We start from the raw sequence: 972,361 nt of genomic DNA, 5'->3' as shown, positions 1-972,361 counted from the left end.
AGGGAGTTGTAGGAGACTGTAGGCAGGAAGGAGCATCTTAGAGAAGTAACTTTTTCGTAGAAGAATTTTGCTAGAACATCAGCTGATGGAGAAGAGGGGAGCGGGGTGGAGTCGTTTTTAGAGATTAAGGATCCCCAGATGTTAAACAGTGCACTATTCTGGTTGTTGGATCTGGAGATCTTGTCTCCATAGTAGTTCTTCCTAGCTTTTTTTAATATTGTATTGTAGACCTTAATATTAACCCTCCAAGTCTGTCTGTCTGTAGGGGAATTAGATTATTTCCATTTGCGCTCCAAAGCTCGACATTTCTGCTTCAGTTCTCTGTGAAATGGAAGGTACCGGGGGCCCCAAGATGCGACATGAAAATGGGGAGAGAGAAAGCCCCTAGGAAATGGTCTGACCAAGGGACGTGTTCCCAACGAGCGTCATCAGCTGAAGTTTTGTAAGAGGTAAGATCGAGGAAGCTGATGAAATCTAGTGTTTGCCCTTTTTCATGGGTTGGAGAGGGAGCAGGGGGAGAAAAATCTAGAGAGGAGAGGAAGTTGTTAAATTCAATCGCGTCCTTGCTGGAGATGTCGTCAAGGTGGAGATTAATATCCCCAATGATCAGTAATCTTTGAAATTTAAGGAAGGCGTTCGTTATGGTCTCAAGGACTAGATCAGAGGACTTGATCCAAGGTGTAGGTGGGCGGTATAGTAGCAAGATACCCAGTGGATGAGGGCGGAGTTCATCATTGACTGAGGCTAGCATATATTCTAGTGAGGGGTGGCTGCCCTTTTCAAGGAGCTGGACGTCAAAGAAAGATTTGTAGAGTAGTGCCAGGCCGCCTCCTTTTCGGTTAGATCTGGGTGAGAAGAGGCCTTGGTAACCGTGGGAACAGAGTTCGTTTTGTGTAAATAGGTCATCTTTAGCAATCCATGATTTTGTGATGCACAAGAATCCAGGGTCAAAATCATCAAGAAGGTCTTTCAGAATTTGGATCTTGTTGCATGCGGATCTGACATTGCAATAAAGTGTCGGGACTGGGGTGAGAGAGTCAGAGGCATGGATGGGGAGATTAGCAGGGGGAAGAGGTTTTAAGGCCGCATGGTTGGCTTTTCGGGGGGGGGGGGTTGAAAGGGTGACTTCTGATGTGCATCAGCGTGGGGATTCTGAAGCCAGGGCAGGTATTACTGGCATTTGGGGAGTCGAGTGGGATGGGAGAGGGAGGTTTCAGGCAGAGGGACGTGTTGATAGAAGAGCATAGTAGGAGAAGAAGGAGCCAGAGGGGTGGCTTCATGGTGGGGCTAAGGGAAGCCTTTGGGCTGGGAGACAGGACTAAATTTGATTCCTGTGTGAGTAAATTCAGCAGAGGAGAGGTTTAGCGACAGCTCAGGGAGGGGCTAGGGGCTTGTTCTCTAAGAGAAGGATATAATCAGGTGGACAGCATGGTATCTAGTTGAGAGGTAAGATAGGAACGAGAGTTAAGAGTAGGTTGGGTTTTTTTTTGTGAGATCTATTCAGAAGTAGAGCCTAGCAATGAATACAATTTAGCAACTGAGTACAATTTAGCAGATAGACAGTTTCCACATAGTAACTTAAATAGGAGGGACATAGACAGGAGAAGTAAACAAGGAGCTACTGCATGGTCATGAAGCCTTCCGCAGCCCAAGAGTGCCTGGAAGGAGGCAGGGCACAGAAGATGAGCACTAAGCAAGATCCTAGCAATGAATAAATTAGCAACAAACAATTTTCGCATAGGAATTAAATAAGGAAAGACTTAAAACCAGGGAAAAACTTAGGTAGGGTGAAAACTGACAATCTGGAGTCCACGACTGCCCTCAATGGGCGGAAGAGAAGCTGGATCATGTTTGTTAAGTTCTTTGGCGGCCTTCGGATGGGCTTGAGGAGAGCAGGGCTCAAGAGTGAGCAGAGACAGGGCAGATCCCTCCTGCTTGATCGGCGTCGGGCGGAGGAAGGAGGGACAAGATGGAGGAAGCTTCCTCCTTCCTCTGCCTTGGAGTCGCTGATGAGGAAACTTTCGGCGGCCCACAGTGGGCTGAAGAGAAGCCGGGTCGCACTTGAAATAGTCTTCAGCAGCCCTCGGATGGGCTGGAGGAGAGCAGGGCTCGAAAGTGAGCAGAGGCAGGGCAGATCCCTCCTGCTCGATCTGCGGGGCCACGGAGGACAGAGACTGGTAGCTGGGTGGGAGGTGGCGGGTAGTTTCTGTGTGCTTCGCTTAGTCACTTTGACGATGGCTGTGGGATTTTTAAGGGCTCCCGGCAGGTACTGGGGGGGGTGGCGGAGCAGGCTCACACGCCCGGCCCAGTAGAAGAAACAGTCGCTGGTCGTCGGGTTTCGGTGGGAGCAGGAACTGGCCTTGCTCCCGATGGCTGTGGAATTTTTAAGGGCTCCCAGCAGGTACTGGGGGGGGCAGAGCAGGCTCACATGCCCAGCCCAGTAGAAGAAACAGTCGCTGGTCGTCGGGTTTCGGTGGGAGCAGGAACTCAGCTCGGTCCCCATCCCCGCAAACCACCTAATTCCATCCACACAAGCCTTGAATTGTTTTATATTGAACTTATTATATTAAAGTATAAAAAGAAACAATATTCTGTACAATTGTCAATTTATAAATCAGCGTCTTCTTCCCACTCTCTCTTCCCAATTTCCCTTCAGTGTCCTCAGCCCACTCTCTCTCTCCACTTTCCTTCAGCGCAGGCACATAAAATCAAGCAAGTAATTTTATATCATTTTCATTCTATTCATTCATAGAAATTAAAGTCCAAATCAGGGGTAGGGAACTCCTGTCCTCGAGAGCCGTATTCCAGTCGGGTTTTCAGGATTTCCCCAATGAATATACATTGAAAGCAGTACATGCAAATAGATCTTATGCATATTAAGAACATAAGAACATAAGCAGTGCCTCCGCCAGGTCAGACCATAGGTCCATCCTGCCCGGCAGTCCGCTCCCGCGGCGGCCCAAATAGGTCACGACCTGTCTGAATCACCAGAAGGGGCTCCCTTGCCACCTTGGTTTCTCATTGAAGTCCTATCTTCCCATCGTAGTCCTAACCCTCCGGTCTTGCACATGCACGACCTGTTGGGTTTCTATACTTATTACCTGGTTAGCTTTTTATACTTGTGTTACATCCCAGCTCCTCCCTCAGTATCCCACGATCCCTTTATCCCTCAGGAATCCGTCCAATCCCTGTTTGAATCCCTGTACCGTACTCTGATTTCATTGGGGAAATCCTGAAAACCTGACTAGAATATAGCTCTCGAGGATCGGAGTTCCCTATCCCTGGTCTAAATAATGCCAGTCACATAACAAAACATGAATTTACAAAAATAATTCCCTGCACAGTCAAGCCTGCAAGGATTACTAGATGTCTTTCAGCAGCTTCCCTCCCTCCCTCTGTGCCCCATTTCTTTCTTTCTTTCTCTCTCCAAGCCCTCTTTCTTTCTCTATGTCTGTCTTTCTCTCTCTCTCTCTGTGCCCCATTTTTCTTTGTTTCACCCTGCCCCTTTTCTTTCTTTCTGACTTCCTGTCCCCCCCTTTCTTTATTTCTTTCTCCCTGCTCTCCCCTCCCCCATGCCACCACCATTGGAAAAATGCTGCTACTGCCACCATCGGGAACAAGCCGGCGCCGAGTTCGCCCTGCTTCTCTTCCCTGCGGGGCCAACCAATTCTCGCCGCCGGACGTCTATTCTAACGTCGGAGAGGAAGTTCAAGGCCAGCCAGGCAGTGATTGGCTGGCCCAGAACGTCTTCTCGACGTCAGAATTGACGTCGGGTGGCGAAAGTTTGTCGGCCACACGGGGAAGAGAAGCAGAGCGAACTCGGCGCTGGCCTATTCCCGATGGCGGCGGTGGCACTCAAGTGGCTAAAGAGCCGTATGCAGCTCGTGAGCCGCAGTTTGCCAGCCTAGGGAGAACACTAAAGGGTGGCCAGCTGTGCACCCCCTTGGGGCGTGCGCTCGGGGCGGACCTCCCCCCGCCCCCCCCCTTGGTACGCCACTGATAACTGTAACAGCCTGTATGCAAGCCTAACAGTCAAGGATCTACAGTGACTTTACTTTTACTTTTAGTATTTATATACCGCTTATAGCCTAAGTGGGTTACATTCAGGTACTCAAACATTTTCCTCTGTCTGTACCAGTGGGCTCACATTCTACCTAATGTTCTTGGGACAATGGGGGATTAAGTGGCTTGCCCAGGGTCACAAGGAGCAGCATGGGATTTGAACCCACAACCTCAGGGTGCTGAGGCTGTAGCTCTAACCATGGCACCATACACTCTCCCATGTATTCCTTACAAAGAGTACAAAATGCCATGGTGAGACTACTAAAAAAACTTCAGCCCCTTCAAGCACATTTCAACAGCACTGAATGAAGCTCACTGGCTCCCAATGGAGAAATGGGCTATCTTCAGGCAGCTGATGATAGTCTTCAGGTGACTCCATGACATGACTTCCCACTATGTGGCGGTAAAGCTTCCCATCTATCACCCACCAAGACCACTCCTATCCCAATAAGAACTCCGGCTGAGCATTCTACCAGCAACTCACTTCTGCTTGGAAACTGCCCGGAGATGATCATACTCCCACAGCGTGTCCAAGCTGTGGAACCAACTTCCCCCTGCCACCAGAGCAATAGACAAACTGTTGCCCTTCTGGAAAGCTGTAAAGACAATCCTATTCTCATCCCAGCACATACCAACCTTAAGGCCTTAACCGCCCTACCATGGCACACAAATACTGCTTGAGTGTACTTGGGATACATACCCAGCCCACACCAATGGAAAGCTTCCCCGCCATTTTTCTCTAACCTGCGCTAACACCTTGGACTTCTGAGTATTTATTCTAAATCCAGAAAGGGTGCCATATTCCCATGCCATCCCAAGGAGAGTATCTAAAGAATATCTGGGAGCTGTAAGAGTGCAGAGCATATTGTCAGCAAAGGCTAACATTTTAAACATCCATCCCCAAACTAGGACCCCACAAATAGCTTCCTCTGAACAGATCATACACAAGAAAGGTTCCAACACCAGCAAAAATAATAGAGGAGAGAGCGGACACCCCTGGTGGGTACCCACCTGTATGGGAGCAGTCTGCGTAAAAGAACTATTGACCAATAACAAGGCCTGAGGGTTAGCATACACAGCTTTAACTGTCTCCAAATACCACCCCAAGATCCCTACATATTCCAAAGTAGAAAACAAAAACTACCAGATCACCTTATCAAAAACCTTTTCAGCATCTAAATTAACTAGAATAGCCAGGACCTCACATTGTTGGCAACACTCCAACGCCAACACCAGCTTCCTAATGTTAAGAACCGAGTGCCTCCCTTTGACAAAACCCGTCTGATCATCAGGGATCACTGAGGGTAGATGCAGAGATAGGCAGATGACCAAGATTTTGGAGAGAATCTACATTAATTAAAGAAATAAGCCATAAAGCCACTAGAGTGTCCGAGCAGCCACCAGGCTTGGGAATTAAACTGATGTATACTTCATTAGCATAAATGGGAAAGGAATCAGCTGCTATACACCCCTCATAATAAGCCAATAAGGGCTGGCAAAGGTGTTATTGCGTGAATAATAATCTACAATCGTTGTTCAATGTTAAGCTACTATGCTTTCAGATGCCTGCGCTGATGAAACAATAGTAAATTTCTTATCCGCTATTGTAGGAGAACTGATTGGGCCTGGGTAGAGAATGACACAGTGACTGTTAACCGTGGCTAGCTGCGGGTAACCCACCGAAATGGGGACAAAAAAAAACCTGGTTGCTGCTGGTACAGGGACAAGGCCATTCACCACCCTTTGGTGCGGTGAATGGCCTTGACCCTGCAGTTAATTGAGGGAACGCGTGAAAAATCTCCGATTGCGCAGTTCAGCAGCCCCCAACCTCCTTCCAATCGCGGTCCAGGCATATCTCTCCCTTTCTCCCTTCCCCGGCGATTTTTATTTTTCTCTCAACAAGCGGCCGGAGCCTTGAAGTCACATGTGGCTGCCGGAAAGTTCTCCTCTGATGCAAATTCCTGTTTCCAGTTGCATCAGAGAAGAAGTTTCCAGCAGCCACACACGACTTCAAGGCTCCAGCCACTTGTTGAGAAAAAAATACAAATCACCAGCTAAGGTAAGTGGAGAGTGGGGGGAAGGGAAAAAAGAGAATGGGGTGGGGGAAGGGAAGAGAGAGTGGGGGAGAAGATGCTGAAGGGAGAAAGGAGGAAGTGATGAGATAGTGGGGGCAGTAGCGTACCTAGGGGGGGGTGGGGGGGAGGTCCGCCCTGGGTGCACGCCCCAAGGGGGTGCACAGAAGACAGCTGAACGGGGATGATGGGGGACCCGCGGGATTAAATATAACTTGAGCTGCGAGGCTCATCTTGTGTTCCTAACTGCCCTGCCGCGCACACATAGCCGACCGGAAGTCTTCCCGATGTCAGCGCTGACGTCGGAGGGAAGGAGGGCTTTGCTTGAGCCCTCCCTCCGACGTCAGCGCTGACATTGGGGAAGGCTTCCGGTTGGCTATGTGTGCGCGGCAGAGCAGGAGGAACACAAGACGAGCCTCGCTGAGAAAGTTGCTAAGATGAGGGCTAGGAGGCAAACGCGGAACACAAAAGGGGGGAGGGTGTGCATTTTTGGACACAGAAGGCATGGGAAAGAGGAAGGGAGGGAAAGAGATGCTGAGGTGGGGGAGGGAATACGTTTTTGGACACAGAAGGCATGGGAGAGAGGAAGGGAGGGAAAGAGATGCTGAGGTGGGGGAGGGAATGCGTTTTTGCTGAGGTGGGGGAGGGAATGCGTTTTTGGACACATAAGGCATGGGAGAGAGGAAGGGAGAGAAAGAGATGCTGAGGTGGGGGAGGGAATGCGTTTTTGCTGAGGTGGGGGAGGGAATGCGTTTTTGGACACAGAAGGCATGGGACAGAGGAAGGGAGAGAAAGAGATGCTGAGGTGGGGGAAGGAATGCGTTTTTGGACACAGAAGGCATGGACTTGGGAGAGAGGAAGGGAGGGAAAGAGAAGGTTGTGTACACGGGGAATGGAAGAAAGGAGAATTTTTGGTCATAGGGAGGGAGTGAGGTACAGACAGTGGCATACCGGGGTGGGGGAGGGGGTGGTCTGCCCCGGGTTTACGCCCCAGAACGTCCTCTCCGACGTTAGAATTGACGTCGGGCGGTGAGAGTTGGTCAGCCCCGCGGTGAAGAGAAGCAGGGCGAACTCAGTGCCGGCCTGTTCCCGATGGTGGCAGTGGCAACCTATTCCCCAGCGGCAGTGGCACCATTTTCCCAATCATGGTGGCATGGGGGAGGGGAGGTCAGGGAGAAAGAAAGAAAGTGGGGGACAGGGAGTCAGAAAGAAAGAAAGGGGGCAGGGTGAAACAAAGAAAAATGGTGCACGGAGAGAGAGAGAGAGAGAGAAAGACAGACATACAGAACGAAAGAGGGCATGGAGAGAGAAAGAAGGGGGCAGGGTAAAACAAAGAAATAAATAGGGCACGGAGAGAGAGAGAAAGATAGACATACAGAAAGAAAGGGGGTATGGAGAAAGAGATAAGAAAGAAGGGGGCAGGGTGAAACAAAGAAAAATTTTGGGGAGGGTATGAGGTCTGGAGGAGAGGAAGCATACAGGAGGCTGAAAGAAGGGAAGAAATATTGGATGCACAGTCAGAAGAATAAAGTGCAACCAGAGACTGATGAAATTACCAAAGATAGGAAAAATGATTTTATTTTCAATTTAGTGATCAAAATGTGTCCATTTTGAGAATTTATATATGCTGTCTATATTTTGCACTATGGCTCCCTTTTACTAAACCGCAATAGCAGTTTTTAGTGCAGGGAGCCTATGAGTGTCGAGAGCAGCATGGGGCATTCAGCGCAGCTCCCTGCGCTAAAAACCACTATCGCGGTTTAGTAGAAAGGGAGGGGGTATATTTGTCTATTTTTGTATAGTTGTTACTGAGGTAATATTGCATAAAGTCATCTGTCTTGACCTCTTTGAAAACCCGCGGAATATAAATGATAATTAACATTTTCTGTGCGTACAGTGTGCTTTGTGTTTTTAAAATTTTATTGATGGTAGATCATTTTCACCTGGCCACAAAGGTAAGGGGGGTTGGAGAGGAGCTGCTGAAAGATATCTAGTAATCCTTGCAGGCTTGACTGTGCAGGGAATTATTTTTGTAAAATCATGTTTTGTTATTTGACTGGCATTATTTAGACTTTAATTTCTATGAATGAATAGAATGAAAATGATATAAAATTACTTGCTTGTTTTTATGTGCATGCGCTGAAGGAAAGTGGAGAGAGAGTGGGCTGAGGACGCTGAAGGGAAATGGGGAAGAGAGAGTGGGGAGAAGACGCTGATTTATAAATTGGCAGTTGTACAAAATATTGTTTCTTTTTATACTTTAATATAATAAGTTCAATATAAAACAATTCAAGGCTTGTGTGGATGAAATCAGGTGGTTTGCAGGGATGGGGACCTAGCTTATTGGGATTAGTCCAATAAAATGGTATTTTTTTATTTCTCATTATTTGTTTTATTTTTATTTGTTAATTTGTAAAGTGGTGATTGTTATGTATCAGTTTTTTCAAATTTACATCTACTATCTTTATATTTTGCACTGTATTAGAGGACATGTGTTACTGTTTTTGTGGTGTTGCATTGTATCCAGGGTCTGGTTTCTTGGCGGTTCAGTTTAACTTTAGTCTACATATTTCTATTTTTAGTTTGTGATTATTCCATATTGGGCGAGGGTATATCTCTGTTCTGTGTGTAAGAAAAAAACATAGTTTTCAGTTGGCATTGACTGCAGGATCAATTGACTGTGCGGAATCTGGGTTGTTTAGTTTTACAATGTATGTGTTGGTGTTCTATTGCTCACTGCAGTGTTCAAGATGCTGCCTTTTCCTAGGTACACTCTTGTGCGATATGTGGATTGTTACTAAAAATCATATTTTTCATATAGATGGGGGGGTTCATAGTCAAAAGCTTGCGCCGACAAAGGCGCGCCGACAACCCAGCGCAGACAACTGAGCGCAAGGTGGAAGCCCGTCGAAGAAAAACAGTATTTTAAGGTGCTCCAATGGGGGGTGTTGGTGGGGAACCCACTTTACTTAATAGAGATCACGCCGGCGTTGTGGGGGGTTTGGGGGGTTGTAATCCCCTCATTTACTGGAAACTTAACTTTTTCCCTCTTTTTTAGGGACAAAGTGAAGTTTTCAGTATAATGGGGGGGTGCAATCTCTGTTAAGTAAAGTGGGGGGTTTCCCCCCACGCCCCCTGTCGGAGCCCTTTAAAATACTGTTTTTCTTCGGCGCGCTTCCGCCTTGCGCTCAGTTGTCTGTGCTGGGTTGTCGTTGCGCCTTTGTCATCGCGCGCTTTTGACCTGTCACCGGGGGGGGGGGGTCAAAAAATGATGGGCCCCGGATGTCACATATGCTAGGTATGCCACTGAGTTGGGGAAGTGACAAAAAAAATCTGTATAAAGGCGGAAATACACTCAAGACCCTTGAATCCCCATTTTCTTGTTTCGTACAAATCTTCCGCATATATGTAATTAGGAACATGCCACCCTGTTTCCTGCATACAATCACAATCGTGAAAAAATATACTTTTCAGATGTTTTAAGTTTACCGATAGGGGGGTCATAAAACATAAGTGTATGTCATCACCGCTTAGGGGTTCACAGCATAGCTTATACATCCTACCCTTACATTTATGTTTCTCGTTCACATAAGACTCGCATTTCTGACATAATAATTTAGATAAACACCCCACTTATTTTTTCTGTGTCAGCTACATATGCCTATCTAAACAGTCTTTAGAGCAGTGGTTCTTAACCTGGGTTCGACCAAACCCCAGGGGTTCGGTGAGTCAGTCTCGCGGGTTCGGCGGAGGTCAAAACACACCTCCGACTCATATAGCGCTTCGTTCATGTTCAATCATCTATCAGTTATTCAGTGATTTTGATCAAGACTGATCGTGTACTCGGTTTCTTGATCTATCAATCTGTAACTAACGCCTTATATACATCAATCAATTCCTGATCAAAATTTGTGATTTAACTGATAGATGATTGAACGTGACCGAAGCGCTTATGATTTGTGATGATACGCCCCGCTTGTCCATAATTGGCTGCAGGTGATCACGCAACATCGCTTGGCCTATCTGTGCTGCAGGGGATTTGATGCGCACAGTAGTCGAATTGTAACTGTTGTGATGGTACGTCGTGTGATACCTATCTTAATATTTTAATCCCTTACTATGTCGAGCAAAATACGAAAGTGGTCGGAATGTGATGGGAGTCAGCGTCCTAATTGCATTATTATTCGAAATATAGGAGAACTTTTTTGTTTTCAAAATTGATATTATTTTTTCCCTCACTGTATACCTATGTTTTGAATTTGTAAAAATCATATTTTATTTTTCCAATAAAGAAGGGTTCGGCGAACACGCATATGAAACTGGTGGGGTTCAGTACCTCCAACAAGGTTAAGAACCACTGCTTTAGAGCGACAACACCTCTTACTTTTAGGACCTCTGCTGTACACTGACATTGTTCAAACACACCTGTGTCAAACAAAGACAACACCATAATGTACAGGAGTGGTCGTGACTATAAGGCTTCTGGCAAAAAGTACAGAAGTTACGCTTCCCGTAGAATTTTTTGACATCGGTTATGCCGTAGAAATGGTAATCGTGTAGCAACAAGAAAACAGTTTTAGGATACACGGGTTGCTCTGATGTTTTAAAGCAACATCACAAGTTTGTATAAAACACAACTCTTATATTTATCTTTAAATGTTGTTCAATTGTTGCTACATCATTGTGTATGATTTTTTTTTAAGTACCGCCCACTTCAAATCAGGTACCTTTTCAGCACCTGTTAACAGCTTAGCATCTGTGAGTTTTACCAGCGACGTAAGTGTTGTAAGACTACCGGCAAAACACAGGTTATTGCCTGTGTTATTCAAATCTTTTAAGTACATCCTTTTTTCTGCAAAATCTGGCTAAACAGTATAGATTTTAACACCCTAGGGCCCCACCACCCTTGTTTCTTATTACAAGTACAACAACACGGAATAAATCACAGACCTGTATTTCTCTGTGACTTTGAAGGAGTTTAGTAAGCTGGTCTAAGAAATCATCAGCATCTAGCAATTCAGGATTTAATTTACCAGAAAACAAGGAATTATGAAAAAACGATGAATATAGATGCACCTGTACGTAATCACCGAGCGAAACTCTGTTGCTAACATCGTCCCGCATATGTTGAATATCCTGGCGTATGGCATTTTGAGCCTCACATAATAAAGTTATCCTGTCTAAATTAATGAAACAAAATTCTTCTGAATAAAGTACACCATGAAACTTGTCCAGTTTACAATCCCATCTTTTCACAAACTGGACATAGCTGATTGGTTCTGAATCTTCAGACGGACCTAATGCACCATTATTTGACCCGTCCTCTGACACATTGTTGCTATAAGAATAATTATCAACTTCATAACATTCTCCATCTTCTGTGTAGTCCGGCTCTGAGACAATTTTGCTGTGTGTCTTTTCCCTGTTAGACTTTTCTGTCGGCTTCCCGGTATCTGCTTGCGACTTTCTTACATTTTCTTGATCTACAATTTACAAAACAGCATCGCTGTTAATACATTTTTTTTTACCCCCCTTTGGGGATCTGACTGTGTAACATTTTCTTAATCAACCATTATAAAAGTAATGACATTTTCTTTTTACCCTAGTTTCCTTACAAAACCAGAATGCTTACTATTTCATTTATCTTTTGGTTTCCAATAAGCACCTTTGGGCTCTGGTTCGCCATCTAAGAAGTTTTCACTATGTGACCTTTTCCTGTTAGACTTTTCTGTCGGGTTCACGGTATCTGCTTGCGACTTTCTAACATTTTCCTGATCTACAATTTATAACATAGCATAACTGTTAATACACATTTTCTTCGGGGTTCTGACTGTGCTTAACATTTTCTTGATCAACAATTATAAAAGTATAGAATTTTTTTTATTTTAACCCTAGTCTCCTTACAAAACCAGGATACCTACTATTTCGTTTATGTTTTGGCTTCCGGTAAGGAACCGGTATCGGTTAGAACTTGTTGATGTAGAAGGTGTTGGTTCTCCAGCAGTTTCTTGGTCTAATCATAATGTAAAAAGAATATTTTGTAGATGCTGTTTTATTTAAGAAAAAAAACAACAACATACGTGCCAGATAATACAACTGTTACTTACTTTTTAACGATCTCTGTTGTCTTTTTCTGGTAAGAGATAGTTTATTTCTACAATCAGATTCCCACTCCTGTTTTTAAATGCAATGATAGATTCAGAGACAGAAAAAAAATGATATCCCTAAAAACAAAAAAATAAACCCTTTTCTTCTCATCATGTTAGCGGTTGATATATCCGGGGGGGGGGGGGGTCTGGTGTAACATCCACAAAAACCAGGACGCTTGTTGGTCTTGTCACAGCGTATTTTTATACACGTACAACTTTCTACAGAAGTTAGCCATTCACAAAGGCTTTATTGTATATCTATGGCCCCTGCTACAGATACATATAGATCTTGTTTGTCATGTTTAGTCAATTTAGATATGGAACGTGCCTAGAGCTTTGTTCCATATAACCTTTCTCACCTTATATTGTTTTAGTTTGGGTCATTAATTCACGTGGTTAGCAATTCCTAAAACACCACACATATTTGTAATTAAAAAAAAATCTTTATTTTATATCAATAAATGTTTTAGTTGAATGTTACATGTTTAAACTTTCATACAAAAAAACAAGCAATTACATTCTGTATTTCCCTCAACCCCAAGAATAAAAATGTTTTAAAAAGCATTTCTTTTGAAGAATGATTTATAATTGGTATCACAGATTAAATCATTTACAATCTCTACATATTCACCATCTCTCATAAAATTGACCAATCTATTGAGTAGTCATGTCCCGTTTATAGATGTCTTAATATCTCTGATTAAATCAATGATTATATTAATGCGTTCATTACAAAACATCAGTATTTTCATTTTTTAGCCTACAAAAGTGACTACATTTACCACACGTTCCAGGCATAGCATGTCACAAGTCTTCCTGAGTTTCTGTTGTATATCCTTTTGCCCCCCAGCTCATATTAAACAGGCTTCACAGTCTTCATCCATCACGCCCTGCAGAAATTTCTTTATAATGCAGTATACAGCTACCTTTATAATTGATTTAAGTTCTGGTGGTGTTTTGGAAAGTCCTATGCCAGTCCACCAACCATAATCACAAGCATCTTCAGGTCTTAATTCTAGTTTACATTTAATCATCACTGGTTCTCTTTGAAACGAGCAGAAAAAAACACAAACAGGATAGATTTATCATTGGTATGTACACCTTGCCCACAGGTTCCTGTGATCATGAAGATCCGCCACTTCCCTACAGAAAAACCACATACAGAAATAAATTTTCTTTTTTATAACACACAAACACGGAGGAAGTGACGTCACCGACGGAGATGGCAGCCTAGCATAGAGGCTTCATCTCCAGCCACCAACTAACCTGCAAAAAAAATATGCTGGCGGTGGAACAGAGCGTCTTCCCTCGGTGCTCAAGAGAGAAGCACTCCCTAGGCTCCATGGCATCCTGTCGAGAGAGCGGAGGGGCTCCCTCCAGTCCGTAGCTGGCTGTCGGATCATCTGCCCGTAGACTGCATGGTGTGGTTGCGTCTGCAGGGAGGGAGTCATCATTGCCGGCGCATAGCGAAGTGGCAGGAGAGCATGCTGTGCTTGCATTTGTGAGCGGCCGGCAGAACGCCCTGAAGTAGAAGTGCGGTCCTGGGAGTGGAACTATTTCTGGTCTCGGGCGGGTGCATTTTAAGAAGATAGTTTAACAGAAAGGCTCAGCGCTCCTCCTTGGCCTGCTTGAATTGGCGCTGCACCCGATGTTGACTAGCGGTGGCTCCTTGGTGAGTGAACCTTTCATGTTGCTGCAGAGCATTTTACTCTACCCTGGATGGCTCCATAGGGCACTGATTACTGGAGGAGAAGGAATTTGGCCCTCGTCGGTGGGAGTTGGTTCCGTGCTTGAAGCCTCGGGTGGCCACTCTTCCTTCCAGTGAGTGGTTTCAGTTGGACTTGATTCTTGGCAAAGCACACCGGAAGGTGGTGGTGTGGAGTGGCCCAGAAGTCTTCCTACTGCAGCATAGATTCTGTGGGATCCCGGGTGGAGACGCTGACCATCTTAACCTTCACACCCCTCTGGTAGCAACCGCGACCCTTGCATTCCCGCGACCGGCTGACGGAAAAGAAGGATGACCACGAGGAGAAAATTGGACAGCTATGGGTTCGCGGGAAAGAAGCAAAAAGTCCCGAAGACAGCGGGGGTAAGCCCGACGGAGGCAGCCAAGATGGCGGTGTCGGATGCTGCTCTGGGGGGTGGTGTGGAACTCCAGGATTGGCCAGGTGTGCAGGGGGGATCCCTGGAGGCGCCGGACTCTCTGAGGGATTTGCTGCTGGACATTCGTAAGGAAATGCAGTCCCTGCGCCACGATGTTACCAAAGCAGTTATAGACTTAAAACAAGACCTGGGGGAGCTGGTGAAGAGGCAGGATGCTATGGAAGCACATGTTAACACCATGACTGAGGACATCATTGAAGTGCAGCAGGCGGTGGCAGGAGCACGCGTGGAGGAGTTGGCACTATGGGACAAGTTGGAAGATCTGGAGAACAGATCCCGGAGGTGTAATCTCTGGATCCAGGGGGTGCCGGAAGAAAGTGCCTATCAAGACACCCGCCAGACAGCCTTGGACATCTGTACGGACCTCCTCACTAGTGCTCTGGCAGGTGAAGGACGGGTGCTGGAAATAGAAATAGAACGAGCGCATCGGGCATTGGGGCACCCTAAATCCAATTTGCCCTGTGACATTGTTCTGTGCATGGGCAGCTTTTGGGTGAAGGAGGAAATCTTCCATGCAGAACAGAAGCAGAGGGATTACAAATGGATTAATTTGCGGGTGGACATTTATCAGAATGTGGCGGCTGAAACCTTGCGAAAGCGGAGGGATATGCAAGCTGTGACCACCTATCTCCGCAGAGAGGGCCTCCGATATCGATGGCTTTATCCATTCGCCTTGGCATTGACGGTGGGGAGTGCGTCGAGACGAGTTCATACAGTGGCGGAGGCTTGGTCGGTGCTACAAGAACTCGGTGCTCCTAACCTTCCGGAGAGGGGACCTGCTGGAGAGAGCTGGACCTTCTGGATGGCGGCGACAGACCCGAGGAGCAACGAAATAATAATAATAACTTTATTTTTGTATACCGCAATACCACAAAACAGTTCAGAGCGGTTTACAGGAGAAGAGACTGTACATATACAGCGAAGTTACAGAGTATCAGAAAACAGTTCAGAGTAGTTTACAGGAGATAAGAACTCCTGTATTTATGCAATGAAAGTACAGAGAATTAGTTATCAAGTGTATGGTATAAACCAGTGGCCATTACAAAATGATCCAATAACTGTTGCAAGGGGGGATGCAGAAAGGGGAAAGGAACAATAACCGGGGAAGAGGGGGAGGAAGGGTAAGGAGGGAGGCGAGGTTGAGATTAGTAGTTTGGTTGGGAGGGCAGGAGTTAGAGGAATTTATCAAAGAGGAGTGCTGTGAGCAGTGAGCCTCCGAGAAAACCCACATGAGAGGGTTGATGACATCCCTGGACATACCTGTTGGCCTAGACGGCTTCTGCTGTTCGGAAGCTGTGGGGTCTTTCATTGAGAGGTGGGTGGTGGATGTGTGCTGGGATAGTGTGTTTTTGGGAGAGTTGGAGGATAGGTCGGGGAGTCTGTGAGCAGAGGGGATTCGGGAGGAGGGCTAGGTGTGATATAGAGGGCAGCTGCCAGCCTGGGGCCTGCACAGTGGGCCTGGGAAGTCTGTAGCAGTTTGGCTGGGGGGTCTATTATGGGGGCTGTGATGTGGTTGTGGGCTGGGTGAGTGCTGAAGGGAGAGACAGAGGTTCTGTTGGTGAGGGTTGTTTGCGGTGGGGTGAAGTGTACGGCATATATTTGGTGTACACATCGTGGGTGGTGGGGGTGTGCATTGGAGTGGCTGGGGTGGTGGAGTTGCTTCTTCTTCAGGAGATCTTGAGATCTGTTTGGATGGTCTCGAGATACAGTTTTGGGTTGGGGATAGGGGGAAGGGGATGTTGGAGGCAGGAGGAGGGGGAAGGTGGGGGGTGGGGGAGGGGTTGGGAGTTGGAGTGAGGGGAAGGGGAGATGGTACTCTCTGCCCCGCTTTGGTAATGGATGGTCAGCTGATGCTCTGGTGGGGCCTGGTCAGGGGCTGGGGTGGCTGGGTCCCGTGGGTACTGATGGTGGAGTTTGTGGAGTGGTTAGTGAAAGTGGATCCTGGTTAACTTTGTAACTTGGAATGTGGGGGGGATAAATTCCCCCATTAAGCGCTCAAAAATTTTACAACACTTACAGCGCCATAAGGTAGATGTGGCCTTTCTCCAGGAGACCCATTTAACTGATCTTGAACATATGAAATTGAAGCAATGATGGGTGGGGGAGTGTGTTGCAGCTTCTGTGAAGGGGAAACACAAGGGGGTAGCGATTCTATTCCATAAGGGCATCCTAGACCACCTACAAATTTTGGCTAAGGATGGGGAGGGCAGATATGTGCTCTGTTGGGGGGTGATCGCGCAGCAGGACATGGTATTTTGCTGTGTCTATGCTCCTAATGAAAGTGACCCGGTATTCTATGCTAAATTGACCCGCTTGTTGTTGCCCTTCGCCCAGGTCCCCCTGATTGTTGGGGGAGACTTTAATGCTGTTTGTGATTCTAGTTTGGATTGCACGGGGCCGGGGGGTGTTCTACGACGAGCAGGGGAGAGGGAGCGCCGAAAATTTAGTGATAACCTGGATTTAATTGACTCATGGAGGGTACTGCATGGCACCGAGAGGGATTACACCCACATATCCCGGGCGCACAGTACGCAGTCTTGCATAGGTTAAAACCCCACTACAACAGATAACCTGGTAAAAACTCTAGAAGCAGTGGAAAAATGGATGTCAGAACACAAACTGAAGCTCAACCCAGATAAGACTAAATTCCTACTGCTTGAACAGGACAAAACCCCTTCTACAACCGAACTAGAAATAAAAACCACCAAATACCCCATACAGCCCGCTCTCAAACTCCTTGGAGTAACATTAGACAGACATTGCACTCTTCAATTGCAAATCAACAAAATCACACAAAAAGCATTCTTCACCATGCGCAACCTTCGCAAAATCAGAAAATTCTTCGACAAAGAACATTACAGACTCGTAGTCCAATCCCTAGTCCTAAGTCTAATGGACTATTGCAATATCCTCTACCTTCCTTGTCCCACCTACTTAATAAAACAACTACAGACCGTGCAAAACACTGCCCTCAGACTGAACTATTCCCTTGGAAAATTTGATCACATCACCAACGCCTTCCTAGATTCACACTGGCTTCCAATACAAGCCCGCATCCAATTCAAACTCTACTGCATATTATTCAAAACATTAAACGGAACGGCACCCGCCTACCTAAACAACCGCCTAAACAGGAACCTCTCATCCAGACAGAGGAGAACCCAATCCCCTTTCTCCTACCCCCCTTTTAAAGGAACCAAGCGCAAAAAGATGTACGATAACTTACTAGCAACACATGCAGCTAAATTGGACCCCTCAATCACCAACTTACTGACAGCATCAACTGACATCAAAGCTTTCCGAAAAGAAATCAAAACCCTGCTATTTAAGAAATTCATTCAAATTTACTAACCCCTTTTTCTTTTCCCCTCTCTCCCCCTCTCACTATCCTCCCTTCAAAATGGCTTCAGACCTAACGCTCTTAATTGTATTCATCTTCCTGAAACGTCTAGCTATCTTCTTGATGTAATAGGCCTATTGTCTTTAATTGTATCCCTCATCCTGGAAATGTCCAGTTATCTTTTGATGTAATCTGCCTAGCACTAAACCTTAAGTTTGTATACCGCATCATCTTCACAGAAGTAGAGCGCGACACGGTTTACAGTAATTGGTATAGAAAGAAAACTACAATGAAAAGAAGAAGGGCTTAGAAAGAGAGGCTTAGAGGGAATTAGTAAATCGATGAGGGAGAGGTCATTGCATTTTGGAGAAGAGCCAAGTTTTCAGATGTTTTCGGAAGAGTTGGAGGGAGGACAGGCACCGAAGCGGGGTGGTAAAACTGTTCCAGAGTTCGGTGATCCTGAAGGAGAGGGAAGTCCCTAGTTTTCCTGCATGGGATATGTCTTTTAAAGAGGGGAAGGATAGTTTGAATTTTTGAGTGGATCTGGTGGTGTTGGGATTAGAGGAGTTCCAAGATAGTGGAAAAAGGGAGGCAGGATACCATGTAGAGACTTGATGGTTAGGCAGGCGCATTTGTAATGAACCCTAAGGATTACTGGGAGCCAGTGAAGCTTAGACAGAAGCGGGGAGACGTGGTTAAATTTGCTTTTTGTGAAGATTAGTTTAGCCGCAGTGTTCTGGATCCACTGGAGTCTGTGAAGGCTTTTCTTTGTCAGGCTTAAGTAGATAGAGTTACAGTAATCCAGTCTGGAAAGAATGATGAATTGTACGAGGACAGCAAAGTGATGATGATGGAAGCAGGATCTCACTTTTCTTAACATGTGAAGATTGAAAAAGCATTTTTTTTACTAAGGAATTAAGGTGGTCATTGAAAGACAGTGTGGAATTGATGATGATGCCTAGTACTTTGCATGAGTGTTCAAGATGCAATGTGGTGCCAGAGGACAGAGGGATGAGGGTGGGTAGCTTATCTAATTTTGGGCCGAGCCAAAGTAGTTTTTGGTCTCGTTTAATTTCATTTGTATGGTGAGGGCCCAGGATTGGAGGTTCGATATACATGAGGAGATGTTCTCAGAGAGATTGGTGAGGTTAGAGTCGGTCTCAAGGAGGACAAGGATGTCATCGACATAAGTGTAAAGAGTTTCCAAGGGGGACAATTGGAGGAGTTTCAGGGAGGACATATAAACATTGAAGAGAATTGGGGATAGAGGTGATCCCTGAGGAACTCCACAGATTGGTTTCCAAGGGAGGGATGAGGAGCCATTCATGTTAACGAAGTAGGAGCGAGAACTTAAGAATTTTGAGAACCAATCTAAGACTGTTAAGTTTAAGCCAGTTTCAGAAAGTTGGAGAATTAGTATATCATGATGGACCATGTTGAATGCTGCAGAAAGGTCGAATTGAAGAAGAACAGTGAACTTATTAATGATTACTAAGTGATATATTTATGGTTAAATTTGTTTTAACATATTGATAAACTTATTGTAAATTTGAAAATGAATAAAGATTTATATATAAAAAAAAAAGACCACCATTTTTTATTTTGCTTTATATATTCATGTGAGAGATACCAGATTATAAGTGTGTGGTAGAAATTGCTTGTAGCTGCTAGAGAATAATTTATAATAAAGTAATTTTTATTGGAACAGACAAGAAAAACAGGTACCAAAACTCAGCCATACAAGCAGTGCTCCAAATAGAACATTTTGTACAAACCAATCATCCCCCCTCCTCCCTCCCCCAACCCACCCCCCCAGGCCGGAGTCCCCGAGAGCAGTCAGCAACACAGGTAAAACAGCAGTAGACACAGTCAACAGTTCAGAACATGACTTCGTGCTGCAGGAGTCATGGTATTCCAAAAACGTTCCCAGATAGCCATAAAACGCTCCCCCCGCACAGTGGAAAAACCAGGCACATCTCGACACTCCCAAGTCAGCAGTAGAATCATCTGAGAACGCCACATAAAAATAGTGGGAGCCTCCATGTCCAGCCACTTGAGAAATATGAATTTGAGGGCACATAAAATGGACCACCTAAGAAAAGCTTTCAGTCCCAGTGGCCTCGGATGGTAAGAAGGAGAAACGCCAAACAAAAGAAGAGGTGAAGGTCGTATAGTCACAGACCAAAGAATCCCTATAAAAATAAAAATTTGCACCCAGAAGGTTTGAACTGCCGGGCAGAACCATAACATATGACCCAGCTCAGCGGTCTGTTGACCACATTTATCACACACTGGTGATGGTCGAAATTTAGCGCAATAAGCTCTATAAGGTGATACATAAATTCTAAATAACAACTTAAATTGCATTTCCTAAAAATATACATATTTTCTCACAGCAGGCAGCCGGGCTACTGCATGAAATATAGTATCTTCTGGAAGCACTATATTCAAATCCTGAGACCACACAGTCTGAAGATGAACATAGTCCGGCAAGAGGGTTTCATCCTTCAATAATTTATTACAGAATTGTTTATATGGTGTGCACATTACAATATTTATTGGGGGGGAGGGGGGACAGGCATGGATTCCTCACAGGGAAAGAGGAAATTCTGGTGGGGATGGGCAGAATTCTGGCAGGGACAGGAGGATGGGTGGAATTTCTGTCCCCTTGTAACTCTCTAATTCAGATCTTAATTTCCTTGGACAATATAACTCCAACAAATCTTGAAAACATCCTGGGGCTTTATGATACAAAAACCTGATGTATTATTGACAGCAGTTTATATTGCACTCTTTGCTGTACAGAAAGCCAATGTAACTGTTTCAAATATTGGCTTAATATGGTGCAGCTGTGATGCATCCACAATCAGTCTTGCATTAGAGTTCATAAAAACCTATAGTGCCCTACTTTTTGTTTTCACCGCTCCCAAGTACAATGCATTGCAATAATCTATCCTACCTAATAGTACTGTAGTATTTGCACTACTGTTCAAAAATCATAGGGCATTAACATTGGCTTCAACCAGTACAACATGTGCAACTGCGCATATCCAAATTTATTTTTTGTAATTTTTTATTTAGAAAAATTAACACATCACTTAATCAACAATACATGATACAGCAATTCAATACTGCTATCAATACACAAGTTGAAAAACAACAATCTGCACAACGTTTTGGAAAGAACCCCCCCCCCCGAACAGCAGGGCAATAACCACCAGACCACATTCCCCATTAACCCCCTAATATCCTAGGACAGTCAACCAATTACTATATAAGCTTGAAAATTACATCCACAAGCCCCCACCCTGCACCTCTCCCCAACCAATCACCCTGAATACGGCCCATTCACCCCCAAACCATTCACTTCCAGATATCTACCCCAAATGTCTAAGTACTGTTGCCATTGCCTGGTCAGCATGGCCGAGAGCCTATACCTTGCACACACCCATCCCAACTTTTCCTTCATTAAGATAAAGGTTGGCAAAATTGAACTCCTCCAGAAGCGTGCCACGACCAGCCTGGCCACCGTGAATGCTAGCTGGGCCAATTTATATTGAGTATCCTCACCCCTACCCCTCCTGAATCCCCAGTAAGGCCATATCCACCTTCTCCGGAATGGGGACCTGCAATAATTCCTTCACATAACCAAACACTTGCCCCCAATAAGGTTTCAATTTAGGACAACTCCATCACATGTGAAGAAAGGTTCCCCTTTGTTCACATTCTCTCCAGCATGTGTCAGCTCCAGCAGCAGACATTTTACTCAAACGGACTGGGGTCACATACCAGCGCACCAGCAACTTAAGAGCATTTTCCACTAGCGCGGGTGCTACAGCAACATGATGAATCTTAAACGTTATCTGCTCCCATTCTTCTGCTGCAACCACCCATCCCAAATCCGCCTCCCAAGCCATCAAATAGGAAGGCTTCCCTCCCCACTCTCCATGTACCATTTTGTATAAAGTGTAGTTACTTACCTGTAACGTAGGTTCTCCGTGGACAGCAGGATAGTCAGCCACATATGGGTGTTGTCCCAACAGCTCCCAATTTGCGGATAAGCTCTCCAATAGCTCAGAGAGATTTTTTTTTTTCTCTGAGTACGTGCAGTACCCGGGCCCCACTGGGCATGCCCAAGCCCTACCCATTTCCCCCTGCTTCCCCCTAATCCCCAGGATGTTCCTAGCTGTGGCCGGGTCGGCCGTATGGGGAGGCGGGTGGATTGTGTGGCTGACTATCCTGCTGTCCACGGAGAACCTACGTTACAGGTAAGTAACTACACTTTCTCCTAGGACAAGCAGGATAAGTCAGCCACATATGGGTGACTCCCTAGCCAAGGGATGTACCGACTGGACCTGCGCCTTAGCGCTCTGTGCATCCCTCGCCTGGCTGTGGAGGCCGAGCTGGGCAGGGTAATCAGGCGAAGCAGGTGAAATTGTGGAAACAAGGTTTTTTAATCAAGTGCTGTGTTAACTGAGCAATAATACTCACAGAACAATGAAACTGGTCAATAACAATCAATGAATAGTGAGAAACCAACTGGTCAACAGTGACAATTCGTACTTGCATGTGACAATTCATAATTGCATATTCCACATTCAGTCTAGACAGGAGTGCTGGAAGACCTACTTAATCAATATCTATAACACCCTACTTGATCAGTGTTTGTCGATATTTATAACACCCCACTTGATCAGTGTATCTCAATGCTGTGCTAGTGGTTGCTGTCCCTCCTGGGAGGGAAGAGCCGCTTCCAAGACTGTTCGGCCGAATGCATTTGGAGCGTGGAATGCTATGTCGAGGCAGTAGTGCTTGGTGAAGGTGTGCATGGAGGACCAAGTGGCTGCATCGCAGATGTCCCCTATTGGTGTGTGGTGCAGATGAGCCGTTGTGGTGGCTATGGCTCTGAGCTGGTGGGCGTGGGCTCCCACCTGCGGTTGATTCTGCGCTCTTCTATAGGTGAAGAGGATGCACTTGGATATCCAGCGCAAGAGCCTGCGTTTGGTGGCCGGCAGTCCTGGTCTGTTTGGTCATAGGAGACGAACAATTGAGGCTTGTCTGGTCTGTTCCATAGCCAGGGCCCGCACACAGTCCAGGAGGTGTCACTGAGGTGGCTGTGTGCCTCCCTGTGGGGGAATGTAGAGTGCAGGGAGGCACGCTGAAGCCACCTTCGGCAAGAATCGGGGGTGGGTTCTGGGTACCACCCTGTTCTCATGGAGGAGTGTGTCGGGGGGTGATGGACCAGGGCCTGGATCTTGCCGATACATCTGGCCGACGCGATGGAGGTCAGGGTTTTCCTGGCAAGGAATACGGGATCTGCCTTCCCCAAAGGTATGAAGGGGTCGAGGTGAGCTGATGCGGCACCAAGTTGAGGTCCCATCCGGGCGGTGGTGGTCTGACCGGTGGGTGCAGATTGGACAGTCCCTTCATGAAATTTTGTGATTACTGAATGCCTCGACACCAGTTTGTTGTCTAGGCCAGTGTGGTATGCCGCGATCGCACTTTGGTGGACCTTGATGGAAGTGGGTTTTAGGTCTCGCTGCGTGTCTGTGCACCGGTAGCAGAACCTTCTCCATTTCAACCCATAGCATTTTCTGGTTGAAGGTCTTCTGGCTGCCATAAGAATGTACTCCACGTCTTGTGGTAGGTTCATCCTCTCACCTTCCATGCGGTCAGGGCTAAGGAACGCAGGTCATGGTGGAGGGTAAGGCTCCTGTGTTGTGTTATGAGAACTGCACTGATCGGGAGGCAGAGAGGTGGGTGAACTGCTATCCCTTGCCGGAACAGGAACCATGGTTGCTGGAGCCCGAACAGGGCAATCATGATCACCGTTGCTCTGTCCTGAAGGATCTTCTGCAGGACTTAGGGTATAAGAGGTGTTGGCGGGTAGGCGTATAAGAGTCCGTGGTTCCAACTCACAGACAGACCGTCAGGGGTGAGATGGCGATGGGTCGATCTCTTTGAGCAGAAGGTTAAGTATTTTGAGTTCAGTTCGATTGCAAACAGGTCGATGCTCGGTGTGCCCCAGGTGCTGAAGATCTTCATCGCCGCTGAGTTGAGACACCACTCATAGAGATCCAGCTGGTGGCTGAGGCTTTCTGCCAGGTCGTTCTGCTCCCCCGGGAGGTAAGTTGCCTGGATGGGGCATTGAATGGAGTTGGTGAACTCCCACATGCGGCAAGCTTCCTTGCATAGCGAGGCTGACCCTGTCCCTCCCTGCTTGTTGATGTAGTAAATGGCCACCTGGTTTTCTGTTTGGTTGAGGACTGCCCTGCCTGTCACCCATTGTTTGAAGGTTTCGAGGGCTTTCCCTATGGCCCTGAGCTCCAGCAGGTAGATATGGAGTGAGGATGCCTGGGCAGACCATATGTCCCCTGTGCGAAGATGGAGAAGGTGTGTCCCCCATTCATATTTGGAGGCATCCATGGTGGCCACCAGCTGGTGAGGTGGAGGTCTGGTTTCCCTTTTGCTAAGTTATCTTGGGCCATTCACCAGTGAAGAGTCTTATGTATGGGCTGGCAAATGGGTATCTGGGTGGTCAGAGATTGGGTATGCTGGTCCCAGTGATGTCTGAGGTGCCCTTTCAGGGATCTCATGTGTAGTCTGGTGTGCTGGACAACAAAGAACGCAGCCGCCATGTGGTCCATGAGACACAGGAGGGAGCATGCTGATGATGAGCTGCTGGCAGGGATGCACTGGGCCAGGGATGTCATGGCGTCGATCTGGTAGTCCAATAGGAAGGCCTTAGTCTGTGTGGTGTCGATGACTGCCCCGATGAACGATATCCCCTGGGTGGGTATCAGGTGGGATTTCTTGTAGTTGATGAGGAACCACAGTTCTTGGAGGAGGGTTATGGTGGTTGTCAAGGCTGCCTGTGCCTCCCTTGGAGGGTGGGCCACTATTAGCCAGCTGTCGAGATAAGATAGGACGCACACCCCCTGAAGGCAAGGATGTGCCACTGCCACACACTTTGTGAACACTCTTGGAGCCATTGAGAGTCCAAAGGGTAGGACCTTGTACTAGAAGTGTCTGTCTTGGCTTTAGAAGCGACGATGCTGTCAGTTTTAATAAAATGTAAGGATGGTCGCACCCCCACAATGTTAGGTGGTAGGGGTTAATTGAAATGCGCACTGACCAACGCCAGGTCCCAGGTTCAGTTCCCTCACCGATGACTCACCAGGAAGTAGAATCAGAGGCACAGCCAGAGGTTTTTGCATAAAGAATATATTATAGAAATAGTCTTACAGAAAAGCAATATTTATAATCATTACAATTAAGTAGAGAGTATTATACTTAAATAGAGAGCCCAGCAGTTCCCCTGCCTTACAGAGTCCAGAAGGAATTGAGTGTGAAGTTTCAGGGAAAGGCAGAGAGAGAGAGAGGGGGGGATGGGGTGATGTTTCGTGTTCCATAGATAAAGAGAAGGATAGACAGAGAGATAGAGAGAGCTCAAGAGAGAACCAGAGTGCCAAGCCAAGAGCCAAGAGATAGCTAGGTAGAAAGAGAGAGAGAGGGCCAAGACCCCTCTCCTGATAGCTCCATAGAAAAAGAGATAGATATTGATAGAACAGAGAGCAGGCTTTTATACCTTGGAATCTTATTCTGAATAGAGAAAATATTGTATCTCCCAGTATCTGTGTTTAGAACTTGCAAACTGTTTGAGACAATGGTTAATTTAATTGACAAAGGAGAGTGTGACATCTGCAAGCATGGTGATGGGATTAAGTCTCTGGCTTGATCTGTGCACCATTGTCCTAAGCACCCTCTTAATCAAACATTAACACCTTTTAGCTAGTCATGATGCAATCAGGGAAACTTAACACAGTCTCCCTGCCTTACAGAGTCTATCTGCATTCCCATGCCAGGGTCAGATTGATATAATTTCCCATAGGCTTTTGCTGACATAAGTAATGCCAACTAAAATGCTGAATGGTAGCGACATCTAGGCTGACATCTCCCATAATTTTTTTATTTTTATTTTTATTCTTTGAAATGAGGGCAAGCTTGTGGTACCCTCGCTTACCTCCAACAGTACGTCCCCTGTCTTGCAGAATCTCCAAGCTATGAAGATAGGTTGTATAGTCCGTAAACAGTTCCCATTACGAGTTCAAACCTCTGTCTTAGGTCGTATAGGCCATAATCTGGGCGGGGATCCCAGTATGCTTATATCTTACCCGTCGTTGAGCGAATGAACGGTGCATAAGGGATGCAGGAAGCTTTTTCAGGAGGTTCAGGTATAAAGGTACCAAGATGTCATAAGAGAGAGTATCTTAATATGGGATATGGGAAAATATTATGTCTGACCCTGGTAATGGTAATGCAATAGGCCATGGAAGAACTACAATCAATAAATGCGTGGATGAGGAGATGGTGTGAGGAAGAAGGATTCCTCTTCGTGAGAAACTGGACAACGTTCTGGGGCAAGAGCAAACTCTACAGGAGAGATGGACTGCACCTGAGCACGGCGGGAACAAGACTTCTAGCAAACAACGTCAAGAGAGGAATAGAACAGGCTTTAAACTAAGAGAAAGGGGAAAGCCGACAGTCGACCTAGCGTCGATGATTCGGAAGAAGGTATCCCGTGAAGATACTGAAGGGAAAAAAGGCAGGGAAGAAACAAGAGACAAATTACAGGAGTCAACTAACCCAGAAGAGGAGGTTAGAAAGATTGTAGCAAAAGAGAAGACACCAAAGACCGAAGCACAGGGAAAAGAAATGAAGACGACAAAATGCCAGGATCTAAACTGCATATATACTAATGCAAGGAGTTTAAGAAACGGGGGAGCTAGAAGCCATGGCCAATGCAGAGGACATAGACATCATTGGAATCTCTGAAACGTGGTGGAATGAGGAAAACAAATGGGATACAGCACTGCCGGGGTACAAGCTCTATTGCCGGGATAGGTCAGGTCAGAAAGGAGGAGGAATAGCCCTATACGTAAAAGAAAGCATACAATCGACAAGAATGGACACAGCGGAGATGATCAACAAACTGGAATCGCTATGGGTTAAAATACCGGGTAGGAAAGGGCATGAAATAAAGATGGGCCTATACTATCGTCCACCCGGGCAAACCGGAGATAGCGATAAAGAAATGGATGCCGAGATGAAGCGAGAATGCAAAAGCGGTTACACAGTTGTTATGGGAGACTTCAACTATCCTGGGATAGACTGGAGTCTTGGAAGCTCAAGATGCGCTAGGGAGACAGAATTCCTGGAGGCTATACAAGATTGCTTCATGGAGCAGCTTGTTAGAGAACCGACGAGAGGAAATGCCACTCTGGATTTAATCCTAAATGGACTAAGGGGACCTGCAAAGGAAGTGGAAGTAGTGGGACCGTTGGGAAACAGTGATCATAATATGATCAAGTTCAAGGTTGAAGTAGGCATACCGAACGGAAAGAGAACCATAGCGACATCTTTCAACTTCAGGAAAGGAAACTATGAAGCAATGAGGGAAATGGTAAGGAAGAAACTTAGGAACACTTCCAAAAAATGGCAAACAGTAGAACATGCTTGGTCTTTTTTCAAAGACACAGTGAGCGAGGCACAAAATCTGCACATCCCCAGATTCAGAAAGGGGTGCAAAAAGGGTCGAACAAAAGACCCAGTATGGATGACTAAAATAGTGAAGGAAGCGATAGGCAATAAGAAAAATTCATTCAGGAAATGGAAAAAGGACAAAACTGAAGGGAACCAGAAGGAGCACAGGAAGTATCAAAAAGAATGTCACCATGTGGTTCGAAAAGCCAAAAGAGAGTATGAAGAGAGGCTAGCCAGGGAAGCATGAAATTTCAAACCGTTCTTCAGATATGTTAAAGGGAAACAGCCAGCTAGGGAGGAGGTGGGACCGCTGGACGAAGGAGACAGGAAGGGAGCGGTGAAGGAGGAGAAAGAAGTCGCAGAAAGACTCAACAGGTTCTTCTCGTCTGTATTTACAAACGAAGACACAACCAACATACCGGAACCTGAACAAATCTTCAATGGAAATCAAGCAGAAAAATTAACATCCATGGAAATGAGCCTTGATGATGTACACAGGCAGATAGAAAAACTTAAAACTGACAAATCCCCGGGTCCGGACGAAATCCATCCCAGGGTTCTGAAGGAATTAAAGGAGGAGATAGCGGAACTACTGCAGCAAATTTGCAACCTATCCTTGAAAACAGGCATGATCCCGGAGGATTGGAAGATAGCCAATGTCACGCCCATCTTTAAAAAGGGATCAAGAGGTGACCCGGGAAACTACAGACCAGTGAGTTTGACCTCGGTTCCGGGGAAACTGGCGGAAGCACTGATTAAAGAACACATCGATGAACATCTGGAAAGAAACGAACTTTTGAAAACAACCCAACATGGTTTCTGCAGGGGGAGATCGTGCCTAACGAACTTATTGCACTTCTTCGAAGGAATTAACAAACGGATGGACAGAGGAGACCCCATAGACATCATATACCTTGATTTCCAAAAAGCCTTTGACAAGGTGCCTCACGAACGTCTACTCCGGAAACTGAAGAACCATGGAGTGGACGGAGATGTACATAGATGGATCAGAAACTGGTTGGCGGGTAGGAAACAGAGGGTAGAGGTGAAGGGCCACTACTCGGACTGGATGGGGGTCACGAGTGGTGTTCCGCAGGGCTCAGTGCTCGGGCCGCTGCTATTTAATATATTCATAAATGATCTAGAAACAGGCATGAAGTGTGAGATAATAAAATTTGCGGACGATACAAAACTATTTAGTGGAGCTGGGACTAAAGAGGAATGCGAAGAATTGCAAAGGGACTTGAACAAATTGGGGGAATGGGCAGCGAGATGGCAGATGAAGTTCAACGTTGAGAAATGTAAAGTATTGCATGTTGGAAACAGAAACCCGAGGTACAACTATACGATGGGAGGGATATTATTGAATGAGAGCAACCAAGAAAGGGACTTGGGGGTAATGGTGGACATGACAATGAAGCTGACGGCACAGTGCGCAACAGCCGCTAAGAAAGCAAATAGAATGCTAGGCATAATCAAGAAGGGTATTACAACAAGGACAAAAGAAGTTATCCTGCCATTGTATCGGGCGATGGTGCGCCCGCATCTGGAATACTGCGTCCAATATTGGTCTCCGTACCTTAGGAAGGATATGGCGTTACTCGAGAGGGTTCAGAGGAGAGCGACACGCTTGATAAAAGGGATGGAAAACCTCTCATACGCTGAGAGATTGGAGAAACTGGGTCTCTTTTCCCTGGAGAAGAGGAGACTTAGAGGGGATATGATAGAGACTTATAAGATCATGAAGGGCATAGAGAGAGTAGAGAAGGACAGATTCTTCAAACTTTCGAAAAATAAAAGAACAAGAGGACACTTGGAAAAGTTGAAAGGGGACAGATTTAAAACGAATGCTAGGAAGTTCTTCTTTACCCAACGAGTAGTGGACACCTGGAATGCGCTTCCAGAGGGTGTAATAGGGCAGAGTACAGTACAGGGGTTTAAGAAAGGATTGGACAATTTCCTGCTGGAAAAGGGGATATAGGGGTATAAATAGAGGATTACTGCACAGGTCCTGGACCTGTTGGGCCGCCGCGTGAGCGGACTGCTGGGCATGATGGACCTCAGGTCTGACCCAGCATTGCTTATGTTCTTATGTTCATGCCAAATTAAAACCAAATTCGAACCAAATTAGAAAGTGTCAGAGAAGATACTGGAAATACATGTATAACTGCCTTAAAAGCTAGAAGGAACTTGGTATGATAAGCGTTGTAAAGAAATGTACATGTGTTTCACTTTACAGCAAAGGAAAATCATAATAAGAAAAATCATAATAATACATAGCAAAATTTGTACAATAATTAAGATAATGATAGGGTAAATTAAAACATTAAATACGTGGTTTGCAGTGGGTGAATACCCAAAGAAGAGTTCCCAAACTGAGACATGAGCGTCTCGTAGCAAATTTTGTGCGATCTGTCCATTTTAAAAAGTGATAGTATGAATCACTTCTTTGGAAGGTTTCTTAAGTTGTTCAATGTAAGTATGGAGTTCAGTAAAGTTCAGCAGCTTGTGGAATGTCTCATTCCCCATACCAAGAGGTAGTGGATGTACAGCATATGAAATAAAGTCTGGAATGTCCATAGAATAGGTTAAATAGGTGGAATTGTACAGCAAAGCGTTAAGGTGGCTATATCCGATGAACAGGAAACATTGTGTACAGCATGTGTGTAAAAGTCTTTGCAGTCAGGGTGCAGGAAGATGAATTAGTCCAGCAGGAACTGGCAGTCTCTTTAAACTGGTTAGATGCACACTTGGGATGAAATGATGTTTGCACAGGATCTGATGTTTGCACAGGATCTTTCAGTCACTGGAATTTAGTGGTGTTGACCCTTGAGATGAAATGATGTCTGTGCATACAGGGGGGATTTGAAAAGAGTCCCAATATCATTCAGCAGCTGTACTCCAGTATGATCCAAATAAGAGATAGAAAATGAGAGAGAAACCATGTTGCCTGTACTGAATATATATATAGAGAGAGACCAGGTTGCCTGTACTGAATGTGGCAACATGTAACAATATTAATGCATTCACTTGGTATAGTTATGGCAAAAGAGAGGCAATAATCAGGTACTTAAGGTTCTTAATCAGACATTCCAAAAAGATATGTTTTTGTGTGCTGCATATAACTATTATGGCAATTCAGAGAAACCATAATTCTGTACTGAATGTATATATAAAAAAAATTATGTCAGAAATGTGTACTGAATCTAATGAGGACCATAGAATAAACACTGTATAGATATAGAATAAAACCTTTTCTTAAAAATATAACCCCTAACTAAGCTACATTTAGTATATGAAACAATAGATAAAAAGAACATTGCGCAATTGGGCTAGTTAAAAAAAAAATGGGGAAAAGAGCTCTAGAAATGGCCAACGTTATAAACTAAAACAAATAGACAAAAGACAGACCACATGACACAGACAACATAAAACACAAATGTTTAGGCATCCATCTGTCAAGTGTTCAGGGCTGAATTTAACTCTGCAAATAAACACATTGTTATAGAGAAAAAAACAAAACAGCAAAGATGAACACCTGAGTAGTACAAATAATGCATATCATAACCATCTCATATTCAGAAAAGGCACAAAGCTAATGTCTTCTTTGGAACGTCTCTATCTCTGCAGTGATAAAGAGGAACTAGAGAATGACACGGTGAAAAAATTGGTCCCCGTCACCGCCCCGTCCCCGTCTCACCATCCCCGTCACCGCCCCGTCCCCGTCTCACCATCCCCGTCACCGCCCCGTCCCCGTCTCACCATCCTCTTCACCGCCCCGTCACCGCCACTGCCACCCCATTCACCGCCCCGTCACCGCCACTGCAATCCCATTCACTTTTCTTTATTTACGTATAAAGGAAACATTCTTTAAAACTTAGTTAAATATTTGTTAATAACTATACAAAAACAAAACACGCAGAGAAAAAATTAATTAATATAAATTCCCTGACTTCCCTGCACTGTCCCCCCTTGAAGGTCTGTCCCCATCCTGAAAGCCTGATGCCCCCCCCCCGACGTCCGATACATCCCTCCCCCCGAAGGACCGCCGACTCCCCAACAATATCGGGCCAGGAGGGAGCCCAAATCCTCCTGGCCACGGCGACCCCCTAACCCCACCCCGCACTACATTACGGGCAGGAGGGATCCCAGGCCCTCCTGCCCTCGACGCAAACCCCCCTCCCCCCAACGACCGCCCCCCCCAGCTGACCCGCGACCCCCCTGGCGACCCCCACGACCCCCCCACCCCCCTTCCCCGTACCTTTGGTAGTTGGCCGGACAGACGGGAGCCAAAACCGCCTGTCCGGCAGGCAGCCAACGAAGGAATGAGGCCGGATTGGCCCATCCATCCTAAAGCTCCGCCTACTGGTGGGGCCTAAGGCGCGTGGGCCAATCAGAATAGGCCCTGGAGCCTTAGGTCCCACCTGGGGGCGCGGCCTGAGGCACATGGTCGGGTTGGGCCCATGTGCCTCAGGCCGCGCCCCCAGGTGGGACCTAAGGCTCCAGGGCCTATTCTGATTGGCCCACGCGCCTTAGGCCCCACCAGTAGGCGGAGCTTTAGGATGGATGGGCCAATCCGGCCTCATTCCTTTGTTGGCTGCCTGCCGGACAGGCGGGTTTGGCTCCCGTCTGTCCGGCCAACTACCAAAGGTACGGGGAAGGGGGGTGGCGGGGTCGTGGGGGTCGCCAGGGGGATCGCGGGTCGGCTGGGGGGGCGGTCGGAGGTTCTTGGGGGGGGCGGTCGTTGGGGGGGAGGGGGGTTTGCGTCGAGGGCAGGAGGGCCTGGGATCCCTCCTGCCCGTAATGTAGTGCGGGGTGGGGTTAGGGGGTCGCCGTGGCCAGGAGGGTTTGGGCTCCCTTCTGGCCCGATATTGTCGGGAAGTCGGCGGTCCTTCGGGGTGGGGGTGCGAGTGGTCCTGCCGGGGGGGGGGGATGTATCGGACGTCGGGGAGTCGGCCGGGCAAGAGGGCTTGGGCTCCCTCTTGCTCCGATCGCGGGTGCGGGTGGGAGCGCGTGCGAGCGGTCGTTCGGGGTGGGGGTGCGAGCGGTCCTGCTGGGGGGGTGAATCGGGCGTCGGGCGGTAAATAGCGGTTCCTAGAAGGGGGTACATTGGCCCGCGGGGACAAACCTGTTCACCGTTTCCGCGGTCGGTGAATGGCCTTGTCCCTGTCACCGCAGCGACTGCTAGTTTTCTTCCCCGTTTTCGGCGGTGACCCGCGGCTTAAATGCGGTGGCCGCGGGTAAACCGTCACCGTGTCATTCTCTAAGAGGAACCTTGGAAAACATTAGAAATATATTTGTGCCAAAATTGGTCTGGGATGGCTATGTATATATATCCAAACTGATGCTAAGAAAAAGAAAAAACATTTTAAATTAGCAGCAACCTCAAGGTCACTTAGAGCAAACTTTGTCCAAGTTCCATTCAAGCCGACCTGGACCACATGTCTGCCACCTGGGTCCCACTGCACTCGGAGGAATGGGCACTGCGGTGCAGAAGTCAGGTGCAGGCTAGATTTGTCTTCTTTCATCTGCACTGTTGTGTCCTGGCATTCAGAGGCAAGGGGCAAATTCCGAAAATCATTAGTCATGTCTAGGACAGAGAAAAATGCACATTTAGGGTTAAATTTCACAGTAATGTCAGAGTAAGAGGCTTCCACTGGTACAAGCTTTGAAATCTTAGTTAAGGCCCGAGAGTCTATAGTGAGCCTACTGGAGCTTCCTGATTTAGCATCTGACCAAGCTGGAGAGCCACTTGCTAAAGAGATAGGTCCACTCAGAACCCTCTCCTCCATCTTAGGAACCAGTTCTGTTGCTGGAGGAAGTACTGGAAGCTGTGTTTGTAGTTCAGGATCTTTGCCCTCAAAGAAAATTTCTGTGTACCTTTTCCTACAATCTTGTGCCCAAACTGAAAGATCTGCAGCCTCTGAGTGAGTTACACTACGATCATGCTTCTGCACTGGCAGGCAACATTGTGTGGCTAACTGCACAGGAATAACCTCGTGAACCAAAGGTTTAGAAGCATTAGGAATTCCTGTACCTAATACAAGACCAGCCACCTCAACAATTTCTTTGCCTGTATTCTCACTCGTGCTGGCAGTAGTTTCTACAATGTCTTTTATTTGTTCCTTTTGTGGGATAGACACACACTTTGAAGCTTTGTCATTTAGACCCTGAATCTCACAAATTTCCATATTTTTCTGATCTCCAGTAGGAGGCGCTCTATCTGTGAAACTGATTCTAGCCCCTGTATCAATCAATTTTAATTTATCCTGACCCTCTATGGTAGTATTAACATTGGGGCTGTCGGAAGTGTCCAAAATCAAAGGTGCCACATACCTCAAGCTGAATTCTGAGTCTGACATCTTTCCCTTATCCTGCATCTCCAAAAGTGAGTCCACAGGTAAGCGAAAGGAGTCTGGCTGGGCTGTGAAGGCCTGAGTCACCTTGGCATTCGGACACAGAGAGTCAGGACATCCCTATGGACTAGCACTGTTGTTCCTAGCTGTTAAATCACTTTTTATCCTGTCCAATTCTATCTGCATTGTGTGACGATCCTGTTCCCATTTCCTCTTCTCTTTTTCTAATGCTTCTGTCTGTGCTCTGAGCTCATGGAAAGGAATGTAAGTGGAGGCATTTCTGTAACTACCTCTGACATGCCCTCTATTTCTTGTGTGTGGTGTGTTCTTGTATTGGGGTGCTCCCTCAGCACGCCACCTTCTAGCTTCAGAGACTGAAATAATTTGAGCTAGCTGGGTCTTCCACACAGACCCAATCCTGAGCAGTAAAGTGTCAAAAGGCGTAGTTTTAGGGTCCTCCGAGAACAACAGAAGGTGTTTAGTAATCTCGGGAGATAATAATTCTAATAGGAATTCTTTATGTTCTCTCTGACCACAATCTGAGGAAATGGGCCAATGTTCATGTTCGTTAAGTACCGCGTTGATTACCCACACTCTATATGCAAACTGCTCTGGTGTATCACTTGGCAGGGGTGAAAGAGTTCTAAGTACTTGCAAAGAGGTGCAGCGAAATAGTTGTTCGATGCCCATCTTTACAAATTGGTATGGATGAACAAGAGATCCAAATTTATAATAATGTGGACCCAGGGCTAGGTGCATAAGCTTATCAAAATCTGCATTGTTCCTTTTGTATTTCCCTAGACCCCAGTGAATCAGTATGTCAGTAGCCCATTTGCACCATTCATTTATGTTAAAAGGCATAGGGCCCACTTTCTCCACTATTCTTTCAATGTCACTATCCTTCATATGTCCCTGCAGCACTACAGTTACTGGAGCTGTGTCACTTATAGGGGTACTATTGGTATTGCTCTGGCCTGGTAATGAATTTTCCTCACTTTCGTTTGTCGGTTCTTCTTCCTGTTCTACATCTGTAGCTAGTTTACCCTTTCTCTGACCTGCTACAAAAACTGTTTTCTGACTACATGGATTATATGGTGATGGTGGCACAGGTGCAGACGGCAGAATAGCCTGTCCCTGTGAGGCACATTTTGACTTTAAATACTTTAATTCTGCCTTGGCCTCTTCTAATTGTTCATTTACAGTTAAAAAGGAATTTGTGGCCTGAACAATTTGGGTTCTTAGCATGGATATATTAATTTGTGCCTCATCTAAGTCTTTGGACAGCTGACGGCACTGAGTGTTCAAGTCAGTATTATCTTGTCTTAGGCTAATAAGTCCTCTACATAAGCCCTGAATGAAAAGGCATTTGCGTTTATCTGTTTTCTTTCTAAACTCCTGAGAATGAGAAACCATTTGTTTCTGAATATCGTGCCATGTGTGTTCTGGAAAATTACCCTCATATGGACCCCCTTTCTTGTCAAAATATTTGTGTACAATATCTGTGAGTTCTTGAAAATCAAAAGGGTTCATATTTGAGGCTGCAGAAGTCTGCCTTGGTTCGTGGGCAGAGAGAATGGGCTTCTAAATGTCCCTGTCTGTGTGTAGCCTTTGAGATTGAAATGCTCCCACTTATGAAGGAGGGAGACTTTAGTTAATAGGTAGAAAAGCGAGGTAAAGCGTGTTAGGCAAGAGTCATTGGCATAAATAATACACTTATGCCCACACTTGCCCACACTGGTTAGTACCTGAAATTTACAGGCAGAAGTTTAGCAGGATAAAATATAGAAGAGCAGAGGTGTCAGCTGCCAGTTCCAGTCCAGTGTGCATTGGGCCTTTCACCAGGGCAGAGACTGACAAGAAATAGAATTAAAAGCACAAGGTAAAAAAAGTAAAAGTTATTAGTACAGATGTGGCATGTCTTAATTGAGTGACTGTTTTCACTTTGAACCCTGCTTTTCTTCAGAGCAGCTCAAATATTCTTACATGCAACACCCTAGCAAGCATATAATAGCAAATCATACAATGCAAACTGGCACAGGTAGACTACAAAGACTTTTGATAGTAAAATCTCACCAAATATAAAACCCAAAATATTACTGAAACTTTTCACAATTGTGTCATCCAGTCTAAAACAATTTAAGGGTTCCAAAAGGACTTTTGATTTCTATCTCACTCTGTCTATCAATCAAAATAGAAAGTCAATTGATATATAAAATCTCACCAAGTATAAAACCCCACAATATTACTGGAACTTTTCAACAGTGTGTCATCCAGTCTAACGTACAATCAATCTAAGGGTTTTGCAAGGACTTTTGATTTCTATATCACTCTGTCTATACATAATCCTATTGCACAGTGCATTAAAAAAAACTTAAATTCTACTTACCCAAATGAAATAATCAGGAAGGACCGAGACAAAGCCCCCAAAATGTCAGTTTTAATAAAATGTAAGGATGGTCGCACCCCCACAATGTTAGGTGGTAGGGGTTAAGTGAAATGCGCACTGACCAACGCCAGGTCCCAGGTTCAGTTCCCTCACCGATGACTCACCAGGAAGTAGAATCAGAGGCACAGCCAGAGGTTTTTGCATAAAGAATATATTATAGAAATAGTCTTATAGAAAAGCAATATTTATAATCATTACAATTAAGTAGAGAGTATTATACTTAAATAGAGAGCCCAGCAGTTCCCCTGCCTTACAGAGTCCAGAAGGAATTGAGTGTGAAGTTTCAGGGAAAGGCAGAGAGAGAGAGAGGGGGGGATGGGGTGATGTTTCGTGTTCCATAGATAAAGAGAAGGATAGACAGAGAGATAGAGAGAGCTCAAGAGAGAACCAGAGTGCCAAGCCAAGAGCCAAGAGATAGCTAGGTAGAAAGAGAGAGAGAGGGCCAAGACCCCTCTCCTGATAGCTCCATAGAAAAAGAGATAGATATTGATAGAACAGAGAGCAGGCTTTTATACCTTGGAATCTTATTCTGAATAGAGAAAATATTGTATCTCCCAGTATCTTTGTGTTTAGAACTTGCAAACTGTTTGAGACAATGGTTAATTTAATTGACAAAGGAGAGTGTGACATCTGCAAGCATGGTGATGGGATTAAGTCTCTGGCTTGATCTGTGCACCATTGTCCTAAGCACCCTCTTAATCAGACATTAACACCTTTTAGCTAGTCATGATGCAATCAGGGAAACTTAACACAGTCTCCCTGCCTTACAGAGTCTATCTGCATTCCCATGCCAGGGTCAGATTGATATAATTTCCCATAGGCTTTTGCTGACATAAGTAATGCCAACTAAAATGCTGAATGGTAGCAACAGCTAGGCTGACAGATGCCTCCTATGGGCTGGGTGCATGGGCACGTGAGTGTATGCATCCTGTAAGTCCAGGAATACTAGCCAATACTCGGGCTGTAACAGGGGCAAGACTGTACCCAGAGAGTGCATCTGGAATCGTTCCTTGTGTATGCACCTGTTGAGCTTGCAGAGATCCAGGATCGAGCGTTTGTCCTTGTCCATGGGGACGCGGGGGTTCCTGAAGTAAAAAACCCTTGGTGATCTCCTCTATTCGGCACCGCCTCTATTGATTCTGCCGAAGCAGGTCCTCTCCTTGCTGCAGGAAAATTGGGTCATCAGATGAAGGGTGCCCTGCCCACTCTGGGGGGCAGGAGTGGAGACGAATTCAGAATCCCTGCTTGATGATGCTGAGGACCCACTGGTCGATGGTGATCCTGGGCCAAGCCTTCGCAGACAATCTGATCCTGCTGGGCCAGAGGATGGTCAAGGTTCTGTTTTTGTTTTGGGGAGAGGGCTGCCCTTGGATGCCCCTGCCCCTCGGGCGGTGCTTGTTTGTGTAGCAGTTATGTTACTGTTGCGAGCACTGGGGCATGGACTGCTGCTAGTGTGGACTGTCTTGGTGGTGAGCTGGAGTCCCTGTTTTATTTTATTTATTTATTTTCTCTCAATGGCCTCCTGATAAAGCCGCATCTGGAACTGGAGCGCAGCAATTCGTGCGCTCAGCATTGTGCCCTCGAAGGTCTTTTTCCCTGTGGAATCCGGGGTTTTTCAGGTCTTTCCCTGACGGGGTGTTGGAGGGGGGGGTCGTGCTGCCCTGTTTCTCTTGAGCGCCAAGGCTACCGCAATGTCCTTGTATGGCTGATGCGGGTTGTCGAACCCCTGGGCCGGAAAGATCTGGTACTTCAGTCCCAGTTCCCTTGATGTTGGTTGCCCTGAAGAGGGAGTCTGCCAAATTTCCTCTCTGCAGTTGTCACAACCCTAGCCTTAGGGCTAGGCTTGTGACAGTCAAATCTCCTCCAAATCCTTCCCTTCTCTTGAAAAGGGCTGATCACTGCAGCAGGCTAAGTTCTGATAGACAAACAGGGTCTCTGTTTCCTTTGAAACCTCAGTCTACAGAATCCCAGGGAGTAGAAGAGGAGTGGGAGAACAGCCTGTTGCAGAGGGAGGAGACTTATTCAGAAGGACAGCCCAGGAGTCAGTGTCAGAGAACATCTAAGGAGCCTCTGCTGGGGCCAATTAAGGCTAAACTGAGAGGCCAGCAGAAACAGCAGGTTAGCCCTCCCCCTTCCAGGTCAGGGCGTGGCCATCTCAGAGCATTAGAGGCTGTGCTGAGGAATAACAAGTCAGTCTTCCCTGGGTCAGCCCAGGAAGCAGTCTCCAGGGACTGGGCTCCTGACTTTCCTATAAATGAGGATGTTGAAATGGCAGAGGTTTCCACTGTTCCTGGGGTGAACCAGCCAGCTTGCCAGGAAGCCATGGAATTTATGGACACGGCAGAAGAACCAGATGAAACACAGATGGACCAAAGTTAAGTTGAATTACCTTTTTGACTGTTTGCTTTTGGAACCTTGTTTTCTCTGGGTTTGTGGGGAAGCACCAGTCAAGGGCTGACAGCATGAGCAGTGCTGAGCTAACTGCTGCAGCTGTACCTTAGGCTGGTAACAGAGAGGAAAAGTGTGGAGTTTTTGTACATTTTTTCCTTTTGTTTTTTTTTTTGCCTATTTTTGGTAAATGAATGTATGGACAAGGAAGTAGTGGGGAGAATCCACAGAATATCCTCAGGGAGGGATCGTGGGGCCAATTTTGTTGGCAAGCTTTTTGCTAAGGTGGATTCAGCTACTCCCCTCCCCCACCAACTGTTTGTTAGGTTGGCTGGGGAAGGCCTGTTAAGTCAGGCGTAGGCAATACATTCATCAGAGTGTGTAAGACATTTGGGAATAACCAGCAGAAACACTGGGTGTTCCAGGAGCCGTATTACTTTGTGCCCTTTTTGGACTGTGAGACTGTGAGGGCAAGGCTACAACGGTACCATTTTAAACTTACCTGCCAGAAAGGTGTATAGGCTATGTTTTTGCAAGCCTGGTTTTTTCTTTGTATTGATTTAATTCAAAGACTAAGACTGTAGCAATTGCTACTTTAGGAATAAAGTCAGACACAAGTTACTCTGAATCTTTATTGTTCCTGACATTTATTTTGCTTGTTATTATGATGAAAGCCAGCAGGACCTTCAACATCCTTTGAAGGCACGGCGAGTTCGGCGTTGGTGAGCATTGACCGGTGGTCTGTTACAAAACCCGGCACCGGCAGGCTCACAAATGGTATCAGGAGTGGGATCTTTACTGCCTCCTGCTGGACATATTGATGAACTCTGAATTTTGGGAAAAAAAAAAAAAAGCGTTTTTGGTTTTTTTTTTAGTTTGTTTTGTTGTTCCTGCATTGAAGCTGTTTGTTCGGAAGGACTCTTCTGGTGGCGGCCGCTGAAAGGGACGAGTCTTCCGGGTAGGACTCCCTGAAGGAAGCAGTCGGAGGACGAAGCTGTGGGGACCGGAACTTACCTGTGCTGGACCTGTTCCGGAAAGTGGCCGATAAAGGACCAGACCCGAGTTCCGGAGGAGCAAGCCGTGCGGAGAACGACTGGAGGCCAAGGAGGCCTAACAACCAAAGGCGCAGACTCACCCAGACTGCTGGTAAGAGTACCTAAGCTAAAGGGTGAGGGGGAACTGCAGCCTTGGCCAGTCTGTCCTGTGGTTCCGCACTTGGATTTGTTTTTTTTTGTTTACTTCTGTTACAGAGCCGGGGAAGATGGATCAGCAACAGTTGATGGCATTCCTCGCTGTGGATCGGCAGAAGCAGAGCGAGGACCTACAGGCAGTCTTAAAAGCCAATCAGGACCTCTGGTATCGGTCTCAAGAACATTCTAGGAGACAACATGACGAGATGGTCATAGCAATGGGCGAGCAGACCAAGGCGCTGACCCAGCTATTGCAACAACCCTCGTCGACTACAGGTGGTGATCCTGGACTGAGTTATGTGCAACAACCAGCGGTAGGAGCTAATCCTCTTTCTGTTATGAACTTATGCAAGATAACACCTGCAGATGCACCAGATGAGTTCCTAAGTGCATTCGAAAGGGTAGCTACCGCAGCTGGTTGGCCACAGGGACAGTGGGCCGTCCGACTTTTGCCATGCCTTGCCGGGGAAACTCTGGCGGCATTTCAAACGTTGAACCCAGAGCTGGCTAATAATTACCAGGCAGTTAAAACCCATATTTTGGAATATTTAGGTTTTACCCCAGAGCATTACAGGCAAAAGTTCAGGACCACAATAATGAAGGATAGAGAAAGGCCTAAAGCCTTAGTACAAAAACTATCCAAGTTAGCAGAGAGGTGGTTGCACTCTTGGTTAGGCGACCCTAGAGCTCTGTTTTTAGAGATCGTTAGAGAGCAGTTTCTGGAGTCAGCCCCGAAGAATTTACGAGGCTGGGTCCGGAGACAGGGATGCAAGAACCTTGCCCAAGCTCTGGAAGTGGCTGAGGCGTACTTAGACGCCCAGGACATAGTTGAGGAGGATAAAACAACCTCTGCTCAGAGCTTGGAGAAGGGGAAGGCAGGGCGGCCTCAGGGCCAAACTCACAAAACCACTGGGTATCCCAAACCCAAGGAGGCCTCGCAAAAGGAAGGTTTCCGATGTTTTCGGTGTGGGAAATCGGGTCATACCCAGAGATTTTGTAGAGAAAGGAAGGATTTTGTGGTGACCCAAGGGAGCAACAGTAATATTCCCGAGGAATACCGAGTGGCGGTTTCTGTAGCAGGGAGGGAAGTCTCTGCCCTGGTAGACACGGGAGCCGAGCAATCGGTGGCTTCATGTCAGCTATGGAACCAGCTGGGAAAGACCCAGAACTTGGAGAGTAAGGTGGAAAAGGTCCCCATTACATGCATTCACGGGGAGTCCAGGGAGTATCCCCTCTGGCCTGTGACTGTAGCTTATAAAGGGGAGAGGACACGCATTCAGGTAGCGGTCTTGGACTCTACCCCTTACCCCTTGATCTTGGGAAGAGACTGGTTAGGCCAGACTCAGGCAAGATCCCTGGGAGGAAGCTGGAACCAAGGGAAGAGGGGAAAATGTGTGTTAGGAGATAAGGTGGAAAGTAAAAGGACCGCCCCGGTAGGGAGGTGGCGTCAATTCAGAGGGCCAAGACCAAAGGGGTGGTGTCCCTCTATTCGTTGGGCCCCTCTTTCTGATAGGGCCTTGGCACCAACCCGAGCCTATGCTAGGGCAGCGGGGTTCGATCTTTATGCTGCCCAAACTCAAACTATTCCAACTAGAGGCAGGGCCTTAGTAATGACAGACATCCAGGTGTCACCCCCGCCAGGTTCCTATGTTAGGATAGCACCACGGTCAGGGTTAGCCCTGGAGCACGCATTGGACGTCGCTGCAGGTGTAATTGACCCTGATTTTAGAGGCAATCTGGGGGTACTGTTAGTGAACCACGGGGATACTGACTACAGCATTCAGGTGGGGGACCGTATTGCCCAAATGGTGTGTGAAAGGATGTGGCACGCCAAGTTGGAACGACGGGAACGGCTCCCTGACACCAAGAGGGGACAGAAGGGGTTCGGGTCCACAGGAGATAGGGCCCAAGGATCTCTAACTGGTCCTGATTCCTCAGGTGCCGATAAGGGGAGTCCTGAGGAAGCAACCCTGTCCGCAATACGCGCTGAAATATTAGCCCTAAGAGGAGAATTAGGGACAGTGCAACAAAAGTGGGAAACGAACTTAAAGTCCCAGGCGGAAGCCAGTTTCCTATCATGGAAGGATCCACTGGACCGGGCTAATGAGAAGTCCAGAGAGGAGACTTTAGCCCAGTGCCAGCGGGAATCTGAATGTCTTAGGAAGCTGCTAGACCAGATGAACGCACAGTTGAAGCAAGTTAAAGGGCAGATTGAGGAGAGCCAAGCCCAACAGCAAGCAGTCCAACACAGTGTGGGTGAGATAAAAACATTGTGTGGGGAACTAGCAAAGGACCAGGGGCGTACGAAGAGTTGGGCTGAACTACAGCAAGCTCAGGGGGAGCAGCTGGAACATCATGCCCAACATTTTGAACGGGTTGTAGGAACATTTAAAGAAATGGAACAAGAGATGAATGACATACATCAGCAAGTCACTCAAATGAAAAAGGAGGAACTAGGGGGAATAACCAATGTTATATCAGCCCTAGCGAAACGAGTGGATGGGTTGGAAAGGGTAGAGAACGATGATAGGGTAACCTCAGAGACAAGATATGAGACCCCTGTATTGCAGTGGCCCGATGATTTCATGGACCCTGACCCACCACCCATCAGTCAGGGGAAAAAGATTAATAAACCCCGTAGGCGTTATTGATCGCCCAGGCAAAATGAGCACTAATGTGGATAGCCTTTCCAGAATGCAAGAGAGTGGTAAATCTACTCCAAAAGCTAGGGATGTTCAACCCTTAAAGGTGAGGGTATGTCACAACCCTAGCCTTAGGGCTAGGCTTGTGACAGTCAAATCTCCTCCAAATCCTTCCCTTCTCTTGAAAAGGGCTGATCACTGCAGCAGGCTAAGTTCTGATAGACAAACAGGGTCTCTGTTTCCTTTGAAACCTCAGTCTACAGAATCCCAGGGAGTAGAAGAGGAGTGGGAGAACAGCCTGTTGCAGAGGGAGGAGACTTATTCAGAAGGACAGCCCAGGAGTCAGTGTCAGAGAACATCTAAGGAGCCTCTGCTGGGGCCAATTAAGGCTAAACTGAGAGGCCAGCAGAAACAGCAGGTTAGCCCTCCCCCTTCCAGGTCAGGGCGTGGCCATCTCAGAGCATTAGAGGCTGTGCTGAGGAATAACAAGTCAGTCTTCCCTGGGTCAGCCCAGGAAGCAGTCTCCAGGGACTGGGCTCCTGACTTTCCTATAAATGAGGATGTTGAAATGGCAGAGGTTTCCACTGTTCCTGGGGTGAACCAGCCAGCTTGCCAGGAAGCCATGGAATTTATGGACACGGCAGAAGAACCAGATGAAACACAGATGGACCAAAGTTAAGTTGAATTACCTTTTTGACTGTTTGCTTTTGGAACCTTGTTTTCTCTGGGTTTGTGGGGAAGCACCAGTCAAGGGCTGACAGCATGAGCAGTGCTGAGCTAACTGCTGCAGCTGTACCTTAGGCTGGTAACAGAGAGGAAAAGTGTGGAGTTTTTGTACATTTTTTCCTTTTGTTTTTTTTTTTGCCTATTTTTGGTAAATGAATGTATGGACAAGGAAGTAGTGGGGAGAATCCACAGAATATCCTCAGGGAGGGATCGTGGGGCCAATTTTGTTGGCAAGCTTTTTGCTAAGGTGGATTCAGCTACTCCCCTCCCCCACCAACTGTTTGTTAGGTTGGCTGGGGAAGGCCTGTTAAGTCAGGCGTAGGCAATACATTCATCAGAGTGTGTAAGACATTTGGGAATAACCAGCAGAAACACTGGGTGTTCCAGGAGCCGTATTACTTTGTGCCCTTTTTGGACTGTGAGACTGTGAGGGCAAGGCTACAACGGTACCATTTTAAACTTACCTGCCAGAAAGGTGTATAGGCTATGTTTTTGCAAGCCTGGTTTTTTCTTTGTATTGATTTAATTCAAAGACTAAGACTGTAGCAATTGCTACTTTAGGAATAAAGTCAGACACAAGTTACTCTGAATCTTTATTGTTCCTGACATTTATTTTGCTTGTTATTATGATGAAAGCCAGCAGGACCTTCAACATCCTTTGAAGGCACGGCGAGTTCGGCGTTGGTGAGCATTGACCGGTGGTCTGTTACAAAACCCGGCACCGGCAGGCTCACACAGTCCAGAAGGTTCTTGTGGACTGGAATCGCCAACGCCTGCCTGAAGTAGTTCAAGCATTGTAGTAATCTGTCTTGGGTACTGGTGGTCCTCCCATGTGGATCTTGAGAAAGGCTGTGAGTTTCTGGAGGAACTTGGAGTGAGTCCTCGTTTGTGGATTTTTGTTTGTTTTTTTTGGTTATTTAGGGCATTGGGGGGAATGTTGCCCGCTGAGAGAGGAGTTGGGTCAGCAGGAGGATTAACTGTTGCTGCTGGTCCCACCCCTGGTGGTTTGCAGGTTCATGTGCTGCTCCACTTGACTGGTTGGGTGGCTCCATGCACCCCGCCGACTTTCTCTGTCCTTCTTGAGAGGGGGGGTGAGCCTGCAGAGAGGGGGCAGGATGCATCCCTTCATCTGTGCCAGTGATCCTGGCTGTGTTTCCCACTGTGCCTGGAGGCAGAGAAAGAGGAGTGATGATTTCTCCTGTGTGGGCTTCTCCTGCTGTACTGCCTATTGTATATTAAACTGTACAGCGCTGCATATGCCTTTCAGTGCTATATAAATCATAAATAGTAGCAGAGTCCCTCCTGCTGGCTGTGAGCTGAGGAAAAACACTCTTGCCTGGGTATCTGAAGTGCAGTGAACAGCTCTTTAGGCTGAGGAGTTTCAAACCCCCACCTTTGGGGAGGCGTGGTCTGACATGCTGCATCACTGATGACATCAACACCACCCTTTGTGAAGAGTTCCCCGGGACTGCCCCTGTTGCCGGGGAAGAAGGAAAAGCCTGTGTTGCAATTGGTTGCCAGCGGTTTCCATCATGGCTGGTTGAGGAGGGACACTTCTGGGATAGCTTACCCAGTGCCCTGCCCAGTCTGAGCTCCGAGCTTAATGAGCTTAATGTGAAAGGCAGACTCCTCGTTCCCGACATGAGGGGGGGGAGGGGGGGAGAGGTCTGTATTGCAGACTCTGCAGGACCCAAAAGAGGGAATGAAGCATCGAGTTTCTTTTTTTTCAGAATGGGGGGAGATTGCAGGGAGGAGGGACACCCACTGCCCTGTACAAGCTGAACTCTGGAGCAGCATGTATCCTGCTGGTAGGAGAGGTCTGCAGGTCCCCCAGAGCGAAAGAAGCATGGGAGATTCTTTCTCCTTATGTTCAGATTGGGAGGAGGGCGGGGCAGAGCCCTCGGGGCTGCAAAAGATTATCAGAAGTTTTCCCAAAAGCAACAGATATATCTTACCTTTGGGGCTGGAGGGGGAACCCTGATCGGCTGCCTGCAGAGGCTGGCTGTACGCGGCAGCATGCAGGGACTCCGGGAGAGATCTCTCAGTCTGGAGGGCGACAACCCTGATCTGCTGCCTGCAGGGGCTGGCTTTACGCGGCAACATGCAGGGACTCCGGGAGAGATTTCTCGGTCTGGTGAGACCCCTATCGGCTGCCTGCAGGGGCTGGCTATATGCGGCAGCATGCAGGGACTCGGGGAGAGATTTCTCTGCCGGGCCGGGTGCAGACGGGGGGATTAGCTGAGCCAGGGCATCCTGGAGGCTCTTTACCGCTGTAGTTTGTGGATCCCCCGCTGCTGCATTCCGATGAAGATGGCTGCTGGAGGAAGATTCTCGGGCCTCACTTCTCTTCATGAAGTCTCTCAGTACCCTCTTCCTTAGCTTGCGTGCATGTGGAGACAGGTGGGCACAATGTAAGCACCAGGCAGCGGACGCACAATTCATGAGGATCCAGTGTACTCATCCTTTTTCTGCATCCCGGACATTTCTTTGATGTTTCTGGCATCTTCAAGATGGTAAGTAGAAAAAGTCTTGATGGTAGAAAAGTTGTAATGGAGAGCTGTAGAAAATCCGACCGATGGGAACGGGCGGAGACTAAAGACTGGGGATTAGGGGGAAGCAGCGGGAAATGGGTAGGGCTCGGGCATTCCCAGTGGGGCCCGGGCACTGTACGTGCTCAGAGAGAGAGAGAGAGAGAGAAAAAAAATCTCTCTGAGCTATTGCAGAGCTTATCCGCAAATTGGGAGCTGTTGGGATAACACTCATATGTGGCTGACTCATCCTGCTTGCTCTAGGAGAACCTAGATATACAACCGTGCTGCACAGGAATACCCAGTAACTGTTCAAACTCGGACAACTGATATAGAGCGGGGTCTTCCACCCCAACCTTCATAAGATAATTTTTCACTTGTAAATAAGGAAACAAGTCCCCCGCTTCCAACTGATAGAGAGACTGAAGCACTGGAAATACTCATATGGAGTCCCCCTCCAAGAATTGGCCAAAGTACTGCAGCCCTTTCCTCTCCCACCTCCTGAATAACCCCCCTCCCTACCCGGTACAAAATCAGATGCCCACCGCAGAGAAAGATGATGTACCCCCTTACCCTTGCCCAGCAGCTTCGAGCAACCCCTTTCGAGACCCGCAACATCCACCTAGTAAAGGGATTAGTGATAGCCAACAAATCTTTTTCCTCCATATCCCCCCACATCAAAGATCCCAGGGTCCGCTCTCCATCAGAGCCCTCTAGCACACCCTATTCTACCAGTACCCACAGCTTCCTAGGGACTTCATGCCATTCCACCCCTGTCTGCAGCTGCACCACATAGTAATAATGTTCTAAATGAGGAATACCCAGCCCCCCCTCTGCCTTAAATTTAAACATGGCAACCTGAGCTACCCTGGAGTGTCTACCACCCCACACAAAGTGTAGCAGGCTTCTATGCCAATGCTGAAAATACTGTTTGGGAATTTCAACAGGCTAAACTTGGAAGAAATACAAAAATTTAGGTAAAATCATCATCTGAACTACCTCTATTCGCCCCAGCCAGGAAACATATAGCTTATCCCAACGTGCCATATCCCTAATCAGGGCCGCAACAAAAGGAACATAATTAAGCTGAAACAATGACTGCCAATCCACCCCCCAATTGAATACCCAAATATCAGATAGGTCCCTTAATCCACCGGAAAGGAACTGCCTTCTTAATCCCCAGAATGGTAGAGTCTGGTACCGAAATATTCAATATCTCCGTTTTAGTTAAATCACCCTTGAACCCAGACAGCGCTCCAAAAGCCAACATACACTCCTGAAAGGTCTTGAAGGAGCTCACCTACCCTTCCACAATAGCCAGGATATCGTCAGCAAAGAGAGACAATTTATGCTCATACTCCTGAATAGGCACCCCCCGCAGGGCCACCATCAGGGCAGTACTACCAGTCCTGCATTCAGGGGCCCGGAGCTGACAGGGGGCCCGGGCTCCCCAGTGTTCTCCCCAGCGCTTTTCAGCCAGGCGCAACGCCCAGCAAATTTAGATGCCCGCCCGGCTGTCATCTGCCGAATCCTGCTGCCACCACTGCTTAATGCGCAGCCTGAAGAGCCGCCGAAAAACCCGCCGGACTTTAAACAAAAAAACCCCCAGCAAGCGACTCGAACCCGGCTTCCCTCCGAAACCGGAAGTTACGTCGGGGGGTGGGGGTGGGGGTGGGGGTAGAGAAGAGAAGCCGGCACGGACCATTAGAGCCCTGGAGCATGCGGGAGATAGGCCAGCCTCGGAGGGAAGCTTACTTACTCTTGCTTACTTCGGGCCTTTCTCGCTGCCGGGTCCTGTTAACTGATTTATTTAGTTTGTATGGTGTTTAGTTTGTCCAATTATATGTGAGACCACTATCTAGTGGTTTGTTTTTTTAAAATTGTACATCGCTTAGAAAATTTGTATAAGCGATTCATCAAATGGTAATAAAACTTGAAACTTGAAACTTGAACTTTCTGCGAGAAAGGCCCGAAGTAAGCAAGAGCAGCAAGTTGTAAACTTCCCTCTGTCACTGCCCTTTGGGAGATAGGTCAGCGACCAAGGGAAACTTGCAACTTGCCTTTGTCTGTAGCGAATCTACCGGGTATGTGAGACGGGGGGGGGGGGGAATGGTACCCAGTGGGGGGAGGGGGAAGAGAAATACTGCTGCACCCATTTGGGGAGAGAGAGGGAAGGAGAAGGAAGATCAGGAAAAGGAGGAAAGAGATGCAAAGACCATGGGAGGGAGGGAAAGGAGATACCATACCATGGAGTGGAAGAGAGAGATGTCAGGGCATATGGGGGGGGGAAGCAGGGCCAGATTAAAGGATAGCCCAGTAGGCACAGGCCTAGGGCCCGAAATAGTCAGGGGGGGCCTGCCAGTGCTGTGCTTTGGGGCCTCACCCTTGCTGGATTCGCTGGCAGCAGCAGCAGCCTCATCATCATCCCGGGCGACCCCCAACCCGATCCGACCCTCCTATCTCTCCCTCCTTCCCTCATCAGTGACGTGCCATGGGGAATCGCGGCAGGAGAAAGCCCTGAAGCAGCCTGCTTAGAGTAGAGCAGTGCTGTTTAGAGTCTCGTGATGGGAGGGAGGGAGAGATAGGAGGGTCGTGGGGGGGAGAGTAGCAGTCTGCCCCAGGTGTTCGACCTGGCGTCATGAACTTCTTCGGCTAGCATCAGCATTTACAATGCACTGCTGTTGCCAGCTTCAGGCCTTCCTCTCTGCCGGGTCCTGCCTACTTCTGTTTCCATGAAGGCAGGACCCGACAGAGAAGAAGGCCCGAAGCTGGCAACAGCAGCGAATTGTGAATGCTGCTGCCTGAAGAAGCTCATGACACCAGGTCATGGGTGACAGAAGGAGGAAAGGGAGCAGAGGGGGAGAGCCTTGCTGCACCCAACTGGAGGGAGAAATAAGATGAGGGAGGGAATGAAACGAGATGCCAGGGCATGGAGGGAAGGAGGAAAGTATGCCAGACCAAGGGAAAAGGAAGGGGGAAAGGAAGAAGGAGATGTCAGAGCATGGAGGGGGAGGGAGAGATGGAAGGAAAGGAGTGAGATGCTAGAGAATCAGGGAAGGGAAGATACCAGACTGAGGTGTGAAGGAAAGAAAGGAGAAGAGAGAGATGCCAGAGCATAGGGGATGGGGTGGTGACAGAGAGAGAAAAATGGAGAGGTGGCAGAGCTGAAATCAATTATGTACAAAGGAGAAGAGAAGGGGCACAGGATAGACAGTTTATTGAAGGAGCATAAAAAGAGGGAAGATGCCATATGGAACGGGGAGAGGGCAGACAGTGGATGGAAGGGGCTGATGCTGTATGGAAGACAGAGCGGACAGATGCTGGCTAGAAAGAAGAGTGAAGACAAGATGATTAAAGCAAAAATGACAAAAGGTAGAAAAAATTGTTTTGTTGCTTTATGTAGAATCAAGTAGTATTGTATCTATTGATTAAAGTTTATAAATAGGAAATGGAAATAAGGCAGTTTTTTGGGGACTAAACCCCTTTCCTCAGGTCAGGACAGGATACCATAACAGCAGGGGTGCCCAAATGGTCGAGCGCGATCGCAAAGGCAATGTGAGTCGATCGCGTTGCCTTGGCAATCTTTTTCTTCCTGCCTCCCTGAGCCAGGCCAGGCGCATAGAAGTGCTGGACTCACAAGACTTCACTTCCGACGTCAATTTTGACGTCAGAGAGGAAATTCTGGGCCAGCCAATCGCTGCATGGCTGGCCTGGAACTTCCTTTCCATCGTTAGAATTGACATCAGAGGTGAAGTCTTGTGAGTCCGGCGCTTGTACATTCCTGGCCTGGCTTGTGGAAGCAGGGAGAAATCGGCATGGTGACTTAGGGGGCAGGGAAAGAATCGGGGAAGTGGAGAAATTGGCGCGATGGCTTGTGGGGCAGGGGGAGAGAGAAAGAAAGAGAGACAGAAAGAAAAGGGGAGGGGCAGAAAGAAAAAAATATTGGATTTATAGTCAGAAGAAGGAAGTGCAAACAGAGACTCATGAAATCACCAGACAAAAAGGTAGGAAAAATGATTTTATTTTCAGTTTAGTGATCAAAATGTGTCTGTTTAGAGAATTTATATCTGCAATAGCGGTTTTTAGCGCAGGGAGCCTATGAGCATCGAGAGCAGCACAGGGCATTCAGTGTATCTCCCTGCTCTAAAAACCGCTATTGCGATTTAGTAAAAAGGGAGGGGGTATATTTGTCTATTTTTGTATAGTTGTTCCTGAGGTGACATTGCATAGAATCGTCTGACTTGATCTCTTTGAAAACCCGCGGAATATAAATGATAATTAACATTTTCTCTGCATACAGTGTGCTTTGTGGTTTTTAAAAAAATGTTATTGTTGGTAGATCATTTTGACTTGGTCATTTTAAAAGTAGCTCGCAAGCCCAAAAAGTGTGGGCACCCCTGCTGTAGAGCCATTTCTTGTATGACTGGATGAGCTATATTTATCTTTTTTTTAGTTGTTTAAATTCATGCAGAAATAAATGGCTAGATTGAACCTAATGACTTCATTAACGCCTGTCCCTTTTTTAAACTTCTATACCATTTGAAAGAGGGCATATACTTCTTAAATTTAGTAAAAATATTCTGGCACAAGTGTCAAACCTTAAAAAAGGAAGTCATATTGAGCATTGGAAAATAATAATAATAATTAACTAATAAAAATAGGGCTCCTTTTACTAAGTTACGATAGTGGCTTTAGCGTACGCCACGCGCGCTAGATGCTAACGCCAGCATTGAGCTGGTGTTATTTTTCCCACGTAGAGCAGGGGTTTGTGCGCGCTAGACATATGTTAGTTTAGAATAGATAGGTATAGATTAGTTTAGTTTAGGTTAGGTTAGGGCCCTGCTGAAAGAGTCTACCTTGACGTGGTTGCAGGCTTACAAATCTTTTGGTCAAAGAGTGCGGTGACAGAGAAAAGTATGTGTGTATTCGACCCATGGAAGAAGGTGGGTGCGTGGGGGGCCCAATAGGATTGCTCAGTAAGGGGCCCAGAAATTTCTGATGGCGGCCCTGACCCCCCGTATTTTATTCGACAACTGAATCTTCTGTGCAAGTGGTTCGATCACCAAAGCTAAAAGCAGCAGTGACAGTGGGCAACCCTGCCTCATCCCTCTCCGAAGTTCAAAGGGAGTGGAATAAACCCCATTGATCTTAACACATGCCATCGGCGAATTATACAAGGACATAATCCAAGATACAAACCGGGGCCCCAGCCCCATATGTTTAAGCACAGCCACCATAAATCGCCAGTCCATGCAGTCAAAAGCCTTCTCAGCATCCACCGCCACTGCCACACATGCTGCCCCACTTTGTCTGGCTTGCCATACTAAGTTGAAAACCTTGCGGATCCCATCAGCCGCCTGCTTCCCCCCTATAAACCCCACCTGATCTGGATGGATAAGTGCAGGCATATGGGCTGCTAATCTATCCGCCAATACCCGAGCCATAATTTTAGTATCTATGCTCAGCAATGAGATCAGTTGATAACTTCCACATTGCATACCATCCTTCCCGGGCTTAGACAGAATTGTTATCTCCACCAGCCGCATGAAAAAAGGCAATTGTGCTTCATCCCGCAGATTATTATACACCTGCACCAACAGAGAAGCCACCAGGGTCGACAGCTTTTTATAGAACAAGCCCGTAAACCCATCCAACCCCGGAGACTTCCCTGACTTAAGATGTCGAATCACTGTGCACACTTCCTCTAGAGTTATATTAGCATCCAAACCCTGAGCTTCTGGCTCAGACAATGAGGCCAGTCCCAAATCCGATAAATACCTCCCAATTTCTTCTGCAGAGCCCTGACTCTCCAGAGTATAAAGCTCCTGATAAAAGTCCTGGAAGCGCTTATGGATGGCCACCTCAGCTGTCATCATCAGGCCCGACCGATCCTTTATAGCCATAATATTAGATTTGGTTTATTGAAGCTTAAGGCGATGCACCAATAACCTCCCTGCCCTATTCCCAGACTCAAAGAACCGGAGGCGAAGTCTCTCCAAGTTAAATTGGATCTCCAAATCCTCCAACTTCCCCAGCTCCTCCTGAACTTCTTTAATCCATAACCGAATGGGAGTCCCCCTTGAACCGCTTATGTTGGTCCACCAACTATCTCAAGGTCTCCCACAGATCTTGCTCCTTTTTCAATTTAGTCCTGTTCGTATGGGCCGCCAGAGAAATTAGCTCCCTCTAAGTACAGCTTTTAAACTTTCCCAGATCGTTGTCGTAGAATACTGATTAATATTATTATGCACCAGAAAATCTAGGATAACCTCAATTTTACGCACCACTAAGGGATCTCGCAGCAAACTATCATTCAATCTCCAGTAGCGGTCCCCAACCTTAGAGGCCCCCCACCTCACATCCATCCAAATGGGAGCGTGATCCGACCACCCTTTATCTTCAATGCGGGAATCCACCAGCCGCCCCCCCCCCCCACCTTTATCTAAATATAACATATCAACCTGGTATACACACCATGGACCAGGGAATAATGAGAATAATCCTTTCCCTGCCAGTGTTGGGAACGCTGTCCATCTACAATATTGAGGACTTCCACAAAATGTCGCAAGTGCTGCCTATCCAATTGAAGCCTTTCCCCCTCCAACCCCGTAGAATTCCAGTCAGGGTCCACCACCAAATTAAAATCCCCTCCCACTATCACCGAGCCCTGCTTCACCTGCAGTACCTTGGCCAAAACCTCCTCAAAGAACTGATCCTGCTTGGAATTAGGGGCGTAGAGATTAACCAGGGTAACCAGTTCCCCATTAATCCTTCCCACCCAAATAACCCATCTCCTCTCCTCATCCCGCCAAATCTGCTCCAGTATAATCTGGAGATGTTTGGCAAACAAGATGCCCTGCACCGCCCTCTTCCACTCCTTCTTATTAGAAGCCCACACTCTATAGGGATATTCCCTTTATTGAATCAGCTTCTCCCCAGGTTTCACAAAATGCGTCTCCTGTATAAAGCTGACATTAATCCGAAGCCTCTTTAACTCTTTCAGTAACAGCTGCCTTTTACGGGGCATATTAAGGCCCTTAACATTGATACTACCTACCCACAATTTATCACCCCGCATTTCAAGCACAAAAAAAAACCCTTGCCTGTCCCCCCTACCCTCCTCATCCAAAGCCTCCCAAAGACAATCCTGCTGTGACCTGTCCACCCCCCTCCCCAACATCTCCCCCTCCCCATCCAACCCACCCTCATGGTCTCCTACTCCCCTCCATGACTCCATGTGACCCCACCAAATCCCATGTCTCCCACCTCCTTCCCCCTCCCTCCACTTGCCCACGTGCAGCATACATCCCACTCACTCCCCCCATAGCAGAAGCCCCTCACATCCAGCCCCAGTCACACACCAAATGCAAAACCAGAAGGTCCATAACATTGCTATGTCCCAGGATGGCTAAAGACAGCCCTGCAGGAAACCGCCACCACAAGCTCCTCTCCACATCAGGTATCAGGGCGACCTTCTCTGCTCCCAGCTGGCTCCTACGAATCACGACTGCCTGATCCCCGCCTCCGGGACCTTGTCGAACTCTCCCTCCAGCGAAACTTCTCTAGCTGTTGAGTCGTTGGCTTTCCCAGGATAGGATCCTCCGCACTGACCATCCCTTCTTTCCTCCGCAGCGCTCCTGCCTCCGCCACAGTGGTCACCCTCTTATGGGCTCCGTTGAAGGTAATAAGGAGCCCAAAGGAAAACAGCCAACGATAACATAGGTTTTTCCGCTTCAAGATCGCCGCTATTGGGCAAAACTCTCTCCTCTGCTGCAGGGTAATAGCGGACAGGTCTTGGAATACCTCCACTTTGTGGGACTTCCACTTAAAAGTGCCCAGATCCCTGGCTTTGCACACCAGTTTATCCTTATCCTCAAAGTTGTGCCTCAGCGTGCGGTGCGCACAATCTACCTTCAGCACCCCAATAGATTCATTCGCAGCCTCAGCCGAGGAGAAGACGGATCGATATATCTCTTGTACCACCTGGATGACATCAGAGTAATCTGCCGTTTCGGGCACCCCATGGACGTGGATATTATTCCTTCGGGACCTATTTTCCAGGCCCTCCACTCTGTTCTAACAGTCCTGCCAGTCCTTTTGGGCCAGTACAAATGCTCCACTCAGCTCCTGGGCCACCTCCTCCTGCTCTCCTATGCGACACTCTGTCTCCTCCACTCTCCCTATGAGGTTTGCCAGGTCCCTCTTTATTTCTTTCACCACGTCCTTAATTTTCCCTTTCACCTCTGCGACCCCCTGCTTAATATCACTGGCCCATTGCTGGAGGTCCGCTTTAGTCACTGCCGCCGCTGAAGACTCCATGCGCCTCAGTCTTGGAGAGGCGCCCCTCTCTGACTCCTCTTCTGACCCACTCTCCCCAGACCTGCGCACCGACACACTGGAGGCTCCGCGCATCTGGCGTAGTCCCCATTTTTCCATCACCTTGTTGGTCGGGCGTCCTTCATCAATTTTCTTTTTTGAAGGCATTTTAGAGCCACATACACCCGCATACACTACTGCATTGGTTCAGTGTGCCCCGCCGATTCACACATGCTTAGGGAAGGGAGAATTTGCTCACTGGGATCAGAGCTCCGGCTCTAACCCACCATTCAGTTTGGTGACATCAGTATTTGATGTTTCATTGTTTTCAGTATTTGATGTCTCATTGTTAATGCTGAGTCCAACCAACCCCCATCTCCTTTTAACAGGTAATGAGACCCCCCCAATATATTAACACACTCCAGGCCTCTATTTTCCTTTTCATTCCCCACAAGTATAACCTTTGTCTTATTCACATTCAACTGCAATCCATGTGAATTCATCCAGCTAATCTAATCTAATCTAGTATTTGTGTAAAATAGTAACATAGTACATGACGGCAGATAAAGACCTGAATGGTCCATCCAGCCTGCCCATAAGTTACATCCATTAAAAAATACATGATTAGATGATTAGATTAACTTGCCTCTTCTTTGATTTTTCTGGGCCGTAGACTGTAAAGTCTGATATTGTCCTAGGTTCCAAATGCTGAAGTTGCCATGTCGCGCATATCTAAACAAGCTCTAGGCGACTTAAGGAAAAGAAGGGGAAAAGGGTTAGGGTGGGAGGAAGGAGCGGAGGGGGACAGGAAACATAAAACTTATGTGAATTAAGTAAGGTCAGGTGCTTAAGATGATCTTAGAAGAATTGTCAGAGTGAAGTTTTCAGTTTCTTTCGGAATAGGGTATGGTTGATTTCCATTCTTATAGTCTTTGTGAGATCGTTCCAGATTTTGACTCCGAGGAAGGTGAACATGGACTGGAAGATTCTTTTGTACTTGAGATTTTTTGTCGAGGGGAGGTTCAGTTGGATCCTGTTGAGAATTTAGCGTGAGCTGGACCATGCGTCAGTTAAAAGTTTGATGAGTGGGACTGCTAAGTTGCCGTAGATGATGCGATGGATGATACTGGCTGTTTTGAATTTTATATGAGCTGTGATGGGTAGCCAGTGGAGTTGTTTGTGGTGGGTTGAGAGGGAGTTGTATTTTTCAGACCGAAGATGAGTCTTACTGCAGTGTTTTGAATAAGTTGCATTTTGTGGGCGAGGGTGGTGTTGATTCCCAGGTAGGTGGAGTTGCAGTAATCCAGTTGGGATAGAATCATCATCTGGACAATGATGGCAAATTGATGCTGGTGGAAATATGGCCTGATGAGTCTTAGCTGTTTCATGATGAAGAGGGCTTTCTTTCGAAGATGGAATACTTGAGGTTCCATGGATAATGTGGAGTCTAGTATACAGCCTAGAATTTTAGAGGTTTTTTCTACAGTAAGTATGCTGCCTGATTGGAGCGTGATGCTTGTTGGTGCTATTTGTTGATCATTGTGCGATATAGAGGACCTTGGTTTTGGCGGCGTTTAGTTTTTGAGCAGTTACCCATGCTTGGATTTTTTCTATATTATCAGAAATTTTCTTGGGAGTGTTAGCTTGATTTTCTGCCACCAGTATGAGGAGTAAGATATCATCCGCATATGACATTATGCTCTCATCTTCAAGTTGGATGTCTCTGAGTGAGCTCATGAACAGGTTGAAAAGAATCGGTGAGAGCAGTGATCCCTGTGGAACTCCACAGAAGGCACTCCAGGTGTTGGAGTAAATTCCGTCTTTTTTGACAGTGTATTCTCTGTTCATGAGGAAGTCTGTGAACCAGCATAGTATCTGTTGCACTTATCTCAGAGAGTTTTGTTAGGAGTAATTGATGATCAACTGAGTCAAATGCTGCGGATATGTCGAATTGAAGGAGAATGGCCTGACAGCCTGTACTTAGCAGTTGTTTGATTTTGGTTAGTAAGGACAGGATGAGGAGTTTCGTGTTGTGCTGTTGTCTAAAACCGAATTGTGTCTGATGAAGACATGAATGTTGCTCTATGTATGCTGTTAGTTGTTTGCTTATATGGGTTTCAAGAAATTTGGTGAGAATGGGAATGCCAGCGATGGGCCTGTAATTTGAGGGAGTGGTGAGATCTGTGTTAGATGATTTAGGAATTGGGGTTAAAGCTATTTTTCCCATTTCTTCCGGAAGGCATCCTTGGTTTAGGGATTTGTTCAGGAGGGAGTTGATCCATATGATCATTTCTTTGGGTGCTGATGTGAGGAGGTGGTGGAGGGTAGCTGTCTAAGGGGCTGCATCGGGTGACCAGTTTGCCTAATAGTTTTTGTGTGTTGGAGATGGACAGGGTAGTAAAGGTGGACCAGATGAGATCGGCCTTGCTGGTTTCTGAGGATTGTTCGGGAGCCAGTCTGGGATGTGTTTGTGCTGGTGGCTTGCTGGCTATTTCTGTTTGACCAGTTTTGATCATGTTCAGGAAGTAATCTGCTAGCTCTTGGGCTGTGGGTGTGTTGAGGTGATCTGTAGTATTTTGTTTAGGGGGGGTAGCTGTTTTACCAGAAGGAATAGTTTTTTGTTGTTGATGGTATCCATTCCTATTATATTGGCGTAGTAGCATTTCCTGGCTTCTGAGATGTTGAACTTATATTTATTGATTGCTACTCTCCATAACGCTCTGTGATTCGGCATTTTGTTCTTTTGCCATCTCCTTTCTAGTCATCTGCATAGTTGTTTTTCTGCTCTTAGAGGTTATGGCCCCGATTCTGTAAACTGTGCCTAACTTTAAGCATGCTTTAGGCGTCCGATTTAAGTGGATAATGAGCGATTTAAGGGTCTTAACAAGCATTAGTTGGGACTTAGATGGAGTTAGGCGTTGATTAGGCGTCCATAGAACACAGACGTGAGATAGACGCAAATTTAGGGAATAGTTGTGTCTAAGTTTGTAGACGTGGGCGTAACATGGGAGTGGTTAAGGATAGGCACCACATAGATGCTAGTTAGGTAACAGAGCATGCCTAAACAGCGTGGTAAATGTAGGTGAAGGAAAAGCTGGTCTAAGTGTAGTTTATGCTTCATTTCAATGCCTATGTAGCGCCTAAGTAACGCTGATTGCCAGTTGTGCCACAAGAATGCCTAAAGCATGCCTAAAGTTAGGCGCAGTTTACAGAATCAGTGTACCAAGGGGAGGTCCGGCTTTGTATTATTTGGCAGGGGTGTAGAGGGGAGAGAACATCATATTAGAATTCTAGAATGTTGCCTGAGTAAGACCTGGGCTTCAGTGTCTCTCTCTTATATTTTTAAGTTTTTAGTTATATTTAGTTTTCTTTGTTGATTTCTAGTTTATTTTGTTCCTTTTATATACCTTATTCATAGTTTTACAGGGTTCTGCACTTTTTTCTTTTAATTTTCACTCGGGCGAGTTAGAAAACATCTTGGAAAGGAGGAGTTTGACAGTTATAGAATCGCAGCGTAACTGTCTACAAACCTAAAGGCCTAGAATGGTGCATTTTCAGCAGAGGCCCTTTCTGCGTCCTTCCTTCTCCCCTGATTCAGTAGGGGATAACGGTGAGCACATGTAGACGCTGGGGTCGCACCGAAAACAGCAGCAGGCAGCAGAAGCAGCGGCGGGGACTTATGAGCACAGCTCTGTCCCTCCCCCGATCCAGCAGGGGATAGCGGTGAGCACAAGGAGATGCCAGGCCCGCACCGAAACCAGCGGCTGGCAGCAGAAGCAGCGGCGGGGACTTAAGAGCACAGCTCCGCCCCTCTCCCGATCCAGCAGGGGCTAATCGGTTGAGCACGAAGAGACACCGGGGCCGTACCGAAACCAGCGGCAGGCAGCAGAATCAGCAGTAGGGACTAAAGAGCACAGCTCCGCCCCTCCCCCGATCCAGCAGGGGATAACGATGAGCATAAGGAGACGCCGGGGCCGCACCGAAAAGAGCGGTAGGCAGCAGAAGCAGCAGCGGGGATTTAAGAGCACATTTCCGCCTCTCCCCCGATCCAGCAGGGGCTAACGGTTAAGCATGAGGAGACGCTGGGGCCGCACCGAAACCAGCGGCAGACAGCAGAATCAGCAGCAGGGACTTAATGAGCACAGCTCCGTTCCTCCCCCGATCCAGCAGGAGATAACGGTGAGCACAAGGAAACGCCGGGGCCACACCGAAACCAGCGGCAGGCAGCAGAAGCAGTGGCAGAGACTTAAGAGCACAGCTCCGCCCCTCTCCAGATCCAGCAGGGTTCTATACCATACTAGATATCGGATCTGAGAATGGTGGCAGTTGACCGTTTAATGCAGCTGATGCACCGAGATGATAGTGGCGGTTGTCTGGCTGTTGCAGAGGTCATCTGATCCAAATGACATGCCTGCATTTTAGCATTGCATTGACTCTGATCTAAATGACTAGCCTGTATTTTGGCACTCATTACTACTTCCTGGGAATCCTCATGGCTGAAATATTGTGTGTTGGCTTGGCTGCATACGTCAGGGCTCAATAAGCATACCAGCTTTCGCTCCTTGACATATCGTCTTTATGAACTTCTAACATCAGAACCTATTGTCTGACTGGAAATTACTTTATTTCATTTCATTTATTTTTATTTATTGTTTTCTCAGGTACTTTAGCTAGATTGTGAGCCTTCGGGACAGCTAGGGAAATCCAAAGTACCATTTTTATTTATTTAATGTATTTTTAATCTATCTTCATTGTAAACCGCTTTGAACCTCACGGTATAGCGGTATATAAGAAATAAAATAATAATAATCTAAGGCAGGGGTAGGGAACTCTGGTCCTCGAGAGCCGTATTCCAGTCGGGATTTCAGGATTTCCCCAATGAATATGCATTGAAAGCAGTGCATGCAAATAGATCTCATGCATATTCATTGGGGAAATCCTGAAATCCCGACTGGAATACGGCTCTCGAGGACCGGAGTTCCTACCCCTGATCTAAGGTATCGATTATGGACTTGTTCCAGTTTGCTAGCATTGCTGTAGTGTTGTTTGAGAGGGAGATCAGAGATGTTGTCATTTGTCTCCAGAAGAGATCTGTGGTTTTTTTTTTAATATTAGTTTTACTACTTTTGCTGTTTTGCTTGCTTGGTTTTCTACTGTGAGGTTTAGGTTGAATTTGAGAAGGTAGTAGTCAGACCAGGAGACAGGGGACCATTTGATATTTGTGGTGAGATCAGCAGGGGTAGTAGCGAGTAGGTCAAGGGTGTGTCCTTTTTCATGAGTTGGGCCTGAGGGCATGATAGTGATTTGACAGTCTGCAAGTAGGGTCCTGAGTTTAGAGAAATCATTATTGTTGGTCAGTTCAAGAGGTAGGTTGGCATCTCCAATGATGAGCAGGTTGGTGTGTTGGCATGCCAGGTTTGCTATTATTTCTAACAGTTTGGAGACGGTGTTTGAGTGGGAGTTGGGGGGCCTGTAGATCAGTAGTATTCTTATGTTGGTTAGCGTGGAGTTGGGTTTGACCTCTAGTTTGCAGGTTATGTATTCTAGGTCTGGGTGGATGGCTGAGTCCAATTCTGTGATGGTATATGAGTCTCTGTACATTATTGCTAGTCCTCCTCGCTTGTGTTTCCTAGGGATCTGGAGTATGTTGTATCCTTGCGGGTACAGATGAGGTAGTTCTGGGCTATTTTGTTCTTTTAGCCAGATTTCTGTGATGAGAGACAGCTCTATGTTATTGGTTGTGATTAGCTCATTTAGGAATTGGAAGCTATGGCACAAAAAGATAACCTTGACATCATTGGCATCACGGAAACATGGTGGAATGAGGAAAACATCTGGGACATTGTGCTACCGGGATACAAGCTATACTGCAGAGACAGAGTAGGTCAAAAAGGTGGGGGTATTGCCCTATACATCAAAGAGGGAATTGAGTCTATTGGAGAGAACACACCTGAAATGAAAAATAAGGTAGAGTCTCTATGGGCCAAAATTCCGGGAATAAATGGAATGGAAACGAAGATTGCCATCTATTACCGACCACCAGGGCAGTCCGAAGGAACTGATGGAGAAATGATGGACGAGATTAAACACAACTAGAAGGGAGGCAATGCAGTTATCATGGGTGACTTCAATTATCCGGGGATATACTGGAACCTAGGCACCTCCGGCTGCAGTAGGGAGACCAAGTTCCTGGATGCTGTAGGTGACTGCTTCCTGGAACAACTTGTCAAGGAAAATACGAGAGGAAATGCAATTCTGGACTTAATTCTAAATGGATTACGAGGACTGGCGCAAGGCGTAGAAGTAGAAAGGACGCTGGGAAGCAGTGATCACAATATGATCCGCTTCAACCTGGACACAGGGACAAAACATCGATCCAGAATGACGGCCATGGCACTAAATTTCCGAAAAGGAAATTATGAAGCAATGAGACTCATGGTGGGGAAGAAGATTAAGAAGAGGATAAGCACTGTAAAATCACTAGAGCAAGCATTTTTAAGGACACAGTCACCAAAGCGCAAAATCTGTATATACCACATATCAACAAGGGATCCAAGAGGAAAAAGAACAAGGAACCGGTGTGGGTCACTGTAGCGGTGAAGGAAGTGATCAGAGACAAGAAGACTTCGTTTAAGGAATGGAAAAGGTCACAAACAGACGAAAACTGGAAAAAGCACAAACAACATCAAAGCAGGTGCCATAAGGCGGTAAGAGGGGCCACAAAGAGACTACGAGGAAATAATAGCCAATGGGGCAAAAAACTTCAAGCCGTTTTTTCGATATATTAAGGGGAAACGACCCGCGAAGGAAGTTGTGGGGCCATTGGATGACCATGGAATAAAGGGAGTGCTAAAGGAGAACAAAACCATCGCTGACAAACTAAACACATTTTTGTGTCTGTATTTACCGAAGAGGATATACGCAACATACCAAAAGCCGACAGGCTATACGCAGGAAACGAAGATGGGAAACTGACAGGGTTGACATCAGAGAAAAGGATTCCAACGGAGCCGCGGATCGCATGAGGAGCCAATGCCCGTGGCTTTAAACAGGCTGCAAGGGAGCCGGCCAGAAATGAAGCACGCGCTGGAGAGAGGCGCAGAAGAAATGCTAATGCAGCTGCACAGGGAAGGGGGGAAAGGGGGAGAATGCTGCTGCTGTGGCGGGAGAGGGAAGAAATGCTGCTGCTTCACAGGGAAGGGGGGAGAGAAATGCTGCTGCTGCACCCAACTGGGGAGAGAGAGGGAAGGAGGGAGAAGGAAAAGGGAGAGGAATAAGAGATGCCAAGTCCATGGGAGGGAGGGAAAGAAAAGGTGATACCAGACCATGGATGGGGAGGGGGAGATGCCAGGGCATGGGGGAGGGAAGAAGTCAGATGCCAGTCCAGGAGAAAGGAAGGAACGAGTGAGGGAGAGAAAGGAAGGAGAGAGATGCCAGATAATGGAGGGAGAGTTGGAAGGAGAGGAGAGGAGAGAGATGCCAGAGCATGGGGGGAGGGAAGGGAAGGAGATAGAGATGGAAGGAAGGAAAGAAGAGAGAGATGCCACAGCATAGGGGAGGGGGTGGGACAGAAAAATTGAGAGGGGGCGAACCTGAAATGAATCATGTATAAAGGAGAGAAGGGGCACAGGAAGGAAGTTTATGGAAGGAGCATAAAAAGAAGGAAGATACCATATGGAACAGGGAGAGGGCGGACAGTGGTTGGAAGGGGCAGAGAGTGAGAGAGAGGACAGACAGTGGATGGAAGGGGCTGATGCTGCATGGAAGACAGGGAGAGGACAGATGCTGACTAGAAAGAAGAGAGTGAAGACAAGATGATTAAAGCAGAAATGACAAAAGGTAGAAAAAAGATTTTTTTTTTGTTGCTTTAGTATAAAATAGTATTGATAAAACTTTTAAAACAGAACATAAGGTAATATTTTTATTGGACTAATTTTAATACATTTTTTTTTACTAACTTTTAAAGACCAAAACCCCCTTTCTCAGGTCAGGACAGTATAATGTAACAGCAGTATACTATATTGACCTGAAGGAGGCTATGGGTTCTGAAAGTTAATTAAAAAATGGATTAGTCAAATAAAATGATATATTCTTATTTTCAATTTTTGTGTTATTTCTATTTGTTAATTTGTAAAGTGGTGATTGTTTGTCAGTTTCTTCAAATTTACATCTGCTAAATTTATATTTTGCAGAGTATTAGGGGGCTATATGTCATTGTTTCTGTGGTGTTTCACTGTATGCAGTTTGGCTTCTTGACGGTTCAGGTTAATCTCTTATCTATATATTTCTATTTTTAGTTTGTGATTACTTATTCCATACTGAGTGAGGGTGTATCTGTTCCTGTGTTTATGAAAGACGTGGTTTTCTATTAGCGTTGACTAGCCTTGTTTGGCGAAATGCATCAAGCATGGTTCTTAGGAGCACCTTGAATAAACCTGATTTGAATCTCTTTATTTTCTTCCTGTTACATTATCATCAGTGTATATCGGTCAATCATTCCACTAGCTGAGCCCTGCAGCTCATGATAGTGGATGGGGCGGAATAAACAATTGAAAAGGCTAGTAGCAGCAGCAACAATAAAAAAAAATAAAATAAAATAAGAGGCTTCCTCTTAAGATCATAACAATCCTGAGAATCCGATGTTTGCACTTGGATTTCAATTTTATTAAGCAGTAATCCGTGGAATCCATTCCTGTCTTTACCCTGTTCCTTTGTAAGGGATTAGTTTTAAGGGGTCTGCCATTAACCGGCCTAGCCTTTAAAAAAAATCCAAGAAAGCCGGTTCAAAACCAGCCAGTTGTCAACTTTAACTTCAACGGTTCAACTTATTCACCGCAGCTGTACTATGCGCTTCTGGGGGAGCCTTTTTCTTGAAGCGCTAGCAGTCCAAGTTTCTATCCGGACATTACTATTCTGGTATCTTCTCTATTGGCGCGCTGTTGCTTACATCCGGTTCCTTTAGTGTTTAGGTGAGTGGTATGTGTCTGCTGCATTCTGGCTCTCTCTCTTTTTTTTTATCGTTTGCTCTGAGTTAGGCGTATTTATTGTGTTCGCTTTCGCTGTTATTTTTCAAGATTCGGCGATTTTTTTTTGAGGGGGTGGGGTCTGGGGGAGGAGAGTGGAACGTAGAGAGGCTAAACCTATTTTAAAGTAGTGTAAGTCATTTTTTTTCGTCTTTGTTGGAATAGCCTCCATTGTCTTGAGTACAGCAGAGTAGGTTGCAAATGTGCTGCTGGTAAGTCGACCCAGTCCTGATTTTTTGCCCATTGCTTGCAAGGACTTGTACTTTTCATTTATTTTTTGTAACACCTTGCTTCTTTATACTGAATACAAATATCAGTTGTGCAGGGGGTTAAACTCATTCAGGATTGAAATAGGTTGTTAGGCATTTCTGGAGCTAGTTTGCAAACTTTAGTGCATTGGTTAGTTAAAAAGAATTTTCAAGCTCGCTGTTATTATTTCCATTGGTTACACAAGAAGTACAAAGTAAATACAGTAGATTTTCTGTTAACAGGAACTGGAGCAACCAGAAAATTTTTTTTAAAAAACCTGTAATACTTTAAATAAAAATGAGATTAAAATCAATTTCTAACTGAAATTTATGTGTGAACTTGGCACTAGAGAATGACACGGGAAAAATTCTGTCCCCATCCCCGGACCACCATCCCCTTCACCGCCCCATCCCCGCTGTTCCTTTCACCGCCCCTTCCCCGCAGCATCCATACAAGAATCAGTACAGCAATATTTAGCTTATTCCTTTCTTATAAATCAAAGTTTTGGCTGCTGAACTAGAGAAAGGGAGGTTAGGCTGGCAGGGCTTTGTTTATAAATTTTTTTTATCAACACAACTAATATACTACTTTAACCTAAAGCAAAAAAAAAAAAAAAAAAAAAGGAAATAAATAGGAATTTTTTTTCTACCTTTGTTGTCTGGTTTCAGCTTTCCTCATCTTCTCATTCAGTTCCTTCCATCAGCGTCTTCCATTTGCTCTGTTACTGTGCCTCTCCCTTCACCCCTTCCCCAATTGGTCTGGCACCCATCTTCTTCCCTCCGCTCCCCCCATAGTCTGGCATCTCTGTCTTCTCCCCACTCTGTCTTCTGCCCACTCTCGCCTTCCCCATTTCCCTTCCAGTGTCTTCTGCCCACTCTTGCCTTCCCCATTTCCCTTCCAGCGCCTTCTACCCACTCTCGTCTTCCCCATTCGTCTTCCCCATTTCCCTTCCAGTGCTTTCTCCCCACCACCACCTGCCCTCTCGCCACCTCACTGCCCTTCAGCACCCCCTCGTGCGGCCCAAGAATCCCCCTCCCTCCCCCTTCATGGCACGTTAGTAAAGTAAGTTGCTCAAGCCGGCCGAGCCTGCCTGCCTGCAGTCGTGTGTGTGTGTGAGCGGGAACCTTCTCTGACGCAACCGGAAGTTGCGTCAGGAGAAGCTTCCGCCCACCCACACGCGACTGCAGGCAGGCTCGGCCGGCTTGAGCAACTTTACTAACGCACTGTGAAGGTAAGGGGGGGAGGGGGCCGTGCACGATCGGTGACCACGCATATTCACTCCCTTAACTGCCGGGACAAGGCCATTAACCGCTCCATGGGGCAGTGGATGGCCTTGTCCCAGTGCCCGCAGTGAGCACTTCCCCCCCCCACCATTTCGGTGGGTTAGCTGCGCCTAGCCACGGGCAACAGCCACCGTGTCATTCTCTACTTGGCACACCACACCTGAGTATGCCCACGCTTTGCTTACCATATGTCCAGTTTATGGCATAGTATGGAGTATAGTATTAGTTAGGCCTATTTTTAATAGTAACTCTCAAGCAACCAGAAACTACATTTATCCCAGGACAAGCAGGCATGATATTCTCACATGTGGGTGATGTCATCTACGGAGCCCCGATGCGGAAGCATTTTCAAGCAAACTTGATTGAAGATTTAAGTTTGCTCTGCTGCTCCACGCATGCGTGCCTTCCTGCTCCACTAGGGGGTGCATCCCCTCGTGGTCTCCAGTTCAAAATTTTCCGCTGAGCCTAGAAGTCGTGTTTTTTCAGGCTCTGCCCCAACTGCCTTCTAGCACGCAATTTTTTCTTGTTTTTCTCGATTTAGTCGCTGTGCGCGAGTTTTTTTCTTGTTTCAACTGTTCCTGCTTCGTTTTTCACCGACCCGGAGGCTTCCGGGTCCCCGTGGCCGCGTGGCTATTCGAGCCGCGGCCAGTTTCGATTCTATGTCCCGGCCTTTGACTGGCTTTAAAAAGTGCTCCCGGTGCGAGCGGCTTCTTTCCATCACAGACCCGCATCGCCGGTGCATCCTCTGCCTGGGGGCCGCTCATCCAACCGACTCCTGCCCCCAGTGCGCTACTTTCCAGAACCGGGCCCTCCGTCGAAGTAAGCCCGCATGGCGGATCTTTTCGCCCCGGACCAACCCTCTACCTCGGCCTCGAGGTCGGCCCCGGCCTTGACTTCGGCCCCGAATACCTCGGCATCGCCTCGAGACTCGAACCCGAAGTCCTCGGGACAACAGAAAACCTCGGCTCCGGGTAAGTCCCCTCTTCAGGTTCTGTACCAGCAAAGAAACCGGCCTCGGGGACACCGGCGACGCATGGCGGAAGTCCCTTGCTTACAGCCCCGGTGAAGCCCTCCAAGCCTTCGGGCCGTGCCTCCACCACACGGGAATACTCTGATACGAGGTTGCCCCCGGTGGAGTGCACCGAGGCAGTGGACATGCCCTCGATGCTGTCCGTGCCCGTTTTCCAGGACCTACTCCGAGCGATGATCTCGTCGGAGTTGTCCGCTGCAATGGCCCATTTGCAACCGGCCTCGACCTCGACCCCGCATGTGCCAGACCAGCCTGAGCCTCGCGTCGAGCCACCTCGAAGAAAAGCGCGCAAGCTTCGCCGCATTCCATCCTCCTTGGACTCCTCACCGAGGCACCCGAGGCGCTCTCCCTCCACAGACCGCCGCGGTGCAAAACGTCGTGCTAAAACGACAGAAACCTCGAACCACCGTACCTCCAAGAAGGCCCGGGGTTCCCCCACTCTACGAGGCCGTTCACCTACACCTTGTACGGGACCGCTAAGGGTGGCTGAGTAATCACTCTCCATTAGTTTGCTCACTATCGATGTTAGACTCACTGGTCTGTAGTTTGCTGTCTCCATCTTTGAGCCTTTCTTGTGGAGTGGAATGACGTTAGCCGTCCTCCAGTCCAACGGGACGCTGCCTGTACTAAGGGAGAGGTTGAAGAGCGCGGACAGTGGCTCCGCCAAGACATCACTCAGCTCCCTAAGCACCCTGGGGTGCAGGTTGTCCGGCCCCATTGCTTTGTTAACCTTGAGCTTTGACAGCTCACCGTAGACACTGCTGGGCGTAAACTCAAAGTTACTAAACGGGTCAACTGAGCCAACCCTTGTCTGTAGCTGAGGGCCGAGCCCTGGCGCTTCTCGGGTGAAGACTGAGCAGAAGTATTCATTTAATAGTTGGGCTTTTTCCGAATCCTTTTCCACATAGTCTCCGTCTGGTTTCCTAAGACGTACAATCCCGCCTGAGTTTTTTCTTCTATCACTGATATACCTGAAGAAGGATTTATCTCCCTTCTGGATGTTCTTTGCTAGAGACTCCTCCATGAGGAATTTAGCCTCCCTGACTGCTGTTTTGACGGCTTTTGATTTGGTCAGGTAGTCTGCTCTAGAGTCCTGCTTCCCTGATTGTTTGTAAGAGATGAATGCTTTTTTCTTCTCCTTGATCAGGTCTGAGATCTCCGCAGTAAACCACTGTGGCTTATTGTTCCTTCGCCGTTTACTTACTGATTTTACATAGCGGTTTGTTGCTTCTTGTATGGTTGCTTTCAAAGTCGACCACATGTCTTCCACGTTATCGGTTTCTTCTTGGCTTTGTAGCGCCTGGTGAACGAAGTCTCCCATTTCTTTGAAATTTGTGTCCTTGAATTTGAGGACTTTGGTTAGTGTAGTAGATTTAGTGAAACCTTTCCTGATATTGAACCATACCATGTTGTGGTCACTGGAGGCCAATGTGTCGCCCACCGAGACCTCTGTGACACTTTCTCCATTGGTAAGTATCAGGTCCAGTATTGCCTGATCCCTTGTCGGTTCCAACACCAGTTGCCTGAGGCTTGCTCCTTTCATAGAGTTTAATAGCCTCCTGCTGCTGCCGGAAGCAGAGGTAAGTGTAACCCAATCCACATCAGGCATGTTGAAGTCACCTAGCAATACTGTGTCCCCACGCAAGGTGATATTTTCTATATCTTCGATTATTTCCATATCCAGGTCATCCTGTTGTCTTGGGGGTCTGTAAATTACGCCAAGATACAAGCATTTGTCCTTCCCTCTGGCCAAATTAACCCAAAGGGATTCCCCAGTATACTGGACATCTGAGATTCTCGTGACCTTAATGTCATCTTTAGTATATAATGCTACACCCCCTCCCTTCCTACCCTCTCTGTCCCGGCGAAGCAAGTTGTAACCCGGTATGACCATGTCCCACCCGTGGGAGTCTGTGAGCCAGGTTTCGGATATCGCCACCACATCCAGGTCGGCATTCCTTATTTCTGTTTCCAATTCCAGGATCTTGTTTCCTAAACTGTGTGCGTTGACGTACATAGCCCTCCATGTTATATTTTTGTTATGTCTCAGTGGGGATATTCCTGTTTGAGCTATTTGAACTCCTTTAGCATTGTTTGTGTTATTTGTGCATTCCTGAGGCTCAGAACCACAATGTGTACTCCCCATATACCCAGAACTACAGTGTGTACTCCCCCTAGACCCGGAATTACAATGTGACCCATAAATATGATGTGACCCTACTCCCGACTCAAAAGTGTGTGCTCTCACCCCTGACCCAGAATTTCGGTGTCTACTTTCCTCAGCCTCATAAATGTATTGGCATTTTAGTTCGCCTGGTATGTTTGTGCCTGTACCCTCCCCCGACTTACCTAGTTTAAAGCCCTGTGGAGTAGGCGGGCTAGGCGGTGTCCAAGGACATTCTTCCGTCTTCTGATTAGGTGTAGCCCTTCGTGTCCCTGTAGTCCTTGCAATGCTTCTCCATGGTGCAGAAATCCGAAGTTCATCTCCTTGCACCATCCTCGCAGCTAGTCGTTCGCCCTTTGTATTCGATTCTCTCTGGCTCTGCCCTTGCCCCTCACTGGGAGAATCGAGGAGAAGACTACCTGCGCATCCATCCTCCTCAGCTTCTCCCCCAGGGCCCTGAAGTCTTCAGGTATGCTGTCCAGGCTGCTCCTTGTGGTGTCGTTGGTTCCGACGTGGATTAGAACCATGGGGAAGTGGTCTCGGGGCTTGATGAGTCTGTCAATGCAAGCAGTGACATCCCGGATCCTGGCCCCTGGCAAACAGCAGACCTCTCTTGATTGTAGGTCTGGTCTGCAGATTGGTCCCTCGGTGCCCCTCAGCAGCGAATCTCCGATGACCACCACTCTGCGCTTCTTAGGGGTGGGCTGTACTGTTGATTCCGGAGTTGGAACCGTCTGCTGAACAACTACTTGTAGCTCTTTCTCCGGACCTTCCTGTAGCAGCTGATATCTGTTCCTCAGGGTGATATGAGGTGTCGATGTTGAGCTGTCCTGTATGGGGGAAAAAGAGACAGAGTTAGGTCCTCTGCATTTTTTTGTGGAGGAAGTCACCAACTGCCAGGAGTCAGCGTCTCCAACCACTTCCTGCATTCCGGTAGTTTGTCTCAAGGTGGCCGTTTTGGATGCTATGGGTGTTCCCAGGGTGGTCTTGTCAGGTTCCTGTTCAGCGATCTGAGACAGCTCCTGGATGACTCCATCGATGAAGGTCTCGTCGTCTCGGATGCTCCTTAAGCGCTGAACCTCCTCTCTCAGGCTCTTTAGCTCCATCAAAAGGCTTTCGTCCGGTTGAACCATTACTTCTGTCTGCGTTGAGACTGTAGACATCTTTGAGGGGATGGCCTCGGTCTGTACAGAGACCTCTGCCCTCCGTCCTGGTTCTCCTTCCATCTGTACTCGGACCATAGCCATCCCCTGGGTGCTCTCGGTGACTGAACTGCCTGTTTTGATTGAAGTCTTGCTGCTTCTAGTCCTACCTGCCATTACAAAGGTTTATTGTTATTATTTCTTAATTTAAATTTTTTTTTTTTTTTTTTTTTTTAGGATGTTTGTTAGGGTGGGGGCTGTTAGGTGTTGGTCAGTAAGTGTTGAGGGAGGGATAGAGGTAGTTAGTTAGTTCTTGGTCTGAGGGATGTTAGTTAGTTAGTTAGTTAGTTAGTTAGTAGTAGTAGTTAGTTAGTTAACAGTTAATTGTCAGTTAAGAACGTCTGTTTGTTAGTGTGCCTGTTTAGTGAGAAAGATTTAGTAGCTTGTTGGTGAAATAGAAAGTTGTAAGATTGAGAGTTAAAGACTTGGTAGAAAGTTGTAGATTGATAGTTAAAGACTTGGTAGAACGCTAAAGAAAGACTGAAGACAATTGATTAGTTAGCTAGTCTTATAAATTGGGAGCCCTTTCTTGATGCGCCGAACGGCTGCGCGCCGTTGGCTCGTCCCCTTTTATGGGGGGAGTTTGGCTGGTGATGTCAGGGGTGGGCGGAGTTAGCTCTCGCCTCTTCCCCTGCTAGCACCGCCTTCTCTGCTCCTCTCTCTGCTTCTTCCTGCTAGCACACTCTCCGCTCACTGTTCTGCCATGTGCTCAGAACTGCTGCCATGTGCTCAGGACTAGGCACAGCTCCTACAGTCTCCCTTCGGCTGGCCTTGCACTGTGAACTCTAGGATGGCCTCTAGGGTGCAAAGCTACACTTTCACCTTCACATCCTACCTCAAACACCTCATTGGACTATTGAGAGCCTTTGAGACTGACCTACCAGCCTCCCGCCAAGGAGCGTTTGGCCTGCTTTTAGAGTCCCTCTCCAAACTGCGCCTCCATCTATTCCACGCGGCCTACGATGGCTTCGAACTCTCCTCCAGAGAGGCAGCCTTTGCTATCGCCATGCGCCAACTAGCTTGGCTGCGCCTGGTCGACATGGACCCCAACTTACAGGACCGGTTGGCTAACCTACCCTGCGTGGGAAAAGAACTGTTCGACGACACGATCGAGGCGGCTACAAAACGCCTCTCCGAACACGAACGCTCGTTTGCCTCCCTCGTCCGGCAAAAACCTAAACCGCCCGCGCCCAGGCCGTTCAGGGCCCCTCCACGCCGCTACCCACAAAAATCCACCCCTCCCTTCTCGCGGCCTTCACCCAGGCGTCCGCAAGCCCACCACCGGGCCATGCCCAAGTCCCAACCGCCTGCGACTTCCAAACCATCCCCGTCCTTTTGACGGGATTCGCGGAAGGGGGTGGGCCCCCTCCGCCCTAGTCCCAGGCCTCCTTCCCATCGGGGGCCGCCTCAAAGCCTTCTACCCTCGCTGGGAACAAGTCACGTCGGACGCATGGGTCCTTGGCGTGATCTCATCAGGATACTCTCTCAACTTTCGGGCCATTCCCCCAGACAAACCCCCAAGGAATTGCCCTCCCAACCGGACGCAGCTACCCCTACTCCTCTCCGAGGCTCGAGACCTGCTTCGCCTCAGGGCAGTGGAGGAGGTTCCCCCCGACCAACGGGGGAAGGGCTTCTACTCCCGTTACTTCCTGGTACCGAAAAAAATGGGAGACCTACGCCCAATACTAGACTTGAGACGCCTCAACAAATTTCTAGTACGGGAAAAATTTTGGATGCTTTCCCTACCGACCCTCTACCCCCTGATCGACGAGGGCGACTGGCTCTGCTCCCTCGATCTGAAGGAGGCGTATACACATGTCCCAGTACACCCTGCTCACCGCAAGTTCTTGCGTTTTCAGGTAGGGGACTGGCACCTACAATACCGAGTCCTCCCCTTCGGCCTAGCATCATCACCTCGGGTCTTCACCAAGTGCCTCGTGGTGGTCGCAGCAACCTTACGTTCCCAGGGCCTCCAGGTATTCCCCTACCTGGACGACTGGCTAATCAAAGCCCCGTCCAGGGAAGGGGTTATCTCAGCGACCCAACAGACTATTACCTACCTACAAAGTCTGGGGTTCGAAATAAACTTCCCAAAATCCCAACTACGCCCCTCGCAGTCCCTACAGTTCATCGGGGCCATGCTGGACACGGTTCGCCTCCGTTCCTTCCTCCCCCCTCCGCGTCTAGATGCGTTAGTAAGTCTGAGCCGAAGGATCTCACTGATGACCTCGGTATCAGCTCGACAGATGATGACTCTCCTGGGCCACATGGCCTCCACCGTCCATGTCACACCCTTCGCCCGTCTCCATCTGAGAATCCCTCAATGGACCCTGGCCTCTCAATGGCGTCAAGACCGCGACCCGATCGACCGTCCCGAGACAGTGACTCCTTCCTTGCAAAGATCGCTCCGCTGGTGGGCCGACTCTTCAAATCTTTCCAAAGGTTTACTCTTCCTTGCCCCTCATCACAGCAAGGTTCTCACCACGGACTCGTCAGAGTACGCTTGGGGAGCCCATCTGGACGGCCTACGCACACAGGGGATGTGGTCAGCAGAAGACCGCCGCTGTCACATCAATGTGCTAGAGCTCCGGGCCATCTATCTCGCAGCTGTAGCCTTTCAACATCTGCTCCACGACCGGGTGGTCCTCATCCGAACCGACAACCAGGTAGCAATGTACTATGTAAACAAACAAGGAGGAACAGGGTCTTGGTCCCTCTGTCAGGAAGCCCTGCGCCTCTGGAAATGGGCAATCTCCAACAACACCTTCCTTCAAGCGGTGTACATACAAGGAGAACAAAACTGTCTGGCGGACAGACTCAGCCGTCTCCTCCAGCCACACGAGTGGTCACTGCACTCTCAAACCCTACGACAGGTGTTCAAACAGTGGGGGACACCTCAAATAGATCTGTTCGCATCCCCCCACAATCACAAACTGCCTCTCTTCTGCTCCCGGATGTACTCCCCGAACCGGCTCGAGGCCGACGCCTTCCTCCTCGACTGGGAGGGAAGGTTCCTGTACGCGTTCCCGCCGTTTCCTCTGATCCTGCGGACGCTTGTCCACCTGAAAACAGTACAAGCCACCCTGATCCTGATTGCTCCTCGCTGGCCATGCCAGCCTTGGTTTTCCCTTCTACTTCAACTCAGTGTCAGAGATCCACTGCCTCTACCTCGGTTTCCCTCTCTACTATCACAGGGTCAGGGTTCGCTGTTACATCCCAATCTTCAATCTCTTCATCTGAATGCTTGGTTTCTTTCCCCCTGACTTCTCTCCCCGTGTCTCAATCAGTCAAGGAGGCCTCTAGAAAGACCTCAACGAGAACCTGCTACTCCCAAAAATGGACCAGATTCTCAGCCTGGTGCTCCTCTCACAGCCAGGACCCGGTGTCGGTCCCCATCCCCCTGGTCCTTGACTATTTACTTCAATTATCTCATTCCGGCCTAAAGACCAACTCCATTCGAGTACACCTCAGTGCGATTGCAGCCTTCCATCAGTCCCTGGAAGGGAAAGCCCTCTCGCTCCACCCCCTAGTCTCTCGCTTCATGAAGGGTCTTCTGAATGTCCACCCTCCTCTCAAACCTTCTCAGGTGGTTTGGGACCTTAACGTGGTTCTGGCTCAACTAATGAAACCTCCATTCGAGCCCCTAGACAAATGCCATCCAAAATTCCTCACTTGGAAGGTGATTTTCCTGCTTGCGCTCACTTCCGCTCGGCGGGTTAGTGAGCTACAAGCTCTAGTGGTGGACCCACCCTTCACGGTATTCCATCACGACAAGGTGGTACTCCGCACTCTTCCAAAGTTCTTACCTAAAGTAGTGTCTGATTTTCATCTCAATCAGTCCATTGTCTTACCTGTGTTTTTTTCCAAGCCCCACTCTTATCCCGGAGAGGTGGCGCTCCACACTCTTGACTGTAAGAGAGCATTGGCCTTCTACCTCCAACGCACTCAACCACACCGGAAAGTCCCACAATTGTTTTTGTCCTTCGACCCAAACCGGTTAGGTCACCCAGTCTCCAAGCGCACCTTGTCCAACTGGTTGGCTGATTGCATCTCCTTCTGCTACGCTCAGGCTGGTCTCGCACTGCATGGTCGAGTAACGGGACACAAGGTCCGAGCGATGGCAGCCTCCGTAGCATTCCTCAGGTCCACACCTATTGAGGAAATCTGCAAGGCTGCCACATGGTCTTCGGTTCATACTTTCACCTCCCATTACTGTCTGGACTCTCTGTCCAGGAGCGATGGCCGGTTCGGCCAATCGGTTTTGCGAAATCTATTTGCCTAAATTGCCAACTTCCCTCCATCCCTTTTCAGTTAGCTTGGAGGTCACCCACATGTGAGAATATCATGCCTGCTTGTCCTGGGATAAAGCACAGTTACTTACCGTAACAGGTGTTATCCAGGGACAGCAGGCATATATTCTCACAACCCGCCCACCTCCCCGAGGTTGGCTTCTTTGCTAGTTAAATGAACTGGAGACCACGAGGGGATGCGCCCCCTAGTGGAGCAGGAAGGCACGCATGCTTGGAGCAGCAGAGCAAACTTAAATCTTCAATCAAGTTTGCTTGAAAATGCTTCCGCATCGGGGCTCCGTAGATGACGTCACCCACATGTGAGAATATATGCCTGCTGTCCCTGGATAACACCTGTTACGGTAAGTACCTGTGCTTTATCTGGCATTTACTAATCCCAATGAGTACCATTATGATATTGCTGAAGGGTTGTCGGGTAAGATTTGCCTCTTTGTGGATGATACCAAAATCTGCAATAGAGTAGACACGCCTGATGGTGTGAATAACATGAAGAAAGTCCTGGTGAAGCTTGAAGAATGGTCTGAAATTTGGCAGCTAAAATTTAATGTTAAGAAATGCAAGGTCATGCAAAATCCTGAGGAAATGGTACAGTTTAGGGGGTGAAGAACTTATGTGCAGGACTTGGGTGTGATTGTATGTGATGATCTTAAGGTGGCTAAACAGGTTGAAAAGGTGACTGCAAAAGTTAGAAGGATGCTAGGTTGCATAGGGAGAGATATGGCCAGTAGGAAAAAGGAGGTATTGATGCCCCTGTATGAGACCTCATTTAGAATATTGTGTACAATTCTGGAGACCGCACCTTCAAAAAGATATAAAAAGGATGGTGTCGGTCCATAGGATGGCTACTAAAATGGTGCGTGGTCTTTGTCATAAGGAATATAAGGACATACTTAAAGAACTCGGAATCTGTATATTTTGGGGAGAGGGGAGATATAATAGAAACGTTTATATACTTACATAATGTAAATGCGCATGAGTCGAGGCTTTTTCATTTGAAAGAAAGCTCTGGAATGAGAGGGCATAGGATGAAGTTAAGAGGTGAGTCTCTGGAGTAATCTTATGTTTAAATGATTTTTATTATTCCAGCAGTAAGAAGCAAATACAAACAGTAGTACCATTCAGGAAATAACATTTTCAACAATATAATCAGTTCCCCTCCCATCCCCCCCTCCCCTCCCCAAGAATCCATGGCCAGTCCAACAGCTGAGAGTGGGAATAAAATCTTAAAGATTCAAAAGTCTACTGCGAGCACGCGGTGTGAGGTCCTGCTAGAAGTGCTCTCACACCTGACAAAATTTGCGACCCGGGCCAAGAGTCAAGTCTCCCACCATGCGTCTCTCCAGTGTTGCGTGCACTATCATTAGGGATCTCCATTGTGCATATGACGGGGGATCACGGGAGAGCCAGTTGGTGAGGATGGCTTTTTTCCCCATCAAAAGGGCTCTGGAGATAAATGCTGACATTCCCCTGGGTTTGGGCAAGGCTATATTATAAAATCCAAATAACGCCCTCGGTTGCGGAAGCCATCGCCTTCCCCAAAGCGATGTGGTATATAGGCCAAGATGTCTCCAAAACTGTTGGATTGCGGGGCAGGCCCAAAACATGTGACTCAAAGATGCGTGAGCCTGATTGCATTTCGGGCAAGAATGCGACGCAGTAATCCCCATCCGGGCTGCACGTTCCGGTGGAATGTAAAATCTAAGAACAATTTTCAATTGCATTTCCCAGTGAGTAATATTGGGTGACACCTTCTGAATGTTCTTCAGGACCCGTTGTAACTGTTGAGCAGTCAACTGGCAATGCAAGTCCTCAGCCCACGCTGTCGCTAATATATCCAGATTTGTACTTGGTTGGCAATCCCGGATCCCCACAATATGAAATCGTAGAGGAATCCTCTGTAGGCCTGAAAGGCTGAAGAATTCCGAAAGCGCCTCCCTGCAGACTTCAGTAAGGGCAGCCACTGGGAGGGACTGAACATAGTGACGGATCTGGTAATAGGCGAAGAGATCATTAGCCTGTAGGTCAAAAGTTTGTTGCAGCTCGGCAAATGTGACCAGGCTCCCCTCCTCTGAAAACAGGTGAAAAAGATATTGTAGACCTCGTGCTTGCCACTTAAGAAAGGTGGCATTTTGCATGCCCGGCTGGAAAGCTCAATTGCCCTGTATAGGCAAATATAAAGACACCCTAAAAGACAATTTAGAAACATAGAAACATAGAAAGATGATGGCAGAAAAGGGCTACAGCCCATCAAGTCTGCCCACTGTACTGACCCACCCCATTAAGTCTGAGTGCTGATGACTTAGTTCCTTAGCTCGACCCTCGAAGGGATCCCACTGGATGTCCCATCGAGCACGCTGGTGGCCTTGATCACCTGCACCGGAAGTTAGTTCCAATGATCCACCACCCTTTCTGTGAAGAAGTACTTCCTGGTGTCACCACTAAATTTCCCTCCTCTGAGTTTAAGCGGGTGCCCCCTTGTGACCGTGGGTCCCTTGGGAACGAATATGTCGTTTTCCACCTCGACTCGACCTGTGACGTATTTAAATGTCTCAATCATGTCACCCCTTTCCCTGCGCTCCTCTAGAGTATAGAGCTGCAATTTGCCCAGTCTTTCTTTGTATGAGAGACTCTTGAGTCCGGAGACCATTCTAGTGGCCATCTGCTGGACCAACTCGGCTCGAAGCACATCTTTACGGTAATGTGGCCTCCAGAATTGCACACAGTATTCCAGATGAGGTCTCACCATGGATCTGTAAAGTGGCATTATGACTTCAGGTTTGCGGCTGACGAAGCTTCTCTTGATACATCCCATCATTTGCCTTGCCTTGGATGAGGCCTTCTCTACTTGGCAGCCTTCATGTCTGCACTGATGATTACTCCCAAGTCCCGTTCTTCTGAAGTCCTAGCTAGTGCTACTCCATTCAAGGTGTATGTTCTGCATGGATTTCTGCTGCCGAGATGCATGACCTTACACTTCTTAGCGTTGAAGCCCAGCTGCCATGTCGAGGACCAGTTTTCCAACGTGATCAGATCTTGCGTCATACTATCCTTGATATTGCTTTCACTTACTATATTACACAGTTTGGCGTCGTCGGCGAACAGCGCTACTTTACCCTGAAGCCCCCGGGTCAAGTCCCTTATGAATATGTTGAAAAGGGATGGTCTCAGGACTGATCCCTGCGGCACTCCGCTAATCACCTCCGATGTCTCAGAGAGGGTGCCGTTGACCACCACCCTCTGAAGTCTTCCACTCAGCCAATCATTGACCCATGCAGTTAGTTTCTCACCCAACCCCATCGATTTCATCTTGTTTAATAGTCTACGGTGCGGGACACTGTCAAAAGCTTTACTGAAATCCAAGTACACTATGTCTAGAGACTCTCCCGAGTCTAGCTTTCCTGTCACCCAGTCAAAGAAGCTGATAAGATTGGATTGGCATGACCTGCCACTAGTGAGTCCATGTTGACAGGGATCCCTCAGATTTCCCTCATCCAATATCGTGTCTAATTTACCTTTAAGTAGAGTTTCCATGAGTTTACACACTATTGATGTGAGACTCACTGGCCTGTAATTCGCAGCCTCTGCTCTGCAACCCTTTTTGTGCAAAGGAACAACGTTGACTGTTTTCCAGTCTAGGGGGACTCTCCCCGTACCTAGGGAGAGATTGAAGAGCATGGCTAACGGTTTCGCCAGAACATCGCATAGCTCTCTGAGCACTCTTGGGTGCAAATTATCCGGTCCCATGGCTTTGTTCACCTTGAGTCTTGACATCAGTTGGTGTGAACTCAAAATTCTGAAATGGGTCTTCCATGCTTTGCTTTGCTTCCAGCCGTGGCCCGTGCCCTGGTGCCTCGCAGGTGAAGACTGAACAGAAGTAATCATTCAGTAGTTTGGCCTTATCGGAATCTGTTTCCACATAGTTCCCTTCTGGCGTTCTAAGGCGTACTATCCCGTTTGTGTTCTTTTTCCTGTCGCTAATGTACCTGAAGAAGGATTTGTCCTTTTCTTAATGTTCTTTGCTAGAATTTGGCTGTTTTACAGACCCATCTCCATGTCCTTCTGGCCGGCGTAAAAATGGGGTAGTGAGACACCAAAGGACGCATCCTCGAATCCACCACATGTAGAAAATAGCTCACATGGAACGGAGCCAGCAAAGATAACTCTAGTGGTGTAGCAGAAAAATCAGATGTGCCTCTAAACCAATCATTAATATGTCTCATCTGACAAGCCATAGCATACCAATGTACATTTAATAAACCATAGCCCCCCCTATCCCTGGGCAGACACATCCGTAGCAAGGGCATACGTGGTCGCTTACCACCCTATAGAAAATGCTGTAGCTCTTTCGTTAAACGAATGTTATGGGCATGGGACAGCAGCAGAGGTAAAACCTGAAAGTGATATAACCATTTGGGAAAGAGCACCATATTAAAAAGGGCTACCCGGCCTGCCATCGATAAGGGAAAAGTGGACCAATTCTGTAGATGTTGTGAGGTGTCTTGAAGCAGTGGGGTGATATTGCTGGAGTACAGGGTCGTAAGGTCTCGGGGGATCTGTACCCCCAAATAGCGAATTGAAGTCTGAGCCCACGTAAATGGGAAGTGACCACTCCATGTCTGTTGTAGTGTCATGGGGCTAGCTAGGGCCATAGATTTCTGGTAGTTCAATGTAAATCCCGAATAAAATTTGAATTTGTCAAGCGCTTGCCATAAATATCAAACAGAGTGAGCGGGGTCAGTTAGCAAAAATAATAGGTCATCTGCAAAGGCCAACACTTTGAGTAAATGAGTCCCGAAATCCACACCCACTATGTCGGGGTCCTGAGACACTGTGCGAAGAAAGGGTTTGAGGTACAATAGAAATAAGAGTGGTGACAGGGGACAGCCCTGTCAAGTTCCCCTCTCAATAGGTATTGGGTCAGTAATAATGTCATTGACAAGTAGTCTTGCTGTTGGAGTGGAATATAAAGTGCGTAATGCTGAAGCGAACCAGCCAGATATCCCCATACAATTTAGCACTTCAAAGAGGTACGTCCAATTGACCTGGTCGAACGCCTGTGCCGCATCCAAACTGAGTAGAAGCATAGGAGTGTGATGGAATTGCGTGTGCGCTAAGGCTATCAATGCTTTACGTACGTTGTGTACTGCTTATCTACCCTGTACAAAGCCGACTTGTGTGGATGCAATCACATCGGGGAGAAGGGTCACTAATCTTATCAGCTAAGATTTTGGACAGAATTTTGATGTCTACATTCAGCAAAGAAATTGGGCGACAGGACTCGGGAGCAGAACTGTCTTTGCCAGACTTCAATATCAACGTGATTAAAGCCTCATTCACTTCTCCTGGGAAATGTTCATCCTGGATTACCTGGGAGTAATAGTCCCTTAAAAAAGGACTAAGCTGCCCTGAGAGCAGTTTATAAAATTCTACCGTAAAGCCATCCAGCCCTGGAGCCGAAAAATTTCGTTGATTGTGGATAGCTTTATGTAGTTCTTTAGGGGTGATGGGTGCATTAAGAAACCTAACATCAGAGTAAGAGAGCTGCTGTAAACCGGAATCCGTGAAATAGTCCTTAATAAGGGGTTCAGCTCCCGAGTCCCGGCGTCCATATATCTTCCCGAAGTGGGACTGAAAAATTTGTGCAATGTGTTCAGTAGTGTGTTGAAATTGGCCCGTACTATCCCTCAATCCCAAAACATAACGGTGACCCCGCACCTGGGAAGTCAGGCGGGCTAATAACTTCCTTGCCCGATTTCCATAGCGATGGTAGCGAAATTTTTGATACAAGAGCATTTTCACCGTGCGCTCATGTATATAGGAATTGAGGGTCGTTTCCACGGAAGCTAAGTGTTCCCTAGCGTGGCGGGTCGGGAACAGGGTATACTGACGCTTAGCGCTTGCTAGTTCTTTTTCCAACCGCAGTATTCCCCGGGACAAACGACGATTATGCGCTATTACATAAGCTATACAATCTCCTCTGAGCACCACCTTAGCCGTGCTCCAAAACAGTGTCGGATCATTGCTATGCTGACCATTAAAGTCTAGGAATTCACCCCATTTAGTCGTTAGGTATGTTTTGAAATGGTCATCAGAAAATAGATAATTAGGGAAGCGCCAACGTACAGGTCCGTGTAAACCGAAGCCCACATTCACATCTAGCCAGATCATCGCGTGATCTGAAATCACCGCCGGGCCTATTACCGCTGCATCCACATTTAGAAATGCTTTGCATGTGGTAAGGATGTAATCTATCCTAGATTGTGTGTTATGTGCTCTGGAGCGGTGTGTGTAATCCTGTTCAGTGGTATGGAGAATTCTCCACGGGTCCACCAGATCTAAAGTGGCGCAAAGATAGGGCAGGCCTCTGGTATGAGATATACTCGCACCAGGTCCCGGCTGAGAACAATCACAAGTCGGGTCAAACACCTGATTGAAATCCCCTGCAATGTATGCCGGATCAGTAACCCGCCCAAGAAGCATGGCAGTTAGACCCTCAAAGAAGGAATGGTCATAGGTTTTAGGTGCATATACATTCATCAAGTAAAAGGAATATGTGCCTACTGACAACTGCAGCAAGAGGTAGCAGCCCTGTGGGTCCGAGGCTACTAATTTCGCAGTGTAAGGCAATGTCTTACTAATCAGTATCACCACCCCTGCCCGCTTATGAGTTGAAGATGCTGCATGCACTGCGTCTACCCAGGACCTCTTCAATTTCTGATGTTCCAAGTCTGTAAGTCGGGTTTCTTGCAGACAGGCTATGTCGACCTTATGTCGTTTGAGCTGTGTTAAAATTTTTGTTCGTTTTATGGGAGAGGTAATGCCCGAAACATTCCTGGATACTATTCTCAAAGTGTTAGCCAGCAGGTATAAAAGGGGCTAGTACAAACATATAAAATGCTAAGTGCGGAAAAAATCCACCCCGGGTTCCCAGCCATACCCAGGGCAGCCACATGACGCTCAGGACCAGCCCGAGCAGCACCAGTACCATGGTAAATGTCAGGTGCAGGAGTCTCTCAGCAGGGTCTGATCCTACCCTTCCCAACAATCGAAAGAATACCAGCAGCAACCATGTAGGCCAAGGATTCCCCCCCCCTGGAACCCCAACCCCCCCCCTTCCCAACCTTCTCCCCAATTGCATGGTTGTGGTCGCAGCCTCAGGTTCGCCCCAGGCGGTCCCAAAGGTGTGAAAAATCACAAAACAATGCCACTCCGTGCCCCGAGTTCCCATACAGTAAATACAACAGTCATAAGAGCAATTTGCAGAGCAAATGAACGTTAGGATGAGCTCAAATATACAGTATATCAATTTCTGAACTAGAACAGGAAAAAACACAAAATTGTAAACAAACTTAAACCAGAATAGCAAGTAACAGCCATATTTTCTGAGATCCAGGCTTCCCCCAATCTGGAATAATCTTAAGGAACAGTCTCTGGGAAGAGGTGGTGGAGATAGAGACTGTCTGAATTCAAGAGGGCTTGGGATAGGCACGTAGGATATCTCGGAGAGAGAAAGAGAAAATGGCTACTGCGGATGGGCAGACTAGATGGGCTATTTGGCTTTTATCTGCCATCATGTTTCTACTGTATTCACTGGTAGGATGCAACTATTAACAAATGAGGACAGTATGGAAAGGCATAGTTTGGAGAATGTAAATTTGTAAAAGTGGATGTGTAGTAGGAGGGGTATGTATTAGAAGTCTGGGGAAGAGTGAGGTGTGGAGTGGGTAAAATTTTTTTGTGTGGGAGATGAGTGGTTTGTTGGTTATGTGTGCAGTAGTCTGTGCAGTAGTATAGCAGTGTTCTTGCTAGGAATATTTTGACAGCTGGGTGGCATGAAAGAGAATTTGAGTGATAGGATAGAGTTGCATAGTATTATAAAAATATTTGGTAGGTTACAGTGGTGTGCAAAAGTCTGGAACCACTTGTGAATTTTGCATTCTTTCAACTTTCTGACCTTTTATTTTCTTTGTTGACCCAATAGATTTGTCTGTATACTACTACATTATAAGGGATGCATTTGGCTATTAAAATCAACTTTTTAAGATCACTTATTTGTAATGTTACAAACATAGGCCCAGATTCACTAAAGATAGTGACTCAATCGCAGTCGGCCGATTTTTAAATAGCGATTGATTCAGTATCAAGTTTGCATGCAAATCATTGGGTGGTTTATGTCATCACCTGTCCCTGTGGACTGTTGTATGTGGGACGGACTAGCCGTAAAATAAAGATCAGACTTTTGGAACATAAGAGCTGGCTGAACACTTCTACCATGTCTGCTCCAATGGTTCCTCACTGTTTGGATAAGGGCCATGGGTTTACTGATCTGACTTGGTTTATTATCGAACAAATCCCTGATGAGTTCAGAGGTGATAAGTTTGCCCGAACAGTTTAGGATTTTTGAGCTTGATACTGTTTACCCGCATGGCCTGAATGAATCTATGGAGTGGAATACCATAATGTAATTTGGGCTCTCATTTGATTGGCTGTTGCTCATGACTCATGCTCCCTGCTCAGCTTTTAAGCTCTGTTTGCTTGCTGCTCTATTGGCTCCTCCCTCTCTCCTGGCTGGCTTGTTTGCTTCATTTGCCGTTCATGGCTGAATAAATGCTGTCCGTCTAAAGCACAGGTGTCAAAGTCGGTCCTCAAGGGCCGCAATCCAGTCGGGTTTTCAGGATTTCCCCAATGAATATGCATGAGATCTATTAGCCTACAATGAAAGCAGTGCATGCAAATAGATGTCATGCATATTCATTGGGGAAATCCTGAAAACCCGACTGGATTGCGGCCCTCGAGGAGGGACTTTGACACTCCTGGTCTAAAGTTATAGTTTCCTGAGGAAGGGACCTAGAGTCGCCGAAACCGGACTGGTTGAACCTACTCCTGAATTTCATCTGACTTGGCAGTTTACAGTGTTTCCTTGCCTTTGTTTTTCATCTACAGACCATTCCTGCAAGCTAAGTTTTCCCTTTTTGATTCTGGGAGTCAGCTGGAGGGACCTTCAAAATATTTTTCTCTGTTTCAGCACTGTGAATATGTGATTTATTATTATCACTGTTGAATTTCACCTTATTTCTTGATTTGGTTGATTGGTGCACACAGGAGGGATTTGATGATGGTGTGCAAGTGGAGCTTATTAGACCTTCACCTTAGCATGCGAGTGCTGGAGATGTCTTTCTCCTTTCGCTGGTTCTTCACAATGAGACTCCCTCCTTTTTTCAGTTATATTATTTATATGGCATATGATTGGTAGTCCAGTGCTTGAGACAGAAGTTAGTTACTTTGAAGGTCCATCAGACCTTTTTTGCTGCTGTTTGTGGTTTCTATTTAGTATTGTGTGCAGCTTTTTGCTTAGTGGAGTTAGTTTTGCTTGCAAGGTAACTGCCGTGACATCAAAGGACAGCTTAAGCGAAGATTCAGTCTTCCTATCCTGAATGTCTCTGAGCGCTATACCACCCTCAACTGGCAAAGTAGTCTTTTTTTTGTAACTGCAGCTACTAAAGCGTCCACCTTGGGGTTCTTAAATTTGTCCAGCTCGTTCTGAGAGAAATAAGCTCATGCATCGCTTCGTGGACTGGAAATGCCTTAGCATTTTGTGCCTGCCATAAGAGGATTAGCAGAACCAGTCACTTGCGGATCCTGCTGTGAGATATGAAGGCCTTGCAGCGCATTTGAAATAAAAGATGATAGTTCCTCCCTATGAAAAAAAAGACGGAGCGCTACAGGATCATCCACCTCCCTAGCCAGTGCATCCTCAAACTCCAAATCCGCCACTTAGCCGTCCTCCAGAGATTCCGGAAGATCCAGAGACAAGGCGGAGCCTGATGGAGGGTCATCCCCGTCCAAAGGCACCACTCTGTGCCTTTTTGCTGCCAGAGAATCCAAAGGAGGCCTACTGACATGAGGCACGGGAAACTGGTCCAAAGTAGTGCTGCCCGATTCACTGATTCGAATCAGGTGAATTGATTCGAATCGATTCCATTTAAAAAAAAAAAAATCAGCCTCCTGATTCAATGGCCGACCCTTCCCCTGTGCTTTCCTAAAGCAGGAGCTGCAGCCCTGCCTCTTGCTGGCCATCCGCTGCTACTACTGCTTGAGGGGGGAGGGTCGGTCAGAAAGGCCTCCCCCAGCTTCCCCGCTCTTACCTCTTTAGGCTAATAGGGCAGCTTGCAGGCTTGCTGGTGTTATAGCGATCCCTGCAGCTGCCTGTGGTCCTCAGAGGCAAATTCTCTCTGCCGCGATCCCTGATGTTAGAGCAGGGGCAGGACGTATCGGAAAGAATGTGCCGCTGAGGACCACGGGCAGCTGCAGGGATCGCTATAACACCAGCGAGCCTGCAAGCTGCCCTATTAGCATAAAGGAGGTAAGAGCAGAGAAGGTGCAGGCTGCGGGGGGAGCAGGCGTTCGTTCACGGCGGGGGGGGGGGGGAAGAAAGTGCCTTCGCATGAGGAGGAAGAGAGAAAGTGCCTTCCTGGGGGGAGCAGGCCTTCGTGGGGGGAACAAGGCTTCGTGGCGGGGAGCTGGCCTTCAGGGCAGGGAGGCAGGCCTGTGCAGAGGGAGGAGGAGGAGGAAGAGTTCCTTTGGTGGTGGGGAGGCAGGCCTGTGCAGAGGGAGGAGGAGGAAGGAGTAAGAGAGGGGAGGGGAGATGCCAGACCTGGGGTGAAGGGAAGCGAGAGATGAAAAAGAGGGGGAGGAAAGCAGAGGAGAGGTGCTGGACTGATGGGGAGAGGGAGAGAGAAATGCAAGACCACAAGGGGAAGGGTACAAGAGGGACAGATACTGCTCCAAAGTAGGTGGGCAAGGTGCAGGATGGCAGGAGCGATAGTAGGAGAAAGCCTGTACCTGGGGAAGAGGATACAGGAGGTAAAGAAGAGAGAAAGAAGAAGCTGGATATGGGGAGAGATAAGATGCTGGGCATGGAGGGAGCATAGGAACAGGGACACAGAAGATAGATGCTGGATGAAAGAGTAGATGAGAAAAGGAGAGATGGTGGATCTGTGGATGGTGGGGTCCATCGCTGCAGCTGCGGGTGGGATGGAAATGAAAAAAAGGAAAGATGCCAGTCCTCCGGGGGAGGAAAGGGAAACAGAAGTGGAGAACAGAGATGGAAGATGGATAGTTAGTACGAAGAAAGAAGGAGAGCCTGATCAGAAGACAACCAGACCAACAAGATTTGAAAAATGACCAGACAACAAAAGGTAGGAAAAATAATTTTATTTTCTCTTTTGTGATTACAATATGTCAGATTTGAAATGTGTATCCTTCCAGAGCTGGTGTTGGACGCAAACGTGATTTAGGATTTAATAGAGAGAGGAAAAGTATTTTTTGTTTGTTTATTTTGTTTACACCACAGGACCAGCATGGGTAGGAGAGGGCAAAGAGGGTGAAGAAGCTATAAAATAAACCCACCAGGATGTTTGGGAAAAAAAACACCCAATTGGGCAGGAAAATTGAATTGAAAAATCGATTCAAATAGGCTGAATCAAATCGAATCGAAATTTTTTTTTCCTGAATCGGGCTGCACTAGTCCAAAGTACCCTTCCGTTGTTGCACAGGTTGAGAGGTCTGCATTAAAAAAGCCTTATGCATCAACATAATGAACTCCGGGGAAAACACCATCAGGTTAGATTGTGCTGGCGACGAAATAATTTTCCCCTGCCCAGAAACCGTCCCCGTAAAGGCAAGAGAAGAAGAAACATCGCTGACCGCCGTCGCAGCCGCGCACTGAAGCGGAATGGCAGCAGCCGCGAATGCAGGAGTAGTAGGCTGGAGTTCAATCGCGTGGGAAACTTCAGGCGTGATCTGCATTTCTTCCCCCACGGCGTTGGCACACCCCGCCGAACAGAGGCCTGATGGTGTTCGCCGTTTCCCACAGCGGGAACACCATTTAACTGCCTCTGCCGCCATTTCCTACAAAACACACCACCGAGCGACCCAAAACCTGCAGACAACTCAACCTACTGCGTGTCAGTGAAAACTCCAACAAGCAAACCGGCAGACCAAACCACCAATGCAAATAAGTAAGAAAATATGTCCTTACCAGAGTCAATCTTTGCTAAAGCTGTTAGTTGCAGACAGGAACTGCCAGGACAGAACCGTCCAGCAACAGCACTCTGGCCCCTTTTTTTTTCTTTTTTAATTTGGTTGTGGAAAGAAGAAAAATAGAGGACCAGGAAAAAAGCCTCAATCCACCGGAGAGGAGGGTGGAGCAGGGACCTGGGGGGGCCCGGGTGTAACTCCCAAAGTTGGCACCATTCAAAGTTGGCACCATTCAGCCAAACAACCCTATCTACCTGAAGAGAAAAAATCTCAACAGAAGAGGAAATAACAATCCAGCCAGAATCCAGGAGCTAGTGGAAAAGCAACCATCACCCACTGGGAGATGGAGAATACTGAAAATACAGAGAGCGTGCCAACCAATGGGACCACCTTTTAATCAGTTCTCCATCTCCACCTGCTGGTAGATGTGTATTATCCCACTAGTCTCTGGATTCATCTGCTGCTGTTAATAAGGAAGGGACTGATGAGATAACTGGGAGTTCTCAAAGCCCAATGTACAGTTCTATACATTGATTCCAACTTGCCTGGAACAGTAGGAATAGCATAAGGAGTCTCCAGGTTTCATTTGAAATCTGATAAAGAAGCCTGTTAAGAGGAAGTTTGAGAGACTCCGCAGGAGGCCAAGGCATACTCATTTCCTCGCAATACTCCTTAGAGTACTTAGAACCAGAGTCCATTTTAAGATATAGATCCTCGTCCATTTGACGGAGGAAGGAGGAAAAGGACAGTTGATCTGTAAGAGGATGGACTTGATGACCTTGAGGCGCCTCGAGTGGAGAGCGAAGGTGTGGCCTCTCTAGAGTATTGATATCCCAGTGAATAAACGGACTGGACCGAGGCACTGGAAGAAGCAGAGCCATCAGGTTCTGCTAATGGTGTCATGGATCGAGGAGTTGGAGGCCTCTAAGAGCTGGAAGGCCTGGACAAGGAAGGCTTCTCCCTGGAGGAGGACCTGCGCCTCGATGAGTGCCTATTTCCCTGTTGGGTACAGATACTAAATTATTGGCTAGGGTGTTCACAGATCGCTTGTATGCTCGTATGCCCTCTTTAATTCATCTGGATCAGGTGGGGTTTATTGGGGGAAGGCAGGCCGCGGATGGTATTTGGAGGGTGCTTAATTTGGTGTGGAAGGCTAGAGTCGGGTCAGAACCCTGGGTGGCAGTGGCGGTAGATGCTAAAAAGGCATTCGACTGGGTAGACTGGAGATTCATGACTTGTGTGATGCATGTGATGGGATTGGAGGAGAACTTTATTGCGTAGATTCACTCACTATATAATGCACCCTTAGCTTGTGTTAAAGTTAATGGGGTGTACTCTTTGGTTTTCAAGCTTTGGAGCGGGACCAGGCAGATTTGCCCTCTTTTGTTCGCCTTGGTGATAAAGCCCTTGGCTCAGAGTATCCGTGCAACGCGCAGTATATGGGGGGGATGACGGTGAGGGGAGAGGAATACAAATTATCGCTGTTTGCGGATGATATTCTGGCTATTAAGGAAGGTCAGAGACTTCTTTGCTAGCCTTTCAGCAACAGATGAGTATCTATGGGGCCCTCTTGGGGTTTAAGGCTAATTTCTCTAAGATGGAGATCTTAAATCTCTCGGTCCCAGCGTAGGGGCTAGATGCGATCAAGAAGCAATTGCCGTTTAGGTGGGTAAAGGGCCCTATCTGGTATTTAGGGATCCAGTTGGTGGCTTCTATCACTATAGATTTAGAGAGATGAGATAAGCTTTATCTTTCCTGGTGGGGTAGAATGGATGCCGTATGAATGCTAGTGCTTCCTCGCCTACTCTATCTTTTTCAAGTACTTCCTTTCCAAATACCTATTACTTATTTTTGTAAATGACATGCATGGCTTTTTAAGTTCATATGGGGAGGGAGGCAAGCGACCCAGAGTGGCAAGAGGCATTATGTTCTGTAGTAAATTAGAAAGGGGCTTGGGGGTGCCCAATTTGGAACAGGCTGCCTAACATGGGGAACATGATAAAGATTTGTCAGGCGAAACATAGCTCTATGTCTGAGTACTAACCCCTTGACTGCGTAGATTAAGATGAGTATTATTTCTTTTTTCTACTGAAACTACTATTTATAAAGATATTTAAAACACATTTATATTCTTCTAAGAAAATGATTTAATTGGGACCGATGACGATCTGAGTGCTATTGTACTTTATAAGGGAAAGTTTTGATACCCATAGAAGCCTGCACTACTGAGGTCTATAAATATAATTAGCTTGAAGCTTTGTGTTGATGATCAGTTGAAAAGGATGCCATTTTTGGGTCTGCAGTGCTCAGCAGGCTCATCTGTCCCACCCTAGACTCAGAGGACTGCTTTGGTATGTCCTACTGGTTCAAGACTTGTATGCCTTTTGTACTAAAAGGAAAGAGTAGGTTCTTACCTTGATAATCTTCTTTCTAGTAGAACGCCATATGAATCTTAAAAGGCCCGCCTTGTCAATTAGCCTGCTTGCTGTCTCAGACATGTATGTTTTTCCAGGTGTTGGTATCTGTTGTCAGACAGATCCAAAGAGTACTGATTGACCTCTCTGTTTCAATGAGAAAAGTGAAAGGCTTGAGAGCTACATAAGAGTTTAGTGATGGTTGCACTCGGGTAGGTGGTTAGTTCATTTCTACCTTGTTTTCAGCTATAATTATATTTTAATTGATTGTTGCAGATCAGAACAGAATCGGCTGGTACGGGAGTACCCCGTTTCCCGCCTCCTTATCTTTCTTAGAGGAATTGTCAACTGCTTTGATAAGAACCGAGGAGATCGTGCACAGCCCAGATATGCAAGAGGTGGAGTTGAAAGAAAAAGGTAGATGATGCCTTATACAAACTCGTGAATAAATGGTCCAAGACTCGTATGCCTTTCTACTAGAAAGAAGATTATCGAGGTAAAAACCTACTTACCTTGTGCTGCCTACTCATACTTTGGGATCATTCTTTGTGAATCATAGGGATTACTGTTGCTGTTGTATGATAGGTTTGCTACGTACATATTAGGATTTTTTTCAATATGCCTGGTACTGGAGAAAGCTATGTTGCTATTACTCATATCCACAATATTCAAATGTAAGGCTTATTTCACATTCATGCCGTGCTTTATTCTCTAAATTTGACTAATTTTACTGGTCCTCAGCGGGCCACCAAGCACTCAAACTACTCTCATTGTGCTGGGCTTTATGCTCCCACTCGTCATCGGATCCAGTGCAATAAATATTTTGATTGTTTTAAATAGTTATAATTTAACACATTTAAATATGTACTATTCACACCGACCTTTGCGTCTGGAAAGAAATGGTGACCACACTCTTAACCTGCAAATTTAAATGCTCCACATCCCCGACGTCAACGTCCCACCCATTCTGAGACGTCGGTGTCTGACATCAGAGCATATATCACTTAACCACAGCATTCTTAGTTAAATTATAAGTGGACTGATGCTAGGAGGAACATACCCCCAGGAACCAACCTCCTATAATAGTGAAGCCCATTCGAGTTCATTATTCAATCCATTCGGGGTAACAGTGTTCAAACGATAGACCCACTGTTGTCCCAATACATTTAATCTCCCCTCCCAGTCACCCTCAGGTTCAACCTCATCCATACAGTCAATCACTCTCCACTTAATATGTTCTTTCCTATGACCCTTATCTATCCAATGTTGAACTATTGGAGCTTGCAGAGCCTTGGTACTAATACGTGATTTATGCTAATTAAGGCGTGTGTTAATCGCCCTCTTAGTCCGTCCCACATATACCAAATTACATGGGCAAACTATTATGTAAATGACCTTAGATGTTTTACAGGTAGTATTGTGATCGCTGTTTCCCAGCGTCCCTTCTATTTCTACATCTTGCACCGGTCCTCGCAGGCCATTTACAATTAAGTCCAGAATCGCATTTCCTCTAGTATTTTCCTTGGCAAGTTGTTCCAGGAAGCAATCGCCTACAGTATCTAAGAACTGGTCTCTCTAACGCAGCCAGAGGTGCCTAGGTTCCAGTCTATTCCCGGATAGTTGAAGTCACCGACGATAACTGCTTTGCCTCCCTTGCAGTTGCGTTTAATCTCGTCTGTCATTTCTCCGTCAATTTCTTTGGACTGCCCTGGGGGTCAGTAGTAGATGCCGATCTTCCCATTTGTTCCCGGAATTTTGACCCATAGATGCTCTTAACTTATCTGTCAGTTGTGGCGTATTCTCTCCAGTAGATTCAATTCCCTCTTTGATGTATATGGCAATGCCCCCACCTTTTTGAGCCACTCTGTCTCTGCGGTATTAAAGGGCACTAAACTCTGCAACCTCTGATATTACTGGCCTTGCTTAGCTTATTTTATTAATGCAGTTGGACAGAGGCAGATACAGCAGCCTGGTCAGGACCCAGAGGCTCCTTGGGGCTGCTTGGCATCCACTGTATTGGCACTGCATTGGCACCCCTTTCTTTTCTGTGGCATGCTTTTTTTTTTTTTTTTAAATATATATATATATATATTGAAAACTGTAACAGGACATAGAGACAGGAAACGTTCTGTATAATACAATGCCATGAACAGTAATACAATGCAAAGCGATATACAAAGCAGTAAAGCACAGGGTAATCTCCAAAATAGGCATCGATCCGGTCCATGCCCAAGTCACAGTTTGTTATTTCTGTGGCATGCTGCAGCTCAGGCAGAGCCCAGCCTACACACAGAGGCTACTTTGGGACCATTCCCCATATGTCCCTATCTCCTTCCACATCCCTGCAACATGTAAGAAATCTGAAGTTCTCTGGAATCCATTTCCTTGGGGGATCTCAAATCCTTGTGGTCCAGTGGACCCAATGCTCAAAACTCTTTAAATTCTCTTACTTCTCCTCCTCCCTCCCCCAATATTACTCAGAACCTGACTCGCTTCCAAGGATTCCCAGTGTATTGGGGGAAGGAGTGATCCCTGTTCTCTTCTACTCTGATGACTGCTGTCTTTAGAATGACACCATTGACCCCCTAGAAGTAGTGTCAATAATACTGCTAGGGGGTTCAAGCCAGCTCCTTCCTATCTCACCTGCCTGCCTACATCAGCTAGTTATCTGCCTACATACCCTACCACTGACTTGCCCCATGGGTCCTGGAGGCAGCGAGTACTGGAGTGATCTCCACATGCTCCTGCCCTGGTGGCTGTCTTCTTCAAAATGGTGCCCCTTGACCTGTAGTTATTGATTACATGGCAGGTGAGGATCAGGGGTGCCATTTTGAAGAAGACAGCCACTGGGCAGGAGCAAGCAGAGTTTACTCCTTTCTTTTGTTGTCCTGAGAATACCTCGGGTGAGTTGGGGATCGGATATACAGGTGGGCTATAGGGCTGAAAAGCAGTTGATGTGGGCAGGTGGGGTAAGTTGATGGGCTGGGAGGGGGGTGAGGGGCACTACAATTACTTCAGCCAACTTTGCTATGTGAAAAATATTCTTAGTCTCCTTTGAAATCATTTTATTACATTTATCTTTTGCCCAGGATTTGTTGTGGTAATGGACACTGAAGGGTTTGGAGAACTTCTGCAGCAGGCAGAGCAACTTGCAGCTGAAACAGAAGGCATCTCGGAGCTGCCACATGTTGAACGAAACTTACAGGAAATCCAACAGGCAGGAGAGCGGCTGCGCTCTCGCACTCTGACTCGCACATCACAAGAATCGGCAGATGTCCGAGCGTAAGTTCCTAAAATCTTCAGGGTTTTTTTTTTTTTTTTGGAGGACTTGGATCTCATGCAAATGTTGTTATAGAAACTTTGTTGACTGTTATGTTATGTGGATAGGCTAGTCCAGGAGTGGGCAAACTTTTTGACTCGTGGGTCACAATGGGTTCTTAAATTGATAGAGGGGCCGGACCAGCGGGGGAGGTGTTGTCTTCAATGAAAATGAAAGGGAAAAAACGGCCGCCTCTGACGCCTCCTAGTTTAAAAAAAAAGTTTCCCCCCTTGCTTTGCCAAGTTGACTAACCCAAGTCGACTAATACAGCAACAGAAGAAAAGTTTTTCCCAAACTAGCGCCCAACACACTTTTCCAAAGTTAGTAGACAACGTACTCTTACCTTACTGATAATGAGGGACTCGTCATGCTCCCTGCCCCCCTTGAGGATGAGTCCCCAGGGTGCTCCTCTACTCAGCAGCACTTGCACAAGACTTAGGCGAACATTTGTCCTCTTATTAACAATGCAATCTTTATAAATATTGTCTTACTTTACGGCTCTTAGGCAAACAACACAGCAGCAGACAACTCAGCAGCACTTGTACCAGCTTCCAGCCGTCAGCCCCCCTTCCCTGGAGCTGTGCCGAGTCTGGAAACCTCTGCTGATCCCCTCGGGTCTCCGCAAGCACTGGGGAACAAGAGTGACACCTCACCAGGTGCTTTCCTTTCTGCTTCAGGGCCAGCGGCACACAAGGTAGGCACGAGGTTTTTGTGCTTCAGCCTGGCTCTGCGCCGCTTCTTGAATGGCTGTCATCAGTTCTCGCGAGTCCTGTGAGAACTGACAGCAGCCATTCAGGGAGCACTGTGGGCCCAAGCTGGAGTGCTAAAAGCTGATGCCTACCTTGTGTGCCGGTGGACCAGCACAAATTTGCGGGCCGGATTAAAAAACTAAACGGGCTGTACTTTGCCCTTGTCTGGGCTAGTCACATAATGTAATGCTCAGCTGATTTATATGGATGCGAACAAGTTGAACATTGTTCTATTAAGTTATTTATATATATGTATGTATAACTTATTTTATGGCATTATACTTTGTTATTTGTATGGTTCACAAAACTGCATTAAATTAAGCAGAAAGTGACAGAATTTTACCACCATATGTGTATTAATCCTGCTATGAACCTTCCTGTTGAAATAGTTAACTTTGACTGTAAGAACATAAGAATTTGCCACTGCTGGGTCAGACCACTGGTCCATCGTGCCCAGCAATCCACTCCTGCGGTGGTTCCCAGGTCAAAGACCATTGCCTTGAGACCAGCCCTACCTGCATACGTTCCGGTTCAACAGGAACCCGTCCAACTTTGTCTTAAATCCCTGGAGGGTGTTTTCCCCTATAACAGCCTCTGGAAGAACGTTCCAGTTTTCCACCACTCTCTGGGTAAAGAAGAACTTCCTTACGTTTGTACGGAATCTATCCCCTTTTAACTTTAGAGAGTGCCCTCTCATTCTCCATACCTTGGAGAGGGTGAACATGCTGTCTTTATCTACTGAGTCTTGAATATCTTGAATGTTTCGATCATGTCCCCTCTCAGTCTCCTCTTTTCAAGGGAGAAGAAGCCCAGTTTCTCTAATCTTTCACTGTACGACAACTCCTCCAGCCCCTTTACCATTTTAGTTGCTCTTCTCTGGACCCTTCCGAGTTGTACCATGTCTTTCATGGAAGGCGACTAGTGCTGGACGCAGTACTCCAGGTGAGGACACACCATGGCCCGGTACAGCGGCATGATAACTTTCTCTGATCTGTTCATGATCCCCTTCTTAATCATTCCCAGCATTCTTTTTGCCGCTGCCGCGGACTGCTTCATCAACTTGTCGACCAGTACTCCCAAGTCTCTTTCCTGGGGGGTCTCTCCAAGTACCGCCCCGGACATCCTGTATTCGTGTATAAGATTTTTGTTACCGACATGCATCACCTTACAACCAGTAGTCATGTAAGTGCTGGTGATTTTTGGACTCTTTAATACTAATGCCAAATAAGTGACAGGTGGCTATAATTTTCTATCTTTATTTTGAAATTCATATGTGCATCAGCCACAGTCAGCCAGGTAAATGTTGCATTGTTTATTTTCCAAAGATTTTCTAAGTTAATTGTATAAATGCACAGTTTATATCTAAACATAGGGGCCCTTTTAACAAACAGCTATAAAAGTGACCTTAGCATATTCTTGGGGGGGGGGGTCAATCCCACACGCAAAGGCCATTTAGTGCACTATTCCTGCAAGCTCTGTCCTCATCTGCAGAAGCCTTGAAAACTTTAAAATCATAAGTGTTTGAGGCTTGTGCGGTTAAGGTAGAGCAGGAATGGGACAGGAATAGAACGCATGGGGATGGGAAGGGGTTATTGAGATACCACGAGGATGGGAACAAATTTGTCCCCGTGTTGTTGTTTCCCTCACCGCCAAAAATCCATTTCCCATATTTTTTGGACTTTATTTAACAGCTTTCTCAGGCCGTTTTTGGTGCCAAAATGCTGCTGTGATGGCCATCTTGGATTTTTCAATCTGTTTTTAAAAGCCTCTATTTGCCTCAAAAACATCTTGAGTTTGGTTAAAATAGATATAGACTCCTTATGCTGTTTTACCCCCCTGATTTCATGCCAGATTTGCATTGGATGACTGGCTGAGAAGTGTCCTTATTCCATGTGCTGCAAAGTGTGTGATGGGGAGGTGGGAGCCATGAACTTGGTCTTCTCTTGTCCCTCTAGGGCAGGGGTGTCCAGCCTGCGGGCCACATGCGGCCTCGTGAGGTATTTCTTGCGGCCCCGCTCGAGGGCAATGCGGTGTTTTCCTCTGCCGCCTCCTGGTGTTTACTGTCTTGCCGGCTCCCTCCTCCATCTTGCTGCAGTGTTCGCTCAAAGACGTGGGCAACGGCACCTATGTGCCTCCTGCAGCTGACCTGGAAGCGTTCCCTCTGATGTTGCAACGTCAGAGAGAAGGCTTCCAGATCAGCCATGGGAGGTGCATGGGAGCCGCTGCCCACGGCTTTGAGCAAACATTGCAGCAAGACAGAGGAGGGAGCCGGCAAGAAGGTAAACACCTGGGGTACAGAAGGGAGGGAGGGAGAAGGGTGTGTTGGGACTTGAGAGGGAGGCGCTGCCCACAGCTTTCAGCAAAAAAATGACTGTAGCAGTGAGGAGGGAGCCGGCCTGAAGGTAAACACCCAGGGCACAGAAGGGAGGGAGGGAGAATGGTGTGTTGGGATTTGAGAGGGAGAAAGCACAAAGTTAGGAAAAATGATGGCAGGAAGGAGGGAGGGGCATGAACTTAGGACACAGAATGAAGGGAAAGAGGGAAGGGAGCATGAGCCATGAGATGGAAAGAGATGCTAAGGGAAAGAGATGCTAAGGTGAGGGAGATAATAGAATGGGAGAACTGGGTGTCAGAGAGGGAAAGAGATGGTGCAATTGGGGAGATAAGAAAGAGGAGAACTGTTGGACAGAGAGAGGAGGGACAGAGACAGAATTATTGGACATGGTGGTGGGAGAGAAGTGAGGTAGAGATGCATGGACGCAGAGAGAAGGGGGAGAACATGCTGGGCCGAGGAAGCCTCCTGGACTTTTTTTTTTTGGGGGGGGGAAGGGGAGCGTATTAAAAGAAGTGCCAGATTGGGTTTGGGGGGGAGAGCTTATGGGGCCAGAAACAGAGGACAGAGAGAGAGATGTTGGGCAGTGGACTGAAGGGAGAGAAAGAAGTTGGACCTGGGGTGGTGTGGAGGAAGAGGGAAAGAGATACTTGAAGGGAGAACTGTTGGGAAGAGAAATGAAGAAATGGTGGACCTGGGGAAGGGAGGCAGGCAGGGGGAGAGATTGGATGAGGGGCAGTTGGGAAGAGAAAGGGAGAGAAGTTGGATCTGGGGATGGGAGGGAGAAATGGTAGGCCTGTGGATGGAAGGCAGAGAGATGCAGCATCTTTTTTTTCCCCTTCATTTCATTGTTCAGCATCAAGGGGGGAGGAAAGAAGAAAAACAGAAAGGAGAGGGAGCAAAATGTTGGACCATGGAGAAAGAGGAGGAGAGATGGAACCATGGGAGGGCAGGAGAGAAGAGAGCTGGGATAAGATGATGTTAGGGGATGGAAAGACAGGGAGAGGGAGTTATAGCCTGACCAGTGGAGAGATGGACAAGGAGTTATAGCTTGACCAGTGGAGAGAGGGAGGGAGATTCTGAAATGGTGAACCATGTGGATGAGGTCAAAAGGGAGATGACAGTGAGAGAGCAGTGAGTACAGTGGTAGAAATGTGGTAATGGGGAGTAGATAGAAGGGAATAGGAGGCTGGGAAAAGAGTGAGATGGGAAATGGGAGAGCTAGGGACTGAGAGAAGATGGAGAATTGAGAGGTAGCTGAACATTTAAAAAGAAGAAGGGTGAGAAAGGAAGGCAAGATTGGAGTGGGAAAGGAGTGAGATGGGAAATGGGAAAGCTAGGGACATTTAAAAAGAAGAAGGGTGAGAAAGCAAGGCAAGATTGGAGTGGGAAAGGAGTGAGATGGGAAATGGGAGAGCTAGGGACATTTAAAAAGAAGAAGGGTGAGAAAGAAGCCAAGATTTGAGTGGACAGAGGCAAAAAAGAAAAGAAAAAGTTAAGAAAGCTGAAAGGGAAAAATAAATACATTGGAAATAGGCATAAGAAGGAAATGGAACGAGAGAAGAGGAGGAAAAAAATGGGCAGCAGACACTGGAAAGAGAATTAGTTGAAGATAGACAAAAAGAAGAAAGAGAAACTGGGATCAGGATGATGGAAAAACAAAATAACCAGACAACAAGGTAGAAAAAATTGTTTTATTTTGAATTTATTAATTATAATAATAATAACTTTTATCCCAGGACAAGCAGGCATGATATTCTCACATGTGGGTGACGTCATCTACGGAGCCCCGATGCGGAAGCATTTTCAAGCAAACTTGATTGAAGATTTAAGTTTGCTCTGCTGCTCCACGCATGCGTGCCTTCCTGCTCCACTAGGGGGTGCATCCCCTCGTGGTCTCCAGTTCAAAATTTTCCGCGAGCCTAGAAGCCGTGTTTTTCAGGCTCTGCCCCAACTGCCTTCTAGCACCGCGATTTTTTCTTGTTTTTCACGATTAAGTCGCTGTGCGCGAATTCCTTACCTTTTTACTTGATTCCTGCTTCGTTTTCAACGACCCGGAGGCTTCCGGGTCCCCGTGGCCGCGTGGCTAATCGAGCCGCGGCTACTTTCGATTTAATGTCCCGGCCTTTGACCGGCTTTAAAAAGTGCACCCGGTGCGAGCGGCTCCTTTCTCTCACAGATCCGCATCGCCGGTGCATCCTCTGTCTGGGGGCGACTCATCCAACCGACTCCTGCCCCCAGTGCGCTATTTTCCAAAACCGGGCCCTCCGTCGAAGAAAAGCCCGCATGGCGGATCTCTTCACCCCGGACCAACCCTCCACCTCGGCCTCGAGGTCGGCCCCGGCCTTGACCTCGGCCCCGGATACCTCACGAGACTCGACCCCGAAGTCCTCGGGACAACAGAAAACCTCGGCTCCGGGTAAGTCCCCTCTTCCCTCTTCAGGTTCTGTAACAGCGAAGAAGCCAGCCTCGGGGACAACGGCGACGCATGGCGGAAGCCCCATGCTTACAGCCCCGTCTAAGCCCTCCAAGCCTTCGGGCCGTGCCTCCACCACACGGGAATACTCTGATACGAGGTCGCCCCCGGTGGAGCGCACCGAGGCAGTGGACATGCCTTCGATGCTGTCCGTGCCCGTCTTCCAGGACCTACTCCGAGCGATGATCACGTCGGAGCTGTCCACCGCAATGGCCCAGTTTCAATCGGCCTCGACCTCGAATGTGCCAGACCAGCCTGGGCCTCACACCGAACAACCTCGAGGAAAGGTGCGCAATCCTCGCCGCATCCCATCCTCCTCGGACTCCTCGCCGAGACGCCCGAGACGTTCCCCCTCCGCGGACCGCCGAGGGGCAAAACGTCGGGCTAGAACGACAGAAACCTCGAACCGCCGTACCTCCAAGAAGGCCCGAGGCTCACCAACCCTACGAGGCCGTTCCCCTACACCTCGTACAGGACCACTAAGGGTGGCTGAGTTATCACTCTCCAACCCGCGCATCCTCCGAACTCCCCCTCGGACGTATTCTCCGAGGGAGTCCGGATCGAGGTCACCAATCCGACATCGATCGGTACCCCTAACCCCGGCATCGTCTCCGAGGGGCTCCTCGAGACGCCGAAGATCGACAACCCCGGAACACTCTCACAGTGCTTCCCCAACCTCGGAGCATGGATCAGAGCATGAACCTCGATACTCGAGGGAAGCCTCCTTATCCTTCTCCACCCGACGAAGGTCTCGTTCCCCGACCCCGCACGGGGCCCCGGGGACATCCCGCCCATCCTTCACTCGCTTTGTCCAAGACATGGGCCACGCATTGGACTTAGACCTCCAGTCCGACTCCAGATACTCTAAGGAGTACCTGGCGGAGCTGGATATGCCATCACTGCCCAGAGAGTCCCTTCGCTTACCACCTAACCCGGTACTCCAACAGGCCTTCTTCAGGAACCTGGAGACCCCCTACATGGTCACGGCCGTACTCTCCAAAATGGAGGCCAAGTACCGCACAGTACCTTACCCGGGATTCGAGCAACCACAGCTCTCCCACCAATCGCTGCTAGTAGAATCCTCCTTGAAAAAGGCTCACCCGTCCCGGGTCTCAGCAGCGGTCCCCCCGGGCCGAGAAGGCCGAACCCTGGATAAGTTCGGCAGGAGACTATACCAAAACGCAATGATGGCCTCTAGGGTGCAAAGCTACACTTTCACCTTCACATCATACCTCAAACACCTCATTGGACTATTGAGAGCCTTTGAGACTGACCTACCGGCCTCCCGGCAAGGAACGTTCGGCCTGCTTTTAGAGTCCCTCTCCAACCTGCGCCTTCATCTATTCCACGCGGCCTACGATGGCTTCGAACTCTCCTCAAGAGAAGCAGCCTTCGCTATCGCCATGCGCCGACTAGCCTGGCTGCGCCTGGTCGACATGGACCCCAACTTACAGGACCGGTTGGCTAACCTCCCCTGCGTGGGAAAGGAATTGTTCGATGACACTATCGAGGCGGCGACAAAACGCCTCTCCGAACATAAACGCTCGTTTGCCTCCCTTGTCCGGCAAAAGCCCAAACCGCCAGCGCCCAGGCCATACAGGGCCCCTCCGCGCCGCTACCCACAAAAGTCCACCCCTGCCTTCTCGCGGCCCCCACCCAGACGTCCGCAAGCCCACCACAGGGCCATGCCCAAGTCCCAACCGCCCGCGACCACCAAACCATCCCCGTCCTTTTGACGGGACACGCGGAAGGGGGCGGGCCCCCTCCGCCATAGTCCCAAGCCACCTTCCCATCGGGGGTCGACTCAAAGCTTTTTACCCTCGCTGGGAACAAATCACGTCGGACGCATGGGTCCTTGGCGTGATCTCATCAGGGTACTCTCTCAACTTTCGGGCCATTCCTCCGGACAACCCCCCAAGGAATTGCCCTCCCAACCGGACTCAGCTACCCCTACTCCTCTCCGAAGCTCGAGACCTGCTTCGCCTGAGAGCAGTGGAGAAGGTTCCCCCCGACCAACGGGGGAAGGGCTTCTACTCCCGCTACTTCCTGGTACCGAAAAAAACGGGAGACCTACGCCCAATACTAGACTTGAGACGCCTCAACAAATTCCTGGTACGGGAAAAGTTCCGGATGCTCTCACTACCAACACTTTACCCCCTGATCGACGAGGGCGACTGGCTCTGCTCCCTCGATCTCAAGGAGGCGTACACACATGTCCCAGTGCACCCCGCTCACCGCAAGTTCTTGCGCTTCCAAGTAGGGGACTGGCACCTACAATACCGAGTCCTCCCCTTCGGACTAGCATCATCACCTCGGGTCTTCACCAAGTGCCTCGTTGTGGTAGCAGCAACCTTACGTTCCCAGGGCCTCCAGGTATTCCCCTACCTGGACGACTGGCTAATCAAAGCCCCGTCCAGGGAAGGGGTTATCTCAGCGACCCAACAGACTATTACCTACCTACAAAGTCTGGGGTTCGAAATAAACTTCCCAAAATCTCAACTACGCCCCTCGCAGACCCTACAGTTCATCGGAGCCACGCTGGACACGGTTCGCCTCCGTTCCTTCCTCCCCCCTCCGCGCCTGGAGGCGTTAGTAAGTCTGAGCCGAGGGATCTCCCTGCTGACCTCAGTATCAGCTCGACAGATGATGACTCTTCTGGGCCACATGGCCTCCACCGTCCATGTCACACCCTTCGCCCGCCTCCATCTGAGAATCCCTCAATGGACCCTGGCGTCTCAATGGCGTCAAGACCGGGACCCGATCGACCACTCAGTGACAGTGACTCCTTCATTGCAACGATCGCTCCGCTGGTGGACCGACTCTTCAAATCTTTCCAAAGGTTTGCTCTTCCTCACCCCACCCCACAGCAAGGTACTCACCACGGACTCGTCGGAGTACGCTTGGGGAGCCCATCTGGACGGCCTACGCACCCAAGGAATGTGGTCAGCACAAGACCGTCGCTGCCACATCAACGTGCTAGAACTTCGGGCCATCTATCTCGCAGCTGTAGCCTTCCAACATCTGCTGCACGACCGAGTGGTTCTCATCCGAACCGACAACCAGGTAGCGATGTACTACGTAAACAAACAAGGGGGGACAGGGTCTTGGCCCCTTTGTCGGGAAGCCCTACGCCTCTGGAAATGGGCAATCTCCAACAACACCTTCCTTCGAGCGGTGTACATACAAGGAGAACAAAACTGCCTGGCGGACAGACTCAGCCGTCTCCTCCAGCCACACGAGTGGTCACTACACTCTCAGACCCTGCGAGGAGTGTTCGAACGATGGGGGACGCCTCAAATAGACCTGTTCGCGTCCCCTCACAATCACAAGCTGCCTCTCTTCTGCTCCCGGATATACTCCCCGGACCGACTCGAGGCCGACGCCTTCCTCCTCGACTGGGAGGGAAGGTTCCTATACGCGTTCCCGCCGTTTCCTCTGATACTGCGGACGCTTGTCCACCTGAAAACAGTACAAGCCACCCTGATCCTGATTGCCCCTCGCTGGCCACGCCAGCCGTGGTTTTCCCTCCTACTTCAACTCAGTGTCAGAGATCCACTGCCTCTGCCTCTGTTTCCCTCTCTACTGTCACAGGGTCAGGGTTCACTGTTACATCCCAATCTTCAATCTCTTCATCTGAATGCTTGGTTTCTCTCCCCCTGACTGCTCTCCCCGTGTCTCTATCAGTCAAGGAGATATTGGAGGCCTCTAGAAAAACCTCGACGAGAATCTGCTACTCCCAAAAGTGGACCAGATTCTCAACCTGGTGCTCCTCCCACAGCCAGGACCCGGTGTCGGTCCCCGTCCCCCTGGTCCTTGACTATCTACTTCAACTATCTCATTCCGGCCTAAAGACCAACTCCATTCGAGTACACCTCAGTGCGATTGCGGCCTTTCATCAGCCCCTGGAAGGGAAAGCCCTCTCGCTCCATCCCTTAGTCACTCGCTTCATGAAGGGTCTGCTGAACGTCCACCCCCCTCTCAAATCTCCCCCGGTGGTTTGGGACCTTAACGTGGTTCTGGCTCAATTAATGAAACCTCCATTCGAGCCACTAGACAAATGCCATCCAAAATTCCTCACTTGGAAGGTAATTTTCCTACTCGCGCTCACGTCCGCACGGCGGGTTAGTGAGCTACAAGCTCTGGTAGCGGACCCACCCTTCACGGTACTCCGCACCCATCCAAAGTTCCTACCTAAAGTAGTGTCTGATTTCCATCTCAATCAGTCCATTGTCTTACCTGTGTTTTTTCCCAAGCCCCACTCTCACCCCGGAGAAGTGGCGCTCCACACTCTTGACTGCAAAAGAGCATTGGCCTTTTACCTCCAACGCACTCAGCCACACCGGAAAGTCCCACAACTGTTTTTGTCCTTCGACCCAAACCGGTTAGGTCACCCAGTTTCCAAACGCACCTTGTCCAACTGGTTGGCCGATTGCATCTCCTTTTGCTACGCTCAGGCTGGTCTCGCGCTGCATGGTCGAGTAACGGGACACAAAGTCCGAGCGATGGCAGCCTCCGTAGCCTTCCTCAGGTCCACACCTATTGAGGAAATCTGCAAGGCTGCCACGTGGTCTTCGGTTCATACCTTCACCTCCCACTACTGTCTGGACTCCCTGTCCAGAAGCGATGGCCGGTTCGGCCAATCGGTGTTGCGAAATCTATTTGCTTAAATTGCCAACTTCCCTCCATCCCTCTTCAGTAAGCTTGGAGGTCACCCACATGTGAGAATATCATGCCTGCTTGTCCTGGGATAAAGCACAGTTACTTACCGTAACAGGTGTTATCCAGGGACAGCAGGCATATATTCTCACAACCCGCCCACCTCCCCGAGGTTGGCTTCTTGGCTAGTTAAGTGAACTGGAGACCACGAGGGGATGCACCCCCTAGTGGAGCAGGAAGGCACGCATGCGTGGAGCAGCAGAGCAAACTTAAATCTTCAATCAAGTTTGCTTGAAAATGCTTCCGCATCGGGGCTCCGTAGATGACGTCACCCACATGTGAGAATATATGCCTGCTGTCCCTGGATAACACCTGTTACGGTAAGTAACTGTGCTTATTCTTCTATACCGCCACAATCTTGCGACTTCTAGGCAGTTTACAATCAAGAGTGCTGGACATTCAGCGAAATACAATAAGTAGATATTCAGAGGAAATACAGAGATCATAGACCTCAGGAGGCAATAGTATAGAAATACAATTTGCTGAGCGAAAATGTAATATGTACATTTTAGTAGGTAATGTCCAACAGGAACTGTTGGGGATAAATAGCAACCTGAAGTTACGATAAGATGAAGATAACAGATTATATTTATAACAGTGCTGTAAGTTCAGGTGGAATAGGGAGGGGAGAGGGAGAGCGGGTCAATTGTTTAGGTATTTCTGGAACAGGTATGTTTTTAGGCGTTTCCTGAATTCCTCGTATGTAGTAGGCGAAAGCAGTTGGTCTAGATCTTTGCCCCATAGGACTGCTTGGTGAGAGAGAAGGTGTTCGTGGTGTTTTTTCATTTTGCAGCCTCTAACTGGAGGGGAAATGAGTTTTGGGTGTGTGTTTCTCTTGAGTTTGTTATTAGAAAATGTGAAAAGGTCCGTTATGTACTTGGGGGTCAGGCCGTATAGTACTTTGAAGCAGAGGCAGGCAAATTTAAACCTTACTCAGGCTTCCGTTGGTAGCCAGTGCAGCTGCCGATATTAGGGTGTCACGTGGTTGAATTTCTTAAGCCCGAAGATAAGTCTGACCGCAGCATTTTGCATTATTTGGAGACGTCTCATATTCTTTTGTGAGATTGCTAGATAGGCGATGTTGCAGTAGTCAAGCTGACTCAGTATGAGGGATTGCACTAGGATTCTGAATGTTGACGTATCGAAGTATGATTTAATGGTTCTGAGTTTCCAGAGAGTAAGGAAACCTTTTCTGAATAGGGAATCCACTTGTTCCTTCATTGTTAGGCATTGGTCTAGAATAACACCTAGTATTTTCATGGTGGGCTGAATAGGGTAATTGAGTTTATTGATGCATAGTGGGGTTTTATTGTCAAGCGGGTGAGGGGAGGCAACGAAGAATTTTGTTTTTTCTGGGTTGAGCTTGAGCTTGAAATCTGTCATCCATTGTTCCATCTCATTTATGGCATCGGATGCCTTGGGAATGGTTTCCGAGATGGAGTTGGCGAATGGGATGATGATCGTAAAGCCATCTGCGTAGCTGAATAGTTTTATTCCTAGTTGGGTTAGTTTCACACCTAATGAGGACATGTAGATATTGAAAAGCAGTGGGGAAAGCGGTGACCCTTGTGGCACTCCGGATGAGTTGCTCCAGGTGTTGGAGTGTTCGTTGTTAAAGTGTACCTGGTAAGAACGGGATGTGAGGAAGCCACGAAACCAGTTTAGTACCTCAGCTCTGATACCAATGACGTCTAAGCATTGCATCATTTTCTCATGGTCTACCAAGTTGAATGCAGAGCTCATATCGAATTGCATGATCAGGGCGTTGAGGCCCTTACTAAAAAATAGGCGCAGATAGTGTAGGATGGCAGCGATTACTGTCTCCGTACTGAATAGGGTTCTAAAGCCAGATTGAGTTTCATACAGGAGAGAGAATTGATTAAGGTAGTCCATTAGTTGGGTGTGTACTAGTCCTTCCATGATTTTTACAATGAATGTGATAGATGCTATTGGTCTGTAGTTTGTTATTAGCGCTGAGGATTCTTTTCTATTTTTTGGGATGGGGGTTATTATTATGTGGCCGTTGTTAGTGAGGAAAGTCCCATTTTTTAGGTTGTGGGTTAGGTAGTGTAATAGTGATATTTTGAATTCTGGTGGTGCCGCTTTCATAATCTCCGGAGGGCATGTATCTAGGATGCAGTGAGATTTAGAGTACAGTATTTGTTGTAGAGTTTGGTGTAGGTATTCCATTCTGGATCTAGAAAGGAACTCCAGATCATGTCTGTAGGTATTTCATTGTCATGTGAGTTAGCTATTTGGTAGCTGCTGGGGATGATTGTTACATTGTTATTGCTTATACAGTTATTTTTTAGGTTTTTAATTTTGGAATCAAAATATAGAGCTAGGTCCTTCGCGGTGGGTAACTTCGTGTTGTGCTCAGGTGTGGTGTAGCGGGTGGTGTCAAATAGGTTTGTGACTATGTTGAATAACTCTTTTGTATTGATTCCTTGTGAACCTTTGCATGATAAGTTAATTTTGGTGGAGTAGAACGCTTTGCGTTTGTCTTTTATCAGTTGTTTGTAGAGGTCTGCACGGGAACGGGGATCGCGGGGATCCCGCGGGTCCCGCGGGGATCCCGCGGGTTCCCCCCCTGGCCCACGGGACTCCCACGGGGACGCCCCCTGGCCCACGGGACTCCCACGGGGATGCCCCCCTGACCCACGGGACTCCCACGGGGACGCCCCCTTGCCCACGGGACTCCCACGGGGATGAAAACAACCTACCTAAATTCTGGCGATGCAAGTCTGGCGTCGCGTCGGGAAATAGCCATGTTGAGCAGTGAGCTCAGCACGTACACAGATGAAAGCCTTGCTTGCTGATTGGTCCGGCGGCCCCGCCCCACCGTGCCGCCGGACCAATCAGCAAGCAAGGCTTTCATCTGTGTACGTGCTGAGCTCACTGCTCAGCATGGCTATTTCCCGACGCGGGCATTAGGCTGTTTTTTGTCATTTCGGGTGGGGGATGGCAGCGGCAGCAGCAGCCTGAAAAAGAAATCATCCTGGCCGGGTTCGGTGTCATGCTCCGGAGCTTCTACAGCCTTCCTATCTCCCTCTCCCTTCTACCTGCGGCTCTCTTCGGCAACTTAGCAGCAACGATCGACACAAGCTTCTGGCGTCGGGGCCTACCCTCTGCGAGTCCCGCTTGTTTCAACTTCCTTTTTCCACAAAGGTGGGACTCGTAGAGGGAAGGCCTCGATGTCGGCAGCTTGTCTTGATCACCGCTGCTGACGAGTTGCTTAAGAGAGCCGCGGAGCAGGGGGGTGTTGCCAGGTGCAGGTAGAAGGGAGAGGGCCAGATGCAGGACTCGTGGGTGAGGGAGGAGAAGAGAGAGGGGAGAGAAACAAAAGGAAATATTTCATACTGGGCTGGGCCGGAGTGGAGAGAGGGTGGAAAGATTCTGGCTACAGGGTGCATTAACAAAGGAAAAAGGGGGAAAGCTGAAAATGGAGATAGTGACACAAAGAAGAGAAAGGGTAAGCAGGACCTTCTGAATAAGGATAGAGATACAGAGGGGACATGAAGAGGAGGTGAAATAGAGACATAGAAGTAATGCTGAAAAAGTGTGTGTGGGGGGGGGGAGATAAAGACATTGAAAGGGCAAATGGTGAATATGGGGTAAAGACAAGGACAGAGACAAATGAAGATTCTGAAAAAGTGGTGAGATAGGGATATAGGTGAGATGGACACAAAGAAGGGTGATGCTGGAAAATAGGTGGAATGGTAATTCTGACAGACACAGAAGGGAAATGCTGGATCAAGGAGAGATGGGGCTCAGGCTGGATGGAATGAGGAGAAATGCCTTGTTGGCCCGGAACTTCCTCTCCTACGTCAGAATTGACGTCAGGGAGCGGAATGCTGGTCAGCGCGACGCTTCTGCAGGGAAAGCTTGGGACAGCGGTGGCTTGGGGACTATTCCCCGATGGCGGTGGCAGCAAACCGAGTGGCTTGGGGGAGGGCACGGAGAAAGAAAGAAAGGGGGCAGACAGAGAGACAGAAAGACGGGGGAACAGGGAGACAGAAAGAAAAAGTTGGGGGAGAGAATGAGGTCTGGAGGAGAGGAAACATACAGGAGGCTGAAAGAAAGGAAGAAAGATTGGATGCACAGTCAGAAGAAGAAAGTGCAACCAGAGACTCATGAAATCACCAAACAGCAAAGGTAGGAAAAATGATTTTATTTTCAATTTAGTGATCAAAATGTGTCTGTTTTGAGAATTTATATCTGCTGTCTATATTTTGCACTATGGCTCCCTTTTACTAAACCGCAATATTGTTTTTTAGCGCAGGGAGCCTATGAGCATTGAGAGCAGCGCGAGGCATTCAGCGTAACTCCCTGTGCTAAAACCTACTATTGTGGTTTAGTAAAAAGGGAGGGGGTGTATTTGTCTATTTTTGTATTTTGTTACCGAGGTGACATTGCATAGAGTCATCTGCCTTGGGAAATGTATATGGCAGATATCTTTGTTTTGTGTTCAAAAGAAAAGGAAATGCATTTCTGGTTTTATTTCTACAGTGTTGAAGTACTTGTTGGCCCTTGCTGTGACTGGTGGGGATCCCCAAGCACCGCCAGCAGAGGACCTCCTCTAGAGATGGTCAGAACTCCCCTCCACCAAGCGCAGCAGTCGCTGGCAGCATCCATGAGCCACTGAGGTGCCAGCATCTGTGACTCAGGGACGCTACTGCTGCCTGCCAAGCTTGGCAAAAGGGACCCCAGGCCAACTGCAAAGGAAGTCCTCAGCTGACAGTTTGTGGGTTCTCATCAGCTGAGTATTTATATTTTATATTTACATTAGAGGTTCTGGTAGAAACCCATTTACAAAGTATGTATTTTTCCCAATTAATATTTCCAAATTAATAGTCTCTTTGCTTATTTGTAAATGGGTCTCTACCAGAGCCTTTAATTCAGTAGCATAATTAAATAAAATAACTATTTCTGAAGTTTATAGGGAAGGATGGTGACGGAGGGGATTCCTCGCGGGGACGGGTGGGGACGGAGGGGATTCCTCGCGGGGACGGGTGGGGACGGAGGGGATTCCTCGCGGGGACGGGTGGGGACGGAGGGGATTCCTCGCGGGGACGGGTGGGGACGGAGGGATTCCTCACGGGGACGGGTGGGGACGGAGGGATTCCTCACGGGGACGGGTGGGGATGGGTGGGATTTTGGCGGGGACGGGTGGGGACGGGTGGGATTTCTGTCCCCGCGCAACTCTCTAGTTGTTTGTAGGTTTTTATGTAGGCTCTCCATTTGTTGCGGTCTGTCAGTTCTCCTGTTTTATTCCAAATCCTTTCTAGTCGCGTAGCTGTTTGTTTCGTTTTTAATAGTTCGGTGTCGAACCATTTGTTGTATTTGTTTGCGTTGCTTTTGCTTTTATGTAAAGGGGCGATTTTATCTAGGATGGAAGTACTGGTTGTATTCCAATGGTCCCAGAAGTCTATTCCTTCCTCTATTACTGTATGCGGTTTGTATTCTGACCAGTATTCTTATGGATTAATATAACCTCTTGTTTGATGTTTTTTTTGTTATCATCAGATGTGTTTTTGATTTTCGGTGTGACCAGATCTTCTTAAAATAATAGGTGAAGTGGTCGGACCAGATGTCGTGATGCCAGGTGCCTTCAGTCAGAGAGATGATTGGGTCAAGGTTTTCCTTTGTGGATGTGGCAACTAGGTCTAAATGATGGCCTTTTTCGTGAGTTTGTATGGGTACGGGGATGTTGTAGTTGAGTAGAGTTAGGAAGTTTTTAAGCTCTATTGCGTCTGTGTTGTTCTCTTCGTCTAGGTGTAAATTTATGTCCCCTGTGATGATGTTGTGGTTGGGGCTGATAGAATTGTGCAGGACGAATTCGCAGAAGTCTACTTTGGCTTTGGGCCAGCTTTTAGGCGGGATGTAGAATAGTATGCTGGATAAGGATTCTTCTAGCTGGGTATTATTGATTTTACAGGCTAGGATTTCTAGGTTGTCGGTCATTTTAGAATCTAGAAGTTTGAACTCGAATCCTTCTTTAAGGATTATGGCTAATCCTCCTCCTTTTTTAACTGGAATATGTTGGCTTTGGGACATGTGCATCACAATTATTTTTGTATTCAGTAGCGTAGTCATATAAAGCTGATTTGGGGGAGGGACTGGAGCCCAAAATTAGTGGATGGGCACCAGAGTTTCTCCACTCCTGAGTGCAATTTATAAATGAGCTAGTGGGGATTCCCAAGCCCTGCCAACTGAAGACATCTGAAGTAGGCCGCTTCTAAGCCTCTTCAGAGTAATAATAATAACCTCACACTGACAACCCAATTGCTGTATATAATATAGATTTATTAATAATAAACCAAAGTCAGCTTCTATATAAAATAATAGTATCCAAATAGAATATAGGATCCAAGTTTCCAAGTTTATTAAAATTTTGATGAAATGCAAATCAAAACTTCTAAACGTTTTACAATTTATAATTAAAAAGGGGGAGACAATAAACAAATAAATACTCACAAAACAATACATAATCAATTAGAAACAATAGGAAAATGGAGAGAACTACAGATTAAAAGTAAAGAATACAAAGAAGTTAAACCACAATGGAGAAGCTAGGGAGCAAAGATTAAAGAATGACTCTGGCTGCAAACCAAATCTATTTAACAGTCAAATGCATCTTGGAAAAGGTAAGTCTTTAGATTTCCCTTGAATTTATCTAAGCTATTTTCTGCCCTAATATGAAGAGATAAGGAATTCCATATTGTAGGGGCCATAATTGTGACCAAGGTAGCCCGACGTGTGCTAATAATTTTCAAAAATGGTATATGAAGTAGATACTGAGAAGAGGATGTTAAAACTCTTATAGGTTCATGTGGAATAAGAAGTTTATGGATAAAGGCCGATTCTTTGGTGGTTTGAGCCTTGAAAGAAAGGATAGCTATTTATATATGATACGGTGTGATATTGGCAATCAGTGAGCTGTTTTTAGTAGTGGTGTGACATGGTTGAATTTCTTTTTGTTTGTAATAATTTTTATGGCCGTGTTTTGTATCAATTGTAGTCATCGGATATCTTTTAGGTAGATACCCTTATACAATGCATTACAGTAATCAAGCTTAGATATGACAAGAGAATGTATTAGAGTATTGAGAGATTGAGGATCTAGGATGTTTGCAAGAGATCGGATCATCCTTATTCTAATGAAACAATTTTTTCCTACAGAGCTAATTTGTGGGCGATAAGTTAATTTGTTATCTATTACACCCAAAATTTTAGTTGCAGAGACAGAAATAATAGGGATATCATTTATTGTAATGGGTGAACTGAGCTGTATATTATCTTTCCACGGAAAAAGAAGACATTTGGATATACTAAGTGACAGCATGTTTTCGTGGATCCATTGACAGATTTTGTCTAATTTGGCATTGAAATGATTGATATCATCTGGACTAGAGGCATCGATAGGATAAATTATCTGAATGTCGTCTGCATAAGCAGTAAGTCTAATAGATTGACCGAGTGTTAATAAGGGAGCCAAGTAGATATTAAAGAGTAGGGGAGACAGAATAGATCCTTGTGGGATACCAAACCTGTTTTGAATGGAAGAAGTGGTATTATTAAAAGAGACAACAGTAGTGCAAGTTGCGAAGTAAGAGGTAAACCATTGAAGGACTTGTTCGGAGATACCTGTCGTTGCTAGCCTTCGTAGCAGGAGTTGATGATGGACTGTATCGAACGTAAGAACATAAGAATTGCCGCTTCTGGGTCACACCGGTGGTCTATCGTGCCCAGCAGTCGGCTCCCGCGGCGGCCCTTAGGTCAAGGACCAGAGCCCTGAGTCTAGCCTTACCTGCGTACGTTCTGGTCTAGCAGGAATGCGGTTGATAAATCTAAAGAGATGAGAATAACTGATTTATGCTGATCCAGGAAATATTGTATTGATGTTGTTAGGCTTATAAGTGCATGTTCTGTAAAATGGTTTTTCTGGAAACCAGTTTGGATGAAGAGCTTGAATTTTTTCAAAGTAATCTGAAATTTGATTAAAAATGATTTTATCCCAGGACAAGCAGGCAGCATATTCTCAACATGTGGGTGATGTCACCAACGGAGCCCTGCAGCGGACAGCCTCACAAGCAGACTTGCTTGAAGATCTTTTAAGAGCTTACGAGTGCTGCACTGCGCATGTGCGAGTAACTTCCCACTCGAGTTAGGGCGCGCGTCTCCTGTGAGGTACCTCAGTTCAATGTTTTCCGCGGAGCCGAGAAGTCTTGTTCACTTCACTTCTGCAGCTCTTCATTGCCTTCTTGCACCGTGGCTTTGTTATTTTTTTCAGTTGCTGTGCCCGCGCGTCTTCTATCTCTTTTTTTCGGCCGGCAGCCTTTGGGCCTAGGCCAGGCCACTGAACCTTGTTCCTTCACAAATCTCTCTTCTTTCTATGTCCCGACCTTTTACCGGGTTCAAAAAGTGTAGCCAGTGCGGCAAGGTTATTTCAATCACCGACCCTCGTCGTTGGTATATTGTTTGCCTGGGTCCCGAACACTGTCCCGACACTTGTTCGTGCTTCAACCTTGAGCCCTTCGCTGATGCCGTGCTAAAATTCTTCAACTATTTGGCACTATAGAGCAATCTGCTGAGAGGTAGTGCTGCCCAATTTCTGATTCAAATTGATTCACCGATTCACTTTGGGTGAATCGATTCGAATTGATGTGTATTTAAAAAAAATTGGCCTCTCCGATTCGGGGCCCAACCTCCCTGTGCCCAGCTGTCATCGCGCTCACGAATCCTGCCACTCAAAACATTTTTTTTTTTAAAACCCTGATGATGCAACTTCCTTCTTCCTCAAAGGCGGGACGGCCTAGCAGAGGCTCTGAGGCTGCAGAAGGGAATTGACTCACTAAAGCTATGGAAGGAGAGAGCGGTGCAGCTGCTAATATAGGCTAGTTTTACAGGGAGGGTTTGAAAAAGCGCCTGTTTTTTTTTTTCTTTTGTACTTTCTTTACCGGAGTCAAACACAACTTCAGGCTGTGCCGAGTCAGGCCGGGGAATCCAAAAGCTGTGAGAGCCTGTTAATCGGGAGGGGGGCATGGTGCCGATGAACCTGGGAGACAAGAGAGAGGGGGGCTGATAGGAGAGGAGGGAGTGATGCTGCTAGACCTGGGAGGTGAGTGGGTAAGGTACAGCTTCTAGTCAGAGGGGAGGGAAAGGGAAGGGAAGGGAGAGGAGCTCTGCTAGTCGGAGAGAAGTGCTGCTTGCCCTGGGGGTGGAAAAGAGAGGTGCTACAGCTAGTTGGTGGGGGAAACGGAAGTAGAGGGGAGGGAGAGATACTGTTGGAGCTGAGTGGAGGAGGGAGATGAGAGGGAGAGGCACTGCTGGATTGGGAACAGAGGAGAGTGCTGCTGGACTTAAAATGGAAGAGGGAAAGCTGCAGCAGGACTGAGGGGAGAGCAGTGGAGAAGGAGAGTGGATGGGGGAAGGGAGAAGAGCAGTGGAGGAGGAGGGGGAGAGCAGTGGAGGAGGAGAAGGGAAGGGGGAAGAGAAATGCTGTTGCTGCACCCAATTGGGGAGAGAGGGATAAGGAAGCCCAGGAAGGGAGAGGAGAGGAAAGAGATGCCAAGACTATGGGAGGGAGGGAAAGGAAAGGCAATACTAGACCATGGAGGGAGAGATGTCAGGGCATGGGGTGGGGAGGAGACAGATGCCAGACCAGGGGAAAGGAATGGAAATGGAAGGGGAGGACACAGATGGAAGATGGATGGTTAGCACGGAGAAAGAAAAAAGATGCAAGTTATCAGAAGACAACCAGACAGCAAAAGGTAGAAAATCATTTTCTGTTTTGTGATTACAATATGTCAGATTTGAAAAGAGCTGGTGTTAGACCGCAAACGTGATCTAGGATTTAAAAGAGAGAGGAAAAGTCCTTTTTGTTTCTTTATTTTGTTTACACCACAGCGCCAGTGTGGGTACGAGAGGGCAAAGGGGGTGTAGAAGCTATAAAATAAACCCACCAGGATGTTTGAAATCAACACCCAATTGGGCAGGAAAATCGAATCGAAAAACCAATTCAATAGGCTGAATCGAATCTAATTTTTTCCCCTGAATCGGTCAGCACTACTGAGAGGGTCTCAACCTCGGCTTCGGGGATGGCCTCGACTTCCAAGACCTCGACCCCATGGTTGCCTCGACAACTTCGGCCTCGAAGGCCTCGACTGCAGTCCCTTCTAAGTCTTCATCTGCAGGTAAGTCTCCTGTTTCTCCTTCAGGTACCCTTCCTAAGAAGCCTCCATAGTCTCAGGCATCCCAGGCCGTGTCTACGGTCCTGCCAGCGAGACCTCCAGCTAAGCATGCCTCCAAACATAAGGAATACTCATCCTTTAGGTCGCCCTCTTTGGAGCGCACTGATGCCCCTTCGAGACCTGATCTTTCATCTATGTTAGAGGACACATTTTGACCACTCAGATTTCCTCGGTCATGGCTCAACTTGTCCCGGCCTCGACCCTGCTTCCTATGAGCCAGCCTGAGCCTCCTGTCGAAGCACCTCGAGGCAAGCCTCGAAAGTCTCTCGTCGCTTATCATCTAGTGACTCTTTGCCTCCTCCTGAGACAGCGTCTCCTGAACCTCGATCGAGGCATCACTCGAGACATCTTGCTTCTAAACGGAGTCAGGAGTCTTCTCTCAAGCAAAAGTCCTCTCCTCCCAGTACTGAGTCTTCTATGTCTCGTTTATCGAGGGCCGTCGAGACTCCTTCAAAAACGAAACACAAGTCTCGGTCTCGCAAAGCTTTTACACCTGCTGCTTCGCCTCGAAGCCCGTCCAGGTCGAAGACTCCTCCATCGAGACCGTCTCCGAGGGAGCTTTCTCCTCCTGCCTCGACCCACTCTGTTCCTCGGACACCAGGGACTTCACCATCGAGGCTTCTCAAGCGCAAACACTCTCTCACTCCTCCTATCATAGGTAGTGGAGCTTCCTCTGTAACCATGGTTCTGGACTCTGAGCCGCCTCCTCAATATTCCATAGATGCTTCTCCATCATATTCTGTGGTTCCTAGGTCTCGCTCTCCTTCTCCTGAGGAACCATCTACCTCCAAGTCTTCCTCATTTTCGAGAATTGTCTTTGACATAGGGAAAGCTCTTTAGCTGGATCTCCACTCTGACTCTAAGTATACTCCTGAGTACTTGGCCGACATGGAGTGGCCTCATCCACCCAAGGAGACCTTGAGGCTTCCCATGACTGCTATCTTAAAACAAACTTTCCTCAGGAATATGGAAACTCCTTACTCTCTTATGGCCATACCTTCTAAACTGGAATCCAGGTATTGCACCGTCCCTTGTAAGGGGTTTGAGAAATCCAAATTATCTCACCAGTCCTTAGTTGTAGAATCTTCTTTAAAGAAAGCTCAACCATCTAAGATCTACACTGCAGTCCCTCCAGGCAGGGAGGGCCGTACCATGAACAAGTTTGGCCGCAGGCTATATCAGAATTCTATGATGGCCAATAGAATTCTCAACTACAATTACATTTTCACTGCTTATTTTAATCACTTCCTCAAAATAATGCCTAAGTTTTTCCCGGCTCTTGAGGAGCAGTGTTCCTGAGTTCAAACAGATTATTCGTACTCTGTCACAACTTCGACTCTTCATGCCTTTGACCTCTCATCCAGAGTTTCTGCCTTGCGGTGGCTATGCGTCAGCTCGCTTGGTTCCGCATTGTGGACATGGACCCGAATTTACAGGATCGTTTAGCGAACTTGCCTTGCCAAGGGACTGAACTTTTTGATGATTCCATCGAGGCTGCTACATAGCGTCTCTCTTTTGCCTCCTTGATTCGGCTCGGCCTTACAAGCCTCCACCACGTCGTTATCCTCAAAAAAACCCGACGCCAGCTTTCTCCAGACCCCTGCCTAGACGTCGGCCACAGCAACAAAGACAGCAGATACCTCGGACTCCTGCTGTGGCTAAACCAGCTCAGTCTTTTTGACATTCTCAGTCTGAGCATACCAACCTCCCTCCATCAGACTTCTCTTCTGCCCATTGGAGGTCGACTTCACCATTTTTATCACCAGGGGAGTTGATCACATCAGATCTCTGGGTTCTCAACATCCTTCGGGAGGGATATTCACTTCACTTTCTTCAAGTACCTCCAGATTTCTCTCCAAGAGAGTTTCCTTCTAGTTCATTGCAACTTTCCCTTCTTCAGGAAGCTCAGGCTCTTCTTCATCTTCGAGCTGAACCAACGGGACACGGGGTTTTATTCCTGTTATTTTCTAGTCCCAAAGAAGATGGGGGATTTGCGACCCATTCTGGACCTCAGAGCCCTCAACAAATTTCTAATCAAAGAGAAGTTTCAGATACTTTCTTTATCAACTTTGTATCCCCTGATGAATCAGGACAATTGGTTATGCTCTCTGGATCTGAAAGAGGCTTATACTCATATCCCAGTCCATCCAGCTTCTCACAGATACTTAAGATTTCGGGTGGGGAATCTTCATCTACAATACAGAGTTCTTCCTTTCAGACTCGCTTCATACTCCAGGGTTTTCACGAAGTGTCTGGTGGTAGTGGCTACAGCCCTCCGTACACAGGGTCTTCAAGTTTTTCCATACCTGGATGACTGGCTCATCAAAGCCCCCTCTCAACAAGGGGTTATTGCAGCGACCCGACAGACTGTTATGTTCCTCCAATGTCTGGGGTTCAAATTTAATTTTCCAAAATCCCAGTTGCACCCCTCTTAAACTCTTCAGTTCATTGAGGCCATTCTGGACACTGTCTGGCTCAGAGCATTCCTCCCTCAACCACACCAAGATGATCTCATTCGCCTTTGCCATCAAGTGTCTCCTCTCGCATCAATTTCAGCGAGACACATGATGATTCTGCTCGGTCAAATGGCCTCTACAGTTCACGTGACTCCTTTTGTCAGACTTCACCTTCGCATATCTCAGTGGACCCTGGCATCTCAGTGGCAGCAAGCTACCGACCCACTCTCTCAACACATTACAGTAACTCCTTTGTTGAGACAATCTCTCCACTAGTGGATACTCTCTTCCAATCTTTTCAGAGGTTTGCTTTTTCACTCTCTTCCTCATCAGAAGGTTCTCACAACAGACTCGTCAACCTACACATGGGGAGCCCATCTTAACGGTGTCCATACTCAAGGCTTCCAGAAAGCTGTCCACTAGGCAATGTTACAATCGGAAATGGACTAGATTTTCTGCTTGGTGTACTACTCGCAACATGGAGCCAATATCTACCTCCTTATCTTCAGTTTTGGATTATTTACTTCACTTATCGCACTCGGGCCTCAAGTCTATATCTATCCGATTTTCAATGCGCTCAAAGCTTTTCAACATCTTCTTCATGACAAAGTAGTCCTTGTCCGGACGGAAAACCAAGTCGCCATGTACTATGTCAACAAACAGGAAGGCACGGGATCTCACTCCCTTTGTCAAGAAGCTCTGAAGCTGTGGGATTGGGCAGTTCATCACAACATCTTTCTCAGAGCTGTATACATTCAAGGTCAGCACAACTGTCTGGCGGACAAATTGAGTCGTCTTCTGCAACCTCACGAATGGACACTCAATTCCTCACCTCTACATCAGATAGGCCTCCCCTCAACAACAAGCTGCCTCATTTCTGCTCCCGGATATACGCGCCTCACCGCCTCGAGGCAGATGCTTTCCTCCTGGAATGAACAGATCAGTTTCTCTATGCCTTCCCTTCATTCCCTCTGATTCTCAAGACCAAACATGCCACCATGATTCTGATAGCTCCTCGATGGCCCAGATAACCGTGGTACTCCCTTCTACTTCAGCTCAGCACCAGGGAGCCTCTGCTTCTACTAGTTTTTCCCTCTCTGCTTACTCAGAGTCAAGGATCCTTACTGCATCCCAACCTGCAGTCTCTATGCTTAACAGCTTGGTACCTATCAACCTAACTGCGTCTGTACAAGACATTTTAGAGGCTTCCAGAAAGCTGTCCACTAGGCAATGTTACAATCGGAAATGGACTAGATTTTCTGCTTGGTGTACTACTCGCAACATGGAGCCAATATCTACCTCCTTATCTTCAGTTTTGGATTATTTACTTCACTTATCGCACTCGGGCCTCAAGTCTATATCTATCCGAGTCCATCTTAGTGCGATTACTGCTTTCCATCAGCCTCTTGAGGGGAAACCTGTCTGCACATCTGTGGTTTCCCGCTTCATGAAAGGACTTTTCAATGTTAATTCACCACTCAAACCGCCTCCAGTGGTCTGTGATCTCAATGTCGTCCTGGCTCAATTAATGAAGCCCCCATTTGAACCAATTGATAAGGCTCATCTCAAGTATCTCATTTGGAAAGTCGTCTTTCTTATTGCCCTCACATCTGCTCGAAGAGTCAGTGAGTTACAAGCCTTGGTTGCAGATCCACCTTTCACAGTTTTCCACCATGACAAGGTGGTCCTCCACACTCATCCAAAATTCTTGCCTAAAGTTGTTTCAGAATTTCATATTAATCAATCTGTTCTTCCAGTATTTTTTCCAAAGCCTCATTCTCACCCTGGAGAAATTGTGCTTCATACTTTGGACTGTAAACGTGCCTTGGCTTTCTACTTGCAACGCACTCAACCTCGCAGAACAGCCCCACAACTTTTCATTTACTTTGATCCAAATAAGCTGGGGCATCCTGTCTCGAAACGAACCATATCCAACTGGATGGCTGCTTGCATCTCCTTTTGCAGTGCTCATGCTGGTCTCCCTCTGCAGGGTTGAGTCACAGGCCACAAAGTTAGAGCAATGGCGGCGTCTGTAGCTTTCCTCAGATCAACTCTTATTGAGGAAATCTGCAAAGCTATCACTTGGTCCTCGGTTCATACTTTCACCTCTCATTATTGTCTGGATACTTTCTCCAGAAGAGATGACTATTTTGGCCAGTCCGTTTTACAACATTTTCTTAATTTGCCAACCTCTATTCTATTATGCTTAGCTTGGAGGTCACCCACATGTTGAGAATATGCTGCCTGGTTGTCTTGGGATAAAGCATTGTTACTTACCGTAACAGTTGTTATCCAGGGACAGCAGGCAGATATTCTCACAACCCACCCACCTCCCCTGGTTGGCTTCTTAGCTAGTTATCTGAACTGAAGTACCTCACAGGAGACGCGCGCCCTAACTTGGGCGGGAATGCACTCGCGCATCCGCGGTGCAGCACTCGTAAGCTCTTAAAAGATCTTCAAGCAAGTCTGCTTGCGATTCTCCGTTGGTGATGTCACCCACAGGTTGAAAATATAGAAACATAGAAACATAGAAAATGACGGCAGAAAAGGGCCATAGTCTATCCAGTCTGCCCACTCTAAGGAACCACCCTCTTGATTATACTGACCCACCTCCCTGCCTTTACACCCTTAGAGATCCCACTTGAATATCCCATTTATTTTTAAAATCTGACATGCTGTTGGCCTCAATCACCTGCAGTGGGAGTTCGTTCCCCCTTTCGGTGAAGAAATACTTTCTGGAATCACCATGAAATTTCCCTCCCCTGATTTTCAGCGGATGCCCTCTGGTGGACGAGGGTCCTATAAGACGGAATATATCCTTTTCCACATTGATACGGCCCGTGATATATTTAAACGTCTCAATCATGTCTCCTCTCTCTCTCTCCGTTCCTCAAGTGAGTACAGCTGCAATTTATTCAGCCTTTCTTCATATGGGAGATCCTTGAGCCCCGAGACCATCCTGGTGGCCATTTGCTGAACCGACTCAATTCTCAGCACATCTTTCCAGTAATGAGGTCTCCAGAATTGAACACAATATTCCAAATGAGGTCTCACCATGGATCTGTACATCGGAATTATGACTTCTGGCATCCTGCTGACAAAACCTCTACGGATACAACCCATCATTTGCCTTGCCTTGGAGGAAGCCTTTTCCAGTTTTCATGTCATCACTAATGATTACTCCTAAATCTAACTAAACTAAACCTTAAGTTTATATACTGCATCATCTCCACGGAAGTAGAGCTCGGCACGATTTACAAGAACTTAAAAATGAGAAAAGGTAGGAAAAGGTTTACATAAGTTTATAGATCGAGTGGTAAAGTAAGGGAAAAAAAGAAATTACATGTTAGAGAAGAGCCAGGCTTTTAGTTGCTTGCGGAATAAGTGGAGGGAGATCAGGTTCTGCAGCGGGATAGTAATGTCATTCCAGAGACCTGTGATTTTGAATAGAAGTGATTTTCCCAGTTTACCTGTGTGGAGAATACCATGTAGGGAGGGGAAGGATAGTTTTAATTTATGGGCGGTCCTGGTGGAATCAGGGCACGAGGAGTTGAAGGAAAGTGGGATTAGGGGAGGAAGGATGAATAATCTTAAAAGCCAGGCAAGCGCATTTGAATTGGACTCTGGAAATCACTGGGAGCCAGTGAAGATTGGCTAGGAGTGGGGAGACGTGGTCAGCTTGGCTGCCGTGTTCTGAATAAGCTGGAGTCTTTGGAGGCTTTTTTTTGTTAAGCATAGGTAAATGGCATTACAATAGTCAAGTTTGGAGAGGATGATGGATTGGACAAGGATGGCGAATTGTTTTTGGCGGAAGCAAGGTCTTGCTTTCCTTAGTATGTGGAGACTGAAAAAGCATGATTTTGTCAAGGAGTTGAGGTGGTCGTTGAGAGAGAGAGAGGAATCGATAATGATGCCAAGGACCTTGCTTGAGAACTCAAGGTGTAAGGCAGCACCTGAGGGTAGTGCGAAGAAGGTGGGCAGGTGTTCTAACTTTGGGCTGAGCCAGAGTAATTTTGTTTTTGATTCATTTAGTTTCATCTGTACCGAGAGGGACCAGGAGTGAAGTCTCATTATGCAGGATGTTATGTTATCGTGGAGGTTGGTGAGGTTCTGGTCTGTTTCAAGAAGGACAAGGATATCGTCGGTGTATGTGTAGATAGTTTCAAGTGGGGAAAGCTGGAAGAGCTTCAATGAGGACATATAGATATTAAAAAGGATAGGGGATAGGGGTGATCCCTGAGGGACACCGCAAGAAGGAGACCAAAGAGTGGACATGGTGCCATTAGAGTTGACAGTGTAGGAGCGAGAGCGAAGGAAGTTAGAGAACCAATTAAGAACGGTGGAATCAATTCCTATCTCGGAAAGTTGATAAAGTAGTATGTCGTGGTGGACGACATCAAAAGCAGCAGAGAGGTCAAATTGTAACAGAACAGCGAATTTGTTTCGAGAATGTAGTTGCACTTTTGATATTAGGGAGACAAGGAGGGACTCGGTGCTGAAGCTGGATCTAAAGCCATTTTGATAGGGGGAGAGAATGGAGAATCTCTCTAGATAAGATAGCTGGGTAGCGACTATGGACTCAAGCAGTTTGGTTAGGAGGGGGATATTTGCTATGGGGCGGTAGTTCGATGGTGAGGAAGGGTCGAGATCAGCTTTTTTCAAAAGAGGGGATAAGGCAATGTGTCCCATTTCTGTAGAGAACAGGCTAGATAGTAGGGCAGTGTTTACAAGATTGGTGAGGGAGGAGATGGCCTGCGCAGGAATGTTATCGTAAAGGTAGGATGGGAAAGGATCTAGGATACATTTGCAGGATTTCAATTTGAGACAAAGTTTAGAGATCTGGGATTCGGAGGCTATTTCGAAGGCAGTCCAGGATCTATCAGCAGGGATAGGGTTGGAGTCGTTGGGAGGTAGAGAATTGTAGGAGATAGTTGGGGGGAAAGAGCTTCTTATGGTAATGATCTTATCGTTAAAAAATTTGGCTAGGTCGTTAGCTGATGGTGGAGGGAGGAGGAGTCATTTTTTGAGGTTAAAGTATGCCAGATGTTGAACAGTGTACTAGTTTGGGTTTTTGATCTGGTGATTTTGTCACCATAGAAATTTTTTCTTGCTTTTGTCAATACCGTGTTGTAGAACTTGATGTTGTCTCTCCAGGATTGTCTGTCAGAAGGGGATTTCGATTTTTTTCCATTTACGCTCCAGTGCTCGACATTTCTGCTTCAATTCCCTATGATATGGAAGATACCAAGGAGCCTTGCGGGAGTGGGAGATGGGTTTAGTAGATAGAGGGGCAAGAGCACGGTAAGTGGATTCAGAAAGGGTTACCCAGTTGTGCCAGTTGGAATCAGGGTCGGTATGTCAGGAGAAGGAGGGAGTTGGTTGAGAAATTGGGACCAGAACTGTTCACTTGTGATTTTTTTTGCGGTAGGTGATATAGTTTGTGGCTCGGGGAGGAGTGCCCAGATGGGACATGAAAATGGGAAGGCAGACGGAGCCAAGAAGGTGATCAAACCAGGGGACATGTTCCCAACGCGCTTCTTCAACAGAAGTTTTGTGTTCCGTCAGATCGAGGAAGCTGATGATATCTAGAGTATGCCCAAATCATGTTCTGCCGTGGTCCTAGCTAAGGTCTCACCATTTAGTGTGTAAGTTATGCACGGATTTCTTGTACCCAGGTGCATTACTTTACATTTTTTTAGCATTGAAGCTGAGCTGCCAAGTCGATGACCATTGTTCCAATAGTAGTAGGTCCTGCGACATACTGTCAGGCAAAGTGCTTTTACCTACTATGTTGCACAGTTTGGTGTCGTCGGTGAACAATGATATATTTCCTCTAAGCCCTTGGGTCATATCACTTATGAATATGTTGAATAGGATCAGGCCCAAGACCGAGCCTTGTGGCACTCCACTAGTCACATCTGATGTTTTGGAGGGGGTACCGTTTACCACCACCCTCTGAAGTCTACCGCTCAGCCAATCCTTAACCCATGCCAGCGATTTCAGCTTGTTCAATAACTGCGGTGTGGGACGCTATCAAAAGCTTTGCTGAAGTCCAAATACATTACGTCCAAGGACTCCCCGGCATCCAGTTGTCTTGTTACCCAGTCAAAGAAGCTAATCAGATTTGATTGGCATGACCTGCCCTTGGTAAATCTGTGTTGGTGGGGATCACGTAGATTTTCCTCATCCAGTATTGTGTCAAGCTTTTGTTTGATCAGTGTTTCCATGAGTTTGCTCACTATGGATGTGAGACTCACCGGTCTGTAGTTTGCTGTCTCTGTCTTGCAGCCCTTTTTGTGGAGTGGAATGATGTTAGCTGTTTTCCAGGATAATGGTTCCGCCAGGACTTCACTCAACTCTCTGAGCACCCTGGGGTGTAGGTTGTCTGGTCCCATGGCTTTGTTTACTTTGAGCCTTGAAAGTTAGCAGTAGACGCTACTGGGTGTAAACTCGAAATCTTGAAACGGGTCTTTCTGGCTTTCCCTCGTCCGTAACTGTGGACTGGATCCCGGCGCCTCACAGGTGAAGACTGAGCAGAAGTATTCATTTAGTAGTTCGACCTTAGTGGAATCCGATTCTGCATAATTCCCGTCCGATTGCCTAAGGCATTCTATCCCATCTTTATTTCTTTTCCTGTCACTAATATACCTAAAGAAGGATTTATCCCCTTTCTTAATGTTCCGCGCTGGATTCTCCTCTATTCTGAGCTTGGCCTCTCTGACTGCCTTTTTGACAGCTTTAGACCTGTCCAGATAGTCTTAAGAACATAAGAAGTTGCCTCCGCTGAGGCAGACCAGAGGTCCATCTCGCCCAGCGGTCCGCTCCCGCGGTGGCCCATCAGGCCCATTGCCTGAGCAGTGGTCCCTGACTATCCCTATGACCTACCTCTACTCCTATCTGTACCCCTCAATTCCTTTATCCTCTAGGAACCTATCCAAACCTTCTTTGAAGCCTTATAACGTGCTCCGGCCTATCACAGCCTCCGGAAGCGCGTTCCATGTATCCACCACCCTCTGGGTGAAAAAGAACTTCCTGGCGTTTGTTCTAAACCTGTCCCCTTTTAATTTCTCCGAGTGCCCCCTTGTACTTGTGGTTCCCCATAATCTGAAAAATCTGTCCCTGTCTACCTTTTCTATACCCTTCAGAATCTTGAAGGTTTCTATCATGTCTCCTCTAAGCCTCCGCTTTTCCAGGGAGAACAGCCCCAGCTTTTTCAGTCTGTCAGTATATGAGAGGTTTTCCATACCCTTTATCAGTTTAGTTGCTCTTCTCTGGACTCCCTCAAGTACCGCCATGTCCTTCTTGAGGTACGGCGACCAGTACTGGACACAGTATTCCAGATGCGGGCGCACCATTGCACGATACAGCGGCAGGATGACTTCCTTCGTCCTGGTCGTGATACCTTTCTTAATGATACCCAACATTTTGTTTGCTTTCCTTGAGGCTGTGGCGCACTGTGCCGACGCCTTCAATGTTGTGTCTACCATCACTCCCAGGTCTCTTTCAAGGTTACTTACCCCTAGCAGTGATCCCCCCATTTTGTAGCTGAACATCAGGTTCTTTTTCCCTACCTTGCATTTCCCTATGTTAAAGCTCATTTGCCACTTTTTGGCCCATTCTTCTAGTGTTGTTAGGTCCCTTTGCAGATCTTCGCAGTCTTCCGTGGTTTTAACCCTGCTGTAGAGTTTGGTGTCATCCGCAAATTTAATAACCTCACATTTTGTTCCCGCCTCCAGGTCGTTAATAAATATATTGAACAGGAGCGGTCCCAGCACCGATCCCTGCGGAACTCCGCTCGTGACCCATTGCCAGTCTGAGTAATGGCCCTTTACTCCAACCCTCTGTTTCCTGCCTGCCAGCCAGTTTTTGATCCATCGGTGGACCTCCCCTTGCACCCCGTGTTTCCACAGTTTTTAAGCAGTCGTTCGTGTGGTACCTTGTCGAAGGCTTTTTGGAAGTCAAGATAAATGATGTCAATGGATTCCCCTTTATCCACCTGGCTGTTTACCTCCTCAAAGAAGTACAATAAATTTGTGAGGCATGACCTACCCTTGCAGAAGCCGTGCTAACTCGACTTTAGCTGTCCATTGTTTTCTATGTGTTCACAGATGCTGTCCTTAATCAGTGCTTCCATCATCTGTCCCGGGACCGAGGTCAAGCTCACCGGCCTGTAGTTTCCCGGGTCACCCCTTGAACCCTTCTTGAAGATATGGCCTCCGCATCAGAGGTTTCTTCGGTTTGCGATCCTGGGACAACATTATCAGTTTCGGGCGATGCCTTTCGGTCTTGCCACGGCTTCCTACACTTTTTCAAAGGTGATGGTGGTTGTGGCGGCGTTTCTTTGCAAAGAAGGAATTCATGTGCACCCTTACTTGGACGACTGGTTGATCCGTGTCTCTTCCAGGCAGGAGAGTTTGTCGATTACCCGGAAAGTGATATCTCTCCTTCAGTCTTTGGGGTGGGTCATCAACTTTCCCAAGAGGTCTCTGACCCCGTCCCAGTCATTGGAACATCTGGGCATGCGGTTCGACACTTGTCTGGGGAAGGTGTTTCTTCCCCGCGACAGGGGAGAGAAGTTGCAGTCTCAGGTTCGTCTACTTCTCCGGTCGCCCAGACCACGGGTTTGGGATTATGTGCAGGTTCTGGGCTCGATGGTGGCGGCTCTGGAGGTGGTTCCCTGGGCTCGGTTCCACATGAGGCCATTGCAGAAGTCTCTTCTTTCCCGGTGGTCCCCGGTGTCTCAGCACTATGAGTGGCATCTCCAGTGGAGTTCTCAGGCGTCCCTCAGCATGCAGTGGTGGCTCAGCGAGGTCAGTCTGTTTAGGGGCATGCCGCTTGTGACGCTGGATTGGGTTGTGATTACGACAGATGCCAGTCTTCTGGGCTGGGGAGCCCAGTGCCTTCAGGCCTCGGCGCAGGGAGTTTGGTCTCCAGAGGAAGCGCAGTGGTCGATCAATATGTTGGAGTTGAGGGCGATCAGGCTTGCGCTTCAAGCGTTTCAGTCCATGGTTCAGGATCGACCGACGAGGATATTTTCGGACAGTGTTACGGCGGTGGCGTATATCAACCGGCAGGGGGGTACCCGAAGTCCTCAGTTGGCCGACGAGGCGATGGTTCTGTTTCGATGGGCGGAAGTTCATGTTCTTCTCTCGGCGGCGCACATTGCGGGTCACGAAAATGTTCAGGCGGACTTCCTCAGCAGAAATCTTCTAGAACCGGGCGAATGGGAGCTGTCCGCTCGGGCGTTCGATCTGCTGGTCCAATGGTGGGGTCTTCCGGAGAAGGATCTCATGGCCTCATCTCGCAATGCGAAGCTTCCTCGGTTCTTCAGCAGACGCAAGGAACAGGAGTCGGAGGGGGTGGATGCATTGGCTCTTCCGTGGTCTCCGGGTTGTCTTCTTATGTATTTCCTCCTTGGCCGATGATAGGTCGGGTGTTGCACCGTGTCTCTCTCTTTCCGGGCAGGGTGATCCTGGTGGCTCCGGATTGGCCCCGTTGGCCGTGGTACGCGGACCTGATACAGTTGTTAGCGGGTGATCGGTTGACATTCCCGGTGACTCCGGACTTACTGACTCAAGGCCCGATCTCCATGGAAAATCCGTCCCACTTTGGTCTTACGGTCTGACTCTTGAACGGTTGCAGCTGAGACGTAGGGGCTATTCTGAACAGGTTATTTCCACTCTTCTTTGGGCCAAAAAGATTTCTACCTCTGCCTCCTATGCTAGAGTCTGGAGAGTTTTCGTGTCTTGGTGTGGGGCGCAGAGTCTTTCACCCTTCCAGGCGTCCCTGTCGGCTATTCTTTCCTTTCTGCAGGAAGGCGTCGCCAAAGGGTTGGCCTATAATTCCTTGAAGGTTCAAGTGGTGGCCATTGCTTGTTACAGGGGCCGGGTTTCTCGTTCAGCGCTAGCGTCTCAACCTGATGTTGTGCGATTCCTGAAAGGGGTTTACCATATTCGGCCTCCTGTAAAGAGAACCTGTCCAGAGTGGAGTCTTAAGCTGGTCCTTGGGGGGTTGCAGGCAGCACCCTTTGAGCCTTTGTCTAATGCTACTCTGAAGGATGTCACATTGAAAACGGTGTTTTAGGTGGTTATGGCTTCAGCCAGACGGGTGTCGGAATTGCAGGCTTTGTCTTGCAGAGATCCTTTTTTGCGCATTTCGGATGCTGGGGTGTCTGTTCAGACGGTACCGTCTTTTCTGCCTAAGGTGGTTTCTTCCTTTCATGTGAACCATTGTTTATTCCTCCCGGCCTTTCGGCGGGAGGATTGGGGGGAGCGCTTCTCTTCATTGCGTTTCCTAGATGTGCGCAGGATTGTTCTTCATTATTTGGAGGTGACTAACGCCTTTCGTCGGTCGGACCACCTATTTGTGTTGTTCGCTGGCCGGAACAAAGGTATGGCCTCGTCTAAGGCTTCCATTGCCCGTTGGGTCAAGGAGACGATTGCTTCGGTGTACTTAATAGCGGGGAAGCGGTTGCCGGAGCAGCTTCGTACTCATTCGACTCGAGGGTTGGCTGCGTCTTGGGCGGAGTCCGGAGGTCTTTCATTGGAGGAGATTTGTCATGCAGCTACTTGGTCTTCTGGAAATATTTTTTCGAAACATTACTGATTGGATTTGGCAGCCCGTGCGGAGGCTAGTTTTGGTGCTTCGGTTATTGCGGAGGTGGCGTTGGCTTCCCACCCAGTTTGAGTTTTGCTTTGCTACATCCCACTAGTCTCTGGATTCATCTGCTGCTGTGCTAAGGAAGGAAAAATTATGTTCTTACCTGTTAATTTTCTTTCCTTTAGGAGCAGCAGATGAATCCAGATCCCCACCCTTTCTGCAGACGGTATGTCAGTTTTCTGTGTGGCGCACTGCAGTTGGGTTATTGTTGGTAGTTGTATTCTGTATTTTCCTATTTGTGATTCATTACTGGAAAGAAGTTTTTTGGATGCTCATTGTTCCTTTATTACATTACATTACATTACATTAGGGATTTCTATTCCGCCATCACCTTGCGGTTCAAGGCGGATTACAAAAGGTTAATTTAAAAAATACAGAGTTACAATGATTAGCTAGAGAGGTAAGTTGTAGATTTTATAAACCTTAACGGGTTGTTGAGGGTGAGGTGGTTTGTAAGAGAATTAATAGGTGGTCATAGTGGAGGTTCTTTTGTTATTGTTAGTGCAGTAATGGGTAGATCAGATGTCAGTTTTAGAGTTACTAAGAGGTCGTGATGTTATTGCTGCTTCAGGAATTTCTTGAAAAGTGTGGTTTTTATTTCTTTTCTGAACATCCTATAGTCTGGGGTGGTCATCAGAAGGTTGGAGATCTGGTTGTCCAGCCTTGCGGCTTGAGTGGCTAGGAGGCCGTCGTGTAGTTTTGTTCTTTTTACTTCCTTGATTGGGGGGGGTATGAATGGGGAGTGCGTTTTTCTGTGTCTGGTAGTGGGTGCTTGGATGAGGCGATTGTTCAGGTATGATGGGCTGTCTCCGTGTAGGGTTTTAAATAATATGCAGTAGAATTTGAATTGGATTCTTTCTTGGATTGGAAGCCAATGTGAGTTGATGAAGGCTTCAGTGATGTGGTCATGTTTTCTCAATGAGTAGATGAGTCTCAAAGCTGTATTTTGGATTGTTTGGAGTTGTTTAATTGTAGTTACAGGGCAAGGAAGGAAGAGGATGTTGCAGTAGTCCAATATACCTAGTATTAGGGATTGTACTATAAGTTGGAATTGTGTTCTTTCAAAGAATTTTCGGACTTGTCTCAGATTTCTCATGATTGCGAATGATTTCTGAATTGTTTTATTTATTTGCGGTTGCATAGTGCAGCATCTGTCTATGGTCATGCCAAGTAGTTTTATGGTGGTTTGGATTGGATATTTGATTGCGTTTATTTCTAAGTTGGTTGTGGTTTGGACCTTGTCATTTTCGAGAAGGATGAATTTGGTTTTGTCTTGGTTGAGTTTAAGTTTGTGATTTTTCATCCAGGTTGTGACTGTTTCAAGTGTTTGGTGAAGTTTGTCTGTCATGGTAGGTTTAGAATGATCATATGGGATGAGGATGGTGATGTCATCAGCATAACTATAGGTGGTTATGCCCAGATTGTCCAGATGCGTTCCTAGAGAAGCAGTGTAGAGATTGAAGAGGGTAGGGGATAGTGGAGATCCTTGTGGTACGCCGCAGGGGTTTGACCAGGATTCTGACTTTTCTTTGTTTGATTTTACACTGTAGGTTCTGAGTTTTAGGAATCCTTCAAACCAAGAGTATACTTTATCTGAGATGCCTATTGCGTCTAAGATCTGTAGAAGGATGTTGTGATCCACTAAGTCGAATGCCGCAGTTAGGTCCAGTTGTATGAGAAGCATTTTTTTCCCTGTACTAAGGTGTTGTCTGACGGTATCCATAAGGGAGCCTAGTAGTGTCTCTGTACTGAAGTTTGTTCTGAAGCCTGATTGCATGGGGTGGAGTAGGTTGTGGTCATCTATGTAATTGGTGAGGAGTTTGGCTACTAGGCCTTCTATAATTTTGACATATAGCGGAATTGAGGCTATAGGTCTAAAGTTAGATGGGTTGTTTTGTGGTGCTTTTGGGTCTTTTTGGATTGGGGTGATGACGATTTCGCTGAGGTCAGCAGGGAATGTGCCTTCTGTGAGCGTGAATTGAATCCATTGTAGAATTATGGTGCGGAATTTTACACTAGAGGTGGTAAGGAGATATGAGGGGCAATGGTTGAGGTCACAGGAGGCATGGCTGTATTTTTTGTAGAGTTTGTTGAATTCTGACCATTGTATGTTGGGGAATTGAGTCCAAATTCTGTCTGCTGCGGTTGCCTCTTTTCCTGTAGGGTGGATTGTGATTGGGTTTTGATGGGATGGGTTAAGGATGAGAGTGGCTCTGGTGTTGGTAATTTTGTTCTTGAAGTGTTCTGCTAAGAGGGTGGGTGATGGTGGAGGGGTGTTCGTGGTGGTGTTCCGGATGCTTGGGCAAGGAGCGTTACTAACAATAAATAATAATAATAATTTTATTCTTATATACCGCCATACCCAGTGAGTTCTAGGCGGTTTACATCAGTTAGATTAGGATCCGCGTTGACCGCAGATTTACAACAATTTATCAGCTATATAACAAATTTAATCGAACTTGATAGAGGAGGGAGATTGGGGGAGGTCGGGAAAAGAGAAGCTATCGTGGAGGAGGGTAAGAGCAGGGGGCGAATTAGGGGGGGTGAAGAGTAATGAAAATTGGGGGTTCCTTAGGGGTTATGTTCACTAAAAAGGTGAGTTTTAAGTGATTTTCTGAAGCCGAGGTAAGTGGGGGCCTCGAGTATCATTTGGGCAAGCCATGAGTTCAGCTTGGCTGCTTGGAAGGCGAAGGTTTTGTCTAGGAATCTTTTGAGGTGACAAAGTTTTAGCGAGGGGAAGGCAAACAGCTGAATTCTACGGGATTTCTTGTTTGTAAAGTATCGGTTAAAATGAGGATTGATGTAACTTGGAGAAGAACCATTTACCGATTTGTAGCAGAAGCAAGCGAATTTAAAAATAACTCTAGATTCGAATGGCAGCCAGTGAAGTTGGTGGTAAAAGGGGGGTGATGTGTTCCCATTTCTTTAGGCCGAAGATGAGACGCACGGCGGTATTTTGGATTATTTTTAGTCTCCTGGTAGTTTTCTTCGTGGCGTTAAGGTAAATGATGTTGCAGTAGTCAAGAATACTGAGGATGGAAGATTGTACAAGTAGGCGGAAAGAAGTGTCGTCGAGGTATTACTTGATGTACAGGAGGAATGCCAGTCTATAAGACCACCTGTTAATCAGTTTCTCTATCTCCACCTGCTGGTCGATGTGAGCTATCCCCACTAGTCTCTGGATTCATCTGCTGCTCCTAAAGAAAAGAAAATTAACAGGTAAGAACATAATTTTTCCTTCTGTGATTAAAGAAGAGGGAAAGTTAAAAACAAGTTCCTGCTGAACCAGAACGTATGCAGGTAATGCTAGTCTCAGTTAGAGCATTGGTGTTTGACCTAAAGGCTGCCGCGTGAGCGGACTGCTGGGCACGATGGACCACTGGTCTGACCCAGCAGCGGCAATTCTTATGTTTCTTATGAAAAGCATAGCCAAGTCTGGCCCTGGACTTTTTTTTTTTTTTTCCCCCTCTTCTGGACAGCCTACTGCTATTAAATGTTTCTATAGTGCTCTCAGATGCACGCAGCGTTGCACAGAGTCACAAAGAATACTAATGTTATCAAAGAGGGAAAAGCACAGCATTATTCGTTCTAGGAGTTTGGAGACAAATGGGAGGTTGGAGACTGGCCAGTAGTTGCAGGGTTCGTTAGGGTTGAGGGTGGGTTTCTTGAGTGTGGGTTTGATAATAGCTGACTTCCAGCTGGTTGGTAATGTCCCCATGGAGAGGGAGGAGTTAATGATGGGGAGGATAGATTCCGCATGGCATCTTCTGTGGATAGTAGGAGGCTGGATGGGTAAGGGTCAAGGATGGTGCTGGAGGGCTTGAGTTCTCTCAGGGTTTCAAGAACCTCAGCATGGGTGGTGTCACCGGCAGCCTCAGGACAATGGGTCCTGGGACAAGGAATACTCTTGTGTGCCGCTGCGGGCAGCACAAGGAAGAAAAATAAAAGTTCAAGGAAAGGAAACACCACCACACTAGGGAGGTAATTTTCAAGCAACTGACTGGTTCGCTTTTCCCTCACTAAAATCGTGTCACCTTAAAAGATTCTATGAAAGAACCTTCTCCTTTCAAGCGGCCAAATTAAATTCATGGCTAGCCCAAATTATACTTGATGCCTCTTCATACCTCAGTTTTAGAAAGCAGATTAAAACTCAGCTATTCAACAGACCGAATCCCTAATCGTTCCCCATGACTATCCCCTCTCACTCTTCTAAGATTGTTGCCCACTCCTTATGGCTTGTATACATTTTTCCTTGTATGCTCCTTCCTTATGGCGTGTATGCATTTCTCCTCACTTAAATTGTATGCATGTACTTATTGTAGCTATTATATCTATTGCATGTATTCTGCTGCATGTACTTATTGCTACATGTACTTATGCATGTCCTTATTGCATGTACTTTTTGTACATATGATGTATTTTTCTTTTTTCTTGTTCACCTTCACTTAAATTGTAGACATATAACCAGCATGTTAACTTTTATAATTGCTTTGTTCATTTTTTTTTGTTGTTGTTGTCAACTGCAACTGCACTGTTTGTATTGAATCTAACTGCTGTGAACCGCCTAGAACTCCCTGGGTATGGCGGTATACAAAATAAATTTATTATTATTATTAAACAAAATAGACAAGCCGTCCTGCTTGCTTCCACATAAACCAGTTCAAAAGAAAAAACAAACAAACTAGTCAGGATTCTTAAATAGCCAACATAGTCCCAAAAATATTCAATCTGTTCACTCAAACAGTCTCTGGGATGAATGGGGTTTACATATGGTTCTAAACCAAAATACAAGCTTTTCCAACAGCTATTCGGACTCCACACTCAATTTAATAACTCCAGCTTGGAAAATTCCAACAAAAATAAAGAAAAACAGTCCTTTTCTTTTGTGCTGATGACTTTAGCTTGTGCCAGTACTACGGTACTGGTGTTCCCAGCAGCTAATGTGCTGGCCAGGCAGTGTGCTCCGCGTGGTAACAATATTGCCAAATAATTAGGCCCTCTATCCCACCACTTTGAACGTGGGGCAAACCCTACTGCCTGGGCTTAGAACAATTCAATTTCAAAAAGAAAAAAACAACAACAAGATAAGTCTTTCTCAGTTCTTAAAGGTGGGTAAAGAGTATATAAAAAATGACACATGATGCAAATTTTATTAAAAAGCTTATTTGGTTTATTAATTTCCATAATTATCAAAAGATTATTATGTCACCGGGAGATCTTTACAGATGCCAAACGCTGGTGTTCTGGCAAAGAATCTCAATCTTCTAATTGTCATTCACCAATATATACTTCCAATCCAATCTGACATCATTGGTTGTCAGCCAATCCACTAACAGAGGCTGTCCTTAGATTTGGCCAAAGAAATTCCTTTAAAAGTTTTTCAAACTCAAAGACAAAGATTTTAAAGTCATATTTTTGTTTACATTAATTTCTGAATTTGCATCAACATATTATAACATACCCAATACCCTTTTTGTCATTCTCAAAACTTTATTCAGACAGTTCATCTGTGTGAAAGTCATCCTGCATTTGTATTTGCTGAAAAGTTCATGTCTTTGTCAGCACTAAAGGAAAGAGGAGGGGCTATTCCCCCTACTCTGAGTCTCTCAAAGACTGGTACAGTGTTTCTGATTCTAGCTATTTCCAGTTGTTGCCTCTTAGGCTTCCTTTAAGTTTCTTTAGGTTTCAAATATATAAAATGTTGGAAATTAAGTACAAACTATTGTTTCACATATCTTTCATAGCATCCATCATCCATTTGGGGCCCCATTCACACACAACACGGTATATTGCATTCATACTTAATGCAAGAAGGCTTTCTCTGTTATACCCCATTTTGGGATACGTAATCTAATATGCTCCTAACCAGCTCAAGCACATCTGGTATCAATTACACCATGAGGCTCAAGGCGGGAAATTGAACAAAGACACAGAAGAGACAAAGAAAAGCAGAGAACCAAGATGGAGTTCTTAATCCCTGTAGAAGTATGTTACGCATCACCTGATTTCCTCTATGATCCAGCTTAATAGAAAACATAACAAGAATATTATTATGCTTTTCCTTAATATTAATCTGTAGTGTGTCTTTCTGGCCTTGGCTACATCCTTATTCAGATTTTCATGCGCCCACTTTTCCGTACATTTCTATTGGGTGTGGCCTTAACTTTCATACGTACTTCTAACTAGTTTACCCAGAACCATATGAAAAGGAGGCGTTTTCGTAGGAAAAACTCCACAAAATACTGCACCCTCATGTCCTGCACACTGTCCATTCTATTAATGTACTATAGCGCCCCTAGAGTGCCACCTCAATCCCCTCTTGAATAACACGTAAGCTTACGCATGTGATATTCACACTTTGGGCACTCGTGTTCTTACCTCTGGCTCTCAGGGGGGTTATTTCGGGTACTGACCATCTTATGGATCAGTGAGTCTGTGCAAGTATATTCTCTTAATGCCAATTAGATAGGACTAACTGCACAAAAGCCAGAAAAATATATTACCTAGGCCTTTAAAGGAAGGTGCCTAGAAGATCTTGCCCAAAGCATACTTTCTCAAGTGAGAATGCAAGCAAATCCCATCCACTTTCCTAGATAAAACCCATCTTCAAGTAATTTATGTAAATTGCTGGCCAAGCTAAACCATACAGGAAACTTACCATTCAATTGGGCAGGTATATAGGCAGTGTTTGTTCTAATAATAATAATAATAACAACTTTATTTTTGTATACCGCCATACCCAGGGAGTTCTAGGCGGTTCACATCAATTAAACAGATTTACAAGAATTACAATTAATCAGATTTACAAGCAACGAAGTCGTTGAGGTAAGCAAGAAGGGGTTGTACAAGTCATTGCAGTTAGCAGGTGGGGAGAGAACAATAAGAAGGAGTAGAGGGAGAGTTCAGATCGTTGGTGGGAGGGGTGAGAAGTGGGAGAAGGGAGGATTAGGGATTCAGTCCGTGGAATAAATGAGTTTTGAGTAGTTTTCTGAAATCGAGGTAGGTGGGGACCTCGAGCATAATTTGGGCTAGCCATGGGTTCTGTTTGGCCGCCTGGAAGGCGAAGGTTTTGTCGAAGAACCTTTTGAGGTGACATAGTTTTGGGGAGGGGAAGGCGAATAGATTGATTCTGCGGGAGTTCTTTTTGTTGCAGTTCAGGTTGAAATGAGGGATAAGGTAGCTCAGAGATAGAACAAATAAAGTTTTGTAGCAAAAGCACGCAAACTTGAATAGGATTCTAGATTCAATAGTTAGCCAATGTAGTTTTTGGTAGAAAGGGGTGATGTGTTCCCATTTGTTCAAGCCAAATATAAGGCGGACGGCGGTGTTCTGGATCAGTTTCAGTCTTCTGATAGTTTTCTTCGTGGAGCCCAAGTAGATGATATTGCAGTAGTCAAGGATGCTGAGAATGGAGGATTGTGCTAAAAGGCGGAATGAAGTGTCGTCGAAGTATTTTTTTATGGTGCATAGTTTTCAGAGCACTGAGATATCATTTCCTGACTGTAATATTAGTATGTTTTTCAAGGGATAGGTGTTTGTCTAGGGTAACTCCCAGTACTTTTAAGGATTGTTCGAGGGGGGAAAGCCGTTCCTTTCACTTGAATTGTGGTGTCGTTGGGGGTAGCTAGAGAGAATTTGGTTTTGTCAGGGTTTAATTTTAGTCTGTAGGATAGCATCCACAGTTCTATCTGAGTAAGTGAGCTTGAAAGAGAGGTGAGCAACTCTGGTGTGGCACAATAGCCCTAGAGCAGAGCAGAGACTAAACTTGTGTCTGTTCTTTTATTAATAGAGGTATCAATGAAACTCTAATACTTTTGAGGTATAAAGATCAGAAAATGTAAAGAAAGTATAGCTAAGAGAAAGATAGAACCTTAGATATATATTAAACATATCTAAATCCCTAGATTTTCCTAAAATAAGAGAACCCCAACATTACCTAACTTAGAATTGGTCCCTATGCTCAGAAGTGTCTGGCATAGTAATCTAGAATTAAATCAATAAGATGTAAAACAATGCAGAGTGCTAAGAAACCCAAGTATATGCCTAATGTGTAAATTTAACCCATGTGCATATGATGCACACAGTGAGTACATACAATATATAATTTTTCTTTTTCTGTGTGTGGTACAAGAACTCATTTCTCAAATTTGAATTAACATCATTAAAAGAACTGGTGATGTCAGCAAGTACACTGTCACAATGTGTGAGAGGGCTTATAACCTGTCACCGTACATTGAAAACAGTAAAATAACTTTACATTTAAAATACAAGATAAACAAAAATCTTTTCTGAGAACAATGCATGAGGACAATAATGAAGAAAATACAAGAGCTAACAAGATGTCATAATGAGCCTATTGGATTATGCAAATGCATAATTAAAGTTCAGAAGTCTAATTCAAAAAGTTATTTAAAGTAAAGTGGCTTAAAATAAAGTCTGTTATTTGTGCAAAATTTGTTGAGTCCAGAATGTCTATGCAAATATTATAAATTAGAGTCTATAGATCAGTCTCAGTGAAACTTAATCATGGCTTTAGAGTTCATGCTGAAACATTTTGAAGGTAACCTTGTCTGTTATTCAAGCTTGTCTTCTCTGTAACTACGGAACTGCTACCACATAGGGGGAAGTGTATGGTTGCTTTCTTTGTCCAAGAGAGTGAAAACATGCCGTCTGTAGAGAGAATCTGAGTAATGCGAATGGCTACTGCTGAAAAATAAGCACATAATTAGTAGGGAACACAGGACTGAACTGAAAATCCCTCCTAAACTCAGGCTTGGATTCTCTGTGCTCTTCAAATACAGCTCTAGTGGTGGAATGTGGTACTGCTCCTCTGCCTCTGAGCTGAGCTGTTAAGCAACAGAATAACACTTTTACAGAGTCCTGTAAAACCAAGTATGGCCACAGGAAAATTTAAAATGCAGACCCACTACCTAAGGACACAATTAAACTTTCTGCTAGCACAAAAGAATTATTCTCAATCCATTTTATGTATCAGGTTCCTATCCTAAAGCGCTTACTTGCAACAAATTCACTAAAATTCAGCTCACGACTCCACCCATTTACATAAATGTCTATAATAATTGTTTATTACCTTTATCAATGTTATCAAGCCTTTTGTTTATCCTATATTTCAATTTTCAGAAAAATATGGGTACTTAACCTCTATCTCCGTTAGTCTTTCCTTTAAACTCCCCAGTTTAATTTTAAAGTATATTTAAAATGTGATTAATTCCTAATCATACATTCAGGCAATACACAATTTTAAAAATACTTTATAAACCATGCAGCGGAACATAAGAACATAAGAACTGCCATCTCCAGATCAGATCTTCGGTCCATCAAGTCCGGTGACCCGCACACGCGGAGGCCTAGCCAGGTGTATACCTGGCGTAATTTTAGTCACCCATATCCCTCTATGCCTCTCGTAAGGAGATATGCATCTAGCTTTCTTTTAAATCCTAGAACGGTGGATTCCGCAATAACCTCCTCTGGGAGAGCATTCCAGGTGTCCACCACTCGTTGCATGAAGCAAAACTTCCTGATATTTGTCCTGGACTTGTCCCCCCTTAGCTTCAGTCCATGTCCTCTTGTCCGTGTCACATTGGATATTGTAAATAATTTTTTTTCCTGCTCTATTTTGTTGATTCCTTTCAGTATTTTGAAAGTCTCGATCGTATTCCCTCGCAGTCTCCTTTTCTCAAGGGAGAACAATCCCAGTCTCTTAAGTTATTCCTCGTATTCCAAGTTCTCCATACCTTTTATTGGCTTCGTTGCTCGTCTCTGCACCCTCTCCAGCAGTTTTATATCCTTCTTTAGGTTGGGAGACCAAAGTTGGACACAGTATTCCAAGTGTGGTCTGATCATTGCTTTATAAAGCGGCATTATAACTTTCTCCGATCTACTCATGATTCCTTTCTTTATCATGCCTAACATTCTATTTGCTTTCTTTGCCGCTGCCACGCATTGTGCCAATGATTTCAGGGTCCTATCTATCAGTACACCCAGGTCCTTTTCTTGTTCGCTCTTACCCAGAGTTGCACCTGACATTCTATACTCGTGTTCCTTGTTCTTTCTGCCTAAATGCATTACTTTGCACTTTTCCACATTAAACTTCATCTGCCATTTCTCCGCCTATTTCTGTAACTGACACAATCAACTCTGGAGTTCCTCGCTATCCTTCTGCGATCTGATTGCCCAGCATAGCTTTGTGTCATCTGCAAACTTGATGATCTTATTGGATGTTCCTTCTTCTAGGTCATTGATGAAAATATTAAATAAGATGGGCCCAAGTACCGAGCCCTGGGGCACACCGCTAGTCACTTTCTCCCAGTCTTAAGAACTTCCATTTATGCTCACTCTCTACTTTCTGTTCTCCAGCCATTTGCCTATCCGTCTTAGTATATCTCCCTCTATTCCATGGCTTTGTAGTTTCCTGAGAAGTCTTTCATGTGGAACCTTGTTGAACGCTTTCTGGAAGTCCAAGTATATTATGTCCACCGGTTCTCCACTATCAATTTGTTTGTTCACGGTCTCAAAAAATTGAAGCAAATTCATCAAACATGATTTCCCTTTCCTGAAGCCATGTTGACTGGCTCTCATCAGGTCGTGTGTATCCAAGTGCCGGACTATGCTATCTTTAATCAATGCTTCAACCATCTTTCCAGGGACAGACGTAAGACTCCATAGGTCTGTAGTTGACTGGTTTTCCTCTTGATCCTTTTTTGAAAATTAGCATGATGTTCGCTATCTTCCAATCATCCGGTATCTGTCCAGTTCTAATTGACAGGCTGGCAAGTTTTTGCAATAGCTCTCTGATTTCAACTTTCAGTTCTTTTAAGACTCTCGGGTTAATTCCATCAGGTCCAGGGGATTTGTCGCTTTTAAGATTGTCGATCTGGTAGTATATCTGGTCCAAGTCCACTTCTACTGGGGTGAGGCTGTCCTCTATTACTGCTTTGATCACTTTCACTGCTTCGTAAAGACAGATGCAAAGAAGGAATTTAGTCTGTCGGCAGTTTGTTTGTCTTCCTTGATGTACCCTTTTCTTCCCTAGTCATCCAGCGGTCCCACCGCCTCTTTTGCAGATTTTTTTTCCTTTTACGTATTTAAGGAAGGGCTTGAAATTTTTGGCCTTTTGTGCTATTTTCTCCTCATAGTCCTTTTTGGCATCCCTCACTGCCTTGTGACATTTCTTCTTATCATCTTTGTGTTTGTTCCAAGCTTCAGTTGTTTTCGTGCGTTTCCATATTTTAAAGGAGTCCTTCTTTTCTTTTATGGCTTCCTTCACCTCTCTAGTAAGCCATGCCGATTCTCCTTTGGCTTTAGTTTTCCTTTCTTTGGAAATCTGCGGAATGTAGAGATTTTGTGCTTCCGTGATAGTATTTTTCAGTAGGGACCATGCCTGATCTACCATTTTAACTTTGTCTATCTTTTTCTTGAGCCGTTGTTTCACCATGGCTCTCATGCTATCGTATCTTCCCTTTTTAAAGTTTAAGGTTGTGGTTAAGGTTTTGGTACGTTTCCCTTTCCTGATGTCAAGTTTAAAGTTGATCATGTTGTGATCACTCGTCCCTAGCAGGACCGTGACTTCTACTTCTTTTGTCGGTCCCGTAATGCCATTTAGGACTAAGTCCAAGATGGCGTTTCCTCTCGTCGGCTCTCCCACTGTTTGTTCCAGGAAGCAGCCCCCTAGCGCCTCCAGGAACTTGGGCTCCTTGCCGCAGTTCGAGGTTCCCAGTCTATTCCCAGGAAATTGAAGTCTCCCATGATTATTACATTACCTGTCTTACATTCTTGTTTAACTTCCTCTATCATTTATGAGTCTGTCTCCTCCTGGGGGTTGATAGTAAAGGCCAATTTTTGTGTCTGCACCATTGTATCTGGGAATCTTGATCCAGAGGGACTCCAGCTTCTCTGTCCTTTCCGTCGTAGCCTCTCTAACAGTTTCTACTCCATCCTGAACATATAGGGCAATACCTCCACCTTTCTGCCCTACTGTATCTCTTCTGTATTGTTTGTATCCCTGTAGTAATGTGTCCCATTCGTTTTCATCATTCCACCATGTTTCTGTTATGCCAATGATTTCCAGTTCATTGTGTCTTGCTATTGCCTCTAATTCTTCCATTTTGTTTCTCAGACTTCTAGCATTCGTATACATACATTTGAGTTCCCTTTGTGTTACCTTCTTGGACTTTCTGAGCTTAGCAGTCTCTACTGTTTCTTTCACGGTACCCTTTTCTTCTCCTGCGTTGTGTCCCTTATTTGCTTTGTGGTCATCCTCTCCCGTGTCTGACTAGTTGTCCATAGTTCCTTCTTTGGGGCATCCTGTCCCCCGGGCCATCGGCTAGTGGTCGACTGTTGGCTTTCCCCTGTCCTTTAGTTTAAAGCCTTCTCGATGGCCCTCTTCATGTTGCCTGCCAATACTCTTGCTCCTTTCTTGTTGAGGTGTAGTCCGTCCTTTCTGTAGTACTTTTCCCCCAGAATGCCATCCAGTTGCGCACAAAGTCAAAGCCTTCCTCTTTGCACCATCGTCTCATCCAGGCGTTGATCACTTGCAATTCCCCTTGTCTCTTTCCATCTGCTCTTGGAACCGGGAAGATCTGGGAGAAAGCCACCGTCTCCTCCCTGATCTTTAGTTTTCTTCCGAGTGAGCAGAGCTGGCCCTTCATCTCTTCCCTGTCATACTTCTGTCCGCTCACATTGTTGGTTCCCACGTGGATAAGCACAGCAGTGTCCTCTCCCCCTGCGCTGTCTATGATCCTGGAGATCCTGTTGGCCACATCCTTCACTCTTGCTCTAATTTGAACCCTGGGATAGAAATACAAATACAGGGATTTTTTTTCTCATGCACTGCTTCGCTTGCTCAAAAAAACAATCCTTTTAAGCATGGTATCTGTTTTTGGAATAAATCTTTTTCCTTTTTTACAAAATTATTCTTTCACTGTTAAATATATGTCCTAGTCCAGCATACTTTAAATGAGCTACTTTCTAATAAACCTTCTTCCTATCTTCTCACTAATTCCAACTACGCTAGTCCTTTTAATCAGGTCATTAACATGTGTCACAAACTTTCTCCTACATTCCTGTATATTCTTTCTAAATACTAACTTCCTGCTTTGAAAACAGCCAACAACTCTGCAATTTCATTCCTTAGTCTCATTTGTCTGAAAACCACATTCTTAATTCTTTCTAGACCTACATTTGCCGTCACCTCTTAAAACTTTCAAAAATAAAGGAACAAGAGAAACATGTGGTCTGAAATCCATACCCAGTTCTGATCAAATTTATATCATGACTCCTATTTCTCTCCATGCTTTTCCTATAACGCTAGCAATTCAAAATATTTGATCTACATAAAATCCTTTCTTTTTTCTAGGATGTATCCATGCATATAGCCACATGATTTGTACAGAGCCCTTAGGGTACAAACAGCTCCTGAAACTAGAAAAAATTCAGTCAAAGTATCTCTATTGTTCTGATACACCAGGGATCACTTAGACATGCAAGGCTCTCCGGTCTTTCAACATGCTGGCTTCAGCGTACTGAATTGAAAGTTTAATCAGAGGCATGCCACGTGCTTGTCCCCTTTTAACTTAAATCAATATATTCAGACTACATAATCTTTCTTTTTCCTGCTGCATGGGAAATAAATTTAAAACACATACATAAAGTTCTCATGGCATGCTAAGCTACAAGTTCTCAATAAAACCTTTTAATATGCAAATAAACCTGAATTCCGAGACTATTTAAAGAAGAATCCTTTGTTCTATCTCCCTCAGCCATGCAAACAGAGAGGCTATATGGTACTAAACCTCTCTGGATCCTTGTATTCTCACATGGTCACACACTTAAGTTAATTATAAGCTGTTACATTTTCAAATTCTTCAATTCTAATATATAAACATAATTTAACCACAATACCTGTGCTGAAAAGCATCCAGCCCCATGACAAAGGAACTCCATTATGCTACATTCCCCCTCCCCTCTCTCTCCTAGAGAAAGGGGGGGGCTTTCAAAAATCCCGCCTTCCAGCTCACGTGATAGTCACTGTGGAAGGCATTAAGGGGAGGAGGGGGTGAAATCCCTAACTCAGAGGCACGCCTACCATTTAGACAAAGGGCTCTGAACAGAGCTGGAACTTTTTTCCAAACAAGTTAGCTCCCAATCAGATTAGAGCGGGTAGCCATGACATTTTTTGCTTTTCAAAGAGAGGAAAGCTACGAATTAGTTCAGAGAGACACTTAGAAACACAACAAAGAAGAGAAAGGTTAAAAAAAATACCATAGCTACAAATTTTTGTCTTTTCTTTCACAGACTACGTAACTTAATTCAGACATGCAACTCGGCTCAGCAGAGAGGAGAACTAGATTTAAAAGATGCCACAGCTGCAGTTTTTTCTCCTTTTTTCTTGTCTTCACAGAGGAGAAGCAACCTGGATCGCAGCAAAAATAAAAAAAGCCAGGACCCACGCTTGCCTCTCCCCTGGGTTTTTTTTTTCTTTTCTATTTTTTTTTCATTAACATACAGATTTTTATATATTATAACCTCAAAACCCCTCTCCCTAAATATTTATACTTTAATTACATATTTACAGTTTCTTGTTTCTGTTTATCTTTCCATATTATCATACAAAGAATATATGCGTGCTTACTTATGGTTTCACAACTTTCTATACCGTCTTCTATAGGATTTGCTAGCCTGCTACTCTGATAACAGACTCGCCTTTTGTTCCATATCCAAAAACCCGCTTTTCAGAAGAGGTTCAAAATTTGAGGCCACACCTAGAGCATAGCGTGCACAAGTGTCTAGCAGTTTCATCTGGGGTGCCACTTGAGCATAGCCAGGTTTGCTCATGGGTGGGTAAAAAGTATATGAAAAATGACACATGACGCAAATTGTATTAAAAAGCTTATTTGGTTTATTAATATCCATAATTAATTATCAAAAGATTATTACGTCACCAGGAGATCTTTACAGATGCCAAACGCTGGCATTCTGGCAAAGAATCTCAATCTTATAATTGTCATTCACCAATATATACTTCCAATCCAATCTGGCATCATCGGTTGTCAGCCAATACAAGTTTTTCAAACTCAAAGACAAAGTTTTTAAAGTCATATTTTTGTTTACATTAATTTCTGAATATGCATAAACATATAACATACCCAATACCCTTTTTGTCATTCTCAAAACTTTATTCAGACAGTTTGTCTGTGTGAAAGTCAACCTGCATTTGTATTTGCTGAAAAGTTCATGTCCCTGTCAGCACTAAAGGAAAGAGGAGGGGTTATTCCCCCTACTCCGAGTCTCTCAAAGACTGGTACAGTGTTTCTGATTCTAACTATTTCCAGATGTTGCCTTTTTAGGCTCCCTTTAAGTTTCTTTAGGTTTCAAATATATAAAATGTTGGAAATTAAGTACAAACTATTCTTTCACATATCTTTCATAGCATCCATCATCCATTCGGGGCCCCATTCACACTGTCACACCCGCGCTCCTGTAGATGCAGTGAGCACCCGGGAACATGACTAAAACTCAGATCCAGCGTGTCCCTTACTACCAAGGGATCCTCCAGGTCTTACTTCAGGCACACTATCTGCTCATAAGCATGCAAGGTAAAAGAGTCCCAGTCAGAAGTGGCAAAACAAAAATAGCTTTATTCCAGCACTGATTAAATAACTCAAAAATACAGGCTTCAGCCTTGCAGTTCAGTGTAAGCTCATATTGCATGAACTTATAACAAAAGGTTCAAATAATGCAAACATAAAGTTAAAGCTTGGTTAGCATTGCATTAAGCACAGTCCCCTGCTTCTGGACTTATAATCCGGTGAGTAACACAGTCCTCTTCACCAGAGCAGTAATGCTTTAAGCACATAATGTTTTATCAAACAGTTCATCTCAAACAAAAATCATTGATTCTGCTCACAACCTCAGTAGCATGCCTACGTTTCTCCCTCTCTGAAACTTTGCTACAGAAATTAGGCACAGCTGTGAGAGGAGGCAACGTGCTGGCTCAGCTTGGCAACAATCCAGGGAAAACAAACACTCATATGTTTGCTCACACTTCAATCCTTTAAAGAAAGCCTCTAAGTTTGGCTTCCAAGGAGAGCTTCTAAATTCAGTTCACACTAGTATGGCTAGCAGCACAGAGGTATAAGCAACAGGAAAAATCCAATTCTCAGACTTACTGGATTTCCATAGGTAATGGCTGGGTCTCAGTGCCTGCTTGGCTTTCCTGTACCTCCATAGCTTCTTCCTCTGGCTGATCCCAAGGCTTCCCGGCAGGAGACAACTCCTCTGCTTCTGTCATAGACCAGTCTGAGAGAGACTGACTCCCCCCAGCTTCCCACTCTCCTGAATGCCTCTCTCCTGTGTGCCCCCTTCTCAGGAGCCACGTTATATCATGTGGAGAACCACTCCCCCTCTGAGAAGGTGGGGGAAGGGTTTTCCACACACTAGCCTGTTTCCTGCTATTACAGGCAGGTTTCTCCCTAGTCCTGGTTTTAACCGGCTGTTCAAATTGCCTCAGACTTCTGACACTGGCAGGGGCAGGTCTGCATGGAGTGTAGCTTTTTCTCCTGATCTTATCCTGCCCTGTTTCTTCTACCTCCATCCATTATCAGAGCAGAAGTCAGCTTGCTCAGTTAATTGGCTAATCACCTGATCAGCTCTCCTGCATTTAGGTGCACTGTGTTTTCTCCTGCTCACTGGGGCAAAATCCGGTACGGATTCGGGTTTGTTATGAGAAAAACCCGAAATGAACCTGGGTTTGTCACAACACACAACACGGTATATTGCATTCATACTTAATACAAGAAGGCTTTCTCTGTTATACCCCATTTTGGGATACGTAATCTATATGCTCCTAACCATCAATTAGACCATGAGGCTCAAGGCAGGAAACTGAACAAAGACACAGAAGTGATAAAGAAAAGCAGAGAACCAAGATGGAGTTCTTAATCCCTCTAGAAGTATGTTACACATCACCTGATTTCCTTTATGATCTGGCTTAATAGCAAAGTACATAACAAAAATATTATTATGCTTTTCCTTAGTATTAATCTGTAGTGTATTTTTCTGGCCTTGGCTCTATCCTTATTCAGATTTTTATGTGCCCACTTTTCCATACGTTTCTATTGGGTGTGGCCTTAACTTTCATATGTACTTCTAACTAGTTTACCCAGAACCATATGAAAAGCAGGCGTTTTTGTAGGAAAAACTCCACAAAATACTCACCCTCACGTCCTGCACACTGTCCATTCCATTAGCATACCATAGCGCCCACTAGAGTGCCACCTCAGGTGTTGGGGTAGTCTGGAAAGATGAAGTCACATGTTTGTGGGAGATGGATAGCTTGGGGGTGAATTCGAGGAGGCTTCTGCTGGGGAGTGGGGGCTCTATAAAGTAGGATGAGTATGATTTTTTGTTTGTGGCCCATGGTGAAGGCTAGAGCCTCTAGGATGGGAACATTGATAGAGCTTATCAGTTTTGGTGTGGTGGATTTCTTGATGATAGCTTTACTGGATCAGACCAATGGTACATCAAGCCCAGTAGCTCGTTCTCACAGTGGCCAATCCAGGTCACTAGTACCTGGAAAAACCCAAAGAGTAGCAACATTTCATGTTATCGATCCAGGGCAAGCAGTGGCTTCCCCCATGTCCTTCTCAATAACAGACTATGAACTTTTCCTCCAGGAAATTGTTCAAACCTTTCTTAAAACCAGCTACGCTATCCACTCTTACCACAACTTCTGCAATGCATTCCAGAGCTTAACTATTCTCTGAGTGAAAAGTATTTCCCTGTAACTTTGAGTGTTCCCTAGACTTTGTAATTTTTGACAGAGTGAAATATCGACCTACTTGTACCCGTTCTACACTCAGGATTTTGTAGACTTCAATCATATCTCCCCTCAGCCGTCTCTTTTCCAAGCTGAAGAGCCATAACCTTTTTAATCTTTCCTCATAACGAGAGGAGTTCCATCCCCTTTATCATCTTGGTCGCTATTCTTTGAATCTTTTCTAGAACTGAAGAGACCTGGTTTGGTGCAGAAGTGTTAGCAGGGCGTGACAGAGACCGTCTAAGCCAGTGGTTCCCAAACCCTGTTCTGGGGGACCACAAGCCAGTCGGGTTCTCAAGATATCCCTAATGAATATGCATGAGAGAGATTTGCATACCTGTCGCTTCCATTATATGCAAATCTCTCTCATGCATATTCATTAGGGATATCTTGAAAACCCGACTGGCTGGGGGTCCCCCAGGACAGGGTTTGGGAACCACTGGTCTAAGTTAAGTTTCAGTATTTTCAATATACTTTCTTTTTTTTTATTTTTTTTATTTTATATTTATCAAATTTTACATTTTATAAATCAAGTATCCACTTGTACAGAAAGTTGAAGAAAAGCAGAAAAATAATACTCATAGGTAAAATACATAATAATCAACTAAATAAAATAAATGTTTAGCTTAAATTCAGCTCAAGTCCTCAAAATTAGATCCAAGATGGATGAGGCGGACATATTAACAGATGCTGACGAAAATCAAATCAAATATTAGGAAAACAAAGTCCCTTAGCTGAGGAAGGATATCATTTATTCAATTGGACCTCTCTTGATTTCCCTTCATCCAGTCGAGTTCCTGCCAGAAAAGCTGTCAACTGGAATGGCTCAAAGAATACATATTTCTTCATATGGTACTGTATTACACATTTACAAGGGTGTCGTAGGAAAAAGGTCCCTCCAAGAGATATAACACCTGGCTTCATCAAAAGAAACTCTCGCCTTCTTCTCTGGGTTTCCCGTGCCAAATCTGGGAACATTAATATTTTATGTCCAAGAAATTCTTTCATTTTATTCCTAAAGTACATTCTAAGCAACCAGTTTTTATCTGGTGCAAGGGCCACCGTGAGAAGCAATGTTGCCGGAGATGCTAGCTCTCTGTCCGAAAGTTCCAAGATTGCAGAAACATTAAGTGGTTGATTATCCTCCTGTTGTTTAGGTGGTAATTTAGTAGTTTTCATTGGTAAGTAATATACTTGAGTAAGTGGTGGTAATGTATCCTCTGGAATACCCAAAATCTCTACCATATAACGTTTCATCATATCTCTAGGTGTCACAGAGGCTATCTTAGGAAAATTAATCAAACGGAGATTATTATTACGAGAAAAGTTCTCCAAATTTTCCAATTTTCTGCGCAAACTTGTGTTATCTTTTACCATTGCTTCATTAAGCTGTTTTGATGCTTTTAACTCCTGTTGTATATTCAGAATTGAGTTCTTGGATTCATCAACCTCAACTTTTATATTTTTTATATCATTTTCTTGAAGAGTAATTTTATTTTCCAGCTGCAAAAGCTGGGGCTTAACAGACTTGGCTAGGTCAGCAACTAAATCCCAGATTGAGTCCAGTGTTACTTCTCTGGGTTTTTCAATAACATATGAAAGATTGGGAATTTGAATAGTCTCACCGGTTATCAGTTGATTCTGGCAATCCTTCTGCTGGGCTGAAATGATCCCTGATGTTTCCAAATCCTCTGTACTTCTTGGACTCACCTGAAAACTCAGGGAGTCCATCTCCACGCTCCCCTCTCTGTTTTTCCTGGCCTCCGAGGGTAGGTGCTTGCTTCCTTCCGGGAGCTCCTCCACTCGTGGGGAGCTGGTAACCTGAGGAGGTGGGGGAGGTGCCCTAGCGTCGGGGCTGAGCGTAGTCTCTAGCCCCAAGGAGATCACCTCGTTTCCGCCTCTCTGAGGCGTCTCCAGCGGGGGGGGTGCCGACGCTGCCGGGATATCCTGCATCCGACGCAGGAGCTCTTCAATATTGCCGAACGAGGGGACCGCCGAACGCCGCGAGGCTCCAGCGGCGCTGCGGCCTCTCCTCTTCGGCATTCTGAGTAAGTAACTCTTTCCTTTCTGAAAAGTTTTCAGAAAATCTCCGGCGTGCTGCTCAGCGTCCGGGACCGTCGGCCATCTTGGATCTCCCCTCAATATACTTTCAAGTTATTTAAGAGACGTTTCTCTATACTCGAGTAGCTAGTGATAGTATAATGAACTATTACGAGTACTGGTTTGAATTTGCATTGAACACTGCGATGATTGGGTGGTGAGGCGGAGTATTCAGCCTTCATGTCTCTGAGCAGAGTTCTACTAGATATGCAAATATCTAGTATGCAATTAAATTTGGGTTGAATTCATTTTTGACCTTAATGGAGAGACTTTCTTCAAGACTTGTAGTTGTACCTTTAGTCACTCAACAACGAATTAGTTGAGTTTATTACCCCTTCAGTGATTTTTAACTGAGTCTGGCACTGAAATCAGGCTTACCAGTCTGCAATTTCCTGGATCTCCCCTGGAGCCCTTTTTAAAAATCGGTGTAACATTACCACCCTCCAATCTTCAGGTATTTCAGACGATTTTAGCGACAGGTTTCAAATCACTAACAGCAGGTCAGCAATTTCATGTATGAGTTTTTTTAGTACCCTGGGATTTATACCATCTGGTCCAGGCAATTTATCACTTTTTAACTTGTCTATTTAGCTTAGTATATCTTCCAGATTCACTGAGATTTCTTTAGTTCCTGAGCATCATCATCCTTGAAAACCATTTCCGTAAAGACCGAAGCAAAGAATTCATTCAGTCTCTCCGCTATGGTCTTATCTTGAGCGCCCCTTTTGCTCCTTGATCATCTAGCGGTCCCACAGATTCTCTCACAGGTTTTCTGTTTCTGATGTACCTAGTTATGAGCGTTTGCCTCCCCAAGGGAGGTGGTGGAGAAGAAAACAGTGACAGAATTTAAAAGAGCGTGGGACGAACACAGAGGGTCTCTAATCAGAAAATGAAGGTTATAATTGGAAGAGCCAAGACTGGTACTGGGCAGACTTGAATGGTTTGTGTCCTGCATATGGCTGTTCAGCTTAGGATGGGCTGGGGAGGGCTTTGATGGGAACTCCAGTGATTTGGGATGGTCTAGATAGCGTGGAGTGAGCTTCGGCAACTCTAGAAGTTGGAACCTAAGCATATTACTGGGCAGACTGCTACACTCTATAACCCAGAAATATCAATGAACAAAGTCAATTGAACTTAATCATGGATTGGGCAGATTGGATGGACCATTCGGGTCTTTTATCTGCTGTCATTTACTAAGTTACAGTTGTTTTTCGGGGAGTATCCCTGTACCCCTTACTCATATTTCCTCTCTAGGACTTACCATCTTCTTTGATACGAACTGAGGCATTACAGGACAGCCCAGCCCAGAGTGATCAGAGGCAGGAAGGGATTGACTACTCAGGAGTTCAGGAATGATATCCCTATTTACTAGAAAGAAGATTACCGTGGTAAGTACCTAATCTTCCCTTGGGATAGTTCTGTTCATTTATTTTGTCAGATTGTCAGTACATATTTCTAGTATATTGTAATATGAATCTTAATGTAAAATAATTGCAAGAAAACTCCAAGATCTTAAGTTTAATTTGCAATTATATATATACTAGTCTTTAAGCCCGTTACATTAACGGGTGCTAGAGTAGATGTCTGTCTGGGTTTTTTTTTTCTTTGTCTCTCCTTGCACGCTGCCTCTCTGTCATTTTTTCTGTCTGTGTCTCTCCCTATGTCCTTAGTGTCCCTAGTGCCTCCTTCCCATGTCCTTAGTACCTCTTCCTATGTCCTTAGTGCCCCCATTACCTCCTTTCTGTGTCCATAATGCCTCCAGTGCCTTCTTCCCATGTCCTTAGTGCCCCCAGTGCCTGCGTACTGTGTCCTTAGTGCCCCCAGTGCCTGCGTACTGTGTCCTTAGTGCCCCCAGTGCCTGCGTACTGTGTCCTTAGTGCCCCCAGTACCTGCGTACTGTGTCCTTAGTGCCCCAGTGCCTGCGTACTGTGTCCTTAGTGCCCCAGTGCCTGCGTACTCTGTCCTTAGTGCCCCAGTGCCTGCGTACTGTGTCCTTAATGCCTCCAGTGCCTCCTTCCTGTGTCCTTAGTGCCCCCAGTGCCTCTGTCCTGCTTAGTGCCCTCAGTGCATCCTATGTCCTTAGTGCCCTCAGTGCCCATTTCTATGTCCTTAGTGCCCCCAGTGCCTCCTTATGTCCTCATCATTATCTTCCAGACTTTGTCCCACCCCCACCCCCGATGCCAGCCTGCCTGCCTCCCATCCTCCTGAGCAACATGTTTGCATTGAAACCCCCCACCGATGCCTGCCTGCCTGCCTTCCATCCCCCTTCCATTGAACCCCCCACCCCCATGCCAGCCTGCCTCCTATCCCCCTGAACAGCATGTTTCCATGGAAACCACCCCACCCCCGATGCCAGCCTGCCTGCCTTCCATTGAAACCCCCCCTCCGATGCCAGCCTGCCTGCCTGCCTCCCATCCCCCTTCCATTGAACTCCCCCATGCCAGTCTGCCTGCCTGCCTCCCATCCCCCTGAGCAGCATGTTTTTACCCCCCCGCCGACCCTTCCCGGCACACCAGAAACCCCTGTTGACCCTCCCACCGCTACACGGCCGACAAACCTCACAGCTCCAGCAGCATCCCAGGCACAGTAAACACGCTGCTTCAGCTCTTCTACTGGCCTAATTTCCTCTGCCGCGTCCCTAATGACATGCTCAATTATGGTACATTTTTCGTAGGTTCCACATTTTCATAGATAAATTAGTATACAAATCTGTTTGATTTATGTTTTGCTAGGGTACCTGTGTACACTTGCAGCTTGTTTAATTTTATTTTTTAATTTTTTAAATCTCTTCTATGCTCCACTAGATCTGTTCTTCTTGGGTCCAGAGGACTTGATATATCACATATCTCCCAGCGGCTGGAGTCACTTAGTGCAGCAACTACATTTGAGCCTCTTGAGCCTGTGAAGGATACAGATATACAAGTAAGGATGCTTGACTTGCATAGTTTTTTCTCTGCTGCAGTGATGTTTCTAAACTTTATAGGTTTATTATTTATATCCAACCTTTACCCAAGGCAGGGTTCAATAAAACATACATAATTAAAAGTACAAACAAAACAATGTACAAAATAAAATACTTATATGGAACCAGGAACTTCAATAAAAAAATGGTCCAAATAGAGTCAACAACTCAAAATCAGGTCCTACCCAAGTTCTATCCCATATTCATATGCTCTTCTGAACAGGTAGCATTTTAAAGCTCTTTTAAATGCTGAGTTATTTCAGCAGCCTTATTGTCCTTGGTAGCTAATTTCACTGTCTTGGTGCAGCAATCAAAAAAAGTTCTATGCATAGCCTCTTGCAAAGAAAAGGATTGCAGGTCAGAATCGACAAGCAAACAAGCGTTCTCAGAGTGCTTGGAGTGAAAGGGTTGATAAACCTGTGAAGCAAGAATTTCAAAGAGTGCAAAGAGGAATGGTACAATGCACCAGTAAAAGTGTATTGGTGACTTTGGGGTAAATAATTGAAAGGGCTTGTACATGCAACTTTGGTATAAGCTTTACTGTTTTATATTTGAATGATTTTTATTGAACATCAATAAACAATGATCAACATAATAGGAAGGAATTAAGTTCAAAGAAGATCTAAAATTAATAACTTCTTTCACTCATTATAGAGTAAACTCTCCCATTCCTTTCCATCCTTACTTTTCCATTGCTATAAGTTTTAATTTGTCTTACTTGATATTATTTGCGATATTTCTGTTGCCTTGTTTTTTAATCCTGTAAACCGCTTTGAACTGTAAAGCTTATGCGGTATATAAATAAAAAAAAACATTTTTTATGTTATATAATATTTACAAAAGAAAACAATGTGCATGTGGTAGATCAGCCTGGTTTGGCAAGCTAGCCTGGCTTGCTGGGAGCAATTAACACACATAAACCTTTCACAGAAACAAAAACACTTTGTTTTATTGTTTGCTTCACACAAAATAGAATGAATTTGGCTTACCTCAGCCAAGCACATTCAGGCACCAGTCTGTTTTCCCAAGGCCTGCCTCCGCCTATCTCTAGGGAAAACTTGAAAGTTTCTTTTTTTCTCTCGGGGACCTCTGGAAAATAAACCCAGCCTGGATAGAAATACCTCTCTCCTGTGAGTCCCGCTTCTTTGACTCAACACTGAGCTCCATAGCTCAGTGTATAGTGGGACCTGTAGTTAGAAAACAAACAGGAGAAACTGCCTTCACAACAGTGAAAGGCACAAAAGCAACAACGAAGGAGACTAGATGCGGGCACTTGCAAAGGCCCCTTATAAACCTTTGGAGGAGGTGTCCTTGATTGATTCAACAGTTAAGCAGTTTTCTTAGTGGCTGTGATGTCAGCGAGAAGGGTATTGGAGCTGCAGGCTCTGTCCTGTAAAGAACCCTTTCTTCGTATCTCAGAGGCTAGTGTCTCAATTCGTACGGTCCCTTCCTTCCTACTGAAAGTTGTGTCCAGCTTTCACATGAACAAGGAGGTGCGACTCCCAGCTTTCACACCTATGGGAGCGAAGAAAACATAGTATTGAAAGTTCTGGATTTGCAATGAATTTTAATTCATTACTTGGAGGTGACCAATTAATTTCAGCTGTTTGATCACCTCTTCGTGCTTACACATGCAGTACTTCGGGAGATGCCGGTGTCTAAAGCAACCATGCCCAGGTGCAATATTCTCCCCAGAAATTTTTTCCAGCTGGGTGGCATGAAAAAGTATCCGGGTGGGGCGGGATGGGGAAATTTGGTGGTGGGGAAAATTAACCCCCTCTTTTACTAAGGTACGCTAGCGTTTTTAGCGCGCACAAAGTCCCACACTACGCAGGAAAACTAACGCCAGCTCAATGCTGGCGTTAGTATCTAGCGCGCACGGCAATTCTGCGCACGCTAAAACCGCTATCGCGGCTTAGTAAAAAGAGCCCTAAATGTGTACTATTTTTATTAGTTAATTATTATTATTTTCCAATGCTCAATATGACTTCCTTTTTTAAGGTTTGACACTTGTGCCAGAATATTTTTACTGAATTTAAGAAGTATCCAATTCTAGAAGGGAATAATTAGATATTTGCCCTCTTTCAAATGGTATAGAGGTTTAAGTCATTAGGTTCAATCTAGCCATTTATTTCTGCATGAATTTAAACAACTTAAAAAAAAAAGATAAATATAGCTCATCCAGTCATACAAGAAATGGCTCTACAGCACCTCTAATAATGTTTTGATCACTAGGTTTCTTCCTGAGGTCTCACGGAGGATATGAAATAGATGCGTTATCCCAGGACAAGCAGGCAGGCATTCTCACTAATGGGTGATGTGATCCAACGGAGCCCCGATGCAGACGCCTCACAAGCATTTTTGCTTGAAGAAACTTGAAGTTTCGAGTCGCCCGCACCACGCATGTGCGATGGCCTTCCCGCCCAGACCAGGGCGCGTTTCCTCAGTTCTTACTTTTCCGCGGAGCCGAGAAGTCCGTCTTCGACTCTCTGCGTGAATATTTTTCACTTGTGCCTTCTAAGGTCCGCGGTTTTGGGTTATTTTTCTCTTAATCGCTGATTTTCGTCTTTCTTTCTTGTTTAAAAAAAAAAAAAAAAAATGTCTTCCATCCGTCTGACCGGGCAGGCCACGTGGCCGCAGCCCCGCGGCTTCGATCTTGCGGCGGAGCTTTTCTGGCCTATGTCCCGGCCTATCACCAGTTTTTTTTTGTTTTTTTTTTTAATAATTCTTTATTCATTTTCAAATTTGACAAGTGCACAAAATAATATAATTCAAGTTATTACACAATAGCTCTGATATCTACTACATAAAAATCTAATGATACATTTAACCCCCCCTACCTCCCAACCTTCATCTTATTTTCAATCAGAATATACACATATTATAGAACATATTATGTAAGATTGTTCCCAACACTCTCCCCCCTTTGGTGTGCCAAAAGAAGAAAAAGAAAAGAAGAAGAGAAGAAGTGATGACTATTCACTACAATATTCTGTCAATGGCCCCCATATTTTTATAAAGTTAATATAAGTCCCTCTTTGTATTGCTATTGCTCGTTCCATTTTAAATATATGACATAATGTATTCCACCAAAATGTATAACTAAGGTTTCTGTGATTCTTCCAATTGTTGGTTATATGTTGAATGGCAACCCCTGTCATGACTAATAAAAGCTTGTTATTCTCTGATGATATTTGACTATCACCAGTTTTAAAAAGTGTGCCAAGTGCCAGCGCGCAATTTCACTAACGGACCCTCATCGACACTGTGTTCGGTGTCTCGGGCCTGAACATCTTCCGAAATTGTGCCGGCCTTGCTCCACATTCACCACACATGCTTACAAGCGCCGTTGCGTTTTGTGGGAATCGCTGTTCATGGAGTCCTCGACGGAGCAGTCTTCATCGAAGGGCCCCTCACCTTCGACTTCTTCCGCCGCTCCCCTGCCTTCCACCTTTGCGGCGCCGAGTTTCATCAAGCCTGCATCGTTCGTGCCGGCTTCGACTCCAGCGCCCGCTGCGATGCCTTCCTCGGTCTCTTCAGGTCAGGTAGCACAGCAGCCCATCCCACCGGTAGTGCTAAAAGTGCCCAAGGCTTCTAAGCCCAAGCACTCACACACTACCCCCAAAGTACGCGAGGCCCGAGCAGGTGGTCCCATTGCTTATGCGGATCCATCCTTGCCGGCTTCGTTCCAGACCTTGCTAGAGAAGCAATTCATTGAGCTCTTCACCACAATAGGGCCGAAACTTCTCTCTCAAATCCAGCCTGGGCACGCGGAGGCCTCCTGCGAGGTCGAGCCGCCTCCAGTGCCTCAGCGATACACACACTCTCTACAGGGAGCAGAGTCTCTGCGAGTGTCTGGTCTGGCATCGGTGCATGCATTGCAAGAAGCAGAGTCTTTGCCCATGCTTCCATTGGAACCGATTCATTCGATGCAAGGAGTAGAGTCTTTGCGAGTGCCTCCGTTGGAGCTGAGCCACCCGATGCAGGGGCTCGAGCCTCTACGGGTGCCTCGGGGCGATTCCAGCCATCCATCCCTGCTTCGACAGCCTCCAGCCCCACCCACTATCTGGGGGCCTCAGCGAAGACACACTCGCCTCATCCTTCGAGGCCGAGGTCCATACACGACTCGCATCATCGATCGAGGCATTCATCGAGGCACTCGTCCAGACATGCCTTGCCCCATCGCAAACAGCCGTTTCTGCAGTATTCCACACCGGCTACTTCTCCGCCTCCGTTACCGGAGCTCGAGGACTCACTGGGATCTATCTCACCATCACGATCCCCGTCCTCATTGGATCCTGAGGCCTCGACGTCCTCGAGCCCTTCTCGAGGCCCTGCTCTGGCTGACCAGCTATCATTTTCCTCGTTCTTTCGGCAGATGGCTGCTGATATGGACATCCAACTGGACACAGGTTCCAGATTTTCAAAAGAGTATCTGGAGACGATGCATCTCCCTCAACCACCTGCTGAATCCCTCAAGCTTCCTCTACACAAGCTACTGGATCAGACCTTTGTGTGGTGCCTCGAAACACCTTACTCCATCCCCGCTGTGCCGGGCAAATTGGATGCCAGGTACCGCACAGTACACCACAAAGGGTTTGACGGTTCCCAACTCTCCCACCAATCCCTCTTGGTGGAGTCCTCTCTGAAGCGGTTTCACCCCTCCCAGGTCTACGCCACCGTTCCACCTGGCAGGGAGGGCAAGACTATGGACCGGTTTGGCAAGAGAATTTACCAGAACTCCATGATGGCCTCCAGAGTTCTGAATTACAACTTCCACTTCATCACATATTTCAAATTTTTCCTGTCTGTCCTCCAGAAGTTCATGCCCTATCTGGACCCTGGAGCACAGTTTGAGTACCAGGAGGTTCTGGTGTCACTATCCCAACTCCACTTGCAGATGATGCAGTCCTCCTTTGAGCTCTCGGTTCTAGCTACGGCGTGTTCGGTGGCCATGCGCCAACTGGCGTGGCTCAGAACCATCGACATGGACTCCAATCTTCAGGACAGGCTTGCCAATGTCCCATGCGCTGGTACCGACCTCTTCGATGAGTCCATTGAGGCGGCAACCAAGAAGCTCTCGGACCACGAGAAGTCTTTCCAGTCCATCCTCCGTCCGAAGCCCAAGCCTGCTCCTCCTCGTCCATCACGCCCACCGTTGATCTACCAGCGGTGTTACCCACCTAAACAGGCTCCGCCCATCCGTCAGCCTTTTAAGAGGCAGCACCCTCAAAAGCAACAACAGAAGCCACAATCGTCTGCTGTCCCTAAGGCTCCTCAGCCCTTTTGACTGTCTCAAAGAGGGCATAACTTCTGTCGTTCTGCCGTTTTCAAGTTTACCACCGATTGGAGGTCTTCTCCACCACTTTTACCATCGATGGATGACGATTACCTCCGACCTCTGGGTCCTCTCCATCGTCAAGGAGGGATACTCCCTGCAATTCCATCAAGTTCCCCCGGAACATCCTCCAAGAGAGTATCCTTCCAACTTGACCCAGACCACCCTTCTTCTTCAGGAAGCTCAGGCCCTATTACAGCTGGGGGCGGTCGAGCCAGTCCCTTTGGCCCAACAAAACAAGGGTTTTTACTCCCGGTACTTCCTTGTTCCGAAGAAGACGGGCGATCTGCGCCCCATTTTGGATCTCAGGGCCCTCAACAAGTTTCTGGTCAAAGAAAAGTTTCGCATGTTGACCCTGGCATCCCTGTATCCCCTCCTCGAGCAGAACGACTGGTTATGCTCTCTGGATCTCAAGGAAGCCTACACTCACATTCCCATTCATCCGGGCTCGCGTCAATACCTCAGATTCAGGGTGGGACATTTTCATCTTCAATACCGAGTACTTTCCTTCGGCCTGGCCTCATCACCCAGAGTCTTCACCAAGTGCCTGGTAGTGGTGGCCGCAGCGCTCAGGAACCACGGCCTCCAGGTGTTCCTCTACCTGGACGATTGGTTCATCAAGGATCCCACGTCTCAGGGAATCGTCCTTGTGACCCAGAAGACGATTTGGTTACTGCAACATCTGGGATTCGAAATAAACTTCCCGAAATCACATCTACAACCTTCCTAGACTCTTCCCTTCATCGGAGCTGTTCTGGATACTACTCAACTCAGAGCGTTCCTCCCTCCCCAACGTCTTTAAGCTCTCCTCCATTTTTGCCACTTGGTGTCCTCTTGCCCGTCCATCTCGGCGAGACACATGATGGTTCTCCTGGGCCACATGGCCTCTACAGTTCACGTGACTCCTTTTGCCAGACTTCACCTCAGGATTCCCCAGTGGACCCTGGCATATCAGTGGACGCAGATATCCGACCCTCTGTCCCGACACATCCAGGTCACTCGTGCTCTGCAACAGTCTCTTTGCTGGTGGTTGCTATCCTCCAATCTATCCAGAGGTTTGCTGTTCCAAACGCCCCCCCCCCATCAGAAAGTCTTCACGACCGACTCGTCCACTTATGCTTGGGGGGCTCATCTGGACGGCCTTCGCACTCAGGGTTATTGGACCAGCATGGACCACCAGTACCACATTAATCTCGTGGAACTCAGGGCGATTTTCAGTGCTCTCAACGCTTTCCAGCACCTGCTTCAAGACAAGGTGGTCCTCATTCGCACGGACAACCAAGTCGCCATGTATTATGTCAACAAGCAGGGGGGCACGGGATCGGCCTCCCTCTGTCAGGAAGCTCTGAAAGTTTGGGATTGGGCGATTCGCCACAACACCTTCCTCAAAGCTGTCTACATTCAGGGGGCGGACAATGCCTTGGCGGACAACTTGAGTCGTCTGCTGCAACCTCACGAGTCAATCCTCCACTCAACGCCCCTCCATCACATCTTCTCTCAGTGGGGAACACCTCAGATCGACCTCTTTGCAGCCCCCCACAACTTCAAACTGCCTCACTTTTGCTCCAGGATCTACACTCCTCACCGCCTCGAGGCAGATGCATTCCTCCTGGACTGGACGAATCTCTTTCTATATGCGTTTCCTCCATTTCCTCTCATTCAGAAGACCCTAGTCAAACTCAAGTCAGACCATGCCACCATGATTCTGATTGCTCCACGGTGTCCCAGACAACCTTGGTACTCCCTTCTACTTCAAGTCAGCAGCAGGGAGCCCTTCCTTCTACCAGTGTTTCCATCGCTGCTTACACAGCATCAGGGATCTCTACTTCATCCCAACCTGCAGTCTCTACACCTGACAGCTTGGTTCCTCTCAATGTAACCCCTCTCCAGTTTGCTCAACCTGTGAGAGATGTCCTGGAAGCTTCAAGGAAGCCTGGTACTAGACAATGCTACCACCAAAAGTGGACTAGATTTTCTGCTTGGTGTTTTTCTCATCATCATGAGCCACAACACTCCTCCTTGTCTTCAGTTTTAGATTATCTTTTGCACCTTTCTCTACATCGATACGAATCCATCTTAATGCAATTGCTGCTTTCCACCAGCATCTTCAAGGGAAACCTCTCTCTGCTCATCCGGTGGTTTCCAGATTCATGAAAGGACTTTTCCATGTCAATTCCCCCCTCAAACCGCCTCCAGTGGTTTGGGACTTCAATGTTGTCCTTTCTCAGCTCATGAAGCCTCCATTTGAACCTCTTAACAAGGCTCATATGAAGTATCTCACTTGGAAAGTGGTGTTTTTCATTGGCCTCACTTCTCGTCGAGTTAGTGAGCTTCAAGCATTGGTTGCGGATCCACTTTTCACAGTGTTCCACCATGACAAGGTGGTCCTTCGCACTCATCCAAAATTCCTCCCCAAAGTGGTGTCGGAATTTCATCTGAATCAATCCATTGTTCTTCCTGTATTTTTTCCAAAGCTTCATTCTCATCTTGGAGAATCAGCTCTTCATACTCTGGACTGTAAACGTGTTTTGGCTTTCTACCTGGAACGCAGCAAGCCACACAGAACTGCTCCTCAACTTTTCATCTCCTTTGATCCGAACAAGTTGGGACGTCCCATCTTTAAGCGTACCATCTCCAACTGGATGGCGGCTTGTATTTCCTTCTGCTATGCCCAGGCTGGATTACCCCTTCACAGTAAAATCACAGCCCATAAGGTCAGAGCAATGGCAGCTTCTGTAGCCTTCCTCAGATCGACACCGATTGAGGAGATTTGTAAGTCTGCCACTTGGTCCTCGGTTCACACATTCACTTCTCATTATTGTCTGGATACTTTCTCCAGACGGGATGGACAGTTTGGCCAAACAGTATTACAAAATTTATTCTCCTAAGTTGCCAACTCTCCCACGATCCAATTGTGGTTAGCTTGGAGGTCACCCATTATTGAGAATACCTGCCTGCTTGTCCTGGGATAAAGCAATGTTACTTACCGTAACAGTTGTTATCCAGGGACAGCATGCAGCTATTCTCATGTCCCAACCAACTGAGGAGATGCACCCTGGTCTGGGCAGGAAAGCACTCGCGCATGTGCGGTGCGGGTGATTCGAAACTTCGAGTTTCTTCAAGCAAAAATGCTTGTGAGACGTCCGCATTGGGGCTCCGTTGGATCACGTCACCCATTAGTGAGAATAGCTGCCTGCTGTCCCAGGATAACAACTGTTAACGGTAAGTTAACATTGCTATCCCCACTTCCAGACCTCTTCCACATAATTTATGGAGAGGTGTTACTGAGCTTTGAAGGAGACCTGTGTGATTGTTTTTTTTGCTGTACACTTCCCCATCCGTATTCGCAGGGGTTAGGGGCAGAGCCGGCCTGCAAATATTAAAAAAACATGAATAATATTTGGACCAGTTCTGCCCCTAAACCCTGCTTCCCCAGCTTTTTTAATCCCTGAATGCCCCCCCTTAAGCCTTACTTGGTGGTCTAGTGGGTTTTCAGGTAGGAGCGATCTTCCCACACTCCTGCCCCGTGTAGATCGCTCACAGGAAATGACTGCCTTGAGCTCCCGTAGTCTCTCAAGCCATTTCCTGTGTGCGATCTGTACGGAGCAGGAGAGTGGGAAGATCGTTCCTGCCCTGAAAACTCGCTAGACCACCAGGTAAGGCTTAAGGGGACGCTTACAAGGCTTAAAATAGCCTGAACATGAAAATACAGTTTAGGTAAAGAAGCAGGTAATAATTAGCAATGTATTAAAAATATTTTATTTTTATTTGCTTATAATGTCATTTGAAAGCTGCTTGATGTTAATACAACTTTAATTTAATTCTTTATAGTGTGTGTGGGGGTGGGTGGGTGGTGTGAGACAACACCTACATCAACAGTAAAATTAGAATAGGGTCATTAAATCCAGTGGCGTACCTAGTATATATGACAGCCAGTGCTGATCATTTTTTAATAACCCCCTCCTCTATATAAAAAAGATATTTTTAGTAATAATCCTTGAGTCACACAACAAGGGTGCACCTAGGAAAAGGCAGCATCTTAAACACTGCTGTGAGCACTAGAACACCAACACACGCAATGTAAAACTAAACAAGCCAGATCCTGCACAGTGAATTGATCCTGTACAGTCATTGCTAACAGAAAGCCATGTCTTTTTCATACACACAGACAGATACACCCTCGCCCAATATGGAATAATCACAAACTAAAAATAGAACTATGTAGACAAAAGTTAAACTGAACCAAGAAACCAGACTGCGTACAATGCAACACCACAGAAACAGTGACACATCCTCTAATACTGTGCAAAATATAAAGACAGTAGATGTAAATTTGAAAAAACTGCTACATAACAATCACCACTTTACAAATTAGACAAAAGTTAAACTGAACCAAGAAACCAGACTGCGTACAATGCAACACCACAGAAACAGTGACACATCCTCTAATACTGTGCAAAATATAAAGACAGTAGATGTAAATTTGAAAAAAACTGCTACATAACAATCACCACTTTACAAATTAACAAACAGAAATGAGAAATAAGAAAATACCATTTTTTGGACTAATCAATTTTTCAATTGGCTTTCAGAGGCCAAATTTTTCTTCAAGACAGTACAGCAGGGGTGCCTTGCAAGCTACTTTTTAAAATGACCAAGTCAAAATGATCTACCAACAATAAAATTTTTAAAAGCACACTGTACGCAGAGAAAATGTTAATTATCATTTGTATTCGGGTTTTTTTTTTTCAGAGGTCAAGGCAGATGACTTTAAAATATGCAATGTCACCTCAGTAATAACTATACAAAAATAGACAAATATACCCCTCTCCCCTTTTACTAAACTTCAATATCGGTTTTTAGTGCAGGGAGCTGCGCTGAATGCCCCCGCACTGCTCTTGGCACTCATAGGCTCCCTTCCCTAAAAACCACTATCGTGGTTTAGTAAAAGTGGGCCATAGTGCAAAATATAGACGGCAGATATAAATATATATGTATATAAATTCTCAAAACGGACACATTTTGATAACTAAATTGAAAATAAAATCATTTTCCTACCTTTCTGTCTGGTGATTTCATGTTTTCTGATTGTAAATCCAATATTTCTTTCTGCCCCTCTCCTTTTTCTTTCTGTTTCTCTTTCTTTCTCTCTCTCCCCCTGCCCCCCCAAGCCATCGTGCTGATTTCTTCACTTCCCTGATTCTTTCCCTACCCCCGAAGCCACCACGATGATTTCTCCCTGCTGCTTCCCCGAACCAGGCCGGGCACATACAAGTACCGGACTCACAAGACTTCACCTCCGACGTCAATTCTGACGTTGGAGAGGAAGTTCCAGGCCAGCCAGGCAGCGATTGGCTGGCCCAGAACTTCCTCTCTGACATCAGAATTGATGTCAGAGGTGAAGTCTTGCGAGTCCAGCGCTTGTATGCGCCTGGCCTGGCTCGGGGAGGCAGGCAGAAAAAGATCGTAAACGCAACGCATTCGACTCACATTGCCTTTGCGATCTACTGGTCGATCACGATCGACCATTTGGGCACCCTTGCAGTACAGTATACTGCTGTTATTGTATCCTGTCCTGACCTGAGGAAAGGGGTTTAGTCCCCATAAAATTGCCTTATTTCCATTTCCTATTTATAAACTTTAATTAATACAGTTACATTACTACTTGATTCTACGTAAAGCAACAAAATTTTTTTTCTACCTTTTGTCGTTTCTGCTTTAATCATCTTCTCTTCGCTCTCTTCTTTCTATTCAGCGTTTGTCCTCGCTCCCTTCCATTCAACATCTGTCCTTTCTCTTTACCCCTTCCACCCAGCTTCTGCCCTATCTCTCTCTCTCCCTACCCCTTCCATCTACTATCCACCCTCTCTCTGCCCCTTGCATCCACTATCCACCCTATCTCTGCCCTTTCCATCCAGTGTCCGCCCTCTCTTTGTTCCATATGGCATCTTTCCTCTTTCTATGTCCCTTCAATAAACTGTATATCCTGTGCCCTTTCTCTCCTTTATACATGATTCATTTCAGCTTCACCCCCCCCCTATGCTCTGGCATCTCTCTTCTCCTTTCCTTCCTTCCTTACCACTCCACCCCTTGGTCTTGCATCTCTATCTCATTCCCTTCTCTTCCCCATGCCCTGGCATCTCCCTCCTCTCTCCTTCTCTGGCACCTCCTCTCCTTACTTTCCCTCTGGTGTGGCATTTTGTCTCCTTTAGTTTCCCTTCCTTCCCCCAATGCCCTGGCATCTCTCACCTCTCATCTCCCCTCCCACTCCATTATCTGGCATCTCTTCTCCTTCCTTTCTCTCCTTCCTTCCATCTGGTCTGGCATCTGCCTTCTTCCCCCCTTCCCCCATATGCCCCTACATCTCTCCCCCCTCCATGGTCTGGTAACTCCTTTCCTTTCCCTCCCTCCCATGGTCTTGGCATCTCTTTCCTCTCCTCTCCCTTCTCTGGTTTTCCTTCTCCCCTCTCCTCAATTGGGTGCTGCTGCATCAGCAGCACTTTTCTTCCCCTCCCCCCTCTCCAATTGAGTGCATCTGCAGCACTTCTCTTCCCCTTCCCAATTGGGTGCAGCAGCCGGAACATTTCCCTCTCCTCCCAAAAAATGGGTGCAGCAGCAGCAATATTTCTCTTCCCCCTCCCTCCCTTACCAAAAATGGGTGCAGCAGCAGAACATTTCTCTATCCCTCTCCCCTCCCCATTCGGTGGTGCAGCAGCATTTCTCTTTCTATCCCTCCCAGCTCACACACCTGGCAGAGTCGCTAGGCAAGTTGTAAGCTTCCCTCCATCGCTGACCTATCTTCCATAGGCCAGCGACTGAGGGAAGCTTACAACTTGCTGTTCTTCCTTGCTTCGGACATTCCTCGTTGCCGGGTCCTGCCTTCGCGAAAGCAGAAAGTGGGCAGGACCCGGCAGCGAGGAAGGCCCGAAGCAAGTTGTAAGCTTCCATCCGTCGTTGACCAGTCTCCTGCCTTTATCTGTAGCGAACTCATGGCAAGAAATTTTTACAGGGGCCGTGGACTGGTGGTTGAAGAACACTGGTCTAGATCATTGGGATGTATCAGAATAGTCCCTGGTTCCTACGGTGGGACAGATGAGCCTGCTGCCAACACGGAAGACCCAAAAGCAATGCCCATCTCAGCTGCTACATCCACCTTGTAAAACTTAATGAACGTATGGAGATTAGACCAAGAGGCCGCCCTGCAAATCTCAGCAGGTGAGACTGTTCTAGACTCTGCCCAAGATGAGGAGACACTGTGAGTGGAGTGCGCCTTCATTGCCACTGGAGACTTTTTGCTCCCAATGTAGGTGGAAGATATGGTCATCCTGATCCACCTGCAGTGTTCTCCCCAGGGCCTTTTAGCTGGGCACTGCGCCTGGCTAATTTAGATGACTGCCCGGCTGTCATCTAACGCGAATCTCGCTGCTGCCGCCGCCACAGTTCAACCTAAAAAAACAAACAAACAAAAAACCACCTCTCACCGGCTTGGACATGCGAACACATGCTTTGGGCTCTAAGGTGTGCATGCTAGCTTCCCTTCTCCCCCCCCCCCCCCCCCCGGGACATAACTTCCAGTTTCGGAGGGAAGAGAAGGGAAGCCGGCATGCACCCCTTAGAGCCCGAAGCATGTGTTTGTGTCTCCAAGCCGGTGAGAGGTGTGTTGTTTTTTTTTGTTTTGTTTTGTTTTTTTAGGTTGAGCGGTGGCGGCGGCAGTAGCGAGATTCGCGTTAGATGACAGCTAGGCGGTCATCTAAATTAGCCAGGCGCAGCGCCCGGTTAAAAGGCTCTGGGGAGAACACTGCAGGTGGATCAGGATGAACATATCTTCCACCTACATTGGGAGCAAAAAGTCTCCAGTGGCAATGAAGGCGCACTCCACTCACAGTGTCTCCTCATCTTGGGCAGAGTCTAGAACAGTCTCACCTGCTGAGATTTGCAGGGCGGCCTCTTGGTCCAATCTCCACACGTTCATTAAGTTTTACACGGTGGATGTAGCAGCTGAGATGGGCATTGCTTTTGGGTCTTCCGTGCTGGCAGTAGGCTCATCTGTCCCACCGTAGGAACCAGGGACTACTCTGATACATCCCAATGATCTAGACCAGTGTTCTTGAACCGCTGGTCCACAGACCCCGTAAAAATTTCTTGCCGGTCCATGAAGGATTTGGGTCTTCTCCACAAACTGCACACTAGGCAGGAAGAGTGCCGGCGTCAGCTGACTTACAACTTCCTGTTGCTGTCGTGTATGCCAGGACTCCTGCCTTCGCCTTGTCTCTGCACCCCCAGACCAGCAGCGGCAGCTCTGTGTGCTTTTAACTTTAGCACATAGCTGCCCCTAAGCAGTAGTTTAGCCGCGGTTTCATGAGACAGCCTCGGGGCCTTTGCTAGACCCGCTCGTTTCTATGATGTGAAGTGGGCCGGCCTAACAAAGGCCCCGAGGCTGCCTCATGAAACCACGGCTAAACTACTGCTTAGGGACAGCTGCATGCCAATGTTAAAAGCACACAGAGGTACCGCTAGATTAAAGAGAGGAAATATTTGCTGGAGAGGGAAGGGAGAAGGGGTATTCCTGGACAGGGGAGGAGGGAGGGGAAGGGGTACTGCTGGACAGGGGAGGAGGGAAAGGGAAGGAAAGAGAGTTACTGTTGGATAAGGGGGGAGGAAAGGGAGAAGGGGTACTGCTGGAAAGGGGAGGAAGGATAATAGGAAGGAAACAGCTGGCAGGGAGATTAGAGGAGGGGAAGGAGTTAGGATGGAATGGAGAGATCAGATGAGGGAAAGAGGAGAGACAGAAGATTGAGAAAGTAGAGAGAGATTGATGTTGGGAAGGGGGTCAGATGAGAAATAAAGAGAGAGGGACAAAGATGCTTGATTTGGTGTACGAGAGAGAAAAATAAGAGCAGAATGAATCATGTAAAAAGGAGAGAGGGGGCACAGGCTGGATGGAAAGGGGAGAGGGGCATAGAAAGAAGGCAGATACCATATGGAAGGAGGAGAGGGCAGACGCTGGATGGAAGAGAGTGAAAAGACGATGAAAGCAGAAACCAGAGACCACAAAAGGTAGAAAAAAAATAATTTTATTTCTATCTTGTGATTAGAATATATCAGATTTGAAATATGTATCCTGCTAGAGCTGGTGTTTGACATAACTGGACTGCAAAGCCCAGGCAGTGCTTCTTTATCTTCCAGCTGGCTTAGGGCTCTCTCTGCTCAGGGGGCAGTTGCCCTAGTTGCACTCCTCTAACACTATTCCTGTCGTGTGTGACTGCGGTATTCTGTTAGCATGATATTTCTGTGTACCATTCTGTAATAATTTGACTTACTCAGTTTTCTTGATAGTACAGGGGATATATGTAAAGGGGAGGGGAGACAGGATTTTGTTGATCCTTGCTCTGTATTATTTGTATTTATAAAATGACAATTGTACATAATATTGTTTCTTTTTATACTTTAATAAAATATATTCAATATAAAATCATAACTATTTGAGGCTTGTACAGATGGGATCAGATGGTTTGCGAGACCGAGCTCGCGGGGACGGGGCTGAGATGGGTTTTTAAAATTTCAGTGTTATTAGTTTGCCGGTCCATGAAATAATTATTTTATTTCCACCAGTCCATAGGTGTAAAAAGGTTGAAGAACACTGGTCTAGACTACAAGTCCTCTTGCACAAGAAGGATTATACTCTTACCTTGCTATCCTAACCATCCTGTCATTGGAGCATCTATCAAAGCCCTCCCCAGCTCAACCTAGACCAAATCACCATTTATCACTGGTCAAGCAGGCACCATATTCTTATATATGGGTGACGTCATCCACAGAGCTCTACTACGGACAGCTGCAAAATTGCACTAGCACTTTAAGAACTTTAGAAAGTTCACGAGTGCCTTCAGGCCCATCTTCTCAGTGCATTCCCACGCGTCTCCTCAGTTCTTTGTTTTCCACTGAGCTAAGAAGTTGTGTTTTCAAACGTTCTTTGTTTTTTCCTTTTGCCTTCCAACTCACTCGTATTTTATTTTTAAATTTTCAATTACATACTTTCTCTCGTTTATAAAAAAAGACAAATTTTTTCATTTCTAAGCCTCACTTTTTCCTCGCAGTGTTTGGTCAGCGGGGCCTCATTAATTGCCTCAGCCTCGGATTAGTTTTGGCTGAGATGGTCTCCCCATAAATGTCCTGCCTGTTCACGGAATTTTTAACAAGTGCGGCAGAAGCCGTGGGCACTTTTTCGATCAGACGTAGATATCGGTGTCGGAGGAGTTACGACAGTATTACAGGTCATTATGGCATTGAGTCCATTCATGCTGACCTTATAGTGACTCTTCTTGTGGCTCGCCTATCTTCCCTCGAGGGTTGCATCTTATGCAGGTCACCCTCTTCAAGGCGAGCCGTGACACCGATGGTAACAGCAGAGAAGCCTAAGATACTGGTGTCTTTGTTTCATGAGCACCAACTTTTCAGCTGGTGTCGCAGGTCGTTCTGGCATTAGTCTATTCATGCTGACCACGCAACCATTCCTCTAGCCTGCCTTCACTAAGGGCTGCGGCACCGATGGTACCGACGAAATTGCCAATGGTACTGGTGTTTTATCCCAGGACAAGCAGGCAGCCTATTCTCACATGTGGGTGACATCATCCATGGAGCCCAGATACGGACAGTCTCGCAAGCAGACATTCTTGTAGAAAATTTTGAAGTTTCAAGTCTGCTGCACCGCGCATGCGCGAGTGCCTTCCCATCCAGTACAGTGCACGTCTCCTCAGTTCTCAGTTTTCCACGAAGCCGACAAGTCCGTCTTTGACGCTCTGCGCTGAACTTAGTTCGCTTCGTACCTTCTCTTCACTGCGGTTCGTGTTTTATTTTCTTTATTACCGGATCGCTGTGCTTTTGTTTTCATTTCTGTAAAAGTTTTATTTTTTCGTCGACTGACTGGTGGAGCCTGCCACACGCCTGCAGCCTGAGGGCTTCGACTTTGCAGCGGCTATCTTCCCTTCTATGTCCAGGCCAGTCACGGGCTTCAAGAAGTGTAGCCAGTGCCAGCGTGAGATCTCCCTCACTGACCCACACCGCTGGTGTCTTCAATGCCTGAGGCCTGACCATTGCCCGGAGTCGTGCGTTCACTGTGCTACTCTTCAACCTCGAGACCTCAAACATTGTTGGGCTCAAGTGGAGAAGATTTTCAGGATGGACTCTTCTGCTACACCCTTGACCTCCGACTTGGTCAACCCTTCTGCGGGGTGTCCTCCTGCCTCCACAACTCCGACCTCAAGCCTCATTAGACCTTCCTCGTTTGGATCGTCCTTGACTTTGAGTAAATCTGCCAAGTTTTCCCCTGAGCTCTCCTCAGTTCAGACACCTAAGCAGACGGTTCCGGTGGTGGTCCTCAAGCTATCCAAGCACTCCAAGCCAAAACATTCTTCCTCTGCCACCTCGGAGCCTTTAGCCTCAGCAAGTGGTCCAGTTTCAGATTCGGATCCACAATTGCAGGCTACTATCCAGACGATTTTAGAGCGGGAATTTGTTCAGTTACTGAGCAAATACAGTCCTGCCTCGACTCTGCTTCCTGCAGTCCAACCTGGGAACTCAGCAGTCTCACAAGAGGTCGAGTCCTTATCGGTACCTCGAGCTGAATCTACACACTCTATGCAAGGAATCGAGTCTTTGCGAGTGTCTCGACAGGAATCCTCACACTCTATACAAGGAGTCTTTGGGAGTGCTTCGAGATTCCTCGATCTAAACCACTGAGTCTCTGTGAGGTTTCGATCTACAGCTTCCAGCCCTATACCATCTCCAAAGGCATTGCCTGTTTTGAGGCATAGAAACATAGAAACATAGAAAAATGACGGCAGAAAAGGGCCAAAGCCCATCAAGTCTGCCCACTCCATTGACCCTTCTGTTTGATTTTGCTCACCACCCCCTGCCCTCACCTCATTAGAGATCCCACATGAATGTCCCATTTATTTTTGAAATCTGCCACGCTGTTGGCCTCAATCACCTGCCGTGGGAGTTCATTCCAATGATCGACCACCCTCTCAGTGAAGAAATACTTTCTGGAGTCTCCATGAAATTTCCCTCCCCTGATTTTCAGCGGATGCCCTCTGGTGGAAGAAGGTCCTATAAGACGGAAGATATCCTCTTCCACCTCGATACGACCCGTGATATATTTAAATGTCTCGATCATGTCCCCTCTCTCTCTTCGTTCTTCAAGTGAGTACAGCTGCAATTTATTCAGCCTTACTTCATACGGAAGATCTTTGAGCCCCGAGACCATCCTGGTGGCCATCCGCTGAACTGACTCCATTCTCAGCACATCTTTCCGGTAATGTGGTCTCCAGAATTGAACACAATATTCCAAATGTGGTCTCACCATGGATCTGTACAGTGGCATTATGACCTCTGGCATCCTGCTGATAAAACCTCTACGGATACAACCCATCATTTGCCTTGCCTTAGAGGAAGCCTTTTCCACCTGATTGGCAGTTTTCATGTCTTCACTAATGATTACTCCTAAATCCCGTTCTTCCGTGGTCCTAACTAAGGTCTCACCATTTAACGTGTAAGTCCTGCACAGATTTCTTTTACCCAGGTGCATCACTTTGCATTTTTTAGCATTGAAGTTAAGCTGCCAAGTCGATGACCATTGTTCTAATAGTAGTAGGTCCTGTGTCATATTGTCAGGCATAGTGCTTTTACCTACTATGTTGCACAGTTTGGCGTCGTCGGCGAACAATGATATTTTTCCTCTGATCCCTTGGGTCATATCACTTATGAATATGTTGAATAGGATTGGACCCAAGACCGAGCCCTGTGGTACTCCACTGGTCACATTCGATGTTTTGGATGGGGTACCATTTACCATCACTCTCTGAAGTCTACCGCTCAGCCAATCCTTAACCCATGCAGCTAGCGTTTCCCCTAATCCCAGCGATTTCAACTTGTTCAATAACCTACGGTGTGGGACGCTGTCAAAAGCTTTGCTAAAGTCCAAATACACTACGTCCAGGGACTCCCCGGCATCCAGTTGTCTTGTTACCCAATCGAAGAAGCTAATCAGATTTGATTGGCAGGACCTGCCTTTGGTAAATCCATGTTGATGGGGATCACGTAGATCTTCTTCATCCAGGATTGTATCAAGTTTCTGTTTGATCAGTGTTTCCATGAGTTTGCATACTATGGATGTGAGACTTACCGGTCTGTAATTCGCCGTCTCTGTCCTGCAGCCCTTTTTGTGGAGTGGAATAACGTTAGCTGATTTCCAGTCCAAGGGAACTCTTCCCGTGCTTAGGGAGAGATTGAAGAGCACAGATAATGGCAAGAGACCTGCTTCCAGACACCACTCTCGTCGCTGGTCGAGGCCCTCATCGAGGCATTCATCGAGGCGTAGATCCTCTTCCAGAGAGAAGCCTACCTCGTCCAGACCTTCCAGCTCTTTGAGGCCTCCAACTCCTCGATTGAGAACACCGATTGCAGAACCTGAGGACTCAGCTGATTCCAGTGCCTTGTCCCAGTCTGTTTATTCGCTGGGATACCAATACTCCAGAGAGGCCTCGCCTTTGTTCTCCACTCGGGGTGCCTCGAGGTCATCGAGTCCCTCTCGAGGCCATGCTCTGGAGGATCAATTGTCTTTTTCCTCCTTCTTCCATCAGATGGCTGAGGACCTGAACATTAAATTGGATGCTGGATCGAAATACTCTAAAGAGTATTTAGAGGAAATGAGTATGCCTCGGCCTCCTGCAGAGTCTCTCAAGCTTCCTCATAACAGACTTCTGTCTCAAACTTTCAAATGAAATCTTGAGACTCCTTATGCTATTCTTGCTGTTCCAGGCAAATTGGAATCGAGGTATAAAACTCTACATTGCAAGGGTTTTGAGAATTCACAGCTTTCTCACCAATTCCTTCTTGTGAAATCTTCATTGAAGAGGACCCTTCCTTTCGGGGTCTATGCCACCATACCTCTTGGAAGAGAGGGTAGGGCCATGGATAAGTTTGGCCTTCGTCTTTATTAAAATTTGATGATGGCCTCCAGGGTCCTCAATTATAATTTTATTTTCACTACTTATTTCAAGTATTTGATTGATATACTGCCTGGTTTTTCTAAAGACCTTGGTCAGCATAGACATTTGGAGTTTCTGCAAGTCACTACTACATTGGCACAACTCAGGTTGCATCTTCTCCAGTCATTCTATGATGCCTTTGAACTTTTCCTCCAGGGTTACTGCATTCTCGGAAGCAATGCGCCGCCTGGTCTGGCTTTGCATCATCGATATGGATCCCAATCTTCAGAATCGTCTGGATAATATTCCTTGTGATGGCAATGACCTCTTTGATGAATCCATAGAGGCTGCCACCAAGAAGCTGTCTGAACATGAAAAATCTTTTGCTTCCATTGTCAGACCAAAGCCTAAGCCAGTTCCTGCAAAGCATTCTTGACCTCTTCCATCCTACCAGAGGCGTTACCCTCCAAGGGCAGCTCCTTATACTTGAGCAACCCCCAAGAACCCACATCAGCAGAAACCTCAGCCGTCTGCTACACCTAAGGCTTCTCAGCCTTTTTGACTGTCTCATACAGAGCATAACCTACATCCTCTATCCTCCCCTCTCCCCATAGGAGGTCGTCATCATTTTTACCATCGATGGGAGACCATTACATCCGATCTCTGGGTGCTGTCAATAATTAGGGAAGGATACTCTTTTCATTTCACTCAGATTCCACCAGAGCTTCCGCCAAGAGAGTATCCTTCCAGTCCATCCCAGACCGCCCTTCTTCTTCAGGAAGCTCAAGTTCTGCTTCTTCTCCTTGCCATCAAAGAAGTTCCTCTGGAACAGCAGAGCAGGAGGTTTTACTCCCGTTACTTCTTAGTTCCAAAGAAGACAGGCGATCTGCAACCCATTCTGAATCTCGGGGCTCTCAACAAATTTTTGGTCAAAGAAAAATTTTGCATGTTGTCCCTGGCATCCCTTTATCCCCTTCTAGATCAGAACGATTGGTTATGCTCTCTAGATCTCAAGGAGGCTTATTCTCGAATCCCCATTCATCCAGCCTCCCGTCAGTCCCTCAGATTTCGGGTGGGGAATCTGCATTTTCAATACAGAGTGCTACCCTTCAGCCTGGCATCATCTCCCAGAGTTTTCACCAAGTACCTAGTGGTGGTAGCAGCAGCCCTAAGGAACCATGGTCTTCAGGTATTCCCCTACCTGGATGACTGGTTCATCAAAGATTCTACATTTCAGGGGGTTATTGTAGCGACCCAACGGACTATGTGGTTTCTACAAAGCGTGGGATTCGAAATCAACTTTCCCAAATCCCACCTTCAGCCCTCTCAGAATCTACAGTTCATTGGAGCTATCCTGGACACTATCCAGCTCAAAGCACTCCTTCCTCAGCAGTGTCTGGATGCTCTTCTTTAGTTTTGTCATAAAGTGTCTTTCCTTTCTTCACTTAGTGAGACACATGATGGTACTACTTGGTCACATGGCCTCGACCGTTCACATGACTCCTTTTACCAGACTTCACCTCAGAATTCCTCAGTGGACCCTGGCATCTCAGTGGACGCAGGCTTGCGAACCACTCTCTCAACACATTATAGTCACTCCTTTGTTGAGACAGTCTCTCCACTGGTGGATGCTCTCTTCCAATCTCTCCAGAGGCTTACTGTTTCAGACACCCCCTCATTAGAAGGTCCTCACGACAGATTCCTCGACCTAAGCTTGAGGGGCTCATCTCAACGGTCTCCGTACTCATGGTCACTGGTCCAGCACGGATTGTCAGTGTTATATCAATCTGTTGGTACACAGAGCGATCTTCAATGCTCTCAAAGCTTTTCAACATCTTCTTCACGACCAAATAGTCCTCATTCAGACGGACAACCAAGTCGCCATGTACTATGTCATCAGGCAGGAAGGAACAGGATCTCTCCCTCTTTGTCAAGAAGTTCTGAAGATTTGGGACTGGACAATCCACCACAACACCTTCCTCAAAGCTGCCTACATTCAAGGAGTCCTTGGATGTTGTGTACTTGGACTTCAGCAAGGTGTTCGATAGCGTCCCACACCGCAGGTTATTGAGTAAGATGAGTTTGATGGGATTAGGTGAAACATTAACTGCATGGGTTAAGGACTGGCTTAGAGGTAGACTTCAGAGGGTAGTGGTAAACGGTACCCTCTCCGAAACGACGGAGGTGATCAGCGGAGTGCCACAGGGCTCTGTCTTGGGCCCAATCTTATTTAACATCTTCGTAAGAGACTTGGCAGAGGGGCTTCAAGGTAAAATTACATTATTCTCCGATGACACCAAACTATGCAATATAGTAGGCAAAAGCACAGTGCCCGACATTATGACGCAGGACCTACTCCTACTGGAGAATTGGTCAAAGACTTGGCAACTAAGTTTCAGTGCCAAGAAATGTAAAGTCATGCACCTTGGCAGCAAAAATCCATGCAGGATTTACACTCTAAATGGTGAGACCCTAGCAAGGACTACAGCAGAACGAGACTTGGGACTGATCATTAGTGAAGACATGAAGACTGCCAACCAAGTGGAGAAAGCTTCATCCAAGGCTAGACAAATCATGGGTTGTATCTGTAGAAGCTTCGTCAGCCGTAAGCCCGAGGTCATAATGCCATTGTACAGATCCATGGTAAGACCCCATCTGGAATACTGTATACAATTTTGGAGGCCACATTACCAAAAAGATGTGCTGAGAGTTGAGTCGGTTCAGCGAATGGCCACCATCAGGATGGTTTCGGGACTCAAGGATCTCTCATATGAGGAACGGCTGGGTAAGTTGCAGCTATACTCACTCGAGGAACGCAGAGAGAGGGGAGACATGATCGAGACGTTCAAATATGTCACAGGCCGTATCGAGGTGTAAGAAGATATATTTTTTCTTAAAGGGCCCACGGCAACAAGAGGGCATCAGTTGAAAATCAGGGGGGGGGAAAAATTTCATGGTGACACCAGAAAATATTTCTTCACCGAAAGGGTGGTTGATTGCTGGTATAATCTTCTACTACAGGTAATTGAGGCCAGCAGCATGCCAGATTTTAAGAAAAAAATGGGATAGGCATGTGGGATCTCTTCATGGAGGAAGTTAGGGGGTGAGTCATTAGAGTGGGCAGACTAGGTGGGCCTTGGCCCTTTTCTGCCGCCATTTTCTGTTTTTCTTTGTTTCTAAGGAGAGAAAAACTGTCTGGCGGACAAGTTGAGTCATCTTCTGCAACCTCACGAATGGACACTTAATTCCTCGCCTCTTCATCACATTTTTTCTCAGTGGGAAACTCGTCAGATAGATCTCTTTGCATCTCCCCACAACCACAAACTATCTCAGTTCTGCTCCAGGATATACTCTCCTCATCGCCTCGAGGAAGATGCTTTTCTGTTGGAATGGACAAATCTTTTCTTGTATGCATTTCCCCCATTCACTCTCATTCTCAAGACTCTTGTCAAGCTCAAGAACAATAATGCCAAAATGATTCTGATAGTTCCTCAGTGGCCCAGGCAACCTTGATATTCCCTTCTACTTCAGCTCGGCAGCAGGGAGCAATACCTTCTACCATTTTTTCCGTCTCTGCTTAAACAGTGTCAAAGATCTCTACTTCATCCCAATCTAAGTCTCTGCCCTTGACAGCTTGGTACCTCTCAATATAACTCCTCTTCAGTTTTCTCAACCTGTTTGAGACATTCTAGAGACTTCCAGAAAGCCTGCCACTAGGCAATGCTACCACCAGAAATGGACTAGATTTTCTACGTGGTGCACCTCTCATAACATGGAGCCTCGCGATACCTCATTGGCTTCTGTTTTGGATTATCCTTTGCACTTGTCTACCTCTGGCCTCAAGTCTACATCCATTCGAGTCCATCTCAGTGCCATTGCTGCTTTTCATCAGCCTCTGGAATGGAAACCCCTCTCCGCTCATCCAGTTGTTTCCAAATTTATGAAAGAACTTTTTAATGTCAAACCTCCTCTCAAACCGCCTCCAGTGTTGTCCTTGCTCAATTGATGAAGTCTCCTTTTGAACCAATGGCTTCGGCTCATCTCAAATATCTCACTTGGAAAGTGGTGTTTCTCATTGCCCTCACATCTGCTCGAAGAGTCAGTGAGCTGCAAGCGTTAGTTGCTGATCCACCTTTCACTGTGTTCCATCATGACAAGGTGGTCCTCCGTACTCATCCTAAATTCTTACTTAAAGTGGTTTCAGAATTTCATCTCAACCAATCGATTGTATTTCCAGTGTATTTTCCAAGACCTCATTCTCATCCTGGAGAATCAGCTCTTCATACTCTGGACTGTAAACGTGCTTTGGCCTTCTACTTGGAATGCACCACACCACACAGAACTGCTCCTCAACTTTTTGTCTCCTTTGATCCAAACAAGTTGGGACATCCAATTTCTAAGCGTACCATCTCCAACTGTATTGCTGCTTGTATCTTTTTCTGCTATACCCAGGCTGGACTGCATCTACAAAGTCATGTCACAGCCCACAAAGTTAGAGCCATGGTGGGTTCAGTATCTTTCATTAGATCTACTCCTATTGAAATTTGCAAAGCTGCCACCTGGTCCTCGCTTCATACTTTCACCTCTCATTATTGTCTGGATGTTTTCTCCAGATGGAATGGCCATTTTGGTTAGAGAGTATTACAAAATTTATTCTCCTAAGTTGTCAACACTCCTACCATCCCATTCTGGTTAGTTTGGAGGTCACCCACATGTGAGAATAGGCTGCTGCTTGTCCTGGGATAAAGCACAGTTACTTACCTTAACAGTTGTTATCCAGGGACAGCAGGCAGCTATTCTCACATCCCACCCACCTCCCCTGGTTGGCTTCTCTGCTAGCTATCTGAACTGAGGAAACGCGCCCTGTGCTGGGCGGGAAGGCACTTGCGCATGCGCAGTGGGGCAGCCTCGAAACTTCAAAGTTTTCTACAAGCAAGTCTGCTTGCGAAGCTGTCCGCATCCAGGCTCCGTGGATGACATCACCCACATATGAGAATAGCTGCCTGCTGTCCCTGGATAACAACTGTTACGGTAAGAAGAAGGAACATCCAGTGAGATCATCAAGTTTGTAGACGACACAAAGCTTTGCTGGGCAATCAGATCATAGAAGGATAGCGAGGAACTCCAGAGTGACTTGTGTCAAGTTAGTGAAATGGGCGGAAGAATGGCAGATGAAGTTTAATGTGGAAAAGTGCAAAGTAATGCATTTAGGCAGAAAGAACAAGGAACATGATTATAGAATGTCAGGTTCAACTCTGGGTAAGAGCGAACAAGAAAAGGACCTGGGTGTACTGATAGATAGGACCCTGAAACCGTCAGCATAATGTGCGGCAGCGGCAAAGAAAGCAAATAGAATGTTAGGCATGATCAAGAAATCATGAGTAGATTGGAGAAAGATATAATTCCGCTTTATAGGGCAATGGTCAGACCACATTTGGAATACTGTGTCCAACATTTGTCTCCCAACCTAAAGAAGGATATAAAACTGTTGGAGAGGGTGAAGAGACGAGCAACGAAGCTAATAAAAGGTATGGAGAACTTGGAATACAAGGAACGACTTAAGAGACTGGGATTGTTCTCCCTTGAGAAAAGGAGACCTCGAGGGGATATGATCGAGACTTTCAAAATACTGAAAGGAATCGACAAAATAAAGCAGGAAAAAAAATTATTTACAATGTCCAATGCGACATGAACAAGAGGACATGGATTGAAGCTAAGGGGGGACAAGTCCAGGACAAATATCAGGAAGTTCTATTTCACACAACGGGTGGTGGATACCTGGAATGTTCTCCCAGAGGAGGTTATTGTGGAATCCACCGTTCTAGGATTTAAAAGCAAACTAGATGCAAACTAGATGCATATCTCCTTACAAGAGACATAGAGGGATATGGGTGACTAAAATTACGCCAGGTGTACACCTGGCTGGGCCTCTGCGTGTGCGGATCGCCGGACTTGATGGACCAAAGGTCTGATCCGGAGATGGCAGTTCTTATGTTCTTAACTGTGCTTTTTCTCTTCAGGAACAGCTTGAGGGTTGTTTTTTTTTATTTTTTATTCTGACATCGACTACTTTAGTACCGGACCAGCCTGAGCATTCCGGTTCCATTAATGCTTCATTGATCTACCATCATGGTTCCCGGTACCGGTCATCCTGACCATCCAGTTGTGCATCGAAGCATCCTTCCTCCTGATGTTGTTACAATTCTTCGAAGCATCATTCTTCTTTTTCAAGACACTCTCCAAACATGTTTTTTTTTCCATGTCCTGAGAATCGCAAGAACCCTTCAACAGCTTTACCATTATCATTGGGTCGATACCATTCCAAGTGGCTTTCTTCATCAATCTTTATTGATTCTACCCTTCTCCAGTGTGGACATTTCTTATTCGATTACAGAGGCTTCTGGTTCTCAATCTCATGGAAAACTCTTCCTAGAGAAAAATCTGCTACATAGAGTCTTTATTTTGGCTTTATGGACACGGATTCTCCTGTCAACCTTGCAGTTTGTTCCTGCTGCTTTTTGACATGGGAGACCCTTCTTCTCAATTGGCCCATATATTTTCTCCATCTAAGGTCTATTCTTCAGTGCTGACAGAGGAGAGTGGCATGCTATGGACAGACTTGACCCACTACTTCTGTCAGTATCTAATATTGGTGAATAGGGTCATCAGATGCTATCATGTTGTAACAGCAGCACTATAACCACTAGGACTGGCCTTTACCAAAATTTCATATTGGCGCTTGGAGGGCTGTCATCCCAGTTATCTATTTCCGCTGTGAAGCCTCTTGTCTGGACTGTTATAGGGAATCTAACCTGGATGCAGAGTCTGTAAAGTTAGATTCCTCCACCTCATTTTACGAATTACCTTACGTAGCAGACATTTGACTACCTCTGCTTCTCAAGGTCTACAATGGGGAATCTAACATGGGTGCAGAGTCTGTGAAGATAGATTCCTCCATATCTTTTTCACTATAGATTTTCAGCACGCAGCTGACAATAGCTTGGTCTGCTTATGGTGCTTTTCAGTTGATGTCCAGAGCTTCTTCTTTGTGTTTGACCATGAGTTGATAAAAAAATATAAAAACATCCAATCCACTGATTCCCTGATTGGTGTTTCTGGTGCCTTGGTCCAGATTCATGCATTAACTTCTAGGTGTGCATGTTTCCTTCGATAGGACATCCTTCGATAGGACATCTTCAGCACACATTTATCATTCATCATTTCTGTGATGAGTCAGGATTCCACCATGGGGTATCGAGCTTGTAAGGTGGCTCTCTTTCCTGTTGCTTTGCTACCTTTCTGACACGTTATGGCGGGAACAAACAGAGGTATAGAGCTTATAAGTTTGTTTTCCTGCCATTTCAGACCGTTCTTCTGTTTTTACTGCAATGCAGGATCAGTTGGGTGTTTTTCTTCAAACATGCCTTCCACTGTACCATCCATGTTAGACAGTACCTTCCAGAACAAAAGTAGAACCCTAAATCTAGGAGGTACAAAAACAGGTAGGAATACAAAAAACCCCCCTCACCCCAAGAAGTCTACAAAGATTAGGGGAAAGAGATGAAGTCCGACTCCGGACTGAAATAAGTCCAAAAAGAAAACTATAATTTAAAAATTATAAGTATTAAACGGACAAGCCCTCAGTCACACAGCAACCTCTGGAATCTCCAGGGAAAAGCTGTCGCGGGTTTACACCCAGAAAGGTGTAAACTGCGAAACATCCCCGGGCTTGCTGCTTGTTGATTTATACCTCCACTACACACGGAGAAGCTAAGTTCTTTCAGACTGTGTATTTTTGAGTTTGGCTAGATTTGGACACTTACTTTCCTGTTTGGCCCCCAGCTTAGGGGCAAGAGATGAATTCCTTCTCCATTTTGATTATGTGTGTTTGGCATGATATTCTCACATGTGGGTGACGTCATCTACGGAGCCCCGATGCGGAAGCATTTTCAAGCAAACTTGATTGAAGATTTAAGTTTGCTCTGCTGCTCCACGCATGCGTGCCTTCCTGCTCCACTAGGGGGTGCATCCCCTCGTGGTCTCCAGTTCAAAATTTTCCGCGAGCCTAGAAGCCGTGTTTTTCAGGCTCTGCCCCAACTGCCTTCTAGCACTGCGATTTTTTCTTGTTTTTCACGATTAAGTCGCTGTGCGCGAATTCCGTACCTTTTTACTTGATTCCTGCTTCGTTTTCAACGACCCGGAGGCTTCCGGGTCCCCGTGGCCGCGTGGCTAATCGAGCCGCGGCTACTTTCGATTTAATGTCCCGGCCTTTGACCAGCTTTAAAAAGTGCACCCGGTGCGAGCGGCTCCTTTCTCTCACAGATCCGCATCGCCGGTGCATCCTCTGTCTGGGGGCGACTCATCCAACCGACTCCTGCCCCCAGTGCGCTATTTTCCAAAACCGGGCCCTCCGTCGAAGAAAAGCCCGCATGGCGGATCTCTTCACCCCGGACCAACCCTCCACCTCGGCCTCGGCCCCGGCCTTGACCTCGGCCCCGGATACCTCACGAGACTCGACCCCGAAGTCCTCGGGACAACAGAAAACCTCGGCTCCGGGTAAGTCCCCTCTTCCCTCTTCAGGTTCTGTAACAGCGAAGAAGCCAGCCTCGGGGACAACGGCGACGCATGGCGGAAGCCCCATGCTTACAGCCCCGTCTAAGCCCTCCAAGCCTTCGGGCCGTGCCTCCACCACACGGGAATACTCTGATACGAGGTCGCCCCCGGTGGAGCGCACCGAGGCAGTGGACATGCCTTCGATGCTGTCCGTGCCCGTCTTCCAGGACCTACTCCGAGCGATGATCACGTCGGAGCTGTCCGCCGCAATGGCCCAGTTTCAATCGGCCTCGACCTCGAATGTGCCAGACCAGCCTGGGCCTCACACCGAACAACCTCGAGGAAAGGTGCGCAATCCTCGCCGCATCCCATCCTCCTCGGACTCCTCGCCGAGACGCCCGAGACGTTCCCCCTCCGCGGACCGCCGAGGGGCAAAACGTCGGGCTAGAACGACAGAAACCTCGAACCGCCGTACCTCCAAGAAGGCCCGAGGCTCACCAACCCTACGAGGCCGTTCCCCTACACCTCGTACAGGACCACTAAGGGTGGCTGAGTTATCACTCTCCAACCCGCGCATCCTCCGAACTCCCCCTCGGACGTATTCTCCGAGGGAGTCCGGATCGAGGTCACCAATCCGACATCGATCGGTACCCCTAACCCCGGCATCGTCTCCGAGGGGCTCCTCGAGACGCCGAAGATCGACAACCCCGGAACACTCTCACAGTGCTTCCCCAACCTCGGAGCATGGATCAGAGCATGAACCTCGATACTCGAGGGAAGCCTCCTTATCCTTCTCCACCCGACGAAGGTCTCGTTCCCCGACCCCGCACGGGACCCCGAGGACATCCCGCCCATCCTTCACTCGCTTTGTCCAAGACATGGGCCACGCATTGGACTTAGACCTCCAGTCCGACTCCAGATGCTCTAAGGAGTACCTGGCGGAGCTGGATATGCCATCACTGCCCAGAGAGTCCCTTCGCTTACCACCTAACCCGGTACTCCAACAGGCCTTCTTCAGGAACCTGGAGACCCCCTACATGGTCACGGCCGTACCCTCCAAAATGGAGGCCAAGTACCGCACAGTACCTTACCCGGGATTCGAGCAACCACAGCTCTCCCACCAATCGCTGCTAGTAGAATCCTCCTTGAAAAAGGCTCACCCGTCCCGGGTCTCAGCAGCGGTCCCTCCGGGCCGAGAAGGCCGAACCCTGGATAAGTTCGGCAGGAGACTATACCAAAACGCAATGATGGCCTCTAGGGTGCAAAGCTACACTTTCACCTTCACATCATACCTCAAACACCTCATTGGACTATTGAGAGCCTTTGAGACTGACCTACCGGCCTCCCGGCAAGGAACGTTCGGCCTGCTTTTAGAGTCCCTCTCCAACCTGCGCCTTCATCTATTCCATGCGGCCTACGATGGCTTCGAACTCTCCTCAAGAGAAGCAGCCTTCGCTATCGCCATGCGCCGACTAGCCTGGCTGCGCCTGGTCGACATGGACCCCAACTTACAGGACCGGTTGGCTAACCTCCCCTGCGTGGGAAAGGAATTGTTCGATGACACTATCGAGGCGGCGACAAAACGCCTCTCCGAACATGAACGCTCGTTTGCCTCCCTTGTCCGGCAAAAGCCCAAACCGCCAGCGCCCAGGCCATACAGGGCCCCTCCGCGCCGCTACCCACAAAAGTCCACCCCTGCCTTCTCGCGGCCCCCACCCAGACGTCCGCAAGCCCACCACAGGGCCATGCCCAAGTCCCAACCGCCCGCGACCATCAAACCATCCCCGTCCTTTTGACGGGACACGCGGAAGGGGGCGGGCCCCCTCCGCCATAGTCCCAAGCCACCTTCCCATCGGGGGTCGACTCAAAGCTTTTTACCCTCGCTGGGAACAAATCACGTCGGACGCATGGGTCCTTGGCGTGATCTCATCAGGGTACTCTCTCAACTTTCGGGCCATTCCTCCGGACAACCCCCCAAGGAATTGCCCTCCCAACCGGACTCAGCTACCCCTACTCCTCTCCGAAGCTCGAGACCTGCTTCGCCTGAGAGCAGTGGAGAAGGTTCCCCCCGACCAACGGGGGAAGGGCTTCTACTCCCGCTACTTCCTGGTACCGAAATAAACGGGAGACCTACGCCCAATACTAGACTTGAGACGCCTCAACAAATTCCTGGTACGGGAAAAGTTCCGGATGCTCTCACTACCAACACTTTACCCCCTGATCGACGAGGGCGACTGGCTCTGCTTCCTCGATCTCAAGGAGGCGTACACACATGTCCCAGTGCACCCCGCTCACCGCAAGTTCTTGCGCTTCCAAGTAGGGGACTGGCACCTACAATACCGAGTCCTCCCCTTCGGACTAGCATCATCACCTCGGGTCTTCACCAAGTGCCTCGTTGTGGTAGCAGCAACCTTACGTTCCCAGGGCCTCCAGGTATTCCCCTACCTGGACGACTGGCTAATCAAAGCCCCGTCCAGGGAAGGGGTTATCTCAGCGACCCAACAGACTATTACCTACCTACAAAGTCTGGGGTTCGAAATAAACTTCCCAAAATCTCAACTACGCCCCTCGCAGACCCTACAGTTCATCGGGGCCACGCTGGACACGGTTCGCCTCCGTTCCTTCCTCCCCCCTCCGCGCCTGGAGGCGTTAGTAAGTCTGAGCCGAGGGATCTCCCTGCTGACCTCAGTATCAGCTCGACAGATGATGACTCTTCTGGGCCACATGGCCTCCACCGTCCATGTCACACCCTTCGCCCGCCTCCATCTGAGAATCCCTCAATGGACCCTGGCGTCCCAATGGCGTCAAGACCGGGACCCGATCGACCACTCAGTGACAGTGACTCCTTCATTGCAACGATCGCTCCGCTGGTGGACCGACTCTTCAAATCTTTCCAAAAGTTTGCTCTTCCTCACCCCACCCCACAGCAAGGTACTCACCACGGACTCGTCGGAGTACGCTTGGGGAGCCCATCTGGACGGCCTACGCACCCAAGGAATGTGGTCAGCACAAGACCGTCGCTGCCACATCAACGTGCTAGAACTTCGGGCCATCTATCTCGCAGCTGTAGCCTTCCAACATCTGCTGCACGACCGAGTGGTTCTCATCCGAACCGACAACCAGGTAACGATGTACTACGTAAACAAACAAGGGGGGACAGGGTCTTGGCCCCTTTGTCGGGAAGCCCTACGCCTCTGGAAATGGGCAATCTCCAACAACACCTTCCTTCGAGCGGTGTACATACAAGGAGAACAAAACTGCCTGGCGGACAGACTCAGCCGTCTCCTCCAGCCACACGAGTGGTCACTACACTCTCAGACCTTGCGAGGAGTGTTCGAACGGTGGGGGACGCCTCAAATAGACCTGTTCGCGTCCCCTCACAATCACAAGCTGCCTCTCTTCTGCTCCCGGATATACTCCCCGGACCGACTCGAGGCCGACGCCTTCCTCCTCGACTGGGAGGGAAGGTTCCTATACGCGTTCCCGCCGTTTCCTCTGATACTGCGGACGCTTGTCCACCTGAAAACAGTACAAGCCACCCTGATCCTGATTGCCCCTCGCTGGCCACGCCAGCCGTGGTTTTCCCTCCTACTTCAACTCAGTGTCAGAGATCCACTGCCTCTGCCTCTGTTTCCCTCTCTACTGTCACAGGGTCAGGGTTCACTGTTACATCCCAATCTTCAATCTCTTCATCTGAATGCTTGGTTTCTCTCCCCCTGACTGCTCTCCCCGTGTCTCAATCAGTCAAGGAGATATTGGAGGCCTCTAGAAAAACCTCGACGAGAATCTGCTACTCCCAAAAGTGGACCAGATTCTCAACCTGGTGCTCCTCCCACAGCCAGGACCCGGTGTCGGTCCCCGTCCCCCTGGTCCTTGACTATCTACTTCAACTATCTCATTCCGGCCTAAAGACCAACTCCATTCGAGTACACCTCAGTGCGATTGCGGCCTTTCATCAGCCCCTGGAAGGGAAAGCCCTCTCGCTCCATCCCTTAGTCACTCGCTTCATGAAGGGTCTGCTGAACGTCCACCCCCCTCTCAAACCTCCCCCGGTGGTTTGGGACCTTAACGTGGTTCTGGCTCAATTAATGAAACCTCCATTCGAGCCACTAGACAAATGCCATCCAAAATTCCTCACTTGGAAGGTAATTTTCCTACTCGCGCTCACGTCCGCACGGCGGGTTAGTGAGCTACAAGCTCTGGTAGCGGACCCACCCTTCACAGTATTCCATCACGACAAGGTGGTACTCCGCACCCATCCAAAGTTCCTACCTAAAGTAGTGTCTGATTTCCATCTCAATCAGTCCATTGTCTTACCTGTGTTTTTTCCCAAGCCCCACTCTCACCCCGGAGAAGTGGCGCTCCACACTCTTGACTGCAAAAGAGCATTGGCCTTTTACCTCCAACGCACTCAGCCACATCGGAAAGTCCCACAACTGTTTTTGTCCTTCGACCCAAACCGGTTAGGTCACCCAGTTTCCAAACGCACCTTGTCCAACTGGTTGGCCGATTGCATCTCCTTTTGCTACGCTCAGGCTGGTCTCGCGCTGCATGGTCGAGTAACGGGACACAAAGTCCGAGCGATGGCAGCCTCCGTAGCCTTCCTCAGGTCCACACCTATTGAGGAAATCTGCAAGGCTGCCACGTGGTCTTCGGTTCATACCTTCACCTCCCACTACTGTCTGGACTCCCTGTCCAGAAGCGATGGCCGGTTCGGCCAATCGGTGTTGTGAAATCTATTTGCTTAAATTGCCAACTTCCCTCCATCCCTCTTCAGTAAGCTTGGAGGTCACCCACATGTGAGAATATCATGCCTGCTTGTCCTGGGATAAAGCACAGTTACTTACCGTAACAGGTGTTATCCAGGGACAGCAGGCATATATTCTCACAACCCGCCCACCTCCCCGAGGTTGGCTTCTTGGCTAGTTAAGTGAACTGGAGACCACGAGGGGATGCACCCCCTAGTGGAGCAGGAAGGCACGCATGCGTGGAGCAGCAGAGCAAACTTAAATCTTCAATCAAGTTTGCTTGAAAATGCTTCCGCATCGGGGCTCCGTAGATGACGTCACCCACATGTGAGAATATATGCCTGCTGTCCCTGGATAACACCTGTTACGGTAAGTAACTGTGCTTTTTCACACATTGCACTTTATAGGCACTCGTAATATTATCCGGAACAAGCCCGGGGATGTTTCGCAGTTAACACCTTTCTGGGTGTAAACCCGCGACAGCTTTTCCCTGGAGATTCCAGAGGTTGCTGTGTGACTGAGGGCTTGTCCGTTTAATACTTATAATTTTTAAATTATAGTTTTCTTTTTGGACTTATTTCAGTCCGGAGTCGGACTTCATCTCTTTCCCCTAATCTTTGTAGACTTCTTGGGGTGAGGGGTTTTTTTTGTATTCCAGACAGTACCTTCCAACAGGCCTCCATTGCCCTCGTTTTTTCTTCTACACCTCTTCTCCTGATTTTCACATGCTGGAGGTTTGGGAGTAGCTGTAGGGGAGGAGGAGGCTACTACATCCTTTTTAGGATGTTTTTTCCCTATTCTTTCAATTGAACATCAGGGGCCCACTCTGTTTTTAGTTCACCGATAGCTCGCGTTACCCTGCTTAACTTTTTCTTACCACTTTCATTGCAACACCTGCTTATGCTCTCTCGATCACATGGAGATTTCTCTTTGACTTCTAGTGCACCCTGCCTATAGAACATTACTCAGATTTCTATTTGCGTGGCATCATTACCATTGAACACTTTTATTGCTCGGCCTTGCCTTCCTTTTCCCTCGCAAGGGGTGAGCACTAGCAGTTCAGAGAATTTTTTTCTTTGACAATTGGGCTTCGTTTCCTTTTTTCCAAATCTCAACTCCAACCCCTTTGGGTTTTCTAATTCATTGGAGTTCTGATTGCTACTGCTCTTCTCAGAGTTTTTTCTCCTTTAATTAAGCCAGACCACTTTTACCCCTTCTTTGTTTTGCACTTCCCCCTTCCATACTTCATGCCTAGGCAACCGATGTTTTTTTTTCTTATCTCTCATGGCCTCCACAGTCCATTCGAGAAGTTATCACTTGGGTTGTTTAATGGTCCCTGGTGTACCAGTGGTCCAAGCTTTTCACCATTGTCTAAACACCTTGGAAGTTGCGTTGTCTTTTCCAAAGTCTCTGCAGTGTTTGATACTCTTCCCATCTCTCCAGGGTGGCTTCAGGTTTGTTTGTTTTTTTGTTCCATTCACCTTCTTCCTCAGGACTCGTCACCTCATGTTGGAGAGCTCATCTAATGGTCTTGGCACTTCATGCCATCCTTACACTCTTTGTTTTCCAGAGTGTTTTTTCTATGCTCTCATGGCTTTTCAGTATGCAGTGTCAGCTCATGTCCTTCTAGTTTGCATGGACATTCAGGGTTGGGCTGTATTGTATCAATTAATATGATATTATCCCAGGACAAGCAGGCAGCCTATTCTCACATATGGGTGAAGTCATCCACAGAGCCCGGATGCGGACTGCCTCGCAAGCAGACTTGCTTGTAGAAACTAGAAGTTTTGAGTCAGCCGCACCACGCATGCGCGAGTGCCTTCCCGCCCAGCGCAGGGCGAGTCTCCTCAGTTCTCAGTTTTCTGCGGAGCCGAGAAGTCCGTCTTTGATTCTATGCATTTAACTTTGTTACTTCGTGCCTTCTCTCACCCTGGTTTGTGTTTATTTTCTTCATGAATCGCTGTGTTTTATTTATTTCTAGTTTAAATTAAAAAAATTATTTTTAAAAAAAATTTCTTCCATTTGACTCGTGGGCTTCGACTTTGCGGCGGCTATATTTCCTTCTATGTCCTAGCCAGGAACGGGCTTCAAGAAGTGTAGCCAGTGCCAACGTGCGATTTTCCTCACGGACCCACACCGTTGGTGCCTCAAGTGCCTTGGGCCGGACTATCAACCGAAGTTGTGCGAGCGCTGTACTACTCTTTATCCTCAAGCCCTTAAATGTTGTCGGATTTTAGTGGAGAAGCTTTTCGGGATGGATTCTTCAACCACACCCTCGACTTCGAAAGCGGCCTTAGTTCCACCTTCGACTGAAGGTCCTTCGGCCTCCACGACTCCGACCTCGAGCCTCATCAGACCTTCCTCGTTTGCAGCGGCTCTTTGCTCGAGTACACCTGCTGTATCTTCCCCTGCATCCTCAGATCAGATAGCTCAGCAGAAAGTTCCAGCGGTGGTAATCAAGGTTGCTAAGACTTCCAAGTCGAAGCACATTTCCACTGCCACTTTGGAACCTCCAGCCAAAGCAGGTGGTCCGGTTTCAGATGCGGATCCATCCTTGCCGGCTTCTTTCCAGACCATGTTAGAGAAGCAATTTATTCAGTTCCTAACTAATAGGAGACCAAAGCTAGCTACTCTAATTCAGCCTGGGCATTCTGCAGACTCCCGCGAGGTCGAGCCTCTTCCTATGCCTCCGACTGAAGCTACACACTCTATGCAGGGAGCAGAGTCTCTGTGAGTGTCTGATCTGGCATCTATGCACTCGAAGCAAGGAGCAGATTCTTTGCAAGTGCCTCAACAGGAATCCTTGCACTCCATACAAGGAGCAGAGTCTTTGGGAGTGCTTCGAGATTCCTCCAAGCCTCCTGAACTTCGATCCACAGCTTCTAGCCCTTTCCATTCCTTGATAGCAACGTCTGCTTCCATCTCCGGGGCGAAGTCTCCTCGATCTTCAAGATCTGCTTCCAAGCACCACTCTCACCGACGATCGAGACCTTCCTCGAGGCATACCTCCAGGCATAGCTCTTCTCCAAGGAGCGTCCTTCTTCAACTAAGCCTCGCTCTACACCTTCTAGCTCTACTAGACCACCGACTCCTCGATCGAGGTCCCAGCTTCCAGACCTCGAGGACTCAGCGTTTTCTATTGCTTCGTCCAAGTCTCCTTATTCTTTGATGCCTATTTTCCTTCCGAAACTTCATCTTCGACCCAGGCTGCCTCGACGTCCCCGAGTCCTTCTCAAGGCAATGCATTAGTGGATCAGCTATATTTCTCTTCTTTCCTTCGTCAGATGGCTGCTGACCTGGACCTTCAATTGGATGCTGGTTCTAAATACTTTAAGGAGTATCTCGAAGTCCTGCAGAGTCACTTAAGCTCCCTCTTCACAAGCTTTTGTCTCAGACTTTTACACGATGCCTAGAGACTCCTTATGCAATTCCTGCTGTCCCAGGCAAGTTGGACCAGGTATAAAACTCTACATTGCAAAGGATTTGAGAATTCGCAGTTGTCTCACCAGTCCCTGCTTGTGGAGTTCTCCTTGAAAAGATCCCATCCTTCCAAGGTTTATGCTACCATTCCTCCTGGAAGAGAAGGGAAAATCATGGACAAGTTTGGGCTTCGCCTCTACCAAAATGCCATGATGTTCTCCAAAGTCCTCAATTACAATTTTCATTTTGTCACTTATTTCAAGTTCCTCATTGATCTTCTTCCTAAATTTCTGAGCTATTTAGATACTCAAAAGCACTTCGAATTTCAAGAAGTCATAGCTACTCTGTCACAACTCAGATTACATCTACTCTGATCTTCTTATGATGCCTTTGAGTTGTCCGCCAGGGCGACTATTTGTTTTGTAGCAATACGCTGCCTAGCCTAGCTTTGCACCATTGACATGGACCCTAATCTTCCGGACCGCTTGGCTAATATTCCTTGTGCAGCCACCAAGAAATTGTCTGAACATGAAAAATCCTTTGCTTCTATTGTCAGACCAAAGCCTAGGCCAGCTCCTGCCAAGCCTACACGCCTACCTCCAATTTTCCAGAAGCGTTTTGCTCCAAGAGCGGCTCCTTACATTCGTCTGCCTGTCAAAAAACAGCAGACTCAGAAGCAACAGAAATCTCAATCTTCTGCTACACCTAAGGCTACGCAGCCTTTTTGACTGTTTAAAACAGAGCATAACCTCCACCGTTCTGTCTCTGTCCTCTCTTCCCCCCATTGGAGGTCATCTCCATCATTTTTATCACCGATGGGAGATAATTACATCCGACCTCTGGGTGCTGTCAATCATCAGGGAAGGATAATCTCTTCATTTCACTCAGGTTCCACTAGAGCTTCCTCCAAGAGAGTATCCTTCCAGTCCATCCCAGACCGACCTCTTCTTCAGGAAGCTCAAGTTCTGCTTCGTCTCCGTGCCATAGATCCAGTTCCTTTGGAACAGCAGAACAGGGGGTTTTACTCTCGTTACTTCCTTGTTCCGAAGAAGACAGGCAATCTGCGACCTATTCTGAATCACAAGGCTCTCAACAAATTTTTAGTCAAAGAAAAATTTTGCATGTTGTCCCTGGTGTTCCTTTACCCTCTTCTAGATCAGAACGACTGCTTATGCTCTCTGGATCTGAAGGAGGCTTATACTCATATTCCCATTCATCCGGTCTCCCGTCAATATCTGAGATTTTGGGTGGGGAATCTTTTTTCAATATAGAGTGCTACCCTTTGGCCTGGCTTCATCTCCCAGAGTGTTCACCATGTGCCTGGTAGTAGTAGTAGCAGCAGCTCTGCGGAACCATGGTCTTCAGGTATTTCCCTACCTAGATGACTGGCTCATCAAGGATTCCACATCTCAGGGGGTTATTGTAGCAACCCAACGGACTACGTGGTTCCTACAAAGTTTGGGATTCGAAATCAACTTTCCCAAATCCCAACTTTAGCCCTCTCAGAATCTACAATTCATTGGAGCTGTTCTGGACACTATCCTAATCAGAGCATTCCTTCCGCAACGTCTGGATGCTCTCCTTCCACTCTGTCATGCAGTGTCTTCCCGCTATTCAATCTCAGTGAGACACATGATGGTACTACTAGGTCACATGGCCTCCACAGTACACGTGACTCCTTTTGCCAGACTTCACCTCAGAATTCCTCAGTGGACCCTGGCATCTCAGTGGACATAGGCTTGCGACCCACTTTCTCGACACATTGCAGTCACTCCTTCCTTGAGACAGTCTCTCCGCTGGTGGATGCTCTCTTCCAATCTCTCCAGAGGCTTACTGTTTCAAACGGCCCCCCCATCAGAAGGTCCTCACAACAGATTCCTCGACCTACGCTTGGGGCACTCAATCTTGATGGTCTCAATAGTCAAGGCCACTGGACCAGTACGGATTGTCGGTGTCACATCAGTCTGTTGGAACTCAGAGCGATCATCAACACTCTCAAAGCTTTTCAACATCTTCTTCACGACCAGGTAGTCCTCATTCAGACAGACAACCAAATCGCCATGTACTATGTCAACAAACAGGGAGAGATGGGATCTTCCTCCCTTTGTCAAGAAGCTGTGAAGGTTTGGGACAGGCAAAAAACAAAAGGAATTGACCCCAAAATATCCACAAAGAAGAAAATCCAGAGAAAACCAAAAAAACTCTGTGGAGTGACGATGTTCCCAAATGGACTTTATTTGAAAGTATCAAAGTTCCAAAGGTACACTAAAATCATCCACATAAAATAATTCCATCCACATAAAAGTAAATCATCCACATAAGAGCCTTAAAGGACCTAGTTCGCTAGGGATACAGGACCCAACACGGTCCGCGTTTTGACAAAAAGTCTTCTTCAGGGGTCCCTGGGGGTCCTATAAAGGTGAGTACGTGGGAAACAATTGTGTGGTGAGCCGGAAGTGAGACACTGCTCCCATTTGCAATGGAAAACAAATGCAAGCAGTGTCTCACTTCCGGCTCACCACACAATTGTTTCCCACGTACTCACCTTTATAGGACCCCCAGGGACCCCTGAAGAAGACTTTTTGTCGAAACGCGGACCGTGTTGGGTCCTGTATCCCTAGTGGACTAGGTCCTTTAAGGCTCTTATGTGGATGATTTACTTTTATGTGGATGGAATTATTTTATGTGGATGATTTTAGTGTACCTTTGGAACTTTGATACTTTCAAATAAAGTCCATTTGGGAACATCGTCACTCCACAAGGTTTGGGACAGGGCAATCCGCCACAACGCCTTCCTCAAAGCTGTCTACATCTAAGGAGCGAAAAATTGCTTAGCGGACAACTTGAGTCATCTTCTGCAATGTCAGGAATGGACACTCCATTCCTCGCCTCTTCATCACATTTTTTCACAGTGGGGAACGCCTCAGATAGATCTCTCTGCAGCTCCCCACAACCACAAACTGCCTCAGTTCTGTTCAGGATATATTCTCCTAATCGCCTCGAGGCAGATGCTTTCCTACTGGAATGGACAAATCTCTTCCTGTATGCATTCCCTCCGTTCCCTCTCATTCTCAAGACTTTTGTCAAGTTGAAGAACACTGATGCCATCATGATTCTGATTGCTACTCGGTGGCCGAGACAACCTTGGTACTTCCTTCTACTTCAACTCAGCAGCAGGGAGCCATATCTTTTACCAGTTTTTCCGTCTCTTGTTTCACAGAGTCAGGGATCTCTGCTTCATCCCAACCTGCAGTCTCTACACCTGACAGCTTGGTACCTCTCAACATAACTCCTCTTCAGTTTTCTCAACCTGTAAGAGACATTTTAGAAGCTTCTAGAAAGCTTACCACCAGACAATGCTACCACCAAAAATGGACTAGATTTTCTATGTTGTACATCTCTCGCGATAAGGAGCCTCATCATTCCTCCTTATCTTCTGTGCTAGATTATCTTTTGCACTTATCAACCTCTGGCCTTAATTCTACATCGATTCGAGTCCATCTCAGTGCAAGTGCTGCTTTCATAAGAACATAAGCAATGCCTCCGCTGGGTCAGACCTGAGGTCCATCGCGCCCAGCAGCCTGCTCATGCGGCGGCCCAACAGGTCCAGGACCTATGCAGTAATCCTCTATCTATACCCTTCTATCCCTTTTCCAGCAGGAAATTGTCCACTTCTTTCTTAAACCCCAGTACCGTACTCTGCCTTATTATGTCCATCAGCCTATTGAAGGGAAACCCCTCTTTGATCTTCCAGTGGTTTCCAGATTCATGAAAGGATTTTTCAATGTCAAACCTCCTCTGAAACTGCCTCCAGTGGTTTGGGATCTCAATGTTCTTGCTGAATTGATGAAGCCTCCATTTGAACCAATGTCTACGGCTCCATTTGAACCAATGTCTAAGGCTCATGTCAACCAATGTCTACGGTATCTCACTTGGAAAGTGGTGTTTCTCATTGCCCTCACATCTGCTCGAAGAGTCAGTGAGCTGCAAGCTTTAGTTGCTGATCCACCTTTCACTGTCTTCCATCATGACAAGGTGGTCCTTCATACTCATCCTAAATTCCTACCTAAAGTAGTTTCAGAATTCATCTCAACCAATCCATTGTTCTTCCAGTGTTTTTCCCAAGGCCTCATTCTTATCCTGGAGAATCCGCTCTTCATTCTCTGAACTGTAAGTGTGCTTTGGCCTTCTACTTGGAACGCAACAAACCACACAGAACTGCTTCTTAACTTTTTGTCTCCTTCGATCCAAACAAGTTTGGACATGCAATCTCTAAGCGTACCATCTCCAACTGGATGGCTGCTTGCATCTCTTTCTGCTATGCCCTGGCTGGATTACATCTACAGAGTCGAGTCACAGCCTATAAAGTCAGGGCAATGGCAGCTTCAGTAGCTTTCATCAGAACTATACCTATTGAGATTTGCAAAGCTGCTACTTGGTCTTCGGTTCATACTTTCACCTCTCACTATTGTCTGGATGTTTTCTCCAGACGGGATGGCCATTTTGGCCAGAGGGTATTACAAAATTTATTCTCCTGAGTTGCCAACATTCCCACCATCCTATTCTGGTTAGCTTGGAGGTCACCTAACTGTGAGAATAGGCTGCCTGCTTGTCCTGGGATAAAGCACAGTTACTTACCCTAACAGGTGTAATCCAGGGACAGCAGGCAGCTATGCTCACAACCCACCCACCTCCCCTGGTTGGCTTTTCTGCTAGCTATCTGAACTGAGGAGACTCACCCTGTGCTGGGTGGGTGGGAAGGCACTCGCGCATGCTCAGTGTGGCTGACTCGAAACTTCTAGTTTCTACAAGCAAATCTGCTTGTGAGGCTGTCTGTATCCAGGCTCCTTGGATGATGTCACTCATATGTGAGAATAGCTGCCTGCTGTCCCTGGATAACACCTGTTACGATAAGTAACTGTGCTTAATTGGTCCCTCCATAATAGGCCCAGCAGCAATAACACTTGGCAATTGCTCTTCACATCTTTGTAACAGTAATCTGCATTCAATAGGACCTGAATTCTTTAGCAGATACTCAGCAGAATTCTGTGACCTCACGTATGGACGATCAACTCTCCAGTTCTTCGTCAAATCTCCTTTTTTCAGTAGGGGAGTCCTCACATCGATCTGTTTGCGTCCCCTCTCAACTACAAGTTACTCTCTTCTACTCCAGGCAGTACTTTCTTCTTCGCCTGGAAGAGGACGTTTTGTTCTGGATTGATCGTATAAGTTTCTCTATGTGTTTTCCTTCCTTATTTTCTCTCGTCCTCTTGGCTCTTGTCTCACTCAGGCAAGAGTCAGCCAACATGAATCTTATAGCCTTTTCATTGCTTGTATGGCCATGGTTCTCCCTCTACTTTAACTCAGTATCCGGGAATCACTTTCTTTTCTACCATTTATTTCCACTTCTCTTGCAGAGTTGAGCATCTTTTCTGCATTCCAAACTAATCTTTTAAACTCGATGGCTTGGTACTATCGGGCTCAGCTTACCTACACTTACCAGGACAAGCAGGCAGCATATTATCTACATGTGGGTGATGTCATCCATGGAGCCCCGTTGCGGACAGCTTTACAAGCAAACTTGATTGAAGCTTTCAAGCTTGCTAGTGCTGCACCACGCATGCGTGTGCCTTCCCGCTCCACTAGAGGGCGTATCCCCTCCTCGTGGTCTTCAGTTCTTAGTTTTCCGCGGAGCCAGAAAGCCCTGTCTCTCTTCTCTGCGTTTTTCTAAATGTTTTTCTAGCACCGCGGCTTCTTTGTTTTAGTTCAGGAGTCGCTGTGCGGTTACTTCTTGGTTTTTCTACTACTCGTGTGTCTTTTTCTTTTCGACTTGGTGACCGGAGGCTCCCGGTTTGCCATGGCCGCTTGGCCTCGCGTGGCTGCGGCCATTTCTTCCTTATGTCCCAGCCTCTTATCGGGTTTAAGAAATGCATGCAGTGCGGTCGGATTATTTCGATCACAGACCTGCACCGCTGGTGTATCCTGTGCCTGGGAGCTGATCACCCGATGGACTCCTGTCCTCGTTGTGCCACTCTTCAGTCATGGGCTCTTCGATGGCGTTGGGCCATGATTGCGGAGCTCTTCACCATGGAGGCTGATCCCGCTTCGGCCCTGGTCTCGGTCGCGAAGACCTCGACCCCGGGCAAGTCTCCCTCGAAGGCCTCAGCGGCTTCGGCTTTGAAGACCTCGGCTCCGGGTAAGTCTCCTCTTCCTCCTTCAGGTTCAGTTCAGCTACCAAGGAAGCCTCCCTCGGAGTCTCTGGCCATCCAGGCGGTGAGTGTAGTCCTGCTGGCTTCGAAGAGACCACCATCTAAGACCTCTAAGCGTGCTTCCACCTTAAGGGAATACTCTTCCTCCAGGTCGCCCTCGGTGGAATGCACTACTGCACCTGTCTGGCCAAATTTGGTCTCGGTGCTGATGTTCGAGGAGGTACTGAAGGCGATCATCTCCTCCATCATCAGTTTGCTCCGGCCTCGACCTCACGCGTTGTGGACCAGCCTGAGCGTCACGTTGAGGTTTCTCGGGGCAAGGTACGTCGGTCTTGTCATCTGTCCTCGTCTGACTCCTCGCCCCTTCCGTCGAGGCAGGTTTCGCCCTCGAGCTGGCCTCAGTCGAGGTACCGGTCAAGGCGTGTCTCGCCTTCGTCCCGGCGGCTTGTGAAGCGTCCCCGAGACTCTCCCCCAAGGAGGGGTAGGTCTCCGGGTCCTCGCACTATGGGGTCCATTAAAACCTCGGACCTGACCTTGTCCAACCCGAGTCTGCTGAGTTCTCCTGTCCGGTCGGGGCTCCGCTCTGCGAGGTGCCGGTCTCGGGTGGTCCTGCCTCTATTTCCCGAGGCTTGTCTTTGGACAGGGGCTCTCTGGGGCGGCTTCATCGGGCCTTGGTGGTCCGGACTCCAGGGTCCTCCCCTTCGGGGACTTATAAGCGCAGGCTCTCGTCCCCCCCCTCCCCGTTCTTTTAGCGGGGCTTCCTCGGCGTCCATGCTTGTAGATACTGATATGCCAGCGCAATTCCAGGGAGGCTTCCCCCTCCTTTTCGGCGGCCTTGCGGTCTCGTTTGACCACCCCCCTTGAGGGGCTGTCTGAGAGCAGGCCCTCATCCTTTACTAGATTTATTCAGGACATGGGGAAGGCGTTACATTTGGACCTCCAGTCAAATTCCAAGTATACCAAGGAATATTTGGAGGAGATGGAACTTCCGTACCCTCCTCGGGAGTCCTTGAGGCTCCCCTTGAATCCGGTCTTACAATAGACTTTCTTTCGCAATCTGGAGACTCCTTATGCTATCCTGGCCAATCCATCTAAAATGGAGTCTCGGTACCGGACGATGCCTTTTAAAGGGTTTGAGAAGGCTCAGCTTTCCCACCAGTCTTTGGTGGTGGAGTCTACCCTCAAGAAGTCTCACCCTTAAAAGGTTTATATGGCTGTCCTGCTGGGTCGGGAAGGCTGGATTATGGATAAGTTTGGGAGATGCCTATATCAGAACTCCATGATGGTTCCAGGGAAAATGGCAGAAGCACTGATAAAAGAAAACATTGATCAACATTTTGAAAACCACGAACTTTTGATAGCCAGCCAGCATGGTTTCTGCAAGGGAAGATCGTGCCAAACAAACTTATTACACTTCTTCGAAGGGATTAACAAACAGATGGACAAAGGAGACCCCATTGACATCATATCTAGATTTCCAAAAAGCCTTTGACAAGGTGCCCCATGAATGTCTACTCCGGAAACTGAAGAACCATGGTGTGGAAGGAGACGTACATAGATGGATCAGAAACTGGTTGGAGGGTAGAAAACAAAGAGTAGGAGTGAAGGGCCACTACTCCGACTGGAGGAGGGTCACGAGTGGTGTCCCGCAGGGCTTGGTGCTTGGGCCGCTGCTATTTAATATCTTCATAAATGATCTAGAACAGGGGTGCCCAATAGGTCGATCGCGATCGACCGGTAGCTCACCAAGGCAAAGTGAGTCGATCATCCAGGACTCCCTTTGCCTTGGCGATCTATCGGGCCGATCAATCTTCCTCTCCCCGATGTCAATTCTGCCATCGGAGAGGAAGTTCGGGCCAGCCAATCGCTGCCTGGCTGGGTGGAATTTCCTCTCCGACGGCAGAATTGACGTCAGCGAGAGGAAGATTGATCGGCCCGAAGCAGAGAGAGCATGGGGTGGCGGCGGCGGTGGCTTTGGGGCCTGTTATCCATTGGTGGCGTTTGGGTCCTGTTCCCCGATGGCAGTGGCTTGGGGAAGGGCAGGGAGAAAGAAAGAAAGGGGGCTGGCAGGGAAACAGAAGGAAAGAAGAGAAACAGAAAAAAGAAAGGGGGCATGAAGAGAGAAAGAAAGAAAAGTCAGGGAGAGAGGAAGAAAAAGTTTGGGGAGGGAATGAAGTGTGGAGGAGAGGAAGCATACAGGCTGAAAGAAAGATTGGATGCACAGTCAGAAGAAGAAAGTGCAACCAGAGACTCATGAAATCACCAGACAAGGTAGGAAAAATGATTTTATTTTAAATTTAGTGATCAAAATGTGTCTGAATTTATATCTGCTGCCTATATTTTACACTAAGATCCCCTTTTACTAAACCGCAATAGTGGTTTTTAGCGCAGGGAGCCTATGAGCGTCAAGAGCAGCGCTGGGCATTCAGCGCAGCTCCCTGCGCTAAAAAATGCTATTGTGGTTTAGTAAAAAAGGAGAGGGTGGGTATTTGTCTATTTTTGTATGGTTGTTACTGAGGTGACAGTGCATAGAGTCATCTGCTTTGACCTCTTTGAAAAAACCCTGGAATAGGAATGATAATTAACAATTCTATGCGTACAGTGTGCGTTGTGTTTTTTAAAAATTTTATTGTTGGTAGATCATTTTGACTTGGTCATTTTAAAAGTAGCTCGCGAGTCAAAAAAGTGTGGGCACCCCTGATCTAGAAACAGGGACGAAGTGCGAGATAATAAAATTTGCGGACGACACTAAACTATTTAATGGAGCTCGGACTACAGAGGAATGCGAAAAATTGCAAAGGGACTTGAACAAACTAGAAGAATGGGCGACGAGATGGCAGATGAAGTTCAACGTTGAAAAATGTAAGGTATTACATGTGGGGAGCAGAAACTCGAGGTACAACTATACAATGGGAGGGATATTATTGAATAAGAGTACCCAGGAAAGGGACTTGGGGGTATTGGTGGATATGACAATGAAGCCGACAGCACAGTGTGAAGCGGCTGCTAAGAGAGCGAATAGAATGCTTGGTATAATCAAAAAGGATATTACAGCCAGAACAAAAGAGGTTATCCTGCCGTTGTATCGGGCAATGGTGCGCCCGCATTTGGAATACTGCGTCCAATATTGGTCGCCGTACCTTAAGAAGGGTATGGCGTTAGTCGAGAGGGTTCAGAGGAGAGCGACACATCTGATAAAAGGTATGGAAAACCTGTCATATGCTGAGAGATTGGAGAAGTTGGGTCTCTCTTCCCTGGAGAAGAGGAGACTTAGAGGGGATATGATAGAGACTTATAAGATCATGAAGGGCATAGAGAGAGTAGAGAGGGACAGATTCTTCAAACTTTCGAAAAATAAAAGAACAAGAGGGCACTCGGAAAAGTTGATAGGAGACAGATTCAAAACAAATACTAGGAAGTTCTTTTTTACCCAACGTGTGGTGGCACCTGGAATGCGCTTCCAGAGGATGTAATTGGGCAGAGTACGGTACTGGGGTTCAAGAAAGGATTAGACAAATTCCTACTGGAAAAGGGGATAGAGGGGTATGGATAGAAGATTACTGCACAGGTCCTGGACTTGTTGGGCCACCGCGTGAGCGGACTGCTGGGCACGATGGACCTCGGGTCTGACCCAGCAGAGGCATTTCTTATGTTCTTATGGCGAACAGGGTCCTGAATTACAACTTTACTTTTACGTCCTATCTCAAGTTGTGTATTAAATCCCTTCCCTCTTTCGAGGGCGATTTGCCTGTTCAGCGCCATGCGGAGTTTCGCAGGCTTGTGGATACTCTGTTGCAGCTTCGGCTGTACATGTTTCAGGCTTCCTATGATGCGTTTGAACTTTCCTCAAGGGTCTTGGCCTTCGCGGTAGCCATGCGTCGTCTGGTGTGGCTCCACATTGTTGATATGGACCCCAACCTGGAGAACCGGATGGCCAATCTCCCATGCTTGGGAAATGAGCTGTTCGATAATTCCATTAAGGCTGCCACAAAACGCCTCTCCGAGCCTCTCTCTTTGCTTCCTTAGTCCGGGCTAAGGTGAAGCCCGCTCCGCCCAAGTCTTACAGGCTGCTTCCCCAGCGCTATCCGCAGAAATCGACGCCGGCGTTTTCTCGTCTTCCTCCTTGGCGTCCGCAGCAGTAGACGGCTCCTCCTAAGACTCGGACCCCTGCGGCGGCTAATCCGACGCCATCCTTTTGACTGGACCGGCGGGAGGGGGCCTGCCTCCTCTGCCCTGGGTCTTTCCCCTCTTCTTATTGGGGGACTTCTCCGTGCCTTTTACCATTGTTGGGCGATGATCACTGTGGACGCTTTGGTCCTCTCCATCATCCGAGAGGGGTACTCCGAAACCTCCGGGCTTTACCACCGGACAGGCCTCCAGGAGAGTCTCTTTCCAACCGGGCACAGCTTCCCCTACTTCTTCAGGAAGCGCAGGCCTTCTTCGCCTTCGCGCGGTGGAGGAGGTTCCCCCTTGTCAACGGGCTCCGGAGTTTATTCCCGGTACTTCCTGGTTCCCAAAAAGACCGGGGACCTCTGCCCTATCCTGGATCTCCGGAAGCTGAACAAGTTCCTAGTTCGGGAAAAGTTCCGCATGCTCTCGTTTCCCATTTTGTATCCCTTGATGGACGCGGGGGACTGGTTGTGTTCCCTCGACCTGAAGGAAGTCTATACTCACATTCCGATCCACCCAGCTTCTCGACGGTTTCTTCGCTTTCAGGTGGGAGATCTTCATTTACAATATTGGGTCCTCCCGTTCGGGCTCGCCTCGTCCCCACGGGTCTTCACGAAGTGCCTCGTGGTGGTGGTAGTGGCCTTGCAGTCGCAGGACCTTCAGGTTTTCCCGTACCTTGACGATTGGCTTATCAAAGCTCTGTCGAGGGAGGGGGTTATTTCAGCGACCCGTCAGACTATTCTCTTTCTTCAGCATCTGGGGTTCGAGGTAAACTTCCCCAAATCCCAGTTGTGCCCCTCTCAATCCCTGCAGTTTATCGGGGCCGTGCTGGACACGGTTCGCCTCCAGTGGTTTTTACCTCTGCCTTGGCAGGCCGCCCTCCTGCGGCTGAGTCAGCTGATGTACCAGAGGTGTTCGATCTCGGCCAAACAGATGATGATCCTCTTGGGGCACATGGCCTCCACTGTTCATGTCACGTCGTTCGCCAGGTTACATCTTCATGTTCCTCAGTGGACTCTGGCGTCTCAGTGGTGGCAGGATCCGGGATCCCGCTTCTCAGCACATTGCGGTGACTCCTTCCTTGAAATGCTCGCTCTGTTGGTGGGCCAGCTCTTCCAATCTGTCCAGAGGTTTGCTCTTTCTTGTGCCTCCGCCTCAGAAGGTTCTGACGATGGACTCCTCGGCATACGCCTGGGGAGCGCATCTCGACGGCCTTCGGACTCAGGGTCTTTGTCGAGTGTGGACCATCGCTGCCACATCAACCTTCTGGAGCTCCGGGCTATTTACAATGCCGTGGTAGCTTTCTGTCATTTGCTTCAGGATCGGGTGGTCCTGGTGCGCACGTACAACCAAGTGACAATGTATTATGTGAACAAATAGGGTGGTACGGGGTCCCTCTCTCTCTGCAGGGAAGCCCTTCGTCTTTGGCAGTGAGCATTGCGTCACAACATCTTTCTTCGTGCAGTGTATATCCAGGGTGAACAAAATTGTCTGGCGGACAAGTTGAGTCGCCTTCTTCAGCCACACGAATGGTCACTCCATTCTCGCACTCTGCGTCAGGTGTTTGTTCGGTGGGGAACTCCGCAGATAGATCTATTCGCTTCGTCCCTCAATCACAAGTTGCCTCGATTCTGCTCGAGGATTACTCCCCGGATCGTCTCAAGGCGGATGCTTTCCTTCTCGATTCCTCTATGCGTTTCCTCCCTTTCCTCTGATTCTAAGGACGCTGGTACACCTCAAGTCCTTGCACGTCACCATGATTTTGATTGCTTCTCGGTGGCCTCAGCAGCTGTGGTTTTCCCTTCTTCAACTCAGTGTCAGGGAGCCTCTGCTTCTACCTGTCTTTCCTTCTCTGCTGTCTCAGAGTCGGGGTTCGCTGCTGCATCCCAATCTGCAATCTTTGCACTTGACAGCTTGGTTCCTTTCCACCTGACTCCTTCCCTTGAGTTGTCTTGGTTAGTACAAGATGTCCTGGATGCTTCTCGGAAGGCTTCTACTAGGCAGTGTTATTTTCAGAAGTGGTCTAGATTTGTCGCGTGGTGTGTTTCTCGACGCGTTGAACCTCTGTCTGCCTCCTTGTCCTCAGTACTAGATTACTTACTGCATTTGTCTCAAACTGGCCTCAAAATAACTTCTATTAGAGTCCATCTCTGAGCGATTGCTGCCTTTCATCGGCAGCTCAGTGGGAAATCACTCTCGGGCCATCCGCTGGTTTCTCGCTTCATGAGGGGTCTCTTGAATGTCCATCCTCCTCTCAAGCCTCCCACGGTGGTTTGGGATCTAAATGTGGTTCTCGCTCAATTGATGAAACCTGCATTTCAACCCCTGGATAGGGCCCATCTGAAGTTCCTTACTTGGAAGGTGATGTTCCTGATTGATCTCACGTCTGCTCGCTGGGTCAGTGAGCTGCAGGCTCTGGTTGCGGTCCCCTCTTTTACTGTCTTTCATCATGACAAGGTGGTCCTGCGTACTCATCCTAAGTTCTTGCCTAAGGTGGTTTCGGATTTCCACCATAATCAATCTATTGTCCTTCCGGTGTTTTTCCTAAGCCCCATTCTCACCCTGGGGAAGTGGCGCTTCACACTCTTGACTGTAAGCAGGCGTTGGCTTTCTACCTACATCGCACCCAGTCTCATCGGAGGGATATTCAACTTTTCTTGTCCTTTGATCCTAATCTGTTGGGACATCCTGTTTCCAAGCGCACCTTGTCCAACTGGTTAGCTGCTTGTATTTCCTTCTGCTACGCTCAGGCTGATCTCTTGCTGCATGGTCGGGTCACGGGGCATAAATTCCGAGCGATGGTGGCGTCTGTCGCTTTCCTCAGGTCCACGCCTATTGAGGAGATCTGCAAGGCCGCCTCTTGGTCTTCCGTTCATACCTTCACCTCTCACTATTGTCTGGATGATTTTTCCAGACGTGACGGCCATTTTGGTCAGTCGGTTTTGCGTAATCTGTTTTCATAAATTGTCAACTTTCCCTCCATCCCTTTTTTGGTTAGCTTGGAGGTCACCCACATGTAGAGAATATGCTGCTTGCTTAAGAACATAAGAACATAAGAAGTTGCCTCTGCTGGGTCAGACCAGGGGTCCATCGCGCCCAGCAGTCCGCTTCCGCGGCGGCCCATCAGGTCCATGACCTGTAAGTGATCCTTTGTCTAAAACCCTTTAGTCCCTATTTTTCTTCTATCTATACTCTTCCATGATCCTATCTCTACCTCTATCTATATCCCTCCAGCCCTGTATCCTTCAGGAACTTGTTCAATCCCTCTTTGAATCCCCTTAATGTACTCTGTCCTATCACACCCTCCGGAAGCGCATTCCAGGTGTCCACCACCCTCCGAATGAAGAAAAATTTCCTAGCATTGGTTCTAAACCTGTCCCCTTTCAATTTCTCCGAGTGCCCCCTTGTTCTTGTAGTTCCCAATAGGCTGAAGAATCTGTCCCTTTCCACCTTCTCTATGCCCTTCATGATCTTGAAAGGCTCTATCATGTCTCCTCTGAGTCTTCGCTTCTCCAGGGTGAAGAGCCCCAGCCTTTCTAGCCTCTCTGCGTATGAAAAGTTTTCCATACCTTTTATCATTCTTGTCGCTCTTCTCTGAACCCTTTCAAGTATCTCCATGTCCTTCTTTAGGTACAGCGACCAATATTGGACACAGTACTCCAGATGTAGTCGCACCATTGCGTGGTACAGCGGCATGATGACTTCCTTCGTTCTGGTAGTAATACCCTTCTTAATGATACCCAACATTCTGTTTGCCCTCTTTGAGGCTGCTGCGCATTGTGCCGTTGACTTCATTGTTGTGTCCACCAGTACACCCAAGTCTCTTTCAAGGTTACTTCCCTCTAGTACTAATCCCCCCATTTGGTAGCTAAACATCGGGTTTTTTTTCCCTACATGCATGACCTTGCATTTCCCTACATTGAAGTTCATCTGCCATTTTTTCGCCCACTTCTCCAGTTTGTTCAGGTCCCTTTGTAGGTCTTCACATTCCTCCGCGGTTCTAACCCTGCTACAGAGTTTAGTGTCATCCGCAAATTTTATTACTTCACACTTTGTCCCTGTTTCCAGGTCATTAATAAATACATTGAACAGCAGCGATCCAAGTACCAACCCTTGCGGAACTCTGCTCATGATCCTCCTCCAGTCCGAGTAGTGACCCTTCACTCCAACGCTTAAACAAAGCCCTCCCTTCCTTCGACATCAGCGCTGACGTCGGGAAGATTTCCGTTCGGCTCTGTGCTGCAGGCAGGGCAGGTAAGGAGAAGGAGAAAAGCCTCGCGGCTCGAGTGGCTACCAAGGGAGGGGGCGGTCCGCCCCGGGTGCAGCACAGCCGGCCAGGTCCCCTTACTTTTGTGGCGCTTCCCCGACCGACCGACCGACAACAGCCCCGGTCCGACAAACCTCCCTGCCCTTAACCGCAAATCTAAATTACCTTCTTACAGCAGCAGCTGTTGTCGGTCATTCGGTCGGGGAAGCGCCACAAAAGTAAGGGGACCTTGCCGGCTGAGCTGCACCCGGTGCGGGAGAGAAGGAGGGGGGGAGAAGGATGCTGAAAGCACTGGGGAAGACAAAGGGGTGGAGAAGGACGCTGAAAGGATGCTGAAAGGACAAGGGGAAGATGGGGGGGGGGAGAAGGACGCTGAAAGGCCATGGGGAAGACAGAGAGGGAGAAGGACGCTGAAAGGACATGGGTAAGACAGGGGGGGAAGGACACTGAAAGCACTTGTGGAAGACAGGGGGGAGAAGGACGCTGACAGGACATGGGGAAGACGGGGGGGAAGGACGCTGAAAGCACATGGGGAAGACAAAGGGGTGGAGAAGGACGCTGAAAGGACATGGGGAAGACGGGGGTGGTGGGTGGGTGGGTGGAGAAGGACACAGACAGGACATGGGGAAGATGGGGGGAGAAGGACACTGAAAGGAAATGGGGAAGAGAGAGTGGGGAGAAGACGTTGGCAGGGAAGAAGACAGATGCCAGACTATGGGGGGAGCGGAGGGAAGAAGATGGGTGCCAGACCAATTTGGAAGGGGGGAGAAAGGGAGAGGCACAGTAACAGAGCAAATGTAAGATGCAGAAGGAAGAGAGACAGTGGATGTAAGGAATTGAATGAGAACATGAGGAAAGCAGAAACCAGGCAACAAAGGTAGGAAAAGAATTCTATTTCTTTTTTTTTTTTTTTTGCTTCAGGATAAAGTAGTATATTAGTTGTGTTGATAAAAATTTATAAACATTAGAGGCTCTGGTAGAAACCCGTTTACAAAGTATGTATTCCTCCCAATTAATATTTCCAAATTAATAAAGTCTTTTTGCTTATTTGTAAATGGGTTTCTACCAGAGCCTTTAATTCAGTAGCATAATTAAATGAAATAACTATTTCTGAAGTTTATAGGGACGGGCGGGGACGGAAGGGATTCTTCGCGGGGACGGGTGGGGATGGAGGGATTCCTCACGGGGACGGGTGGGGACGGGTGGGATTCCTCATGGGGACGGGTGGGGATGGGTGAGACTTGGGTGGGGACGGGTGGGATTTCTGTCCCCGCCAAACTCTCTAGTGCTCAAAGATGCTTTCCTTTACCAGTGCTTCTCCTGGGATAAAGCACAGTTACTTACCGTAACAGGTGTTATCCAGGGACAGCAGGCAGATATTCTCGCAACCCTCCCACCTCCTCGGGTTGGCTTCTTTGCTAGCTATCTGAACTGAAGACCATGAGGAGGGGATGCGCCCTCTAGTGGAGCGGGAAGGCACACGCATGCGTGGTGCAGCACTAGCAAGCTTCAGAGCTTCAATCAAGTTTGCTTGAAAAGCTGTCTGCGACGGGGCTCCGTGGATGTAGAGAATATCTGCCTGCTGTCCCTGGATAATACCTGTTACGGTAAGTAACTGTGCTTTCCCTTTCCTCAGCCTGTCAGAATTCCTCTAGGACGTTTATATACAACGTCTATCTAGCAGTGTTCTCAGCAAACATGGATATGCTTTTCTGCTTTGTGTAACCTTAATTAATGGAGTTTAGCATCCACCTCTGTTTCCTCAGTATTGGATTCTCTTTTTTTTTGTTTGATTCTGGCCTCAACTCTTCTTTAATTAGAGTCCGTATCAGTTCTATCCATGTTGCTCATCAACCCATGAATGACACCTTTTTGTCTGTTCATCCTTTGCTGTCCAAATGCATGAAGGGTCTTCTATAGTTCAACCGCCTCTCGTCCCATCTGCAGTGGTTGGAATCTTCCAGTTGTTCTTGCTAAATTGGTGTAGACTTCCTTTGTATCAAATTCTTTTGGCTCATCTGTAATTCCTTTCTTGGAAAGTAGTTCTTCTCATTTCCCTGACTTCTGCTCAAGAAGTAAAGAAATTTCACATGTTCATTGCTGCAAGGGGAAGATAGGAGGTGCTGTGCTGAACTGAAATCCCAAGCACGTGGCAGGCAGTGGAGGAAGCTGCGGGGTTTGGGAAATTGGAGAGCAGACAGAGTGAGGAGAATAGAGGGCTGAGAGCGGAGCGGATAGAGAGAGGAGACCAAAGAGCGGAGCGGACTGAGAGAGGAGACCGGAGAGCGGGACGGACTGAGAGAGGAGACCGGAGAGCGGGGCAGACAGAGAGAGGAGACCGGAGAGCGGAGCAGACAGAGAGAAGGGGTTAATAGCAGAGCGGATAGAGAGAGGAGACTGAGAGTGGAGCGGACAGAGAGAGGGGGTTAAAATGCGGAGCGGACAGAGAGAGGGGGCTGAGAGCGGAGCGGACAGAGAGAGGGGGCTGAGAGCGGAGCGGACAGAGAGAGGGGTTAAAAGCGGAGCGGACAGAGAGAGGAGACTGAGAGCGGAGCGGATAAAGAGAGGAGGTTAAAAGCGGAGCGGACAGAGAAAGGAGACTGAAAGCGGAGCGGACAGACCGAGAGGAGAGCTGAAAGCAGTGGAGGAGAGCCAAGGGGCGGAAAGTAGACCAAGCGGAGTCGAGGGGAAGAGGCGAGAGATATCTCCGCCCACCCCTGACGTCACCAGCCGAACTCCCCCATAAAAGGGGAGGAGTCAATAGCGCGCAGCCGTTCAGCGCACGGCAAAGGCGAGCGGCAAAGGCGCTCGCCTTAGCGAGAGCGCCTTTGCGAAGAAGCCTTGAGAAAGAGCCAGCAGCCCAGCAGCGAAATCTAACTTCTGAAAAATAAACCACAGGTACATTCTTCTCTACTCATTCTTCTCTTCTCTCTCTACTCTTTCAGCTAGCTGTGCGCTGGGCACCACTCATACACACCGTGGGACATAGGAAAGAGAAAAGAGTAATGGAGGCTGAAGGAACCCAGCAGAGCTACCCAGTATACTGCACCGAGTGTCATATGTATGACTACCTCCCCTCCGAGAGGCAGGCGTACATATGCGGTCGATGCCAGGAACTGGATAGCCTGAAGAAGGAGGTCGGGAGACTGCGGGTTAGAGTCCAGGAGCTGGAGGGACTCTGTGCCATAAAGGAACAGTGCTGGGCAACTGAGGATACCACAGAGAGAGCCACATCACGGAGCAAGTTAGAGAGCTCGAGAAATTCATCGAGGAGGCCTGCAAGATGGTGGAGGCACAGGACCACCAGCATATCAGAAGGGAACCAACAGTTGGAGGACAGAATCCACCAGACGCCATGGGAGCAGGACCTTGCGGAGGATCTGGACAGGCAGATGAGGTGGAGACCCAACAGAGCCCGGAGGAAGGATTAGCGGAATGCGCCACTGATACAGACCTGAGACCGGAGAGACAGCTGAGGAAGGGGAGATCTGCAATCGTAGTGGGAGACTCAATCCTGAGAGAAGTGGACAGTCACATAGCCGGAGGGAGAGAGGACCGACTAGTGACATGTCTCCCGGGGGCAAGAACGAAGGACCTCATCGACAGAATTGAGAGAATCCTGGAGGGAGCCGAGACGGAGGAGACAGCAGTAGTAATCCACATTGGAACCAATGACGTCAGCAGGAGGAACTACAACAGGACCACACTAACTGAGCAGTTCAGGATCCTGGGGAGGAAACTGAAGCTGAGGACAAGGAAGGTAGCCTTCTCAGAGATCCTGCCAGTACCGAGGGCAGATGCAAGGAGGCAGAACAAACTGCAAGCAATAAACGGCTGGCTGAGGAGATGGTGCGAAGAGGAGGGTTTCCACTTTGTACAGAACTGGACAACTTTCTTAGGAAAGAACAAGCTCTACAGGAGGGACGGACTGCACCTGAGCACGGCTGGGATGAGGATGCTGGCACGCAACATCCAGAGTAGCATAGACTTGGCTTTAAACTGAAGAATAGGGGAAAGCCGATAGTCGATCTGACCCCGACACATCGGACAAAAGTATCAAATAAGGATACTGAACAAGGACATTGTAAAAGAGGACTTGGGACTTTTTGGAAAAAGGACCCAAGGACGAAATGCAGGGGCCCAAGGCACAAATGAAGCTAATAAGCAGGTTTAAGAGAGAACAACAGGAGCCAGAGGGGCAACCAAAAATGGGGAAACAGGCTGAGGACGAAACAGACACACCGCAGGAGGAGGATGAACGAGACGAGGCTCGGGGACTGGCAACCCACGAGGGGGGTCGGCAGGAGCGCCAAAGCACGAGGAAAACCAGCAGGGAAGGCAAACAACCGGGACTTACATTGCCTATACACTAATGCTAGGAGCCTAAGGGCCAAAATGGGAGAGCTGGAAGTCATAGCCAGTAAGATGGACCTAGACATAATTGGAGTCGCAGAAACGTGGTGGACTGATGACAATAAATGGGATGTGGCCATACCAGGGTACAAACTCTACAGGAGAGACAGGACACACAAGAAGGGTGGAGGAATAGCGCTATATATAAAAGACTCCATACCCTCAACCAGGATGGAAACAGCAGTAAGGGCGGACGGCTTGGAATCACTATGGGTTAAGCAGACATAAAATTGGGTCTGTACTATCGCCCACCTGGACAACCGGAAGCAATCGACCAGGATCTGGAGGCTGAACTGAGGCAGGTATGAAAAAGCGGAAGTGTGGTGGTAATGGGGGACTTCAACTACCTTGGGATAGACTGGAGTATTGGACACTCAAACTACACGAGGGAGACCAAATTACTGGAGGCCACGAGGGACTGTTTCATGGAACAGCTGGTCACGGAACCAACACGGGGAAATGCCACTCTTGACCTAATCCTCAATGGGCTAGGGGTTCCCACAAAGGAGGTGGCGGTACTAGCACCGCTAGGAAATAGCGATCACAACATGATCCAGTGCAGGCTAGAAATTGGATCATCAAAGGTGAAAAGAACCATAACGACAGCACTCAACTTCAGAAAAGGGAATTATGATGCCATGAGGAAAATGATGGGAAAGAAACTCAACGGCAACACAAGGAAGATAGAGTCCGTAGAAAAAGCCTGGACCCTACTCAAGGGCACGGTGCACGAGGCACAGAACCTGTATGTCCCCAGGTTCAGGAAAGGGTGAAAAAAAAATCGAACAAAAAACCCAATGTGGATAACAAATGCAGTGAAAAAGGCGATAAGTGACAAGAAGGCATCGTTCAGAAAATGGAAAAAGGACCAAACAAAGGACAACCAAAAGGAACACCAAAGGGAATGTCACCGAGTGGTAAGGAAAGCAAAAAGAGAATATGAGGAGAGACTGGCGGGGGAAGCAACCAACTTCAAATCGTTTTTCTGGTACGTAAAGGGGAAGCAACCGGCAAGGGAGGAAGTGGGGCCCTTGGATGATGGAGACAAAAAGGGAGTGGTAAAGGAGGAAAAAGAGATAGCTGACAAGTTAAATGAGTTCTTCACGTCAGTCTTCACGTGGGAGGACACATCCAATATTCCGGAACCCGAGGAGATCGTAAATGGGGATCAGGAGGATAAGCTGGTCCAACTAAAGGTAAGCCAAGAGGATGTCCTCAGACAGATAGGCAGGCTAAAGAGCGACAAATCGCCAGGTCTGGACGGCATTCACCCAAGGATACTCAAGGAACTAAGGAACGAAATAGCAGAGGCACTTCGACAAATATACAACCTATCCTTAAAAACCGGTGAGATCCCGGAGGACTGGAAAATAGCAAATTTCACGCCCATCTTCAAGAAGGGTTCAAGGGGTGACCCGGGAAACTACAGGCCGGTGAGCTTGACCTCGGTCCCGGGAAAGATGATGGAAGCACTGATTAAGGACAGCATCTCTGAATACATCGAAAACAAAGGACAGCTAAAGTCGAGTCAGCACGGCTTCTGCAAGGGTAGGTCATGCCTCAGAAAACTTATTGTACTTCTGTGAGGGGTTAAACAGCCAGGTGGATAAAGGGGAATCCATTGACATAATTTATCTTGACTTCCGAAAAGCCTTCGACAAGGTACCACACGAACAACTGCTTCAGAAGCTATGGAACCACGGGGTGCAAGGGGAGGTCCACCGATGGATCAAAAACTGGCAGTCAGGCAGGAAACAGAGGGTTGGAGTAAAGGGCCATTACTCAGACTGGCAATGGGTCACGAGCGGAGTTCCGCAGGGATCGGTGTGAGCAGTAGTGGCTCATGGCCAGTAGGGGGTGATGTCTATGGGACGGTAATGGAATGGACATCAGGACATGATAGTGCAGTATTAAGCATATGTGTCAGTTAAGGCCAAGCCCAATAGAAGTGTATGAAAAATTGGTGAATAAAAATCTGATTATGGCTGTAGTCAAGGCCAGAAAAACACACTACAGATTAATATTAAGGGAAAGTATAATAATATTCTTTTTATGTACTTTGCTATTAGGCTAGATCAGGGGTGTCAAAGTCCCTCCTCGAGGGCTGCAATCCAGTCGGGTTTTCAGGATTTCCCCAATGAATATGCATGAGATCTATGTGCATGCACTGCTTTCAATACATATTCATTGGGGAAATCCTGAAAACCCAACTGGATTGCGGCCCTCGAGGAGGGACTTTGACACCTGTGGGCTAGATCATGGAGGAAATCAGGATATACATGGACTCCATTTTGTTCTCTGTGTTTTCTATATCTTCTGTGTCTTGGACTCCATTTTGTGTCAGTGATTTTCTGTCTCTCTCTGTCTTTGTTCAGAGTTTCCCGCTTCTAAGCCATGTGGTTCTAATTGATACCAGATGTGCCTTAGGCTGGCTAGGAAGAAGTATCCCAAACTGAGATATAACTTGCTTTAAATATGAATGAAAATACATGGTCTGAATGAATGAAAGGGGCCCCTGGAGTGATTATGTGTATGGCTGTATTGAATAAAAGAATGAGTTTTGAAAAAACATATTATATATATTTGCAACCTAAAGAAATTCAAAGGGCACAACATCTGGAAATAATTAGTCAGTGGCTACAACATGAAGCTGTTAGGTTTCAGGGAGAGGGGAAAACAGCCCCTCCTTCTCTTTCTCCTTTTCCTTCAAGGCTGACCAATTTTCAGCACTGTTTTTAGGTAACATGAAACTTAGCTGTTCAAAGCAGATTTAGAACATTTCAGCATCCTTTTTTAACAAATGATTCTCTTAATATACCTTTATAAATAGGATAATGTATATTCAGAAATGAATGTAAACAGAACAAATGTAATTTCTGAAACTTTTAAACATATAAGAGGAATTTTCTTTGTCTAACTTTTAAAGACCACCTCTGTTTTTGGTTGGCCCACGGGCCAATGATGTCACACTGAGCCAAAGGTATATAATGGGGTGTTGCGAAATATTGAGCTGAGCTCGTTATCAGAAGGCCAGCATTTTGGCAACTATAACGACCTCCCACTAATGCAACTAGCCTTTTGATGTCCATGATAGCAAAATCGAAACAATAAAATTACTTTGGTAACTTTGCATTAGAGTCCTTTTCATATTTTTTTGTTATTTTTCACACATTGAGTGAAAGCTAGCATCTTAATTGGCAGCTGCAGCTTTATGAGTGCGTAGGTGTCCAATTCCCATGCTCAGGTGCTGGGACCACTCCTGTTTAATATATTTATTAACGACCTGGAGTCAGGAACAAAATGTGAAGTCATTAAATTTGCGGATGACACCAAACTCTACAGCAGGGTTAAAACCACGGAAAATTGCGAAGATCTCCAAAGGGACCTAGCGACACTGGAAGAGTGGGCCAAAAAGTGGCAAATGAGCTTCAACATAGGGAAATGCAAGGTCATGCATGTAGGGAAAAATAACCCGATGTTCAGCTACAAAATGGGGGGATCACTGCTAGGGGTAAGTAACATTGAAAGAGACCTGGGAGTGATGGTAGACATAACATTGAAGGCGTCGGCACAGTGCGCCACAGCCTCAAGGAAAGCAAACAAAATGTTGGGTATCATTAAAAAGGGTATCGCGATCAGGACGAAGGAAGTCATCCTGCCACTGGAGTACTGTGTCCAGTACTGGTCGCCGTACCTCAAGAAGTACATGGTAGTACTTGAGGGAGTCCAGAAAAGAGCAACTAAGCTGATACAAGGTATGGAAAACCAATCATATACTGACAGACTGAAAAAGCTGGGGCTCTTCTCCCTGGAAAAGCGGAGACTTAGAGGAGACATGATAGAAACTTTCAAGATCCTGAAGGGCATAGAAAAGGTAGACGGGGACAGATTTTTCAAATTATGGGGAACCACAAGTACAAGGGGGCACTCGGAGAAATTAAAAGGGGATAGGTTTAGAACAAACGCTAGGAAGTTCTTTTTCACCTAGAGGGTGGTGGATACATGGAACGCGCTCCCGGAGGCTGTGATAGGCAGGAACACGTTACAGGGCTTCAAAGAAGGTTTGGATAGGTTCCTAGAGGACAAAGGGATTGAGGGGTACAGATAGGAGAAGAGGTAGGTTATAGGAATAGTCAAGGACCACTGCACAGGCAATGGGCCTGATGGGCCGCCTTGGGAGTGGACCGCTGGGCGAGATGGACCTCTGGTCTGCCTCAGCGGAGGCAACTTCTTATGTTCTTATGTTCATGGAGGACCTACCTTTTCCATTGTTCCTCCATTACGTGGTTGTGCTTCACACTCTTTCTAAGTTCCTCCCACAGATTGTCTCTCTTTATTCTTGATCCATCCATTGTTCTTCCAGTACTCTTCCCTGAGTCTTAGTCATCTTGGAGAACTGGCTCTCCATTCTCTGGATTGTAAATGGGTATTGGCCTTTTATCTTCACAGTACATGGTCACATTGTACATCCCCACAACTGTTTGTCTCCTTTGTTTGTAACAAGTTGGGACATCCTGTTTTCAAGAGGACGATTTCCATTTAGTTGACTGCTTGCATCTTGTTTTGTTATGCTCCAGCTGGACTGCAACTACAGAATCTGGTCGTAGCCTACATACTCAGCTCTGGCAGCTTCAATAGTATTTTTTCCGCTCTATATCTCTTGCTGAAATGTGCAAAACTGCTCTTTTCTCCTCGGTTCATACCTTCACCTCACCTTACTGTCTGGACTCTTATTCCAGACGGGATGGGCACTTCGGCCAACCAATATTGCAACATCATCTTCTTCTTCTATGTTTCATTTGTTTTTTTCCTACAGGCCAACCTTCCCACCATCCTATTCTAGTTAGCTTGGAGGTCACCCATATGTGAGAATATGCTGCCTGTTTGTTCTGGGATGAAGCACAGTTACTTACCATAACAGGTGTTATCCAGGGACAGCAGGCAGATAGTCTCCCAACCCACCCACCTTCCCTGGTTGGCTTCTTAGCTGGCTTACTGAACTGAAGAGACATGCGCCCTACGTCGGGCGGGCATGCGCGGTGTGGTCACTAGAGAACTTTCTAAAGTTCTTTAAATGCCAGTGCACTTTTGCAGCTGTCCGTACTGGGGCTCCATGGATGATGTTGCCCATATGTGAGACTATCTGCCTGCTGTCCCTGGGTAACACCTGTTACGGTAAGTAACTGTGCTATATGGGACACAGACTCTGCAGGATTGCCTAGCACTGGCTATTGTTTGTTTTATACCATTCATTTTTTAATTATATCTATGTTTAGCCCATGCTTTTTTGAATTCCGTCACAGTTTTCATTTCTAGCACCTCCCTTGAGAGGGCCTTTCAGCCATCTAGCACCCTCTCCATGAAAAAGAATTTCCTAACGGTACTCCTAAGTCTGCCACCCTGCAACCTCAATTCATGCCCTCTAGTTTTATCATTATCCTTTCTCTGGAAATGATTTGTTTCTATATTAATACATTTCAAGTATTTAAAAGTGTGTATCATATCTCCCCTGCCTCTAGAGCAGGGGTGCCCAATATGTCAATCGCGATTGACCGGTAGATCAGGAAGGCAGGGTTGCTCATATGTGGGTAAAAAGAATATGAAAAATGGCACATAACGTAAAAGGTTCCAAAACATTATTTTTTTTATTAATTATTCATATTAATTCTCAAAAGATTTATTACATCACCGGGAGATCTTTACAGATGCCAAATGCTGACCTTCCTGACAAAGATCTCAACCCGATAATTCATTGCTCCCCAATATGTATCTTCAGTCCATTTTGACATCATTGGCTGTCAGGCAATCCACTAACAGAAGCTGTCCTTAGCTTTGGACAAAGGAAATTCCTTTACATAGTTTTTCCAAACTCAAAAGCAAAGTTTTTAAAGTCATATTTTTGTTTACATTAATTTCTGAATATGTTCTCCCCAGAAATTTTTTCCAGCCGGGTGGCATGAAAAAGTAGCTGGGTGGGGTGGGCGAGACGGGGAAATTTAGTGGTGGGGAAAATTAAGGGCTCCTTTTATAAAGATGCGTTAGCGCCTTAATGCGCGGAATAGCGTGCGCTAAATTACCAAATATGTAGCTGCTACCGCCTCCTCTTAAGCAGGCGGTAGTTTTTCAGATAGAATACGCTAATCCGGGGTGTGCGCTAAAAACACTAGCGCACTTTTGTAAAAGGAGCCCTAAATATGTACTATTTTTATTAATTATTATTTTCCAATGCTCACTATGACTTCCTTTTTTTAAGGTTTGACACTTGTGCCAGAATATTTTTACTAAATTTAAGAAATATCCAATTCTAGAAGTGAATAATTAGATAGTCGCCCTCTTTCAAATGGTATAGAGGTTTAAAAAAGGGAAATGCATTAATGAAATCATTAGGTTCAATCTAGCCATTTATTTCTGCATGAATTTAAACAACTAAAAAAAAAAAAGATAAATATAGCTCATCCAGTCATACAAGAAACATCTCTACAGCACCTCTAATAATATTTTGATCACTAGGTTCCTTCCTGAGGTCTCACTGAGGATATGAAATAGATGTGATCCCCACTTCCAAACCTCTTCCACATAATTTATGAAGAGGTGTTACTGAGCCTTAAAGGAGACCTGTGTGATCGCACTACAGCAAAATAAAAAAGTAGCAGATAAAAATCAAAGTGAGAGCTAGGCAAAACAGTTTAGGTAAAAATGCAGGTAATAATTAGCAATGTATTAAAAATATTTTATTTTTATTTGCTTATAATGTCATTTGAAAGCTGTTTGATGTTAATACAGCTTTAATTTAATTCATTATAGTGTGTGTGTGTGTGTTGGGGGGGACAACACCTACATCAACAGTAAAGCATAGGGTCATTAAATCCAGTGGCGTACCTAGTATATATGACAGCCAGTGCTGATCATTTTTTAATAATTCCCTCCTCCTATATAAAAAAAGTTATTTTTACTAATAATCCATGAGTTACACAACAAGGATGCACCTAGGAAAAGGCAGCATCTTAAACAGTGTAGTGAGCACTAGAACACCAACACATGCATTGTAAAACTAAACAAGCCAGATCCTGCACAGTCAATTGATCCTGTACAGTCATTGCTAACAGAAAGCCATGTCCTTTTCATACACACAGAACAGAGATACACCCTCGCCCAATATGGAACAATCACAAACTAAAAATAGAAATATGTAGGCAAAAGTTAAACTGAAACGCCAAGAAACCAGACTCTGCATACAATGCAACACCACAGAAACAGTGACACGTACCCTAATAATGTGCAAAATATAAAGACAGTAGATGTAAATTTGAAAAAACTGCTACATAACAATCACCACTTTACAAATTAACAAATAGAAATAAAACAGGGAAGAGAGAAATAAGAAAATACCATTTTATTGGACTAATCCATTTTTCAATTAGTAGTAATTAGCTTTCAGAGGCCAAATCTTTCTTCAAGACAGTACAGTATACTGCTGTTATGGTATCCTGTCCTGACCTGAGGAAAGGGGTTTAGTCCCCAAAAAACTGCCTTATTTCCATTTCCTATTGATAAACTTTAATCAATACAGTTATAATACTACTTGATTCTACGTAAAGCAACAACAAAATTTTTTTTCCACCTTTTGTCGTTTCTGCTTTAATCATCTTCTCTTCACTCTCCTTTCTATTCAGCGTTTGTCCTTGCTCCCTTCCATGCAACATCTGTCCTCCCTCTTTGCCCTTTCCACCCAGTCTCTGCCCTCTCTCTCTCCCCCTTGCATCCACTGTCCACCCTCTTTGCCCTTTCCATCCAGTGTCCGCCCTGTCTCTGTTCCATATAGCAGCTTCCCTCTTTCTATGTCCCTTCAATAAACTGTATATCCTTTGCCCTTTCTCTCCTTTTTACTCTGTGACCTTTGTACTCTGTGCCCTTTCCATTTCAGCTTTACCCCCTTTCCATTTTTTTTGTCTCCACCACTTCCCTTATGCTCTGGCACCTCTATCCCCTTCTCTCCCCCCACTCTCCTTCCATCTCCCCCTTCCACTCCATTTTCTGGCATCTCTTCTCCTTCCTTTCTCTCCTTCCTTCCTTTCACCTGGTCTGGCATCTGTCTCCTTCCCCTCCCCCCATATGCCCTGACATCTCTCCCCCCTCCATGGTCTGGTAGCGTCTTTTCCTCTCCAGCCCACATTTCCTCCTCCCTGCCCCTTACCTTCGTGGGGCTTTCACCCCCCCCACCCCGGACAATAGGCCCAGTCCGACAAACCTCTCTGCCCTTTATCTGTGGCCGGTGATGTCTAAACTGCCTTCTTATAGCAGCCGGAGCGTCAGAGATGACCTTTACGGCAGCCACATGCAGCTTCAACGCTCCGACTGCTGTAAGAAGGCAATTTAGACTCATGGCTACGAAGGTAAGGGGCAGGGAGGGAGAAAGGGAGCTGTTTCAACTCAGCAGTGGCAGTAAGGAGGGAGGGAGCGAGATAGGTGACCGCTCGCGTTCCCTCCCTTAACTGCGGGGACAAGGCCATTCACCGCTCCATGTAGCCACGGTGAATAGAGGTTTTTCCTCACCGTTTTGGCGGTTTTCCCGTGGGTAACAGCCACCGTGTTATTCTGCAGTCCATCGCTGCAGCTGTGGGGATGGAGATGAAAAAAAGGAAAGATGCCAGACCTGAAGGAGAGGGAAGGGAAATGGAAGGGGAGGACAGAGATGGAAGATGGATGGTTATCACAGAGAAAGAAGGAAACAACAAATGGGCAGGGAAAGTTCCCCTGGACTGGAAATTAGCTAATGTCATTCCTCTGCATAAAAAGGGTTGCAGGGCAGAGGCTGCGAATTATAGACCGGTGAGTCTCGCATCAATAGTGTGCAAACTCATGGAAACACTAATTAAAAGCAAATTGGACACGATCTTGAATGAAGGGAATCTTCGGGATCCCAGTCAGCATGGATTCACCAAGGGTAGGTCCTGCCAATCCAATCTCATCAGCTTCTTTGACTGGGTAACAAGAAAGCTGGACTTGGGAGAGTCTTTGGACGTCGTGTACCTGGACTTCAGTAAAGCTTTTGACAGTGTCCCACACCGCAGGCTGCTAAGCAAGATGGAATCGATGGGGTTAGGAGAGACACTAACTGCATGGGTCAATGATTGGCTGAGTGGCAGACTTCAGAGGGTGGTGGTTAATGGTACCCTCTCTAAAACATCGGAGGGCTCGGTCCTGGGTCCACTCCTTTTCAACATATTCATAGGGGATCTGACTCAAGGGCTTCAAGGTAAAATAACACTATTCGCCGATGACGCCAAACTATGTAATATAGTAAGTGAATGCAGTTTACAGAATTATATGGCGCAGGACCTGCTTACATTGGAAAGTTGGTCCTCAACCTGGCAGCTAGGCTTCAATGCTAAGAAATGTAAGGTCATGCACCTCGGAAGCGGAAATCCATGCAGGACGTACTTCTTGAACGGAGAAACTTTAACTAGGACTTCAGCAGAACGAGATTTAGGAGTAATCATCAGTGCAGACATGAAAACTGCCAATCAAGTGGAGAAGGCTTCATCTAAGGCAGGGCAGATATTGGGTTGTATCAATAGAAGTTTCGTCAGCCGAAAGCCTGAAGTCATAATGCCATTGTACAGGGCCATGGTGAGACCTCATCTGGAGTACTGTGTGCAATTCTGGAGGCCACATTACAGTAAAGATGTGCGCAGAATTGAATCGGTTCAGCGGACGGCCACCAGGATGATCTCGGGGCTCAAGGGTCTCTCGTACGAAGAGAGACTGAACAAATTGCAGCTCTACACTCTCGAGGAACGTAGGGAGAGGGGAGACATGATCGAAACATTTAAGTACCTCACGGGACGTGTCGAAGTGGAAGATGATATTTTCTTTCTCAAGGGACCCTCGGCCACAAGAGGGCACCCGTTCAAACTCAGGGGCGGAAAATTTCATGGCGACACCAGAAAGTATTTCTTCACAGAGAGAGTGGTTGATCATTGGAACAAGCTTCCAGTGCAGGTGATCGAGGCAGACAGCGTGCCAGACTTTAAGAATAAATAGGATACCCATGTGGGATCCCTACGAGGGTCAAGATAAGGAAATTGGGTCATTAGGGCATAGACAGGGGGTGGGTAAGCAGAGTGGGCAGACTTGATGGGCTATAGCCCTTTTCTGCCGTCATCTTCTATGTTTCTATGAGACACTGGCAAGCGAGTTATCAGAAAACAACCAGAGCCTGGGACCAACATGATTTGAATAATGACCAGAGCTGGTGTTAGACCGTGAACGTGTGCTTGGATTTAACAGAGAGAGGAAAAGTCTTTTTTGTTTGTTTGTATATACCACAGCGCCAGTGTGGATAGGAGAGGGCAAAGGTAGGCTATAAAAGGGGTGAAGAGACTATAAAATAAACCCACCAGGATGTTTGAAAAAACAACCAATTGGGCTGGAAAATCGAATTGAATCGAAAATTGATTCAATAGGCTGAATCGAATTGAATTTTTTTTTTTCCTGAATCAGGCAGCACAACTGCATAGCTATAAGTTTGATGCTGATTTTCCACCCAAAAGTGAAATTCGTAAACTGAAGCTCAAAGAACTTAAATCAAAATTGGCTACTCAGCAACAGTTGCTGTTCGGTAAGGATCTTGATGATCTTATGGTGAGTGTACAGAACTGTAAACCTAAGTCCTTGCCTGGCAGCAGGCTTTGGTCTTTTTGGGGACCAGGGCATTCTAGTTTTCATTCTTTTAAGCACTATCGCCAGTCCTCTGGAGGTTATTTGGGTCAAAGACCTTATTGGAACACCAAACCGCAGTTCGGTAGAGCTTGGTGACCGCAGTTGTCAGTAGTCTGCTCTGTTTCCCCTCCTAAGAAGCCAGTTATGATGCCAGGCTTTCAGCTGACCCTCTGTGGATTCTATGGAGGGAGGCTCTCGGCATTCCTGGAGGAGTGGATGAACAGTACCACAGATTGCAGGGTGCTGGACATTCAATGTGAAGGGTACAAACTCGAATTTGGACTTTTTTTTTTTTTCTGGACTCTCAAGCAGGGATGCCAGACAAAGACGCCAAAATATAAGCCATTTTTCAGAGATTGCTGGATATTGCGGCCATAGATCCTGTTCCACAGTCTAATTTGGGCTCCGCCAGATACTCAATATACTTTATCATGCCAAAGAGAGGCTCTGAAGACTGGATTCCATTCCTGGATCTCAAAGTAGTCAATGCAGCCCTCAAGATTCTTTGCTTTAGAATGGAAACAGTGAGGTTGGTGATAGTCTCAGTGGCGCCAGTGGAATTCCTGACACGCTTTAGATTTGATGAAGGCCTATTTGCATATTCCCATTTTTCTGGAGCACAGGAGATACTTGAAGTTCCACATCTTCCAGTTTGCGTCCTTGCCCTTCGGGCTGGCAACAGCACCTTAGACCTTTATTAAGATGATGGTTGTGATGGCAGCCTACCTGCGCAAACTTGTGATCCAAGTCCATTCGGAGTCTGAAGGACCCTAAGCAGTGTGCCAGGCTGTTCACTTACTTCAGGATCTAGGCTGGGTGGTCAACTTTCAGAAGAGTTGACTCATTGCGATGCAGGAACCTGGAATACCTGGGGATTTGTTTTTCTATGGGGATGAATAAAGTTTCTTCCCAAGTCTTGCCAGGAAAAGCTTTGGCGGATGATATGTACTTTTCTGGACACTTGAGCCCCGACAGCCTGGCAATACTTATAGGTTCTGAGGTCGATGGGCATGACTATCGATGTAGTTCCCTGGGTGAGGGCTCACTTGTGCCCACTCCAGGATGTGCTAATCTCCCGTTGGAGTTCACAGAGGGAGCCACTGTATGTGCAGCTTCCATGGACGTCTGAGGCTCGGCGTGGTCTGACATGGTTGAATCCTCTCTTTCTGTCCAAGGGAGTTCCCCTCAGAATTTCCACCTGGGTGATCTTGAAGACAGACACCAGTCTTTATGGCTGGGGCGCTTTACGTGGACAGTCTGGTTCAGGGACGTTAGTCACCTTCCGAGAGAAAATGATTGATCAGTTGCCTGGAGCTGCAAGTGATCCAGCTGGTTCTTTTACATTTTGAGAGCATGCTTCAGAGCCAAGCAGTCCGGGTTTTCTCAGACAATGCCATAGTGGTAGCCTATATCAGTCAACAGAGGGGCACTAAGAGACCACCTCTGTGGTAGGAGGCTCAAGTGCTCTTTTGCTGTGCAGAAAAGCATCTTCTGGCAATTTTGGTGGTGCACATCACAGGTGTTGACAAAGTGCAGGTGGATTATCTCAGCTGGCAAACTCTAGATCCGGGAGAATGGTCTCTGTCTCAGAGAGCCTTTCAGAGTATAGTAGATAGATGGGGGACGTCTGATGTTCGACCTTATAGTGTCGGTGTCCAACAGGAAAGACCTCGTTTCTTCAGCCACCATCGCTAACCAGGAAGCAAAGGATTGGATACCCCGGTGTACCTGAATTTGCAGGGGGGCCTTCTTTGTATTTCTTCCGTGGCCCATGATAGGCTGTCTTCTGAGATGACTCAAGGCTCACTGGGGTCAAGTGATTCTAACAGCATCTGATTGGCTGAGGTGCCCGTGGTATGCCGATCTGATTCGTCTGCAGCTGGATCAGGGTTTCAAACTTCCCTCTCGCTCTCGCCTTCTCATGCAGGGTCCCATAGCCCTGTGGGATCCAGATTACTTTGGTCCTATGACCTGGCTCTTGAGCGGGGAGACTTTGTATGCAGAGGTTACTCCACAGGAGTGATTATGACAATCTTGTGCAGTAAGATGTCAACAATTGCAGTATATGCAAAGGTTTTCAAAATTAGTGCGCTTGGCAGTGTGAAGATCCAAGCTCATCATTGGTTCCCCTTCAAGAAGGCTGGGAAAAGGGTCTTGCAGTCAACTCCCTTAGAGTGCAGATAGCTGGGCTATCCTGTTTGGTCCTAATACCCTGTGTGTCTCTCTAGCCACCCATCCAGACGTGGTCAGGTTTCTTTGGGGTGTGATATGGCTTCGCCCTCAGTTGCGTTAGCTGTTCCCAACTTGGAATCTCACTCTAGTTCTCCAGTTGCTTGCTAATCCACCCTATGAACCATAGGACCAAGCTTCTTTGATGGACCACACTGTCAAATTGGTTTTCTTGGTGGCCATTACATTGGCTCGCAGATTTTCCAAACATCAGGCTTTGTCCTGCAGATATCCATTTCTTTGCATTACAGATTCCTGCATGTTTCTCTCCTTTCTTCCTAAGGTGGTCTCCAGTTTCCATATCAACCCAGAGGTACAGTTGCCGGTGTTTGAACCCTTGGATAACAGGGTGATGAAATCACGATGTGTGCACTTTTACTGATGTAATTAGAGGTTATGAATGAATTTCTTTTGAACGATCATCTGTTTGTGCTTGTGGGCGCTGCCCATAAGGGCAGACCGACTTCAAATCCACTATTTCCAGATGGATTCATATGGATATTTCATCCACCTATTTTGGAACTGGGAAGTGGTCTTTCCCACATGAAGTGTTGTTTCTTCATCGGCAGAATCTTCATTGGTTTTCCCTGAAGAGATTTGTAGAGCTGCCACTTCTTGCATACCTTTTATGAAGTTTAAGGATAGACATGGCAGCAAAGCAGGATTCTGCTTTTAGTTCTTTAGTTCTGGCAGATGGCTCATCAGTTTTACCCTGAATTTGAGGGACCGATCTGTTACGTCCCACTTGTCCAGGAATAGAGTAGGATTGTACAAGAATGAAAAATTAGGTGCTTACCTTCGTTAATCTTCTTTATCCCAGGACAAGCAGGCAGCATATTCTTTACGCATGGGTGACGTCACCGACGGAGCCCTCGGTACGGACCTTTTTAACTAGAAAGTTCTAGTTGGGCGCACCGCGCGTGCACCTTCCCGCCCGACGGAGGAGTGCGTGGTCCCCAGTTTCTTCGTTTCCGCGGAGCGAAGAAGACGCGTGTTTTTTCAACGGCCGTTGAAACTACCTTTTTTGCCTTCCCGCTCGCGAATTTTCTGATTGTTTTACTTTTCTTACCTTCGGGTTTCCTTTTATTTTCCTTTTAAAAAAAAAAAAAAATATATATATATATATTTTACTTTCTTTTTTCGAACTAGCCCCGGCGGGGCCTGTTGCCACTATACAGGCCTCCGGGTTTGATTTTGTGGAGGCCGTATTCCCATTCATGCCCCCGCAGCCAGGTTTTAAGAAGTGCCAGCGGTGTGCACGCCCGATCTCTCTCACTGACCCACACAATTGGTGCTTGCAGTGTTTGGGTCCTGAGCATCGGGCGGACTCCTGCACCCGCTGTGCCACTCTTAAAAAGCGAACACTTAAGAATCGCCAGATTCAACAGAACATCCTATTCGGCACCGGGTCTGCGATGGAATCCTCTGCGTCGATGGCGGTACCGCCAAAATCGACACCCACCACTTCGACGACACCCGATCCAACATCGGCGCCGTCGGCGCCAGGTACGCCGGCTAAGAAACCTTCCTCTTCCCTCGAGCGCCCGCCAGCCACAGTGGCGGCACCGACCATACCGGCTTCACGCCGTGCCTCGTCATCGGCCTCCTCATCACCGGGGCGTGGAGCGGCACCTATGGAACCGAAACAGAAGAAAGCGGTTCCGGTGCCACCCCTGGATGACCGCATCGCGGCCATCCTCCAAACACAATTACAGGAACAGCTGCAGCATCAACTCCAGCACCTGTTACCCACTATCCTGGCACCGCTCCTTTCGGTACCAGACCGGCCCGAGCCCCGCGCCGAACAACCGGTATCCACCCCATCGGTGCCACTTAATACGTCCATGCCGATTCTCTCGGCTGAACAACTCCGTGCCCATCCTGTAGTTCACTCACATACCACTACAGATCCGCCTCGGGACCGGGCGGGACACCGTTCTTCCCGAGACCGGGACCGACACCGATCTTCCTCTCCCAGTACCGTTTCGGTGCGCTCGGGCAAGTCTCTATCTAAGACCCACCATACCGAGCCTTCCACCCCGGTTTCTCGGCACGCGCACCCGGAAGTCCGGGACCCGGACTTATGAGAAGAATCCCCCCCCGGTACCGAGGAGGATATCTCCTCATCGGACGAGGAACCCTCAGCGCCCGATACCACTTTCAAACCTGAGCAATCCTCGTTCTCCAAGTTCCTCAGGGATATGTCAGCGGCTTTGTCTCTCCCCCTAGAGTCAGACTCCAAAAAATCCCAAGCCTTTCTGGAGGCCCTGGATTTTGAACAACCACCTAAGGAGTTCCTCAAGTTACCCGTGCATGACATACTCCGGGAAACCTTTTATAAAAACTGGGAGAACCCTCTTACAGTCCCCGGGGCCCCCCGCAAGTTAGATAACCTTTACCGGGTTATCCCGATCCCGGGGTTTGATAAACCTCAATTGCCCCATGAGTCTCTCCTTGTTGAGTCCACCTTAAAGAAATCTCAGGGCTCTAGTGTTTATGCCTCCACCCCTCCTGGCAGAGAGGGCAAAACTATGGACAAGTTTGGCAAGCGGCTCTACCAGAATGCCATGCTGGCCAACAGGGCGAACAATTACACGTTCCACTTTTCATTTTACATGAAACACCTGGTCCAACAGCTGTCCGCCCTTCAAAAATATCTCCCAGAGAGGAAGATTCCGCTTTTCCAGCAACAAATTTCCAGTCTCCTTCAACTGAGGAAATTTATGGTCTGCTCTGTCTACGATTCCTTTGAGCTGACCTCTCGTGCCTCTGCCATTGCTGTCGCCATGCGCCGCCTGGCTTGGCTGAGAGTATCGGATTTGGACATCAACCACCAAGACCGTCCAGCCAACGCTCCCTCCTCCTGAGGGAGGTCCAATCCCTCCTTCTTCTCAATGCCATCGAAGAGGTGCCTCCGGACCAAAAGGTTCAGGGATTCTACTCCCGCTACTTCCTGGTTCCCAAGAAGACAGGAGACCTCCGTCCCATTCTCGATCTCAGGGACCTCAACAAGTGTCTAGTCAAGGAGAAGTTCAGAATGCTCTCCCTTGCCACGCTTTACCCTCTTCTCTCTCAGCACGACTGGCTATGTTCCCTGGACCTCAAAGAGGCCTACACTCACATCCCAATCAATCCGATTTCACGTCGCTTCCTACGATTTCAGGTACAGCACCGTCACTATCAGTACAAAGTGCTACCTTTTGGCCTCGCTTCATCGCCCAGGGTGTTCACCAAGTGCCTTATTGTGGTAGCGGCCTTCCTCAGGTCTCACAACCTCCAGGTGTTCCCCTACTTAGACGATTGGTTGGTGAAAGCACCTACGTCTCCACTTGTGCTACAAGCCACTCATCACACCATCTCTCTCCTCCATCTCCTGGGGTTCGAGATCAACTACCCCAAGTCGCATCTACTTCCCACACAGCGACTTCAGTTCATTGGAGCAGTTCTCGACTCCACACTAATGAGGGCGTTTCTCCCCTCCGACCGTCAACGGACCTGCTCCACCTCTGCCGTCAGGTGCTCCTTCATCACTCCATTCCTGCCCGACAGATGATGGTCCTCCTGAGCCACATGGCCTCGACGGTCCATGTGCTTCCGCTGGCGCGACTCCACCTCAGGACACCTCAATGGACTCTTGCCAACCAATGGTCACAGACCACGGATCTTCTTTCTCATCCCATCTCTGTGACATCGTCTCTTCAGCAATCTCTTCAATGGTGGTTGAACTCCTCAAATCTTTCCAGGGGTCTACTTTTTCATCTACCCCCTCACTCCATGACCATAACCACGGATGCCTCCCCCTATGCGTGGGGAGCTCACCTGGGAGATCTACGCACCCAGGGACTCAGGACCCCGCAGGAGCGTCAACATCACATCAATTTCCTAGAACTCGGAGCCATGTTCTATGCTCTCAAGGCCTTCCAGCACCTTCTCTGCCCTCAGGTCCTTCTCCTGTGCACAGACAATCAAGTTGCCATGTACTACATAAACAAGCAAGGCGGCACTGGATCGCGCCTCCTTTGTCAGGAGGCTCTCAGCATCTGGACTTGGGCCACGGCCCGCAATCTCTTCCTCAAGGCTGTCTATATCCAGGGCGAACAGAACTCCCTGGCCGACAATCTCAGCCGCATCCTTCAACCTCACGAGTGGACTCTGGACCCTCCAACACTCCGCTCCATCTTTGCTCGCTGGGGCACTCCGCAGGTGGACCTCTTTGCAGCACCTCACAACCATCAGCTGTCCCAGTTCTGTTCCAAACTCTTCTCTCCTCATCGTCTGACCCCAGATGCATTCCTGCTCGACTGGAGAAATCGGTTCCTTTACGCCTTTCCTCCACTTCCTCTGATGTTGCAGACCTTATCCAAACTCCGCAGGGACAGGGCCACCATGATTCTCATCGCTCCTCGGTGGCCTCGCCAACACTGGTTCTCCCTCCTGCTTCAGCTCAGCTCCAGGGATCCCATTCCTCTTCCTGTGTTTCCTACTCTACTTATGCAACATCGTCAGTCTCTGCTGCATCCCAATCTGTCTTCGCTCCACCTGACAGCTTGGTTTCTCTCGGGCTGACCTCTCCAGAGAATCTGTCTCAGCCTGTCCGTCTCATTTTGGACGCCTCCAGGAAACCGGCCACCCTCCAATGTTACCATCAGAAGTGGACCAGGTTCTCCTCTTGGTGTCTACGGCGGCATCACGATCCCACCTCTTTAGCGGTGGAAACTGTACTGGACTATTTGCTCTCTCTGTCCAATGCTGGCCTCAAATCTACCTCCATCAGAGTCCACCTCAGTGCCATCACTGCGTTTCATGAGCCTATCTTTGGAAAACCTCTCACGGCTCATCCACTGGTTTCCCGGTTCATGAGAGGCCTCTTCAATGTCAAACCGCCTCTGAAGCCTCCTCCTGTCGTCTGGGACCTGAATGTGGTTTTATCAGCCCTCATGAAACCCCCCTTTGAGCCTCTTGCCACAACCTCGCTCAAACTTCTCACATGGAAGGTGCTTTTCCTCATTGCCATCACCTCTGCCAGGAGGGTTAGTGAGCTGCATGCACTGGTTGCCGATCCACCGTTCACCGTTTTTCACCATGACAAGGTGGTTCTGCGTACTCACCCTAAGTTCCTTCCCAAAGTGGTCTCGGCTTTTCACCTCAACCAGTCCATTGTGTTGCCTGTCTTTTTCCCGAAACCTCATTCACATCCTGGAGAACAGGCGTTACACACTCTGGATTGCAAGCGTGCCCTTGCCTACTATCTTGATCGTACAAGAGCTCACCGCTTGTCCCCTCAGCTCTTCCTGACCTTCGATCCTAACCGTCTAGGTCGCCCTGTCTCTAAACGGACGCTGTCCAACTGGCTTGCGGCCTGCATCGCGTTCTGTTATGCTCGGGCCGGTCTGTCACTGGAAGGTGCTGTCACGGCCCATAGGGTTAGAGCTATGGCTGCTTCTGTTGCTTTCCTCCGTTCCACACCCATTGAGGAAATCTGCAAGGCAGCCACATGGTCCTCAGTTCACACGTTCACTACTCACTACTGCCTGGATGCATTCTCCAGACGGGATGGGCACTTCGGCCAATCTGTACTACAGAATTTATTTTCCTAATGGCCAACCATCCCTCCTCCCTCTCTGTTAGCTTGGAGGTCACCCATGCGTAAAGAATATGCTGCCTGCTTGTCCTGGGATAAAGCACAGTTACTTACCGTAACAGGTGTTATCCAGGGACAGCAGGCAGATATTCTTATGTCCCACCCTCCTCCCCGGGTTGGCTTCTTAGCTGGCTTATCTTAACTGGGGACCACGCACTCCTCCGTCGGGCGGGAAGGCACTCGCGCACGCGCGGTGCGGCCAACTAGAACTTTCTAGTTAAAAAGGTCCGTACCGAGGGCTCCGTCGGTGACGTCACCCATGCGTAAAGAATATCTGCCTGCTGTCCCTGGATAACACCTGTTACGGTAAGTAACTGTGCTTTCTTTAAAATCAACACACTATTCCTGGAACCCAACTTAGAAATTGCTGATTGCTTCAATAAGTACTGGTAAGTTGGACTTCTGTTTCTTTGACCAGCCTTTCTAAGATTACCATCTGATCATATTGTGCACTTTACTCCGGGGGTTTGTGGCTACTGTGCATCCTGTTAGTGCAGGCAGTCTCCTTGTTCTCATATTTTGGTTTATATGAATTTTAAGATGTTTACACTCCGTTATGATCATTCATGATTGTTATGCAGTTTCTAATATAAGCAGATTAGACTTGTTTCTCAGGGAGTATCCCTGTACCCTTCCCTCTTTTCTATGTCCTGTGCAGGTATGACTGTCTGCTTTTACTGTAAGTCAGTGGGCAGTCCTGAGGTAAGAGGGGAGGTTCAAAAATATGTAAATGAGATCTCATGAGATAGTCTAGTCTTTAAAGACTCCTATGCTCTTTAGTACCAGCTCTCGCTTCTAAAGCAATTAATTCTCATGAAGTCCTTTGGAAAACAGCACATTGAACTGCCCTGAAACACCAAAACGCTTCTCCAGAAGCGATCTCCATCCTAATATATCACCATTCTCCATTTATCTCCCCTTTTTTAAAATTAATTTTACTTTGATGTATTTAAATTTACCCTCCCCTGATTCCCTTTTGTTCCATGTGTGTCAGTGTGAACTTGTCTAGTACTGGTTTCAACACAGCAGCAAAGAGGGGCCACTCTAACGCTGTCCTCTAGTGCCAAGTCACTTGAGAAAAAGCACAGCAGGCTCTGAGGGAACTGTGTTTTCTTTCATCTCTCCTAACTGCTGCTCTTCCTGAGGATTCTTTCAGCTGGTTTCAACACAGCAGCAAAGAGGGGCCACTCTAACGCTGTCCTCTAGTGCCAAGTCACTTGAGAAAAAGCACAGCAGGCTCTGAGGGAACTGTGTTTTCTTTCATCAACTGCTGCTCTTCCTGAGGATTCTTTCAGCTGGTTTCAACACAGCAACAAAGAGGGGCCACTCTATCGCTGTCCTCTAGTGCCAAGTCACTTGTGAAAAAGCACACCAGGCTCTGAGGGAACTGTGTTTTCTTTCATCTCTCCTAACTGCTGCTCTTCCTGAGGATTCTATCAGCTGGTTTCAACACAGCAGCAAAGAGGGGCCACTCTAACTCTGTCCTCTAGTGCCAAGTCACTTGTGAAAAAGCACACCAGGCTCTGAGGGAACTGTTTTTTCTTTCATCTCTCCTAACTGCTGCTCTTCCTGGGGATTCTATCAGCTGGTTCAACACAGCTTTCCCTGTCCCTATATAACCTGTATAGCTTGTATAGCCTGCTTATTTAACTTGTACAAACTGCATGTCCAGCATGTCACAGATTGTTATAAACTGCATCTATAGCCTGTTACCGCATGTAAAACTACATGTATAGCCAATATACGCCTGACCCTGACCCTGTTCTAAGTTCTTCTATAGGACACTATTCAGTTGCTAAGTGCCTGACCTTGTTCAAAGTTTCTTATTTGACACTATTCAGTTGCTAAGTGCCTGTCCTTGTCCACAGCTTCTTATAGGACACCATCCAGTTGCTAAGTGCTTTCAATGGTAAGGGACGAGCGCAATATTTAAGCCCTCTCCTTTACCTCTATACTAGTTCCATCAAGGTATGCTAAGTCTGTCTAGTCCTCTCGCTACCTAGTTGTCTAGATACTCTTCTTGCTTAGATACCAAGTTGCCTAGCTTTCCCCCCCCCCAAAAAAAAAAAATATATATATATATATTTTCACAACCCAAAAGCTCACCAAAGGCTCACCAACCTCTCACCATGAAGCCACCCTTGTGGCCCTTTTTCCTCCTACTTTGCTTTTCCCTCAACTCCACCCTCTGCGTAATACCTCCTTCTCCCGATCTTCTCAATTCCGCAAATACCAATATTATCCCAGGACAAGCAGGCAGGTATTCTCACTAGTGGGTGATGTCATCCGACAGAGCCCCGACACGGACATCTTGAAAGCATGTCTTGCTTGAAGAAACTTAGAAGTTTCGAGATGCCCGCACCGCGCATGCGCCAGTGCCTTCCCGCCCGATGTACCGGGCGTGTCTCCTCAGTTCTTTTCTTTCCGCGGAGCTGAGAAGTTTGTACTTCATTCTGCGCTGACTGAAATTCAGTTTTTTGCCTTCTAATTACCGCGTTTTTGTTTCTTTCTTTGAGTTTATTTCAAGTTTACTTTATTTTTCTAAAAAAAAAAAAAAAAAAAACTTAAAATTATTTCTTCCGGCGGTTCGGCCGGGCCGGCCTCGTGGCTGCGGCCTAGCGGCTTCGACCTTGCAGCGTCGATTTTCCGGCCTATGTCCCGACCAATCACCGGTTTTAAAAAGTGCAGCAAGTGCCAGCGTGCGATTTCGTTGACGGACCCACACCGACACTGCCTTCAGTGTCTTGGTCCGGACCACGTTCCGAAATCGTGCCGGCCTTGTTCCACGCTCACTGCGCGCTCGTTTAAGCGGCGCTGCTTGCTCTGGGAGTCGATGTTCAAGATGGAGACTGCCAAAGACATCTCTACTACTGCGGCTGTTGAAGTTTCACCGGTCCGTTCGAAACCTGCATCGACGACTCCTGCATCGAGCATCGTGAAGCCTGCATCGTTCACACCGGCTTCAGCATCGTGTTCAGCATCGGCGCCTGCTTCCGTCTCCTCGGTTCAGGTACCGCCTTCCACTGTTCCTCCGGTGGTCATCAAAGTGCCTAAAGCTAGCAAGCAGAAGCACTTTGCCACAAAGGAACGCGAAGACCATACTGGAGGACCCCCTTTCGGTGCGGATCCCTCCATATCGGCTTCGCTTCGTTCCCTGCTCGAAGCTCAATTTGTCGAGCTTATGCGCACTATGGGACCCCGGCTTATCGCCAACATTCACGGTGAACTCCCGACCCCGGTTTCCGAGGGCGGTCCGCCCCCTCCCCCTCCTCCTCGTCGTTCAATTTCTTTGCTCGACGAGGGGGATCGGCGGAGGGCGGCGGAATCCTCCAGGAGGGCTTCCCTTCCTGAAATGCCACCTTTGGAGCCCATCACGCCTCCACGCCAACAGGGGGCTAGAACGGCTCCTGATAATCGTAGTCCTGGGCATACTGCATCGCAGGAGGAGTTCTTCCGCACTCCATACCAGACCTGGGTGGCGCTGCGTGAATCCGCATCTCTGCCACCTTTACGATCCACTGCATCGAGCCCTATCCATTCCTTTGAGGCTTCGAAGGACCACTCGATGCATAGAAGATCTCGTTCTCCGTCCCGTCACCGGGAGGAGCATCGATCTCGACACTCTTCTCGGCACTCCTCACGTCATTCACAGGTGTCCCCGCAGAAGAAGATGCAGCGTTTGGGATACTCCTCGTCGGATTTGTCCCAGCCGGAAGGGCCGGAGTATGAGGAACCATCTACCTCTTATTCTCCCTGCCGATCTCAGCTCTCCCTGGACCCGGAGGCTTCCACGTCTTCTAGCCCGTCTTGTCGGCCGGCCTTGGCGGACCAATTGTCTTTCTCCTCCTTTCTCCGACAAATGGCGGATGACTTGGATGTGACTTTGGACACTGGGTCAAAATATTCTAAAGAGTATTTGGACACCATGCATTTACCTCACCCTCCGGCGGAGACACTTCGGCTTCCTCTACACAAGCTGTTGGACCAGACTTTCATGCGCTGTTTTGAGACACCGTATTCCTTACCTGCAGTACCCAGTAAACTGGATGCTCGATACCGCATCGTTCACCACAAGGGGTTTGAGGGAGCTCAACTTTCTCATCAGTCCCTTCTAGTCGAGTCCTCTCTCAAACGTTCTCATCCCTCCCAAGTCTATGCTTCCGTTCCTCCGGGCAGAGAGGGGAGAACGATGGATAAGTTTGGTAGACGTATCTATCAGAACTCGATGATGGCGACTCGAGTGCTCAACTACAATTTTTTCTTCTCTTCATACTTGGATTTTTTCTTGCCGGTGCTCCGCAAGTTCACTCCTTTCATCGATGCTCAGGCTCGTTTCCAGTTTGAAGAGGTGGTGGCGACCCTGTCCCAATTACGCCTTCAACTGATGCAATCCTCCTACGATGCCTTTGAGCTCTCGGCTCGAGCGGCGGCATGTTCGGTTGCCATGCGTCGCCTGGCATGGCTTCGAACCATCGATATGGATCCGAACCTCCAGGATAGACTTGCAAATGTACCTTGTGCAGGAGCGGATCTATTTGATGAGTCTATCGAAACTGTTACTAAAAAGCTGTCGGACCATGAAAAGTCTTTTCAGTCTATTCTACGTCCTAAACCGAAACCTCAGCAGTCTCGTCCATCTAGGCCGCCTCAGATTTACCAGCGGCGTTATCAACCGAGACAGACTCCTCCTGCGAGACAGCCTGCAAAGAGACAGCCTCCACAAAAGGCTCAGCAGAAGCCTCAGATGCCGGCTGCACCCAAGGCTACTCAGCCTTTTTGACTCTCTTCCAGGGAGCATAACCGACGTTCTGTCTTCCCCTGTTTTTCCCATAGGGGGTCGTCTCCATCATTTTTGTCATCGATGGGAGTCAATCACCACAGACCTTTGGGTCCTTACCATCGTAAGAGAGGGATACTCTCTTCACTTCCAGCAGGTCCCCCCGGACCACCCTCCAAGAGAGTATCCTTCCAACTTAACGCAGACCGCTCTTCTTCTCCAGGAGGCTCAGGCTTTGCTTCGGCTGCGAGCCGTCGAACTGGTCCTGTTAGAACAGCAAAATCAGGGGTTTTACTCCCGGTATTTCCTGGTTCCGAAGAAGACGGGCGATCTGCGGCCCATTTTGGACCTTAGAGTCCTCAACAAGTTTTTGGTCAAGGAGCGGTTCCGTATGCTGACCCTTGCCTCTCTCTATCCCCTCCTCGAGCAGAACGATTGGTTATGCTCTCTGGACCTCAAGGAGGCCTACACTCACATCCCGATTCATCCGGCCTCCCGCAAGTTCCTCAGATTTCGGGTGGGACATCTACATCTGCAGTATCGAGTGCTTCCATTTGGCCTTTCCTCTTCGCCCAGAGTCTTCACGAAGTGTCTGGTGGTGGTGGCCGCTGCACTCCGGAACATGGGTCTCCAGGTGTTTCCATACCTCGACGACTGGCTCATCAAGGCCCCGTCGGCCCCAGAGGTCATTTCGGCGACCTTGACTACAATTTGTTTTCTGCAGAACTTGGGCTTCGAGATCAACTTTCCCAAGTCACATCTTCAGCCCACCCAGACTCTCCCCTTCATCGGGGTGGTCCTGGATACCATCCAACTTCGAGCGTTCCTTCCTCCTCAGCGCATGGATGCTCTTCTTCTACTCTGCCAATCGGTGTCTTCTCGCCCGTCCATCTCAGCGAGACACATGATGGTCCTCTTGGGTCACATGGCATCCACAGTTCATGTGACGCCTTTTGCCAGACTTCATCTCAGAATTCCTCAATGGACCTTGGCATCTCAGTGGACTCAGGTGTCCGACCCGTTGTCCCGCCACATTGTAGTCACTCCTGCTCTACGGCAGTCTCTTCTCTGGTGGATGACCTCTTCGAATCTATCCAGAGGTTTGCTGTTTCACTCTCCTCCCCACCAGAAAGTCCTCACGACCGATTCATCGAACTATGCATGGGGAGCTCATCTGGATGGTCTTCGCACTCAGGGGTTCTGGACCAGTGCGGAAAGACTACATCAAATCAATCTTCTGGAGCTCAGAGCCATCTTCAATGCTCTTCAGGCTTTTCAACATCTGCTTCACGACATGGTGGTCCTGATTCGCACCGACAATCAGGTCGCCATGTATTATGTAAACAAGCAAGGGGGCACGGGTTCGGCCTCCCTCTGCCAGGAAGCTCTTCGAGTCTGGGATTGGGCGGTCCGCCACAACACTTTCCTCAGGGCTGTCTACATTCAGGGGAAAGACAATGTCTTGGCAGACAAATTGAGTCGTCTTCTCCAACCTCACGAATGGACGCTCAATTCCAAACCCCTTCATCAGATATTTGCACAGATAGACCTCTTTGCAGCCCCCCACAACTTCAAGCTGCCTCAGTTTTGCTCCAGGATCTACACTCCTCTCCGCCTCGAGGCAGACGCTTTTCTGCTGGATTGGGGGAATCGCTTCCTATATGCGTTTCCTCCTTTTCCTCTCATTCAGAAGACTCTGGTCAAGTTGAGATCAGACCATGCCACCATGATTCTAATTGCTCCTCGGTGGCCCAGACAACCTTGGTTCTCCCTTCTACTTCAACTCAGCAGCAGGGAACCCATACTTCTTCCAGTGTTTCCTTCACTACTCACTCAACATCAAGGTTCACTACTTCATCCCAATCTGCAGTCCCTCCACCTGACAGCTTGGTTCCTTTCAACATAACTCCCCACCAGTTTTCTCAAGCAGTGAGGGAGGTCTTGGAGGCTTCTAGGAAGCCTGCTACTCGACAATGCTACTCCCAAAAATGGACTAGATTCTCCTCCTGGTGTATTTCCAATGCCACGGAACCTCAGCGAGCTTCCCTTTCTTCTGTATTGGACTACCTTCTACACCTATCTCAGTCTGGTCTCAAGTCTACCTCCATTCGAGTCCACCTGAGTGCTATTGCGGCTTTCCATCAGCCTCTACAAGGGAAACCTTTGTCTGCTCATCCTGTGGTTTCCAAATTTATGAAAGGTCTTTTTCATGTCAACCCTCCTATCAAACCGCCTCCTGTGGTTTGGGATCTCAATGTTGTCCTATCTCGTCTCATGAAGCCTCCGTTTGAACCTCTCAACAAGGCTCCACTTAAGTATCTCACCTGGAAGGTGGTTTTTCTGGTGGCCCTCACGTCTGCTCGCCGCGTCAGTGAGCTTCAGGCCCTAGTGGCGGATCCACCGTTCACTGTATTCCATCATGACAAGGTGGTCCTTCGTACTCATCCGAAATTCCTGCCTAAAGTGGTCTCTGAATTTCACATCAACCAATCCATCGTGCTTCCAGTGTTCTTTCCAAAGCCTCATTCTCATCCTGGGGAAGCTGCTTTGCACACTCTGGACTGTAAACGTGCTTTAGCTTTCTACTTGGAGCGCACAAAGCCTCACAGAACTGCTCCTCAACTTTTCGTCTCCTTTGATCCAAACAAGTTGGGACGACCTGTATCGAAGCGCACCATCTCTAACTGGATGGCGGCTTGTATCTCTTTCTGCTATGCCCAGGCTGGATTATCACTTCCCTGTAAGGTCAGAGCAATGGCAGCCTCTATAGCCTTCCTCAGATCGACACCGATTGAGGAGATTTGTAAGGCTGCCACTTGGTCCTCGGTTCATACATTCACCTCTCATTATTGTCTGGACACTTTTTCCAGACGGGATGGACAGTTTGGCCAAACAGTGTTACAAAATTTATTCTCTTGAAATTGCCAACTCTCCCACCATCCCATTGGGGTTAGCTTGGAGGTCACCCACTAGTGAGAATACCTGCCTGCTTGTCCTGGGATAAAGCAATGTTACTTACCGTAACAGTTGTTATCCAGGGACAGCAGGCAGCTATTCTCACGTCCCACCCACCTCCCCTGGGTTGGCTTCTCAGGCTAGCTACCTGAACTGAGGAGACACGCCCGGTACATCGGGCGGGAAGGCACTGGCGCATGCGCGGTGCGGGCATCTCGAAACTTCTAAGTTTCTTCAAGCAAGACATGCTTTCAAGATGTCCGTGTCGGGGCTCTGTCGGATGACATCACCCACTAGTGAGAATAGCTGCCTGCTGTCCCTGGATAACAACTGTTACGGTAAGTAACATTGCTATATCTGCCCTGGCCTCAAAATCCCCACGCTGATTCGCACCAGACCACATCCTCCCCCCAAAAAACCCCGAAGAATCAATCATGCTTCTTTAAAGTCTGTTTCCCCTGCCAATCTCCCCAACCTTGCCTCTGACTCGCTCACCCCAGTCCCAATGCTTTATTGCAACGCAAGATCCGCTTGCAACAAGATTCAAATTCTGAAGGACCTACTTGAAGTTTCTGACCCTGGTTTCCTATGCATCACGGAATCATGGATTAAAAAAGATGACCTATTTACACAAAATGAACTCTGCTCCCATGGCTACCAAGGTCTCTTTTCACCTAGATCTAACCGTAAAGGAGGTGGCCTGGCAATTCTCTACAAATCCTTTTTCGATGTTCAGCTCCTCGAAAGGGGTTGCCACACCTAACTAGAATACATGCTTGCTTCTGTCAACGATGAACTTCACCCTCACCCATTGGGCATCCTGCTCCTATACCGCCCACCTACCCCTTGGAATAACTCCTCCGAACTCGTCCTTGAGACTATAACAAACGCCTTCCTCAAGTTCCAAAGATTATTGATCATCGGAGATATCAATTCTCCACCTAGACGACATCACCAGCAAGGATACGATTGAACTTATTAGCTTCCTCACCCCCCCTGCACCATCCCCAACCCACGAAAAGGGGCACACACTAGACCTCATTAGCTTCCTCGACCTTACTGCTCACAAGATGTCAATTGACGACACTCGCTGGGAACATATCCCCTGGTCTGACCACTTCCTAGGGGCTTTCTGTCTCCCCATCTTTATGTCGCACCTTGGGGTTCCACCTCGTACTTCCAACCCTATTACCTTCCGCAAAAAAATCACAAGCGACCTGTTCTGGTCTAAATTTCTCAATCTATTCTCCTCTGCCCCTAAGCCTGCAGATTCAGGTACTAATTGGCATAACTGGGTCGCTCTCTCCAAATCCACCTATCTTTCCCTCGCCCCCCTTTCCACTAAATCCATCTCCTATACCCGCAAGGCCCCTTGGTTCCTTCCATATCACAGAGAGCTAAAACAGAAATGTCGAGCTCTGGAGCGTATATGGAAAAAATCAAAATGTCCTATAGACAGACAATCCTGGAGAGTCAATATCAAGCTGTACAATACAGCACTAAAAAAAGCAAGAAAGAACTTCTATGGTGACAAAATCTCCAGGTCCAACAATCAAAGCAGTACTCTATTCAACATCTGGCGCTCCCTAACTTCCAAAAGAGACCCCACCTTGCTCCCCTCCTCTCCCTCAGCCGATGTTCTAGCAAAATTCTTCAACGATAAGGTTTCTTCCTTGAGATGCTCTTTCCCTCCTTCAGTCTCTTACAACTCCCTAGTGCCCACCGATTCCACTCCCACCCTAATGGTCTCCAACCCTATCCTAGCTGACAGATCCTGGACCACCTTTGAGCGAGTATCTGAATCCCTGGTCCTCAATCTCTGCCTCAAACTGAAATCCTGTAATTGCTCCTTGGACCCATTCCCCTCCTACCTATATGAGAACATTCCCGCTCAGGCTATTTCTTCTATCACCATTCTCATAAACTCCGCCCTTCAGTCGGGCCATTTCTCCCCAGAAATGGGTCATATCGCCTTGACCCCACTACTGAAAAAATCTGACCTTGACCCTTCCATACCATCCAGCCCAATTGCAAATATCCCTCTCCTAACCAAGATGCTAGAGTCCATCATTTCTTCCCAACTCTCATCATACTTAGAGAGATTCTCTATTCTTTTACCCTATCAATATGTCTTCCCTGATTTCAAGGGTTCAACAATTTCACTCTCGAAACAAGTTCGCCGTCCTCCTACAATTTGACCTTTCCGCTGCTTTCGACGTTGTTCACCATGATATTCTTGTTTACCAACTCTCTGAGATAGGTATCAACTCCACAGTCCTAGGTTGGTTCTCTAAATTCCTCCGCTCTCGTTCTTACATTGTTAACATGAATGGCACCTCATCCTCCCCCTGGAAACCGAATTGTGGAGTCCCGCAAGGCTCTCCACTATCCCCTATCCTTTTCAACATCTATATGTCCTCCCTAAAACTCCTCCACCTATCCCCTCTTGAAATAATTTACACTTATGCAGACGACATCCTCATCCTTCTCGAGACCGATTCGAACCTCACCGACCTGTCTAAGAACATATCCTCTTGTATAATGAAGCTACAATCCTGGGCCCATACTGTGCAAATGAAATTGAATGAGTCCAAAACTAGATCACCTACCCACCTCCATCCCACTACCCTCTGGCTCCTCTCTGCAGCTTGAGTTCTCAAGCAAGGTCTTGGGCATCATCATTGATTCCACATTGTCCTTCAATGACCACCTCCAATCCTTGGTAAAAAAATGCTTTCTCAGCCTTCACATGCTGAGGAAAGTTAGATCCTGCTTCCATCAAAAACATTTTACCCTCCTTGTCCAATCCATCATCCTCTCCAGATTAGACTATTGCAACTCTATCTACTTAAGCCTAACTAAGAAAAACCTCCATAGACTCCAACGGATTCAGAATGCAGCGGCCAAGCTCATCTTCGCTAAAAGTAAATTTGACCATGTCTCTCCGCTCCTGGCCAAGCTCCACTGGCTTCCGATAATCGCCAGGGTCCACTATAAATGCGCCTGTTTAACTTTCAAAATCCTATATGGTATCCTCCCTCCCTTTATTCCTCTTTCTTGGAATTCCTCAATCCCTAATACCACCAGATCCTCCCACAAATTAAAACTATCCTTCCCCTCGCTAAAAGGCATTTCCCTCACAGGAAAGCTAGGGACCTCCCTCCACTTCAAAATCACTGAGCTCTGGAACAACCTTATCTCTCCTCTTTGGAACTTGAGCTCTCTCCAAGTTTTCCGCAAACATCTGAAAACCTGGTTTTTCTCAAAAAATGTAAGTCTCCCTTCAATTTAGGAATCAAGGAAACTCTTATATCTTGGCATCCCAAGTCCTCTAAATTTTCTTCACACTTCTACCTCTAACCTTCTGTTGTAGTTCCTTCCTATTTCTCCTACTGTAAACCGCGTCGAGCTCTAAAAACGTGGAGATGATGCGGTATACAAACCTAAGGATTAGAATAGATTAGATTAGATTAGTACTTTTAATATTTGATAAGATATTGCTTTTAATTCACTTTTTTATTTCCTATTTAAAAATCTCATTATATTGTACACCGTTTAGACACTTGTTTTGATAGACGGTATATCAAAATTAAGAACGAAAAATAAAGAAACTATAAATAATTCACTTGTCCAGGAATAGAGTGTAGATTTACAAGAAAGATTAGCAAAGGTAAAAACCTAATCTTTTGTTCAAAAATAATTGTTCTTGATAATTTTTATGCATCTTGGATCAATGGGAGCTTACAAGCAGGTAAAATTTTTTTTTAATTTATATTCCGCATATCCTACAATTCTATGTGGATTCCAAATTATTCAGGCACTCAAGCATTATTCCCTAATTGCCCCAGCGGGCTCCCACTCTATCTAATATTAGTTATAAGAACCAAAATTTTCTCTTATTTGCAAATAGATAGCAAATAGAGTGAAAACAGTATTTTTTAATTTTCATTTTAGGTTTTTGGGCACTGTTAAGTTCAAGTTCTAGATAAAAAGAGTAGCTGGCGTTTTTCATAGCAAAACTATTAAACTGAAAAATTACAAAATGTGTTATTTATCCACTCATTGTAACTGAAGCTGTATTTTATTTATTTTTATTCTTTAGGGATTCTTGAAGAATGAAAAAGATAATGCATTGCTGTCCGCAATCGAAGATTCTAGAAAAAGGGTAAGAAAATAAGCATGATGTTTTATGAAGGTCTTTTGCCATCATTGAAATTGGGTACGCTTTCCAGATATGCAACAATAGCATTATATTAACTTTATGAAGATGGGCTAAATTGTCAAATATTTGGACACCTCCCCAGTGCTCACATAAGCTTCTAGGGAAAATCTCTTCCTTATTCATGTTTAACTTTCTTTCTGAAATATGCCCATAAGCAGTAGAGGCCTCCGATGCATGTGGTAGAGAGATTTTTGGTTCTTCTTGAGCCTACATATGGAAAAGGAGAGGAAAGAGTACTAAATACTGAGATCTTCAATAGGTGACTCAGAGCCTGGTGTCATCAATAAGGCTTTAGGTACATAGGAGGATGGGGAAATACAGGGAATAATGAGACTATATTGTAATGATGGGCTGCATCTTGACAGGGTAAAGGAATCCTTGCTGAAAAATTTGGACAATATGCTTCTAGGCATTTAAACTGGTTGGGGGTAGCATATGTATGCAGGACACTTACAATGGCCACCCCCAGCAAAGATCAAGATGTGACATTAGTAAAGATAGCAATGTACACAACAATATTAGCAATACCCTTCTTAGCAATTCAACAGGCAGCGAGACTAAACAAACTAGACAAAAAATGAAATTGCCACAAAAAAGTAGCTGGAAAGCAATGACCACAAATGTTCGCAAATGATACATTTGAAATGTCATCTCAAGTCACTGCTTTTTCTGTGGCAATGCGACATCTGGCTTGGCTATGGATTGTGGACATGGATCCTAATCTTCAAGATCGCCTAGCCAATATACCATATCAAGGTAATGAGCTGTTCAACAACTCCATTGAGGCTGCTACCAAACGTCTGTCAGAGCATGAGCAGTCCTTTGCCTGTTTGATTCGACCTAAACCTAAGCCTCCAGCTTCTAAGCCTTATAGGCCACCTCCACATCGTTATCCACAGAAATCTACTCCGACTTACTCTGGCCTTCACCCAGGAACAACCACAGCAGCAACATTAACAAAAACCTCAAACTCCTGCTATAGCTAATCCTGCACAGTCTTTTTAAAAATCTAAATCTTAGCATAACGTCCATCTTCATCCATAAGTCTTCTGTTCTCCCCATAGGATGTCGTCTCCATTATTTTTACCAACAGTGGGAGCAGATTACGTCAGACCTCTGGGTTCTCACCATCATCAGAAGGTTACTCGCTCCAGTTTCTTCAAATTCCACCAGATAACCCTCCAAAAGAGTTTCCTTCCAATATGTCATAACTTCCCCTTCTTCAGGAGGCTCAGTCTCTTCTTCACCTCCGTGCCGTTGAAGAGGTTCCCTTGACCTAACGGGACACTGAGTTTTATTCCTGTTATTTTCTGGTCCCAAAGAAGATGGGGGTTTTGTGACCTATCCTGGACCTCGGAGCTCTCAACAAATTTCTTGTCAAAGAAAAGTTTCGAATGCTATCTCTTCCAACCCTGTATCATCTGATGGATCAAGGGGATTGGTTATGCTCCCTAGATCTCAAAGAGGCTTACACTCATTACATTTCATCCAACCTCTCGCAGATTCCTAAGATTTCGGGTGGGGAATCTCCATGTTCAATACAGAGTCCTCCCTTTCAGATTCGCATCCTCTCCCAGAGTCTTCACAAAATGCCTGGTGGTTGTGGCTGCAGCCCTGCGGATGTAGGGTCTTCAAGTCTTTCCATACTTGGACGACTGGCTCATCAAAGCCTTGTCGCAACAGGAGGTTATTGTAGCGACCCAATGCGTTTCTCCAAAGTCTTGTGTTTGAAATCAATTTTCCAAAGTCCCAGTTACGTCCCTCTCAAAGTCTAGTTTATTGGAGCCATGCTGGACACTGCCAACTCAGAGCATTCCTGCCTCAACGACGTCAAAATGTTCTCATTCATCTTTGTCAACAAGTGTCTTCCCTCACGTCAATCTCGGCAAGACACATGATGGTTCTTCTCAGTCACATGGCCTCTATAGTTCACATGACTCCTTTTGCCAGACTTCATCTCCGAATTCCCCAGTGGATCCTGGCATCTCAGTGGCAGCAAGCTTGCGACCCACTCTCTCAACACATTACGATGACTCCTTCGTTGAGACAGCCTCTCCACTAGTGGATGCTCTCTTCCAATCTTTCCAGAGGTTTGCTATTTCACACCCCCCCTCATCAGAAGATTCTTACGACAGATTCCTCAACGTACGCTTGGGGGGCTCATCTTGATGGTCTCCGTACTCGAGGCCATTGGTCCAGCACGGATTGTCAGTGTCGCATCAATCTGTTCGAACTCAGAGCGATTTTCAATGCTCTCAAAGCTTTTCAGCACCTTCTTCACGACCAGGTAGTCCTCATTCGGACAGACAACCAAGTCGCCATGTATTACTTCAACAAGCAGGGAGGAACACAGGATGTCTCCCTCTTTGCCAGGAAGCTCTGAAGTTTTGGAATTGGGCAATCTTTCACAACATTCCTGCAAGCTGTCTATATCCAAGGGCAGCAAAACTGTCTGGCGGACAAATTGAGTCGTCTTCTACAACCTCACGAATGGACACTAAATTCCTCGCCTCTCTATCACATTTTTGCTCAATGGGGTACTCCTCAGATAGATCTCTTTGCGTCTCCCCACAACAATAAATTGCCTCAGTTCTGCTCCAGGATATACTCTCCTCACTGCCTCGAGGCAGATGCTTTTCTTTTGGAATGGACAAATCAGTTTCTCTATGCAATCCCTCCATTCCCTCTGATTCTCAAGACTCTTGTCAAACTCTAGAAGGAGCATGCCACCATGATTCTGATAGCTCTTCAGTGGCCCAGACAACCATGGTACTCCCTTCTTCAACTCAGCACCAGGGACCTCTACTTCTACCAATATTTCCCTCACTGCTTACACGGAGTCAAGGGTCTCTGCTTCATCCCAACCCGCAGTCTCTACACCTGACAGCTTGGTACCTCTCAACGTAACTGCCACCCTACAGTTCTCTCAATCTGTGCAGGACATTCTAGAAGCTTTCAGGAAATCTTCCACTAGGCAGTGTTGCACCCAGAAATGGACTGGGTGCAACACTGCTTGGTGTACTATTCATCACAAGGAACCACAATCTACTTCCTTGCCTTCAGTTTTGGATTACCTGTTGCACTTATCCCAATCTGGCCTAAAATCCACATCCATTCAAGTTCACCTCAGTTCAATTGCTGCTTTTCATCAGCTGATCGAAGGGAAACCTCTCTCTGCTCATCCTCTGGTTTCTAGGTTTATTAAAGGACTTTTCAATGTCAAACCACCTCTTAAGCCGCCTCCAGTGGTTTGTGATCTCAATGTTTTTTCTCATTTGATGAAGCCTCCTTTCGAACCAATAGATTTGGCTCATCTTAAATATGTCACTTGGAAGGTAGTTTTTCTCATTGCACTCACTTCTGCTAGACAAGTCAGTGAGCTACAAGCTCTAGTGGCGGATCCACCTTTCACAGTATTCCATCATGACAAGGTGGTCCTCCGTACTCATCCAAAATTCTTAACTAAAGTAGTTTTGGATTTCTTTCTGCTATGCTCAGGCTGGTCTCCCTCTGCATGTTCGAGCCACAGGCCATAAAGTAAGAGCTATGGTGGTGTCTGCAGCTTTCCTCAGATCAACTCCTATTGAGGAAATCTGCAAGACTGCCACTTGGTCCTCGGTTCATACATTCACCTCTCATTATTGTCTGGATACTGTTTCCAGATGGGATGGCTATTTTGGCCAGGCAGTTTTACATTTATTCTCATAATTTGCCAGCACTCCCACCATCCTATTCTGGTTAGCTTGGAGGTCACCCACATGTTGAGAATATGCTGCCTGCTTGTCCTGGGATAAAGCACAGTTACTTACTGTACCAGTTGTTATCCAGGGACAGCTGGCAGATATTCTCACAACCCAACTACCTCCCCTGGTTGGTTTCTTAGCTAGCTATCTGAACTGAGGTTCCTCAGAGGAGACGCACGACCTATATTCAGCGGGAAGGCACTCGCTCATGCGCGGTGCAGCACTCACAAACTTTTTGAAAGTTCTTCATGCAAGTATGTTTGCGAGGCTGTCCGCTACGGGGCTCTGTGGATGACATCACCCACATGTTGAGAATATCTGCCTGCTGTCCCTGGATAACAACTGTTACGTTAAGTAACTGCTTTCCCTGCCTCCCCTCTAATTTCTCCACCTGCCATTACTATCAAACCAACAGACCCTCACACGGAATCACAAATTAGAAATAAAAATATTTAGGCAAAAATTGAACTGGGAACCACAAGAATTTAAACTTAGCAGGTACTGCAACATGAAAAATAAAAACAACCTTTTAGAGAGCAGAGCCACAGTTCTCCTACTCTGCCTCCTCCCTTACCTGTTGGAGGCCGTTTTCTCTTATAGTATTGGCGTTAGACTCTTGTTACAATGGACACTTGGGTCCTAAAAGTCATACAGGAGGATTACTCTCTTATGCTTAATAAGCATTCCTCCAGACAACCCTCTATAGAATTAGTACTCCTTAACCAGAAAAACCAGGGGTTCTACTCAATGTACTTCCTAATTCCAAAGAAGACGGGAGGTTTTCATCCCATTCTCGACCTCCGAGCTCTCAACAAACATTTAGTAAAGTTTCACATGCTATCCCTAGGGACTCTATGCCCACTTCTAGAAAGAAACAAATGGCTGTGCTTTCTAGACATCAAAGATGCATACACACACATTCCCATACATCCAGCCCACAGACAGTACCTTTGCTTCCGTGTCAGCCATTATAATTTTCAATACAAGGTGCTACAATTCTGCCTAGCTTCCTCTCCCAGAGTGTTTATAAAATACCTAATTGTGGTAGCGGCAACCCTTCGTACTCATGGTATACAGGTGTTTCCTTAACTGGACGGTTGGTTAATCAAAGCTACATCACCTCAAGCAATCCAGTCAGCTACACAGGTTATCGTAACTTTTGTGAAACTTCTGGGATTTGAAGTAAATTATCAAAAGTCTCATCTCCAACTGACTCAAATAGGAGCTGTACTCAACACCAGTCTTTTATAAGCTTACTTGCCCCAGTAGAGGCAAGACAAATTACTTCAACTTTGCAATCATGTGTCTACTCTTTAGAAAATTTCAGCAATACAAATGATGCATCTCCTGGGACACATGGCATCTACAGTTCATGTGACCTCCTTCACCGAGCTCCATCTCAAATTAGCTCAATGGAATCTAGCGTTTCGGTGGTCTCGAGCCACGGATCCACTATCACAGCAGGTCAGGGTCTCCTCGCCTCTTAGTCAGTCTCTCCAGTGGTGTTTGTGACCAGCAAATCTGTCCAGAGGCTTGCTATTCCATATACTTCCACATTAGAGAGTACTCACGACAGATGCATCCATGTATGCATAAGGGACTCGGTGAGTTTGCTCTGTTAGAGCTTGAGGTAATTTGCAATGCACTAAAAATGTTTCAGGATCGTCTTCTCAATCACGTCCTCCTTGTCAGAACGGACAATTAAGTGGCAATGTTCTATATCAACAAACAAGGAGGAATGGTCTCTCTTCTATGTCAGGAAGCCCTTCATATTTGGAAATGGGCAATTTCTTGAAATATCTTCCTCAAGGCAGTGTATGTGCAAGGGAAGCAGAATGCTCTGGCTGACAGACTCAGCAGATTTCTTCAGCCAAGCGAGTGGAATTCCAAGGTCTTGTGCCACATCTTCTCAATTTGGGGGACTTCTCAGAAAGACCTGTTTGCGTCTCCCCACAATCATAAGATACCTCAATTCTGCTCCAGACAGTTCTCCCCACATCACCTGGAAGCAGATGCATTTCTTCTGGATTGGTTACACAAAATCCTATATGCATTTCCACCAATTTCTCTTGTTCTAAAGACATTATTCAAACTCAAGTGAGATCCAGCCACCATGATTCTCATAGTTCCTCGGTGGCCCAGACATCTCTGCTCACTCAATCAAGGTTCTCTTTTACATCCCAACCTACAGTCTCTACACTTAAAAGCTTGGCTCAGATTTTAATCTCAACTTGAGCTCAGATTTTAATCTCTCTGTCCCAGTTGAAGCCATTATAGCTGCTTCCAGAAAACCTTCTACTTGGCTATGTTATCGATTCAAGTGGACATGTTTTACCACATGGTGTAATCTCCATCACTTGGATCCTACAATGTCCTCCATTCCTTTGGTGTTGAACTATCTTCTGTACCTTTCCAATTCTGGGCTTAAAACCACTTCTGACAGAGTTCATCAGTGCTATTAGTTGAGGAAGAATCAGGAATAAGACCTCCATGAAAATGTAGGTAAAGATCCCTATGAGACCTCCAGAGGATATTTTTAAGAGAGACATTGTGTTGAATGCAGGTTTCTGAATAATGAAAGAAACATATCTCTCCCTGTCAGCAGAAACAATATGCTTATGTAAGAAGTTCATCTTTGCTATAGTAGCTAGCAAATATTTGCTGACAGCATTGGATATTTCGGGACTTTCTAAGAAGACAAACCCAAACAAGATGTCCTACCAAAAGTTATCTGAACTGCTGACAGAGTAACAGTGAAGCTCAGAAATTATTTAACTTAGTATTAAGAATGCATTGTCAGAGAAATAGAGAGGTCAGATTTGACAGTGGGTGATATCATGCTTCAATATGGCTCCGAGATAAGTATGCAGACTATACAATCAATAGATATGATAGATGTGTCATACCAATAGAAAGTGAGTATGTAATCTGTAACTAGGTAATACTCTAGGCTACTGAACTAAAGTATATAAGTAGCATACTAGCTGGCTTAAGCTTCAGGATGGATCCATATCAGAAGCCGGCTATTCTGTATGTTATCCATTGGCTCAATTTACTGTACTGTAAGTTGACTTTTGCCTATTACTAATAAACCTATATTATATACAGCAATTGGGTTGTCATTGTGAGGTCATTGTTCTGAAAAGGTTAGCAGTGCCTTTTCATAGTGCATACCATGACTCTTTCAGTAATTAACCTCTAGCTACTCATCCGCTAATTTCCCGGTTTATGAAAGGACTCTTGAACTCAAAACCTCCACTCAAACTACCTCTAGTTGTTAGGGATCTGAATGTAGTTCTCACCATTCTGATGAAGCCTCCATTTGAACCTCTTGCAACTACTCATTTAAGTGTTCTTCTTAGCATATTTTAGCCAATATAATCATCGAAAAGGTAAAAAAAGAGGTGACTTAGCTATAATCTACCGGGAAGGCCTAATTACAAATCTAGAATTTTCCGCCGATAATAGCACTTTGGATATCTTCAATTCAGCTTAAACTCTGGTTTCCCCTCAGAGTATTTACTATTTTATCTTCCCCCTCCGGTCAGTAGTCAAACTTTAATGCTGCTTCAATCAGTTGTTTTTGATTTCTGCATTTCATCTTTTAACCCAGTTATTTTAGGTGACTTTAATGTTCATTTTGATCTCTTTAATCATGTCACCTCAGAATTACTGACATTACATAGTAACATAGTAGATGACGGCAGATAAAGACCCGAATGGCCCATCCAGTCTGCCCAACCTGATTCAATTTAAATTTTCTTTTTTTTTTTTCTTCTTAGCTATTTCTGGGCAAGAATCCAAAACTTTACCTGGTACTGTGCTTGGGTTCCAACTGCCGAAATCTCTGTTTCCCAGCCCATCAACACCCTCCCAGCCATTGAAGCCCTCCCCTGCCCATCCTCCACCAAACGGCCATACACAGACACAGACCTGCAAGTCTGCCCAGTAACTGACCTAGTTCAATATTTAATATTATTTTCTAAATCTTCTGTGTTCACCCCATGCTTCTTTGAACTCAGTCACAGTTTTACTCTCCACCACCTCTCTCGGGAGCGCATTCCAGGCATCCATTACCCTCTCCGTAAAGTAGAATTTCCTAACATTGCCCCTGAATCTACCACCCCATAACCTCAAATTATGTCCTCTGGTTTTACCATTTTCCTTTCTCTGGAAAATATTTTGTTCTACGTTAATACCCTTCAAGTATTTGAACGTCTGAATCATATCTCCCCTGTCTCTCCTTTCCTCTAGGGTATACATATTCAGGGCTTCCAGTCTCTCCTCATACGTCTTCTGGCGCAAGCCTCCTATTATTTTCGTCGCCCTCCTCTGGACCGCCTCAAGTCTACTTACGTCTTTCGCCAGATACGGTCTCCAAAACTGAACACAATACTCCAAGTGGGGCCTCACCAATGACCTGTACAGGGGCATCAACACCTTTTTCCTTCTACTGACTACACCTCTCTTTATACAGCCCAGCATCCTTCTGGCAGCAGCCACTGCTTTGTCACACTGTTTTTTTGCCTTTAGATCTTCGGACACTATAACCCCAAGATCCTTCTCCCCGTCCGTGCATATCAGCTTCTCTCCTCCCAGCATATACGGTTCCTTCCTATTATTAATCCCCAAATGCATTACTCTGCATTTCTTTGCATTGAATTTTAGTTGCCAGGCATTAGACCATTCCTCTAACTTTTGCAGATCCTTTTTCATATTTTCCACTCCCTCTTTGGTGTCTACTCTGTTACAAATCTTGGTATCATCTGCAAAAAGGCACACTTTTCCTTCTAACCCTTCAGCAATATCACTCACAAACATATTGAACAGGATTGGCCCCATCACCGAACCCTGAGGGACTCCACTAGTCATCTTTCCTTCCTTCGAGCGACTTCCATTAACCACCACCCTCTGGCGTCTTTCCGACAGCTAGTTTCTGACCCAGTTCACCACTTTGGGTCCTAATTTCAGCCCTTCAAGTTTGTTCAACAGCCTCCTATGAGGAATTGTATCAAAGGCTTTGCTGAAATCCAAGTAAATTACATCTAGCATATGTCCTCGATCCAGCTCTCTGGTCACCCAATCAAAAAATTCATTCAGGTTCGTTTGGCACGATTTACCTTTTGTAAAGCCATGTTGCCTCGGATCCTTTAACCCATTAGATTCAAGGAAGTACACTATCCTTTCTTTCAGCAACACTTCCATTATTTTTCCAACAACTGAAGTGAGGCTCACCGGCCTGTAGTTTCCTGCTTCATCCCTGTGACCACATATATGAATAGGGACCACATCCGCTCTCCTCCAATCCCCAGGAATCACTCCCGTCTCCAGAGATTTGTTGAACAAGTCTTTAATAGGACTCGCTAGATCCTCTCTGAGCTCCCTTAGTATCATGGGATGGATCCCGTCTGTTCCCATCGCTTTGTCCACCTTCAGTTTTTCAAGTTGCTCATAAACACCCTCCTCCGTGAACGGCGCAGAATCTACTCCATTTTCTCATGTAACTTTGCCAAACAATCTCGGTCCTTCTCCAGGATTTTCTCCTGTGAACACAGAACAGAAGTACAGTGGTGCCTCGCATAACGGACGCCTCGCACAGCGAACGCTGCGCACAACGAACTTTATGTCTTGATTCGTACAACGAACTTCGTTTCACACAACGAAGTCGCCCGAGCTGCATCCTTCCGCGCAGGCACTGCGCTTAACTGCCCTCTCTCCGCCTGGCTCCCTCTTGCCCCCCCCGACTCCCCGACACGATCGGGGCAAGAGGGAGCCCAAGCCCTCTTGCCCCCCCCGACTCCCCGACACGATCGGGGCAAGAGGGAGCTCAAGCCCTCTTGCCCCCCCGACTCCCCGACACGATCGGGGCAAGAGGGAGCCCAAGCCCTCTTGCCCCCCCGACTCCCCGACACGATCGGGGCAAGAGGGAGCTCAAGCCCTCTTGCCCCCCCGACTCCCCGACACGATCGGGGCAAGAGGGAGCCCAAGCCCTCTTGCCCCCCCGACTCCCCGACACGATCGGGCCAGGAGGGAGCCCAAGTCCTCCTGGCCACGGCGACCCCCTAACCCCACCCTGCACTACATTACGGGCAGGAGGGATCCCAGGCCCTCCTGCCCTCGACGCAAACCCCCCCTCCCCCCAACGACCGCCCCCCCCCAAGAACCTCCGACCGCCCCCCAGCCGACCCGCGACCCCCCTGGCCGACCCCCCACGACACCCCCAACCCCCTTCCCCGTACCTTTCTGTAGTTGGCCGGACAGACGGGAGCCAAACCCGCCTGTCCGACAGGCAGCCAACAACGGAATGAGGCCGGATTGGCCCGTCCGTCCCAAAGCTCCGCCTACTGGTGGGGCCTAAGGCGCCTGGGCCAATCAGAATAGGCCCGGGAGCCTTAGGTCCCTCCTGGGGGCGGGGCCTGAGGCACATGGGCCCAATCCGACCATGTGCCTCAGGCCCTACCCCCAGGAGGGACCTAAGGCTCCCGGGCCTATTCTGATTGGCCCAGGCGCCTTAGGCCCCACCAGTAGGCGGAGCTTTGGGACGGATGGGCCAATCCGGCCTCATTCCGTCGTTGGCTGCCTGCCGGACAGGCGGGTTTGGCTCCCGTCTGTCCGGCCAACTACAGAAAGGTACGGGGAAGGGGGTTGGGGGTTTCGTGGGGGTCGGCCAGGGGGGTCGCGGGTCGGCTGGGGGGGCGGTCGGAGGTTCTTGGGGGGGGCGGTCCTTGGGGGGAGGGGGGGTTTGCGTCGAGGGCAGGAGGGCCTGGGATCCCTCCTGCCCGTAATGTAGTGCAGGGTGGGGTTAGGGGGTCGCCGTGGCCAGGAGGACTTGGGCTCCCTCCTGGCCCGATATTGTCGGGGAGTTGGGGAATCGGCGGGGCAAGAGGGCTTGGGCTCCCTCTTGCCCCGATCGTGTCGGGGAGTCGGGGGGGGGGGCAAGAGGGCTTGGGCTCCCTCTTGCCCCGATCGTGTCGGGGAGTCGGGGGGCAAGAGGGCTTGGGCTCCCTCTTGCCCCGATCGTGTCGGGGAGTCGGGGGGCAAGAGGGCTTGAGCTCCCTCTTGCCCCGATCGTGTCGGGGGTGCCAGGGACCACACGGAGTCACCCACCGTACCACCCGATTCGGGTAAGCGCAGGTATCGGTGGGTGGATTATTTGCGGGGGGGGTGCCTTATTTTACATTTTTTTCTAAAAAGGGGGGGCTGTCTTATTTGATGGCCCTGCCTTATCATCGGGGAAACACGGTAGAAAAAAAAAAAAATTGAACAGTTAAGTCCCAGTTTTTGCCGCTGAGACTCTGCCCTCTCTCACTGTAAAATTAGACTCTACTTAGTCTGTCTTTAAATTTAAAAAATGTGTGTTGTTTTAAAAAACAATTATGTTTTTAGATGTATCTAAATAAAAATAATAACCAAAAATTTATCTTTTTTTATGTCATCTTAGCATATTTTATGCTGCAGAACGAATTATTTTTTTTTACATGTATTCTTATGGGAAAACGCGTTTCACATAACGAACGTTTCGCATAACAAACTTGCTCCTGGAACCAATTAAGTTCGTTGTGTGAGGCACCACTGTATTTGTTTAGCACATTTGCTTTCTCCTCATCACTCTTCACATATTTGTTCCCAGCATCTTTTAGCCTAGCAATTCCATTTTTTTATCTTCCTCCTTTCATTAATATATCAGAAAAATTTTTTATCTCCCTTTTTTACATTTTTAGCCATTTGTTCTTCCGCCTGTACCTTCGCCAAACGTATCTTTCTCTTGGCTTCTTTCAGTTTCACCCTGTAGTCCTTTCTGCTCTCCTCTTCTTGGGGTTTTTTATATTTCATGAACGCCAACTCTTTCGCTTTTATTTTCTCAGCCACTAGGTTGGAGAACCATATCGGCTTCTTTTTTCTCTTGTTTTTATTGATTTTCTTCACATAAAGGTCCGTAGCCATTTTTATCGCTCCTTTCAGCTTAGACCACTGTCTTTCCACTTCTCTTATGTCCTCCCATCCGAGAATCTAAGTCTTTTTCCTCTGTTACAATGTCCCACACATATAGCTGGACACTCATTAGACATGATCCTCGTACTAACTTCGCAGAAAGATCAGTTCCAAATTAAGTCTTGCACTCCACTGCCTTGGTCTGATCATTTTCTAATTTCTTTTTTCCAGGTTACTAAGCTTAAATTGCTAAATCTTAACGCCAAGATTATATGCTCTCGGGACTATTCAAAGTTAAACGACACAACTATTTCTTCTCATTTTCAAAGTAACATGACACAAATGCTAGAAGCTTCTATTGATGACAAATTAACTTCATGGACAATCTCCATTACCAAACTCCTTGATACAGTTGCTCCTGTCTTTACTTAATACATTTCCCAACGTAAGCAGAAAAACCCTTGGTATAACTCCAACTTATCTCTAATCAAAAAACAAATATGCTCTCTGGAAAGAAAATGGAGACATAATAAAACTTTACATAATTTAAATAAATTCAAAGAACAAGCTAACTTACAAATCAGAAATTAATAAATTCAAAAAAGAATACTACTCTAAACAAATAAACAAAGCTAGGAATTCCTCTACATTATACACAATTGTCAAATCTCTTACGTCGCAGAAGTCTGAGCAACAATCATCATCTTCTATCCCAACAGCTATTGCCTCCTACTTCATCAATAAAATTCAAAACATTAGAACCTCCTTTCCACAAATAAGCGTTTCCAAAGAAATCTTAACCCCAGTTGATTCAGAAGTTTCATCAACTGTATCACAACCTACAGCGCTTCCATACTCTAAATGTTCAAGATTTTCTCTACCTTCTCTCCAAGATCTCCAGAGAACTTTGAATTCATTAAACTCAAAAGGATCCAACTCTGAGATTCTTCCACCTTTTATGCTAAAACATTTTTTCTCATTTTTTGGTCAAGATATTTTAAACTTGGTACTTACCAGTCTGAATACTGGAACAGTCCCTAAAAGGTGGAAAGAGTCCATCATTTATCCAAATACTGAAAGATCGCAAAGTTAGCCCACTCGACGTCTCGAATTATCGCCCAATCCCAAATATTTCATTTCTGGCAAAACTTGTCGAGAAAATTGTTTTCCGACAAATTTCAGATTTCATCGAACAAACTAACTTTCTTTACCCAAATCAGACTGGATTTCGCCAATACCACTCTACTGAACTCTTTTATTGAGCTAACTACTAAGATTCTCTATCATTTAGACCATCAATCTGTGCTACTTATCTCTTTAGATCTTTCATCGGCTTTTGACACCATTGACCATAAACTTCTCCTTTATCCCAGGACAAGCAGGCAGGTATTCTCACTAGTGGGTGATGTCATCAGACAGAGCCCCGGTACGGACGTCTCACAAGCACGTGTTGCTTGTAGAAACTTAAAGTTTCTAGATGCCCGCACCGCGCATGCGCCGGTGCCTTCCTACCCGGAGATCCGGGCGTGTCTCCTCAGTTCTTTCTTTTCCGCGGAGCTGAGAAGTTCAACTTCTTCATGCGCTAGCTGAATTCAGTTAAATTTGCCTTCCTTGTCCGCGTTTTCGTTTCTTTTAATTACAGTTAACAGTTCTTTTCTTTTTCAAAAAAAAAAAAAAAAAAAAAGGAGAAGATTATTTCCTCCGGCGGGTCGAACGGGCCGGCCACGTGGCTCAGGCCCACGGGCTTCGACCTCGCGGCAGAGATTTTCCGGCCTATGTCCCGGCCAATCACCGGTTTTAAAAAGTGCAGCAAGTGCCAACGCGCGATTTCACTCACGGACCCTCACTGGCGCTGTTTGCAGTGTTTGGGCCCTGACCACATCCCGAAATCGTGCGGGCCTTGCTCTACCCTTACGGCACGCTCATTCAAACGGCGTTGCCTATTGTGGGAATCGATGTTCAAGATGGACGCAGCTAAGGATCCCTCAGCCTCCACTTCATCTGATACCTCCCCGGTGCGGGCGAAACCGGCATCGACTCCTCCTGCATCGAGTGCGGTGAAACCGGCATCGCTCGCCCCGACACCATCCACGAGCTCGACGTCGGTGCCTGCCCCGGTCTCCTCGGTTCAGGTACCTCTTCCTTCCACAGTGCCACCAATGGTCATCAAAGTGCCGAAAGCTACTAAGCAGAAGCACTCGACCTCGAAGGAGCGCGATGCCCGTGCAGGAGGACCCCCTTTCGGTGCGGATCCCTCCCTATCGGCTTCGCTACGGTCCGTGCTGGAAGCTCAATTCGTTGAGCTCATGCAGACCATCGGACCCGGGCTCATCGCTGCCATATAGGGTGACCTCCCGGTACCGGTCCAAAGGGGCGGTCCGCCCCCTCCCCCTCCCCCACACCGTTCGACCTCGACAACCGACGAGGACGAACGAGGGAGGGCGGCGATACCCACGCGGCAAGCCTCGATTACCGACATGCCGCCATTAGAACCCATTACGCCTCCGCGCCAACATGGGACCAGACCTCCGATCGATACTCGAAGCCCTGGGCATAGTCAGGAAGAGTTCCTCCGTACTCCTTACCAGACTTGGGTAGCATCGCAGGAACCCGCATCGCAAACCCAGTGGCGATCCACTGCTTCCAGCCCTATCCACTTGGGGACCTCGGGAGACCATGCGATGCACAAACGATCCCGATCCCCGTCCCGCCACCGAGACGGGCACCGATCGAGACACTCATCCTGGCACTCCTCACGCTATTCGGAGGTGTCACCGCAGAAAAAACTGCAACGTAGGGGATACTCCTCATCAGAGGCGTCCCCTCCGAGGGGCCCAGAGTACGAGGAGACACCGGTGCCCGATTCTCCTTGTCACTCCCCGATGTCCACGGACCTGGAGGCCTCCTCCTCCGCCAGCCCGTCCCACAGACCGACGCTGGCGGAACAATTGTCCTTCTCATCATTCCTCCGACAAATGGCGGATGATCTGGATGTGACCCTTGACACGGGCTCCCGATACTCCAAAGAGTATCTGGACACCATGCATTTACCTAACCCCCCAACGGAGTCGCTTCGGCTCCCCCTGCATAAATTACTGGACCAGACCTTCATGCAGTGCTTCGAAACGCCGTATTCCATACCGGCGATCCCTAGCAAACTCGATGCTCGATACCGCATCGTGCACCATAAAGGGTTCGAGGGCCCCCAACTCTCCCACCAATCCCTGCTGGTCGAGTCCTCCCTAAAACGCTCTCATCCCTCCCAGGTCTACGCCTCTGTGCCGCCGGGCCGAGAGGGGAGAACGATGGACAAATTTGGTAGAAAATTCTACCAAAACTCCATGATGGCGTCACGGGTGCTAAACTACAACTTCTTTTTCTCTTCCTATTTGGAGTTCTTCTTGCCGGTGCTCCGCAAGTTCACTCCGTTCATAGACAACCAAGCTCGATTCGAGTTCGAGGAAGTGGTAGCCTCCCTCTCCCAATTACGCCTCCAGCTGATGCAATCCTCCTTCGATGCATTCGAACTCTCGGCACGCGCCGCCGCAAGCGCGATAGCGATGCGTCGCCTGGCATGGCTCCGTACCATCGATATGGATCCCAACCTTCAGGACAGACTCGCCAACGTACCATGTGCTGGAGCTGACCTGTTCGATGAGTCTATCGAAACTGTTACCAAGAAGCTGTCGGATCATGAAAAATCCTTTCAGTCCATCCTGCGGCCCAAACCCAAGCCTCAACAGTCTCGACCTCCCAGGCCACCCCTGATTTACCAGCGGCGTTACATGCCCAGACAAACGCCTGCTGCGAGGCAGCCTGCGAAGAGACAACCTCCCCAGAAGTCTCAACAAAAACCTCAGCCACCGGCCGTACCTAAGGCCCCCCAGCCCTTTTGACGCCCCCCCCCGGGAGCATAACCTCGGCCTCTCCCATAGGGGCCCGCCTCCATCTTTTCTACCATCGATGGGAGGCCATAACTACGGACCTATGGGTCCTCACCATTATAAGAGAAGGATACTCTCTTCAATTCCACCGGGTCCCCCCGGACCATCCCCCAAGAGAGTATCCTTCAAGCTCGACGCAGACCGCCCTTCTTCTTCAGGAAGTCCAAACCTTACTCCAGCTTCGGGCTGTCGAGCCGGTCCCGTCAGACCAATTGAACCGAGGGTTTTACTCCCGGTACTTCCTCGTCCCGAAGAAAACGGGCGACCTGCGACCCATTTTAGACCTTCGGGCCCTCAACAAGTTCTTGGTCAAAGAGAAGTTTCGCATGCTGACTTTGGCTTCTCTATACCCCCTCCTCGAGCAGAACGACTGGTTATGCTCCCTGGATCTCAAGGAGGCCTACACTCACATCCCCATTCACTCGGCCTCCCGAAAGTTCCTCAGATTTCGGGTGGGAAATCTGCACCTACAGTATCGAGTGCTACCATTCGGCCTATCTTCGTCCCCCAGAGTCTTCACAAAGTGCCTGGTGGTAGTGGCCGCAGCACTCCGGGACAGGGGTCTACAGGTATTCCCATACCTCGACGACTGGCTCATCAAGGCCCCGTCAGCCCCAGAGGTCACTTCGGCGGCCGTGGCTACAACCTACTTCCTCCAGAATTTGGGCTTCGAGATCAACTTCTCCAAGTCTCATCTACAACCCACCCAGTCCCTCCCCTTCATCGGAGCGGTCCTGGACACCACCCGACTCCGAGCATTCCTACCTCGGCAACGCATGGAGTCTCTTCTTCATCTCTGCCAGTCGGTGTCGACTCGCCAAACCCTACCGGCGAGACAACTGATGGTGCTCCTGGGCCATATGGCCTCCACAGTACATGTGACACCCTTTGCCAGACTCCACCTCAGAATCCCCCAGTGGACCCTGGCATCACAGTGGAATCAGACATCCGATCCACTATCCAAACGCATCTTAGTCACACCTGCTCTTCGGCAGTCTCTACTTTGGTGGATGACCTCTTCGAATCTATCCAGAGGTTTGCTGATGCACTCTCCCCCCCATCAGAAGGTTCTCACGACCGATTCGTCGAATTACGCATGGGGGGCCCATCTGGAGGGTCTCCGCACCCAAGGATTCTGGACCAATGCGGAGAGACTACACCAAATCAATCTACTGGAACTCAGAGCCATCTTCAATGCGCTCCAAGCTTTCCAACACCTACTCCACGACATGGTAATCCTCATTCGCACAGACAATCAGGCCGCCATGTATTATATCAACAAGCAAGGAGGCACGGGCTCGGCCCTCCTTTGCCAGGAAGCTCTACGAGTCTGGGACTGGGCGGTGCGCCACAACACCCTACTCAGAGCAGCATACATCCAGGGGGAGAACAACGTCTTAGCAGACAAACTAAGCCGTCTGCTACAACCGCACGAATGGACTCTCCATTCCAGCCCCCTTCACCAAATCTTCACGCAGTGGGGGACGCCTCAGATAGACCTCTTTGCGGCTCCCCACAACGCCAAACTGCCTCAGTTTTGCTCCAGGATCTACACTCCTCATCGCCTCGAGGCAGATGCTTTTCTACTGAACTGGGGGAAACGATTTCTATATGCGTTCCCACCATTCCCGCTGATCCAGAAGACTCTGGTCAAGCTGAAACTCGAACGGGCCACCATGATTCTAATAGCTCCTCGGTGGCCCAGACAACCTTGGTTCTCCCTCCTACTTCAACTCAGCAGCAGGGAACCAGTACCACTTCCAGTGTTTCCTTCACTACTTACTCAACATCAAGGATCACTACTTCATCCCAACCTGCAGTCCCTCCACCTGACAGCTTGGTTCCTCTCAACGTAACCCCTCACCAATTCTCTCAGGAAGTGAGGGAGGTCTTGGAAGCTTCCAGGAAGCCCGCCACTCGGCAATGCTACTCCCAGAAATGGACCAGATTCTCCTCATGGTGTGTTGCCAAGTCAAAGGAACCCCAGCGAGCTTCCTTATCCTCCGTGCTGGACTACCTCCTACACCTATCTCAATCTGGGCTCAAGTCCACATCCATACGAGTACACCTGAGCGCTATCGCGGCGTTCCACCAGCCCCTACAAGGGAAACCCCTCTCGGCCCATCCGGTGGTCGCCAGATTTATGAAAGGACTCTTCCATGTTAACCCGCCTCTCAAACCACCCCCAGTAGTTTGGGACCTCAATGTAGTCCTTTCCCATCTCATGAAGCCCCCGTTTGAACCACTCAACAGGGCCCCTCTGAAGCATCTCACCTGGAAAGTGCTTTTCCTTGTAGCCCTTACGTCCGCTCGCAGAGTCAGCGAACTACAGGCATTGATGGCGGACCCACCATTCACAGTATTCCGCCATGACAAGGTGGTCCTCCGCACTCACCCGAAATTCCTACCTAAGGTGGTCTCCGAATTTCATCTCAACCAATCCATTGTACTTCCAGTATTCTTCCCTAAGCCTCATTCTCACCACGGAGAATCGGCCCTTCACACTCTAGACTGTAAACGTGCCTTGGCTTTCTACCTGGATCGCACCAAGCCACATAGAACCACTCCTCAACTTTTTGTCTCCTTCGATCCTAACAAGTTGGGAAGACCCGTATCGAAGCGCACCATCTCCAATTGGATGGCGGCTTGTATCTCTTTCTGCTATGCCCAGGCTGGACTATCACTCCCTTGTAAGGTCACAGCCCATAAGGTCAGAGCAATGGCAGCCTCAGTAGCATTCCTCAGATCAACACCAATCGAGGAAATTTGTAAGGCTGCCACCTGGTCCTCGGTTCACACATTCACCTCACATTATTGTCTGGATACCCTCTCCAGACGGGATGGACAGTTTGGCCAAACAGTATTGAAAAATTTATTCTCTTAAGTCGCCAACTCCCCCTCCATCCCACTGAGGTTAGCTTGGAGGTCACCCACTAGTGAGAATACCTGCCTGCTTGTCCTGGGATAAAGCAATGTTACTTACCGTAACAGTTGTTATCCAGGGACAGCAGGCAGCTATTCTCACGTCCCACCCACCTCCCCTGGGTTGGCTTCTCAGGCTAGCTACCTGAACTGAGGAGACACGCCCGGATCTCCGGGTAGGAAGGCACCGGCGCATGCGCGGTGCGGGCATCTAGAAACTTTAAGTTTCTACAAGCAACACGTGCTTGTGAGACGTCCGTACCGGGGCTCTGTCTGATGACATCACCCACTAGTGAGAATAGCTGCCTGCTGTCCCTGGATAACAACTGTTACGGTAAGTAACATTGCTATCTCGTCTACAAGACGGTATTACAGACCAAATCCTCGACTGGTTCTCCTCTTTTTTCACAGATCGGATTTCCAAGGTTGTATTTAATTCAACCTCTTCAGATTCCTTCACAACTGATTACGGTATACTGCAAGGTTCAATTCTATCCCCTTTGCTTTTTAATATCTTCTTAGCTCTATTACTAACTCTTTGCCAATCTATTGGTTTCACAACTTTTGCTTATGCCGACGATGTCCAATTAGTACATCCAATAGACCTAAATAACCCAAATGAAACTATCATTATTAATGAAAAGTTAGAAAAGATTAATTCTTGTCTTGATGCCCACATGTTCTCCTTGAATATAAATAAATCAAAATTAATGATTTTTCCTTTCAAAGACGGCCTCTCACTTTTAACTCCTCTTACTCTCAAAAATCTCCCTATCAAAGCTGTACCTTCCTTAAAATTATTAGGAGTCACCTTTGACTGCAAATGTACTTATCACCAGCATATCAGCACAGTAGTCCAACGTTGCTTTTATTGGCTGTGTATGATTAAAACTCTAGCAAAACTGTTAGAGCCCGCATCTTTGAATATTCTAATCCATTCACTGATCATCTCTTGCTTAGACTACTGCAATGCCCTTCTTAAATAAACAGACTTCAAATGGTTCAAAATACCGCAGTAAAAGTTCTATTTAACGCAAAGAAGTATGATCACGTTACACCTCTTTTGTCCAAATCTCATTGGTTACCTATAGAGCATAGGATTAGTTATAAAATTCTACTACTAATCTTTAAAACGAAAGCAAAAAGCTAGCCAGAATTTATTAACAACTTACTTATCCCTTATAACCAGTCTAGGACCCTACGTTCTACTGCACACAATCTTCTCACTGTTCCCTCATTGAAACACATTAGTACAAGGAAACTCTTATATCTTGGCATCCCAAGTCCTCTAAATTTTCTTCACACTTCTACCTCTAACCCTCTGTTATCCCAGGACAAGCAGGCAGGTATTCTCACTAGTGGGTGATGTCATCCGACAGAGCCCTGATACGGACGTCTCACAAGCATGTCTTGCTTGAAGAAACTCAGAAGTTTCGAGATGCCTGCACCGCGCATGCGCCAGTGCCTTCCCGCCCGATGGACCGGGCGTGTCTCCTCAGTTCTTTTCTTTCCGCGGAGCTGAGAAGTTTTACTTCAATTCTGCGCTGACTGAATTCCCGTTTTATTGCCTTCTAATTCCGCGATTCTGGATTTCTTTTCCTCTTTTCGTGTGTTTTCTTTCTTTTATTTAAAAAAAAAATAAAAAAATTTTTTCTTCCGACGAGTCGGCCGGGTCGGCCACGTGGCTCAGGCCCAGCTCCTTCGATCTAGCGGCGGAGCTTTTTCGGCCTATGTCCCGGCCAATCACCGGTTTTAAAAAGTGTAGCAAGTGCCAGCGCGCGATTTCGCTGACGGACCCGCATCGACGCTGCCTGCAGTGTCTTGGTCCAGAACATTTCCCGAAATCGTGCCGGCCTTGTTCTACTCTAACAGCGCGAGCGTTTAAGCGGCGCTGCCTGTTGTGGGAGTCGATGTTCAAGATGGAAGCTGCTAAAGAACCTTCGGCTTCGACTTCATCGGCCGCTTCGCTTGTCCATGCGAAATCAGCGACTGCTCCTGCGACTCCGGGCCTTTTGAAGCCGGCTTCGTTTACCCCGACGTCGGCCACGAGTTCGACGTCGGTGCCTGTCCCCGTTTCCTCGGCTCAGGTACCGCCTTCCACTATTCCACCTGTGGTCATTAAAGTGCCGAAAGCTGCCAAGCAGAAGCACTCGACCACGAAGGAGCGCGAAGACCGTGCTGGAGGACCCCCTTTCGGTGCGGGTCCCTCCATATCGGCTTCGCTGCGGTCCCTGCTGGAAGCTCAGTTTGTCGAGCTCATGCAGACTATGGGGCCCAGATTAATCGCCTCCATCCAGGGTGACCTCCCGGTCCCGGTCCCAGGGGGCGGACCGCCCCCTCCCCCTCCTCCTCATCGATCGATCTCGTTGCTTGACGAGGAGGAGCGGCGAAGGGCGGCTGGTCTCTCGAGGCGGGCTTCCTTTAGCGATATGCCTCCTTTAGAGCCCATTACGCCTCCGCGCCATCACGGTGCCGTTCCCCCGACTGATGATCGAAGCCCTGGGCATAGTAAATCACAGGAAGAGTTCTTCCGCACTCCAGGCCTGGGCTGCAACACGGGAGGCGGCCTCCATTCCGCCCCTTCGCTCTACCGCTTCCAGTCCCATACATTCACTGGAAGCTTCGGGGGACCATACGAAGTATAGATGTTCTCGCTCTCCCTCCCGGCACCGGGAGGGGCATCGATCCAGACACTCCTTGCGCCACTCGGAGGTTTCGCCACAGAAGAAGCTGCCACGTCTGGGGTACTCCTCATCGGATTTATCTCCCCAGGAGGGGCCGGAGTACGAGGAGCCATCTACCTCTTATTCTCCTTGTCGCTCCCAAGTCTCCCTGGATCCTGAGGCTTCTACTTCCTCCAGCCCGTCTCGGAGGCCGGTACTGGCGGACCAGTTGGCTTTTTCTTCCTTCCTCCGGCAAATGGCGGATGACTTGGATGTGACTTTGGACACTGGGTCTCGGTATTCTAAGGAGTATCTCGACACCATGAACTTGCCTAATCCTCCTGCGGAGTCTCTTCGACTTCCTCTGCATAAATTACTGGATCAAACATTCATGCGATGTTTCGAGACGCCGTACTCCATCCCTGCGGTCCCGAGCAAATTGGATGCAAGATACCGCATTGTTCATCAAAAGGGGTTTGAGGGCGCTCAACTCTCTCACCAATCCCTGCTGGTCGAGTCCTCTCTCAAGCGTTCTCATCCCTCCCAGGTCTATGCCTCTGTATCACCGGGACAAGAGGGGAGAACGATGGATAAGTTCGGTAGGAGAATCTACCAGAATTCTATGATGGCGTCTCGAGTGCTCAATTATAATTTCTTTTTTTCTTCATATTTGGAGTTCTTCTTGCCGGTGCTCCGCAAGTTTACTCCTTACATTGATGCTCAGGCTCGATTCGAGTTCGAGGAAGTGGTAGCCTCCCTTTCCCAGCTACGTCTTCAGCTGATGCAGTCCTCGTACAATGCCTTCGAGCTCTCGGCACGTGCTGCCGCCTGTTCCGTGGCCATGCGTCGATTAGCATGGCTTCGGACAATTGACATGGATCCGAACCTCCAAGACAGACTTGCCAATGTGCCTTGTGCGGGCGCTGATTTATTCGACGAGTCTATCGAAACTGTTACCAAGAAACTTTCGGATCATGAAAAGTCTTTTCAATCTATCCTTCGGCCTAAGCCCAAGCCTCAGCAGTCTCGACCTTCTAGACCGCCTTTGATTTATCAGCGGCGCTACACCCCTCGTCAGACTCCTGCTGCGAGACAACCGGCGAAGAGACAGCCTCCCCAGAAGGCTCAGCAGAAACCTCAGCCGCCGGCTGCACCGAAGGCTTCTCAGCCTTTTTGACTCTCTTCCAGGGAGCATAACCGACCTCGTTCTGCATCCCCCTATTTTTCCCATCGGGGGTCGCCTCCATCATTTTTACTATCGATGGGAGGCTATTACCACCGACCTCTGGGTCCTTTCCATCGTAAGAGAAGGATACTCTCTTCATTTCCATCGGGTTCCCCTGGACCACCCTCCAAGAGAGTATCCTTCCAACTTAACGCAGACCGCCCTTCTCCTTCAGGAGGCTCAGGCTTTGCTTCGGCTTCGGGCCGTCGAGCCGGTCCCGGTGGACCAGCACAACCGGGGTTTTTACTCCCGGTACTTCCTCGTTCCGAAGAAGACGGGTGACCTACGACCCATCCTGGACCTTCGAGTCCTCAACAAGTTTTTAGTAAAGGAGAGGTTTCGCATGTTGACCCTTGCTTCTCTCTACCCCCTCCTCGAGCGGAACGACTGGTTATGCTCTCTGAATCTCAAGGAGGCCTACACTCACATTCCCATTCAACCGGCCTCCCGCCAATTTCTCAGATTTCGGGTGGGACATCTACATCTGCAGTATCGAGTGCTTCCTTTCGGCCTGTCCTCGTCTCCCAGAGACTTCACGAAGTGTCTGGTGGTGGTGGCTGCTGCACTCCGGAACAGGGGTCTTCAGGTATTTCCCTACCTCGACGACTGGCTCATCAAGGCCCCCTCTGCTCCAGAGGTCATTTTGGCGACCTTGACCACGATCTGCTTCCTCTTGAGCTTGGGCTTCGAGATCAACTTCCCCAAATCCCATCTGCAGCCTACCCAGTCCCTTCCCTTCATCGGGGCGGTACTGGACACCATTCAGCTTCGAGCATTCCTTCCTCCTCAGCGCATGGATGCTCTTCTTCATCTCTGCCAGTCTGTATCTTCTCGCCAGTCCATCTCAGCGAGATACATGATGGTCCTCCTGGGCCACATGGCCTCTACAGTTCATGTGACACCCTTTGCCAGGCTCCATCTCAGAATTCCTCAGTGGACCCTAGCTTCTCAATGGACTCAAGTGTCAGACCCGTTGACTCGACACATCATAGTCACTCCTGCACTTCGGCAGTCTCTACTTTGGTGGATGACCTCTTCGAATCTATCCAGAGGTTTGCTGTTTCACACTCCTCCTCATCAGAAGGTTCTCACAACCGATTCCTCGGCCTATGCCTGGGGGGCTCATCTGGATGGGCTTCGCACTCAGGGATTCTGGACCAGTGCGGACCGCCTCCATCAGATCAATCTTCTGGAGCTCAGAGCAATCTTCTACGCTCTTCAAGCTTTTCAACATCTGCTTCACGACATGGTGATCCTCATCCGCACAGACAACCAGGTCGCCATGTACTATGTCAACAAGCAGGGGGGCACGGGATCGGCCTCCCTCTGCCAGGAAGCTCTCAGAGTCTGGGATTGGGCAGTTCGCCACAATGCCTTCCTCAAAGCTGTCTACATTCAGGGGAAGGACAATGTCTTGGCAGACAATTTGAGTCGACTCCTCCAGCCTCACGAATGGACTCTCCATTCCAACCCCCTTCATCAGATCTTTGCACAATGGGGGACGCCTCAGATAGACCTCTTTGCGGCTCCCCACAACTTCAAACTGCCTCAGTTTTGCTCCAGGATCTACACTCATCATCGCCTCGAGGCAGATGCCTTTCTGCTGGATTGGAGGAATCGATTTCTGTATGCGTTTCCTCCATTTCCTCTCATTCAAAAGACTCTGGTCAAATTGAAATCGGACCAAGCCACCATGATTCTCATAGCTCCTTGGTGGCCCAGGCAACCTTGGTTCTCCCTTCTGCTTCAACTCAGCAGCAGGACACCAGTCCTTCTTCCAGTGTTTCCTTCTCTGCTTACTCAACATCAAGGATCACTGCTTCATCCCAACCTGCAGTCTCTCCACCTGACAGCTTGGTTCCTCTCAACGTAACTCCTCACCAGTTTTCTCAAGCGGTGAGGGATGTCTTAGAGGCTTCCAGGAAGCCTGCTACTCGACAATGCTACTCCCAAAAGTGGACTAGATTCTCTTCCTGGTGTATTTCCAATGCCAAGGAGCCTCAGCGAGCTTCCCTATCCTCTGTGTTGGACTATCTTCTACACCTGTCTCAGTCTGGTCTCAAGTCTACATCTATAAGAGTCCACCTGAGTGCTATTGCGGCTTTCCATCAGCCTCTACAGGGGAAACCTCTTTTTGCTCATCCTGTGGTTTCCAGATTTATGAAAGGACTTTTCCATGTCAATCCTCCTATCAAACCTCCTCCCGTGGTTTGGGATCTCAATGTCGTCCTTTCTCAACTCATGAAGCCTCCGTTTGAACCTCTCAACAGGGCTCCACTTAAGTATCTCACCTGGAAAGTGGTTTTTCTGGTGGCCCTCACATCTGCTCGCAGGGTCAATGAGCTTCAGGCCTTGGTGGCGGATCCACCTTTCACAGTATTCCATCATGACAAGGTGGTCCTCCGCATTCATCCGAAATTCCTGTCTAAAGTGGTCTCTGAATTTCATCTCAACCCATTGTACTTCCAGTATTTTTTCCAAAGCCTCATTCTCATCATGGAGAATCGGCTCTTCACACTCTGGACTGTAAACGTGCTTTGGCTTTCTACCTGGATCGCACCAAGCCACACAGAACTGCTCCTCAACTTTTCGTCTCCTATGATCCGAAAAAGTTGGGACGACATGTATCGAAGCGTACCATCTCCAACTGGATGGCGGCTTGTATCTCTTCCTGCTATGCCCAGGCTGGATTATCCCTTCCTTGTAGGGTCACAGCCCATAAGGTCAGAGCAATGGCAGCCTCTGTAGCCTTCCTCAGATCGACACCAATTGAGGAGATTTGTAAGGCTGCCACTTGGTCCTCGGTTCATACCTACACCTCTCATTATTGTCTGGATACTTTCTCCAGACGGGATGGACAGTTTGGCCAAACAGTGTTACAAAATTTATTCTCTTAAGTTGCCAACACTCCCACCATCCCATTGAGGTTAGCTTGGAGGTCACCCACTAGTGAGAATACCTGCCTGCTTGTCCTGGGATAAAGCAATGTTACTTACCTTAACAGTTGTTATCCAGGGACAGCAGGCAGCTATTCTCACGTCCCACCCACCTCCCCTGGGTTGGCTTCTCAGGCTAGCTACCTGAACTGAGGAGACACGCCCGGTCCATCGGGCGGGAAGGCACTGGCGCATGCGCGGTGCGGGCATCTCGAAACTTCTGAGTTTCTTCAAGCAAGACATGCTTGTGAGACGTCCGTATCGGGGCTCTGTCGGATGACATCACCCACTAGTGAGAATAGCTGCCTGCTGTCCCTGGATAACAACTGTTACGGTAAGAAACATTGCTTTGTAGTTCCTTCCTATTTCTCCTACTGTAAACCGCGTCGAGCTCTACGAACGTGGAGATGATGCGGTATACAAACCTAAGGATTAGATTAGATTAGATTACAATGAGGAACACGATCTTTTCTGTAAGTGCTCCTTTTCTTTGGAACAGTATTCCTAACTACTTGCGGGATAATACATCACTGATAAAATTTAAGGAAATGCTAAAGACATTCTTATTCCGCGATGCCTATGCAATCTAAATTGTCCTTTTATGGATGACTTTAGTTTTTAGAAAAATCTTTTAGTATCATTTCCCCAACCTTATATTTTTACCTTTAAGTGTTTTCTTTTCTCTCTAACAATTGGAGTTCCTATCCCTTCTTTCTTTTTGTTCCTGTTTGTCTTTGTCCTTGAATTGTTCTTCTCCCTTGGTCCGTTTTAGATTAAATTATACTTTTACTGGTATATTATTATGACGTGTTTGTACATCGCCTAGAAGGCCTGAGTAGGCGGTATAGTAAATTTGAAATAAACTTGAAACTCGATATGGAAATAGAGAGGGTGGACAGTGGATGCAAGAGGCAGAGAGAGGGTGGTCAGTGGATGCAAAGGGCAGAGAGAGAGAGGGCAGAGGCTGAGTGGAAGGGACAGAGAGAGGACAGATGTTGCATGGAAGGGAGAGAGGACAAAGGCTGAACAGAAAAGAGAGCGAAGAGAAGATGATTAAAGCAGAAACGACAAAAGGTAGAAAAAATTTTGTTGTTGTTTTAAGTAGAATCAAGTAGTATTGTAACTATTGATTAAAGTTTATCAACAAGAAATAGAAATAAGGCCATTTTTTTTGGGAGGGGGGGACTAAACCCCTTTCCTCAGGTCAGGACAGGATACCATAACAGCAGTATATTGTACTGTCTTGAAAAAAGATTTGGCCTCTGAAAGCTAATTACTACTAATTGAAAAATGGATTAATCTAATAAAATGGTATTTTCTTATTTCTCATTATTTGTTTTATTTCTATTTGTTAATTTGTAAAGTAATGATTGTTATGTAGCAATTTTTTCAAATTTCATCTATTGTCTTTATATTTTGCGCAGTATTAAGGGACATGTGTCACTGTTTCTGTGATGTTGCATTCTATGCAAAGTCTGGTTTCTTAGCAGTTCAGTTTAACTTTTGTCTACATATTTTTATTTTTAGTTTGTGATTATTCCATATTGGGCGAGGGTGTATCTGTGTTCTGTGTTTATGAGAAGGACATGGTTTTCTGTTAGCATCGACTGTACAGGATCTGGCTTATTTAGTTTTACAATGTGTGTGTTTGTATTCTAGTGCTCACTGCAGTGTTTAAGATGCTGCCTTTTTGTGCACTCTTGTTGTGCGACTCATGGATTATTACTAAAAATGACTTTTTTATATAGAGGAGGGGGTTGTTAAAAAATGATCAGCACTGGCTGTCATATATACTAGGTACACCACTGGATTTAATGACCCTATTCTAACTTTACTGTTGAAGTAAGTGGTGTATTTCTCCCCCCCCCCCATTCCTCCATGGTTTCCAACTTCAGCATCCTCTTGCTCTCTGCTATTTGAAACCTTAAATTTTCCTTTCTGTCGCAATGGATTATTATTGGTCTTGCAACCTTTCAAGCATGAAGCCAGTGGCTGCGGGAATCTTGCAACCGGTATGTGACTTCTGATCTCAACTGTTCTATCATGCTGTCTTTCTGTGGATGCATGAACTCTTCTGCATTATGCCTAGGGATTCATGAGCATCTCCATCCTCCAACTTCTGAGTATCTTTCTTTCATAACTTTTGCAAAAGTTGGGGTTCACCTGTATTGTCAGAATGGCAGAAATAGGCAAGAGAGAGATGCATTTGGGCTGCCATTGCTTCTGAAATCACTATACAGCCAAGCAAGATTGCCTAAACAGGTATTGGTTGCCTGTTCAAAGAGAACTAAGATGTTGAGCTACCTTTGGTCACTTCTTTATATTGTCTTCCTGTATACAGGCATGAACCTTTTACAAGGTGGTTAGGTTGTTGGTTCTGAGAAAGAAAATGATAATACTAAGGGAATGATGTGGAGCCATGAAACTTAAAAATTATTCCACATATTCACCCCTAAGTTCAACACACTTGGCACATCATGTCTGATGTTTCTATAACTCTTCCCAAAAATACTCTGAAGTCTGGTCACTGAAATACTGCTCTGCTACTGCAATTGCCTCCGAATCGTTCAAAAATTGTCGCCCTTTCTCTTTTTAATGTTTGGAAGCAGAAAATAGTCAGATGGAGCAAGATCTGGTGAGTAGAGTGGATGCTCTGTGCAGTGAAATCCTAACTGCGTCAAAGCATCCATCGTTTTGCCAGCCTTGTGAGCAGGTGTATTGTCTTAAGAACATAAGAACAAAAGAAGTGCCTCTGCTGGGTCAGACCAAAGGTCCATCGTGCCCAGCAGTCCGCTCGCGCGGCGGCCCAACAGGTCCAGGACCTGTGTAGTACCCCTCTATCCCCTTTTCCTTCAGAAAATTATCCAATTCCTTCTTAAACCCTAATACCGTACTCTGTTCTATCACATCCTCTGGAAGCTCATTCCAGGTGTCCATTCTTCGCAGTCCTCTTTAGTCCGAGAGCACTAAATAGTTTGGTGTTGCCTGCAAATTTTATTATTTTGCACTTCGTCCCTGTTTCTATATCATTTATAAATATATTGGATAGCAGTGGTCCGAGCACTGACCCCCGTGGAACACCACTCGTGACCCTCCTCCAGTCCGAGTGGCCTTTCACTCATACCCTCTGCTTCCTCCCTGCCAACTAATTTCTGATCCATCTGTGTACGTCTCCTTCCACCCCATGGTTCTTCAGTTTCCGAAGTAGGCATTCGTGGGGTACCTTGTCAAAGGCTTTCTGGAAATCTAAATATACGATGTCTATGGAGTCCCCTTTGTCCATCCGTTTGTTAATTCCTTCGAAGAAGTGCAGTAAATTCATTAGGCACGATCTCCCTTTACAGAAGCCATGTTGGCTTGTGGTTAGAAGTTTATTTCTTTCAAGATGCTCATCGATGCTGTCTTATCAGCGCTTCCGCCATTTTCCCTGGAACCGAGGTCAGACTCACCGGTCTGTAGTTTCCTGGGGGTCACCTCTCGATCCCTTTTTAAAGATGGGCGTAACATTGGCTATCTTCCAATCCTCTGGGATCACGCCTGTTTTCGGGGATAGATTGCAGACTTGCTGTAGTAGCTCCACTATTTCTTCCTTTTAGTTCTTTCAGAACCCTTGGGTGGATTCCATCCGGGCCCGGCGATTTGTTAGTTTTTAATTTTTCTAACTGTCTGCGTACGTCTTCAAGGCTTATTTCCATGGATGTTAGTTTATCTGTTTGGGCTCCTTTGAAGATTTGCTCAGGTTCTGGTATATTGGATGTTTCTTCTTTTGTAAATACAGACGAAAATAAAATGTTTAGTCTTTCCGCCACTTTTTTCTCCTCCTTCACCACTCCCTTCCTGTCTCCGTCATCCAGCGGTTCCACCTCCTCCCTAGCCGGTGCTTCCCTTTAACATATCTGAAGAATGGTTTGAAATTTCGTGCTTCCTTGGCTAGCCTTTCTTCATATTCTCTTTTGGCTTTTCTAACCACATGGTGACATTCTTTTTGATACTTCCTGTGCTGTTTCCAGTTCTCCTCAGTTTTGCCCTTTTTCCATTTCTTGAATGAGTTCTTATGACCTATCACTTTCTTCACTTCTTTGGTTATCCACGCCGGGTCTTTTGTTCGATTCTTTTTACACCCTTTTCTGAATCTTGGTATATTAGATTTTATGCATCGATCACCGTGTCCCTGAATAAAGACCAGGCTTGCTCTACAGTCTGCCATTTCTTGGAGGTGTTCCTAAGTTTCTTCCTTACCATTACTCTCATTGCTTTGTAGTTTCCTTTCTTGAAGTTATTGTTGCTATGGTTCTCTTTCCCTTCGGTATTCCTACTTCAACTTTGAACTTGATCCTATTGTGATCGCTGTTTCCCAACGGTCCCACTACTTCCACTTCCTTCGCAGGTCCCCTTAGCCCATTTAGGATTAGATCCAAAGTAGCATTCCCTCTCGTCAGTTCTCTAACAAGTTGATCCATGAAGCAATCCTGTATGGCCTCCAGGAATCTGGTCTCTCTGGCGCATTTTGAGTTTCCAAGACTCCAGTCTATCCCAGGATAGTTGAAGTCTCCCATAATAATCGTGTTGCCGGTCACGTGATGTGCTGAGCCGAGTAAAACGTGCCTTGCTCGTGCTCCGGGGCCCTGGGTCCCTTTGAGCCTGACCCATTATTTCTACCGGTCCTGCACTCTCCTTAACCATCGGGGCAGTGCATGGACAAGTTTAATCACGTACCCAGCCCGGTCATGAGTGGCAAATCGTGTCGCTCCACCAGAGAAAGGGGGACCAGATCGGTGCGGCCGGAATCCAAGATGGCGGCGGGTGAATCGGGTTCTGCGCTCCCCTTGTCGGAAGCCCATATAGCCGCACTGTCTGCCTCGGTCGTGCGGGCCTTGGATTCCCGCTTCGAACAACTGTCCGGCCAACTTACTTTGCTGGATTCTCTTTTGGGGGGAGACCACGAGGCGCACGGGCGAGCTAGAGCACCGTGTATCGCAGGTGGAGGATGCCAACACTGCTTCCTCTGCGGACCTGGCGGCGATGAGGGCGCAACTCCAGAAGGAAGGAAGGAAGAAAGAAAGAGAGAGAGAGAGAGAAAGAAAGAAGATTGTGAATTAAACTTCAAATTAAATAGTGCTTTGTGAACCAACTTAAATTCAAAAGCACTGCTTTGATCAACGAGGCTATATAAAGGGTGCAATGACTACATATTCAGTTGTTTCATTTGCACTCAGTTGTATTTTGCTATTGGTGATTTTTCACCTTTTGAGGCCTCCCAGACCTTGCTGCATCTTCGTGTATTCACTGTGGAGTATGATGGGCATTTGTCGTTCAATGTTTGCATTATACATTCATGGATTTCCTTTAAAGATTTTTCTGCACTTTACAAAATAAAATAACTCTCTTTAGATACAGTGGCAAAATACTCAGAATTTAGGAAGCAGTTTGGGCTGAGACCTTTTCAGCACTCCCTAAGGAACGTTGGCACCTATTTAATGTTGTCCAATGCACTGCGGCTTTGGTATTCTTCCTTTCATTAGAACATTGTTTATAAACATAAGAACATAAGAATAGCCTTACTGGGTCAGACCAATGTCCTGTCTTCAGAACAAGTATGTATATCTGAATAACCTCTGAAACAATAGCTTCAAAGTTTTTATGCATGCATTATGATCTGAGTTCCCTTTTATGTCTAGAAAATGAAATTCAAAAACCTGGAAGAAAGTTGAAAAATTCATGTACAGTATTTCAAAGGCATTGGGTTCTGGTTCAATTGTGCTGTAAAATTGTTTTGTTTTCTCTATGTATCAGTTATTTGTCAAGCCATCAGTACTCCTACAATGAGCTGTAGAAAGTATATGAATCTATTCTTTCTTTTATTTGTGATTATTTAGCTTCTTTTTGTCCTGAACAGACTTTTGTCATGGCAGAGGAATATCACAGAGAATCCATGCTGGTTGAATGGGAGCAAGTGAAACAAAGAATTCTCCATACGTTACTTGCTTCTGGAGAGGACTCTCTTGACTTTACTCAGACTGAGGTACATTTTAAAGTGATTAACATTTGGGTATTTTGTTAAAACTTATTGTTATAAATTTGTGTACTGAAAAGTTTATAATGCTTTTAATTGAAAATATTGTATCTACAGCCAATAATGACCTTGTGACTCCAAATATGGTAAACAGCTAATGTCTGTAGATAACTACTTTTCTAGTGCAAAAGGTCTGCCATTCTGGACAGTAGGGTATTCTCCCCATGCTTGTGAGCCATGCAGAATGAATCCACTCCAGGTTTTTAACTCCTCCTACCAAGAGCTCTGCTGGTGTTTTCCCCTAGCTTTCAGTGCACCAGAGCTCCAAAAGCTCTGCCTGCTTGGAGAAGAAGTATACTTGGGTCTGCCGCCAGCAGGTTAATTCCTTAGGGACCTGTTTGGCCAATCTGCAGAAACTATTGTGGAGCTTGGGGTCCGTATCCTTAGTTGCTTAGCTTGGCTACTGATTTGCAAGGACTTGAGTGCAGGCTATTAGGAATCCATTGGGGGCTCAGTGGGGTTCTTCAGGGTGCTGGCTGCAATTTCGCCTCCTCCCATTTGTACGCAAAGTCCCACAGGGGTTGAAGTTCAGTCTGACTTTGGTCCAACTGACAGCCTGAAGATCTCAGCATTTGGAGGGACTCGCTGATTGAGAGAAGATTTCTGTAACAGCCGTAGCCTGGTTACCCAAACAAGTTAAACGCTAATAAGCAGTTTGGGGAGTTAGGAGAATAAGCTTTTATTTACACAGAATTAGGGGTCTGTTTTCTTCACAGATCTCCCCTCACAGAAACCCACTGCTTTTCCAAAATACACTGTCCTGCTCAATTTAGTTTAGTCAGTCCAGAGTTCTGGGTGACAGTCCTTCGCATCCGGCCAGGAGCACAGTTCATGCAAACCTGCCTCTGTGAGAGTTTTAAGATGCAGCCTTTTTACTTATTCCAGATTTTATTCAGCTCGTTTGAATGGCATATCCTTAGACCCTGTTCATTTGACACAGCCAGTGAGCGCGTCAGAACTTTTTCAGTCTATGGCATCTGTGGTAAAGAGCATAAGAACATAAGTAATGCCTCTGCTGGGTCAGACCAGAGGTCCATCATGCCCAGCAGTCTGCTCACGTGGCGGCCCATCAGGTCCAGGACTTATATAGTAATCCTCTATCTATACCCTTCTATCCCCTTTTCCTTCAGGAAATCATCCAATCCATTCTTGAACCCCAAAACCGTACTTTATCCTATCACGCCCTCTGGAAGCTCATTCCAGGTGTCCACCACCCTCTGGGTGAAGAACTTCCTAGCATTGGTTCTAAATCTGTCCCCTTTTAATTTTTCCAAATGCCCTCTCGTTCTTGTAGTTTCAAAAGTTTGACGAATCTGTCTCTCTCCACTTTCTCTATGCCCTTCATGATCTTGTAAGTCTCTATCATATCCCCTCTAAGTCTCCGCTTCTCCAGGGAAAAGAGCCCCAGTTTCTCCAATCTTTCAGCATATGAAAGGTTTCCCATACCTTTTATCAAGCGTGTCGCTCTCTTCTGAACCCTCTCGAGTATCGCCATATCCTTCTTTAGGTACGGCGACCAATATTGGATGCAGTACTCCAGATGCGGGCGCACCATCGCCCGACACAACAGCAGGATAACTTCTTTCGTTCTGGTTATAATACCCTTCTTGATTATACCTAGCATTCTATTCGCTTTCTTAGTGGCTGCTGCGCACTGTACCGACGGCTTCATTGTCTTGTCCACTATTACCCCCAAGTCCCTTTCTTGGGTACTCACACTCAGTGACAGCCCTTCCATCGTGTAGCTGTACCTCGGGTTTCTGTGTCCTACGTGCAAGATTTTACATTTCTCTACATTAAATTTCATCTGCCATCTCGTCGCCCACTCCCCTAGTTTGTTCAGGTCCCTATGTAAATCTTCGCAGTCTTCTATAGTCCTAGTCCCATTAAATAGTTTGATGTCGTCTGCGAATTTTATTACTTCACACTTCTTCCCTGTTTCTAGATTATTTATAAATACAGTAAAACCTTGGATTGCAAGTAACTTGGTTTGCAAGTTTGCAAAACATTTTATTACATTTTAACTTGATATACAAGCAATGTCTTGCAATACAAGTACATACAGTATACACAAGTCACAACTAAGCTGATGGTTCTTTTCTCGTTGATGCTGCAGGATTGTAGTGACTGTTCTTTTTTTTTTTTTTTTTTTAATATGTTTATTAAAGGATCAATGCATACGAGAAAATACAAAATATGACCATACGAGAAAGACATCATGTACAAAAGTCAAGGGTTCATGTAAAGAATAAACAAAAATAGACAAATCCACAACATATCATCTCCCATGCAGATCCAATTTTGAGTGAAACCCCCCCCCCCACCCTGTGCACCCTTGATCTCTAACCAGCACTAAAAGGAACTCCAATAATCCAAATAGGTCCTAGATTTCCAGCTTGCAACCCCCCGGCGGTGCTGCCGCTCCCAACCAGCCATCAAAGACATATTGGCCCGCCACTGTTGGCCGCGTGGTGCCAATCCAGTAGCGAAGGATTAGTTTCTTTGTGATTCCTAAGGCCACTAAAAGAAAGCGCCTTCCAGGTTCGCCAACACCCGCCTCCACCAGGGGACTTGTGACACCCAACAGCAACGTCTTATAAGACCAGTCTAGAGATAGTCCTATAACTTTCTCCAACTCCCGAAGCACAAAGATCCACAAGGGCCCTACATGTGAACATTCCAAAAAGTGGTTTACCAAGGTGTCCCGACGAGCCGGACAATGTGGGCAGCAGTCATCAGGCCATAACCCCATCTTTTGCCCCTTACATCTCGTCAAATAAGATTGGTGCAGAATCTGCAGATGTACTTCCCGCAAACTCACATTAGGGGAGGCAGAGGCACATTCCTGAAAACACAGAACTAATTCATCAGCAGTGACCCGCTCTCCCAAAGCTAAAGTCCAATCCGTTGCCATAGCATCAAGAATCCTACCAGACCGTCTTTCCCTCCCCACTTTATACCACTCCGAGAGCGTGTTAAATTCAGATGGGGCGGACAAAAACCCTAAGTTTCCTGCTGGATCGTTACATGCATTTTTTGCCTCAGTTCGGACGTCTGGGTGTCGCTTTGTGGGGCAGGTTGCTGAAGTTGGGTCGGGAACAGTTCCCTCTTTTCTGGCATGTCGGGACCGCTGGGGTTGGGCTGCAGGGTCTATGTTTGCATACCTGCAGCTGCGTAGCTATTGTTTGGCGCTCCGTTCACCGGCAGGCAGCTTGCCCACTTTCACTTCCTTGGATCAACAGTTACCCACCAATTCCGTAAAAGGCGAAGGACCCACTGCGCCCCCCAATGAAGACCAGCACCAGGCCATTCGCAAGGATCGAAGCATAGAAGGGCAAGGTCCCGCCCCATGCCACAGGAGGTTAAAAACTGACACCGGAGATGACAAAAGGTACCAGAATCCAACCGGGGCAAACCTGTCAACACCCGTACATAATTCATGCACCCATCTCAGCAAAACAGCGACATTATAAAGACGCAAATCGGGCAAGTTCACACCTCCTTGCTCGCGCCCCCTAATCAATTTGTTATAGCCAATTTTCGCCCGGCGGGAGCGCCATATAAAGGACGAAATGACCCCCCTATAAGCCTGCACATCCTTCTGTTTGATCCAAAGGGGCACCATTTGTAGTGGATACAGGAGCTTCGGCAAGAGGACCATTTTAATAAGGGCAACACGCCCCAGGAACGAGAGGGGAAATTCCATCCACCTCTTACACAGGGCTCGGACTGCATCTAATTTATCAAGTACGTTCTTCCGATAAACCACCCCCGGATCTGCATGCAGATATATTCCTAGATATTTAAGCGTACCCTTAGACCATTGCAGCGGAAAGGAAGGATCATGCCACAGAACACACGGGGGGCGGACCGCCAGAGCCTCCGACTTATCAAAAGGCTCCAAAGCGCTGTATAAGATCTATTAATCGAGGAACCCCCTCTTCAGCGTCTCCCAGAAAGATGAGCATATCATCCGCAAACAAATTAATTTTAAATTCCTGGGAACCCACGCACATCGGGGCTCTGACGGAGCTGAGCCGCGAGAGGCTCTAGAGCCAAGACAAAAAGCATTGGGGAGCGGGGACAGCCCTGACGCATCCCCCTCTCGAGTTCAAAAGAAGAGGTAAGCTCCCCGTTAATCAGGATCTGGGCCGTAGGATGAGCGTATAATGAACGAATCCCAGTCAGAAAGCTCCCCATAATGCCGAACTGAGGTAGAACCCAAAAAAGATAATCCCATAACACTTTATCGAACGCTTTTTCCGCGTCTAGACTTAACTATAAGAGCGTTCTTCTGTCCCTGGTGTTGCCCAACAAGTCCAGGATTTTGCAGCACCGAAAGCGCCCGCAGCACGTTAGCAGATGAATAGCGGCCCGGCACAAAACCTGCCTGATCCGAATGAACCAAGCTGGGCAAGACCTGACCCAGGCGAGCCGCCATAATAGCAGCAAACAACTTGATATCTTGATTGAGCAAAGAAATAGGTCTATAGGATCCCAGTTGATCTTCCGCCCGACCCGGTTTCGGAAGAACCACAATATTAGCGCGAGTTAGTCTATGCGGAGGCAGTTCACCTCTACAAAGAGCCCCACATAAGGCTTGAAATGGGCCCACCACTCGTACCCCCAACAACTTATAATATTCAGAACCCAGCCCGTCAGGCCCAGGGGCTTTAGCCAATTTTAAGGCCCGAATAGCTTGTTGGATTTCCAACCCTCGCACCGGGGCATTTAACACCTCTCGCTGCTCATGTCCCAAGGACATGCTGTAGGTCTTGAAAGAAAGTCGTCCTCTGTGCTGTGTCACAAGTCCCCTTATCATATAGAGCCCTGTAGTAATTAACAAAACTCTGCTGTATCCCAGCTTGGGCAGTTACCTCTCTACCATCAGGCGCCCGAATCCTTGAAATAATGCGCTTCGGAGCCCTTGAGGTAACTAAAGATGCTAGCAGTTTTCCTGCTTTGTTTCCCCATCGATGGAGGCGATATTTGTACATTCTGCTATCTCTAAGGGCTCTATCTGCCAATAAGTCATTAATTTGCCTTCGTAGGTCAGAATATTGGGATCGAGCTGTCGTGGCACCCGGAGCATGTAAACTCCCACGCAGCGCGCCCAAACGTTGTGCCAATTCCAACAGTGTCTTATCTTGGGCTCTGCACTTGCGGGTAGTATACTCAATAATTTTACCACGCAAGACCGCCTTGCTTGCCTCCCAAATCACCACCTCTGATAACATCAGAAGCAGGGTTTTTGTTCACAAAGAAATCCCATTGTTGTTCCAGGAAATCCTTAAACTCAGCATCTTCATATAACGTGGGATTCATACGCCAACCAGTAGTCGACCCCTGGGACCCCTGCCTATCAATGAGCTCCAGCCAAACCAAGTGGTGATCTGACAAAACACCGTCTTCAATCTTGAAACTTGAATCTCACAAATTTCCATATTTTTCTGATCTCCAGTAGGAGGCGTTCTATCTTTAAAACTGATTCTGGCCCCTCTATTAATCAAATTTAATTTATTCTGACCCTCTATGGTAGTATTAACATTGGGGCAATCGGAAGTGTCCATTACCAAAGGTGCCACATACCTCAAGCTGAATTCTGAGTCTGACTTCCTTCCCTTATCCTGCGTCTCCAAAAGTGAGTCCACAGGTAAGTGAAAGGAGTCCGGCTGGGCTGTGAAGGCCTGAGTCACCTTGGTATTTGAACATTGAGAGTCAGGACATCCCTATGCACTAACACTGTTTTTCCTGGCTGTCAAATCACTTTTTACTTTTTCCAATTCTATCTGCATTGTATCTCGATCCTGTTGCAATCTCTTTTTCTAATGCTTCTGTCTGTGCTCTGAGCTCATGGAAAGGAATATAAGTGGAGGCATTTCTGTAACTACCTCTGCCATGCTCTCTATTTCCTGTGTGTGGTTTTTTTTTTCTTGTATTGGGGTGCTCCCTCAGCATGCCACCTCCTAGCTTCTGATACTGAAATAATTTGAGCTGGCTGGGTCTTCCACACAGACCCAATCCTGAGCAGTAAAGTGTAAAAAGGGTAGCTTTAGGGTCCTCCGAAAACAACAGAAGGTGTTTAGTAATCTCGGGGGATAATAATTAAATACTCTTATTCATTCGCTAGTCATTTCATGTCTAGGCTATAGCAATGCATTATATAAAGGCATCACTAAGAAAGAAAAATAACGCCTCCAAATTAGTCAAAATACTGCCATTAAAATCATTTCAACTTAAAAGCTCGAAAATTTGATCATGTCACACCACTTTTGATTAACTGCCATTGGCTTCCCATAGATCATCGAATTACTTATAAAATAATGTTACTGATACATAAAACCATAGCTTCCGGTCTACCTGATTTCATTAACAGGTTATTAATCCCCCAAAACCCCCATCGCACATTACATTCTTCTTATCAAAACCTGTTATCCATTCCCTCTTTAAGACACATTGGCACCATGCGTACTAATATCTTTTCTGTGACGGCCCCTACCATCTTATCGTAACTTTACGTTGCTATTTATCCCCAACAGGTCCTGTCGGACATTACCTACTAAAATGTACATATTACATTTTCGCTCAGCAAATTGTTTTTCTATACTATTGCCTCCTGAGGTCTCTGATCTCTGTATTTCCTCTGAATATCTACTTATTGTATTTCGCTGAATGTCCAACACTCTTGATTGTAAACCGCCTAAAAGTAGCAAGATTGTGGCGGTATAGAAGAATAAAGTTATTATTATTATTATCTGGAACTCAGCACCAAATTATATAAGAGAAATTTCATCACTTGATAATTTTAAAAGTAGCTTGAAGGCCTTTCTTTTTAAAGACGCATTTGGAGTATAATAGTTCTTTTAAGGACTGTAATGGAACTTTGCTCCTTGCTTTTCTTATTCATTTTAATCTTTTCTACAAAGTGCTAGATTATTTATTTTTTGTTCCCTCCCTTTTTCATTACACAAATATATTTCTACCCTTTTTCATTTTGTTTCGGTAAGTTAATGTTCGTCTATGTGTCTGTCTGTTTTAATAATTATCATTTGTTTTTTTAATGTATGCCTTTCTACTCTTTGTTTTTATATATTATGTAAAACCGCTCTGAACCTTGACAAAGCGGTATATCAAATCCCCCAAACAAACCTGAAACCTAAAACAGAATTTTTTTCTTTCCGGCGACACAGCACAAGAAACGGCAGAAATTTAAACTTATAAGCAGTGCAAACGTATATGGGAAAGGATTGGTGACACAGAGAGATGTGAGCTGGAATGAGAGTGTCACACACACGAGCAACATAAGCCTTACAAGTCTCATCTTTGACCCATTACAAAAACAATATAGCAATGTGCGATGCTCGCTTACCTTACCTATAAGCGAGATACATTAATAATATACAATACAATCTTATACTCTATAAAATCTTATCTAAGTGATAGAAGAGAAAAGCGCATGCAAAGAGTGGTACAGATGACAGAGTGGGCAGGCGTTTCTATAAATAATTTCATTCTTCCCAAAAGAATGGCAGCTGCTTATTTTTGCGGCGGGAGCTTCCCGAAAACTCCACATTAATCTTGTTCATCCCGAAAGAACATTAGCCGCGGCGGGAGTTTCTCAAAAACTCCACAATATAAATAAACGGTTGGAACAGAACGCCAATACCAGTGAGTATTAAACAGAATTCAAAATTCAGAAATACTCACAAGATATTGGTGATGTCCAGCCCATCCCGGACCGAGCCCCCAACTGAAGTGAACAAAGTCCGTTTCTTGGTCCCGAAACCGTCCTACACACACTTTTTCATCTGTTCAGACATATGGAGATTCCCCTTAGAAAGGAAGGATACACAGACAGTGTCCTAAAGAGATTGCCTAATCTTTTATTAATTTACATCCAGCTTTTATACTTTTTTGAACATGGGTCAGTGGTATTAGCAGATGACGTAAGTACAAACCATATCTGGTGACAGGATACATAGGCTTCAAAGAAGTAATCGACACAAGAAAACGGGGTGGGGGTGGGTGAGTGAGCAGGATATGTGCTTTATTGTCTAAAAAGGTGTTAAACCTTCTCTTATCTCTCTCAATCGGTACATGGCAGTGGGGGATTGAACCTCCATTGTCTCAAACAGCTAACTTCGTTAACAAGATTAAATGGCCCTGTCTCAGAACATCAGCAGAATAAATACAAAACTGTGTCTGTGTTTGAGCCCCCCCCCAGCACAGACAGAGACAGAAGACAGAAGATATGTGTGTCCTTTTTAAATGCGTCCTTTCAGATACCTCCTTAACCATTTCATTCATATATCTCTAGAGTTGTTTCTACTTCATTCTTAATACTTTGCCAGCTTCGTTCTGTTACTTTTAAATCATACTTCACTTTGGATTCTCTTATACTCTTTGGTCTTTTGTAAACTCGACTATTGTAACTCACTTTTAATTGTCCTTCCTCTATATCAACTCCGTCAACTTCAGCTTGCGCAAAATACTGCTTTCAGATTGCTTTACTGTTGATCTTAACAGAACATATGCTTCCAATTTGCTTATAGAGTTCCTTTCAAGTTTAACGTACTCTGTTTCCAGATTCAGTCTTCAGGATTTCCCTTATTCCTGGCTAGCCATCTGATTTCCTATTTATCTTAAGGAACCTTTGTTCATCTCATCAACACTTGCTGACTGTGCCATCTTTCAGGTAGATGTTCTTCGATATTTACAGGGATTCCAACAGTAATGGCATATCCCTTCCACTATATCTTAGGATTGAAAAATCTTTGCAAAATGTTAAGTCCCAATTAAAGGCTCATTACTTTAAAATGGCTTTCAACATTACGCTTTTATAATTTTCTTTTCTTTTTTTTTTCTTTCTTGCTAATATGACTTTTCTATTCCCCTTTACCTTTTATTATTCTTATATTGCGGGATTAATATCACAATCAGAGGGGGTGGATACAGCTATAGGAACTGGAGGTTGCTTTGATTCTAGGAAATTCTTTAAATGATCTGGGTCCAAAAATACATATGATCTATCATTCATTTTAACTATACATTTACATGGAAATTGAAGGAAAAACACCCCTTTGAGCTCCAGCACCTGAGGTTTAAATGCCAAAAAGGCCTTCCTCCTCAGTTGCGTGGCCCTACAAAGGTCAGGAAATATCATTACTGGCTGACCCAGAAACTTTTCATTCTTAAAGCGAAAATACAGTCGAAGAATCCAATTCCTATCGAATTCCAGAGCAAATGATGCAATTAAGGTGGACGTAGACACTACTGATCTAGAGTCCTCCAGGAAGCCAGTAAGATCAAAACTGGCTTCCGATTTCTGTTCTTTAACTAAGTTAACCATCGGGCTACCAGAGTTCACATAGAATGCTTTAGTAATTGGAAGGATTGATTCAGACGATATTTGTAATGTCTCTCTTAGATTATTTCTTCAACATTTCAACCGGTAATAACATTGGTGATTGTGGAAAATTCAACATCCTAAAGTTCAATCTCTCCAATTTTTGATGAATATTCAAATTATCTTTGATAACAACTGATTGAACAGATTGCATTTTCTCAGATGTTCCTTCTAACTGTTGAACTCGAGCCTCTATATTAGTGACTAAATCCACCGATTGCTTTACCTGATCTTTAATCTTTTCTGGAATATATAAAACATTATCTAGTCGAGCAGTCAGTTCAGCTTCCAGTACACTTACAGCGTCCCACACAGCCTCTAAAGTGATTTTCTTGGGTCTTTTCTTCAGCTTCTGGGTAGTTCTCTTACCAACTGCTGGAAGACCTTCTGTGCTTCCAGTGTCCGCTTCAAGGGAAAAATTCCCAACTGGGCTTCCTTCTTCAGCCCCCAAGAAGACCGCCGCCGCTGGGTGTCCCATTAGACCAGGTGAAGAAGCAGTCAGTGTCCCAGCATTAGAGGAAGTCCCATTAACCTCTTCGGAATTAGGGACTTCAGGATTTTATAATTTTAGCCCTTTTCATTGTAAACCGCTTTGGTTTAACAATCTTGTTAATAATTGCGGTATATCAAATTAACTGTAAAGCTGCAAAGGATCAAAGAAAATATACTGTTTCCCTTGATAACCAACCAGATATTTACAAGGGAAATGAAGAAAAATGTTGCTCCCTGATCTAACACAATAAATACAATCGGAGTACAAAATTATAATTATAAATCCTCTAAGAAATTTTTAAATTATTGAACTAAAAGAGAATTATTCATCTATAAATAACCTTATTACAAAATAATAAATTATTAAATTGCTAAATAGTGCTCAGTGATAGCCTATAAAAACTCAAAGGCATGAGGACACGGGCTCTGCCAGTTCAGGCTTTATACATCATAGCACTCCTCCCTTCCTGCCAAAAAACAACTAAAGACAAAACTCTTAAAGAAGCTAAAGTTCAAAAAAATATATAGCATTCAGTGAATGTCAAACAAGAGGAGTACTTATCTCTGCTGAAACTGTATAAATTCTTGGGCCACAGCTGCTGCCAATCCAAAGTGCTCAGTTCTAAAAAGTGCTTCGTGCTTAAAGTGCAATGAAAAAACCAAAAATTACCCAAAAATATCCAATGTTCAAAGTTCAAATCTTGTCCAAATACAGTCCAAATCATTAAAATTCAACTGCAAGGTCCTGCTTGTCTTCCACTGCTTCCTCCTTCCTCGACACAGTATGTGTAATACGATATCCTTCAGCACAATACGTGTTTCCCCTTTTGGCTTTCTTAAGAGGAAGATCTGCTTCACACTTACATGCTGAAGCAGCTTCAAAGTGGAAAAGAGATCCTATTTCAGGCTTCATTGCAGCATGTCTGCTTACAAACACTCTGATCTAAAACACAACTTTTCAATGTGATAGACTCATGTTGCCATCCCAGTCTACCGGGCGATCAGCCTTCCTTTCCCTGACGTCCCACACCACCCTCCCTCCAGAAGCATCGGACCGACCAGCATTCCGCTCCCCAATATCAATTCTAACATCGGAGAGGAAGTTCTGGGCAGTTTACAATGAAGCCAAATTGAAGCCAATCGCTGCCTGGCTGGCCTGGATCTCCTCTCCGACGTCATAATTGACATCAGGGAGTGGAATGCTGGTCAGAGCTTGGGGCGGCGGTGGCTTGGGGGCCTGTTCTTGATGGCGACAGTGGCAAACCTAGTGGCTTGAGGGCCTGTTTCCCGATGGCGGCAGCAAACCTAGTGGCTTGGGAGAGGGCAGGGAGAAAGAAAGAAAGGGGGCAGGCAGGGAAGATAGAAAGAAGAGGGGCAAGAAGACAAAGAAAGAAGGGAGTCAGAAAGAAAGGAGGCATGGAGAGAGAGAAAGAAAGGGAGGCAGGGAGACGGAAAGAAAGAAGGGAGCAGGGAGAAAGAAAGAAAAAGATGGGGGAGAGAATGAAGTCTGGAGGAGAGGAAGCATACAGGAGGCTGAAAGAAGGGAAGAAATATTGGATGCACAGTCAGAAGAAAAAAGTGTAACCAGAGACTCATGAAATCACCAGACAACAAAGGTAGAAAAAATGATTTATTTTCAATTTAGTGATCAAAATGTCCATTTTGAGAATTTATATCTGCTGTCTATATTTTGCACTATGGCTCCCTTTTACTAAACCACAATAGCAGTTTTTAGTGCAGGGAGCCTATGAGCATCGAGAGCAGCTCCCTGCGCTAAAAACTGTTATCGCGGTTTAGTAAAATGGGAGGGGGTTTATTTGTCTATTTTTGTATGGTTGTTACTGAGGTGACATTGCATAGAGCCATCTGCCTTGACCTCTTTGATAAAACCCCGGAATATAAATGATAATTAACATTTTCTCTGTGTACAGTGTGTTTTGTGGGTTTTTTTAATTTTTTTTAATTTTATTGTTGGTAGATCATTTTGACTTGGTCATTTTAAAAGTAGCTCACAAGCCCAAAAAGTGTGGGCACCCCTGCTCTAGATACATCTTTGAAAATGGAAATATTTTTCCTACAAAATAAAGTAGCTTTCTTCTTGAAATATGTTCTTAAAATTGACTAATCCAACTCATTTAAGTAGATGACCAGCACATTTACCCCCTCCTTTATAAAGCTGCGCTAGCATTTTTAGCGCCGGCTGCCATGGTAACAGCTCGGACACTCATAGGAATTCTATGATTGTTGGAGTTGTTACCATGGTGGCTGGCACTAAAAATGCTAGTGTGGCTTTGTAAAGGAGAGGGGTTCATTTTTATAATATCACCTTGCAATACAGAGATGGAAGACACAACTTGATTGCAGAAAGAACATAATTGCGCTATTTTCCCTTTAAGCAAATTCTCAGTCCGGGTGACCACTTGGCAAATGTCTTTTAAGGAAATATCACCCTCAGTAACATCTTGAGTAGAAAGATCTCAACTGTATTAAAACTAAGACCCCCTTTTATTAAGCTGCGCTAGAAGTTTTTAGTGTGGTCAGTGCTTCGACGCTGAAAGGAATTCTGTGAGAATTGGAGTATTTACTGCACCGGTCCACACTAAAAACCTCTAGCACAGCTTGATAAAAGTGTGTGTGTGTGTGTAGTATGTATGTGTGTATGTGGGGGGAAGGGGGGGGTGTTAAATTTGCCAGTGAGGAGATGCAAAATCAAGTGAAATCACTTCAGTTAGTTTATGCATCATAAATTGAAATGATTGGAAAATTGTTTGTGTTTGTTAATCTAGGCTTTTAAAATTTCCCTTGTTCACCTTTGCTTTAAGCTGAAATATTGTTTAGAAAATATCTTAGGAAAATTTAAAATTGGAAGTATCTGCATCAATTTTTGGAAGTATCTGCGTCAATTGTATTTCAGAAGGTTATTTACTTGCTATCAGCTAGGGGAGCAGTGGATGTAGCCCCAGTATTAGCAGCTGGAGAACTTATATACTCAAATATAAGTCGATCCGATTATAAGTCGAGACTCCATTTCCCCCCCCAAAAAGAAGGAAAAATGGTTGACTCGAATATCTCGAGCGGCTTAATATTCAAGTGTCCTGCCCCATCAGGCTCTGCACCCAACTCTCTTCCTTCCTCCCCTCCCCTGTCAGGCGCTGCGCCCAGCACCCTTCCATCCTCCCCTCCCCCCCCTGTCAGGCTCTGCACCCAGCACCCTTCCATCCTCCTTTCCCCTGTCAGGCTCTGCCCTCTGTCCCCCCTCCCTACCCATCTTCCTACCTCTGCCGATCTGGTGGAGGTGCAGCGGGTCCTCTGCCAATCGTTGGTGGAGGTGCAGCGGGCAGGAGCATGCTTTCTGAACTCCTGCCCAGCTGCTAACCGGCTGCGCGGATCCACTTAGTCCAAATCAGTGGCACGAGCAGCAGCGCGATTTGGCGCTGCTGCTCAGCACTGAGCGGCTTCCTTACTGGCTCCCGCCATTAAGGAAGCCAAGAAGCAGTGCTAAATCACGCTGCTGCTCGTGTCGCTGAGATGGACTAAGTGGATCTGCACAGCTGGTTAGCAGTGGGGCAGGAGTTCAGAAAGTGTTCCTGCCTGCTGCACATCCATCAACGATTGGCAGAGGTAGGAAGATCGGGCAGGGAGGAGGAGGGGGGCAGAGCCTGGCCGCAGTAGCATTGATCCAAATATAAACTGGGACTCCCATTTTTGGGCCAATTTTTTGGCCCCAAAATCCCAGTTTATATTCAAGTATATACGGTACTTTCTTAGATCAGTGTTCTCAACCTTTTCAAGCCAAGTACCCCCTAAGCCTAACAAATACCAACCAAGAACTCCACCCAAGCTCCGCTCCAGACCTGCCCAGCTCTGCCCCTGACCCCACCCCCATAATGATAATACTAATTGTAATGCAACTTCTTCCATCCATTTTTCATATACACACAATATAATCTTATTAATACATAATGGCAAGCACAAAATTATAAAAAACACAAAACACTATATGCAGAGAAAATGTTTATTTATATTCAGGTTTTTTTTTCAAAGAGGTCGAGGCAGATGACTAAAATATGCAATGTCACCTCAGTAACAACTATAGAAAAATAGACAAATATAGTGCAAAATATAGACAGCAGATATTAATTTCTCAAAACATTTTGATCACTAAAATGAAAATAAAATCATTTTTCCTACCTTTGTTGTCTGGTGAATTCATGAGTCTTTGGTTGCACTTCCTTCTGATTGTTCTTTCTTTCTGCCTCCTGCATGCTTCCTTTCCTCCACACCTCATTCCATTCCGCAACCAATATCTCTCTCTGTCCCTGCTGGAGTCCAACTTTTCTTCCTCTCTCATCCCCCAGATCATGTGCAGCATTTTTACCAGTGCCCACCAGCCTTATGCCCATTTCTCCTATCATCCCATCATCTGTCTTTTTATTTTTCATACTGTTTCGTCAGATACTTTAGTTAGATTGTGAGCCTTTGGGACAGTTAGGGAATTTCCAAGTACCTATCTTATTTATTTAGTTTTTATTTATTGTATCTTTAATGCATCATTTTTGTAAACCTCTTAGAAACCTCACGGTTATTAGCGGTATATAAGAATTAAATTAAATTAAATCCCTCTCCAACACCATGCCACATCTCTCCCTCCATCACTAAACCCCTTGCATCGCCTTCAATCTATCCCTCTGTTCCCTCTCCACCATCATATTCAACATTTCTCTCTCATCCTTCTATTCCCTAAACTAAACTAAACCTTAAGTTTATATACCGCATCATCTCCACGGGAGTGGAGCTCAACACATTCCCTATGCATCTCTACCTCACTCCTCTTTATGCCCAATTTTCTTCTTCCTTTCTCCATGTGCACCATTTCTTTTCCTCTCACTCGAACACTCAGGCCCAACAATTATCCCTTTCTATTCCCTCCCTCCTTTCTATGTCCCAAGTTAGTGCACCCTCTCTCTCTCCCTTGTATAAAATGGCCGCATTTACTGTTTTTCCTATTAATACCCCCCTCCCTCTCTTCCTTCTGTGTCCTAAGTTTGTGCTCCTATTAATGCCACCTCCCTTCCTTCTGTGTCTGAGTTTGTGCCCCTCCCCCTCACTGCCTTAAGCCTTTGTCCCACCCCCTTCCTCCCTCCCTCCCTCCCCCAAAGCTGATCCGCACCGAAACCTTCCTTCCCCGAAACTGACCCACCACTGATTCCTACCCCCCGGTCCACTGCTGCCACACGCCAGCTCCATTCAATTATCTCCCGCCGCAACTCTGGAAGGGCCAGGCGCATGCAGTGATTGCATGGCGGTGGCCCACAAGCCTTCCCCCCGACATCAATTCTGACGTTGGAGAGAAGTTCTGGGCTAGCGATTGGCTAGCCCGGAACCTTCTCTCAGACGTCAGAATTGACGGGAGAAAGGCTTGTGGGCCGGCAGCATGCAGTCACTGCCTGGAGTTGCGTTGGCGGCAGGGGATATGTGAATGGGGGTGACATGGAGAGATCCCAGGCGGTGGTCAGCTGGCATGGAGGAATCAGCAGGGCAGCAGGCAGAGATCCCGGGTGGCGGTCAGCCTGCGTACCCCCTGCAGGTTGTGAAAAACTGTCTTAGAGGACACTCAAAATATAATTTCTACTTGTTCAACTTTGTTGGTTTCTGTGTCTTGTTAGGGAGAGATAATTGCTAGTTCTTGTACAATTGCTAGTTCTTGTACAATCCCATTGTTTCCCTCCTCCTGCCAGGGATCTGTAGGAAGCCTCAAGCGTTTGAAGCTTTTATCCCCTCCCTCTCACACCTTACCATTGAGCATGCTCCTGGGTATCCCAGTCTTAATTCCTACAGGCCAGGCTGTTATTTTAAATTTTAAAAGTTATTTTTTGCAGGCAGCTAATTCAATTTTTCTAGATGTGATGAGAGCCATTCAGAAACGTAGCAAACAGTTCCTGGCTCTGAAATCCAGGGTTTTGGCTATTGGAGCAACTTTTTAACCGTGTTTTCCTTGTAGATGTATTTTACATTATCAAGGTAAACAATTTATATTTTTTGATCATTCTCATCTGAAGAAATTTCTATTAGAATATTACATTACATTACATTAGGAAAGGGTAATTAAAATTAGTAGGGTAAAAAATGAAATTGTGGATCTCAAATGTTTAGTTAGGATGCTAATTTGATTTCTGTTATAAATTATTTACCTTTAGTTTAATCTTTGCACATCTCTCCTTGATGTGGACTTTAGAAATAATTTCTCTCTTTTTTTTCTTCGTATTGGCAATATTTCTTGTAAAATATGTTTAATGATTTGTTATTCTTTTCTTGTATATGTATACTTGATTATATATAATTGAAATTATTAAGTAAAAAAAGGTGACCAACAAGGTAGACCTTTTCAGAATTGTATCAGAAAAGTTCTCCAGAAAAGCTGTTAAATTAACATTCCCTGAAAGACCTCCTTCCACTTGCTGGTTACCTTCTTTCACAAATCTATTAGACACACAAACATTTCACAATTGAAATATTATCAAAATAGGTAAACCCCAAACTTCCTTAAAGTACTTCCTGACCAAAATCTCTGCAGAAAGTAAATGAGAAATAGGAAAATTAAGAAATCTAAGATTTCTACTTCTAAGAAAATTTTCCAAATCCTCTGTTTTCCTATGGATACAGAGGCTTTCTGTTACTGCAGAGAGATTAGTTTGTTGGATAGAATAATTTTTCATTATCTATAGAGGAAACTCGTGTTTCTAATTGTTCTATATTATTTTCTAGATCAGGGGTGCCCAACTCCGGCCCTCGAGGGCCATAATCCAGTCGGGTTTTCAGGATTTCCCCAGTGAATTTGCATGAGATCTATTTGCCTGCACTGCTTCCATTGTATGCATATTAATCTCATGCATATTCATTTGGGAAATCCTGAAAACCTGACCTGGCAAGGGCCAAAGTTGGGCACCCCTGTTCTAGATCTATAAATTTAGTCACTGAATCAGAGGAAAATTGACAGAGTTGTGGGATAGCATCCCTCAACAATGACTGTTCTAGACTACTGTTTAAATATCTATCCAAGTTATAGCTTTATCTGAAATAGGTGAAAAATCTGATGGAAAAATTACTTTCTTAGAAATAAATCATGGTGAAGCTCAGCAGGCTGTTTTTCCAAATTCCTGCTGTTCCAACACCTTTGGACTAGCCAGAATATTTGGTTGGGATGGAGAAGTTCTCGTGGATAGAAGTAGAAAGTCAGCCAGGAAGCTCTTTGGCAGATGGTGTATCCCTATCGGTGCTCCAGGTATTAAAAGTCTATCCATGGGGCCCACAACTTTGGGAGTTGATGACTTATATCTCTGGTTTAACTTTCCTTTTCTTCTCCATTTTCCAAAGAAAACTAATAATCTACCCTTAGAAAATCCAAAAACCAAGATGCCTACGCTACCTGATAATTAGCAGAATCTTCTAAAATGCTTCCCGATGCTCCGCAGTGCTCCAAGGAGCTAGAAAATTGTATTTAGTTGATCAGCTTTCTTGTCTCACTTGATGGGTTGGTTAGTTGCAAAGTGATTTAGCACAAGCTCTTCACTGACTTATTCTATATTCACTCTGCGATTGATGAAAATACTTTAAATGGAAATGTTTGAAAATAATGTAATACATAAAGCATTGTCTACTTCTATCAGTTTTGAAAATGTATTTTCTGATATGAAATTTTTCTCAACTTTCAGAAATACAACTGTAAAGAAAAGATGATCATGCTATCCTTTAAAATTCCCATATAAAAATGGGACATTATCCTTATTGATGATTTTTATATTCTTTTACAGCCCAGTTATATTAGTGATTCAGGACCCCCAGGTCGCAGCTCTTTGGACAATGTGGAAATGTCTTATGCTCAACAGGTAAGTGCATGTAATATAGACACAAACTAGGATGGCAAATAAGAGCTGTAAGACTCATTGTCTGCCTAGTCCAGTGGCCGGCAAACTGCAGCTGGCGAGCCACATGCGGCTCTTTAGCCACTTGAGTGCGGCTCTGCCAGTAGCCAAAATTTTCCTGCACAGAAGGGCCCCGACACAGCAGCTGTTCTCACAATCTGCCAGCGGCTGCCCCAAAGTTTTCCCTCTGTCGCAACTTCCTATTTCTTACAGGGCAGATCGCCACAGAGGGAAAGCTTCAGGGCAGCCGCTTGCAGTTTGTGAGAATGGCTCCATCGGAGCCAGATTAAAGGATAGGACCCAAAATGGTCAGGGGGGCCGTTTGGGCATCTCTCTCACCCTCGCTGGATTCGCAACAAATTGTGAATGCTGCTGCTGCCTGAAGAAGTTCATGATGCCAGGCCTTGAGCACCCGCTTAGGGGCTGCACTGCCGACCGGGGACAGGGTGACAGAAGGAGGAAAGGGAGTAGAGGGGGAGATAATTGCTGCACCCAACTGGAGGGAAAGGAAGGAATGAAAGGAGATGCCATAGCTTGGAGGGAAGGGAGGGAGGAAGAGATGCCTGGTCATGGAGGGAAGAGAGGGAGGGAGTGAGGAAGAGATGCCAGGTCATGGAGGGAAGAGAGGGAGTGAGGAAGAGATGCCAGGTCATGGAGGGAAGAGAGGGAGGGATGAAGAGATGCCAGGTCATGGAGGGAAGAGGGAGGGAGGAAGAGATGCCAGGTCATGGAGGGAAGAGAGGGAGGAAGAGATGCCAGGTCAGGGAGGGAGGGAGGAAGAGATGCCAGAGCATGGGGGAAGAGAGGGAGGGAGATATGCCAAACATGGAGGGAAGGAGAAAGGTATGCCAGACCAAGGGAAAAGGAAGGTGGAGATGTCAGAGTATGGATAGGGAGGGAAAGATGAAAGGAAAGGAGAGAGATGCCAGGGAATCAGGGAAGGGAAGGAGACAAATGCCAGACCATGGAGTGGGAAGGAAAGGAGAAGAGAGAGATGCCAGAGCATAGGGGAGGGAGTGGTGACAGAAAAATGGAGAGGTGGCAGAGCTGAAATTAATCATGTAGAAAGGAGAGAAGGGGCACAAGATAGTTTATGGGAGGAGCATAGAAAGAAGGAAGATGCCATATGAGACAGTGAATGGCAGGGGCAGAGAGAGAGGGCAGACATGGAAGGGGCTGATGCTGCATGGAAAATAGAGAGAGGACAGATGCTGGCTAGAAAGAAGTTAGTGAAGACAAGATGATTAAAGCAGAAATGACAAAATGTAGAAAAATAATTTTTGGCAATAAATAAAATTATTATTATTATGATATCTGGTTTTATTTTAATGTTAGTAGCTAGTTTAAACTGATTCCTAAAAACATGGTTCTTGAAAAGAAATTTGGCTCTCAAAAGATATCTTAATTGTTGTACTGCTGATCTTTGGCTCTTTTGACTAATGAGTTTGCCTACCACTGGCCTAATTATAATCCCTCATTGTTCTCCGGTTTTCCTCTCCCTTGTTAACAATTAGAAATTCTCTGTGCTTTGTTATTAATGATGGTCACCCAAAATAATTTCATGAATGTCGCCACAAGTGAATGTCTGTTCATTAACCTTCCCCCCTCCTTGATACTCAAACTATTTAACTGGCCAGGAGCAGCTCCTGGCCAGTTAAATAACATATCAGTGCCTAAACATGGATATTCCGTGGGAGATAATTGACTATCTCCTACTGAATATCTTGGTTAGTGGCTAGCTGCTAACTGGCTATATCAGGCAACATAGCTGTATAGGTGTGGATATTCAGTGCCAAACTGGCTATGTTTAGCAGTCAAAATAAGCTACTTAAATATTAGACCTATCTTTGACTGCTAAGCACTTGGCTAGTTAGTGCTGAACATTGTGACACCAGCTGATATTCAAGCTTCATAACAGCTGGTGGAACACAATTTCCACCATCACCTTCCTCCAATAGCTCAGTAATGATGCAGAAAAAACCACTTGTCAGAATGGCTTTGAAAAAAAAAAAGTTCCTTTATTCTTTTTTTTTTTAATATATAAATTTTTATTGAAAAGTTTTCAATATAATGTACAATAGTAGCAAATCGCAAAAAACAATTAACATCAGATACAAGTACAATACAGGCAAGGCAATAGTAAAAGCAATAATGCCACAACCCAAAATCAAAAACAATACCATCCAACCACATCTAATCCTCTCCATCCCCACCCCACCTCAAGCCCATGTTCCCCGTCCCAAATTACCCCATAATCCCCCCCCTTCCCCATTCACTTAGCAGACAACGGAACATCCAATACAAGGAGATCCCCTAGAATGTATCCAGCAGGTCTTCCAACTTACTCCAAGTGTGGAAATAAGTGATATAGGTGTGGCGTCTCTTGGCCACGGCTATCTCCATCCTCCCCAAAGATAACAATCGGTTAACCCATGTAGTGTAAGAGGGGGCCTCTGTATTTTTCCAATGGTTGGCAATGAGGCATTTCGCAGCCGCCAACCCCCAACGAAGAAACTTAGTTTGCCAGGTATGCTCCCTAATATTATATAATCCTAAAAGGCAACTCAAAGGGGAAAATACAACATATTCACCCAGACACTCAGATACAGTACCAGTCACCGCCTTCCAAAAGGGATTGATAACCCCACAGTCCCACCAGATATGTAAAAAGGACCCCACATGTGAGCCACATCTCCAACATTGATCAGAGACTCCCGGAAACATTCTATGCAGGCGTTCCGGGGTATAGTACCACCTTGTAAGAACCTTATAAGCGTTTTCCTGAATCAAGGCACAGGAAGAGGCCTTATATACCTCTCTACATATTACCTCCCAATCTTTAGCTGTTAACCGGGATTTTAAGTCCCTCTCCCAGTGCTGACGAAACAAATGAGTAATAGGTGAATATCCCCTCCTATATTGATACAGCACCGATAATGATTTAGGAACTTTCTGAAGTATCAGCCAGAGGTTTTCCAACGTTTCCCTCTCAAACGGCAGTCCAGAGTCCCAACCCTGAGTGTGCATAAAATGTCTAATTTGAAAGTAAGCGAAACAATCACCATCCGGTAGGTCATATTTCTGTTGGAGTGCATTAAAAGAAACAATCCCAGTCGTCCCCATTAAATCTCGAAATACTTGAATCCCCTTTTGAGACCATCGATGAAAAACCCGATTGTCACGACCTGCTGAAAATAGAGGTTCAGCAGTGATAGTAGCCAGGGAAGATACCAATGCCCCCCCTCCCACAGTAGTACGCACCTGATTCCATACCCTTGCCAAATGTTGTACGAAGGGGTTTGACATGCTCTGAACCCATGAACGCTGCGGGCCAGACGTCCACAACCTATATTTCAAAGGCTTCAAACCACTATATCGCTGTTCCAGTTGTACCCCACTTTTGTGTTCTCCCAGTTCCCAATCAAGCACTAACTTCAGCTGTGCCGCTTGATAATACCACACCAGATTAGGTAACCCTCTACCCCCCTCTTCCCGAGGAGCCCACAACAGAGATTGGGCAAGTCTTGGGGATTTACGATGCCAAATAAAAGTGCGGAGTTCTCTGCTTAATCTTCTCAGGTCCCCTAAAGGAACCGATATTGGCAAAGTCTGAAATAGGAACAACAATCTAGGAAGTACATTCATTTTAATGATCGCTATCCTACCCCACCAAGATAGCCATAAACCGTTCCAGCGCTGTAAATCAGCCCTGATACGGCTATAGATAGGCAAGTAATTTTTCTCATATATCCTCCCAATATCCGATGGAATAAAGATGCCCAAGTATTTGATCCCATGGCTAGCCCATTTAAAGAGAAAAGTACCCTTCAGCCCATCCACCTCCCCATGTGTCAAGGTCAGATTCAAGATTTCCGATTTAGCCAAGTTTATTTTAAACCCAGAGATCTGTCCGTAGGTGTCGAATAACTGTAATAAATGGGGTATAGAATTCTCAGGTTGTCCCACATATAGTAAAATATCATCCGCAAACATCGCTATTCGATGATCCACCCCCCCTAACAATCCCAACTAGCGATAGGTGATGTCTAATGGCCAAAGCAAGGGGTTCAAGGTACACTGCAAACAACAATGGAGAAAGAGGACATCCTTGCCGAGTTCCCTGAAAGATGGGAAAAAAGTCACCATAAGATTGATTAATCCGCAAGCATGCCCGTGGAGCAACATACAGAGCCCGAACCCAATCTCCAAACGGACCCCCTAGTCCCATCCTATCCATGACATCCCATAAAAATCCCCAGAGAACCCGATCGAATGCCTTCTCGGCATCAACCGAGATCAAAACCACCTTTTCCCGACCGGTACCCGCTTCCCAAAGCAAATTAAGGGTTCTCCTAATATTATCGCTCACTTGTCTCCGTTGTATAAACCCCGCTTGGTCTTGATGGATCAGGGAAGGCAGTACCCTCCCCAAACGCTGGGCCAGGACCTTAGCTAAAATTTTTGCATCTAAGTTCAACAATGATATGGGCCGATAAGACCCACATAATAAAGGATCTCTACCCGGTTTGGGCAAAATAACCACCCCCGCCTCACCCATCGTAGACGGCAACTTACCCCCAGTAAAAATTCCGTTAGCCACCCGGACCAGAAGAGGCCCCAATTGCACCGAGAACTGTTTATAATAACGACTAGTATACCCATCCAACCCTGGGGATTTACCATTCTTCAAACCCCCAATCACCCCCAAGATCTCAGAGAGTTGTATCGGTTCTCTTAAATACTCCTGATCCGCCTCTGCCAGCTTAGGTATCTGCAGTGAGTCCAGAAATCCAGTCTGCACTCCAGCATCTAGCGGCCCCGGCTGTCCATAAAGCCCAGAGTAGAAGTCCCGGAACTCACGTTGGATAGCAGAGTCCGTAACCTGTAGATCCCCCCCTGATTCTCCCTTAATACAAGTAATAGTCAACCGATTTTGCTTGATATGAATATATCTAGCCAATTGAGCGCTAGCCTTATTGCTATGCTCATAGATATTGAGACGAAATCTCTCGCGCATATGCTCTATTTCCTCTACCTGGAGCTGATATAAATCATCCCTGACTCTTTGCAGTTGAACCAAAATCTGGGGATCTCTCGTGTTCTGGTGGTTCAACTCCAACTGGGTCAGTCGGGTTCTCAATTGAAGAAAGGCTCGGGCTCTCTGTTTTTTAAATCTTGCCCCCCACTTAATAAGCTCTCCCCGGACTACTGCTTTCAGGGCATCCCACAGAATAGCGTCTGATACCTCCCCATTGTCATTCAACTCCAAATATTCTCTCATAGTATTTTCCACCGCGGTAACCACCTGGGGGGAACTCAGCAGGGATTCATTAAGCCTCCAATATGTACAACCCCCCGGATCTAACATGTCAGTGCAAGATAACCACACTGGTGCATGATCCGAGACATGCATCGGTTCTATCTCCGCAACTCGCAGCCCCCCTGCTTGGTTCCTATGAATCCATACCCCATCCAGTCTAGTATAAGTGTTTTGTGCATGGGAATAGAAAGTTATGATCTCTGAGCACCATGAAGCAATCGCCAGCCATCTACAAGGCCAAGCGAACCCATCAGATCGCGAAATGCAGCCGCTGATTTTCTCGTTGATCTACGCCCCCCCCCCCCCCCTGAATGATCTACAGCAGGATCTGGAGGGACGTTAAAGTCACCTCCCAAATATACCGCTCCTTGCGTAAAAGTATGTAGAGCCCCCTTCAAGTTCCGATAATATGCTTCTTGTCCCGCGTTAGGACCATAAATATTGATAATGGTCAGAGGGCGACCTTGAAGCACACCTTTCACCGCTAGACACCTACCCTCTCTGTCCCTATAGACATGTTCCACCTGCAATCCCAGTCCCTTGCGTGCCAGGATAGCCAATCCTCCTGCCCTTTTTGTAGCCCCCTCCCCTTGATGGGTCCAGAGCATATCAAACTGTGGTTGTTGGAGCAAAGATACATCCCTGGGTCTCAAGTGCGTCTCTTGCAGGAGGCATATGTCCCACTTCATACGATGGAGATCTCGGAAGACTATACTCCTTTTACCCGGGCTATTAAGCCCATTTACATTCCAGGAGCCAATGATCAACTCTGGATCTTTCACTGGGGACCTCCCAATACCCAAGCTCCGCTGCCCGCTAGATCCCATACAAACCGACCCCCCCCCCTCCCCCCCTCCCCCTTCCAATTAGCTGATTCTCCAAGTTTCGAATCGGCCATACGAAGAAAATGAGTCATACTGAAAAGGCCCATAATTAGCACCTAGTATTGCTTTACTTCCCCATTCAACCCCCCTATTCCTCAGGCAAACATATAAAACACACACTCAAGCAAACACTCCATCCAAGCCCGTACTGTTAATTAACCAACCCTATCTGCATAAAACAAGCACACATAACAAGAGAAATAACCATTCCCTAGGGAACAAGCATGCCATTTTCAACCAACAGAATAACAAAACCACTATCAGCTGTAGTCCAAAAATACTGAAGACAGATTTCGTTCTGGAGAACCAGATCAGGTAACTGAGGTAGAGGGTTGGCTATCCTCAATCGCGCTCTGGGAGACACCAGCTCTGATCTCCGATGCTGGTCCCGATATGACTCGATCAGGGGTGTTTTGCGGCATCCGACATCCCAGGTCTTTCAACGCCATCCATGCATCAGCCACATTGTCCACCTTCTGGTGAGTCCCATTGATGGTAAAATGCAATCCAAAAGGGAAGAGCCATCTGTAGCGGTAGCCCTCAGCTCGCAGTATTTGGGTGACTTCCCTAAACGATCTGCGTTTCTGGAGTGTAGCAAGGGCCAGATCTTGATAGACCCCCACTTTCAACCCCTGCCACACAAAATCGGGGCGACGACGTGCAGCCTGTAAAACTTTTTCCTTCAGTTGAAAGTCACCAAAGCAGGCTACAATATCACGGTTGCCAGGACCTCTCACCTGCCCCAGGCTTCTGTGAGCCCTCTGTAAGTCAATTACTAGTGGTATCATCTGAGATTCCTCAGCAAGGAGGACTTTGCAAAAGTCTGACACCACTTCCCTGGCGTCCTTGTATCGATCCAAGTCTGGGACTCCCTTAAAACGTAAATTATTTCGCCTTGAGCGATTCTCCAAGTCCTCAACCTGCCTTTTTAAATCATCCAGTTGTGCCACTACTGTGTCCATAGCAGCAGATCGTTCCTCCACCAAGCCTTCCACGTGGCCCAATCGCTCTTCAGCGACAAGGACTCTGCCGCTCAGGTCTCCCACTTCTGCCCGAATCTCTCCCAGCGCATTCTTCACATCCGACCTCAGCCCTACCATTTCTGCTTTCAATTCTTTGAACCACGTCTCGATCTTCCCTTCCATAGGTCGATCGTTCGACACGGAATTGGTCTGGGAAGACACTGTCTGCAGTGGCATAGTCGGCTCCGCCATCTTAAGAAGCGCCGTTGGGGAACGTGCGATCGAGTTTTCACACTCGTTGCGCCGGGAAAATGAAATTTCTCCAGTTTCTTCCGACTCGCTATACAATCAGCGAGCTCAGGCACCAAGAAAAGTTGCACTCAAACCACCACGGGAAGCAAATATTAAACTTGCAACCGCGAGCCCCGACAGAGTTCTAAGTTTAAGCGGCCATATTCCGTGATGACGTCACTTCCTCCCAGTTCCTTTATTCTTACAGGAATATCACAATCCTGCGTGGAGTGGTGCTCTGACCATGAGACATGGGATTACTAGTTCCAAATCTTTATGTACTTAGTAAACATAAAAGTACAGAAATCAAGCCTCCAGCTTCCCCCCACCCACCCCCCAAAAAACCCCCAGCAACCCTTCCCCCAAGCTTCTTTACTCCATCCAGGCCACAGCTTGGAGGGAAAATAGAAAAAAGGAGAAAACCCCCACTCAAACCCAAAACAGTTTCTTCTGCTTAATTTTACACAGTCCTCCCAGACTCCTTTCCTTTAGGAATGTGGGCTGTTTGCCCCAAGCTCGACTGCTTCATCCCAGGGGCTTTTGCCTCTTATCTTTCTTTGCTTTCTTTATCTACACAAACAGTCTCTTATCATTCAGCCCTTTTAAGAACCTACAACACTACAGGCTGCACAGTGTTATGGAGGAGAAGATGTGAGATGTTCCCCCCCCTCTCCTTGAGATTGCTGGACACGTTGCAACAAACAAACAACTTTTCATCATGAGAGGAGAAAAACCCCACAGCTGTTTCCCCACATTACAGCTTTAGGCTTAAACATCATTTCCTCTTTCCAACCTGTGTCCCAAGGGAATGCCCATGAGTATATTCCCACCCTCAGTGGCCGGCACACTATCTTCCCATTCCATCTCTGAGAAGGCAGGGGCAGTCTCTTTCTAAGCTGGCTCTGTGGAAGCTTGCTCAGCTTCAGCCATTTCTACGTCTGTGGGCTCTAAGGATTTGGTGGTGTTCTCTCCCCCTAGAAACTTCTCCTCAAGCTTTTATGTTCCTTTTGCTTCTTGGGGCCATGGCTTTGCTGGAAACACCTCCCTTCTAGGGTGGGAGTGTTGTGGGCGTGCCCTCCACCTGCTTGGTGCTTTTGGTCATAGTGTGCTCCCTCTTCCTTTTCTCTGGGGAACCTTGGGTTTTCTGGTATTATTTTCCCCCTCCTCCCTTCTACAAATTCTGGTAGCATTCAGGTTCTTTTGGCCAAGAATATAAGTCCTAGGCTGGGCTTTAGTTAAGTTTAGGTTTCAGACTTCCTTGCACTTCTCTGCCTGCGAGAATATCGACTTAATCACTAAGTTGCTGTGGCCAAAAATGAAGCTGGATGTTCAGTGCTGGTCACCGGATATGGCCCGCTATTTAATATCCAGGGTCAGCATTGACTCTGGGATTTATGTGGGTAGCCTCCCATAGTCTTAATATCAGTCCAACATTCTGTTTTATCTACTCAGGAGTTTGTACGTTAGGTATTCAGTCCATTTCTGTGAACTGGGTTAGAAGTGTGTCCCTCACAACTTTTAACATCTCCCATATTACCAGTGTAGTGTAGTGCACCCTTCAGTTTTTCCTTAAGCAATTGAACTGTGCTGAGGTGTTTCTGAACTGCTCTGCATAGTTTTTCTTATTTTCATTAATAAGGTTTGTTTTTTTTCTGAGGCTTTTTGAGACCTCGTATTTGGGGATTTTGCAGAATGCGGCTGCATGGATTATTTGGGCATCAAAATTTGATCATATTACTTCGATTCTTCATGATTTGCATTGGTTGCTGATTGCGTGTTATGTGGAATTTAAGGTTTTATGCTTGATCTTTAAGCTTTTGCATGATAATTGCCCAATGGTATTGGGGTCTTTATTACACTATTATCATCTGGCATGGACGTTACAATCCGTGGATAAGTCCCACCATTGAATGTGGTAAGACTTGCAGGGTTTCAGAAATCCTTGCTGACTGTTCAAGGGCCACTTTGTTGGAATGTTCTGCCCCTGAAAATAAAGCAAGCAAATACAGTGGTGCCTCACACAACGAACTTAATTGGTTCCAGGAGCAAGTTTGTTATGCGAAACGTTCGTTATGTGAAACGCGTTTTCCCATAAGAATACATGTAAAAAAAAATAATTCGTTCTGCAGCATAAAATATGCTAAGATGACATAAAAAAAGATAAATTTTTGGTTATTATTTTTATTTAGATACATCTAAAAACATAATTATTTTTTAAAACAACACACATTTTTTAAATTTAAAGACAGACTAAGTAGAGTCTAATTTTACAGTGAGAGAGGGCAGAGTCTCAGCGGCAAAAACTGGGACTTAACTGTTCATTTTTTTTTTTTCTACCGTGTTTCCCCGATGATAAGGCAGGGCCATCAAATAAGACAGCCCCCCCTTTTTAGAAAAAAATGTAAAATAAGGCACCCCCCCGCAAATAAGCCACCCACCGATACCTGCGCTTACCCGAATCGGGTGGTACGGTGGGTGACTCCGTGTGGTCCCTGGCACCCCCGACACGATCGGGGCAAGAGGGAGCTCAAGCCCTCTTGCCCCCCCGACTCCCCGACACGATCGGGGCAAGAGGGAGCTCAAGCCCTCTTGCCCCCCGACTCCCCGACACGATCGGGGCAAGAGGGAGCCCAAGCCCTCTTGCCCCCCCGACTCCCCGACACGATCGGGGCAAGAGGGAGCTCAAGCCCTCTTGCCCCCCCGACTCCCCGACACGATCGGGGCAAGAGGGAGCCCAAGCCCTCTTGCCCCCCCGACTCCCCGACACGATCGGGGCAAGAGGGAGCTCAAGCCCTCTTGCCCCCCCGACTCCCCGACACGATCGGGGCAAGAGGGAGCCCAAGCCCTCTTGCCCCCCCGACTCCCCGACACGATCGGGCCAGGAGGGAGCCCAAGTCCTCCTGGCCACGGCGACCCCCTAACCCCACCCTGCACTACATTACGGGCAGGAGGGATCCCAGGCCCTCCTGCCCTCGACGCAAACCCCCGCCCCCCCCAACGACCGCCCCCCCCAAGAACCTCCGACCGCCCCCCAGCCGACCCGCGACCCCCCTGGCCGACCCCCACGACACCCCCAACCCCCTTCCCCGTACCTTTCTGTAGTTGGCCGGACAGACGGGAGCCAAACCCGCCTGTCCGGCAGGCAGCCAACGACGGAATGAGGCCGGATTGGCCCATCCGTCCCAAAGCTCCGCCTACTGGTGGGGCCTAAGGCGCCTGGGCCAATCAGAATAGGCCCGGGAGCCTTAGGTCCCTCCTGGGGGCGGGGCCTGAGGCTCATGGGCCCAACCCGACCATGTGCCTCAGGCCCTGCCCCCAGGAGGGACCTAAGGCTCCCGGGCCTATTCTGATTGGCCCAGGCGCCTTAGGCCCCACCAGTAGGCGGAGCTTTGGGACGGATGGGCCAATCCGGCCTCATTCCGTCGCTGGCTGCCTGCCGGACAGGCGGGTTTGGCTCCCGTCTGTCCGGCCAACTACAGAAAGGTACGGGGAAAGGGGTTGGGGGTGTCGTGGGGGTCGGCCAGGGGGGTCGCGGGTCGGCTGGGGGGCGGTCGGAGGTTCTTGGGGGGGGCGGTCGGTGGGGGGAGCGGGGGTTTGCGTCGAGGGCAGGAGGGCCTGGGATCCCTCCTGCCCGTAATGTAGTGCAGGGTGGGGTTAGGGGGTCGCCGTGGCCAGGAGGACTTGGGCTCCCTCCTGGCCCGATATTGTCGGGGAGTTGGGGAATCGGCGGGGCAAGAGGGCTTGGGCTCCCTCTTGCCCCGATCGTGTCGGGGAGTCGGGGGGGGGGGGGCAAGAGGGCTTGGGCTCCCTCTTGCCCCGATCGTGTCGGGGAGTCGGGGGGGGCAAGAGGGCTTGGGCTCCCTCTTGCCCCGATCGTGTCGGGGAGTCGGGGGGCAGGAGGGCTTGGGCTCCCTCTGGCCCCGATCGTGTCGGGGGGTCGGGGGGGGGGCAGGAGGGCTTGGGCTCCCTCTTGCCCCGATCGTGTCGGGGAGTCGGGGGGGGGGGCAAGAGGGCTTGGGCTCCCTCTTGCCCCGATCGTGTCGGGGGGTCGGGGGGGGCAAGGGGGCTGGGGCTCCCTCTTGCCCCGATCGTGTCGGGGAGTCGGGGGGGCAAGAGGGCTTGGGCTCCCTCTTGCCCCGATCGTGTCGGGGAGTCGGGGGGGCAAGAGGGCTTGGGCTCCCTCTTGCCCCGATCGTGTCGGGGAGTCGGGGGGGCAAGAGGGCTTGGGCTCCCTCTTGCCCCGATCGTGTCGGGGAGTCGGGGGGGGGCAAGAGGGAGCCAGGCGGAGAGAGGGCAGTTAAGCGCAGTGCCTGCGCGGAAGGATGCAGCTCGGGCGACTTCGTTGTGTGAAACGAAGTTCGTTGTACGAATCAAGACATAAAGTTCGTTGTGCGCAGCGTTCGCTGTGCGAGGCGTCCGTTATGCGAGGCACCACTGTAGTGTCCTGCAGTTTGAAAGGATATTTTCTTGTTGATGCTGATTCTTGTAGGGTTTTCCGCTGTCTGTTTTTAATTGTGTTTTAAGGAATAAGTTAGTTAATGATTTTGTTTTTTATGTGTTTATTTGTCAATTTTATTATGTATTTTTTTATATCTGCATAGAATTGTTGGATGTGCGGCTTATACATTTTAAAATACAGTGGAACCTTGGTTTGTGAGCATAATTTGTTCCAGAAGTGTGCTCATATATCAAAGCGAGTTTCTCCATAGGAAGTAAGGGAAACTCGCTGCTCGCTTCTACCCCACCCCACCCCACCTCAAAAAGACCCTCCCACCCCTGAGGCCAATGGCGCGCTTCCACCCCCCCAGAGAACCGGCATCACCTCCCGCCCACAAACCGGCATCCTCCCCTGAGAACCGGCATCGCCTGCCCAAACCCTTACCCCGATCTGGCACCGGCAAGCAGCACCAACCCATAGGACGTGCTAGTGCCTGAAGATCCTGCCTCTTGCCGCTGGGCTGGGCCTTGAGCATCTGCATATGCTCAAGGCCGCCTGGCTCCCGCTTTCTCCAAAGAAGGCAACATCATAAAGGAAAATTGCAAAATTAATCTGCAAATACAAGGAAATCAACATATCTTCCTTAGACCACAAACTTGGGGGGAAGGTCATAGTTGAGTAAATAAAACTCAAATCACAAATTTACTTAATCAGGAATAGGCTTAACAGCTAGGTCCCCTTTGACCAATATGCTGTTCTATATTACTAAACATTCCCAGCCACCAACTTCAAATCGAGGAAGGCCCGCAACTGTTCAGTTGAAGAAAAAAAAACATATTTCATCCCCAAATATTTCACCATGCATTTACATGGATAAGCCAAAAGAAACTTTGCACCCAAAATTATTGTTTCAATTCTCATAGTAGCCAAGAACAATTTCCTCTGCTCCTGTGTTTGTCTAGTGACATAAGGGAAAATCCAGACTTTTTTTCCCCTATGAAACAAAGTTTCAGAGCGACGAAAGTATAATCTTAATATTGCATTTTACATTACATTAGTGACTTTTATTCCGCAATTACCTTGCAGTTCAAGGCAGATTACATAAGAGGTTATCTGGACATTTCCAGGAGTGTTACAGAGTAAAGCGGGTTACTTTGGAGGATTGAAATACAAAAGAAACTAATAAAGTATCTCTTTCAGGAATATCAGGTAGTGTGGTTTAAAGCAAATCAGTGATATTTAAAAGTTCTCTTGGACTTGAGCTCAGTTCATCTGCCTCTGGGCAACTCCCATTTTTTTCTTCATAGGTAAATAATATACTCAATTCAACCAATTTTTTTTTTTCCAGCATTTCTAAAGGTGTTACCCCCCAGAGACTTTTTGGAAAATTCAAAAAATGAATATTCAGTCTGTGGTGGTAATTTTTCAATTGTTCAACTTTCCTATTAAGCTGATTTTTATCTTTAACTAGTTCAGACATTACAGCTTGAAAATCTTCCACCTTTTCAATGACCTTTTTCAATTCTGAGGTAAATTCTTCTTTTGTATTATTTAGGGATTTTCCTAGTCCATTCACAGTGCTTGCAAGAGCTTTGACCTCCCGGGAAGACTTGGTTCTTGTACAATCCCTCTGTAGTCAGAACTGCAGGGTTATGTATCTTGACAAGCCAAGATCTGTAGGAATCTCAGTTAACAAACTTGAGCCCCTCCCACTGAGTCCATCTCCTGGAGCATGCTCCCTGAGTCCAGTTTTGTATTCCTGCAGCCAAACTGTAGGAGCTCATCTCTTCTGCTTGTGTTTCTTTTTAAAAAAATTTAGTTAATTAATTTTATATATTGTGGCGGGTTTTACCCTTGTGCTGCAGATACACCTTGCGGAGACATCCTTTTGGCGGGAGATTGCAAATTTTGGAGAAAAAGTCTGCATCTGGGGGGGGTATGCCCTCTGGACAGCCTGCATATCAGATCAGGGCTCTGGGATTGGGAGCTAGCTTGCCCCGTGTTAGTCCACTAAGGGGTGGACCGCAGGCTGCGTGGTTCCGTGGAGGCGCGCCTGGGATCAGAACCAGACTGCGTACCTTCCCTGAGTATTCCGGAGGACTTGGTAGTCACTGACTTGGGTGACCGGGCAGGTGAGGCAGTCAGAAGTCTTGAAATCCAGTTTCCCAGCTTCCTGAGGTACAGATCTCCTTGCATGCTGTTTTAAACTTGCCTGCCATTCTTTCTCTTGCAGCACAGACCACTGTGATCTGTATGCATGCTGGTTTAGTGATTTTGGGGGGTCCTCAAAAAGGGTTTTTCAGTGGTTTCCCTACATTCCCTAACTCCACCACCTCTAAAAATGCAAAATTGCCATTTTCCCGGGTTCCCTGTGTTTTTCCCGGGCTGTTTTAGGGCAAAATTGGTACCCGCGACGGCCATCTTGGATTTTCTTCAAACTTTTCAAAAGTATATTTTTTGCACTTGGGAGCTTCGTTTTCGCTCCAAACTTCACAGATGGCCTCATCAGGACATGGTGGCATGGATTCATACCTCGTTTGCAGCGGATGGCTGTTGTATTCTCAGCCGTGTTTCATGTGCGCTGCGGCTCACAAGGGGGGGTGAGGTGTGTGCGGATTCCGTGCCTTGCACCTCCAGAGAGGCCCCCCTTGCTTCTAATACTGCCAACGACATGAAAGGCATGCCTGGTGAACCAAAAAAAGGATAAGGAAGATGTTTCGGTGAAACGCAAGCGCGGTTCTGGGGAAAAGTCTCATAAATCTTCTAAGTACTCCAGATCAGATGCGCATAGAGCGGCCTTTGCCGCAGGGGACTTCTTTCCCCTGGAATTTGTGAATATGATGTATCAGGCATATTTGGTTAAAAAGTCCATGCCTGTGGCTTCACCTCAGATTCCAGCACAACAGGTGGGCTCTTCACCATTGGATTCGAGTCTATCTCTGTGTTCGCTTACAGGGACACCAGAAAGCAGATGAGCGGTGCCTTCCATTGCATTTGCATCTCTTTCTATCCCTCTGTTGCCGCAGGGCTCTTCTGCAGCATTCGCTGATGTGGCTAACCTTGCTGGCCTTCGTGATCAAGATATAGGTGGGTCCTGTGATCTCGTGGATGATCCGTCTGTGTGCAGACTGTTCAAGGCAAGCCATCTTATGGATATCATTGTGGAATCCCTACGGGAATTGAACCTGCAGTTGGATTAGCCTACCCAGGCGGAGTGTTCTGTGATGAGTGACCAGAGACCAGATAATGCGGATCTGCTCAGGATCCTTTCGGAAATCTGGGATTACCTGGAGGGTCCCCTAAAATGTGCTAGAGCCATGGTAAGGTTGTATCCCATGGCACCAGAGTTTTCCAAATGTCTTGCTTCGCTGAAGGTGGATTCGGCTATGGTGCAGGTCACTAAGCGCACTTCACTACCCTCCGTTAAAGGGATGGTCTTGAAGGATGTTCAGGACAGGCGGGTGGCCGGAGTCAGGTCGATAGTGGCCTCCTCTTTTGTCGCCTGAGCTTGTCATTCCAAGCTCCGCCGTGATCCTGAAGATGTAGTCCTCCGGGATCTGGATTTTCTGATCTCTGGAGTGGATTATTTGGCAGACGCTTTATATGACATGATTAAAGTCTTTGCTAAGCTGGGAGCTTATTCCATGTCCGCCAGAAGAATGCTTTGGATTCATCAGTGGTCTGGGGATTCTTCCTCTAAGGCCACCCTGAGCAGATTGCCATTTAAGGGTCTACTCTTGTTTGGCTGGGGGCTGGATGACCTCGTGTGCAGGACTGTAAGCCTAAGGTCCTATCGGGCAATAAGCCTTGTCCCGCCCAGGGTTCAGAGTGTCCTGATTTTCGTCCCTTCAAACACCATCCACCAGTATGCCGGTTCCCCAGCCTTGGGTCAAAGATTCAGTTCCTCATCCAGACCCCTTCTTTGGAGGTCCTACCAGTCAACAGCCCTCAAACAGACGTCCTCATGCTTCAGTTTAAAAAAAAGAAAGAAAGCAATTCTGATGCCAGGCCTCCGGTCTCTCTCCCTCGTGTCGGAGGGTGTCTCTCGGCCTTCCTGGCAGAGTGGGAGACGGTGACCTCGGACAGGTGGGTCCTAGAGGTCCTTCAAGTTGGTCTCAAACTGCAGTTTTACTGACTTCAGTTGGATTTCTTCCTGGATTCGCTTGCAGGGTGCCCCGAGAAAGCACTGTGGGTGCAGTCCAAGTTTGGCAGACTGCTGAATTTTGTGGTGATAGAACCCGTTCCAAAGGACGACTTAAGCTGAGCTCTTACTTGATCTGCTGCCACTTTGCGGCAACGAAATGGGACTCTGCCCCCTTCAACTCAGGTCAACTTCAACTCTATGCCTGTTAAAACAAGCTCCTTAGCGACACACGCCTCACCAGTTGCTTTGAGCACTTCACCAGTGCACGTAGCCGTAGCTCTTTGTAACTTTTACTGTTTATTTTGTGCAAGTTTGATTTTGTTTTCTGTGTTTAACCAAGTGCTACTTGTTACTTTTAGGCTCAGGTTTTACTTACTGATCTTGGCGGTGAAACGGAACTCCACCCCCTTCAACTGAGGTCTGCCTCTATGCCCTTTAAAACAAGCTCCTTAGCGGTGCACGCCAAAGGAGCATGCTTAAGGAGCAGATTATGCTCCTTAATGCACTCCTTTGTGCGCAACTGAAGTGAGCAAGGTCTGTAAACCCTAAACGTCTCACTTCAGTTAACCCTAATAGCTTAATTTTTCTTGTTTTCTTCCTTGTTGCCCTAGTGCAGGGGTAGGGAACTCCGGTCCTCGAGAGCCGTATTCCTGTCGAGTTTTCAGGATTTCCCCAATGAATATGCATGAGATCTATTTGCATGCACTGCTTTCAATGCATATTCATTGGGGAAATCCTGAAAACCCGACTGGAATACGGCTCTCGAGGACCGGAGTTCCCTACCCCTGCCCTAGTGGGAAATCTATTTCTTGTCACACATAATATGGACGCTACCACGTTGCCTATTCCAGTTTTCTGGGAGAACCGATCCAGTTATTATCTCTCCCCGACTAGTCAATTCACATCTAATCACAAGAAAATCTTTCCCCCACCCGATACTATTTCGAGATCAGCTCAAACATCTGCAGCTAGCTCAAAAGAACCAGAATAATTTCACCTTAGGTCTGATCAACACCAGATCCTTCAGAGGTAAGTATCATTTCATCAGACATCATTACTTTTAATCATCTTGATATTCTTTGTATCGTGGAAACGTAGTTAGACGATGGAGACGAGGGATATCTCTCTCTCTCTTGCCTACCCTAATGACTTTTCCTACCTCTTTAACCACCATATTGGGCGTAAAGGAGGTGGACTTGCAATAATTTTTCATGAAGGTCTAATTTCTCATCAAGTCAATAACTGAAATGCTTCAATTAAAGATAAATACTAACCCTTCGATGGACCTATTGCTTCTATATGCTCCTCCTCCCCTAAATAGAGACACTTTCACAATTTTCCACAATTTACAACTTACTTACAAGATTTGAGCCTCATACCCTTGAATTTTCAGCCAACACATGTATCAGGTCACACTTTAGATGTGATCTGCACTTCTGATCTCTTAGCACACAAATGTTCTAACCTTAAAATTCAAATTTTTCCTTGGTCAGATCATGCACTGATTTCAACAGATATTAAGACTCTATCTAATATCAATCAATTTAAAACCAAAAATAGTAAAGTATAGGGACTTCAATAACTTGGAACCATCCTCAGTCTCTACTTTCTTGACATTACAAAAGGAAGATTTTTCCAATAAAAATATGGATGATTAATTGTCTACATGGAATAATGCAATTCAAGCATTCATCCTAAGTACCGTTCCTGAGATAACAAAAGTTATCACACCCAAGATGCAAGAAAATCCATGGTTTACAAAGGAATTAGTTTCTAAAATTGCAACTCAAGAGTCTTGAACGACGATGGAGAAAAAACAAAACCATAGACAATTAAATAAATTTAATGCTCAAGCCTCCTACAAGGCTAAAATCAACCTCTAAGAACGTATACTATTCTTCGTGCATTAGTAAGGCTAAAAACCCAGCCATCCTCTATAAAATATTTGTCTCCTAATTCAAAGAAAGTAGAATCGACTTCCACTATTCTTCTGTCTGCCCAAACTTTGGCAAATTTCTTTCAACAGAAAATCGAGAAAATTAGAAAACAAATAGGACCCCAATTCAACTCAAGTCTCAATATAAACTACACAGATCAATCCCCTTCCCCTAGCTCTTATATTCCAATGGCTAAATTCTCAACATTTAAACTTCCTACCCTATGCTGGGCAGACACATGTGGACAGCAACAGGTTATGAAACAACAAGGGAGACAGAAGAAGAGGGAGGAGGACATGATAAACATACTACAAGGGGAAGTCAAAAAGGAACGGGAAGATGGGAAGGCACAGGAAGAAGAAAATACGAACATGCCACATGGGCAAGGTAATAGAAACATACCACAAAGGGAGGACAAAGGAGATAAAATATAGGAGTTGGCTGACCAGGAAGAGGACAGAAAGAGGACTGAAGCACATGGGAAAACAGCGAGGAAGACTAAATGCCAGGACTTGAACTGCATGTACACTAATGCAAGGAGCCTAAGGAACAAAATGGGAGAATTGGAAGTCATGGCCAAAAATGAGAACCTAGACATCATAGGGATCACGGAAACATGGTGGAACGAGGAAAACAAATGGGACATAGTACTGCCAGGGTATAACTCTACCGAAAAGATAGGACTTATCAGAAAGGAAGAGGAATAGCACTGTACATAAGGGAAACCATTCACTCAACCAGTGTGGATACAGCAGTGGCAAATGGACAACTAGAGTCATTGTGGGTTAAAATACCAGGAAAAAACGGATCCGAGATAAAGATGGGACTGATCTACCGTCCACCTGGGCAATTTGAAGCAGTGGATACAGAAATGGTAGCCGAGCTGAGGAGGGAATACAAGAATGCTAACACTATAGTTATGGGAGATTTCAACTATCCCGGGATAGACTGGCGTCTTGGAAATTCAAAATGTACGAAGGAAACGGAGTTCCTGGAAGCCGTCCAAGACTGTTTCATGGAACAACTTGTCCAGACTCCAACGAGAGGGGCAGCGATCCTGGACCTGATCCTCAACGGGCTTAAAGGACCTGCAAAGGGAGTGGAAGTAATGGGACCGCTAGGAAACAGTGACCACAACATGATTCTGTTCCAAGTGGAAGTAGGATTACCAAAGGGGAAGAGAACAAAGGGAACAGCGTTTAACTTCAGGAAAGGGAACTATGATGCCATGAGACAAATGGTGAAGAAGAAGCTCAGAAACAGCTACAAGAAAGCTCTGTCTGTGGAGCAAGCCTGGTCCCTACTCAAGGACACGGTAAGCGAGGCACAACACCTATATGTACCCAGATTTAGGAAAGGAGGCAAAAAGAATCAGACTAAAGACCCAGCATGGATAAACAATGAAGTAAAGACAGTGATAGGAGACAAGAAAACATCATTTCGGAAGTGGAAGAAGGACAAAACGGAAGGAAATTGGAAAGACCACAGGAAGCATCAGAAAGAATGTCACCGAGTGGTCAGAAAAGCCAAGAAAGAATACGAGGAGAGACTAGCCAAGGAAGCAAGAAATTTTAAACCATTTTTCAGATATGTAAAAGGGAAACAGCCAGCGAGGGAGGAGGTGGGACCTCTGGATGAGGGAGACAAGAAAGGAGTGGTAAAGGAGGAAAAAGAGGTGGCTGATAGACTAAACAAGTTTTTCGTGTCGGTCTTGACAAAAGAAGACACATCCAGCGTACCGGAACCGTAAAAAATCTTCAAGGGGGATCATGAGGGTATATTATCATGCATGGAGGTAAGCCTCAAAGCCATTCTAAGGCAGATAGATAGATTAAAAATTGACAAATCTCCTGGCCCAGATGGGATCCACCCGAGAATACTGAAAGAGCTCAGAGACGAAATAGCGGAGTTACTCAGGCATATTTGCAACCTATCCTTGAGAACAGGGATAATCCCGGAAGATTGGAGGATAGCAAATGTTACACCAATCTTCAAAAAAGGATCAAGAGGCGACCCGGGGAACTATAGACCGGTGAGCTTGACCTCAGTTCCGGGGAAGATGGTCAAATCACTGATCAGGGAAGGTATCAATGAGCATATAGAAAAAAATAAACTGATGAGAACAAGCCAGCACGGTTTCTATAAAGGACGATCGTGCCAAACGAATCTACTACATTTCTTTGAGGGGATAAGCAAACATTCTGACCAAAGTAACCCCATTGACATAGTTTATCTGGATTTCCAAAAAGCCTTTGACAAGGTACCCCATGAGCGCCTGCTGAAGAAACTGTGGAACCACGAGGTGGAAGGGGACGTCCACAGATGGATCCAAAATTGGCTGGCGGATAGGAAGCAGAGGGTAGAAATAAAAGGACACTACTCTGACTGGAAAGGGGTCACGAGTGGTGTCCCGCAGGGGTCAGTGCTGGGACCACTGCTGTTCAATATATTCATTAACGATCTGGAAACGGGCACGAAGTGCGAAGTTATCAAGTTCGCGGACGATACAAAACTCTCCAACAGGGTCAAAACTTTTGAGGAATGCAAAGAACTGCAGAGCGACCTGAACAAACTGTGTGAGTGGGCAAAAAGATGGCAGATGAGCTTCAATGTGGAGAAATGTAAGGTCTTGCACATGGGGAAAGGGAACCCCATGTACAGCTATACGATGGGAGGAAGGGTGATGGGGAAAGGCACCCTAGAAAAAGACCTGGGGGTATTGGTGGATACAACAATGAAGCCAGCGGCGCAATGTGCAGCGGCCTCAAAGAAAGCGAACAGAATGCTGGGCATTATCAGAAAAGGTATCACTACCAGAACGAAGGAGGTTATCCTGCCATTGTATCGAGCAATGGTGCGACCACATCTGGAATACTGTGTCCAATACTGGTCACCGTACCTTAAGAAAGACATGGCGATACTTGAGAGGGTCCAGAGGAGAGCAACTAGGATGATAAAAGGAATGGAGAACCTTTCATATGCCGAAAGGTTAGACAAACTGGGGCTCTTTACCCTGAAAAAGCGGAGACTGAGAGGAGACATGATACAGACGTATAAAATCATGAAAGGCATAGAGAGAGTGGAGAGGGACAGATTCTTCAGACTAGCGGGGACAACAAAAACAAGAGGTCATCCAGAAAAACTGAGAGGGGACAGATTCAAAACGAATGCAAGGAAGTTTTTCTTCACCCAGAGGGTGGTGGACACCTGGAACACGCTTCCAAAGGAGGTAATAGGACAGAGTACAATACTGGGTTTCAAAAAGGGACTGGATGACTTCCTGGAAGCGAAGGGGATTGCAGGGTATAGATAGAAGGTTACTCTACAGGACAAAAGCAAAAAGCGTATGTGAGTTTTAGGGTAGGAGCACTTTCAGGTCCTGGACCTGAGGGGCCGCCGCGTGAGCGGACTGCCGGGCATGATGGACATCCAGTCTGACCCGACAGAGGCAATTCTTATGTTCTTATGTTCTTATCCAAAATTCAACTTATCTTTCAAGATATTAACATTAAAGGATCTAACACAGAGGTGATACCCCCATTTATCTTAAATAAATTTTTCCCCCCAGTTTGGTGTCCTCCTACACACACTTGTAATCAACAGTTTAAAATCAGGAACTTTACCACAACTTTGGAAAACTGCTATCATTAACCCTATCATTAAGGATCAAAAAGTTAGCGCAACTGAAGAATCTAACTCACTCAATAGCAAAAGTTCTGTTCTTAGCAAAATTGACTGAAAAAATAGTTTTCAATTAAATTTCTGAATTTGCTGACTCTACTAAACATTCTTCACCCACACCAACCTGGCTTCAGGATAAACCATTCAACTGAGCATTCACTTATTAGGGATGACAACTACCTTAATTACCATCTAGACCAGTGTTCTTCAATCGCCGGTCTGTGGACCAGTTTCGGTCCACAGAAATTTCCTGCCGGTTCGCAGGGCTTGCACGTGCATCGGGCCCCAGACAGTGCTCTTCAGCCGCTGGTCCACAGTGCGATCGATGCGGCGTTGTCTTCAGGCCGGCTCCCTCGTCCTCAGTGCTGCAGTGCACAAAGCCGTGGGCAGAGGCTCCTATGTGCGTCCTGTGCCTGAACCAGAAGCCTTCTCTCTGATGTCGCAGTGTCAGATGGAAGGCTTCCAGATGAGGCGCGGGATGCATGAGGAACCGCTGCCCACTGCTTTGTTCACTGCAGCACTGAAGAACATGGAGCCAGCCCGAAGATAACACCCGGGGGGGGGGGAGGCCAGAAGGCAAGGCACAGCACAGCATATAGGGAGGGAGACAACAACGATAGGGGGAATGATTTTATTTTTTAATTTAGTGATTTATTTACATCTGCTATCTGTTTAGGAAGAAATGCATTTGTTTCTTTTCCTCTGGGGTTGTACTGCATGCAGTCTTACACCTTAGGGTTTGTTTGCATATATTAGTATTTTTAGTTTTTGGTCCCGTATTTGCATGGGGTTATCTGTGTTCTAGTAGGAATGAATATTGAGAAGCATACAGTGTGCTTTATGTAGTTTAATTTTGTGGTTGACCATTATGTGTTGTTAATAAGATTATATTGTGTGTGTGTGTGTGTGTACATACATATATATATATATATATATATATATATATGAAAAATGAATGGAAAAAATGGTGTTATAATTAGTGGGGTGGGGTCTGGGGCAGAAATTGGGTGGAGATGGTCAGTATTGTTACAGAATTTGCAACCACAGGATACTCAGGCTTTATTAATTTATTCAAGCCCCTTAAATCATGCACTATTTTATATGAGTCATCTGATTTCTGTATGGGAATCAAAGGGGTATTCCAGGAAGATGTATATTTCTCCTGAATCCCTTCTTTTACTAGTTCTTCAATTATAGGAATACTTCCTGCTACAGCTGCTAGCTTCAATGGGTATGGGTGGGGTCTGGCCCACGACTTAGCCCAATGTTCTTCAACTGCCGGTCCTTGGACCGGTGCCAGTCTACAAAAGAACACTGATCTAGACCACCACAAATTGGTGGTCCTTATCTCCCTTGACCTTTCCGCCGCTTTTGACACGGTAGATCACTCACTTCTCTTAGAAAGATTAAAATCCAACGGAATTACAGACCAGGTGCTCAAATGGTTTCAGTCCTACTTCTCAAACCGTCAATCTAAAGTTGTTTTCAATAACACTGCATCGGATCTTTTTGCTAGTCAAAGTAGAATACTGCAAGACTCTATTCTATCCCCTCTATTGTTTAACATTTTCTTGTCTCCTCTGCTTACCCTCTGTCAGTCTATTGGTTTTTCGGCATTTGCATACACATGATATTCAATTATTACATCCACTAAATCCAGAAAATATTCATGAAATTACAGAAATCAACAATAAACTTAACCAGATCAGACTTTGCCTGAAAGCTAACATGTTAGCATTAAATACATCAAAAACTCAAATAATGTTTTTCCCATGGAAAGAGGGAATATCACTAAATGCTCCAATTCTCCTTGATAATTCTCCCCTAGACTGTGTTGACTCTATAAAAATTCTCCCTAGATCTTCACCAAGATCATATCATGGTGATGGTTGCTGCCTACTTTCGCTCTCAGGATATCCTGGTCCATCCATACCTGGATGACTGGGTGATAAGAGCTCCCTCTCTGGCGGAGGGGCACCGAGCAGTATTGCAAGTAGTCCATTTGCTGCAGTGCCTAGGCTGGGTAATCAACCTGAAAAAGAGCCATCTCGAGCAGACACAGGACTTGGAGTATCTGTGAGTTTGGTTCCACATGGCCAGGAACCAGTGTTCCTTTCAGATGCTCGGAAAATGAAGATCTGTCAATCCATTTAGGAAATTTTAACAGTTCTGGCCCCGATGGCCTGGCAATATCTGCAAGTCCTGGGTCTCATAGTAACGACGATTGATGTGGTTCTTTGGGCCAGGGCCAGAGCCAGGCTGCATCCTCTCCAGGCGTCCCTGTTGTCCTGGTGAAGTCCGCAACGAGACACATTAACAGTGCCACTGCCTTGGACGGCAGTGGCACACAGCAGCATGCAGTGGTGGTTGAACCTCATTGACCTTGTGCAGAGGTCTGTCACTAAGGGTCTCGGATTGGGTGACTCTCCATGGACATGAGTCTTTCCAGTTGGGGGGGCAGTATATATGCCTTCCCCGGTGCAGGGCTGGTGGCCAACCTCAGAGCAGGTGGTCGATCAATTGCCTGGAACTGAGGGCAATCCGCCTCACATTGCTGCGCTTTCAGATGTCTCCATCACCGAGCTGTCCGGGTGTTCGCAGACAACACGATGGCAGTGGCATATGTCGACAGACAGGGAGGCACCAGGAGTCTTTTCCTGAGCCTGAAAGCTCGGCTGCTTTTTTCCTTGGTGGAAAAGCACCTTGTGGCTCTGTCCGCAGCTCATGTGGTAGGTGTAGAGAGTGTTCAAGCAGACTTTCTCAGTCAGATCCTGGATCTGGGAGAATGGTCTCTATCCAGGCGAGCATTTGAATACATAGTGTGGTAGTGGAGCCATCCAACGTTCGACCTACTGGCATCCACCAAGAACAGGAAGGTGGACAGATTCTTCAGCCGTCGACATGAGGCCGGCAGCGAGGGATTGGATGCCCTGGTGCATCTTTGGCCTCGGGGAGGTCTCATCTATGTATTTCCATTGTGGCCCATGAAAGAGTACATTTTGCGCTGCATGGCAATTCACGAGGGCCCGGTGATATTGGTGGCACCAGATTGGCCATGGAGACCATGATATGACAACCTACTCAGGCTATGCCTCAAGCGGGGACTGCAACTTCCTTGCTACTCTTTGTCTTCTCACTTAGGGTCCACTAGCGCTACAAGATCTGGACCACTTTGGTCTTACAACATGGTTATTGAGCATGCGGCTTTGACAGCTAGGGGCTGTTCGACCTCGCTCATTGCTACGTTACTTCATAGCAAGCGGAAATCCACTGTTGCAACATATGCAGAGGTCTGGAGGTGTTACCAGGCTTGGTGTTCAGATCTCAGGTGGGTTTCTCGGTAGCACAGGTTCTTGATTCTCTGCAGGCTGGCCTCAAGCAGGAGCTTGCTGTATCTTCCCTTTGAGACCTGGGACCTGTTGAAACATTTGAAAGCTAAGTGGAAATTCTTTTCCTCTTTTTTTTCCATTGAAAATTAGTTTTAGTGTTTGAATAGCACGTTCACCTCAAGCTTTCTAAAACAAGTCATACACAGTGATAGGGCAGTGAGTTTGGCTATAAGAGCTATTACTCTTGGTCAAATCTCACAATTCTGAGTGTATGTGAATATTTAAATTATTTATCTTATAAGCCAGATATACATTTTGCTTACTTATTTTTGTACTGAGAAGTCTTATCCAGCAGTACAGTATTGTATCAGATGACATATTGTGTCAGATGATAGTTAATTCATAGCTGCATGTGAAATTTTGATATGAACTCTAATAAAAAGGCACGCGACTTGCAGAGAATATTTGATACAGGCCTGAGAATTCTTTTGCTTTAAAACTGACCAGGTTCTGCTTTCAGAAAGCTTTGTGATTTTTGCAAATGATCCTTGCTTGTATGTGTGAAGTTTTTTTTTTTATTCTCTCCCTTGGCACTCTGGATGGGAAACAATGACCCTGGGTTGTTTGTGTTGCTGCGGGGATCACGGAGCTGACATTACTTCTTACAGTAACATATTCTTGGACAACAAAGAACATACTGAATAATATTGTTTAAACAATGAAGCTACCACAAGGGGATCATTGTTATTCAACACCTTTATAAATAAGACACAACACCTAATGCTTCTTTTTTAGCAAGTTTCTTTATTTTTATGGACTTTGATATATTTCTGTCAACTTTTCATATTTCTGCTTTTGAGCCACTTCAAACCCTTTTTTCTTCCTGAGAGCATTGACCGTTTTGGGGCTTAGTTCTGAATTAGCAACCAGTGCAAGTTGTGAAGAACAGAGGGGATATGCTTCTGTCTAGACACATTAGGCTCCATGCAATGTTGAGACTATTTCATCTTCATCGATGCCTCTGGCATCGAGGGATATAGCACGTAAGAAAGCTAAGAAACATAAACATTCTTCCCCTTCTAGGCATACCACTGTATCTTCCCAAGCATCGACGTACAGTGAGCATGGATGTCCAGATGACTGTTTCTCCATCTCTTCAAATGATGTCTCCACAGAGGCGTACCTCAATATCAAGGTCTCCCATGCTGCATGAACTGGTACAGCATTCTTATTTTATGCAATTGTCTTTTTCAGTACCAGTACTGACTTTTCAGGAGGCAATCGGGGCTATGCTCAGATGAGCTTACAGAACTACTGAAAGCGTAGTCTCCAATAGGCTTTAAGCACTTCCATGCCTGCCTTAGCCCAGCTCGAGGATACATTGAAGTGTCGATCAAGAAAAAGGTCACACACTTGGGCTCGACGTTGAGCATTTGAGCCCATGCAAACTCATGCATTGTCGTTGGTGGAGGAATTATCCCGTTTCATCTCGACACAGGGCCAACACTCTTCTTAATGCACAGTCCCTGATATAGCTAGGAAAGGGTACTTTGAGAAATCTGACTGATATCTTCATCCACTCAAATGAGGAGTTGCCAAAATACTCAGTAAAGTCCTACAGTATACATTCAGATCCTTCCCCATCGCCTCCTTGACACACTTCTCCACCTCAGACCATTTCTTTTACTGGCTTTGCAAAACAAATGGAGCAGGCATTGATGCCAAAATGGAAACAGGAGGAACCTCAATCAGAACTCTTTGAGCTCCTTGATTTTGAAACACTACCAAATGAGTGCATTAAAGTACCCTTACACAAAGTCACAAAGGACACTTAATATAAAAACTTGGAGACTCCTTTATCAGTACAAGTTGCTCCTAGAAAAATAGACACAATGTACAGAATACAAACTTGTCAAGGATTTGATAGACTTCAACTTCAATATCATTCACTAGTTGTCCAATCTGCCCTCAAGCATTCACATAAGAATAGTTTTATTGGGTTAGACCAATGGTCCATCTAGCCCTGTATCCCATCTTCATTATCATATGCTTTTGCTCCATCAGGTAGAGAAGCCAGGACATTTGACTCTTTTGGCAAGTGCATATTCTAGTTTTCAATGTTTATCAGGACCATGGACAACCAATTTTACATGCTCATTTATTTCAAGTTTTTGCTGAAACAATTGTCACTTTGAACAATATCTTCCTCCAGAACAGTTGAAACAATTCCAACAACCATCAAAGCAGTTGTTAACTACCAGAAAGTTCAAGGTTTGAGCAGCATTTGTTGCTTTCATTGTTCCTTCCTGAGCATCTGCAGTAGCTATTGCAATGCATAGACTGGCCTATCTTGGATCTGGAAACTTCTGTTCAAGAACACCTCTCTTATGTCCCTTGCAAGGTATATGTTTGGAGAAAAGATTGAAGAGGCTGCAGAAAAAAATAAAAAAGCACATGGATACTATAATAACTTTATCTAAAGCACAAATTTCTCAACTTTCCTCATCCAGGAAATATTCCACTACTTCCAGATGTTCATATTATTTGAATTCCAAACGTCTCTACAGTCAACCTTCCTCCTCCTCTTCTAGGCCTCCTGCTCAGTAGTCCTACTCAAGTCAGCAAAGAAATCTCAACCTCAGACTCAACCCAAGCAGCAGCCATCCTTTTTGATTCTCTATTTATAGAGTATTGTCAAAATTGCCCTTGCTCTTCCTCCAAATATTCCCATAAGAGGCAAATGTTTTTCTTTGGACTCTTTACTAGCTTTGGACTCTTAATCACATCAGACCAATGGATATGTCAAGTAGTAGCTCAGGGCTACGCCCAACGCTTGCTAGGAAAACTTCCAAACCACCCACCAAGAAAACATTCCTTCACCAAACCACCAGTCATCCTTTTGATTCTCTATTTATAGAGAATATTGTCAAAATTTCCCTTGCTCTTCCTCCAAATCTTCCCATAGGAGGCAGATGTTTCTCATTGGACTCTTTACTGGCTTTGGACTCTTAATCACATCAGACCAATGTATATGTCAAGTAGTAGCTCAGGGCTATGCCCAACGCTTGCTAGGAAAACTTCCAAAACACTCCCTTCAGAAAACATTACTTCACCAAGAATTCTCAGTTCTTCTCCAGCTAAATTCAATAGTCTCTTCCTCTGCAGGAGAGAGGCTAGGAGTTCTACTCTAGGTATTTCTTGATACCCAAAAAGATTAGAGGCTTTTGGCCAATTCTAGACCTCTGGGGCTTCACAAATGCTTGATGAAGTAGAAGTTTTGCACAGTCTCTCTGGGAAACTTTCTGCCCTGATTGGACAAGGACAATTGATGTTGTTCTGTAGAGCTCAAAGAAGCCTAAACTCATATATTCCTCCTTCATGCTCACAGAAAATATTTTCCCTTTTGGATAGGTTCTCGACACTTCAGTACAAATTCCTGCCCTTTGGCCTGGCTTCAACTCCACAAGTTTTCAGGAAATGCCTTGTGGTATTGGCAGCAGCCCTTTGCTCATGGGGTTTCATGTCTTTCCCTATTTGGACTATTGGTTAATCAAGGCTTCTATTACTATGTCCTCTCCCTGTGGACTACTTCAATGCACTCCTAAACAGGCGTACTGCAAAAAACAAACAATGACTTCAACGGGACCTTAGTTTGTGTAGTGACTTATTAAAAACGATTACCCCCCCCCCCCCACACACACAAATAACTGAATCAGCGGATACTGAAACCGCGTATTCGGAGGGAGAAGTGTAGTCTACTGACCAAAAAACTAAAATATGCAGAAAAAGTGGAAATACAGATAACTCAATGTGAAATGTAAGTGAAATCTCCAAGAATTAAGAACTATGCTTAATCTGTGTAGGAGCCTGAACAGTTTTCTAAGATAAAAACCTGTGCGCACACATGCACACACCCAGCCTGGACACTCTTTCAAGGTACAACAAAAAGTTTTATTAGTGACAGACCCTGAACCTGTTACTTCACAGGCTCAGATAAAGAAGCAAAATCTCTTGGTTTAAAACAGTAAGGGCCGGATTCTCAAAACTTACCGTGCCTTTGAGGATTGCTAAACCGGCTCCAGACAATTATCAGAATGGCTCACAGTGGTCTTTTCTGAGCTTCCTGGCAGGCTCCAACTCTGCCATGCAAATGTAATACAATGAGGTCATTAATATTAAAATGAGCACCCTGGGCAATTCTTTAAAGTTTCTGGGTAATTCTCTAATCTTGTTGTACTACATTTGCATGCAAAATTTTCCAGCAGGGTTCAATTGGCTGAAGCATTGACAGGAATCAGACCCCACCACAAAAAAAATCCCCTCCTGCCCACAAATCGATTCCTTCTTCCCTCCCACTGATTCCCCCCCCAAAGGGCTGTTCAATGCCCCCAACTTTAAATCAAAGGATGACAGGAGGGATGCCCACTCCCTTCTGGCAAGCCACCAGGGTCCCCCGACAACCCCACACCCCCCGCACCTTTAAATCAAAGGACAGTAGGAGGGATGCACACTACTTCTAGCTGGCAGGGTCCCCCCAGAACCCTCTGGCAACTACCCCATGTACTTTTTAAGTTGAAGGATGAGCAGATGGATACTCACTCCTGTTGGCAGGCCCACCTCTTCAAAATGGCGAGCCTTCCCAGTGCATCCAGGGATGCACTAGGAGGGACCTAAAGCCCTGATTGGCTCTGGCACCTAAGGCCCCTCCCCTGCCTGGTGCATCCTTTGCCTGAACCAGTCAGGATCTTACTCCCCTTCCTAATGCATCCCTGGATGCACTGGGAAGGCTCACCATTTTGAAGAGGTGGGTCTCCTGGCCCGAGGGAGTGGGCATCTCTCCAGCCGTCCTTTGACTTATCTATGATTTAAAGCTTGCTTGTATTTTTGAATTGATTAAATTTGTGCTCTATCCCTATTATAACACGGACGATTAATGATGTTGTTTAGACATGTCTATGTTATATGTGATAATCTCAGGGGGAAACAAGATTATGTATGTGATATGGAAACCGCATAGTTGTATGCAGTATATACATTTTTAAATAAATAAAGGCATGGAGAGGGGCAGGGAGTTGTTGGGAGATCCCAGAGGCCTGCTGGCAGGAGGGAATGGGCATTGCCCCTGTCGTCCTTCAATTTAAAGGCACGGAAGTAGGGGTGTTGGGGCGGGGGAGAATGGGACCACAGTGATGGAAGGGGAGTGGGCATGCCTCCTGCCAAGGCACAGGGGTTGGGGGTCCAGGCAAGTCTGGGCAGTGGCAACCAAGGCAGGAAGGAGTGGGCATCCCTCCTGCTGATCTTGTACAGTGTGTATGTGTGTATGGAGGGGGAGGGGGGATGACTTTCCTTCTGCTGCTATCCCTACTGGTCAATCAGCTGAACTGGCAGGACTAGGGGAGACCTGCGTCTCAGTTGATCGTGGCAAGGAGAGCAGCCTTAACAGAAGAGAGGAGCTGTACCTAGTGATTACTCTTCTGAGCAAGGTGCCAGACAAAGTTCCTTCCCCCCTTTACCGGCAATTTTCCACACAAATAGTGTGCATATAATTTATATGCTATTATGCTGAGAATCGCCCATAAAAGAAAAATCTCACTACAGCTACTATATCAACTCACCGGATTTTACCAGCGAGTTTTGAGAAGCCGGCCCTAAGTCTGTAACTGACCTTGGATTCAGGTTTCCAAGTGCTAGCTCTGTCCTGAGGCTGCCACACACCAAACCTATGGTTCAACAGTCTTTTAGTTATTATCCCAGGACAAGCAGGCACATATTCTCTACATGTGGGTGACGTCATCCACGGAGCCCTGACGCGGACAGCTTTTCAAGCAAACTTGATTGAAGATTTCAAGTTTGCTGGTGCTGCACCACGCATGTGTGTGCCTTCCTGCTCCACTAGAGGGCGCATCCCCTCCTCATGGTCTTCAGTTCTTAATTTTCCGCGGAGCCAGAAAGCCTTGTCGTTTTTCTCTCCATGTGTTCTGTACCTTTCTAGCACCGCAGCTTCTTTGTTTTGTACTGAGAGTTGCTGTGCGCCTTTTTGCCTTCGTTCGATCATCGAAAAAAGAGAAAAACAAAATAAAACAAAACATCCATTCGGAATTGACTTCCGGGGGCTCCCGGGTTGCCGTGGCCGCTGGGCCTCGATCAGCTGCGGCCTGTTTTTCCTATGTCCTGGCCTCTTACCGGGTTTAAAAAGTGCTCCCAGTGCAGTCGGCTGCTGTTCATCACCGACCCGCATCGGTAGTGTATCTTGTGCCTGGGGGCTGACCATCCGACCGATGCTTGACCCAGGTGTGCGACTTTTCAGAACTGTGCCCTGCGACGTCATCGGTCCCGCATGGCTGAACTTTTTGCTGTGGAACCGGCCCTGGCTTCGGCTCTGGTCTCGGCCTCGACTTCGGCCCCGGCCTTGAAGACCTCGGCCCCAAGGAAGACCTCGGCCTCGAATGGATCGACTCCGGCCTCGAAGACCTTGGCTCCAGGTAAGTCCCCTCTTTCTTCCTCTTCAGGGTCAGCGCTGGTGAGGAAGCCAACCTCGGAGTCTCCGGCCGTTCATGGTGGGAGTGCTCTTCCACCGGCCCCGTCGAGACTGGCCAAGCCCTCAAAGCGTGCTTCCACCTCCAGGGAATACTCATCCTCGAGGTCGCCCTCGGTGGAATGCACCGCTGCACCTGATCGTCCAAGTACCCATAACCAAAGCTGGTTTTTAGACGTATCTAAAACCAACTTAGGCCTTTCCCCTGCCTCTAAACGCACAGAGAGAAAAGAGGTGTGTTTAGAGGAGGGGAAAGGGCGGGCAGTGGGCGGGAGGTGGGCCGACCTACACCTAGGCGTACAACAGGTATAACCAATACAGTTTAGTCGGCAGTTAGACCTTTTTCACTTAGACGAAATAAAACCAGGTCTAAGTGCCGAAAAATGGGCCGCTGAGCTGATGGCCGTTGGCGCCATCAGTTCAGTGGCCCGGCAACCTAACCATCGCGGCAGGAGAGATGCCTCATCTCCCCTACCGCAATGCCATCACTCCTCTACCCAAACTGCCGCGACCCGCATCTCTCTTGCCGCGATGGATCACTCCCCCCCACAAACAACTTCGGGGCAAGAGGGAGGCCAAGCCCTCTTGCCCCGTTGAAGCTGCGACCCCCCGACTCGATCGGGGCAAGAGGGAGCCCAAGCCCTCTTGCCCCGTTGAAGCCGCGACCCCCCCCCACCGACTCGATTGGGCCAGGAGGGAGCCCATGCCCTCCTGGCCCAGGCGACCCCCTTACCCAACCCCCCACTACATTACAGGCAGGAAGGATCCCAGGCCCTCCTGCCCTCGATGAATCCCCCTCCCCCCCCAGAATCTCCGATCGGCCCCCCCCAGCCGACCCGCGACCCCCTGGACGACCCCCATGACACCCCCACCCCCCTTCCCCGTACCTTTGGTTTAGTTGGCCGGACAGACTGGAGCCAAACCCGCCTGTCCGGCAGGCAGCCAACGACAGAATGAGGCCGGATTGGCCCATCTGTCCCAAAGCCCCGCCTACTGGTGGGGCCTAAGGTGCCTGAGCCAATCAGAATAGGCAGGATCGGCTGGGCCAGGAGGGTTTGGGCTCCCTCCTGGCCCGAACAACTAGCGGGGGGGAGGGGGGGTCGCCAGGGTCAGGAGGACTTGGGCTCCCTCCTGGCCCGAACAACTAGCGGGGGGTCGCCAGGACCAAGAGGGCTTGTGCTCCCTCCTGGCCCGATATTGTTGGGGAGTTGGGGAGTCGGCGGGGCAAGAGGGCTTGGGCTCCCTCTTGCCCCGATCGTGTCGGAGAGTCGGGGGGGCAAGAGGGCTTGAGCTCCCTCTTGCCCCGATGTTGTCGGGAGGGGGGGGGGGTCGCGGTTTGACATGGCAGGAGGGCTTGGGCACCCTCCTGCCTGGATCGTTGGGGGGGGGGGGGATTCTGTAACCGGTGTTGTTTTTGACAGGCATCGGTTACAGAATCCATCTTTTAGGTGAAGGAGTGGCTCCTCCTTCGCCTAAAAGCCCTTCTGTTGGACCAGCCCTTCTGTTGGACCCAGAAATTTTTTTCCAGCCGTGTGGCATGAAAAAGTAGCCAGGTGGGGCGGGACAGGGAAATTTGGTGGTGGGGAAAATTAAGGGCTCCTTTTACTAAGCTGCAATAGCCTTTTTAGCGTGTGCAGAATTGCCCCGCTACACGGCTAGAACTAACGCCAGCTCAATGTTGGCGTTAGCGTCTAGCATGTGCGGCAATTCTGTGCAAGCTAAGCGCGTGTTAAAACCACTATCGCAGCTTAGTAAAAGGAACCCTAAATGTGTACTATTTGTATTAGTTAATTATTATTAGTTATTTTCCAATGCTCAATATGACTGCCTTTCTTAAGGTTTGACACTTGTTCCATAATATTTATATTAAATTTAAGAAGTATTCAATTCTAGAAGTGAATCTCTATAATAAAACCCTAAGCCGCGCATGCGCACTTCTACTTGCATGTTCCGTATGTCCGTGGCTGGAAGAAGTGCGCATGCGCGCCTACAACTGCCCCACACTTGCGGCCCTGTTTGCATTCCAGTGGCAGCAACTGAGTAGTGGAGAGCAGCCCCGCTTCGCCCGTTGACCCTCCACAAACCTCCCGGCTCCAGCAGCGTAGGCAGCACTTTAAACACGCTGCTTCACGCCCTTCTACTGCCGATTTTCTCTGCTGCGTCTCTGATGACATCGCGGGGGAGGAAATCGGCAATAGAAGGCCGCGAAGCAGCGTGTTTAAAGTGCTGCCTACGCGGCTGGAGCCGGGAGGTTTGTCGGCGGTGGGAGGGTCGGATGGGAGGGTCAGGAGCAGGCCAGATCGAGCAGGACAACGCAGTAAAAGAAGGGGAAGGGGCTGAACGGAGCAGGCCAGATCGCGGTAAGAGAAGAGAAAGGGGGGTGGGGGAAAATTCTGCTACTGCTACACAGGGACCTGAAGGGGAAGGGAAATACCGCTGCTACTTCTGCACAGGAAAGGGGGGGATAGGAGGGAAATGCTGTTGCTGCTGTATAGGGAAGTGGGATGGAAATGCTGCTGCACAGGGAAATGGGAAAAAATGACAGACAGCGGGAGGGAGGGAGACAGAAAGAAAGAAAGACACATGGGCAGGGAGAGGGACATAAAAACAGACAGAGAAAGGGGGCCAGGGAGAGAGAATCAGCGGGAGGGAGACAAACAGACATATATTCTAACACCCGTTAATGTAACAGGCTTAATAACTAGATAATAAAACCCTAAGCAGCTTATGCGCACTCCTACCTGGGTGTTCCGTATGTCCGTGGCTGGAAGGAGTGCGCATGTGCGCCTACAACTGCCCCACACTCGCGAAGGGAGAAGATACAGAAACAAAGAAAGACTGACAGACAGCCAGAGAGAGAGACAGTAAAACAGGGGGCCAGGGAAGAGACAGAGACAGAAAGAAAGGAGGGCAGGGAGAGAGATCGAAAACATAAAGTAAGAAAGAAAGAAACGCCTAAGTGACCTATTGTGCTAAAAGTCTACACATCTATTCTAGCACCCGTTAATGTAACGGGCTTAAACACTAGTAATTAGATATTTGCCCTCTTTCAAATGGTTTAGAGCAGCAACATAGTAACATAGTAACATAGTAGATGACGGCAGATAAAGACCCGAATGGTCCATCCAGTCTGCCCAACCTGATTCAATTTAAATTATTATTATTTTTTTTTTCTTCTTAGCTATTTCTGGGCGAGAATCCAAAGCTTTACCCGGTACTGTGCTTGGGTTCCAACTGCCGAAATCTCTGTTAAGACTTACTCCAGCCCATCTACACCCTCCCAGCCATTGAAGTCCTCCCCTGCCCATCCTCCTCCAAACGGCCATGCACAGACACAGACCGTACAAGTCTGCCCAGTAACTGGCCTAGTTCAATCTTTAATATTATTTTCTGATTCTAAATCTTCTGTGTTCATCCCACGCTTCTTTGAACTCAGTCACAGTTTTACTCTCCACCACCTCTCTCGGGAGCGCATTCCAGGCATCCACCACCCTCTCCGTAAAGTAGAATTTCCTAACATTGCCTAACATTCCTAACATTGCAGCGTCTCTCAAACTTTTTTAACTCCGGCACACTAAACGGAGCAAATGTTTTTTGTGGCACATTAAATGCAGCAAATGTTTTTCATGGCTGGAAAAAATTTCTGGGGAGAACACTGTTACCGTTAGTTTTCAAGGTCCAATCACGTCAAAGAATGATGCTTATCTGGGCAGTTGTATAATAAAAAGAATGGATAAAATAACATGAGAAGTGAAATTGTCATGAATCAGAGGGATACCCTGTAGGTCCTAAAAGCAGGCTTGTGGATTAGATATAAACTATGAAGGCAGTGGCGTACCTAGCATATATGACACCCGAGGCCCATTGTTTTTTGACACCCCCCATCTGTATGAAAAACATGATTTTTAGGAATAATCCATACATCACACAAGAGTGTACCTAGGAAAAGTCTGCATCTTACATATTGCAGTGAGCAGTACATCAATACACCCATTGCAAAACTAAACAAGCCAGACTAGTACAGATCAATCCTACACAGTCAATCCTAACTGAAAACCATGTCTTTCAAATACACAGAACACAGAAAACACCTTCGCCTAGTATGGAATATGTCATCACAAGCTAACCTCTCTCCCTTTTACAAAACTGTAATGTGGTTTATCCCAGGACAAGCAGGCAGGTATTCTCACTAGTGGGTGATGTCATCCGACAGAGCCCCGATACGGACATCTTGCAAGCATGTCTTGCTTGAAGAAACTCAGAAGTTTCGAGATGCCCGCACCGCGCATGCGCCAGTGCCTTCCCGCCCGATGCTCCGGGCGTGTCTCCTCAGTTCTTTTTCTTCCGCGGAGCTGAGAAGTCTATCTTCAATTTGCGCCCATTGAATCTCTTTTTTTGCCTTCTTTTCTGCCGTGGGTTGAGTTCTTTTGGCTCTCCTGTGCATTTATTTCTTTCTTTGATTTCTTTAAAAAAAAAAAAAAAAATTTTTCCTTCCGATACTGGGTCGGCCGCGAGGCTGGGGCCCCGCGCCTTCGACTTGCGGCGGAGCTTTTCCGGCCTATGTCCCGGCCGATCACCGGTTTTAAAAAGTGTAGCAAGTGCCAGCGCGCGATTTCGCTCACGGACCCTCATCGACGCTGCTTACAGTGTCTGGGACCGGATCACTTCCCGAAATCGTGCCGGCCTTGCTCCACTCTGACGGCGAGAGCGTTTAAGCGCCGCTGTCTGCTGTGGGAGTCCATGTTCAAGATGGAAGCTTCATCGGATCCTGCAGCTTCGACATCGACAGGTGCTTCGACTCCTTCTGCGAAGCCCTCTGCCTCTCCGGCTGCTTCGGGCCTCCTGAAACCGGCGTCGTTCACACCGGTTTCGGCCCCGGCTTCGGCGCCGGAGCCTTCATCTGTCTCCTCGGAGCAGGTATCGACCCCGACAGTTCCTCCGGTGGTGCTCAAGGTGCCGAAGACTGGCAAGCAGCACCCAAAGAGCGCGGAGACCGTGCGGAAGGGCCCCCTTTTGGTGCGGATCCCTCCATATCGGCTTCGTTGCGGTCCATCCTTGAGGCTCAGTTCGTGGAGCTCATGCAGACCATGGGGCCTCGGCTGATTGCCACCATCCAGGGTGACCTCCTAGCTTCGGCTTCGAGGGGCGGACCGCCCCCTCCTCCTCCTCCTCGCCGCACGACCTCGTTGCTCGGCGAGGAGGAGCGGCGAGCGGTGTCCGGGTCCTCGAGGAGATCCTCTGTTAGCGCTGTACCTCCTTTGGAACCAATTTCCTCGAGGAGGGCCTCCCTTAGTGATATGCCTCCCTTGGAGCCCATCCCCTCGAGGAAAGCCTCGTTTAGTGACCTGCCTCCCTTGGAACCGATTACCCCGCCCCATGACTCAGTGTGGCGTCCACCTTCGGGGCCACCCAGTCCTGGGCATGGCAGGAAGCAGGACGAGTTCTTCCGAACCCCCTATCAAACCTGGGCAGCGTCGGGGGAGCCTCCGACTCTGCCGCATCTGCGATCGACGGCATCGAGTCCAATCTGCTCTTTGGAGGCATCTGACCCAGTTTCTCACAGACGGGCTCGATCCCCTTCCAGGCATCGGGAGGGGCATCGATCCAGACATTCTTCGAAGCATTCCTCGCGACACTCGACCGTCTCGCCTGAGAAGAAATTGCCTCGGTTGGGGTATGCTCCTTCGACTGGGTCTCCTCCTCCGGGCCCGGAGTTCGAGGACCCCGAAGTTTTCTACTCGCCCTGTTGCTCGCAGGCCTCTCTGGAGCCTGAAGCTTCTTCTTCTTCTAGTCTGTCTCGAAGACCGGCGACGGCAGACCAACTGTCCTTTTCATCGTTCCTCAGGCAGATGGCGGATGACATGGACATTACTCTCAATGCTGGGTCTCGATATTCCAAAGAGTACCTCGATACCATGCACTTGCCTCGTCCTCCGGCAGAGTCCTTGCGGCTTCCCCTGCACAAGCTCCTCGACCAGACCTTCATGCGATGCTTCGAGTCTCCTTACTCTATCCCTGCGGTCCCTGGCAAATTGGATGCGCGGTACCGCACGGTGCATCATAAGGGCTTCGAGGGTCCTCAGCTTTCTCACCAGACCTCCTGGTCGAATCCTCGCTCAAGCGGTCTCATCCTGGCCAGGTCTATGCTTCAGTGCCTCCGGGCCGCGAGGGCAGAATCATGGATAAGTTTGGTCGACGCATCTATCAGAATTCGATGATGGCATCTCGAGTCCTGAATTACAATTTCCACTTTGCAGCCTACTTGGAATTTTTTCAACCTGTGCTTCGGAATTTCACACCATACATCGAATCCCAGGCTAGGTTTGAGTTTGAGGAAGTGGTTGCTTCGCTGTCCCAACTTCGGCTTCAGTTAATGCAATCTGTCTATGATGCGTTCGAGCTCTCCGCCCGAGCGGCGGCCTGCTCGGTGGTGATGCGCCGGTTGGCCTGGTTGTGGACCATTGATATGGACCCGAATCTTCAGGACCGCCTGGTGAACGTCCCGTGTGCTGGGGCGGACCTTTTTGATGAATCCATCGAGACTGTCACGAAGAAGTTGTCTGACCACGAAAAGTCCTTCCAATCTATCCTTCGGCCGAAGCCTCAGCAGTCTCGACCTTCTCGTCCGCCGTTGATTTATGAGAGGCGTTATCAGCCGAGGCAAACTCCTCCTGCGAGGCAACCGGCGACGCGTCAGCCTCCCCAGAAGGGTAAGCCTAAGGCTCAGTCGCCTGCTGTCCCTAAGACCACTCAGCCTTTTTGACTGTCTCGTCGAGGGCATAACCAGCCTCGTCGAGGGCATAACCAGCCTCGTTCTGCCTCCCCCTGTTTTTCCCATCGGAGGGCGCCTCCATCATTTTTATCATCGCTGGGAGGCCATAACAACCGACCTCTGGGTCCTTACTATCATCAAGGAAGGATACTCTCTTCATTTCCATCGGGTCCCTCCGGACCACCCTCCAAGAGAGTATCCTTCCAACTTGACTCAGACTGCCCTTCTTCTCCAGGAAGCTCAGGCTTTGCTCCAGCTTCGTGCCGTGGAGCTGGTCCCGACGGACCAACTGAACCAGGGGTTTTACTCCCGGTACTTCCTTGTTCCGAAGAAGACGGGCGACCTGCGACCCATTTTGGACCTCAGGGCCCTCAACAAATTCCTAGTCAGAGAGAGGTTTTGCATGCTGACACTTGCTTCTCTCTACCCTCTCCTCGAGCAGAACGACTGGTTATGCTCTCTGGATCTCAAGGAGGCCTACACTCACATTCCCATTCATCCGGCCTCCCGCAAGTTCCTCAGATTTCGGGTGGGACATCTACATCTGCAGTATCGGGTGCTTCCGTTCGGCCTGTCCTCGTCTCCCAGAGTCTTCACGAAGTGTCTGGTGGTGGTGGCCGCTGCACTCCGGAACAAGGGTCTTCAGGTATTTCCATACCTCGACGACTAGCTCATCAAGGCCTCGTTGGCTCCAAAGGTCATTTCGGCGACCTTGACAATGATCTGCTTCCTGCAGAGCCTGGGCTTCGAGATCAATTTTCCCAAATCTCATCTGCAACCTACCCAGTCCCTTCCCTTCCTCGGGGCGGTACTGGACACCATTCAGCTTCGAGCATTTCTTCCTCCTCAGCGCATGGATGCTCTTCTTCGTCTCTGCCAGTCTGTATCTTCTCGCCAGTCCATCTCAGCGAGATACATGATGGTCCTCCTGGGCCACATGGCCTCTACAGTTCATGTGACACCCTTTGCCAGGCTCCATCTCAGAATTCCTCAGTGGACCCTAGCTTCTCAATGGACTCAGGTGTCAGACCCGTTGACTCGACACATCATAGTCACTCCTGCTCTTCGGCAGTCTCTACATTGGTGGATGACCTCTTCGAATCTATCCAGAGGTTTGCTGTTTCACAAGCCTCCTCATCAGAAGGTTCTCACAACCGATTCCTCGACCTATGCCTGGGGGGCTCATCTGGATGGGCTTCGCACTCAGGGATTCTGGACCAGTGCGGACCGCCTCCATCAGATCAATCTTCTGGAGCTCAGAGCCATCTTCTATGCTCTTCAAGCTTTTCAACATCTGCTTCACGACATGGTGGTCCTCATCCGTACAGACAACCAGGTCGCCATGTATTATGTGAACAAGCAGGGGGGCACGGGATCGGCCTCCCTCTGCCAGGAAGCTCTCAGAGTCTGGGATTGGGCAGTTCGCCACAATGTCTTCCTCAAGGCTGTCTACATTCAGGGAAAGGACAATGTCTTGGCAGACAACTTAAGTCGTTTCCTCCAGCCTCACGAATGGACTCTCCATTTCAACCCCCTTCATCAGATATTTGCACATTGGGGGACGCCTCACATAGACCTCTTTGCGGCTCCCCACAACTTCAAGCTGCCTCAGTTTTGCTCCAGGATCTACACTCCTCATCGACTTGAGGCAGATGCATTTCTGCTGGATTGGGGGAATCGATTTCTGTATGCGTTTCCTCCATTTCCTCTCATTCAGAAGACTCTGGTCAAGTTGAAATCAGACCACGCCACCATGATTCTAATAGCTCCTCGGTGGCCCAGGCAACCTTGGTTCTCCCTTCTACTTCAACTCAGCAGCAGGGAGCCATTCCTTCTTCCAGTGTTTCCTTCACTGCTTACTCAGCATCAGGGATCTCTACTTCATCCCAATCTGCAGTCTCTCCACCTGACAGCTTGGTTCCTCTCAACATAACTCCCCACCAGTTTTCCCAGGCGGTGAGGGATGTCTTGGAGGCTTCCAGGAAGCCTGCTACTCGTCAATGCTACTCCCAGAAATGAACTAGATTTTCTTCATGGTGTGTTTCCAATTCTAAGGAGCCTCAGCGAGCCTCCCTATCCTCTGTGTTGGATTATCTTCTACACCTGTCTCAGTCCGGTCTCAAGTCGACATCTATACGAGTCCACCTGAGTGCTATTGCGGCTTTCCATCAGCCTCTACAAGGGAAACCTCTCTCTTCTCATCCTGTGGTTTCCAGATTTATGAAAGGACTTTTTCATGTCAATCCTCCTCTCAAACCGCCTCCAGTGGTTTGAAATCTCAATGTTGTCCTTTCTCAGCTTATGAAACCTCCTTTTGAGCCTCTGAGCAAGGCTCCACTAAAGTTTCTCACTTGGAAAGTGGTTTTTCTGGTGGCCCTCACATCTGCTCGAAGGGTCAGTGAGCTTCAGGCCTTGGTGGCGGACCCACCTTTCACTGTTTTCCATCATGACAAGGTGGTCCTCCGCACTCATCCGAAATTCCTTCCTAAGGTGGTCTCTGAATTTCATCTTAACCAATCCATCGTGCTTCCAGTGTTTTTTCCAAAGCCTAATTCTCATCCTGGAGAATCAGCTCTGCACACTCTGGACTGTAAACGTGCTTTGGCTTTCTACTTGGATCGCACCAAACCATACAGAACTGCTCCTCAACTTTTCGTCTCCTTTGATCCAAACAAGTTGGGAAGCCCTGTATCGAAGCGCACCATCTCCAACTGGATGGCGGCTTGTATCTCTTTCTGCTATGCCCAGGCTGGATTACCCCTTCCCTGTAAGGTCACAACCCATAAGGTCAGAGCAATGGCAGCCTCTGTAGCCTTCCTCAGATCGACACCGATTGAGGAGATTTGTAAGGCTGTCACTTGGTTCTCGGTTCATACATTCACCTCTCATTATTGTCTGGATACTTTCTCCAGACGGGATGGGCAGTTTGGCCAAACTGTGTTACAAAATTTGTTCTCCTAAGTTGCCAACTCTCCCTCCATCCCATTGAGGTTAGCTTGGAGGTCACCCACTAGTGAGAATACCTGCCTGCTTGTCCTGGGATAAAGCAATGTTACTTACCGTAACAGTTGTTATCCAGGGACAGCAGGCAGCTATTCTCACGTCCCACCCACCTCCCCTGGGTTGGCTTCTCTGCTAGCTACCTGAACTGAGGAGACACGCCCGGAGCTTCGGGCGGGAAGGCACTGGCGCATGCGCAGTGCGGGCATCTCGAAACTTCTGAGTTTCTTCAAGCAAGACATGCTTGCAAGATGTCCGTATCGGGGCTCTGTCGGATGACATCACCCACTAGTGAGAATAGCTGCCTGCTGTCCCTGGATAACAACTGTTACGGTAAGTAACATTGCTTTTTAGCCATGGTGGTAACAGCTCAGACTCTCATAGAATTCTAAGCAATTACCACCATGGCTGGTGCTAAAATAGCGCTCTACAGTTTTGTAAAAGGGGGGATAAAATAGAAAAACGTAGACAAAGGTTAAATTGAACCACCAAGAAGCTGGACTCTTGGTGCAACACCAATGCAACACCAATGCAACACCACAGAAACAGCGATGCATCTCCCCTAAAGCAAAAAAATAAATAGAATTTTTTTTCTAAATTGTCTTCTCTGGTTTCTGCTTTCCTCATAATCTTGTCACTCTCTTCCTTTCATCCACTGTCTACCCTCTCTCTGCCCCTTCTATATGGCATCTTCTCTCCTTGTATTCCCCTTCCATCTCTCCCTTCACCCCTATTATTCTGACATCCATCTTCTTCCCTTCCCTCCTTCAATGGTCTGGCATCTCTCTCCTCTTCTTCCCTTCCCTCTCCCACATCCCCATGGTCTGCCATTTCACTCTCTCCTCTCCCTTCCCCCCACTTCCATCAGCATCTGCCCCCTTTCTTTCCCTCCAACCCAATTCCATCCAGTATCCTTACCCCTTATGTCTCTCTCTCCTTTCCCTGCACACCAATTCCATCAACATCTGCCCCCTTCCTCTCCCTCCACCACCCTTCCATACCACCCTGACCTCCATTTTCTCCCTCCACCACCCTTCTATACTCCTCTCTCCCTCCAAACCAGTAAGGTCCCATGATGACTGCTTCTGTTGCTTCTGCCTCTGGAAGATGGAGGGAGTGGGCCGGCAGACACAGGGAGTTGCAGCAAGGTTCCGCAATGACTGCAGCTGCCGGTCCACCCCTTCCGACGTCACGTCTTCTGGAGGCATGGCAGCAAATGCAGTCATCGCGGGACCTTCCTGCACTTCAGTGCGGCTGCCGACTCTGCTTCCTCCATTGAGTTGTCCCAGTCGGTGAGGGATGTTCTGGAGGCTTCTCGGAAAGCTTCTAATAGGCAGTGTTATGCCCAGAAGTGGACTAGATTCGTCACGTGGTGTGGTTCGAATCGGGTGGAACCTTTGTTTGCTTCTTTACCTTCGGTCTTGGATTATTTCTGCATTTGTCTCGGTCTGGCCTCAAGACGAATTCGGTTCGTGTACATCTTAGTGCGATTGCCACCTTCCATCGGCAGCTGGATGGGAAGTCGCATTCTGTCCACCCCTTGGTTTCTCGTTTTATGAGGGGTCTCTTGAATGTCCATCCTCCTCTCAAGCCTCCCCCTGTGGCTTGGGATATCAATGTGGTTCTTGCTCAATTGATGAAACCTCCTTTTGAGCCCATGGACAAAGCTCATCTGAAGTTCCTTACTTGGAAGGTGATCTTCCTGCTTGCTCTCACCTCTGCTCGCAGGGTTAGTGAGCTGCAGGCTTTGGTTGCGGACTCTCCTTTTACTGTTTTTCATCATGACAAGGTGGTCTTCCGCACTCATCCCAAGTTCTTGCCTAAGGTGGTGTCAGATTTTCACCTTAATCAGTCTTATCGTTCTTCCGGTGTTTTTTCCTAAACCCAATTTCATCCTGGTGAAGTGGCGCTTCATACTCTTGACTGTAAGAGGGCGTTGACATTCTATCTCCAACGCATCCAGTCTCATTGGAAGGTTCCTCAATAATTTTTGTCTTTTGATCCTAATCGGTTGGGGTGTCCTGTTTCCAAGCGCACCTTGTCCAACTGGTTGGCTGCTTGTATTTCCTTCTGCTACGCTCAGGCTGGTCTCTCGCTGCATGTCGGGTCACGGGACATAAAGTCCGAGCAATGGCGGCTTCTGTCGCTTTCCTCAGGTCCACGCCAATTGAGGAGATCTGCGAGGCTGCCACTTGGTCTTCGGTTCATACCTTCACCTCACACTACTGTCTGGATACTTTGTCCAGGAGCGACGGCCGGTTTGGCCAGTTGGTTTTGCGTAATCTGTTTTCCTAAATTGCCAACTTCCCTCCGTCCCTTTTTTGGTTAGCTTGGAGGTCACCCACATGTAGAGAATATGCTGCCTGCTTGTCCTGGAATAAAGCACAGTTACTTACCGTAACAGGTGTTATCCAGGGACAGCAGGCAGATATTTTCGCAACTCTCCCACCTCCCCGGGGTTGGCTTCTTTGCTAGCTATCTTAACTGAAGACCACAAGAAGGGGATGCGCCCTCTAGTGGAGCAGGAAGGCACACACATGCGTGGTGCAGCACCAGCAAACTTGAAATCTTCAATCAAGTTTGCTTGAAAAGCTGTCCGCGTCGGGGCTCCATGGATGATGTCACCCACATGTCGAGAATATCTGCCTGCTGTCCCTGGATAACACCTGTTACGGTCTTAGCCAGACCCTAGAACAGGGGTGTCAAACTCAATCACATAAGAGGCCAAAATCTGAAAAAAAAAGACTAAGTTGAGGGCCAAATTTTTTAAAACATACTTAGGGGTCCTTTTAATAAGGTACGCTAACCGATTTAGCTTGCACTAAATGCGCACCTTAATAAAAGGACCCCTTAGTCTTAGTAGAATTATAGGGTTACAAACTCTCCAACCCCACGCCAGCTCTGTGATGCAAACAAAATAAATAAAAAAGACAAAGCTGTGCTGTTTCTGAAACACCAGTATCAGGATTGTTAACTGAGCTCATAATTATTCACTTATTTTGGGGTAAATTATAAAAAAAACTTGTGCTTAACTAATGGTGGGATCACATGAAATATGTCAAGCTTATTTAATATGATACCTGTAACGCTTTTATATTGAATATTTATATATAATTTTTTTTTATTTTTGCCTGACTAAATTATAACTTCCTAAGAATACCACCCCCAAATTATCTTTCCTCAGCTGCAAGTCTGCTTGGGACCTGACTCTGCAGGTTCACGCTGCATCATCTGTAGGTTCTCGCAGCCTACAGAGGATCACTGGTTGACAGTAGCGATCCTAGCAGGCTGCCGTAGCCTCAGCTGCACATTCCCTCTTGTGCGGTCCCGTACGACAGAGTAGGGGTGGGACCACACCAGAGGGAATGTGCAGCTGAGGCTACAGCAGTCTGCTAGGATTGCCATTGCCGACTAGTGATCCTCTGCAGAATGCGTGAACCTACAGATGATGCGGCATGAATCTACAAATGATGCGGCGCTTGTACCGCCGGGCCAGCTTTAAGGGAAATTGGAAATTGTCTGGCGGGCCAAATTTCAGTACCCCCACGGGCAAGATTTGGCCCGCGGGCCAGAGTTTGACATGTCTGCCCTAGAACAAGGCTCACAGTTTTTATGCAAATAGGTAGCTGGCTTACTTCAGCCAAACATCATGCCTAGTAGTTGGCGTCAAAGCCTGTGGTTAGAATCCTTCTTTTCTCCCCAGGACTCTCTCTTTACTCTTGCCCTGCTTCTTATCTCTCCTGGCAGCTGCTTCCTGGACGCTTCCCCTCTTGTCTCTCTCTCTTCCGGGGAAGAGCCACACCTCTTAATGTAGCTCTGACCCTGTGAGGGAGTATCCAGCAGGGGGATTTGTAAAGTTCTTTAGACTCCCTCACAATTCACTTAAGTATGGTTCATATTTCTCTGAGGTTTCTCTTGTGTTTCACATTGCTCCTTTTTTTTCTCATCCATGCAACTAAATTATCAGTAATTATTTCTGCATGAGTTTTTTTCTTTAGTTGCTTTTGTAGGAACAAAATGTTAGATATGTGCCTCCTGACTCCATACAAACTATGTAATGTTCCTCTTTCACCATACCTGGATACATTTTGCCATTCTCTTCTGCCTTTAACATGACCCTGGTATCATCATGAAAACCATCAAATAAAATGCAACTGGTGCCATTTTGCTGCTGTTCTTCCTCAAACTGCACATCCAAGTTTTTCATGATTCTTGCCTGAGCCCTCTTCACCTTATGATCACTCACCAAAAGCAGTGTCCAAGTGAGTGATGGATGAGTCCTGTAGCAATCTTGGCTGTCTCTCTTAGTTCACTATGGTGCCTTAAAAACCAGCAACAGCTATGTTTTTTAATATTCTCAGTATTATATTTTGGCCGCCTCTTAGCTTTCTGTAGAACAACAGGAGCTCCCTCCATTGGTTTTTCAACCACACCATCTGAATCTCCCTGTTCCACTTCAAGCACAGATCAATCCATCATCTCTTGCTCTTTTGCTGTTCTTTTTTCACTCTTCATTCTCCGCTTTTTTTCATCATCCTTCCTTTTTGCCTGCCTTTTCTGTTGTAGTTCTTGTCTTCTGTTTTCAGGGCAGTCAACTGGTCCAATCTGAAGAGGTCCAACACTACTGACTTTCTCTTTGACCTTTTACAAAAGCTAACTGCAGTCTCAAAGCATATGTATTCCACTGATACAGGCAGAATTGTATCCCACATCAGTATAACTCTTTCTTACTTGCAGGTAAATTTGTGAATTAGTGTGTTGAGCTGCTCCATAGATCTTTATCCTCCATGTTTTGCTGTGCCACTGAAACTTTGCTGACTTTTTCCCACATGAATTTTAACTTTGCTTTAATCCTAATGTAATGTGGCTGCTTTTAACAGGAAGTTGAAAGTGGGGGTAGTAGGCTATAACAAACAGCAAATACCAAAGAATCCTAAAATGAGGCTCACCTATTACAAAAGCCTCCCCAAAACAAGGCTTTTGTCTTAATCTCTACAATTTCTTACTTGCAAACAAATATTTAAATAACCATCAGGGAAAGAAAAGCCTCAGATTTTGTATGGGAGTCATACAGAGAAATGTCCTCCAAACTCTCTGTCTTAGTCACCGGCATAAAAACCTTCCCTCTATTGCTATATTTCAAGGCATTTGAGCGTTTAACATTTCATGTTAATGGCCATGGGGATCATTTGATTATTTATCGTTCTTTGATTACTTATTTCCCTGAAGCAGCGATGATGGTGGCTGAGAAAATTCGGGATCTCTTTGAGTATTGAGAGTAACTTGTATATGAGATTGATATGCCTGAGAAGCTTTGTATTGCAATCCTGTATGCCTGAAATACTCTGAACTTCAAGTATATGTGGGATTTGTGGTTTGCTTGTAATATCAAAGTAGTCACTAGAAGAATAAAAAATATACGAGTTCTTTAATAGACCTTAAATTAAATGTGTGATGCCCACAAACCTGATGAGAAATCGGGACGTACTACAGAAGGTAAAGTTATAATCAAGTTGTTTTTTCTATTTGGACTCTTTTTGGACACTGTTTGATTACTTTGTATGAATACGTTTTCCAATTTTGAGCACAGGAAAAGGTTTTATGCTGGTGACTGAGACAGGAGGTTGGAGGAGTATGACTCCCGTACAAAATCTAAGGCTTTGCTTTCCCTCTGTTTTGGGTACCTGGTGGTTATTTAATTACAGTGGAAACTTGGTTTACAAGCATAATTCGTTCCAGAAGCATGCTCGTAAACCAAAGTACTCGTATATCAAAGTACTCGTATATCATAGGAACTAAGGGAAACTCGCTTGATACGTTCCCACCCCCCAAGGCCAGCGGCGCTGCTCCATCTTAAACCCCCCCCCCCCGAGACCACCAGCACTGCTCCACATCCCCCCCCCCCCCAAGATCCGGTATCCCCCCGGTCGTGTTGCGCCCCCCTGCCACGATCTGACATTCCCCACGCACCCACCCAAACACATTGGCTTACCCCCATCTGGCACCAGTACCAACGCACAGGACATGCCGGTGCCCGAAAATCTGCTGTCTTCCTTTTGCTGGGCGTTGAGCATCTGCGCATGCTCAAGGCTTTCTATTCTCACTCTCTCCAAGACTCTCAGAATCTCCAAGAATCTCGGAGAGAGTGAGATTAGAAGGCCTTGAGCATGCGCAGATGTTCAAGGCCCAGCAAAAGGAAGACAGCAGATCTTCGGGCACCGGCACATCCTGTGCGTTGGTGCTGGTGCTGGTGCCAGATGAGGGTATGCCAATGTGTTTGGGTGGGTGGGGGATGCCAGATCACTGGTGGAGGGGGGGGGGGCCCTCAAATCGAGTCAAGCTCAGTTTCTGAGGTGCCAATTTTGCGAATGTTTTGCTTGTCTTGCAAAACACTCGCAAACTGGTGCACTCGTAAACCGAGGTTTGACTGTATTTGTAAGTAAGAAATTTTAAAGAGATTAAGAAATAAGCCTTGTGTTTTGGGGCTTTTGTAGTAGGTGAGTCTTATTTTGGGGTTCTTTGGTATTTGTTGTGTAACAAGGCCCCACTGTATTTTGTATTTGCTTTATACTACTGAGAAAGTTATCCAGTCATTACTTAATTCATCAGTGTTGTAATTTCATCTGTCTTGATCACTGATGTCTCTCAAATATTACCCATATCTAATGAGATCCATGACAGTTAGTAGTTCAGCTGCAGGTATTTAGTTCTCTGCCTGATCCCACCAAAAGATATAAATGAGTCCAAACCTTAAGTATTAGAATATTGCCATGATGCTATGTTGAAAACCTGTGAATGAGAAAATGAAACTGTGTTAGTGTCAAAATGGGTAAATAAGATAAATTGGCAAAATGCAATGCAAACGCATAAAAACTATTATGAGAGCGCTTAAACATATTTCAGTAATTTGTATAATTTCCTAGAAATGCCAGGTAAGTAAATAACATATTATCATATATACTGAAATATAAACTGAGATTTTTGGGCCAAAAAATTGGCCCAAAAATGGAGGTCTCGGTTTATATTTGGGCCAGTGCCCCCGCCTCCCCCCTCACGGACTTGTCACAGGCTTCTGCTGGGCCACCAGCCTCTGCACCCTGTCCATTGTATGTTCTCTCTGCTGATATCTTGCATGCTGCGCTTTCCCTTTGACTCATGCACCTGGAATCTCTGGTGATCAAAAGGTGTAGCAGGCAGGAGCGAGCCTTCTGTGCTCCTGCCCTGCTGCTAAACTGGTCACTGCAAGTTCTGGCTTCAGCTGTACTGAGCAGGAACGCGCTTTGGCACTGCTGCTCAGCGCTGAGCGGCTTCTTGAATGGCTGTGGCGAGTCTTGTGAGAATTCACGGAAGCCATTCAGCACCATGCAGTAGCACCATAGCGTGCTCCTGGTCAGTACAGCTGAAGCCAGAACTCACAGCAGTGACCGGTTTAGCAGCGGGGTAGGAACGCAGAAAGCTTGCTCCTGTCTGCTACACCTCTGGACCACTAGGGATTCTAGATATGCGGCAGAGAGGAGGTACAATGTATAAGGCAAGGAGGGGAGACAGGGTGCAGAGCCTGGGAGGGAGGGGGGAGACAGGGTGGAGAGCCTGACAGGGAGGGGGCTGGGTGCAGTGCCTGGCAGGGGAGAGAGGGCAGGGACACTGGGTGGAGATCCTGGCAGGGCATTTGAATATTAAACTGTCCGACATATATTTTAGTCAACCTCTTTTCCTCCTTTTTCGGGAGAAAAATGAGGGTCTCGACTAATTTTCAGATCGACTTATATTCGAGTATATATGGTACACAAAATTTAAAGCTAGTTGTTGATTTTTCATATGAAATGTTAAATTGACATCTCCAAAATTGACATGCTCTTCTATGCTAATACAGCTAAACTTTTTTTTTCTTGTCTTATAATATAGATTTGTATATATAATGAGAAGATTGTGAATGGGAATCTGCAACCAAATCTAATAGATCTTTGTGTTTCTGTAGCTGAAAAACTCAATGATAAGGTATAGTCAACAACACTAGTAAAAATATGGGGAATGTCAGAACATAATGGTGTACAAGAGAATTATTGTATCTTGCAGTATATGATACACTTTGAACTTTTTAGTAGATATAGTCTGAACGCTTGTGAGTGCATTAGCTTTGCATTATAACATTGCATGAAGCATCTGTACTAATGTGTTTCTTTTAGAGGAAAATTCTACTAATTCACCTAGCAGCTGAGAACTTGAATACTTCTCTATGCATCTAAATGAGTCCAGGTGCAGGAATAATGCTTAAATTGTGGCCAGCTATCCCTGCTCCTTCATTCTAGTATCTTAAGTTAGAACCTAGTGCTGACAGTTAGTACTAGATGTCTAAATCTTCTGCTCTGACCTAATTCTGCACAGCTGCCCATTCATTTTTTAAGGTTTCTATTGTAAATTTATATACCTTGTAAAATTAAAGGTCTGTATAATAAATATTCACTGTATATTGTAGCGTGGCCGTCCCTTAGGGCAAGGCAGGGACCAGCACACAACTACTAGCTAGCCCTGGCGTGCTTCCCCAAGAGGGAGGAAGTATCTGTGGTGGAGAGCTTACCTTGTGGATAAAAGTCAGAATTAGAGAGCTGAACGGGGACGACGGGAATCTCGCGGGACCCGCGGGCATCCCGCGGGTTCTCCCTTCGGGTCACGGGGATCCCGTGGGGACGCCCCCTAGGGTCGCGGGGATCCCGTGGGGACGCCTCCTAGGGTCGCGGGGTTCCTGCGGGGCTGGATGTACTAAGTCGCGCGGCTTTTCTCTCTACCTGCTCTGCTTGCAGCACAGAGCCGAACAGAAGTCTTCCCGACGTCAGCGCTGACGTTGGAGGGGAGGGAGGGCTTAAACAAAGCCCTCCGACGTCAGCGCTGACGTCGGGAAGACTTCCGTTCGGCTCTGTGTTGCATGCAGGGTAGGTAAGGAGGAGTAGCCTCGCGGCTCGAGTGGCTACCAAGGGAGGAGGGCGGTCCGCCCCGCCTCTGGTGCAGCACAGCCGGCCAGGTCCCCTTACTTTTGTGGCGTTTTCCTGACCAACCGACAACAGCCCTGGTCCGACAAACCTCCCTGCCCTTAACCGCGAATCTAAATTACCTTCTTACAGCAGCTGTAAGAAGGAAATTTAGATTCGCGGTTAAGGGCAAGGAGGTTTGTCAGACCGGGGCTGTTGTCGGCACAAAAGTAAGGGGACCTGGCCGGCTGTGCTGCACCCGGGGCGGGAGAGAAGGAGGGGGGAGAAGGACGCTGAAAGCACTGGGGAAGACAAAGGGGTGGAGAAGGACGCTGAAAGGCCATGGGGAAGACGGGGGGTGAAGGACACTGAAAGCATTTGTGGAAGACAGAAGGGGGAGAAGGACGCTGACAGGACATGGGGAAGACGAGGGGGGGGAGAAGGACGCTGAAAGCACATGGGGAAGACAAAGGGGTGGAGAAGAACGCTGAAAGGACATGGGGAAGACGGGGTGTGTGTGTGTGGAGAAGGACGCTGAAAGGACATGGGGAAGACGGGGGGGGGGGTGGAGAAGGACGCTGAAAAGCCATGGGGAAGACGGGGGGGGTGGAGAAGGACGCTGAAAGGCCATGGGGAAGACAGAGAGGGAGAAGGACGCTGAAAGGACATGGGAAAGACAGAGGGGGGAGAAGGACTCTGAAAGGACATGGGGAAGACAGAGGGGGGAGAAGGACACTGAAAGGACATGGGGAAGACAGAGGGGGGAGAAGGACACTGAAAGGACATGGGGAAGACAGAGGGGGAGAAGGACGCTGACAGGACATGGGGAAGATGGGGGGGGGAGAAGGACGCTGAAAGGAAATGGGGAAGAGAGAGTGGGGAGAAGACGCTGGCAGGGAAGAAGACAGAGATGCCAGACTATGGGGGGAGCGGAGGGAAGAAGATGGGTGCCAGACCAATTTGGAAGGGGGGGGAGAAAGGGAGAGGCACAGTAACAGAGCAAATGGAAGACGCAGAAGGAAGAGAGACAGTGGATGGAAGGAACTGAATGAGAACATGAGGAAAGCAGAAACCAGGCAACAAAGGTAGGAAAAGAATTATATTTCTTTTTTTTTTTTTTTGCTTCAGGATAAAGTAGTATATTAGTTGTGTTGATAAAAATTTATAAACAAAAGAGGCTCTGGTAGAAACCCGTTTACAAAGTATGTATTCTTCCCAATTAATATTTCCAAATTAAAAAAAGTCTTTTTGCTTATTTGTAAATGGGTTTCTACCAGAGCCTTTAATTCAGTAGCATAATTAAATGAAATAACTATTTCTGAAGTTTATAGGGACGGGCGGGGACGGAGGGGATTCTTCGCGGGGACGGGTGGGGATGGAGGGATTCCTCACGGGGACGGGTGGGGATGGGTGAGACTTGGGTGGGGACGGGTGGGATTTCTGTCCCCGCGCAACTCTAGTCAGAATGGCACCACACAGGTAAGTAGTCAAAATAATTAAATCAAATTTATTTCTCATCAAAACTTGGCAAAACAAAATGTGGAAAAGAATCCAACAATATCAGCAACCTTGAGCAAAATAAAACAATAATGCAGTCTTCACCAGCCTGGTCTGCTTAACGCCTAAGCATTCAGCTTATGTTCCAGGTAAGTCCTACTATACAATGGCCTCAACAGAGTAAAGCACAAGTTCAATCACAAATAGTCTTTGGGCCAAACACAAAAAAACTATTTATCCCAGGACAAGCAGGCAGCTATTCTCACTAGTGGGTGATGTCATCAGACAGAGCCCCGGTACGGACGTCTCACAAGCACGTGTTGCTTGTAGAAACTTAAAGTTTCTAGATGCCCGCACCGCGCATGCGCCGGTGCCTTCCTACCCGGAGATCCGGGCGTGTCTCCTCAGTTCTTTCTTTTCCGCGGAGCTGAGAAGTTCAACTTCATCATGCGCTAGCTGAATTCAGTTAAATTTGCCTTCCTTGTCCGCGTTTTCGCCTTTCTTTTAATTACAGTTAACAGTTCTTTTATTTTCGTAAAAAAAAAAAAAAAAAAAAGAAGATTATTTCCTCCGGCGGGTCGAACGGGCCGGCCACGTGGCTCAGGCCCACTGGCTTCGACCTCGCGGCGGAGATTTTCCGGCCTATGTCCCGGCCAACCACCGGGTTTAAAAAGTGCAGCAAGTGCCAACGCGCGATTTCACTCACGGACCCTCACTGGCGCTGTTTGCAGTGTTTGGGCCCTGACCACATCCCGAAATCGTGCGGGCCTTGCTCTACCCTTACGGCACGCTCATTCAAGCGGCGTTGCCTATTGTGGGAATCGATGTTCAAGATGGACGCAGCTAAGGATCCCACAGCCTCCACTTCATCTGATACCTCCCCGGTCCGGGCGAAACCGGCATCGACCACCCCTGCATCGAGTGTGGTGAAACCGGCATCGCTCGCCCCGACACCATCCACGAGCTCGACGTCGGTGCCTGCCCCGGTCTCCTCGGTTCAGGTACCTCTTCCTTCCACAGTGCCACCAATGGTCATCAAAGTGCCGAAAGCTGCTAAGCAGAAGCACTCGACCTCGAAGGAGCGCGATGTCCGTGCAGGAGGACCCCCTTTCGGTGCGGATCCCTCCCTATCGGCTTCGCTACGGTCCGTGCTGGAAGCTCAATTCGTTGAGCTCATGCAGACCATCGGACCCGGGCTCATCGCTGCCATACAGGGTGACCTCCCGGTACCGACCCAAAGGGGCGGTCCGCCCCCTCCCCCTCCCCCACACCGTTCGACCTCGACAACCGACGAGGACGAACGGGGGAGGGCGGCGATGCCCACGCGGCAAACCTCGCTTACCGATATGCCGCCATTAGAACCCATTACGCCTCCGCGCCAACATGGGACCAGACCCCCGCTCGATACTCGAAGCCCTGGGCATAGTCAGGAAGAGTTCTTCCGCACTCCTTACCAGACTTGGGTAGCATCGCAAGAACCCGCATCGCAAACCCAGTTGCGATCCACCGCTTCCAGCCCTATCCACTTGGGGGCCTCGGGAGACCATGCGATGCACATACGATCCCGATCCCCGTCCCGCCACCGAGACGGGCACCGATCGAGACACTCATCCTGGCACTCCTCACGCCATTCGGAGGTGTCACCGCAGAAAAAACTGCAACGTAGGGGATACTCCTCAACAGAGGTGTCCCCTCCGAGGGGCCCGGAGTACGAGGAGACACCGGTACCCGATTCTCCTTGTCACTCCCCGATGTCCACAGACCTGGAGGCCTCATCCTCCTCCAGCCCGTCCCACAGACCGACGCTGGCGGAACAATTGTCCTTCTCATCATTCCTCCGACAAATGGCGGATGATCTGGATGTGACCCTTGACACGGGCTCCAGATACTCCAAAGAGTATCTGGACACCATGCACTTACCTAACCCTCCAACGGAGTCGCTCCGGCTCCCCTTGCATAAATTACTGGACCAGACCTTCATGCAGTGCTTCGAAACGCCGTATTCCATACCGGCGATCCCCAGCAAACTCGATGCTCGATACCGCATCGTGCACCATAAAGGGTTCGAGGGCCCCCAACTCTCCCACCAATCCCTATTGGTCGAGTCCTCCCTCAAACGCTCTCATCCCTCCCAGGTCTACGCTTCTGTACCGCCGGGCCGAGAGGGAAGAACGATGGACAAATTTGGTAGAAAATTCTACCAAAACTCCATGAGGGCGTCACGGGTGCTAAACTACAACTTCTTTTTCTCTTCCTATCTGGAGTTCTTCTTGCCGGTACTCCGCAAGTTCACTCCGTTCATAGACAACCAAGCTCGATTCGAGTTCGAGGAAGTGGTAGCCTCCCTCTCCCAATTACGACTCCAGCTGATGCAATCCCCCTTCGATGCATTCGAACTCTCGGCACGCGCCGCCGCAAGCGCGGTAGCTATGCGTCGCCTGGCATGGCTCCGTACTATCGATATGGATCCCAACCTACAGGACAGACTCGCCAACGTACCATGTGCTGGAGCCGACCTGTTCGATGAGTCTATCGAAACTGTTACCAAGAAGCTGTCGGATCATGAAAAATCCTTTCAATCCATCCTACGGCCCAAACCCAAACCTCAACAGTCTCGACCTTCCAGGCCACCCCTGATTTACCAGCGGCGTTACATGCCCAGACAAACGCCCGCGGCGAGACAGCCTGCGAAGAGACAACCCCCCCAGAAGTCTCAGCAAAAAGTCCAGCCACCCGCTGTACCTAAGGCTCCCCAGCCCTTTTGACGCCCCTCCCGGGAGCATAACCTCGGCCTCTCCCATAAGGGGCCGCCTCCATCTTTTTTACCACAGATGGGAGGCCATAACCACGGACCTATGGGTCCTCTCCATCATAAGAGAAGGATACTCCCTTCAATTCCACCGGGTCCCCCCGGACCATCCTTCAAGAGAGTATCCTTCAAGCTCGACGCAGACCGCCCTTCTTCTTCAGGAAGTCCAAAACTTACTTCAGCTTCGGGCGGTCGAGACGGTCCCGTCAGACCAATTGAACCGAGGGTTTTACTCCCGGTACTTCCTCGTCCCGAAGAAAACGGGCGACCTGCGACCCATTTTAGACCTTCGGGCCCTCAACAAGTTCCTGGTCAAAGAGAAGTTTCGCATGTTGACTTTGGCTTCTCTATACCCCCTCCTCGAGCAGAACGACTGGTTATGCTCCCTGGATCTCAAAGAGGCCTACACTCACATCCCCATTCACCCGGCCTCCCGAAAGTTCCTCAGATTTCGGGTGGGAAATCTGCACCTACAGTATCGAGTGCTACCATTCGGCCTATCTTCGTCCCCCAGAGTCTTCACAAAGTGCCTGGTGGTAGTGGCCGCAGCACTCAGGGACAGGGGTCTACAGGTCTTTCCATACCTCGACGACTGGCTCATCAAGGCCCCGTCAGCCCCAGAGGTCACTTCGGCGGCCTTGGCTACAACCTACTTCCTCCAGAATTTGGGCTTCGAGATCAACTTCTCCAAGTCCCATCTACAACCTACCCAGTCCCTCCCCTTCATCGGAGCGGTCCTGGACACCACCCGACTCCGAGCATTCCTGCCCCGGCAACGCATGGAGTCTCTTCTTCACCTCGGCCAGTCGGTGATCACTCACCAAACCATACCGGCGAGACAACTGATGGTGCTCCTGGGCCATATGGCCTCCACAGTACACGTGACACCCTTTGCCAGACTCCACCTCAGGATCCCCCAGTGGACCCTGGCATCACAGTGGAATCAGACATCCGATCCACTATCCAAACGCATCGTAGTCACACCTGCTCTTCGGCAGTCTCTACTTTGGTGGATGACCTCTTCGAATCTATCCAGAGGTTTGCTGATGCACTCTCCCCCCCATCAGAAAGTTCTCACAACCGACTCGTCGAATTACGCATGGGGGGCCCACCTGGAGGGTCTCCGCACCCAAGGATTCTGGACCAGTGCGGAAAGACTACACCAAATCAATCTATTGGAACTCAGAGCCATCTTCAATGCGCTCCAAGCTTTCCAACATCTACTTCACGACACGGTAATCCTCATTCGCACAGACAATCAGGCTGCCATGTATTACATCAACAAGCAAGGGGGCACGGGCTCGTCCCTCCTTTGCCAGGAAGCTCTACGAGTCTGGGACTGGGCGGTGCGCCACAACGCCTTACTCAGAGCAGTATACATCCAGGGGGAGAACAACGTCCTAGCAGACAAACTAAGCCGTCTGCTACAACCGCACGAATGGACTCTCCATTCCAACCCCCTTCACCAAATCTTCACGCAATGGGGGACGCCTCAGATAGACCTCTTTGCGGCTCCCCACAACGCCAAACTGCCTCAGTTTTGCTCCAGGATCTACACTCCTCATCGCCTCGAGGCAGATGCTTTTCTACTGAACTGGGGGAAACGATTTCTATATGCGTTCCCACCATTCCCGCTGATCCAGAAGACTCTGGTCAAGCTGAAACTCGAACGGGCCACCATGATTCTAATAGCCCCTCGGTGGCCCAGACAACCTTGGTTCTCCCTCCTACTTCAACTCAGCAGCAGGGAACCAGTACCACTTCCAGTGTTTCCTTCACTACTTACTCAACATCAAGGATCACTACTTCATCCCAACCTGCAGTCTCTCCACCTGACAGCTTGGTTCCTCTCAACGTAACCCCTCACCAATTCTCACAAGAAGTGAGGGAAGTCTTGGAAGCTTCCAGGAAGCCCGCCACTCGTCAATGCTACTCCCAGAAACGGACCAGATTCTCCTCATGGTGCGTTTCTAAGTCAAAGGAACCCCAGCGAGCTTCCTTATCCTCCGTGCTGGACTATCTCCTGCACCTATCTCAATCTGGGCTCAAGTCCACATCCATACGAGTCCACCTGAGCGCTATTGCGGCGTTCCACCAACCTCTACAAGGGAAACCCCTCTCGGCCCATCCGGTGGTCGCCAGATTTATGAAAGGACTCTTCCATGTTAACCCTCCTCTCAAACCACCCCCAGTGGTTTGGGACCTCAATGTAGTCCTTTCCCACCTCATGAAGCCCCCGTTTGAACCACTCAACAGGGCCCCTCTGAAGTATCTCACCTGGAAAGTTCTTTTCCTTGTAGCCCTTACGTCCGCTCGCAGAGTCAGCGAACTCCAGGCATTGATGGCGGACCCACCATTCACAGTATTCCACCATGACAAGGTGGTCCTCCGCACTCACCCGAAATTCCTGCCTAAGGTGGTCTCCGAATTTCATCTCAACCAATCCATTGTACTTCCAGTATTCTTCCCTAAGCCTCATTCTCACCACGGAGAATCGGCCCTTCACACTCTAGACTGTAAACGTGCCTTGGCTTTCTACCTGGATCGCACCAAGCCACACAGAACCACTCCTCAACTTTTTGTCTCCTTCGACCCTAACAAGTTGGGAAGACCCGTATCAAAGCGCACCATCTCTAACTGGATGGCGGCTTGTATCTCTTTCTGCTATGCCCAGGCTGGATTATCACTCCCTTGTAAGGTCACAGCCCATAAGGTCAGAGCAATGGCAGCCTCAGTAGCATTCCTCAGATCAACACCAATCGAGGAAATTTGCAAGGCTGCCACCTGGTCCTCGGTTCACACATTCACCTCACATTATTGTCTGGATACCCTCTCCAGACGGGATGGACAGTTTGGCCAAACAGTATTGAAAAATTTATTCTCTTAAGTCGCCAACTCCCCCTCCATCCCACTGAGGTTAGCTTGGAGGTCACCCACTAGTGAGAATACCTGCCTGCTTGTCCTGGGATAAAGCAATGTTACTTACCGTAACAGTTGTTATCCAGGGACAGCAGGCAGCTATTCTCACGTCCCACCCACCTCCCCTGGGTTGGCTTCTCAGGCTAGCTACCTGAACTGAGGAGACACGCCCGGATCTCCGGGTAGGAAGGCACCGGCGCATGCGCGGTGCGGGCATCTAGAAACTTTAAGTTTCTACAAGCAACACGTGCTTGTGAGACGTCCGTACCGGGGCTCTGTCTGATGACATCACCCACTAGTGAGAATAGCTGCCTGCTGTCCCTGGATAACAACTGTTACGGTAAGTAACATTGCTTTCTTTGCAATGCTGTAGTTCTCTCCTTTGCAGGAATTAAGGAGCAGAAGGTTGGTGGATTTGCCAAAGTAGTACCTCGCCAAAGCAAAATACAAAAATAAACCCTCAAAAACCCACCACATAGATGTCGGGCAAATCCTGCCCCCAACCTTCAGGGTTATAACAGCTTCAGGGAGGACATTGCTAGTGCTGCCTATCTGCAGCCAAGCCTCTGCTTGCAGCGGCCATCTTGGCTAAAAAAAAACCAACAACTTTCAAATCACAAAGTAAATTGTTAGCAACTTTCCTTCCTCTGCAAGCATAGTCCATTCACCTTCTCAGCTACTAAAACATTTCTGCAGCTGAGTAATTGTCCCAGCAGCAAAACAGCCAAACCCCAAAAATCAAGAAAAAGAAATCTTTTCAAAACAAACATACAGTCCATTCAGCTTACTTCCATTTCTTAAGGAAGCACAAACTCTGGCAAAGCACTCCAGTCTATCTCCTCTGGTTCCTGGTTTATCTGGGCTGCTTCCTTTGTCTCTGGGTTCAGCATTTCCTGCTGCTCTTGAAGAGGTGGAGGCTCTTTCAGCATGAGAGCTTCCTTAGACTGCCCCCTCCTCTGAGACAGCCAGCTCTCTAAATACTCAAGAGCTGCTGTGCCATGCCCAGCCCTACGTGGGGGAAGGGCTTTCTGCAGCTGAGGCTGCCTTCTAAACTGTTTGGTCAGCAGTTTCAAAGATGGAGGATTTAAAGGGACCAAACCGTTTTTCCCAGGGCTATGTACTAGGTCCTGCCTGAACTCAGCCTGAGCTTTCTGGTCCTGTTCCTGCCCTGCAGGGCATACTGGTCAGCTCTAACCAGTTTCACTGGGCAATTTCTGGGGCTCCTAACTGGCAACAAGGCTGGAACGGGAGTCGGGCTTGTGACAATATTTAAGTACAACTTATTTGGGAAGAAGTGACATCACCGACGAAGATGGCAGCCTAGAGTAGAGGCTCCGTCTTCAGCCGCTAACAACACCGCTTTAAAATATGCTAGCAGAGGATCTGAGCTGCTGCCTTCGGTGCTAGAGAGGGAAGAATGCACCGGGCCCCAAGGTAACCCGAAAGGAGAGCGAAAGGGCGAAATCGGGACCGCGGTTGGATGATGGATCCTCGGCCTGCTCACCGCATGGAGCGGGTGCATCCGCGGGGTCTTCATCTTCAATGACAGCGTACAGAGACGCGGCTGGCGGGCATGCTGTGACAGACTTTGAGAATAGACAGCGGAGTGCACTGGAGCGGATATGCGGCCCTGGAATTCTTAAAGCTCTGTATTCGGGCGAGTGCACTTTTTGATGATCGATTAACAGACGGGCTCCGTGCTCCTCAAATGCATGATTGGACTGGCGTTGCGCCCGACGTGGCTTCGAGGTGACCCTTGCTGTGTGTTCCCTTCGCATTGCTGCAATACACTGTCCCCTATCCTAGATGGCTCCATGCAACCCCCGGCCCTGAGTGGGAGATCACCTGACGCCTGCAGTAGCACCGCCCTGTGCGGGCCCTAGCCCTAGACTTGCCTGCTTGATCCATTGGCATGCTGGTTTCCTCGCCATAGGAGACCATTCTGGTGGCGGGGCATGTGGTAGGAGACCAGACCGCTTTAATGGCAGTTTGTGGGATTTACGGTGGTGTGGAGTGAAGGTGCGGTTTGGCGTTTGAAGGGCCAGACGGGAGAGACTCAGGTGCTGGTTGCAACGGGGGCAAGCCGAGCAAATGGAATACCGCTTGAGATCTGGATGTTCCAGGCTACACTTCTTGGAGGTGAAGAAGTTTGGCCCACGCTGGTGGGAGCTGGTTCCTTGCTTGGGGCACCGGCCTTGATTGTTCACAGAGCACATCACAGTGGAGTGGTGGTGTGGAGTGGCCCGTGAGTCGTGCTTCATAGGAGGCAATTTTAACAGGAGCACTAGTGGAGCAGCTGCGATTCTTTTCTTAACCACCCCACAAGCAGCATCCGCGACCCCCAAATTATCGCGACAGGCTGTCAGCCGTGTAGGATGTCCACGATGAGAAAGTTGGACAGCTACAGGTTTGCAGGAAAGAAGCAAAGAGTCCCGAAGGCAGCAGGAAGTCCGACGCAGACAGCCAAGATGGTGGTGTTGGAGGCTGCTATGGGGGGAGACGTGGAACTCCATGATCATCCAGGCATTGGTGTGGAGGGGGGTTCCCAGGAGACACCGGACACCTTGAGAGAATTGTTGCTGAACATTCGTAAAGAAATGCAGTCCCTGTGCCACGATGTCACAAAAGCAGTGACAGATTTAAAACAAGACCTGGGGGAGCTCGTGAAAAGGCAAGATGTGGTGGAAACGCATGTTAACACCATGACGGAGGACGTTATAGAAGTACAGTGGGCAGTGGCAAAAGTACAGTGGGCATGGAGGAGTTGGCGATGTGGGACAAGTTGAAATCTCTGGAAAACAGATCCCGGCGGTGTAATCTCCGGATCCGGGGGGATGCCGGAAGAAAGTGCCTATCAGAATGCCTATCAGACGGCCTTGAACATTTATACTGACATCCTCACTAGTGCCTTGGTAGGTGAGGGGAGGGTGCCAGAAATAGAACGAGCACATCGGGCTTTGGGGTGCTCAAAATACAACTTGCCCCATGACATTATTCTGTGCTTGTGCAGTTTTCGGGTGAAGGAGGACATTATCATGCAGTGCGGAAGCAGAGGGATTACAAATGGAATAATCTGCGGGTGGACATTTATCAGGATGTGACAGCTGCAACCTTGCGAAAGAGGAAGGATCTGCAAGTGGTGATCACCAATCTCTGCCGAGAAGGCCTCAGATATCGGTGGCTTTATCCGTTTGCCATGGCCCTGACGGTGGGGGTGCGACGAGACGGGTCCGTACCGTAGCAGAGGCCTGGTCGATTCTACAGGAACTAGGTGCTCCTAATCTTCCTGTGGGGGGCCCTGCTGGAGAGCAATGGGAGGAGTGAGCTGGACCTTCCAGTTGGTGGCGGCAGACTAGAGGAGTGGTGGCGCAGAGCGCTGTGAGCAGTGAGCCTCCCGGACAGCCCACCAGAGAGGGCTACAGATCATCAATGGACTTAACTAAAGGCCTGAGAAGGTTTAGTTGTCTGGAGGCTGAGGGGTCCTTCATGTGAGAGGTGGGCAGTGGGTGTGTGTTGGATAAGTGTTTTTGGGAGGGATGGTGGATTGATTGGGGTGTATGTGTGTGGTGGGGATTCGGGAGGGGGGTCAGGTGTGAAATAACGGGCAGCTGCCCGCATGGGGACAGCATTGTAGGCTTGAGTAGTTTCTCTGCAGAATGCCTGGGGAGCCATTTATGGGGGGTTGTGTGAGGGATGAGAGCTGTAGGGAGCTGTTTGTGGAGGTTGATTGCGGTGAATAGAGTATATTGTATATATTTTATGTGCATTTCAGGGCTGGTGGTGGTGTGCATTTGGACGGCTGGGGTGGTGAGATCTGTTTGGATGGTCTTGAGATGTAGATATGAGTTGGGAACTGGGGGGAGGGGGAAGGGGAGAAGGTGGGGGGAGGGGCTGGGAATTGGGGTGAGGGGTTGGGGGGATGGTACTCTCTGCCCAGAATTGTTAACGGGTGGTCAGCTGATGCTCTGGTGGGACCTGGTCAGTGACTGGGGTGGCTGGGTCCTATGGGACTGGTGGTGGAGTATGTGGCGAGGTTAGTGACAGTGGATCCTGGTTAACTTTGCCACTTGGAATGTAGGGGGGATAAACTCCCCCATTAAACGCTCAAAAATTTTACAACATTTACAGAGCCATAAGGTGGATGTGGCCTTTCTTCAGGAGATCCATTTGATAGATCTTGAACATACTAAGTTGAAACAATGGTGGGTGGGGGAGTGTGTTGCGGCTTCTGCGAAGGGGAAACACAGGGGGGGTAGCGATTTTATTCCATAAGGGCCTCCTAGACAATTTACAGATTATCCCAGGACAAGCAGGCAGCATATTCTCTACATGTGGGGTGACGTCATCTACGGAGCCCCCTAGCATCCGTTCTCGCAAGCAGACTTGCTTGAAGATCTTCAAGCTTGCGAGTGTACCGCGCATGGGTGAATGCCCCTCCCGCCCGACTCAGGGCATGTATCTCCTCAGCGTGGCTTCAGTTCTAAGTTTTCTGCGGAGCCAGAAGCCCTGCTCCCTTGCTCTGCATGAATTCATAGTGCCTCTTTGCACCGTGGCTTGCTTTATTGTTTTCGGGTGAGTCGCTGTACAGCGCGTCTTGTCTTTTTAAAAAAATAATAATAAATTTTTCAATTCCTCGTACTTTTTTTTTTTTTTTTTGAGCGAGCTACTGTTTTTTGTCAGGCCACGGCTGTATTTTTTACTATATCCTGGCCTCTGGGTTTAAGAACTGCACTAAGTGCGCCCAGGTGATCTCCATCACTGACCTCCATCGTTGGTGTGTGGAGTGCCTTGGGGCTGATCATCGCGCTGAATATTGCCCGCATTGTGCTACTCTCCAACCTCGGGCTCTTCGTTGGCGAGTGGCCACAATCCTCCAACTTTTTGGCCCCATGGAGACAGCAGGGACAGCCTTGGCCCCGACAGTGGTGGCTTCGGCTTCGAAGGCCTCGACCTCGGTGAAGTTGTCCTCGAAGGCCCTGACTTCAAATCCTCCTGCCACCCCGGCCTCGGGTAAGTCTCCTCTTCCTTCCGCAGGTGTGCCAGCAAAGAAGCCTCCCTCGGAGTCTCATGCGAGTGCCGCTTCGTTGGCCTCTTTAAGACATCGTCCTAAGTGTGCCTCCTCACGTAGGGAATACTCTTCCTCGTGGTCGTCCCCAAAGGGGCACACTGCTGCACCTCAACACCAGCATTTGCTGGTCTCAGTGCCTATGTTCGAGGACATGCTCAAAGCTATCCTTACTTCGCAGATTTCCTCGGTTCTGGGTCAGTTGACCCCGGCCTCGACCCTGTCCCAGCCTGACCAGCCTGGGCTTCCCTCCGAGGTTCCTCGAGGCCTGTCTCACAAGTCCCGCCGCTTGCCCTCGAGTGATTCCTCTTCCGATTCGAGGCCTGCAACTCTCCGGGTGTCCCGGGTGGGACCCCGGACAATGGCTTCCTCCTCGCACCTGGTACCTTCGAAGCGACAAATGAGTTCCCCGCCGCGTCGAGGCCGGTCCCCAACCGTGAAACACATGGGGTCCATGGTGACTTCGGCGTTGGTTGTGAGGCCTCTCCGGACTCCTTCCCTGCCTCTTTCTTCGGGGCGAGGGATTTCTGAGTCCCGGTTAAAAACACCTGTAGGGAAATTATCTTTCCCGTCAGCTTTTCCGATGCTTCGGATTGTGGTGTGTCGGACGCTGGTGTCCTCCCCGAGCATTCTTCAGTGAGGCCATTCCTCGACACCCCCGAGGCAGTTCAGTAGAACGTCCTCGGTGTCCCGCTCTCGAGACTCAGAATAATAGGCTCCTGCCTATTATTCGAGGGAGGTCTCTCCCTCTTTCTCTGCTGTTCCGAGATCTCGCTCTACTTCGCCTCTGGAGGATGAGGCTTCTTCTCGAACCTCCTCCTTTAAGTGGTTTGTCTCGGACATGGGCAAGGCTCTGAAGCTGGATCTCCAGTCCGAGTTCCGGTACACTCAGGAGTATTTGGCGGAGATGGGGCTCCCTCATCCACTCCGTTTGCCTCTGCATCAGGTGCTCCTGCAGACCTTCCTCCGAAATCTGGAGGCTCCTTATGCCGTCACTGCCATTCCCTCCAAAATGGAGTCCCTTTACCAGACGGTCCTGGTCAAGGGATTTGAGAATGCACAGCTTTCCCATCAGTCCCTGGTAGTGGAATCTTCGTTAAAGAAGTCTAATGATTAGACTCTAATCCCTCCAAGGTCTACGCTGCTGTCCCTCCAGGCAGGGAAGGGTGTACGATGGACAAGTTTGGACGCCGTCTCTATCAGAACTCGATGATGGCAAACCGAGTTCTCAATTATAATTTTGCCTTCACTTCCTATCTTAGATGGACGCCCTCCACTCTTTCCAGTCGGACGTGTCTGCTCCCCGTCAGCAGGAGTTCCGTCTCCTCCGGGAGACCTGTCCCAACTCCATCTCTATCTGTTTTAGGCGGCTTACAACGCCTTTGAGTTGTCCTCAAGGGTCACGGCCTTTGCAGTCGCCATGTGTTGCCTGGCCTGGCTCCGGATAGTGAACATGGACCCTAATCTCCAGATCGTCTGGCGAATCTTCCATGTGTGGGGAATGAGCTGTTTGACTCCATCGAGGCTGCAACTAAACGCCTTTCGGAGCATGAGCGGTCTTTCATTTCCCTAGTGAGGCTCAAGCCGAAGACTACTCCGGCTCGACCTTACAAGATTCCTCCTCGGCGATACCCGCAGAAATCTACGCCTGTGTTCTCTTGCTCGCCCCTGAGATGACCCCAGCAGCAGCAGCAGCGTCCGTTTAAGGTTCAGATGCCCGCTCTGGCGAAGCCTGGGCCGTCTTTTTGACAATTCCAGTCTGAGCCTGCCAGCTCCCTACTGGAGCCGTCCCCCCTTCCCATCGGGGGCCGTCTCCATCATTTCTATCCTCAGTGGGAGAAGCTTACCACAGTCCTGTGGGTGCTTTCCATCGTACAGGAAAGGTACTCCCTGCACTTCAGTCGCGTATCCCCGGATCTTCCGCCAAGAGAGGTTCCTTCTTCCAGGGTGCAACTTCCCCTTCTTCTGCGGGAGGCTCAGGCTCTCCTCCGCCTCCGAGCGGTCGAGGACGTTCCTCTGGGGCAGTTGAATACAGGATTTTATTCCCAGTGTTTTCTGGTCCCCAAGAAGACGGGAGACCTGCATCCGATACTGGACCTCCGGGCTCTGAACAGGTTATCCCTTAATGGACGAAGGGGACTGGCTGTGCTCATTGGACCTCAAGGAGGCCTATACCCACATCCCGATTCATCCGGCTTCTCGCCGGTATCTAAGATTCAGGGTGGGGACTCTCCACCTCCAGTATCGTGTTCTCCCCTGCCTGGTAGTGGTCGCCTTGGCCCTGAGTCTGCAGGAACTTCAGGTATTCCCCTACCTCGACAACTGGTTTATCAAAGCGTCATCTCGCCAGGTGATTCTGGTGGCGACGAATCGGACTATTTCCCTCCTTCAGTCTCGGCTTCGAGGTGAACTTTCCCAAGTCCCGGCTATGTCTGTCCCAGTCCTTCGAGTTAATCTAGGTGGAGCTGGACACTCTTCATCTTCGCTCTTTCTTGCCTCGGCCTCGTCGAGAGACCCTTATCCATCTTTGTCGGAAGGTATCTCTCCTGTCCTCGGTCCAGGCCCGTCTCATGATGGTCCTGTTGGGCCATATGGCTTTCACAGTTCATGTGACTCCTTTTGCCAGACTTCACCTCCGCATACCTCAGTGGACTCTGGCATCGCAGTGGAACCGGGACCGGGATCCAGTGACACATTGTCGTGACTCCTTTGTTGAAGCAATCACTCCGTTGGTGGATGCTCTCTTATCAATCTTTCCATAGGTTTTCTGTTTCACGCTTCTCCCCTGGAGAAGGTTCTCACGACGGACTCGTCGGCCTATGCTTGGGGGGCTCATCTGGACGGTCTTCGTACCCAGGGACTGTGGTCCAGTGCGGACCGTCTCTGTCACATCACACAGTATCTTCAGGCGGTGTTCAACGCTTTGAAAGCCTTTCGTCATCTGCTTCACGACCGTGTGGTGCTAGTTCGCACAGACAACCAGGTCACCATGTATTATATCAACAAACAGGGAGGCACGACTCTGGGATTGGGCAATCCGCCACAACATTTTGTTCCATGCAGCCGACAAGTTCAGCCACCTTCTGCAGCCTCACGAATGGTCGATCCATTCCTCGTCTCTGCGTCAAGTGTTTGCACGATGGGGGACTCCGGAGATCGACCTGTTTGCGTCCCCCCGCAATCATAAGCTACCTCGTTTCTGCTCCAGGGTTTACACCCCACACCGGTTCGAAGCGGATGCTTTCCTTCTGGATTGGATGAACCTGTTTCTATACGCATTCCCTCCATTCCCTTTGATTCTGAAGACTCTTGTCATGCTCAAGTCCATTCACACTACCATGATTCTGATTGCTCTTTGGCAGCCCCGACAACCGTGGTTCTCCCTTCTGCTGCAGCTCAGTTCCAGGGAGCCTCTTCTTTTACCTGTTTTTCTTATTACTTACACAGAGTTGGGGTTCTCTGCTCTATCCCAACCTGCAGTCTCTGCACTTAACGGCTTGGTTCCTCGAGACTTGATGGCCTCTTTCCAGTTGTCTCAGTTGGTCCTGGATGTTCTGGAGGTGTCTCAGAAGGGGTCCACTTGACAATGCTACCAGCAGAAGTGGACACAATTTTCTTCTTGGTGTGCTACACAGCGCCTGGAGCCACAATCTGCCTCCTTGTCCTCTGCTTGATTATCTGTTGCATTTATCTAGCACTGGCCTCAAATCCACTTCGATTCGAGTCCACCTTTTATCTACTGATCGATGGGAAACCGCTCTCTATTCATCCTGTGGTTTCCCGGTTCATGAAGTGCACTTTCCACATTCACCTCCCCCCCCTTTAACCTCCTCCGGTGGTTTGGGATCTCAACATGGCTAGGGCTCACTTGAAGTATCTCACTTGGAAGGTTGTATTTCTTATTGCGCTCACTTCTGCTCGTAGGGTCAGTGAGCTGCAGGCCTAGGTGGTGGACCCTCCTTTCACTGTGTTCCATCATGATAAGGTGGTTCTTAGTACCTATCCTAAATTCTTCCTTAAGGTCGTTTCGGACTTTCACATCAACCAGTCCGTGGTTCTTCTGGTGTTTTTCCCGAAGTCCCATTCTCACCCTGGAGAAGTGGCTCTACATACTCTTGACTGTAAGCGTGCACCAGTCTTTTACACTGCATCTCATCGGACTACTCCCCAGCTTTTCGTCTCTTTCAATTCCAATCGGTTGGGGCGCCCTGTTTCTAAGCGGACCATTTCTAACTATTTAGCCGCTTGTATTTCTTTCTGTTACGCTCAGGCTGGTCTCTCTCTGCCGGGTCGGGTCACGGGGCATATGGTCCGAGGGATGGCGGCATCTGTTGCTTTCCTCTGATTGACTCTAATTAATGAAATCTGGTCCTCGGTTCATACTTTCACCTCTCACTACTATCTGGATGTTTTCTCCAGGCGTGACGGCCATTTAGACCAGTCAGTTTTGCAAAATCTGTTCTCCTGAATTGCCAACTATCCCTCCATCCCTTTTGGTTAGCTTGGAGATCACCCACATGTAGAGAATATGCTGCCTGCTTGTCCTGGGATAAAGCACAGTTACTTACCGTAACAGGTATTATCCAGGGACAGCAGGCAGATATTCTCGCAACCCACCCACCTCTCCGGATTGGCTTCTTTGCTAGCTATCTGAACTGAGGCCACGCTGAGGAGATGCATACCCTGAGTTGGGCTGGAGGGGCACTTGCACATGCGCGGTACACTTGCAAGCTTGAAGATCTTCAAGCAAGTCTGCTTGCGAGAATGTCCACTAGGGGGCTCTGTAGATGACGTCACCCCACATGTAGAGAAATCTGCCTGCTGTCCCTGGATAACACCTGTTACGGTAAATAACTGTACTTTTTGGCTAAGAATGGGGAGGGCAGATATGTGCTCTGTCGGAGGGTGATCAAGCAGGCTATGATATTTTGCTGTGTTTATGCTCCTAATGAAAGTGACCCGGCATTTTATGCTAAATTGACCCGCTTGTTGTTGCCCTTCGCCCAGGTCTCCCTGATCGTTGGGGGAGACTTTATTGCTGTTCGTGATTCGAGTTTGGATTGCACAGGGCTGGAAGGAGCTCTCCGTCGGGCAGGGGAACGGGAGCTCCAAAAATTTAGTGATAATCTGGAATTAATCGACCCCTGGAGGGTGCTGCATGGAACCGAGAGGGATTACACCCATCTGTCCCGGGCGCACAGTACTCAGTCCCACATAGATTATATGTGGGTAACTGAACCGGTGTTTCGGAACCTGGAGCGGGCGGACATCAGACCATATACCATATCGGATCACGCCGGGGTTCATGTGAGGTGGCGGGAAGGAGGGGGGCCTCTGTGGGGTGTGGCGCTGGGTGTTTCCACTCGCATTGTATGGGGATCCGAACTAAAGAGAGCCGTTGCTGGGTACGTGGAAAGACTATAAAGGCATAATGCTCACGCGGAAGGGGACCCCATCTTATTTTGGGAAGCTGCGAAGGCAGTGTTGAGGGGGGATACCCTTAGTTATAGTAGTCACATAAAAAAAGCTCAAGACAGGTAAATTTTGCGACTAGAGAGGGACATAGCCAGAGCGGAGTTAATGGAATATCAAGTGGCCTTCAATTCCCTACTGCATCAGCGGGCGCGTAAATCCTTCGCCTACTATAAGTACAGGCTTTATAGATATGGGAATAAGGGATAGAAACTATTGGCCCACCAGTTTCAACCAGGATGGGCCCTCGTAGGGTTCAGGCCCTGAGGAAAGAGCAGGGGGAGAGAGTTACTACTGACCCGGAGATCGGAGCAATATTTTTTTTGTTATTTTAAGAATCTCTATGCCCCCCTGTCAGAGGACGGAGTAACGGAAGGCCCCTACTTGGATGGGCTCACGTTGTCCTGATCTCTGAGCAGGCCAAGGAGCGTCTGAATATGCCTATTTCACCGGAGGAAGTGTATTGGGCAATTGCGAACAGTCCTCTTATGAAGGCACCAGACGAGGATGGCATGCGCATTGAATTTTACAACATCTTAGGTGATGAGATCATCCAGCCGCTCGCTTGGAAGTTTAATATCATGGTTGGAGCAGAGGCTTTATTGGAGGGTATGAACACGGCCCGAAACTTGGTGTTACCTAAACCGAATAAAGACTCCGAAAAGGCGGGCTCATATCGTCCTATTTCATTTTTGAATACGGAAGTTAAATTGTTAGCGAAAATCATGGCAAATAGGATGGCTGCTGTGCTTCCCTCCCTTATCCACGAAGCTCAGGTGGGATTTGTGAAGGGACGGACAATAGCTAAAAATGTAAGAAAATTGTTGCTGTCTTTGGAACAGTGGGCGGTATGCAATCTTCCATCTGTGCTGGTCTGCTTTGATGCCGAAAAGGTGTTTGATAGGGTGCGATTGGATTTTCTTTATGATACTTTAGCGGCCTATGGTTTTGATGGTTTTTTTGTATCGGCGGTGTGAGCATTATATGCTCTTCCACAGGCCAAATTAGTATTGAAGGATTTTGAAATGGACCGGTTCCCAATTTTCAGGGGGACGAGACAGGTTTGCCCCTTATACTTGTTATTATTTGTGCTTACACTGGACCCCCTTATTCAGGATATATATGCAATGCCTCTATATGGGGGATTGATCTTGGAGATACTACTTTTAAGTTATCGGCCTTTGTGGATGATATCTTAGTACACCTTACAGATCCTTTGCCCTTCTTAACGGCCTTATTGGAATTGATTAAAGAATATGGTGACTATGCAGGGTTACGCTTAAATTTGGGCAAATCGGAGGCGTTAGTATCCTCTGTGGAGGTTCAGGTCCTAAGGGGGAAATGGGTTTCCGTTGATGTGGGCGCCTGGGCAGTTTGTGTATTTGGGAACTTTGATGACTATGAAGACTCCCCTTTTGTATCGCCTTAATGTGGATAAGCTTCAGCAGCAGACGGAGCTCTTGCTGGATACCTGGTGGGCATTGCCCCTTTCTCTGATGGGGCGCATTTGCTTGGTTAAGATGTTTATCTTTCCCAAATGGCTGTATGTCCTGTAGACCCTGCCGTTGTTCTTGCTGAAGGAAGATTTATGCATTTTTTATAAAGGGGTTACTCGTTTCTATTGGGCGGCCAAGAAACCGAAATTGCAGGTGTCTCAGTTGCTGAGGACTTGGGGGTGGGGGTGGGGTTAGGATTACCGGATGTGTGGATTTATAATTATGCGTGTTTGCTTCGCCATTTGGGAGATTGGGTGAATATGACCAGCAGCTACACCCCTCTTCAGATGGAATGTGAGTTTTTTGCTCCCTATGATGTGTTTGCGTTACTACATAGTCCCCGGTGGGCATTGCCCTCTTCTATCTGACCTAGTGTATTATTTAGCACATTGCAAGCGGCCTGGCGTTAACTTGTGCAAGCCCTGGGAGGGGATCCGACGGTCACTGATCTCTTGCCATTGCGTGGTAATCTGGCCTTTCCTCCGGGATGGGAATCCAGGGAGTACCTGTCTTGGGGAGCGAGAGGAGTCTCACGTTTAGAACATATTTTGGGGGTTGAGGGGGAGCTGTTGACCTGTGCGGATTTGCAGGTGGGGGAGACCTGGGGAGCGCAATTCGCATGTCATCAAGTGGAGCATTACATGGGATCCCTCGACAGAGCACAATTGCGCATGCATATGGGGACTAGGATGCGGGAGTTGTTTGCTAAGAAGGAGGGGGGTGACCTTCTCGGTGTCTAGAATTCATGCTAGTTTGCAAGAGTTACAACCAGCCAAGGACTACCAGATCTTCCGGGGTAAATGGGAGGGGGAACTGTAAATTAATTTGGGACATTGGGATGTAGCCCGTACCTTGAGGGTGACCCCGTGTGCTTGGTTGAGAGAAACGCATTATAGGGTGACCTTACACGCCTATTACACTCGTACACAGTTGTATTACAGTGGAGGTCTCCCTACACCATTGTGTCATAAATTTGGGATGGGGGGACACAATTTGGGACATGCCTTTTGGTCCTGCTCCATTATCCAGCGCTTCTGGAGGTGTATAATCTCTTACATGTCAGGGTTACTCGGGAGAGCCTTGCGCAGTACTCCGGCCCACTTTGTCTTGGATTTGCCGGAGGCTTTTGGCCATTTGCCTAGGGGGCATCGGGCTCTGTGTGGGAAGATGAGTTTACTAGCTAGGAAATGTATTCTTCAGTGCAGGACGGTCCCTGGCCCTCCAGCGTTTTGGCATTGGCAGAACCAATTGCATCAGTTGGCCACCTGGGAGGCGTGGGATGTCGGAGGAGCTAGGAAGCGAACGATGTTGTTCTTGAATATTTGGGAGCCATATCTGCATTCTTTGCATCCAGAGGGTTGCAGTGCGGTTTTAAGATGGGTGTCCTAACCTGGGCGCTCTGTATGTAGGGTTGGGAGAGCAATGGTAAGTACTGGTGGGGTGGAGAGTACATTGGGGGAGGGGGAGGGGGGATAGGGGAGGGGAGGTGGGGGGTATTGAAAGGTTCTGGCATTTAGTTATGGATATGATATGTGGGGTTAAGTGGGGGGAGGGAGTGGTGTGGCATCTACGGGGCTCATAAGAGTCCAGGGCCTTGGAGTGCCTTTCCGTCTTCCTTAGTCTTGCTTGCCCTATGTAGAGTAGGTAGGGGGGGGGAGTTTGGTTACAGTTACTCTTCTTCTGTATATGCTTGTTATATTATTGTATATGATGCATCATTGTTTGTACTGTGCACCCTTGGGGTGCCCTGGTGTTGTCTTTGCTGTTTGCATCAATAAAAAATTGTTTGAACCTAAGTACAACTTATTTAGCAGAACTTATCCAGATAACGTACATAACACCAGATTCTAGACTGCATAACTATAAGTTCTATGCAGTTTACAAAAGTTTAAGCTAAATAAACAACAAGATTGTTAGGTCAGAAATTTTGCAAAGAGAAATGTTTTCAGTTGTTTTCTAAATTGTTCATCAGAACAGGATGTAAGCAGTAAATGTCGGAAATCTCTATCATGGTTTGCTGCTTGATATGCTAGTGTATGTTCAAGATACTTCTTACTTTTACACCCCTTAACTGTTGGAAAGACAAAAAAAGAATGTGACTTTATGATGTTCTTATGAGATGGTATAAAAAAATATATATGATGGGGCTGATTCAAAAGCAACTTTATAACACACATATCCCAGTTTGAAAGCAACTCGAGCCTCCACAGGAAGCCATTGCAACTCACCATAAAATAGAGTCACATGGTAGCACATATATTCAATGGTACCACATGGTCTCAATGCAGACATGGAGCTAATACATTTTCTTTAGAATTTTTTACGACATATCTGAACTTTTTTTCACCTTCACCTTCACCTTTTCCTTTTTTTTTTTTTCTTCCTTCCTTTTTCTACTCCTTAATTCTCACAATAGGGATTGAAACTGTCTATTCTCTAAGATATTTTCGGGTGATAATACCCTTTCTTTCTTTGGGAAGTGCCATATAAGGTTGTTAAAAATTCCTTTTAGAACATGTTCAAAATATACTAAACATGATAGACATTTTCTTACATTCATACTACATTTCGCAAATTAGATATTCACTCCCTGAATCAATCCAAATATGGTATATTGTTTCACTAAAAGAACATAGTAACATAGTAGATGACGGCAGATAAAGACCCGAATGGTCCATCCAGTCTGCCCAACATGATTCAATTTAAATTTTTTTCTTCTTAGCTATTTCTGGGCAAGGATCCAAAGCTCTACCCGGTACTGTGCTTGGGATCCAACTGCCGAAATCTCCGTCAAAACCTACTCCAGCCCATCTACACCCTCCTTGCCATTGAAGCTCTCTCCAGCCCATCCTCCCCCAAACGGCCATATACAGACACAGACCATGCAAGTCTGCTCAGTACTGGGCTTAGTTCAATATTTAATATTATTTTCTGATTCTAAATCCTCTGTGTTCATTCCACGCTTCTTTGAACTCAGTCGTTTTCCTCTCCACCACCTCTCTCGGGAACGCATTCCAGGCATCCACTACCCTCTACGTAAAGTAGAATTTCCTAACATTGCTCTTGAATCTACCACCCCTCAACCTCAAATTATGTCCTCTGGTTTTACCATTTTCCTTTCTCTGGAAAAGATTTTGTTCTACGTTAATAACCTTTAAGTATTTGAATGTCTGAATCATATCTCCCCTGTCCCTCCTTTCCCTCTAGGGCAGTGATGGCTAACCTTTTTGAGCCCGAGTGCCCAAACTGCCGCACAAAACCAAAGAATTTCCTCAAAGTGCCAGCACGTCAATTAAACCTTAATAACAAGATTTTAGTATCTAAAAACTCTTTATAAAGTTGCCTGAACTATGTAACATCATTTTTAAAGGTTGGAATCTTTGTATTGTCAGAGAATCAATTTGATTCACAATCCTTTGGTTTTCATTTCAATTTATTGGCAATTTATAATGTTTTAATGATTTCATTCAATTTAATGAATTTAGGAAGAATTTGATTCAGTTACACAATATATTTTAAATGTACATAACATGTCAAATGTATCCTGAGTAAAAAAAAAAGATAAACTTCTTAAAACTGTTAACTGTGTCAAGACTCGGTGTGTATTCCCAAAGAGTCTATACATGTTTTTTTGTAAAATTTACAATCAAATTAGAAAATAGTTAAATCATTACATTTCTAATAATATGATGTAAAGAAAACAAAAGAGCTTTCAATTAAACCAACCGTTTTTATTGGAAATTCCAGATTGGAATACAACAGGGCCATGTAAAGTCCATTTTTTAAATAACATCTTTAAATAATATTTAAATAACTTAGAAAGTATCTTAACTGCAAACTGAAAATACTGCTTCATGTAAACATATGCATTGGGCATGCTCTGAAAAAAATTAATTTGATTTTTGTTGTTGCATGCATGCTGATAACTTGTCAATCCTTGGCTCATAGTGCGTTAATTTCAGAGCAACACATGCAGCACTCATGTCATCCGTTAATCTGTTTCTAGCATCAGATTTTATATGATTCAAAGCCGAAAACAGCTGCTCACAAGCATAGGATGACCCAAACAAAGTAAGAAGAGCAATCCCAAATGCTTTCATGGACTTAAAATTGTCTGGCAGAGAATTCCACGCTTTTAGGATTTCATTTTCAGAACTGCTAGCAGTGATTTCATTTGTCACCCTTTTCACACTCAATACGTTCAAGAGCCGCACGCAGGTCATTGAATTTACTTTTCCAGATAGAGCTTTCTTGAAATTCCAGTAGCTCCATTTCCAAATTTTGAATATCCAACCACTGTAAGCAGGAAAGATCAAGATCTTCAAATGTGGACTTTTCTGGGGAAGTTATAAATGAAAGGGTTATCTCCATCTTACGGAACTGAGAAAATCTTTTACTAAAATTCTCCTTTGCTTCGGCTACAATGGTGGAATATGCTTTGTGGATTTCCTGGTGTTTTTTATGACTGTCCACAAATGTTGTAGAATTATCCAAATGTATTTTTAGGTTGGGAAAATATTTTAGCTGTCCACTCTCAAGGTCTTTTTCAAAAACATGCAATTTTCTCTCAAAAGCTTTGATGTCACTAAACATGCTTTCTGCTGTTTTGCCCATGCCTTGTAATTTTTTTGTTTAGTACATTAAAGTGGTTAGTAAAATCTGTAAAGAACATGAGGTTGTGTGGTTTTGCAGCATTTACAGACTTGGAGCAATGGTATGATTGTTTCACATTTTCCATTTAAAGACTACTTGCTACCCAAAGACTTCTAAGACTCCTGATGCAGGCCGGATGGCCGAAACGTGATCATGTCGAGTCATTGAGTTGCTTTGAATGTACGATTTTGTTTTGGATTAATAAAGACCATTGGATTTATCAGATGAGTTGAAAGACACTGTTTTTGTGCACCATCTTGATTGGACATTTCCACTTTGCCCTTGCTTCTACAGCAGGGGTGCCCACACTTTTTGGGCTTGCGAGCTACTTTTAAAATGACCAAGTCAAAATAATCTACCAACAATAAAATTTAAAAAAAAACTCACAAAGCACACTGTATGCAGAGAAAATGTTAATTATCATTTATATTCCATGGGTTTTCAAAGAGGTCAAGTCAGACGATTCTATGCAATGTCACCTCAGGAACAACTATACAAAAATAGACAAATATACCCCCTCCCTTTTTACTAAATCGCAATAACAGTTTTTAGAGCAGGGAGATGCACTGAATGCCCTGTGCTGCTCTCGATGCTCATAGGCTCCCTGCGCTAAAAACCGCTATTGCAGATATAAATTCTCTAAACAGACACATTTTGATCACTAAACTGAAAATAAAATCATTTTTCCTATCTTTTTGTCTGGTGATTTCATGAGTCTCTGTTTGCACTTCCTTCTTCTGACTATAAATCCAATATTTTTTTCTTTCTGCCCCTCCCCTTTTCTTTCTGTCTCTTTCTTTCTCTCTCCCCCCGCCCCCCCAAGCCATCGCGCCAATTTCTGCACTTCCCCGATTCTTTTCCTACCCCCTAAGCCACCATGCCGATTTCTCCCTGCTTCCATGAGCCAGGCCAGGAATGTACAAGCGCCGGACTCACAAGACTTCACCTCTGATGTCAATTCTAACGACGGAGAGGAAGTTCCAAGCCAGCCAGGCAGCGATTGGCTGGCCCAGAACTTCCTCTCTGACGTCAGAATTGACGTCGGAAGTGAAGTCTTGTGAGTCCGGCGCTTCTACGCGCCTGGCCTGGCTCAGGGAGGCAGGAAGGAAAAGATTGCCAAGGCAACGCGATCAACTCACATTGCCTTTGCGATCTACTGGTCGATCGCACTCAACCATTTGGGCACCCCTGCTGTTATGGTATCCTGTCCTGACCTGAGGAAAGAGGTTTAGTCCCCAAAAAACTGCCTTATTTCTATTTCCTATTTATAAACTTTAATCAACAGATACAATACTACTTGATTCTACGTAAAGCAACAAAACAATTTTTTCTACCTTTTGTCGTTTTTGCTTTAATCATCTTGTCTTCACTCTTCTTTCTAGCCAGCATCTGTCCGCTCTGTCTTCCATACAGCATCAGCCCCTTCCATCCACTGTCTGCCCTCTCCCCGTTCCATATGGCATCTTCCCTCTTTTTATGCTCCTTCAATAAACTGTCTATCCTGTGCCCCTTCTCTTCTCCTTTGTACATGATTGATTTCAGCTCTGCCACCTCTCCATTTTTCTCTCTCTGTCACCATCCCGTCCCCTATGCTCTGGCATCTCTCTCTTCTCCTTTCTTTCCTTCGCACCCCATAGTCTGGTATCTTCCCTTCCCTGATTCTCTAGCATCTCACTCCTTTCCTTTTCTTCCATCTCTCCCTCCCCCTCCATGCTCTGTCTTCTCCTCCTTCCTTTCCCCCTTCCTTTTCCCTTGGTCTGGCATACTTTCCTCCTTCCCTCCATGCCCTGGCATCTCTTCCTCCCTCCCTTCCCTCCAATCCCTGGCATCTCATTCCATTCCCTCCCTCATCTTCTTTCTCCCTCCAGTTGGGTGCAGCAAGTCTCTCCCCCTCTGCTCCCTTTCCTCCTTCTGTCACCCATGACCTGGCGTCATGAACTTCTTCAGGCAGCAGCATTCACAATTTGCTGCTGTTGCCAGCTTCGGGCCTTCTTCTCTGTCGGGTCCTGCCTTCATGGAAACAGAAGTAGGCAGGACCCGGCGGAGAGGAAGGCCTGAAGCTGGCAACAGCAGTGAATTGTAAATGCTGATGCTAGCCGAAGAAGTTCATGATGCCAGGTCGAACACCCGGGGCAGACTGCTACTCTCCCCCCCACGACCCTCCTATCTCTCCCTCCCTCCCATCACGAGACTCTAAACAGCACTGCTCTACTCTAAGCAAGCTGCTTCAGGACTTTCTCCTGCCGTGATTCCCTCTGGCACGTCACTGATGAGGGAAGGAGGGAGAGATAGGAGGGTCGGATCGGGTTGGGGTTCGCCCGGGATGATGATGAGGCTGCTGCTGCTGCCAGCGAATCCAGCAAGGGTGAGGCCCCAAAGCACAGCACTGGCAGGCCCCCCTGACTATTTCGGGCCCTAGGCCTGTGCCTACAGGGCCTATCCTTTAATCTGGCCCTGCTTCCCCCCCCCCCCATATGCCCTGACATCTCTCTCTTCCACTCCATGGTATGGTATCTCCTTTCCCTCCGTCCCATGGTCTTTGCATCTCTTTCCTCCTTTTCCTGATCTTCCTTCTCCCTCCTTCCCTCTCTCTCCCCAATTGGGTACAGCAGTATTTCTCTTCCCCCTCCCCCCACTGAGTACAGCAGTATCATCAGCATTTCTCTTCCCCCCCCCCAATTGGATACAGCAGAAGCATCATTTCTCTTCCCTCTCCCCCCTAATTGGGTGCAGCAGTATTACTCCTCCCATTCCCCCCCCCGTCTCACACACCCGGCAGATTCGCTACAGACAAAGGCAAGTTGCAAGTTTCCCTTGGTCGCTGACCTATCTCCCAAAGGGCAGCGACAGAGGGAAGTTTACAACTTACTGCTCTTGCTTACTTCGGGCCTTTCTCGTTGCCGGGTCCTGCCTTCACGGAAACAGAAAGTAGGCAGGACCCGGCAGCGAGAAAGGCCCGAAGTAAGCAAGAGCAAGTAAGCTTCCCTCCGTGGCTGGCCTATCTCCCGCATGCTCCGGGGCTCTAATGGTCTGTGCCGGCTTCTCTTCTCTACCCCCCCCCCCCCCCTCCCGACGTAATTTCCAGTTTCGGAGGGAAGCCGGGTTCGAGTCGCTTGCTGGGGGTTTTTTTTTGTTTAAAGTCCGGCGGGTTTTTCGGCGGCTCTTCAGGCTGCGCATTAAGCAGTGGCGGCAGCAGGATTCGGCAGATGACAGCCCGACTAAAAAGCGCTGCGCCTGGCTGAAAAGCGCTGGGGAGAACACTGGGGAGCCCGGGCCCCCTGTCAGCTTCGGGCCCTGCCGGTCGGGTTAGCGCCACAAAAGTAAGGGGACCTGGCCGGCTGTGCTGCACACGGGGCGGGGCGCACCGCCCCCCTCCCTTGGTAGCCGCGAGGCTACTCCTCCTTACTTACCCTGCCTGCAGTACAGAGCCAAACGGAAGTCTTCCCGACGTCAGCCCTCCCTCCCTCCCTCCGATGTCAGCGCTGACGTCGGGAAGACTTCCATTCGGCTCTGTGCTGCAAGCAGAGCAGGTAGGGCGCGACTTAGTACATCCAGCCCCGTTCCTGTGCAGCTCTCTATTGCGGACCTTCCCGCGTGCCAGCTGCAAGGTCTTCGCGTGCCACAGCTGGCACGCGTGCCATAGGTTCGCCATCGCTGCTCTAGGGTATACATATTCAGGGCTTCTAGTCTCTCCTCATACGTCTTCTGGCGCAAGCCTCCTATCATTTTCGATGCCCTCCCCTGGACCGCTTCAAGTCTTCTTTCGTCCTTCGCCAGATACGGTCTCCAAAACTAAACACAATACTCCAAATGGGGCCTCACCAATGACCTGTACAGCGGCATCAACACCTTCTTCCTTCTACTGGCTACGCCTCTCTTTATACAGCCCAACATCCTTCTGGCAGCGGCCACCGCCTTGTCACACTGATTTTTCACCTTTAGATTTTTGGACACTATCATACAAGTAATCATACGGGCAGTTTGCACAAAGTCTGGCATTCAGCCTGGCATAGTCTGGCATTCAGATCTCATTGCGTTTATTATCAAATACAGACTTTCAACTTAAGGTTAAAGCTATTACATCAATGGATGGTGTAAGATCATAATCAGTTTCAAAACTGCTTCTTTAAGTAGAATCATATTTTTAAGGTATTATTACTGGAGCTTATCTCACTTTCAGTTTTATTTGTCATATGTGTGATGCAGTTTAATTCATAGATAAAATTTATCCTACAATCGCTACAGAGATGTATCACTTTCTTTATCCAGAGACATACAGTAGCTTATGCAACACGAGTGACAATATTGATATTTATCATAACACGAGTGTCAATAAAAACACTAGCACTAAGACAGGTAGACATCATAGCTTATTACGTCAATTTAAAGAGCCTTCTCCCTTCAGTGCATTTGAAGAGATCCATGTGGCAATTATGATGTAAAACTACGCAATTTAAAGAAAATTCTAGTTTAGTTTCACTTTCAGTTTGGAGTATACTCTGAATTGTAAGAACCGATACACTGTTCAGTCCAGCAGATACGGTAAGTCCAATAGTTTTATTATATCAGCATGTAGTAGCTTTGTTTTTCGGACATGGCACTGAGTTTAACTAGACACGATTAGTTAGTTAAGTGGATATTGTCAAACCACACTGTCAGTTTAGTCGTGTTTCTAGAGTCTCTAAAAACAGTCAAGCAACTCAACATTACAGCCATGGCTTTCTATTATTGGCATGCAGTCTTTTAATCGTCTTTTGTCGTCTCTGGTTTCTGCTTTCATCATCTTTTCACTCTCTTCCATCCAGCGTCTGCCCTCTGTCTCTTCAATCCAGCATCTGCCCCTTCCATCCACTGTCTGCCCTCTCCCCCTCCCATATGGTATCTGCGTTCTTTCTATGCCCCTCTCTCCAACACTAAATCTAGCATCTTTATTCCTCTTTCCTTATTTCTCATCTGACCCCCCTTCCCAGCATCAATCTCTCTCTACTTTGTCATTCCTGTCTCTCCCCTTTCCCTTATTTGATCTATCCATTCCATCCTGACTCCTTCCTCTCCTCTAATCTCCCTGCCAGCTGTTTCCTTCCAATTTTCCTCCTCCTCTGTCCAGCAGTACCTTCTCCCTTTCTTCCTCCCCTTTCCCTTCTCCCCTATCAGCAGTATCCTCTTCCCCTCCCTTGTCCAGGAGTACCCCTTCTCCCTTTCCTCCTCCCCTTATCCAACAGTAACTCTCGTCCCTTCCTTTCCCTTCTTCCCTGTCAGCAGTACCACCTTCCCCTCCCTTGTCCAGGAGTACCCCTTCTCCCTTCCCTCCTTTCTTCTCCAGAAAATGTTTCCTGTATGTAGGCTAGCGGCAGTTCTTTGTGCTTTTAACTTTGGCACACAGCTGCTCCTAAGCAGTATTTTAGCAGTGGTTTCATGAGGCATCCTCGGGGCCTTTGGTAGGCCGGACCACATCGCATTATTGAAGCGGGCCGGCCTAGCAAAGGCCCCGAGGCTGTCTCATGAAACTGCGGCTAAAATATTGCTTAGGGGCAGCTGTGTGCCGAAGTTAAAAGCACACAGAGCTGCCGTTGTTAGTCTGGGGGTGCAGAGACAAAGGCAGGAGCAGGAGACATATGCAGCAGGAGTCCTGGTGGTGGAAGGCAGGAGTCCTGGCATAGCGACAGGAACAGGAAGTTGCATGTCAGCTAACGCCGGCACCTTTTGTTGCGGTGGGGGACCCGAATCCTTCACGGACCGGCAAGATTTTTTTTGCGGACTGACACCAGTCCGCAGACCGGCAGTTGAAGAACTGTGGTATAAGATATATTCTCAACCTTAGAGGGAGGTGTTTCTCAAGCCTTTCCTGGAATAAAGCCCTTGCCAGTCCGTTTCTAGGATATCCCCCCAAATATTCATATGAGAGATTTGAATGCATTGCCTCTACTGCATACAAGTTTGTCTCATGTATATTCATTAGAACCAAACTGGTTAGAGGATATACCAGGAATGGCTTTTTAAAAACACTTCTTTAGAACATGAATAAGGCATTGAGACAGGTTATTTTGAGGAACTGCACAGATTGACAACATACATAACTGGGTTTGGGTACTGTCAATGTAGGATTTTTCAGGAGTCTTAAACACAGTAAATAGATTATGGGGCCTCTTGCTTTAAAATATAAACTTAAAAACTAACTAGCATAAATTCACCTTCCATAAGTGTCGTCCTTATTATTCCAGACCAGTGAGTTAGTTATGTTCATTGACCATCAGGTGAAGATAGAAACAACAAAGAGCTGCCTGACTCCACTCTGACCCCACATCCCCTCAGTATTTTCTATTTCCAAGCAGGTGGATGGTAATAACTATCAGCTCTGAATACTGGATATGTAATGTAATGTAATGTAAGGTAATTTATTTCTTATATACCGCTACATCCGTTAGGTTCTAAGCGGTTTACAGATAATATACATTAAGATTAGAAATAAGAAAGGTACTTGAAAAATTCCCTTACTGTCCCGAAGGCTCACAATCTAACTAAAGTACCTGGAGGGTAATAGAGAAGTGAAAAGTAGAGTTAGAGGAAAAATAAAAATAAAATAAACATTTTAACAAGACAGCATTGATCTAAATACTTTGGAAGGTAGAAGAGAGGAGAGAAAGGAATAGAAGCAGAAGGGGGAGCCGTTGAACAGTAGAATTCTGGAGAAATTTAAATGATAGAAATAGAACAAAACAAAGACAAAAGGCAAAACAATAGATAAGATTAAAGATAAATCATAAGCTGGAAAGAAAAATAAAATAAAACTTTGTCTTCAATCCACGGTTTCAGCGTCAGTGATGAAGTGGAGCAAGTAAGTTTAGGAGGAGCGATTGACGTTTCCAGAAAGGGCTTCTTCAGGGAAGAGACTTGGCAGACAGTCCCAGGATGCCTATGTCTCCTCCCCTGCGATGTTCTCCCATCCATGCATTCCCTCCCAGACACACTGCCCGTGCCCCAGCCGCTCCAAGGAGGCTGCCCCAGATGAGGCCCACGGTGAATGCAGGATTCTCTCCTCTGCGGGAAAGCCGCCCGGAGCCGACAGTCGATCTTCTTAGCGGATTGCATGGGGGGAAGAGTTCACACTCTTGGTAGGATCGGGTCTGTGTGCTCTCGGTGGTTGTGGCTGGTCTCGTTGCTGCTTGTATGTAAAAGCAGTTGTTTTTCTACTGCTGCTGATATTTAAAAGCAGGCAGATTGATCTCTCCAATGGACTGCAGGGGGAGGAGTTCACACTCCTGGCAGGATCGGGTCTGTGGGCTCTTGGTGGTTGTGGTAGGTCTCGCTGCTGCTTGTATGTAAAAGCAGTTGTTTTTCTACTGCTGCTGATATTTAAAGCAGGTAGATTGATCTCTTAAACGGGATATAGGGGGAGGAGCTCACATGCCTGGTTGGATCGGGGCAAGGGCTCCTATTATAGGCTGCTTAGGTGTAAAAGCAGTTGATCTCCTACTTCTGATAATATTTAAAAGCAAGCATATTGATTTTTCCAACGGAATGCTGGGGGAAGAGCTTACTTGTTTGGCTGGATCAGGGCACTCGGTAGTGGTGGCTGGTCCTGTTGCTGCTTAGGTGTAAAAAACAGTTGATCTTCCTAGTGGACTGCAGGGGGAGGTGGAGTCCACACTCTTGGCTGGATCGGGTCTGTGTGCTCTTGGTAGTTGCGGATAGTTCCGCTGCTGCTGAGGTGTAAAAGCAGTTGATTTCCCACTGTTGCTGATATTTAAAAGCAGGTAGATTGATCTCTCCAATGGACTGCAGAGGGAGGAGCTCACATGCCTGGCTGGATCGGGGCAAAGGGCTCTTGGTAGTGGTGGCTGGTCCTGCTGCTGCTTAGGTGTAAAAGCAGTTGATTTTCCTAGTGAACTGCAGGGAGGGTGGAGCTCATATTTTTGCAGGACTGGGACTGTGGGTTTTTGGTGGGTTGGTCCCGTTGTTGCTTAGGTGTAAAAGCAATTGATCTCCCACTGCTGCTGATATTTAAAAGCAGGCAGATTGTCCAGGGAGAGGAGCTCTGCACTCAAACTGCCATCCTCCTCGCCTCCAAGTTCCGGTCCTGGTCCGATTGGCAGGGCCAGTTTTAGACATAATGGGGCCCAGGGCAGAAATTAAGAAGGGAGCCCCTTCCCCGCTCGTGATCTTCCCATCATTACTACCACAAGACTAAGGAAAAGCTCTAGGCATGGACTCATTCCACCCTTACCTCCAGCACCCCTCACCACTCCCGCCCCTCCTGGTCTCCGTATCTATATCTGTACTGAGATTCAAACTATGTTTATTTCTTGAGTTCTCTTTATATCGCCTCACTTCTATTGTATTTGACTCAGACCTGCCATGATCCTTTATAATTTATACTTCTATGTTATGTACCATGCTCTATTTTAACTCCTGCTAACCACATTGAACTTCATGGTGTACTGCAGTATACAAATAAAATTTTATGTTATGTTAAAACAACTTTAATTTAATTCTTTATAGTGTGTGTGTGTGTGTGTGGGGGGGGGGGGGGGTTAGGAGGAGGCAACACCTACGTCAACAGTAAAGTTAGAATTGGGTTATTAAATCCAGTGGTGTACCTAGTATATATGACAGCTAGTGCTGATAATTAAAAAAAAAAAAAATTTAAATTAAATACCAAGTATACACTTGTACAGAAAAGCTGGTTAGTCAAGATATTCAATTTGTTAAAGTATAAAATGTATTACACTTTACTCTAAAAACAAAAGAAATATAAATTTTGACATCAGCTCAAGTCTTCTATATTAGGATCCAAGACTTCACATAAGCAAAACAAAAGAAAGTATAAAGATTATGCTATAGACTATAGAACTGAGATGGGAGCAACATATTAACCTATGGAGCACTTGATTTATCCCCATCCAGTCAAGACAATGCCAAAAAAGTAGTTAATTGTTGGGTTCAAAGAAAACATATTTAGTTGATTGATGGCAAACAATACACTTACAAGGGTGCCTCAAATAGAATTTAGCCCCCAGTGAAATGACCCCTGGTCTCTGAAGAAGAAATTCTCACCGACGCTTTTGCGTCTCTCTTGAAAGATCAGGGACCAATTTGTATTTTACATCCAAGAAACTCTTTCTGTTTATTTTTAAGGAAAAGCCTCAATAACCATACTTTATCAATTGAAAGAGCTACAGTTAGAATCAATGTCTGATGTCTCCAAAATTTCTGATACATTCAATGGTGCTTGATCAGGTGCTTTTAACTGTTGCCGAGGCCCATTCTTATTAGGTAAGTACTACACCTGAGAGAATGGAGGCAAAGTATCCTCTGGGACTTGCAAAATTTCAATCAAGTATCTCCTAAGCATCTCCCTAGGAGTTACCATTGTGAGCCTAGGAAAATTGATCAGTCTCAGGTTATTACATGAGTTATTCTCAAGCATTTCTACTTTCCTTCTAAGATTGACATTGACTTTAATAAGAGACTCTTGAAGTTGTTTAGAAGATAAGTCCTGTTCAAGCTTCTGAACCGAAGAAATAGAAACAGTCATGTCCTCTTTTAAATCTTTAAGCTCTTTGGTATGTTTGATCAGTTTAGCTTCAATATATTGGAAATTGGGGCTAATAGTCTTACCAAACTTTGCCACCAGGTCCCATAGTAACATGGGTCACTTGAGAGGGCTTTTCCCAAAATATAGGTTTTTGTTGAGTGTAAAAATGCTCACCTTCAGAAGAAATTCCTTGGCATTGCTCCGTCTGGCTTAATCCACCTCCTGTAGCTGAACAAGCCCCTGATTCTTCTGTAGAGACTCCCTGAATGGGGAGCTCTGCTTCCATGCTCTCCGGTGTAATGCTGTCGCCTCTGGAGAAAGGACCTCCCCCAACTCCGGGGTTTCTTCGCCCCTGGGAGAGCTAGTGATCTGAGGCTATGGGGGTGGTGCTCGTACGTTGGGGCTAAGGATAGTATCTGGCTCAAGAGGAGCAGCTCCGGTCTCGCTAAGCCCTGATACCCTCAGTGGGCTAATCTCCAATGTCCTCGCCGCGACTCCCTGCATCCGCTGCAATAGTTCTTTAATATTGCTGAATGTTGGCACTCTGGTGCGCTGAGAAGTGCCAGCAGCACTCCTGCTTCTCCTTTTTGGCATCACAAAAAAGATATCGGGCTACTCCGGCCGCCAAAGAAGAAAAAAGGCACAAGAACAGCGTGGTTCAGGTGTGTACTTCTCAGCACGTCTGTTCAGCAGCCATCTTGGATTCCCAGTGCTGATAATTTTTTAACACCCTCCTCTATATAAAAAAATTATTTTTTGTAATAATCCATGAGTCACACAACAAGAGTGCATCTAGGAAAAGACAGCATCTTAAACACTGCAGTGAGCACTAGAACACCAATATATGCATTGTAAAACAGATCCTGCACAGTCAATTGATCCTGTACAGTTAATGCTAACAGAAAACCATGTCCTTTTCATACACACAGAACACAGATACACCCTTGCCCAATATGGAATAATCATAAACTAAAAATAGAATTATGTAGACAAAAGTTAAATTGAACCGCCAAGAAACCAAACTCTGTATACAATGCAACACCACAGAAACAGTGTCCCTTAATACTGTGCAAAATATAAAGACAGTAGATATGAATTTGAAAAAACTGATACATAAAAATCACCACTTTACAAATTAATAAATAGAAATAAAACAAATAAGGAGAAATAAGAAAATACCATTTTATTGGACTAATCCATTTTTCAATTGGCTTTCAGAGGTCAAATCTTTCTTCAGGAAAGTACAGTATACTGCTGTTATAGTATCCTGTCCTGACCTGAGGAAAGGGGTTTAGTCCCCCCAAAATTGCCTTATTTCCTTTTTCTATTTATAAACTTTTATCAATATAGTTACAATACGCCTGGATGAGAAGATGGTGCAAAGAAGAAAGCTTTGACTTGCAACTGGACGGCGTTTTGGGGAAGAAACAGGTACTACAGAAGAGACGGATTACACCTCACCAAGGAAGGAGCAAGAGTATTGGCAGGCAACATGAAGAGGGCCATTGAGAAGGCTTTAAACTAAAGGTCAGGGGAAAGCCGACAGTCGACAACCAGTCGATGGCCTTGGCAACGAAATGCCCCGAAGAAGGAACTACGGATAACTACTCAGACATAGGGGGAGAAGAGCACAAAGCAAACGAGGGAGACAACATAGGAGCACAGACAGATACCACGAAAGACACAGTAGGGCTGCAAAGCTTAGAAAGCCCAAGAAGGGATCACAAAGGGAACTTAAAATGTATGTACACGAATGCTAGGAGCTTGAGAAACAAAATGGGAGAGTTAGAGACAATAGCAAGACGCAACGAACTAGAAATCATTGGCATAACAGAAACATGGTAGAATGATGAAAATGAATGAGATACAGTACTGTAGTACAAACTATACAGAAGGGACAGAACAGGGCAGAAAGGAAGAGGTATTGCCCTATATGTTCAAGAAGGAATAGAATCTGTTAGAGAGATGAAGACGGAGGAGAAAGAGAAGCTGGAGCCCCTCTTGATTAAGATTTCTAGACACAACTGACACAAAAATTGGCCTTTATTATCGACCCCCAGGACAGACTGAGGAGACAGACTCGGAAATGATAGAGGAACTCAAACAAGGATATAAGACAGGCAATGTAATGATCATGGGAGACTTCAACTTTCCGGGAATAGACTGGAACCTGGGAACCTCAAACTGCGGCAAAGAAACAAAGTTCCTAGAAATGGTAGGGGACTTCTTTCTAGAACAATTGGTGGGAGAGCCGACGAGAGGGAATGCCACCTTGGACTTGGTCCTAAATGGCATTACAGGTCAGTCACGGTTCCGCTAGGGATGAGCGATCACAACATGATCAACTTTAAACTTGACATCAGGAAGGGGAAACGTATCAAAACCTTAACCATGACCCTCAACTTTAAAAAAAGAAGATATGATAGCATGAGAGCCATGGTAAAAAAACGGCTCAAGAAAAGGATATACACAATTAAAACAGTAGATCAGGCATGGTCCCTACTGAAAAGCACCTGATCAAGCACCATTGAATGTATCAGAAATTTTGGAGACATCAGACATTGATTCTTTCAATTGATAAAGTTCTTTCAATTGATAAAGTATGGTTATTGAGGCTTTTCTTTAAAAATAAACAGAAAGAGTTTCTTGGATGTAAAATACAAATAAATACAAGTCGCTGCTAATTTATAAGCACGGGACGGCACATCAGAAACCGATCTGAAGGGCACTCCTTAGGTTGCCTCCAGTTTCACTCGGGAGGGTTACTGAGCTACTTTGCTGTTTCTTTAACCAGGCTCGAACAGGAATATTATTTTCTGATTGGGTATGTTTCCCTGTCTCCAGAAAGCAGAATAATCCTGCTGCATTGAGTGTAAATCCACCTCCACAAAGCTGCTGGTAATGCCTCTGCTCACAAGGAGATTAAAGACTGTCAGATCGTGTAGCTGCAGCGAGTCTGGGACTCCTCTGGGAGAAAAAAAAAAGTGTCAAGCTCCCTTCGGTTCCGGCAAACAGGATGATCAAGACCACGTGGGGGTTTTTTGCCTCGGGAAAGTCTAGTTTTTGGTCTCGGATTGTTACTCGGTTTGTAACGTCATTTTTTTCTTGAGAGAATCCGAGTTGTGCCTCTGCCACATGAATTTCCTGGCGAAGGAAGGGGGGTCGGTTGCTCTGATATTTCCTAAGTCACAGCAAATGCCCATCGACCCCCAAAAGAGGCAGGATGGGAAGTCCTTTTTAATCATTTGTATGTATTTATGGGTAGCAAAGAGAGTTTTCTCACTGTCACTGGGTTCCAGTGCTGTTTGCTATTTGAACTAGGTGCTTAACATGTGCAGCTCAGAAGAGAGGAGGGTTTTTGTGTGGGTTTAAAAAAAAAAAAAAAAAAAATCCTATCCCTTACAATACAGGGTAAAAATCTTGGCAAATCATCAGATGAGAGCTGCTACTTGAAGCTCCTACGATGGTATGATTTGAAGTGCAGGGATTTCCATTGTGCACAGATGTTGATATGAGTTAATGATCATGCAAACGGGGTATATGAACAGCTGCTGTTTCCAAGTCCTGCAAGAAGGTAGACTTGTAGTTCCATGACAGAAATTGAGTTTTTTCTGGGCTATTTTCAAAACTTCAGGTCGATGAAAAGTTTGTGGATGCTTTCTCTTTGATATCTGGTTCACCACATCCATCATGAAACTAAGAGCACTGAGCACTTTCTCTTTGAAAAAGTCATCCAAGAAAATAAGTATTTCCATAGATTTAAACCTTCCTTTTCTGGCAAACAGCATCTGGGTAAATAGCTTAAAAAATTGCTCTCAATGCAAAGACTTTCCTAAGTTTGGGGACTGGGTAAAATAAGGATCGCCCGATTCCCACAGACCTCGCACATCTCTATGGCATGGGGTCTGCAGGGCATTTTAACACCCGCAGACCTCACGGTTCCCGCTCACCCTTGAGGTAAGTAAATTTTTAAGGATGTGAGGTTCTGCAGGATCCTCGTTTTACCCAGTCCTCTAGGTTTGTGTGTTGTCACTATGCATGTCATGCACAAAATACATATTTTTTTGTGGTGGTTTGGGGGACACGAGTGACTATACTTTTCTTGGGTCTCTTTTTGATATCAAACAAAATTGTTCCTTAAAGATCTTTTTCCTGTACATGTTCTTGCTCTATATGAAAACACCAGGGATGGACTGTCATAGGAAAGGAAGGGCAGAGAGGGTGGACAGTGGATGCAAGGGTCAGAGAGAGGGTGGACAGTAGATGGAAGGGGTAGAGAGAGAGAGGACAGAGGCTGGGTGGAAGGGACAAAGAGATGACAGATGTTGCATGGAAGGGAGTAAGGACAAATGCTGAATAGAAAGAAGAGAACGAAGAGAAGTTGATTAAAGCAGAAACGAGAAAAGATAGAAAATTTTTTTTGTTGCTTTACGTAGAATCAAGTAGTATTGTAACTGTATTGATTAAAGTTTATACACAGGAAATGGAAATAAGGCAGTTTTTTGGGGAGTAAACCCCTTTCCTCAGGTCAGGACAGGATACCATAACAGCAGTATACTGTACTGTCTTGAAGAAAGATATGGCCTCTGAAAGCTAATTGAAACATGGATTAGTCCAATAAAATGATATTTTCTTATTTCTCATTATGTGTTTTATTTCTATTTGTTAATTTGTAAAGTGGTGATTGTTATGTAGCAGTTTTTTCAAATTTACATTAACTGTCTTTATGTTTTGTACAGTATTAGGGGACGTGCCACTGTTTCTTTGGTGTTGTGGTTTTGCATTGTATGCAAAGTCTGGTTTCTTGGTCAGTTTAACTTTTGTCTACATATTTCTATTTTTAGTTTGTGATTATTTCATATTGGGTGAGGGTGTATCTGTGTTCTGTGTGTTTGAAAAGGACATGGTTTTCTGTTAGCATTGACTGTACAGGATCAATTGACTGTGCTGGATCTGGCTTGTTTAGTTTTACAATGCATGTGTTTGTGTTCTAGTGCTCACTGCAGTGTTTAAGATGCTGCCTTTTCCTAGGTGCACCCTTGTTGAGTGACTCATAGATTATTACTAAAAATATATTTTTTTATATAGAGGAGGGCATTGTTAAAAAATTATCAGCACTGGCTGTCACATATACTAGGTAAGCCACTGGATTTAGTGACCCTATTCTAACTTTACTGTTGACGTAGGTGTCCCCCCCCCCACTATAAAGAATTAATCGGAGCGGTTCTGGACGCTATCCAACTAAGAGCATTCCTTCGCAACAACATCTGCAGGCTCTTCTTCAACTCTATCATGCAGTGTCTTCCCGCTCTTCAATCTCAGCAAGACACATGATGGTACTCCTAGGTCACATGGCCTGCACAGTACAGATGACTCCTTTTGCCAGACTTCACCTCAGAATTCCTCAGTGGACTCTGGCATCTCAGTGGACGCAGGCTTGCGATCCACTCTCTCAACATATTACAGTCACTCCTTCGTTGAGACAGTCTCTCAGCTGGTGGATGCTCTCTTCCAATCTCTCCAGAGGCTTGCTGTTTCAAACGCCCCCTCATCAGAAGGTCCTCACGACAGATTCCTCAGCCTACGCTTGGGGTGCTCATGGTCTCCGTACTCAAGGCCACTGGACCATTACGGATCGTCAGTGTCACATCAATCTGTTGGAACTCAGAGCAATCTTCAATGCTCTCAAAGCTTTTCAATATTTCCTTCATGACAAGGTAGTCCTCATTCGGATGGATAACCAAGTTGCCATGTACTATGTCAACAAACAGGGGGGGACGGGCTCTCCCTCTCTTTGTCAGGAAGCTCTGAAGGTTTGGGACTGGGCAATCCTCCACAACACCTTCCTCAAAGCTGTTTGGCGGACAACTTGAGTCGTCTTCTGCAACCACGAATGGACACTCAATTCCTTGCCACTTCATCACATTTTTTCATAGTGGGGAACGCCTCTGATAGATCTCTTTGCAGCCACCCACAACCACAAACTGCCTCAATTCTGCTCCAGGATCTTTTCTCCTCATCGCCTCGAGGCAGATGCTTTTCTACTGGAATGGTCAAATCTTTTTCTCTATGCATTCCCTCTCATTCTCAAGATTCTTGTCAAGTTGAAGAACGATCATGCCACCATGATTCTGATAGCTGCTTGATGGCCGAGACAACATTGGTACTCCCTTCTACTTCAGCTCAGCAGCAGGGAGCCTTACCTTCTACCAGTCTTTCCGTTTCTGCTTACACAGAGTCAAGGATCTCTACTTCATCCCAACCTACAATCTCTACACCTGACAGCTTGGTACCTCTCAACATAACTCCTCTTCAGTTTTCTCAACCTGTAAGAGACATTTTAGAGGCTTCTAGAAAGCCTGCCACTAGACAATGCTACCACCAAAAATGGACTAGATTTTCTACGTGGTGCATCTCTCATAAGGTGCCTCAAAATTCCTCCTTATCTTCTGTTCTAGATTATCTTTTGCCTCTGGTCTCAAGTCTACATCGATTCGACTCCATCTCAGTGCAATCGCTGCTTTCCATCAGCCTATTGAGGAGAAACCCCTCTCTGCTCATCCGATGGTTTCCAGATTCATGAAAGGACTTTTCAATGTCAAACCACCTCTCAAACCGCCTCCAATGGTTTTGGATCTCAATGTTGTTGGTGCTCGACTGATGAAGCCTCCATTTGAACCAATGTCTTCGGCTCATCTAAAGTATCTCACTTGGAAAGTGGTGTTTCTCATTGCCCTCACTTCTGCTCAAAGAGTCAGTGAGCTGCAAGCGTTAGTTGCTGATCCACCTTTCACTGTGTTCCATCATGTCAAGGTGGTCCTTCGTACTCATCTTAAATTCCTACCTAAAGTGGTTTCAGAATTTCATCTCAACCAATCCATTTTTCTTCCAGTGTTTTTTCAAGGCCTCATTCTCATCCTGGAGAATCAGCTCTTCATACTCTGGACTGTAAGCGTACTTTGACCTTCTACTTGGAACGCACCAAATCACACAGAACTGCTCCTCAACTTTTTACCTCCTTTGATCCAAACAAGTTGGGACATCCAGTCTCTAAGCGTACCATCTCCAACTGGATGGCTGCTTGCATCTCTTTCTGCTATGTCCAGGCTGGATTACAACTACAGAGTTTAGTCACAGCCCAGAAAGTTAGAGCAATGCCGGCTTCAGTAGCTTTCTTCAGATCTACACTTGTTGAGGAAATTTGCAAAGCTGCTACCTGATCTTCGGTTCATACTTTCACCTCTCACTATTGTCTGGATGTTTTCTCCAGACGGGATGGCCAATTTGGCCAGAGGGTATTACAAAACTTATTCTCTTAAGTTGCCAACGCTCCCACTATCCCATTCTGATTAATTTGGAGGTCACCCATATGTGAGAATAGACTGCCTGCTTGTTCTGGGATAAAGCACAGTTACTTACCATAACGGGTGTTATCCAGGGACAGCAGGCAGCTATTATCATAACCCACGCACCTCCCCTGGATGGCTTCTATGCTAGCTATCTGAACTGAGGACACTCACCCTGCGCTGGGAGGGAAGGCACTCGCGCATATGTGGTGCGGCTGACTTGTAACTTCTACGTTTCTACAAGCAAGTCTGCTTGCGAGGCTGTCCGCATTCAGGCTTCATGGATGATGTCACCCATATGTGAGAATAGTTGCCTGCTGTCCCTTGATAACACCTGTTACGGTAAGGAACTGTGCTGTTCGGTTTCACATAGATCAGAACAAAGTGTCACTGCCTGTGTCCTGTCAGGAGAGGCTACAACAGGTTATCAGGGACCTTTTGGCCACTCTGGTCCCGATGACTTGGCAGTGTCTCCAGGTTCTAGGGACCATGGTGGCATCGATCAATGTAGTTCAGTGTTCTCCCCAGAAATTTTTTCCAGCCGGATGGCATGAAAAAGTAGCCGGGTGGGGCGGGACGGGGAAATTTGGTGGTGGGGAAAATTAAGGGCTCCTTTTACTAAGCTGCAATAGCGTTTTTAGCGCTTGCACAATTGCCACGCTACACGGCTAGAACTAATGCCAGCTCAATGCTGGCATTAGCGTCTAGCATGTACGGCAATTCTGCACGAGCTAAGCGCGTGGTAAAACCGCTAGCGCAGCTTAGTAAAAGGAGCCCTAAATGTGTACTATTTGTATTAGTTAATTATTATTAGTTATTTTCCAATGCTCAATATGGCAGTCTTTCTTAAGGTTTGACACTTGTTCCATAATTTTTTTTATTAAATTTAAGAAGTATCCCATTCTAGAAGTGAATAATTAGATATTTGCCCTCTTTCAAATGGTATAGAGCAGCGTCTCTCACACTTTTTTAACTCCGGCACACTAAACGGAACAAATGTTTTTTGTGGCACACTAAATGCAGCAAATAGTTTTTATGTCTGGAAAAAAATTTCTGGGGAGAACACTGTTGCTGTTAGTTTTCAAGGTCCAATCACGTCAAAGACTTATGCTTATTTGGGCAATTGTATAATAAAAAGAATGGATAAGATAACATGAGAAGTGAAATTGTCATGAATCAGAGGGATACATACCCTGTAAGTCCTAAAAGCAGGCTTGTGGATTACATATAAACTATGAAGGCAGTGGTGTACCTAGCATATGTGACACCCAAGGCCCATCATTTTTTTACACCCCCCCATCTGTATGAAAAACATGATTTTTATAACAATTCACACATCACACAAGAGTGTACCTAGGAAAAGGCAGCATCTTACATACTGCAGTGAACAGTACAACATCAATACACCCATTGTAAAACTAAACAAACCAGTCTAGTACAGATCAATCCTACACAGTCAATCCTAACTGAAAACCATGTCTTTCGAACACACAGAACACAGAAAACACCTTCGCCTAGTATGGAATATGTAATCACAAACTAACCCCTCTCTCTTTTACAAAACTATAATGTGGTTTTTAGCCATGGTGGTAACAGCTCAGACTCTCATAGAATTCTGAGCAATTACCACCATGACTGGTGCTAAAAAAATGCTCTACAGTTTTGTAAAAGGGAGGATAAAATAGAAAAACGTAGACAAAGGTTAAATTGAACCACCAAGAAGCTGGACTCTGTATACAATGCAACACCACAGAAACAGCGATGCATCTCCCCTAAAGCAAAAAAATATAATTTTTTTTCTAAATTGTCTTCTCTGGTTTCTGCTTTCCTCATAATCTTGTCACTCTCTTCCTTTCATCCACTGTCTACCCTCTCTCTGCCCCTTCTATATGACATCTTCTCTCCTTGTATTCCCCTTCCATCTCTCCCTTCACCCCTATTATTCTGGCATCCATCTTCTTCCCTTCCCTCCTCCAATGGTCTGGCATCTCTCTCCTGTTCTTCCCTTCCATCTCCCACATGCCTATGGTCTGGCATTTCACTCTCTCCTCTCCCTTCCCCCCACTTCCATCAGCATCTGCTCCCTTTCTTTCCCTCCAACCCAATTCCATCCAGTATCCTTCCCCTTTATGTCTCTCTCTCCTTTCCCTGCACACCAATTCCATCAGCATCTGCCCCCTTTCTCTCCCTCCACCACCATTCCATACCACCCTGACCCCCTTTTTCTCCCTCTACCACAATTCTATGCTCCTCTCTCCCTCCAAACCAGCAAGGTCCCATGATGACTGCTTCTGCTGCCTCTGTCTCTGGAAGATGTAAGTGATGTTGGAGGGGGAGGGCCGGCAGATGCAGGGAGTTGTGGCAAGGTTCCACAATGACTGCAGCTGCCAGTCCACCCCTTCTGACGCCACTTACGTTTTCTGGAGGCAGAGGCGGCAAATGCAGTCATCGCAGGACCTTCCTGCACTTCAGTGTGGCTGCCGACTCTGCTTCAGAATAAGTACCCGACAACCGTGCTGAGGTGCAGGTGCCATTTAGAGCAGCTCGGAAGGTTCTGGATCCATCCGGTGCGGTCTGCCACTGTATGAGGGGACAAAAAATAATAAAAAGAATGGATAACTTGACCGATTTAGACATGTCATACAATTATAACCACAAAAATATGTCATAAAATGTAATTCTAAACTCAAAAGACTCCAGACGAAAAGCAGACTATAGAAAGGAAACCAGAAAAGACCGGATAGATGAAAAGTGAAACCTGGGAAAATCTAAATTATTGTTCAAATGAGCTTCTATAAAATCCAAAGAATAAAACCACAGCACTTGGGAAAGTAAAAAAGGGAGAGTAAAATGGACTTAACGAAAAGATCTCTGCACTGATGAAATAAACTCATATGCAGAATAAATGTGAACACGCGATAGTGGGGCTATGATATTTAATCTGTTGAAAGAGACGCCAAAAAAGTGTCGGCAGTGGATTGAATGCACACTGATAGGGGAGGGGCATCGAGTTGTTAAAAAAGGCTGCTTTAATAAATAAATGAAAATACTGGTGAAAAACTAAATAAAAAACCAAAACCATGATAAAATGCCGAACTTGACTGCAAGTGGTAGTGAAAGTAGCATAAGGCACCAGTAGTACTGTTAGTGCCAGAACTGCTTAGAATAAAGAACCGTGCTGTACATGAGGAGAAAAAAAGAAAGAATGAGGTGATAAGATGTAAAGTGCTGGCCCCTCACTGCACCACTTGATAAAACTAAGGAGCGATGTTCTAGAGCAGGGGTGCCCACACTTTTTGGGCTTGCGAACTACTTTTAAAATGACCAAGTCAAAATGATCTACCAACAATAAAATTTTTAAAAAACACAAAGCACACTGTACGCATAGAAAATGTTAATTATCATTCCTATTCCAGGGTTTTTCAAAGAGGTCAAAGCAGATGACTCTATGCACTGTCACCTCAGTAACAACCATAGAAAAATAGACAAATATACCCCCTCCCTTTTTACTAAACCACGATAGCAGTTTTTAGCGCAGGGAGCTGCGCTGAATGCCCAGCGCTGCTCTCGACGCTCATAGGCTCCCTGCGCTAAAAACCTCTATTACGGTTTAGTAAAAGGGGACCTTAGTGTAAAATATAGACAGCAGATATAAATTCAGACACATTTTGATCACTAAATTTAAAATAAAATCATTTTTCCTACCTTGTCTGGTGATTTCATGAGTCTCTGGTTGCACTTTCTTCTTCTGACTGTGCATCCAATCTTTCTTCCCTTCTTTTAGCCTGTATGCTTCCTCTCCTCCAGACCTCATTCCCTCCCCCAACTTTTTCTTCCTCTCTCCCTGCCCTTTCTTTCTCTCTGCCTACCTTTCTTTTTTTTCTGTTTCTCTTCTTTCCTTCTGTCTCCCTGCCTGCCCTTTTTCTTTCTTTCTCCCTGCCCTCCCCCAAGCCACTGCCATTGCCATCGGGGACCAGGACCCAAAGTGCCACCAATAACAGGCCCCAAACCGCCACTAATAACAGGCCCGAAAGCCGACGCCGCCCCAAGCTCTCCCTGCTTCGGCCGACCAGCATTCTTCTCCCCGACGTCAATTCTGCCGTCGGGGAGAGGAAGGCTGATTGGCCCAAGATTGCGATCGACCTATTGGGGGAAATGCTGCCGGGTCCTTCCTTCGCAGAAACAGAAAGTAGGCAGGACCCGGCAGCAAGAAGAGAAAATGCTTGTCTAACCTGTCTCCCACCTTAGCCCGTAGCGAACGCTTGCTTTAGGGCTCTCAACATGTGCGTGCCGACTTCTCTTCTCTCCCCCCCCACCTCGGACATAACTTCCGGTTTCGGAGGGAAGAGAAGGGAAGCCGGCACGCACACGTTAGAGCCCTGGAGCATAAGTTCGCTACGGGCTGAAATCTCCAAACTGGGTTTTTTTGTATTTTTTTTAATATTCAGCAGCGGCGGAGGCAGCAGCAGCAGCAGATGATAGCCGTGCGCTCTTCTAAATTAGCTGGGCGGACCGCCCAGCTAAAAGGCCCTAGGGAGAACACTGTAGTTCCATGGGCCAGAGCCCACCTGCGTCTGCTGCAGGATGCCCTGCTTTCGTGCTGGAATCCACAACAGGACCTGTTACATGCACCCATGCCCTGGATGACGGTGGCATGAAACAGTCTAGCATGGTGGTTGCATGCTCTCTCATTGTCTCAGGGTCTTCCGTTCCGGGTCTCAGAGTGGGTGATCTTGTTGACAGATGCAAGTCTCAACGGATGGGGGGCAATGTGCATGCCTGTCCTTGTTCAGGGCCAGTGGGCATGTTCAGCTGGCCCTTCTCTTCTAGAGTCGTCTATCATCGAGTTGTCTGTGTGTTCTTGGAAATTCCATGGTGGTTGCTTACTTGAGTCATCAGGGGGGCACGAAAAGGCCCTCTCTGAGTGTGGAAACTGAGCTGCTGTTTTGGTGGGCGGAGAGATTCTTTGTGGCACTGTCTTTGGTGCACGTGGCAGGAGTGGACAATGTCAAAGCAGACTTTCTCAGTCGTCTGACACTGGACACTGGAGAGTGGTCACTCTCTCAAAGAAAATTCATTTGCATAGTGGATCATTGGGGGTGTTCCAAGTTCAACCTCATGTTGACGGTGGCCAACAAGAAAGCTGATCGTTTCTTCAGTCATCGGCGAGAGCCTGGACGCTCTGGTTTAGTCCTGGCCCTAGGAGAGTCATCTTTATGTCTTCCCTCCTTGGCTCATGATAGGGTGTCTGTTGAAGTACACAGTGGCCCACGAGAGTCCGGTGATTCTGGTGGCACCCGATTAACTGAAGCGGCCGTGGCATGCCTACTTGGTTTGGCTTTAGCAGGTTCGGGGGCTCAGGCTCCCTGGTCATTCTCGTTTTCTTACACAGGATCCGATTGCGATGCAAGATCTGAACCGCTTTGTTCTTATTAACCAGGGTTATTCTTCAGCAGTGACCACCACTTTGCTTCACAGCAAGCGGACGTCCACAGTGGTGGCCAATGCAAAGGCTTGGAGGTGTTACTCTTCTTTTCCATCGATTCCTCGGGTCCTGGAGTTTCTGCAAGATGACCTGAAGAAAGGTCCAGCAGTAGCTTTGCTTCAGGTACAGATTACTGGGCTTTTGGGGTTGAACCCTCCTTCCCTGAGAGGCTCGTTGGCAGACTAGGTGTTGGATGTGCGCAGACATTTATTGTGGTATCTGGAGGTCACCAACGAGTTTTGGCCTTTCTGACTGCCTGTTTGTCTTGGCGGGCCTTACCCGCAGAGTGAAGCCAGATTCTATGGCTACCATTTCCAGTGGATTTGCATGACCATTTCCACAGCTTATGTGGCGGTTGGAAAGAGGCCCCCTCTCGGGTTCCAGGCTCCTTTAATCAGATGGGTTTTCCTCCTCTTGGGCAGTGTTGGCCAGCCGGCCCCGCTAAGAACAATGCGGTGACCCACTACCAGATGGCACTGAATACTAGGCCTGCCTCTCAGCAGGGATAAGGCTGTACAGGCAGTGCTGGCTAATAAGGTTTGCCAAAGCGCCTATACAGATCACCCAGAAAAGCTCACAGAAGTCACTAAGGCAAGGTTTTAATTGTTGAAAACAAAAGTAGTCTTTTATTATGCAGTCTTTGCAAAACAAACAAAGATTTTAGGAATGACAAAATCAATCTCAAAATAGGGCATAAAGGTAAAACAGAAAATATGCAGTGCACAAGAATAAAATAATGCAGCACTTGAAACAAACACAAAGCATTAGGTATGTATAGATCAGGGGTGTCAAAGTCGGTCCTCGAGGGCCGCAATCCAGTCGGGTTTTCAGGATTTCCCCAATGAATATGCATGAGATCTATGTGCACGCACTGCTTTCAATGCATAGTCATTGGGGAAATCCTGAAAACCCGACCGGATTGCGGCCCTCGAGGACCGACTTTGACACCTGTGGTATAGATAATGACTGACTGCTTGCATTGAGTGGATCTTTGGCTTCCTTCAGCCTGGTTAGATGTCACACCCAGACTCTGCTTAGGCCTTGTTTCCAGGATATCAGGAGGCTCAAAAGAGAGAAGAAAAATAACCTTGAGTAAGTTCCAAACACAAACACCACTTCAGAGGTTCATTTATCAGCACTGCTACATAGGTATTGCTTAGTTAACGCCACACAGTGTGTATGGTGCAGCATAGGTTTCACAGTTCAGCAAAGTCTTTCAGTGAGTCCTAGCCAAAAAGAAGAAAAAAACAAACAAACCCATCCATGAAACAAAACACAGTTGAAGTTGATTCTTCTCAGGTGAGAGCAATAAAGGTTTACTGCACTATTCCTGTGCGATGAGGAAAGCAAAAAGGAAAAAGACTCCCTTCTCCAAGAATGAGAAACCCCCCCCAATAAGCAGGGTTCATTCAGCTCACCTCGTACAGGTACTACTTCACACACTTCCATGCATTCCTCAGGAGTAGGCCAAGTTGACTGAGTGGGCAGTCAGGTTTCCTCCAGTTCCATTAACTCCTCACCAGGACTGGATCTGGGCTGAGCTCTGTTCCACCCTCTGATCTACTTCTCTGGCACCTTCTGCTGGGCTGGTTTCCATCTACCTTCCTGAGCCTCCCCCTTCCCTGTCTGAGGCTCTGGCTTATAATGTGGCAAGCCACGCCCCAGGCTCTGAGGGATGGGAATGGGCCAGTACTGCCTTTGTCTCCCCCTTTGGCCAATTTGAAAATAGTGGTCAGGGAACCTATGCTGCTTAAAGGCAGTTTTAAAAGGTTTTATTCTTTGCCTGGAATAGGCTCCTTTTGCAGAGCCGCGTCTCTCATTCTGCAGAGCTGGCCTCTAAGGTTTCTGTACTGGGATAGGCAGCCTCATAGCTAGGGAAATTCCTCGGATGGAATTTACTACCACCTGAAATATTGTTCTCCCTGCTTTTACCATGGGGCAAGTTGGAAGCAGTGCTGGACTTGCCACAAGAGTCATCTGTTGTTTGGACGAGATTTGCAGGGCTGCTACCTGGTCCTCCTTGCATACATTCATTAAGTTTTACAGAATCGATGTGGCGGCCATGCAGGTGCTGCTTTTGGTGCCTCTGTGTTGGTAGCGGGCTCATCAGTCCCACCCTGAATTTTTGGGACTGCTCTTTTAAGTCCCACTGGTACAGGAATAAAATGGGATTGTACAAGAATGAAAGATTAGGTTCTTACCTCTGCTAATCTTCTTTCTTGTAAATCCACACTTTATTTCGGGAACCTGCTTTATACTTGTTGATTTGCAAATTTCCTGCCTTTACAAATACTGGTAAGCTGTGTTCTGTCCAAATTTTATTAGTGCCATTAGAATGAGGTTAGTACTCAGTTTGGGGGGGTCATCAGCAATGTTCCCTCTAAGGATTGATGAGGTGTGTGCAAAAAAAAAATATGCATGAGCGACAAGTTACATACTCCACAAATTTATGAGCAGGCACGGAGGATGCATTTTTAAACAAATGTAGTTTATCCTTGTACTCCTTATGTAATTTTAATCATCTATGGATATGTTTGTATGTTTATTGTTCAAATGGTTTTATTTATTTCCCCAAATTTATTTTTGTTATACGCATTGAAAATATTTGATATTGCGTTTAAATCAAAATCTCAATAAACTTGAAACTTGAAACGAGTGCCCGTGAGATTGTGGGAGGGTTAAATACTCAAAACTTAGAAGAATAACAATTTACTTAAAGTTTTTGCTACGCCAGCTTTCTGGTATCTTTACATACAGTGGCGTACCTATCATATGTAACACCCGGGGCCCATCATTTTTTGGCATCCCACCCCCCCATCTGTAAGAAAAACATGATTTTTAGTAACAAACCACACGTCACACATGAGTACCTAGGAAAAGGCAGCATCTTACATATTGCAGTGAGCAGTACATCAATACACCCATTGTAAAACTAAACAAGCCAGACCAGCACAGATCAATCCTACAATGCAAATCCTAACAGAAAACCATGTCTTTTAAACAAACAGAACACAGAAAACACCTTCGCCTAGTATGGAATATGTCATCACAAACTAACCCCTCACCCTTTTACAAAACTGTAGTGTGGATTTTAGCCACAGTGGTAACAGCCCTGACGCTCATAGAATTCTGAGCATCAGAGCTGCTATCACCACGACTGGCGCTAAAAAACGCTCCACAGTTTTGTAAAAGGGGGGATAAAATAGAAATACACAGTTTCAACGCTCTAGCTCAGAGGTGCCCAAACTTTTTGGGTTTGCGAGCTACTTTAAAATGACCAAGTCAAAATGATCTACCAAAAATAAAATTAAAAAACACAAAGCACACTATACGCTGAGAAAATGTTAATTATCATTCCTATTCTGGGGTTTTTTCAAAGAGGTCAAGGCAGATGACTCTATGCACTGTCACCTCAGTAACAACCATACAAAAATAGACAAATATACCCCCCTTCCTTTTTATTAAACCACAATAGCAGTTTTTAGCGCAGGGAACTGCGCTAAATGCCCAGCGCTGCTCTCGACGCTCATAGACTCCCTGCGCTAAAACACACTATTGCGGTTTAGTAAAAGGGGGCCATAGTGCAAAATATAGACAGCATATATAAATTCAGACACATTTTGATAACTAAATTTAAAATAAAATCATTTTTCCTACCTTGCCTGGTGATTTCATGAGTCTCTGGTTGCACTTTCATCTTCTGACTGTGCATCAAATCTTTCTTCCCTTCTTTTAGCCTGTATGCTTCCTCTCCTCCAGACCTCATTCCCTCCCCCAACTTTTTCTTCCTCTCTCCCTGCTCTTTCTTTCTTTTTTCTCTCTTGATGCCCCCTTTCTTTTTTTCTGTTTCCCTTCTGTCTCCCTGCTCCCTTTCTTTCTTCCTACCCTCCACAAAGCCACTGCTGCCACCATCGGGGGAAACAGGCCCCAAAGCCACCGCCGCGGCTGCCCGAAGCTCTCTCTGCTTCCCACCGGGCAGACCAGCATTCCCCCGACGTGAATTCTGCCGTCGGAGAGGAAGTTCCGCCCAGCCAGGCAGCGATTGGCTGGCCCGAACTTCCTCTCCGACTGCAGCCTTAGGGCGGGTGCACAGCTGGGGCGGACCGCCCCTCCCCCCTTGGAGGACACTGAAGATGTGGCAGCTGCTCCTCTCACGAATCCCCACCTGCGTCGGAAGTCCGATGCAGTCGGGGATCTTGAGAGGAGCCGCCGCTGCATCTTTTAACTTTAAAATACAGGCCACCGCCGCTTCCTCTCACCTCCTCCCGCCCTCGAGTGAGCGACAGGGGAAAGCGTATGAGCGACACCACTGAAAATAGTGAGCGATCGCTCATGCGCTCACCTTAGAGGGAACACTGAGTTAGGTTGCCCTGTTCTATGAATGCATTTTTTTCTACTTCTAGTACTGTTATTGTCATTCAAGTTACTGATGTTTGCTATCCTGATTTGATTATGTTCCCTTGTTGCTGTTTTTCATTTATTATTGTGAGCAGAATATACTTACTTGTTGGAGAGTGTCCCCGTACCCTTCTCTCTCTTGTTCTTATCCTCTACATATGTTCCTGGCTGCTTTCAGACTTGACTGGAGAGCATGCTCAGAGAAGGAGGTATGTAAGGGAGGGGGGGAAAAGCCTCTGCATTTTGAGGTTTCCTACAGACCCTGGCGGGTGGAGGGAAATAACTCACTGGTCCCGGAATAAAGTGTGGGTTTACAAGAAAGAAGATTAGCAGAGGTAAGAACCTAATCTTTCAATTAATTCGTTCTAAAGTAGTTGTGGGTAGAGCAATTTGCCCAGTTTGGTTCTCACCACTAGTCTACTCTATCCTTCTAGAGCTACCAGAGAATTGTTTTCTCTTTGTATCACCTTCCTACTTAATTTAGCTCCATCTTTGTGGCAGCAAGTTTCCAAATGAAGGAGCAGGGATAGCTGACCACAATCTAGGCATAATTCTTGTACCTGGACTCACTCACATTGATAGAGAAGTACTCAAGTTCTCAGCTGCTAGGTAAATTAGTAGAATTTAGGACCCCATAATGCAATAACATGATTCCTAGTGGACCCAGAGAGCAGAAAACTTGTTATGGGACTTGAACTAAGGTCTGTTCACTGCTGCTGAGATACCTGAGGAACTTGAAAAGTGCTTTCTTAATGCATCTAGATAAGGAAGTTTGGTAGTATCTTGGGAAAATATGGAAATATGAATTCATAGGACTGATTTGCTTGCAGAATATTTCTGAACTTTGGAGTATGGTGAAACAAATGACTGACATTTTGCTGGTTCCAGCAACAGACACATTAAAAACTCGCTGCAGTATGGAGACACAGATGGCATTGGTGCGACAGGCATTACTGTGTCTAGAAAAAAGGTAAGAAAATGAAAACCCTTCTCAAATTGCAATAAATGTTGCTTTCCTTTTCTGGTCTTTAAGATGAAGCATCTCTGGTTATATTTATCTGATGAATTTTCTTTGCTTTAGTTCTTTTTTATTTTAATGTTAAAGTAGCATTCTTTCTAGTGCAATAGGTGAATTATTCTAGACAGATGGTAGTGTCCCCATGGCTGCATGCCATCTGCAGAAGAAATTCACTCCTGATTTTTTTTCTCTGTGCCGCTGTTGTACTTCACTGGACTCCTTAGCTCCACCTACAGTTTTCCCCTTCTGCACGTGTGCCTGCAGGTGTGTGCCTGTTCTGCTTTCCACAGTTTATTATTTTATTTGGTATATTTTATATCCCTTTTTCGAGGTTTCTAGTGCTCATAGCAATTATTCAGCTCTGCCTGCATTATGATTCATAGACTTTGGTCTGCAGCTAATAGGTCAGTCCCTGTCAGCCAGTGCATTTACTTCATAGGAGTTTGGGGCTGTTCCTATCTTTCTCCTTCTGCCAAATGAGGGTTCGAGCATAGACTGTTTGGCATTCTTTGGGGACTCGGCAGTATCTCACAGGTTACTAGCTGTGTCTTCTCACCTCTGCTCGTCTCTGAGCGCGTCCGTCGATCTGCAGGGATGGAGGTACAGTCAGGCATAAGGTCTGACTGGCAGCCCGTAGCTCAGCATTGCAGAGGCATTCCCAGCATGAGGCAGTGATTTTCTGACTTCAGCTACTGAAAGAGCTGAGGCAGGCTATAGCACATTTTCAGTACAGGGCACAGTGAGTAAAAGCTGTATCAGCCTGTGAAGTGAATCGGGGGGGGGGGGGGGGGGGGAGTTGAAATTCGAAGTTTTGAGGGTTTCTGCATGTCCCCCTGTGGTTCCCTTCCTGAAAAATCCTAACATTGCCATTTTAACAGTTTGTTTAATGTAAAAAATAGCGCGTTTTGGGTGCAATTTTCTTAATGGCGGCTATCTTGGATTTTAGCTATCTTTTTTTTGTTAAAGCTCCCTGCTTCTCCAAAACTGCAATTTATGCTTCAAAACATATTAGGATGGAGTCCTTGGGCTCTCCTGATGTGAATCCTTGCCAGGATTGTGCAAATTTAGCACCTCAAGAGCATTCTTACGCCACATGTCGCTTAGCACGCCTGGGAGAGGCAATAGCTTCTAGCTTAGCTTCTCCTATGTTTAAGCAGGTGACCGAATGCTCGGCTAGCCTTCTTTATTTTGGGGGGTTTTGTACAGCTACTAGTTCCATGCGCCTGGCTGTGGACGCTCCACAGCCTAAGAAACGCAAAAGTCATCAAAGGATGATTCTATGCCTAGGAGTCGGAGGCTTTCTCTTAATTTATGAAACATTTATGAAATGAGTTTTAAAGCTGGCATTCCCCCTGTGCAGTCCTGTTCCCCCTCAGATGGGTTTATTAGTGGTGTAGCTTCTATGGACACATCCTCCTCTCAGTCAGCCACTGTTCCTGTGCTGCCTGATCCTGATCTGGGGGATCCAGATGATGTTGACTGGCTTGCTGACCTCTTATTTACAGGTACAATACTTTCTGGGATGGGAGATCAGGGACTGTTTGCTGGATATGCGAATCGTCTGGGGTTTTAGAACCTTGGGATGATACCATAGTGCGTTTATTTAAGTCTTTGCAGGAGTTGGGTCACTCAGCTGGCTCCGTCCACTTCTTCCTGGCTTTGTGGTGTGCACTCAGTCTTCCACCTTTCCCTGGCACCCTGATATGAGCATTCTGATTTTAGAGCAATTTGATTCTCTGGAAGCTGCTCTTAAGATAGCGAGGGCTATGTCTCGCTTGTATCCTCTGGTTCTGGAGTGCCAAGAGCTTCTGGGTCTGCCTAGGGTGGACACTATAGTTATGCAGGTGACTAAGCACACTAGAGAATGACATGGTGGCGGTTACCTGCGGCTAGCCGCGTTTAGCCGCGAGTAACCTGCTGAAACAGGGAAAGAAAAATAACAGTCGCTGCGGGGACGGGGACAAGGCCATTCACCGCCCTTGGAGCGCCCTTGTCTTGTCTCCGCAGTGAGGCATCAAGGATCACGCGGTCCCCGTAGCCCCTGCCTGATCGATCATAGCGTTTAGCCAGCTTCCTCCCTTCACCTCACCTTAGTTTGTAGGCTTTCTTTTTCGGCGACCTGCACGCTTTCAAAGAGCCGCTTACGCGCGGTTGCTCAATGTTCAATCTTCTGCTCTGACGCAACTGAAAACAGGAAGTTGCAACAGAGCAGAAGATTAAACACTGAGCAGCCGCGCGTGCAGGTCGCCAAAAAAAAAGCCTGCAAACTAAGGTAAGGTGAAGGGAGGGAGCTGGCTAAACGCTACGATCGATTGGGCGGGCGGGTGGGGGCTGCAGGGACCGTGCGATCGCGCGTGTTCCCGGCTCACACTGGAAGGAGGGAGTGAAAGGGAAAAGGATTCTGGGCCAAGGGGATGAAGAGGGAAAGAAAAACCCACAGCAGGAAAGAAAGGAGAGGACAGGCAGGTGAGCCAGATGCTTGAAGCAGGGGGGGGGGAAGAAAGAGGGAAAAAAGCTAGATGGGGTTGAAAAGAAGAGACACACTGGTATGGAAGAGGAAGATAGGGGAAATCTGGACACAGGAAGGTAACAGAAAGAGGGGAAATTATGTGCATGGGGCATAGGGACAGAGACATAAAGGGGAGATGCCATGGGGATGGTATATGGACACGGGGGGGGGGGCAATGGCAGATACATAGGGGAGATATTAGAAATGGGGAAAATAGGAGTACAGAAGTGAGATGGTTTGTGAGGATGGGACAGGGACCGAGCTCGCAGGCTCCAGTGGCTTGCACAAATTACATTGTAAAGTGCCAAGAAAATAAGAGGGAGGAAGGTAGATAGATAGGCCACACGAGAGGAGCTGAAGGGTGGTACAAAGGAACAGATGGTAAAGGAGGGAGGGAAGAGTGGTGGTGGAATAGAACAAACATTGAAGGAGGGTGGAGAGGAACAGACCTTGAAGGGAAATGTGGAAGACAGAGTGGGGAGAAGATGCTGGAAGGGAAGAAGACAGATGCCAGACTATGGGGGAGCGGAGGGAAGAAGATGGGTGCTAGACCAATTGGGGGGGGGGGGTGAAGGGAGAGGCACAGTAACAGCAAATGGAAGACGCAGAGAGAAGACACACAGTGGATGGAAGGAATTGAATGAGAAGATGTGGAAAGCAGAAACCAGACAACAAAGGTAGAAAAAAAAAATTTATATTTATTTATTTATTTTTTGCTTTAGGATAAAGTAGTATATTAGTTGTGTTGATAAAAATTTATAAACAAAGCCCTGCCAGCTGAACATCTCTTTCTCTAGTTCAGCAGCAGGAACTTTGATTTATAAGAAAGGAATAAGCTAAATATTACAGTACTAAGGCTTATATGGGGCGGTGAATGGGGTGGCGGTGATGAAGCAGTGAAAGGGATGGCGGTGACGGTGACGGGGCGGTGAAGGGAACAGCAGTGATGGGGCGGTGCAGAGGATGGTGGGGCGGGGACAGATTTTTTCCCCGTGTCATTCTCTAAAGCACACCTCTCTACACAGTGATGGTGGTGTGGTGCTTAAAGATATGCTGGACCACCAGAATGTAGTCTTCCAGAGACTTTTTGATGCAGCTACTTTATTTATTTATTTATTTGCTTGCTCAATTATGTAGCCTGTCCTCTCAAAGGAGCCCAGAACAGATTACAAAGTATTTCCACAGTATAATTGAGACAGGACAAAAACTACATAAATTTACAATATAGCAGTGTTCTCCCCAGAAATTTTTTCCAGCCGGGTGGCATGAAAAAGTAGCCGGGTGAGGCGGGGCGGGGAAATTTGGTAGTGGAGAAAATTAAATGTATACTATTTTTATTAGTTAATTATTATTATTTTCCAATGCTCGATATGACTTCCTTTTTTAAGGTTTGACACTTGTGCCAGAATATTTTTACTAAATCTAAGAAGTATCCAATTCTAGAAGTGAATAATTAGATATTCACCCTCTTTCAAATGGTATAGAGGTTTAAAAAAGGGAAATGCGTTAATGAAGTCATTAGGTTCAATCTAACCATTTATTTCTGCATGAATTTAAACAACTAAAAAAAAAAAAAGAAAGATAAATATAGCTCATCCAGTCATACAAGAAATGGCTGTACAACACCTCTAATAATGTTTTGATCACTAGGTTCCTTCCTGAGGTCTCACTGAGAATATAAAATAGATGCTATCCCCACTTCCAGACCTCTTCCACATAATTTAGGGAGAGGTGTTACTGAGCCTTGAAGGGCACCTGTGTGATTGATCTTTATCTGCTTCTTTTTTATTTTGCTATAGTGCAAAGTAAGAGCTAGGGCAAAACAGTATAGGTAAAGATGCAGGTAATAATTAGCAATGTATTAAAAATATTTTATTTTTATTTGCTTATAATGTCATTTGAAAGCTGCTTGATGATAATACAACTTTAATTTAATTCTTTATAATATGTGTGTCTGTTTGTTGGGGGGGACAACACCTACGTCAACAGTAAAGTTAGAACAGGGTCATTAAATCCAGTGGTGTACCTAGTATATTGTAGAAGGATTTATGGTTCACTTAGCAGTATTATAAACACGTTACGTTTCTGTTAAGTGGTCTAGAGAAAACCATAACCTTATTCAAGTTCAAATATCATGGTCTAATTATACGACACAAAACCCAGGCTAATGAGAAATATCTTTATTATGAAAATAGAAAAATATAATTCACAAGCCAGCTGCAGAATCTAAGTATTGTTCAAAATATCTAATTACACAAATGAAACTCAGTACATGATTATCACAATCTAATGGTTAGACAACTAAGTAAAACTTCTTGTTACACACACACTATTCCTTATAATAATAATCCCTGATTAGCAAATGATTATATTATCACCCAGGTAACTTTTCAACCCTTTACCTTTATCAATGATTCCTATCTAATTCCCAAGCTAATAAAAGTAATTTCCGTATGCTCACCCTTAATTAGCCTCTCCGGCACAATTAGGTGGAAGAGAAAATTGTCTTGTCAGCTGGAAGACGTCAGGAATACCGTTGTAAAAGTTACACGTGTTGAAGATCCTTGATGAGGCTATAAATCATCAGCAATAAGTTCCGTTTATCTGTGCTAAGTTCAGAACAGTTTTTAAATGTCCGAATTTCTATCTCTTAGGCAGAGAATCACACGAGGTAACTTACAGGTCTAATTATTGAAAGAAAAAGTTTACAATTAGAACATCTGTGAGCAGATCTGAGCTTCCCCGGACCTTATCACAGACTAACTAATTATTAATTAATTAGCACCTTTCTTTTCTTGAATCTCATCAGATGACTTCCTCGGACCAATCCAGAAACAGAACTTGATGAATAGCCTTTCTGTATAAAGTATCATATATGCTGGAAGACCCAGGGCTGTTAGACAGATAAGAACAGAATAATTTCTTCAAGATTCACACTGTCCCATTATTAAAGCACAGATGAATGCCCTTGAATAGCAACATTCGGGTACATCCCCATAATGCATCATTCTTCTTACTTCTTGCAAAATTCATGCTGGAAAGTTGCTTGCAGAGAGAGATTCTTGAAACAATGGTTCAGGCTTGATGACATCATAGAGGCCTAACCTCAGGTGTGAATACGGAAATATCCCTACAGTCCCCCCTTTTGGAGGAGAAATAACTTCAATGGAGTCTATTTCACCTTCAACCTAACTAAGTAGGAAAGGATCGACAAGACCCAAGGTGATATAAAAATGCATAAACATAAGCAATACCATATAAATCAGCGATAAATCAAAGATATCAATAATCAATGGATAATAATCATAAAGGCAAGGGCAAAATATGTGAACCCAGCCAAATAAATGATAATAAAATCACTGAATAATGGCAATATATGATAAAATCAAAAATCATAACTACTTAGCAAGGCACAAAAGGTATGCCAAAGCAAAAGTTAAGACAGGAAGATCATAATCAAAAATACGGCTAGCAAAATTACTCTTTCATAGCCGCAATGAAATCATGCATTCTTAAGTCAGTATGTGATGGTTTCTGTTGAATAAGATGTCTAATCCGGATGGTCTCATAGAGTGCAAAAACAGAGAACCCAAATAAGAGAACCCACAAGATGGCAAAAATTGGAATAACAACAGTGATAAAAAGATCAATACTGCGGGTATCAACAACTTCATGTACATTGGAGGAGCCAATATGAAAGTCCTCAATATGAAGCTTATCATTATCAACTTTCAGTTCAATGGTGTGGGAAGGTTTTGTCATCAAATATTGTTCAACTTCAAGGGTAAAATTGATGGGATGTCCACGGAAAACATCCAGGATTTCCAATTCAGTTTCAGTAGGAGTAGAGTCCAAATGGAAAAGAGAAACATCGAAAGAAGATATGCTGGAGCAGGATCTGGAACGGGAAAGAACAAGAAACCAGGAGAATCTTGAAGGACAACACGGGACTGCGGACTAGGATCGATTACTTTGGTACCAACGCCAATCAGCAGGACAGCCAGGAACAGCATCGGCAGAACTCGTTTCGCCATCTGAAAAACAGAAAAGAGAGAGAACAGCCTAGGCTGTTGCTAGGTTAATGTCATTCATCACAACAATGGTTTCATCCTGGGCAAATTTACTGGGATGACATGGTCTCAGTTGATTAATGTGGACCCATTTAAGGACATCTGCACCTGGAGAATTTGATTTGATGCGAATTTGATAAGCCACAGGTGAAGCTTTTTCCACTATAGGGAATGGACCATGCCAACTTGGCAAAAATTTACTTTCTTTGGTCTTGGTTTTGCCAAAATTGTAATAGAATACCTTGTCGCCAATTTGGTATTCCTTTGTGGTAGTCCTATGATCATAATAGGCTTTTCTACCTTTAGCAGCAATTTCCAGATTTTTCTGGGCAAAAGAAAATGCACCCTGTAAATGGTTACGTAAATGGGTGACATATTCATGAGCAGTAGTAGCACTAGAAAGATTTACATCATTAGTTCTATACAACAAATGAATTGGTAATGTCATTTCTCTACCTGTCATCATTTCAAAAGGCGTCACCCCCGTAGAACGGTGAGGCGTGGCACGAATAGCCATCAGTACCAAAGGTAACTTCATGTCCCAATTCTTACCAGAGGTAGACACGTACTTCTTCAGGATCGTGATGATGGTACGATTCGCTCTTTCCACTTGTCCTGATGATTGAGGGTGGTAAGCTATGTGCAATTTACTTTTCACTCCGAGCATCTTCCACATGTGTCGCATCACCTCTGCAGTGAAATGTGATCCTTGGTCTGAGTCCACTCTCATGGGCAAACCCCACCTACTGAACACATGATTCAGTAACAAGGTAGCGGTAGTCTCTGCCGTACAATTGGGTGCAGGCAAGCACTCAATCCACTTTGTAAACAAACAAGTGACAGTCAACATATACTTATTACCTCGGGAGGAACGGACCACTGGGCCAATCCAGTCAATCTGGATGTCGGACCAGGGCATGACCAAACCCTTCTTTCTCAAGGGTGCTCGGTGAAGTGGTGTAGAGGGTTGAAATTGGCAACAAGTCAAGCAACCTCTCGTATATAACTGCACATCTTGCCGCATATGAGGCCAGTAGGCCACTTGCTTCAGTGTCTCATAGGTAACTTCTTCACCTCTATGTCCTGCACAAGGTTCATCATGGGCATGTTGCAACATGATTCCTCGATATGCACGGGGTACAACCCACTGCACAATACCATGCTTACTCGTCCGAGTGAGCAGGTTCTGATGAATTGAAAATTTCTCTCTGGAGGTGTAGAGTATCCTGAGTTCTTCATCCTTCTGATCGTCTTCAGACAATGGATGATCCTGTGGATTCTGTATGAAGTTATAGAACTTTCCCAGGATAAGATCGGTCTTCTGAGCGGTTACAAGATCAAAGGAAGGGATATCATTACCCCACTGCACTACAGGTGTTTCAGCTACCTGTTTAGCTTGGCGTCGAGTAATAGCATGTACCATCAAAAACAACTCTTCAGGGCATTGCCATAGTTCACCTGACAAAGCACCTTCTTTGGCCAGTTGATCCGCAAGGTCATTTCCGATCTTGTCAGAACTATTAACTTTAGCATGACCTTTCACTTTCTTCCAGTAGATGGTCATGTCATTGTCTCGTACCAATTGATCTAAGGCTAGAATCAAGTCGCCATGATGGACAGGCTTTCCTTTGGAATTTAACATGTCCTTCTTTTTCCACACGGGTAAGTGAGACACAAAGTTTTGACGCACATAATCAGAATCTGTACAGATAATCAGTTCTGGGATCCCCTTCTGTACCGCAGACTGTACAGCGACCAAGGCTGCTACAATCTCTGCGTATTGGTTGGTTTTAGCACCCAATTTATACTTCAAAGTTTCCATAGGTGTGTCAACATTCCACACTACACCTACTCCTGCGACCAAATTATGGGTCGAGGTCTGGTGGAAGGCACAGCCATCTACGTAGACTTGAGGTATATTGGCACATAGCTGTTCATCATAAAGATGATGACGATGGGGTTCCTCCTCTTCTGGTGGAACATCAGGTTCCGGTATACCTGTAAGAGAATCTTGTTCTGTACAATCATGCAATTCTGCTATCCCTTGGGCTACTGTGTTACGATGTTTCAGTGCATACTTTACCTGTAAAGGCCATCCTTGGAGAGCCAAAGTCCATGAGACTATTCGGCTATTGGAGACACGACCAGTCTTGATCTTGTCACTACCCAAGAAACTAATGGGTTGATGACAAGTCTCTACAATGAGTTTTTCTCCTTGGATATAACTCCGAAAATGTTGAAGAGCCCAAACAGTTGACAGTAGAGCTTTCTCACATTCAGAATACTTCTTCTCTACATCGGTGAAGCCTTTGCTTGCATAGGCCACCACACGCTTGTCAGAGTCGTATTTCTGGTACAGGACAGCACTCATAGAGTGTTTGGAGAATCCTAGGTCGATGAAGAATTCACGACCACTCTCAGGGTAGGCCAAGCAAGGAAAGCGACTAAGCTGCTCTTTCATCTCTTGCATAGCATCGTCCTGTTCAGGACCCCACGTCCAAGGTACATCCTTCTTTAGTAAGGCAACCAAGGGTCTAGAGATCTCTGCATACTGATCTATGAACTGTCGAGAATAATTGCATATTCCTAAAAATGAACGAAGTTCCGGCAAATTGGTAGGTTTCCTCAATTGTTGTAGGGCCTGTATCCTTTTCTTCTGTGGTCGAAGACCTTCAGAGGAAATGTCATACCCTAAATAATTCAGAGATGTTCGGCACCATTGACCTTTGGCAAGGGTCAATTTAGCTCCTGCATTTTGCAATTGTTGGAACACATGTTCTACCTCTTCCAGGTGTTTCTGAAAGGTGGGACTCTTGATCAGGATGTCATCCACATAGACTAGAGTTCCTCGAGCTTCCGCATCTGGAAGGGCTTTATGGAGAAATATGTTGAACTCAGCTGGAGAGTTCAGAAAACCAAAAGGTGTTCTATTCCACGTGTACTGTTTCTTCCCAAAGGTAAATGCTAGTTTGTATTGATCCGGTGGATGTACAGGAACTGTCCAAAATCCAGAAGCTAAATCCAAACTGGTAAAATACTTAGCTCCTTTGATGGTAGTCAAGCTCTGGTCAAGATGGGCCATAGGCCACCTAGACAAGGGTACCCGCTTGTTTAGCTGTCGGTAGTCCAAGGCAATTCTCCAACTGTTATTCTTCTTCAGGATTGGCCACAAGGGTGAGTTGTATGTACTGTTGCAAAGCCTAATGATACCCCTAGTTTCCAGGGTATCAAGTATCTCTTGCACGGACTCATACGAGGCCAAAGGAATCTTATACTGACGTACGAAGACGGGCTTACTGTGGAGATCCGTAGGAATCTTGGTCACATGTAGATCAGTCAGACCAGTGTCATAAGAATCCACTGCAAAAAGGTCTCGATACTTGTACAACAACTGTGTGAACTGAGCCTTTTCTTCATCAGAAGAGCACGCATCAGCTAGGTCCACTTGTTCCTTTACCATAGCATCAAACTTAGAAAAAGGTTGGTTGGAAGAGATTTCCACTTGGTCTTCAATCTGTTCTTGCAAAAATGAAGAATCAATGGCATTCACCGCTTTAGATTGGTCAGACAGAGCTAACTTCCTGGATAAAATCAAAAAATCATTCTCCACTGTTACATGGGAAGTCGATGCATCATATGGCCAAAGGAAGTCCAGTGAAATGAGTCCTTTAGGTGAGGTAAAAATATGGTCCAGTATATCCCCCCCCTGGCAGGGGTCAACAATGGAAGACAAGCTGCCAATGATAGGCAACGTTACCTCAACATCAGGAAAAGATTCACCCACTAGAAAACCCAAATGTTCTCCAGCGGAGAGAAAGACTTCCGTAGGTTGAGCATTGACAATCAATACATGGAAAGAAGAGGTAGGTACTTCAAGACATGGTAAAGCACCTAGAGAAAGACCATGCTCGAGAAAAGAGGAATTCGGGTTGAAAAAGCCAATATCATCGAGCATGCGTTGACCATGGGCCAAACGAAGAGGCAGAGCAAAATCCTGCACAAGGCCAGGAATCTTGACGTCTTCAGCACAAACCACTTCACAAACTTGAGGAAGAAGTTGTCCAGCCTTCAGACCATCCATCAGGTCCACATCTTCTACCGGGGTGCCTTGCAATCTGCTCCAAAGCACACCGTTCACCAAATCAACGTAGACTCCTAGACGAACAAGACATTCTGATCCTAAACACAAGGATGTATATAGGCCTTTCACCACAGAAAAGTGATGAGTGAAAGTCTTAGAACCCAGGGTCAGCAAAAGGCTACAAACCCCAACAAGAGGCTTGACCCCCTGACCTGGTATAGGTAGGTGAGTAGAGTGGCGCCGAACAAACGGAACTGATGTGGTTCGCTGAAGTTGACAGTAAAAAGATTCACTAATTATGGAGATGTCACTCTGGAGTAGCAGTTGAGCTTGAACTGGGACAGAACCGTGCAGGTGAACATCAACAAACAAGTCAGTATCATCCTGGTGAAGTACAGCCAGTAGACGAGGATGAGAGGTCAAAGAGTTGGAAATAGATGAGGTCGGGTCTTGGACAGTCTCTTGAGGTGGATCTGGCACGGGGAACGTAGACTTCAGAACAATCTCCAAATGGTCAGCCTGGAGAACAATGTCAGATATTTGTTCCTTGGGAACGCTGACAATCTCGCGGTCTGTGGGACCCCCTTCTGGAACATTGGCATACCGTAGCTCCAAAATGTGTGGATCCGCTGAACGCAGGAAATTTATTCGAATTGAAGTATCGTTTCGTTCCACAGTACTGGTAACCTGGGGAAGGCGTGTAGTCGGTACCTTTCCAAAAGGAAGGGGACGAGTCACCTGAGCCCAGACCACTTCTTGGACGTAATCCAAAATAGGCCGCAATCTCTTCAAAAGATCGTTTCCAATCAAAAACTCCTCTCCTGGACTAGTGGTAATAATCACTGGGTGTTTAACATTCATTTTGCCTAACTGCAAGGTCAGCCAAGTTTGACCAACTGTCTCAATGTTCTGATGTCCATATGCAACCAAAGACAAATCACTGGGAACAATCAACAGTGTATTCTGGGTACCCAGGGTAGTCTGCAAACGTTGGAATAGTCCCTGAGTGATCAAAGTCACTTCGGAAGCCGTATCAAGTAAACCGGGACAAGACAAAACCTGTTGGAGAAACAAAGGTAAAGTGTACCGTTGACCCATAGGCTTTAACCTACCCAAGAAATACTTGTGTGACTTAATGGAATCCCACGAAGGAAGCCACTCGGTGTTCTCAGATAATTCACTGGATTGTACCAGGTCTTGTGTAGCATCAGGAGATGTTGTTTGGACAGAAGATACAATAGTGGGTGGAGAAATTGGTTCTCGGACTAGTCATGCGGTATCATTCTCTAACAATTCGGGTGTGTCATCCAGGTCGTCTACTGTGGAATCATGGGTATCAGTTACTACAGACTTGACCACTCGAGTTCCAGAAGGCCTGTAACCGATATTGTTATCCTTTCTCCTTGAGGTCTGTTCCTTTCTCGCGGGGACAGATGCTGCCAATTGTTTAGAAGTCAATTCCAGGGCAGAAATACGATCCACCACCTGAGCCAATTGTTCCATTATCACACTGAGGTCACTCTGCTTCTGTTGCTTATTGGGCCGTCTCTTCTTCTGTGTCTTGGGTCCATCCCTATTGGGTGGTGCATCAGAAGAGGAAGTCTGGTCCGCTGGACGAGATGAAACAGGTCCTGGAGTGGAAACTACAGAGCTACTAGGTTCCAAAGCAAGTGAATTCTGAACTGTGCAAACACTCAGCTTAGATTCCTTAGATCGTGCTTTGGGCACCGGTTTCTCAGATGGGCCTGCAGGAACCCTGACTTTATGATCATAGAAATCCTCGGCTACGGCTAAGATCGATGAGTAAGAGGCCTTTTTCATACCAGCCACAACCACACTCATATATTCAGGCAAGGCTTTTGCAAAGAGAGATCGGAATTCTCCATACTCCAGTTCGTCCTCAGAAGGAGTCCTGTCTGGAAAGAAATGTCGTTTCAGACGGAAAGCAAATTCACGGGGATTTTCTTGGAGTCCACAACGCAAATGGAATGCAGCTTTGCGAGATTCAATGGAATCAGCGTATGTACCATAACGTCTTTTGAGTTGTTGTTCCACCTCTAACACATCCGAAGTACCAGTGATGATGGATCGCAACGTCTCAGAACACTCAGAAGCAAAGGACCAACGGAGTAAACGAAGCTTATCACTGTCCTCTGTCACTGCATAAGTCTCAAAGAACTCATGTATTGAGGCCAAATGTGCTTCAATAGTTAGCTTAGTTCCCTCTCTAAAAGGTTCTATCATTTGTTTAAACATCTTCATTATCTGTACGTGATAGGGTGGTATAGTATAAACACCTCCTTTCTTTTGAGTTTCTTTCCCTGTTTCATTATTGTGCTGTGACCTTTGTGGAGTATGTTGTGAAATGTCTGGTGCTTTGGTGCCATCTGGTGGTTGTTTAGGCTCACTGTAAACTGACCTTACCGGGCGTGGTTTAGAGTCAGAAGGTTCAGTGACGTCACAGGAATTTGAGATAGATCTTACAGGGCGTGGTTGCTGCAATGGGCGTTCAGCTAGTGTCACTAATTTCTCAGGGCAGGGTTTGTTACTAGGCAACAAGTCATCTGCAGTAGAATCAGAACACTCCTGCGAATTCCTGTACCCACCTTCCTCCCTAGAGCTGTAAAAAGAACGAAAGACGGTCCTAGGAGCCGGTTTAGGAGAATGAAGAGGTGACACAGGGGGAGAGACAGTTTTAATATCCCTCTCACTACAAATAGCAGCAACTTTGTCTTGTAAAACTTTCACATCAGAAACTAACGTAGTTCTTTGGAAAGATATATCTTGAACATTCTGGCGCAGAGCCAAATTATCGGCATCTGCCTGACATAACGAGTTAGTTAACTTTGTGACCTGTAACTCGCTTTCGGAAAGTCGTTTCTGAGACTCAACAAAGTCCGCTTGTAAGGCACATAATTGTCTGTCAGCACGGGCTGCCTTATCATTAGACAGACGTTCGGTAGCGTCTAACTTTTCACCCAAACAAACATAAGCAGAAGTTACGTCTGCAAGTTCCATCTGCAACCTGGACAAAACCTCAGCATGATTTTTCTGACAAGTAGATAAAGAAAGCTGTAAATCTGCCTTCTGAGCCCGGACAGTATTAAGTTGCGTCACTAAAGATGGACACTTAACACAAGAAATATCCACTGTACTTTTTTTCTGACTTTCAAGTTCAGCATTCAACTCAGAACATTGATGTCGTAACTCAGACATCACCTGATCAAAGTCGGAATGTTGATCTTCACAATTAGAAACTAACAATTCAAGGGAATCATTACGAGTCCGTGTTGCCTGTAAAGAATTTTTACAATCCTCTAATTGCTCATATAAATCACTCTGAAGCTGACGTTGTTGAGATAAACCAGAAGAGATAGAAGTTTTAAAAGCCAACAACGCACAGATAAGCTCTGAATAATTTTCTCCTGTAGGTTTAGTACGAGCATGTAGGAGACGCTGCAATACTGAACAGTACGCCTGATTAGAGTCCTCTATATCTGCATGTAATAAACGTACCAGGTCAGAAAAATACACATCAGAATCTGTCTGTTTTAAAACTTGCACAGCTAATTTCTGAAAAACATCCATTTCAAGAGCATGCCACGAAATCTGAGTCCCAGTGTCAACAGACATGGCTACGGTCGTAAATTAGAAACCTAGATATCCCGGCCAACGAGCCCCCAAAATCTGTAGAAGGATTTATGGTTCACTTAGCAGTATTATAAACACGTTACGTTTCTGTTAAGTGGTCTAGAGAAAACCATAACCTTATTCAAGTTCAAATATCATGGTCTAATTATACGACACAAAACCCAGGCTAATGAGAAATATCTTTATTATGAAAATAGAAAAATATAATTCACAAGCCAGCTGCAGAATCTAAGTATTGTTCAAAATATCTAATTACACAAATGAAACTCAGTACATGATTATCACAATCTAATGGTTAGACAACTAAGTAAAACTTCTTGTTACACACACACTATTCCTTATAATAATAATCCCTGATTAGCAAATGATTATATTATCACCCAGGTAACTTTTCAACCCTTTACCTTTATCAATGATTCCTATCTAATTCCCAAGCTAATAAAAGTAATTTCCGTATGCTCACCCTTAATTAGCCTCTCCGGCACAATTAGGTGGAAGAGAAAATTGTCTTGTCAGCTGGAAGACGTCAGGAATACCGTTGTAAAAGTTACACGTGTTGAAGATCCTTGATGAGGCTATAAATCATCAGCAATAAGTTCCGTTTATCTGTGCTAAGTTCAGAACAGTTTTTAAATGTCCGAATTTCTATCTCTTAGGCAGAGAATCACACGAGGTAACTTACAGGTCTAATTATTGAAAGAAAAAGTTTACAATTAGAACATCTGTGAGCAGATCTGAGCTTCCCCGGACCTTATCACAGACTAACTAATTATTAATTAATTAGCACCTTTCTTTTCTTGAATCTCATCAGATGACTTCCTCGGACCAATCCAGAAACAGAACTTGATGAATAGCCTTTCTGTATAAAGTATCATATATGCTGGAAGACCCAGGGCTGTTAGACAGATAAGAACAGAATAATTTCTTCAAGATTCACACTGTCCCATTATTAAAGCACAGATGAATGCCCTTGAATAGCAACATTCGGGTACATCCCCATAATGCATCATTCTTCTTACTTCTTGCAAAATTCATGCTGGAAAGTTGCTTGCAGAGAGAGATTCTTGAAACAATGGTTCAGGCTTGATGACATCATAGAGGCCTAACCTCAGGTGTGAATACGGAAATATCCCTACAATATATGACAGCCAGTGCTAATTATTTTTTTAACAACCCCCTCCTCTATATAAAAAAAGATATTTTTAGTAATAATCCATGAGTCACACAATAAGGGTGCATCTAGGAAAAGGCAGCATCTTAAACACTGCAGTGAGCACTAGAACACCAACACACGCATTGGAAAACTAAACAAACCAGATCCTACAGTCAATTGATCCTGTAGTCGATGCTAACAGAAAGCCATGTCCTTTTCATACACACAGAACACAGATACACCCTCGCCCAATATGGAATAATCACAAACTAAAAATAGAAATATGTAGTCAAAAGTTAAACTGAACCAAGAAACCAGACTCTGCATACAATGCAACACCACAGAAACAGTGACACATGTCCCCTAATACTGTGCAAAATATAAAGACAGTAGATGTAAATTTGAAAAAAAATTTCTACATAAGTCACCACTTTACAAATTAACAAATAGAAATAAAATAAATAATGAGAAATATGAAAATACCATTTTATTGGACTAATCCATTTTTCAATTAGCTTTCAGAGGCCAAATCTTTCTTCAAGACAGTACAGTAAACAGCTGTTATGTTATCCTGTCCTGATCTGAGGAAAGGGGTTTAGTCCCCCCCAAAATTGCCTTATTTCCATTTCCTATTGATAAATTTTAATCAATACAGTTACAATACTACTTGATTCTACGTAAAGCAAAAAAAATATTTTTTTTTCTACTTTTTGTCGTTTCTGCTTTAGTCATCTTCTCTTCACTCTCTTCTTTCTATTCAGCATTTGTCCTCGCTCCCTTCCAGGCAACATCTGTCCTCTCTCTTTGCCCCTTCCACCCAGCCTCTACCCTCTCTCTACCCCTTCCATCTACTGCCACCCTATTTCTGCCCCTTGCATCCACTGTCCACCCTTTCTGCCTTTTCCATCCAGTGTCTGCTCTCTCTCTGTTCCATATGGTATCTTCCCTCTTTCTATGTCTCTTCAGTAAACTCTATATCCTGTGCCCTTTCTCTCCTTTGTACATGATTTATTTCAGCTTCAACCCCTCTCCATTTTTTGTCTCCACCCTTCCCCTATGCTCTGGCATCTCTCTCTTCTCCTTTCCTTCCTTGCCACTCCACCCCATGGTCTGACATCTCTATCTCCTTCCCTTCTCTCCCCCCCTCTCCAGTATCTGCCTCTCTCTTTCTCTCCGTCTTTCTTCTGTGAGGAGATCATGTTGATCTTGAACACTGAATAATTCTTCCATATTCCCCATATCACTGAACTGTAGTCTGGTCCAGCAGACTGCTTTGGCACTATTACATGCATCAGCTTTCCACACAGAATGCCACAAGTCTCTATTTCTTGTGCTGTGTTTACATCTGCCAGCAGCAGAAACTTGTGAGACAGATCCCTTGGCAATACTACACTTCGGAGCCCTTTGAATATCTGGTTCTGTATGGCTGCAGGCTTTAAAGCTCTGTTTACTGGAGGAGACTGTCCAGCATACATAGTTGCATCACTCTTAAGGATCTGATCAGAGATTACATTAGACAAGGTGGTATTTTTAGGCATGGAAAAACAGGACATGTTCTCCTCAATCTGCTCAGATGCCCTTTAATGTTCATCTGATCTCGGGCTAAATCTTGCCTCCTGAGCTAATCTTCAAAGGAGAGCGGAGTGAGAGCTATATCGGCAGTGACATCCGTTTTGGGCCGCATGTTGTGCAGGGCTGGACTAAGGCAAGTTGTAAGCTTCCTTCCATCGCTGATCTATCTTCCATTAAGTCAGCAACGGAGGGAAGCTTACAACTCGCTGCTCTTGCTTGCTTCGGGCCTTCCTCGTTGCCGGGTCCTGCTTTTACGGAAACAGAAAGTAGGCAGGACCCGGCAGCGAGGAAAGCCCGAAGCAAGCTAGAGCAAGTTGTAAGCTGACCTGTCTCCTATAGCGAACCCATGCTCCGGGGCGTGTGCATACCGACTTCCCTTCTCTTCCCCCCTCGGGACGTGACTTCCGGTTTCGGAGGGAAGCGGCATGCACGTTAGAGCCCCACGGGGAGCATGGGTTCAAGTCGCTTGCTGGCGTTAAAAACTAAAAAAAAAAAAAAAAAAAAAAAAAGTCAGGCTCTTGCGATTCAGGCTGTGCCGAGTCAGCCCGGTAAATCTCCAAGCCGGTGAAAAGGTTTTTTTTTAAAAAAATGTTGAGCAGAAGGCGGCAGCAGCAGCAGGATTGCGATCGAGATTACAGCCGGGCGCTCATCTAAATTAGCTGGGCGGAGCGCCCGGCTGAAAGGCCCTGGGGAGAATACTGTATAGATATGACAAAAAATATATCCACTAAGCAGCTCTGGTGTAAGTAGGTGGCGTAGGTGTATTAACTCAATGGTATTTCTGGGTGCATGTCCTTAAGGTGCTGGGCTTGTGAGGAGGAAGGTTTTCACAGCCTTCCTGAAGCTCTGGAGTCCATCTAATGTTCTAACAGATGGGAGGATGGTATGCCTAGTCTGGATATGAAATGTGAGTAGGAGTGTTGGTGCAGGCTGTTTCAGTTTTGAGGGAGCGGCTAGGAGGTATAGTCAGTCGTTTTTCTCCTTGGGACCCCGGTGGTCGCTTTGGGAAGTAGATCTGTAGTTTAGTTGTCATGTAGTGTGGAATCGTTTCATGAAAGGTTTTGAAAGCGAGCATCAGGGCCTTGAAGGCGCATCGTTTTTGAATGGGCAGCCAGTGCATGGAAACTAATACAGGGGTAACGTGGTTGCGAATGCCAAGGTTTTTCAGAAGGCGGATTGTAGCATTTTGCACCCTTTGGAGGCCAAAGAGAGTTTTGGTAGGCAGGCTCACTAGTAGTGTGTTGCAATAGTCTAAGTGAGATAGTACGAAAGTATAAAGTAGTTGGGCGAATTCGGGTTCTGAGAAGTATGCACATATGGTTTTTAGCTGGTGGTGGTAGTAGAAGGAGGAAGATACTAGTTTGGATACATGATCTTTCATTGATAAGTTTGAATCGAGAGTTACTCCTAGGCTGCGGACGTTATCCTTGGGTGTAAGGGTGTTTGTGGCCCAGGAAAAGGACGGATGGGGATATATGCAAAGATCTTTGTGGATTCAGAGAAATTCTATCTTGGACTCATTTAACTATAACTTGTTCCCAGTCATCCAAGTCTTTATTTCAGTTAAGCAAGACTGGAGATTTTTGATTTGTGTGTCTCGGTGTCAGCCTAGTGGAAGGTAGAGTTGTAAGTCATCTGCGAAAGAATGGTTCTGATTTGGTATTTTTCTTCTATGTCCTGTACTAGTTTGACATAGAGATGAGGAGTGGTGATAGTAAGGCTCCCTGAGGCATTCCATAGTGGAGTGATTTGGGTTCAGATAAGGATTTCCCTAGTAGAACTGTCCTGGGATCTGTCGTTTAGGAATGAGGAGAACCATCGAAGTGCGTTGTCATGGATTCCAATGGTTTTTAGCCTGGACAGGAGGAGAGAGTAGTCGATGGTGTCGAAGGCGGCACTGAGGTCTAATAGTACCAGCAGTGCATCATTTCCTTCATCTAGGATTTTCCAGCAGTCTTCTAAGATGTCCAGGTGCACTGTTTCTGTGCTGTGGTGTTTCCTGAAGCCTGATTGGAAGTTGGAGAGAGTGACGTTTGTCTCCATGAAGTCTTGTAGTTGCATGAGTACTGTCTTTTCCAATATTTTTGAGATGAATGCGAGGTTTGAGACAGGTCTGAAGCTGCTTGGGTTGTTTGGGTCCATGGTTGTTTTTTTCAGGAGTGGTTTTACTATAGCTGATTCCCAGCTCTGTGGAACTACACCTGTCGTAAGGGACTTGTTTATTAGGGGTAGGATGGATTCCAGGAATACCTCTTTTGGATCGAGGAGTGTAGTAGAGGGACATGGGTCCAGGATCGCGGTTGTGGGGCGTACGGAGTTGATTATGGTTTTAAGGTCGTTGAGGGAGATCGGTTTGAAACTGCTCAAGGTTTCTGTCTGGTGTGGATTGTCGACTTGAATGGTCTCTGGGATGATTTGGCCTCTGAGTCCAGATTTGCACATATCTTTGATATTTTGTCATGGAAGAAAGTGGAGAGGGATTCACTGTCTAGGTTCGTTTGCTGGGAATGCATTGGACCTTGGGATGAAGAGAATAGGTTTTTCATTATCGAGAAGATGGCCTTCGATCTGTTTGGGACCTTGGATAGTAGAGTGGTGAAATGTGGTTTTTTTTTAAATTTTTTTTTTTTTTGGGGGGGGGGGAAGTTAAGTTTTCTGTATAATGTGTGGGGTTGCACTCCCCCAACGGCAGCACGAACAGTATTAAGTAGACTCAGGGGATTCCCTCTCCCAACCCCCATCGGAGCTCTTTAAAATTAACTTGTACAGCGGTTCGCTGGAGTCTTGCGCACAACAGTCTGTGCCAAAATGTCGGTGCGGTTTTGTCCGGCACGCTTTTGTCCCGTCACCGAAATTACCAGACAACAAAGGTAGGAAAAATGATTTTTTATTTTTTATTTTGTGATCAAAATGTGTCTGTTTTTTGAGAATTTATATCTGCTGTCTATATTTTGCACTATGGCCCCCTTTTACTAAACCACAATAGCGGTTTTTAGCGCAGGATGCCTATGAGCATCAAAAGCAGCGCAGGGCATTCAGTGCAGCTCCCTGAACAAAAAAAAGCTGTTACCGTTTAGTAAAAAGGGAGGGGGTATATTTGTCTTTTTTTGTATAGTTGTTACTGAGGTGACATTGCATAAAGTCATCTGCCTTGACCTCTTTAAAAACCCGTGGAATATAAAAGATAATTAACAGTTTCTCTGCGTACAGTGTGCTTTCTGTTTTTAAAAAGTTTTTATTGTTGGTAGATCATTTTGTCTTGGACATTTTAAAAGTAGCTCGCAGGTCACGTGATGCTATGAACAGAGGAGGACGTGTCCCTGATCGGCTCCGGGGCCCTGCTCTTCCAAATGGAGTTTTAGCTCATTGAAGTTGCACCCTGGCCGGTAATTTCATTAGTGATTGAGTTCGGGACCTCATGGACAGATATTTAATTCTCTGAGCAGGCAGCATGCATGAAATCTGACCGTAAAGAAAGGGATCGCCCGAAACCTGGAGAGCCCAAGATAGTGGCTGTGTTGGGTACCGCAGTGTCGGAGTTTACGGTATTAAAACCGCGGTGGCACAGGTATTGGGGCCACAAATGGAGACTGGCCACTCAGATGATCCGCATGGAACAACTTTTGACAGACACCGCAGCTCATACTACTGACCTGGAGCAGCGGGTGTCCACGGCGGAGGACACTCTTAACTCCCACGAATTGGACATTGTGGCCCTGCAGGAAACAGTGTGACTTCAGGCAGACAAACTTGACGACCTCGAAAATAGGTCCGCTGAGGCAATCCTCGTTTTTTGGGTGTCTCGGAAATAATTCTGGATGCGTGCTTGCTTACCGAGTTGGAAGGCTGGCTAGAATTGGAGTTTCCAGACACATCGGCTCTTGGTCCCCTTTGCCTGGAAAGGGCCCATCGTCTTGAAGTAAGGCCTGTTCAAGATTCCCAACCACGTGTGGTGATTGCAAAATTTTTGAATTACTGGCACAAAATGGGATATATTGTGCCAATACCGGGCTAAGCGAGACTCTTTGAAATTTAAGGGCTCTGTTGTCCGCATTAGCCAGGACTACTCGGCTGCTCTTACTGATCGGAGAAAGGCTTTTTATCCCCTTTGTGCAAAGCTGGTGGAGCTTAAACAATGCTTTTGGTTTGTCATTGTGGCTATGGAGGCCGCGGACTATATTGATGTAGCCTTTGGCTCTTCTGTAGAGCCTCCGTGACTATGTACTGGCCTTCTCAGCTTATGACCTTTGACCATGGTGGTTCCGTTTAGCTCACACTATTTCTGTGTTATTCTGAGCTAATACTCATTAGTTTTATTGGTTGTATTCTGTTCTTGGAGGGGTAGTGTCCCGTAGGGTGTCAATTACGGACCTGTTGCATATTCCTTTGGGGATATGTCCTTTGGGATTGTTTGGGAATGGGGTGTGGTTGGGGAATTTGGAAGGGAACAGTCTATGGGTTTGCTATTATGGGAACTGTTTTTCACTGTGTTTTGCTTGAGTTATTTATTTTTTTAATGTGCTGTCCGCTGATCTGATATCAGATAGGTGTATTATGGTACGCACTTGGTTGGAGCTAGGCACCTGGGTTCAGGCTGTGTGCAACATGTTCTGTATATACTACTTGTTTAGAGCCCCTGGGTGATCGCACACTTCGTATTGTTTCCTGGAACATAAAAGAATTGTCGCTGCTGGGTCAGACCAGTGGTCCATCGTGCTCAGCAATCCGCTCACGTGGCGGCCCTCTGGTGAAAGACCAGGACCCTAACTGTGACTAGCCCTACCTGCGTATGTTCTGGTTCAGCACAAACTTGTCTAACTTTATCTTGAATCCCTGGAGGGTGTTTTCCCCTATGACAGACTACGGAAAAGCAGTCCAGTTTTCTACTGCTCTCTGGGTAAAGAAATCTTCCTTACGTTCGTATGGAATCTATCCCCTTTCAACTTTAGAGAGTGCCTTCTCATTCTCCCTACCTTGGAGAGGGTGAATAACCTGCCCTTATCTACTAAGTCTATTCCCTTCAGTACCCTGAATGTTTCGATCATGTCCCCTCTCAATCTCCTCTGTATGGCAGCTCCTCCAACCCCTTAACCATCTTAGTCGCTCTTCTCTGGACCCTTTCGAGTAGTACCGTGTCCTCCTTCATTTACGGCAACCAGTACTGGATGCAGTATTCCAGGTGAGGGCGCACCATGGCCTGGTACAGCGGCATGATAATCTTCTTCGATCTGTTCGTGATACCCTTCTTTATCATTCCTAGCATTCTGTTAGCCCTTTTCGCTGCTGCCGCACATTGCATGGATGGCTTCATCGACTTGTCGATCAGAACTCCCAAGTCCCTTTCCTGGAAGGTCGCCAAGTACTGCCCTGGACATCCTGTATTCGTGCATGAGATTTTTGTTACTGACATGCATCACTTTACATTTATCCATGTTGAACCTCATCTGCCATGTTGATGCCTATTCCTCAAGCTTGATTATGTCACGTTGCAGATCTTTGCAATCCCCCTTCGTATTCACTACTCTGAATAACTTCATATGGTCCACAAATTTAATCACCTCGCTCGTCGTACCTATGTCCAAATCGTTTATAAAGATGTTTCAGAGCACGGGTCTAAGCACCGAGCCCTGCGGTACCCCACTGGTGACGCTCTTCCAGACAGAGTATTGTCCATTTACCCCCATTCTCTGTTTCCTATGTTCCAGCCAGTTTTTAATCCATGTGAGTATTTCACCCTCGATTCCATGGCTCGCAGTTTTCCAAAGTAATCGTTCATGCGAAACCTTGTCAAACACTTTCTGAAAGACCAGATATACAATGTTGACCAGGTCGTCCTTGTCTATCTGCATGTTTACTCCCTCGAAGAAGTGCAGCAAGTTTGTCAAACAAAATCTGCCTTTGCTGAAACCGGGCTTTGCTGAAACCTGATCAGACTGTGTCCGTCAAGGTGATCAATGATGGTGTCCTTTATCATCGCCTCTACCATTTTTACCGGTACCGAGGTCAGACTCACTGGTCTGTAGTTTCCCAGGTCTCCCTTCAAACCTTTTTTGAAGATCGGCGTAACATTCGCCACCTTCCAGCCCTCCGGTATCTTTCCCGATTTGATTGACAGATTGGCTATTAGTTGAAGCAGTTCAGCTATGGTCCCTTTCATTTCCTTGATGACCCTCGGATGGATGTCATCCAGTCCCAGAGATTTATTGCTCTTAAACCTATCAATCTGCCTGCATACCTCTTCTAGACTGACCGTTAACCCTGTCAGTTCCCCATTTTCACTTCCAGCATATAGCCTGATGGGTTTCAGTATGCTGTGTATATCCTCTTCGGTAAATACAGACACAAAAAACATGTTCAGTCTGTCAGCGTTTGCTTTGTCCTCCTTTAGTGCTCCCATTATTTTTTTGTCATCCAACGGTCCCACCGCTTCCTTTGCGGGTCATTTCCCTTTAATATACCGAAAAAACGGTTTGAAGTTTTTCGACTCGGCTATTTTTAATATACCGAAAGAACGATATATTTTCGCCTCCTTGGCTATTTTTTCCTTGTAGTCTCTTTTGGCTCCTTTTACCACCTTATGGCATCTTAGAAAGATGATGAAAGATGACGGCAGAAAAGGGCTATAGCCCATCAAGTCTGCCCACTCTACTGACCCACCCCATTAAGTCCGAGTACTAATGACCTAGTTCCTTAACTCGACCTTCGTAAGGATCCTACTAGGGCATCCCATTTATTCTTAAAGTCAATAACGCTGGTGGCCTTGATCACCTGCTCTGGAAGCTTGTTCCAGTGATCTACAACCCTTTCTGTGAAGAAATACTTCCTTATGTCACTATCGAATTTCCCTCCTCTGAGTTTGAATGGATGCCCCCTTGTGACCGAGGGTCCCCTGAGAAAGAAGATGTCTTCCTCCACCTCGACACGTCCCGTGATGTATTTAAATGTCTCAATCATGTCCCCCCTCTCCCTGCGCTCCTCTAGAGTGTAGAGCTGCAATTTGTTTAGTCTTTCTTCATACGAGAGACCCTTGAGCCCCGAGATCATCCTAGTGGCCATCCGCTGAACCGACTCAACTCTAAGCACGTCTTTACGGTAATGTGGCCTCCAGAATTGCACACAGTACTCCAGATGAGGTCTCACCATGGTTCTGTACAGTGGCATTATGACTTCAGATTTGCGGCTAACGAAGCTTCTATTGATACATCCCATAAGTTGCCTTGCTTTGGATGAGGCCTTCTCTACTTGTTTGGCGGCCTTCATGTCTGCACTGATGATTACTCCCAAGTCTCTTTCCTCTGAAGTCCTAGCTAGTGTTTCTCCATTTAAGGTGTAAGGTTTGCATGGATTTCTGCTACCGAGATGCATAACCTTACATTTCTTAGCGTTGAAGCCCAGCTGCCATGTCGAGGACCAGTTTTCCAACGTAAGCAGATCCTGCGTCATACTATCCTGCAGATTGCTTTCACTTACTATATTACATAGTTTGGCGTCATCAGCGAATAGAGTTACTTTACCCTGAAGCCCTTGGGTCAAGTCTCTTATGAATATGTTAAAAAGGAGTGGACCCAGGACCGAGCCCTGTGGCACTCCGCTGGTCACCTCCGATGTCTCAGAGAGGGTGCCATTGACCACCACCCTCTGACGTCTTCCACTCAGCCAGTCTTTGACCCATGCAATTAGTGTCTCACCTAACCCCATAGATTTCATCTTGTTTAATAGTCTACGGTGTGGGACGCTGTCGAAAGCTTTACTGAAATCTAAGTACACTATGTCTAGAGACTCTCCCGAGTCCAGCTTTCCTGTTACCCAATCAAAGAAGCTGATAAGATTGGATTGGCATGACCTACCCCTAGTGAATCCATGTTGACTAGGATCCCTTAGATTCCCCTCATCCAAAATCGTGTCTAATTTACATTTAAGTAGTGTTTCCATGAGTTTACACACTATTGATGTGAGACTCACTGGTCTGTAATTTGCAGCCTCCGCTCTGCAACCCTTTTTGTGCAGAGGAACGACGTTAGCTGTTTTCCAGTCCAGGGGGACTCTCCCTGTACTCAGGGAGAGATTGAAGAGCATGGTTAACGGTTCCGCCAGGACATCGCACAGCTCCCTGAGTACTATGCCTTAAGTAGTTCTGAGGAGGGCCAGCTTGGTTTACCTGGACAGGTACGGGTGACAAAAGTGAGCAAACATGAAATAAAAAAAAAATTCAGCTATTACACTTTCTCACATTGCACCAGGATTTACTAGTTAGAAAAACCTGTTGATAGATAGGACTTAATCCAAGAGCAAGTGAGAATGTGGATTAGTAGCTATAAATGAAAATTGGATAAGCTGGAATGTAATAATCAAAAATACAAAAGTAAAAGACAGGAATTTTAAGTTAACATATTGATTTGATACATGTCTCATGTGCTTGAGGCTACAAGAAGGCAGGCTAAGACATTTTGTGATTGATAACTACCATACCAAATTTACCCCAGATGGCAAAGCTTAAGTTTATAGGGCTTCTTTGTTTCGAAGAGTGACCAGCCTGAACTAGGCCAATCCTCAGGGAAATGTAGGCAGACATGAGTTGGCTTTTGACCTGGTATCCACATACCAGGGGGTCCTAAGGTTGCCATGACTTGAGTTTGCTGTGGGAAAGACAGATCGAAACCATATGTGTATTATGGTATGTATAAATTTAAGTTTTAGTAAGTCAGTAAAATTACACAATAGAAATTTACTTAGGTAGCTATAAGTAATAAGTTAACAAGAATAAGTTAACAAGTATAGATTAAGAATATATTTTATTTTGATTTTCATATATCTGAAATCCTGAAGAGATCCTGATAAGGTTACAGTTGGTGTTTGACCTCTGACCTTAAGCAACTTTTTTCTACTCGTAGAATCTTGATGGGAGGAGCTAACTGCTCTTTCAATCTTTTTCTTTGTTCAGTCTTAGTGATATTTACAGGAAAGGATTTAAAAGCTGAATAGTTTTGTGAGTATATTACAATATCTGTCTATGTATTTCTTCTTTTTATAAAATATGTAAGCTTAATGTGAGAATGTAACTTTTAGGTATAAGAATGTTATTTAGGACACGCCTATATGAAGCTAGCCTTATATGGAAACAAATAATTTGGACCTATTAGATTGCAGTTGGATTGTAACGAAGGAATGTCATCATTTAGGATATATATGGATGTGTAACTGGTAAAACGTTGGAATTTATTATGAGCAAGGCCAGGTTTTGGCTTCTGTAATAATTCTCATGATGCAAATGATAATCAATTGATAATTAATTGATAATTCTTATGATCTAATATTGATAACCAATAAAAAATAATATTTTGGATTTTATATTTTGCATCATTTTTGTCATTTCATTTTACAACCCTAGAGTAGCTATAAGTACGCTTGTGTGCAATTATCCTGATCAATCTGCGTTGATGTTTTTGATCTTTTCCATTCCTTAAACAAGGCTTTTTTTGTCTCTAATCGCTTCCTTTACCTCTACAGTGAGCCACACCAGTTCCTTATTCTTTTTCCTCTTTGATCCCTTGTTGATACACGGTATATATAAATTTTGCTCCTCGGTGACCGTATCCTTAAGGAGACCAAGCTTGCTCTAGCGTCTTTAGTGTTCATCCTCTTCTTAATCTTCTTCCCCACTATGCGTCTCATCCCTTCGTAATTCCCTTTTCGGAAGTTTAGCGCCGTGGCCATCATTCTGGACTGATGTTCCGCCCCTATTTCCAGGTTGAAGTGGATCATATTGTGATCGCTGTTTCCTAGCGTCCCTTCTTCTACATCTTATGCCGGTCCTCGCAGTCCATTTAGAATTAAGTCCAGAAATGTGTTTCCTCTTGTATCTTCCTTGACAAGTTGTTCCAGGAAGCAATCGCCTACAGTTTCCAGGAATTTTGTCTCTCTAGCACAACCGGAGGTGCCTAGGTTCCATTCTATCCTCGGATAGTTGAAGTCACCCATGATAACTGCGTTGCCTCCCTTGCAGTTGCGTTTAATCTCATCCGTCATTTCTCTTTCAATTTTTTCGGACTGCCCTGGGCGTCGGTAGTAGATGCCTATCCTCATTTCCGGTCCATTTGTTCCTGGAATTTTGACCCATAGAGACTAACTTATCCATCTGTTGTGGCATGTTCTCTCCAGAAGATTCAATTCCCTCTTTAACATATATGGCAATGCCTCCTCTTTTTTGAGTTACTGTCTCTGCGGTATATTTTGTATCCCGGTAGAATCGTATCCCAGACATTTTCATCAGTCCACCATATTTCCGTGATGCCGATGATGTCAATGTTATCCTTTTGTGCTACAGCTTTTAATTCACCCATCTTATTTCTAAGGCTCTTTGCGTTCATGTACATACACTTGAGTTTGCAGCCTGTTCTCTTCATGTGTCCTTCCCTCTTGTGTCCTGTTCGGTCTCTTGCCTGCGATCTGGTGAGTCTTCCCCTCCATCTTCCTGCACGGTATCTTCCGGGTATACCGGTTCCCGATCATCGACTCTCTGTCTCTCGGTCGGCTGTCGGCTTTCCCCTTCTTCCTAGTTTAAAAACTTCAACTTCTCTCTTTTTGTTGCTTGCAAGTAGCTTCATTCCGTCTCTGCTGAGGTGGAGTCCGTCCTTCCTGAATAGCTTGCTCTTCCCCCAAAACATCGTCCAGTTTCACATGAAGTGGAATCCTCCTTCCTCACACCAGCGCCGCATCCACGTGTTGACTGCTTGCAGCTCCATCTGTCTCTTCTCATCTGCCCTGGGTACCGGCAGGATCTCCAAGGATGCTATCCTCTGCGTTCTGGTCTTCAGCTTCCTTCCTAGCATCCGGAACTGGTCCTTCAGTACTTCTCTGTTGTAGTTCCTGTTGCTCACGTTGTTCGTCCCCACATGGATCACCACCGCCGTATCTTCTTCTTCCACACTGTCGACGATCCTGTCGATGCGGCTGACTATGTCTTTTACCTTGGCTCCCGGTAGGCAGGTCACCAGTCGATTCAGTCATCTTCCTGCTATGTGGCTGTTGACTTATCTGATGATAGAGTCCCTCACGACGATTGCTGTCCTCTCTACTCTTGATTCTCCAGCTGCAGGTCCGTGTCCGTGGTGCATGTCCATCTCTCCAGCTGTAGGTCTGTGTCCTTCGTTCCTATCCATTTCCTCTCATCCTGGCTTTCATCTTCTTGTGGGTTCCCTCCACTGTTTCCAGATCTTGCTGCTGTGTTCCCCATTTCCTCCTGATGGCTATCCGTCTGGTGGTCCACATTCTCTGTAGGTGTATCCCGGCAGTTCCACTGTTGGTGTTTTTCCACGGCCTCCCTGTATGCCTCTTCTATGAAGTTCTCCAGCACCCAGACGTCTTCCTCGATGGTGTCCTCCGTCTTGATGTTCTCTGCATTTCTGTCTTTCTCCTCCACTTCTTGAAGTGCCTCCAGTTCCAGTATTCTGCCCTCTAGGAGTCTGACTTGCTTCTTCAGGCTTTCCAGTTCTCTGCATCAAGCACATACGTAAGACCGCCTCCCAGAAGGGAGGTAGTCATACATATGGCAGACGGTGCAGAAAACTGGGTAGCTCAACATCCTTCTTAATTAGAGACAGTTCTCAAACACTGGCCTATTAAGAGTCCCCTCTAATCTTTGCGAATGCCCAAAATTTGCTTATAGTAGAGGGAATAACCTGGGGGAATTAATAAGAAAGTCTTGGAAAGAAATACCTACTAACCCAGGCCACTTTAGTTGTGGACATTGCAAGTTTTGCAAACGTGATTCAAACTGAAAAGGTCTTAATATCTAGGTCAGATAAGTATTTCTATTTTCATCATTCAACAAGCTGTGAATCAGCACAGGTAGTGTACTGTATTTGTTCCTGTAACCTCTACTATATAGGACAGACTAAACACCCCATTAAGATACATATTGCAGAACATTTGAACTGCATTAGAAGTCAGCACGTACAAGTGCCAATAATGGAACATTGGATAAATAAGAATTGCAGTGAAATGGATTTGAAATACCTGATCCTTTTACAGATCCAATCAGATAGAGGAGGGAATGTGTTTCTGGCCCTTCAGCAGAAGGAATAGAGAATGATTTTTCAGTGAGGAATAGTAGAACTGGGTGGGTTAAATGCAGAGATACATTGGATATAACTTATGAGAGTTTGACACGTCCTTTGTTTATATTTTGAGCTGTAGGACTTATCTTATTTCATTTTTTTAAAAATTTTCCTCTTTACTTTTTTATTTTGAATTCTTCTGAAGAATTTTAGTTGAGAAATTCTTACTTTGGGCTGGATTTAGCAGGTGCTGAAGTTCTTTTCGCTTTGGGCTGCCCTTATGTATTATTGTTTGGTGGGTTTTTAAAAAATTCTTTATTCATTTTATCTCTTCCATCAAGTGCATAAATAATTGACATATTGAATTGTATACATCACTTGAATTTCTTATCATTTCAACTTTAATACATAAAATTTAATCCCTTCCCTCCCACCCTTCCCACCCTGTATCCATTCAAATATAGCATATAAAAATTATTGTCCAATGAACTAAAATTTAATCAAATTCAGACATCCTACCCCCACCCTCCAAACACACTTGTACTTATAATGGAAAAATGGTATTTATTTATTGCAATATTTTGTCAATGGCCCCCAGATCTCTTTAAATTTATCATAATTTTCTTTTTGTATCACAATTGTTCTTTCCATTTTATAAATTTGACACGAGTTCCACCAGAAACAGTAATTGAGTCTACTCCAATTTTTCCAATTAGATGTGATATGTTGAACGGCGACCCCTGTCTTAATCAATAAAAGTTTGTTATTTTTTGATGAAATTTGGCTGTGTCCTCATAGACGTACCAAATAGAATTGTATCATAAGATAGAACCACAGGAGTCTCCAATAAACAATTTATTTGGCTCCAAATAGATTTCCAAAAGGCTAAAATAAAGGGACAATAGAATAATAAATGATCTAGAGTCCCTACTTCAAGATTACAATGCCAGCATCTATTAGACAGAGCTATTCAACTTTTGTAATCTAACTGGGGTCCAAAAAACTCTATGTAGGAGAAAAAACCAAGTTTGTCTCATAGATGCAGACACTGTAGATCTCATCCTCTGGTATAACGTCCCCAGTCAAACGAACAAAGATTTTGAAACAATTGAAGCATTATCATGCAGATCTGGCCTTTTTATAGGAGACTAAATTAACTGAGGAGGAGCATAGAAAACTGCAGCGGGGTTAGGTAGTCTCTGTATTTTATGCTTCCTCCCCGGGGAAAAAGGCCTGGGTATGTTTACTGGTCCGTGAAGGTTTGAAGTGTGCTATCACCTTAATCCATCAAGATCCCCAGGGTAGATGTTTACTGCTCCATATTTCCTTGCAGGGTATAGACTTTCGGTTGTTAATCACATATGGCCCTAACATCTACTCTCCGATTTACTTTAGCTCTCTGGTCACTCTGGGTCTTCTGGACACCTCTCTACTGCTTATTGTGGCTGGGGACCTTAATCAGGTGCTGGACGCTTCGCATGACCATTCCAATCCTACTGCTTTCCCCACTGGCCACTCTCACCAAAGGTGTGCCTTTTCTCTATAGGTCCCTGGGCTTGGTGGATCCCTGGAGGCTACTCCATCCCTTTGAATGGGACTTCACTCACCAATCTTGAGCCCATGAGACTTTTTCCCGTTTAGATTACCTTTTGGTTTCAGGATCCTTGTTCCCCTGGATCACTGAGGCTACTATAGGCCCTTTGGAAATATCTGACCATTGTCCCATTTGGTTGGATGTTGCATGGGGTATCTTTCCTATGGGTTCCCTTAGGTGGCGTTTTCCCTCGTACCTGCAGGATGATCCTGATTTTTCAAATTACCTGTGGAAAAGCTGGGATGATTATTTATTGACTAATGGTCAACATCAATCTAACCCGGGCCTCTTTTGGGAGACGGCCAAGGTTGTTCTCAGGGGGGCTATTATAGCTTACTTTACGGCATGATCATACCAAGAGATCGCTTTTATATAGAAAATATAAGTTTTACCGCTATGGGAACAAGACGGGCAGGATGCTAGCCACTTTGACCAAGAATTGGCAGGAAAATAGATATTATTTCCCGGATTAGGAAGGGCCCGAGCTCTTACTGTACGAAGTTTGATGACATAGCGGATGCTTTTTATCAACATTTTTTGACATTCTATACCAGTCCGGGTCCTTATTGTGGTCCGGATATTCTGGACTATTTGGACAACGCGGGCATGCCGAAATTCACAGACCTGCAGAGAATGGCTTTGAATCAACCTTTACATGGCACGGAGATCCAAAAGCGATAAAGAACTTACATTCTTGTACGGCTCCAGGCCTTGATGGGTTTTCGGCCAAATTTTATAAAATATTATCTCCGCAGGTGTGTGAGCCACTTATGGGTTATTATGTTAAAGCTTTGGAGGCAGATGCATTTCCACATTAGGCCAATGCAGCCACCATTACATTGCTTCCGAAGCCAGGTAAACCTAGGGATGAAGATGAATCCTACTGTCCAATTTCTATCATTAATGTGGACCTAAAAATCTTGGCTCACCTATTAGCAAACCGTTTGACCCTCTCCTGCCGCACGTAATATCGCCCGAGCTGGTTGGTTTTGTGCAGGGTAGACACTCAGTCTTAAACTTCCAGTGGGCGTTGTTAGCTATGTCTAGAGCGCAATCTACTCTAACGCTGGGCATTCTCGTGAGCTTGGACGCAGCCAAGGCGTTTGATCAAGTTCACTGGCCTTATCTTTTCCAGGCATTGGAATATGTGGGTATTGGGGGCTGGTTCCTGTCCACCTTGCGAGCATTATATTCAGCACCGTCGGCTTCTGTTCTGGTGAATGGGATCCTCACGCGCTCCTTTGCGGTTGGTAGAAGGACGCGTTAGGGTTGCCCTCTATCCCCCCTGCTCTTTCTGCTATACTTGAAGCCTCTTCTCCGCATGATTCAGAGGGATGATGAATTGGTTGGGCTACAAGAGGGCTCTTCTCAATTGAAAGTGTTAGCTTTTGCTGATGACTTACTGCTTGCTTTAGCTCGACCACAGCGATCCCTATTAAGGAGCTCTGGAGCTTCTGGATGAGTTCCATCTTTTCTCTGGGTTGATGTTGAACAGGCAGAAGTCTCTGGTACTTCCATTACAACTAGAAATTCATGATACATGGTCGGGAATCTTTCCTTTGGAATGGGCCTCCTCATCTATATGCTATGTAGGCATTCTTATACCTCGGGACTTGACTACACTTTACTCTTTTAATGTACTTCCCCTGCTTACAAAAACAGGGCAGCGAATGCGGGCCTGGCGATCCTACCTCTTGACCCTTCTAGGTATAATTGCTTTGTATAATATGATGGTGGTACCTCAATGGCTTTACTTCCTTCAAACTTTGCCTTTACTTTTCCAGCACCGTCACCTTTGGTTACTTCATAGATCTTTGCTTCTGTTCTTGTGGGGAGGTAAACAATCTAGGATTCCTCTAAACACTCTTACCTTACCTATTGCTCAGGGGGGTCTTGGGTTATTGCATTTGGGCAGACTCAATGTGGCTGTCAAATTAGGCATGTGAATGATTGGTTCTGTGGGACTACTCACTTTTCAGCCACTTGGGTGGAATGCCTAGCTTTTGCTCCCTATCATTTTAGCTATTTACTTCATGTGAAATGCCTACCTCCACAAGCTCAGTCTTATGGGGACCTGTTCTTCCTACAAAGAAAAATGGGGAGATCCAATGATCCACAGTGAAAACAATCCACCAATGAAAACAAAAACAAAAACTGTTGATACAGATGTTCTGGAGATAATTTATTAAACACTGACATATAAAACCATGAAGATTCAATTAAAAAAGTACAATGATAAAAAATACAGTGATAAAAATCCAACTGGACCCTACACGGTCCGTGTTTCGGCGAACACGCCTTCCTCAGGGGCCCTAAAAGGAAGAAGTAATGATGAATAATAATAAAGAGAAAGATAAAGAGATAAAAAGATAGAAAGATAAGAAGTGACTAATGCCAATCTGGAGCATGCATATTAGTGTCTATTCTCGACTGCAAGATAAAACAAGTGAGCCAAGTGTGATCATGCTATATACAGAGGCTTGAAACATCGACAAGAGACATGAGAGGAAAAAATGTGCCAAAAAAAGGCCAAGAAGAAAAAGTGCCGTGGTGTGTATTAGAGTATTTGCACTTTATAGATTTCTGTACTTAATCTTATACTCTAATACACACCATGGCACTTTTTCTTTTTGGCCTTTTTTGGCACATTTTGTCCTCTAATGTCTCTTGTTGATCTTTCAAGCCTCTGTATATAGCATGATCATACTTGGCTCACTTGTTTTATCTTGCACTAATATGCATGCTCCAGACTGGCATCACAGTCACTTCTTATCTTTCTATCTTTCTATCTCTTTATCTTTCTCTTTATTATTATTCATCATTACTTCTTCCTGAGGAAGGCGTGTTTGCCGAAACACGGACCGTGTAGGGTCCTGGTTGGGTTTTTATCACTGTATTTTTTATCATTGTACTTTTTAAATTGAATTTTCATGGTTTTATATGTCAGTGTTTAATAAATTTTCTCCAGAACATCTGTATCCACAGTTTTTGTTTTCATTGGTGACCTGTTCTTACTCCCAGTGCAAAAAATTTGGAAGCAAATATGTACTCAATTGGCTATTCGGTTTGATGTGACACCATGTTTGCCTATTGCTGATAATGGGGACTTTATCCCTGGTATGAGTTCTGGATCTCTTACTCCGTGGTCTGGGAAGGGTTTGTTCTATTTGTCTCAAGTATTACAGCCTGATGGTACGCTACAGTCCTTTCAGATGTTACGTGAATCCTGTACTTTGGTAGTTGGGGACTGGTTCTCTTATAGACAATTGCAACAGTATGTTCATTCCCTCCCCAGCCCAGCTTTGTCTGAAGATATTCAATAGAAACTACATAGTAACATAGTAGATGACGGCAGATAAAGACCCGAATGGTCCATCCAGTCTGCCCAACCTGAAGCAATTTAAATTTTTTAATTTTTTCTTCTTAGCTATTTCTGGGCAAGAATCCAAAGCTTTACCCTGTACTGTGCTTGGGTTCCAACTGCTGAAATCTCTGTTAAGACTTACTCCAGCCCATCTACACCCTCCCAGCCATTGAAGCCCTCCCCAGCCCATCCTCCACCAAACGGCCATATACAGACACAGACCGTGCAAGTCTGCCCAGTACTGGCCTTAGTTCAATATTTAATCTTATTTTCTGATTCTAATTCCTCTGTGTTCATCCCACGCTTCTTTGAACTCAGTCACAGTTTTACTCTCCACCACCTCTCTCGGGAGCGCATTCCAGGCATCCACTACCCTCTCCATAAAGTAGAATTTCTTAACATTGCCCCTGAATCTACCACCCCTCAACCTCAAATTATGTCCTCTGGTTTTACCATTTTCCTTTCTCTGGAAAGATTTTGTTCTACGTTAATGCCCTTCAAGTATTTGAACGTCTGAATCGTATCTCCCCTGTCTCTCCTTTCCTCTAGGGTATACATATTCAGGGCTTCCAGTCTCTCCTCATACGTCTTCTGGCGCAAGCCTCCTATCATTTTCGTTGCCCTCCTCTGGACCGCCTCAAGTCTTCTTATGTCCTTCGCCAGATATGGTCTCCAAAACTGAACACAATACTCCAAGTGGGGCCATACCAATGACCTGTACAGGGGCATCAACACCTTCTTCCTTCTACTGACTATGCCTCTCTTTATACAGCCCAGCATCCTTCTGGCAGCAGCCACTGCCTTGTCACACTGTTTTATCGCCTTTAGATCTTCGGACACTATCACCCCAAGGTCCCTCTCCCCGTCCGTGCATATCAGCTTCTCTCCTTCCAGCATATACGGTTCCTTCCTATTATTAATCCCCAAATGCATTACTCTGCATTTCTTTGCATTGAATTTTAGTTGCCAGGCATTAGACCATTCCTCTAACTTTTGCAGATCCTTTTTCATATTTTCCACTCCCTCTTCGGTGTCTACTCTGTTACAAATCTTGCTATCATCTGCAAAAAGGCACACTTTTCCTTCTAACCCTTCAGCAATGTCACTCACAAACATATTGAATAGGATTGGCCCCAGCACCGATCCCTGAGGGACTCCACTACTCACTTTTCCTTCCATCGAGCGACTTCCGTTAGCCACCATCCTCTGGCGTCTGTCCGACAGCCAGTTTCTGACCCAGTTCACCACTTTGGGTCCTAACTTCAGCCCTTCAAGTTTGTTCAACAGCCTCTTATGAGGAACTGTATCAAAGGCTTTGCTGAAATCAAGTAAATTACATCTAGCATATGTCCTCGATCCAGCTCTCTGGTCACCCAATCAAAAAATTCAATCAGGTTCGTTTGGCACGATTTACCTTTTCTAAAGCCATGTTGCCTCGGATCCTGTAGCCCATTAGATTCAAGGAAGTACACTATCCTTTCTTTCAGCAACACTTTCATTATTTTATCAGCAACTGAAGTGAGACTCACCGGCCTGTAGTTTCCTGCTTAATTCCTGTGACCACTTTTATGAATAGGGACCACATCCGCTCTCCTCCAATCCCCAGGAAGCACTCCCGTCTCTAGAGATTTGTTGAACAAGTCTTTAATAGGACTCACCAGAACCTCTCTGAGCTCCCTTAGTATCCTGGGATGGATCCCGTCTGGTCCTATTGCTTTGTCCACCTTCAGTTTTTCAAGTTGCTCATAAACACCCTCCTCAGTGAACGGCGCAGAATCTACTCCATTTTCTCGTGTAACTTTGCTAGACAATCTCAGTCCTTCTCCAGGATTTTCTTCTGTGAACACAGAACAGAAGTATTTTTTTTATCACATTTACTTTCTCCTCATCACTCTCCACATATTGGTTCCCAGCATCTTTTAGCATAGCAATTCCATTTTTCATCTTCCTCCTTTCACTAATATATCAGAAAAAATTTTTGTCTCCCTTTTTTACATTTTTAGCCATTTGTTCTTCCGCCTGTGCTTTCGCCAGACGTATCTCTCTCTTGGCTTCTTTCAGTTTCACCCTCTAATCCTTTCTGCTCTCTCTTCTTGGGTTTTTTTTATATTTTACGAATGCCAACTCTTTCGCCTTTATTTTCTCAGCCACTAGGTTGGAGAACCATATCGGCTTCCTTTTTCTCTCGTTTTTGTTGATTTTTTTCACATAAAGGTCTGTAGCCATTTTTATCGCTCCTTTCAGCATAGACCACTGTTTTTCCTCTTCTCTTATGTCCTCCCATCCTAACAGCTCTTTCTTCAGGTACTCTCCCATTGCATTAAAGTCCGTACGTTTGAAATCTAGGACTTTAAGTATCGTGCGGCCGCTCTCCACTTTAGCCGTTATATCAAACCAAACCGTTTGATGATCGCTACTTCCCAGGTGAGCACCCACTCGAACATTAGAGATACTCTCTCCATTTGTGAAGATCAGATCCAATATCGCTTTTTCCCTTGTGGGTTCCGTCACCATTTGTCTGAGCAGAGCCTCTTGAAAGGCATCCACAATCTCCCTACTTCTTTGCGATTCTGCAGAAGGAACATTCCAGTCCGCATCTGGCAGGTTGAAATCTCCCAACAGCAGAACCTCCTCTTTCCTTCCAAACTTTTGGATATCCACAATCAGATCCTTATCAATTTGCTGCAATTGAGTCGGAGGTAGACTACACCCACGTAGATAGAAGTTCCATCTTCTCTTTTCAGAGCAATACATATCGCTTCTTCCTCTCCCCAGGTCCTTTGCATTTTGGTCGCTTGGATATTGATCTTTACATAGAGAGCTACTCCTCCACCTTTTTGACCATCTCTGTCCTTCCTAAAAATATTATATCCCGGTATGTTTGCATCCCATCCATGTGATTCACTGTGCCATGTCTCTGTGATATCGACAATATCTAGATCTACCTCTAACATCACGGCTTGCAGATCATGAACTTTGTTGCTTACACTGCGAGCATTTGTGGTCATCGCTTTCCAGTTATTTTTCAGCAATAATCTCCTTTTTTGTATGGATTTTTGTTTCGTTTCACTTTCCGTTGCAATACTAAGAAATGAGTTGCTGATATTGCTTATGTTGCAGTATTTACTACTATCACATCTTTTCTTTTGCCGGGGTTGGTCTCTATAATTGTCCTTTGTACAAACACCACCCCCACCTTCTAGTTTAAATGCCTAGAAAAATATTGTCTAAATTTCTCTGCAAGGCTTCTTTTTCCTGCTGTAGTAATATGTGGTCCATCAGTGCAATATAGCTTCTTGTCCTTCCATGTATTTCCCCATCCTCCTATGTACCTGAAGCCTTCTTGATGACACCAGGCTTTGAGCCATCTATTAAAGTCCTCTGTGTTTTTCACTCTTTGCTCTCCCTTTCCATATGCAGGCAGTATTTCAGAAAAAGCTAAAGTCTTTACAAAAGGTTTCACGCCCTCACCAAGCTCCCGAAAAGCTTTTTGTGCTGCAAGTGTGGAGTTGTTGGCCAGGTCATTTGTTCCCAGATGGATAAGAACATCAGTGTTAAAATCCTTAGTTTCTTCCTTAATTATAGTCTGTATTTGCCTGGAACTCCTGGTAGCTGAGGATCCTGGAAGACATTTCACTATTTTGGTCTCCTTACCTTGTGTTCCAAGGTTAATGCCTCTGATGATGGAATCCCCCAACAGTAATAGTTTTCTGTTTTTGGCCTTTTTATTTGTGCTTAGGGTGCGCTTGCTCTCTTGAGTTACCTTCATTGGTTCCAGTCCCACCTCCCTTCTGTTTTCTTGAGTATCGCCGTGCACTAGTGGAGCGAAGGAATTCTGTAGAGGTAATATTTATGAAGGTGGATGTTTCTGTGTTACATGTCGCAGTCTTCCTGAGCCTACTGTGACCCATTTATTCCTTGGCTGTTTTATTCTTTGAGGTAGAGGTGGTAAGTTGGTTTGATTTTGTAGAGTGATGAAAGCTGCTTTAATTGTATTCAATTCCTGTTTAAGTTTGCAGAGCTCCTCCTTAATACTAGCAAGTTGAAGACAGATGGGGCAAGCCTTAAGCCTCCAAATAGTATGTCTTGGAATTAAAGCACCACAGTGATTGCATAGAATAAAGGTCATCTTGATTGGTTGTGAAGTGACTTGATTTGAGTAGTACTGATTATTTGGGTCTCTATATATGAAAAGTGGTCCCTGGGGTTGGTGGGACTAAGTCTTACCCTTATTCATATGAAGGGAAAGAGGAAATACGATTTAACAAAGGAAAGACAAGGGTTTATTTTTTTGTTTTGTTTTTTAAGGAAGAAACAGGCAGGAGAAGAGCAATTAAGCAGATATAATGCTGAAAACCAGTGAAAAGAGCAGAATATGAAATGCCGAGCACTTAGCTTTTTGAAGTTCACAGGGCAGCCTTGGTCACAGCACTGTCCCAAAGATAATGCAGTTAACCTTAGAAGTAAAACAGAGCCCCTCCCTTCTCCACCTAATCAGCAGAAAACAATGGCTGAATACTAGTAAGACAGAAATATAGGCTCTATACCACCTAAAACACAGTATTTTAAACAAAAATGCAGGTTCTATAACAAATCAGTGGCTACCCTAAAACACAGGATTTATAACAGGATTTTCCCTTCTTTAGTCACCCTGAGCCACAGGCACCAGGATTTAATTAGAGTTAATAAAGTCTTACCCTTATTCCTATGAAGAGGAAGAGGAAATAAGATTTAACAGAGGAAGGGAAGGGTTTATTTTTTTGGTTTTTTTTTTTTTTTAAAGAAACAGGGAGGAGAAGAAGAGAATTTAAGCAGATATAATGCTGAAAAACAGTGAAAAGTGCAGAATATGAAATGCTGAGCAACTTATCTTATTGAAGTTCACAGGGCAGCCTTGTTCACAGCACTGTCAGAATCCTTTTGTTTGACTGCACAGGTGCCCATACTATTGCGTTTTCATCACCCATTTCTACAGGAGCTGGCAGGCGATTTGGACTGTAATACTCTGGCAACCAAATGGACCCACAGTGTTCTCCCCAGAAATTTTTTCCAGCCGGGTAGCATGAAAAAGTTGCCGGGTGGGACGAGATGGGGATATTTGGTGGTGGGGAAAATTAAATTTGTACTATTTTTATTAATTATTATTATTATTTTCCAATGCTCTATATGACTCCCTTTTTTAAGGGTTGACACGTAGGCAGTGTTCCAGTAGCATTTAAGCCAATCTTGTAAAAAAAATAATGCAGATCCTTTTATTCCAAATAACTACTGGCCAGTATTAAACCTTCTATTTCTTTCAAAGCTACCGTACTTGAGAGAGTGATATTCAACCAACTTCAAACTCATGTTGAATCAGTTAATGCTTTGCATCCCCGGCAATATGGTTTTTGTTTAAGACATAGCACAGAGACAGTAGTTCCTGCAAGCTGCAATAGCAATTCTGCCACATCAAATGCAGCCCATAGAAATTGAATGGACTTTGGTGAATTTGCCATGGGAAAATTGCTACTGTGGCCTTGTAAAAGAGGCTCTTACTGCGTGAACTCCATTGTCACCTAGACCAGTGTTTCTCAACTTTTTCAAGTAAAGTACCCCCTAAGTCTAACAAATACCAACCAAGTACCCCAGCCCAAGCTCTACCCCTTACCCCACCCCCATTTATAATAGTACTAATTGTAATGCAATTTCTTCCATTCATACGCAATATAATCTTAATAATTCACAATGGTAACCACAAATTTAAAAAAAAAAAAAAATAACCACAAAAAAAAACACAAAGCACACTGTATGCAGAGAAAATGATAATTATCATTTATATTTGTTTTATTTTTCAAAGCGGTCAAGGCAGATGACTAAAATATGCAATGTCACCTCAGTAACAACTATAGTGCAAAATATAGATAGCAGATTATAAATTCTCAAAACTGACACATTTCGATCACTAAATTGGAAATAAAATCATTTTTCCTACTTTTGTTGTCTGGAGATTTCATGAGTCTCTGGTTGCACTTCCTTTTGACTGTGCATCCAATATTTCTTTCTTTCTGCTTCCTACATGCTTTCCCTCCTCAGACCTCATTCCTTAACCAACCAACATCTCTCTCTGTCCCTCCATGAGTCTAACTTTCCTTCCTCTCTCCTCTATCCTTATTGTCAACATGTCTCCCTTTCTCTCCCTCATCTGTTATGATCTTGCATCTCTCTGTTCTTCCTCAGGGTCTCCCCCCCCCCCCACGTCTCTTCTCTGTCTGCACCTCCCATAATCTAGCATCTGCCTCATGTCATAGAAAGATGATGGCAGATAAAGACCAAATGGCCCATCCAGTCTGCCCCTTTGGTCCAGGCCTCTGTCTCTCTGTTGCTTACAAATACCCTCCATCCCCAACATGTGTTCTCCTTTCCAGGTCTTTCTCTGATTCTCTCTCTCTACTTCCTTCCTTCCTCCTTGATCCAGAATCTTTCCACCTCTCTGCAATCTCTTTCTCTCTTCACTCTAAGCACCCCCAAGTTCAACATCTGCCCCCCTCTCTTCTGCCTCCCCTTTGTTTCAGGTTTCTCCCTCTATGTTCCTTCTGCTAACTTTTCGAGTCCTCCCACCTTTGTTTCAGGTCTTTCTGTATCTCTCACTCTCACTGTCTTCCACCTCCCCAGGACCTGGTATATGCATATCTCTCTCCCCGGTTCAGGGTGTTTCCCCTCTCTGCAGTCTCTTTCTCTCCCTCTATACCCCTCTAGTCCAGCATCTGCCCTGTCTTCCCCCTCCTTTTTGGTTTGTCTACTTTCCCACCCCTCCTCAAGGTCCTTTTCTATCTCTCTGTTTCCTCCTCTTCCTCTCCCCACTCCCCTAATGTCCAGATCCAGCGTCTCTGAAAAGTTTTTTTTTAAGTTACTGACAAATTCATATGCCCTTTCCCCTGTAATATCAACCATAAACCCCCCCCACCCCCAAACCCACTCACATTCTTCTTTCTGAAACTCCCCGAGCATAGAAACATAACCAATTGTACCACAAAATCATCCTATACTGAGCAACAGACGCTCCTCTGAGCTCTTAACTCCTGCGCTGTAGTGTCCAACTTCTTTTTGATTTGAGTCATGGTTGCCAAATACAAACTGTTTATACACTGCACATATCACAAAGAGGCTATTCTTTTGTTTTTATGCAATTCAAAAAGACATGGGGTATACACACAGCATCCCCCATTTGGGAAAAGAATAAAGTATAGTACCCTTCCAATCCAAGCAAAACATAACTACCCCCCCCCCCCACACACCCACCAAAAAAAAAAAGAGGAGCTCATGGGGTGGGGGAAGAGAGATTATCTGCACAGTGAGAGGATAACTTACATGGATTGGCAGGTTCAACTCTAGAGAGCTTTACAAAACCCATCGAACCGCTGAGGCTGTCCTGCAGAATTAAATAAAGGGGGTGGCTGACAGTTTCACTGCCATAGCTCCTCCTCCTCCTCAATTATCTTCCATTCGACCCCTCTACATACAAAATAATAAAAAGGAGGGGGGGGGTTTGAACAGAATTAAAATAAATGCAGGATCGGACTTAGAAGTCAGCTGCCCATCAGTCAGGCCTTAGGAGGCCTGCATTCCGTCTTCAGCTCATCTCCCTCTCCCTTTCCCTTACAACTTTCTTCCCTATGCTGCAAATTTTGACTTTTTTTTTTTTAAACCAAAACTGGTGGGAGATGGGAAAAAAAGACTGTACAAGAAAAATCTCTCCTGGCGAGGCAGTTAGTAACAACAGGATCTGAATTGCCAGTGCATTCTCTCATTACACAAAGGCCGTCACCGCTCAGGGAAGGAAACACAGACGATACAGTCGGCGTCAGCACGTGCACACACACAGACACCTACACACGCCTCTCACATTGATGAAAGCTACTGGTAAAAAATAAATAAATAACCCACCGGTTCACCTCCAAACCTCCTCCCTCACTCTTTAGGCTCCTATCCCAGCTGTTGGCCATCTGCCCCACGGGTTGTAAATTAAGTGCTTCCAGTCGACGCGGGTCTGTCCAAAGGTTTATTGCTCTCCTCTTTGGCCATGGCGGGCTTGCTAGTGTTGGCGCTCTTCCCGTACCGACAGCGGCACAGCTCTTTCTCAAAGTTGAAGCTCCTGCCGCGGCACTGGAATTTTCATTGGCTCAGCTAGGGCACAACAGACCAATCACAAACGACCTCAGAGTTCTAAGGTCGTTTGTGAATGGTCTGTTGTACTGCAGCTGAACCAATGAAAAAAACCCCTCAGCAATAGGCGGTCTAGACCCAGCCAAAAAGTAGCCCAATAAAGCGAACAGATTTGTGAGCTCTTGTAATGAGAACCGCTGTAGCTAGTATTGTCCCGTCAACTAGATTTTGAAGGGTAGTTGTGGTTTCAGTATTTAACAAGTGCCGTTCCAGACTGTCTGTCTGAAATTCACAGCCGGGCGCTCACTTAAATTAGCTGGGCAGAGCGCCCGGCTGAAAGTCGCTAGGGAGAACACTGGACCCAGGATTTACAATTGCAAATTTCTGCGGTCGTGCTGATGTGGAGTGTTATGCTGGGGGCCAAACTCTTGGTCTCTGCTGTGGAAAAGGAACGGTATTATAAATTCTTGGTTCGGGCTTATTTTGCACCTGTTAGAGCCTATAAAGTGCATATCAGCCCTACAGACAATTGCCCTAAGTGTGCAGCCCCCAGAGCTACCCTGGGCCATATGTTCTGGTTATGCCCTGGAATTAAGGCATACTGGAAATGCATTTGCTTGCACATTAAGTCTTTATGGAATTGTACTTGGGTACCCATGGACACCGTTCTTATTAACTTAAAATTTTCTTTGGTCCCTGTTCGACCAAGTGCTTATGCATTTGTACAAAAAGCTAACTTCATGGAATTTAAAACTATTCTTCAATGCTGGATGACTCCGCACACTCCCATGATATCGCACTGGTGGACTCAGATGCTCCAGCTGGTATGAGCGCCAGGCTATCATTGATATGGACTCTAAGCACGGCTCCTTATTTCTTCGATGCTGGTTGCCCTTTTGTTCTTTTTTTTTTTTTTAAGTTCCAATCTTTTTATTGAAGAATGAAAATATACAAGAAAGACAATCAAAAACAATCAAAGTTTACAAAAGCCAGTAAACATGAATCTGTAAAACATGACAGATAATAAAACACATACTATATCACATATAGTGAAATGGTCATAAAGATTGCAAGTACACGTCAATGGGTGACCAAAGATTTTGAATCAAATGTCTCTGTCGATATTTTAGTTTCTCAGCTGCATATTGTTCGAAACGTTTATAGAGGCATAAAGAGTGCCACCAGAAGGTAGAGTTCAATCTTGAGGCTGTCTTCCAATTTTGAAGAATATGTTGGATACCAACTGAAATCATAATGTCAATCAGTTTATCTTCACAGAGACTATATTGAAAACAAGGGTGTAAAGAGCATTTGATGACAATGTCAAAAGAAAGGTCTGCATTACAATTGGTGATCTGATTACAATTGATGCCCTTTTGTTCTAATATGCCACCCACTGCAAGAAGTAGACTTTTGAACTGAATTCTCATGAAATGCTTACTTTATACTGGACTTTGGAGTAGCTGTTCCCTGGGGTAGGGAGGTTTGTATTGTGTATCTGCTTTACTGTGTGATTGTTATATTTCAAACTAATAAAACAGATTTAAACATAAAAGTAGCTTGCAAGCCCAAAAAGTATGGGCACCCCTGAGCTAGAGAATGACACGTCACTGATTGGGCATCTCCCTCCCTCCCCCTTACCTTCGTGGCAATTTTCTTTTTTTTTTCTTTGTCTTCCAGCTTCCCGAGTCGGCTTTCATCAAGTTGCGTGTGGCTGCCAAAACTTCTTTGACACAGTCAGATATAGGAAGTTGCATCAGAGGAGAAGTTTCGGCAGCCACACACGATTTGATGAAAGCCGGCTCGGGCAGCTGGAAGACAAAAAAAAGACAAGAAAATTACCACAAAGGTAAGGGGGAGGGAGGGGAGCTACTGAAAGACATTTAGTAATCCTTGCAGGCTTGACTGTGCAGGGAATTATTTTTGTAAAATCATGTTTTGTTATGCGACTGGTATTATTTAGACTTTAATTTCTATGAATGAATAAAATGAAAATGATATAAAATTGCTTGCTTGATTTTATGCGTGTGCGCTGAAGGGAAGTTGAGAGAGAGTGGACTGAGGACGCTGAAGGGAAATGTGCAAGAGAAGTGGAGAGTGGGGGGAGAAGATGCTGAAGGGAAATGGGGAAGAGAGTGAGGAGAAGATGCTAACTTATAAATTGACAATTGTACAGAATATTGTTTCTTTTCATACTTTAATAAGTTCAGTATAAAACTATTCGAGGTTTGTTTGGATGGGATCAGATGGTTTGCGGTGACGGGGACTGAGCTGACTGGACGGGGACAAATTTTTTCCCCCATGTCATTCTCTAGGCTCTGCCACGAATCGATTTCGACTGTGCGCGGGCGAGCGGGGGTGTCATTAAATGCGTGTTTTTGTCATATTTTTATTTTAATGTAAAAATATTTTTGTCATTAAATAAGATATTATTATCTTGAAAAGAAATTTGGCTCTCAAAAGAAATCTTAATCGTTGTACTACTGATCTTTGGCTCTTTTGACTAATGAGTTTGCCTACCACTGTTCTAGACCATAGGGTTATTTCCCACTACTCGGATGAGCTGCAGAAGAAATCCATTGAAGGTTTCTCATTCTGCCTCCAGAATACATCACAGGCTAGTTTAGCGCCCTCTAGCAGTCTTTTCTTCTCCAAGCATGACTGCAGCTGTGTAGATTCTGCTCTCCCCATTTTATTATTTTAATTCGATGTAGTTTCGTCCCTTTTGCTGGTATTCTCGTGTTTGAAATGGATTTGAAGCTCTGCCTGCTTGAGAATTCACAGACTTATCAGTGAGATTTTAATATTCAGGTTGATATTACATTACATAGAAACATAGAAACAAGCAGCAGAAAAGGGCTATAGCCCACCAAGTCTGCCCATTCCAAGTATCCCCTCCCCTGAATTTACTCCCTTAAAGATCCCAAGTGAGTATCCCATTTTCTCTTAAAATCCGTCACGCTGCTGGCCTTTATCACCTGGAGTGGGAGTCTGTTCCAATGATCCACTACTCTTTCGGTGAAGAAGTACTTCCTGGAGTCGCCATGAAACTTCCCTCCCCTGATTTTCAGCGGATGCCCTCTGGTGGTCGAGGGTCCCATGAGCCAGAAGATATCATCTTCTGACTCGATGCGTCCCGTGATGTACTTGTATGTTTCAATCATATCTCCCCGTTCTCTTCTTTCCTCAAGTGAGTACAGCCGCAATTTTTTAAATCTTTCTTCATACGTGAGATCCTTGAGCCCCAAGACCATCCTGGTGGCCGTTCGCTGAACCGACTCGATCCTCAGCACGTCCTTTCGGTAGTGTGGTCTCCAAAACTGAACACAGTACTCCAAGTGAGGCCTCACCATGGCTCTGTACAACGGCATCATAACTTCAGGTCTCCTGCTGACGAAACCTCTGCGGATACACCCCATCATTTGTCTTGCCCTGGAGGAAGCCTTCTCCACTTGATTGGCAACCTTCATGTCCTCACTAATGATCACCCCTAGGTCGCGTTCCGCCGTGGTCCTAACCAAGGTCTCACCATTTAGTACATAAGTTCTACGCGGGTTTCTCTTACCCAGGTGCATTATCTTGCATTTTTTAGCATTGAAGCCTAGCTGCCAAGTAGTTGATCATTGTTCCAGCAACAGTAGGTCGTGTGTCATATTATCAGGTAATAAGCTTTTGCCTACTATGTTGCGAAGTTTGGCGTCGTCGGCGAACAGTGATACCCTTCCTCTAAGTCCTTGCGTCATATCTCTTATGAATAAGTTAAATAGAATCGGGCCCAGGACCGAGCCCTGCGGCACTCCACTGATCACGCCCGATGCTTCGGATGGGGTACCGTTCACCACCACCTTCTGAAGTCTACCGCTCAGCCAATCCCCTTGCGGTTCAAGGCGGATTACAAAAGATTTATAAATGGGGTTTACAATGGAAGAACAATTGTCATTTCTAGAGTTATAAAGAGTAGATCATTTGTCATTTCTAGAGTTGTTAAGAGTAGGTGTTAAGTTAGGACTGTTTCAGGAATTTCTTGAAGAGTATAGTTTTTATTTCTTTTCTGAAAATCTTGTAGTCTGGGGTGGTTATCAGTAGGTTGGAGATTTGGTTATCTAGTTTTGTGGCTTGAGTGGCTAGGAGGCCATCGTATTGTTTTGTCCGTTTTACTTCTTTGATCGGGGGAGGTGTGAATGGGGAGTGCGCTTTTCTATGTCTGGTTGAGGTTGCTTGGATGAGGCGGTTGTTTAGGTAGATTGGGCTGTTTCTGTTTAGAATTTAAGTAGTATTCTTTCTTGGATTGGTAGCCAGTGTGAGTTGATGTAAGCTTCTGTGATATGATCATATTTCCTCAATGAGTAGATGAGTCTCAGAGCTGTATTTTGGATTGTTTGTAGTTGCTTGGTCATAGTAGCAGGGCAGGGGAGGTAGAGGATGTTGCAGTAGTCTAGCAGTCTTAGGATTAGGGATTGCACTATAAACTGGAACTGTGTTCTTTCAAAGAATTTCCAGACTTGTCTCAGATTTCTCATGATTGCGAAGGATTTCTGTATTGTTTTATTTATTTGCGGTTGCATGGTACAGCATCTGTCTATTGTCATTCCTAGTAGTTTTATGGTGGTTTGGATGGGATAGTTGATTGAGTTGAGTTCTAAATTGGTTATGGTTGGGGCTTTGTCATTTTCGAGGAGGATGAATTTAGTTTTGTCTGGGTTGAGTTTCAGTTTGTGATCGTTCCTCCAGGTTGTAACTGTTTCTAGTGTTCGATGTAGTATATTTGTTATGGTGGTCTTTGGCTGATCATATGGTATGAGAATGGTAATGTCATCCGCATAACTATAGGTGGTTATGCCTAGATTGTCCAGATATGTTCCGAGAGAGGCAGTATATAAGTTGAAGAGAGTAGGGGATAGTGGGGATTCCTGTGGTATGCCGCAGGGGTTTGACCAAGGTTCTGATTTTTCTTTGTTTGATTTTACTCTATAGGTTCTGGATTTTAAGAAGCCTTCAAATCATGAGTATACTTTATCTGAGATACCTATTGCATCCAAGATTTGCAGAAGGATGTTATGGTCAACTAGGTCAAATGCTGCAGTCAGGTCCAGTTGTATGAGAAGCATTTTTTTTCCTGTGCTAAGGTGTTGTCTGGCTGTGTCCATAAGGGAGCCTAGTAATGTCTCTGTGCTGAAGTTGGTTCTGAAGTCAGATTGCATGGGGTGGAGTAAGTTATGATCATCTAGATCAGTGGTTCCCAACCCTGTCCTGGAGGAACACCAGGCCAATCGGGTTTTCAGGCTAGCCCTAATGAATATGCATGAAGCAAATTTGCATGCCTATCACTTCCATCATATGCAAATCTCTCTCATGCATATTCATTAGGGCTAGCCTGAAAACCCGATTGGCCTGGTGTTCCTCCAGGACAGGGTTGGGAACCACTGATCTAGATCACTGTTGTTCAACCGCCGGTCCGCGGACCGGTGTCGGTCTGCAGAAAATTTCTGCCGGTCCGCGCAGGACTGGCGAGATCAAGTCGGCAGTTAAATTTCATGCTGACTGTGGTTCCTCCCGACTGCTGTTCCTCCCAGCTGACTGTGGTTCCTCCCGACTGCTGTTCCTCCCAGCCTCAGGCGATCAAGACAGGCTGCCGACATCGGGGCCTTCCCTCTGTGAGTCTCGCCTGTTAGGAAACAGGAAGTTGAAACAAAATAGGCGGGACTCAGAGAGTGAAGGTCCCGACATTGGCAGCCTGTCTTGATCGCCGCCCCTGCCGAGTTGTTGAAGAGGGTTGCGGGGAAGTTGCAAGTAGAACAGAGAGAACTGCAGATACAGGTGCAGGTGGAGGGAGATGGTCAGCGTGTGCGAGCAAGATCCTGGGGAGCCTTCACAGTGGCTGTCTCCCCTCCCACTAGCTCTCCTACTTGCCAGGGCAGTGATTTACCGGCAACTTCCTGCAGGCAAATACTGAGAGCTGCTGGAAGGGGAGGAAGCCACTGTAGGAGGCTGGGAAGCTGCTGGATAAAGGGAGAGCTGTTACTGGACTTGAAGGGAGTTAGAAGGAGAGATGCTGCTGGAGGGGAGGAGGGAAAGGGATGGGAAGAGAGTTAATGTTGGATGGAGGGAGGAGGGAAGGGAGAAGGAAAAAAGGAGGGAAGGGAGAAAGAAAAAAAGAAGGAAACAGCTGGCAGGGAGATTACAGGAGGGGAAGGGGGTCAGGGTGGAATGGAGAGATCAGATGAGGGAAAGGGGAGAGAGAGGAATGAGAAAGTAGAGAGACATTGATGCTGGAAAGGGGGTCAGCAGAGAAATGAGAGGGATAAAGATGCTAGATCTGGTGTAGGAGAGATAAAAATGAAGAAGGCAGTGAAGCTGAAATGAATGATGTAAAAAGGAGAGAGGAGGCACAGGCTGGATGGACAGGGGAGAGGGGCATAGAAAGATGTCAGATACATATGGAAGGGGGAGAGGGCAGACATTGAATGGAACGCGCAGATGCTGGATTGAAGAGACAGGGCAGACGCTGGAAGGAAAAGAGTGAAAAGAAGATGAAAGCAGAAACCAGAGACAACAAAAGGTAGAAAAAATAATTTATTTCTATTTTGTCATTAGAATATATCAGATTTGAAATATATATCCTGCTAGAGACATAACTTGGGACTGCAATATTCTGTTAACATGATATTTCTATGTAGCATTCTATAATAACTTGGCTTGTTCAGTTTTCTTGATAGTAGAGGGTATATGTGAAGGGGAGGGGAGACAGGGGATTTGTTGGTCCGTGCTCTGTTTATTTGTATTTATAAAATTACAATTGTTCAGAATATTGTTTCTTTTTATACTGTAATAAAATACGTTCAATATAAAATCATAACTGCGGCTTGTGCAGATGGGATCAGATGGTTTGCGGGGACCGAGCTCGCGGAGATGGGATTTTTAAATTTTAGTCCTAGTAGTTTGCCAGTCCACAAAATAATTATTTTATTTCTGCCGGTCCACGAGTGTAAAAAGGTTGAAAAACACTGATCTAGATAGTTGGTGAGGAGTTTGGCCTTCTGTAAGTTTGATGTATAGCGGTATTGAGGCAATAGGTCTTAAGTTGGATGGTTGGTCTTTTGGTCCTTTTGGGTCTTTTTGGATTGGGGTGATGATGATTTTGCTGAGGTCAGTAGGGAAAATGCCGTCTGTGAGCGTGGTTTGTATCCATTGCAGAAGTAGAGTGAATTTTACACTGGAGGTAGTAAGGAGACATGATGGGCAGTGGTTGAGGTCACAGGAGGCGTGGCTGTATTTTTTGTAGAGTTTTTTGAGTTCGGACCATTGTATGTTGGGGAATTGAGACCATGTTCTGTCTGCTGCAGTTGATTCTTTTTCTGTGGGGTGAATTGTGATTTCGTTTAGGTGGGATGGGGTAAAATTGAGGCTGGCTCTGGCATTAGTAATTTTGTTCTTGAAGTGATCTGCTAAGAGGGTAGCTGAGGGGGGTGGGGTATTGTTAGTGATCGTGTAGGGTTTGGTGTCTGTTAGATCTTTTAATATTTGGAATTGTTTTTTGGTATCTTGGGTTTCTGTGCCTATAAGATTTGTGTAGTGAGTTTTTCTCTTGTCTTTTAGTAGAAGTTTATATTGTTAATTTTTTTCCAGGCGGTTTTTGTTTGGTCTAGGTTTGTTTTTCTCCATTTTCTTTCTAATCGTCTGCATTGTCTTTTAAGCTGGAGCAGTTCGTTGTCAAACCATTGGTCTGATCTTCTGCTGGTTCTAGTTGTGGTTTGTAGTAGGGCTAGTTCATCCAGGATGTTGGTGGTCAGATTATTCCAGTGAGAGATGAAGTCTTTGGGGTCGCAGTCCTGGATTGTTTCATCTATTTTTGTCCAGAATACGGTTGGCTCGATATGTTTGCGTGAGGTGTATGTTGTTGTTGTTTTTTTTTTTTTTATTTAGGTGTGGTTTTGTTCTTGGTCCAGTTGATGTTGAAATTGTATATGTAGTGGTCTGACCAGAGGGATGGGGACCAGGTTCCATTGGGTGTTTGAATTACTGGGGTGGTTGGTTGATGGGTCATGAAGGCTGCAATGTCAAGTTGATGTCCTTTTTCATGAGTGGTTTGTGGGTTTAGGATTTGGAAGGATAAGACATTGAGAAATGATAAATAGTTTTTTTGCTGATGTGGATGTTAGGTCTTCTAGGTGAAGGTTTAGGTCTCCTAGGATAAGGTTATATTCTGCTGTTAAAGAGTTTTGATAAATTGAGTTTTCAAATTCAGGTCTCACTGTGGTCCAGTTACCTGGTGTTATGTAACAGAGCATGCAGTTTAGTGAGTTTTTTAGTGTAGTGCTTGTGAGATGACAGGCAAGGAAGTCCATTTGTGTGGTGGATGTTTTTTCTAGTATATTTAGGGTTAGGGAGTCCTTGATTATTATTGCTAGTCCTCCTCCTCTTTTTTTCTCTCTGCAGGTCACTGTTATTTTGTACCCCTGAGGGCATACCTCTTGTTATTCTAGGGTCTGCGTCTGAGGTTAACCAGGTTTCTGTGAGGAAAAGGCAGTCTAGGTTTTCGGTTTTTATCCAATTTTTTATATGTTAGGGTAGTGATATCTGTTTGATGATTGTGAGACGTTTCAGGGTAGATGAGTGTTTTAGGAGGAGGTTGAGGTTTGGCCTTGGGAAGTGTTGATCTTCTTCTCCAGGTTAGGGTGATGGGATGTTGAGTGCTGGTTTGGTGATTCGAGTTTCTTGTTATAAGGGTTCTCCTGTTGTGGTGTTGGAAATTGTTTGCAATGGAGCTTGTGGGTGTGGTGGATAAGTTGTTTGCTACTACTTTTCAACTGGTAATGAGGAGGCTTATCAGTAGGGTGGCTTGAGTGTGTGTTTATGGAGATAGCTTCATTTTTGGTGGCGGGGGTAGGGTTCTGGACTGGTCAGAGAGCCGCCGGTCCTGCTGTTATCGCTGAGGGAGATAGATCTCGCTTTTGTGTGGGAGATAGATCCTGCTGTTGGTCTTTTCAAATGATTGAGCTGTGGGGGTTTTTGGAGGGCGGAGCTGGTCTCCCACGCGGCCCGAAGTCCCTTCCCTGCAGCGGGAGGGCTGGCTTGTGTTGGGGCAGCTCCCAGTGGCAATGGAGATGCCCTGAAGAAAGAGAGCTGTGAGTCGCAGGGGGCTTCGGAAGGCGGAGCTGGTCTCCCACGCGGCCCGAAGTCCTTTCCCTACAGCGGGAGGGCTGTTTTGCGTTGGGGCAGCTCCTGGTTTCAATGGAGCTGCTTTGAAGAGAAGAGGCGATGAAACTGTGATCCGCAAGCGGCTTCGGGGGGGCGGAGCTGGTCTCCCACGTGGCCCGAAGTCCCTTCCTTGCAGCGGGAGGGCTGGCTTGCGTTGGGGCAGCTCCCGGTGGCAATGGAGCTGCCCCAACGCAAAGTATTTTCAGGCCTTGTTAGCTGATTTGAAGTTGAAACAATGGGTTAAGGTGGCAACACATCAAAAGGAACATACATTGGATAATTCTATACAGGTAAATAGTGATCTAATTTCATGGAGTGACCATTATGTAATCAGGTGGAATATAAATTTGGATATTCAACCTGATAATAATTCTGGTTTAGAAGGGTTAAAAAAATATATAGATTGCTACATTCTCTTGAATTAAATGAAATTTCACCTTTCTTTCTTAAGCTCCCTCTGGATTTTAAGGAAGCCCCATTAATGGACCAGGCAGAAACATGGTATCAGGTACTACAGGAGGTGTTAGATGAATTAGCACCATTTAAGGTAGAAAAAGATAAAAAATAATAAATGGTTTCATGAGGGTTTGCTGTTACTTAGGAGGCAGTTAAGGATGGCAGAAAGAGTTTGGAAAAAGAGAAGAAAAAGTTCAGCTTGGGGGCTTTGTAAGAATATTCAGAATATTTATAATAGGGAAAAAAAGAAGGCAAAGATAAATTGTTCCAACAAAACAACTATTTTCTATCGTTGCAGCTCTAAAAAATGGGGACTCCAATAAAAGGATTAGAATAATGCCAGAGGCAGATGAATTAGCTGATTTCTTCTGCTCAAACATTTTGGACCTAAATCAAGGTTGAAAAATTTGCAAATCAGTCAAGTTGAACCATTGAGGACTGATTTAGAAGAAAGAAGTATATGTTTAGGAAAATCTAGTTGGTCAGCTTTCCAATTACCATTTTTATCCAAATTGGAAAAATTACTTAGTACAATGCATGTCACTTTTTGTGTCTTAGATCCGGTGCCTTCAAAATGGCTTTCAAGTTCTAGCTTAATTATGATACAGAATAGTCTAAATTATGATCAGAATAGTCTAAATAGTGGAGAAGTACCTGCATGTTGTAAAAATGTGAATATTAAACCGATTTTGAAGAAGAAAGATTTAGATATGTTGAATCCACCTAGTTATGGACCATTTTCTAATCTTTGCTTTTTAGCAAAATTAACAGAGGATAGTTTTGGAACAGATGATGTCTTAAATCGAATCAACAAATGTACTTAACCCAAGACAAGCGGGGTTTTGATCAATGCATAGTACTGAGATAGTGTTAGCAGGCTTTCTTAGTGAGGTTCAGTGTTTGGTTTAACAGATGTTTGAGACTGGTTTTCAGCATTTCTCCGAGGACGTACTTTTAGAGTAGTCACTGAGGGATCAATATCTCAGGATAGATCGTTAGATTGTGGGGTACCTCAAGGGTCAGCTTTATCACCAGTTGTATTTAATATCTTTGTGAACACCTTGGCAAGATGAATTCAGAAACTAGGAATCAGTACGTATATTTATGCAGACGACATCTTATTAGTCTATAAACTATCACCTGTAACTTTAGATTTAGGTCCTCTTTTAGATGGCTTAAATAGAATAGAAAAAAATAGTTGAGTGAACATAAATTGGTTCTAAATATATCCAAGACTATAGCATGTTTTATCTCAGGAGATAAGACAACACCTGAATTAAATCTTTCTTTAAATAATTATAGTATAAAGCTAGTAAATAGTTTCAGGTACTTGGGGATTATAATCGATTGTCATCTAAATTTTGAGGAGCAGGTTTCAACCGTCATTGCTAAAGGTTTTGGGGCATTAAGACTTGGGGCATTAAGACAGCTTAGAGCCATTCGAGATTTTTTTGGATGAGAAATCATTGCACATGTTAATTCATGCTTTTGTATTGTCAAATTTAAATTATGGTAATGCAGGTATTGGGTCAGGACAGCTGAAGCGCTTACAAACAGTGCAAAATGCTGCGATTAGATTATTAAACCGTGCATATATTCGTGATTATGTGACACCAATGGAATTTAGGATCAAATTTAAGATCCTAATGTCGGCACATAGAGCATTATTTCAGCTACAGCCTTCATATCTTTCTAACTTGGTGTTATTTTATGCCCCAAGGCGTTTATTACTTTCTTTGAATGACAATAGGGTAGTTGTTCCTCATATCTCAAAGGCACATCTTGCGTCAGCTAGAGATTGTGTGTTCTTTGCGGCTATGGAATAACTTGCCCATAGACTTGAGGAAAGAAGAATCATGTATAAATTTTAAAAGACATTTAAAAGCACATTTTTTTCAATTGACTTTCTCACATTGAAAAATTGAGTCTGGGACTGTAATCTGTTTTTATGTAATGATTAATTTCTGTTATGGAAATTTTTAGTTGTATTTGTTATGGTTTATTGAGATTTGATTGTTTTATTGTTTTATTATCAGAATTGTTATTTTTAGAATTGTTATTAGTGAGATTTGATTGTTATAGTATTTTATGGAAAAAAAATTAACTTTTGCTTTTATTCTTTCCTTTCCTATTTTTAAATGGAGTTCTTTTCTTAATGAATGTGAACTATATATTGTAAACCGCTTGGATCCTTTTTAGGCTGTTATGCGGTATATAAAGTTTTTGATAAACATAAATGTTTGCTGAAGCTGAAAGGCCGATCTCTTCAGGGTACCAGTTAGCCAGTCTGCTTAGTCTTCCTTGGAGCTCAGGGCCGTCCCTGACCTAGTCTCACTCCCTGTTAAGGTGGTGGAGTGGGGGGGGGGGGTTGAGCTCAGACTGTATAGCACGCTTAGGGGATTTAATCGTGTTCCACAGCGTGCTGGCTGCATTTTCGCACCTCCACCCATCCTGGTTCACATCCGGTGGTCCGCAGGGATGGAGGCATAGACAGTGGAGTTTGACTGGCAGACCGAAGATCAACTTAGAGGATGAATTTCCAGCAGTGTGGCAATGAATTTTGAACTGGACATTGAAAAGGCTGTAAGCAGTAGTGCTGCCCGATTAAGGAAAAAAAAATGTGATTTTTCGATTCGATTTTCCTGCCCAATTGTGTGGTTTTTTTTTTGTTTTGTTTTTTTTTTCCAAACATCCTGGTGGGTTTATTTTATAGCCTCTTCACCCCCTTTGCCTTCTCCTACCCACACTGGCGCTGTGGTATAAACAAACAAAAAATTTGTTCTCTCTCTGTTAAATCCTAGCTTACGTTTACGATCTATCACCAGCTCTGGCAGGATACACGTTTCAAATCTGGCATATTGTAATCACAAAGCAGAAAATAAAATTATTTTTTCTACCTTTTGTTGTCTGGTCATTATTCAAATCTTGTTGGTCCCAGGTTCTGGTTGTCTTCTGATAACTTGCTTGCCAGGGTCTCTTTTGTCCATGCTAACCATCCATCTGCCATCTCTGTCCACCCCTTCCGTTTCCCTTCCCTTCCCTGGAAATCTGGCATCTTTCTTTTTTTCATCTCCACAGATCCACCTTTTCTCAACTACCCTTTCATCCAGCATCTCTCCCTTCTTCCCCACCACCCCAGGGTCCACTATATCTCCCTTTCTTTTCCCAACTACCCTCCTATCCAGTATCTCTATCCTCCCTCCACTCCATCCCTTGTTTCCAACTTCTCTCCCTTTCTGTTCCTTCCCTCCCTAAATTCCATTGTCCACCATAACTCTCCCTCTCTGTTTTTAGACCCTTTATTTCTTCCCCCCCAAAGTCCGGCATATGCACGTCTCTTTGAACCCCCCTCTCCTTCCCTCCATCCGTGTACTTCCCCCCTGAAGGCCTGTGCCACCATCCCTGAAGGCATGTCCCCCCTTAAAGGCCTGCACTCCCCTGCCCAGGCTACCCCACTATGCCTTGCCTCGCCCGCATTTACCCATTTTCTTATTTACTTCTTTCCCCCTTCTTGCTTCTCTATTTCTACTCTTCACTGTTCTCTTTCTTTCCCTTTCTCCCACCAGACATTTTTCTCTGCTCACTCCATCCCTCTCTCCAAATACTCTTTATCCTCTTTCCAACCCTATATTTCTGTTCCTGTCTCCTTTCTTATTCCCATCCTTCATTCAGTACTTTTTCACTCCTTCATAGCCTAGTCCTATTGGCTCTTCACTCCTTGCCTCCTTCCCCTCAGCTCTCCTCTCAGGCTGATTGAGGCTGCCTACACCTAATCTCTCTCTCTTTTTTTTTTTTTAAAATTGTGCAGCAGTTTGATGGCAGCAGAAGAAATGCGGTGCTGCTGTGAGTCCAGTCTCATGGCAAGAATTGCAGGATCCTCCCTTCCTCCCCCTGAAGCCTGCCTGCCTTCCCCAAGTCGACCTGCGACCAATTCCGCCTTCCGCCACTCATCCCCTGCCCTCCGCCGCTGCTCGCCAGCTATAGAATTGCGCAGGGACAGAAATCCCACCCGTCTCCACCTGTCCCCGCCAAAATCACACCCATCCCCACCCGTCCCCGTGAGGAATCCCACCCGTCCAGACCTGTCCCCGTGAGGAATCCCTCCGTCCCAACCCGTCCCCGTGACGAATCCCCTCCGTCCCCATCCGTCCTAGCTAGGCATCCCCTCCGTCCCCGCCCTTCCCTATAAACTTCAGAAATAGTTATTTCATTTAATTATGCTACTGAATTAAAGGCTCTGGTAGAAACCCATTTACAAATAAGCAAAGAGATTTTATTAATTTGGAAATATTAATTGGGAAGAATACATACTTTGTAAACGGGTTTCTACCAGAGCCTCTAATGTAAATATAAAATATAAATACTCAGCTGATGAGAACCCCCAAGCTGTCAGCTGAGGACTTCCTTTTCAGTTGGCCAGGGGTCCCTATTGCCAAGCTTGGCAGGCAGCAGTAGCGTCCCTGAGTCACAGATGCTGGCACCTCAATGGCTCATGGATGTTGCCAGCGACTGCTGTGCTTGGTGGAGGGGAAGTTCTGGCCGTCTCTAGAGGAAGGAGGTCCTCTGCTGGCGGTGCTTGGGGATCTCCACCAGTCACAGCAAGGGTCAGCAAGTACTTCAAAACTGTAGAAATAAAACCAGAAATGCATTTCCTTTTCTTTTGAACACAATACAAAGACATCTGCTATTTACATTTCCCAAAGCTAACATATTTTAGTCAATAAATTCCGTTTTTTACCTTTGTTGTCTGGAGACTTATTTTTCCATAAAGTTGGTCCCAGTTTCTTTTTTCCGCTTTCCCATCTTCTGTAAATTCTTCTGTTGCTGTCCATTAGTTCCTCCTACTATGGTCCAGCATTTATCCCTTTCTCATCTTTCGTGCCTGCCCACCAGCCCCTTGCCCAACATTTCTCCTTCTATCACCCCTCTCCAGCACCATGCCACATCTCTCCCTCCATACTCTTCACCACTATGTCCAACATTCCTCCCTCTTGCATCCATTTCAATCTGTCCCACTGTTCCCTTTCCACCACAATATTTCTCCCTCTCATCTGTACCTCACTCCCTCCCTATGTCCAAAAATTTTCCTTTCTTCCATTCCTGTGTACACAACCATCTCTTTCCCTCCCTTCCTCTCCCAAGTTCATGCCTTCTGTGTCCAAAACGCATTCCCTCCTCCCACCTCAGCATCTCTTTCCCTCCCTTCCTCTCTCCCAAGTCCATGCCTTCTGTGTCCAAAAACACATTCCCTCCCCCACCTCAACATCTCTTTCCCTCCTTTCTTCCATCCTCTTTTCCAAGTTCATGTCTTGTATCCAAAAACGCACTCCCTCCCCCATCTCAGCATCTCTTTCCCTCCCTTCCTCCATCCTCTTTCCCAAGTTCATGCCTTGTGTCCAAAATGCACTCCCTCCCCCACCTCTTTCCCTCCCTTCCTCCATCCTCTCTCCCAAGTTAATGCCTTGTGCCAAAAACGCACTCCCTTCCCCCTTTTGTGTTCTGCCTCCCAGCCATCATCTGCAAGCAAAATGAAGCTCGAGCCGCGAGGCTCGTCTTCTTTTCCCTACTTGCCCTGCCGCAGCACACAGCCGACTGGAAATCTTCCCGATGTCAGCGCTGACGTCGGAGAGAGGGAGGGCTTTGCTTAAGCCCTCCCTCCGACGTCAGCACTGACATTGTGGAAGACTTCCGATCGGCTGTGTGCTGCGGCAGGGCAGGTAGGGAAAAGAAGACGAGCCTTGCGGCTCGAGTGCATCGAACCCCGCAGGATCCCCGTGACCCTAGGGGGCATCCCCATGGGATCCCCGCGACCCGAAGGGGGAACCCGCGGGATCCCTGCGGGTCCTGTGGGATTCCTGTCATCCCCGTTCCCGTGCAGCTCTCTATCGCCGATTCCTTTTAACATCCCCCCGCTGCTGCTGCAACTCCAAAAGGGCCAGGCGCATGCAGCATAAGCCTTCCCCCGACATCAATTCTGACGGAGAGAAGTCTTATGGGCCGGTTACGTGCAATTGCTGCATGCGCTTGGCTCTTTTGGAGCAGCGGCAGCGAGCAGAATTAAATGGAGGCGCCAGGCGGGCCGCAAGCAGATGGGCTACAGTGCAGGCAAACACCAACAGCAGCATTGTCTATCGAGGCAGGAAGTTATACACAGAACCACCACTGCCGCCTGCAGTCATCGTAGCAGCGTATCGGGCCCACCATTTAATCTGACCCTGGATGCGCGGGAGGCTAGAGGGGAATCCAGACACCAGCACTTCCCGACTGACCCTCCCCCCTTGGCCTCTAAAGCAGGAGTGGCAGTGGCCGGCCAGCAAGAGGCTGTGCTGCCGCTCCTGCTTTAGGGGGCGAGGGGGAAGGGTCAGTCAGTGAATCGGGAGGCCGATTTTTTTTTTTTTTTTTTTAATCGATTCACCCGAAGTGAATTGATTCGAATCATGAATTGGGCAGCACTAGTAAGCAGCAGCAGCTCTGTGTCTTGTATTTGTGAGTGATCTTTAAGAAGTTAATTTTGAGGGGTTTTGAAGGTTTCCTAGTATTTCTCTGTGCTCCCCCATCTGAAAAATGTGATTGGTGTAATTTTTTAATTTTGGGGAAAAGCCATTTTTAGCGTATTTTTTGTGTGAATTCGGGTCTGGCTGCCATCTTTCATTTTTAACGGTCTTTTTTTAAACTTTTCCCTTCATTAAAATTCAAAATTGTGCCAGGAAAATTGCTGGAATGGAGTCTTTAGGATCTTCTAGTATGGATTTCTACAAAATTTGTGCAAAATTGCCGCCTTTAGAGTGTTTTTGTGCCACATGCTGCGTGGCGCAGTCGGGGGAGGGGCATTAACTACTGGTTCAGCCTCCCCTTCTTAAAAGCAGGTGTTTACATGCTCAGATAACCCTTGGGCGGCCACATTTGTTTTCAGGGCTTGGTTCTACGCCTTCGTCTGTCTGCTACGAGACAGACTCTCCGTGGCCTAATAAGCGCAAGTATATGTCATCTAAGGGTGACTCTATGTTCCAGGGTCCAGATGCCTTCTCAGAATTTATGAGATTATCCCAGGACAAGCAGGCAGCCTATTCTCACATATGGGTGACGTCATCCACAGAGCCCGGATACGGATAGCCTCGCAAGCAGACTTGCTTATAGAAACGTAGAAGTTTCGAGTCAGCTGCACCACGGATGCGCGAGTGCCTTCCCGTCCAGCACAGGGCGAGTCTCCTCAGTTCTCAGTTTTCTGCTGAGCCGAGAAGTTCGTCTTTGACACTCTGCGTTTAACTTTGTAAATTTGTGCCTTCTCTCACCGCGGTTTGTTTTTCTTTTCTTTGTGAATCGCTGTATTTATTTCTTTCTTTACAGTTTAAAAAAAAGACTTTTATTTCTTTCTTCATTTGACTGGCGGGCCGGGCCAGGCCGCTCAGCCGCAGCCTGTGGGCTTTGACTTCGCTGCAGCTATCTTTCCTCTTATGTCCCGGCCAGCAACGGACTTCAAAAAGTGTAGCCAGTGCCAGCATGCGATTTCCCTCACAGATCCACACCGTTGGTGCCTCAAGTGCCTTGGGCCGGACCATCAACCCAAGTCGTGCGAGCGCTGTGCTACTTTTCAACCTCAAGCCCTTAAACGTCGGATTTTAGTGGAGAAGCTTTTTGGGATAGACTCTTCAGTCATACCCTCAACTTCGAGCGTGGTCTCGGTTCCACCTTCTACCGAAGGTCCTCCTGCTTCCACGACTCCGACCTCGAGCCTCATCAGACCTTCCTCATTTGGGATGTCTCTCAACTCGAGTACACCTGCTGTATTTTCCCCTGAATCCTCAGATCAGATAGCTCAGCAGAAAGTTTCAGCAGTGGTCCTCAAGCTTTCCAAGACTACTAAGTCGAAACACATTTCCAATGCCACTTTGGAGCCTATAGCCGTAGTTAATGGTCCAGTTTCAGACGCGGATCCATCTTTGCCGGCTTCTTTCCAAGCCACGTTAGAGAAGCAATTTGTTCAGTTCCTGACCAAAATGGGACTGAAGCTTTCTTCAGACTCCCATGAGGTCATAGAAACATAGAAGATGACGGCAGAAAAGGGCTACAGCCCATCAAGTCTGCCCACTCTGCTTACCCACCCCCTGTCTATGCCCTAATGACCCAATTTCCTTATCTTGACCCTCGTAGGGATCCCACATGGGTATCCTATTTATTCTTAAAGTCTGGCACGCTGTCTGCCTCGATCACCTGCACTGGAAGCTTGTTCCAATGATCAACCACTCTCTCTGTGAAAAAATACTTTCTGGTGTCGCCATGAAATTTTCCACCCCTGAGTTTGAGCGGGTGCCCTCTTGTGGCCGAGGTCCCTTGAGAAAGAAAATATCATCTTCCACTTTGACACGTCCCGTGAGGTACTTAAATGTTTCGATCATGTCTCCCCTCTCCCTACGTTCCTCGAGAGTGTAGAGCTGCAATTTGTTCAGTCTCTCTTCGTACGAGAGACCCTTGAGCCCCGAGATCATCCTCTTCCTATGCCTTGAGCTGAACCTTTACACTCTATGCAGGGAGCAGAGTCTTTGCGAGTGTCTGGTCAGACAAGGAGTAGATTCTTTGTGAGTGCCTCGACAGGAATCCTCACACTCCATACAAGGAGCAGAGTTTTTGGGAGTGCTTTGAGATTCCTCCATCAAACCTTCTGAGTTTTGATCTACAGCTTCTAGCCCTATCCATTCACCGGTAGCATTGCCTGCTTCCATTTCTAGGGCGAAGTCTCCTTGATCCTCAAGACGCACCACTCTTGTCGTCGATCGAGGCCTTCATCGAGGCACACCTCCAGACATAGCTCTTCTTCCAAAGAGCGTCCTTCTTCATCTAAGCCTCATTCCACACCTTCCAGCTCTTCCAGACCACCGACTCCTCGATCGAGGTCTCTGCTTCCAGACCTCGAGGACTCAGCTGCTTCTATTGTCTCGTCCAAGTCTCCATATTCGTTTGATATTTCCCCGGTGAGGCTTCACCTCCGACCCAGGCCGCCTCGAGGTTATCGAGTCCCTCTTGAGGCAAGGCCATGGTGGATCAGCTGTTTTTTTCTTCATTTCCTCGCCAGATGGCTGATGACCTGGAACTTCAATTAGATGCTGGTTCTAAATACTCTAAGGAGTATCTCAAGGTCATGCATCTTCCTCAACTTCCTGCAGAGTCACTTAAGCTTCCTTTTCACAAGCTTTTGCCTCAGACTTTCACACACTGCCTGGAGACTCCTTATACCATTCCTGCTGTTCCAGGCAAATTGGACTCCAGGTATAGAACTCTGCATTGCAAAGGATTTGAGAATTCGCAGTTGTCTCACCAATCCCTGCTTGTGGAGTCTTCCTTACAAAGATCCCATCCTTCCAAAGTTTAGGCTATTGTTCCTCCTGGAAGGGAAGGGAAAACCATGGACAAGTTTGGATGTCGCCTTTACCAAAATGCTCTGATGTCCTCCAAAGTCCTTAATTATAATTTGAATTTTGTTACTTATCTCAAGTTCCTCATTGATCTTCTTCCTAAATTTCTTTACTATTTGGATACACAAAAGCACTTTGAATTCCAAGAAGTCATCGCTGCTCTGTCACAACTCAGATTACATCTTCTCCAGTCTTCTTATGATGCCTTTGAATTGTCAGCCAGAGCCACTGCTTTTTCTAAAGCAATGCGCTGCCTGGAATGGACTCTAATCTTCAGGACCGCTTGGCTAACATTCCTTGTACAGGCAATGACCTCTTTGATGAATCTATCGAGGCAGCCACAAAGAAATTGTCTGAACATGAAAAGTCTTTTGCTTCTATTGTCAGACCAAAGCTTAAACCAGCTCCTGTAAAGCCTTCATGCCCTCCTCCAATTTTCCAGAGACGTTATGTACCAAGGGCAGCTTCCTACAATCGAGCGCCTCCCAAGAAAAAGCAGCAACAGAAGCAACAGAAACCTCAGCCTTCTGCTGCACCTAAGGCTGCACAGCCTTTTTGACTGTTTAAAACAGAGCATAAACTCCATGGTTCTGTCTCTGTCCTCTCTTCCCCCCATAGGAAGTCGTCTCCATCTTTTTTTTATCACCGATATGAGACCATTACATCCGACCTCTGGGTGCTGTCAATCATCAGAGAAGGATACTCTCTTCATTTAACTCAAGTTCTACCAGAGCTTCCTCCAAAAGAGTATCCTTCCATTCCATCTCAGAATGCCCTTCTTCTTCAGGAAGCTCAAGCACTGCTTCGTCTCTGTGCCATTGAGCCAGTTCCTTTGGAACTGCCACTACATCACAATAACAATAATGTTACTCTGTTGCTCATATATCATTCAGTAGAACTCTGCTCAGAGACATGAAGGCAATTTGTTACGCCTCACCACCCAATCATTGCAGTGTTCAAACAATATATGTATATAAGAAATTGCTTTAGTTATTATGTTGCTAGCTCTTACAGCTATGCTGAGCTTTTCATCCAAGTAACAATTGTTTGAAAAAATGACTTGAAAAACTTATCTTTAAAGTGTGGCTGGTTCCGACGTGCCACGTTTCGACCCTGCGTCAGGGAACCGGCAGCAAGAATAGTTAACAATGGAGGTGAAAGCTCTGAAAGTAAAACGGCATAAATTAAAACCTATAAACTTTAATACTACAATATCTAAAAATATTAAATATATATCTCTCAAAGCTTTACAACATATGAATGAAACATCTAAAGGAAGGTGCTCACCATGAAAAAACCCGCGATCACGCTGAATTTTGAACGCTGTATCTCTAAGAATGTACACAAATGCCCACACACCAGAAGAAAATTTAAAGGTTAATGCACGTCGGTAAAACCTGACGTAACCACGCAAAAATTTTTTACGTGTAATACTGCTGACCCCGTCAACCCTATACGTCAGAGTGACATCAAAATCATGAAGAATGCCCCATTAGGACCACTCCTCTTCAGTTTTCTCAACGTGTAAGAGACATTTTAGAGGCTTTAGAAAGCCTGCCACTAGACAGTGCTACCATCAAAAATGGACTAGATTTTCTTTGTGGTACATCTCTCATGATAAGGAGCCTCAAGATTCCTCCTTATCTTCTATTCTAGATTATCTTTTGCACTTATCCACCTCTGGCCTCAAGTCTACATTGATTCGACTCCATCTCAGTTCAATCGCTGCTTTCCATCAGTCTATTGAAGGGAAACCCCTCTCTGCTCATCCAGATTCATGAAAGGACTTTTCAATGTCAAACCAGCTCTCAAACCGCCTCCAGTGGTTTTGGATCTCAATGTTGTTCTAATGAAGCCTCCATTTGAACCAATGTCTACGGCTCATCTAAAGTATCTCACTTGGAAAGTGGTGTTTCTTATTGCTTTCACTTCTGCTTGAAGAGTCAGTGAGCTGCAAGCTTTAGTTGCTGATCCACCTTTCACTGTGTTCCATCATGACAAGGTGGTCCTCCGTACTCATCCTAAATTCCTACCTAAAGTGGTTTCAGAATTTCATCTCAACCAATCCATTGTTCTTCCAGTGTTTTTTCCAAGACCTCATTCTCATCCTGGAGTATCAACTCTTCATACTCTGGTCTGTAAGCGTGCTTTGGCTTTCTACTTCAAACACAACAAACCACATAGAACTGCTCCTCAAATTTTTATCTCCTTCGATCCAAACAAGTTGGGATATTCAATCTCTAAGCGTACCATCTCCAACTGGATGGCTGCTTGCATCTCTTTCTGCTATGTCCAGGCTAGATTACAACTCCAGAGTCGAGTCACAGCCCATAAAGTCAGAGCAATGCTAGCTTCAGTAGCTTTCCTCAGATCTACACCTGTTGAGAAAATTTGCAAAGATGTTACCTGGTCCTCGGTTCATACTTTCACCTCTCACTATTGTCTGGATGTTTTCTCCAGATTGGATGGCCATTTTAGCCGAGGGCATTACAAAATTTATTCTCCTAAGTTGCCAACGCACCCAGCATCCCATTCTGGTTAGCTTGGAGGTCACCCATATGTGAGAATAGGCTGCCTGCTTGTCCTGGGATAAAGCACAGTTACTTACCGTAACAGGTATTATCCAGGGACAGCAGGCAGCTATTCTCATAACCCACCCACCTCCCTTGGCTGGCTTCTATGCTAGCTATCTGAACTGAGGAGACTCGCCCTACGCTGGGTGGGAAGGCATTCACGCATTTGTGGTGCCGCCGAGTCAAAGCTTCTATGTTTCTACAAGCAAGTCTGCTTGTGAGGCTGTCTGCATCCGGGCTCCATGGATGATGTCACCCATATGTGAGAATAGCTGCCTGCTGTCCCTGGATAACACCTGTTGCGGTAAGTAAGTGTGCTTTTTGCTGGTCTGAATTTTACCCCAGGGGTCCAGTTGCTGGGTGGCCTCGGGGGATCTCTATGCCTCTCTCTGCGTCATCTGTTCCTCCTTCCCGGACCATTTCAGGGGTTCCAGTGGCTGATCCTTTTTGGACAGTACTACACTTCCCGGATTTGGGAATCTGGACTTGAGTACTGGATCCGCAGATCCGTTTGGAGCTCCGAATACTAGAGAGGATACGAGTGTCAAGCGCTTGTTTTAAGTTTGAGGTTCTATCAGATCTAATTTCTGCATCTGTACAGGAGTTGAGAATGGATACCCAGCCTGCTCCTTTCATTTCTTTACCTTCTCCCTGGTTTTTCAGTGTTTGATTGCAATCTGCAACCTTTCCTAGAATCAGAATATGAGTTCATGGGTCCGGAGTAGAGAGTTGAGTAGGGACAGAAATTAAACCTGTGTTTGCCCGTCCCCGAAAGAATCAATCCCATCCCTATAAACTTCAGAAGTAGTTATTTAATTATGCTACTGAATTAAAGGCTCTGGAGAGACCCATTTACAAATAAGCAAAGGCACTTTATTAATTTGGAAATATTAATTGGGAAGAATACATACTTTGTAAACAGATTTCTACCAGAGCCTCTAATCTATATAATAAAACCGTAGGCGGCGCATGCGCAGTCTTATCAGCGTGCTTCCATGATCCGTATGTCCGTGGCCGCCAAGACTGCAGCATGCCCCGCGCTTACTACGGCCCCACGCGCAGCTCAGTTCGGCATGGCGGTTTCCCCAGATAGGGGAAGCCGAAAAACTCAATCCCGCCTCATGGTCCTGCCGCCGCTCACGAATTCCCCCCCCCCCCAATCCTCCTGCAACAGCCGCTACCGCTCCTGTTCAAAGCGGCCTGCTGAGGTTCGCGGCCGCTGTAACGAACCTCGCAGGCCGCTCTCCACATGGTAGCACGTTCCCTCTGACGCAATCGCGTCAGAGGGAACATGCTACCGAGTTGGAGAGCGGCCTGCGAGGTTCGTTACAGCGGCCGCGAACCTCAGCAGGCCGCTTTGAACAGGAGCGGTTGCGGGAGGGGGGGGGGGGAGTTTTAACAGGAGGAGTCGCCGAAAAAAACCTTCAGCCGAAGCAGGCCAGCACACGGGAAGGGAAGGGGGAGGGGCCGAACGGAGCAAGGCAGCTCAAGGTAAGAAGGGAATGGGGGGTGGGGGAAAATGTTTCTACTACTCAGCAGGGACCTGGAGGGGAAGGGAAAACCGCTGCTGCTTCTGCAAAGGAAAGTGGTGGTAGGGGAGAGAAGGGAATGGGGGGTGGGTGGGGGAAAATGCTGCTACTACTTCTCAGAGATCTGGAGGGGAAGGGAAATATCACAGCTGCTTCTGCAAAATAAAGTGGGAGGGAGAGAAGGGAATGGGGGGTGGGGGAAAATGCTGCTACTGCTTCAGCAAGGACCTGGAGGGAAAGAGAAATACCGCTGCTGCTTCTGCAAAGGAAAGTGGGGGGGGGGAGGGAAGGGAATGGGGGGTGGGTGGGGGGAAATGCTGCTATTACTTCACAGGGATCTGGAGGGGAAGGGAAATAGCACTGCTGCTTCTGCAAAGGAAAGTGGGGGGGGGGGACACAGAAAGAAATACAGACAGACAAAGGAGGCTAGGGAGAGAGACAGACAGAAATAAAGACAGACAGGGGACCAGAGAGACACAGAAATAAAGACAGACAGGCAAAGGGTGCCAGGGAGAGAGAGAAAAAAATTGCAGGAGGGAGAAAGACAGAAAGAAAGGAAGAAAGAAACAGGAGCAGGGAGAGAGACATAAAGAAAGAAAGACAGACAGCCATATATTCTAGCACCCGTTAATGTAACGGGCTTAAACACTAGTATAAACATAAAATATGAATACTCTGCTGAAAAGGACCCACAAGCTGTCAGCTGAGGATTTCCTCTGCAGTTGACTGGGGGTCCCTTTTGCCAAGCTTGGCAAGCAGCAGTAGCATTCCTGAGTCACAGATGCTGGCACCTCAGTGGCTCATGGATGCCTCCAGAGTTCTGGCCGTCTCTAGAGGAGGTCCTCTGCTGGTATTGCTTGGGGATCCCCACCAGCCACAGCAAGGGTCAGCAACTATTTCAACATTGTAGAAATAAAACCAGAAATGCATTTCCTTTTCTTTTGAACACTATACAAAGACATCTGCTATATACATTTCCTAAAGCTAACATATTTTAGTGAATAAATTCTGTTTTTTGCCTTTGTTGTCTGGAGACTTATTTTTCCATCAAGTTGATCCCAGCTTCTTTTTTCTGATTTCCCGTCTTCTGTAAATTCTTCTGTTGCTGTCCATTGGATCCTCCTACCATGGTCGCAACATTTATCCCTTTCTCATCTTTCGCCCCTGCCCACCAGCCCCATGCCCAACATTTCTCCTTCTATCACACCTCTCCAGCACCATGCCAAATCTCTCCCTCCATTTCCTTCACCACAATTTCCAACATTACTCCCTCTTGCATCCCTTTCAATCTGTCCCACTGTTCCCTTTCCACCACATTTCTCCCTCTCATCTTTCTCTTCCCTATCATCTGTATCTCACTCCCTCCCTATGCCCAAAAATTCTCCTCTTTCTTCCATTCCCCGTGTACACAACCATCTCCTTCCCTCATACTGACACACCCACACCCAATTCTCCTTTTCTATTCCCTCCCCCACATCAGCATCTCTTTCCCTATCTTCCTCCATCCTCTCTCCCAAGTTCATGCCTTCTGCGTCCAAGAACGCACTCCCTCTTCCCCCCTTCTCTTCTGTGTCCCGTGTTGGCCTCCCACATTCATGTCCAGATAATAGCAGGGGTTTTAGTCTTGGAGGCAGCTCGAGCCGAGAGGCTTGTCTTCTTTTCCTGCCTGCAGCACGCCACATGTAACTGACCCGGAAGTCTTTGGGAATGCTTTGCGTCAGTCACGTGCAGCAAAACTTGGGATTACCAAAGATGAAAGTTCAAAACCTTTTTCTGGGTCAGACCATATTTAATGCACAGCACTGCTATCAGTAACTTATTTCTTTGGTTCTTGATGTATAGAAATCTACCCAACTCCATATAGAGCAGCATTGAGTGGGTGGAGTTTCATACTGAAGGAAAGAGCAGAGAGGTAGATTTGAGGAGGAAGAGCACTTTTTTTCTGTACTAGAACTTTGCCCTCTCCTCGAGCATAAAACTCCGCCCACTCAATGTAGTTTCTAATGTCAACGACCATAGCAACAGAATTGAAAGGTAGGCAACCCTGGCTAATTAGCCGGGTTCGCTTATGTACAAGACTTGTGAATTTGTAAAATATTCATATGAAGGCTCTTTCAATGTCTATGCCCCGTTTTCTAGCAGTAGCAGCAGCTGACTTCACGAAGGAAGTGACATTAAACACCTTCACGGCAGAGGGCTTTTCATGTGTTTTCTTTCACATAGAACCTCCCATCGCTTCACATGCATTCTGTACCAATAATAATAGGGGGGTGGGGTATTCTAATCTCTGCCCTTTTTTTACCTGCTGCTGGAACTTTCAGCTGCTACATTAAGAGAAAAAAGCTGTGCAGGTCCGCCAAATCGCAGAGCTTAGCAGTGTCAACATTCGGCGCTGCACGTGACTGACGCGAAGCCTTCCCTCCGACATCAGGGGAAGACTTTCTGGTCAGCTATATGTGGCATGCTGTAGGCATCTCAGCTCAAGCTGCCTCCAATCCCACAGGATCCGCGAGACCACGAGGTACGACCCCACGGGATCCCTGTGACCCGAAGGGTGAACCTGCGGGTTTCCCGCGGGTCCTGAGGGATTCCCATTGTCTAAGATACAGCAACGGGTTGGTAGTTAATGAATAAATCTAAATGGAGGAAAAGATCTCAGATCCACCACTAAGGGAACACATAAGTATTCTCCCTTCAGTTGTGTGGTGATAGATTTCTTTCATTGATCAAAAAACCCCCATTATATTTTTTTGATTATTTTTTGTTTATATTTGTGTTTGAATAAAAATCATAAAGTGCATTATTTAATAAATTATTCATATGTTAATACTACACAGAGAAAATATTACTTATCTACAGCTGAAGACAGGTTAAAGTGCTTGAGTGCTCCAATCGAAAAGTGCAAAAAGCCAAAGCTGAAAAAAGATAGCACACAAAGAATGTTAAAGTGCTCAGTGCTTATCAAAATTGCACAGTGTAATTAAAATGCAGAAATTTTTTTTACTTATCTGCAAATTGGAGAAGCAGGTTAAAGTGCTATAGTGTAAAGTGCTCTATGCATAATCATAAATATGGCACTTCACATATACCCTGCTTGTTCAAAAGCGTATTGCACAATCCCGTCTCAGATCGTTAAACCGATTTTTAACTTCAAATCATTCTCATTCTCAATGGGTCCCGTTTCACCCTACAAAGGGCTTCATCAGGAAACGAGCTGGATTAAAATGAAATATTAAATATTAAAGGATCATTCAAACTACTAAATAGCAATAACTTATTGACAAAAGAATCACAAAAGTAAAGTTAAAAATTACTTACTGCTTTTACGGGATAGACCTATGCTATTCACACCCGATTCATTAAAAAATGGCGCTTATAACTACTAAGAACGCCAACACATGCGCAGTGAATTTTGATGACGTAAACATTGCTCACATGGCTATTAAACCTAGCGCATGCGTGCTAGCCTAACAAATTTTGCTAGCGTTTTTTAAAGTAATCGTGATTCTAATGCATATTTAAGTTATTGTGGAGAACTATCCTAAAATATTATAAAGATCATTATTATGAAAATTATTCTAAAAGTTGTTGAACATTTATCGGGAACTCTATTAATGCATTATTATAAAGAAAATCATTGAATATATCTATTTAAGGAAGAACCAACAAACTGTTATACAAACATGGACCATTCTACTTTAGTGTTTAATCCATTGGGGTATATGCTGTTTAATCTGTAAATCCATCTAGATTCTCTCTGTTTCAGACGGCAGACTCGATCTCCCCCTCTAATGGACTTTGGTTCAATATCTATGACAAAACACTTCAAATCTTGAAAGGAATGGTTCATGAGTTTACAATGCTCGACTATCACTTCAGAGCACCGTTCGAGTTTCAAGTTTGATTTATGCTCTCTCATTCTGGTCCTTAAGTCTCTAGATGTCATACCGACATAAAACTTGTCACATGGACACATAATCAAATAAACAATTTGTAAAATGTAAAACAGTTTGTAAAATGTCTGAGAAAATATGTCTTCTGGTCTTGTGGATTGGTAAACTTTTTGCATTCTTTAGTAATGCTGCAGATGTTACAGCAACCACATTTATAATGCTCCAAAACAATGTTTCTTGCTAAAGGTTTAGTGTCCCCATATTCAATTTACCATGAATTCATCTACAGAGAATATTCAATTTTTAGATGTTGATATTCTGTTAGACTCTGAAAGCAAAAAATTTTCAACAAAAGTACACATTAAGCCGACTGATCAGAATACTTTTTTAAAGTTTGATAGTAGCCATTCAAGAAAATTGAAAGAAAGCCTTCCGTTCTCCCAAATGGTTAGAATTAGGAGGAACTGTTCATCTTTAAAAGAATATAATATTCAATCTAAAGCCTTACAAACAAAACTAGAATCAAGAGGTTAACCAAAGAAAACTTTAAAGAGAGCCCGAAATCGTGCCAAATATTTGAATAGAGATCATTTATTAAGTCAATTGAAAGGAAGCCAACAAAGTCCGTAGGAAGATGATTATGAAACTTTTGTCATGAGATATTGTTCCAAAAGTAAGGTAGCAGTGGATATCGTAAAGAGAAATTGGGAAATAGTGAATCTGCATCCGATTTTTGAACAAAAACTTCTGCGAATCGCTTTTTCTAGAAATCAAAATTTGAAGGAAATATTAAGTCCACCTTTTGTTTCACAGACCACCACTAAACCTTTAGCAGGAAACATTGTTTTGAGGCATTATAAATGTGATTGCTGTAACATCTGCAGCATTACTAAAGAATGCAAAAAGTTTACCAATCCACAAGACAAGAAGACATATTTTCTCAGACATTTTACAAACTGTAAGACCACTTATATTGTTTATTTGATTATGTGTCCATGCGACAAGTTTTATGTCGGTATGACATCTAGAGACTTAAGGACCAGAATGCGAGAGCATAAATCAAACTTGAAACTCGAAGTGATAGTCGAGCATTGTAAACTCGTGAACCATTCCTTTCAAGATTTGAAGTGTTTTGTCATAGATATTGAACCAAAGTCCATTAGAGGGGGAGATCGAGTCTGCCGTCTGAAACAGAGAGAATCTAGATGGATTTACAGATTAAACAGCATATACCCCAATGGATTAAACACTAAAGTAGAATGGTCCATGTTTGTATAACAGTTTGTTGGTTCTTCCTTAAATAGATATATTCAATGATTTTCTTTATAATAATGCATTAATAGAGTTCCCGATAAATGTTCAACAACTTTTAGAATAATTTTCATAATAATGATCTTTATAATATTTTAGGATAGTTCTCCACAATAACTTAAATATGCATTAGAATCGCGATTACTTTAAAAAACGCTAGCAAAATTTGTTAGGCTAGCACGCATGCACTAGGTTTAATAGCCATGTGAGCAATGTTTACGTCATCAAAATTCACTGCGCATGTGTTGGCGTTCTTAGTAGTTATAAGCACCATTTTTTATTGAATCGGGTGTGAATAGCATAGGTCTATCCCGTAAAAGCAGTAAGTAATTTTTAACTTTACTTTTGTGATTCTTTTGTCAATAAGTTATTGCTATTTAGTAGTTTGAATGATCCTTTAATATTTAATATTTCATTTTAATCCAACTCGTTTCCTGATGAAGCCCTTTGTAGGGTGAAATGGGACCCGTTGAGAATGAGAATGATTTGAATTTAAAAATCGATTTAATGATCTGAGACGGGATTGTGCAATACGCTTTTGAACAAGCAGGATGTATGTGAAGTGCCATATTTATGATTATGCATAGAGCACTTTACACTATAGCACTTTAACCTGCTTCTCCAATTTGCAGATAAGTAAAAATTTTTTCTGCATTTTAATTACACTGTGCAATTTTGATAAGCACTGAGCACTTTAACATTCTTTGTGTGCTATCTTTTTTCAGCTTTGGCTTTTTGCACTTTTCGATTGGAGCACTCAAGCACTTTAACCTGTCTTCAGCTGCAGATAAGTAATATTTTCTCTGCATAGTATTAACATATGAATAATTTATTAAATAACGCACTTTATGATTTTTATTCAAACACAAATATAAACAAAAAATAATCAAAAAAATATAATGGGGTTTTTTTGATCAATGAAAGAAATCTATCACCACACAACTGAAGGGAGAATACTTATGTGTTCCCTTAGTGGTGGATCTGAGATCTTTTCCTCCATTTAGGTTTATTCATTAACTACCAACCCGTTGCTGTATCTTAGTATATTAAATAGTTGGTATACATCTTTCACTATCCTGTTGGATTCCCATTGTCCCCATTCCCATGTAGTTCTCTAGTTTGGAGTAGTTTGATTCTCAGGAAGGTCCTTTACGGGATGCTAGGGCTGTCCAGCTTGCATCCTCGGGAGTAGGAGTGGCCGTAGATTTTTTTTATGGCAGCCCAAGGGAGATTCCTTGATAGCTCAGGTGATCCAGTGCACCTCTCTCCATAGTGACAGGACAGTTATGCTGAAAGCTGTGCAAGACAGCCAGGTGGATGTGATTCTCCGGAAAGTTTTGAACCAGATAATTTAGTTATTGACTATGTCCTCTGTGGCACGTGCCTGTCTAGCTCATCTATGAATGACTTTAACGCAGCTTTTTTTGGTTGGGATGGACTACATGGCAGATGGCTTCTAGGGCCTTTTGAAGTTGCTGGCAAAGGTGTCGGCGTATTCTATTTCGGCTTCCTAAATGCTCTGGATTCGGCAGTGGGCTGGCGATTCCACCTTCAAGGCAATTCTGGCGCGGCCACCTTTTCATGGGCAGTTATTGTTTGGCATGGGGCTGGTTGACCTCAGGAATTCGGTAATGGGCCATCACCCGAAGACCTTGCTGGATGATAGAGCACAGCCCAAGGGTGCTGGGCATCCTCCTTTGCGTGACTCCTGATGAAATTTTTGTGACTACAGGCAAGATTCTCCATCCTCTTCACAGAGATTTTCTTGGGGTTCCAGGCTAAGGGCGCGCTCTGTCTACCACCGCCCTTCCTGCTTGATCTGTCTTTGCGACCGAATGATGCCAGGGAACCAAGGGCCCCTCTGTGGATAGGGGGTTGCTTCTCGGAGTTTTGGCCTGCCTGGATGCACATTATTGAAGTTCAGTGGTTTGTGGAATTTATTTAGTTGGGCTGCAAGCTGGATTTGCCCAGCCTCTGTTAGACTAGTTTGTGTCTTCTCCTGTCGGGAGCCCAGACACAGTGAGCTTACTCCAAGCTACTGTTCAGTGCTTGATGGATCTTCAAGCAGTAGAGTTGGTGCCAAGCTAACATTCGGGTTGAGAGTGATACTCTGTTAATTTTTTCGTTCCTAAGAGAGGATCAACAGATTGGAGACCGATTCTGATTTTGCAGCACTTCCATCTGGCTCTCAAGCTTCCTTGGTTCTGGATGGAGACCATGTGGTTGGTCCTTACAGCAATGGCTCCGGGGGAATTTCTGGCCTTCCTCGATCTTACGAAGGTGAATTTACACATTCCCATTTTTCCAGATCACCACCAGTTTCTGCGGTTTCATGTGCTGTATCAGCATTGTCAGTTTTCGGCCCTGCCCTTTGGGCACAGTGATGGTGGTAGTAGCAGCTCCTCTGAGGAAGATGGATTTGCAGGCTCACCCTTATCTGGTTGCTCAGAGCGCACTCAGAAAAGGGGCGCACGCTCCGCATACTGCAGGGTTGTGGGCCACGTTCCAGTCGGGTTTTCAGGATTTCCCCAATGAATATGCATATGATCTATTTGCATGCACTGTTTTCAATACATATTCATTGGGGAAATCCTGAAAACCCGACTGGATTGTGGCCCTTGAGGACCGACTGTGACATTGAGTAGTGGCGCTGGCTGGCTGGTGGGGAGGTGCTATAATGCGTTAATGGAATGGATAGTGTGCAAGACGTGTTTGTGGAGTATGTTGGAGATTTTTTCTACATATAACGCCTGCTTTCCCTGTGGTTCTGGGTATATCTAGTTAGAAGCACATGTGAAAGTTAAGGCCACAGGCCATAAAAACACTACAGATAAGGAAAAGCATAATAATATTCTCTTTATGTATTTTGCTAAGCTAGATCATAGGGGAAATCAGGATACACATGACACACTTCTAGAGGTATTAATGACTCCATGGTATATTAATCTGCCTCCATTTTGGTTTTCTGTCTTTCTGTGTGTCTCTTTGTGATGTAAACCATACTGAAGTTTTCCCGCTTAAGGAAGGCCTGGGTTTCTGGTGTTCTTTGTGTGGACTACCATGCCCAGGGGGAATAAGAGAAACCTCATGGCCTAAGTATTAACAGATGGTCCTGGCATTTCAATGCTGGGTAGAGAATAATCTTTTTTATATGTTTTAAAGAATTATGGAATATGACTGAGATCTGAATGAGATATGAGTGTTGCTTGTTTATGGATGATGGGATCCCATGAGTGATTATGAATATGAATGTATGTTTAAATATGAGAAATGGTTTTGAAAACATATTTTATATATTTAAAATCTGAAGAAATCCTGAAAGGCAATATCTGTAGTTTGACCTCTCTGACCTTTAAGCTAGCCAATTCTCTCTACACTGTGAAATTCCAGGAGGCTGTTTCAGGGCTCCTTTAAGCCCATATTAGGAAACTCTTAGTAAGGGGGGTGGGGGGTATGGGTCTTTCCGTTCTTGTGTGTGTCAGTGAAATTTGAAGCCGTCAGCGTTACTGAGTCTTGGTCAGAAAGGCTGGTTGATTAAACTTTTTTGAGAATTACAAAGGGTTCATTGGATATGTTATGTGTTGCGCATTCAGAAATTGATGTAAGCAAAGATGTGATTAGTAAAACTTTTCTTAAGCCTGATAACTATGTTAAAATGAATTTTCTTTGTTCATACCTAAGGATGGCCTCTGTTGGCTGATTGGTTGACAAGTGTTATGTCATCCTAAGTATTACAAAAGTATATAAGTGAACCTTGTGAGAGCGGATTTTTTTGATCATATTTGCCAGGAGAGATGTACGTTGACATGCCTAGCTTTATATCTTCTTGCACAAATGCATAATGAAAGATGCTTATGTCAAAGCCAATAAAAAATAACCGATTGGAAAATATTTGTGCAATTGTCATTATTCCCGGGCAACTAAGGACAGGGTTTGGTAAGTTACCCTACTCAACACCTGTGGCATACTGGAAGACCTTGACTGAATTATCATCCTTAATAAAAAAAAATTTTTAAAAAGCCATCTGACGCCCACGCAGTCACTGAAATAGTCGATACGGCATCAGACCATGTTTACCTGCCCAAGGCTTGAAAACAGAAGCTCTGGACCAGGGGTGGGCAACTCCTGTCCTTGAGAGCTGGAATCCAGTGGTGTTTTCAGGATTTCCCCAATGAATATGCATTGAAGCAGTGAATGCAAATAGATCTCATGCATACTCCATGATATCCTGAGGTTTGCTTACACTTGGGGAGGAACCTTTGTGAGCTGTTAGACAATAGAAGTGGTAGTAGAGGATTTCAGTATAGTATGTCAGGTGCAACTCTGGGAAAATCTGAACAGGAAAAGGACCTGGGAGTATTAATCGATAGGACACTGAAGCCGTCGGTGCAATGTGCGGCGGCAGCGAAGAACGCGAATAGAATGCTAGGCATGATAAAGAAGGGAATCACGAGTAGATCGGAGAAAGTCATAATGCCGCTTTATAGAGGGATGGTCAGACCACACTTGGAGTACTGCGTCCAGCATTGGTCTCCATACCTAAAGAAGGATATCATACTGCTAGAGAGGGTGCAGAGACGAGCAACAAAGCTGGTGAAAGGTATGGAGAACCTGGATTACGAGGAAAGACCTAAGAGACTGGGGTTGTTCTCCCTTGAGAAAAGGAGACTACGAGGGGATATGATCGAGACATTCAAAATACTGAAAGGAATCGACAAAATAGAGCAGGAAAAAACGTTATTTACAATGTCCAATGTGGCACGGACAAGAGGACATGGGCTGAAGCTAAGGGGGGACAAGTTCAAGACAAATATCAGGAAGTTCTGCTTCACACAACGAGTGGTGGACACCTGGAATGCTCTCCCAGAAGAGGTAATTGCGGAAACCACCATTCTAGGATTTAAGGGTAAGTTAGATGTACATCTCCTTATGAGTGGCATGAAGTGACATGGGTAGGGGTAGGCTAGATGCACTTCTCTTTATGAGAAGCTTGGAGCGATATGGGGACCAAAACTATGCCAGGGTACACCTGGCGGGGCCTCCGCGTGTGCGGATCGCCGGACTTGATGGACCTAGGGTCTGTTCCGGAGATGGCGCTTCTTATGTTCTTATGTAGAGGATGTGTTTATTGCCGGTTTGTTTTAAAAACTGATCAAATCAATATTCCTAATAGTAATAAAATATTTTACTTATGGGACAGAACAGATTGTAATACACATCAAGTAATATATGGGATTGTATGTCCGTGTAGATTATGGTATTTTGGCCAGACCAGGAGAAAGATCAAACAGCTTATAGCCCAACATGTGAGCAATTTAAGGTTGGAGAATTTAAATCTGCCATTGGTAGCCTATTGGGTGCAACATAAACATAAGGTGAGCGATTTAAAATTTGTAGTATTAATCACTGTCCACTTGGCTCGTGGTGGTAATGTTTCAGAGATTTTATTAAGGAAAGAACAGAAGTTGATTTATTCCTGGGGTACTGTTGAACCTCGTGGTTTAAACAAGGAAGTAGAATGGCATTTGTTATAAGTGGAGTCAGCTGTGCAACGGTTATAACATGGATTAGGCTGAGATGATCATGATGTTTTCAGTTCCTGTTGAGCTATTGCAGAGAGAGGTCCTGGTTTGGATAGTTCTCTCAGCGGTGTGTGGCTTATATATTATGTGTAATGAGTGAGAAGGTATGAATTTTATACTTATAAACTATGGAATGAAGTATTTGATATATTGTCATGTTTGATATATTGTGATGTTATTTTGAGTAAGGATAATAAGCAAGTACATGTCATGTATTATAGAATATGTGATAAAACTGAAGCTGAGAACAATCTAAAGCCCCTGATGATGCCGAAGGGCGAAACACATATTTGTGTTGGATGTATCATTCCAACATATGGGAGAAGATTGGTGCATGACGCATGAATGAAGATTTTTATATGATATGGACTGTGGTGCACTTAGAGAATGAACTTTTAGTGGGAGGTTTTTGTGAAGGTTTCAGATATATTTAAGGGGTGTGATATATATGTTTATGTGTTGTCTTATGTATTTTAGAAAACATGATGAAATAAATTTGTGTATAATTTATTTGTGCTAGTAGTGAATATTTATAATACTAGTAAATAATAATATAGCTCTTTTTGTTTATGGAATTATGCATATTCATTGGGGAAATCCTGAAAACCCGATTGGATTCCAGCCCTCGAGGACTGGAGTTGCCCACGTCTGCTCTGGACCTGTTGATGATGGCGGCCCTATTGATGATGGCGGCCCCTTTGGCGTGGGACGTCCTATAGATTTTGGGTTCCAGTATTACCAAGCTGGATGTGGTTCCCTGGACGAACGCATGCATGCTCTTCAGTATGCCTTCCTGTCTCACTGTGCCCCTAACTGAGATGTCTTAGATCTGAGTCTGTTGTGGACTCTAGAAGCAAGTATTCTTTCTCCCTTACTGTTTAATATCTTTATTTCTCCTCTCCTCACGCTAGCTCAATCTATCGGTTTCACTGTTTTCGCCTATGCAGACGACATTCAACTACTTCACCCCGTTGATTCTTCAAACATATCCGAAATACAAGAAATTAATACCAAACTGGACAAAATCAGCGATTGGCTTCATGCAAACAAACTCTCCCTCAATATCAATAAATCCTGTGGTTTACTTTTCCCAACCAAAAACAACAAAATAATAACAGGTAAGATCCTCATCAAATCTCACCCTGTAAAAATGGAAACAAAAATAAAATTACTCGGTATAATCATAGACAAAGATCTAACTTTTCACAATCAGATTAGTTCAGTGGTAAAAATCTGCTTTTATAAACTCCGGCTTATTCGCTCTTTAACTTCTGTTCTTGAAACCGAAGCAATTACAACCCTAGTTCACTCACTAGTTATCTCTCACCTTGATTACTGCAATTCTTTTTATAACGGAATTCCCCAAAAAGAATTATGACGTTTACAGCTCATTCAAAACACGGCAATAAAACTTATAAATAAGTTAGGGAAATATGATCATGTTACCCCGCTACTGAAAGAAGCACACTGGCTACCTATCACACACCGCATTACTTATAAAACACTTATGTTGGTCTTTAAAATCAAACTTTCGCATCTACCACCTTTTTTGGACAAACTCCTTATCCATTTTTGCCCCTCTCGGACTCTTAGATCAGCTGATCAGAATCTATTATCTGTTCCTTCTATTAAGGAATTCTACTACACTAGGAAATCCAATTTCTCTGTAGTTGCCCCAACTCTATGGAATGCCCTGCCATCCTACCTTCGCCACGAAAATCTTATTTCAAGATGCATTCTACAGCCTTTGAACCTCTCATCACTTCGCCTACCAACCGCTTTTAAGAAGCGACCCCACCCCTAATGTTTTCTCCCTCTCCCTCTCTTTTCTCTTTAACTCAAACTCCTTTTTTTTCCTTACTTTTCTCTCCTAACAATGTAACTTTACCCCCCCTTCTTCTCAAGCCCCACTCTCATGTTTGTAATTGTACAATGTCTTTAATGTTCACCTCCCCCTCCTTTTTTTTTTATATATATATAAGTATTACTCTAATTCTTATTTTATCATAGCATTGTAAACTGGCTAGATACTTGTTGATGGTTGGTATATTAAAAACAATAAACTTGAACTTCTTGAACTTGTCTTCATCCTCAATCACTCTGCCAGAGTGTTCCATTAAGCATTGCCTCCTTATTTGTAGTAACCACAGATGCCAGCCATCGTGGCTGGGAGGGGCTCACTACGGTGGTTGTTCTTTTCAGAAGTGGTCGATCATTGATGGCAGTGGTCTCTGTTAATTGTCAGAGGAACCAATAACTCTCCTTTGGCGCAGGAGGCTCGACTTCTTTTCCTTTAGATGGAAAGTCATCTCCTTGCGCTGATGGCAGCGCATGTAGCTGCAGTGGCCTATGTTCCAGCAGACTTCCTCAGCCATCAGTCTTAGAGTTTCGGGGAGAGCTCACCCTAGTGCAGTAGGTGTTTTGGGCATACATGAGGTGCTGCGGGCAGTCCCGCTTCAACCTCATGGCCCCAAGATGGCTCCATGCTTCTTCAGTCGCAGATCTGGCTTGGAGATGAGAGATTTGATGCTCTTGAGCAACTGTGACCTCCAGTGGTTCTTCTATATGTTTTCCTGCCTTGGCCACTGTTTGGCTGGGTCCTTTGGAGGATTGCAATTCACTCCAGCAGCGTCATTCTGGTGGCACCCAATTTGCATTGAAGGCCTTGGGGTGCAGATCTGATGCGGCTGCGGGTGGCATACAGTCTGCGCCTGAGTGTCTTTCCTGACCTTCTCACTCCAGGCCCGGTTGCCACAAAGGATCTTTGCTCTTATGGCTTAGTTCTTGAGCGCAGCTTTAAAATTAAACAAAATAAAGGCTATTCAGAGCTTGTCATAGCTAAAGCTTCTTAGGTCTAAAATGTTGTCCTCTGTGTCGGCTTATGCTAAGGCGTAGAAGACCTTTACAGCGCTGGAGTGACCAAGAACAGGTAGACCCTTATTTGACTCAGGTGTTGCGGGTCCTTGCTTTCTCCATGCAGGTCTGGATAAAGGCCTCACGGTGGCGTCTCTATGGATCCCGATGGCCGGTCTCTCTGGTTTTAGATACCAGGATTGTCTGTTCGCTTTGGCGTTGCATTCGGATGTTGCTCGGTTTACAGAAAGATCTTCGGGTCCGGCCACCTGTTAAGAATTAGCTCCCAGCCTGGGACCTTAAGGTGGTGCTGACTGGCTTTGCCAGGGCTCCTTTTGAACCGCTGAGGGATGCTCTGTTGTAGGAGTAGCTCTGAACTCCTTTGACGCCTCTGTTGGCGGTTAACAGTACTGTTTCATTGTTTGAGCAGAACAATGGTTTAACCTGTTACAGGTGCCTCTACTTCACAGATGTGTGTGTCTCTCTATGCTGCTAGAGGGCGCTAAACTAGCCTATGATGTACTCTGGAGGCATAGTGAGAAACCTGGAATGGATTTCTTCTGCAGCTCATGCAAGTAGTGGGAAGTAACCCTATGGTCTACAACAGTGGTGGGCAAACTTTTTGACTCGCAGGCCACAATGGATACTTAAAATTGACAGAGGGGGCCGTACCAAGAGCAGATGGGATGGAGTGTTTGTGAACTAATATAAATTAAATGTAAACATCATAACATAAAAGGTTTTGGTCTTTAAAAGGTAGCAAAATATGAAAACATAAGGCTTAGTGTACAAAACAAATGTACATGATCATCTCTCCCTTCTTCTCCTTCACCCCAATTCTTCCTCTTTCCTTTCTCTCCCCCACATGTGCAGCATCTTTCCTCACCTCTTACCCATCCCCTTGTGCCTTCTCTCTGCAGCATCTTTCTATCCCTCCATCCTTTCCCATCCTCCTGTCACAGTGATGTACCCATGTCTCGTTGCCGGTGATAATTCTCTTCCGAATACTTGGATGTTTTTCATACCATCTCAGGAACTGGGTTTCAACCTCTGCATGTTGTTTCTTGTGCAGATCAGTAAGCTGTTTGGGAACCCATCATGCGCAGACTTTACTTTAGCTGAAGTCATCATGCATTATGGCAAATTTCAGATTCAGAGCTAATAATAGCTTTATTTATTCTTTCATACCACCATAACCAAAAGTTCTAGACGGTTTACACTAAAAAGAGCTGGACAATCAGCAAAATACAATAATACAGTAAAAAATACAAATATTTGTAAAATAGAATTTCAATAATAAAACTCACTAAGTAATAAACTTATCGAACAAAGTAGTCTTAATTTCCGAAAACTGCAATAGGATAACATAGCTTGCTGAATCATTTACCTAACCAAGATTGTTGCCTACCAGCTTGAAATGCTTGGGTCCTATCTAAGAAGGTCTTATATCTACACCTATTAATTTTTGGATAAGCAAATAAGTAGAAGTTTCTAGTTTCTCTTGATGGTCTTATGCAACACAAAATGAGGAAAAAAGTAAGCTGGAGACAATCCCGATATCATCTTAAAGCAGATACAGGAAAATTTGAATAATACTCTTGCCTCCAAAGGCAGCCAATGAAATAAATGATAATATGGATTAATATGGTCGTTCTTTTTTAAACCAAAAATAAATCGAACAGCTGTATTCTGAATTATCCTTAATTTCCTTAGAATTTTTTTGGGTGCTCCTAAATAGACGATGTTACAATAGTCTAAAATAAATAAAACTAATGCCTGCACTAATAGTCTGAACGATAAAGGATCAAAATATTTTTTATGGTTCTTAATTTCCACAATGTAAAAAAGCATTTTTGTACCACTAAGTTCGTGTGTTCTGCTAGTGTTAAATGTCGGTCTAGTTTGACTCCCGGAATTTTGATAGATTTAATAATCGGGTAGTCATGACCATTAAGATGAAGCAATGAGTTTGTTATTTTGTCGTTGGGATTAGACAAGAAAAGTTTGATTTTTCCGTATCTGAGTCATAATAGAAGATATCTGGTTTAAAATTTCAGTGGTAAAATTATTTAGAGGGATTAAAATAGAAATGTCATCTGCGTATATATAAAATTTTACATTTAAACTCTTTAATAAATGTCCTAAAGGGGAGATGTAGATGTTGAATAAGGAAGGTGATAGCGGAGAACCTTGGGGCACACCAGATGTATTGCTCCATGAATGAGAATATTTACCGTCACAAATCATTTGATAAGATCTTTTCTTCAAAACACCTTGAAATCAGTTCCAGACCCTTCCTGAAAGTCCTATTGTGTCGAAACAACTCAATAATATTTCATGATCTACTAGATCAAAGACAGTACTAAAATCTAGCTGAAGAATTAAGGCACTGAAGTTAAGACGATCTCCGTACTATATCCTCTTCTAAATCCTGACTAAATCCTCTTCTAAATCCTGATGGTCATTAAGGATATTAAATTTATCCAAATAACTTACTAATTCTAAATTAACTAAACCTTTCAGTAATTTGGTAAAAAAAGGAATGCTTGTTATGGATTTATAAATGGATTTCATGGCAATTGATACCTTCTGATTTTTAAGAATAGGGGTAACCAAAACTTGACCCAATTCTTCAGGAAAATAGTCCCTTAAAGAAAAAGTAGCCCATTTAAATAAATCTGCTTTAAAAGTAGATGAAGCATTTTCCATTATGTCCAGCAAACAGTTCGATTTCAAGTTTATTTAGGAATTTTATAAACCGCCCAATCCTGGAAGACCCCAATCGGTCTTCTAGGGGGTGAACATTACGTTAAAAACATATATGGGGTAACTATACATCCGTTAAAACAATAATCATTATTAAAAACATTTAAAAACAATACAAAACAAAAGGAACAAAAAAAGGGAAAGAAGGGTAGAACTACAGTTTATCAAGTAAAAGAGAAAACATATAGGGAAAGAACAATAAAAAGGGCATTTAGGTCTCAGCCGGGGGTCGCGTAGCTAGTTTTATGTGTTTATTGAACAACTTTAAAAACTGTTGTCAGTCTAGGGCTTGGAAATGATCCCAGGACATATCAGCCCTTGAGCCATATTCCAAGTAACTATGTTGTGTGAGCCATATTCCAAGTAACTATGTTGTGAAGCATCATAGTTGCAAGTAGGAGATTGTAATGTTGCTCTCAAATCTAAAATTTTACTATTGAAGAACTCTGCAAGAGTATCAGGAGACGGCAAGCATTCATTATCCGCTTTTAAAACCAGTGTAGTATCGGTTAAGTTATTAACCAGTTTAAATAATTCTCTACTATTTATCTTGGCTGAACCTATTTTCTGTGCATAATGTTTTGAACGTTTTTCTTTAATCAGGAGTTTATAGTTCTTTAATTTTAAGTCTCCAACTCGAGGGAACAAAGTTCAGATATGTCTTCTAAAACTCTATGGAAAATAAAAAAAAATGATGACCTCACAAATCAGCACCAGGCAGGAAGACACCCGCGCATGCATGGTGTGGAAAGTCTTGAAGCCTTGCTAAAGCCCCAAATGTACACTATACCACTGTCCGCACTGGGCTCCGTGGACGACGTCACCCACATTTGAGAACATGCTGCCTGCTTGTTTAATATCCAAATTTGCATCCAATTGAGACACTGTTATCCATTGGTCTTCTCTAATCAAGGCATCCACTCTGTCATTATACTCTTGGGTGCGCACAACTTTGATAGGTGAGAAGAACGACCTTTGTGGGTTACACCTGTTCTTCCTGCTTTAAACCTTTTTACTCATTCATAAACATTTTGTTGATTCATGGTGCTATGTCCATACTGAGTCAATATCTGATAGTGAATTTTCACAGGTTTCACTCCCTCTGCCCAAAGAAAGTGCACTACTGCATGTTATTTGATGGTGCAATCTTGCAATGGAGCGTCCATGTTTCTAACCTCGTGGCTGCCACACAACTAAAGGCTGAGCGCTACACTCTGCGTTGATGAGCTATCCCAACAGGCGATGTACGAGTACATATGTTGCATTTCGCTAGCTCTCCCCAGTCCCTGGGAAGATTCTTCTCTAAGCAAATAATACATTTTAGAAATAAGAATAGAGGGCATAAGAATAGAGTTAGCAAAATTCAAGATCTCTAAGAAATAATCATCTTTAAGGATGACATCAAGCATGTTTTTGGAAAATTAAGTGATCAAAAATTCCTTGATCTTAAAGAATTCTCGGAGGGCTTAGCCTGTTGATGTACATCCAAGCTGCCTTAATATCAGCCACATCAGTTTCCTGATGTAATTGTGCTTTTGTTTTATGTATTGTCATCTAGTTGATTAAGTCTATCCTTATATTTTCTCAGGTTGGCAACAGGTTTGGTTTTTCTTTAAATAGAAAAATAAAAGCTTGTCTTAATTACCTTGAATAAATAGGTTAGTGCAAGACACTGTCTTCCAGAGGTAATTAGGTGAAGATCCAGTTCTCAGAGTTGGTCGTTAAACACGACATGGAGATGACTCCTGAAAGAGAAATCTTATTATTCCTACTAGGGCATGCCTGCCGAGGAACCCAGCATCACATTTAAAGAAATGCCTCAGTCTAAGGGAAAGAACACAAGAGATTCACAGGATAACATATGTGGAAGAGTTCTAAGAATGGACCTTTAAAGAAAAAAAATTAAAAAAAGCTCTTGAAAAAGAGGGCTTTGACAAAAAACATTCAAGTGCAAATGTACTTGAGAGAGTTTATACATAATTGTCCATAGGATCTGGCTGATCACCAGTTGAGGAACTCTTCAGTTGTACTTGCTCTTCCCCATCATAACATTAAGTCTAGTGATTACTTACTTCAGAATCTAGTGAAGAGACATGCTCATCACTTGGTTCTGAAGTGGTGGAGTAGCCTAATGGTTAGTGCAATGAGCTTTGATCTGGCAAACTGGGTTTGATTCCTACTGTAGCTCTTTGTGACGGGCAAGTCACTTACCATATTTTTTGCTCCATTAGATGCACTTTTCCCCAAAAAAGTTGGTGGAAATTAGGGTGCATCTTATGGAATGAATAACCAAAGCACCCCCCACCCCTCCCGTTACCTATTTTTAATGCAGCCATCTTCCCTCGCTGGACGTGGCGCCCTCAGCTGGCTGGCAGACGACAGGGAGGCCCTGGCCCTCTTCCTCCTCCCCGCCACCCCCTGCGCATACCTTTTTTTTTTTTTTTTTAAATAACTTCTGTTCATGGCCAAGGCAGGCAGGCTGGCTGCCTGGTTCCCACTGCTTCCTCCCAGAACTGCCAGCTGACGCTTCTTCCTCTTCTTCTATCTGTTTTCTCGTGGCATAGCAGCGCACCAGGTTGCCTGCCTGGTCCTGCACTGCTTCCCGTGAGAACCTGGTGCACCGCTATGCCACGAGAGAACGAAAGAGGAGACTGCCATATCAGCTGGCAGTTCTGGGAGGAAGCAGCAGGAACCAGGCAGCCAGCCAGCCTTGGCCGTGAACAGAAGTAAAAAAAAAAAAAGGTGTGCACGGGGGGCGGTGGGGAGGAGGAAAAGGGCCAGGGCCTGCCTGGGGGGTGAGGAGGAAGAGGCTGGGGTCTGCCTGCCTGGGAGAGAGGAGGGGGAGGCTGGGGCCTGCCTGTTTGCTCTGCCCAATTAAAAATAGGGAGGGAGGAGGTAAAGGCTGGGGCCTGCCTGCCCGCCTTGCCAAATTAAAAATTGGGAGGGAGGAGGGAGAGGCCGGGGTTGCCTGCCTGGGAGGAGGAGGGGAGGTCTGCCTGCCTACCTACCTACCTACCCGCCTTTTCCTGTTCCTACCTGCCTGCTTGCCCTGTCCCTGCCTGCCCTGTCCCTACCTGCCTGCCAGCCTCTAGGCCTGCCTACCCTGTCCTGGCCTATCACTAGACCACCAGAGGGGGTACAGGGTACAGAGCCTGGCAGGGAGGGGGGACAGGGTACAGAGCTTGGCAAGGAGTGTGGGGTTGGGTGCCGAGCCTGGCAGGGAGAATATGGTTCAAAATGATTTTTTTTCATGTTTTCCTCCTCTAAATTTAGGGTGTGTCTTATGGCCAGGTGCGTCTAATGGAACAAAAAATATGGTAACACTCCATTGTTCTAGGTACAAAACTTAGATTTTGAGCCCACTGGGGACAGAGAAAATACATGTATATAATGTGTATAACACTGTACACATCTAGTAGTGCTGCAGAAATGATTAGTAGTAGTAGTACTTTCGCCATGCCCCTTTTTTCACAGCCATGTGCCATGTAGATGGACTTTCTTGAGGGAGATAATGGCTCACCAAAACACAACAGAGTCCTAAACTTGACTCCTCCATTTCTTCTCTTTCTTCCCAACTGGTGCAGAGACTTTGATTCAGGTTCAAGTTCTGTGGTTCTCTCTCGCTGTGCCATGGAGGTGGATTGCCTTTCAAGGAAGATGCATGGTCAGCAAGTGGTGCTAACAGAGCAGGGTCCTGGACTTAACTCTTGCTCCTTCATTATTCCTCTGGTTGCCCTGTCGATGTGGAGACTGCAATTCAGGGAGCTTCTCTTCTCAATCTCTTCCTCCTCAAACCCATTCTGATGGATGTTTATTCCTTTTGTTCAATAACCGTATGACATACATTTTAACTGGGCTTCCAAAAATATACAGTTTCAGTACCAACATTTAACTATATGACATTGTTCAAGGAGTCCAGCATCACAGAGTCTTCCACCAATACTCATGTTTTTTAAAGTTTAGTTTTTCTCTTTCTTTAAAATGAAAGTAGAAGATTCCATTTAATATCAAATGAATATAAATTGAGTAAGATTTCAGGATTACTGGTTTTTTTTTTAAAATTTAGTATATCATCGCCCCCTTAATTCTTTTGTCATTTAAATGTCTTACAGTTACAAGAGCTACACATTGGTGACTGTCTTTGGAAATCTACACCAGGCACAGCTTGGGGGAGTACCTGGAACTTATCAGCTTGTACACAGTTTCCTTAACATACGACTCCCTGCTCCTATTCCAGGACTTCAGGTATATTATATTATCTTACAGCAAAAAAGACTAGTGCTAATACTTACATGTTTTATACTGCTGCAATTTACATACCACTTTTAGTCTATACAACCTTAGCAAAGGAATCCAAAACTGTTTGTGAAATCTAACAAATTATTTTATTGCAGTTTCATTCTACTTAATTACATTACATTACATTAGAGATTTCTATTCCGCCATTACCTTGCAGTTCAAGGCGGATTACAAAAGAGTTATAAAAGGTGGGTTACAATATTGAGAAGGCGGATTACAAAAAGAGATATAAAAGAGATATACATAGTGGGATACAGTAAATTATTGGTGAATTCAAGAGCAATTGAGAAGAACTGGTAGTATCTGTGGGCCGGGTTGAAGGCAGGAGGATGGACGGTAATTGATATGTTAAGAGTGATTCAGTGATTTCTTGAAGAGAATCGTTTTTATTTCTTTTCTGAAGATCTTGTATTCGGGGGTGGTTGTCAGTAGGTTGGAGATTTGGTTATCCAGTTTTGCTGCTTGTGTTGCCAGTAGTCCGTCATACAATTTTTTCCATTTGACTTCTTTAATTGGAGGGTGTGTGAAAGGGGTGTGTGTTTTTCTGTGTCTGGGTGATGTAGTTTGGTAGAGGCGGTTGTTTAGGTAGATTGGGCTGTCTCCATTTAACGATTTAAATAGCATGCAGTAGAATTTAAATAGTATTCTTTCTTGAATTGGTAGCCAGTGTGAGTCGATGTATGCTTCTGTGATATGGTCGTGTTTCTTCAGTGAGTAGATGAGTCTCAGAGCTGTATTTTGGATTGTTTGTAGTTGTTTAATCATTGTTGCAGGGCAGGGGAGGTAGAGGATGTTGCAGTAGTCCAGTAGGCTTAGTATAAGGGATTGAACTATGAGCTGGAATTGTGGTCTTTCGAAGAATTTTCGTACTTGTCTTAAATTTCTCATAACTGCGAAAGATTTCTGTATTGTTTTGTTTATTTGAGGCTGTAATAGTTTTTATCCCAGAAGAAGTGGGCAGCATATTCTCACATGTGGGTGACGTCACCAACAGAGCCCCAGTATCGCCACTTTAAGATTTCAGAAAGTTCGTGATAGCCCACACAGCACATGCGCGAGTGCCTTCCCGCCCGATGTAGGTGCGCGGCTCCTCAGTTCTTAGTTTTCCGCGGAGATAAGAAGTTGTGGTTTTTCAACGATTGTTGATTTTTTTTTTTTTTTTTGCTGTCCCACTGTATTTCTTTATTTCTTAAAGCTAATAAAAAATTTTTTTTTAAAAAAAAGATTATTTTTTCTTCTTTTGTCGTCTGCAGGTTTGTCCTGGCAGGGCCTTTTCTCCTGCCTCAGCCATCGAGTTTAATTTAGCAGAGGTAGTGTTCCCATTGACATCATGCCCGCTGACTGGATTTAAAAAGTGCAGTTGGTGTTCATGCACTATATCCCTAACTGACCCTCATAGCTGGTGCCTGCAGTGTTTGAGTCCTGAACACAGTGTCCAGTTGTATAAATGCTGCTCTTCGTTTCAAAAGCGTAACATCAAAAATCATATCCTTCAACAGGAGAAACTTTCGGTGTCAGCATGGAGGAAGATGCGCCAACGACACCATCTTCCTCGAAGTCATCGGCATCGAAGATATCGACACTAGTATTGCAGCACATCGCACCCTCTGGTAAGCTGGCTAAGAAGCCATCCTCTTCCCTATAAGGGACACAGGTCACAAAGGCATTGAGCCAATTCATGCCAACCAAGCACAAGTCCCTGCAGCGACCGGTTCCAGTATCAAGGGGTGCTTGTCATTGGAGTCATCACGTATAGTACGGGCGTCGAAGCCATAGGTAACAGTGCTTATCTTGAAGCAAAAGCTTGATGTTTTGCTTTGAAGGAGTTTGGGGATCAGTTCCAAACACTTCTCCTAATGCTCTACTCTCCAGTACTGGCCCAGCCTGAGTCTAACACTGCCAGGACTTCTGGTACTGTCGATGCTACATAAGTGCATTCCAAGGACTCTCGGCACTGTTCCAGTCCAACCACCCATGCATCAAAGCATCGTTCTTCCAGGCACCGATCTCCATCTGCTCACCATCACTAATTGTCTTCCAGACGTTCAGACAAGAGCTCGATGAAGTCAGGGAAGGTCTCCCGCAAATGGAAGCATTCCGTGACCCCGACACCAGAACGTCATGGATCGAAGCACAAGTCTCCTTCTCTCCTCCAAAAGTTCTGATTTGTAGGATGACTCAAATCCTGATCCATCATCTTCACCTTCCAATAATGATGTTTCTCTGCCATCGAAGTCTCCCAGGCATTCTCTAGCTAGAGCTTCTTTACCTACTGAAAAGCTTTCCTTCACTCGATTTATTCGACAACTGGGAAAGGACCTTTCGGTGAAATTGGAGGCTGATTCCAAATATAGTGAAGAGTTTCTGGAAACTATGATCAGCCTCCTAAAGACATGCTTAAACTCCCTTTACATGGGATTCTGATGGAGACTTTGTACAAGAACTTAGAACCACCTCTCTCGGTACCGGTGGCACCCAAGAAATTAGATTCTCTGTATAAAATAATCTCTCTTCTGGGATTTGACAAACCTCAACTCGAGCATCAATCCCTGGTTGTGGAGTCTACTTTGAAAAAATCTACTCCATCAAAAGTTTATGCATCTGTCTCTCCTGGTAGGAAGGGCCTTACTATGGACTGATTTGCCTGAAGGCTATATCAAAATTCATTGTTGGCAAATAGAGTTGTCAAATACAATTTTTATTTCTCATGCTACTTGAAGCAATTTCCCGCATATCAAAAATATATTCCCTGTTGGAAGTTGAGGGCTTTCCAACATCTCGTGAGCACTACCCAAAAGCTAACTGCACATGAAACTTGATGGGACACCTTAGTAAAACCTAAGTCTAAGCCTCAACCATCGAGACCTTTGTATCAGAGGCGTTTTTCAGCCCAAACCTCTGCTCTAGTAAGGTCACAGAAGAAAAACCAAAATCAGCAGTGTCTTTCCAAGGCCCAACCTGCTGCTCCTTCTAAGTCAAATCAGTCTTTTTGACCTGTTATCCGAGTGCATAGTTGCAATCCCCCTGCTTCAGCCTCTCCCTCAGCCAATCTGAGGTTGCCTTCAATTTTATTTTCATCGTTGGGAACTCATCTCCTCCTATCTCTGGGTTCTACAGATCATTTGGGGGGGTTAATCTCTACATTTCACTACCCTCCCTCCAGATCATCCTCCAAGAGGGTCTTCTACCTTGGCTCCCGGTAGGCAGGTCACCAGCCGATCAAGTCTTCCTCCCGCTACGTGGCTGTCAACTTGTCTGATGATGGAGTTGCTCACGACGATTGCTGTGCTCTCTATCTTCTCCTGATTCTGCAGCCTCAGGTCCATGTCCCTGGTGTATGTCCATCTCTCCTGCCGCAGGTCCGTATCCTTCGTTCTCGCTACTGTATCACCCATTTCTTCCTGGTGGTTGTCTGTCGGGTGGTCCACACTCTCTGTAGGTGTCTTTTGGCAGTTCCACCTTTGCTGGTGATTTTCCACGGCCTCCCTGTATCCCTCCTCTATGAACTTCTCCAGCTCTCGGACTTCTTCCTCGATGGTGTCTTCTGTCTTGTTCTCTGCTTCCTCTATCTGGACGTTCTCTGCATCTCTGTCTCCCTCCTCCCCTGCTTGAAGTGCCTCCAGTTCCAATATTCTGCCCTCCAGGAGTCTGACTTGTCTCTTAAGGCTCTCCAGTTCTCCGCATCGGGCATATACGTAAGACCGCCTCCCAGAGGGGAGGTAGTCATACATATGGCAGACGATGCAGAAAACTGGGTAGCTCAACATCTTGCTTCCGTCTGCTGCTTCCATTGCTGTCTCCTTGCTGGTCTGCTGTGAATGCCTGCTGGGTCTGCTGTGGTTGCGCCTGCTCTTTTATCTGCTTTTTTCCCCCTTTTGTTCTCTCTGCCTCTCTCTGAAGCTGCTTTTCTCCTGCTCAGAGTCAGATCAACTCTGCTCCATTGGCCCCTCCCCATTTAAGGCAGAGCTTCGGTGGTGGACGTCGGGGGGGGGGGGGTGGATGGAGCTAACTCTCACCGATTCCCCTCTTTGTCTCCTGCCTCTGCTTCTCTCTCCTGCTCTTTTATCTGCTTTTTTCCACCTTTGGCTTCTCTCTCCCTCTGCCTCTCTCTGTAGCTGCTTTTCTCCTGCTCTCTCCTGCTCAGATCCTCCTGCTCAGATCCTCCTGCTCAGATCAAAGAACAAAGAATAAAGAACCAGCATGGTTCACTGTAGAGGTGAAGGAAGCGATAAGAGACAAGAAAACCTCGTTTAAGAAATGGAAAAGGTCAAAAATGGACGAAAACTGGAACAAACACAAACATCAACGCAGATGCCATAAGGCGGTAAAAGGGGCCAAAAGAGCCTATGAGGAAAAAATAGCCAAAGAGGTGAAGAACTTCAAGCCTTCTTTTGATATTGTGACAGGGAAGCCCCTGGCCCAAGGAAAAGAACAGTTAAACTTCCTCAGCAGGCATCAAAGGGCTTGGTAAAACCTGGCCTGGAGCAGGCACAGCTGACTCAGCCCAGAGGAAAGGGGCAGAGGCAAGGTTCGGTACAACATAACAGCCAGGGGGGAAGGGCACTGCAAACCAATTATCTCCCCTATCGATCCTTTCCTCAGAGTGAGAAACCTAAACCCAACCCAAGAGGGGGTGGGGTCAGCACTCGTGATAGTGGGGACCAGCTTCCTCAAATAGAGAGGAGGCAGAGCAAGCGGAGGTTCTCAGCTGGCTCTAATGGAGAGAATGCAGCTACTTGTCGAAGGGGCAGTTCCAGAGTTCCAGTTCCCCAGCCCAGGACGCTATACAAAGGTTAGCCTAGTAGGAGGGAGACTGTAAGCCCTGGGAGGTATCTTGCCTTGCCTAACAGACCCTGGGAGGGTGACCCGGGAGTTGTGTGTGGGGAAGAGCACTTTGGCAGAGAGCTGACAGGCAGGCAGGGTGGGGGAGGGGAGGAACAGTCCGAGAGAGGAACTTGGCAATACAACCTGGACTCCCTTTCCAATGAAGAAGAAATGCCCAGTATTCATGAGGACAGTGAATGGGAGGAGGACATGGAGATAGGGGGGGAATGAAGTATGAAGGGTGGTTCTAAAACCCTTAGCTAAAGCAGTCTGTAAGAAAGGCAGAAGCAGCTCTGCCTAATTAATGGTAATTGGGGGGAAGTCTGTTTCCAGGCTTTCCAGTAAGCCCCAAAAGTCTCCAGAGGAGAAGTTAGGAGTTTGTGATTGCTTCGAGGAGGGAGACCCTTGGGGGGAAGAGCAAGTAGCCCCAGCAGTAGGGATGACTGACTGGGCGAGCCCATGAACACTTGCTGGAAGTTGCCAGCCTGCCCAGGAAGATGTGGGCTCCAGAAAACTAAAGTACACTCCTGAATGTTGGTTTTGGAAAAACGTGGTTTTTTTTTTTGTGCTTTTGCTGACAAGTACAGAGCAAGTTGCCCACACTGGAGCAAGAGGGATTGCTCCATAGGACTTATAGGACATTGTCTTGATGAACATATTATTGGTTTACCATGCTTGTGGAATTACAAATAAAGTGAAGCTGTTTTTCTTTTGAGAAATCCCTTTTCTTGGTTTTCCTTTCTGCCAGCCATACAAAAGGCGCTACATAAATCTACCTGTGATCCGAGGCGGGTTTCCCACCTACTCGGGGACTGGCCCGGCCACAAGAAGTTGGTGGCAGTGGTGGGATATAGCGTCGCCCACAGGCTGGTGAAGGAACTGCAGCAGAAAAGTTTGGAAAAAAAAAGGAAAGCTGTGAATCATTTTTTTTTTCCTCTCCTTCTCCTTGTGTTTTGGACTGAGCCTCAGAAGCTGAACTGTGTGCCTTCTTTTTCAAAGAAGGGGAACTATTGATAAAAGTACTGTGTTGGAAAGCAGACAAACACCCCAGTGTTTGAACTCAGAGCGTGGGACATTTTGGAGTTTTTGCTGGAAATCCTGAGGTCAGGAATATAAAGTTGGTGTCTAACTTGATTTTTATACAAAGAGTTTTGTGGAGTACAAGCCAGAAGCAAGGTGAGGGTCCGGAGGAGAATAAGGAACAGCAGTAAGGTGCCCAGGGGAGCAGACTGCTGATCGGAGGAGAGGAACCAGACGTGTGAGCTGTGGTCCAGAGGTCCTGGTCGGAGGAGTGGCTGGGGAGGCCCTAACATCCCATCGCTAAGACACATCAGACCCTAAGGTAAAAGTCCTTAGGGAGGGCTGGTGTGGATTGGAGGGTAAGGAGACCAGAGAGCTTGGGCAAAGGGCAGAGAGGGGAAAATTCCCAAAAGCTGGTGGTGCCGCACTTGGGTTTCCTTTCTCTGTGCTTTACTCGTTGCAGGATGGAGGCGTCCAAATTTCTGACGGGGCTGGAGACGGAGATGCAGAAGCTCCAGAAGAGCTTCCAGGACAGGCTGCAAAGTCAGGCGGACTTATGGAAGTCAAACCATAAGGCCCAGCAAACCAGACAACGCAGAATTATTACAGCAGATGATGGCACAGATCCAGGCCATTGATAACCTGGCTCAGAGACCTGCAGTGCCAGTGGCCGGTGGGCCAGGACCAGTCATCGTACCGGTAGGAGCTCCTTTGGAGGAGCCCATAAGACTAAATGACTTAGCTGCAGGGGGTGACTTTTCTCAAGGCTATGGCCCGGACCAGTATGAGAGACAGTTCCGGGCAGCATATAGGGCTCACAAGGAGCGTCCTAGAGTCCTGATACATGGCCTAAACAGATGCTTCCAGAGAGCCTTGGCCAGGCATCAGGGTCTAGCCAGGGTTCTGCAGGCCGGTAAATGTTTTGCCTGCAGGAAGCCAGGGCATTGGAGGCGGCAATGTCCGGCCAAGAGGAACCTCATGAACAGGGTGGGGACCTCTGTGCTGGCTTCAAAGGGGGAGTGCCTGATCACGGTAAAGGTGGAAGAAGTGCCAGTGGTGGCCCTTTTGGATTCCGGGGCCAACCAATTCATTATATCCCAAGGGGTGTGGGCCCGGATCCTCAAAGCCAGGGGTCGGGGGATAGATAGACCCCAAGGGAAGGCACCAATCCAATGTATGCACGGGACCTCTCTACCGTACGAGTTAGAACAAGTCTGGGTCGAGTATCAGGGAAAAGGGTATGCCCTGAGAATGGCCGTTATGCCTAGATCTCCCTATGAGGTGATCCTAGGTCGAGAGTGGCCCCATCTTAGGGAATGTTTTGAGACCCGAGGTGGTGGGAGAGCCTTAGACCAGGAAGAGGAACTAGCCCAAATCTTTCCCCTAGAGGATAGCAGGAGCCTTCCCACAAGAGCCTTCCCACAAGAGGCCCAAGAGTTGGGCAGAGAGACGGGCCGATAAGAAACTTTGTGCCCAAAGTCAGCAGGAAGACGGCCAGCTACCCTGGAAACCATGGCTACCCCATGAGGTAGCACAGCGGTTTCCCACATTGGGGAGGGAGCAGAGGTGTGATCCCACGTTAAGGGATGCCATAAAACAGTGGGAAGACATGGGGAAAGGTTCTAGGCGATTTCAGGTGGTGGGAGGACTACTGTATCATATGGAATGGAATCCCAGGAGAAGTCGGAGACAAAGGCGCCTGGTAGTCCCGAGCGCCTTCAGAAAACAAATCTTTTGGGCCATTCATAGAAACCTGGGAGAGGAGCACAGGGCCCAAGACCTAACGGTTAGGCGGGTAAGGGACAAATTTTATTGGCCAGGCCTAGAGCAGAATATCCGGCAGTGGGTTGAAGAATGCTCCAGGTGTAAAAGGGGTATAAGGCGTCGCCCGATAAATGGACCAAAGAGGTCTGTTTGTCAATAAGGGAGCCAAGTGTAGAGAAGCCAATTTTGAGATTTATGCGGGTATCCACTAAGGCCAGAGTACCCGTCCAGGCCACACCATACTCAGTAGGTTTGGACTTGTGTAGTGTCCAAGAGGTGTGGGTGCCCAGAGGGGGGCGAAAGGTAGTTGACACTGGCCTAGTGGTAATTCTGCCAGGAGGGTGCTATGGGTGCCTAGCGCCCAGGTTGGGGTTAGCCCTCCACCAAGGGATTTGTATAGGAGCTGGGGTAATTGAGCCAGATTTCCGGGGTCCTCTGAGAGTTCTCATTATGAATCTGGGAGAGAAGGACTACCTGGTAAGAGAGGGGGATAAGATTGCTCAGCTTATCTGCGAACAGGCAGTCCTCCCGGTATTAAGGGAAGGAGAAATAAATCAGGACACCACTCGGGGGGAGCAAGGATGGGGTTCCACAGATGTAAAAGAGGTGTCAGAGATAAAGTAGAAAGAAATTATCTAGCAGCCTTAATCAACTTCATTTAATAAACTTTTTCTGTATATTCACTGGTCCTCAGCGGGCCACCATACACTCAAGTACATTCATAGTGAATGGCTTTACGCTCCCACTCCTCATTGGAACCAGCCCGACCTTATATTAAATTATGAATTTTAACTTGCATTAATGATGGTAATATATAAATACTAAAAGTACTTAGCTTCTAGTAGAATACTGTGCAGGGAGAATGTGTCTAAGTATCAACATGTTTCGCCCGTTAAACTCATTGGGCTTCATCAAGATGTATACTCCCTAAAAATAGAAAATAGCCCCTATTGTTCAACATTGTTTGGATAAAAGCCACGGAGTCCAACAATTACGGTGGAGGGTTATTGATAGCATGGATGTTACCCAACAGGAGGGGGATTGGGAAAGGAGATTGAATATGTTAGAACAACGGTGGATTTACCGCCTAAACACCGTTGTTCCTACTGGGCTAAACACGGAGCTGGAATGGTCATCGCTGCTTTGAGGGTTGAATGCATATATGGGGGTGGTCCTCTTGCCACCTTTTATGGTTACCTATATCCTTAAGTGTTGATAATCATAGCATCGTTCCCAGCGCCTGACGTCATCCACCCGTAATGGTAGGGAGTTGACGTCGGGGGCGGGCACGTATAAAACACGTGACATCAAGTCGGGCCGCCATTCCACAATCGTGCAATGGTGGCTGCAGGTTTATCTAAAGGTGAGAGTGGGAATTATAGAGATTTTTTTATACGGATATGATTCAGATGTATTAAGGTGGCACTATTTATATGTTAGTATGGGTACTAAGGTTTCTTGTTTTCTATTTTTAGGGAGTATACATCTTGATGAAGCCCAATGAGTTTAACGGGCGAAACATGTTGATACTTAGACACATTCTCCCTGCACAGTATTCTACTAGAAGCTAAGTACTTTTAGTATTTATATATTACCATCATTAATGCAAGTTAAAATTCATAATTTAATATAAGGTCGGGCTGGTTCCAATGAGGAGTGGGAGCGTAAAGCCATTCACTATGAATGTACTTGAGTGTATGGTGGCCCGCTGAGGACCAGTGAATATACAGAAAAAGTTTATTAAATGAAGTTGATTAAGGCTGCTAGATAATTTCTTTCAGCTGAATTCAGATATTAGTCAATATCTTCATTTCCCAGTGGACTAATCGAGTGCCAGAGTTTACAGAGATAAAGTAGAGTCACGATATGGAATCCCCATGTTTAGGAGAAGAGTGCGTTGAAGGTACCAGGGAGGAAAGGACCAATAGGGTTTTAGGTAGGGAGGTATGTGACGGGAAAGCCCCTGTCCCAAGGAAAAGAACAGTTAAACTTCCCCAGCAGGCATCAAAGGGCTTGGTAAAACCTGGCCTGGAGCAGACACAGCTGACTCAGCCCAGAGGAAAGGGGCAGAGGCAAGGTTTGGTACAACATAACAGCCAGGGGGGAAGGGCACTGCAAACCAATTATCTCCCCTATCGATCCTTTCCTCAGAGTGAGAAACCTAAACCCAACCCAAGAGGGGATGGGGTCAGCACTCGTGATAGTGGGGACCAGCTTCCTCAAATAGAGAGGAGGCAGAGCAAGCAGAGGTTCTCAGCTGGCTCTAATGGAGAGAGTGCAGCTACTTGCCGAAGAGGCAGTTCCAGAGTTCCAGTTCCCCAGCCCAGGACGCTACACAAAGGTCAGCCTAGTAGGAGGGAGACTGTAAGCCCTGGGAGGTATCTTGCCTTGCCTAACGGACCCTGGGAGGGTGACCCGGGAGTTGTGTGTGGGGAAGAGCACTTTGGCAGAGAGCTGACAGGCAGGCAGGGTGGGGGAGGGGAGGAACAGCCCGAGAGAGGAACTTGGCAATACAACCTGGACTCCCTTTCCAATGAAGAAGAAATGCCCAGTATTCATGAGGACAGTGAATGGGAGGAGGACATGGAGATAGGGGGGGAATGAAGTATGAAGGGTGGTTCTAAAACCCTTAGCTAAAGCAGGCTGTAAGAAAGGCAGAAGCAGCTCTGCCTAATTAATGGTAATTGGGGGGAAGTCTGTTTCCAGGCTTTCCAGTAAGCCCCAAAAGTCTCCAGAGGAGAAGTTAGGAGTTTGTGATTGCTTCGAGGAGGGAGACCCTTGGGGGGAAGAGCAAGTAGCCCCAGCAGCAGGGATGACTGACTGGGTGAGCCCATGAACACTGGCTAGAAGTTGCCAGGAAGATGTGGGCTCCAGAAAACTAAAGCACACTCCTGAATGTTGGTTTTGAAAAACGTTTTTTTTTTTGTGCTTTTGCTGACAAGTACAGGGCAAGTTGCCCACACTGGAGCAAGAGGGATTGCTCCATAGGACTTATAGGACATTGCCTTGATGAACATATTATTGGTTTACCATGCTCGTGTAATTACAAATAAAGTGAAGCTGTTTTTCTTTTGAGAAATCCCTTTTCCTGGTTTTCCTTTCTGCCAGCCTTACAAAAGGCGCTACATAAATCTACCTGTGGTCCGAGGCGGGTTTCCCACCTACTCGGGGACTGGCCCGGCCACAATATATTAACGGGAAATGACCCGCGAAGGAAGCGGTGGGACCGTTGGATGCCTATGGAATAAAGGGAGTGCTAAAGGAGGACAAAGCAATTGCCGACAAACTGAACACATTTTTTGCGTTACCCCTTTACTTCAAAATGCCCATTGGCTGCCTGTCTCATACAGGATAACTTATAAAATCGCCCTATTAACATTTAAAACTTTACAGACTAATACACCAGCATTCATAGACAGACTTTTGATTCCCCATGATCCGCCGAGAGCATTAAGATCTGTATCTCAAAACAATCTCAATATTCCATCTTTAAAAATAATAGACACTCGTCGCACCTCCATTTTCTCTGTGACAGCCCCAACGATCTGGAATACTCTTCCTTTAGATTTAAAACTGGAAAAAATTTTTAAAAATTTTAAAAGTAAATTAAAGTGCTTTCTTTTTAAAGATGCCTTTAATTGATTATCCGAAATTCTGAGATATACTAACTTCTATTATTTCATTTAATTTCCCAGTCCCTTTCTTGTTTTCCTTGAATGTTTCTCACATTTTCTATATCAATTGTATTTCTCCCCCCTATCCCAATTGTGTTTAGGAGCCTTTAGGCCCTTAATTACCCTGTATGTAATTGCCGTCAGTACAGTAAAATTTTTTTATAAAGATATGTCTTAATCGTTAATTTTGTTTTAATGTTATATTAAACTTTGTACAACGCTTTGTAGTATCGATAAAGCGTTTAATCAAAAATCTGAATAAACAATAAACAATACACAGCATACCGGAACCCATCAGGCTATATGCTGGAAATGAAGACGAAAAGTTGACAGGATTGACGGTCAGTCTAGAGGAGGTGTGTAGACAGATTGATAGGCTTAAGAGCGATAAATCCTCAGGACAGGATGGCATACATCCGAGGGTCATCAAGGAACTGAAAGGGACTATAGCTGATCTGCTTCAGCTAATAGCCAATCTATGGTTCAAATCGAGAAAGATTCCGGAAGACTGGAAGGTAGTGAATGTTACGCCGATCTTCAAGAAAGGTTTGAGGGGGATCCGGGAAACTACAGACCGGTGAGTCTGACCTCGGTACTGGGAAAGATAGTAGAGTCGCTGATAAATGACTGCATCATTGATCACCTTGATGGACACGGGCTGATGAGGACCAGTCAGCACGGTTTTAGCAAAGGCAGATCATATTTGACGAACTTGCTGCACTTCTTTGAGGGAATAAACAGACAGATAGACAAGGGCGACCCGGTCGACATTGTATATCTGGATTTTCAGAAGGCGTTTGACAAGGTTCCGCATGAATGACTACTTCGGAAAATTGCAAGCCATGGAATCGAGGGTGAAATACTCACGTGGATTAAAAACTGGCTGGATCACAGGAAACAGAGAGTGGGGGTAAATGGACAATACTCGGACTGGAAGAGTGTCACCAGTGGGATGCCGCAGGGCTCGATGCTTGGACCCGTGCTCTTCAACATCTTTATAAATGATCTAGACATTGGTACAACGAGTGAGGTGATTAAATTTGTGGATGATACAAACTTATTCAGAGTAGTGAAGACGCAGGGGGATAGCGAAGATCTGCAACGTGACATAATCATGTTCGAGGAATGGGCATCAATATGGCAGATGAGGTTCAACGTGGATAAGTGTAAAGTGATGCATGTAGGTAACAAAAAATCTCATGCACAAATACTGGATGTCCGGGGCGATACTTGGAGAGACCTCCCAGGAAAGAGACTTGGGAGTTCTGTTCGAAAAGTCAATGAAGCCGTCTGCGCAATGTGCGGCGGCGGCAAAAAGGGCAATCAGAATGCTAGGAATGATAAAGAAAGGTATCACGAATATATCGGAGAAGGTTATCATGCCGCTGTACAGGGCCATGGTGCGCCCTCATCTGGAGTACTGAGTCCAGCACTGGTCACCGTAAATGAAGGAGGACACGATGCTACTTGAAAGGGTCCAGAGAAGGGTGACTAAGATGGTTATGGGGCTGGAGGAGTTGCCGTATAGTGAAAGATTAGAGAAACTGGGCCTTTTCTCCCTCGAACAGAGGAGATTGAGAGGGGACATGATCGAAAATTCAAGGTACTGAAGGGAAAAGACTTAGTAGATAAGGACAGGTTGTTCACCCTCTCCAAGGTAGGGAGAACGAGAGGGCACTCTAAAATTAAAAGGGGATAGGTTCCGTACAAATGTAAGAAAGTTCTTCTTCACTCAGAGAGTGGTAGAAAACTGAAACACTCTTCCAGAGTCTGTCGTAGGGGAAAACACCCTCCAGGGATTCAAGATAAAGTTAGACAAGTTCATGCTGAACCGGAATGTACGCAGGTAGGGCTATTCTCAGTTAGGTTGCTGGTCTTTGACCAAGGGCCGCTGCGTGATTGGACTGCTGGGCACGATGGACCACTGTTCTGACCCAACAGCGGCTATTCGTATGTTCTTACATCACTACTTGATTGTTTGTGAGAAGCAAGAGGACTTGGTTGTCCAAGATATGATGAAAAGCTTTAAGAGCATAATAAGTCGCATTGTCCTCCTTTAGCGCTCCCTTTATTCCATGGTCTATATAAGAACATAAGAACATAAGAAGCGCCATCTCCGGATCAGACCTTCGGTCCATCAAGTCCGGCGATCCGCACACGCGGAGGCCCTGCTAGGTATACACCTGGCTTATTTTATATCCAACCATATCTTTATATGCCTCTCTCAAGGAGATATGCATCTAGTTTGCTTTTGAAGCCTAGGACTGTCGATTCCGCAATAATCTCCCCTGGGAGAGTATTCCAGATGTCAACCACTCTCTGTGTGAAGCAGAACTTCCTGATATTAGTCCTGAACTTGCCCCCCCTTAGCTTCATTTCATGTCCTCTTGTCCGTGTCAAATTGGACAATGTAAATAATCTTCTCTGCTCTATTTTGTCGATTCCTTTCAGTATTTTGAAGGTCTCGATCATATCCCCACGCAGTCTCCTTTTCTCAAGGGAGAACAATCCCAGTGTTTTAAGTCGATCCTCATATTCCAGTTTCTCCATACCCTTCACTAGTTTAGTTGCTCGTCTCTGCACCCTCTCCAGCAGTTTTATATCCTTCTTTAGGTAGGGAGACCAATGTTGGACGCAGTATTCCAAGTGGGGTCTGACCATTGCCCTATAAAGCGGCATTATAACTTTCTCCGATCTACTCGAGATTCCTTTCTTTATCATGCCCAACATTTTATTTGCCTTATTTGCCGCTGCCGCGCATTGTGCCGACGGCTTCAGGGTCCTATCTATCAGTACACCCAGATCCCTTTCTTGTTCACTTTTTCCCAGAGTTGCACCTGACATTCTGTACTCGTATTCCTTATTTTTACTGCCTAAATGCATTACCTTGCATTTCTCCACGTTGAACTTCATCTGCCATTTCTCCGCCCATTTTTCTAACCGACACAAATCGCTCTGGAGTTCCTCACTGTCCTCCTGCGATCTGATTGCCCGGCAGAGTTTTGTGTCGTCTGCAAATTTGATGATCTCACTGGATGTTCCGTTTTCCAGGTCATTGATATAAATATTAAAAAGGATCGGCCCAAGTACTGAGCCCTGGGGTACACCACTAGTCACTTTCTCCCAGTCTGAGAACTTCCCATTTATGCCTACTCTCTGCTTCCTGTTTTCCAGCCATTTGCCTATCCATCTTTGTATATCTCCCTCTATGCCATGGCTTTGTAGTTTCCTGAGAAGTCTTTCGTGTGGAACTTTGTCAAATGCTTTCTGGAAGTCCAAATATATTATGTCCACCGGCTTTCCACTATCAATTTGCTTGTTCACGGTCTCAAAGAATTGGAGTAAATTCGTCAAACACGATTTCCCTTTCCTGAATCCATGTTGACTGGGTTTCATCAAGTCGTGTGTGTCCAAGTGCTGAACTATGCTATCCTTGATCAGTGATTCAATCATCTTGCCGGGGACAGACGTAAGACTCACAGGTCTATAGTTGCCCGGTTCTCCTCTCGATCCTTTTTTGAAAATTGGCGTGACGTTCGCTTTCCTCCAGTCGTCTGGTATCTGACCAGTTCTGATTGACAGGTTTGCAAGTTTTTGCAATAACTCTCTGATTTCAACCTTCAATTCTTTCAAGACTCTCGGGTGAATTTCATCCGGTCCAGGGGATTTGTCACTTTTAAGTTTGTCGATCTGGTAGTATATCTGATCTAAGTTCACTTCAACTGTGGTGAGGCTGTCCTCTATTTCTCCTGTAAACAGTTTCTCCGCTTCAGGTATTGTTGAGGTGTCCTCCTTCGTAAAGACGGACGCAAAGAAGGAATTTAGTTTGTCTGCGATTTGTTTATCTTCCTTGATGTACCCTTTTCTTCCCTTGTCGTCCAGGGGTCCCACTGCCTCTTTTGCAGGTTTTTTCCCTTTCACGTATCTAAAGAAGAGCTTGAAGTTTTTGGCCTCCTGGGCTATTTTTTCCTCATAGTCCTGTTTTGCATCCCTCACCGCCTTGTGACATTTCTTCTGTTCATCTTTATGTTTGTTCCAGGCTTCGGTTGTCTTCGTGCATTTCCATTTTTAACAAGCAAGGAGTCACAGGGTCTCTTCTGTTTTGTCAGGAGGCTTAGAAAATCTGGCTATAGGTGACTGTTTGAAACATCTATCTCAAAGCAATCTACATACAGGGGGAACAGAATTGCTTAGCAGACTAGCTCAGCAGAATGCTTCAGCCTCACGAATGGATATTCAACTTGGTAGCTCTCCATCCCATCTTTGCTCAGTGGGGTACTCCTCAAGTGGACTTGTCTACGTCTCCCCACATCAACAAGTTATCCCAATTGTGCTCTAGACTTTACTTGCCTCACTGTCTGAAGGCAGATGCATTTCTACTGGATTGGATGCGCAAGTTTCTCTGCACGTTTCCATCCGCTCTCATTTTAAAGATTCTTGTAGCTCCTCGGTTGCCTAGACAGCCGTGGTTCTCCCTTTTACTTCAACTCAATGTCAAGGAGACAATACCTCTGCCGATATTTCCATTCTTACGCAGAGCCAAGATTTAGTTCTATATCCCAACCTTCAATTTCTACACCTGACAACTTGTTTTCTCTTGGGCTGAATCCAGCTGAACTTCGCCTCTTTCAGCCAGTGATACTTATTCTAGAAACCTCCAGGAATCCAGCCACTCAACAATTTTATCAGCAAAAGTGGACTTGTTTTTCTTCCTGATGCCTTCTTCATCACTATAATCCAATGTCCATCTCAGTTTCACTGGTCTTGGATTACCTTCTTCATTTGTCTAACTTGGGACTGAAATCTACATCTATTGGAGTCCAACTTAGTGCTATTAAAGCTTTTCACCAACCAGTTGAGGGTAAACCTCTAACTCAGGGGTAGGGAATTCCAGTCCTCGAGAGCCGTATTCCAGTCTGGTTTTCAAGATTTCCCCAATGAATATGCATGAGATCTATTTGCATGCACTGCTTTCAATGCATATTGTGACCAGCCAGGTATTCTCCCTGCCAAGGTCCCAGTTAGGGAGGGGAAAATGTAAAAAGGAAAGCCCGGGGTGGAATCAGGAAGGGGCATATGGTTCCTGAGAATGCTAATTTACCCTGTGACCACCAGAGGGAGCCTGACGTGTTTGAGGAAGAGGTAGGTGATCTTGCCCCGAGCCACCACCGGGGGAGCCCAAGAGGTCCCAGGAATACTGCTGACTCGATTAGAGTAGGGCGTGGCCCCAGAATACTTAAACCAGCAGTGGAGAACAAACAGGCAGGCCAGCTAGGGAGAAGGTTTAAACCTTTTCTCCCTAGGGAGTCCCCTGGGCCAAGCAGGAGCCACCAACCTACACCCATGGAGCTGTTAGAGGCTGGACAAGCTGAGGAGCTACTGATTCTAGAAGATGAACAACCCATGGAATGTGAAGAAAGTCTGACCGAGGGTGCTCCTGATTTTCCTGAAGCCATGCAGGTGGACTGGGCCTCAGCCTGCAAACAGTGAGTTGATTTTGCACTTTACTGTTTGGGACTATTTTGGTTTTTTTTTAAGCTAGGAGTGTGAATTGTTTGGGAGAGGTTTTGCTAACACCCTGGGAGGGAATTTTTGAAAGCCTGTCTAGAGGCTTTATTTTGCAAAACCTGACACTCTCCTGTCCTGGCAGTGAATTGAACTGGCCAGAGGCTTTAATGAACTTTGAGCACTAATACTACTGAATGAGTGCCATGAACTGTTTTTTGTGTTTTTGAAACTGCCTGCCTGGGAGCAGTCAGAACTGGCTCTGAGGAGAGCAGAATTCTCAGACACAGTTGAGACTAAATCCTTGCTGAGAGCAAGCCAAGAACTTTATTGTAGGCTGGTTGTTTGCTTGCTTGTTTTGATATTTTTGTTTGCTGCTGTTTGGGAACATTCTGACCAGTTTGGCAGCTATATTGAAAGACTACTTACCTTGATGAAGGAATGAATAAAATGGTATTATTTTCCTTTGAATTACAATTCTGGTGACTTTGTTTTTGTTGATTCCGGTTTGGAATCCGGTCCTGCAGGGTGGCTCCATTTTGGGTCACACGTCAGAGTGCTTTATTGTGGTTACCACTGTGAGTGATATTGAGCCCTCTCCTGGGCTACAGTGGTGGTTACAATATTCATTGGGGAAATCCTGAAAACCTGACTGGAATACAGCTCTCGAGGACCAGAGTTCCCTACCCCTGTTCTAACTGCTCATCCTCTGGTCTCCAGAATGATGAAAGGTCTTTTCAATGTGAAACCACCTCCAGTATTCTGGAACCTCAATGTATTTCTTGCTAGGTTGATGAAGCCTCCATTTGAACAAATGTCTATGGCTCACCTCAAGTATCTTACTTGGAAAGTTGTTTTTCTCATTTCACTTACTTCTGCCAAAAGAGTAAGTGAACTTCAGGCATTGGTGGCGGACCTACCGTTCACTGTGTTCCACCATAAGAAAGTGATTTTTGCACACATCCAAAGCTTCTGCCGAAAGTTCTTACTGAATTTCTTCTCAGTTGATTGTGCTCCCAGTGTTTTTTCCTAAGCCTCATTATCACTCAGAAGAAGCGGCTCTTTATACTCTGGATTGCAAATGAGCTTTGGCCTACTATGTCAACAAAACAAAGGCACACAGATCATCTCAACTTTTTGTCTCCTATGATCCGAACAAGTTTGGGGCATCCTGCCTTCAGGAGAATGGTTTCCAATTGGCTGGCTTCCTGTATATCATTCTGTTATGCTCAGGCTGGGCTGCAACTGGAGAGTTGTGTCACAGCCTGTAGAGTTAGAGCTAAGGCAGCTTCAGTAGCTTTCCTTCGATCTACTCCTATTCAGGAAATATGTAAAGCTGCCACCTGGTCCTTGGTTCACCTCACATTACTGTCTGGAATCTTTTTCCAGACGGGATGGACACTTTGGCCATTCAGTATTACAAAACTTATTTTCCTAAAGGCCAACACTCCCACCATCCCATTCTGGTAGCTTGGAGGTCACCCACATGTGAGAATATGCTGCCTGCTTGTCCTGGGATAAAATACAGTTACTTACCCTAACTGACAAATCCCCGGGCCCGGATGGAATTCACCTAAGAATACTAAAAGAACTTAGAGACGAAATAGCGGAGTTACTGCAGCAGATTTGCAACCTATCCCTGAAAACAGGGGTAATACCGGAAAACTGGAGGATAGCGAATGTTACACCTATCTTCAAGAAGGGATCCAGAGGCGACCCGGGGAATTATAGACCGGTCAGCTTAACCTCAGTTCCGGGGAAGATGGCTGAATCATTAATCAAGGACAATATCAGGGAGCACATAGAAAAAAATAAGCTGATGAGAACAAGCCAGCATGGTTTCTGTACTGGAAGATCTTGCCAAACAATCATGCTACACTTCTTCGAGGGGATAAGCAAACATTTGGACAAAGGTGACCCCATAGACATAGTATACCTGGACTTCCAGAAAGCCTTCAACAAGGTACCTCATGAGCGCCTTCTAAGGAAACTGTGGAACCATGGGGTGGAAGGGGACATAAACAAATGGATCAGAAACTGGTAGGCAAACAGGGTAGGAGTAAAGTGACAATATTCTGACTGGAAAGGGGTCACAAGTGGCGTCCCACAAGGGTCAGTGCTGGGACCACTGCTATTCAATATATTTATTAATGACTTGGAAACAGGGACAAAATATGAAGTTATAAAATTCGCGGATGACACAAAACTCTCTGGTAAGGTTAGGTTAGAGAAATGTAAAGAACTTCAAAGGGACCTGAACAAACTGAGTGAGTGGGCAAATAAATGGCAGATGAGCTTCAATGTGGAGAAATGTAAAGTTATGCACATAGGAAAGGGAACCCGATGTATAACTACACGATTGGGGGGGGGGATGACATTGGGAAAAGGCAACCTAGAAAAGGACTTGGGGGTTTTGGTGGATAAAACAATGAAACCGGCAGCACAATGTGCAGCGGCCTCAAAAAAGGCGAACAGAATGTTGGACATTATCAAAAAAGGTATCATTACCAGAACCAAGGAAGTTATCCTCCCTCTGTACAGGGCAATGGCAACAAAAATGGTTAAGGGACTGGAGGAGTTGCCGTAGAATGAGAGGCTAGAGAAACTGTGCCTCGTCTCTCTTGAAAAGAGACGAGAGGGGACATGATCGAAACATTCAAGATATTGAAGGGAATAGACTTAGTAGAGAAAGAGATTGTTCACCCTCTCCGAGGTAAAGAGAACCAGAAGGTACTCGCTAAAGTTAAAAGGGAATAGATTGTGTACGAACATAAGGAAGTTCTTCTTTACCCAGAAAGTGGTAGAAATCTGGAACGCTCTTCCGGAGGCTGTTATAGGGGAAAGCACCCTTCAGGGATTCAAGAAACGGTTTGCTAAGTTCCTGCTGGAACAGAACATATGCTGGTAAGGCTAGATTCAAATAGGGCACTAGTCTTTGTCCTAGGGGCCGCTGCGTGAGCAGACTCCTTGGCTTGATGTACCACTGGTGTGACCCAGCAGCGGCAAATGTTATGTTCTTACTTGCTTGCGTAAACATGTTATGTTGAAGGATCATTGGCACTTCATTGTGAATGTGCAGTGGAACTATATTGATCTGAAAACTCATAAGGAAGCTTTGGCAGCCTCAAGTACTCGTCTCATAGTATGCTCAGTGTTTGACAATCTTACTGTGCACTTTTGCAAAATGACAGTCAAAACATGCATTGGCTTGCATGAACTACTTACTGTGTGCAAGCCCAAATGCATGATTCACAAGAATGTATGCATAGCTGTAGTAGTATGTCTGATACATGCAGCTTTTCTGAACATGTTCTGACTTGCAGCTATCACAGCACAGTGGCTGTATGAACAAGTCTGGCTTTAAGGTTCATCATGACCTTATAAGACCACATGACTTCATTATTTGACAAAGCTTGCCTTTGGCGTGTTGCTTTCCGTCTATTCTTTCTGTGCAGCATCTGGTTCTTTCACTAGTTAACTAGGCTATGCCTGTGTGGACTTTGGAAACTTACCGTACATTGCACTTGCTGACATGTACAACTTGCTTTGCTCTATTTTCATTGCGTTCTCACACTGATATTTTTCACCTTATTTTTATTCTGTATTTTTAGGTGACTCTTATCTTATGGAGACTAATAATAAGTTAGAGCCCTGCAGTATTGGAATCTATGATAGTTCTGAGTGCCAGAAACCATCTACCTTCTATTCTGGAGAAAGCGGCTTGAAGCTTATTTCTGATTTCTCTTTGCCTGAACAAGAATTAATTAAAAAACGCTCTGGACTTTCTATTTTGTCCGTGGAATCTAATATCTGTACTCAACATGAAGCCTTGATTCTGACGAAGTTTGAATTTCTACAGAAAAACTGCTGTAATCCGTTCAGAATACAGAATCACAGCAAAATCAAAGGTCTATGCCCAATTGATCTTCCTGCAGTTGATCATTTAAAGGCTATTACAAAGCACGAGTTTAAACCAGGCCAAATGTTTTGCCCAAAATGCAGGCTGGACTTGTGTGTCAAACTGCAAGATTTAAGTAGCCCTAAGTCTGATTCTGACAGTGATGACCCTACCAATGCATCTGAATATCTCAATGCCAGCTTTTCACCTCTAGGAATCTCCTCTAAAGATTCAATGGATTAACAAGCAAAATTCCTTAAGTTATGCTAAACACAAACTCTCTGAAGCCCATAATGCAATTGCAGACCAAATTGCAGTTATTGGTGACTTAACTCCATCTGATAACAAAGCAGAACCAGAAAGTGGCCAATATAAAAGGTGTTCTGACTATGACCTTCTATTGACTGAACTGAAGCAGAAGTTGGAACTATGTAGTAATAGTGAGAAAATACAAACTTCGTATTGTCCACAAATTTAATCAACTCGCTCGTCGTTTCTATGTCCAGATCATTTATAAAGATGTTGAAGAGCACAGGAACAAGCTATAGATTTTTTTTTTTTTTTTTAAGTTGAACAGTTCTGTATTACATTACATTACAGATTTCTATTCCGCCATTACCTTTCGGTTCAAAGCGGATTACAAAAAGAGTTATGGAAGAAGGGTTACAACGTTAGATCAGAGAAGGTTTCCAAGAGAGGGAAAAGTAGGATCTGGGGTTAGGGAAGGGATGGTAAGAGGGGGGTTAAGCTTTATCATGGTATTAAGCTTTATTAAGGGATTTCTTGAAGAGTATAGTTTTTATTTCCTTTCTGAACATCTTGTAGTCTGGGGTTGTCAATAGGTTGGAGACTTGGTTGTCTATCTTCGCTGCCTGAGTGGCCAGTAGTCCGTTGTATATTTTTTTCCGTTTTACTTCTTTGATTGGGGGGTAAGTGAAGGGGGGGTGTTTTTCTATGCCTGGTAGAGGTGGTTTGGATGAGGCGGTTGTTTAGGTAGGTTGGGCTGTCTCCATTTATAGTTTTAAATAGTATACAGTAGAATTTAAATTGTATTCTTTCCTGGATTGGAAGCCAATGAGAATTGATGAATGCCTCAGTAATGTGATCATTTTTTTCAATGAATAGACGAGTCTCAGAGCTGTATTCTGAATTGTCTGTAGTTGTTTAAATCATTATTGCAGGGCAGGGGAGGTAGAGGATGTTGCAATAGTCTAGGATACTTAGGATTAGAGATTATACTAGGAGCTGAAATTGTGTTTTTTTCAAAGAATTTTCAGACTTGTCTAAGGTTTCTCATAACTGCGAAAGATTTCTGTATTGTTTTGTTAATTTGTGGTTGCATGGTGCAGCCTCTGTCAATAGTCAGAGGTGTTCCTTCATAAAGAGCCTACTAATCATGGAACACTTCTTCTGCTTCTTTCTGTCTCTGTGCTTCCGATTGGAATCCATCAAGGGGAGAGCTTGTAAAGATGGATCTTCTATTCTAGCAACATAAAAACTCGGTTTCTCACCATGCTAAGCTTCTGAACAGAGAGATCCACTCGAGGTGTAGACTTGGATCTGCTTGTCCTTTTTGAAATATTATTATCCATCATTAACTCTGTCTCTGTTACAACAGACTCTACTCTGGGTGTTGAACCTCTAAAGTGCTTGAGTACCTGATTGTAAAACCGCTTAGATAACCTTGATAGAAACATAGAAACATAGAAAGATGACGGCAGAAAAGGGCTATAGCCCATCAAGTCTGCCCACTCTACTGACCCACCCCATTAAGTCTGAGTACTAATGACATATTTCCTAAACTCGACCCTCGTAAGGATCCCACTAGGGCATCCCATTTATTCTTAAAGTCAAGCACGCTGGTGGCCTTGATCACCTGCTCTGGAAGCTTGTTCCAGTGATCTACAACCCTTTCTGTGAAGAAATACTTCCTTACGTCACTATCGAATTTCCCTTCTCTGAGTTTGAGCGGATGCCCCCTTGTGACCGAGGGTCCTTTGAGAAAGAAGATGTCTTCTTCCACCTCGACATGTCCCGTGATGTATTTAAATGTCTCAATCATGTCCCCCCTCTCCCTACGTTCCTCCAGAGTGTAGAGCTGCAATTTGTTTAGTCTTTCTTCGTACGAGGAGGTGGCAGTACTAGCCCCACTAGGAAACAGCGATCACAACACAATCCAGTACAGGCTAGAAATTGGATCATCAAAGGTGAAAAGAACCACAACGACAGCTTTCAACTTCAAAAAAGGGAATTATGATGCCATGAGGAAAATGGTGGGAAAGAAACTCAACGATACCGCAAGGAAGATGGAGTCCGTAGAAAAAGCCTGGACCCTACTCAAGGGCACGGTGCACGAAGCACAGAACCTGTGCGTCCCCAAGTTCAGGAAAGGGTGCAAAAAAAAATAGAACAAAAAACCCAGTGTGGATAACAAATGCAGTGAAAAAGGTGATAAGTGATAAGAAGGCATCATTCAAAAAATGGAGAAAAGACCAGACAGAGGACAACCAAAAGGAGCATAAAAAACACCAAAAGGAGTGTCACCGAGTGGTTAGGAAAGCAAAAAGAGAGTATAAGGAGAGACTGGCAGGGGAAGCAACAAACATCAAATCATTCTACAGGTACGTCAAGGGGAAGCAACCAGCTAGGGAGGAAGTGGGATCCCTGGATGATGGAGACAGAAAGGGAGTGGTAAAAGAGGAAAAGGAGATAGCGGACAGGTTAAATGAGTTCTTCACGTCAGTTTTCACAAGGGAGGACACAACCAACATTCCGGAACCCGAGGAGATCGTAAAAGGAGATCAGGATGAAAATCTGGTCCAACTAGAGGTGAGCAAGGTGGATGTACTCAGGCAGATAGACAGGCTAAAGAGCGACAAATCGCCAGGTCCGGATGGCATTCACCCAAGGGTACTCAAGGAACTGAGGAACGAAATAGCTGAGCCACTTCGACAGATATGCAACCTATCCTTAAAAACTGGAGAGATTCCGGAGGACTGGAAAATAGCAAATGTCACGCCCATCTTCAAGAAAGGCTCAAGGGAAGACCCGGGAAATTATAGGCCGGTGAGCTTGACCTCGGTCCCGGGAAAGATAATAATAATAATAATAATAACTTTATTTTTGTATACCGCCATACCCAAGGAGTTCTAGGCGGTTTATATTAGATTAACAAAAAATTACAAGTGGTTTAAAAACAATTGAACACTATTAGAAGCAAGCAATAGATAACAAGTGGTTCGAAAACAATTGAGCAATATTAGGAGCAAGGAGGTAGAATGAAGTTAGGAGAGAGAGGGGGGGTAGGTTAGGGGGGGAGGGGGTGGGTAGGTTGGGAAAAGAGAGGTGGAAGGGGGCAGGAGGAGATTGTTGTTCATTGGAGAGGGGTGTTAGGTGTCTTGTCCATGGAATAGGTGAGTTTTGAGAGATTTTCTAAACCCGAGGTAGGTGGGGGCCTCAAGGACAATTTGGGCTAGCCATGGGTTCAGTTTGGCAGCCTGGAAGGCAAAAGTTTTATCAAGGAATCTTTTGTAGTGACATAGTTTTAGGGAGGGGAAGGCGAAGAGCTGAATTCTGCGGGAGTGCTTGTTTATGTGATTCAGATAGAAGTGAGGGTTTAAGTAGCTTGGGGATAGGCCAAATACTGTTTTATAGCAAGAAGCAGGCAAATTTGAATAGGACTCTGGATTCAAAGGGTAGCCAGTGAAGTTTATGGTAGAAAGGGGTGACATGTTCCCATTTTTTCAGGCCGAATATGAGGCGGACCGCAGTGTTCTGGATCATTTTGAGTCTTCTAATGGTTTTCTTCGTGGAGCTCAAGTAAATAATATTGCAGTAATCCAGTATGCTAAGGATGGAGGATTGTACTAGCAGGCGGAATGAGGTCTCGTCAAAGTATTTTTTAATGGTGCGGAGTTTCCATAGCACCGCGATGCATTTCCTAACTGTGATGTCTGTGTGTTTCTCCAGGGATAAATGTTTATCTAGTGTGACTCCCAGTATTTTTAAGGTTTGTTCGAGGGGGAAAGTAGATCCTTTCACTTGAATTGTGGTGTCTTTGATTTTGTCGTTGGGGGTGGCTAGTAAGAATTTTGTTTTGTCGGGATTTAGTTTTAGGTTGTAGGATAACATCCAGCGTTCAATCTGAGTGAGTATATTTGAGAGTGAGGTAAGAAACTCTGGTGTGAAATTGGTTAGTGGGATGACTATTGTGATGTCATCCGCGTAGATAAAGAATTTGAGTTTGAGGCTTTGCAGGAGGTTTCCTAGGGAGGTAAGGTAGACATTAAATAAGGTGGGGGACAGGGGGGAACCCTGTGGAACGCCACAGGAGTTGTCCCAGCTATATGAAAGAGAGTTGTTCTTAAACACCCTTTATGATCTGTTTCGTAGGAATCCATGAAACCAGATGAGAACTTGGCCGGAGATGCCAATGTAAGCAAGGCAGTCTAGTAGGATGGTGTGGTCGACCAGGTCGAATGCACTGCTGAGATCAAGCTGGATGATCAGGGCACTAGAGCCCTGGCTGAAGAGTGTGTGAAGGTGGTCAAGTAGAGAGGCTATAATGGTTTCAGTGCTGTGATCGGAGCGGAAGCCTGATTGATTATCATTTAGGACATTAAATTTTTCCAGGTGTGTGGTAAGTTCGGCATTTATCATCCCTTCTGCTATTTTGGTGAACAGTGGGATACTAGCGATCGGTCATTGGGTGGTTCTTTCATGTTTTTTATTAATGGGGATATCGAGATGTGGCCCTGCTCTGTTGGGAAACTACCTGTGGATAGTAGGAGGTCTACCCATGCCAACATGTTGGCTTTGAAATGGATTGGCGCGGTTTTCATAATGTTTGGGGGGCAGGTGTCCAGTCTGCAAAAGGAGTTGGAGTACTTATTGTAATATTTGTTGAAGGTTTGCCAGTCTATAGTTTTGAATTGGTTCCAGCTTAGGTCTGTTCTGGACCCGAGGTCCGGATTAGACATGTCGGTGTTGGGGAGTATGGGAAAGTCCTCGTGGGGCTTGGCTGGGGCAGTTATAGATAACCTTAGTTTTTGTATCTTGTTGTTAAAGAAGTCTGCAAGGGTGTTAGCGGTTAGTGTGGATTCTTCATGATTATCAGTGAGCGTCTCAAGATTGTAAAGGTCGTTGACTAGTTTAAAGAGGTTGCTACTGTTAGTTGTGACGTTTCCTATTTTATGGGTGTAGAAATTTTTTCGTTTTTCATTGATGAGGTGTTTGTAGATTTTTAATTTGAGTCTCCAGGCCACTCTGTGTTCCTGGGTTCCAGATTTAGTCCAAAGTCTTTCAGATTTTCTAAGGTCCCTTTTTACTAGGAGTAGTTCTGCGTCAAACCATCCATCCAGGTTAGGAGTTCTGATTCTGCGAGTTTTTATGGGAGCTATTTCGTTTAGAATGTTTGTGCTGTTTTTGATCCAAGAAGTCATAATTTGAGCTGTTTCTTCGTTTTGTTTTGTGATGGTTTCATAGCGGGACCAGAATACTATTGGGTCGATTTTACCTCTAGTGTTGTGAGTTTTTTTGTTTCTTGTTTTGTTGTTTTTGGTGGTTTTTTGTTGGCAGTCAATGGCGAAGCTACATAGTCTGTGGTCAGACCATAGGGAGTCTGTCCAGTTATCTTGTTTCCAGCGGAATTTGGGATTGGTTGATTCTTTGGCAGAGAATGTCACCAGGTCTAGTTGATGTCCTTTTTGGTGAGTTTTGATGGGTGGGGGTTTGGAATAACCTAGTTGGGAGATTAGCAGCTAGAAGTCAGATACATCTGGTTGTTTTGTTTGCTCTAGGTGGATGTTGATATCCCCACATAGTAGGTTGTATGGACTTGTTAGAGAGTTGGTTAGTAGGAATTCTGCAAAGTCTTCTTTGACTAGGGTCCATTTTTTTGGAGGGATATAGAATAAGGTGATTGTTAGGGAGGAGGCAAAGGGGTTTGAGGTTAGAGAGATGGCTAGTATTTCTGAATTGGGAGAGGATTTGGAATTGAGTACGGTGCAGTTTAGGTGGTCTTTAAAGATTATTGCTAGCCCTTCTCCCCTTCCCCAGGTTCTAGCTAAGGATAGAATCTTGAAGCCTGGGGGGAGGCAGTCTTTGATAATAATGTCTTTGTCTGAGAGTAGCCATGTTTCCGTGAATAGTATGAAGTCAGGGTTGGTTTCGGATAGCCAGTCTTTGATGAGAATGGACTTGTTTCTCATTGATCTGATGTTTAGGTAGAATCCTTGTAGGTTCTGGTAGTTAGTGTGGTCTGTTGGAGAGTAATGGGAGTAGGCTGGCTTTTTTAGTGTTCTTTGTTTTTTCGTGCCATGTTTGGTGGATCTGTGGGGGGGAGGAGGATTTGGGATGGGTGGCGGGGATGTATCTGTGGGAGGGCCTGTAGCTGGGCCGTCATATGGAGTATGGTGTGTGAGGGTATGGAATTTGGATTTTACTGTGCGGTGTAGGGAGTAGTGGACTGGGATAGGAGCAGAGTATGTTGGGTCGGCTGTGCAGATCTTGGTGATGATTAGATAGATTAGGAGCATTGATGTGCATTGGTGAAAGTTGGGCCGGGTCATGGTGTTTGGAGGTTTGCAAGGTAGTTGTTTTGGGGGAGCTGGTATAAGGAGTGTGGTAGGTTGCGGGGTGGCGAGGGAACAGTATTCCTCTTAGATGTAACAGTCTTTTACCTGGATTGTACAGGCTTATCAAGTAGATGTACAGTCTTTTCAGGTTGAAGTAAACAGATTACAATGTACAGTCCTATCAGGTTAGTGTAAACAGGTTACGGTATGCGGTCTAAACGGTTGAGATATGCAGTTTTTTTCCTGGTTTTACAGACTTAATTGGTTGAGGTAATGATATAAGGTTCACTTAGACATGCCAAGTCATGCAAGGTCATGGAAGCTGGTTGTGGTTCAGTTTGTCAGGGTTGAGGTAGTGATATAGAGTTCACATAGTCATGCAAGGTCAAGCAAGTTGATTGTGGTTCATAGTTAATTATACTTATCATATGGAGTCGGACTCTGGTTTTCCTTGCTGGTTAACCGACAGGTTGGTGAGATTTGGTCTGCGTTGCATGGTCGTTCACTGAATGGAGTAGGTCAGGAATCAGTTGGCTGGGCCATGGGTACCATTGGTTTTTTTTTTTCAGATTTTTCCTATGGATCGGAGCAGTGCTCTATATGTTCCGATGTTGGGCCCCGAATAGCGCTGGTCGCTGGTTTCGGTCAGCGCTTTGCCCAAGATCACTTTTATTTCTGGGCCCCTGGCATTAACTCCTAGAGTCTTAATTTATCAACTGGGCTCTGATTCAGTCTCTCTGCTCAGACTCTCGCAAAGGCGCGAGTTAAGGCGCACGCGCCTTTGCCGTGCGCCTTAGCTGGCGCGCCGAACGGTTGCGTGCCGTTGAGGCCGCAGGCCTTTTAAAAAAAAGTAGTTTCCCCGCAGGCTGGGGGGGGGGGGGGGGCGGTGCGGAACAACGCTCTCACGCCCTGCTGGATCGGGGCTCCGGCTCCTCTCTGCCCGGTACGCTGGCTGCTGTGTGGGAGCAGGTAACCCGCAGCAGGCCTTTTAAAGAAAAGTAGTTTCCCCGCAGGCTGGGGGGGGGGCGTAGCGGAACAATGCTCTCACGCCCTGCTGGATCGGGGCTCCGGCTCCTCTCTGCCCGGTACTCTGGCTGCTGTGTGGGGAAGCGCTGATTAAAGACAGCATCTGGGAACACATCGAAAACAATAGACAGCTAAAGTTGAGCCAGCATGGCTTCTGCAAGGGCAGGTCATGCCTCACGAACTTATTATACTTCTTTGAGGGGGTAAACAGCCAGGTGGATAAAGGGGACTCCATAGACATCATTTACCTTGACTTCCAAAAAGCCTTCGACAAGGTACCACACGAAAGACTGCTAAGGAAGCTATGGAAACATGGGGTGCAAGGGGTGGTCCACCGATGGATCAAAAACTGGCTGGCGGACAGGAAACAGAGGGTTGGAGTAAAGGCCATTACTCTGATTGGAAATGGGTCACGAGCGGAGTTCCGCAGGGGTCGGTGCTGGGACCACTTCTGTTCAATATATTTATTAACGACCTGGAGGCGGGAACAAAATGTGAGGTTATTAAATTTGCGGATGACACTAAACTATACACCAGGGTCAAAACCATGGAGGACTGCGAAGACCTCCAAAAAGATCTGACAACGCTGGAAGAGTGGGCCAAAAAGTGGCAAATGAGCTTCAACATAGGGAAATGCAAGGTCATGCATGTTGGGAAGAAGAATCCAATGTTCACTTACAAGATGGGGGGATCACCGCTAGGAGTGAGCAACCTTGAAAGAGACCTGGGAGTGATGGTGGACACAACATTGAAGGCGTCGGCGCAGTGCGCCACAGCCTCAAGGAAAGCGAACAGAATGTTGGGTATCATTAAGAAAGGTATCACGACCAGGACGAAGGAAGTCATCCTGCCACTGTATCGTGCTATGGTGCGCCCGCACCTGGCGTACTGTGTTCAGTTCTGGTCACCGTACCTCAAAAAGGACATCGAGGTATTAGAGAGAGTCCAAAGAAGAGCAACTAAGCTAATAAAGGGCATGGAGGACCTCTCATATACTGACAGACTGAAAAAGCTGGGGCTTTTCTCCCTGGAAAAGCGACGACTTAGAGGAGACATGATAGAAACCTTCAAGATCATGAAGGGCATAGAAAAAGTGGACAGGGACAGATTTTTCAAACTATGGGGAACCATAAGTACAAGGGGGCACTCGGAGAAATTGAGAGGGGAAAGGTTTAGAACAAATGCCAGGAAGTTCTTTTTTACCCAGAGGGTGGTGGATACATGGAACGCGCTACCAGAGGATGTGATAAGCAGAAGCATGCTACAGGGCTTCAAAGAAGGTCTGGATAGGTACCTGGAGGACAAAGGGATTGAGGGGTACAGATAAAAGTAGAGGTAAGGTTATAGGGATAGGATTAGAGGAAATTTGTAAAATTAGTCAGAGACCACTGTTCAGGCAGTGGGCCTGATGGGCCGCCGCGAGAGCGGACCACTGGGCGAGATGGACCTCTGGTCTGACTCAGCGGAGGCAACTTCTTATGTTCTTATGAGAGACCCTTGAGCCCCGAGATCATCCTAGTGGCCATCCGCTGAACCGACTCAACTCTAAGCACGTCTTTACGGTAATGTGGCCTCCAGAATTGCACACAGTACTCCAGATGAGGTCTCACCATGGTTCTGTACAGTGGCATTATGACTTCAGATTTACGGCTAACGAAGCTTCTATTGATACATCCCATAAGTTGCCTTGCTTTGGATGAGGCCTTCTCCACTTGTTTGGCGGCCTTCATGTCTGCACTGATGATTACTCCCAAGTCTCTTTCTTTTGAAGTCATAGCTAGTGTTTCTCTATTTAAGGTGTAAGGTTTGCATGGATTTCTGCTACCGAGATGCATAACCTTACATTTCTTAGCGTTGAAGCCCTGCTGCCATGTCGAGGACCAGTTTTCCAACGTAAGCAGATCCTGCGTCATACTATCCTGCAGATTGCTTTCACTTACTATATTACATAGTTTGGCATCATCAGCGAATAGAGTTACTTTACCCTGAAGCCCTCGGGTCAAGTCCCTTATGAATATGTTAAAAAGGAGTGGATCCAGGACCGAGCCCTGTGGCACTCCACTGGTCACCTCCAATGTCTCAGAGAGGGTGCCGTTGACCACCACCCTCTGACGTCTTCCACTCAGCCAATCATTGACCCATGCAATTAGTGTCTCACCTAACCCCATAGATTTCATCTTGTTTAATAGTCTACGGTGTGGGACGCTGTCGAAAGCCTTACTGAAATCCAAGTACACTATGTCCAGAGACTCTCCCGAGTCTAGCTTTCCTGTTACCCAATCAAAGAAGCTGATAAGATTGGATTGGCATGACCTACCCCTAGTGAATTCATGTTGACTAGGATCCCTTAGATTCCCCTCATCCAAAATCGTGTCTAATTTACATTTAAGTAGTGTTTCCATGAGTTTACACACTATTGATGTGAGACTCGCTGGTCTGTAATTCGCAGCCTCCGCTCTGCAGCCCTTTTTGTGCAAAGGAACGACGTTAGCTGTTTTCCAGTCCAGGGGACTCTCCCCGTACTTAGGGAGAGATTGAAGAGCATGGCTAACGGTTCCGCCAGGACATCGCACAGCTCTCTGAGCATTCTTGGGTGCAATTTGTCTGGTTCCATGGCTTTGCTCACCTTGAGTCTTGACAGTTCGCTGTAAACATCAGCTGGTGAGAACCCAAAATTCTGAAATGGGTCTTCCTTGCTTGGCTTTGCTTCCAGCTGTGGCCCGTGTCCAGGTGCCTTGCAGGTAAAGACTGAGCAGAAGTAATCGTTCAGTAGTTTGGCTTTTTCGGAATCTGTTTCCACATAATTCCCGTCTGCTGTTCTAAGGCGTACTATCCCGTTTGTGTTCTTCTGCCTGTCACTAATATACCTGAAGAAGGATTTGTCCCCTTTCTTAATGTTCTTTGCTAGAGTTTCTTCCACTCGAAGTTTGGCCTCCCTGATAGGCGGTATATAAAAAAAAAACCTAATTAAAAAAAAAAACCTAATAAAGTGGATTCATTTGTCTTTCAAAGTTCTCCTCTGCTAAAACAGATCACATTCTCCATTATATTCCACATCTGGATACTTCTTTTCTACAATCTTTGCAGATCTTTTCATTAAAGTCTTCTGTTGCACCTACAGTGTACCTCATTTAGCCATTAAACTTCAATGAACCTCCCCAGGAGATTCTTACATCACCTGTTCTCAATCTGTCAAAGATGTTCAGTTCCACAGCTGGGAGATAGCTCTCCCTATCGCCATGCTTAAGCTGATGATTTTCACTCTCTCAAAATTGGACTACCTCTGAACCATATGTTGCTATCCCTGTCAAATAGACCAATGGGATGTTCTCCATTTTTTCTTGCGGTTTCCATACTTCCCACCCCAAAACTCCCCCCCTCAAACATCTCCCCCAGAAGGCAAAAGAAGAAAATTCCAATTCCTTCGTTATTCTAATGAACTTGATGGACTGGCAGTAGTTGTAGGGGATGAGGCGGCCACTAACACATCCTATTAAGGATGATATTACACCTTGAAACCTCACTTGTATTCATATGTGGTCTAGCTATAAAATTTCTAGACCTTGCATGATCCTCTGATTATAACATAACAGCAGATTTCTAGACTGCAGAGCCATGAGTTCAATGCAGTTAACAAAGATTATACTAAGGGAAAAAAAAACAAAGAATGTTATAAAGAATGCAAAGGTATCTAATTAGTGAAAAATTTAGAAAAGAAAGGTTTTCAACAACTTTTTAAAATGTTCATATGAAATAGATCTAACATTAGTCGGAAATCTTTGTCATAATACGCCGCCTGATAAGCGAGTGTGTTCGTGATATTTCTTACTTTTACAGCCCTTGACCGAAGGAAACGTAAACAGAGCATGTGATTTCCTACTATTCTTCTGCGACAAAATATCAAACCTGTCAACAAGATATCGTGTAGCAAGTCCCAAGGCTACTTTATAGTTATTAACATCCCAACTTAAAAATTACCTGAGCCTCCACCGGAAGCCAATACAGTAGCAAGGTGTCACATGATCAAACTTCTCAGGCCATAAATCAATCTTACCGCCATATTCTGCACCAAGGTCAGGTTAGTCATGTTTTTCTTGGTGCTTTTCAGATAGACTATATTACAATAGTCCAATAGGCCCAAAAGCAGTGTCTGAACAAGGATTCTAAAAGCAGCAACCTCAAAATAGGGTCTAATGGTGCGTGATTTCCATAAAGTATAATATCCTTTTTGGACCACTGTGTCAATCTGATTCTTTATAGTCAAGGCATTGATTGAGAACAACTCCCAGTATTTTAATTGTTGGACTTAATATATATGATACTGAATTAATTTTGATTATTGGTTCAAGAGGGATGTTTTTGAGACAAAATGAAAATAAATTAGTTTTGTCCTGATTTAATTTTAGCTTAAATTCCCGCATCCAGGACTCCATCAGAAGCTATACCAGCTCAATAAGTTGGATACTGTTTTGTAAAGCTCCACAGTGTGGGATGACTATTGTGATATCATCCGCATAGCTGAAGAGCTTTAAACCTAGGTTACTCAATGAGTGGCCCAGTGAAGAAAGATACACATTAAATAGTGTAGGAGAGAGTGGGGGAGCCCTGTGAGACTAAGCAGGGGTTTTTCCAGATAGTAGAAGATGTATCATTAAATCTAAGAAACCCTTTGACCTATGTAAGGACTTTGCCCTGAATTCCCAAGGCATATAGCGATTCCAACAATGTAAGATGGTCTACAGCAGGGGTGCCCAATACGTCGATCGCGATCGACCAGTAGCTCAGGAAGGCAACGTGAGTCGATCGCGGAGCCCATATTGGGCTCCGTGATAGACTCGTGTTGCCGTCCTGATCTACGGGCCGATCAGCCTTCCTCTCCAGTGTTCTTCCTAGGGCCTTTTAGCTGGGCGGTCCGCCCAGCTGTCATCTGCCGCTGCTGAACATTAAAAAAACTGGCTTGGAGATTTCAGCCCGTAGCGAACTTATGCTCCAGGCTCTAACGTGTGCGTGCCGACTTCTCTTCTCTTCCCTCTGAAACCGGAAGTTATGTCTGGTGGGGGGAGAAGGGAAGCCGGCACGCACATGTTGAGAGCCCTGAAGCAAGCGTTCGCTACGGGCTAATGCGGGAGACAGGTTAGTGAAGCATTTGTTCTTCTTCCTGTCGGGTCCTGCCTACTTTCTGTTTCCGCGAAGGCAGGACCCGGCAGCATTTCCCCCAATAGGTTGATCATGATCTTGGGCTGATCAGCCTTCCTCTTCCCGACGGCAGAATTGACGTCGGGGAGAGGAATGCTGGTTGGCCGAAGCAGGGAGAGCTTGGGACCTGTTATTGGTGGCGTTTGGGTCCTGGTCCCCGATGGCAATGGCAGTGGCAGTGGCTTGGGGGAGGGCAGGGAGAAAGAAAGAAAAAGGGCAGGCAGGGAGACAGAAGGAAAGCAGAGAAACAGAAAAAAAAAGAAAGGGAGGCAGAGAGAAAGAAAGGGCAGGGAAGAGGAAGGAAAAGTTGGGGAAAGGAATGAGGTCTGGAGGAGAGGAAGCATACAGACTAAAAGAAGGGAAGAAAGATTGGATGCACAGTCAGAAGAAGAAAGTGCAACCAGAGACTCATGAAATCACCAGACAAGGTAGGAAGAATGATTTTATTTTAAATTTAGTGATCAAAATGTGTCTGAATTTATATCTGCTGTCTATATTTTGCACTATGGCCCCCTTTTACTAAACTGCAATAGAGGTTTTTAGCGCAGGGAGCCTATGAGTGTCGAGAGCAGCGCTGGGCATTCAGCGCAGCTCCCTGTGCTAAAAACTGCTATCGTGGTTTAGTAAAAAGGGAGTGGGGTATATTTGTCTATTTTTGTATGGTTGTTACTGAGGTGATAGTGCATAGAGTCATCTGCTTTGACCTCTTTGAAAAACCCTGGAATAGGAATGATAATTAACATTTTCTATGCGTACAGTGTGCTTTGTGTTTTTTTTTAATTTTATTGTTGGTAGATCATTTTGACTTGGTCATTTAAAAAGTAGCTCGCAAGCCCAAAAAGTATGGGCACCCCTGGTCTACAGGATCGAAGGCGCTACTTAAATCAAATTGGAGTACTAAAGCATTACTACCCCTGCTCAGAAGGCTTTTCAAATGATCAAGTAGAGTAGCTAACACCATCTCTGTACTAAAGTGAGATCTGAAACCTGATTGAGAATCATGTAACAAGGAATGATGCTCCAGATATTTTGTTAATTGGAGCATCATTCCTTTATAGTTAACTTGCAGCTATTACCTTAGCATGTCATAATGCTATCTTCACATTTTCTTCTTTCCTCTTCTATGTTTCTATCAGGAAAGGATACGCCATTATTTCCAGTTGAGATCTTTTCTCTATTACAAGTCTCACCTGTATGTCTGCCATATATTCCTGTATTTAATGACTTGCTAATATTAAGTATTGTAAGCACTTTCCACATTTTTTTCTTTCAAAAAAAAAAAAAAAAAAAAAAATTAACCTCATCCCAGGAGGATGATGTGCGTCAGTGGTGGAACTGCTGTCCCTATGCCCCAAAGGTTGTGCAACCAGGTCCCATTACTGCTCCTTGTGACTCTACCCAGGTCACTTCACACAAATGACTTGATGCCATCAATAGCACCTTAACCTTTATTCCCTTCAGGTCAGTCAAGTTTTTCTCCATTGCATTTCCTCCTGCAATGCATTCTATTCTTTTCTTCCTTGCTGACCCCTTCGTTATTTTTGCCTATGGCACTCCATTCTCTGGAAACTTCAGACTAACCCAGTACTTGACAAAGTTTCTTTGACACTCTTGGAGTTTTTTTCCCCCCTGTCTTGGCTCTTTGGACCTCTGGCCTTTTCTCCCACCTATATATGTCCTCCTTCATGCTTACAACTTGCCATGCATTCAGTGGAAGAGTGGTCTAGTGCTTAGAGCAGCTGCCTCAACACTCTGGGGTTCTGAGTTCAACTCCCAGTGCAGCTCCTTATGACTCTGGGCAAGTCACTTAGCATTTCACTGCCCAGATAGTTATTCCTGTGCACTTCTTTTTTCAAATCTCCAATTACTTTTATGTTGGATTTTAATTTCTGTGGTGATGTTTTCTATTCTTCAAACACAACATACTTTCTTTCCACTAGTGGACTTCATGTCCCACCACCATTATTTCTATCTTCTCCATTTTGGTATACTCACATTCTCCCTTCATCTCAACAATTAATGGCGAAGTGGTTTAAGTGTTCAACTTATCATCCAATGGAACTGTGCTCAGATGGGTTTGAGACCCACTCCTAGTAGCATTTTAAATTTCCCTTAGAATTGTCAGGTTTTTCTAAACTTTTTTAATTCTTCATAGCAACCTCCATTTTTTGATGGCCTTGACCTCCTCTCTTGCTTATACACAACCATATGCAAAGCACCTCTACTGCATGAGCACGTAATAACAGTATAATACACTTATGGGGTCTCCAACTTCGTCACTTTGGGTTGTGAGTTTGGGCCCTGAGATTCCCCTATGACCATGCACAAGTCACGTAGGGTTTCTTGTGCCTCTTTCTGCTTCTAAAACTTTACTCAGACATACAATTCTGGTATTGGGACCAAACCTCCAAGGTTCAGGTTCCAGGTCACTTCTGGTACATACATAATTTTCCCATCTGAAAGGCTATGTCTTGTCTGATTATCGTCATTACTATTTTCCCAGCCATCCAGTCTCTCGGACTTTGCTTCCATTGGACTACATTTCTTTCTGGCTTTACTCCTCTTCTTATTGCAGCCACATTCTTGGTTGCTCTCTTCATTGCATCTTTCCTACATTTCTTTGAATGGAAAAAGGTCCTATTTCTCTTCATTAGCATTCTGATGTCTGAGCTCTATACTCTTTCTCTCAGTACAGCCTGTAGCCAGATTCTTCACAAAAATTTGCATATTCTGCTCTCTTAATTTTCAAACCTTACTGCTTCAACGGGAGCATGTAATGGTTTCTATCTCCTGTTCACTGTTTATTCAGTCCCTTCTCAACTGGTTCCCCCTTGTTTTCTTTCCAGTCGGGTTTTCAGGATTTCCCCAATGAATATGCATGAGATCTATTTGCATACAATGAAAGCAGTGCATGCAAATAGATCTCATGCATATTCATTGGGGAAATCCTAAAAACCCGACTGGATTGCGGCCCTCGAGGAGGGACTTTGACACCCCTGGTCTATTCAATGGGAGCAAACAAAGCAAAAGCCTAGATGTTCCACAGTCAAAGAACAGAAGTCCAAAAGAAGAACAGACTGTGGAATACAATGATCTTGATGAGGCGTTTATAATGACAAGTCAGATAAAAGTACAAATCCAAAATGAAATAATCTTCACTAATAATTCAACAGGAACCATCCTTTTCTTTTTCCAATTTTTGGTTTTCCCTCTTATTTCCTGTCTTCTCAAGATGAAACGAATGGCTTTCTGGGATTTTTTCATCTGGCACTCCTATAAGTGCCCTTTTTTTCTATTACCCTTTCTACTTTTCTCCTTGAGTCCGTCTGGTGTCTTCCTCGCCTATACTTGGACTTGCCTGCCATTCTGAGGTCATCTCCTTTTTTAGAGCCTCCCTACACGTTGCTGTTCTTGCCTTTGTTCTTGTTCTTTCAGAGGATGAGTTATATGCCTTATTCTCTTTTCTTTTTCTTCCTTTGCTTCCCTGCTCGAAAAGGACAATATATATATATGCCTTCCTATTTGTGTTTTATTTAGAGGCCAACACTCTCTCCATCCTATTTCGTAAGCTAGGGAATCCCACATGTGAGAATATGCTGCCTGCTTGTCCAGGGATAAAGCACAGTTACTTACCATAATAGGTGTTATCCAGGAACAGCAGGCAGATATTCTCACATCCCACCTATCTCCTCTGATTGGCCTCTTCACTTGAGCATAGAACTGATGACCTCGCACGCTGGTGTCGGGCGAGAAGGAACTTGTGCATGCGCAGTTACGGCAGTCTTAAAGCTTCTAAAGCTTAAATTGACAGTATACTTTTACACTGTCCGTACCGGGCTCCGTGGATGACGTCACACACACATGAGACTATCTGCCTGCTATCCCCGGATAACATCCGGTACGGTAAGTAACTGTGCTTTCCTGCTGCATTGCATGGTACACTGCTGAAGAGGCACATCGTTCACAGCATGCTGCTCCTGTGCACATGCTCCTTCTAGCTTCTGTGCCTGCTCCTACTTTTACTTGAGACTGTGCAAAAGGGGGGAGGGAGAGATTTAAAATGCTGCCAGTGGCTCGTATCCTCTGTGCATGTCTCATGTACCCCTGGGGGTATGTGTAATGCATGTTGGGAAACTGCTGTATAGGAGAGGGGTTGAGGATTCTACTCCAAATATTTCCTGATACCAAAAACGACTGGTTGTCTCTGCCCAATCCTAAACTTGTGTGCTCTCAAGAAATACTTAATGAAGGAGAAATTTTGTATGGTCTCTCAGGGAACCTTGTTACTGTTATTGGAGAAGAACAATTGGCTCTGCTCCCTAGACCTCAGAGCCCTACAGTTACATTCCCATCTTACCTGCTCACAGGAAATATCTTCGCTTTCATGTGGGTTCATGCTATTTCCAGGTCAGGATCTTACCCTTTGGCCTAGTATCAGCAGTGAGATTGTTCATTAAATGCTTGTTCTTGGACAATAACCTTTGGAAGCTTCACCATAGTTTATTCTGCTCGTGAGTTTATTTCTCAATTCCTAGTCTTTTATTTTGTTCTGTGCTATGGGTATTGCCCAAGTGCTGTGGATTCACTCTGGGGGAGTGATCCTTTGACAAGAGATTGCAGACTTTTCCTTAAAGATTGTCTGCTTCTGGGGGTGCCATGTTAGCAGAACCTGCAGTCAAGCAGAAAAATTAACATTCATAGAAGTGAGCATTGAGGACGTTCGCAGGCAGATAGAAAAACTAAAAACTGACAAATCCCTGGGTCCGGATGGCATACATCCAAGGGTTCTGAAAGAATTAAAGGAGGAGATAGCGGAACTACTGCAGCAAATTTGCAACTTATCACTGAAAACAGGCGAGATCCCGGAGGATTGGAAGATAGCCAACGTTACGCCCATCTTTAAAAAGGGATCAAGAGGTGATCCGGGAAACTACAGGCCGGTGAGCCTGACTTCGGTTCCTGGGAAAATGGCAGAAGCACTGATAAAAGAAAGCATTGATCAACATTTTGAAAAACACGAACTTCTTATAGCCAGCCAGCATGGTTTCTGCAAGGGAAGATCGTGCCAAACAAACTTATTGCACTTCTTCGAAGGGATTAACAAACAGATGGACAAAGGAGACCCCAGTGACATCATATATCTAGATTTCCAAAAAGCCTTTGACAAGGTGCCCCATGAACGTCTACTCCGGAAACTGAAGAACCCTGGGGTGGAAGGAGACGTACATAGATGGATCAGAAACTGGTTGGAGGGTAGAAAACAAAGGGTAGGAGTGAAGGGCCACTCCTCCGACTGGAGGAGGGTCACGAATGGTGTCCCGCAGGGCTCAGTGCTCGGGCCGCTACTATTTAATATCTTTATAAATGATCTAGAAACAGGGACGAAGTGCGAGATAATAAAATTTGCGGACGACACTAAACTATTTAATGGAGCTCGGACTACAGAGGAATGCGAAGAATTGCAAAGGAACTTGAACAAACTAGAAGATTGGGCGACGAGATGGCAGATGAAGTTCAACGTTGAGAAATGTAAGGTATTACATGTGGGGAGCAGAAACTCGAGGTACAACTATACAATGGGAGGGATATTATTGAATAAGAGTACCCAGGAAAGGGACTTGGGGGTATTGGTGGACATGACAATGAATCCGACGGCACAGTGTGCAGCGGCCGCTAAGAGAGCGAATAGAATGCTTGGTATAACCAAAAAGGGTATTACAGCCAGAATGAAAGAGGTTATCCTGCTGTTGTATCGGGCAATGGTGCGCCCACATTTGGAGTACTGCGTCCAATATTGGTCGCCGTACCTTAAGAAGGATATGGCGTTAGTCGAGAGGGTTCAGAGGAGAGCGACGCGTCTGATAAAAGGTATGGAAAACCTGTCATATGCTGAGAGATTGGAGAAGCTGGGTCTCTTTTCCCTGGAGAAGAGGAGACTTAGAGGGGATATGATAGAGACTTATAAGATCATGAAGGGCATAGAGAGAGTAGAGAAGGACAGATTCTTCAAACTTTCGAATAATAAAAGAACAAGAGGGCACTCGGAAAAGTTGATAGGAGACAGATTCAAAACAAATACTAGGAAGTTCTTTTTTACCCAACGTGTGGTGGATACCTGGAATGCGCTTCCAGAGGACGTGATTGGGCAGAGTACGGTACTGGGGTTCAAGAAAGGATTAGACAAATTCCTACTGGAAAAGAGTATAGAGGAGAATAGATAGAAGATTACTGCACAGGTCCTGGACCTGCTGGGCCACCGCGTGAGCGGACTGCTGGGCACGATGGACCTCGGGTCTGACCCAGCAGAGGCATTTCTTCTGTTCTTATGTTCTTAATCCATCCAGACAGCTTGCAGATCAAATCGGGTCTCCAGATTGGGATCCATCTCTCCGCTGGTTCGTCTGCTGAGGGGTAGAGCGCAGGCTGCTGCGCTCCCTTTGGAGGTTTGCCAGGATCGGGACCAGACCGCCTATCTTTCCTAAATTCTCTGAGGGATCCTGTGGTCGTGATCTGAGGTGGCAGGAAAGGTGAAGCGGTCAGAAGACCTGAAAATCTAGTTTTATCAGCTCCTGAGATACTGATCTCCCTTGCTTGCACTGTGTATTGATGGCTGCCATAGAAATGTATTGCAAAACATGTCTTTGAGGTGTCTGTGTGCCTCTGAGTTTGGCGATTTTAGGGGGTGCTGAAATCGGGGTTTTGGGTGGTTTCCCTGCATGCCCTGGTCCCTCCGCCTGTAAAATCCTAAAATCGACGTTTTTTGCGGTTCCCTGCGTTTTCCCATGGTGGCCATCTTTGATTTTGTTTAAAGTTTCCAAAAGTATATTTTTTGGACTTAGAAGCTTCGTTTTTGCTCCAGATATAGAATGGCATGGATTCATGCTGTAAATGCGGCGGATGGCTGACGGGCTGACGGACCCTCATTGACCGAAATCGTGCCGGCTTTGCTCCACACTCACCGCATGTGCTTTCAAGCGCCGTTGTGTCCTGTGGGAATCACTCTTCATGGAGTCTTCGACGGAGCCGTCGACCTCAAAGGGACCCGCACCTTTGACATCATCTGCAGCCCCACAGTCTTCCACCTCTGCAGCACCGAGTCTCATCAAGCCCGCCTCGTTTGTCCCGGCTCAGACTCCAGCGCCTGCTGCGATGCCTTCCTCAACCTCCTCAGGTCAGGTAGCCCAGCAGCCCATTCCCCCAGTCGTGTTGAAAGTGCCCAAGGCCTCAAAGTCCAAGCACTCACACGCTGCTCCGAGGGAACGCGAGGCCTGTGCAGGTGGTCCCATTTCAGATGCGGATCCATCCTTGCCGGCCTCATTCCAGACCATGCTACAGAAGCACTTCATCGAGCTCTTTACCACGATGGGGCCTCAGCTTCTCTCCCAAATCCAGCCTGGGCACGCGGAGGCATCCTGCGAGGTCGAGCTGCCTCCAGTGCCTCAGTGGGGAACACACTGTCAACAGGGAGCAGAGTCTCTGCGAGTGTCTGGTCTGGCAACAATGCATGCATCGCAAGGAGCAGAGTCTTTGCCCATGCCACCTTTGGAACTGATACACTCGATGTAAGGAGCAGAGTCTTTGCGAGTGCCTCCGTTGGAGCCGATTCACTCGATGCAAGGAGCAGAGTCTTTGCGAGTGCCTCCGTTGGAGCTGATTCATTCAATGCAAGGAGCAGAGTCTTTGCGAATGCCTCCATTGGAACTGATCACCCCGACGGGGTTCGAGCCTCTACGGCAGCAATCCTTGTTTCGATCGACCGCTTCCAGCCCCATCCACTACCTGGGGGCCTCAACAAAGCCTGCCTCACCCCGTCCATCGAGGCCAACCTCTCGACACCAATCGAGACATTCATCCAGGCACACCTTGCCTCGACGGAAACAGGCATACCTGGACTACTCCACCGATGCCGGAACTCGAGGACACAATGGGATCTTTCTCACCATCTCGATCCCTGTCCCTAGCGGACCCGGAAGCCTCAACCTCATCGAGCCCATCACGGAGCCAGGCAACAGCAGACCAACTGTCCTTCTCCTCGATCCTCCGACAGATGGCTGAGGACATGGACATACCATTGGACACGGGTTCCAAATTCTCAAAGGAATACCTGGAGACTATGCGCCTCCCTCAACCACCCGCTGAGTCCCTTAAGCTTCCATTACACAAGCTTCTGGACCAGACCTTCGCTCGATGCCTCGAGACACCTTACTCCATCCCTGCTGTCCCGAGTAAACTGGACACCAGGTACCGCACAGTCCATCGCAAAGGGTTCGACAGATCTCAACTCTCTCACCAGTCCCTGTTGGTGGAGTCATCATTGAAGCGATACCATCCCTCCCAGATCTACGCCGCCGTCCCGCCTGGCAGAGAAGGAAAAACCATGGACCGATTTGGCAGGAGAGTGTACCAGAACTCCATGATGGCCTCGAGAGTCCTGAACTATAACTTCCACTTCACAACATACTTGGAGTTCCTCCTATCTGTATTCCAGAAGTTTATGCCCTACGTGGACACGAGGTGCACACTTCGAGTACCAAGAAGCGCTGGCCTCTCTATCCCAGCTCTGGGTACAGTTGATGCAGTCCTCGTACGACGCCTTTGAGCTCGCGGCTCGGGCAACAGCTTGCTCAGTGGCCATGCGCCAGCCTGCATGGCTGAGGACCATCGACATGGATCCCAACCTCCAGGAAAGGCTCGCAAGCGTTCCCTGCGTTGGCACCAACCTCTTCGACGAATCCATCAAGGCGGTGACCAAGAAGCTATCGGACCATGAACAATCCTTCCAGTCCATCCTACGTCCGAAGCCCAGGCCTGCTCCTCCTCGCCAGCCTCACCCGCCGTTGGTATACCAGCGGCACTACCCTCCAAAACAGCCTCCCCCCAGCAGACAGCCTCTGTGAAGAGGCAGTGAAGAGACAGCACCCGCAGAAACACCGGCTGCACCTAAGGCCCCCCAGCCTTTTTGACTGTCTCAAAGAGGACATTTCCTCCATCGTCCTCCCTTTCTCTGTATATCTACCCATCGGACGCCGCCTCCTTCATTTCTACCACTGATGGACAACTATCACCACAGACCTCTGGGTTCTCTCCATCATAAAAGAAGGATACTCCATTCAGTTCCACCAAGCTCCTCCGGAGCACCCTCCAAGAGAGTATCCTTCCAACTTGACCCAGACCGCCCTTCTTCTTCTTCAGGAAGTTCAGGCCTTGTTACAGCTGGGGGCTGTCGAACCGGTCCCCCAGGACCAACAGAACAAGGGGTTTTACTCCCGATACTTCCTTGTTCCAAAGAAGACGGGCGACCTGTGATCCATATTGGACCTCAGGGTACTCAACAAATATCTGGTCAAAGAAAAGTTTCGCATGCTGACCCTGGCATCACTCTACCCCCTCCTCGAGCAGAACGACTGGTTATGCTCACTGGATTTCAAGGAGGCCTACACTCACATTCCAATTCATCCAGCCTCCCGTCAATATCTCAGATTCAGGGTGGGAAACCTTCACCTCCAATACCGAGTGCTACCCTTCGGCCTGTCCTCGTCACCCAGAGTCTTCACCAAATGCCTGTTTGTGGTGGCCACAGATCTCAGGAGCCAGGGCCTCCAGGTGTTTCCTTACCTGGACGATTGGCTCATCAAGGATTCCACATCTCAGGGAGCCACTCTCGCGATCCAGAAGACAATTTGGTTACTGCAACATCTGGGATTCGAGCTCAACTTCCCCAAATCCCACCTACAACCGTCCAAGACTCTTCCCTTCATTGGAGCGATTCTGGATACTACCCAACTCAGAGCGTTCCTCCCGCCCCCACGCAGGGACGCTCTCCTTCATCTCTGCCACTCAGTGTCCTCTCGCACCTTCCTCAGAGCGGTCTACATTCAGGGGGCGGACAATGCCCCTCAACTTTTCATCTCCTTCGACCTGAACAAGTTGGGACACCCTTTTTCCAAGCGCACCATCTCCAACTGGATGGCGGCTTGCATCTCATTCTGCGATGCCCAGGATGGATTACTCCTTGACAGAAAAATCACAGCCCACAAGGTCAGAGTGATGGCAGCTTCTGTAGCCTGAGCTGTCTTCTGCAACCTCATGAGTGGACCCTCAACTCCATGTCCCTGCATCATAACTTCTCTATGTGGGAATGCCTCAGATAGACCTCTTTGCAGCCCCCCACAACTTCAAACTGCCTCAGTTCTGCTCCAGGATCTACACCCCTCAGCGCCTCGAGGCAGATGCATTCCTCCTGGACTGGACGAATCGCTTTGTATATGCATTTCGTCCATTTCCTCTCATCCAAAAGACTCTAGTCAAGCTGAAGTCAGACTATGCCACCATGATCCTGATTGCTCCACGGTGGCCCAGACAACCTTGGTACTCCCTTCTACTTCAACTCAGCAGCAGGAAGCCATACCTTCTACCAGTCTTTCCATCTCTGCTTACACAGCAACAAGGATCTCTGCTTCACCCCAACCTGCAGTCTCTACACCTGACAGCTTGGTTCCTCTCAACGTAACCCCTCTCCATTTTTCTCAACCTATGAGAGATGTCCTGGAAGCTTCAAGGAAGCCTGCTACTAGACAATGCTACCACCAAAAGTGGACTAGATTTTCTCCTTGGTGTTTTTCTCATCATCATGAGCCACAACACTCCTCTTTGTCTTCAGTTTTGGATTATCTTTTGCACCTCTCTCATTCTGGTCTCAAGTCTACATCGATACGAGTCCATCTTAGTGCAATTGCTGCTTTCCATCAGCCTCTTCAAGGGAAACCTCTTTCTGCTCATCCGGTGGTTTCCATATTCATGAAAGGACTCTTCCATGTCAATCCTCCCCTCAAACCGCCTCTGGTGGTTTGGGACCTCAGTGTGGTTCTTTCTCAGCTTATGAAACCTCCATTTGAACCTCTTCACAATGCTCACCTGAAGTATCTCACTTGGAAAGTGGTGTTTCTCATTGGCCTCACTTCTGTCCGAAGAGTCATTAGAGCTACAAGCCTTGATTGCGGACCCGCCTTTTACAGTATTCCATCATGACAAGGTGGTTCTCCGCACACACCCGAAATTCCTTCCTAAGGTTGTCTCAGAATTTCATCTCAACCAATCCATCGTCCTGCCAGTGTTCTTTCCGAAGCCACACTCTCACTCTGGAGAATCTGCTCTTCATACTCTGGAGTGTAAGCTTTGGCTTTCTACCTAGAACGCACCAAACTTCACAGATCTGCCCCTCAACTTTTCATCTCCTTCGACCTGAACAAGTTGGGACACCCTTTTTCCAAGCGCACCATCTCCAACTGGATGGCGGCTTGCATCTCATTCTGCTATGCCCAGGATGGATTACTCCTTGACAGAAAAATCACAGCCCACAAGGTCAGAGTGATGGCAGCTTCTGTAGCCTTCCTCAGATCAACACCGATTGAGGAGATTTGTAAAGCTGCCACTTGATCCTCGGTTCATACCTTCACCTCACACTATTGTCTGGATACCTTCTCCAGACGGGATGGACAGTTTGACCAAACAGTACTGCAAAATTTATTTTCCTAAGTTGCCAACTCTCCCACCATCCCATTTCTGGTTAGCTTGGAGGTCACCCATTAGTGAGAATACCTGCCTGCTTGTCCTGGGATAAAGCAATGTTACTTACCGTAACAGTTGTTATCCAGGGACAGCAGGCAGCTATTCTCACGTCCCACCCACTTCCCCTGGGTTAGCTTCTCTGCTAGCTAGCTGAACTGAGGAGTCACGCCCAGTGCATCGAGCGGGAAGGCACTCGCGCATGCGCGGTGCGGGCGACTCGAAACTTCGAGTTTTCTTCAAAGAAGCGTCCGCATCGGGGCTCCGTTGGATTACATCACCCATTAGTGAGAATAGCTGCCTACTGTCCCTGGTTAACAACTGTTACGGTAAGTAAAATTGCTTTCTCCCCCTCGGACTCCTGTGCAGCAGTCTGCTCTGCCTTTAGAATCCAGCATATCTATTTGTTACTTTGTTGGGGCTCGCCATTGCTTCTGTTTCTGTGCCTTTGCTGTGGCAGGTTTCCTTGGCAGCCTCCTCAGACTTGGGGAACTTAGCAGAGCTTGGGGATACCCAGAACAGTGGATTCCAAGACCTGGGGAATGACCAGGCAATGCGCAGGCTTTTTAAGTCTAGCTGCCTACCCAACCTTATTTCAGAGTCGCTGCGGACACTGAAACTGGATTCAGACCAGGCGGTTCCGACAGAATGTTCAGTCATGAGCTCTAAGCCCCCACTATCCGCTGCATTTCTGGACAATGCGGATTTGGTGGAAATGAATTCTGGGAGTCCCCGGAAGGTCCCCTGAAGTATGCTAGGGCCATGGCAAAGTTATATCCATGGTGTCTGAGTTCACCAAGCACTTAGTCCTGCCGAAGGTGGATTCGGCTGTGGCTCAGGTAACTAAGTGTACCTCTTTACCCTTGGATGGTGGGGTTGTCCTGAAGGATGTTCAGGACAGAAGAGTGGATTATGTTTTCAAGCATTTTTTTGGATTCTGCTATGGAGGGAGTACAAGCTGCGGCGGCCAAGTTCCGCCAGGATCCTGAGGAGGTTGTCCTTCAGGACCTCAATTATTTGGCAGACGCACTCTTTTGACATCTTGAAAGTTTTTGCTAAGCTGGGAGCTTATTCTGTGCCTGTCTGGCAAATGCTATGGATTCGCCAGTGGTCGGGTGATTAGTCCTCTAATGCTACACTGAACAATTTAGCTTTTAAAGGTTTGCTCTTGTTTGGCCAGGGTCTGTATGACCTTTTGGCCAGTGTTCAGGATCGAAACCTAAGGTGTTCCCTGGCTCCCTGCCAGAGGTACTGGCTAGCCAAATTTTCATCCCTACCGGCACACTTCACAATTCTCCGGGCCCCCGGTGACGGGACAGTGTTATGGAGTTCCCTCCAGACCTCACTTTGGAGGTGCAGCATGCCAGCAGTCTACCAACTCCCGTCCTCCAGTCCCTTCCAAGAGAAAATTGATGCCAGGTCTCTGTGCCCCCCCTCCCCCGCTACTTTAAGCCTCCTTTCCAGAATGGCAGAAGATAACTTTGGACCAGTGGGTCCTTGAGGTGCTCGGGAATGGCCTTCGACTTCAGTTTTTCCAACTTCCGCCGAACTTCTTCCTGTCTTCAGTCAGAAATCCGGACAGAGCCAGCAAGGTGTGAACCACTGTGCACAGGTTGCTGGATCTGGCGGCCATAGATCCCGTTCCTTGCGGAGACTTGGGCTCCGGGAGATGCTCGATATAATTTATCGTGCCAAAGTAAGACTGAAGATTGCAGACCAATTCTGGACCTTAAGGCAGTGAACGTCTTCCTGCGGGTTCTGCGTTTCTAGATGGAAATAGTGTGTCCCGTTGTGGCGGCAGTGGCGCCTGGTGAGTTTTTGGCTTTCTTGGATTTCACGGAAGCGTACCTCCACATCTCGATCTTTCTGGACCACAGGAGGTTCCTGAGATTCCATTTTCTGGGGAGACACTTCCTGTTTAGGGCACTGCCCTTCGGGCTGGCTTCGGCACCCAGATCCTTCACCAAAATCATGGTGGTGGTAGCTGCCCATCTGCATTCTCTAGAGGTGCTAGTTAATCCATACTTCGACGACTGACTGATCAGAGTTCCCTCGCTGGAGGAATGCCACAAGGTGGTTCTCCAGGTGGTGCATTTACTGGAAAATCTCAGCTGGGTGATCAATCTCAAGAAGAGTCATCTCGAGTCGACACAGGACTTGGAGTACCTGGGAGTCCGGTTCCACATGGGAAGGAACCAAGTGTTCCTGCCAGAAACCAGGAAGCTCATGTTAGTGGTTTCAGCCCCAAAGGCCTGGCAGTATCTGCAGGTCTTGGGTCTCATGGTGGTGACCATTGATGTGATTCTGTGGGCAAGAGCTCACCTCCATCCTCTTCAGTTGTCGCTTATGATTCAGTGGAATCTGCAGAGGAATGCACTCTGAGTGAAGTTGCCTTGGTTGGTGGTGGCATGCAACAGTATGCTGTGGTAGTTGAACCCGGTTACTCTGAACAGCGGTCTCCTTCTGCGAGTCTTGGACTGGGGGACCCTGACAACGGACACGAGTCTCTCCGGTTGGGGAGCAGTTTGCAGGTCTGTGCTGGCCCAGGGCTGGTGAACTGCACTGGAGAGCAGATGGTCAATCACTCGACTGGAGCTGTAAACGATCCATCTGGCACTGCTGAGATTTCGAGGGTGTCTCTACTGAAAGCCGTCCATGTGTTCTTGGACAATGTGACGGCTGTTGTCTATGTCAACCGGCTTGGAGGCACAAGGAGTCCCCTGTCCTGGCTAGCGTTTGAGGCCAAAGTTCACCGGTGGGGTTGTCCCACCTTCGATCTGAGGTGTCCTCAGGGAATCAGAAGGCGGACAGGTTCTTCAGTCACCGACAGGAGGTTGGCAGTGAAGAGCTCGACTCTCTGGTTGAACCTTGGCCAAAGGGGAACTTCTGTATGTCTTTCCTCCATGGCCTATCATAGGGCGCGTTCTGTGCCGGGATGCATCTCACGAGGGTCTGATAATCCTCGTGGCCCTGAACTTTCCCAGAAGACCTTGGTACGCAGACCTGGTGTGATTGAGCTCAGAGAGGGGTCTGCATTTTTCTTGCCATTGGTGCTTGCTCGCGCAGAGCCCGAGTGCACTTCAAGATCCGGACCACTTTGGTCTTGCGGCTTGAACGCGCAGCCTTGAAGGCTAGGGGCTACTCTTCTGTGGTCATCACTATGCTTCTTCAAAGCAAGAGGTAATCAACTGTGTTGGCCTACGCGAAAGCCTGGAGGTACTTTCAGGCTGGCCTCAGGAAGGGTCTGGCGGTTTCTTCTCTCTGTATCCAGATTGTGGGACTGTCGTGTTTGGGTCCCTCTTCTCTCAGGGGTGCTCTGGCATCTCACCTGGATGTTGTTCGCTTCCTGCGGGGAGTGGAAAGGCTGAGGCCTCCCTTGAGATTGCCTTGTCCTACATGGAATCAGGTTCTCCACTCGCTGGCTCGTCCGCCCTATGAACCCCTAGATGCGATTTCTCTGAAAGATTTTACCATCAAGACCATTTTCCTCATTGCGGTCACTCTCTTTCGGAGCTTCAGGCTCTATCGTGCAAAGATCCTTTTCTCCACATCACGGAGTCTGCAGTTATTTTGAGAACAGCGTCTTCCTTTCTTCCGAACGTGGGTTCTGCATTCCATGTCAACCAGAAAGTTCGGCTTCCTGCATTTGTTCATTCGAGATATAAGTCTAAGGACCATGTTTTGCGGTCTCTGGATGTGCGGTGTCTCAAAATTGAGATACCTGGAGGCCACGAATGACTTTCGTCTGTCAGTCCATCTGTTTGTTTTGATGGGCCCCATGTGTTGGGGTCGGCCTGCTTCCAAAGCTACCATCTTTCGATGGATCTGTGCTGCTATTTCTGCTGCTTATGTGTCGGCGGGGAAGTCGCCTTCCCTTGGGGTAAAGGCTCACTCTACCAGAGGCATGTATTCCTCAATGGCTGAATCCCATGTGGTCTCGCCTGAAGAGATTTATAGGGCGGCCACTTGGGCCTCTCTTCATACCTTTACCAAGTTTTACCAATTTGATGTGGTAGCCAAGCAAGATGCAGATTTTGGGGCTTCAGTCCTGGCGGCAGGCACATCATAGTAACATAGTAGATGATGGCAGATAAAGACCCAAATGGTCCATCCAGTCTGCCCAACCTGATTCAATTTAAATTTCTGGGCAAGAATCCAAAGCTTTACCCGGTTGGGTTCCTACTGCCGAAATCTCTGTTAAGACTTACTCCAGCCCATCTATACCCTCCCAGCCATTGAAGCCCTCCCCAGCCCATCCTCCACCAAACGGCCATATACAGACACAAACCGTTCAAGTCTGCCCAGTACTGGCCTTAGTTCAATATTTAATCTTATTTTTGATTCTAGACTCTTTGTGTTCATCCCACGCTTCTTTGAACTCAGTCACAGTTTTATTCTCCACCACCTCTCTCGGGAGCGCATTCCAGGCATCCACCACCCTCTCCGTAAAGTAGAATTTCCTAACATTGTTCTTGAATCTACCACCCCTCAACCTCAAATTATGTCCTCTGGTTTTACCATTTTCCTTTCTCTGAAAAAGATTTTGTTCTATGTTAATACCCTTCAAGTATTTGAACGTCTGAATCATATCTCCCCTGTCTCTCCTTTCCTCTAGGGTATACATATTCAGGGCTTCCAGTCTCTCCTCATACATCTTCTGGCGCAAGTCTCCTATCATTTTCGTCGCCCTCCTCTGGACCGCCTCAAGTCTTCTTACATCCTTCGCCAGATACGGTCTCCAAAACTGAACACAATATTCCAAGTGGGGCTTTACCAATGACCTGTACAGGGGCATCAACACCTTCTTCCTTCTACTGACTACACCTCTCTTTATACAGCCCAGCATCCTTTTGGCAGCAGCCACTGCCTTGTCACACTGTTTTTTCACCTTTAGATCTTCGGACACTATCACCCCAAGGTCCCTCTCCCCGTCCGTGCATATCAGCTTCTCACCTCCCAGTATATATGATTCCTTCCGATTATTAATCCCCAAATGCATTACTCTGCATTTCTTTGCATTGAATTTTAGTTGCCAGACATTAGACCATTCCTCTAACTTTTGCAGATCCTTTTTCATCTTTTCCACTCCCTCTTCGGTGTCTACTCTGTTACAAATCTTGATATCATCTGCAAAAAGGCACACTTTTCCTTCTATCACTTCAGCAATGTCACTCACAAACATATTGAACAGGATTGGCCCCAGCACTGATCCCTGAGGGACTCCACTACTCACTTTTCCTTCCTTCGAACGACTTCCATTAACCACCACCCTTTGACATCTGTCTGACAGCCAGTTTCTGACCCAGTTCACCACTTTGGGTCCTAATTTCAGCCCTTCAAGTTTGTTCAACAGCCTCCTATGAGGAACTGTATCAAAGGCTTTGCTGAAATCCAAGTAAATTACATCTAGCATATGTCCTCGATCCAACTCTCTGGTCACCCAATCAAAATATTCAATCAGGTTCGTTTGGCACGATTTACCTTTTGTAAAGCCATGTTGCCTCGGATCCTGTAACCCATTAGATTCAAGGAAGTACACAATCCTTTCTTTCAGCAACACTTCCATTATTTTTCCAACAACTGAAGTGAGGCTCTCCGGCCTGTAGTTTCCTGCTTCATCCCTGTGACCACTTTTATGAATAGGGACCACATCCGCTCTCCTCCAATCCCCAGGAATCACTCCCGTCTCAAGAGATTTGTTGAACAAGTCTTTAATAGGACTCGCCAGAACCTCTCTGAGCTCCCTTAGTATCCTGGGATGGATCCCGTCTGGTCCCATCGCTTTGTCCACCTTCAGTTTTTCAAGTTGCTCATAAACACCCTCCTCCGTGAACGGCGCAGAATCTACTCCATTTTCCCGTGTAACTTTGCTAGACAATCTCAGTCCTTCTCCAGGATTTTCTTCTGTGAACACAGAACAGAAGTATTTGTTTAGCACATTCGCTTTCTCCACATCACTTTCCACATATTGATTCCCAGCATCTTTTAGCCTAGCAATTCCTTTTTTCATCTTCCTCCTTTCACTAATACATCTGAAAAAATTATTGTCTCCCTTTTTTACATTTTTAGCCATTTGTTCTTCCAACTCTTTCGCCTTTATTTTCTCAGCCACTAGGTTGGAGAACCATATTGGCTTCCTTTTTCTCTTGTTTTTATTGATTTTCTTCACATAAAGGTCCGTAGCCATTTTTATCGCTCCTTTCAGCTTAGACCACTGTCTTTCCACTTCTCTTATGTCCTCCCATCCTAACAACTCTTTCTTCAGGTACTCTCCCATAGCATTAAAGTCCGTACGTTTGAAATCTAGGACTTTAAGTATCGTGCGGCCGCTCTCCACTTTAGCCGTTATATCAAACCAAGCTGTTTGATGATCGCTACTACCCAGGTGAGCACCCACTCGAACATTAGAGATACTCTCTCCATTTGTGAGGACCAGATCCAATATCGCTTTTTCCCTTGTGGGTTCCGTCACCATTTGTCTGAGCAGAGCCTCTTGAAAGGCATCCACAATCTCCCTACTTCTTTCCGATTCCGCAGACGGAACATTCCAGTCCGCATCCGGCAGGTTGAAATCTCCCAACAGCAGAACCTCCTCTTTCCTTCCAAACTTTTGGATATCCACAATCAGATCCTTATCAATTTGCTGCAATTGAGTCGGAGGTCTGTAGACTACACCCACGTAGATAGAAGTTCCATCTTCTCTTTTCAGAGCAATCCATATCGCTTCTTCCTCTCCCCAGGTCCCTTGCATTTCGGTCGCTTGGATATTGATCTTTACATAGAGAGCTACTCCTCCACCTTTATGACCATCTCTGTTCTTCCTAAAAAGATTATATCCCGGTATGTTTGCATCCCATCCATGTGATTCACTGAACCATGTCTCTGTGATAGCGACAATATCTAGATCTGCCTCTAACATCAGGGCTTGCAGATCATGAACTTTGTTGCTTAGACTGCGAGCATATGTGGTCATCGTTTTCCAGCTATTTTTCAGCGATAATCTCCTTTTTCGTATGGATTTTTGTTTCGTTTCACTTTCCGTTGTAATACTAAGGAATGAGTTGCTGATATTGCTTGTGTTGCAGTCTTTACTACTATCACATTTTTTCTTTTGCCGGGGGTGGTCTCTATAATTGTTCTTTGTACTTACTCCACCCCCACCTTCTAGTTTAAATGCCTAGAAAAATATTGTCTAAATTTCTCTGCAAGGTTTCTTTTTCCTGCTGTAGTAATATGTAGCCCATCAGTGCAATATAGCTTCTTGTCCTTCCATGTATTTCCCCATCCTCCTATTTACCTGAAGCCTTCTTGATGACACCAGGCTTTGAGCCATCTATTAAAGTCCTCTGTGTTTTTCACTCTTTGCTCCCCCTTTCCATATGCAGGCAGTATTTCAGAAAAAGCTAAAGTCTTTACAAAAGGTTTCACGCCCTCACCAAGTTCCCGAAAAGCTTTCTGTGCTGCAAGTGTGGAGTTGTTGGCCAGGTCATTTGTTCTCAGATGGATAAGAACTAGAGAGCTGCACGGGAACGGGGACGACGGGAATCCCGCGGGACCCGCGGGCATCCCGCGGGTTCCCCCTTCGTGTCACGGGGATCCCGTGGGGACGCCCCCTAGGGTCGCGGGGTTCCTGCGGGGCTGGATGTACTCAGTCACGCGGCTCTTCTCCCTACCTTCTCTGCTTGCAGCACAGCCGAACGGAAGTCTTCCCGACGTAAGCGCTGACGTCGGAGGGAAGGGAGGGCTTAAACAAAGCCCTCCCTCCCTCCGACGTCAGCGCTGACGTCGGGAAGACTTCCGTTTGGCTCTGTGCTGCAGGTAAGGAGGAGAGTAGCCTCGTGGTTACCAAGGGAGGGGGCGGTCCGCCCCGCCACACCCCGCCCCGGGTGCAGCACAGCCGGCCAGGTCCCCTTACTTTTGTGGCACTTCCCCGACCGACCGACAACAGCCCCGGTCCGACAATCCTCCCTGCCCTGTAGCCGCGAATCTAAATTATCTTCTTACAGCAGCTGTAAGAAGGTAATTTAGATTCGCGGTTAAGGGCAGGGAGGTTTGTCGGACCGGGGCTGTTGTCGGTCGGTCGGGGAAGTGCCACAAAAGTAAGGGGACCTGGCCGGCTGTGCTGCACCCGGGGAGGTAGAGAAGGAGGGGGGAGAAGGACGCTGAAAGGCCATGGGGAAGACGGGAGGAGAGGGAAGGACTCTGAAAGCACTTGAAGACTGAGGAGGGAGAAGGACGCTGAAAGCACATGGGGAATACAAAGGGGTGGAGAAGGACGCTGAAAGGCCATGGGAAGGGCGGGGGGGGGGAAGGACTCTGAAAGCACTTGTGGAAGACAGAGGGGAGAGAAGGACGCTGAAAGCACATGGGGAATACAAAGGGGTTGGGAAGGACGCTGAAAGGCCATGGGAAGGGGGAGAGAAGGACGCTGAAAGCACATGGGGAATACAAAGGGGTGGAGAAGGACGCTGAAAGGCCATGGGAAGGGGGGAAGGACTCTGAAAGCACTTGTGGAAGACAGAGGGGGGAGAAGGATGCTGAAAGGACATGGGGGAAGACGGGGGGGGGGGGTGGAGAAGGATGCTGAAAGGCCATGGGGAAGACAGAGAGGGAGAAGGACGCTGAAAGGACATGGGGAAGCAGAGGGGGGAGAAGGACACTGAAAGCACCTGTGGAAGACAGAGGGGGGAGAAGGACACTGAAAGGAAATGGGGAAGAGAGAGTAGGGAGAAGACGCTGGCAGGGAAGAAGACAGATGCCAGACTATGGGGGGAGCGGAGAGAAGAAGATGGGTGCCAGACCAATTTGGAAGGGGGAAGAAAGGGAGAGGCACAGTAACAGAGCAAATGGAAGATGCAGAAGGAAGAGAGACAGTGGATGGAAGGAATTGAATGAGAACATGAGGAAAGCTGAAACCAGGCAACAAAGGTAGGAAAAGAATTATATTTCTTTTTTTTTATTTTGCTTCAGGATAAAGTAGTATATTAGTTGTGTTGATAAAAATTTATAAACATTAGAGGCTCTGGTAGAAACCCGTTTGCAAAGTATGTATTCTTCCCAATTAATATTTTCAAATTAATAAAGTCTTTTTGCTTATTTGTAAATGGGTTTCTACCAGAGCCTTTAATTCAGTAGCATAATTAAATGAAATAACTATTTCTGAAGTTTATAGGGACGGGCGGGGACGGAGGGGATTCCTCGCGGGGACAGGTGGGGACGGAGGGGATTCCTCGCGGGGACGGGTGGGATTCCTTACGGGGACGGGTGGGATTCCTCACGGGGACGGGTGGGGACGGGTGGGACTTTGGCGGGGACGGGTGGGATTTCTGTCCCCGCGCAACTCTCTAATAAGAACGTCAGTGTTAAAATCCTTAGTTTCTTCCTTCATTATAGTCTGTATTTGCCTGGAACTCCTGGTAGCTGAGGATCCTGGAAGACATTTCACTATTTTGGTCTCCTCGTCTTGTGTTCCAAGGTTAATGCCTCTGATGATGGAATCCCCCAACAGTAATAGTTTTCTGTTTTTGGCCTTTTTATTTGTGCTTAGGGTGTGCTTGCTCTCTTGAGTTACCTTCATTGGTTCCAGTCCCACCTCCCTTCTGTTTTCTTGAGTATCGCAGTGCACTAGTGGAGCGAAGGAATTCTGTAGAGGTAATATTAGTGAAGGTGGATGTTTCTGTGTTACATGTCGCAGTCTTCCTGAGCCTACTGTGACCCATTTATTCCTGGGCTGTTTTATTCTTTGAGGTAGAGGTGGTAAGTTGGTATGATTTTGTGGAGTGATGGAAGCTGCTTTAATTGTATTCAGTTCCTGTTTAAGTTTGCAGAGCTCCTCCTTAATACTAGCAAGTTGAAGACAGATGGGGCAAGCCTTAAGCCTCCAAATAGTATGTCTTGGAATTAAAGCGCCACAGTGATTGCATAGAATAAAGGTCATCTTGATTGGTTGTGAAGTGACTTGATTTGAGTAGTCCTGATTATATGGGTCTCTATATATGGTGGGACTATAAGTCTTACCCTTATTCCTATGAAGAGGAAATAAGATTTAACAGAGGAAAGAGAAGGGTTTATTTTTTTGTGCTTTTTTGTTTTTTTTAAAGTAAGAAACAGGTAGGAGAAGAGAAATTAAGCAGATATAATGCTGAAAACCAGTGAAAGGAGCAGAATATGACATGTTGAGCAACTTATCTTATTGAAGTTCACAGACAGCCTTGTTCACAGCAATGTCCCAAAGATAATGCAATTAACCTTCGAAGTAAAACAGAGCCCCTCCCTTCTCCACCTAATCAGACACAATGGCTAAAAACTAGTGAGTCAGAAATATAGGCTCTATACCTCCTAAAACACAGTATTTTAAACAGAAATGCAGGCTCTATAACAAATCAGTGGCTACCCTAAAACACAGGATTTATATCAGGATTTTCCCTACTTTAGTCACCCTGAGCCACAGGCACCAGGATTTAATTAGAGTTAACAAAGTCTTACCCTTATTCCTATGAAGAGGAAATGAAATTTAACAGAGGAAAGAGAAGGGTTTATTTTTTTGTGCTTTTTTGTTTTTTTTTTAGGTAAGAAACAGGTAGGAGAAGAGAAATTAAGCAGATATAATGCTGAAAACCAGTGAAATTAGCAGAATATGAAATGTTGAGCAACTTATCTTATTGAAGTTCATAGACAGCCTTGTTCACAGCAATGTCCCAAAGATAATGCAATTAACCTTCGAAGTCCCTTGATGTGTAGGGACTGCTTTGATAAGTCCCTATGGTGAAGCTTCCAGAGATTATTGTCCAAGAAAGAAAAATTAAGTTACTCACCTCTGTTAATCTTTTTTATTGTAAATAGCCTCTTTAAGCTTCACACCTGCCCATCTAGTCTGTCCGATTCGCCTGTCAGAAACTGGTAAGTTGGATGTCTGTCTTTGACCAGCCTCATTAAGAATCCCATGAGTGTTCTTTTATGCATGGTTAAGGAATTAGAGAGGTCCTGTGGTGGTGCCCCTTCAGGTTTGCAGTTTATGCCTTTTCTTGTGTTTCCTGTTTCTCCTAGATTTTCCTGACTTTGCTACCTACTGAGCTGAGAGGGGAGTGTCCGGAGAGGTGACCTAGGAGAGGGGGATGGATTTATTTGTAAGTTCTGCAGCCAAGGCTGGAATACCCTATGGTGAAGCTTCCAGAGGCTATTTACAAGAAAAAAGATTAACAGAGGTGGTAATGGCTGCAAACCTCCGCTCACGCGGGTTTCATTTATTTCCTTATCTACTACTACTACTGTTTATTATTTTTATAGCGTTGAAAAGGCGTATGCAGCGCTGTACATTTTAACATACAATAGACAGTCCCTGCTCAGAAGAGCGTACAATCTAATTTAGACAGGACATTACAGGGCTGGGGAAATTACCGTAGAGGAAATGATACAGTAGGTATAGGTATCTGACAGCAGTGAGTGGGAGTTAAGAGTTGAAAGGAGTTTCAGTGGGCTTTAGTTCGGATTTGAACATGCATGACTTTTTGATTCAGGCAGCCTGTTCCAGGCATAAGGTGCTGCAAGAAAGAAAGGACGAAGTCTGGAGTTGACAGTGGAAGAGAAGAGTACAGATAAGAGGGGCTTGCCCAATGAGCAGATATCACGTGGGAGGAGCATAGGGGGAAGTAAATGAGAGATATTGAGGAGCTTCAGAGTGAATGAACTTGTAAGTCAGCAAGAGGAGTTTAAACTGTTTTCGGAAATGGACAGGGAGCCAATGAAGTGACTTGAAGAGAGGGGTAATGTGAATAGCGACTCTCACGGAATATGAGTTGAGCAGCAGAATTTTGAACAGATTGAAGAGGTGAGAGACGGGTGTGCGGGAGGCCTGAGAGAAGTATGCTGCAGTAGTCTAAGCACGAAGTGATGAGAGCATGGACAAGGATTTTGGCCGTGTATTCAGAGAGAAAAGAACAGATTTTGGTAATATTATAGAAGAGGAAGCAACAGGATTTGGGGGTTTGTTAGATCTGAGCAGAGAATGAGAGGGGGGTTAGTAAAAAGAGAGTGGGGGTAAATGGACAATACTTGAACTAGAAAAGCGTAACGAGTGGAGTGCCGCAGGGTTCGGTGCTTGGACCCGTGCTCTTCAACATATTTATAAACCACCTGGAAATTGATACGACGAGTGAGGTTGAAAGGTCCCTTGGACACATAAAGTCAGAGGCGTGAAGAAAGTACAAGAGATTTATTACGGTATACCGGACTCTAGTGCAGTTAATAGCCTGCCTACTAGAGTGTCAGAAACAGGAAATACACAGACTTTTATGCCCTTTTCGCAAACATATATGCAAAAACTACAATTTTCATATGTTACTTCTATAACTTTTCTACAATTATTATTGGTCCTAAGCTCCCACTAGCAGGTCACTTATCTAACTCTTACAGTTCTAAATGTTAAATGTACAGAAGGGCAGGGTACATCATGGCTCAAACTCTTATCTATTTAGCTTACAATGTGGTAAGGCAGGGACATACATTTTAGGCAGATGAAGTCAATAGATTGTATACTTTCTTCAGCTATGTAGGCCAGAGCAATATTTTAAACAACAGTTAATTATTTCATGACCCTACATTCCCCCCTTTCAGGCTGGCGTACCTAAGGAGCCAAGCCTGCCAAAATAAAGTTAGGGGTCAGGAAAGTTGGGGGTCCCCAGTGGGTAAAGGATGATACTGGGAGAGGTCAAGGGCCAATGCAGCAGTGGAACGTTTGACAGCAGAGTCCATAGTTCAGTGGAGCAGCTTTATGGCTATGGGGACTACACAGGGCAGGCAGCAAAGGAGCAGAGAAGACAGGGTGGCAACCAGCAAGATGGTCTTCAGTGCTGAACCAGAGGGCAACCAGGAACTGAAGGTACCAGAGATCCAGTCTGCAGTAAGGTCACGCCAGGTCTGATCAGGAACATGAGCCAGCTTGGTGATACGATCCACGAAGTCCTCAATCACTTTACTTAAGTTCAAGGCAGCAGTTGGAGAGGTTGAACTTACCACAGACACCCCCTTCAGCAGCTAGTAAATAGTCCAAAGCTAGACGATTCTGATAAATAGCAGTGCACATTTTAGCATTCGCTCTGCCAATGGTACTCAAAGCTCGGGTGGTCTCATTAGTTATCAGTTCGAGTACAGCTTATAGACGAATAATGCGGTTTAGCATGTAGATTGGGGTCTGATAGCCCCAGGTGTCATCCTCGGTCCATGTGGCAGGTCCGTAAACAGCAATGATCCATTCTGCAGGACAGTCATCACCCCATTCACCTATTTTAAGGGAATTGGTGGAAGTAGACCGCTTTTGGCGACCCCTGGTGTTGAATACAGGGGCTCCCATGTGTTCACCAGCGGTAACAGGAAGAAGCTGGTACGGATCATGCAAAGCACACATGTACCAGTTTAGTTAGCAGGCAACCAAGAGTAGGCAAACAGATCACAGAGCCAATATCAACTATCAGGAGCTGACCATCATTCATAGGAAGTTCCATTAAGCAGTGTCTGAAGGGCGCTGAAGACAGTGGGAAGCAACAATGGAGGTTCGCAAGGCCCATTGTGAAGGTCGTGGACCTGACGTAAAAGTGAGGGTCTGTGAAGTCAGGTTTAACATGTCCAGCTGCTTTGCCTCCCATATCCACTGTTCTCCCATACCAGTCCCTCCTCTTACAAAACAATTGCTAACATTAAGAGTCTGACCTATAGTTTCAACAAACTGTATAAACAGATTTCTAGTGATTACAGGATATTAGTATCTACTTTCATAATTTCATAAAACTGGGAAACACCACAGAGTGATGGACAGGAGCACATGAGCGGGATACAATACGGACATATACAACAGTACCTGGGTCTCACCTTTTACCATCAATATACAATGCCATGCGGTCTCTGGCCTTCTGGACTTGGACATTGGCATTCCAGTTATATGGGTCAGTGATAGTGAAAACCATGGGATTACAGTAGCCTGTAGTACACAAGGGGCCGGAGCTAGGACCTATAGTAAGGGAGGCAGACGGGGTATTAGGGGGATATTTGTGTGGGTTATTGTAGATAGCCCAAAAGACACTTTCTCATAAAGGACAGGCTCCACCATTAGTGAAGGTTTCCTCATAGGGGCAGTTCTTAAAGGCATCAGGTTATACAGACATATATACTTAGCACATTTGGTATAATAACGCTGTCAATCTAGGGAGCCACACAAAACTGTATTAGGGGTAGTACCATGACCTTGAGAAACACCAAATAACACACATGTATCACAATACAAAGACACCGGGCGAGTGGGGTCTACAATAAGAGTCTGGTTGATAAGTGGACCCTCAACATAATCAATGCAGATTTCCGCCCACTTTTAAACTTCATCACCAGTAGGTTGGAAACAGAAAATAGCCTCTGATGTTTGACACTTTCTGTACTTAACTCCTTCTTGCAAACAAACATCAGGCAAAAGGGGCTGCACTTGTTAAGTATAATAGGAAAGAAATACAGAAAAAAGAAACATAAGTAAGGGCAACACAAATATCAGATATATATATACTAACATAGGAAGCTCATTTTTCTTTCAGGCACAACTTTGAAAACTTCAAACAGTTATACTAAAAGACACTTGCTAAAGGCAGTGGTGAACCACAGGCAGTCAATTAAACTCAAACATTTGTAAAGAATTATATTCAGAACACCTGCTAAGTACAATGGTAAATATTCAGAAGTTTTGAAGTCTTAGAAAGCTTCAGCTGAAGATCCATTTTGTAGTGGAACCAAGTTTCATGTCCGGACACCTTGACAACTGTAAGAGAAGAAATTAGGACAGTAAAAGGACCTATCCACCTAGGTTTCAGGGAGTCTGACTTCCAAGTTTTAGCCATACCGTATCCCCAGGGATGTATCCATGGACTTGTGTAGCTATCGGTAGTGGGTTTAGATGGGGTGCATCTAATCTGAAATAGGACAGAGGGCAGCAGGACAGGCCAGGACAAATTGGTTGCTTCAATTCATTTCGTGAGAAGGGTCTTAAGAGTTCTGTTCATTCTTTCGACCTGACCAGAGCTCTCAGGATGGTAAGCAGCATGTAATTTCCATTCAATTTGGAGAGCCTGAGCAGTTTGTTGGACAACATCGGCAATGAAAGCAGGACCATTGTCACTGTCTATAGAAACAGGGAGACCAAAGTGCGGAATTATGTCGTTTAGGAGGTGTTGGGTTACTTCCCTGGCGCATGTCTGTGAAGACTAGAAGGTAACTGAAGGAACGGGAAATGGGCATGTGGGTAAAATCTACAGACAGAACCTGCATCGGATATGTTCCAATGGGTTGGTGTCCAAGAGGTGGCAGTCATCTGATTGGGAATTTTATTCTAGAACCGACAACACACTGTTGGACCATAATCTTTTGACAATCGTGAGGGCCAGGTGTTGAGGAATAACTATGAGGGTACCCGCTGTGCTTGCGTTTGAAGTATCAGTGTGTGGGTCTGGATTGGCACTTGAATTGGCGCATTTTGTATCCACCCCCCTTTCAGGACAGACTGGCCCGAATGAGTGCGTCCCCAAGTCTGTTCCTGAGAAGTGTACTGGGGTGTAAGGGTGTCCAGAAAAGGAATGATTGTATACAGAGGAGCCGAAGGAGGGGGCAGAGACTGGCAGCTTGGGCTGTGCGGTTGGCAAGGGCATTGCCACGTGAGATGAGATCAGTGACACGACGGTGGGCTCGACAGTGCATAACCGCGACATGGGAGGGCAATGTAACGGCCTCAAGAAGGTCAAGAAAGAGAGGAGCATGATGGATCAGGCGGCCGGAGGCTGTAATGAAACCTCGATGTTTCCAGATGTCCCTATGGGAATGCAAGGTAAAGAAAGCATATTTGGAGTCAGTGTAGATGTTGCAAGACTAAAGAAGCAGAATATCGCAGGGCAGAAGTGAGGGCATACAGCTCAGCTTCTTGGGCGGAAGTGCCAGAGGGCAGGGGCCTGAGTCAGAAGTTTTGGAGGCATCATACAGAGGGTGGGCAATAGGAGAGAAATCAGGGATCCAGATGCGACAGTATCCGACAATACCAAGGAAGGTGCAGAGCCTTGCGATTGTCAGTAACAGAGAGACTACAGACAGCCTGGACACGGGTATAGGAAAGGACCTGGTACCCTGGGAGATTTGAAAGCCAAGGTAGGTGACACGAGGAAGGCATACTTGGAATCAGTGGAAATATGGCCACAGGAAAATTTAAAAGGCAGACCCACTATCTATATCAGGTTCCTAACCCAAAGAGCTGACTTGTAAAATTAAGCTAAAATTCAGCTTCAGTTCCTTCACTATCATCTGACTGGCAAAAATATTTACTTCAATACAAAAGCATTCCTAAAAATTACATTCTTATACCTAAAAAGTTACATTCTTATACTAAGCTTACATGATATATAAAAATAAATACAAAACAAAGATTGGAATATACAGTAAAACTTTGGATTGCAAATAACTTGGTTTGCAAGTGTTCTATAAGACAAGCAATAATTAAATTTTAACTTGCTATACCAGCAACATCTTGCAATACATGTACATACACATTTTCACAACTGAGCCAATGGTTCCTCTCTATATGACGCTGCAGAAATGCAGTGACTGTTCCAAACGAGCAAGGGCTTGCAATACAAGTATGTATATTTTTGTACACGAGTGCCCTGGACTACAAGCATACTTCTGGAACAAATTATGCTCCCAAACCAAGGTTTTACTGTACTCACAAGTTTAAACATTGTTCATATTTTTTTAATTTTTTTTTACAATCAACATGGGTCTCAGTAGAGACTTACTCCCCCTTCCTACAGAAATTCACAAAGGAGAGAGAGTTGCTTAAAGATCAAAGAGATTAAATTGTCTTGTCAGAATTATTTCCTTAGGTTTAACTTTTTAGCATGGAATATAAGTACCAGAAATCATAATTTTTGTTTACATTCATTTCTGAATATACATAAACATTCCATAACATAGCCAAAAACTTCAAATCCAAAACCACTTATCTGTTTCAGGAGAAACTGCATTTGAAGTGCTAAACACTTCATGGCCCTTATCAGCACAACCATGCTTTGAACAACTGATAGTTTAAAACTTCACTGATACATTTGGACAGACAGAACTCATAAAGAACCCGGGATACTGCAGGACTTGGGAATCAGATGAAGGGAAGAAATTGGCAAGGTCTGAAGCAAGGGCGGTGCTGAATAGAGTGGGGCTAATTTTAAAGCCCTGGGATAGACGGGTCCAGGTTACTTGGAAGGTTTGTCCAGTGGAAGGGTTTTCCCATTGGAATGCAAAAATTGGCTGACTGGAAGGGGCTAACCGACAGCAAAAGAATGCATAAAAACCTGACGGGTTATGTCCTCTTCCAGGGAGCCAGAGGGGGCCAGCCCACACCAAATATCGGCCATTTAACTGGCACAGACGAATAAGGGTTGATTTGTTAAGTGTAATCAGAGACAAATCCCTTTTTAAAATTAGCTAACATATCAAGGGATCCCCACAGGTAGACTGACATCCCCCCATTGTGCAATGGAGGAAAAAACACTTCCCTGTATTCCTGGCCCTGCCCGTCTCCGGACTAGGGAAACGCAGTACTAATAGGTCCGCACTCGCTTCGTCCTCAAGGACGTCTCAGACACTCTCAAATACACAAAACACAACAGACTTCAGTTTAGTTACCCAATCAGAAAATAACAGTTCCTAGAATCCCTCCCCATGATTTCAGCGATGGATCAAGTGGCTTACTAGGCAGGAGAATAGAGACAGGATAGGAAAGATCAATTCCCACTTACCAGATAGTGGCCACTCCAGGACAAAATTAAACTGATACAGATTCTTGCACTTTAAACTGAGACTAGATAAGTCAGTTGAAGTGGTCAAACGTCCTGAGGTCTGCCAATCCCCCAAAAGGAAGGCAGCCGGCAAAGCAGACACGTCAGCCGTAGGACCAGAAACAAGTGACCAATCGAGTAACCAGTGGTCAAAAGACCTTCAAGTCCCTGTTTGGGCGCCAAATGAAAGGTCACTTGGACACACAAAGTCAGAGGCGTGAAGAAAGTACAAGAGATTTATTACGGTATACCGGACTCTAGTGCAGTTAACAACCTGCCTACTAGAGTGTCAGAAACAGGAAATACACGGACTTTTATGCCCTTTTCGCAAACTAATATATGCAAAAACTACAATTTTCATTTGATACTTCTATAATTTTTCTACAATTATTATTGGTCCTAAGCTCCTACTAGCAGGTCACTTATCTAGCTCTTACAGTTCTAAATGTTAAATGTACAGAAGGGCAGGGTACATCATGGCTCAAACTCTTATCTATTTAGCTTACAATGTGGTAAGGCAGGGACATACATTTTAGGCAGATGAAGTCAATAGATTGTACACTTTCTTCAGCTATGTAGGCCAGAGCAATATTTTAAACTACAGTTAACTATTTCATGACCCTACAAGGTGATTAAATTTGCAGACGATACGAAGTTATTCAGAATAATGAGGACGCAGGAGGATTGCGAAGACCTGCAACGTGACATAAACACGTTTGAGAAATGGGTCGCGACATGGCAAATGAGGTTTAACGTAGATAAGTGTAAGGTGATGCATGTCGGTAAGAGAAATCTTATACACAAATACAAGATGACCGGTACAGTACTTGGAGAGACCCCCCAGGAAAGAGACTTGGGAGTACTGATCAACAAGTCAATGAAGCCGTCCGCAAATGCAAGGCGGTTGCGAAAAGGGCGAACAGAATGCTAGGAATGAATAGATCGGTTATCATGCTGCTGTTTCGGGCCATGGTACGCCCTCACCTGGAATACTGTGTCCAGCACTGGTCGCCGTACATGAAGAAGGACACAGTACGACTGTCGGCTCCGGGCGGCTTTCCCGCAGAGGAGAGAATCCTGCATTCACCGTGGGCCTCATCTGGGGCAGCCTCCTTGGAGCGGCTGGGGCACGGGCAGTATGTCTGGGAGGGAATGCATGGATGGGAGAACATCGCAGGGGAGGAGACATAGGCATCCTGGGACTGTCTGCCAAGTCTCTTCCCTGAAGAAGCCCTTTCTGGAAACGTCAATCGCTCCTCCTAAACTTACTTGCTCCACTTCATCACTGACGCTGAAACCGTGGATTGAAGACAAAGTTTTATTTTATTTTTCTTTCCAGCCTATGATTTATCTTTAATCTTATCTATTGTTTTGCCTTTTGTCTTTGTTTTGTTCTATTTCTATCATTTAAATTTCTCCAGAATTCTACTGTTCAACGGCTCCCCCTTCTGCTTCTATTCCTTTCTCTCCTCTCTTCTACCTTCCAAAGTATTTAGATCAATGCTGTCTTGTTAAAATGTTTATTTTATTTTTATTTTTCCTCTAACTCTACTTTTTACTTCTCTATTACCCTCCAGGTACTTTAGTTAGATTGTGAGCCTTCGGGACAGTAAGGGAATTTTTCAAGTACCTTTCTTATTTCTAATCTTAATGTATATTTTCTGTAAACCGCTTAGAACCTAACGGATGTAGCGGTATATAAGAAATAAATTACATTACATTACATTACTACTCGAAAGGGTCCAGAGAAGAGTGACTAAAATGGTTAAAGGGCTGGAGGAGTTGCCATACAGTAAGGGATTAGAGAAACTGGGCCTCTTCTCCCTTGAAAAGAGGAGACTGAGAGGGAACATGATCAAAACATTCAAGATAATGAAGGGAATAGACTTAGTAGATAAAGACAGGTTTTTCACCCTCTCCAAAGTAGAGAGAGTGAGAGGGCACTCTCTAAAGTTAAAAGGGGATAGATTCCGTAAAAACGTAAGGAAGTTCTTCTTCACCCAGAGAGTGGTAAAAAAGTGGAGTGCTCTTCCAGAGGCTGTTATAGGGGAGAACACCATCCAGGGATTTAAGACAAAGTTAGACAAGTTCTTGCTGAACCAGAACGTACAAAGGTAAGGCTAATCTCAGGACACTGGCTTTTGACCTAAGGGCCGCCGCGTGAGTGGACTGCTGGGCATGATGGACCACTGGTCTGATCCAGCAGCAGCAATTCTTATGTTCTTATGAGTCAAAGATCACCCCAAAGTTGTGAGCTGACGAGACAGGGAGGAGGATAGTGTTATTCACAGAAATAGAGAATGGCAAAAGGGGGGGGAGGTGAGTTTAGGCGGAAAGATAAGGAGTTCAGTTTTAGCCATATTCAGTTTGAGATGGCGGCGAGACATCCAAACGGCAATGTCAGACAGGCAGGCTGAAATTCGGGCCTGAACTCCTGTAGAGATATATGGCGTGGAGAGGTAGATCTGGTAGTCATCAGCATAGAGGTGATATTGAAAACCGTGAGAGGAGATCAATGCACCAGCGGGTATATATGGAAAAGAGGAGAGGGCCCAGAACAGAACCTCGGGGTACGCCAATAGACAGCAGGATAGCAGCGGATGATGATCCACTGTAACATACACTGAAGGTACGACGAGAAAGATAGTTAGAAAACCTGGAGAGAGCAGAACCCTGGAATCCCAGCGAGGACAGCGTGTCGAGAAGGATCAGTAGTGTCGAAGGCAGCAGACAGATTGAGAAAAATGAGGATAGAGTAGAGTCCATTGGATTTGACCAGGAACAGGTCGTTGGAGACTTTGGCAAAGGAAGTTTCTGTAGAGTGGAGCGGGTCAAGAAATTATGAGTAGAATGGAAGTCCAGGCAACGGCGGTGAACAGCACGTTTGAGTAATTTGGATAGGAAGGGGAGGAAGGAGATAGGGTGGTAGTTGAAGGGGGATATAGGGTCTAGCGAGGGCTTTTTAAGGAGGGGTGTAACTACAGCGTGTTTGAATACATCAGGAACTGTGGCAGTCTAGATGACTGACTTAATCAAGGCCTTATCATCACAGCAAGCTCAGCATATCATTGAATCTACAGTTTGTCAATTGCAGTGTTTCTCAACTTCTTCAAGCCAAGTACCCCTAAACCTAACAATACCAACCGAGCACCCCTGCCTAAGCTCCGCCCCAGACCTGCCCAAGCACTGCCCCTGACCCCACCCCCATAATAATAGTACTAATTGTAACACAATTTCTTCCATCCATTTTTTTATATGCACAATATGATCTTAGTAATACATAATGGTAAACACAAAATTCAAAAAAGCACAAAGCACACTATATGCAGAGAAAATGTTAATTATCGTTTATATTTGGGGGAGTTCAAAGAGGTCAAGGCAGATGACTTTAAAATCAGGAACAACTATAACAAAAATAGACAAATATAGAGCAAAATGTAGACAGCAGATTTAAATTCACAAAACTGACTAATTTTGATCACTAAATTGAAAATAAAATTATTTTTCCTACCTTTGTTGTCTGGTGATTTCATGATTCTCTGGTTGCATTTCCAATATTTCTTTCTTCCTCCTGCATGTTTCCTCTCCTCCAGACTCCATTCCCTTCCCCAACCAACATCTCTCTCTCTGTCCCTTCATGAGTCCAACTTTTCTTCCTCTCTCCTCCACTCCTATTGGCAATATGTCTCCCTCGACTGTCCATCTGTCTTAAGAGATCCAGGTATCTCTCCCACCCCTTCTACTGCCATATTCAGCATTTCTCCCTCTATCATCCCCCAGATCATCTGCAGTATTTTTCACCACTGCCCACCAGCCCCATGCCCATTTCTCCTTCTAGCACCCCTCTCCAGCATAATGCCACATTTCTCCCTCCATCACTATGTCCAGCATTTCTCCCCCTTCAATCTGCCCTCTCCACCACCATATCCAACATTTCTCCCTTTCATCTTTCTGTTCCCCATGCATCTCTACCTCACTCCTCTCTCTCTTTGCCCAATTTTCCTTTCTTTCCCCTTCTTTCCCCATGTGCACCATTTCTCACTCACACACTGAATCCCATCAATTCTCCCTTTCTATTCCCTCCTTCCTATGTTTCAAGTTAATGCCCCCATGTTCATGCCCCTTCCGTTTCTTCTGTGTTGAGTTTGTGCCCTCTCTCCCAAAGCTCACCTGTCCATAGAAGCCACAGGTGCTGCCGGGGATCCCTGCCTGCCCCCCCTGCTGAAGCCGCTGCATCCGGGGATCCCTCCTTGGACTTGGGTGATTGCTTGCAACATAGATCTCAGAGCAGTTTATCTAGTAGGGAAGCAGATGAACTAAGCAGACTTCTTCAATCTCATGCTTCATGGAGCAGCTTGTCAGAGAACCGACGAGAGGGAATGCCACTCTGAACCTAATCCTCAATGGGCTAAGAGGACCTGCAAAGGAAGTGGAAGTAGTGGGACCATTAGGAAACAGCGATCACAATATGATCCAGTTCAAAGTTGAAGTAGGAATATCGAAGGGGAAGAGAACCACAGTGACAACTTTCAACTTCAAGAAAGGAAACTATGAAGCGATGCGAGAAATGATAAGAAAGAAACTTAGGAATAGCTCAAAGAAATCACAAACTGTGGAGCAAGCCTTGTCTTTATTCAAGGACACGGTGAATGAAGCGCAAAATCTGTATATTCCCAGATTTAGAAAAGGATGCAAAAAGAACTGAACAAAAGATCAGGCGTGCATAACTAAAGAAGTGAAGAAAACAATAGGAGATAAGAAAAGATCATTCCGGATATGGAAAAAGGACAAAAAAGGGGAGAACTGGAAAGAGCACAGGAAGCATCAAAAGGAATGTCACCATGTGGTTAGAAGAGCAAAAAGAGAATACGAAGAGAAGCTAGCCAGGGAAGCATGAAATTTCAAACCATTCTTCAGATAAGTTAAAGGGAAGGAGCCAGCAAGGGAAGAGGTGGGATCGCTGGATGAAGAAGATAGGAAGGGAGTGGTGAAGGAGGAGAAAGAAGTGGCGGATAGACTAAACATGTTCTTTTCGTCAGTATGTACAAGAGAGGACACATCCAACGTGCTGGAACCTGAAAAGATCTTCATAGGAGATCAAGCAGAAAAATTAACATCCATGGAGGTAAGCCTCGAAGACGTACATAAGCAGATAGATAGATTAAAAACTGACAAATCTCCGGGCTCGGACGGAATCCACCCTGGGGTATTGAAAGAACTAAAGGAATAAATAGCGGAACTATTACAGCAGGTTTGTAATCTATCCCTGAAAACAGGTGTGATCCTGGAGGATTGGAAGATAGCTAATGTTACGCCCATCTTTAAAAAAGGATTGAGAGGTGACCCGGGGAATTACAGACCGGTAAGTCTGACTTCAGTTCTGGGGAAGATGGCAGAAGCGCTGATAAAAGACAGCATCGATGAGCATCTAGAAAGGAATAAACTGGTGAAAACAAGCCAACATGGCTTCTGCAAAGGAAGATCGTGCCTAACGAACTTATTGCACTTCTTTGAAGTAATTAACAAACAAATGGATAAAGGGGACCCCATTGACATATACTTGGATTTTCAAAAAGCCTTTGACAAGGTACCCCATGAACACTTACTACGGAAACTGAAGAACCATGGGGTGGATAGATGGATCAAAAATTGGTTGGCGGGAAGAAAGCAGAGGGTAGGAGTGAAGGGCCACTACTTGGACTAGAGAAGGGTCATGAGTGGAGTTCCACAGGGGTCGGTGCTCGGACTGCTGCTGTTCAATGTATTTATAAATGATCTTGAAACAGGGACGAAGTGCGAAGTTATAAAATTTGCAGACGACACCGAACTATTTAGTGGAGTTAGTACTAAAGAGGACTGCGAAGATTTCCTTCAGATTGCTGGTCCAATCCCTAATCTTAAGCACCCTGGACTACTGTAATATCATATATTTGGGTTCCTACATGAAAACCATTAAACGCCTGGGAATCATTCAGAACACCATCGTCCTCCTCATCTATGGCCTCAAAAAGTCAGACCATATTAGCCCTTTCTACAGAAAACTTCACTGATTACCAATAGGTCATCTTCAAATTCGCCTGCCTCTGCTTCAAAACCTTATCTGGCTCATCCCTGATATACCTGTCAAGCCACTTTGTGTTTTCAGGCACCAACCGCACATGCAATGCCTACCTGTTTGCCTACCCCTCTCCAAAGGGATATATCTACAAAAGATTCCTTGACAAAACTCTCTCATTCCAAGCTGGCAGATGGAATGATTGCCTGACCACCCTCATTTCATATGCTCCATCCTACCTATCCTTCAGGAAATCTCTCAAATCATACCTCTTTGATAAATTTCTCTAACCCCTTCCCTCCCGGCCAAACTACCAAACTCTTACCATCTCTCCTCCTTTTCCTGTCCCTCCTTGTAATTGAAAATTGGTTATCAATACACTTGACAATTACTCTCTGTATCTTCGCTGTATATGTACAGTCTCTTCCCCTGTAAACCGCTTTGAACTGTTTGTGGTATAGCGGTATACAAAAATAATTTTTTTATTATTATTATTACAAAGCGACCTGAACAAACTGGGAGAATGGGCGAATAAATGGCAGATGAACTTTAACGTGGAGAAATGTAAAGCCTTGCATGTAGGAAACAGAAACCTGATGTACAGCTTTACGATGGGAGGGTTGGTAATGGGTGAAAGTAGCCTAGAGAAGGACTTAGAGGTATTGGTGGAGAAAACAATTAAGCCGTCGGCACAGTTTTGTAGCGTCCTCTAAGAAGGCGAACAGAATGCTAGGTTATATCAAGAAAGGTATTACATCCAGAACGAAGGAAGTTATCCTGCCATTGTATCGGGCGATGGTGCGCCTGCATCTGGAGTACTGCGTCCAATATTGATCGCCTTACCTTAAGAAGAATATGGCGATACTCGTGAGGGTACAGAAAAGAGCGACGAGATTGATAAAAGGTATGAAAAATTAGAGAAACTGGGGCTCTTTTCCCTAGAGAAGCGGAGGCTTAGAGGGGACATAATAGAGACTTACAAGATCATGAAGGGCATAGAGAAAGTGGAGAGGGGCAGATTCTTCACACTTTCGAATACTACAAGAACAAGAGGGCATTCGTAAAAGTTAAGAGGGGACAGATTCAGAACCAATGCTAGTAAGTTCTTCTTCACCCAAAGGGTGGTGGACACCTGAAATGCGCTTCTAGAGGGTGTGATAAGTCAGAGTAAGGTATTGGGTTAAAGAAGGGATTAGATGATTTCCTGAAGGAAAAGGGGATAGAGGGGTATAGATAGAGGATTACTATACAGGTCCTGGACCTGATGGGCCGCCGTGTGAACGGACTGCTGGGCGTGATGGACCTCTGGTCTGACCCAGCTGAGACACTGCTTATGTTCTTATGTGTGGTCTTTCAACACATCTATCTTACAACATATCTTCTCTAGTTGGAGGACCCCCTAAATAGATCTCTTTGCTTTCTCCCACAATGACAAACCTCTGCTTTTTTTATCCAGACTCTACACTCCCAATTGCCTGGAGTCCGATGCCTTTCTCCTGGACTGTTGAGAGAAGTTCCTCTATGCATTCCTTCCAATACCTCTAGTTGGGAAACTTTATTCAAACTTCACCAAGATCAGGGCACCACGATCCTTATCATGCCTCATTGGCCACACCAGCCTTGGTTTTCTGTTCTTTAGTTCACTGTTCAGGAACCCAAAGCACTTCAGCTGTTTCCCACAATACTCACACAGAACGAAGGTTCTCTCCACCATCCCAATCTACTCTTGTTAGCACTGGCAGCATAGTATTTCTCTCTGAACGAATAGGTGCTTTCATTTTGTCTGCTCCAGTATAAGCTATCATTGAAGCGTCCAGAAAACGTTCCACACAGCGATGTTATAATTTAAAATGGACTCTCTTCACTGTCTAATGTGATATCCACTTGCTCGATCCCATCTCTTGTTCTCTATCATCCGGGTTTGAATACCTTCTTCACCTTTTCAACTCTAGGCTAAAAACTGTCTCAATGTGAGTAAGTGTATAAGTGCTTTCCATTCACCATTAGAAAATAAACCATTATCTGTGTATCTCTTGGCCACATTTTCAAAAGAACTTTACCATCCAAAGCCTCTCCTCAAGTCTCCTCAATATCGTTCTGTCCATACTGATGAAATCTCCTTTTGAACCACTCTTGACTTGTTCACTCAAACATCTTACTTGGAAAGTGGTGTTTCTCATAGCCGTTATTGTCTGCATGCTGGGTTAGTGAACTTCAAGCACTTGTCTGAGATCAACCCTATACAAGATTTTACCATGATATTGTTGTTCTCCACACACATCCCCAAGTTCCTTCTGAAAGTTGTTTCTGAATTTAATTTCAACCAGTTCACAGTTCTACCTGTCTTTTTCCCAAGGTTGCATTCTCACCCTGGTGAAGCAGCTCTCCACACCTTGGACTGTAAACATGCCCTTGCATACTACTTGGATCATATTATACCTCATAGAATTACAATTCATCTCTTTGTGTTGGACCCTTAGCAGACTTGGAGCTCCTGTTTCCAAGAAGACCATTTCTACTTGGCTAGTGGATTGTATCTTCTTTGTATACACTTGGGCTGGACTGATGCTTGAAAGCCATGTTACTGCTCATAAATTTGAGTTATGGTAACTTCAGTAGCCTATTTTCACTCCACTTCTATTGAGGACATCTGCAAAGTGGTCACTGTCCTCAATTCACTTCCCACTACTGTTTAGAGCACTATTCCATATGGGACAGTTGTTTGGGGCAAGCAGTTCTGCAAAAGTTATTTTCTTCCTAAATGCCAACTTTCCCTCCAGCCCTTTTGGGTTTTGCTTGGCTCATGTTAACTGTAACCCTCTTCCTAGAGGCATGATCATGGTATTTTGCTAGTCCCACAAGTGAGAATATTATTCTTGCTTCTCCTTGGAGAAAGCAAAGTTACATACCTGTAGCAGGTGTTCTCCAAGAACAGCAGGTATATATTCCCCCACCTGCCTACCTCCCCTAGTTGGTTCGTAACTTTGTTACTTAACTGCACATCCCACAAGCCGACGTTGGGCAGGAAGGCACCAGCTTAAAATTTGAAGTGACAATATGCTTATCTGTCCTTACTGGGCTCCGTGAATGACATTAACAACATTTGAGAATATATTTCTGCTGTCCTTGGAGACTGCGTGCTACAGATATGTAATTTTGCTTTCTTTGTCCAAATGGAACTAAATCTAAATTTTGAACAGTACCATATGATGTTCTACTGCCATCCAATATTCATTCTTTATCGTGGTCTGTGTTAGAATATGAACGTGAAAGTACACATTATTGTTAGTATTCAAAGGTAAAACTTTTGTAATTCATGTTTATGAATACTTGTAGATTCTCCTTTTTGGCACACAGTTATGATGTGTTATGAAGGCTACTGATTCATTTAGCTATATCACATGATATTTGTTTATGAAACAATTTACGAAACCCTGCTGTCTTCAGTCTAAATTTGAGCAGCTTCAATTATAGTAATTTAAACAATTCACTTCCTCAGTATAAATTCTGAATTGACATCTGTTGTCACATGTTTTTGTTAATTTTCTTTTCAGGATGGAGAGGTGGAGGGTCACCCTGTCTGGGCACTAATTTACTATTGCCTGCGTTGTGGAGATTTAATTGCAGCTATGCAGGTTGTGAATCGAGTACAGCATCATCTAGGAGAATTTAAGAATTGGTTCCAGGAATATATTCATAGTGAAGACCGAAGGTACTATATATACTTGCCTATAAGTTGCCCCCACAATAGGTTACTCTTCCTTTTCCATCTGGGACAATGTGCATATAGATTGCCCCAACCCTTCTTTTCCTTACCTGCTTATGCCATTTCCAACATCCTCCCTTCTACTCCCTATACCCCCTATAGTCTGCTCCTCTCCAGCCACAGCAGCTTTAAGAATTGCTTCCCCATCTCTCCATGCCAGCACTTTCAATGATACCTGATTTGAAAACTGTACATTTTTTCAGTGCCAGCCTGGGTCTTTCCTCTATAGCAGGCATGTCCAACTTCGAACAGGTCGTGATCTACTTTTTCCGGCCCAAAGTTTTGGTGATCTACCACCATGGAAATTAAATTTCAAATTAGTTTCAAATTAAATTTTAACCCAATAAAGTTGGAGGATTCCCCCCCCCCTCCATTTTTAATGAACCTTCTGTCATTTACTTGGATGTGATCAGCTGTTAAGCAAAAACAAAACAGAGAGATGAAGATCCAATAAGAACTGCGAGAGGAAATGGAAAATACATTTTTTCTTAAAAGTTTTATTGAATAATAACTTTCTTTAACTGTCTTAATAACTTTCTTTAACTTTTATTGAGTAATTTGTGTTAAATTTAGGTCAAGTATTGATCCAGGCTAATCTTGATCATTAGTGAGACATCTGAGCCTGCATTTCATCCATCAGCTTTTTGAAGTTGGGTGAATATTGCCAGTGAGGGCCAGTTACAGGGAATCCTGGAGATGTTCATCTGTAATGTTGGAACGTTGTGTACTCTTTGTCATTTTCAGATGGGAAAACGCAGATTCACACAAATTAGTTAAACCGAAACAGGAGTGTACAGCTTCACTGCATCTTCTCATAAAATTGGGACTGTACTATCGCCCGCCTGGACAAACGGAAGCAAACGACAAAGAACTGGAAGCAAAATTGAGGAGAGAATGCAAAAGCGGAAGTGTACTGGTGATGGGGGATTTCAACTACCCCGGGATAGACTGGAAAATTGGGAACTCAAGCTGTGCGAGGGAAACGGAATTCCTGGAGGCTGTGGGAGACTGCTTCATGGAACAGCTTGTTAAAGAATCAACGCGAGGGAATGCTACTCTCGACCTAATCCTAAACGGACTAGGGGGACCTGCAAAGGAAGTGGCAGTTGTAGGACCACTAGGAAATAGCGATCACAACATGATCCGGTACAAATTAGAGGTAGGAGCATCCAAAGTGAAAAGAACTGCAGCGACGACGCTCAACTTCAGGAAAGGGAACTATGACGCTATGAGAGCAGTGGTTTTTGCCATCTGCGTTTTCCCATTTGAAAGTGGTGAAAAAGAAACTCAAAAATTGCTCAAAACGGATATGGAAACCGTAGAGAAAGCATGGTCCATATTCAAGGACACGGTGCTGGAAGCACAAAACCTGTACATTCCCAGGTTTAGGAAAGGGTGCAAAAAAAATCGAACAAAAGACCCGGTATGGATAACGACAGAGGTAAAGAGGGCGATAGGAGATAAAAAAAAATCGTTCCGAAAATGGAAAAAGGACCAAACCGAGGAAAACCGGAAAGAACACAAAAATTACCAGAAAGAATGTCACCGAGTGGTTAGAAATGCAAAGAGAGGGGGCGTGGCCTGACTTCCGCGGAGCTAGCACGTATGGCATAACTGCTCCTCCTCACCCACACTCAAACAGAGATTAAAAAGTGCTTTTCTTCGTGAAATTTTGCGATTTTCGCCGCGATCTTGTTGCCAGGATCCCCTATGTCGCCTCCGAAACCGGCGAAAAACGACACCGCTTCACCCGCGCCCCTCGGAGGGAAACGGCTGAAACCCGATCCCAGCACGCCGGAGAAAATGGCGCCAAAATCCGACGAGGCCTCACTAGACCTGCTCCTGAAGGAAGTAAGATCGATCAGGGGCATAATACAGGAGCAGGTTGAAGAAACTAAGCTGTTAAGGGGAGAAATAGAGGCACTTAACTCACAATTTGTGGATGCTCGTCACAGATTGGATGCACTGGAAGAAAAAACGACTGCCATTTCGTCCCTGCAAGAAACGGTAGCTAAACATGACAAACTGATTACTACCTTGCAGAGAGACTATGAAGATCTCTCTAATCGCAGTAGAAGATCTAATGTCAGAATTATTGGGCTACCTGAATCTTCGGAGGGCTCTGATATGGCTTCCTTTCTCTCTACCTTCCTGCCTGCTGCCCTGGGGCTTGTTTTTTCACCTCCTCTAGAAATAGAGCGTGCTCACCGCGTGCCATCTCACCTCTCTCCACATGCCACTTCTCCCAGACCCATAGTGGCTAAGTTGCTCAGATTTCAGCATGCGCTGCAAATTCTCACAGCAGCAAAATCTAAATCTCAGCTCTTGCATCAAGGTAGGAAGTTTTTCATTGTGCCTGATCTTGCAAAAACCACAGCTTTGAAGAGAAAAGCATTTCTTTCCCACCGGCAGGAGCTTAAAGACATTGGAGCTAAATATGGTCTGATGTACCCTGCTAGGATGAAAGTAACTTACAATAACCGCACTACCTCCTATACTGATCCTGAGGAACTAGCAACATTCCTGGAATCCTTGAAAATGAACTAACATGTTGGGCTGTGGATTTATTTGTTTACTTCTGTCTCTGATGTTATAAATCGCATATGCTTAATTGTACAATTCAGTGTTAATTATTGCTAATGTGGATAAGCACACCACTCTCAGGTTTCTCAAAATTGAGTGGGTGTGGAGCTTTGCAAGTTGTTCCGTATGTGTTTTCTCTCCGTGCTCACAGGAGCACCCTTAAAATGTTTCATCTCATGCATGATAGTATGGTCTTTCTCCTTTCTGACCTTGCTTCATGCTTTCATTGCTAGTTTACTTGCTCTTATTCTTACTCTTATTCTCTCTTTACTTATTCTCTCTGGCAGGAGTGTCTACCTGATATTATGGTTATATTATTTATCCTTTCCCCAAAAAGGTGATATTTACTATGTCTTGATACTGCTTGCAACAAAATATGGCTGATTTACATGTCTTTTCTTTTAATGTGAACGGTTTGAATCACCCCATTAAGAGGAAAAAGATAGCTAACTACGTATTTAATAAACATCCTGATGTGATTTATTTACAGGAGACCCACCTCCCGCCTGCTGCCGCCTCAAAATTTAAATTGAAGGGATATTCCACTCATTTGTATTCCTCCGCAACTCAGAGGAAGAAAAATGGGACATCAATACTTCTCAGTGACAAATTATCTCCAGTTATTCACTCTGTTAAAACAGACTCTGATGGTAGATGGTGTCTGGTACACGCTGCGTTGCACTCAGTAGATTTTGTACTCCTCAATATTTACGCTCCTGTTTTAGATCACCCAGACTTTTTCAAAGATCTTCAACTGGCGTTAGTTGAATATGGTTCTTGCTCTCTGATAGTAGGAGGTGACTTCAACCAAATTCAAGATATCTATATAGATCGGTCATCCTCCTGCAAACCCTCAAAGTCTAGATCTTTTTCAGCTTTATATGCTTTAATGGAAGCCTTCTCCCTAGTAGATCCGTGGCGTTTATTACACCCGAAAGGTAGAGAGTACTCTCATTTTTCACCACCGCACAACACTTATTCAAGAATCGATTTCTTTCTTCTCTCCCCCTCGCTTATTCAAGAAGTAGTAAACACTATCATACATCCAATATCTCTCACAGACCATGCAGCCATTTCCTTACACTTAACCGTCTCCGCCCCATGCAAAGAATCTCCCTCCTGGCGACTTAATAATGCCTTGCTTTTAGATGATGCAATAGTGGACAAAATCAAATCTTTTACCACGGAATTTTTTGAAATTAACACTAAGGATTCAGAAACCTGCCCCGCTATTGTTTGGGAAGCTTATAAAGTTTCTCTCAGAGGCGAACTGATTAAACTCGCCTCCTGGAAAAAGAAACAATCCATACAAAAAGAAAAAGAATTAGAAACTTCTATTAAAAACTTAGAACTGCAACATATGTCCACTCATTTGCATGATCCCTCCATATTCCAACGCATTCAAAATCTTAAATATGAATATAATACTATGGTCTCCCATACAGCCCGGCGTGACATTTTTATCTCCTCTTCTGGTCATTATATGGGAGACAACCTTATGGGTCGCCCTTTAGCTAGATATCTTAAAACTAAATCAAAACGTTTGCACATCTCAGTTATTCAAGACCCATCAGGACGATTAACTACAACCAGATCTCTGATTTCCTCCCAATTTGAAAAATTTTATACTGCTTTATACCAATCTGAACTTTCTGCTCCTGAATCAGACATGGATTCTTTTCTTACCTCCTTAACCCACCCAACTATATCGGAATCCATTAAAGCAAAGCTGGACGCTCCCATCACCACGTCTGAAATTGAAACTGCTATATCCTCTTTACCCACTGGGAAAGCCCCAGGTCCAGATGGCTTCACTAATGAGTTTTTCAAGAGTTTCCGAACTCTCTTGGCGCCTCAACTTCTCACGTATTATGATTTTCTTCACTCCACTCCGGATAAACAGTTCAATTTTGCTGAGGCCACTATTGTAGTTATTCCTAAACCAGACCGAGATGCTACCTTGGTTAAAAATTTTCGTCCTATCTCTCTCCTTAATCTGGACTATAAAATTATGGCAAAATTACTAGCATTAAGACTCACCACAGTGATCCCAACCCTTATACATAAAGATCAAACAGGTTTCATCAAACAAAGATACATTGGAGATAATTTACGCTTATTTCACCACATCAATGCTCACGCCAAAACACTGTCGGATCCTGTGATTGGTCTGGCCATTGATGCTGAAAAAGCATTCGACCGTGTTGAATGGCCATTCCTATTCCGAGTACTGAAATGGTACAATTTTGGTCCCTTCTTCACAGATTGGATAGAAACACTGTATAGACAACCCACAGCCCGTATTTTGATTAACAATTCTCTCTCCAACAAATTCCCCCTTCATAGAGGCACCCGTCAGGGCTGTCCCCTATCACCATTATTATTCGACTTAGCGTTGGAACCTCTCCTATCAGCTATCCGGCAATGTCCCCTAATTAAAGGTATCCCCACGTCCAATCGAGACATTAAATTAGCAGCTTATGCTGATGAAGTCCTTCTATTTCTTAGAGATCCTCTTGTTTCTTTGCCCCATCTTATTAACACTATCTCTCAATACTCTCAACTATCTGGATATTCTGTTAATTGGGAGAAATCAGAGATCTTTCCTCTTAATGACCATATTTCCTCCTCAGATCTAGCTCAATTTCCATTTTCATGGTCACAGAAAGCTGTGAAATATTTGGGGGTCCTAATTCATAAAGATCCAACACATGCCCAGGACCTTAACATTTCCAAAATCAAAACATTAGTCTCAAACACTACAACTCGTTGGTCACCACTTTATTTGTCATGGTGGGGTAGAATAGCTTCCATTAAAATGACTCTAGCCCCACAAATTAATTATACCCTCTCCATGCTTCCTCTCTTGTGCCAGAAAACATTCTTTCGCTGGCTTAATATGAAACTCTCTGAATTTATCTGGAACAAGAAAAAACCCCGTATTGCTCTCGCCAAACTGAAGGCTTCTAAAATTAATGGTGGATTAAACCTACCAGATTTTTATCACTACTATATCGCATCTCTAGCTAAATATGGAGCTCATTGGATAGTTGATTCTAATCCTCAGGATCAACCAACATGGTTCGAAATGGAACGCTTTTTATGTGCACCATTGCACATCTCCTGCTTCCTCACGGTGTCAATACCTAGACACTTGAGAAAGTATTCTTTGCTGAGTGCAACGCAGCACGCTTTTCATCTTCTAGATGCAACGGCTGAGATTTCTATTAGTGAAAGCCCATTCATGTCCCTTTGGAATAACTCTAAAATTCAAAATAAAGGCAGATCCCTCTCATGGAAGAGGTGGCAGCGGGCAGGGGTCGAGTTTGCTCATCAATTGGGCTCCTCTACCTCATTTGTTCCTTTTGATATTTTTTGTTCTGCATATTCACTTCCACCCTCTATATATCCCCAATGGCTTATACTTACCGGAATACTGTCTAAAATACATATGCGTCTTGACTTTATGACCTCTATTCACACTGTTCGTCACTGGTCTACTCTGGCCTTAATGAAGGGTAGAGCGATATCTCTTTTCTATTGTATTCTAAGGGACCATTTTTTCACCTTTTCACCTCAGTCAATGAACCATTGGGACTCGAGTCTACAGACTGCGTTAACTGACATAGATTGGGAACTTTTCTGGTCTTCCACAAATCGCCCTCTTCTATCTTCCAGAGTCTCGCAATCAATGTTCTTCGTTATGTGGAATGCAGTATGGACTCCATTTTACATGTGGAAAGCGAAGCTAAAACAGGACTCTACTTGCTGGAACTGTTTAACAGAGTCTGGGACTCTTGATCATATGCTCTTTCAATGCACTATGGTTCACTCCTTCTGGATTCATATTTGGGACACTATAAAATCTATAACTAAATGTTCAGAAGAGATTTCCTTGGACATTGTAATTCTTCGTTCTCAGCATCCTTGTTTTGCACAAACAAACTGTCCGCCTAAACTCATTGATGCCATGTTTGTAACAGCTCTTATGCATATTCTTAAAAATTGGAAATCACCCTCACTACTCGACTACACCTTTTGGTGGAATTCTCTGAGCATGTATCACAAATTTGAATCTTATGCATATGAGAAAACATGATCTCTCGACTCTCCACGAACATGGTGCGGAAAAAATCACCTTGGTCATTCTTAGATTCATATGTTCATTCTACTCCATAGACACTTCTGCCTCTCTTTCTACTTATCTATCTCTTGCTTTCTCTTTGTCCCTCCCTCTATCTCCCTTTCTCTTATTCACTCTCCTCGCTTTTCTGCTTTTCATATATCTTCTACTAGCAGTTGCACATACCTTGAACTTTTTTATTAATCTGGTTATATGTTAATGACTATAGACATGGTCTTATTTTATGCCACTGGTTCTTAGTCAGATTTTGTGTGTTTAAACTGCTTTCTGTATATTTCTTGAAATATTCAATAAAAATCATTGAACTCAAAAAAAAAAAAAAAAAAAGAAATGCAAAGAGAGAATACGAGGAGAAGCTGGCTGAGAAATCCAAAAACTTCAAATCGTTCTTCAGATACGTCAAGGGGAAGCAACCGGCAAGGGAGGAAGTAGGACCGTTGGATGATGGAGACAGAAAGGGGGTGGTAAAGGAGGAAAAAGAGGTAGCCGACAGGTTAAACAAGTTCTTCTCGTCGGTCTTCACGAGCGAGGACACATCAAATGTACCAGAACCCGAAGAGACAATAAGTGGAGATCAAGAAGAAAAACTGGTGCATATAGAGATAAGCCATGAGGAGGTCCTCAAACAGATAGACAGACTAAAAAGCGACAAATCACCAGGCCCGGACGGAATCCACCCAAGTGTTCTAAAAGAGCTAAGGAACGAAATAGTGAAACTCTCCGACAAATTTGCAACTTGTCCTTGAAAACTGGGGAGATCCCGGAGGACTGGAAAATAGCAAACATCACACCTATCTTTAAAAAGGGATCGAGGGGTGACCCGGGGAACTACAGGCCAGTAAGCCTGACTTCAGTCCCAGGCAAGATGATGGAGGCACTGATAAAGGACACCATCTGTGAACACATAGAAAAAAATGGACAACTAAAAGCGAGCCAGCATGGTTTCTGCAAGGGAAGATCGTGCCAAACAAACCTACTGCACTTCTTTGAAGGGATAATCAGCCAAATGGACAAAGGAGAACCCGTAGACATCATCTATCTCGACTTCCAAAAGGCCTTTGACACGGTGCCCCATGAGCCACTTCTTAGGAAGCTGTGGAGCCACGGGGTGGAAGGGGACATAGACAGATGGATTAAACACTGGTTGGCAGACAGAAAGCAACGGGTTGGAGTGAAGGGCCACTACTCAGACTGGCGGAAGGTCACGAGCGGTGTTCCCCAGGGGTCGGTGCTCGGACCGCTGCTGTTCAATGTATTCATAAACGACCTAGAAGCGGGGACGGAGTGTGAAGTTATAAAATTTGCGGATGACACCAAACTGTGCAGCAGGGTTAGAACCACGGAAGAATGTGAAGACCTACAAAGGTACCTAAACAAACTGGAAGAGTGGGCAAGCAAATGGCAAATGCGCTTTAATATAGAGAAATGCAAGGTCATGCGTTTAGGGAAAAAAAACCCGATGTTCAGCTACAAAATGGGGGGTCAGTGCTAGGGGATAGTAACCTTGAAAAAGACTTGGGTGTGCTGGTAGATACTACAATGAAACCAACGGCACAATGTGCAGCAGCCTCCAAGAAAGCAAACAGAATGTTGGGTATTATTAAGAAGGGCATTACAACCAGGACGAAGGAAGTCATCATGTCACTGTATCGTGCGATGGTTCGCCCGCATCTGGAGTACTGTGTCCAGTATTGGTCACCGTACCTCAAGAACGACATGGCGATACTTGAAAGGGTCCAGAGAAGAGCGATGAAAATGATAAAAGGTATGGAAAACCTTTCATACGCAGACAGGTTGGGAAGGCTGGGGCTCTTCTCCCTTGAAAAGAGGAGACTCAGAGGAGACATGATTGAGACTTTCAAGATCATGAAGGGCATAGAGAGGGTGGAAAGGGACAGATTCTTCAGATTATTGGGAACCACAAGCACAAGGGGCACTCAGAGAAGCTGAAAGGGGACAATTTCAGAACCAATGCTAGGAAGTTCTTTTTTACGCAGAGGGTGGTGGACACCTGGAATGTGCTTCTGGAGGTTGTGATAGGACAAAGTACACTACGGGGGTTCAAGGAAGGATTGGATAAATTCCTGATTGATAGGGGGATTGAAGGATACAGATAGAGGTAGAGATAGGTTTTAGATAGAGTATGGATAGAAGGATAAAAGGGATTAGAGAAGGATCACATTACAGGTCATGGGCCTGATGGGCCGCCGCGGGTGCGGACTGCTGGGCACGATGGACCTCGGGTCTGTCCCAGCAGAGGCAACTTCTTATGTTCTCAAGTTGGATAATTTGTCTCTAGGCAGTAGCTTCCAAAACGATTCTTGTTCCGTACAGGTCTTGAGAAAAATGTCATTTTTAAGGGTTAATATTTCATTTTCAAGAGATGGCTTGTTCAATGAGTAATTTGTACTGATAGCAGCTTCAGTTTCTTTAATGCCCACATGTACTTTGAATGGGTATGACTAGTACTCCACAACTGTTCCAATTTTTTGGAAGTCACAGAATCTATTTTCGAATTCCTGAATAACAGAACAGATTTCTGTCGCATACTTCTCGTTCTGAAAAACAAAATTTGGATATTGTGCCAGATGGTCCTGCGTATTAGGAAAATGATCAAAAGTGTTGTTTGCAAGGTCAGTCATCATTAGCTCAAATTTGCTCTTGTAGGATGAAACTGTACTCATCATCTCGCCAATGCATTTGTTATTACCTTGTAATTCAAGATTCATATCACTTATTTCACCTTTAAAGTCAGCGAGAAATGCCAGATCACATGACCACTCCTCATCTTCCAACTCTGCTTGCTCATCTCCCCTCTCCTTAAGAAAACTTCTTATTTCATTCAGCAAATCATGAAATCTTTGTAGAAATTTATGCCTACTTAGCCACCTTACATATATGTGCAAAATTATTTCCGCTGCCCCTTCATCAAAGAATAAGATTGAAAAGCTGTCTTTGAAGTGATCTTCCATGAACTGAATTTATAGTTTTGAAAGTGATGTACATGACAGTCTTTGTATTAAGTCTCTTGCTTGCCAAAACTTGCTGGTGAATGATACAGCGGTAAGAAAGGAAATCTGGGAAGTCGTCATGCTGTCTACAGAGGGCTATGAAACCCTTAACCTCACCTGTCATTTCTCTTGCTCCATCAGTAGTGATGGAAACAAGTCTATGCAATGGAAGAGTACACTTTGTCACAAAAGAATGGAAAGAACTGAATATTTCCTGACTGGTAGTTTTCCCTTTTAAAGAAATCATTCCAAGTAGTTCTTCTTTAACACTGAAGTCTTCATAAACCATCCAGATAAAGACTAGTAACTGGGATATGCCTCTTATGTCTGTAGATTCATCCAGTTGAAGTGAGAAACAACACAATTTGAAACATCCCCTAACAATTGTTCAATTGTGTCTCTACACATCTTTTCTATTCGCCGCACAATGATGTTTCTTGGCAATTGTACATCTTGAATAGCAGCTATGATCTCTTTCTTATTTTTAAATCTTTCAAAAAGATTGTCAGCTGCTTCAAGAAAACAATCTTATACAAATTCCCCATCAGTGAAAGGTTTGTATTTCTTTGCGATCAGGGTGCTGACCTTGAAGGGATGCTATGGTTGCATTGACCGAATGTGACCTTGGCTTCGCCATTAACTGTTGCTAAGTAGCCAGTTTCGATTTAAGTTCTTTGAGTTTCAATTTATGAATTTCACTTTTGGGTGGAAAATCAGCATCAAACTTATTGCTATGCAGAGCCTTATAATGACGTTCCAGATTACCCTCTTTGGGCAAGGATACTGGGGCGCTACAAATTGGAGAACAACACTTGTCTTTCACCATGATGAAGTAGTTCATTTCCCATTCATCATGAAAGTGGTAGGTTTTATTCTTCTTTGGAACACTCATCTTTGTTATATTGAGGTGGCTGAATGTAAGAAAGCTAAATCTGCTAAGTTAGTGTAAATACTGGCTGAATCTGGTCCCAAACTGTCATGCCAAAACCACACATGCAGTTCTAAAAGTAAAAAATAAGAATTCATCATACTGGCACCAATACCGTATTTTCACGTAGATAACGCGCACCCATGTAAAACGCGCACACGGGTATAGTGCGCGGAAAACACAAATTTATGTACAGAAATTTTTATATACCGCACACACCCGTATACCGTGCATGCTGCCCGACTCTCCCGTCGCCGCCCGACTCTCCTCTGGCCACCTCGACTCTCCTTTCGCCCGCCCCGACTCTCCTCTCCCCCTTGAAGTCCTGTCCCCACCCTGAAAGCCTGATGCCCCCCCGACGTCCGATTCACCCCCCCCCCCCCGCAGGACCGCTCGCACCCCCACCCCGAAGGACCGCTCGCACGCTCCCGCACTCCCACCCTGAAGGACCGCTCGCACCCCCACAGCCTCCGGACCCCCCCATCATCTAGAAGCTCCTACCGGTGTCCTGCTGCTTCCTCTTGGCGGTCCCGCTCTTTCTCTGACATCAAGCCCTCTTGCCCCGCCGACTCCCCGACACGATCGGGGCAAGAGGGAGCTCAAGCCCTCTTGCCCCAGCCAACCGCGGCACCCCCGACACGATCGGGGCAAGAGGGAGCTCAAACCCCCCGACTCCCCGACACGATCGGGGCAAAAGGGAGCCCAAGCCCTCTTGCCCCGACGACTCCCCAACTCCCTGACAATATCGGGCCAGAAGGGAGCCCAAGCCCTCCTGGCTCTAGCGACCTCCCCCCCCGCTAGTTGTTCGGGCCAGGAGGGAGCCCAAACCCTCCTGGCCACGGCGACCCCCTACTCCCACCCCGCACTACATTACGGGCAGGAGGGATCCCAGGCCCTCCTGCCCTCAACGCAAACCCCCCTCTCCCTAATGACCGCCCCCCCAAGAACCTACGATCGCCCCCCCAGCCGACCCACGACCCCCCTGGCCGACCCCCACGACACCCCACCCCCCTTCCCCGTACCTTTGTGTAGTTGGCCGGACAGACGTGAGCCAAACCCGCCTGTCCGGCAGGCAGCCAACGACGGAATGAGGCCGGATTGGCCCATCCGTCTCAAAGTTCTGCCTTCTGGTGGGGCCTAAGGCGCCTGGGCCAATCAGAATAGGCCCGGGAGCCTTAGGTCCCTCCTGGGGGCGGGGCCTGAGGCACATGGGCCCATCCCGTCTGTCCGACCAACTACACAAAGGTACGGGGAAGGGGGGTGGGGGGGTCGTGGGGGTCGGCCAGGGGAGTCGCGGGTCGGCTGGGTGGGCGGTCGGAGGTTCTTGGGGAGGGCGGTCTTTGGGGGGAGGGAGGTTTGCGTCGAGGGCAGGAGGGCCTGGGATCCCTCCTGCCTGTAATGTAGTGCGGGGTGGGGGTAGGGGGGTCGCCGTGGCCAGGAGGGTTTGGGCTCCCTCCTGGCCTGAACAACTAGCGGGGGGGGGGGGGATCGCCAGGGCCAGGAGGACTTGGGCTCCCTCCTGGCCCGAACAACTAGCGGGGGGGGGGGGGGTCGCCAGAGCCAGGAGGGCTTGGGCTCCCTCCTGGCCCGATATTGTCGGGGAGTTGGGGAGTCGGGGGGCAAGAGGGCTTGAGCTCCCTCTTGCCCCGATCGTGTCGGGGGTGCCGCGGTTGGCTGGGGCAAGAGGGCTTGAGCTCCCTCTTGCTCCGATCGTGTCGGGGAGTCGGCAGGGCAAGAGGGCTTGACGTCAGAGAAAGGGCGGGACCGCCAAGAGGAAGCAGCAGGACCCCGGTAGGAGCTTCTACATGATGGGGGCGTCCGGAGGCTGTGGGGGTGCGAGCGGTCCTTCAGGCTGGGGGTGCGGGTGGGAGTGTGTGCGAGCGGTCCTTCGGGGTGCGGGTGCGTGCGAGCGGTCCTTCGGGGTGGGGGTGCGAGCGGTTCTGCGGGGGGGGGGTGAATCGGACGTCGGGGGGGGGAACTATGTAAAAAAATTTTGTACAACGCGCTCACGCGTATAACGCGCAAGGATATGCGCGGTTTGTAAAAACCACGTATAACGCGTGCGTTATATGCGAGAAAATACGGTAATCAAATACCACCAAACAATTATTTTAAAAAACTCAAACACCTGCCAAGCAAACCAGATATAATCAAATACCGCCAAACAAATTCAAATACCACCACACGTGATTTAATAAATTCTGCATACAGTGTAGAATCATCGCAAAGGCAATGTAAAATAAAATTGCAGAGGCAAGCAAAAGTCACAGTGGTTTGAACGTGCTGCCCAATTCGCGATTTACTTCGGGTGAATCAATTCAAATTGATTTGTTTTGGCAAAAAGTCGAACTTACCGATTCGTCGTCCCCCTTGCTAGAGACCCGTTCGTGCTTTCCCTCTGCCACCGGAGTCCTTCCATCTAATGTAACTTCCAGTTTTGCGAAACCGGAAGTTACATCAGAATCAAGAACTCCGGTGGCAGAGGGAAAGCCCGAACGGGTCTCTGCATGCAGATCAGCAACATCAAGGCTCTCTCCTCCCCAGCCAGAAGTATTTCTCCTCTTCTTCCAGGCCAGGCAAAAGCGGCGGTAGCGAATGCGATTCACTACTCTGCCGATACTCCAGGTGTCTTCTCTCCATTCGGCCACCCAAGCGGAAACAGGAAGTTTTCACTGAGGGTGGGCCGCAGTGGATAGAAGACGCAAGGAGTGGTGGCAGGAGTGGATCGCTAAATTACTACCGCCACCGGCAACATGTTGTAACGTCAGAATAAAGGTAGATGAGGAGAGGGGAGATAGACTTGGGGGGAGTTGGTGGACTGGAGAAGGAAAGATAGGGAGAAGATGGATGGGAGAGATGAACTTGAGAGAGAGGGAGAGATAGACTTGGGGGAGTTGGGGGACTGGAGAGGGAGAGATGGGGAGAAGATGGATGAGAGAGATGAATTCTGTGGAGAAGGGAAGAGGATGGTGGCGGTGGAGAGAGATGGACTTGGGGAAGATCATGGAGAGGTGAGGTGGGGGAGGGATAGAAGAAATAATGGATCTAAAAACAGGGAGAGAGATGGTGAACAATGGGATTTAGGAAGGGAAGGAACAGAAAGGGAGAGAAGTTGGACACATGGGATGGTGTAGGTGGGATAGAGATACTGGATAGGAGGGTAGATAGAAAGAGAAAGGGAGAGTTGGTGGTAAAGGAGGGAGAGATGTTGGATGAAAGGGTAGTTGAGAAAAGGAGAGATTGTGGATCTGGGGATGGTGGGGTCCATCGCTGCAGCTACAGGAATAGAGACAAAAAAAAGAAAGATGCCAGACCTCCGGGTGAGGGAAGGGAAACGGATGGGGAGGACAGAGATGGAAGATGGATGGTTAGCACGGAGAAAGAAGAAAATGATAAATAGGCAAGAGACCCTGTCACGTGAGTTATCAGAAGATGTTTGTCGCAGAGCCTGGGACCAAAATGATTTGAATAATAACCAGACAACAAAAGGTAGAAAAAAAAAATCTTTTTTTTCCCTGTTTTGTGATTATGAAAGGTAACTTTGGTCAGCCACAAAACTTAGAGACTTGAAGAAAGCGACAGTTTTATTTTATTCAGCATATGCGACTCCTGAGCCCCCAAGCTGGCAGCTTCAGAAGTCCTGAAACCAGGAAGTTACAGTGATATTTATACACTTTTTTGGCTATACAACTGAATTCTAGAAAAAACTTCTCACGTGTTACTTTTCTTAACAATCGGTCCTAAGCTCACACTAGCAAGTCACTAGCAGGTCACTTATCTAAGCCTTGCAGTCTTTCTGTTACATGTCCAGGAGGGCGGAATACAATATTGTGTATGCTGAGATAACCATAAGAAGCTAAAACGCCCAGTGTAGGCAGGCTAGAACATGAGATAAGTTAGGTCTGCAACTAAACATAATTCAGCATTTTATTAAAGAGAAAACTTAATTTAAAACTCAGGAAAACCAGTCCCAGACTCCTTCAGTCCCCCCTTTCAGGCTAGTCGAATGAAGGAGGAAGGAGACGAGCCTGATAAAGTTCAAGAAGGAGGAAGGTCAGCGTCAGTTGTAGGGACTGGTCGGTACTGGAGGAGCACAATGGCCATAGCAGCAGTGGAACGGTCAACAGCAGAGTCAACAGTTCGGTGGAGCAGCTTTATGGCTATGGGGACCACATAGGGCAGGCAGCAAAGGAACAGAGAAGACAGGGCAGCAACTAGCAAGATGATCTTCATTGCTGAGCCAGAGAACAATCAGGAGCCGAAGGTGCCAGAGAGCCAGTCTGCACTAAAGCCACGCCAGGTCTGGACAGGAACATGAGCTAGTTTGGTGATATGATTCACAACTTCCTCGATCACTTTACCATCGTCATCAAGTTCAAGGCAGCAGTTGGAGAGGTTGAATTTACCCCAGACGCCATCTTCTGCCGCCAGCAAGTAGTCTAGCGCTAGGTGGTTCTGATAGATAGCAGTGCGCATTTTAGCAATGGCCTTGCCAATAGTAGCCAATGCATGAGCTGTTTCATTGGTAATGAGTTCAAGAACAGCCTGCAAGCAAATGATGCAGTTAAGCATATAGATAGGGGTTCAATACCCATAGGAGCCATCTTCGGCCCAAATAGCAGATCCATAAGCAGCGATGATCTGTTCTGCAGGCCAGTCATCACCCCATTCACCTATTTTAAGGGAATTAGTGGAAGTAGACCGCTTTTGGTGACCCCTGGTGTCAAATACAGGGGCTCCCAGGTGTTCACCATAGGTCAGCGGTAACAGGAAGAAGCTGGAATAGATCATGCCAAGTACACATGTACTAGTCCAGTTAGAAGGCAACCAAAAGTAAGCAATCCGACCGCAGAGCCAATATCGACCATCAGGAGCTGGCCATCGTTCATAGGAAGTTTCATTGAGCAGTGTCTGAAGGGGTGGACCTGGCAAATTGGAGGTGTTATTGGCAGGCCAGGGGTCCAAGGCAACAGCGGAGCTGTTAAAAGACCAGAGAGATGAACACTTAAGGTATCCAACCTGGACGTTGAATGGACCCCCGATTCGCTGAAGACAGTGGGAAGCAACAATGGAGGTTCGCAAGGCCCATCATGGAGGTTGTGGACCTGTAGTGAAAGTGAGGTTCTGTAAAGTCAAGTTTAACATGTCCAGCTGCTTTGCCTCCCATGGCCAGTGTTCGTTCTCCCATACCAGTCCCTCCACATACAAAACAATTGCTAATGTTAAGAATCTGGCTTAAAGTTTTAGCAAACTGTATAAACAAATTTCTATTGATTACAGGAATATCAATATCTACTTTCATATTTTTATAAAACTGGGAAAATACCACAGAGTGGTGAACAGGGGCACAAGAGCGGGACACAATACGGACATATACAACAGTGATTGGGTCTAGTCCTTTACCATCAATGTAGAATTCTATTCGGTTTTTAGCATACCGGACCTGGGCATTGGCATTCCAGGTGTGAGTGTTAGTGATAGTGAAAACCATGGGATTACAATGGCTTGCACTACATGTGGGACTGGGGTTAGGGCCTACTGCAAGACTGGCAGAGGGGGTATTGATTGGGTATTTATGAGTGTTCTTGTAGGTGGCCATGAGACACATTCCCATCCAGGACAGGCTCCACCATTAGTGAAGGTTTCCTCATAGGGGCATTTCTTAAAGGGCATTAGGTTGTACAGGCATGCATACTTAGCACAAGAGATATAATAGCGCTGCCAAGGTAAGGAGCCACATGGGACTGTATTAGGGGCAATACCATGACCCTGGGCAACATCAAATAACACACATGCATCAAAATACAAAGACACTGGGTGAGTGGGGTCTACAATAAGAGTCTGGTTAAGTGGACCCTCAACATTATTAATGCGGTTCTCCGCCCACTTTTCAACTTCATCACCAGTAGGTTGGAAACAGATAATACCCTCTGATGTTTGATATTTTCTGTACTTAACTCCATCATGCAAACAAACATCAGGCAAAGGGGCCGAGGGGCACTTAAATTGGGTACAGTATAGGAGGGCCATTTCTTCCTTATCTCCATTACGGACCTGAGAAAGGCACGATTTACAGGGAGTAAGGGATTGTGACTGATCCCCTAGTATAATAAGAAGAAAGAAACATAAGACAGTGAGGGAAAAACAAAAGTCAGCTATATAACACAAAAGGCGCCAACAATTCTGGCACAAGAAGCTCATTTTGTCAGGAAAAACTTAGAAAACCTAAAACAGTTATACTTAAGGCACTTGCTAAAGGCAGTGGTGAACCACAGGCAGTCAGTTAAACTCAAACACTTGTGAAAAGGTTATATTCAGAACACCTGCTAAATACAGTGGTGAATGTTCAAAGCAATTTTGAGGTTTTAGAGATCTTCAGCTGGAGATCTGTTTTGCCTGGGGTAGCTTGCCTCACAGCAGCTGGCTTGACTCTACTGTAGTGAAACCAGGTTTCGTGTCCGGACACTTTGACAGCTTTAGGGGAAGAAATGAGGACATTGAAAGGGCCTGTCCACCTAGGTTTCAGGGGGTCTGACTTCCAAGTTTTCAGCCATACCGTATCCCCAGGGATGTATCCATGAACTTGTGTGGCTATTGGTAGTGGGGCCCTTTCCAGGACCCATTTGTGGAGCTCTTGCAGGGCCTTAGCTAAGGATTGGACCTGACTCTGGAAGATATCCGATCCCAGAGTAGCAAAGGAACCAGGATCTGGGTTCACAATGGGTGGTGGCCGGCCGAACATGAGCTCAAATGGGGATAATCTAGTGGGTTTGGATGGGGTGCATCTAAACTGAAATAGGACAGAGGGCAGCAGGACAGGCCAGGACAGATTGGTTTCTTCAATTCATTTCATGAGAAGGGTCTTAAGAGTTCTGTTCATTCTTTCGACCTGACCAGAGCTCTCAGGATGGTAAGCAGCATGTAACTTCCATTCGATTTGGAGGGCCTGAGCAGTTTGTTGGACGACATCGGCAATGAAAGTAGGGCCGTTGTCGCTGCCTATGGAAACGGGGAGACCGAAGCACAGAATTATGTCGTTCAGGAAGTGTTTGGTTACTTCCCTGGCACGTTCAGTGTGAGTAGGGAAGGCTTCGACCCATCTAGTCAGGGTGTCTGTGAAAACTAGGAGGTGACTGAGGGAACAGGAAGTGGACATGTGGGTGAAGACTAAAGACAGAACCTGCATTGGATATGTTCCAATGGGTTGGTGTCCAGGAGGTGGCAGTCGTCTGGTTGAGGGATTTGTTCTAGAACAGACAACACACTGTCGGACCGTATTCCAGACTAGCTGGTCAAGGTGATTGATAAAGAAATATCTCTTGAGGGTCATTTTCATAGCGGATTCTCCAGAGTGCGCCAGGTCATGGCATCTTTTGACAATCGTGAGAGCCAGGTGTTGAGGAATGAATATGAGGGTACCTGCTTTGCTCACGTTTGAAGTATCAGTGTATAGGTCTGGATTGGTGTTTGAATTGGCATATTTGTATCCACCCCCCTTTCAGGACAGACTGGCCCGAAAGAGTGCGGGCCCAAGTCTGTTCCTGAGAAGTGTACTTGGGTGTAAGGGTGTCCAGAAAAGGAATGATTGTGTATAGAGAAGCCGAAGGAGGGGGCAGAGGCTGGCAGCTCGGGCTGTGCGGTCAGCAAGGGCATTGCCACGGGAGATGAGATCAGTGACACGATGGTGGGCTCGACAGTGCATAACTGCAACACGGGAGGGCAATTTGACGGCCTCGAGGAGTTCAAGAATGAGGGGAGCATGATGGATCAGGCGGCCGGAGGCTGTAATGAAACTTTGATGTTTCCAGATGGCCCCATGGGCATGCAAGGTAATGAAAGCATATTTGGAGTCAGTGTATATATGTTGCAAAACTGAGAGGCAGAGTGGCGCAGGGCAGAAGTGAGGGCATACAGCTCAGCTTCTTGGGCAGAAGTGCCAGAGGGCAGGGGCCCCATGAGTAAAGGGGAAGTGGCAGAGACTACTGTGTAACCAGCGACACGGGTGCCAGAAGGGGTGACAGACAAACACTGTGAAAAGAGTGAGATTAGGGTCCCGGAGTGGGATATCAGTGAGATCAGGACAGAAGAATAATCTAAGTCAATGATGTCAAGGCAGTTGTGCACGACCGGCTGGGAGGAGATGGGGAGGAGAGTGGAGGGGTCAAGGAGTAAAGAGACAACAAGGGAGACCTGAGGGTTTTCGCAAAGAAGGGCTTGGTATTTAAGGAGGCACTGGTTCGTGAGCCACAGGGAGCTTTTATGTTCTAGAAGAGAGGTCGCACAATGTGGGACAAAGGGGTCAACATGCTGGCCGAAAGTGAGTTTGCTAGCGTGCTGTAAGAGATCTGCCGTACAGCAAAAGATTAGATAAACTGGGCCTCTTCTCCCTCGAACAGAGGAGATTGAGAGGGGACATGATCGAAACATTCAAAGTACTGAAGGGGATAGACTTAGTAGATAAGGACAGGTTGTTCACCCTCTCCAAGGTAGGGAGAACAAGAGGGCACTCTCTAAAGTTGAAAGGGGATAGATTCCGTACAAACGTAAGGAAGTTCTTCTTCACCCAGAGAGTGGTAGAAAGCTGGAACACTCTTCCAGAGGCTGTTATAGGGGAAAACACCCTCCAAGGATTCAAGACAAAGTTAGACAAGTTTCTGCTGAACAGGAACGTGCGTTGGTGGGGCTAGTCTCAGTTAGGGTGCTGGTCTTGGACCAGAGGACCGCCGCGTGAGCAGACTGCTGGGCATGATGGACCACTGGTCTGACTCAGCAGTGGCAATTCTTATGTTCTTATGAGACGGCGGCAATGGCCCGAAGGCAGGGAGATAACCCAGCTGCAGCAGGATCCAGTTGTCGAGAGAGATAGGCGATGGCCCTACGCCAGGAGCCAAGGAACCGGGTAAGAACCTGTAATACCATAGAGCTGGAAAGGTTTGGAAGGGTCAGGAAGGCCAAGAGAAGGAGCTTGAGTCAGAAGTTTTTGGAAGCAGCAGCAGAAAGACCGCTCCTGGAGTTGGGTCCAGAAGAAAGGGGCTGAGTCAGCGCCTTTGATGGAATCATACAGATGGAGGGCAATGGTAGAGAAATCAGGGATCCAGATATGGCAATATCAGGCGATACCGAGGAAGGCGCGCAGGGCTTTGCGATTGTCGGGAACAAGGAGACTACATACAGCCTGGACACGGGTGTGGGGAAGGGACCTGGTACCCTGGAAAATATGAAACACAAGGTAGGTGACACGAGGAAGGCACAACTGAGCCTTCTGGAGAGACGCACGGTAACCGCAATGGAGAAGAAACTGGAGGAGAGAGCAAGTGTCCTCCTGACAGGCAGAGGTAGATAGAGAGCAGAGGAGAAGATCATGAACGTGCTGTAAGGCTTGGGAATCAGATGAAGGTGAGAAATTGACAAGGTCTGAAGCAAGGGCAGTGCTGAATAGAGTGGGGCTATTTTTAAAGCCCTGGGGTAGTCGGGTCCAGGTTACTTGGGAGGTTTGTCCAGTGGGAGGGTTTTCCCATTGGAATGCAAAAATTGGCTGACTGGAAGGGGCTAACCGACAGCAAAAGAATGCATCCTTGAGATCCAAAACAGTGAAGTGGGTAGCTCCAGGGGGAACTAATCCCAACAGGGTGTAAGGATTAGAGACAGTAGGATGAATGTCCTCTACAAGACGGTTAACAGCACAGAGTTCCTGGATGGGGCAGTAATCGGGGGGATCACCGGGTTTTAAAACTGGGAGGGGGGTATTCCAGGGTGATTTGCATGGAACCAAAAACCCACAATCTAGCAAACGAGAGAAGTGGATGTGTATTACCTGGAGAGCGGACTGGGATATGCGGTACTGCTTGATAGAGACCGGAGTGGCGGAAGCCTTGAGGGTAACAACAAAGGGTGGGATGTTACATGTTAATCCGGGGGACCTAGACTCAGCCCAAACAGTCAAATCAAGGTCCTCAAGAAAATCAGGTATAGAAATTGGAGGTTTGCTTGCCATGGGTTCCGACAATAGGGAACAGAGGAGGCTTGGTGAGGGGGCAGCAGAGCGGTCAGGAATGGGGGTGAGGTTTGCAGAAGGGAGTTTCATAGTCAGACCGTGAGAGGACAGACGAATAGTGGCTCCTAAGCGCTGGAGAAGGTCCCGACCAAGCAAGGGGACAAGACAAGAAGGCATGTGGTATGGAATGGCTGCCAATGCGGACCGAAACAGGTTCAAGTATAGGGACAGAATCAGAAGAGCCAGTTGCACCCATAATGGAGATTTGGAAGAACGCTTACTGAGTGCTTGCCGGGTCAGAACTGAGTTCTTTGCGCCAGTATCGACCAGCATAGAGATGGAGTGGTCCTCTATGTGGACATTAACCAAGGGCTCGTGGGAACCGAGCGAGTAAGTTGGGAACAATCCGGAAAGTCCTTGGTACTCACTGTGAGCCGGTCTGTCTCAGTATTCAGTTTCAGAGTCAGAATGAAAGGATGCCAAACCAATAGTAGGTTGGTCCATAGTTTTAGCCTGGCAGGTACGGGGCTTACTTGGACACTCGTTCTTCCAATGACCCATCTTCTTGCAATAGGCACACTGATTCCATTCCAAGTCCTTACGGGATCCTGTCCTATCAGTCCGGGACCACATAGGTTTTGAGGGGCCAGAAGAATAGGGGGGGACGCTTGGAGGAGCAGGGCTCAGAGTTTCGGGCAGGGGGCTGGTTACTTGGGAAAGTATTTTGGAGGGCTACAGCAAAGAGGTCTGCTTTGCGCTGGAGAAGCTTATCAGCCTCTCGTCGTTTGGCGCTGTCCCGGTTCATGAAAATGTGCTGGGCAATCTGAAGGAGCTGGACGGTGTTCATGCCTGCGAACCCAAACTGTTTCTGGAGTTTCCTACAGATATCAGGTTGTGTCTGGCTGACAAACAAGGAATTAACCATATGGAGGTTTTCAGGTTTTTCTGGGTCAAAGGAAGTAAAAGTACGGTAGGTGTCGCAGAGACATTCATAGAATGTGGCTGGGGATTCATCAGTCTTTTGGAGGACCTGAAATACTTTGGAAATGTTGGTGGGTTTCCGAGAAGCCAACCGGAGACCCTCAAGGATATACTGGCGGGTACCGCACAAGGAAAGTATTACGAATGGCGTCATTGGGGTCCCAATTAGTGTCCTGAGAAGGGAAATGGTTATTAATCCAGTTGGGGTTGGCTGCATCCGCATCTGCCCTTTGTAAGGGATTCTTGCAGAACCCGTTTACGTTTTTCGTTATATAGGAGACAGAGAAGTAGTTCTGGCAATCTGACCATGTGGGGCGGTGTGTGCGAATGATGGATGTAATAAGGTCAATAGTTGCCTGTAGCTACTCAGAGTAAGGGGGACAATGGGATTTCCAGTTGTATAAAGCAGTGGTGATAAAGGGCTGATATACGGCGGCATCCGGTGGATTGGCGACAGGAACATGGCGAAGGGGCATGGCCAGATTTGTAGCCTCCAGAGTCTCCTGTTTCATTTGTCTTCTCATGGGAACTATTTGAGGAGGATCAGATCTCAAGCGATGGCTGATAGGAGAATCATCAGAAAGAGAGAGCGAGTCCAGAGGTGGATAAAGGACTGGGGAGGACAGAATTTCATGAGCTGAGCTATAAGCCGGGGCTCAGGAAGGGGAGAATGGAAGTTGGGCAGGGAGTTGTACAGGCTGGGAAAAAGAAAGCTGAGCAAGTGAGACAGAACTGGGATTGGGTATGGGCTGTGATGTTGCCGAATAAGAAGGAGGAGCGGTGGGTATTTCAAGTATGTCAGTTGAAGGGTCAGACTCAAAGACATGAGTAGGATGATAGCGCTCATTGACAATCTTCCTGAGAGTGAGAACTTGGGACTGGAGTTTCTTGGGTACAGGAGGGAAGCCAAGAAGGCTTGCTGTGGACTAAGTCTAACCACTATCTATATAATAATAATAATAATTTATTCTTGTATACCGCCACACCCAAGAAGATCTAGGCGGTTCACATCCATTAATTAAGATCCGTGCTGATACACGGATTTACAAAATTTTGACAAAGTTACAGCAACTAAGAAGGGAGCGTGACAGAGTTTTATCAGTAGTACAAGCAGCAACAAAGGTATGGATGGAAGGTAAAAGAAGACAGGAGAGAGACCAAGTAGGGGGAGGGGGGAGCAATAGGAGCGGGGAGAGAGTGGGATAGGGGTAGTTGCCGGTGGAAGGGGGTTAATGGGCCTGTTCTCGGAAAAGGTGCGTTTTGAGTAGTTTTCTGAAGCTAAGGTAGGTGGGGGCCTCGAGTACCATTTGGGCTAGCCAAGGGTTCGGTTTAGCCACCTGGTAAGCAAAGGTTTTGTCAAGGAATCTTTTGAGATGAGGGGAAGACGAACAACTGGATTCTGCGGGATTTCTTGTTGGTGAGGTTCAAAGTGAAATGCTGATTGAGGTAACTAGGTAAAAGGCCAAAAGCTATTTTGTAGCAGAAGCAGGCGAATTTGAATAAGACTCTGGATTCGAAAGGCAGCCAATGCAGTTGATGGTAGAAAGGAGTGATGTGGTCCCATTTGTTCAGGCAGAATATGAGGCGGACGGCAGTGTTCTGGATCAATTTTAGTCTCCTAGTGGTTTTCTTCGTGGAGTTCAAGTAAATGATATTGCAATAGTCCAGTACACTGAGAACGGAGGACTGTACCAGTAGGCGGAATGAGGTGTCGTCGAAGTATTTTTTTATGGTGCGCATTTTCCAGAGCACCGAGAAGCATTTCTTGACAGTAAGATTGGTGTGATTTTCTAGAGAAAGATGCTTGTCTAGTGTGACTCCCAGTATTTTTAATGTTTGTTCGAGGGGGAAAACCAGTCCTTTCACTTGGATTGTGGTGTCTTTGATTTTGTCATTGGGTGTGGCTAGGAAGAATTTTGTTTTGTCCGGGTTTAGTTTTAGTCTGTAGGAAAGCATCCAGAGTTCTATCTGATTAAGTATGCTTGTGGTGTAGGTGAGTAGTTCTGGGGAGAAGCTGGTGAGTGGGATGGCTATTGTGATGTCATCTGCATAGATGAAGAATTTGAGCTTGAGGTTATGTAGGAGGTTACCCAAGGAAGCGAGGAAGATATTAAATAGGATGGGGGACAGGGGAAGCCCTGCAGCACACCGCAGGAGTTATCTCAGCTATATGAGGAAGAGTTGTTTTTGAGTACCCTGTAGGATCTGTTTCGTAGGAACCCGTGAAACCAGTTGAGGACCTGGTCGGAGATGCCAATGGCCAGTCTTAGGGTGGGTTACTATGATAAAAACCTGACAGGTTATGTCCTCTTCCAGGGAGCCAGCCCACACCAAACGTTGGCCATTCTAACTGGCACAGATGAATAAGGGTTGATCTTTTAAGTGTAGTCCCATAATCGGAGCCAAATCCCTTTTCAAAATTAACTAACATTGTATCAAGGAGGTCCCCATAGGTAGACTGACAACCCCCATTGTGCAATGGAGGACAAAAACTCTTCCCTGTATTCCTGGCCCTGCCCGTCTCCGGACTAGGGAAACGCAGTACTAACAGGTCCGCACTCGCTTCGTCCACAAGGATGTCTCAGACACTCTCAAACACACAAAACACAACAGATTTCAGTTTAGTTACCCAATCAGAAAATAACAGTTCCTAGAATCCCTCTCCGCGACTTTAGCGATGAAATCAAGTAGCTTTACTAGGCAGAAGAGAGAGACAGGACAAAAATAAACAATTTCTGCACTTACCAGATGAGTGGCGACTCAAAATTTGGACAGATATCAGTTCCTGCACTTTAAACCAGGACTCGATTAATCAATTGAGCTGGTCGAAGTGTCCAAGTTCCAACGATCCCAAGAGAGGACCAAACCGGCTAGGCGGACGTGTCGACTCTAAGACCAGACAGAAGTGACCGATCGAGTGACCGATGGTCAAATGACCTTCAAGACCCTGTTCGTGTGCCAAATGAAAGGTCACTTTGGTCAGCCACAAAACTTAGAGACTTGAAGAAAGCGACAGGTATATTTTATTCAGCATATTTGACTCCTGAGTCCCCAAGCTGGCAGCTTCAGAAATCCCGAAACCAGGAAGTTAACAGTGATATTTATACACTTTTCTGGCTATACAACTGAATTCTAGAAAAAACTTCTCGCGTGTTAACTTTTCTTAACAATCATTGGTCTTAAGCTCACACTAGCAGGTCACTTATCTAAGCCCTGCAGTCTTTCTGTTACATGTCCAGGAGGGCGGAATATAATATTGTGTATGCTGAGATAACCATAAGAAGCTAAAATGCCCAGCTAAAACACCCAGTGTAGGCAGGCTAGAACATGGGATAAGTTAGGTCTGCAACTAAACAATTCAGCATTTTATTAAAGAGAAAACTTAATTTAAAACTCAGGAAAACCAGTCCCAAACTCCTTCAATTACAGTGTATCAGATTTGAAATGTGTGTCCTGCCAAAGCTGGTATTAGACAGCAAACGTGAGCTAGGATTTAACAGAGAGAGGAAAAGTATTTTTTGTTTGTTTATTTTGTTTACACCACAGCGCCAGTGTGGGTGGGAGAGGGCAAAGGGGGTGGAGTGGGTGAAGAGGCTGTAAAATAAATCCACCAGGATGTTTGAAAAAACACCCAATTGGGCAGGAAAATTGAATCGAATCAAAAAATCGATTCAATAGGCTGAATAGAAGCAAATTAAAATGTGTTTTCCTGAATCGGGCAACACTAGTTTGAACCAATTCGAAGGTAAGGCATAGGCAAGTTAGAACAAAATTGGAAAAGCCCACCAGAATCACCAAATTCTTGACACTTTGTTGTGTTTGCCTGTGAAGCATAGAAACATAGAAAATGACGGCAGAAAAGGGCCACGGCCCATCAAGTCTGCCCACTCTAATGACCCATCCCCCTAACTTCTTCCCCTAAGAGATCTCACGTGCCTATCCCATTTTTTCTTAAAGTCTGGCACGCTGCTGGCCTCAATTACCTGCAGTGGAAGATTATTCCAATGATCAACCACCCTTTTGGTGAAGAAATACTTCCTGGTGTCGCCATGAAATTTCCCGCCCCTGATTTTCAGCAGATGCCCTCTTGTGGCCGTGGGTCCTTTAAGAAAAAAGATATCATCTTCCACCTCGATACGGCCCATGATATATTTGAATGTCTCAATCATGTCTCCCCTCTCTCTACGTTCCTCGAGTGAGTATAGCTGCAATTTACTCAGCCTTTCCTCATACGGGAGATCCTTGAGTCCTGAGACCATCCTGGTGGCCATTCGCTGAACTGATTCAGCTCTCAGCACATCTTTTTGATAATGTGGCCTCCAGAATTGTACACAATATTCCAGATGAGGTTTCACCATGGATCTGTACAACGGTATTATGACTTCGGGCTTCCAGCTGACGAAACTTATACGGATACAACCCATCATTTGTCTAGCCTTGGATGAAGCTTTCTCCACTTGATTGGCAGTTTTCATGTCTTCACTAATGATCACTCCTAAGTCTCGTTCTGCTGCAGTTCTAGCTAAGGTCTCACCATTTAGGGTGTAAGTTCTGCACGGATTTCTGCTGCCAAGGTGCATGACCGTTTTGGCATTGAAGCTTATTTGCCAAGTCGAGGACCAATGTTCCAGTAAGAGTAGGTCCCGCGTCATACTGTCAGGCAATGTGCTTTTGCCTACTGTGTTGCATAGTTTGGCGTCATCGGCGAATAATGTTATTTTACCTTGAAGCTCCTGAGTCAGGTCTCTTATGAAAATGTTAAATAGGATCAGGCCCAAGACCGAGCCCTGCAACACTCTACTGATCACCTCCGATGTTTCGGAGAGAGTACCGTTAACCACCATTCTCTGAAGTCTATCGCTTAGCCAGTCTTTGACCCATGCAGTTAATGTTTCACCTAATCCCATCGAACTCATCTTGCTCCATAACCTGCGGTGTGGGACGCTATCAAAAGCTTTACTGAAGTCCAAGTACACGAACTATAAAGCGACCAATGACCAGCACATGACTCAACTAATATGGTAAGTGTATTCAGGTAAAGCCCAGGCAAATGGATATCGCCCGGTATATAACACAGTTCTAAGTGGTATTGGGGCAGGGGATAGGAATGGGTGATTCCGGGAGGCAGGAGACCAGGTATGGTGCTGGGCTTGTAGTGTATCATCGTGGGGCACAGGCAGTGGTCCCCTGGGGTACCCACAAACAATTGGCATGAAAACAAGCGCCTCCAATACACCGTAGGCAGGGACGAAAGACAGGCAAATGATCAGCAGCGGTGGCAAGCCCTTGGCAGATGACCTGCTGGCACGAGCTCTCTCCAGCGATGGGGCGAGCTGCTGGAGAGATGAAGCCAAGTGGGGCTGGCAACCTACCTCTGACCCTTCCACGATCTACATGTTGGACATGCCTGCTCTATAGTGTTGGTGCAATGGTTTTAACTGTTCCACATAAAATTTGTGCTTTTGAGATCTTTAAGTAGACTTTTTGAGTTTATTTCAACAAGTAGTTTTTTGGACTTTTGAATCCTGATGTTTTGGACAATGCTATATATCTGATACTAGTGTTTAAGCCCGTTACATTAACGGGTGCTAGAATATATGTCTGTCTGTCTTTCTTTCTTTCTGTGTCTCTCCCTGCCCCTGTCTCTCTCTTCCTTTCTTTCTGTCTTTCTCCCTCCCGCTGTCTGTCCTTTCTTTCTGGTTCTCTCTCTGGCACCCTGTCTGTCTTTCTTTCTTTCTGTCTCTTTCTCTGCCCACTGTCTTTCTGTGTGTCTGTCTTTCATTCTAATGCGCTGCTTGCCTGCCTGTCTTTCTGTCTCTCCATGGCCCCCTTCTGTCTCCCCTCACCCAAAGCAAACCAAGATTGCTCCCAGGCCTCCTTTCCCTCTCCGTCCCCTCCACTTCCCTGTGCAGCAGCAGCATTTCCCGCCCTTCCCTGTGCAGCAGCAGCATTTCCACCCCCCATACACACACTTCCCAGTGCAGCAGCAGCATTTCCCAGCCTTCCCTGTGCAGAAGCAGCATTTCCCCCCCCACACACACTGCCCTGTGCAGCAGCAGCATTTCCCACACACACACACACACTTCCCTGTGCAGCAGCAGCATTTCCCACCCTTCCTTGTGCAGCAGCAGCATTTCCCGGCCTTCCCTGTGCAGAAGCAGCATTCCAACCTCCCACCCCCACACACACTTCCCTATGCTGCAGTAGCATTTCTCAGTCGTCCCTGTACAGAAGCAGCATTCCCCCACCCCACACACACACTTCCCTGTGCAGAAGCAGTATTTCCCAGCCTTTCCTGTGCAGCAGCAGCATTTCCCGGCTTTCCCTGTGCAGCAGCAGCATTTCCCGCGCTCCCTTCCCAGCCGCCGCGTTTAAATTCAGATAAAAGCGCTGCACCGCCCTACCGCTGGCTTCAGCGTCTTCTATCCACTGCGGCCAACCCTAGCGGAAACAGGAAGTAGTCAGAGAGGGCGGGCCGCAGTGGACAGAAGACGGCGAGGCCAGCAGTAGCGCGGTGCAATGCTTTTCTCTGAATTTTAAGTGCGGGTGAACCGGGAGAAGGAGGAGGCTTTAAAGTACAGTAGCTGGTTTTGGCGGTGAGTGAGGGCGGGAGGGGGGAGTCGCTGGCTGTGCTGTGTCTCTCTGTGTTCGAATTCGGCAGGAGGGACACAGCACTTGTCAGTGGCCACCGAGGTTGGCCATCGGGGGGGGGGGGGCGAGGACGCAGCTCAGGAGACTGGGAAGGTGTTGGCGAGCGGCGGCGGCTGGGGACTCCTCCTGCAGGCGCTCATGTCTCAGGGGTCCGGCAGGAAGAGAGCTTGCCTGCGCTTCCTCCCAGCAGCAGTTGGTGAGTGAGGGCGGGAGGAGGGGAGTGGCCAGAATGTTCCCTGCCGCCGGATTGGCTGCCACGGGTCAGAAATCACGGCGGCAGGGATCACAATAGGATAAAAATCTTTAAATCATCTTTATTGAAAATAAAAGCAAAGTTTTTTACAATCCCACTTTGTTTCAGGCCCTGTGGATGCTATGCCATGTCTAGCTGCCAGGCACTGTAGAAAGCTTCAGATGATTGAAGCCATAACTCCTCCTCCTGCTAGCATATCCTGGAGCATGCCCATTTGATTCCAGCCTTGCTTTCTACATGCCAAGCATATAGGAGCTTATCTCTTGTGCTCATGTTTCTTTTACTAGTTACAGTAATGATTTCAGTATTTCCTTCATTGGTTTGCCCTCGTGTTGTAGAGGTTCCCTACGGGGACATCCTTGCGGCAGGAGATCGCAAACAGAGAACATCTGTTTCTGAGTGGTTCCCTGTGAGGCAGTAAGCCCCCCTGGACAGCCTGCAGGACAGATCGAGGCTCCGGGTTGGGAGTAGCTCACCACAGGTTTGTCCACTAGTGGTTGTAGCACAGGCTGAGCCTGTTCTGTGGAGGTGCTACCAGGATTGGAGCCAGACTGCGTGCCTCCACCAGGTAGTTGATAGACGTATCTGAGGGTGGCAGAGGTCACTGGCTATGGTGGTCGATCCGGTGGGGCAGTCAGAAGACTTGAATTCCAGCTTTACAGCTTCCTGACAAAAAATATAAAGAAATCGCTCTGTATTCCTTTAACAGTGAACTAGAGGCAAATGTCCATCAACTGCTGTTGAAACTAATGTTCAGAGACATGAAGGCAATCATCGCATTGTTCAATACAGTGTCAGAACTATAAAATGTTAAACTTGCAATTGCCTAATTGGCTATAAGCTCTATATCTTAAATAGATTACTTAAGATGGTGAAACTTAACTTCAGGTTAACTGGTTCCGACGTGCCACATTTCGATACTGCTTCAGGGTACCGACATTGCACTGCTAAACCACCTCAAACTTTGGGTGATGGAGTCTCATTGAAATTCACTGCTTCCTCACATTGTAACCATCTTAAGTAATCTATTTAAGATATAGAGCTTATACCCAATTAGGCAATTGCAAGTTTAACATTCACCGCTGTTATAGTTGTGACACTGTATTGAACAATGCGATGATTGGGTGGTGAGGCGGTTACATTTGCCTTCATGTCTCTGAGCATTAGTTTCAGCAGCAGTTGATGGACATTTGCCTCTAGTTCACTGTTAAAGGAATACAGAGTGACTTCTTTATATTTTTTGTCATATCCACTTTGAGTCACTCAACATATGCATTTTGGTTGAGTTTGAGGCCCCCCTTTTGTGTTTTTTTACAGCTTCCTGAGGCATTAAATCTCCCTACTATGAGGAAAAAATAGCCAAGGAGGCAAAAACTGCAAGCTGTTCTTTTGATACATTAAGGGGAAAGACCCGCAAAGGAAGCAGTGGGGCCGTTGGACCATCATGGAATAAAGGGAGGGCTAAAGGAGGACAAAGCCATCGCCGACAAACTGAACATATTTTTTGCGTCTGTGTTTACTGAAGAGGATGTACACAACATACCGAAAGCAGAGAGGCTATACGCAGGAAATGAAGATGGGAAACTGACAGGGTTGACGGTCAGTCTAGAAGAGGTAAGCAGGCAGATTGATAGGCTTAAAAATGATAAATTCCTGGGACTGAATGGCAACCATCTGAGGGTAATCAAGGAACTGAAAGCGACTATAGCTAAACAACTGATAGCCAATCTGTCGATCGAATCAGGAAGGATTCTGGAAGACTGGAAAGTGGCGAATCTTACGCCAATCGTCAAGAAAAGTTCGAGGGGAGATCCGGGAAACTACAGACCAGTGAGTCTGACCTCAGTACCGGCAAAGATATAGAGACGTTGATAAAGGACCGCATCATTGATCACCTTGACGGACACAATCCGATGAGGACCAGCCAGCACGGCTTCAGCAAAGGAAGATCTAGCTTGACGAACTTGGTGCACTTGTTTGAGGGAGTAAACAGGCAGATAGACAGGGGTGACTCAGTCGACATGGTATATCTAGATTTTCAGAAGGCGTTCAACAAGGTCCCGCATGAGCGACTACTTCGAAAAATTGCGAGCCATGGAATTGAGGGTGAAATACTCAGGTGAATTAAAAACTAGCTGGCGGATAGGAAACAGAGAGTGGGGGTAAATGGACAATACTCGGACTTGAAAAGCATCACGAGTGGAGTGCCACAGGGTTCGGTGCTTGGACCCGTGCTCTTCAACATATTTATAAACGACCTGGAAATTGGTACGATGAGTGAGGTGATTAAATTTGCAGACGATACGAAGTTATTCAGAGTAGTGAGGACACAGGAGGATTACGAAGACCTGCAACGGGACATAAACACACTCGAGAATGGGCCGTGACATGGTTTAACGTGGATAAGTGTAAGGTGATGCATGTTGGTAACAAAAATCTTATACACGAATACAAGATGTCCGGTGCAGTACTTGGAGAGACCCCCCAGGAAAGAGACTTGGGAGTACTGGTTGAGAAGTCAATGAAGCCATCCACTCAATGTGCGGCAATGGCGAAAAGGGTGAACAGAATGCTAGGAATGATTAAGAAGGGGATCACTAACAGATCTGCTGTACCGAGCCATGGTACGCCCTCACCTGGAATATTGTGTCCAGCACTGGTCACCGTATATGAAGACGGACATGGTACTACTCAAAAGGGTCCAGAGAAGAGCGACTAAAATGGTTAAGGGGCTGAAGGAGTTGCCGTACAGTGAGAGATTAGAGAAACTGGGCCTCTTTTCCCTGGAAAAGAGGAGACAGAGGGGACATGATCAAAACATTCAAGATAATGAAGGGAATAGACTTAGTAGATAAAGACAGGTTGTTCATCCTCTCCAAGGTAGAGAGAACGAGAGGGCGCACTCTAAAGTTAAAAGGGGATAGATTTTGTACAAATGTAAGGAAGTTCTTCTTCACCCAGAGAGTGGTAGAAAACTGAAACGCTCTTCCGGAGGCTGTTATAGAGGAAAACACCCTCTAGGGATTAAAGACAAAGTTAGACAAGTTCCTGCTGAACCAGAACGTATGCAGTCTCAGTTAGGGCACTGTTCTTTGACCTAAGGGCCGCCTCATGAGCGGACTGCTGGACACGATGGACCACTGGTCTGACCCAGTAGCGGCAATTCTTATGTACATGCTGTTCCATCTTGATTCAAAAAAACACTATACAGATCGGGATGGTGCAGATAAAATACAAAAGGGGGGACTTTTCTTGAAGCAGCCTATGGACGAAACATGTCGAAAAGACAGGTCCCGTCCCGATGTGAATAAGAGAACAATATTTAGAAACAAAGATAAGTTTTAAAGTTTATCAATTTTTATAAGAGATAAGTTATTGATAGAGCACTGAGCACTTTAAAGGCTTAAAGAAAATTAAGAGAAATATAAAAAAAATCAAATAATGGGGCTAGTGAGGATGCCATGGCCACAATTATATTGGTAGCCATAGAAAGCATTTGGCTAACCATTGGCATATCTGAAGCCCTTAAAAAATGAACAAAGGAGTTTAAAATTAAAAAATGAACAATGGAGTTTAAGATTTTGGTTTGGATACTGAATGGCTTATATGTATATTCCATCATTGCCTGCATTCTCTGCCATTCAGCACAATGGAACAGTGAGTAACAGTGTGACAGCCTGTTTTGGTGATTTTGGGGTGTCTTAAAAAGGGTTTTTTCGGTGGTTACCCTGCATGTCCTGCCCCCTCTCATTAAAATCCTAAAATCGCCGTTTCATGGGGATTCCTGTTCCTTTCCCCGGTGATTTTAATACAAAATCGGCACCCTTGGCTGCCATCTTGGATTTTCCTGATTTCAGTAAATCTATACTTTTTATAGTTAGCTTCATTTTTGCTCCAAACTTCACAGATGGCCTTCCCACATTGGGATGAATCGAAATCATCCCTTATTTGTGATGGTGGGCTGTTGGAAGCACAGTCATGTTCCGCGTGCCCTGCGGCCCATGAGGAGGGGCTAAATTTGCAGGGATGCATTGCCTTTCACCTCAGGGGAGACCCTCCTTGAGCCATCTGCCCCTATTTCTGTGCAAATAGCTTCTGGGGGCTCTCATGAGAGTGCTGGCGCCATTTTGGTGACACACAAGTGCGGTTCCATAGGAAAACCTTAATTCTGAGGCGCACAGGGCAGCTTTCGTTGCAGGAGACCTTTTTCCCCTGGAATTTGTTTATAAGCTCTCTCAGGCATACTTAGTCAAGAACTCCATGCCTGTGGTCACTCTAGCAATGTTTGGGCCATCCATGTCTGAGTCTTTCACTTGGTTCCCCGACAGGAACCCCAGAGTATAAAAAGGCGATGCCCACAATTGTGTCGAACACTGTCTCAATCCCTCTTCTTCGCAGGGAGGTTCGGTGGCGGTCACGGATGTGGAATATTTGCCAGATCTCTGGGATCAGGCTCCTTGTGGGTCCCGAGACCTGGTTGGCGATCCCACAACAAGCAGGTTCTTCAAACCTTCATGTCTGGAGTACCTCATCACGGAATCTCTGCAGGAATGGTCACTTCAGCCGGATCAGCCAGTCCAAGAGGAAGATCTCTCATGAGTGATCTGAGGCGGCTATCTGCCTCTTTCCTGATATCCCAAATATCCGATAGGATACAAACTGCATCGGGGTTAACCCAGAGGGTCCCCTGAAATGTGCTTGAGCCATGTTAAGGCGTTGTCCCATGGCGGGTGGTTTTACCAAGTTGGATTTAGCTGTAGCTCAGGTCACCAAGCACACTTCACTCCCTCCTGACAGAGGAGTGGTCCTGAAGGATGTTCAGGGCATGCATATGGATTTCATCCTAATCTAATCTTCTATTTGTGCATCACGCAAACCTAATCAGTCTCAAGACGACAATAAGAAAGGAAGGATCAGGAGAAGTTCTCAAAAATTAAAACTCAGTGGTAAAAACAACCTTTAAGAGATTTAGTTATTCTTTTGCTTTTAAATTAACCAAATTCTAGAATGCTTTACTTCTTACGTTAAGAAGCTTAAGTTCTTTTGCTTTATTCTGGAAAGTTCTGAAAGCTTTTTTGTTTGCTAAACATTTTGGAAATTAGCTATTCCAGTCTGCTCTTCCTTGTCAATTTTATGTATTATGTTTGACATTAGTGTTAACTGAGTTGAGCTCTTCTTGGTTGATGACTTGGTCTATAAAACTAAATTTTAGTTTAGTTTAGGAGGAGAGGGAGGGGGAAGGCAGGGGAAGTGGAAGAAAAGAGATGAAAGGAGAGAGAGAGAAAGAAGAGATTGTGTTGAAAAAATGGGTTTTCAGTTTCTTCCGGAAGATGGTGTAGCTAGGTTCTGTTCTGGTCTGGTCATTTCTGTGAGGTCATTCGAGGTTTTTACTCCTAGAAAGGTAAGCATGGAGTGCAAAACCCATTTGTATTGAAGATTTTTTGTGGCTAGAAGATTTAGTAGTATCCTGTTGAGGGGTCTGCGAGAGCTGGACCATGCCGTTGAGAAGAGTTGTATGAGGGGAGCTGCTGAGTTTCCATGAAGAATGTGATGTATGATGCATGATATTTTGAAAGTTATTCGTGATGAGATGGGTAGCCAGTGTAGTTGTTTGGTGAGAGCTGTGACTGAGTCGTATTTTCTCAGGTTGAAGATTAGTCTTTCAGCTGTGTTTTGGATGAGTTCCATTTTATGGACCAGATCGGTGTTGATTCCTATGTAGGTGGAGTTGCAGTAGTCTAGTTGTGGTAGAATCATCAGTTGTACTATTAAGGCAAAGTGGTGTTGATAAAAGTAGGTCTGATTAGCTTCAGTTGTCTCTGGGTGTAGAAGGATTTCTTCTGGAGTTTGGAGGTTTGAGGTTCCATGCTAAGTGTGGAGTCTAGAATTCAGCTAAGGATTTTGAAGAATTCATCTACAGGGAGGGTTTTGCCTGATTCGAGGGTAATGTTCAGTGTTCCCTCTAAGCTGAGCAGGTGTCCTCCAGCTGCATTGCTACCACTAGGGGGTGGAGAGACTGTGGGTGGAGGACTCCTGCTCAGCTTAGAGGGAACAGTGGTAATGTTTGTTGGTGTCATCTGTTGGGCCCTGTGGAAGTATAGAGCTTTGGTTTTGGTTGTGTTTAATTTTAGTTTGTTGATTGTTGCCCAGTTTTGAATTCTTTCAATATTGAGTGTGACTTTGTTGGTAATGTCCATTTGATTGTTGGTTGTAGGAATAAGGAGAAAAATGTCATCTGCGCAGAACATCATGCTTTTGTCTTCAAATTTTATGTTTCCAAGAGAAGTCATGAAAAGGTTAAATAGGATGGGGGAGAGTGGGGAGCCTTATGGCACGCCACAGAAGAATTTCCATGAGTTGGAGGTTTTTCCATTCTTTTTGACTGTGTATTCTCTGTTTTGTAAGAAATCGGAGAACCACTTTAGCACTGTGCATGTTTTTCCAATTTCTGACAGTTTTGTTAGTAGTATGTGGTGGTCCGCTGAGTAGAATGCTGCAGAAATATTAAGTTGGAGAAGTATTGCTTAAAGTCTTGTACTGAACAGTTGCTTGGTTTTTGTGATTAAGGTGAGAAGGAGAAGCTCTGTACTGTGTTGTTAACGGAATCTGAATTGGGACAAATGGAGGCATGAATGCTACTCATTGTAATTTGTGAGTTGTTTACTCACTTGGGTCTCAATTTTTGTTAGTTTGGGAATGCCCGTGATGGGTCTATAGTTTGAGGCTGAGGAAAGATCTACCTTTATTGATTTTGATATAGGAGTGAGTGCTATTTTTCCCATTGTTTCTGGCAAGTGGCCTTGGTTTAGGGAGCTATTGAGGAGACTAATGATCCAGATAGTGATTTGTTCAGGTGTGGTAATGAGGAGTTAGGAGGGGTAGTTGGCCAGAGAGCTGCAGTGCGCAGACAATTTGGATACTAGATTTTTTGTGTCGGGATGGACAGGTTGGAAAATGAGGCCCAGATTTGGTCTGCTTTGGTGGGATCTGTGGGGTGTTAAGACAGGTCGAATGTGTGTGCCTCAGTGGTGGTAGGGTTAGTTACTTCAGATTGAACAGTTTTGATTTTGTTGAGAAAGAAGTCTGCTAGTTCTTGAGCAGTAATTTTTTGCTGGGGTGTCCCTTGAGTTCTTGATTCGGTGGGGTTGTGAGCTATCAGATTTCAGGGAGTTATGATTTTGTTTTATTTTGCAGGGGTGGAGGGGGTGGGTGAGTGTGTCCAGTGTGTTGTTAATGGTTTGGTTCCAGCTTGTTAGCATGGTTTTAGTGCAGTTTGAAGGTAGGATTAGGGATTTTTCTATTATATTCCAGAATAGGTCCAGTCTTGTCTGTCTTCGCATAGTTTTACTTCCTTGGTGGCTTTGTTGTTCTCTTTCTCGGTTGTGAGATATAGACAGAAGTTTAGTGGGTAGTAGTATGTCCATGTGACTGGAGTACATTTGATGTTGGTTGTAAGGTTAGTGGAGGCAGACGCAAGTATGTTGAGGGTATGTTCTTTTTCATATGTGGGACCCGAGGGTATAATGTTGATTTCACAGTCTTTGAGCAGTGTTTTGAGTTTGGAGACATCTTTATTCTCAGTGGATTCGAGAGAGAGGTTGATATCTCCAAGGACGAGCAGTTTGTTGTTTTGGCATACCAGGTTCATTATTATTTCTATCATTTTGAGGATGGAATTTGTTTGAGAGATGGGTGGTCTATAGATCAGTAGGTTTCCTACGTTATTAAATGTGGAGTTGGGCTTGTCTTCAAGTTTGCAGGTGATGTATTCTAGATCTGGGTGGATTGCTGAGACTAGCTCAGTGATGCTATAAAAGCTTTTCTATATGATTGCCAGGCCCCCTCCTTGTTTTTGTTTCCTGGGGAATTGAAGTATACTGTACCCTTGAGGGCAGATGTAGGGGAGTTCTGGGCTATCTTAGTCTTTTAGCCATGTTTCCACTATGAATGTTGGTTGTGATTAGATCATTTATGAGGAATTGTTTTTTAACTACCCATCTTGCGTTGACGTATGTGCAGGGGATGGAGGTGGATTTTTTTTTCCCGATTTTGATGTCATTGGTTGTTTTGTAGGTTGTGAATTGATGCAAGGTTTGATGAGGGGCAGTTTTTGCTGTCTTTTGTTATTGTTGATTTTGTTCCAGAGTATAGGGATAGCCTTTCAGTGTGTTTTAAAGTCTTTTTAGATTCGGTTGTGGAAACAGGCCAAGTCCTAATTTCTAAGTTCTAAGTTTAGTCTGTTCAGACGTTCTCACCAGTATGATGGTCCTCCCTCCTCAGGGCAGAGGTATCTTTCGTCCTCCTGGCCCTGTTTTGGGTGGTCTGGCCATCAGTAGTCCTCAATTAGACGTCCAGCAGCCCCCCCTAAGAAAGAGTTCTAATGCCATGTCTTTGGCCCCTCTTTCATGCATCTGGAGGCGGCTATTTGTTTTCCTGGTGGACTGGGAGACTGTCGCATCCGACTGCTGGGTCTTGGAGGTATTCCGTAATGGGCTCACATTGGAGTTTCTCTATCCTCTCTCTGTGTACTTTCTAGATTCCCCTGCAAGCTGCCCCAAGGTACTGCTTTGGGTGCAGGCTGCGGTCTACAGACGTTTGGATCTTGCAGCCATTGAGCCAGTACTTGGGTTCTGAGAGTTACTCGATATAGTTCATTGTCCCAATGAAATGCTCTGAAGTTTGGAGATCGATCCTGGATCTTAAAGCAGTCAATGCGGCACTGAAGGTGCCCGACTTCCTTATGGAAACGGTGCATTCTGTCATTACTTCAGCGGCACCAGGGGAGTTTCTGGCCTCCCTGGATCTCATGGAGGCATATCTTCATATCCCTATTTTTTCTAGTGCAACACTTTCAGTTTGCGGCTCTTACCTTCCAATTGGCGACAGCACCCAGGACCTTCACCAAGGTGACGGTGGTAGTGGCAGCGCATGTTCGCTCTCTGGGTGTCCTGGTGTATCCATATCTGGATGATTGGATGTTCAGAGCTTCCGCTCTGGCTGAGGGGATCCAGGTGGTTCAGCAGATAGTGCTCTTGCTGCAGCGTCTGGGCTGAGTGATCAACCTTCAGAAGAGTTACTTGAAGCCCGCCCAGAATTTGGAGTACCTGGGGGGTCTGCTTTTACACGGGATAAAACAGTGTTCCTTCCCATATTCTGTCAAGAGAAGATTTGAACAGTCATCTGGCCACTCAGATCCTGATGGCCTGGTTACATTTCCATGTCCTGGGGCATGTGGGGACGATCGATGAAGTTCTGTGGGCCCAAGTCAGACTGTGTTCCTTGCAACAGGCTCTGTTGTCCTGATGAAATCCGCAGCGTGACCCATTTCTTGCCCTCCTGCCTTGGTTGTCGTTGGCACGCAGCAGCAAGGCTCGGTAGTTGAGTCCTATGTTACTAGCCAGGGGCCTTCCACTCCAGATTTCAGTTTGGATGACTCTGTCAATGAATGCGAGTCTTTCCGGCTGGGGGGGCAGTCTATTTGTCTGTTCCGGTACAGAGCCGATGGGCACCCTCAGGGTGCAAGTGGTCGATCAATCGCCTGGAACTGAGGGCAATTCGGCTGGTTCTCTTGCTTTTCCAGTCCCATCTCCATCATTGAGCTATCTGAGTGTTCACGGACGTTCCCATGGCGGTGACTTAGTCACCCGGTAGGGGAACACAAGAAATCCCTCTGTGAGCATGGCCTCTTTGGTCTTGCGGCCTTGTTGGCCCGGGGCTATTCTATTACAGTGATAGCTATGCTGCTACACAGCAACTGGAAGTGCACGGTGGTGATCTGCGCAAAAGTTTGGCGGTGCTTCCAGGCTTGCTGCACTAACCATCAGTAGGATTCTTCTCCCTCGTTTCTTCAAGTGCTGGATTTTCTGCAGGATGGCCTGCAAAAAGGGCCTTGTAGTGGCTTCCCTACAGGTTCAGATTGCAGGTCTGTCTTGCCTGGGCCCTTTTGCCTTGAGAGAATCTTTGGCAGTTCTTCCAGATGTAGTCCGTTTTCTATAGGACATGGCTCGTCTGAGGCCTCCTTTACACCTCCCTTGTCTGACGTGGAATCTGAATCTGATCTCCATTCTCTGGCTCCACCCACCTTATGAGCCTCTGGAGCAGGTGTCCATAACTCTATTCCTTTTGACTGTCATGTCAGCTCGGATGGTTTTGGAGCTTCAAGCTCTTTCTTGTGTGAATCCTTGCGTATTGTGGATCACGAGGTGCTCTTGCGTACAGTTCCTTCCTTCCTCCGAAAGTAGCCGTCTTGCAGTTCGCCTTCCGGTGTTTGTTCCTTTTGGTTCAAGCTCAGGACAGAGTGCTGCGGTCTCTGGATGAGCGCAAGGTCTTGTGGCAGTATTTGGAGGTAACCAACGAGTTTTGGGTCTTGGACCAACTGTTTGTCCTAGTGGGTCCTGTCCGCAAGGGCAAGCCTGCCTCTAAGGCTATCATTGTGAGATGGATTTGAACGGCCATTTCTGCAGCTAATGTATCAGCAGGTAAGAAGTCCCCCCTCGTGGTGCGGGCTCATTCTACTAGGGGGGGTTTCCTCTTCCAGTGCCAAGTCATCGGTGGTGACTCTGAATGAGATTTGCGGGGTTGCTACGTGGTCCTCTTTGCACACCTTTACTAAGTTTACAGGGTTGATGTGGCGACCAAGCAGGATGACGCTTTTGGTGCTTCATTGTTGGCAGCGAGCTCATCAGTCCCACCCTAAGTTTTCGGGACTACTCTGTTATGTCCCACTGGTCCCGGAATAAAGTAGAATGGTACAAGAACAAAAGATTAGATTTTTACCTCTGCTAATATTCTTTCTTGTAAATCCACACTTTATTCTAGGATCCCACCCTATGAATGTCTGATTCGTTGATCACCTGCCTTTAAGTACTGGTAATGCTGGATTTATGTTTTGAACCAGCCTTTATAAGAGTGCCTTCTGACTAGAACTAGTACTAATTCGTGAAGAGGTGGGGTTCCCTGGTTTAGCGCCCCCTTCTGACAGTGCAGGTAGTGTCTCCCTATAGAACTGTTTTTGTCATTCAGGTTCTAATGTTTCATAACCTGTTTTATAGTTTTCATTGTTGCTGTTTTGCATATGTTAATATGAACAGAATTGATTTGTTTGGCGGGAAGTTCCCCGTTTCCCTCTCTCTCTTGTTTATATTTTTTCAGTAGATGTTTCTTTCTCCTTGAAGATTGACTGGAATCTAATGATATGCTAGCAGAGGGAGGAGTTATGGCTTCAGTCATCTGAAGCTTTCTATAGTGCTTGGTGGCTAGACATGCATAAAACCCACTGGTCCCGGAATAAAGTGAAAGATTAGCAGAGGTAAGAACCTGATCTTTTGGTCCAATACAAGCATGTGACTTTTCATTTCACATAAGCATATGAGATTCTACAAAATCTCATCCAAATTCTTCTTTACCCCCCCCATCCCCCTTCCCTATATCCCAAAGATACATCACTAAAAATTCTGATACGTGCTGCTGCAATTTATGTTAGCCAGAAAGGTTCCCAAATAACAGAAAGTTTCCTCCTGCTTCACGATTTAAGATCTTTAACACATTTCTTTCCATAGAAAGAAAATTCATCATTTGTATTCACCACAGGGACAGTGTTGGGGCCTCAGGTATAATCTATTTCAGAAGTATTGTTTTCAAACCCAACAGTGCTCTCCTTTGGGAAGAGGGCGTGTAATATTACAGCAATAAAGGGTTAATGTCTATTTTACGTTTCCAGATGATGGATACAAATATAAGCGGTTCAGAAGATCATCACTCGAAGGCAAAACCAAAACTTATCCCAGGACAAGCAGGCAGGTATTCTCACTAGTGGGTGATGTCATCCGACAGAGCCCCGATACGGACGTCTTACAAGCATGTCTTGCTTGAAGAAACTCAGAAGTTTCGAGATGCCTGCACCGTGCATGCACCAGTGCCTTCCCGCCCGATGGTCCGGGCGTGTCTCCTCAGTTCTTTTTCTTCCGCGGAGCTGAGAAGTTTACTTCAATTCTGCGCCAATTGAACCCGTTTTTTCGCCTTCTGCATCGCCGCGGTTTGAGTTCTTTTGCTCTTGCCGTGCATTTGTTTCTTTCTTTGATTTCTTTTCAAAAAAAAAAATAATTTTTTTTTCCTTCCGACACTGGGTAGGCCGCGTGGCTTGGGCCCAGCGCCTTCGACCTTGCGGCGGAGCTTTTCCGGCCTATGTCCCGACTGATCACCAGGTTTTAGAAAGTGTAGCAAGTGCCAGCGCGCGATTTCGCTCATGGACCCGCATCGACGCTGTCTGCATTGTCTGGGTCCGGACCACTTTCCGAAATCGTGCCGGCCTTGCTCCACTCTCACAGCGCGAGCGCTTAAATGCCGCTGTTTTTTGTGGGAGTCGATGTTCAAGATGGAAGCTGTGTTGGATCCTTCGGCTTCGACATCGACTGGTGCTTCGACTCCGTCTGCGAAGCCCTCTGCCTCCCCTGCTGCTTCGGGCCTTCTGAAACTGGCATCGTTTACACCGGTTTCGGCCTCGACCTCGGTGCCGGTGCCTTCCTCCGTCTCCTCGGAACATGTACCGACCCCTACAGTTCCACCGGTGGTGCTCAAAGTGCCGAAGGCTGGCAAGCAAAAGCACTCGGCACCGAAAGAGCACGGAGACCGTGCGGAAGGGCCCCTTTTGGTGCGGATCCCTCCATATTGGCTTCGTTGCGGTCCATTTTGGAGGCTCAGTTTGTGGAACTCATGACCACCATGGGACCCCGGCTGATTGCCACGATCCAGGGTGACCTCCCAGTTCTGATTCCGAGGGGCGGGCCGCCCCCTCATCCTCCTCCACGACGCACGACCTCGTTGCTCGGCAAGGAGTAGCGGCGGTCGGTGGCCGGTCCCTCGAGGAAGGCCTCATTTAGTGACATGCCTCCCTTGGAGCTGATTCCCTCGAGGAAGGCCTCCCTTAGTGACTTGCCTCCCTTGGAGCCTATTACCCCTCCCCATGACACAGTGTGGCATCCACCCTCGGGGCCTCCCAGTCCTGGGCATAGCAAGAAACAGGACGAGTTCTTCCGAACCCCCTATCAAGCCTGGGCGGTGTCTCGGGAGGCGTCGAATCTTCTGCCTCTCCGATCTACGGCCTCGAGTCCTATCTGCTCTTTGGAGGCTTCTGGGGATCAGTATTCTCACCGGCGGTCTCGATCCCCCTCCAGGCATCGAGAGGGGCATCGATCCAGGCACTCTTTGAGGCATTCCTCTCGGCACTCGACCGTCTCTCCTCAAAAGAAATTGCCTCGTATGGGGTACTCTGCTTCGGCTGGGTCTCCTTCTCCGGAGTTCGGGGACCCCGATGTTTTTCACTCACCCTGTTGTTCGCAGGCCTCTGTTGAGCCCGAGGCCTCGTCGTCTTCCAGTCCTTCTCGACGACCGGCGCTGGCGGACCAACAGTCTTTTTCCTCGTTTCTAAGACAAATGGCGGATGACCTGGACATTACCCTTGATTCTGGTTCTCGATACTCCAAGGAGTACCTCGATACCATGCACTTGCCTCATCCCCCAGTCGAGTCCCTGCGCCTGCCTCTGCATAAGCTCCTCGACCAGACCTTCATGAGATGTTTTGAGTCTCCTTACTCTATCCCTGCGGTCCCTGGAAAATTGGATGCTCGGTACCGCAAGGTGCATCATAAGGGCTTCGAGGGTCCTCAACTTTCGCATCAGTCCCTTCTGGTCGAATCCTCTCTCAAGCGGTCTCATCCAGCCCAGGTGTATGCTTCGGTGCCTCCGGGCCGCGAGGGCAGAACCATGGATAAGTTTGGACAACGCATCTATCAGAATTCTATGATGGCGTCCCGAGTTCTGAATTATAATTTCCACTTTGCCACTTATTTGGAATTCTTTCTTCCTGTGCTTCGGAAGTTTACGCCCTACATCGAGTCCCAGGCTCGTTTTGAGTTCGAGGAGGTAGTTGCTTCGCTGTCCCAGCTTCGTCTTCAGTTGATGCAATCTTCCTATGATGCCTTCGAGCTCTCGGCCCGGGCTGCTGCCTGCTCTGTGGCGATGCGCCGTTTGGCCTGGCTGCGTACCATTGACATGGACCCGAATCTTCAGGACCGACTGGCAAACGTTCCGTGTGCTGGGGCGGATCTTTTTGACGAATCCATCGAGACAGTCATGAAGAAATTGTCTGATCATGAAAAGTCCTTTCAGTCCATTCTTCGGCCGAAGCCTAAGCCTCAGCAGTCTCGACCCTCTCGACCGCCCTTGATTTATCAACGGCGTTATCAACCGAGGCAAGCTCCACCGGCGAGGCAACCAGCGAAGCGGCAGCCTCCTCCGAAAGCTCAGCAAAAGCCTCAGCCGTCTACTGTCCCCAAGGCTCCTCAGCCTTTTTGACTGTCTCTTAGAGAGCATAACCAACCTCGTTCTGCCTCCTCCTGTTTTTCCCATCGGGGGGTGCCTCCATCAATTTTATCATCGTTGGGAGGCTATCACCACCGACCTCTGGGTCCTTACTATCATCAGGGAGGGGTACTCTCTTCAATTCCATCGGGTACCTCCGGACCACCCTCCAAGAGAGTATCCTTCCAACTTGACTCAGACCGCCCTTCATCTTCAGGAAGCTCAATCTTTGCTCTGGCTTCGTGCCGTCGAGCCAGTCCCTGTGGACCAGCACAACCGTGGGTTTTACTCCCGGTACTTCCTTGTCCCGAAGAAGACGGGCGACCTGCGACCCATTCTGGACCTCAGGGTCCTCAACAAGTTCTTGGTCAAAGAGAGATTTCGCATGCTGACCCTAGCTTCTCTCTATCCCCTCCTTGAGCAGAACGACTGGTTATGCTCTCTAGATCTCAAGGAGGCCTACACTCACATTTCCATTCATCTGGCCTCTCGCAAGTTCCTCAGATTTTGGGTGGGACATCTACATCTGCAGTACCGAGTGCTTCCGTTCAGCCTGTCCTCGTCTCCCAGAGTCTTCACGAAGTGTCTGGTGGTGGTGGCCGCTGCACTCCGGACCAGGGGTCTTCAGGTATTTCCCTACCTCGACGACTGGCTCATCAAGGCCCCCTCGGCTCCAGAGGTCATCTCGGCGACCCTGGCCACTATTTACTTCCTGCAGAGTTTAGGCTTCGAGATCAACTTCCCAAAATCTCATCTACAGCCTACCCAGTCTCTCCCCTTCATCGGGGCGGTCCTGGACACCATTCGACTCAGAGCATTCCTTCCTCCTCAACGCATGGATGCTCTTCTTCATCTCTGCCAGTCTGTGTCTTCTCGCCAGTCCATCTCAGCGAGACACATAATGGTCCTCCTGGGCCACATGGCTTCTACAATTCATGTGACGCCTTTTGCCAGACTCCATTTCAGAATTCCTCAGTGGACCCTGGCTTCTCAATGGACTCAGGTGTCAGATCCGTTGACTCGGCACATCATAGTCACTCCTGCTCTTCGGCAGTCTCTACTTTGGTGGATGACCTCTTCGAATCTATCCAGAGGTTTGCTGTTTCACACTCCTCCCCACCAGAAGGTTCTCAGGACAGATTCATCGACCTATGCCTGGGGAGCTCATCTGGATGGTCTTCGCACTCAGGGATTCTGGACCGGTGCGGACCGACTCCATCAAATCAATCTTTTGGAGCTCAGAGCCATCTTCAATGCTCTTCAAGCTTTTCAACATCTGCTTCACGGCATGGTGGTCCTCATTCGCACAGACAATCAGGTTGCCATGTATTATGTCAACAAGCAGGGGGGCACGGGCTCGGCCTCCCTCTGCCAGGAAGCTCTCAGAGTCTGGGATTGGGCGGTTCGCCACAATGCCTTCCTCAAAACTGTCTACATTCAGGGGAAGGACAATGTCTTGGCAGACAACCTAAGTCGTCTTCTCCAGCCTCACGAATGGACGCTCCATTCCGAGCCCCTTCATCAGATATTTGCACATTGGGGGACGCCTCAGATCGACCTCTTTGCGGCTCCCCACAACTTCAAGCTGCCTCAATTCTGCTCCAGGATCTACACTCCTCATCGTCTCGAGGCAGATGCCTTCTGCTGGATTGGGGGAATCGCTTTCTGTATGCGTTTCCTCCCTTTCCTCTCATTCAAAAGACTCTGGTCAAGCTGAAGTCCGACCATGCCACCATGATTCTGATAGCTCCTCGGTGGCCCAGACAACCTTGGTTCTCCCTTCTACTTCAACTCAGCAGCAGGGAGCCTTTCCTTCTTCCAGTGTTTCCTTCACTGCTTACTCAGCATCAGGGATCTCTACTTCACCCCAACCTGCAGTCTCTCCACCTGACAACTCGGTTCCTCTCAACGTAACTCCTCACCAGTTTTCCCAGGCGGTGAGGGATGTCTTGGAGGCTTCCAGGAAGCCTGCTACTCGTCAATGCTACTCCCAAGAATGGACTAGATTTTCTTCATGGTGTGTTTCCAATTCTAAGGAGCCTCAGCGAGCCTCCCTATCCTCTGTATTGGACTATCTGCTACACCTGTCTCAGTCTGGTCTCAAGTCTACATCTATACAAGTCCACCTGAATGCTATTGCGGCTTTCCATCAGCCTCTGCAAGGGAAACCTCTCTCTGCTCATCCTGTGGTTTCCAGGTTTATGAAGGGACTTTTCCATGTCAATCCTCCTCTCAAACCTCCTCCAGTGGTTTGGGATCTCAATGTTGTCCTTTCTCAGCTTATGAAACCTCCTTTTGAGCCTCTCGGCAAGGCTCTGCTAAAGTTTCTCACTTGGAAAGTGGTTTTTCTAGTATCCCTCACGTCTGCTCGCAGGGTCAGTGAGCTTCAGGCCTTAGTGGCGGATCCACCTTTCACAGTATTCCATCATGACAAGGTGGTCCTCCGCACTCATCCTAAATTCCTGCCTAAGGTGGTCTCTGAATTTCATCTCAACCAATCCATTGTACTTCCAGTGTTTTTTCCAAAGCCTCATTCTCATCCTGGCGAATCAGCTCTTCATTCTCTGGACTGTAAGCGTGCTTTGGCTTTCTACTTGGATCGCACCAAGCCACACAGAACTGCTCCTCAACTTTTCGTCTCCTTTGATCCAAACAGGTTGGGACGACCTGTATCGAAGTGCACCATCTCCAACTGGATGGCGGCTTGTATCTCTTTCTGCTATGCCCAGGCTGGATTACCCCTTCCCTGTAAGGTCACAGCAATTAAGGTCAGAGCAATGGCAGCCTCGGTAGCCTTCCTCAGATCGACACCGATTGAGGAGATTTCTAAGGCTGCCACTTGGTCCTCGGTTCATACGTTCACCTCTTATTATTGTCTGGATACTTTCTCCAGACGGGATGGACAGTTTGGCCAAACAGTATTACAGAATTTATTCTCCTAAGTTGCCATCTCTCCCACCGTCCCATTGAAGTTAGCTTGGTGGACACCTACTAGTGAGAATACCTGCCTGCATGTCCTGGGATAAAGCAATGTTACTTACCGTAACAGTTGTTATCCAGGGACAGCAGGCAGCTATTCTCACGTCCCACCCACCTCCCCTGGGTTGGCTTCTCTGCTAGCTACCTGAACTGAGGAGACACGCCCGGACCATTGGGCGGGAAGGCACTGGCGCATACGCGGTGCGGGCATCTCGAAACTTCTGAGTTTCTTCAAGCAAGACATGCTTGTGAGACGTCCGTATCGGGGCTCTGTCGGATGACATCACCCACTAGTGAGAATAGCTGCCTGCTGTCCCTGGATAACAACTGTTACGGTAAGTAACATTGCTATATGCCCCAGCTGCACTCCTGATGCATGGCACTTCAAACAAACATTCCCAGGTTGCAATGAAACTCGAAAAGCTTGGTCTGGGGAAATATATAGTCTTAACAAGAATTTATAGTTAAACTTGCAATGCGTTGCCAGAAGATGTACATCATAACAGTGGTTAATGTAGATAGGTTTAAAAGAGGTTTGGATAAGTTCCTGAAGGAAAAGTCCTCAATCTGCTATTGAGACAAACATGGGAGAAGCCAGTGCTTGCCTTGGGATTGGTAGCATGGAATGTTGCTATTATTTTAAGTTTTTGCAAGGTATTTGTGAAATGGATTGGCTAAAACAGGATACTGGTCTAGATAGACCATTTGTCTTGTCTGTGTAACTATTCTTATTTTCTTAACAAAATGTTAATATTTAGATCTTTTGATTTTTCAGATTATCTCCTGCTACTGAAAATAAAGTTCGCCTTCATTATAGGCGGGCCCTGAGGAACAGCACCGACCCTTATAAAAGAATTGTGTACTGTATTATAGGGAGATGTGATATTACTGACAATCAAAGTGAAGTTGCTGATAAAACAGAAGACTACCTATGGTTAAAGGTAGACATTTTAGTATATGATTCAGTGTGAAAAATTACATGAAAGAGATGCGTTAAAATGTGCACAAGTGCTATGAATGTATTTTGTTCCCACAGAGAGAGGCAAGTAATATAAATCTATTTTCATGATATAAGAAAAGAAAGATATTTTGGTTCTAATGATTATTTTGTGCAAGCGTATCTAGTTGTTCTAAAATTCTAAGGGGAAGATTCTCAAAACTTTAACATGGTCGCTAATCCGGTTCCAGCCAGTTTAGCATTCATGTATTTTAGTAGCAGATATCAAAACGTCTTACCGTGATCTTTTCCAAGCTTCCTAGCAGTCTCTGACTGCCAAGCAAATATATTACAACAAGGTCACTAGCGTTTCTCTATTATCGCCGGGTGATTCCCTAACTTCACTGTCCTACATATGCAAGCAAACTTTTCTGGCAGATTTGAGCTGTTGTAGCCTTACTTTATCCCAGGACAAGCAGGCAGCATATTCTCACACATGGGTGACGTCACCGATGGAGCCCCACAGCAGACAGCCTCGAAAGTAAACTTGCTTGAAGATCTCGAGCTTTTGAGTGCTGCACCGCGCATGCCTTCCCGCCCGAACTAGGGGGGCGCATCTCCTGTGAGGATCCTCAGTTCAACGTTTTCCGCAGAGCCGAGAAGACTTGTTCATCTAGCTCTGCAGAGTTGTGCCTTCTCTCACCGCGGCTGGATATTTAATTAGTCGCTGTGCGCGTTCGTTTTTCGAATTGTTCTTTTCTTATTATAAAAAAAAAGTTTATTTTTTTCTTTTCTTAGCGCCGGGCGCGGAGACTCGGGGTTTAGGCCCAGTCTCTCTTCTCTCCGGAACGGACTTCATTTTTTCTATGTCCCGGACCTTGACCGGGTTCAAACGTTGCTACCAGTGCGACAGGACGATCTCTATCACCGATCCTCACAGTCGGTGCATGATCTGTTTGGGTGCCACTCACAACCCCGAGGATTGTGTGCGTTGTCTTACCCTTCAGCCTTGTGCCTTTTGCTGCCGCTGTGACCGGTTTTTGCAACTTTTTTCCATGGAGCCAGAAAAAACCTCGGCCTCGACTGTATCGATGCCTTCCGGACCTAAGACCTCGACATCGGGGGTGGCCTCGGGCGTTAAGACTTCGCCCTCGACGCCTCCCCGGCCTCGGCCTCGGCGACCTCCGGGTCCTCGGCCTCGAAGGCCTCCTCAGTCCCGTCCTCGAAACCTGTGACGGGGGGTAAGTCTCCTGCTTCCCTTTCGGGTACCGTACCCAAGAAGCCTCTAGAGTCTCTGTCCATGCAACCCGGGGCTCCGGGTGGGACTCTTTCCTTGAGGCCTTCTGCTAAACGTGCCTCCAAGTCTCGGGAATACTCTCATTCGAGGTCGCCCTCCTTGGAGCGCACGGGAGCACCTACGAGACCGAATCCTTTGGTCTCGGTGCCCATGTTTGAAGATATGCTCAAGTCCATCTTGACCACCCAAATTTCTTCATTTGTGGCTCAGTTGGTCCCGTCCTCGACTTTGCCTCCGGTGGCCCAGCCTGAGCAGCAGCCTGAGATCCTTGTACAGCATCCACGGGGCAGATCTCGCAAGAGGGTTTCTTCCTCGGACTCCTCGCCGGATCTTCCTTCGAGACCCTCTTTGCCTCATCCGAAGCATCGGTCGAGGCAGTCGAAGCGTTTTTCTTCGAGGAGCTCGATGCACCCGGAGTTTTCGTCGAGGCAGCCTCCTCGTTCTGAGGTTAGGGTCGCCTCGTCCCCTCTATTTTCAAGGCAATCGAGGACTCCTCCCTCGAGGCCTTTGCTTCGGGATTCGTCTCCTCCTGCTTCAAGGCATTCCTCACCTCGGACTTCGAGGACTTCGCCGTCGAAGACTCTGAAGAGGAAACATTCCTTCGCTCCGCCACAAACTGGGAGTGAAGCTTCTTCGGTGACAGTACACTTGGAGTCGGAGCTGGTGTCTCAGTACTCCCGTGAGGCTTCCCCATCTTATTCCGTGGCTCCTTGCTCCAGGTCTGCCTCTCCCGAGGGGGCTTCGTCTTTGAAGTCGTCCTCGTTTGCCAAGTTTGTCTTTGACATGGAGCAAGCTCTTCATTTGGACTTGCATTCAGATTCCAAATATACCCCGGAATACTTGGCAGACATGGAACTCTCACATCCTTCCAAAGAGACTTTGAGGTTGCCCATGACTCCGGTACTTAAGCAGACCTTCATGAGAAATATGGAAACTCCTTACTCTGTCACAGCTATTCCATCGAAGTTGGAGTCACGGTATTGCACTGTCCCCTGTAAGGGCTTCGAAAAGTCTCAACTCTCCCACCAATCTTTGGTAGTTGAGTCCTCCCTCAAGAAAGCTCACCCATCTAAGATTTCTGCAATGGTTCCCCCCGGTCGAGAGGGTCGAACCATGGACAAATTTGGCCTTAGATTGTATCAAAATTCGATGATGGCTAACAGGATCTTAAACTACAACTATGTTTTTACATCCTACTTCAATCATTTTTTGAAGTTGTTGCCATCCTTCTATCCAGACCTGTCCAAGAGCCGTCTGTCTGAATTTAAGCAAATCCTTCAAACTCTTTCGCAGTTGCGGCTTTTTATGTTGCAGGCATCTTATGATGCCTTTAAGCTTTCTTCGAGGGTGTCGACTTTTGTGGTCACCATGCGTCGCCTTGCCTGGCTCCACATAGTCGACATGGACCCTAACTTACAGGACCGTCTCGCCAACTTGCCCTGTCAGGGGAATGAGTTGTTTGACGACTCGATTGAAGCTGCCACCAAAAGACTCTCCGAGCATGAGCGCTCTTTTGCTTCTCTGCTTCGGTCCAAGCCCAAGCCGTCTACTGCCCAGGCTTATAAACCTCCGGTTTGTCGTTATCCTATGAAGACGACCCCTGCTTTTTCTAGGCCTCCTCCTCAGCGTCATCAACAACATCAACGTCCTCAGAAGCCTCAGGCACCTGCTGCCGCCAAACCGGCCCCGTCTTTTTGACGTTCCAGTCTTGAGCATTCCATCCTCCCTGCAAAATTCTCATCTGCCAATTGGAGATCGCCTTTCCCTTTTTTATTCCCGTTTGGAAAGTATCACATCGGATCTCTGGGTGATGACCACCATCCATGAGGGATACTCTCTGCGCCTGATTCAGGTGCCTCCAGATCACCCTCCAAGAGAGTGTCATTCCAGTTCCTCGCAACTCCCCCTTCTTATTACATTACATTACATTAGGGACTTCTATTCCGCCTATACCTTGCAGTTCAAGGCGGATTACAAAAGAGCTAACTGGACATTTCCAGTGAAGTTACAACAGTTTTGGGGTTGTTGGTTTTTTGTTTTTTTTTGGGGGAGGGGGAGTTGGTTACAAGGGAGGAGAGGTACCTGGATTAATTCTGGAAGAACTTGCAAATTGGATATTAAATTGACTGTATGTTACTGTGTGATATAACAAATAGATTACAGTTAGAATACAAATAAGATTACGTTACATTTCAGGGATCTGAATACTTGGTGTTTTGGGGAGGAAGAGATTATTTAAGTGAAGGTTTTGGGGGAGAATTTATCTAGAGTAGGGGGAGGGGTTAGGTTAAGATATCTGGATAAATTTTTTGAAAAGTAGGGTTTTGATTTCTTTTCGAAAAGTTTTGAAGTCGCCCATTGCCGTCAACAGGTTGGAGATGGAGTGGTTAAGTTTTGCTGCTTGCGTCACCAGAAGGTTATCAAACATCTTTTTGCGCTGAGTGCCCTTGAGTGGAGGAAAGGCAAAAGGGTTCGGAGTTCTTCTTTGTCTTGAGGTGAGGATCTGGTTTAGGCGGTTGTTTAGATGGGGGGGGGGGGCCAGAGCCGTTTAATGCTTTGAATAATAGACAGTAGAATTTGAATTGAATTCGTGCTTGCATAGGTAGCCAGTGAGAGTCTAGAAAGGCAGTTGTAATATGATCATATTTTCTCAGGGAGTAGATCAGTCTGAGGACAGTGTTTTGTATAGTCTGAAGTTGTTTTATCATGTTGGCAGGACAAGGTAGATAGAGGGAGTTGCAATAGTCCAGTAGACCTAAGACTAGGGATTGGACAATTAGCCTGAATTGTGCTGGGTCGAAGAATTTTCTTATTTTATGTAGATTTCTCATAATTAAAAAAGCTTTCTGGGATGTTTTATTGATTTGGGATTGCATTGTGCAGCATCTGTCTACGTTACTCCTAGGAGTTTGAGTTCAGGCTGTATTGGGTATTTGGTGTTTTTAATTTTCAGTTCTGTAATGGTGGGAGTTTTGGCCTTTTCGAGCAGAAGTAATTTTGTTTTATCTGAGTTTAGTTTCAGTTTGTGGTCTACCATCCATTTTTCCACTGCATCTAGGGTTATTTCCAGTTTTGCTGTAGTGGTGGGCTCTGATGGGTCGAAGGGGAGGATTATGGTGATGTCGTCTGCGTAGCTGAAGGATGTAACATTTAAGTTATCTAAAGTGGCTCCAAGGGAGGAAATAAAGAGGTTGAAGAGCGTAGGTGATAGAGGTGATCCTTGTGGAACTCCGCATGGGTTGGACCATGGTTCTGATTTGATATTATTGGACTTTACCCTATAGGTTCTTGATTTGAGGAATCCTTGGAACCAATTGTAGACTTTGTCTGAGATCCCAATGGCGTCAAGTATCTGTAGCAGTATGGAGTGGTCGACCAGGTCAAATGCTGCGGAGAGGTCAAGTTGGATTAGCATCATCTTTTTGCCTTTGCTAATTTGCTGTCGAGCTGTGTCTAGTAGTGTTACAAGTAGTGTTTCTGTGCTGTAGTTGGTTCGAAATACTGATTGTGAGGGGTGAAATAGATTATGGTCTTCCAGGTAGTTGGTGATGTATTGTGCAACTAGACCTTCTATTATTTTAACGTATATTGGTATTGAAGCGATTGGTCTGTAGTTGTAGGGGTTATCTATTGGGCCTTTGTGATCTTTCATGTTTGGAGTGATTATAATCTCTCCAAGGTCTTGAGGGAATTGACCTTCTGTTAATGTGGTTTGAATCCATAGCATGAGGTTGGCTCTGAATGTTGTAGAGGAGTTTGATAACAGGTAGGTGGGGCAGTTATTTAGGTCGCAAGAAGCTTGGCTGTATTTTTTGTAGAGTCGATTCATATCCGACCAATGTAATACGGGGAAGACTGTCCAGCTTCTGTCTGCGGAGGCTCAGGCCCTTCTTCGCCTTCGAGCGGTGGAGGAGATTCCTCCTTCCCAACGCAATCTGGGATTCTACTCCAGATATTTCCTGGTACCCAAGAAGACGGGGGATTTGCGGCCCATTCTGGATCTTCAAGCCCTCAACAAATTTCTAGTCAAAGAGAAGTTTTGCATGCTCTTGTTACCGACCTTGTACTTCCTCATGGATCGGGGGGATTGGATGTGCTCACTGGATCTCAAAGAGGCTTATACTCATATCCCTGTTCATCCGGACTTTCGCAAATATCTCAGATTCAAGATGGGGAATCTTCATCTCCAATACAGGGTTCTTCCCTTTGGCCTGGCAGCCTCCCCCAGAGTGTTCACCAAGTGTTTGGTAGTAGTGGCTGTGGCTCTGCGATCTCGAGGTCTTCAGGTATTTCCCTACATCGACGATTGGCTTATCAAGGCCCCTTCTCTTCCAGAGGTTATTGCAGCGACCCATCAGACTATTACATTTCTTCAAAGTCTGGGGTTCCATGTCAACTTTCCCAAATCTCAATTGGTTCCAGCCCAGTCTCTGCAGTTTATTGGCACCACTCTAGATTCGGTCAGCATGAGGGCGTTCCTTCCAATGAATCGTCAGGCGACCCTCTTTCGACTGCCAGCAGGTGTCTTGTCTTCCAACCATCTCTGCCCGACAGATGATGGTTCTGCTCGGTCACATGGCTTCTACGGTTCATGTGACCCCCCTTGCCAGACTTCACCTTCGCATTCCTCAGTGGACCCTGGTGTCTCAATGGCAACAGACACTGGACCCGCCTTCTCGCCGGATAGCGGTGACTCCTTTATTGAAGAATTCTCTCCGCTGGTGGATGCTCTCTTCCAAACTTTCCAGAGGTTTGCGGTTTCACGATCTTCCTCATCAGAAAGTGCTCATGACCGATTCGTCCACCTACGCATGGGGAGCCCACGTAGATGGTCTCCGTTTGCAAGGTTTGTGGACTTCCACAGACCGTCGGTGTCATATCAATCTGTTGGAACTCAGAGCAATTTTCCTTGCTCTCAAAGCTTTTCATCATCTTCTTCACGACCAGGTGGTGCTTGTCCGAACAGACAATCAGGTGGCCATGTATTATGTCAACAAACAGGGAGGGATGGGATCTCACTCCCTTTGTCAGGAAGCGCTCCGGTTGTGGCAGTGGGCGATTTCTCACAATATCTTTCTCAGAGCTGTCTACATACAGGGTCAACAGAACTGTCTGGCAGACAAATTGAGTCGTCTGCTGCAACCTCACGAATGGACACTCAATTCCCCCACACTTCGTCAGGTGTTTGCTCAGTGGGGGACCCCTCAGATAGACCTTTTTGAATCACCAAGCAACTTCAAACTGCCTCTGTTTTGCTCCCGCATTTTCTCAACTCACCGTCTTGAAGCGGATGCTTTTCTTCTAGACTGGAGGAATCGGTTCCTTTATGCCTTCCCTCCATTTCCTCTGATTCACAAGACTCTTGTCAAGCTGAAGTCGGAACGTGCCACCATGATTCTGATTGCTCCTCGGTGGCCCAGACAACCATGGTTCTCCCTTCTACTTCAACTCAGCATCAGAGAGCCTCTACTTCTGCCAGTTTTTCCTTCTCTACTCACTCAGAGTCAAGGATCCTTGCTTCATCCCAATCTGCAGTCTATACACTTAAACAGCTTGGTACCTTTCTGCATAACAGACCCTTCTCAATTTCTCGGTCTGTTCAAGATGTTTTCCTTGCTTCCAGGAAGCCGTCCACTCGTCAATGTTACTGCCAGAAGTGGACTAGATTTTCTGCTTGGTGTTCCACCCGTCAACTTCATCCGATGTCTTCCTCCTTAGCTTCAGTTCTGGACTATTTGCTTCACTTGTCACAATTGGGCCTTCAATCTACATCTATTCGAGTCCATCTCAGTGCTATTGCTGCTTTTCATCAGCCTCTGGATGGGAAACCTCTCTCTGCACATCCCATGGTTTCCCACTTTATGAAAGGGCTTTTTAATCTTCATCCACCTCTTAAACCGCCTCCTGTGGTTTGGGATCTTAATGTTGTTTTGGCTTAATTGATAAAACCTCCATTTGAACCTCTTGACAAGACTCACCTCAAGTACCTTACTTGGAAAGCTGTATTCTTGATTGCCCTTACTTCTGCGCGAAGGGTCAGTGAGCTGCAAGCATTAGTTTCGGACCCACCTTTTACGGTTTTTCACCATGATAAAGTGGTCCTTCGTACACATCCTAAATTCTTGCCTAAAGTTGTTTCAGAATTTCACATTAACCAGTCTATTGTTCTGCCAGTATTTTTTCCAAAGCCGCATTCTCATCCTGGACTGCAAACGTGCCTTGGCTTTCTACCTCCAACGTACTCAACCTCACAGAACATCTCCTCAACTCTTCATCTCCTTTGATCCGAATAGGTTGGGATGTCCTATCTCGAAGCGTACCATCTCTAACTGGATGGCTGCTTGCATCTCTTTCTGCTATGCTCAGGCTGGTCTTCCTCTGCAGGGTTGAGTGACGGGCCACAAAGTTCGAGCTTTGGCGGCATCTGTAGCTTTCCTCAGATCAACTCCTATTGAGGAAATCTGCAAGGCTGCCACTTGGTCCATGATTCATACTTTCACCTCTCATTACTGTCTTGATTCTTTATCCAGGAGGGATGGCCATTTTGGCCAATCTGTGTTACAGAATCTTTTCTCTTAAATTGCCAACTTTCCCTCCATCCCCTTTTTGCTTAGCTTGGAGGTCACCCATGTGTGAGAATATGCTGCCTGCTTGTCCTGGGATAAAGCACAGTTACTTACCGTAACAGTTGTTAGCCAGGGACGGCAGGCAGATATTCTCACAACCCTCCCACCTCCCCTGGTTGGCTTCTTGGCTAGGTATCTGAACTGAGGATCCTCACAGGAGATGCGCCCTCTAGTTCGGGCGGGAAGGCATGCGCGGTGCAGCACTCGAAAGCTTGAGATCTTCAAGCAAGTTTGCTTTTGAGGCTGTCCGCTGCGGGGCTCCGTCGGTGACGTCACCCATGTGTGAGAATATCTGCCTGCTGTCCCTGGACAACAACTGTTACGGTAAGTAACTGTGCTTTCTGGTCAGTGCCTGAATGCTGATTGGCTCAGGCATTAACAAGAAAGTAAGGTCTGCCAGAAAATTTTGCCGCCATCATGCAACCTCCCCACTCCAGCAGCTGGAGGAATGCCTACTCCCTCCTGCCATTAAGCAAAACCCCCTGACATCATCCGGGTTGCCTCCAACCCCTCATCCCCCAGGCAAATGCTCCCTTCCTCCCGCTGCCTAGCAACAGCCCCCTGACATTCTCTTGGCAGTGAGAAGGATGCTCACTCCCTCCCACCGCTAAGCAACACCCCTGACACTCACCCCAGCAGCGAGAGGGATGCCCACTCCCTCCTGCCACTAAGCAATTACCCCCCACCCCCCGATAACATCCCCACCCCCTTACCTTGTTTGCAAAGGTGACCCAGAGGGATGCCTTCTCCATCTGGCCAGCAGGCTCACTTCTTCAAAATGGCAAGCCTTTCCCTCCCTGGTGTATCCTAGGATGCGCCGGGGAGGTGCTTAATTCTCTTATTATCCTAGGTTGCTTAAGACCCCTCCCCAGCGCAACCTAGGCTACTTGATGTCGGTGGCGGGAATGAGTGGGCATCTCTCGTGGGGAGGGGGGGAGGGAGGAGGTTGGTTGATGTCTGCGTGTTAAGAAGTAGCCATCCCTCCTACCGATCTTCAGTTTGTTTTTATTTTTAATTTGTAGGTTTATTCTGCGCATGAGCTGATTGTTATCATCAGTGATCGGCACTTGCAAATTTAGCGACCCTCCGTGACTATCCACAAACCTCATTTGCATGCGCAGTTTTTTAACGAATGGCTCTCCTTTTTGAAATCCTTATAGTAGCGGCTGCGAGAGCAGCTTTTCAGATTTTACCACCAACATATCAGAATCTTCCCCTGAGTCAGCTTTAATCTCCTATAGCCCGCAAGGATTGTACTCATATAATTTGTGATGAAAAATTATTTTTACAGTAAATTACTGATATCAGAATATTTTTCCTCATGAAAATCAGGGAATGCAGTAGCTGTTTCTCGAATATTTCCTAGAGCATATGCAGATGTGCCTTTTGAGCATTTTTTCCACTTACTGCTGCTGTAAGCCTTTCACCTGATATCCAAGCTCTTGTTAATTATTTTCTTTTCATTACTATCTCTTCTTCCTACCTTTGCTTGTATCTTATCTCTGGAGCATTCTCCTTTCTTTAAAGTTCTTTTTTCTTTGTCCCCATTCCCTTCCTTTTTACTCTATGACTATAAGCATATTCCTACTTTTCTTTTCTTAGCATTTGCCACAACAATCTTCATTTTCTTTCTTTTCCAGTATCTGCTTTTCTGCCTGTTTTCCCAATTCCCTAGCATTCTGTCTCCTGCTTCTTTCTTCCTTGACCTCTGCATTTGTTCTTGTATCTTCTCCCTGTCTCTTATTGGATTTTGTCCTCAGAATCAAAGCCCTTCCTCCTTAGCATTTTCATACCCCCATCTCATTCAGAATCTGGTATTTTGTGTTAACCCAGGACAAGCTGGCAGCCTATTCTCACATGTGGGTGACGTCATTTACGGAGCCCGGATGCAGACAGCCTCGCAAGCAGACTTGCTTGTAGAAAACTTCGAAGTTTCGAGTCTGCTGCACCGCGCATACGTGAGTGCCTTCCCGCCCAGCACAGGGCGCGTCTCCTCAGTTCTCAGTTTTCCGTGGAGCCGAGAAGTCTGTCTCTTGACATTCTACGCTGAACTTCATTTGCTTTGTGCCTTCTCTTCACCGCGGTTTGTGTTCTTTTTGTTGCAAATTGCTGTTATTTTCTTTATTTTCTGTTTAAAAAGAAAAAGTTTTATTTTTTTTGTCGACTGACTGGTGGGGCAGGTCGTGCGCCCGCAGCCTGCAGGCTTCGACTTCACAGTGGCTATCTTCCCTTCTATGTCCCAGCCAGTCACGGGCTTCAAGAAGTGAAGCCAATGCCAGCGTGCGATTTCCCTCACGGACCCACACCACTGGTGTCTTCGTTGTCTCGGGCCTGAAGTCTTACGTTCGTTGTGCTACTCTTCAACCTCGAGCTCTTAAACATCGTCGGGTTCAAGTGGAAAAGCTGTTCAGGATGGACACTTCCGCTACACCTTCGACCTCGATTTCTGACTCGGTCAAGTCTTCAACCAGAGGCCCTCCTGTTTCCACAACCCCTATCTCGAGTCTCATCAGAACTTCCTCGTTCGGATTGTCTTTGGCCTATAGTACACCTGCTTTATCTTCCTCTGAGCTTCCCTCAGGTCAGATACCTAAGCAGAAGGTTACTGCGGTGGTCCTCAAGTTATCCAAGCATCAATCCATGTCGAAGCATGCTTCTACGTCCACCTCAGAGCCTATAGCCTCAGCAAGTGGTCCTTTTTCAGACTCGGATCCACAATGCAGGCTTCTCTCCAGACCACGTTAGAGCGAGAATTTGTTCAATTACTGAGCAAATACGATCCTGCCTTGACTCTGCCTCCTGCAGTCCAGCCTGAGCAATCGGCAGTCTTCCGCGAGGTTGAGACTCTACCTGTACCTCGAGCTGAGTCTACACACTCTGCAAGGAATCGAGTCTTTGCGAGTGTCTGGTCTGGAATCTATACACTCTATGCAAGGAGTTGAGTCTTTGCAAGTATCTCGACAGGAATCCTCACACTCCATACAAGGAGCTGAGTCTTTGGGAGTGCTTCGAGATTCCTCGATCCAAACCACTGAGTCTATGGGGTTTCAATCTACAGCTTCTAGCCCTATTCATTCACCAGCGGAACTGCCTATTTCCAGGCATAGGGCAAAGTCTCCTCGATCTCACCCGAGACCTACTTCCAAGCAGCACTCTCGTCATAGATCAAGGCCCTCATCGAGGCATCCATCGAGGCGCAGGTCTTCTTCCGCAGAAAAGCCTTCCTCGTCCAGGCCTCAATCCAGACCTTCCAGTTCTTCGAGGCCTCCAACTCCTCGATTGAGGTCTCCAATTCCAGACCCCAAGGATTCAGCTGATTCCAATGCCTCCTCCAAGTCTGTTTATTCCTTGGGTTATCAATACTCCAGAGAGGCTTTGCCTTCGTTCTCCACTCCAGGCACCTCGAGGTCATTGAATCCTTCTCGAGGCCAGGCTCTGGTGGATCAATTGTCCTTTTTCTCCTTTCTTCGTCAAATGGCTGATATCAAGTTGGATGCTGGTTCTAAATATTCTAAGGAGTATTTAAAAGAAATACATCTGCCTCAACTTCCTGCAGAGTCATTGAAGCTTCCTCTTAACAGGCTTTTGTCTCAAACTTTCAAACAAAATCTGGACACTCCTTATGCTATACCTGCTGTTCTAGGCAAATTGGAATTGAGGTATAGAACTCTACATTGCAAAGTGTTTGAGAATTCACAACTATCTCACCAATCCCTCCTTGTGGAATCCTCATTGAAGAGATCCCATCCTTCCAGAGTCTATGCCACAGTACCTCCTGGAAGAGAGGGAAAGGCCATGGACAAGTTTGGCCATCGCCTTTATCAGAATTCCATGATGGCCTCCAGAGTCCTAAACTACAATTTTATCTTCACGACTTATTATAAGTTCTTGATTGATCATCTTCCAAATTTTATGAAGAAGTTGGATGAACATAGACATGTGGAATATCTAGAGCTATCTGCTATCTTGGCAAAACTCCAGTTACATCTTCTCCAGTTATCTTATACCTTTGAACGTTCTTCCAGGGTCACTGCTTTCTTAGTAGCGATGCGCCACTTGGCCTGGCTTCATACCATTGATATGGACCCCAATCTTCAGGACCGTCTGGCTAATATTCCTTGTGAGGGCTATGATCTCTTTTATGAATCGATAGAGGCCGCCACCAAGAAGTTGTCTGAGTATGAAAAATCTTTTGTTTCAATTGTCAAGCCAAAGCCAGATCCTGCAAAACCTTCTCAACCTCTTCCATCCTTCCAGAGGCGCTATCCTCTGAGGGCGGCTCCTTACACTTGAGCACCCCCTAAGAATCAACAGCAACAGAAGCAACAGAAACCTCAGCATTCTGCTGCACCTAAGGATACTCAGCCTTTTTGAATGTCTCAAACAGAGCATACCCTCCATTGTTCTGTTTCTGTCCTTCCCCCCATAGGAGGTCGTCTCCATCATTTTTACAATTGATGGGAGACCATTACATCCGACCTCTGGGTGTTGTCAATAATCAAGAAAGGATACTCTTTTCATTTCTCTCAGGTTCCACCAGAGCTTCCTCCAAGAGAGTATCCTTCCAATCCATCCCAGACTTCCCCCTTCTTTAGGAAGCTCAAGCTCTGCTTCATCTCCATGCCATCGAGGAAGTTCCTCTGGAACAGCAGAGCAGGGGGTTTTACTCCCATTACTTCCTAGTTCCGAAGAAGACAGGCCCATACTGGATCTCAGGGCTCTCAAGTTTTTGGTCAAAGAAAAATTTCGCATGTTGTCCCTGGCATCCCTTTATCCCCTTCTAGATCATAACAATTGGTTACGTTCTCTAGATCTCAAAGAGGCTTACACTCACATTCCCATATACCCAGCCTCTCGTCAATACCTCAGATTTCGGGTGGGGTATCTGCATTATCAATACAGAGTGCTACCCTTCGGCCTGGCATCATCTCCCAGAGTGTTCACCAAGTGCCTAGTGGTGGTGGCAGCAGCTCTAAGGAACAATGATCTTCAGGTATTTCCCTACCTAGACAACTGGCTCATCAAAGATTCAATATCTCAGGGGATTATTGTAGTGATCCAACGGACTACGTGGTTCCTACAAAGCTTGGGATTCGAAATTAACTTTTTCCCAAATCCCATCTTCAGCCCTCTCAGAATCTACAATTCATTGGGGCTGTTCTGGACACTATCCAACTCGGAGCATTCCTTCCTCAACAACGTCTGGATGCTGCTCTTCAGCTCTGTCACAAAGTATCTTCCCGCTCTTCATTCTCAGCGATACACATGATGGTACTACTAGGTCACATGGCCTCCACAGTTCATGTGACTCCTTTTGTCAGACTTCACCTCCGAATTCATCACTGGACCCTGGCATCTCAGTGGACGCAGGCTTGCGAGCCACTCTCTTGACACATTACAGTCACTCCTTCGTTGAGACAAGTCTCTCCGCTGGTGGATGCTCTGTTCCAATCTCTCCAGAGGTTTACTGTTTCAGACACCACCTCATCAGAAGGTCCTCAGGACAGATTCTTTGACCTACGCTTGGGGGGCTCACCTCTACGGTCTCTGTACTCAAGGCCATTGGTCCAGCGTGGATCGTCAGTGTCATATAGTAACATAGTAACATAGTAGATGACAGCAGATAAAGACCCGGATGGTCCATCCAGTCTGCCCAACCTGATTCAATTTAAATTTTTTAATTTTTTCTTCTTAGCTATTTCTGGGCAAGAATCCAAAGCTTTACCCTGTACTGTGCTTGGATTCCAACTGCCGAAATCTCTGTTAAGACTTACTCCAGCCCATCTACACCCTCCCAGCCATTGAAGCCCTCCCCTGCCCATCCTCCTCCAAACGGCCATACACAGACACAAACCGTGCAAGTCTGCCCAGTACTGGCCTTAGTTCAATATTTAATCTTATTTTCTGATTCTAGACCCTTTGTGTTCATCCCACGCTTCTTTGAACTCAGTCACAGTTTTACTCTCCACCACCTCTCTCGGGAGCGCATTCCAGGCATCCACCACCCTCTCCGTAAAGTAGAATTTCCTAACATTGCTCTTGAATCTACCACCCCTCAACATCAAATTATGTCCTCTGGTTTTACCATTTTCCTTTCTCTGAAAAAGATTTTGTTCTACGTTAATACCCTTCAAGTATTTGAACGTCTGAATCATATCTCCCCTGTCTCTCCTTTCCTCTAGGGTATATTTGCCAAGAAACTCTAAAGGTTTGGGATTGGGCAATCCTTCACAACACCTTCCTGAAAGCTGTCTACATTCAAGGGGCAAAAAATCGTCTGGCGGACAAATTGAGTCTTGTTCTGCAACACCCACCCCACCGCGTCAGAGGCAGCGTCAGCGCCCGGGCTCCCCCTTAAAAGGGGTCGAGCCGAGCGCGGCTGCTTCTCTGACCGAGGACAGCTGCAGGGGCTCGGAGGAGCGGCAGAGAAGCGGAGAGGCCAACAGAGTCGGGCGGAGGCGGGCAGGCAGGCGATCCAGCGGGGGTAGCGGCGAGAGTAAGCTCCGCCCACCCCACCGCGTCAGAGGCAGCGTCAGCGCCCGGGCTCCCCCTTAAAAAGGGGCGAGCCAACGGCGCGCGGCCGTTCGGTGCGCGGCGAAGGCGAGCGGCAAAGGCGCTCGCCTTAGCAAGAGCGCCTTTGCGAAGGAGCCTTGCGAGGGAGGCAGAAACACCAAGAAATCACCTTCTTTCTCTTTTCTCTCTGCAGGAGCACACCCACACTTTCCGAGAGCGATGGATGACCCAGGATCCCAGAGGTACTTTCCGGTATACTGCACAGAGTGCAATATGTACAACTACCTCCCTTCGGGAAGGCGGGAGTACATATGCAGTCGGTGTCAGGAACTGGAAAGCCTGAGGATGGAGGTCGGCAGATTGAGGGTCAAGGTCCAGGAACTAGAGGGACTGGAGGAACTGCGCACCACAGAGGAGACGAGCTGGTCTACCCAGAACGCATACGGAGCAGCCCCCATTGTGGACCAGGTGAGGGACCTCGAGAGATTCATCGAGGAGGCCTATAGGACGGTGGAGGAATGGGATCAGCAGCAGCGCAGACGGATGTCGGCAGACGAGACCCAGGATCCACAAGGTGACACCGGGGAAGGACTTAGCGGAGGGACCACGCAAGAGGAGGAGACCGTGACTCACCAGGACCCCGAGGGAGAGACACCACACTACACCGAGGACACGGACCTGAGGCAGAGGAGGTTGCTGAGGAAAGGAAAGTCTGCTATTGTGGTGGGAGACTCGATCTTGAGAGAGGTAGACAGTCACGTAGCAGGAGGAAGGGAGGACCGGCTAGTGACTTGTCTCCCAGGGGCCAAGACACGAGACATCACTGATAGGATCGAGAGGATCCTGGACGGAGCAGAGGCAGAGGAGACTGCGGTAATAATCCATGTCGGAACAAACGATGTGAGCCGGAGGAACTTCAGCATGGACGCACTGACTGACCAGTTCAGGGTCCTGGGACGAAAGCTGAAGCGGGGCACATGGGAGGATAGCATTCTCGGAGATCCTGCCTGTACCGAGAGCAGATGCAAAGAGGCAGGCAGACCTCCAAGCTGTAAATGCATGGTTGAGGAGATGGTGCCAGGAGGAGGGCTTCCGCTTTGTGAGGAACTGGACGTCCTTCTGGGGAAAGAGCAAGCTCTACCGGCGGGACGGCCTGCACCTGAGCACAGCGGGAACCAGACTACTGGCAGCCAATGTGAGGAAGGAGATCGAGAGAGCTTTAAACTGAGGAGAGGGGGAAAGCCGACAGCTGATCTCATGTTGACGCTTCGGACAACAGTATCCAGAACAGATGCTGAACGGGCTGACTGCAGGGAGGAAGCAGAGGGACCGGAAGATCTCAAAATCAGACAGCGAGGGAAACATCAGGTAAAGGGAGCTTGCTGGGAGAAGACTAAGGGGCATGGGGACACAGGGGGACTGGGTGGCATGAGGGCGAAAGACGAGAGTAATATAGAGGTACCACAAGGCGAGGGGGATCAAACAGAGGCTCAAGGGGTGATAGCCCAGGAGGGGGCCGGTAGGGCTAGAAATCCCAGAGGAAAAGCGGGGAAGTGGGGTGGCAGGAATGTGGGGAAACTGAAAGCTAAGAGGGTAAAGGCTGAGGGCAAAGTAGAAGCGCAGAGAGCGGGAAAACTGCCAGAAATCCAAGGGCAAGTGGCCCAGATAAATGCAGAGGTGGAAGAAAAACGACGGGACCTGCGGTGCTTATACGCAAATGCAAGAAGCCTCACGGCCAAGATGGGTGAACTAGAAGTCGTGGCCAGGGAGGAGGACCTGGATATAATTGGAATTGTAGAAACCTGGTGGACAGAGGAAAACCAATGGGATGTAGCGCTGCCGGGGTACAAGCTCTATAGGAGGGACAGGACCCACAAGAAGGGGGGAGGCATAGCACTATATATAAAGGACTCTATCCACTCGATCGGGATGGATATGGCAACGAAGACAGAGGGGCTGGATTCGCTATGGGTCAAATTACCGAGAAACAAGGGTGCGGCCATAAAACTGGGGCTGTACTATCGACCACCTGGCATGCCAGAGGGAGTCGGACATGACTTGGAAGCGGAATTGAGACAGGAGTGCAGGACTGGAATTGTAACAGTGATGGGGGACTTCAACTACCCGGGGATAGATTGGAGTACGGGTCACTCCAACTGCACTAGGGAGACAGGATTTGTAGAAGCTGTGAAAGACTGCTTCATGGAGCAACTAGTCAAAGAACCGACGCGAGGGGGTGCTACTCTTGACCTCATCCTAAACGGATTAGGGGGGCTAGCGAGAGGGGTAGAAGTGGGAGGACCACTAGGCAACAGTGATCACAACATGATTAGATTCACACTAGAAAGAGGGACACCCGTGGTTAGGAGGACTGCAACAACTGCGCTGAACTTCAAGAAAGGGAACTATGCTGCTATGAGGGAAATGGTGGGGAGGAAGCTCAGAAACATCTTTAGGATGGAGACTGTGGGAAGCGCCTAGACCCTATTCAGGGACACCCTGCAGAAAGCACAGAGAATGTACGTCCCCAATTTCAGGAAAGGCTGCAAGAACAAACGATCAAAGGACCCGGTTTGGATGTCAACAGAAGTAAAAAGGGCGATAAAGGACAAAAAAGTATCTTTTCGGAGGTGGAAAAAGGACCCAACAGAGGAAAATCACCAGACGCATAGGAAATGCCAAAAGGAATGCCACCGAGAGGTAAAAAAAAGCAAAGGGGAAATACGAAGAGGGGCTGGCCAGGGAGACGAAAAACTTCAAGGCATTCTTCAGTTACGTTAAGGGAAAGCGACCAGCGAGAGAGGAGGTGGGGCCGTTGGACGATGGGGACAGGAAGGGAGTGATTAAGGAGGATAAAGAGGTAGCTGAGAGGTTGAACACGTTCTTCTCGTCGGTTTTCACGAGCGAAGACACAACTAATATACCGGACTCAGAGGAGCTCATGAGTGGGGAACAGGCTGAAAAATTAGAGCACATAGAGGTAAGTAAGGAGGATGTCCTCAAACAGATAGACAGATTAAAATGTGGCAAATCACCGGGCCCGGACGGGATCCACCCAAGGGTTCTGAAGGAACTAAGACAGGAAATAGCGGGCACAATCCAACATGTTTGCAACCTATCCTTGAAAACTGGTGAGGTACCAGAGGACTGGAAAGTGGCAAATGTCACACCTATCTTCAAGAAGGGATCGAGGGGTGACCCCGGGAACTACAGGCCGGTGAGCCTGACTTCAATTATAGGGAAGATGGTGGAAGCTATGATCAAGGACGGCATTTGCGAGCACATCAAGAGGAATGGCCTACTGAGAACAAGCCAGCACGGATTCTGCAAGGGAAGATCATGCCTAACGAACCTTCTGTACTTCTTTGAGGGAATAAGCAGTCGGGTGGACAATGGGGAGCCCATAGACATCATTTACCTCGATTTTCAAAAGGCTTTCGACAAGGTACCACATGAAAGGCTACTTAAGAAGCTGTGGAGCCACGGGGTGGGAGGGGATGTGCACAGATGGATCAAGCACTGGTTGTCAGGTAGACTGCAGAGGGTCAGAGTAAAGGGTCAATATTCTGACTGGCGGGGAGTCACGAGCGGTGTGCCACAGGGATCGGTGCTGGGGCCGTTACTCTTTAATATATTCATCAATGACCTGGAAAGGGAGGTAAAGTGTGAGGTTATAAAATTCGCAGACGATACCAAACTGTGCGGCAGAGTTAGGACCAGGGAGGAGTGTGAGGACCTGCAAAGGGACCTGGACAAGCTGGAAGACTGGGCAAACAAATGGCAAATGCGCTTCAACGTGGACAAATGCAAGGTCATGCATATAGGGAAAAAGAACCCGTTGTTCAGCTACAAATTGGGGGGGGGGGGGTATTGTTGGGAGACAGCAGACTCGAGAGAGACTTGGGTGTGCTGGTGGATGCATCACTGAAGCCATCTGCACAGTGCGCGGCAGCCTCGAAAAAAGCCAACAGGATGCTGGGCATCATAAAGAAGGGCATAACAACCAGAACACAGGAAGTCATCATGCCACTGTATCGAGCGGATGGTGCGCCCACATCTGGAATACTGCGTTCAGTATTGGTCGCCGCACCTCAAGAAGGACATGGCGGTACTTGAAAGAGTCCAAAGGAGAGCAAACGAGAATGGTAAGAGGGCTGGAACACTGCCCATACGCCGAGAGGCTGGATAGGCTGGGGCTCTTCTCTCTGGAGAAAAGGAGGCTCAGGGGAGATATGATAGAAACCTTCAAGATCATGAGGGGCATAGAGAGGGTGGATAGGGACAGATTCTTCAGACTGAAGGGGACAGCTAATACGAGGGGGCATTCTGAGAAACTGAAGGGAGTTAGGTTCAAAACAAACGCAAGGAAGTTTTTTTTTCACCAGAGGGTCGTGGACACTTGGAATGCATTACCGGAGGAAGTGATCAGGCAGAGTACGGTCCAGGGATTCAAACAGGGATTGGACGGATTCCTGAGGGATAAAGGGATCATGGGATACTGAAGGAGGAGCTGGGATGTAACACAAGTATAGAAAGTTAACCAGGTAATGAGTAAAAACCAACCAGGTCGTGCATGTGAAAGACCGGAGGGCTAGGGCTTCGATAGGAAGGCAGGACTTAAATGGGAAGCCAAGGTGGCAAGGGAGCCCCTTCTGATGATTCTGACAGGTCGTGACCTGTTTGGGCCGCCGCGGGAGCGGACTGCTGGGCAGGATGGACCTGTGGTCTGACCCGGCGGAGGCACTGCTTATGTTCTTATGTTCTTAACCTCACAAATGGACACACAATTTCTCTCCTTTTCATCCCATTTATTCTCAGTGGGGAACTCCTCAGATAGATCTCTTTGCATCTCCCCACAACCACAAACTGCCTCAGTTCTGCTCCAGGATATACTCTCCTCATTGCCTCAAGGCAGATGCTTTTCTATTGGAATGGACGAATCTCTTCCTGTATGCATTCCCTCTTATTCTGAAGACTCTGGTCAAGCTGAAGAACGATCATGCCACCATGATTCTGATAGCTCCTCGATGGCCGAGTCAACATTGGTACTCCCTTCTATTTCAACTCTGCAGCAGGGAGCCATACCTTCTATCAGTTTTTCCATCTCTGCTTACACAGAGTCAAGGATCGCTACTTCATCCGAACCTGCAGTCTCTACACCTGCCAGCTTGGTATCTTTCAACATAACTTCTCTTCAGTTTTCATAACCTGTAAGAGACATTTTAGAGGCTTCTAGAAAGCCTGCCACTAGCCAATGCTTTTACCAAAATGGACTAGATTTTCTACATGGTGCATCTCTCATAACATGGAGCCTTGAGATACCTCCTTGACTTCTGTCTTGGATTATCTTTTGCACTTGTATATTTCTGGCCTCAAGTCTACATCGATCTGAGTCCATCTTAGTGCAATTGCTGCTTTCCATCAGCGTATTGAAGGGAAACCCCTCTCTGCTATTCCGGTGGTTTCAAAATTTATGAAAGGACGTTTCAGTGTCAAACCTCTTTTCAAACCGCCTCCAGTGGTTTGGGATCTCAATGTGGTTCTTGCTCAGCTAATGAAACCTCCATTTGAACAAATGTCTACGGCTCATCTGAAATATCTCACCTGGAAGTTGTCTTTCTCATTGCCTTCACATCTGCTCGAAGAGTCATTGAGCTGCAAGCTTTAGTTGCTGATCCACCTTTCAGTTTTCCATCATGACAAGGTGATCCTTCTTACTCATCCTAAATTCTTACCTAAAGTGGTTTCAGAATTTCATCTTAACCAATCTATTGTACTTCCAGTGTTTTTTCCAAGTCCTCATTCTCATCCTGGAAAATCATCTCTTCATACTCTGGAATATAAATATGCTTTGGCCTTCTACCTGGAACGCACCAAACCACACAGATCTGCTCCTCAACTTTTTGTCTTTTTCGATCCTAACAAGTTGGAACATCCAATTTCTAAGCATACCATCTCCAGCTGGATTGCTGCTTATATCTCTTTCTGCTATGCCCAGGCTGGACTGCATCTATAGAGTCGAGTCACAGCCCACAAAGTCAGAGCCATGGCGGCTTCAGTAGCTTTCCTCAGATCTACTTCTATTGAGAAATTTGCAAAGCTGTCACCAAGTCCTCGTTTCATACTTTCACCTCTCATTATTATCTGGATGTTTTTTCCAAACAGGATGGCCATTTTGGCCAGAGAGTATTACAAAATTTATTCTCATAAGTTGTCAACACTCCCACCATCCCATTCTGGTTAGCTTGGAGGTCACCCTCATGTCAGAATAGGCTGCCTGCTTGTCTTGGGATAAAGCACAGTTACATACCGTAACAGTTGTTATCCAGGGACAGCAAGCAGCTTTTCTCACAACCCACCAACCTCCCCTGGTTGACTTATCTGCTAGCTATCTGAACTGAGGAGAGTCGCCCTGTGCTGGGCGGGAAGGCACTCGCGCATGCGCAGTGCAGCAGACTCGAAACTTCAAAGTTTTCTTTAAGCAAGTCTGCTTGCGAGGCTGTCCGCATCCGGGTTTCATGGATGATGTCACCCATGTGAGAATTGCTGCTTGCTGTCCCTGGATAACAGCTGTTACGGTAAGTAACTGCTTTTTGGACTTAACAAGCCAATTTCCACTATTTTGTGAACTGTAAAATTAGAACATAAGTTTAAAGAGAAGAGGCAGGGACAACCCTTACTTCTCCCCACCTTACTCATCGTTGACTGCACTCTGCTTTTGCCCCTCTCCCCCCTTGCCCTGCCTCTTGTGCTCCCTAATGCATCAGTGAACTGAGCAACAGTAGCCATTTAATCAACACCAACTGCTTTCCTGAGACCCACCGCAGGAAATACCAATTTGCAAGTTGGAAGTTGCTCATCTCCTGCGCTGGTGGTCTCCTATTGACATCACTGTGTGTTTTGTTTCTGGCACAAAATGAATATATTCAGCAGCACGATGTTTTGTCTGATTAATTTAGTTAGATTTGATTGAGTCTAAAATGTGCTGCCCAGCTAAGGAACACTTAGTTTACTTTAAATTCTAACCATGCATGTTCTGTTTTTAACCATGACTGCCAATATGTTTTGATTGCTATGAAAATTCTTTTTTCTACTTAATCTCTAGTTGAGTCAGGTGTGTTTTGAAGATGATGGAACCAGTTCTCCTCAGGACAGATTGACCCTACCACAGTTACAGAAACAATTACTTGAAGATTATGGTAAGATATTACAAATCTAATGAATGGTTAAAAAAAAAAAATCTGCAGAACAACAGTTTCAAAGCAGTACTGTTAGCTATGCAAGCTAATTTTAACTGTAGCAAATTATTTGTGTTTTAATAATTTGATTTCCAAAGAATGAGCTGAAACTCTGATCTCGTCATGATCAGTATCCCAGAATAAGAAAAAATGTCCAATCCCTTTTTCTTATTGTTGATTCTATATTAGTGCATGTTGTTTTGATAGAGGATTAATCGCTGATGGAATAATTGTCACAGTGCTAAGAAGTAGTTCCTTTGGTTCTAATTGGTACCTGGAATGGTTCCCAGAAATGAGAGAAGAGGAAAGTGAGGGTTCTGTAATAGGTGAGTGAAAGTAGCTGAGGATTTTGAAAAGTCTGCAAATGATGGTAAGAGAAGAAAGGAAGAAGGCTTCGGGGATGAGTACCTTATTCCAGGACCAGTGGGTTATTTCTGTCTACCGGCCAGGACTTTGTAGGAAGCCTCAAATTTCAGAGGCTTAACCCCTCCCTCTCTTACCTCATCACTGTTCATGTGAACATCAGTTCTTCTTCATCAAGCCAGACTATAGGAGCTTGTTTTTTCTGCTTTTGTTTTAGTTTGTGTAATTTCAGTCTTTGCGTTCGCAGTTTTCGCCCTCGTGCTTTGGAGGTTCCTTGTGGGGACAGCTCCGACTGCCGGATATCGCAGACCTTTGGGAAAAGTCTGCTTCTGGAGGGTTCCTTGCTTGTCAATAAGCCCTCTGGACAGCCTGCACATCAGATCAGGGCTCAGGGACCGTTCTCTTGGAAGCTAGCTCACCCCAGGTTTGTCTTCTAGTGGGTCAAGCACAGCCTGCATGGTTCTTTGGAGGTACGCCCGGGACTGGAGCCAGACTATGTTCCTCTGCTAGTTGTGCTGCGCATGTGACCGGCCGTGGACATAAGGCTGGTGGTGCAGGCAATCCGAAAATGTTGAGGCAGAGGATCTCTCTGTGAGCTGTTAGCTTTTTTCTGCAATGTTTTCTTGTCAGCACAGGTTTCTGTGAGTACAAGCTGACAGCTTGAATCAGCAATGGATTTTGTTAAAATGCTTTTATCAGGCATAGTTGGTTAAAAAGTCTCTGCCTGTTTCCCTTCCACTGGACTCTGTGCCAGTAACGGGGATCCCTGCTCTGGTGGACCAGGGTCTTTTCTCCTGCATCCCCTAGGGGGTGCTGGCAGATAAGCCAGTAGTTCCCGCAGTTCTGCCTGATATGCTTTCCATGCCTCTGCTTTCACAGGGGAGCACCGTGGCAGATCTGGTGGATCTCCAGGATCCGGACTGGTGCAGAGCCCTTGATTTGGGGGTGGATCCCACTGTGTGCAGATTTTTCAAGCACGCACATAACCTCAAATAACCATATCATTAGTGACCCTCAAAGTAAGCCTTTGGCTACCAGCGACCCCATCCCTCAATGTTCTTTCCTTATTTGTTCTTTTCTTCAAAGAAATTGTAGTTCTACCCTTTCTACCCTTATCTCTAGTTAGTGATGTCCATTGTCCGTCTATTATATGTTTCTATCTACCCATTTTATAATGTACTTCGCTTTTAAATTTTTATTTAAGCGTTTAATCAAATTTTAAATAAAACTTGGAAACTTGGATCTTTGAATTAAAGCTGCAGTCAGAGCAGCCTGTCCTCTAGAATGTTCTCTCATGAATGACCAGAGGCCACAATCTGCCTCTTTTCCTGATCATACTGACCTTTTTTGGATTCTTATGGACTTCTGGGAGACTCCTGAGGGTCGCTTGAAATGTGCTCACACCATGGCACAGCTTTATCCCATGGTGGATGCCTTTAACAAGCGCTTTGCTTACCCAAAAGTGGATTCCTTGGTGGCACAGGTCACCAAGCGCACTTCTCTCCCCAGTGACGGGGTGTGGTCCTGAAGGCTGTTCAGGGTCGATGGGTGGATTTTGTGTACAAGTATCTGTTCGATTTGGTGTTCGCTGGTGTTAAGGCAGTGTCAGCCTCTTCTTTTGTTGTAAGAGCATGCCATTCCAAACTGCTCCATGATCCTGATATTGAAGTGAGTCGTCACTTGGATGTTATTATCTCAGGAGTGGATTATATGGCTGATGCCTCGTTGGACATCTTGAAAGTCTGCTAAGCTTTCTGCCTATTCTGTATCAGCTCGCAGGATGCTCTGGATCTGGCAGTAGTCTGGCCATTCGTTTACTAAGGCAACCTTGAGTCGGTTTCCCTTTAAGGGAAAACTGCTGTTCAGCTAGAGTCTGGATGACCTTATGGTCAGTGTGCAGGATTGCAAGCCCAAGTCGCTGCCCGTGAATAGATCCCAACCCTCCAGAGGTTCAGGGTGTTCTAATTTTTATCCCTTCAGGTGCTCCTGACATTACTTGGGCTCATCCATGGGCCAGTGGTCCTCTTCACCTGTTAGGCTATGATTTGGTGGTTTTTGATGTCAGCCGTCCACGCCAGGCTGGTGTCTCCCCCCTCTCCGCACATAGGGGAGTGGTTGTTTGATTTTCTGATTGGATGGCAGGCCTTTACCTCCAACTGCTGGGTCTTGGAGGTTCTCAGGGATGACTACAAACTGGAGTTTCTCTGTTCTCTGTCTTGAGTATTTTTTGGATGCCCCAGTGGGCCACCCTGAGAAGGTGGTTATGGTGCAGGTCTCAGTCCGCAGATTACTCGATATTGCAGCCATAGAACACATTCCAAAGCGAGACTTGGGCTCTGGGAGATGTACTTCCATTGTTCCAAAGAAAGGCTCCAATGATCGGAGACTGATTCTGGACCTCAAGGCGGTCAATGCGGCGCTGAAAGTACCTAACATAGCAGATGACGGCAGATAAAGACCCGATAGGTCCATTCAGTCAGTCCAACCTTACCCACTCTTTAAATTACTGAGTTAATTTAAATTTTCCCTCTTCTTAACTATTTCTGGGCCAGAACCCAAAGCTCTGCCTGGTATTGTGCTTATGTTCCATCTACTGAAGTCTCCATCAAAGCTCACTCCAGCCCATCTAAACCATCCCAGCCATCGAAGCCCCCCCCCCCCCCCCCAACATGGAGATGGTGCGCTTAGTGATAGCATTAGTTGCACTGGGGGAGTATCTCCACATTCCCATTTTCCCAGATGACCGGAAGTATCTGAGGTTCCATGTCTTGGGGCAACATTTCCAGTTTACAGCGATGCCCTTTGGATTGGCAGCAGCACCCAGGACCTTCACTAAAGTGATGGTTGTGGTGGCGGCCCATCTTTGCAACCTTGTTATCTTGGTTTTATCTGGATGACTGGTTGATCAGAGCTCCATCGCAGACCAAGGGGCGTCAGGCTGTTCATCAGGTGGTGCAGTTGCTACAGCGCCTGGGCTGGGTGATCAACTTTAAGAAGAGTCACTTCAAACCAACACAGGATCTGGAATACCTGGGAGTTCGGTTTCACACTGGACAGGACAAAGTATTCCTATCTGTTTCCTGTCAGGAGAAGCTTCAACGGGTTTTCAGGGTCCTTCTAGCAGCTCCTGTTCCAACAGCATGGTAGTATCTCCAGGTTCTGGGAAGCATGGTGGCAACGATCAACGTGATTCCTTGGGCCAGAGCTCATCTGTGTCCACTGCAGGATGCACTAGTTTCGCGCTGGAACCCCCAACGGGGCCCGTTACATGCACCCCTGCCCTGGATGACTGTGGCATGGAACAGTCTTGCATTGTGACTGCAACCTCTCTCACTATCCAGGGGCCTTCCACTCCAAATCTCAGATTGGGTGATTCTGTCTATGGATGGAAGTCTTAGCGGTGTGTATGACCATCCCTGTTCAGGTACCACAAAAAGTCCAACAGGATGGGAAACCATAGGCACAATGCAGCAAAGAAGACAGTGGGAACGGACAATGAGCAATTCTCCAGAGCTTGCAGGGTAAAATCAAGCCATCTTTATTTCAATCCAGGACGTATTTCAGGCTTCACAGGTACCTGTGTTTATCTCAGGACAAGCAGGCAGCATATTCTCACATATGGGTGACGTCATCCACGGAGCCCCAATGTGGACAGCCTCACAAACAATCTTGCTTGAGAAACTTCAGAAAGTTTGCGACTACCACACTGCGCATGTGCGAATGCCTTCCTGACCTACATAGGGTGCGCGTCTCCTCAGCGTCTCCTCTGTTCTAGTTTTTCCACAGAGCTGAAAAGTCCTACTTTGAAGCTTGGCATGTTTAATTAGTGCCTTTCAGCTGCGGCTCATCTTTTTTTGACAAGAGGAACCACTCTGCATCTCCTCTCCCTTCCATACTACAATGTTCCAGGGGTCGCTATTCTTCTTCTTTGCCTGAGGACTCAAATATTCATTTTCAGTATGCTCCTGTGGCTTCCCCATCTTACTTGGTGCCATAGGGTTCTCCACAGGCAGGTTCTCGTTCTTCTCCTCAGAGAGAAGCTTCATCATCTGAACTGGTGTCTTTTACCAGATTTCTTCATCAAATGAGTATGGATATTCAAATTATTCTGGAATCTGATTCTAAATTCACTAATGAGTTACTTGGATGAGTTGAAGCTGTCTCATCCTCCTAAGGAGTCTCTTAAGTTGCCCATGAATGGTATACTTAAACATTCTTTTAAGCAAAATCTGGATACTCCCTACTCAGTTCCAGCAGTGCCAGCCAAACTGGATTCTCGTTACAGGGTATTACAGTGTAAAGTGTTTGAAAAGCCTCAACTTTCACACCAATCTTTGGTGGTTGAATAATCTTTAAAGAAATCCAACCCTTCTAAGGTATATGCTGCAGTTTCCCCTGGATGTGAAGGTAGAACAATGGACAAATTTGGTCATAGATGGTATCAGAATTCCACGATGACAAATAGAATTCTGAATATAATTTTGTTTTCACTTCATATTTGAAATTTCGGATTAAAACCATGCCTTCATATTTCAAATATTTGCCTTCTCATCGTATATCTGAGTTTAAACATATGCATCGTACTCACACAACTTCGAGTGCACATGGTACAGGCAGCATATGATGCCTTTGAGATGTCTCCAAGAGTCGCAGCATTTTCAGTGGCTACGGTTGGCATGGTTAAGGCTAGTATACATGGAATCTAATTTTCAAGACAGATTAGCGAACATCCCCTGTCTAATTTTTTTGGGAATCCATTTAGGATGCCACTAAACATGTGTCTGAACATGAAAAATCCTTTGCCTCCTTACTCAGACCAAAATCTAAACCTTCAGCTTCCAGGGGATTTAAGCCTTTCTCCTTTTATCAGAGGCGCTATCCTCCCCCAAATCTGCACTGTATTCCAGATCACCACCAAAGAAGCAGTCTCAACAACAGCAACAACATCAGCAGAAGCATCAGACACTGGCTGTGGCCAAGCCTGCACAGCCTATTTGACCATCGTGCCAGAGCATAACATCAATCTTTCTGCCTCTATCTCCTCCTCTTCCCATCAGAGGTCGTCTACACCAGTGGTTCCCAACCCTGTCCTGGCCTGGCACCTCCATTATATGCAGATCTCTCTCAGGCATATTTATTAGGGCTATCCTGAAAACCCGACTGGCCTGGTGGTCCTCCAGGACAGGGTTGGGAACCACTGGTCTACACCATTTTTATCAACAATGGGAATTGATCACTTCTGACCTCTGGGTGCTCTCCATCATCAAGGATGGTTATTCTCTTCATTTCCTTCAGATTCCATCAGATCACCCTCCAGGAGCGTTTCCTTCCAATTTGTCGCAGACCCCTCCTCCCCCTCCCCTTCTGAAGGAAGTACAAGCTCTGCTAGCTCTCAATGCCATCGAGAGAGTTCCTCTGGAACAGCAGAATATGAGATTTTACTCCCGTTACTTCCTTGTTCCGAAGAAGACGGAAGGTCTTTGACCAATATTGGATCTCGAAGCTCTCAAGAAATTTCTCGTCAAAGAAAAGTTTTGGATGCTGTCTCTGGCATCCTTGTATCCCCTTCTGGATCTCAATGAGGCTTACACTCACATGCCCATTCATCCAGCCTCTCGCAAGTTTCTCAGATTTCGGGTAGGAAATCAACATTATCAGTAAAGAGTCCTACGTTTCGGCCTTGCATCATCTCCCAGAGTTTTCACCAAGTGCCTGGTGGTGATAGCAGCAGCCTTACGAAGTCACGTTCTCCAGGTTTTTCCATATCTGGACAACTGGTTCATCAAATACTCTACGTCTCGGGGGGTTACTGTAGTGACACAACAGACTATTTGGTTCCTGCAACATTTGGAATTCGAGATCAATTTTCCCAAAACCCAACTACAGCCCTCCCAGTCTCTGCAGTTCATTGGAGCTATACTGACACTGTGCAACTCAGAGCATTCCTTCCCCAGGAACGTCAAGATGCACTCATACAACTTTGACAAAAAGTGTCTACCCTCACTTCACTCTCAGCAAGACATATGATGGTTCTCCTAGGTCACATGACTACTTTTGCCAGACTTCACCTCAGAATTCCTCAGTGGACCCTGGCTTCTCAATGGGTGCACGCTTTTGACCCACTCTTTCAGCACATTACAGTGACTTCAATGGTGGATGCTCTTGTCCAATCTTTCCAGAGGTTTGCTATTCCAGATGCCTCCTCATTAGAAGGTTCTCATAACAGATTCCTCGACCTATGCTTGGGGGGCTCATCTCGGATGGTCTCCGTACTCAAGGGCATTGGTCTGCCACAGACCGTCAAAATCACATAAATCCGTTGAAACTCAGCGATTTTCAATGCTGTCGAGGCTTTTCAGCATATTCTTCATGATCAAGTAGTGTTCATTCATACAGACAATCTTGTAGCCATGTACTACGTGAACTAGCAGGGATGAACAGGATCTATTCCGCTTTGCAAGGAAGCTCAGAAAGTTTGGAATTGGACAATTCTTCACAATGTTTTTCTGAGAGCTATCTACATTCAAGGAAAGAAAATTTCACTGGCGGACAATTTGAGTCGTCTCCTACAACCTCTCAAATGGACACTCAATTCTCTGTCTCTCCATCACGTTTTTTCTCAGTGGGGCAACTCCTCAGATCGATCTTTTTGCATCTCCCCACAACAACAAACTGTCCCAGTTTTGCTCCAGAATGTACTCTCCTCACCGTCTGGAGGCAGATGCTTTTCTTCTGAAATGGATGAACAAATTCCTCTATGCATTCCCTCTCATTCTCAGGACACTTGTCAAAATGAAACATGAACATGCCACCATGATTCTGATTGCTCCTTTTTGGCCAAGTCAACCTTGGTTCTCCTTTCTACTTCAACTCAGCAGTAGGGAGCCACTTCTACCAGTTTTTCTGTCTCTGCTTTCACAGTCACAATTCTCTTCTTTATCCCAACCTACAGTCTCTACATCTGACAACTTGGTACCTGCCGAAATAACTTCAAACCTTCAGTTTTCTCAATCTGTATTTCATCATGACAAGGTGGTACTCCACACTCAACCAAAATTCTTACCAAAAGTTGTTACAGAAGTTCATCTCAATTAATCAATTGTCCTTCCAGTGTTTTTTTCCAAGCCTCATTCTCATCCTGGAGAATCAGCTCTTCATACTCTGGACTGCAAGCATGCTTTGGCCTTCTATTTGGAAAGGACTAAACCACATAGATTTTCTCCTCAACATTTTGTCTCCTCTGACCCAAACAAGTTGGGACATCCGGTTTCCAAGAGATCAATCTGCAATTGATTGGCTGCTTGCATTTAGAGGGTTGAGTCACAGCCCACAAAGTCAGAGCCATTCATGTCCGCTGATCTACACCTACTTGTACTGGACCGCCGACTCCTCGTTCGAGGTCTCCACTTCCACACCTCGAAGACTCAGCGGTTTCAATTGCCTCGTCCAAGTCTCCTTATTCTTTCGATGCCTTTTTTCCAGCCGAAGCTTCATCTTCGACCCAGGCTGCTTCGACGACCTCGAATCCTTCTCGAGGCAAGGCATTACCGGATCAGCTATCTCTCTCTTCTTTTCTTAGTCAGATGGCTGTGGACTTGGACCTTCAATTGGATGCTGGTTCCAAATACTCTAAGGAGTATCTCGAAGTCATGCATCTTCCTCAACCTCCAGCAGAGTCTCTTAAGCTTCCTATTCACAAGCTTTTGTCTCAAACTTTTACCATATGCCTGGAGACTCCTTATGCAATTCCAGCTGTTCCAGACAAATTAGACTCCAGATATAAAACTCTCCATTGTAAGGGATTTGAGAATTCACAGTTATCTCACCAATCCCTACTTGTGGAGTCTTCCTTAAAAAGATCCCATCCTTCCAAGGTTTATGCTACCGTTGCTCCTGGAAAAGAAGGGAAAACTATGGACAAATTTGGACGTCACATCTATCAAAATGCCATGATGTCCTCTAAAGTCCTCAATTACAATTCCTATTTTGTCACTTATTTTGAGTTCCTCATTGCTCTTTTGCCTAAATTTCTTACTTATTTAGATACTCAAAAGCACTTTAAATTTCAAGAAGTCATTGCTTCTCTATCACAACTCAGATTACATCTACTTCAGTCTTCTTATGATGCCTTTGAGTTGTCTGCCCGGGCGGCTGCTTGTTCTGTAGCGATGCGCCACATTGCCTGGCTTCGTACCATTGACATGAATCCTAATCTTCAGGACCGCTTGGCTAATATTCCTTGTACAGGCAATGACCTCTTAAATGAATCTATCGAGGCAGCCAGCAAGAAATTGTCTGAACATGAAAAATCCTTTGCTTCTATTGTCAGACCTAAGCCAAAGCCAGCTCCTGCCAAGCCTACATGCCCTCCTCCCATTTACCAGAGGCGTTTTGCTCTGAGAATGGCTCCTTACACTCGCCCTCCTCCTAAGAAACAGCAGACTCAGAAGCAACAGAAATCTCAACCTTCTGCTGCACCTAAGGCTACCCAGCCTTTTTGACTGTTTAAAACAGAGTATAACCTCCACTGTTCTGTCTCTGAATTATCTTCCCCATATAAGAGGTTGTCTCCATCATTTTTACCACCGATGGCAGACAATTACATCCGATCTCTGGATGCTGTCCATCATCAGGGAAGGATACTCTCTTCTTTTCACTCAGGTTCCACCAGAGCTTCTTCCAAGAGAGTATCCTTCTAGTCCATCCCAGATCGCCCTTCTTCAGGAAGCTCAAGCTCTGCTTCGACTCCATGCTATTGAACCAGTTCCTTTCGAATAGCAGAACAGGGGGTTTTACTCCCGTTATTTCCTTGTTCCAAAGAATACGGGTGGTCTGCAACCCATTCTAGATCTCAGGGCTCTCAACAAATTTTTAGTCAAAGAAAAATTTTGAATGTTGTCCCTAGCATCCCTTTATCTTCTTCTAGATCAGAACGACTGGTTATGCTCTCTGGATCTCAAGGAGGCCTACACTCATATTCCCATTCATCCGGCCTCTCGTCAATATCTCAGATTTTGGGTGGGTAATCTGCATTATCAATACAGAGTGCTGCTCGCTTCCTTTCCAAGAGTGTTCACCAAGTGCCTGGTAGTGGTAGCAGCAGCTCTACGGATCCATGGTCTTCAGATATTTCCCTACCTAGACGACTGGCTCATCAAAGATTCAACATCTCAGGGGGTTATTGTAGCGACCGAACGAACTACGTGGTTCCTACAAAGTTTGGGATTCAAAATTAACTTTCCCAAATCCCAACTTCAGCCCTCACAGAATCTACAATTCATCGGAGCTGTTCTGGATACTGTTCAACTCAGAGCATTCCTTCGGCAACAACGTCTGGAAGCTCTCCTTCAACTCTGTCATACAGTATCTTCCCACTCTTCCATCTCAGCGAGACACATGATGGTACTCCTAGGTCACATGGCCTCCACAGTACACGTGACTCCTTTTGCCAGACTTCACCTCAGAATTCCTCAGTGAACCCTGGCATCTCAATGGATGCAGATTTGCGACCCACTTTCTCGACACATAACAGTCACTCCTTCATTGAAACAGGCTTGCTTTTTAAACGCCCCCCACCCCCATCAGAAGGTCCTCACGACAGATTCTTCGACTTACGCTTGGGGCGCTCCTCTCGATGGTCTCCGTACACAAGGCCACTGGACCAGTATGGATCGTCAATGTCACATCAATCTGTTGGAACTCAGAGCGATTTACAAGGCTGTCAACGCTGTTCAGCATCTTCACAACCAGGTAGTCCTCATTCCGATAGACAACCAAGTCGCCATGTATTATGTCAACAAACAGGGGGAGGACTGGATCTTCCTCCCTTTGTCAAGAAACTCTGAAGGTTTGTGACTGTTCAATCCGCTACAACACCTTCCTCAAAGCTATCTACATCCAAGGGCCAAAAAATTGCATTGCGGACAACTTGAGTTGTCTTCTGCAACCTTACGAATGGACACTCAATTCCTTGCCTCTTCATCACATTTTTTCACAGTGGGGAACACCTCAGATAGATCTCTTTGCAGCTACCTACAACCACAATCTGCCTCAGTTCTGCTCCAGGATATATTCTCCTCATCGCCTCTATGTAGATGCTTTTCTTCTGGAATGGACGAATCTCTTCCTCTATGCATTCCCTCTCATTCTCAAGACTCTGGTCAAGTTGAAGAACGATCATGCCACCATGATTCTGATTGCTCCTCGGTGGCTGAGACTCCCTTCTACTTCAACTCAGCAGCAGGGAATCGTATCTTCTTCCAGCTTTTCCATCTGCTTACAGAGAGTCAGGGATCTCTGCTCCATCCCAACCTGCAGTCTCTACACCTTACAGCTTGGTACCTCTCAACATGACTCCTCTTCAGTTTTCTCAACCTGTCAGAGACATTTTAGAGGCTTCTAGGAAACCTACCACTAGACAATGCTATCATCAAAAATGGACTAGATTTTCTACATGGTGTTTTTCTTATGATAAGGAGCCTCAACATTCCTCCTTATCTTCTGTTTTGGATTACCTTTTGCACTTATCCACTTCTGGCTTCAAGTCTACACTGATCCGAGTCCATCTCAGTGCAATTGCTGCTTTCCATCAGCCTATTGAAAGGAAACCTCTTTCTGTTCATCCGGTGGTTTCCAGATTCATGAAAGGACTTTTCAATATAAAACCTCCTCTCAAACCGACCACCTCCTGTGGTTTGGGACCTCAATGCTGTTCTTGCTCAATTGATGAAGCCTCCATTTGAACCAATGTCTATGGCTAATTTCAAGTATTTCACTTGGAAAGTGGTGTTTCTCATTGCTCTCACTTCTGCTCGAAGAGTAAGTGAGCTGCAAGCTTTAGTTGCTGATCCACCTTTCACTGTGTTCCATCATGACAAGGTAGTCCTCCGTACTCATCCTAAATTCCTCCCTAAAGTGGTTTCAGAATTTCAACCAATCCATTGTTCTTCCAGTGTTCTTTCCAAAGCCTCATTCTCATCCTGGAGAATCAGTTCTTCATACTCTGGACTGTAAACAGGCTTTGGCCTTGTATTTAGAACGCACCAAACCACACAGAACAGCTCCTCAACTTTTTGTCTCCTTCGATCCAAACAAGTTGGGACATCCGATATCTAAGCGTACCATCTCCAACTGGATGGCTGCTTGTATCTCATTCTGCTATGCCCAGGCTGGATTACACCTACACAGTAAAGTCACCGCCCATAAAGTCAGAGCTATGGCAGCTTCAGTAGTTTTCCTCAGATCTACACATATTGAGGAAATTTGCACGCTGCTACTTGGTCCTCGGTTCACATTTTCACTTCTCACTATTGTCTGGATGTTTTCTTCAGACGGGATAGCCATTTTGGCCAGAGAGTATTACAAAATTTATTCTCCTAAATTGCCAACGCTCCCACCATCCCATTCTGGTTAGCTTGGAGGTCACCCATATGTGAGAATAGGCTGCTTGCTTGTCCTGGGATAAAGCACAGTTACTTACCGTAACAGGTGTTATCCAGGGACAGCAGGCAGCTATTTTCACAACCCACCCACTCCCCTGATTGGCTTTCTCTGCTAGCTATCTAAACTGAGGAGACGCGTCCTACGCTGGGCAGGAAGGCACTCGCGCATGCGCGGTGCGGCTTACTCAAATCTTCTAGTTTCTACAAGCAAGTCTGCTTGCGAGGCTTTCGCATTTGGCTCCGTGGATGATGTCACCTATATGTGAGAATAGCTGCATGCTGTCCCTGGATAACACCTGTTATGGTAAGTAACTGTACTGTATTTTCATTTCTTACAAAGAGACTCAAACTGAAAGAAGCCACCTAAAATACACTAAATGTAAGACCTGTGACTTCACTTTAGAACTACACACATTTTTTGTACATCCAACCACATGGGTTAGGTATAGATTATATCATGCCACAAAGTTCGTTGTCTATGTGATTATTTTCCCCTGCCCAAGAATATATGTGGGGCAAACATCATGCCAGTTTTGGGTCAGAATAGGTGAGCATCAGAGCAGCATCACTAATTTAAAGCTAGAAGAGTCCCTTGTTGACCATCGGATAAGGTTTAATCATACTCTTGACCATTTGAGATGTGCAGTTATGGACCATATTCCTTACGTGTCACATGGTGAGATAGGAGATTGCAGTTATTACAAAGAGAATAAGGGACTGAACGCGAATATCGAATGGTGTCACTTTAAAAAAAAATGTGGTGGGTTTTTTGGGGGGGTTTTTTGGTGTCTTAACGCATGTCTTTATTGAACTTCATATTTGAAGATTCATTTACTTAAGGCTTCACTTAGATATATTAGTTCAAACTGCTTGGGAAGTAGCTACACAATTATGTATTCATTTAGAGCACAATTTATGTAATGCATTAATATAGGAGTAGTGTTGAATGATATAAAAGGTGATAAACCACAGGCAAAATCATCATCTTAATAGTTTGGACTCTCTCCACCACGAAAGATGTAAAGGATTCCATTGCTCACACATTTCTGTTACCTTCTGTAATAACGATTTTTAATTTATTTTCATTGTTTCTTCCAACGTGTTTTTAATCCAAATGCCTAAGTATTTTATTCCATCTTCCCTCCAAATAAAGGGAAATGAATCAAACAAACCTTTTGTACAGTGGAAGAATTTCTGATTTACTCCAATTTATCTTGTATCCTGAAAATTTTCCAAATTTCTCAATCATTTCAAGTAAGAAAGGAACGGTTGTTTCAGGATTCTCAAATAGAACATTATATCATCTGCATAAGCAGAGACCTTATATTCCCGATCTCTACGAGGAATACCCTGAATCTCCTTCGCTTGTTTTTGAGAGAGAAGCTTTTGTACATGTGGTACTGGTTTATTCTATACTAGTTGTTTAGCCCGTTACATTAACGGGTGCTAGCAGCCCTTCTCCCTTATTTTTACCTCCTCCCTGTCCAGCAATACCTCCCCCCCTTTCCCTGCTCCCCCCATATAGCAGTAGCCCTTCTCCTTTTATCTCCCCCTGTCCAGCAGCACCCCTCCCATTCCCTCCTCCCCCTATCCAGCAGTAGCTCTTCTTCTTTACGTCCTGCTCCCCCCCCCTGTCCAGCAGTAGCCCCAGGAAAAGAGTGAGGATCACAGGACCAAAGCTTTTACTTCAATCCTCTTGATGCCTGATATCAAGTAGGGGAAATCCACTGTCCCTACCTCCTTGCTCCTGCTGCACTTCCTCCTCGGCTATACACACGCACACACACACACACACACACACTTACATACAGCTCTCCGGCTCCTCACGCCCCTCCTCCACCTTCGGCTTCTTCTGTGGGGGCCAACGTTTTCTTTATTTTCTTTTGTTTTCTTTTCGCGTGTTAGCCGTAGTGCCATAAGAGTGCGTCTTGGTGCAGGCCAGGCTCTGAGAGAGCTCGCGCAGACCTCCATCATGGAAAAACAGCACTACCAGCCAACTTAGTCCCTTGCCGTCCCCTTCCCGCGGTCCCAACAAACGTCCTTACTCCAGCAGGGGCCGCAGCACTCTAAACATGCTACTTCGTGGCCTGCTACTGTCCTGATTTGCTCTGCCCATGTCGGGCAGAGCAAATCAGGGCAGTAGCAGGCCGCGAAACAGCGTGTTTAGAGTGCTGCAGCCCCTGCTGGAGTAAGGACGTTTGTTGGGACCGCGGGGCGGGAAGAGTAGAGGAGCGGCGGCAAGGAACTAAGGGAGCCGAAGGTAGGGTCGGATGGGAGGCTGAACAGGGGTTCGGGTGTGCCGGGGAGAGGAACGAAAACGACGCCGACAACCAGATAGAGAGAGGGAGAGAGAGATTCGCGCGCATGCGCACTCCTACCTCAGGTACCCTACAGAAAACAGATGCACGCAGGTGGGAGTGCGCATTCGCGGCCTAGCGTTTTATTATATTAGATATGCAGTAAGTACTTGTATAACCAGCAGGTTTTAAAAAATATATACCCCCTCTTCTACAAAGCCGCGTGGCAACAGCCCCAAAGCCCTTTAAATCTTTATGGGCTTCGGGGCCGTTACTGTGCGGCAGCAGCTAGCGCGGCTAAGTAGAAGAAGGGGGTAGTCTCCATAGGCTGTTCTCTGTGAACCGCTAGGATGACGTGATTTTTTTGATTGGAAATATGCTGTTAATATTAAACTGATGTAATTAGCACCCCCCCTCTATTTTTTGTTTTGTTTTGCATAAACTGCTACTGGAGAGGGTAGATTATGTGTGGATGCCCTTTATGACATCATCAGAGTCATGAGCAAGGTGTTGGTGTATGCTGTTTCTGCCCACAGGATGCTCTGGATCAGGCAGTAGGCAGGTGATTCAGCCTCCAAGAACACCTTTAGGAGACTGCCTTTTAAAGGGCAATGCTTTAAACGGAGCTTGTTCCAAAAGGATTAACTCCACCTTAACCAGGATAGAACCAGTCTACTGGTGCTAAAGTTTAAAAAGGAGATAGAGCAACTTTTAAACTGAGATGCGGGGGAAAGACCATAAGAACATAAGAATTGCTGCTGCTGGATCAGACCAGTGGTCCATCATGCCCAGCAGTCTGCTCCCACGGCAGCCCCTAGGTCAAAGACCAGCGCCCTAACCGAGACCAGACCTACCTGCGTACGTTCCAGTTCTGTCTAACTTTGTCTTGAATCCCTGGAGAGTGTTTTCCCCTAAGACAGCCTCCGGAAGAATGTTCTAGTTTTCCACCACTCTCTGGGTGAAAAAGAACTTCTTTACATTTGAACAGAATCTATCCCCTTTTAACTTTAGAGAGTGCCCTCTCGTTCTCCCTACCTTGGAGAGGGTGAACAACCTGTCTTTATCTACTAAGTCTATTCCCTTCATTATCTTGAAGGTTTCAATCATGTCCCCTCTGTCTCCTCTTTTCAAAGGAAAAGAGGCCCAGTTTCTCTAATCTCTCACTGTATGACAACTCCTCCAGCACCTTAACCATTTTAATCGCTCTTCTCTGTACCCTTTCAAGTAGTTCTGTGTCCTTCTTCAAGTACGGCAACCAGTGCTGGATGCAGTATTCCAGGTGAGGTCGAATCATGGTCTGGTACAGCGGCATGATAACCTTCTCTGATCTGTTCGTGATCCCCTTCTTAATCATTCCAAGCATTCTGTTTGCCCTTTTCGCCGCCGCCGCCACATATTGTGCGGACGGCTTCATCCACTTGTCGACCAGTACTCCCAAGTCTCTATCCTGGGGTGTCTCTCCGAATACTGCACCAGACATCCTGTATTCGTGTACAAGACTTTTGTTACCAACATGCATCACCTTACACAGTCACCCAGGAGCTAATGGTTCGGTGTGAGGTATCCTTGATGGATAGTAGTGAAACAGGATATTTAGGGAGTTCCAGTAGGGAGGTTTCAATAATGGTGAAAGAAATCCAGGAGGGTGTAAGAGGAAGGCAGAGTGAGCGACCCGAATTTTCCCTGTCTTCTCAGCAGTCTGTAGTTACAAGAAAAAAACACAGTTTGAATTGTCTGTATACAAATGCTAGAAGTCTAAAAAATAAAATAGGTGAGTTAGAGTATATAGTACTGAATGATGAGGTAGATATAATAGACATTTCAGAGTCCTGGTGGAAGGAGGACAATCGATGGGACACTGTATTACTTGGGTACAAATTATATCAAAAGGATAGAGTGGATCAAATTGAAGGGGGGTTGCACTATATATTAAAGAGGGAATTGAATCAAATCAAATAAACATTCTGCAATATATACCGTATTTTCACGCATATAACGCGCACACGTGTACAACGCGCACACGGGTATAGCGCGCAAGAACAAGGAATTTATGTAAGAAAATTTTGGTATAGCGCGCACTCGCATATACCGCACATGCTGCTTGCCGCCCCGACTCTCCTCTCGCCGCCCTGCCCTTGAAGTCCTGTCCCCCCCTTGAAGGCCTGCCCCACCCTGAAAGCATGATGCCCCATCCCGAAGGACCGCTGGCCCTCCCACCCTGAAGGACCGCTCGCATCCCCCCCGACGTCCGATTCATCCCCCAGCCCCCCTGCACCGTTTGCAGTGGAGAAGCAGCCTACCGTGGGTTCGCGATGCCAGTGAGCCCTGCTGCTTCCTCTGCCGGCGGTCCCGCCCCTTCTCTGAGCCCTGCGCTGCTTCCTCTGCCGCAGACCTTACCTGGTGGTCTAGCGGGCTTTCAGGGCAGGAGCGATCTTCTATACTCCTGCCCTGTGCAGATCACTCATACAAAATGGCTGTGGGGAGTTCCCGTCGTAGTTTTGAGAGACTACGGGAAGTCATGGCAGCCATTTTGTGTGAGTGATCTGCACGGAGCAGTAGCGTAGGAAGATCGCTACTGCCCCGAAAGCCCGCTAGCCCACCAGGTAAGGTCCGGGATGCAGCATTTCTTTTCTTTTATCTCCCCCCCCCCCCAAATCGCAAATAACTAATTCCGCGGATACTGAAATCGCGGATTCGGAGGGAGAAGAGTATAATGGGTGCTTTCAATTATCCTCTTTATGTAATCCTACTTTCACTATTCAGGGAGCACACTAGTAATCTCCAAATCTGTATAAAAGTGTGCTAGCACCAGTTAGGGGGGCCAATATCTAATGAACGCAAATTGAAAAATATCCCCAACCAGTACAAACATACATACACATATGTATTCATGAACATGAAAAAGACTGTGTAGAAAAAAGGAAATCTCAGTTCAGCTTCATGAAACTCCTAAAAAAAACCTTCACAGATGAAAATCAATTAATTTGTAGCAGAATAATGGTTTCAATTAAATATGCACTTTCATTCTTCAGCCCCACCCATAACTCTCACAGGGGAAAAAACAAAAATATGTCACGATTCTATCAACAAACTGGATAATGAAGCAGATCAACTTAGCTGTGGGTCCCGGCATAGCACTTCCTGCAGTCCTGGCAGATCTTTCTTCCAGAGTACCTCTTCTCCTTCTGACCCCGGGTAGTGCCAGCCAGACCATAGTCTGGCTGGCACTACCCGGGCTTCCGAAAAACCTCCTGTTCACCCGACAAAGAAATCCTTGTTTCGCATTTCTGCTGCATCAGGGGTGGCAAAAACTTCTTACTCCCCAAAAGTGAATTGATAATGACAAGTGCCAAATATCCCCAGAATGGTGGCTAAGTCAGGGGACATCTGAGCATGAAGAAAATAAGAACAGCTGAGCAAGCCCTTCTACTGGAATCTGCTCCAATGAGGATTCACTTGAACAAAGATTACATCAGTTCAGGGAGGACTTACACCAGACAAGGCGCGAAAACTTGAAAAAACTAAAGCAAGATTGAAGAGGCAGTACACCAGATATTTTCAAAAAAAGGCAGATTATTCAATCCATGTGGTGCAACAGTATTCGGTTCATACACCCAACGTTGTTCCCTCTGTCTCAAATACTGGCGCCAGTTACCCCTGCTGGTTGATTTCTGACAGCGTTCAATCACTGTACATTTTAAATCGTCAAACATATGATGTGATTGTTGACATTGCACAACCAGTGGCTCTTCCTGTCTTCCGGTGTGCAGACATGACTTGTGCTCCAATAATCTAGACCCACCGGATCACAAGCAAGACAGATTGAAAGGAACACGAGGGAAGGAAATGCAAGAAAGGAACAGGTCGTAATCTCAAGTATATGTACATGAACGTAAGGAGCCTAAGGAATAAGATGGGTGAACTAGAACCTATGGCACAAAAAAAGATAAAGTTGACATCGGCATCATAGAAACATGGTGGACTGAGGAAAACGTCTGGCACACTGTGCTACCGGGATACAAACTATACCACCGAGACAGAGTGGCTCAAAAAGGTGGGGGCCACCGTTCCCTCTAAGCTGAGCAGGAGTCCTCCACCCACAGTCTCACCAATAGAGGGTGCTGTTTTACTGTCACATTTTTCAATTGTGAGGGACAGGCAAGTTCTGCAGGACTCCAGGGAACATACCTGTCCTTAGCGACTGAAAATATTCCACCCCCTAGTGGTAGCAATGCAGCTGGAGGACACCTGCTCAGCTTAGAGGGAACACTTGGGGGCATTGCCATATACGTCAAAGAGGGAATTGAATCTACTGGAGAGAACACGCCACAACTGATGGATAAGCTAGAGTCTCTAAGGGTCAAAATTCTGTGAACAAATGGACTGGAAACGAAGATCGGCATCTACTACCGACCCCCAGGGCAGTCCGAAGAAATTGATGGGGAAATGACAAAGACGAGATTAAACACAACTGCAAGGGAGGCAACACAGTTATCATGGGTGACTTCAACTATCTGGGGATAGAATGGAAACTAGGCACCTCCAGCTGCACTAGGGAGTCCAAGTTCTTGGATGCTGTAAGCGATTGCTTCCTGGAACAACTCATCAAGGAAAATACAAGAGGAAATGCAATTCTGGACTTAATTCTACATGGACTGCGAAGACTGGCACAAGGTGTAGAAGTAGGGATGCTGGGAAGCAGCGATCACAATATGATCTGTTTCGACCTGGATGCAGGTGAGAAACATCGGTCCAAAACGATGGCCACGACACTCAACTTCTGAAAAGGGAATTACGAAGGGATGAGACTCATGGTGGGGAAGAAGATTAATAAAAGAATAAGCACTGTAAAAACTCTAGAGCAAGTTTGGTCCTTTTTTAAGGACACAGTCACCGAGGCGCAAAATCTATATATACCTCGAATCAACAAAGGATCCAAGAGGAAAAAAAACAAAGAATCGCCATGGCTCACTGTAGAGGTGAAGGAAGTGCTCAGTGACAAGAAGACTTCATTTAAGGAATGGAAAAGATCAAAAACGGATGAAAACTGGAATAAGCACAAACAACATCAATGCAGGTTTCATAAGGCGGTAAAAGGGGCCAAAAGAGACTACAAGGAAAAAATAGACAAGGAGGCGAAAAACTTCAATCCGTTCTTTCGATAAGTTAAGGGGAAACAACCCGCGAAGGAAGCTGTGGGGCCGTTGGATGACCGTGGAATAATGGAAGTGCTAAAGGAGGACAAAGAAATAGCTGAGAAACTGAACACATTTTTTGCGTCTGTATTTACCGAAGAGGATATACCAGAACCCATCAGGCTATATGCTGGAAATGAAGATGGGAAACTGACAGGGTTGACGGTTAGTCTAGAGGAGATGTGTATGCAGATTGATAAGCTTAAGAGCGATAAATTCCCAGGACTGGATGACATTCATCTGAGGGTCATCAAAGAACTGAAAGGGACTATAGCTGATCTGCTTCAGCTAATAGCCAATCTGTCGATCAAATCGAGAAAGATTCAGAAAGACTGAAAGGTGACGAACGTTACGCCGATCTTCAAAAAAGGTTTGAGAAACTACAGACCTGTGAGTCTGACCTCGGTACCGGGAAAGATGATAGAGGCACTGATAAAGGACCACATCATTGATCATCTTGACGGACACGATCAGATGTGGACCAGCCAGCTCGGTTTCAGTAAAGGCAGATCTTGACTGACAAACTTGCTGCACTTCTTCGAGGGAGTAAACAGGCAGATAGACAAGGGCGACCCAGTCGATTTTGTATATCTGGACTTTCAGAAGGCGTTCGACAAAGTTCCATATAAACGACTACTTTGGAAAATTGCATACCATAGAATCGAGGGTAAAATATTCACATGGATTAAAAACTGGCTGAAGCATAGGAAACAGAGAAGAGCATCACCAGTGGGGTGCCGCAGAGCTCCATGCTTGGACCCGTGCTCTTCAATATCTTTATAATTGATCTGAACATTGGTACGACGAGTGAGGTGATTAAATTTGCAGATGATACAAAGTTATTCAGAGTAGTAAAAACACAGGGGGACTGCAGAGATCTGCAACGTGACATAATCAAGCTCGAGAAATAGCATCGACATGGCAAATGAGGTTAAACGTGGACAAGTGCAAAGTGATGCATTTCAGGAACAAAAATCTCATGCATGAGAGACCTCCCAGGAAAGAGACTTGGGAATTCTGATCGACAAGTCCATGAAGCCATCTGTGCAATGCACTGCAGCGGCGAAAAAGGCGAACATCTGTGGTACCATCTTCAGTGTTGCATCCTTCAGTGGGTAAGCCAGCTAAGAGGTCTTCCCCCACCCCCTTTGGGCTTCAGGTCAAAGCAGCAGTGAGTCAAGTCCTGCCGACCTCGAGGAAGCCCAAGAAACACTACGATCTGTGAGTGCTTCAACATTGGCCTCCTCATCGCTGGAGCGTTGAGCCGCACTGAAGATACCTGCAAAAAAGCCAGCGGTACTGGTGGTTACTCTTAAGCAACAGATCCACGATTTGCAACAAGAGGATTTATGTGAGCACTTCCAACTGCTGGTGCCGACTCAAACTCTGTGCATGTCGACACCAACTCCCCCGGTGCCAGTCCAGTCTGAACCTTCGACACTGGTTGCACCTGCACAGGAGTCTCCATCAGAACCGCCACGTCTCACTAAGGAGCCGACACCGGTCGGTGCGGTCAGGAAAGGCACTGAAGAAGTTAAAACATCTTGAGCCTTTGACACCGAGTTCTCGGCACTGACCCTGGATAACTCAGGATTCAGATATCTGGGGAGATTCTGAACAAGACTCTATTCTATCTGAAGAGGAGGGTTCTTCAGATGATGAATCCATTCACCACGTTTCTCAAGAGGCTCCTGTACTGTCTGAAAAATCATCTTTCTCTAGATTTCTACGGGAAATGTCTCAGACTCAAGGATCTCCCGTACGGAGAAAGACTGAACAAATTGCGACTATACTATCTTGAAGTATATCACTGGTCGTATCGAGGTGGAAGATGATATGTTCTCTCTTAGGGGACCCTCGACCACAAGAGGGCATCCGCTAAAAATCAGGGGTGGGAAGTTTCATGGTGACACCAGGAAGTATTTCTTCACCGAAAGAGTGGCTGACAATTGGAATGAGCTTCCAGTGCAGGTGATCAAGGCCAGCAGCGTGTCAGATTTTAAAAACAGATGGGATGCCCAGGTTGGATCTCTAGGAGGATAGAGTTAAAAGGATATTTCAAAAGGTAGTTAGGAGGGAGGGTCAATAGAGTGGGCAGACTCGATGGGCCTTGGCCCTTTTCTGCCGTCACTTTTCTATGTTCTATGTTTCTATGACCTTGTCCATTCCCTTGGAATATTACTCTAAAAGATCCAAACAATTCCTAGATGCATTGGACTACGATCAGCCACCCAAGGAACTTTTCAAGCTTCCACTCCATGATATATTACAGGAAACCTTCTACAAGAATCTAGAAACACCATTTACCATCCCTGTGGCTCCACACAAGTTGGATTCTCTGTATAGAGTGGTTCCTATCCATGGGTTTGACAAACCACAGCTCCCACATAAAATAAACTAAACTAAACCTTAAGTTTATATACCGCATCCTCTCCATAATTATAGAGCTTGGCACGGTTTACAAGAGCGTAATGTAAGGAAGGAATAGCATAATGAGTTTGGAAGTTGAGTTTAGGGGGGCAGAGAGCATTACATTTTTATGCATAACCAAGTTTTCAGATGTTTTCGGAATATTTGGAAGGAGCCTAGATTCCGTAGTGGGGCAGTAAGGTTGTTCCAAAGCTCAGTGATTCTGAAGAAGAGAGATTTCCCAAATTTTCCCACTTAGAGGATACCTTTTAGCAAGGGGAAGGATAGTTTAAGTTTATGGGTGGTTCTGGTGGTATCGGGACTCAAGGAATTCCAAGATAGTGGAATTAGGGGAGGGAGGATGCCGTGTAGGATCTTAAAAGCTAGACAGGCGCATTTAAAATGGACCCTGGAAATTACTGGAAGCCAGTGTAAGTTTGGACAGAAGTGAGGAAACATGATCAAATTTGCCTTTTGCGAAGATCAGCTTGGCTGCAGTGTTCTGAATCCTGAAGTCTTTGAAGACTTTTTTTGGTTAGACTTAAAATAGATGGAGTTACAGTAGTCTAGTCTGGAGTGGATGATAGATTGTTCAAGGACGGCAAAATGTTGTTGGTGGAAGCAGGATCTCACTTTCCTCAGCATGTGGAGGCTAAAAAAGCATGACTTTATCAAGGAGTTAAGATGGTTGTTGAAGGAAAGAGAAGAGTCAATAATGATGCCTAGAACTTTGCTTGATAACTCAAGCTGCAATGTGGTGCCAGAAGGCAGTGAAATGAGGGTGGGTAGCTGTTCTAATTTTGGGCTGAGCCAAAGTAGTTTTGTTTTAGATTTGTTCAGTTTTATTTGAACTGTGAAGGACCAGGATTGGAGTTTCGTTATGTATGCTGTTATGTTCTCAGAGAGGTTGGTGAGGTTCGAGTCTGTCTCAAGAAGGACAAGGTTGTCATCAGCATAGGTGTAGAGTGTTTCAAGGGAGGATAGATGGAAGAGTTTCAGGGAAGACATATAGATGTTGAAGAGAATAGGGGATAGAGGTGATCCCTATGGGACTCCGCAAATTGATTTCCAAGCAGAGGACGTGGTGCCATTTGTGTTAACAGTGTAGGAGCGGGATCGTAAGAATTTCGAGAACCACTCTAGAACTGTGGAGTCAATGCCTATCTCGGAAAGTTAATAAATTAGAATATCATGGCGGACAACATCAAAAGCTGCAGAAAGATTGAATTGCAATAGAACAGCAAACTTATTATGAAAATGTAGTTATTGCACCTTTGAAATTAATGAGGCCAGTAGGGATTCGGTGCTGAAGGGTCTGAAGCCATATTGGTAAGGTAAGAGAATGGAAAATCTCTCTAGGTGAGTCTCTCCTGGTGGAATTGGCTAACCTGGCTAATCTCTCTAGGTAAGTCTCTCCTGGTAGAATCAACCTTAAAAAAATCTTCAGGGGCTAGTGTTTACGCCTCTGTACCCCTTGGCAGAAAGAGCAAGGCTATGGACCGTTTTGGTAAACGCCTATACCAAAATGCTATGTTAACCAACCGGTCTAGCAACTACAATTTTCACTTCTCCTTCTATATGAAACATTTAGTCAAACAAGTTGCCACGTTCCAAAAATATCTTCCAGAGCGTAAGCTTCCTGCTTTTCAGCATTTCATTTCTGACCTGCTCCAGCTCCGCATGTACATGGTTCCACCTACGATACCTTCGAACTTACTTCAAGTGCTGTGGCAATGTCAGTGGCCATGAGACGTCTGGCTGGCTTTGAGTTTCTGAGCTGGACATCAATCATCAAGACAGGTTAGCCAATGCACCTTGTCTGGGGGGACGAGCTTTTTGGTGCCTCCATGGACACGGCTACCCAGAAGTTGTCTGCTCATGAGACCAGATGGGACACTCTGGTAAAGCCCAAAAAGAAGCCTCCACCTTCTCATACCTTCAGACCAGCTTCTTCATAACAGAGAAGGTTTGCTCCGCCTCAACCAAGGAGACAGAGACAACAGCAAAAACAACAGGCTGACCCCCAAAAGCCTACACAGCCTTTTTGACGTGTTTTTTTTCAGAGCATAGCCAAGTTCACCTTTCTGTAGACTTTGCTTCAGCCAGTCAGAGGCCGTCTCCAAGTCTTCATTGCTCGCTGAGAGCTCTTAACATCATATCTCTGGGTCCTCACTATCATTCATCAGGGCTACTCTCAATTTTCACACCCTGCCACCAGACCATCCTCCAAAAGAGTCTGTTTTGGTCCCTAAACAGTCCTCCCTTCTTCTGTAGGAGGTTCAATCCCTTCTCCTGTTGAATGCCATCGAGGAAGTTCTCCTTAATCAGTAGGAGCAGGGATTCTACTCCCGTTACTTCTTAGTTCCCAAGAAGACGGGAGGACTGAGACCCATCCTGGATCTCAGAGCTCTCAACAAATTTGTAGTCAAGGAGAAATTCAGGATGCTATCCCTAGCCTTGATTTATCCTCTCCTCAATCAGAACGACTGGCTATGCTCTCTGGATCTCAAGGAAACCTACACACACATTCCAATTCATCCAGCTTCCAGGAAGTACTTCCGTTTCCAAATCAATCAATGTCATTACCTGTACAATGTCCTTCCCTTCAGCCTGGCATCTTCTCCCAGAGTCTTCACGAAATGCCTGATTGTAGTGGCCGCATCTCTCCGTTCCCATGGCCTCCAAGTCTTCCCTTACCTGGACGACTGGTTGATCAAGGCTGTATCATCTCAGACCATTTCTTCTTTTTTCCCCTTTATTTATTCAGTTTTGATTAAATTATAACATATTACATGCCTCAGTAGGACAGATGCTGTGAGGCTCCAAGTCCGGGGAACTTTTCCTCATTAAAACCTTTGTTTCACAATAGTAATTAGATGGGTAAGAGAGAGGGAAGGGGAAAGTCAGGACTCTCCAATTCCTCTTCCCACCATTGACCGGTTTCTGACCCGCATGGCACGACTGTCTGGAACGGGTGCTGGCGAAGAGGCTGCTTTACCCGGGCTCGATGATACACTGAGCCCGGAGGAGAGACTTCCGCCTATGGATCCAGGCAGTGAGCTGCGCACCGAGCTCTCGATGAGCCCGCAGGGAGAAGGAAACCCTGCGGATCTCTTGTCATTAGAGGGGAGCGTTCGAGGCTGAAGAAAAGATGATGATGAACGGAGCACCAGTATGGGAGCCGATTTTGAGCTCCACTTGGAGACTGAAGGAGCTGTTTCAAGTTCAAGTTTCAAGTTTAATAGTTGTTTTGATTAATCGCTTAATCGTATTTCAAAGCAATGAACAAATTAAAATTACAATTTCTGGGGAATAATACAAACAGAACAATACATATTAATTTACAATATTAAAAAAAAAAAAATTACGATAACAAACTTAAAAACACAAGGAAAGGAGAGAGATGAAATACAAATCATTATAGGAAAGTAGAACAAAAAAGGAAAAATACAAAATGAATAACAAAAAAACAGTATAATATAATACAATAAAATATTCTAAGCTGCAGTAAGTTTCGTCAATTATCAAAAGCGTCTTTAAAGAGAAATGTTTTTAAGTTACTTTTGAATTTCTCAAGATTCTTCTCTTCCCTTAAATAAATTGGAAGGGCGTTCCATAACTGAGGTGCCGTAACAGAAAAAATAAATTGTCGTCTTTTATTGATGACCTTAAGGGATGGAATAGTTAATAAATTCTGTTCATTAGATCTAAGGGTTCTGATTGGAGAATATGGTATCAATAATTTGTAAATAAACGCTGGAGTTTTATTAAGAAGGGTTTTGAAGGTGAGTGTGCATAGTTTATATGTTATCCAGTGGGAGACTGGGAGCCAGTGTGTGTCTTTTAAAAGAGGTGTTACGTGATCAAATTTCTTAGTTTTGGTTATAAGTTTAATGGAAGCGTTTTGAATGATCTGTAATCGTTTTATTTCACTTAAGGAGATTCCTTTGAAAAGGGCATTACAATAGTCAATCCTGGAGATCACCAATGAATGAATTAGGGTGTTAAGTGATTTAGAACATAAAAATTTTGAGATTGATCGAATTTGTCTTAATCTGTGGGTGGTGCATGGCCCTGAGAGGATACCAAGTCTGTGGAACAAGGTCAGCAGCAGAATACTGGTGAGCACAATATGTCTCTCATGATAAAACCTCCTCATGTCACTCTTGATTCCATCTTCAAATGCGCTTGGAGAAGATTTTCATTGGTAACAAAGTTTTGGTAGATAATTATTTCCAAGATTTTAAAACCAGAATTACCACCCAGGAAGTGAAACACTTTGAGTTCGAGAAAAAAATGGAGGATACCCAGCAAGATCTTAAAGAATGTAAGACTAACACACTGAGAAACAAAGTTGAAAAAATTGAGAATTATACCCGTCGGTTGAATCTGCGTTTTGTTAACTTTCCTCAATCCAAGAATATAGCTCCCATTGAACTGCTTAATAATAATAATAATAATAACAGCTTATATACCGCAATACCGTGAAGTTCTATGCGGTTTACAAAGATTAAGCAAAGGTACAAATTGATTGACTTTAAGAGGGGAGGAAGAAAGAGGGTTAATAGGACAGGAAATCCATTTTTGAGGAGAGAGTGATCAATAGAACAAGTTAATCGCTATAGAGGAGAGAGAGAAGAGAGGATCAGTTGTCTAGATACTTTAGGAACAGGTGTGTTTTCAGACGTTTCCTAAATTCCTCATAAGTAGTGAGCGAAAGCAATTGTTCTAGGTCTTTACCCCATGATGCTGCTTGGTGCGAGAGAAGATGTTCATGGTGTTTTTTCAGTTTACAACCTCTCACTGGGGGGGAAACGAAGTTGGAATGTGAGCTTCTCTTGTGTCTGTTGGCTGAGAAGACGAAAAGGTCAGTTATATATTTAGGGGCAAGTCCGTGTAGTGCTTTGAAGCAGAAGCAGGCAAATTTAAACTTTATGCGCGCCTCCATTGGCAGCCAATGCAGCTGCCGGTAGTAGGGTGTCACGTGGTCAAACTTCTTCAGCCCCAAAATCAGTTTGACCGCTGCATTTTGCATCAATTGTAAACGCTGCATGTTCTTTTGGGAAATTGCTAAATAGGCGATGTTACAGTAGTCAAGTAGACTCAGTACGAGGGATTGGACTAGGGTTCTGAATGCCGCTGTATCGAAATAAGCTTTAATGGATCTGAGTTTCCAGAGAGTGAAAAATCCCTTTCTGATCAAGGAGTCCACCTGGTCTCTCATGGTTAGGCACTGATCCAACGTTACACCTAGTATCTTTATGGTAGGTTGGATAGGGTAATTAAGATTATTGATACATAGTGGTGATTTGGTGTCAAGCTGATGTGGTGAAGCAACAAAGAAAGTTGTCTTTTCTGAATTAAGTTTGAGCCTAAAGGTTGCCATCCAGTGCTCCATAACGTTTATAGCTTCTGAAACTTTAGGAATAGTTTCAGAGATAGAATTAACGAATGGGATGATCGTAAAATCATCTGCATAACTAAATAGTTTTATCCCTAACTGGGTTAGCTGCGTGCCTAGTGAGGACATGTAGACGTTGAAGAGCAATGGAGATAGCGGAGACCCTTGTGGCACACCGGATGGATTGCTCCAGGTATCTGAAAGTTCATAATTAAAACGTACTTGATAAGTGCGGGACATATGGAAGCCACGGAACCAATTCAGCACCTCATCCCTGATACCAATGGCGTCTAGGCATTGCAGCAGTTTCCCGTGGTCTACTAGATCAAAGGCAGAACTCGTATTGAATTGCATAACCAGGGCATTAAGGCCCTTACTAAACAGTAGGCGCAGATTGTCTAAAATAGCCGCAATTACTGTCTCAGTACTGAATAACGGTCTAAAACCGGATTGAGTTTCATGTAGGAGAGAGAACTGATCCAGATAATCCATCAGTTGGGTGTGTACCCATCCCTCCATAATTTTTACAATAAATGGAATGGATGCTTCTGGTCTGTAGTTGGATATTATAGCTGAAGATTCTTTTCGATTTTTTAGAATTGGGGTTATTATTATGTGACCATTATTAGAGAGGAACTTCACAGTTTTTAGGTTATGAGCCAAATATTGCATCAACGATAGTTTAAATACTAAAGGTGCCGCTTTCATGATTTCTGGGGGGCATGAGTCCAGAACGCAATAGGATTTAGAGTATTTGTTATATAGTCTGTTGTAATTGTTCCACTCTAAATCTTGAAGGGAGCTCCAGATCATGTCTGCCGGTATATCATTTCCTTGGGTGATAGGTATCAGATGATCACTAGGGAATACTGTGTGCATTTCTGGAGGCCACATTACCGTAAAGATGTACTTCGAGCTGAGTTGGTCCAGCGGATGGTCACTAGAATGGTCTCCGGACTCAAGGGTCTCTCATACGAAGAAAGACTGGGCAAATTGCAGCTGTATACTCTAGAGGAACGCAGGGAAAGGGGTGACATGATTGAGACATTTAAATACGTCACAGGTCGTGTAGAGCTGGAAGACGACATATTCGTTTCCAAGGGACCCTCGGTCACAAGGGGGCACCCGCTTAAACTTAGAGGAGGGAAATTTAGCAGTGACACCAGGAAGTACTTCTTCACAGAAAGGGTGGTGGATCATTGGAACAAACTTCCGGTGCAGGTGATCAAGGCCACCAGCGTGCTCGACTTTAAGAATAAATGGGACATCCAGTGGGATCCCTACGAAGGTCGAGCTAAGGAACTAAGTCATATGCACTCAGACTTAATGGGGTGGGTCAGTAGAGTGGGCAGACTTGATGGGCTGTAGCCCTTTTCTGCCGTCATCTTTCTATGTTTCTATGTTTGTTGAACAATAAATTCTAAGGTTTTTAATTTTTGAATCGAAGTGTAGTGCTAAGTCATTTGCAGAGGGTAAGTTAGAGTTGTGTGTGGGTGTGGTGTAGCGAGCGGTGTCAAATAAATTTGTGATCAGGTTGAATAGCTCTTTTGTATTGATTCCTTGTGAACCATTACAAGATGAGTTGATTTTAATTGAGTAGAATGCTTTACGTTTGTCTTTTATCATTTGTTTGTAGATTTTTATGTTAGCTCTCCATTTGTTACGGTCTGTTAGTTCTCCTGCTTTTTTCCAAGTTCTTTCTAGTCGTCTAGCTAGTTGTTTCAGTTTTAGAAGTTCGGTGTCAAACCATTTGCTATATTTATTTGCATTGCTTTTGCTATTGCGTATTTGGGCGATTTTATCTAAAATGGATGTGCTGGTTGTCATCCAGTGATCCCAGAAATCGATTCCTTCTTCTATCTCTGATTGCAATTCATATTGTGACCAGAAATCTATTGGATTAATATAGCTTCTGGTGTGATGTTCTCTTTTTATTATTGGGCGTGTTTTAGATTTATAATAAGACCAGATTAGCTTGAAATAATAAGTAAAATGATCAGACCAGATATCATGACACCAGGTGCCTTTACGTATAGAGATGGCAGGGTTTGGGATGTCCTTTGTGGACATGGCTACCATATCTAACTGATGGCCTTTTTCATGTGTTTGTGTGGATAGAGGGAGGTTGTAATTGAGTAGGGATAGAAAGTTTTTAAACTCTTTAGCGTTTGTATTGTCCTCTTCATCTAGGTGTAAGTTTATGTCTCCTGCGATGATATTGTAAGAAGAACCGAGTGAATTGATTAGGACAAATGCACAGAAGTCTTCTTTGGTTTTTGGCCAGCTTTTTGGTGGGACATAGAATAATATGCATGATAGGGATTCTTCTAGATGACGGTTGCTAATTTTACATGCTAGAATTTCTAGTTGGTCACTCATTTTGGAATCTAATAGTTCGAATTCAAATCCATCTTTAAGAATAATTGCTAGACCTCCTCCTTTTTTTCCCACGCTTAAGAGATATCTGATGGAAGTTTTGAGGGTTCCTAAGGAAGCGGTGCCTCCATTCTCCAGAGTTTTCTTTGTTTTGACAAAAAAATGACAACCTCAGGCCCAGGGAAATTTGTCCCTGGATAGTTTGAATGTCACTCGGTTATTGGAAACATCCTTAGAGGAAGAGAGCATGAGATCTACACTCCTGGTGACATTTGTTTTTGAGTCTGATAAAGGCTGAGTGTTGAGTCTGTATTTTTGAAATAATGAAAAATTGTTTTAGGTAGAAAAAGTTTGGGTATTTGGGACACACAGGAAAAAAGAAAGCAGTTTTTGTTGTTACGTCCTCAGGTATTATCCCTGGGAGCTCATTTCTTCTTACGTTTTCCTTGTAAATGTTTAATTTTGAATGAGTCAAATAGGTATCTTTTCTTTGATCCCAAACAATTGAAGGCTTTTCTTGAAATAAGTTCAAGATACAGGTTAGGGATACAATGAGTTAGGGATCCACAGGAAGAATTAGGAAATTAGCCTAAAGAAGGAAGTTTAATTTAATTGTAGTCCTATCTGAGATGTTTTCAATTGTTAGTATTATTTTTTAATTTTGTTGTGCCTCTTTTTCACATAAATTTCCTGGAACTCAGAGCAATGTTTTATGCCCTCAAGGACTTTCATCATCTTCTCTGTCCTCAAGTCCTCCTTCGCACAGAGAATCAGCAATCTCCTGTTATGTCAGGAGGCCCAGAAAATCTGGACTTGGGTGACAGCTTTCAACCTTTTTTTAAAGGCTGTCTACATTCAAGGGAAGAAGAATTCCCTAGCAGACAACCTCAGCAGAATTCATCAGCCTCATGAATGGATTCTCAACTCAGTAACTCTTCAGTCCATCTTTTTTCAATGGGGCACACCACAAGTGGACTTGTTTGCGGCTCCTCACAATCACCAGTTGCCCCAGTTTTGCTCCAGGCTTTACTCTCCGCTCCGTCTGGAAGCAGATGCCTTTCTCCTGGATTGGACAGGCCTGTTTTTATATGTATTCCCTCCAATTTGTCTCATGTTGAGAACTCTGTTCAAGCTCAAGCGAGAAGCAGCCATCATGATTCTCATTGTTCCACGGTGGCCCAGACAACATTGGTTCCCCCTTCTACTTCAACTCAGTTCCAAGGAGCCCATACCTCTTCCAGTATTACCTACTCTGCTTACTCAGAATAAGGAATCTCTCCTGCATCCCAACCTGCAATCACTACACCTGACAGCTTGGTTTCTCTTGGTCTGAATCCATCTATCTTACATCTTTCTCAGCCTGTTTGATAAATTATTGATGCCCCCAGGAAACCAGCCACTCAGCAGTGTTATCAACAAAAGTGGACTAGGTTTTCTTTCTGGTGTCTCCGTCATCACGATCCAGCTTCCTTATCAGTGGATTCGGTATTGGATTATCTGCTTCATCTATCTTATTCTGGCCTCAAATCTACATCTGTCAGAGTCCATCTCAGGACTATTACAATTTTTCACATGCCAGTCGAGGGAAAACCTCTTACTGCTCATTCTTTAGTCTCCAGATTCATGAAGGGGCTTTTCAATGTTAAACCACCTCTCAAGCCCCCACCTATTGTCTGGGACCTTAATATGGTACTTTCCAGTTGTTGAAACCACCATTTGAACCAATGGCCACAGCTCATCTCAAGTTTCTCACCTGGAAAGTTGTCCTTCTGACTGTTCTCACCTCTGCCAGGAAGGGGCAGTGAATTGCAAGCCTTGGTAGCAGATCCACCCTTCACAGTTTTTCATCACGGCAAGGTGGTTCTACGTACACATCCAAAGTTTCTTCCAAAAGTTGTCACTGAATTTCATCTTAATCAGTCAATTGTTCTACCAGTGTTTTTTCCTAAGCCTCATTCTCATGCTGGAGAAACTGCATTGCATACTTTGGACTGTAAATGGGCTTTGGCCTTTTACATTGACCGGACAAAGCCATATCGAACATCTCCCAACTATTCATTTCTTTTGATCCAAACAAGTTGGAGCATCTTATTTCCAAGAGAGCAATCGTGTCACAGCCCACAAAATTAGAGCTATGGCAGCTTCTATGGCTTTCCTCAGATCTACTCCCATTGAGGAAATCCGTAAAGCTGCCACCTGGTCCTCAGTTCATACATTCACTTCTCACTACTGTCTGGAGTCCTTCTCCAGACGGGATGGGCACTTCGGCCAGTCTATATTACAAAATTAATTTTCCTAAAGGCCAACTCATCCACCATCCCATTTCTGTTAGCTTGGAGGTCACCCATGTGTGATAATATGCTGCCTCCTTGTCCTGAGATCAAGCACAGTTACTTACTGGGGGGCAAAAATTTTTCTAAACAGAATCTAAGTAAATCTAAGTAAAGCAGAACGAGCGGCCTTGAAGAATTTAAAATCTGAGGAATCCATAGTCATAAGAAGGGCCAATAAGTGCTGTGGGCTAGAGAAAAATGAAGAAAATAAGAAGAGAGACAATCACTGGCAAGTTAGATGCAAAGCATTGATAAAGAAAGCTAAGAAAGAATATGAAGATAAACTTGCCAAAGAGGCAAAAACTCATAACAATTTCTTTAGGTACATCAGAGACAGAAAATCAGTGAGGGAATCCGTGGGACCATTGGATGATCAAAGGAGCAAAAGGGGCACTCAGGAAGGATAAAGTCATAGCAGAGACTGAATAAATTTTTTGCTTTGGTCTTTACGGAAGAAGATGTAAGAGATCTACCTGAACTGAAAATGGTATTCAAGGGTGATGATGCGGAGGAACTGAAAAAAATCTCAGTGAATCTGGAAGATGAACTAAGCCAAATCGAGAAGTTAAAAAGTGATAAATCACCTGGACCGGATGGAATACTTTCCAGGGTACTAAAGGAACTCAAACATGAAATTGCTGACCTGCTGTTAGTGATCTGTAACCTGTCGCTAAAATCATCTGTAGTACTTGAAGATTGGAGGGTGGCCAATGCTACACCAATTTTTAAAAAGGGTTACATTACATTAGTGATTTCTGTTCCGTCTTTACCTTGCAGTTCAAGGCGGATTACATAAGATTTCTCAGGAGGTTACAAGAATTGTACCTTTACATAAGAATTGTCATAAGAATTGCATTGGAATTACATAAGAATTTATGGGAACTTGATGTGATACCTGTTGGGTAATTAGATACATTTTAGATTTGAAAGGGGTAGTGAGTGTGGTAGGAGAAGATTGGGAAGGAACTGGTCATGTTAAATAGGTTTTATGTATTTTTTGAAGAGTAGAGTTTTAATTTCTTTTTTGAAGGTTTTGTAGTCTGGTCGAAGACAGCAGCTTGGTGATTTGTCTGTCTAGTTTTGCTGCTTTGGTGGCCATTAGATTGTCATATAGTTTTCTACATTTGACATTTTTGGTTGGTGGGTGTGTGAATAGTGAGTGGGTTCTTCTGTGCCTGGTTGAGGTGGATTGAGTTAGTCGGTTGTTCCAGTAGGATGGGCTTTCTCCATTAATAGCTTTGAAAAGTAGGCAGTAGAATTTGAAGTGTATTCTTCCTTGTATTGGGAGCCAATGTGAGTCGTGGTATGCTTCTGTGATGTGGTCATATTTTTTTAATGAGTAGATAAGTCTTAAGGCTGTATTTTGTATTGTTTGTAATTGCTTTATCATGGTCGCTGGGCAGGGGAGGTATAGTATGTTGCAGGGTATATAGTAGGGTATAGTATGTTGCAGGTATAGTAGGGTTCCAGGGGAGATCCGGGAAATTAGAGACCAGTAAACCTGACTTCAGTATCGGGCAAAACAGTGGAAACAATTATTTTTTAAAAAAATAAAAATTGTGGAAAATTGGTAGACAAACATGATATAACGAGACAGCATGGATTCAGCCAAGGGAGATCGTGCCTCACCTATTTGCTTGAATTCTTTGAAGATGTGAATACACATGTGGATAAAGGTGATATAGTGTATCTAGATTTTCAGAAAGCTTTTGACAAAGTTCTTCATGAGAGGCTCCTGAGAAAATTAGAGTCATGGGATAGTCGGCAAAATTAAGTTTTGGATTATGAATATGTTATCGGTTTGAAATCAGAGGGTAGGGTTAAATGGTCATTTTTCTCAATGGAGGATAGTAAACAGTGGAGTGCCGCAGAGATCTGTACTGAGACTGGTGCTATTTAACTTATTTATAACGATCTGGAAATTGGAACGACGAGTGAGGTGATTAAATTTGCAGATGACACTAATATGTTCAAAGTTGTTAAAATGCATGTGGATTGTGAAACATTGCAGGCAGACATTAGGAAAATGGAAGACTGGGTGTCCAAGTGGCAGATGAAATTTAGTGTAGACAAATGCAAAGTGATGCATATTGGGAAGAATAACCCAAATCACAGTTACCTGTTGCTAGGGTCCACCTTGGGGGTTAGTGCCCAAGAAAGGGTTCTGGGTGTCATTGTAGACAATACGATTCATTCATTCAAGAGTACTTCAGGAATGACTTATACTTCTCCTGTCTGAACCTTTCTCTAGTGGCTATCATCTGAAGACCAGATTACCCTGTCTTTCTCTCCCTCAGCACAGATGGATAGTGCGGGCATGCTGCTTATTTTGAGAGAGAGAGAATTAAAGCAACCCTTGCCAGCCTTTCTTTTGTGTTCTTCTTGTCCTGTGCTCTCAGCAGGACGGGCTGAGCTGGTGCCACTGAATACCGAGCCAGACGGCAACCAGGAACAAGAAAACTGGCTCCCAGTTGATGATGAAACCGTCCATCCAATGTGCAGCAGTGGCCAAAAAAGCAAACAGGATGCAATAAAGGGATGGTTAACAGGACTAAAGATATTATGCCTCTGTATCGCTCCATGGTGCTACCTCACCTGGAGTATTGCGTTCAGTTCTGGTCTCCTTATCTCAAGAAAGATATAGCGGCACTAGAAAAGGTTCAAAGAAGAGTGACCAAGATGATAAAGGGGATAGAACTCCTCTCTTATGAGGAAAGACTAAAAAGGTTAGACTCTTCAGCTTGGAAAAGAGAAGGCTGAGCGGAGATATGATTGAAGTCTACAAAATCCTGAGTGGAGTAGAATGGGTTCAAGTGGATTGATTTTTTTTCACTTCCATGAAAAATTGCAAATACTCAATAAAGTTTCAGGGAGATACTTTTAAAACCATTAGGAGGAAATATTTTTTCACTCGGAGAATGGTTAAGCTCTGGAACCCATTGCCAGAGGTTGTAGTAAGAGTGGATAGCGTAGCTGGTTTTAAGAAAGGTTTGGACAATTTCCTGCAGGAAAGGTCCATAGTCCATGACATGGGGGAAAGCCACTGCTTGCCAGCATGGAATGTTGTTTTTCCTTGGGTTTTGGAGGCTACTGGGCTTGATGGACCATTGGTCTGACCCAGTAAGGCTATTCTTATGCTTTTATGGAGAAGAAGAACTGCAAAAAAAGATCTTACAGTGGGTCAAGTACCAACAACTCGATTTACTCCAACAAGGGAGACTTTAAGTTGGACAGTAGTTCACCAGATCTGTAGCATCTAAGTTAGGTTTCTGAAAAGCCGATCTTACTAGCTTTCTTAAGAGAGACAGGTGCATAGCCTTATTACATTATCTAATCTAATCTAATCCTTAGGTTTGTATATCGCATCATCTCCACGTTCATAGAGCTCGACGCGGTTTACAGTAGGAGAAATAGGAAGGAACTACAACAGAGGGTTAGAGGTAGAAGTGTGAAGAAAATTTAGAGGACTTGGGATGCCAAGATATAAGAGTTTCCTTGATTCCTAAGTTGGAGGGAGACTTACATTTTTTGAGAAAATCCAGGTTTTCAGATGTTTGCATTACATTAGAGATTTCTATTCCGCCATTACCTTGCAGTTCAAGGCGAATTACAAAAGAGTTATAAAAGGTGGGTTACAATATTGGGTCATTGGTAAGTTCAAGAAAGGTTGAGAAGGCGGATTACAAAAAGAGATATAAAAGAGATATACATAGTGGGATACAGTAAATTATTGGTGAATTCAAAAGCAATTGAGAAGAACTGGTAGTATCTGTGGGGCGGGGTGAGGGTAGGAGGATGGATGGTAATTGATATGTTAAGAGTGATTCAGTGGTTTCTTGAAGAGAATTGATTTTATTTCTTTTCTGAAGATCTTGTATTCGGGGGTGGTTATCAGTAGATTGGAGATTTGGTTATCCAGTTTTGCTGCTTGTGTTGCCAGTAGTCCATCATACAATTTTTTCCGTTTGACTTCTTTGATTGGAGGGTGTGTGAAAGGGGTGTGTGTTTTTCTATGTCTGGGTGATGTAGTTTGGTAGAGGCGTTTGTTTAGGTAGATTGGGCTGTCTCCATTTAACGATTTAAATAGCATGCAGTAGAATTTAAATAGTATTCTTTCTTGAATTGGTAGCCAGTGTGAGTCGATGTATGCTTCTGTGATATGGTCGTGTTTCATCAGTGAGTAGATGAGTCTCATAGCTGTATTTTGGATTGTTTGTAGTTGTTTAATCATTGTTGCAGGGCAGGGGAGGTAGAGGATGTTGCAATAGTCCAGTAGGCTTAGTATAAGGGATTGAACTATGAGCTGGAATTGTGGTCTTTCGAAGAATTTTTGTACTGGTCTTAAATTTCTCATAACTGCGAAAGATTTCTGTATTGTTTTGTTTATTTGAGGCTGCATGGTGCAGGTTAAGTATGGCCCATCTGTACAAAAATGCCATAAACTAATGCTTCTTAGGTTTTTACGATGCAAGTGAAATGAGTGGAGAGAACAGCTAGATTTATTTATTCTATTCAAGACCCTGCTTATATCCTTTCCATTAACTAGAAAAATGTGCCCCCCTTCAAGACCATAGATATGTCTAAAATACATTTATTTATTTATTTTATTTATATTGGGATCTATTAATCGCCTTTATGAAGATTTTCACCCAAGGCAGTGTACGTTAGGTATAATTCAATATAAAATGTACAATTTTGTTAGCAGCATAACAGTAGTAAAAAGACCAAATATAAGCATAAATGCAATGAATGTGGTAAAGTCAAAATCAGTAAACTGAAACTTAATAATAGTTTTAACAGCACTGAAATTCAAATAAGAGAGATATAATACAAACTAAAGCATCTAATAAAGCACAAATCACAACATTCAAATAAAATACATATAGTCAAACCTAGGTTTGCGAGTGTTTTGCCAGACGAGCAAACTTTAACTCGCAAAATGAGTATTGACTTGATAAGCGAGTGCGGCCCATCCCCAAACCCTACCTCCAGCGGACACCACTAATGAGTGCAGCCCATCTCCAAACCCTTACCTCCAGTGGACACCACTACCTTGCCCATGCCGCATCCAGCTCCGCCAGAAACAGGAAGTGCGATCAAAAGGGGGCAGAGCTTGGATGACAGCATGGATGCAATGTGGACTGGGCTCTTGACATATGAGCAAAGCTGGTGGGCTGCTGGCAACTGGCATGGAGGCCCCAGGGTCGGAGTGAGTCCAAGAGGGGTGGGCCAGTGCCTGGAGAGTACCGGCGGGGTGGCGGTGGTGAACAGGGGTTATGCGCACATGAACTGAGCCAATGGTGCTATTCGGGGTTGGCGGCAACGGGAGCCGCGGCCATGATACAAGAAGCGCAACAGACACCCTGGTGATGGGGCGCTCCATCACCACCCGTACCACCATTACAACATTCACAGTACAGCCCCTTCTCTGGTTCCCAGAGCTACATGAGCAGCGGTGGAGGCGTTGCTAATGGTAAGTTTTTGAGATGTGGAACGAATCTTCCGCGTTTCTATTAATTTCTGTGGGGAATGTTGCTTTGATATACGAGCGCTTTGGTTTACGCTTCTGGAACGAATTATGCTCGCAAACCAAAGTACCACTGTATATGTAATACTAATGCTTTTCTATAATACAGCTTATTCTATAGCTGAGGGGTCAAATGCAAATATTAGATTGGTACAAAATGGGTGGTATAGAGTGAGTTGGGATAAACAGATGGGAGGCTAAACTTAAGGAACTGATTTAATTAGTATGGGTGCAAGCTAGTTCTGGTGCAGAATGAATGTATAGTCATTCTGCATCAGGACTAGCAGATGATTGTCAGGTGATTAAAATTAGTGCAAATTTTACCTCTTTTTGAACAGTCATCAAACTCCAAACTTGGTATTCAATATTGCTCTAGCAAAAATACTGAATGGCTACAGTCTGAAACCTACCTCTGGCCTGGTTCCTTTTTTTTCTGGCTAAATTTAAACAGCTAGCGATTTTACCCACACATGTTTAACTAGGTAAAGTGGGAATTTGCAATGGATATGATTTACCTAGCTAAAACTTGGTCATAGCTGGTTGTCTTTTGAGTATGAATCTTGCTGTGATTTAAATTGAAACTCATGTGAGTGTTGCATATCTTCTTCTTTTTTTCAGGTGAATCTCATTTTGCAGTGAACCAGCAACCATTCTTGTATTTTCAAGTCCTGTTTTTGACAGCACAGTTTGAAGCTGCAATTGCATTCTTGTTCCGTATAGAGCGCTTGCGTTGTCATGCTGTACATATCGCCTTGGTTCTGTTTGAATTGAAACTACTATTAAAGTCTTCTGGACAGAGTGCACAACTGTGTAAGTTACATAGATCTACTGAGCATTCTCACCAGTCATTTCACATTCATTGAGACAAACAGGAATGCAGTGCTCACACATAAGTGACATCCTGGTTGGTGATGCAACTCCAGCTTTCAGAGCTTTCTGTCATACTCTGTTCATCATCAGCAGAATATGTCTGGACATGGTGTATTTTGTAGCCACTTTTGTGGCCACTTTTTAGCACTGGAATCTACTTTCAATTTATATACGAGAAGAATCAGGTTTGGAGAGATTTAAGAGCAAACTAAAATGCTTTCTTTTTAAAGATGCATTTGATAGCTAATATAACTAGAATGTAGGACTAGATTAGGGTTTTCTACTAAGCCCTATGCTTTAAACTTTCTGTTTTTTATTTCTTCCCCTTCCCTAATGTTGTTTTGCCCTTATATGTTTCCTTTACTATTTTTTAAAATTGTGTTTCTTTACCTACTCCCTTCCTTCTGTATCATTAATTTGTCTTGTCAGTCGTATTTACATTGTCTGTTTCCCTTCAACTCTTGTAATTTAATATTTTATACTTTGTACATCACTTAGAATGTTAATAAGCGATTAATCAAATATTTAATAAACTTGGAAACTGGTATCAATCCATCAAGCAGTCAACTTATTTTTTTTCCCCAAAAAGTAATTTGATTATATATCTGCTAATTTTCCACCAAAAGAAGGTAATGAGCGATTTCAAGAAGTATATTTGTTGTAGCCGAGTTGCCCTCCTGTCTTAAACCATCTCTCAAAGATTAAATAAGTCCCTATCTGTCTCCCTTTGTTGACACCAAGCCTTTCCTCTGCTCTGAAACTACTTACACGCAAAACAAACAGGCCCCACCTCCTATTCCCAAAGACTCCACTAATTCTCATCATGAAGCCACCGTGGCTCCTTCTTCTCCTACTTTGCTCATCTCTCCACACCACCCTCTGCTTGAAACCTCCTTCTCGACTCAGCAAATGTCAGTAATATCTGCCCTGGCCTCAGAATCCCCACACTGATACGCACCCGAAATCATCACTTCAAAAAAACCCCTTGAAGAGTCAACCACGCATCTTTAAAGCCCATTCCCCCTGCCAATTCTCCCAACCATGTCTCTGACTCTCTCACCCCAGTCCCGACACTTAATTGCAACGCCAGATCCGCATGCAACAAGACTCAAATTTTGAAGGACCTACTCGAGGATTCTGACCCTGGATTCCTATGCATCATGGAATCATGGATTACAAAAGATGACCTATTTTCACAAAAAGAACTCTGCTCTCACGGCTACCAAGGCCTCTTCTCACCCAGAACTAACCGAAAAGGAGGTGGCCTGGCACTTCTTTGATGTCCAGCTTCTCGAAAAGGGTAGCCACACCTCACTAGAATATATGCTAGCCTCAGTCAACGATGAACTCTACCTTCACCCACTGGGTATTCTGCTTCTATATCGCCCACCTACCCCTTGGAACAAATCCTCCAAACTCGTCCTCAAGACCATAACAAACTCCTTCCTCAAATTTCAAAGATTACTGATCATTGGGGATATCAATCTCCACCTAGACGACATCACCAGCAAGGATGCGACTGAATTTAATAACTTCCTCACCTCTCTAGGTTCCCCCCCAGCACCCTCTCCAACCCATGAAAAGGGGCACACATTAGACTTCATTAGTTTCCTTGATCTTACCGCTTATAAAACCTCAACCGATGACACTGGCTGGGAAGATAACCCCTGGTCCGACCACTTCTTAGGGGCTTTCTGTCTCCCCATTTTCATGTCGCATCTTGGGGCTCCACCCTACACCTCAAATTCCATTACCTTCTGCAAAAAAATTACGAGCGATCTGTTCTGGATTAAATTTCTTAACCAACTCTCCTCTGCTCCTAAGCCTGCAGATTCAGAAATCAACTGGCATAACTGGGTCACCCTCTCTTAAGTCCACCTATCACTCCCTTGCCCCACTATCCACTAAAACCGTCTTCTACTCCCGTAAGGTCCCTTGGTACCTCTCATATCACAGAACTGAAGCAGAAATGTTGAGCTCTGGAGCGCAAATGGAAAAAATCTAAATCCCCTACAGATAGATAGTCCTGGAGGGTCAATATTAAGTTTTACAATACAATACTAAAAAAAGCAAGGAAGAACTTCTATGGTGATAAAATGTCCAGATCCAACAACCAGAGTAATACATTGTTCAACATCTGGCGCTCCTTAACTTCCAAAAACGACTCCACCTTGCTCCCCTCCTCTCCGTCAGCCGATGTTCGAGCAAAATTCCTCAACGAAAAGGTCAAAGCTGCTCCTTCCCACCTACATACTCCTACAACTCTTTGGTGCCCACCGACTCCAACCCTACCCTAACGGTCTCCAACTCTATCCCAGCTGACAGATCCTGGACTGCCTTTGAGCACGTATCCAAATCCCTGGTCTTTAAACTCTTCCTCAAACTGAAATCCTGCAACTGTACCTTGGACCCATTCCCCTCCTACCTATACGAGAAAATTCCCGCACAGGCCATCTCATCTCTTACCAAACTTATAAACTTCGCCCTACATTCGGGCCTTTTTTCCCCAGAAATGGGACATATTGCCTTGACCCCACTACTGTAAAAAGCTGACGTAGACCCTTCCACACCATCCAACTATCGCCCAATAGCAAATATCCCTCTCCTAACCAAGATGCTAGAGTTTATCATATCTACACAACTATCATCCTATTTAGAGAGATTCTCTATTCTCCTAACTTACCAATATGGCTTTCGAACCAACTTCAGCACTGAATCCCTATTGACCTCTTTAATCTCAAAGGTTCAACAACTTAATTCTCGTAATAAGTTCGCTGTTCTTCTACAATTCGACCTTTCTGCAGCTTTTGACGTTGTCTATCATGATATTCTAGTTTACCAACTCTCCGAGATAGGCATTAACTCCACAGTCCTAGACTGGTTCTCGAAATTCTTACGTTCCCGCTCTTACACTGTCAACACGAATGGCACCTCATCCTCCCCCTGGAAACCGATATGTGGAATCCCGCAAGGCTCACCTCTATTTCCTATTCTTTTCAACATCTATATGTCTTCCCTGAAACTCCTCCATCTATTCCCCCTAGAAACACTTTACACTTATGCTGATGACATCCTTGTCCTCCTCAAGACTGACTCGAACCTCACTAACCTCTCTGAGAACATATCCTCATGTATAACGAACCTCCAATCCTGGGCCCACACCGTACAAATGAAACTGAACGAGTCCAAAACAAAACTACTTTGGCTCAGCCCAAAATTAGACCAACTACCCACCTTCATCCCACTGTCCTCTGGCTCCACTCTGCAGCTTGAGTTCTCAAGCAAAGTTCTGGGTATCATCATTGATTCTACATTGTCCTTCAACGACCACCTCAATTCCTTGGTAAAAAAAAAATGCTTTTTCAGCCTTCACATGCTGAGGAAAGTGAGATCTGTTTCCACCAAAAACACTTTGCCGTCCTTGTCCAATCCATCATCCTTTCCAGACTGGACTATTGCAACTCTATCTACTTAAGCCTAACAAATAAAAGCTTTCAAAGACTTCAGCGGATTCAGAATGCTTCGGCTAAGCTTATCTTCGCAAAAAGTAAATTTGACCATGTCTCACCGCTCCTGTCCAAGCTTCACTGGCTTCCGATAATCTCCAGGGTACACTTTAAATGCGCCTGCCTAACTTTCAAGATCCTACACGGCATCCTTCCTCCCTTTATTCCACTTTCTTGGAATTCCTCAAATTCTAATACCAACAGATCCACCCAAAAATTAAAACTATCCTTCCCCTCATTAAAAGGCATTTCCCACGCAGGCAAACTAGGGACCTCCCTCCCCTTCAGAATCACTGAACAAACTATCCTTCCCTTCATTAAAAGGCATTTCCCATGCAGGAAAACTAGGGATCTCCCTCACCTACAGAATCACTGAACAACCTTACCTCTCTTCTTCGGAATCTCGGCTTCTCCAACTTTTCCGTAAACATCTGAAAACCTGGCTATTCTCAAAAATGTAATACTTCCTCCTTCTCTGGTATACTAAGCCCCTCTAAACATTCTTTATACTATGGCCTGTGACCCTTCATTGGAGTTCCTCTTCTATCCCAACTCCTGTAAATCGTGCCGAGCTCTACGATTGTGGAGAGGATGCGGTATACAAACCTAAGATTTAGTTTAGTTTAGCTGCATGATATCAGTTTCTGAATCTGGTGATGTTTGCATGCTGTGTCTGAGTTTTGACAGAGAGAGGGAAGCACACTGTCCCTAGTTATGATACAAATTAGATATTGTCCAGGGATTTTTTATAATCAGTGAAATAGCTAAAATTGAATTGTCTCCTGGCATCAAAATTACGATAAGTCATTATAACTCTAGGTTACATAAGATGGTGGCAGTGGGAGCACAGGGAAGGTAGTGTTGAGGTCTGTTTGGAAACTGGGTATCTGAGGGCAGGATGTGTGTGTTAGTGGGTGTCAGGGTGGGGACAGATGTGTTCATAAGTGTTTGGAGAAGGAGTGTATGGGGTAGGTGGTGATGTGTAGGAGGTACCAGGAACAGTAGGAATGAGGGGAGTGTAATGCTGGTGTGGTAGGTTGAGTGTCTTGGACAGTGGTGCAGTAGGGGTTAATGTGGTAGGGTGGAGATGTATGTGAGGGACCAAAGAGATTCAAGGATGGGTAGGATGGGTAGGAGTGATGGTTCTGAAGTAGAGAGTTGCATGTGGACAGAAATCCCACCCATCTCCACCTGTCCCCACCAAAATCCCCTCCGTCCCTGCAAGGAATCCCCTCCACCTCCCCCATACTATGCTACGCAGAGCAGGTTACCTTTTAAAGGTTCGCTCTTGTTTGGCCAGGGTTTGGATGACCTTATGGTCAGTGTTCAAGATCGTAGGTCTGAGGTGCTCCCTGACTCTTAACCTCATCCACCCAGGGGTGCAGCATGGCCGAATTTTTGTCCCTACCAACGCACTGTGATCCTGGCAACAGGACAGCATTTTGAAGCTCCCTCCAGACCTCACTTTGGAGGTTCAGCATGTCAACTACAGAGTTGCGCAGGAACAGAAATCCCACCCATCCCCGCCAAAGTCCCACCCGTCCCCGTGAGGACTCCCACCCGTCCCCACGAGGAATCCCTCCGTCCCCGTGAGGAATCCCCTACGTCCCCACCCATCCCTATAAACTTCTGAAATAGTTATTTCAGTTAATTATGCTACTGAATTAAAGGCTCTGGTAGAAACACATTTAAAAATAAGCAAAAAGACTTTATTAATTTGGAAATATTAATTGGGAAGAATACATACTTTGTAAACGAGTTTCTACCAGAGCCTCTAATGTTTATAAATTTTTATCAACACAACTAATATACTACTTTATCCTGAAGCAAAAAAAAAAAAAAGAATTTTTTTCCTACCTTTGTTGCCTGGTTTCTGCTTTCCTCATGTTCTCATTCAATTCCTTCCATCCACTGTCTCTCTTCTCTATGCATCTTCCATTTGCTCTGTTACTGTGCCTCTCCCTTTCTCCCCCCTTCCAAATTGGTCTGGCACCCAACTTCTTCCCTCCGCTCCCCCCATAGTCTGGCATCTCTGTCTTCTTCCCTGAAGCGTCTTCTCCCCACTCTCTCTTCCCCATTTCCTTTCAGCATCCTTCTCCCCCCCCCATCTTCCCCATGTCCTGTCCAGCATCCTTCTCCCCACTCTGTCTTCCACATATGCTTTCAGTGTCCTTCTCCCCCCTCTGTCTTTCCCATGTCCTTTCAGCGTCCTTCTCTCCTCCCCCTGTCTTCCCCATGCCCTTTCAGCATCCTTTCCCCCCCCCCGTCTTCCCCATGTCCTTTCAGCGTCCTTCTCCACCTCTTTGTCTTCCCCATGTGCTTTCAGGGTCCTTCTCCCCCTCTGTCTTCCCCATGTGCTTTCAGGGTCCTTCCCCCCCCTCCCGTCTACCCATGTCCTTTCAGCATCCTTCTCCACCGCTTTGTCTTCCCCAGTGCTTTCAGCGACCTTCTCTACCCCTTTGTCTTCCCCATGTGCTTTCAGCGTCGTCCTCCCCCTCTGTCTTCCCCATGTCCTTTCAGCATCCTTCTCCACCCCTCAGTTTTACCCATTTCCCTTAAGCGTCTTTTCTTCTCCACTCCACCTTTCCTCCCTTTCTCCCTCCCTGCCCCTTACCTTTGTGGCGCTTCCCCACCCGACCAACAACAGAACAGGCCCGGTCCGACAAACCTCCCTGCCCTGTAGCCGCAAATATAAATTACCTTCTTACAGCAGCTTCAATACTCCAGCTGCTGTAAGAAGGTAATTTAGATTCGCGGCTACAGGGCAGGGAGGTTTGTCTGCCGGGCCTGTTGTCGGTCGGTCAGGGGAAGTGCCACAAAGGTAAGGGGACCTGACCTGCTGTGCACACTCCCCCCATGGCTGCACCCAGGGCGGACCGCCCCCCCCCCCTTTGGTACGTCACTGCCTTTTCCCTACCTGCCCTGCCGCACACAGCCGACCAGAAGTCTTCCCGATGTCAGCGCTGACATCGGGGAAGACTTCCGATTGGCTATGTGTGCTGCAGCAGGGCAGGCAGGAAATGGAAGATGAGCCTCGCAGCAGGGCAGGTAGGAAAATCAGATGAGCCTCATGGCATTGAACCCCACGGGATCCCTGCGACCCTAGGGGGCGTCCCCACGGGATCCCCGTGAGCCGAAGTGGGAACCTCGCGGGTCCCGCGGGATTCCCATTGTCCCCGTTCCCGTGCAGCTCTCTAATGCCAACAGTCTACCAACTCCCACCCTTCTGCCCCTCCCAAGAGAAAATTATGACTCCAGGTCTCTGGCAGGCCCCTCCCCCCAGATCGGAGGGTGGCTTTTGGCCTTCCTTCTGGAATGGCAGAAGATAACTTCAGACCAGTGGGTCTTCATGTTTAGGGATGGCCTTCGCCTGCAGTTTTTCCGACCTCTGCCAGACTTCTTCCTGTCTTCTGTGAAAAATCCAGACAGAGCAATTCTTCAATGGAAATCAAGCAGAAAAATTAACATCCATGGAAGTGAGCCTTGAAATGTGTGCAGGCAGATAGAAAAACTAAAAACTGACAAATCCCGGGTCCGGATGGAATCCATCCAAAGGTTCTGAAGGAATTAAAGGAGGAGATAGCGGAACTACTGCAGCAAATTTACAACCTATCCCTGAAAACAGGTCTGATTCCGGAGAATTGGAAGATAGCCAACATTACGCCTATCTTTAAAAAGGGATCAAGAGGTGACCCGGGAAACTACAGACCGGTGAGTCTGACCTTGGTTCCGGGGAAAATGGCGGAAGCACTGATAAAAGAAAACATTGATGAACATTATGAAAGAATCGAACTTCTGATAACCAGCCAACATGGTTTCTGCATGGGGAGATCGTGCCTAACTAACTTTTTGCACTTCTTCGAAGGAAATAACAAACGGATGGACAGAGGAGACCCCATAGACATCATAAAGCCTTTGACACGGTGCCTCATGAATGTCTACTCCGGAAACTGAAGAACCATGGGGTGGAAGGAGACATACATAGATGGATCAGAAACTGGTTGGCGGGTTGGAAACAGAGGGAAGGGGTGAAGGGCCACTACTCGGACTGGAGGAGGGTCACGAGTGGTGTTCTGCAGGGCTCGGTGCTCGGGCCGCTGCTTTTTAATATATTCATAAATGATCTAGAAACAGGAACAAAGTGTGAGATAATAAAATTTGCGGATGACACCAAACTATTTAGTGGAGCTCAGACTAAAGAGGACTGCGAAGAATTGCAAAGGGACTTGAACAAACTAGGGGAATGGGCAATGAGATGGCAGATGAAGTTCAACATTGAGAAATGTAAAGTATTACATGTGGGAAGCAGAAACCTGAGGTACAACTATATGATGGGAGGGATGTTATTGAATGAGAGTACCCAAGAAAGGGACTTGGGGGTAATGGTGGACATGACAATGAAGCCGACTGCACAGTGCGCAGCGGCTGCTAAGAGAGCAAATAGAATGCAAGGTATAATCAAGAAGGGTATTACAACCAGAACGAAAGAAGTTATCCTGCCGTTGTATCAGGCAATGGTGCGCCCATATCTGGAATAATGCGTCCAATATTGGTCGCCGTACCTTAAGAAGGCGTTACTCGAGAGGGTTCAGAGGAGAGCGACACATCTGATAAAAAGGATGGAAAACCTTTCCTACGCTGAGAGATTGGAGAAACTGGGTCTCTTTTCCCTGGAGAAGAGGAGACTTAGAGGGGATATGATAGAGACTTACAAGATCATGAAGGGCATAGAGAGAGTAGAGAGGGACAGATTCTTCAAACTTTCAAAAAATAAAAGAACAAGAAGGTATTTGGAAAAGTTGAAAGGGGACAGATTCAAAACAAATGCTAGGAAGGTCTTTACCCAACATGTGGTGGACACCTGGAATGCGCTTCCAGAGGAAGTAATAGGACAGCGTACGGTACTGGGGTTTAAGAAAGGATTGGACAATTTCCTGCTGGAAAAGGGGATAGAAGGGTATAAATAGAGGATTACTGCACAGGTCCTGGACCTGTTGGGCCGCCGAGTGAGTGGACTGCTGGGCACGATTGACCTCAGGTCATATAAACATAGAAAGATGACGGCAGAAAAGGGCTATAGCCCACCAAGTCTGCCCACTCTATTGACCCACCCCATCAAGTCTGAGTGCCTTACTAGACCTCTGTAGGGATCCCACGTAGATGTCCCATTTATTCTTAAAGTCAAGCACGCTGGTGGCCTTGGCCACCTGCTCCGGAAGCTTGTTCCAGTGACCCACCACTCTTTCCGTGAAGAAATACTTCCTGGTGTCACCCTTAAATTTCCCTCCTCTGAGTTTGAGCGGATGCCCTCTTGTGGCCGAGGGTCCCTTGAGAAGGAAGATGTCATCTTCCACCTCGACACGACCTGTGATGTATTTAAACGTCTCAATCATGTCCCCCCTCTCCCTGCGTTCCTCCAGAGTGTAGAGCTGCAATTTGTTCAGTCTCTCTTCATACGAGAGACCCTTGAGCCCCGAGATATTCCTATTGGCCATCCACTGAACCGACTCGACTCTAAGCACATCTTTGCGGTAATGTGGCCTCCAGAACTGCACACAGTACTCCAGATGAGGTCTCACCATGGTTCTGTACAGTGGCATTATGACCTCAGGTTTCCTGCTGACGAAACTTCTATTGATACATCCCATCATTTGTCTTACCTTGGATGATGCTTTCTCTACCTGTTTTGCAGCCTTCATGTCTGCACTGATGATCACTCCCAAGTCTCGTTCTACTGTCGTCCTAGCTAATGTTTCTCCATTTAAGGTGTAAGTTTTGCACGGATTTCTGCTACCGAGGTGCATGACCTTACATTTCTTAGCGTTGAAGCCCAGCTGCCATGTCGAGGACCAGCTCTCCAACGTAAGCAGGTCCTGCGTCATACAATCCTGCAAATTACTTTCCCTTACTATATTGCATATTTTGGCGTCATCGGCAAATTATGTTATTTTACCCTGAAGCCCTCGTGTCAAGTCCCTTATGAATATGTTAAAAAGGAGTGGACCCAGGACTGAGCCCTGTGGCACTCCGCTGATCACTTGCGATGTTTCAGAGAAGGTGCCGTTGACCACCACCCTCTGAAGTCTACCGCTCAGCCAATCATTGACCCATGTAGTTAGTGTCTCACCTAACCCCATTGATTTCATCTTGCTTAAAAGCCAGCGGTGTGGGACACTGTCAAAAGCTTTACTAAAATCCAAGTACAGTGGTGCCTCACACAACGAACTTAATTCGTTCCAGGAGCAAGTTTGTTATGCGAAAAGTTCGTTATGTGAAACGCGTTTTCCCATAACAATACATGTTAAAAAAAATAATTCGTTCTGCAGCATAAAATATGCTAAGATGACATAAAAAAAGATAAATTTGTCAAAATGGTGAAAATGGTGGTCTTGCTGAGGCCAAACTCTTTGACGAGGTCACACTGTTTTACCCCACATTCACTCCTTCTAATTATTTCCCGTTTCATTTCAACAGAAATCACCTTCCTGCTTTTTTTAGAAGCCATGATATATAAAAAATATTGAGTTTATCTTAAAAGGACGACTGTATACAGTGAGAGAGGGCAGAGTCTCGGCGGCAAAAACTGGGACTTAACTTTACTATTTTTTTTTTTTTCTAGCATCGGGGAAGCGGCGAGAGTAGCTCCGCCCCCCCCAACGCATCAGCAGTAGGCGCCGGGCCCCTCCATAAAAGGAGGCGAGCCGACGGTCCGCCACTGCACAGGGAGCCAGGCGAAGGGCTGTGAGAGAGGGCAGTTAAGCGCAGTGACTAACGACTGCCTGCAGTGCCTGCGCGGAAGGATGCAATACATCGGCAGCTCGGGCGACTTCGTTGTGTGAAACGAAGTTCGTTGTATGAATCAAGACATGAAGTTCGTTGTGTGCAGCGTTCGCTGTGCGAGGCGTTCGTTGTGTGAGGCACCACTGTACACTATGTCCAGAGACTCTCCCGAGTCCAACTTCCTTGTTACCCAATCAAAGAAGCTGATGAGATTGGATTGGCATGACCTACCCTTAGTGAATCCATGCTGATTGGGATCCCTCAGATTCCCCTCCTCCAAGATCATGTCTAACTTACGTTTAAGTAGTGTTTCCATGAGTTTATACACTATCGATGTGAGACTTACTGGTCTGTAATTCGCAGCCACTGCTCTGCAACCCTTTTTGTGCAGAGGAACGACGTTAGCTGTTTTCCAGTCCAGGGGGACTCTCCCCATACGTAGGGAGAGATTGAAGAGCATGGCTAATGGCTCCGCTAGGACACCACACAGCTCTCTGAGCACTCTTGGGTGCAATTTGTCTGGTCCCATGGTTTTGCTCACCTTGAGTCTTGCCAGTTCGCTGTAAAAGTCAGCTGGTGTGAACTCATAATTCTGAAATGGGTCTTCCGCGCTTGGTTTTGCTTCCAGCTGAGGTCCGTGCCCAGGTGCCTCTCAGGTAAAGACTGAGCAGAAGTATTCATTCAGTAGTTTGGCTTTGTCGGAGTCCGCTTCTACGTAATTCCCATCCGGTGTTCTAAGGCGTACTATTCCGCTGGTGTTCTTTTTCCTATCACTAATATACCTGAAGAAGGATTTGTCCCCTTTCTTAATGTTCTTTGCTAGATTTTTTTTCCACTCGGAGTTTGGCCTCCCTAACTGCTGTTTTGACCGCTGCAGACCTGGTCCTGTATTCAATGTTAGCTTCTCCTTTCCCCGTGCGTTTGTATGAAAGAAATGCTCTTTTTTTCTCCTTGACGAGGTACAAGATTTCATCCGTGAACCATTGAGGTTTCTTGTTTCTTTGTTGTTTATTTACCGATTTTATGTAACGGATAGTTGCCTCCTGTAGGGTCAGTTTCAGGGTTGACCACATAGCTTCCGCATTATCAGTTTCCTCCTGATCCTGTAGCGTCTGTTGGACAAAATCTCCCATGTGTGCGAAGTCCGTGCCTCGGAAATTGAGTACCCTCGTTTTTGTTTGTGATCTAGGGAAGCCCTTCCTAAGGTTGAACCATACCATGTTATGGTCACTGGAGGCTAGCGTTTCTCCCACCGAGACCTCCGAGACTCTTTCCCCGTTTGTAAGTACCAGATCTAGGATGGCCTGAGCCCTAGTGGGCTCATGTACCATTTGTTTAAGCCGTACTCCCTTCATGGACATTAATATCCTCCTGCTCCCACAAGTTGTTGCTGAGAGTGTATTCCGGTCTACATCAGGCATGTTGAAGTCCCCTAACAGAACAGCGTCCCCCCGTAAAGTGATATTCTCAATGTCTTCAATTAATTCTGCATCCTTGTCCTCCGATTGTCTTGGAGGTCTGTATACCACACCAAGATATAGGCATTTTTCTCCGCCTCTGGCCAGGTTTACCCAGATGGATTCCCCAGTCTGACATCGGTGATCCTGGTTGTTTTGATGTTTTCTTTGATGTAAAGTGCTACCCCCCCCCCCTCCTAACTTACCCTCTCTGTCTTGGCGGAGCAGGTTGTACCCTGGTATAGTTATATCCCACCCATGAGAGTCTGTGAACCATGTTTCGGATATTGCCACCACGTCCAGGTCTGCATCCACTATTTCTGTTTCCAGTTCTAGAAATTTATTCCCTAAACTGTGTGCGTTAACATACATAGCTCTCCACTGTTTGTGTTTGCTAAACCCATGTAGAGAGTTTCCCATCTGAGTCAAAGAGTCTCCTAGCAAATCTTTTGCAGTGAGGGTACTTACCTCGGACCTAGAAGCGGAGTTTTGGTTCATCACATCAGGGTTGTTACTTACTGCTCTTGTATATAAGTGGGTACCCTCCCCCAACTTACCTAGTTTAAAGCCCTTCGAAGCAGGCGGGCTAGACGGTGTCCGAAGACGTTCTTACGTCTGCTAGTCAGGTGTAGTCCGTCTGGTCCCTGGAGTCCCTGCAGCGCCTCTCCATGGTTCAGGAATCCGAAGTTCATTTCCCGGGACCATCGTTGTAGCCACTCATTCGTCTTCAGGATACGTTCGTCCCTCTCTCTTCCCTTGCCCCTGCTGGGGTACAAGCTCTTTCGCCGGGATAGGTCAGGTCAGAAAGGAGGAGGAATAGCCCTATACGTAAAAGAAAGCATACAATCGACAAGAATGGACACAGCGGAGATGATCAACAAACTGGAATCGCTATGGGTTAAAATACCGGGTAGGAAAGGGCATGAAATAAAGATGGGCCTATACTATCGTCCACCCGGGCAAACCGGAGATAGCGATAAAGAAATGGATGCCGAGATGAAGCGAGAATGCAAAAGCGGTTACACAGTTGTTATGGGAGACTTCAACTATCCTGGGATAGACTGGAGTCTTGGAAGCTCAAGATGCGCTAGGGAGACAGAATTCCTGGAGGCTATACAAGATTGCTTCATGGAGCAGCTTGTTAGAGAACCGACGAGAGGAAATGCCACTCTGGATTTAATCCTAAATGGACTAAGGGGACCTGCAAAGGAAGTGGAAGTAGTGGGACCGTTGGGAAACAGTGATCATAATATGATCAAGTTCAAGGTTGAAGTAGGCATACCGAACGGAAAGAGAACCATAGCGACATCTTTCAACTTCAGGAAAGGAAACTATGAAGCAATGAGGGAAATGGTAAGGAAGAAACTTAGGAACACTTCCAAAAAATGGCAAACAGTAGAACATGCTTGGTCTTTTTTCAAAGACACAGTGAGCGAGGCACAAAATCTGCACATCCCCAGATTCAGAAAGGGGTGCAAAAAGGGTCGAACAAAAGACCCAGTATGGATGACTAAAATAGTGAAGGAAGCGATAGGCAATAAGAAAAATTCATTCAGGGAATGGAAAAAGGACAAAACTGAAGGGAACCAGAAGGAGCACAGGAAGTATCAAAAAGAATGTCACCTTGTGGTTCGAAAAGCCAAAAGAGAGTATGAAGAGAGGCTAGCCAGGGAGGCACGAAATTTCAAACCGTTCTTCAGATATGTTAAAGGGAAACAGCCAGCTAGGGAGGAGGTAGGACCGCTGGACGAAGGAGACAGGAAGGGAGCGGTGAAGGAGGAAAAAGAAGTCGCAGAAAGACTCAACATGTTCTTCTCGTCTGTATTTACAAACGAAGACACAACCAACATACCGGAACCTGAACAAATCTTCAATGGAAATCAAGCAGAAAAATTAACATCCATGGAAGTGAGCCTTGATGATGTACACAGGCAGATAGAAAAACTTAAAACTGACAAATCCCCGGGTCCGGACGGAATCCATCCCAGGGTTCTGAAGGAATTAAAGGAGGAGATAGCGGAACTACTGCAGCAAATTTGCAACCTTTCCTTGAAAACAGGCATGATCCCGGAGGATTGGAAGATAGCCAATGTCGCGCCCATCTTTAAAAAGGGATCAAGAGGTGACCCGGGAAACTACAGACCAGTGAGTTTGACCTCGGTTCCGGGGAAACTGACGGAAGCACTGATTAAAGAACACATCGATGAACATCTGGAAAGAAACGAACTTTTGAAAACAACCCAACATGGTTTCTGCAGGGGGAGATCGTGCCTAACGAACTTATTGCACTTCTTCGAAGGAATTAACAAACGGATGGACAGAGGAGACCCCATAGACATCATATACCTTGATTTCCAAAAACCCTTTGACAAGGTGCCTCACGAACGTCTACTCCGGAAACTGAAGAACCATGGAGTGGACGGAGACGTACATAGATGGATCAGAAACTGGTTGGCGGGTAGGAAACAGAGGGTAGGGGTGAAGGGCCACTACTCGGACTGGATGGGGGTCACGAGTGGTGTTCCGCAGGGCTCAGTGCTCAGGCCGCTGCTATTTAATATATTCATAAATGATCTAGAAACAGGCACGAAGTGTGAGATAATAAAATTTGCGGACGATACAAAACTATTTAGTGGAGCTGGGACTAAAGAGGAATGCGAAGAATTGCAAAGGGACTTGAACAAATTGGGGGAATGGGCGGCGAGATGGCAGATGAAGTTCAACGTTGAGAAATGTAAAGTATTGCATGTTGGAAACAGAAACCCGAGGTACAACTATACGATGGGAGGGATATTATTGAATGAGAGCAACCAAGAAAGGGACTTGGGGGTAATGGTTTACATGACAATGAAGCCGACGGCACAGTGCGCAACAGCCGCTAAGAAAGCAAATAGAATGCTAGGCATAATCAAGAAGGGTATTACAACAAGGACAAAAGAAGTTATCCTGCCATTGTATCGGGCGATGGTGCGCCCGCATCTGGAATACTGCGTCCAATATTGGTCTCCGTACCTTAGGAAGGATATGGCGTTACTCGAGAGGGTTCAGAGGAGAGCGACACGCTTGATAAAAGGGATGGAAAACCTCTCATATGCTGAGAGATTGGAGAAACTGGGTCTCTTTTCCCTGGAGAAGAGGAGACTTAGAGGGGATATGATAGAGACTTATAAGATCATGAAGGGCATAGAGAGAGTAGAGAAGGACAGATTCTTCAAACTTTCGAAAAATAAAAGAACAAGAGGACACTTGGAAAAGTTGAAAGGGGACAGATTTAAAACGAATGCTAGGAAGTTCTTCTTTACCCAACGAGTGGTGGACACCTGGAATGCGCTTCCAGAGGGAGTAATAGGGCAGAGTACAGTACAGGGGTTTAAGAAAGGATTGGACAATTTCCTGCTGGAAAAGGGGATAGAGGGGTATAAATAGAGGATTACTGCACAGGTCCTGGACCTGTTGGGCCGCCGCGTGAGCGGACTGCTGGGCATGATGGACCTCAGGTCTGACCCTGCAGAGGTATTGCTTATGTTCTTATGCCCCTAACAGGAAGAATTGAAGAGAATACCACCTGTGCATCTGTCCGCTTCAGCCTCTTCCCCAGATCTCCGAAGTCTCTAGCTATTCCTCCAGGCTGTTCTTGGCAGTGTCATTCGTTCCAACGTGGATGAGCAGCATGGGGAAGTGGTCCTGGGGCCTAAGAAGTCTGTCAAGGCTGGTGGTCACATCACGTATTCTGGCTCCAGGCAGACAGCAGATCTCCCTCGACTGTATATCTGGCCTGCATACTGGTCCCTCGGTGCCCCTCAGCATGGAGTCCCCAATGGCTATTACTCTCCGCTTCTTTTGGGGGGGTCGATCCGCTGTCCCTGGGGATGGTGACGTGTGTTGAACCTGGTCCTGCTTCACATCGGCAGTCTCTTCCTGCAGTACGTGAAATCTGTTCTTCAGGTTAAGTTGTGGAGTCAATGTGGAGTTACCCTGGTAAGAGAAAGAATAGGAAGGTGAAGAGCTTGTAAATGGGGGGGAGGGGTCTCCTACGTTTACCTGTGGAGGAGGTCACTAACTGCCAGGAGTCAGTGTCTCCAGCCATCTCCTGGATTCCAACTGTTGGTTTCAGCGTCGACGGCCCTGGTGTCACAACGAGGGATCTGCCACAGGCGTGTTTGGTGATTTGGGACAGCTCCTGCACTATTCCATCGATATAAGCCTCATCCTCTCTAATGCCTCTCAGGCGTTTCACCTCCTCCCTGAGGCTCCTAAGTTCTTGTATGATGTCGTCATCCTGCTGGCCGACCTCCTCTGTCTGTGTAGAGGTCGTAATGTACTGCTGTGGGATGGTCTCGGTCTGCACTGAGACCTCCTCAGTGTAGGGAGTGCCGATCTTGCTTGTAGGCTTCACACTTCTTGTTTGCCCTGCCATATTCGGAAATATATGAGGTCTGCCTGTTAACGAGAAAATGAGAGAGAGTAAATGAGAGGGAATAAAAGAGAAAGAGAGATAGTATGAGAGTACGTTAGGTTAGGGCGTCTGAAGGGTAGTGTTTGAAAAGTTAGGGTGTCAGAGAAATCTAAGCAGTAGGGTGTTTAGGTGAAGGATGTGTGAATGTAAGATTATGGCGCCTGTAGGATGTAAGATTGAGATTAAGCTAGATGTCCTGCAGTGTCCTGTTGCCCTAGATTTGGCTCCTCTTAAGGCTCCTCGCAAAGGCGCTCTCGCTAAGGCGAGCACCTTTGCCGCTCGCCTTCGCCGCGTGCTGAACGGCTGCGCGCCGTTGGCTTGCCTCCTTTAATGGAGGAGCCCAGTCGCTGGTTGCTTACGCGGTGGGGTGGGCGGAGCTACTCTCACCGCGACCCCTGTAAGTCCCCTCGTGCTCTCAGCGCTGCTAGCGCCTCGCTCTGCCTCCTGCCTCCTTTAAGTCCTCCTCCTCTCCTGTCCTGCACTGATCCTTCTCCCTGCCTGCTCGCCACGATCAGTTGCAGCGCCCGTTGGCTTGCCTCCTTTAATGGAGGAGCCCGGTCACTGGTTGCTTACGCGGTGGGGTGGGCGGAGCTACTCTCGCCGCAACCCCTGCAAGTCCCCTTGTGCTCTCGGCGCTGCTAGCGCCTCGCTCTGCCTCCTTTAAGTCCTCCTCCTCTCCTGTCCTGCACTGATCCTTCTCCCTGTCTGACCCAGTGGAGGCATTGCTTATGTTCTTAAGGTACGGTGCGCTTGATCTGGCGGCAATAGAGCCTGTTCCAAAAGGAGACTTGGGCTCTGAGAGATATTCGATATACTTCATCGTGCCATTGAAAGACTACGAAGATTGCAGACCTATTCTGGCCCTGAAGGTAGTGATTGCCTTCCTGCGGGTTCCGCATTTCCGGATGGAAAGGTGCATTCCGTTGTGGCCGCAGTAGTACCCGAGGAGTTTTTGGCTTCCTTGGATCTCATGGAAGCGTACCTCCACATCCTGATTTTTCAAGATCACAGGAGGTTCCTGAGATTTCACATACTCGTGTTCGCAGCGCTGCCCTTCAGGTTGGCGTCGGCGCCCGAATCCTTCACCAAAGTCATGGTGGTGGTGGCTGCCCATCTGCGCTCACTGGGTGTGCTAGTACATCTGTACGTTGACACTGGCTGATCAGAGCCCCCTCGCTTGAGGAAGGCCGCATATCGGTTCTCCAGGTGGTACATTTGCTGGAGAGTCGCAGCTGGGTGATCAATCTCATAAAGAGCCATCTCGAGCTGACACAGTGCTTGGAGTACCTGGGAGTCCAGTTTTACTTGGGCCAAAACCAGGTATTCCTGCCGGAATCCAGGAGACTCAAGCTTTGGAATGCCATTTGGGACATGTTAGCGGTTCCAGCCCCGACAACATGGCAGTTTCTGCAGGTCTTGGGTCTCATGGGGGCGACTATGGGTGTGATTTTGGTTCATGCAGGGGGGAGGGGGGCCTGTGGCCTCCCTTGCAACTGCCTTGTCCCACGTGGAACCTGAATCTGGTTTCTACGCTCTCTAGCTCGTCCACCCTATGAACCTCGTTGCAATCACATCTGCACGGAGAGTGTTGGAGCTTCAAGCTCTGTTATGCAGAGATTCTTTTCTTCGCATCACGGAGTCTGCAGTGGTTTTGAAGACAGTGCCTTCCTTTCTCCCGAAAGTGGTTTCCTCATTCAATGTCAACCAGAAAGTTTGGCTTCCCACCTTTGTTTCATCGGACTCTAAGTCTAAGAACCGTACTTTGCAGTCTCTAGATGTGTGGCGTCCCTGTTGAGATACTTGGCGGCCAAGAATGACTTCTTTCTGTTGGACCATCTCTTTGTCTTGGCAGACCCTGCGTGCCGGGGTCGACTCGCTTCCAAGGCTACCATCACGAGATGGATACGTGCGGCCATTACCGCTGCCTATATGTCGGCGGGGGTGAAGGCCCACTCTACCATAGGAATGGCTTCCTTGTGGGCTGAATCTCATATGGTCTCGCCTGAGGAGATTTGTAGGGCGGCCACTTGGGTCTCTCTTCACACCTTTACCAAGTTTTACCGACTTGATGTGGCAGCTAGGTGTAATACAGCTGTTGGCTCTTCCATTCTGGGGGCAGGCTGATCCGGCCTCCCCTGAGAGTTAGGACTGCTTTGATACATCCCTAGTGTTCAACTTCTAGAGGGATTGTATAAGAATGAAAGATTAGGTTTCTAACCTCTGCTAATCTTCCTTCTTGTAAATCTCCTCTGAAGGCTGAACACCCGCCCATCTATTTTGTCCAATTCGCAGTCGCTTCTTCAGTAACTGGTAAGCTGGATTTCTGTCTTTGACCGGCCTCTCTAAGAATTACAAGAGTGTCCTTTGATGATTCCTGAGGGATAAAGGGATCGTGGGATACTGAGAGAGGTGCTGGGATGTATCACAGGTATAGAAAGCTAACCAGGTAATAAGTATAGAAACCCAACCAGGTCGTGCATGTGCAAGACTGGAGGGTTAGGACTTCGATGGGAAGCTATGACTTAAATGGGAAACCAGGGTGGCAAGGGGACCCCCTCTGGGGATTCAGACAGGTCTTGACCTGTTTGGGCCGCCGCGGGAGCGGACTGCTGGGCAGGATGGACCTGTGGTCTGACCCGGCGGAGGCACTGCTTATGTTCTTATGTAAAGTTAAGGGGTTAGACATGTCCCTGGGTGGAGCCTCTTCTCATCTTCAGGCTATGGCTCCTTTAGTGCACAGTTATGCTGTTTTGCAGTTTATAAATGTTTCCATTTATTGTTCAACAAATTTTGGCCTTGTTGGCATTCGTTGGTTATGTATTTGTATTTTTTTTCTTGGAAACCAGCCCGAGAGAGGCATGCGTGCACCGCGCTGCCCCTCCCCCGAACCAGCGGGGTTGCTGCATTTGATCGCCGCCGAGCCCAGCCATTTTCTTGGAAACCAGCCCGAGAGAGGCACGTGTGCACCGCGCTGCCCCTCCCCCGAACCAGCGGGGTTGCTGCATTTGATTGCCGCCGAGCCCAGCCATTTTCACACAACACACAATAAAGGACACCAGCTTGACATGGTCACCTTCCTTTCCAACTCCCCCACTACTTCAAACATAAGTCTCACAAAACAAAATTAGTCTAACACCCCTTGGTCCGACCATCTCCTATGTCATTTTGAACTATCCTGGTTCAAAAAAACAACTAGACAGGAAATACACACCTAACCAAACAAAGACGATGACCTGGACAAGAGAAAAAATTAATCCTGTAGATTTCTGGTCCCACTACACCCTCATTTCCAACTCCGACCCCAACCCCAACTTCCACCTTGACTGGAAACACTTCAGCGACCAAGTCCTTAATACCATCGCCCCCCCAAGACTCCGCAAAAAAAACCCCTCGGTCCTCAAACAAATGGTTTGATGCGGATCTCTTAGCCATAAAACGCGAAGTAAGGAAACTAGAACGAACATGGCGCAAATCAGGGACCGACAACGACAGACTAAACTGGCGAAAAAAAGTCAGCGAATACAAAAAACTGATAGTCGAAAAACGCAATAAATATTACTCCCAACTCATCACCACCCCTTCTCTAAACAGTAAAGCACTTTTTAGATTAGTTAACTCCCTTCTAGACACAGATTCTCACAAACGCTCTAGCTCAGACCTCCCGCCCCCCCCCCCCCCCGCAATAATCCTAGCTGACCACTTTGCCAACAAAATCCAAACCTTAAAATCGTCACTTACTACTCCCAATACTGAGACAATATTCAACCTTCCAGCAGTAGACACAACAGGTTCAAGGGCCGACATGACCTGGAGCTCATTCGAAAGCCCAGACTAGAACCTTTTCCTCAAAATCTTCTCAAAATACACCAACTCCAACTGCCTATTAGACAACTGCCCACCCACCATTATTAAATCCACCCCCCCCAATTCAAAACCGAACTCTTTAATTGGGTCTCACTATGCCTGTCCACTGGTCTCTTCCCGACTGAACTCGGCCACATTCTCGTATCCCCCCGCCTCAAAAACAACAAAGAACCCATCTCCTCCGCCACCAACTATAGACCCATCGCCAGCATACCACTCTTCCAAAAACTCATGGAAAGCCTCATTAACCATGACCTCATGAACTACCTAGAAAAGTTCAACATCCTTCACGATTCCCAATCTGGCTTCCGCTCAAACCACAGCACGGAAACGGTCTTAGCCGCTCTAACCAATTACCTCCTCCAATTATTCTCACTGGGCAAAAGCGCCCTAGTACTCCAATTCGACCTAAGCAGCGCTTTCGATCTGGTCGACCACGATATCATGCTCCGCTGCCTTGACTCCATCGGCATTTCCGGCCAAGTACTACACTGGTTCTCATGCTTCCTAACTAACCGTACTTATCAGGTCCACAGCAATGGAACCTTCTCCCATCAATGGCGTAATTCCTGCGGAGTCCCACAAGGCTCCCCACTATCCCCCTCCCTCTTTAACATCTACTTGGCACCTCTAGCACGGACACTAGCCGACTTAAACCTTAAATCATTCATTTACGCCGATGACATCACCATCATCATCCCCCTAACTTCATTCACCCAACAGACGGAACAACTCACATCCTCCATCCTCACCAAGTTAGAACTATGGACCTCACAATTTAAATTAAAATTGAACACTGAAAAAACCAAAATTTTCCTGGCAAGCCCTACCCATAAAATAACAAACACCTCCATGAAATTGAACGGCCTAGATTATCCTATCAACCCCTCCATAAAAATACTCGGAGTCATCCTAGATAGATGCTTAACCTTCGAAGAACATACCAGTGCCCTGGTCAAAAAATGCTTCTGCACTCTCTGGAAACTTCGCACCATCAAACACCACTTCGACCACCTCTCCTTCCGTTTACTGGTCCAATCATTAATCTTAAGCATACTGGACTACTGTATTATCATATACCTAGGAGCCTATAAAAACACCATCAAACGTTTAAGAATAGTACAAAATGCCGCCGTCCGCCTCATCTTCGGCCTCAAAAAATACGACCACATTAGCCCATATTACGCTAAACTCCACTGGCTGCCGGTGGAGGCAAAAATCACCTTTAAATTCGCTTGCCTCTGCTTCAAAACCTTAGCAGGCTCTTCACCAATCGACCTATCTGAGCACCTTGAAATTGCTGACCCCTCTCGTACTCGAAATACCTACCTGTTCTCCTTTCCCTCCCTGAAGGGCTGCCTCTACAAAAAATACCTTGACCGATCCCTAGCATTCCAAGCGGGCAAATGGAACAAATGCCTCTCTACTCTCATCTCCAATTCCCCCCACTATCAAACATTCAGGAAGTTAACTAAAACCTACCTTTTTGACAAATTCCTCTGATTTATCCTCCCTCCTCCTCCCTTCTCTTCTGACCTCTCCCCCCTAGACCCTTACCGCCTCATGTAACACTGCTATTTGTAACGCCGCTGTATCGAACTTATAGCAAATGCAACAACTCTGAACATATAACCTAGCTGCCAAAATAACTTCACCGTATACTTATTGTCTAAAATGTAAAGGTAACTTGACCGAATATGTATCATCTAAAATGTAAATGTAACATTAACGAAATTGTAACTTCGCTGTAAATGTACAGTCTCTTCATCTGTTAAACGCATAGAACTTCCATGGTAATGCGGTATACAAGAATAAAGTTGTTATTATTATTATTAACATGAACAGAATTGACTTGTAGCAGGGAGTCCCCGCACCCCTCTCTCTTTTCTTGTGTTTCCTGTTTGTGCTAGATCTACCTGGCTTTGCTACCAACTGAACATCATGGGAAGTATGCAGGGAGGTGTACTCAGAGGGAGGAAACAAAAATTGTTTGTGAGCCCTGCAGCCAAGGCTGAAGAGGATGCAAGAACCCTAGTGTTCAGTCTCCAGAGGAGATTTACAAAAAGGAAGATTAGCAGAGATAAGAAACCTAAACTTTCATTCTAATTTTATAGTGAGTCAAGAAGCTGATGACCCTCCATATATGAGACGCCTTAATTTTATCCGTCTTTTAATGCTCTACACTCGTAAATTTGAGTCAACTGACCCCAGAGAAGCTCTCCAGTATTTCTACTTTCTCAGGTAGGAATTGCTGTTTTAGTTCACACAAGTTGTTTTTGTAATTGCGTGGCAATAATTTTATTCTCCAGTCTTCTGTCTTGGTGGAACTGATGCAGTGTAAACACAAGAAGTAAGCTCCTAGATTGCCCATCCCAGAAATGATTATAATACACAGTTTGTTTTTACAGAGCAAATTTTAAAAGCCATCTACACAAGTAAATTGGCTGTCAAAAATTGCCTGTCCTTTCTGTGGATAAAAGTATAACAGTGTGTGTATTCTTTCTTTTTTGTTACCTATGGACTTTGCACCAGTTCTTAATTATGGATTTTGCAATTACTTTTATAGTATTAAAAGTTGCTTCTTTGGTTGCAAGTAGAAATCCATATTCTTTTTAAGTTGTATACAATGATTTTTAATATTTTGTTTGGAAAAGCCCCTCTATATATGTTAGATCTAATTGGCTTCCCTAGTATAGGTAGAGCAGAGGTATCCAAAAATTATTATTGAACTATTCGAGCCCCAAGAGGTATTCATTTTAAAACAGCTTTCCCATCTAGTTTCACATTTTTAGCAGCTGAAATTTAGAATGTCTTATCAACTCAGATTAGACCTATTGTCAGTTATTTTTTATTTGGGGGGAACTTGGCATTTATTTTTAGATATTTTTGCAGTGTTGATAATTTTTAGAAAGTTTCTGAAATGCTGATAATTTTTCTAATATGAAGCATTATCTTTGTAATTCTTCAAGGACTGCCTGGATTTCTTAATTCTTTGATTCACATAGAACTTATGGGTTATTGCAGAATATAAGAATATTTTGCATTACATTGTACTATCATGAAACACATGAAAATCCAGTTCTTACAAAAGGTACAGTAAAGTCTAAATAAAGGTTATTAATTTTTCTTGTTTTCTTACTGCAGAGATGAGAGAGACAGTCAAGGAGAGAACATGTTTTTGCGGTGTGTTAGTGAGCTGGTAATTGAAAGTAGAGAGGTACATCCATATCTGTCTTTATAGACTTATTGAAGAATGTTCATTAAGATTGCTCACTGTATTACAAAATAGAGGGTAAAAGATTATTTTGTTTATTTTTTTTTTAGTTTGATACACTTCTGGGAAAACTGGAAAAAGATGGCAGCAGGAAGGTAAGATGAATACTCTTTAAAATATCCTGGTAGCATTATTTATCCTTGGACAAGCAGGCAGCATATTCTCACATGTGGGTGACGTCATCCACGGAGCCTGGTACAGACAGTGCTAAAAGTGTACTGTCACTTTAAACTTCTTAAGACGTTTCGAGACTGCCCGCACACACGAGTGCCTTCCTGCCCAATGTCGGCTCACAATTCCTCAGTTCTTTTTTTTATGTGGAGCAAAGAAGTTGTTTTTGGACTCTGTCCAATCGAGTTGTTTTCCCAGTCAACTTAAATTTTACCATTTTGGTTCGCTGCTTTGTTTTATTTATCATTTCTTTTATTCAGTTCTTTTTCTTTTTCAAAACAAAAAAAACCCTAAACCCCAGATTAAAATAATATATTCCTCAGTCAGGCCTTCGAGCCTTTTCCTCCATTTTTTCACTTTACGTTTTCAGTCTCGGTTTGCAACCATTGCGTTTTTTGACATTGCCGCTGAGATTTTTTCTTTAGCGGGTTCAATCATGCATTTATTTCCAGCGGCCTCTCTCCATCACTGATCCACACAAATGATGCATTCAGTGTCTGGGGTTGAAGCACCAAGTACACACTTGTATCCACTGTTATATCTTACAAAAACACACTCTTATGGCTCGATGCTACTAGCAAGAGAAGCTGTTTGGACCGACCATGGCCTCCGGAGACAAATCGATGCCATTGGTACCCACTGTACCGGTTTCAATGCCCTTCCTCAACATTGGTCTCCATTCCTGCATCAGGTAAAATTGCTAAAAAGCCATCTTCTTCACATCCATTGTTGGCAGACATCTTCAGTATTGAGTCCCTTGATGCATGCCAAACGTCGATGCTATCATCGATCTCCTTTACTGGCTGTGTCTCCTGCAGGTCGTGCATCCTCATCGAGGTCACCCATCCCTTGATACCCTGTAGCACTGATGGTACCGGCTGTTGAGCCAATGGTACCGGTACAGTCCTTCCAGGACCAACTTAAGGAGTTATGTTAAGGACAATAGTATTTTATTTGACATCTGGAAAACCTTGAAATTTATTAACAATTTAACAGAAATTCCAGTAGAAAAATCCATGTGTCAATCCTTTTGGCTAAACTCCAATATTCAAATTGGCAAGCCTAAGATCGCCTGGAAGCACTGGATGCAGGCAGGCATACGTACACTAGTTATATCAAATGGGAAAATGCTTGAGTTTTTACCACTGTAACAATCTTTTGGTGTTTCAAAGTCTCAAATTTATAAGTGGTTGCAGTTGAAGCAAGCCATTCAGAAGGGGTTCCCTGATTGGGAAAATTTCAAAAATCAGTATTGTTTGCAGGTCTTATGCTTCCAGACAAAATTTCCTAGGGCATCAGGCTGCCCAGTGGTATAAATTAATATCTGGCTATATGAATAAGAAACCAAAAACTAGTCTTAGAGACATTTGGAGCATTGAGATAAAGCAGCAAATTTCTGCGTTTCAATGGCCACGAATTTGAACTGGAGAATGACACAGGGGAAAATTTATGTCTGGTCACTGCCCCATCCCCGGACAACCGTCCCCTTCACCTCCCCTTCCCCGTCGTCCCCTTCACCGCCCCGTCCCTGCAGCATCCATACAAGCCTCAGTACTGCAATATTTAGCTTATTAACTGATCCAAAGATCACTGGTTGCAAATACAGGTCCTTTCTGGACAGAACTTTTAAGTTTCAAGCTAGTAAACAGCAGTCCTGGCTAGGCAATTACATCAACAGAACCAGGTTGACCTACGACGCATTTCGGAAAGAAATTAAGACAGCTCTATTCGATAGATTTATCTCCTAATCAGATACCATTTTAAAACTATTTACTACATGCTGATAACTTTGAGAAATATGTATATTTTCTACTATTTGTATTCTGTAATTCATTGACTGTTCAGTGACATCTTCGCTATTTGTATTCTGTAATAAGCTGATTGTCCAGCTCTCATCACTGTAAACCACCTTGAAATCGTAAGATTGTGATGGTATAGAAAAAATAAAGTTATTATTATTATTCCTTTCTTCTGGCTGCTGAACTAGAGAAAGAGATGTTCAGCTGGCAGGACTTTGTTTATAAATTTTTATCAACACAACTAATATACTACTTTATCCTAAAGCAAAGAAAATAAATAAATATAATTTTTTTTTCTACCTTTGTTGTCTGGTTTCCGCTTTCCTCATCTTCTCATTCAATTCCTTTCATCCACTGTCTGTCTTCTCTTTGCGCATTCCATTTGCTCTGTTACTGTGCCTCTCCCTTCACCTCCCCCCCCATTGGTCTGGCACCCATCTTCTTTCCTCTGCTCCCCCATAGTCTGGCATCTCCCCTTCCAGCGTCTTCTCCCCACTCTCTCTTCCCCATTCCCTTCAATGCCTTCTCCCCACTCTCTCTTCCACATTTCCCAGCATCTTCTCTCCACTGTCTCTTCCCCATTTCCAATGTCTTCTCCCCTCTTTTTCTTCACCAATTCCCTTCAGGCTGCTTCAGTGTCTTCTCCTCTCCATCCCCCCATCCCCAGCACCCTTCACGCGGTCCAGCAGCTCCCTCCTGCCGGCCAGCCGTGCATCTCCCTCCCTCTCTTCCCCTTACCTTCTCTTCGTGGCGAACTGGTGATTTCTATAAGGCTATGCCTTGTATTGCAGCTGGAGCCTTGAAGTTGCGTCGCGTTCTCTACTAGAAAAGACTCCTCCGATGCAACCGGAAACAGGAAGTTGCATTAGAGGAGACTTTCCCAACAGCCACACGCGACGCGACTTCAAAGCTCCGGCTGCAATACAAGGCATAGCCTTATAGAAATCACCAGTTCGCCACGAAGAGAAGAGAAGGGAAGGGAGGGAGAGAGATGCACGGCCGGCGGGAGAGAAGGGGCTGCCGGACCGCACGCTCGTTCACCATGCATTGTCGCAACCCGCGGGCTCCTGAAAGGTGCAGCGAGCCTGGGCCACAGCGACCAACACTATTCCTAGCGTGTTCCCTTCAACTAGGGAATCCTTCAGGCGCCTTAGACGTCAGCCTAGGGTGAAAACAGCAAGTAAAAATAACCACAGTAAAAACAGGCAAGGAATTCACTCACATCGAAAAGTCAAAGAATGCAAATAGACTTTTTATTCCTGACACAAAGTCAGGTTGTTCAGAGGTTCTTAGAAGACTGTAACATTTCCCAATACATTGTTGCACAAACCAAAACATGCAATGTTGGGCCAACCTGGCCACCCTGGTTGCACAAACGTCAGAATGGCTCTTATTTACAAAGTCCAAAAGAAAAAAAACCACAAAACCAAAATTATGGCTGGACTTCAGTCTTTACCACTCAGTCCTCTTCACCAGCCTTAATGGGTAAAGGGTAACTTCATCAATGCTCTCTTTCCTGAGAAAGAGCAGTAAAGAAAAATACACACAGTTTTTGTAGCTTGGAAAATAAACTTTTCATAAGTTCAAAGATAAACTGCTAAAGCTAGGGAACTCTGGCACTGGCTGACTGTAGCTAAGGAACTTACACACATGGAGCTCTTCCGTGGCTGACCTTCTCTGCAGTAGCTTATCAGTAGTAATGAGTCTCCAGCTGTGTGGAGAGGAGTTAAATGTTCAAGCAGTTTAAAGCAAAAACAATGCAACAGAATGCTTCAGAGGTTAGCACTGAAAGTCAGATAATTCTGCTGTACACAAAACATAAACTCAGTCTCAGGAGTTCACCAAAACAACACAGGTAAGAAAAAGTATCAAAAATCTTCCCACCTTTCAGCTTGTGTCCATAACTTCTAACCTCTCACTAGGCTCACTGGACAAACCAATATCCGTAGGTTCCCAGCTTTCCCACTGCTTCTCAATGGTGGGTTCAGACTCTGAAACGTCCACCATCTCACACTCTTCTCCCAAATCCTCAGCATTCAGCCGGGGAGAGAAGTCATGCTGCCTTTCAGGATCACGTTCCCAGCTTCTCTGCTCCTCCCCCTCTCTGGGTCTCAGCTGCCTCGTTTTAACAGGCTCCAAGCCGTCCCTCCCTGCTCTGAAGAGGGGAAGGGAGAAAGCTCCCTCTGCAGCTGTGTCTGCTTACATGACAGCTTCCTGCTAATACTCTGGCTTTCTGGGAGCTGTAGTTTCCTGGCTCCTGAGTTCTTTTGTGAGCTAATAGCAGGCTTGGTAGCATAACCTGCCGCTGGCCTGGACTCTCCCTGGCAGTCACTGTCTGGCTCATCAATGTCATTGCAAGAGAAGTCAGCATTTTCATACTTGGCAGAGCCAACCTGGTCAGCTCTCCTGCATAGGGGCTTACTGCTCTTCCTAGTTAAACCTGAGACAAAGCTAGGAGGAGAGCTAGATTTGTCACAGCATGCTCACTCTTAACTGTGGAGACAAGACCATTCACCGCTCCATGGGGCAGTGAATGGCCTTGTCCCAGTACTTGCGGTGACCTTTTTTTTTTTGTCACCATTTCGGCGGGTTACCTGCGGGTAACAACCACTGTGTCATTCTCTAATTTGAACTTGAAGGATAAGATGTACGGCATCAGCATCTATGAGACAAACATGTTTTTTTCTGTTACATAGAAGTTTTTGGACCCCTATTCATTTTCAAAAATTAGATGATTCTAAATCTAAGAGATGCTGGCACTGTCATCTCGAAATAGGGATGCTGGATCATCTGCTATTCTATTGTCCTTTGATACTCAACTTTTGGAAGTCAATATGGGGACATATTAATTTGATTTTAGAGTCTGCAATTCTGTTATCTTATGAAACGGTAATCTGCGGATCATTATTATGCCTTAAGCCACCAATTGATAAACATAAAAATAGGCTATTAGGAATTATGACTGGGCTAGCTATCCAAATTGTCACAAGAAATTGGAAAAAGTTTGATCGCTTGAATTTGTTTTTGGTGGCACTCATTATGCCTTTGTTACAGGATGGAAAAAATGATAAATGATCAAATGGGAATTACTAAGGTATTACAATTAACATGGTGTTCATTGACTAATTTTATTAATAATAGTTGAATAATTTATTAATATACTTCTGCTTGTAACTTACATATCCAAGGGGATATCTCAGATTTTCACGGATGTTAAGTTGGGAATGAATATTGAAGAAATCTTTGTATAAATATTTATGTTTTCTTGTTCAGTCAAGTGGGTGGGTGAGTGGGAAGGGTAAAAATGATTGTTCATGTTTTTCTGAAAGGTAAACGTGCTCTTTCTTGTTTTGTTATATATACATCTAATTGTTTATTGCACTGTTGTTGGTTTGGAAAATCAATAAAAGATTAAAAAAAACAATAAAAAAACCCCCACACAAATTAATTAAAGGGAAAGGGGGGATAAAACACTAGGAATGGGGATCACTTCTTAAAAGTGGTTCGTGTTTATACTGCTCTGTTCTGTTCCACAGGCTGCTGCTTTGTCACAGTTCAGGCAGCTATCCTCAGCAGGGACCTGAGCCCCTCTTATTTGCCAGCAGGCAGCACTTCTGCTTTCACATCTCTTCTTAAAAGTTTTTGTAGCTACAGTGGAGCATGGATCACATCTCTGCACAATTATTTACACTGACCACTAAATAAGCTTCACAATACTGCATTGACTTCCTATAGCTAGGGCCAGTATGTGGGGGAACTCTAACCTCCCTTATACAGAGCATATGATCCTATGCCTACCCTGTTCCCAGATGTTCCATGACTCAGGACAGGGCCAACTTCAGCTGTGCTGCGATTCCCTTTCATACTGTACCAAAGCCTTATATACTCCTGTCCGCAAACATTCAAAACTTCAATTTCCATTTCTTAATCAACAGGATTTAACCCATAAACAGGCTTCTTAGCTAATCAATTTAATCAAACATGCATTCATCACTCATGCCTTGTTCTGGATGAAAACTGCACTCCATGGCAAAATCTTCATCATTTATATCATAGTCCTGTTCAGATGCCTCCATACAAGCGTCCTCTCTATCTTCTGTCTCCCCACCCCCTTCCTTTGGGTGCCCTTGTTTTTGTAAATCCTTCCACAAAATCTTCCCCTTCCTAGGCTAACCTTTCCCTGGAAAACTGATACCTTTCTTTCCTGTTTGCTTCTGGCTGAACTCTCCTACGAGGCAGAGGAACTGGTGTACAAACTCTCTCAGAGTTTGTCAGCGTGCCTGGGAGATTTCTAGGCATCCAAGCTCTGGACTGCTGCTCCTCCCCTCCAATTCTCAGCTATAGGAGATTTCTTCTTCCTGAGCTTCTGCACATTTTGGTGCACGTCAGTTCTGCTGGTTACTCCCCTCACTTTAACCCTTTCTTTATCAGTCTGCAGTGCTGTAGGATTAAAGTGATTCTTTCCCTCTGCAGATTTGTATAATGAATAATAGAATAATAAAGTGGAGCCATGTACTGCTGCTGCACTATTGCCTATTCCTTGCACTTCTGAGGTGCCTGCAGTCTGCTTGTCAGACTTTAAAGTCCTATTTCTTTCCCCAGAAATGGTCACTGGTTTAGCACAGGTAGGGCTAGCAGCAGGGTTTATGGATGTGACAGGGTCTTGCCTGTCATACCATCTAAACATCGACAGCCTTCGAGATCCCATGGTACCGATGCTCGCACTTCTAAATCCAAGAGAACATCGCATGCTTCCGATTTGCATTCGCCTCAACGTAAGTCAAGATCTACACATTCTTGATGTCGATCTTCATCATCATCATTATCTGACCAGTAGTGACATCATCAAAGAAGCTCTTCTCGACGCTCTCAGTCATCATACTCCTTAGACCATGACACATCCATCTTATCCTTATAGAGAATCTCCTGGAGTTGGGGACATTGATTCTGATCTCTCTGTACAAAATACTGATTCTCAAACCCACATTATCTGCTCCAGAGTTGTATGGCATCTCATCCATCGCCAAGACGCAGATCTCTTCCAGAAGGACTATCACTAAATTTATCATGGCAGATGGGGAAAGCTTTGCCTGTTAAACTGGAGTCAGACATTGAGCTCAGGGCAGAGCTTGAAGCACTTGATTTTGATGAGCCTTCTAAAGAGTTTCTAAAATTGCTTCTTCATAATTTACTTAAGGAATCTATGTTCAAGAACTGGAAAGCTCCTTTCACCCTTCCCTTAGCTCCAAGAAAAAATTGACTCTCTGTACAGAATACAATTGTGTCCCATCGTTGACAAGCCACAATTTCAGCACCAGTCTCTGCTGGTTGAATCTGTCTTTAAAAAATCCTCCAATACTAGAGTATATGCTTCCGCACCATGGATAAGTTTGGGCGCCGCCTCTTTCAGAACTCTGTTAGCCAGCAGAGTTCTCCGCTATAATTTCTTTGTGTAATTCTGTCTTAAACAACTCATAAAGACACTGACTGACAGATTCTGAACAATACTTTCCATTTGAATGACTTCCAGAGTTCCAGTAAACTACTCATAGCCTACTTCTAACCAGAAAATTTATAGCAAGATCAGCTTTTTTCCCCCCTGAATATTCTTTATTAAAGTAATTTCATAATACAAAAATTTTTTTTAAAGGTTTTTTTTCCAAGATTAACCATCAAATATACAATTATAAATATAATAAAGCTTTATTTCTTTCTAATCAAACCACACTTCCCCCCTTCCCAAATGTACAATCAGTCATACCCCATTACTATAATACCAGAAATCCTCAGACCACCATCCCACCACCCACTCAAAGAGGTCAGGAGGTGACACCTTTCAAACCAATTCTAATCTATTTCTGAAATAGCAAATTCTTCCTAAGGGAGAACGAGAGGGCACTCTCTAAATTTGAAAGGGGATAGATTCCGTACACACGTAAGCAAGTTCTTTTTCACCCAGAGAGTGGTGGAGAGCTGGAACGCTCTTCCAGAGTCTGTTGTAGGGGAAACCACCCTCCAGGGTTTCAAGACTAAGCTGGACAATTTCCTGCTAAACTGGGATGTACGCAGGTGAGGCTGGATTCATTTAGAGCACTGGTCTTTGACCTGGGGCCGCCGCATGAGCGGACTGCTGGGCAGGATGGACCACTGGTCTGACCCAGAAGCGGCAATTCTTATGTTCTTATGTAAATATAAGTAAACAGTTTTTTTCCAATCCTTTAAAAAAAAGGAAGATGGCATCTGTATCTGAATTGCAGAGAACAGATAGAGTAATTTGGGGAGAACAATCATTTTATAGAATGTATTCTACCTAACCATGATATATTTAAGTGTTTCCATCCATTTAATTCATCCATAATCTTTTTAAGTAACTCCGTAAAATTGACTGAATACAAATAATAATAATAACAGCTTATATACCGCAATACCATGAAGTTCTATGCGGTTTACAAAGATTAAACAAAGGTACAAATTGATTGACTTTAAGAGGGGAGGAAGAAAGAGGGTTAATAGGACAGGAAATCCATTTTTGAGGAGAGAGTGATCAATAGAACAAGTTAATCGCTATAGAGGGGAGAGAGAAGAGAGGATCAGTTGTCTAGATACTTTAGGAACAGGTGTGTTTTCAGACATTTCCTAAGTTCCTCATAAGTAGTGGGCAAAAGCAATTGTTCTAGGTCTTTACCCCATGATGCTGCTTGGTGCAAGAGAAGATGTTCATGGTGTTTTTTCAGGTTACAACCTCTCACTGGGGGGGAAACGAAGTTGGAATGTGAGCTTCTCTTGTGTCTGTTGGCTGAGAAGACGAAAAGATCAGTTATATATTTAGGGGCAATTTAGTGTTCTAGTTATAGTTACCCCCAAATATCACAGATGGTGATATGTCCATTTAAAGGGGAATTTTTCCCTTATATATAATTTTTCTCTCTCATTTAAGGTTAGATCTAAAATCTCAGATTTATTTGCATTGATTTTAAATTTTGAGATCTGGGCAAAGAGATCCAGAATCTTCATTACTGTTGTCAGAGATTCTACCGGGTTAGCAGGCTGTTCAGAGTGGGTTCCTTGAATGGAAAAACTTAAAAACATATTACTGCTTGTAGATCCTTTGCTATCAGACAGATCTAGTAGGACTTCAGGCCGTCCAGTGGTACAAATTAATTTCTGAATTTTTAAATAAGAAACCAAAAAATAGTCTTAGAGATATTTGAAGCATCGAGATTAAACAGTATATTTCTGTGTCTTGATGGCCACAAATTTGGACTTGGAGGTTGAAATGTACAGCAACAGCATCTATGAGACAAACATGGTTATTTTTATTACATAGGATTTTTTGGACCCCAGTTCGTTTACAAAAAATAGATAATTCTAAGTCTAATAGATGTTGGCATTGTCATATTAATATAGGGACTTTGGATCATCTGTTGTATTTCTGTCCAATGATACTTGGTTTTTGGAAGTCAATTTGGGAACAAATAAATTTCATTCTTGATTCATAAATTTCATTCTTGATTCATCTATTCCGCTGTCCTATGAGGTGATAATTTGTGGTACGATACTTCATGTTAAACCTACTTTAGATATGTATAAAAGTTGCCTTTTCCTGATCTTGACAGGAATAGGTGTTCAACTTATTACTCATAATTAGAAGAACCATGACAGAATTAACTACACTTTTTGGTGGGTAAATGTATGTACCGTGTATAAATATGAAAGAATGATGGCGGAACGTGTGGGAAGTAGTAAGTCCTTTAATGATTTATGGAGTTCATTGGCTACTCTTGTTGCAGTACAATAAGGGTCAAGTTTCTTTCTTTTTTCTTTTATATGAGCTGTCCTTACACATCCAGGGAGGAAAGGTGGGTAGGGGGCAGGGAAATGTACTTTGAGGAGTTTAATAATTTAATCACAGTATTGTAATCGCATTATTGGTATTACTGTATTAATAATTACGTCAAGACTGGGTGAAAATATCTATTTAATGTTTTAATTGTATAGTTAATAGTGCATTTCATACAATGTTAATGATTAACTAATTGTATTGCACTATCAAAGTTTAAAAATCAATAAAGTTAAAAAAATAATAATCATTGAGTGGGGGAGGGGAGAAAATGATTGGTTATATATAATTGTAAGTTGAATGTGCTTATATTAACATAGTATGTGTTATAAATTCATGTATTGCACTATTGAAATTTGGAGAATCAATAAATAATTTTTTTTTAAAAAGAATTTGTAAATTGCGCTTAGGGGGGGAGAAACTTTGGTGCCCATCCACTAATTTTGGACTCCAGTCCCTCCCCCAGATCAGCTGTATATGACTAAACCAATTCTCTTTCCAGTGTCTGCTGTCCAGTTTTCCTCCTCTTCTCAATACTGTTCCTGTCTCCAACATATTGATTTTTCCCTTTCAGCTTTCTTAACTTTTTCTTTTCTGTCTCTGTCCACTCAAATCTTGCCTTTTTTCTCACCCTTCTTCTTTTTAAATGTTCAACTACCTCTCAATTCTCCATCTTCTCTCAGTCCCTAGCTCTCCCATTTCCCATCTCACTCCTTTCCCAGCCTCCTATTTCTTTCTATCTACTCCCCATTACCACATTTCTACCACTGTACTCACTGCTCTCTCACTCATCTTGTCATCTCCCTTTTGACCTCATCTACATGGCTCACCACTTTCAGAATACCCCTCCCTCTCTCCACTGGTCAGGCTATAACTCCCTGTCCCTTTCTTTCCATCCCCTTTCTTATCCCAGATCTCATCCCTCCTGCCCTCCCATGGGTCCATTTCTCCTCTATCCCCATGGTCCAACATTTTGCTCCCTCTCTTTTCTGGTTTTCTTCTTCCCTCCCCCCTTGATGATGAACAATGAAATGGAGGGGAAAAAAGAGAGATGCTGCATCTCTGTCTTCCATACACAGGCCTAAAATTTCTCCTACCTCCTTTCCATCCCCAGATCCAACTTCTCTCCCTTTCTCTTTCCAACTATTCCCCACCCCATCTCTCCCCATGCCTGCCTGCCTCCCTCCCTCTCTCTTCCCAACAGTTCTCCCTTCAAGTATCTTTTTCCTTCTTTCTCCACACCACCCCAGATCCAGTTTCTCTCCCTTCAGACCATTGTCCACCATCTCTCTCTGTCTTCTGTTTTTGGCCCCATAAACTCTCCCGCCATGCCCAATCTGGCACTTCTTTTAATACCTTCCCCTCTGTACTTTAAAAATTTTTAAAAACTCAGTCCAGGAAGCTTTCTTGGCTCAGCATGGTCTCCCCCTTCCTCTCTGCGCCCATGCAGCTTTGTCTCACTCCTTTCCCACCACCATGTCCAATAATTCTCTCTCTTTCCCTCCCTCCTCTCTGCCCAACAGTTCTCCTCTTTCTTCATCTCTCCATGTGCACCTTCTCTTTCCGTCTCTCAAACACCCAATTCTCCCTTACTGTTTCCTCCCTCCCTCCATTCTTCAATCCTATGGCTCATGCGCTCTCTCTCCTTCCTTCATCATTTGTCCAAAGTTTATGCTCCCTTCCTCTCGAGTCCCAACATGACCATCTCCCTCCCTGCCGTGCCTCCCTCTGGCGGGTATTAACCTTCTGGCCGGTTCCCATGCTCAATCATTTTTCTGGTGAAAGCTGTGGGCGGTGGTGGCTGGCTCCTCACGTGATCCGTGGCTGTGCTGGAAGCATTTATTTTATGGCTGTCTGTGATCCGTGCCTGTGCTGGTAGCATTCCCTTCCTTCTGTGCCTCCCAGCAAGTGTTAATTTTCTGGCTGGCTCCCTTGCTGCAGTCGTTCGTGGGCAGCGTCAGCTCCTCATGCGTGATTCACGGCTCATTCAGAATCCTTCTCTCTGACGTCATGACGTTAGAGTGAATGCTTCTGACACAGCCACATATTGCATATGTGGAGCTGAGGACATCCGCAGACAACTGCAGCAAGGGAGCCGGCCAGAAAACTACCCGCCGGAAGGAGGCACAGAAGGGAGGGAGGGAAAAAGAAGCTGGGCCGCACAAAACTCCTTGTTGGGCCTCGGGTTGGACACCCCTCTCTATAGGTATCACTGAATACTGGCGCAAAATCCAGGGCATATTGAATCAGAGTAAATTGGAAGTACTGTCTCTTAGGGAATATCCTGTAGTAAGATTTATGATTGTACTAATCAGGTACATAAACAAGTTACGTGCCTGTCTTAGTTTTCTAGGGAAGACCATACTATCTCATCTAGGTCCAGCAAGCTTTGCCTACTTACGCAACACAGAGACCCAGGCTATGAGAAATACTTTATTAGAAATATAAAAATATAATTCACAAGCCAGTAGCAAATCATGATTATTGTTCACAAAATATCCGAATACATATATGAAACTCAGTACATAATTATCATACCACACTTGCTAGATAAATGAGTGAATATACTAATTCTTACACACACTAAATAATTCCTTATAATAATAATTTCTGATTAGCAGCAACTAAAAATATAGCTTATTACCTCGAGTAACTTTACATCTCCTTATCCCGAAGACAATAGAATTCTTTTATCTAACCCCAGCTGATAAGATAGATAAGTTACTTATCTCACCATCTGATTAGGCCGTAGCACAGAATCAGGTGAAAGGGAAGACGTCTTCTACTCAGCACTGAAGATAAGAATTCTCTTGGTACAGGAACTGGAACAGCTGTAAATTAGGTTGGCAGCCAAGGTTTCCTTTATGTCATGGAATCCAGATCTGGATTAAAGTCCAGATTCTCTCTCTCAGGCAGAGTCACAAAAGGTAACTTTTCAGGTCTTAATTATTATAGAAGATGTGCAGAGAACACCTATGATAAGATGCAAGTTCCTCACATCCTAGCACAGACTAACAATTAGGCACATTTCACTTGGATCTCGTCAGATGACCTCTCCGGACCAATCCCAAGACATAACTTAGATCAGGGGTGCCCACACCTTTTGGGCTTGCGAGCTACTTTTAAAATGACCAAGTCAAAATTATCTACCAACAATAAAATTTTAAAAAAACACAACGCACACTGTACGCATAGAAAATGTTAATTATCAAGTTTATTAGGATTTATATCAAGTTAATTAGGATTTTATATACCGCCTATCAAGATTATCTAAGGGGTTTCTACAATCAGGTACTCAAGCATTTTTCCCTCTCTGTCCCGGTGGGCTCACAAGCTATCTAACGTACCTGGGGCTATGGAGGATTAAGTGACTTGCCCAGGGTCACAAGGAGCAGTGCGGGGTTTGAACCCACAACCCCAGGGTGCTGAGGCTGTAGATCCAACCACTGCGCCACACACTCCTCCTATTCCAGGGTTTTTCAAAGAGGTCAAAGCAGATGACTCTATGCACTGTCACCTCAGTAACAACCATACAAAAATAGACAAATATACCCCCTCCCTTTTTACTAAACCACGATAGCAGTTTTTAGAGCGCAGGGAGCTGCGCTGAATGCCCAGCGCTGCTCTCGACGCTCATAGGCTCCCTGCACTAAAAAACACTATTGCGGTTTAGTAAAAGGGGACCTTAGTGTAAAATATAGACAGCAGATATAAATTCAGACACATTTTGATCACTAAATTTAAAATAAAATCATTTTTCCTACCTTGTCTGGTGATTTCATGAGTCTCTGGTTGCACATTCTTCTTCTGACTGTGCATCCAATCTTTCTTCCTTTCTTTTAGCCTGTATGCTTCCTCTTCTCCAGACCTCATTCCCTCCCCCAACTTTTCCTTCCTCTCTCCCTGCCCTTTCTTTCTCTCTGCCTCCCTTTCTTTTTTTTCTGTTTCTCTTCTTTCCTTCTTTCTCCCTGCCTGCCCTTTTTCTTTCTTTCTCCCTGCCCTCCCCCAAGCCACTGCCATCTGGGACCAGGACCCAAACCGCCACCAATAACAGGCCCGAAAGCCGACGCAGCCCCAAGCTCTCCCTGCTTCGGCCGACCAGCATTCCTCTCCCCGACGTTAATTCTGCCGTCGGGGAGAGGAAGGCTGATTGGCCCAAGATCACGATCGACATATTGGGGGAAATGCTGCCGGGTCCTGCCTTCGCGGAAACAGGAAGTAGGCAGGACCCGGCAGCAAGAAGAGCAAATGCTTCACTAACCTGTCTCCCGCATTAGCCCATAGCGAACGCTTGCTTCAGGGTTCTCAGCATGTGCGTGCCGGCTTCCCTTCTCCCCCTCCCCCCCCCCCCCCCCCCGACATAACTTCCGGTTTCGGAGGGAAGAGAAGGGAAGCTGGCACGCACACGTTAGAGCCACGGAGCATAAGTTCGCTACGGGCTGAAATCTCCAAGCCGTTTTTTTTTTGTTTTTTTTTTTAATGTTCAGCAGCGGCGGCAGCAGCACATGACAGCTGGGCGAACCGGCCAGCTAAAAGGCCCAAGGGAGAACACTGGAGAGGAAGGCTAATCGGCCCGGTAGATCAGGACGGCAACACGAGTCTATCACGGAGCCCGGGATGGGCTCCGCGATCGACTCGTGTTGCCTCCCTGAGCTACTGGTCGATCACGATCGACGTGTTGGGCACCCCTGACTTAGATGAATAGCCTTTCTGTATAGAGTCTCACACAGGCTGTGAAACAGAGGCGCCTTCGTCGATAAGAACAGCATAGGAGCCATGCCTCCCCCAAGATTCACACAAGCTGAGCATGTAGGCATAGCTGGATGTCCTTGACTAGAACACAGTTCTAGTACATACCCAGAATGCATCAGGCATAAACAGCAAAGATGTTTTCTTCTTTCTCTTCTTGCATGGTTTAGGCTGGAATGATTTCTTGCAGATAATGGTTCAGGCTTTATGACGTCAGAGAGGCCTAACCTTCAGGTATAAATAAGAAAACACCCCTACAACCCTATCTCTCCATTCCTCTAGATGGCATTGCACATATCTATTCAAATGAAGTGTGGTTTGACAAAATTAAGGCAATGGAATTTCAATGTGTTTGATGCCTAATATTTAGCATTCAATTCGTTTTGGGATTTTTTATTTTCCTTGTTTGGCAAAAACAAAGAATAGATTGATCTTAAAATAAACACACACAGCAGTCTGTATTATAAGATCTTTAGGTATTAAAAATGGAAAATTAAGCACTTCAGCAAATTCATTTGCCTCTGCTCCTGATTGCCCTATTTATTGATTGTTTGCCAAGAATGTATGCATCTTAAGAAAGCCGGGGTAAAAGCATTAAAAATATAATTTATTATCTTCCGGCGGAAGCATGGGGCTGTGAGCAGGACGGGCTTGTGGCTCTGGTATGCCCGCTGCAGATCTGCACACTAATCCGCATTAATTACCTCGGCTCCTTGTATCTTCGCGCGGGGGAGCACTGTCGGGCATTTCTGGAGCGCTTTCGCGGCTCTCTGGGGGATGGCCGCTCACCAAAACAAGTCAAACCGCGAGCGGAGGAAGCAGCCTGAATCCAAGGTGGCGGTGCATGTGGTGCCTGCCTCGCCCGAGACCCCCAGCTCCCTCTGGGTCGCGGAGGTTACTGTCGAAGTGCAGGCCACGCTAGAGGGCACGCTGGGTGACAAGCTGCAGCGCATCTTGGACAAGCTTGACACCTTGGACCAGCGGTTTGCCGCTCTAACTTCGGAGGTTCAGGAGACACAGCAGCGGGTCAGCTCTACTGAGGACGCGGTGCAGAGGCTCATGCAGGACCAGGCGGGCCACTCTACTTCTCTGGCAGCGCTTCGGGCCAAGGTGGAGGACCTTGAGAACCGGTCCCGCCGGAACAACCTGCGGTTTGTGGGCTTGCCCGAGTCCCTGGTGGACTCTGATCTGGGGGACTTTCTGGAGAAGTGGCTGATGGAGTCTTTGGCCCTCCTGCAGCAATTGGGCCCCCTCTTTATTGAACGGGCGCATCGCCTGGGGTCCCGGAGAGATGGCGTGGATCGTCCGTGGGTGGTTATTTGCCGCCTGCTCAATTATCGCCATAAGATTGCGGTCCTTAGGGCCCTACGCCAGGGGAAGAAGCTGCTCTACAACAATAAACCGGTCCTCTGTTTCCAGGATTACTCAGCGGTGGTCTCTCAGGCTCGGCGCAAGTTTTCTCCCCTCTGTTCCAGTCTCATCCGTTGCAGTGTTCCTTTTTCTCTTCAATATCCTGCACGTTTGAGGGTGCTGCACTCCAGCCGGGCGCATCATTTTGACACTCCGGAAGCTGCTCAGCGGTTCGTGGAGGAGAAGTTCCCAGAGGTGGCCCCGTGATCTTCTGACCATCTTGCTTGGTGGAGTTGGTTGTGCAGGGGACTCGCTTTGATAGTTCCTGGTTTTGAGCGAGTTGAGCTATCTCCCCTGTGGGCCTTCACCCATTGACGTTGGGGGTTTCTCCTGAGTTCCCTGGGAGTGGACTTTGCTGCCGAGTCTTTCCTTGTTGGACTTCTTGCATTCTGAGTTTTGTTCTCCCTTGCCGTGTAGGGGGAGGGAGTGGTTGTTTGCTCTGCGCTAGTATGAGTGTGTGTGGGTGGCGGAGTGGATCTGGAGTGGGATGTTGTGGGGTCTGTCTCGGGTGGCTTTGTCTGTGTGCGTCCGATTGAGCAGGGTGGGGGTTTGGGCATGGGCTCGTTGTGTGGTTGTGTGTTCGGTTTGCTTGCTAGTTGTGTGGTTGGGGGGGGTGTTCAGTTTCCTTGCTTGGTGCATGGGTTGAGGTAGAGGCCTTACTGGTCTGGGGGTCTTGTCCTCTTGCTCAGTTGTTCTTATTTCCCTTTTGTTGTTCTTTGGATGCCAGTTTCTAGGTGTTTCTGGGGCTGGGGTGTTTTTGTGGGGGGCCTGCAGTGGGCGTACCTTGATTTCTGGAACTGACACCTCTTGGGGTGTGGTACAGGGTTTGGCAAGGGTTGGTGGGGGCGGGGGAAGGGTGGGGGGAGTTGGGGGGGACATGGGGAGGGGGTGGGGTGGTTTGTTGTGGAATGGGGTCTTTTTTGGTTCAGGCAGGTGGGAGGTTGGGGATTTTCTGAGTGTGCGGTTGGAGGGGTGGTGACTGGGACACTTCTCTGGCATTCTGCTATGGGATATTCTGTATCTGCTCTTGGCTCTTTTTTAGTTTTTTCTGGAACATAACCTGATTTCCTGGAATGTGGGGGGGATCCACTCGCCTATTAAGAGGTATAAAATATTGCAAGCGTTGAATCGTAGGAGGGCCTCCATCGCCTTTCTACAGGAGACCCGCTTATCCTCTGTGGAGCATGCTAAGCTCTGCTCTTGGTGGGTGGGTGCACATTTGGAGGCTCCGGCTCTGGGGGGGAAGGGAGGCGTGGTGATGCTTTTTCGCAAGGGCCTTAACCTGCAAACTCACAAGGTGGTTCGAGATCCTGAGGGTCGGTACCTTATTGCCTCTGTCTCTCTTAACCATAAGCCCTTATTGTTTTGTAATCTTTATGCTCCTAATAATCCTTCTGCCAAATTTTTTCGGAAGTTGCATAACCTTGGAGATATTCCTCTGATTCTCGGTGGCGATTTTAATGAGGTCCCTGATCCATGGCTGGATCGTTCTTCTTCTGTGGGACGGGAGTCGCTCAGGGCCTGCACTAGGGCTTTAATGTTGGCTTCTTCTTTGAGCTTGCTAGACGTTTGGAGAGTTCTCCACCCGGTGGAGTGGGACTATTCGCATCTTTCTCGGGCCCAAGGGACCCTCTCTCGCATTGATCTTATTCTCCTTTCCCGGGATCTCCTCCCTGCGGTTCAGGAAGCCATCCTGGGCCCCACTGAAATCTCGGATCATGCTTGGGTGGGCCTGTGTTGGTTTTGGGGGTCGCCCCAGGAGGGGGATATTTCCTGGATGTTCCCTTGCCATTTATATCGTAATGCCCACTTTCACGATTTTTTGTTGGCCAAATGGAGGGATTTCCAATGTACTAATCTGCAACATCAAGAGGATCCTATCCTCTATTGGGAGATTGTGAAAGCCGTGTTGTGTGGGGAAATCGTGGCGTTTGTTGCCTTTGAGGCTAAAGCGCGTCATAGAGAGATTCTTGCCTTGGAACATAGGGTTCAGATTCTGCGGCGGCGTTTTGCCAGCACCGTCTCATTGGCGCTCAAAACACAGCTTTTGGAGACGTAGCAGGCCTTGAATGAGCTCCTGCATAGGGGGGCTCAGCGGTCTCGGGAGCACAATCAATTTCAGCTTTTTCGGTTTGCTAATAAGAGTAGCAGAATGTTGGCACGTTTAGCTCGCCCCTATCGTGGGTCCGCAGGTGTCACAGCTTTGCGCGATGCGCGGGGCATGCTCCATCATAAGACCGAGGATATTAGTCGTATTCTGCGTGACTTTTTCACTGATTTGTATGCTTCGCCCGGCCCGGATCTTCTTGACGGGGGGGGGTCTATTTGGACAGATTGGATTTGCCCCATCTCTCTGTTGCTGACTTAGAAATGTTGGAGCGCCCTGTGGTGACGGAGGAAGTGGAGTGGGCAATTTGTGCTAGCCCGTTGGGCAAGTCTCCCGGACCCGACGGCTACCGTGGTGAATTTTATAAGCTGCTGGTCGATGAGATCGCTCCGTTGTTGTCTGAAATCTTCAATTTAAATGTGGCAAAGGGGTTTTTGCCCCGTTATTTGAATTTAGCTCAGATCATTGTTCTTCCTAAGCCGGGCAGGGACCCAACCCTATCGGACTCCTATCGACCCATTTCCCTGCTGAATTTTGAGACGAAATTGATGGCTAAGGTGCTGGCGAATCGATTGGCCCGAGTGCTGCCTTCCTTGGTATCGGACCAGCAGGTGGGTTTTGTGCTTGATCAGCCGGCATCTAAGAACCTTCGCCATATTTTGCTGGTCCTGGAGAAATCTGGAGTGGATGGTACCCCCGCCTTACTTGTGAGCTTTGACGCCGAAAAGGCTTTTGACCGGGTGTGGTGGAGGTTCCTCTTTGCCACGTTGCAGGCGTATGGCTTTGGCCCTTTTTTTGTTAATGCTATTTTGGCGCTTTATAGTGATCCTATGGCGCAGATTTCGGTGAATGGTGGCTTTTCGAACCCCTTCTCCACAGTAGGGGAACTCGTCAGGGCTGTCCCCTGTCGCCCTTGCTGTTTGCACTTTCCTTGGATCCCTTGATCAGGGAGCTGCAATCTAACGTTGACATCAGTGGCCTTCAACTGGGTGCCTCTCATTTTAAGATTGCAGCATTTGCCGATGATCTTTTTGACTGACCCGCACCGATCTTTGTCTACTCTCTTGGAGAGTGTTCGGGAGTATGGGGATTTTTCAGGGTTCACCTTGAATTTGAAGAAATCGGTGGCTTTGGCCTCTGCTGAGCGTCTTCGGCATTCTTGGAGGGGGACCTTTCCGTTGCAGTGGGCTGATTCCTCTTTTCGCTATTTGGGCATCCAATTGTCCATGGATGTTCGGGAGCTTTACCGGTTGAATGTCACTCGTTTGCTCTCCACTACAGGTTCCGTCTTGGCCACTTGGCGTGATCTGCCTCTTTCCTTGATGGGGAGGGTGCAACTTTTTCAGATGGTTTTGTTCCCTAAGTGGCTTTATGTCTTACAGACTTTGCCTTTGTATCTCTTGCGTAAAGATATCCGGGCCCTCTACTCTTTGTTGTCGAAGTTCTTTTGGAGGGGGTCGTAAACCTAAGTTGCGGTGGCAGTTGCTGGTGGGTTCCTGGGGCCAGGGAGGTTTTGGGGTTCCGGATATTGCTCTGCCTTTTACGCCATGTCAGGGACTGGGTCTTGGGTACTGACCTTTATACCGATGTCTCCATGGAGCGTGATTATTTTTATCCATCTCACCTCCTTTCTCTACTTCATGCTCGGTTGGCGGTGCTGCCGGTTTCCTGTCGCCATAGTATTTTGTTTCGCCCACTTTGGGAGGTGTGGCGGCAGGATCCTCATTTTAGTGTTTTGCTGCCTCTGACCGGTAATCTCTCCTTTCCCCCGGGGCTGTTTCCCTCTGTCTTTGGGCGCTGGCGAGCTCGAGATTTTGAGTTTCTTTTTCATATGCTGCGGGATGACGGAACGCTCCTCTCCTGCGAAGAGTTGCTGCATTATGGTCTGCCTTCTTCGGATCTTCTCTTTGCTCATTGTCAATTGTGGCATTATGTGCAGTCCCTTCCTCGGAGTTCTCTTTCTTTGGATTTTGGGATTAGTTTTCGGGCCTTTTTGGAGGAGGGGGAGGACCCTGACTCTCAGATCTCGGTCTCCTTATATCATAAACAGCTTGGGGCTCTTGGACCCCTGCGGGATTTTTCTGTTGTGCTGGCGGCTTGGCAGAGGGATTTGGGGCAGGAGCTCGGGGGGGGGTTGCTTCGGGCTCTTCACTGTACCCCCGTTTTGGTGCATAGTGCGGAGCTTCGAGAGTGCCACTTCAGGACCTTGTTGAGAGCGTATGCCTCCCAGAGTCGGGCCTACCATATGGGCTGTGTCGGTACCCAATATTGTCTCACCTGTCATACAGAGGTGAACTCTTACTTTCATAGCCTTTGGGGTTGTGAGAGTATTCAGGGCTTTTGGGGGGCCTTGGCTTCCTTTCTTCAGGGTCTCTTACGGGTTTCTGTTCCTGTCTCTGCATATCACATGTTGTTCACTCATTTTTCTTTGTTTTCTGTGTATACCTCTGCTGAGAAATTGTTTTTGAGCAAATGTTATATTTTGGGGAAAAGTGTATACTGAATTTCTGGTTGGCTGATACTCCCCCCTCCTTCTGGTACTGGAGGAATAAATTGCATGACCTTTTAGGCTGGGAGACCAACCTGGCTTCTTCTTCTCGTCGACGGAGTAGAGACTTTGTTCATATTTGGACTCCCTATTTGGACAGTTTGTCTCCCCAGGTTCGTAGTCATATCTTGAATAGACTGCAGTTGTATACCATTCCGCCTGTCTGATCTGGGGGGGAGGGGGGAGGGGGGGTTGGGGGTGTGGTGTTCTGGGGGGGTCTGTTTGGGGAGGGTGGAAGTTTGGGGCTCTTTGTAACCTGAGAGGACATCAGAGTCCAGTCCTCTTGGGAGGGGGAGCCTTGTCTTCTTTACTTGAATTCTTGTCTGCTGTTTGCATTGGTAGCTGTATGGTTTGTTTCTTAATAAAAAACAGATTTCACCTAAAAAAATATAATTTATTATGGCTTTTCAAAAAGAGTGCATTAATATTGTGCTCTTAAGAACACTGGGGCTCTATTAAAAAGAAAAAAAAAAGACTGACGCCTGCAAACATATAAGTTCCATAAATTCCTAAATAGGAGATTTCAGCTGTCTCTGGTATACAAAAATAAAGTTATTATTATTATGTGATATTTGTATCGGGAAGGGTCCTAAGGCTCTGATTGGCCCAGATACCCCATAGGAGGGGCCTTGGGCATCTGGGCCAGTCAGAGCCTTAGGACCCTTCCCAATGCATCCAGGAAGGTTCTGAGGCTCTGATTGGCCCAGGTTGTTTTATGCCCCTCCTGCTGCAGGGTGGAATTCGGGTCACGGCAGGGAATTTAGTTAGTGCAGCAGGAGAGAATGGGCATCTCTCCTGCTGCAGGGGAGGTCGCAGCTGGGATTTTAGAGAAGGGTGTTGTGATGCAGCGGAGAGAATCGGCATTTCTTCTGTTGCATCACAACGCAGGGCTAGCAGTCTCTGACATGGGCCAGAACCCCTGAACCAGTCGCTATGTTTTTTTGTTGTCAAAACCCAACGCCGCTTTTTGAAAATGACTTGGCATTTTTTAAGAATCCACCAGAGGGCTCATTTCAATGTTGGGGAGCCCATTTGCATGTCAGTGTCAGAGACTGCTAGAAACCTCGCTAAAGACGGAAATAATCTTGCAAGAAAACAGTTTAGTCATGGTGTTAAAGTTTTGAGAATCTTGCCCTAATTCTCTATTCTTTTGAGCAGGGAGGAGCTATGTACTAATTCTCTATTTTTTGAGCAGGGAGGAGAGGTTGAGTGCTTTTATTCAAACTGCAACGGAGCTGCTTTCTTATGAATCCGTTGCTCAACAATGACTTAACTTCCTCTGATAAAACATTTTATTTATTGGTCTTAATTGAAAGACTTCTGCTTGCTCATCTATCGGCACTGGTTGGTTTGTTTGTTTTTTGTCTTTTCAGCCCGGAGTTATAGATAAGTTTACCAGAAACACCAAGCCTATTATTAGCAAAGTGGCTTTGGTTGCAGAGAATAAAGGATTGTTTGAGGAAGCTGCAAATCTTTATTATTTAGCAAAGGTATGTTGTCCACAATACTTAATATTTTTTCAGTGTATTATGAAATTTGGAGGATGCTAAAAACTGAAACATATTAATGTACCCATTGTGGGGGGGGGGGGTCCCATCTCGGCATGTGCACCTTATGCTGCCTACTTAACACTAGACAAGTAATTTTATTTTTAGTTTCTGCTGTTTAGAGCCTTTAAACCTTAATTTGAAATAATATATCAAAAGAGAGAGAACAGTTGTCAAGAAATCATTGTTTTTAAAATGTGTAATTGTTTTTAAATTGAAGCATGCCTTTTGTCTATAATGGCTTTATAAGCCAGAGGGAGTCCATGTCTGCCAAAACACTTCTCATGCAAAGATGACCTCCTCCTTAAATATTTTGTTTTAGGATTGTAACTGCCACCCTTTTACTTTATGAAATTCAGAATTTATGACAATGTGTTTCGTTTATTTATATCTATAGCCTATTAATTTGGAGGGAAAAAAAACCTTACCCCAGTGGGTTACCATATCAATAATATATGTTTATTTTTATTTTTTTTACTAGAATTCGGACAAGGTATTGGAATTAATGAACAAGCTGCTTAGCCCTGTTGTTTCTCAAATCAGTTCTCCACAGTCTAACAAAGAAAGACTGAAGAATATGGCACTTTCAATTGCAGAAAGGTAAGAGAGAGGTCAGATATCTAGCACAAAGTTCTAGCTGAAAGACTTTGTGAGTTAATGTAACACGTACAGTTTAATACATGAAAAATATAAAAAGTAGTGCTGTCCAATTTAGGGGAAAAATTTTCGATTCAATTCACTTTTTACGCTCAAAAGTCCTGGCAGATTTATTTTGTAGCCTCTTCACCCACCCCAGGCCTTTTTGCCCTCTCCATTCTCATATAAACAACAAAGACTTTTCCTCTTTCTCTTACAGGGGTAGGCAATTACGGTCCTCGAGAGCTAGAGTCAGGTCAGGTTTTTAGGATATCCACAATGAATATGTATGAGATGGATTTGCATGCACTGCCTCCTTGAGATGCAAATCTTATCTCATGCATATTTATTGTGGATATCCTGAAAACCTGACCTGGCTCCGGCTCTTGAGGACTGGAATTGCCTATCCCTGCTCTATTAGGTCCTACTTCATGCTCACTGTCTAACATCAGCTCTGGCAGGATCTGGCAAGATCTGACATATTATAATCACAAAATAGAAGATAAAATTATTTTTCTACCTTTTGTTGTCTGGTCATTTTATTAGTCAAATCATGTTGATCCCAGGCTCCGATTTCTGTTTGTCTTCTGTTAACTCCTTGCCAGTGTCTTCTGCCCATTTGACATTTTCTTCGTTCTCCATGCTCACCATCCATCTTCCATCTCTGTACCTTCCCTTCCACTGCCATATCCAGTATTTCTATTTCTTTTCCACAGTCTACCCTCTCTTTCTTGTATAATCCCTCTGGAGGCTGAACTCGAGGGATCTTGTATCTCTGGTAGCTTCTGCTGCAGGGCTACTAAAACTTAATCTTTCCCCTTTGGGCTACCTGCCCGGGAGTTTCCTGTCATGCTTAGTTTTGTACCTGCAGCTTCTCTGCATGGTTCAAATCAGTCTCTTCTGTTCGTGATTTGTTTTCAATTCTTAGTCTTTTAATTTATTTCACGGGTTTGCCCATGTGCTGCAGATCAACTCTGTGCGAGTGATCCTTCAGTGGGAGATGGCAGACATTTTAAATTTTGTCTGCTTCTGGAGGGTGCTCAGTGAGCTTAAACTGCAGTAAGCCCTCTAGACAACCTGCAGATTGGATCAGGTCTCCAGGATCAGGAGCCATCTCTCCCCGCTTCGTCCACAGTGGGATAGAGCGCAGGCTGCTGCAGTTCTGTGGAGGTACGTTGGGATCGGAACCGGACCGCATGTCTTCCCTAATTTCCCTGAGGGGTCCTGGTAGTCGTGATCTGTGATGACAGGGAAGATGAGGCGGTCAGAAGACCTGAATAATCCAGTTTAATCAGCTCCTGAGGTACTGATCTCCTTGCTTGTACTGTGTATTACAGGCTGCCATAGACTTTCATTGCAGCACATGTCTCTGTGGTGCCAGGACAAACTTCGCAGGAACCCCAACCCACTAAAAGAGATCACAATGCCCCCCACAGAAAAGGAATCATCTGCAGCAGATAGAACCTGGTCCTACTTCTCCACAATACAATGGTCCGACCTTAACAAACTCTATAAAAAAATAAAGCCACGCAGCTTGTGACCTAAACCTATTAAAAACCTCCAGCCTAAAATTCCGCACTCTCCTCATGCAATGGATACAAACCATGCTCACAGATGGCCTTTTACCACAAGACCTCTCCAAAATCATTGTCACCCCAATCTTAAAAGACCCAAAAAGGAGCAACAGATCAACCATCCAACTACAGACTCAAAGCCTCAATTCCACTATATGTCAAGCTAATGGAAGACCTTGTGGCTAAACTCCTCACCAGCTACCTAGAAAACCACAATTTGCTCCACCCTACACAATCTGGATTCAGAACCAACTTCAGCACTGAGACACTACTATGCTCCCTTCTGGACACAGCTAGACAACAGCTCAGCACAGGCAAAAAAAAATGCTGATTATTCAACTAGATCTCATCGCATTTGACCTGGTAGACCATGACATCCTGCTACAAATACTAGATACAATAGGAATCACAGACAAAGTACACACATGGTTTCAAGGATTCCTACAATCCAGGACCTACAGAGTAAAGACAAACAAAGAAAAATCAGAACCTTGGTCCAACCCCTGTGGCGTACCCCAACACTTGGCCATTATCCCCAACACTCTTCAATCTCTACATTGCATCCCTCGGCACCTGCCTAGACAAAATAGGTTTAATCTCCTATAGCTATGCAGAAGACATCACCATTCTCCTTCCTTTTGATCAGCCAATGCCCACCATGACACACACACTACACAGAACTCTAGAAACAGTGGCTACATGGATGAAAGACCACAAACTAAAACTGAACCCAGACAAAACAAAATTCATACTTCTCGAAAAAAATAAAACCCCCAACCATAAGAAACCTAATAATAAACTCAATCACATACCCCATTCAACCCACTCTAAAACTTCTAGGAATGACGATAGACAGATGCTACATCATTCAACCACAAATCAACAAAACAATACAGAAATCATTCGTGGTCATGAGAAACCTAAGGCAAGTTCGAAAATTCTTCGACAAAAAAAAATTCCAGCTCATGGTCCAGTCCCTAGTCCTAGGTCTCCTTGACTACTGTAACATCCTTTATCCCAGGACAAGCAGGCAGGTATTCTCACTAATGGGTGACGTGATCCAACGGAGCCCCGATGCGGACGCCTCACAAGCAGTCTTACTTGAAGAAACTCGAAGCTTCGAGTCGCCCACACCGCGCATGCGCGAGTGCCTTCCCGCCCAGCGTAGGGCGCATCTCCTCAGTTCTTACTTTTCCACGAAGCTGAGAAGTCCATCTTCAACTCTCTGCGTGAAGTTCATTCACTTGTGCCTTCTAAAGTCCGCGGTTTTTCTCTTAATCGCTGATTTTCGTTGTCTTTTCTTGTTTTTCAAAAAAAAAAAAAAAAAAATTTCTTCCATCCATTTGACCGGGCAGGACACATGGCCGCAGCCCCGCGGCTTTGATCTTGCTGCGGAGCTTTTCCGGCCTATGTCCCGGCCTATTACCGGTTTTAAAAAGTGTGCCAAGTGCCAGCGTGCGATTTCGCTGACGGACCCTCATCGAAGCTGTCTTCGGAGTCTCGGGCCTCAACACCTTCCGAAATCGTGCCAGCCTTGCTCCACACTTACAGCACGTGCTTTCAAGTGTCGTTGCTTCTTGTGGGAGTCGCTGTTCAGCATGGAGTCTTCGACGGAGCTGTCCTCATTGAAGGGTGCTTCACCTTCAACATCATCCACAGCCCTCCAGTCTTCCACCTCTGCGGCTCCGAGCATCCTCAAGCCTGCTTCGTTCGTGCCGGCTCAGCCTTCGGTGCCCGCTGCGATGCCTTCCTCAGTCTCCTCAGATCAGGTAGCACAGCAGCCCATTCCCCCAGTGGTGCTTAAAGTGCCCAAGGCTTCTAAGCCCAAGCACTCTCACACCGCCTCTAAGGAGCGCGAGGCCCGTGCAGGTGGTCCCATTGCTGATGCAGATCCATCCTTGCCGGCCTCGTTCCAGACCTTGCTTGAGAAGCAATTCATTCAGCTCTGTACCACAATGGGGCCAAAGCTTCTCTCTCAAATTCAACCTGGGCACGCAGAGGTCTCTGGAGGGGTCGAGCCGCCTCCAGTGCCTCAGCGGTGTGCACACTCTCTACAGGGAGCAGAATATCTGCGAGTGTCTGGTCTGGCATCAATGCATGCAACGCAAGGAGCAGAGTCTTTGCCCATGCCTCTGTTGGAACCGATACACTCGATGCAAGGAGTAGAGTCTTTGCGAGTGCCTCCATTGGAACCGATTCACTCAACGCAATGACTCGAATCTTTTGCGAGTGCCTCGAGGTGATCCCAGTCAACCACCTCTGCTTCGATCAACCACTTCCAGCCCCATCCACTCCCTGGGGCCTCAGCAAAGACTCACTCGCTTCGTTTGTCGAGGCCTCATCGGAAGCAGCCTTTTCTACAGTATTCCCCACCGGCTACTTCACCTCCTCCACTGCCGGAGCTCAAAGACACGATGGGATCTTTTTCTCCATCTCGATCCCCATCCTCATTGGATCAAGAGGCCTCAACGTCATCGAGTCCTTCTCGAGGCCCTGCTTTGGCTGACCAGCTATCTTTCTCATCTTTTCTTCGGCAGATGGCAGCTGATTTGGATATTCACCTGGACACAGTTCAAAATTTTCAAAGGAGTATCTGGAGACTATACATCTCCCTCAACCACCTGCTGAATCCCTCAAGCTTCCCCTTCATAAGCTGCTGGATCAGACCTTTGTTCGCTGTCTTGAGACACCCTATTCCATCCCCGCTATACCGGGCAAATTGGATGCCAGGTACCGCACGGTCCACCATAAGGGATTTGACGGTGCCCAACTCTCCCATCAATCCCTCTTGGTAGAGTCTTCTTTGAAGCGGTCTCACCCCTCCCAGGTGTATGCCACCATTCCGCCTGGCAGGGCGGGCAAGACCATGAACAGGTTTGGCAGGACAATTTACCAGAACTCCATGATGACATCCAGAGTTCTTAAATACAACTTTCACTTCATCACCTATTTTGAATTTTTCCTGTCTGTCCTTCAAAAGTTCATGCCCTATTTGGACTCTTGAGCACAGTTTGAGTACCAGGAGGTTCTGGCTTCATTATCCCAGCTCCGGTTGCAGATGATGCAGTCCTCCTATGATGCCTTTGAGTTGTCTGCTCGGGCTACTGCTTGCTCGGTGGCCATGCGCTGGCTGGCGTGTCTCAGGACCATCGACATAGACCCCAATCTTCAGGACAGGCTGGCCAATGTCCCATGTGCTGGTACCAACCTCTTCGATGAGGCGGCGACCAAGAAGCTTTTGGACCATGAGAAGTCTTTCCAATCCATTCTTCGTCCGAAGCCCAAGCCTGCTCCTCCTCGTCCATCACGCCTACCTTTGATCTACCAGCGGCGTTTCCCGCCTAAACAGGCTCCTGCCACCCATCAGCCTGTTAAGCGGCAGCATCCCCAAAAGCAACAACAGAAGCCTCAGACATCTGCTGTCCCTAAGGCTCCTCAGCCTTTTTGACTGTCTCATGGAGAGCATAACGTCCGTCGTTCTGCCATTTTCAGTTTTTCCACCAATTGGAGGTCGTCTCCATCATTTTTACCATCGATAGATGACTATTACCACCGACCTCTGGGTCCTTTCCATCGTAAGGGAGGGATACTCTCTTCAGTTCCATCAAATTCCTCCGGAACATCCTCCAAGAGAGTGTCCTTCAAACTTGACCCAGACCGCCCTTCTTCTTCAGGAAGCTCAGGCTTTGTTGCAGCTCAGGGCTGTCGAGCCGGTTCCTTTGGCTCAACAGAACAAGGGTTTTTACTCCCGGTACTTCCTTGTTCCGAAGAAGACAGGCTATCTGCGTTCTGTTTTGGATCTCAGGGTGCTCAATAAATTTCTAGTCAAAGAAAAATTTTGCATGTTGACCCTGGCATCCCTGTACCCCCTCATCGAGCAGAACGACTGGTTATGCTCTCTGGATCTCAAGAAGGCCTACACTCACATTCCCATTCATCCAGCCTCCCGTCAATACCTCATATTTCGGGTGGGACCAGTGTTCCCGCTAAGCTGCGCTGGCGTGCGCTGGCGCACAAAATATTACATAGCAGCGCACAAGTTTCTCGTCACAGCGCACACACGTGCTTGCAGGCAGGCGAGCTGGCAGTCCATGTAACGCGTCGCAAAGGTAAGGGGAGGCTGGGGGAGGAATCGGACGTCGGGGTGGGGGTGCGAGCAGGGAGGGGGGCGATCGGAAGAGGCGTACGGCAGATGGCAGGGCGGCGAGAGGAGAGTCGGGTGGGGGGGGGAGTAACACCGGAAGAGAGTGGCAAATCCGGGCAAGGCAAGACTTGCAGAGGCGTACCTAGGGGGTGCGGGGGGTCGATCCCGACGGTCCGCTCAGCTCGCCAACAAGGAGAGGCAGCCGGACTCGCGTACGCTCCGACCGCCTCTTCTTGGGGATGATGATGAAGATATTGATGATATCTAACTTGAGTGAAGAATTGATTCCATTCCAGTTTCACAACAATTATTCTACAACATATTGAGTGAACTCTTCTCACTGAAGGCAAACTTTGTGCCCAATAAAATGGTTTTCAATATTTTGTTTTAATGTATTTATACTTTTGTGTAGAAGCTGGAATTGATAGATTGTCTAGAAATTGAAAGCATCAAACGTATTGTCTTCTGGACTGTTTTTAATTTACAGTTTACACATATGGATGTAACAGACATAACTACATTTGTTGTAAAACATTTATTAAGATATCATTTCATCCCTACAATTTCTGTAGACTGTTTTAAAATAAATTTGAGTTTTTCTGGTAAAAAAAAAAAAAAAATAAAGAATTTTGTACTTTCAAGAATTAATGCGTTGTTTTGTGTTCTTAAAAATATTATTTAACGTTATTTAATTTAGCGTGTAGGCCTAAAATTCCTTTGAATACCTCGTCCTCATGTATCAGCAACTTTGACAACATATTTATTTGGCTCATAACTTGCTGGCGCCCGATATTTTTAGCTCACAGTGAAAAAAGTTTGCTCACAACACCCGCCTGCTTAGAGGGAATACTGGGTGGGACATCTTTCATTTTCAGTACCGAGTGCTCCCTTTCAGCCTGGCCTCGTCACCCAGAGTCTTCACCAAGTGCCTGGTAGTGGTGGCCGCAGCGCTCAGGAACCACGGTCTTCAAATGTTTCCCTACCTGGATGACTGGCTCATCAAGGATTCCATGTCTCAGGGAGTCGTCCTGGCGACCCAGAGGACTATCTGGTTCCTGCAGAATCTGGGGTTCGAGATCAACTTTCCAAAATCTCATCTGAAACCTTCCCAGACTCTTCCCTTCATTGGAGCTGTTTTGGATACTACTCAACTCAGGACGTTCCTCCCTCCTCAACATCTGGAAGCTCTCCTTCGTCTTTGTCACTCGGTGTCCTCTCGCCTGTCCATCTCAGCGAGACACATGATGGTTCTTCTGGGCCACATGGCCTCTACAGTCCATGTGACTCCTTTTGCCAGACTTCACTTCAGGATTCCTCAGTGGACCCTGGCATCTCAGTGGATGCAGGTATCCGACCCTCTGTCTCGACACATCCAGGTCACTCCTGCCCTGACTCTGTCTCTTCGCTGGTGGATGCTCTCTTCTAATCTATCCAGAGGTTTGCTGTTTCACACGCCCCCCCCCATCAGAAAGTTCTCACAACTGACTCGTCAGCATGCTTAGGGGACTCATCTGGATGGTCTCCGCACTCAAGGTTATTGGACCAGCACAGGCGTCCAGTGCCACATCAATCTCCTGGAACTCAGGGCGATTTTCAATGCTCTCCATGCTTTTCAACATCTGCTTCACAACCGTGTTGTCCTCATTTGTACAGACAACCAAGTCGCCATGTACTATGTCAACAAACAGGGAGGCACGTGATCGGCCTCCCTCTGCCAGGAAGCTCTGAAAGTTTGGGATTGGGCAATTCGCCATAACACCTTCCTCAAAGCTGTATACATTCAGGGGGCGGACAATGCCATAGCAGACAACTTAAGTCGCCTTCTGCAACCACACGAATGGACTCTCCACTCCATGCCCCTTCATCACATCTTCTCTCAGTGAGGAACGCCTCAGATAGACCTCTTTGCAGCCCCCCACAACTTCAAACTGCCTCAGTTCTGCTCCAGGATCTACACTCCTCCTCGCCTCAAAGCAGATGCTTTTCTTCTGGACTGGACGAATCTCTTTCTATATGCGTTTCCTCCATTTCCTCTCATTCAAAAGACTCTAGTCAAGCTGAAGTCGGACCATGCCACCATGATTCTGATTGCTCCTCGGTGGCCCAGACAACCTTGGTACTCCCTTCTACTTCAACTCAGCAGCAGGGAGCCCTTCCTTCTACCAGTGTTTCCATCGCTGCTTACACAGCATCAGGGATCTCTGCTTCATCCCAACCTGCAGTCTCTCCACCTGACAGCTTGGTTCCTCTCAACATAACTCCTCTCCAGTTTTCTCAACCTGTGAGAGATGTTTTGGAAGCTTCAAGGAAGCCTGCTACTAGACAATGCTATACCCAAATATGGACTAGATTTTCTACTTGGTGTTTTTCTCATCATCAGGAGCCGCAACATTACTCCTTGTCTTCCGTTTTGGACTATCTCTTGCACCTTTCTCATTCTGGCCTCAAGTCTTCTTCGATACGAGTCCATCTTAGTGCAATTGCGGCTTTCCATCAGCCTCTTCAAGGGAAACCTCTCTCTGCTCATCCTGTGGTTTCCAGATTCATGAAGGGACTTTTCCATGTCAATCCTCCTCTCAAACCGCCTCCAGTGGTTTGGGACCTCAATGTTCTTTCTCAGCTTATGAAACCTCCATTTGAACCAATTGACAAGGCTCATCTGAAGTATCTCACTTGGAAAGTGGTGTTTCTCATTGGCCTCACTTCTGCTCGATGAGTCAGTGAGCTCCAAGCCTTGGTTGCTGACTCGCCTTTTACAGTGTTCCATCATAACAAGGTGGTTCTCTGCACTCATCCGAAATTCCTTCTTAAAGTTGTCTCGGATTTTCACCTCAACCAATCTGTTGTTCTTCCAGTGTTCTTTCCAAAGCCTCATTCTCATCCTGGAGAATCAGCTCTTCGTACTCTGGACTGTAAATGTGCTTTGGCTTTCTATCTGGAACGCACCAAGCCTCACAGAACTGCTCCTCAACTTTTCATCTCCTTCGATCCTAACAAGTTGGGACGTCCTATCTCTAAGTGTACCATCTCCAACTGGATGGCGGCTTGTATCTCTTCCTGCTATGCCCAGGCTGGATTATCCCTTCCTTGTAGGGTCACAGCCCATAAGGTCAGAGCAATGGCAGCTTCTGTAGCTTTCCTCAGATCGACACCGATTGAGGAGATTTGTAAAGCCGCCACTTGGTCCTCGGTTCATACCTTCACTTTTCATTATTGTCTGGATGCTTTCTCCAGACGGGATGGACAGTTTGGCCAAACAATATTGCAAAATTTATTCTCCTAAGTTGCCAACTCTCCCACCATCCCATTGTGGTTAGCTTGGAGGTCACCCATTAGTGAGAATGCCTGCCTACTTGTCCTGGGATAAAGCAATGTTAATTACCGTAACAGTTGTTATCCAGTGACAGCAGGCAGCTATTCTCACGTCCCACCCGCCTCCCCTGGGTTTACTTATCTGCTAGCTATCTGAACTGAGGAGACGCGCCCTACGCTGGGCGGGAAGGCACTCGCGCATGCGTGGTGCGGGCGACTCGAAACTTCGAGTTTCTTCAAGCGAGACTGCTTGTTAGGCATCCGCATCGGGGCTCCGTTGGATCACGTCACCCATTAGTGAGAATAGCTGCCTGCTGTCCCCTGGATAACAACTGTTACGGTAAGTAACATTGCTATATCTCCCCTGCCCAGCAACAATGATAAAGCAACTACAAACAGTACAAAACACAGCCCTGAGACTAATCTGTTCACTAAGAAAACACGACCACATCAACGAGGTATACCTCGACTCACACTGGCTCCCAATTCAAACAAGAATACTATTTAAATTCTACTGTCTATTATTTAAATCCATAAATGGTGACAGCCCAGCCTACTTGAACAACCGCCTAATCCAAACTACCACAACCAGACACAGGAGAACCCAGACATCATTTACATTCAATCCTGTAACCCTATGAATCTTTTAGCTTTCATATTCTTTATTATGTAAGATTGTATTGCTGACTTTGAACCTCTTCGCTGATTGTCCAGCGCTTCTTGCTGTAAACCGCCTCAAACTTATATGGCTTTGGCGGTATATAAGAATAAAATTATTATTATTATTATTATTACATACCTTCCAATCAGAGACATCAAATGAAAAAAACTATACAGACATCACATTTGCAGCACAAATCTATTTGGACAAATTTCCATTACAAAAAGTAACAACGACTAAAATATTGGGAATATTATTGGACCATGAGCTATCCTACCATGATCAGATTAGTTCCGTAGTTAAAACTTGTTTTTATAAACTACGTCTCATTAGATCTTTAGCCAAAGTTCTAGAACCTAAAGCCCTTAATGTGTTAATTCACTCTTTGATAATTTCTAGGCTAGACTACTGCAATACACTGTACCAAGGTATAACACAGAAAGAAATATGAAGGTTACAAATAATACAAAACACAGCTATAAAAATTATTACTAACTCCAAAAAATACGATCATGTCACTCCTCTTGCAAGAAGCACACTGGCTACCGATTTCACACAGAATAACATATAAAATTGCGCCATTAACATTCAAAATTCAGAAAACTAATGCTCCTATATTTTTACATCGATATTTAATACCTTATTCCCCAGCTAGATCTCTTAGATCAGCGGATCAGTATCTGCTGACCATTCCATCATTGAAAATAATTGGCACTAGAAGAACCACAACTTTTTCTATCTTGAGACCCCAGCTTTGGAACAAACTTCCAATTTTTTTGCGCGCTGAAACTTCCTTAGAGAAATTTAAAAGCAAACTAAAAAGCTATCTTTATAAAGATGCATATGAAGCCTAGACCAGATAATCTTTTGGATTTTCTATTCATTTAGATCAAGTCTTTTAAAAAATACCAATTACTTTTAGACCAAGTTTCTTTAAAAACTTTTTAATACCCCTCCTGATGTTGTTCTTCCCTAAATGTTTTTCTTTTGGTTATTTTATTTTAAACAAATGTAGTTTATCCTTGTATACCTTATGTATCTTCAAATAACTATAGATAAGATTGTATGTTTATTGTTCTAATGGTTGTTATTTGTCCCCCCAAATTACTATTGTTAAACGCATTGAAATATTTGATATTGCGTTCAAATCAAAATGTTAATAAACTTGAAACTTGAAACTACAATGGCCTTCTAGTCACACAGGCAGCAAAACTAGATCACCAATTCTCCAATCTACTAATCGCGACCCCAGATTACAAAACTTTCAGAAAAGAAATAAAAACCCTGCTATGAATGAGAGTACCCAAGAAAGGGACTTGGGGATAATAGTGGACATGACAATGAAGCCAACAGCACAGTGCGCAGCGGCCGCTAAGAGACGGATTAGAATGCTAGGTATAATCAAGAAGGGTATATTACAACCAGAACGAAAGATGTTATCCTGCCGTTGTATCGGGCGATGGTGCGTCCGCATCTGGAGTACTGCGTCCAATATTGGTCACCGTATCTTAAGAAGGATATGGTGATAACTTGAGAGAGTTCAGAGGAGAGCGACACGTCTGATAAAAGGGATGGAAAACCTTTCATACGCTGAGAGATTGGAGAAACTGGGTCTCTTTTCCCTGGAGAAGAGGAGACTTAGAGGGGATATGATAGAAACTTTCAAGATCATGAAGGGCATAGAGAGAGTAGAGAGGGACAGATTCTTCAAACTTTCGGAAAATAAAAGAACAAGAGGGCATTCAAAAAAGTTGAAAGGGGACAGATTCAAAATGAATGCTAGGAAGTTTTTCTTCACTCAACGTGTGGTGGACACCTGGAAAGTGCTTCCAGAAGGCGTAATAGGGCAGAGTACTGGGGTACAAGAAAGGAATGGACAATTTCCTGTTGGAAAAGGGGATAGAGGGGTATAGATAGAGGATTACTGCACAGGTCTTGAACCTGTTGGGCCGCTGCGTGAGCGGACTGCTGGGCACGATGGACCTCAGGTCTGACCCAGCGGAGGCATTGCTTATGTTAACACCGTATGAAACATTTCATTCCTCTGAAGCAACCCGTTCTACTCTGTAACACCTCTGGACATGTCTAGAAATCCTCTTCTGTAATCCGCCTTGAACCGCAAAGTAATGGCGGAATAAAAACCACTAATGTAATGTCATATGTCTGTGAGTCACAGAGTTTGCCGATTTTGGGGGGTGCTGAAATTGGGGTTTTGGGTGGTTTCCCTGCATGCCCTAGCCCCCCCACCTGTAAAATTCTAAAATCGCCATTTTTCTCATTTTCCTGTGTTTTTAACGGGCATTTTTCAGGCAAAATTGGCACCCGCAGCGGCCATCTTGGATTTTCTTTAAAGTTTTTAAAAGCATATTTTTATGGTCTTAGAAGTTTCGTTTTTACTCTAAATTTCACAGATGGCCACTTCAGGACAGGATAGCATGGATTCATGCCCTAAATGTGGCAGATGGATGACGGATTCGCAGCCGTGTATCACATGCACCACAGCCCGCAAGGGGTGTGAACCAAGCGTGGATCCCGCACTATCCTCTGGGGAGGCCCTGCTCTCCTCTGATTCCGCCAGAGATGCGATTCCAAATTTGGGTGAGGAAGGCACGTCTGTGAAACACAAGCACAGTTCAAGGGAAAAGTCTCATAAGTCTTCAAAACATTCCAAATCTGAGTCCCACAGATCGGCTCTGGCTGCCGGGGACCATTTTCTGCCAGAATTTGTGGATATGATGTATCAGGCTTTCATGAGAAAGCAGGCTATGCCTGTGTCTCCCTCTCAGAATCCAGTGCGTCAGTCTGTGCAGCCTTTGGATTCCAGCATGTCAATCTGCTCCCTTGCTGGTCCGCCTGAAAGCCAACGGCAACTTCCCACTATTGCCTTGGTGCCTGCGTCAATTTCTCTGCTATTGCTGTCACACGGATCTTCGGCGGGGTCCGCTGATGGTAGCTAGCTTAGTGGATGTCGGAGATTCCCAGAACACTGATTTCTGCATTCTGGGAGAGGATCAGATGATGCGCAGGCTGTTTAAGTCCAGCTGCCTTCCTGATCTTATCTCTGAGTCCCTGCAGACATTGAAACAATTCAGATTCAGCGGTTCAGGCAGAGTGTTTCTAAGCCCCCGCTTTCCAGATCACGCGGACATGGCGGAAATACTCTTGGAGGTTTGGGAGGCCCCGGAGGGTCCCCTGAAGTGCGCTAGAGCCATGGCTAAATTGTATCTCATGGCATCTGAATTTTCTTAGCACTTAGTCCCGCCAAGGGTGGATTTGGTGGTGGCTCAGGTCTCTAAGCGTACCTCTTTGCCTTCAGATGGGGGGGTTGTCCTGAAGGATGTTCAGGACAGAAGACTGGATTTTGTCATGACATGTCTTTTTGATTCTGCTGCGACAGGAGTGTGAGCTGCAGCAGCCACTTCCTTTGTGGCCCGGACATGTCATACCAAACTCCGTCAGGATCCTGAGAAGGTTGTCCTTTGAGACCTCGACTTCCTTGTTTCTGGGGTGAATTATTTGGCAGACACACTCTGAGATCGTGAAAGGTTTTTTTTTGTTTGTTTTTAGCTTATTCAGTTTCTGCAAGGAGAATGTTATGGATTCACCAGTAGTCAGGTGATGCTTCATCTAAGACTACGCTGAGCAACTTACCTTTTAAAGGGTCGCTCTTATTTGGCCAGGGTTTGGATGACCTTATGGCAAATGTGCAGGACCGTAAGCCTAAGGTGCTTCCTGGCTCTAGACCTCGCCCGACCAGGGAATGGGATGGCCGAATTTTCGTCCCTTCCGGAGAACCTCACAGTACGCCAGACCCCCTGCAGCGGCACAGCATTTCATAGCGTCCTCCAGACCTTGCTTTGGAGGTGCAGCGCTCCGACAGTCTGCCTCCTCTCGACCTTCTGTCCCTCCCAAGAGAACATTTTGACGCGAGATCTCTGTCGAGGCCCTCCCCCCAGGATCGGGGGTTGGCTTTCGGCCTTCCTGCCGGAATGGCTAAAAATAACCTCGGACCAGTGGGTCCTAGAGGTTCTCAAGGACGGTCTTCCACTACAGTTCTTCTGGCCGCCGGTGAACTTCTTCCTGTCTTCTCCCAAGGGAAATCCAGACAGGGCTAGCAAGGTGTGCGCTACGGTGTACCGGTTTCTGGATCTGACAACCAACTTGGGCTCCGGCAGATACGCGATTTACTTTGTGCAAAGAAAGTCTCCGAAGATGGCTGACCAATTCTGAATCTGAAAGCAGTGAACACATTTCTGTGAGTTCTGCGTTTCTGGATGGAAACGATGCGTTCTGTAATAGCAGCAATGGCGCCTGAGAAGTTTTTGGCTTCCTTGGATCTCACGGAAGCGTAGCTCCACAACCTGATATTTCCAGATCAACGGAGGTTTCTGAGGTTTCATGTTCTCGGGATGCATTTCCAGTTTGTGGCGCGCCTTTTGATTTGACATTGGCGCCCAGATCTTTCACTATGGTCATGATGGTGGTAGCAGCCCATCTGAGATCACTAGATATGCTCATAAATCCGTACCTCGATGACTGGCTGATCAGAACTCCCTCAAAGGTGCAGGGCCGCTTGGGGGTCACCAAGTGGTGTCTGTTGGAAAGTCTTGGATTGGTGATCAATCTGAAGAAGAGTTGTCTCGAGCCAACACAGGACTTGGAGTACCTGGGAGTCTGGTTCCACAAGAATGGACTGGGTATTTCTTCCAGATTCCAGAAATCTCAAACTCAGAAGTGCGATTTGAGATATGTTTCCGGTCTCAGCAACGACAACCTGGCATATCTGCAGGTGTTGGGTCTCATGGTGGTGACTATAGATGTGATTCCATGGGTGAGAGCTTGCCTACATCCTCTTCAGTTATCCCTTCTGACGTGGTAGTGTCCCCAGAGAGATGCACTGGGGGTGAAGCTGCCTTGGTTGGCTGAGGCGCGCAGCAGTATGCTGTGGTGGTTGAAAACGATCATTCTGACCAAAGGGCTCCCTCTGTGGGTCTTAGACTGGGTGACCCTGACTATGGACGCAGTTTGCATGTCTGTACCAGTCCAGGGCTCCTGGGTGGCGAGGGAGAGCAGATGGTCAATCATTCGACTGGAGCTGTGAGCAATCCGGTTAGCTCTGCTGATATTTCAAGGGAGTCTCCATCGGAAGGCCGTCCACGTGTTCCCGGACAATGCAAAGGCTTTGCCTTTGTCATCCGTCAAGGGGGCATGAGGAATTCCCTGCTGAGCTTGGAGGCTCAGATGCTATTTGCTTGGGCGGAGCATCATCTGTTCGCTTTGCCCGTGGTTCTTGTGGCAGGCGTAGACAAGGTTCAGGCAGACTTTCTCAGTTGTCAGACTCTGGACTAGGGAGAATGGTCCCTGTCCATGCCAGCGTTCAAGGCCATAGTGCTCTGCTAGGGTTATCCCTCCTTAGACCTGATGGCGTCTTCTCAGAACAGGAAGGTCGACAGATTTTTCAACCGACGATAGGAGGTTGGCAGCGAAGGACTCGATGCTCTGATTCAACCTTGGCCCGAATGGGAACTTTTGTATGTCTTTCCCCCATGGCCTATGATAGGGTGAGTGCTGCACCGGGTGTCCTTTCAAAGGGGTCTGGTGATCCTTGTGGCTCTGGACTGGCCCAGAAGACCATGGTACGCAGACCTTGTGAGGTTGTCCTCTGGGAGGGGTTTGCATCTTCCTTGCCATCGGAGGTTGCTCATGCAGGGGCCAATTCCATTTCAAGATCCGGACTGCTTTGGTCTTACGGCCTGGCGCTTGAGCGGGCAGCCTTGACGGCCAGGGGTATTCCTCTGCGGTTATCGCCACGCTCCTACAGAGCAAGTGAAAATCGACAGTCTTGGCCTACATGATAGCCTGAAGGTGTTTTCAGGCTTAGTGTTTAGGGGTTTAGGTGGATCCTTTGGTACAGTCAGTGGCCTATATTCTGGACTTCCTGCAGGCTGGCCTCAGGAAGGGTCTGGCGGTCTCTTCTCAACATGTTCAGATTGCGGAACTGTCCTGTTTAGGTCACCTCTTCGTTCAGAGGTTCTCTGGCTTCTCACCCAAATGTCCAGTTCTTGAGGGGAGCCGGGAGGCTGAAGCCTCCCTTGCAACTTCCTTGCCCATCATAGAACCTGAATTTGGTCCTATACACCCTGACTCGTCCACCCTATGAACCCCTGAATGAGATCTCTCTGAAAGATATTAACCATTAAGACCGTCTTCCTGGTGGCAGTCACATTGGCACGGCGAGTGTCAGAGCTTCAGGCTTTGTTGTGCAGAGATCCTTTTCTTCGCATCATGGAGTCTACGGTGATTTTGAGGACTGTGCCTTCTTTTCTTAAACTTTCCATGTCAACCAGGAAGTTTGTCTGACAGCCTTTGTGCCTTCGGGTTTCAAGTCTCAGGACCATGTTTTGCGGTCTCTGGATGTACGACATCTCCTTTTGAGATATTTAGAGGCCACTAACGTCTTCCGTCTGACAAACCATCTGTTTGTCCTGGCGGGCCTGCTTCCAAGGTTACCATTTCACGTTGGATACATGCGGCCATTTCTGCAGCCTATGTGGCAGTGGGGAAAATCCTCCCCTTGGGGTGAAGGCTCACTCTACCAGAGGAATGGTTTCCTTGTGATATGAATCTCATGCGGACTTGTCTGAGGAGATTTGTCAGGCTGCCACGTGGGCTTCCCTTCCTTCCTTTTCCAGGTTTTATCGGCTTAATGTGGTGGCTAAGGTTGATATGGCCGTTGGCATTTCTGTTCTCGCGGCAGGCTTATCGGGCCCCCCCTTAGATTTGGAACTTCTTTGATATGTCCCTCGAGTTCAGCCTCCAGAGGGATTGTACAAGAATGAAAGATTAGGTTTTTTACCTCTGCTAATCTTCTTTCTTGTAAATCTCCTCTGAAGGCTGAACTCCCGCCCATCTGTTTTGTCTGATTCGTAGGTCGCCTCTTCAGTAACTGGTAAGCTGGATTTCTGTCTTTGACCAGCCTCACTAAGACTTACATATGTATTCCCCTTTGTATGGTTTAAGGGTTGGTGGGGTCCCCGGGGGAGTGCCCCTTCTGATCTTAATGCTGTGTCTACGTTCCATAAATTTCCTATGTTTTGCAGTTTTATAATGTTCACATTATATGTTTGATTGCAGTTGGCCTTTTTTGGCTGTGGTTTATAGTGTAATAATTTCTTGAGCAGAATTGACTGGTAGCAGGAGTTCCCGCGCCCTCTCTTTCTTTTCTTCTGTTGTCATAGATCTACCTGGCATTTCTACTTACTGAGCATGCAGGAAACTCCCGGGCAGGTAGCCCAAAGGGGAGGGATCAAGTTTTAGTAGCCCTGCAGCAGAAGCTACCAGACATACAAGATCTCTCGAGTTCAGCCTCCAGAGGAGATTTAGAAGAAGGAAGATTAGCAGAGGTAAGAAACCTAACCTTTCATTCTCTCTCTCTCTGCTCTGGGTGAAACCTCTCTATTCTCCTACATGCAGCATTTCTCCCTTCCCTCAATTATCATGTGCACCAATTCTTTCTCCCCATCCAAATTTCTCCCTCTTGCTTCTCCATGCATGTCTCCTTCACCTTCACCATATACAGGATACCTCCCTCTTACCCCTTTCTACCTCTGTAGCATCTCTCCCTTCCTCTCCTCCAACCCATCTCCATCAATTCTTCCTCTCTCCTCTTTCTCTCCCCCTATGTGCAGCAGCTTTCCATCCCTCCTATCCTCCTGTGCAGCAGCTTTGCTCCTTCCTTTTCCCCTCTATAGCAGCTTTTCATACCTCCCTCCCTTCCCCCCATGCAGCAGCTTTCCATCCCTCCTATTCCCCTGTGCAGCACCTTCCACTCCCCTTCTGGCCTCCTAAAGTAACAGCAGCAGTGGCGGTGACGGGCTTGGCAGAGTTAGCATGGTAAATAGGCTTCTCGTGGTTTGCCCACCAAGGCTTCTCTCTGCTTCATAATCAGTGCCATCATTAGAGATGTGGTAGAAGGAAAGGCCCCAGTGGGCAGGCCAGAAGAAACCTTTTCATCGTGCTGCCTCTGCCAAGCCAGTCACCACCAGCGCTGCTTCTACTTTAAGAGGCCCGGAGGTATGTCAGGACACACTGAATCAGTGAGTCTGGTTTTTTGGGGGTTTTTTTAGAAAGTGAATCTATTCAAATTGATTCACCGATGTGAATCAATTTGAATCGGGCAATACTAGTAAGAAGATATGTTGTGAAGCCTTGGTTAAAAAAAAAAAGTATGAATATTAGGGAGGGGGCAATTTAGTTCATGTTAGTGCTCTAGCTGGAATGATACAGGGGCTGCAGAAGAGACATTATCCCAGGACAAGCAGACAGGTATTGTCACATATGGGTGACGTCATCGACGGAGCCCGGATGCGGACGCCTCACAAGCAGACTTGCTTGAAGAAACTTGAAGTTTCGAGTTGCCCGCACCGCGCATGCGCGAGTGCCTTCCCGCCCAGCATAGGGTGCGTCTCCTCAGTTTTCTGCGGAGCCGAGAAGTCCATCTTTGACTCTCTGCGTTTAACTTCGTTCACTTTTTGCCTTCTCTCAACCGCGGTTGGTGTTTTTTCTTCATGAATCGCTGTTTTATTTTGTTTCTTTTATTTTAGTTTAAAAAAATAATAATAATTTTTTTGTCTTCTTCCATTCGTTTTCCGGGATGGGCTGCTTGGCCGCAGCCTGCGAGCTTCGACTTTGTGGCGGTTATTTTTCTGCCTATGTCCCAGCCTGCTATAGGCTTTAAGAGGTGTAGCAAGTGTCAGCGCGCGATCTCTCTCACGGACCCTCACAGTTGCTGCCTCAAGTGCCTTGGGCTGAAACATCATCCTAGGTCGTGCCTGCCTTGCCAAACACTTCAGCCTTGTACTTTCAAGCGTTGTTGCATTCTGGTGGACAAGCTTTTCGAGATGGAGTCTCCTACTGATCCCTCGACTTCGAAGGCGTCTTCGGCCTCGACTTCCATCGAGGCTCCTTCGGCGCCTACTGCTTCCACCTCGAGCCTCATCAGACCTTCGTCGTTTGCAGCGGCTCTTGCTTCGACGTCATCTGTTGTATCTTCCCCTGTTTCCTCAGGTCAGATAGCTCAGCAGTCGGTTCCACCGGTGGTAATTAAAGTGTCCAAGACTACTAAGTTGAAGCATACTCATACTACCTCAAAGGAACCTCCAGCCAAGGCAGGTGGTCCGGTTTCAAATGCGGATCCATCCTTGCCGGCTTCTTTCCAGATCATATTAGAGAAGCAGTTTATTCAGTTCCTTACTAACATGGGACCTAAACTGCTTCCTCTTATCCAGCCTGGGCATTCAGCAGACTCCCGCGAGGTCGAGCCGCTTTCTATGCCCCAGTCTGAGCTTCCACACTCTTTGCAGGGAGCAGAGTCTCTGCGAGTGTCTGGTCTGCCATCTAAGCATGAAAAGCAAGGAGCAGATTATTTGCGAATGCATCGACGAGAATCCTCACACTCTAATCAAGGAGCAGAGTCTTTGAGAGTGCATCGAGGTTCCTCCACCAAGCCTCTGGAACTTCGATCTACAGCCTTTAGTCCTATTCATACATCGGCATCAGCTGCTTACGTTTCCGAGGCGAAATCTCCTCGATCCTCGAGATCTAGTTCCAGACACAGTTCGATGCCTTCATCGAGGAATTCTTCCAGGCATCATACTTCTCAGGATAAGCCATCTTCCTTGAAGCCTCGCTCTACTCCACCCTCGACCAGACCACTGACTCCTCATTCGAGGTCTCCGATGCCGGATCTCGAGGATATTCCAGTCTCGATTGCCTCGTCCAAGTCACCAGGTTCTTTTGATGCATTTTTCCATGCCAAAGCTTCTTCTTCGACACAGGCTGCCTCGACGTCCTCGAGTCCTTCTCGAGGCAAAGCATTGCCAGATCAGCTATTTTTCTTGTCTTTCCTGCGACAGATGGCTGTCGATTTGGAGGTACAATTGGATACTGGCTCCAAATATTCTAAGGAATATCTAGAAGTCATGTGCCTTCCTCAACCTCCGGCGGAGTGTCTCAAGTTTCCACTTCATAAGCTTTTGAATCAGACTTTTGCTCGATGCATGGAGACTCCTTTTTCTATACCAGCAGTTCCAGGAAAGTTGGACTCGAGGTATAAAACTGTACATCGCAAAGGGTTTGACAACTCAGTTATCTCATCAATCTCTGCTTGTTGAATCCTCCTTGAAGAGATCCCATCCTTCCAAGGTCTATGCCACAGTTCCTCCTGGAAGGGAGGGGAAAACTATGGACAAATTTGGACGTCGCATCTACTAGAATGCGATGATGTCCTCTAAAGCAGTGTTTTTCAACCTTTTTTGGGCAAAGGCACACTTGTTTCATGAAAAAAATCACGAGGCACACCACCATTAGAAAATGTTAAAAAATTTAACTCTGTGCCTATATTGACTATATATAAAGTAATTCTCTTGAATAGGAATCAAATAAACACAAAGAAAGTATTTTATAATGCTGCCGCCGCCAACAACACCGTTGGCGGCGGTGGCACTCAAGTGGCTAAAGAGACGCAGTTTGCCGGCCTAGGGACAACACTGGAGGGTGGCCAGCTGTGCACCCCCTTGGGACGTAAACCCGGGGTGGGGCAGACCGCCCCCCCCCCACCCTGGTATGCCACTATCTGTACCTCACTCCCTCCCTATGACCAAAAATTCTCCTTTCTTCTATTCCCCGTGTACACAACCATCTCTTTCCCTCCCTTCCTCTTTCCAAAGTCCATGCCTTCTGTGTCCAAACACTCATTCCCTCCCCCACCTCAGCATCTCCTTCCCTCCCTTCCTCTCTCCCAAGTCCATTTCTTCTGTGTCCAAAAACGCATTCCCTCCCCCACCTCAGCATCTCTTTCCCTCCCTTCCTCTCTCCCAAGTCCATGCCTTCTGTGTCCAAAAACCCATTCCCTCCCCCACCTCAGCATCTCTTTCCCTCCCTTTTTCTCTCCCAAGTTCATGCCTTGTGTCCAAAACGCACTCCCTCCCCCCTTTTGTGTTCCGTGTTTGCCTCCCAGCCCATCTTTGCAACTTTCTCAGCAAAACGAAGCTCAAGCCGCGAGGCTTGTCTTCTGCTTCCTGTCTGCCCTGCCGCACACAAATAGCCGAACGGAAGTATTCTCCGACGTCAGCGCTGACGTCGGAGGGCAGGCTTTGCTTAAGCCCTCCCTCCGACGTCAGCGCTGACATCGGGGAACGCTTGCGATCGGCTATATGTTAGCTGCAGGGCAGGCAGGAACAGAAGACGAGCCTCGCGGCTCGAGATGTATTGAACTCCGCGGGTCCCCCGTCCAGCTCTCTCCTGTCCACGTGGGGCGGACCGCCCCTCTCCCTAGACTGGTGGTACTGCCCTGATGGCGGCCCTGACCGTACGGCACACCAGGCAACATCTCGCGGCACACTAGTGTGCCGCGGAACAGCGGTTGAAAAACACTGCTCTAAAGTACTAAATTACAATTTTTATTTCATCACTTATTTTGAATTTCTTCTTTCTCTTTTACCGAAGTTTTTGGCTTATATGGACAACCACATACATTTTAAGTTTTAAGAAGTCATTGCTTCTTTCTCTCAGTTGCATCTCCATCTCCTCCAATCATCTTGCGATGCCTTTGAGTTATCTACCCGAGTGGCTGCTTGCTCTGTGGCTATGCGTCATCTTGCCTGGCTTCGTACCATTGACATGGACTCTAACCTTCAAGACCGGTTAGCTAACCTTCCTTGTCAAGGCAACGACCTCTTTGACGAATCCATCGAGGCAGCCACCAAGAAATTATCTGACCGTGAAAAATCATTCGCTTCAATCGTCAGACCTAAACCAAAGCCAGCTCCTGCCAAGCCTGCACGCCCTGCTGTTATATATCAAAGGCGTTTTGCCCCAAAACCGGCTCCTTATACTCGCCCTCCTCTGAAAAAACAGCACCCTCAGAAGCAACAGAAATCCCAATCTTCTGCTGCACCTAAGGCTTCTCAGCCTTTTTGACTCATTACATCAGAGCATAACCTCCACCGTTCTGTCTCTGTCTCTTTTTCCCCTTATAGGAGGTCGTCGCCATCATTTTTACAACCGATGGACGTTAATTACATCCGACCTCTGGGTGTTTACCATCATCAGGGACTAAGAACATAAGAAACGCCTTCACCGGATCAGACCTAGGTCCATCTTGTCCGGCGATCCGCACACGCGGAGGCCCAGTTAGGTGCTCCTTGTTGGAGACCCGGGTTTCCCTATCTCCGGATATGATTTGCAAGAAGGTGTGCATCCAACTTGCGCTTGAAACCCTGAACACTAGTCTCCTCCACAAGCTCCTCTGGGAGAGCATTCCAAGCGCTCACCACTCGCTGTATGAAAAAGAACTTCCTGACATTTGTCCTGAACCTGCTGCCACACAGTTTCAGGCTATGACCTCTTGTCCATGTCAAGTCTGAAAATGTCAGTAATGCTTCTTCCTGGTCTATTATGTCAAATCCTTTTAATATTTTAAAAGTCTCTATCAAATCCCCTCTCTTCATTTCACTCAGGTTCCACCAGAGCTTCCTCCAAGAGAGTATCCTTCCAATCCATCCCAGACTGCCCTTCTTCAGGAAGCTCAAGCTCTGCTTCATCTCCATGCCATCGAACCAGTTCCCTTGGAACAGCAGAACAGGGGTTTTTACTCCCGTTAACTTCCTTGTTCCGAAGAAGACGGGCGATCTCCGACCTATTCTGGATCTCAGGGCTCTCAACAAATTTCTAGTCAAAGAAAAGTTTCGAATGTTGTCCTTGGCATCTCTTTATCCCCTTCTCGAGCAGAACGACTGGTTATGCTCTCTGGATCTCAAGGAGGCCTACACTCATATCCCCATTCATCCGGCCTCCCGTCAATACCTCAGATTTCGGGTGGGGAATCTGCATTATCAATACAGAGTTCTGCTCTTCGGCCTGGCCTCATCTCCCAGAGTGTTCACCAAGTGCCTGGTTGTGGTAGCAGCAGCTCTAAGAAATCATGGTCTTCAGGTATTTCCTTACCTCGACGACTGGCTCATCAAAGATTCCACATCTCGAGGGGTTATTGTAGCGACCCAACAGACTTCCTATAAAGTTTGGGATTCAAAATCAACTTTCCAAATCTCAACTTTAGCCCTCAACAGAATCTATAATTCATTGTAGCTATTTTGGACACTGTCCAACTCAGAGCATTTCTTCTGCAACAACGTCTGGAAGCTCTTCTTTAACTCTGTCACACAGTGTCTTCCCGCTCTTCCATCTCAGCGAGACACATGATGGTACTTCTGGGTCACATGGCCTCCACAGTACACGTGACTCCTTTTGCCTGACTTCACCTCAGAATTCCTCAGTGGACCCTGGCATCTCAATGGACGCAGGTTTGTGACCCTCTTTCTCAACACATCACAGTCACTCCTTCTTTGAAGCAGTCTCTCCATTGGTGGATGCTCTCTTCCATTCTTTCCAGAGGTTTGCTTTTTCAGCCACCCCCTCATCAGAAGGTCCTTACGACAGACTCTTCGACCTACGCTTGGGGCGCTCATCTCGATGGTCCCTCTGGACCAGTACGGATCGTCAGTGTCATATCAATCAGTTGGAACTCAGAGCGATCCTCAAAGCTCTCCATGCTTTTCAACATCTCCTTCACATCTCATTCACACGGACAACCAAGTCGCCATGTATTATGTCAACAAACAGGGAGGGACAGGGTCTTCCTCCCTTTATCAAGAAGCTCTGGAGGTTTGGGACTGGGCAATCCGCCACAACACCTTCCTCAAAGCTGTATATATTCAAGGGGCAAAGAATTGCTTGGTGGACAACGAGTCATCTCCTGCAACCTCACGAATGGACTCTCCATTCCTCGCCTCTTCATCACATTTTTTCACAGTGGGGAACGCCACAGATAGATCTCTTTGCAGCCCCCCACAACTACAAACTGCCTCAGTTCTGCTCCAGGATATACTCTCCTCACCGCCTCGAGGCAGATGCTTTTCTACTGGAATGGACAAATCTTTTCCTCTACGCTTTTCCTCTCATTCTCAAGACTCTGGTCAAGTTGAAGAACGATCATGCCACCATGATTCTAATCGCTTCTCGGTGACCGAGACAACCCTGGTATTCCCTTCTACTTCAACTCAGCAGCAGGGAGCCATACTTTCTACCAGTTTTTCCTTCTCTGCTTACACAGAGTCAGGGATCTCTGCTTCATCCCAACCTGCAGTCTCTACACCTGACAGCCTGGTACCTCTCAACATAACCCTTCTTCAGTTTCTCAATCTGTAAGAGATGTTTCAGAAGCTTCTCGAAAGCATACCACTAGTAATGGCCCTTTACGCCAACCCTCTGTTTCCTGTTTGCCAGCCAGTTCTTGATCCATCGGTGGACCTCCCCTTGCACCCTGTGGTTCCATATCTTTTTGAGCAGTCTCTCATGTGGTACCTTGTCGAAGGCTTTTTGGAAGTCGAGGTAAATGATATCTATAGATTCCCCTTTATCCACCTGGCTGTTCACCCCCTCAAAGAAGTGCAATAAGTTTGTGAGGCATGACCTACCCTTGCAGAAGCCATGCTGACTCGGTTTTAGCTGCCCATTGTTTTTGATGTGTTCACAGATGCTGTCCTTAATCAGTGCCTCCATCATCTTTCCCGGGACTGAGGTCAGGCTCACCGGCCTTTAGTTTCCTGGGTCGCCCCTTGAGCCCTTCTTGAAGATGGGCGTGACATTTGCTATTTTCCAGTCCTCCGGGATCTCTCCGGTTTTTAGGGATAGGTTGCATATTTGTTGAAGTGGCTCTGCTATTTCGTTTTTTAGTTCCTTGAGTACCCTTGGATGAATGCCGTCCGGACCTGGCGATTTGTCGCTTTTTAGTCTGTCTATCTGCTTGAGTACATCCTCTTGGCTTACCTCTAAATTGACCAGCTTATCATTTTGGTCTCCTATTACGATTTCCTTGGGTTCCGGAATGTTGATTGTATTCTCCCTCGTGAAGACTGACGTGAAGAACTCATTTAACTTGTCAGCTATCTCTTTCTGTTCTTTTACTACTCCCTTTCTATCTCCATCATCCAATGGTCCCACTTCTTCTCTTGCCGGTTGCTTCCCCTTGACGTATCTGAAGAAAGACTTGAAGTTTGTTGCTTCCTCTGCCAGTCTCTCTTCGTATTCCCTTTTTGCTTTTCTAACCACTCGGTGACACTCCTTCTGGTGTTCTTTGTGCACTTTTTGGTTCTCCTCTGTTTGGTCTTTTTTCCATTTTCTGAATGATGCTTTTTTGTCGCTTATCGCCTTCTTCACTGCATTTGTTATCCACACTGGGTTTTTTGTTCTATTTTTTTTGCACCCTTTCCTGAACTTGGGGATGTACAGGTTTTGCGCTTCGGGCACAGTCCCCTTGAGTAAGGTACAGGCTTTTTCTACGGATTCCATCTTCCCTATGTTGCCTTTGAGTTTCTTTCCCACCATTTCCCTCATGGCATCATAATTTCCTTTTTTGAAGTTGAGTGCCGTCGTTGTGGTTCTATTCCCCTTTGATGATCCAATTTCTAGCCTGCATTGGATCGTGTTGTGATCGCTGTTACCTAGCGGGGCTAATACCGCCACCTCCTTTGCTGGCCCCCCTAGTCCGGTCAAGAGTGGCATCGCCTCGTGTTGGTTCCGTGACCAGTTGCTCCATGAAACAGTCCATCGTGACCTCTAGGAATTTGGTCTCCCTTGCGCAGTTTGAGTGTCCAATACTCCAGTCTATCCCAGGATAGTTGAAGTCCCCCATCACCACCACATTTCCGCTTCTGCATACCTGCCTCAGTTCAGCCTCCATGTCCTGGTCGATTTCTTCCGGTTGTCCAGGTGGGCGGTAGTACAGTCCCAATTTAATGTCTGCCCCAGTTCCTCCCTGTAGCTTAACCCATAGTGATTCCACGCCATCCGCCCGTACTGTTGTTTCCATCCTGGCTGAGGGTATGGAATATTTTATGTACAGCGCTATTCCTCCACCCTTTTTATGTGTCCTGTCTCTCCTGTATAGTTTGTACCCTGGTATGGCCACATCCCATTGATTGTCCTCAGTCCACTACGTTTCTGTGACTCCAATTATGTCCAGGTCCTTTTTGCTGGCAATGATTTCTAGTTCACCCATTTTGGTCCTTAGGCTCCTAGCATTTGTGTATAGGCAGTTTAAGACCCAGTTTGTTGCCCTCTCTTTTGGTTTTCCTCGTGTTTTGGGTCTCCTGCAGTCCTCCTCGTGGTTCGCCAGCCCCCTAGCTTCATCTCGGTCATCCTCCTCCTGTTGTGTGTCTGTGACGTCCTCAGCCTGTTTCCCCTGCACCTCCTGCTCCCGTAATTCCCACTCAATCCCGGGCTCTTTTTCACAATGTCTTTGCCCCTCTGGCTCCTGTTGTTCTTTGTTGGTGCCTCTTACCAGTTCCATTTGTGCCCTTGGTCCCTGCAATGCATCCTTAGGTCCTTTTTCAAAACATACACACTCAGCTCCGAGTCCTCCTTTACAATGCTTTTCAATTAGCATTGTCCAGTTGGAATTCTGCTACATATCCGACAGAAACTTATTGGAGGAATATAGTATGTTTGGTTTACCATTTTGCACTTAATGCAGCAGATTATTCTAATAGAAACATAGAAAGATGACGGCAGATAAGGGATATAGCCCATAAAGTCTGCCCACTCTATTGACCTTTAAGTCTACTGACCCCCTTAATCATACAGCCACTCTACTGACCTGCTCCTTCAATATTGAAAACCTATCATGAATTTTGCAGAGGGTATGTAACTTGTTGATAGGAGGAGTGTATGGTGCAGTTTTTGAAGCTACAGCCTCAGCACCCTGGGGTTGTGGGTTCAAACCCTGTGCTGCTCCTTGTGACCCTGGGCAAGTCACTCAGTCCTCAGTAGCCCCAGGTAAGTTAGATAGATTGTGAGCCCACCGGGACAGATAGGGAAAATGCTTGAGTACCTGATTGTAAAACCGCTTAGATAACCTTGATAGGCGGTATATAAAATCCTAATAAAACTTGAAACTTGATAGAATGTTACTTAGCATTGAAAGTACCTACCGCAGTCAAATTTTGTACTTGTTGAATTTGTTTCATATTGCAATTTTGTCTGCTGCTTAGCTGAGATGGCAGTAATTATTTCTTATTCATTGGAGAAAATCAAGCATAATGTTAAGAGAGGTTGAGTAGAGACTGAACTCTGATGACTTCCTTAAGAGATCAAATTTCACAGGTGACCCTTGAGGGGAGGAATGCTGGCCTGATGCCTAACCTTCAGTAAGCCTGGTTCTAAGAGAGAGGTTGTAGAGGCTCACCATTAAAGATAGTTTTCACAGCAACCTGTGAACTGCATACATAATTTGCATATACAGTGGTATCTTGGTTTACGAGCATAATTAGTTCCAGAAGCATGCTCGTAAACCAAAATACTCGTATATCAAAGCGAGTTTCCACATAGGAAATAATGGAAACTCGCTTTGATACGTTCCCACCCCCCGAGGCCAGCAGCGCTGCTCTATCCCCCCCCCCCACGAAAACCAGCATTGCTCCCTCCGAAGGCCCCTCCTGCGATCCGATACCCTCCCCCCGCGATCTAGCACCCCTCCTCCTGCGATTTGTGTGTCGTCGTCCCCCCCCCCCCCCCGCAATCTGAAGTCCCCCAGACCCACCCAAACCCGCATCTTACTGTCATCTGGGCCTCGTGTGAACTCGCAGGCCTTGAGCATGCGCAGATGCTCAAGGCCCAGCAAGAAGAGGAGGCTGATCTTCGGGCACCGGCACCAACGCACAGGACATGCCGGTGCTGGTGCCGAGGCCCAGATGACAGTAAGAAGCGGGTTCGGGTGGGTCTGGGGGACCAGATTGCGGCAGGGGGTGCCGGATCGCGGGGGGGAGTGTGCCGGATTGGGGGGGGGCGCCGCTCGCAAATTGAGGCACGCTCGGTTTCCGAGGTGCCAATTTTGCGAATGTTTTGCTCGTCTTGCAAAACACTCGCAAACCGGTGCACTCGTAAACCGAGGTACCACTGTATTTGCTCTGGTGTTAAATTAATTCCTTCTTGCTCATCCCAAGGCAGGGCTTTTTGATTTATAGGCTCTTCAGCCAACCAGGAACAGGACATTATTTTTGTAGGTTTTTTCTGCCCTTGCTTTATTCTTCCAGGTGTAAGTACTTCTGCACCACAATATGGCTGGGAAACATCATATCACCAAAGCTGCTGCTCAGGTTACAACTTCTATCTCTGTGGAGACAGAGAATGTTACCCAGGCAGAGGGAGTGGTTCCATGTGGAAGCTATCTTCAGCTTGAATTTCTCTTGAAGGAAGTAAAGGAACTGAGATAGGAGTTGGCAAGACTAAGAAGCATCCGTGAGAATAAAAGGTACATCGATGAAATGGCTCAAAGATTTCCAGCAGTGGGGGAAGAAGAGGCTGTGCTGAGGGAAGACAGCTGGACTCAGATTACGGAACACTGCAAGATTGGTACTGTGACTTCCCGCGCCCTTGAACTGAAGAACCAGTATGATATGCTGGAAGGGGAGAAGATGAGAGCATCTCAAGGAGAGAAAGAACCAATGTTTGAAATCCCCCAAATTACTGGATCCGTGACAACTAGGAGGCGTAAGGTAGTGGTAGTTGGCGATTCCCTTTTGAGGGGTACAGAAGCATCAATCTGCAGACCAGACGTATGATGTCACAAGAGGTATTCTGTCTGCCTGTTGCCAAAATCCAAGATGTTACGGAGAGCTTGCCGAGACTCATCAAGCCTGATGACTATTATCCGATGCCGATCATCCACATTGGCACTAACAATGCTGCCAGGTACCCCTGCGAATGTATCAAAAGCGACTTTATGGCTCTGGGAGAGAAGGCGAAGCAGACAGGTGTGCAGGTGGTGTTCTTGTCCATCCTCTCTGTCGAGGGCAGAGAAGCTTGCATCTTGGTGATGTATGTGAGACTACATGGATGGTGTAGTCTAGAGCACAGTTCTTCAACCGCCGGTCCACGGACCGGTGCCGGTCCGCAAACAAAATCTTGCCGGTCCGCGAAGGATTCGGTCCCTGCCGCAACGAAAGGCCGGTGTCAGCTGACTTGCAACTTCCTGTTGCAGTCGCTGTGCCGGGACTCCTGCCTTCCACCGCGTTTGCCTCCTGCCTTGTCTCCGCACCTCCAGACCAGCAGTGGCAGCTAGGCCGGCCCACATCGCATCATCGAAGCGGGCCGGCTATCAAAGGCCCCGAGGCTGCCTCATGAAACCGCGCTAAACTATTGATTAGGGGCAGCTCTGTGCCGAAGTTAAAAGCATACAGAGCTGCCGCTGCTGGTCTGAACTCTTGGGCCGCTGAAGGAGGGCAAAGAGCAGCTGTCCTGGAGGTTTCCCTTCCTCTCGCCTTTGCAGGTCCCTTTTTTCCACCTTTTTTTTTTTTTCCTTCAAACGGCAACGGGCCCCAGCATCGACATCAATCAAGTAAGTTCCACTGTCAATCAAGCGGTTCTGCTCGGCAAAAGCTTCCTCTGTGACATGAGCCACCCTCAGGGGAAAGAAAGTGACCCACAAAGGTGAGGGGAAGGGGGGCAGATGATGGAAGTTGGGGGGGGGAGAGAGAGAGAGAGAGAAGGGGCAGATGATGGAATGGAGGAGATAAGAGAGAGAGAGAGAGAAGGGGACAGATGATGGAAGTGAGAAGAAGGGAGAGAGAGCAGAAGGCAGATGGATGTCAGTTGAGAGGGGAGAGCAGATGCTGAATGGAAGTGGGGAAAGAACACATACTGGATGGAAGGAGGAGATAAATAAAGGGGGAAGAAAATAGTAAGATAATGGAGGGGTGAGGGAAAGGGGTGACAAGCTGTGCGTAGACACAGTGAAAAGAGGGAAACGGGACTAAATAGTAATAAAGAATTTAATTTAGATGGAGGCAGAAAATAGAGAAGGAAGACCAGAGAAGAAAAGGGAAGAGAGAGCAGAGAATGATCAGATCTGAGTGGAGGAAATGAGAAGAGAGATATGCTAAAAACCACAGGGGGGAGGGAAGGATAGAGATGCCAGACCATGAGGGGAACAGAAGGAAGATGATGGATGCTAGACCAAATTGGGGGGTGGGGGGGCAGGAGGAGAGATGGCAGGGAAAGACAGACAGTGAATGGAAGGGGCAGATGCTGGACTGAAGAGACAGAGAAGGTTATCATGCTGCTGTACCGGGCCATGGTACGCCCTCACCTGGAGTACTGCGTCCAGCACTGGTACTTGAAGAAGGACACGGTACTACTCGAAAGGATCCAGAGAAGAGCGACTAAAATGGTTAAGGGGCTGGAGGAGTTGCCGTATAGCGAAAGATTAGAGAAACTGGGCCTCTTCTCCCTTGAGCAGAGGAGATTGAGAGGGGACATGATAGAAACATTCAAGGTACTGAAGGGAATAGACTTAGTAGCTAAGGCAGGGAGAACGAGAGGGCACTCTCTAAAGTTGAAAGGGGATAGATTCCATACAAACGTAAGGAAGTTCTGTGGTAGAAAGCTGGAACTCTCTTCCAGAGGCTGTTATAGGGGAAAACACCCTCCAAGGATTCAAGACAAAGTTAGACAAGTTCCTGCTGAACAAGAACGTGCGCTGGTAGGGCTAGTCTCCGTTAGGGTGCTGGTCTTAGACCAGAGGGCTGCGGCTGCCGCGTGAGCGGACTGCTGGTCATGATGGACCTCTGGTCTGACCCAGCAGTGGCAATTCTTATGTTCTTAGGGCAGACACTGGCTGGAAGAGAGTGAAAAGGCAATGAAAGCAGAAATCAGAGACGACAAAAGGTAGAAAAAAATAATTTTATTTCTATCTTGTGATTCAAATATATCAGATTTGAAATATGTATCTTGCTAGACATAATTGGGGAGTGCAAAGCCCAGGCAGTGCTTCTTTAGCTTCCAGCTGGCTTAGGGCTCTCTCTGACCAGGGGGCAGTTGCCCTAGTTCCACTCCCCTAACACCTTTCCTGTCATGTGTGACTGTGGTATTCTGTTACTTGATATTTGTGTAGCATTCTGTAATAATTTGGCTTATTCAGTTTTCTTGATAGTAGAGGGGATATATGTGAAGGGGAGGGGAGACAGGGGTTTTGTTGATTTTGCCCTGTATTATTTGTATTTATAAAATGACAATTGTATAGAATATTGTTTCTTTTTATACTTTAATAAAATATGTTCAATATAAAATTATAACTATTTGAGGCTTGTGCGGATGGGATCAGATGGTTTGTGGGACCGAGCTTGCGGAGACGGGGCGGCGATGGTTTTTTAAAAAAAATTTCAGTCTTAGTAGTTTGCCGGTCCACGAAATAATTATTTTATTTCCGCCGGTCCATAGGTGTAAAAAGGTTGAAGAACACTGGTCTAGAGCGTTATGGCTACCTGGATCATGTGATGATTTTCCAAGGGCTGCTGAGCAGGGATGGTGTGCATCTATCAAAGAAAGGAAGAAGTGTCTTTGGCAGTAGGTTGGCTAACCTACTGAAAAGGGCTTTAAACTAGAAGTGATGGGCAGGGTGATCAATGCCCCCAGGTGAGTATAAGCCCTCAGGTAAGTAAATCACTGAATACTTCTACACAGATGGGAAAAGAGGGCAATGTCTGGAAAGCAGTATATACTAATGCTGGAAGTATGGGAAACAAGATTTTGGATCTAGAAGCTGTGATTGAGGAAGAGGAGTTGGATATAGTGGTGATCACAGAGACGTGGTTCACGGAGAACCATGACTGTGATATAGTTATACCGGGCTATAATCTGTTCAGGAAAGACAGGGTAGGAAGAAAAGGAGGGGGAATAGCATTAAATGTTAAAGATCATATTGAAGCCACACAATTGCAGGATCTGCAGGGCAAGGAAGAGGCCCTGTGGATCAATTTGGAAAGAGGGAATGGTGAATATATTTACACTGGTGTGATATACAGGCCTCCTTCACAGATGGAAGAAGTAGATAGAGATTTAACAGTAGACATTTAGAATATATCTAAAAAAGGAGAAGTTTTACAAATACTTCATTGTGCCAAAGAAAGGCTCTGACAATTGGAGACCCATTCGTGTGAATGCGGTGCTCAGAATCCCATATCTTCGATCTGTCATAGCGTCGGTGGTCCTGGGAGAGTTCTTAGCCTCTTTAGATCTGACAGAGGCCTTCTTGCATATTCCTATTTTTCCAGACCACAGACAACCATGTCCTGGAGCAGCATTTCCAGTTCTTGCCCTGTCTTTTGACCTGGCGACAACTCCCCGAACGTTCACCAAAGTGATTGTGGTGGTGGCAGCCCACATGCCGAAGCTATGGCTGCGGGTTCATCCCTACCTGGACAACTGGCTGGTCCAGGCTTGCTCATTTACCGAGGGTCGGTGCATGGTAGATCAGGTGATCTGAGTCCTGAAAGGTCTGGGTTGTATTGTCTCCGACACAATCCCTGGAGTACTCGGGGATCTTGTGCAACATGGCTGCAGGCCATATCTGTCTTCCAGAGGCATACAGACAGAAGCTTTGTCCTCAGATACAGTGCCTTCTATCCAAACCAGCTCCGGCAACATGAGTGTCTTGAAGTCCTAGGTTCAGTGACGTCAATGATAGATATGGTTCCTTGGGTGAGGACCTATACATCCCCTCCAGCAAGTGATATGTGTTGGTTTCCACAGTCAGACTCATTACAGATGAATCTACCTTGGGACGCTGAAGGTCCAGGCTAGCATGGAATGGTGGCTTCACTCTCAGTCCCTTACCAAGTGCATGCCCCTTTCTTGGATGGTAGTGATGACAAGACACCAATCTCCTCAATTTAGGAGCTCATTGCAGTTGTTGACCGATTCAAGGGCATTGATTGCCCACACAGAGAAAGTGGTCGATCAACAAGCTGGAGCTCCAAGCTATTCGGCTAATTCTGGTGAAATTGAAAAAGACTTTGGAGGGTCAGACGATCCGGGACTTCTTAGACAATGCTACAGTGATGGCATATGTTAATCACCAGGATGGCACTAAAATTGCCCAGCTCTGTCTGGAAGCCCGCCTGCTCTTCACCTGGGCAGAACATCATCAGCAGGTGTTCAGTGGCGCACATAACTGGAGTGGACAATGTCCAAGCAGATTTTCTCAGCAGAAAGGCCTTGGATCCGGGTGAATGGACGCTGTTGTTGTCAGCATTTCAAGCCATTGTTCTCCGCTGGGGTCGGCTGCAGCATGGGGTCGCCCTCATGGTGACAGCAAAGCACAAGAAGGCGAACTGGCTCTTCAGTTGAAGATCCGAGCACAGAAGTGTGGGTCTGTTTACTTTAGTCCAGCCGTGGCCAACTAATGTAATTTTATACATCTTTCCTCTGTGGCCCCTGATAGGCCAAATCCTTCAAAAGATTGCAAGTCATCAGGGAAAGGTCATTCTAGTAGCTCCAGACTAGCCACGTAGACTGTGGTTTGTGGATCTGCTGCATCTTCGGTTTGGTCCCAGTCTCAGTCCCAGTGTTCATTGAAGATCCAGATCACTTTGCTCGTACAGCATGGCTCTTGAACGTGAAGTGTTAATGCAAAGAGTACTCAGCAGTGGTTATTTCCACTCTCCTTAAGTCTAAGAAGTCAACTACGGTAGCATATGCTAAAGCGTGGGAAATTTTTCAACATTGGTGAGCCCAAGAAAATGTGGAGCCGTTTTCAGCTCCGGTTTCTGCGGTGTTGACTTTCCTCCAAGCCGACCTTGACAAGGGTACTCGCAGTGGCTTCCCTTCGAGTCCAATTTGCAGGGCTCTCTTGTTTTAGGGCAGATCTACTCTGGCATCTCATCCAGACATAGTCAGATTTTTGAAGGGTGCATTATGAGTTAAACCTCCTGTCAAAACACTGTTCCCTTCGTGGGAACTAAACATAGTTCTCTAAGGGGTCTCAGCCAAGCTCTGTTCAAGCTGCATCGCTGATGGATTTGACATAGTAACATAGTAGATGACAGCAGATAAAGACTCGAATAGTCCATCCAGTTTGTGCAACCTCATTCAATTAAAAAAAAAAATTATTTTTTAAAATCTTCTTACCTATTTCTGGGCAAGAATCCAAAGCTGTACCCGGTACTGTACTTGAGCTCCAACTGCTAAAGTCTCCTTCAAAGCTCACTCTAGCCCATCCACACCCTCCGAGCCATTGAAGCCCTTCCCAGTCCAGCCTCAACCAAAAGGCCATATACAGACACATATACCATGCAAGTCTGCCCAGTACTGCCCTTAATTCTTCAATATTTATTATTATTTTCTGATTTTAGATCCTCTGTGTTCATCCCACGCTTCTTTGAACTTCATCACCGTTTTCTTCTCCACCACCCTCTCTCGGGAGAGTATTCCAGGTATCCACCACCCTCTCCATAAAGTAGAATTTCCTAACATTGCTCTTGAATCTACCACCTCTCAACCTCAAATTATGTCCTCTGGTTTTACCATTTTCCTTTCTCTGGAAAAGATTTTGATCTACGTTAATACCTTTCAAGCATTTGAACATCTGAATCATATCTCCCCTGCCCCTCCTTTCTTCTAGGGTATACATATTTAGGGCTTCCAGTCTCTCATACGTCTTCTGGCGCAAGCCTACTATCATTTTCGTCGCCCTCCTCTGGATCGCTTGAAGTCATATGTCTTTCGCCAGATACGGTCTCCAAAACTGAACACAATACTCCAAGTGGGGCCTCATCAATGACCTGTACTGGGGCATCAACACCTTCTTCCTTCTACTGGCTATGCCTCTCTTTATACAACCCAGCATCCTTCTGGCAGCAGCCACCACCTTGTCACACTGTTTTTTTTTCGCCTTTAGATAATCAGACACTATCACCCCAAGGTCCATTTCCCTATCCATTCATATCAGTCTCTCACCTCCCAGCATAAACGGCTCCTTCCGATTAATAAGCCCCAAATGTATTACTCTGCATTTCTTTGCATTGAATTTTAGTTGCCAGATATTAGACCATTCCTCTAACTTTTGCAGATCCTTTTTCATATTTTCCACTCAATCTTCAGTGTCTACTCTGTTACAAATCATGGTATCATCCACAAAAAGGCAAACTTTTCTTTCTAACTCTTCAGCAATGTCACTCACAAACATATTGAACAGGATCAGCCCCAGCACCAAACCCTGAGAGACTCCGCTACTCACCTTTCCTTCCTCCGAGCGACTTCCATTAACCACCACCCTCTGGCATCTCTCCGACAAACAGTTTTTAATCCAGTTTGCCACTTTGGGTCCTAACTTCAGCCCTTCAAGTTTGCTCAAGAGCTTCCTATGAGGAACCGTGTCAAAGGCTTTGCTAAAATCTAAGTAAATTACACGTAGCCTATGTCCTCGATCCAGTTCTCTGGTCCCCCAATCAAAAAATTCAATCAGGTTCGTTAGGCCTTGGGTCCTGTAACCCATTAGATTCTAGGAAGTTCACTATCCTTTCTTTCAGCAACACTTCCATTATTTTTCCAGCAACCGAAGTAAGGCTTACCGGCCTGTAGTTTCCCGCTTCATCTCTGTGACCACTTTTGTGAATAGGGACTACATCCGCTCTCCTCCAGTCCCCAGGAGCCACTCCCGTCTCCAGAAATTTGTTGAATAAGACTTTAATAGTACCCGCCAGAACCTCTCTGAGCTCCCTCAGTATCCTGGGACGGATCCCGTCCAGTCCCAACGCTTTGTCCACCTTCAGTTTTTCAAGTTGTTCATAAACACTTTCCTACGTGAACAGCGCAGAATCTACTTCATTTTCTCGTGTTACTTTGCCAGACATTCTCGGTCCTTCTCCAAGATTCTCTTCCGTGAACACAGAACAGAAGTATTTGTTTAGCACGTTTGCTCCTTAATACTAGTAAGTTGAAGGCAGATGGGGCAAGCCTTAAGCCTCTAAATAGTGTGTCTTGAAATTAAAGCACCACAGTGATTATCTTGATTGGTTGTGAAGTGAATTGATTTGAGTAGTCCTGATGATTTGGTTCTTTATATATGAGAAGTGAACCCTGAGGGAGGGATTATAAGTCTTACCCTTTTTCCTATTAGGAGGAAGAGGAAATAAGTTATAGCAGAGGACAGAGAAGGGGTTGTTTTTTTGTGGGTTATTTTTAAAGTAAGAAACATGGAGGAGGAGAAGAGAAATTAAGCAGACATAATGCTGAAAATCAGTGATAAGAGCAGAATATGAAATTCTGAGTAACATAGCTTTTAGAAGTTTTCAGGGCAGTTACCTTAGTAAATCCCAGCCCCTCCCTTCTACACCTAATCAGCAGACACAATGGCTGAAAACTAGAATTAAGGTTAGAAATACAGGCTTTATACCAGCTCAGTGGCTACCCTAAAACACAGGATCTAAAACAGAAATACAGGCTTTATACCAGCTCAGCTCAAGAAAATAACATGAAAGGTGATACAAGGTAACTAACTTTGAAATTATTTGTGGTAAATGAGACAGGTGAATTGTGGAACTGTCTGTAAAAGGTTATTTTAAATTGGTTATGATAGAATCAAACTGGATAAAAATGTTAAATTGGTTATGATAGAATCAAACTGGATAAAAATGTTAAAATTTTGTAAGCTGAAGTTCTTAGAAAAAAATAGCCCAGAGTTAGAAAGGAAAAAAACATGCTGACATGCACAAAGTTAAGACAGAGAGCTTATATTAAGAACTTTCAGGAAATGGAAAAGGCGATGTATAATTTTCCCAGAAAAAAGGAAACAGACCGTTATAGAGAGAACCAAAAAGGAAGTCTGTTCCTCATAAATTCACACACAAGCTAATTGGCAAAGTTCCTACAGAAGTTATTAGGATATAAAAAGTGAAATACTGCCATCTACTGGGCTTAAAATTAGGCTTAACATTGGCAAATTTAGGATTTAAATGTACACTTACCATATTTTTCGCTCCATAAGATGCATATTTTTCCCCCCCAAAAAAATAAGGGTGCTAGCGAGAACTGAGACAGCCATGCAGAAGTGGTGCACGCCCATGCAGCAGCGCACATGTGCACCGCTGGCTCCAACATGCTGGTAAACAGCCGTCCAGCGAAGCACCAGTGACCGGCACAATTAGGAAGTGTCGCAGGCCCAGGCATTAGCGCACTTGTGTGCCGTAGGCCTGACAAGCAGCAGGCAGCCATCCACCGACCTCCGGGGGGGGGGGGGGTGGTATATTTCCTTCATAAGATGCACCCTTATTTCTACCCACTTTTTAGGGGGGGGAAAGTGCATCTTATGGAGCAAAAAATACGGTACTAGAAAAGACTTTCTAAATAAGACTTTTTATGAACAGGTGATGAATGTTTGTGTTAGAGGAAAGACGTTATTCCTTTTTCTCATAGAAGCTGGCATTCCTCTCTTTAAAAATTAGATATACCGCCTTATTAAAATTCAAAGCAGTTTTACATAATATAAAAACAAAGAATAATAAGAACGTACATTAAAAACAAATTACAAACAATTCTACAAACAATCAAACGCACTGACAAACATTAACTTACCGATACAAGATGGAGAAGAGCATATTTGTATAAAGAGAAAAAGGGGAAGCGGGACCAAAACAAAAGGAAGGGCAACAAAATCTAAATAGACTAGAATAATATAAAATAAGCTAAAATGATTAAAAAAATGGCAAGGAACAGATTTCCATTACCGTGCTTAGAAGGACTATTATACACCGAATGCATCTTTAAAAAGAAATGTCTTCAAGTTATTTTTAAATTTATCAAGGGATGTAATTTCTCTTATATAATTTGGTGCTGAATTCCAGATGGTAGGGGCTGTAACAGAAAAGATGCTAGTGCGCATAGTGTTAATGTATCTTAAAGAGGGGATGGATAGCAAGTTTTGATTAGATGGACGTAATGTACGATGGGGGATAAGTAGCCTGTTAATAAAACCAGGTTGGTCTTGTAAGTCCTACTTGGTATTAAGCTTTAGACCAGAAAATTGGTAGCTTATGTAAAGGTAGGTTTTGCTACTGCTGTTGCTGGATACATTTTGCCAGTAACTCATTTAACTTCATAGCTAAGTTTTAACCAGTAAGTTGTATTGTGAACTCACTGATGAATCATGATCTAGATGTTTGACATTGCATGTGTAATTTATAATCAATTGACGTATAAATTGAACATCAGCTAGTCACAAAAATAATTTATTCTTTCTTTCAGGTACAGAGCTCAGGGAATAAGTGCAGAGAAATCCATTAATTCTACCTTCTACCTACTACTGGATCTGATCACATTCTTTGATGAATATCATACTGGGCAGGTGGACAGGGCCTTTGATGTATGTTTCAAAAACTTTGATTTATTACCGTAATAACATCTATCAAACAAAATATTGCAGCAATTTGTGTGAATCAAGCCTGTTTTTTTTTTTTGGGGGGGGGACAACTAGAGTAAATAGCTCTTGAGGTAAAAGCAGAAAGTTGGCCCTTTTTATTCTTTGCTGAACATCTTCAAACCAAAATATATTTACTCCTGCCCTAGAAATAATAAATAATTAATAGTATTGCTAGGAACCCTTGGTTCAAATGTTTTATTAAACTTGTTATACCGCTTATTCATATGACTGGCCCAAGCAGTTCACTAATACAATCAATAATATAAAACAAAATAAAAGAACTCCATCATTAAATAGGGTAGACCTAATCCATACAAAACTAATCATTCTTTCAGTACAATAGATGAGACATTCTAGACCAGTGTTTTTCAACCTTTTTACACCCGTAGACCAGCAGAAATAAAATAATTATTTTGTGGACTGGCAAACTACTAGGACTAAAATTTAAAAACCCCGTTTCCGCCCTATCTCCGTGAGCTCGGTCCCCAAAAATCATCTGATCCCATCCACACAAGCCTCAGTTATGATTTTATATTGAACTAGCTTTATAGCCCGTTACATTAACGGGTGCTAGAATATATGTGTGTCTGTCTTTATTTCTTTCTCTCTCTGTCTCCTTAGCCGCTTTTTCCTGTCCATTCTCCCTTATTTTTACCTCCCCTGTGTCCACCACCACCACCCCTTCATTGCTCCCCTTATCCAGCAGCAGCCCTTCTCCCTTTGTTTTACCTCCCCCCTGTCCATCAGCACCTCTTCCTGCTCCTTCTGTCCAGCAGTAGGCCTCCCTTCATTTCTCCCCCGTGTCCATCATCACCACTTCCTGCTCCCTCTGTCCAGCAGTAGGCCTCCCTTCATTTCCCCCCTGTCCATCACACCTCTGCCTGCTCCCCCTGTCCAACAATAGGCCTCCATTTCTTCCCCCCCCCGTCCATCATCACCTCTTCCTGCTCCCTCTGTCCAGCAATAGGCCTCCCTTAATTTCCCTCCCTGTCCATCAGCACCTCTTCCTGCTCCCCATTCCAGCAGTAGGCCTCCCTTCATTCCCCCCCTGTGTCCATTAGCACCTCTTCCTGCTCCCCCTGTCCAACAATAGGCCTCCATTCCTTCCCCCCCCCCCCCGTCCATCAGCACCTCTTCCTGCTCCCCCTGTCCAGCAGTAGGCCTCCCTTCATTTCCCCCACCCCTGTCCATCAGCACCTCTTCCTGCTCCCCCCTGTCCAGCAGTAGTCCTCCCTTCATTTCCCCCCCTGTCCATCAGCACCTCTTCCTGCTCCCCCTGTCCAGCAGTAGGCCTCCCTTCATTTTTCCCCTCCTGTCCATCAGCACCTCTTCCTGTTCCCCCTGTCAAGCAATAAGCCTCCCTTCCTTTTCCCCCCCCCTGTCCATCATCACTTCTTCCTGCTCCCTCTGTCCAGCAATAGGCCTCCCTTCATTTCCCCCCCCCCCCTGTCCATCAGCACCCCTTCCTGCTCCCCCTGTCCACGGGAGTTAGTACAGGGCCGGTGTCTGCCATTCTCCCCAGAGTCCTTGCGCCCCCCCCTTCCCTTCCCACAAATCTGACTACCTACCCAGCGATTCAAGCAGCGTATGCAGCAGTTTTCACACGCTGTTTCGGGTCCTTCTACTGCCCTGATTTACTCTGGCACGTCCCTGATGACATCATCAGAGACGCGGCAGAGCAAATCAGGGAAGTGAAGGGCCCGAAGCAGCGTGTGAAGACTGGTGCACATGCTGCTTGAATCGCCAAGGTAGTCAGGTCCGCGGGAAGTGGGGTGAGCGGAAAAGGACACGGACTCCTGTGGTCTGTCGCGGAGGGTGGCCAGGCTCCATTTCAGCCGCAGGGAAGGCTCACTGCCCCAGCTCCTTACCCGTCCGCAGCCTGGGCCAGGCCTCCCGCGCTTTCTCAGCGGCCCGGCTCGCTCAGTTGTTGTTTTTTTTTTTACTCCGCTTCCTGCATTCGCTGCTCTCAATGGCGTAATAAGCGCACATGCGCACTTGTCTTGCCACATCCCGACAGAAAAGGGATCAGGGAACACGCGAGGCAAGTGCGCATGCGCGGCTAGCATTTTATTATTTAAGATGTATTTTATAAAAGTATAAAAACAAACAATATTCTGTACAATTGTCATTTTATAAATACAAATAATACAGAGCACCTCCTCCCTAGCCGGCTGCTTCCCTTTAACATATCTAAAGAACGGTTTGAAATTTCGTGCTTCCCTGGCTAGTCTCTCTTCATATTCTCTTTTGGCTTTTCGAACCATACGGTGACATTCTTTTTGATACCTCCTGTGCTCTTTCCAGTTTCCCTCAGTTTTGTCCTTTTTCCATTTTCTGAATGAATTTCTCTTATTGCCTATCGCTTCCTTCACTATTTTAGTTATCCACGCCGGGTCTTTTGTTCTACTCTTTTTGCACCCTTTTCTGAATCTGGGGATATACAGATTTTGTGCCTCGCTCACCGTGTCCTTGAAAAAAGACAGGCATGTTCTACCGTTTGCCATTTTTTGGAAGTGTTCCTAAGTTTCTTCTTTATCATTCCCCTCATTGCTTCGTAGTTTCCTTTCCTGAAGTTAAAAGTTGTCGCTATGGTTCTCTTTCCTTTCGGCATTCCTACCTCAACCTTGAACTTGATCATATTATGATCGCTGTTTCCCAATGGTCCCACTACTTCCACTTCCTTTGCAGGTCCCCTTAGTCCATTTAGGATTAGATCCAGAGTGGCATTTCCTCTCGTCGGTTCTCTAACAAGCTGCTCCATGAAGCAATCTTATATAGCCTCCAGGAATTCTGTCTCCCTAGCGCATCTTGAGCTTCCAAGACTCCAGTCTATGCCGGGTAGTTGAAGTTTCCCATAATAACCGTGTTACCGCTTTTGCATTTCCGCTTCATCTCGGCTTCCATTTTTTCATCGACATCTCTGGTTTGTCCGGGTGGACGATAGTATAGGCCTATCTTTATTTCAGGCCTTTTCCTTCCCAGTATTTTAACCCATAGCGATTCTAGCTTGTTGGTCGTCTCTGTTGTGTCCATTCTTATTGATTGTATGCTTTCTTTTATGTATAGTGCTATTCCACCGCCTTTCTGTCCTGACCTGTCCTGGCGATAGAGCTTGTACCCTAGCAGTGCTGTATCCCATTTGCTTTCCTCATTCCACCATGTTTCAGAGATTCCAATGATGTCTATGTCCTCTGCATTGGCCATGGCTTCTAATTCCCCCATTTTGTTTCTTAGGCTCCTTGCATTAGTATATGTGCAATTTAGCTCCTGGTATTTTGTTGCCTTCATTTCCTTTCCCTGTGCTTCGGTCTTTAGTTTCTTCTCTTTTGTTATATTCCTTCCAACCTCCTCTTCTAGGTTAGTCGACTCCTGTAATTTGTCCATTTTTTCTTCCCAGCCTTTTTTCCCCTCAGTATCTTCATGGGATACCTTCTTCCAAATCGTCAACGCTTGGTCGACTGTCAGCTTTCCCCTTCTTCTTAGTTTAAAGCCTGTTCTATTCCTCTCCTGACGTTTGCTAGAAGTCTTGTTCCCGCCGTGCTCGGATGCAGTCCATCTCTCCTGTAGAGCTTGCTCTTGCCCCAGAACGATGTCCAGTTCCTCACGAAGTAGAACCCTTCTTCCTCACACCATCTCATCCAAGCATTGATTGATTGTAGTTCCTCCTGCTTTTCACATCTGCCCTAGGTACTGGTAGGATCTCTGAAAACACTATCTTCTGGGTCCTCATCTTCAGCTTCCTTCCCAGAATCTTGAACTGTTCTATCAGCGTGCTTCTTCTGTAGTCTCTCCTGCTGACATCGTTCGTCCCGATGTGGATCATTACTGCAGTCTCTTCCGTCTCCGTTCCTTCCAGGATCTTTCCAATTTTGTCCATAATGTCCTTGGTTCTCGCTCCTGGCAGGCAGGTCACCAGTCGATCCTCTCTCCCTCCTGCTATGTGGCTGTCCACATGCCTCAGGATCGAGTCTCCCACTAGTATCGCTGACTTTCCCTTCTTCAAATTTCGCTTCGGTCTCAGGTCAATGTCCTCCGTGTGCTTCGCTCCTTCTTCTGGGCATCGACTAGCCAATTCCTCCCCCTCGTGTGGTATTCCTATTTGGGTGTCTTCTTTGAGGTCATCTGTTTCTTGTTCGCCCTTCCATGCTGGTGTTGGTATAACTTCATCTTTCATCTGAAGTTCATTTTCTTCCACCCTCCTCCTGTATGCTTCCTCAATGAATTTCTTGAGTTCCCTGACTTCCTCCTCGATGTGTTTTTTTCTACCTTTTGTCATCTCTGGTTTCTGCTTTCATCTTCTTTTCACTCTCTTCCCTCCAGCGTCTGACCTCTCTGTCTCTTCAATCCAGCATCTGCCTCTTCCATCCACTGTCTGCCCTCTTCCCCTTCCATATGGTATCTGTCTTCTTTCTGTGCCCCTCTCCCTTTTCCATCCAGCCTGTGTCCCCTCTTTCCTTTTTACATGATTCATTCCAGCTTCACTGCTCTCTTCATTTTTATCTCTCCTACACCAGATCTAGCAACATTGTCCCTCTCTGCTTATTTCTCTGCTGACCCCTTCCCATCATCAATTTCTCTACTTTCTCATGCCTGTCTCTTCCCTTCCCCTCCTCTAATCTCCCTGCCAGCTGTTTCCTTCCTTTTTTCCTTCTCCCTTCCCTCCTCCTCCTGTCCAGCAGTAACTCTTGTCCCTTCCTCCCCTCCCAGCAGCATCTCTCCTTCTCCTTCTTTCCAGGTCCAGTAACAGATGTCCCTTTTTTTCCTTTGTCCAGAAGCTTTCCAGACTCCTTTTCTTCCTCCCCTCCCAGCAGCATCTCTCCTTATCCTTCCCTCCAGTTCCAATAGCAGCTGTCACTTTTTTTCCCTTGCCCAGCAGCTTCCCAGACTCCTTTCCCTCCTCCCCTCCCAGCAGCATCTGTCCTTCTCCCTCTCCAGGTCCAGTAGCAGATGTCCCTTTTTCCCCTTGCCCAGCAGCTTCCCAGCCTCCAACAGTAGCTTTCTCCCCTCCCAGCAGCTCTCCTTACTTGCCAGAGCAGCGATTCAGGAAGCCAACCTCGGGTCCTTTGTTGGGTCGCACCGCCTCTGAGGAAAGAGGCAGTTGCATTATCAGAGGCAGCCGCGACTCAGCAAAAGCCCCAAGGCTGTCTTCCTGAATTGCTGCGCTGGTAAGAAGGGGGGCTGCAGAGAGGGGAGAAAGCCACTGTCGGAGGCGCCCCATGATCTCTCCAGCCCAGCTGAAAATAACTCATCAATCTTGCCAGCCCTGCGCGGACCGGCAGGAAATTGAAAATAATCAATCTCGACGGCCTTGCGTGGACCGGCAGAAATTTCCCGGTCCGCAGACCTGCGGTTGAAGAACAGTTTTCTAGACCAGTGTTCTTCAACCTTTTTACACCTGTGGACCGGCGGAAATAAAAGAATTATTTCGTTGACCAGTAATCTACTAAGACTTAAATTTTAAAAACCCGCGAGCTCGGTCCCCGCAAATCATCTGATCCCATCCGCACAAGCCTCAGTTATGATTTTATATTGAACGTATTTTATTAAAGTATAAAATAAACAATATTCTGTACAATTGTCCTTTTATAAATAAAAATAATACAGAGCAAGGATCAACAAAACCCTTTTCTCCCCTTCATATATATCCCCTCTACTATTAAGAAAACTGAATAAGCCAAATTATTACAGAATGCTACAGAGAAATATCATGCTAACAGAATACCACAGTCACACATGACAGTAATAGTGTTAGGGCAGGGGTAGGGAACTCCCGTCCTCGAGAGCCATATTCCAGTCAGGTTTTCAGGATTTCCCCAATGAATATACATGAGATGTATTTGCATGCACTGCTTTAAATGCATATTCATTGGGGAAAACCTGAAAACCCGACTGGAATACGGCTCTCGAGGACCAGAGTTCCCTACCCCTGTGTTAGGGGAATGCAACTAGGGTCAGAGAGAGCCCTAAGCCAGCTGGAAGCTAAAGAAGCACTGCCTGGGCTTTGCAGTCCCCAGTTATGTCTAACACCAGCTCTATATATATTTCAAATCTGATATAGTCTAATCACAAAATAGAAATAAAATTATTTATTTCTACCTTTTTTTTTTTTTTTTTTTTTTTATTTATTCAATTTTTCTATACCGTTCTCCCAGGGGAGTTCAGAACGGTTTACATTAATTTATTCAGGTACTCAAGCATTTTTCCCTGTCTGTCCCGGTGGGCTCACAATCTACCTAATGTACCTGGGGCAATGGGGGGGATTAAGTGACTTGCCCAGGATCACAAGGAGCAGCGTGGGTTTGAACCCACAACCCCAGGGTGCTGAGGCTGTAGCTTTAACCACTGCGCCACACACTCCCCTTTTATTGTCTCTGGTTTCTGCTTTCATCTTCTTTTCACTCTCTTCCTTCTAGCGTCTGCCTTCGGTCTCTTCAATCCAGCACCTACCCCTTCCATCCACTGTCTGCCCTCTTCCCCTTTCATATGGTATCTGACTTCTTTCTATGCCCATCTCACCTTTCCATCCAGCCTATGCCCCTCTCTCCTTTTTACATGATTCATTCCAGCTTCACTGCACTCTTTATTTTTATCTCTCCTATACCAGATCTAGCATCTTTGTCCCTCTCTCATTATTTCTCTGCTGACCCCCCTTTCCAGCATCAATCTCTCTCTACTTTCTCATTCCTCTGTCTCTCCCCTCCCAGCAGCATCTCTCCTTCTGTCTCCCTCCAGGTCCAGTAGCAACTCTTCCTTTATCCAGCAGCTTCCCAGCCTACAATAGTGGCTTTCTCCCCTCCCCTTCCCTCCGCTCCTCTCCCAGCAGCTCTCAGTACTTACCTGCAGCAACGATTCACTTAGGCAGCCTTGGGTCCTTCGGGTTGCACCGCCTCTGAGGAAAGAGGAAGTTGCATTGTCAGAGGTGGGCCACGACTCAGCAAAAGCCCCAAGGCTGCCGAAGTGAATCGCTGCGCTGATGCTACTGGCACTGCTGCAGGCAAGTACTGAGAGCTGCAGGGAGGGGAGCGGAGGAGAGGAAGCTACTATTAGAGGCTCTCACCAACTCTGCAGAGACTGGCAGGAATTTAGCGCACCAATCTCACTGGCCTTGCACGGAGTGGCAGGAATTTGCTGTGGACCGACACCGGTCCACGGACCAGGGGTTGAAGAAAAATGTTCTAGACCATAGGGTTATTTCCCCTTACTCTCATGGGTTGCAGAAGAGAACTACACTCCTTCCTCCATATTCGGGGGCAGAGCATAACCGCGAATACTGAAAGCCACAAATAACTTTTTATATCTTCATGTTTTTTTTGTAACAGCCACCATTAATATATTGAAATCGCGAATAACAAATAATGATCATATTTGAGGTTTTGTAGAAAATTATTTATTGCATAACAATATTTATTGCATGATAATATAGTAGTATTCAGTAATAATACAGTTCTTTATATTTCTTTGTACTATCTCAACAAGGTAAAAAAAAAAAAAAAAGTTCAATACAGTACTAGAATATACAGTACTAAAAAAATACTAGGCAGTGTCTTCATCCTCATCGTCCTGTACTGCAGGAGGAGGAGACAAAGAGGATAAGTGTGCACCAGATGCCTCCTCAGGCAGTGGAAGTGGGTCTTCAGTATGCGGTACAGTTGTAGGAGGAAGACGAAGAGACGAAGGGGATGCCTCCTCATGGGTGGAAGAGGTGGATGGAGTGGCAGTGACTCTTGGTATCTTTTGGAAATACATTATGATTTCCGTCTGGCTCTTCTGCTTCTTCATTTCTTTATATATATTTGTGTATGTAGAAATCGCTGCTTCTGCCAACTCCTTCACCTTCAACGCACATACCATGGACAGGTCGATTTCATAGAAAAAGTCCATCACACACCATTGAACCTGTGTATGCTCTCTGCAATATTGTTCAATGTAAACTTGTCTTCTAGCACTTCTTCTACTACTCCATCCTCCTTGTCTTCTTATATTGCCTCTCCTTCAGGAGCAGTCAGGTCAATTAGATCATCTATTGTTAATTCGTTGGACCTGGTGTCTATTAAGTCTTGAATATCCTCCATATCCATATCTTCAAAGCCTTCCCCACACACCTGCTTTGCCAAGTCCATGATGTCTTCCATAATTTCATGAACTGGCTCTGTGGTAATGACAGTGGGCTCCCTTTTTACACATTCAGGCCTAAGATTCTTCCAGCATAAGTTCACTGTTTCTGGCTTGACAGCTTTCACTGCTCTTTCAATAATATTGATGGCACTGGCAATAGTGAAGTCCTTCCACTTTTTCATGATGCTCTCCATGTTGGAGCCTTCATCCATAAGGTGACCATATGTCCCATTTTCAACGGGACAGTTCAGTTTTCGGGCCGACCGTCCCGTTGTCCCGACCCACCGCTTCGGGACACCAAAAATGTCCTGTTTTCAGGGACAACGTCCCGAAGCTGTGCGCGGGGACACCAGGATGGCCGACAACTTTCCCTCCCTGCCGTGCAGATTGAAAACCTGGGCCGCCGCCGCTGCTTCTTGTTCTTCCCGACGTCAATTTTGACGTCGGAGAGGAAGTTCGGGGCCAGCCAATCGCTGCCTGACTGGCCCGAGCTTCCTCTCTGACGTTAAAATTGACGTCGGGAAGAAGCCAAGAAGCAGTGGCGGCGGCCCAGCAGGGAGTCAGACAGGCAAGCAGCGGCGGTACACAGGCCGGCGGGTTTGAATCGCGCAGGGGGGAGGGGGTTGAATCTGCGGGTGGGGGTGGTGAATCAAGCACTGGAGAGAGGTTAAGGAGGCAGGCAGGCAGGCTGGCTTCGGGGGAGGGACAAAGGCAAGAGGCACTGGGGGCACTAAGGACACAGGACAGGCACTGGGGGCACTAGGACATGGGAAAGGGGCACTGGGGGCACTAGGGACTCAGGACAGAGGCACTGGGGGGCACTATGGACATGGGAAGGAGGCACTGGGGCACTAAGGACACAGGACAGACACGGGGGGGACTAAGGACACAGGACAGGCACTGGGGGCACTATGGACATGGGAAAGGAGGCATTGGGGGCACTATGGACATGGGAAAGGAGGCACTGGGGGCACTAGGGACACAGGACAGAGGCACTGGGGGCACTATGGACATGGGAAGGAGGCACTGGGGGCACTAAGGACACAGGACAGGCATTGGGAGCACTTTGGACAAGGGAAGGAGGCACTGGGGACACTAAGGACACAGGACAGGCACAGGGGGCACTATGGACATGGGAAGGAGGCACTGGGGGCACTAGGGACACAGGACAGAGGCACTGGGGGCACTATGGACATGGGAAGGAGGCATTGGGGGCACTATGGACATGGGAAGTAGGCACTGGGGGCACTAGGGACACAGGACAGAGGCACTGGGGGCACTATGGACATGGGAAGGAGGCACTGGGGGCACTAAGGACACAGGACAGGCATTGGGAGCACTTTGGACATGGGAAGGAGGCACTGGGGGCACTAAGGACACAGGACAGGCACTGGGGACACTAAGGACACAGGACAGGCACAGGGGGCACTATGGACATGGGAAGGAGGCATTGGGGGGCACTATGGACATGGGAAGGAGGCATTGGGGGCGCTATGGACACGGGAAGGGGGCACTAGGGACACAGGACAGAGGCACTTGGGGGCACTAAGGACACAGGACAGGCACTGGGGGCACTATGGACATGGGAAGGAGGCATTGGGGGCACAATGGACATGGGAAGGAGGCTCTGGGGGGCACTAAGGACATAGGAAGGAAGGAGGGAGGGAATAGAAAGGGACAATTGTTGGACCTGAGTAAAGAAAGAAAGGATACACAGTAAGAAGGAAATACAACCAGAGACTCATGAAATCACCAGACAGCAAAGGTAGGAAAAATGATTTTATTTTCAATTTAGTGATCAAAACGTATCAGTTTTGAGAATTTATATCTGCTGTCTATATTTTGCATTATATTTGTCTATTTTTCTATAGTTACTGAGGTGACATTGCATATTTTAAAGTCATTTGCCTTGACATCTTTGAAACCCCCCCAAATATAAATGATAATTAACATTTTCTCTGCGTATAGTTTGCTTTGTAGTTTTTTTTAATTTTAAGGTTACCATTATGAATTAATATGAAGATATTATGTGTACATGAAAAATGAATGGAAGAAATTGGGGGTGGGGCTAGGGCGGGATTGACAATTAATAGATGTCCCCTTTTGATGAAAAAAATAAATGGTCACGTTATTCATCCATCGCATGGCCAATCCTCTCCAATGAATACCTTGTGTAGTGTGCTTTGAATTAGAGAATGGCACGGGGGAAAAATTTGTCCCCGTCACCGCCCCATCCCCGCAACCACCATCCCTGACATCACCCCTTCCTCGTGACCACTGTCCCCGTCCCTTCCCTGTCCCTGCAACCACTGTCCCCGCTCCGTCCCCATGACCACTGTCCTGTAGCATCCATACAAGCTTCAGCAGTGCAATATTTAGCTTATTCCTTCCTTATAAATCAAAGCTCTGGCTGCTGAACTAGAGAAAGATGTTTAGCTGGCAGGGCTTTGTTTATAAATTTTTATCAACACAACTAATATACTACTTTATCCCAGGACAAGCAGGCAGCATATTCTCACATGTGGGTGACGTCATCTACGGAGCCCCAGCGCGGACAGCTTTTCAAGCAAACTTGATTGAAGTTTCAAGTTTGCTACACTGCACCACGCATGTGCATGCCTTCTTGCCCACTAGAGGGCGCATCCCACCTCGTGGTCCTCAGTTCAGTTTTTTCCGCGGAGCCAGAAGCCCTGTGGAAATTGAGCTCTGCTGTTTTTTGCCTTCTGTCGCCGCGTCCGGTGGATTTTAATCGGTCGTTGTGCTTACTTTATTGTTTTTTCGGTTGTTTTGACAGTTCGTTTTAAAAAAAAAAAATTTTCTTTCCGTCGGCTCCGGGGGCTCCCGTGAGCCGCGGCCGCGACCGGCCTTGCTTTCGGCCGGGTCGTTTTTTCATGTCCCATCCCTTGACGGGTTTCAAGAAGTGCACCCGGTGTGAGCGGTTACTTTCCATCACCGATCCACACCGGTGGTGCTTGCTCTGCTTAGGGCCTGAGCATCCGACTGACTCGTGCGATCGGTGCTCCACTTTCCAGGCCAGAGCGCTCCGCCGATGCCGTGCCAGGATGGCGGAGCTCTTCGCGGTTGACTCCGCGCCGGGGAAGGCCTCGACGTCGGCCTCGGCCTCGGGATCCTCGGCGTCGCCGCGTCCTTCGACATCGCAGACTACTCCTTCGACAAAACCTGCCTCGGGTAAGTCCTCTCTTCCATTCCCGACTCCAGGGTCGACGAAGAAGCCATCTTCGGGCTCCTCAAAGGCGGGTGGGTCGTCCTCGGCCCCGCCCAGAACTACGGCCACTAATGCCCGAGGGAATACTCGAGACCGAGGTCGCCCTCCAGGGAGCATCCCCCGGCCTCGGACCTGCCCACCATGGTGGGGATCCCGGCGTTCCAAGACTTGCTCTGTGCATTGATTACCTCGGAGCTGTCTGGGGCCCTCGAGCATTTGCAGCAGGCTTCGGCCTCGACAGCTTCGGCCTCGAGGGCCCCGACCTCGGCAGCCTCGGTCTCGACTCCCTCGATCTCGGGTACCGGGGCGGCACCGACCTCGGCCCCGACCTTACCCTCGACTTCGACCTCGGGGGCCCCGCCTGAGAGTAGCGTTAGACCCCGTGACAAGGTGCGCAGGGTGAGGCGGATCTCCTCTTCCTCGAGGTCCTCCCGGGACTCCTCGCCCTCGGGCCGGCCTCGGGCGAGGCGTCGTCCGAGGAAGCCTAAGCGTTTGCGAGGTTCTCCTCGGCGACGTGGTCGCTCCTCGCCGCTCGGGGGCGAGGCATTACGGGTCACGGAGCTTCGCCTCGACAACCCGAGGCTGCTCCGTTCCCCAGCGAGAGGGGGTTCGCGTGACTCCTCGCCAAAGAGGAGGGGGCGTGCCTTGGTACCTCGGACACCTGGGACCTCTCCCAGGGGTTCTTCGAGACGTAGACGTTCCCCGACCCCCTCGAGGCCATTGGATCTGGCCTCTTGGGAATCCGGGTCCGGTAGGGAACCACGCTATTCCCACGAGGCTTCCCCCTTCTGTTCGGCGGGGAGGTCGAGAACCCCCTCGCCGCCCGCCAGACCGTCCTCTTTTTCCAGTTTCGTGCAGGACATGGCACGTGCCTTGGGTCTAGACCTCATGGCAGGATCTCAATACACCAAAGAGTTCCTCGAGGAGCAGGACCTTCCCACTCCCCCGAGGGAAACTCCCCGACTTCCCTTGAATAAGGTCCTTCATCAGACCTTCCTTAAGAACCTGACTTCACCTCTTACGGTCACAGCGGTGCCGTCTAAGATGGAGTCCAAGTATAGGACTATTTCACCCAAGGGATTCGATAAGGCTCAACTCTCCCACCAGTCTTTGCTTGTTGAGTCGGCACTGAAAAAGTCACAACCCTCCAGAGTTTCTGCGGCGGTCCCGCCCGGCAGGGAGGGTCGGACCCTGGACAAGTTTGGTCGTCGCCTCTATTCGAATTCCCTTATGGCAACCAGGGTGCTCAATTATGCCTTTACATTCTCATCCTATTTACGTGGCATGGTGAAGGACCTGCCTCAGTATCATGACGATCTACCAGATTCCCGTAGGGAAGGATTCGCCAGGTTTATGTCCAACCTGTCTCAATTGCGCCTGTACCTGTTTCATGCTGTGTACGACGCGTTTGAGCTGGTGTCGAGGGTGTCTGCATTTGCTGTAGCTATGCGCCGACTAGCGTGGCTACGCACCCTCGATAGGGATCCAAACCTGCAGGAACGCCTAGCGGATTTACCTTGCGTGGGGTCCGAGTTATTTGATGAATCCCTAGAGGCGGCGACCAAACGGTTGTCGGAGCAGGAGCGCTCGTTGGCCTCATTGGTCCGTCCGAAACCTCGGGCCACGCCGCAGAAACCCTTCCGGCCTCCTCCGAGGCGTTACTCTCAGAAGTCGACGCCGGCCTTTTCTAGGCCTCCGCCACGGCGTCCACCTCAACAGGGAAGAGGGGGACAAACAAAACCTCCGGCGCAGGGTCCGTCCAAGCCAGCGCCGTCCTTTTGACGGGCTATGCGGATGGGGCCGGCCCCCCTCCGCGATCGCGCCGGACCCCCTTCCCATAGGGGGTCGACTCCGGTCTTTTTATGCGGCTTGGACCGAGATAACATCCGACGCTTGGGTGCTCCGGACCGTCTCCGAGGGCTACTCTCTCAACTTTTGGTCTGCGCCGCCGGAACAGTCACCGGGGGCTTGCCCATACAATCGGACCCAGCTCCCCATCCTCATGGCCGAGGCCAGAGCCTTGTTGAGGCTTCGGGCGGTGGAACCTGTACCCCCCGATCAGCGGGGGCGGGGGTTTTACTCCCGTTACTTTTTGGTCCCAAAAAAGACCGGGGACTTGCGCCCCATTCTAGACCTCAGAAAGCTCAACAAGTTCCTGGTCCGGGAGAAGTTCCGGATGTTGTCACTTCCGGTATTGTATCCTCTCTTGGAGGAAGGGGACTGGATGTGCTCCCTGGACCTGAAGGAAGCGTATACCCATGTTCCGGTGCATCCCACCTTCCGCAAATTCTTACGGTTCCAGGTGGGCGAGCTACACCTACAGTACCGGGTCCTCCCCTTCGGCCTGGCTTCGTCCCCTCGAGTCTTCACGAAGTGTATGGTGGTAGTCGCTGCAGCCCTGAGGTCTCGGGGGCTTCAGGTCTTCCCATACCTGGACGATTGGCTGATCAAGGCCCCAACCAGGGAGGGGGTTATCTCAGCGACCCTACAGTCTATCATCTTCCTTCAGCGACTGGGGTTCGAAGTGAACTTTCCCAAGTCACAGTTGTGCCCAACCCAATCACTTCAATTTATAGGCGCAGTGCTGGACACTGTTCGCCTTCGTTCGTTCCTCCCTCCTCCTCGTTTGGAGGCTTTGGTTCGGTTGAGCCGTCTGATTTCTCGGCTACCTGTTGTGTCGGCTCAGCGCATGATGATGCTTCTGGGCCACATGGCGTCTACGGTCCACGTCACTCCGTTCGCCAGACTGCACCTGAGAATTCCTCAGTGGACTCTGGCCTCTCAGTGGCGCCAGGATTGCGATCCTGTCTCTTGTCTCATAGCGGTGACTCCTTCTTTGAGACGATCGCTCCGTTGGTGGACCGACTCTTCGAATCTTTCCGGGGGTTTGCTCTTTCCCGTCCCTCCACATCGCAAGGTTCTGACCACGGACTCCTCAGAGTACGCGTGGGGGGCCCACCTCGACGGTCCGCGGACCCAGGGCCTGTGGTCGGCGGAGGACCGACGCTGTCACATCAATGTGTTGGAGCTTCGTGCCATCTTTCTGGCGGCTCACGCATTCTGCCACCTACTCCACGATCAGGTAGTCCTCGTGCGTACGGACAACCAGGTGGCCATGTATTATGTGAACAAGCAAGGTGGGACGGGCTCTTGGTCCCTTTGCCGGGAAGCTCTGCGCCTTTGGGAATGGGCGATCTCCCAGAACATCTTCCTACAGGCGGTCTATATCCAGGGAGAACAGAACTGCTTGGCAGACAAACTCAGTCGGCTTCTCCAGCCGCACGAGTGGTCACTCAACTCCAGAGTCCTGCGCGAGGTCTTCGACCGCTGGGGGACTCCGCAGGTGGATCTGTTTGCCTCCCCGGAGACTCGCAAACTACCCCTGTATTGTTCTCGGATGTACTCCCTGGACCGTCTAGAAGTGGATGCCTTTCTTCTCGACTGGGGAGGGAGGTTCCTTTACGCGTTTCCTCCTTTTCCCCTGATCTTGAGGACGTTGGTTCGTCTCAAATCATCCAGAGCCACTATGATTCTCATTGCGCCTCGGTGGCCTCGTCAACACTGGTTCTCCCTGCTTCTTCAACTCAGTGTCAGGGAGCCTCTGCTTCTGCCTGTGTTTCTCTCTCTGCTATCTCAGAGTCGGGGTTCGCTGTTGCATCCCAATCTTCAGTCGTTACACCTGACCGCTTGGTTCCTTTCCCCTTGACTTCGGTCCCGGTTTCTCAGTCGGTGAGGGAGGTTTTGGAAGCCTCGCACAAGGTCTCGACCAGGCTTTGTTATTCCCAGAAATGGACCAGGTTTTCCTCCTGGTGTTCCTCGCGTCATCTGGATCCGGGTTCGGTCCCGGTGTCTTCGGTGCTGGACTACTTGTTGCATCTATCTAATTCAGGCCTGAAGACGACATCTATTAGGGTGCATCTCAGTGCCATTTCCGCTTTCCATCGTCACTTGGAAGGACGTTCTCTTTCGCTTCATCCTCTGGTGACTCGTTTCATGAAGGGTCTAATCAATGTTTGTCCCCCTCTGAAGCCTCCTCCCGTCGTTTGGGATTTGAATGTTGTCTTAGCTCAACTGATGAAACCTCCCTTTGAGCCTATCGACAAGTCTCTCCTGAAATTTCTTACTTGGAAGGTGGTATTTCTGATTGCCCTCACATCTGCTCGACGGATTAGTGAGCTGCAAGCTTTGATTGCGGACCCGCCTTTTACTGTGTTTCATCATGACAAGGTGGTTCTCCGCACCCATCCTAAATTTTTACCTAAAGTTGTGTCTGATTTCCACCTCAATCAGTCCATTGTCCTTCCTGTGTTCTTTCCTAAGCCCCACTCCCATCCTGGCGAGACGGCGCTCCACACGCTTGACTGTAAGAGGGCGTTGGCATTTTATCTCCAACGTACCAGGTCTCATCGGAAGGTTCCTCAATTGTTTTTGTCCTTTGATCCTAATCGTTTAGGACACCCTGTTTCCAAGCGCACCTTGTCCAACTGGTTGGCTGCTTGTATTTCTTTTTGCTACGCTCAGGCTGGTCTTACACCCCCGGGTCGAGTCACGGGGCATAAGGTCCGGGCGATGGCAGCTTCGGTTGCTTTCCTCCGATCTACTCCTATGGAGGACATATGTAAAGCTGCCACTTGGTCTTCGGTTCATACGTTCACCTCCCACTATTGTCTGGACACTTTGTCCAGAAACGACAGCCGATTTGGCCAGTCGGTGTTACGTAATCTGTTTTCCTAAATTGCCATCCTCCCACCTGCCCTTTTTTGGTTGGCTTGGAGGTCACCCATATGTGAGAATATGCTGCCTGCTTGTCCTGGGATAAAGCACAGTTACTTACCGTAACAGGTGTTATCCAGGAACAGCAGGCAGATATTCTCACAACCCGCCCGCCTCCCCGGGGATGGCTTCTTTGCTAGTTATGGAACTGAGGACCACGAGGTGGGATGCGCCCTCTAGTGGGCAAGAAGGCATGCACATGCGTGGTGCAGTGTAGCAAACTTGAAACTTCAATCAAGTTTGCTTGAAAAGCTGTCCGCGCTGGGGCTCCATAGATGACGTCACCCACATGCTGTCCCTGGATAACACCTGTTACGGTAAGTAACTGTGCTTTATCCTAAAGCAAATAAAATAAAATAAATATAATTTTGTTTTCTAGCTTTGTTGCCGGGTTTCTGCTTTCCTCATCTTCTCATTCAATTCCTTCCATCCCTGTCTGTCTTCTCTCTGCGTCTTCCATTTGCTCTGTTACTGTGCCTCTCTCTTCACTCCCCCCCCCCCCCATTGGTCTGGCACCCATCTTCTTCCCTCTGCTCCCCCCATAGTTTGGCATCTCTGTCTTCTTCCCACTCTCTGTTCCCCATTTCCCTTCAGCGTCTTCTCCCCACTCTGTCTTCCACATTTCCCTTAAGTGTCTGTTCCTTTCCACCCCCCCTTCAGTGTCTGTTCCATTCCTTTCAACCACCACCTTTCCCTTGCCACCCCCTTCAGTGTCAGTTTCTTTCTACCGCCCTTCAGCACCCCTCACGTGGTCCGACATCTCTCCCCCCTCCCTCATAACCTTCGTGGCGCATTAAAATGTAATTTGTGCAAGCCACTGGAGCCTGTGAGTTCGGTCCCTGTCCCATCCCCTCAAACCATCTCACTTCTGTGTTCCTATTTTCCCCATTGCTAATATTTCCCTTCTGTATCTGGTATTGCTCCACCCGTATGTCCATATACCATCCCCATGTATGTCCCCTTGATGTCTCTGTCCCTATGCCCCCATGCACATAATTTCTCCTCTGTTTCTGTTACCTTCCTGTGTCCAGATTTCCCCTCTCTTCCTCTTCCACACCAATGTGTATCTTCTCTCCAACCTCTTGTTAAAGCCAAAGATAGGTTATTAACATGGAGGAAAAAGGTCTCAGTAACCCCACGAACCATCTACAAGGGATAATAATCGTTCACATATGTATGGGGTTCCAGTGTCTATCATTGACCAAAAAACCTCCTAGTAATTCTCTATTTTTAACTTGGAATTTTTTTTTATTATTTTCAATTTTATATTTTGTATATAATTTTCAAGTGTTGAATAAATAACTTCATAAATAAATAACTTATCAAACATTCATTAAAGTGCTTGCAAAAAACGCAGAGTGGGACTTATCTTAATCTGCATTTGTCGGCGTCTGAATAGTAACAGTGACAAGGCTGTTCACTCAACCCCCATTCCCGACGGGACCCATTTCACCTGGTTTTCCGGCTTTGTCAAGGGTCTACATTCATGGGGCAATCTAAAAACAAAAAGCAGCCAACAATATAATCATTGTCCACACTTTGCTAAAAACATTCAAACATCTTATCTAAGACTTACTGTCTGAGGGAGAACCACCACTCTACGCCAGCATTTCACTCTCTTACTAGAGAATAATGAAAGGGAGAAAGACACCAGCGCATGCTCTATTTAACTAGCAGCGCTGGCGTGGGAAAAGTCACCTGTTTGTTGTGTGTTGAATTCCTCACTTGTGCATTGTTTTTTCAATTTCAAAAGTGATGTTTCACATTCTAATTTTTGAATAGCAATTTGCTTATTGCTCTTCTCTATAATGAGCAACATAAGGTCAAGAGAACATTTGTTCAAAATTTTGTTCCATTTATCCTGGAGGAATTCAACACAAAATATCAATTACTGATAAACAATATTAATAAATTGAAGGAGTCCATTAAGAAAAACAAGATCAGAAAATTTAAGAGAGATGAACAAGATAATGTTAATAACAAAGTTTACAGTTGGTACAATAAAAAAATCAATAAAAATCAGGTACCGGGTGGACAGCCCCCAAGTATACAGACGGTAGATCAGAGTACATCTTCAGTTTGTTTTTCATCTTCTACAACCTCATCAGGAGGATCGGTTTTTCAGAGAGGCAGAGGACGATTCAAACAAAGAGGGAGGGGGAACAGAGGTCAAAGAAATTTAAGAAACAGACCAGCAATAAGATCGCAGAGTCAAATGAACCAATGGTAAAGATCAATCAGTTCAAGGATTCAGTAGTTTTCAAACTATCTGATAGAGATCTTTCGAATACAGAAAATGAATTTCTTTCTCTTGGACTTTCTTTTGTCCCCTCCAAAAAGTTTGATTTGATTCAATTTCATATTGATTTAGAGAAATTTATTTGGAAACTTCAGCTCAGAATACATTTCAGTACATTTGAGGAAGTTCATATTGATAGAACAATTATTTGTCCTCACTCTACATGGATGCCTCCAGGATCCATTGACATGACTCTTGGCATCTTTAAGCAATGTGTTATTAATGAAGTTAATGCTTTGATTGCTCAAGATTTTAAATCTTTTTCTAATCTTAATAAAGAGCAATTTGGCACTATTAAAAGTCTGGCAGACGATCAATCAATAATTATCAGAAGAGCTGACAAAGGAGGGGCCATAGTGGTACAGAATGTGGATACCTATAAGGACATCGTGATGAGGCAATTGGAAGAGTTACCACATACGAAAGAATAGCCCTAGATCCAACCAAAAAATTATAGAAGAGAAACGGGTTTAGAACAAGGTTTTTTGACCCATAATGACCACAGATATTTGAATAAAAAGGACCGACAACACCGATCCTTTATACTCTACCAAAAATCCATAAGAATCCTCTGCACCCTCCAGGATGTCCTATCATATCCTCAAGAAATTCAGTATTGGAACCTCTCTCCTGTTTTGTAGATGTATTTCTCAAATAGGGAATAAAAATTTACCATCCTATCTTAAAGATTCTAGAGATGTGATTAACATTCTGGATAATATTTCAGAAGAAGATTTTCCTTTTCTGTTAGTGAGTCTAGATGTAACATCTCTCTATACTTCAATACCCCAAGATGGAGCTCTAAAAGTCACAAAAGAATTCTTAGAGAATAGGATAGAATTTTTGCTACAACTCAGTAGGATTGCTAAGAAATACATTTTTTTCTTGTTTGGTCACCAATGAGCGGCGTTGCCATGGAAGCAACATTTGCCCCTTCAATAGCCAATCTGTATATGGGGAAATTTGAGAAAAGATTGGATATTAAATTCCCCTTTTGCTGATGCCATATATTTATGAAAAAGATATATAGATGATGTGAGAATGCTATGGAAAGGTGACGAAATCAAATTATTGTTGTTAATCAAGTGGCTTAACTCCTGTAAAGAATGTCTTGAATTTTCAATGAACTGTTCAAAGGAAGAACTTGATTTTTTGGATTTGAAAATCATGCATCATGAAAGCAGTTTTGAAACTTCCACCTTTATTAAAACTACCGATAGAAATAGGTTGCTACAGTACAAACGTTGTCATCCATTACGTCAAATTCCTAAGAATTCGACGTAATTGTTCTTTTCTTCAATCTTTCAAAAAACAAGCTAAAGATCTACAAGCCAAATTTGTTTCCAGAGGATATCCTTCATATGTAGTCAAAAAAGCCTACAAAAGAGCATTATACTATAATAGAGATTTTTTGTTAAGTCCAAGTAAGAAAACTTCAGAAGAAGCTATCCAAACCTGTGTGATATAGTTTGGTCCTAAGGGCACAGAAATTTCTCAAATCATTAGAAAATATTGGCCAGTGCTTCGTTCAAATACAGTTTTTCAAGATTGTGATTTGAGGATTGCATTTTTAAGACAACAGAATTTAAAATAACTTAAGTCCAGCAAGTCCGAGAATTAGAACCGGACCTAGTGATATTGTGGGACACTATAAATGTCATTCTTGTTCTATTTGTGATATCACCATACAAACTAAATCTTTCATCAACTCTTTGGACAAGAAAGAATATACTCTCAAACAGTTTACTAACTGCAAGACTATGTATATAGTCTATATTGTTATATGCCCATGTTTGAAAATCTATGTGGGCAGGTCCTCTAGATGTCTACGTATAAGAATGGCTGAACCTAAGTCCAATATGAAATTGGGCAAAATATCTGAACCGCTGGTGTCACACTGTTTAGATTTCCAACATAAATTTTCTGAATTGAGATGTCTGTGCATTGATGTAGAACCTGTTAAAGAAAGAGGAGGCCATAAAGAAAAACGTTTATTACATAGGGAAGCCAATGGATATTTAGGCTTGGTTCTCTTTCCCCTGCAGGTTTGAACAGCGTGCTTAACTGGAGTGTTTTCTTTTAACATGATTAGCATGCTGTATCTGATAGCGTTTTGTGTTTTGAATAGGCAGCTTTTTGTAACGATAGTCTTACATGCTTGTCTGGTTGCTAACAACAAACAGGTGACTTTTCCCACACCAGCGCTGCTAGTTAAATAGAACATGCGCCGGCATCTTTCTCCCTTTCATTATTCTCTAGTAAGAGAGTGAAATGCTGGCGTAGAGCGGCAGTTCTCCCTCAGACAGTAAGTTTTAGATACGATGTTTGAATGTTTTTAGCAAAGTGTGAACAATGATTATATTGTTGGCTGTTTTTGTTTGTAGATTGCCCCATGAATGTAGACCCTTGACAAAGCCGGAAAACCAGGCAAAACGGGTCCCGTCGGAGATGGGGGTTGAGTGAACAGCCTTGTCACTGTTACTATTCAGACGCTGGCAAATGCAGATTAAGATAAGTCCCACTCTGCGTTTTTTGCAAGCATTTTAATGAATGTTTGATAAGTTATTTATTTATGAAGTTATTTATTCAACACTTGAAAATTATATACAAAATATAAAATTGAAAATAATAAAAAAAAGTTCCAAGTTAAAAATAGAGAATTACTAGGAGGTTTTTTGGTCAATGATAGACACCGGAACCCCATATGTATGCGAACAATTATTATCCCTTGTGGATGGTTCGCGGGGTTACTGAGACCTTTTTCCTCCATGTTAATAACCTATCTTTGGCTTTAACAAGAGTTTATGGACTTGGTTTTAAGATATAAGTTATCTCTTGATCCTCATCAGATTTTGTTATAAAGTCTCTTCTCTCCAACCCCATCTAGCTTCTTTCCCTCTTTCTCCCCCCCCCCCCTGCTTCTAGCATCTGGCTCCCCTTTCTTTCCAGCTTGTAGGTTTAATATTCCTCTCCCTCTTTGTCCCCTTGGCCCAGAATTTCTTTCCGTTTCGCTCCCTCCTTCCTAGTGTGAGGGAGCATTCGCAATCACGGATCGTGTGGTCCAGCAGACCCCTCCTGCCCGATTGCTATGTCATGCCATCTCCCTCCCTCTCTCCCCTCAGGTGCCAACTTTAATTCTTCTTGTTCCATCGGCACACTTTCAATAAGCCGCGCGTGCGCAGCTGCTTGAATTGTTGAATCTACTCTGATGCAACAGGAAACAGGAAGTTACATTGAAGAAGATTCAACAAATCAAGCAGCCGCATGCTCGGCTTAGTGAAAGTGTACGGCTGGGAAAAGAAGAATTAAAGTCGGCACCAAAGGTACGACAAGTGAGGTGATTAAATTTGCAAATGATACTCATGGAGATGATGCGGTATATAAACTTAAGGTTTAGATTAGATTAGATACAAAGTTATTCAGGGTAGTGAAGACACAAGGAGGATTGCGAAGATCTGCAACGTGACATAATCAGGCTCGAGGAATGGGCATCGACATGGCAGATGAGATTCAACGTGGATAAGTGTAAAGTGATGCATGTCGATAACAAAAATCTCATGCACGAATACAAGATGTCCGGGGCGCTACTTGGAGAGACCTCCCAGGAAAGAGACTTGGGAGTTCTGATTGACAAGTCAATGAAGCTGTCCGTGCAATGTGCGGCAGCGGCAAAAAGGGCGAACAGAATGCTAGGAATGATAAAGAAGGGGATCACGAACAGATTGGAGAAGGTTATCATGCCGCTGTACTGGGCCATGGTGCGCCCTCACCTGGAGTACTGCGTCCAGCACTGGTTGCCGTACATGAAGAAGGACAAGTACATAAGTAGTCGCCTCCGCCGGGGCAGACCAGAGGTCCATCCTGCCCAGCGGTCCGCTCACGCGGCGGCCCATCAGGCATATTGCCTGAGCAGCGGTCCCTGACTAATTTTATACCTACCTCTACACTTATCTCTAAACCTTCCACTGCTCTTATCTGTACCCCTCAATCCCTTTGTCCTCCAGGAACCTATCCAGGTCTTCCTTGAAACCCTGTACTGTGCTATTTCCTATCACGGCCTCCGGAAGGGTGTTCCATGTGTCCACCACCCTCTGTGTGTAAAAGAATTTCCTTGCGTTTGTTCTAAACCTGTCCCCCTTCAATTTCATCGAGTGACCCCTTGTTCTTGTGGTTTCTTTCAAATTGAAAAATCTGACCTTGTCAACCTTTTCGATGCCCCTCAGGATCTTGAAGGTCTCTATCATATCTCCTCTGAGTCTCCGCTTTTCCAGGGAGAACAGCCCCAGCTTCTTCAGTCTGTCAGTGTATGTAAGGTTTTCCATACCCTTAATCAGTTTAGTTGCTCTTCTCTGGACTCCCTCAAGCATTGCCATGTCCTTTTTGAGGTACGGTGACCAATACTGTACACAGTATTCCAGATGCGGGCGCACCATAGCCCGGTACAGTGGCAGGATGACTTCCTTCGTTCTGGTCGAGATACCCTTCTTAATGATACCTAACATTTGGTTTGCTTTCCTCGAGGCTGTGGCGCACTGTGCCGACGCCTTCAATGTCGTGTCTACCATCACTCCCAGGTCTCTTTCCAGCTTACTGACCCCTAGCATTGATCCCCCCATTTTGTAAGTGAACATCGGGTTCCTTCTCCCTATATGCATGACCTTGCATTTCCCTACATTGAAGCTCATTTGCCACTTTTTCGCCCATTCTTCCAGTGTCGTAAGATCCCTTTGGAGATCCTCGCAATCTACCGTGGTTTCAACCTTGCTGAATAGTTTGGTGTCATCTGCGAATTTGATGACCTCACATTTTGTTCCCGCCTCCAGGTCGTCAATGAATATGTTAAACAGGAGCGGTCCCAGCACTGACCCTTGAGGAACCCCGCTCGTGACCCCTTGCCAGTCCGAGTAGTGGCCCTTTACACCAACCCTCTGCTTCCTGTGTGCCAGCCAGTTTTTGATCCATTGGTGGACCTCCCCTCGCACCCCGTGATTCCATAGCTTCCTGAGCAACCGCTCATGTGGTACCTTATCAAAGGCTTTCTGGAAGTCTAGGTAAATTATGTCTATGGGTTCACCTTTGTCCACCTGGCTATTTACCCCCTCAAAGAAGTACAACAAGTTTGTGAGGCACGACCTACCCTTGCAGAACCCATGCTGGCTCAACCTTAGCTGTCCATTTTTTTCGATATGATCACAGATGCTGTCCTTAATCAGCGCTTCCATCATTTTTCCCGGGACCGATGTGAGGCTCACCGGCCTATAGTTTCCCGGGTCGCCCCTTGAACCCTTCTTGAAGATGGTTAAGGGGCTGGAGCAGGATTTTGGATGGAGCAGGAGGAAAGGATATGGCTGTGCTTATCCACGTGGAAACCAACGATGTATGCGGACGGAAGTATGACAGGGAGGGAATGAAGGACCAGCTTCGCTCACTTGGAAGGAAGTTGAAGGTCAGGGAGGTGAAGGTGGCTTTCTCGGAAATCCTTCCGGTACCGAGAGCGGACGCAAGGAGACAGGATGAATTGAGGGCTGTGAACGCCTGGATGAGGCGATGATGCGATGAGGAGGGTTTCGACTTCGTGCGAAACTGGACAACATTCTGGGGAAGAAGCAGGTTCTATAGAAAGGACGGACTACACCTCGCCAAACAGGGAGCGAGGGTCCTGGCTGAGAACATAAAGAAGTCCATTGAGAAGGCTTTAAACTAAAGATCAGGGGAGAGCCGACAGTCGACAACCGGTCGATGGCCCGGACACCAGGATATCCTGTGGAGGTACCTTCAAGCAAACACACTGATATAGAGCAAGAATATGAAGATACTACAAGAGCCGATGAAAATGATCAAATGGATACACAAAAGGATGTGAGGACTAGTAAATCCAGTAAATTAACACGATTTAGATGTATGTACACAAATGCCAGAAGCTTAGGAAACAAAATGGGCGAGCTGGAGGAATTAGCTAGAAGAGAACAACTTGATATCATAGGAATAACAGAAACATGGTGGAATGAAGAGAACAAATGGGACACGGCATTGAAAGGATATAAACTATACAGAAGAGATATGATTGGGCAAAAAGGGGGAGGTATTGCCCTGTATGTCCAAGAGGAAATAGAGTCTGTTAGAGAAGGAGATACAGAAACAAATGGTGAACTAGAGTCACTCTGGATAAAGATTCCTGGACGAAAAGAAGCAGACTTACAAATTGGACTTTATTATCGACCCCCGGGACAGACCGAGGAGACAGATAAAGAAATGATGGAGGAAATTACTCGGAAAAGTAAATCGGGAAATACAACGATCATGGGGGACTTCAACTTTCCGGGGATCAACTGGAAATTGGCAACGTCAAACTGCGGCAGGGAGTTAAAATTCCTAGAAATGTTAGATGATTGCTTCCTTGAACAAATGGTAGGAGAATCTACAAGAGGAAATGCAATCCTTGACTTGGTCATAAATGGTATTGCTGGAAGGGCAGCTGATGTAGAAGTTACAAAAACGACCAAAAAAAGTGTCATAAAGCGGTAAGAGATGCTAAAAAAGTCTGTGAGGTGAAGATAGTGCAGGAAGACAAAAACTTCAAGCCCTTTTTTAGATATATAAAAGGAAGGAAACCAGCAAGAGAGGCAGTGGGTCCTCTCGACGATCAAGGAAGGAAAGGGTCAATTAAAGAGGACAAACAGAAAGCGTTTGACAAAGTCCCTCATGCAAGGCTTATGAAGAAACTACTAAGCCATGGAATAGGAGGAGAAGTACACAGATGGATCGGCAAATGGCTTGAAAACAGAAGGCAAAGGGTTAGCATAAATGGGAAATTCTCGGACTGGGAGAAAGTGACCAGCGGCGTGCCCCAGGGCTCGGTTCTTGGGCCTATCTTGTTCAATATTTTTATAAACGACCTGGAAGAGGAAACGACATGCAATATAATAAAGTTTGCTGATGATACAAAACTATGTCGGGCGGTTGGCTCTCAAAGGGACTGCGAGGACCTCCAGAAAGATCTGAACCAGCTAGAACGTAGGCGATAAAGTGGCAGATGAACTTTAACATAAACAAATGCAAGGTGATGCATCTAGGAAAGAAAAACAAGGAACATGAGTATAAGATGTTGGGGGTCAAGTTGGAAAAATGCGAACAGGAAAGGGATTTGGGGGTACTGATTGACAGTACCCTAAAGCCATCGGCACAGTGTGCGGCGGCGGCGAAGAAAGCAAATAGGATGTTGGGCATAATTAAGAAGGGGATTACGAGTAGATCGGAAGATGTTATAATGCCACTTTATAGAACAATGGTCAGACCGCACTTGGAATACTGTGTCCAACACTGGTCTCCATACCTTAAAAAGGATATAACTCTGCTAGAGAGAGTGCAGAGGCGAGCCACAAAACTTATTAAAGGAATGGAACATATGAGCTACAAAGATCGACTCAGGAAGCTGGGACTGTTTACCCTTGAGAAGAGAAGACTGAGAGGGGATTTGATTGAGACTTTCAAAATATTAAAAGGATTTGATAAAATAGACCAAGAAGCAGCATTACTGACATTTTCACAAGTGACACGGACAAGAGGTCATAGCCTGAAACTGAGTGGCAGCAGGTTCAGGACAAATGTCAGGAAGTTTTCTTTCACACAGCGCGTGGTGGATGCTTGGAATGCACTCCCGGGGGGAGGTTGTGGAGGAGACTACTGTACTGGGATTCAAGCGCAAGTTGGATGCATACCTTCTTGCATATCATATTGAGGGATACGGTAAATCCGGGTCTCCATAAAGGAGTACCTAAATGGGCCGCCGCGTGTGCGGATCGCCGGACTAGATGGACCTCGGTCTGATCCGGTGAAGGCGTTTCTTATGTTCTTATGGAGGAGTTGCCATACAGCGAAAGATTAGAGAAACTGGGCCTCTTCTTCCTCAAACAGAGGAGATTGAGAGGGGACATGATCGAAACATACAAGGTACTGAAGGGAATAGACTTAATAGATAAGGACAGGTTGTTTACCCTCTCCAAGGTAGGGAGAACGAGAGGGCACTCTCTAAAATTGAAAGGGGATAGATTCCGTACAAACATAAGGAAGCTGTTCTTCACCCAGAGAGTGGTAGAAAACTGGAACGCTCTTCAGGAGTCTGTCATAGGGAAAAACATCTTCCAGGGATTCAAGACGAAGTTAGACAAGAACCTGAACATACGCAGGTAAGGCTAGTCTCAGGACGCTGGTCGTTGACCAGAGGGCCGCCACATGAGCAGACTGCTGGGCACAATGGACCACTGATCTGTTCCAGCAGAGGCAATTCTTATGTTCATTTGGGGCTGGGTGTCCAGGGGCATTGTCCAATACCAACAGAACCTTAAATTCCATTCCTTTATTGGCCAGTATTATCTTACTTCAGACTAGAGAGTTGCGCGGGGACAGAAATCAAGCCTGTCCCTGGTAGAATCAAACCCATCCCCGCTCGTCCCTACTGGAATCAAATTCATCCCCTCTGGAATGAAATCCGTCCTGTCCCCGCTGGAATCAAATCCGTCCCCGCCTGTCCCTATAAACTTCAGAAGTAGTTATTTCATTTAATTATGCTACTGAATTAAAGGCTCTGGTAGAGACCCATTTACAAATAAGCAAAGACACTTTATTAATTTAGAAATATTAATTGGGAAGAATACATACTTTGTAAACGGGTTTCTACCAGGGCCTCTAATGTAAATATAAAATATAAATACTCAGCTGATGAGGACTCCCAAGCTGTCATCTGAGGACTTCCTCTGCAGTTGGCCGGGGATCCCTTTTACCAAGTTTGGCAGGCAGCAGTAGCGTCCCTGAGTCACAGATGCTGGCACCTCAGTGGCTCATGAATGCTGCCAGTGACTGCTGCACTTGGTGGAGGGGAGTTCTGGCTATCTCTAGAGGAGGTCTTTTGCTGGCGGTGCTTGGGGATCCCCACCAGCCACAACAAGGGTCAGCAAGTACTTCAACACTGTAGAAATAAAACCAGAAATGCATTTCCTTTTCTTTTGAATATAATACAAAGACATTGCTATATACATTTTCCAAAAGCTAACATATTTTAGTCAATAAATTCCATTTTTTATCTTTGTTGGTCCCAGTTTCTTTTTTTCACTTTCCCATCTCCTGCAAATTCTTCTGTTGCTGTCCATTGGTTCCTCCTACCATGTTTCAGCATTTATCCCTTTCTCATCTTTCGCCCCTGCCCACCAGCCCCATGCCCAACATTTCTCCTATCACCCCTTCCAGTCTGTTTGTGGATCTCATGTTCTGAAAAATCGGATTATATTTTTCTTTCATCAAACTAATTCTTTGTTTTAAATGGAAGACATCCTAAAACTATACTGAAAGTGCACTGAAGCTCCCTCCCTCAAGACTGTACCTCTTCCCAAGTGCTGCACTTCGCAGGGCAGCGGGCCCTGCCTTTTCTGCCCCCTCCCGCAAGACACTACCTCTACCGAGTGCTGCACTTCTTCACAGGGCAGCAGGCCCTGCCTTTTCTTCCCCCCTCCCGCAAGACACTAAGTCTCCCGAGTGCTGCACGCTCCACGTGGCTGACGCAAAGCCTTTCCTCCGACGTCAACTCTGACGTCGGGGGAAGACTTCCGGGTCGGCTACCTGTGGTGTGCTGGAAGCGCTGCATGCTACAGGAGGGCAGGAAAAGAAGACAAGCCACTCGGCTCGCGCTGCCTCCCAATCCCACGGGATCCCCGAGACTACAAGGGGCGTTCCCACGGGATCCCCGAAGTCCCCATTCCCATGCAGACGCAAAACACTGATGAAACCACTCTAGGAACAGTGCTCTGGTTGTCCAAGCCTTCTTGTTGCTCATCCAGTAAACAGGCAACTGGAACTTATCTTTCCCTTCAAGGCTCGGGGATTTGCGGCTTTATAAATCAGTGTTGGCTTTATCGTATGGCCTACTGCATTTGCACAAAGCAGCATGGTTAATCTATCCCTTGCAGCCTTGAAACCTGGTGCTCGCTTATCCTCTTTGCTAATGAAAGTCCTCTGGCATTTTCTTCAAAAATAGAGCAGTTTCATCGGCATTCAACACCTGCTCAGATTCATATCCCTTCTCTTCAGTAATTTCCTTAAAGGTAACAGGGAACTCTCTAGCTGCCTCTTGGTTATCAGATGCTGCTTCTCCTGTCACGCTCACATTACACAGGCAATACCTGTCCTGGAATTTATCAAACCACCCTTTACTGGCCAGAAAGTCAATGGATTGCGACAATCTACCTTCTCTGCTCTTCAAGTTATCATGCAAAGACTTTGCCTTTCCTTTTATCATCACAGAGTCTACCAGAATTCTCTTCTTGTAGCAATCCTGCACCCACAGAAATGTTGCAGCTTCCGTATAAGAGAGATTGGCATCTCATACAACACATAATATCTTTGCACCTGCTGGTGCAGCTGTTGGCAACAGCTTCACAGATTTGTTTTTCATTCTTTTTTTATGTACCTAACGGTTGACTCATTAATGCCATAATGTCGAGCAACAGCGGAGGATGATTTTAGTCTCTGAAGCATATCCAATAATTCTACCTTTTCTTATAAGGTTTTCACTTTTTTTCCCTCTTGGGAGCACTTTCGGTAACAATTGAAGTCTTGCGCTTTGTAACCATGGGGGGGAGACCTGTGGGAGTGCTATGCAAAAGCATTCTCTGTGGACGCTGGGAAGCAGCGATTTTCTCTGTGCATGCTGTGAAGCTAGGAAGCAGCAATTGTGAAAGCTGGGAAGCAGCGATTTTCAGGGTGAAAGCTGGGAAGCAGCGTTTTTCTCTGTGCACACTGGGAAGCAGCGATTGTGAAAGCTGGAAGCAGTGATTTTCAGGGTGAAAGCTGGGAAGCGGCAAACTTTTTAATGGTGCACTACTTTACTCATGATGTAATTTTGGGGGTGAAGAGTCAGCATGCGAAAAATCACGAATAAGCGAAACCGCGAGTGCTGAAACTGTGAATACAGAGAAGGAGGAGGTTGCAAGTTTACCTATATCTGGATGACTGATTGATCAGAGCACCTTGATTCGAAGCATGGTGCGCCATGGTGTAACGGGTGTTCGGGTTCTGATCGGAGACAGAAGCTGTGTTCTCAGATTTCGGAGTAAAAAAAACACCTAGAAGTTGGCGCCTTCGACTCATGCCTACCTACAGGTTCTAGGCTTCATAGGGGCCTGCTGGAGGTGATTTCTTGGATAAGGGCGTACTTGCGTCCTCTTCATCAGGCCTGGCTCTCTCGCTGGGTAGCCCATCGAGATGTCTTAGCCTTGAAGCTGCCATGGACTTTGGACACTTAACTCTCAGTTGCTGTGCTAGGGCATTCCATTGCACGTTGCCTCCTGGATGGTGGTAATCACGGATGCCAGCCTTCGGGGCTGGTGAGGCTTGCTGCCCCACCTCCTTTAGGACAATTTGACTTCGTGGTAGAGGTAGTGACCCATCATTTGTCTAGCCCTTAATGACTTCCCGAGGTCTCTAAAGGGGCTGGCGGAGTCCCACCTTCTTTTCCTTTGGTCGGAATTTTATCTACCGACACTGTCGGCAGGGCATGTGGCCGGAGTGGATTATGTTCAAGTGGACCATCAGCCGTCAAGACTCTAGACACTGAAGAGTTGACCCTGTTGCTTCAGGCTCTTCAGACTATGGGCGGTAAGTGCACCACGCTTCTTCATCCGCAGATTCAAGCCTAGAAGCGAGAAACTCAAGGGTCAAGTACAGCCGGGGCTTCCAGATGTTCTTCCATGACGTCTTTCTATTCAGGCCAGGGTCCTTCGGTGGCTTGAGAGTCATCCATACTGCGTCCTTCTAGGGGCTCCAGACTGACCTCAAGGACTGTGGTGTGTGGTTATGATGCATTTGCAGGTTCAGTGCGGTTGGAGCCTGAACGTCTACCTGGTCCTTCTCGCTCGGGCCCTGTTGGCATGGAAGTTCTTTGCTCTTCCGACTTGGATCTTGAGCAGCCTTAGCTCCTACAGGCTCTTCGGATCTTGTGTTTGCTCCACTGCGCAAATCTATGAAGTCATCCAAGGTGTCTGCCTACATTAAAACATAAGAAACTTTTCTCCTTTGAGATGACCAGGCTCCAGGGGGCCTTAGTTTGACTCCATAGTCACAGACCCTTCCCTTTCTCCGAGCTGGTCTGGATAGAGTCCATATGGTGGCATTTTTGTGTGCCCTAGGGATCAGTCTGTCCTGTTTTCCATCTCAGAATAGTCGGTTCTAGTTCATGTCACATCCGGTTATTGCTCGTTTTTTCGACAGGGGCTCTTTGGTCTGCCCGCCTGCTAAGCATCTGTACTGATTTGTTTGTTGAAGCGTAGAGTTCCCGCTTCTATGGCTTTGATTTCCAGGCAGATCCATAGAGCCATTTCATACACCTACTTTCTTGCAGGGAAAGAGTCCCCTGTTTCTGTTCGAGCACATTTTGCCAGGAGTGTGGCTTTTTCGTGGTTCGAAGCTAGATCTTTTCCTCCTGAGTATATATTTTTCATCCCTTATTCGAGGATTCTGGTGCTTGGAGTGTTTTTTCAACTTTTTCTGCTTTGAGAACACACAGATTTCGGTCTTACTGATTCCAGTGGATACATGTTAGCCAGCCTGCATAGTTTTCTTTCAAGCTCAGGGCCGTCCCTGAAGTGGTACCACCTACTGTTAAGCAGGGGTCAAGCTATTGGGTACCTTTGGAGACTCGGCGGTGTCTCACAGGGTGCCAGCTGCATCTTCTCATCTCTGCCTGTCCAGATGTACATCCATTGGTTCACAGGAGTGGAGGTGCAGTCAGACGTAGGGTCCCAAAGATCAGTTTTCCAAAGGCATTCTGGAACAGCATTAACATTTCTCCAACTTAAAGCAGTGATTCTCTCATCCGGCTACTGTTAGAGATCTGAAGTTGGCTACAGCACAGATCTTCAGACAGGTCACAGTGAGTACAGGCTGTTAACAGCCTGTGAAGTGAATCGGGGGAGGTTGGAAAAGTGGGGTTTTCAGTGTTTCTGCTTATTCCCCTATGTTCCCCCACCTGAAAAATCCTAAAATCGCCGTTTTTTGTGTTGGGGAAGTATAAAAAATATCGCAATTTTGGTATGAATTTCTCGATGGTGGCCATCTTTGATTTTTAGTGATCTTTTTTTTTCTAAAGCTCCCTGCTTCTCCGAAATTGCAATATTTGACTGGAAACTTGTGGGGATGGAGTCTTTGGGCTCTCCTTATCTGGAGTCTTGCCAGGATTGCGCAAATTTAGTGCTTTTAGAGCATCCTTACACCACGTACTGCGTGGCACAGCTGGGGAAGGCGACAGCATCAAACCTAGCCTCTTCCCTCCTGAAGCAGGTGACTAAATGCTCAGCCAGCCTGGCGGGGCAGCTTTCTTTACTTTCGGGGCTTGGCATGACTGTTGGTTCCATATGCCTGGTGCCGGATCCTCTGCAGCCTAAGAAACACACATTTAAGTCATCTATAAGCTCTACACCCTAAGAGCTAGACATTTTTTCAGGCTATGAAATTTTTGTGGAATGAGTTTCAGAATAGGTGTTCTTCCCCTGCGCAGCCCCAGTCCTCCTCTGCTGCATTTCTCAATGGTGTTGCTTCTTTGGATATGTTCTTGACTCAGTCTTCTGCTGTTCTTGCGCTGCCTGACCCTGATCTGGGGGATCCTGATGTGGATGACTCGCTTGCTGATCCTTATTTTCAGGTGCAGCGCTTCTTGGGGCGGCAGCTCAGGGACTGTGTGCTGGATCTGTGGATCCCTCTGGGGTTTTGGAACCTGGAGATGATCCCACGGTCCTGCACTTTTTAAGTCTGCTGCTTTGCCGGACCTTATTTCTGAATCTTTGCAAGAGCTGAATTTGGTCACTCAGCTGGCTCCGTCCACTTCTTCCTCCTGGCTTTATGGTGTGCACTTGCAGTCTGCTACTTTTCCCTGGCACCCTGATATGAGCGTTCTGGTTTCAGAGCAGTATGACTCTGGAAGGTGCTCTTAAAATTGCTAGATCCATGTCATGCTTGTATCCTCTGGCACAGGAGTGTCAACAGCTTTGGGTCAGTCAGCCTGGGGTGGATTTTTTAGTTGCGAAGGTGCCTAATGTGAACCGCCTAGAACTCACTGGGTATGGCGGTATACAAGAATAAAGTTATTATTATTATTATTACATGCACCTCTCTACCCAGTGAAAGTGGTGTGCGGAAGGATGTGCAGGACCGCCATGTGGTTGTGGTCCTATGGAAACTCTTTGACCTGTGGTACCTCCTCCCCAACTTCTTTTGGCTGGGACACATTATATTGCTAACACATTGTATGACCTTATGTGAGTTTTGGCAAAGGTATCAGGGTACTCCATCTCTAGTCACAGGATGCTCTGGTGATTCCACTTCCAAGGCTACTTTGGCGAGACTGCCCTTTCAGCATCAGTTATGGTGCAGTTATGACCTCATGGATTCTGTGATGGACCATTGCTCTAGAATTCTGCTTGAGAATAGACCCAGGACCTCTAGAGGTTCGGGTCTGTTTAATTTTCGTGGCTAACGGCACTCATGACCGTATGCAAGTGACATGTCGCAGAGCTTTTCACATGGCTCTCGACAGCAGTATACTGGCTACAGGCATTTCCAGCCTTCCACCTCCCGTGACTTGCCTACCAAGAGCTAAGATAGAAGACATAGTGAGCCGTATCGACAGGATCATTGACAGCGTGAAAGACGAAGATACAGTGGTGGTGATCCATGTGGGAACTAACAACGTGAGCAACAGGAATTACAGCAGGGAAGTTCTGAAGGAACAGTTCCGGATGCTAGGAATAAAGCTGAAGACCAGAACACTGAGGGTAGCATTCTCTGAGATCCTACCGGTACCCAGAGCTGATGAGAAGAGGCAGATGAAGCTGTAAGCAGTCAACGTGTGGATGAGGAAGGATTCCACTTCGTACACAACTGGACGACGTTCTGGGGAAAGAGCAAGCTATTCAGGAAGGACGGACTTCACCTCAGCAGAGATGGAATGAGGCTACTTGCAAGCAACATCAAGAGAGATATTGAGAAGTTGTTAAACTAGGAAGAAGGGGAAAGCCGACAGTCGACCGAGAGAGAGAGTCAATGGTTCGGGAACCGGTATACCCGGAGGATACTGTGCCAAAAGATAGCGGGGAAGACTCACCAGATCTCATTAAAGACAGATCTAAAGGGACACAAGAGGGAAGGAAATGCAAGAAAGGAACAGGCCACATACTCAAGTGTATATACACGAACGCAAGGAGCCTAAGGAACAAGATGGGTGAATTAGAAGCAATGACACAAAAGGATAACTTTGACATCATTGGCATCATGGAAACATGATGGACTGAAGAAAACATCTGGGACACTGCTACCAGGATACAAACTATACCGCAGAGACAGAATGGATCACAAAGGTGGGGGGCGTTGCCCTATATGTCAAAGAGGGAATCGAATCTACGGGAGAGAACACGCCTGAAGGTATGAATGAGTTAGAGTCTCTATGGGTCAAAATTCTAGGAGCCAATGGATTGGAAATGAAGATCGGCATCTACTATCGACCCCCAGGGCAGCCCGAAGAAATGAATGGAGAAATGATAGATGAGTTCAAACGCAACTGCAAGGGAGGCAACACAGTTATCATGGGTGATTTCAACTATCCGGGAATAGACTGGAATCTAGGCACCTCCGGCTGCGGTAGGGAGACCAAGTTCCTGGATGCTGTAGGCGATTGCTTCCTGGAACAACTTAATTCTAAATGGACTACAAGGACAGGCACAAGATCTAGAAGTAGAGGGGACGCTGGGAACCAGTGATCACAATATGATCCGCTTCGACATAGATGCAGGGGCGAAACATCGGTCCAGAACGACGGCCACGGCACTGAACTGCCAAAAGGAAATTACGAAGGGATGAGACTCATGTTGGAGAAAAAGTTCAAGAAGAGGATAAGCACTGTAAAAACACTAGAACAGGCATGGTCCCTTTATAAGGACACAGTCACCGAGGTGCAAAATCTATATATACCGCGTATCAACAAGGGAGCCAAGAGAAAAAAGAACAAAGAACCAGTGTGGCTCACTGTAGCGGTGAAGGAAGCGATCAGGGACAAGAAGACTTCATTTAAGGAATGGAAAAGGTCAAAATAGGACGATAACTGGAACAAGCACAAACAGTATCAAAGCAGGTGCCATAAGATGGTAAGAGGGGCCAAAAGAGACTGCGAGGAAAAATTAGCCAAGGAGGCGAAAAACTTCAAGCCTTTCTTTCGATACATTAAGGGGAAACGATTTGGGATTTGCCTCCGAGGAGCCGAAGCCCTGTGCGTCGTCAGGAGGATTTCTTCAGGAGCCCCTTGCCTGCCAAGCCGTCTCCCGACCCGTGGCATGCTGCTCGAGAGGTGTCGACCCACCCTCCTCTTCGCTCTACGGCCTCCAGCCCCATCTACTCATTGGAGGCCTCTGGGGAGCCATCTTCGCATCGTCGTTCCAGGTCTCCTTCGAGGAGGAGTGGGGGGCACCGCTCCAGACATTCTTCGAGGCATTCGTCTAGACATTCTACCGTCTCGCCTCAGAAGAAGCTTCCTCGTATGGTGTATTCATCTTCGGATGTCTCGCCTCCTCCGGGCCCGGAGTTCGAGGATACCATCTCCTTGTAGATCCCATGTCTCCTTGGATCAGGAGGCCTCGACTTCGTCGAGTCCGTCTCAGCGTCCTGTGTTGGCGGACCAGCTGTCTTTTTCATCTTTTCTGCTGCAGATGGCAGATGATCTCGACATAACCTTGGACTCGGGTTCCCGCTACTCCAAGTAGTACCTGGATACTATGCATCTGCCTCATCCTCCTGCTGAGTCTCTTCGCCTGCCTCTTCACAAGCTCCTTGACCAGACGTTCATGCGCTGTTTTGAAACACCGTACTCCATTCCTGCCATTCCTGGCAAACTGGATGCCAGGTATCGCACGGTGCACCATAAGGGGTTTGAGGGCTCCTAACTCTCCCATCAGTCCCTGCTGGTCGAGTCCTCCCTCAAGCGATCTCATCCATCCCAGGTATATGCCTCAGTGCCTCCGGGTCGAGAGGGGAGGACCATGGATAAGTTCGGGAGGCGCATCTACCAGAACTCGATGATGGCTTCTCGAGTTCTCAATTACACCTTCCATTTTGCCACCTATTTGGAGTTCTTCCTGCCAGTGCTTCGGAAGTTTCTGCCTTACATCGACTCTCAAGCTCGTTTTGAATACGAGGAGGTTGTCGCCTCGCTGTCCCAGCTGCGTCTTCAATTAATGCAATCCTCATATGATGCGTTTGAGCTCTCGGCATGGGCCGCCGCCTGTTCCGTGGCCATGCGTTGCTTGGCATGGCTTCGGACCATTGATATGGACCCGAACCTCCAGGACAGGCTTGCCAACGTCCCGTGTGCAGGTGCGGATTTGTTTGATGAGTCCATCGAGACGGTGACGAAGAAGCTGTCGGACCATGAGAAGTCATTCCAGTCCATCCTTCGTCCGAAGCCTAAACCTGCTCAGTCTCGACCTTCTCGACCACCCTTGATATACCAATGGCGTTACACTCCCAGGCAGGCTCCTGCTGAGAGGCAACCGGCGAAGAGACAGCCTCCGCAGAAGTCTCAACAAAAACCTCAGCCTTCTGCTGTTCCCAAGGCTCCTCAGCCTTTTTGACTCTCTTGTCGGGAGCATAACCAACACCGTTCTGCTATCCCCTGTTTTTCCAATTGGGGGGTCGCCTCTATCATTTTTACCATCGATGGATGGCTATAACCACCGACCTTTGGGTCCTTCCCATCATCAGGGAGGGATATTCTCTTCAGTTCCATCGGGTCCCCCCGGACCATCCTCCAAGAGAGTATCCTTTCAAGTTGACCCAGACCGCCCTTCTTCTTCAGGAAGCTCAGGCTTTGCTCCGGCTTCGGGCCGGGGACCAACACAACCGGAGGTTCTACTCCCGGTACTTCCTTGTTCCGAAGAAGACGGGCGACCTGCGTCCTATTCTGGACCTCAGGGTGCTCAACAAGTTCCTGGTCAAGGAGAGATTTCGCATGCTGACCCTAGCTTCTCTCTACCCCCTCCTCGAGCAGAATGACTGGTTCTGCTCTCTGGATCTAAAAGAGGCCTACACTCACATTTCCATTCATCCGGCTTCTCGCAAATTCCTCAGATTTCAGGTGGGACATCTTCATCTGCAGTATCGAGTGCTTCCTTTCGGCCTGTCCTCGTCTCCCAGAGTTTTCACCAAGTGTCTGGTGGTGGTGGCCACTGCACTCCGGAACCATGGTCTTCAGGTGTTTCCCTACCTTGACGACTGGCTCATCAATGCTGCCTCGGCTCCAGGGGTCATCTCGGCGACCCAAAGGACTATTTGGTTCCTGCAGAGTCTGGGGTTCGAGATCAACTTCCCAAAATCTCATCTGCAACTTACCCAGTCTCTTCCCTTCATCGGGGCGGTTCTGGATACTATCCAACTCAGAGAATTCCTTCCTCCACAGCGCCTGGATGCTCTTCTTCATCTCTGTCAGTCAGTGTCTGCTCGCCAGTCCATCTCAGCAAGACACATGATGGTTCTCCTGGGCCACATGGCCTCTACGGTTCATGTGACTCCTTTTGCCAGACTTCACCTCAGAATTCCTCAGTGGACCCTGGCTTCTCAATGGACACAGGTGTCAGATCCTTTGACTCGTCACATCCTGGTCACTCCTGCTCTTCAGCAGTCTCTACGTTGGTGGATGATCTCTTCCAATCTATCCAGAGGTTTGCTGTTTCACACTCCTCCCCACAAGAAGGTTCTCACGACCGATTCCTCGACCTATGCATGGGGAGCTCATCTGGACGGCTTTTGGACCAGTGCGGACCGGCTGTGCCATATCAATCTTCTGAAACTCAGGGCAATTTTCAATGCTCTTCAAACTTTTAAACATCTGCTTCACGACCTGGTGGTCCTCATTCGCACAGACAATCAGGTCGCCATGTATTATGTCAACAAGCAGGAGGGCACGGGATCGGCCTCCCCTCTGCCAGGAAGCTCTCCGAGTCTGGGATTGGGCGATTCACCACAACACCTTCCTCAAAGCTGTCTACATTCAGGGGGTGGACAATGCCTTGGCGGACAACTTAAGTCATCTCCTCCAGCCTCACGAATGGACCCTCCATTCCAAGCCCCTTCATCAGATCTTCTCTCAGTGGGGGACGCCTCAGATAAATCTCTTTGCGGCTCCCCACAACTTCAAACTGCCTCAATTCTGCTCCAGGATCTACACTCTTCATCGCCTCGAGGCAGATACCTTTCTTCTGGACTGGAGGAATCTCTTTCTATATGCGTTTCCTCCGTTTCCTCTCATTCAAAAGACTCTGGTCAAGCTGAAGTCCGACCATGCCACCATGATTCTGATAGCTCCTCGGTGGCCCAGACAGCCTTGGTACTCCCTTCTACTTCAACTCAGCAGCAGGGAGCCATTCCTTCTTCCAGTGTTTCCTTCACTACTTACTCAGCATCAAGGATCTCTGCTACATCCCAACCTGCAGTCTCTCCACCTGACAGCTTGGTTCCTCTCAACGTAACTACCTCCAGTTTTCCAAAGCGGTGAGGGATGTGTTGGAGGCTTCCCGGAAGTCTGCTACTAGACAATGCTACTCCCAAAAATGGACTAGATTTTCTACCTGGTGTGTTTCTAATCGTAAGGAGCCTCAACGAGCCTCCCTGTCTTCTGTGTTGGACTATCTTCTGCACCTATCTCATTCTGGCCTCAAGTCTACATCGATACAAGTCCATCTGAGTGCAATTGCGGCTTTCCATCGGCCTCTGCAAGGGAAACCTCTCTCTGCTCATCCTGTGGTTTCCAGATTTATGAAAGGACTTTTCCATGTCAATCCTTCTCTCAAACCTCCTCCAGTGGTTTGGGACCTCAATGTTGTCCTTTCACACCTTATGAAGCCTCCTTTTGAGCCTCTCCACAAGGCTCTGCTGAAGTTTCTCACTTGGAAAGTGGTTTTTCTTGTTGCCCTCACTTCTGCTCGCCGAGTCAGTGAACTTCAGGCCTTAGTGGCGGATCCGCCTTTCACAGTATTCCATCATGACAAGGTGGTCCTCCGCACTCATCCGAAATTCCTGCCTAAAGTGGTCTCTGAATTTCATCTCAACCAATCCATAGTTCTTCCTGTGTTTTTTCCAAAGCCTCATTCTCATCCTGGAGAATCAGCTCTTCACACTCTGGACTGTAAACGTGCTTTGGCTTTCTACCTGGATTACACCAAACCACACAGAACTGCTCCTCAACTTTTCGTCTCCTTTGATCCGAACAAGTTGGGACGCCCTGTCTCGAAGCGTACCATCTCCAACTGGATGGCGGCTTGCATCTCTTTCTGCTATGCCCAGGCTGGATTACCCCTTCCCTGTAAAGTCACAGCTCATAAGGTCCGAGCAATGGCAGCCTCTGTAGCCTTCCTCAGATCGACACCGATTGAGGAGATTTGTAAGGCTGCCACTTGGTCCTCAGTTCATACCTTCACTTCTCATTATTGTCTGGATACTTTCTCCAGACAGGATGGACAGTTTGGCCAAACAGTATTGCAAAATTTATTCTCCTAAGTTGCCAACTCTCCCACCATCCCATTGGGGTTAGCTTGGAGGTCACCCACTATTGAGAATACCTGCCTGCTTGTCCTGGGATAAAGCAATGTTACTTACTTAACCATAACAATGTTACTTATCCAGGGACAGCAGGCAGCTATTCTTATGTCCCATCCACCTCCCCTGGGTTGGCTTCTCTGCTAGCTATCTGAACTGAGGAGACACGCCCGGTGCATCGGGCGGGCAGGCACTCGCGCATGCGCGGTGCGGGCATCTCGAAACTTCTGAAGTTTCTTCAAGCAAGTATGCTTGTGAGACGTCCGCATCGGGGCTCTGTCGGATGACATCACCCACTAGTGAGAATAGCTGCCTGCTGTCCCTGGATAACAACTGTTACGGTAAGTAACATTGCTATATTTTACATCCAAACCAGACAGGCTTCAGGCAACATCATTCCACAAAACACTGTCTGATAGGAATGTCAACTGTTATTCACTACCATCTGGATCACCATAAATTTGTAATTCTAATTTCACTCGATCTCTCTTCTGCCTTTGATACTGTTGACCATGACATTCTCCTTGATCGACTTGAAGCCATCTGTATAACTGATCAGGTTCTTGTGTGCTTTTCTTCCTCTTCATAGAAATAAGGGTAAGACACATTAACTCTAATTAAATCCTGGGTAACCACTGAACTGGTATAGAGCCTGTATTTCTGTTTAAAACCCTGTGTTTGGGGGTAGCTACTGATCTGGTAGAGCCTGCATTTCTGTTTAAAACCCTGTGTTTGGAGGTAGTCACTGATCTGGGGCTCTGATTTACTACTAAGGTTAACTGCATTATCTTTGGGACAGTGCTGGGAACAAGTCTGCCCTGTGAACTTCTAAAAGCTAAGTTACTCAGAATTTCATATTCTGCTCTTTTCACTGTTTTTCAGTATTATATCTGCTTAATTTCTCTTCTCCTCCTCCCTGTTTCTTACTTTAAAAAAACCAAAAAAATAAACCCTTCTCTTCCTCTGTTAAATCTTATTTCCTCTTCATAGGAATAAGGGTAAGACTTATAGTCCCACCCACCCCAGGGATCACTACTCATATATAGAGACCAATGTTCCCTCTAAGGATTGATGAGGTGTGTGCAAAAAAAATATGCATGAGCGACAAGTTACATACTCCACAAATTTATGAGCAGGCGCGGAGGACGAGTGCCCTTGAGATTGTGGGAGGGTTAAATACTTAAAACTTAGAAGAATAACAATTTACTTAAAATTTTTGCTTCGCCAACTTTCTGGTATCTTTACATACAGTGGCGTACCTAGCATATGTAACACCCGGGGCCCATCATTTTTTGGCACCATCTCCCCCCATCTGTACGAAAAACATGATTTTTAGTAACAAGCCACACGTCACACATGAGTACCTAGGAAAAGGCAGCATCATACATATTGCAGTGAGCAGTACATCAATACACCCATTGTAAAACTAAACAAGCAGACCAGCACAGATCAATCCTACACCATCAATCCTAACAGAAAACCATGTCTTTGGAACACACAGAACACAGAAAACTCCTTCGCCTAGTATGGAATAAGTCATCACAAACTAACCCCTCCCCCTTTTACAAAACTGTAGTGTGGATTTTAGCCACGGTGGTAACAGCTCTGACGCTCATAGAATTCTGAGCATCAGAGCTGCTACCACCATGCTAAAAAACGCTCCACAGTTTTGTAAAAGGGGGGATAAAATAGAAATACACAGCTTCAACGCTCTAGCTCAGGGGTGCCCAAACCTTTTGGGCTTGCGAGCTACTTTAAAATGACCAAGTCAAAATGATCTACCAACAATAAAATTAAAAAACACAAAGCACACTATACGCTGAGAAAATGTTAATTATCATTCCTATTCTGGGTTTTTTTCAAAGAGGTCAAGGCAGATGACTCTATGCATTGTCACCTCAGTAACAACCATACAAAAATAGACAAATATACCCCCCTTCCTTTTTATTAAACCACAATAACAGTTTTTAGCGCAGGGAACTGCGCTAAATGCCCAGCGCTGCTCTCAACACTCATAGGCTCCCTGCACTAAAAAACACTATTGCGGTTTAGTAAAAGGGGGCCATAGTGCAAAATATAGACAGCATATATAAATTCAGATACATTTTGATCACTAAATTTAAAATAAAATCATTTTTCCTACCTTGTCTGATGATTTCATGAGTCTCTGGTTGCACTTTCATCTTCTGACTGTGCATCCAATCTTTCTTCCCTTCTTTCAGCATGTATGCTTCCTCTCCTCCAGACCTCATTCCCTCCCCTAACTTTTTCTTCCTCTCTCCCTGCCCTTTCTTTCTTTTTTCTCTCTTGATGCCCCCTTTCTTTTTTTCTGTTTCCCTGACTGCCCCCTTTCTTTCTTTCTTTCTTTCTCCCTACCCTCCACAAAGCCACTGCTGCCACCATCGGGGGAAACAGGCCCTAAAGCCACCGCCGTGGCTGCCCCAAGCTCTCTCTGCTTCCCACCATTGGGCCGACCAGCATTCCCCCGACGTCAATTCTGCTGTCGGAGAGGAAGTTCCGTCCAGCCAGGCAGCAATTGGCTGGCCCAAACTTCCTCTCCGACAGCAGCCTTAGGGGGGGTGCACAGCCTTCCAGATCCGGACCGCCTCCCCCTGTCCCCCCTTGGTATGCCACTGAAGACGTGGCAGCGGCTCCTCTCACGATCCCCACCTGCATCGGAAGTGCGTCGGGGATCTTACTATGCAGTCCTCAGTTTCCCACTGCGTATTTTAGTGAGCGACACGAGAAAAATGAGCGACGCCAATGAAAATAGTGAGCGATCGCTCATGCGCTCAGCTTAGAGGGAACATTGATAGAGACCCAAATAATCAGGACTACTCAAATCAGGTCACTTCACAACCAATCAAGATGACCTTTATTCTATGCAATCACTGTGGTGCTTTAATTCCAAGACACACTATTTGGAGGTTGAAGGCATGCCCCATCTGTCTTCAGCTTGCTTTAAGGAGGAGCTCTGCAAACCTAAACAGGAATTGAATACAATTAAAGCAGCTTCCATCTCTCCACAAAATTATACCAACTTACCACCTTTACCTGAAAGAATAACACAGCCCAGGAATAAATGGGTCACAGTAGGCTCAGGAAGACTGTGACATGTAACACAGAAATATCCACCTTCACAAATATTACCTCTATAGAATTCCTTCGCTCCACTAGTGCACTGCGATACTCAAGAAAACAGAAGGGAGGTAGGACTGGAACCAATTAAGGTAACTCTAGAGAGCAAATGCACCCTAAGCACAAATAGAAAAGCTAAACACAGAAAACTATTTCTGTTGGGGGATTCCATCATCAGAGGCATTAACCTCGGAACACAAGGTGAGAAGACCAAAATAGTGAAATGTCTTCCAGGATCCTCAGCTGCCAGGAGTTCCAGGCAAATACTGACTATAATTAAAGAAGAAACTAAGGATTTTAACACTGATGTTGTTATCCCTCTGGGAACAAATGACCTGGCCAACAACTCCACACTTGCAGCACAGAAAGCTTTTCGGGAGCTTGGTGAGGGCTTGAAACCTTTTGTAAAGACTTTAGCTTTTTCTGAAATACTGCCTGCATATGGAAAGGGAGAGCAAAGAGTAAAAAAACACAGAGGACTTTAATAGATGGCTCAAAGCCTGGTGTCATCAAGAGGGCTTCAGGTACATAGGAGGATGGGGAAATACGTGGAAGGACAAGAAGCTATATTACACTGATGGGCTACATATTACTACAGCAGGAAATAGAAACCTTGCGGAGAAATTTAGACAATATGGCCCTGATTCTCCAAAGTGCCGTTCCGATTTTAGGCAGCTGTAGGCGTCCTACAGCTGTCTAATCAGCCAATCGGGATGCACGTTTTTTTTAAAAAATGCTCCCCAGGCAGGCTTGAAGGCGCCTCCGGGAGCCTAGGGAGACCCGCAAGAAGCCTAAGCTCGCCTAAGGGCCTTAGGCGAACCTAGGCGGCCCTACGCGTCTCCCTAGTAGAGGAGAAGCTTAAAATGTAGGCCAGCAAAATGCTGGTTTACATTGTAAGTAGACGCGGCCGCTATACTTATTGCGGCAAGGGATCTCTCTGCCATAATAAGTATAGCGGGCCGCGGCCTGTCCGATCGCTGGCAGGAAGGGTGCCCAATCCCTCCTGCCCGAAGACGCACCCCCCCCCCCGGCGCTAACAACCCCCAAACCTCCACCCCACCAAACTAACCTGTTCTTACGGCCAGATGGGTCTTGCCCAGCTAGAATACTTCGATCAACACGTACTGACTGTCCCCTCACTTAAATCCATTAATACTTGTAGACAATACATCTTTTCAGTTATGGCTCCTCTATTGTGGAATGCCTTGCCTATTTACTTAAGAGAAGAAAGACATATTGATAGATTCAAGGGCAAGTTAAAATGCTTTCTTTTTAAAGATGCTTTTGACTGTTGGTTCCCTTGGTCAAGTCCACACGCTTTATTTCAGATTTCTGACTTCTCTCAGCCCAACTTTAGATATTTTACCTCTACTAAATCCCTCCTTTGTTGTTTCCCTTAAGTGTCTCATTTACTATTAATTATTGTAGTTCTGTCCCTGCCGTCCCTAGTGGGCCTGTTTGTCTTATAAGTCATATCTATGGAATTTGTATTATTCCCTTCTATGTTGTATAAATTATTTTAGCATTTTACATTGCCTTGAATACATGATTAGGTGATTAATAAAATTTTAAATAAATTTGAAGGAGAGTTAACCTCTCAGGCCTTTTCCCCAGAGTTCGTTAATCTCCTCTGGCAGGCTTATATGCACAAGGCTGAACTCCGCCTGTCAGGTCCACTGGTCAGTGGCTGAGCATGAAGGCCCTGCTTAAAGCTCAGAAAATTTCTTCCCTGAGAGCGGAGGCTGTTCTGGACTCTGATGGTCCATCTGACAGAGATGAGGGTTCAGATTTGATTCCTTTACTGCCCCAAAGTAAGGTTTCCCTGATAGGAGAAGCAGCCTCTCATATGGAGGACCAGGAGGCAATATCGGCCAAAGATAAGAGAAAGAACCTGTCCATTCACCGAGAGTTCTCTGCATTACTCAAGATCATTACTGAGTCCCTTTGCTAGCTAAAGATAGACCCTCCACAGACTCCATTTTCTCAGTGTTCTTTTCTGAGTGGGGTCCGGGCTCAGCCCACATCTTTTCCTGGCACTTGGACATGTGAATCCTAGTCACAGAGCCCTGGGAGACCCCTGAAGGCTCCCTGAAGGTGGCTAAAACCATTAAGCTATATCCCATGGATGAAGAATTTCAGCAAATATTTGCTATTCCAAAGGTAGCCCAGGTGACCAAACACACTTGCTTGCCAAGCGAGGGAGTCATAGTTTTGAAGGATCTGCAGGATTGCAGAGTGGATATGGTCCTCAGGAGTTTGAGGCTCTAGCCTTAGAGATTAAGACTGCATCTGTGGCCTCCTTCGTTACATGCGCTTGTCATTACAGGCTAAGCAATCAGGACCTGGTAAAGGCTGAGCCCCTGCCACAGCTAGTGTTAGCTGGACCAGGCTATTTAGTGGATGCACTCTGTGATATAATCAGAGTTATATTCTATCTCCACCCATTGTATGTTTTGAATCAAACAGTGGGCAGGTAATTCAACCTCTAAGCAGTCTCCTGTTCAAGGGACATATGCTGTTTGGCAAAGGCCTAGACAATCTTATGGCTAGTGTATAAGATCGCTGGCCAAGATATTTAACAGACAGCAGACCCCAAGAAAACTCTGGTATAAATATGGTGCGCCTAAGTTAGGATGCCTATCAATGCTTAAACCTACTTTAGGTACAATTCTATAAAGTGTGCCTAACATTTATAGAATTGCACCTATGTTTTAGGCACCATTCCCGCAGAGGAGAAAATCCTGCAACCACCGTGAACCTCATCTGGGGCAACTTCCTTGGAGCAGTTGGGATACGGGCAGTGTGTCTGGGAAGGAATAAATGGATTGAAGACCATCGCAGGGGAGAAGACTTAGGAATCTTGGTACTGTCAGCCCTTTTTTTATGGAAACGTTATCCCTCCTCCTAAACTTACTTGCTCCACTTCATCAATGATGCAGAAACCATGGATTGAAGACAAAGTTTTATTTTTATTTTTCTTTCCAGCTTATGATCTATCTTTAATCTTATCTATTGTTTTACCTTTTATCTTTGTTTTTGTTCTATTTCTATCATTTAAATTTCTCCAGAATTCTACTGTTCAACAGTTCTCCCTTCTACATCTATTCCTTTCTCTCCTCTCTTCTACCTTCCAAAGTATCTAGATCAATGCTATCTTGTTAAAATGATTATTTATTTTATTTTTCCTCCATCTCTACTTTTCACTTCTCCATTACCCTTCAGGTACTTTAGTTAGATTGTGAGCCTTCGGGACAGTAAGGGAATTTTTCAAGTACCTTTCTTATTTTAATCTTAATGTATATTTTCTGTAAACCGCTTAGAACCTAACGGATGTAGCGGTATATAAGAAATAAATTACATTACATTACATTTATAGAATTGGGCCATAAGTTTAGAAATGCAGATGTTTTTCTTTCCAGATCAATGAAGAGTAGCAGTACAGCTGTGTCAACTTCTCAAGGAGAGATGGCGAGCCCAGCAATAGGGATTTGGTATATTTTTGGGTATAGTTGGAGTGCTGGAGGTGCCAGATCACCTAACACAGGTGGCAGAATGACTTAGATAAATTCCTCAGCAACTCACAAAACTAAAGACAGACCTCCTTCAGGCAGTTAAAGCTTGCATGACTGATAAGTAGAAAGTTTTCTTTAGCATAGAGAACAATGGTAAAAGCAAGAAACGATGATAACCAGAGCTGTACATATCAGTATAGGCAGAAACAGATTGAAAGAAATGTTTTTTCTTCTTTCAATATTCACAATGTTAGTAGTAATACTGCATTGTTATCGCCAAGTTTACTGATGTATCTACTTGTTTTCCTGGTATTCTTTATTCATTGTATGTTTAGAACACTGAGGTTAAAAACACTGTCTAATTGCTTAATTTAAGTCCTTGCTATTCTGCTTAAATTGCTGCTTTCAGCCACATTAACCTAACTCCACAAATGGTGTCACAGTTGTACGTATAGTTATAGAATAAGAACCACTCATGCATGTAATCTTATTACTTACTTGACCATTGATTGGAGCTTATTTGGTGATAACTATCAGTAAGTGGTTTTAGCTAACAGTAATTGGCCCTATTCTCTAAAGTGCACACATAAATTGTCTAGCATATAATTGTGTAGGGGGCATTCATGGAGGAGGGGCATGGGCAGGTCATGGGTGTTCCAACTATTCTAGCAAGCACTTTATAGAATACTATCAGTTAAATCCAAAAGGAGCCACATTTAGGCACACACATTTACACTTACTCACAGACATGATATAAATGATTGCACTTAAATGCCAATATAACACTAAGCACTTAAAAGCTGTTATAGAATTTATGCTCAGTGACATTTTTTGAATTGAGCCCTAAATGGGTAGTTTTTATTGCAAGGCATTTATTTTAAAGCCTGTTTTGTAAAGGTAGCTTAGATGTTTGTTTCTTTCCAAGTTTATTTAAAATTTGTTAATCCGCTTATCAATTTTCTTAGTGGAGTACAGAAATTTAAAATCTAGGTTGTCCATTTTAAATGACAGACAGTCGTATATAACAAGTAAAGGGGAAGAAGGGAGAACTACATCAATGGATAGGACAGAAAGACATATAAGGTTAGTATACTAGGGAGCCCTGCCAGCTCAGCTGATTGGGGATAACTTCCCTTGCCGCGATCAGCTTATGGCTGCTGTGGGCTGGCTTTAGGATCTTATGACAGCATAGATAGGCAGCTGAAATGTAAGCCAGGGTTTTCCAGGCCTACATTTCAGCCACCTATCTTGGCTACATCAGGCGCGATTCTGTAACTGGCACTGTCGAGTGATTGACACGCGATCAACGGCCGCTGACATAGGCGTCAGTTAAAGAACTGAGGCCTCTTCTTTTATAGAATTCAGGTATATGAGGACCACTGATAAGTTCTCAGAGCAACCAACAAAGTTAGGGTAGTCTCCATCAAGGGCTATACACTTAGTCCAATGATTTTCCACTTTTTTCATTCCATCGGAAATGTACGTAATGAAAATCACTGGACTGACTGTATAACCATCAATGGAGATTGCCCCAACTTTGCTTAGTTGGGCTGAGAACTTTTCAGTGGCCCCTCATCTAATATAATAAAATGCTAGGCCGCGCATGCGCACTCTAAAGTCGTGTTCCCTGATCCGTCGCGGACATGAGAGTGCGCATGCGCGCTTAGTACGTCACCACAGCCTCCCTGCTCTCCACCTCGCACCACTGTAAGTCCCACACTCGCAACTCGCCTTCGTTCAGGAGCCGCCAAAGAAGAGTGGCGGCCTTCCTTTCCTGCCTCTCCAACGGTGCGCTCAGCGCTCGCGCAACCCCGGCTTCCCCACCTGGGGAAGCCACGAGGCTGCGGCGGCCTTCCTCACCCGGCTCTCACGGTGCGGCTGAGCAATGGCGGCCGGCGATCCCCGTAACGACTCCCCACCCTCAACTAAAAAAATGAAGTTACACAGCTGGGGGGAAGCCACGAGGCTGAGGCGGCCTTCCTCACCCGGCTCTCACGGTAAGCGCCGCCACGGCTCCTCTCTCGAACCGCACCAGGCGGGGATCGAGAGAGGAGCTGTGGCGGCGGCTTTCAACTAAAACATGAAATTACACAGCTGGGGCAAGCCGCGAGGCTGCGGCGGTCTTCCTCACCCGGCTCTCACGAGTGCACATGCGCTAGGGAGAGCGAAGGAAGCTTCAGTGACCCGCGAGGGAGAAGGGGGAGCAGCGGAGAGGGGGGGCCGGCCAAATTGCTGCTACCGCTACTGGGAAGCAAGTTAACCTGCCAACAAACACACACAGAAAACAAACAAACACACACACATACAGCAGACAAAGAGACAAATACCAAAACAAACACAGACAGAGAGACCACAGGGAAGTGTGTGTGGGGGGGGAGGAAAATGCTGCACAGGGTGGGAGGGAAATGCTACAGCACAGGGAAATGGAGGGGGAAGGAATGCTGATGTAGCTACTGCACAGGGAAATGGAGGGGGGGAGAGAAATGCTGCTGCATAGGGGGCAGGGAGAGAGAGAGATAGTGGGAGGGAGGGAAACAGAAAGAAAAGAAGAAGGAGACTGGGGCAGGGAGAGAGACAGAAAGAAAGACAGACAGATATATATTTCTAGCACCCGTTAATGTAAGGGAGAAGGGCTGGACAGTCAAGGAAAGAGACACAGAAAGAAAGACAGAGCAGGAGGAAGAGAGATAGAAAGAAAGAAAGAAAGATAGACAGAAAGCATCCAAGGAGAGAAAATGAAAAAATAAACACAAAGACACACATCTATTCTAGCATCCGTTAATGTAACGGGCCTAAAGACTAGTACATAATAATTTAGCCCAAATTCTGACCCATGAATACCTACATGCAGATTTAAAATGTGCAGTCTCTCTATGTGTCTACTTTTCATATGTGTATACCTCCACATGTTAAAATATGTTTCATACACCAACAATTTTTTTTTAAATAAAATTAGCCCCTATTTTTGTAATATCTACTGGCTGTTATGCCTTTGGCTGACAGATATGTTCATACTTGACTGATGTAAATGATATAAAAATGATGGTCACATCTGCTGCCTTTATAGAGTTATTTTTAGGATTGAAAAGATAAGAAATACAAAATACATATTGAAAAACTACAAATTAAAAAATCTAAAACATAATATAGCTATGAATAGCCTTGCAGTTTTCATACCTTGTGCTGCTCCTTGTGACCCTGGGCAAGTCACTTAATCCTCCACTGCCCTACGTACATTAGATAGACTGTGAACCCACTGGGACAGAAAGGGAAAATGCTTGAGTACTTAATTATAAACCACTTAATATACCTTGTCCAAGCGATATATCAAATCCCAATCCGTGTCCCTACTTAAGAAAAGCAAACATAATTATTTTCAATAGCACATCTTAAGGAATATTATCCTGAAAAGACTGTTGGTTAACTTTGTTCTCTACAGCTTGCCCTTTTGTTTTCCCCTTTCCTACCACCTTTTTATTTTAGTAATGTAACCCTTCCCTTTGCCCTCTTGTGAGTGTAATAGTTGTTCAGGAAACTTGTCTACCTATGTATTTACGTTTTTGTCTACTTTTTTGTTGTTACATTTTTAAAGTCCTTCTCACCTGAACGAGTATAATTCGGAGGTCAGAGCAATCCCTTCTTGAAGCATCTTTTGCGGTTGTGATGTGAGACGTGTCAGTGATGGGGAGAGGGGTTGGTCCCTTCTATTTTGGGTGCGATGCGTGATGAGCCTCAGTTCCCTGTGGGCCAGGAGAGCCGTGTCTTTTTGCATTGGGAAAGCTCTGGTTTATCAACTTCTCAGGATGTTCTGCATAGGGGAGTCCTGGTGTCCTTTGAAGCTTTTCAGACCAGTTGTGATCTGCCTAGGGGGAGACTTTCTGGCCTACTTGCAAATTCGGCATTTTATTCACTCTCGGGGATGGGATGGGGGTCTTCAAGATCATCTGCACATTTAGAACAGTTATGGATCACACTTCAGGGTTTACCTAGGCCCATATCAGTACTTTATCAATATTTTAGAGGTTCATCTCCTTTTCACCCCACATATCAAAAGGCTTGAGAACAAGACCTGGGGTGTCAATTTACGGAAAATAAATGGTCCCAGATATGTATTGAGGTGGGTAGGGCTTCCTTCTGTGTACTTATTCAGGAAAATGCTTACAAAGTGTTTACCAGGTGGTATTTTACTCCTACCCGTTTGCATAAGATGTATCCTGGGGCCTCTGCTACTTGTTGGAGATGTGGGGTGGACTCGGATACCTTCCTCCATATTTGGTGGGAATGTAAGATCTTGAAACTTTTTTGGAAATGGGTGGTGGGCTGTCTGTCTCAATTGTTGCAAATTCTTATCCCTTTTACACTACAGGGCTGTTTATTGGGTCTTTATAATGTGTGCTTACATACCTGCCGGTGGGGCCTGGCAGCATCCAAATGCTTGATTGCCAGCCATTGGAAGTGGACAGGGCAACCTACTATCTTGGATTGGTCTTTGAAGCTTCAAACTATGAGCGCAATGGAACTTTCAATTGCAAAAAGTCATGGTTCTTATTTTATCATACCCGGACTTGGTCTTTGATTATGGACAAAGTGAACTCTTTGACTTAAGTTTAATGATGGGGGGTTGGGGGGGGGGTTAGGGGGGAATTGCTTTGTGGGGGCGACTTCCTGAAGGAACAACAGGAAGTTGTATTTCGATGTGTCTCTGTTCACGGGAATTGGGATGGGGGGTGCAGCTTGAGAAAGGGTATCTGGTTTATTGTTATTCATTTGGGAGATGCATTTTGTATACTTTGGGTTGGCATTTTCATGGTATTGTGTTGTATATTGCATTTGTGTTCGAACTGATATTCAGTTTTGCTGTTTTGTATTTCTTTTACAATCTTCAATAAAAATTTTTTTAAAAAAATGTAAGATATGTAATGTTGTAAACCGCTTTGGCAATTAAAAGCGGTATATCAAGCCTTAATAAACTTGAAACTACATTAATCCTTTGTCCTTAGACACAGTAGAAACAATGTGGCTAATATTTGAGTTTGGTTTATCGAATTATTTTTATGGTTGATATTCAGTAGACCAAACAATCTGAGTCTGTGCCTCAAATTGTAACACACAGAAAAAGAAAGACAAGTGAAATGTCTAGATCAACCAAGAGGTCCTTTATTGATATGTCAGGGTATGGAAATCCCAACTAGGATCCCAGTTTCAGCAGTATGAACTGCCTTCTTCAAGTGATATACAATTGACAGTCGTGCTGTTAAATGAGGAATGTCAAGGAATGAACACGTTGAGGCAAGCAGTATCAGTTAGCTTGGCGTCTTCACATTAAATGTGTGCCTTATATTCATATTTATATACCACTAATACCATAGAGTTAAAAGGGGTTTACAATTAGAAAGAGACTAATTACTTAGGAATTACAGCCATTTAAAATTAGGACCCCTATATTAGAATTGAACAAATCTCTCAAATATTGAAATCTTCAAATCCTACCTGAAAGATGAATAATTATATGAATGAAAAAAGCATGGAGCATGATCCTTCCAAATCTTTGATGCTTAACAAGCAAGAAACTTTTCATGAAGCTTGAATCTTTCTATGCCCTTTGCCAATGGAAAGGAAAAAAGATAGTTATTACAGAGCCTTCTATTCCTAGGAGAAATGGTAAATTCCAAATGAAACAGTAAATATTCTGGGAAATCACCATTCAAAACCCTGTACAATACACAAGAAAATTTAAACACTTTAATGAATAACTTTTGGCTGTACATCACAAGCCCTTGTGTGGTTAGCATTAGGTGCTAACCATATAAGAGCTTTGAGTATGGACCCCGATCTGTTTTTCTAAATACTGAAATATTAATTTTATAAATAATTTGTTTAATTAAGACTTTGTTTATATCCTTTTTTAATGTTTGGTGATATTCATGCAGATTAAATGTAAATATTGTTTGTTCAACATATATAGATTATTGAACGTCTGAAACTAGTGCCCCTGAGCCAGGATAGTGTGGAAGAGCGAGTTGCTGCATTCAGGAACTTCAGTGATGAAGTGAGTGTTTTCATAATTGGTGTGAACGTTTCATTCATAAATTTAACAAAGCACGGTAATTGCATAGATTCAGTCAGCCTGAAACCCCTCTCTTGATACATTAACATAGTAATGATGGCAGATAAAGATCTGAATGGTCCATCCAGTGATGGAGTTCATTCAGTATTGGAGAGGCTAAAGTACTTACTGCACTCATAGAATTGCCACGTATGACTATCCATGTGCACAACTCTGTACCATCTAGAACAAGAATTGTTTTCCCTTTATCACCCTGTTAGACCAATTTAAACTTAAAGGTGATGTCCCCCCTTTAGCAGATGTAGGAAGAGACTTGAAGATTCCAGTAACATCAATATATCAGGTGGTACAACTAGGAACATTCCTCCAGCAGATAGTATAGGCAGACTGGTGCATTTTCTCTTTTTTGTGTGTGTTCTCTGCTTTTGGGCTATATTCCACTGCCCTTGGCTAAATGGTTGGTGTCTTACTAAGGGACTCCAAGGTTTTGAGTCACAGCCACTAGTTCAGGTAGAGGAGGACTGTTAGTTGTTAAGCAGGGGGGTCGAGCACAGACTGTGTAGCAAATGTAGGGGGCTCTGCAGTGTTCCGCAGCGCACTGTCTGCGTTTTCATGCCTCCGCCCATCCAGGTGGACATCCGGTGGTCCGCAGGGGTGGAGGCATAGTCAGACAGAGGAGTTTGACTAGCAGCCCGAAGATCAGCTTGAAGGATGATTTTCCAGCGGTGTGACAATGAATTCTAAACCAGCCATTGAAAGGGCTGGGAGCAGATGCAGGCTCTCTGTGAATGGTAACTGTGAGTACAAAGTGAAGCTGACAGGCTTTAAAATCGATCTTTTACAAGTTAATTTTGAGGGGTTTTGACGGTTTCCTTGTGTTCCTCTATGTACCCCATATGAAATGTAGTATTTATGTAATTTTTGAAGTTTGAAAAATGTCGGGAGGTTTTACATGTTTTTGGAGTAAATTCAGGTCCGTTGGCCATTTTTAATTTTTAAAGATCTTTTTTTAATTTTTCCCTGCTTCTTTAAAATTAGAAATTTTGCCATGAAAACTACTGTAATGGAGCCCTTAGGGTCTCCTTATGTGGATTCATACCAAATTTGGAGAAAAATTGCAACATTTAGAGCATTTTGCAGTAACTACTGGTTCAGCCTCCCCTTCACAGAAGCAGGTGTTTGCACACTCAGCTAGCCCATTGGGGCATCCACATGTATTATTGGAGCTTGGTTCTGCGGCTTTATCTGTCCCCTGTGAGACGGATTCTCCACAGCCTAAGAAGTACAAGTTATAAGTCATGTAAGGGTGACTCTGTGTCCCAGGGTCCAGATACCTCAGAATTTATGAGATTTTGCGGGTCCGTATTTTATTCCAGGGATCTGGTTGCTGGGTGCTTTTCAGTTCCCCTACTACGTATATCTTCGGGGGGGGGGGGAATCTCTGCACCTCCACCTGCGCCGTCTGTTCCTCCTTCCCAGACTGTATCCGGGGTCCCAGCAGCTGACTCCGGACCTTCCTGATTCTTTTTGGATAGTGCTGCACTTCCCAAATTTGGAAATCTAGACTTAAGTGCTGGATCCATAGATCCCTTTGGGTTTTCGGATCCTAGAGAAGATCCGACTGTCAGGCGCTTGTTTAAGTTTGAGGTGCTACAGGATCTCATTGCTGGATCTTTACCAGAGTTAAGCGTGGATACCCAGCCCGCTCCTTTCATTTCTTCCACAATCTGCAACTTTTCCTGGCATCTGGATATGAGTTCATAGTTCTGGAGCAATTTGACTCTCTGGAGGGTCATTTCTGGAAAGCTCAGGCTATGTCTATCTTGCATCCTTGAGCGCAGGAGTGCCCACAGCTTTATGGCAGCCCAAGGGAGATTCCCTGATGGCTCAGCTGACCCAGCACAACTCTCTCCTTAGTGACGTAACAGTTGTGTTAAAAGCTATGCAAGACAGCCAGGTGGATGTGGTTCTCCGGAAAGTTTTGAACCAGCTATTTAGCCATTGGAACTTTCCTTTGTAGCACGCACCTGTCTAGCTCAGCTATGACCGCCTTTTCTTTGTGGGCTGGGAATGCCTATATGGCAGATGGCTTCTATGACCTTTTGAAGGTGCTGGCAAGGATGTCAGCGGATACTATTCCGGCCCACCAAATGCTCTGGGTTTGGCAGTGGGCTGATAAGTCCTCCTCTGAGGCAACTCGGATGCGGCTACCTTTTCAGGGGCATTTGTTGTGTGGAAAGGATCAGGTTGTCCTCTTGAATTTGGTAATGGACCGTCACCCGAAGACCTGGCTGGATAGTAGAGCATGGCCCAAGGGTGCAGGGCATCCTCCTTTGAGTGGCTCCTGACGATATTTTCGTAACTACAGGCAAGATTTTCATCCTCTTCGCAGAGATTTTCTCAGGATTCCAGGCTGCAGGCGCGCTCTGTCTACCGCCGCTCTTCTTGCCTGACCTGCCCGTACAACCCAATAACACCAGGGAGCCAAGGGCCCCTCTGTGGATAGGCGGTTCGGTCCTTGCAGTTTCGGCCTGCCTGGCTGCGCATTATTAAAGTCCAGTGAGTAATGGAATTTATTCAGTTGAGCTGCAAGCTGGTTTTACTCAGCCTCTCTCAGACAGTTCGTGTCTTCTCCTGTTGGGAGTCCAGACACAGTGATCTTTCTCCAGGCTACAGTTCAGTGCTTATTGAATATTCTAGCAGTATGGCCGGTGCCAAGCTAACCTTCGGGTTTACACAGATATTCTGTTTATTTTATCATTCCTAAGATAGGATCAAAAGTTTGCAGACCGATTCTAATTTTGCAGCCCTTCCATCTGGCTCTTAAGCTTCCTCGGTTCTGCCTGTGGTGGGTCCTTCCAGAAATGGCTCCAGGGAAATTTCTGGCCTCCCTGAATCTTACGGAAGCAAATTTGCACATTCCCATTTTTCCAGATCACCGAAAATTTCTGCGGTTTCTTGTGCTGGATCAGCTTTTGGCCCTGTCCTTTGGGCTGGTGTCTACACCACGACCTTCACCACAGTGAAGGTGGTAGTAGCAGCTTCGCTGAGGTGGGTGAAGTTCCAGGCTTACCCTTATCTGGCCACCTGGTGGCTCAGAGAGCCCCCGGAAAAAGGGGTGCACACTACGGTAGCAACGGTGCACACTATGGTAGCGACAGTGCTCCGCATTCTGGAATACCTGGGCTGAATTGTCAACTTACACAAAGAAAATAAAAACACCCACTCAGTAGCTGGAATAGTCTTTACAGCAGCGGGCCATGTTTACCTGCCCGGGGCTCGAAAATAGAAGCTCTGGGCACAGATTTTGGAGATATTGGAGGTCTCTTCAGCGTGGGATGTACTACAGTTTGTAAGTTTCAGGATTCCCAAGCTGGACTTGATTCCATGAATGAACGCACACATGCGTTCTCTTCAGAATGCCTTCCTCTCTCACTGGCCCCCCCCCCCCCCCCCCCCTGAGATGTCTTAGAGCTGAGTCTGTGGTGGACTCTGGAGACCAGAGTGCGTATGACTTGGTAACTTCGTCCTCAATCACTCTGCCAGAGCGTTCCTTTAAGCCTTGTGTCCTGGATTGTGGTAACCACGGATGCCAACCTTCGTGGCTGGGAAAGACTCACTACGGTCGTCGTCCTTTTCAGGACTGTTAGACTCCATCACCACAGAAGTGGTCAATCATTGATGGCAGTGGTCTCTGTTAATCATCAGAGAGGACCCTCAAACTCTTTCTTGGCTCAGGAAGTACGACTTCTTTTCCTTTGGGTGGAAAGTCTTCTCCTGGCGCTGACGGTGGCCAACGTTCCAGCAGACTTCTTCAGCCATCAGTCTAAAGTTCCAGGCGAGTGGTCCCTAGTGCAATAGGTGTTTTGGGCGCTTGTGAGGTGTGGAGGACATCCCCGCCTTGACCTCATGGCCGCAGCACCAAACAAGAAGGTTCCACGCTTCTTCAGTCGTAGATCCGGCTTGGAAGTGAGAGAATTGATGCTCTTGAACAACTATGGCCTCCGGAGGTGGTTCTCTACATTTTTCCACCTTTGCCACTGTTCAGCCGGGTCCTTCAGAAGATTGCAACTCATCCCAGCTGCGTCATTCTGGTGGAGCCTGATTTGCATTGAAGGCCATGGTGCGCGGACCTGATGTGGCTGTGGGTGCAATACAGTCTGCGCCTGAGTGTCTTTCCTGACCATCTCAACTAGGCACAGTTGCCATGAAAGATCTGGGTTGTTTTGCTCTTACTGCTTAGCTCTTGAGCACGCAGCTTTAACAAAAACAAAAAAAGAACAAACCCAACCATTAAGGCAATTCGGAAATTGTCATAGCTACAGCTTCTTAGTCTACCAAGTCGTCCTTGGTGGTGGTTTTTACGCTAAGGCGTAGAAGACCTTTAGATCACTGGAGTGACCAAGAACAGGTGGACCCTTCTTCGAATCAGGTATCACGGGTCCTTGCTTTCTCCAAGCGGGTCTGGATAAAGGCCTCATGGTGGCATCTCTGCGGATCCCGGTGGCAGGTCTCTCCGGTTCTAGATCCCAGGATTGGCAGTTCTCTTTGAAATTGCATCCGGATGTTGCTCGGTTTTGCAAACATATCTTCGAATCTGGCTGCCCGTTAAGAATCCATTCCCAGTCTGGGACTTTAATGTAGTGCGGTCTGGCTTTGCCAAGCCTCCTTATGATTCACTATATTTCTCTCTGGGTTTTAACTCTCCAGACATAAACAGTCTCATAGGACCGTAGAGTTTCCGGATGGCAGGCATTGTTATGTCGATACCCTTTGCTCCAAGTTCCTGAGAGCGGACAGTTCCTTATTTATTTTTGCTGAAAGTGGTTTCGGCTTTCCATGTCCATCTGGAAGTGGATTTCCTGGTTGTTCAACTGACGAGTTCCTATCCTGGGATTGTCTGCTAAAGAATTTGGACATATGCAGAATGCTCCTGCATTCTTGGCAAGTCTCTCATGAGTTTCGCTTTCTGACCACTTGTGGTGGCTCATTTTATTCTGCGGGGTTCTCCCACTTCTAAGGCTCTGATCTCTAGATGGATCTGTACAGTCCTTTAGTCCACTTACGTTCTTGTGGGGCGACTGTCCCCTATTTCTGTTAAGGCACTTTCTACCAGAAGGGTAGCTTCTTCTTGTATGGAAGCTAGTTCTGTTTCTCCTGATGAGATTTGCAGGGCAGCAACATGGTTTTCTTTTCATACGTTTGCCAATTTCTACAGAGTGGATGTTGCTTCTAGACAGGACTCTGCCATTTGGGTTCTCAGTCTTAAGGGCTGGCGCAGCAAGCCTACCCTAGCTTTCTTTTGTATGTCCCTATGGTCTAGAATGTCTCACGTATTGCATTGGAAAGGGAGATTATGTACTTACCCTAGTAAGATCTTTTATCCCAGGACAAGCAGGCAGCCTATTCTCACATGTGGGTGACGTCATCCACTGAGCATGAATGCAGACAGCCTCGCAAGCAGACTTGCTTGTAGAAAACTTCGAAGTTTTGAGTCTGCCGCACCTCGCATGCGCGAGTGCCTTCCCACCCAGCACAGGGCGCGTCTCCTCAGTTCTCAGTTTTCCGCAGAGCCGAGAAGTCTGACGCTCTGTGCTGAACTTCGTTCGCTTTGTGCCTTCTCTTCACCGAGGTTTGTGTTTTATTTTACTATTACCAAATCACTGTGCTATCTTTCCTCCTATGTCCTGGCCAGTCACGGGCTTCAAGAAGTGTAGCCAGTGTCAGCGTGTGATTTCCCTCACGGACCCACACCACTGGTGTCTTCAGTGTCTCAGGCCTAAACATAGTCCGAAGTCGTGCGCGCGCTGTGTTACCCTTCAACCTCGAGCCCTCAAACGTTGGATTCAAGTGGAAAAGCTTTTCAGGATGGACTCTTCAGCTACACCCTCGACCTCAACCTCCGAATCGGTCAAGCCTTCAATGGGGTGTCCTCCTGTCTCCACAACTCTAACCTTGAGTCTCATCAGACCTTCCTCGTTTGGATCGCCTTTGGCTTCGAATACACCTGTCATATCTTCTCCTGAGCTTCCCTCAGGTCAGATACCTAAACAGAAAGTTCCTGCGATGGTCCTCAAGATATCCAAGCATCAATCCTCCAAGTTGAAGCATGCTACTTCTGCCACCTCGGAGCCTTTAGCCTCAGCAAGTGGTCCAGTTTCAGACTCAGATCCACAATTGCAGGCTACTATCCAGACCATTTTAGAGCGGGAATTTGTTCAATTACTGAGCAAATACAGTCCTGCCTTGACTCTGCTTCCTGCAGTCTAGCCTGGACAATCAGCAGTCTCACACGAGGTTGAGTACCTGCCTGTACCTCGAGCTGAATCTACACACTCTATGCAAGGAGTTGAGTCTTTGCAAGTATCTGGTCTGGAATCTACACACTCTATGCAAGGAGTCGAGTCTTTGCGAGTGTCTCGTCAGGAATCCTCACATTCCATGCCTGGAGCCAAATCTTTGAGAGTGCTTCGAGATTCCTCGATCCAAACTACTGAGTCTATGAGGTTTCGATCTACAGCTTTTAGCTTTATTCATTCACCAACGGCATTGCCCGTTTCCAGGCATAGGGTGAAGTCTCCTCAATCTTACATGAGACCTGCTTCCAGGCAGCACTCGTCATTGGTCGAGGCCCTCTTCATAGCGCAGATCCTCTTCCAGAGAGAAGCCTTCCTTGTCTAGGCCTTCGTCCAGACCTTTCAGCTTTTCCAGGCCGCCAACTGCTCACTCGAGGACCCCAATTGCAGAGCCTGAAGACTCAGCTGATTCCAATGACTCGTTCCAGTCAGTCTATTCTTTAGGATACCAATACTCTAAAGAGGCTTCACCTTTGTTTTCCACTCGAGGCGCCATGCTCTGGCAGATCAATTGTCTTTTTCCTCATTCCTCTGTCAGATGGCTGAGGACCTGGATCTTAAATTGGATGCTGGATCAAAATAAGGAGTATTTAGAAGAAATGAGTATGCCTTGACCTCCTTCAGAGTCTCTCAAGTTGCCTCTTAATAGACTTTTGTCTCAAACTTTCAAACGAAACCTCGAGACTCCTTACGTTATTCCTGCTGTTCCAGGCAAGTTGAAATTGAGGTATAGAACTCTACATTGCAAGGGCTTTGAGAAATTCACAACTATCTCATCAATCCCTTCTTGTGGAATCTTCACTGTAAGGACCCATCCTTCCAGGGTTTATGCTACCGTACCTCCTGGAAGAGAGGGTAAGACCATGGACAAGTTTGGCCATCGCCTTTATCAAAATTCGATGATGGCCTCCAGGGTTTTGAATTATAACTTTATTTTCACTACTTATTTCAAGTACTTGATTGATATTCTCCCTGGCTTTTCTAAAGCCCTTGGTCAACATAGACATTTGGAGTTTCAGCAAGTCACTGCTACTCAGGTTGCATCTTCTTCAATCATCTTATGATGCCTTTGAAATTTCCTCGAGGGTCACTGCATTTTCAATAGCGATGCGCCTTCTGGCCTGGCTTTGCACCATTGAAATGGATCCCAATCTTCAGGATCATCTGGCTAATATCCTTTGTAAGAACATAAGCTGATGAGAACTTTCAGGATGTGTCAGCTGGTGATTTCCTTTGAAGATGGCCAGGGGTTCCTATTGCCAGGCTTGACGGGGTGACGTTGGCATCCCTAGGCTACAGAAACTGGCACCTTGGTGACTCGGGGATGTCGCCGCCGGCGGCTGTGCTTGGTGGGGGGGGAGTTCTAGCTACCTTTGGAGGGGGTCTTCGGCTGGCATTGCTTAGGGAACCCCACCAGCTACAGCAAGGATCAACAGGTACTGTACTTGAACAGTGGAGAAATAAAACCAAAAATGTATTTCCTTTTCTGTTGAACACAATACAAAGACATCCGCTATATACATTTCCCAAAGCTAACGTATTTCAGTTAATTCTTATAAAAAAGAAAATTGTCTTAATTTTTATATAAAATACTGTAGCATTCATTCAATCATAGTTATGAATAGTTCATAAAGGTTTTGCATAATTACACGATTTATAGCTTTCAGAAAGCACTTTCACAATTAAAAGTCAGCATTTCAAGGTTCTGGACATGAAAGCAATGAATAGCTTGCAGCTGTCTTGGTTAGAATTAGTGTTTGAACTGTGGTCATGTCTTTATACTGCTGTTTTTATACTTGTCTTTGTTCAATAGATCAGACATAACTTATCAGAAGTTCTTCTTGCAACTATGAATATCTTGTTTACTCGGTACAAGAGGTTGAAAAAGACAGCTCCAGCCACTTCTGCCAGACCCCAGCGAGTATCAGAGGACAGGGATTCGGTAAGCTTACATAACATCTGTTACTAGTACAGTATGTGTTTTTACTATGACTACTACTACTTCTTATCACTTATATAGTGCTGAAAAGCATATGCAGCACTGTACATTTTGATATTTATAGATGGTCCCTGCTTGGAAGAGCTTACAATCTAATTTGGACAGAAAGACGCAGAACCCAAGGTAAGAGGAGTTAGGAATTGAAAGCATTCTCGTAGAGGTGGCTTTTAACTGGGTCTTGAACATTGCCAGAGACGGAGCCCGCCATAGGGACTCGGGCAGCTTGTTCCAAGCTGTTTTTATTTCATAGTTCATGTAGTTATCAGAATAGACTTCCATCTGTGAAGTAACATTCTCATTAAATGTGGTTCAGCACATAACCATAGTTAGTTAGTATCTACACCAAGATTCCTCCCTTCATGCATTCAAATATAATTTGTTTAGCTTACATCAGGTATCTCAAAGTCCCTCCTTGAGGGCCGCAATCCAGTCGGGTTTTTAGGATTTCCTCAATGAATATGCATTGAAAGCAGTGCATGCACACAGATCTCATGCATATTCATTGGGGAAATCCTGAAAACCCAACTGGATTGTGGCCCTCAAGGAGGGACTTTGAGACCCCTGGCTTACATGAAGTGTGGTCTACCATTTGGTTTACTGGGCAAGTCACTTGACACTTCATTGTGAAAATATACTAAAGGAACACACTGATATCAAATTACTGTGAATACCACAAAAATTTTGTGCTAATATAATAGAGGTATTATCCTGTGCAGAGAGAAGATAATATATCAAACCAAATTATAAACAAGCCTCAAAGACTCAACAAGCATATAATGCCATATAACAATACTTTCATGGAATATATTTGGCATATAATGCCATATAACAATGCTTTCATGGAGTACACACAAATATAATTGGCTCCCAGAGACCAGAAAAAAAGAGCAGCACAGACTAAAACCTAACAGGCAAAAAAGACTGACAGCTCCAAAAAGCTGGCTCTGGTAAGAATTACTTAACAAAAAATTATTTCAGTCCCAGAAAAAAATACCTCTTAAAAACTAACTTCAAAAAGTTCTCATCTGATCAAAAAATATATATATGTGTCTTAGCAGATCTTCCCACTTCCCCCAGCAAGCTGTCATAAAGTAGAGGTCTTCAGCAAATCTTTACACCTCCTTACTCTTCTCAGCAGGCAATATATTTAACACCTCTTTCGGACTTCTTGACTTATGCTATTGGCTTCAGTTCGTGCTAATACACAAAACAGCCCACACACACAGGAAGACTGCACCCTCCAGCACTTTTCACTCTCACAGATAAGAGCAGTCATAACATAAGAACATAAACAGTGCCTCTGCTGGGTCAGACCTGAGGTCCATCGTGCCCAGCAGCCCGCTCACGCGGCGGCCCAACAGGTCCAGGACCTATGCAGTGATCCTCTATTTATACTCTTCTATCCCCCTTTCCAGCAGGAAATTGTCCAATCCTTTCTTAAACCCCAATACCATAGTCTGCCCTATTACATCCTCTGGAAGCGCATTCCAGGTGTCCACCACACGCTGGCTAAAGAAGAACTTCCTAGCATTTGTTTTGAATCTGTCCCCTTTCAGTTTTTCCGAATGCCCTCTTGTTCTTATATTTTTTTGAAAGTTTGAAGAATCTGTTCCTCTCTACTCTCTCTATGCCCCTCATGATCTTATAAGTCTCTATCATATCCCCTCTAAGTCTCCTCTTCTCTAGGGAAAAGAGACCCAGTTTCTCCAATCTCTCAGCGTATGAAAGGTTTTCAATCCCTTTTATCAGACGTGTCGCTCTCCTCTGAACCCTCTCGAGTAATGCCATATCCTTCTTAAGGTACGGCGACCAATATTGGAAGCAATATTCCAGATGCGGGCGCACCATCACCCAATAACAGCGGCAGGATAACTTCTTTCGTCCTGGTTGTAATACCCTTCTTGATTATACCTAGCATTCTATTCGCTCTCTTAGCGGCCGCTGCGCACTGTGCCGTCAGCTTCATTGTCATGTCCACCATTACCCCCAAGTCCCTTTCTTGGGTACTCTCATTCAGTAACATCCCTCCCATCGTATAGTTGTACCTGGGGTTTCTGCTTCCAACATGCAATACTTTACATTTCTCAACGTTGAACTTCATCTGCCATCTCGTTGCCCATTCCCCTAGTTTGTTCAAGTCCCTTTGCAATTCTTCACAGTCCTCTTTAGTCCAAGCTCCACTAAATAGTTTGGTGTCGTCCGCAAATTTTATTATCTCACACTTCGTCCCTATTTCTAGATCATTTATGAATATATTAAATAGCAGCGGCCTGAGCACAGAGCCCTGCGGAACACCACTCGTGACCCTCCTCCAGTCTGATAGTGGCCCTTCACCCCTACCCTCTGTTTCCTACCCACCAACCAGTTTCTGATCCATCTATGTTCGTCTCCGTCCACCCCATGGTTCTTCAGTTTTCGGAGTAAACGCTCGTGAGGTACCTTGTCAAAGGCTTTTTTGAAATCCAGGTATATGATGTCTATGGGGTCTCCTCTGTCCATTTGTTTGTTAATTCCTTCGAAGAAGTGCAATAAGTTAGTTAGGCACAATCTCCCCCTGCAGAAACCATGTTGGCTTGTTTTCAGAAGTTCGTTTCTTTCCAAATGTTGATCGATGTTTTCTTTTATCAGTGTTTCTGCCATTTTCCCCGGAACCGAGATGAGACTCACCGGTCTGTAGTTTCCCGGGTCACCTCTTGATCCCTTTTTAAAGATGGGCGTGACGTTGGCTATCTTCCAATCCTCCGGAATCACTCCTGTTTTCAGGGATAGGTTGCAAATTGCTGCAGTAGTTCCGCTATCTCCTCCTTTAATTCTTTCAGAACCCTTGGATGGATTCCGTCCTGACCCAGGGATTTGTCAGTTTTTAGTTTTTCTATCTGGTTGCGCACATCTTCAAGGCTCACTTCCATGGATGTTAATTTTTCTGCTTGATTTCCATTGAAGAATTGCTCAGGTTCTGGTATGTTGGTTGTGTCTTCGTTCGTAAATACAGACGAAAAGAACATGTTAAGTCTTTCCGCGACTTCTTTCTCCTCCTTCACTACTCCCTTCCTGTCTCCGTCGTCCAGCGGTCCCACCTCCTCCCTAGCCAGCTGTTTCCCTTTAACATACCTGAAGAACGGTTTGAAATTTTGTGCCTCCCTGGCTAGCCTCTCTTCATACTCTCTTTTGGCTTTTCAAACCACACCGTGACATTCTTTTTGATACTTCTTGTGCTTTTTCCAGTTCTCCTCAGTTTTGTCCTTTTTCCATTTTCTGAATGAATTTTTCTTAATGCCTATCGCTTCCTTCACTATTTTAGCGATCCATACTGGATCTTTTGTTCGACTCTTTTTGCACCCCTTTCTGAATCTGGGGATGTACAGATTTTGCGCCTCGCTCACCGTGTCCTTGAAAAAGACAAGGCATGTTCTACCGTTTGGCATTTTTTGGAAGTGTTCCTAAGTTTCTTTCTTTCTATTTCCCTCATTGCTTCATAGTTTCCTTTCCTGAAGTTGAAAGTTGTTGCTATGGTTCTCTTTCCTTTCGGTATTCCTATTTCAACCTTGAACTTGATCATATTATGATCGCTGTTTCCCAATAGTCCCACTACTTCCATTTCCTTTGCAGGTCCCATTAACCCATTTAGGATTAGATCCAGAGTGGCATTTCCTCTTGTCGGTTCTCTAACAAGCTGCTCCATGAAGCAATCTTGTGTAGCCTCCAGGAATTCTGTCTCCCTAGCGCATCTTGAGCTTCCAAGACTCCAGTCAAAACACAATTCTTATTCTCATTTTCTCTCATTCTCTTCAAGGGCCTCTTGTTTTGTGGGACCACCCCCGCTGCTTCAGGAGATATCAGCTGAGAACTACATAGTGAAAAAATGCCAGCCACTAAAACGATTGCTAGTTTATTCCCACCAGTCAGAGATCAATTCACTTTTAAAGAGACAGGAACAACAGAAATAAGATCAAAAGAATACTTGCCACTCAATAGGGTCATTGTATTAGTCCCAAAAGGACTAAGGCCCAGATTCACTAAGTGCACGGATTGGATCCGATCCGTGTCCCGGGGGCCTGATTCACAAATCGATCTCATGCAAACCACCTGGATCACTCTATAGCGATCCCCATCTGTAGATGGTCTGCAAATGCTTAAACTTTATTGCAAGCCTGTAGTTTTAACCTGCTTTAAACCCACGGGTTAAAACCAAGGGCTCGCACTGCGGGGGAAGGCTGGGGCAGAGAGAGCTGCAAAGTTGGGGCAGTGAGAGCAGAAGAGTCCGGGACAGAGAGCTGCAAAGTTGGGGCAGAGAGCAGGAGATGCAGTCAGAAACGACATGAACGACTGATCCCCAGCAGTCACTTGTTTGTTGATCAGCCAGCCCAGCCAGTGTTGCAGTTTTTGGTTTTTTTTAGTGAATCGCTGCCTGCCTACTTTTGAATGCCGTTCCCCATCATCTGCATGTTCGGATTGGAGGATGATCGGGACAGAGGTTAGTGAATCAGGTCGGAGAGAAATTGAGTCGCAAAGATGTCGCAAACCGATCAGTACACGATCGGTTTGCTTAGTGAATCTAGCCCTAACTGTATTTGCTTGAAATATCCATTTTCTTTCTTCCTTAGTACTGACTTAATATCTCCCCCTCTTTTAAACACAGGTTGAGCAATCACCATACACTGAAGCTCTTAAAATTTGTGCTTCTGCCGCAAACAATGTTGTACCATAGGAGCTGCATCATTTTTCTTAGAAATGCAATAAAGATGTTATCCCAGGACAAGCAGGCAGGTATTCTCACTAGTGGGTGATGTCATCCGACAGAGCCCCGATACGGACGTCTCACAAGCATATTTTGCTTGAAGAAACTCAGAAGTTTCGAGATGCCCGCACCGCGCATGCGCCAGTGCCTTCCCACCCGATGGTCCAGGCGTGTCTCCTCAGTTCTTTTCTTTCCGCGGAGCTGAGAAGTTTTACTTCGATTCTGCGCTGACTGAATTCCAGTTTTTTTGCCTTCTAATAGCCGCGGTTTGAGTTCTTTTTACTCTTATCGTGAATTTTATTTCTTTTAAAAAAAAAAAAAAAATTCTTCCGGCGATTCAGCCGGGTCGGCCGCGTGGCTCAGGCCCCGCTCCTTCGATCTTGCGGCGGAGCTTTTTTGGCCTATGTCCCGGCCAATTACCGGTTTTAAAAAGTGTAGCAAGTGCCAGCGCGCGATTTCGCTGACAGACCCGCATCGACGCTGCCTGCAGTGTCTTGGTCCAGAACATTTCCTGAAATCGTGCCGGCCTTGTTCCACTCTTACAGCGCGGGCGTTTAAGCGTCGCTGTTTTTTGTGGGAGTCGATGTTCAAAATGGAAGCTGCGAAAGAACCTTCAGCTTCGACTTCGGCTGCCGCTTCGCCTGCCCATGCGAAGCCCGCCAACGCTCATACTGCTCCGGGTCTCCTGAAGCCGGCCTCCTTTGTCCAGGTTTCGACCCCGTCTTCAGCGCCGGTGCCTTCTGTCTCTTCGGATCAGGTACCGCCTTCTACCATTCCACCCGTGGTTATCAAAGTGCCGAAAGCTTCCAAGCAAAAGCACTCAACCACGAAGGAGCGCGAAGACCGTGCCGGAGGACCCCCTGTCGGTGCGGATCCCTCCATATCGGCTTCGTTGCGGTCCCTTTTGGAAGCTCAGTTTGTCGAGCTCATGCACACAATGGGACCCAAGTTAATTGCCACCATCCAGGGTGACCTCCCGGTTCCGATTCCGGGGGGCGGACCGCCCCCTCCTCCTCCTCCTCGCCGGTCGGTCTCGCTGCTTGGCGAGGAGGAGCGGCGTGCAGCAGCCGGTCCCTCGAGGCGGGCCTCCTTTAGTGACATGCCCCCTTTAGAGCCCATCACGCCTCCAGACAAAGAGGTCTGGCATACCTCTTCGGGTAATCGAAGCCCTGGGCATCGCAAGTCTCAGGAAGAGTTCTTCCACACTCCATATCAGGCCTGGACTGCATCTCGAGAGGCGTCGAATCTTCTGCCTCTTCGCTCCACGGCCTCGAGTCCCATCTACTCGCTTGAGGTGTCGGGGGACCATGCTAAACATCATCGTTCTAGATCTCCCTCCAGACACCGAGAGGGGCATCGATCCAGACATTCTTCACGGCACTCCTCGCGGCACTCTAAAGTTTCACCGCAGAAGAAGCTGCCGCGTATGGGGTACTCTTCGTCGGACATGTCTCCTCCGCAGGGGCCGGAGTACGAGGAACCGTGTACTTCTTATTCCCCCTGTTGTTCCCAGGTCTCTGTGGATCCCGAGGCCTCAACTTCGTCTAGTCCTTCTCGGAGACCTGTGCTGGCGGATCAATTGTCTTTCTCTTCTTTCCTCCGGCAGATGGCGGATGACCTGGATATTACCTTGGACACCGGTTCTCGGTACTCCAAGGAATACCTTTTTTTTTTTTTTTTTTGTTTATCATTTTATTACATCCCATTTTACAAAGATGTTAAAGGAAATACAAAATTATAATCTTACTTAGTTAAAAAACTAAGATACAAAATATACAATGAAAACAATCATCAAATACAGTCCACAATTAGAGGAGAAGAGACAAAATTAAATAAAGCCCCTCGGGAAAGGGGAACATATACCCAAGAAACTCACAAATTAGGAAATAGAGCGGTATAAGATGTTATCCTATCCATTAATTAATACCGCATTAATAACCTGTTTCATTCGGACTGTTTAGAGATTCCTTTACCCTCCAGGAAAAACCCTAATTGGGCAGGTTCAAAGAAAATATATTTTCTTTGAACTCCAAGGAATACCTTGACACCATGCATTTACCTCATCCTCCTGCGGAGTCTCTGCGCCTGCCTCTGCATAAACTACTCGATCAAACGTTTATGAGATGCTTTGAGACACCATACTCCATTCCTGCGGTTCCTGGCAAGTTGGATGCCCGATACCGCACGGTTCATCACAAAGGGTTCGAGGGCTCTCAACTCTCTCACCAATCCCTCCTGGTCGAATCCTCCCTCAAGCGGTTTCATCCGTCCCAGGTGTATGCCTCGGTGCCTCTGGGTCGTGAGGGCCGTTCCATGGATAAGTTTGGCAGGAGGATATACCAGAACTCGATGATGGCTTCCCGAGTTCTGAATTATACTTTTCATTTTGCAACTTATTTGGAGTTCTTCCTGCCTGTGCTTCAGAAGTTCACGCCTTACATTGAGTCTCAGGCTCGCTTCGAGTTCGAGGAGGTGGTGGCCTCGCTGTCCCAGCTTCGTCTCCAGTTGATGCAATCCTCTTACGATGCTTTTGAGCTTTCGGCACGGGCTGCCGCCTGTTCCGTGGTTATGCGTCGAATGGCATGGCTTCGGACCATTGACATGGACCCGAACCTCCAGGATAGACTTGCCAATGTTCCTTGTGCGGGAGCGGATTTGTTTGACGAGTCCATCGAGACTGTAACGAAGAAGCTGTCTGATCATGAAAAATCCTTTCAGTCCATTCTTCGACCCAAGCCTAAGCCTCAACAGTCTCGTCCGGCTAGACCGCCCTTGATCTATCAGAGGCATTATGCTCCAAGGCAGGCTCCAGCTGCAAGGCAACCGGCGAAGAGGTAGCCGCCTCAGAAGGCTCAGCAGAAACCACAGCCTTCTACTGTTCCCAAGGCTCCTCAGCCTTTTTGACTCTCTCTCCGGGAGCATAACCAACCTCGTTCTGCATCCTCCTGTTTTTCCTATAGGGGGGTCGCCTCCATCATTTCTTTCATCGTTGGGAGGCTATTACAACCGACCTCTGGGTCCTGTTCATCGTATAGGAAGGATACTCTTCAATTCCATCGGGTCCCTCCGGACCATCCTCCAAGAGAGTATCCTTCCAACTTGACTCAGACCGCCCTTCTTCTTCAGGAAGCTCAGGCTTTGCTCCGGCTTCGAGCCGTCGAACCGGTCCCTGTGGACCAACACAATCGGGGGTTTTACTCCCGATACTTCCTTGTTCCGAAGAAGACAGGCGACCTGTGACCGATACTGGACCTTCGGGTCCTCAACAAGTTCTTGGTCAAGGAGAGGTTTCGTATGCTGACCCTTGCTTCGCTCTACCCCCTCCTCGAGCAGAATGACTGGTTATGCTCTCTGGATCTCAAGGAGGCCTACACTCACATTCCCATTCATCCGGCCTCTCGCAAGTTCCTCAGATTTCGGGTGGGACATCTACATCTGCAGCATTCGGCCTGTCCTCGTCTCCCAGAGTCTTCACGAAGTGTCTGGTAGTGGTGGCCGCTGCACTCCGGAACAGGGGTCTTCAGGTATTTCCCTACCTCGACGATTGGCTCATCAAGGCCCCCTCAGCTCCAGAGGTCATTTCGGCGACCCTGGCTACGATTTGCTTCCTGCAGAGTTTGGGCTTCGAGATCAACTTCCCCAAATCTCATCTTCAGCCCAGTCTCTCCCCTTCATCGGGGCGGTCCTGGATACCATTTGACTCCGAGCATTCCTTCCTCCTCAGCGTATGGATGCTCTTCTTCATCTTTGCCAGTCTGTGTCTTCTCGCCAGTCCATCTCAGCGAGACACATGATAGTCCTCCTAGGCCACATGGCCTCTACAGTTCATGTGACGCCTTTTGCCAGACTCCATCTCAGAATTCCTCAGTGGACCCTGGCTTCTCAATGGACTCAGGTGTCAGACCCGTTGACTCGACACATTATAGTCACTGCTGCTCTTCGGCAGTCTCTACTTTGGTGGATGACCTCTTCGAATCTATCCAGAGGTTTGCTGTTTCACACTCCTCCCCACCAGAAGGTTCTCACAACCGATTCATCGACCTATGCCTGGGGAGCTCATCTGGATGGCCTTCGCACTCAGGGATTCTGGAACAGTGCGGACAGACTCCATCAAATCAATCTTTTGGAGCTCAGAGCCATCTTCAATGCTCTTCAGGCTTTTCAACATCTGCTTCACGACATGGTGGTCCTCATTCGCACAGACAATCAGGTCGCCATGTATTATGTCAACAAGCAGGGGGGCACGGGCTCGGCCTCCCTCTGCTAGGAAGCTCTCAGAGTCTGGGATTGGGCGGTTCGCCACAACACCTTCCTCAAAGCTGTCTACATTCAGGGGAAGGACAATGTCTTGGCGGACAACTTAAGTCGTCTCCTCCAGCCTCACGAATGGACACTCCATTCCAAGCCCCTTCATCAGATCTTCTCTCAGTGGGGGACGCCTCAGATAGACCTCTTTGCGGCTCCCCACAATTTCAAGCTGCCTCAATTCTGCTCCAGGATCTACACTCCTCATCGTCTCGAGGCAGATGCCTTTCTGCTGGACTGGGGGAATCGCTTTCTGTATGCGTTTCCTCCCTTTCCTCTCATTCAAAAGACTCTGGTCAAGCTGAAGTCCGACCATGCCACCATGATTCTGATAGCTCCTCGGTGGCCCAGACAACCTTGGTTCTCCCTTCTACTTCAACTCAGCAGCAGGGAGCCATTCCTTCTTCCAGTGTTTCCTTCACTGCTTACTCAGCATCAGGGATCTCTACTTCATCCCAATCTGCAGTCTCTCCACCTGACAGCTTGGTTCCTCTCAACGTAACTCCTCACCAGTTTTCCCAGGCGGTGAGAGATGTCTTGGAGGCTTCCAGGAAGCCTGCTACTCGTCAATGCTACTCCCAAAAATGGACTAGATTTTCTTCATGGTGTGTTTCCAATTCTAAGGAGCCTCAGCTAGCCTCCCTAACTTCTGCATTGGACTATCTTCTACACCTGTCTCAGTCTGGTCTCAAGTCTACATCTATAAGTGTCCACCTGAGTGCTATTGCAGCTTTCCATCAGCCTCTACAAGGGAAACCTCTCTCTGCTCATCCTGTGGTTTCCAGATTTATGAAAGGACTTTTCCATGTCAATCCTCCTCTCAAACCTCCTCCAGTGGTTTGGGATCTCAATGTTGTCCTTTCTCAGCTTATGGAACTTCCTTTTGAGCCTCTCAACAAGGCTCCACTAAAGTTTCTCACTTGGAAAGTGGTTTTTCTAGTGGCCCTCACGTCTGCTCGCAGGGTCAGTGAGCTTCAGGCCTTAGTGGCGGATCCTCCTTTCACAGTATTCCATCATGACAAGGTGGTCTTCCGCACTCATCCGAAATTCCTGCCTAAAGTGGTCTCTGAATTTCATTTCAACCAATCCAGTGTACTTCCAGTGTTTTTTCCAAAGCCTCATTCTCATCCTGGAGAATCAGCTCTTCATACTCTGGACTGTAAACGTGCTTTGGCTTTCTACCTGGATCGCACCAAACCACACAGAACTCCTCAACTATTCGTCTCCTTTGATCCAAACAAGTTGGGACGACCTGTATCGAAGCGCACCATCTCCAACTGGATGGCGGCTTGTATCTCTTTCTGCTATGCCCAGGCTGGATTACCCCTTCCCTGTAAGATCACAGCCCACAAGGTCAGAGCAATGGCAGCCTCTGTAGCCTTCCTCAGATCGACACCGATTGAGGAGATTTGTAAGGCTGCCACTTGGTCCTCGGTTCATATGTTCACCTCTCATTATTGTCTGGATACTTTCTCCAGAAGGGATGGACAGTTTGGCCAAACAGTGTTACAAAATTTATTCTCCTAAGTTGCCAACTCTCCCACCATCCCATTGAGGTTAGCTTGGAGGTCACCCACTAGTGAGAATACCTGCCTGCTTGTCCTGGGATAAAGCAATGTTACTTACCATAACAGTTGTTATCCAGGGACAGCAGGCAGCTATTCTCACGTCCCACCCACCTCCCCTGGGTTGGCTTCTCTGCTAGCTACCTGAACTGAGGAGACACGCCCGGACCATCGGGCGGGAAGGCACTGGCGCATGCGTGGTGTGGGCATCTCGAAACTTCTGAGTTTCTTCAAGCAAAATATGCTTGTGAGACGTCCGTATCGGGGCTCTGTCGGATGACCTCACCCACTAGTGAGAATAGATGCCTGCTGTCCCTGGATAACAACTGTTACGGTAAGTAACATTGCTTTCTGTCATTCTGATTTTAAAAATACAAGAGGTTTGACCAATATAACTAAATTACATGGGCACTTACACAATAAATTATGTCTACAGTGCTGTTTTTTCATATTGCAGACAGTTTCTTCTTCAGTCACTGGACACAGATCAAATACCAGCCACACTTCTGATGACCTCCTGCTTGAACAGGCGCTGTAGTCCAATTGTCAGAATTGCACAGCATGTCAGCTAAATTAAAATTTTGTGTATAGAAAACCATACACCAGACTTCTGTAAAGGCAGGGTGAGCCTTCATTATATGCCAATACTTCTTAATACTTTGTGCAATTTTGTTTAATATTGTAGTATATTTCAAATTACAAATAATAGTGGACTCAGTTTTCCCTTGCTGCTTATTTGGATACCCCTGTTACAGCAATTTTTCCTTCAACCCTTGAGCTGTTTTTTATATGCCTGTTAACACATCCTCTGGCAACGCATTCCAGAGCTTAAGTATTCTCTGAGTGAAAAAAAATTTCCTCCTATTGGTTTTAAAAGTATTTCCCTGTAACTTCATCAAGTGTCTCCTAGTCTTTGTAATTTTTGATGGAGTGAAAAATTGATCAACTTGTACCCATTCTACTCCACTTAGAATTTTGTAGACTTCAATCATATCTGCCCTCCCCTCAGCTGAAGAGCCCTAACCATTTTAGTCTTTCTTCATACGAGAGGAGTTCCAGCCCCTTTACCATCTTGGTCGCTCTTCTTTGAACCTTTTCTAGTGCCACTATATCTTTCTTGAGATAAGGAGACCAGAATTGAACTCAATACTCCAAATGAGATCACACCATGGAGCGATACAGGGGCATTATAACATTCTTAGTCTTATTAACCATCCCTTTTTTAATAATTCCTAGCATTCTGTTTGCGTTTTTGGCCGTCGCCACACATTGGGCGGAAGGTTTCATCGTATTGTCTACAATGATACCCAGATCCTTTTCTTGAGCGCTAATCCCCCAAGGTGGACTCTAGCATCTGGTAACTATGATTCACGTTATTCTTCCCAATGTACATCACTTTGCATTTGTCTACATTAAATTTCATCTGTCATTTGGACGCTCAGTCTTCCAATTTCCTAAGGTCCACCTGCAATTTTTCATAATCCATATGTGTTTTAACAACTTTGAACAGTTTAGTGTAATCTGCAAATTTAATCACCTCACTCGTTCCAATTTCTAGATCATTTATAAATAAGTTAAATAGTATCGGTCCCAGTACAGACCTCTGCGGCACTCCACTGTTTACTCTCCTCCATTGAGAAAAATGACCATTTTACCCTACCCTCTGTTTTCTATCCGATAACCAATTCCTAATCCAGAACAGAACTTTGCCATCTATCCCATGACTCTTTAATTTTCTGAGGAGCCTCTCAGGAGGAAATTTATCAAAACCTTTCTGAAAATCTAGATACACTATATCAACCAGCACACCTTTATCCACATGTTTATTCACACCTTCAAAGAAGGCAAGCAAATTGGTGAGGCAAGATCTCCCTCAGCTGAACCCATGCTGACTCCATATCATTAAATCATGTTTGTCTACGTGTTCCACAATTTATTTTTTATAATCTTTTCTACCATTTTGCCTGGCACTCAAGTAAGGCTTACCAGTCTGTAATTTCCCGGATCTCCCCTGGAGCCTTTTTAATAATCGGCATAACATTGGTCACCCTCCAATCTTCAGGTACACAGATGATTTTAGCAACAGTTTACAGATCACTAACAGCAGGTCAGCAATTTCATATTTGAGTTCTTTTAGTAACCTGGGATGTATACCATCCGGTCCTGGTGATTTTATCACTTTTTAACTTATCAATTTGGCTTAGTACATCTTCCAGATTCACTGAGATTTCTTTCAGTACCTCCGCATCATCACCCTTGAAAACCATTTCCGGTTCAGGAAGATTTCTTACATCTTCTTCTGTAAAGACCAAAGCAAAGAATTCATTCAGTCTTTCCGCTATGGCCTTAACCTTCCTGAGCGCCCCTTTTGCTCCTTGATCATCCAATGGTCCCACAGATTCTCTCACAGTTTTTCTGCTTCTGATGTACCTAAAAAAATTGCTATGAGTTTTTGCTTCTTTTGCAAGTTTCTCTTCATATTCTTTCTTAGCTGTCTTAATCAGTGCTTTGCATCTAACTTGCTAGTGCTTGTGTTTCTTCTTATTTTCAAGTTTCAAGTCAAGTTTAATAATAAATTTGATTAATCGCTTAATTTTAATTCTAAGCAATGTACATATTAAAATACAGTGTTGGGGAGACAAAACAGTGCATTACAAAAACAGAGTCTTGCAGGGTAATTAACAAACTCAACAAAATTAAACACAGAAGAATAAAGGGGTAGAACTACAAATTATTTGAAAGAAAGCAAGACATTTAAGGAAAAAAAACATAGGGAGGGTAAAGTTTAAAAGCTTCAATAAAATGATAGAGTCGAATTAAAATTGACTAAAATAACTAATTTTCAAATGCATCTTTGAAAAGAAAATTCTTCAATTTACTTTTAAATTTTTCCAAATTATGTTCTTCTCTCAAATAAATAGGAAGAGTATTCCAGGTTTGAGGTGCTGTAACGGAAAAAATGAATTGTCACCTTGTATTGATAATTTTGAGAGAGGGAACCGTAGGGGATTAATAATTTATAAATGAAAGCAGTTTTATAAAGTAGAGATTTGAATGTTAGTAGGCATAATTTATATGTTATCCGGTAAGCTACTGGAAGCCAATGTGCTTTTTCAAGAAGAGGTGTTACATGGTCGTATTTCTTGGCTTTTGATATGAGCTTAATAGAGGCGTTCTGAATAATCTGTAGATGTTTGATTTCCTTGTGAGCTATACCCTTGAATAGGGCATTGCAATAGTCAATTTTGGAAATCACCAAAGAGTGAATAAGGATATTAAGAGATTTAGGACAAAGGAATTGTGAGAGTGAACGAATTTGACGGAGTCTGAAAAAGGTTGATTTAATAATACTGCTAATATGATCATGGAAGGTTAATTTATGATCAAAAATGATCCCCAAGATCTTAATATTGCTCACTTGTTGTAAAGGAGAACCCTTAATAGAGATAGGAAAGTTAAGTTTTAGATTGTCTTTCCACGGAAAGAGCATCACATTTGATTTACTAACGTTGAGCACTAGTCTGTTGGTATCCAGCCAATTATTAATTTGTTCTAACTTCTTATTAATTGTAATTGTATCCAGGGGATTGTTAGTATCTAACGGATGTAAAAGTTGGATATCATCAGCATAGGCAAATACGTTAAAACCAATGGATTTACACAATGTCATCAGGGGTGCAAGAAATATATTAAATAAAAGTGGAGAAAGAATAGACCCTTGGGGGACTCCAGATGTGGTGAGGAAACTTTTAGAGATTGAGTTAATGAATGACACAGCCGTGGTACGTTCTGTAAAATATGATGTAAACCAGGAAAAAACCTGGTCTGTAATGCCTATGGATTGAAGTCTATCTAACATAAGCTGATGGTCAATTGTGTCGAAGGCAGCTGACAGGTCAATTGAAATTAGGAGGACCGATTGATGATGGTCCAGAAAATAATGTATGGAGGTGGACATGCCAATCAGTGAATGTTCTGTGGAATGATGCTGTCTAAATCCTGTTTGATTTGGATGTAGAATATTTGTTTTTACAATGAATTCTGATAATTGGTTGAAAACCACTTTTTCAGTCAGTTTTGCTAAAAATGGAATATTTGCTATCGGTCTATAGTTTGATTTTCTTCATTCGGATCCTCTTTCAATTCTTTAAAGGATGTTGTTTTTTTTTTATAATTCTTTATTCATTTTCATATTTTACATGAAGTATACAAAATATTGAGTTACAACTAATGAATACACAATATCACTTTTATATCTATTACATAATATTCTGAACAAATTTTTTAATCCCCTCTCTCACCCCCCACCCTTCAAGTACTTTCCAATCACCTTATACATATTGTATACCATATTATAACATGTTATGTAAAATTATTTTCACTACCCCCCCTCCATGTGTGCCATAAAGAAGACAAGAAAAAGAAGAAAAGGATGTTTTTTTGACTCTAATAGCTTCTTACACTTCACCTTTTAACCACACCGGCTCTCGTTTCCTCTTCTTTCCACCTTTTCTGATACATGGAATGCATCTGGTCTGGGCTTCCACGATGGTATTTTTAAATAACATCCATGCCTGGTTTACAGTCATAACCTTTGCAACTGATCCTTTTAGCTTCTTTTTAACCTTTTAGCTTCTCCTGCATTCGCTCTGCAGAAGCATACTGCTAAACATTGCCTCCTGGATCGTAGTGATGATGGATGTCAACCTTCAGGGCTGGGGAGCACATTTCAATCATTGTCCTGTTCAGGGGTGTTGGACATCCTCTCTGTGAAAATGGTCAATCAACTGATTGGACTCAGAGTCATTTGACTAGCTCTGACAAGATTGCAGAATACTCTGGTGGGCCAAGTGGTCAGGGTCTTCTCCAACAATTCAACAGCAGTAGCCTACATCAATCGCCAAGGAGGAACCAAGAGCACTCCTGGATCAGGAAGCCCATCTTTTTCTTTGGGCAGAATGTCATCATCTAGCGCCGATGACAGCGCATTTGGCGGCAGTAGATAGCATTCAAGTAGACTTCCTCAGCAGACAGACTCTAGATCCGGGAGAGTGGTCCTGTCCCCATAGGCATTCCAAGTGATAGTGGGGTGCTGGGGACAGTCCCGCTTCAACCTAATGGCCATGGCAAGAAACAATAAAGCGGATTGCTTCTTCAGTCGAAGATATGAGCCTGGCAGCATGGGACTCAATGCTGTGGTGCAACTGTGGCCTCAGGAATTTCTCCTGTATGTTTTTCCTCCTTTGCCAATTATCGGCCTGCTCATTCAGAGGATCACAACACATCCGGGCCATGTCATTCTGGTGGCTCCAGATTGGCTTCACAGACCATGATACACAGATTTGATACATCTGCGCAAAGGTCGCAGCCTTCAGCTAAGCGCCTCTCTGGATCTTCTCACGCAGGGTTTGGTGTCCATGGAGGATCTGGGTCACTTTGCTCTTAGGGCGTGGCTCTTGAGCACGCAGCCCTAAAGCATAAAGGATATTCTGCCCTGGTTGATACTTTCTGAATTGTAAGATGTTGGCTTTCGCTAAGGCGTTGAAAGCTTTCCAACATTGGTGTGCCCAGGACTAGGCAAATTCTTAACTTCAATCTCGCTAATTCTCACCTTTCTTCAGGCTTAGTTGGGTAGAAGCTTCACTGTGGCTTCTCTTTGGATTCAAGTGGCCAGGATCTCCTGTTTTAGATCCCAGGAGCTTCATTCTTCCTTGGTGTCTCATCTTGATGTTGCTAGATTCTTGAAGGGAGCTCTTCGTGTTGGACTGCTGGTTAAGCATCCTTTCCCTTCCTGTCTAGCTTTACCTAGGCTCCTTTTGAGCCCCTTCGAGATGCTTCCCTCTTGGACTTGACACTCAAGTCTGTTTTTCTGGTTGCCATTACTTTGGCGCGTCGTGTGTCAAAACTGCAGGGTTTGTCTTGCAGGGACCCTTTCATCCATATTTCGGAGATGGGGTATTCCCTTCAGACGGTTCCTTCCTTCCTGCCAAAGGTAGTTTCAGCTTTCCATGTCAGTCAGGAAGTGTGTTTGCCTGCCTTTCAACCAACAGGCTCCAAGACCCAGGACCGCCTTTTGAAGAAACTGGATGTGTGCATTATCTGGAGATCACCAACGAGTTTCGCATCTCTGACCATTTGTGCTGACTCATCCAGTTAAGCGGGGCACTCCTTTCAAGGACACAATTTCCAGATGGATCCGTAGGGCCATTTTGTCAGCCTACATTCTTTCTGGCAAGAGTCTCTTGTTTCTGTCAAGGCACATTCTAGTGTGTGGCTTCTTTACGGGCTGTAGCTAGATCTGTCTCTCCTAAGAGATTTTCATAGCGGCGACATGGTCTTCTCTTCACATGTTTGCCTAGTTCTACATGGCAACAAGGTAGGACTCTGCCTTTGGGTCCTTGGTCTTAAGATTAAGCGCAGCAAGCCCACCCTAGCATTTGGGGGGACTGCTTTTTTACGTCCCTCTTGTCTAAAATGTCTCACCTATTGCACTGGAAAAAGAGATTATGTACTTATCCTTTAAGCTCTTTTCCAGTAGATAGGTGAGACATTCTAGACTCCTGCCCTGTCCTTCTTGCACCTGCTTAGTTTTCAGTCTGTTTATGCTTCTCCAAGCTGATTCTTGGATGCCTGTCAGCCCTTGTGGGTTGGGAAGAATTTATATACAGTATTCCCCCGATGAACGGAACCCCCGCGAATCTTGAAAAACCGCGAATATGGTTTTTCATGGGGGAGACTGGAGAGGGCAGCGGGAGAGGCAGGAGAGAGCAGCCGGAGTGCTGGTGAGTGCAGGAAATCACTCGCTGTATGCTCTGACCGCCTCTTCCTGCACTAAGTCGGGCCTTACCAATCAGTAGATGCATGTCAAAGCAGCTCCTGATTGGATAAGGCCCGACTTAGTGCAGGAAGAGGCGGTCGGAGTATACAGCGAGTGATTTCCTGCACTCGCCGGCGCTCCGGCTGCTCTTTCCTGCCTCTCCAGCTGTCCTCTCCTTATCGGCGGTTCGCAGTCGGAAAATACCACGAACCACCGACCGCGAATGACTGGGGGAACACTGTACATGTTTCATTTTCTTAGGGAGTATTTTCTGAGCTCCTTTGAAGCCAGTGTTGGTGGTTAATGATACTGTTTAGTTTTGAGCAGAACAATTTGTTTAAGCCTGTGGCTACAGGCTCCTGTACTTCACGTGTATTGGGTGGCTCTACGTGCTTTGGTACTAACTGAAAGTGGAGCTAGAGCGCCCAGTGAAGTACAAAAGAGGCAGAGTGAAAAATCCAGAGTGGTTTCCTCTGCAGCAGCATGCGGCTATGGGGAAATAACCCTACTGTCGAGAACAGGGATCCCCACACTTTTTTACTTGCAAGCTACTTTTAAAGGGAGGGAGGGAGAAGGTTATGTTTGGACTCAAGAGGAAGGGAGCACAAACTTTGGACAAATGACAAAGGAAGGAGGAAAAGCGCATGAGCCATAGGATTGAAGAATGGAGAGAGGGAGGGAACAGTAAGGGAGAACTGGGTGTTTGAGAGAGGGAAAGAGATGGTGCACATGGAGAGATGAAGAAAGAGGAGAACTGTTGGGCAGAGAGGAAGAAGGGAGAGAGAGAGAATTATTGGACATGGTAGTGGGAGAGGAGTGAGGTAGGGCTGCATGGGCGCAGAGAGGAGAGGGGAGAACATGCTGGGCCATGGAAGCCTCCTGGACTGGGGTTTTTAAAAAAAAAATTTAAATAATAATAATAACAGTTTTATGCAGTTTACAATAATTAAAAAGTTTCAGATTGAGTAGTACTAGTGGAGTTGAGATTTAGCCATCTGTTATTGTGGGGAAAGATTGTTCAGTGTAGCTGCCTAAGTACTTTAGGAACAAATATGTTTTTAGGTTTCTCCTAAATTCCCCATAAGCATTCGCAAGCATGAGTAATTGTTTCAGATCTTTAGCCCATAACGCGGCCTAAGAAGAGATGTTGATGATGTTTTTTAAATTTACATCCTTTAACCAGTGGAGAAACCAAATTCAAGTTTGAGCTTCTCTTAAGACAACTGGTTGAGAAAGAGAAAAGGTCGGTTATATATCTGGGGGCTAGGCCGAAAAGTACCTTAAAGCAGAAACATCCAAATTTGAATTTCACCCGAGCCTCCTTCGGCAACCAATGCAGGAGTTGATAGGAGAGTACAGTGCAAACCAGAACCTACCTGTAAGTTACCTACTTTGGCTTTTAAGGTGTTGAGGGCAAATGGACTGGACTTTTTACTTACCAGTAAGCCTAGATGCCAACGCAGAAGTAACTGCAAGCAGAGTTGGCTCCTGAGCATGCAGAGATGCACAGACTGACCCTGCTTGCAGTTATTTCTGTATCTGTGTCCAGATTTGTCAGTAGGTAGAAATGCCATTTTATTATTCAAATTATGTTGGTCCCAGGCTGTGGTTTCTGTTTGTCTTCTGTTAACTCCCTCGCCAGGGTCTCCTGCCCATTTGATATTTTCTTCTTTCTCTGTGCTCACCATCCATCTTCCATCTCTGTACCTTCCCTTCCACTGCCATATCCAACATTTCTATTTCTTTTCCACATTTCTATTTCTACCCTCTCTCTCTCCCCCCCTGCCTTGTGCCCTGGGTCAAACCTCTCTATCCCCCTCCATGCAGCATCTCTCCTTCCCCTCCATTATGTGCAACATTTCTTTCTCTCTCCCCATGCAACTTCTCTCCCTGCCCTCCACCCTATGTCCAATATTTCTCTTTCTTCTCCATGCATATCTCTCTCCCCTCCAGCTTTCCATCCCTCCCTCTCTCCCATCCCCCAGTACAGCAGCCTTCAATCCTTCATATCCCCCAGTGCACCACTTCCCAACTGACCCCCCCTCCCCCCCATGAGACCTGGCATACAGTACTTTTGGGCCTCCTAAAGCAGCAGCATTGGTCGAGGCTGGCAGAGGTAGCACTCTGAATAGGCTGCTCGCAGCCTGCCTCACCAGGACTTCTCTCTACTGCATTATTAGTGATATTATCAGTGACGTGGCAGAGGCAAGGCCCTGGCCACAAGCAGCCTATTCAGACTGTTGTCTCTGCTGGCTGGCCACCGCCATTGCTGCTGCTGCTTTAGGAGGGCCAGACGTATGTCAGAGTCTGATTTTTTTTGCAGAATGAATTGGTGAATCGGGCAGCTCTATAGTATAGTATTCTCTCTCTTGTTGTATTAGATTTATTGTATTTCTTTCTTAATGAAAATGGTTTGAAATATTTTTTAATGTTGCTGAGAATTTTTTATGATATAGAACATGGGTGTCCAACCTTTTGGCTTCCCTGGGCCGCATTGTCCGAAAAAAAATTTTCTGGGGCCGCACAAACACTAACACTAGTTGATGAGCAAAAAAAGGCTGAGCAGGTCCCAAATTTGCAATCACTAATATAGAAGATGTACGCATCTAATAATAAACCTTCATTAAAGGGAATTCTGTGGAGAGGAACCCAAAAAAGCAGTAATACTTACCCTGACTGAGTGATCCTCCACATGCACCGTTGACAGTGGGAGCAGCCACAAGCTTCCGCATCCCCACTCTGATGATCAGGGATGCGTGCTCCTGGTTTTTCCATCCACTTCTATTACAGCTACAGTGAGTCTCATCAGAGGGAGGATGCTGAATCAGCTGTCAGGTGCGCATGTGGAGGATCGTTCAGTCAGGGTAAATATTACTGCTTTTTTGGGCCTCTCACTTTGAGCTTAGGCTCCCTCAAATTGAACATCTCCCCTGCTGTAGCTAGTAGAGATCCCCAAGCCTCACCAACTGACGGCCACCTCCTCCCCTCCAACTTCCCAAGTTCTGCAGCTGGCAGCAATATTGCAGATCTGCTGTCTTCCCTCCTCCCTACCCCCCCCCCCCCCACCACCACCACCACCTTGGCTTTCATGCATGCATAAAAGCAGTGGCAGCTTGAGGATATTGCCTTTGGCTGCAAAGCTTGGAGATTTTGGGTTGCCAGACTGGAGGAAGATGTCTTCAGTTGGCAGGGCATGGGAATCCCCAATAGCTCAAGAATTTGTAAATTGCTCTCAGGCGGGGAGAAACTTTGGTGCCCATCCATTAATTTTGGGCTCCAGTCCCTCCTCCAAATCAGCTGTATATGACTACACCTTTTTCCAGTGTCTACTGTCCATTTTTTCTCCTCTTCTCAATACTGTTCCATTCCTTCCTTATGCCTGACTCCAACGTATTGATTTTTCCTTTTCAGCTTTCTTAACTTTTTTTTTTCTGCCTCTGGTCACTCAAATCTTGCCTTCTTTCTCGCCCTTCTTCTTTTTAAATGTTCAGATACCTCTCAATTCTCCATCTTCTCTCAGTCCCTAGCTCTCCCATTTCCCATCTCACTCCTTTCCCAGCCTCCTATTTCTTTCTATCTACTCCCCATTACCACTTTTAATACCTTCCCCTCTGTACTCCCCTATCGACTCCTGCATTGGTTGCCGATGGAGGCTCGGGTGAAATTCAAATTTGGATGTTTCTGCTTTAAGGTACTTTCCGGCCTAGCCCCCAGATATATAACTGACCTTTTCTCTTTATCAACCAGTCATCTTAAGAGAAGCTCAAACTTGAATTTGGTTTCTCCACTGGTTAAAGGATGTAAATTTAAAAAACATCATCAACATCTCTTCTCAGGACGCGTTATGGGCTAAAGATCTGAAACAATTACTCAGCTTGCGAATGCTTATGGGGAATTTAGGAGAAACCTAAAAACATATTTGTTCCTAAAGTACTTAGGCAGCTACACTGAACAATCTTTCCCCACAATAACTGATGGCTAAATCTCAACTCCACTAGTACTACTCAATCTGTAACTTTTTAATTATTGTAAACTGCATAGAACTGTTATTATTATTATTACTTAAAATTTTTTTTTTAAAAACCCAGTCCAGGAGGCTTCCATGGCCCAGCATGTTCTCCCCTCTCCTCTCTGCGCCCATGCAGCCCTCTCCCACCATCATGTCCAATAATTATCTCTCTCTCTCTCTCTCCCTCCCTCCTCTCTGCCCAACAGTTCTCCTCTTTCTTCATCTCTCCATGTGCACCATCTCTTTCCCTCTCTCAAACACCCAGTTCTCCCTTACTGTTCCCTCCCTCCCTCCATTCTTCAATCCTATGGCTTATGCGCTCTTCCTCCTTCCTTCGTCATTTGTCCAAAGTTTGTGCTCCCTTCCTCTTGAGTCCCAACATAACCTTCTCCCTCCCTCCCTTCTGTGCCTCCCTCTGGACCTTCTGGCTGGCTCCCATGCTCAATCGTTTTTCTGGTGAAAGCTATGGGCAGTGGTGGCTAGCTCCTCACGCGATCTGTGGCTGTGTTAAAAGCATTTATTTTATGGCTGTCAGCGATCTGCACCTGTGCTGGAAGAGTTCCATTCCTTCTGTGCCTCCCAGTGAGTATTTATTTTATGGCCGGCTCCCTTGCTCTTGCACAGCCACAGATCGAGCATGAGGAGCTGAGGATGCCCGCAGACAACTGCAGCGAGGGAACCTGCCAGAAAACTACCAGCTGGAGGAAGGCACAGAAGGGAGGGAGGGAAGAAGAAGTGGGCAGCCTGTTCAGAGTGCTACCTCTGCCAGCCTCGACCAATGCTGCTGCTTTAGGAGGCCCAAAAGTACTGTATGCCAGGTCTCATGGGAGTGAGGGGGGTCAGTTAGGAAGTGGTGCACTGGGGGATATGAAGGATTGAAGGCTGCTGCACTGGGGGATGGGAGAGAGGGAGGGATGGAAAGCTGGAGGGGAGAGAGATATGCATGGAGAAGAAAGAGAAATATTGGACATAGGGTGGAGGGCAGGGAGAGAAGTTGCATGGGGAGAGAGAAAGAAATGTTGCACATGATAATGGAGGGGAAGGAGAGATGCTGCATGGAGGGGGATAGAGAGGTTTGACCCAGGGCACAAGGCAGGGTGGGAGAGAGATAGATTGTGAGCCCACCGGGACAGATAGGGAAAATGCTTGAGTACCTGATTGTAAAAACCGCTTAGATAACCTTGATAGGCGGTATATAAAATCCTAATAAACTTTTTAAAAAACTTTAAAATTTAAAACTTTCACTTTGGAAGGCTTGTCTAATTCTCAAAAGAGGCTTTGATTTACCAATGTCTGTAGCATTTCAAATAGACTTGAATGCCTGGAGGGTTACGATGAAAGTAAACTACCACTTCTGGTGGAATTCAAAATGTATGCCATATCAATTTGAATAGACAGCTGCTGAAAATACATGTAGGGAACTACATATTCTTAAAATGTGGAAGCTTCTTGTGGATTTTATTGGCCACAATTACAGGTTCTGTAATAAGTATTGTTTATGCCTATTGTAAGATAATCTATTAAAAAGCTATACCATTTTAAACATTGATACTGCTCACTTGAATCAACCCTCTCATGTAAATACAATATCCACCATATATATTTTTAATGGGTATCGCTAGATCCTCAGAAGTACCTCTCATGAGTTGTGATTGTGCTACATAAGATTCTCCGTACTCAGTTCCTCATTTAGTCAAGCAGTCCTTTAACTCACTTCTATTATTTGTTCAGATAACTTATTTTTCTCACATAAAATTGTTTTTGAAAGACTTAGACGGCTACTTAATATAAGCTCATATATGACTTATCTTGTAAACAGCATCGGATGGAGACATGTTACTCCAGCATGTTTCGCCTACTGGTTTTATTAAGAAAGTCCCCCCCCCCCCCAGCGTTGCACTCACTACCATCCTGATTGTTATTTGTGAGGCTTTCAGGTTGCTTAGAATTGCATAAGAGAGCAACACATAAACTGTCATTTCTATTTTGTCAGTCACATACTCATCATTATCATTCTGTCTTATTCCTATATAATTCTGTCATATTTCACTTAAGAATTTTATGATTGCAACATTTTTTACTTTTTTATATTAATTTATATTTATTATTTTAATGTAAGTTGTTCTATTATGCACATTTGCTGGTTTTACAAAGCTGTGGAAGAAGTTTCTACCACAAAATGGCGAGGTAAATGCTCCGACACTCATAGAATTCCTAAGAGCATCAGAGCATTTACCTTGTCGGCCTGCAGTAGAAACATCTACCTCAACTTTGTAAAAGGAGCCCATTCTCTTTTATTATTATTGTAAACCGCTTTAATTCTTTTGTGTTAAGTGGTACTCATATATCCAAAAAATCTGTGCCCCCAACACTTTTGTAAAACTAAAACATTACAGTTTTATTTCTATGCATTTGTTAAATCAATCAGTAGAACGCATCAGTACCGCATTTTTTGTTCCATAAGACTCACTTTTTCCCCCCCAAAAAAATTAGTGGAAATAAGGGTGTGTCTTATGGAGTGAATACCCAAACCACCCGCCCCCCAGTTACCTTATTTTAATTCTGGTATCTCTCTGGACAAGGCTGCCTCTAGTGGCAGAGCGATGCGCAAGGCTGCCTACCTGGTTGGCTGATGCGGCTGCCTCCCTTCTTCCCTTCTCTAGTTGCAGAGCGGCACACAAGGCTGTCTGCCTAGTCCCGCACCACTTTCGTTCTCGCGGGAAGTGGCACAGAACCAGGCAGGCAGCCTTGTTCGCCACTCTGCTGTAAGAGAAGGGAAGAGGAGGCAGCCGCATCAGCTGACCAGGCAGGCAGCCTTGCGCACTGCTCTGCCGCTAGAGAGGCAGCCACGTCTCTACAGTAGCAGCAGCCATCAGAACCAGAAATTGCTGAGAGTCCTGGCTATGGCAGCGGTGGGTTCCGGCCTCCCACTCTCCTCCCTCCCTTCCCCCATGGCAGCGCTGGTTGGCACATCTGAGCCTCAGCCACCTACACCACCGTTCCTCTGACTCCCTTCACGTTCGCCTTCGCCTCTAACCAGGGCTCCAGGAGGAAAATAAGGTCTAACCAGGGCTCCAGGAGGAACATAAGGTAGGGGGAGAGTTCGGAGGTGGTACCGGGGGAGGGAAGGGCTGCCTGCCTGCTTGCTTACCTCGGGGGGTGGGATGCCCTACTTGCCTGCCTCGGGGTGGGGGGTGGGGATCAGGAGGAAGGAAATGAAGCTTGACATGGGGAGGGAAAGAGAGCAAAGAAATGCTGAAGGAGGAGGGAGCATAGGGACAAGGAATAATACTGGAAAGGGAAGGAATAAAGATACAGAGATGGTACACATGGGTAGTGAAGAAGAGAAGAAAGATTGTGCACATTGGGGGGGGGCCCTGCCTGTCACTAGGCCACTAGGCTTGCCTGTCTGTCACTAGGCTACTAGGCCTCTAGGCCTGCCTGCACTGTGCCCTGTCTCTGCCTACCATTAGACCACCAGAAGGGGGACAGGGTACAGAGCCTGGCAGGGAGTGGGGGACAGGGTGCAGAGCCTGGCAAGGAAAATTTGGTTCAAAATGGTTTTTTTTTTTTGTTTTCCTCCTCTAAATCTACAGTGTGTCTTATGGAGTGAAAAATACGGTAAATGAACAGTATTCTTCAGTTGATAATTTAATGGTATGTGTACCAGGGCAATTTTTTATTGGCATTTTTTTCTGACAGTGGTACATTTTGAACTAACCAGAACTTTCTTTCCTTTTTCATAGCAACTGCGAAGTCAAGCCCGTGCTTTGATCACTTTTGCTGGGATGATACCTTATAGAATGTCTGGAGACACAAATGCCAGACTAGTACAGATGGAGGTCCTGATGAATTAATAGTGAAATTGTCACTTGCAGCTAATTATTAGATGTCCAAGAAGATATTTGTAGTATGATTTAAAAAAAAATAATTTCAATAAATTTATTTTGCATTATGTTTTGCTCTTTATTTACATCTTTGTTTTCTCATTATAGGTTTTATATTTACGGAATATAGATAGATATAAATATATAGCTATATATATTTATGTGGTTGGAGGGGTACCCATCCACAGAGTATTGCATGCAAGGGAGACACAAGAAAATAGAGCTAGGTTAGCCCAAGCACTCCTGTTCTGAATAAAGATGAGAAGAAAAAGGAAAATCAGGAAAGTGTGCAAAGAGACCTCTGGGCAGATTTCTTTGAGGAGCTAAAAAGAAATAAGATGGATCCAATTAATGAGTCCGAAAAAGCCTAGAGGGAGCATAGACGAAGGTCTCAATGGAAAAGTAAGAATTAGAAGTAACTCAGATGATGTCTGATCCTTCAGCCATACAAAAATGTGGGATAGGACAGTGTTTTATCCAAATGAAGATGAGCCAAAAGGACCAAAGTAATAAAAAAATATTTATTATGTGTCTATCCACAACAGGTATAGACCCAACACAGCACTGTGTTTCAGCGTGTCATATGCTTGCTTCAAGGGTCAAAAATGCACTGAGTAAAGATGTTATAAATAAAAGTAATAGTGCTCATAGAAATGCTTCATAGGACGCTACTCAGTATGAGCTTGTACTAAAGTATAAGAACAGGTTTTTCACTTAGGCAAAATTTTGGGGAAAAAAAGCTCAGTAACCTACACTACCAAACCCTCAACATAATGAGGAAAACTACCTTTATTATACAGGGCAGTGTTCTCCCCAGAAATTTTTTCCAGCCGGGTGGCATGAAAAAGTAGCCGGGCCGGGCGGGATGGAGAAATTTGGTGCTGGGGAAAATGAAAAGGTACTTTTACTAAGGCTTGCTAGCCATTTTAACACACGCTAAACGCTAACGTGTCCATTATAGTTTATGGATTCATTAGCGTTTAGTGTGCGCTAAAATAGCTAGCACGCCTTAGTAAAAAGATCACTAAATGTGCACGATTTTTATTAGTTAATTATTTTCCAACGCTCAATATGACTTCCTTTTTTAAGGTTTGACACTTAGGCAGTATTCCAGTAGCATTTAAGCCACCCTTGAAAAAAAGTAATGCAGATCCTCTTATTCCGAATAACTAATGACCAGTATCAAACCTTCCATTTCTTTCAAAACTACCGTACTTCAAACTCAAGTTGAATCAGTTAATGCTTTGCATCCCTGGTAATCTGTGTTTTAAGACACAGCACAGAGACAGTAGTTCCTGCCTTAGGGCTCCTTATACAAAGCTGCGATAGCAATTCTGCCACAGCAAATGCACTGAAGCCCATAGGAATTGAATAGACTTTGGTGCATTTGCAATGAGAGAATTGCTACTGTGGCTTTGTAAAAGGTTCCCGTACTTAGTGAACTCCATACTAGTCACCTAGAGACCAATGTTTCTCAACTTCTTCAAGCCAAGTACCCCCCTAAATCTAACAAATACCAACTGAGTACCTCAGTCCAAGCTCCGTCCCTGACCCCACTCCCATTATAATAGTACTAATTGTAATGCAATTTCTTCCATTCATTTTTTCATGTACACACAACCCTACTGTACAACCATTAAAATACTCCTCCCCAATGTCAAAATTATAAAAATCCTATTAATACAAAAATAATAATAATGCAAAATACATTTATAAGTCCAACTTTAAAAGCAAGGATAAGCCTCCCCCAATACACCCCCAAACAATAAGATGTATAATCTAGAAAAGTGTTTCTCTACAGCACTACAACTGCATCAATAAACCAGGACTACCATACATTCTTCAAGCATCTAGTCCCTACTCTATTAAATAACACCAGTTAAGACCCTCCCACTGCAAAATCATTTTTTTGGGGGGAGGGGGGCAAGGTCACAACGGTTCATAGTCTTTCGTGTGCAGGACTTCAGCGCACCAACATTTCAGCGCAGACAGATCAGCACAAGACTCCAGCAGGCCGCCTAAAAAGTTACTTTTAAAGAGCTCCGACGCGGGGTGTGAGTGGGGAAACCCCCCCCCCCCCCCAGTTTACTTCATACTGTTCACGCTGCCATTGGGGGGAGCTGTGGGGTTGGAACCCTCCATTATAGAGTAAACTTAACTTTTTCCCGATTTTTTTAGGAAAAAGTTCAGTTTTCTCTATAATGACACCCTCCCCCCAACGGCAGTGCAAAAAATATGAAGTAAAGTGGGGAGGTTCCCCCCCACACACCCCCGTCAGAGCTCTTTAAAAGTAACTTTTTAGGCGGCGCGCTGGGGTCTTGCGCCAATTTGTCTGTGCTGAAATGTGGGCGCGCCGAAGTCTCGCGCGCTTTTGTCCTATCACCACTATGTTTTTGTCCTATCATCACTATGTTTTATGTTCCCAAATACCTGTAAACATAAATAAATGTGCTTAGACTTCCAGACTTGTGTGTTTAAAGTCAAGGGTTGAATGGAAAGAGTTATTCCTAAATACCAGAAAGTCACAGGCAAATAATGAATTAGTTTAGTCACAGTGGCACTCGGTGTCTCACCTCCTGGGGCTCTGGCTGTAAACGGCCTTGGGATAGTGGTGTCTCACCTCCTGGGGCTCCGGCTATAAACGGCCTTGGGATAGTTGTGTCTGGTTAGCGGTTTGGGGCTTGTGGGCATTGCCAGAGCCAAGCTGCAGTGGGCAACAGGAGCCGGGCAGCCAGAGCCATGGCCGCCGTGGTTCCAGCCCCAGTACCGGGCATCTTCCACCTCCTCTTCCCCCAGTAGCCACTTGACTTGACTTGCCCCAAACCGATGCTGAGCAAGAGCTGCCGAAAGCCTTGCACCGTCAGCGAGCTGTTGTCGCCGTAGCGTGTGAAAAGCACGTGCAACTGCCGCCGCTGAGCCAGCAACGCCCGCTCCCGGTCCACGGCCAGCTCTAGCTGTACACTGTTTCCGCCACCGGCCGCGCAACGAGAACAAGGGCGGAGAGATGAGCATCGACAGCATAAGAACATAAGAACATAAGCAGTGCCTCCGCCGGGTCAGACCACAGGTCCATCCTGCCCAGCAGTCCGCTCCCGCGGCGGCCCAAACAGGTCACGACCTGTCAGAATCATCAGAAGGGGCTCCCTTGCCACCTTGGCTTCCCATTTAAATCCTGCCTTCCTATCGAAGCCCTAGCCCTCCGGTCTTTCACATGCACGACCTGGTTGGTTTTTACTCATTACCTGGTTAACTTTCTATACTTGTGTTACATCCCAGCTCCTCCTTCAGTATCCCATGATCCCTTTATCCCTCAGGAATCCGTCCAATCCCTGTTTGAATCCCTGGACCGTACTCTACCTGATCACTTCCTCCGGTAATGCATTCCAAGTGTCCACGACCCTCTGGGTGAAAAAAAACTTCCTTGCGTTTGTTTTGAACCTATCTCCCTTCAGTTTCTCAGAATGCCCCCTCGTATTAGCTGTCCCCTTCAGTCTGAAGAATCTGTCCCTATCCACCCTCTCTATGCCCCTCATGATCTTGAAGGTTTCTATCATATCTCCCCTGAGCCTCCTTTTCTCCAGAGAGAAGAGCCCCAGCCTGTCCAGCCTCTCGGCGTATGGGCAGTGTTCCAGCCCTCTTACCATTCTCGTTGCTCTCCTTTGGACTCTTTCAAGTACCGCCATGTCCTTCTTGAGGTGCGGCGACCAATACTGAACGCAGTATTCCAGATGTGGGCGCACCATCGCTCGATACAGTGGCATGATGACTTCCTGTGTTCTGGTTGTTATGCCCTTCTTTATGATGCCCAGCATCCTGTTGGCTTTTTTCGAGGCTGCCGCGCACTGTGCAGATGGCTTCAGTGATGCATCCACCAGCACACCCAAGTCTTTCTCGAGTCTGCTGTCTCCCAACAATACCCCCCCCCCCCAATTTGTAGCTGAACAACGGGTTCTTTTTCCCTATATGCATGACCTTGCATTTGTCCACGTTGAAGCGCATTTGCCATTTGTTTGCCCAGTCTTCCAGCTTGTCCAGGTCCCTTTGCAGGTCCTCACACTCCTCCCTGGTCCTAACTCTGCCGCACAGTTTGGTATCGTCTGCGAATTTTATAACCTCACACTTTACCTCCCTTTCCAGGTCATTGATGAATATATTAAAGAGTAACGGCCCCAGCACCGATCCCTGTGGCACACCGCTCGTGACTCCCCGCCAGTCAGAATATTGACCCTTTACTCCGACCCTCTGCAGTCTACCTGACAACCAGTGCTTGATCCATCTGTGCACATCCCCTCCCACCCCGTGGCTCCACAGCTTCTTAAGTAGCCTTTCATGTGGCACCTTGTCGAAAGCCTTTTGAAAATCGAGGTAAATGATGTCTATGGGCTCCCCATTGTCCACCCGACTGCTTATTCCCTCAAAGAAGTACAGAAGGTTCGTTAGGCATGATCTTCCCTTGCAGAATCCGTGCTGGCTTGTTCTCAGTAGGCCATTCCTCTCGATGTGCTCGCAAATGCCGTCCTTGATCATAGCTTCCACCATCTTCCCTATAATTGAAGTCAGGCTCACCGGCCTGTAGTTCCCGGGGTCACCCCTCGATCCCTTCTTGAAGATAGGTGTGACATTTGCCACTTTCCAGTCCTCTGGTACCTCACCAGTTTTCAAGGATAGGTTGCAAACATGTTGGATTGTGCCCGCTATTTCCTGTCTTAGTTCCTTCAGAACCCTTGGGTGGATCCCGTCCGGGCCCGGTGATTTGCCACATTTTAATCTGTCTATCTGTTTGAGGACATCCTCCTTACTTACCTCTATGTGCTCTAATTTTTCAGCCTGTTCCCCACTCATGAGCTCCTCTGAGTCCGGTATATTAGTTGTGTCTTCGCTCGTGAAAACCGACGAGAAGAACGTGTTCAACCTCTCAGCTACCTCTTTATCCTCCTTAATCACTCCCTTCCTGTCCCCCATCGTCCAACGGCCCCACCTTCTCTCTCGCTGGTCGCTTTCCCTTAACTTAACTGAAGAATGCCTTGAAGTTTTTCGTCTCCCTGGCCAGCCCCTCTTCGTATTTCCCCTTTGCTTTTTTTACCTCTCGGTGGCATTCCTTTTGGCATTTCCTATGCGTCTGGTGATTTTCCTCTGTTGGGTCCTTTTTCCACCTCCAGAAAGATACTTTTTTGTCCTTTATCGCCCTTTTTACTTCTGTTGACATCCAAACCGGGTCCTTTGATCGTTTGTTCTTGCAGCCTTTCCTGAAATTGGGGACGTACATTCTCTGTGCATCAGCCCTGCCCAGCCGCCCCTTCCCTCCCAACTCACACATCCGTCGGCAAAGTCGCTAGGCAAATCGTAAGCTTCCCTCCATAGGTCAGCGACGGAGGGAAACTTACAATTTGCTTCGGGCCTTCCTCGTTGCCGGGTCCTGCCTTCGTGGAAACAGAAAGTAGGCAGGACCCGGCAGCGAGTTGTAAGCTTCCATCCGTCGTTGACTAGTCTCCTGACTTAGCCTGCAGCGAGCTCATGCTTCGGGGCTCTAAGGTGTGTGTGCTGGCTTCCCTTCTCTTCTCCCCCCCTCCCCCGGATGTAACATCCGGTTTCAGAGGGAAGAGAAGGGAAGCTGGCACACACACTTTAGAGCCCCGAAGCATGAGTTCGCATCTCCAAGCCGGTGAGAGGTGGTTTTGGGGGGGATTTTTTTTACATTGAGCGGCGGCAGCTGCAGGATTCCCGATAGATGACAGCTGGGCGGTCATCTAAATTAGGCGGGCGGAGCGCCTGACTAAAAGGCCCTGGGGAGAACACTGCAGGGAGAGGGGGATTCATGAACAATTTACTATTTATAATTTCTAAAGCGCTGAAAGGCATACACAGCACTGTACATTTAACATGTAATAGGATTTAGACATTTACATTTACATTTATTGGAGATGGAATTAGTCCCTAAAAATAATATTGTCCTTCAAATAGTGTTTAACTTATCAGATTAAATGAATCAGAAATTGCAGTGCTAGAAAAATGGATGCCATTTGTGTCCACTCCATGGTATAATGTGTTCAATACCCAGGTAGATCTCTTTAAATTAACTCGTAAGTGGAAAATCATGGACTATTTTTCAAAGAAAAATGCACTTAGGGTTCCTTTTACAAAGGCACGCTAGGGGTTTAACAAATGCTAAATCGCCGGATGTGCTAGCCACTACCGCCTCCTCTTGAGCGCGTTAACCCTGCTAGCGCAGCTTTGTAAAAGGAGCCCTTAATGTTATAAAGAAAGGTAGTACATGGAACCTCCCTGATGTCAAACCATTGATATATATTTTTGAGAATATGATCATAAGTTAAATTGAATCACTTGAGGATAAAAATAAATGTCCCTGTTATAATTTAACCAAGGAAGAGACTAGTGCCATCCAACCCTTAAAAATTGACATGAATATTGTCATTAAGCAAGCAGACAAAGGGGGTGATATTGTGGTTATGAATAGAAAAGATTGTTTGAGATCAATAAACAAATTCTTGATGTGCACTTTTACAACCTGTTACATAATGATCCCCCCATTTCTTTGAAAAAGAAGCAGTGGCATACCTAGGGTATGTGACACCCGGGGCCAATTATTTTTTAAAATCCCCCCCTCCCACATAAAAAGGGATCGGAGGAACACCCCCTATGAGCTGCACCCAGGACAGATAATACCCCCCCCCCGGCACACCACTGAGGAAGCGGATTTTGGTCTCCAAAAGTTGGTAAAAAATATTATAAAATTAGTCCAATAAAAAGATTACCTTATTTCCATTTTCTATTTATAAATGTTTATCAATACAGCTACTTTATTCTAAAGCAACAAAAAAATCAATCTTTTTCTACCTTTTGTCATCTGATTTCTGCTTTCTTCATCTTCTCTTCACTCTCCATTCCATCCAGCATCCACCCTCTTTCTCTGTTTCCACTCCCTCCCCCATGCTCTGGCATCTCTCTCTTCTCCTTTCTTTCCCTCCTTCCCACCCCAACTCATCCCATGGTCTGGCATTTGCTTCCCTTCCCCTATTCCCTGGTATCTCCTCTCTTCTTCCATCTCACCCTCCATGCTCTGGCATCTCCTTTCCCTCCCTATCTTCGTTCCCAATGATCTAGCATCTCAGTCTCCTTCCCTCCCCCCATCCCTGGCATCTCTCTCCTTCCCTTCCATCTCTCCCTCCACTTTCATGCTCTGGTTTCTCCTCATTCCTTTTCCTCCCTCATTTCTCAATGGTCTGGCATCTCTGCCCCTTCCTCCAATGCCCTCTTTTCTTCCCCCTCCATGGTTTGGCATATCCTTACCTTTCTTTCCTTCCTTCCCTTCCCCATGGTCTGTCATCTTTCCTCTCCCTTCCCTGGTCTTCCTTCCCTCTCCCCAATCAGGTGCAGCATTCCTCTCCCCTCCCCCTCCCTCTCTTTTTTTCACCCCCAGTCGGCAGCACAACATTCAGAACTCACTGCTTTTGCTGGCATCAGGCCCCCTTCTCTGCTCTGTCCCACCTACTTCTTGTTTCCATGAAGGCAGGACCCAGCAGAAAGGAAGGCCAGCAGAGCAGCAAATTCTGAATGCTGCCGCTACTGGAAGAAGTTCCTTTTGTCAGATCATGACGCCAGTCCTTGCTTGGAGCACCTTCTTATGGGACGCACCCAGGGCATACCCCCCCCCCCACCCCCACACCTCCCATTGGTACACCACTGAAGAGAAAATTGATTCTGTTTTGGACTTTAGTAAACAAGCAAGTTATCTGACCACAAAGTAATATAAGTTTTTACAGGTATCATTTCCAAAAATTTCATTAATGTACTCGTACATTATGCCCAAAATTCATAAATACTTGGAAAATCTACCTGGGAGATCTATTGTCTCGGCAATTAGCTCAGTATTGAAACCATTATCCAAATTTGTTGCTATATTTGTACCTTGATTCCCTCATACATATGAGACTACACATATCAATATTTTGAAGGACTTTCATTTTGACTGAGGATAATATACTTTTGGAGACTATGGATCAAGCCCCTTTATATAATCATTCCCCAGTCAGAAGCATTACAAATTGTATTCCTTGTGGAATAATGTGCAAAAACTTTGAAAATTCTGTGTAAAATTCTGCAAACTTTATTTGTAGTGTTTTACATAAAATTCTCCTATCCTGAGGACTCAAAATCCTTCCTGCCTTTTCCTTTCTCAGGTTCCAGCCTCCTCAGTTTCCTCTCTCACTCTAGCTGCAGTTCTGTGTCCCTCTAAATCCCACCCTTCTCTCACTTGCACCTTGAATCCCCCTCCTTGGCCCCCATAGTCTGGCATCTCTCCCTCTTTCCACTTGCTAAGAATATCTTCTCTTCTCATTCCCTTTCTGATCGTGATCACTCTCTCTACCATACCATTCCCCCCCCCCACACTTGTAAGTCCAGCATCCATGTCCCCTCAACCCACCTACTCACTCTTGCATCCTGAATCTTCCATACTCCACATGGTCTGGCATCTTTCTCTCTTTCAGTGGTCAAGCATCTCTTCCTTCTCACTCCCCTTTCTGTCCTGGGTTTCCTTCTCACCCCCTTTCCCCTCTACTTATGAGTCCAGCATCCATGTCCCTTCCTTCTCCCCCTGCAGGTCTAGCATCCATTGTGACACCATCTCTTGCCTATGCGCAGGCAACCTTGGTGGTAACTTTTCTAAGCCTTGGCGTGGCTTCCTTGGGAAAAGGGAAGATTCTTCAGATAAGTTCAAAGGTGACACAGATCTGTCAAGTCAGAATGCCATTTCAAAAGAATGGAGTCTTAGGCCCAGAATTAAAGGTTTTAAATGAAAACAGTTTTTATTAGTGGTTTCTTGTTGGTGTATATTATTTCCCAGTGGAACTGGTAACTCCATATAAAAACAATCACAAGCAATGGTTTGGTATTGTCCCTTCTAAAAGAGGGTTCACATTCAGTTACCTTCCTAGACTTGGCAATACTTGCGCTATCAGTCTTCACCGAGTACAACACACCAGATGTTATTAGTATTTCATAACCCTTTTCTCATCATAAGAGTCCAAAGCAAAAATCAGAAAAAATAACTTCAGTAACAGTAAAACAATCAAAAACATGAATCCCACTTTCAATGTGTTCAGGAACAGTGCTCTTAAATTCCTTCACAATAACCAGCTTTACTAAGGCACAGAGGAGAATGTTGACTTGAGTCTGTTGCTGTGCCTGCTGGCTCACGGCTTTCTGTAATCCAGGACGTGCAGAGTAGCGTTTGTTCAGTGACTTAATTACAGGACTTAGAGCTAGATTCACTAAAGTCAGCGATTATCGCTAAACCTGTTTTCACAGGTTTAGCAACGATTGCTGCTAACCGACCTGGTTCACTAAATGGCCCACCGTATGTTTTTCCCCTCAATCGCCCATTTCCTGATCCAGCAATGCAACTTAGTAAAACCCCATGCAAAATAACCAAGCAAATGATTCACTTACATTGCTTGGCTGTTTAGCATCGGGTTTTACAGATCCTAACACCCAATTGCTGTAGACCTGTTGGTAACTGTTACTGACGTCTGCCTGCTTTTTTTTCCATGGCACAAAATATCTCCCATTTTTAAAAAAATCCCCCACTGCCGCCGACAGCCCTCCCCAATGACCCCTGACAATCACATGCCCCCCTCTCTGACAATTACAGCGACCCACCTGAACCCCAAAAAGATGGCAGAAGGGATGTCCACTCCCTCCTGCCATGAAGGACCTTCCCCCTCTACCCCAAAGAAAAAGGCAGGAGGGATGCCACTTCCTCCTGCCCTGCAGGCGCCCCTGCTCCATGAAAAAAAAAATGCAGGAGGGATGCTCACTCCTGCCCGCAAATACCTACCCCCTCCCCCTGAAGAAAAAGGCAGCAAGGATGCCCCCTCCCCCGGTCCCTGTAACCCATACTTGTGACATTGGGAGTAGGAGGTACTGAAAAAACTGCCTGCTCCAGCTCCTCTGTGACACCACTGGGCCTTAGGCCCTGGTTGGCTCAGATGCCTTGGGCTCCTGGGCCTGAGGCATCAGAGCCAATCAAGGACTTCCTTAGGCTCCTTCCTAAGGAAGTCCTTGATTGGCTCAGATGCCTCAGGCCCCTCCCAAGGGCTGCGGAAAGGGTGAACAGAATGTTAGGAATGATTAAGAAGGGAATCGCGAGCAGATGTACCGGGACATGGTACGCCCCCACCTGGAATACTGCATCCAGCACTGGTCGCCATACATGAAGGACACAGTACTACTCGAAAGGGTCTAGAGAAGAGCGACTAAAATGGTTAAGGGGCTGGAGAAGTTGCCATACAGAGAGATTAGAGAAACTGGGCCTCTTCTCCCTTGAAAAGAGGAGGCTGAGAGGGGACATGATCGAAACATTCAAGATAATGAAGGGAATAGACTTAGTAGATAGAGACAGGTTGTTCACCCTCTCCAAGGTAGAGAGAACAAGAGGGCACTCTAAAGTTAAAAAGGGATAGATTCCGTACAAACGTAAGGAAGTTGTTCTTCACCCAGAGAGTGGTGGAAAACTGGAACGCTCTTCCGGAGGCTGTTATAGGGGGAAACGCCCTCCAGGGATTCAAGATAAAGTTAGAAAAGTTCCTGCTGAACCAGAACGTATGCAGGTAAAACTAGTCTCGGGGCACTGGTCTTTGACCTAAGGGCCGTCGCGTGAGCGGACTGCTGGGCACTATGGACCACTGGTCTGACCTAACAGCAGCAATTCTTATGTTCTTAGGGCCTTAGGCCCCTCCCTGTACATCACATGATGCACTGGGGAGGAGCCTAAGGCCCAATGTGGAAGAGCGGGAGGTTCTTTCAGTACCTCCTGCTCCCAACGTTACAGGTATGGGGGGACAGGGAGTGGGGCCTCCGATGGCAAGAGGGAGTGGGCATCCCTCCTGCCATTTTTTTGGAGGGGTGCTTTCGGGGCAGGAGGGAGTGGGCATCTTTCCTGCCATTTTTGAGGGAGAGCAGATTGTATGATTAGTCACACCTGTGCACAGCCTGCTGAGTGCTGGAAAAAACTTTCTTATACTGTTTGCATAGCAAAACTTTAACAGTACCCTTTTAAAAGCCACTACTTTAGGATCTGATATCCATACTTTCTGGTGAAACATATATTATCCCAGGACAAACAGGCGGCATATTCTTGACAGGTAGGGTGACGTCACCGACGGAGCCCCACAGTGGACAGCCTCGCAAGAAGATTTGCTTGAAGATCTTTGTAAGAGCTTACGAGTGCTGCACTGCGCATGCGCAAGTGCCTTTCCGCCTGAGTCAGGGCATGGGTCTCCTGTGAGGTACCTCAGTTCAACATTTTCCACGGAGCCGAGAAGTCCTCTTCACTTCAGCTCTGCAGCCTTTGTTGCCTTCTCGCACCGTGGCTTTGTTATTTTTTCTAGTCGCTGTGCTGGCAGATTCCTTCTCTTTATTAAAAAAAAATACTTTTATTGTTTCTTTTCCGGCCTAGGCCTGGCCGCTGAACCTCGTTCGTTCGTCGGCCTTCTTTTTTTCTATGTCCTGGCCTCTTACCGGGTCCAAAAAGTAGCCAGTGCGGCAGGGCTATTTCAATCACCGATCCTCATTGTCGGTGTATTTGCCTGGGTCCTGAACATTGCCCCGACACTTGTTCGCGCTGTGCTGCCCTTCAACCTTGAGCTCTTCGCAGACGACGTGCCAAGCTTCTTCAACTATTTGGCACTATGGAGCAGTCTGCTGAGAGGGTGTCGGCTTCGGGGACAGCCTCGACTTCCAAGATCTCAACCCCGACACCTGTGGCTGCCTCAACCAAGGCCTCGACACCTTCGGTCTCAAAGGCCTCTCCTGCAGTCCCTTCTAAGTCTTCATCTGTGGGTAAGTCTCCTGTTTTTCCTTCAGGTACCCTTCCTAAGAAGCCTCCAGAGTCTCAGGCATCCCAGGCTGTGTCTACGGTCCTACCAGCCTCTTCAAGACCTCCAGCTAAGCGTGCCTCCAAACATAGGGAATACTCATCCTCGAGGTCGCCCTCTTTGGAGCGCACTGCTGCACCTTCGAGACCTGATCCCTTTGTCTCGGTGCCTATGTTCGAGGACATGTTGAAAGCCATTCTGATCAGTCAGATTTCCTCGGTCTTGGCTCAGCTCCTCCCGGCCTCGACCATGCTTCCTACGAGCCAGCCTGAGCCTCAGCCTGAGCATCCTGTTGAAGCACCTCGAGGCAAGCCTCGGAAGTCTCGTCACTTATCATCTGAAGGGGCACATATATTCTTTGTAAGTTTTTCTATTCCTGCTTGTGTTAAAGGAACTTCTGAAACAGTTTTCATTTTGCCAAGAAACCACAAGGTCTTTTCTTTTTGTGTTCTGAGCTCTGTGTCCCCATTTTGTTCTGTAGTTGACTTGTTTTGATAAGAAACATTTGTTAAAAAAGGAAACATTGCTAGACCTTAGACAAGACAGTATTATATGCTATAATGGAAACTCTCCACTATTCCCCCCCCCCTTATGTTTGCTACCTCTTTCTAGTTGTTTGCTACCTCTTTCTAGTTGTTTTTATTTATCCTGTTACCAAATAGGGTCTTTCCTACAGTCAAATGCTGAAAAAACTGACCCATGTGAAATGCTGTAAATATGTATCAGTACTCTGAATAAACGGGACATTTCTTTGGCCATACAACTGCATGTGTGTTCTTTTCTTTCTAATGAGATGCCCCCCCCCCCCCACCCGATGCATCGGTACCAGAGACGACAGAGTATGTGTATGAGGCAGTATTGGCATCTGAACCTTTTCATCATCCAGCGACTCTTCTCCTCCTGGTACACAGTCTCCTGAACCTCGATCAAGGCATCGCTCAAGGCATCTTCCTTCCAAACGCAGTCAGGAGTCTTTTCTCAAGCAGAAGACCTCTCCTCCGGATACTGAGTCTTCTATGCCTCATTTATCTAAGGCAGTCGAGACTTCTTTGAAATCTAAACATAGGTCTCGCAAAGCTCTCACACCGGCTGCTTCTCGAAGTCCATCCAGGTTGAAGACTCCTCCATCGAGACCGTTTCCAAGGGAGTCTTGTCCTGCCTCAACCCACTCTGTTTCTTGGACCCCGGGGATTTCACCATCGAGGCTTCTTAAGCGCAAACACTCTGACTCCTCCTGTCACAGGTAGTGGAGCTTCTTCGGTGACTATGCGCCTGGAGTCTGACTCTCCTTCTCAATATTCCAGAGGCTTCTCCTTCCTATTCGCTGGCTCCTAAGTCTCGCTCTCCTCCTGAGGGTCCATGTACCTCGAAGTCTGCCTCATTTGCGAGATTTGTCTTTGACATGGGGAAAGCTCTGCAGCTGGATCTCCACTCTGATTCCAAGTATACTCCTGAGTACTTGGCCGACATGAGTTGCCTCATCCACTCAAGGAGACCTTGCCATTTCCTAAGACTCCTGTTTTAAAGCAAACTTTCTTCAGGAATATGGAAACTCTTTATTCCATTACAGCCATTGCATCTAAGCTGGAATCCAGATATCGCACCGTGCCTTGTAAGGGATTTGAGAAATCTCAATTGTCTCACCAGTCTTTGGTTGTGGAATCTTCATTAAAGAAAGCTCAACCATCTAAGCTCTACGCTGCGGTCCCTCCAGGCAGGGAGGGCCGTACCATGGCCAAGTTTGGCTATAGGCTCTATCAGAATTCCATGATGGCTAACAGAATTCTCAATTACAATTACACTTTCACTGCTTATTTTAACCACTTCCTCAAAATAATGCCTAAGTTTTATCCGGCTGTTGAGGAACAATGTGTTCCAGAATTCAAACAGATTATTCTAACTATGTCTCAACTTCGACTCTTCATGCTGCAAGCCACATACGATACCTTTGAGCTCTCTTCCAGAGTTTCTGCTTTTGCAGTAGCCATGCGTCGCCTCGTTTGGCTCCACATTGTTGATATGGATCCCAATTTGCAGGACCGTCTAGCGAATTTGCCGTGCCAGGGAAATGAACTTTTTGATGATTCTATTGAAGCTGCTACAAAGCGCCTCTCTGAACACAAGCGCTCTTTTGCTTCCTTAATCCAGCCGAAGCCTAAGACTCCTCCTGCTCAGCCCTACAAGCCTCCACTATGTCGTTATCCTCAAAAAACGACGCCAGCTTTCTCCAGACCTCCGACTAGACAACCGCCACAGCAACCACGACAGCAGAAAGCTCAGACCCCTGCTGCGGCTAAACCAGCTGTCTTTTTGACATTCCCAGTCTGAGCATACCAACCTCCCTCTATCAGATTTCTCTTCTGCCCATTGGATGTCGTCTCCACTATTTTTATCACCAGTGGGGGATAATCACCTCACATCTCTGGGTTCTCACCATCCTTCGGGAGGGATACTCACTTCACTTTCTTCAGGTGCCTCCAGATCGCCTTCCAAGAGAGTGTCCTTCCAATTCATCGCAACTTCCCCTTCTTCAGGAAGCTCAGGCTCTTCTTCGCCTTCGAGCTGTCGAGGAGGTTCCCTTGAGTCAACGGGACATGGGCTTTTACTCCCATTATTTTCTAATCCCAAAAAAGATGGGGGACTTGCAACCCATTCTGGACCTCAGAGCCCTCAAGTTTCTAGTCAAAGAGAAGTTTTGGATGCTTTCTTTACCAACTCTGTATTCCCTGATGAATCAGGGAGATTGGCTATGCTCTCTGGATCTCAAAGAGGCTTACACTCATATCCCGATTCATCCAGCCTCTCGCAAGTATTTAAGATTTCGGGTGGGGAATCTTCATCTACAATACAGAGTTCTTCCTTTCGGACTTGCCTCATCCCCCAGAGTCTTCACGAAGTGTCTAGTGGTGGTGGCTGTAGCCCTCCGTACCCAGGGTCTTCAAGTTTTTCCATACCTGGACGACTGGCTCATCAAAGGCCCCTCTCAACAAGGAGTTATTGCAGCGACCCGACAGACTATTATGTTCTTACAATGTCTGGGGTTCAAAGTCGGTTTTCCAGAATCCCAGTTGCACCCCCTCACAGTCTCTTCAGTTCATAGGGGCCATCCTAGACACTGTCAGACTCAGAGCGTTCCTGCCTCCACCACGCCAAGATGCTCTCATTCACCTTTGCCATCAGGTGTCTCATCTCCAATTAGTTTCAGCGAGACAAATGATGATTCTACTCAGTCACATAGCTTCTACAGTTCCCCTTTTGCCAGACTTCACCTTCGCATACCTCAGTGGACCCTGGCATCTCAGTGGCAGCAAGCTACCGACCTACTTTCTCAACAAATTACAGTAACTCCTTTGATGAGGCAGTCTCTCCAGTGGTGGATGCTCTCTTCCAATCTTTCCAGAGGTTTGCTGTTCCACACTCTCCCTCATCAGAAGGTTCTCACAACAGACTCATCAACCTACGCATGGGGAGCCCATCTCGACAGTCTCCGTACCGAAGGCCACTGGTCTCCTGCAGACCGTCTTTGTCACATCAATCTGTTGGAACTCAGCAATTTTCAATGCTCTCAAAGCTTTTCAACACCACCTTCACGACAACGTAGTCCTTGTCTGGACGGACAACCAAGTCGCCATGTACTATGTCAACAAACAGGGAGGTACGGGATCTCACTCCCTTTGTCAAGAAGCTCTGAAGCTCTGGGATTGGGCAATCTATCAAAACATCTTTCTCAGAGCTGTCTACGTTCAAGCTCAGCACAACTGTCTGGCAGACAAATTGAGTCGTCTTCTGCAATCTCACGAATGGACACTCAATTCCTTGCCTCTACGTCAGGTGTTTTCTCAATGGGGTACCCCTCAGATAGACCTCTTTGCGTCCCCCCTCAACAACAAACTGCCTCAGTTCTGCTCCCGGATATACTCTCCCCAGCGTCTCGAGGCAGATGCTTTCCTCCTGGACTGGACGGGTCAGTTTCTCTATGCCTTCCCTCCATTCCCTCTGATTCTCAAGACTCTTGTCAAACTCAAGACAGAACATGCCACCATGATTCTGATAGTTCCTCGATAGGGGACAGATTCAATACAAATGCCAGGAAGTTCTTCTTTACCCAACGTGTGGTGGACACTTGGAATGCGCTTCCAGAGGACGTTATAGGGCAGAATACAGTACTGGGATTTAAGAGAGGATTGGACATTTTCCTGCTGGAAAAGGGAATAGAAGGGTATAAATAGAGGATTACGGCTCAGTCCTGGACCTGTTGGGCCGCCGCGTGAGCGGACTGCTGGGCAAGATGGACCTCAGGTCTGACCCAGCAGAGGCATTGCTTATGTTCTTATGATAGCCCAGGCAACCGTGGTACTACCTTCTACCAGTTTTTCCCTCTCTGCTTACTCAGTCGAGGGTCCTTACTTTGTCCCAATCTGCAGTCTCTACACTTAACAGCTTGGTACCTTTCAACCTAACTGACTCTCTACAGTTTTCTCAATCTGTACAGGACATTTTGGTAGCTTCCGGAAAGCCGTCCACTAGGCAGTGTTACGGTCAAAAATGGACTAGATTTTCTGCTTGGTGTTCTACTCGCCAAATGGAGCCAATGTCTACCTCCTTGGCTTCTTTTTGGATTATTTACTTCACTTATCACAATCTGGTCTCCAGTCTACATCTATCTGAGTCCATCTCAGTGCGATTGCTGCTTTTCATCAGCCTCTTGATGGGAAACCTCTGTCTGCACACCCTGTGGTTTCTTGCTTCATGAAAGGACTTTTTAATGTTAATCCACCGCTCAAACCTCCTCCAGTGGTCTGGGATCTCAATGTCGTCCTGGCTCAATTGATGAAGCCTCCATTTGAACCAATTGACAAGGCTCATCTCAAGTATCTTACTTGGAAAGTAGTGTTCCTGATTGCCCTCACGTCTGCTCAAAGAGTCTGTGAGTTACAAGCTTTGGTTGCGGATCCACCTTTCACAGTTTTCCACCGTGACAAAGTGGTCCTCCGTACTCATCTAAAATTCTTGCCTAAAGTTGTTTCAGAATTTCACATCAATCAATCTATTCTTCCAGTATTTTTCCAAAGCCTCATTCTCACCCTGGAGAAGTGGTGCTCCATACTTTGGACTGTAAGCGTGCCTTGGCTTTCTACTTGCAACACACTCAACCTCACAGAACAGCCCCACAACTTTTCATCTCCTTCGATCCAAATAAGTTGGGGCATCCTGTCTCGAAGCGAACCATATTCAACTGGATGGCTGCTTGCATCTCTTTCTGCTATGCTCAGGTTGGTATCCCTCTACAGGGTCGAGTCATGGGCCACAGAGTTAGAGCAATGGCGGTATCTGTAGCTTTCCTCAGATCAACTCCTATTGAGGAAATCTGCAAGGCTGCCACTTGGTCCTCAGTTCATACTTTCACCTCTCATTACTGTCTAGATACTTTCTCCAGAAGGGATGCCCATTTTGGCCAGTCTGTTTTACAAAATCTCTTTTCTTAACTTGCCAACTCTCCCTCCATCCCAGGCTTGGAGGTCACCCAACTGTCGAGAATATGCTGCCTGGGATAAAGCACAGCCTACTTAGCGTAACAGTTGTTATCCAGGGACAGCAGGCAGATATTCTCACAGCCCACCCTCCTCTCCTGGTTGGCTTCTTAGCTAGTTATCTGAATTGAGGTACCTCACAGGAGACGCGCGCCCTGACTCGGGCGGGAAGGCACTCGCACATGCGCAGTGCAGCACTCGTAAGCTCTTACAAAGATCTTCAAGCAAGTCTGCTTGCGAGCCTGTCCGCTGCAGGGCTCCATCACCCACTTGTCGAGAATATCTGCCTGCTGTACCTGGATAGCAACTGTTACGGTAAGTAACTGCTTTTCTTCAGAATAAGCAGAGGGAACCATAAACTCCTGGGTGAAACTGTGTGTGGGGGCTCTGTGTGTGTCTGACAAATTCTCAGTCATCTCAACACCACTGCAGCCCGTGTAAAGGGAAGACTTTCCCTTCACCTGCTGGGCTTCTGACGTTCCAACAGGACGGTAATCCTGCTGCTTGTCTTGCCTGTTCTTTCCTTCTCCCTCTGCTCTCAGGGCTCTGAGCTTATGTGGATCCAAACCCCATCCTTCTCTCCTGGAAAGAGGCTTGGCTTCAGCTCATCTGGGCACTGAGACTGATTACTACTGCTGGGTAACCAGAGTTGGGGTTTCCTTAAAGAAACATGTCTCCAATTCCTTTAATAATCTTTACCAGATTTTCTAAGATAACTACACCAGTAAGATACCTTCTGTTGAGGAATATTATATTTCTGTGTTTCATTTTCTAACTTATAATCTGAGGGAAAGCCCATTCCAAATCGTTACATCTCACATGGTCAGCTCTTCTGACTAGGGACCGAGTTTTATCTTTCATAAACCATGGGACATTGCCAGAGCTGACTCGGTTCGTCACACCATGTTCCTTCCTCTCCGCACCCCCCCCCCCCCACACACACACACACGCACCTAGCAGTGTAGCATCCATATCCCCTTCTCTCTCCCCACTTGCAGTCCAGGATCCATGTCCCTTCCTCTCCTTCCCCCCTACTTGCCGTGTAGGAGCCATGTTCCCTCTCCCCTCCTACTTGCAGTCCAGGAGCCATAACCCCTCTTCCCCTTATTTGAAGTCCAGGACCCATGTCCCCTCTACCCCACCCCTCCACCACGGGCCTATCATCCATGTTCTTTTCTCCCCCCCCCCCCTCCAGATTGTGGTCTAGCATCCATGTCCCCAATCAGTTCCAAGTTTTATACATAGATGTGATTTATTTCAAGTGATAGAAACATTTAAAAGATACTCTATCACCTTCAGCCCTTCCAGTGCCTCAAAGAGATACTGTCTGGGGTCACTGTCCAAACTTAAACTGCTCTTTGCCAGGTAAATTTGAAAACCAAGGTTTTTACACATCCAGTTTTAGGAGAAAAATATGAATTGAGACATACTAATTGTAAGAGTGAACAAGCAGTTGAGCTGGGTAAGGACTGTTGCTGAGGACTTTAGCTGGATCCCTGATGGTTTGCTGGCAGTGAGTTGGAGATAAAATAATAGATTTTGCACTTTTCTGATACCATGTTGGGATTAAAAGAAAGAATTAAATTAACTTGAAAAAGCAAGTGATTTTAGTGGCACTAAAAAGAAAGGAAAAAGGGAGGGGAAATCTGTATTATCTAGAAACTTGGATTGACTGAATTTCTGAAAAATGGCTAATAAAAAAAGTAGACCTGATCTCAAAATGTTTGCTTACCGTGCAGAAGATGTAATAGAAAAGCCAGTTCCGGAACAAAATTTAACACAGGAAGAAGAGGAGACTACTAGGAAAAGACTTTAGAATCCCCATCAGCAGATTTAGCATTGGCCAGTAAAGGGGGACTTACAACAATGGATGGCTGACATTAAACTTTCATTAGCAGTGTTTACCTCAGATATCAAAATTAATATCGATGACTTACATAAAAAAATGGACGATATGAGTCAGAGTCTCCAAGAATTTGAAGAACGGGTTATTTCGCATGAACAGGAGATAGTGGAAATTCAACACCATTGTAAACAAAAAGGCCTATCGAAGATGGAGAAAATAGGGCAAGGAGAAATAATCTGAGATTTTGTGGGATCCCTGAATTGGAACATAAGAACATAAGAAATGCCTCTGCTGGGTCAGACCTGAGGTCCATCGCGCCCAGCAGTCCGCTCACGCGGCGGCCCATCAGGTCCAGGACCTGTGCAGTAATCTTTTATCTATACCCCTCTATCTTCTTTTCCAGCAGGAAATTGTCCAATCCTTTCTTAAACCCCAGTACCGTTCGCTGCCCTATAATGTCCTCTGGAAGCGCATTCCAGGTGTCCACCACACGTTGGATAAAGAAGAACTTCCTAACATTCGTTTTGAATTTGTCACCTTTCAACTTTTCCGAATGCCCTCTTGTTTTTTTATTTTCTGAAAGTTTGAAGAATCTGTCCCTCTCTACTCTCTCTATGCCCTTCATGATCTTGTAAGTCTCTATCATATCCCCTCTAAGTCTTCTCTTCTCCAGGGAAAAGAGCCCCAGTTTCTCCAATCTCTCAGCGTATGAAAGGCTTTCCATCCCCTTAATCAGTCGTGTCCCTCTCCTCTGAACTCTCTCGAGTAACGCCATATCCTTCTTAAGGTATGGTGACCAATACTGGACGCAGTACTCAAGATGCGGACGCACCATTGCCCGGTACAGCGGCAGGATAACTTCTTTCATTCTTGTTGTAATACCCTTCTTGATTATACCTAGCATTCTATTCGCTCTCTTAGCGGCCGCTGCGCACTGTGCCGTCGGCTTCATTGTCATGTCCACCATTACCCCCAAGTCCCTTTCTTGGGTACTCTCATTCAATAACATCCCTCCCATCGTATAGCTGTGCCTCGGGTTTCTGATTCCCACATGCAATACTTTACACTTCTCAACATTGAACTTCATCTGCCATCTCTCTGCCCATTCCCCTAATTTGTCCAAGTCCCTTTGCAATTTTTCGCAGTCCTCCTTTGTCTGAGCTCCACTAAATAGTTTGGTGTCGTCCGCAAATTTTATTATCTCACTCTTTGTTTCTGTTTCTAGATCATTTATGAATATATTAAATAGCAGCGGCCCGAGCACTGAGCCCTGCGGAACACCACTCGTGGCATTCCTCCAGTCGGAGTAGTGTCCCTTCACCCCTACCCTCTGTTTCCTACCCGCTAACCAGTTTCTGATCCATCTATGCACGTCTCCGTCCACCCCATGGTTCTTCAGTTTCCGGAGTAGACGTTCATGAGGCACCTTGTCAAAGGCTTTCTGGAAATCTAGGTATATGATGTCTATGGGGTCTCCTCTGTCCATCTGTTTGTTAATTCCCTCGAAGAAGTGCAATAAGTTGGTCAGGCACGATCTCCCCCTGCAGAAACCATGTTGGCTGGTTATCAGAAGTTCGTGTTTTTCAAAATGTTCATCGATTTTTTCTTTTATCAGTGCTTCCGCCATTTTCCCCGGAACAGAGGTCATACAGAGGTCATGTAGTTTCCCGGGTCTCCTCTTGATCCCTTTTTAAAGATGGGCTTAACGTTGGCTATCTTCCAATCCTCTGGAATCACACCTGTTTTCAGAGATAGGTTGCAAATTTGCTGTAGTAGTTCCGCTAGTTCCTCCTTTAGTTCCTTCAGCACCCTTGGATGGATTCCATCCGGACCCGGGGATTTGTCAGTTTTTAGTTTTTCTATCTGTCTGCGCACATCATCAAGGCTCACTTCTATGGATGTTAACTTTTGTGCTTGATTGCCATTGAAGATTTGTTCAGGTTCCGGTATGTTGGTTGTGTCTTCACTTGTAAATACAGACGAAAAGAACATGTTAAGTCTTTCTGCGACCTCTTTCTCTTCCTTCACCACTCCCTTCTTGTCTCCGTCGTCCAGCGGTCCCACCTCCTCCCTAGCCGGCTGTTTCCCTTTAACATATCTAAAGAACGGTTTGAAATTTCGTGCTTCCCTGGCTAGTCTCTCTTCATACTCTCTTTTGGCTTTTCGAACCACACGGTGACATTCTTTTTGATACTTCCTGTGCTCTCTCCAGTTTACCTCAGTTTTGTCCCTTTTCCATTTTCTGAATGAATTTTTCTTATTGCCTATCGCTTCCTTCACTATTTTAGTTATCCACGCCGGGTCTTTTATTCGACTCTTGTTGCACCCTTTTCTGAATCTGGGGATATATAGATTTTGCGCCTCGCTCACCGTGTCCTTGAAAAAGGACCAGGCATGTTCTACCGTCTGCCATTTTTGGGAAGTGTTCCTAAGTTTCTTCTTTACCATTTCCCCTCATTGCTTCGTAGTTTCCCTTCCTGAAGTTAAAAGTTGTCGCTATGGTTCTCTTTCCTTTCAGTATTCCTACTTCCATCTTGAACTTGATCATATTATGATCGCTGTTTCCCAACGGTCCCACTACTTTCACTTCCTTTGCAGGTCCCCTTAGCCCATTTAGGATTAGATCCAGAGTGGCATTTCCACTTGTCGGTTCTCTAACACAGTGTTTTTCAACCTTTTTTGGGCAAAGGCACACTTGTTTCATGAAAAAAATCACGAGGCACACCACCATTAGAAAATGTTAAAAAATTTAACTCTGTGCCTATATTGACTATATATAAAGTAATTCTCTTGAATAGGAATCAAATAAACACAAAGAAAGTATTTTATAATTACTTTATTATGAAATATTAAGTAAACAGAATAGTGAAAAATTATAAAATACTTTATTCAGTGCGAAACCTGGGCCTGTTTGGCTGAACACAAAGCTGATATTCTGGCTGGAATCGAAGAAAGACACACACGTAGCTCTTCGTCAACAGCTCTCAGTCTCTCTCTGTATTTGGTTTTTATAGCATACAAAAATAAACAAATATACCCTCCATCCTTTTTATTAAACCACAATAGCAGTTTTTAGCGCAGGGAGCTGCACTGAATGCCCAGCGCTGCTCTTGACGCTCATAGGCTCCCTGCGCTAAAAACCACTATTGCGGTTTAGTAAAAGGTGACCATATTGTAAAATATAGACAGCAGATATAAATTCAGAACTGTGCATAGTAAGTGAAGGGAAGTTTTCATCTCTGGGAATTTACCCAGTTAACTATTAAGTTATTTGGGCAAATTCCTTTGAAAACTGTGGTAATACTGCCTCCACTTTGCTAAATTTAAAATAAAATCATTTTTCCTACCTTGTCTGGTGATTTCTGGTTGCACTTTCTTCTTCTGACTGTGCATCCAATCTTTCTTCCCTTCTATCAGCCTGTATGCTTTCTCTCCTCCACACCTCATTCCCTCCCCCAACTTTTTCTTCCTCTCTCCCTGACCTTTCTTTCTTTTTTTCTGTTTCTCTTCTTTCCTTCTGTTTCCCTGCCTGCCCCCTTTCTTTCTTTCTCCCTGCCGTTCCCCAAGCCACTGCCACTGCCGCTGCCATCGGGGAACAGGACCCACCAATGGATAACAGGCCCCAAAGCCAACGCCGACGCATGCTCTCCCTGACGTCAATTCTGCAATCGGAGAGGAAGTTCCGCCCAGCCAGGCAGCGATTGGCTGGCCCGAACTTCCTCTCCGACTGCAGAATTGACGTCGGGGAGAAGAAGACTTATCGGCTCGATAGATTAGATCGCCAAGACAAAGTGAGTCCTGGGTGATCGACTCACTTTGCCTTGGCGAGCTACTGGCGCCCCTGCCTCGGGCTCCCTGTCAGCTCCGGGCCCCTGAATGCAGGACTGGTAGTACTGCCCTGATGGCGGCCCTGCGGCACACCAGGCAACATCTCGCGGCACACTAGTGTGCCGCGGAACAGCGGTTGAAAAACACTGCTCTAACAAGCTGTTCCATGAAGCAATCTTGTACAGCCTCCAGAAATTCTGTCTCCCTAGCGCATCTTGAGCTTCCAAGACTCCAGTCTATCCCAGGGTAGTTGAAATCTCCCATAATAACCGTGTTACCGCCTTTGCATTCTCGCTTCATCTCGGCTTCCATTTCTTCATCGATATCTCCAGTTTGTCCGGGTGGACGATAGTATAGGCCTATCTTTATTTCAGGCCCTTTCCTTCCTGGTATTTTAACCCATAGCAATTCTAGCTTGTTGGCCGTTTCCGCTGTGTCCATTCTTGTCGATTGTATGCTTTCTTTTATGTATAGTGCTATTCCACCGCCTTTCTGTCTTGAGCTTAAAGATCCGACAGCCTTTATACAGTCTATTTGTTATAAGTTTCTACAAACAGAAAATCCAGATGTAGAACTCCCAGTTATGGAATTTGAATGGATACACCGAGCTTTGGGCCCGCATAAATCAGAGAGGCCAAGGGACATAATAGTATGTTTCGTAAGATATCCACAGAAGGAGAAAGTGCTATAAGCAGCTCAGAAAATTGGCCATTTGATGTGGAACAGCGCAAAAGTGGAACTGTTTGCAGATATTTCTTCAGCAACTTTAAAACGTCGCCGAGAGTGCCGTGAAATAACCAGATGTTTGTAACTAAATAATATTTGTTATAAATGGCATTATCCATTTGGGATTTCTTTTATGCTAGAAGGCAAACAATATAAAGTTGCATCAGCATTAGAAGCCCAGCAACTACTTATACAAGCCAAACTGGACTACAGAGGGAGAAATACAGCAAAAGGTGCCATCACAACCTCTATCCATGGGACTGCCAAGCCAGAGATGGCATAGAGTAGAACAAAAATAGAGTCTGCAGAGACAATGAGAAGATTTGATGATTTTAATAATTTCATTTAATAATTCTTAGATAAAATAAAAATAAGATGTTGTATAGGGGCAGACAATAAGAAAATTTGTGGAGAGCCGGGCCAGGGTTAACTTTCTTTGACGCTGCTATCTGGAGGCAGTTATGGCACCCAGTCTTATCGACTGGTGGCTGGATCTGTATTCAGATATAGGCAATGGGAGAGATTTGGAAGGGTAAGGGAATTGTGGGAGAAGGGGAGGAGGGTAAATTAGTTTTTTCTTAAGAATGATTGGTTGTGATTGGGGTGAGGGGAGTAGTGGGGGAGATAAAGAGACCTGGGAAAAAATTATAAGATTTGGAAAAAGAGGAAGTCTAGGAAAAATTGAAATGGTGTTTGAAGAATGTATGACAGTAATATAAGACTAGGAAGTTTAAATGTGAATGGACTTAATATTCCCCGAAAACGCCAATTGTTTTTAAATGAGATGAAAAGGTTGAAATATGATATATGTTATGTACAAGAAACGCATTTACAAAAATCAGGAGAAAAGATGGTCTATTTCAAAGATTATCCATGAGAGTTTGGGCCTCTAATAAAAAAGAGAAAAAGAAAGCAGGGGTGGGGATACTATTTGAAAAAAAAAACCAAAAGTCTTGACAAAGGCTGAATGGAGGGATGATGAAGGGAGATGGATCATTTGGGTGGGGGAATTGAATGGGGAAAAGGTGACTTTGGTGAATCTTTATGCTCCTAATCTTAATCAAGGAAAATTTTTTGAAGACCTCTTGAGTGTAATTTTAAAAAACCAGGAAGGATTATTATTAATAAGAGAGGATTTTAATTTGATCTGGCTATTGACCAAAGAGAACCAGTGCAAATTTTCAAGGAACAACTCAATGAGTTTTTCTGAAGGGAGATCGGTGACATGTTCAAATTGCACTTGATACAGGTGTTTGCATCGACTCCCTTGGTGCCTATCCAGCCTAAGCATAGCATTTCGGGGCCGCAGGGTACCGATTCCAGATCTACACTGGCACGCTGTTCTGTTTCCTATCAGTGTTCCTCCAGTAGACATCAACACTCTACTTCAAGGCGTCATTCCTTCTCGAGGCATTGTCAATTTATGTAGAAATCTTAAAGATCCCCATTGAAGTACCAAAGCATCGAGGTTCTCCATCAAAGCTCTTCATCAAAACATTGATGTTCTTCATCAAAGCTTCATTGCTCTCATTCCTATGCTTCCAGATAAAGAAGATCTTCATGTCATTCCTCTTCATTATCATAATCGGTACCAACATCGAGGAAGTTCTCGCCAATCCCATTGGTCACCTGAGGCTTATGACTCTGATCTTTCTCATGGACACTCTGTTTCTGAATGTGAGCCTACTTTATTTAGTTAGTTATTTTATTTATTTATTCAATTTTCTATACCGTTCTACCAAGGGAGCTCAGAAGGGTTTATATGAATTTATTCAGGTACTCAAGCATGTTTCCCTGTCTGTCCTGGTGGGCTTACACTCTATCTAATGTACCTGGGGCAATGTGGGGATTAAGTAACTCGCCCATGGTCACAATGAGCAGCATGGGTTTGAACCCACAACCTCAGGGTGCTGAGGCTGTAGCTTTAACCACTGCGTCACATTCTCCCTCCTGAATCCTATGGACTTCTTCAGATCTGTCTCCTCCTAGAAGGTCTCCACCTGAAAGACTTTCCTTTACTAAATATATTAGACAGTTGGGAAAGGCTCTCCCTGTCAAGTTATAGGCTGACTTTGAACCCAGAGCCAAACTACTTGATAGTAACATAGTAAATGACGGCAGATAAAAACCCGAATGGTCCATCCAGTTTGCCCCAATCCTACATGCTCCATAAAAATCAATCATTTTATTAAAATTGTGCTTTTTCTTAGATATTTCTGGGCCAGAGACCCAGAGCCCTGCCCGGTAGTGTGCTTAGGTTTTATCTACTGGAGTTTCCATCAAAGCTCACTCCAGCCCATTGTAACCATTTCAGCCATCAAAGCCCTCCTCAGCCCATCCTCAACTGAATGTCCACATACGGGACACATACCTGCCTCTGCTTCAAAACCTTAACTGGCTCATCCCCGATATACCTGTCACACCACTTTGCGTTCCCAGGTACCAACCTCACACGCAGTATCTATCTGTTTGCCTACCCATCTCCAAAGGGATGCATCTACAGGAAATTCCTCGACAGAACTCTCTCTTTCCAAGCTGGAAGATGGAATGATTGCCTGACCTCCCTCATCTCATCTGCCCCATCCTACCAATCCTTCAGAAAATCTCTCAAATCTTACCTCTTTGATAAATTTTTCTAACCCCTTCCCTTCCGGCCAATCTCCCCAAACTTTAACCACCTCTCTTCCTTCCCCGGTCTTTCCCTTCCCTACCCCTCAATCCTATTACTCCCTTTCCTTCAGCCTCTCCTTCCTCTCTCGGTACTCTCCTGTAATTGAAACTGATGACCATTTTACTTGACAACCGATTCTATATCTTCGCTGTATATGTACAGTTCCTTACATCGTCACAATTGATTCTCTATATCTTCGCTGTATATGTATAGTCTATTGCATTGTGAACCGCTCTGAACTGTTTTGTCCCTGACATTGTGATAATTGATTATCTTCGCTGTATATTGTGATAATTGATTCTCTGTATCTTCGCTGTATATGTACAGTCTCTTGCATTGTGAACCGCTCTGAACTATTTTGTGGTATTTGCAGTATACAAAAATAAAGTTATTATTATTATTACCATACTAGACTGCCCAGTACCAACCCTAGTTCCTTCAATATATACCCATTATTTTCTGATTAGAGATCCTCTGTGTTCATCCCATGCTCATTTGAACTCTGTCACCATTTTCTTCACCTCCCTCGGGAGTGCATTCCACGGATCAACCACCCTCTCCTTAAAGAAGAATTTCCTAACATTACTCTTGAATCTACCACCCTTCAACCTCAAATTATGCCCTCTGGTTTTACCATTTTCCTTTCTCCAAAATAGATTTTATTCTACATTAATACCTTTCAAGGATTTGAATGTCTGAATCATATCCCTCCTTTCCTCTAGGGTATACATATTGTCACAGGGTAGGCCCTGTGACTGAGCTGGGTAGTGAAAAGATGCCGATGCCTAGGGCTAGGCAGGGGAAAATGCTCCCTCAAAAGGAAAGAACACTACTTACACCAACACCTCCACCTAGAACTACAACCAGACAGGGAAGGTTTAGTCTGGGGCAAGAAAGTACCTATTTGTTTTTGCCTGAATTAGAGAAGGGAGAACAATGGACAAGGGGAACTAGGAATATTGTTCCTAGAGGGAAGGTGCACCAGACATCTCATAACATTCATGGGGGACACAATTCCAGGCGACACCAGGAACATTCTAGCCCTCACTTTAGCCAGGAACAAGCCACACCTGTAGCTCACTATCCTGACGCTTATAAGGACCAGCAGAAGTGCTCAGAAGGGAGGCAGCCACAGAACCAACCCACACTGGAGAGGAAACAGAATGGTGAAGGAAGACCAGTTCCTAGGACCCGCAGCAGCATACAATCAACAGGAATGGACACAGCAGAGACGACAAACAGGCTGGAATCACTATGGGTTAAAATACCAGGAAGGAAAGGGCCTGAAATAAAAATGGACCTATACTATCGTCCACCCGGGCAAACCGGAGATATAGATGAAGAAATGGAAGCCGAGATGAAGTGAGAATGCAAAAGCGGTAACACGGTTATTATGGGAGACTTCAACTACCCCGGGATTGACTGGAGTCTTGGAAGCTCAAAATGCACTAGGGAGACAGAATTCCTGGAGGCTATACAATCCAACCTGATCAGCTTCTTTGACTGGGTGACGAGGAAGCTGGATTTTGGGGAGTCCCTGGACATCGTCTACCTGGACTTCAGCAAAGCATTTGATAGTGTACCACACCGCAGGTTGCTGAGCAAGATGAGTTCTTTAGGTTTGGGCAACACATTGACCAAATGGATTGGGAACTGGCTTGGAGGTAGGCTTCAGAGGGTAGTGGTGAATGACACCCCCTCCAAAATGTCAGAGGTGATAAGTGGAGTGCCACAAGGCTCCGTCCTGGGCCCGATCCTGTTCAACATCTATATAAGAGACTTAGCAGAAGGGCTCCGAGGTAGAATAACATTATTTGCCGATGATGCCAAACTAAGCAATGTAACATAGTAACATAGTAGATGACGGCAGATAAAGACCCGAATGGTCCATCCAGTCTGCCCAACCTGATTCAATTTAAATTTTTTTTTTTTTTTTAATTTTTTCTTCTTAGCTATTTCTGGGCAAGAATCCAAAGCTTTACCCGGTACAGTGCTTGGGTTCCAACTGCCGAAATCTCTGTTAAGACTTACTCCAGCCCATCTACACCCTCCCAGCCATTGAAGCCCTCCCCTTCCCATCCTCCACCAAACGGCCATACACAGACACAGACCGTGCAAGTCTGCCCAGTAAATGGCCTAGTTCAATATTTAATATTATTTTCTGATTCTAAATCTTCTGTTTTCATCCCACGCTTCTTTGAACTCAGTCACAGTTTTACTCTCCACCACCTCTCTCAGGAGCGCATTCCAGGCATCCACTACCCTCTCCGTAAAGTAGAATTTCCTAACGTTGCCCCTGAATCTACCACCCCTCAACCTCAAATTATGTCCTCTGGTTTTACCATTTTCCGTTCTCTGGAAAAGATTTTGTTCTACGTTAATACCCTTCAAGTATTTGAACGTCTGACACATATCTCCCCTGTCTCTCCTTTCCTCTAGGGTATACATATTCAGGGCTTCCAGTCTCTCCTCATACGTCTTCTGGCGCAAGCCTCCTATCATTTTCGTCGCCCTCCTCTGGACCGCCTCAAGTCTTCTTACGTCTTTCGCCAGATACAGTCTCCTAAACTGAACACAATACTCCAAGTGGGGCCTCACCAATGACCTGTACAGGGGCATCGACACCTTCTTCCTTCTACTGACTATGCCTCTCTTTATACAGCCCAGCATCCTTCTGGCAGCAGCCACTGCCTTGTCACACTGTTTTTTCACCTTTAGATAGATCTTCGGACACTATAACCCCAAGGTTCCTCTCCCCGTCCGTGCATATCAGCTTCTCTCCTCCCAGCATATACGGTTCCTTCCTATTATTAATCCCCAAATGCATTACTCTGCATTTCTTTGCATTGAATTTTAGTTGCCAGGCATTAGACCATTCCTCTAACTTTTGCAGATCCTTTTTCATATTTTCCACTCCCTCTTCGGTGTCTACTCTGTTATAAATCTTGGTATCATCTGCAAAAAGGCACACTTTTCCTTCTAACCCTTCAGCAATGTCACTCACAAACATGTTGAACAGGATTGGCCCCAGCACCGAACCCTGAGGGACTCCACTAGTCACCTTTCCTTCCTTCGAGCGACTTCCATTAACCACCACCCTCTGGCGTCTGTCCGACAGCCAGTTTCTGACCCAGTTCACCACTTTGGGTCCTAACTTCAGCCCTTCAAGTTTGTTCAACAGCCTCCTATGAGGAACTGTATCAAAGGCTTTGCTGAAATCCAAGTAAATTACATCTAGCATATGTCCTCGATCCAGCTCTCTGGTCACCCAAACAAAAAATTCAATCAGGTTCGTTTGGCACGATTTACCTTTTGTAAAGCCATGTTGCCTCGGATCCTGAAACCTGTCTCCAGAGATTTGTTGAACAAGTCTTTAATAGGACTCGCCAGAACCTCTCTGAGCTCCCTTAGTATCCTGGGATGGATCCCGTCTGGTCCCATCGCTTTGTCCACCTTCAGTTTTTCAAGTTGCTCATAAACACTCTCCTCCGTGAACGGCGCAGAATCTACTCCATTTTCTCGTGTAACTTTGCCAGACAATCTCGATCCTTCTCCAGGATTTTCTTCTGTGAACACAGAACAGAAGTATTTGTTTAGCACATTTGCTTTCTCCTCATCACTCTCCACATATTTGTTCCCAGCATCTTTTAGCCTAGCAATTCCATTTTTTATCTTCCTCCTTTCACTAATATATCAGAAAAAATTTTTATCTCCCTTTTTTACATTTTTAGCCATTTGTTCTTCCGCCTGTGCCTTCGCCAAACGTATCTCTCTCTTGGCTTCTTTCAGTTTCACCCTGTAGTCCTTTCTGCTCTCCTCTTCGTGGGTTTTTTTATATTTCACGAACGCCAACTCTTTCGCCTTTATTTTCTCAGCCACTAGGTTGGAGAACCATATCGGCTTCCTTTTCTCTTGTTTTTATTGATTTTCTTCACATAAAGGTCCGTAGCCATTTTTATCGCTCCTTTCAGCTTAGACCACTGTCTTTCCACTTCTCTTATGTCTTCCCATCCTAACAGCTCTTTCTTCAGGTACTTTCCCATTGCATTAAAGTCCGTATGTTTGAAATCTAGGACTTTAAGTATCGTGCGGCCGCTCTCCACTTTAGCCATGATATCAAACCAAACCGTTTGATGATCGCTACTTCCCAAGTGAGCACCAACTCGAACATTAGAGATACTCTCTCCATTTGTGAGGACCAGATCCAATATCGCTTTTTCCCTTGTGGGTTCCGTCACCATTTGTCTGAGCAGAGCCTCTTGAAAGGCATCCACAATCTCCCTACTTCTTTCCGATTCCGCAGACGGAACATTCCAGTCCACATCCGGCAGGTTGAAATCTCCCAACAGCAGAACCTCCTCTTTCCTTCCAAACTTTTGGATATCCACAATCAGATCCTTATCAATTTGCTGCGATTGAGTCGGAGGTCTGTAGACTACACCCACGTAGATAGAAGTTCCATCTTCTCTTTTCAGAACAATCCATATCGCTTCTTCCTCTCCCCAGGTCCCTTGCATTTCGGTCACTTGGATATTGATCTTTACATACAGAGCTACTCCTCCATCTTTATGACCATCTCTGTCCTTCCTAAAAAGATTATATCCCGGTATGTTTGCATCCCATCCATGTGATTCATTGAACCATGTCTCTGTGATAGCAACAATATCTAGATCTGCCTCTAACATCAGGGCTTGCAGATCATGAACTTTGTTGCTTAGACTGCGGGAATTTGTGGTCATCGCTTTCCAGCTATTTTTCAGCGATAAACTCCTTTTTCGTATGGATTTTTGTGTCGTTTCACTTTCCATTGCAATACTAAGAAATGAGTTGCTGATATTGCTTATGTTGCAGCCTTTACTACTATCACATCTTTTCTTTTGCCGGGGGTGGTCTCTATAATTGTCCTTCGTACATACACCACCCCCACCTTCTAGTTTAAATGCCTAGAAAAATATTGTCTAAATTTCTCTGCAAGGTTTCTTTTTCCTGCTGTAGTAATATGTAGCCCATCAGTGCAATATAGCTTCTTGTCCTTCCATGTATTTCCCCATCCTCCTATGTACCTGAAGCCTTCTTGATGACACCAGGCTTTGAGCCATCTATTAAAGTCCTCTGTGTTTTTCACTCTTTGCTCTCCCTTTCCATATGCAGGCAGTATTTCAGAAAAGCTAAAGTCTTTACAAAAGGTTTCACGCCCTCACCAAGCTCCCGAAAAGCTTTCTGTGCTGCAAGTGTGGAGTTGTTGGCCAGGTCATTTGTTCCCAGATGGATAACAACATCAGTGATAAAATCCTTAGTTTCTTCCTTAATTATAGTCAGTATTTGCCTGGAACTCCTGGTAGCTGAGGATCCTGGAAGACATTTCACTATTTTGGTCTCCTCGCCCTGTGTTCCAAGGTTAATGCCTCTGATGATGGAATCCCCCAACAGTAATAGTTTTCTGTTTTTGGCTTTTTTATTTGTACTTAGGGTGCGCTTGTTCTCTTGAGTTACCTTCATTGGTTCCAGTCCCACCTCTCTTCTGTTTTCTTGAGTATCGCAGTGCACTAGTGGAGCGAAGGAATTCTGTAGAGGTAATATTAGTGAAGGTGGATGTTTCTGTGTTACATGTCGCAGTCTTCCTGAGCCTACTGTGACCCATTTATTCCTGGGCTGTTTTATTCTTTGAGGCAGAGGTGGTAAGTTGGTATGATTTTGTGGAGTGATGGAAGCTGCTTTAATTGTATTCAATTCCTGTTTAAGTTTGCAAAGCTCCTCCTTAATACTGGCAAGTTGAAGACAGATGGGGCAAGCCTTAAGCCTCCAAATAGTATGTCTTGGAATTAAAGCACCACAGTGATTGCATATAATAAAGGTCATCTTGATTGGTTGTGAAGTGACTTGATTTGAGTAGTCCTGATTATATGGATCTCGATATATGAATAGTGGTCCCTGGGGTTGGTGGGACTCTAAGTCTTACCCTTATTCCTATGAAGGGAAAGGGAAAGAGGAAATAAGATTTAACAGAGGAAAGAGAAGGGTTTATTTTTTTGTGCTTTTATTTTTTTTTTTTTAGTAAGAAACAGGGATGAGAAGAGAAGTTAAGCAGATATAATGCTGAAAACCAGTGAAAAGAGCAGAATGTGAAATGCAGAGCAACTTATCTTATTGAAGTTCCAGGGCAGCCTTGTTCACAGTACTGTCCCAAAGATAATGCAATTAACCTTAGAAGTAAAACAGAGCCCCTCCCTTCTCCACCTAATCAGCAGAAAACAATGGCTGAATACTAGTAAGACAGAAATATAGGCTCTATATCACCTAAAACACAGTATTTTAAACAAAAATGCAGGTTCTATCAGTGCTACCCTAAAACACAGGATTTTCCCTATTTTAGTCACCCTGAGCCATAGGCACCAGGATTTAATTAGAGTTAACAAAGTCTTACCCTTTTTCCTATGAAGAGGAAGAGGAAATAAGATTTAACAGAGGAAAGAGAAGGGTTTATTTTTTTGTGCTTTTTTATTTTTTTTTTTAGTAAGAAACAGGGATGAGAAGAGAAATTAAGCAGATATAATGCTGAAAACCAGTGAAAAGAGCAGAATATGAAATGCAGAGCAACTTATCTTATTGAAGTTACAGGGCAGCCTTGTTCACAGCAATGTAGTGAGCAAAAGCACAACAGACAAAAATTCAATGGCAGACGATATGATGCATGACCTACTTCTACTGGAGCGCTGGTCTAGGTCCTGGCAACTCAGTTTCAATGCCAAAAAATTCAAAGTCATGCACCTGGGAAGCCAAAATCCATGCAAGACTTACACCCTAAATGGCGAGATCCTGACAAGAACTGAAGCAGAAAGAGACCTAGGGGTGATTGTCAGTGAAGACATGAAGTCTACAAATCAAGTGGAGCAAGCTTCATCCAAAGCAAGGCAAATCTTAGGTTGCATACGCAGGAGTTTCGTCAGCCGTAAACCTGAAGTCATTATGCCATTGTATAGATCCATGGTGAGACCACACCTAGAGTACTGTGTGCAATTCTGGAGGCCGCATTACCGCAAGGATGTGCTGAGACTGGAATCAGTCCAGAGAATGGCCACCAGGATGGTCTCAGGACTCAAGGATCTCCCATACGAGGAGCGGCTAGAGAAGTTACAGCTCTACTCACTCGAGGAACGTAGAGAGAGGGGAGATATGATCGAGACATTTAAGTATCTCATGGGCCGCATCGAGGTGGAAGAAGATATCTTCTTTTTCAAGGGTCCCACGGCAACAAGGGGGCATCTGTGGAAAATCAGGGGTGGGAAACTGCACGGTGACACTAGGAAGTTCTTCTTCACTGAAAGGGTGGTTGATCGCTGGAATAGTCTTCCACCAGGTTATTGAGGCCAGCAGCGTGCCAGATTTTAAGGCCAAATGGGATACACATGTGGGATCTATCCGCAAAGATAGATAGGGAGGGTCATTGGGGTGGGCAGACTTGATGGGCCGTGGCCCTTATCTGCCGTCTATTTCTATGTTTCTAAGATTGCTTCATGGAGCAGCTTGTTAGAGAACCAACGAGAGGAAATGCCACTCTGGATCTAATCTTAAATGGGTTAAGGGGACCGACAAAGGAAGTAGAAGTAGGGGGACCATTGGGAAACAGCGACCATAACATGATCAAGTTCAAGGTTGAGGTAGGAATACCGAAAGTGAAGAGAACCATAGCGACAACTTTTAACTTCAGGAAAGGAAACTACGAAGCAATGAGGGAAATGGTAAGGAAGAAACTTAAGAACACTTCCAAAAAATGGCAAACGGTAGAACATGCCTAGTCTTTTTCAAGGACACGGTGAGCGATGCGCAAAATCTGTATATCCCCAGATTCAGAAAAGGGTGCAAAAAGAGTCGAACAAAAGACCCGGCGTGGATAACTAAAATAGTGAAGGAAGCGATAGGCAATAAGAAAAATTATTTCAGGAAATGGAAAAGGGACAAAACTGAGGGGAACTGGAAAGAGCAAAGGAAGTATCAAAAAGAATGTCACCATGTGGTTCGAAAAGCCAAAAGAGAGTATGAAGAGAGGCTAGCCAGGGAAGCATGAAATTTCAAACCGTTCTTTAGATATGTTAAAGGGAAGCAGCCGGCTAGGGAGGAGGTGGGACCACTGGACGACGGAGACAGGAAGGGAGTGGTGAAGGAGGAGAAAGAAGTTGCGGAAAGACTAAACACGTTCTTTTCATCTGAATTTACAAACGAAGACACAACCAACCTGAGCAATTCTTCAATGGAGATGAAGCAGAAAAATTAACATCCATGGAAGTGAGCCTTGAAGATGTGCGCAGGCAGATAGAAAAACTAAAAAATGACAAATCCCCAGGTCCAGATGGAATCCATCCAAGGGTTCTGAAGGAATTAAAGGAGGAGATTGCGGAACTACTGCGGCAAATTTGTAACCTATCCCTGAAAACAGGCATGATCCCGGAGGATTGGAAGATAGCCAACGTTATGCCCATTTTTAAAAAGGGATCAAGAGTTGACCCGGGAAACTACAGACCGGTGAGTCTGACCTCGGTTCCGGGGAAAATGGCGGAAGCACTGATAAAAGAAAGCATCGATGAACATTTTGAAAGAAACAAGCTTCTGATAACCAGCCAACATGGTTTCTGCAATGGGAGATCATGCCTAACTAACTTATTGCACTTTTTTTAAGGAATTAACAAACGGATGGACAGAGGAGACTCCATAGACATCATACCTAGATTTCCAAAAAGCCTTTGACAAGGTGCCTCATGAACGTCTACTCCAGAAACTGAAGAACCATGGGGTGGAAGGAGACGTAGATAGATGGATCAAAAACTGGATGGCGGGTAGGAAACAGAGGGTAGGGGTGGCCACTACTCAAACTGGAGGAGGGTCCCGAGTGGTGTTCCGCAGGGCTCGGTGTTCGGGCCGCTGCTATTTAATATATTCATAAATGATCTAGAAACAGGGACGAAGTGTGAGATAATAAATTTTGCGGACGACACCAAACTAGTCAGTGGAGCTCGGACTAAAGAGGACTGCGAAGAATTGCAAAGGGACTTGAACAAACTAGGAGAATGGGTGACGAGGTGGCAGATGAAGTTCAACATTGAGAAATGTAAAGTATTACATGTGGGAAGCAGAAACCCGAGGTACAACTATACGATGGGAGGGATGTTATTGAATGAGAGTACCCAAGAAAGGGACTTGGGGGTAATGGTGAACATGACAATGAAGCCGACGGCATAGTGCACAGCGGCTGCTAAGAGAGCAAATAGAATGCTAGGTATAATCAAGAAGGGTATTACAACTAGAACGAAAAAAGTTATCCTGCCGCTGTATTGGGCGATAGTGCGCCCTCATCTGGAATACTGCATCCAATATTGGTCGCAGTACCTTAAGAAGGATATGGCGTTACTCGAGAGGGTTCAGAGGAGAGCGACACGTCTGATAAAAGGGATGGAAAACCTTTCATACGCTGAGAGATTGGAGAAACTGGGTCTCTTTTCCCTAGAAAAGAGGAGACTTAGAGGGGATATAATAGAGACATGCAAGATCATGAAGGGCATAGAGAGAGTAGAGAGGGACAGATTCTTCAAACTTTCAAAAAATAAAAGAACAAGAGGGCATTCAGAAAAGTTGAAAGGGGACAGATTCAAAACAAATGCCAGGAAGTTCTTCTTTACCCGTGTGGTGGACACCTGAATGCGCTTCCAGAGGATGTAATAGGGCAGAGAACGGTACTGGGGTTTAAGAAAGTACTGGACAATTTCCTGCTGGAAAAAGGGATAGAGGGGTATAGATAGAGGATTACTGAACAGGTCCTGGACCAGTTGGGCTACCGTGTGAGCGGACTGCTGGGCACGATGGACCTCAGGTCTGACCCAGCGGAGGCATTGCTTATGTTCTTATGTTAACTACTTCTTTTCATAGGAGCCCTGGTAGACACCATTCTCCTTAGAGGGTTTCTACTTCAAGAAAACAAGATACTTTGCTTCATCTTTGCACTCGGGTCTCTACTCTGCAATCCATCTCAATGAAACAGATGATGCGTATCATGGGTTACATGGCCTCCACAGTTCATTACACCCTTCAGAAGTCTTCATCTCAGAACAGCTCAGTGGACTCTAGCATCTCAATCGTCTCAAGTTCTCGATCCCTTTTCTCAAAAGATCAGTCACCTCAACCCTTCATAAATCCCTTCAGTGGTGGATGGATTCATCAAATCGTTACAGGGGTCTGCTGTTTCACATTTCTCCACATCAGAGAGTACTTACCATGGACGCATCCATGTATGCTTGGGGGGCTCATTTAGAAAGTCTCAGGATGCAAGGTCGGTGGTGTGCTTAAGAGAAGACATTCCACATCAACTTGTTTGAGTTCCAAGCAATTCAGAATGCTCTAAGAACTTTTCAAAAACATCTTTCCAGCCAAGTACTCCTTCTTTGAACAGACAATCAAATAGCAGTGTACTACATAAACAGGTGGGATCAGACTTTCTCCTTCTCTGTCAAGAGGCAGCATGCATATGGAACTGGGTGTTTCCTCAAAACATTTCTCAAAGCCATCTATGTGCAAGGAAAACTGAATACTCTAGCTGACAGACTAAGCAGATTTCTTCAGCCACACGAGTAGACACTCAACTCCAAAGTATTGCGTCACATCATCTTACTATAGGGACTCCTCAGATAGACCTGTTTGCTCACGACAGTATTCTCCTCATCGTCTTGAAGCAGATGCTTTTCTTCTGGATTGGATGAACAAATTCCTCTACACATTTCCACCAATCCCTCTAATTTTCAAGACCTTAGTCAAGCTCAAAAACAACCATATCTTCCTCTTCTTCTAAGAAAAAGCCATGGTACAATCATGAATTATCTTTAATTCAACTTCAATTACGCTCCTCTGAATGTCTGTGGAGAAAGAAACAATCATCTTCTATACTAAGGAAATACAAAGGACTAGCCACCTTCTACAAAAAATCATTACAGCAAAGAAAGAATTCAATGCCAAACATATTGCAACTATCAAGAGCTCATCTGCACTATACTCCATTGTCCGCTCTCTTTCCCCATATGCCAGAAGACATACAACAAACCAAAATTGACCCTCCGCTCAAGCTCTTGCTGAGCATTTTGAGGATAAACTCAAATCTACGTACAAAATGTAGCTGCTCCCCCACACCTTTGGTCCCAACTTCACTCAAGTCTCATTTATCTCTCTCGCTTAGTTCTTTTATAGATTTCCAATTGGCCACACTTGAAATGAAAAAAGTAACATATAGTCTTAATCTGCAGAATCATTCTTTCAAAAGCTTACCTCCTACAGTACTCAAAAAACACTTATCTATCTTTGGCCAATTCTTACTAGATGTGATCAAGAAAAGCCTATTCTCAGGCCTCATGCCCTCTTCATAGAAATCCGCACTTGCTTTTCCAAAACTCAAACAAATACATAAACAGAAAATCAAATCACCCTCGCTAATTTACCTCTCCTGGCAAAAGTAAGAAAAACTGGTCTATAACCAGTTATCCAAATTTGCTGAAAAAAAAACAAAGAACATAAGAAGTTGCCACTGCTGGGTCAGACCAGTGGTCCATCATAGAAACATAGAAGATGACGGCAGAAAAGGGCTACAGCCCATCAAGTCTGCCCACTCTGCTTACCCACCCCCTGTCTATGCCCTAATGACCCAATTTTCTTATCTTGACCCTCGTAGGGATCCCACATGGGTATCCCATTTATTCTTAAAGCCTGCCTCGATCATCTGCACTGGAAGCTTGTTCCAATGATCAACAACTCTCTCTGTGAAGAAATACTTTCTGGTGTCACCATGAAATTTTCCGCCCCTGAGTTTGAGCGGGTGCCCTCTTGTGGCCGAGGGTCCCTTGAGAAAGAAAACATCATCTTCCACTTCAACACGTCCCGTGAGGTACTTAAATGTTTCGATCATGTCTCCCCTCTCCCTACGTTCCTCGAGAGCGTAGAGCTACAATTTGTTCAGTCTCTCTTCATACGAAAGACCCTTGAGCCCCGAGATCATCCTGGTGGCCGTCCGCTGAACCGATTCAATTCTGCGCACATCTTTATTGTAATGTGGCCTCCAGAATTGCACACAGTACTCCAGATGAGGTCTTACCATGGCCCTGTACAACGGCATTATGACTTCAGGCTTTCGGCTGACGAAACTTCTATTGATACAACCCAATATCTGCCTTGCCTTAGATGAAGCCTTCTCCACTTGATTGGCAGTTTTCATGTCTGCACTGATGATTACTCCTAAATCTCGTTCTGCTGAAGTCCTAGTTAAAGTTTCTCCATTCAAGAAGTACGTCCTGCATGGATTTCCGCTTCCGAGGTGCATGACCTTACACTTCTTAGCATTGAAGCCTAGCTGCCAGGTTGAGGACCAACTTTCCAATGTAAGCAGGTCCTGCGCCATATAATTCTGTAAACTGCATTCACTTACTATATTACATAGTTTGGCGTCATCGGCGAATAGTGTTATTTTACCTTGAAGCCCTTGAGTCAGATCCCCTATGAATATGTTGAAAAGGAGTGGACCCAGGATAGAGCCCTGCGGCACTCCACTGGTCACCTCCGATGTTTTAGAGAGAGTACCATTAACCACCACCCATCGTGCCCAGCAGTGCACTCCTGCGGCAGCCCTCAGGTCAAAGACCAGTGCCCTGAGACCAACCCTACTTGCATACGTTCCGGTTCAGCAGGAACTTATCTAACTTTGTCTTGAATCCCCAGAGGGTGTTTTCCCCTATAACAGCCTCCGGAATAGCGTTCTAGTTTTCCATCACTCTCTGGGTGAAGAACAACTTCTTTACGTTTGTACAGAATCTATCCCCTTTTAACTTTAGAGAGTGCCCTCTCGTTCTTCCTACCTTGGAGAGGGTGAACAACCTGTCTTTATCTACTAAGTCTATTCCCTAAGTCTTGAATGTTTCTATCATGTCCCCTCTCAGTCTCCTCTTTTCAAGGGAGAAGAGGCCCAGTTTCTCTAATCTCTCACTGTTCGGCAACTCCTCCAGCCCCTTTACCATTTTAATTGTTCGTCTCTGGACCCTTTCGAGTAGTACCGTGTCTTTCTTCATGTACAGCGACCAGTGCTGGACACAGTATTCCAGCTGAGGGCGTACCATGGCCCGGTACAGCGGCATGACAACCTTCTCCAATCTGTTTGTGATCCCCTTCTTAATCATTCCTAGCATTCTGTTCGCCCTTTTCGCCACCACCGTGCATTGCACGCACGGCTTCATCGATTTGTCGACCAGTACCCCCAAGTCTCTTTCCTGGGGGGGGGGGTCTCTCCATGTATCACCCTGGACATCCTGTATTTCGTGTATAAGATTTTTGTTACCGACATGTATCCATCACTTTGAACCTCATCTGCTATGTTGCAGCCCATTTCTCAAGCATGTTTATGTCACGTTGCAGATGTTCGCAATCCTCCCGTGTCTTCACTACTCTGAATAACTTCGTATCGTCTGCAAATTTACTCATCATACCAATTTCCAGATCGTTTATAAATATGTTGAAGAGCACGGGTCCAAGCACCGAACCCTTCGACACTCCACTGGTGATGCTTTTCCAGTCCGAGTATTGTCCATTTACTCCCACTCTTTGTTTCCTATCCACCAGCCAATTTTTAATCCACATGAGTATTTCACCCTCGATTCCATGGCTTGCAATTTTTTGAAGTAGTCGTTCATGCGGACCTTGTTGAAAGCCTTCTGAAAATCCAGATATACAATGTAGACCAGGTCACCCTTGTCTATCCGCCTGTTTACTCTCTTCATCCCTACTAAATAGGATTTCGAAAAAATTATTCTACTGAACTACCTCTCATCGGCCTGACTACCTCAATCCTCTATTTCAAAGACCACCGTAAATCTTCTATCTTGATTTCCTTAGATCTTACATCCGTTTTTGACACCATTGATCATCCCCTTTTTCTCAATAGACTTGAACCCATTAGTATATCTGACACTGTCCTACAATGTTTCTCTTCTTATCTTCACAATCAAAACTACAGAGTCAGTTTCAATAACATTATCTCCTCTACAATTGCCCAAACCTATGGGGTCCCCAGGGTTCGATCCTCTCCCCACTTCTTTTCAATATTTTCCTGACCCCTCTCCTCATCCTAGCTCAATCCATAGATTTTACAGTAGTCACATATACTCACATATACTGACGACATCCAATTACTTCATCCGCTAAATTCTATATCCCCTGAAGAAATAAGTGAGATCAACTTCAAACTTGACAAAATCAGTTCTTGGCTCCAACATAATAAACTCCCACTTAACATTTCTAAAACTATAGGTGTCCCCTTCCCCCACCTCTACAGATGAACATCTCTGTGCTTCCATTAGCATTGATTCCTCTCCCATTCAAATGGACAGCAAAGTTAAACTTCTTGGCATTATCCTTGATAAAGATCTTACATTCCATCAGCAAATCAGTGATGTAACACAAAAATGCTTTCACAAACTATGACTCATCCGCTCTATCTCCTCTCTTCTCGATTCTCCTTCAGTTAATATACTGATCCATTCCCTTGTCATCTCGACCCTAAATTACTGTAATGCGCTCTACCAAGGCATAACCCAGAAGGAAATTTGTTGCGTCCAAGTAATGCAAAACACTGCGGTTAAGCTAATCTACCATGAAAAAAAATACAATCACGTCACTCCTCTCCGCAAAACAGACTGGCTGCCCATCATACACCGCCTCACCTATAAAATAATACTACTTGCCTTCAAAACAAAAAAACTCCCACCAACCAGCTTTCATTGATAATTCTTATTCCGTATGTATCTTTGATCTAGTAACCAAAATCTTTTCACCATCCTTTCGATAAGAGAACTATTTTATGACAGGACCTTGGAGAGATCATAATCACCCCAATTATGAAAGATCACAAAGGCTCAATAGATAACCCCTCCAACTACAGACCCATCGCTTCAATACCAATATACGTTAAAATAATAGAAGGTCTAGTTGCACAATACCTCACCAACTACCTGGAAGATCATAACCTACTTCACCCCTCACAATCAGGATTGCGAACCAACCACAACACAGAAACATTACTAGTAACCCTACTTGACACAGCCCAACAGCACATTAGCAAAGGCAAAAAAATGCTGATAATCCAACTTGATCTCTCTTTAGCATTTGACCTGGTCGACCACTCCATACTGCTACAGATACTTGACACCATTGGGATTTCAGGCAAGGTCTACAATTGGTTCCAAGGATTCCTCAAATCAAGAACCTATAGAGTAAAGTCCAATGATATCAAATCAGAACCATGGTCTAACCCCTGGGGAGTTCCACAAGGATCACCTCTATCACCTACGCTTTTCAACCTCTTTATCTCCTCCCTTGGAACCACTTTAGACAACTTTCAGCTATGCAGATGATATCACCATACTCCTCCCCTTTGACCCACTAGAGCCCACCTCAACAGTAAAGCTGCAAACAACCCTAGATGCAGTGGGAAAATGGATGGAAGACCACAAACTGAAACTAAACTCAGATAAAACAAAATTCCTTCTGCTCGAAAAGGCCAAAACTCCCACCATTACAGACCTGAAAATTAAAAACACCAAATACCCAATACAGCCCGAACTCAAACTCCTAGAAGTAACGATAGACAGATGCTGCACAATGCAGTCCCAAATCAATAAGACATCCCAGAATGCTTTTTTAATTATGAGAAATCTACGTAAAATAAGAAAATTCTTCGACCCAGCACAATTCAGGCTAATTGTCCAATCCCTAATCTTAGTTATATTACCTAGAAATGTAAAGTCATCTTACTATCCAATTTCAAGTTATATTACCTAGTAATGTACAGTCATCTTACTATCCAATTGCAAGTTATTTCGGAATTTATCTAGCTTTCTCACCTCTTTTGTAACCAAAAAAAAATATATATATTGTATCTTCATTGGAAATGTCCAGTCAGCTCTTTTGTAATCCACCTTGAACTGCAAGGTATAGGTGGAATAGAAGTCACTAATGTAATGTAATGTACCCACAAATTCATCTTCTCTGTTTACAGCTGTTACCTGTGGAATGCCCTTCCTGCTGACCTTCGATTAGAAAACGCTTTAGATAAATTTAAAATCAAACTTAAAACCTTCCTTTTTAAAGACGCCTACACCCTGTAAACCCTGACTTCTTTGACAATTGATCCTCTTTTGCAGAACTTCTCTGACAATCAAAACCCCCTACCCAAATGTACATCCCTTTTCCACTTTCCTTCTTTTATTTTTATTTTCCATCTCGATGTATTTAATTTCCCTCTCCCCATTTTTTCCCTTTTGTATCATGTTCATCAATACGTAAGTGCTTCCCTCCTTTTTGCTTAGATATGATTTTACTCTTTTACTTTTTATATTCTATTAATTGTTAACCTGTATGAGAAATGGTTTATCAAAAATAAAGAAACTTACTGAAGGGCTGTCAGGTAAGATTTTTCTCCTTGCAGATGATATAAAAATCTGCAATAGAGTAGGCACCCTGGATGGTGTGAATAATATGAAGAAAGACCTAGCAAAACTTGAAGAATGGTCTGAAGTTTGGCAGCTAAAAATTTAATGCTACGAAATGCAAGGTAATGCATTTGGGCTGCAAAAACCCAAGGGAATCTTACAGTTTAAGGGGTAAAGAACTTATGTGCATGACAGAAGAGCAGGACTTGGGTGTGATTGTACAGTATGTAATGATATTAAAGTGGCCAAACAGACTGAAAAGGTGACAGCGAAAGCTAGAACGATGCTAGGGTGCAAAGGGAGAGGTTTGGCCAGTAAGAAAAAGAAGGTATTGATGCCCCTGTATAAGAGTCTGGTGAGACCTCATATAGAATATTGTGTGCATAGTAACATAGTAGATGATGGCAGATAAAGACCCAAATCGTCCATCCAGTCTGCCCAACCTGATTCAATTTAAATTTTTTAAAATTTTTTCTTCTTAGCTATTTCTGGGCAAGAATCCAAAGCTCTACCTGGTACTGTGCTTGGGTTCCAACTGCCAAAATCTCCGTTAAAACCTACTCCAGCCCATCTAAACCCTCCCAGCTACTGAAGCCCTCTCCAGCCCATCCTCCTCCAAACGGCCATATACATACACAGACCGTGCAAGTCTGCCAAGTACTGGCCTTAGTTCAATATTTACTATTATTTTCTGATTCTAGATCCTCTGTGTTCATCCCACATGTCTTTGAACTCAGTCACCGTTTTCCTCTCCACCACCTCTCTCGGGAGTGCATTCCTGGCATCCACCACCCTCTCCATAAAGTAGAATTTCCTAACATTGCTCTTGAATCTACCACCCCTCAACCTCAAATTATGTCCTCTGGTTTACCATTTTCCTTTCTCTGGAAAAGATTTTGTTCTACATTAATACCCTTCAAGTATTTGAATGTCTGAATCGTATCTCTCCTGTCCCTCCTTTCCTCTAGGTATTCAGGGCTTCCAGTCTCTCCTCATATGTCTTCTGACGCAAGCCTCCTATCATTTTTGTCGCCCTCCTCTGGACCGCTTCAAGTCTTCTTACGTCCTTCACCAGATACGGTCTCCAAAACTGAACACAATACTCCAAGTGGGCCTCACCAATGACCTGTACAGGAGCATCAACACCTTCTTCCTTCTACTGGCTACGCCTCTCTTTATAAAGCCCAGCATCCTTCTGGCAGCAGCCACTGCCTTGTCACACTGTTTTTTCACCTTTAGATCTTCAGACACTATCGCCCCAAGGTCTCCCTCCCCATCCGTGCATATGAGCTTCTCACTTCCCAGCATATACGGTTCCTTCTGATTATTAATCCCCAAATGCATTACTCTGCATTTCTTTGCATTGAATTTTAGTTGCCAGGCGTTAGACCATTCCTCTAACTTTTGCAGATCCTTTTTCATATTTTCCACTCCCTCTTCGGTGTCTACTCTGTTACAAATCTTGGTATCATCTGCAAAAAGGCACACTTTTCCTTCTAACCCTTCAGCAATGTCACTCACAAACATATTGAACAGAATCGGTCTCAGCACCGAACCCTGAGGGACTCCATTACTCACCTTTCCTTCCTCCAAGTGACTTCCATTAACCACCACCCTCTGGTGTCTGTCCGTTAGCCAGGTTTCTAACCCAGTTCACCACTTTGGGTCCTAACTTCAGCCCTTCAAGTTTGTCCAACAGCCTCCTATGAGGAACCGTATCAAAGGCTTTGCTAAAATCTAAGTAAATTACATCTAGCATATGTCCTCGATCCAGCTTTCTGGTCACCCAATCAAAAAATTCAATCAGGTTCATTTGGCACGATTTACCTTTTGTAAAGCCATGTTGCCTCGGACCCTGTAACCCATTAAATTCAACGAAGTACACCAGTGGTTCCCAACCCTGTCCTGGAGGAACACCAGGCCAATTGGGTTTTCAGGCTAGCCCTAATGAATATGCATGAAGCAAATTTGCATGCCTATCACTTCCATCATATGCAAATCTCTCTCATGCATATTCATTAGGGCTAGCCTGAAAACCCGATTGGCCTGGTGTTCCTCCAGGACAGGGTTGGGAATCACTGAAGTACATTATTCTTTCTTTCAGCAACACGTCCATTATTTTTCCAACAACTGAAGTGAGGCTCACCAGCCTGTAGTTTCTTGCTTCATCCCTGTGATCACTTTTGTGAATAGGGACCACATCCGCTCTCCTCCAATCCCCAGGAACCACTCCCGTCTCCATAGATTTGTTGAACAAGTCTTTAATAGGACTCACCAGAACCTCTCTGAGCTTCCTTAGTATCCTGGGATGGATCCCGTCTGGTTCCATTGCTTTGTTCACCTTCAGTTTTTCAAGTTCAAGTTTCAAGTTTATTTGTGCTTAATGAATTGCCTATTTAAATTACTAAGCGATGTACAACATAATAAAATATACAGATTAAATATTAGTGTTAATATACAGAATGACTTTTGTTATGGGTTAAAAATTAACATACAAAATACATACATACAAAATAACTTTTGTTATGGGTTAAAACTAACAAGAATTGTGTGGGTAAGTGGGGAGAAAGTTACAATGTTTGGATAGTTGCTCATAAACACTCTCCTCCGTGAATCTACTCCATTTTCTCGTGTAACTTTGCCAGGCAATCTCGGTCCTTCTCCAGGATTTTCTTCTGTGAACACAGAACAGAGTATTTGTTTAGCACATTTGCTTTTTCCTCATCACTCTCCACATATCGTTTCCCAGCATCTTTTAGTTTAGCAATTCCATTTTTCATCTTCCTCCTTTCACTAATATATCTGAAAAAATTTTTGTCTCCCTTTTTTACATTTGTAGCCATTTCTTCTTCCAACTGTGCATTCGCCAGACGTATCTCTCTCTTGGCTTCTTTCAGTTTCACCCTGTAGTCCTTTCTGCACTCCTCCTCTGGGGGGTTTTTATATTTCACGAACGCTAAATCTTTCGCCTTTATTTTCTCCGCCACTAGTTTGGAGAACCATATCGGCTTCCTTTTTCTCTTGTTTTTATTGATTTTTTTCATATAAAGGTCTGTAGCCTTTTTTATCGCTCCTTTCAGTTTAGACCACTGTCTTTCCACTTCTCTTATGTCCTTCCATCCTAGCAACTCTTTCTTCAGGTACTCTCCCATTTCATTAAAGTCTGTATGTTTGAAATCTAGGACTTTAAGTGTCATGCGGCCGCTCTCCACTTTAGCCATTATATCAAACCAAACCGTTTGATGATCGCTACTTCCCAGATGAGCACCCACTTGAATATTAGAGATACTCTATTTGTGAGGACCAGATCCAATATCGCTTTTTCCCTCGTGGGTTCCATCACCATTTGTCTGAGCAGAGCCTCTTGAAAGGCATCCACAATCTCCCCCTACTTCTTTCCGATTCCGTAGACTGATCATTCCAGTCCGCATCCAGCAGGTTGAAATCTCCCAACGGCAGAACCTCCTCTTTCCTTCCAAACATCTGGATATCCACAATCAGATCCTTATCAATTTGCTGCGATTGAGTCGGAGGTAGACTACACCCACGTAGATAGAAGTTCCATCTTCTCTTTTCAGAGCAATCCATATCGCTTCTTCCTCTCCCCAGGTCCCTTGCATTTCGGTCGCTTGGATATTGATCTTTACATACAGAGCTACTCCTCCACCTTTTTGACCATCTCTGTCCTTTCTAAAAAGATTATATCCCGGTATGTTTGCATCCCATCCATGTGATTCACCGAACCATGTCTCTGTGATAGCGACAATATCATGAACTTTGTTGCTTAGATTACGAGCATTTGTGGTCATCACTTTCCAGCTATTTTTCAGCGATAATCTCCTTTTTCGTATAGATTTTTGTTTCGTTTCACTTTCCGTTGCAGTGCTAAGAAGTGAGTTGCTGATATTGTTTATGTTGCAATCCTTACTATCATCACATCTTTTCTTTTGCCGGGGGTGGTTTCTATAATTGTCCTTCATACATACACCACCCCCACCTTCTAGAAACATATTGTCTAAATTTCTCTGCAAGGTTTCTTTTTCCTGCTGTAGTAATATGTAGCCCATCAGTGCAATATAGCTTCTTTTCCTTCCATGTATTTCCCCATACTCCTATGTACCTGAAGCCTTCTTGATGACACCAAGCTTTGAGTAATCTATTAATGTCCTCTGTGTTTTTTACTCTTTTCTCTCCCTTTCCATATGCAGGAAGTATTTCAGAAAAAGCTAAAGTCTTTACAAAAGGTTTCAAGCCCTCACCAAGCTCCCGAAAAGCTTCTGTGCTGCAAGTGTGGAGTTGTTGGCCAGGTCATTTGTTCCCAGATGGATAATAACATCAGTGTTAAAATCCTTAGTTTCTTCTTTAATTATAGTCAGTATTTGCCTGGAATTCCTGGTAGCTGAGGATCCTGGAAGACATTTCACTATTTTGGTCTCCTCGCCTTGTGTTCCAAGGTTAATGCCTCTGATGATGGAATCCCCCAACAGTAATAGTTTTCTGTTTTTGGCTTTTTATTTGTGCTAAGAGTGCGCTTGTTCTCTTGAGTTCCTACCTCACTTCTGTTTTCTTGAGTATCGCAGTGCACTAGTGGAGCGAAGGAATTCTGTAGAGCAGTGGTCAAACTCATGGCCCGGGGCCACATGCGGCCCACAAGGTATTATTTTGAGGCCCTCAGTATGTTTATCATAATCACAAAAGTAAAATAAAACAGTTTCTTGATCATATGTCTCTTTAGCTATAAATTATTAAGACTTAGAGAAAAGGAAAGATTTATAAACTATAAAGAGTTTTACCTCATGCAAAATTGTCATTTCTTTAATAAGACATTAACTATTTTTTCTGAGGCCTTCCAAGTACCTACAAATCCAAAATGTGGCTCTGCAAAGGGTTTGAGTTTGAGACCACTGCTGTAGAGGTAATATTTGTGAAGGTGGATGTTTTTGTGTTACATGTCACAGTCTTCCTGAGCCTACTGTGACCTATTTATTCCTCGGCTGTTTTATTCTTTGAGGTAGAGGTGGTAAGTTGGTATGATTTTGTGGAGTGATGGAAGCTGCTTTAATTATATTCAATTTATGTTTAAGTTTGCAGAGCTCCTCCTTAATACTAGCAAGTTGAAGACAGATGGGGCAAGCCTTAAGCCTCCAAATAGTGTGCCTTGGAATTAAAGCACCACATTGATTGCATAGAATAAAGGTCATGTTGATTGGTTGTGAAGTGACCTGATTTGAGTAGTCCTTATTATTTGGGTCTCTATATATGAGCAGTGATGCCTGGGGTGGGTGGGACTATAAGTCTTACCCTTATTCCTATGAAGAGGAAGAGGAAATAAGATTTAACAGAGGAAAGAGAAGGGTTTATTTTTTTGTTTTTTTCAAGTAAGAAACAGGGAGGAGGAGGAGGAGGAGGAGAGAAATAAAGCAGTAATAATGCTGAAAAACAGTGAAAAGTGCAGAATATGAAATTCTGAGTAACTTAGCTTTTAGAAATTCTCAGGGCAGACTTGTTCACAGTAGAGGTCTGCACGGGAACGGGGATCGTGGGAATCCCGCGGGTCCCGCGGGTTCCCCCCCTGGCCCATGGGACTCCCAAGGGGATGCCCCCTGGCCCAGGTGACTCCCACGGGGATGCCCCCCTGACCCACGGGACTCCCACGGGGACGCCGCCTGGCCCACGGGACTACCACGGGGATGAAAACAGCCTACCTAAATTTTGGCGATGCAGGCATGTAGCTTACAAGTCCGGCGTCGCGGCAGGAAATAGCCATGCTGAGCAGTGAGCTCAGCATGTACACAGATGAAAGCCTTGCTTGCTGATTGGTCCGGCGGCCCCGCCCCGCCGTGCCACCAGACCAATCAGCAAGCAAGGCTTTCATCTGTGTACGTGCTGAGCTCAGTGCTCAGCATGGCTATTTCCTGCCGCGACGCTGGACTTGTAAGCTGCATGCCTGCATCGCCAGAATTTAGGTAGGCTGTTTTCATCCCCGTGGGAGTCTCGTGCTCTATGGCTCTAAGTCTTCTTTAAGTCTTCTTACTGCAGAGTTGGTTCCATTCTCGGTAGGGGATACCTCGGTAGGCTCACTGCTCAGCTACTGGGAACCCAGATTCGATCCTGTTCTGGGTGGAGGACATTTGTGGGGTGGGGTGGGGTGGGGAGGGGGGATAGTTTGCGACATCGTGCAGGCTCACCACTCTGCCTCTGCCGGCAAAAGCACAGTCTGTCCCATTCTAGGGGGAGAAAACCTAGCAGGGACCAGGCTGCACCACAATACTGGCTTGTAGAAAGCACAATGGACTGGGGGGGGGGGTCTAGCAGTGTGTGGCACCATTTGGACCCATGCAGACTTGCACGGCCATTCAGATGCTGACCTGAGGTCCCTTTCCATCCAGCATCTGCCCCTCCCCCTCTTTCCATCCAGCATCTGCCCGTCTGTCTACTGCTTCTGCCCAGCATCTGATCTGTCTCCTCTCGTCCTCCTTTCTGCCCCCTCTGTCATCCCATCCATCATCCACCCTTCTTTCTCCCCCCCTTCCATCCAGCATCTGCCCATCTTTCCCCCCTTTCAGCCCAGCATCTGCTTCATTTCTCTTTCTCCCCCTTCTATTCAGTGTCTGCTCCATCTTTCTCTTTCCTCCCTTCCATCCGTATCCTCCCCCTCTCCTCCTTTCCATTCAATGTCTTCCTCCCCTCTCCTTTTCTTTCCATCCATCATCTGTCTTTTTCTCTCTCCCCAGGCATTCCAGTTTGTCTTATCTTTCCCCTTTCATCCAGTGTGTCTGATCCCTCCCCATTTCTATCTACAGTCTGTCTCCTCTCACCTCCTACATCCAGTATCTACCCCTTCCCACCTGACACCTCAGCCGCCGCCAGACTGATGCAAAGCCTTCCCTCTGATGTCAGCTCTGACTTCAGGGGAAGACTTCTGGGTCGGCTACATATGGCTTGCTGCAGGCTGCCTCCAACCCCTGCTGTTATCTGGACTCGAATGAAGTGGTGGAAGGGAGTGCATTTTTGGACACAGAAGTCATGAACTGGGGAGAGAGGAAAGGAGGGAAAGAGATGCTGAGGTGGGGGAGGGAATAGAAAGGGAGAATTGGGTGTGGGTGTGTCAATGAGCGGGAAAGAGAGATGGTTGTGTACACACGGCAAATGGAAGAAAGAGGAGAATTTTTGGTCGTAGGGAGGAAGGTACAGAATATGATAGGGAAGAAAAAGATGAGAGTGAGAAATGTGGCAAGGGAACAATGGGGCAGATTGAAAGGGATGCAAGAGGGAGGAATATTGGACAGTGGTGAAGGGAATGGAGGGAGAGATGTGGCATAATGCTGGAGAGGGGTGATAGAAGGAGAAATGTTGGGCATGGGGCTGGTGGGCAGGCACGAAAGATGAGAAAGAGATAAATGCTGGACCATGGTAGGGGGAACCAATGGACAGCAACAGAAGAATTTACAGAAGATGGGAAAGCGGAAAAAAGAAACTGGGACCAACTTTATGGAAAAATAAGTCTCCAGACAACAAAGGTAAAAAACGGAATTTATTGACTAAAATATGTTAGCTTTGGGAAATGTATATGGCAGATGTCTTTGTATTGTGTTCAAAAGAAAAGGAAATGCATTTCTGGTTTTATTTCTACAGTGTTGAAGTACTTGTTGACCCTTGCTGTGACTGGTGGGGATCCCCAAGCACCGCCAGCAGAGGACCTCCTCTAGAGATGGCCAGAACTCCCCTCCACCAAGCGCAGCAGTCGCTGGCAGCATCCATGAGCCACTGAGGTGCCAGCATCTGTGACTCAGGGACGCTACTGCTGCCTGCCAAGCTTGGCAAAAGGGACCCCCGGCCAACTGCAAAGGAAGTCCTCAGCTGACAGTTTGTGGGTTCTCATCAGCTGAGTATTTATATTTTATATTTACATTAGAGGTTCTGGTAGAAACCCATTTACAAAGTATGTATTCTTCCCAATTAATTTTTCCAAATTAGTAAAGTCTCTTTGCTTATTTGTAAATGGGTCTCTACCAGAGCCTTTAATTCAGTAGCATAATTAAATAAAATAACTATTTCTGAAGTTTATAGGGAAGGGTGGTGACGGAGGGGATTCCTTGCGGGGACGGGTGGGGACGGAGGGGATTCCTCGCGGGGACGGGTGGGGACGGAGGGGATTCCTCGCGGGGACGGGTGGGGACGGAGGGATTCCTCACGGGGACGGGTGGGATTTTGGCGGGGACGGGTGGGATTTCTGTCCCCGCGCAACTCTCTAGTTCACAGCACTGTCCCAAAGATAATGTAGTAAATCAGAGCCCCTCCCTTCTACACCTAATCAGCAGACACAATGGCTGAAAACTAGTAGGTCAGAAATACAGGCTCTATACCAGATCAGTAGCTACCCCAAAACACAGGATTTTAAACAGAAATGCAGGCTCTATACCAGATCAGTAGCTACCCCAAAACACAGGATTTTAAACAGAAATGCAGGCTCTATACCAGATCAGTGGCTACCCTAAACATAGGATTTTAAACAGAAATGCAGGCTCTATATCAGATCAGTGGCTACCCTAAAACACAGGATTTTAAACAGAAATGTAGGCTCTATACCAGATCAGTGGCTACCCTAAAACACAGGATTTATACCAGGATTTTCCCTATTTAGTCACCTTGTGCCACAGGCACCAGGATTTAATTAGAGTTAATAAAAGTCTTACCCTTATTCCTAGGAAGAGGAAGAGGGAATAAGATTTAACAGAGGAAAGAGAAGGGTTTATTTTTTTGTGTTTTTTTTTAAAGAAACAGGGAGGAGAAGAAGAGAAATTAAGCAGATATAATGCTGAAAAACAGTGAAAAGTGCAGAATATGAAATTCTGAGTAACATCTTTTAGAAGTTCTCAAAGGGCAGACTTGTTCACAGCACTGTCCTAATTCTGGAGACCGCATCTTCAAAAAGATATACAAAGGATGGTCCAGAGGAAAGCTACTAAAATGGTGTGTGGTCTTTATCATAAGGTATATGGGGACAGACTTAAAGATCTCAATCTGTATACTTTGGAGGAAAGGCGGGAGAGGGGAGATATGACAGAGACATTTAAATACCTGAAATAAATGCGCATGAGTTGAGTCTCATTTGAAAGGAAGCTCTGAAATGAGAGGGCATAGGATGAAGTTAAGAGGTGATAGGCTCAGGAGTAATCTAAGAAAATAGTTTATTACAGAAAGGGTGGTAGATGTGTGGAACAATCTCCCGGTAGAGGTAGTGTAGACAAAGACTCTGTCTGAATTCAAGAAAGCATGGGATAACTGTATGGAATCTCTTAGAGAGAGGAAGAGATAATGGTTACTGCAGATGGGCATACTGGATGGACTATTTGACCTTTATCTGCCATCATGTTTCTATGTTTTTATTATAGGGCAGATGCCTTGTATAACATCATCATGATTCTGGGCAAAATCTCAGCATATGCGGTTTCTGCTCACAGGATGATCTCGATCAGACAGTGAGCTGGTGACTCCGTTTCTAAAGCAATCCTAAGCAGACTGCCCTTCAGAGGGAAGATGCTATTGGCAAGGGCCTTGATTAATTCATGGCCAGTATAGCAGTCCGCCACCCTAAGTCACTGCTAGATAGCAGACCTTGCTGCCCCCCTGGGGGGAGCCAAAGTAATTTTTGTCCCTCCCGCCAGTCCCATCAAAATAACTCGAGGTCCTCCACCCAGAGATCCTTCCAAGGGTACAGGCAAAATCAAAGCAATCCCAGACACCAGCAGATTTCTGGGTCTTGCGTCAATCCTTTCTTTTAAAAAGTCCCAATGTCGCCAGGCTTGGAACCGCACTTCCATACATTGGGGGATGATTGTCCGGCATTTCAGAGGGAATGGGAAACTGATCTCGGTCCAATGGGTGCTGAATTTCATATGAGAGAGACACAAGATAGACTTTTCATTTCTCTCTAGATTTGTTTCTAGATTTTCCAGCAGGTTGGCTGGAAAAAGAGACTAGGTCCAAGCAACACTTCAGCATCTCTTAGAAATTCACAATGAATTTCAGGCTCAGGCAGATACTCCTTCCCTTTCTTGTCCATCTCCTTCGCTTCCCCTCACCTTTCTGGTCTCCTTTCAAAATCCAAATCTCAACATGGCAGACATTTTCACAAGCTGCCGGTGGTTGCCCTGAAGCTTTTCCTCTGCTGCAATCTGCCTAAGTGGAAACAGGAAGTTGCATAGAGAAGGCAGTTCGTGGCACAGGGAAAGCTTCGGGGCTGCCACACCTGTGCCCCTCTGAAAAGGAATATTTGGATTTTGAAAGTAAACCAGGAAAGTGAGGGGAAACAAGAGAGATGGACAGAAGGGGAAGAGATGTCTGGATCGCCGGGGCCCCTGGAACTGTTGGGCCCAGAGCAGCTGCCCTGTTTGCCCTCCACCAGCCATGAGCCCATTGGTCAGATATTCCAGCCAATAGCAACAGAGGGAGGCAGGAGTAGTAACTAGGATATATACAATAGAAACACTTCCTTCCTGCTTACCTTTGCTGCCCTGCAGTATGGAGATTTCAGCTCCAAATTTTATAAAATACATGGGGTACCTTAACACCCACAGAGCTGACACCTAAGGCAAGAACTAACAGCGTTGGATCCACTGGGAAACAGTGATCATAGTGTGATCGAACTTGAACCAATATTGGCATGAAGTCACAAAAGAAATCTACTGTAACATTATTTAATTTTCCAAAAGGGCAAAAAAGAAAATTGTTAAAAAGAAGGATTAGAAGGTTAGGATTTTAAATCGCGCATAGACACTGTTTTAAAAATACCATCACAGAAACCCATCCAGATGTATTCTGTTCCTTGGACTTGCTCATTGGGGCAAGCTTCGAGGAGAGCTCCAGAATAATATCATTAAAGGTAGGAAAGGAATGGTCATACTTTAGCTTCCTGTTTACTATCCCTGTCTGATGAGGTAATAGACCAGCTCTTATGGCGACATTTGGGCGGAGCATTTAGGTCTCAATATAGTTAGTTTGGGACATCAGAAACATAACAGGAATATTTCTAATTCAAACATTAACTTCACTTTGCTAAATTGCAGTGCATTAAAATAAAAAACTTACTAATTTCAGACCTATTTAAGGAACCTAATATACCTGGCCTTAACAGAGACATGGCTAAAATGCAAGCAGTGTCTCACTTCCGGCTCACCACATATTAGCTTTCCCACGTATTCATCATTATAGGACCCCCAGGGACCCCTGAAAAATACTTTTTTTTGAAACGCGGACCATGTTGGGTCCTGCGCCCTAACGGACTAGGGTCCTTTAAGGTTTTTATGTGGATCATTTTACTTTTATGTGGATGATATTAGTGTATTTTTGGAACATTTTCAAATAAAGTCCATTTAGGAACATCGTTATTCCACAGAGTTTCTTTTGGTTTCTCAAAAAATTTATTGAGTTCCATATCGCCAGACTACAATTGCATCTTGTGCTCCAGGAGTGAAAAGAAAAGGGGAAGATTAGTTTTAATCTTCCCCTCACAATTTCATTTGGAACTGCCTCCATTTACTACAAGGAGCTACTATTAGGAAAACTGACCAACTCTCATTCAATCTATTATGCATTCTTTTACTGCCCACTTTCTCTTTCTGGGGCAGTATGGGGCACAGTTTGTCAAACCAAAGCAGGCTTAACAGTAACTTTTTCAAACATAGGGCTAGATCAGGGGTCTCAAAGTCCCTCCTCGAGGGCCGCAATCCAGTCGGGTTTTCAGGATTTCCTCAATGAATATGCATGAGATCTATGTGCATGCATGGCTTTCAATGTCTATTCATTGGGGAAATCCTGAAAACCCGACTGGATTGCGACCCTCGAGGAGGAACTTTGAGATCCCTGGGCTAGATGCACAAGCACAGTTGTTAAGATAGTGCAGGTCACTGTTGGCTGATTTTTTGGCCAATTTCCAAACAGCAATCCATGCTCAAAAGGCTTCCCATGCAAATGAGTTGAGTTGGATATACACCCTAATCCCTCCCCACCAGTAATTGGAAAACTGACTCAACACATGCGCAGAGAATCCCGAACAGCTGAGCTGCAAGGGACGTCCCAAAGCAACCTTAGCTGTTCGGGCAGGAAGCCTTTGTACCCATAAAAAAATATGTGAGCTACCCCCACTGATAATGGTTCCCCCCCCCCCCTCACAAACTAAACTAAAACTTAGCTTTGTATACCGGGTCTTCAACCAAAATGGAGCTCGACTCGGTTAACAGAACCTAAAAGAAATACGAAGAAAATAACAGTCCAAAAAAATATTAATGTGACTGATTTCCGAAGTGTTTAGCAAATAAAATATTTTTTAAAGATTTGTGAAAAAAAGTTGAAAAGGACCAGGACCCCTTAAGATAAGAGGAAGTTCGTTCCATAGTTCAGATAATTTGAAGACCAAGGATTGACTGAAATTCTTGATTCCTATGATTCCTTTCACTGAAGGTAGGGAGAGTTTGAATTGTTGGGTACCTCTTGCATAGGAGAATCTATACGCATTCCATAATAAAGGGACAAGAGGGATGAAGATACCATATAGGATTTTAAAAGTGATACATGCACATTTAAATAAATCCTGAGATGAACCAGAAGCTAGTGAAGGTTTAGAAGCAAAGGAGACACATGGTCAAATTTACTTTTTCCAATGATTAATTTTGCAGATGTATTTTGTATCATTTGGAGTCTTTGAAGATAGGTCTTTGTTACAGTAATCTAACCGGCCCTGGTACTAAAAAATCAGCAGGAGGGATGCCCACTTCCTCCTGCTGCCGAACTAACAGGTACAGGGGAGGTTCGGGGGCATCTGGTGGCAGGAGAGAGTGGGCATCCCTCCTGCCTCCCTCCATTTTAGGAAGGGGAGTTGGGGAAGGGAAGGGTCGGTTCGTGGGGGTGTCAATTTGGTGGCAGGAGGGAGTGAGCATCCCTCCTGCTGAATATAGCTGGCACAGGGGGAGTTTGCGGTGGTGGTGATATTTTGGTACTGAGGTCATCATAGTGGGGGGGTCATGGGGGGGGGGCGGTATGACTTTTTTATGGGAACATCTGTGCCCATAGAAAAAAAAATGAAAAAAATGTCAGCTTTTCTGGGTCAGTCCTACCAACCCGATTCTGGCATGTAAGTTTAAGGCATCAATTGGATGCCTGGTTTTAATGTAATGATCTAATTTGCATGCCATAATCAGAGAATGTAGGATTACATAGAAAACCATGCGATAAGCCTGTTTAGAGCATTGGGGCAGCAAAATTGATCCATTGCTGAACCAGTCAAACTGGTTTAGAGATGATCATTAGACAATCGGAGGCTTTAGTGTATCTAGCCCATAGTGATTATGGGTGATTTTAGTCTGCATCAAGGATAACTTTAACCCTCACATAAAACACTTTAAATCATTGTTACAAGATTTAGATTTAAGAAAGAGGGTATATGGTATATCGCAAATAATGGACCTAATAATAATGGACTTAATAATATTTCCATTTAACAATAACATCAGTATTGATGTTAAGAAGCAATGTCCAGTTTCATGGACAGATCACTTTCTAGTACAGGGGGGTCTAATCACCAAATTATCGAAGTCGGACAATAACCTAATAAGGGCTAAGAATGTAAGAAATTGGAATAAAATCAACTTGGAAGCCCTTACCCCTCCCCCTTAGGGGCCTTGTTCGGAAATGATTTTCTAACAAAGGGAGTTGATGAACAAGCCAACTATTGGGTAGATTGTCTCTCACTAGAGACACAAAGGGTTGTTCCATAGCATATTGTTAAAATCCAGAACAGCTAGGAAGGAAGTGGTACCATGAGGGATTATACCATCTCAAACTGCAGATTTGGAGAGCTGAAAGAAAATGGATTAAATTAAGAATCCAAGTTATTCTGTAGAAATTTGCTAAAAAAAACCCAAAACCTGCAAGTTAGAAATTTGGAAAACAAAGAATAATTTTTATACTAAAAAGATAGAGAGATTGAAAGTAAAAGTAAGATTGGGCAAATGTTTTCTCTAGTACTAAAGGAAACAACATACGTAGTATCAAAGGCATATGAATTAGCAGACATTTGCTGCTCAAAAATCACCAGTTTAAGAAATAATCTTTCAATGAAAAACATCTCTAATAATCAATCTGAGGAATTAAATCACAAAGTTACCTCACAACCTGATCATTTTCAATCTTGTCCCCTGTTCTGGAAAAACTAATTCAAAGGATCAAGTACCCATGTCCCTATATATTGGACATTAAATAATAGACACTCTTTAAGCACAATACTATTACCGATAGTTTGAAATGAGGGATCATGCCCAAGCACTGGAAGTGTACCAGTATCAGACCAATCTTGAAAGGGTAAGATATAGTTATAATGTTAAAAATTGCAGACTTGTCTCAAGCCTATGTTTGCCAGCTAAATTGACAGAAAATGCTGTATTAAACCAGTTGTCTGATTTCATAGAAAAAACCCAATATGATACATCCTAGGCAAACTAGTTTTAGGAAAGGACATACCACAGAGACTATTTTAACCTAAGTGCTTAGTGACATCTGGGAAACCTTAGTGACATCTGGGAAATCAGGTTATGCTGGCAGTCTTGCTGGATCTTACAGCAGCATTTACAGCCTGGAACTGTCACAAAATCAACCAAAAAAGGTGCCATAAAGTGGTAAGAGCCGCCAAAAAAGCCTACGAGGAGAAGATAGCGCAGGAAGCCAGAAACTTCAAGCCCTTTTTCAGATATATAAAAGGAAAGAAACCAGCAAGAGAGGCAGTGGGACCTCTCGACGATCTAGGAAAGAAAGGGTCAATTAAAGAAGACAAACAGGTTGCCGATAGGTTAAATTCTTTCTTTGCCTCAGTCTTCACAAATGAGGACATTTCAACAATGCCAGCCACAGGGAGGATATTCACCGGGGGCATAGAGGAAAGACTCACAACAGTAAATGTGACTTTGGACTCACAACAGTAAATGTGGATATACGTTCAGATTGACAAACTAAAAAGTGACAAATCCCCTGGACCGGATGGAATTCACCCGAGAGTATTAAAAGAACTTAAGGAGGAAATTGGTTAACTATTGCAATACGTAGCTAATATGTCGATTAGAACTGGGCAAATACCAGAAGACTGGAGGATAGCAAATGTCATCCCAATTTTCAAAAAAGGATCAAGAGAGGATCCAGGAAACTACCGACCAGTGAGCCTCACATCGGTTCCAGGGAAGATAATTGAAACACTAATTAAAGAAAACATTGTACAACACTTGGAGGATCACAATCTATTAAGGGCAAGTCAGCATGGCTTCAGAAAAGGGAAGTCGTGTTTGACAAATTTACTGCAATTCTTTGACAAAGTGAACAAACAAATGGATAGTGGAAATCCAGTGGATATAATTTACTTGGACTTTCAGAAAGCGTTTGACAAGGTCCCACATGCGAGGCTTATGAATAAACTACTAAGCCATGGAATAGGAGGAGAAGTGCACAGATGGATCAGCAAGTGGCTAGAAAACAGAAGGCAGAGGGTTAGCATAAATGGGAAATTCTCGGACTGGGAGAAAGTGACCAGCGGAGTGCCCCAGGGTTCGGTTCTTGGACCTATCTTGTTCAATATTTTTATAAACGACCTGGAGGAGGAAACTACATGCAATATAATAAAGTTTGCTGATGATACAAAACTATGTCGGGCGGTTGGCACTCAACGGGACTGCGAGGACCTCCAGAAAGATCTGAACTGTAGAAGGATTTATGGTTCACTTAGCAGTATTATAAACACGTTACGTCTCTGTTAAGTGGTCTAGAGAAAACCATAACCTCTTATTCAAGTCCAAATATCATGGTCTAATTATACGACACAAAACCCAGGCTAATGAGAAATATCTTTATTATGAAAATAGAAAAATATAATTCACAAGCCAGCTGCAGAATCTAAATATTGTTCAAACTATCTAATTACACAAATGAAACTCAGTACATGATTGTCACAATCTAATGGTTAGACAATTAAGTAAAACTTCTTGTTAAACACACACACTATTCCTTATAATAATAATCCCTGATTAGCAAATGATTATATTATCACCCAGGTAACTTTTCAACCCTTTACCTTTATAATTGATTCCTATCTAATTCCCAAGCTAATAAAAGTAATTTCCGTATGCTCACCCTTAATTAGCCTCTCCGGCACAATTAGGTGGAAGAGAGAACTTTTTGTCAGCTGGAAGACGTCAGGAATACCGTTGTAAAAGTTACACGTGTTGAAAATCCTTGATGAGGCTATAAATCATCAGCAATAAGTTCCGTTTATCTGTGCTAAGTTCAGAACAGTTTTTAAATGTCCGAATTTCTATCTCTTAGGCAGAGAATCACACGAGGTAACTTACAGGTCTAATTATTGAAAGAAAAAGTTTACAATTAGAACATCTGTGAGCAGATCTGAGCTTCCCCGGACCTTATCACAGACTAACTAATTATTAATTAATTAGCACCTTTCTTTTCTTGAATCTCATCAGATGACTTCCTCGGACCAATCCAGAAACAGAACTTGATGAATAGCCTTTCTGTATAAAGTATCATATATGCTGGAAGACCCAGGGCCGTTAGACAGATAAGAACAGAATAATTTCTTCAAGATTCACACTGTCCCATTATTAAAGCACAGATGAATGCCCTTGAATAGCAACATTCGGGTACATCCCCATAATGCATCAGGCAGAAACTGTAAAGCAGTGTACTTCTTACTTCTTGCAAAATTCATCCTGGAAAGTTGCTTGCAGAGAGAGATTCTTGAAACAATGGTTCAGGCTTGGTGACATCATAGAGGCCTAACCTTCAGGTGTGAATACGGAAATATCCCTACAGTCCCCCCTTTTGGAGGAGAAATAACTTCAATGGAGTCTATTTCACCTTCAACCCAACTAAGTAGGAAAGGATCGACAAGACCCAAGGTGATATAAAAATGCATAAACATAAGCAATACCATATAAATCAGCGATAAATCAAAGATATCAATAATCAATGGATAATAATCATAAAGGCAAGGGTAAAATATATGAACCAAGCCAAATAAATGATAATAAAATCACTGAATAATGGCAATATATGATAAAATCAAAAATCATAACTACTTAGCAAGGCACAAAAGGTATGCCAAAGCAAAAGTTAAGACAGATAGATCATAATCAAAAATACGGCTAGCAAAATCACTCTTTCATAGCCGCAATGAAATCATGCATTCTTAAGTCTGTATGTGATGGTTTCTGTCAAATAAGACGTCTAATCCGGATGGTCTCATAGAGTGCAAAAACAGAGAACCCAAATAAGAGAACCCACAGGATGGCAAAAATTGGAATAACAACAGTGATAAAAAGATCAATACTGCGGGTATCAACAACTTCATGTACATTGGAGGAGCCAATATGAAAGTCCTCAATATGAAGCTTATCGTTATCAACTTTCAGTTCAATGGTGTGGGAAGGTTTTGTCATCAATTATTGTTACACTTCAAGGGTAAAGTTGATGGAATGTCCACGGAAAACATCCAGGATTTCCAATTCAGTTTCAGTAGGAGTAGAGTCCAAATGGAAAAGAGAAACACCTCCAACGGAAACAAAAGCATAAGGTGGAACAGTAATCATACAGACATTACTAGGTAAAGTAAAACGATTAGACACTTCATGTTTGGTATAGGTGACAGTAAGTTCAGAAGTAGGAGTACTGATTAACCAAGCATTGTTTGCAATGGCAACAATGGTGTCAGAAAAATCCACATACTTAGTCATGGTTACCTGACATTTCTCAGGAATGGAAACAGATAAACCACAGAGTGTTTCAGAGGTGTCTTTCAGAAAGGGTTTACCAGGGCAGAGCCAATGAATATCTTTAGTTTTCTGACACAGAGCCAAATTAGGGACCAAATAATGAGTGGGATCATCATAGTGGAAAGCTACATGTTCTGGAGTGTCCACCTTTATGTGAATGTTATCTTTCCAGGTACCTACATTAAGAACGTGTTTTAACTGGTAGACATTCTCAGGGAGAATAAAAGGTATATGTAGCACAAAAGCCAGTTCTATGTGCTCTACATTTACATATAAAGGAACTGCAGAACCTAAGTGGAAAGCAATTTGGATTTGAAAAGGGTCAAGAGGAATACGAGTCATTTTAGAAAATGCTTCTCTAAGTACATCAGAGGAAACCAAATACAGGGGAATATGACCCAATAGAAGATGACTAATACTAGTGTCAATTTCACGGAAAAGATTATAAGTCATTTCTCTCATGGGATGCATAAATGTACGCTCATCATTCATCATGCCTTTGATCACAGATACCTCAGCAGCATTAAAGTCAATTTGATGTGAATGCAGATTAACTAGAGTCACAGTATCATGGAGAGTCTGTCCTTGAGCAATGAGTTTTTGCTGTTGGATACTCACTTGAGATTGAATTGCATCCAAATTATTTTGGAACTGATTGACAGTTGTACGTAGTTTATTAATGGAGACAGCATTTGCAATGGACATTGATGAGCCAAACAGTGAACCAAGAGCAGTAATTAAAAGTGCACCAGAGACAAAACCAACAAAACGTTTGGGTCTACTATGGTGAGGTTGAACCTGCGGTACCATTACTTTTTCAAGTTGACTCAGAATATGCTGCACATTGGTAGTAGCATAGCGCAGGTGGTCACGAAACCATAATTGGGTATTCCGGTTAGTAGTAGGAGCGTTGACATGACTGGTAAAGTTGAAATGCTTCCGGAACACATCGAGAGGATCCAAAGAGATGAAGACTTTCTGTGTAACGATCTGCGACTGAGTAATCAGGAAACCAGGAGAATCTTGAAGGACAACTCCGGATTGGGGACCAGGTTCGATCATCTTGGGACCAACTCCAATCAGCAGGACAACCAGGAACAGCAACAGCAGAACACGTTTCTCCATCTGAAAAACAGAACAAAAGCAAACTATGCCGTTGGGTTAACATTAGACATTACAGCAATGGTTTCATCCTGGACAAATTTACTGGGCTGACATGGTCTCAGTTGATTAATGTGGACCCATTTAAGGACATCTGCACCTGGAGAATTTGATTTGATGCGAATTTGATAAGCCACAGGTGAAGCTTTTTCCACTATAGGGAATGGACCATGCCAACTTGGCAAAAATTTACTTTCTTTGGCCTTGGTTTTGCCAAAATTGTAATAGAATACCTTGTCGCCAATTTGGTATTCCTTTGTGGTAGTCCTATGATTATAATAGGCTTTTCTACCTTTAGCAGCAATTTCCAGATTTTTCTGGGCAAAGGAAAATGCACCCTGTAAATGTTTACGTAAATGGGTGACATATTCATGAGCAGTAGTAGCACTAGAAAGATTTACATCATTAGTTCTATACAACAAATGAATTGGTAATGTCATTTCTCTACCTGTCAACATTTCAAAAGGCGTCACCCCCGTAGAACGGTGAGGCGTGGCACGAATAGCCATCAGTACCAAAGGTAACTTCATGTCCCAATTCTTACCAGAGGTAGACACGTACTTCTTCAGGATCGTGATGATGGTACGATTCGCTCTTTCCACTTGTCCCGATGATTGAGGGTGGTAAGCTATGTGCAATTTACTTTTCACTCCGAACATCTTCCACATGTGTCGCATCACCTCTGCAGTGAAATGTGATCCTTGGTCTGAGTCCACTCTCATGGGTAAACCCCACCTACTGAATACATGATTCAGTAACAAGATAGCGGTAGTCTCTGCCGTACAATTGGGTGCAGGCAAGCACTCAATCCACTTTGTAAACAAACAAGTGACAGTCAACATATACTTATTACCTCGGGAGGAACGGACCACTGGGCCAATCCAGTCAATCTGGATGTCGGACCAGGGCATGACCAAACCCTTCTTTCTCAAGGGTGCTCGGTGAAGTGGTGTAGAGGGTTGAAATTGACAACAAGTCAAGCAACCTCTCGTATATAACTGCACATCTTGCCGCATATGAGGCCAATAGGCCACTTGCTTCAGTGTCTCATAGGTAACTTCTTCACCTCTATGTCCTGCACAAGGTTCATCATGGGCATGTTGCAACATGATTCCTCGATATGCACGGGGTACAACCCACTGCACAATACCATGCTTACTCGTCCGAGTGAGCAGGTTCTGATGAATCGAGAATTTCTCTCTGGAGGTGTAGAGTATCCTCAGTTCTTCATCCTTCTGATCGTCTTCAGACAATGGATGATCCTGTGGATTCTGTATGAAGTTATAGAACTTTCCCAGGATAAGATCGGTCTTCTGAGCGGTTACAAGATCAAAGGAAGGGATATCATTACCCCACTGCACCACAGGTGTTTCAACTACCTGTTTCACTTGGCGTCGAGTAATAGCATGTACCATCGAAAACAACTCTTCAGGGCATTGCCATAGTTCACCTGACAAAGCACCTTCTTTGGCCAATTGATCCGCAAGGTCATTTCCGATCTTGTCAGAACTATTAACCTTAGCATGACCTTTCACTTTCTTCCAGTAGATGTTCATGTCATTGTCTCGTACCAATTGATCTAAGGCTAGAATCAAGTCGCCATGATGGACAGGCTTTCCTTTGGAATTTAACATGTCCTTCTTTTTCCACACGGGTAAGTGAGACACAAAGTTTTGACGCACATAATCAGAATCTGTACAGATAATCAGTTCTGGGATCCCCTTCTGTACCGCAGACTGTACAGCGACCAAGGCTGCTACAATCTCTGCGTATTGGTTGGTTTTAGCACCCAATCTATACTTCAAAGTTTCCATAGGTGTGTCGACATTCCACACTACACCTACTCCTGCGACCAAATTATGGGTCGAGGTCTGGTGGAAGGCACAGCCATCTACGTAGACTTGAGGTATATTGGCACATAGCTGTTCATCATAAAGATGATGACGATGGGGTTCCTCCTCTTCTGGTGGAACATCAGGTTCCGGTATACCTGTAAGAGAATCTTGTTCTGTACAATCATGCAATTCTGCTATCCCTTGGGCTACTGTGTTACGATGTTTCAGGGCATACTTTACCTGTAAAGGCCATCCTTGGAGAGCCAAAGTCCATGAGACTATTCGGCTATTGGAGACACGACCAGTTTTGATCTTGTCACTGCCCAAGAAACTAATGGGTTGATGACAAGTCTCTACAATAAGTTTTTCACCTTGGATGTAACTCCGAAAATGTTGAAGAGCCCAAACAGTTGACAGTAGAGCTTTCTCACATTCAGAATACTTCTTCTCTACATCGGTGAAGCCTTTGCTTGCATAGGCCACCACACGCTTGTCAGAGTCGTATTTCTGGTACAGGACAGCACTCATAGAGTGTTTGGAGAATCCTAGGTCGATGACGAATTCACGACCACTCTCGGGGTAGGCCAAGCAAGGAAAGCGACTAAGCTGCTCTTTCATCTCTCGCATAGCATCGTCCTGTTCAGGACCCCACGTCCAAGGTACATCCTTCTTAAGTAAGGCAACCAAGGGTCTAGAGATCTCTGCATACTGATCTATGAACTGTCGAGAATAGTTGCATATCCCCAAAAATGAACGAAGTTCCGTCAAATTGGTAGGTTTCCTCAACTGTTGTAGGGCCTGTATCCTTTTCTTCTGTGGTCGAAGACCTTCAGAGGAAATGTCATACCCTAAATAATTCAGAGATGTTCAGCACCATTGACCTTTGGCAAGGGTCAATTTAGCTCCTGCATTTTGCAATTGTTGGAACACATGTTCTACCTCTTCCATGTGTTTCTGAAAGGTGGGACTCTTGATCAGGATGTCATCCACATAGACTAGAGTTCCTCGAGCTTCCGCATCTGGAAGGGCTTTATGGAGAAATATATTGAACTCAGCTGGAGAGTTCAGAAAACCAAAAGGTGTTCTATTCCACGTGTACTGTTTCTTCCCAAAGGTAAATGCTAGTTTGTATTGATCCGGTGGATGTACAGGAACTGTCCAAAATCCAGAAGCTAAATCCAAGCTGGTAAAATACTTAGCTCCTTTGATGGTAGTCAAGCTCTGGTCAAGATGGGCCATAGGCCACCTAGACAAGGGTACCCGCTTGTTTAGCTGTCGGTAGTCCAAGGCAATTCTCCAACTGTTATTCTTCTTCAGGATTGGCCACAAGGGTGAGTTGTATGTACTGTTGCAAAGCCTAATGATACCCCTAGTTTCCAGGGTATCAAGTATCTCTTGCACGGACTCATATGAGGCCAAAGGAATCTTATACTGACGTACGAAGACGGGCTTACTGTGGAGATCCGTAGGAATCTTGGTCACATGTAGATTGGTCAGACCAGTGTCATAAGAATCCACTGCAAAAAGGTCTCGATACTTGTACAACAACTGTGTGAACTGAGCCTTTTCTTCATCAGAAGAGCACGCATCAGCTAGGTCCACTTGTTCCTTTACCATAGCATCAAACTTAGAAAAAGGTTGGTTGGAAGAGATTTCCACTTGGTCTTCAATCTGTTCTTGCAAAGATGAAAACTCAATGGCATTCACCGCTTTAGATTGATCAGACAGAGCTAACTTCCTGGATAAAATCAAAAAATCATTCTCCACTGTTACATGGGAAGTCGATGCATCATATGGCCAAAGGAAGTCCAGTGAAATGAGTCCTTTAGGTGAGGTAAAAATATGGTCCAGTATATACCCCCCCTGGCAGGGGTCAACAATGGAAGACAAGCTGCCAATGATAGGCAATGTTACCTCAACATCAGGAAAAGATTCACCCACTAGAAAACCCAAATGTTCTCCAGCGGAGAGAAAGACTTCCGTAGGTTGAGCATTGACAATCAATACATGGAAAGAAGAGGTAGGTACTTCAAGACATGGTAAAGCACCTAGAGAAAGACCATGCTCGAGAAAAGAGGAATTCGGGTTGAAAAAGCCAATATCATCGAGCATGCGTTGACCATGGGCCAAACGAAGAGGCAGAGCAAAATCCTGCACAAGGCCAGGAATCTTGACGTCTTCAGCACAAACCACTTCACAAACTTGAGGAAGAAGTTGTCCAGCCTTCAGACCATCCATCAGGTCCACATTTTCTACCGGGGTGCCTTGCAATCTGCTCCAAAGCACACCGTTCACCAAATCAACGTAGACTCCTAGACGAACAAGACATTCTGATCCTAAACACAAGGATGTGTATAGGCCTTTCACCACAGAAAAGTGATGAGTGAAAGTCTTAGAACCCAGGGTCAGCGGAAGGCTACAAACCCCAACAAGAGGCTTGACCCCCTGACCTGGTATAGGTAGGTGAGTAGAGTGGCGCCGAACAAACGGAACTGATGTGGTTCGCTGAAGTTGACAATAAAAAGATTCACTAATCATGGAGATGTCACTCTGGAGTAGCAGTTGAGCTTGAACTGGGACAGAACCGTGCAGGTGAACATCAACAAACAAGTCAGTATCATCCTGGTGAAGTACAGCCAGTAGACGAGGATGAGAGGTCAAAGAACTGGAAACAGATGAGGTCGGGTCTTGGACAGTCTCTTGAGGTGGATCTGGCACGGGGAACGTAGACTTCAGAACAATCTCCAAATGGTCAGCCTGGAGAACAATGTCAGATATTTGTTCCTTGGGAACGCTGACAATCTCGCGGTCTGTGGGACCCCCTTCTGGAACATTGGCATACCGTAGCTCCAAAATGTGTGGATCCGCTGAACGCAGGAAATTTATTCGAATTGAAGTATCGTTTCGTTCCACAGTACTGGTAACCTGGGGAAGGCGTGTAGTCGGTACCTTTCCAAAAGGAAGGGGACGAGTCACCTGAGCCCAGACCACTTCTTGGACGTAATCCAAAATAGGCCGCAATCTCTTCAAAAGATCGTTTCCAATCAAAAACTCCTCTCCTGGACTAGTGGTAATAATCACAGGGTGTTTAACATTCATTTTGCCTAACTGCAAGGTCAGCCAAGTTTGACCAACTGTCTCAATGTTCTGATGTCCATATGCAACCAAAGACAAATCACTGGGAATAATTGACAGTGGATTCTGGGTACCCAGGGTAGTCTGCAAACGTTGGAATAGTCCCTGAGTGATCAAAGTCACTTCTGAAGCCGTATCAAGTAAACCAGGACAAGACAAAACCTGTTGGAGAAGCAAAGGTATAGTGTACCGTTGACCCATAGGCGTTAACCTACCCAAGAAATACTTGTGTGACTTAATGGAATCCCACGAAGGAAGCCACTCGGTGTTCTCAGATAATTCACTGGATTGTACCAGATCTATGTCTTGTGTAGCATCAGGAGATGTTGTTTGGACAGAAGATACAATAGTGGGTGGAGAAATTGGTTCTCGGACTAGTCATGCGTTATTATCCTCTAACAATTCGGGTGTGTCATCCAGTTCGTCTACTGAGGAAGCATGGGTATCAGTTACTACAGACTTGACCACTCGAGTTCCGGAAGGCCTGTAACCGATATTGTTATCCTTTCTCCTTGAGGTCTGTTCCTTTCTCGCGGGGACAGATGCTGCCAATTGTTTAGAAGTCAATTCCAGGGCAGAAATAGGATCTATCACCTGAGCCAATTGTTCCATTATCACACTGAGGTCACTCTGCTTCTGTTGCTTATTGGGCCGTCTCTTCTTCTGTGTCTTGGGTCCATCCCTATTGGGTGGTGCATCAGAAGAGGAAGTCTGGTCTGCTGGACGAGATGGAACAGGTCCTGGAGTGGAAACTACAGAGCTACTAGGTTCCAAAGCAAGTGAAGTCTGAACTGCGCATACACTCAGCTTAGGTTCCTTAGATCGTGCTTTGGGCACCGGTTTCTCAGATTGGCCTGCAGGAACCCTGACTTTATGATCATAGAAATCCTCGGCTACGGCTAAGATCGATGAGTAAGAGGCCTTTTTCATACCAGCCACAACCACACTCATATATTCAGGCAAGGCTTTTGCAAAGAGAGATCGGAATTCTCCATACTCCAGTTCGTCCTCAGAAGGAGTCCTGTCTGGAAAGAAATGTCGTTTCAGACGGAAAGCAAATTCACGGGGATTTTCTTGGAGTCCACAACGCAAATGGAATGCAGCTTTGCGAGATTCAATGGAATCAGCGTATGTACCATAACGTCTTTTGAGTTGTTGTTCCACCTCTAACACATCCGAAGTACCAGTGATGATGGATCGCAACGTCTCAGAACACTCAGAAGCAAAGGACCAACGGAGTAAACGAAGCTTATCACTGTCCTCTGTTACTGCATAAGTTTCAAAGAACTCATGTATTGAGGCCAGATGTGCTTCAATAGTTAGCTTAGTTCCCTCTCTAAAAGGTTCTATCATTTGTTTAAACATTTTCATTATCTGTACGTGATAGGGTGGTATAGTATAACCACCTCCTTTCTTTTGAGTTTCTTTCCCTGTTTCATTATTGTGCTGTGACCTTTGTGGAGTATGTTGTGAAATGTCTGGTGCTTTGGTGCCATCTGGTGGTTGTTTAGGCTCACTGTAAACTGACCTTACCGGATGAGGTTTAGAGTCAGAAGATTCAGTGACGTCACAGGAATTTGAGATAGACCTTACAGGGCGTGGTTGCTGCACTGGGCGTGGTTGCTGCACTGGGCGGTCAACTAGTGTCACTAATTTCTCAGGGCAGGGTTTGTTACTAGGCAACAAGTCATCTGCAGTAGAATCAGAACACTCCTGCGAATTCCTGTTCCCACCTCCCCCACTAGAGCTGTAAAAAGAACGAAAGACTGTTCTTGGAGCTGGCGTAGGAAAATGAAGAGGCGACATAGGAAGAAAGGGAGCTGGAATATCCCTCTCACTACAAAAAGTAGCAACCTTGTCTTGCAAAACTTTCACATCAGTAGCTAACGCAGTTCTCTGGGAGGATATAGCTTGAACATTCTGGCGCAGAGCCAAATTATCGGCATCTGCCTGACATAACGAGTCAGTTAGCTGTGTGACCTGTAACTCACTTTCGGAAAGTCGGTTCTGAGACTCAACAAAGTCCGCTTGTAAAGCACATAATTGCCTGTCAGCACGGGCTGCCTTATCATTAGACAGACGTTCGGTAGCGTCTAACTTTTCACCCAGACAAACATAAGCATTAGTTACTTCCGCTAGTTCATTCTGCAACCTGGACAAAATCTCAGCATGTTTGCTTTCACTCTTATCATGATCTTTATGACAATTAGCTAAAGAGACTTGTAACTCATCCTTCTGAGCTCTCAAATTAGTAAGTTGAGTCACTAAAGAGGTACACTTCGCACAAGAAATATTCACTGTTCTTTTTTTATAACTTTCAAGTTCAGCATTCAACTCAGAACATTGATGTCGTAACTCAGACATCACCTGATCAAAGTCGGAATGTTGATCTTCACAATTAGAAGCTAACAGTTCAAGGGAATCATTACGAGTCCGTTCTGCCTGCAAAGAATTTTTACAATCCTCTAATTGCTCATATAAATCACTCTGAAGCTGACGTTGTTGAGATAAACTAGCAGAGACAGAAGTTTTAAAAGCAAACAATACACAGATGAGCTCTGAATAATTTTCTCCTGTAGGCTTAGTACGAGCATGTAGGAGACGCTGCAATACTGAACAGTACGCCTGATTAGAGTCCTCTATATCTGCATGTAATAAACGAACAAGGTCAGAAAAATACACATCAGAATCTTGCTGTTTTAACACTTGCACAGCTAATTTCTGAAAAACATCCTTTTCAAGAGCATGCCACGAAATCTGAGTCTCAGTGTCAACAGACATGGCTACGGTCGTAAATTAGAAACCTAGATATCCCGGCAAACGAGCCCCCAAAATCTGTAGAAGGATTTATGGTTCACTTAGCAGTATTATAAACACGTTACGTCTCTGTTAAGTGGTCTAGAGAAAACCATAACCTCTTATTCAAGTCCAAATATCATGGTCTAATTATACGACACAAAACCCAGGCTAATGAGAAATATCTTTATTATGAAAATAGAAAAATATAATTCACAAGCCAGCTGCAGAATCTAAATATTGTTCAAACTATCTAATTACACAAATGAAACTCAGTACATGATTGTCACAATCTAATGGTTAGACAATTAAGTAAAACTTCTTGTTAAACACACACACTATTCCTTATAATAATAATCCCTGATTAGCAAATGATTATATTATCACCCAGGTAACTTTTCAACCCTTTACCTTTATAATTGATTCCTATCTAATTCCCAAGCTAATAAAAGTAATTTCCGTATGCTCACCCTTAATTAGCCTCTCCGGCACAATTAGGTGGAAGAGAGAACTTTTTGTCAGCTGGAAGACGTCAGGAATACCGTTGTAAAAGTTACACGTGTTGAAAATCCTTGATGAGGCTATAAATCATCAGCAATAAGTTCCGTTTATCTGTGCTAAGTTCAGAACAGTTTTTAAATGTCCGAATTTCTATCTCTTAGGCAGAGAATCACACGAGGTAACTTACAGGTCTAATTATTGAAAGAAAAAGTTTACAATTAGAACATCTGTGAGCAGATCTGAGCTTCCCCGGACCTTATCACAGACTAACTAATTATTAATTAATTAGCACCTTTCTTTTCTTGAATCTCATCAGATGACTTCCTCGGACCAATCCAGAAACAGAACTTGATGAATAGCCTTTCTGTATAAAGTATCATATATGCTGGAAGACCCAGGGCCGTTAGACAGATAAGAACAGAATAATTTCTTCAAGATTCACACTGTCCCATTATTAAAGCACAGATGAATGCCCTTGAATAGCAACATTCGGGTACATCCCCATAATGCATCAGGCAGAAACTGTAAAGCAGTGTACTTCTTACTTCTTGCAAAATTCATCCTGGAAAGTTGCTTGCAGAGAGAGATTCTTGAAACAATGGTTCAGGCTTGGTGACATCATAGAGGCCTAACCTTCAGGTGTGAATACGGAAATATCCCTACAGTCCCCCCTTTTGGAGGAGAAATAACTTCAATGGAGTCTATTTCACCTTCAACCCAACTAAGTAGGAAAGGATCGACAAGACCCAAGGTGATATAAAAATGCATAAACATAAGCAATACCATATAAATCAGCGATAAATCAAAGATATCAATAATCAATGGATAATAATCATAAAGGCAAGGGTAAAATATATGAACCAAGCCAAATAAATGATAATAAAATCACTGAATAATGGCAATATATGATAAAATCAAAAATCATAACTACTTAGCAAGGCACAAAAGGTATGCCAAAGCAAAAGTTAAGACAGATAGATCATAATCAAAAATACGGCTAGCAAAATCACTCTTTCATAGCCGCAATGAAATCATGCATTCTTAAGTCTGTATGTGATGGTTTCTGTCAAATAAGACGTCTAATCCGGATGGTCTCATAGAGTGCAAAAACAGAGAACCCAAATAAGAGAACCCACAGGATGGCAAAAATTGGAATAACAACAGTGATAAAAAGATCAATACTGCGGGTATCAACAACTTCATGTACATTGGAGGAGCCAATATGAAAGTCCTCAATATGAAGCTTATCGTTATCAACTTTCAGTTCAATGGTGTGGGAAGGTTTTGTCATCAATTATTGTTACACTTCAAGGGTAAAGTTGATGGAATGTCCACGGAAAACATCCAGGATTTCCAATTCAGTTTCAGTAGGAGTAGAGTCCAAATGGAAAAGAGAAACACCTCCAACGGAAACAAAAGCATAAGGTGGAACAGTAATCATACAGACATTACTAGGTAAAGTAAAACGATTAGACACTTCATGTTTGGTATAGGTGACAGTAAGTTCAGAAGTAGGAGTACTGATTAACCAAGCATTGTTTGCAATGGCAACAATGGTGTCAGAAAAATCCACATACTTAGTCATGGTTACCTGACATTTCTCAGGAATGGAAACAGATAAACCACAGAGTGTTTCAGAGGTGTCTTTCAGAAAGGGTTTACCAGGGCAGAGCCAATGAATATCTTTAGTTTTCTGACACAGAGCCAAATTAGGGACCAAATAATGAGTGGGATCATCATAGTGGAAAGCTACATGTTCTGGAGTGTCCACCTTTATGTGAATGTTATCTTTCCAGGTACCTACATTAAGAACGTGTTTTAACTGGTAGACATTCTCAGGGAGAATAAAAGGTATATGTAGCACAAAAGCCAGTTCCATGTGCTCTACATTTACATATAAAGGAACTGCAGAACCTAAGTGGAAAGCAATTTGGATTTGAAAAGGGTCAAGAGGAATACGAGTCATTTTAGAAAATGCTTCTCTAAGTACATCAGAGGAAACCAAATACAGGGGAATATGACCCAATAGAAGATGACTAATACTAGTGTCAATTTCACGGAAAAGATTATAAGTCATTTCTCTCATGGGATGCATAAATGTACGCTCATCATTCATCATGCCTTTGATCACAGATACCTCAGCAGCATTAAAGTCAATTTGATGTGAATGCAGATTAACTAGAGTCACAGTATCATGGAGAGTCTGTCCTTGAGCAATGAGTTTTTGCTGTTGGATACTCACTTGAGATTGAATTGCATCCAAATTATTTTGGAACTGATTGACAGTTGTACGTAGTTTATTAATGGAGACAGCATTTGCAATGGACATTGATGAGCCAAACAGTGAACCAAGAGCAGTAATTAAAAGTGCACCAGAGACAAAACCAACAAAACGTTTGGGTCTACTATGGTGAGGTTGAACCTGCGGTACCATTACTTTTTCAAGTTGACTCAGAATATGCTGCACATTGGTAGTAGCATAGCGCAGGTGGTCACGAAACCATAATTGGGTATTCCGGTTAGTAGTAGGAGCGTTGACATGACTGGTAAAGTTGAAATGCTTCCGGAACACATCGAGAGGATCCAAAGAGATGAAGACTTTCTGTGTAACGATCTGCGACTGAGTAATCAGGAAACCAGGAGAATCTTGAAGGACAACTCCGGATTGGGGACCAGGTTCGATCATCTTGGGACCAACTCCAATCAGCAGGACAACCAGGAACAGCAACAGCAGAACACGTTTCTCCATCTGAAAAACAGAACAAAAGCAAACTATGCCGTTGGGTTAACATTAGACATTACAGCAATGGTTTCATCCTGGACAAATTTACTGGGCTGACATGGTCTCAGTTGATTAATGTGGACCCATTTAAGGACATCTGCACCTGGAGAATTTGATTTGATGCGAATTTGATAAGCCACAGGTGAAGCTTTTTCCACTATAGGGAATGGACCATGCCAACTTGGCAAAAATTTACTTTCTTTGGTCTTGGTTTTGCCAAAATTGTAATAGAATACCTTGTCGCCAATTTGGTATTCCTTTGTGGTAGTCCTATGATTATAATAGGCTTTTCTACCTTTAGCAGCAATTTCCAGATTTTTCTGGGCAAAGGAAAATGCACATTGATGTCGTAACTCAGACATCACCTGATCAAAGTCGGAATGTTGATCTTCACAATTAGAAGCTAACAGTTCAAGGGAATCATTACGAGTCCGTTCTGCCTGCAAAGAATTTTTACAATCCTCTAATTGCTCATATAAATCACTCTGAAGCTGACGTTGTTGAGATAAACTAGCAGAGACAGAAGTTTTAAAAGCAAACAATACACAGATGAGCTCTGAATAATTTTCTCCTGTAGGCTTAGTACGAGCATGTAGGAGACGCTGCAATACTGAACAGTACGCCTGATTAGAGTCCTCTATATCTGCATGTAATAAACGAACAAGGTCAGAAAAATACACATCAGAATCTTGCTGTTTTAACACTTGCACAGCTAATTTCTGAAAAACATCCTTTTCAAGAGCATGCCACGAAATCTGAGTCTCAGTGTCAACAGACATGGCTATGGTCGTAAATTAGAAACCTAGATATCCCGGCAAACGAGCCCCCAAAATCTGTAGAAGGATTTATGGTTCACTTAGCAGTATTATAAACACGTTACGTCTCTGTTAAGTGGTCTAGAGAAAACCATAACCTCTTATTCAAGTCCAAATATCATGGTCTAATTATACGACACAAAACCCAGGCTAATGAGAAATATCTTTATTATGAAAATAGAAAAATATAATTCACAAGCCAGCTGCAGAATCTAAATATTGTTCAAACTATCTAATTACACAAATGAAACTCAGTACATGATTGTCACAATCTAATGGTTAGACAATTAAGTAAAACTTCTTGTTAAACACACACACTATTCCTTATAATAATAATCCCTGATTAGCAAATGATTATATTATCACCCAGGTAACTTTTCAACCCTTTACCTTTATAATTGATTCCTATCTAATTCCCAAGCTAATAAAAGTAATTTCCGTATGCTCACCCTTAATTAGCCTCTCCGGCACAATTAGGTGGAAGAGAGAACTTTTTGTCAGCTGGAAGACGTCAGGAATACCGTTGTAAAAGTTACACGTGTTGAAAATCCTTGATGAGGCTATAAATCATCAGCAATAAGTTCCGTTTATCTGTGCTAAGTTCAGAACAGTTTTTAAATGTCCGAATTTCTATCTCTTAGGCAGAGAATCACACGAGGTAACTTACAGGTCTAATTATTGAAAGAAAAAGTTTACAATTAGAACATCTGTGAGCAGATCTGAGCTTCCCCGGACCTTATCACAGACTAACTAATTATTAATTAATTAGCACCTTTCTTTTCTTGAATCTCATCAGATGACTTCCTCGGACCAATCCAGAAACAGAACTTGATGAATAGCCTTTCTGTATAAAGTATCATATATGCTGGAAGACCCAGGGCCGTTAGACAGATAAGAACAGAATAATTTCTTCAAGATTCACACTGTCCCATTATTAAAGCACAGATGAATGCCCTTGAATAGCAACATTCGGGTACATCCCCATAATGCATCAGGCAGAAACTGTAAAGCAGTGTACTTCTTACTTCTTGCAAAATTCATCCTGGAAAGTTGCTTGCAGAGAGAGATTCTTGAAACAATGGTTCAGGCTTGGTGACATCATAGAGGCCTAACCTTCAGGTGTGAATACGGAAATATCCCTACAGAACCAGCTGGCAAAGTGGGCAACAAAGTGGCAGATGAACTTTAACATAAACAAATGCAAGGTGATGCATCTAGGGAAGAAAAACAAAGAGTATGAGTATAAGATGTTGGGGGTGAAGCTAACAAAATGCCAACAAGAAAGGGATTTGGGGGTACTGATTGACAGTACCTTAAAGCCTTCGGTACAATGTGCGGCGGCGGCAAAGAAAGCAAACAGGATGTTGGGCATAATTAAGAAGGGGATTATGAGTAGATCGCAAGAGGTCATAATGCCACTATACAAAACAATGGTCAGACCGCACTTAGAATACTGTGTCCAACACTGGTCTCCATACCTTAAGAAGGATATAACTCTGCTGGAGAGAGTTCAGAGGCGAGCCACGAAACTTGTCAAAGGGATGGAGCATTTGAGCTACAAAGATCGACTCAAGAAACTAGGACTGTTTTCCCTCGAGAAGAGAAGACTGAGAGGGGATTTGATAGAGACTTTTAAAATAATAAAAGGATTTGATAAAATAGACCAAGAAGCAGCATTACTAACATTCTCAAATGTGACATGGACTAGAGGTCATAGACTAAAACTGAGTGGCAGCAGGTTCAGGACAAATGTCGGGAAGTACTGTTTCACACAGCGCGTGGTGGGTGCTTGGAATGCGCTCCCGGAGGAGGTTGTGGAGGAGACTGCTATGCTGGGATTCAAGCGCAAGTTGGATGCACACCTTCTAGCATATCATATTGAGGGATACGGTAAATCCGGGACTCCATAAAGGAGTACTAAATTGTGCCGCCGCGTGTGCGGATCGCCGGACTAGATGGACCTCGGTCTGATCCGGTGAAGGCGTTTCTTATGTTCTTATGACTTGGTGGACCACAAAATGCTGCTAACTAGGAATCACAGGAATGGCCTTAGCATGATTTAAATCATTCCTGACAAAACCTTTATATTACATCATTGGGGTGGTAGTTCAGAAGAGAAATCAGTGGCTTGTAGGGTCCCATAGGACTCAGCATTATTTCCTCTATTATTTAACATCTTTTTGAGCCTATTAATTTCTGTAATTCAAGAACAGGGCTCAAATGCCTCTATTATTTAACATCTTTTTGAGCCTATTAATTTCTGTAATTCAAGAACAGGGCTCAAATGACTCTATTATTTAAAATCTTTTTGAGCCTATTAATTTCTGTAATTCAAGAACAGGGCTCAAATGTTTACTGTTATGCAGATGATATATTAATTCTTGAAAAATTTGCTCCAACTACATTAGACTTAATCGAATGCCAAAAGGGACTATTCATAGTATCTGAGTGGCTTCAAGAGCACAAACTAGTTTTAAACACTTCTAAATCACTAGCATGCTGGTTTTCAGGTTCCAATTAATGCCCAACACCAATGTTAGCAGGAAAATATATACAGTTACCAGTTTTAAATACGTGGGAGTGATATTTGACTCAGCTCTCACATTTGAAAATCAAGTAGTAGCAGTGATTAAGAAAGGTTTCTTTATTCTTAGACAATTAAAATCAGTTAAGAAATTTTTTATATCATCAGCTTTTCAAATGTTATTGCATGCTTTATTCACCTCATCACTTGATTATAAAAATATTGTTTACCTAGAACTAACTCAAACAATCATAAAAAGATTACAAACCCTGCAAAATACAGGGATAAGGCTCCTGGGACATGCAAAAATCTTCGATTATGTTACTCCACTTTACAAGGAATTTCATTTACTTCCAATTATCTACAGAAGCAAATTCAAACTGTTGTGCCTAGTTCACAGGGCTCTGTGGGAGTACGAGCCCACATACTTGAATAATGGACAATTTTTTATACGCCAACTAGATGCTTAAGATCACTCCAAGATTACAAACTAGTAGTGCCCTATTATAAATTAGCCTATTGGGTCATCACAAAGGTGAGGGCTTTCTTTTGACTGGCCCCAAATCTATGGAAAAGCCTACCAAAAGATATTAGGATAGAAACTAGCTATAAAAACTTAAGGTTATGCTGAAAACATTCAATTTATCTTATCTCAATAAATAATAATAGTGGAACTAGAAAAGGTTCAAAGAAGAGCGACCAAGATGATAAAGGGGATGGAACTCCTCTTGTATGAGGAAAGAAATATGATTGTGGTGTAGAACGGGAAAGAGTGAATCAATTTTTCACCTCTTCCAAAAGTACAAAACCAGGGGACACTCAATGAAATTACATGGGAAAACTTAAAACAAATAGGAAGAAATATTTTTTTACTCAAAGAATAATTAAGCTCTGAAACTCATTGCTAGAGGAGGTAGTTAATAATAAGGAGGACGGACAAATGGACTGTGGAACTCCCTTCCACAACCACTCCGAGAAGAACAACATCTTGATAAATTCAAGAAGAGTCTAAAAACTTTCCTATTTCTAGACGCTTTTTCTTCTGTTTAAATTTCTCCTCACCATCATACTTTTACATACTATTCTACATCACTTACAATTCCCCCACCCTATTTGTTATAACCCAACCCTTCTATTTCCATTTTCTCTCTACAATGTAACTTTACCCACCCTTCCCCTTCTTGCCCTCACTATCCAGTTTGTCATGTTAAAGTCATTAACGATCACTACGTATTTTAATTTTTTTAAAAAATTTTTTAATTACTCGTACTATTTTTTTTAGAAAAATCTTTTAAACTTTATGTAAACCGGCTAGATATTTGCTTGATAGTAGGTATATTAAAATTCTAATAAACTTGAAACTTGACTGCACATATGACACAGATCTGAGACCAGAGAGACAGTTGAAGAAGGGGAGATCGGCTATCGTGGTTGGAGACTCAATCCTGAGAGGAGTAGACAGTCACATAGCCGGAGGGAGAGAGGACCGACTGGTAACATGTCTCCCGGGGGCAAGAACAAAAGACATCATCAACAATATCGAGAGGATACTGGAGGGAGCCGAGACGGAGGAGACAGCAGTAGTGATCCACATCGGAACCAATGACATCAGCAGGAGAAACTTCAACAGGACTACACTAACTGACCAGTTCAGGATCCTGGGGAGGAAACTGAGACTGAGGGCAAGGAAGATAGCCTTCTCAGAGATCCTGCCAGTACCGAGAGCGGACACAAGGAGACAGAGCGAACTACAAGCAATTAACGTTTGGCTGAGGAGATGGTGCGATGAGGAGGGTTTCCACTTTGTTAGGAACTGGACTACTTTCTTGGGGAAGAACAAGCTCTACAGAAGAGATGGACTGCACCTTAGCACAGCTGGGACAAGGATGCTGGCACGCAACGTCCAGAACGTCATAGACTTGGCTTTAAACTAAGGAGAAGGGGAAAGCCGATAGTCGATTTGACCTCGACACATCGGACATCAGTACCTGACAAGGATACTGATCTGGGACATTGTAAAGGAGGGCTCGGGACTGAGTGTGTATTTTTTGAAAAAGGACCTAAGGACGCATTGCAGGGACTGAGGGCACAAATGGAACTGGTAAGCGGCACTAACACAGAACAACAGGAGCCAGAGGGGCAAAGACTTTGTGAAAAAGAGTCCAGGACTGAGTGTGAATTACGAGAACAAGAGGTGCAGGGGAAACAGGCTGAGGACGTCACAGACACACAGCAGCAGGAGGAGGATGAAGTTCGGGGGCTGGCAAACCATGAGGAGGACTGCAGGGGTACCAAAACAAGAGGAAAACAAAAAGATAGGGCAAAAAACTGGGTCTTAAACTGCCTATACACAAATGCTAGGAGCTTGAGGGCCAAAATGGGAGAACTAGAAATCACTGCCAGCAAAAAGGACCTAGACATAATTGGAGTCACAGAAACGTGGTGGACTGAGGACAATCAATGGGATGTGGCCATACCAGGGTACAAACTATACAGGAGAGACAGGACACATAAAAAGGGTGGAGGAATAGCGCTGTACATAAAAGACTCCATACCCTCAACCAGGATGGAAACAACAGTACAGGCGGATGGCTTGGAATCACTATGGGTTAAGCTACAGGGAGGAACTGGGGCAGACATTAAATTGGGACTTTACTACCGCCCACCAGGACAACATGAAGAAATCGACCAGGACCTGGAAGCTGAACTGAGGCAGGTATGCGGAAGCGGAAATGTGGTGGTGATGGGGGACTTCAACTATCCTGGGATAGACTGGAGTATTGGGCACTCAAACTGCGCAAGGGAGAACAAATTCCTAGAGGTCACGAGGGACTGTTTCATGGAGCAACTGGTCACGGAACCAACACGGGGTGATGCCACTCTTGACCTAATCTTCAACGGACTAGGGGGGCCAGCAAAGGAGGTGGCAGTATTAGCGCCGCTAGGTAACAGCGATCACAACACGATCCAGTGCAGGCTAGAAATTGGATCATCAAAGGGGAAAAGAACCACAACGACGTCACTCAACTTCAAAACAGGAAATTATGATGCCATGAGGAAATTGGTGGGAAAGAAACTCAAAGGCAACATAGGGAAGATGGAATCCGTAGAAAAAGCCTGGACCTTACTCAAGGGAACTGTGCACGAAGCGCAAAACCGGTGCATCCCCAAGTTCAAGAAAGGGTGCAAAAAAAATAGAACAAAAAACCCAGTGTGGATAACAAATGCAGTGAAGAAGGCGATAAACGACAAGAAAGCATCGTTCAGAAAATGGAAAAAAGACCAAACAGAGGAGAACCAAAAAGTGCACAAAGAACACCAGAAGGAATGTCACCGAGTGGTTAGAAAAGCAAAAAGAGAATACGAAGAGAGACTGGCAGAGGAAGCAACAAACTTCAAGTCGTTCTTCAGATACGTCAAGGGGAAGCAACCCGCAAGAGAAGAAGTGGGACCATTGGATGATGGAGACAGAAAGGGAGTAGTAAAAGAAGAGAAAGAAATAGCTGACAGTTTAAATGAGTTCTTCACGTCAGTCTTCACGATGGAGAATACAACCAACATTCCGGAACCCGAGGAGATCGCAATAGAAGACCAAGATGATAAGCTGGTCAATTTAGAGGTAAGCCAAGAAGATGTACTCAGGCAGATAGACAGACTAAAGAGCGACAAATCGCCAGGTCCGGACGGCATTCACCCAAGGGTACTCAAGGAACTAAAAAACGAAATAGCGGAGCCACTTCGACAGATATACAACCTATCCTTAAAAACCGGAGAGATCCCAGAGGATTGGAAAATAGCAAATGTTACACCCATCTTCAAGAAGGGCTCAAGGGGCGACCCAGGAAACTACAGGCCGGTGAGCCTGACCTCGGTCCCGGGAAAGATGATGGAGGCACTGATTAAAGACAGCATGTGTGAACACACCGAAAAAAATGGGCAGCTAAAACCGAGTCAACATGGCTTCTGCAAGGGAAGGTCACGCCTCACAAACTTATTGTACTTCTTTGAGGGGGTGAACAGCCAGGTGGATAAAGGGGAATCTATAGACATCATTTACCTTGACTTCCAAAAAGCCTTCGACAAGGTACCACACGAGAGACTGCTTAAGAAGATATGGAACCACGGGGTGCAAGGGGAGGTCAACCGATGGATTAAAAACTGGCTGGCAAACAGGAAGCAGAGGGTTGGCGTAAAGGGCCATTACTCAGACTGGAAAGGGGTCAAGAGCGGAGTTCCGCAGGGGTCGGTGCTAGGACCGCTCCTGTTCAATATCTACATAAACGACCTAGAGGTGGGAACCAAGTGTGAGGTCATTAAATTTGCAGATGACACCAAACTATACAGCAGGGCTCAAACCAGGGAAGACTGCGAAGATCTCCAAAAGGATCTAACGCAGCTGGAAAAGTGGGCCGAAAAATGGCAAATGAGCTTCAACATAGGGAAATGCAAGGTCATGCACGTGGGGAAAAAGAACCCGATGTTCACTTACAAAATGGGGGGAACACCACTAGGGGTCAGCAACCTGGAGAGAGACCTGGGAGTGATGGTAGACGCAACACTGAAGGCATCGGCGCAATGCGCCACGGCCTCAAAGAAAGCAAACAGAATGTTGGGTATCATTAAGAAGGGTATTACGACCAGGACGAAGGAAGTCATCATGCCGCTGTATCGTGCAATGGTGCGGCCGCATCTGGAGTACTGTGTCCAGTACTGGTCGCCGTACCTCAAGAAGGACATGGCAGTACTTGAGGGAGTACAGAGAAGAGCAACTAAACTGATAAAGGGAATGGAAAATCTCCCATATACTGACAGATTGAAGCATTTGAGACTTTTCTCCCTGGAAAAGCGGAGACTTAGAGGAGACATGATAGAAACCTTCAAGATCCTGAAGGGCATAGAAAAAGTAGACAGGGACAGATTTTTCAAATTGTGGGGCACCACAAGTACAAGGGGGCACTCGGAGAAATTGAAAGGGGACAGGTTTAGAACAAACGCTAGGAAGTTCTTTTTCACTCAGAGGGTGGTGGATACATGGAACGCGCTTCCAGAGGCTGTTGTAGACAAGAAAACATTAAATGGTTTCAAAGAAGGTTTGGATAGATTCCTAGAAGAAAAAGGGATTGAAGGGTATAGATAGGTATAGACCACTACTCAGGCAATGGGCCTGATGGGCCGCCGCGGGAGCGGACCGCTGGGCAGGATGGACCTATGGTCTGCCTCAGCGGAGGCAACTTCTTATGTTCTTATGTTCTTATAATAATAATAATAATAACAGCTTATATACCGCAATACCGTGAAGTTCTATGCGGTTTACAAAGATTAAGCAAAGGTACAAATTGATTGACTTTAAGAGGGGAGGAAGAAAGAGGGTTAATAGGACAGGAAATCCATTTTTGAGGAGAGAGTGATCAATAGAACAAGTTAATCACTATAGATGGGAGAGAGAAGAGAGGATCAGTTGTCTAGATACTTTAGGAACAGGTGTGTTTTCAGACGTTTCCTAACTTCCTCATAAGTAGTGGGCGAAAGCAATTGTTCTAGGTCTTTACCCCATGATGCTGCTTGGTGCGAGAGAAGATGTTCATGGTGTTTTTCAGTTTACAACCTCTCACAGGGGGGGAAACAAAGTTGGAATGTGAGCTTCTCTTGTGTCTGTTGGCTGAGAAGATGAAAAGGTCAGTTATATATTTAGGGGCAAGTCCGTGTAGTGCTTTGAAGCAGAAGCAGACAAATTTAAACTTTGCACGCGCCTCCATTGGCAGCCAATGCAGCTGCCGGTAGTAGGGTGTCACGTGGTCAAACTTCCTCAGCCCAAAAATCAGTTTGACCGCTGCATTTTGCATCAATTGTAAACGCTGGTTCTTTTGGGAAATTGCTAAATAGGCGAAGTTACAGTAGTCAAGTAGACTCAGTACGAGGGATTGGACTAGGGTTCTGAATGCCGCTGTATCGAAATAAGCTTTAATGGATCTGAGTTTCCAGAGAGTGAAAAATCCCTTTCTGATCAAGGAGTCCACCTGGTCTCGCATGGTTAGGCACTGATCCAAAGTTACACCTAGTATCTTTATGGTAGGTTGGATAGGGTAATTAAGATTATTGATACATAGTGGTGATTTGGTGTCAAGCGGATGTGGTGAAGCAACGAAGAAAGTTGTCTTTTCTGAATTAAGTTTGAGCCTAAAGGTTGTCATCCAGTGCTCCATCACGTTTATGGCTTCTGAAGCTTTAGGAATAGTTTCAGAGATAGAATTAACGAATGGGTTACAGCGGTTAGCATAGCTAGGTTTAAGAAAGGTTTGGACAAGTTCTTGGAGGAAAAGTCCATAGTCCACTATTGAGACAGACCTGGGGGAAGCCACTTCTTGCCCTGGATCGGTAGCATGGAATGTTGCTACTATCTGTGTTTCTGCCAATCCAGATTACAAGGACCTGGCAGAAACCCAAATAGTAGCAAGATTCTATGCTATCAATCCCAGTTTGGCCAAAGTTGTGCACCTGCAAATCTGTGCACAGTACTGATTTGATGTTGTCACAGGCAGAGCAGTGCAAGGAAGCCTGAGACCCACACTGCCCTAACTAAAGCCCAGCCTAGGACCTATATTCCTGGCCAAAAGTACCTGAATGCTCCCAGAATTCGTAGAAGGGAGGAAGGGGAGAGTAATACCAGGGTACCCCAGGGAAAAGGAAGAGGGAACACATTATAATCAAAAGAACCCAGCAGGTGGAGGGCATGCCCACAACATGCTCACACTAGAAGAGAGAGGGTTTTCCAGCAAAGCAGTAGTCCCACAAGGAGAGAAGAACATAAAAGCTAGAGGAGAAGTTTCCAGGGGGAGGACTGTGAGAGCAACACCAGATCCTCATAGCCTACAGATGTGGAAATGCCTGAAGCTGAGGAGGCTTCCACAGAGCCAGCTTTGGAAGAGACTGCCCCTGCCTTCTCAGAAATAGGATGGGAAGATAGTGTGCAGGCCAGTGAGAACAGTGAAATACCCATGGATATTCTGGGGACACAGGTTTGAAAGGGGAAATGAAGTTAAGGCCTGAAGCTACAATGTGGGGAAACAGCTGTGTGGTGGGTTTTTTTCTCGTTTGATGAAAAGTTGTTTGTTTGTTGCAACATGCCCAGGAACCTCAAGGGAGGGCAGGAAGTTATTAGGGTTTTTCTTTCTTTCCCTTTCCCCTCTGCAGTGCTGTGGTTTATTAAAAGGTCTGAGTGATAGACTGTGAAGATAAAGAAAGATAAGAGGCAAAAGCCTGTGCAGAAAAGCAGTTGGGCTTGGGCAAACAGCCCACATTCCTAAAGGAAAGGACTCTGGGAGGACTGTGTAAACTAAGCAGAAGAAACTACATCCTCCTCATCTCTCTCTTCTCCATGCATCTCTACCTCACTCCTCTCCCACCACCTTGTCCAATAATTTTCTCTCCCTCCCTATGCCCAACAATTCTCTTCATCTCCCCATGTGCACCATCTCTCATTTCCTCTCTCAGACACCCAATTCTCTCTTCCTATTCCCTCCCTCACCATCTCTTTCTGTTACATCCCTTCCAGATTCTGTATGGTAGGTGTTCAATCCCAAACCACAGTCCAGGTATTGCAGGAATTCACATCTTTTCAGAACACATGGTGCACCCCCTCTAGTGGTAAAATCAGTTTTCAATTTCTTCAAACAGTCTGGGCAGAAGTCTTTTGCTGTTGCTCTGCTTCTGTTTCTTATTTTTCTGATTAAAGTTCGCTTAAACTTCATCTCTCAGTGGCTTTAGTGCCTTGAGACCCCTCCCTGGTGATCTGCTGTCGGAGAAAAGGACACAGTCCTGCAGAGCCGGACTACAGCTTCATAGAGAAACTCTGGTGGATCTGTGAAGCCAGCCTGCTGTGTGCTACCTTCTGGAAGTACTCAGGGTCCCTCCTGTAGATATTGCTGGCTGGTGAGCCCACAGTCACAGGTTTCTAGCCCAGGCTGAGTTTATTTGGACAGAACCCCACCCAGGTTTCAGGACACAGGCTGCCTTTCCTGCCCCTGACTGCGTGGCAGAGGATCTATGGGGGCGGAAGTTGGGGTTGGTCTCTGGTTGACTGGCAGTCTGAAGATCTCCATTGCTGGGCATTTGAAGCTGTTCTGGGGCAGAAAAGTCCAGAGTCAGTGAGTAACTCCATTGTTTCCTATGGGAACTTCAGGCATGGCTTGGAAAACATTTTAAAACCTGTTTTTCACAGTTTCTGTGGGTAGGGTTCAGGTCCCCAGACCCCAAATTGCTATTTTTTTATGTTTATTTTTGCCGGTTTTGGCATGAATTCATGATGGCGGCCATCTTGGATTTTAAAATCAATCTTTTTTTTCTAACAAGCCTTTAGACTAGCAGCCAGACCCCCCCCCCCCCCCCCCCGGCAACATAACTAGCTTCCTCTTTAGAATTAATTAACATTGATCTACCCTTATAAGCCGAAATGCTTAATAGAATAAATGAATAAATAGTACTAAATGGTGACTAAATAATAGATTATACCAGTAAAATAAAATACATTCCTTATACTTGTAGAAATTCATTAATCAATGAAATTGCTTAAACAAATATATTTAATTAATATAACCATTGAATGCCCTGTATATTACCCCAAATCTATCTTTTTAAAAAACCTTCCAATAAGTTACATCAGTAAGATTAAATTAGTCCTTGAAATATATAACTTAAAAAATCCCTCTACTAGGTTATTTATATATCAATACAATTACATCAGTGAGATCTGAAACCTAAAATTTTAAAGCATATATAAAAAATAAATATAAGATTAAATGTCGAGATTCAATTAGTCATAGAAATAAATAACTAAAAATTCCTTATAGTGATTATGCTATTACCCGTAAGCTATTTAATTTGATAAGAAAATAAAGAGCATTCCTTATACTTGTGGAAATTCATTAAATTAATAAATTACTTAAAGAAAAATATTTGATTAATTTAACCATTAAATGCCCTATATATTACCCCAAGTCAATCTAAAATCACCCTCCAATAAGTTACATCCGTGAAATCTGAAACCTGAATATCTAAAGCTTATATCCAGAAATATATATGAGACTAAGGGCTCCTTTTACTAAACCGTGCTAGCGGTTTTAATGCACACACCGGATTAGCGCGTACTATAGTGTGCGCTAACCAAAAATCTACCGCCTGCTCAAACTCCATATATTAAAATAAATAGTTCAAAACACCAAGATTCAGCCTTGCTTTCCCAAAATCCAAAAGAAAAACAACAAATAAAGACTCGATTCACTCCAACGTCCATACACTCTTCATCCAATGTACCTCCACAGCTGACAGGATTATCCACTCAGTTCATCGGAGTCTCTTGTTGAGACAAACTCCTTCAACTTCTCAGGGTCTTCAAACTGAAAGAATTTATCTTTATAAGTAACCCTCATTAATGCAGGATAATAAAGCCCATATTTTGCCCCAATCTGCTTTAATTGTTGCCTCAATTGTAAAAATTATTTGCGCAGATTCACTGTTGCTCTCACAAAATCCAGAACAAATATAATTTTTAATCTTTGTAAGCCATATTTTTTTGTCTCCTTTCCCACTCTTAAAATTTCTATAATATGCTGGAAATGTAACAGGTGAAATATTAATGGTCTAGGTCCCGACTGACCATTAGATCTCCTTCCTGGGATCCTATGTGCCCTTTCAATTTCTAATGGCACTTTTAAATTAAGGGGGAGTAATTTTGATATGATTTCTTCCAAGAAAGTTATAGCAATCTTTCCCTCCACCCCTTCTGATAATCCCAGTATCCTCACGTTCATAATCTTCCATCTGTTTTTCCATGTCCTGAAGAACCCTGTGATCTTTTTTATATTGCATCTCCTCCATTTCCACTTTCTCCATTCGGGTTTCTATCTGTTCCATTCTGGTATGTATAGTGTGACCATATGGCTCCAGAAAAAAGGGGAATGATTGAGACATCCGGGTTTTACTTCCATTGAAAGCAACCAAGATGTCTCAATCTGTTTTCCTTACTTCCATTGCTTTCAATGGAAGTAAAACTCGGATGTCTCAATCCGTCCCTTTTTTTCTGGAGCCATATGGTCACACTAGGTATGTACCATTCCCACTTTCTGTGCCAAGTTTGCTACTTTTTCCTTCACCGCTGCCAGTTGATCTGTGTTGTCTTTTATCACTAATCTAATGTTTCTCAGCTCCTCAATTAGCTCTATCATGTCCAGAGCATCCACAGGCAGGGGAGTCTTGGAAGGTGTGGGCGGATCTCCTTTTAATCTTTTTGCCTTCCCACCTGTATTAAAAGCTGTTTCAGGCTTGGTTTGCTTATTAGAAGCCATTATTAGATACAATTTTTAACTTTCTGCTTCTGAGGAAATAAATTTAAAAGCTGAAAATCACCAAAAGTATGCCTGGGGATGAGCGCTTCACAGCTACACGTCCATTCAGTAATGGCTTCAAGCCACGCCCCCCCCCCCCCCATTCGTGGACTCTTAACATTGTTTTACAAGGCCTTGATGAGGCTTCCTTTGGAACACTATAGGATGTAGTTCTTCTGGACCTGACATTCACGAAGGTTTTTCTAGTCACTGTTGTCTCAGCATGGTGTATTTCAGAGTTTCTGCTCTTTTGTGCAGAGAACCTTTTTTCCACGTAATAGACATGAGTGTTTTCCTCCGTACTGTACATTCCTTCTGATCTCTTCTTTACGAGTCCATCAGAAGGTTAGATTGCCTGCATTTCATACAACAGGTTTGGAGCGGAAAGATTGGACTTTCCACAGATTAGATGTCCAGAAGATCTTGCTCCTTTATTTGGAAAGGATATCTGAGTTCTGTGCTGTCTGATCACTTTTTTGTTCTCACTGCTGTTCCTCACTGTGGTGAGCCGACATCCAAGTCTTCGATCGCTCGATGGATTCGAACGGTCATTTCTGTAAATTACATCACCAGATTTCACTTACAGCACTCTTGACGGGAAGGGTGTCGGCATTGTGGGTAGTATTTTACGTGATTCATCCTGATGAAATTTGCAGGGTGGCTTTTGGTCCTCTCTTCATCCGTTTACCTGGTTTTACCGAATGGTTGTGGTGGCGCATTCTGCTGCTGTTTTATGGGACTTGGTTTTGTGGGTAGGCTCTTCTGTCCCTCCCTAGCTTCCGTGGCTTTGGTACGTCACCTAGCATATGCAATCCGGAATGGGCATAACAGAATGGAAGATTAGGTTTCTACCTACGATAATCTTCTTTCTGTTAGTCCCTGGAGGATTCCATAGGACCCACCCACTCTGTATACACTCAGTGTTTGGAATAGCCTGCTTCTTTCTGCCTTGGTTATTCTCCTTACAGGCTTGAAGATTTTTCCAGCCAGTTGCCAGATCCTGTGGGGAGTTTCTGTGCGTATACACATTACTAAAGGCCTTTCTTGGGGTGCTTGTTGCACACAGCAGGTTAGTACTATATTGTTCCTCAATGTTTTTTCTGAGTTACCTTTGTGCCTTTTTATTACTTGTTAATATTTTGCAGAGCAAACCAGTTCGTGACTAACTTGTGTTGAAGGGGTTCTCTTCTGTACACCCTTTGTCCTGGATTTATAGGTATGTGCTTAGCTTTGGGAATGAACTGATTTTACCACTAGGTGGAATTCACCGTGTATTCTGAAAAGATGTGAATTCCTGCAATACGCGGACTGTGGGTTGGGATTGAAAACCTAGGGTATGGAATCCTCCAGGGACTAACAGAAAGAAGATTATTGTAGGTAGAAACTTAATTTTCCATTCTCTCACTTCCTCCATTATTCCATCCTATGGCTCATGCTCCCTCCTTCCCTTCATTCTGTGTCCCAAGTTCATGCCCCTCCTTCCATCATTTTTCCAGTTTGTGCTAATCCCTCCCGAGTCCCAACACGCCCCTCTCCAGTCCTCCTGAGTCCCAACGCGCCCCTCTCCATTCCTCCTGAGTCCCAACGCGCCCCTCTCCATTCCTCCCGAGTCCCAACGTGTCCCTTGTCACCTACCAGGCCCGCGGGAAACTGCGGCGGCCCGTCGACAGGTGGCAGCACAACCCGGGCGCGGCTCCCAATGGGGGAGACCTTACCAGTGACTCAGTCCTTTGGCTTCACTACAAAAAACACTAGCCAAACTCCATTCAGACTAATGCAAAAGAGTTTAATTAGTTCAAAAGCCATAAATATGAAAAACAAAATACAAGGAAGTTATTTCATCACTTTCCTTTTCCTCAAAATGGTTTCTAATCATACAATAGCAATTCAATGGATAAACTGCAGTTGCGGTCTCAGGTATGTTCATGCAAGGCTCAGGTAATGCTCTGGCAGCTTCACCCAGCTTCAAACCAGAAATTCAATAACAATGAAAAAAAACCAACTATAAAGAATAGTCCCTCACATGGTACTTGAGACCTGGACTTCTAACAATACAGTCCTGTTTCTTCACCAGGTTCTTGAGCACTGCATCATAAAAACAAACTTGGAAAAACACGCAGTATTGAAGATTGTGGTTTCTTTCAGCAATAGCAACTCTCCAGCCCTTTCCACAGCTGGGCAACAGAATTGCCGGGTCCCCTTTTGTAAATAGCTTTTACAAGCCCCCACAAAGTCCCAACCCTAACTCTTCGGGGATCCTCCCCAATTCTGTATGTTCCTTGGGTTTGTAAGGTAGAAAGAAACCCCCAAGCACAAAAAGAAACTTCCACCAGCTTTTTCCTGGCTTTAACACAGCTGTAGTGCAGCAGCTTAATTAATGCTGGAAACGGCTGCAGAACTGCTTACAGCTCAGTATTTGTCAAAACAAAACTTCTTCAAAAGAAACAGTTCTTAAAAAAATTGTCCCAACAAAATATTCTCCCTGGAAACAGTACCTTCAATCTTTAGCGGGAGACTGCCAAGCTTACATACATGGCTTCCACATCTTCAGCTACAGGCATTTCCCATTCGGCAGTGTCCATGCTTTCTTGAGCACACATCTGCTCTGTTGAATGCTGGGCTGTGGAATCTTCACACTCCATGGGTTCCTGAGTGAGGTCTGCCTTTTGCCTGACCTGGAGAGTCCTTTCTGCCAGGTCCTCATGGGCTGTCTGCCTTACTGCCTTGGAGAGAGAGTTATAACCACTCCCTATCTTAGGTGCTTGGGAGGCTGACTTGCGTGCTCTCTGGCTCCCCTCTAGGTCACTGGGCAGATTGCTACTAGGAAACTGATTAAATCTCCTAAGGGAGCTAGCTCTCTTACTATGCTGAGGAGCTGGATTGGATTCCGGCTCCTGGTCAGGTTCAAGTCCCTCAGGGTAGGCAGCTCTGCTCTCAAGATCCTCTGCCTCATCATGCACAGCTAGTTTCCTGCCTTGGACAACGGATTTGCTACAGGCTTTAACTATGACATTATCATTCTTAGGGATGGAAATGTCACACCCTCTCCATTCCTCCTGAGTCTCAATGTGTCCCCCTCTCTCTCTCTCCCTCCCTCCATTCTGTGCCTAAAGTACATACTTGCCTCCAGCAGGTGTTTACCTCTTGGCTGTCTCCCTCCTCCTTCCTGCTGCAGTTGTTTCTCTGCACAAAGCTGCAGGTGGCTCCTATGCATGTCCCATGGCTGAGCTGGAAGCCTTCCCTCTGACATTGGTGGAGCTTCCTCCAACATCAGAGGGAAGGCTTCCAGCTCTGCCATGGGACGTGTGTAAGAACCGCCACCGCTGCCCGTGGCTTTGTGCAAAGAAATGACTGCGGCAGGAAGGAAGAGGAAGCCAGCCAGAAGGTAAACACCCACCAGAGGGAGGTATGTACTTGAGGCACAGAATGGAGAGAGGGAGAGAGAGGGGCACGTTGGGACTTGGGAGGGAGAGGGGCGCAATGGGACACTAAAGTTAGAACAGGACGCCTGTTCATAAGTACGAGTCTGACATAAGTCTGATGTTTGTTAAATGGGGACTGCCTGTACTTTTGTAGCTGCCAAGTACTTGATGACTTGGGACTAGAAATTCCCTGTCTTGGAGTCTGAGCACCACTCCACGCCGAATGGTGATATTCCTGAAAGAATAAAGGAACTGGTGGATAGGGAATGCAGTAGCATCATCAGCCGATGCTACAAGTTAGTCTGGACTAGAGGTGTGGGAGAATAATCAGGCCTAATGTTGCTTAATGTTTGGAAATACCAGGAGAAGCTTCAGAAACACTGTTACTGATTTTATGAAACCATATCCCAAACATGAGATATGTACATTAAAAATAATAGGGGCCTAAAGCATATAGATGCATGTCTTTCATATCAGGGCTGTGGAGATGTAAAGAAAATTTTGCCAACAGATTATGTATAGCATTCTTCTTTTGAAAGGAAAGCTTTATTTAAGACGTGCAATTATGCAAAACACGGTCAGGCATAAAATAACTCCCAGAGCCTTTTACCATTGAAAGGAATGTACATCAGGGTATCTTGATGAAATTTATAGATACCCTAAGGCAATACACAAAGTGTACCAAACTTTGTCATGGTAAACAGTATTAAAACTCATATGACTTTATCGGAATCTGATTCACATTACATTTGCTTGTTTTAAAAGATTTTTATCTATTAAAGCCATTACATTCAACATGTGATTTAAACAGAACTCAAAGCAGCCAATGCAAAAGAAAAAAAATAAAGGCCAGATTGTAAAGTTCTGTATGACACTGAGGTTCAGTGCAAATCTTTTGTATCCCCATAGGGAAAGGATTCTTTTCTGAGAAAAGTCTACGAAATAACCTATCCTTCCCAGTGCAATGTAGCTAGCCACCCATAGATTTTTTTAAAAAAAATATACAGTATATTCTTATTGGTGTTTTACATGATGCCTTAGACTCAGGACCAAATTAACACTATTGGGCCCTAGGCAAACATATATTTGTGGGCTCCCTTGGAAGTAGCAGAGAAAAGTACAGAGCCTAGCTTAACTTTCCAGTTGAAGAGGGAAACTCTGTCCTGGATTTCTTCAACCATATCCTTGTACATTATGGGACCTGAAGCGCTGATTTCAATTGGTGTCATCATGGTCTACATACAGAACACTTAATTGGAATGCAAGTTTTAAAAACAGGACTGACCAAAAAGTGTTCCTCCTGGAGTTAGTTAACAGCAGTGGGCTGAGAATCAGGGATGCTGGGCAAGAGGGCGTGTCAAATTTAGGAGTAAATTTATTTTAATTTTTTTTTCCAAATTTTACATACTGCTAGTAACCAAATTATGCAATTTTGCATGCTTATTTTATTTAATAATCTTATTCATTTTAAAATAATTTCAATATTAATTTTGCATGCTGAATCTAAAGCTATCTTGAGAAACTGCTTAAAGTGAATCTTAACCTAATTCAAATCACAGTTGAAATATGTACAGATTAAGTAATTTTTATCTGGATGTACAAATAGTCTGAGCTACATCTGTAGCCACATAATTGCTTTTTAAAATATAATTTATGCAGTTAATGTTATATATCAAAATTCAGCGACTGGATCACATGATGCATTAAGCACGGGCAGACGTGCACTGCCTGAGCTCCCAGGCCCCGACTCTAATTTATATGTTTTGGGCTCTGCCGTTGTGAAATTGGAGTGCCGGGGAGATTCTCTTGAGAGCGGTTTAGTGCATGGACAAATATCTTACCTCACTGGCTAACCCCATGGCTTCCAAATCAACTAAAACAGGAAGTGAGCGCCTGGGACCCGCGGAAGACAAAATGGCGCCTGGGCAATCTGTGGAGGTGAGTCAGCTTTCTGTGGAAATGCTGCGGGAGATTACCCAAGCAGTCACTCTAGCGGTGCAGCCCGGCATTGATCGATTGTCTGAACAATTACAGTAGCTGGAAAATATGATTTCAGACACTACCTGGAACACTACTGAGCTAGAAACAAGAGTTTCCCAGCTGGACGATGCACAGTGGGATCAATCTAAAGCAATGCAGGCCTTGCAAGATCTCACTCAGGCGCAGGTGAATCAGCTGGAGGACCTAGAAAATCGGTCCCGCTGGTTCAATCTTTGGTTCTTAGGTATCCCAGAAACGGTGACGGCAGGGCCGCTATCAGAAATTTCTGGGCCCCTTACTGAGCAATCCTATTGGGCCCCCCCATGCACCCCTTCCCCCCCGACCCCCCCTTCTTCCATGGGCCGAATACACACATACTTTTCTCTGTCGCCGCACTCTTTGACCAAAAGATTTGTAAGCCTGCAACCACGTCAAGGTTAGCTCTTTCAGCAGGGCCCTAACCTAACCTAAACTAAACTAATCTATACCTATCTATTCTAAACTAACATATGTCTAATACTGAACTAATAACAAACTAACAAACATCTGCATAATAAATAACTAATAAATAATAGTGCTAGTAGCTATAATTCACTTTTGAATGTAAAATCTCAGTTAAGGATTTCTTTTGACCTTTGTAGGCCAGAAGTAGATCACAATTGCACAATATTTTTTGTAACAAGTATTAAATGTGTTTATATAAATACTGTAAGCTTAATAAATATATCAGAAAAAACTACACATCTGAGCGCATATCTGAACATACACATCTGTATGATCCCATCCTCCTCAGCTTGCCTATAGCTGCATCATGCATGTTAAAAATGTACGATATGTTGATATGTGCACCTTCCTTCCTTCCCATCCATCCTCCTCAGCCTGTCCTTACACATCCACAGCTGCATGTTAATGATGATGTATATGTTATGATGATAAATAAGTGCATATGAGCACATCATTAACATGCAGCTATGGATGAATATATAATGATATTATGAGTGTGCACCTCTTAAGAACATAAAAACATAAGAAGTTGCCTCCGCTTAGGCAGACCAGAGGTCCATCTTGCCCAGTGGTCTGCTCCCGCGGCGGCCCATCAGGCCTATTGCCTGAACAGTGGTCTCTGACTAATTTTATAAATTACCTCTAATTCTATCCCTATAACCTACCTCTACTCCTATCTGTACCCCTCAATCCCTTTGTCCTCCAGGTACCTGTCCAGACCTTCTTTGAAGCCCTGTAGCGTGCTTCTGCTTATCACATCCTCCGGTAGCGCATTCCATGTATCTACCACCCTCTGGGTGAAAAAGAACTTCCTGGCGTTTGTTCTAAACCTTTCCCGTTTCAATTTCTCTGAGTGCCCCCTTGTACTTGTGGTTTCCCATAATTCGAAAAATCTGTCCCTGTCCACTTTTTCTATGCCCTTCATGATCTTGAAGGTTTCTATCATGTCTCCTCTAAGTCACCGCTTTTCCAGGGAGAAAAGCCCTAGCTTTTTCAGTCTGTCAGTATATGAGAGGTCCCCCATACCCTTTATTAGCTTAGTTGCTCTTCTCTGGACTCTCTCAAGTACCGCCATATCCTTCTTGAGGTACGGCGACCAGTACTGGACACAGTACTCCAGGTGCGGGCGCACCATTGCACGATACAGTGGCAGGATGACTTCCTTTGTCCTGGTCGTGATACCTTTCTTAATGATACCCAACATTTTATTTGCTTTCCTTGAGGCTGTGGCGCACTGTGCCAACGCCTTCAATGTTGTGTCTACCATCACTCCCAGGTCTCTTTCAAGGTTGCTCACCCCTAGCGGTGATCCCCCCATCTTGTAAGTGAACATCGGGTTCTTTTTCCCTACATGCATGACCTTGCATTTCCCTAGGTTGAAGCTCATTTGCCACTTTTTGGCCCACTCTTCCAGCATTGTCAGATCTTTTTGTAGATCTTTGCAGTCCTCCATGTTTTTGAACCTGATGTATAGTTTAGTGTCATCTGCAAATTTAATAACCTCACATTTTGTTCCTGCCTCTAGGTCGTTAATAAATATATTGAACAGGAGCGGTCCCAGCACCGACCCCTGTGGAACTCCGCTCGTGACCCATTGCCAATCTGAGTAATGGCCCTTTACTCCAACCCTCTGTTTCCCATCCTCCTCAGCATGTCACATACAGCATGTTACATTACAGACTTTGTGTAATGTAACATGCTGTATGTGACATGCTAAGGAGGATGGGAAGGAAGAGGTGCACACTCATAACATCATTATATATTCATGAATCAATCTGATAATCATCACCACCAGGCTGTGTGTGTTATGGGATGGAGGAAGAAAGGTGCATGTTTAAATTGATCACTGTCTTACTAGTTCTGCAGCTCCTCATGCTGCTCATCTCGTCCTGTCCTCCTAGAGACGTGGTGATGTCATCCGGCCGACCCGCTCTCGCAGATTCAGTGGCAGGCAAGTGATGTGTCTCCTGATTGGCTAGGCACCCTAAGCCCAAGCCAATCGGAGTGGAGACAGGGCGGGCCTTGGTGAAGGAGTCAGGAGACGAGAGGCACGCACCTAGTATATCGCCGGCTGCGGCTGCGGGCCAGGTAGACGGATCCACTTTTGTCCGGGGGGGTGCTATCAGGAAATCGGCAGGGGACAAAAAAACAGTATGACAGCAGTGTTTATTGTTTATTGTTGTGCACAGCAGAAGCATAATACAGGAATTTGTGCTATGGTGGCCTAGGACAGTGTTCTTCAACCTTTTTACACCCGTGGACCGGCAGAAAAAGAAGAATTATTTTGTGGACCGGCAAATTACTAGGACTAAAATTTAAAAACCTCGTTTCCGCCCCATCTCTGTGAGCTCGGTCCCCACAAATCATCTGATCCCATCCACACAAGCCTCAGTTATGATTTTATATTGAATGTATTTTATTAAAGTATAAAAAGAAACAATATTCTGTACAATTGTCATTTTATAAATACAAATAATTCAGAGCAAGGATCAACAAAACCCCTGTCTCCCCTCCCCTTCACATATATCCCCTCTACTATCAAGAAAACTGAACAAGCCAAATTATTACAGAATGCTACACAGAAATATCATGCTAACAGAATACTGCAGTCACACATGACAGGAATAGTTTTAGGGGAGTGCAACTAGGGCAACTGCCCCCTGGTCAGAGAGCGCCCTAAGCCAGCTGGAAGCTAAAGAAGCACTGCCTGGGTTTTGCAGTCCCCAGTTATGTCTAACACCAGCTCTAGCAGGATATATATTTCAAATCTGATATATTCTAATCACAAAATAGAAATAAAATTATTTTTTTCTACCTTTTGTCGTCTCTGGTTTCTGCTTTCAATCTTCTTTTCACTCTCTTCCTTCCAGCGCCTGCCCTCTCTGTCCCTTCAATCTAGCATCTGCCCCTTCCATCCACTGTCTGTCCTCTCCCCCTTCCATATGGTATCTGTCTTCTTTCTATGCCCCTCTCTCCTTTCCATCCAGCTTTCAGCACCCTGGGGTTGTGGGTTCAAACCCCGCACTGCTCCTTGTGACTCTGGGCAAGTCACTCAGTCCTCTATAGCCCCAGGTACGTTAGATAGATTGTGAGCCCACCGGGACAGATAGGGAAAAATGCTTGAGTACCTGATTGTAAAAACCGCTTAGATAACCTTGATAAGCGGTATATCAAATCCTAATAAACTTGAAACTTGTATATGTCAGCCCAGCCTTGCATTGCTTGCTGTCAGCATTTTCTGTTGGCTTAACCAATGTCAGCAAAGGCCTATGGAAGATGATATCAAACAGATCTGATCTTGGGGGATATCAGTGTAAATAGGCCTTAGAATGCCCTAAATTATCAGTGTGTCCAATGCTTAAGGTGAAGAATTGCCCCAGCTGCATGTTCTGTCACAGATAGTGTCCATCAAGAACCACTGTCAGAGAGATACTGGAAATTAACAGAAACTAGTCCATGAGGTGAGAGAATAAAGCATGGAAGCTCTGGTCCCTGTAAGTCCTGACATTAGCAAGCCAGGTGAAGTGGGATACATCCCGGTAAGTCCTGACATTAGCCAGGTGAAGGGGGATGGAAGGAAGACACAGATCACTTTTCTCTTTGCAGAAAAACTACCCTCATCCCCTGCAACTGACATCTACCTTATCTATCTTTGCAGATGATAGAAACAGTAGATTAACTATGGAAAGATATTTCACCATTAACTGAAGAGCATGCAAAGATGGAGAAATATGCTGTTTTATGAGTTCAATTAGCTACTGTAGAAATAAAACTAGAGAAAAAGCAACAGGTCCTGAGGCTGTGGGCTAGCTGTGGTTTTACACCAAGGCCCACCCAGCCAGATATCATAAAGAGATAAACAGACCGTGGTCAGAAGACAGAATTCTCAGAAGAAAGAATTCATAAGAAAAATCATCTAATAGAAAGTATCGGAGATGTTTAAAGTTGGGAGGGGGGCTTGTGCTCGGAAATACTAATATGGTGGGGAAACAGGCATTTCGGGGAAAAGGTAGGTTTTACGGAAAACAGAGTGGGCATATAACATGACGTAGTTGAGAATAGCCAATAAATGAATGTAGTTAGGCAGTAATGCATAAGTAAATAACCAATAAGGATGTATCATGTGATGTAAACCAACGTGGTGTTGGCCACTAAGAAATGTATAAAAACCAGGCCTTTAGAAGGGAGAGGTCAGAACAGACATCGGAGGACCTCTAGGCCTAGAGATCACCTTCTGTTACGCTATATATGCTAAATGATTTATTCCTGTAAGCTGTTATTGATTGACTAAATAAATATATACTTATTGAAACCAGTATATAGCGTTCGAGGTCTCATTACCGAAGTAGGCCTGGACAGCTGCCTACTTCAGTAGTGAATCCCGACGTTGAAAAAGGGAACATGCCCCTTTAGAGACCTCACTGGATTGCAGGCCTATACTCTGCTTGTCAGATTGCCTCTCCATATTACTTTTGGCCAAAAGTTTGCTTCTGGGTCTAGGGTTTGCTTTATGGGTTACTTATGTATTGTTTGTACCTGACCTTCATTCTTTTCTTGCAGATTTGTTGCCTTATCCTTCCTATCTTGCTTACCCTGTTATACCGTTTTTTTTTGTTTTTTCTCTCTTTTCCTGACCGGCAATAGAATGTAGTCTGCCCTGAAACTTTTGTTTTTACTAATCCTGTTTGTTTGTCGTTACACAGGCCCTGTGGCGTCAACTTTGGACGATCCCGGACCCTGGAGCAGGAGTTCACGTTAATTCGCCCAGGACCGGGCTACCATCCTTAGCTGTCCTACGGGTCCTGTATAGCATGATGGGTAGTCAGTCGGACTGACCGGTGGTAGGCAGTCAATAGTTCATAGGTTTTAGGATATGTTTGCTTGCGGACGGGTCGAGTAGTCCGCCGATAACTTAGGTAGTCAATAGCTTAGGTTTTAGGATATGTTTGCTTGCGGATGGGTCGAGTAGTCCGCCGATAACTTAGGTAGTCAATAGCTTAGGTTTTAGTATATATGTTTGCTTGCGGACGGGTCGAGTAGTGCGCCGATAACTTAGGAAGTCAATAGCTTAGGTTTTAGGATATGTTTGCTTGCTGACGGTCGTGTAGTCAGCTGAGAGCTTAGTCAATCGATAGTGCAGGGTGTAGTCGATATACATACGTAGGTAATTAATAGTTGATCAATTACTGGCGGGTCGGGTAGCCGGTGTTTAAGTATAGTCTCAGCGCAGCTCTATTGTCACCCACTGACACTTCCTCTTATGTATCCTCTATATACTCTTCTTTAAAAATTCCCTTTTTTGTTGGTGCAGACTCTGAGTCGATTGCTGGTTGAGCTTCAGCTTTTTCCTCTCTGCGGCCGACGACTGGCCCTCTGGTCTACCACCTTATTCTCTTCTTAGGTTCAGTTCAGAAGACACTTCACGTCCAGGTAAATATATTAGTTTGGTTTTCTTATATGATTGCTGAAATTTGTTGAGACACTATGCTCCCTTTAGCCCTGCTGAAAAGTGTTATGCACCCTGAATTACATAAGCTCCTACACCATTTCCATGACAAATGGGTTAAACATACTTCCAAGAAACATCCCCCAAATTCGCCAGAATGGACATGGCCCCCACAGGGGTCCCTCTTTTACAATGATTTACTTTCCCTCCGTATCATTATACTTAATGACAAACAGGGCAAGTCAAGAGATAAACACTTAGAAATGTGGAAACTATGGCGAGCTCAATGTGTTGACCCGCCCCTTCCACCTTCACCACTCATAACAAACACTGATCCTTCAGCCCCAGATTCGACGACCGAGTCTGGTACCCATAAGAGTGCTTCCCCACCCCCATATACCAAAGCTCCTACCACACCTAGCTCGCCCATACCATCATCTGGTATATATCCTTCCCTGCAACCCCCGGCTTGCGGATATGACCAGGCCCCCTATGTGCCCCCAGAAAATGCACGTCCTCGCGGCCAGATGAAAGCTGCCTCTCCTGCCCCCTGCTCCACGCCCTCTTACCAGATAAATGGCTTTGTGGATCTGTCTCCCATACCTCCCGATGTCCTCTTTCCTTCATCTTTACCTGCCCCTCCTTCCGAGCCCTGTTCCCTTGAACCTCACTCCAAAAACGCCCAGGTACATTGGCAAGACGATGACTTATCCAAGTTTAAAACTGATCTTGACTCCTGTGCCACCCGTATCCTTCAGGGTACAGGTGCTCACACTGGTTTTTCCCAAGGATTGGCTACCTTGTCTTCCCCGACAGCCCGCTGCCCCAATCCCACTGATTGCCTTTTTCCTAACTGCCATGGCCTTACTGATCATGTCAGTTTCGCTCAAAAGCATGACGATTCCCGTTGTCAATACGAACATCACGGTTGTCGTGTCTGTCGTCATTTGCCTTCTTGTCCTGACCCACATGATTGTACTGCCTTTGGTGCTTGTACTATCGCAGCAGCTCATAAGAATCTTTCGGATGGCCTTGTCCATTCTTGGGCTCCTGTCTATACGCATCCCTCCCTGGATAGCCCCACATGTACAGTTCTGGCCACCCACGAGGTCCCTCGGGGAGACTCTCTTGGCACGCCCCCGAGGGAACGGTCCACAGCACCGTTGCCCTCGCCACCCACACCCTGCATTGATCGTCTTGCCCCTGCAGCAACACCGGCCCCCGCAGCCAAATCCCAGGGCTCTAGGCCGGAGCCTGCACCCCGGCCATCCCTTGCCCTCTTAGGTTTCCCCGTGCCTACTCCATGTACCAAACCCAAAAAGAAAACTGTCTAGAAAATCCTGTAGCCTTGACATACGATACAATTCTATTTGGTACTGCAATGAGATCTCAAAGTCAAATTTCATCAAATAACAACAAACTTTTATTTATAATGACTGGAATAGCAGTACAACAAATTACACACAATTGGAAAAATTGTGACAGATTGAACTATAATTTTTGGTGGAACTCAGTTTGCCATATATATAAAATGGAACATACATTTGCAACACAAAAAGGATATATGGATAAATTCAAAAAGATTTGGGGACCATTAACAAAATATTGTAATAATTGAATTTCATTTTCCCATAATAAGAAAATAGTTAAAGAAGAAAGGGAGGGAGGGGATATGGGAGGGGGGTTTATACTCTTTATTATAAATTATAAATAAAATATTATTAATAGATGGTATTCTTACATGAAAACAATGTAATAAAGGGAAGGGAAAAAGGTTAATAATTTAAAAAATAATTGATAAAATCATTACAATATATATGTTGTATAACTTTATAAGAAAAATAATTACAGTTATATGATATATAAAATCATAAGAAATATAAGATAAGAAATGTTATGTATAAAATACATTATAGAAATATCAAGTGTATTATTAAGATAATTGTATGAAAATTTATGACACTTGTTGTTAAATGAAAAAAAAATCAATAAAAAAAACTTAAAAAAAAAAAAAAAAAAAAAGAAAACTGTCTATATCGATCTGGCAGATAACAATTCTGTTCATATTGATCTGGCAGAAACTTCGGACTCCTGGTACAAATCTCTTCCCCTTGACCAGTCTGTCCCCGCCACTATCTTGACTCCCCAAGCCTCTCCGTCCTTGGGTGACCCTATGTCAGACACTCTCAACCATGCCTCTCCTTCCATGTCTACTCAGACACCTCCCGCCCTTACAACACATCCTCTTTATTCTCCCTCTGTCCCATCTCTTACCCCACCATCTTCTTCTCCGGCCGATCGCCCTACCACTCCCTTTACTCCCGACTGGAAGCTTACATCTTGCCCTGCCCCTGTTGATTGTGCCCTTAATGCTGGCTGCGGTGGCTGCTCCTTCCACGTTAGTTACGCCCAGCGTCATATGGTTTCCAACTGTCAGTGCCAGTATTGCCGGGTGTGTTTAGGCCTCCCGTCTTGCCCTAATCCTCAAGATTGTACGGCCTATGGTGCCTGTATTCATCTTCCCCCTCATATTAGTCTCTCTACGGGCCGCTCACGACCCTTCCCAGCACCCCTCCGACCGCTGTTGTTTTCTGAATATGTCCCTCCTGTCCCCCTTGCTTCATTGACTACTGACTTTGCAGGGACTTACTATAAATCTTGCCTTACCCCTAAGCAGATCATTGCTCAGCATGAGCACTCTACTCATTATGTCCACCCGTGGCTTGATAATCTTGCCGGTTGGACAGAGTCTTGTGCTCCCCAACTTATCCCCTTCCCCCGGGAGGGCTCCTTTGAAACCAAACATATGAATACGGCCCGTTTATGCATTCGCCAGGGCTTCCAGGACTCTGGGTGGGATTTGCAATATATGAAAGATGGCCTTAAAATTTGGAAAAAATATGAGCGGAGATTTTTTGGCCAGCCTGCTGAACCCCCTTCTAAACCGCTTTCCTTTCCCGAATCTCTCCCCACTACCCCCACCCCTACTGTCACCTTTACCACCTCCCCTACCAGCGCCACTCCTGCCACTTTAACGGTTTCTACCACCCCCGCTTTACAGGCCCCTCTTATTACTAAACAGACCCATGCTGGCTCCACTACCACTGAGTATGATGCTTGGAGCTTTGCCGATAAATTGTCTATCAAAGCTCAACTCCCCCCCTTGTTGAAGGGGGCGTCCCCATGGATTTCTAAATTCGAGCAAATTACCTCCCAATGGGAACTTGCCCTGGGGGATGTCCGTTCCCTACTGGTCGACTGCATAGGCAAAGTAACAACAGATATTTTTGCTGATGCAGGTATTGCCAATTATACCATTGATGTCAAAAATTTTGACGGCGACCGTTTTAATAATTATCAGTCCTCTGTCTGGAAATCCCTTCGTGTCCACTATCCCGATGAAAAGGACATGTCCCAACTTACCTCCCTGCAATATAAAGTTGGCTCTGACATTTACTCCTTCATTCGTGACTTTGAGGACACATGGGACCTACAAATTGGTGACCCTTGTTCCAAGGAAAATATTAAAGGCTTGGCCTTTCAAACATTGCGTGCCACCATGCCTAAGGCCATCCAAACCAAATTGGATGGGGTCGTAGGCATGGCAGGTAAACCGTGGTCCGAAATCATTACACATATTATTCATTATTCCCAACTCTTGTCCGATGCTGACACCAAAGAGCAGAAAGAATTGCTCCAATTACAAAAGAAGGCTTTAACTTCTCAAATTCAGGCTCACTCTCAACCTCTGCCTACCCCTATGCCTCCTCAGTCCCCTGCCCTGGCAGTACCTGATGCTCTATCCCAGATGAAGCAGGCTGTCCGCCTTGCTCAGCAAGAGGCTGTTCAGCTTACTCACATTCAATGGGCCCCTTTCCCCTGGAGACCCTGGCAGCCCTCAGCATCTCCTACTTCTGCCCCTCGCGGTCTGCGCCGCATGGGCCGTAACGGTCTCTTTCAGCCACGTGACCGTTCCCAGATCCAATGTTGGACCTGTAATACGCATGGGCACATGTCTGCTGAATGCCCCCAGAACCCCTTTGCCCGTGCCACCAGGGATAGGGTCCGTGGCCGGGGTCGGCCTGCTCCTCCCACCTTTCCCTACCCTTATACTCCTCCGCTACCATGGCACGACCCCACCAAACCCTCTGATCCCAATCTTTCCCCTGATTCCTTATGACTACCTCTTCTTTCCCATGTTCACATTTCTGTTTTTAATCACTCTGAACCTATTAAATTGGTACAGATCGGTGACCAAATCGACATCCCCTTTATTGTTGATACTGGTGCCACATTAACCTCTATCAATTTCATTCCTCCTCACTATCCCGTTTCTACCCGTACTGTCCCGACAATTGGTATTGAAGGGGCTGCCCAGCAACACCACATCATTCCTGATGTGTTGTTAATTATTGACGGCCAGGTAGTACTGTCTGATATTCTATATGTTTCTTCTTGCCCTGTCAACCTCCTGGGTCGTGATGTGCTTTCTAAAATTAAGGCCATCATCACATTTGTTGGCTTTCATCGTTCCGCTCCCTTATTGGACCCTGCCACTCGTTATGGCTGTGTGACTAGTGTTCTTGGAGTTAAGCTTCTCCTTAAGGACCCCACCACTGGTCCTACTATCCCGCAATACCCTCTGAAGCCAGATGCTTTGCAAGGTATCCGCACTTTAATCCAAGACCTCTTGATCCATAATATCATTGAGCCCACTGAGTCTCCCTGGAACACCCCCCTCTTCCCCATTCGCAAGGCAGATGGCAAAACCTGGCGCCTGGTACACGATTTACGTGGTCTCAATCGCCTCCTGCAACAGGAATTTCCCGTTGTCCCTAATCCCATCACATTGCTGACCTCATCTACTTTACATGCTTGGTTCTCTGTTATTGATCTCAAAAATGCTTTTTATTCCATTCTCTTGCACCCCGATTCCCGTCCTCTCACGGCCTTTACCGTAGACACTGACCGGTACATGTGGCAGCGTCTTCCCCAGGGCCTCCACGAAAGTCTGGGTATATTCTCTCGTGTCATTGCCCATGACCTACAGGGGTTCCGTGCCACCATGCCCCCTGTTTCCCAAGCCTCCCTTTTTGCTTACGTTGATGATCTTCTCTTGTCTGCCGACACTGAGTCGCTCTGTCAACGTCTCACTGATGATCTCCTGGCCCATTTGATTGCAAAAGGGTATGCCATTAACTCTGACAAACTACAATATTGTCAACAGGAAGTCACTTTTTTGGGCCACACCATTAGAGCAGATAGTAAGTTTCTCTGCCCTACTTTACTCAATGAAATCGACACTCTTTCTATCCCCCACACGGTCCATGATCTCCGTGCCCTACTGGGTTTACTTAACTACTGCCGGGACTATATTCCCTGTCTAAGCACCCGTGTTCTGCCTCTCCACTCTCATTTAAAAGGGAGCCCAGAGGGGAAACATGCAATTCATCTCTCCTTTTCGGATATCGCCATTATTAAATCCCTGCAGACTGATCTCAAATTGGCTCCACAATTTATGTTACCCCTTCACTCGCTCCCGGTTCACTTATATGTCATTGACCACCCAGAGGGGTGGGCTGCTGTGGCCTGTCAGGATGACCGTACCATTTGTTATTTGTCAGGCTCTTTCTCACCGGTCGAAGCATGCTTCAACCGGTGTGAATAGGGGGTAGTGGCAGCAGTCAATGCAGTTTTAAAAATTTACCAGTTCCTACCTTACGCCTGCATTACTTTACATTCTACACATACACTGTCCAAAATTCTATCCCTTCCCACTGTCACTTTCACCACACGGAGACTGGCTACTTATCTAGCGGTTCTCCTCACAGGGAACATTGATATTCAGCCTGCCTCGAAGGATGATGTCCTGAAGGATACAGTGCAGCCATTCCTTGCTTTCTTCGGTCCCGAGGCCACAGCCCTACATGGCTGCCCCCAAGAACCACCTGTTAACCCTGTTATAAAACCATACAAAGATGGTTTTCATGTTTTTGTCGATGGTTCACAGACCAGTGCAGGTACGGCATTTGCTTGGTTTGTTTATAATATTGAAGAGCAAATCTGGGAAAGTGGTTGGAGCATCATGCCCACATCCCTTACAGCACAAGCAGCAGAGCTGGCGGTTTTGTTACACGCCCTTGAAACCTATCCTGATAAAAATTTGACAATCTATTCTGATTCTATCTATGCTATTAAATGCATTACAGAAAATTACGACAAATGGCAGATAAGAGGGTTCATTGATAGTACGGGGAAACCACTACAACATATTGCTCTTCTAGAGCGGCTTATGACAGCCATACAGAGTAGGAACATCCCTGCAGCTATTGTAAAAATCAAAGCCCACGACAACACAGACAGGTCCTTTTCCCAAAAGGCACATCAGCATGTGGATTCTTTGGCCAAAGAAGCCACCACATATTCACAGTCCGCTCTTTTGTATGTAAACACAAGGGCTCGCTCTACCGAGCTTGCAGTCTCCTTTGCTGAGGGAGCCACGATAGAAGAGTTACGAAGATGGCAGGAAATGGGGTGTAAACAAGTAAAAGGCTTCTGGAGAACACAAGATATGAGAACATGTATATCGACAGCCTCATTATGGCTGTATGCTCAAAATTACCATGTGAAAACACATGCCCCTTTCTCATACCTTAGTGCTCGACTCAAGCCGTTAGTTTGGCATCCCAAACTAGATGCCATCCTAAAAGAAATACCCCGATCATGTCCCACTTGTATTAAAACAAATCCTAGGGGCACTCCCACCCCTCTAGGGGTTATACCCATTCCAGAAGGGCCCTGCAGGAAGTGGCACATTGATTACACAGATATGATATTTGAAAACAAAGGGAAACGATACCTCCTGGTATGTATTTGCCCTTTTTCACAGTGGATCGAAGCCTATCCATGTGCCTCCGAAACAGGGAAGGAGGCGGCTCAAAAAATTTGTACTGAAATCATAAGTAGACATGGGGTACCGGAAGCCATTATTTCAGATAATGGAAGTCATTTCCGAAATGATCTCATAAAAGAATTATGTGGCTCGTTAGGCATTGAACAGAAATTTGTCACTATCTATAGACCACAAGCTAATGGATTAGTTGAAAAGGCCAATGATCTCATTAAAGTAGCCTTAAAGAAACTAATGCCTTTAGAGTCCAAAAATTGGCTGAAGTACTTACCGGCAGCACTCTATGCCATCCGGAATTGGACCCTACAACTTAAGGACCTGGTAACCAGTCCATTCCAGTTGTGCACTGGAAGGCTACCATACTTTCCGCCCTTCCAGCAGCCAGGCCAGAGGGCCTTGCCACAAGTCATATCTGATTATGTGTTTTCTTTGCAGACAGCACTACAATTACTGGACGACAAGAGACGATCCTCAGCAAGGGCCCCAACGCCGTGGGTCTACAAATACCACAAGGGACAACAAGTATACAAGCGAAACTACCAGAAACAGAACTGGAAACAGTTGGCCATCCACGGACCATATACCATCGAGGAAGCATACCCATTCGCGGTCAAGTTGCAAGGACAGGTTACATTGGTGCACCATAAAGATCTCAAGCCGGCTCCTACTGCAGTGTCAACCCTGACCGAAACTTAAGATACAAACAAGTAATCCAGCTTATGAGCTGGTGGACTAGATTACTGTCCTCTGACTTTATTTGTTTTTTTTAAATATTCAGTATTTCTTGGTTATTAGGATATGTTATATTAGTATTATGTTCCAAAAAGTGTAGAACAGCCATAGAATTTGGGTTTCATGTACACTTTCTCAAAGGATAAAGTACACACCCCATTTACTTTTCATGAGTAGTAACAACGACATATGTGTAGGTATAGTTAAGACTTTAGCATATTCATCCGCCGCCCTTATCCTGTTCTTTTCCTTGTGGGGCCTCTTTTCTGCGCTGCAAGCCCTCGTCTGGTTCTGGGGTTACCGGCTTCCCGGGTGGATTTGTTGCACTTTCCCTCGCTGTTTTCCCCCGTTAGCCCAAACCCGACCCCCTTCTTCCGATTCTCTGACCGTGTGACCCAGTACCCTTAAATGGGAGCTCCAAGTAGTCTCTTCCCTAACCCTCATCCAGGTAGACTCCCCCACTCCCGATTTATGGGCCACAAACTAACCAGCCTGCTTCTAAGGTTGATCATCTTTTTCTGGCTCGGTGTAAGTGTTCTTACAACCCCTTCGGGAGAATCTTGGGATGGGACACCTCCCCCTTTACCGGGTTGCACCCCTTGTGTGCATCAGACACAAACAGGCACCCACATCACTAATACGTTAATCTATTTCAAACATTTTGCTTGTAATACTACTATCACTGAATGTGCACATAAAGGCTATATCTATCATATGTGTGCAGGTCCCCGGGGGGGGGGGGGGGGGACAATACCTCCTTATATTTGCTTCGATCCTCAAGCCCAACCCTCCTATCAGTTGTATATGCGTTCCTGTGATAATCATAGACGCTTAGGGGGGTTTCGTTGCTGGAATACAAAAACCAGCTCTGCAAAACTCCCTTCCCTCAATACCCCTATAGGTTTCTCCATGGATGTTTGCACTGTCATCAGCTACCAGAAGTTTTCACATCATAACTGTGATAAACTTAATCCTTTTAAATATTTCCCCCTTAGGAAATATCTCTGTCCACAACGGGACTGGTACACCTATGATACTAACGATGGGTATTATTGGTGTAGCTCCTGGTCCCTGGTAATAGCAGACACCCAAAAACCTGCTTTTGGAGGAGATCCTTTAGTAAAAATAACACAAAGCTCCTCACTCCCAGATAAACAATGCGTTCGCCACAACAACTGTTCCTTAATTTATTTTCATATCCAGAACCCTAAAGCTTTCTTAACCCCTCAACGATATCAGATAGCTATTGAGATAGGAGGAAGAGCCCCTATGGGTTCATGGAGATAGGCCTTAGACTCACCCATAAGACCTATCATATTGAGGAAATAGAACATTCAGTTGAATATGGCACCTCCGCAAACAACCTGTTCCTCACCTTAGCTGAAACTATAGCAAGCAGCTTAAATATTACTAACTGCTATGTTTGTGGAGGTACTCATATGGGGGAACACTGGCCATGGGAAGCACAGGAAGTTGATCTTACTAAAACATCGCCGTTTATTGTGAATCTCACTAGGCCTCCCCCGACAATAATAGGCTCCCCTTGGGTTTTAAAATCACTTTTTGTCCCTCGATATTGTCTGGTAAGACCCCAGACATCCCAGACTGCTGGGGCTTTCCAAGCAGGATGGTCTGCCTGCACCCACATGTATACCTGGAATCACTCCCGATGGGTCACCTGGCCCACTGACTCACAACCTTTCGCAGATATTTTCTTCCAATTATTACGCCACTCCCGTTATTCCAAGCTCCAAAAAGGCCCCCCCGCATTAGTTAATTGGCCAGCTCCAGATGGTCTTTATTGGATATGTGAGAACAAAGCGTATATTTGGTTACCCAAGAATTGGGAAGGATCATGTACCTTAGGTATAATTCGCCCCAGCTTCTTTCTACTCCCTCTTGCACACGTAGACCACCTAAAGTTCCAAGTGTACCAATCCCTCAGCCGATCCAAACGGGCTGTAGATATTAGTAATAACTTGCAAATTGGTGCCTGGACAGATAAAGAATGGCCTCCTGCCCGTATTATCAGTTATTATGGGCCTGCCACGTGGGCAGCTGATGGTATGTGGGGATATCGTACCCCTATTTACATGTTGAATAGGCTTATTCGACTCCAGGCAGTGGTAGAAACTATTACAAATGCTACCTCCCTTGCCCTAAATCTTCTGGCAGCCCATGATGATCAACTCAGAAATGCCATTTACCAAAATCGCTTAGCTCTGGATTATTTACTGGCCACCGAAGGAGGCGTATGTGGTAAATTTAATTTGTCTAATTGCTGTTTGCACATTGATGAAATAGGCCAAGTTGTGAAGGATATTACTGATAGTATGAAGGAGGTCGCACATGTCCCTGTACAATCGTGGAGTGGAGTTGCACCTGATTGGTTCACTTCCTGGTTCCCTGACATAGGTGTCTTACGCCCTATTCTGATCTTCTTAGGTATCCTGTGTCTCTTTTTTTTGCTTGTACCTTGCTGTGTCCCCTGTTGCATCAGCCTTGTACGTAATACTACCACATCGGTGTCCCGACAAATGCTAGCCGCCCAGATATACTGTCCTCTTAACCCCCTCACGACTGAAGGCGAATACCTGTCTATGTTACCAATACACAATTGTTTTAACGACTGTGCTCGGTTTAATGAATGTGACTCTGCTGATAGTAACGCCCCTCCCTCTGAAACCACATCACCTGAGGTTCTCTCTCATGAGCCGTTACCTCCTCCTCCTTCTCCTCCTCCTATATCGGCAATTTATGCTGATGTTTCTATCACGGCCTGACAGGTATAAGGCTTTGTAGCATTCAAATGCTTACATAATTTCTGCTTTGCACAAAAATCTGAATTATTAACAGCTTAGCCTAGTATTATATGCAATAAGTACACTACGACATGTTATACTGCTCTGTTCTCGGTAGCATAGCAAGGGTGGGTACTTGTCTCTTTCCTTTACCATGGGTGATTCCTAGCACATAGCCCCGGGCCCATAATGTACAGTTTCTGATACAAACTAACTCCTCACCGAATGAACAGGGGTCAAAGCCACCTGGAGGGGCTTTGAAGAGAGGGATGAGAGAATAAAGCATGGAAGCTCTGGTCCCTGTAAGTCCTGACATTAGCAAGCCAGGTGAAGTGGGATACATCCCGGTAAGTCCTGACATTAGCCAGGTGAAGGGGGATGGAAGGAAGACAAAGATCACTTTTCTCTTTGCAGAAAAACTACCCTCATCCCCTGCAACTGACATCTACCTTATCTATCTCTGCAGATGATAGAAACAGTAGATTAACTATGGAAAGATATTTCACCATTAACTGAAGAGCATGCAAAGATGGAGAAATACGCTGTTTTATGAGTTCAATTAGCTACTGTAGAAATAAAACTAGAGAAAAAGCAACAGGTCCTGAGGCTGTGGGCTAGCTGTGGTTTTACACCAAGGCCCACCCAGCCAGATATCATAAAGAGATAAACAGACCGTGGTCAGAAGACAGAATTCTCAGAAGAAAGAATTCATAAGAAAAATCATCTAATAGAAAGTATCGGAGATGTTTAAAGTTGGGAGGGGGGCTTGTGCTCGGAAATACTAATATGGTGGGGAAACAGGCATTTCGGGGAAAAGGTAGGTTTTACGGAAAACAGAGTGGGCATATAACATGACGTAGTTGAGAATAGCCAATAAATGAATGTAGTTAGGCAGTAATGCATAAGTAAATAACCAATAAGGATGTATCATGTGATGTAAACCAACGTGGTGTTGGCCACTAAGAAATGTATAAAAACCAGGCCTTTAGAAGGGAGAGGTCAGAACAGACATCGGAGGACCTCTAGGCCTAGAGATCACCTTCTGTTACGCTATATATGCTAAATGATTTATTCCTGTAAGCTGTTATTGATTGACTAAATAAATATATACTTATTGAAACCAGTATATAGCGTTCGAGGTCTCATTACCGAGGTAGGTCTGGACAGCTGCCTACTTCAGAGGGACAGTCCTTGCCCCCTGGTTTTGCTCTCTTCACATCTCATATACTCCCACCCATAAAGACAGAAACAGCATTCAGATAAAACGTCTTGCCTGCTTTTACCAGGCTCTTCCTTTTTTCTATTTTCAGCTTCTAAAAACACACCCAGATCCCTGCCTCTATCTTCTTTCTCTTTCTTGCTCAGGGGGAGAGGGGGTGAGCACTTGTGGAAGTGGGGTGGGAGGAGAGAGAGAGGGGGCAGAAGTTGGTGGAAATGGTTTGGGGCAGATTTGTTTAGAATTGAGAAGATGATTCTAGATAGAATAGGGAGAAGAGAGGGCTGATGTTGGGGGTGAGTTAGGGAGAGTGTGATGCAGTGGTTAAATCTACAGCCTTAGCACCCTGAGGTTGTGGGTTCAAACCCAAGCTACTCCTTGTGACCCTGGGCAAATTACTTAATCCCTCTATTACCCCAGGTACATTAGATATCTTGTGAGCCTGCCAGGACAGGGAAAGATGCTTGAGTACTTGAATAAATTCATGTAAACTGTTCTGAGTTTCCTTGGGAGAACGGTATAGAAAATTGAATGAATAAATAAATAAATACAGAGCGGAGAGAGCTGATGTAATGGGGAATTGAAAGGGGAGATGGATGGTAGGTGAGGGGAAGACAGGCAGACATTAGATGGAAGGGGAGAGATACAAAGAGGAGGGAAATATTGACGGAATGAAAAAGTGGAAAATCACTGGACTAAGTGTATAGTCCTCGATGGAGACTGCCCCAACTTTATTGGTTGGGCTGAGAACCTTTCAGCGGCCCCTTGTAAATAAACAGAATAAACCTCACCACTTTCAATAAGTGCAATACAAGATAAAAACATTTTACACTTTAAGATCACTTAATATTCTATCAGAAACTAATTCAAATCAAATATCCCACTCCCCCAAATACTCAACAATTATCTTCAATTATAAGGAAACAAAAATATATTAACCCCCCCCCATCTTGGACGTGTATTTTCAAAGGGAAAAAGTAATATTCATTCTTTACAGTATTTTGTTAATGGCTCCCAAACATCCCTAAATTTCTTAAAATGCCTCTGTTGAATAACTATAGCATGCTCCATTTTGAATATGTGGCATTAAGAATTCCACCAAAAACTATAACTCAGCCGATCCCAATTTTTCCAATTTTTTGTAATATGCTGTATGGCAACCCCTACCAAAAATAGGAGTCAGAGGTCCAACTGTCTGCAGTATGGCAACCCCTGTCATAATAAGAAGTAATTTATTATTAGATGAAATTTGGCTCTTTGCTCTCATTGATGTACCAAATAACACAGTATCATACGATAAGCCACCGGATTTTCCAATAAGTTATTTACTTGACTTCATATGGATTTCCAAAAAATATGTATCATTGGACAATAGAATAGTAAATGATCTAATGTCCCAGCTTCAAGATGACAATGCCAGCATCTATTAGACTTAGAGTTGTCTAATTTTTGTAAGTGAACATGGGTCCAAAATGCTCTATGTAATAAAAAACAAGTTTGTCTCATAGTTGCCGACAACGTACACCTCATCCTCCAAGTCCAGATTTGTGGCCATTGAGATGCAGTAATCTGATGCTTTATCTCAATACCACTGAGCAATCTGGTGACCCAGGAAATCTGTCTGGAAGCATAGGAACAGCAAACTATACTGAGTTTTAAGATTTTTCCAGTCAGGCAACCCCTGCTTCAACTGCAACCATCTAAAACTTTGTGATTTATTAAGACCAAATTTATGCTGCAATTGTGAAAGGTCAAGCAGTTTACCATCCAATATGACATCCTTCAAAGTGCATATGCCTGCCTTCATCCATTGCTTCCAGATGATCTTAAACCTGCCAATTTGAATCTTGGAGTTCAGCCAAAGGGACTGACAATTTGACTTATGAATTGGAATAGGTATTAAATTATCAATAAATTTTAATGTCTTCCAGGTATCTACCAAAAAACTATTGTCCTTATATAACCTAGGCATTTTGAGACTCAGAATGTGACATAATTTCAAAGGATCAAAAATATACAGGTTCTACACGCAATTGGATTAGTATTAAACAAGAGGAAAAGACCTCAGAAGCCTGCACCATGAAGAATATTTAATTCTGCAATGGTTTCTCAGCAGGACAGGTTCTCTATCATTGGTCTCAAAAACCTCTCGTAACTGATTAACAAAAAACTTTTTAATCGTGTATTCAACACATCTCACTTTTTAATCGGTAATGCAAACGATAATATAATGCACTTATCTGAGTTAGTGATAAGAGCCCGACGGGACCCGTTTCGCCAGACTATTGGCTTTGTCGGGGGACTTTTTGATAGTGCATTCAGTCTGAACTACTAGCACAGACTTTTCCTCTTGTTTAATACTAATCCAATTGCGTGTAGAACCTGTATATTTTTGATTTGTTGTCTACATTAAAGAGGTTCTAATCCATTTCAGCTCCACAGTAGTTGTTTACATAATTTCAAAGGAGACATGAGTTGCCATTCCAGTCACAACCAATCTGGAATATTTTCCATGAGCTCTGGGAGGATCCAGTACATTCCTTGACGTATAATATAGGATTGATGATACCTATAAAAATTAGGAAAATTTACCCCACCCTCCGCAATTGGTTTTTGTAGAGATACTAAGGCAATTCTCGCTGCTTTGCCCAGCCAAATAAATTTAGTTAAAACACTATTTAATTTTTTGTAAAATGACCCCGGAAAATAGACTGACAACATACTCATTTGGTAACAAACTACAGGCAAAATCATCATTTTAACTGTTTGGACTCTCCCCCACCAAGACAGATGTAAAGGATTTCATTGCTCACACATTTTCGTGACCTTTGTCAATAAAGATTTTTCATTAACCTTCATCGTTTCTTCCAATGTTTATGAATCCAAATACCTAAATATTTAATACCCTCTTCATTCTACAGAAAGGGGAATGAATCAAATAAACCTTTTTGACAATGAACATTTAACAGAAGAATCTCTGACTTGCTCCAATTTATTTTATAACCTGAAAATTTCCCAAATTTATCAATCAAATCCAAAAAATGTGGAATGGTAGTTTCTGGATTTCTCAAATGAAGCAAAATATCATCTGCATACACAGAGACTTTATATTCCCGACCTGTATAAGGAATACCTTGAATCTCCTTTGCTTGTTGAATAGCCAATAATAAGGGTTTCAGTACAATATCAAACAATAAAGTTGATAGTGGACAACCCTGTCTAACTCCCCTCTCCAGATGAAAACATTCAGAAAAATTATTATTAATATATAATCTAGCAGAAGGGGAACTGTACAAGGTTTGAATCATTTGTATAAATCCAGAACCAATACCAAACCAATCCATTGCTTGATACATGATGGTCCATTCAACCCGATCAAAAGCCTTCTCTGCATCCAAGGATACAGAGAAGGCCAGATCTTCCATGGCTTTTGTTAAATGGTGTTATTTGAAGAATGTCTTTGAGCAACAAACCCCGTTTGGTACATCCCCACGATATAAGGGAGAGCCTTGGCCAATATCAAAGCCAATAATTTAGCCAATAATTTTCTATCTACATTGATCAAAGAAATAGGCCTGTTATTCGCTACCAATATGGGATCTCTATTTGGCTTTGGCAAGACAATTGTTAATGATTCTGTCATAGTACCTGTAATGCAACCTTTAATCAATTGAGCCTGATATAATTTTAATAGATGAGGTAATAGAGTATTTTGAAATGATTTATAGAACTCTACAGTGAAACCATCACCACCTGGAGTGGATCCAACTCTAAGGGACCCCAATGCTGTTTGTAGTTCTTTCAGTGAAATTGGCTTTTCCAGAGTTTCTTTTATATGCTCGGAAATTTTTGGACTCTTAATTAATTTTAAAAACTCTAATCTATCAAGTTCTTTGTTTGAATAAAGCTCAGAGGAATATGAAGCTTTATAATACTTCAAAAACTGTTTTAAAATATTTCCAATCTGGGATTGAGTTGTCCCATTTTCATCTGCAATGGCCACAATTTTTCTTTTCTTTTTTTGGCTTTAAGATAATTAGCTAGTATTCTTCCCGCTTTATTTGAATTTCCATAATACATAGCCTGCTGAAAAAATAACTCCTTCCTAGCCAATTGAGAGGAAATCTCATTGTATTTATACTTAGCTTTTAAGAGAGCCTTCAAAATATTTTGTTCCCACTTTGAAGCCAACTGTAATTCTAAATCTTTAATCTTTTGTTCCAGATTAGAGAAATCTACTTTAAATTTTTTCCTTATATGAGCTGAAAAAGAGATAATTTGCCTTCTCGTGGTAGCTTTAAATGCATCCCATAATGTTTCCAAAGAGATTTCCTCTGAGGCATTTATTTGATAATATTCATTCATTTTCAGTTGAAATTCCTTAATAAAATTTGCATCTGCAAGCAATGTATTATTGAATTTCCAAACAGGTCTACTAAAATCTTGTTCAACCATTTTAAAATCAATCCAAATTTCACCATGATCAGACAAGATAATTGGGTCAATGACAGCTCTAGTGACCTCTTGAACTAATTTATCGGAAACAAAAATATAATCAATACGTGAAAATGATTTATGAACATGGGAACAAAAAGAAAATTTCCGAGCATTGAAATGAAGCACCCTCCATATGTCTTTCAACCCACAGGATTGTATCAAATTATCTAAACCTAATAATTTTAATATCTTACTAGGTTTTTTATCCATCACTGAAACCATAACAGCATTGAAATCCCCAGCCACCACCAAATTAGAAGTGGCCAGTGGTAGGATCAACTGTTGGAGAGTTTTAAAAAAATTCCATATGGTTCGAATTTGGAGCATATACATTAAATAACGCCAAAGTATCATTCCCAGAGCTCATGTTCACATGAATCCACCTCCCTGAAACAGCTGCAGAAATTAAATTGAACAATGTGCAACATTTCTTATGTATTAAAATAGCAGGCCTAGCCTTTTTACCCACAGCAGGAGCATAAAAACAATGTTTCACCCACCCTCCCTCTAATTTTGATGATTCAATTGCGGAAAGTTGTGTTTCTTGACTATACTAAATATCAGCATCCTGTGCCTTTAAAAAATTAAGAGTTTTCTTTCTTTTAATAGGATGATTAAGCCCATTAACATTCAAAGAAAAAAAGTTTAAAATTAATTATATATTTCAATAAACTGATATCTTAGCAGAAATTCTCAAAGTTTCCCATATCTTAAAATAACACATATAATACACGTCCAGTACTCCATAAAAAGAACCCCCCCACACCCTCCTCTTTACACAAAATGCCTACTTGGAAGCATTCATGTGGAATTACAATCCAAAGCTCCCCAGGTGTCCTTATACTAAGAAATCCCTTTTATAACTTACATTGTGTATCCTTCTAAGAATTATAATATATAAAACTTTATATATATATATCTTTAAACCATGCCTGTGTCAGGTGTAACCTTGAGAAGAACAAATTAATTATATACTTTAATAATGTTAATTACACATTTGATAAAGAAAAGAACCCCCCCAAAAACCCCATTCCCTAAAATTCAGCCTACCATTAATAGCTTCATCCCTTCATCAACCAACCCATCTTAAATTTTCATATAGCTAAATTAATCATAGCAGTCGGCCTAATATCTCTCTAAATTGTCTTCTAATTAAATATGTAAATATTATAGATAATTATCTCTGAATCCATAAAATAAATATTGAGGTATTGTAAATGAATCATCCCAATACCATGGAATCTAATGAACTAATTAATTAATATAATATATAATAACAATACAATCTATAAATATAGAATAAATATTGAACACTTAAAAATACATGCTAACAGATTCAGTCAATTATTATTTAAAATAAAACTTAGTACCCTTTTATTATAAGACCCCCAAAACATCAGACTAAACTTCTATTTATTGTCCAACATATATTGAGTCTCTGGAAATGGACTACAACCAACTAAATTGTTATGAAGAAATCTACGTTGAACAAATGTCTAAAAGCCAAAAGAAATCAGCAATTCACACTAAATTCATCCAAGACATGGGGAAGAATATTATATATGAACTAGTCTTTTAGCCCGTTACATTAACGGGTGCTAGAATATATGTGTGTGTGTCTCTCTTTATTTCTTTCTCTCTCTCTCTCTCCTTAGCCGCTTTCTTTCTTTCTGTCTTTCTTTTTCCTTGGCTGTCCATCACCACCCCTTGCCTGCTCCCTGTCCATTCTCCCTTCCTTTTACCTCCCCTGTGTCCACCACCACCCCTTCACAGTTCTTATGCAGCAGCAGCCCTTCTCCCTTTGTTTTACCTCCCCCCCTGTTCAGCAGCACCTCTTTCCTTCTCCCCCTGTCCAGCAGTAGGCGTCTCTTCTTTTTTCTCCCCCTTCCTCCTTCTTATCCCTATGATACACTTACCTTGCTCTGCCCCTGATCAGAGGTTCCCAACAGCCGCCCAGTTGCACCCATTGGAAAAGTTCCCTCTGCGGCATCCCGCACCCCTCCTGACGTGACTCCCGCTGTTTTTCTTTCTGTCTGTCTCTGTCCCTGGCCCCCTTTGTCTGTTTGTTTTCTGTATATCTCCCTGCCCCTGTGTCGTTCTTCTTTTCTTTCTGTCTCCCTTCCTCCCTCTGTCTGTCTGTCCGAAGCAGCATTCCCTCCCCCTCCATTTCCCTCCCCCCACACCAGTTCCCTGTGCACCTGCCCCTGTGTCTTTCTGTCTCCCTTCCTCCCTCTGTCTGTCTGTCCAAAGCAGCATTCCCTCCCCCTCCATTTCCCTCCCCCACACCAGTTCCCTGTGCACCTGCCCCTGTGTCTTTCTTCTTGTCTTGTCTTTCTGTCTCCCTTCCTCCCTCTTTCTGTGTGTGCAAAGCAGCATTCCCTCCCCCTTCCATTTCCCTCCCCCCACACCAGTTCCCTGTGCAGCAGTATTAGCGTTTCCTCTACCCCTTTTCCCTTCCTAATCAGGGCAGTAGAAGGGCCCGAAGCAGCGTGTGAAGACTGATGCACACGCTGCTTAAATCGCCAGTCGGGCCCGCGGTAAAGGAAGAGGGGGGGCGGCAAATGACTCGGGTCCCGGGCAGCGGAAAGTCGCTGGGCTCCTCAGTGGGTGCGCTGAGTGGCCACGATCTCTCTCCTCCCAGACCCCCCCCCCCGGAAGAACGGAGATCCAGGTGCCGCCATTTTGAAGATTGTTCTGCCCTGCTCCTTGCCTTAGTATATTTTTAATTTGAAAGACACGGTGGCGGCGGCTCCTCTCAAGATGCCCGACTGCATTGGACTTCCGACGCAGGTGGGGATCCTGAGAGGAGCCGCTGCCTCATCTTTCTACTTAAAAATATAGTAAGGCAAGGAGCAGGGCAGACCGAAGAACAGCAGAGTCTGGTGCAGTTCGAGAGAGGAGCCGGTAGCATGCAGAGTGAGAGGCGGGGGTGAGGAAGGCCGCCGCAGCTGTGTAAGTTTTTTTTTAATTTGAAAGCCGCCGCCGCAGCTGGGGCCGCGCATGCGCACTCATGTTTTCGCGATGGATCAGGGAACACGACTTTTGAGTGCGCATGCGCGGCCTAGCATTTTATTATATTAGATTCTATTATTATTCTATGGACTAGAATAGGTCAATATATATTTCACTTGTAGAACCATGCAAATAAATTAAAAATTTATTCCTGTTAGAAATCCAGCTTTTATAAGTGAATCCAATTACTACTGGAATTTATGTGTTCCAATGTATTTCCTTGTGGGTGCTAAAAACCATGCAGAAATCCGCTTAATAATGGTAGTATAGTAACTCTTCTTCTAGTCTTCAAAACACTTGGGAAACAACTGAATTTACTTTATAGAGGACATTGTATTTTCTTCAAGTATTCCAAAGTCTCCAACAAGATAAGAGCAAAACTCTCCTTTAATTGAATGTCCCCAATGTTGCAGATCTTTCTCTTTCCTCCCCCTCTCTCTTTCTTTCTTTTTCTCTTCTTTGCCAGTAATCCAACCAAAAGTCATTAAAATATTTTCCCATTATATACTTGTCCATATGATATTTTCAAGATCTACATAGACATAGGTTCTTTCTGCTGCTCCAAAAACTCCAGCAATCTTTCTGGATCTTCAAACTGGGTCGTTTTATTATCTAGTGTGACCCGCATCACCGCTGGATACAAGAGGCCATATTTAGCCCCAAATTCTCTAAGCTTTGGTCGAAGTTGTAGAAATTGCTTTCGCTTATTAGCAGTATTTCTTGCAAAATCAGGGACAATATGTATATTTGAATCCTTGTACATTATTTTCCTGTTGACTTTAGCCAGGCTCAAGATTTCGATTGCCTGCTGAAAACGCAACACTCTGAATATTAAAGGTCGTGGGCTTCCCTTTCCAATTGGTTTTGCAGGAATTCTGTGGGCCCGTTTTATTTCTAATGGAAATCTAGGGCTCAATGGGACCAGTTTTGGGACTAGACCTTCTAGAAAAGCAACCGCATCTTTCCCCTTGAGCCTTTCCGGTAGCCCCAAAATTCTCAAATTATTCCATCTGGACCTATATTCCTGATCTTCAATCTGATTCATCAGACCTTGTACTGTATTGTGATCTTTCTGACATTGCTTTAGTGTCACCTCCGCTTTTTCCACTCTTGTTTCTAGCTGTGCAGCTCTAGCATTTGCCACCTCCATTTGCTTGGCCAAGTTGGCCATTTCTTCTCTCACTTCCAACATGATGTCTCTAAGCTCTGCTATAATGGTTGTGCTTTCCAAAACATCATCCCTCAGAAGTGAAACTCTAGAGGGAGTCAGAGGATTCACTTTCATTCTCTTTGCATTGCCACTAACACATGCTGCATCCAATTTAGTTTGATGAAATGAAGACATTTTTCCACACTTTCCACTATCTTTCACTCTGTATTTAATGAATATTTGGCGTCAAGGATGGATGCATGAGCAAGTCAAGCTACTTGTTCTTATTTTTATTTCATTTAAGTGTTCGCTTAACCGCCCCTAATCTTTTCTTTCATGCTTACCGGCTTCTTTAACGTCTCTCCAATTATCCACCCACCGGGCCCGATCGGCAACATTCGTTCACGCGCTATGGCAGAGAACCGCACGCCACATCAAAGAGCCAAAACCGGAGCGCGGCAAAGAACCTAGGCCAAGATGCCACGAAGACCACCGCCGCCTGTGACAGCGTCGCTCTTCCACACTAACGCCACCACCGCCCACAAAAGCATCGCTCTCTACCCGGTCGCAATCGTGGAGCAGAGAAACCTGGACTGAGGCTGAGAGAAGCGACCGTGCACCCAAGCGCCACAATGGAGAGCCGAACAGGGAGCGCTGCGGAGGCCACTGCCACCTCCGGTGGCACCGATCTCCATTGAAGAGCCACCACGGAAGAGAGGGAGAGGACTGAGGCAGCGGCCCCTGCCCATCACCTAGGGAACGAAGCCCACTGAAGGCCCAATCGAAACTACAGGATCCATCTACCTGACCAAACTTGAATTTGTACTTTATTTCATTTACCTATTTATTTATTTATTTTTTCTATCACTTGCACCTCTCTTTATTTTTTCTCCACCTCCATCTCATAATTTTATTTTAATTTACTTCATTTAATTTGCTTTATTCAATTTACTTTATTTAATTTCAATTTTACTTTATTTAATCTCGATTTTAATTTACTTTATCTAATTTCAATTTTGAACCTCCTGCCTTTCCTGACCCTGCAACCCGAGACCGAGACAGGACTCCGCCCCTCCCCACCACTGCTAGTCGCTGAGCCAGTTGGAAGGCTCAGAGACTCAATTTTGATCCTTCCTGCCTCTCCTGACACAGCCACCTTCTCCCATCAACTGACAAAAATGGGACTTGGGTGTGGGAGAGCACCCCGCCCCTCCCCACCACTGCTAGTCACTGAGCCAATTGGAAGGCCCAGCAACTCAAGTTTGAACACTTCCTGCCTCTCCTGACCCTGCAACCCCATTCCATCGACAGACCGAGACGGGATTCGGGCATGGGAGAGCACTCCGCTCCCCCACCGCTGCTAGTCACTGAGCCTTCTCCGAACCCTGCAACCCTCTTCCATCAATGGACCGAGACGGGACTTGGGCGCAGGAGGGCACCCCACCTCTACCCACCAATACAATGATCGCCACACTTAGCACCACCATGAGAACCACACCACCAAAATACCCACAAGCAATCCTACTAATAACCCTGCTCCTAACCAATTGGAAACCAACTGCAAACATCTTTCCAATACCAACTATTGCAAATTCCAAGGGAATTACCCAACCAACTTGGCATCTCACAAGAGACAGAAACTCAAACCATCAGACTCACACATACCAACTCGCCCCACAATCAACAAGAAGAAAACCGACAAACCCATACAAGACCAACAGTAATTCTAAATCTTTAATCTTTTGTTCCAGATTAGAGAAATCTACTTTAAGTTTTTTCCTTATATGAGCTGAAAAAGAGATAATTTGCCTTCTCATGGTAGCTTTAAATGCATCCCGTAATGTTCCAAAGAGATTTCTTCTGGGGCATTTATTTGAAAATATTCATTCATTTTCAGTTGAAATTCCTCAATAAAATTTGCATCTGCAAGCAATGTATTATTGAATTTCCAAACAGGTCTACTAAAATCTTGTTCAACCATTTTAAAATCAATCCAAATTCCACCATGATCAGACAAGATAATTGGGTCAATGACAGTTCTAGTGACCTCTTTTCCCTTTCCCGATACCAATTTTAAAATTGATCATGTTGTGATCGCTCGTCCCCAGGGGGACCGTGACTTCCACGTCTGTTGTTCTTCCAGTTATGCAATTAAGGACTAAGTCCAAGGTTGCGGGTCCTCTTGTAGGTTCTCCCACCATTTGCTCTAGGAAGCAGTCCCCTATTATTTCCAGGAACTTTGTTTCCCTGCCGCAATTTGAGGTTCTTAGGTTCCAGTTTATCCCTGGAAAGTTGAAGTCTCCCATGATCGTTACGTTACCTGTTCTACATTCATGGTTGATTTCCTTTATCATTTCTGCGTCTGCTTCTTCTGTCTGTGCTGGGGGTCGATAATAGAGACCAATTTTTGTGTCTGCTTCGCTCTGTCTAGGAATCTTTATGCAGAGGGACTCCATTTTTTCTTTTCCTTCCGTCTTCCCTTCTCCGATAGACTCTACTCCTTCTTGGACATACAGGGCAATACCTCCCCCTTTTTGCCCTATTCTATCTCTTTTGCAGTACTGTGTCCCATTCATTTTCATCATTCCACCACATTTCTGTTATTCCAATGATATCAAGTTTTTCTCGTCTCGCTAGTGCTTCCAGTTCCCCCATTTTGTTTCTCAAGCTTCTGGCATTTGTGTACATACATTTGAGCTCCTTTTGTGGTACCCTTGGACTTTTTAGTTTGCACAGCCCTCCTTGTATCTATTTGTGCTCCTTCTCTGTCTCTTTTGACATGTTCTTCCCCTTTATCTAAGCAGTTATTTGTAGTTCCTTCATTGGGATCTCCCGCACTGGCCCGGGCTATAAACTGGTTGTCGACTGTTGGCTCTCCCCTGTTCCTTAGTTTAAAGCCTTTTCAATGGTCCTCTTCATGTTTTCAGCCAAGACTCTCGCTCCCTGCTTGGTGAGGTGTAGGCCATCATTTCTATAGTATTTGCTTCTTCTCCAGAATGCCGTCCAGAAGGACCCCAAGACACAAAAAAGCTATTCCAGCTACTACACATACCACACCCCACCTAGCCAATAGCAACTCCCCCCTCCCTCTGCCAACCTCTTAGCCACATACTTCAAAAGCAAGATTGCAAACATCAGAACCACGTTCAATGGAATTCTCACTCACATAGAAGAGACCTAATTTCCCCCCATAGAAAAAGAATCAGTTGCAGCAGACAGAACCTGGTCCCACAACTCACCCATACAATGGTCAGACTTCAACAAACTATATAATAAATACAGCCACGCAGCCTGTGACCTTAACCATTGTCCCCATACCTATTGAAAGCCTCAAGTACACTATTCTGCTCCCTGCTCCTACAATGGATACAATCTCTACTCTTAGATGGACAATTCCCACAAGACCTCAGCGAAATCATCATAACTCCGATACTAAAAGACCTCAAAGGAACAACGTACCAACCATCCAACTACAGACCCTTAGCCTCAATCCCACTGTATATCAAGCTGATGGAAGGCCTCGTAGCCATAACATTAACCTCATTCCTAGAAAACCACAATTTACTCCATCCCACACAGTCTGGCTTCAGAACCAACTACAGCACTGAGACCCTACTAGGAACACTAATAGACACAGCTAGACAACATCTCTGTACAGGCAAGAAAATCCTGCTCATACAACTAGACCTCTCTGCAGCCTTCGACCTGGTAGACCATGACATCCTCCTACAAACACTAGACTCCATAGGAATCTCAGTCAAGGTACTCTCATGGTTTAAAGGCTTCTTACAATCCGGAACCTACAGGGTTAAAACAAATAAAGAAAAATCTGAACCATGGTCCAACCCCTGTGGAGTTCCCTGGTGATCACCTCTTTCTCCCACATTATTCAACTTATACATAGCCTCCCTCAGCTCCTACCTAGATAAACAAGGCATAACCTCATACAGCTATGCAGATGACATCACCATTCTCCTCCCTTTCGACCAACCAGAATCCACCACATACACAGAACACTCAAAACAGTAGCAACATGGATGACAGAACACAAACTAAAGCTTAACTCAGACAAAACAAAATTCATCCTCCTAGAAAACAGCAAATCTCCAACCTTAACAAACCTAATAATAAACTCAATCTCATACTCCATTCAACCCACACTAAAAATTCATGAAGTACTGATTGACAGAGGCTGTACCATGCAACCACAAATCAACTAAGTAATAAAAGCATCATTCGTGACTATGAGAAACCTAAGACAAATAGCACAGTTACTTACCGTAACAGGTGTTATCCAGGGACAGCAGGCATATATTCTCACATGTGGGTGACGTCATCTACGGAGCCCCGATGCGGAAGCATTTTCAAGCAAACTTGATTGAAGATTTAAGTTTGCTCTGCTGCTCCACGCATGCGTGCCTTCCTGCTCCACTAGGGGGCGCATCCCCTCGTGGTCTCCAGTTCACTTAACTAGCAAAGAAGCCAACCTCGGGGAGGTGGGCGGGTTGTGAGAATATATGCCTGCTGTCCCTGGATAACACCTGTTACGGTAAGTAACTGTGCTTTATCCCAGGACAAGCAGGCATGATATTCTCACATGTGGGTGACCTCCAAGCTAACTGAAAAGGGATGGAGGGAAGTTGGCAATTTAAGCAAATAGATTTCGCAAAACCGATTGGCCGAACCGGCCATCGCTCCTGGACAGTGAGTCCAGACAGTAGTGGGAGGTGAAAGTATGAACCGAAGACCACGTGGCAGCCTTGCAGATTTCCTCAATAGGTGTGGACCTGAGGAACGCTACGGAGGCTGCCATCGCTCGGACCTTGTGTCCCGTTACTCAACCATGCAGTGTGAGACCAGCCTGAGCGTAGCAGAAGGAGATGCAATCGGCCAACCAGTTGGACAAGGTGCACTTGGAGACTGGGTGACCTAACCGGTTTGGGTCGAAGGACAAAAACAATTGTGGGACTTTCCGGTGTGACTGAGTGCGTTGGAGGTAGAAGGCCAACGCTCTCTTACAGTCAAGAGTATGGAGCGCCACCTCTCTGGGGTGAGAGTGGGGCTTGGGAAAAAATACAGGCAAGACAATGGACTGATTGAGGTGAAAATCAGACACTACTTTAGGCAAGAACTTTGGATGGGTGCGGAGTACCACCTTGTCGTGATGGAATACCGTGAAGGGTGGGTCCGCTACCAGAGCTTGTAATTCACTAACCCGTCAGGCAGAAGTGAGCGCGAGCAGGAAAATTACCTTCCAAGTGAGGAATTTTGGATGGCATTTGTCTAGGGGCTCAAATGGAGGTTTCATTAGTTGAGCCAGAACCACGTTAAGGTCCCAAACCACCAGAGGGGGTTTGAGAGGAGGGTGGACATTCAGAAGACCCTTCATGAAGCGAGAGATTAAGGGATGGAGCGAGAGGGCTTTCCCTTCCAGGGGCTGATGAAAGGCCACAATCGCACTGAGGTGTACTCGAATGGAGTTGGTCTTTAGGCCGGAATGAGATAATTGAAGTAAATAGTCAAGGACCAGAGGGACTGGGATCGACACCGGGTCCTGACTGTGGGCGGAGCACCAGGTTGAGAATCTGGTCCACTTTTGGGAGTAGCAGGTTCTCATCGAGGTCTTTCTAGAGGCCTCCAATATCTCCTTGACTGATTGAGACACGAAGAGAGCAGTCAGGGGGAAAGAAACCAAGCATTCAGATGAAGAGATTGAAGATTGGGATGTAACAGCGAACCCTGACCTTGTGACAGTAGAGAGGGAAACAGAGGCAGTGGATCTCTGACACTGAGTTGAAGTAGAAGGGAAAACCAAGGATGGCGTGGCCAGCGAGGAGCAATCAGGATCAGGGTGGCTTGTACTGTTTTCAGGTGGACAAGCGTCCGCAGGATCAGAGGAAACGGCGGAAACGCGTACAGGAACCTTCCCTCCCAGTCTAGGAGGAAGGCGTCGGCCTCGAGCCGGTCCGGGGAGTACATCCGGGAGCAGAAGAGAGGCAGTTTGTGATTGTGGGGGGATGCGAACAGATCTATTTGAGGTGTCCCCCACTGTTTGAACACCTGTCGTAGGGTTTGAGAGTGCAGTGACCACTCGTGTGGCTGGAGGAGGTGGCTGAGTCTGTCCGCCAGGCAGTTTTGTTCTCCTTGTATGTACACCGCTCGAAGGAAGGTGTTGTTGGAGATTGCCCATTTCCAGAGGCGCAGGGCTTCCCGACAAAGGGACCAAGACCCTGTTCCTCCTTGTTTGTTTACATACTACATTGCAACCTGGTTGTCGGTTCGAATGAGGACAACCCGGTCGTGGAGCAGATGTTGAAAGGCTACAGCTGCGAGATAGATGGCCCGGAGCTCTAGCACGTTGATGTGACAGCGGCGGTCTTCCGCTGACCACATCCCCTGCGTGCGTAGGCCGTCCAGATGGGCTCCCCAGCGTACTCTGACGAGTCCGTGGTGAGTACCTTGCTGTGATGAGGGGCGAGGAAGAGTAAACCTTTGGAAAGATTTGAAGAGTCGGCCCACCAGCGGAGCGATCTCTGCAAGGAAGGAGTCACTGTCACGGGGCGGTCGATCGGGTCCCGGTCTTGACGCCATTGAGAGGCCAGGGTCCATTGAGGGATTCTCAGATGGAGGCGGGCGAAGGGTGTGACATGGACGGTGGAGGCCATGTGCCCTAGGAGAGTCATCATCTGTCGAGCTGATACCGAGGTCAGCAGAGAGATTCTTCGACTCAGACTTACTAACGCCTCTAGGTGCGGAGGGGGGAGGAAGGAACGGAGGCGAACCGTATCCAGCGTGGCCCCGATGAACTGTAGGGACTGCGAAGGGCGTAGTTGGGGTTTTGGGAAGTTTATTTCGAACCCCAGACTTTGTAGGTAGGTAATAGTCTGTTGGGTCGCTGAGATAACCCCTTCCCTGGACGGGGCTTTGATCAGCCAGTCGTCCAGGTAGGGGAATACCTGGAGGCCCTGGGAATGTAAGGTTGCTGCGACCAACACGAGGCACTTGGTGAAGACCCGAGGTTATGAAGCTAGGCCGAAGGGGAGGACTCGGTATTGTAGGTGCCAGTCCCCCACCTGAAAACGCAAGAACTTGCGGTGAGCGGGGTGTACTGGGACATGTGTGTACGCCTCCTTCAGATCGAGGGAGCAGAGCCAGTCGCCCTCGTCGATCAGGGGGTAGAGGGTCGGTAGGGAGAGCATCCAAAATTTTTCCCGTACTAGGAATTTGTTGAGGCGTCTCAAGTCTAGTATTGGGCGTAGGTCTCCCGTTTTTTTCAGTACCAGGAAGTAACGGGAGTAGAAGCCCTTCCCCCGTTGGTCGGGGGGAACCTCCTCCACTGCCCTGAGGCGAAGCAGGTCTCGAGCCTCGGATAGGAGCAGGGGTAGCTGTGTCTGGTTGGGTGGGCAATTCCTTGGGGGGTTGTCTGGAGGAATGGCCCGAAAGTTGAGAGAGTATCCTGATGAGATCACGCCAAGGACCCATGCGTCCGACGTGACTTGTTCCCAGCGAGGGTAAAAGGCTTTGAGGCGACCCCCGATGGGAAGGAGGCCTGGGACTATGGCGGAGGGGGTCCGCCCCTTCCGCGTATCCCGTCAAAAGGACGGGGATGGTTTGGTAGTCGAGGGCGGTTGGGACTTGGGCATGGCCCGGTGGTGGGCTTGCGGACGTCTGGGTGGAGGCCGCGAGAAGGCAGGAGTGGATTTTTGTGGGTAGCGGCGCGGAGGGGCCCTATATGGCCTGGACGCGGGCGGTTTGGGCTTTTGTCGGACGAGGGAGGCAAACGAGCGTTCGTGTTCGGAGAGGCGTTTTGTAGCCGCCTCGATGGTGTCATCGAACAGTTCTTTTCCCAAGCAGGGGAGGTTAGCCAACCGGTCCTGTAAGTTGGGGTCCATGTCGACCAGGCGTAGCCAAGCTAGTCGGCGCATGGCGATAGCAAAAGCTGCCTCTCTGGAGGAGAGTTCGAAGCCATCGTAGGCCGTGTGGAATAGATGGAGGCGTAGGTTGGAGAGGGATTCCAAAAGTAGGCTAAAGGCTCCTTGGCGGGAGGCCGGTAGGTCAGTCTCAAAGGCTCTCAGTAGTTCAATGAGGTGTTTGAGGTAGGATGTGAAGGTGAAAGTGTAGCTTTGCACCCTAGAGGCCATCATCGCATTTTGATACAGTCTCCTGCCGAACTTGTCTAGGGTTCGGCCTTCTCGGCCTGGGGGGACCGCCGCTGAGACTCGGGAGGGGTGAGCCTTTTTTAAGGAGGATTCTACTAACAGCGACTGGTGGGAGAGCTGTGGTTGTTCAAATCCCGGAAAGGGTACTGTACGGAACTTGGCCTCCATTTTGGAGGGCACGGCTGTGACCATTTAGGGGGTCTCCAGGTTCCTGAAGAGAGCCTGTTGGAGTATCGGGTTAGGCGGTAAGCGAAGGGACTCTCTGGGTAGTGATGGCATATCCAGTTCCGCTAGGTACTCTTTAGAGTATCTGGAGTCGGACTGGAGGTCTAAATTCAAAGCGTGGCCCATGTCCTGGACAAAGCGTGAGAAGGATGGTCGGGATGTTCCCGAGGCCCCGTGGGGGGTCGGTGAACGAGACCTCCGTCGGGTGGAGAAGGAAGGGGAGACTTCCCTCGAGTAGCGAGGTTCCTGCTCCGATCCAAGCTCCGAGACCGGGAAAGCACTGTGAAAGTGTTCTGGGGTCGTGGATCTCCGACGTCTCGAGGAGTCCCTCGGGGACGATGCCGGGGTTCGGGGTACCGATCGATGTTGAATCGGTGACCTTGACCCGGACTCCCTTGGTGAAAACCCGAAACCTCGGATCGGAGCCCCGGTCCGAGGGGGAGTTCGGAGGATGCGTGGGTTGGAGAGTGATAACTCTGCCACCTTCAGCGGTCCCATACGAGGTGTAGGTGAACGGCCTCGTAGAGTGGGGGAACCCCGGGCCTTCTTAGAGGTACGGCGGTTCGAGGTTTCTGTTGGTTTAGCCCGACGTTTTGCCCTGTGGCGGTCTGTGGAGGGAGAGCGCCTCGGGTGCCTCGGCGAGGAGTCGGAGGAGGATGAGATGCGGCGAAGTTTGCGCACTTTTCCCCGAGGTGGCTCGACGCGAGGCTCAGGCTGGTCTGGCACATGCGGGGTCGAGGTCGAGGCAGAGGCCGGTTGTAGATGGGCCATTGCAGCGGACAGCTCCGACGAGATCATTGCTCGGAGTAAGTCCTGGAAGACGGGCACGGACAGCATCGAAGGCATGTCCCCTGCCTCGGTGCACTCCACCGGGGGCGACCTCGTATCAGAGTATTCCCGTGTGGTGGAGGCACGGCCCGAAGGCTTGGAGGGCTTCGTCGGGGCTGTAAGCATAGGGCTTCCGCCATGCGTCGCCGGTGTCCCCGAGGTTGGTTTCTTCGCTGGTACAGAACCTGAAGAGGGAAGAGGGGACTTTCCCGGAGCCGAGGCTTTCTGTTGTCCCGAGGACTTCGGAGTCAAGTCTCGAGGCGATGCCGAGGTATTCGGGGCCGAGGTCAAGGCCGGGGCCGACCTCGAGGCCGAGGTAGAAGGTTGGTCTGGGGCGAAAAGATCCGCCATGCGGGTTTTCCTTCGATGTAGGGCCCGATTCTGGAAAGTAGCGTACTGGGGACAGGAGTCGGTTGGATGAGCGGCCCCCAGGCAGAAGATGCACCGGCGATGCGGGTCTGTGATGGAAAGAATCCGCTCGCACCGGGTGCACTTTTTAAAGCCGGTCAAAGGCCGAGACATAGAATCGAAAGTGGCCACGGCTCGAGTAGCCATGCGGCCATGGGGACCCGGAAGCCTCCGGGTCGGTCAAACGAAGCAGGAATCAAGTTGAAGAAGAAGGATTTCGCGCACAGCGACTTAAACGATGAAAAAACAAGAAAATCGCGGTGCTAGAAGGTAGTTGGGGCAGAGCCTGAAAAAACACGACTTCTAGGCTCAGCGGAAAATTTTGAACTGGAGACCACGAGGGGATGCGCCCCCTAGTGGAGCAGGAAGGCACGCATGCGTGGAGCAGCAGAGCAAACTTAAATCTTCAATCAAGTTTGCTTGAAAATGCTTCCGCATCGGGGCTCAGTAGATGACGTCACCCACATGTGAGAATATCATGCCTGCTTGTCCTGGGATAACTGAAAATTCTTCGACAGGAAACAATTCCAACTTTTGGTACAATCTCTTATCCTTGGACTAATAGACTATACCTCCCCTGTCCAGCGACCTTGATAAAGCAATTACAAACGATACAAAATATATCCCTAAGAATCATCTACTCACTGAAAAAATATGACCACATCACAGCAGCATACCACGACTCACACTAGCTCCCAATACAAGCAAGAGTATACTTCAAATTCTACTGCCTACTATTCAAAGCTATTAATCGAACCTACTGGAACAACCGACTAACCCAATCCACCTCAACTAGGCACAGGAGAACCCACTCACTATTCACACACCCACCAACCAAAAATGTTAAATGAGGAAAATTATATGACAAATGTAGAAAACTATATGACGACCTAATGGCCACCAAAGCAGCTAAACTAGACAGACAAATCACCAATCTGTTGTCTTCGACCACAGACTACAAAACTTTCAAAAAAGAAACCAAAACCTTACTCTTCAAAAAATACATAAAACCTATCTAACACGAACAGTTCCTTCTCAAACTCCACCTACCACACATTCTACCCATATGTAATCTAAAATGTTTCTAATTACCCAACATGTATCTCCTTAACTTCTCGACAATTCTTATGTAATTCTAATGTAATTCTTACGACAATTCTTATGTAATGTTACAATTCTTGTAACCTGACAACTCTTGTGTAATCCGCCTTGAACCGCAAGGCGGAATAGAAATCACTTATGTAATGTAATTTGTACTTCACTCTCAGTGAATTTTTATTAACTACAGGACAGTAAATAAGAAGAACTTATTAGGCAAACTGTCTCTCTGCTTCCATTGATATTCAAAGCTGACAGCTGATTCTGTCTTCCCAAAGCTTGTCAAATTATCAGAATAGTTTATTTTCCCATTCAGATGTGCTTAGCTGACCTATGGCACTCATCCATTATCTGCTTTATCCCAGAGCTTGCTCAATAGTCAGAATAATAAAACAAATTGTAATTGTATTTCTTAGCACTTCCTTACCATTCAGGATATGCACTTAAATTATCCAACCGTAACACTTCAACGGATCTTTAAGCAGGCTATATCATATTTCCTAGTTTAACCTTCTATTTATCCACATAACTTTCTGAGACTATCAGCCTTTTATTTATTTATTTATTTCCCCCCACTATCTTTCTGGCTACCAACTGTTGAAACGCAGCCGTTGATGAATTCACCTTTCAGCTTTTTTTTTTTCCTGTGGTTCTCCACAACAAGTGCAGGTTATATTTTCATATTCTTAGCACTTATTTGCTTAACCTCCAATCGTTGGTTACCCTCTTTATCAGGAAATGCACTTAACTGAACCAACCGTTATTTGTGGCAGCCATTGATGGTTTCTTCTCACTTTTATTTTCCCCCGGCTCACTGTAACAAGTGCCAAAGGGAATAACATTAAAAAAATATTTTTTTTTCCTTCTTCTCTTCACTTCTCTTCTAGTCTGCTCTTAATTTCCACCATAAAGAAAGGGAACCGTTACACTTTTAGCCGAAAAGGACACCCAAAGTTGTGGGGAGAAACGATTATGCTTCCGACATGTTTAGCTGCCAAGCCACGCCCCGTGTGTGTAAAATTTTTATTAAATTTTGTTGAAAAACATACCACACAACAGCAAACATTAAGACAATAGCAGAACCAGAAAGGTCTTCTGTGTTAGTCCTTCACGAAGACCTACAGAATCCAAACCCCTCACCAAAAGACCCCCCACCTAACCCCCTAACCCTCCCCACTGCACCGGCTGATTAACAAGCTGAGTTTTTATAAATTCCCAACAAATAGGGCTTTTTTCAGGGGGTATTGAGTACTGGTACCTTTTTCATTGTCTGCTAAAATTGACCCATGGTACCTAAATATTAATGAAAGGTCACAGGCTCTGTACACCAGTGCTGTTCTATCATAGATTTTGTGGTTGGTTGGGGGGGTCCTTGTTATTGTGGGGTGGATCCCTCAGTGATCACCCAACCTCTGAGGGATGGCCTGGCATTTGAGTATCAGTACCTTTTTTGCTAAGAAAAATTCACTGTTAACAAGGGCCACTCATTTTACCAATCTTGGCTTCCAAAAATCACCCCCCCCCAAAAAAAAAAAATAAATGTGTCATAATGTAACAATGAAAAAAATAAAAATAAGTGGACTGAGGTTCCAAGATGGCAGCAGCTTAACTTCGGCGTCTCTGAGGTCGATCTAAGCAGGAGCAATTTTTCTTGTTTTCCAGCATTTCCTCATCGTGGCGAGTATGTCACATTCAAAGCGAAAGGGAGCTGTTTGTGCCAAGCCCCCTGCAGCACAAACTTCTACTCCCTCACAACGCTCCATGCTTGAGTTCGTCGGAGTTGCTTCCCCGACTATCGGTGGAGAGTCTGGTGGTTGCGCGGCTAGAAGAGAGGCTGGGGCTTTGGACTGGGAGGTTTCTCTCTCCCCCCAATGTCTGAGCCACCGCCGCCCCTGGCGTTCACCGGGTGTGTCTACCGATGTGACTTCCTTGAGGGAGACCCTGGCAGTAGGCTGTAGCAGTGCAGGAACTGCTGAAGGGAGGAGAAATCATGGGGATAGCTCCTCAAGAAAGAAAACCTGCGGTGGTATCGTTAGAGAGCATTTGGGAGGCTCTCATGAAGATCAATATACAGTTTCCAATTCTTCTAGAGAAATTGCAGCGCTCGTGAGTACAGTTAATGCCTTGGGGGAAAAACTGTAAGGTACTACAGAGCAATTTAATAAGGAAATTTCTCAGGTTAAATCTCAAGTTACCAATTTACAGAACCTATCTTCAGATCTGGTTAAAGATAAACTAAATTTGAACAGGAAAATAGAACAACTGGAAAATTATAATAGAAGTTATTAATAGATTACTTATTCCACATAGTACATCACGCTCTTTAAGATCCACCAATCAAAAACTCTTAACAGTTCCATCACTAAAAGTCATCGGAACTCGTCGCCCTGACATTTTTTCTGTAATGGCCCCACAATTATGGAACAGTTTGCCCCAGTATCATAGAGTAGAAAATGATCTGAAACAGTTTAAAAGCAGCTTAAAGAGTTTCCTTTTTAAAGATGCATTTAATTTATAAGCTTAACTAAGGATTATTATCAAATTTTTCCTTTTTTATCTTTTTATTTCCCCGTTATCTCCCCTACCTGTTGTTTTTTACCATTCATGTTTTCTTTTATATATACGATTGTAGTTCTACCCTTTCTTTCCCCATGTATCTGTTAGTTTGTATGACTTTATTTATTATTTTGTATGATAATGTTTCAAATTTATGTATCCTTTTATAATTAATCTGATGTATCTATTTTTTATCTGTAAATTGCTTAGTAAATTAAATTAAGCGATTCAATAAGTCAAAAATAAACTTGAAACTTGAAAATGTATGGATTCTCAATTTTCCTCAAGCTATTGGAGTACCTCCTATAGAAATGTTAAGAAAATACCTCATTGAAGTATTAAAATACTCATCTGATCTAATTTCACCAGTTAATCGGGTACACTATATTCCTTCAAAGAAACAGATAGGAACTACTCCTGAATTAGGTGCAGCTGTGGAACAATTAAATCTTACAGAGAGAGCTATACTATTAGTTTCTTTTGTTTTTGAGCAAGACGCAAATTCACTTTTGAGACTATACTTTCGGAATTCTCATCTACCATTTCTGGGGAAAAGGGTTTGGATATACCCAGATGTTGCAAGACAAACACAAGAATGGCGTAAACTTTTTCTAGCAATGAGAACTGAGACAGTGACACTGGGCGCATCCTTTCTGCTTGCCTATCCATGTAAATGTTTAGTTAAATACCTTGCAGTCAAATATGTTTTCTATTTACCTGAACACTTGTGCGCATTTCTTGATTTGAAAAAGTTGTCTACTGGTAGTGTTAATTCATGCAATATAGGGAACCTTCTGTTAAGCCTATTCCAGATTACTTATTATGTTATTATTGTTGTTTCTCTTCACATCTTTCAGGAACTCTCCAATCATGGACTGTGGTCTAAGAAGGTTTTCATAATTTTCCTTTTTCTCTCGGGATTTATTTTGTATTGTAATTCAACTGTTTTTCTTTTTATTTATGCAAATTTAATAGTTACAATATCAGATGATACCAAGGAAAAAAAGGATTCTTAACATAGTTTAACAGTATTATACATACAAAACAAAATTCCTTTCAAAGCCCAATGGGGAAACATGGCATCATTTCTAATTACAAAAAGATAAGAAGAAAACAAAGAAATGGTTCTTGATTCATACTTATGAATCTTAAACCCTTCAATACTACTTGGGACTTTTACCTCCTACAATTTCTCAGTTGTGAAACCACAAAAAGTAAAATCATTTCTGTTCTCTAGCTATTAAAAACTGTTGCAATTGAATGGGGTCCCAAAATACATATTCAATGTCTTGTATTTTGACAAGACATTTACATGGAAATTTTAAATAATATGATGCTTCAAGAGCTAATACCCTTGTTTTTAACTTTAGAAATTATTTTCTTCTCAATTGCGTAGCTCTTGATACTTCAGGAAAAATCCTAACCAAAACTCCACAAAATTTTGTCAGTCTATTTTTGAAGTAAGTTTTCATTATTAACATTTTATCTATCTCACTCATGCATGTTATTACCAAAGTGGACCTACTCTGGATCAAATCCTGACTATCCTCCAAAAACTCCGTCAAATTTATTTCATTAGTAACCAGGTGATCCACCTCCTGGGCGGATTGTATTTTCTTCTGCGGAACATAATAGTAATTATTTATTTGGAAATTTTCTGCATTGGGTAATCCCAGTACTTCTTTAAAATATTTCCTTAATAAAATTTCAGAAGACAATAAATGAGTTACTGGGAAATTAACCAAGCGGAGATTTCTCGCTCTATGGGCATTTTCCATCATTTCCATTTTTGAATGCAACACCGAGGAATCCTTAACCGCAGATACCGAGATAGCTTGAAGTATATTATTTTGAGTTTCAACCACACTTAATCTTTTATCTAAACAGCTCAAATTGGAATCCACATTTTCAAATTTTTGAGACACAGATTGTGAAAAGTCCAATGTTTGTTTCACCGTTTCTCTGAGAATCCCTTCAACTCTAGATATACCTAACCACAAATCTTTAAGAGTGATATCCTGTGTTTCCACTGTAGGTGGTCGATTCTCTACTACACTTGAAAATTCAAGTGGTTTAGGTATTTCAGTAAAAACTAGTTTACTTATCTGAGTAGAGAATCCCACATATTCAGTGGAATTAGCGGGAATGACTTTCCCACTATCACCTGATACTGGATGAAGGGGGGGGTTCTTTTGAGGGGACTCATTGATGCCCCCGATATGGGAGATGTCATATCCAATAAAGTTTGTGGGGGATTATTAGTAGAAAATGTCAAATGCCTATCCATGGGACCAGTAAAGCAGGTGTTGAACTTTTAGGTTTAATCTTTCTTTTCCCCATGACCTGGTGAACTATATTTATACAACCTGAGTTCCTGCTCCTCAGCTCCTCGTTGCTCCAAGGGGCTCCCAAGGGGTGGGACCTGCCCCTTTGGGCGTGCCCCTTCGGCCGCAGTATACAATTTAAGGAAATTTGTATGGAGACGGACCCAATGATGTCAGGGGGTACGTCTCTCCAAGTGCTTGCCCGACTCAGCCAAATTAAACTCCTACCGCTGCTGCGGGAGCCTTGGGGCAGCAAAGAAAAGTCTCCTCCAGGCGTCTCAATAAGGCAAGGTATCAGCTCCCAAAGAACCATGGCAGCGGTATACAATTTAAGGAAATTCGTATGGAGACGGACCCAATGACGTCAGGGGGTCCATCTCTCCAAATGCCTGCTCGACTCAGCCAAATTAAACTCCTACCGCTGCTGCAGGAGCCTCGGGGCAGCAAAGAAAAGTCTCCTCCAGGCATCCCAATAAGACAAGGTGTCAGCTCCCAAAGAACCGCTCCTGCGGTATACAATTTAAGGAAATTTGTATGGAAACGGACCCAATGACGTCAGGGGGTCCGTCTCTCCAAGTGCCTGCCCGACTCATCCGAACTAAACTCCTACCGCTGCTGCGGGAGCCTCGGAGCAGCAAAGAAAAGTCTCCTCCAGGCGTCCCAATAAGGCAAGGTGTCAGCTCCCCGCAACTGTTTTTCTTAAGCAAGGTTATCTTGTGTTAATTTTGAAAATTCAATAAAGATAAGGTAAAAAAAAAAAAAAAAAGTTAAACAAATTTATATACCATAAGGTGCTGCAAACAGTCTCCAGCAAGGTAAACAAAAAAATGGTGGCATACAACTAGGGCATCAATCAAAAACAAATAGCAAAAGAATCTAATAAAAAGAATGCTTTCCGTTCAGCCTCTATACATATTCACGTGGGTTCTATAGAGTACAAATAAATATATCCTACATTGTTCCTGTTGATCCATGGAATGCTTATTTCCTCTGTGCGCTGTAACATGTTCACTTACCCAACAGCACAGAATAGAGAACTCATAGACTTATTTCTATATATATAGAAAATTGATGGAAATGTTGTCATTAAGACCGTATACTTGTTTAAAGTTAATTTTTGTGAATAATGTTTGTTTTCTCGAATGGTGTTGTTTGCACCAATATAGTGCAAAATACCTCTAGAAGCTGCCATCATTGCTGTCCTGTCATTACATTTTGCTCTTTTAAAGCATCTGCCCCCCCCCCCATGATTTATTAGTTAAAGAATTATACGTACGTAAAGTGTCACTGAGGATCTTTTTCTATAGTATGTTTATTCAAATTCTTTATATACTGCTTAAATTGTTAAATAGGATCAAAGCAGAAATACTTGTTTCTGTTTCAGTTTGTATAGTAATTTATTTTGATGGTAATTTTAAATAGTCTTTCCCACATGTAAAACATACTTTATCCATGATGATGGGCTCTTATGAATTTAGATGCTGGCCTGGAGGAATAGTCTAATGGTTAAAGGAATGAGCTGAGAACCAGGGGGATCTGGTTCAAATCCCACTGCAACCGATTGTGATCTTGGGCAAGCCACTTAACCCTTCATTTCCTCAGGTACAAACTCAGATTGTAAGCTCTTCAAAGACAGAAAAATATCTACTGTACCTGGATATTGCCTAATGGTTAGTGCAATGTTATGTTAGATCAGCGGTCTCAAACACGCGGCCCGCATGCGGCTCTCCAGGTGCTATTTTGCGGCCCGCGGTCTGGACGCGATCAAAACAGCATTTCTCTTCCCTCTTCCCTTCCTTTTGGAGCAGCAGCGTATCTGGCCGGCTCAGTCGATTGTTCCGTTCAAAGCTGCGGGTTGGCGGCTCCTCGCACTATCCACTCCTGCATCAGAGAGGCTTCAGACGCAGGCGCGGATCTCGAGAGGAACCGCCACCCGCGGATTTGAACGGAACAATCAACTGAGCCGACCAGACACGCTGCTGCTCCACAAGGAAGAGAACGGAAGGGGAGGGGAAAGAGAAATGCTTTTGCTGCATAGGAAAGGGGGACCCTAGGGAAATGCTGCTGCTGCTGTACAGAGAAAGGGAGAGGGAGGGAAAGGGGAAGAGAAATGCTTCTGCTGCACAGGAAAGGGGGAAGGGAAATGCTGCTTCTGTTGCTGCTGCACCCAATTGGGGAAAGAGAGGGAAGGAAGGAGAAGGAAGACAAGGGAGAGGAGAGGAACAAGAGAAGCCTAGTTCATGGGAGGGAGGGAAGGAAAGGAGATATCAGACCATAGAGGGGGAGGGAGAGATGCCAGGGCATGGGGGAAGGGAAGGAGACAGATGCCAGACCAGGGGAAAGGAAGGAAGGAGGGAGGGAGAGAAAGGAAGGAAAGAGATGCCAGACCATGGAAATAGGACAGAAGAAGAGAGACATAGGAAGGGAAGGTAAGACATGGAGACGTAGATTTTGAAAAGAAAGCAGAAAAATTTAACATTAAGTTAATGCCAAAGATGGATGCAAGGCAGAAAGTGAAGACGGAGAGAAAAACAGTCAAAGGACAAGAAGGCCCTGGAAACATAGTTGAAAGCACAGAAAAATAAAGTCACCAGACAACAAAGGTAGGGAAAATGATTTTATTTTCAATATAGTGATTGAAATGTGTCAGTTCTGAGAAAGAAAAGATATTAAACTTTAAATATGAGGGCTGCAGAAAAAATAGTTAATGTCTTATTAAAGAAATGACAATTTTGCATAAGGTAAAACTCTTTATAGTTTATATATCTTTCCTTTTAACTGTTAAAGGAAAGTTTTATAAACTATAAAGAGTTTTACCTCATGCAAAATTGTCATTTCTTTAATAAGGCATTAACTATTTTTTCTGCAGTCCTCCAAGTACCTACAAATCCAAAATGTGGCCCCACAAAGGGTTTGAGTTTGAGACCACTGTGTTAGATGATATATATACTCGCCCTTTTATATCATTTCTTTTTGAGGATTAGTCTTATGGCTGTGTTTTGTAGTAGTTGGAGTCTCTTTCACTCTTTTTCTGTAATGCCCCAGAATAATGAGTTGCAATAGTCCAGGTGGGATATTAGGACAGATTGTGCTACTATCTTGAAGCTGGTCTCTGTGAGGACTGGTCTTATTGCCCTCAGCTGTCTCATCTTAAAGAAGAATTTTTTTTTATTAGATAGGTGATATGAATGTTGTAGGTTAGGTGTTACAGAATCAAAGATTGAGTCAGAATATAAAAATGCTCTTAAAAAAGAGAGATTGAATATTGCATAATTATCACAATGGCCTGAGAACCAAGGGAGTTCAAGTCCCATTGCAGTTCCTTGTGACTCGGGGTAAATCACGTGACCCTTTATTGCTCCAGGTACAAAATAAGTACCTATATATAATTTGTAAACTGCTCTGATTGTAACCATAGAAAGGCAGTATACCAAATCATATCATCTGTACATACTAGGTGGACATGCTGGCTTTGGGATTGGCTGCATGGAACGTTGCTAATTTGAGGGATGTTTAATAATTTATCTATCTGAGTATGAAAGTATAGTACTCCTCTGAAATTCACAGGGGTTCCTGAATTTTGAAAAATCGTTAATATGGTTTTTATAGGCAGGAGAGGGCTGCTGGGGCGCTGAGGCAGGAGAGGCCAGTTGGGGTGGCAGCGGTTGCAAAATCACTTGCAGTATGCTTCCACCGCCTCTTCCTGTTGCTAAAGTCAGGCTATATCAGTGGTGGGCAATTCCAGTCCTCGAGAGCCAGAGCCAGGTCAGGTTTTCAGGATATCTACAATAAATATGCATGAGATAGATTTGCATCTCAAGGAGGCAGTGCATGCAAATCCATCTCATACATATTCATTGTGGATATCCTGAAAACCTGACCTGGATCCGGCTCTCGAGGACTGGAATTGCCTACCCCTGGGCTATACCAATCAGGAGCTGCTTTGACACGCAGCTCCTGATTGGTGTAGCCTGAATTTAGTACAGGAAGAGGCGGTCAGAGAATACCGCAAATTTTTGAGTCCGCGATTCACGAACCGCAAATGTGCGGGGAAACACTGTAGTGGCAAGCATGTTGAAACAAGTCTGTGCATGTTGTGACATGTCTCAAGGTTATTCATGCACAGTTGCAGCTCAGTGTGAGTCTAACATTCCAAGAGACAGGATGTCAGGAGAGTCCTTGTGCGAATCAAGTAAGAAACTTCTAGATTTGGAGCACTGTTCAGTGATAAAATTTCTCACAAAAGAAGGGAAACAATCAAAGGAGATCCATGAACACATGACTGCAGTTTATGGTGAGTCTGCCCCATCATCCTACAAAGTAAAATTTTGGAACAAGCAATTTAAGTGGGGTAGAGAGTTCATTGAAGATGACTCTCACACTGGATGGCCTGTGGAAACAACTTCCACAGAAATGTGTAAGAAAGTCAAGAATTTAATTTTGTCAGAAAGACTAATTAAAGTTTCCCAAATAGCTGAAGAAATTGACATCTTGGCAGGTACAGTCTGGAAAATAATTCATGAAAAGTTAGGCATGTCCAATGTTAGTGCAAGATGGGTTCCAAGAATGCTGACACCATGCCAGAAGGCCATGAGACTCCAGTGCTGTCAGGAAAACTTGGAGATGCTCCATGAAGACCAAGTTAATTTTTTTCATTGTTTGGTGACTGGAGATTAGATTTGGGTCTGTCACAGAGATCCTGGGTCCAAAATGGAGTCAATGCACAAGTCAACCTCCACCCCAAAAAAGTTCAAGACAAAAAAATCTGCAGGCAAAGTCATGGCAGCTGTTCTTTGGAATGAAGATGGACTTTTGGTTTTGGAGTTAATACCACACAAGACAACCATAACTGGGGAGAGTAGTGCTACCACAATGATCGCTTTGTGGGAGTCAATCAAGGAGAAAAGGTAAGGAAAAATCACAGCAGGCATGCTGCTTCTTCACGACAAGGTGCCACTACACATGTCACAACAATCACAGACTGTCATCTGAGAATGTGAGTTTCAGCAGATGAGCCATCTACCCTAGTCCTAACCTGGCTCCCTTGGATTATTTCCTGTACCAAGTTTTGAAGAAATCTCTCTGTGGACAGCAGTTGTCAAGTGATGATGATGTCAAGGAAGTTGTCATGTCCTGGTTTGAAGGTCAAACATAAAATTATTTTCAAAGGGATTAAAGTTATTGCAGGAAAAGTGGATGAAGTGTATGGAGCTATCAGGGACTATATTGAAATATAAAATGAAAATTAATGAACGCCGCTCGTGGCCTTCATTGCCAACTCAACTTATGTGTGTTAACTTGAGTGTATATTATCAGCCCAAACATTCAAGGGTACATAAACTTTTGATCAGGGTAATCTATGTGAGTTTAGTTATCATTATGATTACTAAGGGACACACAATTCTGTGATGATAGATAGTTTTACTTGACCAATATTCCTAAATTAAAGAATGATGTTTTGCAGGATTACTCAAATTTTCTATATCTAAATGGTACATGTCTTACAAATTCTACCAGGAGTATGTAAACATATGAGCATAACTGTATATGCCATCATTTTAAATGTGTACTTTGGTGCCACTAAGTACTTTATGAAGTTATTCATGCATGTATGTGGCCACATTCACATGACTAAAATACCCCAAATACTGCTTAATGTACACACCCTCATAGAAAATTATCCTTCGTGTGTTTTATTTACACTGTTACTCTCTTCCTACCTATCTCCTTGTTCTTCTTCCAACCATTTTTTTTCATTCTTGTTCCCGTTCAAATATTACCTTTCAAGCTTCCAATCCTTTCTAGTCTCTCCCTCAACAATCTTGCTCTGACTGCACCTCTTGCCCTCTCATCCTTTAGTGTTCCCCATCTGATTCTTTCTCTCAACTTTATATGCTTCCCTCCCCTACTTTCAAGATCTCTTTTCCTAATTTATTCTGGTCTCCTCACAGCATCAATTCCTCTCTTGCCCTCCCTTACACATTCTCCTATCAATCTTCATAACTGGCTATTGTTCATCTCCCAACCACTTCCTATGGCTCTTAACCCCTGTGGGATTCCTTCTAACCCCTACGTGATGCTTCCTCATAAGCTCATGCACTAATTCATTTATTTTCTACTGTTTGCCCTAATTTTTCTTTCAAATTTTGTGTATTTCACTTGTGAATTATTGTTAATTTGCAGATAACATTTTTTTTAAATGTTGAGATGCTATGGAAGTTTGCACGTGGAGGGGCATAATCAAAAAAACCGTCTAAGTCCCTTTTTGGCCTAAGGCCTTAAACGTTCAAAGCAGAAGCAGGGAAAGTGTCCATAACCAAAACAAACATCATTGTTTTGATTATGGCCTGCCTCTACTAAACGCCCAGATCACCACTAGGTCTACAAGTACACCCCCACGAAGTCTACACTTTTTGCCCATAATGAACCAAAAAAACGCCTAAGCCCCAAACGTCCAACACAAGGGCTTTTAGGCGAAGGAGGGACCAGTCCTTCACCTAAAAGCTGAATTCTGTAACCGGTGTCTGTCAAAAACAACACTGGTTACAGAATCCCTCCCCCACAACGATCCAGGCAGGAAGGTGCCCAAGCCCTCCTGCCCTGTCGAACCGTGAACCCCCCCCCGACAACATCAGGCCAAGAGGGAACCCAAGCCCTCTTGCCCCGTCGAACTGTGATCTCCCACCCGATGACATCGGTGCAAGAGGGAGCTCAAGCGCTCTTGCCCCGGCAATTGTGCCCCCCTCCCGCTGAGTACGAGCAGGCTAGGAGAGAGCCCAAGCCCTCCTGGCCCCGGTGACCCCCTATCCCCCAACGCCCACTACAATAAGGGCAGGAGGGATCCCAGGCCCTCCTGCCCTCGACACAACCCCCCTTCCCCCAATGACCGCCCCCCCAGAACCCCTGATCACCCCCCCACCAACAGGTGACCCCCCTGGCCAACCCCACAACCCCCCACCCCTACCCCCCTTCCCGGTACCTTTAACGTTGGCCGGATGGACGGGTGCCAAGCCCGCCCGTCTGAAACCCTGCCCACAGGTGGGGCCTAAGGCGCCTGGGCCAATCAGAATAGGCGGGTCGCGGCAGTTTGGGTAGAGGAGTGATTGCATCACGGTAGGGGAGATGAGGCATCTTTCCTGCCGCGATGCTTGCGGTCGAGGGGTAGGCAGGTTGCTGGGGCCGCTGAGCTGAACGCAGCAGCCACAATCAGCTCAGCGGCCCTTGTTTTGGCACTTAGACCTGGTTTGACTTCATCTAAGTCAAAAAGGTATAAGTGCTGACTAGGCAATCTGCCTACGGTTTTGGTTATACCTGTTGTATGCCTAGGTGTAGGTCGCCCACCTCCCGCCCACTGCCTGCCCTTTCCCCTCCTCTAAACACGCCTCTTTTCTCTCTGTGCGTTTAGAGGCAGGGGAAAGGCCTAAAAACCAGCTTTGGGTATGGGTACTTGGACGATCAGGCTTTTTGATCGTCCAAGTAGCCATTTAGGACACTTTTTAGACGTTTTTTTTTTTTTATTATTATGAACCCTATAATGTTTAGCCAGAATGACTGAGATAAACTTTCAATTTATCAAAGTAAATTACTATTTTCCTTGGTCAATGGCTTTGAATTTTTTTCCTTATATTTATTTTCACACAGAGCTTCCCAACCCTTTCCTTGGAGCTTCCCAGGCAGCCAGATTTTCAGGATATTCTCAATGAATATGCATGAGTTAAATCTATATGAATTTGAGATCCAGGTAGGGAGAACGAGAGGGCACTCTCTAAAGTTGAAAGGGGATAGATTCTGTACAAACGTAAGGAAATTCTTCTTCACCCAGAGAATGGTGGAAAACTGGAACGCTCTTCCGGAGTCTGTCATAGGGGAAAAACCCCTCCAGGGTTTCAAGACAAATTTGGACAAGTTCCTGCTAAACTGGAATGTACGCAGGTGAGGCTGGACTCATTTAGAGCACTGGTCTTTGACCTGAGGGCCGCCGCATGAGCGAAAACCCACCTAAAGTCACAAAAACCCACCTAAAGTCACCAGATAAGCACTGCAAACACATAAAACAGACCCCCCACACCACCCCAGTGATCACTGACCCCCCCATAAAAATATTAATCACAACTTTAAAATTCAGCCTCTAGACCAGGGGTGTCCAACCTGCAGCCCGAGGGCCGCATGCGGCCCCGTGAAGGATTTTGTGTGGCCCCGGTCGAGGGCAATGCAGTGTTTCCTCTGCTGCCTCTGGGTGTTTACCATCTTGCCGGCTCCCTCCTCTGTCTTGCTTCAGCGTTTGCTCATTTGTGCGGCCCCAGAAACATTTTTTTCAGCCAATGCGGCCCAGGAAAGCCAAAAGGTTGGACACCCCTGCTCTAGACCATCATCACCTGGCAGCCTGGCATAGGAAAGCCTAGTTGTCCAGCACAGAGGCGGCTTAAGCCGTCTTGAGGGTGGGTTAGGGACTCATGGAGAGGGGGACCCATGCCCATAAGCCCCTGTAATCACTGCATTTATACTTAAACATGTGCACTCCCCTATACACCCCCAAAACCTTTTTTACTGGCATATAAGTGGCTCCTGCAGCCATAAGGGCTATTAGGATGGTAGACAAGTGGGTCTAGGGGATTCTGGAGGTGGTTTGGGGGACTCACCATGACCTATAAGGGAGCTGTAGTGAGGTGATGACATGGCACCCTTTTTGTGAAGTTCACAGCAGTGCCCTGTAAGGTACTTAGGTGACATGTCTGGGTGTTCAGTCCATCACTTTGCAGACTCCTCCTATGTCCAATTACCAAAATTTAAGACTAATCTTAAAACCTATCTGTTTAAAGATGCCTATGACAAATCCTAATCTTTTCTTTGTCTACTCTTAGATCTATATTACAAATCTAATTTTTTTTTTTTTTCTTCAGCGCATATCTCTTATTCCATGCACCCCCGTCCCTTGTGTTATATCCCTTCCCTCTATCTCATTTCTTCTAAGATTATGTAACTTTTCCCTTCCTCCCCACTCATCCTCACTGTCAGGTTTGTCCATACGTTTTATATGTTTTTATTTTTCACACTAATCTCTCTAAAACACCATTAAATATTTCTTTCTTTCCTATTTAAATTTCATTGTTAACCGGTCAGATATTTGTTTTATGATCGGGATATTAAAAACCAATAAACTTGAAACTTGAAACTTGAACAGGGCTTGTTCTAGGTGTTTTTGACTTGGACGAAAAGTTGGACGAAAATGTGGTATAAAGATGGACGATTTAGTGACTTGGATGATCAGATCTGCAGGACGTATAATTAGACGATTTTCAAAAGAAAAAAAATTTTGGATGTATTTTTTGGAAAATGTGTCCTAGGCTGTTTTTTTACTTTGGACGACTTGCGACTTAGACGAAAACGGACTTAGACGTCCCTTTCGATTATACCCCTCCACGTGCAAACTTTCATAGCACCCCAATGTTTAAAAAAAATTGTTATCTGCAGTTTAGCAATAATCTACAAATGAAATACACAAAACTTCAAGTCTGATGTCATAGCAGCCAGCAAGTCTGCCTCTCTTGTGCTGATGTGCAGCATGGCTTATATAGAGGGGAAAGACTTTGTCCCTCCCACTAGTGCACAATACATAGTTTTGGAAGTTTCAGAAAGGTCTCAGAATATCCCAGATCATCCTGTTGCTGTCCACATGATCATGAATCAGACATTTCTGCCACAGGTTCAAGAATGTGATGGTTTTGTAGGACTCATGCACTTAGATGGTCACATACTGGCTGTAATATGTTGACAACTCAGAAGCATATACACGCTGTTCCACAACCATGTCTGTGTGATAAACTGAAGGAAACTGGTATCAACTTTGTTATACTATGCACATATAACTCTCACGATGCCAAATCCTCTGAAAAAGAAAGGTAAGTCACAACAAGGAAAATGGTCTTTAGCATGAAGTCTTTAATTGAAGCCAACTTTAACATTTCAAAAGGGGCCTCAGAAAGCACAGTAAGGAACAAATTCATATCCCACAAGGAAAAGAAGGGCCGAAATGGCCTCCTTCAAAAACTGGGCTATATCTCCATATGTAGCCAGTGAGAAGTCAATAACTTTGAAACTAGAGAGGGCCGCCACCTGAACCTTATAGAGTTTAACACTAGGCTCTATTCCAAACCCTGCTGCAAAAAGCCAAGCATGGAAGGAACTTGCACCTTCCAGAGAGATAGTGTCTGCCTGGCACATCAGCCCTCAAAACCTTTCAAACCTGCACATAGTCCAGGGATATGGATGACTTGTGGAACTTGAGCAAGGTAGAAATAACCGTGGGTGAGGTCTCCCACTTAATTAAGTGCCATCTTTCAAGGGCCAAACTGTAAGCCAGAAGAGATCCAGATCTTTCATTTTCACCAGATCAGCCTCCAACAGATGCACCAGGTCTGCATAGTACTATAACTGGCTAAGTCAATCTGGAACCACCAAGAGTACTAGGTGAGGATGTAAGAGCTGGCCTATCTGAGACCACTGTAGAAAGACATACAGAGACTCCTTTGCAGGTCACAGCTGTCTGAGGGTATCTATCCCATGTGATGTTTGCTTTATCCTTTGGCTGAAGAACTTCTCTGCCTGGCATTGGTGCTTGTAGCCATCCAGATGAATACCAGTGAATCTCACTTGCTCTACATGAGATGAAAGGCCTTCAGGCCCAAATCTCACTCCCCCAGATCCAAGAGAGAGTATCTGAGAAAGTCCAGCTGGATGTTGTCCTTGTTAGCGATATGGACCAACAAGAAGTTCTGCATATGCACTTTTGCTTTACAGCAAAGGATTGCTGCTTCCAGTACCGCTGCTTGGCTCTATATGCCACCTTCCCCAGACCAGGAGGAGAAACTTCAACAGTGCCAAATGCACCTTCTGAGTCTCCAAGCAGTTAATGGACTGGGAAGCTTCCTGAGGCGACCGATTCCCCTGTGCCACCCAAGGAGATTTGTATTGGGGGTGACCACCATTCATGCTGGTGATTCCAGAAAGACACCCACCCACCCTCTCTCACATGAGGAGTTGGCTGGGACTGTCTCCCTGGTAGGGAGTGGTAACTGGTGATCAAAGTCCTGAGAAACCAGAGTCCAGTGAAACAAGAGCAGACTAAAGGGGCCACATTTGTGCTCAGTGCCAAGGTACCACCTCCAGAGTCACTGCCAGAGAACCTAGGAGCTGCAGATAATTCCACACCCTGGGAACTATAGCCTGTGCTTCTGGATCTGAAGTCTGGCCCACCTGGTCCTCCTAGATGGAAACCATCCCTGGGTCATGTGGAATCCAGAATTGGGAAGGAAGAAGGTGACTCTTGACCTGATTCATCACCCAGCTCAGACTCTTCAGGAGGGATCAACAAACTATCTAGATAAAGATGAAGCCAAATGCTTTGGTGATGTAAATGTGCTGCCCTTAATACAAACATCATCTTGGAAATGGTTCATAGAGCTGTGGCAAGTGAAAAAGGGAGGATCTAAAACTGATAATGGATCCACAGCACACAGTACTACTGCTTATAATGGTCTATAATAGTAGATGAGCAGATAAGTCTCTGTAAGGTTCAGGGAGGTCAAAACTTCACTCAGAAGAACCAAGGTGATCACAGTGTGGAGATTGTCCATAAATGCTGGCCTGGAGACTTGTGTTCACCTAGATGGGACAAAAGCAGCCTCTCTTCTTTGGGATCACAAAATACATGGAATAACATCCTAAGCCCTGTCCCTCTGCCAGAGGGAGCTATATCACTCAAGAAGATACTGCAGAGTAAGAGCAACAGCCCCAGGAAGACATCATGAAGGCACCAGAGAAAGGGTGAGTCAGCTCCAGGGCATAATCTCACTAAACCACCTCCACAGCCCACTTATCTGAGGTGATGAAACCCACTCATTGGGAAGGTCTGGAACCTCCAGCCCTATTGGAGGGATTGTGTGTTGCAGTGGTTCAAATTCTACACTGTTCCTTGTGACCCTGAGCAAGTTATTTAATCCCCCATTGCCCCATGTACATTAGATAAGAGTGTGAGCCCACTGGAACATATAGGGAAAAATGCTTGAGTACCTGAATGTAAAAACCACTTAGGCAATAAATGGTATATAAATAAATTATCGTATTTCCCCGAAAATAACACCTATTCCAAAAATAAGCCCTAGCATGATTTTTACAGATACTCCTAATATAAGCCCAACGCCCAAAATAAGCCCTAATTAAGATTTATCCCTGAGGCCCCGCCCCCCGAATGTCCTCGACTCCAACCTTGACACTAGTGCTGCCCGATTTGTCAAAAAAATCAAACTCGTCAATTCAGCGACCCTGGCGAGACCTGACATACCTCCGCTTACCCCGGTAAGACCTGACATACCTCCGCCCTGAGGCCTCCTAAAGCAGCAGCAGCAGCACTCTGAACGGGCTGCTTCGCAGCCTTCCCCACTGGAACCTTCTGTTTGCCGCATCACTGTTCAGAGCGCTGCTATTTTTGAAGGCCTTGGAGGCACGGTATATCAGTCTCACAGTGGGAGGGTCAGTGGGGTTCTGCACAGGGGGATGTGAGGGATAGAAAGATGCTGCACAAGGGGATGGGTGAGAGGGGAGGAAAGATGCTGCACATAGGGGTGGGGGAAGAATTGGGATGGAGGAGAGGAAGGGAGAGATGATTGTTGTACATGAAAAAGAAAGACATCCCCCCAAAATAAGCCCTAATGCATTTTTTTGAGCCAAAATTAATATAAAACCCAGTCTTATTTTCAGGGAAACACGGTACTAAAATACTAACTCCCTCTTTAACCTAACCGCAGAAGCGGTTTTTAGCGCAGGCCGGTGTGCTGAATGCTCTGCACTGCTCCTAATACTCATAGGAACTCTATGAGTGTCAGGAGCAGCACAGAGTATTCAGCGCGCCAGCTTGCACTAAAAACCGCTTTTGTAGTTTTGTAAAAGGGGGGAAGGGGGGGGGGGGTAAGTCTCTGGACCTTTTGGGGCCCTGAAAGGGACTTTGCTTACAGGGCTTGCCCATTCCAAAAGTCTGAAGCATCAAGCACACATCCAACCAGAAATTATCCCCTCTTTTAGTGTGACCCCTGGTTGTTGGGCAGCCTGAACAACACCAACATCAAAAGGGCAGTTGACTGGAGGGCATTTTAGAAGCAGTGTCTGTGGCCCAATGGCACAACCAGTGGCACTGACTAGAAAGAAAAATGTACCAGATAGTACAGGTCACCAACTAGAAAACCTTTGCCTGACTTTAACCAGGAGACCTCAAAGGACTTCAACTACTTCTGCAGCCAGCATAGCATTTTTCTAGCCACATAACCCCAGCCAATCGTTTTATCTAAAATTTCCATGTAAATTTCTTGTTAATTTACAAGACATTGAATTTGTATTTTGGGATCTCATTCAATTGCAACAATTCTTATTAGCTAGAGAACAGAACATAAGAACATAAGCAATGCCTCTGCTGGGTCAGACCTGAGGTCCATCGTGCCCAGCAGCCCGCTCACACGGCTGCCTCAACAGGTCCAGGACCTGTGCAGTGATCCTCTATTTATACCCTTCTATCCCCCTTTCCAACAGGAAATTGTCCAATCCTTTCTTAAACCCCAATACCGTACTCTGCCCTATTACATCCTCTGGAAGCGCATTCCAGGTGTCCACCACACGCTGGGTAAAGAAGAACTTCCTAGCATTCGTTTTGAATCTGACCCCTTTCAGTTTTTCCGAATACCCTCTTGTTCTAATATTTTTTGAAAGTTTGAAGAATCTGTCCCTCATGATCTTATAAGTCTCTATCATATCCCCTCAAAGTCTCCTCTTCTCCAGGGAAAAGAGACCCGGTTTCTCCAATCTCTCAGCGTATGAAAGGTTTTCCATCCCTTTTATCAGACGTGTCGCTCTCCTCTGAACCCTCTCGAGTAACGCCATATCCTTCTTAAGGTACTGCGAGCAATATTGGATGCAGTATTCCAGATGAGGGTGCACTATCGCCCGATACAGCGGCAGGATAACTTCTTTCGTCCTGGTTGCAATACCCTTCTTGATTATACCTAGCATTCTATTTGCTCTCTTAGCGGCCGCAGCGCACTGTGCCGTCGGTTTCATTGTCATGTCCACCATTACCCCAAAGTCCCTTTCTTGGTACTCTCGTTCACTAACATTCCTCCCATTGTATAGTTGTACCTCGGGTTTCTGCTTCCCAGATGCAATACTTTACATTTCTCAACGTTGAACTTCATCTGCCATCTCGTTGCCCATTCTCCTAGTTTGCTCAAGTCCCTTTGCAATTCTTCGCAGTCCTCTTTAGTCCGAGCTCCACTAAATAGTTTGGTGTTATCCGCAAATTTTATTATCTCACACTTCGTCCCTGTTTCTAGATCATTTATGAATATATTAAATAGCAGCGGCCCAAGCACCGAGCCCTGCGGAACACCACTCGTGACACTCCTCCATTCCGAGTAGTGGCCCTTCACCCCTACCCTCTGTTTCCTACCCGCCAACCAGTTTCTGATCCATCTATGTACGTCTCCATCCACCCCATGGTTCTTCAGTTTCCGGAGTAGACGCTCGTGTGGCACCTTGTCAAAGGCTTTTTGGAAATCCAGGTATATGATGTCTATGGGGTCTCCTCTGTCCATCTGTTTGTTAATTCCTTCGAAGAAGTGCAATAAGTTAGTTAGGCACGATCTCCCCCTGCAGAAACCATGTTGGCTTGTTTTCAGAAGTTTGTTTCTTTCCAAATGTTCATCGATGTTTTCTTTTATCAGTGCTTTCCTTAAATATGTTTCACTGCTGAGAAATTGGAGGATGTATGAGTCCCAAATAGTAGGGACTGGTTAAAGATTCACAAGGATGAATCAAGAACCAATTCTTAGTTTTCTTCTTATTTTTGTAGTTGAAAATTGTAGCATGTCTTCCCATGGTTGTGGGCTTGGAAAGGAATTTTGTTTGTATGTATAAATATCGTCAATTTTGTGTAAGAATCCTTTTTTTCCTGGTGTAATCTGATATTGTAATCATTAAATTCGTATATAAAAATTATAAAAAATAAAATAAATAACCCCAGCCAAAGTTGCTGCTCCACCCACTTCTCACAGAGGCAGAGCCCCCTGCACAAGTATAGCAATCTTAGTCACCACATTGATGAGTTTCTTTATGTTAGGGTACTTCCAGTATTTCTTCATCTCTTGAGGGGCATAAAGATAAGGGGATCTAGAGCCCTAACCCTCCTAAGAGCCTTATCTTGGGACTCTTACTCAACTAACATCGTGCAAGACAGCACCTATGAAGCAGGGAAGATCAGCAGCAGCGGATGCAGCCCCCTAACCCTCCCCCCAGGAACCGTTTCTGAAGTCAGAATTGGTCCATCTCAGGAGGGGCAGACAGAGCCAGCAGCTGTGCTCAGCTGCTGGCTCTTGCAGGTGGCATAGTGGGGTCCTTTTACTAAGGTACGCTAGCCGTTTTATCGTATGCTAAATATTGGTGTGCGCTAAATGCTAACACGTCCATAGACATTTGGTGCACACTAATATTTAGCACACGATAAAACGGCTAGCGCACCTTAGTAATAGGACCCCTGTGTTTGCTAGCAGGCATGCTCAGCCAAATGGCTGGCACTTGCAAGCCTGCCTTGGCACTTGGGGCGACTTTCACCCAAGGCTCCAGCATTTCCACTTTCCACCTTATCATCTTGGGAGTGTTCTTTGTGTGTTTGTTAAAACAAACAAACACAAACCCTTCAAACCAGACTTTAAAAAACATTTTAAACCAGGCAAGTCAGAAATTGTTTTTATTATTGCCTGGGAACATAAGAACATAAGAAGCGCCATCTCCGGATCAGACCTTCGGTCCATCAAGTCCGGCGATCCGCACACGCGGAGGCCCCGCCAGGTATACACCTGGTTTATTTATAGCCACCATATCTTTATATGCCTTTCTCAAGGAGATATGCATCTAGTTTGCTTTTGAAGCCTGGGACTGTCGATTCCGCAATAATCTCCCCTGGGAGAGTATTCCAGATGTCCACCACTCTCTGTGTGAAGCAGAACTTCCTGACATTAGTCCTGAACTTGTCCCCCCTTAGCTTCATTTCATGTCCTCTTGTCCGTGTCAAATTGGACAATGTAAATAATCTTCTCTGCTCTATTTTGTCGATTCCTTTCAGTATTTTGAAGGTCTCGATCATATCCCCCCGCAGTCTCCTTTTCTCAAGGGAGAACAATCCCAGTGTTTTAAGTCGATCCTCATATACCAGTTTCTCCATACCCTTCACTAGTTTAGTTGCTCGTCTCTGCACCCTCTCCAGCAGTTTTATATCCTTCTTTAGGTAGGGAGACCAATGTTGGACGCAGTATTCCAAGTGAGGTCTGACCATTGCCCTATAAAGCGGCATTATTACTTTCTCCGATCTACTCAAGATTCCTTTCTTTATCATGCCCAACATTCTATTTGCCTTCTTTGCCGCTGCCGCGCATTGTGCCGACGGCTTCAGGGTCCTATCTATCAGTACACCCAGGTCTCTTTCTTGTTCACTTTTTCCCAGAGTTGCACCTGTCATTTTGTACTCGTATTCCTTATTCTTACTGCCTAAATGCATTACCTTGCATTTCTCCACGTTGAACCTCATTTGCCATTTCTCCGCCCATTTTTCTAACCGACACAAATCGCTCTGGAGTTCCTCACTATCCTCCTGCGATCTGATTGCCCGGCAGAGTTTTGTGTCGTCTGCAAACTTGATGATCTCACTGGATGTTCCGTTTTCCAAGTCATTGATATAAATATTAAAAAGGATCGGCCCAAGTACCGAGCCCTGGGGTACACCACTAGTCACTTTCTCCCAGTCAGAGAACTTCCCATTTATGCCCACTCTCTGCTTTCGGTTTTCCAGCCATTTGCCTATCCATCTTTGTATATCTCCCTCTATGCCATGGCTTTGTAGTTTCCTGAGAAGTCTTTCGTGTGGAACTTTGTCGAACGCTTTCTGGAAATCCAAGTATATTATGTCCACCGGCTTTCCACTATCAATTTGCTCGTTCACGGTCTCAAAGAATTGGAGTAAATTCGTCAAACACGATTTCCCTTTCCTGAATCCATGTTGACTGGGCTTCATCAAGTCGTGTGTGTCCAAGTGCTGAACTATGCTATCCTTGATCAGTGATTCAATCATCTTGCCGGGGACAGACGTAAGACTCACAGGTCTATAGTTGCCCGGTTCTCCTCTCGATCCTTTTTTGAAAATTGGTGTGACGTTTGCTTTCTTCCAGTCGTCTGGTATCTGTCCAGTTCTGATTGACAGGTTTGCAAGTTTTTGCAATAACTCTCCGATTTCAACCTTCAATTCCTTCAAGACTCTCGGGTGAATTTCATCCGGTCCAGGGGATTTGTCACTTTTAAGTTTGTCGATCTGGTAGTATATCTGATCCAAGTTCACTTCAACTGTGGTGAGGCTGTCCTCTATTTCTCCTGTAAACAGTTTCTCCGCTTCAGGTATTGTTGAGGTGTCCTCCTTCGTAAAGACGGAGGCAAAGAAGGAATTTAGTTTGTCTGCGATTTGTTTATCTTCCTTGATGTACCCTTTTCTTCCCTTGTCGTCCAGGGGTCCCACTGCCTCTTTTGCAGGTTTTTTCCCTTTCACGTATCTAAAAAAGGGCTTGAAGTTTTTGGCCTCCCGGGCTCCAGGAAAACCTGAGAGGAAACACCCAAACAGGGTGTACAGGCAACAAGGGGGATGGGGATCTTCACCCCTCCATGCTCTACCAGGTCTGGTGTTCAGACCTGGGAACCTGGGAGCAGCTGTTAGGATCTATCAGCTTGCAGAGTGGGGTGCTCAGCCAAGGATCTGGAGCACCTACCTGAATAACCTACCATCTGCTACAGGTAGAGAAAATAACACCATTCATTCTATGTATGTGTGACTTCACCGGAAAAGGTCAGTTTCTCTACTTCCACCTGCTAGTAGAAGGGAATAACATCAATTTGGTCAGGATGGTATGACCCAGATGACAAGGAAATCCCAGTTTTCCCAAAAAAACACACAAAACAACCAACCAAACAAACCCCCCATAGACATGACCACTAGAGAGTGTTAAGTCATTTTCTAGTACATATTTGACACTGTCTGGTAACATCTTATAGACTAACCAATTAATTGGCCCTAGTATATATTTCTCGTGCAGAGCAGAGATATGAGACAGACAGAGCTGACTAAGTTTAGTTAATTTGCCTTCATCTGATATATTTTTCCTTGAAAGTGCAAGATACTTGCTACCAATTATTCTTCTCTTTGAAAGCTTATCCTTGGTAAATCGATTAGTCTATAAGGTGATGTCAACCTTTGTCATTTTTGCTATACAATACTAACAAGGCTATCTATTTGGAAGTTTTCTTATTTCACAGTAAGAGTTTCTTCTGGATGCGGGGGGGGGGGGGGGGGGTGGCAGATGGAGGGGCTGCTGCACACACCTGAATCTGGTCCTGAACAAATGGACTGGGTCAAACTACTACTACTCTGCTAACTCTGAATTGGTACAGCTGGTTACTGTTCCTCAGAGATGGATGATTTAGTAAAATGGACTAGTGATGATAAGGTTCTGCCTGGCTAAACCTTAGCAGAATGGCAAGGCAAATGGAATATTAAGTTCTGCGGCCATTTCTATTTTTTTAAGCCAAGATGCATGCTGTAGAGAGAAGATGGCAAGGGCATCTGAAATCAGAACCAAAAAATGCATCATATGTTACCTTGGCTAAACATAATAAAACATGATAGAATGATAACACAAAATTCATGAACTATAAATGTATCATATCCAAAATCTAAAGTATGAAAAATATTCTGAAACTTCCACAGTGACCTGAGCCCATACTTATGTAAAAGACAAACAGCTTTTGTTTATGAAAACATAAAATCTAAAGAAGAATTCTGGTGTATATAAAA

The 972,361-nt window shown here is 45.8% G+C and overlaps 1 protein-coding gene across 7 annotated transcripts; it reads left to right on the top strand.

Moving 5' to 3' along the window:
• The first annotated feature begins 61,741 nt into the window (after positions 1-61,741).
• Positions 61,742-819,476, top strand: NUP93 (nucleoporin 93). Of its 7 annotated transcripts, none has more exons than XM_033940750.1 (23): positions 62,545-62,890; positions 87,912-88,052; positions 90,725-90,917; positions 147,336-147,453; positions 233,026-233,088; positions 264,407-264,532; positions 282,293-282,367; positions 331,602-331,694; positions 384,168-384,307; positions 470,231-470,363; positions 542,923-543,080; positions 589,792-589,957; positions 611,495-611,588; positions 649,588-649,779; positions 672,017-672,143; positions 673,047-673,119; positions 673,227-673,271; positions 695,174-695,290; positions 695,829-695,947; positions 733,809-733,926; positions 785,631-785,714; positions 793,902-794,030; positions 819,268-819,476. In XM_033940750.1, exons 2-23 carry the CDS (start codon positions 88,025-88,027, stop codon positions 819,376-819,378), a joined length of 2,502 nt encoding a protein of 833 aa, XP_033796641.1. In that variant the 5' UTR covers positions 62,545-62,890; positions 87,912-88,024; the 3' UTR covers positions 819,379-819,476. The 7 variants fall into 7 exon arrangements, with proteins under 7 accessions (XP_033796643.1, XP_033796641.1, XP_033796647.1 ...); XM_033940749.1 differs by lacking the exon at positions 62,545-62,890 and adding an exon at positions 63,029-63,156; XM_033940753.1 differs by lacking the exons at positions 62,545-62,890; positions 819,268-819,476 and adding exons at positions 63,029-63,156; positions 805,153-805,268.
• Positions 819,477-972,361: the final 152,885 nt, after the last annotated feature.

This window comes from Geotrypetes seraphini, chromosome 4 (genome assembly GCF_902459505.1).
Source record: "Geotrypetes seraphini chromosome 4, aGeoSer1.1, whole genome shotgun sequence".
NCBI classification, from domain to species: Eukaryota; Metazoa; Chordata; class Amphibia; order Gymnophiona; family Dermophiidae; genus Geotrypetes; species Geotrypetes seraphini.
The sequence above is the reverse complement of the archived record's forward strand: the minus strand, read 5'-3'. Positions and strand labels throughout refer to the sequence as shown.

Coding starts and splice junctions, on each gene's coding strand:
- NUP93 (XM_033940750.1), top strand. CDS start 88,025: ATGCAAGAGGTGGAGTTGAAAGAAAAAG. Junction 470,364..542,922: donor CTCCTATTCCAGGACTTCAG/GTATATTATATT, acceptor TTTTCTTTTCAG/GATGGAGAGGTGGAGGGTCA. Junction 695,948..733,808: donor GCACTTTCAATTGCAGAAAG/GTAAGAGAGAGG, acceptor TCTTTCTTTCAG/GTACAGAGCTCAGGGAATAA.